The sequence below is a fragment of the Cuculus canorus genome, chromosome 13 (assembly GCF_017976375.1).
Source record: "Cuculus canorus isolate bCucCan1 chromosome 13, bCucCan1.pri, whole genome shotgun sequence".
Lineage (NCBI taxonomy): Eukaryota > Metazoa > Chordata > Aves > Cuculiformes > Cuculidae > Cuculus > Cuculus canorus.
In genome coordinates this window covers 5,211,773-6,345,524 of record NC_071413.1, presented here as the reverse complement: position 1 = coordinate 6,345,524, position 1,133,752 = coordinate 5,211,773, and the positions used below count along the sequence as shown (strand labels likewise).

Here is a 1,133,752-nt window from a genome sequence, read left to right as displayed (position 1 = left end):
TCCCTTTGGACACAGGACATAGACATCACGCCTGAGGAGACTGAAGCCAAGGGGCTAGTCTGCTGGAATGTGAGCCCAGACCTCCCAAAGTCCGATAACCATCAGCTCATCCATTCCCTGTACCGAGCCCTTCTGCTCCCATGCCTGTCAAGAGGCATCACCAGCCTCCAGAGCTTCCCCACCTCCAGCTTGGCAAGTAACTCCGCAGCCACGAAGCTCTTCATCTTCCCACAGTTTCTGCGTGGGCTAGGCAACACCTCCTTTATCAGCTCCAGGTTGGTCTAGCCAGTTAAAGTGTGTCCCAGTATCCTTCTAATTGCTTTCCCAACCAAATGTGGATTTCCAGCAGGGATCTGCTTCCTGCAGCCACGCGGATGCTCTCAGCACCCAGTAGTGTCTGCCCTAGGGACCGTCCCATGCCTCCAGCCAGGGGGCAGCACAGTCAGACTCAGTACCACCACTTGTGATGGGGACATTGACCCTCCTGACCTGTGCCCAGGTTGTCTCCTGGGAAACCACCATCCTCTTCCCAGGAGGAATTGTGCCTGCGTGCCTCCTTGTGACTTGTGCTAAATGCATCCATCCCGAGGGATGTGCTTGCCTTGCCCACAGAGATGAAGCCTGAGCCCACCAGGCAAATGCACCATCATCCATGGGGACTCCACGCCCACTCAGCTCCAAATCAGGGTGCATCAGCCATGGGGTCCCCATCCTGACTTCTCCTCATTTCTCCCCGCTCCCAACTCCACAGTACATCAACATCAGCAGCACAAACTAAAACCAAGTTTATCTTAAAGGCTTTTTAAAATGCATATATAAAAAATACAGTTTCATCGGAAAGGCTTTTTTTTTTTTTTTTCCCTTTTTTTTGGGGAAAGGTTTATGCTCCCCTGGAGACCTCTTCAATAAAACGCACTCTGGCTCTCCGAGCGTCTGACTGCAAATCAGGTTCCAGCCATTCCCTTCCTGTGCCGACCTGCTGGAGTCGGCTGTTATTCTTGGCAGGGAGCCCCGAAGGAAGAAAAAATCCCCCCCCCCTCAGCTCCCAGCGGCTGGGAAATGCTGATGACATGACACCTTCCAGCATTCTTCAAGGTCAAGAGGGGAGGGAGGGAAATGAAAGGGGAGATGGGTTTTTTTTTTTCTGTTGTTAGCGTGGGTTATTGCTTCGCTCAGGCATTTCCCTTTGATGCTCGCTCCTTGTTACACAAGATGTTGCAGGCTGGCCTCGCCGCTCAGTGAAGCACTGGGGGTACGAGCTCACCCCTTTCCTCGCTCTCTGCCAGCGAGGGACTGCACTCCCGAAGGTGTTTTAGCACCAGCACCATGTGGGCTTGGCTCAAACCCAAGCTGGATTTAACCTCTTGCACATCCCAAGGAGCATCACGTTCACTCCATCTCCCACTGCCCTGCAGAGTTCAATCCTCCGGGAACTGTGGGAACATGGACACCTCAACAGCCCTGGCCATGTCAGTGGGGAGCCTGCAGTACCTATTCCAAACCAGGCAAGCCAAAAGCTGCCTCTTTGGCATCTCTCCGCGGCACTGGCACACAGGGTTCCCCATGGAGAAAGTGCTGGTCCCCATCAGGAGGCCCCGAGGGCTGCAGTGAGCTGATAGGGACACGCAGCATCCTTCGGGGTCTCCTGCTGCAGGACCTCAGCAAAGAAAACTTGGCACCTCTCTCCTCGAGATCCAAAAAATCTCTGCTAATCCTGCTACTCCCGGCTGCCAAATCCTTCTCCTCCTCTCCCCAGCCAAGGTTCCGAGTGCTTCAAGGCAAGTTGAACCTAAACATTAATCCTCACAACAAGGAGTTGCCCTTCTCGGTGCAGCCAGTACGGAGGGAGAGGGTGCAGAGGACAAGCAGCAGCATCAATGTCATGCACTGCCAGAGGCAGGGGAGGATGCTGCACCCCTTAGGCTTTGGGTGATGATCTGGAACAGCTGGCTCCAGCCACTGTATTCCTTGTCTCTTGCTTTCCCAGGCAGCACTGGAAGGAAGATCAGAAATGATCCAAGTGCAGCAGTGAGGGGAAGCAAAGCAGATGCTGGCAGTGGTGACAAGCAAGAAGGAAGCGAGCCAGGGGTGGTGATAGGGTGCTACCCATGTTTGCACACAGGCTTGGGATGGGATGGTGTCCCTGGAAGCCCCAGTGCATTGTTCACGTCCTCATAATCTGCATTCCAGTGCCTGTGGTTCAGGATCACTCCAGAGGGACTGTGCTCCTCCTGCTGTGTCCAGCCAAGCTCTTGCTGGCACACTGGTGCACGAGACTGCCAATGATGCTCAAGGATCATCTTTAGGAGCAGGCATGGGCTGAATTGCCTGCACTAGGGACCTCACTTGCCTCTTGCACAGCAGTTTTGGGTCAGGATGCTAAATGAGCCTGTTGGTTGTGCTGGTTCAGGCCAGGACTCTGACCTCTTTGCCCACTCTCGGCCTTCCCTCATGCCATGGGAACTGGCCCATGGGATCAGGGACTTTGCAGAGTCCCCTTGGGATTGCCAGTACCACAAGCACCTGGGCTTGCCCTGGGGCTGACTCTAAAAGGAGATGTGGAGCATCCCCAGGCCATACCAGCATCCATGCAGGCTGCAGGTTCCCCTGGAAGCTGGTGCGCAGCCGCATCCTGCTCTGAGGGCTGCCGGAGGAAATCCTGGAAGACCGTCTTACAATGCAGCCCTTCCTGTCCCTGAAGGGCCACTGAGCGCGGAAAAGACACGGCAGGCTGACGGCACCGGCTGGCCCCAGGGGATGCTGCCCTACCCCAGGGCACCTCAGTGTCCAGCCCACCTGGGGCCGTTTCCCCTTGGGCTCCCGGCCAGAAGCACCGCTTTGCATCAAAAATACAGAAATACAATAGGAGCAGTGGGTTGATTGCCCAGGACCACACCAGAAGCATAGACACAGGCACAGCCGGCGCAAGACAGGAAGAGATGGGCAAGACAGGAAGAGATGCTGCTGGGGTGGATGCTCCTTGGTATGCCCGAACCCCCTATACTGGTGCCTCTGCTGCCCCTCCCAGTGACATCCCACCTGCGCAGCAAGTGGAAATGTCTCAGTAACACCTACCAAGCTGACCTCCCTGCCACAAGCAGCCCTTCTGCTTCTGCCAACGCTGCATTTGGGCCGGAGGCCATCCAGGGAGGCAAGCTGGCAGCGGGTCACGTCCCAGCACTGCCTGTGCCGTGGTGACAGCCTCGACGCGGGGCTCCCATGTTATTGTTCCCGGTTGTTTTCCAGCAGGGAGGCCGCAGGGCCAGCTGGCTGCCGCCGGCCTGGAACAGCGTGGCCTATTTTAAACCGCTTGCACAAGGAGTCAGCAGCTCCAGCTCGGATTTTTTCCGAACTTTATTTGTCCAAACGCTCCGCAGGGAGAGTGAGAAGGAGGGAGGGAGAGCAGGAGGAGGGAGCAGCTCCCGGCTTGCTCTGCTGCCAGCAGCTCACCTGCACCGACGGTGGTCCAGGTTTCCCCCAGCAGCAGTGAGGATGCTGTAAGTAACACCCACCAGCCAGAGGGGTCCCCGCACCCCCCAGCATCAGTGCGCACAGAGAAGCTGCGGGCAAGGGGAACAGCATCAAAGCCAGCATGCTGCCTTTAAAAGGCAGCAAATACCTGTCTAGGGGCCAAGTTATGGCTCTTGTAAGCATCCTGACAGCGGGCAGCTCCGCTACGCACAGGGGCTTATGCCAGGCAGCCACACGTATGGAAAGACCCACTGCAGAGCCAGGATAAAATCCCAGCCAGACTCTGCTGAAAGCATCAGCAGATCTCAGGGGCACCCAGAAAAGGAGGCTAGAAAACCCTCCTGCACCCATGGTGGTCCTGGTTCAATCGTGTCCCCTGTGCCCTCAGCCATCCTGCTAAGGCTACTGCAACCTGTAGCTGAAAACACGTTTAAACATGGATGAGTTTAAACTGAATTCCCAACTTGATACTTCCCACATCAGGCTACATCTGCAGCAAACTTTTTGGTAGTTGACCCAAAAGACTCCGAAACACAGAGCAACAACATTCACAGGGAAGCACCTTCTCCCCAGTAGAAGACTTCATCTTCAACACCACCACCAGGGCATCCATCGCCCAAGGATTTTTGACATGCCATTTTCTTTAGGCCAAGCTGCTTGCTAAAACTATTTATGAAACAACTTCTCCTGCCCTAGGCTGAAATGAGCTCAGAAGACCCCTTCCAGCTCTTTTGTCTGAAATCCAATCTCCCTCACCAGGGTCAGCAGCCAAACAGCCAAAGTGATGTAAAACGTGATTTCCTAACCCTGCTGGTGGGAAAACACTGGGAAGAACAGAGGGGGATGACGACATTAAAAAAAATTAATAGCACTCAAAGATCTTTTTATTGTTAAAACCTTTTTCCCCAAAGAAGTGGAAGTTGTTGTGGTCAGTAGAAATAAATTGACTTTTCCAGAAGCGCTGGACCCTTTGTTTGCTGGGGGATATTGCTCTTCTGGTCCGTGCTCCTGCTCAGGGGGGGAACCTCATCTGTGAGCAACCTGAACACTAATGTGTGTGTTTTGTAATTGCTAAACCACCCAGTTCACAAAACCTACGTGTTGGGGTTTAAGCTGTTGGCTGGAGGCCCTTTCAAGCTTTTTAGTTCGAAGAACAGCTCAGCTCTTGGAAGAAAAGGGAGAGGGAAATAGTTATCAGCTGTTGAGTGCTAGCTGGATGAGAAGGAACCGTTGAGCTGCACGCCAGCCGGGTGGACGGCTGGGGAGCTCCATGGATGTCATATTGGCCGAAGGCAATATGTTTATGGCCCTGCTGGAAGCCCTTCTGAGAAACCCATCGCAGTGATTTACGGCGTTTCCGATGTATACGAAGCCATTCCTCTTGCAGTGACCAGCCCCAAAAGAAAACATCTGCAATACGTCAAAGTCAGCAAGAGGGACAAAGGCGTAAATAGGCATGTGTGCCGGAGGGCAGGGTGACACGAGTCCCAGCCTGTCCCTGCGCCTGTGCTGGCTGAAATGGGACTGGGGCTGTGCTGGCAGTGGAGTCATTATTCTCATTGCGATGCTGCCTGTCCCAGGACTTACCCTCTGGTAGTGGAGCCAAGGGGTGCTAAAACATGCTTTAAATAAACAGGCTGCCTTTCCTACTGGAACTAGGGGGAGGATGGCTCCCAGCTCAGCTTAACGCTGGATTTATCCTGGCAAGCATGCAGCACAGGTGAGGCCATACCTGGCAACCCCCTGCTTGCAACCCCAGCTCCAGCAAGCCCCTATCGCAGCCAAATTCAATACACACAGCAGCATCCCAAATGTTAACAGTGGGTCAGAAACATCTCAGCTGCACCTGTGCCCTCTCAGGGCCAGCTGTGAGCAGGTGCCGCCAACAGAGGGGTCTGACCCATGTCCAGCTCCCCAGAGCCAGCTGGGGTCCCCAGCCTTGTTGCACAACTTTGCCACACATCAGTGTCCTGGGATGCGGGAAGTGAGCGAGGTTGTTTTGCATCAGCAACGGAGCTCAGGCTGGCCAGGTCCCCAGCTCTAGGGCATCCACCACCCTGGGACGCAAACAGCAAATCCCACCACAGAAATGGGATTTTTCTGTGCAAGCACATCCCAGCTATTGCTAGAAGCCATGCTCAAAGACAAAGGTGCCAGTGTCCCAGCCGGGCACAGCATTTCAGATGTGACTGCCAGCTTTGCAAATGCACCAGCATCTCCATTGCTAATGGTGCACGTAAGCACCTTGTACAAGGTATGGCTATAACCAGAGTGTGCACTCAGTGGGGCTCCATCACATCCAGGGCAGAGCTAAGGACATACGTGGCCCCAGGAGGACTGGGAATGCTCCTGAAAAGACCCTGGGGTCAGCTCTTACTGCAGCCATTCCATCTTAGGAGATCTGCAAACTTCATCCGTTCTGCACATCCTCAAAAAAGCATCTCCTACCTCACAGCCCAGCAGGCTGATGCTTATCTCTCTGCTGCATTGCTGCAGCCTTGGCCAGGACTCATCTCAGTCCATGAGAAGACATCTTCATCTTTTACAATGGCATTAACACATTATCCTATTCAGGGGCTCCTTGGCAGAGCCAGCGTTTCTCCTCTTGGCACCCAGAGGGAGAAAGGACCCTGCAGTGTCCTACACAAGGCCCAGAGCTCCTTCGGTGCATGCGAGCATGAGGCTGTTCAGGCTCCAAAAGTCAAGGGACTCCAGAGAGGGCAATCTGCTCCCACTCAGAGCTGCGTGAGCAGGCAGGTCCTTCACCTTGGGATGAAGGAGGAAGAGGCAGCAAGGCCTGTCTGTGCACTAACATAAAAAGATGCTGAAAACTGGGTCTGCATCCAGAGCAAAATCCCCATGGGTTTTTTTTGGAGCGTATTACTCTGCTCTAGCATCCCTCTCTGCATCCCCATTGCTTGCCCCACACCAAAAGGGCAGCTGTGATGGAGTTGGTTCAGGGCACAGAGGGTCTTGGCAGCAGTTCTCAGTGCTGGGCCACAATAGCCAATTTCCTCTGGATTTTGCTTCAGACCTTTAAGGGGCAGCAGGGATAAGGATTTAAGTCCATTTCTAAGCACCAGAAGTTAAACAGTAGCATAAAACAGGGACCACAATCCCTGCCACGTGCTACACGCTCACCAAGTCAGTCTCTCAGCCTTGAAAGGAGAAGCGGGGATGATGATGCAGCCCACAGGACCCCCCCCCCAAAAACCACACTCGCCTCCACCTCAGTTCAACAGAGCAGACAGGCAGCATCACACCAAAGCCATATCCCAAGGCTGCGGACCCTCGTTGTTGGTAAGGGGGATGTGGCAGCCACCAGGTGCGACTGCAGCAGAGCACGACTGCCCTGGCTGCTGCCAAGCTGAGGTGTGTTTTTGCTTTTATGAGTCTAATTTCCTAGGAAGGAAAGGGCCTTTCATGTAAGTGGGTGTTTGGCAGCAGTTCCTGGGAACCCTCCTCGGCAGCCCCCAGCCCCTTTCTCTGCTTCAGCCTCCCATCCAGCCTCTGCCGGCTCAGGCAGATTGCAAATCCTGCACAGCAGAGGCTGAGAAATACAAACCGGGAGACTGCCCAGCCAGACAGTTCCTCCTCCAAGCCCACTGGGGAAATAAAACCCACACATGGGAAAATCTGTATCCCACAGGAACTGCAGACAAATCACAACCCTGTGCCTTCCCAGATGCAGAGGAGGACTAGGCAGTTGATGTCTGCTTGAGCTGATGCCGGGACCTGCCCAGTTGGCTTGGTTTGCTGCTTGGGAGCCTGGAGACACTGCGGGATGCTTGGCAGGGGACAGCAGCAACGCCCTCTGCTCTGCCATTGCTGGTGAGCCCAGCACTTTCTCATGCAGCATCAACCACGGCTGGGTGGTGCTCTGCAAGGCAAACACCCATGCACAGCCATGACCCGACTTTCCCAGCCCCTACATGGGTGCCAGTGACCTGGATGGCTTCACCTTTGCACCAGGGCACAGGGATTTGGACACAGGGAGGACACAGGCGCTCCCAGCTCTGTGACCCACTGCTATGTGCAGCCACCAACCTCTGACTCCTGGCACAGGATGCTTTAAGCCCCAACTGTAAACACAAAGAGCCCTGGGAGATGCAAACGCAGCTCATGGACTGCTCCCAAGGACTGACCTGCAGCAATCCCAGCCCGCAGCCCTTGGGTTGGGTGCAGGCAAGCCGGTCTGCTTCCCAACAAAGACCATATGGTTACAGTCGTACAACCAGCTCGTACACCATCAAATGACTAACTGTGAGAAGGCAGGAAGACTCCCAGGGGCCGTACAGCAGCCCCCGGTGCGGCCTTTGAGCAGTAAATGGCTATATTCTCTTCCCAGCACTCACACCATTAAACTTGCATGCGTTTCCGCCACCGCTTTAGGAAAGTGATAAGTCAGATTTGGGGGAGAGAGAGAGAGAGGTGGGAGGGAATAAAAAGCACCCCCAGGCAAGTAACACCAGCGAGACCCTGCTCCCTGGCCCCCGCCCCAACACCCCCTCCCCCTGAGATTTATGAATGAAAACACACTTCGCCTTGGCACTGCAAATTTCCTCGATGCATGTGGGCAAGGAGGGGGGGAAATCCTGGAATTATGAGGCTCCAGCACCAATTAGGGCTGTTTACACTGACGTAAAGTCTGGGTGAAGTCCCCACCCCTGCTCCCAGCATATTTATGAAATTACTCCTGCTGACACTGACAAATGCAGGAGGGAAAGTCCCAGAGAACATGGATCCAGCCCAGCGCTTTGTGGGGTTTTTCAATCCAGAGCCAAGACAACCAGGTCCTATAAATATCAGCCCCCACCCCCTAGTCAACCTCACCCCAACGAGGGCAGAGGGGACCCCCAGACCTCAAGCCAGCCCTTCCCACTGGGAATCGCCATCATTCCACCAAGACCAGGATTTCTGGAGAGGGAGAAGGCAGGAGCACGCATGGGGAGAGATGCTGGCATGCATAAGCAAATTTTCCACATTTCTGTAACGCCTGGATAAAAGTGTTCCAAGCTCCCACTTCCCAATTTAGGGACCTCAGGCTGAGCAGGAGAGGGTGCTTCGGTGGCTACAGAAAAGAGGATGCTCTGGATGCCCTCCTCTCCCCCCTCACTCACTGGTGCTGTACTGAAGCAGCACGTTTCAGGCTCCATCAGTGCTGGAGAGTCCATGGAAAAGACATAGCCGCTTTATGGCTGAAAAATCCCCAGGAAAGCCTTTTTTTCCGCCCCCATAAAGGGAAACTATCTGAACCTGCTCCCCACCACCCACGTGGCAGCCCAGACGCAGGACTGGGCGCCAACACGGGCGTGTTGGATGTGAACCTTCGAATTAGGGAGGTTGGCCAAACCAAGATATTCCCACTAACAGCTCCTGGCACAGGAGCTCGCCAGGCGCTGAGCGGGATACATGCATTGAGGGAGACGCTGCAGGCGGTGCGTGGCGGGGGGCACAAGGGGTGGGAGGCTGCAAGGCGGGTGGGGGAAAGGATGCAGAGTGCTGCCAGATACTGCCGCAGTCTCTGCAGAGGTCAGCGATGTCAAGGGGGGCTGCAAATAGCTCCGAAGGGAAGGAATTGAGTTCTGATCCTGCCAAGCACGCAGGAGCATGCTGGAGGGGGCCATGGGGCCAGTGCTGAGCACGTTCGGGGGTTTGGGGGAAGGGCCTTGGGCAAGCCAAGAGCAGATGAGTTTCAGCCCTGAGGAAGGCACATGAAAGGCTGCGCGAGAGATTCCTGCATGCTGCCAGGCTCAAAACGAGCTGAAATCTCTTGGGAAGGAGATCTGTGTGGCGACAGACGGATCAATGCAAACCGCTCCACTCGCTGCACGCCAGCGGGGAGAGGCGCAACCAGAAAGGAAGCGAAGGCGATAGAGAAGGAGGAGCTGGAGCAGGCAAAGGAGAGTGGGCAGAGCAGACAGAATAGGCAGCCCAGCACTGTCAGCTTCTTCCCACAGTGAAGCCGAGAGCAGAAATGGAAGAGCAGGAAGGGAAAAGAGAGATGCTTGGGCAATGGGGTTCAGAGGGACCAGAAGAGCTGCAGAGGCAATAAGAAGAAGGGGGAGCACCCACACATAAAGTGACTTATCTCCCTTTTGTCCCTCAAAGAGACCTCATCGCTAACCCAGGGAACTCCTCGCTGGTGTACAGCAGCAAAGCTAGAAGCTTGATAGGATTAAAACCATGGGATAGATCCTTTTTCAGCAAATAAATAGCTATTAGGCAGTTATATGGGTAGCAAGAACAACTGTGGGTACATATACTGTGATAAAAACTATGGAACTAAGAGGAAATCTCAGGCTGTAGAACCATAATCCAGTCAGATCTGAAGATAAACTTTTCCTGCTGAGAGCCAGCCACTGGAAAAGGAGCAGTTTTGCTCAATTTGATAAGAAGAGAGGAGCCTCAGAGCAGGTTTTTGCAGCCTGTGGGCACACTGCAACATACAAGCAATGCTCAGCAGAGCAGCGCCCGGCTGATTCCTGATGCAACACCTGGAGCATCGCCTTATCCTATACCACAGAGCTCTTACGTGTTAACAGATTACAGGTTAGGAATTATTTATCATAGGCTACAAAACAGCACATTTCCCACCTGGCAAAAACATTCCCTTTTGCTAAGGCAACTCCACACACAATACCCACACCAAAATCAACAGCCCACACCAGGGGGAATAACAACAACAACTACCCCTCACCTTGCAACGCCCTGACAACAAGGGAAAAAGCAGAACTTCCAGCAGTTAAACTAAAAATGGCAAATCCCCTTTCATCTCCACAGCATTATTTTTACCCGGTGTCCCAGTGCAGGGACAGCGCTGCCATTTCAAAGCTTAGACTTGAGCTTAAAAAGCTGAGAAAAGCTCAGCAGCGCCTGTGAGCCATCTCGAGGTGAAAACAGAGCAGACATGAGTTGCTTTAATTTTATCATGAAATAACTGCCTGTGACAGGCCACAGGCACCCTCACGGGAGCTGGACCTGCTGGGTTTGGTGCAGCCGAGTTTCAGCTGCAGGAAAGCTCTCAGGTGTTGTTCACTCTGGGTAAAATAACGCAGCTTTTTCAGCAGAAAAACAAGCCTCTAGCAGGGAAAGCAGCCCTCCCCATCACCACTTTCCCAGCTTATCCATGGAGGTTTCCTCCTGTGTCTGCTCCAACTCAGGCTATCTAGGACCAGCAACCACTGGGGATGGGTGCAGGGGGAAGGAGCTGCATCCTCATCCTGCCATTCGAGGGCAAACCTCCATCACAGGGAAAGAAAAGGAAGACCAGGGAAGCCTGGGAGCAAGGGGGACAGGATTCTGGGAGCCGGGAACTAGGCAGGCAGAGGACATCTGCCTGACAGGGCTTTGAGCCGGAGCACTGAGTATTCCCACAACAATAAAGCCATGGGGGTGGGAGGGGGGTGGTGGTGGAAAAATCCCTTTTGTTTCCCAGGCCAGCAGCTGGAGGAGTTCCTGTTCCAGAGAAGATATTAGTGGTTTTGCTGTAGTGCTAATTACATGGCAGTGGTGATGGGGGAGATCCCAGCCCTTGTTTCACTTCTTTTTGTCCCTAAATAACTTGAAGAAAGAAGGTGAGCGAGGGAGCAGGGAAGTCATAGCACACATGCTCCATTAGATCCTGGTAATGATCTTATCTGTATTAAAGCCCCAACAGACTCCAGCTTTGATCTGGAGGGGAGGCAGTGGAAGAGGCTCCTCACCAGCCAGGAAAATGCTGAAGATGCAACTGTGACAGGGAGGGGGAGAAATACATACCCCCCTCTTTCACATTCCCTTGTAGACACTGAAAAAAGGGAATTTCTCTCCATAGAGATGACAATCTCACTCTCTCCCCCTCCGGAATGTAATAGCAGGGCATCCTTCACCCAGGGTGCTCCATCATGCTGTGCAGGGCTGTGCTCAGACCAAATGCCAAACACCTACTGTGGTCTCTCTCTGAGCCATCAGAGAAGCTAAGAGAGAGAAATGCCTTTTGGAGGCTGCCATCAGGGCCCAAAACCTCTGAGCAGCACCTCTGCTCCCTAATCACCCAGAGGAGCAAGGGGGCTGTATTATTTCACCAGTGCTGCTCCTCATATCCAGGCTGGGAGCAAAACGCTGGCAATTGAGCAGAAAATACTTGCAATTTTCTTCTGCAAAACCCACATCATGAAGGGAGGTGTCCTGGGCTTCTCTGCCCTGACAGCAAGGTTGTGCCATCCCAGGGCACGCTGCTCATCCTCACGCTAAAAGAAAAAAAGTATGGTTGATTTCACTCCTGACTCCAGATTCTGCCCCCAGGCCCGTTGGGGAGGTAGGCTGGAGGTACAAAAACAAACCAACCCCATTGCTTTAACAGCATTCCCATTAAGGAGCCACAGGTGCAAGATTCACTGTTACAAACACTTTGGAAAAAAAAAAAAATAAATCGAGGAAGCTTCTTGTCCTGTTTCGCAGATGAAGGGAAATGAACTGTGAAAAGGAGAAATGAGGGAGCTGAAATAGTGGCAGCAACCCAGACTGGCTCTGGGCAGGTCGGCACCACCTGGGATGCCCTCGGTGATTTTGTACTGTACCAGGAGGGGAACAGGCTGGGGAGCACTGGCTCTGCCTCCAGCTACAGCCTTGACCTCGCTCCAGCCCTGTATGGAAAACAAAACCCAAAAGCTCCCGTTTCTCTGTCAAGGCAGCCCAGCTCTGGTTTTCATGCCTGGCTGGAGTCTGCAGCAGCAAAGAGCCAATAACTGGGTCAGAGCATCCGTCCGTGCAGGCAGAGCCGGTGAGGCCGGGGCAGGAGGCTCTGCCTGCCCAAGCCCCAGTCCACCAGCCCAGGCATGGATGTCCTCCCAGCTCACACCCTGGAGAAGAGATCAGAGCCGCCTACAGAAAAACAAACGGCGTCTCCAGCTGGGCTGCCCACCCCGGCTCCACGCTGCCAGCGGCAGACAGGGACTCCTTGTTCTGCTTGGGGCCGGGAGATAAATCCCCACCCAGGCCCTGGACTTCGCACAGCTCCAATAGTCTCCTTCTCCCCAACCCACATACGGTGACACCACCAGGTCCAGGGAGCCCCACCGATACCCCAGCATGGAGCCAGGACACAAACAACTGCCACCAAGCATCCCCGAGGCAGCGCTGCCAGGGGCATCCTACTGTACTGGTGCAAAGAGTGTGCTGGGGGCATCTGTCCTCCTTTGGTCCCCAAACCCCTGCAAAGACTCCAGCTGGCTTTCCTAGCACAGTGTGGGGAGGAAGCACCAGCTCCATCTTAAGCCACTCTGTAAGAGGTGTTTCATCCCCCGAGCAGAGGGATGCATTTTACCCCATCATTGCAAGCATCGCAGCAAGGGGACAGAATGCTGCCATCCCTTTTTGTGGGCATCTTCCGCATCTGTAGGGATTTGAGGACTCTTTTCTTCTTCCTCTATTCCATGACCTGGGATGGTTTTGTGAATGGACTACTGTAACCGGATAGGGGAGAGGGAAGGGAGCAGATGGGGAGCAGGCTCGTCCCCAGCTCAGGCCGGTGGCCCAAGCCCTGAGCGATGCAGCCAGGTGCTGAAGGCCAGCCTTGCTTGAAGGTTACCCAGATCAGAGAAACACGAGATGCAAAAGACCTTGCAAAAGGGCAGACCCATCCTTACAGCCCCTTATCCCTGCTAAAGGGCCAAACCTCCCCTCTGGCTTGTACCCATTTCTTGGCACCCCCTTTTGCCAGTGCAGAAAAGCCCAGCAGGGTGCAGGCTGGGCAGCAGCCCCCATGCTCTCTGCTTTCCAGGGAGGAGCAGCCTGGATCATCCTCCTTGGGCAGTCGTTCAATTTTACTTGTGCTTCGCAGAAACCCTGGGCCAAGCTCCGAGCCCAAATACGGAAGCACTTTGGCACCCATCCCTCCCCTGCAAGCGCCTCCGAGCCTGCCTTTGCCCAGGCAGCGCGGTGACGGGTCCCAGTCCAGCGTCAAAAGTGGGAGCCAGGGGGTGGCGAGGGCAGGAGCAGGCATGAACTCCAGTGGTCCCATCCCTGATAAAGCTGTGGGGTGCATACACACCCTCGCCTCTGTCTCTCCCCCCAGCAGCCCTCTGCTCTTGCAGAGGGGATGTGGGGGAAAACTCTGGGGAGACAAAGCAGAAACACCACACACACGCACATTCCAGCAGCTTTACCCTTCGGAGTCGCGGCGGCTGGAGAATTCCAGCTATTCCAGCATCTTTATCTTTTTTTGGCTACAATTTCTCTTTTGGCCACGTTATAAATTAAAAGCTGCTTTGCTTTTAACCTCCTCCAAGCTGCACCTTTTAACCTCCCTCCCCAGGCCGCTGGCAGGAGGGAGGCTGCTCCTTGCCGGGGCCGATGCTCTCGCCTTGGAGGTCTGCCGCAAGCCATTTTTTTCCCCCCCTCCTTTCCCTGTCTCGGCACAGGGTGCCAACAAAGGCTTCTTGCAAAAGGAGCTTGTCATCGCTGATGGATGACGTGGCCGCACAGCGGCTGGAGCCAGGGAGCCGGGATGTGTCTGCGCGGGGGCTCAGCCAACCACCTGGATGGCACTAACGGGCTCCCCGCCAGCGACGCGGTGGCTGCTGGGGCTCTGCGGTGCTTCCCAGGCAGGGGGACAACCCAGGGCCCCTCGGGGGTTCACACTGGGAAGGGAAGGACCACCCTCATTGGGAGCAGAGAGCTCGGTCGGGTCCCATGGGGACACATCACTTGGGATGGGGGCATGGCACAGAGCCAAGCCAGTTCCCATCCCGGCTGCATTGGTGGAGCAGAGACCTTGATCGGGTCCCATGGGGACACATCACCTGCAATGGTGCAACAGCACCTCTGCACCAGGTGCACTGGAGTAGAGAGCTTGGTCAGGTCCCATGGGGACACATCATTCCGGGCGGGGGATTAACAGAGCCATCCCAAGCCCCATCGCGCTGCACTGGCGGAGCAGAGAGCTTAATTGGGGTCCCATGGGGACACATGGCCTGGGATAGAGGGTAGCATGCAGCCATCCCAAGCCTTCTCCCAGCTGCACCAGTGACCACCAGGTTCGGAGGGGCCAGCCGGCAGCTGGGGATGGCAGACAGGCAGCTCTGCCTGCTGAGCTCCACAAAATAATTCTCTCCATCCTATGTGGCTTCCTACATAAGGTATCAGCGCTGCTCTTGATTAGAGAAAAGCTTCCCATATTACAGGCTTTTGGCTCCGGGGAGGAACTAGTTGGCCAATTGCAATTATTAAGACATTTAAAGTGCATTTAACCCAGGAGCCCTTATTTTCCCCTTTCAATGTAACCACTAATTCCTCCTAAATGGTCTGCTCCTCGCTCCCAACCAGACAAAGGCTTTAATGTTTGCCTGAAAAGGCTTATGGCACAGGCACCTCGCAAGGAGAGAGAAATGAAAGGCTGGTGCAGCCTCCAAGGGGAAATCAAAGGCAGTGACTGGAGCTGAGCAGGACTGGGAGCTCACGCAGAGGTGCAGGGTCTGGGTGGAACCAGCCTGAAGCCGACTGGGCTGGAGATGCAGGGGGAAACTCAGCAGGACAAGGAGAGTTACGGAGAAAGGTTTGTGTTGCTTGAAGCATCACAGTCACGGAAGAGCCCAGCCTAAGCCACTCATGGCTTAACGCAGTAGCAAACCATCACCCCAGCAAGCCAAGGCAGCCAGAGATAACATCACCCACTGTCCCCAATGGCTGGTGGCCCCTTGAGCCCTTCCACCTTGACCACATCTCATTAGGGTGAGGAGCTAGCTGCTGGAGCAGAGGGAGCTCATCTCGCTGCCCTCAGGATGATGGTCCACAGCCAGCAATCTCCCAGGACAACAACCACTGCCACCACAGCTTGGGGACAGCCTCCAGCCACCCCACCAGTGATGGAAACCCAGGACCTGCCTGGGAGCTTTGTGCTTTAATCCAGGGCCAGGGATTTATTTGCCTTTTTACTAACTACTATTGGATCCCCCTCAGGCAAAAGGCAGAGCACAGGCCTGGAAGCAATGGATTTGTACCAGGGATGAACCTGGGGCTACAGTCTGCAACAACATCACCGTCTCATCACAAGCCAAGCATCCCAGCAACCTCACCAAATGCTTTCCAACCAAAAAAATTTGATGCTCTGGAAGAAGCCTGGCTCAGTGCAATCAGCATCCCCATCCCTTCCTCAATGCCTAAATCCCAGGCTGGATTTATCACCCCAGAAGTGATCCAAGTCCCCAGTGCGATGTCCAGCTGTTCACATACGCCCATATTTCTTTGCATTTAATTCCTCCTGGAGCCAAGGACTCTAAGGAAGTTGCCCCCCCCCCCCAAGCCCTGGCTTGCCTGCAGCCCCCCATTCCTAGCTGAAGCTATCGCCATGCTTGGACCCAATGGGTAAAACAGATGTGGCAGCAGATGCAAAAGTCATCGGCTCCTCCAGGGCGGCGGAAAGACAGGCCAAAAAAAAGCAGATCAGGATGGGCAAAAGGAAAACAGATCTTTTTTTTGGCACTAGGGTAACCAAGAGGCGGCACGGCAGAGCCAGTGCAAGCCCGGCTGTGCCGGATCCAGACCTTTTCCCTGGGGTTTATTTCCCAAACAACAACAACAAATTGGTTGCAGATTCCAAGCTGGGTGGGGAAATAAAAGGAAATCAAACCAAAATCCTTTGACTGCAGAGATTAAAGGGGATCAGAGGCCAAACACACAGTCAGCACCCAGCTCCTACCACTCACATGATGGAGGCTGCTTTGCATTCAGACTGTAATTAAACAGCTGTGTTTTCTTTAAAGTACAATTTAGAGTTTGTTCAAACACCATTTTTGCAGGGTATCATGGGATTTCCAATGAATAGACTTTTAAAAACATATTTCGTGGGGTGGCCTTGAATTTCTGACCGAGGAAAGAGGCGGGAGAATATCTGGAGGAGGAAAACCAAAAAAATAAAAAACCCCAAACCCAAAACAAAAAAAAAAAAAGGGATGTAAATTGTCTGCAGAGCATCCTCAGCCGCAAGGACGTGCTAACTGGGGCCAGAACTACCAACCCCATGAGAGGAGAGGCAGACAATCAGCAACTGCTGGCAAGCGCAGGGTTAAGGCTCCAACCAGCTCCTCTATTAAGAGCTGAGCACATTTAATGGTTTAATATTAACTGAAGCATGACGGCAGGATTTCAGCCCAACTGTCTGGTGTGGAGCAAGCAGCGTCGGCAAGGACTCCAGCTCCCCAGCGAGCAGGTCCAGTAGGCAGAAGAAAATCTGATACCAAGCCCAGGCAGCTCCAGCATCCCTTTGAGATGAGATGTCATGGGCCCCTTGGCACGGCCAGGGGTTTGTCCAGGCTCCCCGTGCACGCACACACACACACATGCACGCACACGTGCATGGCAATGGGAAGCATAACGGTTTGCAGCAGGTAGCGCTGCCCAGCTCGGCAGATAGTCAATACTTAATTTGAGGTTTAGCCTTTCAACCATTTCCCATTCATTTCAGCAAATGGATTGGACTCCCACGTCTGCGGGAAGATCGAAGGAGCCCCCCCCTTGCCCACCTCTCTGGCTGGTCAGGGTGGTACGACAGCGGCTGCCAGACTCTCCCTCCCAGCAGCTCAAGGGCGTTAATGGAAAGTCGATGCGACGGCTAACGACCACTCTGGGTCTGACCTCTGTGCAGGCCAAGGTACTGAGCTATTTCCTTAGAAAAATTGCGACTTCAGCCTGCTGGCTGGTTCAGGAGGCTAATTGCAGAGGAGCTGGCAACTGTGAATTAAGGTTGCTGGTTCATATCCACTCTGGGTTTCAGGCTCCTCAGTGCTCATCCTGCTCCAGCCTCCAAAATACAGGAGACCTGGGTCCACACCCCACATTCCGACCCTCCTCCAGCATTTCTGCAATGGCTGCTCCACCACCTCCACATCCCGCTGCCCATCTCTGCACGTGTGGGCACCCACAAACCTTCCAAAGTAGCACAGCTGCAACTCAGGCTTCAAGGCAACATCAGACCTTTTTTTAAGAACTATTATAGCGATGCTTACCTGAAATCATGTCCATACGCAGGAAGCACAGCAGCTCTGCTAATAGTAACATCATCACCCTCCAGTGCCAGGAACAGAACCAGCCCTGCTCAAACCCAGAGTTTAGGTACAGGGCAGGTCTCCCTCCTATATAGCCCACCTGGGAGCCTGATGGTTGAGTAACAATCCCCACCTCGGATCCAATCACTGTGGTGATGATCCACACCTTGGAGCTCACCAATAGAGTGATTGATGATCCTCACCTTAGATCTCATCGGTAGAGTGATGATCCTCACCTTGGAGCCCATCAACAGGGGAATGATCCCTACCTTGAATCTCATCAGCAGATTGATGATCTTTACCTTGGATCTCGTCAGTAGAGTGATGATCCTCACCTTGGATCTCATCAGTGGAGCGATGATGCTCACCTCAGAGCCCATCAGTGGGGTAACAGTCCCACCTTGGAGCCCATCGATGGGGTTACCACACCCGGTCAAGGCATGAACCCCACCACTTCACACAGCAGACAATGAGGAAAGCTAAGGTTTTGCAGGAAAGGACGGGTGCTGCCACCCTCTGCCATGGTCCCCCAGGGACCACCCAGCCCCCTGTAGCACCGGGCAAGTTACCCCAGTGCAGGGAGGGTGATTTTTTTGGGGCCAGACGGTTGCAAAGGTCACTATTGCCCTCTGCTGGTCCAGGGAGAGCTGGGAGAGCCCGGCTCCCACCCCGGGGCTTGGCACCCTGCCTGGCAGGGCCACTGCTCTCCTTTGCTGTCACATGTGTGCTGAATGCGCCCGTGCTCAGCCACCGCCTCGGCCAGCTCGTGTGCACACTGTTCAGTCCCCTCTGCCAGCAAAGAGCCTCTCTGGTCCCAGGTCCATGTTGTCTCTTATGTGAGACCTTTTCTTATCACAGGCTGACCCTGCAGAGCCATTCAACCCCCCCGGGGGACAGGTCGCGTATGGGAAATAAATCAAATCTCCACACCCAGGGGATTGCAACTTACCTCCTCTGCTGCAGACCCCCTGGGACCACCCTGCCTTCCACCCTCATCCCCACCCAACCCCCTGACAATAGCTCTCCATCCCAACAGCTAATTCTCTCTTCCTTTTCTTGCTCCAAGCTCAGTATTTTTCCTTCTCACAAACAAATCGATAGGAGCACTCCGAGGCTGGCGACCAGAAGGCAAAGTCCACAGCTTGCTAAATTAACAGCTGTCATTGCAGTCACAGATGCTGGTGGACAGCCCGGCCAAACGTGCCCTGCTTGCAGGTTCCCCAGGCTCAGCACCAGGGATGCTGAGCAATTCCTGGCTTCTGGCCATGCAACCACATCAAAACCTCCAAAGCACATGGGAAGGAGGGATGCTTTGGGAGCAATAGGGATAGAAGATGCCTCAGGACCCCCAGGAAGCAGAATCACTTGGGACCCCAGTTGTGTGGCAGCAACACCGGCAGCTGCTTCGGCTGTAGGGGTTAGGGATGGGCACACCCATGGGTCTTAGTCAGGCTAGCCAAGGCTTTTGTTTGTGCATGATACCTCCCACCAGTCCCCTGAGTGAGGTCTGTGCTGAGCCCTGAGAACCCACCAGGGCCAACCCTGGGAGGTGCCCCAAATAGCTTTCCCTGAGCTGAGAGCAAGGACCACCACCTGGTTTCCTGCATGTCCTACACACAAGTCCTATATCATGCTTGCAAAGCCCTGTCAATAAGCATTAAGAAAGCATCCAGCTCACTAGGGAAGGGAAAAAAATCTGTAGGTTTAAGATAAAGACATGATGACAGAGCAAGACGGGGTGTTATCTCGGGCACGGTGGAAGGAAACAAGAGCTTGGAGGGAGGGAGGGAGGTTGAAAGCAGGGCTGTTTTCGCCTGCAAAACAGCAGTGTGCCAGTCTGAAGGTCAGGAGAGGTCTGAGCAAATCATCTTTTAATTGGAAACAAGCACAGCAACCATGCCCATCCACGGCGACGTGCATGATGCTGCTGCAAGCTGGCTGCCACACAGCTGTCCTACAGCTTTGCTTCCCAAATATACAAGGGGTTTTTTACCACCAGTATAAGTGCCAGCCCACCCTCCAGAGTAAAGCCATGTGTTTGGAAATGCAGCCCTTTCTGCATCCCTTTCAAGAGAGGAAAGCAGGGAGAGAAGTAGCCTGCTGTCCTGATACCTCCCAGCAAGAGCAAGAGTTGGAGGAGAAAGACTCTGTTTGGATTTGGTGTTTAAAGACACATGCAAAAACCACAATTTCCTAGAAACTTTGCATCTGCCGGAGTTCAGAGGCTGCTCTGACAAAGATGACTTGCGCCATATTGGATCCATACGTTACGCTGTGCAACTCAAGCCAAGATCTCGCTGCGGGATTTGCAGGGCCTCATCAAGGAAAAAGCACCAGAGCCCAAGAGGTTCCCAGGCAGCTACAACCAGGCTGCAGGCTCCTTCCTCCCCAAAGTCTTCCTCCCAGCAGAGAGATCCTTCCCATCCACACCACCCTGCTACCTCGCAGGAGCCTGTGGTGGGGAGAGCTGCTAAGTCTGGCTGTGCTGGTGCTCCCGAGAGACCACAGCTTCCAGCAGTGCCTCCCACCAGCGCACGACTGCTCAGCATCTTCGTGCTAAAGCAAGAACATCCCTCGTCTCTGGAGACAACAGCATATCCCAGACCCACCCTCAGCGCTCCCTAGCTTTCCCTCACCCTGCCCTTGCATTTCAGCTCTTCCCATGTCTCCCTTATTGGTCCCAGTTCCCTTCTCTCACTGGTTCCCAGCTCATGTAGATGAACGGGCATGAACCCTCTTTTATTAAGGTACTACAACCCACTGGAGTACCAGCACAGCTTACAAATGCTTTGGTTTTGGCAGAGGGTTCGTGAAAGCAGGGATGATGGAGTAGCACTTCCTTGGAGCTCCAGAATTGAAGAAATTTAAGTTTCTGCTAGTCATCAATCTGTAACCTGCCAGCATCACCAGCACCGTGCACTGGGGAAGGGCAGGAGGAATGGGAAGCCTGAAGGAGCAAGCACGGCTTCTGCCAGCCTCACCCAGGCATAGGTCTACTGGACTGGTGGTTCTACAGCTTCAGCAGTTCTTCTCACGGGTGGATGTTGCTGCTTGGAAGGTGAATGGTCAAGAAGAATGGCAGCCCAGCCATTGAGGATGTGCAAAAGAGGGTTCCTTGACCGCATTGAGGAACATCGTGATTCAAATTCCCAGCTCAGCCCAGCCCAGACAGCTGGGCGAGGACGGTGGCCAGCACAGAGAGGTCCTTGGCTAGTTCTGCACCCTGACGTCTTCCTACACACAGAAGGTGGCCAGCCTCTGCGATGAGGTGATCCTATTAGTGAAGCAGCTTGCAGACTACGCCGGCACTGAGAGCCTCGTGCCACAAAGGGCTTTGCCGAGGAGTGAGCCAAAGTGCAGGATTACAGGCAGGCTGAGGTAAAGAGCGGTTGAGACCACAACCCCCCTAACAAGGTCCTGAGCAAATAGGTCCCAGATGTGGGCTTTCCCATCAGGAAGCAATAAACACACACCGGCAATAAAGTGAGCTGCAAGTACTCTGCAGCGCGGTAGCAACTGCCTTTACTGGGGAGGGATGTGCTGCCTCCCGTCCACCCCATCTGTAGACAGAAATGCCCCTTCCGTGTGATGCCCATCTGGGTCCTTCAACCCACTGGGAAGAAATCAAGCCAAGGGTAGGACCTTCCTGAATGATGACTTATCTCTGCTTCTCAGAGCATTTTGGTGTGGAGAAGGGGGGAAATCTCACCACCTCCCCTATATCGCCTGTTCATGGTACCTGAAGATAAGCAGGTCTTTTAGATGCTCTGGTTGGCACCACCAGCTGGGAGACCTCCAGATCTGGATCTGGTCCAATCACGCTGGCTGCTGGCCTACTCTTGTTCACATTTGCTCTGCCTTTCTACCTGGCAGGCAAACATCCCCTTTCTTGTAGATGGAGAGGGTGGATGTGAAGGTCATCGAGCCTCTGAAGCTCTACAGCACCCATCTGAAGCAGACCTGAGTGAACCTTGGAGAGGCTGCTCTGCCCAGACCCAACCAAGACGCAGATCTGTGCAGTGGAAAGCTGGGCTGGGAAGGGCGTGAATGAGACCAGGACAGAGGGGACAGATCCGAAATGAGCTTTGCCCATCAGCAACTTCATAGCCCAGGATGCAGTCAGAAGGAAAATTGCCACTCACACTGTGAGCTGAGTGACTCCTCTACTTTGGTGGTGGTTGCAGAGATGAGTCCCTTCCTGAAAATGCTTCTCCTTAATTAATATGCATTTTTTTTTCCATTAGCTCTTATGGTGAGACAGATCTGCTGCCCACAAGCATTTCAGAAACCGAAGCAAAGACCAAAAGCCAGGAACAGGAGCATTGCCCCTCTCCCTAAAGTTCGGTATGGCTAAATAAAAACTGGTAATTCCTATCAGCCCTTCTTCCCTGCATGGTCCAACACGGAGCATTCATGTGACTCACAGCCACTGCCTCTAAGGGGGTTTCTCCTGATTTACACCAGGGCCAAGGATCTGCTCTGAGCATCCCTAGCAAGTAGCAGGATGCTCAGGGATTAAGACTGACATGCATCACCCTTAAGGGACAAGGAGAAGCTGTCCCTGCAGTTTCCCATGGGGAGGAGGAGGAGAGTCATTAAGCAGCTCCTTACCCTGAGAATAATTAATCTGCAAAGCCCTCAAGGAAGGAATGGCTGCGTTGCCCTTTCCGCACTCCCATTTTCAAGGCAGACCCTTGAAAGCAAGCCCCTGTCTCGTGGCAGGGAGCTCCCCACTTGCCACATACCGGGTCTTCAAGAGTGTGGGGAGAACCACCTTGGCTCCCTAGAAGCAACACTTGGAGGCAAGCTGAGCCCTGTGCTGGCCGTCTCGGCGGACAGCCGGAGCGTGCTATGCCTCAGGAAGGCTGAGCTCCCCCCAGCCTTTGCAAGCTGGTGCGTTTTTAATCTGGCGCTGTAGAAATTTGGGCAGCTCTCCAGCCCTCTGAGCTGTTTTGCATTTAGGCTCCGTTGGCTTTTAGCTACTGCATCCAGGGCAGAGGCAGGAGCAAGGCTGCCTATCCCCACTGGCTCTGCCCCGTGCACGGGGGCTCTATGCCAGCACATCTAATCTTTCTGCTTTTCTTGGAGCTTTTGAGCAAAGATTGGTGCAGCATCAGGAGACCGAACGGCTGTGCTTCACCAGCCCGTCCTGCCACATCCCCTTTGCCATAGTCGATGGACAGCCCTTCATTGCACAGCATCCCTAGGGATGTATTTTGGTCTTGGAAGAAACCCCACTCTCATCCTTATTACTCCGGAAAAGTCTAGGAGGCTGTTTCCCGGGCAGCTCAGTGAAGTGCTGGGCAATGGATGGAAGGGAACCTGCATCCTCTGAAAAACCCTCCTGCAGACGAAGCACCAGTCCAGAAAGTCATAGAATCGTAGAAGTCGCTATGTGAGTGCAACAGCTTTGCAAGACACTGGCCCGGAGCTCTGTGAAAACAGGAGGGTTTGGCGTAGATGTGCTCGGGGATGCTTTTGAGAGGTGCTCGCCTCGCCGACTCCTGCCACCTGCGGCAGCCCCTTCCCCAGCCCCAGTCTTTGATCCGCCTCCAGCTCCCGGCTCTCCTCAGCATTTGCTGCCTGGGTTTCTCTCTGTAGGGATTTTCCAGACCACCTGGGTAGAAACATTTCTGCATTCCCCCGTGCGGCCCAGTGCTGGCGTGGGAACACGCGGCACCTCCTGAAGTCAGCCTTGCCTCTGCCTCCATCACTCACTTCTTCTTCCATGCCAAACCAGGCCCCTAAAATAAGCCGAATTTCCAGAGCAATCGCTTTTCCCCGGCTCTTCCAAGCTGCCTGCTTCAGCAGGGCCCACAGTGAGGTTTTGCAAAAGCCTTTTATTCACATGTTGAAACACCAGCAGGTCTAAAGCCACTCTTTAGCTGGGATTGGCAGGGCTTAATCAACCCAGGGGCTCAGAAAGGTTCACCAGCTTGACCTGCCTTGTTTACCAGGCATACATTTCTCTCCCGTGTGTGCACCAAGCTGAGCTGTACGACAGCATCTCCAGCCCCCACAACCCCCCCCTAGCCGGTCACTCCAAAGCTGAGCAGTTTTGCAGCTCTCCAGTTGGAATGGAGAGTGGCTCCACTGATTGCAGGCTCTCCCTGGTCAGATGGGACCGCTGGGTCTTTGCTGGCACTGCTCTCTGTGGTCCCCAAGTCCCCGTTACAGCATCTCTGATAGCGTGAAACCCACTGCTCCAGCATCAAAGCCAACTGCTGGGGTGTCCCTGGTCCCTGGCAGGTGCTGAGCCCTGCCACTCCATCACCTGTTGGTGACAGACAGCTGAGCAGGGACAACCGAGCCTGCAGGATATGGCCCCTGCTCCTCCCGTGTCCAAGGAGAAACAGCCCCTGGTGGATTCACCCCCCTCCTTCCTTCCCTTGCAGGCTGTTTTTCTCTCCCTCTCCTCCTTCCATCAAGCAGCAAATATGCTTTCAGAGCAATAAGACGGCTGTTCAGCCTTTGGAACAAATGTTCTCTGCCAGGCTTCAAGCACAGGGGCGGAGGGGGGACTCACACTGATTTAATGACAGTGATTTAAGCAATTTGATCCATTTTTATGGAGCATTTACAGTTAGGGGAAAGGGAAAAAAAAAAAAGATGAGAGAGAGAGAAACGCAGGAGTGGAACGGAGGCAGGAAAGGTTAGGGAACACACCCCAGCAGGCACTCAGAGGGGGAGAGAGGCTGCTGCAAGCTGTTCCCCTCGCCTCTCTGCCAAGGCAAGCCCTTGCCAGCCTCCCGCGCCATGCTCCGAAATCTGGCTCGTGTCAGCACCGGCTCCCCCAGGGCTGCAGATCTCCGGAGAGGTGCTGCAAAGCCTGCAGGGCTGTGCACGGCTCCGGGGCCAGGAACACTTGAGGAAGAGCCTCCAGTCCCTCTTTGGTAGCTTGTGTTGGAGTGATTCGGGAGCTGCAGGTTCAGGACAAGACTGCATCCCCTTTTCATGGAGGAAAGGCAGAGAGGGCTCATTTGAGCCCCAGCTCTCATCCTTCTGCCTTCATGGTTTGCCATCCCTCCAAGATCCTGTCCGCTTCCCAATACCAGCAGCTATAGGGGCTGCAGATTCACCTTAGGGGTGTCGAGGGATGGCCTGCCCATATAAATGAACCATATCCACTTGCAAAAACAGAGCTCTGAGTGCAGCCAGCTCAGCAAAACACCAGCCTGGACAAGCCTTTCCCATCACTGCGCTGAGACCTGGCCTTCTCGTTGCACGTGCTTTGCTGGCTTTCAGCACTTGCTTTCAGCCGGCCAGATGAGGGTTGTGCCGATGCATCCCAGCACAGACAGCACCTCATGCCCCGTGGGGCTCTCCACAGGGAAGTGCTACACCTGTGGAAACCCTGCCAGAACTCGTTGCCCCATCCTTCAAATCCAAAGGGGACTGAGCCCTGCTAAATCGAGGATGCACCAGCCCAGACACCCCTGTCTTTCAGTGCAGCCCTGGAGCTGGGGAATCATTGGACTCCTCCACTGAAGCTGCCCGCACTTGGTGTGACAACAGCCAACCAGAGCTTGGCTTCTGCGAGGAAAGAAAGAATCCCGTACAAAATTCTAAGGGATCCCTCCTGAGGATCCCCTCTGCCACAGACAGTGGCTTTGTGGGACACAGGCTGGCTGCAGCATCACACCCTCTAACGTTGCACCTAGCCCGCCACCTCATGGCCCCACATTCCAGCCGCCCACAAACAACATCTGTGCTGCTTCTGATCATGCAAAGGTGGGTTTAAAACCTTGCAGGGATATAAGGTTTCCCAAGGGCCCAGCTGGTGGAGCAGCCCAGCGTGAAATGCTTTTGTGACGCAATGCTAATATTCAGGTGTAAATCTGTAGGCTGCAATTAAAATTGGCCATTCATTTCACAGGATTTGCCCAGAGCTTTTGGCCCATCCCTGCCCAGTTGTGGTCACCTCCATACCTGCCCAGTGAGAATCTGTCCTTGCGAGTGGCTTGAGGACTTAATATAAGGGAAAACACAGCTGGACCTAATCCTGCTCCCTGGGCTGGAGAGCAAACCAGTAGTGCTGCAGGAAAACTGATGGGAACTATTAGCTAGAGGGGGGAAAAGTCATTCCAAGAGAGTAAGCCTAGCTTTTATATCAATAAACAGAGAGGAGCAGCCTCTGCCAAATCCCTTCCATGACAAGCTGCGAACTGCATCCTCCCACTCCGGCTGCAAGAGGAGCCCCACACCAGGAGCTGCCCCTGTCCTGCCGGGTTTGGGTGCCAGTGGCCCCTCCCTGGAGCTGCTGCATTGCATGCACGGGGTGAGGGCTGCTGGAAACATGGATCTCGACCCCTAATAACTCACTCTTGCTGCTCCAGCCTGCTGTAAGCGTGGGGATTGGGATGCTGGAGCCATCACCTCCCTGAGGCGCTGTGCACGCACCCATCATTTCTGCCTGATTTCTCCTGCTTAATGCCCTTTTCCAACCAAGGGAATGAGACGCAGAAGCTGGGGGGTGGGAGGTCTGCAGGATGGGAAAAGGGAATACTCAGGGACAGCGTAGCAACGTGGGGGCTCCCAAACCAGGTTCCAGCAGCCCATGCCTCTCTGGGGCAAATGGGGAAGGAAAGGGCTGCATGGACAATCCACCGCCCCCTTGGTCAGCCACAGCCAGGAAAACTCTTCCTAGAGACATGTGAGGTTTTTCTTCTGCTTGTTTTGGGGGGGGTTATTTACTTTTTAAAAAATATCAAGGCTCATCTGGAGGGTACAAATGCCCTGCAGGTCTGTGAGGAGTGGGCTTTGAATTTGTCCCAAAAGACTCTACTTCGGGTGTCATAGGTGGCAGTGACACCTCCATGGACCCAGAGACACCCAGAGACCCCAGCCTGAGCTCGGGGAGCTTCAGTATCTTTAAATGCCCCCAAGGAAGACGAAAAAAAAAGAAAGGGGAAAAAAATTCCAACCGGCAAACAAAAGAAATCTTCGTCTCCAAGCCAAAACAGAGAAAAAATAGCCAGGGACCTTGGCCGGGAAGCTGTTTATTATAGTCATGGGATTCACTGCCAATTTCGGCAGTTGGACAATTCTCCTTTTTCAGCCCACAAATAGCCACCCCTTTGCTGGGCGGCCCCAGGCTCTGTGGGGTGGGTTGCTTTCCTCAGCTTGGCCACTGTTCCAAAAACCACTCCTGCTCTGGCAAATGCCCCGACCCACCTGCAAAGTCCCCAGCCAGCGAGAGGGTTTGCTTTGTCACAGCGATGGGGCAGGAATCACTTGTAAAGCCAAGAAAAGGCACATGAGCACAGCCTTAGCCGTGCTGCTGTGGGATGCTGTGGGATGCTCTGCCGGGTGCAGCTGCCCTTTTGCCTTTGTTATGAGGGCATTAAAAAAAAAGAAAAAAAAAGAAAAGAAAAGAGAGAAATAAAGCTCAGGAGAGCACAAGTGATAGGCACACCTGCCTGCGGCGTAACCCTGCACCCAGCAGCTGCTCCCTCTTCACCCCCGTCTCAAGCTGGTTTCCCCGGAGAGGGACAGCTGGTGCTCGGTGAGGTCTGGGATCAGGGGACACACCGGCCCCAGGGATGGGTATCCCGTGGATTGCTTTGCTCCCTTCACATCTTTCTCCTCTTTCCATGAAGACGTAAGACAAAGCCGCCTCTGGGAAAGGCAGGCTTCCCTCCAGCACGTGGCCTTTTGTCTTGCAATTAAAAACCAAAAATAACATACGAGAGGAACCCGCCTGCTGCGGCTGTGCTGCTCCTTCACGCAGAAGGCTCCGTGAGTTTTCCTCAGCGGAAAAGAATCCACGGGCTGTGAAATCAAATCCACGTGGGGTGGAAGAAAATACTCCCGCAAGGCCATCTGCTCCCTGAAAGCCCCAACCCCTCCAGGAGGAACACATCTTTGCACAGCCAGCAGCAGCGCAGCTCTAGCTCAGATAGCATCTCTCCACCACTGGTTTCACAGCCAGGTTTCTTCTCCTTGCTTCCCCCCAAAGCCATTGCCAGCAGCTGGAAGCCAATTGGCACTTGCTGCCTGCTCTGTCCTGCTAAGGGGTCTCTGAGTGAGGGCAGGGGGACAGCAAGGTCCTGTCCTCCACCCTCAGCAGTGACACCAGCCCTCTGCAGCCCCTGAGAGCCCGTGGGTGCCTGAAAGCCCCAAGACCAGAAGCAGAATCTCATGGCAATGTTTCAACTTCTGCAAAATACCAATGTCATCATTATCTTCTGCAAGTGAGAGCGGCAGCCAGCATGAAATCCTGGGCCACTGTGTCAATGGTGGTGAAAAGCAGCAGGTCAAAGATGTTCAAGGACAGCTCAATGCCGCAGAAAAGCACCTGGCTGATGTATGCTTGGACATCTGGAAGAACCAATAAAGCACTGTGCTTGCTGAGCGTGGAGCACCACTCAACACCGTCAACAGGCTCATGCCTTGCTTTGAGTCTGCTGAGCCTCCTTGCAGGAACGGACCAAAGCTCAGTGCCGATGCTCAAAGCCCAGGCAATGTTCAATCCCTTCTCCCCAACCCAGAAACCAGCAAGGAAATTGCACTGCCATAATATTGCACCTGAAACTCAATGCCCAAGACATTCTCCAGAAAGACCTTCTTCACCACATCACCCCTATCTCTACATACCTCGGGCAGAGCCAGGGCTGCCTCCCACGGCCTCGCAGCACCTGCAAGGCAAGGTCACTGCAGGCTTTTGGCTGGGGCCCCGGGAACCCGGTTCCCTGCTTTGTGGAGAAAAAATTAAATTTTCATTCAAATTTTCACTTTGGCAGCAGAGATATCGGCTCAATTTCCACCTGCTGCTTTGAAGCCTTTGCTTTGCATGGGAGAAGTGCACAACTGAGAGTTTTCAATTATAAAGCACATACATATAAAGGCGGTAACAGCCGGGCATATGGATTTTAAGTGTAAAAAAAAAAATAAAAGAACAGAACAAAAACAAAGTAAGGGAGAGTTGGAAGCACACGCTGCCCCAGAAAAGACTGCTTGCTGCTTGGCTGGGTGGAGCGGGGCCAGCTACATCCCTGCTGAACCATGGAGGACCACGAGAACTGTTTGCATGCTTGGTCTGACTTCAGTGCTAACAGCTTGCAACGTGGAGCTGAGCCTTTGTCTCCCTAAATTCAGCCCCGCAGGTCTGGCTGAAGAGATGCCAAGGCTTAACTCAAGGCCAGGCTTTAAGCTGGAACGCAGCGCAGGTTTGGACCCTTCCCTCAAAGGATTGCCAGGTTGCATGGAACAGGGCTGTGGTCCCCAGGCTATTGCTGTGCTCTTTTCCAGATGGATAAAAAAGGAATTATCCTCCTTGCAGGGCTGGGGATTCCCACTCTGGGGCTGCAATTGGACTGGGTTGTGCTCCAAGTTTCATCAGTGGACTTGCAAATGCAACTGGGAGAAGAGGGCAGCTCAGCAGCGCTGGGCTTGGATGCAGTGCCCAGCAAGCACGCTGGGAGGGATGGTTGTTCACTCCAGAGCCCCAGGATCAGCTCATCCCCATGCTGTTTAAGAGTAATTCCAACCTGCACCTATCAGGGTTGCGATTGAACCAGGTCACTGAGTTGAAACCTCAAGGAGCAGAGGTCCATGAACGGCTGAATCCTGTCTCCCACCAGGCTCTTGCAGATGACAACATAACACACCACCCGCAGGAAGAGCAGCATTAGCTCCCAAAATGTCTCCGAGGAGCATGAAAATACAGCCTGGCCTTCCTCCCTTTGGCATCTCACCACTCAGCATCCTTACCGAGCCCATTCTCCCCACCAGACTGGCACCATGGTGGGATTATTCCCAGTTTCTCTCTCTGATCCTCTCCGTTGTGTATCTCCAAGCCCTGAGCCAGGGCTCACCTGCACCAAAATTTCACCAGTGGCTCAGCACCACGTGGTAAGCACAACGTGGGAGCATGATGCTTTGGAGGAGGCTCTTGCAAGTGCAAAGAGAAACCTTCCAGCTGGCTGCAGGAGATACTTATTGAATAACTGTGAGAGCCACAGCTCCCCATCACCCCTGGGAGCGGAGCAGCAGGACCGCGAGCCACTCTGGCAGCAGGTCAAAGTCTCCGAAGAGAGACTGGCAGTCAGGACAGTTCACCCAACACTGCCAGAGGAAGAGTCTCCTGAGGGGGAAACATCACGCTGGGTTCAATTTGCTCCATCCTGGAACACCTCACCAGCCGTCAGCAGAGCGCAAAGCTGAAGTTAATCTCTCTGTCTCAGGATGAAGCACCAAACCAGTGCTGATTTCCCAGAACCACCTCAAGGCTGAGACTCGTCTCCTAGCAGTAATTAGCTCTGCCAGCCGTGACATGACCTCAAGCAGAGTGTGCAATCCTGTCCTCCACAGAGAAATGGCTCCTGCGCCTTTTTCCAAGTGTGTGTCTTTATAGAAGAATGACATTAGTGTGCTGGGAGGTCTCCCAAAGCACTCAGGAGCTGATGGGGTCACCCACCTGCATCATTCAGGAACATTTGGCACCCATGGTCCCAAAACCAAGGTCACGGTGTGGTGCCTGATGTGTTTTCCCCATCCTCTCCTGCTCTCAGGGAAGAGCCAAGGAGGTTCAGGAGCCAACGGCTTGGAGACAGCTCACCTCAGGACTGCAGCACAAAGACCTTGGGCTCCTCTCCAACTGCTCCAGAGGTAGAAAACTACCTCCTCCACTAGCTCCCAAGGGGCCCGATCCTCCCAGATGCTCAGCCCCAGCCCTGCCGGCAATGAGGCATTCCAGGATGGCGCCTAACGCTGCCTTGCTGGCGACAGGGAGGAAGCACACATCCTTACCAAATTGGATCTCACCCTGTAGTTAGGGACGGACCTCCCAGCACTCCATCAGAGATCAGGACACAGCACCATGCCATCCCCTGGGATTTCGCACATGAAACAACCACAAACATTCCCCTGGCAGCCCAGGTTGTTCCTGGGGGAACAGGGAGAGAGTTTGCAGCCTAGAGCTGCACAAAGCCTGATGAAACACACCCGGAGTCCAGACCTGCGCCTTGAAATCAATGAGCCAGTAAATCCCAGTTCATGGGATCATCACGAAGACAACATTTGCCAGAGCCCCTACAGGGGAAAGCCAAGAACTTGAGCAGAATCTGCAAAAGGCGAGAGGGGAAAAGCTGCTTGAGGAGGAGCAGAGGAGCCTTTGGCGATGCGCTAGCAAGACCTTGCAGGAGGAGATGATGCGAGCTTGGTGTCTTCCAACGCACTCAGACACGGCGTGGGTCCTGCTCTCCAAATCAGACCCATCTGGAAAGGGGGAACCATATGGCTGTGCCTCTCTCCCAAAGCCTGGCTCCTTGGTGGGGATCCACCCTGCTTCCCAAGGGACCTGTGCAAGAGCAGACACCTGCCCGTTCTCCAGTTATTGCATTTTAGGGATGACCATCAGCATCTCTCAAAGCCACTCCACAGCCGATGCTCGCCCCCCATCTCTGGCCTTTCTCCAGCCCTTGCTGGCACGGAGGTGCCACCAGCGGGTGCCCCCCTCCCGGCAGGGCCAGCTGCGCGGCACACCGAGGGGCCGCCGGCGGCTCGGCAGCAGCTGCCTTGGCCTGGGTTCAAGCACAGCGCTGGTCGAGAACAGCTTGTTATTTCAGTCCCGCAACGGGGCTATTTTTAGAAAGTGCTGAACACCCCATCTCCGAAATCGCTCCTCAAGGTGTGACCTTGTGGTGCTGCAGCCGCTTGGCTCCTGGTCCCACCGCCCTTCTCCTTGGGGATCACAGCTGAGCATCACCTACCCCTCTCTCTTGGGGTCCCAAACCCTATACAAAGCCCTGGTGACAGCAGCTTCGTTTCACCACAGTGATGGGGAGGGGCGAAGGGGGAATGAAGCCTGAACTACATCTCAACCCCTGACGCCATCCAGGTTTGCTCCTGGTTTCAATTATCACCTGCTGGAGCAGCAGCTGCCGAGTGCTCGGGAACTCAAAGGCAAGTCAACAAGGTCTTGTTGTTTCAGCTGCTCAGGGGCATGGAGCTCCATGCGCCTTCCACCCCCCGAACACGGTGGGGATGCTGCAGCCCCCTGCTCGCCGTGCCGCATACGGCCCCCCATCCCACCCTCCCGGGCAGGTAAATGCTACAGGAGCTGCCAAGGGGGGAGCAGAGAGAAACCTCAATAACAAGGAGCAAAAAAAAAGAAAAAGGAGATAAAAAAAAAAAAAAAAAAGCAGCAACAACCCAGCCGCTGCACAGAGGTTATCCGGGGGACAGAGCAAATAATTGGCGAGGCGAACAATGCATTTTAATTAAACCTCTGCAGGAAACGAGGGGAGGGAATCAAGTTAATTGCACGGAGCAGGAGCAGGAGATTAAAAATGCTCTTCACTCAGAAGATGGTGGCTCCCATCCGCCTTTGCCTAGCAAAACAAGGCCACCTGGGGTGGCGATGCTGGCAGGGCGTTCCTCCGGGGCTGCTCCTGGGCCCTGCATGGGGACACACAGCGCACTGCCAGGGCTCAGAGGGGCATCGTGCCGCTCCTCTGTGTCAAGGGGCTTTGGGGTCCCTATGGATGGGTGTTGCCATGGAGGGTGCAGGATGAGCCTGGCTATGGGTGCAGCTCCTGCAAAGTCCCTCAGGCATGGGGGACATTGCCTGTGGCTGTGGGAGCGGGATCAGGGTCTCTTCCCCACATCTGCAGTGCTTTGTGCCTTCTGCTCTCAGCTCAGGGCTCAGCCCATCACTCTCCCTGTGCCCTGGGCAAAACTATCAGCCTTTACATTTTCCTGCCTTGGATACTTCAGATTTCAGGCTCTGCCAAGCAGAGAGAGATATTTTCTTCGACTACTCCCTCTTCTGATCTTGTACCTTTTGCTCAAGCCCTTGTCTTCGCAGCAGCCTTACCCCCTGCCTCCATCCCAGACACGGAGCAAGCAGATCAGCCCCAGCTCAGCTGCAGGCAGCACTGCCAACCTCCTCTTCCTACCCAGGAGAGGAAAAACCATCTCAGGCTCCAGGATGCTGGAAGTCTGGGGCAGGAGTGGAGCATGAGCCCCAACTGAACACCCTATTCCCGGCACAGGGAAGCACTGCTAGCCCAGCACCAGCCCCACTGGTCTTCCAGCACTCTGGCATCCAGGGCAGGAGGCATCAACCTCTGCTCCCAGGCAATTTGTGAGCTATCGCACTCTGCCCTCCATCCAGCCGCCTGCTAATTATCCCCAGCCCTCCGCCTGCAATGAGAACAGCAATCAGCCCCGCTGTTCGCCTGCTAGGAACAATCTCCCCTCCTTCCCTCCTCTGCATAAATTTCCCAGGCTGTGGTTTTTCAACTCTGATCCCACATAGCTTTATTCACAAGAAAAGTCCCACTGGGGCCAAGGAAATTACTCCAGCGAACAAAATCATCCGTGCACGGGATGCACATACAGGGCACAACATAAGAGTGAGTTTCTTTTGCACAGCATCAAAACCAAAATAAATCCACCAAAGGAGCTCAAAGCCAAGCCATGCTCCTGACCACGGGTAAGAGTTGGACAAATTATAGCAATTAAACAGAAGAAAGAGACATGTGGACTTTCATATCCACAAACCTCAGGATGTAGTCGGTGGGGGAGAACAATTCGCAGTCGCACGCTGCAAAACCAAAGCACATCGCAAAATACTTTCTGTTCTCAGAGGCACAAGCTGTCCCTCCAGGCAGGCAGTGCCACCAGCGTGAGCACGAGGCTGGGACAGCCTGTCCCTGCCACAGCCACCCGGGATGGCTCGTCCGCAGCAGGAGGACACAGGCAGTATTGTACCCAGTGGAGGGGTTTGTGCTGGAGACTGAATTGCAGGTCGTCGTCCCCTGCCACTCACAAATGCTGCCCTGATGGAAAACGAGAGCTCGGCTGAGATCTTCTGGTTTTCCCCTGCAGCTGCAGTTGGATGGGCAGAAAAAAAATCACAGCGCTCCGCTTAAATGCTTGCTTTTGCTGCACAAATGAGCTTTCTACCCAAGCGACTGCAAGTAACCAGCCAGAAAAACGCTGCTGTTCTAGCAACAAGCTTAAAATGTGTATTAAGAGGGAAGGCATTGTCCAATATTTTCACCTGAAACCCGAGTCTGAGCCAGGAGGTGAAGCCCGCCACACAGACAGTGAGGTTATTTGCTCAGTACGAGCATCCCGAGTGTCACTACGACTGGGACACAACAGGATCAGAGCTCAACATCTGTAAGAGACAGAAGTGGGGCTCAAAACAGTGAGTGCAACTCAGGAACATCCTCCCAAGACATCCCTCTTGCTGCTGCCCCTTCATCACCCACGGTGCTGCCCCAGCACTCCCAGGCTATTAATTACACCCCCGGATGCCAAGACTGTGCAAGGATCCCCGGCTGTGAGTAGAGGTGTGGGCAGGCTCGCTTCTGCACGCACCACTCCAGGGACGGGGACATTTGGCAGCTGCCTGCAGGGAAGGTGTCTGAAGCGCTGCTTGCTGCGGGAACATGAGTCAGAGCTCCCCGGTGCAAGAGCCTGACATCTCCCTCCTGCTCATTTATTCAGCACATCAAATATTTGCCCTGCGCAGTTGCACCAGACGCATGTTATTCAGGAGCTTTTATTTTTTTTCCCCCCTCTTCCTGCTGGCAGTGACAGCTTATAAAAAAAAAACCACAGTGCCATCTTGGGAAACTTGGCCTCCCAGCTAAGCGTGTTCGAGCATTCTTTTCCTTGCTTGCTTCAGGGACCAGCTCCTCTCCAAGCATCCCCTCTGCAGGGACCCAGGAGCCCCTGCAGGGACCAGGAGGGGCTGGATGCTAAACCCTCCCCGGCAAAAGCAACCACTCCAAGGGGCTGCAGGGGGAAAGGTTATTTCAGACTGTTTTCTGGCTCTGTCTGAGTAACAGCAAAGCCAGGAGCCTGCAGGCAATGAGCAGTGGCCCTGCCTGTCCCTTGCCCTGTCAAAACACCCAGCCTGGAAGCAGGAAAGGCCAGTAAAGGAAAACTGCTCCGTTTTGCCTCCCTTTGGTGACGAAGTGGGTTTGCTGTCTGCCGGACCCACAGTAATCCCATGGGGACATCAATTTTTAATTTTTGCTCTACGCCTCTGGTTTTCTTATTTGCAGGGCTTATCACACCCTGAATTCCTGCTCCCCAGGGAGGAGGAGTTTGTCTCTGATTAATTGCTAAAGGCTGGAGAAGGTGCCCTTGTGCAGAGGTGACACAAGAAGCCCCACATCCCACCTGGTCCCGCAGGGTTTCTGTCCTGTAGCTGCAGCCAGAAATGTCCCATTCCATCAGGGAAATGCAGAAATGGCTCATAAAACACAAGCTTGGGGATGTAGTGGAGCAGATTGGCCGGCCGCACCATGTGCTGCTAGATAAACACAGTGTGCTGCAGGGAAAAACCACATGCCTGCACCCTATTCATAAGAGGAAAATCACCCTTCAGTCTCCACTTCCATTCCACTTTAAAACACATGCAGGTGATTTCTTGCTTGATGGGGACTCTGGACCTCACTCCCCACCAAGCCAGCCTGCTCAGCCAGGCTCGGCGTGCATCCTCCTCCCCTGGGCTGGCAGGAAGCCACAGCGCATAGAAAAGCCCCAAGGCTGGAATAAACCCCCCAGCTTTCGCAGTGCTGTCAGTAATAGCAGCAGGAGCAGTGGTGCCAAAGCTGACGCTCTGCTTTGCCCAAGAAGATGTGCATCACTGATGCTCGGCAGCCATCCAGTGCCAACCCTGTGCTTAGTGGTTCCTGTGGACCCCCAAACAAGCCCCAGCAGGACCTACGTGCACTGTGCTGATGCTTGGCACAGCCAATCCCTGTGGATCGGTGCATGGGACAGAGATTTGTTGCACCAGCCACGCTGCTGGGGGGGGGAAGAGAGTCGAACTGCCTTGTGGGCTCAGCCCCTGTTAGCACCTGCGTTGTCTCCGCTTAGAAAGCATCCTCAAGCATCATGCTTAACCAGCTCTAGTAGGATCTACTGGCAGAGGAAACATGCTGAAAGGAAAGGACTGGGATTTTCCAGCTTATCCAGCATGTCTTGCTCTGCTTGTAGAGGGGCGAGCTAGGCTGAGCCCATGGCAAAGGCCACTCACAGCTGAGCTCAATATCCTTTGGGGAACCAGCAGTGGTAAATCAGTGTTGGAGTGAAAGCCTGGTGAAAATAATTTGTCTGAGGCACCAGCACACACTGCCCTGACCAGCCGAGGAGATGCAGTGACCTTGTCCTAAAACCGCGTCTTGGGTTGAAAGTGCAGAGTGAAAGGATGTGAGTCACATTTGGGATATGGCCACAAAGGACAGATGTGTTTCGTTACTGTCCGGAGCCCTGTCTGAAGCTCTGTTTGTGCACACAGTGACTCAGACTTGCCTTCAAGCCCTTCTGAAAGAGGAGCCGCGGCACAGCTGGGCTCCCCGGGCATCTTTAAAACAGACTCAGGGAGTTCAGGGTCTTGAAAGGGAAAAACAACATAAAATAAACCTAAGTCGTGTTTCTCCATAGGAATCTTTCAATTTCAATTGTAAATTATTCAGAGAAGGATAAAATCAAATGTTTTAGTGATTGTCAACTGTAAGTTGACAGTCCTAAGAGCTAAATATCCCCCACTCCAATAGAGCGAGACTGGGAATATAGTTTAATGATGGACTTGGCAGAGTTAGGTCTATGGTTAGACTCAATGTGCTTAAAGTTCTTTTCCAACTGAAATGATTCTATGACACCAATGTTTCTGATGGATTTTCTTAGACAATTACCACAGGACAAGAGGAAACTTCTCCTAGAGATACCCCATGACTAGAGGGAGGAATAAAAGGGTTTCAACTGGTCTCTTTCCTACAATCCCAAGGAAATTCAGCAGCATTTAGTGAGGAGAGCCCCAAACCACTGAGGTAAGGCTGAGCAACTCCATATTAGACATCAGCGAATCTATAGGGGGGAGCACTGCAGCCAGCTGAGCGCAGCATGTTTGCATCTTTGAGTCTCCTGCAAAACCTGGAACCAGCCCCCAGCCCCTGCACCTTGGGCAGCATCCTCTCTCCCTATCACCCCTGCAAGCAGCCTTTTTCACACTCATCTTCACTATTTACCCACTACTGCCTGCACACCCTGTGGTGACACATCCAGACACCAAGGGACACTGCGGGGCGATGTCTGGGATCCCTGGGCAGCAAATCAACTCCTGCTCAGTGCTGCACAGAACCTCCCCTTCACACCGGTGGTTTTTCCAATGCAAGAGCAGATTGGGCTGCATGTGCTGGGAGTTTTCTCCGCGCACATCCTGGCTTTGAAGGCACCAAGAGGCACACACTGTGCTCAAACGTGTGACATTGGGCCAAGCGCTGCCTGACTCAGGGGCCAGAAAGCTGGGAGCCAGCCATGCAGTTCACTTGGCAGACACTTGATGGGGCTATGAAACCGATTACCGGCACACCTGGCATGAAAGAGGGGTAAAAAGGTCTCTGCCAGGAGTTTTTGGGGTGCCGCTTTATGGTTGGCGTTGCAATAGCTGCCAGATCTCGGACGGGATGCTGGTCCTGGTGCAGCTGCACTCAGTGCCTGGCAGCTTTGCTTTGGCTTTCGGTTGCATCCTGGATGCACTGTGACCTGGCGAGGATTGCCAGCACCTGGACAAAGCTGGAGGCTTTACCCCTAGAAGATTTTCAGTGATCTGTTTTGAGAAGCAATGGGAAGGGAGAGTGGGCGGCTCTGGCGGTGAAGCAGCTGGCATCTCCGCCTTTGCGAAACACCAATTAAGTTTGATGCTGCTGTTGCAAGACCTTCCTACTTCTGCACACACCACTGCCTAAATCCAGGCCCTTAGCAAGCTGCTGAGGTGGGCATTGGTGTGATTTTCCCATGTTTTACACCAAAGCATGGGGAGCATAGGGAGATGCAGTCCCAAAGCAGAGCCTGAGCATGGCAAAAGGTGCAGCCCCGCGTTGCGGAGCTCGCTGCGGGCAAAGGCCAGCCCCAAATGCCCCAAACACTGCTGTCAAACTTTCCGTCACGGCTCTAAACCCACCAGCCCTTGCCTGGCTCCAGCTGGCCGAGCAAACTGGCAGCGACACATGGATGAGAGCAGCTAGCGAGAGTCCCTCCTGCTTGAGCAAAAAAAAAAAGTCTAAGAGATGGTCCCCATAAATCACGAGCTGGTTACTGATGGAGAGGACTCCCCTCCCTCTTGCTCTGCACACTGCGGCACGAATTATGGCCCCAACTTCACTTGTTCAGTGATGAACATCTGAAAGGGCTGTGACGGATGAGAAAAGAGATGATTTAATAGCCATAAATCCAGCCAGCTTAGAGGTGTTTTTACAACCAAGCCCATCTTGAATCCCCTCTGTTATGAATACTTATCACTCCCAGACACTACTACAATGGAAAGATTTTTAACAGCTTTAATAGAGGCGCAATAAAACCCCCAGAGCCCAGCAAGCAAACGTCCTTTTTATCTCTTTAGGGAGGGAGAGGGTGCTGAGAGCTCCTTGCCGCACTCAGGCTTGAAGGATCAGAGCTGGAGCAGCCACCAGACCACAGCTAACCCCTGGGTGTAACGGATGGGTGTCACCGTCCGAGGGCTTTATCAGCTTTCATAAAGCTGTTGCACAGAGGGTGTAATTAATACCGTGCAGGGAAGGGATGGGGAGACAGGCTGTGGCCATGATGCAGCACCTTCCTCCTCCAATGCTGCTCTTACCTTTGCCAGGATCTCCTCCTGCAGGTACCCAAATCACAGCTGGCCCAACCCACCTTCGGGGATTTATAATAACTGGTGAACTCGGCTCAGCTGAAGACCCTCCTGGGCAGGGTGCCATCCCTCAGCTGCTCCTCATCTCCTTTAACGCACCTCGTTTCTCATACATTAAAGGTTAAAAGAGCTCAATGACAAAGGAATGGGATAGGGAATGGGTTAGGTGGCTCTCACTCCCTCTTGTTGTGCCTACAGCCTCTCTCTACCCCTCCGCAAGGGCAGGCTGCACCCAGCAGCGAGATCGGCAGCCGGGAGGTGCTGGGGGTGCACCCACTACAAAGGGCACCCAGCGCTGAGCAAATACCTAAGGAACGGGCACCTCCTTTCTTACACACACAAGTTTATCAGACGCAGCAAGGTGATAAGTCCTTCATTGAATGGAAGGAACAAAAGCACTCCCAGGGCAGGTGGCTTCTAGTTTTCCATAGCTGGTCAGCCTGCACCCATGTAAAACCCCAAGATGTCCAAGCATGGGCAGCAGGGCTGGTGGGTTTCCTTCTTCTGATGGTCATGCTGTGGAGTGCTCCAAGGAGAGAGGTCCTCCCCTTCCTAAGATATATTTGGCCATAAAACCTCGCTGCTGGGCTATCAAGAGAGAAACCAGCACTGCAGGGCAGGGAACAGGCTTAGCTTGGCCACGTGGAGACCTGAAGGGACGTGGTCTCTGAAGCCTTGGGTGGAGGATGACACTTACGGCCCATTAATCTAAAGGAACATCTTTTTAATAAGATAATACTGAGTAATTGATTTTTAAATACACTGAAATCAAATGTCCCGAGGCCAGAGCAGGATCCCAGCTCCGCTGTCAGATCAGAGGTGACTGGCAGAGATTGAGCGCGCGGGGGAAAAGAAAATAAAAATTAAATCTCCTTCATGCTCCAGGGCAAATGCTAACATTTCTTTAAAAGGTGCATCAATTTTTTCTATTAAAAAAGTAGGTCATCAAAAGGGAGAAGCCAGTGGGAGCTGAGCTGGGGAAGGCACCAGGGACAATCGAGGCCAAGCAGGCAGCATGGAGAAGATCCATGTGAATAAACTATACAACAACAGCGAGGCAGGAAAGTAATTTTTAAGACAATTTATTCCAATATATCTCTCTCTCACCCCACCCTTCACGCAATCCCAGTCGAGAAGGGTTTAAGGGCATTTTTTGGTTTATTTTAATATTCTTTTTTTTAGAAAAATACACATGCAAATAATATATAGTTCACCACTGAACTTTTTTTTCATGTTGGGGGAAAAAAAAATAACAAAGAATTGAAGCAGGACTCAGGAATGACCTGAGTGGAGATTGACACAGGGATGCCACAGGAATAGGAGGCTCCAGGATGTGGGTCTCGGCGCTGAGCTGGCTGGTATCTGTGGTCCAGCACATCCTCCCCATCAGAAAGGTATTCATCAGGGTGAAGGGGTGCCGGATGGGACTAACATACACTTTGTGCACTGCAGCAGTCCCCCACCCCAACAAAAAGCTTGCTCCGATAACTCTGTCTAGGTTTGGGAATGGCCACTGGCAAGCCAGTGCTGGATTTAGTCCTTCCTACAACACCCAGAGCCAAGCGGAGTCCCGGACCCAGCAACAGGGGAAGCCCAGCTAAGGTAAAAGTATCCTTTTGATGCTAGGAACGACAGCAGAAACTGAGCGCTACATGGGAAAATCCCGTTATGCTATTTATCTTGTGGGATTCAGCTGCCAGCATAAGGGAAAGAGGACTAACAGTCTTTTGAAACCTGGGCTTATGTTTCAGGACAATGGTTTTGGGGAGAGGCTCGGTGGTGCATCCTTGGCTGTGGAGGCTGGGGGCTTCTGTGCCCATGGGCAGAGCTGGCTGGGTCCCACCAGAGCAGGGATGCACGCTGTGGAGGGGAGCAGCAATGTCCCCACTTCCCCAGTCTCTCTGCAAACTCAGTGCCCAGGTCCACAGGGGGAAAAAACATACCGGCTGCATTTTGGGTAGTGCCATCACTTGAGCAGAGTAGGGGATGTACTTCAGACAGGGCTATTTCAGGCTCAATTGGTTGATCAACTGGAGCGAAGGGGCTGGGGAAGGAGAGGGTTTGATCTGATACCACGGCTGCTGTGGGAAGCCAGGAGGCTTCAGGAAATGCCACGAGAGATAATGCAGCAGGGAGTGGGCACAGGGGAATCTGCCTCCTTGCTTCCTTGCTATCTCTTCCCAAGGTGCTTTCAAGCAGTGCTCCTCTGCCTCTTCTCCTGGCAATCCCACCCAAGGCCATGGCTTTTCTTCCTGCTGACGCAGGCTAATGATATGGAGCAAACTGTGTTTTATCTCTGCCTGGAGATAGAAAACCACACAGGCAGTGCAGGGAAGTATTCCCAAGGGAAGGTTTTCCCTCCACCTCCCAAGTATCTTTCTACCGTGGAAGGCAGCATCACTTTGCCAGCCCCATCTCCGCTCCCAGCAATCCCCAACACTGCCCATGTCTCCTGCTGGCAATGACATCCCCCCGATACACAACATAATCTGCTGCCAGACTGACCCGGAGCTGCCCACTGCCGCTGCATCCCAACCGTTGGCATCCTCAACAGCCGGCTCCCACATTGCCAGGACAAACCTACACACTCCAAACACCCAGTGCCTCACTACAGAGCGAGATGGGTCAAACTGAAGGCAGAGTTGACTGCTGTCCCCGCAGTGGCTTCTCTTGGTGAGTGGATATGGCCCCAGCAGCTGGATGAGGTCCCTGCCATCCCCTCCTGCACATCTGGTCCAGCTCCATCCTCCCTGTGCTCACCCAGCAGATGCCAACCGGGAAAGACAGCAGGAAGCTTGCTGCCTCGGATTCCTCCAAATTTCCCACTGTCCACAGCAGCCTTGGAAAGCCACCAGGGAGCAAAGAAATTTGGCAGCTCTGCACCTGCTGCCATCGTGCTCTGAAAAATTGAAGACCATAGGCAGCATTTCGCAGGAGGCTGGAGACTCAGCCATCCACCTCCCATGAACACCCTGTGGGGCTGCAGCGGTCACTCTCTTTTTGCTTTTATCTTGTTTCTTGGTTTGTTTTTCTTTTTAGCTGATAAAATACACTTTTGGGACTGTCTACTCTGAAAATAGATGCGAGAGGGTCTGGCGAGGGAGGGGGAGCTGATTGGCTCCTATCTCTACAGGCTGCCCTGGCGCAGCCCTAAAGTTTGGTAGATGATCATGCAGGTTTTATTGCAGCTTGTATGTGTGGTTTGTTTGTTGGTTTTTTTTTTAAGTAGCCCAGCTTCAGTTTCAGGTAGCCCTGGAGGTGAGTTTCTCTCCCCTCCCCACCTGCTCCAGCTGCTGTCTCTCCATTGCAGCACGCCAGCCAGGCGGCTATTCAGTGGCCATCTGCTCGATGTGGTTGCTGAGAAGCTTGTATTGCTCTGCAGAGGAGAGAGAAAAAGGTGCTGAAGCATCTCAGCCAGGCAGGTGGGCTCCATCCCTCTGGGACCCTGCAAAGAGGATGCACAAGCCCAGGGCTCACCCCTACCTTCATCCAAATTTCCGATGGTCGCCTGCTTCTTCAGGAAGTCGCTGCAGAGCTTCTTGTTCAGGCCGAAAGCCAACATGTTGTGAATGAAAGTGCTGAGGAAGGACAGAAATGCTCTTAATGAGGGGCGAGCCAGGCTGCCCTTTCTTCCCCCCACCCTTTTCTTCCTCTCCGCAGCCCCTTGTACCAGGCGCTGGGATGATGCTTGGCTGTGGGAGAGGGTGCTAAGTCCCTGCAGTGCCTGAATTTGCTACATAAGGGGAAAGGACTAGGTTCTAGGAAGAAGTATCCAACATCCTCTACACCATAAGTGAGGATGTCCCACCCACAGCTGGCAAGAACACACCACAGAGCCCAGCTCACCCACACCCTGCTCACCCCAGCTGCCCGAAGGTGATGTTCTCGTTGAAGCGGAGACTGTCATCACGTTCCTCCTGTGTCATGTGGCACCACTTCTCCCTGTAAAGCACGAGCCTGTCTGGTACCACCGTCCCCTTGAGGCCCCCTGCCTGCATCCCCACTCTCCCCAGGCCACGCTGCTTGAGGACAGGAGGGCACCAAGAGCTCCTCTGGCTGCCAGCGGTGTGGGAGGAACTCACACACTTGCATCCATCCACAGATCTTTCACCCTGGGGCAAAGCAAAAGACACCCCAGGAGAAAGTCTTCTCCAACAGTGGCTTTCTTCTGACAGCCTTGATTAAGGGTAGGGAATAGCACCAGCCCCTCCAGCGCAGAGCTCACATCTCTCACCTTCAGTGTCATCACTTCAGCAAGGGTGGCAAGCAAGGAAGCAGCGCAGCTGCATCTCTTGGGCACGGCAGTCCTGGTGGGGCCCTGCTGAAGCCCTTCCACCTGGCGGGGTTACCAGGAGGCTACCAGGCACCTCTACCCCACCTGCAGCAGAGCTCCAAATCCCTGAGCATCAAGCAATCTGCTCCCCAAACATATCCCCCCGACTCCGACAGCGTGAGGGGCTCCTGTACCCCTCCGACAGCCCCGCTGGGGGGCTGAAGCCCTGTATTACAGCACTGCCTTGAGGATGCTCCAACTCCCTCGTAAATGCAACTGCAGCATTGCCTTAAAGGAAGGGGGGACGTGAGGGTCAAGCTCTAGATGTTCACAACTAAGTCGAGGTGGAGGCAGGAGAGCTCATCCAGGTGTCCCACTTGGGAATAAAGCCCGTGACACAGGAATGTCACCATGATGGTGGTGGCAAAGGGAGCTCAGTGCATGCACGCCGGGCAAACTACAGCTCCAAGGCGAAGCCAGCCCCTCCCGAGAACTCAGGTGAGGTTACAGCCAAGGATAAGAGGAGGAAAAGCAAGGAAAATCAGGGATAGGTAGAAGAAAAATAGCTCTGTGGAGGAGAAGGAAGAGGAAGGAACTGCGCGCTTGCAGCGTGTGTAATCTCGCCGGCAGGCCAAGCGGGATGGGAGAGCTGCGTCAGGTGGAAAAGGCAGCTAGGAAGAAGAGTGTCTCACAGCAAATTTAGCGAGGTTAACTCAGCCCCAGTGCAGGTTTGTGTTGCTGAAACTGGGAAAGGATAAGTGCTCTGTCAGGCTGACCACACGAAGGGGAGCCTGTCCTCCTTCAAGTCAGCCAAGTCCGAGCACGCGAAGGCTGCTGAGCTGCCTTCGGTCTCTGGGGGTGAGCTGCTTATATTTATAGGGCTCTAGGAACTTATACATATGTTTAAAGGGATTATAAAAAACCAAACAGTGTAATTTCTCCCAGATAAAGCTTATAATAGCAAATAAAAACCACATCCAAATCTGGAGAATAAAAAGAAAGGAGAAGAATCAAATTAGGAGCTTTGAAATCTGGAAGCAAAACTTCACAGATCTCACTGGCCCACTTACAGAAGAAGCATGTTTGTAACTATTTTTTTTTTCCTGCCTTTTCATGTTTTTGAGGGAGGAAAGGGAGAAAAAAAAATTATCAAAGTGCCCAAGAAAATTTTGCAGTGCTTCTGGCTTGCTGTTCAGATGTAACACGCCTGGGAAGGGGGAAAGCCCACATGTGGCTCTACTCAAACTCTTTGATCTTTATACTGGAAGGCGGGGAAGAACCCCACAGGCTGTACTAACACCTTGACTATATTTCAACCTACCCAGAAAAGCTTTGCCGCAGCTGGGCACTAGCAAGAACCATGCTGATGAGACTGGTTTGGATCACTCAGCAGCACTCTTCTCTCAGCAGCAGCGTTTCACCCCACAGCTAACCTGAGCAATTGTCTATCTGAGCAAAATTTAAGTTATCCATTTGCCAATGCATGCCTTAGCCCCACGGAAGATTTACTGTCTAGCTTCAAAGAACCCTCATCCTCTTGCTAATGCCATCTTCAAGTTATTTGCTCCAAGATTGAAAAGCCCATGCTCCAGCAACAGAGCAATGACTGTCCTCACTCCCTGATGCCAACTCGGAGCACAGATGGATGAGGCTGCTTTTGAGCTTTGCAGCCTGGAGGAAACACTCACAATCGCAACATGCAATCCTGTTTGCGTTTTTCTTACTATCTAGGAACAGCAACAAAAGAGTGCATTAAAACAAATAGAAGGACCAGGTTTTCCAGCTGGCAAAGGATCCTCAGCACATCTACGTGGCAGCAGAAGCCAGGAGCAAGCAGGAAGGACAGGAGAGGGGGAGACTTCCTACATAAAGAGACTCAATTCATGTCCAAAACCTGCCCAGGGAACCATTCCCGGCACAAGCCCTTGGCTTCCCCAGCAGATGGGCACCTGATTCCCACCGTGAAATATCACAGCTTGAAACCGGTCAGGTTTCTTTTTAAAAAGCCACATTAAAGTGTGACCTATCTAAACCTTTCTGGCCCTTTTGAGAGGCTAAAATACATGAAGTCAAGCCTCCAGCAGCCATTCCTCCGTGGTGGAGGAAGGTCTTTCAGAGTTCCCCTGAAACCTGTTACCCCCAACCTTGGGCAGGTTTTGGACCTGAAGTGAGCGTCGGCCTCTGGACACTAATGCACCGAAGCACGGGGACAGACACACCTCTTCTCCTCTTCCTCCCCAGCGTTCCCTCTGGAGTGGCAGCAGAAACAGGGCCGACAAAAGTGGTGTGGGAAAGATCATGCAAAATAGAGGGATGGAGAGAAAGAAGAGAAGAAGAGACAGAAGAAGGTTGTTAGAGGTAGACAGAGGAAAGAGAGAGAAAAAGCGGAGTTTAGTTCTGGATCCTTCCCCCCATCCTCTCCCTCCCCACCGAAAAGGAGATAAAACCTCAGCTCTCACTGCAGCCCAGCCACCCCAGCAATGCCCCGGCTGCTCCACAGAGATGGGTACCATCACACACCAGTCACCACGGACCCTGCAGATGCCTCTCACGGTAAAGCACCATCCCTGACATTTCAAGACACCAGCCCTCTTGCCAGGGATTTTAATCCTCAATCCAGTAAGCAGCATCCAGTTCACCCAGTGGTTTGCATTATCCTCTCCAGGGATAAGGGGGGTGGTCACCACCACCTTTCAATGCTCTGAGATGCTCATCCTCCAGACTGCAGCTCCCACGGCTCATCCGTTAGTCAGGCTTGTATCTGCAGCAGACGCAGACCCAGCCATCAGATTAATTGAGAAAGGCACTCGGAGCAGAGAGCAGCTGCCAGTGGCGTATGTCCTTGTGAGACATTTGCTGCTGCTAATTTGGGGCTTAATCAAAGCAAATGCAGTTATGGTTACATTACTGTTCAATAGGTTCTTTCAGTGGCTCGCTTGGAAAGAAAAAAAGAAAAGCAATAAAAGAGAAAGCAGAGATTGATTGTGAGCTGAGGCTGGCAGAGCGTCCCACGGTGTGAGCCAGGGCTGCGGTGGCTCAGCTCAGGCTTTGGGGAGGACGCGGAAGGGTTGGCTGCTTCAAGAAAGGTCACTGCTCAGAAAAGGGGCTCTTCAAATGCTCTGAGCTCAACGACTCCCGCCTTGAGAGCTCAAAGCACTGCACAGACACACAGCGGAATGGTTTGGTTTTGGAGGAGTGAAACTGAGCCCAGCGAGCATCTTGCTCACCCTTGCACCCCAATGCTCTCTGCACACAGCTACCTTCTGAAACAAGCAGTCCCTACCCTTCGCAGGGTTTGTCCGGATCATTCCAGCCTTCGGGGCCAACCACGCTGCCGTCTCCAGCTCTCATCTTTGCTGGCTGCCCTTGCTGGTCATTCCTCACGCTGTGCTGACAGAACTCCCAAGCCCTGCCAGGGACAGCCAGAACCCAAAGTATCCCCTCCCCATCCGCTGCACCTGCCTGAAGGGCTGCACAAAGCATCTTTTCCCAGATCGTCTTGCAAACGAAGCACCAACAGCCTGAATCCTGGCTGGGTTTTCTGTGCTTACCGCTAGGGCTTTGTTCTTGAAAAAAAAAAAAGATGCGAAACGAGCAGGAAAATCTTCATGCTCCCAAATTCCTAAGAGGATGGAGCTCTTACCTTCCCACCCCAGAGAGCAGTGGCCCCAGTAGATTTGCTATAGAGGTGGAAAGCAAAGTGTCTCCCTGTGGTGGGTAATTCTTAGGGCCACCAGGAGGAGGGGGATACGCCGGAGGGTTGGAGGAGAGACAGCATCTCCTTTTCTCATGGGGTCACGTCCTACCTGGTGGTGGGGGACCGCTTCCTGCGCTCACAGTGCACAGCATCGAAGAAGGCGGCGTTCCAAAACCGTAGGTTGTGCCTGCAGGGAGGTAGGAGATATTGGGGACACTCCTCATCTACCCCAGCCTGTTCCTGAGTCCTCCCAGGGCCAAGCTCTCCCACTTCCCAGGGGCCAGGAGATGATTTAAGTCAAGGGGGGAGTGATTAGAGACTCTGGTAGACTTGGTGCATTTTTCACCACCTCCTTGTGTGGCTGCAAACACACTCTCGTTAGCACAAGGGGATTGCAAAAGCCACAGCCACCTCTTTTAGGGGCAGTAGAAGCTTAAAAGCACTCATGGAAGTCTGGGGAATGTGTGGCCAAGGAGGACAAGCACCCTCCCCAGGGCAGGAGCCAGCTTGCTCCAGGAAGGCTTTACCAGATCGGCTGCTGCTTGAGGTGCATGTAAAGGTAGATTTTCTCTCCTTTCTTCTCCTCCTCTGGGCTCTGCACAGAAACTGTGGGGATACACAGTTACATGCTAAGGTCTGGATGACTCCCGCCTTCACATCCATGCACAGACTTTGTTCCTCCCTGCCAGCTTGGCATCCAAGCAGCCCTGGTGGCAACATCTGCAAACCAAATACTCATGCCCAACACCTCCCTAACAATGTGAAGAGGAGCTTTGCCTGTTCTTTGCAGGCAGATACTAGCTCTGATCAAGGCATGGATGTCCCAGGAGGATGCCCAAGGGGCTACCTCTGGTTCAGCAGTGCATGTGGCTACCAGGGTGGTGACTAGAGCAGCATGAAATCTCGGAGGTGATGGACACCTAAAGATCTGCAACCTGGTGCCACCAAGGACAAGATGCCACAAACTGTCCTTGGGGGACAAGAGCTGTGATTGCTCCAAAGCAAGGAGCTGAGAAGGCTACTTTGGAGCACTTCTCCAGGAGCTCAGAGGAGCAGCGTCAGTTCCTCTTGCTCTGCTTCCCACTCCATCTCTCTCATACCAACTCCATCCCTCTCATACCAACTCCATCCCTCACTCCTTCCCCAGAGATGCCTTGACCATGGCTAATTCAGCAATGCTGGCTCCACTCACCCGTCTTCTTCAGCTTCTCCTTCGGTTTGTCCTCATCTTCACTGTGGCATAGAAATCAGCATCAGCTCTCGAAAACCTTGTGCCCCTGACAGCCACACGACAAAGCCCTGATCCCCTTGGTGAGGGGAGCACCTTCATTCAAAAGGACCCCCACTCCAGTACAAATGTCATTAGGGCCAGAAAGTTGACCAAGTGTCCCTGATGTCCATCCCAGTCCAATCCAGTACAGTGGTGATGCAGAAGACTGCAAGACAACAACACTGTCTCTTGGAACCCCATATCTCCTTGCCCAAGGGACATAGGACTGCCAGATTATGAGATGCCCAATGACCAAAATATGAAGCATGGGACCAGGCTCTAGAACATCTTCTAATGGCCAAGATAACCCCTGGCTCATCGTGGCCCTACACCCAGGAGTATTGTTTGGTCACATTAGAGGTTCCTGCCTCAGCCCAGCCTCCCCGCCCAACAGAGTGGTACCCACTTGCTCTTTTTGGTGGTAGGACCCTTCAGTTTAGTCTCCAGGCCCCCGAAGAAGCCCTTGACGTTCTCCGTCTTGGCTGAGGTGTTTTTCAGCAGTCGCTCTGCAATGTCCTTCTTCTCTGCCAGCCAGCTGTTGGCTGATTTCAGGTACGAGTCAATACTGCCCATCGGCTTCTCTTTGGCCTCCAAGGGTAGCGCGTGCGTCTTGCCTGTGGGCAACATGGCAGAAACTCAGCTGGCCCCATGGTCCTGGGTGCTGGCAGCCCCTGTAGGACCTGCTCCCCGCTACAAGATGCACAGTGGAGACCAGGAGCCAGAAAGAAACAGCCCAAACCCAATTCCTGTAGATCTTTATCCTCCTTTCCATTTTGGATAGCAAATCCAGCCCCCCCATGAAGGAGCGGCTACCCTGCACCAAGCAATGAGCCAAGGAACTTCTGAGCTGGAGATTTCACATCACATCCCTCAGATGGGGAACATCTGAGGATAACTACATACAAATACCTTGCATACAAAAGCTACAGCAAACCAGCATCAGCATGAACTACCTCCCCAGTGAGGGTCTGCTGCAGGTTTGCACAGCTTCTGCACCATGCAAGCTCTTTTCTGCTTCATATCTGAGTCAGTCAGAGCAAGCCAAGCTTGGGTACCCATCCATCACCCTTCCCATGCACAGGGCACACTTCACCGCTGGGTTCTCCAGCACAAGGAAAGCTGAAGGCTGCAGGCAGCTCTCACCAATGTAATAGTAGGTGAAACACATGGTCATGAGGTTCTTGGCAGGGCTGAAGTCATCCATCTGGTGACACCTGACACGGAGAGAGAATTTAGTGAAGACGCTCAGCGGCGGCAACACAAGAAGCCTCACGGTTGCTGCCCCTCCTGGAGCCGTGGCTCTGATCTCAGGGGCTTCTGGTGATTGCAGTGAGGTCCTCCCCCCTGCCCTGACTTACTCAAATAGCACGAGGGCGAACGACTGCATCAGGCGGTAGAAGGTCTGTTCCGAGACGCACTTGGAGTTGCAGCGCTGCAGGCACAAAGCCCAGGGTTTAGCAGAGCCCTGAAGCAGCTGCCTGTCACAAGCAGCAGGGGTGACCTGAGCCCCCTCCCCAGGACCCTCCACCACAGGGAGGTGGGCAGAGAGTGCAGGCGGTTCAGCCTCCCTCTCGGAGACAGCGGTTTGCCTCTCTAAATTGTTTTTCCAGGGAAGAGGACATTTCTCAATGCTGATGGGATTTCATTTTAAATAAAACAGATCGCTTCTCTCCTACATTGTAACAAGCACATATTTAACTGCCTTGAGATGCATTTATTCACTTCTGAATCTCCCTGGGCTGAAGTTCCTCCCTTTCCATGAGTTCCTGCCTTCCAAAAATATTGCTTTGGGCCACTGCTAAATTCCCCTGGCCTGAGCCTCCTGCCCAGGCTGCTCCAAAGCCTCAGCACAGGACTGCCGCTCCTCCGCCCATCTCTCCCCTTACCTGGGCGCTCACGTATCTCGCAAACCACTCCCTGCCCTTCCCATTCTCGCCACTGCAGAGCTCACCAAACCTGGCCTTTTCTTCTTGGTCCAAATCCTCTCTGAAATGGTGAAAAAGAAATACAAAAAAACCCACCATTAAAGATGAGGATGTGGCCAGCATCCCCTATCCCGCCAACACGGCTCAGTTCCCCAGCGTTATCCCATCCCGGTGTTGCAACGTGAGGAGGAAGGCAGAGCAAGACGGGAAGGAGAGCATCCATTTTGTCATCCTCCAGTTCACACTGCTCTTTTATTCCTCCCTGACAAGGGGGAAGCCAAAGGCAGAAGGAGAAGGGAAGAGCCAAGGACAGTGAGAGCAGAAACTGAGCTCCAGAGACAGGCACTCTGCCCCAGAGCAAAAATAACCCTTGTTGCTGCTCATCACGCTTGGTTTGCTCAATCCCGCTTGACACACCAAGCTGCAGTGCTAAGGAGAGCACGGTGAGGGGAGCTGAGGGGCTGCAGGGTTGGGAGGGCAGAGGCAGGGGCTGTGGCAGAGCCCCGGGGCACGTGAAAGCCGCTGGCATTTGTACAAGCAGCAGCAGAAACCCAACGCGGGAGAAGAGATGGAGACTCCCAGAAGAGCTACACCCCCAGCATGGGGAGATCCTGAGAGGGGAGAGGGGAGAAAGAAGAGAGGCCGGAAGCTGGGAGTGAAAGATGAGAGTGGACATACTCAAGACAGAGGTGCAAGTCAGAGCCCATATTCTCCTCTTAGCTCCGATGCCGCGTTACGGCCAGGAGCAGCAATCTGCCTTAGCCAAGATGAGGGAAAGACACAAACTGATGCTCCCCGAGTGGGAAAGCAGCCAGAACCCATCCTGTGGGATGTCCTCTGGCAGCAGGCTCAGCAGCACCCGACAGCCCCACCCACTCACTCACTCACCCCCCAGTGAAGATCTTCTCCACGTAGTGCCGTATGAACTCCCTGCGCTCGGCCATCTCCTTGTCCCCGGATGACTCAGTGCTCTGGCTGGAGGAGAAGGACTCATTGGATGAGGAGCGGTGATAGCCACCCCAGTGCCTGGGAGAGTCGCCCATGTCATTCTCGCTGTCTGCTGACTCAGTGGCGTCGCTCTCCTCCTCAGCCACATCCTCTGTGTCCCCCAGGTGCCCATTGCCACTCGGGGCAGGGGGAGGAGAGGGCTCTGAGGGGATGCAGGTGGGTGTTTCAGCATCAAAGTCAATGAGGTTCCCTACGGGCACATCCAGAGGCTCTTCCATGACTCTCCCAGGGAGGATGTGGCAGTGTCAGGGGGCCTTGGTCCTCGTTCTTTCACCCCTCACTGGGACGTCAAGGCCATCACCGTCGGGGCGCCAGGGAGATGGGCTGGCTAAGCCAGGCAGGTCCTTCTGCGGGCGGCCGGTTTACGGCAGGGCATCTGAAAGATAGGGGGAAGACAAGAGTGAGGAGAGGACCCCAGGGAACAGCCACCGTGGATCTTGGGAGAGGAGACCACAGACCACCACCACCTACGATGTCCTCAGGACACCTATCAGCGGCAAGGAGGGACAGGAGATGGGAGCACGGGGCAGGCAGAGCTGGCTGCTCCCCATGAGCCACGTGAATAAGCAAACCCATGCAGTGCTTGTGTGCTTTCCACATCGTTCAAGTGGGTTTTTCATCCTTTAGGCCAGAAAAAGAGACAATTTAAGCCCAAGCTCCTTATGCCACTTTTTGGGATATGACAACTCACAGTCTGACAGGCAAAACTGGGCCAGTGCGAGCCAGCAGCTGGCAAACACACTGGTTATTTTCCAAGGCAGCCCCAGAAAAGCATCCTCCTCTCCCCTTCCCTCTTCTCTGCTCACGGGTCTGCCTGACCCAGTTTGGAAATGGAACCATCTCCAGGGTGGAGCACCCCAGTATTAAACATGCACCGGCTTAAACTGGGAATCCAAAGGGAATGCTGAGCACAACAGAAACTGTAATGGGATGTGGACATTGGATTTGGGACTGCAGTTAGATTCATTAGTTTTGGCATCCAACCTAAACTGCAAAGGTCCTGCAAGGCAAGTACAGTGGCCACAGGCATCTCCTCTCCGGAAAGTGTGGGGACCACTGCCCAGTGATGGACCACCGTGCTCCGGTGCACGCACACACCAGGCAGCACCACAGCAGCTGCCGTGCAGCAAAAGGGGCAAAGAAGGGGTTGCCTGGGAGCTGCCTCTCCATCACTCATACCCTCAGTGAGTGTTTCTGCCCTGGGAGGTGACAAGTGAGATGCAAGACCGGTCCAAGGAGCCACGTTGCAGCAGCAGGGCATGGGGCCAGCGCAGGGCAAGGCAGCGCAGGACAGGGGGAGGGAGAGCAGCACAGGTAAAGCAGTGGCAACCCCTGGGCAGCGAGATGGCAGCACTGCCACAGTCCCGCTGCCTTCAAGGGAACTGATCCCTGGACACAGGCACCACTCCCGGAGCGAAAAACACCACAAATTTATTTCCATTTGCAGACTAGCATAACTCAAAGGACCAACGTCCAGTTCATCAGGCTAAAAAGAGTTCAAAATGAAAGCAAATCCAAAGTGACACCAAGCAGAGCACACTGTCCCAGCACAGGAGCTGGGAAAAGTACCCGCTGCAGGAGGAGCAGAAATTCCAGCAGAGCCCTCCTCCTCCTGACAGCCTTCTGGGTCCATGGGGGGTTGGAAGTGCTGGGACCCACAGGATAGAGAGGATAGAGAGGCACAACAGTGCACCCTCCTTGAGCATCAGGCAGCTCAACACCCCGTCTGGAAAAAGCCGTTGTCACTCAGGTCCCCAGGGCTGAGACACGGCAGGGACCAAAAGGAAAGTTGCCTAGAAACTCATGCATCTGCATGCACCCACCGACGAGCAGTCACCTCCCCGCTTCACCGGCATCCCCCTTTCCCACCCTCCCTCGCCCCAAACCCCACTCTCCTCAGACACACACACATAAACCTGGATCCTGGGAGAGCTGCAAGGACACTGCTGCAGTCACTGAGCCGCTGAGAGCATAGGAGAGTGAGCGGAGCGGGCGAGAGGCTGCGGCACAGGAGGGACTGGCAGGGTGCCCGTAGGGAACCAGCCAGCTGCAGCCTGGCTCACTCCCCCGGGCAGCCTGATCCCCTCCAGCCAGACCCTCCAGCTGCAGGGACCACGCTGCACTTCATCCATCCGCTCACCCTTTCTGCTCCCAAGGCTGCTGCAAAGTCCCTTTTTGCACTGATGAAGCAGGGACCTCTTCTGCCAGTCCCTCCAGCACCTGCAGGTCTGGGTTCAGAGCTGCCTCCTCCCAACACTGACAGCGCAAGCTTGTTTGCAGCCATCCCAGGCGGCGTTTTAACAGCAGGCAGGTCAGGATACGTGCGATGGACCTTCTCGCAGCAGTGTTTTGCAGCCTGTGCTTCCCTCTCTAAGTTGCAACTTGCTTTTCCCCTCTGCACCACAATCAGGAGTGTGCCCAGAAGCAGAAGGTGGTAGATCTGCAAACCGAGCTGCCAAAGCTTTTTGAGAATATTTTCCCCACTTCTACACTTAATGGCAAAAAACCGATTGGAACAACAAATCCACCTGCCCAGATAATAGTCACTGCATGGATGTGACACCAAACAAAGTGCTGTGCAAAAAAACACCTGTGAACTGGGCACTCCTTGGCACGTGAGAGTCTCAGATGTCCCTTTTTACGTACAGCCTGTAAAGAAACTGCAGGAAATCCTCTACCAGATTGTTATCCTTATAAGTATCCATCCAAAGCAGAATTACTCCCACTACGCACAGTGGTGTTTCTGCACCGATACTTTGCAAATGGGGCACAGCCCATCCCACCGCCACTGGTCAGCCCCGTCTTGTGCTCAGCTTCTCTTGGGCTGCCACCAACCCTATACACGTCCAAGAGGAGAGCTTGGCAGAAGATGAGCCAAGCAACATACTGCTTAGGAGCAAGACATAGCAGAGATTAGCGAGTTCCAGCTCTAAAAAACAAATATAAATGAATTTGCATCACTCAGACAAGCTCTGGCTCTGGGCAGATCTGTCCTGCCCCAGAAACCCAGCAACACAAGGGAGAGATAGCCACGTCCAGGAGAACATATTTATCTAGACATCACCAGAAAGAAAATAGGAGTGTGCTGTGGCAGCAATGGCCCCTGGCTGTGCTCCAGGCCATGTCTGTGCCCAGGAGAAACAAAGCGGCATCCCTGAGCTCCCTGCCAGATGTACACAGCAGCAGATGGCATCGCTGCCTGACCAGGCTCTGCCCGTGCCCTCAAGGCAGCAGGGCACCCTGCATCCCTCGCATCCTTCTCCATGCACACACATATCGTGACTCCCCGGGAGAGAGGAGTTGGGGCGCAGGCTGAGCAAGACCCCAGGACTCGCCGTGGGTATAAGCAGCATTGCAAGATCAGCAGAAACCTGGCCAGGCTGCAGGGAGCATCAGTAAGTGCATTCTGCCTGCAGCCGGCCAGAAACGGTTTAACCACTTGCTGACCAGCTCATGGACCAAAGGCCACAAAAGGTATTTTGAGGTGCTGGCAGCTGCTGCTTCCTAAGAGTCTCCACAGCTTCCAAGCTTGCTTTTTTCAAGCCTTCCAGCACAGAGCCCAGAAGAGCTTCAAAACCAAAACAAGCCTCAAATTCAGCCCTGTACCCACTCCACAACCCAGTCATTGCTCCAGTGGAACAAACCCAGGAAAGCAACAGCCAAAATACAAACCGAGAGCCCCAAATCCCGCAGCCTGGGCACTCAGCTCCAGGCACATGTGGATATCAGCCTGGCTGCACATCCCACCACCACTCAGCACAGCCCGGGCGATCCTGCTCCTGGCTTGCCACTGCGGGGTTGAGTTTGAGAGCTGACAAGGGCTTTGGAATACAAAGAACTTTAGGGCTGCTCAGGAGCCTTACTACCTCATCACGAGCTTCTGTATCATCCCGAGCTTCAGCATCTCTCAGCTCCTGCAGTTCCTGGGCTAACTTTAACCATGAAGCTCACACAAACAGATAACGTAACGTGCAGCTGACTATGGGCCTTCTTGCAAAGACTCCATCGTCCCACTCAAACTGAGTGGCAGCCGGACACGCACAGCAGCTCTGTCACTGTCCTGGTAGCATGTGTTCCCATGCCATGGGCTGTCCTGGTACACCCTGCCAGGCAAGCCTGCATTTTCCAGGGATTTCGGGATGAGGTGCTTTCTCCCCAGCCTCTGTAAAACCTGCACAGAGTTTCTCCTTGAGTTTTTTACAGGTGTGCTGGGTGCTGAGGTTGGGTGTGCTGCAGGACCTCAATAATGCTCTCCTGGAAGTGGGACATGATCCCAGTTTGCTGTGATGGATATCCCAGTGGGAAGTGGGAGTCTGTCAGTCTGTGGGCCACAGCCAGCCCCTGCCAGCCCCAGCCCCAGAGTCTGATGACAGTTTCTAATCCCTGTTATCAGCTCAGGCCGGGGGTGGAATCCTGCATAATGACAGCGCTTGAACCCATACTCGCATCTGCATGCTACATGGAGACAGCACTCGAGCCTGGAGCCATCAGGGGTCATTAAATACTGTAATTAAAATTAAGAAACCTCTGGCTGTCTTCTCGTAGCTATGAGAATACATCCCTGCAGTCCCTCTGCTCCCTGGATGCTGGGATGGCACCCAGACACATAGCGCAGGGGCTCTGAAAGCCCCTGGGGGCGTTCAGCCCATTTGCATCCCGCTCTAGAGATGCTGCTCCAGGGAAGGGGGAATGACACTGTTAGAAATTCTTGCAGGACTCGGCTTGGGTAGCCCAGAGGGGGACAGATCTGCTCCTTCAGCTGCTCCACACCGACACAGCTGTGAGCTCTGCCAAGATCTCCAGCAGTGCGTTCACGTCATGCCAAGGGCTACGTTTGTCCCCGCTGCTGCTCAGAGCCAGAAAAGCTGTGCCAGGGCAGGAGAGATGCTGCCACAGTGCGTAAGCAGCATCGTGCCCAGTGGCAGTGGCAGGGCTTGGTCACACTCGGCAGCAGAAGTGTTTTAAACATGTACCGTGTCTCTGTTCCCAACCACGTCAGGGGACGTGTACTCCCTAACCTGCAAGAAGCGGAGGATGCCGCCTCCCACCGAATGCCCTGCTGCCCTGCAGAGGACACAGTCCTGATGCCAGAGGGGGATACAGGGAGTCTTTGCTGCCAGAGGGCCAGGGCAAAGAGCCATTTCTCAGTGCTGGCACTTTTCCATGCCGAAGCCAGCCACAGAGAACCACTCTGCAATTATTCACCCTGCGCACAACACAACTGTGAGCAAGTCCAGGTCCTCACAGACCTGGGCTTGCATTGCCCACTGTGCAGCCGGATCACAGGGTCCAACATAGGCACAATGCTTGCACTGCAGCCACCGGAGCAGCTCCAGGTACCGTCACACCCTAAGGACACCGTGCAGCCACCCGCCTCCTTTGCACCTGTGGGACTGTCCTGGCAAAGCACCTCTGCACCGCTGAGAAGTTCCCCGGCAGGCGCTGAGCCAACCTGGCAGGGCTCTGCAAAGACACCGTGGGCAAAGCTTTGTTTCTGCCAAGGAAAACTCCTTGTGCCTTAAGGGAACAGCCTGTTTCCTCCAAGGGAACTGGTCAGTCTTGTTCCCTCTTGTCACTCCTACAGTGTGAACACTCTGGCAGCCGGGTCATCGTTGGGCAACACGGACTCTTTCAGCACTGGAGCCCTCAAACCACCCTAAACCCAGAGGTACTGCACCAATACCTCCTCCCAAAGTGCCACATGAACATTTAAACGCACAAACCTCCTTGCTTAAACAAGCCCTGGGACTTAAAGAAGCTGAAACTCCCCCACACCGAGTTTGCTTGTCCTACCGCAGATCTGCTCCACTCCCTGTGCTGACAGCAAGAACTCACTCCTCATTTTATCAGGGTTTAAGCTGCGTCCTTGCCAAGGCGCAGTTGTGCTACCCCGATCACAGATGCTGCTCAGCAACTTTGCAGGCTGAGAAGTTACAGCCTCTTGATAAAAATAATTCCCTGAATAGCAGGGAGGCTGTGAGCCGAGACCTGCGCTGTGCTTGTGCAGGCAGAGCAGAGACCGCACGCACTCAGTGCATGCCAGAATCAGCACCCAGCACTGCACCAAGGCAGAGAGAGACAGAGAGCAGGATGAGAGCCCACAGCGGGGGACCCCCGATACAGGGTTTTTTTGGCAGGTGGTGTGAGAACCTCTGGTCCCCTGGGTCTTGTCCCCAGCTGCAGCTCTTCTCCCGGCCTCAGCATCGCTCCACAGGGCAGCTGCGGGCAGGACCCTTCCCCTTCTCAAAGCCACAATTAAGCCATATGGGTCGCTGTACAAAGCCAGCTTGCTCAGCCTTAAAAATGGAGCGGTTTCAAGACAATCGGAAGCCCAGCAAGCTCCCAACTCACCCTTGCTTTGCGAAGAGCTCTTTCTTCCTGCTGCCATCAGACACCAGATGGCAGCTCCCTGTTTGCCTGGACTTTAGAAGAGAATTAAATGTCTCTTGAATAGACCTGCGCTGCAGAAACCAGCTTTTGTGCCGAGCAGCAGCTTCTCCTTTAACACTCGCCAGCAGCACAGCTTCCACCTCCCCCCGCTACGCACAAACATCCCCAGGAAGCCCCAAAATGGAGTTATTTATTCTGAAATCCCCATTTTCTTCCTGCAAAATTTCACCAGGGATCCCAAGGGGTGGCTGTATTTTGGAAATGAGCTCCCCAAAAGGCACAGGAGGGTTTCCCTTGCCCCAAACACCCTCAGACCTGACTCCTAAGGGAGATGTTGCCTCCAGCCTCTGCTGTTGTGTTTACGGTTAAAGATGCAGCCAACACAGACGCACGGCTGAAGCCTTTTGCTGATGGAGCCTCGGGACGCGTATGGGGCATCTGGGGACCCTCTGTCCTACCTGGAGAAGGTGAACATATCTGACCGATGGGCTGAGTTAAAAGGGAGAACAGCCGTGCCTCGGTGGCCGGGCCATGGGAAAGCAGGTTATCACCTCCCGGTGTGAGATGGGGAAGAAAATGAGATTAAAGCCCAGCAGGGGGGTCTGCGCTGCTGTGCCGAGGCCTGTCCTTGCATGGGGTCACAGTGGAGATGGTGGCCCGCGGTCGGTCCCTCCCTCCCCTCGTTTTACCTGCACCCAGGAGCCTCGGCGCACCTTCGGATCAGAAGCATCCGTCAAGGCTGCGTCCAGCGTGGCCGACACACCAGGGAACAGCCAAGACAGGCAATGTGAGGACGATGCAATCCCTCCCTCCGGAGCTCAGGCGCATCGCGTCCCCCCCGAGTGCCCACGCAGGCACGCACGGCTGCGCGCAGAACCCAGCTGGCTGCAGCATCGGCTCGGAGGAAGGGGAAGGAAAAAGCTCATTGTGTAATTTCACCACTGTTTTCACAGCTGGCTGAGTGTGAATGTCTCCTGAGAGCCGTTCCAGCCCCTTTCCCGTGGCACAGGGTGAGAATGCAGCCCCTGCGAGAGCTCTTGCCTTGCTATAGGATTCCCATGTCGAGCTCATCACCCTCCCCAAAACAGCCTGCCCAAGCCGCTGTGCATGGAGTCATCAGAATACTAAATAAAATTAAGTGAGGTCCCCATCAAAGGGAAGTTTTCCAGCCCTTTCCATCCCCTTTAGCTGGTTTTAAAGCCTCCCCATCACTCAGACACCTGAGGACTGGAAGTTACCTGCTCTGTTCCTCTCCACATGAGCCGCTCCAGGGGAAAAAAATTACCAAATGAGATCAGAGGGAGAAAAATCCCAGTGGGGAGGAGAAACTTGGTGAGAGCAGACAGTGCAGCATGCAGTGGGATGAGGGCAGTGCTCAGGGGAATTATTGCTCGTCCAGAGGGCAGCACCACTAGAGTTTGGCTTTTCCCCTGGCACTGTTGGAGGAAAAGCTCCAGAGGTCTTATGGCAGGAGATGAGAGAGAGGGAAAAGGTGAGACCTCTAGGAAGGGTGTCTAATAGGGGATGAAAATTGCCTGTGGGGCAATTTTTGGGGTGCTCACAGTAGTGAGTCTCTGATATAAAGAGAGTGACCACATAGAAGAGACCACTATCCCCTCCACCTCTGCCCTTGCAGCCTCTGCTAGGGCATCTCAGCCTTCCCCAGAGGACCTTGTCACTTGGCCAGGCACTGCCCATATTAACCCAATGGTCTCTCTCTGAAGGGGGATGCTCAGGGCGAGTGACAGCCCCCCCCCAGCTCTGCAGCACTGCCCAGGCTGTGGCACACACCCCGTGACAGTGAGGAGAGGCTGGAAACCCCCAGTGTCAGCGTGGCATCCCTAGTTCTGCTGATCCTCCTTGCTCCAGCATCACGTCCACCCAGAGCACAGACCCTTTTTGTACCCCAGTATCAGAGCATTCCCCACCAGCAAGGAGACAGCAGTCACTGACCCAGCACACCCCAGAGGACCAGAAGCCACAGCCAGTCCTATTCTGCCGCCCAAGGAAAGCAAACAGGCTTGTCTGTAACAGCAGCATCTTCTCCCTTAGGAGATGCTTTGGTGGGACGGTCCGTGAGCAGTGAATTGTATAAAACCAGGGAAATATTGGTGGGACCAGTGCAGCATCCCCAGCAGAGCCCGGCCAGACACCAACACTGCTGCACCAGAGCACTCTTGGAAGAGAGTCAAAAGCCTCCACATGGCTTTTCAGTCATTTCAAGCCATGCAGGGGTGAGAGAGATGGGCGAGTCACTCCTGCCACCGAGCATCTTCATCGGGAGAGCTCAGATGGTGCCAATTAGCACAGAACTGCTCAACGCCCCGTCCGTCCCCGTGCAGAGGGGATGCTGCACACATCAGCAGCAGCCCACGGAGGAAACAACGCCTTTGTGACACGAAGTTTGAGCTCAGCAGAAATCCAAGAGCATTACTAATTGACTGTCTGCTGAGGGTGATTATTATAATTAAGTCAGGTTTCAGAAATTGCAAGTAACGTAAAAACACATCTAGATCTCCAATTTCTGTATAACAAAATGGTGAGGATTTTCCCGTCTTCCCCTTGCCAGCTCTTGCTGATTGGGCTCTCACGTGGATGCCCAATCTTTAAAGCACTCTTTGCAGGTTGTGGGTTTTATCTGTCACTTCCACTGTTGACCTTGGGTTTGCACTGGAGCATGAGAGAAGGAAACCCCAGCAGCATGCACATTCCTGGCACCAAACCAAACCTGCAGTCTGGCAGCAGGATGGGAGAAAGGCATTTCTGTGCCTGCTCCACTCGCTTCGGTAACTCACAGCCCTCCATCCTAAAGAATGATTCACCTTAACAAGGAAAGGAGAGGACCTGGAATGCTTGTTGGGGCACCAAGAGAGTATCCACCCCATAACTCTGCCACAGCACAGGACCTTGTCTGGAAGAACCAAGGACCAGGGCAGCCCACCTCCAGTGGAGTTCAGGTTGGGTTCTTAACCCTCCTGTGCCCATACGAGATGCTCAAGACTTTCCAAGCATCTCGTGGGAACCCCTCCATGACAATGTCCCCAAAGACACCCTCCCAGGAGAACCACTTTCTCCCCAGCTCCAAGCCCAGCTGAGAATCATCTCCACCGCCTTCCATGCTTGCAGCTGCACCCATCCTCCAGCACCCACCTCCCTCCTCAGTGTTTTTGCAGGGAGAACCGACAGACCCACCAGCGCCAGGGCCCCAGCTGCTGCTCTGACCCCACATTGACGTGGATATTCATCATTCCGTTCCCCTTTTTGCAGACAAAGGCTCCGGGGGGTGGCTGTGTCTGTCGCACACGATAAGTGGCCTATTTTCTTTCCCTGATCACAACACGGCACAACTCCAGCAGTAGGCGGGTGCCACAAGACAGCCAAGCTCACATCTGCTGGGGCTGTTTCTCCAGCCTCAGGTGGGAGGCAGAAAGGAGGAATCAGAGCTGAGCAGAGGGTGATGTCCCCACCTACTCAGCAGCTACGAGGGGAAGCACCTCTTGTGTGGAAGTTACTAAATTATTGGGCAATGTTTTGCTTCACACCCTTTGAGCAAAAATCAGCCCAGGAGAACAGAGCTGGGCACAAGGCACAGGGGAAGGCACTGAGCTCCGGAAAGGAGCCAGGGTTTCAAAGACAGAAGGATGTGATGCAAAATCTCGCTATAAGGAATGGGAGCTGAGCAAGAGCAGGGAGAAATGAGAAAAAAAAAAGCTCTGATAAAAGCCCCAAAACCCAGGTCCTGCATGCAAACAACACAGGCTTAGGCTGACCCCATGGTGTGGGGTGAGCTTCTTAGAAGAGGGGCAGCTCCTCCGTTGCGGCTGAATGTGTCTGTGGCTGCAGCCTGGGCAGAGCCGTGCCCACAGCACACCCAGAGCACAGCAAAAGCACGTGGAGCAGGCCAGGGCCAACAAGACACTTCAACACCACTGAATCACTTGCATAATGATAAGTTAATTTGCATTAAAAAGATCCTCAACTGTACACAATCATCCAAGCCCCAAAGGATACTCATCCTCCATGGTCTCATGGGCTAAGGGATTTGGTTCAGACGCAAAAGATAAGGAAGACGTCAGGTTTCTGCTGGTTATCTAGCCATGCACCCCTCTTGCCCTCTCACAACCCAGACCACCCTCCCAAGTCCACCCCTGACTGTGGTCACCCCACACTGTCTCCTTTGTTCCCAGCCCAGGAGCTCCCACAGCTGCTCCCTGAGCCCTTCAAACCCAACACCCCAGTGTGAACATACGACACAATGGTGTGTTGCAACAACACATATGGTTGTGACATGGCTGCTAAAAACCTAAATAAGCTGCTCAACCAGACCAGCCCTCTGCAAATCCTTCCTAATCCAATCTGGTTTATGGCATTAAGTTGGACCCTCCCATACTGAACACCCCTATTGGTACAACAGTTGGGAAAATCCCCTCATTTCCTTGTTCTTTGTTGAATCTCTGATGCAGAGACCATCAGAACTTCCTTCTCCTCACCTGTGGGAATATCTAAGAATGAGGATCTGTCTGCACCGCCGGCTTCATACCCTGATGGCACATCCCATGTATGGCCCACCACAGGTCCAGACATAGGAAACCTCCCTCTGCACCGACTGTAACCCAGGCAAACACAGCTGAATGCAGCCAGGTACTGCAGAGCAGCTTCTATTTGTCAAGTATTTATGTGGATTTTCTCTGTCTTAGCCAGACACAGTGGAAGATCTTGGGATAGGGGCAGCAAGGGGGAGGGGGCGAGCCCTGTGTTGACCTCCAGCCTGCCCCAGTAAATCACAGCTGCCATCCAGGCTACAAAACAAGCCCAAAACCACAGCAATTTAGTGCATTATTCATGCAGAGCAGAAGATGCCAGAGCACACGTTCCCCACTCTGGCTTCGTTCAAGTGATGCTCTGCTCTACCCAGGGCCTCCCTCTGGCTGGATCCCACGTCAAGGGGACACAACTGCACTGCCAGCTGACACTTACCTCTCCGCTGAGCAAAGCAGAGCTTGCCACGAGCTGTCAAAGACACAGTCCTCCTTGATGCTAACTTCTTTAAGGAGGAAAAATCTGTCCTGTGTCTCCCTGGGGTCCTCTTGGTTAGCAAACATCTGCCACAGCACGTGTGATAGGAGACCTCAGAGAGGAAGGCAGGCATCAGCAAGTTGGGATGAAGGTGTTGTAATTACCCTCAGCCTCTCTGTAATCTGCAGAGAGCTGAAAAGTTATGCTGTGGAAAAGGAAAGTAGACGAACCTATTTATAATGACTTCCCGGGAAGACACAGATGGTCAGGCTGACACGAGCTCGAGCAACAGAAGCGGGGCTCCTTTCCTTGTGTTTTCAGTGCAAATATGCCTGTATTGTGTTTGACTCCATCAAACGCTTAATACAGAAATATCTGGGGCCTACGGGGGTGTTGCATACACCACCGTCACTGGCTGCGTGGCAACACAGCCCCGGGGAGGAGCTCCTACTGCACCTGCAGATGAAATGATTCCCCCAAGCGCTGCTCTTCGCCCTCTCCCTTCCAGGTAAACCAGCCGGCAGCAGCACGGCAAACAGTCCAGGGAGTGCCAGCGGCAGCAGAGCTGGCAGAGGTGAAGGTGGGTTTGATCCCTCCTGCCGCTGCGTGCGAGGCAGCCGGGATAGGTGAGGAGCGAATACAAAGCTGCCAGGAGTGCAAAGGTTGCATCAGTGAGCGAAGCGACAGCTCATCTTTCTGCTCTGGAGGCGGCACGAGGCCAAAGTGGCAGCGAGGACATTGCCAGCATCATACGGCAGATCTCAAAGCAGCAGAAAGGACCTTGGCACAGCAGGATAAGCTCCAGCCTGTGCAGATCCTGGGTTTCCCAGGGAAAAGGGGTGCAGGCAGCCTGGCACTGCAACCTGACTCTTAGTAAAAATGTGCCATAACTTCACCAGCCTCCCCAAAACATGCCGCCTGCTGATATCTGCACCGCTTGTGCAGCACAGCTCCCGTATTTTCTGTCCATTCTTCCTTTTCTGTCTAAATTGCTAGAAAGGGTGACAAGCCACGGCTAAGTATGACCTCCAGCCACGCTGTCTTGCCCAGGCAGAGTGTGGTCCTCCACTGCCACCCCACAGGTGGAAGACAGGAGCCGATGCAGCCCCATGGACGCCGGGGCGTTTGGGCGTGAGTGGCTCAGGATGAGTGCAGTGGATTCCCTGGAGATGCTGAAGGCCACAGCACCAAAGGGAAGGTCACTGGCAAGGCGGTGCAGATGACTCAAGCCCAGCAATGCAGATGCTAAGGGCAAAACATGCTGGCAAAGGACCAAATTCTAGGTTTTTGTTTTGATTTCCGCATCCTGACAAAAGCGTGGATCCTCACGGCCACCTCACTCTTCCGCTTCTGAGCACCCCACTTGCTTATAACGTTCCCATAGACATCCCTGCTCTCCCAGCCATCCTTTCCAAGGATTGGCTGATTTAACATCACCAGCATCCTCTATAAACTTTGAAGTGCAAGCTGGCACATCAGGCATCACCATCAACCCTCTCCATCAGCAGCTCATGGTGCCCAGCAGAGACTGGGCACGGACAGGGAGGATGAAAGGCTCTTGCATTTCCAGACAGGAAATTACTCCATCCCTAGGGATCCGTGTCCCTAATTGTTTTGCGTTAAGAGCTTCCAAATTCGTAAGCACAGTAACCAGGAAGAGGAGAAAAGCAATTAAATTAACACCAGGAACTTTGCCACACAGTCCTGCAGCCCTCCGCAACACGGTGTGCTCCTTCCGATGGGATAGGATGCCAGCCAGCCGGTGCCAGTCACCCCTAGATGACTATTTCTTAACATGTACCAAATCTACACAATCCAAACTCATTTTGCACTTACCCACCAAGGCCACTTCCCCAGCAAAACCTGTCACGCTCTCCTGAAGTGCTTTGTGCAATATAATTTCCTTTCCAGTTACAACAGCCAGCAGTGACTCTCGGCTCTCTGTTTGTGTAAAGCTCTATCACATGCCAGATAACAGCCCAACAAGGAATTTATAAATATAGTCTTTTGGGGCAGTAATTGTCACTCCAGCCATCTGTTAAAATGGAGAGCTAAGCAGCGGCAAGGCAGAGGTAAAAATACAGCAGAAAGCGTTGCAGAGGTTCCGTGGATGAGCCTCCAAGGGGAAACAGGGGAGGCACCATGATTTAGGATCTCACGGGAGCTGCATTTTGGTCATTGGACATTGATCCTAGGGCTCATCCTGCTCAGAGTCTGAAAAAAATGCCCTGTTTCCAAACTATACCAAATTTACCAACTTTTGCCATTCCATACATTCTTCTCGCCATGTGAGGTGCAGGCCAGCACCCAATAATTTCTCCTGGCAGATTCCAGCAGGATCAACCATGCCCACCCTCTGGGAGCCCCAAGGGGCTGCTCCAGCCCCAGTATACTCCATGGGGAGCCCAAAAGTTCTAATTTGCTTTTTACCTTCAACCTGTGGGCTCTGGCTTCCCAGGGCTGCTCCTTCCAGCGGGCGAGAAGTGTCTGGCAGAAAGTGATGCCCTGTATGCCCCACAAGCTCAGTCCTGGGGCAGACACAGCCTGGCATTACAGGGACAGTTTTGCAAGCATTTACCCGTGCATGATGATTAATTAAAGCTACGGCTGTCAAAAAGAAAGATAAATAAGCCGAGCTGGCGACGCACCCACTGCTCTTCCCTCTCCTTGGGTGCCGCCCTGCTGTCAAGGTGCCCCGAGAGCCCCAGGAGATCCTGAGGGGCCGTGTGCCGAAACACAGCCCTGAGCGGTGCTGGGGCAGGACTGGAAAGACCTGTTGCTGCTCACACTGCTGGAGCCACGAGGGCACAGGGCTGGGAGGAAAGGTGTGGCGGAGGCCAGCGAAGTCAGCGTCACCACCTCCTGCACCATCACTGACAACACTGTGCTTGGCAAAGGGTCAGAGCAGCATTAGCAGCAGGTGATGGAGGTGGCTGGATGCAGCACGGAGCACGAGCCCAAACCCATGCAACCCCCTGCGAGGCTGCACCTGTGAAGGGAATGCACCCATTTCATTCTGCCCTTGCATAATCCTGGGTCTGCAGGTCCCTGAGCCATGGCCAGGGCTCCAAAGCACTTGAGGAGTAACTCCCCATCCCAAACCCAGAGTCAATGGGATGCCCCAAAGCTGCTCACTCTCATCTCACACTGCTCCAACTGCAGCACAAAGTGCTTGCAAACCAGTGCAGCCAGGAGAAAAAAAAAAAAAAAAAAAACTGGAAAAAAAAGAGAAAAAAGGCAGCTTTATTTCTCGCTGACATTTAATAACCTTTATTGTCCTCTGAGCAGCAGTTTCCCATCCCAAGAGCCAGCAGCATGGCTGATCTTCCTCCAGGCTGGAAACGCTTTAAAGCCCAGCAGCTGCCCTGTCTCCCCACCCTCCACCAACAGCAAGAAACCTCGGAAGGTTCAAAAGGCACAAAACAGAAGGAAACACTGTGGGAAGCACCAACCCCGGATGCCCGAGCTGAACTGGCTCCTCTGAGCTCTCTGCAAACCCCGTGTCCCTGCTGCCTCCCGTGATTCCTGGCTTCACCCCACGGCATTTCCAGGGCTGCTCCTGTTCTTTTTCAGCCCTGAGCTCATAGAAAAGGTTCTGGGGCCACAGCAGAGAATCCGACCCACTGGATGTGGTAGCTGTTAGGCGAGGGGGAGAGCTGCTGGCAACTCGCAGGAGGCAAAAGGAGAAATTAATGATGCTGCAATTCCCACTGCCTCTGTCATTAGGAAAAGAAAACGCATTCGAGCATTCTCACTCGAATGCACAATGTAATTTGTTTCAAGTTTAATATCATCCTCCTTCCTGGAGATGGGCTGAAGCTGAGAAAAGTCTCTGGTTTTATCAGTTGCGCTTCAGGGCAGATACAAGGCAAAGGAGGGGATTTGCAGAGTTTGATAAAAGGAAAAAAGTCATCTAAACCTACACAGTGTTGGTGCTGCAAGAGGCAAGCAGCCACTAAACTGTTACAGACATTATCACCTGGAGCTGCTTGCTAATAAAATAGCTAAAATTAACTCAATATTTAATGTAAGTCTTTTATGGAGAGTATCAATTTTCTCCTACCTACAAAACTCCGCACCACTAAAACTGCCCCAGCACCACTGCGTTCCTGCAAGAGCCAGCAGCGTCACCTGCCCTGAAAGCACAAATTTGGGGGCAGGGGAGCGATGGGAGAATCCCAGTTTTATCTGGGATTTAATCCCCCCCTCAAGCCCCAGGCTTTGCACAAGGAGGCTGGGATTTTCCCCAGCCTGGCTGGTGGTGTTTCCTCCTTGAGGCCTCACGTTTGCACAGGCGGCTGCAAACATTTCCTACTCTCAGTGCCACAAAAGAGCTGCGCTCACCCTTTGACACAGCGCCCAGCCAGGCACCAGCCCCCAGGACTCCCCAAACCCACAAAACACCGCTCATTAAGGCGTCAGATCTGTTCAGCTCATCCCCCCAAAAGCTGCGGAGCTCGCCTGCACCTTGTGCTTCTGGCTTTCAATCCAAGAGCCTGGCTGGGCCGTCAGCCGTGTCACGCTACGTAATTCAAGTCAGGTCTCCAGGTGCTGTTGAAATGGAGAAATAATAAGATACAGACCTGAAGGTCCCACGGCAGCAAAATCGCTGGGCTTTTTCACCAGGACTGGAACAAGGAAGAGATAAAACACGCTTGCTCTGGAGCACAAGCAAACAACAGCTTATCACCACGTTAGCTGCCTCAAGGCTATTGCACGGCTTCAGGAAAAGCATAATTCCTCTCCGCTCGCAGTGAAGTTCCTATATTTGGCCCCTCCGTCACATGGAGCCACTGCCTTTACCCACACTGGGCTGGGAAAGCAGCCAGCCCTGCAGCCCCAAGGGATCCCTGCAAAGCCCGTTTCTTCCACAGCTGCCAAACTCACCAGCAAAAGGCTAAACTTTCAGTAAAACTGAGATAGAGTTTGCTAAATCTGCAGATTTCTTGCAATTCATATTGGTTTGATCTTTTTTGTTTGTTTGTTTTCCTTTGAATCTGAGAAGTCTCCCCAGGGGAGACCCTGAGTTTCAGCCCACAGGAGGCTCTGGGTGGCATTGCCGCTGAATTAGCAGAGGGAGTGAAAGCAGCGTGGCTGAAATTATCTGATAGCAGATTCCGAAGGGCGTGCTGCGAGCTGGGAGATGCTGCGAGTCTGGGCTGGCTGGAGCAGGGAGGATGCTGTGCCCTCGGTGTGGGGCTGGGGAGCCAATCCCAGGAGGGCAGGCACCAGTCTGGGGATGTTTTGATGCCAGGGAGCATCCAGCCAGGGCTCCCAGAGGATTTGGGGCTGCCTTTGGCATCTCAGAGGATGCTCACCTGGCTCAGGGGTGGGAGATACCTGAAGAGCAGCTGCAAAAGGGCAAAGCCAGACTTTGTGCTAGACATCCCAGTGACACTTCAGGGGATTCAGGGTGTAAAACAGTGAATCCTTTGTCCTTGGGGGGACAGGAAAAAACATAGCTCATCTGACCCGGTGGTGGTAACAGCCCTGCTTGGTGGGCGAGAGACTGCCAGATCCTCCTGCCAACACATCTGTGATGCTCTCCTTCATGCAACACATTTTCCTTGGCCGGAGAGAACAGATACATTAATTTCTTCTCTCCGCTGATTCTGCTTTCCAGATCCCATCAGCTACCCTCGGTTGCAGAGCTGCCACCGCGCTGCTGCAATGACCAAATCCAAACCCTAAGTACATTGAATAAGAACATTTTTGACAATCACATTCTGTAGAATGTGGGATCTGTAATTGAGGGTGAAATTATGTCCAGGGTGAATTTCGGTACTGAAAATAGCATGATAAATTAGCTCAGCTTTTTCCTGGTTGACTCAGCTAATCCTTCAGAGGCCGACAGACAGATTTGATTGTATTGTCTCTCCTTGGGCTCAGTAAATACCAAGGCCAAGCCATGGCAGCTGCAGAAGATATATCCAGAGCTGCTGCCTGCAATATATAATCTGCCCTTATTCCTGAATGCACTACAGCTCAGCAGCAGAGCTGAACAGAGGTCGCTCACGCTCCCGTTTTGATTTATGAATATGGATTTTGTTGGTTAAGCCATTAGGAGCGGTGATGAAGCAATTCAGCGTACATCCTGAACTGCAGCTCGCCTCATTTGAAGCCAGCTCCGCAGAACATTCTCCGTGTCTTCCCCCTGCAACGCCGTTCATGCAGGGAAGATTATATTAAGGCTTTGTCTGTAATGCAGTAATTCTACCTTGCCTCCCTGAGCTGGAGCACCTCCCATCCGAGGACAGGCTGAGAGAGATGGGGTTGTTCAGCCTGGAGAAGAGAAGGCTCCAAGGAGACCCTACAGCGACCTTCCAGTACCTGAAGGGGCTACAGGAAAGCTGGGGAGGGGCTGTTTACAAAGATGTGTGATGACAGGACTATGGGAAGATGGATTTTAATTGGAGAAGAGCGGATTTAGATTAGACATTGGGAGGAAATTCTTCACAATGAGGGGGGTGAGGCACTGGGAGAGGTTGCCCAGGGAAATTGTGGCTGCCCCATCCCTGGAGGTGTCCAAGTCCAGGCTGGATGGGGCTTTGAGCAGTCTGATCCAGAGGGAGGTATCCCTGCCCATGGCAGGGATGTTGGAACTGGATAATCTTTAAGGTCTCTTCCAACTCAAACCATTCTATGATCTCATGTGTGAGACAACTCAGCTGCCAGCAAAGGAACACTGCAGAAAGAGCTTGCAGAGGACTTGCACTCATGCCCAGCAGGAGAAGACCATATCCCACCCAAGAGGCTTAAAGAAAAGCTTTCAACCTGCTGAGACCCCACTCTGGTTGTTTGTGGTGCTGCCCCAACAACTGCATCCACTCCAGGCAACTCGGGGATGCCTCCAGCTGGGACAGCTGGGGTGGGGGTGACCCATCCTGCTCTTCTCCTTGGGCAGTGCCCCCCTGGGAGCAGCACTTACATACCCACCCCAGGGCAAAGCACTCAAGAGGAGAGCTACCATCACGCCACAGCTCACTGAGTGGCCAAGCATCGCTCCCAGGAAGGCCCAAACCGGTTAGATTCCTCTTCCAAGGTCATATTCCCAGTTCCCAGGTCAGCACGTCCCAGCCCCATTCCACAGAGCTTTGTATCGGCACGGGGTAAGAAACAGGCTGTGCCCGGGAGGCCTCACTGTGCAATTAGAGAAAACAAAGAGGGAGATGGGAATTGTACGTACAGTGTGGAAGGGCTGGGGTACAGCCTCTGCCGCCTGGCTCCCAGCTGGCTGCCGGCTCTAGGCTGTATTTTTCCCCGTTGCTGCTGTATTTGCTTGTTTTGGAGAGGAGAAGGCTCCCCCCTGGCTGGTGATTGCCTCCAGCTGCCCTCGTGTCAGGCTAACGGGCCAATTTGGCACCTTCTCCCTAATGAACCAGCATGAGCCAAGATGTGATCGTGGATGAAACAAATGCGTTATCCGAGCAGGAGCCTTTGGGAAGGGTCCCAGCGAGGGCAGGTTTTCCCCTTTACAGCAAGCAAGATGCTCAGAAAGGAGCACAAATAATATCTGAGGTCTCTCCCTTCCAGAGTGGCAGAAAATTAACTTTCCGTGTTATTTTTTTAAGCCACTTACAGAACTCCTAAATGCAGCAGATCAGCTGCAGCCACTCAGTGCATCACTTGCCAGCCCTCCCCTCCTCATTTGCTTTTAATTAGCAACAACATGCAGGGGGCTGAGCCAGGCAGTTCTAGCACTGCTGATACAGTGACAGATAGCAGAGCTTGCCTCCTCCAGACAGGATTGTAGGACATCAGACAGTTCACTGCAAATCACCCCCTAATACGCTGTGAGCAAGGGTGGGATGAAGGCACTGGAGCAGGTAATAAGGTCACTGCCAAAAGGACACTTGCACTGTGTCTCAGGTATTACGGTAACAAGGTAGGATTGAGGGACACGGGGTCAAACGAGGCTCCGTGGGAAGAGTGGTGACTGCATTAGGGTGAGCTGCGAGACCTGTGGCTAATTTGGGTTCCTCAAGGTGAAGTAAGGGATGAGAAGGTGAGAAAAAGCCCCAGGGGGAAGCCAGGCACCGTGAAAAACACTGCAAAGAGAGATGAGACACAAGGCTGAGAGAAGGGAGAGAATTTACACGTAAATTTAAAGCCATTTCAACCTCCCCGGCTCAGGAGTAGCACAAAATGTTCACAGTTCCAAGAGTGGGCTGGGGATGTCCCCTGGGCACTGGAGCGACAAGTGGAGAGCGCTGATGGGAACTGGTTCACTTGGGACCAGGTGGAGAAGGGTGGATGGTGCCACAGCACATCAGTGGGTGAGCAGGAAAGATGCTCCAGCTTCCACTTCTCCCAGCTTGACCCCCCGAGCAACCTGCAAGCCCTGGTGGGAGACCCAGAAAGAATTTTATCCCTCTAGCCTGGACCCTGCCTGCGCCAGGGGCAAAGCCGAGGCCACCGAGAGCCTGGACTGAGGACAGAGAGACAGAGCACACGGTGACGGAACAGGAAGCGCGTCAGCTCAGCTAATGAGCTGCTTATTGAATAATTCAGAGGCAGCTGATGGCTGGTGGCTGCAGACTCCCATTGCCTTCCGTGCCCTTCACATCAGTGTTCTGTTTCACCTTCTGCTGTGTTCCTGGAGAGGTCAGCACTTCGGTACCCCGCTCAGCCCTTTCCACTTGCATTCAGTGGGAATGTGTCCCACATGCATCTGTGGGGATGGGGACATGTGGCTCCACGTGTGTCCATGTCCACAGTACCAGTCTCACGTGTGTCCGTTGGTGTGGGGATGCCTGGTCACATATGTGCCTGTGCCCACAGGGATGGGTGTATATGGCCCCATTGAGTGTCTGTGTCCACAGAGTTGTTGGTTCCACAAGTGTCCATGTCCATGAGAACATGTGGCCCCACGTGTGTCTGTGCCCATGAGAATGACAATGTGTATGTGTGGCCCCACGCATGCCCGCAGAGATGGGGATGCTTGGTCCCACGCGTGTCTGTGCCAGCAGGAATGGAGATGCTTGGTCCCATGTGTGCTCACAGAGATGGGGATGCTCAGTCCCACAGGGATGGAGATGCTTGGTCCCACACATGCACATGCCCGCAGGGATGGGGATGCTCGGTCCCAGGCGTGTCTGTGCCCATAGGGATGGAGATGCTTGATTCCACACATGCCAACAGCGACGGGGATGCTCTGTCCCCCAGGGATGAGGATGCTCCATCCCACAGAGGTGGGGGATGCTCAGTCCCACTGGGACAGGGATGATCAGTCCCCCAGGGGTGGGGATGCTCAATCCCACTGGGACGGGGATACTCGTTCCCCAGTGGTGGGGATGCTCCATCCCACAGCGATGAGGATGATTGGTCCCTCAGGGATGAGGATGCTCCGTCCCCCAGGGGTGAGAATTCTCGGTCCCCAGGGATGCGGATGCTCCGTCCCCAGGGATGAGAATGCTCGCTCCCCCAGGGATGAAGATGCTCGGTCCCCAAGGAATGGGGATGCTCGGTCCCCCAGGGATGAGAATGCTCGCTCCCCCAGGGATGAGGATGCTCGGTCCCCAAGGAATGGGGATGCTCGGTCCCCCAGGGATGAGGATGCTCGGTCCCCCAGGGATGAGGATGCTCGCTCCCCCAGGGATGAGGATGCTCGGTCCCCCCCGTGCCCGGTCTCCGTGCGCCCCCTGGCGGCCGCCGCACCCCCAGCCGAGCCGGCAGCGGCGGGTGGCGCGGGGCCGGGGGTGACTGCCGAGAGGAGGCTGAAAGGGACGCTGTGACATTAAATCCCGGGTCCCCAGGGCTCAGCCCCCCGAGCCGGGCAGAGACCACCCCGCAGGGCTGGAACACACGTTCATTAGTGCAAGAACGCGTCAGCGGGGAGGGCGGCGTGCGGGCGAGTGGCTGTCAACTCCAAGGAAATGAAGAAAGACTGTCCCGCGTCTTTAATTAGCCATACAGAGCTTGCCATTAATTAACCTTTTGCATTGGGAAGAGGAGGAAAAAAAATCAAAGCTTCTATGGGAAGCAACACACACACATCAAATCCCTCATCCTCCTCCCAGCCCACGCACTGGGGAGAGATGCAAAGAGGAAAGGACAGACCAAATTTGGACAGTGAAACGTTTCCCCATTTAGGTGACCCCAAAGGTGTGGAAACTGGGAAACACCAGCCCCTGGATCAAGATGGAAAGTGGGTAAAGTCCCTCCCTCTTCCACTGGTTCTCAGCCCCAACACATGGACTCGCAGCCTCCACTGCAGCCCCAGGAGTGATTGCGCAGGGCTGTCCCCCTCCACCCTCTGCTGCACCTGCAGGGAAGGCAGAGGATGCTCTCGCTCCCCTCTCACAGGAGCAAAAGAGCTCATGGTAAAATAGACTGCTGATAAGCAGAGAACGGTGAAAAATTCCAACTCTCCCAAGCAGCACTGAATAAAACCTCCTACTCCAGCCCATTCCCAAAGAGGCAGGGAGGTCAAGACCGAGACAGTGCTTCACAGCTCAAGGGTGGTGATGCTCCAGGTAAGTTTGCACAATGCCTGGACCAATTTGGCATCTGCTGCCAGAGAGAGCCGAGGCACCACCGTCACCCCAGGGCAGGAGCTGCAGGTGGCAGATACAGGGAGAGAAAACAGGGACTAAGAGAGTTAGGATTTTGCAGCATGAGGTGTGGAGGCATGTGCCTTGCTTCTTCAGGAAATCGGTTTAACTGCTCACCAAGCACCCAAACAAGGGAATATTCTTTATCAGGCAGCAAAAGACAGGCTGCTGCACATCAGAAGGGTGGAATTTACCCACTGCGCTCCTTTGGAACAGAAAAAAAAAAATAAAAAAGGGGGAAACAGAAGTAAGTTCACAAAACTTTCCTTTTTATTATTTGAAACTGGAAAAGGCTCCTTGGGTAACAATGATGAGGTGTAAAAGTAACACACGCATCTTGCTCAGCATTCTGATACCTGGGATGAAGTAGGCCAAGCGTTGCAAAGTCACATCTGGCTATTATACAGCCTGCTCCTCTCAAACCCACACACAAAAGGGCAGGCAAAAGCCCATCTGTCAGAAAGGGGAGCAGATCCAGCAGGTGAGGTGTTCAACCTACATTTATCACGTTTCCCATGGATGTTTGTGGCATGAAACCAAGGTGTTTGATGTCAAATGGCATTTTAGAAAGAGAAGTGCACCTTTTCCCTCTGCTCCACCCTCTGTGAGAAGCAGGAGATCTGGTGTTCACCTTCATTTTTGTTAAGTACCTTTTACAGACTTTTACAGACTTACACTCAAAGCCTACAGGAGATGCCCAGATTGATCCATCGGTGTCATGTTAAAGTGGTGAGTGCAAAACACACACAGAAACAGAGTACACCTGCTTAGGGGAAACAGGAGTATTAATTAATGAAAAAAAGGGAAGATTACTTTAATTAAGCTAATGAACACACTCAATCTGAGTGCTGTTTTCCTCAAAAATTAAAAAGACCGCAATCCAAAGAAAACCCAGAATGGTACATTTTAATTTAGCACACAAAAGAAGTCAGTGGCACTCACAGTTTGGTAACTTATCTTCCACTCCACCACATGATCACACATCTCAAATATTTCACTGTCCAACTGGTAAGTTACGTTGTCCGTCTGGCCCGCAGCGCGAAGGCCAGCACGCAATCCTTTGGCAGCTGAATGCAACAGAAGATTATCGGCCACGTGAGCAACCAGCTACAAGACAGAGTTAATATATTATCGTTTCCTAAACTACCAAGTTGAGATTATACAAACCCATTTCCACACAACACCCAACACTCCCATTAAGTTCCACTACTTTTAAATTATTAAAAAGCAATAAAAAGTCATCCTTGTTTAAAAGTAAACATTGAGCCAGCTGCGCTTTTTTTCCCTCGTAGCTTACACCTCCAAGCAAGCTTGCACATGATTTTGCTTTCTCCCCAGTACAAGTTCCCGAACTGCCATCTGACCATTGCTGTCCCATTCCATTCCCAAGTAGCTGTGGCAGTACCACACGGTTCGCTCCAGAAGGAAGCTGACAGCCAAAGTTCAAGTAATTCCACCCCTTTTCCTCCTCTTCAATAAAATAAAAAGCCTGACAAGTCCATGTGGACTGCAGCGAGTCTCCTACAACTACAACGCCTGATCACAGAGCATTTATAGCTACGAAATCAGGCCCAACACAAACAAACAGGCTGGATGAGGATCTTTGGTGCTTCTGTTTTCCAGCTGGCCAAACCCATGTGTTTTGACAACACAGAAAGCGTGATCTAGGAGCACAACGCAGCCTGCGCACATAAGCCAGTCACTTGCTCACTGCTTCTGAGCTAGAATTAAGCCCTAGGTCTTGCTGTTGCTACCGGGGCAAGGATGATGTGCAACCTAATTGCAATTGCTTTGTTCATTCCAAAAGGCTTCTGCCAAGAGAGTATTCCTACCCCTGACAAATTGTTTTCCATCTTTCCCAGCACTTTCTACCCCATCTGGGATCAAGAAATAAAGCCAATTGTCCCCAAGATTTTCTACAGAGCCAACAGGACACCAGAACCAGAAATTTATCACCATCTGCAAGGCACTGCCACACATTATCCCTGCCAAAAGCTCACAGAAATATCCCAATGAAATGGCCAAGCAGGGTTCAGGAAAGAAGCGGGGTATGCACTGAGACTGAGGGGGTGGTACAGCAAAAATGCTGCGCTGTTAGCACTGCTCCCCACGAGGGAAGGTAGGACTAAGGCTGTGGTCGCATCCCCCTCAGCCACGGGCAATGCAGATCCAAACCGCCTGCTGCTAAATCTGGCTGCACTCCTCTTGTTCATTCCCCTCTCCCAAAGCTTTCAGAACTGCAAGTTGTAACTCCTCATCGTGCCATGCTACTTTTCTGCGAGAACACTGATGTAGCTGTGCACAAAGCACTCGACAAAGCACCCAGAGCATTTACACCAGTGTCTCCAAATTCACCACCTTAACAGCTTTCTTCTCCCTAAGTCAAATCGGAGGGAATTTCCTCCTGAAACGCCAACAAAAGCCTGCCAGGCTTTAAGGATCAAAAGGTGAGGAGGAGCATTAATATAAAATTTGCTATTTTCATTGCTTTGCTCTAGATAGAATTAAGCCATGGTGTAGCAGCAGTTTTGCCTTTAATCGGGACTAACGCTTTCTGATATTTTGAAGCCAAGCAGGTAAACTATAAATAAAAAGATGCTTCTACAGAGGCAAAGATGAGCCGTGACAAGTTCCTGCTTGGCACCCAGCCTCTGCAAAGCCCTTCTCTCCAAGCACGCGTTGCCTTTGAAAGGGAGACCCTTAACACTGCCACTGAAAAGGCTCAGAAGGGACAAGCTATGAGCAGAGGAACAATCCCAGACAGGAGAACAGCAGATGCACAACCTGTGTCAACGGCCGACCAACAGGTCCTTGTCCAAGTGACAAAGTAGACCTGCATTCAGCACTGAGCAGAACACTGCTGCCTTCTGCTCCCCAGCAGACTCCTGATACCCAGGGCAGCTTAAGCTGCAGGTAACAACTACCACAAACATTTTCTCACACAGCAGAACACACCTACACCACCTTTACACACTCAGCCAACCCACCACAGCAGGTTACAGGGAGGCAACTGGCTACAGAGTCAGTATTTGTACTCGCGAGACTGACTGAGGTCTCGGGCCAAGTGCTTGTAGTGCATTCAGTACAGACTGGATTTTCAATCTTTATAAAGACAAAAAGCAAAAACCATTAAGTCAGTTATGTAAAACTTCAGGATTTTTATGTTTTAAAGTGAGTGGGGATATTGAACAAAGAGGAATCACAAGCAGAACTAGTGATCGATTTGCAGGTGAAGCAGAGCTGGTTTTGAGAACAAGCAACTGAAAGAGCTGCCCAAGGGGACCACTCTCATCTCTTTAGGCTGTCAGGAAGAATACAAAGCAGCTAACATACTGGCTGCACCAGCCCAACAGCAAGCTCCAAGATAACCCATCCACTCAGATGCCAAACAGACTCCTCGTAACGTTTTCAGGTATCTCAGAAATCCGCATTGTCAAGTTGGAAACCTGTCTGCAAAATGAAACACACGCTCTTCCTCTGCACGCAGCTCAGCAGCTGCAGCAAAGGTCAAGGTACCCAATTTTAGCTTCAGCTCACCTCTGTGCCCACACCAAGTCTAGGAGAACTGCCACGGTTCCTCTCTCCCAGCCCTGCATAATGGGGTGAGATCCAAGTCAACCCTCTCTCTGCTGATGCTGACAGGAATACCCCAACAGGATGCTCAGAACTGACTTACTTTTTATAGCTGATTCGCTATAGCTATAAAAGCACTTCAGATCCTCATCTCTAACACTGAAGCAGGTTTTCCACTACTGACAAAGCAGTAAGAAACTAAGAAAAAAATGCCACAAATCAGTTTCAAATTCCCAGAGGTTTTTAAATCTTCATCCTAAGAGACAGGAATTAATCCTGCGAGTGACGTGACCTTCTGCTCAAAGTCTCTGCTGGAGACTCAGTTCTCACACAGCTTGAGGGAATGCTCAAGAGCCAGAAATGGCAAAAAGCCCTTGTGAGAGTGAGAATAAAAGCTGCTCACAGCCAGAGCAACTCAGCAGTGAATAAAACTTCGCCATAGAAGGGGCCTGAATTCTTCCACAACCCATGTACAAACACATCTACAACCCAAAACCTGCAGATGTAAAGGCAGAGTTTTGTTAGATGCTAAGCCAGCTGGTACTGGGAAGAGAAGAAACATGGAGTTTATCATCACAGCCACAGGGCAGCTGCGACAGAGCATTGCCTGTAACCCAGAGCTTCCTTACAAATAGCTCTTCTATCCACACAAGGAGTCTTACAACCTCTTCCTATGCAGGATTAACAACACACGCTGATGCAAATGCTCAGTCTCTACATTAGCACGAGCTAGGATTTTCCTGTGCAGGACAGTCTACGTGAAATCTGCTTCCTCTCCTGTGGCCTACGCTTCCCAGCAGAGCTCAGATCTGCCACACAGAATGCAGGTATCACGGAAAGAAATTAAAGCCCAGATTTCTGTGCAAGCAGCAATCATCTGGGACAAAACAACTGCGAGTCGCAAGGGAACAAAAGGGTCCTGTGAATGGAGCAGGAGCACCCACCTGTCAGCACCAACCACAAAAGGGGCCAGAAAATACACAGCAACGCTAGGAGAACCTCTCACTGCTCCTTCAGAATGCGTAGAGCAACGTGACACAGGAATGACACGTAACTGGGGTTGCATCAATACCAGCAACACACGGCACCTTCTGCTACCCATCATCGACAGGAGTCAGCGGGCTTATTTCAGTCTTTTTTCCCCTTCCTTTGTATTTTCAGGCTGTTTAAAAGAACTGAGGTGAACCTTTCATGTACAAAACGGGTTCTGAACACACCAGGTTCTGTGGTTTACACTCATTTCCAGTTCTGTATCCAGCTCCTATAAGAATCATCTTCCCTACGTTCATGGAAACACCCAGACCTAGAGCCCCAGGGGCAGCACATCCACCAAGCTGCAGAAGCCAGGGCAACGCTACACACGTTGTCATTTGCAGTGGGGAGTCCTCCCCTTGCTGCCAAGCTGAGGGAATTTCTCAAAAGGAAACCACCCACTCCAATTACAAAGCCAAGGGTGCAGGTATTACACCAGCCTCTCTTGATGCTGCTGCACCCAGAGAAAGGTTTCTGGAGAGGAGGACGTGCTTTGTCACTGCTGCCATAATTTATCATTAAGCAGCCAACCAGTCTGCAGCGGGGACTGGACAGGTTTTCAGGAGGGTAAAGCAAGTCTCCCAGATCAGCCTCAAACACAGCAAAGGCGTCCCTTCCATGAAGAAGAGCTCCACCTCGCACTGGATCAGGGTGCTCAAAGCCTCATCCAAGCTGGTCTTGAAGATCCCCAAGGATGGTCAGAGCAGAGGCCTTGTGTGCATCCAGTAAAATAGACGTTCTTCTGATTCAGCTCTGACTTTGGGTCATTTTTGTTCCAATACATTCCCCTTGCAATAAGAAAGGTCTATTTCCTCCTCTGCAGGATCCCTTCAGCTATACAAAGCTATGTTACAGACTGGGTAACAAGGACTGCTAGGGAGCAGTGTGGGGTAGCAGGAGGAAAAGGCTGTCATGGATATTTTAACCAGGATGTGTACATTTGGGGTAAAAAGGCTTTATTAAAAGTGCATGCTTTTATTCAGAGGTACCAAGAGCAAGGAATGCTCATCCCAGCCCTGGCTGGGGAGTGCAGCAGCCTTTGCAACCCCTAGCCCTGTCCATCACAAATCACCCGTCAAGTAGCCAGCGACTGAATGTTCTTCAGCATTTCATCAAAAGCCTCACGGGAAGGCGCTTCGGCGTTCTGGAAGGAGACCTTGATCCGGCAGTAGAGACTGAAGGACTTCAGCTCCAGCCAGATGAATCCAAAGCGATCATCATCGAAGAGAACAAAAACACCTGGTGTTCGCTCAGGGCTGGTGAAGCCGTGGCCAGCAATAAGCCCCGTCCCATAAAAACTGCAGGGAGAGAAGAAGAGCAAAAAAGATGTGAGCTATGATTAAACAACATTGAATTAAAAAAGTAAACCCAAACACAAAACTACAATCAAACCATTGTCAAACACACTGCCAGGTGCTACAGAACAGGGAATTTCACATTCAGTCGGTTATCACACAGCACAAAACACTGTTGATACCATTTTAAGAAGAGAAACTACCCAGCGCTATTTGGAGGTTGCTGCTTTTAGCTATTCTAATCAGCACTTGCACCCAAAGGCTGAATTTTTCTGTAGTTCAGCCCAGTAATACAGCCGAGATTTACTCTTACAACTTACAGACCAACCCGGGTCCAGACAATACTCACAGAAAAGGGAAGGCACATTGAGATGGTGACCAGAGTGGCAAACCTTGCAACAAAACCCAGGGGAAGGGAGAGAAAGGAAAATCTAAAAAAGGAAAAATCTAACTGGAGCTGGGGAGGAGTAAAGGTCAGCCTAACCTCCAAGCAAGCAGCAGGTGGAGCAGGGTTTTATTCAAACGCAACTCAGTTGTGACAGCAGGGGCCTTCTGGGATTAAACCAGCTATTGGTAGGTTTTTCCATGAGCACAGATGTTTGGCTGAAGGTCACCTGCCTAAGCCTCAGCTTTTGGGCTCTTTTGCCATACTTCATTAAGCGTGCTGCATCACTGATTCCAGGTCCTATTCAACAAGGCTCTCTGCAAACTTGCACCTACTGCTTTAGGGTGCTCAGCACCTTCCAGAATTGGCCCCAAGCTACCAGAGGCCAGGGAAGGAGCAACTGTGTTTCCAGGAGCCAAGGAACACAAATGACACACAGAAATAGGAAGCAACCTGAACAGATATCCAAACACACCAGCTGAGCAGCTCTGGGATACAAAATGCACACAAAAAAAGGGTGGGGTAGAATATGGGAGCAGTGCTTTAGCATTAACAGGCTAAAATCTAGCAAGGAAGCGGGATGGCATATTGACAGAGTGGTAAGAAAGAGAAGGAGCAAACAAGAGAATAGAAGGTAGGGCAGCAGAAAATCTGAGCACAAGGGGCAGGGAGATCTGCATGCAGGTAAAGGGCAAGCAAATGGCAGAAGACGCCTTAAAGACCCTCTCTTCTGTTTCAAAAAGTGACTGGCACAACTAGGCTATAGAACCACTGGTCCCCGTTACCAAATTCGGCAGGTCCGGGGATAGTCTTCATTCCTCGATATGACTCCCATGGGCAGCACGAAGGGATGGGAAGCTGGTGCCTTGTCCTGGGTTGTCCCCTCTGCCCCAGCTGCAGTCTCTTCCCCTTCGGCACCTTCTCCTCCCCCTGGATTTGCAGCTGGCTGAGAGGCAGCCTGCTGGGAGCGGTTGTCTTCCTCCTCCTGGAGTTCCTTCTCCTGCTCCTCCCGATGTATCTGTTCCTGGACCTCCAGGACAACGCGAGAGAGCTCACTGAAATCGTGAAGGTTCTCAATGTCGGGTAGCTGCAGCGGATGCGCCAGGTCAATCTCCACAGTCTGCTGCCCAGCTGGGATGTTGGGATCTCCCTAGAGACAGGAAGCAAGAGCATGGCTGCAGAGGCAGGCTGCAACAGACCTCAGACTCATCCTCCCCACAACCAGCATGTGTCTTCTGCATAGTTCACCCTATTCCACTATTACCAAGTCAGCAACAAACCACCCCCTCCAGATCTTGTTCATTGTTCTCTGAGTTGTCTACGTCCCTTCTGCTTTCCCCTTCCCAGAAACAGAATTTTAAATGAAAAGCCATGAGCCAGGCTGTACTCGCAAGGGTGAAAGAAAGTTGAAGCTGAAACTGCATTTTGTCAGAATCCCTGCCTGCAGAGGGGAAGGAGCTCACTAGCCTGGATTCAGTGAGGAGCTGCCAACATTTGGTACCTGCTCCTCAGACACATCTGAGTGATTCCCAGTGAACTCCTACAAGCTGCTCAAAAAGCAGCTGGAAGGAAGAGGAAAGGAAGAGCGTGTCAGGTAGATTTATGAGAAACTTTGCAGAGCAAATTCTAGCTACTCTGCATGTGTTAAGATCCATCTGATGCCACAAGTCCCCATGAGGAACAGGGCCTGAAATAGCACAACTGACGACCCCCCAGACAGAGATCTCTTCTATGGATCCATGGCATCAAGAAAAGAATGCTTTAATAAACATCTGAGAGAAAGGAAAGAGGACTCACAGTGATTTTAGTCCCCTTCGCTTTCTTTCCATGAAAGCTCAACATGACTATCTCCAGCCCGTGACTCCCATACGTTCCCTTGAAGAGTCCTGGCTTTATAAGGTCATCAGGGCTGCTAGGAGGGAGGTAGATGCGTCGGTACGTCAAGCAGTTGCTGTGTAAGAAAAAAAAAAAGGTTAGAGAGGTTAAGAGAGAATCCTTGATATGAGGAACATGTTTGCAGTCTGCTCCTCTGGGCAGCTTTGTGCTGTAATCAACAGCTCGGAGGGATCTGCGTTTTCGGCAATACCAACAAGCATAACAGATTTCGCTTTAGACCTGTGCGAGCACTCCTTCCCTTCACTCCTCTCTACCAGCCCTTGCTAGCACAGCAGGAGTCACAGCAAACCTCCTCACTCCTTGGGATTTCTGGAGAACCTAAGAGAAAAGCACATCTAAACACGTGCTACAGCGAGGTAGATGATATTAGAAGTTTGGAGTGATGGCTGAAAAAAAAACAAGTTCTCAGGGACTGTGTGATTTCTGCCTAGCACACTACAAAGAGTAGTGCTTACTGATATGGAGAACGAGCAAATAGCTCCTGGGGCTCCCAGATATTTGTCCTGTCTTCAAATTAAACACAGGTAAATGACTCAAAACCAGCTTACTGTGCATAATTAGTGTAAAGAACTTAGGAGCTTATTTTCACTGCTGTCATTACATCACATTGCTGTACAACCAGAAAGCACTGTGCTTCACCATATCTTTCATAGATCCTGCCGAGAAAGAACATTCCTCTGGCTGTTAAAGCCCCTTGAAGGACCCCATCTTCAGAACAAATGATTCCATGTGCTCTTGAAGCTGCAGGAGCCTCAACACCTTTCTCTGATCTGGTGCCCTTACTCGTATTGGCTGGTGTAGATGAACTTCATCAAGATGAGTTCTTGCATGTGTTCATGGAAGATGTCTTCCAGAGTCCGACCCCACTCTTCCCTTAGCCATGTCCGGAATTCCTGCAGCCAAAGGAGAAGAGAAAAGGAGGAAGGTAAAGGCATTTCATTTGTGACAGTGACATACCCATGACTTCATCTCGTCAGCACAATCCACTGGCAGAGCCACAGAGAGGGCGTATGCTCTGCCAAAGAGAGGATCACGGCTGGATTTGAGAACAAGCACATTTTGCTACAGAGCTGGCTTGGAAAAATGCTTAATAAGTAGTGATAACGGTAACTGCCCAATACCTGCCAGATGCCACACAACAAGCACGGCTCCTCTTCAAAGAAATTGCAGGCAGAACCAATATGCCTCCTCAGAACAGAAGTGTAAGCATCACCCATTCCTGCAAAGCAGCTGATCTACTACTTCTTTACATCCTGACTTACCCTGTAGTAACTCATTTGCTTGCCCATAAACTGACTTCTGTGCCCTATCCTGGCATCTTAAACATAAAAGGGGAAGCTTTTGAAAGGCACTGAAGATTTAGAAGGTTAAATCCTGCTGATTTAATACTGACGCACCTAAATCCAAAGGGTGCTTTGAAAACATCTCTTCTACACCAGCTCTGACAAGTTAATACCCTACCAGGAGTTAGCCTGATAACAGCTTACACTGAGATTGCAGCCTACCAAGTGATATTCCAAACCTGCTTTCTTTATCTTCTAAGCCAGATCCTCCAATTACCATAATGCCACGCACACTTAACGTAGCGCTTTGAAAGTATTAAGGCATTTCTCATCTGCTACAGAACTAGAAAATACTTAACTAAACCTTTCACCCAGCTGTTCCCCATTAGCAGACAGACATTTTGAAGCATTTGTTGGAAGCAACTGAAGTATCAGCTACATCACGTTTAACTAGCTAGCAGCAACCATCACTACCTGGAACAGGTATTAACTCAAGGTTTTCATCCTGACATTTATACTTGCACCTTAAAACATGTAGTTTGAGTCAGGAATCTGCCTTGCTGGGTATAGCTGACACAGACCAGGGATAACCCCCAAATGAAGCTTTTAATCCCCTGACCAAGATGACAAGCAGTAGAAAGGCGTCCCACTGACAAGAAGGAACTCAAACGCAGCTGGTACTCCACATTAGGCCTGTGTCTGAAAGACCTTAATTCTACAGACAGCAATACCAGAGAGATCAGCGTCTGGCAGTAGCTGCATGGCGTTCAGTGCAAGTTGCTGTCTTTCTCTAGACAGGCCTGCTATCCTACGGGAATAATAAATAATAATAAAAATCATAGCACAGGAAGAAAAGGGGTGCAGGGGCTCAAACAGCACCTTGCCAAAGAGAACTGCCTAAAGCAGCTTTTTGCTCATCAGGATTAATGTCAAAAGCCTTTTCTAGCACCCTGCTACACACAGAGGTCTCCACACAGACCATTTACAGGTGTAACACTGAATTGATCTCATATCCCTAAACCACGCCTTGGCAAGGACAGAAGAGGTTCCCCAAGATCCTGCAGTTCCTCAAACACAGCCACTTTAAGTTTTGATTCAAGTCACAGATCAATTCTACTCACTTAAAGATCACAGTAAATCAGCCAGAAGCTACCAGCCTGCGCTTTCATGTATGTTCAGATATACAGAAATTAGAAGGCAGAAGACCACCTCCCAGACTAAGCGCTCAGGTAGAGCAGCAATGCTTTATCTTCAGAAAGAGGACAACAGCCTTAACACATGCTCTTGGCAAAGCAGTCTTACCTCTTGCCTTCCCCCTGACATCCGATGGTGATCTGTTTGGTTGCATTTCGTGGAGAACTCATCCTTCTTTACAATCTGTGGTTACCATGGAGGAGAATTTAACAGGTTACACACCTGTTTAGAGATGCTTAGGATGACATAACTAAGACTGCGTAGAGTAAATGCTTTACTCAACTAGCATCACTGAATTTACTACAAAAGAGAAATCATTGATAGTGAGTGCATCAGCTACAGAATAGAGGAGTAAAAGCAATAAACCACCAACGCATTCTAATGAAATATACTAGTTTTAAGTTGCTCCTCTCTTTGAGCTTCCTTCTTCAAAGAAAAGGAAACAATCTCCCAAGAAGCTTTTCAAAGCATCTAATGTACTGAATGGATCTTACATCACTTCCTCAAAGTCTCATCTTAGATATGTAAAACTGACCAGGTCTGTGTGCCTGCTCAGACACATCCACCAGCTGCACAAGGCCATCTTACGTACCCTTTCCCTCAGCCTGTAGACATACTGGTGTTCCCACTCTCCCACCCTGTTCCAGCCCGACAGAAGGCAGTGTAACAGCCTCGCTGTACTATTGCCAGTGAACAAATTCAGAGCAGGGAACAGCCCACACAACTTGTCAGACGCATACGGAGTGTAAAGCTGGCATCCACACATACAACAAGGTGCTGAAAGCCACATCCCTTAAATAAAATTCTCACGCAGTTTTTTGATGAATCCGTTTCCAGAACCAATGTGCATGCACACATTGCACCTAGGACAGATATAGTTGAAAAAGCCAGAGGAGCTCACCTGGATGTGGCCGTTATGAGGTCCCTTATGACCATACATACACTCCACTGTTGCACATTTCCTCTCCATGAGATGAATCCTGAAAAGAGGTTTGAATCTCATCGGATCATCAACATGAGGGTCATGAGGTGGCAAGTACATCCAGCCGATAATGAACAAACCGTCTACCTGCAGAGGAATGGGAGACAAGGCACACAAGATCACCCTTGAATGCCTTCTATCGAGTCTGCAGCGAACTCCAGGGCCTGTTTTGCAACAGAGCAGGAGCTGCAGAGCAGCTTGCTGCACTTCCAAACTGCTTTAAGTCAGACCATATGCACTCACAGCACACCCTTGGTGAAGAGGGAGAGGGTTTCTTTATGAGGCTTTCTGCACCACCACTGGAAAATGATCAGGCCTTTATTACTGTAAACGACTTTGTGACGGATGCTTGGTGCACAGGACCCAGAGGGAGAGCCTGCACTGAGGAGACCACACAGCTAGTCAAACTCTAATTGGTTTGAGAGCTCATGCTGGCAGATACTCAAATAGAGGAACTGTGCTTCTTATGATTCTCTGTGCCTTTTGGACAAGAAATTATTTGGCTCTATTACTCACAGACAGTACAGGAAGCAACAACCTCCTCTGCTGAGAGGCACAAGTGCCAGCTCTCTTCCTCTACGTCTAACAGAATCCTTCCCCTCAAGCCCTGCAATTCCAGAGAAGGGGTATTTTCTAAACAAAGAGATCTGAGACAAAAGCAGAGCAGCACCGAAGAGGCACACTCATTCTTAGAGGGTCACAATATCATAAAAGTATTGGTGCACTTGGATACACATTAAACCAGTTAATGGAAAAGAATCTTGCAAAACCCAAAGGCACCGTGATTTCTTATGCTTATGCTTCAGCCGGTCAGCTATTGAACTTTGCTGGAAACAGTAAGGGCTTCAGGCACTGCTCTCACCAATACAGAGTCAAACGTTGTTCATTAACTGCTCTCCCAAGCAGCACAAGGGCTGCCAGACTCTACAGGTCTTGCACCAGTCATGCACCCGTCTGACTACATCTGATAATGCATTAGCCTTAGATATGGCTGACAAAACGTACAGCAAACCACAGGAAGGGCGGGTACAGGAATACAAGTGCAAAACATTCAGCTGCAGGCAAAGGTAATGCAGTAAGCAATGGGCCAGTGCTGAAACCTCTGCTGTACTCAGTGCACAGGGAATGGAATCCTGTGCCAGCCACTGGAATATCAGCGCTAAACTCTAAACCAAGCTTTTCCCTGCAGCATCACTCGTGTTTTCTGGGTGCTCCTACAGCTGTTTGAAATACAGCTGGAAAACAAAAGGACTGCCTGGAGAAAGGCGGTGATGATGAAAAGGTCCAAGAAGCAATCTCCGGGTCCCAATAATTTGCTTGAGGGTTGAATGTTCAGACTTCTCAACAGCAGAGAGATGGCAACCATGTCTAGGAAGTGGTAAACAAAACTCATCAGTCCTCGATACCACAGCCCCCAGACGACAAACTCACCACGACGTTCAGCAGTCCCCCATAGGGCCCGATGTCTGGCTGCCATAATCCCAGGATGTGTCGGTATCGGTGCAGCACTAGGGAACAGTGAGAGATGGAAGTGAGCACATCAAGCTAAGGAACTGGGAATTTGGGAAAAGAAAGAAAAAGGAAGACTGCTACCAGACTGCACCCAACACTGACCCATACCACCCACAGCTGCCTTTACTAAGGGAAAGAAAACTGCTTACACCCAAACACAGCCAAGCAGTTGTGAACCGAGGCCTGCCACAAGCTCGCACAGATTCACGTTGCGCTCTGCAGCCCTGCCCCCGGCTTGGTGCGGTTTCCAGGACTTTACAGAACCAGGTACCTTATCAGGAATTTTCAGAAAATGTTTGCAACATGGTCCCATTAATGCAAATCATTTGATATACCCAGAGCAAAAACCAAATAAAAGTATCTGCCATCTCCCGTTACCTAAAATGTACTTGATGCCTCAGACTGCAAAGCAACAGAAAATAAGGAAGGGTACAAAAGCAGTAAGGAACAGACAAATTTGAATATTTTGAAAGAACTTCCCCATCCTATATAGATAGGGAACTTCACTTGTCTCCAGAGTTAAGCGTCCGTAGAAACAGCCACTGAGCAAGCGTGGGCAAAGCGCACAGACCATGCCAGCTCAGGGGATCTGATGATGTTACCAAGTCAGGAACAGACTTAAAAATTATAATTGGCTACATTTCAGCAGTGCCCAAAAAGCTGCTTCCAAGTCCCTCTCACAGCCTACTGCGGCAGGTGAGGTTTCCCCACTTTTCATCTCAAATCCAGGTGCACTTTAAATCCCACCAAAACCGAAGGATAAGTAGGAACATTTTCAGCAAGCAGGAGAAATGCCTATCACAGAAGGACCTTAACAAACCTTCTCTCTTGAGGAAAATGCTACTTGCCTCCAGCCCTTACAAACTCAGCCATTAATTCTGTCTGTAAAAATTCCCGACATGACCAGTTACCCTCACGTGAAGGCATCACACACAATCTGGCATCTTGGGTGGGAAGGAAAGGATGCATATTATTTCTAAGATGGCAAGAAGGCACTACAGGCTGCAGAACTGGCCTGAATAATGTTTTTTGTTCTACATCCACTTATAAGACGAGTTGTGTTTCAGTGCAGCTGTTACAACAGCTTTGTTTCATTGACTACTTAAGACAGCAAGAACTATAGCAGTGATATTATTACACCAAAGCAGAGAACTTCCACAGAGGTTTAGGTCAACAGGGAGGGTTGTCCAGAGCTGCTGCCAACTGGCCTGGAGAAGCCTTTTGCCTGCGCAGTAAACAATCCAAGATTGATGGCCTGGTTTCACCCAGTGAACAAAGTGCAGCACAAACAGTATTAAGGAAAGCAAGCAAACCCCATTCCCAGTCTCCTTGTCTGAGTGCAGTAATTACATATTAATAAATCACATGTAAATAAGCCGTTCCACCCATCACAATCTTATTTCTAAACTGTCTGGCATGGGGCTGATAAAACCCAGTTGGTTTTTTGTTCCATTTTTAGGGCAGAAAATGCGATGCTAAGCTCTCCAGAGTGATGAGGGTGTTCCCCCTTCTCCCCATCTCCTGTCTCAAGCACTCTGAGAGCCGTAGCTTCAATAGATGGACATTTCAACAGCAGGGAAAGTATCTGCTTGATAAGGCAAGTCTTTCCACTCCAAGACACACACACATTGAGGGCAGCTCGTGTGCTCACTTTGAGCAAACAGGCAGCTCCAGCTGCAGGTTGGTTGGTTCACCAGGAGCCATGGCAGTTCAGGAAGCGTGGCTGAGTGACGGGAACAGCCTGCTTCACCATGCCCTGACCACCCCAAAACCTGGGGCTGCAAAGCATGGAAGAGTTCAAAAAAACCCCATTCACCTCCAGAAGAATCCTGCCCACTGGAGTGCACCTTCTATGATTAATTTGCACCTCTACCGTGGGCAGTAATTTTTAAAACCCCAGCTGTTTGGCACCACAGAAATCTCCAGAGAGCTCGATGGGAAACAGGCTGCAATGAGAGCAGTGCTTCCCCCATCCTCACCCTCCCTGCACACCAACGCCCACAGCGGGGCCACCCAAACAGACACCTCGTCTCCCTCACTTGCTCAGGGTGCTGTGGATTCTTTCTTCTCCTGTTCTTTCAGGAAAGGAAGTTCTCAGGGAAAATGCTGGCACTTGGCCAAGGGCCGAATGAGTCTCAAAGCAAAAGCACAGCTCCCTTTTCAGGCCTCGGGTGTCTCTGGGCTCCAGCAAGCCAGCAGCTACATTCATTGCAGACAGAACGTGATCAAATCCAGCTCTGGCTCTCCCTGGTGGGAGACGGAACAGATCTGACAGTGATTTCCCTCCCTGCTCCTCAAAAGAAAACAGCACTTGGGTCTTTCTCCAAGGTTTTCCTTTGTTATACACACTGCCTATTTTTCCCGATCCTGAAGAAGCCTCTTTCCTGTACAGATTTCTGAGCCCACATCCCATCAAATGGAGCCAAAATACATCCACTGGATACTTTAGTATCCGCCTGGGATCATGACACTGAGCAAACGCACAGCGATTCAAGCACCACAGCACTGGCACACCACAGACATCATAGGTATGAACAGAAAACTTACAACCTCAGAACGGGATATTAAAACAGGAAGGAAACAGATGCTTTCAGACGTTACTGTTTTAACTAAATCTGACTTTACCTGTGTCCAGCTTGGGCAGCATAGGCAGAGCAATGTAAACCGCTATCACAGGAGTTTTCAGTGAAATCTACACTCTTCAAAGCAGAGGGAGTTCACTTTGAGTGAAAAAGACCTGAACCACTGCAACTCCCAGACTCTCAGGATGCAGCAATCAAAATGAGTCGGGACAATGTAAGCAGTTACTGCCCTGCAGCTGGTGATAACTGACCTGCTAGTGGAATGAGCTAAGTGTCAGCCAGGCTACCGTAAAGCCCTGGAGACAGTGATCTAGGCTGACCTGGCTAACGCGGCATGAATATGAATTAGGGAGCGCTCACATGGTAAATCCTGGAAGCACAGTCTTAATACACAGGAGGGGCAAAAGGGGGAAATGGGCAATCACATCTCAAACCACACTGGCTGCTCCTCAAGTAATACAACACCCCCTAGAGAAAATGGGCATGAGACATCCAAAGTTTGGGGCTGCAGCTACAGAATTAACAACTGAGGGAACAGCACAACAGGCCACTTCAGAGTCATTACAAATGGCACATTTGGACAGGTAGCAGTCTACAAAGGAATCCATTGTCCTGCAGGGCAGGATGTGCCTCTCCTTCCCATCCAGCTCCAGAACAAGGCTGGTGTTGACAGGCAGGACTGCCAAAGCTAAAACTCTCTACCGATTCCTGCTGTAGCACTGCTGCTTGTCTGTCACGACTCACATTAAAGACAACGCTTTTCCCACACGGCCCGTGCTCGACTGCTTTCAACAGCAAAGGTACATCTGCAGCATCCACTCCACTCATTAGCATGTGCAAAAAACTACATTCCCAAGCACCAGTGAGTTAGTAACCTGGGTCTGCAAAACTCTGCAGACTCAAAGGAGCATCAGAGGCAGGTCAACAGCCCCTCCCAACACCGAGCAGCACTGGCTTCCTTAACTGACAAACTAATCAGCGTTTCCCACAACTCCTGTGGAGCAGTGAGCTTTAAATTCCAGTGTTTTAGTATTCTTCCCTCAACACACCACCGGGAGGGAAAAAGCAGTTTACCTAAAACAGCTTCTTGACTTGCACCATCTTTGAAGCACCAGCAGAATGATTCCTAAAGAGGAAGGTAGTGCTTAAAAGGATTCACAGTGCAGGGAGGGAATTAGTAGGGGAAGCCGCAGCATCTTTCATTGGCAAGGGCTGTGGATCTGAATGCAGCACATCTGGATCAAGACAAAGCTTTTTGCCAGTCCAGAGCTAATTAAAACTTGCTTTTGGGAGCATTGACCAGCACATCTGAGTACTTCTTTCTAAGACAGGAGTAATCCATGAAGAGTAGAGTGAGTGCTCCCCTACTGTGGCCAGATTCTCTTTTTGCACCCAGTCAGGACAATTTTCTAACTCAAAGCACTTCAAAAGGAGACACCACCTCACTGCCTGCCCTACTCATACTGTCACTTTAAAGGGTCAAAATACTCCACTAAAGTGCAACAGAAAGAACTGACTAAATGGCACCCTCCACTCTGTCCCAAGGTCCATCCCAAAATAATTTGCTTAAAAGCAACGTCACACTCCATGCAGCATCTTGTGTGTGCTTAGTGCAGGAAGCATCAACCAGCAGGAGGTACGTACGGCAGGTGTAAACATCTCTGTACTCCATGTGCTCGTAGTCGGGAAGGATTTTCATAAAACGCCCCGACTTCACTCGTGGGTTTATACCTGAACAGACACAGCAGGGTAAGTACCAGCAAACTCTGCTCCACTGCAACCACACGTAACAGTACGATGAAGCTGGACCCATCACATAGGAAAGTCAAGCTCTCAAGGTTTACAGGACAGTAAACTGACATGCCACCAGTTCCATTAAGTGTCTGCAACAGGGTAAACTGTTGAATCCAAGGAGGACAGCAAAGATGCATCCCTAAAAGTCAGAAACAGCTGCCAAGCATTTCAACTTGAGAGCAGTAGCCACTGCTAATTAGGACTGCTAAATGAATACGGATACAGTCCTTATTCAGAAGTGCAATAAAGTCTATTGTAAAGATGGTTCTCGCACATCAAGTGCAACTCTTTGCCAATGGATGCCATGGATGCAGAAGCTACTTTGGTGCAAAGGAAGACCGGAAACCATGTGTAAGACTGATCTATTGAGGGTTATTAAATCAACAAACCGCATTACAGTCTGCAAATCCCCCAATCTGAAAACAGTCAGAAGCTGGAAGAGTACTTAGGTTTGTCCTCTTCTCAGTCTTTCCTGGGTGGCTGCTCTTAGCCACGGCTGGGAGATACAATACTGAGAAAGACAGACCATTGTTCAAAGACAGTGAGGCCATTTTTACATATAACTTGTGTATAAAAAGCACTAAATATAAATCTGAACTGTGGAACTATCGTAGCTGAAAAAGTCTGCAACTCATGAAGTGATGTTCTGCTGTTTACAGCTGGCAATGCAGAATTCAGATCCAACACGGTAGGTACAGTAAGGCTGTTAACACACCAGCATCACACAGAGATACTGGATTAAATGGCACATAAGGGAGGCCTCAAGTGATGATGAGACCTCTACAAACATCCAGGGACTGGCTCAGCATCACTAAGCCCTCCCACACAGGAAAGTTAGGCAGTTCCAGTCCTCACACACAAATTGTTAAAGAGGGACACAAGGTAATGAAGTAATTTGCCAGTGAATGCTCAGCAAGTCTGTTAAAGACGGGATTAAAACCCTTCTACCTGGTTTTCTTTCCAGCATTAAGATCAATGCTTGAGGCCATCACTGCTTCAAGGTTCAGCAAATAAAGTACACGTAGAAGCTGTGCCAGAGTTTGGGTCTGCAAGGCCTACAGAGACCTTTTGTGACTTTAACTTGGGACAATCACAGCTTTTGCTTCATAAAGCAAGGCCTTTGAACAGCAAGAAACCATAATTTAGCACTGCGGGCTAAACCTTAGTTTTTCATCCTAAGGACCCCAGGTAACTGCCTTACAAAATTTGTGGTGGGGGACTGAGACAACTTGGCCTGGCAGAGCTGGTACAGGAGCTCCTGGGGGCTTTGCAAGGTGCTCTGAGCAATCAGTTCAACTTCTGACTGCAAAGCACAAGATTTGGTGACAAGAGGAGACTGCCTCACCATGGATCCAGGCCTCCATTCAGTCCTTAGCCTACCTTCGTTTCTCTCCTCTGGCGATGCTCCTTGCCCTTTCCCCAACTCTAAGACAGAAGATGTGCACATTGGGTCTAAAGAGTCAGCGTCCCATTCCCATGGACGTTCCTAAAACACACCAACACCTCGGTAGAGGCCCAGCCCTGCCACGGTCTCCTTCAGGAGTGGCCCAAAGGAGCATTCATCCCTTTAACTACAGCACTCTTCCCTCTGTCAGCATTTAACGGCTCCCCTTCACCAGGATCAAGACTTAGCTCCTTAAGGGCTATGAAAAATATCAGTTAATTCCTCAGCAAGATTTGAAAATGGCAGAACAGGAAAGGATGAAAAGCCCTCCACATACTTTATTATAAAATTAAATTACATACTCGTTTCCCACCAAAGGAGCACAGACATCCCAAATCTTGGCATCTGCTTAGTAGTAAATAAAGCTCCAGACACATTAACTTCACAAACGAAAACTCTGCCATTAGCAAGTTAGTCTGAATACCTTACACCATCAAAGTTTAATAACTATTTAACAGGTATATGCTTTCAAAATTGGTACTAAGCAAGGACATACAACTCTATATCAACTTTACCACTTACGTTTGGCATAAACATCTCGACAGGACACTCCCGTGATCTCCAATTTCCGCAAGTTTTCACAGACACCGTATTCTGCAACAACAGAGATAATAACGTCAACTCTGGCACAAAGGTGTTTGCTACCCATAATCTTGATATCTACTGTTTAAGCAAAAATGAGACCTTATTCGGTGCACTTTTGCAAGCTGCCATGTGGTTCTGAGAATCTCATTGCTGCTTTGAAGAGAAAACTAGATGTGATTTCACTGCAGTTTGGGAATCTAACACATTTTACAAGCAATGCCAGGAACAAACACACTGTAAGGGACTCACAGCGAAGTTACAGATGCTTACATCTAGACCAGAAAGTGTGTGAAATGTGGAAGACGTACTCATTCCAGCTGGGACTGTATGCCCGTTTAGATCAAATCATGATTGTGTGTAGTAATTATCTACTCCCACTGAGACAACCAACAGGGAAAACTGCTTATTAGGATCCTAAAGAAAAGGTCACAGACTTTAAAAAGAATGAAATGGAGACATAAAACAGGCATCAGCATGTACAAATATGGTTACACTTGAAAGCAGATCAGATTGAGATGGTCTGTTGCACACTCAAACGCCTTTGATTGCTTACAGAACATCCTGAAAACAAAGCAATCCAGAGATCTTGAAGGCAGCTTTGAAGCAGAAAATGAGATTCTCTCATTCCATTTTCAGGAAGTCAATGCCGAACTTCTAAGAAGCTTTAAAAAAATAAAAGCAAGTGCTAACATCTCAGTGCAAGAAATCTTTAGAAGACCAGAGGGAGGAAATGAGAGGAGAGAGATCCCAAAAAATCATCAGCGACAAAAAACACCCTGCTGCAGTGACCCCGATAGATCTCATTACAGAAAACTATTCTCCTTGACATCAAAGCCATCTATTCCCCAGATCAGACATCAGCTTTCCTTAGCAATACCAAACACCTGCCAGATATTTGACACAAAAGTGTGGCTGTGAAGACCCTCACTGAATCACTAAATATGAAACCTACCCTCAGCCAAGCTTCCTTGAATTCACAATCTACCGTGGCTGCCAAGTAACACCACCTAATGCTGGTATCCTGCTGCAAATCAAGAATTAATTTTTTCATGTACGAGAAATGCAGAAGTGTCCCTGAATGAATTCAGCCTCCTCTTGTCTATAAATACACTTGTGGTACACATACACGATGATAAAGCACATGCAGAGCTTCCTGTCAACTCACCTACGGGGAATACACGTTTTGCATAACATCGATTCTGGTAAGCAGCGAGTTCAATAAAGGTAAGAGCGGGCCAAAGGTACAACAAACACATTGCCCTGCATTAAAAGATGCAGAGGTCAGCGGCAAAGTTCCTGCTGACTTCCATAGCAGAAGCCAGAGGAAGCTCTAAGCAGTATCAAACAGAAGGTAGGATGAGGAAGCACAATTAGGCAGAGAGCAGACACACGAGCCTGCCGGAAAGTATATCCAGCCCAGCACAAACAAGCTATTTAGTGCTGGGCTACAGCCAGCTGACCCAACACAGCCGTGCTGCAGATCCATGAAACCAGAGCTCTGCTGGAGGCTGGAAATCCAGACCCACTCTGCAAGTCACCCCACGTCCATCCCTCCTGCCAGAGTGATGAATCCTTCCAAGCGCTGACCTGCGCCTGTACACAAGCGTGTATGTGTCTGGGAATCACATCAAAAGGATGGAGGGAACAGTTTGTTTCCTCAGCTGATGAGAAAGTTAAGAGATCTTGCTAAGATGACAGAAACAGTGTGGTCACAGCTTGCTGTTTGGAAACAGCCAACTCTTTCCATGTAAACAAATACTCAGCCCCAGGATCGGTAAGATGCACACTTTGCGCAGCAAGCATTGCAGCTAGATTAAATTCAGTGTCATTGAAGATATTTATACTGCATCAGAAAGGGAGGAGACATGCGGAGAATCCTGCCCAAATGGCATTCCTCCGTGTTGCTCTCTAACAGCAGTACAAGAACAGTGACGTTCTCCTTTCCTCCAGAAGGTGCTGATTTTTCGCAACGCGTTTTTCTCTAGTAGATCTGTAAACCACTTTGAGTGCAGTCTTGGTGCAGTGCCACAACAGAGCCACTACCAGCAGGTATCTTGAAATCAAAGGGTGGGGTGGGAAGTGATTTGAAGTTAAAGCTTCATGCAAGTGCCCTTGATAACCTGTAATGAAACATTACAAAAGCCAAACAACTACTAAAGGTGCGTTTCCTAAGTTTTGTAGTTCAAATCTTTCCTGGAAAGATTCAGTTCTCCCAAATAATAGCAAATTCCTTAAAAAAAAAGAACAAAAAAAAAGTAAAAATTTACTTTATTTTTACAATTTTGATATTGCTGCAAACTATTAGGCATCATATATCCAAGGCTTATAAGAAAGTATTATCAAGAAACACAATAATCTCATTTTAGTGTGCTTTAACACTAATCTCTTTTTACGATAATCTCTTTTTACTCTTTTTATGGTTTTGTTCAGCAAACAACTACAAAGACTCAAAATCACAGGGCAATGGCCAGGTGAATGCATCACTTAAGCTCTTCTGATCCATGAGCTGTTAACACCATGACAGCAACTTGACGGGAAAAATCAGTCTCTTGTCTCATAGTGCCTACAAAAACTCCAAATATCATAAGCAAGAAAGCTGGTCATCTCTTTCTGACCCATAAGACAAGAGGCATATAAAATCAACAGTAAGTAGAGCTTCAAGATAGTGACAGAAAAATAAAACTGATAAGGTTTTCTTTAGATAGAACAGAAAGCCTTTTCCAAGAAAGCTTTAGAAGGCTCAGGCTTCCTGGGAAATTCCACTCCAGTGCAATTAAGTCTATTTTAAGGAAACCTATCTCTGTGCGACAGTTCACCGAGTAAGGTATTTCGAGGAGTTAATAGCCACCAAAATTCACACACAAAATTTATACCGATAGAAAATGGCTCCTTAATCCCGCTTCAAAAGCAAGGATGGAAATGGGTTTTAAAGTTTTTACTTGACTGGCTGGAAAGCCTGTGTTATGAGGTTTATACGGAGCGCCTGAAAAACCTCCCAAACACAGTGCTGTTTCCATGGTCACACGCAAGGGAATTTAAAGGACTTGGAAAGGCAGTCTCCATTTATCACTGACTGCACTAATACTTTTGCAAGTGTGATTTACCCCCTGGCCTGCTCTTACCACGAGCCCTTCTAACCCTCACGTTCCTTCTCCTCTGTTCCAGACACCATGACACACACAACCCCCTCCCTGAAGCCCATTCAGTTTGAAAGCCAAAACAAGTAAGCAAGCAAGACTTTAAACTCAGGTAGAAAAGAGTGCTTGTACTCGTATCATAGAGCAAGTTATTGCTTCTTCCTTCTCCACATGGTTGGACTCGATGATCCAGTGGGTCCTTTCCAACCTGGTGATTCTATGATGCTGTGATTCACAGTATATGGGCATCTGCAGCTCAGGGGACATTGGGATGTCTGGTGGCGCCTGACCCTCTTGCCACGGCTAAGTTTCCACTGTGCCCTGACTAATCAAGTCCTCCAGTTATTCCTGGATAAATCCACGTTTACCAGGCTGTGCACAGAGCAGAAAGAACAAAAAACTTCCTGGTTTATTTCAGAAAAATGGGAGATTCTCAGACTAGCATCTCCAAAATACCCAATGGACACGTTTGGCACCAGCTGCTTGTTTCCAAAGGCTGAACTATCAGATTAAAATGCACCGAATACTTTCCCAAACATTTCTCCCAGAGGAAAGCTTGTAGTTACCACCAAGGTATTTTGCAGCCACAAACAAGAAACTGAGCAAAATATATGATCCTCAGCAAATAAGGGCGTTCATGGAAGCCCTAAAGCAAGATTGAGTGGTCACTGCAGATCTACAGTTTAGAAACAGATCTAAGACCCTCTGAAGGAACGCTACGGGTAGCGAGCACCTGCCATTAGCTGCAAAAAACACAGACCACTGCCAAGTTGTAATCTAAAAGCCAAAAAACAGCCAGAGATGGAGAAAAGCCCATGGTGGTTCACCAAGAAAACACGCTATACAATTCTTTAACATCACATAAAAGGAGATGAGAGCCTTGTGACTTATTAAAACAACTTTCCCATTTACTGAGATGCAGCACTACAAGAAATCGTTCCTGTTGTGGGAGCAGCCGTACGCCAAACTCCTGCATGGATTCTCTGGAGTCTTGTAAGAGCCAAACTCCATGCAACAGTCCCCTCACTGAGCATACAAACCAATTTTTGCACTCGCCTCCACAGGTACCTCCTTCTGTAAAACCTGCTGAAGGCTAGCATTTCAACACCTTGGATAACATTTTTCAGCAGGTCTGAAAGCTGCTGGAGTTTGTCTTTACAACCAAAAGCCTTTTCATCCAAGTTGTAGATCTGGTTATTCTCAACTACTGGTCTGCTTCCAGGTGTTCTGCCGCACTTGTTGTTTTATTTTACAAGGTAAGAGGTTAACATTTAAAATGGGCTACCAGGTGTTAATCAACGTAGGTCAGGGCACCAGCCAGGGTGAAACATGCTTTAATTCTGCTCCCACTGCAGAGAGCAGCAATCTCCTATTTATAGAAAACATGAAAGTGACTGCAAGCCTCTTCTTGCCAAAGAAGCCATTCAGAGACAGTGTTTACCCCAAACAGTTGCAATGATACAAGGACAACAGCCCTAACAAACACACAGTGTTACACAATTATTTCTGGTTAATCCCAGCGCTCTCATGGTTCACAACCACTAGCAAAGCAGCTCCGCTTTCAGGATATGCCTCTTATGCCCACACTAATCACAATGAGTTCTCAAAACTATTCTAAAATGGAATTGGCCCAGAGCAGTGCAAGATACCAAAGCTCAATGGACCGAGTGCCCCATCTACCCTGGGCAATGGCTGGGCTTTTGCTTACATTCAGCTCTGCTTCTGTCCAAGACGAAGGTAGAAAATGGCTAAAACAATGCACTGCAACAATCTCTTTCAGAGAAGAACCGTTCTCTTTAATTTTAGGATTTGCTCTTTATTCAGCTCTCTACTGTTGTGCATGACTGAAAACACAAAGATTTTTGCCCATGCAGCTGACACAACGTTGAAGTCCACTGGTTACTTCCTCAAAGAGCACAGCTATGGAACATCATCAGTAGGCTTCAGAGTGAATAAGATATCAACACAAGGAGTACGCTAAGAGAGGCACCCTCGCTCTTGCTCTGTTTCTAGGACATGCAGTTTATAAGACACGCTACTACGCCACAACTAAACTCGGGCGGATACAAGCACACACTTTAGAATCATCCTGAGTTGGAAATGGCTTGTTTTTGAAAAAAATTACAAAAAGCAATTACGTTTTATGCTTGACCATTGTACAGTCACCAGTGTACAGCTAGGGAAACACAGTACAGGATAGTTTAAATTTTATATGTTTCTATACACAAATACCTGATGTCTGTGTATGTGCTTGAGTACTTACACACATCATGCAGTCACACGCTCACATTTGAGCACTCTCAGTAGCCAGGCAAGTGCAACACCACTGAAATATATGCAGAGAAATTACTGCAACGTAGCTCCATACACAGTGGCGACTGATTTTATGCTCATGTGTACAAAAGCTCGAGGTTACAGTACTACGAACAGTGCAAGAGTCCAGAGGAGGAACCACGTGGAGAATCACGACTGCTTAAAAGACTGCAGTAATGGTTTCTCATGTTTTTCAGCCAGGACCCTGACTGTTATCTGTTCAGCACAGACTGCACGCCATGGCTTCGCTACAAGATCTACCTCAGTCACACCGGCACTTCACCAGAACAAGCTCTGACAATGGTTGGAGCGGATACACTGGGGAAACGTAAGAAACAGTGTGTAAAAAGCAAATTAAAATTTGGTGTTAGGCACATCTGACCTTGTAGCTAGCTAAGGGCCTTGGGACAGGACTCTGGTCTTAATACTTTCCTTCCTCTCTGGTTTAGTTTTAGCCATACAGAGCCCACTGTTCCTCTACGTTTCAGCTAAGCTTCTGAACACTGGCAAGAAAATCCAAGGAGCAGTCAAGAATTGAATAAACATACTCACTTCACCATCAGGCCTAAATTAGTGGTTCCTTTACAAGAATTATTCTTTAAATCATGTATTTAAACCATCCACAAAGATTCTATGCCAGCAGAGGAGAATAAGGAAAGAATGAATTCCATTTTATCAGCTGGTCTCCAGAAAACAATGCTAAGTTATTGGGACGATGGGATCACCCCATGCTGAACTAAGAAATAAAAATGCTTTGGTATACATTTTCTAGGTACAGCCTTTGCACTGTCCAAGGGTTCTTGGATAGTGCTGATAAGGCGTGAATTCACTGCTGCAAGGTTTAATGCTTCTGAACAGATCCCACTGCCTGTGGCAGGCAGCCACTCTGATATGCCCAAAATCTTCATCCTGATGCCTTCACTGGTATTAAGACAGAAAGCAAACAACAACAACAACAACAACAAAATATACATGACTTCATGTGTTGGCAGGAGATGCACCTGGCAGGATCACACTATGAAGTCAGATGATGAACGCAGCAAGACAGCTCTTGGAGGGCGGAACGGCCACTGGATTAACAAACGGGACAGAGAGCCACACTGATATGAGGAAAAGGACAAGCAGTAAAGAGTAAGAACCACATCTTAACAGAACATGGCCACAGCAACACAGAACTGAGGCGTTATTGAAAAAAATGCCCCCAAGCCTTCGTATTAATAATGCAGCACAGCATCCTGGCAACAGACAATCCTCAGGAAATGGATGTGTACACCAAGAACCCCTCCAAACCTGGTCCCATGTGTGTGTATTCCCCAAAGAGGGGCAGGATGGGATGACCTTACCCAGGCCTGCCCTCCTCCCCCCATGCACTAAATTCCAGCGGGCTCCCTGCTTTACCTGCTGTGCTCCCAGGGCTCCCAGCCCCTCAGCTGCACACCCAAGGACTCCTTTTTTCCCCAGTGCAGCCCCATTCTGCAGGGACTCATCATTCCCTGTCCTTGTTGCCTGAAACGCTCCATCCTCAGAATTCACCCAAGGACACCCTACACGGAGGCATCATCTGCCAGGGCCTGGCCCCATCCCCTTTCCTCCTCTCCAGGTGCCACAATGGGGAACAACCCCGACCTGACACCCTCGCTAGAGCTGCTCACACGTCACCCTTTCCGCAGCCAGCGCCACCAAGCAGGGACCGTGACCCAGACGACCCGGGCTGTGCAGGGAGCGCTGCCGGCATCCCCCAGGGCCCCACACCCCACAGGCCCAGCTCCTTCCTGCACCCCCAGACCCCACACATCACCTCCTTTCTGCTCTCCGTAAGAGTCCCCATCCTCACTTCATCACCTCCCCACGCCCTCCAGCTCCTCCTGCATCCCACGGGATCCCCCTCCCTTCTCTTGCACCCCCCGGGATCTCCCTCCCCTCTCTGCATCCCCGAGATCCCCCTCTCCTCTCCGCATCCCCGGGATGCCCGTCCCCTCTCCGCATCCCCCGGGATCCTCGTCCCTTCTCTTGCACCCCCAGGGATCCCTCTCCCCTCCCCGCATCCCCGGGGATCCCCCTCCCCTCTCCGCACCCCCTGGAACCCCATCCCCTCTCCGCATGCCCGGAATCCCCGGCACCTCCCTGCGTCCCCGGGATCCCCCCTGTCCCCTCCCTTCTCCTCTCCGCATCTCCCGGGATCCCCGGCCCCTCTCTTGAATCCCCCGGGATCCCCGTTCCCTCCCCACCGCGGCCCCCACCTCGGGGCGGGCGGTACCTTCGCGGCAGCGCCGCCGCCAGATGGTGTCGGTGCGGAGGATGCGGCGGAAGGTGGTGCAGACGCGGGCCAGGCTGGGCAGGTCGGTGCCGGGTAGGGACCCGAAGATCTGCACCAGTAGCTCGGGCGGCAGCTCCAGCAGAGACAGCGGCGCTCGCCCGGCCTCGCAGGGGTGCGGCGCGGGCCTCCCGCCCTCGATGCGCTCCGCCACCTCCTCGTCCTCCTCCGTGGCGGCGCCGCCGCCGCCGCCGCCCGCCTCCTCCGGGTCGGTGTCGGTGTCGGGTTCGCTGTCGCCCGCGCCCCCGCGCCGCTGCTCCCGCGCCGCCCCCCGCCGGCGGCACCCGCGGGCCGGGCCCACGCCGCACAGCCGCGCGCACACCGCCATGGCCGCTACCGCTCTGACCGGCGCGCCGGGGCGCGGCAAGAGGGGCACGCCCACCGCGCTGCGCGGCCAATCAGCTCCAACCTCAGGCGTGGTCACGCCCACCGCGGAAACGAGAACCCTGCGGCCACGCCCACCGCGCGGCGCAGCCAGTCAGAGCCACTCTCTCTGCATCGCCACGCCCCCGAGAAAGCACCGCAGCCAATCAGCGTCTCCCGAAGGCGTAGCCACGCCCACCGCACTAGAGGGGAGCTCCGTGGGCACGCCCACCGCACAGCTCGGCCAATCAGAGCCGCCTTCTCAGCAGCGCCGCGCCACCGCCAATCAGCGCCGCCCTCAGGCATAGCCATGCCCGTAGCGCACAACGGGAGCCCATCGGGAACACCCACCGCGGCCAATCAGCGACTCGCCCTGCGGGTGGAAGTGGAGCCGGTGTCCGGTAAGGGCCTGCGCTGCAGCCCGCGGATTCCCCGGTTTCTTCGCTCCCACCGACCCGGGCTGCAATTCTATTGAAAAAAAATAGGATAGTCTTTTTTCTTGGGAAGCCCTTGAGGTGCCCGCGAGAGGAAGAAAAGGAGGAAACCACTTTTGCCCCGTGTGAGGCTCGAACTCACGACCTTCAGATTATGAGACTGACGCGCTACCTACTGCGCTAACGAGGCTCCTCGAGATTTGATGCTCCGAGCAGCTCTCTTCTGCCTACAAGCCCTCCAGCGCCCTGCCTGGGAAAGGGTCTTTTCATTGTGTCATTGCTATTTCTCGCGGTACTTTTCCTTCAAATTCCATCTTTTCCCTTCAAATTCCTTCTTTTCCTTCAAATTCCTTCTTTTTCCCTTCCCTGAATTTTCCCTTCAAATTCCTTCTGTTTCCCATGCTTTTCTACAGGACAGACCTGACATTTTCTGCAAATGGCTCCTCATTTTCGTGCTGTTCTGCAGGAGATATCTTGGGGGTTTGTTGAGTTTTCTTTTTCTTTTTTTTTTTTTTTTGCAAATGGGTCGATTTTTCCCATGTTGTTCTGTAAAACAGCTGCATTCCTGAAAAAGTCCTTTGAGGTTCCTGAACCTCCTCATCCAGCTCCACCGGCCAGGAAAGGACTGTAAGGGCCCCATGGAGAACACGCTTGCAAGGAAATCATCTCCACATAATAACAAAATTAAAGCAAACCTCCTTTGCCTCTCTGCTCTGAACAGTCGCTGTTCGACTGGGACTCCTGCAGGGAAATGAGCTCCGTGCATTCGCTGAAGAGCTCTGCAGAAGAGGGTCCCCTGCGATGCTGGCAGAAGCGCTGCCCTTAATCCTAATTGGCAGGACTCACCCCCAGTGAGGGACTTGAGGGAGCAGTCACCATGACAATCAAGTGACAAACAACTAAATTGGAAGAAGACAAGAAAAAAAAAAAAGGCATTTAATTGGTGCAGAAAGCCTCCAAACCTTGCCTGCAGGAATGACTGTTTGCCTGCAGAGCAAGTGACTGGCAGATGGAGGAGGAGCAGACCTTTGGGTATCAGTCACACCAGAGAAGAGATGTTTGGATTGCATTGGACAGCACAAGGATTTTGCCAAGGGTCTAGTGGGCAGCACTAGACAGAGGGATAATACCCTGATTTCCAAGGATCTGGCTGGTCATGCATGCGGAACAATCCTTTGATGAGTGCAGGCTGCAAAGCTGGTGGTATGAACAGCATTGCTACAACCCCAGGATGAGTAAACGCCTGGCTTCTTACAGCCTGAACCACTGCATTCCTCCTTCCAACACTGCCCACCTGCAGAATGAGGATGTCATTTTTAATAGTGTGTGCTAATCCTTTGGGGTTTCAGTGACGGACAAGTTTAGTGCCCACAATTCTGATTAAATTAAGAAAAGCTGCTCCAAGCATCTAAACCAAGGAACATGGACCGTGAGTCACCTAAACCAAACATCAAATGTTTGGAAATACATCTGCAGCTGTTTTCCACCTGTATCGAACTGCATGATTTTTCCCAAGTTACGTTGCACTCAGCTGGTGCTCAAAGTTTCTGACACAGCTCCAGAAAGCCTTGTCATGTCTGTTTGTTTAGGAACTGATAGATTCATGGGGAGGACAGGAAAAGTACTGATGACAAGGATTTTCATGTGAACGAAACAAAAGATGTCCGTGGTGACATTGCCTCGAGCGGAAACTCAACAGTCTACAGCACACACATGCTTTTCCCTCTTTTACATTTTCTATTTTTGTCTGGACTTTCTTCTTTCTCCTTTTCCTCTTAGTGCTCCTGCTGTGCCTAATCACCCTACAGCATTCTCTCCCTTACCTTCACCTACCCAACCCCTATAACTTTATCCCAGAGCCTTGGCTCCAAGGATTCTGGGCCACTGCATCCTGCTCCATCCCTCAGCAATCAGACTTTCCCCTGGCCCACTGACCCCCTTTCCAGTCCAACCCAGCAGAAGGCAGGACAGCCCATCATAAATCCATGCCAATTCCCACAGAGCTCCATCACACTATGCCCATTCCCTCCAGATGAACAGGAAGAAGGGGAAAAGCCTGTCCGGCTGAAAGGCAGTGCTCGCCTTCATGATGCACTGATGTCACCTGGCAGAGAGTGATGCAACAAGCCCTGTGGGCTCTCAGTGCTCAGAGTGACCACATTTCCCCTTCCCATGGAGCAGAGTGGGAAAATTCCAGCCTTTCATCACATTAAAGAGGAGAAACAATCCTTGTCACCCCTCCAACTTTCAGGACTCGGACAGAAAATGTTTCCGATGCTGTTTTGGTGGAGAACCACACAAGAGTTAGAAGCAGAGAGTTTGGAGGCTGGGCACAGCAAAGGTCCTTGGCGCCCAGAGGGCGGAGAGCTGATGCAGAATGGAGTGCTTATAACTGAATATAACCTACAACTTCAATGATTACCACCCTGTCATCAGACTACAAAATTGGCACTTTCTCCTCTATGTTACTGTATCCATTATCTGAATCTATCGGCTTTACTTGCGATGATAGGGAAAACAGTAGAAGTGCATTATCATTATCTCCCATCCTCTGTGGCGCTACCAAGTGTCTGAGCACCTTTCTGTGTAAGCAACACCAGAATAATAGCCCAGAGCTTTCCAGTCCTGCTGTTTCAGGCAGGGAGCCTACAGCCATTACCACAGGGCTCTTGAAAAAGGATGCACAGAAAGGGGAGATTTTATTGTTTTATTTCCCTTCAGCAATTAAAGAGCTGATGTGGCTCTCACTATAGTCAATTAGTTTTCACGTTCGCTCTAAAGGGCTTTGGACTGGTCCCAAAGTTAGTGTCCTCATTTTCTGTAATCCTGGAAGTGTTTACGCTTTCCCAGCCTCTGAGCAGGGATGAGCCAGCTGATGGCATATCCAGCCAATTATACCCTGAACAGCTAGGAGAGAATTATTTATTTTCCATTTGGCAAGAAGGACCGAAAAGTATGGCAAGGCAGGCCGAGACAGATGAACAAACCTTCTTTGCAAGCCCTGTTTGCCACACAAAGTATTTGCAGCATGTTTTTTTGGCATAAGCCTGCAGTGCGATTTCTGCTTTGTAATAAGCATTGTTGAAGGCAGGACTCTTTGAAGAGTGAATATTTCAATAGAAACACCAAAGGATTTTGCTTTCGTCCTCTCATCCTGATTTTAGTATTTCCCACCTTCTTCCTTTCTGTCTGGACATTGATCTCACAGATTTTGTAGGATAAACTGATCAGTGGACAGACTGGGCTTTTTAGGGAAAATCCAGAGCACTGCAGAAAATGCTGCGGATGACTCAAGAAAGGGGTTGCATCCTTATGCTTCAGAGCTGAGCTTTGTTTTGCAGAATCAAACCCTATAACCCAAAATGAGTTATCCTTCATTATCCTCCTTCATTATCAGCTTCCAAGGTCTTCAAGGCGAACAACGCCAAGCTCTAACAAATGTTTCCAGCCCCCCTTGTCTGCTTTCGCACATCAGCTTGGTGTCCACTCTTTATGAAAGAGGGTGATCTTTCTTCCACATACTGTCTTGCAATGAGATAGTAGTCAATCTAATGATCAGCTATGGTCATGAGTGCTTGGGGTCACTGAAGACATCATAGCACTTCTACAGGAAGCAGTTATTCTCTCAGCTTTGGCCATGGTCCAGCCCAAAGAATTTAATTGTGCCCAACACCTCTGGCAGCTCAGTTTGCGGAAGCATTATCCTGTCCAGGACAGATCATGGGACAGGCAGTCAGGTGTTTGAGATGCTGTTACTGGGTCAGCTGCTGAGCAATGGTTGTGCAATCACAGGGAACTCACTGAACCTCTATGTGCCTCAGTTTCTCCCCCTGTAAATGAGGAAGGTGTTTACTGCAGCCACAGGTTACGTAGTACTTGGTTACTATTTGAGTATGTGTGGAATTGCTTAAATCCTAGGAGTATTAAAAATCAGTGGCAGACTTTGTTGCATACTGTATTATTCCACTATTTCCCTGCTATGCCTGCCACACTCACACTGTCATTACTGCTCGCCAAGAGATTATGGATCTTTTTGAGTAATACATAAACATCAGTTATTGCTGTTTACACCAACTGATCTACTGTGTTTCCTTGTGGAACCAGTGGCTCCCATTTAAAACTTGATCCTGAAGCCAATAAGTGCTTACTGGAACAGCAGGAGCAGCAGTAACTGATGTCAGGGTAACGGTACACGGCAATGATGTCTTAGGCAATACTTCTTGCAGAGGGAGTGCAGTGAGTTTTTAGCCAAACATTCTGAGAAAATTATGGTTTTGTGATGATTTTGCATTTGTCTGCATGGTAGCTTGGATTTATCATCCGCAAAAGCATCTGTCTAATAATCATGAAATTGTTCTGTTCTGAAAGTCTTGTGAAATAGGTGGCCAGATAAAGGAGACTGCATTAGCGTTCCCACTAAGAGACAGGCTTATCTGGTTTTAGACCTCAGAGAAAACCCACACAGAGGAAATGTTCTGCGAGTGGTTTCTTTAGTTTCACTTTTCTCAATTAACACTTCTATATTCCCACAAAAGATAGGTATTTTCTCATTCTCATCGCTTCTTGCTAGAGTTCTGCTAACTCAGAAGGTGACTTCCACAGAGAAAAATGAAGTTTGGAAATTTGTTTGCTGGGTAGTCAACATCTTAAGACAAATTTAAGATTAAAACTTATTGGAAGAGTTATTTTAAGTCATTGCCAACGATTCACTACAATCCGATTCTGTCTGAAAATCTCCAATAGTAGCCAGGTAATGGTTGTACCCTGCATTAAAACAATCAAGGCCCATATTGACCTTTAGCTGAGCTAGATCAATAAGAACAATTCATGAGAAAATAACTGAGGGAAGGTATTTTAATTCAGGTTTAAATTCCAGTTACTCTCATCACAATGTCCTTCATTTTGTTTTATGGGGGCTTTCGCTCCATGTTTCTCGTGAATTTAATACTGCTGACAGCTGCTGAGCTAATAGCCCTAGACACGAAAGTGATGTCTTCCAGCAAGGGAGTAGCACTGCAGAGGAACAGCTTTGTCTATTCACCGTAAAAGGCCTTTTCAGTACTGTTTTACCAGAGAAATGAGAGGATGGTTTATACACTCGTTTTGTTGTGAAGCAGCTAATATGGACACTTGATTCTCTCTGGGGCTAGGGGTAAATGGGAGTTTTTTTCCCCATGGAAATGCTGTAAATATCAGCTGAGGTTCAGAATCACTGCTCATAGTGGCTTTTTAACAAAAAACTCGCCAATCTTCTGGAAGATGTAACAGTTGGGAAAGCCTGGCTTGCCTTTTTTTATTCCCCCATACTTCAGACTTAAGATTTAGTATATCTTGCTTTATTGTGTGCAGACATGAGGATCCGAGCTGGGATCCAAACCCAGCTTGTGCTTTAACCTGCTTTGTAAGTCTGGGCAAATCACATCTCTTTTGCTCCGCGAAAAACTAGGGCTGACAGTTTCTTGTTAAATAAATATATCCAACGGTGACTATTCTACTGCTTTCCTAGGCAATTTGTTCTGGTGCTCGACTATTCTTACCCTTAACCCAACATCTAATTTCTGTCACCTTTTCCAAGATGTAAGCTCATTATTTCTTGTCCTAGACTCACTGCATGCAAAGAAGAGCTAATTCCCTTCTGCTCTGCAGCAACCTTCTGCATATTTGAAGACAATTTAATGTTTCCTTTCAGTTAACTCTTCTCTTCTTTAGGCTAAATACTTTGTAAAGTGTTGTAAAACTAGAATAAAAATGCTATGCAGGCTAGATTTTTAAAGGGCTCTGTTCCAGTGTAATCACCAAGTCTGAAGCAAAAGCATTTTCAAACACAGCATTTTCTCACTAGGGATGGAGAATCGCGCCTAGGCAGGGCTGGTTCCAAAGGCTATGTCCATGCTGTCATTCCAACTGTGCCTAACACCTTTCTCAAATCCAGACTCTCCAACTGTCTGTGCTGTCGACATGCAGATATAGGCGAAGGCTGAGATGAGGAGGGAAAGGTCAAGCGACTCTCAGTGTGGATCTAAGTTTTCCTTCTCACAGTCTCTGCAGATTATTCATGAGCGGAACATGTGATAGCCCAGCCTGTCAGCGGATACTCTGATTGTGGCTCTTCCTAAGCACCATATGGATGCTTTCAGCCTGAGCTGCAGCCCTGCTAACAGTTGGAAGTGTGGATGCAAACCACACGACACACAGTGCTTGCTGTTGTCAGCCCTGCCATGGGGACTGACCTGTACACCTCAAAAACAACGCTACATGGGCTTGGGGCTTGTCCTCTTGCCCGCAGCCACACAGCCTGTGGCAATCCCTGAGATACAACAATTCTGGCAGTGTGGCAGGATTTCCTCAGCCCAGAAAATGTTTTTTTTTAAAAGGCAGTCATTTAAATAAGAGAGAATTCTGTTGAAACAGAAATACGGGATTGGTAATTTAAGTTTCAGATGTATCAGTCTTCTGATGTTCACGCACTGTGTTTCACCTGCTATCCCTGGACGGTGATGTGATGGACAGAGCACTCACAGAGCTTAGGGCTGTTTTTCTTTCTTTGGTTAGTCACACCTTTAATCGTCTCATCTTATAATTACACAGCCACCGGAACTGTATGACCCTGAATCACAAAATTAGGTAACAACCCTCGTTCCAGCACGCGAGCGCAGCATCACTCGAACTTCAATGCTTCATCTCACCTCAAAAAATGCAAAACCCCCCCAATAATTTCTAAATTGGTTAGAAACTACTCCTCCTCCCTCTGTTTTCCTTCTGATAAGTGTTCTTATCGGATGTCCCTTCAGCTGCAGAAGCTGGATTGTGTAGCCCTATTACTGTATTATCATTCCTATATTTCAAAACATGGTGCCTGGAACATATGTGAGAGGAGGAGAAAGAAAGGCAGCTGAAAGTCTACAGCCAACAGCTTGTGTCAAAAAGCTGCTGAAGAAGGAAACAGTTGGGCATTTTTAATCGTGACGTGGTATCCACAGGATGAACAAGAGCAAACTTGGCTTGTAACTGAAATTGCTGGCGACCAAATCGATTCCTGACAAGCCGCTTGCGGAGTGGTGATCTTCAAAGTGAATTGAAGCTCTTGCCTCTAAAATGTTGATCCCCAAATGTAAACTTTGCCACAGTCTCCTCGTACACTCGGCTGAGTGTTGGAGGGAAACTTGAGGGCAAATCACTAAACTTACACCGTCGCATGGAGGCAAAGTTGCTTAAGAGCATGCGTTGTTGAGGGGGGACATGGCAGGTCCCTCTGAGGTGGCCATGGCTGTGTCGCTGAGGGGGACACTGGCAGAGGATTGAGGTGGCCATGGCTGTAGATGGGCACTGAGGGGGACACTGGCTGGGCACTGGGGGGCATGGCTGTGTCCAAGCACTGCGGCCATGTCTGTGTCTGGGCAGAGGGGGAGACTATCGAGGCACTGGGGGTATGGCTGTGTCCAAGCACCAGGGCCATAGCTGCGGATGGCTGCTGGGTCCATGGGTGTGGACAGGCAGAGGGGGACACTGTGAGGGCACCGGGGGCCATGGCTGTGTCCAAGGACCGTGTCTGTGGCTGTGTCTGGGCACTGGGGCTATGGCTGTGGGTGGGTAGTGGGGCTATGGCTGTATCTGGACAGAGGGGGACACTGATCGGGACACTAGCGGCCATGTCTGTGTCCAAGCACTGGGGCCATGGCTGTGTCTGGACAGAGGAGACACTATCGGGGCACCAGGGCCATGGCTGAGGGCACACTGTCCGAGCACTGGGTCGGTGTCCAGGCACTGAGGGGATGCTGTCCAGGCACTGGGGGCCATGGCTGTATCTGGGCACAGGGAGATACTGTCAGGACACTGGGGGCCATGGCTGTTGTCTGGGCACTGGGGCCATACTGGTGTACAAGGACTAGGGCCATGTCTGTGTCCAAGCACTGGGGCCCTGGCTGTGTCTGGGCAGAGGGGGACACTGGTCAGGACACTGGGTGCCATGTCTGTGTCTGGGCACTGGGGACCATGTCTGTGTCTGGGCAGAGGAGGACACTGGTTAGGACACTGGGTGCCATGTCTGTGCCTGGGCAGAGGGGGACACTTTCAAGGCACTGGGGCCCTGGCTGTGTCTGGGCAGCGGGGCCATGGCTGCGGGGCCACGGCCCGAGCCCTGGTTCCGTGCCCGGGCACTGACGGGCCGCTCCCCGTGCGCAGGTCCCTCCCGTGCCCGGTGCCCCCGCGCAGGCGCCGCCCCGCGGTGACGCGCTCGGTGACGGGGCGGCGCTCGCAGTTGTGCCGCTGCCGCCGCGCAGAGCAGCCGCCGGGCCCGAGGCCGAGCCGCCGCCATGCCCTCGGAGAAGAGCTTCAAGCAGCGCCGCACCTTCGGTGAGCTGTGGGGCAGCGGCACCGCCGGGCCTCGGGGCTGAGGGGGGGTACGGGGGAGGCCGGGGGGGGAGCGGAGGAGGGGATGGCAGAGCTCGCTGGGAGCCGCGGGGGTCTCGGGCAGCTGCCGCTGCTCCCCGCTCCTGAGACCCTGCCTGCAGCCCATCGCCTCCCGCACTCCGTCCTGGGGCCGGGTCTGGAATCCGCACCGTAAGATATGGAGCTGTTGGAACGGGCCCAGAGGAGGCCACGAAGATGATTCGGGGGCTGGAGCACCTCTGCTGTGAGGACAGGCTGAGAGGGATGGGGTTGTTCAGCCTGGAGAAGAGAAGGCTCCAGGGAGACCTTAGAGCGACTTTCCAGTACCTGAAGGGGCTACAGGAAAGCTGGGGAGGGGCTGTTTACAAAGGCTTGTGGGGATAGGACGAGGGGCAGATTTAAACTGGACATAAGGAGGAATTTCTTCACTTTGAGGGTGGTGAGGCCCTGGCACAGGTTGCCCAGGGAAGTTGTGGCTGCCCCATCCCTGGAGGGGTTCAAGGCCAGGTTGGATGGGCCTTGGGCAGCCTGATCCAGTGGGACAGTCCTTGCCTATCACAGGGGAGTTGGAACTAGGTGATCTTTCAGGTCCCTTCCATCCCAAACCATTCTATGATTCTGTTCTATGATTGGTGTGGTTGGTGGGTGGCAACGTTGCGCCAGGGGTGAGCTCTGTGGTGCCTTTGGAGAGGGACTGGGGGTGGGGAGATTGCCTTTCCACATCATCCATTATCGACTGCAAGATTCCCAGGAGCCTGGAAACATCACTTTGCGTTGTGTGCCAGGAGCTGGGCCCGCCTTTCCCACCGTGTCTGCTCAGTGTCCGGCTTCATCTATGCTATTGACAGAATTAACTCCACTTGCAGTTTGGTACTTGGCACAGTGTGAGGAATTCTCTACCCGGAGAAATGTATGCCTGCTGTCTCTGCTCAGTTATTGAAGACTATCAAGGCATTGAAAAAAGCTGTGTAATGATGGCTAGGGAAACGAGATTGGTCTCTTTCTAGAAGGAACAGCCTCAACAGAGCGATGCCAACACTTCTTTCCATGCTTAGGATAGGACCAAAGCAATCAAAGAGCTCAGTATGTGTTCAAGTGTGTCAGTGAGGCAGGCTGAAATGCTCCGAGGATAATAAGAACTGGCAGCGTAACCTATTTCTGCATAAACTATGAAATCCCATATGTAAAATGGAATTGAGGGAAATAATCAATCCAGATTTTCTTTCTCGTCTCCCTTTGGGTTAAAGTCAAGCTGCTTAAGAGAGCTTTCTGTTGTGCCCACCCTTGCTATAGCTGTTCTGTTAAATGTAAGCTGTTTTCCACGTTGAGTTGGAGAGAATTTTGGTCTAACAAAGTCTGTATTTAAGCTGCTCCTTTCCTTGGAGTCTTCCAAAACTGTTGTTGACCCCATTGCCTGTCAGCAGCCTCTGTTGCAGGTATTAAGTTCAGCTAGGATGGCAGCCAAGCAGTTGCCACTGCAACTAATGTCGTCAGAGCACGGTGTTTATCTGTGTCTGACTGAAGCCTGATTTTGAACACGCTGTAGACAATAATCTCAACGATTTGTTTGGTTTATGTTCCTTTGCTGGACAACATTGCTGTGAACAAACTTGTTTCAGATGGAAAGTTAGTTAAACCTCTCTGTGCTTGCTGGGTTGACAGTTGGTCTCATTCACTCCCGGTATCTCTTTGTGTTTCTGTTTAATCTTAAAAAGCATTTTAATGAGCTGGTATCTCTGCCCTTGAAGTGTTAATGCTGGTCTGTAAGAGCATGGCTTGGGCTGTGAGATGTGAAGCAGGATGGCTTTCAGGTTCTCAGTCTTGCAGTCAGGTGAAGGCTTTGCATACTCGTTGCCTTAGTTCTGCTTGATTCACCTCCAGCTTAAAACCATGATTCACATGAGTTGCATTTCCTGACTGGGCTCTTAAAAAGGCTCGTGGATGTATTTGATGCACACAAATTTAATATGGGCTAATGGTAAGGTGAGTGACAGGACAGGTAGTGAGTCCTGTGCATTAGCATACCAGCAGTGAGCTGGACTGATGGGAGCTGGGCTGAGCTCTTCTTCTTCTTCCGCGAGTAGCACTTCTCCCTATATAGGTGTCTGTTAAAGCTGTGATGCAACACTAAATCTCTCTGAGAGGTGTTTATAAGATGGCCTGGAAAGCTTCGGCCCACTGAAAAGAACTGGAGAGGTTAAAATTGAGTTCACTGAATCTGAAAGTAGGCAGGGTGTAAGCAGATGCAACTGCCTCTAAAAGCAACTGTGTCTGTTTACTTTGGCTTGGGCATGTTCTTTAGCCTGGTTTATAATATCTGTGCTATTAATATTTATGTCTGAGGAGAGGTGAACTTTATCCTGAAAACTGGCACAGAGAGCAGTGAAATGTCTAGGTATGCGAGAACCTACCAACAGCTTCTGCAACAATGGGTGCGGCATAATCAAAACAGAAAACTGTAATTTGGTAATGCTAGAACGCGTGGCGTAAGCTGATGCTGCCAGGCTTCGTCTCGTCTTAGGTCTCACATAATTGTTGACAATTTCCTTTTCTGGGATCTCGTAGAAATAACACAGGATATTTTGCCATTAACATGGGTGGTGTAATTCAGTGGCATAAATTTATGAGATTAAATGTCTGCTTAGTGGGCAGAAAATGAGGTGTGTGGGGAGAAAGCTGTTTCCTTTAACACTTTCTAGGAGTCCCAGGCAGCATGCATGCCATACTCGTCACCTTGGGTTAAAGAGCAAAGTGTCATCTGTCAAAGGAGAGGTTTTACTTGTGACAGTTCTGTCCTATTTGAAAACTGCTTCGCTTGAATTTGCTTTTGTGTCTTTTACTAACATGCAGTCTTCAGTGGTGGTATAATACAGTGATAACAGCATTCAGTGTTGATGTTTGAACAGTATTTTTTTTTTAATTTCTTGCAGAGCAAAGAGTGGAAGATGTACGACTGATTCGAGATCAGCATCCAACTAAAATACCAGTAAGTCTGATTCTTTTCACTTCAGTTTGCACTCTCATTTTCCTTTTAGTAGATAGAAACCTCTGCAAGAGCTGTTCTGCTGAGACCAATTTAAACTTTGGCTGCTCAGGGTTGTTAAGCCTGGATTTCAGAAGGATTCTCAAACTAGTAACTGGCAGCCTGTGGCAGAGTGAGGTGCTAGCTGGGCACTGAAGGAAATGGGGCTTCCTGTGTATTGAAGTTTCATGTTGTGACTTCAAAGAAAACCACACCCTGGCTGAGCTCCAAAGTTCTCCTGAGTGTTCACCTCCTCTCATCTCGGTGTTTTTCTTTCCAAAAAAAGAATCCACAGAGGCTAACAAAGAAGAATACACACTAATGTAGGGACAGATGTGACTTTCATCAGCAATCTATGCCAAGAAAAGACAGAAATGCTTGTCTTCTGGGAAACAGAAAGTTTCCAGAGATGCTGCTTGGCTGTCAGACCCCTCCACCTCACCTCAAAGAGGGGCTCAGCACTTACCTTATATCTTTTTTTTTTGCTGGTCGGTTCCAAATGCTGCTTGAATTTTTAATTTCTTTTATTTATGGCATCCTCAAGGTTATAAATGCAAAGCAAAGCATCCTATGAAGCAAAAGGCAGGGATCATGATATATTGTGATCGTTTCTTCCCAACTGATGGGCTTTTTGTGTGAGGACTGTCAACACAGCAAGCAATAAATGCAACTGTCTTTATGGCTATTTGCTGGAACAGGGAAAGTCTCAGGAGATTTGGGGAGCCAAAAGAGGGAACTTAATCGAATACCTTTGGTTCTCAGTGGTGAGAGCTGATGATCCACTTGAGTGAAAATTATTCTATGAACAAACTGCTTGCAAACTGTCTGCAGTTCAAGTTCATGAACAGACATAGTTGCCTCTGTGTAAATTAGAAACCGAAAGTTTTTAAGCTTTCCTTCAACTTTAAACTACTTCATCTCCAAGCTGCTGCTTCTGTTTTACTGTGCTGTTGACCGTGGGAGCAAGTAATATTTTATAGCAGAGATTTTCTGACTTTTCTGGAATGTGCAGTTTTCCCAAAAGGCCCTTTCCTAGCAAATCTGTTACCTGACAGAAGATTGCTTTTTCACTTACCTTTTACAGATCACTTAGCAGTAGTGCCCAAGCTCTGTGCTCATAGATTGAAAGCCATCAACTTATAGCAAAAATGTCCATTTCATGTCACTCATGGACATATTACTAGCAAAAATTCAGATATACCGAAGCAACTTGCTGAAAGTGCAATGGTGTGAACTCCCAGCTGTGGCAGAGGCCTGCTGGGATCCCTGGGAGTTTGCTGTGCTTGTCTCTCCTTGTCCTAGCCTGAGTCACTGCTTCATTATTATCATTAACAGCTCTGAATGAGATAAGATGGCAATGTCACGCTAGATGGTAAATCCCTCCCATGCTGTCAACATCTTTAATTCTGCTGTTGGAAATATTATCTATTGCTTGTGGTCTGCATCTTTAAAAACAGTGTGTTCTTTTCCAGAATGAGCCAGCATTTATTTAAACTGGTGTAAGGAAGTCTTCCTCTGATACCATTAAATTGGCTCAATATCTCTTCACCTGTGCAACTTTTGAATATCAACACAGCCAGACCCCGTGAGCATGGAAGTGATCCAAGTGAATGGTGTTGCGTAGCTACCGTTGATTTAAAAACAACAAAACCCACGTGGCTGTGGAAACGGGAGCACACGAATTCTGAGATCATTTCTTAAAAGCAGGAACTAAATACAGTTGCTGGGCAGGGTGCTACTTAAATTGGCAAATCTGCCATTTCCTTGTGAATTAAGCAGTTAATACATAACAATCTTTCAGAATTACTGGTTCCTAAGCATGCTGTCTTGAGATTAAAGATGAGGAAAATCTCTCCTTTGAGGCTTTATAGCCTTCAAAAGTAGCTTTCTCTCATGCGTTAGAGTAACCATGGAAGGTGAACGGAATAGCATGGTAATCTGGAGGTGTAGCTCGTGGAAGGAGATGGCCTGAAACTGGAGAAATTCCCACGAAAACTGCTCAAGTTTGCAGACTTGTGTAGCATCCAAAGTCCCAGGTCAGCCACTGTAATGTGTTAGAGAGAAGCGTGCTTTGTCTTTTCTTGGGTTTCCTTGTTGCTGGGTACTTCAGTGCTAGATGAAGTGATTCCAGTAAAGGAACTGTTCTACCACTGTCCTGGAGCTGTGGATGTGTGCTATTAAATCCCTGTTTGTTGCTCCTTTGTGGAGTGACTCTTGCAAATAGAACAAAAGGGACATGTGAAGACAATTATAATTATTCCTTTTCAGATTCAAGATACAAATGAAGAGAAATGGAGTTTAGCATAAAAGCTTGTACTTTGCTGTGTGTAAAATGGAGGGGGAAGATGTGGGCACCAGACGCCCTTTCTGCATTTTACATCTGTTCCTTTCTTTTTGTTTCTAGGTGATCATTGAAAGGTACAAGGGGGAGAAGCAGCTTCCAGTTTTGGATAAGACCAAGTTTCTGGTGCCAGATCATGTCAACATGAGTGAGCTGATCAAAATTATCAGGTAGTATGCCATGAATTCAGTGTAAGCTCCATCAGCCTAAGGCTATGATTCTTAGTTAATTCCTTACCTAGAATATGCTTTTGGGCACTCCTGAAGTGGAAAATTCCTCTACTGAGCGCTTGGTGTCATTGCTAGGACAAATTCATGAAAAGGTGCTCTTCCTTTGGCTTTGCTGGAAAAAAAAAAACCTCTGGAAAGGGCTGAGCTGTTAGTCTGGTTTCAAGAGAAACAACTGGTTCCCAGAGATAGGGGAGGGAGCCTGGGGCTGTGAATCCCTGTCTAATATGGGTGCTTCTGGCCCAGGGCTCCAACACTTCCTGTTTGGCTATTTTAGGATGCCTTCTTGGTGTTCTGCCTGGGAGTCCCTCTCTGGAGTGCCTGCCTCTTCCCACCCACTGGAGGGGGAGTTTGGGCTCACAGCTGAGAGCTCTGAGCTGTTGGTTAGGGTTGATGTTGGCATCCTTTGATGGGGAAGTGAGGTTTCCCTCAATGACAGTGCTGAGGCCTGAAAAACACATGCTCAGACCAGTGTCTTTTTGTCCCAGCTGTTTGCTCAGACTGTGGCTTGAGTGCTGAGCTTTGCTTATGAGAAAAGCCAAAGAGGAAACAGCCAGGGAGTGGAAGTCGTGTGGTCTAAGACTGTGGTCAGAAATTCTGCTAGAAGTGCATTTCTCCTGGCTTAGAGGGGATATTTGATTAGGAAGAGTCCTTGGATGGTAAACTTGGAAGTTAGCAGCAAACAAGAGTTTGTTTTATGTTGTTCACGGTGTAGCAGGGACCTGGTTCTTGGAGGCCACAAGTTGTAAAAACCGGGAGTTGTCACACGTGTCCAAACAATTCCCTGCCTTGGATGCTTCTACAAAAGTTGTCTGTCGCAAGCAAACCCCAGGTCCTACACAAGTATGAAAGTGAGATAGGGTTTTGGAAGCAGGAACCAGATTGCTCAAGTCTTTTAGAGTTTCTCATAAACTTTAAAGGCCCTGGGCAAAAAAGTTAACAGTAAGCTGAAGGATTTTCCCCACCTTTTTTCTTTGGCTTCATTGTTAATAGGTGACTTGGTACCAGCTGGACTTGGTCCTCCGCCAGCTCCTCTGTGCGTAGCAAAGCCTGTCCTTCCCAGCCCTTGGAGAGCTGCTGCCTTCTCCCATCCAGCTGTCTGGAGGGATTAGAGCTTGGTTGTGGAAGGGTCCCTTTCCAGGGCTGTAGCTGGGAGCTGAATAAATTCTCATTTCCAGCTGCTACTGCTGCCCTTCAGCAGCCAGTGGAAGTGGTGGGAAGTGCTTCTGATGTGTTGTTCTTTCTTTGGTTACACCTCCACACATCCGAGCTCCTCTTGCTTGCTTGGTTTATGAAGTAGTAAGAGAGCTCCTCTCTGCAAACCTGCTTTCCAGCAGGCCATTTAGCAGCAATACCTGTCTCCTCCCAACCAGAATGAATGATTCAAGGGAAGCCCCTAAGTTAGGTATTTCCTGTGCTGTGAAGTCTTTTGCTCTCTGCCCTTCCCATGGTGCTTCTCCTGGGAGGAAGGAGAAGAGGGGGAATGGTGCTCCAAAGGTTAAATGCAGGCTATTACAGAGCTGGTGACAAAGTGAATTTAAAAGGTCCAGGGCCTTCTTGTGGAAGCTCTGCCCATCCTCCCTCCACGTCTCCACACGTGCCTCCCAAGGTCATTTCCAGTGAGTTGCCTTTGAGTCAGAGGTCCCACAGGCCTCGCATGTTTGCAGGTTGTACAGGGATCATCCTGGCAAGGGTTACCTTTTCCCTTTAGTTTAAAGGCCTTCGGGAGCGTAGCTTTTGCAGTGAGGTAAGGGCTTCTGTCAGTGGAGACATCTGATTGGACTTAATAGGTGAATTTGGTACAGCTTTGGGTTGGGAAGCAAATGCCTTCTCCAGTGGCGGGGCTGCTTTGGGTGGGGATGTCTCACTACTGTCAGTGGTGCAGGACTTCGTTCCATCTATCCTAAAGCCTTTGTTAACGTGTGTGGACACGCAGAGTCGTCACTGTCAAACTCCTTCCTCCCTCTGCTCCCCCAACTTCCCCCCAATAGGCGACGTCTGCAGCTGAACTCCAACCAGGCCTTCTTCCTCCTGGTGAACGGACACAGCATGGTGAGCGTTTCCACGCCCATATCCGAGGTGTACGAGAGCGAGAAGGATGAGGATGGGTTCCTGTACATGGTGTACGCCTCTCAGGAGACTTTTGGAGTGCAATCTTCTGTCTAAGACGCAAGCGGCTGCTAGCCTAGGATTTTGGTTTACCCTTGGCCATCACCCCCACTCTTCCCCACACACCCCAGGGAAAGAAACGGATGTCACCTGTGCTCTCGGTCCCTTAGCATAGTCTTGCTTTAGCAGGTGTCTCATCTTACCTTGCCTTGTTTGTGACTATTAACAGTACAGACGAGCACCTCCAGCTTTGAAACCTGCTGTAATATCCCACACAGGCACATTTTCATTTCTGAACTTTATGAATGGAACCCAATTGTGCATGTGATGATTGCAAATAAAGGGACACTCGATTGACTTTTAACAAGCGAACAGGCACCCAGGAGGAGCTAATGTGTTTCGTGTGACAGTTTTCTGGAAAATCTCCCTAGGATTCCTTAAAGCCTCTTTTTTTCTTTTTTTTTTTTTGTAATGGGAAGGCTTCTTGTGAGAGCAAATACGTTTTCATGTTCCAAAGCAGAGCTTTGTCTTCTGCAGCTCGACGAGACTCGTGTCAGCACTGCAGTGAGTTAAGGCGAGTGCTTGGGGTGAGCTGGGGGAATACAACTCTTTTTGTCTCTGGTTTTTGTGGCACTGCAAACTTAGGAATAGTGCCAGTTTCTGAAATACTCGTACCAAACACCACAGCTTTATTGTAGTTTTAGGAAGTGTTTAACTGTAAAATAAACACCTGGACAGGTACCATCGAAATAAACTCCCATCTGTTATGAATTTCCAGTGCGTGCGTGATCAGTGAAACACTGCTGTTCATATGAGCTCCCTTCCAAAAGATCATTCCCCCCTTGCCGTTCTCTTGCCTGGCAGGGCCTGCTGGGAGCAGGGAGTGGAGGGACCCGCTGGGGACACGCAGGGCTGTTGGGATGCAGCCGGCTGCGGAGCGGGCCGGTGCCGTCTGACACGAGCAGTGCCCGTAGCACTGGCGCGCTTGGGAGCACCAGTGTCCTCACTGTCTCCGGCCGCTCAGCAGGGCGGGTGCCTTCAAAGTCCTCCAATATGAGCAGGCGAACGGCTTTGTTTTCCAAACATTGTGCTTGGACACGCCACTGGAATTACTGACCCATACTGCCCAACCAGTCTGTCGCTTGTGCACGTTATCAGCGAGGGGGTCAGGGAGAATGGCTTTTAGAAGCAGCTCACGTCCAGGAGCTGCTGCCAAGAGTTGACGAACAAATGATTATTTTTTTTTTCCATCACTGAAGTCTTCTGCCACTTGCGTGGGGTTTGGAAGCAGGGAGGCAGCCTGTGCAGAGGAAGGGTATCTCGTAGGACCTGTTTTTCTCCTCTAGAGTTGTTGTCAAGTGAAGTGTAGCAGGATGAGATTACTCTTGTATAGTACGTGTCTGTGAACTAACGGCATCTGTTACTGGAAGCTAACTTACTGCAGCGGGGAAAAGAAGCAATACCACTGCGTCGTGGCACTCTAGCTCAATAAGGTGTACAGTTTGTACCTACCGACACCTCTTTGCATGCATCTCCTTCACAATGCTTACTTCAGACTTTTTTATCGTTCTTTGTGTTTTTACTCCAAGGTAAACTTTTACATGCGGCTTGTTCTGTGTTTAGTTTTGTTCGTGTAAGAAATTGTTTAACTCTAACTGACCACCATACTTGTAATTACGACGTGATTGACTGATATTCCTGTACAAATGTTGCTTTTTTAAAATTAATACAGTGCTGATATGGATGGATTACATCCCAACTTAATTACGGCTCGTGTGGTTATTTGTTGACTTTCTTAAGCTTTCTTAAATGAAATCTCTGTTGGGAAGGGCATGGAGGGGCCTCTTCCACCCACCTCAGGACACATAAGGGTGTGAACTGGATCCTGCTGAAAATGGGCACCTGCACTGCCTTCTCTGATACTCATCACCAGTAACTCAGAGCAGGAACTACCACCCTCTGGAAGGAGGAATTTCAGGTGCCGTTGCCCTCTTTAACAGTTCTGCTCTGTCGGTGGGTATGGACTGAAGTGCCCTGTACACACAGGTTTCCATATCCCTGTTTTGTTTCTGCTCCTGCTCCACCAACCTCTCCCTCAAGGCTTCAAAATCCTGATGCTCTCCTGAGCAGGAACTCAGCTCAGGAACAACTCAAAGCACCAGCCACAAAAGGTTAAAGGACACAGCAAGCTGGCGATGCCTTTTGCTTACCCTGATCTGTGGTTTCCTCCGCAGACAGCGCAGGCCCTGGGGGGAGGTGGCAGAGCAGAGCCCAGAGACTCAGCTGCTGCTTTCCTGTGGAACAGGGTGCAAAATTTCCCTTTACCTGTGAGATCAGGCGTGGGCTTGGGTGGGCAGCTGGAGTCAGGCCCTGGCTGCTCCCAGTAACCAACACAAGCACAAAGCCTTTTGGAGCAGTGAGAGGAGAGCAGTGCAAGCACTGCAATCGATCTGTGATTCAGGAGCAGATGTGAGTGGAGAGACAGCAAAAGTAATAACAGGAATTTAAACAAAGCCCCTGGTAGCTGCCAGGCAGGAGAAGCCTCCACACAGATAAAACCCCCTTTCAATTAAAAGAACACAAAGGTATTCTGTTTAACTCTTTATTTTCCATACATTAAATTTACTCAGATAAAAACATTCTAAAAATGTACAATTTTACTTTTAACAAAGTATAATAAAACATAAAAATCCCAATACCAGAATACTTGACATTTACAATTCAAAATCAAATTAGCTGAATATTAAATATTTACAAAACTATTTAAAATATTTATAAAGTTACATGCACAATTTGTAATACTAGAATTGACCGAAGTAAAAGAAATGGCTCAAACGGGAGCAGGAGTTTCCTTCATTCCTAGTGGAAAGTTATGTCCAAGAGAAGCTGTTAATCTGCACTTGAAAACACACAGGATTTGCTTTCTGCTTCAGTACCGACGTGTTTCTCGCTTCCGTAAGGGAAACTGAAGAGAGCAAACAGGTAGTTCCAAGGGTTTATGAGAAGAGACAGCGACGGGCAGGGTTACCGGGGCCTCGACCAGCGCAAGGGTTTTCCAGACTCTTGCAAATGCTCAGTTACATGGATTTCTGTCCAGATTTGCCCCCATCTGCCTCATTTAACAGGCGTTTTGGCCTCCCCTGAATCCACAGCCCCGAGTGTCCGTGCCCTTCCCTACCCAGCCAGCTGCCCCGTGGGCAGGGGGGGTCAGATGATGCCATTTGTGTTTCAAGGAGGAGCGTTGTGCTGCCAAATACCACAGGGCTGCGTTTAGGTTTGGAGTACCTGCACCCTGAAGCTTGAAAGAGCATGGAACAGAACTTTGGGCAATGAAAGTCTGTGTCAGACTGTTACTTTTGGGAGTCTGGCACTTAATTTGCCAGGATTTAATGACTGTGGTATAAAAAGCTTCACAAAAAGTGGAGCACGACACGTTATTTTAAGGGGAAGCATCACGGAACTGTGATCAATACCTCACTGCTAAAACGAGGCTTCCCTCCTCGCTCTCCTGCTGTTTAGCATCCAGCCTGGCGTATTCATTAGTGCTTAATTTGCAGACTGCCAGGGTGAGGAGGAGTTGCTGGAAATTCCATCCTATTTCGAGGATTTCCATCACCAACACTCCCAAATGGAAAACACTTCTGAAACTGCATGGCATGTCGCTCAGTCCCCCGAGGAAAGGCTGACTTCTCCGTGCCCCTGTAGGGAGATGACTTGGGATTCCCTTCTGTCTTACACTTAAAAGTCCTTCCCATTCCACAGTGAAATCCATTTTGAGAACTAATTCTCCTTTAGGACAAAGACAGGAATAATCTCCATCCTTCAATATATATAAAAATAGGTTTTAAGAACTGGTTCTTTCAGCCAGTGAAGCTGGAACTACTACGTTAAAACAAGCTGCCTTACTTTTCCAGGGAAAAGATGGGATTTGTGCCTTTTAAAAACCGATGAAGGATTATTTTACGGAACTCAAGTGCTCTGTTTGGACTTAGCAACCTCAGTTGTTCTTGGTACAAAGTGGACAGCAGACCTGAAGCCACAGCTCCCTGATTTCGGGAAGGCTCGGCAGTCGCTGCTGGCTCATCAAACATTTCCCTGTGACACTTGTGTTGCTTTAAGGTTCAAGACTTCTGAATTTAAATTACTCTAAAACCGGACTTCACCATTTAAAAACGTTACCGAAAAGTACACATAAGCCACTTTAAGAAACATCAGCCTTAACTTCACACAAAGGAAACGATCCCAAAGAAAGCTCTGAAGAAAGGAATGGAACGGTTTGCTGGACAGAAGTTCAGTTTTACAGTCCTTTTGTTATGGTTTCGACTCTGTGATGAGCATTAGACGAGACTGTGCCTGGCCTTGGGCATTAAAACAAAAAGGTACAGAAATTGCCTTTTTTTTTTTTGCTGTTGATTTTTGCTATTTTGAGAGGGTTTCTAACACCTGCACGTGTGTTGAAGTACAGTTTGTTTCAATACAATTCAGTTTTAAAATACTGTTTAAAAAAAGTGGAAAAAACCCCACGTTAAGGTTTGGCTTTCAGCACATGTTCCAGGCCACGGGAGAGACCCTCGAAGCTGTAAAGAGTAAACATCGTCACTGAAAACTACACGTTTCCTTAGCGCCGGACAGAGCGACCGATTGCGTTCCTACCATTGTCTCAAGCTCATTAAGGCAAAGTAAATTGCATTGTCAGTTTTCCTTACTGTAGTGTTGTAGGCCTGAAGGTTGTTCGTTAGGGACAGGAGACCGCCTCGCACGCAGGCAGAGCCACAGGAGCGGTTTGGAGCGTGAGCGATGCTGTGGGCACTGAGCTGGGCTGGGAACACACAGAGCTGAGTTTTGTTTTTTCTTTTTCATTGCATAGGATTAAAAAAAATACCTTTTCTTAAACTGAAATGTTACAGAAATTTAGATTTTGGTTTCCACAAAGCCAAATCCGCTATGAGCTGCAGCTCACTACCCAGACTGAGTCTGGTTTCTTGCCAACCCACGTCACCGTGCCTCTCCGGTGATGCTCATTTATCCTATTGGCCTTCCCAGCGAGGCTGACTACCGCCACTGAGAAAGTGGGACTCAAGGATGGCCCAAAAACATTTCTTTCCTATGAACAATGTCCAGGAAGGTCTCGACTGTTGTGCTACCGCATTACCCCTCATACTGACGTTTCACTGCTAAGGCCCGATCTCCTCGGGGCAGCTCTGCACCACTTCCAAACCTTCTCCAAGATGACTTCCCTCACTTCCAAGTGAAAGTCAGCCGCACCACTACAAATACATCCTGGTGTGGTTTAAATTGGTGGAAGAAATACCTCCAAGTGTAAACAAGGCTTCAGAATTTAAAGGTGTCTTCCAAATTACAGTATGCAAATATCTTTCTGTCAGACATCTTAAACAGAAAGCCTCACCCCTTTAATGCTGTCAGATTCCTCGGGTGAGCCATGAGGATTAGTATCTTCTTTTAACCAGACAGGACCAAACTGTTTCAAATTAGCAGTTCAAGATTTGTTTGGCTTCCTCTCAAGTCCTAATTTAGATTTGTCACCCACAAATTATGTACGCTAAGTAGTTAACACCAAAGCTAATCATCTACAATCTATTGCAATGAAGGAGGCTGACAAGAAATCCTTCAAAGTCTTGATAATAATGAAGTTTACTACCTTTTACATGTTTGACTTCTACCACTTCTGAATCCCGTAGCAAAAGCCTTGGGGTAGGAATCAAAGGGGTTTTTTTATATAAAGCAAAAGCTTACAAACTCTGCTGCCAGAGTTCTTGGGTTTTGTTTTTTTTTTTTTTGTTTTTTTTTTTTTTTTAGGATGGTTTAAAATTCATTTACAAAAGCAGAATAATAAGGTTTCTGTGAAAGAGACCTATATACAGTAACAGGACTTAAAGGTTGTTTTGTGTATTACAGGAAAATATCCTTGAAGCTTTTATGACTCTGGAGTCTCTGGGACTTGGACCCTTGGAAACTAAGTTTATTCCACTGCTGGGAATCCAGCACTATCTACTAACAAGTGAGACAACGAAGCACAAGTTGTTTCCAGAAGGAACCGAAACTGCCATGTGTTCTTTAGGAAGGGAAAGGAGAGACTTACTTAAGATTTTGTTGTGTAGATAAATCACGTAGCCTGCTGGTGCCAATTTTTAAAAGTTGGAACTTCTTTGCCTCTTGCACTGGTCTGAGTGACACTGTCTGCTAAAAGTGCAGAAAGCTTGAAGAGTTTTACATTCTTCTGTAGTGCAATCCTTAAAAATCCCAGAGATTAGTGCCTGATCACTTTTGAAAAAAAAGTAGACGTTTTACCTAGCCCAGGGGTGCCAAAGTCCTTCTGGCGAACAGCCACTCCTACCTTCAGCCTCCAGCTTCCTCCCCCGAATGTAGCTGCCCTGGAGTCACACGTTTCATCTTAGAAAGTCCACATATGGCAACATTCTCCAGCCAAAAAGTACATTGGATGTTGTACTTGCAACAGAAAACGCAGCTGGCCAGCTCCACCATCCACCGGGTACGCATCGGTCCTATGACACGTGGTCAGAAGTTCCAACAAGAAGATCCACGCTTGAATTTGGCAATCAAAAATGGGTTTGACACACCCCTAAGCTAGATTTTCTACCTAGTCTAATAAAGTAAAGCACCTTTGGATTAAAAAATACATTAAGCTTAACAGCAACTGGACGTCTCAGTTTTGAATGTCAATCTCCTTATATCTCCATGGCTTACAGTATTTTCTTGCCAGATGATAAAATATCAGTCTGTGGAGTCAAGACTTTCAGAGGGAGGAGCGTATTTCAGCCTAAACGTACCTAGGGAAGAGGAAACAGAAGAATTAAATATCATCAACCTTCTCATATCAGTTACATCTCAGAACTTCCTAAACCAACCTGCTTCTTATTATACATGTAAGGCAATATTATAGTGCAAGACCAACTTGGAGCACCATGGTGAAGCTGCAGAAGAAGCTGACGAGCACGTGCCTGCAGCTGGTGGAAATAAAAATTGAGGTGTAGTTTTACACAGTAAAAGTCACCAGCTTGGATGTAGTTTTAGGGCTGGCAAAAATTCTTTTGGGATGGTTTAAATGGAAATTCAATAACCAACTGAAATTCAGCTTAAAAAGACAGTCAATAATGTTTTTGAAGTTCTCCAAATGAGGAATGACCACGCAGCGTCAGGTCTTCCTCACTATCAGAATACTCGCCACAAAAACTGCACTGATGAGTTACATTTTAGCATTGCTGTAAATTGTTGCCTCAAAAACAGTCATTTGGTAATTTATAGTGTCCAAATACTTAAGATCTTGTCTACCCTGTACAGACACAGGCTACAGGCAAGACACAATGTAAAATATAAAACCTTAGTGATGTCTGCTTGAATCAAAAGTTCGTATTTCATTATTTCATTTTACAACACAAGCAAGTTACCTCAACACAACAGGTCAATCAAAATAAAAAAGAGAAATGGGACTAGAAAATGCTCTTGGTAAAGCAATATTTCTCTCTTAGCTGTTTCTCTCCCTTAGTTGTTCAGGATTCCAGCTCTCTCCTGGAGAAGCCTGTGCTGTAACTGCGTAAGCAACACAGCCTAGAAAACAGTTATAGCAGAAAACATGGACCTTCACAAGCATTTTAACGGTGATTCTTCATTTGTGTTACAATTTGGGGGAGGAAGGGAAAGGTGAACAGAGATGTTTGGTTTGTAAACTTCCAGGGGGACTGACTTGTATCCACACCCAAAGATGACCTGGATGAAGGTATAAGCAACTGCAACAATTCCTCTGCAATCTGCTCACAGAGGCTCCCTCCCTCCTTCCTTCCCACAACACGTGCTTCTCTCCCTCGCAGAAACCAGCACAAGCCCCACACAGCGCCCAGATCTGGCCCAGGGCCTTACTTGGGCCCTGTCCTCAAGGTCTGCACAAAAGTCAGTTTCAGCTTTTCCCAACATAGCTCAGACCATCAGCTTTTAAGAACAACATTTTTTAAATGCAAGTCAGAAACAAAAAGATTCAGCCCTGCCATCACAATTCCTCTTGCCCGTGGGGTACGCAGCCATTCCCCCTGGCTGAGGGCAACGCTCTGCACGTGAGTCACGTCCCGCACCGGTCCCTCCACCAGCTTTTACCTTGTCGATTGAAATCCATCGGAGGCTGTTTGCAGTCCTGAGCTCTGTGACCACTGGCCCCACAGTTGTAACAGGAGAGATTCCCATTTTTTTTGTGATTTGAACCATTGCTGTTTCCCATCATTCCCTGTGCCTGATACACCCCTGCTGTCCCTGCCATAAAGTTCTGCATTGGCGGTACCGCGAACGTTGACTGCCCGGTCATTACAGAGTCCGGTGCTATTCCGCTGTTGTAAGCAGTGTGGACCACAGGGAAAGTCGTGCTGCTGTTGTACTGCTGTGTGTTGATGTAGCCGTTACTACACAAAGGGTTGAAGGGCAGAAATGGGAAAGTAAACATTGAAGGTCCTGAAAACGGGTGCTGAAAATAGTTAGCGTAGCTGACGGTCATCCCGCTTGAACCACAGTTCCCACTACACCCACAGGAGCTGCACACCATGCACCCGGGCGGCTGCGGCTGCTGCTGGTGGTGATGGTGATGATGGTTCTGGTTTGGTACCGGGATGCTCCCTGCGGAACCGCTGCTGCTGCTGCTGCTGCTGCTACTGCTGCTGCTGCTGCTGCTGTAGAAGTTGTTCTCGGCGACAGATGAGAGCGTGGGGCTGGAGCTGGGTGCGGGGCAGCTGGGCAAATTCGCCATGGTTGCAAATGATGTGGCGGGGTGGCTGCCGGAGGAGGCGGCGTTACTGTTGGCACAGAAGCTGCCTTGCATTGGCGCCACTGGCACGCTGCTCATAGCAGAAAAGGCAACTTTGGTGTTGGCTGTGTACAGAGCAGTCCGGGGATTTATTATTGCAGGGGACACTGTTATTTGCATATTACTGGAGCAAGAAGTCTGTCCGGCAATGGCAGAATCGGTAGGAAGAGATGAAGACACCAGGAGTTTGATGGGTGGACGAGCCACGTGGAAGACTGTGCTGGATGTTACAGTGGCAGCAGTACTCGTTTCTACCGTTAATCCTGGCTGTTGAGCTGTTTTGATCACTCTGTCCAGAGTCGAAGCGTGTACGACTTTGGTTCGAGGACCAAAGTTCATACTAGATGTGGGTGAGCTGTTCTCAGCAGCCCTGGACAGCACTTGCAAGGGCTGGTGGGGAGAAGACGCAGACATCACATCCACCACTGCATTTCCAAAGCTCTTTTCCATTTTTATGCTGCCCCTAGGTCCAGGAGAAACTTTATTTCTTTCTTCTAAAGATAAAAGTGAATGCATAGACGATGAAAGTAGCTTCATGTCTGCATTGCCACGCTCTGATTTATGTACTGAATTTAGCATCCGGATGGGAGTGATATGAGTAGAGGCCGCTGACATAATTTGCATTGGCAGAGTGTGGTGGCCGGATGGATTGGAACCTGCATCGTTCTGCACTGGTAGGACCTGAGCCGTGGGTCTGGCAGAGCCTGAAGTGAAATGATTCAGTAACATCACTGGCTTCTCCTTTTCTGAACCATCCAAGTGAATCTCTAAAGGCAGGGAAGAAACATCCATAAATACAACCACTTCACCAGAAAAACCTGGCCTAGACAGGCACATTCTTTGCTCATTTCTACTCACGTCTCTCATTCTCCTCGGCGCTATCTGAGCTCTCTTCCCTTGTCTGGATCCCCATGGGGCTGGAAGAAGAGCTGGAGTACTCAGAAGAGCTGCCCTCCCTGGGCAGCGGGTGGGTGGGCTGATCCACATCCACTCGCAGCTCTGCGGATAAAGGGTGTGTGAGCAACCGGGGAATGCGAACAACAGGGGTAACTTGACAGGACCTAATTACAACTGTTTCACAACACCATCTAACACACAGCAATGCTCAAGATTTACAGAGACATACACTGGCTAAGAAGCAGGACCCTGGAAGCATAACGGTCACTGACCAGTGCAGTTACCCATTCACACAGAAACCATGAAGAGGCAACCACTTTTTATTGCACTCCATATACACAGGAATCGGACTTTTTGATTGCTCCCTATTAAGCCGATGGCATTTTGGAAGATAAAGCTTATGACAGGTTGGTGCAAAAGCAGTATAAGAATGACCTTGCTCTTGTCCAAGGACATATTCAGTCCCGAGAGCACAGCAGTGTCCTCTGCTCGTCCTTCTTACCTGCCGCATGGTTGCCACGAATACTCTGGATAGGCCCTACGTGCGTAGTGGGGGGAACCCTGGCCACACCGCTGCTGGTAACCGAAGAAGGTGTTGTGGGGTTTAGGCACCGTTTCTCTGACTTCTCTCTATAGGGTGATGGAGAAACATACAAAGAAACAAAAATTGGCTAAAATACAAGATAAATCAGTTTCTGAATGGAACTGAAGCAGACAAAGTCCCTAAATAATCCACTGAAATGTTACACTAATTTCAAATGGAAACACTTGGAAATTACATCAATCTTGACCACAGCTTCTTGCCAGCAGTTACATTTGGACCGTTTGCCATCTGATTACAATACTAATGCTCTTAAAAGTACAAGGCAAAGCATCACCAAATGGTGACTAACTCTATCACGCATAGAGTGATAAGCTTACTTATAAGCGCGTCTCAAACCTGGCCATGCATACCAAACCCAAAGTGAAGCCAAACACAGTCCAAAGTATTCATTCTGCAAACACTCTGGAAAACCTAAGACTGATGAAAAATGCTGTCCAGGAGCCTAGAGAAATGGGCATGGATTTGGATTTTTTAATTGTTTTTTAAGTAAATGCACTGGCTTCAGAACAAACACTTCCCTCTAAGCAGAGATAATAAAAATAGGATAAGCTGTTGCATTGGTTTCCAAAAAGGGCTGCACAGAGCGCCTGTGAACTCTCTATCACCTCCACCACATAAAGCCATGATTTTCCTGAGACCAGAGTTATCTGCAACAGCCCTGACTTTCAGTGGTTTGTCCCCATACAAAGGCAGAAGTCCAGATCCTGTACAGGTATCACCTGGCAACCCACACCCTAGTGCTGGCAGCTGCCACAGCTGGCTTGGGTCACTGCAGGATGCCAAGGAGCCTCTCAAAGCAAGTCGTGCTCTGTCTGCACAGACAGGAAGCCAAAAAATTGTCAAGTCTTATGAAGACAGTCTTCCTGGTCTTCCTGACCTTCTGTGTGCATCACCTGACCTTGCAAACCCTAGAGCCCAGTGGCTTGCTTGCCTGATTCTCTCCTACCCCATGAACCTCAGGCCATTTGTTGGCTCACAATCTGGGCTTTGCACACCTGCCTTACAATACCTCTTTTAAACTTACAGAAGTTTAAAAATACCCTAAGCAACAATTTGTGTCTTTTGTAAAGTATTTAAAAAACGTCTCCCTCCTCAGAAAGCTGTCAAGGTGACAGGTGAAGACAGGCATTTATATGAAAAGTGAGTTGCCATATCCTTTTTAAAATGGAATTCACAAACTCTTTACGTTTGGTTATCCCTATCACAACCCTAACAGGCAACAGGAAACCAGCAAGTACTCAATGTTATCTACTACGTCCCAGTTTCAAAGGCTTTTCAAAGTAACCAACACAACTGCACAGGAAGGGAGATAAACATTATCCATGTCTACAGGTGGGAATCCTGGTACATTTATAGTCTGAAAAGCAAAGATCATTGTAAAACTTACTTTAAATATCTTATGACCTTAAAAAGACAGCCTTTCCCCACCACTTACTTCTCCAACTCCAGCTGGGTCTTGAGCTTCTTCTTTGCTCCCATGGTGAGGGATTCAAACTTGTTCAGATCTTCCTCCGTAAGACTCAGAAACTTGTAAAGAAAAAAAAGCATGCTGAGTTTTACAGCCTAAAATACTTACATTTTCAGCAAAGAAAATCTGAAAGGGGACTGAAAGCCATTTTTTAACATATGTTAATTCAGAGAAACACTCCATTTTTAAACTATAAAATCAGCATCAAGTAGAAGCGTGGGGGACTGGAATGAAAGAAAACACCTGTAGATTAAAATTAATTAGGTGTCTCCTTATGTTGACTCTTCACAATAAAGATGAAGTAATCCATGTACATATTAAAATAGAACTGTGTGCTATAAATTAATTTAAGGATCTCATCCTCTTCAAAAAAAAAATAACTCTTGGGTTCCTAGTTGTGTTATTTAACACAGAAACCAATGCGCAGTCACCTCATCATTTTAACTGGAAAATATACTCCAGAATTAAATTTTATAATAAAATGCAGACATAGAATATCCAATATGAAAATTAAAGCCAGCAAAGCATGCATAATAATACAGGCTTTTTAAAAACACACTAGAATACACAGTTTTACTACTTCTTTAAAGGAAAAAACGACTGTATGTCTCCTTTCACATAAAAAAGAAAATAAAATCAGAAGACTCTGGTAACAGATCATAATTAAATACATGCAACATACTATAACCAACACAAAGCCACCCCAATTTAGATCTGGCTGAACCTAAGCACTGAGTCCACTGGAGGGCGTTCAAGGCTAAAAGACAGCAACAGGACAAGAATTTTACAGACTGAGCTGGGTAAGTGCAGGAGAAGTATTTATTTAGATAAGACCCAGCACACACTGGTTACCACTTGTGACTCTCACTACGCAGTACAGAAATGACTCTTTTGCCACAAGAATTTCTGCAGAGAACAAAAGCCTCACGTTCACTTGCAGGTGTGTGCACTCTAATGCTTGTGCCTCAGTTCTCTGTGCATCTACTTGTTAAAATAACCAAATATTTTAGAAAGAAAAATCAATCAAGAAGCAGAAATGAATAAAATAAACAAATTGTAGTTATCTACTGCACACCAAAGCGGTGAACAGGGAGTAAAGTAGAGCTCCTAAGAGAGCACAGAAACTGGATCTTCAATTTTGGAACAGGCAGCAGCTGCTCAACAGCCAAGGCCCCAGCCACAAAATGAACCAAAAATAGGAAGGTTTTTATCAAAATCTTATTGCTTCAAGAAAGCACAAACCTTCACAGCATTTACCAGTAACTTTTGTAGTTCTCAATGCAGGTGTTTGCAGCCTCTCTCTGCACTAGAGAATGTAAGGATAACTTAAAAGCCTCCTCCCTTTCCATAATCTACTGCCCTACCTTCTCCATTGTGAGCTGTTTGAAGACAGGGTAGTATTTGTGCAACCGCAGTTTCCTGAGCCAGTCTAAGATCCCATTTTGCTCCTGTGTCTGAGGGGTCTGTGGACTGGAAGACATTAACATGGGTGAAGAAGAAGTGTCCATCTGGGTGCGATAGGCCAGCGAGGAGCCGGTGCCTCCGGCGTGGGAACAGTGGGATAGTGCAACGGGAGCAGCAGCTGAGTGCTGAACATGGTTCTGAGAAGACTGAACGCCAGCCACTCCACATATAGGTCTGCAAAATAGTAACATGATTTGATTTAGCACATTGAATATGTGTCACCCCCAGTTCAGCTACTATAGGCATCAAATCTACCACTTCCAGGATTTCTGGTAAACCCTGTGCTGTCTGATCCAAGTTACAGATTGGTACCTGTGCTGTTCAACAGCACAATGAAACAGTGCCATTTATGGCAAATAGTATCCTTATCTACAGCTTAGGTAGAGGTTTTCTTCTATAATCACAAGTAACATATATTCTACTACCTCTCCGTGATTTAAAAAAGGTCTAGAAAGAATGGCCATGGTTTGGATTTGCATTATTAAAAAGAAGTCCAAATATAATCCTGTGGAATTCTTTTTTACGTGCGGAAGAGGCAAAATAACCCACAACACTGGCTCCTTTGAGGATTCTGGTTTTTGTTGGAAAAAATAAAAATTGCCTCTTAAGGAAATGAGTTCTGAGTCTGTTAAATCCTAACAAAAGCAAGATAATTTCTTTTCTTCTTTTCCCAAGGCTGACTTCTGCCTCCCTTGGAAGAGGTCTCCTTCCTCTCTTTGAAAGGAAAACCCCTGCTGTACAAGGAAACATTCAAATATGCTGTAGAGAGAAAAAAACATTTCAGAGATATTCCAGTCTCCTTTGCCCACAAAGACCTATATTAGATCCATGCCTATGATATGGATGCTCGTTATTCCTTTTAAGTATGTAATTGAGGCCATATGACTTACGCAGTAAGCAGCAGATCCCAAAGAAATCATCCATCACCACTCATGCATTGAAGTACTGATGCTGATTAGTATTTACAGCTTTAAACACTTTGAGAAACATTGCTTAGAAAGTGTGTTCATAGGTTTTACTGCCAGCAAGAACCCTGCAGTGATCTGATCTCATCTCCATGTCACACTGGTCAAAAGGTTTCCCTAAGTTCTTCCCTAAACATACACAATTCTTAGGTCACGAGAGCCACTGCTGATCTCCTAACCACTGTCACAATGCTAGAAAGTTTGGCCCAATGGTAATTACATTTTATATGCTTTATTTTAGGCTGAACTTGAATTCTATCTTCCATTTCCAGTAATTATATCATGTTATATTTTGACTTGCAATTTATGTGGTACCTGTTGACTTGCGATTTATCTGGTATCTGTTTTGTTGTATTTATGACCAACTCACTGAGAACACTAAGAACGCTGGTACTGCACAACAGTATTTTCATCATTGCCTTTGCTGGGCAGACCACACACTAACACTAGAATTCCTTAAAATCTTCTGCTGATGAATAGGAAAGTGAAGACTCAAATAAATCCCCAAGGAGAGGCAGTTAATAGCCTAGGTAACTGGGTTTTAGAACTAACCAGAACAAATGTAAACAAAATAAATATTTCACCTTCCAGATGTTCCCAGCGTATTTCCTACTTTATAAAGGGAGGGGTTGCCAGGATCTAAAAACAGGGAAAAGAAGACAGAAAAATAGCATCAATTTACAAAATGTATATCAGCACAAAAAAATAATTTTTAAAGTTCATTTAAACTTACTTGAACTCTGAAGTTGCTGTGAAGGAGATGAAGTACTGAAGAACTTTCTAACGTGGTCATTTTTCACCACATGGGAAGGTAATGGTGCCAAATACCTGCACGTTCACCAAAAGCAAACAACAACCCCCCACTCTGTTAGATGGGATTTGCAGTGCCCACGGATTCATAGTCACAGACTGTGCATGAGATTTTGAAACTGAATTTGATATTTTGAAACTAAAAGACCTTTCCAATTAACAACATCACGTAAATCTCATTCAATGTAGACTTGAAAGTTACAGGTGTTCTGATCCTTAATATTACCTAAATACATGTTACTGCTGTGCTGCTTTCACTCTGTTTTGTCTTTCAGTATAGATGCCTAATTTAGGAACACTGAACACTTGTAACGCAGAAAATGTTAAATATAAACTTGAAAAATTCCCTTCAAATTAATGAACCTGAAAACAATAAAAATTAGATATAGCTGTTTTTTAACTTCCCCCTCTTTGACAGAAATGGTGGATACAGAGTCTGGCAGTGTAGGCAACAAGGCTGTAAAACTTACATCACATTTTACCTGGGACTACTGTGCCTTTTCTTGGGAAAAAATGGAAATCTCCTAAAACTTTGCGATGTATAAAGTGTGTTATACCAACATTGCTAAACTCCTTGTTATTATGCTAACTTGACTGCCTTTTGCCAAATCTTCTATAACGGATATAAAATGGTATAAAAAGTTGGTAAAACAAGAGAGCATTTGGACCATATCTTCGTTATTTGTCATTTTTTAAAAAACTTTGTGTAAAACAACTCAACTATACACACAAAAATATGCTTCCCACCTTGAAAAATCCCAGTTCACTTCTGAATGTTTCAAATATGTAGCGCACTTAACAAATCAGCTTCTTTCTCTGCTCCTAAGACACCACCATTGCTGTGTAAACACAGATTGCTGCTCTATTAACCTAGATTTGTAGGCACTGTTGCTAGCTGAACAGCAGCAGCAGCAACATGCATTCTCTCTTACCCTCCCCTAATTCTTGTCAAGAGGCTGTGATCCTCAAAGCATAGAAGGAATTGTTTGAAATGTTAGCGTTGTTTGCCATGAAAAATAATCTAGGCATGCACCTGCTGGCTCCGACTATGGAAAAACAACATTCCCTGTGGCCCTGGCAATAGTGGACAGAAATCTGTTTTGACTTAGGGAAAATAGGTGTTCGGCACAAGCTCTAACAAAAGTTAACGAGTATTTTCAAATGCCAGTTAATACTTGGCTGAAAATCCTTTTAGTCCCTCAAATTCTTCTAGCAAAACTATTCCAGTATTTAGAAAGAGCCAAGTGATGTGTCCTGCCATCATCTTTAAAATAGTGATTTAGATTAGACAATGGCCAGGTGAGCTGTGATAATGTGAGAAGGCACGATCAAAGGCTTCAAATATTTCTCAGCTGTGAACAGCTTCCAAAAATGTAATGGCTATGATCTATACATGCATACATAGCTATTTAAAATTAAAGTAAAATAAACATCACAGCAACCTAAAACAACTGAGACAATCAAAAGTTCTGTGGGTGAAATCCCCACAACCTATCTCTCAGTACAGAAGATTGACTATTTGGGCAACTATTCTATTTTTTCCTGAGTTTCATTTTTTAAGCAGTTTTGGCCATTTTTTTGAGCTCAAACCAAGCTTCTGCAAAGCCAATGATCTTCTATTTGTTTTTAACAAGGAATGAGGAAATGTCAGTTCTCCAGGAAACTTAATACAGAACATTATTACCATGTGTATTTCTGAAGAAAGAATCCCTGAAAAATTCTTATGCACTAGAGTTAGTAGGACACCAAGAAATAATGCTTAGGATGGGGCTCTCATTGCTTGAAAGTAATTTAGAATATGAACATAACATTTTTATTTCCTGTTTCTTTCTTCCACTTGGTGAAAAAAGATGAGTGTCAAGATAAAAAATACAACACCACCAAAAACCCCAGCATACCTAAGGTCTGATTCCAGGTCTATGTGATTCCGTTCTAGGTAAAATGAATCTGGACCAGCTAGGCAGGGAATGAATTTCTCCAAGTTTTCTTCTGGATACAGCTGTGATAGCTAAAAGCAGAGGATGTTACAAGTAGTAAGTGAAAAGAAAACTTGTTACTCATACAAGATTCAAGGCACAGCAATTTATAAGCCAAATATTTTACAAAATTCAATCTATCTGTATTATCTCAGTCCACTTTGAAAAACATCACTGAAGAAGATTACGTATAGGGATAAAATACATCTAAGTATTTTTCATACTGTCCTTACCTTTGAAATAAATTCAGTCACTTCAGCGGAAGATTTGGTTACCAACGTCACTGAAGAATCAGACCACAGGACCTTAGGAGGCAAAAGGTATTCAGTTTAGTAACTAATAGTCAGGGATTTAAGTTTGGTTCCAAAAGATCAATAATAGGCATGGAATGTCCCTCACAGACTGCAAGAAAGTTTCTAACGCGTGCAATCAATAAGGAAAAACTATTTTTGTGCACAAGTAACCACAACTGAGTCTTCCCTTGCTGCCCGATTCTTACTGTTATTAAACTTAACACCCATTCTGAGGGCTTAAAAATCCACTTCATCATTTACACAGGCACTGCACGCTGCAGACACCCAATATTAAGAAACAGGCAAGTAAGTAATGGAATTCTTTTTTATTATTATTGTTAGTGAAAACAGCTGGTTTGTAGCATCTGATGTACAAGAGGAACAACTCCCCAAAGCACAACAGTGCCTATTTATAATTAATCAACTCCATATGGCATGAAAAGTTGAAAATGGCAGCAAAACACCCCCCTGCAAAAGAAGGCAGAACCTTAGAAAGGAAACCTGCGGTTACTGCCCCAGCTACGGTCCTCACACCCCATCTTGTATACAGCCAAGAAAAAGGACAGAGTTTTGTATCTCTTTCCATATGCTTTCTGCATTAAATCATTACATTCTCAGCTACAAGAGGCATTTATTGGTGGGTAAGTGATTAGTTTAACTGAGCCAAAAGTCAGGATTTCTTGGCACAAATGATATCAGCGTGAGCCTGGCCAATGATCAAGTCCTTTCAGACTTAAGATACTCATTCAAAGTGTTTGGAAGGCATACGGATCTCCAGCAGTTCTACAGGGGAAGGAGCCGAGTTCGTGCGTTTAAGAACCAGGAGGCCATTCTCACATGACACCAGTCTCAATGACAACTGAAAACATACACACAATTTTTCCAGCCATCAGAACACTGCCAAAAAGACTGGTGAGAGGAGAGTGTTTCAAAATATATTACATAATGGAGGAATTTCCTCTCGGCAGAACTGTTACACAAAAAGTAAGAGGGGAAAAAAAGAAAAGAAAGAAAAATGAAGCAGTTTCTAGTTTCACAAAGCCTATGGGGGTTTTTCTGTGTTTTTTTTTTCCAAGTTCACATTAAATTGTTTTTTTAGATTAATGGGAAATTTCAGAAAATCTAAGAGAAATTTAGCCTTCTTTCTAGTTTTGTTACAACTCGACATTTGTTATGACTTACGTTTTCCGAACTTGTCATATTTTTCAATACTTATAAAACAATAACGTGACCCGTAAATGCAAGGAACAATAGCATTGCCAAGCGATGCTGTAAACACTGAACTGCTCCATCTATTGACCTTCTATTCCCAAGCTACTAAACAAAACATTTAATAGTTGGGTTTCTAACCCAGCAAACAGCAGTTTATTAGCTCGACTAAACTATGCACTGTTCTTTCAGTTAAAAGCTGTCAAGTGAAGTACTGGTAAAAGTAATTTTTGGTATTTATAGAAAAATTTGTAATAGGAAAAGATGATTCACAAGATACTAAATGTAGAGTCCAGAGAACTGCATGCTTCATAAAGACTTCCAAAAGCCCTTGAAGAAATCCTTTTTAATATCGATGACATTTGGAACAATCATGGGATTCAGAAAATTCAGAACATGATCCATGAATCAAATCATCCAGAGGTTAATGCTGTCAACATCACAAGAACAAGCAAAAATGACACCCTATATTGGGTGTTGCTTCTAAAGAAAACTTTTTTTTTTTTTCCGACAAAAGTCATAGATAATTGAAATTCTACTGCCCGTTTTCTTCTGGGTTCTCATTTTCTCACCAACTGTTTGGTTCTATTGCCTCATTAAGCAAACCAAAGACGTTTTCTGGGCTTTGCATTCTGAATTTTGGAATACATCGTTCCAACTAGACAAGAGAAAAGCCGTTTGTTGTTCTTTCTCCCCAGGACCCAGAATCCAATCTCTGCTATTAACACAAGGTTTCACGGAGTGAAGTCATCCCTTCACAGAAATTGTGAGCAATGACCAAACCTCCAAAAGCTGTGTAAAAACAGGGGGAAGCCACTTCTCCTAGCAGCCTGCGGCTAACCACTCTCATTCCAAAGAAGCTATTCTCACTTCCAGTCTGAATTAGTCCGCCTTCAGTTCTCAGACAAAGCTTCCTGTTATGCCTTTTTCTGCTAGATTAATGTCCCTTTTGCCATAGGATATTTTCTTCCCTTTGAAAACACTTTATATGATGCTGAAGTCATCTTTCAGTCAAGTTCTCTAAGTTTCTCACTACATGGCATTTTCCTTAAGCCTTGAATAATTTCCATAGCTATTTTCTGTTTTTAACATCCCTTTTAAAACCAACAGCGCCTGAACCATATGCCACCGTCTCACACTCCCCTCAATGCTGAATGCAAAGATAAATGACCATCCTACCTCTTTTCTTTAGGAGTCTAAATTCTCGTTTGTCAAGATGAAGTCTTAAATTCTTTCTAGTTTCTGCACTCCAGCACTGCATTCTGCAAGCGTGGTGTGATATTTTCTCCTAAATATGTACTTTGTCACAACCTGCTGCATTAGAGTGAATAGTTTTATTTTGCCTGTGTCACACTCAGCATCATAGACACGTGTTCATCAGGGGAAATTAATGACTACTTCCAAAGCTGTAATTATGACTAGCATCTACCTCTAAGGAGCTCCACTAGACCAGTTTCTAGGACCTAACAATAAAGTCTAAGAATTTTTTAAACTCCTCCTTAAGTGTTATCCTCCTCTCTTTCATAGTGAAAATCCCCAGTCACCAAAACTTACCTCAAAGGAATATTCAACACTTCTTTCATTCTTCTTGTGTGACAGTCCCTTTAATTCCACTTTTTCAACACTCACTATAAAAAAAAGAAAGAGAGATAAGAAGAATGAGTAAGACATTTTAAATGCATGCAGAAGTGATTGCTTTGGTTGGTGCCAGGACTTGCTTTGAGAGCAGCCGTCTTGTGGCAGCACTACAGGTGCACTGCTCAGGCTGGCCGTGCTCAGCAGATGGGAAGGTTGATACCACTGCTCCGTGAGGTTTTCAATCCAACTTCAGCGAGGCTTCCTTTCAATACGTACACAAACAATACACTAAATGCAAAGTTCTTTATTGCCTTATCATACCGCTCATCAGCATAATAAGAAAATGCTACCCAAACATGCACGGATTTATCTTAATAACATCAGGGAGTGAATAGCATCCCTCTGAGGGAAAACTGGTGAACGCAAAGAAACAAAGACAGGCAAAAGTCTCTGTGTTTTCAGGGCTGATGTTGCAAGGAGTTTCGTGTGCTTTTATTGTTGTGTTGACTTCATGACTCCTCCTTGACTGCAGTTTCATGGAAAACTTCAGCCTCAATCACTGCAATTTGAGTAAGTTGTAGGCAAAACCAGGATATTGCCGTGGAAATGGTTAAGCAACAGTACGGGTCACCGCTTCCATCTCTACATATGATATGCAGCCTTTAACGACTCAACCTTACACACTAGATATTTGATACACTAAATTCTTGGAGACTCTAATTTCCCAATACAGGCAGATCAGAAATTCCATTAGGCTAAACTTTATGAAGATTATTTTACTGACTTTCTATTTCTCTTGCAAATTTCTTCTGCCTTTTGACTGCACACAAGGGGATACACACAGAATTTTTCTTATAAAAACCAATTCACATTGGGTTACAAACTCAATTATACCAGCACAAAGTCACTAGAATTTTACCTCCAAGCGACAAGTGCTTGAAGTGCTGTATGCTGTGTATATTGTGTTTTCAATTAGCTGTTCTAACAAGCAAAACAGAGCTGCATCATTCTATTTCTGGGGAATCACTGTTTACAAGACTTTTACCTGTTTTCAGGACTGTTTACGCACTGTATTACCTGTAAGACTCAAACCTATGCTTATCACGTATAACTTCCTCATAACATAATTGCATGACAAAACAACTGCAGTGCAAAAGTTACAGCGATGACATTACAACAGGTAAACTGTTCCATCACATCTCCCTGTTGCCCACAGTGGGGCTTCAGCCAAAGCCAACCAGTTGCCAGTCTGGAGCTTGAGTTTCCTTCACCTGAAAGCAGTCACGACCTGAAGTCTTCACTGTGGCCATTTCAACATTTTTGTTGTGTTCTCTTCATTTAGAACTGTTACAACCTTGGCTTTGGCTGTTTTAAAGACTTCCTCTTTGAGTCTCACCCATTTGCAGTTGAAATTTTTAGAACTACCCAGTTTTAAATAGATCTGCAGATGTTCATGCCCATCTTTACAATACAGAATTAGCGTTGCCTTAAGGATCATCTCAGCTGCTCCTTCTCCAAGTAATTCCCAATTACAATAACAAATCCCTCAGCTTTTGAAAAGTGTCAATTCATTACTTTCTACTTTATTATGCATATTATGCTTTTTGTAGGGACTTGCTTCTCTTAAAATTTTCAGTGGAAATGATTTTACAGTACTACCATACTGTTACACTGCCTGCTAGGCACCACAGGAGTAAATCTTTTGCATGCCAGATATTGATGTGCTACCTAGAAAGTATGGAGCAGCACAAAGATTTAAACTTGCACATGGTTCAGAGGTTTTCTTGCCATTTTAAGAAAAATTATTGCAGTACTCTTATTTAAGAAAATTCAAGGCACCCTTAATTGTGATCACAGTGAAAATGTACAGAATATTGATTGGAATTACATGTAATTTGGAATTAGAATTAGAAAGAACTTGTAAAGTAGATATTGAGAGGGACTATCATCCTACTGTTGGTGAAACAGCTGAAGGATGAGGAAATAACTTGTCGAAAGCTCAGTGTCAACTACCACAACATCTGGTTTTGCAGTAGGACAAAGAAAGCCAGAAAGACATAGCAAGTGTTGCTCAGCATTTGTTGTTTATAGCAAATCCAGTCTCACTTTACTGAAACCGTTCTTATCACTGGCATTTCTACAGCATCCAAATACCACCTCCTCTATCTACTCATCATTCCTTTACAGCAATTCAGGCAAAACAGGATTACGTATGAATGTAAAAGGAAACTATTTCTGTTTTACTAAGTGGGTTAATAACAAACTTTAAATCACTTTATGGAGTTTGTTGTGCTGACAGTTACATGACCTTTTCATGCTAAAGTTCTGCTCTCCACTTCTTCAGTTAATATATCTGATGCAGTCGATTTATCCTCTGGAAAATGATTGCAACTATCAAAGTAAACCACTACGTAGGTATTTCTGCACTGATTGCAGTGATCCTAAACTGAATCTTGTAACATTAGATCTTTTCTAGAGCATGAAATATAGTTCATTGTGCAGCAGCAATATGCTTCTAGGGACAAATGACTGGATCACTTCTGATGTTATACAAAACACTCCAATAATTTTCTTCCAATAACATGGAAAACACCATCTGTCTAAAAATTTCTTGTTCTGGTATAATGGGTCAAGTTGTACGCTTTTGCTATGTGGCCTCTCACATACTCTTCCAAGTATTAAACTTGTGGTTGATTTGATTAAAATAACCTTCCTAAATCTACATGAAACTCAACTTTATTCAAGGGAATCAATCATACAAAACTCAAGAAGAAAAAGGTGCCACCTACCAAGCCGGAGTGACATTACATTTCTTGTCTAACAAAAGTTAAAAAAATAAGAGCTTGTTGTTTTTTTTCTGTATTTACTCTCAAAAGTCTAGGAAATTCCTTAAAGAGCTGACTCTACTAAATATCACGATAAATGATTCCATGAACAGAAAAACCTTTGTACAGAATTAAGGACGCACGATACTGTTTGTCTTCTCAGGACGCTGAATTCAGCAAAACTCAAGCTTTCCAACCACAAGATGAAAAAAAAAACAGTTAATGTTCCCAATTCATGAGATAGCCAGAGCAAGTTTATTTGCACTACCTTAAATCTGAGCTTTAGGCCTGGAAATAATCAATGGGAAGTCCTCCACAAGCAGTCCAGATATGCCCTCCACGTTAGGCTTTGTTGTTGTGCATGGGACATGGAACCCATGGGAGCAGCTTGGCAGAGCATCAGCCACGATAAAAGATCTCTGAGACATACCTTTCTGTCTGCTCCTCTCTACTAGCACTTCCCTGTAAAACAATCCAAGAACAATGCTTGTTTGCACACACACATGTGCCTCCCTCACTACTAGGCTTCCTAAGCTGCATTTGCAGAAGGGCACAGAAGACTTTGCATCACAGATCTATCCGTAATTAAGGCAAGTAAGTGAAACAGTCAGATGAAATAATAAATTATATATAAAAGGGGTAGAGAAATACAAAGGAGGTTCATAGAACTGCAGTGCTGTAGGAGGGGCTCCCATCAAGCCCATGGCACCCTGTGTTACAAGTGTTACGAGCACTCAGCAAAGGGACATCTCCACACAACGAAGTGTGTATTTGTAACTACTAGGAATTGTATTTTTAAATCGTTGAACCTCTGTCTTTTGCCAAGCTCTATTTGAAACAGCAGCAGGCAGTACAAAAATATCTTCATTCACTCGCAGACATTTTCTGTAATCAAATTTCCTAAGGTGGTTTTTTTTTAATTACTTCATTTCCTGCTTTCCTTTAATACAAGAGGGAAGCACCCTTCATGTAAGTTTTCAGTTGTACATATAATTGTATCAAGTATTGAAGCTGGCATTTGAAATACAGCACAGTCAGCTCCTCTAATGGGTGCAATTTCCAAGTTATCTTTTCTCCTATCCAAGTAATGCTTTTTTATTTTCCCTGCTGTTCCAAGATGTCCAGGTAAAATGGATCCAGTGAGTCTGAAGACATTTTATTCAGCTCCTTTTTCCTATTCTGGCCTGGGATTCTTACTCATCTGGCTGATACTGGTGTATTTGTCGCCTGAGCAGTTAAGTGTTTCTGTGAAGGACAGACGACAACTCCACTCTCCTCAAAACCAGGTAAAAAACCCTCTGGCTTTCTTGATGCCAGCCACTGATCAGCTTCTCTCTCTCCAAAAGAACAGAATCCTGAACCTTCTTCCAGATTGTCAGCAGCTACGTAAAGTGAAAGGCCAAGTAAAAGGCTTTAAGATTAGCCACTCCTTGCAGGCCAAAGTCAGGGTAAAACATGCAGTGGATGTGGGCAAAAGCAGAAGAGACATTTTTGGAAACCAAATTAATATCTTATTGTAGGTTGTGTTTTCATAACTCCCTTTTTTCAACTTATGGATCAACCCACTGTTAACCAGTAAAGGACTAGACAGATCAATGTCTCCATGCCTGTGTTCCTTCTGAAAAAGTAAAAAACCCCAAGACAGCAAATGTTGATTCAAGAATAGCCCCTTTCAATGATATCCAATATTTCAGCACTAACACCAGCACTCCAGCATTGAAGCAAACACCTATTCTACCAGCTCTACTGTGCAAATCAAGATAATTTCTACAATTATAATTTCCCTTTGATTTCATTAACAGCTTTGTAGAGCACCTTTTCCCCCCCAGCAATTTTCTCTACCAAAAGAAATCATTCATGAGCATCCAGAGCTTACTGGTTTTTTTTTGCACAACACTAGATAAAAAGCACAGGTAAGAGGAGCACAGCACAGCAGCTGAGCAACTGGATTAAAGCAAATGACACTGAAACTACCATGAAGAATTTCCCACACAGTCTGAAAGAGTAATTTCTACTCCATCCCTAGCTAGTCATTTTCCTTTTCATTAAATCACTGCATGTAGGTTCAGCTTGTGTGGCACGTGGCACAAAGATTGTTCTCCAGCATTCAGGTGGTAAAACTTGAGTGTCATGAGACTGGGCTGAACTCCTGCAGCTCTTGAGACCTGGTACTTGACAAAATAACAGAAATGCAATGATTTATTTTCAAGCAGAAAAAAAATGTAAGTAAAATTCTTTAGTTTGTGTTATGCAGGAGACCAAGTACATAATGATAATTGATGCTTCTGGATTTAAAGATCTATTATTTTCATTCATGTAAGTTGTGCTTTCATGGAAACAAGCACTCAAACACAAATACAGCAATTGAATTTTTGCTGAAGAAGTCTACCTAACAAAAGAGAACTAAGGGAACTAATAAAATACTTTCCACATCCTTGTTTACACAGAAATGGTAACCAAAAATGCAACACCAAGACTTTCACATGCCACCTCCTCTTGTTTTTCCTATAAGAAATACTTCAAATCCAGCATTACACTGTTGTCCATTAGGCATCAGAAGGTCCCAAGTGACTGAACAAAAACTGGAAACAAAACTCCACAAATCTCTCCACTCAGTCCTCAAACTCACCAGTATTTACATTCCCATACATACAAGCAAGTTAGAAAAAACAGGAACACGTTTACTTTCTAGTTTCAAAGCATAATTATGGCAACAAAGCATGTGAAATTAAAGTTTGGTGGTGTTTTTTGTTAAACAGAATGATCAACTGAATTGAAGGTGAGAAACTGCCGGTAAGTATCAGCTTAAGCATTTTTGCCCATTTTTTCAGAAAGCTTCCTGCTTTCACAGTTCTGATATTTTTAAAGCTTTTTATTTGGGCTATGATAGAGGAGAAAATACCCTAAGATACACTCTTCTTACCAGCAACTACATTGATCCTCTTCTACCACAAACACACATGACTAACTTCTCTGATCCACTAAATTTATTATATTTCCCTAGCCTCTCACTTCTTAAAACTTAAATTATTCATTAACTGGAACTCTGGAGGCCTGAAGAAAAATTGCAGAATCAAATATTAGGTTTTCAAAGCACATACAGAAATGGTTGGCCAGAGCCTATAAAATAAGCAGATTAGTGAGAATTGAGATCTAAATAACCTGGGTATTGATCAGCATCTTTCAGGCTGCCGAGAGCAGTTAATGATATGTCCCAGGACCTCAAATCATGCCAATCTTACTTACTACAATTCCTTTCAACACACCAGATGACTACAATATTAGCTTGTAATAGTTTTGTTGTTAAAGTAAAAAAAGCTGGCACTGTTGATCCACCCCCAGCTTTCTTCAGAGGAGGATTCCACTGGAAGTGTCCCCAAGGCTGCACTCTCATCAAAAGCTTAGATGAACTTTCAAACTTGGACCTAATGAGCTCTGAATCGCTAAATACAAAGAGGATGACACAGAAACCATTCAACTTGAACTTTGCTCTATTCAGCAACCAGCAAAAGCACACCTTGGATTTTTTCATGACACATTAACTCACAAACAAACTATTCCTTTTAAGAGAGACACAATCTGCATCAAAATATCGATGGTTAGAGTCTAAACCATATAATAACAAGAGATGCTTGCTGGTATGTAACCCTTGTACTTACAGAAACTGCTCCTGGTGGGGAAGAACATGAAAGGTCAGGACATAATTTAGTCTTAAAATTCCGTAGTTACAGATTGAGAAAATGTTGTGAAAAAGCATAACTGGGACACTGAAGTGATCCCCAAACTTTATGTAAAACTGCTGCTTGCTAAGAAATATTTAAATTGAACCATAAGTTATACAGCATTTACCTCCCCTTTCCAAAAGGGGGCAGAACAGTTGTGGTTGATAGGAAACCACAGCAAGATCCTTGCTTATTGGTCCCACATCAGGTATCTTCAAAACAGTACATGAAGCCTGACCCATCCAGGAATAAAGTCTATATTCCGGGGAGAAGACTATGACATTGACGGTATCGTTGAAACCTCTCAAGGACCATAGAAATACAAAAATCACTGAAACACTCTTGAACTCACACATTCTCTTGAGACTTCAAATGGAGCTGTCATTTTCGGATTATCAAATTCTCGAAACCAAGTATCCTGCAGGAACAAATTCTGCCTGGCCAACACAAATTCAGGAGACAGGACTAATTATCATCACAGCTTTCATTCAAAAAAAACAAAGGAGGGAAAAATTAGCAGATACAAAAAAGGGGCCTCTGCTTCTCCGCCCTTCCTGTGATTGAAGCTGATGAAGCAGGGTCTGTCACAGTACACGGCCCAAGAACTAATCACTAGCAGTTACTGAGCACAGTGCGCTTGCTGCTCCCTGCATTTCCACTTTCCAGGCTTTACTTCTCTTAATCTTAACAGTTCGTGGTTCCTTAGGAAAAAAATTAAAATAAAACGAAAGCTAAGCTTATCTTTTTCTCTTCGTGAGACGGAAAGTTTTGTGGAAAAAAACCAGAGAAAACAGAACTCAAGATTAAGGAACATTTGACTTGTTAGGACCTAGTTCAGCCTCGTAACTGGGTCCACAATCCAGTTTTCTGCTGGTATCTCTAAAGATTAGAAGCAGAAGAGCAGACAGCAGCTTTTCCATGGTGTCTGCCTGAAGAGGAAGCTACAGCTAGGAAAAAAACCGTAACCAAACCAAACAGTTTTACTAATTCGCAAGAAAGTCTTCTGGCTGGCTGCTGCCTCTACAAAAACACACAGGAAGACACTGGACAGTCATGGTCATAATGAAAAATGTCTGTTAGCAACATCAGCAGAAGAAATGCTCTCAGAACTGTCATTTTTCTTTACAAGAAATACGTATTCTCTAAATTGGAAGAACGGTTACGATCAAGACCAACACATACCCATAACATGAGTTGAAGTTAATCATCCTTTGCATTAAAAGCCAGACTGAAGACTATGAACTGCAGTATTCCACAGGAAATAATAACCCAGCTTTTTTAAAAATCAAGGACATCAGCTTTTACTTGGCAGCCTACAGGAAGCAATAATATGCTGGGATTCTATCGCTCACCCCCAAACTAGTAGTTTTCATATTCCTGCTATTTCCTCAGTTGGGTTTATTTAACTTGCCAACAAAGTGACCTTCTTTCGTTCCTCTGAAAACGACATATATTAAAAGAAGTCTGTATATCTTAGCTTTTAAGATTTTAATGGAATTCATACATTGTTTTGAGTAATACTGAATGATATTGTCAGCACTCTAGCCAACCACAAAAGCCAATCAACCCAAAGAATGGTTTCGCAACTTCATTGGATTCAAAAGCTTCGATAAAACAAAAAAGCTGGCTGCACTCAGGGCTGGAGAAAATTCCCATCTGGACAGGAAGATGCAAACTCCAGAAGAATCAGCCAGCTGCTTTCAAAATCAAGACACAGTTTCAAGCATTAATTTGAAGGTTTTTCTTACCAAATGCTTCAGGCCAAGAGCACTAACGTCTGCGTTACTGCTGCCGAACTGCCTGCCATCACCACTGAATAGACAACTGCCTTACAAGTTGCCTTCTTTCTTTTCTAATGCCAGAAAAAGCTTTTACAGAAAAAAATTATCCAGAAAGGACTACTGTATTGGACACATTTGTGTAACAGCTCCACTGCTGTACTAAATCTGAGCACCCACATGGGTCACTAAACTGGGGCTGTGCCCTGAAATGTAAACCCACCAAAGAGATGCTACTGAAATACATGTAATAATGCTCTGGGCAGAGAGAGCTATGACATAGGGCCAAGAAAGGCTGCAAGAGTTTGACACTAGTTAGGGACAATTGAGCAACAGGTAAAACACATTCCGTAGTTCAAGCAGCTCTAACCAAGCAAAGGTGTATCTCTTTATAAGGTCAGGCAGAATATATCCAAACAGGAATTCTTAACTACTTTTTTAAATATCATGGAAACACTGGCATTTTCAGGCACAATTTTAGCTAAACACAAAGTATCCTACAACAACTGGTCACAATGTTTGAGACTAAACACGTGCTCAGATTTTGTTGCTTGGGGCTGAGGACTTCAGAATTTAATTTGTAAAATATATTTACTGCCCAATTCCCCAAGCTGGCTAATTCTAAATGTAAGAGCAGCTATTTTAATTAACTATTTTCATACAACTCAGAAAAGCATGTGTAAGTTATGAATGCAGCTGTGTACTTAATTTGCTCAGAAATCTGGCCCAATGACTCATCTCATCTCCCTTCTCCGATTTAACCAGAGCAGACTTCTTGGAGGAGTGCACAGCCCATTTTGAAAAGTACTCCTGCAAAAGTGACCATAAGCCCAAACACTTAACTTAAGGCAGCTTCAGTAACCACTAACATATATTCTTGTACAGGCAATTAAAATAAGCAGGCTCCCTATATCTAATTACACAGCCCATGCTAGTAAAAATATCTCTGCAATCAAGACAGATGTTCAACTTTGTATATAAATACTTTAAGTAACATGCAGTTGTATATTTAATCTAGTTTTATCTGATCAAGTAATTTATTTTATTTACTGCTAGATCACTTCCAAAATATTTGCTTTGATTCTTATTTTTAAGAGAAAGCTAGCTCATCTGAGACGTCTTACACTTCCCTAGAAAGGATTTTTCTCTGGCATAGAATTCACTGAACCCTTGCAAACCCGAGACCAGCCAGATGACTAGTTCTAATACGAACGCTATATTCCCCCACAAAACTAAATGTAAACCCAGTTTTCCATGGAAAACACTCCTGGTAGTGAAGTTCCTTCCCTAATCAAAGGTTTTGTGCTGAAGTGTACCAAACACCAGAAACACAGGCTTCACTAAATCCCAAATAGAGGAAACAAACCCAGGGCAGCTGAAGCCTTTGAAGTCCATGTGTCTGCACGGAACAGACATACACCCTGAGCTCAGAAAGAGAACACAAGGCTTGCCCATCACCCTGAAAGGAAACCAGATGGGGAAAGCATGACACATTCAGGTAGTCACCAGAGCTGGGAATCTGAGCTGGCATTTGCTTTGAAGCTCTGAGCAATGTCCTAAATAGTCTCACACCAACACACCAGACCCACCAGTGAAATAATGCAAGATGCCACCCTATAAACGCAGTGTGAGCAAACAACAAATCACGTTTTGGAGGGATGAGGAAAATTGGAAGTGAGTTAAGGTTGCCTACTACCCATTAGTTTTGCATCATCACACAACATTTTATTCAAATCTTCTGGGTCCCACTTCGATAATCATGAACTCACTGTTACTCTTTATGGAAAAGACACAGTTCCCGCTGCATAAAAATAATTACAGTTGTAAACAATCACTACTGCATACAATGATGATCTGCCCAGCAATACTAAGCTTAAAAGTCACCAAGTCAGGACTTGAACAACATGTCGAGCTACATATTAATTATACATACAATATAAACATGTTTATATGCAATTCTTTCTACAGCAAATAGAGACTGTGGGCTGCAGCGTGTAACCATATATCGGCATAGCTGGGTCCCTGTCAGTGCGATTATAGCGCAGCAGCTGCTCAGCCAGCATGCCCTGGCGTGAAGGGCAATCTGGCGATAAAACACCAGAGCGCTGAGATCAGATGGCCGGCTGCTCCAATCTTGGCTGAAGGATTTCTTCAGCTACCTAAAGGAGTTAAGAGTTTCCAACCCTGAAGCAAAAATAAAGCAGAAATGTGCATTTCAAATTCAAAGCCAGATGAATACAGGCAGCTAGCCTGACTGAGAAGACAGTTACTCCAGTCCAGCATAGTTTAAAGCTCATGTAAATAAGCACGTGCTGTTTTCTCCGTTTTTGAGAGCAGTATCAGCAGCTTGAAACTCATGACTGAAGCTGCAATAACAAGCAAGCATGAGCAGCAAGGACAAAGTAATTATATACCAGCTTCAATTTTTTTTCTTGAAGAATTATAGCATGAAAATCTTGTTAACAATGAAAAACTATTCTGTTAGCATACCGTGAAAAAACACCAGACTAAGGGACTAAGCCAGAATAGGCAAAACCTTGCGTACATACAGTCTTGCCAAGAGCCACAAATGCATTCAAGTGCTTAGTTCAGTGAGAAACAAATATCCCTCTGCACAACCACTTCCGTGAGGTTCTCTTTTTGTTGGCAATTATGTCCTTGTGTGTTTTCAGGTCTCTGGGCTCAGGCTTTAATATTCCTGTTCTCTTTTATACTCTCATATAAATCATTGTTCTTTCATTCTGGACCCCAGACAAGATCCGATCGTTAATTCAAAGAGACAGAAAAAAACCCTTCTAATTCAGCCTTTGTGCTTATTTTGAGACAACGCACAACTATTAGACAACTGTTTCTCTAACACATCTACGAAGCAAACACAAAAGCAAAGAGAAGGCCAGAGTAGATTTTTATTAGTGTTTGCCAAGGCAGTGAGAATGGCCAGGAACTGAAGTAAAAGAACAGAAACAAAATAAAACTCCATCCACAAAACCCCAATGGCTTGAAGCTGTGACTCACCGCTAGGTTCTTCAGTATGCAGTACAGACAAAGCAAAACACTTTCACAGTAGTAGGATACTGAGCAAAACCTTGAACCATTTAATAACAGGGACAGGAAGGAACACAAACTTTGAGCTCACTAATACCTATTCCACACCTACTGTTTTTGCAGAAAAAATTCATTTCTTATACTCTTCCACAGGACTCTTAGCAAGAAAACAAAGTCTGAATACTCTGCAAGCACTGTGGACCTGTATCTCTGCTTGAATGATACATACTGAATAATTCACCCGCAGAAGTTGAACACACAATACAGATAATCTTCTAAAGCACTGTTGCGTTTCATGCCATTTCCTTTCAGCTGTGTATAATAGTGATGTAATTTTAGCAGGGCTACCCCTTTGAGTTACTGTTAAAAATAGCAACTGCACCCTACTCTGATGAAATGCATCCACTCCAAGCAGTGGAGTAATGCAGCAAGTCCACCGCTTTTTTTTCCCCAGGGAAACAAAAGGACAAAGTCAGAAAAAGCAAATGAAACATTAACCTTTTAGCTTAGCACCTCAGAAATAAAATTTACTTTAATCAAAAACATTGTTTTGCATAATCACAGCTATGACTTTACAGCCTAAAAGAGCAAAAGAAAATGAAATTAGAAATGAAATCTGACAAAACACCTCAACAATTCCAAAGCTGATGATTTGTCTCCTCCTCTGCTTGTGTGGCACACAGTAACAGCTATACCACGTGGATCAAAGCCACAAATCCTCTACTGCAGGAACGCGTATGACAGCACGAGCATCAAATCCGTAAGGAAAGTACAAAATACTCTACCATACACAGGTCTGGGACACTACGACCCCTTAAAGTTCTCCTAATGTCCACCATCTGCAATCCCCAAATAAGATTTTATTCTCAAATTACTTCTTAGCAACAACCCATGAACAACTTCAGATGCGTTCATTCTCCATACAGCTGTCAAATCTCTTAATCTAGGTCTTAATATCTGGCTCTGTTCTGGCATTTTTCAACAGATGCAGTTTATGAAAGCTACATTAAGCCTACATTAAACAGAAGAATTCAACTTTCCTCAAAAAAATTCAATAAAACAGAATTGCACTGCTTTGATTGTTCTCAGCTTCATTCTTTCTTCATTTTGATTCTATTGATGATGAACTCAATGTTAATATCACCATTTTCTTGTTTGGTTATTGGGAAAAGCAGATATAAGCCAGTGAAAACACATTTAATCTAGGAAAGAAATATTTCACTGTTTAAGCAAAACAAAGGGCTTATGCCTTCAAAGAACCTCCAAAGAGCCTCTCTGACCACCAATTAGAAAAATCCCAAACATTTTGATGTAAAGCTGAGCTGTTCTCAGAGAGCTATAAAAACATTAATTCAATCCTCATCTCAAATGCCCAACTTTACGGATAGATAAACAAGACTCGACAATAAATCACTGGCAAAGTCTTATCTAGAACACAAGAGTTGGTTGCAGAATAATCCTCTAAATACTGGAGGCACTAACTCCTTCCGTGTTTGAATCTGCTGCCTTCTGACCTATGAATCAAGGCCGACATCATATCGTAGTCAAAGTGCAGGAGAACACTGCTTAAATCCACAACCAATTTCCTCCCCTCTAACTGCACACGTCCTGCAGTTGGACTTGCGAGTTATCATTTGCAAAAGGTCTCTCACTAGAGTAAGTTTATTCCATTTGTCGTTTCTTCTCTGCAGTCCATCTGTTCCCCTGTGCCAGATCCTGAATGTGAGAAATCATGATCACTTCAATGGAAATAAAGTGTTGTCATTTCTTAAATAAGGTCACTTCCAGACTAGAAAGAAGCGAAGCAGAGTAAAATATTTGCTGTAGTAGTAGGGGAAGCAAAGAAAATCGCTGGCAAAGTAAACAATTTTTCTTGTGAAATGTTCTCATCCTTCCTCTACACCCACCTCCTCATTTCCCAATCAGACCAATGTGTCAGTGCTTAGTACCAAGGATAATGCATCTCCTCCTGTGATTCACTGCCCTACTTGAAAGCGGAATTTATTGTTCCTAATTCCCAATATCACCAAGTTGTCTAACGTTACCTCAAGTCCTACAGTGTCTGGTATCTTTTCCCAACCGTAGTCTGATTCTTTCGAAAACTGCCAACCTCCCATGTCTGCAGAGAAAAGCCCCCATGTGAAGATCCTAATGCTGACATCGAAAGTCAAGCAAGACACCTCTTAAGACTTAAGGTTCTCAGGAATCGTTAGATATGGACTCAAGAATCTGTGAGGGATGACATTTCTAACTTGTTTATGCAACTACCTGTAAAAACTCCAGCTCCCTATTGACAAAATTATTCTACTTCAAGCCTATTGCCCTCAGGGAGCCACCTTTTGGAGAAAAAGATTAATCAAAATGTAAACGCATGTGAAAACACAACATGTGTTTTGGAAAACCGTGAGATAAATCAGGAGATTTAACAAGGAACTGATGAGGGAAGGGAAAGAACATCTACCAGCTAACAACTAACCAGCTATGAAAGATTTTAAGCACACAATACACAATAAATTGTTATTTAGTCATCAGTACACTTGTGATAGCATATAAAAAATGGGCAAGGACATGATGGTTTTCTAGGAATAAATATGAATCATTCCTATTTTCTTCTATAAAATGGGGTGTTTTTTGTCCAATTTAATTTAGGGGAAATGCAAGCCTCGATAGGATAAGGAAGCCATTTATTTTAAGTTCTTGTATCCCTCTATTTAACATGGCAGCAAAATGGGTGAGTCCAAAACAGACATTTCCAGATGTTAAAGGTATTAACTTCTAAAGAGATGCAATGAACATTTCTGAACATTTCACACATCCCTTAACCTTCAAGCAGCACACACAGAAATGTCCAGTCCTGGTGAACTGTTTGCCATCAGGTTGCAGCGGGAATTGCCAGGAGACAAGAATCAGCAGTTAATGTTTACCTCCACTTTTTCTTGAAGTCCTGTGTGACGTTTTCTACCATTCAGTAGGTTTTTTAATTTCAAATTTCTTTTCTCCCCCACTCGTTACCTCTACTACAGAGCATTTGCATTATAAATGCAGGTTTAAGCATTAGTTCCACCAAGATGTATACGAGGTGAAGTTTTCACAACTCATTCTCTTCCGACACTGCTACATTTTTTTCAGGAGATGCTCTGCATTAAGCCATTACATTAATCTAATGATTTGAGAAAACCCAGATTTGCTCATTTAATGCAATTTTAATTAAAAGCTTGAATTGCTTATGTTGTTTCCATTACTGGCAGAAGGTCATGCTATTGCTTCCATAGCTGTTGAGGTAATGGCTATTAACTGCATCTGCATTAACAACTGATGTGCCACAGCAGGCACTTCCAGGATTTCATGTGCATGAACTGGCAATACAAGAGACTCTTCTAGGAACGTACATGCCCAAGTGTTGCCTCCTGTGCTTCTGAAGTCATGGAAAAAGGCAAATAGTATTAACTATGAGTTTATTGTCTCACATTGGATATTGACAAGTACATTGTCATTATCTAAGACCAGGAATCTAGCCAAGGAATGCTTTACAGTCAGGTAAACTCCTTGGCACAGCTGAATTTAACAGCATACTATTCTTAGAATTTTTATTTTTCAGACTAGCTTGATTCTAAGTCATGGCAATATAAACTAAAGTATCTTCCAGCTCCCACTAAAATCAAATCGAACAGGCTTCAGACTACTCAAAACAAAGTGCTTCATTATCAAACCTTACTTTAGCCAAAAGCTGGTAATTTTCTGACATTTAATACAAAAACTATACTGGCCAATACACAAATTCAGAGCTAGTCTTTATATAACATAAGAATAAATATAAATAAGATCAGTTAGTAAGGAGCAAAACAAAGCCTTATGTTCCATGGACTGATGCCAAATGTCTCTCTTCTGTGGAGACTTCAGTCTAATATCCCCCAGGACAGAGCTACAACAATCCTACTTTCCATACCTATCTAGGTTTTCTAAACATACGTACACAATCAGCACACTTACCATTGAAAGACACCTGCCTCCCTTGCACACCCATCTACTTCTGCAGGATGCCAGTTCAGTCTTGCATCCATACAGTGATGTATATAAGACTCCTGGACTGCCAACTGGGGCAACAATCAGCCCAATTGCCTCTAGTCCAGAAAAAACAAACACTACGAGTGGCTGGGCAGACAAAACAGGGCAAGGGCTGAACTGTTCTTACCTCTCCTCTTGATGGAAGCATGAGCAAGTCTCTTCTATCCAAAGACTACTGTAAATAGCAACTCCAAATACTCCTGCCAAATTTGAATTAATTTAATCAACAGGCTCAACCATTAATAAGGCAGGGGCAGAGCTGCCCAAGCAGAATGATTCCATCACCTTTACTGAGGGAAGACAAGCAAGAAGCATAAACAAGACTAAGTAAAAAGAACCATTCAGCAGGCTGAAGATAATGCCCTTATGCATATGCCTGATATAAGCATTGTTTGATGTAAATGTGCAAACAAGGCATATGATAGATACACAACAAAAATTGCTCAAAGGAAATATGCGTTAGAGACTCTTCTGCCATATGAATACACTAAGAGACCCTTGTAAATATACACAGTATGACTTTATATTGAAGCCAACTCACTGCAGCTTTTGGCCAAGGCTTTTCAGGCTTCACGTACAGTCCCTGTGAACCACAAAAGGCTGTCCTTGTGAAGGAATCCAAGCCATGAATTACAACCTTCAGTAAGAAGCACCTTTAAGTATTTGCATAAAAAGGTTATGACAAGTTTAGCATGAGTAGGCAGCTTAGAAGCCTGTTCTTCATTCAGTTAGAAGAGTCCTTGTGCCGCTCTCCACTCCTCTCCCTTTGTATCACGTCATAGCAATCCCAGATCTCTGCTGACAAGTCTTGTAAGGTGGAAAGTGAGGTAACAAAGATGACAAAGAAAGACTGACTCCAACCCCTAGAAAGTATAAACTTATTAACTGTTAACAACAAATTTGCAGTCCAAATGCAGCCCTGGGAGCACGGAACTCTACTCCCAGCTCTGACATAGCCCCAGGGAGAGTTACTTAACCTGGCCTCTGCCTTTAGAGACATCAAATGAGCTTCTATGTCTGCCTACACAAACCCAGAGTACAACTGCACAATCAGTGAGAAACTTGAGACGAAATGCAATGGTTTTCATTTTTTTTTAAAACCCAAATTAAAAAAAAAACCACAGGAGTGTTGCCTTTATTGCAAAATTAAACCTCCAACCTTAACTGAACTCCAACTGCAGACCAAGCTGCACAATTTATACAACATGCAGGCTTCAAAAAATTTCTTAATACACAATAATCTTCCAGCACAGGGGAAAACATGCAACATCAAAACATTTTTCTGAAGTACACTAATCCTTGAATTTGATTGCTCGAATTAACTCTAGATACTTGGTACTCCTAAAACAACTTGAATATTAGAGATAGTAAGTTGGGAACGCAATGCCTTGTGTGTGACCTAACAACCTACATTGCTGAAGTTTAGAAGCAGAGCTCTTCAGAGAGAAAATTAACTAAGACATATACAAACAGCTGAAAATTTATATACAGTTGGTAGGGGTAGATTTTTCCTGAAGGATTATCATAGCCTAAATATTTCTTTAAGCCCTACCCTAATAGGACTTGACCCAATATTGTTTGGGATGATGTATTTACTTAAAAATAGAATAATCCAGCTACACAACTGATGCAGAACAAGGCACTATAAAGTTTGGACTCTGAATCAAAAGGATTTCAGAGATTTTTTTTCTCCTGCTGTATTTCCTCCCTACCTTCAATGGGCTGAACAACTGGTGTCAAACATTTCAGGGGGAAAAAGACTGTTAACTGCCATTAACCGACAGAGCTCCTGCAGTCTTGTTTCTTGTGGAAAAAGCATGAGTCAAGGAAGCAGGAGACAAAAAAGTACAAGATCATACAAATACATTCTACAATGAAAATAAACTGAGTAGCAAAAATAGCGCTTAAAAATTCAGGATAGCCTACATCACACCTTTCAGCTGGCTATTGTAATGAAAGAATTTAGATACCAAAGCTTGCTGCACAGAACAATCAGCTTAACCTACCAGCAGCTCATTTCCTACCTGAGGTCAACAGGATTACTGCAAACAAGGATATATTTTACATTCTAATATTAATCCAAACTTAAATCAATACATTACTGAGATGCATTTTCTCTGAAGCTCATTTTTATCATGTCTACAGACCGCAGTAACTTTTGTCCACTAAGTCATGCGCTATTCTATGTATTTATTCAAGCCTGGGACTCTGTGGAGGCTCTGCAGAACCCTGTACATGGACTGACAGCATACCTTCAATTAAGCAAGAAGTTTTACTGTGCTCAGCAGGAGTACTAAATGGAGTACAGACTGCAGAATAAAACCCACTGTGCCCACTTGACGCCTAAAAGCTTTACTCCTCTCTGTCCACAGAAAGCAGCATCTGCCCATCACTAGACGCATGTGTTGCAAGAACTGTGATTCAGCTTCACTATATAAGGATCATATTTCAACAGTTGCTTCATTTGAGATCAGACTGGCTTGGAGACAATTTTGAGGGTTTGTGTGGCAACAGCAGAAAGGAAAGATAAATATACAGGAAACAAGAATAGGGGAATTTTTATCACTTTACAGAAAACGAGGCTTGTTCAGTCGAGGAAAACATCTTCCAGACTGCTTTGTGGAGAAAACAGTGGTAAGGGCCACTTGCAAAGCCCCACAGCAGTAATGAATATCTTATAAATGCCAATACAGAACTTCTACTGCAGAAAACTTAAAACAGAGGATGTGACAAATCAAAATTTTACTCAGTATTATGAGAAATTACAGTGTGAGACTGCACAGTCTTCATACTGTAATGTTTTACAACTTACATTGCCTTCATTATAAATATTCTTTTGTTCTGCACTTCGACATCTGGTCTAACGTACCTTATTCCACTGTGCTTTTGGAAAATATGCTGTGGTCGCTGATGATGTTTAATGCATTGCTAAGCTATGTCACATGCACAGCACAGGACTTGCCTACAATGTTATCCACCTAATGGCCAAATCATTCTGCTCAGAACTTTGCCGTAAGAGTAATTAATAACATCTCTGGTGTATGAGAAATTCCTATATTTAAAAAAAAAATACAAAATAAGCTGAATTTTTCATCCAGCTTTGATAACCACAACTCTTCTCTTTTGCAAAATGCCACACAAGGTCAGAACAACCCTACATCCATAGGCTTGTTACGAATTAGCTCTGTGAATGGAACTTCCTGTAGGTCCTCCTGGACTTTGAATTGAATTTCCTCTAGCTACCAGCCCAAGACTGCCTGCAGGACAAAAGTTGCTAGTGAATATACTACTTTTAACCAGAGATGTTCTTTAAGCACCTGGACCACTTGCTCTGGGAAAAGGCTTTGAGGTAGCTCCCCAGAAAACACAGGGTAAAATCCTAAATTTAAAACAACCAGCCCTCGTGCCTTTATCAGAACCTCCTAGGAAGGGGGTTGACTTTGTTGGCATTGCGCTAGGAAACACAAATGTGTCTACAGAAAGGATTTTCAGTACACTGCTCCACTGTTGCTAAAGTATCTGCCTATCACGCAATCCTGAAATCTCATCTTTGAGACTGGAATCAACATTTCTGACTCTGACACCTTCTGCAACTGTATTTCCACTGGCTCAATTCTCATCGTATTGCAGAAAGCAGCCCAGGCAACACAAGGAAGACAGTGTGGCACTCAGCTCAGGCAGTATGCATAAAATGTCCAACTTTTATTTGAATTTTATTGTTTTGTTCAGATCAGTGTTAAAATCAGAGTTAAAACCTGACTAGTTTCTAGAAACAGTGGGGTAAAAAAGAGAAAAATATGTAGCAAGATATCCCTCTTGGTACTTCAGTTACACGTAACACAGGAATCTATCCCTATTTGCCTCTGTTCTGCTTGACCACTGAGATGTGTTAGTATCTTGAAATCTGTAAATAAGCCTCTCTGCAGCTTACAGTCAGCCCCTAACAACAGGGAGTCTACAGTTCCCAAAGTTACTTCCAGTTACTTCCACATCTCCGAAAAAAGGTTTGGACAAGCAAATTACCAAACAAAAATTGCAAGTAAAGAGCACAATTCATACTGCACATTACAGCTATCACACTTTTCAGAAGAGGTCCTCATCCTGGTGTGTCACAAATGGGTTGGGTTTTTTTTCTAAACTAGCATAGGCCAAATCTTTGAACTTCTATTCCACAAAAAAGAAGTCTATATAAAGCACAGATACCTGACACCCTTATGTCAACAGGAACTGTATCTTCCTAGTTTCACAACTCTTTACATTGCAGAAATGACCATCCGGTTCACCCTGCCTTACCACTGATACATGCAGAAGGGAGAAGGGGCTTTAGCTAAGACCGAAGGACCAGCACAGAAAATATTGGTGATTTTTCTTACATAACCATAAGATTGGCCCCAGCTGATCTCCAGTCCCAACAAGTTGGGCATTACAGCATGGATCCAGCACTCCAAGGCCTGACATTGTTCCACGGGTAGCTACACCTCTGAAATAGAAGGAAAGGTTTACGGAGTCCTCAGACTGACATTTATTTCATAAATTTGTTTCCCAAGGCAGCAATATTCTGTGCAGATAGGATGGTGAAGTTAGTCAGAAGTTATGTATTTGGCAAGTCTCTACATGAAGCAGGGATGAATGCTTCCAGTTAACCGTGTAATGCATACACAGGTGTGTACAGACTTTCACCAGTTCATTAAAGAGCATTCAGCAACACACTCCACCCTTCTCATCCCTCTCCCATGTAGAAAGTTCAAGTACTGCATGCTAAAAGATAGTTTTCAAGTGTGGACTAGGGAAAATACAGCCACTGACAGCTTTCGGGCCCAAGCCTACACCAAACCTGCTCACTGTTCAGCTATATACAGTGTTCCATTACTGACATTTCTACAAAACAGGATTAAACCCATTCTGATTTTATTCTGGATTAATACAAACTGTCTCTAGTCCAAAAAGGCACAATGGACACCACACTTTTCGTGAGCTTTCTCACTTTTCTGTTCCAGTTCCAGTACTTTGCCAAGAGAAGAATGACAAACTTGGGCAGCTCACGGTTTCTGACCGCACATGAGAAGAAATCCTGCCCTCTCCAGCGGTCTGAAACAAGGCTCACTAGAAAATATCAACACAAGAATTACACAACTAGTCAAGCAACCTGTCCATCCCATACTCTCATGGCTGAATTTCACTTTTCTAGCTCAAAAAGTCACCAAGCCCTGCTAAACCGAGATGCGTGTTTGCTATGAGAATCAGAAATCTGCAAGAGAGCAATGGTGGCTCCAGGCTGGCAAATGCTCTGCAGCTGTACTGCAGCCTTAAGCAGCAAAACTCCCTACCAGACAGGTCATCATATGTCACAGAGAATTCAACACAATCTTTGCTGCTGGTGAACCAGAAAGCAGAATATCAGTAAGAAAACTGTATTTGTTCCACAGCTCCTTTTACCAATTATCACCAAGGCAATCTATAAATCATAGAAACTACATTCTGTGAAAACTAAGCAGGTATTCCATAAGAGAAAAACAGATCAGAGGAAAACCTAATTAATTTTCACAGTGTACCATGACTAATCTTGGCATATATGGTAGTGGAATAGCAATCACTGAGTACAAATGAAAACAGTGTTGAACCCTGTCCCATTTTTAATCAGATGAAAGCCACAACCCTAGCCATGCTTCTGCTTAGTGCTGCATTTTCTTCTACCCTGATAGCTTTTACAGCTGGAGAAATAGCTACTTACAGCACTATTCTGCTGTAAAAAATTATTGCTACTTACAGCTACTGGGATTATACTTGGGTATGTCACAGTAAAGGAGGTCCAGTGAAGGTAGCTAAGATCATTTCCATGGGACATTTAATTCTTTCCAATCTGTATCAGTTCCTCTGAGGGAAGATGTGCTTTGAAATTACTGATCAAAATTTAGGTGGTGTTAAACTGTATTTGCAAGGTTACACGGCAAGCCAGTGGCAGAGAAGGAAACAGAATTCTTAACATTTATTCCAAATTTAAAAAAATAATAATTTATGCGGTCCATGATGATATTTTTAAAGACATTTGAAAGTAATACACTACTGGTGTATTTCCCCTGCATTAGTTCTCTTATAAAAAATCGTTTTTATTAATACCACAAAGAGTTCCCAGAAGCTGTTCTACACAAATAGCAGCTCACAGTTCAAATACTCTCTTCACTTAACAGTGCTTCTTGTACGCATTAAACAGAAATATTGTTAGTCACACTTTAACATTTGTAATCATAGCCTGGAGAGCAGAAATGGAATGCATATTTATTAACTCAAATTTGCTAAGTGTTTAGCCAGGTCAGCATGCAATGTAACATTACAAAAATACTTATTTTGTAACAACATTCAGTATGCACAGGTGTGCTGAGAAAGGTACATGCTCTCTCCTAGAAAGGTGGAAATAGAAGCCTGGCTGCTGTTTTAAATGCCTTCTCCCCAGTAACACAACACTCATCACCATATGCTTCATCCAAGAAATAACCTGCTACTATAAGGATGAAAGGTGGAGTGCCAGAGATATTCACTCTTTGATAATACAATATTTAATGAGAGATAAGCTAGTATTTCAACTCCTAAGGAATTTTATTGCTTATTTCCCAACAGAATAATAAGCATGCTTGTCTCTCACTGACCATTTTTCACTGATACACTAACATGTCCTATAAAAACCACTTCTACTATGACTTCCTTTGCTCAACACAACCCAGAAGTAAAGAACCAAAACTCCAGTCTCCAATCGCAATTAAAATAACGCTAAATGCCATCAAGCAATACTAGTTCATTCCCCCACTGGAAGTATGCATGCAGCAAAGGCCACACCTTTGGAGTGTTTCCCCGAAGGCCTCTTGGGTAATGACTCCTCAATGGAATGTGTTGATGTATGTAGTACATTTTCCAAACTGTTACTGACGCTGTTGATGGGGGTCTCGGACCTTGGAGTGACCTGGAAAGAAAAAACACAAAAATCCCATAAAATAAACTGAGGGAATGTGCAAACATCACACCTTCCTCGGGAGCTCACACAACCACTGTGAAGGCAGTTAGGAGGCATTTGCTTTTCTTCAAACCAAGGGGTATTACTATTGATATTCCACAAGTAACTGTTCAGGGAAGTTGTTTTAGTCAGCAGCTATTCACAAATCTAGATTATCTTGGCTAATCTATAAAGCTACTTACAGTATAACTCTTTTCTAAACAATTGTCACACAGCAGTCAACTGTAGAGATACTGCAAGACCCTTAGCCTCTCCATGCTGCAGTTCTTAACTTTTTATAAAGAAATACAGAGGTAAAGGGTTCTTGGAAAATATCATTTTTGTCACCTATCTACACAGATGCAGACTCAAGGCATTTCAAAGTATTTCCACACAGACTACACTGAATGCATTCCAATTTAGCAAAAAAATAATTTTCTTCTCTTTTCCATTTCAAAGCCTTCTATCGTGATCATATTTCAATGAGAAATCGCACACTAAAAATGCCCAAGCTGAAGGCTGCATTATCAAAACAGACTTCATGGTCTAATACGTAGCTTGTGAACTACCTTTAGCATAAAAAAACCCCATATTTTCACCATTACTTAAAACTAAAGAAGCAACTACAAGTCATTAGAAAAAGGAGAACGGAACAGCATCCACTTCAGCCGCTGTTCACTAGAGCATTCACAATTATGTAGCAACACATAAAACCATCTATTGCTTGTAGCATAACACTCAACGTCCACCTCTTAAGGCAATTACTCTCCAGTTTTCAAGGTAATGAGAAGCAGAAGTGGATGCAGAGTTACATTAGCAGTACCCAACAGAACGGTTTAAGCATCTTAAAGAGGAAAGCGTGCTTTTAAAAGTAGTTAAGACTAACAAAAGCACTCATACTAACTAAAGCATTACTTTTATTTCAATTTTGAATCAATGTGAAATCCTGGTATGGAGAGGTGTAATTAGAATTTAACATAGATTTTAGCCTTTCACAAATCACTGGTGAAAACATGCATGTGGACATAACAATAGAAGTCATCCTTTATTCATGGTAACTGATACCAGCTACTACAGGTCCCTGTAAGGAAAAAGGCCCACTCAGATCCTCAATACTTGAGACAGCGCAATCGGTTAGAACAATTTACGCTTAAAACAATACTTTGCTCACCCAACCATTGGCCATACATCAATTAGAATACACGCCCAAGTCAAAAACAGCACATCCCTGCTTCTATACACTTACCTATTGTATGTTCAAGTTTGAAACCTAATGTTTACAGGTTTATGTGCAGTTCAAGGCAGTAGCACAAGTGAAAGACTTTGTATACTTGACATCCATAAAAAATGCGTATGTGCAAAGAAATCAATCCAGAAAGACAGATGAATGTCAGAATAAAGCAGGACTACAAGTACCTGCCGACCTTTTCAGCACTGTTAATCTACTATTTGATCAAAAAGTTTACTCATATGCTTCTCCAGCACAGATTTCCACCAAAACCAAAAACTTACTACTAAGCTTTCACATAAGACAGACTCGCTGTTCAATTTTAACCTTGGGAGGAGGGTGAAGAATAGTTCAAATCTCCTTGCCAAAGTCAGTCTTTACCAAAGCTTCTCTCACACCATCTCTTTCCTGGAGCTCATTAAACTCTCGCTCCAGTGGACTGCTGCTGAAGGGAAGTTCTAGTGTACTGAGCACTGACACCACCATTCTCCTGGCAATGGGAGATTTCAAAAGAGCAACCAAGTAACGGATCAAGCTAGAAAATTAGATTCAGGCAAGACTATGTTATCCTAACACAACCAGGTTCCAAATATTCAGAACAATCAGCAAATATAAATGCTTACAGGACTTTATACTGAGTGAGAACAGAGCCACATGGTTTCAGAAAGATCTCTGAGCAGTTTATTACAGTATGTTGCCTCCTACCTCATATTCCGTCCTCTCCACTATCCTTACAATAAGCATTTCGTGCACTTTAAAATTTGCATTTTGTTTATACATAACCTCCAATTCTTTCCATAAAGATTTAATTTTTATATACTCAGTAAAGACTAATTTAGCCCATATGCCTTGACTGACTGAGCTCCTATACTATCTGATTCAGTCACACATCAAAGCAAAGCAGTTTCAAATTGGCCTAGAAAAATCACAAAGCTCTGATTAGTTCCAAATGGAGCGCTTTGTTAGCGAGCTGAATTGTGTTATAACCAGTGAAAATCTGACTGCTTAAAGCTTTCAGTCCAAATTTTTAATAATTTTTTCCACTGACTTAAACATACCAATACTGCAAAACTTTGGATTTGCTTAGGAAAAGTAAAATAATGAAAAATGGTTTGCAAATCAAAGGTTTTTTTCCAAAACAGTAACAGACTTTTTCTTTTTTTTTAATTTGAGGCCAAGCAAAACACAGAGGAACAATAACCCATCAGCTATGAACTGCAGAAGATACTGTCCTGGGAAGTCTGGGAGAAACACTGGCAAAAGCTTAACAGTAGATGCTCACAAAGGACTGTCCAAATTCAACTGCAGAAACTCAGCATCAGGTAAACTCTGGAAGAAATGTTCACTACATCTGAACACTACTGCAGTCTCAGTAGTCAGCACAAAAAAATGTTAGTAAGTATTCCCTAGATTCTGAATAAAGAACAAGGCATTCCAGTGAGATGAAGATTTAGACATTGTAAGCAAATTGCTTTGGACCTACCTTTCGTGGTCTAAAACATCTCTCAAGAAACTCAAGATGCCATTAAAGAATAAGCATCTGCTGTTCAAGAACTGTTAAAAGCTTGTTTTCTAAAGCAGTAGCAGGCGGACAGCATCACAGAAACCATAAATGTTCAGGCTAGGTATCATAACAAACCACAGAAGTAACATTTTATACATACAGAATAATTCAGGAATTGTTCAAGGTGCAAGAGGGCACAGCACCAGACATGTCAACAGAAGACACTGGATTTTTCAACTGAAATTATTTGAGAAATCAGCAGAAACTGATGTTCTGAAGACTAATTAAATACAACAGCAATCCCAGAGAGTTAAAGCAATAGAAATATTCTTCACCATGTCTAATCTTAGCTGAAGATGTCTCTGCTCGCTGCAGGAGGGTGGGACTGGACGACCTTTAAAGGTCACTTCCAACGCAAGCCATTCAATGATTCGATGATTTTGTAGAGGGCTAGGGAGAAGGAAAGCCCTCTGCTGCACCTATACAGGGTTTCATCAGATTATTTATAAATTATTTCAATATCAGAGTGGCCCGCAGGCTTATTCAATGTCTCCAGAAGATGCATCACTCAAATGGGTGCAGAAGAGATTCTTAAACTATTTTTATTCAACTCTAATGTTGTGTCTACTCCCTCCATAGCAAAGCATGTGGCTCACAGATGAACTTCTGATTTTTTGGATTAAAACAGAGCTTGTCTCTTGAATTTTGAGTTAAAGTTGTAGCCATAATCGAAAATAAAGAAGATTCATCAGTACCTGATGACTAACTGAGGCTCAGCCTGAATTCTCCTGTGCCTCATTCACCATAATAAGACAGTACCAAAACTGACGTTAGCTACTGAAAACCACATCCTTCCCAAAAAGCGCTAGACAGAAGGATCACAGAATGACACCCTGAAGCCCTTCACCCCCAGAAGTTAACCAAGCAGAGAAATAATTGCTTTGACTCTGGGGTCAAGGACAAATACGTCAATGTATCTCTCTAGAACCTCAGCCATGATCCCACTTTTCCTCTTTTCACCTGCTGACAAACCATAACATTTTTTCAGCAGAGTACAGCGATTTTCTTCTCAGCATGAGATGTACTACTAGGTGAAGCTCTTCTTGGAATTGTGAAAGAAGTTTTAGAAGGTTCTCCAAACCCCTTCATCCATCAAAAAACACGCACAGGAAAAAAAAAAAAAAGCAGTCACAAAAAAATCACGAGGAGCAGTTACTTCAACAGGTGATGTTTCCCTTTCAGCCTCCGCTACCTGTTGTGGTTCTGCCACTATTCAAGACAGTGGAAGACAATAAGGAAAATGGTCAATCAGTGAAGCCAGATTCAGTACGTTAGCCTTGCCCCCCAGGGACAATGCCTAACAATTAACATAGCAAAGTCTTTCATAAAAATAACAGGACTGACAGAAGTTAAACTTAATGTGGTTAAGAATTTTACCAGAACAGCAATTATATGTTCCTTTTAAAAATAACTAAATAGAACACAGAAAATACATGGTTCAATAGCGAAGTATTTGCTGACTTGAAGTGGAGCCAATATTAACAAATAAATGTAACTTGCTATCAACAGTGTAACACAATTTATAATTTAAGGAGACAATGATATAGGATCTGAGGGAATAAAATACGATTTCTATACCTAGTTAGATATGAAATCGAGGTCACGTGTTACACAGGAAAAGTGGGCTTTTACACAGGAAAAGAGATAGCAGGGATGCAGCTAAAAGCCATACAAAACCCATCTCCCATTGATCATGCAGGAAAGCTTCACAGCATGTTCAGTTTTCAAAAGCACCCAATAATATACTGGGAAAAGCCCCACAGAGAAATGCTTATGCCTATAGCTGCTTTGAAACTCTCCATTAAAAAAGGTTTTTCATAACCATAAACTGACCTCCACGCTTAGGCTCATGCAGTTGATACATAAGACTTCACTTGGGAACTGGAGTAGTGAAGTCTCGGGGGAAAACACTGGTCATCTCCATTTGCCCCTGCCAGTTTCATATTAGTGAGTATTAACAGCAGCTTATTTTGAGGTTAACACCAAGGTCTTTAATACAGTGCAATCCTGTTTGCAAAAATGCTCCAGCAGAAGCTTGATGGCAAGGATACAGCCCCTACATGCTTAGGCAGGGGCTGTATTTCCCAACACAGGTAAGTAACTCAGGTGCCCAAATAACTCGGGGGGGAAGCATCGCAAACACTCAGGTGTTAGTCTACAGACACATGAGATTGTACAGTAGGATAGGCATGAGCCAGAAACAAGAGCAACCAGTGCAAATACCTGAAATTCTAAATCTACTGAGACTACAAAACCAGGAAGAGCAAGACTGAGCAAACATCTTCCTCTAAGGAGCAACAAGCCACTAGTCTGCCCCACTGCTTGTGAAACTATAGCCTCAGGCACGAGTTCTGCATTTAATTATACATGCAAATACCTGACTGTGCTCCCACTAGAAGAACAAAATTAAAGCTATTCCCTTGAAAGATTCAGGCTCTTCTACAAGGATGTTTAAGGAATACTTAAAACACAACCAAATCTTCACATACCTTGTAAATTCCTCAACACTGCCTAACACTTAAATCTACATGCGTTTAATTGCTCTGCTGGACTGGGACATGAATGCAACTGGAAGTGTCTGGTTTATCCTAAAAATCCATGCAGACAGGGTCTATCAAGAAAAGCTGAAGACGCCAGGTGCAAGTCAGGTGTGTCCACGTTTCAACAGCTACAAAAGGTCCAACACCTACTTTGATAGGAAGTTGGTTAAAAGGTATCCATCCTTAAACTCAAAGGGTGAGAGGCAATTCACAGTGAAATGGGATAATAGATCAGATGCTTTGGTCCTCTGAGACTATTACTGGAATGAAATGAGCCGTGCAGCACTTCAGTGCTACGGGACAATCACACCAGCTACAGAGCTCCATTATAAATTCAGTAGAGCAGACGGACCAAAAAAGTCTGGGTTGTATTTTACAGACTAAGTCATTTCCACTAAAAATCCTTTGCTTAAAGAATTGTGACTACTTTGTTAACAGTAGAAACATAAATCTACCAGAGTAACTGGACTTACACTGTGCTGCACTTTTGCCATTCAAGACTGAGTTAAAAGCAGCATTTGAAAACACTCAGCAGCTGTGAGTTGTGCAAAGATGTGTGCTCACTCTGTAAGGCAAACACATGAAGCTATGCTCTTCAAAGAAGCTTCAAAATTCTTTCAGATTAGCTAATGCAATGTTTTCTGCCACCACTACACAGTCTCCAATAATCAAATATACAAGCTGGCCAAACAGGCAGCATACGTGGGATTTCCAGCTGAAGAGATATGCTGCGTTGAAGTCTGAACTCTAAAGAGAAAATCTCTATAAAAGGCAACAGAAAAAAACCCCCAGGTATTAACACAATAAGCTACAAAACAACAGCTTGTTTCATCTACCTGATCTTCCACAGCCACTATAGCTTACTGGACAGGCTGCAAGTGCCATCACTGTGCTAATTCAAGGCACTTTCATTCTAGACTTAGGGCACATCAGGCATATTTCAAGAGACAGATGACAGGAAAGATTTTATTTTTTAAATTTTTTTATTTTTCAAAAAAAGAAACAAAATCCAAATTATAGATATCAGTCATTAATAATACCTCAAAAATCAAACCAGGTAACTGCTTATAACCAGACCTTGAATGAGATACGACTGTTCTATATCAGGTCCCCGTTTCTTCACCTGAACACTACCAACAGCTAAAAGCCTGGCCACCAGAAGGCAAGACTGAATTCTCTCCAGAAGTGTAAGGTACAGTGTAGCATGGTCCTATCTGCTACACAAGCCTTTAGCCCTTAATGACATCTGCCTTTAAAACCTTAATATTACAATGATTTTAGAGCTACCATACATATGTTGCCACCACACAGGTGGGAAATTGCCCCCAGGGGGTCAGTACACATATTTAGGAGGTAAAGGACAGGCAAAGAGGCAATTCTAAAACCTGCTGCGATATAATCCAAGCAATGATACCATAAGCCTTTTTCTGGTGGGATACTTCATTGCCACTCCAGTCCCTTCTGCAACAATTCACAAACTAACAAGGCTGGCAGCACTAATCTGACAAGTCACAAATTCATTGAATTTAATTTCCTCCTCCTTCCCCTCCTCAACTGCCACACTCAAGTAAAAGCTTGACTGTAATAGAACTACTTATGGCAGAAAAAGTAAGACACTGGAAAAGAGTTCATAATAAGCAGAAAAAGTGTTCACTTTCAGTATTTATCATCATGACTTGGCAGGTCTTTAATTAAAATTAAGATCTTACTTTTAAGTAATTGATCTTATCATTTCTGGATTACTTCAGCTATTTAGAAGAGGCCTGAAACCCTATGTTGGCCAGGACACCCACCTGTTAAAAGGTTTATTCCTTCCAACACTTATTACTGGATAATCCTAACAATGGCACCAAAGGAAAAATTCAATTTTAGCATGAGGCACAAGCAAGGAATTTAGATGTTTGCTCATTTGAAAAGCAAAGCAAAGCAATACAGACCTAGACCATATCAACATCTCTTTGCGAGATTTAATACCCATTTCAAATCTAAATAGGGAACAACTTCAATTCAACTTGCTCTAATTCTTTTGCCAAAGAGTAAAGTCAAATTCTAGTTTAAACGTGACAATGGTTCTCATTTCAACAGACTAATTTAATCACACATTTAAGTAATAAGATTCTGTGGATTCACAGAAACTCTTATCTATATTCTCAGGAATAAGATATCCGTATTTGGTTTTTTTGTTGTTCTTTTTAGAAGTGCTCAAGAGCAAGCAGTAAAATAGACACTGTGGTATATGAATACAGAAATGACTATACATGTCCCTTTACCAGTGCACATCTAAGAGAAAAGTATCACAAGTACTGCAGCACTAAGTCTACAGAGAATCAGAGCTCTATCCTGCTAGGAAGAGGCAGAGCTGTATCAAATATCCAGCTAGAAGATGACAAGACCTCAGTTTCAGCAATTCAAGCATTTTAACCCCCCTGCTAAATCAAATGGTTAAATCCTTCCAAACAAGGATGCTGTTCAGTACCTTTGAAGTCAGACACTGGAATGCTTGTTAGGTGTGGTTAACTACTGCTGGCTCTGCTTCTCCAAGCAGGATCTACATACAGCTTGTATGCTGATTCAGTTACAATGGTTTGAAGTCTGGTACAGTTCAAGATGTCCAACACCTTAAAACAGGCATTTTTAGCCCAGAAGAGATGAAGCCTACTTCAGTGTTGGTTAACTTACAACTACAAGTTTTAAGGTAATCAATAGGGGGGGAAAAAAAAAAAAGGTACGATAAAAAAAGTGAAGTAGATCGGACTCTTAAAACAAAAACTTAATTCAGCCTGCACGGGAAAACGGTTCACGGAAAAAACATCAGTATTAGCTCAACGCAATTTTTTTGGCAGCTGTGTCCCTGATGTTTAGATATACAGTCCATCTCCCAAACAAACTAATTTACGTTCTTGAATTCAAGTTAATCACGTAACATATGATTAGGCAAAGTAAAATTGGTGGCAATTAACACTGTAACTACATGAGATTGTTGCCTTCCAAGGATCCCGTTATGTGTTAAACTCATTGCTGAAAAAATTGCAGGTTTGAGACCAAACCATTCTAGCAGATTCACAAAAACTTTCAAACAAGAGTATCAGTAAGAAATGAACCAGAATGGGAAGCCTTGCATTTCCTAACTGTTTAATCCGTGTGGCCTCAGGTACCCAGGATACTAAAAGAAAGTGCAAAGACTGGCACATGTCACCAACTGGAAGCTACCAGACTTGCCCTTACAGCTCCAGGGGATCGTTTCATCTGGTTTTGAAAATGAGGTCGTTCCCAATACAGCAAGTACTGATATCAGTGAGTAAACACCCCTAATCATAGCTAGCAACTGCTATTAACACAGTACTATGCTAAAGCTACAAAATATCTTCAGTGGGTTAGGAAGCTAAAAAAATTTTTTTTTTCATTATTCTGTCAATCCCTACAAAGCCAGCAAAAAAGCCATAAAAGCAGTTGACACAGATCACTTAACAGCTAGATTGCTAACTCTGTGAGGATTTAAGGACTGTTTCAAACCAGCAAGTAATAGTTTTTTCCAACTCATCATTCCACAGATGAAATAATCTGAGTATCTCTCAAGATGGCATCTGTAATTTCAATCACCTGTAGCAAACAGTGCAGAAAGGTGAAGGCATTTGAAATTAACCCCTGGGAACACCAGCTCTAGAGAGCTCCCAATACATAGTCTTTAGTTATTTCTAAGTTTTAGATAAGCCTATGGAATTAGCATGGGTGAAAAATAGCATCTTATGCTATAAACTTGAAATAGCCATTGATGCAGTATTTGGAAGCTGACTAGGCCAGAGCCCTTTTCCATTCACAAGACATCAACCTGAAACAGCCACAAAACTACAGTGGCACTGACTCTGATTTCCTTTCAGCTGCAAACCAACTGCAGTCAGACCGACTATTTATGACCCTGGTTCTGCAGCTGAAGCCACAACCAGATCTTGGCACTAACTGCACTGACAAGCTCGTCGGGCAGCTAGCAGAGCAGGCACTGAGCAGCCCTAGCATTATCTTATTCTCCTGCTTTTACAGAATGATCTCAATGAGTAGGTGAAACAATTCCACGAAACAAAAGTTGGCAGAGATTCACAAATACCTTCTCTAGTTCTGGAAGTTATTTCCCCAGTGTTATTACTAACACATAGACTCCTTAAATTAAAAAGTTAGCCCACACAGAGATTCATATTAGATGAGTGGCAGTATACAAGTCAGTCTTGGCATGTCATTGTCTACAAGACAAAAACCTATGGAGTTCTGTAAAGACAGTATCACTACAGCCTCAAAGCAACCAAGAAGGAATTAACACAAAGTTTTCAGCTATAGCTAAAACCAGATGTTTGTTGTCACAAGCTGCACATAATAAGTCCAAACGGGTGGTTCAAGGTATTGGGAGACGGTTTTGAGACATTTCTCCCTTTTCCATAGGTCACAAATTCAGCAGTGGCAATTTGCCTATCCGAGCACCTAGATTGATACAGGCACAGCAGGAAACATTTGGCTACTGGTTTTCATGTGCCCTGATGCTTCCAGCTCCATCTCCTCTACAAAGACAGCAGCAGTTTGCAGCTCTAAGCACTGTACATCAGCACAGAAATAAGCCTTCAGATGCCAGGCTCTAAGTGGTGGCCAGAAAACCATTCTACCTCCTTCGTGGCAAAGGGTCAAAAGACAACTGAATAGGCATCTTAAGGTGCAAAACCAGCCTGAAAACTCACTTGCATCATTTCCAGTTAAAAATAAGCCCATAGTGGTCAATCCCAGCAACAGAAGTTTTTAAAGACTTGATTCTTTAGATATACGCCCGAGGTTCATATGAAGACAATTTGCACTCTTCCAACTTTTGAAAGCCGCGCAACCACCTCAGATTTTGTCTACAAGCAAGAAGTTTTGAAGAATACAGGACTCAAGTCCTGCAAATGTTGGCACCATTCAAAACCAGAAGAAAATACAACTCAAGAAGGGTTCATCTTTATAGAGGCTGAAGCAACAGCCTGCTGTAGAGAGGGCAGTGCTATCCCTGCTTAGGGCAAAGGAACTTAACATTCATTTAGTACTATCAAGTAGAAGCCATGAATCTAATAATCACTGACCTACTTAAAGTCAGACACGGCCACCTTTTCCTGTTAAGATTCATATAATCCAAGAACAATCTCAAGAAGTACAAATTAAAAAAATATATCAGCAGCTGTTTGAGCCTCTTGTAGTCAGCAATTGCAGCAGAGTAAGAGACAACAGCAAAAAGCAGTTGTTTGCACCATTAACCAACTTCAAATGTGTTCACTTACCCAAACCTGCTTCAAGAGTAGGAAACATTTACAAGTGATTTTGCATTAATTGTTCAGTCTTTTCACCTTTATACACAATGCATCTTTGAGATATCTCTCTTTCACAGATGTGAAAATGCAGTCAAGAGGACAGTTTGACTCCCTAATTTGTAGCAGGCTAAGATGTGAAAGAGAGAGGAGATGAAAAGAGGACTGCCAGCACCAATTCCCTGGAAAAAGTTGTAGCTAATATCATGTTGGATCATATGTTAATAGGACTGAATAAGCAGAAGCAACACATTTTTATTTATTTTTGCAAAGAGAACAATGAGCACTGTTCGATTTTTTGTTGCATTTCCCTGAACAAACAAGATTTAGATAATCAGAAGTTGTATCAGACCTCTAGTTACACAGAAAAACAGGTAGTCACAAAAGTGTTAGTCCCTATTCCCACACTTGGCACAAGGGAAAGGCTGAAGGATAACTAACATCACAAAGAGCTCCCTATTTGCATGCCATTACACATCCACTCTATTCCAGCTTCCAAAAGTTTCTCAGGACCTCAAATGTTGACCACTTCTCCAACTCATTTTCTTAGGATGAGCTCAAAGATGTTTGTGTTTGAGAACTCAGGAGCAGCATTCATACAATTCAGTGCTGACTTCAAGTACCAACTTAGCACAGCTCAAGCTGTAGTAAAGCAACACAAGCCATGAGAAAGTGCTGGCTCTGGGCAAGAAATTCTCCTCCAATTCTGAAGAGGATGAAGAGCACAGAGCTCTTGGCAGGCAGCAGCCCAGTGCAGCTCACTTTCTCTGTCAAGAGAAATGTCAATCTGCATTGTTTTTTTCTAGGTGATGTTACAACACAAGTATTGTCACAACATAATTTGGTAACATCACAAGATCTAAGTCCACAGTGTTGGAATTTATTTCTGCATATTCAAACAGGGCTGAATGGAGAAAGAATTGTTTTTTCCACTTGCTTCATCCAACTCCTGTTTCAAGCCAACTGCTTACTCTAAAAGTAGCGAAACTATCCAGCTATCAACATTGCAAAAAAGCAACAATCTTAAAAAAGGAAATCTGTTCAAACAATACCCACATTCAAGTGACTGTGAAAGCAGTCACCTTTTTTGTTCCCTCTCAACTATTCTGTACTCAGCAGCCAGTATTCTTCAACACAAATTTCTTTAAAAAGATGTATTTTTAAAGAGACAGCCTTTCAATGAATTCAGAAGATAAAAACAAATCAAATGACTGTCCTGTATACCCTACTGCTGGCACAAATAAATGGTAGGATGGATTCTCCATCCATCTTAGATTGACATAAATAGTGCCAGAGTTTTTCAGCTACATAAATTGTGCGCTAGCTGTGAAGCTCTGAAAGCACTCTTAAAAATGTTCCTGCCTGCATCATATTTTTTTTTTTTTTTGCTCATCTTGTTTTGGGAAAACTTGTATATGGTGCACAGCCTTTCCTTTGAAACCTAGGGTGTGCGCATCATTTGAGTGAGGGAAGCTGCAAGTAGGCGAGCATCTGAAAGAAAGCTTTTTCTGGTTTTAATTATACCCTTCTATATTCTGTGATAACTATTCTCTCCATCTGTGTTTTACTCATATAAAGGTTTGAACTGAATAAAAAGGTATTCCCGTACCTTCTTTTTCCCCCTTAAAACAAAATGTCAGGGACAAGCACTTTTTAAAGACATAAGAAGGAAAGACTGAGAGAAATGTAAAGGTCAATGATATTCATCTAAATCGTACAATTAAAGCAGTGGTATTCAAAGGAAACACAAAATAGGAAGGAAATTTGTCTTTGTGGGAAGACAGACCACAGATTTCTGTCTCTGTTTTGAAATTCAATGCTTCATGGAATCTGTACTGAGCCCTCAGGAACAACTTTATTTAGGATACTACTCCAACACAGGGATTTTTGTAGCTTTTAGGTATACACCGTCTTTCCCAGTGGAAGGGTAAGAACTTATTTACTGACCGAGTCCTTACATCCTCAAAAGCTACAGCCTGTTAACTCATGCACCTGCTTAGCTGTTACTTAGCTTAAACTTCCAAGCAGGTTAAATGCAGTCAAGAGGACAGTTTGACTCCCTAATTTGTAGCAGGCTAAGAGCCCTTAAGCCGTCAGTAACAGACCTAATTACTAACAGCACCTCTTAAAATGTTACTACCTAGCTTAATTGCTGGCAATTGAATAAATGAACATCAAGTTAATGACGGTGAACCACTGACACCAGAATCAATACCCAAGAGATTCAGGGTGACGGGCAACCACAACATTTTTTTAAGTTTAGCATCACAAACTGAAAATGTTTGCCCTCACATTCATCTAAACAAAACCCAGACTCACTAAGGTACCTTTGCCACTGGATAGCTACTCCCAAAGCTGATCCTCCCTTCCAGCTTCTTCCAAGGAAACTTTTAAACAGATGCTTGCTCCTTAATCTAGAGCTATTACATGTTTCCCCTGGTTTTCCACGCAACTGGCAGGATTGTTCTTTCAGTAGATGCGCTGCCAGAAGCCATCAGTTAAGGTTCATATTGCTGCCTGTTGATCAGCTTGTGAACCCCTTCTTATTTAAAGGTCACGAATGCATAAAAACTCCACGCATCCCTTCTTTTCAATCTCAGATGGCCATCCCCAACATCAACCAAGCAAGTGATCTCTCCCAGTCTCTTAGGCTGCCATTTATCACTAGGAAGCCCATACTAAAAGGAAGGCTTAAAATCATTGTCGAAGATGCAACCCAGCACCCCGAAGACGCAACCCAGCGCCCAGCTTCAGTGCCACTGCGTTGTGCAAAAGCAGGATACCCACCTTATGGCAGCCAGGATAGGTTGCCATGGTGTTGAGGGTAGAGGTGCTGGGATTCTTGCTGGTGCTGGCCATGATGTTCTGGATCTGAGTGAGCTCTTGCCTCAGTACCTGTTTCTGGTGGAAGCTGAAAGCAGGGTGGTTGGATGCCATGGTGAAGAGCAACAGGAACTCATCCCCCGTGCGGCCCTCATTGAGTTGCAGCCCGTAGTTATTGATGACGGAATCGATGTGGGTGAGGGTACGGAACAGGACCCCGGCCGCCTCTCGGTGCGCAGAGCCGAGGAGGGCGAGCGAGACCAAAAGTTTGCTGCGCACCACCTCGTCGGTCAGGTTGGTGAGGCTGCCCAGGTCGGCGGGGTTGTTGGCCTTGATCTCGGAGTCGCGCAGGGAGTGGTAATCCTTGCGGGCCAGGTCCTCCAGGCAGGCTCCGAGGAAGCGCAGCTCCAGCGGGATGCACAGGTCCAGCAGCCCGCACAGGAACTCCACTCGCTGTGGGGAAGGCAGCTCCGAGAACCACCGGTACACGCCGTCCCGCTGCAGCCGCGGGCACCGCTTCTCCACCATGGCGGCCCCGCGGCGGGCGGCCAGGCCCCCGCCGGCCCCGAGCGCTGAGGCGCGGCCTGGACGCGGGGTCCCCGCCCGGCACGGCCCGCGCACAGGCCTCCGCGCTCCCTTCGCTCCCACCTCACGGGGCGGCTCCTTCTCTCATGCTGCCGCCATGCTCCGCGCAAAGCCCGTCCCGCTGCCGCCGCCGCCGCCACAACCGCGGGAAATAATCCCTCAGCGAGTAGGCGGAGGAGGACGGTGGCGCGCGCACCCAACGGTCCGCGGCGGATGGATCCCGCGGTGAGAAGTCGCGGAGACTGAGCGAGAAATGGAGGGGGGAGGGGGAGCCGGAGAGGAAGGAGAGACCTAGCGCCTTCGCTCCCGGCCTGACCCCGCGCCTGGCCACGCCCCCCGCGCTGATGATTGGCCCGCCCGGCCGCTCGCGGCTGGCGATTGGCTGTCGGTGAGCTCCGCCCCGCCCCTTGCCTCGCGCGCAGGGGGCGGGGTCTCGGAGACCTGTCAATCACGGCGCCCCTTAGTCCCGCCCCCGGCGCTGATTGGTCGGAAAGCGCTTAAATAGGGCAGGGGCGGGACGTGCTGCCTTTTGTGTGCGGGCGCTTCAGGGGCGGCGGGAGGGACTGGGCTGAGCCTGACCGAGGGGCTGTGTCTGCCTCCTGGCCTGCAGAGGCACCTTCGGGCGCTGTCCTGGCTGGCTTTAAATTGCGTTTGACCAATTCATTGGACTAGTTCCTTCCCTCCTTCCTGCTCAGCACATTCGCGCTCTCCCCTGATTGTCTTTGCTGCCTCTAGTGTGGCACACGCCTTCTTCCTGTCTTCTGTCAAAACCATCCTCACTGTAGCCAAGAGGGTCCTTGTGGAGCAGGTGGGGGATTGGCTATGGTGATCTCTGTCCTTAACCTGAGGACTGGAGCTGGGGGGGTGGGAAGAGCTGCTGCTGTGTGCGTGATGCCAGGCAGAGGCACCTCTAGGCGCTATCCTGGCTGGCCTTAAGTCACGTTTGACCACATTGGCACATTAGCAGTGTGTCCACTGACTCACTTTGCTGCCTCCAGTGTGGCAGATGCCTTCTGCCCAGCTTTTCTGTCAAAAGCACCCTCACTGCAGCCACGAGGATCCTCACGGAGTAGCAGAGGGACTGGCTGTGGTGACCTCTGTCCTTAGCCGAGGTGTTAGCATGGCAAAGAGCCTGAGCGGGGGAGCAGAGGGGTGCGATGTGACATGAGCCGCAGCTGGGTGCGGGATGCCAGAACCCTGATAAAGCTTTCGGCACCAGATTTTGCTTGAGCAGCCACACCAAACCACACCATGCTCTGCAGTCAAAGCCAATTTGGCAGTTGGCTTTGAATTGTCTTTAAGTACAGCGTGGAAACAAAAGAGACGCTAAAGGCCTCTTACAATGGTATTTCCACTACCACCACCACATTCCCACTCTCCGTTCTAAACTGGGATTTTGGCTGACAGCAATGCACAGTTTGAGGCAGTTTTATTGTCTTCGGATTTGCCTACAGATTGCACAGACAGCATTCAGCGACCAAGAGGCAGACACATAATTTCTTTTCCTCATAATGTTTTTTATGGGGCTTGGGTGTACGTCTGATGTAGCCCAGTAGCTAGACCACATCAGCTAGATAAATGATATGGGTGGAGATCTTTTAAGTGTAGCGGGCCAGGAATAACATCTTTAAATGCAGCCCCAGGCAGGCAAAGGATGATTCCAGACTTGATTTTTATGTGATTGTAATCTTCTTGGAAGATAGACCATGTCTTTTATTTTAGCAAGTACAATATTGCTGCAACGCAGATAAACAAAAGAGTGAACACTGATGTTTTTATAATCACAATTGCATTTTGTCTTGAGTTGATCTTTACGGGATGTGCACGATGCCCAAATGAGGGCTACTTTCTGCCATATGAGTTGTGTGAACACTTATGTTGGTATCGTAGAAGAGAATAAGGCTTATTCCTTTGGGTGACAGCTTATTGGAAATCTCATTATACACCTTACTAAGACGAACTGCTGCACCACAAAAATTCAAAATGCTGGTAGTTTATCCTTTTTTATTTCCCTGTGGAATATCATGGACTATCAGCTGCATTTATTGAAGTCCTACTGAAACGCAAGAGTAAGCAGTCAAACGATGCTTACTGAGCTTGCATAATGTCATATATTGTAAAGCTACACAACTCTCCTTCTGTGTTGCAGGCTCCCGCTCTGAGAGGGTCCTTGAGAACCCCACAGCTTCCCTGTGTTCTTTCCTTGTAGTGACCCGTCATTGAGTGCAAACCGTATGGGCTTCCTTTTCCTGCCATGCCCAGTATTGTCCATTGGAGGAAGGGATGTGCAGAAAACAGAGGAAGTGCTCTCAGTCCCTTAGGAAAGGTATGCATTGAATTACAGCACAGGCCAGGCAACATGCATAAGGATGCAGAGTTCTTTGGTGGCCTTTCTGCTTACATTGGTGTACTTAGCCCAGCATTAATCCTCCCTGAAAGCACCATGCTGTGCTCAGTCAGGTATCTGATGATTGCTTGGTCTGTAGCAACCGAAATATTTAAACTTTTCTGCTTGGGAAGAAGGTCTAAGCTTGAGCCCAAATGAAAGTCTGAATGAGAATTTTGCTGCTAAAGAGTGAGTCTGTGGTTTACAGCCAGAGCAGAAATTGTTTGTCTTCGATGCCAGACAGTACAACAAACTCTAATCTGAAGTGTAGTATATGAACTGGGAGCCTTTTCTCTGATTAGAAGTGGCTTTGGTTGAAGCCCAAGAAAACCAAAAGGAGCATGACATATAATTCTGTCACAAACCACCAAGAATTCCTGGGTAGCCAGCAGGCAAAGCAAGGAACCACTCCTCAGCAAGATAAGTCAACTTTGTGAGAGCTTGTGTTACCACTTGCTGAAGACCCCGGGTTGTGAGTGGGGGTTGCCTGTTCAGCTTGTTCCCTGTAAGAGCACAGCCCTCGGGACACGAAAACCACCACCTTGTTTCACCCCCAGATGATCATTTTTACTGTATCTTCTCTCTTTCCATAAAGTCTCCTTCTGCATGTTTGAGACAAACAGCTGGGGAAGATTTCTTGTTGGAGTAATCAGTAAACAATAACTGAGTGCAGTTATTTTCCTCTTTTTGTATTTTCAGAACATGCGTAGGTTGTTACTGAATGTCTCAGTCAGGGGAGGGGAGAGGGTCTATTTCTTTAATGCCTGAATGCATCTACTTCAGTTATCACCTGCTGTTTTAAGGCTCTGAATTCTGTACTCCGATATCCTCAGTCCCGTTTAACCAAGGAGCCTGCCTGAAGTGTTTCTTTTCCTTTAAACAGCACGTCAGAGCAAACAGAGCCAAATCCACCAAGATAATTTCTCCTTCACGTTGAATTTGACTCAATGCAATGTGGAAAGTGCAAAAACTTATAAAAATTAACCAAAAAAAATCAGCATGAGGTGGGTAACGGAGTCTAGTGTGAAAGGAGTGATTTCATTTCTTTAGCCATCCACAGTCAACAGGAGATGAGAATCTCTATCTTTTGAAATGAGAGGGGGAGCTGTTTTTAGGAGGCTGCTGGTTAAAAAGTTAGTTGAGTTACCCAACTCAACAATATTGTGTCCAGTGCTCCCAGCCCACAGTACTCCTCCAGAGGGAACATTTCAGAGCTTATGTCTATCACACTTTCAAAGTTTTCCAGTTCCTTTAGGAAACTGTTCAATGCTCGTCATTAAGTGGGTAGAAGTTTTTGCATGTTTGTTATTTTAAACCTCCTAATTGTGGCTTTAATCTTAGCACTTCTGCCATAAATTCAGTCTGGAAATTGTAAATCTTTTCCCAAAATTACTTGCAAAGCCCTAGACAAACCTGCTGCTGACTTGCTCTCACTGGCTGTGAGTTAGCTTTGATGGGCATCCTTCTCTCATGTGGGTTGCACCCCAAACTCTCCTACCTTTCTGAAACTGAATGCTGTCCCAGGACCATATGCTGAGAGAAAGCATACTTTTCTGTACATCGAGGTACATAAAACCTGACAGACCAGCTCTGTCTTGTTTTGAGTGGGATCTCTGTGGACTTCCACCTTGGAGCTGCTGGCCCCTTTTGTGGTGCTCAGTGCTACCTCCTTGTGTTTCCTCCACTCCACCTCTTGCAAAACTACTGCTTCTGATCATCCCCTGCCTTTCCCTACATGTCCTTCCTGGCTGCCCTCTTCCAAAACCTTCCTCCCTTGCCAAATAAAACTGCTCATTCTGGCCTGCCCAACATCCACCTCTCCAATTCCTCTTCTCTACTAAGCCTCAGCGAAGTCTTTTGATCCTGCAGCTCCACCCTAAACTCCCCTTTTCTGCTGGGATGCAGTGAGTGACAGGAGAAATAGCATTGCGTGTCGTCTGCGCTGCTGTACAGAAGGGAAAGACAAATATTGCTATTGCATGTTCACTCAACTACTTCTGTGCACATGAGTTATTTCCTGTAAGGTTTCTCGCAGATGCTGGAATCGGAGCTCTCGGTTTTGAAAAAACAAACAAAAGCCCAGCTTTGAAGCGCATAAGAAAATATCACGTGGGCTTTGGGAAAAGGGGAAAAAAAAACCCAACCAACCCAAAGAGGCCAGATGTCGAGCCTGCAGCATCTCTTACAGCATGCCTTTCAAAGAATAAACCGGATGCGTTTGGTTCAGAGAGGGGTGGTGGAAGGTGTCCTTGCTGGGACAGCAGCAATGCAGGGGGATGAAAGGGGGGCAGCGATGTGTCGGGCTGTTTGTGCCCGGTGTGTGCGGGTGTCGCTGCCCTCTGCCGATAGACTCTGGCAGGCACACGCGGGTTTTTAAATAGAGATTTTTTTGCAGGCATTTTTTCCAGCTGAAGGCATAAGGGATTGACTGGCCTCTCCCTCGGTAAAGGTCTCTTTTCATTGTCACATCTGTCGCAAAATTCAAAGTGTGTGTCAGCCCTGATCTTCACTCACCCTGTGTCCCCTGTGTCCCTTCCCTGTGGGGTAACCCTGGCACATCCTTTCTTGGCCCCAGAAGCCAGGCAGACCTTCTGGCTTTGCACGGTCCCCCCTGGGGCTTGTCTCCGCGTGAAAACCCACAGTCCCTGGCTGCAAAGATGCCTCCCCAGCTCCCTGCCCTTACGCCTTGCATCCATCACGGAAACTGCTGCCAAAGAAACATCCTTGGTTTTCCCTGGCTTTGGCCTGTCCTTCCCTCTCCTGCTCTGCATGACTAGAAGGAGGGGGATGTCTCAGCCTTGCTGAAGCCACTGCTGCCTGGGACAACCTCCTTGTCCCCACTGTCACAGGAGAGCTATTTCCTTTTGATTCCTCCTCTGAATTCTTACATTAATCTCACCCCAGGAAGGTCACATTTTGGGTGACTCTTTACAAGTGGTGTGTTGCAATCATTTCCAGTGTCTGCTTGCCACGCTGGGGCCCAGGTTGCCAGAGCCAATGTTTACCCCATGCACTGGGTGCTGCTCCAGGAGGGGTGTGCAGCAACCCAGGATAAAGTCATCCTCTCCCATCCACAGGCTGGTTCCAACTCTCATCCATTACACGATGTTAATTTACCCCAGGCTACAGCCAAAACACTGTACAGCTGGAAAGGAAAGTCTGGAAGTACTTACTTGACTATTCCAGCGACATTCCTTGGGCTGTTTTTACATCCTATCCCTCTTTTCTATGCCTTTGGTCAATATCCCCCTAACCAGCTAGATCCGTTTAAAATGCTCAAGGAGAAAGCACGAGGAAGAAAAGAACATGCACAACTATTTACTGAATGGGAATGTAAAGTTCAGTGTTTCTTTGAAATTCAGGCTGTACTTGTTGGTTACAGAAATATCAGCTCAGGCGCGCAAGAGAAAAGCATCTGCCCTACCTGCTAGCCCCACACTTCAAATGCTTCTATGCGAACACCAAATATTTACATGTTGCATTGTGCACTGGAATTGCACGCTGGGGATGGTTTCCTGAAGAAACCCACAAATAACTTCTGAATGGCGACCAAAATGAGAAAATTGGGATTGGTTCACGGGCAATTCATGAATAGAAAAAGAGATGAAATTAGCTGAATGAACTGTTCATTATGCATTATTCAGCCAGCTGTACTAATTAGTGCCTTAAGGACTGTTCCTGTTCCCACTGCAGCCAGCTCCAGAACTCCTTTTGATTTCAGTGGGAGCAGGACAGAGCCCTCTGAGAATGGGCCTGGTGCCTGCTATCTCTGCAATGCCTTTTTTTTTCCTTTTACTATTTCTTATTGATTCCAACTTTTTGTGTCTTCTGTTAAAGGGCTACTTCTAAAATGTCCCATGTGATGATCAATTAATTGTAGGAAAAGAAACATACCATCAGTCCCTGACTGTGTGTCTTGTGCCCGATGTATTCTCTGAAGGGGAAAGTTTTTCACAGGTCTTCTTTTGCTTTGCTTTTATCCAGACTAGGTGGTACTGAGGAGCACAGAAACTTGAAAGCCCTTTGGAAAATATGATTCAATCCAGAAATGTCACTATTGCAGAAGGTGCAGGAATTATGTGTTTGCACTATGAGCCCAGAAATTGCAGCTGGGCATTCAGTTTTTTAATATAGAAGGATAAGTTTAGGTGGTTTCTTTCCCACCAGAAAGTTCCTCCAACACAGTTTTTCTCTGAATGTAGCAATGTTAGAAAAATATATCAGTTCAGACTGGTGCCATGTGCCTCTGTCAGAGCTGCTTCATGTGAGACTTGCCTCAATAGCAGGCTGCTTTGTCCTGGTTTCAGATTCTAACACACGATACTGTCCTCATCGATCTCTCCATCAGAGCACTTGTGTTAGTGATGAGAATAACGTTTAATGTCCTGGTTTGCTTACCATGGGCAAGGCAACACCTTCAGGAGAAGGAAGACCTGATTCTGGTGTTGCCTGTGGGAGACTGCGATGTCCTTCTGCTTCCTATTTAGTTCTGGGTTGCAAAGCCAATTAATTTTGAGAGGTACAACTGGAGACCATCATCCACAGTCTTTCCTGTTGGTGATGAGGCCAGGGAGAACCTAGACTGATGTTCAGATCCCAGGTTGAACTTGAAGGGTTCACCATTAATTGAATCATTCCAGTCTTGCTGCAGAGCCCCAAAGCCCAAGGCAGAGAAGTCTTCCCTGAGGACTTCATAGACATTGCTGGCCAGACAGCAGCTTCCTGTTTACATGCAGACACATGCAAATTTTGCCTGGATTTTGCCCAAATCTATCCATGTCGTAACAGACATATTTTTTTTCCCGGTTGTTTTGATCCCTCGGTGAGCAGCAGCAATACAGCTCCATGGCGCTGCTGGTGGGTTTTGTGCCCCAACCTGACCCAACCAAGGCAGAGCTGCTGGTGGGTTTCCTTCCCAGTAACTCAGTAAAATTGCCTGCTGTGGAGAAAGCAGAGGATATCCCACCAGCTCAGCCTGGAGGAATCTCCACAGCCCCGCTCCTTGGGCTTCTCTCCACAGACTGCCTAAAATGGTTATAAACGAGCCTCAGAGTGGAATTTATTTTCTTCCTAAGACTGTCCTTAAAATAACAAACACCAGAAAACTGGTGACATGTGGTACATCTGTTTGAATAACATGGACCTTCTGTCTGTAATAGAGGAAACTCCAAATAAGTCTTTGATTTGTGTTTCCTTTCTTCTCCTTCCTCATCTCCTCCTCCTCACTACTGTATACAAATCTGTTCTGCAAGCTCAAAACCACCAGTTCTTTCTCCCCTGACAAGCTTGTTTTTATGCCATGTGATAGTTATTTAATTTCCTCTTTGCTTCTAACACAGCTAATATTTATCTTTCCTTATGGGATTGCGTCTTTGTTTATACGCTGATGTCAAGGGGTAAGGACAGCACTTTCTTAGATCCAGCAGACCAAATTCCTGCCCTCTGACTGCATCTCACGGAATAGCATCTTCCCCTACAGGCAGTCCCGCAGCAGTCAATGCTCCCAGTTCAGAAAAGCAATTAGGATTAAAATATGTGTTTAAAGTTAGCACACGTAGAAGTCCCTTTCTAAATAGGGGCACTTCTAAAGAAGAGTCAGTGGAGTCACTGCTATGGCAGGCAAGGCTCAATATGCATAAGGCTGTTAAAATCTGGCCCAGAGTTAGCTGCTTAATTGCTTCCCCAGAAACAGCAAGGCTGGGAAAACAATGGCTAATGGCCATTTCTCCTTCTTTTTTAAGATGACCATTGAAGCACAGAGTTTAAATGTAGCTAAAACGAAGAATGCAAAGCACCATTTCCAACAATTCAATTGAAATCAGTACAACCCTTACAAAAGGCAGGATCTTACGAGGTGGCATGTTTTGTTGGGTTTCCTTTGTTCAAAGCTACGCTCTAAACCAAGTTAGGAACCATCTTTTCCTCATTAAATTTGTTTCCTTTCAGCACTGATCTTTTCACTTCATTACCACATGCAATTTTTTTAAAGCCCTCATAGCTAATATCACAACTTTAGATCTAGGGTTTATTTATAGCCCTCAACTCCGCAGAGAGCTGTGTGTCTTGTTGCTGTGGAAACTGGGATTCTAAAAGTAAAACGATTTAAAAGGGATTGTAGAAGAGAGCTGCTGAATTTGAGTACTAGCTTTCACTTCCACAGGTCTGTGTTCAACTGTGCCTTAAACCTACCAGTAAAATACATCCGACGGTCTCAGCTAGTCCACAGGGGATACTGGTCCTCTATGCTTTTTTGTGATCTGGCACCTTGCAGGCTGGTTTTTGCTTGCTGTTGTGAGAGAAAAGAAGCACAGGTAGCTATGGGGACGTTAAACTCTTGGTGTCAGCAATGGCAGTTTGGTTTTTTCTTTCATTTTCTTTGTCTCTGAGAAGCCTCTTTCCAAGGGAAGTGCTTCCTTACACACTGCTAAATTTGCAAACCTCCTGCACGCAGAGTTTGGAGACTGGCATGGATCGGTGTTTGATTTTACTGTATTAAGCAGTTATTAAAATGATTTTATTTATTTCTGGGTATAGCATGTAAAGGACGAGAGCATGACTGATGGGGTGGGTCCTATTTATACTTCACATCCTCAGCTGGCAGGTCGGTGGGCAGACTTGCAGTTGGCAGAAATGTGTTTTCTTACCTGGGGCAGGGATCTCACTGAGCCACCCTAAGAAAAGCCTGTCCTTTCCCATGGTCCATCTAGGGATCCTCAGAATTAAGCCAAGCTCCTGCAAGAGGTGTCCAAAGCCAGCAGTGTGATGCCCCCTCTGCCTGGCCGTGGGCTGTGTGAGGCTGCTGGATCATGGCAGGAACGCTGTGCTTGCCACCACCCAGGCTTTTTCTGTGCCTCTAAATGTCAGGTGTTCCCCACTACCCAGGGACAATCTGTCAAGGGCTTTGCCAAAGGGTTACGTGCAGGACTTCTCTGACTATGGGTAATGACTTTTGAGAAAGAGTTAAGCTTTTAAAAGCAATTATAATTCAAGCAACAATTCTGTTTACTAATCTGGAGCAGAGCCCAGTGTAACCTGGTCAGAGATTTGAGATGCTTTCAGACTGCTAGGCTTTGAAAAGTATCCAGGCAAATGCCACCTTATTGATGTGGCCAAGGGAGAGGAGGGAGAAAGGAAAGGACAGGCAGTGTAACATGACGAGCCCACTAGCATGTGTCTTACATTCACAAACAAGGCACAAATGTCAGAGCTGATTAGATATTGCCTTGCATTTCCATAAGTAAAGCAGCAATCCCTGTGCACGCTGGCTTCCAGGGCTTGGGGGCGATCACCAGGCAGCCTCTCCTTCCCCAGAGCAGCCCTGACATTTGTTCAGCACATTCTCCAGGTCCGTGCTGGTATGGGGTGTATCATGCCTGGCTAGCAGTTATTACCATGATATTAGATTAAAAATAGAAATGTAGGAGCCTAGACTCATAGACCGAGGGAATGGTAATTCAGTGACTTATCTTTTCCATTAGAGGGTGCCAGGAACCTACTGTTGCTGCAGACCCCAGAAATCATGGAAAACATGACTTTGTCCTGTACATTTTGAGACCAGGCAAATCCATGCCCATTTTGGACACCCAATCCTTGTACTGGCCAGCCAGGCCAACTAAAGTAACTTTGACTGCCAAGCTGAAATGTGTATGAGGAGGAGATGATGTGGCAGCTGTAAACTGGAAGCACATTAGCAGGTGACAGCCTGCAGCAAACTCAATGAGACCAAGCCCTCCTTGCACTGCTGCATGTGATGGAAGAAGTCTATCAGGCTTCATGTGATGCTGATGAGAGGTGGGCGAAGTCCAGCATTCCCCACTTTAGGTTGTCCTTATATAGGAGGTACTGACAACAGAATGAACATGGAATGAGCTGGCTTTGCTCAGCCTGGAAATGAGAGTCGTCCAAAACACAGACCTGGAAGGTTGTGGCATCCTTTTGGATGCTTATAAGAAAAATGGGTGACTGACACTTGTCAGGGATTTCTCTGGTGTCATCAGTCCTTTCTCAGAAAAGGGAAACCTTCCTGCAGTGCTCACCAGCTCTTCAACTGTGAGTGTCAGGGCTCTCTCCTGGATCTCATCTGCATCTGGTGGGTGGTTTACGGGGCAGAGATATGTTTTGAAGAAACGGACATGGAGAGCATGGAACCTCAACCCTGCCGAGAGATTCCATGCACTATTTAAATGTGAATGAAAAATCCTTATTAAAAACCGAAGTATTAAGCACAAAAAAGTGAAAGAACAGGTCACAGCTCTAGTGGGGAGAAGGAGTTTGTCTGGCTATCACTTGTGCTCTAGGTCTAGTGGTGAGGATGGACAGTAAAGGACAGGGCCCACATCTTCTAGTCTGAGTCTGCCAAAGTCACCCAACCATAGGTGCCACACAAACTGCCCAGTTATCAAAGGGATCCACTTCTCCAACCCAGAGATGCCAGTTCAGATGGGCAGAATAGCATCGGGTCTATGCTGTAAAGAAGAGACACCTAGCAGAATTTTAGCCCTTCCATAGTTGGTGAATGCAGCTCTCCAGCTCTCAAAATGTGTTTGACCGTGGAAAAAAATGATGGGACATTGTCTCCAGTTCTCAACAAAGGTATTACTAAATTATTAGCAACCTCCACCTACAGGTTAAATGGGTGACAATCCAAAGAAATTTGAAGATCAGTCTTAAAAGCATGAGATTAAAAAAAATAAGATGAATTTTTAAAAAGGGAAAGCAATGCAGTTCTCCCAATTTAGGCTTTTGAAAGGAAATGCAGACTTTGGGAGAGAGCGTGACAGAGTCTTTAAGGTTCCTTTTTAGTTTTGAACTTTGGAAAAGCACTTCCAAGATCATTTTGTGGAAAAAAAGTATTAGTGAAGCTATTCAGATCAGTCAGTCACTCCCAGCAGCATGAAGACCCTGGTTCTTCTTCCTGCCCCCAAGGTCACAGACAGAAAGAGCTGAGATGGCCACACATGGGATACTGGTTCCTGCCTTTATGCCTGGAGCAGCTGCAGGGGGCACACTGCTGCTAACACATGGAAAAAGGAAAATGAATCCTTGGGCTAGGAGATGTCTTTGTCCTTGACCTGCCTCTGCAGTGATGCATGGTGCAATGCTGGGCAGATCTGTCCCCGTGCCTTGCTTTCCCCATCTGCCTGTCCAGCGCAGTTCTCTTCTGGAGCATGTGGCTTTCTGGTGGACAAGTTACCAACGGGACATGAAGCTTTTTGGGGTCAGTGGCTGGAAAGCGATAAGTAATAGCAGTGACGGGAGGGGAAGGCTAATGTCTCTAGATCCCAAAGCCCAGTGCTGCTTGGCTCTGCGTCATACACTGACAGCTTTTCCTGTGGACTTCAGCCAGCGTGGCTCAGGCTCTGGAGCCGTCTGCTCCTGTCCCAGCCACAGTGGGTGATTCAGAGCAGATGGGATGAAGGGCTGACCCTGAGCCCCACCAGCAAGGCTGACCTGTGCTCTTCTGCCCAGGATTTCATTGTAAAGCGGGAGCAGCAGTGTCTTGACCAGGTGGGTGAGGGCAGTGTCAGCAGCCAGCACACAGCCTGTTTTTTTTTCCCAGCTCTGGGAGGAAGCTGGTCCTTCTGGAGCTGAAAGTTAGTGTCATATGCTGGCAATTATTTCTAGCTAACAGATGAAAAACAGGGGTGGTAAAGAAGCAAGTGACCTGTCTGAGACACAGTTTTGCAATCAAATGCTTGGCCAAGTGCTGGTGTTTGCTGAGGCCATCCTTTTGGTCATGGTGGTTTTCCTGGTGTTGCAAGGATGGAAACTGATTTTCATACAGTTTGTGTGGAGCTTGGGCAAACCTCCATGGGCAGCCCATCTCTAGCTGCTCCCTTGCTGCCATGGCTAAAGACGAAACCACACACCCAAGTCTTCAGTTCCTCTCATACCTCTGAAGCACTCTCATTTCATGGGACGGGAATAGCAAATTGCTGGACTGTAGTCACATCCTCACGGAAAGAGCCTCTGAAAGATGGTGTCATCTTACATTGCTTCTTTCTTCCCAAAATGATCCCGAAGCATGTTGTGGAGTAAATATAAACCAGAGTTATTTGGGGAGGAGCATAGGGTGGGACTCAGAGCAGCATAGCTCAGCAGTTTAGGATAGGAGGAGAAAATACAACATCTGACTACGTCAGGGGGAGCGCCGGCCAGCAGAGTGTACAGTACAGCAATTGGTAAATCTGGGACTCGGCCGAGAAAATAAACATAGGAAATACTCGAGACTGATGAAAACCATGGGCAGCCTGCTCTTGTTTAAAGAGGTCTTTTTGGGATACCGGAACAGACGCTCATTGCAGATGGAGTGAGATCCCAACCCTCATGGCAAAACCTTCATTGACTTCAGCTGGGCCAGGATTTCATTTCAGATGGTTCTGTTTTTCCCCAGGATGTGAATTCCCCTTTTTAGGACGTGCACCTCTGCCACCCTCTGCCCAGCAGGGAAAGCAGGCTGTTGTAATTTTGGAGGTTTGTACACAGGTTTAGGAACAGATCCTCTATGGGGCTGCGTGCTGCCAGCACGTCAGCAGGAGCAAAGGATGCTCTGCAGCACCCCAGAGCTACGTGTGAGCACATCAGATCAATATATTCAGAGCTGAAGTCCAAAATGGAACGGTCAGCGGTTCTGGGAATCAGTTGGGTGACTGCGTGTGACTTGAAAGCCAGTTTATTCCAAATTTTTACTTCCAACAAATAACTTGGAGGCTTTCCACTCCAGAGTTTGACTTGGGCCCCTTACTTTAAATACCCCAGCATGTTCTTCAGTTTCCTAGTGAAGATGGCAGGCCCTGGGGCGCTCAAGATAAGTGCAGAATTGATGCAGGTATTCATCTGGCACTGACTTTCAGTCTGAGACCGGTCTCCAGAATTAACTGTCTAAAATTCACAGGCTATGGAAAATCCCGGTGACTTTAATCACAAGTGAAGTCTGGAGGCAAGGGTGAAGTAGTACTGGTAAATACTTGCAGGACTGGTGCTGTCACGCAGAGAGAAATAATCACCTTTCTAGTCTGCCCCTTTGGAAAAGGTGCTGCTACTCAACCCCAGGATCAGAATTTGCATTTAATGGAAGACACAAGGCTCCTTCCATGTTTTCAAGAGAACAGAAGGTTATGGGTGCTCTGCAGCGCATCGTGCATCGTTGCAGCCGCTCCTGTTGCTAGCTCAGACCATAAGATTTTTAGGCAGGGCTGTCCTCTCCGTGGGATCGCCTGCTGCTTGCCAGCCTCAGCAAAGCCAAACACAAAGCTTAAAACTGTGGACACTCAGGAATCAACCAACTAATGAAGTCATTTGGCACCTGATTAGAAGGAAGGGCTTATGTTTTCAGTTTAATGGAGATGCTGATGTACGAATTTCTATGTGAACAATAAATGTTTGGATATTATTTGAGCATTGCCAATGGTAGGGACAGTTTATTTTCCTGTGTTCAGAAAGCCAGTGGCAGTAGTTCCCAGAACTGTTTGGGCTGTAGCAATGGAGATTTATGATTCATAACAAAGAAGAAATGTCTTTCATTGAAGCAAAAATACACAACAGTGTTAAAGAGTTGACATTGCTTATATTCTTTTCTTATGAAATACTGTCATGCAAAGGTGTTCAAGGATCTTTTCCTCTGAGAAGATAAACAGCTATGGAAGGATTTATTCCGTATTTGATGTAGTTTTTCAAATGAGGTTTCTTTCTTAGGCCTGTGTTGTAGCGGATTTAAGCAGATGCACTCTGCAGGCTGGAATAGCATGTCTAGACTGTCTAAACACATGAAACTTCTTTGCTTCTCAAAAGCCAGAGCAGAAAGCTATCCTAGACTTTTCATGCATTGTGATAAAAAAGAAAAAAATAAAAGCAAAGCACAAAACAAACCTCCATGAAACTCAAAGCCAGATTCACTGAATTTCAAGATCTGCTTAAGGAATCAACGAGCAGGATTCAGGAGTAGTTAACAACAGACTGTATTACATGGTACCTATTAACATGGGATAATCCAGGAGGAAAAGAAAGGGTGAGGGATAAAGGAACATCGCCCTCGAACAGCGAGACATTTAGAAATCAAGTCATGAGAAGCCTAAACCACCAGATTAACTCAGCTGTCACCGTCAAGAGACAACCCAGGCACAAAGCATAGGCGGCAGCAGGGATGAAGAGGAAAAGGGTATTTTAATTTTTGCTGTGATGAAACGCACACCTTGGTCCTGCCTGAGCAGAGGATCCCAGGAGCACACGGTGCTGATAAATCCCAGCTGGGAACTCTTCTGAAGTGGGGAAAAATTTGGATTTAGACTGAAACTTCATTCTCATCCCAGACACAACAGGATTAATGGAGATAATGTCTGTGTGACAGCAGTGGTGCTGCCTGTCTGCGTCACCTTTGGCAAAATGTGTCATTGGTCTCAGCCTCAGTTTCCCATTGGCAAAATCAGATATAGTTATTCAGTCTATTGTGAGGTTGAAGAAAAAAGAGAAAGCCATTTTTGACCAATATGTGCAATGCTCAGCTCCAGAAGTCCTGGAATTCTTATGACAGCTTTCTGAATTAAAAAGAAAGGTGACTTTCTGTGGCTGTTAGGAAAAGGTGAAAAAAACCCAAGCTTTTTCCAGAAAACACCCTGAATTTCCCCAAAACAAAACAAAACAAAAAAAACCTCAGCAAGTTTCTTTATTTTTTTAACTCTCATGCAGACTGAAGCCTGCCTGAAGACCGAGGTGGGATTGTTACTGGAACTGGCAAAGCTTTGGGACGTAACCCATCCCAAGTGGGCAGACTGCTGAGCCCCGTGTCAGCTCTCCTGGCCCTTTCCCCCATCATTGGGGAGGAGCAGTCTTTGCACATGGCACTGATGAAGATGGAAACCAACATGCCAAGTCGCTTTCCAAAGCAGGTTTCTTCTCTTCACATTATGTCAGCCGCATTTCCTGACAAAAGCAGCAGGAACACGCGGGTGACAGATGTCCCTTAATTATCGGCAGCATTACTGCTCCTTGGTCTCAGACATAAAATTCAGAGGCTTGAAATGAAGGCTGTGATTTGTTTCGTTATGACTGGCTACCTTGCTTTTATTTACAAGCATCTTTCAGCTATGGAAAATCAGTCACCTTAGGTTTTCTGCCGTGCCAAGGGATATGCCAGACATCCATGACAGCAGTGGGCAGGCTAGCAGGGTGGAAAATAGGGGGAGATGGGAGAAACAGGGGAAGCAGAGTCCCTTTGAATACATTATGTTATCATATGGCCAACTGCAGAGGTTTGCCACCTGGGATGAGAAGGGCAAAGCTCTGCACAGGAGGCTCTGTCTTGCAATGCAGTGATCATGAGAAGGATCTGGGGTTTATTGTGAACAAACAGCTCGATGCACATTCATTGTAGCATGATCCAGTAAAATAAAAGGGCAAATGAGACATCCTGGGGGAGAAATCATATTGGTGTCTATTGGCTTTATTTTTCAGCTTCCAAGATCACAATGGGCAAAAGCTACCTCTGTCCTTCAGCAAACATCACAGAGGGGTGGAGGGAAGGAAGGAGGATGAGATGCCCCCAGCAGCAGAGCCAGGTACTGCTCCTTTTCTCCCTCTGATGTTTGCTTCGCAGGCCTTTACACAGGATAGCAGGTTGATTTTACTGAAAACACTTGCTGGGTGTGTTCCACAGCACACAGAAACTCAAATCTGGTTCTCATCCATCTACCAGTTTACCTAAGCCTGCAGCAACATGTTTTTTTTATCCCAGCCTAAATGTCAAATGTCCTGTATTACCTGCTCATCTGTCTTTACCCTTACTACGCACACCTCTGCATCACTCTTGACTCGTTTGTCCCTTCCAGCTGATTACAGCCAAATTCCTTCATTTCTGAAAGCACATGAAACATCACTGCTTGGAGGAGGTCTCTGCCTGCCTGCGGTTCCCACACTCCCCAGCTCCTTCCTTCAGGCTGCCTGATGGGTTCTGGGGAGAATATAAGCCTCGGGGAAAGGATCCATCTGGCCACAAGGAAGAACGCATCCTAACATATTTCATGCTCCCAGCGTTGTGAATCTTCCCTCCCATGTGCTCAGTTGATCAGGATCAGCTTCTTTGCTGCTGTTTTTGTGCCTCTTGATTTCCACACGGAAACTGGCTCTATTTTTACCCAGCTAAAGCTGATTAGATTTGCAGTAATTGGCAGGATAAACAGACACATACTGTGTGCAGCAGGTTAATGCGATACATTCAGTGACCAGTAAATGCACTTAGCCCATGCCCAGCACAAAGGAGACAATCAAGGTAATTTATTGCACACATGCCTGTAACATGCCCATTAGCCAGCTCTGTCCTTCCTCCCTCTGCAAACCCATTTCCTCTCTGATACAGTAAGGGTTATTGCAGAATGCAAAACATTTCATCGTTTGAGCCTAAGCTCTTCTCAAACCGGTATTAAACCCAAGGACACACAGGAGTTTCTCTTTCTGGTTAACCCAGGTCTTGACTTTTGTTGACCCAGGAGAGATTATTAGCATTGAAGCAGCCCCACATTAAAAAAGAAAAATGCTACTTACAACTTGAAGGCTGACCTCCTTCAAGTAATGTAATTTCTAACCATTTCAATCACTTGCATAAGCTACGATCTACCGGAAGATTAGCAGTAGTCCTGCTTGCTGCAATATTATTCTCTTCTTTAATTGGTTTCTCGGGTAATTTAGCTAGAGATCAAGTAGATAAGAGAAAACTTGGGGACAGCATCAGGTAATTGCATACTCCTGGTATTCAATTAATGGGGGGAGGAAATGAGCGGGAAGCAAAAATGAAAATCATTCCAGTTTCCAAAGCTGCCTATTTCAATTTAATGTCCTTAGACCTCAGGAATACTTGGGCAGTAGTGCTTGGTCTTTGCAAGGTTGTGGCCGTACCACCCATTCCAGCCCAGGAGAGACACACAAGGCAAGCAGTCCTCATAAAAGTTATAAGCCAGGATGAGCAGTGCCCTGTTTATTTAAAAATACCCATACTGAGTCTGATCCCACCCCAGAGGGCTTCCCCATCCCTCCAGCTGCTGCAGGATCCCACAGCATCCTGGGGATTTTAAGCCGGTGACTCCTGCCCCTGCTGCTGGAGATGTTTTCTGGAGAGTCCTGTTGTTCAGGGCTCTGAGCTGGATATGGAAAATAAAACCCTCCTCTTTCTTCCTGCCAGATTGCTCTGATGCCCATCACCTAGCTCTTCGGTGTATGCTGGTGCCACAGGCAGGATGTTCAGACCACCTCAGTCCTTACCTTATCCGGGCACGCTGCAGCCCAAAGCTGTTCCCCTTGCAATGCAGCTGGATGCGTGCTGGCTCGGCACTCACTCGCTGTTTACAACCGTACTTCGAGCCCTCACAGTTATGCAGTTTTAATCTGTTTAATGCAAGCCCTGTTGATTTTGTATTGTTTCCCGATCACTCTGTCGCACGGGACCAAGCCAAGGGCTGTGCGGAAAGCTAAGGATATTGCATTGGTATGATTATCTCTGCCTAACATCCCTGTCACCCCACCAGTGAAAGATGGTGATCTCACTGCAGCCCATTTTCCTCAAATTCCTGTTTGCCGTTCATTACACCGCCCTCTTAATTCTCTATCAAGTTCAGTGTTAGTGGTTCCATTAATTCTCCAAGATCTCTCCCAGGTTTAATGGTGTAAAATCATCGGCATCCTGTTCACCCCTCCAAGCGTGGGCACGATGCTGGCTTTTTCCCAGTCCTCTAGTACTTTCACTGGCTGTTCCAAGACCTATTGAAAATCACCATTAACTATTCAGACAGCTCTTTGGCCACTGCCTTTACAACTCTTGCAAGTCATTCAGATTTAAAAATACCAAGCTCCATAGGCTCGCTGTTCACCTTGCCTCCTATGTACTCTTGGAAAGTATTTCATTAGCACGTTGTCTATTTTCCACTTGATAGCAGGAAGAAACCTGCATGGAGCATTTCTGCCTATTCTGTGTTACTGATGGATCTCCCAGTCCTGCGTTGTATCAGCCCCACTGCTAATGCAAGGCTCCTTTTCTTTAAAATCTTGGAAAACATCCTTCTGTCTTTAATTTTCCCAGCTTCTGAGGCCTATTAATTACTACAGTTATCCCTTTTTTCCCTTTCTGTGTGTTTATATTTTATGTGTTAGTCTTGGCAGCTCTTTCACTTCCTTTCCAAGCCACGTTGGCTTTTTTAACAAAGATTTCTATCTGCGTTGCTGATTTTTGGGTAAAAAAATCTTAAAGACTTTTTTTTTTCCCCCCTTTTTCAACACATTTTTTTGTTTAAATTCTTTCTCCAAATTGATCCAACTTGTAATTATTTTCTGTTTTGTGAACCAGGACCTTTTAAAGTGCCAAGTATATGTGTATGTATCCCTGCTTTGAGCTTTACTTTGTTTGCACATAACAAATGTAATCAAGCCATGATCGCTTGTGCCTAGTAGAAGGAGAAATTCATCTTCACTTGCCAGTGTGAGGTTGAAAGTGGAATTCCCTCATGTTGGAGGCAATATTTTTTTGCATTAGAAAATTTTCTTTCTTTCTTTTCCCTCAGAAATTATAAGGATATTTCAATACTGGCAGCTTGAGACCTCCAGCATCCGTTGCTAAGTCTTCAGTCCCCAGCGATCACAAGATTTTTATTAGATATTATGGATGTGGCTGCTTAAAGAAGCAGATTGTGTTGAGACCCTGCTGCAGCATGGTGGTCTGCTGCACACCCTTCTTGCTTCATGCTTTATTTCCTAGGATATTGATCCAGAAACACTCTGGATCATTTATTTCCATGTTGCTAATGACTTGGATAATAATAACCAGTCTGGGACTGCTGATACTCAGGAAAAGGAGATAAATGCTCCCAAACCAGTCCCAGTGGGATGCAGATCAGGAATGGTAGATCAAGACCTCCAAGCATGAGTGGAAATTGGAGAAGGTGGTTATAACACAGGGCTGCAATACTCCAGCCAGAGGAATCTCCCTGCCACCCTGCACTGTTACGAGTGATGCTGTGGTGTGTATTCAGCAACTGCACCTTGTGCTGATGGGTTTTGCCGCTGCAGTTACTTTTCTTTTCATCCTGTGATTGCCTTTTGAGGCAAGCACGGACCGATGCCCTCATTCCTCCTCCAGTACATTACCAGGCTAACATGCCCTGGCCTGACTGGCCAGAGTGCCCCCCAGGAGCTTTTCCCTTTGAGAAGGAGGTCAGCTGAGCTCTACAGCTCCACCAGAGATAGACTCGCCCTGGGAACACAACCTTCCTACACCACTTAAACAACTCGGTATTTAATTCCACGTCTATCTGCCTTTTCTTTTCTTTTCCCTGTGAAACAAGGGCAATGTTTAAGATGACTTTGATGTGCTTCCCCTTCAGTCTCACTCGGGCATCCCCAGGAGCTCCCTGCAATTTGTGAGGTCCTATGAAGCCCTGCTGCTGGTGCCGAAAAACATCCTCCCCCGTAGATGGTGGCCCACTGAGCTGAGAAGCCTTCACATCACACCTCATGCCTGGGCTTGGGGAGGCCAGCACGGCACCCCTCCTTCCTTCTCTCCCCACCCTCTGTTGTGCTTCACAGGCTCAAATTCCCAGGAAAAGCTGCCTGCTTTCCTGGGGAGCTGGAGATGTTTTTCTGGGCAGCTGGACTCATAGAGATACATCCTGCCATCCTCACACTGAGGGTGCGGTAGCAGCATGGATTCATCCAGCTAATCCTCTTCCTTTACTCTGTGGCAGGTTTTGTTTTCTTTCTTAAGCACAGCCAAACTTCCCAGCAGGTTTTCTGCAAAGGCTGGGCCTTCCCAATACACCTGCCTTTCTGAACCACATTGTACACTAAAACCCATTGCCTGCCTGCATCCCCATCTCCCCCTGAGCTGCTCTCTTGGCTCTCTGCAGGGCCAGGATAGTTTCTGCACACAAGGGCAGGACAGGATCCACCATAGATCTGCACCTTTCCACCAGTGTTTTTTTCTGCAAGGCACCCCAGGAATAGGCAGGTGTTAATATTATTCTTTATATTTTGCATCACTCCTGCTTTCCAATGCTGTTTTGCCTTCCCCCGTGCATGCTAAGTTACTTATCATAAACCGATTTTATTTTATTTTATTTTTCAATGTTTTTCTTTATCCCAAACATCATCTCACTCCCCTCATTCCCACCTGCACCAGGTTACTAAAAGAAAAGCTCGACAGCTCCATGTACTCGCTGTCTGTACCCCGTGGAGAAGTGTCTCCAGAGTTATTGGAGTTACATATTGGAGAAATCCCACCGTAGTTTAAAGGCAGCCTGGCTCCAACCCCAGCATGGCAGCATCCGCAAAGGTCACAACTGGCACACAACGGGCAGCAAGAGCATCTTCCAGAGGGAAATTCCCACTGGTATTTGAGTGTGAAATCTAATCTGGAATTTCCTCTCCCTCAGCTTCCTGCACATCAGCAGCACTAAAGAAATATGAACTAGTCTTGAAAGGATTCCCCAAGGCAGTAAGGACTGCAGGTGATTAGGGCACGAGTTTTTGCTTTAAACTAGACCCTGACCTTTGCATGAAGTTTGGGAAAATCAGTTTTATTTGGAGATAGGCTCAGGGAAAGCAGCGTGGCTGTGTCATGGTTGGTCACCATGCCATGGTCACCCTGGCATCTGTAATCGTCCATCCAGCCCCTTCATCTGGTATTCCCACGGTCATCTTTATTAGGCTGCCAGTGTGGGATTGGGCAATTTTTGGAGCCTCCTAAAGCCCACCTTAAACCCTTTAATAACCAAGATGCCTCTTTCTGACTCAACCATCTACTCCAGCCACAGGACAGCGAGGCAGGCTACAGGCACACCACAAAACCTAAAGCAGGTTGTGAACAGAAGATATAACACATGGCTGCACTTTTAATGCAGAAGCCACCCAGATGCTGTTCCCCAAACAATACTCGCTTTAACCCCCCGCACCATCCTCATAGCCTTGCTCTAGTGCTTGTCACTCATAAATCTCATTCTTCTTGCTGCTTCCTCAGCAGATTGCTCTTAGTGACTTCTTTTTCACCAGGTACTGTTAAACATGCTGTTATTTTAAACGCCTGTTTTATTAGGAGCAGCATCCCACGTCGGTCAGGGGCAAATCACACCTTAGTGCTGCACAGGCATTACCCTCTGGTCTCTATACCCCATTGAACTCCACAGAAAGAAACACTGGCCATTAATTAACATGCCAATTAACACATAACTCTACTATAAACATGTAAAACTACTGAGAAAAAAAATTGAAGGGGGCTGGAATTTCTCTGCCAAATTTTTTCTGTGCATTTAAACAACTTCAGTTGTAGTGTTTTTCTTGGAAAGTTTGAGGGTTTCCACCCAAAGTCTCTCTCCATGAAAAAAAAAAGGGAGTTTGCAGTTACCAAAAAATGCAGTACCTGAAGCGTGGGCTCTTAGGAGAAAAAACAACACCCCACAATGTATAATGAGTATGGCTCTTGCATTCACAAAGGACTCGGTGTAGTCTGAAAAGACATTTTCTGCCAAAAAAAATGCTTCAGTGGGAAAATTTCCACCCACTCTGGTTGCATCTCTTCCCTCCAGCTTTAAGAGAGGGGAAGGTCTTCTTCCAGACAAGGGGGGGGTTCTGTGTTTCCAAGGATGGACAAGAAAATGCATCTGAGTGGGAAGATGCAGCCTGAACCTTCCTGCTGGGTGGGCAGCCAAGGCAGGTACTGAGCATTAACCATCCCTTCTAGTAGGAATGTGTGTGCCTAAATCCCACGGGTTTCCATCACCAAGTTTCTACAGCTCATTTTTTTTCCTTAGATTCCTGGCCCGGCCGGTCTTGAATCGAAGTTGATAATCTTGGCTCAAAAGTAGCACTCCAGTAATGCCAGTGGCAATGGCGAGATGCAAATCCGAGCCGGTGCACCTGGCAGTCTTACTGGAGGTTTTCCAGAGGAACCGTGTGTTCATCCATTGCCCAGATTTTGCTTTACAGGTACTCGTGAGCATCCTTTTAATTTTTCTTAACCAGAACTCCCCCTTTAATACCTGTGTATTAATACAAACAGACAGATGCATGCACACGGACACTGAGATGCCGCAGATATTTGGCATGCTTAGAAACAAGGGGATGCTTTGCAGGACCAAGAACCTGCGTGCTCCAGAGGCACGAAGCGAGCTGTTGCCACTGCCTGGGGAGGATTTCACATCTTGGGCAACCCCAGGGAATAAAAAAATATCTGCGGACAGGACCAGCGAGGGCCTCCTGCTGGTCTGCGCCTTCCAGATGGATAGGAAGGATCCTGAGGAGATGCTCTGTGCTGAAAGGAGGAGACTGAGGTGCGCAGCAGCCCATCCGGGAGGGGATACAGCCCAAACTGCTGCCATAAACCCCGAGTGGCAGCGCGGCCTTTTCATGAATAAATAATTTGTGTTGCAGTTGCAGTGTGCTGGACCTGGCACGGAGCAAAGTCTGCCTGGAGACTTGACGTTGGCAGCGCTGAGCGAGGCGTTTGGCCCTTTCCTATCATGTGTCCCCCACCCACCCACCTGCAAACGGGGACCCCTGGGTTTCGCCGGGGATGTCCAACCCCTCATCTCATTGAAGAAGCGGTGGAAGAGCAATGGGAGCCGGAGGGATGAGGGGATAAATAAATATCTGGGAGCATCCCGGAGCGGGGGCGAGGCAGCGGGGGATTGCAGGGGGCCGCAGCCCGGCTCGGGGGGGAGGCGAAGGCGACGCAGTTGCTGTCGCTTTAAATCCACCCCGAGCCAGGAGCCGGGAGACGAGGCAGAGCAGAAAGCTCAGGATCCCCGCTCATTAATAAGCAGGATTTATCTCCGTAGGGAGCCGGGAAGGAAAGGGGAGAAGCCGTGGGGAGAGAGGGGGCCGTGGGGCGAGCGGAGGCCCCTCTGCGTGTCCTCCCCGAGCTCCGGCCCCTCACCCCGGCATCCCACCTCCGAGCATCCTCCGGCCGAGGATGCGGGACCCGCCGGGCGAGGCGAGCGGGGCCGGCGGGCAGTGAGGTTTGCGGGGGCGGCGTGGGACGAGCCCAGGAGAAGGGGTTGAGGCGAGGGGTTGCTCTCGGAGGCGCCGCATTGCTGCTGCCCGCCCCGCCATGCCGCCGCGCCCGCCGCTCCCCCCGGCCCTGCGCCGCGGCCCCGGCGCGCGGGGGGGGCGGCAGCGGCGCCTCTGAGCGCCCCTCCGAGCGCAGCCACCGCTCCGCAGCCCGCAGCCAGCGCCCCAGCCCGCAGCCCGGCTCCGCAGACCGCTCCTGCGTCCCCCAGCCCTCTCCCGCATCGCTCTCCTGCAGCCCGCATCCCTCTCCTGCATTCTGCATCCTGCATCCTTCATCCCGCATCCTGCATCCCGCATCCCAGCTCCTGGCATTTGGCCTCTTTCTGCTATTTTTTTTTCCCCCTTCTTTTCCCCCACCCCCCGTTCCCTGCCTTGGATGGTTTTTAGGTGGAGTCGTTTGCACCAAAACCCAATAGCTGCTGCTGTTCTTGCTGCTATTTTTTTTTTTTTTTTTTTTTTAATGATCCTGTTTCCACAGCAGGGGAAGAGAGAACTGATCCCGAACATACTCCCAGAGAATGAATAATCACAAGGAACTGGCTTAAGCAGCTCCCTGGATCTGGTGCATGATTTTGATTGAGTTTGATTTATTTTTTTTTAAATTATTATAATTTTTTTTTTCCCCAAGTCATCGTTCACATTTTATTTTCTGCATATATTTTTTTTTTTTTTCACCTTTTGAGGGATTTGCAAACCGAATTACATGCATGTCCAGTGGGGGAAGGTTTAATTTTGACGATGGAGGGTCGTACTGTGGAGGCTGGGAGGACGGAAAGGCTCATGGCCACGGAATCTGTACTGGCCCGAAGGGTCAAGGTGAATATTCGGGCTCCTGGAGTCACGGCTTTGAGGTGCTGGGGGTCTACACTTGGCCCAGCGGCAACACTTACCAGGGCACCTGGGCGCAGGGCAAGCGCCATGGCATTGGCATGGAGAGCAAGGGGAAGTGGGTGTACAAAGGAGAGTGGACCCATGGATTTAAGGGACGGTACGGGGTCCGAGAATGCACTGGAAATGGGGCCAAGTACGAAGGCACCTGGAGCAATGGATTACAGGATGGCTACGGGACAGAGACCTACTCGGATGGAGGTAGGTGCTGCGTCGATACCTTCCTGGCTGGGGTGGGCAGGGGTATGGGGGTATAATCCTCTGAACGGGGACGTTGGTTTTGGGCTGGAGCCTGTGGATTTGCAACCTGCTAGCTTGGAGCAGGGAATGCTCATACCCTGCAGGAGATAAGGAACCAGCCCAGCATGGCATCAGCCCACCTCTTTGCCACAGGTGTTCGGTGGGTCTGTGGATGCGGGGTCCTCCCCATTCCTTCTCAGCCAGGTGTTTTGGGGAGGTGAGCTGGCTGCGCTGGTGGGGGGACACCCAGCTCTCACAATGGGTGGGTGGGAGGATGGAGCGGGCCAGGCCATCGAAAGGCAACCCAAGTTGCACATGGGATTTGCAGTTCTGACTGCACCACTGGAACCTGTAGGATTTGCGTGGCAGCGACTCGGGGCAGAGGGAAGGCAAGGGGGGGGGGTGGGGCTGGGGCAGATGGGTGCAGCTCTGCAGCTCTGGTGCTGCAAATGCTTTCAGCAAGAGGCTGGGGGCTTTGCACATCCTGCAGCCCCTCCAAAGGCGGCTCCACACTTAATAATACCAAGGCAAAAGACTTTTAATTCAGACAAGAGTCTTACATTCCTCGTTTACGGCTTAATGCTTAGCGTAGGGGCTCAGAGGGATCACCAAAGCTATTCTCTGCCGTCAGCATGGCTTAACGAGATGTGGAGGGGAAACCAGGATTAAATAAAAAACAAGAAAACCCAATTGGAGTGATCAAAAAAAATTGCTGGACTAACAAGCTTTAAGGCCGAACTAGGAGAAACAGCTGGTGCTCTGCTGTAAGTGGCTGTATCATCCTCTCTCATGTTTTGTGGCTACTTCCATCTCAGTTGCCACCATAATACGAGGCAGGCCTACCTGCCGGCAGCCGGGGGCATTCGGCAGTGCTGCCCCGTTGTTTTGCTGGTGAATGTGTCCATCTAAAACAGGGTATTTATTGTTTTTTTAAGACATTCTCATTTTCCAGGACTGCTGTTTTAAGGGAATTGCAGCATTAATGAGCTCCATCGCAGCCTTCCTGAAAGGTGCTGCAAGACCTTTCTCTAGAAAACCCAGTTTGCTGCTTTGTGATTTTACAGGGAGGCAAGATTAAACATTACCTGCAGCTGCTCTTTTATGCTCTCAAAGGGAGAAGTGGAACAATCTCTTGATCTTTAATGTGCCGGTGGCTTTCTCCTCATGGAAAATATAGCTGCAGCCTTTTGTTTCAGCTGCCTGGAATAATGCTGGGGTCTGAGCTGGAATCTGCCGGGTGTGTGTTTGCAAGCCATCGATAAATCCCAGCAGTCCTTCAGTTCAGAATAAACCTTGGTCAGAGAATAATCGTGGTTTCCCTCGTTCGAAGTGGTCGGGAGGTGATGTGGAGGGGCTTCTGCGTGCTCCCCATGTGAGTGCCATCTCCCTGGTTCCCTCTTGGCCTCCAGCCCCCGCCAGGGCTGTTTGCAGCAGGCGGGCAGAAGTCTCAACAAACTACAGGTCTCTGAGGACTGGGTGTTGCAGGGCTGGCCCAGTCCCCGGGCACGCATGTGCCCCCACCCCAGCAGCTTCCCATCAACTGCAGCGCAGTGGCTCTTTGGGAAACCTGGGGAGCCTCTCCAAACTGGGGTGGCTTCCCAGCAGCTTCGCAGCTTCTGAGAACCTACCAGAAGCAAAGAGCTTTTTCTTCCATCTTGTCAGGCCAACCTGGTTTCTTGGTGTTTGGGGACCGAAAGGCTGCGTTGCGTGTGTTTGTCATTTGAGGAGGAGGTAAGAGACAAGGGCAGGGTCAGTAGCACAGTGCTCCCTCCAGGGACTCTGCAAACCATCCCAGGAGGAGGGGGCAGTCGTGCTGGGAAAATGCGGAGCTATGATCCCTATGGCCAACCCCATCCTGCTGCTGGGAGCAGAGATGGGCCACACACGCCCCAGCTGAGCTCCTCCACACCAGCTTTGCCCCCATTTCGGCTGGGCAGTCACCACAAAGTGGCTGAACCCATCTGAAAGTGCACTTTGATCAACTTGGTTGCAAGTACCCACAGGCCATGGCCCTTTCTCAGTTGCCCATCTCCATTCTGTGTGGAAAACACCAAAGCTGGGCTTCTCCAGCCTTTTGGACGGTGAACCTTAATGAACTTTGTGTGTTTGGAGACAAGAAGCTGACGTGTGGAGGAGCTCTGCTGGAAGGGTAGCTGCATAGCTATGGCACAGGGGAGGCAACTGTTGGGAAGGATGTTTCTCATTAATCTATTCAAGTTATTACCTTCATCAACTCAAGTATCCTAGAATCCTCGCCCCAGCATCTGTCACTTGCCACCCACAGATAAATATTCATCCCTTGCACATTTTTTTTTAGCACATCAACCAAGGCTAGGGGACGGGTCCCTAAATGCGCAGCGAGGCACAGGAAGCGAGGTGCCCCAGAATTCATGAGTTTCACTCCAATTTTACCATTTCCTTGCACAGTAGTGGGTTAAGGGCAGATCTTGACACTCCACCAGCCATTGCCAGCTCTATCTTGGGGGAGCGATATTTTGCATGACTGATGCACACGTGTTGATGCATTGGATTTGGACGTAGGGTATAGCATGCAGTGACCCAAGCCGGGTGGCCATCCCTCTGCCATCCTGACTCTGTTTGCCACCCAGGGTACCTTTCCCCCCACGCCGGGTGCTCACGCCTGCCACACGCGCACACACGCACGCTTCCCCCACATGCAGCTTGCAGATCTCACACCTCCCACGCAGACACACTCATCGCCATGCACACACGCCTCTCCTCCCCACGCCAAGACGCCGCTTCGCCCCTCTGTTCGCATTCCCACACGCACGTGGTCTGCCCCTAGCCCGGCGCCAGCGCTCTCTGACCCATGCACACACCGGATGAAGGCCAACTGTGTTCTCCAAACTGTGTGGTTGTATGTCCATCAGTGCAAACCTATCACATGGGGGCCAAATAACCAAATACAGCCTCACTGTTCTCCTAGGCCACACTTTACCAAATCTCCCGGCACCGCCGCGTGCCTGACCCAGGTTCCTGCACCTGCAGCACACGCGTGCACGATCCTGTCTTTCCCCTCCACGTATACCCTCACTCAGACACCCCCTAAAAGCACGATACTGCTGATATGTTCTTATCTTTCTACCAACGATCCTGGGCACCTCCTGCCCCAATCCAGAAGCACCCTGATATTACATAAACCAGGCTTCTGAGAGGATTGTTTCAGTCAGATGCTGGAGTTGCACCACTCGTTTGCTGGGCCTGATTCAGCCTGGCTCCAGAACAGGAGCAGGATTGCTCCCTTGCTTCAGGTGGAAAGGGCTGCATCCACCTGGATCAGCACCAATGTGAGCTGAAGCTGCCACGATTGCCCTTGCTGGAGCTGGTGGAACCTCTCTGGAGCAGAAGGTTGGAGACCTCCTCCTATTGGAGACCTTCTTCTGACCAAGTCGAGTTCAGGCAACATCTCAGGTGGTTTCTGCCTTTCTGTAACTCCACAGATGCTTTGGAAATAGTGGTTTTACCCTGTGGACAGTTTGAGATGTAACTGCAGGCCAAGGAAACCCCCGGGCTGTGCGTTGGGTTTGGGTTTTGCAGCTGAAAGTGTAGTTGTAGAAGGGGTGAATGAAGGCAGCCCCAAGTCTGGTTTTGCCCTTTCCATCCCTGCCAAAGCTGGTTTTCTCCTCCCTCCACCTCTCACCAGCTGAGCATTTGGGATCTGAGACCAGATAGGAGCGCAGGGAGGGGACCAGCACCTCTCTCAGGTCCCCACTGCTCATCCATCCCTTGCGGAATGGCTTGCAGTGGTTTCCCGGACTGGAGGTGTCCACGATGGTGTCTCCCTCCTGCGGCAACCCACTTACCCCATCCCGGGTGCCCACGTGCACCACGCTGCCTTGTTCCTTGGGAGGGCTACCCCGAAATGGGCAGGCGGTCGCATCACTGTGTTCATCTTGTGTAATCCTTCGTGCCCACTCACCTAGATGAATCATCCCCTTGATAGGTGAGTGAAATATAATTAGTGTTTTCATTGTTAGCACCGTGTGAGTAGGCAAGTGAGTTTTCTTGGCCTGGGCTGGGAAAATTTTGTGCTTTGCAAGCAATGGGGAGAGTGAAGCGGTGCGGTGGGAGCTGTCAGTGTGGGCTCTCTCACAGCCTGTCCTGCCCGGATAGGCTCTGAGCAGGATCCGCGGCAGCTCCTTGCCCCATTTTCCCCACCTCTGCAGTGGCACTGGTGACACCTCCAGCCACTCTCTTGGCAGGTGCACCAGGACCTACCAACCACATGGCTTTGAAATGGTTGAGGAGGTGAAAATCATGAAATATTTTGCAAAAGCAGGTCCCTAACCAGCGTGAAGAGTCACTCTGGGGGGGGATTTGGAGTGGGCATGCCTTAGGGGACCTGCCTGCCTGGGAAGGGGATGCAGCCCCCTTGCCTGAGCCGAGAAATGGTTCGGATGAACCCGCGCTGGCCGGTGCCGCTAAGGGCAGTGGCATCGCTTAGGGCTGCCCTGTGCCTCATTCCGTACCATTTGTTTTTTTATGGATTCCTCTCCAGCTGCAGGGAACCAACTAGCGAGGGCGAATTGCCATGTGATCTGTTCATACATTGCACGGATGTCAGCATTACCTTAAAAGTATCAGCTCCCGTCTTATTTTGCTGCCAGGAATGAATTGTTGATGCGTTTTAAATAGTGGGTGGAAACAAGTGAATATGAATGCGCCCTGATCCCTGATCGTCCCAGTTCCTGTGGAATTCAGGCACAGTCCTAGCTGGTCCTAATAACCCCCCTAAGAGCCTGCTAATTAAAAAAAATAAGAGCTATGAACTTTGTCGATAGCATCTCGCTGTCTGGATTTGGTACAGAAGGTGCTTGCAGTGCAGCAGTGGTTATAGGAGAGCAAGAACTGAAACATCAGGACCCGCCAAACGGAGAAAAATGAATCAAAATACTAAATGAAGATTCTGACCGGTATCATTAAAAATAAATGATATGAACTCATGGTAATTACTTATCTCTTTGGAACATGCTGCTTCGTTTCAGGTACAGCTCTGGACAGAGGGAGAAGGATTTTGACCCCAGGGAAAAGAACATGAGATATAAATTGCCAGACAGGCTTAGATCCTAGCTCCAGCTTCTCAAGTAGTTGATCCAGTGTATGATGGTCCAGGGGATGGCGTAGGACCCCAACCTTGGGGCTATCTGACCCCCTCACGTGCTTGTCCCTCACCTGTAACAGAGGGTCCCAAAGCACAATTTTGATACCTTTTCACTGGAGATGCTGTGGTGGGTTTCTTTTAATGCAAATCTCTGGATATTTGCATGTGATCTGACATCCCATGGGGGTCCTTGTGGTTGGGTGACATCTGTTCCTGTAGCTAAATATTTTTTTTTTCCTTGAAGCTCCAGCTTGTGGAATCATGTGATTTTGCAAGATTTTCAGCTTCATTTTTGAAGCAAGGTTTCCACCCAGACTATTGCAGAAAAGTCGTTCTTCTAGGCTTGGAAACCAGCAGACAAGAGCTAAAAATGCCTTCTATTTAAAAGTGCCTTGATTTTAAAATGGACCTGATTAATTTTGAATGCTTTGAGCCAGGTAACGGTGATGTGGATGAACAATCTGTATTAATGTAGGAATGATTTGAAGATGCAGAAACTGGGCAGGGGGGGGTTGGTGGTGGTCTTCTGTGGGGAAATACTGCAGTTTAGCATCTGCCTTGTGTGATTTTGCAGTTTTTGTCTGTTTGGGGTCTGGCTTTGCCATTGACTGAGATCTGACCAAGAAAGCATTTTTTTGGCAGGAGTTTGCTATAGTTACATGGGAGTCTTGATGCTAGTTTGCCCCTGCAATAAGCTGTTTAACCTACAATGAAAGTATTTATTTGTTACAAAAAGGAGGAGCTTTGGAAAAAGATCCACTTGGATGAAAAGCATTTATATCTTGGGGTTTGATATTGGCTTTTCAAAGACAGATTCTGGCTTTTGAATCAAAAGTCCTTAAAAACTGCAATTGATTCATGAGCATTCCCTTAGATCAGCCACTCCACTCCGAAAATTATTCCCTGAAGAGGTTCCGCTTACTCTTAACATACAGCAGAGCATCATGAATTTCCATGAATGAGTGAACAGCCAGAGCAAGGTCCCTAAGTTTGCAGATATTTGCACCAAGATGATCACTATTAAGACATGATTTTCTGCTCAAGGCGTCACTTCAGGTCTTCAAGGTTTTTCCCTGAACTGAATAAGGGTTTGATCATTTATTTCACAGGAAATAAATAGACCTTGCTCTCTCCTCATCCCGTTCTGTGCTGTCCCCACTCTTGGTGCAGCCTCGTGGTCCCCATCCCTGGGGAGCTCAACCTCATTCCATGCAGCTGAGCATCATCTCCCACACCTCACGAGGGATGCAGCCCCCCAAATCCCAGCACCGGAACACAGTGCCATTTGTGAGCGTTGGAGAATTAGCTCTTACTCCCATGAGCTCTGCTGAGAAATGGGGTGAGATCACAGAGTTTGCGATGAGGATTAGAGCGCTGGAGGATTAACAGACTAAGCATTAGCCTGATTTCACTCTGCTTTGTGAGAGGAGCACATTAGCCGTAATAAAGGTGCTGAGTGATACGTTAATGTGTTTCACATCCCTCATGCTAAAGCCTGATCCTTGTTTTGGACCCAGGCAGTGGCTGGATCCTCAGGGAGTCAGCTGCTTTGGACAAAACTATGGGCCCCATTTCACCACAGGATGATGCTCCCTTGACTTTCCCAGGCTAAAACACGCTCGGCACTTCCCATTCCAAGGAAGACTAGAAATTTCTTTCTTTGGTACTTTCCTTTTGAAAAGCTATATTTCCCCTTACTCCAGGACCCGGCACTTTAAGAAAAACCATGACCGGCCTGAGACGCATTATGAGTCCCATCAGAATTAGCGATGCCGAGATTTGATTGTCATTATAATAGTTTGAAACATTTCTCCAAATGCTGGCTGGAAATGGCAATTACTGATGAATGCAAACAGGCACGAGGAAGCAGGAGATACAGAAAAAAAATGAGAGGGAAGAGGGAGGGGGATGCTCAGGACAGATTTGTGTTTTCCTGCACATGGTGGAGAGCAAATTGAGTTTCCTCCCCTCAAAGCAAAGAGCTGAAATGCCTCAGAAGCCATTGTTGGGTGAACTCAAACAAGTGTTGGTTTCGGGGGAGATGCTCCTCTCACAGGTTTTTTCCTGAGCTGAATTTCCATATGTGATTTTTCTGGAGCTGCTTCTCCTTAACAGTATAAGGGCATGTATTCTTCAGTGGCCACTCCCTGTGGAAAATGGCTTAATAACTGCAGCTGTGGTTATGTTCAGAGGCAGGACGTCAGTTTTGGGGCTTTGCCCCGGTCCCAGCCCTGCCATTGTTTTGCTATAGGCTGTGCAAAGCCACTTTGTGCCCACAGCAGAGGGAGGCACATCCCTTGTTTTGTCGGAGGAGTTCTTCCTCCACCTCACTCTGTGCCTCAGTTTCCCATCTGTAAGTGCAAATATGAGCAGTCTTTGCAATACCGTGATGCACATTAATGTTTGCCAGTGAGGGAAGTAGTTTCGTTCCGCTGATCTCCTGATTGCAGAGTATCTTTGGGGCATCATTGTTATAAGAATACAAAGGACTCCCCATGTTGTGGGTAGGGCTCATATCCCCCAGATAATGCATCCTCACTACCCGTGAGCCTTCCTTTCAGATGATTCTGCTGATGTAGGATCTCTGAAAAATCCTCATTTTGTGGTATTTCAGCCAGAGTTACTTTACAGTGTTATTTGCCTCTACAGAGGAGGAGGCAGATTCCCTGGCTGTGGCATGAGGCTGTATAAACCTGTCTCCTCTCTGCAGCCCCTGGCTCTTGCTGCTGCAGAGGTGCCCAGCGAGGTGCTGGCTCTGCCAGATCCAGCCCTGCCACCCATCTCCACCTGGTTGCAAAGTGATCTCCTACGTTACACCATCCAAACCCAACAACCCCACTGGTTTGTTTCCTTAGGTGGAGGGTCGCTGCCATTTAGCTTTTAAAAGTGCAAGCTAACCATGCTGATGTGAGCTGCAGGCTTGTAATGATTTATTATTTGTTGAGCCCCAGCAACAGACTCAACGCTACCCAGCATCCAGGCAGTAGCAAAGCAACCCGTGACAGCTCTGCTCTTGTCTTCCTCTTCTCCTCTCTGCTCTACTCTTCCTCTTCTCCTCTCTGCTCTACTCTTCTCCTCTTCCCCTTCTCTCCTCCATGGATGCCTAGACCGCGCTGTGTCCATCGTGTACGTTTGTATCCAGCCTTGCATTAAGCGATATGACTAACATCCATCACGTGTTCTTGCCTGCGGATCATATTTGCATACTCAAAAATCCATACTTTATTCCTTCCCCTGTGTAAGCAGTTACCAGATCATATTTTTGGCAAATTAGCAGCCACAGCAGAAGCATCTGACTGTGTTTTTAGCATGGCTTAGTGATGGTCGGAGCCATGGAGAGCCTTGGCAGGACTGAGGGAGAGATAATTTGCCACTGATGCTGTGCCTGTGCGGCATTTCACACAGGGGCTATCACTCATTCCTACCTTTCCTGTTGGGCAATGCAGGTGGCCAGTCCTAGCTGTCCATGTCATGGCAGTGTGGGGTTTAGGATGACAATTGCTGCTTTCCGACTGGCCGCTGGGGTCAGGGCAGGGAATGCACGTCCCTCAGCGCAACGCCTTGTCCTGCTGCCAGGAGCGATAGTGCAGAAAGGATGGCTCTTGGGATGGCAGCAAGCACACACCCATGTGCATGCTTGGGAGGACCCATACGTGCAGGTAGCACGTTTGAGGGCACGTTTTACCAACAAGGTCCCCTGACTGCTGGACATCAGCCAGGACGGCCAACTAGGATATCCCTATCGTTGCACCATCGAGACTGAGGCTCAACTAGCATTCTGCAGTCCTCTCTTTTCTCTCATACATCTTCTCTTTGGGATAGATGTTTCTGCGGTACTAAACATGATTTTTGCATGAATTCTCCTTGGGCCATTCTGATATTGAAGAGCTGGAAAGTGAGATCTGTAAAACTTGCTCCTTGTGTCATAATTCAAGACATCAGCCTAATTATTGCCATCAGACGTCTCTAATTAATATGCTACAGAGTTCAGTGATAAGAGAGGGGGATGAGCATTCCAGGAAGGATCCTTCACAAGATAAACTAGCAATTTGAGAGGCCTAATTTACTTCAGCTTGGTTTGGAAAAGTGGACGGGCCCTTCGGACAACTCAGACCTTTTTCCCAAATTTCACTGAGTGGCAAAAGCAAGCTGGGAGGTTTGGATCATTGCCGTTGCTGAACACAATCAGCATAACAGGCAGATCTGGCTCTGCTTCAGAACAGAGCAGAGCTACATGGAACAGGGAGGAACAGAGGCTACAGAGAAACCAACCCTCTGAACCTGCTGCTTCCATGTTCTGTGTAAGCCTGGGGAGGTGCGCCCGTGTCGCTGATTATTTTAGCTAACCTGGAAATACTTTGCATTGACCCACGACAGTATGTTACTTATGAGTTTTTTAGCTCAGTGTTAGTGATAGGTAAGGAGTATTTTTCTAAGCATTTGACTTTTTCTAAGGTCATGTTGTGATAATAATATGTATGTGTCCACGGGCCTCAAAATGCTTTACAACATCCTAAGTAACTGCTTGAATTTCTCCATATGAGAAACTAAAGTGGAGCAAGGCAGGGCAGGTCTGTGCAAACCTCCTTCCATGGTTTATTCCATGTGCTTGCCAAGGGCTTCATCCTGCAGGACAAGGAACCAGCCGTCTCTGTTTGGGAAAAGCCTGTGTGCCGCCTTCATTGTAAAGCTTGTACTTAATGGTGTTCCTGGATTGGAGCCAGAGGGCTCAGCAGCCTGAAAAATGTCAGATCCTTGGGTACGGGGAGAAGGGGGAAAGAAAATGCAGCCATTCCAATCCAAAAAATCCTGACTTCTATCTCCTTCCAACACCATGGAGAAGATGACCAGGTTTATATTCAAGTTCATGATCCCACGTTGGGCCAAGGGAAACCCCAGCTCATCATCCTCCCTTAGAGCTTCCCCTTGTATCGTTGAAAATCCGCCTGCTGCTCCGATGTGCCCTGAGGGAGCCTCTGGCTGAAAGCTGGACTCCCCCAGACATCGTTGTTTGCCTTCACCATCTCTCTGTAAGCAGGAGAGAACTGTTGATGCCAGGCAGACCCTTAGCTTGGGGCAACAAGCGGCAAAGCCAGGTGCTTTCCACTCCACGACATATCTCACCTTCACATTCTGAGTGCGGTGCTGTAGGCCACCTCCGTCTGGGCTAGAATGGCTATTTTATAGATGTTTCAGGTCTCCTTTCCCACTCCATCACTCACTTATGGGCAAAAGCCACCTGCTATGAAGTCAAATGGCATCAGTGAAGTAACTCTCCTTCTTGCCCAAAGCTTCAGTCCGATGCGCTGCATGGGGGAAGAGCAAGCCAGGAGCTGGTTGCCTCTTCCTAGTTGTGGTGAAGAGGTCATTTGCAAGAGCAAGCTGCTCCCTCTGTGGTCCTGGGCCCGTGAACAACCGTGTGAGCCCCACCGCAGTGCTTATACCTCAGGGAAATGAAGGGAAACAGAGGTTGGTCTCCTCATTCCCCAGGAAAATCCCTAAAACCTCTTTGGCAAATCCAAGCAAATGAATGGAAACCCATTGTTCTTCCCGGTGTCTACCTCAGATCCTTCCAGAGTGCTTTGCAAAAAGGAGCTAATTAGTCCTCCCAATACCCATCTGAATCACTGGAGTGCTGCTGCATTATCCCTTTTCCCAGTAGGGAGCACAGAGGTGCAGAGGTTGGCTCCAGCCATATCGCTGCCGATTTTGCGTGGGGTCCCACTCACCTCTCTGTTTCTGCAAGGTGCGAACCGGAGCTAACCCTGATTTCAGGGATTTTAGCATTACAGAGGACACCAGGAGCAGCCCTGCAGAATCTCTGCTCTCTTCCCAGGATGAATTTTAGCTTCCTGAGCCAAATGCTGAGAAAGCACTGAATAACTGCAACAAATTAGATTACTTTTTGGTACTTGTCATTTCTCAAAACATACGATCTTCTGCTGGAGCATCAGGAATGATGCTTTGGAGGCCAGTGGCTGCCTGCTTGCTGCTTTCAGCCCGGCTGGCTCCAGCCAAGGATGGGGTTCTGCACAGTCCTCAAGGCAATAGAAACTCCTGCAGGAATTTTAAAGGCCATTCCCTTTCTCACACTCCATCTGCTGTTTCCAGAAGAGGAATATTCTCGCTGATCCATCTTTCAGGATGACTTCAGTTATTTTTTCCTAACCTCAGGTTGTGCCCTCTCCTTATCCTTACCTCCTCTGCATGCCTGCAAGTGTGTGGCCACATCCCTACCTTTCTTGGCAGCACCTTTATCTTGGCCAAATCCTGCTGAGGCAGGAGTCAAGAAATCTTCCCCAGGCTAAAACCATGGCAAGCAAGAGCACAATATGCTTATTCCCTCAGGCTCTGCTTTTGCTGCAAAATTCCCATTCTTAGGGCAGGGTCATGTCCTCTTTTCAGGAGGACAGTGGTGGCAGCTGAGGCTTCTTGGTCTGGCTCTTCAGTGCTCTCCTATCATGCATCTACTCTTGTTCACAACTTGTACCAGCTGCCTGCACGATGCTGCACTGACCATGTAATGGATGCTGCATTTTCCTTGATGCAATCACTCCATTAATCTCATGCAATTAATGCTTCGGGAAGCATTTTGCAAATATTGATAGTAAGGAAAGAGCTCCAGTGCAGAAATGGCTGCTGCTTTGGTTGTATTACCTTAGTAAGTCACGAGTTACCTAACTCAGGAGAATTTTCTTTCTTTGTTCATTCTTTCTTGACTGCTCTTTGTCCTCTTTGCCCAGTGCAAAAGGGCCACATAGAAAGGGGGTTGGTATTGGTGGCGTCTTGGAAGCATCCTTGAGTGACCTGCATGGCTGGAGTAAGCTGTTGGCACATTTTCTCCCCCCAGCAATTCTCCTCCGTCACGGTGGCTTTACTGGTTTTCCATGGTGCCCTGACTTGGGCAGTACAACCAGGTTGTGGCCAGGATTGCAGCAGTGTTGGCTTGTTCCCTGCCTCCCATCCCAATGGAGACGTTTCCCTCTTGTGGATAGTTAAGGATGGCATCTATTCTTCTGCCCTGATCCTGAGGGGTGCTCAGTCCTCTACATTTGCACTGCAGTCTGTGAGGACCTCTGTTTAACACCTCAGCAGCTCAATCTGGGGACCTTTTGCATCCAACATGCTCATCCTGTTACACGCAGCCTCATCCTGTGGTCCCCACTGCACGCGCTTCCCATTGCGTGCTCCCTTTTCAGCTCCCAAGCTCTGAACCAACTACAGCCAGTCCATCCTGGCACATAAAGTGGAAAATCACAAAATCCTGTTTCCTCTGCGGGGAGAAAGAGTCTCCTGGCTCCTTGTGAGATTAAGCTTTGTGCATATATCTGCAAATGTTAGGGGGCAGAGGTTAAGCTGAGCAGTGCAAAGGGAGGAGGTGACAGTGCTTAGCGATGCAGATCAGATGGCTCCGAGACCTTCCAGTACTCTTGGCCAAATCCTGGGATATTTAGGGGTTTAAATGATAGTGAAGTCAGATGAAGGAAGGAGTGCCGTTTGAGTGAGGGAAGGCAGATGAAATCAGTTCCTTGGAAGGAAGCGCTTTGATCTACTGGTGGCCATGAAGGTGGCCAGATGCCTTGATGGCTATCAGGGAGCTGACTGTGCCCTCCTAGGTGACCCCAAGAAGCAATCATGCTGCTGCCTCCAGGAGGGAAGCAATCAGGAGAGCAATGATGACCATGAAAGCAGACTTGGGGATTGAGTTTTGCTTTCCACTGGGAGTTGCATTCTGATGCTGAGAGAGGAGAAGCAGCACGGGCCAGCCAGTTGGGATGGCTCCTCAAGCCCTTGCATGCTCTGCTTAGAAAAATCAGCCTAGCCAAGGAAATGAAGCGATTGCTCCTGGCAGCCATGCAATTCTAGGAGTAGGTTTTAAGGCCATGCAAAGATGACAGCTTCCCGGGCACCTCTGGCTTGCTGGAGATACACACAGGCACTCACTGCAGCTGCAACCTGCTGTGACCAATTTGCCGCCTCTGCTCCAGCTGAGACGTGCTGTCACGCCTGCTCCGAGAGTGCTTTGTTCTGCTCTTTGTCGCTGCCTCTGGTTTTCAGCAAAGGGCTGTGCTTACTTTATGGTGCTTCGATTTAATCTGTTTTCTTTTTTTCAGCTACAGATCTGTTAGGAGATGAGGAGGTCAAGGGACCTGCCTGGAGTCAGAGACTGTGTTGAGGGATTCAGCCAAGGGAAAGGGAGTCCAGGACCTGGGCAGGGCAGGCTCTGATGGATCTCATGCAGGGCTTTTTCTCCCTGTCCCCTTGCCCACCCTGGCATCTTTCCCTGAAACACGTTGAATCTGTCTCTAGGGAAAAAGGGAGGCTGAGCACGGTGCAAGGAGATCCCAAGCCATGGCAGGGGGGCTGCTTTTGCAGGGGTGCTCAGGGCGCTGGGGGAGACCTCTCTCACCCAGCTGCTGCCATCACCCCCAATAGATTGCCCTGCCGAGATGCTCTGGGGAGGAGCCAGGAAGGGAAGTGAGATGGTCTGCAGGGGATGGACAACTGTTTTGGGAACATCTCCCCTGCCACAGGCGTTGTTCCAAGGTGCCACTGGACATTGGCAGAACCATGGGTGCTCGGCATTGGTTGTTGCCTGTTCTTGGGGACACAGAAGTGGGCTGCAGACTGCTCACACCTAACCATGGGACATGTCTGATGTTTCCTCCAAGCTGTTTGCTGGTCATCTTGCCGGTTATCCCCCACCCTTCTCTCCATTGGCACTGGCACCACCTCCTCGCTCTGCCCTGATGGTGCCTGCTGTAATCCCAGTGCCTTACCTCCCTCCCCAGTGCTAATCCTGTAAACCCACAGTAAATCCTACCCACCTGGCCCTGCCTCTCCATGTCCCTTCTCTGAGGCAATCTTTTGGGGGTCTTCCAGCTTGGGGCTGGCATTTTTTTTTGCAGTGCACAAAGTTGTCACCCAGATAGTGTAGCGCCTTGGGGCGTTGCTTGCATTGAAGGACCGGGAAGGATGTCTGAGCCACAGGGAATTTGTGCAAAGTGCTGTCAGCTATTAGATAAGTCAGGCAACGCACCCCAAAATGTGCCCAGGTTCTGGTTTCACAACTCTTAGGAAGCAGTTCCTGTGCTCAGCTTGAGGTGCTCCAGCATGTACCCATCTCCAGAACTACCACTGAGCCCTAGGGACTGGGCGGTGAAAACCCCTAAGGGTGTCCCAGGTGTAGGATCAGGATGAGGAATGACATGGAGCAAAAGGATGCGTAGCTGTAAGGTTGGGATCACTCCTTGCAGTGAGGGCAGAGTTTATCTGGGGTGGGGATGGGCATGGCCAGCACAGCCCATTTTAAGAATCTTTTCCACTGGGCTGTTGGAAAACGTTGAGAGAGAGAACACTGCAGCAGGTTGGATAGGTCTCAGAGAACAGTTATTTGCAGCTAGAAAAGCCAGCTCAGGTGGACCAAACAGGTTGCTCACGTCTGTGAATCACGGCCTGATTGCTAAGGGCAAAGAGCATCTTGTGCAGAGAGGGGATGGAAAGCCGCTCTCAGACTGAGCTGGCTGTAATCGTCTGGGCTGTTCCATTAGGGCTGTTTTGGCTCGAGTCTCACAGGGTTCACTGTTTCAGCAAGTCTATTGTAAGGCTCCCTTGGAGTGGGGCTGGCACAAAGGGACGCCCCGATGCTGCAAGGTGCTGCCTGCGCCTGTCCCGGCTTGAGGTCCTGCTCTTTGCATCTCTGGCTGGGGATGGGGAGCAGGAGGGCAGCCCTGGGCTGAGATCGGCTACAGTCTCCCAGTATCACCAGTGCCAGGTGAGGAGCCGTCCTCAGGCTCATCGAGCCGCCCCGTGAGGGCTTAGGCGGGCAGTGCATCACTGCATCTCGAGCTAGTCCTGAAAAGATTAAACCGACCTAAGAATAAAAACAAGCTCTGCGGTTCAACCGGCTGGGATAAAATAAGAAAGCATGCCAGTCGCCGAGCTCCAGGAGAGGAAGGGATTATAAACCCGGGGCAGATTACCATCACGCATTTCGGTGCACAGGGCAAGCGTTATGCTCTGCTTGCACTTCCGGGGCTGGATGGGCTTCTTGTGGCTCTATTCCCAAAGCTGTGGTGAGGTCCTGTGTGCATTTCATCCTTCGAACAGCCCGTTCAGCAACTCCAGTAAATGCCCACGCAAATACAGGAGTTCAAAGAGGGGCACATTTCCGAGGAGAATAGCCAAATGGATCTCTCCCCATGAGGCCTTTATTTCTATAGAGCCGCTCCCTTCTGCTATGTACTGGATGAAAGGCGCTACGTAAATAAATAAATGCATTGTAATATGCCACCTGCATTGATCACTGCCAGCAGCATGGATGGGATCAGAGTCTGCTCCTGGATAATGATTCCCCTACCCCGTCCCCCTGTTCTCCTCCCTTTCATATTAAGGGTTTCTCTAAGGGGCAGTTCCTTGAAGCATCGCTCCCTGCGTGCTGATGCCTTGGCCGGTTTCTAATACTTCTGTGCTGCAGCTGGAGCGCATGCCTGCAGTCCAACCAAGATGTTGGTTTTTTTCCTCCTGCAACGTGACATTACAATCCTTGTCACGGAGATGGGACTGGGATCCAGAGCTGCGCTTTGCTGCTCCCACTAACAAAAGGCTTGCAGAGGAGTTGGATGCCGTTAGTGGTCTACAGGATGCCATGCCATGAACCCCTGCTTTTCTTTTGTCTCCTTTTCCCAGGGACTTACCAGGGCCAGTGGGTCGGAGGGATGCGCCAGGGTTACGGCGTCCGGCAGAGCGTTCCCTACGGCATGGCTGCGGTTATCAGGTCACCCCTGAGGACGTCCATCAACTCCCTGCGCAGCGAGCACACCAATGGCACGGCGCTGCACCCCGACTCCTCTCCGGCGGTGGCTGGCAGCCCCGCTGTCTCCCGGGGCGGCTTCGTCCTCATGGCCCACAGCGATGCTGAGATCCTCAAAAGCAAGAAGAAGGGCATCTTCCGGCGGTCGCTGCTGAGCGGGCTCAAGCTCCGTAAGTCCGAGTCCAAGAGTTCCTTGGCCAGCCAGCGGAGCAAGCAGAGCTCTTTCCGGAGTGAAGCTGGGATGAGCACGGTCAGCTCCACCGCCAGCGACATCAACTCCACCATCAGCCTGGGTGAAGGCGAAGCTGAGCTCTCGGTCATCGAAGACGACATCGATGCCACCACTACCGAGATCTACGTCGGCGAGTGGAAGAATGACAAGCGGTCAGGCTTCGGGGTGAGCCAACGCTCGGACGGGCTGAAGTATGAGGGAGAATGGGCCAGCAACAAGCGTCATGGCTATGGTTGCATGACCTTCCCCGATGGCACCAAGGAGGAGGGCAAGTACAAGCAGAACGTCCTGGTCAGTGGCAAGAGGAAGAACCTCATCCCGCTGCGGGCCAGCAAGATCCGTGAGAAGGTGGATCGGGCCATCGAGGCTGCTGAACGGGCAGCCACCATAGCCAAGCAGAAAGCGGAGATCGCTGCATCCAGGTAAGGTGGTCCCTGTCCCTACATGGCATCTTGTTAGGGGTCCTGTTCCAATGGTTGCAGTTCAATAGAAGAAGGGAAGGATGAGGCTTTTTGAAGTAGTAGGTGCTTGGGGAGCGATATTTTGGTATTTCAGGGGAGGTGCTGGAAGTAGGCAGGCATTGTGGTGAACGTCTGCCGGCACAGACAGCAGTTGGTGAAATGGGCAGCATCTTGCAAAGTCGAGGTGCTGTGTTTGCTCAAGCTTCATGGATGGTGTTCAAAAAGTCAAATTTTCCCCCTGCTAACTCCAAGTGAGCTGTGGTCACACAACCTTCCCAAACCAGCCACTAAGGATATACAGGGTCACCCAGAGGAGTGTGTTCTTTGCAGCCTGTGGAGGGGGTGGTTGCACTGTGGTGGGATTACACTTGCAGGTCACCGTGTGGGGCTCGTGGTCTAATAGCTGTCACTTAGGAAGTTGTGAGTTATTTCCCCAGTTTCTCCCTAGCCTCTTTAATAAGCGCAATGATGCCCTTAGCAGAAGAGCTCCTGAGGTGCTGTTTGCCCGTGTCCTCTGTCTGACTTATAGCCAAGAGGAACTATCCCAGAGCTGGCCTGTGCTGGGAGGATTCCCAGCTACTTCTGTTCCCAAAAGAGGTTTTGAGTGGAAATGCATTCAAATTGCTGGCTGCAGCTGATGCTTGGGGAGGATTTGCCCTGCCCGAGGCTCTGCTAGAAAGCAGTAGATCTGGGTACCCAAATAATCCCTATAAGCCTTAAGACGCCCCAACTCCTTAGGCTGGCTGTAGCCATCATGGAACTGCTCAGTGATTCAAAACAGGGCCCTCATCTGCCTGAAAACCAACATAAGCGTGTGGGAGAATGGTTTACATCTAGTTTAGATTGAAATAGGATCTGACTCCCAGCTCAAAACAGGGCAAACTCAGATGCCTTGGAGCCTTGAGTGGACACCCAGACAAAAGTTCAGTTGAGGAGGAAAGGCTCCTCTGCCGAATTCAGGGTCCATTGCATCACTTTTTGGGGGTAGTGTATTATGGTATGGTCATTCCTTTCTGGTTACTGAGTGAGCCCTATACATAGCAGTCAGACTAAGGAAAAAGGGCTGGGGATAGGGGGGAAAACCCAGGTACCTCCTCAGCCACCTGTTCTGGATTAGAGTTGGGTCTGGATCATTTGTATGCAGAGTCCCACTTGAAAGGTTTATCAGCATGTCTGCTGGTGACTTATCTGCAATGTGAATGAGGCTTCCAGGCCTGCTTTGGGAGCATATTTAGGCTTGATGATGTTTTCGAGCTGATGTTGTACCAAATTGTTGTCAAAGCTTTGAAAAAAACAAAAAATCCCACTAGATTGCCAGGTAGGAAACAGGCTGCAGAGCAGCGGAAAGATCAGATCTTTCCCTGTGATCTGGAGATGTGAATGCCTCGATACAAAGGCCTGAAGCCTGGAAATGTGGAGCTCTAGTCTGCCATGGGATGCCGAGTCTGAGAACCTGAGTATCCTCCATCCCCAAGCAGTAAGGGTCCTGAAAAGCCATGAAAGTGGGAGCTGGAAGAGAATCGACCCACTGGTTGGAAATGCTTAATGAACCGTTGGTATATAATGTTCCCACCTCTGAGAGAGGAGAAGGAAAAAAATCAAATCACATAGCAATGCCAGGGCATGAATACCTTTCTCCCCTATAGTGGCCCTGGTAATGTGGTCCTCAGCTCTGCTGGAGAACAGCAGCAGTGCTGGGCGGGAGGATGCAACCCATGACCACATGTATGCATGGAGGAGGAGAAAAGCTGAGGGATTTGGAGACCACCCAGAGGATCCTTTTAATCATCAGTGAGGATGCAAATAAATAAATAAATGAATGGGAGTGCATGGCTTAGAGTATACTCCCATCAGAGACTGAACCTGGTCCCACCAGAAAGTGCTTCGTGAGCAACCTGACATCTCCATCCTGCAGCCCGGCTCCCTCCACCGTTTGCACTCCACCTTAACTAGTCTGTTCTTAAGCAGACGCACGTGGGAGAAAGTAATGACCAGGAATCTAAGGCTTTGCTCTTTTTATGGCGCAACCATTGCCTCCGGTGCATGAGAGCTGCTGGTGTGTTGAAAAGCCCTTTATCGATCTCTGCACAGCCCATCTCTCGCTGCGCGAGCTGGGGACAAAAAGACTCCAACGTGGCATACACTGGGCATTAACACAGGGTTAACAACCATGAATGACATCCACCCCGGGACTTTTTGCTGCCTGTGTTAATGGCTTATGCTGAGGCTCCAAAACCTATCGATGAAGGTCCAAAGCATTTGGTTCCAGCCAGGCAGGATTGCAGGGTTTACACTTTGCTGGAGACTCGGGGCCGGTGGGATTAGGTGGGCGTGCAGGCACAGCCCAAAGCTGTCTTGGGTTTGCAGTTTCACTGCACACAGGAGAGGCCCAAGGACCTCAAAATGCAAACAAGTAGGGCTCCTTTGTCTAAAACCTGCGATCCTTCAGCTCGAGATCTTCCCCTTTGCGAGGGTTTTTGCGTGGACAGTCTCTCTGTAGCTGCATCCCAGCATGGAGAATCAGAAAAGAACAAGATTTTGCAAGCCTAGAACTAGCTAGAAAGGCTTTCTTATAATTAGTCTGATTAATTTTAAAACTTCTAAATGAATAAACACTCTCCTACAGTGCCCACACCAAATTACATTCTTGAAATGGAAAGAAATGAACAAAATAGGCAATGGGTGCATTGGTGAAGGGATCCCGATGCTCGTTTTGGTGGCTTTGGGGCTCAGGGATGCAATAGCCCCATCTCCTACTGACGTGAGCTCTGGTTTACCAGTACCTGGGGATTTTATTACAGCACTGCTATATGTCTGGGTATGCGTGTGTATTCTCTTCTGTCTAATAATATGGCTGAGTTCACTTTGCAGCCTTTCCCTTGGTGGGGAAAAATATGTGCCCACCCACGTATTTCATTGAATTTGTAAGAATTCAGTATTTTTGAAAACTCTGCCGCTCTGTCAGATTTGGTTGGAATTGGCCAACACGTTCAAAAGTTATTAGTGTGGGAGTGATGGCATATAGATATATAAACAGCACAATCGCATAAGTAAGCCCCATTTCCTGAGAAAAGTAGGCTAAAAACAGTGTACTGGAGACAAGTAAATTGGATTCTTAAAGTTGTTTTAGTCTGAACAAAGTGCAATGTTATCTGTGATGCAGAAAAGTAAGCTCATTTAAGGAATAGTTTTCAGGTTCAGTAGATGATGCTCCTAAATTTTCTTTGATGCAATTAAATCTTTCCTCTCGCGTCTCCCGCTCATTGAAACAGTTTGTGTACAGTCAGTGGGCGAGAAGGGCTCTGAATCAGGCCTGAAAAATTACTGTTGGTATCAACTATCGGTTTTCAGAGGTAGGCAGGAAGGGAGACCTTTTTCAGCCTGTTTAAAACGAAGGTGCAGGGTGTCCTCTCTGTGCTCTGGGGCACTTCATTCCCCTCTCATATCAGCCAAAAGCTGTCACTCCTGCTGCTGCTGCCCTGGGGGGATGAAGGATGCACTGGAGACACCGGATCCCGTGTTATTAGTGCTAATGTTGATACCTAAGGTAAATTGTCCATAAACGCTGGTGCCTCATGGTCAACTAAAATATAATATCCAGGCAAAAGAGGTGGGCCAAAAGGCTCATCCTCACCCCTTGGCTTTAGGCACAGCTGCTGGACCTGGGGGACATATGCATGTGGAGTGTTAGGAGAAGCTCAGGACAACCTCCAGGTCTCTGTGACTGATGATAGTAGTTTTAATGTAAGGCAGACAGACCCTAATTCTCTCCAGGATTTCCTTCTGCTACCACAGTTCAAGGTTTTGTAATTAGTGGTGCGACTATTTATGAGAGGAAGGGCCATCGTTGGTGCCAGGGATGTGAGCTCCGGAGATGGGTGGCGTTGGCCAACACTCAGCTCCTCTCCAGCACAAGGTTCATGGGGCCTCATTGCACAGCACCTTAAAGAACAGATCCTCAGAGCCGCCAATGCCCTGGCACTCTGGAGGGGATGCTGCTCTCAGGTTAGTCCTAAGTAATGCACTTCCAGGCGTAATTATAGCTGAGCCATTCACCAACGATGAGAAATATATAATTAAGCTCAATAGTCTCAGGAGGAGTCAGGCTTCAAATTAGGACGGTGTCATTCAACTTCAGAAAGGGGAACGGAATAAAAAAAAATAGAAAAAGGAAGTGAATAAAGACAACCTGGCAGCGAGGACGGGTAAAGGCAAATGTTTGGACTCAGCATGGATGCTCCTTCAGGATGCTGCAGTGAAAGCAAAGCATCCGTTTGTATTTTACGTACAATGGGGAGCAGGAAGGCAAGAAAAGACCCGGAGAGCTGAACAGCAAAGTGCAGAGGGTTGTTTGAGCCAAACAGGTATTTTCTTCAGAAAAATGGAAATGCAGACCAGGCAAAACTCATAGAAAAGAATAGATTCTGCAGTTCTGATCCCAAACATTTCAAGTTGCGGTAATGTCACTGCCGGCAGTACACTGAGCCATAATAATGCTGCTTAATGCTCTCTCAGGCTTGTGCCTGCAGCTTTGCAATTGTACTTGGCTGCATTTGATTTAACGTTTCTGCTGGCTTTTCTGATGCCTGGGGGAGGTGGCTGCGGGGCTCCCACATTAGTCTCACCCTAATCCCCACCCCGTGCTGCCAGAGGGGCTTTTGCTGCTGATGGAGAAGTGGGAGGAGGAGGGATGTGGGCTTAAGGGAAACACTGGCTCCAAAAAGCGTTGTGTGTCCTCATCCGCTTGTCGGGATGGTGGGGACAAGCCGGCAGTGGACTTGAAACTGAAATGGGTCACAGCTGAATCAGCTGCAGGGATGGGGCTGCGGGAATGCTTAAGGGATGAGACCAAGCATGTGGGGTCCTCCCACCTTGTCCAGCCCCTCTTTAGGCGCCACTGAGCCCAGGAAGGGTTCCTCTACTTATGGCCCTGTGGAGGAGGGCTGCCCTTTTCCCTGCAGATGCCATGCAAAGTGTTCGGCATCTGCAGCTCCCTGTGGTGTGGTGTTTGCCAGCTGGAGTTTGGAGTCACCTTTACCCATTAGCTGAGGATCAATGGGGTCACTGACAGCATCACCTGGTACCCACTGGGTCTCGTGCAGGGAAAGCACTCAATCCCTTCCCAGTCTCTCCTTCCTTTCCTTGAGGGAAGCAGAGGACACAGAGTCAGGGAGAAAAGCACAGAGGGGATAGATAGAAGCGACTCAAAGGCTAAAATCAGCAGGGGCAGGAGGTAATTCTCTTTGCAGCAGCATTTTCTTTTTCTTTCCATCCCAAATTGCCCCTATGCAACGCAGAGAGGAGCAAAGCCCAGGGATGGCAGCCTCCAGTGGGCTTTGCCATTGACAGAGAGCTGAGCAGGGCTGCAGCGGAGCACGCTGACTTTTCCCCCTGCCACTTTCCTCTCCTCCTCCTGCCCGTGCACAAACTCCCGCGTGTTGACAGGGGTCAGGCGATGCCGCAGCAGCAGAGATTAGGATCAGCTGTTATTCCTCCCATTTCTGTGTCTCTGTCAGCTGGGAGGATGCGGGTACCTCTGACTCACAGCAAACAATATTTCCACCTCTAGTCCTGGGCAGTCGAGGAACAGCGGATCCCCAGACGGCATCCCAGAGCATCGCATCCTTACCCATTGCCAGCTCTCGTAGGACCTGCTGTCTGCACCACGACTGTTTAAGTCCTCCTGCGATGCCAGTTTAATAACTTCCTGCTCAGACAGGACTTAGAGCATTAAGCCCTTTTGTGGCTGTGTCAAAAGTCAGGACTAGCTGGCACGCTTGCACAGGACCAGCTCCGCCTGTCCCCAACTGCCACCCCGCTGCCCGTGATGTGGTGCAGAGATGGAGGGGAGCATCCATGCACAGGCATGAACAGGCTTGGAAATTCAGTGTCTTTCATAGGAATGGTGCTTTACAAAGTAATCAAACTGGAAAAGCCTCAGCAGGGTCTTTTTTAGCTTATCGGAGAGCAGCTTGACATGGGTTTCAGTAGTCTTTCTCTTTTTGTTGCTGTCCCATCCTTCATGACCGCTGCTCCCAACTCTGCCACTCCCACCACCTTCCCTGTCCGCTGAATATGAGCTAAAACACCCCAGCTCTCTGGCCCAGGTGTGCGACATGCTTTTGTTTAATCATTTCCAACATTGCTAGGTCATGATGAAATAACAAAAGGCAGAGCAGAGATTCTCAGCCCTCTGGATTTGCCATGAGCCCAGCCAGCTCTGCTCTTTCCCTGTGCTCATTGGGGAAGATCTCCAAAATCCATGCAGTCCCGGTGGACACAGCAAAGTGCAGCTCGAGGGGCTGGTTCTGCTCTAGAGTGAAGCAAGAAAAGGGAATGCAGGAGGACAAAAGTGTCCCGTGGCAGAGCTGGGTTGGGAGAGCAATGCCAGGCAGGAGCGCAGTGTGCTGGAGTGTGATGTGTGCTCACTTTTACAGCAGGACCAGATGGAAATGGGCAGGGATGGCACCGGCCAGCAGTGAGGCAGGAAGGATGGGAGGATGCTTCGCTCGTGGCAGTGACTGCTTCCACACAAAGGAGCTGCCCCAGAGAGCTGGGTGGGTGACGGGCAGCAGTGTGGGAGGCTGAAGGGGAAGCTGCCTCCTCTTCCTCCTCTCCAGCATCACACAGAAGCCCGTTGCAGCCCGGATCATCTGCCTGGTCTCCGATCCAAGCCTTTTACAGGTTTAGTGCATAGGCTGAGCAGCCGGTGCTGCTGTTCTCCTGGGCTGCTCCTGCTGTAGAATCGGCCCCTCTTGAGAGATGGTGCAGGATGATTTTTCAGCCCCTTGAGTCGTGTTAGATCCCCCCACTAACACAATAACCTTCTGCCTGCCCTGCCTGCCTCCACGGCACAGGGAAGAGGGCATGAGGTGAAGAAGAGGACGCTGATGCCAGCGGGAGGGCAGTGGGGTGCTGCTGCCCGATAGCTTTCGGGTGGAGGGAGCCCTTCATCAGAGAGGAAAAGAAAAAAACAAACAACAACAAAAAAGCCCTTCTGATTTTCCTTTCTGCTGCTTTTCCTATTCAACGAGCAGAAACTGCAGCGTTGCTTTTCTCAGCAATCTTCGGGAGGGAAGGGAGAGATCCTCCCCCAGCCTGCGCAGCTGCCTGGCGGGCGGGCTGGCTCGCAGCCCCATCGCCTCCTCCATCCTCATCCTCACCCTCCACGGCGTGCTGGGCGACTAGTGGGCACGCACAAACCCACAGCCAGGCCCGAGAGCTAGGTGTGGGGGATGCTAACTGTAGCATCCCAGCCTTCTGCCACCATGTCCCACCACCCTAAACTCCCCGGCTGTATCCGAGGGAGCTGCTGTGCCGTGTCTCTGCCTGGTCCCGTGCTGCACCCTGGTGATGCGGCACACTGGAGCTTCAGTGGCAGAGGAGAGCCAAGGAAAAGGTTTGAGGTCCCTACACTACAGCTATGCTGCCTTCTCATCTCGTGAAGGAGGCCTGCGCACTTTTTTCCTCTCCCAGCTCCCATTTTGGGTTTCCTGGCATGCGTTCCTCTGGCTGAGCTGTTCCCTCCCCAGATGCCCACCCACCCGCTTCCCTGCAGCAACAGCCTCGACACCCCCATGCTCCTGTCCCCCTCTCAGAGCCCCTTCCTCCCGGAGAGAGGTGAAAACAATATCAGGAGCACAACTGAGGTGAAAACGCAGACCTGAGCAAAAGTATTGAGTATTTTCCTTGCTGATACTCGGGAGCTTCTCTTCCCTGCACATTGGGATGCTGGGAGGACTAGCACCACCGTGGGGGGAGTACAGCGGCCAGGCTGGGGGCTCACAGCCCCTCGGTGCTCTTGCAGTCAGTTTGAAAAGCGTCAAGCAATGAGGTTTCTGTCGCCTCCTTCATGCAGGACAAATGACAAGCTGTCCTGGCTTCCTAATCCAGGAAATTAAAGGATTTGACCATAGACCCTGCTAAGCGAATTTCCCCCCTGAAAATCCCAGGAGGATTTAACCCATGGATCTGACCGATTATCCCTTTAAAGTTGTGACTAAGAAAGGTCCCAATTCTTTAGTGTGCTGAGCACCCTAAAAGCCTGTCACAGTGGCAATGTGACCATGCCCAGTGCTCAGCCTGCTCTCCAGCAAGATCTTCTTTTCCATGTTATTCCACCTCCGCCACCCCTTTTGGTTTTCCCAGTTGAGCATCAGGAGCAGCCCACAGGACACAGGCTGGGTGCATCCTAACGGGAGCCGTGTGGGCTCTGCACTGTCTCCCGTTCATGGACCTTGATGGCAGAAGGGAGCATGGGCCCAGGCTGGATCACTCTGCTGAATTCGTTCTGCTCAGTTAAAGGAAGTTTGGTATCCACAAAGCAAAATCTGCTGGAGATGGTGAACCTGAGCAAGGTCGGGTCGGTACACACAGCATCCTTGTGAGCCCCGATGATGCCACCCTGAACCCTGAGCAGCAGTTTTTCAGAGTCAGACTCTCTTATGGAAAGAAATAGGCTTGTGTACTCAAAGCTGACCGTGGTGGCTGTCTGACAGCCACGTGCTGTCTGATGACCATGACCAGTCCCCATTCAACATGACAAGATCCCTGGGAAGCTTTGAACAGCCATTGCAAGTGGCAGCTCTTCCCCAATCCTTCGGTCCTGTGGATCTGCATGAGAAAGACCCTCCAAGAAAGTGTTTGCAGAGCCAGGGATGCTGGAAAGAAGGTGCTTTCCCAATGGGAGAGTTGTGGGACAATATTCAGGCAGGAGTTGGTAGCCCTCGGCTCACCTGCATCGTATAAATGGCCTCTCTGGGGAAAGAGCCTGCAGCCTTCTCTCCGTTATCTGGCTGGGCCTCTCTGTCTGATCTGTCTCTCATCACCATAGCACGGAGGTGAAGCATAAATAATTAAAAGCCCAGATTCTCTCCTGGCAGGGCCAGGCTCTGAGTCCCTTCCCCTGTTGTGCTGCTGGCTGCTTAAGTGGAAATTTTCACAGGCTTTGCCTTGAAGGCAGTGTGGACCTGCAAACCCACGGCCGTCTGCCGGCCTCCGGGCACGTCGGTGTTTGCAGATCAGAGATGGCATCTGCTGCTCAAGTGGGTCCTCAAAGGCAGCATCCCATCTGGGGGATCCCGTGGGATGCTCAGGGTCAAGCAGCACCCACCAGCTGAGGATCAAAGGAGGCGCAGGCAGGCAGCGGCGCTGAGCAGGCAAACCTCGCTGCAGACCCAGCAGCTCATCTTGACGTGTCTCGTGAGAAGTGGGATGTTTGGGGGTGCAGGCTGTTTTGGGGGCTCCTAGTCTCTCGAAACACCTGAGACAACAGGGAGGAGGAACCCAGGCAGGCAGCACGGATGAGGGAAGCAGCTCCTTCTTGGTGGGCTCTGAAGTTTGAGGTAGGCAGGAGCTGCTTGTTGCTGTGGCAACCGGGATGATATATTTCCCTACACACACAGTTGGAAGGGCTGTAGCTGGGCATTGTGCTGCAGAGGGGTCTGCCCACCCCTGCCTGGCTGCCCAGGGCTGAGCACAGCCCTGGAGGCACCCTCAGACCCTCTCCCTCCTGCCTGCACCCAGTGGGGCTGAGGAGGATGCAGAGGACCAGGTGATGAACCCCAGAGTGCTCAAAACAATGAGAAATTTCACCAAACGCTCCTGTCCCCTCCATCCCTCCCCATGGGGACTGGAGCTGCGGAGACTGGTGACAGCAGCCTGGCACTGAGCATATTTCTGCAGCATTTTAGCATCTGATGTTGCTTTTAGTGGGGCTGATTTGGTGAGTTTCCAGCTAAGATTTCTGTGCAAGTTGATGTCTGACAAAACTCTACACAGGGCTTGGCCGCACCGGGGGGTGGTGGTACCCTGGGTTTGGGGCACGGCCAAGCAAAGTCCTCATCCTTACTCACCACCTTGGGCACCTTCCAGAACGATGTTAAGCCGTGGGGTTAAGGGGGTGCTGTCTGTGGAATGCTTTCCCTGGGCAGTGGTTTTGCTGTCAGTTTGCATTTTCTCATCATTCCTGGGGGCCGCTGGTGTGCAGACATGGGAGATACATTTGGTACTGGGGGGGTGGAGATGATGCTGTTGTGCCTTGCATGTAGCTGTCTCCAATTGGCTGCTTTGGGGCCAGCTGTCCCTTTCAGCAGAGAGAAGCTTCCCCATTATCACCAGGTCTATCCCAGTGAGGCTGGATGTGGCAAGAGATGCATGGAGCTGTGCCCGTCACTAGTGTCTCGCTCCAAGCAGGGAATCAGTCTCCTCCCAGCTGTGTGGAGCGAGACACGGATGTTTTTGCATTCCCAATATCCCTTAGGGCCTCGGTGGTAGAAATGCATTTTTCCATCACTTGGAGGACCAGACCTTCTTAACCCATCTCTTAGATCCCTGTCTAAGAAAAGAGTCCTGTCTCCTGCCCTGCAGGGCTGGAGGTGGCAGAGGAGTCCTGGCGGGCAAGGCTGGATATCAACTACCTCTCCTCCAACAGCTGGAGAGCATCTGTCAGTGCTCCTGAGGCCATTTCAACTCCGTGTCTTGGCCTGAGTCCAGACTGTGCAGGAACTAAAATATGAAGTTCAGTTAAATGAGTTCATCGTTGATGCTGGATGAGGAGGGGTTTTTTTTTGCAGTGCACTTTGAACCAGGATGGGTTTTGCTGTTGGGCATTGGCTGGGTAGGATGGTGCATGGCCAGAGGTACGTCATGGACCGTCCCTGTCCATCAGCCCATCACTAAGGGAAAGGAAGACCATGAGCTCAGCGTTGTGCCGCCTCTTTCAGGCTTTTGTGGCTCCAACAGCAGAAAAAAAAATCGACTGGAAAGTTTGCTTGCCAAATGTCTGTTTTGCTTGAGGTGACCAAAATTTGTGAAACTGCCACTGTTTCAGCCAAAATCTTGAATGGGGTGAAGGGTCAGGAAAGGAAAAAAAAGACTTTGCTTTGTAGTTCTGTTGTGCTTTGCTTCAGAATTTGGGTTAACTCCTTCATTTTTAGGCATCAAAATGAAACTGAAAATAAATAGGTAGATCTGCTTTGTTTGCTTGTCATTCCCTCCTTCGCCTGGAGTTTTTTTGCTTGAGCTTCCCAAATTCCCATATTCTGAACACTTTTCCCTTGGCTCTAGGGAAAAGACCCTAAAGACTCCCAAAGGGTCAGGCTGTGCCGGTTGTGTCTTGGTGTTTGAAGGCTTTTCTGGAGACAGACCAGAGGCTCTCTCGGCTCTCTTTGCTCACAGCCTGATTGAGTTTCTCTCTCTGTGCTGCCTTTTGCACCTTTGGCGCTGAGGTTTCCACTCCACTCTTCATTTCATGTATGGCATCAGCCAACCAAGGAGATGAATGTGAAAAATGGGGAGGAATGTGCTGTTTTGGGGAGCCTTCTGGTAATGGAGGCCAAGGTGAGATGCTGATGGTCCACCAGATCCTCCACCTTTTGATCTGCAGCCTGGGACAGGTCATGGCAGAAGGATACACCAGATATCCTCCAGGTCACACCAAGCCAGGCTTTTTCTAACAGCCTTCATCCATCCCACAAAGGTTGCTCCTAATTTGTGGCTGGACTGGAGGTGATCATGTCCTGACTGCATCTCTATGCTCCTCTCCTCCATGAATCCAGGAGGATGGGTAATGTTACACCAAGCCACCAATCCAGACCCACGATGGTCAAGCCTCTCATCAAAACCCCGGCATTTCCCCGGCATAACAAGCAGAGACGGGCTTGCAAGGGTTTTGGCAGTGCTGCCTTTGGAGCCAGCCTTGCCTGGAGACAGGGCGATGCAACCGGAATGCAGGATCCTGCCTGAAGTCATTACAGTCAGCAGCATGTACAGCCAAACTCAACGCTACACATGTCCAAGCAGGCTGAGTTATGGCTGCTCAGGGAGCTATAACTTGGCCTGTCATGCGTTTAAAAATCTCCACCCGAATGCGGCATTGATGTAGGGCTTTTCTGCTGTTGTGTTTTTGCATTTAATACAGACAGTATAGATCTGCAGTGTGCAGATGATCCAGCGCTGCCCAGGTTCCTTGGAGATTTTATGCCTTCGCTTACTTTTTCTTGGTTTGTTTTTTTTTTCTTCTTTTATTTTTTTTCTTTTCGGAGGGTTGTTAGTGATTTCTTCCAACCTGTTCTGCCTCCTGCCTGGAAGTGGCAGGCTCATTTGTAATGCGCTATTTTTGCACAGGGTTAAGAGAAGCATTTGTGGTGTGGTTGTGCCTTTGGGATGTGTGTGTGGAGAGCTGTCTGCTGGCACTCTGCAAGGACAGGAGATGAAGAGAGGGACAACAGTGTTTCCCATTTCCCTTATGTACATGACAATTATCCAGTAAAATCACGGAAACCTGCCCCATCCAAACCACAAGAGCAGGAAAGCATCCCCCCTACTCGCTCCTTTCCCTCCCTTGAAGCCAGCTCTTTTCAAACCCTGCTCCAAGCAGGTTCCTGCAGGTTTTACATCAGCAGCCATCGTTTTCTGGTAGCTAATGATGCTTCCAGCATCACTGAAATTATCCCATGCATTGCCCAATTTCTAAGAAAAAGGAGAAACTTTGTCCTTGGAGCTGGAATTTGCTCTTGCTGCCTCTATGTCTGATTTGGGAGAGGGAACTGACACAGCTCAGCTGTGCCCTGGGGGCAGCTCCCGCTGCTGCCCATCGCTGCTGTGCTGGAGCCAGCCAAGTGCCACGTCTGGAGTGAGGCCAAACCTGTCTCCTTTGGTCGGTCAGGCTGAGACAGGGGTGGGACAGTGGAATCAAAGCTGTCCTTTTTCCAAGTCAAAGCCTGCATGTGGGTCTGGGCTGGCAGGCACCAAAGCACTGGGACAGGCAGATACTGCCTGGCCACATCGCTCACCTGCATCCTCTGTAGTTTCATTACAAGTGACAGATGGCAGGAGATGAGACTCCCTTTCCAGATGTTAATTATCTTGCGAGCTGTAAATAACGTTTCAGGGCAGTTTGCGCATTGTCTCCGGTGCAAAAGACCCATCAGCTTTGCCCTTGCTGAGGGAGGGGGCAAAAACTTAAAAGGAAGGAAACCCATTAAGAGGGAAATGCACGGGTCTGCCTGACTCTGCTTATTCTGTGTTTCTCTTGGCCAGAGAGATGCTGGCAGCATCCTGGCTAACGGTGGCAGATGTGCCTTTGGGTACCAGCTCCGCTTGGCCCAGCTCTTTGAAGTCAATGGAGTTTAATTTTCTTTTGCCAGGGCTGGCATTTTTTGCTTAGCAACAGCAGGGATAAAATAAACAAATCTGAGCAGCCCCATGACCGATTTGGGATGATGGCAATAAGGCGAGCTGGCGAGGATTGTAGCATTGCAGCCCTTCAGCCGCTCTCATTCTTCTCTGCCGGGAAGGACTCAGCTCAGGGTCTCGGGTAATGCGTAAGGATGGGAGCAGCCGAGACAGTCATGGTGCAACTTACTGCCTGCTGTGGGCTGTGTTTTGCACCATGTTACTCCTAAAAATCCAGGGACATGACATTTGATTGTGGCCCATCCGTGTCCCCCGAGTCACCACGACTTTGCATCATTACATGTGGTGAATTCAGTTCACCAATAAAACTCATTTTGTCCACTTAAATGCAAGGCACGGGGCCGAAGGACACAGCTCGGGATATTTTCTTCCCTTACTCAAATTAAAAACACCGTATTTCAGTGCAAAATGGCAAATGGCAGCTTGGTGAATTCACTCTCCATTTGTAAGCTTAAAAAGTAAGGTCAGGAAGAATCTGGCCTGGAAAAACAAGCTCCATGGGAACTGGCTCCAGCCTGTTTTTATGAATGTTAGAGACATTGCACGTGCCGAGCCCCAGCCAGGACATGGGCGCCTGCTCTCCAAGAGGTCTCCCAGCTGGCTTGGGAACAGTATCCGCTATAAGGTTACATTCCCAAGTATAAAACCACAGGGAAACTCAGATTTGGGCTTTTGACCAAACATTTTCCATGCTTCTCTGTATTTTGCTTTCTTGGGCAATAACAAACACGCACATCAAGGTATTTTTTTTTTTCAAGATTAAAGGGTTTGAATTTTTTTTTTGGTTTAATTCAGAACTTTTCTATTGAAATGTGGCTTTCAGAGCAATTGTTTCAGAGCCTGCGATAGGCATCCCATCTGTCCCATGCCATTCCAGTCATCCCTAACCCTGCTTCTTGCTGTCTCACTGATGGGAGGTTTCCTGCCCCTCTGCTGCGCACTCATTGCTCCCTCCTGGAGCTCAGGCAGGGGTGGCCCATCCTCTTATACCCAAATCACCACCCAGAGCCAGAAAGTCTGGCAGCAGGCACAGAGAAACCAGGCTTTCTCTTTGCTATGCACAGCACCTGCTTTCTGTCTGGCTGCAAAGAGCCAGAGCAGACGTTTTTGGCTGCATTACGTCATGTCAGAGGTCACATTAGTGGGTTTTTTTTCTCTTAATTAAGAATTCCAATGATGGGGGGTGGAGGAAAAAGCAGACAGAGGAAGCAGGCAGGGCAAATATGCTTGCAATAAGCAGGTAAATGGGAATTTATGCACGGATAGCTAATTGGTGTGTCTAATATTCCACCCCCTGAGTACCGGCACTGTATTACTGCCTTCACAAATCACTCAAGGCAAGCCTAGTGTGATAACAACCAAGGCAGGAGAGCAGTGAAAAGAGTCAAGCTGGAATTAAGAGTGGGTTTTATCAGGGCAATAAATGCCAGATAGGGAAAATAACAAACAGGTTGTTAATTGCTGCCATCTCCCCACTCCCTGAGGAAATGTCTAGACAGAGCCTGGCCCCGGGTCGTGCCTACCCCAGCCCTAGCCATCAGGTTATTCTGCCACTCTTTTGGTGCTAGAAGGGTGCTGGGCACAGGATGCTGTGTCTGGTGAAGGCTGCTGAGCCAAAGCCTACGTTAGGGGCAAAGGGAGGCAAGACAGGGGCTGCAGCTCTCCCCAGCTCCATCAGAGATGCTCCTGCAGAGGTAGAAGCCAGACAGTCTGCAGTGGCTATTAATAATTCAGTCCCAATTTGTCCCATCTAAGAGAGCACGAAGACCAGCCAAGGCTCCCCTCCTTGCAGGCAGGGTTTGAGAAATTGCCCCAAGTAGCGTCTTTCCACCTCCCCATCCTTCCCCGATGCTGGTTACAGCACTGGCAGTGCTGGGATCTGGCAACGCCTCTCCTTTGCTGTGGGGTACGGATGGGATAGCCTTGGGAGAGGATTGCATCAGCTCTCACCCTCTCCCTTCAGCTCTGGGGTTCAGTTACCAGCATCGATCACCTGGAGACTTCTGCTTTGTGTTTCTTGGTGTGTCTCAGCTTGATGCAATTAGGGCTGGATCCTGCTCTCCGCTGTGCCGATGGGAGTGTAAAATAACCCCTGCAAGTCAACATCCTTGAGGGACTCACACTCATGTACGCTTGGTTTTTGCATGTGGAGTGGTTGGACTGAAAACCCCTTTTTCCTCGCCTGTCTGGCCAGCCCTTCCCAGGACGAAGTGGATCTCAACCAAGTTGCATCTCAACAAAGTTCGTGTCCCAGCGCTTCCCTGTGCAAGCCTGAGCCAGCCCCGCTGCAGCCACTGCTGCTTTTCAAGTGCAAAACCACCCAAAATGGGGTTGGAGGGAAGAGCAAAGCACTGAGTCTAAAATGCCCTGCAAATGCTCTCTCTGAATTTTTCCTGAAGTATTCTCTTGTAGCTTGCGTATGTTTTAGTTGAATTTTGCCATTTGAAAAATACATGAATCTCTGTAATGAAGGAAAAAAACCATTCCTCCTATGAGAAGATAAAGATGCATTTAGAAAGAAAACCAAAAATCTGCCTGACTACGTATTGACCTGAGAGACAAAGTGAATCTGATGGAGCCAGCCTGGCCCCTAAGGAAAACGTGAGGCTGTTCATTATGTCCCAGGATGAGCTCACTGCCTGGTTAACTCCATCCTTGCCTCCTGTGAGTGCCTGAGAGCCAGCAGTGCTCATCTGCTGAGGTGAAGCCTTCAGGGAAGACCTCATACAACAGTTTGCATGTTTTCCATGACGATATGGACCACAAGGTTTTCTTCTTTTATATGGTAGGAGTAGGTTTAAAAGCTGCATGGAAGAAGGCTTTAATAATATTTTTAATAATTTTCTTCTGCTCTCAGCTTTCCTACTTCATTTCTAAGCTCTGGATGGTTACACCAGTCTGTCGGGCACTCCAGCCCCTCCATCTGAGCTAAGCTAATGCAAAACAAAGGGGAGAACACAGCAAACCCCTTGGGTGTTACCAGGAACTTGGTTCTTTGAGTTCCTTTGGAACAGGGGTGATTTTTAGGTATACAAACAAGGTAAAAAAAGTTAAACCCTAATAGTCCTGTTGAAATCTGAGCAGAGTAGGGCTTGTGGCAATCTCGTGTGTGCTCCTTTTGAGGAGGTAGACTCTTTGAAGAGCTCAGGAGAAGTTTCCATCAGCTCTGGGCATGAGATTGGAGGAGGGCTGGAGACCTCCATCCAAGCAGCAGGAACCTGACAAACACGAGCAATAGAGAGGCACTTTCATACTTCCCTGCCCAGTCTAAGTCTCACTGAGGAAGAGATGCCTTGGCCAAGCATCGAGTTCATGGGGATGTCAGAAAAGAAAGGAGTTTGCTTGAAAAAGAATGAAACCCCTCAGCAAAAGCTGCCGGGTGGATTTTGGAAAACAGACCTTCTTTTGCAGAAATCTCGCCCCTATGATGCTTTTACACATTTAAACTGTGAATAATGCAGATTTCCCCCTGCATCCAGCTTCCTTGGGCCCCAGACATACTTTTGCTCGAAGAATCTGTTACTATTTTTATCAAAGAAGGGCCTGTTTCTCATACAGGAATGCAAGGAAAAAAGGTAGCAAGGACTGTGAGTCCCTCATCTGATTCCGTCTCACCGTTTGCACTACCACTGCCCTCAGAGAAAGTTGGATGAAGGATTCAGAAGTGAAACAGGTTTCTTGTGCCACCGGGTACCGGCCCTGCAATCACAGGCATCATCCTTATGAGTCCCAAACAAACCCATCGCCATTCAGAAATGTTTCGGGAGGTCTGTGAACTTGCTCTGATTTCCAGACTCAGTTTTAAGCAGTTTGTCCCACTTGTTCTCCTGCCAAAGTAGTCCATTAACCTAAACATCACTCAAATCTTGCCTGGATTTAATTTTCCTTTGTTGCTCCCTGAGACCATCAGGTGCCACAAATTTTGCTGAATGTTCACCCCTTTTTGGCTAAACTGGCCCCGAGCATTGGATTTGCAGGAGAAGTTCTTCACGAATGCAAAGCCAGGCCAGAGTCACTGTTGGCATTCCTAAAAAGCCAAGTTCTTCCTTTCAAATCAGTTTATTCCAGCTTCTTATGGATTAGCTGGAGCTGATAAACTTGGCATTACGAGTCACTCGTGGGCATTACCCCTTCTCCTGTCAGTCCTGGCCAAATCACAAGAGATCTGCAAAGATTTGAGGAGATCTGGTTGCAATTTTTGCCTGTCTCCTGCCAGCTCTTCTTGCCAGTTTGACCACTTGCCTGGTCATTCTCTGAGATGAGCGAGTCAACTGGGCAGAAAAATAATGAATATAATATCCCAAGCCAGTCCCAGTGTGGACTCCCTGCCCTGATCCAAACCAGACCCTTGGATCTCAAGAGTTTGGATCATGAAGTGCACTAAAATGCGATATAGAGGTTGTAACCGTCCTCAAAAGTCCCTCTGTGCTTGCGTGTCCTGATGTTCAGAGAACTCTGGATGTTTCCATCACCCCAGTGTGCGACACTCCTTCCACCCTGCTTGTCCATCGGTGGCAGAAGAAACCCAGATGAACACCTTCCAGCAGAGGCGCAACTTTTAATCAGCTCAGAGAAGACCAGAGGGGAACTGTGCTCTTGCAAACAATGGCTTTTGTCCAGTGGGATCATTATGGGATGGAGGACACCACGGGAGGTGTTGAAGAAGTGATGCAAGAGGATCTCTTTAATTCTTCCCATCTCTGAGTATCCTCAGCCTCCGGCCGTGATGAATCCATAGGGACGGTCCAGCCTTATTTTGACCACGGTTTCCAGGATGATGTCTCTGTCCAGGAATGATTTACGGTGGTGCTTGCAGCAGAAGAGTGATTAGATCAGCCCTTGTCTATTTGTTGTGGAGAAAGGCTTGCTTTACAAGAAAGTAAACTCAAGCAATTAACTGAGGAATTAAGATTTAGCGCACGCTACGAGCAGCAGGCATGTATAACGGAGACAGCTGTTAAATTTAGTATGTGACAAAGTCATGCGAAGACTAACTGGATTACTTGCATTTATTTGGGAATACTTATGTATTTTATTATGCAACGTATAGATCATCATAATTCTGCTTTTCACTCCGACGGCGCCTCTCCTCCAAGCATCTTAGAGAGCATTACAAACAATTAAGCCTGCCTGCGCCTCTACGCTGCGCTCAACATTATATCCGCTTTGTGGGTATTGAGTATATTTCATATTGGAGATGGCTTAATTAATGTGATTGATTTTTAACTCTTTCTGGGCCAAAGGCCCCGATTGCTGAATTTTCCTCAGCTGATCCCAGAGTCCACAGGGGTGGACTAGTTCAGAAATTGCTGGAGTGAGTTTTCCAGGGAGGAAATCCATCCCCTAAGGATGGTAATTTTGACCCATTTTGGTGGAGGTGATGGATGTTGGCGAGGGGAGCGTGGCTTGGGTGGTGGCTTCACATATTCCTTTCGAGTGTAGCCTTCTGCTCTGCAGATGCTTTCATGTGTCCCCCAGGACCCTTGGAAGTAGCACAAGCTGCTTTTCAGCCCTTCCAGCCTCCTTCCTTGGCAGGAAGTTACAGATAACTGCCTCCAGTTGCATCTCCAGGGAGGAGTTTAGGGAGGCAGAGTGTAATCCTTCCTGCTGAGTTTGGTCCAGACGCTATCAGACGTTATTAATCCTTTGTATCAGGCCAGTGGGGACTGGCAGACGGCTCTATAAATGTGCTGCGGTATGGGAGGGACAGTCCCTTCCCCGAATAGTTTTCAGTCCAAGGACGTGGTAGAGGGACAGATGGATGGAGGATCTTTGGGAGCTGATGTCCAGGCCACTGAGAAGCTCTTATGGAAGATGCCAACCATTTAAACAACCTCAGAGAGTCAGAATCTTAATTTTAAGCCTTAAGTGGCTCTGCCCTTGGCACTGGGGTCATTGTGCTGCCCCAGCCTCTTGCACCGACCATGACAGAGTAGTTTTCACTTCCTCTCCCAGCAGTTTGTGAGAGCTCCTGCTTGAAGTATCCCTGCTCCTCCTAAAAGAGCTGAACTGGGATATCTGCCAGATGATGGGGCTTTAATATGCTTGCCTACCCCTCCAACCCTGCATGAGTGCTGAGCAGAGTGAGCACTGGACACAGGGCAGGTAAAAACCAATTTAAAACCAATGTCTGGTGTCACCACTCAAGGAGGACCTGTGGAACCTACAACAGCATCACCACATCGCCTTCAATAGCTCCAGGAGGGCAGGTTGTATCCACTCCCTTGGCTACTCCAAAGCAGCCGATTTATGTAATTAAAGCACTTATTAGAGCAAAGACAACTTGTCATCACTTAAAAACAAGTGACAGGTTGGCTCTGGGAGCAGGGACAAGGCGTCTCGCCTGGGCTCAGAGAGGTGATGGCACACAGATGCACGCACACGCAGTTTTGTATTCCTGGTTTGTGCCGCACAATGCAATGCCAGGCACATTACTAGCCCTATTTTCCATTTATAGGAGCCTGTCAGAAATGGCACTCCTCTCCAAGCAGATGTCGAAAAATTAGAGGGAATTCAGAGAGTGGCAGAAAAAAAAATGATTAAAGGAGATGGAGGGACTGATTTTGGAGGGAAAAGAAATCAGCTGAGCTATTTATAATGCTGCTTGCACCAGGATGGGCAGGAACAGGCTTTTCTTCTAAAGTGCCTCCGTAGCTGAAGGGAAGGGGCAAACCAACCTCCAAAGGCTGAGTTGATGCTCTCAGGAGCACCGCAGAGCGGCTCGATAAGAGAGTATAAATCCTGAATGATGGGATGAAACACCATCAAACACAAGTGTCCGAGGAATCACCAGTAATGAGTGAGCACAGGGGACAGTCGCAGTGAATAAAAATTCCCCAATGAAAGCGCGTTAAGGAGTGTTAGAGGCAGCACCGATGGCAACCCCCTGCTCCTATGCTGGAGACAAACCACGCTTGCATTTACATCCAGAGTTTTGTGCAAAATGTGTGCTGGCAGGGGTGGAAATCTTCACTTTTTCATCCAAAAGCAAATGGGTTTGGTTAACCCCCCCACCCCCCCAACTTTAGGTTCAGACCCTCAGCACCAGACGCTTGCAGGAGACGCACACAGAGGTTGCTGCGGCCGCCTGGGGTGCACCACAGGGGGATTCACAACTGGGGGGTTAACCTGCTCCACGGTGATGCATCCTGGGGGAACAAAGCATCCTGTCCTTCTTTCCAAGTTGCCTGGGTGATTTGCAGGCTGAGCAGCAGTTCATGAACATGTTATCAATGTATCATCACCTGTTCCCCAACAAGTCCCAGCTCCCAGTGGCAGCCTCTCCATCACAGCCAAAGTGGGTCAGGGCAAAGGGTTTTCATGGGGACAATTTGTGTTTCTCTGTGCCTTGGTCTGCACGCAGAAGATGCCTAACACGGTCCTTGTCTCTCTGGTTGCCTTGCAGGACCTCGCACTCCAGGGCCAAGGCGGAGGCAGCTGTGACGGCGGCACAGAAAGCTCAGGAGGAAGCGCGGATCGCCAGGATCACTGCCAAAGAGTTTTCGCCTTCCTTCCAGCACAGGGAAAATGGTCAGTGCGTGCCACCGTACCAGGCAGATGTGGCTTTCACTCCGTGCCACTCTCTGCCCTGCTGAGACCCAAAATGAGCCCTGCGCAGAGGCTCGGTCTGTGCCCACAGTTCCCAGTCCTCACCAGGACCCTTGGGGTGAGAAACCACCCCATAACAGCAGCTGTCAGAGGATTTAGCACAAGGCTTTCAACATTCAACGCTTCCACCCCGTGCAGTCTTGTTATTACAGAGATCTCCTCTTTTCACAGCAAAACAACCCCAACTATGAATTTTTTAATTCGTAGTCCTCGCTGGTCGCACAGAAAAAGCCCAACAAAAGCTCCAAAAGCAAAATGCAAATACAAATGATCCCAGAGGTGGTCACTGATTTACCACCATGCCTTAAAAGGTTCATGATTCCTTTTGGGTGCTTGGGCTTGCAGCACACTGATCCTTCACTGGGGTGTGCAAATCAGCCGCATGTGCGTGCAAAGGTGTCGAGGAAATGGACATTGGAAATTTGCCCAGTGGCTTCTCCTTTCTTCATTGTCTTCAGCATTTCTTCTCAATTTGTCCAAGTTTGTGCTTGTTGACAAGAGGCTGAGGCTCAGCAAAGGCTCAGGGAGGAAAAAGCCACAGTGGAGCTGCTGTCAGGCAGAGGTCTGCAATGGGCCAGCACACGGGGAGGATTTGCTCCGTGAAGGCTGCACCTATCCAGGAGTGAAAGGGGCTGCTATGAGTGGGAGTGGAAAGCTCCAAGTCCCCACAGCAATAATTAACATAGTAATTAATATATGTGAATGGCTTTATTCAAAAGTTTTCCTGCACTGAACCCTCATTAGGAGGCGTCTATCATTATTTTCTCCCCCTTGCAGCTCTCTAACTGAAGATTACTCATTCGGCTTAATTGCTCCAGGGGTTGGTGCTGGTGACTCATGGAGCGGTGCTGTTCCCGGAGGCCAAGGGATAAGGATCCTTGGATCTTTTGGACCAGCCAGCCTATGCACAAGTCCTCATTTAACCGTGGCACAGAGGCTGTGGAGGCGGCTGGGGGCATCCCTTGGCTCAGCAGCGATGAGCCAGACAGGGTTTGAGGTCTGGCTCAAGCCATGAACCTACCTAAGCCGGGGTGGTGTGTGTAGCAAACCTCCATCCGAGACACGGCCAGGTGTGGATGGGCATTTCGAGGGGCAGAGCACACAAAGCCCCTCACAGCCAAGCTCTGTGCAGCTCTCTGCTCGCTGGAAGAAGGCGCAGCCATATTCAAACACCCCTCACCATTTCTCCTCCTGGAGAGTTATGATTTTTATATTGGAGATCTGAGCTTTTCGCAGGGCTGCATGGTCCCAGGGGCTTCTTCAACCCTGAGATATTCCTCATCTCCATTTCCTCTCGCCAAGAGACTTTGCTGTTTCAAATCACCTCTTGGAAAGCTATTTTTAGGCAATACATATTTTACTAGCTTCTAGATGGGGATGTAGTGCTTGGGTTGTGTTGGGGCTTATCTAGTGCTCACGTCTGGGTGGGTTGTGTGTGAGTGAAGGGAGGGGAAGGAGTTTCCACTTAGAGCACATTAAAAAACAAACACGGTCCAAGATGTGTTGGGAAACCTGGCAGCAGCCGCAGACCAAGTCAGGCAGATAATAGCTGTGAGAGGCCACACCGCCCCACAGACCCCGTAACCCCATGCTGCGAACAGCTCAGGGGAGCGACAGTAGGGACGAGGGGGAGCTGTTGCCACACTGCACAGCATCGCAGGGGTCATACATGTACCTCTTGCACAGTGCTGCAGGCACTGCGTGCCACCCCTCTTGCACAGCATCCTGTGTGCTGGATGTGCTCACCTTGTACAGCATTGTAGGTGCTGGGTGTGCTCTCCTTGCACAGCACTGTAGGTGCTGGGTGTGCTCTCCTTGCACAGCATTGTAGGTGCAGGATGTGCTCTCCTTGCACAGCATCCTGAGTACTGGATGTGCTCTCCTTGCACAGCATTGTAGGTGCTGGATGTGCCCACTTTGCATGGTGTTGAGGGTGCTGTGTGCCACCCACCTTCACAGTATCACAGGAGGTTCCCTAACCCACCTCACTGTCCCCCCCCAGGCACCCTAGCCCAGAGCATCCCCGCCGTGCAGCTGGTATTTGAACACACACAGACTTCAGGCCGACAGGAAAAAATGAAAAATACTGCTGCTCAGTATACTCTGCATCATCCTCTCCCCTGTGGTTTCCCATCTCTGTCTGCTGGGAGGATCTTCCACATTCCCATCGTACTCACTACAGTTGTGCCTCCCCTCTTCCCGGCTCTGCCAGACACCCCTGACCTTGCCTGCCAGCGGGGTCAGCCTACGGGCTGGGTGGTGCCGGTGAAGTGACACCCTCAAGGTGATGGCAGCACGTTGGTGTCACAGGCAGGACCTTGGCACCGCTTCCAAATGCCGTACAGGGGTCCTCAGGGGCACCACAGCACCCGGGGGCACACGCTTAGCTTTGAAGACGCTGCGGCCAGGCACAGCTGCCTAAATCCTGCTGGAAAACCAAATTTGGTGCTCTGCATCCTCCTTCTCACAACCGTTCTTCCAGGAACATCACGTGCTCCACAACTAATTTTATCTCAGAATAATTGTTGCTCATCCTCGGGTGTTGAAAGCCAGCAAGACGGCACCGTGCACCTGTCGAGTTCCTCCGCAAGGAAACACCTGCATCATCCGGGGCTGGATGATCCGGGGCATTGTCCCATGCTCATCCACAAGTCCTAGTCAGGGGCTGAAAAACTCAGGGAATTAACCCATGGAGAGGCAGAATTACCACTGCTCATTGCGGGTCTGAGTAGGAAAGATTTAGGTGAGACGGTGCTTAATAATGTTGTTGCTGGTGTGGGTGTCTGGCGTGAGGATGCTGGAGCATCGTTGGGCTTTGTAGCCTCCATCGTTGGTGTTGGGGGTCTAGGGAAGACTCGGGTTGGAGCTAAGGCGCAGGAGCAGTGGGTGTAGCAAGACTGAAGCTGGCTTTGCCGTTGAAGATAGGGGATGTGGAGCTGGTGGGAAGCTTTCAAGTCCCTGCACCTCCAGCCTGAGACAAACAGGGTCTTAGATGAGCCCGTTTTAATAGATGCCTTTACAGCTTTCTCATACAAAGCCGTTTATTCCCTCGCTGCCTCTGTTTCCCACCTGTGACACGGGAAGGTGGCTGAAATGGAAACATCTCAACAGATACAAAATTAGTCTGTATTTTTCCCTGGTTATTCTGCTTGTAAACAGAGGGGGTGAACTCTACCTCCCTTCTTCACCACAATTTCCCACCGGTATGAGGATGGCTTGAGGGTCCCAGATAAATCCCAGGAGACTGAGTCTGTTGTAGACAAACAGGGATGCAGGGAAAGCACTAAAACTTAACTATTTCGGTATTGTCCCAAAACACAGACAGAATTTTCTGTGGCAGATAATACCAAAAAAAATTGACAGTTATTAGCAGACTGATTTCCCATTGAGAAACTGCTTCTGTAGGAAATTTCCAAGCAGCCTTGTTACTCTTTAGCTCCCCTGCAAATGCTTCAATGGGAACATCCATCCCCATACTCCTCACATCCCCTGCATATATCCAGTCCACACCATAGTGGGATGTGGGGATGGTTGCGGGTAAAGGCACGTCCCAGTGGCAGCGGCTTCCCAAGAAGATGCGATAGAGAAAATTACTTAGCAGAAGTGAAGAGATTACAGCAGGCGCTTCAGAGCATTTATTTTTAAACCATGGTAAGAAATTGAGTTCTTCCTTTTAGAGACTCATTTCTTGTCTAGCCATAGCAATTGCAATTAGATGCATTTCAGGGGCATTAGGCAGTTAATATATTTATCAAATTATTCACGTAATTTAGCATGCCTTTAGCTGGGAACAACTATGCCTTGGGAGGGTAAAATGAGAATTAACCACTATTAGCTTGTACCCCCCCGCTTGAAATAATTTGGTGGTTCGTCAATGATTAATAAGTTGCAGTTCTTTCTAATTGTCTGGAGAAGCAACATGTTTCCTGCCTGCTGGTCACTGCCAGCAGAAGATGCTCAGCTGCTCCTGAAGCCCCTGTCCCCAGGGAGATGCTGTCTGGGGTGTGCTCTGGGCTCAAAGGGAATGAAGTGCCCTCAGCACGATGGAATAAGGATGATGGTTTACATTGTACTCGTGTAGCCCTGAACGTGCTTACCTTGCTCCTGCCGAAGCATGAGGCACAACCGCTCCTGTGCTCTCCATCACGTCCAGCATGGGGATGGGCTGAGAGGGGAAATGCCTGTTCTTTCCTTGTCTGTATGGCGCAGGAAAGCTGTTCAATATATGGATTGAGGAGATTTTTTTTCTTAATGAGAGGTTTGACCATCTTCCCGGATGGGACCATCTCCCTGTGACAGCTTTGAGGTGAGATTCTCGTTCCAAAACAACGCAGCTGCCCATGTGTTTCCTGCCCAGGGAGCGGCGTGAAGGCTGCCAGTAATGAGCTGGGCATGGGGTGATGCCAGCGGTGCCCGGCACACATGAGCACAGAGCACGGGGTGAGCCATGGGCTGTCACTCGCTGCCTCTCAGATTTCCCTTCTCATCCCCCTCTGGGCATGAACCTAGATTTGGAGCTGATGGAAAAAGGTTGTTAGCTGAATTCCCCCTAAAAACATCACTGGGCAGGGACATAACCCTGTTAGCAGGGTTAGAGTGCGCAGCACAGGGATGGTGCTGTGGAGCAACGCAGGCTGCTTGTGAGCAGAGCTGCAGGTCACTGCAACCCAGCGGAGAAAGTGGGGCTGTCGGCCAAGCACCCGCTCTTCTGCCTGTGCAGCGCTCCGGCAGCTCTGCATCATAAGCAGCTTCCCTACTTCATGGGGCTGCAAAACTATTGCAAATCCTTTTACTTGGGATACATCCACAGGGTCCTCCGTACACGTCCCCAAGCGAGCAGGGTGCCTGCTGGCAAGCAGGGGAGGTGAGAACTGCGGGTGCTAAAGGAGCATCCGCTGTGGAGTGTGCTTGAATCTGCTGGAAATGAGAGTCACAGCGGTGCCAGGTGTTTCCTAAAAGGGTTGGTAGCCCTTGGGTTTACAGCAGTGAAGAAACACAACCTTAGTGCAGAATGCCGCTGTCTTGACAACGCTGGCAGCTGATGCCAAACCATCTCCCGTGCTGGGCTGCAGCCGCTCACACTACTCTGCTCCGCGAATGATGGGGCTGGTGGCAGGGCTGGTGTAAAACCAACCCTGCCTTTTCTCTTGGTCTAGCAGTAGAAGCTGTTTATTGTGCTACGCTGCTGCTGTCCTGATCTTGCCCCGTGGTTCCCCTGCCGTGCAGTGCTTGGCTCTGTTCTTTGACATGAAAAACCTGGTGGGTGCCCACAGAATAGAAATAATCCTGATGCATTTCTCTCTCCCTCTCTTCTCTTTTAACGACTACACAAAAAGGGCTTGAATGCCAGAGACCGAAGCACCAGAACTCGAGTGATGACATTGAGGTCCTCTCCACTGGGACACCTCTCCAACAAGAGAGCCCCGAGCTGTACCGCAAAGGGACCACCCCATCCGACCTGACTCCCGATGACAGCCCGCTGCAGAGCTTCCCTGCCAGTCCCTCCTCCACACCGCCCCTGGGTCCTTCCTGCAGGAACAAGAGCGCTCACTTCTCCAGGCAGGTCTCGGTGGATGAAGAGAGGGGTGGGGAGATCCAGATGTTGCTGGAGGGACGTGGCGGGGATTACTTGCGACCCAACAGCTGGAGCGAAGAGAAGGTCGGTGGGACTCGCGGCGTGAGAAGCGGGACACTGCGCAGCGGTCAGCTGGGGTCAGCGTCTGTCCCTGAAGACTACAGAGGTCGGAGTGGAGGACACAAACACTCGGCCTCCAACCACAAGCAAAGAGAGAGGTGGACAGATTCCCCAGCCACGGTTTCATGGACTTCCCACCACAGGTCCCACAACCACAGCTCAGGGAGCTCCAAACTGCTTGAGCTAGATGAGGAGAAGATGAGCAATTATGAGATGGAGATGAAGCCCCTCATGAGGATGGATTCTTATATGCAAGAGATTCACACCCAAAAAAGACACTATAGCAAAGGAGGACCCTGCAGGAGCATGGCTGACGACCACCGTGGGGAAGACCGGGGCTTCGGGGTTCAGAGACTGAGGTCTAAGTCCCAGAACAAAGAGAATTTCAGGCCAGCTTCCTCTGCCGAGCCTACGGTGCAGAAACTGGAAAACCTGAGATTCGGGGACAAAGCTGAACCTCGGCTACTAAGGTGGGACTTAACCTTCTCCCCGCCACAGAAATCCTTACCTGTTGCACTAGAATCTGAAGAAGACAATGGGGATGCGCTGAAATCCAGTACGGTAAGTAGGCAAAATTGTGTGTTGAAATCTGGCTGAAAAACCTGGCGCAGAGCTGTTGTGGTACTGCAGCAGAGCGGAAAGGGAGGTTGCTCTGCTGGCAAAGCTGACCTCCAAATTACTGTGGGTTTATGCCTTGAATACCCCCTCCTTCCTTCTCCCATCTTGCATGATAGTGTCTGCTGGAAGTTGGTGGGGAGGTTTCTCCACAGATTGTCTTGGTGGGAACAGCAGGTCTTTCACTGGAGGATGTGAGCAGCAAGTTTCAGTTTGTTTTGCAACCCAGCCCCAGGGCCAGCAATAAAACCACATTTTTGCTCGGATTTTGAGCATTCACCTGTTGGAAAATCTATAGAGTAGGAAAGGTATTGGTGATGTTTGTTTGTGGTTGGGTTATGGCAAAGGAACTTCATGCTGGTCCAAGAGCATGGCGTGACTCTGTTGCCACATCAGTGCTTAAATCCTCGTATCTGAGCATTGTGTCACCCTGCGGTGGCTCTGTCACTCTTCTGCTCTGTGATGGCACTGCCTGTTGAAGCAGTGGACTTAGCTCCACATTATGCCGGAGGTCTAACCCAGGTGGGAAGAGATGGATGGTCGTGGAGCAGGTGACATTGCAAGGGGGACACATTCCTGAGCTGGATGCCGCTCAGGTTTTCCCCGACTGGTCTGCACGATGTGATACAGCTCAGGGTTGAGTTTTTTGCTGTGTGGCTGCGTTTGAGTGAGGAGGTGGTAGAAGCACCCTCCGGGGAATGTAATGCAAAAGGGTCTCGGCAAACCGAGGGTGAGAGGATGCCATCCAGGAAGGATACCCAAGCAGGGAAAGCAGTGGGCAAGTACAGCAAGCGTGGTGGGCTAGCCAGGAGCTTAGCAGGTCAGAGTGATCTAGCAGACAACAGCCAAACATTGGTCAGTACTGCTGCGAAGAGCATAGCTTGTGGGACTGGGAGGATAACACCTTGTGAGCCATCCAGGCCTGGGCTCCTCATTTTGGGAGAGACAAGGACACTCGGGCATGAACAGCCAGCTGCTGGGAAGAGCTGGAAGTATTCAGGCTAGAGAAGACAGAGTGATCTTCAAACGCATAAAACTGTTGCTGCAAAGTGGAAGGGAATAATCTGTTCTCAATGAGCAGAATTAATGGGATTAAATTCAAGCACTGGAGGCAGTGGTTAGCCATTAGTCATCACCAGTGAGTTGAGGGCTGGAATAAATCGCCTGGAGAGGCCATGGTGGCTGGGAGGGAAGAAGTGGTCTAAGACCTGCTTGGACACCTGAGCTCACATATAGCTTGGATAGAGCTGAACCTGCCTTGGGAGAAGGCTGAGCTATTGGCTTTTCAAGTTCTTTTCTGCCCTGGTTTTTGATCATTCCTTCACTTACCATTGAGAGCAGCTTCCTCACTTACTCTCCCCATTGGTTTGCCGTTGCTAGGAGAGGTGATGGAGAGGTCTGATGGGAGCAGTGGGGAAACAGTGCTGCTCCGGATTCTCCCTTGTTGAGTCAGCACCAAACACAGGGCAGGGCTGGAGGGGTTCCCACGCTGCTGGATGTCCCACAGCCCAGGGCAGACCTGTACAGGAGAAACAGAAAATCTGTAACTCTCAGGTCATGACATTTCAGGCTCTGGCAGAAGAAAGGAGTTAAATCACCCTGTCAGGGTAGCAGAAGGTGATGCTAAGTTGTTGGGAAGGCAGGGATCATGAAGCTGAAATGGCATTTGTCAATCATGCCAAAGGTTTGGGCTCGAGGCATCATGGTCTGTAATGTATGATCACTGTTGCCATACCTACAGCATCCCCGCTCCTCCAGCCGCCTGCCGACAGCTCTGCCAGCAGAGCAAAGGTATCGGCACCTGGAGCCAAAGGATGAGCCTGGATGGGTGCGAGAGAGGAGGGAGCAGTGAGATCTGCAGCCTGAGATGCGGGCAGGGCAAAACTACAGATCTGCCACAGTTTTCCTGCTGTGGCTGTGGATAAATCACCCACACACACAGCCGCGTAGCTTTCTGCCTTTCTATTCATCTTGCAAGCTTCAGCGCAGGCTCAAAAGCACCCACATGGCACTTAAGAAGAGCTGAAGACAGTGTGTTTGCTGGTGGACTGCACCATAGGACACATCTTGCCAGTCCAGAAAACAAAAGAGAGCTCCAAGTGAAGCCAGCCCTGAGGACACAGCACTGAGCAAAGGAGTGGGTGCCGAGTCCAGGCCAGGCTGTCTCTCCCTGCTGGTGTAGATGCCTGTGAAGCACTGGAGACATGACAGGCAGCATTAGGAGCCTGACAGGCTTTCTAAGGGGAAAAGCAGCAGCAGTAATTGCACAGACATCAACCCTGTTGAAGTCTGTGGGACTTGCAGATGGTCCAGCACCTTTGATAACGTTACCTCACGTTGTGGCAGGGAGCTGGGAGAGAGAGAGAGGTTCAGAGGAGGAATGAAACCATCATTTCTCCTTGCTGAGAGCCAGGTGTTCGTTGAGGAGATTGCTGGTCCCAGTGCCTCTCCTCATCCAGCCCAAGTTAGACACGCTGCTGAGGCTCCCACCTCGCAGGCAGACCCCAGTCTGCACCCTGGAGCCGTCATACACAAACCTCCTGCCTGGAGAGGAGGCTTTGAGCTGCAGCGCTGGAGGTAAATAACCACTAATGCACCATAACATTAATAGCTATTTCAAATGAATCCCGGGCACAAATGAAGGGACACAGCCTGCATGGAAAGGCACACACACAAAAAAAAGCCATTAGGATGCACATCATACTTAAAGTGCTGTAGCTGTGAAGCAGCATGTTCAGTTTTCTCACATTCATAACCGAGGGTGGAACAGATGGCGAAGGTTTGGGAGGAAGCTAATGTAATACAGAGGAAGAGATAATATGTGGATTTAAATAACCTACAATGCCAGCAACAATTTGTTCTAGCAAGAACTGCACCATGCTAGCAGGGTTTTGTTCCTTGAGGCCTGGCAGAGAGGGGGATCTTCGGACAGGAGCAGAGGAGGGAGAGGAATGGGAGGTGCAGTGATTTGTCTTCCAACCTCCTGCCTAATGTTGTGACCTTGCCTGCACCTGCCATCAAGGGGCTCAAAGCATTTCAAACTCCAGTGAGTGTAGTAAGTCCCTGAGGAAGAGGAGGGGAAGGCTAAGGGGGAAGGATTTATCCCACCGTCCCCACATCCACCTCCCTCTGTGTCCATTCAGTGACGCGGGGCACACACATGCTTAGTCCTGAAAAAAACCCCTCTGCATCCTGCTCACGCTCCAGATCTTTTAATGCAAAATTAAGGCTCCCCAACTTCCCCAAAGCCCCATTCTCCTGAGAGCCTGAAATACCCCTCCTCTTCTGACTCCCAGCAGCTCGCCTCCAGCGTGCAAGCAAACCGCAGCTCCAGGGAAGGGCTGGCTGTGTGCACGCGTGTGCGTGCGTGCGTGCGTGCCCACGCCGCTTCAGCTTGCATGACAGCCTGCTTCCCTGTGATCCACAGCGCTGCCATCTGTGAAGCTGCTCACTGAAAAGGGCATTTCTCATCTCCCAGACAGCTGGGCTGTTTCAGGAAGGTGCCTGCCAATGAACGGGAAGGATGCTCTTAGCTGAGGAGGGCTATTTTTGCCCTACCTGGAGTATCCCTGAATAGAACTGAGGTCACAGTCACAGGTTAGCTTGTTTTAAAAATAATCTGCCATAAACCAGCTCTACACACGCCATCAATGAGCCTGGGGGCTGGCTCTGCATTGGAGTGCCACCTCCAGCTTCCAGAGCAAGCACACCTCTGGCAGTGCGTGTGGGAACAGGATAGGGATGCGGGTCTTGCAAAAATAGTGTGAAAATTATCACTTCTCTCCCCGTGCCTCTTGATGTCTGTCTAAGAAATGAGGCTGGAATGGCCGGGAGGGCGTCCCTTGGTGTCCAGCGTCTTGCAACACGTGCTCAAGTCAGGGTGCAGACCTCTATAGAGGAGTCAGATGTATAGGTTGCTACATGAGCTGTAGGATCTTTCTTCTTGGTGGTTTTTCACCAGGCCCTTAAAAAGAGGCTCCCAGAACCCTCCTTCGTTGGGGCTGCACATTAGTAACTGAAAATTGTTCTGACAAAGGTCATTTCCTGAGGCCACTCCTCAATAACACTGATGATATACAGCGCTGCTTGGTGTTTACTATCAGGGGACTTCGGGGTTTCCGGGTCATCTATGGTGCTATGGTCATACAAATGCTTTCGAATTACATTTAAAGGCACCTGATCTTTCTGTGTCTTTGTGTGCACTGACCCCTGCGCACACAGAACAAATTCACATCCATTGTCATCATTCAGGTGGATGAAAACAGAAACCAACACACCGGCACCGGTGTCAGTGTTGTCTGACTAAGGGACTTATATGAACACCACCATCCTTTCTGGCCTTAAAGGCCCGCGAGTCACAAAGCTCAAACCCGTGCCTGAGTGCTTCACAGGTTTCTAGAGCCTTTGAGAAGATCTAAAATGGGAAAGGAAAAAAAGGAATTGTTGAGACACTGGAAAAGGAAAGAGGTTTTCTAAAATGCCAGCAACCCTTTCATCTACCAACACAAAACACATCACATTTTTAGGGCTAGGGAAAAAAAAAAAGAATATATCTCCTTTTCTGCAGGTGCTGAACATCTGCAGCTTCTAAAAGGGAAAAGAAGTGTTTCAGGCACAGAGGTCCTCAGCATGCCTGCGAGAAGGGCCAGTGTTCAGGCACGAACAGAGCCTGATTCATCTGCCTGTCCTCATTTAGCAGGAGCAATCACGGGTATTTAGATGAAGACTTCTAGGGACACGCTGTGGTCTTACTAAAGGCCCCCTGGACATGTGAGTAGGCTTGAGACTTGGCCCTTTAAAATCCTCCTGCCTCATCTCACCGAGAAAGCCCGATGGTAGAGCAGAAGCCAAAAAAAACCCCACCCCAGCCACCCCTGACATTTTCTTCTGTTGTCACATGCTGTCAGATAGAGTCTCAGTGGTCTCAGCTGTTTGCTAACGGTTCTGCTGCTTATTGCAAACAAACCAGGGGAAACAGTTGAAGCAAATGGAGTTTTCAAGGCATCTGCTGGGTTAGGAATCTCCGAGAGACCCCTTTGTCGCCTCCAGGTACCTACCGGGATTCCAGCAGCTGCAGCATCTTCCTCACTCGCTTTCTGCGCGAGGAGTGTACTTTCCATCAAGATATTCTGAGCAGGTTTTGCTGTCGCTGGGGAAAGTGAGGAGGAGGCAGCCAATCTGCAACCAGCACAGGGCTCTGCCGGAGCGCACGGTGCAGCCGAAGCTGGGGCTGAGGGAGGGGGCTCAGGAAGGGGGCTCAGCCCAGACTTTGATGAAGCAAGGTTGGGGGCACAAAGCCTAGCAACTTGCCCCAGAAATCTCAGCTGATGCGGGCAGTGGATGCTCCTTTTTCCAACAGCTGTGGGGTTATTCTTGAAGGGATTGACCTTGGGGTGGAGCGTTTTCTTCAAAACAATTGGGCACCTTGATCCCTAAAGGGTGGTAAAATGAGATCAAAATAACAGCCGGCTGCTGCCTCTGTCCTGAGTGAGCACCCACTGTTTGAATTGTGAAGCTTCAGCTGCATCTCAGACCAGGCTCGAGGCTGTGCCCAATGGTGCTCCCATCTCTCTGCCTTTGGACCGGTTCACTGGGAAACCGACCTGGGGAATTTTTGTGCTTAGCCTCCTTGGGACTAAACCCTGTGGCTTACCCCTGTGTTCTTCTCACTTTTCCTGCTTCAGGTTTTTCCATTTCATTTTTTCCCCCCATCGGGAGCCTTCTCCGGGTCTCCTCACACAGGCATGGCTGGTGAGGGGCTGGAGAACAAGTCTTATGAGGAGCGGCTGAGAGAGCTGCGGTTGTTTAGCCTGGAGAAGAGGAGGATGAGGGGAGACCTTATTGCTCTCTACAACTGCCTGAAAGGAGGTTGTGGAGAGGAGGGAGCTGAGCTCTTCTCCCAAGTGACAGGGGACAGGACAAGAGGGAATGGCTGAAGCTCCGCCAGGGAAGGTTCAGGTTGGATATCAGAAAAAAATTCTTCACAGAAAGAGTCATTGGGCACTGGAACAGCTGCCCAGGGAGGTGATCGAGTCGCCTTCCCTGGAGGTGTTTAAGGAACGGGTGGATGAAATGCTTAGGGACATGGTTTAGGGAGCGTTAGGAATGGTTGGACTCAATGATCCAGTGGGTCCTTTCCAACCTGGTGATTCTATGATTCTGTGATTCTGTTTCCCTTATATCCCTCATCCCAAATAAACAGGTTCAAACACCAGTCCCGAGTGGCCGTGGAAGGGACACACGTCCGTACAAGTATAAGCTATAATTACATAGGGATAAGGAGGAAGATCAATCGTGCAGACACCCGCTTGCCGCCAGGTGCGCCAGGTCTGAGCCGGCACGTGCAGAAAGCAAACAAACGGCTTGGGCGTTGTTTCATTTTAGAACAAGTAATAATCCCAAACTGTTTTTCTCTAATCTTTTTCATGTATAGACGTTGCAGGCATTACTTGTAACAACATGAGGTAAATAATGTTCAGAGAGAAACGTGATGTTTAACTTGATAGGGTCCTTTTAAAACCCGTTTAATCTCAGGGGCCCTTTGATGTGCCTGAAGAGCTCACCTTGCTGACTTTGCTCCTGTCATCCTGGGTTCATTTTAAGGTTCGGAGCCCAACCCCACTCCTTCTTCTTCTAGCTTTGAAAAAGTTGGGGTCAAATGCCAGCTTTTGACTGCACGAGAACCACAAATCTTTAAAACATACATACAGCTCCAAGCATAGAGCTCCCCCATAACGGGAGGACTGAACCAGATGTGACAAAACAGTTCATTACAAGACACCATCTTGGGATAAATCCCTGTGTTCACTTCAGCCCCTTTTCCTGCAGAAGCAGGTTTTTCCATACCGCCCCAACTCAGCTGCGCGTTGTTGTCAAGTGCCCGTTCCTCTTCCAGAGGCACATTCAGCATCTCCTGGGCTCCCTTCCTCGAGTCACGGGAGATACTGCAATACGCTGGAGAAGGCAAAGTAAATCCCTTATGTTTCTTTTGCTAAATGCTCCATAACTGTTTCACAGCAGCCTGTTCCTCGCAATTATGTGACAATTCAGCACAAATGTCACAGAGCTGCTAAGTTTTCAGCACTTTCTGCATTGCTGAGGCTGGAAAACAATGCATATATATTTTTTGCTGATCCAGGTCCTTAGTAATTACACTTAATAGATCCCAGAAGGATTCCTAGGTAACCTGCACTATGGTTTCCATGGCAGAGAGACAGAGCTTATACCCTGCAATAACTGATAATAATGGATCGTTAATGCTTAAATTCATTATCCTACAATTCTATTTGTAAACCAGCTGTCCCTTGTATTCCCAGTAAGACTGTTGAGTTGCTACACAATAGTTAAAGGATGAATACAAACAAGACGGAGGGGCAGAAGTGGTGATGCTCGGCTGCAGCCACCAGCAGAGGTGCCGTGTGTCAAAAGAAACCTTCACTCCTTACTTCTACAGCTGCAATTACTGATATTACCCCTGTGCCATAACAAGGGTTTATTTACATTTTAGTGTTTCCAGGGTCTTGGCTGTATGTTGCAGCTCTCTGAAACTTGGATGATATCTTGCAAATCCTTGAAGGTTCTCCCTGCTTATACAGCAGGACCCTTCAGCCCAGCTCCTACTGGTGGGGGTTGCCCATCCTTGGCAGGTGTTTTCCTCCTACTACAAAGTAGCCCAGGGATCTTATTATAAAAAATAAAATAGCCCACACCCACAGCTGCCTCATTTTGCTGATGAAATTTACCATCACCCGGTGCTGGATGATGCTTTGGCGCACCAGAGCTTGATTTAATTTTTCCTTTCCTGGAGCCTGGCTGGTAACCGTTCTGGGTGGAATTCATCTCACATCACTTGGTCTACAGACAGCCTAGATGGTTAGCGCAGACTAGATGTCTAACATTTAGACAGCTAAAATTGGGTGAGAGGACGCTGCCAACTGGCGTCTGCTTCCCAGTAAAGCAGGTTCTGGACTTGCAGGCACTGTGCTGGGAGGCAGCGCGGCGGTTTGCAGCAGAGCCCCGACTCATGAATGACAGGCAGGGTAGTTTAAACAAATCTCTGCAGTTCCTGACGGCCTGCTTTAGCACTACTATTTCAGGGCTAAAGAGAGTGTTGTAGCTTTAAAAAAAAAAAAGGAAAAAAGATAAAAAAGAAAAAAAAAGATAAAAAAGAAAGGCTTTGCATGCTGCTTGCTGTCTGTGACACACAAACTTGGAAAAGCAGATGAACCTCAGGCTTTCTAGCACCCCAGAGCCTGCAATACTGCTGGCCTCAGGGTTTTCTATGGGCTTTTCGACATCTCAAGAAGGCCAAAGATGAGATAAATAACCACTGAGCTACTAAATTAACGTGCAAAGTTGCAAATCAAGGGCTATTGTTCTCCCTAAATATGAGTGGCATAAAGAGTTGTAAAAGCTGCTAGTTCTGAAACGTTGGCTGCAGCTGCAGTAAAAGGGAGTTTGCTGACCTATTGCCAGGCTGGGCTCAACAAAACATCTCTTCTAAAGCACAAACCCAGACGTGATTCATATTCTACCCGGGCACTGAACAGGAGTCACTTCTCAGACAGAGATGACACAGGTCCCAGGACATCCTTGCCGTCAAAGGGGAGAAGGGCAAGCATTTCCTCTGAGCAGAGGTTAAGACACAAAGACCTTACAAGTTAGAAATAAGCCAGACATAAGCATTTAGAAGTGCAGCAGGATTCGTAATTGGAGCTAAAACAGAAGCTTCAGAGACGCAAAGCTTCTTATCCACCAGCTGCCACAGGCAGGACTCCAGTCCCTGCCAAGCTTTGCTGGCGTCTCACCAGGGGGGAGCATCCATACCTGCGATTGCTGTGTGGAGAGCCCCTGTCGGAGTTAGCACAGGGAAGAAGGTGTTCAAAAGAGCTGTAAAAAAAAAAAGCCGAATTTATAGGTTGTTAGACAGGGGAATTTGAGCCACTCAGAGTGCTGAGACCCCTCCCCTCTCAGGTCATCCTTATTTCTGGAATGCTTTCGCCGGCAAATGTGGTAAATGACCCCCACATACGCAATGGCAAAGCAAATATTTTCTCCCGCCTCTGCACTGAACATGATGCAAATAGGTGCAAACTGACCCCTGGAGCTGAGCAAAATGTTCGTGCACGGGAATCCATGCTGCTGGTACAAGCGGGTACGCACAGTTGTTTAGTTCATTGGCTCCCCCCATTTTTCTTGATAAAGGCATAACTTTGATGTACTGGTGTATAAATGAAGAGCACGCTCCCTCCCTGGACACCATCCCATCAGCATCCTCTGAACACAAGTACCAAAGGGTTGTCCCCTCGGTCAGTCCAGCAGGTCCATCCCAAGGTGTTTGTGAAGGTAAAGCCCAAACACCAGGCGACTCGGAGGCAGCCAGTCCTGCTCTTTGCTTTCGATCAGGGAGGAGAAAGCAGCCTCCAGGTTATCCCAGGCTCATGTCAGCTGATACAGAACTTTACCTCCTTCACTGTATTGAAACGACCTGGAAATCTGAGCAGAGCAGGGGCAGAAGTGGTCACTTTGGCAGAGGAAATCAAACAGCGAATGGACCAAGGCTGATGCAAGCGTGAGAGAGAGCAGTTAAGTCCTCCCCTGGCTGCGAGGTGGAGAGAACCAAATGCATTTTGTGTCTCTGTGCTGCCCTGCCAACAGAAACAATGACAGTCATAATCACTCGCAATCTGTTATTATATTAACACGAGCTCAAAAATCGTAAAACCCAATAATCTTTTGAAATTAAGCTAAACCCCCCAAATGTAAATAACACACCGCATCGCAGTGCTTGGCAGCTGCCAGGCTGGGGCGGGGGAAGGAGTGGCAACAGGGGGATGGTTTCTGCCTTTGAAAGGCTTTGCGTGGTGCAGGGGGAGAGATTTGCTGGAAGCAGTCAGGCATGGATACCTGGCTGCCAGGAGAGGCTCTCTGCAATCCCTCCATTTGGTTGGCTTCCTTTGACCCTGTTGCTAAGCTACAAATATGCCTTTCCAGCAAGCTCCAGCATCCTCGCTCCCACCCACTCCCAAATGCGAACTGAATCAGCCTGCTCAGAAGAGAAACCATCTCTGGCCAGCAAGGAGCTTTTTTTTTCCCCCTTTTTTTTTCCCAGCAGCTCTGCATAGTGATACAAGGACTTGCTTGGAAAGGGCGCCCGCCCCTGCCCCATGCCAATCCAAGACCCACAAGAGCTTTGTTACAAGGACAGGAGCATAAAGAAAAGCATTTATACCATTCCAGGCGATTAAAGCTGGCACAGCTCTGGTGCAGCAAGAATAGATGAGGATACCAGCTACTCCAAGAAATAGCTACCACCTACCTGCACACACGCTTGCTCACCCTGATGCCAGCCACGTTAACACTTTAGGACAGCGAATGTTTCGTGGCAGGGACGAGGTGGCAGGGTGGATGTTTTTCTGACCGGTGTTCTGCAGAAATGTGCGTTGGAGGGTTGTCTGCGGTCCTGACGCTGAGTGGTCTCTTCCCATCATTCCTGGGATGCAAACAGGATCCAGCAGCCACATCCTGACGGGGTCCAACACAAGTTATCTGTCTGCCTTTATACTCAGGGAAGGCGTTGGATGCTTCTGGGTTGCACTTCAGCCCAGCCCGCGGTGGGTGGCTGACACGGACCAGCTGCGATGTGGGTTGCTGTGATGGTTTCCACGCAGTCCCCAAGGGCTTAATTTGATCCACATCATAATTTGAACCTCAAGAAAGGTTATCAGTGCTTTCTGAAAATGTTGCCTTAACACAGACCGCTCAATGCTGGCCTAACTATTGCCATCAGCAGCGAACCTGTACAAGCAATCATATTTATCAGGAAATGTCCTTTGAAGACTCCTCCAAACCATCCCCAAACAACTCTAAGATCCAATAGAATATTTTTCCTTTTTTTTTTTTCCTTTTCATTGACCACTCTGGGTATGCAACTGATGTTAATTATTCATTTAAGGGCAGATTTCCTATGTGCAGAACATGGGGGAGTCCATAAGCAACTGCTGCCTTAATCAGTGGGTCTGATGGATGCGCATCCAGGTTTTTGCTCGGCAGACGCTGGAGCTCACACTGGGACAGATGCCGTTGGTGCTAATGCACAAGAGTAACCAGAGGCCACCCGAAGACTTGCAGGTGCACCTGTCTGTTGAGGCAAATGGATGGGAAGGAAATGTTGAAGGGGCTCAGAAAAGCAGGAGTCCAGCAGCTTTGCTGGTGCTCAGGCACGAGAGGGACAGTTTCTCCTTGGTAAAATTGTGCACCCAGATTCCCTCGAAAAATCTGCAGACACATTCAGCAACTCGAAATGAGAAGCTGTTGGTCATCATGTCGTGCTCGTTAACGTGCGAGGAGCAGCCTTACCTGAGCATCCCATCCCAAACACGTACGTGTGCAGAGATGCCGGGGAGCAGACTGGTGGGGAGAGACTGGGGAGAGAGGGCTCAATCCTGATCCACTTAGGAGACAATAAAACAAAAAAAAAAAGCAAATTAAGAACTGTTTTTCAAAGGCATCTGAGGAGGAGCACTGGAGCATGTGCTAGCAGGGATGCTGCGGACCCCAAGGACAAAGGGTCAGCGTGAGCAGGGAGCACTGGGGCTCCTGGCAGAGCCCACTTCGTTTCTGTTGGTGGAATAGGAGAGGCATTTTGCCTGTCTTTGCAGAACCAGGGCGCTGCTTTAGGAGGATGTTGTGCTTAGGATGAAAGAGCCAGAGGTGACCTGTTTGTCATCACAGGGAGAGGGGCAATAGGTCTGGGTTTAGTCTCTGCTTCTGCCGTTTGCTCACCTCATCCCCTTCGGGAGATCTCTATTCACACCTTCTGCACTAAGCCAGCAGCCGGCAAAAATTCACTGAGGGTTGTCAGGTGCTTTGGGATCATTTGCTGGAGGGTGTAAATCTGCTCTCTGGGGTCTGTTCGCCTCCCAACCCCTGCCGCCAGGCAACCTTAGACAGACTGCCAACGCGCCTTCTAACTCCTCTCCTTCTCTTTCTCTTCCAGGGCTCAGCTCCCATCCTGGTAGTCATGGTGATCTTACTAAATATTGGAGTCGCCATTTTGTTTATTAACTTTTTCATCTAATTCAAGACTGTCTTGTTTGCAAAAATAACAGTTACATGTATGAATGGGGGAAAAAAACCAAACCCAAACAACAACAAAAAGGGAAAAATCATAACTCGAACTGTCCTACGACAATTTCCAAGTCTTTTCACAGAAGAACAACAAACGATCGAGTCTCACTCACAGTTTGCCTTTTTTCCTGGGTAATGTTTTTTGGATTTTAGCCAAAATTCTTTGCTTGTATAACACTATGCTGTGTGGCATGGCAAAATGCTATCAACACTCTGCCCCCCCAACACTGGAGAGGACGAGAAGGAATCCCAACAAAATAAAACCTCATTTCCCATCCCCTCACCCCAAAAAACATATTGGTGACAACAGTAACGAACCCCAAAATGGAGAGTAGCTGAGGGGACCAGGGGGAGATTTTGTTCGAAGTACGTATTGCCCCTGGGATGCTCCGGGCTGAGTTTCCCAGGGAAATCCACAACAGCTTCAGTGATAAAGTAAATGGGAGGGAAAAGCAAAACCAGGTTTTTCTTCCTTCTCCCTTTGCAAATGAAGAAACGCTGCTGTAAGAAGGAGAGAAGGAGCAGGGGGAAGGCATGAACCCTGTCTAAACGGGAATAGACGGGAGAAGGGCAATGCATCCCGTTTTGTTATTTGGCTTCCAAACAAAGCAGCAATTGGTGTTTTGCTAAATTTCTTGGGGCGGGGGGGACCAGGGAACACAAGGTGTGAGCAGTAGTCCCACCACCCTCCTGCCTTCACTCCTCCTCCCCAGGCTGCTCCCCTTTGGCGAGCCGGGAAAACCATCCAGTGCTGCTTTTAATTCACAGTCAGTTTCTCCTGGGTAAAATTGTGCACCCAGATTCCCTCGAAAAATCTGCAGACGCATTCAGCAACTCGAAATGAGAAGCTGTTGGTCATCACGTCGTGCTCGTTAACGTGCGAGGAGCAGCCTTACCTGAGCATCCCATCCCAAACACGTACGTGTGCAGAGATGCCGGGGAGCAGACTGGTGGGGAGAGACTGGGGAGAGAGGGCTCAATCCTGATCCACTTAGGGGACAATAAAACAAAAAAAAAAAAAGCAAATTAAGAACTGTTTTTCAAAGGCATCTGAGGAGGAGCACTGGAGCATGTCCCAGAGAGGAGGGAGAGGGTGGTGGGTTTGTCTCTTACATCTTGCTGTGGACTGTTTCAGACATCATGCTTGGGCTCTGAGCATGTAGTATTTTGCACTTTGTAATGCAGGATGTATATTCCAGCTTCCAACATGTCCCTGTAAAAAAAAAAAAAAAAAAAAGAAAAAAAAAAGAAAAAAAAAAGAAAACAAAAACCCAACCATCATTGGCAATGGCAGCCTCTAAGGATGTATTCTTTTCTTTTTTTTTTTTTTTTCTATGTCACTTAATTTGTTCGTTTATACCATCTTTGTAATATGCCTGCCTTGATTTTCTCCCCTCCCCTGTCCCCACTGATAATATGCATACTCATTAAAGATGCCGTATCCCTGTTCTGAGCTGTTATGGTCCCAATCACAAGAGTCTGGTCTCAGCTCAATTGCTTGGAAATGGCTGATGTCCCCTCGCTTCTCGAAACCGACTGTACCGTTTCCTCCCCTTCCCCGTATCATCCTTCCTCCCTCAGAGATCGGCTTTGCCGGTGATCCACCATCACCACCAGGTAGGGTTCAAATGGCTCGTTTGGGATTTGGTACACCCAGGCACCAAGTTCCACCCTCAGTTCTACCCACCGCAGCTCTGTTCTACAGGAGAAGGGGTGTGAGTGTGGCAGCGACCCGAGGGGGGGGGTGAAACCCATACACAGATCTTATCTGGGGGGGAGGGGACGGAGGTAAAAAAATCCTCCTCGACATTTCACATACAGAGTTGTTTGGTACAGCCCTGACTTGTGGACTCAGCTTTGCTTTGCTTCTGTTTTAGCTGTTTCTCTGCTACCTTTTCAGCAGATTTCTTATTACACTGCACTGGATTGCTATATTTTTAACCAGAAATAAACTAAGGATTAGAGCATGTGCCAGTAAAATTCAGTTCTTTTCCTTACATGGTCTTATTCCCTCCTGACGCAGTTTTCCTTCCTTTCCCTTTTCAGGCAGAAGGCTATGGGTGGACAGGGTAAACGCTAACGGAAGGCAGAGAGATCCCAATAACTTCTCAGCTTTGTTTTCCATAGTAACTGTCTGTTGTCTCTCTATCTCTTCCTCATTTTTTCCTTTTGGGTCCTTAGTCATTTTTTTTTTACTCTTGAAGGGTTGCTGCATACTTGAAATGAACCAAATAATGGCATATTGTGATTGCAGCCCTAGGAACTCATTCCTGTGTTTTATAATTCTGGTTGCAACTCTTTGTAAAGACTCTCGAGGACTTTTATCGTACGTTCAAGTGCATGACACGAGGGTCCCACCAGGAGTAGGTTAAACAGTTACATGCAAACACAGTACAACACTTATAAAGCAGCACAAAAAGCCTCTCGTCATCAGCCAACTAAAGGTACTAGTGATTTCAGGACTAGCTTTTTCACACCGGTGACAGACCAGTTATTCCTGCTCTTGCCCACCTACCTGCCGTTATCGTACAAATACAAACGCAACTCGGATTTTTCATCTTTTTGTTCCGTGGGATAAAACCTCCGCCGAGCTGAGGTTTGTTCAGCATGAAAGATAGCCGAAGACTAATATTAATTGGCTCCCAAACCACGTGTTTAAAAATAATGATTCCTTTATTAATCATGGCGAGCTGGGTAATTTATCTAGTTCTGCGCTTTTCACATTTGCCCAAGGCCAGAAGTATTCTTAGAAGTAGTCCAGAGAGAGAGGTAATTCAGTATATTTCCCCGTCTTATGAGCTCTGGATTTACGTATATCTACCTAAGGCACATTAAAATGTCTCTCACTGTGGCATATAAATCCACGTAAATTGTCCATACCTGCTGGATTATGTCCACACTGACAGATGCATATGAACCGCTGAAGGTTTATATAGGGTTTTTTTGGCTGTGATGGTATTTTTATGTTCCTACCATGGAACATGCAGCACCTGAAACACGAAGAGGGGCAGGAACCAGCCCACCTCCTGCCATCACAGTAAAGCCATCGGGAAAAAGCCATGTGCCCCATCCCTGGGAACACCCAGGTCCTCTGGCCAGACCCCACCTGTGTGAGCGACAGGCTGGCTCCACACCACGTATTTGGGGAAGGCAAGAAGGGAGAAACATAAAAGTCCTCCTCCTTCTCATGCCATGTCAGCTTCTCACCAGCCCATCTGGCGTCTGGTTTGCTTGTACCTGAGACCTAAATTCTCCGAGCGCATTGGGACTCGCCAGGGCTTGATCTTTCAGAGATGCTGAGCTGTTGCAGCATCGATTTACCTTGTGCAGAGCTACGAAGCCTCAGTACTGCTGGGGAAAAAAAAAAAAAGAAATCCAGACTGCAACAGAAGGGGAGGGGCAAGAGGAGAAATAAAGTCATTTCGATGATGAAGGGCTTAATTGAAACCCAAGGACTAATTAGATGTCCTGACAGGCGTTGGCAAGTTAAGGGAGGATGGAAAAGTAGGAATTTTTTAAAACTGTCATCGGGTGAGGTTGGCTGCAGAGATTTGTGTTAAAGCAGAACAGAGCAGAGGCTGGACTGGATCTCCTGCCCCTGCTGCACGTGGCTCAATTGTTCACACAGAAGATGGGCTTTGTAGACTCTGGACACGGTGGCAAGTTTTCCTGGTGTAGAGAAACAGGTCAACTCCTCGCACAGCCCCTAGATGGATTGCATCAGTCGTGTTGTTGCCTATCACTGTCCTTCACGGTAAGGCTCCTCGACCAACTCTGTGCTGAGCCCAAGGCTTGAACCACTGCTGAAGACAACCCCGAGTACAGCAAGCACCAGCTACACGCCTTTGAATAACACATCCCCTGGGACTATGCTTCCTCCAGAGGCATTTCAAACTTGTGAATTCCTTTTATTGGTCTGTTTTGATTAATATTAACCCACAAGCATTTAGTTTCAGCACTACCACCAACCTGTTTTTCCCGGGTATGCGTAATCACCTAATTACCATGCCAAGCCAGGGAATTTCAACAGGCAATGAGCCCCCATCGCTACTAATCAGTGCCCAAAGGTCCGAATACATAACTCAAATACATCATGAGCTGTGTTGTCTCACCTGAGGCATCCCAGAGGTCAAGCTCCATAACGTTAAACGAAATCTCACTCTCTCGATGTTGAGGGTTGCCCAAAAGTTCATTGGATGGATGGCTTAGAAATGCTGTGGTGAGTTGCACAAACCCCATCTGGAGGTGTCGATGGAAGATAAACTTCAGATACACTCACATTCATGCACGGGTGCTACTTGCTTCACTACACTGCTGTCTAGCACTCACAATCCTCATCATCTGCCTGTTCCCTCTTCCCCCCTATCTGGGTACGCTATTACCAGCATTGATAGCCTAGCAAGGCTCTGGCTTTTACAGACTCACTTGTTTCATCATGCTAAGAACACCAACATCCAGCCCCTTACCTCCTCCCTAAGAGCAGCTGTCTCAGCAGCAGCCACAGTTTAGTATCAAGCATTCAGTCTCATTGGAAGAGAGAGCTGTGAGAATTACTCCTCCAAGCAGCAGAGCAATGCAAGGGAATCACTGAATACATTTTCCTCAAGCGGGAAGCAAACAAAAAAAAAGTTACTTTCAGCCTCCTCTTTTAGCTGAAAAAACACCCAACAGCTTGATTGTTTCCAGATATAATAATAAACTGAGATATCTTTTGCCTATGTAAATGTTTATACATTCATCCACTTATAATGAGATGAGAAAAAGCCATGGTCTGATGGATGGCAAAGCTGAATTTTATCTGGGTATTCATACATTAAAAAAAGCACAAGCTGTCCTTGGTACATGTCAAACGAACTACTCCTCTACAGGCACTATTGGAGTTTCTCAGCTCCTAGTTTTCCACCAAGTTCCTGCCCTGGCTTTTCTCACAAGTACCATTTTAGGCAAGCCACTTCACCGGTGTTTGTCTACCCGCAAAACACTTACCTGCCTCTTTAAGGTACTTTTGGAGCCAATACAAGAAAACCAACCAGACCTCTGATCCAGCAACCCTGAAGAGGCTTCAGTGGACTTGCAGCCAGTGCTCCAAGGCACCATTACAGTTTGGTATCGAAGTATCACAGCAGAGCCCACCATCACATTCAGATCTCCTTTGTAGGCACTTACTGCAGCTGTAATTACCAGTCATCCCTGCTTGTGTTTCCACCACAGAGAACTTTTACCTTTCCTTACAGGTTTCTGGGAAGCCAAGAAATCCCCTGCATCTCACCCTCAGAGCCTTCTCTCCCTCAGCCCTGTGAGGCAGGCGGTGTGCTCCCTGTGGGAGGCCACGTGAACACACTGCTGTGCCGCTCGCAGGACAGTTGGCCCAACCCGATTCGCAGGTTGGAAGGTTCGCACTTGCAAGTGTGTCTCTTCCAGTCTATGCCTTCTCCAGTCATACTTAGCTTGGCACAGAGCACAGCTAGGACTATGTTCCAGAGCCCCTGAGGAAAAGATGAAAGGAAAAACCTCAGATTTTTGTTGCACACACTCTAGCTCATCTGATGAATCCAGTTCCCTGATCCAACAGTCTCTCTACCAGAGAAGGGGGAGGGATAATCTTTTCCTGCGGCTGCAGCAGCACTGTACAAAACCATCCTTCACCCTTGGCACTGCTGCAACCTGGCTCCAGCTCAGGGAAAAAAATTCTTTCAGGTTGTATATCCGTATTTGAAACGGTCAAAAGACAAGAAATTATGAAGTACATCTGGCAAAAATGTGTGCGTCCCCTCTCTGATTGGGCCTCTGGAATGGAGCCCTGTGCACAGACATTGGGATTTTAAATCCACTATTTTTAATAAATAAATAAGTAAAACAAATAATTTTTTTATTTTTTAAATATTTTTAAAGTTATTTAAAAATTTAAAAATAATTTTTAAAACAAATTAAAAAATCTTAGCAAATGCAACAGAGTGGCAGATTCCCCACAACTTTGCACAGAAAGCCATGGATGTCACGCACACACAAAGGATCAAATGTCAAAGAGATCAAAGCACTGCAAACTAACCCAAGTGACAGGACAACACAACAACTGATGCTGTCAGCCATACCACCACTATGGATTTTCCTACATTATCCATAAATGGGTTTTTTTCACCTCTCTCCCATTATTTGGCATGGCAGGTACCTTCCTATCAGACATGGTTTTACCTTGACAATTAAATCACACTGGCAGCCTGCTCCGTTTAATCTTTACTACATTCTAATTAGCCTTGCAGAACCTCACACTGCTCTCCTGAGAACTCATTTCCTGGTGATGCTCCTGCCAAAACAATACCCACAGCACCCTGGACCTCTCTGCACCAGGATAGCCAGCGCCTTCTGGTGTCAACACGAGCCATCGTTTGTTGGCTGTGACAGACATACTTGTATCCATCTCTTGTCCCTACAGACCACAGTGACTGCTTTGCTGGAAAGAGGCAATGCCTTGAGGAGAGGGGCTGAGTCAGGAAGCAGGTCTACAAAAAAATCATTTCAGAGTGCCAGCTCAGTCCCTCCTGTCCTCAGTACGCCATGAGGTCTCAGGGTAGGACATTTCACTGGTCATAAAGAGTAAAGAGTTCACTTGCTGGCTAAGAAAGCAGTTGTCGTAGATGTAAGAAACCAAAGTGAGAGATTCCACAAGCAAAGGCAAAACCTGCTACAGCTAACATTAAAAAGGAAGAGACTTATACTGTTGTATACATCAGGAGTTACAGTGGCTCTCGTACAGGTAAGGTGTGAAAGGATTCCCAGGTTTCTCAAGGCAGTGCAGCCACATCTCAGGGCTGCTGGTGCATCTTATGACCACAACCTCCATATTTCACAGCGAGAACCGCAATCCCTCTTCTACAGCAGCAGGGAAAGAAGTAGAAAGGCTAGGATGGGATTAATTGAGAGAACCAAGACGATGGAACCAAAGAAGTTTATTATAGAAACCCTTTAAGACACGTTCTAGCCCCAGTCAGGCAGGGAATTCGGGAACACCAAACCACCGTGGTGTGCAGTTTATCTTGACAGACTTAAAATGACTTTTGAACAAAAATATGACAGTATCGTATACACCAGCCTCAGCAAAACAAATGCTTGAGCAGCAACCCTGTTGCTCAAGACCCCCTCAGAACCTCCAAGGGAACAGCAGCACATCCAGAACATTAATCAAGCAGGCACATTGAGACTGGTCAGCCCAGAGGCACCCACAGACTAGGCAAAGCTGATGTGCCAGGATGCCTTCTGGACATGCTGACTGCCTGGCACTTCAGGCTGAGTTCAGCGGAGCTAACCACTGCTCCTGGCATGCTTTTTCATCCATGGAACAGCCTCAACAACATCTAGACTGAACCTTCATAGAAGGTCTTTGCCATGGCATGTGCCACTTTCACCACCTTCTTCTCCTTGGCATCGGGGCCCATGTTGCTGCGGGCCAGCTTAATCCAATACTGCTCAGTCCTGGACAGATAATCTGCAGGCTTCTCATCAGGCTGAACAGATGGGTGCTGCTCCTCTCCTAGAAGACAATGAGGAAGACAGAAAGAGAGGTCACAAACAGCTCATGAAGGGAATCTGCTCTTCCACGTGCCAACCCAGCCAAGACTATTCTTCAGCTGATGAGTTTAAATGCAATAACCTAATATCCTACCAGTAGCCAATGAAATTCCTCCTCTGCCCTGAGAGCAGTGTACTAGGAAAACTTTGCTTTTCCTGGAAAACTCACCTGGATGCCTCTGAGGCCATTCCAGGCTGGCAGCAGAACCAGCAGGTATTATACTAAAATCCACTTTCTATTAGTATACAGACATTCATCTTAATCATTACCTTCCTCATCTTCACTCCCCTCTTCAGAGCTCTCCTCTTCTTCTTCCCCTCCCTCTGCACCTTCCATATCATCATCATCATCATCCTCTTCATCCGACTCAGACTCCTCCAGCCATTCTTGTGCTTCTTTGATGAGAAAAAAAAAAACAAAACAAAACAGAGGAAATAAATAAATAAGCTGTGTCCCAGTCCTACATCCAGACTGTCACAGAGTACACCAGGGCAAGGCGAGACAGATGTGCTCCTTAAGAGCCCTCTGTACTCATTGCCCTTGCAGATCCACCCACTGTACAGAGCCTGGCTCTGAAGGGGAACATTGGGAGGAGATGAAAGAGTTAGGAAGAAGCAAACCGTATCCCAGGGGTTGCTGCGGTAAAGGCAGAGAGAGAGAGATCCCACCATCACAGCTTACTTGGATCCATCTCCGCTAGCACTTTCCATTCTTCCATCTTGTGTAGGTCGATGCTGTAGAGATCACTGAGGGTGAACTGGCGATCGCCCACCTCGAACATTCCCCCATACACATAGAGAATCCCATGCTTCACCGCCAACATGGCATTCGAACGTGGGCATGGCTCAACTTGCTGGTCCAAGGCTCCATCTTCCTCCTCCTCCTCTGATTCAGACTTCTCCTTCTCTTCTGCAGGTGCAGAGATCACCTGCTTGATTGTCATGACAGTTCCATCTTCTGCAACCACCTCTTTGACTATCTCCATCGGGCCTTGTGGATGTTGCTTTTCCATTTCCTCTCTAGCATCCTCTGCCTCGGCTTGTCTGCCACGTCTTCGCTTCCTCTTCTCCAATTTTGGTCCCTGTTAACAGGAACAAAGAACAGAAGGAGACTGAGTGTTAACTGCGCGCACTTAATAGCAAGTACAGCAGTTAATACAAATACTATGGATGCTGCTGTGAGGGAGGGGGGAAGAATTCAATTATTTGTCACTAGAATTGTAATTCTCAAGCGATAGGTGCAACCTCCCATTCAGCATGAACTTCTACCAGCCATAAAACAAGGAGCAATGAAACTCCTGGAGAACTCATGGCATGGAGTTGCTTCCTGTCTCAAGAGACAGAAAACAGCTCTTTTGCTCTCTATCTTGCAGGTGCACACAAACACACACAGAGTCCACGAGCCTGTGACAGGAGCAAGAGAAAATAACTTGTGATTTTGTCAAATCAAAAACAACTCATGGGTGCTAAATTACAGTGCATTACCAGGAAGCACTCCAAGTCTTCGAAGTACTGCACAAAAAGGCTGGAAGATCATCAGCTAGGAAGGCAGAAGCAAACATCTGAGTGCATGTTTGCCTGTTATTATGTGACTGACTCCTTTTTGAGAGCAAAGCCAGAAACAGGGGGGATGGAAAGAAGAAAGTTCAACCAGGGCACTTGCACCTCACTTTCCCCTTGAAAGTAGTTCAAACAAAATCAAAGATCTGAGCTGAGGGCCACATTTCTGAAGTTCTTATAAGCCAAGGTTAATATTTCATCTCTTCTAGGAGCTCATCAACTCCAGGGAAAGAGGGAAGTTTTTTGATCCCAATGTAACACAAGATCTTTTCACAGTAGCTCTTACTGAACTATCTCATGATAAAATTACACACCCGAACTGGAGCCAGCCTCTGGTAAAACATCGTAACTATGTTTTCAAGCTGCTTTGTTTCATTTTGCATTACACAACAACAGGCCACATGCGGCCTGACTCCTGGAGGAGATGAACTGCTTCTGAACCACTCACACTCTATGCCCAACCATCAGGGCTCATAGGCTTTGTCTCTCACCAGAAGGGTGACAGTCTGCATCACCCTGTGGAAGCAGGACATGAAGAGCACAAGGAGCTACGTGGCAGGAAAACAGAGGGGGTAGCATAAAGTTAGTGAATTCAGCTGGTCTGGCAGCAAACACCTGCTAGATTTAGGCATCGCCAGCTTCATTTCTACAGCTTCTCCCTCTCTGCACAATTAACGGGTCACATAGCAAAGCAGCAGCCACACCTGGTGGCTCAGCTTCTGGAGCACACATAGCTATTAGAAACAGAGGCTTGCTCAACACTGCGAGAAAGCTGTATGAGGACAATAAAGCCCCAAAGGACACGTGTCAGATGATCAAGGAGAATGAACTGAATATACCTGTCCTATTTTCAAAACAATACCTTTAGCCGTCCAGGAAACCAGCGGTTTTTCCCCATATCATAGAAATAAATATCATTGAAGAAGTCCCCTTCAATGCTCTCTTCTTCTTCTTCATCATGCACGCCTCCAAACAGAAGGGAACGGTTATTGGGACCAATTGCCACAGAGAAACCAGACCTGGGAGTGGGCTTCACTCCAGATGGGTTGAGCCGACTCCATATCCACTTGTCTGCTAACAGATAAAAGCAAATATGAGCATCAGCAAAGGAGAATCTTGATCATTTTCCTATCTTCCAAGGCCCTTCAGTTCTCTAGCAAGTAACTCAGTGACCTATTTTGGACACTCTCAGAATTGCACAGTGCACATTCGACAAATTAATCAAAACTACTTGCATTTTCACTTCAATCACACAACTAATCTGCACATCCCTTCTACTCTTTGAAAGCTGTTGTGCCTTCAATAAAGAGAACAAGAATTTCAAAATGTTGTTTTAATACCCTCCCACACACAAACCAAAAAATCCCCACCACATCTTTTCCTGTAGTTTTTCCTGAAGCTGCCTGTGCAGGCCAGAGCTTCTCACAGTTATGCAAGGACCTTGGAGACCTTGCCCTCCATCTCAGGCTACTCCAGCACCAGCTGGGAAGTGTCAGCAGAGATGAAGCCATAAGGTAGCTGTGTTCAGTTTTGGGCCCCCCACTACAAAAAAAAGACATTGAGGGGCTGGAGCACATCCAGAGGAGGTCATCGAAGCTGGTGAAGGGTCTGGAGCACAGGGGTTATGGGGAGTGGCTGAGGGAACTGGGATTGTTTAGTCTGAAGGAGGCTCAGTGGAGACCTTATCACTGTCTACAACTATCCGAAAGGAGGTTGTAGCAAGGTGGGTGCTGGTCTCTTCTCCCGAGTATCAAGTGATAGGACAAGAGGAAATGGCCTCAGGTTGTGCCAGGGGAGGTTTAGATTGGATTTTAAGAAAAAAAATCTTTACTGAAAGAGTGGTGAAGCACTGGAAGAGGCTGCTCAGGGCAGTCGGGGAGTCATCATCTCTGGAAGTGTTCAAAAAACATATAGACATGGTACTTCGGGACATAGTTTAGTAGGCACAGTGGTGTCGGGCTGATGGTTGGACTTGATGATCTCAGAGGTTGTTTCCAACATTAATGATTCTATGACACATTAGCTCTGAGATCAAGTCACTTGGAGCTGAGAACGACAACTCCTTACAGCCTTCAGCTAACCAGCAAGCCTTGCTCAACAAAGCAGACAGCCTCATCTTTCCAGTCTGTAAAACAGAGAGTGAGAAAGGAACGGAGCTGCTGTGCAGCACACCATCTGCTGCAGCAACAAGCACCTACTTCCCATTTCCCTTTCCAGAGCACAGCAGTGAGGAATTCTGCATGTATGCGTGATGGCCCATTTTCCTTCTCCAGCACATGTAAACAAAAAAGAAAAACACAATCCCTCCAATATCACCCTGCAACTGCTGTTTCCTTCACCCTAGCCCCTTTCCTTTTAGGCTCAAGTACTACACAAATGCACTCAGCTACTCCTGCGATGCAGTACTTAAATCAACTGAAAGCAAACAGTGGGGTCTAGTGCTTTTCATCAAAAGGGAAATTTTGTTCTGCAATTGGGGTTTTTTGGTCTGTTACTCAAAGGAAGAGGGAGGATTTATATTCACAGTCCTGCAGCATCCCTTCCAGCACAGCCCTCCTGGCTGCAGCAGTAGCTTACCTTCCTCCTTGCCTGCACCTTCAGCCTTCAGCAGGAACATATCTGTATGCAGGGTGCCTTTGTCAACATCTTTCTTAATTCTCTGCGGAGACAAGACAGATAGGGATGCTCAGGGAAATAGTTTCAGTAGCCCCAAACATACGAGGTTCAACTCTCCAAGGCCTAGAAAGTAACCCATGACAGAATGGCAGCATGTTCAGCATGTGCCATTCTGAACTCAACACGACACGGATAAGCCCAGCCACAGCCTGAAACTGTACATTCCTGTGCTGAAAATACAAACACTGTGACTAGGACAAGGGGAAGCCACACAGATAGTCACGCTGTGCCTTGGAGCATCAGACAGCTTCACAACTGTAGTGTTCAAACCAGAACTACTTCCTGTGATGAACCAGCTTCTGCCTGTGACAACCAGGCTGCAACACACATTCTGGGACTTGTGGCAGTGTGAAGACTACAGGATACAGCTTAAGGGCAGGAATTTTGGAACCCAGAAAAGGAAAATAAATTGTCACAAGGGATTAAAACCAATTGTTTAGCAGAAAGATGGTAGGATGGGCAGCACCAAGGAAAGTGAAGACGCAAGGTCCTGCCGTTTACTCTGCCACAGAGAGTATCAGGTGCTCTAAAAGGACTAATTTAACATCTGTGCCTCTGCTCCTCAAGCTGTAAAAAGAGAGCAGACACTTACTCCAACAAAGTGACATACAACAACTTTCCACAGGGCTTGCAAGGCCTCCCAGGGTTCTGCCCTTGAGTGCTGAGCAGAAGCTCAGCATGTCTGTGCTGTATCACTTGCAAGAGCCAAGTTTAAGTACAGACCTGAGATTAGCAGGCAGTTTCAGTCCTGCCATCCCCCTACAAGAGAAGCAGAGGTGACAGCTCTCTCCCTGCACCACAGCCTGACGGCAGCTGTCATTTATAACATCCGGGGTCCCACAGAACATTCAGCAATAGTTATTTCTCCTAAATAGAAAAAGAAAAGAAACCTCACTTCCACATTTACTAAAGGCAACAGCAAGACATCAGCAAGAGCAGGATCAAGCCTCAGTTAAGGCAATTAAATGCATCATATTAAATGTGATTTTCCCTTGCTCCTTTGACTGTAAGCCCCTGTGCTCCAGCACTCATAGCAACATGCAACATCTGAAGGCAGCACTATGCAACGCCACTGCAGGAAGTCTTTTAATAATGTCATTATCCACCCATCCCCTTCATGCAGAGCTCTACTTCTCATAATTCCTTTCCTCCTGGGGGCGATGGCATTCCTATGCTGCGTAACTGCTGCCAGGATGGAGACAGTGGATCCCAGCAGAAGCTGGGAGGGTTGGATACAGTCCTCAGGAAGATGAGGAGGGCTTGGGTACACTGCAGAGCACAGCAACACGGGGCTGTCCTGTTCTTGCTGCACGTTGTTTCCCAATCCTGTGCCTCACACTTGATGAGTTTTGTTATTTCAGGGTATGCCATGTTGTTATTATGTAGACCAATATCCAATTCATAGGAACAGTAATCAATTCTTAGAAAGACAGAAAGAGGAAAGGGAAACAAAATGTGTTTGAGGCATTGTACAACTTTGCTGCAACTCGGATGATGCCGAAAAGCCCCAGAGAAGGCCGATAATGAAGTGCCAGAAAAAACAGAACTCTGCTCACAGTACAGCAAGCAAAAGAGCAGCTTCAGTTAAGGACCAGGGTCTGCCTGACAGGCTGTCTTAGGAAACTTGTTAGTTTGGGGTTGTGGTTCACATGTCTTCTTGCTCTGCACATGCACCTAAACATGCCCAAAAGACACCCTTCAAGACAGTATGTCTACGCTGGAAAGATCCAATTCTCTGCAACCAATTCAATTACGTCAACAACTGCACTATTCCACCTACTGCCCTCGAGCAAGAGCACACCAAGTGCACAGGGACAGGAAGCCTATGGGAACAAGCACCACTGACAGCCCTATTTTCTTCTGAAGCAGAGGTTATACCGTGATGACTCCTTCGGTCACTGCCAGTTCACCAGCACATGAAAAACAAGCAAGAGGAATACGTGCATTGGTGAGTGGTTCTGAGGCATAATTAGAGGAACTCTGATGCTGGAGACATGGTTGGAGGGGCTGGGAGCTGCCAGGGCAGGAAGGGAAAGAAATGCCTTCTAGGAAAGGTGCTGTAAGCATCGAGCACACCAATTCAGAGCCTGGCACTGCGTGCATCGTGGCTACAGCAGTAGCTCTCAAGTTCAAAGGGCTGTGAGTCACCATGCTGAGCAAGTGCCATCCTCTGGCAATGTCACACTTTGCTGCCTCTGTCACACAGGTCTAGAGCAGCAGAAGTCACCAATGAGCTGCAGGCTGTGGACAGCTGAGATACAGCAGCCTTTTTAGTCTGCCCCTCACCTTAAACAAATTCCCTTCTAAGCCTCACCTGAACAAACAGCTGTCAGGGATGATGGGCAGAAGGAGGGCGGGAGTGCGAGAGACAGGCAGAAGGTGGCACACCTCACAGCACTGGAGTGCATCCCAGTGACACAAAGTGCCTGTTTGCTGACAGTAACAGTAATGGTGGCTATTTCCTCCCCTGTCCCAGTGCCACTAGGCTGCAGTTTGTCCTTAAATACTGACACATTCATACGTGCAGTGGACACATGGGCTGAAGGGTGCAGAGGCACACTAAGATGTGTACTGTCTGCATGGAAGGAGGGGAAATAGCAAATACCAAGAGAGCAGCTGGCTTCACTATCATACAAGCTGCATAGAATAACTGCATTAATTTTCTCCTGAAAATCACACTGTTTTGTGTAGTAAACACGCTGCGTATGCAACATGACAAAGCTTCTTGGGCTGAGAAAACCCCAATGAGGTGGAGTGGGAGTTAGTTATTTGTTGTCAAAGAGATTCCTGTTTTCCCTAACTCACACTGGGTCAAAAGCAGACACTTCACCACAAAGCAGTACACCGCTACTGGAAAGATCAATCCCCTCACACCCAGGACACTCACCCGCCCTGAGCAAATCGCTGTTAGTCACAAGAGGCTCCTGTTCCCCCTATACAGTCCTTTTTACCTTGAAGTTCCAGCTGTTTGATTTCAAGCACAAAACTGGCTTGGATATCGGATATCCACAGCCTATTGTTTGCACATTAGCAAATTACAAAAGGTTTACAGGTGTCACCTACAAACCCCAGCTCCACTGACAGACAGCAAGGCATCTGTTTATCTCCCTTCAAAGAGCAAGGAAACTGAGGAATGGAGAGCTGTTCTTGAAAAGGGGAATCAGGATTCCCAGTGCATAACATGTTAAACATGTCTGATAAAACAGTGGCAAAATACATGCAATTAGCAGAAACCCTTAGAAGGCAGAACTACAGAGGGAACCAGCCCCACCAGACCTTGCAGTTCAGTCAAGCACTTCAGCCCTTCCACAAGCAATCTCCCAGGAGAATCCAATTCAGCTTTGCAAAGCTTGCTACTAAAAAAAAAACACCCCAAAAACCTCCAAAAATCCCACACGCTAGTCATCTTTGGCATCCAAAAGCCTCACACACATGTAATGCCAGCTCTCCCATGGCTTGCAGGCTGCTTGCACCTGCAAGGTAGAGCAGCGTCAGCCTCCGACACCTCCCGGCTGTATTCGCTGTGCCAGCCAGGCACAGTGCGCTCACGTTGCCTAGCAATAGAGAGGTCTCATTGCTTTCGATAGCCAAAAATGCAGCTTGCTGCAGCAAGCCCCATCCCCAGCATGAGAAATGGGTGAGGACGTCTTTAAGATGAGCAGGAGAGCAAGCCTGAGCTCCTTGCAAGATTTTGAGGTACATGTTAGGCAAAGCTGGCAATGTCCATATCACTCCCTTCTGCAAGTGATTGTAGTATTTCTTTATAATTTCTAGGCCGAAGATGAAACAGATGAACACACAGACATCATCATGCTAAGAACACTGCATTTTAAAGTATTAGGCATGCTCTTGTCAATTTGTGCAACAACATCTCATGTTCAGTCGCACTCAGGGTTGTAAAACTCCCTTTCCACCATCTGCGTCCTGGTTCTTCACCACCAAAACAGCAAAATCCAGTGGCTGGCACAGGCAAAGGCTGTCTGGTACCAAGGCTCTTGTCCTGCCTCTGCCTACAACTACTAGAATAACTTCTCTAAGACTAGAGAAGTTACTTATCTTTTCTGCCTCTGTTTCTCCGGACATGAAAGGGATTTTCTTATTCAGGTCACATCAAAGGAATTCAACAACACGGCCTGGACTGCAGACATCACTGAATACTGACCCTCCACATTTTGTTCTGTGTGCAAGTCTAGTAAATGAAAGCAGGGACCAAAACTCTGCTTCTGCCTTCCCAGCTCACAACACCTGCTGACCAGACTGAGGACAAGCAGATTGGTCAGTCAGAGAGGCATCCCTGGCTGCAAGCTGATAGTGTTGCTCAGTCTTTGTAGAGCCTCAACAGCCAGCTGGGTACAAAGCCACCTACAATTCCACCCAACCCCCTGAATCTCCTGGTCTGACCTCTCTTTTTGCCCTAGGCAAGGTGCATTACACCACAGGCACAGCTATTTTGGAACAGTACTTCAAAGCAGATTTACAGGAGCCAAGGGGACCACAGGATGTGGTGCATCAGTACTGCCCAGTGCAGAAAAGAAGCCTTGCCACATCACAACTCTCCTCTAGCGATGTGACAACTAAATCATGCCTACAACAAAATGGAGGAGCTATTATGATTTCCACTCCTCTTCCCTCCAAACCAATTCATACCATGTACACGCTTGGCTCTGGCCTCAGGAGGCATCCATGTACCTTTTTTACAGCACATGTGCAACTTCATCCTGCCTATTATTAGAAGTCTCTACATGACTTGGTGAATGGCACATTGCTTGGAAACATGCCTGATCTCATACACAGAGATGTCTTCATGTGCCCAAAAATGTCTTGATAGCACTCCTGAACACAGCACCTGCCTCTCTAAAGGGAAACAAGGAATACGTCTTCTGCACCTGCGCAACTCCAATTACTTTTCCCTTCACCTTCTACCTCTTATTTCTCCCAAGAGTACGGCAGCCAATAACTCTGGAAAGATTACACAAGCGAAAAACACTTTCTTCCTGTCAAAGTAAACCCAGAGAGTCTCAGCTCCACAATCAGCTATAAGCAAAGTTATAATGAGAATTAAATAGCCACGCAATGAGGTGCCTGTGTTTCTCCTAGCAGGGCTCAATCTTGATGAATTAAACTTTCAGGAACATTCTAAAGGTTTGTTGCCTTTGCATCTCAAGAAAGCTGCAAAGAAAATTCTGGGCAGTGCTTTGGTCAGTTTGTAGCTTGATGGCACCGCTCCTGCCTGAAAGTTCACCTGTGCAGCAGAAGACACAAGCAAAGTCTGTTTAGAATGGCACATCAGAGAGCAGCAGACTCAGCGGTCTGGAAGTAGATTCGTAACAGCAGTAACTGTTTTAATTTTAAAGCTGTTCTTCAAGCTGGAGCGGAACTGCACCCAGCTCTTACCCTTGTTCAGTGCCCTGCATAAAGGCTGAGGGCAGCTTTGCATTCCTTCAGCCCTCCTACTTCATTTTTATTAGCACAAAACAAGCCAGAGCAGTGCAACAGGGCCCATCTTCATAAAGTGGAATAGAATCACCTGCAAACACACGTCAACTTTTATATTTTCATGGTGTCCAGTGTGCACTTGAAATCCAGCTGCTTTCAGTAGCCATGAGAGATCCACATCAGGCATAACATACAGGCTCATGCTTCCTTCCCACTCTCCAGAGTGAGGAAACAGGACAGAGAAAGGAAGAGGACAAAGTCCTTTTGGGTAGAAAATGCCTCTGAGTTGTTACTGCTATTTAATCAAATGCACATCTGATGAGATAGAGCCCTAAGTGCAGGCCGCGAGGAGGCACAAATGCTTCTAAATATATAGACAAACTATCTTCTCTCTCCTTTCCCTGCTTTTCTGCTTTGTTCATTTATTCACATCAGAAGAACAACGAGTCCTCCTCCCCCAGCGACACACTGCTGGAAGCGATGCCTTTCCACTGAGACAGTAGCAGCAGGATCCGGGTTTTCAGACTGCATTCGCAACATTAAAAGCTTTTGTAGGAGCCTTTTGCTCAATGAAATATTTACTTCCTCCCATCCAGCACGGAGACAGAGATACTTGGTCAATGAGGACATATGGTCTAAAGGGCCATCCAGTATAAATTACCATGATGGCTGCAAGAAGCAAAGCAGAGGAAGCCTGGTGCTCATCAAAAGTCTTCTTTGGCTCATTGAGTTTGATAACTAGCGCTACTCCCTTAACCCTTTCATTGATGCAAGAAAACATGAGTCTTGTGGCAGCTGCTTCTTTTATCCTGCAAGACCGAAACATGGACGAGCACTGCCTGAGAATGCTTTAAGCTGGCAGCAACCACCAGTGTGGCCAAAAAATGTCACTTGTCCGAGTTGCTTATTCCTACCTCTGTGGTATCACCTCCCCGTATTGGCTTATATTAGCAGAGAAAATACAAAATTCATTTTAAGCAAGAAAAGCTCCTCAATCTCAGCCCGCAACTGCATGAAGAAAGGCACCAGTAGAAAATGCCTCTTTTAGTAGCAGTACTGGTTCAGAGTAGCCTGAACCATCCTGTGTACAAACAATCCAAGGGCACAACTGCACATCTACTCCAAGCTGGCTAACATGCACCCTCATTACCAGTAGTTTTTTTGACATCTCGCAGCTGCCCGACATGCGGAAACATTGTCAGCCAGAACAGCAGGCAGTTATGTGATGAGATCACCAAATCTCGCACTAGAGACAAGGCTCGCGAAACTGAGCAGAGGGAAATAGCAGAACAGAGATCTCAATTTTGCTCTCTCAAGCTCTAAGCCCATTGCCTTCTCCCAGCAGCCATAATACAGGACTCCACAGCCTAAAAGGGCAAAGACCATCGCAACGGTCCCATTTAGGCAACTTCAGTTCGTCGTATTTTAGTTTTCACTTTAGCCCCTTAGTTTTTCCATCAACTATTCTGTTTAGCATCCAGGAGATACTGCACTGGCTTACCGCAAAGGTCTCTCCTACCTGTTTGGAGTAGCCTCCATAGATGATTATGCTGCCCTCAGGACTGACAGCCATCTGACACCCAGATCTTGGAGCTGGCCCAATCCCCGAAGGAGCCAGCTTGCTCCAGGTGAAGGAGTCCAGGCTGAAGGCATACACATCATTGTAATAGATGTAGTCTCTAAGGAGAACAAATTGGCACATCACAGGTTTTGGTAATGGTAACCATTAGAACAGGACAAAATATCACCTCAGGAACAGCACTGGGAACTCTGAAGAGGTGCAACACCTTATTTGGCTTCTTGCATTTATGGTTTTCCCTCCTCTGTAGCCATGGCAATGTACAGAAGACTTGTTTTGTGAAAGTTGCCATTTCAGAGCAACAACCTTTATTTGACAAAGCTTCAAGCAAGACCTCTCTGGGTTCTTTTTTACCTATGCGATTCCTTACTATAATAGAGGTTTCATCAACTCTATCCAGTTAACACAATCCAAGGTAACTTGAATCAGAACACTGAAGATTTAAACAGTTAAGTCTGTCTAGAGGGGCTGGAAAAGATATACATACATATCTGTGTTCTTTGTTTACTAGCCAATTCACATAAAGCTAGTGGAAAACGTTCTGCACAGGTTAAACTCCCAAAGACACAGCCAAATCTAGAGTGGGCTTCACAACCTGCACTGTGCTCCCAGGGCTTGCCATTATGCTGCTCACTGTCTCTGAGGCAATATGAAGCTCAGCTCTCTTCACAGTCCTCATGAGCTGTGACCTCAGACAGTATGTGAGAGGCTACTGAAGAAGATGCTTCTAGGAAAACAAGGCTCTTTGACAAGACTCAGGGATCAAAAGTGATGTACTGAGCTTTAGCTAAAAGGATGAGTAGCTAAATCAGTGATTAGCTAAGTGGTAAAATGGTTTCTCAAACACTTGAAGACTTTAAATCAAGATCACTTGGCCTTCTAGCATAAAAGTCTAGTTCAGCAGCAGTACTGCTGAGGACAGCCCTCTCACTAAAGCCCAGCTTTCTGTTACCGGTGAAATTCCATTACCTTTTTTTTACAGAGGATTCAATACCGCCAGCCATGCTGCAGTAACTCACCTTGCGCTCTCATGAAAACCTCCAAAGATGATCAGCTGTCTTTTGCAAGCAACCATTCGATGTCCGCTTCGGCCAGAGGGACCTCCTGATGCCCTGAAACATGAAGAAATTTCACTTATGAGCAGAATTCCCCTTCCTGTTAGTGAGACAGTCCTTTTTTATCAAGGTCATTGGCAGATGGGCTGGTTGAGTTCAGCCTCTGTTCTCTTGGAATGGGAAACCACGAGGAACTTTGTTGCCTTAATACACATGTACGCTTCTCTCCAGAACAGTATGTGTGCTGTTTCCATAACTCCGGGTATTTGCAACACAGGCATTTTGCAGTACCAATTTTATTCCTAGTGATAAGCCCTCTGGCCTCTAAAAGCACCCAAAGCCTTGAGGTCTTTTTCTGCTATGACTCAGGAGAGCTTAATGAATAGCAGTTGAGTCCCCCAGTTGCAAGAAAGGTGCTCCAGACAGAGATGCTTTCTCCAAGTACCAAGTAAGAACCAGACTCCGGCTCTGACATCCACCCTCCTTCAATGCCTTAGGAAATCATCTACCCATACTGACTTCACTCATTTACCTGCGGTTCAGATGTAACATCAGACTAGCGAGAAGAACTTTGTAAATTACTTAATTTCCTCCTGAACAAAGGCATTGCAGCAAAATAAGTCATCACCATTATCTTACACATTAAAAAGCAGCTGGGCATCATTGTTCTGCTCTTTCAAGCCTTTCTGACCTTTCAGTTAAATGTGCTAATTCCATTTCCAGGAACAAGCAACAGCACCCCATCTGTCACATCCAAAAGCTTCACATGAAGCCAGGCAGCTGGTAACAACATTCCTGAGAGGCAATGAAGATGCACATTCCTTCATGTTCACCCACAGACTGAGCATCATATGAGAGAACAAAAGCAAATTCAAGAACTCTCAAAACAAAGGCAACTTCAGACCAACCAAATCGCAGAGAAAAAAGGCGTTTTGTGTATTCCCTGCCCCATGGATTAATCTATCACAGTTTCTCTCTCGCTGAGGACTCTTCCAAAGTGCACACAGTTAGTACCACTGAACTCAGCACGACTTCTCAAATAAGTAAGGTTAACTTGTGTTAAGTGGTTGCAGAATCAGGGCCTAAATAAGTAAGAAACCTGCTCACCACTGAAAGCAACAGCAAAACTTAAACCCACAACCTTACTGCTACACTTTAACCAGCAGCAGGTAGCTGTAAAGTGCAGTGATAGATTTCTGTGGAGAGAAAAAATGAGAGCCCTTATTCACCATCAAAAATTACAATCTCACACCAGTCATAATGAAAAAAATCCAAGTGAAACAGCAGCATTTGCATTAAGACTGAATTAATATTGACCACTTGGACTTTTACTCTAACAGAAAGTATGATTTTCTAGGCATTTACTGGATTTTTAAGCATCACCCTGCAGAACAGCATCTCTAGTATTAATTTCATCAAGATCTAAAATCATTATTTTCTCTTCTGCAACAAAGCTCCCATACTATTATTCCAACGGATGGCACCTTTTAAAGTCCTTTTTTTTTTTTTAAGAGGAAAGAAGGAATTAAAAATCCATATTAACAATAAAATATTGTTTCAGAGGACATCTTCCGCCTTGCTTCTCAAACAGGTTTACTCCAAGCCAAAAATCAATTATGAACAATAGAAATTTTATTCATTGACGCGTGTGTTTTAATAAACAAGCTCCCACAAGTGTACCTTAACTCAAAGTCACAAACAAAAACATCCAGTCTGGGGCATGATCCAAATTCAGTGAAGTCTCACGGCACCAACACCACTTGCTCTCAACCACAAGGCTGTTCTCTCCTTCCTTTAGACCAGCAATACAATCTACAGGAACAGATGCTGAACCACGGTTCCAGGAGGCTTCACCCCTCCACGTTGTTGTATCATCTCAGCTTCCTTGGCCTTAGATTACACACCGCAGGAATCACCTCTAAAGGAAAGTTTACAGCCTTTGAAGTAAGGTCACGTCCTCCTAGCCTTACAATAACTGCTCTTAAAAAGTGTTTTTACAGAGCTATCCATACAGCCAAGGTCATTTGCGCCGGGTCTCCAAACACAACACTGGAAAAAACAAGTAGGACCAGCAGTAACACATAACCACACTGCCACTCCAGAAGGCACTGCTGCAAGCTCAAAGGCTTGCTTTCCAAACACAAACTGTCTCCTTTTACCTGCATCATTGCCCATGGTCCAAACCAAGCATTTTGGAACTGGTTTCACAGACTTTATGATTAATAGTCTACTGCATGGGGCTGACACCAGAAAGCAGACATGTGGGAGGGAGCCGTAAATTCTCCAGATTTTTTTTTTTTTAGATTAAAAAATACGTCTGGATAAGGACTGGCTTTACACATGTGCAGTATGAGTCTCATCAGAACTGCTCTAACTTGCAGAGTAATTTGCAGAGTTACTCTGGGACGTAATAGTAACATAACAGACCTGAATTCAGCCCCCAGATTCAAGAATTCAAGACTTACATATCACAGTGGCTACAGGCTGCATAAGCAAGTTACCTTTTCATTCATTCCTTCATCCAGAGCACGTGTAGATGAATCTCGGAACCTTTCCATAACTATAAAAGCCATGATGCAAAGAACATCCCATCAAAGGGGCATTTCAGGACAAAGCAATTTTATCCTCTAGTACTTGAGGCAGACGAATCCCAGGACTTCAGTGTTCAGTTTTACATCCTACCTGTGAACCCAACAAGCATTCTGTTCAATGGTGCACACAGAGAGCACACCTATGCGTTTGCATACTCAGGAAGTACACAAGTGAATACGCAATTGCCACAGCTCACAAAATCCAACACCACTGGCCCCCAAGCTGACCCTCGCTGTCATCAGTCACCCAGGCTGGTTAATGCCAATCCAAAATAAGCAATTGCTTGACTTCAGACAGACATGAGAAACTTATGTGGAAAAATGACAGCAGCAATGGGGTTCCCTGGCAAGAAAAGCAAAATGCAGCACATGTTATGATCATAGCTTTAAAAAAAGTAGGAAAAAAAAAATCCCTCATACAACTCAATCATCTCTGCCCTTTCCTCTTCCCCTTTCCATGCAGACTGTAATCAAGATGCCATATGGAAAAGCAAAGAGGCAGCAGAAACTTGATTTTCACACTCAGTCAGGTTAGCATTAAAACAAAGACATCCCCTCCCAGCCTCCTCCGCCAGAAGCCTCATTAATGCAGCTCTTGGAGCTCTGCCGAAGGATGGGGAGGAGATGAACTTTGTTTTATTTGAACACAGACACCAGGGCACAGGCATTTTCAAAATTCCATCAAAGCTGAAAGACAGATGTCCACCAAAACACATCAGGAAGCTCAAATGGAACAGATCCTGCATGGGACAGGAAGAGAGAAAAGATTATCTCTCCGTGGCATTTTCATCCATATTATAATTTATAATGCTTCCTTGGAAAATGCCTGTCCTTTTATTTACTAAGAAACAACGAAGTGTCAGTGTCTCCAAATGGATCTTTCCACTGTGGCACGGCAGACAAGGTGATAAGTGACAACCTGCCCCTAGGAATGGAGGAGCTCTGGAAGGCCTGAGGACAGTGGTACCTAGAACTTCTTCCCTGGGTGGGGCAAGGAATGCGCCATCCTAATCCGGCTCCCTCCTCACTAACTGTAACAACAAAAGCCCTTGCTATGGTTTTAGCCCACTTGGGCCTTGGGACCGCAGGGCGCATCCTGCAACTCGCAGCACTGCAAACTTCATGCTCAGCTCCAAGGAGGAAATGAGTGCTTTTGCTGTACAAGTTACACTCAGCATCCCTGAGGCTGCTCTCCCACACAGGAAAAGATGCAGGGCAAGTAGAGTCTCATAACCACCTCATTTCCTCTTCCCAGGCAGGTCAGGTACTGCAGCATTTGTTTTGGGAGTGGAAAACCCTCAGCAGCTCTACAGCAACATATCTGCAATGAAAGAACTTGTGCCATCAGTGGTGCAGCTAAAGAAGCCTCATCTGGATTTTCTGATGGCTCACAAAAAAAACGACCTCCCGCCCTCGCTCTCTCTGCAGCCAGGCATTAACACTGCTCCTCACTAAGGATTTTTTCAACCAAGAATTTGGCTGAAATACCAATCCTTTCTTTCAGCTAGGACTCTGTGGCAAGCATCGCTTCCCTCTCCCTACCTGCTTACATTAAACTATTAGGGACATAACGCACTTTAGTTCATCCCCCTTATTCAGCTGAGATTGAGCAGGGGATTCAGAAGTTATTTTAGGGGAGCTGGTTGGGGTACAGTCACAGTCATTAGGGGTACAGTCACAGTCATTACGTCAGCTCCTGCCTAACAACAATAGGCAGATCAGTCTGCACAATGACAGGTCTTTCGAATACTTGCACCTCTTAAAGAGCCCTCCATCATTTTGGAGGATTTCTCTCACCTTTGCTTCTCAAAGACATGCGGGCCTTTGAGTGTAAACCTGGCTTTGATTGACACTGCCAGGTCTGGAGCAAGAACCACACTGACAGACAGGAAAGAGTCGCTTACAAATCAAAGCTTTCTCTCAGCTTCCCAGAGCAACTCAAAAAGATGGTCTCTAGATTCTCAGCTACCGGGATCCTGTGCTGTGAAGCATCCTTTTAACCCCGACTGTTTTGGACTCCTTGGGATTTTTGCCTTTTGGCTCTATATGTCCCTCTGCACCTTCCTCACCTAAGTCCCTTCAGTAAAATTAAACTTCCACATTTCCCCCCTCTCAGGCAGTATCAATGCTCCCATTTTGCAGGGAGGGGGAAAAAGCCAGACAGGCACGATGACTCACTGCATGGCCTCAGGCGTGTGCCAAGGCAGAGACAGGGTATCTGTCTCTGCACAGCTCAGTCCTAAAACACCCTCTCAATTACCATGCAAGAAAGGACAGAGACAGACAACAGGCACCCGCACTCTGTAAGAGGGGCACAAAGTGATCAGCCTAGGCAGATTTAGAGCTTCTCACCTGAAGGAAAGACATGGTGTTCATAACCAGGAGCTCAACAAGTCAAAGAGCAGGTGTGCATGTATTCAAAATCTGCTGCTTTCCCTAGTGCCACCTCAAGGGTCAGCTGCACAGGAGTTCAAGCCCACCCAAGCCTGTGCTCTGCCTAGTTCCACAGCCAACACAATCCCAAAGTCCAAGAGAAAGTCCACGTCAAAGTCAGAACCAAAGCTACCTCTCCTGTCTCTCACTCCACTGGATGAGCCACCAAACCTCTTCCCTCGTGCACATACAGACATGGGCAGCAAAACCAGGAAGCCAAAGGTTAAGGAAACATCAGCAGAAGTCTATAGGTCAGATCCACAGAAGGTATTTAGGCACCTCAATTCCTGCCAAAAATTACCAGGTCTTTTGGCACCTTTTCACTTTGACAGGTCTGAATTATTGGGTTGCTCATCCCAAGGAATCCTGAGGCAGCAAACACAATTTATCAGGCATGAAGTTGGCTCTGTGGATAGATACAAGCTGTCTTGCGGATGACACTAAGCTGGGTGGAAGCATGGGTCTGATGGAGGGTAGGGAGGCTCTGCAAAGGGATCTGAACAGCCTGGACCACTGGGCTGAGACCAATGGCATGAGGTTTAACAAGGCCAAATGCCAGGTCCTGCACTTGGGGCACAACAACTCTATGCACTGCTACAGACTAGGAGAAGTCTGGCTAGAAAGCTGCCTGGAGGAGAAGGACCTGGGGGTGTAGGTTGACAGCCGACTGAACATGAGCCAGCATGTGCCCAGGTGGCCAAGAAGGCCAATGGTATCTTGGCTTCTGTCAGAAACGGCGTGACCAGCAGGTCCAGGGAGGTTATTCTCCCAGGCAAATTGAGCAACAAGCACCATTTTGAGTTGGACATCTATACCATCATGCTCGGGTGGACAGGGTGCTGTTCACAATACTCTCTTCTTCAGTTGAGTAACACTCAAAGACACCCATGCTCCAAAACTCACATATTAAATAAAACAGCTTTGGTATCAATAGACCTGGAACATATCTCTCATTTCCACAACCTTCTGGAAGCTGTCCTCTTTATGGTTTCTTGGATGGGCACTTCTGTGCTCAAGGGAGAGATGAGTAGACAGCTGGGAAATTGCAGCACTATACCGGGAATCAAGATCATGCTGGCACGGTTCCTCATGAGGTCAACATCACTGACATCAGACTATATTACTTACTTGATCTGCTCCCAGGTCTTGGTAGCCAAATGCAGGACCCAGAGATCCTTGTAATGATAGAACTGTTCCCCATTGGGAGATGCAAACTCTCCACCAAATACCCACAGCTGCCCGCCAGCTGTGGGCACCACCACCGCCTGCCAGGAGAGGAAGAAAGAGCTGGATCAGACAAGGGTTCAGAGATAGGAGAAGTCTACCAGTTTAATGAGCAGCTGCCTCCAAACACCAGAGAGCAGATAAGCGTCAGCGGCTGCTACTAACTTGCTTGGCAACAGCAGTATTCTGGGGCTGAAGGAAGGGGAATTGTAAATGCAAGTTACTCATTGTTTAGCATGCCTTTCCTACAGCAAAGGCAAGTTACCCAAGGAATTGGGGTCTTCCCAACTCCTAGCATCTTGAGTTCCAGTTCCTCAGTTTCAAAGTTCCCTCGGAAGCACCTTGGGATTTAGCTTAACAACAGTTGTTCAAATCTCTCTGTTCCCCGTTCTTCAGAATGGCTTCAGTACCTGCCTATCTTTTCCAGCAAACGGCAAAGATTTTTAGCATTAGACACGTGACCAAGCCCTGACACAAACCAGCCTATACATGCAATGATTAAACACATGAGAAGATATGGGGTGTGTTTGCTAGCAGGATTTGTGGGAACGTTAAGTTACCTAAACAATGGGAATGACTGATATTCATGGGTATCTAGTGCTTAAAAGCTTAAGGGGAAGGTTATGAGCAACAGCCTGCTCATATTTGTGTGTGACATTGTAAAGAGGTGGCTCAAAATCCATTAAACAGCTGAGCTTTTTCCTTAAACAACCAACAACACCCATCCACAGCTAATCCCACCTCAGCTCTGTTGAAATGATGTCAAGAAGCCAGTGTAACTCTGAGGAGAGATCACGTGTCAAGAGACCAAAAATGACAAATAAGACTGAAAACATGCACAAGCAAACCCAGAGACACACTTCTGTTTACCTTTGAGCTAACACAGAACATACGTTAAAGTCACAAGGAAGACAACAAATCAGTCGCCTAAGAAGGCTGAACTGTCTCCTGTGTGACTAAAATTTATTATCAGATAGAAAATGTACTCTTGAAGCAGGGCTCCTCAGACAGGTTTCTCATTATATTTCTGTTACAATCCAGTTGCCCTGATGCACAGCCTGGCTGCTAGGTTCAGATTCAGCTGCTAGACAGCCACCTGCTGGCTACCAGCACCCAAACAGCCACCTCCTAATCCAGACCCACAAAGCAGCCTCCTTTTCACCTACAGAAACCAACGTTTGAATTTATGGTCTCTTTGCCGAATGCAGCTTCTGAAATCAAGTTCTATTTAAGCACTGCAAGAGCGCCCAAAAAACAAGTCAGAATCTTTCAATTCAAGAAATGACACAGAGCTCAGAGCAAGACCGGCATTCAGGCGTACAGTAACAAGGGTATACAAACCTAACCAGGAAACTGGATCTCGAAAGAGCTTTGGCAACAGGTAGCAAAATAACATTCACATCCTGAGGCAGCTTTTGAGATGGACCAGTCACCCAGTCACTTGCTGCGACAGGTGCCATGATCTATCAGACAGCTGGCAAGAGCCAAAGACCTGCAAAAACCACAAGTCTTTGGTCCAGTTTCTAATGTGCAGGTGTTCACATAATGTAAACAAACCCAAATCCTTCATCATCACAGTTAGCCAATGATCTTAATGACACAGGCACCAGAGGCGAATTCTAGGAGAATGTCATGATATCCCAGAGAAAATTTAGACAACTTTGTCTACTGCCTTTGCAGCCCAAAACCACCCAGCCCATCGGCCAGGGAAGGAAAACTCACACCCTGAAGAAGGGAGAGACAGTCAGTGCAAGCAGTCCATCATGTTGTACAGCTGGGTCACTTGGCAAAGCCCAACTCTTATATGCTAACAGGGATACTCTACAGTAATTGATCTTTCACAGTGCTGGAGTGGCAGTATCTGTCATGCCCATAAATATAGCCCAGTGGGCATTAAAGAAACAATCAAGTGCAGCAACTCTGCCATTTATAGGACTTTGGTCATATTCAAAGTTATACAGTGACCAGCATTTTGAAAATTCCGAGTCATCCTGGGATTATGGATGGTTGAGCAGGTCCCTATATAATGCAGCAGAGAGTTAATCTTCAAAAGCAGATTCTCCCCCATGAGTCCTGCCAATCCAGGAGATATAACCTCAGATCTTCATTCCACATTTAGTATTTCCAAAAGTCATGCATAGTGATTACAAACACCTTGGACAGGCTTGGACAGTCCCCCCTCAGCAGAAAAGATGAAGTGACACCATTGGGAGCCCATCATGAGAATGAAGAGAAGCCAGAAACTCTCTGGGGAAAAAAAACATTATCCCCCATCCATCTTTAGCGCAGTGCTAGAACAATCCCACCTGCTGCTCCGGCACCCAGTGCTTTACCTGGTGAGCACATCGCCTTGGTGGTGGGTTGGGGATCTCTAGTTTAGACCAGCTGTTCTTCCGGATGTTGTAAACATACAGCTCATTATACAGGTATGTCTGTTAGAGGAAGAGAAAACACACATCACCACAGTTCTCCATGGAACAGGGTCAGTCTGTCCAAGGACAGGCACCCCTAAGGGTTATCTGAAGACTGGGGGAAAAGGAGCACAGCACCAGCTGTGCAAACCAACAGCTCACCTGCCTCATTAGGCAGGGAGGAGGACAACAACCTCCTTCACAAGACAGGGAGTCAGCAACTTTTCCAGTGATCCACCAGATTGGACTGTTCCTTCCCAGACCCTTGGTTAAGTTTGTGATGACTCGAGATATGAAGACTTAAGAAGCTGGATCTTAACACAGCTGTGCAGATTAAGGTTGCCCAAACTGCTGCTCAACCCCAGAGACAGGAACAGCTTACAGCAGTGAAGCAAGCAGAATTAGGGTAGTACATCACATTGGGTGATCCTAAGGCGGCCAAATACCATTGGCAGGCTTGAGCTTTCAAGCTATGGTATGTACAACTTCTCAGGGTCATAAACATCATTTTGTCTCCAGGAATACAACAAACACTTGCAGCTTGCAGAAATTCAGTAACAAGAGCACCCACTTGCAAATATTTGCTAGTTCACATCTCCAATGCAGGTGATGCCTTGCCAGCAACAATAGTGCAGAAGTATCTTGCTTTGAAAAGCAGAAGATAGAGATTCTTCAATAGTTATAAAAATGAGGGGCAGATATGGCTACAATTAAGTCTGGAAAAATTATGAAGCCCTGAAATATTGATGCTGAGACAATCACTCTGACTCCTTAATGGGTTCTAGCATGTCTCCTTCCTGCCAACTGCTCAGGCATGAGACAGTATCACGGCAGAATTAAAAGGCTATTTTGCTCTCATTCAGGGACAAATACATATTTTATGACTGCTGCCTTGAACTTCACTTCAAATGAGACTCATGCAAATTACAGTAAAAAGCAGGGAAATGGTAGGATTAAGAAGAAAAAATGGAAATATACATTACTTTTTGGCCATTGAAATATTCACCTCCAAAAAGGATCAATTCGTCTTTCTCAGGGTGAGCGGAGAGAGAGCTGTTCAGCCTGCAAAACAAAGAGGGATGGTCAAAACAGTAGATGTGCAAGAGCCTTGGAAAACTCAGAAGCTTGCAGCCTTTAACTCAGCTAGCAATAGCACCTCTGCCCTCCAGACACAAAGGTCTCTCCATCATCTGCCCAATTATCAGCCTGCGATATTCACCCCAGGGCTAAAAACTTCTCAAAGAAATTAACTTCTTGAAAACTCCCAGCAAGATTAATTTGAGAATGTCTGAAACCTCCTCCTATTTTAGGAGCACACGTTACACTGTCATTCAACATGCCTTTTGACGTGAGCTCTTGAATTTTAATGCTGGTGTGTCAAGAACAAAAATTAGTTTTATGAGGGCACATAATGATGAGTAGAACTGGGCTGTCTCGTATAGACTTATCTGCGTCATTATTCTGCAGTCACCACTGGCCACTGCTCATCTACAAACCACCAAGTGTTTTTGCACCAAGCAGAGACAGATCCCTACCACTCCAAAGGAGGAACTGACTGACCACTGTAACAACCCTGTGAGATTAACAGCCGTGTACTGACCTGTCCTGCTACACAGAGAAAGGTGTTTATTTAACAAGCCACGGGAAACAGAAATACAGAACCTAGAAGGATGCAGACCCCAAGCTACACATGATAAAGTGTCTTGTATCTCACAACACATACTTTTGCCTCTTGGGTCCTTTCAGCTTTTTTGTCCAAATCCCAAACTTCCTCTTATTTTTCCTCAAAGCCCTGTAATCTAACCCTGCTTTGCCTCCTGTGTGCTGATGGGATGATTGAAAAGCAGATTATATGGCCAAAAGAAAGTTTTTAGTCCCTTTTTTAACCAGGGATTGAACATAACAGATACTTTATAACTCTGGATATCAGCTATGGGAGATATTATGCTCTCCACTCTTCAGAAATAACTTTACAAAAGTATATTTCATTAAAACACCACCAACCACTGTGTAAGTGGAAGCCAAAGCCTCATACAATCTCCTACCTGGGTGACGGGGGTGGGCAGGATGTCTCAATCACTTGGGTCTTTTTAGCATCTAAACTCTGGAATTCTGCTATCAGGGCTTCAAGATCCTCCTGAAAATAAAATGCCAGGCATGAGTTCCTTGATCTGCACACCACATGGAGCCAGCACCCACCCTCAGGATTTCCCTTTCAGAAAAAAAAAGTTGTCTGCTTAGGTTCCTGTCATTCAAGAAATAGATGCAGAGCGTTTCCACATATGCCTTAGAAACTGGTCTCCCCTAAAACACAAGTTGCTCAGAAGAGTCCTAAAAGGATGGTACAACAAAGCACATTTAATGCACGCCTGCTTCCTACAGCAGAAACACTGCACGAATCAGCAAGTAAATGTAAATCATTTGAACCCTGACAAAATTATGACCAACTACATACAACAGTACAGCTACTCCTCCTCTTTGCAGCGAAATGATGTCTAAATGGAACTGGAAACTCTCTTCTATTCCTATACTTTAGATGGAGAAAAACTTGCACATATTTTTAATCCCCTTTCAACTTCTGTCAATTAAAAATAAAATCTGCCTCCAAAATGCAGATACACCAAGTTGCAAAGGCAGAAGCAGGACTGCAGCAAAGGGGAGTTTCTGATCCATGGTCTCTCCTACAGTCCCCCATTGCTCACCACCTCGCTTCAGTTAACCTTTCTGAAGGTGTGGTCTAAGCAAAGGTTTTAAAAATCTGGGGATTTTGTCTCTGCAGCACAGCATCAGCTCTCTCTGCAGACAGCATACATACTTCGTGTATTAAGTCTTGCATTATGCCGAAAATGGTGTCACGAAAGTTTGGTTCTTCACCTGGTGTGCATAAATGCAACTGAGTTGAGATTTCTGTATTTATTCAGCTCTGACCAGAAAAGGATGAGGATTCAAAAACAGCCCTACTCTGTGTGTTTACTGGATTTATGCACACTAGGTGAAGAATCCTATTCTGAAAGAACACTAACACCAAGTTTTGACCAGGGAAAGGCAGGTTGAAGTACAAGCACCCCAATCTAGGAGCGAGAGAAACAAACATTTTCATTTGCTTTTAAAACCAGAAGAAAAGGAGGAGGGGAGATGGAAGGCAAGAAGGAGCCTTTGGGATGTATTTTCTTGTCCTCCTCCTAAAATCATAGAATGATCTGGGATGGAAAGGACTTGAAAGCCCATCCAGTTTCACCCCCTGCCACAGCCAGAGACACCTCCTACTGGGTCAGGTTGCTCAAAGCCCCATCCAACCTGGCTTTGAACACCTCCAAGGATGGGGCTGCCGCGACTTAAAATCATAGAACAGTTTGGGTTGGAAGGGACCTTAAAGATCTAGTTCCAACTCCGCTGTGATAGGCAGGGGCACATCCCACTGGATCAGGCTGCCCAAGGCCCCATCCAACCTGGCCCTGAACACCTCCAGGGATGGGGCAGCCACAACTTCTCTGGGCAACCTGGGCCAGGGCCTCACCATTCTCATAATAAAGAAATTCCTCTTTATGTCCGGTCTAAATCTGCCTCTCTCCAGTTTATACCCATTGCCCCTCGTCCTACCACCACAAGCCTTTATAAAGCCTTTCGCCCTCCTCAGCTCTCCTGGAACCCTTCAGGTACCGGAAGGTCGCTTTAAGGTCTCCTCGGAGCCTTCTCTTCTCAGGTTGAACAACCCCAACTCTCTCAGCCTGATTTCCTTGACTCCAACTCCTCACCGCCCTCACAAGAAAGAATTTCCTTCTAACACATCTGCCACCCACGCCGTGGGCACCATTTCAGCTCTCGCTCTCGCTGCCCCGACACGAACCAACCCCAGCGCTTCACCCCGTCCCCCCCGTTCCTTTCCCCTCACAGAACGCCCCAGGCCCACACGGGCCCCAGGCGAGACGGGGCCACCGGAGCCCCCGCCGCTCACCTCCTCCTTCTTGGCCCTGCGGGACACCTTCCTCTCCATCTTCGCCGCCGTCTTCTCGGCCCCCTTCCCCTTCTTCTCCCGCTTTCCTTTCTTCCCCATGGCCGCGGCAGCCCCGGCCTCGCCTCCCCCCGGCTCCTGGGGGCGGGCAGCGCCGCACGATCGGCCCCGCGTCGGCAGGCCGCGAGCCCCACAGCGCCCCCTGCGGCCCGGAGGGATCAGATAGCGCCCACAGCGCCCCCTATGGGCCAGGAGGGATCAACGAGCGGCCACAGCGCCCCCTGTGGCGCGGAGGGATCAGCGAGCGGCCACAGCGCCCCCTGCGGCGCGGAGGGATCAGCGAGCGGCCACAGCGCCCCCTGCGGCGCGGAGGGATCAGCGAGCGGTCACAGCGCCCCCTGCGGGCCAGGAGGGATCGGCGCGGCCGCTACAGCCCCTCTGCCCTCCATCCCCGCCTCCCCCCATCCCTGTTTGCCTCCCTCCATGCCCGCCTCTCAGCATCCCCAGCTGCCCTCATCCCTGCCTCCCTCCATCCCCTTCTGCCTCCCTTCATCCCTGCCTCCCTCCATGCCCATCTCCCTCTCTCCATCCCTGTTTGCCCCTCTCCATCCCTCCCTCCATCCCTGCCTGCCTCCCTCCATCACAGCATCACACACTACCTCAGAGTCCATGTGCTCTCTTGACTCACGTTCCCATTTATTCCTAGCCCAGGAAACCACTGAACTCACAAAATGGTCCCTTCCAGGGCAGTGCAGCTGCCTGAAGGCAATCCTGCGCAGAAATAAAGATGAACTGCGGGTTGAAAACCTTGGGGATCTGCACAAGTGTTCTCATTGTCAGATGCAGAGTTTTGGGAAGGGGGTTTGTCCAGGTTGGCCTCAGAAGGCTCTTTTCCCAAGTAACAGGTGATAGGATGAGAGGAGATGGCCTCAGGTCCCACCAGGAGAGGTTCACGTTAGATATCAGGAAAAAATTTCTTCACCAAAATGGTTCTCGGGCATTGGCAGAGGCTGCCCAGGGAGGTGGTTGAGACATCATCCCTGGAATTCTTTAAAAGACAGGCAGATATGGTGCTCAGGGATCTGGCTTAGTAGTGGACAGGTACGGGTGGACCCAATGATCTCAAAGGTCTTCTATCATTCTATGAAACAGCAGGAACTGTGAGGCAATGCCAGACAGCTGCTTTTCCCCCTCAGTGGTGGGGAAGAAATAATGACAGCTCGGCTTTTTACCTGGTATTTCATGCAGATGCTGAGCCCAGGTAGAATTTCTAGGAAAACACCAACTTTGAACACATAAGCAGCACATACGCTGTAAAAATGAGTTGAAAAACATCTTTGAGCTGTGAGTGTCCTTAATTATTCAAACATCCCCCTGTGCTTCAAAATGGCCTTCATGATTGTTTCTCACTCACAGGGAAGGAGTAAAATCGTTACATTTTTCAGTGAATTCCCACAAAATCCTGCCTTGCCGGGGAGCAAGGTGGGTGTTATCACTGTCCTACACACTGCCCAGCCCCACAAAAGTGAGGATATCCACTGAAGACACAGCTCAGTGCCCGCCACGTTAACCCAAACATCCAGTACGTGCCGTGAAAATGGCAGGATGGATCCTATTCTTTGAACATCCGCCTACGCTTGGCCCTCAGATCTTGGAAACGCAGCCCCAAAGCACAAAGGGAAGAGCTGGGAAAATATTTTGAGGTTGCAGGCAAGGTACATCCCCACCAGTGTTTTGTTTGTCTGCGTTCTGAAAACATTGTGGTTACAACTAAAGCTGCAGCGGGTCAATGTTTATGTGAAGGGAGGAAACAGAAAGTTACGGAGAGATGAGGTCAAGTGAATGGGGCGATTTCTCAGCTGACATAAGATGTAGGAGCTCTGCTGAGTTCCTTGGCAGGACACACAGGCCAGGAAGCCTCCCTGCTGCTTGAGAGGGTGGAGGGAGTCCAGCAGAGGGCCACGAAGATGATGAGGGGACTGGAGCATCTCTCTTGTGAAGAAAGACCTGGGTTTGTTCCGCCTGCAGAAGAGAAGACTGAGGGGATCTTCTCAGTGCTTATAAATAGCTACAGGGCAAGTGGCAGGAGGATGAGGCCAGATTCTTCTCAGTGGTGCCCAATGACAGGACAAGGGGCAATAGGCACTAACCGGATTACAGGAAATTCCAGCTTAATATGAGGAAAAACTTCTTTATTGTGAGGGTGACAGAGCACTGGGGCAGGCTGCCCAGGGAGAGCGTGGAAACTCCTTGTCGGGAGATATTCAAAACCCACCTGGACACATTCCTGCGCAGCTGCTTTAGGTGAATCTGCTTTAGCAGAGCGGCCAGACTGGATGATCTCCAGAGGGCTCTTCAACCTCCAGCATTCTGCAATTCTGCTTCCTGGTCTTTAATCTCAAAAAGACACCAGTGTGTGGAAACACCTTCCTGATGTCTACAGGAGTTTGGTCACTGATTCCTCTGAGGCCAGATCTTCTTCTAACTCATTTGGGTGACTTTGAAATTAAAAAGGCTGCATCTTTGTGAAACCCTCTCTTGAAGGCTTCACTACGCATCGGTTTGCTGAAAGAGCGATGAGTCTTTCGCCTCCTGCACACCCTGCTCTACCTGTCTCCATTTGCATCGGCCTGTGTGGTGCTGCATTGTTCATGGTTATTTCCATAACTGAGTGTGCAGCGATCCTCAGCTCTGTGAGCTCAAACTGTATCCTCAAAACTTTATTTTCCATATTTCTGAGTGTAGTTTCAGATGTTCAGGTTCATTTGGAGCTAGCCACCATGTGGAGAACTGTGTGCAGTAGAACATTCTTGGTCTGAGTTCTCTGATCTCTTGAACTCTGTAGTCTAGTTTCTCATGGTTTATATGGAAAAAAAAAGAGGATGAAAGGACAAAGAAAACTTTGCACTGCACTCTGAAAATACAAAGCACAATATAAGCATGAAACAGGGCATGAACTTCTCAGGGATAAATATTCCTTTGCTCCACCATGGTTAAAAGTCCTGCTGTAGCAGTGATGGTAACTCTTAAGGGATGCATCTTCCATGCAGACACCTTGGCTGTATAGATAAGACTAAAGATTGTGACATGTGGGCAGCAGTGCCCTAAAACATGAATTTAAGACTCCAAAACATGAATTTAAGGCTCCAAAACAGACTTAGGTGAGCCCTTTTCCCAGGTTTCCCATAAGCCTGAATGGGAAAGGCCACTCCACATTCCCACACGGCATGCACGGATGTACTCCTACATGTTCACACAAACATCTTTCACTCAGCTGGCAGACAGATGTGTGCTCCCAAACATGGCCAAGTTCAGATGTGCCTACACATGCTCCCACGCACAGATGTCCTCACGCTCTCATTTCTGTTATGTCTCAGGTTTGGTTTCCGCTTTGTTTTGCAGAACGTAGCATAAGCTCGACTTTGCCTGTGTTTGCACATTTCATTTTACTGGTATGAAGTTGTTCTGTCCTGTTATATCTGGCAGCCTGTCTCCAGTTCTGACCTATACAAAGAGCACGTGGTTGTACTTTGTTATTTTTTTATAGTCTGGAATATGCTCATTCAACACGGTGGTAAATCCAGCTGTATCAGCAAAGTAAAGAATAACAGGCATGAAAGCTTCAGAAAAGACTCAAAAGCTTTTTCCCACAAGTCTTCTTTGTGCTCTAACACTTGATTTATTTTTCCCTTGTTAATGCTTTCTGAAGCCAGTAGCAAGGAAGGAATTAATGACACAGATTAATGGAGAGGACATGCTGACAGCACAGTAACTAAGTCAACTAAATATGCCTTGCAATTGTACGAAGAGCTGGTGTGTTAGAATATACCAACACTGTCTTTATAGAAAGATGAGAATGCAGATAAGCCCTATAAACAGAGAGAACCATGGGGCTGCTGAGTTGGGACTGCTTCAGCCACTCTGAGATCCACCACCGTGGGAGTTTGATGTAGGCTCTGCAGAGCAGGAGAAGAGCACTGCAGAGGAACACAAAACCATGCCTGCCCAACACCTGGGAACACCAGTATTTTGGAGAAGATTAGCAGACTCAGGGCTCCGAGAGCAGTGCTGCACATGCTCTGGGACACATCAGGATGCCCAGGAAAAATTATTTTCTTTAACTGCTCCGTGGTGTAGAACTCACCCAGGAAAGGTTCAAGTAAAAATTAAAAACCCAGGTTCCTCGGTCTCCTCCAGGCTCAGGCTGTGATTTTCCTCCATCGTGCATGTAAAATAGGGAGGAGGAAATCATTAAAAAACTACCCTCAGGCTCTAGTGACAGCATTTCAAAGTTATTAATCTCCAAATGCAAATACATCTTAGAGCCAAGTCCATAACCAAGGCTCACTTTGAAAAAGTCCCTCATGTTGAAAAGTCTGAGGCTCATCCTGGCTGTGCCTACAGTCCAGCAGAGGCCCCTCGGCCCCTGCCGATGTGTGTAGCACCTGAAACTGGGATTCGGACCAAGCAGGCAGCAGAGACACTACTTTGCAGAGAAAAAAAAATGCAGAGATAGGACTACTTTGCAGAGAAAAAAAAATGCAGAGATAGGATTAAAAAGCAAGACAGAGAAGAGTGATTTAGAAATTCACATTTCAGTAATACTGATGGATCAATCTGACATGTTCTAGATGAGGATCTTCTAGCACGCTGGTGTTTCAGCACTAATTATCAGCATCTATACCAGTAATAAGGAAGATTGTGGCTTAAAATATAGAAAACACTATGAATGTAAGATAAATTCTCACCCAAATCCACCATTGATCGACAGCAATTAAGTAAGATTGTCTCCACCACAGATTCAGAGCAAATGAGCATGCCTCTCGCCTCTCTGAGCTCTGCTTTTAAATGCAGATGCTTCTATTTCAGCACCAAAATGAACAGCTAATGCCTGAAATAGTAACTTTGGTATTATCATCAAAGTGAGCCCTTCCATGCTGTATTTTTGCACATGTGAAGCTTGCCCAGGCAGACTGCGCGTGCTTAGTTTTTAATGAGTTTACTCACAGTCAAAGCTCCAGGACGAGAAGCATGGCAGATAGAGAGCAGGAAGCATTAATATGTATTTCCTGCCGTGTTTCATTCTTCAGTGTTACGCCAGGTCCATTTGTGGGAGATGGCTCTGGGTCGGAAAACAAGGTCATTTTGCCCAAGTAGCAGCTCTAGCCTTGAAGATGGAATAGAGGAGCCTTCTCAGGATGGTAAAATATGCAGCTCAGTGAGAAAGCTGACCAGCATTTTAAGGGTGCCTGTGTGCTGGAAGAATTGCATACTTTCTGATTTGTGTAAAACAGTTGAAACTGCCTAGGAGGGTGAGGAGTGAATGCTGATTGCCTTGTTCTGCCAAGGGATCCTGTTCACAGGGCACACAGCTTCTCTTCCAGCGAGCAGCACCACAAGACTGCTAAATTATTTCAGCTGTTCCCCATGAACAGCTGCCACGTGAGAATGGTTTGCTCCTACTGTCTTTCCGATTTACCACCACACTGATAAACACAAAAAAGCAGAAATTCTTTTCAAAGAAAGGGTTTGCCAACTTAATACAATGACATGTATGCGCACACTTATAGGAGTAAGCACAGGAGGACAGGACTCTTGGAGGAGCTAATGTTTTCATGCTATTCAAGTCATCCTCTGCAAACTTCCTTGTAGAGCAGCTAAATTCTTCTGCATGTGTCACTGCCTCCTTTTGCTTGTCCTTTTCCAGACATCAAGGATCGCTGCAAGGACTGGTCTTTGCCCCCACTATTTCATCAGATCAGCTTTGATGATGATATTTCAAGTGTGTAGGGTGTCCGCACTGTCACTGAGCCATGGCAGTATTTACCAGCCCAGCCTTGAAGCTGCTCCTGATTAAAATGCTCCAGCAGCTGCAGAGAAAAGCTCTGCCCAGCTATCATCACATCTTTCTGTGACATTGGCCTCCGTCAATCTGCTCGAATCAGCGTGCCAGTTCCCAGGATGAGGATGAGAAAGCAGAAATCTTAGACTGCCTTATGTCTGCCCTGGATCTTCATTAATTAGGATAGTGAACCATTAATTAGGCTATGTGAGCTTCTTTAGAGATGCTTAATCTTCTCTGTGTAAGGCGGTAGGGTTCACAGTATTGGGAGTGGAGGCAGGCTGATATTAGCTGAAAACTTTTTCTTACTGATCACCAGCCTTATATCTCTCCATTCCCATTTTATTTTTGAGTGTGTTTAGATAATTTTTGACTCATTTATGTCCCAAGGTGATGGCAGAGGTGTTCCTCTGAAATGCCAATGGCATTACACAGGTCCCTGGCTCACCTTACCCTAGGGCCAGGTGTAAGGTTCGGGGCTCAGCCTCATTTGCAGCACCCCAGGTATCTTTTAATCCCCTTTGTCATTTCTAAAGAGAAGTATAAATAATTGGATGAACTGGGTAGAAAAGAAGTCAGAAAAAGGAAACCTCAGAAAGCCCGGTGTGAGAAATGAGTTCTAGACAGGAAAGGTCATATTGCTCATTGCAATGCAGCCAAAACTACCTTAAAATCCCCTGTCCTTACGTACATAACCCTTTTTTCCCCCCATTATTCAAATTCTAAGTCTGATGCAACCCAGGCTGGAATGTAGTAAGACTTGTAATGTCTTCCCTGTCCCACCAGATGTCAGCTCCTCTGCAGAGAAGGGCTCTGGGCCGGCTCCTGCTGCACCATGGTGCAAGAACTGCTGAGACGTTGCATCATCTGGGGAGGTGCAGAGCTCTTGCTAGTGAGAAACGGCTAACCAAGCCCAGGGCCAGGCTCTGGGATTGAGGAGAAAAGCAGTGTAATGCATGTAAGTGGACGGAGGTTGTTTAGGTGAAGAAATCCTATTTAAGTTTTTCCAGTGCCTCCTTCTCGTAAAACCCTCAGCAATCAGGTGAAAGAGAAAGTGGTTCCAGCAGGGACTCACTATTAATCTGATGGGTTTACTTGCCTGAGAACAAGTCCAAGCACATTCATTTCACCCAGGGAGACTTATTCCGCCGTGAGGTGCATGGACAGCCTTGCTTGGCTATGAAGGTACACCACCAGCGGGTTTGCAGGTGCCGCTTTCTCTTGGACACAAAGGATTGGCCACTGTATACAGTTATCAGTCCTGTTTTCCCTCAGATACAAGTTCAATTCAAAACAATCAGTGCTCTATTAACACCAAGTCAACACCCAGTTCCCATTAGAAAGCCCTTCATCACCGGATCTCAGAATATTTTAGAGGAAAGGAGTGTTTCGCTTTCACAGAGAAGGAAACGCTGGGGACAAATGATATCCCCAGTAATAGGAAAGCAGGCTGTGGCACAGTAGGATTGAGTATCTCACCCAGCTTTTGTTGCGGTCACCAGGCTAGATATAATACTCTGATTTAAGTGCTCTCAAGCACCAATTTTCCTCTTTCAGTTTGTAAGTGAGCACATCAACCTGATCCTGGTGGCTCACCCAGCTTGCTCTCAAGGGAGAGAGAACTTGTAGTAATCTCAGAGCAGGGAGGGTGAGGAGACTGCCTCATATATTAGCAGAGAAAGGTTTAATTTAGACATCAGAGAAAACTTACTGATTGCCAGGCTAGTGAGGCTTGAGAAGTGACTGTCTGGGGTGGCTGTGAAGTCTCCAAGGATACGTCCAACACCCTGTGAGGCCAACGTTGGCCAAAGAGTGTTGACGTGCCTTTTGGCAAGAGTGGACATGGATATTTAATTTCTCACTGTTCTCACATGCCCAACTTTTACAATTTTTTACAGCTGAGGAGGTAAATGACAGGGACTGACCCTTAGCATTTGATTTTTACCTCCTGCAGCCCTGATAACAGTCACATCGATGAAAGTAATTCTGCTTTATATTCATTAAGCCACTGGCACTGAGCCTCACAGGTGTGTGGGTTTTTCCACAACTGATTGGCATTTGCTTTTCCTTGTAGTGCTGTGACAGCTATTGGGATCAGATTATCTACTTACTGCTGTTGTCATCTTGATTTGACAAGACTTTACCAGTCTGAGCAATGCACGGTGGAGGGATTTGGTATGTTCTGCTCCAGTTCAGTCTGGTTTTGTTAGCTCCAAGGTAAAGATAGCTCCATACATCCATTATCATGCTAAACATTTACCCTCAGGAAATGATGACCTCGGCGAGATTCCTTGTGATTTTGCAAAAGAAAAGAAAATAATTGTTCATTCTTAATGGTTTAAAAAGGTACACAGAAGTATATTATTGGATGTATTATTCCCATGAGTGGAAATGTTCTCCTAAAGGCTAATGCTTTAGGAGAAGGAGCTGCTGTGGTGGCATCCGTGCTTTGGTGTGGTCACGTTGGTTGTGGTGGGTACGAGAAAGTGAGCATGTAGCAGGAGACATGATGCAATTATATTGAGTTGCCTCTTTCTCATTCTTCCCTGTGAACCCACAAGAATTTAGCAGAACCCCTGGGGATGGTTAGCAAGTTAGAGACCATGAAATGTTGATAAAACTTTCTTTTTTCCTTCCAGCAGAACACGGTGTGTCATCCGCAAAGCCCGCCACCTTATCACAATCCTGTTCTCCTGCATTGACTGTTTGGATAGATTCGTACTCCAGCAATTAGTTTGATTTAGTATTTAAAAGATGACATCACAGCCACTTCTGAACATGTTTAAGGGTGTTTATACAGACACAGTGTAATAGCTGATTGTCCCATATCTATCAGTCACTGACTTGTTTTGTAAAGAATCGACTTAATCGTAAACTCAAGCTGCCATCCCAGTGAAAATAATATCTGTTAACAGTTTTTCTATCTCTGAATGTGTACTGTTTTCTCTCGAAAATAATCATTTTGGTTTCCTGACTCATGATGTCATTTCTCTGGGTAGAAAAGAGTCACACAGGAAGGCAAAGAACAGATCTTGGTGATATGTCATGGAGGGCTTTTTTCCTGTGCTGTTTGAATGCAAAGCAAATCTTTATTATAAAGGTAACCACGTGAAAAACTATCTGATACACCACAAATGATCCTTGCTGCTGCTGAAGCAGATGGGAATTAGGTCCTGTTTGAAAATCAATATTTACTGTGCTATCTGCTGCTTGCTCTGCAGCACTGCCTGGCAAGGCTCAGGAGTGGAAACTCAGTTTCTATGGTGGCTGTTGACATGCAGGCCAGCTTCATGCTTTCCCACAAGATAAACTGTCACATTATGGGACTGAGGTGAGAAGGAACCCAGACGCACAGGGCGGGAGCGGGGTTGTGGTCCAATGGGCTGCAGGATGCCCATGCTGGTGCTGTGCCTCTCACCCAGGCTGGCTGCACCCCAGCCAGTGGCAGTGGTGGGTTATAGTCCCATACAAATGGCCAGCTCTGATTTAATGCAATCGCTCTTCCCTGCTCTCCAGGTACAAAGTGAGAGATCAGGACAGGCACCAGAAACAGGAACACACGGGGGATGTATTTGTGCAATGCCAGCTGCAGAAGCTGCCCATTCCCCTCTGCTGCCTTCGTGGACAGGCTCCTCCTGCTTGCTTGTGTCACTGGGGGATGCTGGTCCGTGAAAAGGAGTATGGATATTTCAAGACACCATGAAATAAAGATGCTGTGCAGCCCACAGAGGACATTGAGTCCTTCTGTACAATGCTGCTGTCATGGGACATCCAGCAGAGAGGTCTGCCAGGAAGGTCATTTCTTCTCAAAGAGCTGTTAGCTCATGTGAGCTGTATTACAACTTTTTATCAGTGGGAATTGGTACATGTCAGAGAAATACATAGCAAACCAATCTGGCGATGCTCTGAACTGCAGAACAGCTACTAGGAGAGGCTGGCAGCTCTCCCCAGGCACCAACTTGCCTGTTGAAGGGCTCACTTGGAGGCAGGCATGGGCTGGTACTGGGATTTCTCATTCCTACCGAATCCTTCACCTTTATCCATTGCACCTGGAGGCATTGAGCTGCAGTATCCAGAACCTTTCTCTTTTCCAAGCTGTGAGGTTGTGGCCCAGTTCCTCCTGCCACTCCTTTGGGGTTATTTGTACATGGAAGGATTACTAGCTCCTCTGCCTGCCCCACCACCAAACCATATACCCGGCAGGGAAGCTCTTCCTGACATGCCTTTTGGTCTTTGATCTAATGCAGGATCAAGATCTCTTTTTCATTCCAGGTCAATTTTCCTCTTCGACTCCAATTTCCCATCTCTTCCCAAGCCCTGTTTCAGTCACACCCAGCTAGTGTTAACCAGCCTTTAGATTAATTTTGTCCTTTCATCTCCATGCTGTTTTCTCAGAGATGGGTGGGAGAGGAGTTTCCCCCATGCCTGTGGTTTCTTTGCAACACAGAGCCCCCAGGAGGGTTTGAACACGCAGCTGCTGCGGGTTGCCAGTTGCAGCTCCCCATCCCAATGAGGTTTCAGGGGTGAGGATGCAGCAGGTCATGATGATGCTTAGAGCAAACCACCTCAAAACACCAACACAGCACTCTCCCCATCATGCTCTGCACCAGGATTGGCACCTGGGAGATCATGGCACACAAAGCAGGGTGTGCAACTCCAGGGAAAGGCTGGAATTCGTTTAATAAAGGCAAGGAAAATCAAATGAAAGCATCCTTCCCTGCCTAATCCCCTGCATGAATCAACAGAGCTGGCTTCAGCATCCAAAAGCTCTCAGGCTGAAGCCTCTTTCCCAGCACACCGGTGGAAAACAGGCCACAACAAGCAGGTGGTTAAATCACGGATAGCTGCAGTAAGTTGTGTTTCTGTCAGGGATCCTTTTCTGTAGGAAAACAGCCCATTTTTGAGACTCTGGGACAGCTCTGCACTGAGCAGCCTCGTGGCTGCTGGGTTGAGTATAAAGCTCTTTTCCTGCAAAGGGAAAGAGGAAGGAAGCAGAGCTCTCAGTTTTGGGGGAAGAGAGGGCAGAGCTGTGCCTCTCTGTGTGCTTTCCCACCCTGTGGGTTGTGAAACGGCTCCTACTTTTTTCTTTTGGTACAGCAGTCCGTGGTATGGTCTTTGTGTCAGACACTGAAGAAGCTGCAAGCCCATGGCCAGAATTAGGTGGATGGAAAGGTGGTTTTGCAAGCTTATTATTCTGTCCTGAGGGCAGGGAAGAAATCTAGGTAGGATCTGGCCCACATACAGAGAAGAAAATTCCATAGAGAATATTTTGCAAGATTTTGGGGTTTGTCTCATTTAAGTCGGGTGCCGGAGTTTCTGTCAAATTTGGTTTAATGAATAAGACAAAAGCTTCTTAACCTTTGCTCAGTAGTAATAGCACCTGCTTGGAAGCTCCACTGGGTACTAGAAAATAATAGACAAACTGGTTTTGCTTATTTTCTATGTTTTAATTTCAAATATTAATTTTAATTAAACATGGAAAGTAAAGAAAAGCTATAGGGGTGTGAGGCTTGCAGGCTTTCTAACTAGGTAATGCCAAGCTTCTGTATTTTTCTAGAAAATATTGGAGGTATACAAACACCAACAAGTGACGAAAGGATTTTTCCATCCCCAAATGTTCCTTCTTAAGAAAAAACATGACCAGCAGTAGTTAATTTTTGATTATCAAGGGAGTCTGATCTACACTGGGATTATTGTGGCTTTAAATGGCTTTCTTCTAGGAACTGGCATTTTTATTTTGAAGCAATTATTTTCTTTACCGGAAGGACTGTCCAATTAGCACCTCATCAGCACAGACCTTTCTGTTCAGCTGCTTTCTTGGGTTCCTGCTCTCCCCCTGTAACTGGGCTGTCTGGAGCCAATGCTGATTTCTCCAGTAATTGCACAACCCAGCGTGTCATGCGAATTTAAACTCTTTAGATTGTGTAAAGCCAGCGTCTCTTTGAAAAGGCTGTTTCGAGCAACTTTGTCAGTCTGGGTTATTTATTTTTTTTTTCCCAATGCAAACACAGTGTTGGCATGTGGCAAAATACCATTTAGAGGGACCAACGCTGTGGACAGATGGGCAGGCAGCAAGAGCAACGTTAGGAGCTGCAGTTAACAGCAGCGAGCTCAGCCCCGTATGAGTGTTCCCAGCCCTGCAATTCCTGCATCAGGACACCTGGAAAATCCTCTAACAATCCAAACAAGCACTTGACTTCAAACATGAAATAAATAGCGAAACAGTGACAAGGCGGTAATGCCCAGCTTGTCCGGCAGCATAGGGTCACCAAAGTGTGTTGCCTTTGAGTCTCTGTGGCATAGGGAGGCTTTTTCCGTGGTCCAGCCAGCTCTCCCCCAGCAGCGGCCGCATCCCAGTGATTTGCAGGCAGGTTTCCCGGCTGCTGGTGCCTGGCAGAGGGGCACGATGGGGTGCGCTGCTGAGTCTGGGCATCCTTTTCAGTCCTTGCAGTTATGTGTGCAAACCGAGCTCCCCGTCTGACTGGCCAAACCTCCCAGCAGCCACACAACCGCTTCCCCAACTGCCGTTGATACAAACCCAAACTGCTCAGCTTGATTTTCTCAAGACTTGATGTAGAAAGATTACATCTACTGTTGGGTTTTTTTATTATCTACGTGCAATTGGTCTGCTGACTTTTGCTTAATGAAAGCCAGGGCCAGCAGCAATCTCTTTTCAAGTCCTTGCAGGCCCAACTATGCTTTGGATGTTCTCTGTCACATGGAAACTTGTAGGGCTTCAGTCCCTATTGACTGAGCGGGAGCTTCACCACCCGCCCTTCTGCTCGTAGAGGGAACTTTTCCCCTCCAGACACTGGGGTTTTTTTTCACATATTACTGAGCCGGTGTCTTTGCAGCAATGCTCCTCTCAGGTGTAACGTGCTCCGGCTCCTCCGTGCTGCTCGTTACACTACAAAACCTCCTGAATACCTGAGATGCCCAGACCTGATTTATGAGCTCTGCAAAGCCAAAGGCTAAGAGGAACGAGCTCCTGGCACGCAGTGGTTACACAAGGCCAGGAGCTGCATGGGGAGAGGGGGGAGCCCGTGATTTTCTTGGGCAAGTTAGAGCAGAAATGACCTCACCGAAATCTGGAGCCAGGCTCTTGGAGACATTGACTAAACCAGCAAGAAAACTGGTCCAAAGTGGAGAACACACTCATGTTCCCACCGTGTAGTTATGCTTTTAGGGTTTGTACAGGCATATTGCCACATCCTTAGAATTTGCTTATGGCACTTAGCGTGCACAAAGTTCTGCATTTTATTTTTATTACTCATTTTTGTGATAATACTCTTTTATGGCTCTGAAGGCTACAAGTTTCATAACTTGATGCCATTACAGACAGTACCTAATTTTCAGTCTGGAGAGGTCTTTGGTGACACCCTGCTCAAAGCTTGCTTCAAATTATACAAAAACAACGTGTATGAGGAAAATGTGGTGGCAGAACATATATGAAAAAGAACTTTCTGCTGGTTTGCTTGGACACAACCATGGACAAAAGAATCCCTACCCACTGAGGCTGCTTTGCAACCTGTGCATGTTCCTGCTGCTGCTGGCAATGTGGTCTAGCTCTTGGCAAGTTGGCTCTTGGCACATTGGCAAGCGATGACAATCCATGCGGAGAAGCTGGGAGAGTGGGATAGGGTACTCAAGCAGGGCCATTTCAGTGCTTATTGCCCTGCCTGCAAAGAGGAGGCAGGGAATCAGTTCCAAAGGAGTTATAAAGAGCTCTTAATAAAAAATAAAAGAATTCTTTTTCTTACATAATCTGTCATCCTGCCCGTTTCCGATGTCTCAGGTACTGTCCCTCATCCTGGCATCCTTCCCCTGCTCAGCATCTTTCCAGCTCCATCCAAACTGGGCTGCTGCTTGGTTCTTTGCTGGCCAACACTGCTGCCACAGCTCCCGCGGTGGGTAATTCGATTGTGTTGAAAGGGCTTTCAGCTAACCAAATCAGGACAAGAACCCCATTTACCAGGACTAAGGCAACAGGTACCTTTTCTGCCCCAGCAAACCTTGACTGCAAGCTGAATTTTGGAGAGAAGGTGCTGGCAGAGCTCTTCACGTGAACATGAGGTGTTTTGCACAGTAGCCCCATAGAACAGTGTCTGTTTAAGTTAGTTAAATTAGAGAGGCTCAGCCAAGAGGAATTGACATTTCTTATTTCCCTGGTCTCTAATTCAATATAGGGATTCAAATGTAGATTTATATTCTGCTGGATGAAGACCAGGGGAATTTCCAGCACTCATTGCCCCACTCAGACAGAGGTTTTTGTCTGTTCTTGGCAGATGAGCAAGAACGTTCCCAGCTGGGGAAACAGAAGCATGGCCAGGTGTGATGGTGGGTGGCTGGAGGAGAGCCCAGATTTCCAAGTACCCCCCTGACCACACCATCATCTCCTGTGCTGTCCGTCCCCACTGTGGAGGTGAGAAAGTTAAAGGTATCTGTAAAAAAACCCTCTGTGACATTTGTCTGGTAATCAGGGGGTTGGAGGAGCGCTTTTGTTAAAGATCTCCAACACCCACTCTTCTATAAATCCAGTGTTGTGTGCTCTGACACCTTCAATAGGCCTCCAGAACACTGGTATGCTCTGAAGAGACACCTTTATTTCATGGCTTTTGTTCAACCGGTGAAATACTAGCAACTCCTGTTTTAAAACTCAAAAAGACTTCCAAGCAGAACTTCCATGGCTTCAATATTAAGGGGACAGTTTTGTTGTTGGGTGTATTTTGCTGTGAGGAAGTTTGTGCACATCAATTCTCCTTTTATTGAATTTTCTCATACCTGTATCTTGGTTTTGGTGTTTTAATTTGTCTGCCTCAGAGGATCCTTTTATTAGCTCTATCCACAATTCCCCATCAGCTCATTTCTCTCATTTAGGTTTGCACCCTCAGAGCAGTTCCCAGCTCCTGTCACACCCCACCCTCAGTGGCTTTTTCCCAACTCAAACATATTTAGTGCCTTTTATCTTTTGCACAAATCTACAAATATACAACAGTTTTATTGCTTTTTGCTGGGCTTGCCTCCAGCTTGCAGAGGCATTTCTACCTGCTGCTTCACGGGCTCACCCGCCTTTGGTGGCAGACCCCCCTGTGCCGCTCAAACACACGTGTGCTCCTGGGGCTGGAGAGAAAAATGTCATGGTTTTGGTTCAAGGGTGGAAAAACACCAGTCTTCCTGCCCGTGTGTCCTCCAGAAGGGCTGCTTTCCCATGCCTGCCCCCTCCCATCACCACTGCAACCTCCAGCTGTCAGGACAAAGGACCGAAGCTGGGGAGATGCTTCTAGACACCTCAGTGCTGCCCGAGGACCAGGCTGGGTCCACACGTGGCTCCCACACAGTGAGTCCTTCCAGGTAAAGCCCAGCACTGGGCTTCTTCGGCCACTGTGGGGCTTCCCCTGCCACCACTGACCCATCAGTGTCCATCCTCCGGAGTTGAAGGCACGGCTGCCACAGCAGCCCCAAAGCAAAGGACAACTCGGTGTGAACAAAGAACCAACACGTGGCCAAAGGACCATCTCTCCAGCACCCCATCAACAGTGACCTTTCAGAGAAAACTCATATGAAACATGAGGTCTGATCCCTGCCCAGGGTTGTCCTTCCAGCCTTGGACTCACACAGATAGTGCTCCTTGAGGCAGAGACTGCAGTTAATAACAAATCCTTTTATCTGAGCTCTTTTTTGAACTTTAACGCAGACATAAAAGTTGTCTCAACAACATCCCCTGACACTGAGCACATTACTAATGCTGCCGTGTGCGAAAACACTTCCTGCCTTTGTTTCGAGCCGTCTGCCCGAGTGTTTGCCCAGTGCTGGTGCGACAGCGAGCCAGAGTCCTCTCCCGCTCACGCAGCCCCAGGTCCTGGTGGGGTGGCCAAACCAGCCCAGCGCTCAGGACAGGCACATGGAGCAACAGTACAGAGTCACTGGAATTGGTTTTATTCATTCTCGCTTCCTTACGCTCTTCTCATCTGCTGTTTTATTGCCTTGCCAGGAGATCTCTCATTACAATCACCTTTATATTTGATGAGCCTGAATACTGCTCGTTCTCCAGGAGACTTTGCCACCTCTGTCCATCTCTTTTTCCTGATCATGCGTGCTGAACTGGCCTGAACCACAAAAAGACCCCCACACAAGCTCTGCAGACCACCTCCCCCAACTCTTAACTACTTATGCCAATGCTTTCAGTCTCCCAAACAATTATCAGTGAAATTAATTCCTTCTTTCAAACATGTGGGAAGCTCAGTGAGACCCGGGCCTGCTGAAACCCCAAGGATAAAAGGCATTAGAAGCTTGGTGGTCTGCTGAGGACTGACTGCTCTGTAAGAAAGCCACTTCTTTCTCCCCAGGCTGCTCTTCTCCATCTCTCTGCTCACTGTATCCTCTACAACAGCTTCCTGCACCGAGTCTGGGCTACTCCCGGTTTTACTTGTACCGGCACCCCATTTGCCACCTCCTGTATCACAGACATCATTGCTGTGTTGTGCAGTGGGTTGCAGACGCCTGCTGGTAGCACTTAGTCTGATCTGGGACCCTTTGTGGCTCTTGAAGGCCTCTGAACCCCACAGCTGGAGCTTTGCTCCAAAACACGACACTATCTGGCAGTGATTCCTTTGGCTTGCTCCATGTGAAGAAAGGCTCCAGCAAGGGAACATCTCCAAGCAAGCCTGTAGCAAACACGACGCAAATAACTCATTTAATTTCTGTGCTACTGTCTTATCTGTCTGCTAAAGCGCTTTGCAGCACAGCACGGGAACCACCGTGTCTCTGGCAGGCTTCCTGTGGGAATCACAGCCCTTCTCCGTGTGCCATCACCGTCCCACTTGTGAACGTGCCATTGACTTGCCTTATTGAGGTTTTATATGTAATTTGCTCTTCTGTTTTCTTTCTTTCTTTCAAATCACTAATGGCTCAGGCTATTCTGCTCTTTAGCTGTGCTGGCTTTTAGAGATATTACTATTAGATTACTCTAATTCCGTCACTAAGAGTCTCCAACGCCATAGAGAAGAGCTTCTGTGCCCGTTGTCACACACATTATCCTTGCAGCTGTGTTCTCATTTCTGCACCTCTATCTTCTTCCTTTATAGAAGTTAAATGTTACTTTGGTTTTAGGAGGATGTTGGGTTTGAGCATTTAACACTGTATTGTCTCTTCCAGCGTTACTTTTTGAAACAGCCGCAATGCTCGAGAGTAAATCAAGAATTGCCTTTCTTTTGTGAATTCTCTCATTGTTCGAGACATCGCTTGACTGTAGCACCTAAAACTCAGTATGAACTTTGTGTGCAACATCTATTCACCCTACGTGGGCACCACTGAGGTCTCTCTTTACTACTCTGCAACCTTCCTAAGCTCCTTTAGCATTTCATGCCTATTTTTCCTCTTTGGAGTGTGTAAGTGCACGTGCGTCAATAGAACAGCCTTGAACACCATCCTCTCCTTTACGAAGAAGAACTTCTGAGCTCTGCCATCGGCACACCCAAAAGCACAAACATTCAAGCCACCCTCACACCTCCCATCTGTACCCCGACATCCCCTCCCTCTGGCCAAGGCCCTCTCCAGCGTGGGAGGACACGGGGAAGAGGGACTGCAGCAGAGGATCACTTTGCCCATACAGAGTTTGATAACCTTCCTGCTGTTAAGTCCCTTTTCTTTGGCTGCAAGCTTCTACCAGCAGCAAGAGCAGCATCTGTGTTGTATAACTGTGCAGATATATTCTGGGAATTGGGGCATCTTCTGCTCCCACCTCTTGCACAAATCTCACCCACTTTCACATGCCTTAAGTTTTAACACATGCAAAACCAGAAACGCTAACTAGAACTTAAAAAAAAACAGAACGGAGACAGAGGAATGGATGCTGCCATTGCTAGGCTGTGCTCCTAGACCCGTCTGCAAGAGGAACGCTTGGAAACCCAGCGCTCAGGTGCTGGGGGATGTAGGATAAGCAAGTCAACCTTTTGCATCATAAAGAGCTTAGAGACAAAGAGTTGTAATTCAGCTTTCTTTGTTAAAAAACCAAAACGACTCAAAACATAGAACAACCCAAACATTTAACAGATTTGTTAACCACAGACATAAAAGAATCAAGAGATACTAGAAAAAATACATTGCAGGAGACATCTTGTTTTACAAGGCAATTTGATTCAGGCTGACCAGCACTAGGCCAGTTGTGGAATAGCTGTGTCGACAGGAACACAAACATTGTAAATAGACGGCGCTTACTGTAGAAGTATTAAGACTAGAAGATATTTACCCCTTAAAATAAATAGAATGTCATCTACAGCAACATTTAAATTAGTAAAATACTTTCAAAGCAACCAAATATAACAAAATTGTAAAATCAGATCTAGATTTTCTTCTATATTTTCAGATCCTTTATTTTCTGTGTTTTTTTTTAAAAAAAAACCAACAAAAATACAAACGTTAGAAGAAAAGTATCTCTGAAAAGTCAGATTATTCACCAGAAGGGAATTTCACCCTCCTTTTGTTCTGCGGCCCAGCGCAAGGTCTGGGTACCACTTAAAATGCTTCCTTTGCAAGGATTTAGGTGGGACACGGACCTCACGCTCTCCTCTGAACAACTAAGGTTTTTTCCCTATGTGTGAAATTCATTCCCGCGCAGGAGACACAGCCAGACCCCACAATGCCACATCCCACTGGCCGGGATGCAGGAGAGCATCTCAGTGCTTGCAGAGCTCCTGTGCTGAGATGAATGTCACCCAGTGGGAATAATTTAGGTGTAGATATAAAGTCTCTTTTAGGCCATTTAAAAATTAATTCAATATTTAAAAAAATAATTTTTTTTTTTTATGATTAACACTTCAACAACTGGAGGAAGCAACACCCTTTCTCACGCAAGGAACAAGGGAGCTAAAAGCAAAGAAATAATCCTCCGGACATTGATTCCTAAGGGGCAACCTAACCCAAGTCACGTTTCCTACCTCTACATCTCACAGGAGAGAGCACCTGCACCAAAGTGGGCACTGTTGGTTCCACCAAGCCCAGCAGCACTGCCCGCATCTCCCACCCCAGCTGCTAGTTCCAGTTCAGACTGTGTAAACTGGGTGGAAACTTCTCAAGTGCAGGTAAAACTAGCGTTAAGGCTCGCCGGCTGCAACTCCTCAAGAAGCCCCTCGAGCATCGCTCAATGCCAAGGTCTCATGGGCTGCCCTGGTACAGGCAGGTTTCCCGGTGGAGGTGCAGGAGCAGATTCCCATCGCTGCAGGGAGCCGGCTGCGTTCCCTGGTTGGCAGCCAAGTGCCGCCGGCTCGAGCCACACCGGCCCTTCCCGCAGCCAGAGATGCTCCTGGGGTTCGCAGCGCCGGCACAAGGCTCTGATTCAGTTCATGGGGCTCTGCTGAGGTTATGGCGCCAACTCGGCAGACCTCAGCATGAGCCCTGGGGGAACTGGAGCTGTCTCGCCCCTGCGTTGCCCTTTCTCAGGCTCCAGTAGGAAGCTTTGTTCCAGCCCTTTCTCAATGGCCAACAGCACCATCCCCTTTAGTGTCATTAGAAATGGAATTGCGCAACCGGTTGATAGAAAAGCCCCAGAAGAACAGCCCCAAACAGCCAGAGTGCTGTGTAACGACAACATTGGGCTGCTTCCTTCTTCTTTTTTTTAATGGTTTTTTTTCATTTTTTATTAAAGCTCGAGAACACTATAGCCTCAGCTGAAGGCACGGGTACCTTCCCAGACTAAGTAGAAGCTTTCCCTGTGATTCCCCAAGCCAGATTGGGACTCTGCCACTGCAAACATCTCTCCGTGGTTGGGAAGTCGCAGTCACGGGGAAGAGCTCTGCTGCAACACCACTGTCCCTCGAGGGCTCTGCACTCAAGGCAGACCCACAGCGGAGCAGCCCACGGAGGAGGCCAGTTTATTGCCCTGCCTGAGCTGCCCACAAGGAGAACACTCGGAGAACAACAAAGCCGCTTCACAGGAGTTTCAATCCAGTTGAAGGGTCTTTAAAGTTTGTTCAGCAGTGACAGAGTCCCTTTGAAGTTAGTAGCCACAGAGGGTGCCCTTAAAAACAAAAGCGTGTTTACCAGAACAAGGTATTTGAGATAGAAACCCTGCAAACGCTCCAGGAAGTTTAAAAAAAAAAAACAAATCAAAACCAACAAAAAATCCACCTAGCATGACTTAAATCCCCCCCATTTTTGGCCAGGACATTTCAGGAGCATTTTGCGGGGCTCAGCAAGGCTGGTTCCCCTTGTAGTTGGGAAAAAGGTTTCTCATTTAGAAAGAGGAACCCAATGGGCAAGGAAGAGCCTGGCTGCCAGTCCCCTACTGTTTAGCAATCCCTGCAGGATGCCATTCCACGAACACCCAAACCAACCAGCTGCCTGGGACTCTAAATACTTAAAAACAAGCTAAGAAGAGCAATAATTGAAAGGGGATTTAGTACAAGGACCAATGGACTACTGTGGCACAGCCATCACTTGTAGAAATATGCAGCCACAGCTCCATGCTTGGACTCAATGACCTTAAAGCTATTCTGCAACCCAAATGATTTAGTGATTCTGTAACTCCACTGACAAAACTGCTCTGCTGTGTTTGCACAATACTGTCATATGAAATAGATTCACATGGTACCTCGTTTAACTGTAGCTACTGTTTAGGAAAGCAAACTCATGGTCACCGCGACTATGCGTCCTTCGCAGGAAGGGTTTGTCTGCCTCGGAGGGCTGTAACAGGCATGACTGGTCATGGGCTCCGAAGAGCATAAATGAATAGAGAAACAACAGAAAAATCCCACATCCAGTGCTGAGAATGATAAGTAATTTTCTGTCAAGTCTTTGTTGCTCCCCTAGCCCTCTATGACCCATCGCATCCCACATTCGAGGAAAAGAAGTAGCAAGGAGGGCTTTCATGGGGATGTAGTCTCTCTTTTTCCATACCAAAATCCAGCTGAACATGGCCAGTTGGAGTAAAAATTACTTTAGCTGCGTTTCCTTTGTAAAATGAAATTCAGTTCTACGCTCAGTTCTACTAACTGCCTCCCTGACCTTCTGGAAAAAATAACCCAGCCTCTTACGGCCACATCAACAAGTGCTGGTGGAGGGGAACTATCAGAGTCAATGACTCAGGGATAAAAGAAATCAGGTTTTCAAAAGGCAAACTATGAGATGTGAGCTGTGGCTGACCAAATTCAACATTTTCACCATTCTGCGCCGCTACCTGGTTCAGTTTCTCCCTACACCTCTATTGCCATGGAGATGCTGGCGAGATCACCATGAAACATATGGCATCGATGCCAGAGCCAACAGGTTAGTGTGAGAGATGTTCAGCAGCAAGTGAAGAACCATGAAAATTCATCAGGAGTGAGCAAGCAAGTTAAGGATTTAATTAAGATAAGTTCATTAATAAAATGACACTTCTCAGTGTGACATCTATTCTTAAACCAGTGTGAAAGGTTCACCAAGAGGGGATGTTGTAGTGATGGTCTTCATCACACTCATTTAAAGATGTGTCAAAACCAAGCAACCCCCACACCTTTGGGAGATTTGGACCTATTTCTGAGCTCTCAGTGGCTTGGACTTGAGTGCTAATTTATACTGGATTGAGGTGGCTGAGAGTTCAAATCCCTTTCCTTTGCATGACAAGTAATTCTGCTGGTAAGTAGTAGCACCGAGAGCCCCCACACTGAGCCCAGGCTCTGCAGGAAACCAGCCATGGAACCGTTACAGCCAAAAACCTGCAGACCAAGTGGAAGGTGACAGACTGAGGTTCTCTCTCAATGAAACAGGTCCAGCATAAGCAGTGATTTCACAGCACTACGCTGCCAAAACATCTCAGCCTTCAGCAGGAAGAAGATTCCAAAAACCAAGTTCAGGTTTTATGGTTCACAACCTTATTTATGCAAATGTCTCTCCACAGGCACTGGATATGAGATGCTCCAATTCATTGCACATAGCTCCCTGAACAGCCAGGCACTGGCCACAACTTTGGGTTCTTCTGCACTGTAGATGTACCCAAATCAGCTGCAGCTCTCCACAGGTTAGGTCTCTCTCCGGGAGAGCTCAACTTTAACACGTGTAAAGTGGTATCCGAGCTGGCTCGGGTATCTCTATGCTGTGCTGCCAGGGAATAAGCAACCTGACAGCAAAGGTTTTTCAGTGTGATGATTGTCTCCCCTATTCCTCCTGCACTGCCTCAAAGCAAAGACAGATGGTTGGTGAAACAATAGCAAAGAGCTGCACATAGACACTCACTGACATAACCACGGTCATTGTCACACACACTTGAACAGAAGCTGCCACCTGCTATAATAAACACACGGTTTTGCTAAAGAATTTCTTAAAAGGACAAAGCACGAGCTAGTACCGTTGGCGTCCTTAATGCCTCTTCATCCAAAGTAACTCTCTGCTACGAGGAGAATCCGCTCTTGGAGGATCCTGGCTTCCACACAGCTTAGTTTACAAAAATATTGCAGAGAAAAAGAATTTCAACAACCCATTTGCACAAAGCACAAGCACAAAGATCTGTAACAGAGATCGAAGCAGCTCATTTGTGGGAAAAAAAGATGCTTTTGATTTCCAGCTGTCAACTTGAGCGCAGAGGCATTATGAGCAAATTGTTCGAGAACTGCAGCTATGCTGAAAAAGTGATGCTTTTGACCAAATGAACCAATGCTTCCTTAAGAGGCCACTTTACACAGGAACTAGAGGAGCTCCGGTTAGGCTCAGGGGATGGGAGTGCACCACCCACAACAACAAAACAAGTTTTCACATGTGGATCGTGATATGTGCCCAAAGACCATTCCTTGAACGGGAAGGATATCGGTGGGGGCGTATCACCGAGCCAAACCTGATGCTGCAGTTTTGCATGAAGGAGGAACAGGGCCCCAGTCCCTGCTTCTTAGAGCAAAACAGACCATCTACAGCAGACCAAGATTAAAGCCAAGCTACAGCTATCCAGGGACATCTGCCCCTTTCTACACCCCAGACCAATTGGTCCCATCTCCACTGTATGTTCTAGAAGAGACACAGCATAACAAAGGACACCGTGACAGGCATTCCCCAGGGAATGAGCCAAGGGAATCCCACCCTTATCTTCTCTTTGCAAATGGTTTAGGGGCAAACATGAATCACACTGAGGGGCAACAAACAGGGCCATTTGGAGACTGTGATGTTGCTCATCCCATGCTGGATGACAGCCTGTCTACAGAAAAACATGGAGTGAGCAAGCCAAGGACTTGGCCTTCTGCTACTTACAATTCCCTGGGATTATCAGGAGGAACTCCACCCTCAGGCCTGCATCTGCCCCAGTGCTAATGCACAGGGCCATGGGATGGGCATTCTGGTGAAGAGCATCCCAAAGGACTGGCTCAATAGCAGGGAGATGGCTTGGATCTGAGAGTTAAAAGCTAAGCAGGAGACCCCGAATGCTCGTCAGGAACGCAAAGAAAGTCAGAAGAGGCTTCCCCACATCATTTCTCTGACACTAATTCTGCTCTGGCTTGGCTTGCCTACGTCATCGCCAGTGGACAGAGCCCAAAGCATCCAGCAGCATGTATTTTGGTATGCGTTTCTGTGTGTGTGAGCATGTGAGCCAACATCAGCCAACCTTTGCTACCCAACCACCCCGCCTTGACCAGGTAAGCTGGTGGGCCAGGCTCAGGACCACCCTACAGCTTCTGCAACAGTCCCAGCCCAGGCACATTCATACAGCTGGCAACGTTCAGACCAGGCTTATAAGCAGAACCACCGTTGTCTGGGGGATCTCAGACCCAAACCAAGTAACCCAGCCAAGTAAGCTGGAGTCCAGCCCTCAGTATCTCACTCACACACACACACACACACAGAGGCTGATTGGACTCGCTGCCGCCAGATGGGCAGGACCGCTTTGAAGCTGCTGGCACAAATTGCTCCTCCTGGCCCACGTTCGTACCAAGAACTTATCATTGCAAGGTTGCTCATCTGCCAGGCTGATGGGTGACAATGAAGGGGCTGGAGGAGGCAAGGCAGAGCCGGGGGCATGGTGCTGGACATGAAGCAGCTCTGATGGGGTGCTCCAGTGCCTAGGTTTCATTTACGAGGGATCAGAAGCGTTTTCTCCTTGTGTCGTCTTAAAATAATATTGTGCGTTTCCTCAAGCTGAACGTCTCTGCTTTTCCTGCTTATGATTCTTGTGGAACCACCACCATCAGTTTCTGGCACAGGACTGTTGTGGAAACTACAGGGAAGAAAGTAAAGTACAGGTCAGAGATCACATGCAGAGATCCAACGTGTACCTTGGCTTCAGTTTGTGACACTTTGCCTCTACAGGGCTGACTCACCTGTCTGCCCATGCTGGTGCTGAGCAAGGTTAGTCCAAATACAATTTAAGATTTGAAAGCAAATGAGCCACAAGCTGCTCTCTACTTATGCACAGAAAGTAAACATGCAACACTGGGAGCTTTGCACCTGCAGCAAGGATGCTGTACTGCCCCCACAGTGGCTCCAGCACTTCTTGACACTAATTTCTAATTGCACGGTGATACAGGAACTAAGTTTGGATGCCAGAACTGCAAGCAGCCAAAACTGAGTCAGGCACAATAGCAGGAATGGGCACAGGAAAGATGAGCCAATGCGTTTACTTCCAACCTGAAAATATGTGCACACAGCTTCTTTAAGGGCTCGAGTACCCAGGAAAAAACCAACACAGCATACTGAACACAAGGCAGAGTCCACTGCCTTGTACAGAGCAGGTAAAGAGAAAAGGAAGCCTTTCAGATGCAAGATGGCATGGGAAAGGTCCTAAATTTAAATAACTTCAGTTTTCCACCCATTAGTTTTGGTGGTTGGTATCCAAACACATCCGTGATCTCTGTGTGGTTGGAGATCATAAGGTAGTCTTGTCAGGTAAAGCTAACACCAACTCTAACCACACACAAAATCCAACTCAGTTGGAGGTGATCAAATTACCTGCAGTATATGAATATACACGTGTTTAAAGTTCATATGTTTGTAACTAGACATTTGCAGGATTATCATTCTATGTTCCCAGAATATTTTCTATATTCTTCTTTAGTGGTGGAAAACAATTAATATGGTAATTTGCAACCCAAGCACTGCAAAACAGCTTTTCCAGGAACTGAGATTAATACTCAGAATACAAAAGTGACTGTGAGAAAGAGAGATGGGAGTGGGGAAAAAAAAAACCCAAACTATCACAGCTGAGCACTATTAAAAGCCTTTTTCTTCTTCATAAAAAGCATCCAGCTAAGGCTGGGCATTTCTACTTGTCTGCTTTTCTAGGCCAGCCTGTTGTACGAGAGCTGGGAGGCAGATGGTAGAGTTCAGTTACTTAGACACCATGGATTGACTTTCTTGATTCAGTTGGTCACAAAGAGGTTACATGTGCCAAGCACAGCCTCACCATCCCTCCAAAACACACCACAGTGTAGCATCAGCTGTTGGAAAACCTTCTACAAAGATACCTTAAAAATAAACCCCCTAAGAGAAAACATCCATGGATTTTCCCCTCCCTCTGCTCTGCTGCCACGTTTTGATGCCAAGGAGAGCTTTGACTGGATCAGAAATGTTAGCACTGGTTAAGCGATGGATTGGGACTAATTCCAAAATTTCTGCAGTCACACTGAAGCCAACTGTGCTCAGACTGTTGTGCTGTTACTTCATTTTCCTTCCTACACCACCAGAAAGGGATTCTTTACTGACTAAAGGCTCGACCTCGTGCTTTTACAGGAGGCAGAAGAAAGGCAGCAATGTGCTCAGTGCGTTATGCTCCTCAGTGTAACAACAATCTGTTTATCAAGTTTGAAAAAAAAAAGAACAAAAAAGGTATTTGGCCCAAACTTTGCAATTACTGCAAGTCCGGGTGCATTTCAGGTGCTTGGTAGATAAGGTAATTATCAGGTTAAAGCTTGTTACCATTGAAGCAGAATTGATCACAGCCAAGACATGGGAAGCCTCCACTCCATGAGGAGAGCCAGAGCTACCAGCTACAGCATGCACAGGAGGAAGCTGCTATTTTAGGAGCAAAAGCCAAAACTGTGTCCTCTCTTTTCCCTGGTAATACTTACAGATGCCTTCGAGAACCCATTTGGGCTTATTTTGCCACCAGACCCCAAAGAAGTAAACAGGGATCCCGCTGAAGATGATTGCAAAGCCAATCGCACATTCCTTTGGTGTCATCCAGAAGGAAACAGCAATGAGGAACAAGCAGGCCAGGATGAAGAAAACGGGCAGGCAGATGTTCACCTAAATAAGGACCCAAAAAACAGATTAGAAGTTGTATCAGGAAACGTGGAACACTTTTCAGTGGACTTTATCTAGCCACACAGCCCAGGGAGGGAATTCCACTGTGGAATGTGGACAGTGCTCCTGCCTGTCCCAATGCTCTGAACAAGGAAAGCTGCGGAGGGGCCCTTTATCAAGGAGAGTAGGGATAGGATGGGAGGTAATGGTTTTAATCTGAAAGAGGGGAGATTTAGATTAGATCTTAGGAAGAAATGTTTTCCTGTAAGGGTGGTGAGGCACTGGCACAGGTTGCCCAGAGAAGTGGTGGCTGCCCCACTCCTGAATGTGTTCAAGGCCAGGTTGGACGACGCTTGGAGCCCCTCGATCCAGTGGAAGGTGTCCCTGCCCACGGCAGGAAGGTTGGAACTGGATGGGCTTTAAGGTCTCTTCCAACCCAAACGATTCGATGATTCTACGACCTTGAACTGCCGCGGGGAAGGGGTCAATTTAGGCAGTGCACATAAGCGGTACTGGAGAAATAGGTAACACCTAACACACACATTTAATACCAGCAAAACAAAGCACAGAGACCCTGCTTGCCAAGAGCCTTACTCAGCACCCTTTTTTCGACCCCAAGTCTGTACTTGACTGATTCCTTATATAAAGCACCTGTACCAACAGATCAAATTCAGCAGCAAACACAGCACCAGCCAAAGCATCTTCACTGCATTTTCTCAGGGCACTCAGCCACGCTCCGAGCCTGAGAGCAGCCCAGTTTTTAGAAGAAAGCCCCCTAAAATAGGAAACGCTCTGCAAAGAGTTACTTCGGGAAGGCACTGGTACAGTCAGTCTATGAGTTTGTTTCTCTCTGGCTGCTTGTTGCCTGGCAGAGACCTGACCGTGCAGGGGAGAAGAGTGAGAAACATGCCTTTAAGGAAGGCAAACATGCTTGTGGCTGACATGATCTTGGCCTCCTCCCAGACGGGACACGGTACTGCCAAGCTGGCCAAGGACAAAGAGAACAAAGTTCTCATCTCTGCAGGCATGGGTTTGTCTGCTTTATTAAAAAACTATTTTAAGTGAATTCCATGACGGTACAGAGCGTTTCACTGAGAGCTGCAGCCTATGATTTTTCCTGGGGAATGTGTTAATCACCAAGAGCTCCCCACTGGGAACGCTCCGCATCTCTGACATCCAGAGCCTCCTTCTCTGTGATGTCCTCACGGCCATGGCAGCTCTTCACCTTCCTGCACCAATTCTCATTCAGTGGATCTCCACGCACCAGGGACCCCTGTGTTAGCTACACGACACTTCCCCTGCGTTAGCTACATGACACGCTTGTACGGCCAGTCCCTCTTCTGGATAGGACAAGCAACCGTACTTGCTGAAACTCCCCTGGTGCTGAGAAGAGACTCAGGGAGGACCCACCACACAATTACCACCCTGCTCTCACCTTAATGGGCCTTTCCAGCTCTGGCTTCTTGTAACGCAGCCACATCATGCCAATGATGGCCAGAGCCACACACAGCCAGTTGAAGAAGCTGAAGAAGTTGATGACTGAGAAAATGTTGTTGGAGAAGGCATAGAGCAGGGTCATGACACACTGCATCCAGGAATAAAAAAAAGCCATTAGCAAAGGCAGAAGTAGGGAAAAATCACGTTTCAACACTAAAAACAGGTATTTTACAATAAGAGCAAAACAATCAAGTTGATTATTTTTAACTCATTTGAGCCATTTTCTATTGGTACATGGAGTGATTTCAAAACAGAAACAGAATATGAGGGGAAGAGTCTACCCTCTCCAGTAGGTGTATATGGGAATTGCTGTGTCTGGAGATGGTGCCCAAGTAGCCCTTCTCCAATCACTTTGATGGGATCTTACCCCCAAGTAGGTGGATGCTCATCACCACAGATCCCATTGCTTACCGTAAAGATGAGGGAGGGCAGGGGTGTGAGCAGCCTGGGGTGAATCATAGACAAGATTGAAGGCAAGTGTCCTTCTCGGGATCCCACGAAGAACAGCCTGAGGTGGGAAAGCAGGGCAGTTATCACCTCTACAAGCTTCAGCCCTGTGCTGGGGTTTGTCTTCAATATAAAATAAGTGGGGACAGCCCAGGCTCAGCCTAGAGAGAGCTGAGGACTGAAACACCCAGGCTTCATGCAGGTTTTCCACCTTAGTGGTGCCTTGCACTACACCAGCTGGGTCAGTCACTGGTTCAGGAATGGGGCCCTCCAGGATCAGCCCCCAGCATGGGTTGTTCTACATGTATGCAGTGGTAAGTCCCTGTCCTAGCATGAACGCTGGAGATGGACAAAGAATGCAAGAACAGATGTATTTATATCCTCCTTTCCGGAGAAAGCAATTCAGTGACTTTCATAAGACAACCTAAGAGATGTGTGTCAGAGCTGGAACCTTCTCAGTCTTCGTGCTGCCCCACCCTTTCTCCTTTTTCTGGAGGGATTCTCAGCCCTAAAGTTTCATAAGTTTCTGCTTTTCATTACAGCCACTTTCTCAGACAACGCCACTGAGTCTCAAGCCTGGGTTTGTTTATGTTCTAATAACTTCAGCAGGACTTTGCCTGAGGTACAGAAGACCACTGAAAGGCTTTCCTTTAAACTGGATATGGTTTTGAAGCCTTACAAATTCTCTTTTTTGCATTCCCCACATGGCCTCCAGACCACTTAGATTTTGTGTTTAGCCACAGCCACTCTTTGAAGGACAACTCCAAATGAAGAGACATTAAGACAACTTGTAAACAAAAAGCACAAAACTGAGCAAGAAACCTACCGGGAAGAAGTGAAGAGAGATCCGTTAACAGATCCAAAGCATGATAATCCAACAAAGACGGGTATGATCCAGGACATGACGCCAAGGTGATAGTTCCCAAAATCCTAAATAGGAGGCAACAAGACAGACATTTCACACCCAGAACGTCCAGAAGAACTCACAGCTGCCTACAAAGACTTAGTATTTGTAGGAATCTGATCAAATGACATGGCTTATTGCTGAAGTTGCTATGGAGTTTTCCATATTGCCATTTGCTGCTCTTCCTTCCTGAAAAAGCATATAGTGGAATTGCAAAGAAACAGTAGAAAGCCCTTCCTTCAAAGTTAGGACACAACATTTATCAGAACAGCTATACAAAAGTTCAAGACCAAAGGGAAACTATGAGGAGATTCAGACATGCAGATATCGCCAATGACTGAGCAAGGACCTGAGACACAGCCCTGGTGGAACACAGCGACCTGGAGTTGTAGTTTTATGTCACCAACTGACCTGGCACTGCTTCACTGCATTATGCCAACACTACTATGTTGATTTCAAGACTTTCAAAGGCACATGGCTACAGTAACGCAACCCAGGCTGGCATCGCCAAGGACTTAGCACTGCGTGTGCACAGGCTGAGGCAGCAGATTGGTACTAACCCGAAGGATGGAGCGCTGTCACCTGAATGCCCCAGACCAGCTTATCCTGGACCGGGAGATTCCTTGGAGCACTGAACAGTCCTGGTCACACTCAATTTGCAAGGTCATACCACGCTGCTCAATTTTGAAGCAATGAGGATTTCTGACCACAATGGCATTTTATTTAATAGCAGTATTATTTTTCTTTCTTAATTAAAACAAGGGAGATACAGATAGAGAACAACCTAGTTCAGTATTGACTGAACGACCTTTTCCCAGAAATACCATCAGTTACCAGAGCATGATAAGTCATGAGGCCAGCAGCAACCTTGCATATTTACAAATTAAGAGCACCATTAACTGTCTGCCCACCCTCACTATTGTCTGTGACTACTCCAGCTTGGTATCACAATGTTCATCCCTGCTCTCGTCACAGTTGCTCTTTATCTCCTGCTAAACAACAGCTTTTTTGTAAGCAGCCATGATCAGCATAGAACAAACTAGCGGAGGTGTACGCAGAGATTTTAAGTCTGATTTAATCAGCCCTGGAAAACAGATGAGTCACATCAGAAATGCACCTATCTTACCACAGCCACGGCTTCAGATGTCAGCATCTGCTCCGTCGACAGGGTCGTGAAGTAAGCCAAGTTTGTCAGCACATAAACCAAAGTGACTACAGGTAGTGAGATGATGATAGCCAGAGGCAGGTTTCTAGAAAGGAAATATAAATCACTAACGGAGCGCTGCAAGTCAGAGAAGAGAGCTGTTGATGCCAGGGATCGGTGCCTCATGCTGCAGCCCTCCTGCACTCACTTAAAGTTGGCTTGAGCCATTCTGCTCTTCTTTGTCTCTACAGCACATCCAGTTTCCCAGTCACACACTGCTCCCCGAGGAGAGGAGAAGATGCCCACATGGGAAGCTGGGAGGCTGACAGATGTAGAGTAAAGAATTATAGCAGAAGGGGTGTTTTGCATGGAGAGACTCTGGCTGTCTGGGCAAACAGTAATCCAAGATCACTACAAAGGCAATTAATTAAAACTAACCCCCCCACCCCCTGTCTCCTTCTAGCCAGTCGCATTAGCACATGTATTCTCTTCTGGGCAAAGGAAAAGCATTTGCGCTGGTGGATTTCTCGTGGGAGACAGAAAGATCAGGGATTTAATGGGCGGTTTTTAGGCTCTAATTCTGTGCAGCTGGCTAGACTGATGAAACTCAAAGAAAATGAGTTCAGACACAGTCTGAGTTGGTCTGTAAAGACGAGGCTATGTTGGTACAAATTTGCCTTTCCAAATAGTCTAACTTCATTTGCGAATGGGAACTGAAAAAGGAAACCCTGCTTGATGCCACGTATAATTGGTCTAGTAGAGCTCAAAGCCACAGGAAGAGAGAGTCAAATACCATGACTGCATTCAGAAGACAAGGAAATAATTGCAAACTGCAAAAACTTTCACAACTGTGTTTGTTAAGGAAAGACCGTATCCAATCTTATGCTTCCCAGCAGGCACTAATCACTGCCAGGGTCAGCCAGGAATGGGTTCTTGCACAAGTGACCCTGAAACTCATATCGATAGTGCCTTACAGGCACTTTCCCTATGAGAAAAACTGATTTATCAGCAATTATCTGCTTTGGTGTGGCCTGCCCTCATCTCATCAGGTCCCCTGCATAACCCCGAAAGGCACAAGTAGTGCAGAAAGCAGCTATTGCTCAACAGAAAGGAAGAGCACGTGACAAACATATGTACACACAAATACCCTTGTTGGAGTTTATACAAGAGAGTAATAAAGCCATGAGCGCTTCTTCCTCGCCTATAATTCAGAGAGGTGCCATGCCAAGGAAGCAGGACTTTCCAACAACACTGATAATAGTAGCAGTACAGGAAACCAGCATAAACAACAACTCTTCTCATATAGAGATTATTCTTCCCCTTCCCCTGTCCCAGGGAGGAAAAATGCCATTAATCTACCCCATTATCTCTTTCCCTAGGAAAAGACCTTGGCTTCTGGGCTGATTAGCAACCCCTGTCACAAGGAAGGGGCTTCCTAAGAATGATGAGTTTTCTCCCCAAGGAAGTCATCCCAGAGCACGTGCCTACCTGTAGGGATTTATCATCTCTTCTGTAACAAAATTCAAGTAATTCCTGTAATTTGAAAAGAACAGTGGTTAATTTTGGTTAGTCCATAGCATAAATGAAGCCCTTTCTCTTATCTGCAAGGGGATTTTAGGAGGCGTAGAGATATCAAAACCTGTGGTAAAACTAGTGATGGCTGATGCTTAGTCCAAGACCTACAGCACAAAACCACAAAGTGGATGGTTGGATGGTGCTGGTGGATCAAGCACACCATGCTGTCAGCTTCTTTGCAACCAGAGGGGTGATTACAGGTGAAGGGCTGAACCCACAAGCGACAGGGCAATAAGGATGGCTGCAACTGGCCTGTTAACAGCTCCTTGTGCTTGCAAGTGCTCAAAGGGACCAATAGAGGAGTTCTCCAGGAGCTTCAGTTTGGCATGTAAAACACCTGTTCTCTGCCAGCTAAACCCACCCTTGCTGCTTTCTCCAAACACCACCTAGGAGCAGCGTCAAGCAACCCATCATCTCCTACCTCTTCTAAGTCCCACTTCTTTGTGTTTCTGTGTCCTGGCTGCAAACATAGTGTGAAATATGACTATTGACATTACTGGGCAAACCCAAAGCATCTGCTCCACTGCCCTGGTTACAAGAAAGTTCTGAAGTCCTGGACCACATTCTGGAGACAAAAGAATGAACTACAGTATTTAGCATTGAAAAAAGATTCAAGGCTGCATCTTACCATCCTCCATAGGCAAAAAGACCACTGTACAAAGCTAACACAATGTTCCCCACATCTGTTTTTGTGCCTTTGAAGGAGTTCTCAGGAGTCAGGTTTGTCACATCACCTGCAGAAAACAAAAACAAGAACAGATTGACACAGGTGGACCATGAACCCCATGGGCCTTTGTGGGGGCTGAAACAGAGAAACTGATGCTTTTAGGATAATTATGCTGATACATTATGCATTACACTAGAGAGCATGTGCACATATTTCTGCTGGGGTCCTTCTTCATGTTTTACAGCACGTAATTCATCCAGTGTAATGCACCAAATACACTCGTCTCAAGTAACTGGCCATTACCAAGTCCTCAAAACTTTCTCACATTGCAACGTGCTATCACCGAGGAAATCTCCCACGTACCTTTTCCCTGCAAAGAAAACATTCTGGGGACCTTCCTGCTGGAAGATGCTATGCAAACAGGTATTGTCACATCGTCCTCTCAACTGAAAGCTGCTTTCATTCGATAAAAAGCCCAGGATTTCCTCCACTTCACAAGCCTCTCCATAAAGCAGAAACCCAGGATTTCCTCCAGTCCCACCAGCCACCTGATAAAGCAGAGGGTTATGGCAATCCCTTTGATTGTGGGAAGTCAGGTTCTTTGGGGCTTGAATATCAGAAGTTAGCTTCTTTAGGGCTTGAATATCAAAAGTTCCTGTTATGTATCTGCTTTGGAAACAAAAAGCCATAAATAAATGACTCGATTGTACCTTTGGTAAGAACTCTCCCAAAGAAGCCAAGGGTTTATTTATTTTTCTTTAAAATATTCTGCAGTTGTTTTGTTCCCCGCCTTTTGATGTGGAGCTTGGATGCAGGACTGGGACAGGGAAGCCACACTCCCCTCCCTGGACCCAGGGCTCCCCTTGGTGAGGACGGAAGCCGAGGGCGAGGCAGGATTCGGCAGAGCACATTTGCATCCAGGGAGCCCTGTGGAAACCCATGTGATTCCTCTTAGGGCACAGATCTTTACTAATCACCTAAGGAACTGCATCACATGGCAGTCAGCAGAGCCTGGAGCTTAACCCTTCATCTCACAGCACCCGGTACCCAGGACGCGCAGAGGGAAAGGGGAAGGATGCTAGTGAACGAGGCATTTTCCCCTGGATGGCCTCTCTTCTGCCTCACGCTGGAAACTTTCACCACCCTATACCACCAAAAGCCATTTTTGCAGAGGATGGGTAACAAATACGGATGCACAGACCTTTTAACACCTCACACTCATCTTTCTAGCAACAGGAAAGGGGGACTTTTCCTGACAGCGCTATCGGTCTGCTGGTGCATCTTTCATGCGTGGGGCTACCCCCATCCATTCCATCACGGGCACAGATTCCCTTCACCTCCTTTCTCCTTCCTGCTGAGTCCTATCTAGGGCAAAAAGATACTCCCTGACATGGTGCGTAAAACGCTCTCTTGCTCATAAAACTACCCAGGAAATCAGCATCTCTCTGCCTTTTTCCCTGGCTGGTTGCTACTCCATTTGCAAGGGAATGCAATTGGTGTGAGCTGTAAAAGAGCCACGACCACAGCTGCAGCTCATGCACTTGAGCAACCGGGTCCTGGAAACCCAGTGCAGTTATTTCCAGCAGGTTTGTTCAGATCCCACTGCAGATTGCACTTCTCCACTGGTGTTGCCTTGTCCCTCTCAGCACCTCCTTTCGCTAGGAGGTCTCTTCTGAATCTACCTTGGGATATCTGGTTGTATTTAATGTCTCTTCAGCCAGTGAATGTCCTCAGCAAAATGCATCGATTGTTTTTTTAAAGAGTGAGGTTAGAAGACATATATCAGAATGTAACAGAAAGGTAGGAAATGAGACACTGATACACTGCTGCAGGTTTAACCTTAATTCCTGGCTTAAAAGTTCAGTCATATAATCTTAATTCAATGTTAATACCCCGACCTGGCTGTGAACAATAAGGCTGAGCAGGAGGTGGGTATGCACACAATCACATTCTGGTCGATCCCTCGGGCTCAGCCTTCCTGAATAATTACCAGTCTAGTTGTTTCCAGGTCTTTTGCTATGGGAATAAGGCACACATTCTGTTAACAGTGGTTGTAATTAGCTACTGGATTGGCACATGGATGGATTGGAAAGCAGAAGAACTCTCTGGGCATTTCAGGTCTGCTTGTGCTCTGCCAGTAGCCCAGCTCCCACTTGGACCAAAGTATTGTCAGGAGGATGTTCTGCCCTGTGAGCAGGCAGGGCACAAGCAGCATCATGCCATGAGTTCACACCTCCATTCCCAGTCCACAACTGGGAAATTTCTTTCTGTCTGGCACAGGCAAAAAGCTCTCGGGCCAAATGTTCCCTTCTCTGACACATCTGCTAGTTTCGCTCTGTGCCTTCCCAAACCTCACACTTAAACCGTATGCTGGTGCTGCTCAGGAAGGGCTGAGCTGCTGTCCTAGCCCAGAGGGTCAGGAGAGGAGATGAGCATCGGTGGTCCCCAGAGTGCAACCACACATCTGGATGCAGAATGAGACACCCACCTGGAAGCCATGGGCATCTTCACCCTCTGGGCAAGGAAGTGTCCAAGCACAATCTGGTGGCCTGCTGGGATGTACAGACTCTTTGTCTGTGTGTCAGGAGGGCTGCCTGCCCTTCGGGGCACGGGAGCAAAGAGGAGGGAAAGGGAGGGCAGGACCTCTACAGAGCAACACTGAAGCAAAGAAATTAAAATAAAGCCTGGCATTTCATCACACTGTGGGTGGGCAGGGATGAAGGACAGAGGGATGGATGGGTGGGACATAATTAATCACTGACACACCTCTTTTTTGCACGGCCTGCGGCACGCACTACACCCATCTCTTTGAAACACCAAAATGCAGCTGCTGGCAAGGGAGGGGCAAGTCAGTGTGGAGGCAGCCAGGAGAGACCAGGTAGGAAAGAAGGGGCTTTTTGTTCCTCCTCAACGCTTGAGGAGCCGTCAGCTCGCTGCCCTCTCCCTGCCTCACCTGGCAAAAGTTGCAGCTCTCAAAAAACTTGCAGCGAGTTGTTGGACTTCACGTCTCCGTCCCATGGTAAAATGGATTTAGCAACATCAGAAGATGACTAAATAACCAGAGGGGCTGAGACTTCTCTCTTCCCTCTACATGGGAACAAGCTCATATTCTCAGGTGTCTACACGATGCCCCTTTGCCATGATGGTTGCTTCTTTTGTGCTTTATCACTTCCCAGTTGCATGAGAAGAGCCTGGGCTCCTTCACAAGCATGCCCCAAAGATCACATCCCTGTAGAGCAGCTGTCCTCTCCCACCATCACCACAAAGCTCTGCCCCACCCTGCTGGCTAGTGGATCACCAGGAAGAGAATAATTTGTGCCCGCCAATGATGCCTCTACAAAAATAACTGCCACCACATTATATGTCTTGGGGCAAAAAAAGCTAAGCTCCAGCAGCGAAGCTGGAAAGGTATCCCAGACATCTTCCCACATGGGTCAAGTTCTCCAATACAGTAGGTGAGCTCTGATTGCAGCAAATCCTTGGAGAAGAAATCCATCACTTGAAGATAGCTCCTCTGGAACACAGGACCCAGAGGTGCACTGGAGGCTGAGAAGCACCACATGCTCCCCTTGTTCTTACACTCACTCTCTGGTGCTTGCTACTGGTCTCAGCTGGAGATCAGGGGTAGCAGGTAGATGGTCCGGTACAGTCATTCTTACCTCCTCCCTCTAATACAAATGCTAATTAGAACCTGCTGTTCAAAATGGAGGTATGAGCCTCTATTCCAGATGCTCTCCATCTTTCCAGCCTGAACGTGCAGTTCAAGCCTCTACACCCTGGAGTCTTGAACTGCAGACTTTGGATCAATTCAAGGGTTACAAATCTGCAGGTGACGTGCCAAGCATGGCCTCGACTGCTCCTACTGAGCAAGAAGCCCACGAGCAAGAGCATCCCGGGCAGAGGCGTGCTCTGCCCACCCTGCAGGCTGCCCCATCCTCTCCAGCCCATGCAGCCGCGGCTGCTCTCTAGGCAATGCCCTGCCCGTGCCCGGCACCCCAGCAATCTGAAACCTGGTTTGAACTGGCTCTTCAACTGCACTCTGCTCTACAATTAACCAAATTAAGGTAACAAGCTTTGACATAAACCCCATTTGCTGATCTTACCAGCTGCCAAGACTCTGGTAATTGCGCCGGCAAGCGATGGGTCACCTGGGGCCTTTCTGCGGGAAGGACCTATTTCAGGTCCACGCGCTGCATGTTCAGACCCTTTCTTTGAAAATGCTCATTTGCTCCCCAGTCATGTCCATTCTGGTTTTAATAGCACAGCAATCTTCTCTTGCAGAAAGCGTTTAATGATAATTAAATATTTTTAACTTGCCTAAACAGCGAGGAGAGGGAACACAGCCATCTAGAGAACTCAGCAAGAGAAGGGGAGGCCCTCAGCGTGTCTCGCTCGAGAAGGAAACCAAAGTCAGGGAGGAATGTGTTGCCCATATGAAAAACCCCAAAGGAGAAGACCCACTCAGTTGTTGAGCCAATTCCTGAGAAAAGCAGCAGAGTTCAATCCACTGAGGCAGAAAAACAAGACAGCAAGAAAGGCACAGGGGCCAGGGTTAGGAAAGCACCTCTTCAGCAGCTCCTGGCTCCCAGAAACACATGCTCGGTAGCCGCATAAACTCTTTGCTCCTTTCTGATCACTGGCACTCTGCAGACAGCCTTGCGCTAAGCAACTTGGGTCCCATAGCAGATGAGTTTGTGCGACTGAAAGACACCACTGAAAATCTTGGACCAGCTGAGAGGGCATCCAAGGAGGAGCCGGAGCTCCTGGGTTATGTCCCAATTCTCACGACAGCCTGTGGACAGACTATGGCACCTCCTCTCACTTCAACTACTTCCTTATGGTTTAGAGAGAAGTTCCTCTCTCCTCCTAGCGCTGGCAGGCTCTGCCAACACCATGCATGAAGAGAGATCATTTCTGCTCCAAGGTGAAGCCAAGGGTCTGGGCTCCTGGATTCTCTCCACTCCACACACTACTCACACTTAATGACTCCACCTTTTGCAGTGGTTCACCAGGACACTACTTGAGCCAGGGAGTGTTTTGTTACCTTTCCCACCCCTTCTGCATCCTACTGATATCACCAAAAACCATTTTACCCTCCTCCACCTAAGCAAACACCTCCCAGTTTTCACAACTTTCACGTCTGCTGGCCTAACGTTTGCTGATGAGAGACAAAGAAGCAGACCCAGAAGCAGCATGACGAGCCCTGGCGTGATGGACAGCACACAAAACGCCGTATCTCCTCCGGGAGCCAGAGAGCACAGAGGCAATGCAGAGACCCTGGATGAACAGGATCCTTGTGATTCTTAGCACAGCACGGAAAGGTGTGTCCTAAATGCTCCCACGTGTGTCCCTATGAGGGCAGATTAACAGCAATGTGCAAACCCTAAACAACCCCCCAGCGGGTTTCCAAGCCCTTTCTATAAGCGTGTTTTCTATGTTCATATCCACAGGGCCAGTTCAGTCCACATCCATAGAGACTTGTGTGTAAGAATGACAACAAGAACGAGCCACCCAACCAGGCTTTGGAGGGGCTACCCAGAGCCAACCAGCTTGACATGTAAGGCAGCCAAAAAGATGTGAGGAGGGCAAATCCTCCTGCCTCTCACCCACACCCCCAGCATCCCAGGCAAGGGCATTAATTCCAGCCTAGCAGCTGAAGGCTATGGGAAAGGATCAATACAAAACGCAAGCAAAAGCACACGCATACACACACGCAGAGCTATTGACTGCACTGACAGGCCTTAGGCATGAAAAACTGCTTCTGCTGCAATCAAAGACTTTAGAGAGACAGAGACAGGAGATCCAGACTGAGATGCAAAGAAACAAATACCAAAGTATTAGCTGCTCTCTAGTTAAGTAAGTCTGCATTACTGGGATAGCTGCACTTGGAAAAATGAGAAGCCAGCAGAGCCTCTCATGTCAGCTGCCTCGAAACCCACTCAGCCCATACCTGTGGCGAGCAGAGTGCCCTGGGACGAGGCTGAGATGCGCTCCTCGGCTTCTAAAGCCAGGCACCTACCTTGATCCAGCTGCACGCTTGGCAGTTCATTCAGGATACCAAAAATAAGCAACATGCTACAATCCACAACTCTTTGGATAAAGCAGCTTTTCAGATGTCAAGGGACACTCCCAGCTCTAAGAGTTAATGCAGCTATGAGCCTCCAAGCGCAATGTTAAACAAACAACAGTTCCCATCATTAAAGGCTAAGCTTCCAGCGGGTGCATACAGAGCCACTCAAACTCAGAGTGATCACCACAAGAAGCACAGGTCACTGACTGACTGCTTCTGTATTCTGGGTTTTGTTGTTATTATTAAATGTATTTTATTTATTTTTGGACAGGCAACTTCGCACTTGTAAAATGAAAAATCCCAGCACGCTGAACTTTATCCTTAAATCTATAGCTACCAATCTTTGGGCAGAAAGGGCAAGAAAAAGATTGTCTGAGCAGAAAAGAACCACAGCTCGCTCACTCCAAACCAGAGCAGGCAGGCTGCATAGCACATTACCCTGCCATGCCCACCTGGCCTCAGCATTTGCATTTACCTTTGGCAGAAGAAGAAATCAAAGATTAGAGAGCAAGAGGCCCATAAAACATAATTGTGTTGTATCAACCCTCCAGCGTTAAGACGCCTGATTAATCTCCAACATGTGGTTGATGTGATTTAGAGGTGCAGGATGCTGGCAGCTTTCCCAGCTTCCTTGTTCATGCTCTCCTTCAGTACAGTCTTCCACTCTCCATGTGTTCCGTGAACGAGAAGGTGAGTAAGAGAAGCAATGTAGCTTTATTTTCAAAGCTTATGGAGGGAAAATCATGTTATATTGGCATTCCTGAATGCCAGCGTAACAGCAAGGGCAGCCGCAGGGCAGACTTTTCTTACAATCTTTTGTGCACGAGCCTCAGCCCCAACTTGCAGGGACACATTGAAAAGCTTGAAGAACTTTTATTATCCACAGGCTTTGCCTCCTGTCTGCCAAAGAGGACCTACAGTGCAAGTTAGGCATAGGCTGGGTGAGTGAACACCCATCTGGTTTGGCTTTGGGATCCAAACTTATCTCGGACACCTACGCCTCACTCAGCAGATTCCCATGTCTCAGGTTGTGTCACAGACCAGTCTCTGGGGTGAGCTGGTCCCTCAGCACAGACACCAGTGCAACGCTACCCTCCTGCATACAATGACCAACAGTGTCCACAAAGACATCGCTGCAGCTACCCTCCAGCTACGCTCCAGCAAAAAAAAGCAGGTCACAACTGACGTGGCAGGAAATGGGAAAAAAAGCCAAACAATGGAAAACAAACTCCTGAACATCAATCTGCTAATCAAGTTCACTCCCTGGTTTACCCCATGCACATGAAAGGTTATGAGACCAGGTCAAAGGAAAACTTATGGCAGATTCCTTTAGCTTATTCCAAGTGCTTATTCATCTCTGGACAGCCAAGCGTGATTAAGTGTAGGCACAAAGACGATTCAGACAATAACCACTCTTGTTTTCTCTTAGTATCTGTGTGCCATTGTGCTTTGAGACCTGAGAGAACCTGAGATTTTAATTACCAGACACAAAATCAAGTATTCCTGCCATGCTAGCAGGACGTCCCCAGAGCAGCCGTGCCCTCCCCACACTTACAGCTGTATTCTCGCCTTTGTTGCTTGCCAAGCTCATCAGCTCAGCCCCTGTGTCTTGGTCCAGATCTGGCTCAAGGGGCTTTTTTGGGACATTCAATTTATGTTGCCATCGGCAACAGAAGAAAATCTTAGAGAAAAAGAACAGTGAGAATCGGGTCTTCCTAATAACAGGATTTTTCAGAAGAAAAGGCAAAGGAAAAAGTTTGGGCAGGGAACCAGCAAAATAACCCTCACAGAGAAAGGGAGAGATGAAATGCGTATTTTCTAGCAAAAGGCAAAGGGATTCAATAACCGAAAGCAGCCCCTAGATGTGCGCACACACCCAGAACACCACGATGTTGCCTTGCACCTGGAGTACTTGGGCAATACGTTTAAGAGGCTTCACAGACATGCTAAAGCACACATTAAAACTGAAGGTTTGAATCATTGTGGTACTTTCAGCAAGGTGAAGCATTCTATGTAGAGTTCAGAATTTGCCAGCCACAACCACACCTCTAAATACCTTTTTACAAAGAGCAAATGCTCTTGGGCTGCAGGGTGCCAGTGCTGGCTGATATAGTACACATCTATGCGAAGAAAAATCAAGGCTAAAGTGAAAACTCTCTGCCCAGTCAACGTTCTCCATGACAAATGTCTGGAGGTAACCTGCCTACTTTGTCCTTAACTCACCCTGTGCTTGTTCAGCAGATGCGACTCTGCCGGTCTTGATAAGCCCCATGAAGGGTGTTAGAATAATGCTGCTGCCACCAAACAAGGGCTTGAGGCACCACAGATGAGAAATTTAAGATCAGAAATCAGGCGTTAAGAAGGAAAAGGGATAATAAGTTCAATAAAAATAATCCAATAAACGGAGTGGTAAATTCTATTTCCCTAAGTCTCAAATGCCCAATTTTTTTCTTTTTTGTTTAAGCAGAACTGCTGGTGAGGAATCGCAGCGAGGGCTGGAGCCCAGCAGCAGCACTCCCCAACAGCTCCTCGCTGCTCGAGCTGCCCCAGGGCAGGTAAACATTTAGGGAACCCTTGGACATCAACAACAGAAAAGAATATATTTGAAACACATCTGGTTTTTTTTAATTTTTTTTTTTAACATCAAAATCTTTCCTGACTTTTCTCGCACGTACAAAACATGAGTGTGCCCTTACAGATAAGCACATTTTCTGACCGTTTCATGCCTAGGCTAGTTTTTAAGGCACTGTGTGCTGCAGGGTGCCTGGGTACGAAGAGCACAGCTGCAGACCTAACCACAGAACCCTGTGAAACACCTGGTGCCACTGTTCAAAACGGCTGCACCATCAGGCATCCCGCTCACCAGCTCAAGAACACGGCCAAAAAATACCCAGAGGCGGCTGGACAGAAGGCAGTCTGTGAGAGCCGGTAAAACAGCAAAACCAAAAATAAGCCTAATTTTACTAACAGTGAAGTGAAAAAATCCCGATCCTGTCTATGTTATAAGTTACTTATACTACTTAAGGACCACAGACCAGAGGGTTATATGGTTGGGTCTATGCATAAGGTTTTACACACTATTAAGTTGAGGACACTGAACTTTTAGAGCAACACAATTGTAGCTGCACAAAATCTTTCAGAAGTGTAACTTTTGTATTAGTGAAAGAATTGCATCCCAAGCGGATCAACTACACCGAGTCAACTTGCAAGCAGCTGAAAGGCTAAGTAGGAAACCAACTTCCACGCTCCTTTTGAAACTGCATGAAAGAAGTGATGCAAAACAGCTGTCCACAGAAAGATCACAAGGAAATGTTATTTGCTGTGTGGTACTATTGCCACATATTTCTTTGTTCTTGAGATGTTACTGGTTTTCTGAAAGTGAGGAAAACATCCCATGGAAGGATAAAAAGAAAAAAAGCCAAAAGCTGAAAGTGGGAGGTCAGTACAGAGAAAGACTTCCATGAAGTCTCAGAATTTTCCACATCTGAGCAAGAAACTGTGGTACGGCTCCTCTCTGTTTATGGATACTGTAAACACAAAGCAGCAAAGCAAAAGGAACCATTAAAGCCAGTTAATCAGCTCTTCTCAGGCACTACAGAGCATCATGGGGACACACAACACATCAACTTGCATTTTTCACCTCAATAACAGCTGCTGACTTGGGACTGAATTTACCAGCCTGGTAGTGGAAAGAGTTCTCTTTGTCCAAAGAGTTGGAACAGGTATAAAAGAGGCACGCAGAGGAGCAGTAAAGGCATGGCACTGTGCTTATGTAGAGGACCCAGCATCATCCCAACGAAGATTAACAACAGTGCAGCACTTTCCCATCTTCAGTATACTTTAAGTTATGCTAGCGTGCTTTCCTTGAAGAAAAAAAGAAAGAAAAAACAAGACGGTCCTTGATGTATCCATAAAAGCACCAAGTTGCCTGGCACAACTGACAGAAAAGCTGAGAAACGTGCAAAAAATGTATGTGGAAGCTAAGGAAGGGCATATGAAAGGAGCTTGCACATTCTTAAGGACTTACCAGAGAGCTTGCAACTTCCATAAGGAGATTAAATAAAATCCATGTTAGACCACGAGCTGGATCCCAGGCAGCATGTTGTAAAGTAGGAACTCAGACAAGCAGTAGCTTGCCACTTAGGACAAGTTGCTAACACGGGCTTTGTGAGAAGCATCCTCTGTATATCCCAAGGTTCCCACTCTGAACCAGCTTGCTTTATGTCGAGCGTTGCGTGCACAGATGGAAAGAAAAGGTCTTTGCCTTCAGATGCTATCACAGAACTATTGCTTTTGCTCTTTCACTCTGTCTGAAGTGGCCAGGGGGCTTAGCTGGAAACTAAATGTCACATGAAATGATCTGCACTGCAAGATGCACACAAGTCATAGCTGTCCCCCTCCAGACCTACCAAAATAGGATGGGGTTTTGTACACAAGATTGAAAATCTCTTGTTGGTTACAGATACAAGTTAATGGAATTAGCATGCATTTATACCTGAAGAAACAGGACAGAAAGTGATTCATCCTCAACAAGAAGTCTAAAGAACAGTATACAGGGAGGGAAGGTGAATCATAAGAAGCATATTAAGACTATTACCTGCAAGCAGACCTTTTACTGGTAAAATGTTAAAGAACTGAGAAGGATTTATATTTATCCTTCTCCTTCTAAGAGAGAAAAAACATTCAGCAAAGCAGCCTGGGGAGACATGAAGAGGAAGGAGGTATATTTTATGATAAGCCTCAAACAATGTTCCTGTTGAGTACAGGCATTGAGCTGGAAGAAAATAAAACCTCTGATAAAGCAAGAATTTCTGCAAAGACAGCACTGGTTCCCATAGCTGAGATGGGAATTAAAAAGACCCACGTGCACATACAAACATACACAAACGCTTGTCAGTACAGAGACCAGAGGAGCTATCTATGGACTTTAATCCACCTTTAACAAATAGAGCTTGTACTGTTCCCTAAGACAAGTTTATTTTCACAAAACTCGCACAAAAAAAGCACACATTAAAGCTTATTTGTGTGGGTGAGTCAGTCAGATGAGTTTGGGAAAAAACACCTCCCTAAACTTGAGAGGATTTTAAGTGTGCCTGAAGATAACAAGCAAAAACATCAGAAAATTTGCTTTATCTTCCCATTTTTATCTCCTTCTATTGGATGTTAGTCGACAGACACGTGTGCTACTGTCAGCTGAGAGCCCTAATATCGCTGTTCATCATGTGGTTTCTGAAGCCTCGCCTGACCCAGGCGTCCCTATGTGACTCCTTGGACTCGATCAAGCTATTCCGTACCTGTAGCAGAAAGAAGGGAACTGTACAGGGGCAGTCTGTGAAAGAGTGAAAACTACTGGAGGTTGGCTTCCATGGGCAGATATTTCTCTGGTAGCAAATGGCCATGACCAGCCACCAGCTTGAGAGCTACTGCACCAAAATTTTCATTCCCTGTAGACTTGGCAGTTCTGCAGTCTCCAAAGGGGCCTTAAAGTGACTGAACGAAGTGGAAAAGACCTTGGGTGGTAACTGCTGGGTTTCAGTCATATGAAATCCAGTGTAACTTGAGCAAGATAAATACAAAATCTCACAAATAAAATGCACAACAGCACTCAGCCCTTTGCAAAGCACGAGCTAGAAGTATCACCCAAGCATGCAAGAGAGCCAACGACGCTAGTAAAGCACTTCTGATAGATCTGAAATGCTTATGTTAGGGCTCTTGGGCTTTGCCCATAATTACCAGGTTCTGCTTTAACTGTAAACCATCTTCATGAGAAAAAGGAAACATACTCACCCTTTCCAAGCTGCACGAAGCCAAGGATGATGATCAGAGCCAACGCCAGCAGTTTTGCCGCAGCAAAAGCATCTTGAACACGAGTAGCAGCTTTCACGCTGTAACAATTCACTGCTGTGAGGAGCACTAAGGGAAACGAACAAGAGAAGAAACATCAGTTTTCAGTGAAACACTTAATTGTAGAAGCATAGAATGGTTTGGGTTGAAAGAGACCTTACAGATCATCCAGCTCTGAGCCCCGTGCCATGGGCAGGGACACCTCCCACTGGATCAGGGTGATCAAAGCCCCATCCAGCCTGGCTGAGAACAACTCCAGGGATGGAGCAGCCACGACTTCTCTGGGCAACTTGTACCGGTGCCTCATCACCCTTACGGTAAAACATTTCTTCCCAAGATTTAATCTAAATCTCTTCTCTTTCAGTTTAAAACTGTTATCCCTCATCCTATCAGAGCATTTGCCGATAAAGAGGCACAAACACAAAACGAAACAAAAACCCAATTATGGCAAATTAGCATTTGATTTTTTTGCTGAAACTTAAGCAAACACAGAGTCTCTTCCTGAAATAGAAACTTTTCAAACGCAAGGCTCTGCAGCCATGCACTTCTCTGTTTTGTCTTTCGTTTTGGCAACAGGTGGTTTGATTAGTGCATACGAAGGCTGGGCTGCACCGGCAAGTACACTTCTGAGGGCATACAAATAAAAGTGGTTACTGCAACCACTAACATCAAAGTACTCGGCTGCAATCCCTATGAAGTCAATCCAGTTTAAAGCTGCTCTTGTGTGAAAACACTGCAGAAATGTCAGGACAAACTTCCAAAGCTGATATATAGTTATTTGTATAACAACAGCACCTAAAAGGTCATCGAAGCCACGTTGTGCTGCTCACTGCTTAAACATAAAGGGAGAGCCAACCCTGTCCTGGCCCATGCGGCAAGTGATGAGGAAAACAATGCCTACAGGTCAGCGGTGCAGATGGGAAGAGAAGCCGAACCAAAGGACACTCATCCTCTGCTTCGACCCACAAATGGTCACACAGCAATGGAAAAGAAGGCTGCGCAGAGCCAGGCCAGCACAACAGCCCAGGTTTGCTGTGCCTGTTTTCCTGTACTGGATTACACTGCCTCCTCGTGCAGCACTGTGCTTTACCACAGGCTCCTGCCACCTACCAGCTGCTCTGTGCTTAATGCAACTAATGAAGCCTAATTTCCTACCATTTTCCGCCCTGTTCCCCCATCGCCCCCCTCTGTATCGCCTGCTCCTGCCACCACTCGGTGCGGCACTCCTACCAGGCAAGGGACAGCATGAACTAGGGCTCGTCTAAAGCCACAAAGTGCTGACTGGCCGAGGCTCACCTGCTTCAGAGAAGAAAAAAGGCTAAAACTTTTACTGCTTTTCCAAATCACTTACCATTTTTGTGCCCTGCTCACACAGCTCCCCAGAGCCTGTTGCTTGTTATAGAGACAGACAAATGTCACGCAGGGAATGACAGTGCCTCACATGCTGGATGTCCTCACCTCCTCATCTTCCTTGCACACAGCCATCCCTCACCGCCTCCATTCCAGCTTGTCACCAACCCCTGGAGCCGACCGGTCACCGAGTAGCTCAAGAAGGAGCAGACCTCAACATACCTTTGTGAGCTGGAGGCTTTTCCCTGCAGGGTCCCTTCCCACTCAGGTTGCAGCTTGTATTTTCACTCTGCCGGAGCCAGACAAGTTTTTCTAAAGCTGGTGCAGGGCAGAGTTAGGCAACTACAGCTGCTCTGTTATGGGACACACTAGAAAAAAATGAGGCTACTGCATTCATCCATCTGTCTATCACCCATTTCATTCCCAGGCTGGCCTCTGCACTCCTGTAAAACTCTTCCCCCCAACCTTTTCATTTTCACAGGAACCCACTGCCTCACCCAGAGCCAAACAGCTGCTCCCCAAAATATTCAGCTTGGATGCAGAACATCCTCTCTTGGATACAGGCTATATCTACACTCACAGTTTAAAGCCCGGAGCATTTGATGTAGATGTTTGAGCCATAAACCGCAGAGATACGACAGGGATCAGCAGCACATTCATCAGGTCAGCAGTGTCTCCAGGAGACAGCCAGCAGAGACTCTGGCCACAAGCCGGTCCCCGAGGGACCGCGTCACACAGGTTGCTTCAGAATAAGGGGGAAAGGCAAGGAATAAAGGTGGGGGGCAGAAATAACAAGTTGGATGGCTTAATTACTGCCCAGCAAGAACACGCAGTGTCTTAAAACCTTCAAAACACGCTGAGCATCACAGGAAAAACCACAAGACACCCCTAGTCTGAAGCAAGGTTACCTCTCAATCACAAACCGGCATCCAGCCAAGTGCAGCCTCAGCGCACACATAGGACAGAGGCACCAGCACACCATCTATTCGCATCTCACTTCCAACACGAGATGGTTACACAGGATCAGCAGTGCCTGCCTTTGCTCTCTGGCTTGCAGCCGGACCATGCAACACAGCCGCTCACATCTCATCAGCTTGGAGCAAAGCACATTCCCACAGCATCACACCCCACCTCCCAGCAAGGGCATAATAAACTGCCAACTGAGAAACAAAATCGTGGGAGGAGGAAGGAGTATTTGGGAATTTGAAAGGGCCTTATTGGCTCGCTGCCACCCTGCATCCTGCCCTGCCTGTGAGAAAGCAACTACACTGGTAAGAGTTCAGGGAATCACACATGGAGCCCACGCCAGAGCTGGGAATAGCCTTCCTGGAACATAGGGGCACAAGCAGGGCCAGATGTACCCACAGGCTGGCTTTAGAGAGCTCAGCCTTCAGGGATTGCAGTATCTGGGTCCGACAGCAATGCTGAAACTTCACGTTCCCACTGTCGCGAGACTGACAGGACTTCCTGGTGACTCAGAGCACAAGCAAGCCAGAAGGGATTCGAGTTGCATCATTCAGTCACAGGGGTCTCGGAGCCTGCTACAGCCACATCCAATAGCAGGCTGAGAGGATTTAAGTGTCCGTACACTGCTGAGCTAAAGGCTGCTTGTAGGGGATCTTTAGGCAGAGAAGGAAAGCCAGTCCCAGTGCAGCAGTCTGCACATCCCAGGATAGGATGCCTGGTTTCAGGATCCCCACCCCATCAAGCTCCTACGACCTGGTCTCATCTCAATACAAGAGCATTTAAAGTTTGGAGAAATGAATTGGACGTTTTCACAAAGAAAAGGACGTGATCCATACCCTACAAAGCTAGAAGTAAATAAGCAACTTCAGATTCACTACTTTTGTATCATGCCTTTCAAACCCCTTCAGCACTTTGGGAGTGTCTGGGCATACAGAACGGGCAAGACTGGAATGAACCAGAGCTGCTTTCATTGGGAAGGAATCCCATATGCCTACAGGCTCCTGCACAGGTCACAGGACACCACGAGCCGAGCTTTGGCTGACCTGCTCCAGCACACAGTGGAGAGCAAGCAGTGAGGAACCGTGCCGACAAACCTGCCACATCACCTCCCCGAAATGTAACCCCCTGTCCCACGGTCTCTCCATCCCCTGCTCTTCAGGGAAGAGATGGTGCATCTATTCAGGACACCTCATGCCTGGTCTGGGAGGCTTTTCAGCATCAAGCAGCAGGCCAGCGCTATTGTCAGTTTGCAGAGTCACAGCTCTGTCACCTCACAGCAAGATTCTGATAGATAAGCTCCAACAAGTATGTCGAAAGGAGGATTGTCTAGATATCTAAGGCAGGAGAAAAAAAAGGTTAGCAAGGTCAACTTACAGTATGTCTGTGCTACAGGAGGGAGCCGAGGGGGAGAAAACAGTGAAATATCACGAAGTACAGCACCTCTAGTGAATCCTAATGGGGAGGACGGGGAGAGAACAGAGGATTCAAGACTCCCTTTGACCAGCGATTATGCTAAAAATAAAACTCTCCTTGTTTACAGAGGGATATTTAAAGGATGAGCTAATGCATCTAAAAGCACAGTTTTCCTGTTAGTGAAGACAGCTCTTAGAGGTGTGATAGCGATACTCCCTTCCCCATTTAGGCATTCTGCTTCTTGGACAATAGCTGCCTCACCCTCCACATTAAATACTGAGTTTCTCAAGGCTGTTTTTCATGTTCTGGTTCTGCACGGAGTCTGCTGGACAGGCTGTGGGATGGTGGTGGTGTACATAAAAGGCAAAAGCTTTCTCCACATTCCTCAAAGTGAAAAGCAGTAGAAGCGTCTGTGTTCAGCCCTCAAAAACATATCAGTGCCACACAAACAGGCTCTGTAAAAATAAGAAAACACTTAGGGCCAGAGACTCTAAAGAGTGCCGAGAGCTTCTTCCAGGCCAGTGGAGAGTCAGAGCCCTTCGAGTCACAATCCCTCTAGTTCGCCTTTCCCACTGTGTAACAATATTTGTCTTTCCTAAAGGAGTGTGGTGGAGTTACTACACTTAAATGCTTTCAATATAACAAGGGCTAAAAAACTCCAGTCTTACCCAGCCGAAAGACTCCTACAGACGCTGAGATGAAAACAGACTGAGTACTTTTTCAGTAAAACTCCAAGACAAATTCCAGTGGCTGCTCAACTTCCCAGGAGACCAGAGGGTTAGGGTTTCTTAAAGCAGAAAGTTTGATTGCTTTGATCCAAGATGCTGCCCTGCGAGGCGGGGGCTGAGGGACTCCTCCTGGCACTGCTCTGTTCACCTTGGATGAACTCCACAGGAGCAACAGGAGAAAGCTGCAGAGCCACAGCTTTACTATAAATGAGGGCAATGATACAATGCAGGGAAAGATCAGACTGCGCCGCCCTAATTCCTGCAGCGCCTTTCCTAAGGCTACAGCCACTGGCTGTTGTTAGAAGCCAGCTATGCGGCGAGGCAGCCCTTTAGCGTGAACAATCAGGGCTGTTCTTGGGAATCATTCTAGGAATATGGATTTCAGCATGACCTGACGTGACACAGACTGTTTGATCCAGCAGCCCCTCTCCAAAGGCTTTACGTAATTGGGATAATAGGAGCTAGAAAGCTGCAGTGATTGCAGATGTGAGAGAAGGTACTTCTATTTATTCACTTATTATTTCTGGCAGAAGTAGGAAAGATACTCGGCTTTGACAGCTGTGGAAAGAACATGCTTACAAGGTGCTGTTCACCCCTTCATCTCTTCTGGTGAAGTGAGCTGTCTTTCCAGACACTGCAACCCCAGGGGAAGCCAGAGGCTTTTGAAGAGAAGATTGGCTTTGTAAAGACAACAGTGGGTTGGCTTCACTTATTTACTCTGTCCTAGTAGTCCCAGCTGGCTTCAGGCACCTCACTGAACCTGCTCCGCTGGCACTCACCTGTGGAATCAGACAATTTCCCCATTACCGATAGGAACCAAGGATAAACTGACTAATACGATGCAGGACACAGAACCTTTCACCCTAGTTCACGTTTCTGGGCGTATTCCTCTGATTTCCCAGTCCCAAGTTCAAAGATCCCTCCCCAACATGATTTTTAGATGACAACAAGAATAAATCCTTACAAAGCAGACACAGAAAGGGATCATGCGAATCCCCACATGGAACAAGACCATGATAAACACACTGTAACTAACAACAGCTCCTGTGTCTACAAAGAAAAGGCGGGATGAGTAAAGCTGCCCTGCAGGGATGTGGTTCTGCCCAAAGCAAACAGCTTGTGAATGGAGCCCTAATACAGGTAAACTAGGGCTCGGCATTTATGATGCAATGCTCTTGGCAACTATCCTACAGAAAAGGCAGGGCTGCAGCTTTCCTGGGTAACTGAAACGTGACCGTGGATCAGAGAAGAAGAAAATAGCGCGTGGGGAGGCTCTGTTTGAAAAAAAAACCAAACAAGCAGTCAATCCACAGCTCTGCGCACTCGTCCTCACTCATGGTGGGGGGAAGAAAGGATCCAATTCCATCAGCACATGTAACTTGGTGATGGGATTTTGCTCAACTCAAGATCTTTAGCAGCTTTTCAGGTGAAACATTTCTGAAATGGGGGTAGGAATTCTTGAGGTACTCGCACAGCTGCATTCATGCTGTGTGTGAGGTTACATACCTTACAAGACTTGCACAATGTCACTTTTGTCCTTTATTTCATCTTCTATAGGTCTCCCTGCTCTCAACCTGTGGTGCTTCCTATATAATTCAGTACACATCTCTACAACAAGGATAAATGTGTGTGAGTAGCTTGCTTCAAAGAAGCAGACTTAATTAACTTGCTGCAAGCTACCCATGGATTCCTATTTGTGGTATTACAGAACCAGAATGAAAACGCATAGCAGGGTAGGGGGGAAAAGAATGGGAAAGAATGAAAGGAAATTCTCCACCTCAGCTTCCCCACCACAAAAACAGAGACTGTAATACTGTCTGCACAGAGAGGACAAATTGTGCGATGATTAATGTTTGTAACTCACACATTTCCAAAGCACTTAGCCCTTCCAGTTGTAAGACGATGCTTCCATTTGCCATCTGCTACAGGATGATACCGAGATTCTGTCTCACAATTACTTGCAGAACAGTTCTCAGCTCCTTTCCATTTCACCATCCTACAGCAAAGGCTGCTCCTTTCGCTCCTTATAAAGTGCAGAAAATGGATAAGCAGTTTCCTCTTCCACCAAAGACAGTGCGACCAGGTTTCACACAGAGAGAAAAGCTAAGTCCACAGCCACCAAGAAAGAAACCACAGGGAGGACAGCAGCACATGGCACAGACACAAAATGGTCCACATGCTTTTAAGCAAACTGCTGCCTACGCTTGCAAGAGCTTAGACAGATTGACATAGTTACTCCACACAGTACAAACAAGGACTCACACTACAGTGACTACAGTGGTCTAAACCATGGGGACATCAATGCTTTAACTATTCACTAAGGTCGCATACCTCCCACCTTTATATTCTGGTGGCTGTGAAGCCACAGTGTCTTCCAGCAGTCTGAGGTGTTTATATCTAACAGCACAATCTAATGTGAGACATTCATACGACGACATACACAAGAAATGGTTAAGGAAACGTGATAGATACCGAGTGAAGACTTGTGCCCTGCATGGCAGAAAAGAGGAAAAGCAGAAAGAAAATATTTGCAGGTATTTCCTCAAGGTCAAGTCCCTGGAGAAACTTAACAGCCAGAGCAATGGGTCTGTAGAAAGGAAACGCTTAGTGGCATGAGGCTGTTGCAAAGGAGCACTCGGCCCCAAAGCAAACATGTCTATACTAAAACAATAATAGGCATATCTGGCAACCGTTTACAGTTTTTATTTTTTTTTTCTTCCCAAAACAGCACTGCTGAGGAATCAAGAGGATGGGCACATCCACAAACAACAGGAGAAAGCTAAGGCCACCCTACCACTGGAGTTTAAGGAGAGGGATTGCCTCCACACCCAGCCCTAACTGAGACCATGAGCTTTGGATGTCTCCAACCAATGGCCGCAGACACTCCGAATGTGTCACAGCTTCATCCCTGCTGGCTTTCAACTCCAAGAAGCCCCTGGTGCTGAAACAGCCTCAGAGCTGGGAGCCAGAGAAGTTAGTGCCAAGCGGGATGATGCCAGCACTTCATCATGCAGCACAGCTCCTAGAAGCATCCACACCCTCAAATTTACAGAATTCTGCAAGAATAAATGAACAAGCACTTACTTGTCACCGCTCTCTCAAGAGCTGCGCCAAGCAGCACAGCATAGTCGGGGCCAAGAGGCAGCACCAGGACTGCCCGGAGGGAGAGCTCAGGGAAGAATTTTCTGGATTGCAGCTACTGCAGAGGCTGCCCCTCAAGCCTCTATAAATGCACCCATTGCTCTGGTACCAAGGTACCGCAATAACCGCAATGCAGTTTATGCAGGCTGGGTGGTGCATGAAAAGCTACGATGAATTTAGTAATGCTAGGGGAGCCAAATCCTAGCTAGCGGTAGGAGTTACTATCTTGACTCCTTAGAAAGAAGTTTGTCAGGCTCAACAGTGCTCTGAGCAACCAGATCAAGTTAAAGATGTCCCTGCTCCTGCAGGGCAGCCGGGCCAGATGACCTGTAAAGCTCCCTTCCAACCCAAAACATTTTATGCTTCTACGAAATTTGTGTTCTTACTATCAAAGTTTCCAGAGTGATGCAGCAGTTCCACGAAACAGGTAATTTTACTATGGGAAGACAAACAAAATATAGACTCGGTAATAGGAACAAAAAGGTATATTTTAATCTTTGATTTCCAGCAAATCACAAGGACTGTGAAACTATCATCCTCACCTCTTATGAAATATCTTTCTAACAGCAAACAACATCTAGTAATAGTTTATGTGCACATCAAGTTTCACAGACACAATCATCCTTGCCAGAAAGTCAGCTACTGGACCCGCAAAACGTGGCACCTTACCTGGTCCACAATGATGTTGCACTGATACAGAAGTCACAGAATCACAAGGTTGGAAAGGACCCATTGGATCATCGAGTCCAACCATTCCTAGCACTCCTTCCCATAGTGGCACTGACTTAGGCTCCACAAATCCACAGGAAGGTGGCTGAACTTCAGCATCGAGCACTAAATCTCAGCTTAATGAACTTAATAAAAAATTCCAAGCAGGTTTTAGTCCGAATCACAGCACCTATGCCGTGCAGAGGCTCAGAATGCAGCTCTGCGTGAGCTGGCAAGAAACTGCATTTGACCTACTGGCCACAGCTGACACTGGGACTGAGAGACTACTGGAATCCTTTAAATACCTACTGATGTTGCTTTGAATTAGATTGACTATCGCGAGTTTCTCTGAAAAAGCCTCACCAATTTGTTCATGTCATAAGAGACAGACCCTGAAGGATCTCAGTGGTAGCATAAATCATTCAAATAAAATAAAATTTAGTAGGACATTTGTTGTGAAAGCCAAGAGAGGAGCACCAAGAAATGCTGTAGCTGCTTGCTGTGGTTTCAAGAGTCCTTCAAACTTTCATCCATTTCAGGAGAATCCTGCTAGTGTCAGAGGCTATTTTCATTAATGCTACTCTCTCTAATTAAATGCAGATTTCAAAAAGGCAACCTCAGTCTTTCAACATTAGCCATACGGCAGGGATTCTACAAAGACCCCTTCCTTCCACTCTGATCAAAAAAGTGCCTATTTACTGATACGGTTTAGTCATTTAATCCACCTTTCTGGAAGGGGGAAAAAAAAAAGATAATTCTTCAAAGCTTCACACTCTTCTTGTCCTGGAAGATTAATTCCAAGTCGCACTGCTGCAGAATAAACCCATCTTAAAGAGACAAGCGTAAGATGTATTAAAACCTTAATACTAGATAAAGGTGTCCCTGCTTTCAACATACACGATTTCCAGTTGAAATGGTGACGATGAATACTCTCTTATGGACTACAGCTATAATTTGGCAAGCATTCAAGGCATGTGTTTATACACTTTGCACCAAACCCTGGATTTGATATCATTCTTCTCCTCTAACTCACAAGTTACTCAGGGGGGCACCGGGCACTTATGCTTCCACAGGACATGTGCTATTAGACACGACTCAACTCTGCACTGACTGCTACTAATTCTTCCACCGTTAGGCTGTTCATAACAGAAGAGACAAATCAGAAAGACGTGATCATTGTATTGGAATTCCACGCTTGCAGGAGAAGCGCCCAAAATAGTATATCAGAAGCAGCAAAGGAAGTCTAAAGAAATGTTAAAGAAGATTAAAATACTGTAGCTTTGGAAGCAGCAGACATTGCTGGAGCAATATTGGGGTTATTAGTGCCAGATTAGCATATATAATTAACAGGTGACAAAACGCCTCAGAAGCTAACAATCAAATAACTAATTGACATTGAAAAGCAAAAGTAAAATAATATCCAACTGGCAGAGGTTCTCAAGCTTCTGTAGGACAGATTATATCGTCAAGAAATCAGGAGATTATAGAATAAACTCTTCTGTAGCACACAGGGGGGCTGTGGCAGCCTGCATGTAAGAATATGTGTAGGAAGAACGGTTCAGGCACTTGGGAAATGCCAAGCAAGAACCAGCTCAGGTCTGGAAGCAGTATTATCTCTTGTCTCCCTTATCTACCAGAATTTACTGTACTGCCATTCAAAGACCTCTCACATGTAAGAAATCTGCAAATTAACAGCTGGAAATAAGAGATTTGCATGTTACCTTTAACTGGGCAATTTGAAACTTTTTATCCTTGAGCCATCTCTAGAACACACATTGTATATTAGGTTGTTCTCCACGATTTTTAAATGATTTTTAAATGATTTATCAGTTCCAAACGAAGAAACGTTTAAACAATTGTCAGCCAGCTGTAAAGGCGAATCTGACCCACTTGGACCGTAAGACATCAGAGATGCGTTTTCAGCTGGATGCTGCTCCAGGTTCACCATTCAGGCCACTACCTGGACACCACCTTTTCAATGGGAAAAAAAGACAAGATTGAACAGTTTGACACGAACCTGATTCTGCTACACGAAAATGGTTCTGCAACATATATAGACAAGTTCGTTCAAAACTACACTTGCCACCTAAATATTCTGTTTAAAAGTGTGTATTATTTTAATTCAAAGTCAAAATAAATTGTAGAAGATAGCAGAAAAAGACACAAGTATGTTGGAAGTGTAGTGTGAATGTACATTCCACTGTGATGCTTTCTCAAGAGAAAAAAAAGAGGAGCTGACAAAAATATCATGGATTCTCTCATTTACATACATGGCTTCAAATGTGCACATGAGACACAGAGTATGGCATACTTAGTAGCTTAATTTTTTGTCATGTACAACACTGATACTGTAACGGAGGATGTCATCAAATAGGCAAAGTCAGGACCTAGCAACTGTCCCTCCATCTTCTACAGAAGCGGTAAAATTGGTTTAGATGAGAATACAGTGGAGAATTCAACTTATTGTTGGATTTTCATGCAGATCCATCAATTCTCAGTTTCACGAACTTTAACTTTCTGTGTTCAAAAATGCTTGGATACCAGGTGGACTTTGTGCCTGTCATCCCTTAGCATTTGCTTTTATGATTTATCAGCTCTAATCGGCCATCCAACCTCACAGCATGCAGTTTAAGAGTTACTCAAGTAACCCACAGCCTGCAAAGCATTAAGCCAAACTACCTGAAATTCTTACAACTAGGGAGCAATGGCTGTTTGGTGGTGAACATAAAACAAGCCACGCTAATGATGAAGAGCTTGACCCATTTTGCTACAGGAAGACCTCCCTGTAGTGAATTCCCACACTTTTATTTGGCAACTATAATAAACATTCATGTTGTCTTAGGGAAAAAGTAGCCCTGCATACCAACTGCCTGTAGATTACCATCTTGACAGCAGAAAATACCTATCTGTAGTTAAATTCTACTTACCACCCACTTTATTTTCTTCAGCACCTTAAGGCAACAAAATTCCCCATTACAATGATTTTTTTCTTTAAGACTGCTTTTTATTTAGATTATCTTAATGCCCAGGAATTCAAATTCTGTACTTTACGGTGGCAAATACCGAACAACACGTTATTTATTCAACTGTTCAAACCCAGTTACAGTCAAAGTGGAAACAACTAACTTTTGTTATTTCTCCTCTTACTAGAAACCAAGCAGCCAATCGCATTTTATCTTGAGATACAAACTTTGCAAAGAATACAGCCGGTACTGTTCTAGACCACTGAGTTTTGGCTACATAATAAGTCAACTGTATTCCAGCCCAGGGCCTCACATTCCCCTTTTGCTTCCTAAATCATTCTTCCTCTCTTTGAGATAATTCATTAATGTATGCTCTAGAGCGCATGCACAAATAGGCCATTCTCCCTGCCCTAGGGCTCTCGGAAAAAAATAATATCTCACCGGGCAGGAGTATGTTTGGAACAACCATGTAACAAAAGTCGTTTGTTAGTCCACAGAAGTTTTGCGTGATTCACTAAGTCCTTCAGCCAGATTTACTTCATTTATTGTTCCTAGTTCATGATGTGGTTTTGGCACCAGACAGTAGAAAAGCTAATTCCAAAATTCAAAGTCACAGAAAACTAACTTGCTGAAGACAATGCAGGATGAACTAACCTTCTGCAGCAAAGGAGACAAACAAACATTTAAGCCAAAGCGTAAACAAAATAGTAGCCAGCGAGTAGTGTAAAGGTGAGCAAAGTTTAAAGAAGAAACACATGGGAATGACACAGATTTGTAGAAATAGTAAGTCTTTTCTCAGCACTTCAAGATAAGCATTCAAGAACAATTTCTGCTTCAGAAGAACGACGACGAAAGAAGAACAAAGAAGAAAGCTGGAGACACATTACTTACTGGAGAAGCATAAGTGGGAATGAGATCTGGCATCGAGGAATTTCATGCTGCGATCCACCCTGTCCCTGAACAGATCTCACCGTGGGCAAGTCTACTTTACCCCCTATTTGTTTTCTAAGAAGTAAAATGGGAACAGAGAAACCTTATCTCACCTATTTTGGGAAAAGCTCCTGCAGATGAAAAGTTACTTATTATTAGAAACATGTTCTCAATGGCTTCGTCAACTACAATATGTTCTCACATTGGAAAACTTGGGATATAAAACAGTAAGAAAGTCCATCTAATCGATGCTCTGTTAGCTGCTCTGCAAAAAATGTGAGCACCACATGCACGCACGCCTCTCTCACCAGTGCTGCTGAACAAACCACATTGCAGACTGGCAGAAAAGCTCTAAAACCAGATTTTTCACAAGGCCTGACTTGAGGCAAGAAGCCCATCAGCAGAACTGTTCTCTAAATCTGCTAAAGCTTTCTTTGTTGGGTTATTATTTCCTTAATAAATCCACTACACTTGTTAAAAACTCGGATGGTAAGTCCGTGTGTGTGTCTACTTGTGATTATGCTCCTAAAAATTTATCTGACAAATAAATAAGTTTGAAACTTGCCCAAAGAAAGTACAATTTGCTGTCCTGCCTGTTACTTATCTTTTTATACCACCCAGCCATAGAATGTACTTATCAAAGCCTCGGTCAGTTTGTGTATGAAGACATTTACAGGCAATTTATCTTCCATAATAATGGAATAACCACGTGCTGCAACATTTGAATGCCTGCGATTGATCCTGAGAGGGTGAAGGAATCTAACACAATCTCCCTTTGGGCAGCACAAGCAAGCAGACTTCACAACCTCAAAATGAAAAGTAAAAAAAGCCATCTGACTGTAATTTTGTACAGCAAATAAATGCTTTATAAAGCCCTCACAAAAAAATTACACATCATCTGCAATACACGATCACAATGGCACAAGAACTTACCAGGAGAGTGGAACACTGACTGAATACAGAAAGGGAAGAAAAAGGCAGAAAATGGTCCTGTATTTGAGGAGTTTGGATGGGGTGACTTTGCAGTCACTGAAGGAATGAAAAAATTAGGCTTCACCACCAAAAAAGCAGACCTGAAGATACGAGAGATGACAAAAACTACAGCAGGAGAGACACGTGTGCCATGGCAGACCTCATTTGCCCTAAATTCATTACAGCATCACTGAACATCTCTGCAAAGCAACACCCCGTGAGACAAAACGCTAGCTACCATGAAAACCCAAACTGGTTTTGAGCACGGTATCGGGGCATATAGAGCTGAAACACGTCTCATCTCAACGTGCGTGCTGAAAACAGCCCAACACTGCAGCACAGGCCGCGTTCAGCACCAGCTGCTCATTACAGATATTTCCCAGCTACACATTATCCTGCCCTACGCTTCCCATAAACGCCCATCTGAGCACTGCAGGGCTGCGAGGGGATGCTGCCCAAACACCCTCCTGCGGGAGGGCATGAGAATCCCATTCCAGCACACAGGCAAAGCACATGCTGCTCTCCCGGGAATCGGAGAGCCTCGCCAGCCCATAAGTGGCAGTCTGGGAATTTTTTGTTCCATTTATTTCAGATGGCACGGCATTTCCCCCTAAACCAGTACGCAGTCAATGTAGCAGAGGAGAGCTGGTGCATCTCCTACAAAGTGATGGGCACAGACTTCTTGGGGAAGGGGATGGTGGGCAGGGCAGCAGGTACCTGGAATGGGGCAGCAGTGCAGGAGGTACCTGGGGCAGGACAGCAGTGCAGCAGGTACCTGGAGCTGGACAAGCAGGTACCTGGAGCAGGTATGTGGAGTGTGGCAGCAGTGCAGCAGGTACCTGGAGGTACCTGGAGCGGGGCAGTGGGTACTCAGAGGTACCTAGAGGTACCTGGAGCAGGGCAGCAGGCACTTTGAAGTACCTGGAGGTACCTGGAGTGGAGCAGTGGGTACTTGAGGGTACCTGGGGGTACCTGGAGCAGGGCAGCAGGCACCTTGAGGTACCTGGGGGTACCTGGAGCAGGGCAGCAGGTACCTGGCGGGGAGATGGAGGTACCTGGAACAGGGCAGCAGGTACCCAGAGAGGGTCTACAGATACTTACAGACACAGAGACAGGCCACCAGCTTGGCTGCCTCATCAGGGACCGGACAGGTAGGGAAGATGGGCTTGAGCAGGTAGGTGGCAAAGACCAGAGCTACGATGTACTGCGAGGAGGGCCGGATGATGAGCAGCTCTATCCAGAGCTTGAGGAAGGCGGGCAGAGAGCCGTACACCTCCAGCATGTAGGCGTAGTCTCCGCCGGATTTGGTGATGGTGGTGCCCAGCTCGGCGTAGCAGAGGGCGCCCACGATAGAGAAGGCGCCGCACACAGCCCAGACCACCAGCGACAGCCCCGGCGAGCCGGCCTCCCGCAGCACGCCCGTGGGGGTGACGAAGATGCCGGAGCCGATGATAGTGCCCACGATGATGGCCACGCCGTTGAGCAGCGTGATGGAGCGCTGCAGGGTCACCCCCTCGGCGGAGCCGCAGGCGGAGGGCGAGCGGGCGCAGCCGTTCTCCTGCGCCGCCTCCAGCATCTTCTCCATCGCCTGCTTCTCCTCCTCCCGCGGCAGCGACGAGGCCGAGCCCGCCGGGCTCCTCTTCTTCACCATGCCGCTGCCGTTGGCGCTGCTGCTGCTGCCGCCCGACATGGTGCGGCGGGGCTGGGCGGAGCGGCGAACGGCGCGGCGAGCGGCGGAGCGCCCGGCGCAGCGCCCACCATGCGGCCGCCCCTTTTGTCCCCGCGGGGCGGGAGCGCGGCCCCTCCCCCGGGCGGGGAGCGGGAGGAGGAGGAGGAGGAGAGGGGGGGAGGAAGGGGCCACCGGGCTGCCACCCCGCCCCGTGCCGGGGGAGCCTTGCAGCGGCGGCAGCTCCGTCCCTGCGCCCCAGAGAGACCGACGAGGGGGAACGGAGGGAGCGGAGCAGCCCCAGTGTCTGCCCTGGGGTGCAGGAGTGTGTGTGTGTAAACCCAACATCTTACCTGCACCCCAAAGAGAGGGAATGGAGGGACCAGAGCAGCCCCCAGTGTCTGCCCCAGGGTGCAGGGGTCTGTGTGTTTTAACCCAACATCTTTCCTGCACCCCAAAGAGAGGGAATGGAGGAATCAGAGCACCCCCAGTGTCTGCCCCGGGGTGCAGGAGTCTGTGTGTGCAAACGTAACATCTTTCCTGCACCCTGAAGAGACCACGAAGTAGGAACGTAGGGACCAAAGCAGCATCCAAAGCCGGCCTTGAGTGTGTGTGTGTGTCTAAACCTACCCAAAGAGACCAAAGAGGGGCAACGGAGCGATGAAAGCAGCCCCCAACCCCAGCCCTGGGTTCAGGAGTGTGTGCGTGTGTATGTGTAAAGTTACCATCTTTCCTGCACCCCAAAGAGACCAAGAAGGGGGAACAGAGGGACCAAAGCAGCCCCAAATGTCTGCCCAAGAGTGTGTGTGTGCACAGGAGAACAGAAAGACCAAAGCAGGGTAACGAGAGGGACCAAGGTAGCCCCCAGTGCCGGCCCTGGGGCGCAGGGGGGCTCCTTGCTATCAGCTGCCACAAAGAGAGTTTGTCACCATTCATTCTCCTGCCCAGACTGGAGGAGAACAAGTCTCTATGTGCGTGTTTCCTGCACCCCAAAGAGACCAACAAGGGGGAACAGAGGAACCAAAGCAGCCCCTAACCCTAGACCTGGAGTACAGGGGGGGTCCGCACTGCCAGCTGCCATGAGGGGAGTTTGTCACCATTCATTCTCCTGCCCAAACTGGAGGAACAAACCCATGGGTGTAAACCTACGTTCTGCAAAACCTGCCACTCCCAGTTCCCCCAGCTTCATCCGATTTAAATGCACTTACCATACTCTTCTGTTTGACACATTCATAGAATTGTTTGGTTGGAAAAGACCTTTGAGATTGAGTCCAACCATACCTGTGCACTACTAAACCACTCACACCAGCACAGGCCAAGGCCCCGTTGCTGCATCGCCTGCGCTTCTGCAGAGGCATTGCAGATATCTGCCTGTCATTTTGGACACCAGGATCACCAAAAATACACGTTTGCAAAAACCAAAATAATAACAAATCACCAACCTGGCAAGCCTACAGGCAAAACAAGCAAATTCTATTGCACTGCCTCGATGCCGGTTTTGCATCCAAAGAGACTTACTCAGATACTTCACAACAGTGCTTAAGAAAACAATTCTTTAGGAAATTCAGATTCTCTCATCCTGGTAGGATGAGCTCAGAGACAAAAGCCTGGAAGCCCTGATTCTCACCAACAACCGTTCCCATTGAGAGGTGGAAGTGGTACCTTCGAGGAGCTGTTTCTCAGCAAGCAGCTAGCTGGTATCGCACAAGAAGTCTTGCCCAAGCTCCGAGACCCAAGGTCAGCGTCCATCCTTCTGGGACCATCCTCCTCCTTGCAAGGTTCAAACACGCTTCAGTACCGGCAGGAGAACAAGTCTGTAAGGTATCTCAGAGAAACGCGAGATCTGCATTCTGGGGAAAGGAATAACATTTTAGAACATTTTCAGGGCCCTCACACTGGTAACTGGCATCATGAGCACTTCCAGCCATTACAGGAATCCTGAGCAGCCCCTGATTCAGAAGTGCTGATCAGAACCTGACACCCAGTGGCCGTCAGACACCACAGCCCAGAGGCTGAAAAAGCTGTTCATGGTTTCTTGATTTATATAAGCATCCAAATTTGGGAAGAAAGATTAAACAAAAATTACTTTTGCACGTTTTTCTGGTTTCCAGAGAGAAATGAGGTCCTGAAATGACTGCAAAGACTACGAATATTAATTAAAAATAAACAGCAAAACATATTTATCACACAGTTTTCCTGAAGCTCCAAAGCCTTCCTTTAGCTTTCTAAGTTAACATCAGCCCCATCACAGAGGTTATATAGCTGTAATCCAAACCAATTATTTCTCAGAGAGATTTACCAACGTTTACTTGTTTCTCTATTTCATACTCTGCGCTAGGCAAAATGATCACAGGACCATAAAATCAGAAAAACACAGGTACCTACAACATAGGGGATTGTCTCTTCGCTGGCCTCGTTACATTGGGATCCGGCAGACAGGACTAGAAATGAAATACGATGTATGCTTCATATATTTTTAGATGAATGCTCAGACTCAGTTGTACAATTGCATGATCAATATAATTCATCAATGAATTTCCTTCAGCAGTACTCCAGACTAAGTTCTTACCTTAAGGCAAATAAACTACCAGCTCAATGACTAGCATTTTACACCCAATATCAACCTAATTCACAGAAAATTCCATTAACTTTCAAAAAAAATGGGACCAAGCTATCTTTTTCTCTCTGCACCCAATTCTTCCAAACAGGAATTTTTTAATGGACTAACAGCTAAGAATTTGCTGACTCCAGTTTCAGTTTTGACACCATTTCCATTCAGAAACCCTGGGATCAAGAAGCAGTGGAATAGCAGTCATTGAACTGCCTATTTAAAGTCAACCACATATTTGACTTATTCGCATATTAATCAGTCTGAGTTAATTCTGCATCTGTTTGTCCATTTGTATTGCTGAGAAAATACCTGCTTTGCAGTCGTGGTGTTAGGGTGTGTTCATATAATGCTGTGTATCTTCAAAGCACTTCACAAATGCTAAGTATTATTATCAGTTCTGACCATGAACATTAACTCTCTTCAGGCCCCCAAGTTATTCCGCAAGAATCTTTGAAGACTATTTGATTATACAATCAGTTCTCCATATGCTAATACTCAGGCACTTCGCGTTTGTCACATCAAAAAGACAGATAGAAAGAATTATTTGTCAGAAAGACAAATAATTACCAATATCAGAAGTAAATTGGCCATTTGTTAGAAGTAATGTGTATGTTCTTAACCATTTATCAGGAAAGCCGCCTTGATCAAAATAAGACAGCCTGTTGGAACCAAATAATCTATTTCTTTAGCGAATATCTCACCTATACTAATACAAGAGCTTATAAGCTTTTTTTTTTGTTGGGTAAATGGACGTGGTAGTGGCTTCTAGAACCCTTGAATAGTAATAATAGTGGAGCTGGCCCCACTCTTAACCCATGCCGTTCTTTCCTCATGCTGAAATGTCTTGCCTACCACAAAGTGCACCAAATAGCACGGTTTGGGAAGCTTTTATATATAAAAGAATTGCCTACGGTCATTTTTGGGGCAAATTCCTTAACCAGGAACATAATGTCCTACTTTTCCCATCAAAAGAAATGGAAACTTGTTTGAATGAAATCAGCTAAGCATAACGTAGCTATCTGATTCGTAGACTGTAAGCATGGCTAAGCAACGAGACTGAGAAAGTAATGCTTCTTTCACCTGATTAGCAAATTTTTATTGATAAAAGTAATTTATTTTACTCAAAGTTTTTTTTTGGGGGGGTTATTTGAAAAGATTCGTGGAGCCATAACCACTAAAATGTGAAACGCCTGAGAGTTACCCCACATTCAGATCAATGCAGATCAATGCTCAGTTTTATGAAGACCAGTTCCACAATGGAAAACGGAGCTCAGGAGACAGATTGAGCTGCATGATCAGTGCCAAATGAAGTAGTTTAGCAACAATCCTCAAAATTTGGAATCTTACTTTATACCGCCTGTTGCATCTAGCTGAGGATAACAAATCATTAGATGTCCTTCCATCAGTACAGAGGCAACAGAGAGGTCATTGTTCTTTCATTCCAATTATAATACAGTTCAGCAGAGTCTTTCATAGTTTTTCAGTATCACAGAATGTCTCACATCTAATTAGACTCCACTCGATGAACTCGTTCATTCTCAAGGAGGAACTGTATTATTTTCTAGATAGAAAAATCTATGTTTCAACTTGGAGAGTTTAGTTACACCATGAGATACAGACACAGGTTTCTCTGTGTTTCTTTATTGCATAGTTGCACACTAATTTAACAGTTTAAAAATACAGCAGCTAGAAGTTTCTCTACATCAGGTTAAAAAAATGAGGGAAAAGGCCTATATCCTACAAGAACAAAAGGCATTCCCTGTTACATGTGTTGTGCGCAAAGGCGATTATTTCAGTAAATTATGATTAGGCAGATAACATACATTAAAATACACAGTATAATTGCCACATAAACAAAGTGCACAAAGAAAAGAGCAAAAGTGTGTCGAGAAATACAGAATCAAGACATTCAAATTTTAAAACAAATACTATTAACTGTAAGCTGAGCAGGAAAAGGGACCCTTCCTCATAAGTAAGCAGTGTAGAATTCCAGTGCTCTAAAACCTAGGTTATCACGAGATCAAAGCAGTCTCCATTTCTATAGATTTCAAAGCCAAAAGATGCACTCCTGTCAGACTTGGAGTAAAAATACCAATGCAAGCCATTCACGACCACGCAGGACAACCGACCGGTCAGCTCTACGTGGTGGTGTACACCTGAACTGCACTGGTGTGAAAATTCTGGAATGTAGGAACATGGATCAAACATTCAATTACCAAATGAAGTCGTTCCAACCAAGAAGTCACCAAGAACGAGACCTCTGATAAAAGCAATATCTAACCAAAATACTAAAAAGCACTTGGAAGTCAGACCAACACGATGCAGATCTATGGTCAAAAACCCTTCTACTCCCTTTAAAATAATCCGTCCTCAAAATTATTTCTATGACAGTCTAATTCCTGGTACTCATTGCCACAGGAACACCTTTCAGTACAGTATCAAGTAACGGAAGTGTCTACTACACAGGGACAAATGTGTGCTTTGACCTTTTGTATTGTACCATCCAGAAGAGCCTAAAGATTCCTACACAGACACCTTTCAAACAGCATTTAACTTAGTTGTGCAAAATCATTACAAATATTAGCTTGAGTCCAACAAACTGCTTTTCTACCCACACAACTGAGAGAATAAGGCCACAGAATTATCCTGATTTACATACACGTGCAGGTAGACAGAATTATTTTTCTTGATTGTAGTTTTTGCAAGGCAAAGACAGTCACTGTAATGTCAAAGTTAAAAAAAAACCAAAAACAAACCCACACAATTCCAACCCCCAAAGCCTTCCTGTTCATTTCTAGCCTCCTCATTTCAACAATCCACCCTGCAACTGAGATACTGTCTACCTTAACCAGATAAAAGACCAATATGTAAATGCAAGACTCAAAAAACAGCAAAAGAACTGTAACAGAAAATCCCTGTAAAGCTTATTTTTGTAGCACAGCAACGTTAACTTTTTCTGTCAACCCTGTTTCCACATACTTGAAAGTATCAATGCTGAAACTGAATTTAATTCATTTTATGTCAATATAGTTAGATGCGATTTTATCTAAATATGTACAGAGTATAGCTTACTAACGCCAGGACTGAATAATACATTTATTCTCTTGCAAAACTTCCATCACAATACTTCTAACAAGTAAACCTCTATGAGAATTTTAAATAGACTACTGAAAACAGAACATGTAACATCATCTCTGATAGATGCACGGTGGTGAGAGGGTTAAAATTTGAGATTCACACAAACATGAAGAAAATTGGTTCAGTGGACCAAACCTAACACATGAGAACTTAATTGGGCATAAGCATGCTATGGCATTATGAAACATCCAAAGATTAAACACATACACCACAGCAGTTCCCTAAGAAGAAGAAAATGCGTGTTCTCTATTTGCATATGCTAGGACAGCTCTATTATCCAGCGAAAAAAGCCTCAGTGGATGACAGGTACACAAAAGCTTGGTGATCATTATCCAGGCAACTAAAAGAAACTTTAACAGCAATTGCATGAAGCTTTTTAAAAGACCCATTCATATATGATGGGACAGATGGTTTGCTTGGTTTTAAGAACTTAAGCTGATAGCCCAAAGAAAACACTGCCTTTTACATAAGAGATTATATACTAATTCAGAGATGCTGTCCTAACTTGCAACTTTAAGCACAGTAAATTTTCATGTACGTTTTTAGCTGGCAATTCCAACTAATCCAAATTAAACAGGCGGTTCCCTTTATGCTCCCAACAGTTTTTCTCCATCAATAAAGCAAATGGGTGTCTTTTCACTGATCTGACAGAGCCTGTTTCAGTTTTCTGTACAGTACCCTACTCAGTATTAATAAGGCAGTAGTAATTTTAAATATGTTTATTATGCAGGGAGGCTACCTATAGCTAACTCCGTCACCTGTACTTTGAAACGTAAAGGCAACATTGAGATGACTATATTACAGTTTTTCCTAACTGCTAATAATGAGTAGCAAAAATCTGAAAGATCAGTAAGATATGTGCCAGTTCGGAATCACTGCCATCTTTTTGCAGGATCCTCCGCAGAAAAGTGGTTGCAAGAACACCACTGAACGAAACTCTCAAGCTTAACAATTACTAGATCAACTGAAAACATAAAATTAAATTATTAGATAAAAGTACGCACAGGTAGAAAGTAAAAGAATTCTTTTCCTATGGCCAGAACTGTAGATGTCCCTACCAAAATTATTTTGGATCTCTTCATTCTCTGGCAAAATTATCACTGATGTGATTCTGCAGATAAGGAATGCAGTAAAAAGTCTGTCTGATGATGCCAAACACAGTTCAATTTGATTGAGATGGTATAGTTTAATTAAGCTGGTATAGTTCTACAGAGTTCAGCCAAGATGGTAGGGTTCAACCAAGCAGGAAGGGCTTAAGAGAGGTAAGGAAACTGAATATACTGCCATGTTGAACATACCACACAGTACAAATCATTGTACTACACTGGGACAGAGGAGAGATTTTCTTACATTTACCATGTAGAGTCACTCGAAGGTTAAGTGGCCACACTTCAAATTGCCATGGGAGAAAGGCACAACTGTTGCAACAGAATAGCCTGAGGTAGAGCTACAAAGGAAGCAAAGGCAAGACCGAGGCACTTAAGTGGTTACAGAAGAATATTCAAAAGCCTTAAAATCATCAGGGTTCACTAAAGAGTGGTAAAGTGCTTTTAAACTGAAAATTTGGACTGTAAAAGAAAGTATTAATCCCAAAGTTCTGAATTTAGCATTAACAAGCTACCGTTCTGGCATCACTTGGGCCGAACCACACCAGCAACCAGTGACTTTGCTTACTGGCTGAAGCAGACCAAAACATCTTTCCTCCAAGACTCCTCAAATACAGTCAATCAAGATCACATAATGAGTTTACAGACCTGCTCCTCATCAAAAAATCTGACCATACATTCGGCACATTAACTTCATGCATAGGCACACTTAAAGTACAGTGATGTATAAAAAGACAGTGAGAAAGGTGCATGAGAGAAAATTATGGCTAGCAGTAGCATGCTTCAGAGGTAGATAATACTTGTGGGAATTGGACCGTAACTCTAGGATAAGGCTCCGCAGCTGGCAGCTTACACAACAATTTTGTCTGGTCCACACAAATAAATTGCAACCACCGCCAAACTTTGTTACTGTAAGGTGCTATAAATACAATCTGGTCCCCAGCTGACCCAAAGCTAGAGAAGTCTTCTTGTAAGAAAGTACATCTTAAGACAAAACTTTGAAGAGAGTGCACTGGTGCTCTGTGAGTTACAGAAAAAAAGTCTTTCACATATCTGAATGCCGCATTTGGTCCATACTCTTCTAGCACTGGATCAGATTTCAGAATTTTTTCCCCGAAAATCTCATTGGGAGGGTCAGCTACAGCTTATCTAGTTTTGCTTTCCTTTGACGTGACCAACAACTGGACATTTTTGCCTGATTTGCTGTTCCTGACAGTCTTGAGATACTGGTGCATTCTCTTCTGCTGTCCTCTCCTTACACATTATTAATACAGAAAAGTAAGAACTGCCAAAGCCAAAAGCTTCTATGTTTGTAGAAAAAGCCTTCTGGCTTGTGGCGCAGACAGAGTGGACATTCTGTGGCATCCATATCACACACAGATCATGCAGTTAGTGGAATGTAAACAGGTTAGATTCTATAAATCATTTTTTCCCATCTCCTCTTGTCATCCTAAGCACCAAGGAAAAAAAGGAAGAAGATAAAATGTCTCTGTATATGTGAGCAAGAGAAGCCAGTTCTCTTCCCAAACCTCTGAAACACATCCACAAAAAAGACCTGACCGATTTTAATACTTTTCACTTTTTCAGACTTCCTGCTTGCTCACATGTTTTCAGTTGGGATTATTAATTCATGCAAGACACCGAAAGAGCATTTGAAAAGACACAGAAAGATTCAGAAGAGAGTCAGAAAAAAATATCTCCTGCTGTTATTTTTCCTTTCACTGTCGTGTTAAGGGTTAATATTATTTACTTCTTTGTAAAAGCAACACTAAAAAAATCCGCAGCTTCTCTACTGAAGGTTAAATGGGACTTAAAACTGAAATGGTGAAACTGGCTGGCTGTGAAACTGTACAGCAAACACACACTGCAGGAAAAGGAAAAATAATTCAAAATTAACGCCAGATATGCGCAGTCTGGACTGACGTTTCATTGGCCATCTACGGCCTGATCTGCTCAGCATGGTCCTTGGGTTGTACTTCAGTATTCAAGAGATGCCTGCTTTGGAAGGATGAACGGACGGTTCGATTCATTAACGGCTGAAGAGGGCGAAAGTTGTCTACCATTCTCTTTTCTTCTTCGCCATCTGAAGTAAAGAGCAGCATCCGAAATGCCTCCAGCTGAGAATGAGAAATGTCCAATTTTGTGACTTTACTAACTGAAGAACTGTGAGTTCAAGACAAAACACAATCATTTGTGCTTGAAAAAAAAACCAAAAAACACCAAAGGTACTATGCATCCTGAGAAATTTTAGCACAAACTTCTGGCACTTCTTTGTCACTCTCTGGTAAAGATTATGCCATTATCCATATAAATGCAGATGATTAACTGTCACTCATCTGCAGTCTTTAGTCAAGCTAAAACTCAAATGTGGCGTGTCCAAGATGCAATCGATTTCCATTCAAATACTAGAACATGTGCCATCTTTAAATAAACCTCAGTTTTCAGTGAAACACTTAATTGTAGAATCATAGAATGGTTTGGGTTGGAAGTGACCTTACAGATCATCCAGCTCCGAGCCCTGTGCCATGGGCAGGGACACCTCCCACTGGATCACGTTGCTCAAAGCTTTGTCCAGCCTGACCTTGAACACCTCCAGGGATGGAGCATCCATGACTTCTCTGGACAACCTGTGCCAGTGTCTCACCACCCTCACAGGAAAGCTTTTCTTCCTAATATCTAATCTAAATCTCCCCTCTTTCAGCTTAAAATCGTTACCCCTCATCCTATATCCCTGCTCTCCCTGATATAAAGTGCCTTCCCCAGCTTTCCTGTGGGCCTCCTTTCAGTACTGGAAGGTCGCTGTAAGGTCTCCCTGGTGCCTTCTCTTCTCCAAGCTGAACAATCCCAACTCTTGCAGCCTGTCCTTCCATGGACAGGGCTCCAGGCCTCTAATCATCTTCATGGCCTCCTCTGGACTCGCTCTAACAGATCCATATCCTTCTGGTGCCAAGGACTCCAGAACTGAATGGTTATCTTATACTGTCATGCATTTGCTGGCACCCAGAAAGGGAGGAACCTCAACAACCAACCATCTACGAAGTTGTTGCTCTCAGAGGTTTATAGCTGGGGATTAAGTATGCAGCAGATCAGCTTTCAATGCTCATAAGGCCATGACAACGTTAAGTAAACTATGAACCTTTCTATGCCATAAAAGAATGAGAGTGAAGAAGAGCCAAAGGGGAATGGGGAAAAAAAGGTTTCAACTGAAAAGCAGAACGATACACTAAGCATTCAGTTCTCTCTACTCTCCCAACAAAACATACAGTCGCAGTACAATTCCTAAAAATCCTCCTTCTGGCCGTTTGCTACTTGTCCCTAAGTCCACCAAGGAATAATATCACATTGAAACACGAAGAACTAAAATTAAAAGCAGCAGAGGGCATATGGTGACAAGTTAGGACAGGCATCAGAACAGGCTATTGACCACAAACTCCTCCACTTGAAATAACTTCTGTGATACAAACATTTGCTAAAACAGTTTTTTGTTTGTTCTTTTTAAAGAGAATAAAAAAAGGAATTCAAGGACAGTACAGTCGGATACAGAGTAAATACGCCTACAGTGGCAAAGGAGAAGACCCAGCGAGAACTCACTGTCTCTCATCATCAGAATGGCATGTGAAGGACTCGAAGCCACTCACCACCCCTTCTGTACCTTCAGAGTCCTCTCAAGGGAAAAACAGAGGCTGAGCCATTGCAGCCTCTGCAAGGTCTGCGTGCAAATGCACGTGGCTATCAAAACTATGCACAAAAGGTCAGAGTTTGGAATTTCACTAAACCTGCCCCTTCCCCTCCCTCCCCACCTCAAAACAGGGCTGCAGCAAAATTATGTAGTGTTGCAATAAATAACCTGAGTAGTTTTCAAGGGGCAGCTTCCAGCAGAAGGCATTGTTTACTACAGATCAAGATAAAACTCTATCACAGAGCTGGAGAAGCATCTTTAACTGTTTCCTGAAGAGGTCTCGGTTCTTTCAGTATTAGCTGTTGTTAATGTCAAGATACCTCCCCAAATACTGATGCAGCCAATGTTCTCTGTGAATACTGGTACCAGTAAGCAATTACTTCTGTGCATCTTTCCCTTCACGGCAGCAGGCAAAGAGGCATCATACTATTTGAAATGCATGCATAAGATTTACCTGATTCTCATCAACCTCTATTGGCTGCTTCTTAATAATCCATGTGACTGATTCGGTAAGCGGAGGAGTAGTCAAAGAGCCCGCGTAAGTCCAATAATCAGGGCATGAAGGTAGCAAACAGGAGGGATCAAAGACATCAAACTCGATAACAGTGTCCTAAATATCAGAAAGAATTTATTTTTAAAAACTGTATTTGGAAAAAAAACCCAAAATGATAGCTTTAAAACAATTTTAACAATGTGATTAGATACTATATGTATTCCATATGCCTATGCAAAATTAGGTATTTCGAATATCAATAATGATCTACAGAAAATGATAATTAAAAAAACCCCCAAACTTGTAGAAAATTGGTAAGCTGGGTTAAACACAGGAGAGGCAGCCAGTGAGCAGACAAAACTGAAATATTTCTCTTGTCCCCACAAGCATTAGGAATTCAGTGCAGAACAAACAAGGGGTGCTAGGGAACAACTGGCTATGTCTTTGCAGAAGCTAGAAGCAAACAGGAAAAAAAAAGAATAAGTGGTAGAGTAAGTTCGAGGAATTCTGACAGATAGACTGCAAACAATAGTGATTTTAGGCAGTGGGGAGAGGGAAGATGACTAAAATTTTACTTAAATCACATCAAGTATTTGTGCTTCCAGAATGTGCACTCCCACAAGCGAGATACCAGACAGCACGTAGGAGCTTCAGAGCCCGTTCCTACACAAATGTTTTACTGCTGGGGGTACTTCCAGGAGATACTGGCAATGCAGATAAAGAACATCCTGTTTTCCCTCAGACAGGCTTTATCGGTTCCCCACCGAGAATGACAGATGTTACATTTTTTTCAAAACCAGGGAGCTGGACAAGAGATCCTAGATGGGATCATGTGAGAGAAGAAGGTGAAAGGACATCAGAATGGGTATTCTTTGTCCTTCCTCCTCCTCACCAGGGCGATCTTTCTCTTGGTTTGGTGTTTAAGTCAGTGATAATGCTGGCAAGGCAACAAAAGTTTTCAAACATTTTAAATGGAGTGCTGATGGGATGCTGGGTGACTGACACCCTTTGGAAATGAGATCTCTTTCAGAGCAGCCCACATGCAGCTTGATAAGCCTAATGTTTTATATGACTTTTTAAACATCTTGACTTTAGTTTCTTCAAAATTCATGAGCTGTAAAACATTACGTTCTCATAATAATTGTATATTTACAGATTTCTGTAGGTCTAATTTTTCACTGATCTGAATTGTTTGGCATTTATCTGGCAGAGTTTTCACTGCTCTGCCATAAACACTTTTTATTTGGATTTAAAAATCCTTACTGCGATAAATAACAGCACAGGGACTTCAACTGGATGTGCTTACAAGCTAGCAAAATTCTTGGTAAGTATTTTTTATTTGTACTTTTAAAAAGGAACGGACACTTGGAATATCATGAGCTGCTTCTGAGCACTATCAGAGAGGCAGCACTCCCTCCAGTGGCAGAAGTGTCAGAAATCAGCTCGGATTTCCCCAGTAGAAAATTTACAATGTTGAAAAAAGGCACAGAATAGCCTCCTCCTCAAAGATCTCACAAACATCAGGAATCCTTAATGCCACAAGAAATAAACTACCACTTTACACAGAACAGAAAACTCCTTCCAGTAAATAATATCAGAAAATAATCCAGTGGCAATTGTTTTCATAGAAGAAGGGCAAGTGAGGGCAAGCATTAAACACTTTCATAACTTTCTAAACAAGAGCATAATTTCTTAAATCACAAGCTTTGGAAAGCTTGAAGTATAGAATTATTCCTTAATTCTTAGCTCCCCTCAAGTGTAACCAACAATTTATCCAAGGTGTCAATCAGGCCCCTGACATTTAAGGAAGAAAGCTTTTATCAGTGTTCTGGTATTCTCAAAGTATTCTTTATGTCGAACGACTGCATTAGCTACACTGAGTCATAACTTGCAAAACACTTAAAAATACTTACCTTGTGTTTAACTGCTGGCAAGGCATCAACCACTGCCTGCAGCCCTTCATGATGTGCTCCCAGCTGCAGAAGACAGGTAGGAGTTAAGAGAACCATTAAGCTGACATTCTACAGATCTACCTTAATCAGTATTTCTGGAAAACAACAATCTAGAGGTATTTTGTCCTAAATCAGTTTTAACAAAATGAAAATACAAAGGCATCATCACAGCTTATAACACAAAGAGAAATTACCTTTAAAAACACTCCAATGACAGCCAAGCCGTCACCTTCCATTACAGCCTCTTCAAAAGTTGGGTACACAACAGCATTCCAGTGCACTAAATGCAACTGAAATATAAATGAATGAGAAATCAACACGTGCACAGAGCACAGCAATGTTATCAAAAAAACTGACTTTTGAACTTTGCAACACTTGGTCATTGTAAATTTGAGACACTGAAGTGACCCATCTCAAATCACACACTACAAAAATGAGGACCAAAATGTTACTGGAAATTAAGGGTACTTCCTTTTTTCCTTCCCCCCTTTTTTTAAACAATAGCAAAAGAACCATAAACTGCATTTTATATATATGAAAGAGATTGATAACAGGAATGCTAGTTAAAGGCACAAAAAAAGCTTAGTGTACCTGGAACTGAAGGATTCTTCCACCTTTTAACAGGAGGAATTGAGGATGCTATTCCACTAAGGAACATTCTCCTGCACATAACATAAGCTTCCTCTACATTGCTTACAGTTCAATACAAACACTCCATAGAGAGGTTTTGTGTATTAAATAGACAGCCAACACCAGTCCCAAAACTTAGTCATACAGTCTTGCTGTTAATAAATATCTTGCCGAGCTGACAGGCATCATTATGAACACATTAACAGGACAAACATTTTCTCAAAAATAAGCAATAATATTTTTTCAAAATCTCCATCTTTGGCATATAACTATGTTTATACCTGTCATACTTTCCTTTCTGAGCAACCCAATCTGTATTTTTCCCCCTTGGCTATATCCTTTTTATTGTATCTTTCTGCCTCAGTGCTTAATCACAAAAGTTTTGCTACTCTAATAATTGCTTAAGAGTTGAAAACAGAAAATAAAGTGATCACAATAACCACTACATTACCATAGGGCTCTGCTGTACATTATTCTAATGACTTTAAGAAATAAAAAAATGCTTATACCCGGAATTAATTTTCTAATCTTAGCCAAGGTTCTGGCATCACATACACAAGACAGTTATTGCATACAGGGGAAGCAGGACAATGCTTCTGGAGTTAAAGATATGGGTGTGAGAATTAAATAATCTTCCATTTCCTCTTTAAAAGCTTGTCCTTTGTTTCTCTGCAAGTGTTTAGTAATAATGAACAAAGCAACGTTAAAGCAGTAATGACTGGGAGATTTGGAGGTCCGCTAGAGACAGCAGCTGAGATGCAGTGCATTCACCATACTCCCAAGAAAAGAGATTGTACATCTCATGTGAGCCTTTAAATTACTGCAGCTCAGAGATAAAGCACTTAGATTTTAATTGAGATCTGAGCTTGCACATTTACCTCAATATTTGTTGTCCACCTGATCTGCACCACTTTAGCTGGGACCTGAGAGTACACAAAGACCTGACTGTGTGCCCTCACTCTGCTTTGTCCACTCATTTTCCCCTTTAAAAGGAAGAAAGACAAGCAGAGTTGTGCCACTTCAGCTGGACAGAGCTGGAATAGCAATGATACTTCATTGTCTGCCATTGGCTTGTAAGCTGCAGTACAGCCACACGCAGCCCGAGACCCAGCTGCTAGTCCCAAAAGTACCTGCATTGTTCAGCATTTTATCCCATACCTCTGCTGGGTAAAATTTACTGTCAACCGTGTGCTCTGAACCCCACTCGTTTATAGCTCCCCAGTGGAAGTGGAACTGCTTTAGCCTGTATTGGTTTTCCAAAGGACCTCCAACGATTACTAGAAAAGAAAACAAGATGCACACATTAATAAATATGATTTAGAATTATCCAGACAAATAACACAGTGAGATCCTCCTTCAAATAAATTTGGCCAGGAAAAAAAAAATCAGGTGGAGCAACCACCTTAACTGGAACAATTTCGGATTGCTTGGCCACTTTTGCAATTTAGTTTGCGGTCACCAAATTGTACAAGCAAACACATTGCCATTTTCCCCTGCAGTCTGAATCAACTATATCAAATCGAAGATAAGTTAAAGAGTGTCCTCATCCATCTCCCCTCTAGGGAATTTGTTTTCCAATTCACATCAAGTTTGGCAGAGTCATGGTGATTACATGTTATGTTCTATACTCTCCTCTTTGAGTAGGTATATGAGAACTGCCTTACCAGAAGAAACACGGATGATGACAAAGTGACGAATACATCTATTAAATGACATCCCCATGAAGCCTCAATATCTGAGAAAAATACTGAAATTCCCCATGGCAATACAAGACTTCAAAAATCCAGTTTCACCAGAAAAATCAGTATATTGTGTCAAATGTTCAGATCTGCTTGTTTCAAGTTACAGGCACACTATTCTGCTTCCACGCAGCTTTGAGACTGCCTAAGCAATGTTGAAACACTTCCTGCACAAACAGAAATACGCTAATATTGTGCCCTGTTCAAGCTACGCTTCACAAGCATCTAAAACTACAGTCTGCCTATGGACAAGACTCTGAGTTTTTAGGATCTCTAATGCACTTTTTAGCCATGAATAAAGATAAACCATAAGTCTGCTCTCTCGATTTCAGGCCTCTCATCATTGTACAAATGTATGAATGAAAAAGCCTATGCCTAGTTCTCTACCTACTGTTAGGTTTTACTCATTTCCTCCTAACTGAACCAGGAACATCCTGCCAAGTCTTCTTGCTAGTTATTACACCACAGCACCCAGTAAACGAGAGACCATAATTACTTCCAAAGGGTCTACAACAAATATGTAGCTGTAGAGACTCCTTTTCTCATTTTTATTTAACTGTTCATCATGGTTAAATTTTAGAGCAAACCACTGCCTAAAGTACATAATCCCAACATTACTTCTGAAAAAAAGTTAATCGCTTTAAAGCTAAGGAGAAAACAATGAGAGGCACTAAGAGCTTTTCTTGCATTTTCTTTTTTCCCTGAAAGCCAGCCAGCAGTTTTGAAATTCTAACTAGACAGACCTGCTTGTGATAAAGTAAACTAAAACAAGCTAGGTAAATTGACATGCAATTGTTTTCATCCACGGCTGCTGAGTTCTTAGCATAAATGCAATACTGACCATCAATAAAAAAATCATGATGGAGAAAAGATAACTTTCAGGGACGGGATGAAGATGTAGCCCACACTGCCAAGCCTTTCAAAATCAAAGTTTCTGCACTCTAACACTATCCATTCCTGATTATGTGATAATGCAAACCCACAAGCGACTACATTCATGTTAAAAATCACATTCACTTGAACATTTACATCACGAGTAAAGTTAGGCATAGGTACATATACACAGCAAATCAGGTTCCTATAGTGGACACTAGAAAGTGACAGAAAACAAACAGGAACACACAGTCCCTTTACAAGCATTCTGCCACTTCATTTCCTCTCAATTCAACAGCGTTGATAATTTTGAAAGATGTCAGAAGGTTAAAGGATCTCTAACAACCAGACGAAAGATCCGCATCAGCTTTTTCTAGTAGCCCTAGTCCTTTTTCAGTCTCATTTCCTTGCAGCAGAGGGCATTCATGCACACAGACAGGACCACGTTCTGTACATACCTTCCCCACACCCTTTTTCTTCTTCATCCTCCTGCTCTGCTCATAAGCAAACACCCCATGGCAGCACTACCTTCATCTTTGGCCCATGTCTTGTTTTGCCTCATCTCAGGAGTTGGGGATTTTTGTCTATCCTGGACGCTGTTTCATTTTGTCTTTTTCATCTTCTGTTTCAATTTTGTTGCTTTTTTTTTTGGTTTATTCATAAGCTTCCTTCTCTGGATTTCTATTATTGTTAGATAGAAGCTGGCAGAAAGAAAAACCAGAAATAGCAATAGTAAAGGGAGAAAGGTGGAAGAGAGAAGTAGTTGAAAACCTGGCCATTTATACAGTCACATCCCACAATCTGTTGTTTCTCTGTCATTTTAGAGTCCTGTCACTGATCATTTAATTCCATCCTCCACTAGCTATCGTCATCCTCCACTGACTTCAAATCATTTGAGGAAGACAATGATGATGATAAGGCAGCCATCTAGAAAGAGGCAGAAAGAAGGCTCACGCTTCGAGATTTAGCCCAAATGGTCAGTCTTGAAGATGAAGCAGATAAGATCTTCCAGAGCTGTGATGCTCTGAAGAGCCAACCTCTGAAAGGCCAGCACCCTTCTGACAGTCCTGATGGTTCCATGTGTGCCTCTATGTCATGAAAACTGTCCCTGTGTTTTTAAATGTTGCGTATTGCTTAACCTCCTGCAGGCAATTCCCCTCCGGTACATCAATTCTTCCAGAAAAAAAATGACTTTGCTATCCATGGAACTGCAAATCTTTACAGGAATGCATCCTCAACAGAGAGCGGAGTATGGCTGTATAAAGTAAGAGACTGTTATACTAGAAGCAAAACCAATCTAAAGGCAGTAAGTTGAAATCACCGATGAGCTAACAAATGATGTGTCCGTCTTAGTCCCTCCCCCAGCCCCACCTCACTAACGCAATAGCAGTTTGTACAGTAAAAATAAAGGCGCAGGACATCTCGGTTTCTTCATGACAATAACAAAGTTCTGAAACAAGCAAGGACAAGAATGTTTCCTGGTTGGAAACTTAACATTCTGGGTGAACGGCTATGATAAAATCAAAACAAAAATAAACCCCAAACATCACACTTGTCCCTGAAAGCCCCACACGTTCCACCACTACCATTTTTGCCGCATAGCTTTATCAGCCTCTTTCCAAGCACTAACCAAAAATACAGGTATCAGAGACAAAGCATTTATTAACAGCTGAAAAGTTCCTTCCCAACAGCATTACTAAATCTCCTGTGAGGGTCTAGTAACTCTCAGGGTAAGCAGGTATCTTAAACACATATTACTCTAACCAAACAGGTTCAAACTTGCCAAGGGTCCCTCAGTTTCTCCCTCCAGGACAAGCTGAGTCATTGATGTGAATCATGTGCTTCACAATATTCCTGACCAACTGCTACCAGTTCACCTACCTTTACAAGATATCCTGTTTATACATACCATCAATAACCTTTCGTAAACTCAACTTTTAAAAGGAACAAAGCATAGGAAATCAGGAATATGGTAGCAATATCTTGCTTTTAAATCACTTAATCTGTAGAGCATTGAAAAAATTTAGCTACTCTGGTCAGTGTGCTTATTCACAACAAACTTCTAGAACGCATAATTGATTTTTGTGTGCAAGGGCTCCTGCTTATACTAAAACAACAGGACCGCATGCATTTGCTCCCTATGGCAACAGCTCAGTATTGTTTAATACTTCAAAAGCTTATGGAGATAAGTATGTATGCTTTTCAGTGGAAAGTAATTTTGCCGCTGATAATTTCAAATGCATTAAATATATCTGTTAATACCACAAAAGAGGTAAGTGGCAGATTACTTTAATAAAGTGTAATAATGGAGTCTCATTTAAAAGTAACTAGATACATATACGTATGATTGAAGACTGATTAATGTAAACAAAGCTGTGGTATTACGTGACCTAATGAAAAGGCAGGGCATTAAGGCTTGTGCAATAAGAACAAGTTTCAACCTACAACAAAGCATTTGTGCATAATGTCCATGGTAATAAATACATAGCAAATGTGAAGCCTATATAGAATTTCTGTATTACAATTCCCACCATTGTAAATCTGTGTTTAGCTAAAATATTCTGTTACTGTACATTCATTTTCAACACTTGTCCTGAGGTTTTACAGCATGCAAATATTTCTCCTCTCTAAGCATTAATAAGACATTAAATAGATTTTTCCGTGTTTGCTTACTTGATTTATCAGTAGAATCATCAAACTCAACCAGGAATGAATATCCATTGTTCCAGATGTGAAGACACGTTGTTGGGTCGTAGTTGATTTTCAGAGGCTTCAGAAAGGGATCATAAACACTGTCCCTCCACTGGATATTGATAGGAGACTGTCGGGTGCCCCCAGGAACTGTAAGCGGACTCTGCCAAAGCGGATGCACTGAAAGATAATGAAGAGAGTCAGGCTCTAATACACAATACAAAACTTCAAATTAAATACTTCAGAACTTTTTGGCATGAGAAGGTGCTTTGGGATATTGGCTCCAAAGGCTAATTCAAGTCAGCTGATGTGAAAAAAAAGCAAATAAAAGAAATAATACATTCCAGTTGTGTGACTCAAAGCCACACAGGGAAGTGCAGCAATTTGACACACAATTGTGTTGATACCTTTTTGCGTTTGCAAAACACTCTTCAAATAAGCCTGTTGCCCTATTTGCCCAAAAACTCTTTTTTTTTCTTTTATTGCCAACTGATTTTAAGGTGGCTTCTTTTCTACAGCTTTGCCAGAGTCTCAGCACACCACTTCAGCTTTCCTCATATCCCAGCATCATCAACTGATGTGGGATTGCATGTTTAACTCCCACTAGAAAGCAAAAATATTTTCTTGAAGGTGCCGGTCTTTCTCCTGTGTGAGCTCAGGGGTTACACCACCATCAAGGGTATAGTGCTCCTGCAGCACCTGCACCAACACTAACCAAGAGTAGAAGATCAGCAGACATGGCAGGCGGAGGGGATTTAGATGATCTTTAAGGTCCCTTCTAACTCAAAGCTTTCTATGATTCTACGATCCTCGCGCCTGTAAAATCCTATTTTGGGGACACTCTGTGCATCTCAAAGAGGTACGAGCAGCGCAGATGCACCAATAGTTTCCAGGTGACTTTATTCTGCTCCAAGGCAGAGCTGAGATCCGTATGGACTTGGGGAGCCCTGGTTCACCTGCTGTCCCTGACACCCACAGCCCACAGTCAAGGTTTGTGCACTGAACCCCGAGGCTCCGCCGTGCTGCGTCACTGGCTGCTTCGCTGGATGCCACTGCCTGTGGGCTTCCACAAGAAGGAAAAACACACATAAATTAAGACTTTTAACAACGAGGGACGGCTAAACAACCACCCTCGCCGTTTCCTCAACAAGGGGCAAACTTTATCGACCAGCGCAGGGTCACCCCACCGAGGTAACACAGAGGAGAATATTGTGTCCCAGTGCCACAGCTCCACTGCCATTTCCTGATGGCAACAGGGCTGAACCTGGCATCTCCACCTCGTCCACACGAACACCCGAGGCACCGGCTGCCCCCTCTGCTCAGGGGGGCTGGAAGGGACAGAGGGACAAGGGGGGGCTCACCCCAAGGGAAGGATGGGGCTCCCCCGTCCAAGGGAGGGAAAGGAAGGGGCTCCCCCCATGACAAGGAAGGGAAGGGCATCCCTACCCCTCCGTATGGAAGAGAAGGGGCTCCTCCTCCCTCCATAGGGAAGTGAAGGGGCTCCCCCCCTCCATAGGAAGGAAGGGGCTTCTCCCCCTCCACAGGGAAGGGAAAGGGCTCTCCCCCCCCCCAGCAGGGAAGGGAAAGGGCTCCTCCATAGGGAAGAGAAAGGGTTCCCCCCTCCTCCATAGGGAAGGGACTCCCCCCCCCCCCAATAGGGAAGGGAGAGGGCTCCCCCTCCTCCATAGGGAAGGGAAAGGGCTTCTCTCCCCCCCCCGTCCCCCAAGGAAAGGGAAGGGGCTCCCCCCGCCCCTCCATAGGGAAGGGAAGGGGCTTCCCCTCCCCCCCCCCATAGGGAAGGGAAGGGGCTTTCCCCCCCCCCCCCCCATAGGGAAGGGAAGGGGCTCCCCCCCAAACAAAGGGAAGGGGATTCGCCCCCCACCAAAGGACAGGGATGCCCACCAAGGGAGAGAAGGAAGGGGCTCCCCCCTAAAGGGAAGGGCTCGGCACTCACGGGCATCCCGCAGGCGGTAGGAGCAGCAGGCGCCCAGGCTGCAGCGCCGCGCCCCCCGCCCCGGGGCAGCCGCCCCCCACGCCCGGCGCAGCAGCAGCGGCACCAGCATCGCTCGGGAGACGCGGAGCCACGGCCCGGCCCAGCCCGGTACGGCCCCTTCCGGCACGGCCCCCGGGTCGGGGCTCTGCCCGGGCGAGGCGGGGGCGGCGGGGCTTCCCTTCAAGGGCTGCCTCGCAGCAGCACTTCAGCCCCTGCCCCATCCCTGGAGGTGCTGAGGGCGGGTGGGATGGGGCTGGATGAGCTTTGAGGTCCCTTCCAACGCAAACCTATTGCTATTGATACAAGGACTACTTATTATTACAAAAAGTGGAGTATATTGATTGAAGCTAAAGTTTTATCTAGATAATTCTATTTTTTTTTTCCTGTAAGTTAGACAGAGTGCCCCTCTGACAGCATGTTTTCTTTCAAACTGTTTTTCCAGACACTGTTCGTTCTTTCAAGACGGTGACGTGATCTGTGCTGTGAACAGATGTGTCCCCTTCTGTAATCACCTTTGTTTGGGGTCTTTCCCTGTCTCAGCTGCAAGGTGAGGCAGAGCTGGCTAAACCTTCCTTAAACCACAGTCCTTTTTTTGTGTAGCAGGATTCAACTGCAAACATAATTCATTCTTGTTTTGACTCCAAATGTTTTCCGGGATGGCTAACCTTACTGTCCTCAACATATACTCTCCTGTAACTTAAAAAGAAGAGGTAAGTACTCAGTGAAATTCAGAGCAATTGCTGCTTGTAAACATAATTATTTATTGAAGCTTAATCCCGGTTTAATAGCCTACTGATCGTGGTCAGGCAACCGTTTGTAGCACAGGTCAGACGGGTCTGTTGCTGAAGTAACAGGTAGCTCTTGGCCATGAGGATGGCCCGTATGAGGTTCCTGCTTAGTTGCAGCAGAGAGCTGAGTTGTAGCTTCAGATATTTTAATATGGAGCATAAACAAGAGATATTGGAGGTTAATCTCATTTACTAACAAACCAAGGTTGTCATTCCTTCACATTCCATTCTTCTGTGACATGTCCTCTAAATGAAATTAAGATTAAAAGTCACATCTACCAAATTAACTCATATATATATATGCCCTGTATCATAGTATAGATGCTTACTGTTGCAGAGCATAACCTGGTTTCTGTACAACTATCACTTTTCTCTATGTTAAAAAAAGCTGGGGAAAAAAAAAAAAAGCCTCAAACTAAGCTGCTTAACACCGTGGCATTAAGATGACCAAACTTTGTGAAGCTTTTTGGGGTTTTAATCCTGCAAGGTTTTGAAAATGTAAAGATTATAGAGCTACTAAGCTGAATGGAATGAGTCATTTATTGTGGGCTGAACCAAAGAAAAGTTCTTATGGCATACACTTTTGGAAATGATGGCTGTTTATGTGCAAAACTGAAGAGGAATAACTTTGACCTACAACACTTTTGTTTCCCTTCTGAATCATTCACAGAATCTGCATGCAGTTTTACATGCACATGCTATTTGTTACTAAGCACAAATTTCACTAAAACTTTCGTATTTCATTAAAATTTTTTTTGTCTTCTCTGAGGGCTTGAAAAGAGCCCTTCAAAATACAAGCTCAGTGGCAGTGAGATGCTTTGTTTTGGAAACTGCAGGCAGAAAAGCAAAAACTATCTGTGCAAAAGGAAACACCAACCCTAAACCTTGTTCCTAGCACTTAGTGTGGCCAAAATCTTCTTTTCTGGACCAATGCAGAAACAGTTTCTTGGCCGTGTCCCAGCTAGAGATGGTGGTATGTGCAAGACAGACACGGCTCTTACACAGTGAGATGGTGAGAACAGCAGCCAGAAACAGTGTCTCTGTTGTTCTCATGTTATTCCTAAATTGCTCCGTTTCTGGGACATCTGGGAGGTTTTAGCTATGCTCTCTCTTGTTCCTGAACTGAGAGTGGTTTCTCCGTATAGGGAACACTGGCAATTGGCCTGCTGAACAAGTTAGTGATACAGAATCTGTGTGGAAGAGGAAACCTCATCTGCTAGATCTGTTTTCAAATGTGAAAAGTGAGAATAAAAGTGAGAATTAAGGTAAAAATGCAGTTTGCACACTTTGCTTTCTGCACCCCTCATTTACAATCAGATCACTAAGGAAGAGCCTAGTCTATTATTTACCTTTGTTAAGTGTGTATCTATGGTATTGTCAGAATGGTTATAGTAAATATTGTAATGAAACAAGCATGACTAAGTGTGAGTCATCTGTGAAGGGAAGTGTGCCACAAACAGACCTAATCTGTACTTGATTTATTTGATTTTTTTAAAACCTTCCAGACAGACACAGTGATGCTCCATTTAATTTTATAGTATTTGGAGGCTTCTTACTCTTGCACTGTGGTGTTTTCCTACCTTTCCCAGCTGAAGCAGATGTATAGAGACATCCAAGTAGTCCCTATCTTTTGAATTTCTATAATTAATTGCAGCTATGGATGCTTTAACAGGTCTGTCTGGAGAAATTGTTAAAAAGTTCATTTAGCATTGATAAAAACATCCAAAGCTTTGGGGTGGGAGTCAAGATCCAGAAGAGAATATGGCTCTGTATATTACTGGATTATCATAATTTATAACACAATTTCCAAGAAAATATTTTGAAGGCCACAGTTCTATGGTACAAATCCAACATAAATTCAGTTAAATGAAAGGATTTACTGCCAATTTACACGGTTAAGAAGGAGTATGAAAATTAATTCATGATGTTGTCAAGTAAGAGTGAAGGATAAAATGACTCAGCGTCAGTGGATTTCAGTCTTGATGATTTTAGTCTCTTCAAAAAAAACCCCTGTTGAATAAAGCACTTGGATTTGTTTACACAGGGACTTTCAAACAAGCTTCACCCAGTTCTGAAATGAAGCAGGGAGGAGGGCATGGTGGGAACAGCTGAGAAACCCCACCCACTTGAAGGAAATCTGTTTTTATCCTAAATTGAGCAGGGGTGCTTCCCATAGCAACACATTCTGGATTGGAAAAATAAGAACAAACATATTACTGAAACACAATTTAAACTATAACCGTTTAAACTTTAATGGACCACAGCTCTGCTTCAGCCACTTGGATTTAATATTAGGAAGTCCAAGATAGGTTGATTTCTTTGAAGCTTTTTGGTAGGAATCAAGATATTGGAGGATAACAGTGATGGTTGGCTGAGCTCCATTGTGACAAGGTGTTGAAAGTTCCGCTGAGTTGATGTCAGATTTGGACTGTGATGTAGGACGGTTTATTGATAAACAGCCCAGTGCTTTTTTATCAAACGAATGCAACTGACAGGGCACTCTAAGCTCAACAGGAAAGCGGCAGCAGATTGTGAAATGCTGAGCATTTCTCTGCTTCCAGAATGTTTGGCTGAGATAGGAGCCAGGATGAGAAGGCAGTGGCTGAGGCTAAGTCCAGATAAGGAGGAGGTAATTCCAGTTGGCAAAGTAAAGCAAACAGAGGTTTTATCTTTTCTGTATAAAAACATTTGCTACAATTATGCATTCAGGCTTTGTAACGCACTGTGGCAAGGGCTGAGAAGATATCTCACAAACCATTTGTGTAGTTACTGCAATTGTGTGTGCAGTCCTGGAGGTGGCACACCTGGATTGTGTGTCACTGCTGGACCTGTACCATTCTGAATAAAAACCTTGAAGGATTCTTGTTTTCTTGTAATTTCTAAAAGGGTAAGAAAGAGAAAAGGCATTCAGGTCTGCTCTGCCAGTAATTACTGGGGTGAGGGCATACTCCATAAACTTAAAATCCCTATGAAGAGCATTTCTAGCAACATCTTCTCTATTGTATTAAAAGGTATTTGAAACTATGGCCTCCGTGTATTGTTACAAGAGAGCACAGAGCTTAGAACAAACACCACTGCGTTAGTCCATATCACTAGAAATTTCTACATCTCTCCATGAATCTCAGCAATGTTTCTACAGTTCTTTCCCAGTGAAGTGCAGTGAAATACTTTCATCTTTGTAGGGACACAAGGGGAACCCAGAAAAGGCACTGGAAAGTACCAGCCTTTGAATTGTTTAATCTATGTCCTCACAGCAAGTATCCAAGTTAAGTCCTAAGTGAAAGCATCACCACCCAGCTTGGTCGGAGACTTCTGTGAGTGGCAAGGGTGCAGAAAGATAAGAGGTAAAGTTCAGTAAAAAGATGAACTTTACATTGAAAACATTACTCAAGAGCTCAACAGTCCCATTTTACCATTTCTTTGATCAAGTTTTTGTCACTAAAGGCACAGTTTGTACCATCAGCTGTGAATAAGGGGATTTGATTGAATGTGCTCTTTGCTTGGAATGCCTGTTGTGTGCAGTCCAGCCACCAGCTGGAGGAACCCACAGGCTGCCTTAGTCAGAGCTTGTCTCTATTCACTGGCAGCTGAAACCACCCATTCCAACGATAGTGTTTTCCTGAATCAGTTTGTTTTGGCATTTCCTGCGTGAATGTCATGGAGTAGAGAAAAATTTAAGTAATAAATAGCATCTGTCTTAAACAGAAAAGAGGAATGATAGTAAAAAAAAGAGATAGCAATTGTAGTTCATGTAATCAGCAACAGTCTTATGATGGAACTGCCTTGTGTGACCTCTTCCTGGAATGTTTGTGACCATGAAGTGAGTTTTGGTTTCTCAGTAAGTTCCCCGTGGACAAGTATCCACAGCAAAGGAAAAAAAAAAGGCATCATTTAGCCCCTTACTGGGAACTGAGGACCATGAGTAACCATGAAATAATTAGTTTCTCCATCACATGTGGAGATGCAGAGATCTCGGCTTTTCTCCAGTTTACCTTCCTACTCTGTTGAAAAATTTCCAGTTGTTTTCCTAGAGTCAAACCTTCCCTGATGAAACAGAAATGTAACACTTAATAGTAATATGTTCCATCCCTGAAGTTTTAAATTCTATAGGCCATAAAATTTTGTGGTATATTAATACTGAATGAGCAGAAGGATTAGGAATTGTGTAGAGGGATTCTGTGCTGCTGATTCATGGGTTTCATTACTTTTTTAATGAAGGATGTTGATTTATATTGTCTCTATGGCTTCTGAAATTGGAAGTCATTGGACTGGCAATGAATATTCACATGCAATCCTAGTTATTGTCTTCAAATATAAAAATAACAAATAAATAATAAAAAATAATTACAGAATTTTAAACAGCAATTACAGTGGATTCTCTGGATTTCCCCTCTGCAGCCGTAGTTCATGTCACTGCACATGATGACAAGGATCGTATGAGCCCAAGCATTACTCTTACTGGCACAGGTTTTGGTTTTAGCTGTTGGATCTCAGCACAAGAAGCTTGCTGATAAATTGCAGATAAAGAAGTGATATAGAGATTGCTCGTAACTGTTAGAATATGTTCTCTTTTATGCACACATCTTTGTATGGAGTGTACACACAGTTGTACAGACTAATTAGAATTAATTAGAAAAGCTGCTATTGCTCACACCTAATTAGTACACCTAATTAATATGAAATTGTTTTAAGAGCTACTATTTTATAAAGCCGAATCGTTTTTATAAACATTACTGTAGTACTTTTCTTTGAATAGATAATGTCTTTTTTTCCTTATTTTAATGGTAAAAATGAAATTTCTGAACATGCTTGTAAAGAAAAAAAGTGCTAGGGAAGGGAGGAAAAGTTTAAGAGACTTTTGAGCTATGCTAAGAAAGCTCTATGCAGGTGAGAAAAGAGAAAAATACTGTCATGGATGCAGATGTCGCTTATTTAAATGTTGCATTAGGAATTAATCCTCGTTGTTTCACAAGTAAAATGGTTCACAAGAATTAGGTATCTTCTATAGATTTAAAGGGCACCTTTTTAAAATGAAGGTGAAGTGCTGTATTAACAAGTTATGCTACAGGATTGAAGTACCCATTCTGCTTTAAGCTTTGAGAACACAATTCACATCTTCTATTCTGCGTAGCAAAACAAAAGAGGAGAAAATTTAGACAGAGAACTCTAAAAAACATTGCAAATGCTGTATCTTTCTCTGAATTATTTCTGATGGACTGAGTAACAGGGAAGGTCAAGCGCTGTACGTAAAGCTTCCACGTCTAGGAATACATACAATACAACGCCCATTGCACTTGGCAGCTGATCTGCCAGGGTCTTTGAAAAGCTCATCACTCCGTGGCAGAGAGTATTTTGGTGTCATCTTCCAAAATGCGTTTCAAACACTGAAAGTTACTGACTATTTCTTCTATCTTTCAATATAAACAAAGATTTGTCCTTGTCTCCATTCTGCTTTGGATTATGTCTGTCACAAAATCGGCTGTTTTCTCATCAGTTAAGTAAATACAAAAGTTGTTGTTTGATAATTTAAATAGAAGGGAATCACATCTCGGTATTCAAGACGGGATCTGGCTGTTTATTGGGAAAAGTTAGAAAGCTAAATACATTTATAGAGGAAAAAAAAAGGGAAGTATAAAAATGACTCTTTTGCTCCAGCTGACATGATCGGCACACAAGCGGTTTTAGCTGTTGGCAGTCTCTGGCTGGCTTCATCTTATTTGTAGATAAGCTAATCAGTATTTTAAATAACTAGATTTTTGACATCTCCCAGTAGTGTCCTGCACCTCAGGAAGTGATTCATTGTGGTTCTCCCGTACACCACATTTGTAGGGTTTTGTGGTTTGTGCTTCTATTAGGCCTCATTTTCAAAATTAAACACTGTAGTGTCTGTTGAATTCAAAGTCACTCAATCAATTTGCACTAAATGTTCTTTGAATTATATTTATAGTTTTCGTTGAAATTTTGCAGGACAAATTACGAAAGTAATTGTTGTATTTTCTGTTTCTTCACTGTAGTTACAAGTGAAAATCACAAACAACCCAGTAACACTGACACAGCAGAAATAACAATGTTCTAATCCTGCATACAGAGATAAATTCTGCAATTCAATAAGACATTTTTATCTCTAGCTTCTCCCATCCTAGTCACTCTTTTTTCTTTAATCTTTCAGTTTTGGTTCACTGAGAAATAAGAATGAAGAGCAACACTTAACTACATTTGTTGTCTCTGTACCTCTGCATCTCTCTCATGCAGGTACCTAGGGCTGTTTTGATAAAATGAAATACACTTACATGCATCATTCCTGTTTTTACGCGTGCAGGTGGCCAGACTGCAGGGTCTTGCTGGCGCTGCTGGTGGACTCCAGACAGTTTTCAGCTGCTTGCATAAATGCACCAGGGTATTTGCCTTCACGCTATTCATTGCTATCACCTTGGCACTTGAAATCTTCAGTTTGTCAAACAGCTGGAGGAGCTTTCTAAAGCCTAGCAGCCTGTCAACATGAAGTAGAGGGGAAAAAAATCCTGTAGATATACAGATTGAAGATAACTGAGGGGTCTCCAGACCTATTTATAACAGATTTTGAGAGCACCCTTTCTTGGTTGGAGAGGTGGAGCTAACCAAGTGGTTAATTTTCAACTTGTCCCTGGACTAGCTTCTTCATTGGCTCTACATTTTGTTGGAAGGCTGGTTAGTTGATGATTATTCCACATGTGCTTTCCAGGTTGTTTCTGATCTGACTCTGAGAACACCAAGGGGTTATAGAAACCACTCTTTTGTATGCAAGGAGAGGTTTCTTATCATTGCTTCTTGCATACGTTTCTTGAATTTGAATAGTTGTGTATTTGAATACTGATAGCTAAGACTTGCCGTCATTAACAGCTCCAGTTCTGAGGACTGGTGACTGCTCAAACCAAGGCACTCACAGAAATCTAGTAGATAACAGAGCTTGCCCAGAAAAACAGGCAAGGGAACCGCCTCCTGCGGAAGAGTATTTCAGCTTAAGCACATAATAAAGCAGCATTGCAGCCTTGAGGTGAGGAATTTGTTCTTCGGATCTATCAGACAACCAATAAGAGGAATAATTTTATATAGACTAGAAATAGAGACAGACATAAGGAACAATCATTGCCACTCCCACTCACTTCAGTTCACACACCACTTTGACACACCCAAAGCTTTTTTCCTACAGTGGCGTGAACAGATTGAGATGTCTTACTATTTCCATATGCAATTCCAATGACTTTGTCGTCCTATGTGAAAAAGCTGTATAGAGCGCCCATCCTTTACCCTGGGATGTTTGCGCTTTTCCCCCATAGCTGCAATCCATGCCAATGGCACAGACACCAGTAGCTTCTGAGGTAGAGCTGTAGTTTCTCAGGCCAAGCACAAGGACATAGGCAAGCAATTCATTCTCTATAGACTTCTCATAATGTTATGGATTGTAATAGGCTAAATGGGAATGAATCACAGAATGCCAGATTGGAAGGGACCTCAAGAATCACCCAGTCCAACCTTTGAGGTAATACATAGTTTAATTGAGATGGTCCAGAAGGTGGAGAGCCATTTCAGAAGGGGACCTGGCTATGTCAGGAGGTCAGCTACTCTCCAAGGACAGGGAAGTGGGGAGCCAAGGATGACCCCAGCACAGGCAGTGCCTCCCCCAGCAGGATGCCACCCCATGGAGGCACAGCAGGTACAGGAGTCCATAGGCAGTTCCAAACACTGCAAGTGTCAAACCAGGTCCAAGGTCCAACCAGAGAGCTCAGACCATCAAAAGAAGACAGAGCCAACAACAAGGGTTCAAAGTCCCTCCTAGAGACAGGGCCAAAGACAAGCCTGAAGACAAGTAACAACAGAGCTCAGAGACCCAACACGTTCCTGGCCCATGGCTGGGGCTGTGGGCTATAGGTGAGGCTTTTCAAGGCCATTAAGACTTGTTAGTACCCTCAGCATCATGACAGCACAAAAGCATGGAGGGCCTTTAGTAGCTCTCAAAATTTGTGTGATTTTCCTCCTTTAGGTACCTAGGAGGGCATATTTTGAAAGCTACAGAATCTACTAATGACAGAGCAAGCAGAAATGATGACTGTTAACATTCTGCCATTAAAAATCTCTCCTTTCTTAATCCATAAAATTAGCCATGAAATATTTTTCAGTATTTGTTTGTTTTTACTTAACAAGTGTTGGTGTTTTGAATTAGAAACACATTTGCTTGATGATATTTTCATTAAACACATGCATGTCTGTCATCTCTTACCACACAAGGTATCAGTGCAAGGCTCAGGCTCAGGGAATCCTCTTTAGTATCCTAAAGTGGCAGGCTTATCTGTGCTACTTACTATTCCAAAACCTACTATTTAGGAGAGTCTTTTGTAATGCTTGTCATTTATTACCACAGCTGCCTGCTCCAGAGTATCTAAAAACAGCCATTGTCAGCTAGGAGTTCTGCCCAAAGAGTTTTTGATAATCCTAGTGGTACCTGACCAAGTAAACGTGGTCTGCGGCAGACCTGAACAAAGCCGGGCAAACTAGCAAACACTGGGCAGAGATATCAACTAGGTAACAGGGCAGCAGAAACAGCTGTGAGCGTGATCCTGGGAAGATCGCGGTTGAGCAAAGTGCAAATACAGAGCTTGTTAGAATGGCAGATTTCTGAGAAGGGGAATAGTCTCCTATCATTTTTTTCCATGATGTATAGGAGCAGATGGAACAGTATGTAAATAAACAAGAGAACATCGAAATCATGCCTGACCCTTCTCACCTTATTTCTCAGACTGGTAAAAATGACCTTACAAGACCATGAACTGTGGTTATCAGCTAGATGACCAAACATGTAATGATGTTTTTCTCTCTGCTGTGGGAATTCAAAGCTTTTTATTCCATGCTTGTTCATGAAAATTAGGAGTATCTTCATTGTATGAAATAGAGTTTACTCGGCATAAGCCAGAAGTGAGATCAGAGTTGGAATAGAAAATGTCTGTATCTTGCCCTAAGTCACAGATCTAGTTGAAGCAGGGACAGGAGCAAAACCCACTTGATTCTGACCTGTTTTCTGTAATAAAATCAAAGAACTATTCTGAGACAACTGCAAATGTACATGGTGACTGAAAAATAAGGGATGAGGAAGTATGTATTTGGAGGAGCAAAAACTCACAACAGATTTCAAAGGCAGAGAAGTTTTCTATTGATAGAAGGAAAAACCCTACAGAAATTTTACAAATAGCATTAATATTATTATTGTTAAAAAGATATTTTATATAACCTCTGATTAAGCATCACTGTATCACAAGACAGTGCATGCTGTGTTCACAAGGATGTGTTTAGTCCCTCTGCAGGTATGAGAGTTGGTGTGTAGAAAATGAATAAAATAGCTCAAACAGAAATTGAATAAACAGAGGAACTTCAAGTAACAGAGGAACTTCAAGTAGTCTTTTTGTTTTTAATAGAGGATGTGATCAAGGATTTATTCATGGGAAAGAAAAATATTCCTACAGTTCTTACGGCAAATACTCTGGAGTTACTTCTGTGCCCTAATCACATCTTCTGTGTTCTTCATGCCTTTGTTTCTATATTCTCATGCTCAGCAGTGAGTATAATTATGAATGCCCGTCACTTGTTTAAACAAATGCTTTGTTTGGCAACCTTTGTCTTCCTGCTGCTGATGCAGCTGCAAAATTGTGTGCACAGTGTGTTAATTTTTTACCTTTGATGCTATGCTAAGTTTTTTTTCCTAACAAAAAAGGGAAACCAGTGAATGAGATACCAATCTCTCTTGATCCACACAAAACATGTGAAAGCAGCAACTTCCTTATGAAACAATAGTAAATGAATGCTGATACAACGGTAAAATAAGCTGGATATTTCCTGGAACCAAATGATTCTTCATAATATGGCAGAGAAACGTTAGCATGTACATAAAATGCAAGAGGGAAAGAGACTAGATAAAGAGGATTAAAAAGGTGAAGAAATAAACCAACAAAGAAATATCGTGTTATTTTATTTGGGACAACAAACTAACAGGGAAACAGGATGCATTTTCTTCTATAAAATTAAAAAATGAAACTGATCTATTAGCACCATGAAGTTCTTACTCATTTTTATAAGGGGGAAGGAAAATAAGAATAGATTTGATGTAGGCATTTGAGCAAGTTACCACCATTTATATTGGAATATAACTTAACAGTGTGTCAGCTTCTTCCTGGTGCTCACTCATGGACAGTCTCTTATCTCACAGTAAAGCGAAGCCTTCATTTACTAAAGGAACACTGAATTTCATTACATTATTGCAGAATATTCAGGTGAGCACATTTTTGGAAGCCTATAAAGCTCAGGAGATTGTGAAATACATGACACAATTATCTTTTGGCAAGTGTGTTGGGGCTGTAAATTAAAGACTAAAAGCCAAATTGGGGTCTTCTGATTTAAGTGTGAGGGAGGTCTCCACTGTTAGGTTGTGAACCTCTTTATTCTGCTGCTTACTCACATTTTCTGTCATACTTTATGCTGTGTGAAGAGTATGTCAGATGTGGCTGTGTCGGTCTCAAGGGGAACAGAGGATAGGCTGTGATAGCAAAGTCTCTTCATGATTTTTGGTGTTATTCAACATGTTAAAATGATGCCTGCTTTGGAAGAAATGATAAGGAAAAAATCTAAAATCATATATCTGGTAAAGAGAGAAAAAAACCCTTACAAGAGGTAAGTTAATTATATATTCCAGATTGCTGTAATGATCAGAGCAGACTGACTCGCTTAGCAGAAGGGAGCGCTCCATCCTTTCTGAGTGATCGATTTGTATGTTTTCTTTATTATGTTGCTATCTCTGATCAAAGATGCAGACATCATTTGGATCCTGCCAGTATTTCCTGCAGTGAATTTGACAACTGCAGGTAGATAGTATAATTGGTTTAGGACAATTAAAGTTTTTCCGGTTTGGGTTGTTTTAGCTGAGAAATGATTTACTGGCTATACAGAGAGGAGCGGGATCTCATATCTTCAGTAGAATCTGAGTTAATAATCTCTGGGAGGGAATATCCTAGCAGGGAAACAGGACAGCTTTTGCATCGGATTTTGGGTTAAGATGGAGAAGGCTTTTACCAGTAACTTTTCACAGCAGGTATTACTGTGATATTTCTATCACTTGTTTTCTAGCTAGGACCTGGCAATTGTTTGAGTGCAGCAGAAACTGGCAAATCTGTTACAGGGCAAATCTGTGCAGCAAAGCATGAAATAATCCTGTGTGAAAAGTCAGTTTATAAGTAGTTTAACCTTTGAACTCCCTAATCGGCTTGTGAAGGAAGAGAACACAATAAATAAACCAACAGACTCAGCTGAACGGTTACAAATCTGGAAGCAGAAGCAAGGTTTTCCTAACACACCAGTTGTTAATTCCCAGGCTCATGGCAACTCTTCATTACTGAATACACCAACTTGAGAAGACACTATGAACACTTCTGAAGAAAAGCAAGGTGCCTGTACCTCTGTCAGAGTAAATTTCCCTGCCTGAAACATAAAAATCCCTAAAGTCCTGTTCTCCAATACCATAACTTCCAGATAGATGAGCAGGAGGAATTGCTAGTCCCCTGGGATCTGAAACACTGTAGAAACTGGAGCTTTTGTGACATGCACCGTTTAATTTCATACAGGTACAAAAGTCCTGCGGTGGTTACCTTTAGTTCAAACCTGACAAAGCCACAGAACCTGAGAACAGCATTTCAAACACTAGCCCAACAGCCTCAGGCAAGCCTGCATTCAGCCATCAGTATGTAGATGTCAGGGTTGCCAATTACAGCTGAACCAGAGTGGATTGAATTGCGTGTCATGACACTGCAGAACTGACTTAAGCATTTCATTCAAGGAATATATTTGAGGCAGAAGTCTGAAAGTCACTACTGCCTATGCTGAAGCTGGAAAATCAAATATGATGATGGTCTTGTTCAGGCAATGCTGTGATACATAAGAATGTAGTAAAAATAACCTAATATTTGTCTTCTTTCAGAGCTCCTTGCATACTTTCTCCACACTTCCTTTTTGTGCTTTTGCTTCATGTGGTAGCTCATATTCAGAACATCCCATTTTAGTGACACAAGTGCACAGGAGCCATTTGTGCAGGGAGAAATTTAATGGAAGGATCAGAGGAAGGAATGGGAGAAGGGAATGCATCAGTGTGTGAAGGGCTCAGCACAGGCAGCTCTCAAGGTGCAGATATGTGTTTAATCTGTTTGTTGACAGCTCTGCTGGCCAAAACCTGTTACAATGTCACCTGGCAAGTCTGGAAATGGTTAATTAAAAAAAAGAATGTGACACTGGAGTTTGCAGTAGCCCCAAGATGCTGTGGGAGAAGGGATTGCAGGCTGAGGGACATCACTGCACAAACCATGTGAATGCATTGCCCAAAATGCAGACACCGTGCAGACACTGTGGCAAAATCATAGAATCATATAATAGTTTAGGTTGGAAGTCCACCCAGTTCCAACCCCCCTGTGATGGTCAGGGACACCTCCCACTAGACCAGGTTGCTCAAAGCCCCATCCAACCTGGCCTGGAACACCTCCAGGGATGGGGCAGCCACTGCTTCCCTGGGCAACCTGGGCCAGGGCCTCACCACTTTCATAATGAAGAAATTCTTCCTGATGTCCAGTCTAAATCTGCCCCTCTCCAGTTTGTACCCTTTCCCCCTCATCCTATCCCCACAAGCCTTTACGAATAGCCCCTCTCCAGCTTTCCTATAGCCCCTTCAGGCACTGGAATGTCGCTATAAGATCTCCTCGGAGCCTTCTCTTCTCCAGGCTGAACAGGCCCAACTCTCTCAGCCTGTCCTCATAGGGAAGGTGCTCCAGCTCTCGGATCATCTTTGTAGCCTCCTCTGGACCTGTTCCAACAGCTCCATGTCCTTTTTATGTTGAGGATTCCAGAACTGGACACAGTATTCCAGATGAGGTGTCACAGGAGAGGAATAGAGGGGCAGGATCCCCTCCCTCGCCCTGCTGGCCACGCTGCTTTGGATGCAGCCCAGGACAGGGTTGGCCTTCTGGGCTGCGAGCGCACACTGCCGGCTCATATCAAGCTCTCATCAAACAGCACCCCGAGTCCTTCTCCACAGGGCTGCTCTCAATCACATCATCCCCCAGCCTGGACTGAAAATGGAGATTGCCCTGACGCAGGTGGAGGACCTTGCCCTTGTGGAACCTGGGCTGGATGACCTTCATCGTCCCTTCCAACTCAGGCCATTCTAAGGTTCTACAACATCGTGTGCACGTGGAGCGCTCGGCGCGGGAGTGTCCCTCGGCGCGGACTACAATTCCCAACATGCAAAGTGCCGGGCGCGCGTACTACAGGTCCCGTCCTGCTCGGCAGGGGCGGTGCTTCGGGGCCGCCGCGTTGACCTCTGGGAATTGTAGTCCCCGCTGGCCACACGCCTCTGAAGGGCGGCCGTGGGGGCTGCGCGTGCGCGGGCGCTCGGGGCGGGCGGGCGCGGCGCGGCGGCGCGTGCGTGCTGCGGGCGGGGAGCTCTCTCGCGAGGAAGGACGCCATTATCGCAGCCGCTCCACAAACACCACGAGAATTCGGCACCGCACACGGTAACCACGGCGCCCCGCGGCCGGACGGCTCGGGATGAGCTCCCGGGGGGCCCCGGCTCCGGGCGGAGACACTCGGCCCTCGCAGCCTTCCCGCTCCTCACAAGCACCGCGGGACGCGGCGCGGCGGCTCCGGGGCGGGGCCGGGTCGGGGGGGGGGCGCGCGCCCGCCCTCAGCCGTGGGGGGCGAGCGGGGCCGCGCCTCCCCCTGCCCCCGCGGGGCTGCGCGCGCCCGGACCCCCGGGACGGCTCCGAGAGCCCCGGGCCGGTACCGGGGGTGCTGAGAGGCCCTGCTGGATCGGGGAGGGGGAATGAGACCCCCGTGCTGGATCGGGGAGGGGGAAGTGAGACCCCCGTGCCGGCCCCGGGGGGCGCTGAGAGACCCTACTGGATTGGGGCGGGGAGGGCGGGAAATAATACCGCCACGGTGGCCCCAGCGGGGGCTGAGGGACATTACTGGATCGGGGAAGGGGAGTGAGACCCTCGTGGTGGCTCGGGGAGTCTGAGAGACCGTGCTGGATCGGGGGTGGGAAGTGAGACCCCCTTGCTGGCTCGGGATGGGCGCTGAGACCCCTGGGGGGAGGAGGGAATGACCCCCCCGTGCTGGATCTTGGGGTCTTTGAAACTCTGGTAATGGTTCTGGGGGAGTGGGCGCAGAGATCCCCGTGCTGGATCTTGGGGGGGGCTCTGACACCCCCGTAATGGTCCCGGGAGGGTGGGCGCTGACACCCCCGTGGTGGCTCCCCCCGGCTCCCGAGGCCGGCGTTTTCGCCCGGGGAAGGACGGGGCCGCTCGAGGTCGCGCACCCCGCGCTGAGCGCGCTGCCCCCTCCCCCCGGTAAAAGGGGTGAGTTAAGCTGGGGACACCGGTTCTGCTGCTTCCTTCCGCTGCTCGCAGGTAGCGGAGATGGAGAGGGACTGCTGCTTTTCGCGTGCCTACTGGCAGGGAAAAATACTCTTGAGGTCCTGTTTTGCCTGTGTGGTCATACAGTCATAGCATGGGTTTTCCACATCCCTATCGGGGTTGGTGTTTCCTAGGCTCTTCATGTTGGTGACCAGCTTCACATCAACACTCGCTCCTCCCTTTTTCCTTGTTTGCAATTCCAAGTGTTGCTTTTTTTAAGTTTTATGTAAAAAAAAAAAAAAAATCCCTGTAGTGTGAGAGTTGTGTGCTTAACCAAATATAGTGATTTTATCCTGCTATGGGCATACAGTTTAGGTATCAGATTATTTTTAGAGTTCTCAAGGGAAGATTTTTTTTCTTGAAGTAAATAAACAAGCTTGGAGGGGTATTAGTGATGGAGTGATTGCTTCGGTGGAAGCAGCTTTCATATTGTTGTAAAACGATAGTTTGAAACATTTTTTTGCAATTCTTTTTGCCTTCTGCGTGAGGTTACCTTAGGTATAGTATCGTGTTGATACAAATCTTGCAAGCAGCAAATACAACATTTCTTCAATTTGGAGTACTCAAGCAAGATCTTAAAACAGGCAGAAAACCCAGACAAAAACCTGCCTTTTTGCTGATAATTTTGGAGCAGTGCCTCTTGAAACAATGGGTTTTCTCTGTTAGAAAGTATTAATATATGCCTGAAATGGATGCCCATAGAAATCAACCAGAATAACAAGAATTTGATTCTGGAACTGCCTGAGTTTATTCGGTACATTAAATGACATCTTGACAGTAGTTTCATTTTCAGTAACACATGACAAGTTGTTACAAAGAAAGACAATTTATTGAAGAGAGTGAAAAGATTGAGTTTGGATTTTGGAAGCGTTCTGTCTCCTTCAGAGGATGCGAACATTTTGTAACTTTCGTCTTAATTATCCAGCCATGCTTAACTTGTTGTGTGGTTACAGGACAGGTTTTAAATTTTAGTTATTTTAAACTATTTAAAGGAGTAATTGAATAATATCAATGGGATTATGGCAGCAAACTGAAAACTAATTATCAGTGTTCACAGCTGAAAGATTCCAGCAGCACATGTTCTGCTAAACATGTCTGAAAAAGTTTTGTTTCCTGCCTGTGCCATTTTTAACACAGTACAATGTACATGTTAACACTGTTTTGTACGTGTAAGGTGGACTTATGGTCGTAGCTCCGTGTGACTAGAAGTGCTACTTGCAGGTTCACCTTGATTTTGCAAGGAGTTGTGCTGTGGGATTCAGACCCACTTTAATCACAGGCAATATCCTCACATTTGCAAGGACCTGAGGTTGTCTTGGGTCTTTTTTTTGAGCTTTTCTGTAAACTTGTAAAACAGTTGTGCAGGAAGAACACATGTCTTTATTGTGTCAGAACTTGAATGTCTTCATGTCTTCCCTTGAAGAATGCCTTGAGGTGGAATTGCTGTGATGCTCCTTAGAAAGTAAAGACTCTCTCTCGTTACGTTCATTTTGAAAGGAAGAGATGGGCATTTCTCTTTGTGCACAGAAGCTTTTGTCCCAGAGATCTACAGAAACTGTTCATGTGAATTGAGCAGAACTGCACGAGCTACTTGTAGATGGAGACAAAGCGAAGCTCATGGTTAGAATTAGAACAAAATGTCTGTATTCTGAACTTTGCCAATAAAATTTTTTTGCACGGATTTGGTTTCCTTTAGTTTGAAACTTGATATTTAGTTGTTTACTATTGAAGTAGTTCTGTTTTCTGTTTCTTTTCGTATTAATTAAAAGTGAAATTAAGTATTAATTTCCAAGTGAAAATAAAATGAAATGTCTTTAATGTCATATCAAACACTTGTTTACTTTCAGTTTTAGGTTTTTAAAGCTACTGTTAAATGCCTAGTTTTGCTTACCACTTGTTAGAGTGCATGTTATGGTGTTAAGCAAAAGCAAACAAAAGATGAACTTCTTAAAATCCTCTGCATTTGGGACTTTAAATAAAAAAAAATTATGTTGTCTGTTGAACAGGTTTATTTTTATCTTGCTTCTTCTTTGTAAAACCTGACTTAGACCACTTAAGGGAAAAAAACATGATTTAGATTGTGCTCTGAAAATTGGAGCCACCTGTATTTTATGATGAAAAAAGAATGCATTTATCCTACCCATAGAGTGAATTAATAGAAACTGAAGTTAAACACCCCTGCCTTCCCTGCTGCTTGGGCATGAATGTGTCAGTTGATATACCAACTTATTTCTCTTTAACATCCTATGAATTATATAGTCTTGCAAGTTTAAAACTGGAGTTACTTTATTTTTTTTTTCTGGAGGAGGGGTGGGGAATGGTGAAACAGTGCTAATGAAAGTATTTCAGAATGGAAAGAACTACTTGCTCTATGTTTTTCTACTGAAATTATGCTCTTAATTTTATTTTCATAAGCATTTCTGGTACGAATTTAAAAATGGTGTTTTCCCTGTGTTTTAAAACAGGGCTAAGGTCTGTTTCAGCAGCTTTAAGGTAGCTACAGGAGGTAAATCTTGGATTTCGTGTACATTTCATGTACATTTCATTTACATTTCATGTACATTTCATATACATGGTGCTTTTTTACAGTATAAGTCTTTGCTGGCATGGGGGTCTGTCCTTGTTCCCCCTAAAATTGTTAGATCAGAAGGTTTTTCCAGTGTATAGAGGATTAGCAGTGCACGTACTAGGAAAATATAAAAGGATAAAAATTTATGCATCCTATTATTCCCTTTTGTTGTAAAAAAATCTGCTGTAGGTAAGTCAAACAGATAAGAAGAAAGCATTTTGCACAAATTTCCCTTAAACTCAAGCAAAGTGCTTGTCACAGTGCATACTGGTCGTGGGGCGTCTGCTGTCTTTAGACTGAACAGCTTCCCAAGGCAAAGCCTCAAAGTGATGTAGCAAAGCCTCTTTCCTGCAAAGAGGCACTGGAAGGCTACAGTATTAGAAAGTCTTAATTCCTTCTGCCAATGAAAGACGTGTGCTAAGCAAGGGTGTCTTACCAAGCGCACTGAAGGAGATCATATTGAGGTGTATGTCTTATTCCCACACTCTGTCTCTGCTTTCGTTTTTGTTCCTGTCAAGAAGTTAATTTTAACATAGTGAGTGATGGTCAGAGGAAAACAGATTCTGGCCTAGTGTCTGTGCCTCACTGCGTAGACTTTACCAATGATGTGTCATGGGAGAGTGCCCTGTGACACTTGCGCAGCTACTTGGAGCTGAGAAGAGCAGCAGCCTTGGGTGCAGAACAGTTCAGCTGAATGGAACTGGTGTCTCAGCAATGCTGTTTTGTTGCAGACCAGCATGGGGCAAGATGTTTTCCTCCGCAATCTCTTCTGGTGGGAATTATACTGCTGGGATTTTCATCATGCAGTTGTAGTCGCAGTGTAGTGTGGTGTTGGCAATGCGGTAGTCATGGTGTGGGAGCTGTGTTTGTATTTCTCAGGGTGCACATAGCTAAAGAGTATAGCTCCAAGGTGCAGGGCTTTAGTTACTGTTGCTTTTGTTTTATCTAGGCAGCAAAAGGTCATTTCTGTAGTGTGTCTGCTTCCAGAAATGCATGGTCTGAATTTAGGGACATTTTTAACTCTTTAGAACAAATAATAGTCTCCAACCTAAGTCTGATGTTTATGAATGTGAATAATTAGAATTTTTTAAATGAATTTAAAAGTCTAGCTTTGTCTACCATGATGTAAAGAATTTTTTTTTTCACTTTCAATGCTCTTTCCTCACAAAACATGATTGTGGGTGTCTAGCTCCCCCTCCTCCTCCCCCCCCTTTGGATAATGTCTAATAAAGAAGAAACTCATTTAACCCGCCCCCCCCCAAAATCACAGAGCAACATAAAAGTATAATTTTCTGTTAGCACTAAATTGCAGTGTTTGGTCAGTGAAGTGTGGTAATATTTGCTTTGGCAGAGTTAGTAATATGAGATGTGTTCTAGGAATTCAGTAGGTTAATCCATCAGAGAAGTCTTGGGTTAGTTTTTTTTCTATGCAATATGGTTTCTTGCTTATTCTTCATTCGGCCATTCCTCTAGGACTCTTTATAAACCTGGAAGAAATGCTGTTGGAAGGTTTGAAGAATCACAGGCTCTTCTGGTAATGTAACTGTTGTCACGTGGTCATTGATGCCAGAATTGGTGATGAGCCATTCTGTGGAGTCAGCAAGTCTCCTGGAATACTGGTGCACCTTTTCCCACTGAGGCAGAACCCAGCCCCACAGAAGTTTTGTGTTTTTTTTTTTTTTAATTTTAATCTCTGCTAGTGAGATTTCAAAACGTTGTAATATTGGTGTGCTTTTTTCCCTCCCCCTAAAAATGAGGAAACTCAAGTTTGATAGAAAAAGTATTCTCCACATCACTCATGCAAGTCTGGGGTCAAAGGGCTGGTGATAAAGCTTGTCCTGGTCTACACATCCTTGCTGGAGGAAAATGTGCTCCCTTGATCCATTATGAAGTAACTTAACTTTTGTGAGCGTAATGCAGATCCTGCTGCTGCAAAAGAGACTTGTCTGAAAAGGCCTATGTTCTCATGTCTGTAGAAGATACTTGTACTGCTTGTACCCTTCCTCCAAGTGTTTTGATTCCTGGTATGGGGAGAAGACTTCACAGCTTCTCTCAGTCAGCTTCTCTGCTACTTCCGAGTTCTTTTGAATAGCAGCTCATTTGCCATCTTGCTTGTGAAAATCAGAGTGGTGCAAGAATTTTGGGGGATACTTGCCCTGAGTTGGTTGATTTCATAGCTGGTGATACTTCATTTGCCAGTGTTTTCTGGAATATTTGCTTTCCAAAGAAAGTTCCTTTCTTTCTCCCCTCCCCTTAAATCACTTCACAGTAAGGGCCCTACGAGATGTCTAAAAATCACTGTTGTTTCCTCTCTGCTTCCCATGCAGGAGAAGTAATACCACCTGTTTCAAAGTAACACTTTTTAGTCAGGCAAGTACCGCACCTTTTTAATGGGGAGAAGAAGGGTTTGGTTTTTTTTCCATTTTTTTTTTTTCTTTCCCAGATGTGAAAAATGAATCCTGAGTAGTGTGTGTGTTGATTCCTTAGTGGACTAGTGGCACACATCGTACTGGACCTGTTGTTGCGGAAGTCTCTAGACTGTTGTGGTTTCTTTCACATGAGAAGCAGCAAAACATTTTAATGTCCTTTGAGTTTTGTGATAGAGAATAGGAAATGAAGCACTCCAAACTCAAATATTGAAATACAATGTTTTGACTGCTGTATAATCCACTACTCTTGAAGCAAAGTTTTGCTCTTTCCAATATACTTGATGTTCTGGTAAGCCTTTTCTGCTTATGGACATTATGGCAATGAATTGGGGCGCAGTTGTATTTTTCTTCCATTCATTTTTCTTGTTTGCTCATGTCTAATTAGCGGAATTTTTGGGTTTGATTTTACTTGCTAAACACAAATGTAATTTTGCTAGGGACATGTGACAGTACTTCTGGATAGGAAAGCTCCAGGAGCAAGCTTACTCCTTTTTTGGAATGCCCAAAAGTACAAGCATCTCTATGTAAAAACACAGGCACAGTGGGTCAGGTGTGACGTTTTCGAATATGTTTTGAATCTCACATTAACTGGAGTACACTGCAAGCATTCAAGTCTTGCTGATAATCTCACTAAAAATACATCCGTTCCCCATGTCTGCAAGAATTTTGGGAGTTAATTAAGGCACAAAAGAAAAATGTTCTTATTAGTGTTACAGTTTTTGTAAAAATCTAAGATGTGCCCGAAATAATACTGATTGTGTTAGGCAGTGGTTTAAATTCCCGAAGTCAATACGAGTTATCACAGAAAAATAGATTAAAATGTTATTTAAAAAAAAAAAAAGTAATAATTTCTAACTTCAAATGGGGCACAATTACTGGAAGTTCGAAGGACCACCAGGACTATCTCAAAAACCCTCCAGTCATGGGTAGAAGTTCTTTAAAGCTGGGAGATGCTTTTATATAGAGAATATGAAACTAATTCTGTAAGTTTGTCCTTTGAATTGAGGTACTTGCAGGGTTGTTTTTGGAGTTATCAATAGAGATTCTCCATCTAGTGGATGAAGGCTATAAAGCAACGTGACTACATCTGGTTCTGCGTACTGTCTTTGCTGTCTGGGCAGTTCCTGTTTTGTATCTGATGGCTTTCAACCATAGAAATTGTGCCTGGCTTACTGACCTACGTCCTGAACAATTATATCACGATGCAGAAAACTGACCTCTGCCCTCAGGCACTGAATCTGCAAACACTTCTGTATATCCAGTCCGTATGGGCAGTCTCAGCGAGTTCAATGGGATTACGTATTTGTAAAATTACATTCAGATGTTTTTGCATGTTTGAATGCCTGAAAGTGTGGTTTTAATAGGTGTTAACATATCCTTCCTAGTTCACTTGGGAATAATTACATCAAAGATGTGGCAGTGCAGGTGTTAGCCATGACAGCAACAAGAGTGTTTATACAAGGTCTGCAGTGAATTTGTGCTTGAGTTTCTGGTGTCCGTGACCACACACTCGGCACTGTCATTCCTTGTGCCAGAGAGTGTTAAGCTGGTGTGAGTACACTGGAAAGCAGGACAGTGGTATTTCTGTTTGGTTTGTGTACATTGTGTTAGGATTATGGCCAATGCCAGCATATTAAAAGAGTTAAAAAAAGACATCCAAGCAAAACAGTGGCTTGAACCAGGTGGAATGAAAAAAAAGAGGGAGGAATGGCTCTAGAAGGAAAACGATGAAACAATAATAATAATTTGAGCTTTCATAATATTTGAGAATTTCTGCCTCCCTGCAAGATTTTGTACTCCAAAGAAATTTCAAGATCCTTTATTCTTGGAGCAGCTGTTTCCTTTTTTTCTGTTGCTGTCTGTATTTTAAGAACATATACTGGAGCCCATCAGCGTAGCATCTCTGTGAGTGATATTTATTTTATACATCTATCTCCAGAATGTTATTGCTGATGTCCATGCTTTCACAGATAAGGAATGTTTCTGTCGTGTTTTGGGAGGATAGACTTTTTTTCCCCCTGATTTTTGGCTGAACCAAAGACGCCTGTATATAGTTACACTATTTTTTTTAAATTGTTAGGCTGAAGTGGTTGTGTACTTGCCTTTCAAGGTGGATTAAGAATAGTGATGGAAACTAAACAGATGCTGATAAAGATAAGTCATCTTTATAGTTTTTAGTAGTAATAAAAAAGTGTAAATTCTGCACTTCCCCCCCCCCCCCCCCAGTCCTCTCCCTGAAAATAATTTCCAACTTCATGTTCTGACAGACTGCAGGTTCAGAGAGTTGAGGCATAAGAGAGGCTGGTAGCTTTTGTATTTACAGTAAATTTAACCCTGCATGCTATTAAATTCTTGCTTTTTATTACATTATCCCACATCTGTTACAATGCATGAACATTTACATTGATGTGGCTTGCTGAGGAGTTATTAATTAGTATAGAAAGATTCTGTTCCAGCTGCCAACTAAAGTGAAAAAGCCAGGCTTGGGGATTATAAAAATGTTGCAAGTCACAGAGCAAGACTAGAAGAACATTGTTGGGTTCTGAACCTTACAATAGCTGTGAATAACTTAATGTATCAAATTGCATGAACCTGTCCTGGTTCTTTCTGTGGGACTCGAGATTTTCTGTGGAGGCATGACAGACTTCTCAGTGCAGGAGATCTGTTGCCAGCTCAGCCCAGGTTATAACCTGAACATACTGGTTGTTATTCATGAAGTCTATCATTTGCATAATTTTTTGTACATGGAGTGCCTTCTTGCTGGTTTTGCTTAATTTGCTTCCATAGTGAATTAAACTGAATGGCACAAAGGCATTCTTGGTGTGGCTTATTCTTTGCACAGAGGCTTAATACTCAGTGGTCCTTCTAAATGGTTTTCTCGAAGGAAAAAGAGCTTGGGGAAGTTGAACTGACTTCACTAAAGCAGTAGAGTTAATGAGCATTATGCCCCCTCTGGATCTTCACTGTCTGAGGGAAGATGATCTTTATGCTATAATCCCTTTACAATGTAAGGTGATTTTACTTCTGCACAATGTTGTCCTCACAGAGGATTAATACGCTTGTGTGGATGTGTAAAATATATTCTTATCATTAGATTTGCCTTTGTATTCTAGGGGGTTTGCTGTTTTGGAAAACTTATGTGTCAGCAAATTGGAGCTCTTTTCAAGATAAAGACCTTTGTTTGTGCCATTCCTGGTAAATGTTAGGCTCAGAGAAATGGGCTGATTGGCTAACAGTGCTTGTGTAATGAAGAGTATATATTTGTAACTGAAATGATGTAATTGAATATTGTCCTTAACTGATTTAAAGGGAAAGTGAATAAAATAAAAAACATTTGGGGCTTTTGGCTTGGGCAAAGTAAAATGGCATCCTGCAGCTTTTTTTCATACAGTTGGAAGTAAAGTTTTGTCATAGTGCAAATTGAAATATGAGAGAAGTTTTGCCATTTATCAATAGTGCTGAAAAATGGTAGCCAGGGTAGTGGTTAGTTGTTTAAAATCAGATGTTCAATTAAATGTTCTAAGTAGACTAAAGCTTTGGAAAATGTATTTTTTTTTTGTTAATATTAGTGTTTACCCTCACTAATTAGTATGAGAGAATATTTGTGTTTTGTGCTTGTTTTTGTATGTTAACAAGGCATTGGATGTTTCTGATTATACACCTTGGAATGATGCCCTGTGACTTTGTAAAGCCATCAAATATTTCAGTAAATAGGTTTGTTTACAAGGGATTGCTCAGAAGAATTATTCTGAATTAATATTTTAAAATAGATTAATTAAATTGCATTAAACTTGTGTGTGGAAAAACTAATCGGAATTCAGGTTAATTTAATTTAGTTGTTTACAAATATGAATTTATTTAATTAAACAAAGGCTACTTTAATTCTGTGTTAAGTATATAAATTCTAAGTAAGAGTATTGGCAGAGATATTTAGTGCACTTTATCTAATCTGCTTTAAATCTATACCTTTAGTTGTCCCTGGTTAGTTTTTCTGAGTGTTTCAGTACCTTAGCCGCCTCCTAGCAAGTGGTCATAGGAACATGGCAGGCTTTTTGCTCCCCTTTTTGGGTTTGTTTCTGAATATGAAAAGCCAAGAACAGGGAGGAGTGTTTGTCTTCACTTTCAACTCATCCTACATAAATCAATAGTTTTAAGTTTTGATGGGTGATGAAATAGACTTTATTTATTACTAGAAGATTTAGTTCTGTTGCTCCATATTGATGCTTGTTCTGTCTTGGAATGTTAGGACTGTTTTCTCAAAGTTTAAGAAAATATTTCTCCTTTGGGAGGCAAGAAGGAACTAATGCCACATGTTTGCTGTGTGATTACTTTCATTATTCACTATGGTTAAGATGTGAGACAATTTTCAGTTTGTACTGCTTTGTAGAACAGGAATAGGTTTCTGGTGGGTTTGTTGGACAAGGATTATTGAAGTAGTGTCTGGTCTGGGGTGGCGAAAGAGTGGTCACTAAAAGCTGGTCAGTGAACTGGCTCTGTGATGCAAGAGGTCTAAAGACCCAGGCCTGAAGTGGGAATGCAGGTGGGAGAAGTCCCTCTGATATGCCCTGTGACCTGTTTTTCAGTTTCTGCACTGAAACTATCTCTTCCAACCCCAAAAAAGCTATCCGGGAGAAGTGATGAGTGCGATGTAGATCCCCCTAAATAGCTCAGCTGGAGTCAGTTTGAGTTTGGCTGGCCTAGACCTCCTGTAGTCTGTGTGTTAATGAGATGTTTTCCATTGTCTGGAATGAGCTGCCTTCCCATACTCCTTCTCCAGATAATGGCAAATTGACTATGAAATACTGCTCTGTTGATCCAACTTCCACATGCTGGTTGGGAGACAAAAAGTGGGCACATTTCATGTTTGTTGTAGACACAGGCTCTGCTTCCTGGCTTTCTGTTAATATTTCTTTATTATAGCTTAATATTTGTTCCAGGTAATATTTCAGCATTAGCTTCTTAATGCCAATGCACACATACTTAATTTAGAATTAATGAGGGCTAGGATATCAGCCAGCAGAAAGAAAGGAGAAAAAAGAAGGCTGGAAACACAGCAAATTTCAAGCGAAGAAGTGTCTCTTATGTGAGGAAATGCTAGTAAATACTTCACTGAGTGAAATACATGGAAACTGTATTGGCAAAGTTGCTCTGAATTTGTTGACTGAGTCTTTTTAAAGCTGATAAACTAATCTAACTCTAACCCTGTTAAATTTTATCGGGCTTTTACCCTTGGTTCTGTGAGCAAGGTTAGATCACTGCTAAAATTTCCTATTATAAATTGAAATTCTGAATTTGGGAGATGGGCATTTTATCAAGTTGTGATACCTGCTGTGTAGGTTACTTGGGCACTACTTTCTGAGTATACACCTCGAGTGTTAATAAATTTATTTGTTTTCCCACTATATTTTGATACCGGAGGTCACTGCGACTGGTGACAGGAGAAGCACACTTTGCCTGTTGAGAAGGCAAAAGTGTGTTCCATCAGGATGTTGGCTAATTCCCTGTGAGCTGTGTATAAGTTACTGAAATTGTAATAAAGTGTGTTTAAATGGAAATAAATATTAATGTTAGGAAGCCCCATTGCTGTGTATGTGTGGTAGCTGTTCTGCCAGTCAGAGCTGGGTTGTTACGCCCTTGTTTTGAGGCTCTGTGACAGAATATTATGGTACTGCTTTTCTGATGTGAGGTTGAATTCTTTCAGACTGTGACCCACAAGAGGTGGAGTACAGATGTCAGAACTGTGAAATTTTTTGTTTGTGTTAAAGGTTTAATTAGTTTCTGTGATTTTTTAATCATGAATTTTAGAATGCTAGATATGTGTATCACATGAACTATTAAAGTGGATTTAAACAAAATTCTTTGGAATGTTTTATAAAATATTGATGTGTCTGTAGCTACAACTGGTTTAAATGCAACACATGAAGTATCGGCAGAACCTTGTATTTTGTGAATAGATGAAGATTTAAATATTGGGGTTTGTTCTAGTTTGTCCTTTTTCTGTGTTTCGAGTTGGCGGATGCGTTCCTTTGAGTTGAGAGCAGGGTTCTTAATGTTACTAGCAGTATTCGACATTATGAAACCGTACAGCACAGCTGTTTTATTATGCTGAGCCTGGCTGGTTAGCAGGATTTCTCAGAAATGGCAAATCTGATTTGCCAAAATGGCATCCATATGCACTAATGTATTGCCAGGTTTTGCGGGCGTACTGCCACAGTCTGTGCTGTCCCAACAGTCTTTCACCATCATCAGAATTTCAACTGACTCAGTATTGGCAGTGCTGCTTTTTTGAGTAAACAGTTCTGAGATGTGGGGAGTCCTTTTGAGATGGGCTTTCACAGCGAACAGCAGTTGCTCAGGCTGGTCTCAAAATTCTCTGTAGGTCTTGTCACTCTCTTAAAAAATTTCTATTCCACCTGCCTGGTTTAATGGCTTTCCTGTGCTCAAGAGGAAGAGGGAAGGCAGAAAATCTTTATGCACAGTTGGATTTGATTCAGTGTCAGTTTTAAGGGATGAGTTATCATTTCTATTGATAAACGTCAAATCATTTCTAGTATTTTTTGCTTGGGGTTAAAAAGGGAAAAATGATGTGGTCTCTTGATGTTCTTTGTCCGTCCTTTTGTAAACTGTGAGAAAGCACAGACATGAATGGTTCCAGTGGTTTTAATTCAATTTTAGGGGCTGAAGGTTTCTCTTAAAACTCAAAGAAGTAAACTTGATAGAAAATTCCAAGGGGGCAGGGCTGAGAAATATTTTGGCTTTAAAATCAAGACCATATTCTGAAAATAGTTTTGTAAGAATTGGTGGAGAAAAAACAGGCAAGTTGAATAGCCAAGAACAAAAGTCAGGTTTTGCTTCAAGTCTCGCTGTAGCTGCGAGAGTCCGTGTTCTCACAGAATGTTTATGGACATTTTAGAGGCCTGTTGAATTCATACATATAAGAATCTTATGTGCATATAATTCTGTACAGGATGCAGTAATTGCTGATTTAATATGGCTTGGGAGCTTTATGTGCATTTGTGACATTAAGACTAAGTACTAAAATATGCTCACTTCCAAGAGATAAGTAATAATTTGTAAATTAAGACTGCAATTCAGTAATGGTCTTGTATGCTCTTAAAACTTTTAAAAGAAAAACAATCAATTTCAAAGAAAACATTTTATTTTATACTGGTGAGCTGCCAAATCTCTGAAGCTAAATGTTCTCTTTATCCACTGGAAAAATGCAGAAAGATGGATCAGCAAGGAAAGTGTGCGCTCTTGTCTCAGTCCTAGTATAGAAAGATCACTCATAGGGTGGTGCAGGTAGTTCAGTCCTTGGCTCTTTGAAGATGCTACCAGATAGAGTACATATCTAGATAGATAGCACTGAATAGTCACTTTGTAGGTTGGTCATTTCTGTTAGGAATTGCATCTCCTTTTATAGAGGAAGAATGAACAAATAATTGCAGTACTGGTATCATGTATATATGTATTAACACTCTTCTTGCTGCTGTTTTTCAGGATTGCATGACTTGTAAAATTACTTATTTGCGGGCCTGCAGTGGTGTTTGACTGGATATTGCTGCTTGGTTCTGAATGATGTCAGAACAGGATCTGGCAGATGTTGTTCAGATTGCTGTTGAAGACTTGACTTCAGATAACCCAGGTACAGTGGAGATGGTAGGGATAGCATGGTAAAGGTCATTTATAGTCTTGCCCATTAACAAGCTGGAAATCGCTCCTGAGCTTTTCTTAAAAATAAAAAGCGATGCTGCAGGTTTTTTTATTCTGAGAGGCACTTGTTAAGACTACATACCAAATTTTCAATAACTCAACTTGTATTCAATACCTTTTAGGTCAGTTTTTTTTTTTTATTTTATTTTTTCTTTTAAAGCCTTTATTACCTGGGGCTTTTTTTTTGCGCAGAGGTTGACTAGTGCCAAAAACTTGGAATGAAATATGGCCTCCTGCGATTTTTTGTTTTTCTCCAGACAAAGTATATATTTTAGGCTTTCCTTCAAATGAGAACAGTCACCCATCTATTATGGATTGTTGTCTAAATTGTAAAATAGTTTATTTCATACATTATTAAAATTGTTTGTGTGTATAACCAAATGACAGTAAAATTGAAAACCACTTATGAAAGCAAGTATTGCTATATCCCTTGCTTAGAATTTGGCCTACTAAGTGAAAATGTGTTGTTCTACTATAGACATTGATCCTACCCTGATGCTACATGTCAGAACAGTAACTACAGTTATGGAAAATAGAAACATGTATCAAAAAAATTCTTTTTTGATGCAGAGCAAAAAAGTTACTTCAGAAATGTTCCCGAAGAGTTGGAGGAAAAGCTGGGATCTGCTTGTCCCAGCTTAGCTGGTAACTTGGTGTTTAGGATTATTACCTATGGTATGGCCAACCTCAAACAAGTTTTCCATTGCCCAGTTTGGTAAAGAAACTCGAGCCTGGTCCCACCTCAGGTGATGCTCAGACCACCAGGCTGCTGAGGACTCTTCCTCTTGATTTTACCAGCCAGGCCTTCCTGTTCTAAATTCAGTTCTTTTTTTGTTACTGTTTTCTTCAAAACGTTTACCTTTAGATGGAAGGTTGTTAGAACATACTGGTTTGCAGATGTAAGTATTTATTTTGGAAAGCTTGCAGGATTTTTGTTCATCTGTAACAGGGAAAAATAACCCACTACTAGACTGAGTATTGGATTTAATCCTGTCTTTGTACGGTACTTCATTAGTGCTTCTTTTGGTTTTGTATAAACGTGAGGGCTCAAAAGCTTATAGAATCTGTCAAAGCAGAACAGCTCATGCAGCAACACTGCTACCTCGCGCTAAGTTCCTAAAGAAAAAAATCCAAAGGAATGCTTGAGTGTTGCATCCTCACTGCATTTGAAATGAAGTCTTAGATTTGGTTTCTTATGTTTTGAGAAACAGTAAACCATTGTCATATATTCAAGAGAAAACCCAACTAAGTGTGAAAGAATAAGTAAAATGTTAATTAAATGCCTTTGGTATTTTTTTTCTTTATCCATTTAATATATTTTTAATTTGAGCCTTGTCCTCTTGTATTATAAACTATGGCCATGCTTATTTTTCTTAACAGTTGTGTTGGAGAACCATGAAGTGACAGATGATGATGTAGAGCCTACTCTGAAACGTCAGCGCATAGAAATTAACTGCCAGGATCCCTCTATTAAGGTTACGATAAAGACTTTTTCTGTTTTTATTCATAATACCAATTAAGTTCGCTTTCTTGGGGAAATATATTAAAATAAAAGGATGTAAAATAAACTGTTTATACATGATACTGGAATTACTTACAGCCTTCTTGTAAATATTAGTTCATTTTTGTGCATTAATTTTAAAGTCTACATGATTCTGTAATCTTCCAGTGCAAAATCAGTAGAATGTAAAATGCCATCAGAATTAATTCCAGTAACTCATACATCACTATCAGTGCATTTTTTGATAAAGTGAATAAAGTTGACCTAAAAGATAAACTTGATCATATATTTGTATTCAAATTTGTAGATAATTCCAGCATATTTAAAATTACTATTTTAAGTTAACACATTCTACTACTAGTTGAGCAGTGTTTGTTCAGTCTCAGGTTTCTATACTTGCAGAACTTCCCCTGCTGTTCTCAGTAATGTGCTTCAGATAATGATTTTGTCTTGGAGCATAACTTTGAGTAGTATTTTACTGGCACATCCGTTAAATAGGTCGTATTTTTGAAATAGTCATAGAAACTGAAGATCTCTATTGAAAGTACCGAGGGGGCAGCACTGTAAACCAGCTTGAATCTGGTGTGTTAGTTGTAATAGAGAGCCACAAGATGGCATCGTTGCTGTTTGCAAAGGAGAATGTGTGTAACATTACCCTTTAGTGGCCTGTTATCCCCAAGAGAAAGCAAGTTGACTATGCTTTCTTTTGAATAAAATTGCTTAGGAAAACAGATTTTATTTATTTGCTTTTCTTGGTTTGCTGTTCAGGAGAAAACTGAAGTGAGCAGCATTAATTGTCTCTGAGGTTATTTTGTGTTGATGTAATTTCCACTGTAATCACCCAAATTTATCTGCTGGGGCAGGAAAAATTCTTATTTAACTTCATCCAGGACAATGCGTTCATAGATTTATAATCCTTTTGTTTTTACATGTATTGAATGAAAGGCTTTGGCATGTTGTTTTAAATGACTTTGTGGTGTATGAAATCATACTAACAAAGTGCTTAGGTGAAAATGTGTTTGGCTTGGATGCTTTTGGCCTCTAAATAAAGATCTGGAAGAACTTGAGAATGCTAAAATGCTCCTGAATGTCATCAGTTTTGTACGTGGCTGAATTTTGTCACTAGGCACATTGCTAATTCCTTTAGAATTGTTTTCCAGTCACGTTTATCTGGAGCTTCCTTATGCATGTGCTGCTGAAGATAAATGTGTAAGTCTTTAAAATTAGTTTCTTTTTCGTTCTTCCCTTTCTAGTCATTCCTGTATTCCATTAATCAGACAATATGCCTGCGGTTGGATAGCATTGAGGCAAAATTGCTGGCTCTAGAGGCTACCTGTAAATCATTGGAAGAGAAGTTGGATCTTGTCATGAACAAACAGCATAGCCCCATCCAAGTCCCTATGGTGGCAGGTTCTCCTCTTGGCGCTACACAGACATGCAATAAAGTGCGATGGTAAGAAAAGAACAGATTTTTCATCGGTGTGCTTTCTAAAATAACGTAAATCCATTTATTTGGCATCAAGCTTTGCAGCTTTCTGTAGAGCTGTCAGAAGCTTGGTATGCCGTTTATGAATGTAGAATTAATTTATCTTGAAGGTAATTTTTGTACCAATTTCATGATGTTACTTAAAGTTAGAATGAGACACTGGTCCGTGGACGGCTTGCAACTATTTCCACATTTCATTTTGAGTTAAACCAGACCAAATCATCCGTCCTCTGGAAAAGTCACGTCAGCTATTTTAGACAGTTCTTTAGACTTCCTTTACCTTTATTTATGTGGCTGTTTTGAATTAATGAGTTGGTCATCATTCTAATTACTTCTGATTTTGCTTTTATTCATCAGAAATACAATGGAGTTTGCTTTATGTACTTGTTTTCTGAACGTTCTTGCTAGAATAATATCTGTGCTTATTTGAGGGTTAGAATTTGGAGATGGAAAATCTGTTAAGTAATTTAGACCACTTTGATGAAAGAGCAGGTTTTACTTGCAGTACCTTCGTGTATGAGTTGCCTAATATGGTTTTAAATTTATCTAAGTCTTGATGTGCCTGTCATTTTAGCATGGAGATGATTCCAGCCAGAGAAATATGTTTATTAAAAGACTTATTTGTCTAACAACTTTTCCCTCGTAATTCATATTTTTATAGCTAGAAAAAACTTCTCTAAATAAATTTCTTTTCTCCACTACAGAAATGTATAGGCAACTTTCACATCATACCATTCTAGCCAAGCTATGCTACTTAATTCATCTTTTATCACCTTTTTTTCCCCCATCTTCTCAGTTTTTCATCATTCTCTTTGAGGTTTGTCAATATCTGACATCTCTTTTGAATATATGTTTGGTATGCTGTTCTCAGTGCAGTGTTTCAGGTGTGCTACTTGAGAAAAAAACAGTCCTTTGCTTTATGTTGTGGTACTCATCCATGTGAGGTAAGGAAAAAAACCCAAACCCACCACAAACATTACCCTTTTCCCGCTAGGGCACTACTTGGTCCCTGTATTTTTTTTCTTTTACTTTGAATATTGTTGTTTTTATAATAGGTATTTTCAGTTAAAAAAAAAAAAAAAGTATCTCAAGGTCATAATCACATTTTATTATGATATCTTTCAGTTCATGCATTTATGAAAGAGGAGATGGAGTATAGCCTTTCTACCCTAAATGTTTGGAATAGAAGATTTTGTGTAAGAGGGATGCACTCTGCTCACTCTTAACTGTGCCTGTTGCAGACTGTTACCTCAGAAATGTTCACTGAGCCTGGTTACTTCTGATGAGCGTAGTCTAATCTTTTTAAAAGTTATCTTATCTGTAAATAAAAATTATACAGAATTTAATATGTTTCTTGATCTCTGTTTGTAAAGCCTCGAATTTCCTTTTTATTTTCAGCATAGATTTGAGTACTCTGCTCCTTGTCCTGTAACGGTCACCTCTCCAGTTGGGAGCAGGTGATGTCCTCAAAAGAGCTTTCCTTTTTAGATGTCCAAATACCATGTTTGCGCCCCAGTTCAGAATTCTTTTATTGATCTTTGTTCCTCTGCTGTTGATGAACATCCTAACCATTGGACGTCCTCCTTTTCCCTTTTACCTTTTAATTTTACTTTAACATAGGTGCTGTGTCTACATTTATCTCTGTTTTTGAAGGCTTCCCAGTTGTACACTGAAGAGGTCAATTATGGCTAAGTTCTATGTCAAAAGAAATACAAGTAGATGAAATAACTATCTGGATCATAGAGCAAGTTACTAGAACACTACATGAACATTTTCACTAAATACTCTTTTAACAATAATTGTTTCCCAAAGAACATTTTTTTAATCTGTTAATAACTTTTTAGTCATTATATTAAAGGTCTTCAGGGTCTTGTGCATAACCTGAGCTTCTCACTGTGGTTTGTGCGCAAAAAACATCAAAAACATTTTCAGAAGCACATGGCTCCTTTGGGAATCTATTAATTTATGTTCCCTGAATGCTTTCCTCTGTAAATTGTGCTATTTTGATTTTCTTATGGCATTTGTCAGACCCGAGGTGTTTTTTTTTTTTAATCTCTGTAACTATTGGAAGTCCGTCGTGTGGGTTAATGGTGAGCTTGGTGTTTAATCTTTTGTTTTAGGTGTACATAGTCATGATGACATCTTCTCATTTAGTCTGCATATAATTTAGATAGTAGTCTTGAAGACTGTAAGATTTTCTGCCCCAAATAATTGTTAGTGTTGGTATGAAGTTGCACATTATCAAATGCATCTTGCCAATAAGCACTGAGAGTTTTTTTGTTCTGTTAGCAGTCTGTGGCCTGTAGAACTCAAAAGAAAACAGTTCAGGGTGTATGTGTTTAACTTGGCATTAGTTAACACTTCAATTTCACAGCGACAGAATTATTTCACTGAATTCCCAGTCTCTCATTCATTAAAAGCTTTATCGCTTGTTGATTATTTCCAGTTAAAACCTGCATGGACCCTTCTGTTGTATTAACTCTCTGCATTGTTCCCTGTTCCCCTTACATTGCAGATGGCAGTGGAGAGCTGCCAAGAGTTGGCATTTTGGACAGTGATTTTTCAGATTCTGCATCTGAAAGAGATTCCGCGGTCTTCTCTTTCTGCCACTGCAATAATACCAGGTTTGCCACTCAAACAAAACATAGTTGGCAAAAGCACATCAACCAGGTGGTGCTATGTTGCCGGGGGAGCAGACTCTCATTCTTTTTCTGATAAATGCCATAGAGTTTGTGATCCTTACTCTTCCACTCTAGAATGAATTCTGTTTGCAGTTTTTCTGCTGATTTAGTTCCCTGGGCAAGTTTGGTGCAGATTTAATATGAACAAAATTTGTTTTACAGCAGTGCACACAGTAAAGGATATATACTATGCATGATAAATCCACACAGTTTGCTTTGTGCTATTTGTGCTTCTAACGTTAATTTCTGAAGACCTGTCAGTTTGAAATATGCTTAGGTCATCATGTGAGGAAAGCAAGGGCGTCTTGGACAGAGGAGCTTTCTTCTGTGCCATCTTGTCGTGGAATTTTGTAGTTGCAGTGCACCAGGTGACTTCACAGCTATGCACCGTGGTCAGCCTTGACTATGAACTGGAATTTTATGCTGTGTGCAGCACTCTACGCTATAAGATAGAGCAATAAAGTATAAGTAATGTGTCCATAGAGCTGCATTGGGGAGGCAGGAGTCTCGCTTTGCAACAGTTGTCAGATTTACATTCAGTGACAAGTTGTCTTTCTAGTAAACTTATCACATTGATTTATTGGGATAACTTGTGCCTTTTTTAAGCCAAACTGTTGTTTCCAAGTTTAAAAAATTCTTATTGTGGAAATGAAGCAGAAGTTTTCAAGGAGACTTGCAATAAATCAGGAATCACTCCATGTTATTAGCTTGAGGACAGAAATGCACAGGATTTCAGAGTATACTTCTGCTTTCTGTGTCTGTATGAAACACACGAGGAATAATGTGTGGAAATCTTCCAACATCCTTTTCTGACTATGTGATTTTTGAAGGTTTGCTGATGTTTTTTGGAAGACTACAAAATGTTGAATTCAGAAATTACAGCACTGTCTACCACTCTTGATATTTTGTGTAAGTACGACTTCATGAAAGCTGGATTGTGTTCTCAGTTCTTCTGTTCTTATTGTTTACTCTTATGCACTGTTGTAGTAGTTCATTATATACTAGCTAACTGCAGCACAGATAAGGGAGAAAATAAAGGGTACGTAGTGATGTGCGGTGTGTAACTTGTATGAACAGTTGAGATACAGAGGAACAATAGATTAACTTCTACATCTCCAAGTAAGAAGTGTAAGCTAAAGCAAAAGGTCACAGGAGAAAACTTCTTTTGAAAGGAAGGAATTCTGAGTTTGTAAGATGTAAACTGTTTTGCAGGAACAGCAATAGGCCTTAAACAAATTGAAAGACTCCTAGCTGTTTTATTTCAATAAATCATCACATGAAAAGCAGAACCAAACAAGCAGTTTCCTGTAGGTTTTTGTCCTGTTCTCTACCTTTTCGTTGAACAAGCCTTGTGTTTCCTCTGTGGTCCATGATGCTCCCTGCTTTGGGATTTTGAAATATTCCAAGGTTTTCTTCTGACAGTAGCCAATGTGACTGTCAGACATAGTCGCTGTGGGGTGTAGCCTTTGGGCTTGTCTTTACCCCAGCCACAGTTTTTAACAGGTTTTTTAAATCTCTCAGACCTCTTTTTTTTTTTTTGCCAGATTTATTCATAGACTGGAAAGTATTTAACAATGAGCTGTTTGTTAAATTGTTAACAAACTCATTAACATTGTTAAACCTCATTTTCTCTTAGGGGCAAAAGACCCCTCAGTGTTAAAACGTACTTTCTCAATGTTTAGTGGCTGCTGCTTAAAAATACGTAGTCATCAGATTTACCTTTGAAGTGTTAGTTGTTTTTTTTTGTTTTCCTTGAAGAAAGTCTGTCAGAAGGTTTCAGAACTAGTGGAACAGAGGGCAAAAATCCTTAGATGGCACAGAGTTATGTAGAACTATATGGAACTTGAAAAGAGCCAAGAATAGTAGCAAAATAATGTAATAATTTAGTAATGGGAGTATGTATATTGTCTTGGTGTTCTGAGCTTTGTCCGGCTTTGTGTAGCAGTAGTACAGCCCTGCTTTTCCATCCAGGAATTGATTGTCTCTTTTCTGCTGTCTGCAACATTTCCTGGCAGTATGGCTATTAAAAACCTCTAATTTCTTTTCTTTATGAGGTACCATGCTGGTAAAAAATTCCAGTAGCTGTTGAAAGCTTCTTGGACAGGAGAATTGGTACAATGCCTGATGGCCTGTCAGTGTGGCAGACTCGAATGATAAGTTTGAAATTTAGCTTGTGCCCAGGTCTTGAGATTCATAAAATGATGAACACATAGTGTGACAGTGCGACTAAAATATTTTATCTTTGTCTTAAAAAATATATTTCTTCTGAAAGATTTTAGTTCAGAAACAGTGTTATTTTTGTAAATGTCTTTCCATTAATCATTTTTCTGAGTGGGTAAATCCAAGTATAAATGGTTAAGGTTGATTGCTTCAGATAACATAGGAATTTGTTTTGGTTTCACAGAACACTCAGTCATGTGTTTTTTATGGGTGTTTTCTGCAAACGCTACTTTGAACAATTCTGTTATTTTGGAAATTTTTGTTGGGAAAACAGATGTAATTGAGAGCAGTTTTAAATATGAATTAATTTGGGAGAGGATTTAAATTTAAAATAGATTATTTTTTTCATATGTAGTAAGAAAAGTGCTTGTGGTGGAATATGGAAATTAGTAGGTAAATGGAGTTTTTCTTTTATTCAGATATTTTACTTGAGCCTTCATCACAGAAAAGTTGAAATAGACCACAGTTTCTTCACTATAAACATTTATGGCTTATTGACTAAAGGTACTGATTGTTAAGTGTAGAGATAGAATTTCATTTTTTGTCTTTAGTGGAGGCTGCAGAGTTAATGAAATCGTAGAGTTTAATGCCCTTCGTTATTGTGCGAAGACCTGTTATGGTGTTCTTGAACAAGATTTGTTAGAGGGTTAGACATCAGCTTGTTAAAGTGGAGCTGGTTCAGAAAGTCTCGTCTGGAGTTACTTGCAGTGTGGGTAAGTTCATTCAGCTGGTTTTAGAAAACAGCATTTGTCTTGTTTTGTCTTGAGATACAAACCAAGTGGGTTTATGTGCAGAAGAGAAGGCTTCATGCAGTTGTGTACCAGATGGGATGTATGAACTTGCTTTACTTTTGTAGGTGTAGATCATTAATATGTTTGTTTTACCATTAAGTTTATTCAACAGGATTTAATAGGCTTTGACAAACAGGATTTGTTCATCTACTCTGTGCTGTGCCAGTTGGCAACACTTTAGGCTCCAGATTTCCCAAGTTCCAGATCTTTTTTTCTGGTGTGTGATTGTTTCTGTGTTTACAAGTGGTTTTGTAGGCAAATAATGCAAAATTGAAAACTGAGGTGATGTTAAATGAAGTTGTAAAGTAAGGCAAAGGAGGTGAAAAGAACTGTAAGATGACAGATCTTCTCAAGCTAGGAAAACTATTGTTGCTCATGCAAAAACCCAAACAAACTAAAGGAATATAATCAAGGTATTGGTATAAAAAACAAAATAGCTAGAATCAATTTTTTTATTACATTTTTTCTAAGAGTTACAAAACCCTTGGCCAACCTAATTAAATGTTATCAGGTGTGGAGCATATTTTTGTTGCATTGTTATCTTAACAATTTTTATAGATTATAATAAACCATTCTACTATTCTAATCTAGGCTTTTAAAAAGAATAGTAGTTCTTCAGTAAATAGTGGCAGTTGTTAATGCTTTTAATTGAAGTTAAGAACTAATTGTCCCTTCCTGGACACCCACCATCGTCAGGTCTGAAGACCCTGATTTTTTTTTCCCCCCAGTGGCCAGTTTGAGACAAAGCACGTATTGAGAAACATAGTGTCCTGGAAGATGTATGGTACATAGTTTATTTTCAGGTTGCAGGTACGTTACTCTGCCTGCTGTGAGCACTGAACTCTAGGCCTGAAAAAATATTTCTCTGGAAGCAAAATCAATCCTCTAGGCAGCTCCTTGAAAGATGTAAAATTAAGCCATGTTTTAGGAGGTAAGAGGGAGTGGAGTGTTACAGATGATGTCTTGAAAATACTGTCAGTGATTTGGAGTGTTAATTGGAAGGTATTAGAAAGATTTTATTTGGAGAAGCTTTGGAGTTCATCAGGTTTTCAGAAATTCTGGTCACTTTCTATAAGCAAGCCAGGTTTATTTATCTTACAGTAGTTAGAGCCTCATTCAGCAGAGCCTTCAGTGCAAACCTTTAAGGCTGGGAGTGGCTGACAAAAACACAGATGAACTTTTGTCATTGTTTTGGACTGGACCCTGTGGTATCAATAAATTACCAGCCTTTCCCTGACACTTTCTGTCATCAGTCAATGGTGCTGTGTGCAAACATTTATTTTAAATTACCAGCTCAAGTGTCATGTCTGTTGCTTCAGCCAATAAGAATTCTGTTTAAAACTAATGAGTTTGTTTTGTGAAGAATTGAGGGTGATTGTGCTGCCCTGTGTGAATAGCTCTTTCATGCAAGTCCAGTCTGTTTATGTCTGGGCATGGAAGGCACTGAAAGAAAATGGCACAATTATCTGTGATCTGTTTTCGCCATGTTCATTTCAGGTACACTTACAGTTAGGGAACAAAGTCAAAATTAACAAAATGTAAAAATCATTATTAAAAATTCAGGACTTTGGAGGATTTTACCCCTTTTTATGAATTTTAAAAATTTATTTAGAATCTGAAGTTTTTTATGCACATAAGTAGAAGCAAAATATTGATGTTTTGATTAAAAAAATTCTGATAAAATGGAGGTTTGACTCACTTAGTTGGAATTTGAAATGCCATGCATAATTGCATTGATTGGTCCCACAGTGCTGTTACTTTTCCTGTCTTTTGGGGCCTTCTTTCAATTCTTCTATCTCCCATTGTTATTTTAAAAAGCCTACTGCAAAGCAGGTGATAAAGGATGTCTACATATGCATTCGTGTATAAACACGCACACACACTCGCTCTGGTTTTCAAGTTGAGTGTCTGAAGTAAGTTTTGTATGGTTTTTTTAAGTGAAGGAAATGAGCTGCTGTCACCTTGTAACCTCAGCAGCTCATCAGCAGGATTTTAGTCTGGAAGAATTGTTGTGGCTTGAACTAAACAAGTGACTGGATGAAAAACCCAGATATGTTTATCTGAAAATTATGGTTCTGTCTTGCATTCAAAAATTCAGTTTATGAAACTGAACTAATTAAATAAAGGAATTATTTGATTAGATGTCAGCCCCTTTTTCATTATCCAGAGCTGTACAGCGTTAGTTTCTTTGGCTGCAGCATGAAAAAAGAAACCAACTTGATTTTTGATTCCCTGAAAAACTTGACAGTGCTTTCCAAAGTCTCCTAATTTGTCACAAGAACCTGTCAACCTCAACATCTTGAAATTTATTCTGGTCCTATATAGCAGTAAGAATAACAATTTATATATTTTTATTTTACTTGCATTGAAACATGCATTTGTTGTAGAAGCACCTGCTACAAATGAAGTGGGCTTCTGCGATTCCTTATACTCATATTTAGGATCAATACAACTTTATATTGAAAATAGTTTAAGAACTCTCTTGACTGATTTTTATCATTATTTGCTGTATCGTTTAATATCTACTGCAGCAGTGCAACAAACAGTGGTAATTCATCCTTTGGACATTTATGCTGGAGACTTAAATATTTTGAAATTAGGCTTGCTGTGTTGGTTGTCTCTCTGGAGGTTTTGTTACAGACCTTCAGGAAGTGAACATTTTTTGTTACAAACCATCAGTTTGTGAAGATGTAACATTTACTCGTTTCACTATTGTGAGTTAAAATTCACAAAGGACTAAGGAGAAATGGCATGTTGGATTTAAGAAGCTTGTACTGCAGTGTTCTCATTGGAATTTTGCATTCCATTATTGTTGCACTAAGATATTGAGGAGCCAAGCATTTAGTAATTTGTTTTTGGGATTTGATAAATTCAGAAACAATGTATAGCTTCCAGATTGCATTTAGGTTGAGAGTGCAAGGTCAGTTATGGAATTAAAATAACAATTCAATACCAACATTTCATCTGTGTTTTAGACGGTTCAATAAATCATGCATGGATAGGATGGAGCTATAATCTATAAATCTTTTCAAAATGACCAAGGTTTGAACTGTGTTGATTAATTCTCCCAAGTCCAATTTTTCTTAAGTTAATGGTTTCTGATGAAATATTGTTTATAATAGTCCAATAATTCAAATGAGAGCCTAGGAAGTAGCAGTTGATAATTTATGCTTGAGAAACAGATACAAAATATGAGGCTTGGATCTTTTTGATTGTAGTGGTGTCTAAAATGTGCTTGTGACACTTAGAACACTAGAAATGATCTTTCAGAAAGATAAGATTTTGAATTCTTAAATATAATGCTGGCTAAGATTTTCAGCAATATATGCTGAAAAGAAAGTCTTAGGTAGTAAACTTCAGGATTTAGACAAGCGTTTCAGTCTTGTAGATGTGTGACAAGGCTTATATTTTGCTATTTGTCGGGTAATTATGCAGTAAGTTTTCTTGGTTGGTACTCTTAGCCCATGACAAATGTGGAAGCCTTTAAATTAGGAGGTTTAGAGTATCGGAAGTTATTTGTGCTTGCTCTGAACCACATGTGGATAAACAGTTTGTTTATTCCTGCTTAGATAATACACAGGAACTTTGTTCTGTGTTTGAGACGTTAGTGAATCTTTTTATTTTCACTTTGTAAAGAAAAATGTTTTGTGAAAGTTGTGGCAACGAAAACAGAAACGCAATTGTGTGAAGTCCCTTGTGGTATGATAGATTGCCATTCTTAATAATAACAAAAGAAACAAGAGAACTGAATGTGCACAGAACTTGCCTCTTGTGCAAGACATCTTAGAAATCAACCTCCTTGAATTGTAAGGGTCGCTGAGAATGAAAGAGAAAGCCACACATGGGGATCAAAAAAGCTTTGAGTTATATACACAGATTACGCGGACGTTTACCAGTATAGTTAGTGTCTAAGAATTTTTAAAACCAATTATAGTAGTATTAAAATGCACGTTAACTTACCCCCTTGCCAAATCCCATAAGGTTGTATTAGATGAATTGTGGGGAGAGCAGAACATTTACTTTAATTCCATGGTTCCGTGAGCACAGCCAGCTATTGTGTTCAAGAGATAAATGTAAAAGGAGCATGACTTGAAATTTGGTTCGGGACAAATGCCTTAATGTGGCTCATGCTCTTCTTTTTTCCTACAGCAACAATTGCAGAAAATTGCTGTTATTTAATGGAAGTGGACAGTTTTTACCTCTTGAATGTTGTAATAAGGATGATAATGATTATTAGGATTATACTTTGATGGAACTCTAAAAATCTCAATATATTTGAAGCAGTACACCAGATTGTGGAAGCACATGTTTGTACTATGTATTTTAAGAAGCGATTTATTGAGCATATAATAAACAGAAGGGGGCAGAAAAGCCTTGTATATTCTTTTGGATTCCAGTTTGTACAATTTAAGTATTTTTAAAGGTTACAGTCTCTGGAAATCCAGCAGTAAGAGCACTCCCTGAAAACTTTTCCTATAAGATGCAGTATTTAATTCTGTGACAAAATGATTGACTGAAGAGGAGAGGAGCTAATCAATTTGTGATTAAAGGGAGCAAGTTTTCATCTTCCTTTGGAAATTACAGAAATTTAAGTTTGTGTTTCAAAACAATTTGCATACCAGTTTACACCAGAGTAAAGCACCAGTAACAGTATTTTTAAAAGTTGCAAAACCAAATGGTCTCAGTCCTTATGGGAAACAACACATTGTAGTATAGTTCTAAAAGAAAGAAACTGTGGTGTTTTTGCCCTCATTTTACTTTTCAGCAAGGTGGAAAAGAGCTATGGATGGATTCAGAGCTTCAAAAGGATAAAGCAGCCTAACATCTAGCAAGGTCTCAGCGAGGTTGGTGAGACGGCAAAGAGCCAGTCTTCCATCTGCTTTATTTGGCAGCAGATGCTATTTAACTGATACATTTCCAAACGTAAAACACACAGTTTGGAATCTGAATGTCTTTCCAAACAGAATTTTCCCTTTTTGTGGAACTGTACATTTTTGCATATCTTTAGTTCAATCTCTTTGTTCCATATTGAAGGGTGGAGTATGAGACAGGAAATCTGCTCCTAATCACTTATAAAATTGTGTTCTTTGTAAAAAGTGAAGAGTGGTGTTTCTTTAACATCCCTTTGGAGTCTATGGAAATTAAACATTCAGCACCAGCTCCGAGTAGCACCACCCTTGGACTTTCTATAAAAATGTGTGTGTGGTGGCAAGTGTCTGGTTGGGTAGTTATGAAAAGCAAGAAAAAACAGAAATACAGGGTGGCAATCACTTACAAACCAGCTCTGTGAGAGCTGTGTGTTTGAATTCTGTTTGCAGAAACCCAATGTTGTATTTGTTTGCAGTTTGTTATCTGGTGACAATCAAGACTTCAGTTGCTGTGACCAGTGTGTCTTGAAAGCCAGTTTAAATTCCTCTTTCCTTTACCCCTAAACTCCTAATGCCAGATAAGTCAGACTTAGGCTGATAGGAAATAGTAGAATTTGTAAGAAAATTTGGAAAATAAATCTGGAAGTAGCTAACAGTAATAAAGGATTCAAAGCCTTCACTTTTGTACAGTGTCTTTTAAACATAGCAATTAGCCATTTCTATTTTAGTATTAAGGCTGCAGGAGATAATTTCATTCATAGTATCTGTGTTCAAGATCAGTCAAGCCCACGTATTTTGCTATGGAAAACAACTGTCCTTACAGATCAGGCTTTCTCAGTCCATGGTTAATAAAGCCTCCAGAAGGCTGCAGTCGTACTGCTTCTCTAGTAGTTCAGGAAGTTAGGGCTCAAAGAAGGGTAACAACTGTAAATTTCTTTCTCTGCTGTATGAAAAGGAAGTTGTCTATGCAGATGTGTTTTTACAAGTGCACTTATCTTTAAAGAGGCTTGGATTGACCTGTTAATTATAAGTCGTGACCTGTCCTCCTCTTGTCATAATCCAGAGTAGAAGACTAGTAACTAATGCCATTTCTGTTACAGTATTTTTCAGTCCTAGTTTTATCTCTTGCACATGGCCAGGGTATACTGGGTTTTGCTGGTTTTGTTTATCTGCTTAAGTGGAAAGGTTCTTTGGAGACTCTGTTTCACTGTGTGTGCAGTTTCAGTTGTGTTTGAAATAAGAGAAATTGTTTGGGTTTTCTTTTTCTAAAAAACAAACAAAACCCTGAACAAACACTGGGGTATGAAGTTGCTCGTGTACACATACAGGTCTTTTAAAACCCTCGAAGTAACAAGCTTCACTTTTTAAGAGTCACTTGTAGCATTATCCGACTGTTGGTTAGTTGGTGAACTAGTTGGGACGTGGGATGTTTTTGCATGGAGAAGATGAGGCTGAGGGGGGACTCTCTACAACTGCCCATTGTAGTGAGATGGGTGCTGGTCACTTCTCCCAGGTAACCAGTGTTAGGACAAGAGCAAATGGCCTCAAGTTGTGCCAGGGGAGCTTTAGACTGGATAGGAGAAAAAATTTCTTTACTTGAAAGAGTGGTGAAGCACTGTAAGAGGCTGCCCAGGGCAGTGCTGGAGTCATTATCTCTGGAGGTGTTCAAAAACTGTGTAGATGTGGCACTTGGGAACATAGTTTAGTAGGCATGGTGGTTTTGGGCTGATGGTTGGACTTAATGATCTTGGAGATCTTTTTCAACTTCACTGATTCTATGAAGTATGTTTCATAGGTCTCTTTTTTAAAAAAAAGTAGTTGGAAACAACTGTTGTCATTTATGAATGATTACCCTGGGTTGTACAGGTGTTCAGCTTTTCTCAGAGCAGAATAATCCACAACACATTTTAACAGCCTTTAGAACTGATTGATAAAATTAGTCTTAAAGCCAGTAATTCATGTCTTTCTGATTGTCAGCCAATTCAGAGGCTCGCTCTGTAGGTAAGGCTGAGTACAATAAACTCTACATAAATGTATTTTGTAACTTGGAATGTGTCTGGCTCTTGAGCTGAAAACTTGATGTTAAATATTCCTAAACTGTTAAATGCACCATTTATTAAAAGATACTGCTGCTTTATCTTTAGTATAAATTCATTACAGCTTTCTCAGTTCTCAGATCCATGAATCTCACTACAGTGATGGCTGGTGTACTTTAGCTTGTTTTTTTACAGGACCTAATCATTAGTGCTATCTTTATAATGTCTGCTCTTGTGTGATGTTCCAGATGCAAAGAATCCAAAGATAATTTTTGATGACTGAACTCTTACTGAAAATGATGGATAAACTGCTGCTTTTCTGGCGATTGGCTGTGACTTGGCAAGTGCAGAGTTTAAAGATGTTAAAACTTTAACTGTTCAAGTGCCCATCCAGTGCTCTGCCCTAAAGTAGGTGTCCTGCAGGTCTTTATCCTGGTGGCTGGTTTGGTTGTTGGCAAGTTTGTTCTCTCCTGGGAGAAGGAGCTGCATTAATTTATTTATTTTTTTGTCATAAATCTAATGTAATTTCATGTATGCCTTGCCAGCTTGTGGGTTTGTTCATGTATACCCTAATGGAAATGCATAAGTCAATTTTTTTATTCCTGTTTGGATAGGGAATCTTAACTGCATGTGCAGAAGGCAAAGGAAGCAGGTGGTCTTCGACAGGAAGGAGCATTTTAATGTTGGCTTCCTAAATAGCGATGAAAAGATCCAAAGCGTGTCTGCTCTTACAGATGAAAACAAGTGTTTGTGAAAGATAAAGAAAAAAAGAAGTGAGGAAAATACCATACTTTTTCTGTATAATTTGAAAAACACTCTGATTTTCTTCATGGCAAGACTAATTGTAATAATGTTCCAGAGCCCCCACACATACATGAGTTATACATTCAAGCCTTCAGGTTAGTCCCCAGCAGTAAACTGGAAAATACTAGAGTTCAAGGCCTCTTTCCCAGACTTGCTTTCCTTAAGGCTATGTTTGGCGCAAGATGGTTAGTACAAGCAGTCTGCCAGCTGTAACTCCCATCTCCTGCCTTCCTGATCTCTCTTTCTGCATCTCCTTCTAATATGTAAACTGGAGGAAGATGAGAACGGTATCCTCAGGAGCCCTGCCTCACAGATAAGCATCACACCCTATGTGGGTGTTGTAATGACCACACAGTATTATATTCTGTAGACAGGAAGCAGCAGTGCGTGTGGATGTGGCTGGCTGGCTGTCTCGAAGCCAAGTTCTGTCTCCCAGCTCTTATTTACCTATTTGCAGATGTTCACATGTGCGAAGGATGCTCAGAAATGGTCTAAACAGAGGACTCTCTTCTTTCTCATCTTTACCTGTTTGAGCACTGCTATAAATATTCCATTAACTTGTCTATATTAGTGTGTCTAGGAAAACAAGAAGAAGAATAACTTCTTGTCTGAAAATTTCAGTATCAGTTTTTCCACAAGTAATTTTTATTCATTTGGAGAAATGCTTTTGATCTGTACCTTGCACAAAATAGAAATGTCAGTTAGTTCCTTTTGCTTTATTTTTCTCTCTTTCTAAATGAAAACCTCATCTGGGAAGGGAAAGAGATGGTGTCCTGGTATTGCCAAGTTCTTTTATGTCATTGGCTGCATTCTGAGTGATTGACAGGTTACTGGCAATGAAAAACCAGCAGTTAAGACTAATGATCATATGTGACTCACACGTTTTCCATACTGAAAACTGCCTTTGGCAGCAATTTTCTTATGCAAAATATTAAACAGTCTTTTATATTAAAAAAAAAAAAAGGCAGAAGCTTGAAGATCTTTATCTGGTATGTTTATTCTGCTACTAATATTTTCACACGTCATTTAACAGATTCTTTGGTAAGCTGCATCTAAAAAAAAGTCCCCAAATATAATATCTTTAGGTTCCCTGCATTTTAAATTTCTTACTAAGTTGAGTCCAAGAATAGGCAAATGGCAGAACCAGTCTCTGCAAGTTCTAGTGCTTATGAGGGAAGGAGCACATGAATCCAAATGGAAAGTACTGCAGCCTGCACAATAACACTGGGTTTCTGAAGCACTCCCCCTGACCCCTCTTAGTATTTTCTTTCCATCTTCTTCATCTGCGTAGCACTGGCAGTGCTTACAGAAAGAGCTGATTTATTTGGGATCTGAGTCAATACCGGAAGCTTTCCTCCTTATTTGTGATTTTTGTTTTCTGTGTTTTAGTGCATAAATAATGATTAAACTTGATTCATCTTCTGTATGAGATGTACAGATTGAAAAACATAAATTAGAATAATCCAATATAAGGAAACACTAGGCTGTAAGAAGTTTCAATGATTTCCTCTGATGGAATTTGTTGAGTTGGCCCAATATTTTGACTTTGCATAGGTTTCCTTGTTTAATTTCACATATATTCAGCAATTTCTTACTGTTCTGTCTTCCTCCCGATCAATTCCTACTCAGGCAGGTTAATCACTAAGAAAGGTTAACTGGGGGTTGTAGGTTTTGTTGTGCTATGTTGAACACTTCCAAATGCTTATTTTGGCTGTTCTCTACTGCTGTGCTTTCTACGTGACTCTGTTTTCTCTCCAAACTGCTTTATAGATTGAGTCTTTACAACTTGATAACAGTTCATATCAAAATGGAAAACAATTGATGGACAATTTGACAGGTTTTGTGTTTTGTTACAGAAGTTTTCCTGTGGCGTCTGGGTTTGCCTTCACACTATATCGTCTGGAAAATAAAATACGTGTCAGTAAAATGGTAGTTTAGCCAGTGTTTAGTCAGTGGCTTCCCCCAGAACAACTGTGCAGGGAGATTTTTTTGCTATTGATAATCTGTTTTGCTAACTGGGAAAACTTAATTCTTAGAGAGGAGCTGGTGTTATTTTCATAGGTGTTTGTTTAGGGGTAAATTTGGAAAAAAAAAACAACCCCAAAACCAGTCTCTTCAAGGGATCTTGAATGTGCATTGAAGAGGGGATAAATCTGTGCAACTCGGTTGTATTAAAGTATTTCCTTGTTCTAAATTTGCTTAAATTAGCTATATGCCATCTGGCTTACTCTCTAGATTGTCTTCCTTAATAATTAATATTCTTAAGAAAAGAGGTGGCAACCCCCCCCAACATATTCCTTATTTTATGTCAATTTTTATTGCTAAGACTTTTTTTCAAATATGAACTTAATAGGAGCAAAATCCTAAGGACTTTATAAATGAAATTTTATGGCATTTATCTCTACAGCTGAAATTAATTATTCAGAGTGTTCATTAAAAATAAGCTTTGGTAAGTGACATTTTAAACAGGCATTGAGAAGCGATTGCAAGAAACATGGTGATAAAGAACAGTGCCTAAAAGGGAGTGTAAAATTCTTGAACATTTTTAACTGGTCTGTAAAAGCCTCAACTGTAGCAATTTGGACAATTTGGTAAATGTAACGTGAACACATTGCCACTAGGCTGGGGGGGGACTGTGAAACTTGGTCGTGGAGTGGTATATGGCAAGTATTTGGTGTGGTTTATTAAAAACTGCAGTGCTGGCATCGAGAGAATAGTGTTTTGCTTAAAAGATAAGAAATGCATGCCTTTTTGTCCTCTTAGTAATGGAGAAAATATTGTAAAGGTGGTTATGAAAACATCATAAACCCTTACAATCTAGATAAAAACTAAAGAAAACCCAACAGCAAACCCCCATTTATTGCTCAATACAATTCATACTTCACAAACACATGCAAAAGCTGTAGTACACTCTGTACTTGTTTGTGATTAGACAGACATCTTCCAGAGCTTCTCCAGGTTTGCAATGCAATAGATCACTGGTGGTCTACGAGGAATCCTAGCAACAAATGCCAGTAACTGTAAGAGCGGGGCCGGGCATTAGGCCTTGGAGGTTTTTATGTCCAAAAACCCTGCGTTCAACAGTTTTATCTGCCAGAATTGAAATCCATTTATTGTTAGCTCTTATGACAGCTTCTTGTCTTTTCTTTAGGTCTTAATGATGGATATTGTGATCCTTAGTCTTATGTAGACACACGAATATTCAAGCAAGCAGGCCCCCTGTTACAGCTGAAATAAACACAGTTGTTGTCATCAGATTTGTTTGTGTTTCAACACTTAGCCAAGGAATACAGTTAAGAAAAATGAGTGACTATGAGTTGTGTGTGAGATGTTGGACCAGTAAAAACAATAGTGGACTATTTGCTGTGGGAAGAAAAGAGAAAGAAGAAAGCCTTCTCTGTCACCAAAACACAAATGTTCTTCTGAGTTGCTTCCTTGAGTTTACCAGGAACACAGCAGCGACAGTGTTAAATAGCAAAACCATGCCTCAGAAGATTGAGTAATGTTGTGAGAATAATGGTAATAAACTGTGAAACCAAATAGGATGATAAGCTGTGTGCTGGAAATGATTATTTACTTCGGATTTACTTTTGTATTATAGTGCAGACTTGGTGTGTTTTTCTCTGTGACACATCTCTGGTTATTTTCTTCTACATTGTCATTATAGGTGACAGACAAGGTTTTCTGGTTTCTCACACACTAAATGCTTTTCTGTTGTTTATTTTAGATTTTTTTTTCATATATGAAATGCGCACAACAAATAATTTACTCCTGTCATTATTTAAATATACAGTTTGTCCCTATTCTGCTCCTATGCCCCTGGCAGCACTCATGCCTGCCTGCCCTCCAAAAGCCCCCAGCCCTGGAAAGCAATACACAGTTTTTAATTAAGCTCATCATCCAATTTTGCAATAAATACGTTTACGTTTTTTTCCTTAGGATTTATCCTACTGAAAATGGTGCAGTACTGTGTAAGCTGGCTGTAGTGTCTCTGGAAATGCTCCCCCTCAGACTTCTCAAAACAAGAATTTGGTGGCTCTTTGGAGCTGTGATTTACAGACTTCCTCCTATGTATCTTGAATAGATGAATTCTTTATTGCTTTGCCAGAGGTCGTGGACTTTTATATAATTCCATTGAAGCCATCCATCCTCTGAAAGTATTTGAGTACTTGAAATGGTACAGATGTCAAATTCGATGGATTACCAGCTTTAGCATTTGATACATAACTATGATGCTGGGAGAAGGAGCAAGGAGAAGGACTTAGAGGCAGTCTCTGGTTTTAAGGAGGCTATTTAAACCGTAGGACTGTGTTAATGTATTATTTATAAGGCTTACTCTTTTACATTCCACTTTCCTCTGATTTTTGTCTTGTAGTGTTGTCCCTCAGACCACAGTAATACTGAACAATGACCGGCAGAATTCAATTGTAGCCAAGATGGTTGGGCAGGAAGAGCCACTGAGCAGAGCAGCGGATTCTCTGGAAAATATCCTTAGCAAGTTAGTAGCAGTTACGGGAATCCTCCCTCTTTGTTCCCTCCTTTGACAGATCAGTATCAGTCTCTACAGCAATTCAAGGTGCAAAATAAAGGATGTTTTAGGTAATACTTGTGAGGAAAACCACCTGACAGTTCTACTTAGGGAAACATATCAATAAAGATACAGACAAATGCTTCACTCCTGATGGGAAGAAAACACCTTGGGCAGTCTGGGATTTGTTCTATGTTAGCTGACATCTGGCAAGAAAGAGTGCCCATAGCTACATACTTTTTACATGGGTGCATGATCACTTGGCACATAGTGAGATCTTCTATTTACCCAACAAAAGAAAGAACATGCAGCAGCCCAGTAAGACTTGTTAAGATTGGTAATATCTAAAGCAAACTTTAAATTGTTTGGAACTGGAAATTCTGAGTTGAAAATGTTCTTAAATAATATATAAATATATTTTATAAGTTATTTAACTTTTTTTGTTTTGCACCTTGGTTCTAGACTTCTCCATTGGTGCAAATATAGAAAGTCAGCTTCTAAAATTTTTTATTTCTTCTGCTGTTTTCCTTCCATTTTATTTTGCTGGATGGCTCTGAGTTATAAAGAGAAGTAGGCTCGTTTAAAGGAGTATATTTTTATAATACATTTAATTTAGTCGATTAGTGTTTTTAATTCCCTTATAATGATTCTGTTTCTGATGAAGACTTGTGTTTTCCTAAAGTCACGTACTTTTCTTTTCCATAGTGCTGTTCCTGGACGCAGGCAGAACACTATAGTGGTAAAAGTTCCAGGGCATGATGACAGTCACAATGAAGATGGAGAGAGTGGCTCCGAGGCCAGTGACTCAGTTTCCAACAGTGGACAAATAGGAAGCCAAAGTATTGGGAACAATGTCACACTTATTACGCTGAACTCTGAAGGTATGGTGAAAATAACATATGATAAATTATGGGTTATCGTTAGTGTGAAAGCATCACAGTGGGTTTTGTTTAGATGCAAATGTAATTTGAATTCTAGACTTTAGTTTAATAATTCTCCTAATTACTTTAAAAATATATTTATTGAACATTTACTTTAGTGCTGTTCTGGTTGTGGTGGTTACATTCATGTACTGGAAAAGAATAGTTGCAGCAGAATGCACTTAGGAGGTGACTTTTGTACTTAAGAGGTATACGCGTTATCTTTTTGATCTCTGACATTGAAACAGAAGAACTGTAATTCAGGAGTGATTCAATGTCTTCTGCGTGATTTCCAGCCATTGGTAAAAGCATGTTGAGTGTGAACAGGTTCAGCTACAGTTAGTGGTAAGGAATAATTCAAGATAGCCCGAAACCAAGCTTTTAAGAGTGCATTCAAAGATCACATTCGAAGAGTGCATTCAGTATCACTAACAATTCAATGAGAGGCTTTAAAACTTTGATACTTAGAAAACTTCAGAAGTCAATCTACTGAAAGTCTCATGCACCAAAGATTGTTTCTAAGGCATGTGAACCGAGGATTCTTTGGCTTTTATGGATACTTATGCAACATATACATGTCAGAAAGAGCTTTTGCGTTCTGTCCTGTATGTGTGTTGTGACACAGAGTTGCTTCCAAAAGTTGCTTCCAAAAGGTATTTCATTTTGTGTCAATGGGGAATTAGAGGAGACAGAGTCTGTCTGGGCAGTTCCTCTCCGAAAATGATCGGATTGCAGAGCGTGCTGATGTTTCCATGAAAAAAATACAAATAAAATGTACTCTTTGTGAAGTCTATAATATTTCATACAGTTCTGTGTCAGCTCTGCCAACAACAAAGTTTCTAACATTAGGAGGGTATTTGTTGTATAATGCCCTTTTTGACTTGGTTGTTTGGCACAGATTTGCACAGACAAATGTGATGTTGGCCTTTTATGCCGTTGTTGTATATGTAAATTTTGAAGAAACAGCTAATCCATTAATGTCTTCAGATCTGATTTTCTTCAGACCTTTAGAGCACTCATCCATTAAAAATCTCTCTGAGATTGATGAACACTCTGAAAATCAGATTAGTAATCCCCCACACCTACCTCTGCCTGCCCTCATGGAGATGAGAAGACGGCTTGCACAGAAGGAATGTTAAGTGTACCAGCCTGCAGCATATCACAGAAATTAAATTATTAATAAAGGAAGCGATGAAGAAGAATAGGTCTGTTGTGCAGGCTCATTTTCTTTAGCAGTAAAAGGCAAAAGTTACAGCACCCATCAGCTTGCTTTCATCGTCTGTGTAAGAATTCTGAGTGACTTTGAGTTGCTTGAAGGAATTTCGATTGATGGTAAAATATGACAGGGTGAGAATAGCATCCTTCAGCCCTTACAGACTCAGACTAAACAAGAGGTTTCCATTATGACCCCATCTGTCCTCTTGTGTCCTGAGAGCAAAACTAAACTGTGTTTATAATTGGGCTTTAGCTGACTTTGGATTTGTCATTGACCTGTGGATATTTTCAGAATTTAGTTAACAGATTTATATAAAGGTACTGTTGGCTCTCTTCTGGCTATTTTCAAAGAGCATTTAATTGCGTATGTTGGTTTCCAAACTACTAGTGTTATTGCCTTTATATTCCTGAAAAGTAATTATACAGAAACATGGAGCCCTGTTCCTGATTCCTGTAATGGCCTAGAATAAGGGTGGGTTTTTACTAGCTGTGACTTTATTCCATCTGCAACTTTATGTTCCTGTTTGTGCCTATGCAGCAAGGCCTCTTCTCTGTTTTCTTTCAGCACCAGTTTGATTATTTCTTTTGCTTTTCAGAAAACTGAAAACACTCATCCGTGTTACAGGTGCCATTAATGATCTGCTTGTTCCTAGTTACTGCACCTTTGCTACGTTCTTTTGGATTTTGCCTTCCACTGCAAAAAAAACCCCACACAAACTGTGAGGAACACTAGATCCACACTAGTTTTGAATTACAGACTTTTAAAACCTGTGACGTTAAGTACCTATATTGTTTTCCGACTTTAATGAATTCTCTACTACTGGTATGTAGCAATAATCCTGTCACGGGTTGGTTTTCAATTGACTAAGCTACAGCCTGGCAGCTGTATGCACTTTAATGCTCCCCACAAATCTGTTAAAAAATAGTCTGACATTCTGAAATATATTCGTCTGAACTTCTTAACAGAAGAGTTTTAGCATTAGTCGAAGAAAAGCAGGTTGCACTAACTGTGAATAAGTAAGTTTGGTAAGAGTAGTGAGTAGGTTTTCAATTGATAACACTTAAAAGTAGCCTTTTATGTTCTTAATAGTTAACATCTGAGTTTAAAATAACACTCTTATTCAGGTTCCAGTTATAGTTACTAATAGTTTTGATAAATAAGTTTTGCTGTTTTGTTTCTTCTGAAGGCATTGGATTCTGTTTTGAAAACCTTTACAAGAACTCACTTTTTCAAAATTTCATATTAGAATATTTGTAGAACAGAATTTACTTTTTTAAGCAGCTCATGTACAGAAAAAAATTAACTTAAACAGCTCCTTCAGTTTAGCTCGACAAAGCTCAAATGTTGAATACTCACTGTTCAACTAAAGAACAAGTTGTCTAGAGGCACTATGATTATTCTATACTTGCACATCTCTCTAGGAAAGGCACTGAGTGCATTATTTTGCTTAATAATAAGTATTGCTTTCAAGATACAAGGCATTTCAAGGTGTAGGGAATAGTATAATAATACTGATCTTAAAAATATTCAGTATATGGTAACATTTAAGATATTTAATCTGTGACTTTCTCTACAAACAAGAGGAGCATCCGTTCCTAAAACATTAATGCACGTGATGTTATCCTTTTAAATCTTTCACAATAGAGTTACTGTCCTATTTTTAATATGAAAGGGAAAAAAAAGCAGGACCTCTCATCTTTGTGGTACAAGAATGTCCCGTTCAGCATTGCCCTGCTGCTTTAAAGGCAGATATTTTTAAAAATGTGTTTTAAAGCCAAGACTTTGAAATTTCTGAGAAAGAAACACACTGTCCTTAATATCGCCCAAGTATGTGAAATGCTCTTGAGCACAGCTCCATGAAAGCTGTTTTTAAGTGATATAAATAAAATGGCAAGATCCATTGTTTTAGAATTTGGTTCAGTGAACTTTGCAGTTGATACACTGACAAACGATGTTTGGCACCATATGTGATAGTTTTGTATCACATCTGTTTTCTCTACATTCCTTTTACTGAATTTTAAGACTATCAGAAATACAGAATTTGAAATGTAAACATGTGTATTCTTTTAGGAGATAAGAGAAGACTGGTCTACATAGTTAATTAAAGGATGAATATTATTTTTCCAAAGAAAATTATGTAGTCACATATTGTCTCTTCAACTTTGCATCTGAAAAGTCATTTTACAATAACAGTGTTAAATAGTGCTCAGACTTGGCTTTCCACATGTGAATCCAAGCAGCTATTTGTACGTGTCCCAGACTTATCTGTCTGTAGGATTTTCCAGCTCACTGTACGATCAAATCTCATGTTATGGGATCATTTGCAGCACTTTGCTGTTCCTGCCAAGCTCCTTATGACCAGATACAGACAGCAAGAATGAACTTCTAAATAGCAAACTTTCTGTACCTTAAAACAATATATGTAGCTGATGTGCAGACACAGATGAGAATGAGAGCTTCAGTGAATTATTAAAGCCAAAGAAAACTATCAAAGTTGAATTGCTTTCATTTTTTTTTCTTTTTTTGATTATTGGGAGCAGAGAAATGAACAATGGTTTCTTCCAGCTATCTGGCACAGCAATGTCTGGAATTAACAATCTGGTCCACTGTGTGAAGTTGAATATAACAAAGAGGCAATAAACAAGAAATTTGGCATAATCTAAATTAGAAATCTGATTTTTTTGACATGAAATACATTTTCTAAGGTCTAAAAAGCCCTGTAAGTCCATGGATTTTCATAGTCTCAATTTTATCTGGATTTTTTTTTAGCTGTTCATTTTAAATTACAGATGATCACATAATTCTCATTTTCTGCTTCTGTTGAATAAATTTCCTGGCCTTCCATAATGCATAATGTAGAGTGGATTTAACAGTGTCCTGAAACTGAGCCCTTATTTTTAACAAGCAAGTAACATCACTGATGCTGTGGTGAGACTTCTGTGCGCACCAGAGCATTTGCTGAGATGAGCGTGCTTTGGTACTGCACAGCAGTGTATGTTCTTCTGTGATGGGTGTTGTCTGTTGGACAAGTGAAGAAACCTTGAGTGCAAGAGAGTGCAGGATGTGTTTTCAGCAGGTTTCGTAGCCTCAGTTCCCTAACCACAGTGGCTGTGGAGCTAACTGGGGTTGTGTTTGTTAGCCACTTCCTTTGTGCCATACAGAAGATTATACTTGGAGCATGAGATTCTTCTGGCTGTCTTTTATATTTATGTGGAAATAAAACCTTTTTTCCCTATGAGAAGAGTTAGGTGAAGAACTCCAGTTCTTTGTCCAGGGTCTCTGGTGTTCTTGGACATGTCTGTAGTATGCTTCCTTTCGCCAGATATCCCCGGGTCTGAACTGCTTTTTGTGGTAGGAGGAGGTTTTGATGAACATAAATTTAAAGCTAGTTCTTTAACATTTTTTTTAGCACAAGATTGAAATCCAATGGCTAGGTTTGTAGGTTAACCTACAGTATGATTGTTGCCATGTTCCTTATATTTAGTGATTGTTAGTACGGGTTACGGCTCTGTAGGCTGTCAGTCACTACCCCTGTGAACTCTTGCAGGAGCAAAGAATTTCAGCTAATTGACAGAAGTTTATTTAAAAAGATGATGCTGAATCTTCTACACATCACCCAAAACATTATTTAATTTCTTTGCAAATGAGGGTTTATTTTTCTAGGTTAGGAATTGGGGTTTCAATTTTCCTTTTGAGGTTATTTCATCTTTTTGCCTTTGTGCTGCAGCTACCAGTCCTTTTCCTCTGCTGCGAATGCCAGATTTATACCCAGCCTTGTTAGTAAAATAAACCCAACTACTCTGAATAATGGAACGTGTTAATTCAAGTGTTTATGTGGGCAGGTGTTTCCTTTTGGTTTTCTTTGCTTTGAAGGAGTGACTGACAGCACCTAGGGAGAGCACAGAGCCCAACTTTGCTTCTAGTCTTACTGCTAATGCTCACGTGTCAAATTAGGGGAGTGCAGCCCGATGGAAAGACGTGAGCAACAGTTAAGTGTCTGTCATCTCCCTGGGCGGGAAAACGCATACCCACACGTCAAGTACGAGTCTGAAAGCCGCAGTGACTCGTCTGTTTTTTGTTCTCTTGACATAGGTTTTCTTGATACTAACCTTAAAGCTTGCTCATTCTGTTTCCATAGAAATGCTTGTTTGCGTAGCAGCCCCAGCTGCCTCTCATCTTCTCACACGTCCCTGCCGGAACAGAGGAGCGGTCAGCTGTGTTGAGAGATAAAAGAAATGGACTTAATACAGTAAAAAAGATTTAAAAACAGCATTGAAAAGACAAACTAGTTCTGGATTCAGTAGAACGGAGATAAAGACAAATTTTCTGATCTCTAAAAAAACATTGAAGAGGAGCTAGAAATTAGTCTGTCATTGAAATGAGCTTCTGAGTGCAGAGAGGAAATCAGATTAAAATGTCAGGACTTTTAACACTGGAAGTAGAAATGATCAAGAGCCACTTCTCTGGTGATAAAATATTTGGTTTAAAGAAACTCAAGGATGTCGTTCCACATAGCACTGAAAATGCATTAAAAATGCAGCAAGGCCATCAGGAAAGTTCAGTAAAGGAAAATACATTAGGGTAAAACAAAAAGAAGTGCCTGATTAACTTAGTTATAGGTGAGTGGGGGCATTTATATTTCATTATTCTTAAGAAAAGTGTATTCTTCCCGTATTATTCTTCCCTAACTCTTCGCATAGTTTGTGTTTTGGTAGTCTTTAAGGACTGGAAGTTGTGTTTAGCTGTACAGTGCCTAGTGGAGTCCTGATCAGTATTAGACTATTGCGGTGTATATACTAAATAACCTGACTCATCTAGATTCTGTCTAGATATTACATACAATACCTGATAACACACGTAAAGAACCATTTCAGTAAGTATTAAAGGATGTTTGAGTGCTAGGAGCTTCAAACAATGCAGCTTTAATCAATACTATTTGTATAATTAATTGTTCAGAGAGAACTTCCATCAAACTCGCAGTCTTTTTTTCCCCTTTTTCCTTATTCAATCTATTTCCTTTACCATACTGCTTGTTCAGAGCAGATCTGCCTCCCTCATGACTGGCACTGTACTTACTTTTTACACCACTTTTTTGGTGCCAATCTCATATTTGCTCTGTGCAAAGTGCCAGATGTGTTGGCAGGCCGGTAGGAATTATTTCTGTGTATGATAAGGAATAGTTTAGCTTTTGTGCCCTCAAGTAGCTGCAGTGAAATAGTAAAGTCATGGTTAACTTTCGTCATGCAAGTTCCACTTAATGCAAAATGATTATAAAGCAAATTCCGTTTCTGTTGATACTTTTAAAGCAGGAGGAAAATGCGAGAGATAATTTAATGTGGCCCTTATGTTCACAGGTCAGAATAACAAGATAGTGTCTTTTTTCCAGGTTGTTAGCAATGAAAGAACAGTTGCATGTCGTAAAAACAGTATGTTCTGGACTCTGTGCCAGTAAAAGAAAAAAAAAGGAGATTACTTTGCAAATTGAAAAAAATCTTTAATCATGTAGGTTGGAAGCATTTGTTAAACAAGTCTGCAGGTGAAAAGTCTTCCATACGTAGCAATAACTAATAATAATTCTGTGAACTGGTAAAGAAGTAAGATTTTGGTAAGATACAGAATCATTTACTCAGGCTTACTAGAATTTTTTTGAATAACTTACACATATTTATTCAGAGACATTTTCGCTTTGCCAGCTCTGCCCAAAATTTTAGAAAACAGTTGATTTATCCTCGGGAACAGACTGTTGTTTTCCCTGATAATGTTAACCAGACTTGTGGTGAGGCCAGACACAGTGGCATTTGAAACCAAGTCATAATTAATCTGAACCACCTTATTTTTCAGATGGCACCTGGTACTGTGAGCAGAAAACAGCTACCATGCCCTATTGCATAGTGCAGGATAAAACGTAAGGTTCAAATAAAATATATATTAAAAACATCGTGAGTGTATAAAAATATTTAGAACAGAACATAACAGTAAATTCTGATTTCAACAGAAAAAAAGCTTGAGAAACTAGCTGCTACGTACATCAGCAATAAACATATTTTCCTTACAAATTATTACAGTTGATAATCTGAGGTTTATAATGATATATTGGTATTGCATAATCTAACATTTGTTTCATACTGTCATTAATCATTGCAGTAAACTCACATCTGATGTGTGGTATGACTCAGCCCAGAGGTCATGCTGGAAAAGTGATTTTTAGTGTTTGAGTTGCTTTTATATTATATTTCATTGCATACTTTTGGCTTGTAGTCTAGTAAAGTGCTGGCTGCTTAATGTGTGCCAGTACTTGGAAACAAAGATGCTGCTTGCTCAGGGGTCCTGTTCAGTGTGAAAGGGACATGCTCATCTGTCTGAACTCTGTCACCCTGCTTTGTGACTGGAAGGTTTACAGTAAATATCAATTTGTGGCTTTGTATGTACCTCAAATCTCTACTTTAAAGGTATTTAATGAAAGATAAATCATGTAATTTAATGACTTGTTCATGTTTTTACCATTCTGAAGGTGTGTGAAAGAAAAGTGAAGTACTGTAACGCTCTAGTATGGAAAGGCTGAGCAACTGTTAAGTCAGGAAGCTTTGTTTTACTCCACAAAGTTGAGCAAGCATAGAAATCGAATCCAAATGGTTTGTGTCGGTGAACACTGAAATAGTATTGGAATGTTATTCCATACAATTCCTATTAGCATTGTCAAGATTTGTACTGGAAACTTTGTTTTTATCTAGAATGAGAGTTTCATTCTAGTGCTGTGTTGCATCTCCTACTTCAGTAGGGATTGGTCATCCTTATGAGCCCTTTTCTACAGTTTTGAATCCACTAAGTTTTGGCATTGTCTGCAAAGAGTAATTTCAAGTGAGGGCTCAGTATTCCTCTTAAAATGAATAGTTTATTTTTTCCTGCTGAACTGAGAGTCTAGGACAAAAAAAAAAGTTCTTTATGTGTAAAGTATGTATGTGTTTACAGAAGAGAACTGAAGTGTAGTTCTTGCAGTGGGTAATATTAAAATATATTCTGCTGCTAATGAGCTTATACTTGAATGGAAGGAAAGATGCATGTGGCCTATGATTAGCGATTGATTCGTTATCTTTGTGCTGAGCCTGTTCCTTGATAAAGTGTGTGTTTAGGAAATAATGTAGACTACTGGTCAGTAAATTTGAAGGAAGACCACAATTTTGATTTGGATCTCTGCCTACATTTTGAACGATTGTCACTGCTTGGAATATTCTTTTTAAGTGATTAAACAAGTTACTGCTTGCTATTGATTAGAATTTCTTAATTTTATGATCTTGCTTAGACTCATTTTAATCTGATGTTTTTGGAGAAAAATGTGGTTCAAAGCTGTTAGTGTCTTGAAATTAGCTATGCTTTAAGAATATTACGGAGTTGTAGTAATCTTCATTTTTAGGGGATGACTAACTTGATGAATGGGAACACTGTGAATAGAGTGTGCTCTTTCAGCTGTTGGCCTCTAGTATGAAAGACTTCAAAAAGTTATTTGAGAGAGAGTTAGACATAGGGACTAATTGTACCAGTTCCTCATGTAGGCCAGAACTTTAATGGCAATGACTTTTGGTCTCCATTAGTGTAGATTTAAGAATAATTTTTTATCTGTAGCAATCTTGCGAACCTATTAGTCATGCCGAGTTTTAAAGAAGTTTATGGGGACTATGAAGAAAACTGGAAGAGCTCGTGATAATTTAAGATATATTGACTGTAACTTGAACCTGACTGTTCCATTCTGTACCACAGTAAGAATTTCCACAATCTCTGTTTTTAGAGGATTACCCCAATGGGACATGGCTTGGAGACGAAAATAATCCTGAGATGCGGGTCCGTTGCCCCATTACCCCAGCTGACATGTTGCACATCAGCACAAACTGCCGCACAGCCGAGAAGATGGCACTGACATTGCTTGATTATCTATTCCACCGGGAAATTCAGGCCATCTCCAATCTTTCGGGTCAGGGGAAGCACGGGAAGAAGCAGCTTGATCCTCTCATGATTTATGGAATTCGCTGTGAGTATAATACTGAAACTTCTGAATTTATACTGTGTAGATAAGGTGAGACAGAACAAACTGTCTGCTACTTGCAGTTAAACTATACCCCATATAAAAATGGGGTATGTGTTGTTGCCAAACAGATGTTTTGTTAGCTTTTGTTTATGGAGGAATGGGCTGGTTGAATTTAGCTTCTTGTGTGTGTTCATCAGAAATTCCTCAATCTTGAAATCTGAATTCAGATTTCTAATAAAACAAATTATACATATTTAAATGTTGTTCAAGTGTTCAAAACAGTATGGTCTTGAATCCTATTTTTATCCTTCCCACTTATGTGTATTATTTGAAAAGATTTGCTGACACTGCGATGGAGGAAATTTGCTGTCTCTACGAAAGGAGAGATTAAGCATCATAAAGCCTGTGGTTTCATAACAAGAATGCATGTGATGCTAATGTACTTCTGTCTGCTCCAGTGTGTACGAGTCCCTTGGTTATTAAAGCTATTATGCAGTAATGATTAGATATTATTTATATTGAAGATACAATTTTTGGCAATTTAAAGGGAATCAAATATGTTTTGCATATAGAATATAGTAGGCATAGCCACTAGTTTTTAAGAATCTGGATGCGTGCATCTTGCTATGATATGGTGCCTTCTAGCAGGGAATTACTCAGTGAATATATTGAAGACAGCCAAGTCTGTTCCATGCTCTATGGTGTAAATATTTTCTAGCAAAGGAGGTAGGTGATGGCCTCTCAGTCAGCCAAGAGTCTGACACAAGTGTACGGCTCTTGTGTGTTACCTTTCCTCTGCATGCAGAAGGAACAAATTTAAATGTGAATGTGGAATTGAGAGAGAGTCTAAAAATTACCAGTTTTACTGATCTAAATAGATTTTACTATACCGGTAGATCTCATTGTTAAAAGATTCTTTATAGTCATATTTTATGTAGGTCACCAGTGGATTAGTAGAATTGGGAATAATTTGTTGTACCAGAGTGTTTTGTATGCAGTTGCTGATTTGAAATGCAATTAAGGCTTAAGAACATAGCCAGAGAGAGCTTATTTGGGGTGGTGTTTGAAGAATTTGATGTTTTGTTTTTATGCTTCTGTTAGGGCAATGTGTTTGATAGTTACATGGAAGAAAACGTGAAGAATATTGATGATGATACTGCTGTGCTTTCTTTACACTGAACCAAGCTGAGGAAATGCAGTTCTATTGACCTGCTTTTGTTCTTAGCAATTTGCTGGCTGTCTTGGGGAAACGGACAGGCACAACGAAACCATTCAGTTTGCTGCATTAGGCCATTTTCTGTTTCATTACATACCTGAAGCTGAACCCTTCAGGCTTCCACTGCAAATATATTAAATATGTGTTTTTAAAAATTATCTTTCAAAGTAACCTTTATCTCCAAAATCTTTTTATCTATTGATCTCATCAGTGTAAATTACCTTGTTCCACAGTGTTTTTAAAACTTTAGATTGTCCTTGACAATAGGTTTTAGTGACATGAAGAAATGAACAGCCTTCTTCTCTTACTCCAATGTTGAAGCAAGTCACTAGCCAACCCTCTTCCCCATTCCTTAAATCTGTGAGCACAGATCAAATGAGTGAATTTGTAATTCTTTTTGTGGGAAGAACTAGTTTTTTGAAATGTGAGCATGGGGAAGGAGTGTTCCTCTGAATTCAGTGACTGAATGCTGAAGCTAAGGATTGTCATTTATATGAGGCATTCTGACTATGAAGAAATTGGATTATAGACACGATGGAAAAGGTCTGCAATGGCAGAAATGTAGCAGCAGTGGATCATAAGCAGCAGTGTTCTGAGCGGTGGGTGCTGAAATCACTGTCTGTCTTTAATGTTGTAAGCACAGTTTGGAAGGTTTGGGATCCAGGTATCTGAAACACATCTTTATTCCTTCACATTGAATAGTGTGTTGCTTTCTTTAGGGAACCAGTCTATAACAAACTAGGGATTGTGTATGCCTTCTGGAAAGAATACACCCCACCTTAATCTGATCAACGTATACTTTGTTGGGTACCTAAATGTTAATGGCTCTTAAGATTTCCTATCAGCAACTGCCAGAGAATCCTGTGGCAAAAAATGATAAAAAATGCATGTAATCTTGATGAAGCAGCAAATTTAATAGTAACAACATTGGTACAGAAACTATCATTTCAAGTAATAACTTAATATGTCATCACTGCGAATAAATAAGTTCAAATGAGATTTGATTTCAGTAGCCTGCTTATGAATTTGCTGTGATGTGAGTGAGCATATGCCTGACTTGTAAGTTGTGAGGATAAGATTCTGGCTGTGTTCAGTGGCAGAACTCCTGTTTAGTTCTGCTGTGCCATGATGTCATCCCTAAGATTTGTTGGAGAGGTTTTGGGAAGAGCCTCTCCATGCCATATCCACTTTGCCTTACCAGTCCACAGACCATCTGTTTTTTATTGGTGAAGTGTTGTTCCATCATCCACCAAAAACTGAGTGCAGCACTAGCGTGGGAACTCAATTAGGTTGTTGTCCTAAGTGTGGTCTGCTTTTACTCTCAGCAGTTATAGTTGGATGCATTATTTTAAACTTAAGGGAAAAACCTAATATCATCAAACTAATATTTGCCAGTCATTGCTGAAAAAGCTCAAGCCAATATAAAGGATTTTATTTTTCCTTTTGTTTCAGGTTTCTTCAAGTTTGTAAGTGGGAAAATGTTCCTTCTTTTTCTTCTAGAAAAAGAAAACACTAACCAAATCTGTATTTAATAGAGAGAATGCTTTGTGTGATATGCAGAAACTACAGAAAATGGAGAGATGTACGTTTATTAAAAATTCTTGATATGCTGCATAAGGTTTACCGCAGCAGAGATGAAAGTTTATCTTTGGAAGAATAAATTTTCAGTTGTGGTATAAATCTGCTTGTGGAGTGGCAGTAGTATTGAAGAGAGTTTTGGGGCAGGAAACCAAAATGACTTAAACACACTGTGTGTCATTAAGTAGCTCATTACTTCAGCCCTACTAAAAATGTAGGTGAAATATGATATAAGAGCATCCACAGTTCTGATTTCTTTGTGTAACAGAAAATACAGGTTTGGGTCTTTTGAGATTTTATAGCAGTTTCCTGAAATGAGTTTGACTAAACAGATTTCCAAATTCAGAGTTTTACATTTATAAGAAACTTTATAACACAAAGGATGGTTTTACATGTTGTTGTGGAAAAAACACAGAGGCGATTTCTGAGGTTCGTAAAAGAAAAGCTATCAGGAATTTTTATTCTTTAAAGTAATCTAAGTAATTAAATGAAAACAAAATAACCTGAGTAATTTCCTGTGTGTGTAACTTCATTACTGTGTCATTTCTGTGAAAGCTTCTTGCATCTCGTGTGTTTTTGCAGACTCTCATCAATCATTTTTTAATACATTTGTCAGTTTTGGTCAGTTTTATGACAAGCAGATAGAAGATTGCTGCCTACAAATTAAATGCAGAAGGAGTAGTTGGGCGAAGGAAGGAGATTCAGATTGACGAATTGCGTTAAACAGAACCTGTACCTGTAGTCTAGTTGTGTTATTGGACATCAGAAATTGTCTTTCAGCTCCATAACGCTTGCCTGTGTCTTGGGGAAACTGTATATTGGAATAACTCTTGTATTAGGGACATGGTTGTTCTTTAAAAACAAATAAAACCACCAAAAAAAGGAGTACTCACAGAGGGGAGGCACTGAGGTGAAAGATGGAGGAGTAGTGTTATAGCCTGTTTAGTGTTGCATTTCCCCATCTAATTCCAAGACTACTTCATAGAGTGAATTTTTGCTGATTTCCATTTGTGAGTTATCATTTATTTCATCCAGAATACATCCCTGTCATTTAAATAATACAGGGAAAACAGTGCTACCTGAAAACAGTTTTTTATAAAGTCTGCTTTTTAACAATATGGTAAATAATTTGTAATTGGCTTCAAATGTCACGTTACTTATACAGATGCAGTTAAAACTGTAGAATAGAAATCAGTGATCTAGGCTTGGTGTTTCTATTATGTCATGATATTGCTCCCAGGAGGGGTGGGACCACCTTTCTACTGTATTACATGAAAGAGATATTAATATGCCTTGATAGAAGAATGAAGCATAGCTACCTTCTCTTCAGAGAGCTGTTCAAATAGAATTAAGCACCACACGGCTTTACAGAATTCATTGATGCAATACTGCTTGAGACACAGGCCACCCACATCTGTTTAATAGGAAACACATTTGACTCCTGTTTGATTTTGTAATGTTTGTCAGTTAGATTAGTGTATGTACGTATACATTCATGCACGTGTCCCAGACAGAATGCAGGTTGGGCCAGTTGAGGCAACTTGCTACTTGTGTCATGTAAAATCTGCAAATTACGGTCAGTCACTACTGTTTCAGTTTCTCATTTGCATTTAGTGAAGATTTGGATCTCAATAGCAATGCAGGATAAACAACAAATATAGAACCATAGAATGGTTTGGGTTGGAAATGACCTTTAACGGCCATAGAGTCCAACCCCCCTGCAGTGAGCAGGGACATCCTCGACTCGATCAGGTTGCTCAGAGCCCCATATAGCCTGACCTTGAGTGTTTCTGGAACAGGGTATCCAACAACTCTCCGGGCAACCTCTATTTCCAACTCTCATTGTGAAAAATGTCTTCCTTATATCTAGTCCTATATACTACTCCCCTCTTTTAGTTTAAAACCATAACCCCTTGTCCTAGCACAACAGGCCCTGCTAAAAAATCCTTTGCCATCGTTCTTATAGGCCCCCTTTAAGGACTGGAAGACTGCAGTAAGTCCTCTCTGGAGCTAAACGACCCCAGGAAGGGTAGTAAGTTGCTTCTCATAGACAAAGTTAGCTCTAATGTTTCTCACCAGTGAATCTGTTTTATGAGATCCTGCAGACTGTTGCTATTTTACAGAATGTTTTTATATAAATAAACATGACAGTTACTGCAAGTGTACGCTATAAATACAGTATGTATTTTGTATTTTCTGTTTTGTTTTCATTCTTCCGCTTTAAAAAAGCCTTTCTTTACTGCTGCATTTTTATAAGCTATACCTATTTTTCTTTTTTTCTCCTTTATTTTTCCTTTCTAACCTTTGTATACTTTTTTGCACCTTCTCTCAGTCTTCCTTTCATTTGCTGTTTGATTCTGGCCTTCTTGTGTCTCATTTCTGAATATTGTGCCAGTCACTGTCAGTGTGCAGTTTGTATATACAGTGGTTTAAAGCGATGTTTTAAGTCTTGGTTATCAGCAATTGTAGACGTACATCTGGACCTTGGATTCCATCAGGTGACTGCTCGAGAACTAAAGGAAGAATTACTAACTTTTTCAAATTGGCATTTTGCCCTCTCTCTTTAATATTTCATCAGCACTAGAAATAGATTAATTTCCATAACTTAGATTGCTGTGACTAATTGTTAATTGTCATTTCAGTCCATCCCCTTGACAGACCAGCTAACTCAGGGATCAGTCATGCTCTGGGTACTTGTGAGGTTTGGGGGGAAGAGGAGTGGGCTAGTGGCAGTGCTCAAGCTAGTAATTTGTTGAGGATCTCTGATGTTTTCTGCTTAACCCGTGCTTCTGTTTCTTCATTATATAGGACATTAACTTCTGAGCTATAGCAGTCTGAAAAGAAGTCATGTGGTTTGTATCCACATGGATGAGCTAATCTTGTGGTCCCTGGAAATAGTTTTAGCCAACATTTTCTTCTCCTAGTAATAAATACTATGAGCTGCAGCTCTTTGGAAATAAAAATATGCTTCAGCCTGTTTCTTTGAGGACTGTGGTGTTATCAGATGCTGTAGCGCATCTCTCCTCAGCTGCCAGATCGTGGCTTAGAGGTAGGACAAACTTCCTATTACAGTTTGAAGGGGTTGAGCATAAACAGACAAGAATTTGTGCAATTCTGTGGCATCGTCCCTGTGGCAGATGGTGGAATTGAAGTGGGTTTGCCTGAGCAGAGTCTAATCAAAGCCACTACTTTGAATCTACCAGGTGGACCCCCTCCATCTGACAATTTCAGCAAAGCTGCGTTGTGGTTTATTCTGAAGTCCTGGAAAGTGGTGACTGTTGTTAGGGACAGAACTTGGGGAGAGAGGAGGGAGAGTTTGCACAGCCGTTAAGCTGTCTTGTACTCAAGAAAAGAGAAGCGAAGTCTGAGACTTCAGTACATCTTTAAATGAAAAGAAATGAAGTAAAGTACTTCTGTTGTGCTTTCCTTGTATCATGAAAGCATTAGGTTTTTTTGGTGCAGCACCCTGGGGAAAGGCCTTGTGATGCAGTGCTGCTATTTTCAAACATGTTGTCTTCCTTAGAGCTGCAAAAGTCTGGCGTCAGTTCCAAATAGCTGCTTCTTTGTGAATCAATTAAATGCTGCCACATGGAGGGAAGTGATAACCTCTTTTGAGGCTAGGCAAGAAGATAATATGAGAACCCATTGAGTTTATCTCATCACTGCAGTTCTCATAAATGGCATCAGCACTGGCACTTGCTTATTGACTTTATGTAAGCACTGTAATTTAATGCTGGCTGTTGTCTTCTTCTTTCCTGGGCACTTACGTTTATTTCAATTACTTTTCTGGCCAGTTACTGTTTAATAAACTGAAATAAAGGCAGCAATTTTGGGAAATAAAATAAATTTTTGGCAGTGTGATTTCTCTGTCCTTCTCACAGTTCTCTTGTTGTTCTTGCATTATAAAAGCGATGAATTTAATTTTCCGTTCTTGAACATAAGCAGCTGCTTAGCCTGTCAGTAGCAACTGTGACTGCATGTAACTTGACTGTGCATGATGTGCTGTCAGGCGTTTGTGTGTTTGTAGGCTCTGCAGAAAGAAGCAAACTAATGCATAGGTCTCTTGGACCATCTCTTTCCAGCCAAGGCACAGTTGTTCCACCCCGTCAATACTTTGCTGCTTTGGCCAGACTTATTTAGATTATGAGCTGAAACGTGCTGGTCCTTGCTTCTTAAGAGCTAGGTTAAAACCATTCAGACAAGTCTGTGAGCATTAAAGCAGTTTTCTTGGTGACTTTAAATGGTGCTTCAGGAGTTTATAATGAAAAAGGGGCAAGTTGTGTTATTTGTAAGAAAGAGGCGGTCATTGGGAAAGTCACTGCTGCAAATATAATAACTTAGGTTGAAAGAGTGCTGTGTTTTTCCAGTGAAAATTGAGGGAGTCTTGCGTGTGTTTCAGAAGCCTTTACATATTCACGTAGTAACAAGCCACAAACACTGATGTCAGCAAGAAGTATCGGACCATTTATAGTCAGTGTGTTGAGTGTGATGTCCAAGGATCATCTTTATCAATACTAGAGGTCCATCCAAGCTACAAACTTACAAGTGAAACAGAGGACTCTCTTTATCACAGTTGAACTAATTGCTGTTTTCTTTGGGCTGATTCCTCCACACATGGAACTTCTCCAGTGTTAGGAGTGTCTGCAGGGGAGTTACGCCAGTCTGCAGTGGTGGTGTCCTTTCAGGGCCTAGTTCAGAAGGATGTGGAGTGTGGTTTACTCTCACTGTCTGAACAGAAGGCTGCTTGTTGCCTGGTAACATTCAGGCACAGCCCCTGCATAAGTATAATATCCTAATGAACTTTCAATGGACTTTACACAATGAATATTTTCTTTACTATCAAAGGCCTATAAATGACAAAACTGAACTGTTAGTGTGGTTTCAGGAGACATGAAGAGTCCAAGAAAGTATTTGATCCTTGGCATTTTGAGAGGAAAAGCAACTCGGCCACCAAACACAGACTGATCAGCACAAAAATAATGTACATTCACCTGGAAAAGTCATTGCTGCATTCAGGGAGAGCTGTGATCTCACAAAATCTCATAAGCGGAATTCCAGAGAGCTACATAGCTTTTCCTTTCCTGGCTTTGAACTTTCTTTCTCCATTTCACAAGGGTTAAAAAGTGAAGTGAGGAGATGCCTCAAACTGACTGCAAGTAAAATGTAAATAAATTCCTGCAGTGTTCAGGTTTCTATCGTGCCAGTCCTTTCCAAACCCACAAGCTCCTTCGGAAGGGGAGACGTTTTCTTTGTTGATTCATAAGTGAGTTTTTCTTGGCGGCACGTGTGGTGCATTTGCCATCCAGATGGGCTCCCCAGGCACTGTGATGAGGGCTTATGTAACGGGATGTCTCGGGAAGGGGGTGGTTAAAGCAACAACCCTCCTTTTCGATCAGTTCTGCTGCCGGTTCTGTCAGATCCCATTGTGCTGCTGTATAAAAGACAAAGAGCTATTTAATCTACTTCTCTCTAAAACTGTGACTATCAAAAAAGACCTGATTTGTGGTTATTGGCAACGGCTCCTTGAAAACAGAAGCATTTGTTTTGATCAAGAGTTATTGCTTCAGTTTAGGTGATGCCATTTGTTTTGAGCATCAGAATTTGATTTCAAACAGTAAGTTGATCCTTTGGCAATAAACACATCATATATTTAGGTATGTTCCATTCCAAAACACAACGACATCTGATAAACCTTGTGGGATTGTTTCTTCCAGTGAGTAAAAGAAATAGCAAGATCTTTGCTTGCTGACTGTGACCATAAATGAACGCTCTGACATTTTGAATGTGTGGAACTAGAAGGTAAATTTAACTGAAGACTTAAAAGCCTGGTTTCCTGTCTTTATGAAAAAGCAGGTCATTGTAATCATGAGCTCATTAGGTATTTTATTTGGAAGGAGATTGTTAGTGGCTCGGCAAGTCAAACAAGCAGAGTCTTTAGGTCCTAATCTTCATGAAAAACTATTTCAAATGAAAATGCATGTGCAGTCTGTATGGAATGCTGCCACTGCAATTTTTAGCTGTACAGCTATAGCTGTATGAAGTATGTGATTTTGCTTTTGTACTGAGACCCAAATGTTGCTTGAATACGTGCATTTTGGGAGGAAATGAAACATAGATTTTTCCAAAGTATCTTGTTTTACTTGCTGTGTCTTTTTGCATTTTTACGGTGTTTTTTTGGAGTAGGCAATGTCTTTTCTTTTAAAAATGGGGAAAAAAATAGAAGCAAATATACGTCATCTGACCGATACCGTAGTGGGGTATCTCTCCTGTAATTTGTGAACTGAGGCAAGTCTGGAATAAATGCCATGAAGACTTTTCTCTTTTCAGATTATAAAACCTCTGATTTGGTCTAAAATCATTTTCTGGTGGGGTTGATTAATTCATTTAATGAGTTAGAGGCTTCATGGTTTTGATCATTACATTTATGCAGCTGTTGATATTCTGTCACCATCAGAGAAATGTGATCAAAAGATCCCTACGGGAGTGCCTTACGGGCACTGCTGTAACACCCGGCATGGAACTTGCTTCAATCAAAGTGTGCAGCCAGGAACATCAAAAATACTCTATTTTTGTAGTGATTGATTTGCTCAGTTCCATTTCACAGCCTATCTCTGGTTCTGCAGTCCTGCTAACCTTTTGTAGCACTTGGCACGTGCTGCAAGGGAGTCGGAGCGAACGTACACATGCATGGAGAAAAATGCTGTTGTTTCTTGCCAGAACGGTAAATTTGGTGCTCCACTAGATGGCATTATTTGCATGCTTATGGCTGTCTCTGGGAGAGTCAAAATGAAACAGGTTCTGCTGTTGGTAAAATAGATAAAAATAGACTGGCTAGTTCTACGGAAAGGTGGCACGGTGTGTCTGAATGTAGGAGCAATTCTGTTTTAGAAGGGGATGCATTGTTGGAATTTGGAGATTCTAGATGCTAACTAATTATATTTGATTTTGAAACTTCTGGTAGGGTCCTGTAGACCCTGCCTGGGTCCTTTAATTTTGTAGAACACTGGCATTTAAAATAATTTTTACTTTCATGTTTCCTCTGGGTCTGTGATTTGGTAAAAATGAAATATCCAGGCAAATATTCTAAGTAAATATTAATGAAATATTCAGGCAAATTAAGTTTTAATAAAATAAAAGCAGATGTTAAATGTTCTCAGAATTGGAAGCTAGTTCCTGTATCTTTTGAGGAACAGTGCATTTGCCAGAATGAAATCTGAGCCAGATTTGTATATAAGCTTCAAGAAGGTGCTTACTTTTCTCATTTAACATTTGATTTCAAAGTGCTTTAAATTTTTTAGTAGATGAGACATTTTATCTGTGTTTTACAGAGAGCAAGAACAGAGAAAGAGAAACCTCATGCCTTTTGGGTTGTATTGCTTTCTCATAACTTAAAAAACCAAAACAAAACCTCAGACAAATGAAAACTATCTGGGTGTTGGGGACCATTTATTTTACCCAAAGCAGAAAGAATTCAGCAGTCCCTTGTAATAGGTGGATGGTCTCTTGCAGTGAGGCTTTGAGCTGCTGGGCTTGAGACAAATACAAAAAATAAATGGAGTAACGGCTGTCTGCCTGCATCCACCAAATCATCAGATCTGCAGCTTCAGATTGACAGGGGAGGTTATACCGATTGAAGCAGTGAATAATTCACTTTCACTTTAATCTGTTACTTGAGACACAAGCTTTTATGCACAAACACTTTTTAAGCTGTTTAGTCAGTATTTTAAAACAAGTTCATTTCTAAAATGTTTTCCTAAAGTGATAATTTGACATTGTTGAGGAAAACTTTCCTGCCTGTTCTTCCAAATAGCTTAGTGATCTATTTGCATACACTTGCAATCAGCAAGTTGTCTAAACAGTGTAATTAGCATTTTATAAATAGTTGCTGATTGTAGTTAAACGCTTCTGGCTTTCTTTGAGCTTGTAAACTTAAAAGGTACCGTTTTTATCCCAGAAAGTATCCCTGCCAGACAGGTACTTAATTTGAACCTGGCTTTGTTTCAGGAGCAGAGATGTGAAAATGTTTTAAATAGTTTATTTTGAAATAACTAAAGCCTGCTGATTCCATGTAAATTAGAAAGGATATTTTAATTCTAAAAGGCAAGCAATGAGTGATAGGATGTTACCTCAACTCATCCTATTCTTGAACTCGGGCACTTTTATAGTGGTACTAGTTTTGGAAAAGTGACTTGGTGATTGTAAGCCCTGTGTTACTGGGGTTTTGAGGAATGGGATACTGATAGGCTGATGTCAGCTCAGTCTGCACAGATGCGTGTCCACAGTCTCACTTCTATTCCAGCTACCCCATAAAAGGTATGGAAGTACAATGGTTACAGTTTGGTTCCTTAATCTGATGTTTGTGTATATATGTAACACATTTTGATGGCATCTGGAAGCCAGGAGAATTATGCAATATGAGCAATACGCTCCTGTAAAAAAAAACGTTTTTTCCTGTCCCTAAAGTTAGTCCTTCTTCCCTAAACTGTCTCATCACATGCTCACATGTAAGACCACTGACTTCATGGATGTTTTTCACATCTGGAGTGTTTCCTTGAACGTGCCTGTTCTTTTAAGTCGTGTTCTCCATGGTATCTATGGATTTCCTTACTCTTTTGTTTTGACAATAATTTTCTAACTGAACATAAACAATTTTTGTGGTTTTTTTTTTTTGTAAAGCAGTTGTTGTAAAATTAGCAGTTATGCATTTTGTCATAAAGTTAACTATGACAAGACTCCTTATGATGTCTAGTGGAGTTCCCATTGTCCAAGTAGAAAGGGATTGGATTAACATGGACTTTTGAGGTTTATATATTAGAATAATTTAATTGAAGAGTGCAATAAAATAATCTGCTTTCTATGAAATCATATTTGCGGAAATCCTCGTTAACCATATTTTCTGTACCTGTGCAAACAGGGCATTTCTTAAAAGCTGACAATTGAAAATTTCCTGAAAAAGCTCGGATTTTGTGAACATTTTACAGTCTTTGATTTTTATATTTCACTGTTTAAAATATCCTGGTTAGTGACAGATGTTTAGTAAATCCTTCTTTAGGTGGGTGTAGTAGTACAGGATTGCAGTTGTATTTGAGGCTGTTCCCAAGTACCCCCACAATACTGTTTGTACCGTAAGGTGTTTGCACTCTGGTCTCTTGTGGTCTATAAATTCATAGCTATTTGAAAGGTGTAAATGTAATAGTTAAACAATGGAATTGCAGGAATAAAATGGAAAGCAGAGTAATTGTTTGATAGCTGGGTTTTCCTTCCCTTCTCTTGCTCTCCAAGCTTTTCACAGCTCCCCCAATCTCTTTTTGGATGTTATGTAGCCCATGTTATGGAAAGTGTTTATCTGGTGACGTGAGTGACATTCAAAAGCGTGTGATGTTGGAGTAGCTGCCATTCCACTGACAGTAACAGGGTGAGCTTTCTTTGAATGAGGACAATGTTACCCTCCTTCCCTGCTTTGCCCAGCTCTGAAGGCTTCTGAGTTTGGGAGGAGGAAGCTGCCTCCCAGCTGTGGAGATCATACCTCCCCCCCTTCCAGCTGTCAAATGAGTAAACAATTACGCTCTTTAAAATTGTTTCAGTATGGTCAATGCAGGACCATAATTACATTTGAAGAATTGAAGCCTGAAGGCACAAGACGTAACTTCAGAGGTGCTTAATTTTTTCCTCTCCTGTTCCAATATTCAGTACAGCAGATTTTGTTGTCATACGCTATTCGTTTAATAAAAAGAACTCCAAATGTATGACCCATATGTGAAAAAATGCATTTTGTTAGCCAACCCCCCAAATAATCGCCCTTCTTTGTGAGTTTGTGCAGGCAGAATCTGAAGCCCTTGCTTTTTATAATATCCATCATATTCTTGACAATTACAAAAGGATTGTGTTCATCAGTTTAATAGTTTGAATTTTGAATATGACTGCCTGTTGCTTGTTCTCTAGACTTTAGAAACTATATTGAATATGAAAATGGCAGAAACAGTTAAGGAAATCTGTTTGGATTACACATTTAATGTAAATACGTCTGTATTTTATACGCGTGACTGTTAGATTCTCTGGGGGTAGCACTTTCCCTAATCTTTCAAAATGCAACAATAACAGAGGGAAAGTCTGTGCCTCTCAGTATAAAGAGAACTTGCCAAGTCCACGGAAATAATGATTTACCTTTTGATTTTTTGAAGAAAACTGGTGTTCATGGAGAGTGGGAAGCAGCACAACCTAGCATTGTCCAAATGCAATCTATTTATGTGAAGTTTGTTTTTGAGAGAGTGATTTTTGTATGCGCTATCAAGATGGAATATTTCATGTCTGGTTTTGATATTGCAGATGTCTTCTCTTCCTCAATTTGTTCTTAATTAAATTTCTTTACAATTTAATATTTTATGTGGATTGTTTCGTCTGCTGACTGACTTCTGACCTTTAAGAAATAGAAGATTGCTCTTTCTTAGGAACATTGTTTTCATGGAGTTTGTTTGTTTGTTTTCTAATTAGCCCTGTTTTTAGAAAAAAAAAAAAAACCCTTCTCGCCCTATTTTGTACATCAGATGCCCCAAAAGTTTGGGAATATATATATTACATACACCACTGATAACGATCTCTGTGTTTGTACCAGATAATATTTACTCATTTTCAGGCTTTTTCCCCCCTCCATTGAGTCACGGAAAGATTTCTTTTGCAGTGCACAAGAAGAATTCTAGGATATATGTCGGTCGTCATTTTAGTTTTATAGGAACTTGGGCAAAAGTGTGCTGTTTCTCCAATCTAGGATCTGGAAAGCTGAACTTGGCGTGGTGCACCTGCTGGCTTTTAAGGCTGACTTCTTAATTTTCCTGGTGCGCACATGCCTTCCTTCTAAACTTTTGCTTGACAAGATTTGAACATCAGTTCTTTGCTTGCAAACCAAAGTGATTTCCTCTGGATGTGTTTCAGAACAGCCCATGTTTCTCTAAATTCTCTGTGCAGACCTTTTTGTCTCTGAGGCTGCTGCTAGTATGTATCTGCTCTATAGAAATTGCTCAAGCCCTTGCAATTTATTTAATAACTGGACTGTTTTAAGTCTCTGATGTGTTTTCATAGAAAGCTTTGTTTAGGAAGTGAGTTTCCCAAAGAAAGCAAACTTTGGACCCTAAGCCTTTAAAAACAAGCACATCCTTTGTTTTGAATGTTACCAGCAACCATCCATTGTCCTAGACAAAAAGTTCACTAAAAGCAGTCAGCCATCCTTAGATCATCTAAATCCTTTACTTCACTCTCCTTGTATCCTGCATCTGCCTTCCAAAATCCTGTTGTCTTTTTGCCAAAGTGCTGAATTCTATTGCTGAATGTATTTTTTATGTCTTTTTAGCAGGGTTATTGCGTCTCATAGATATTGTGCTGCTCACAAATTACATCACTTCATGCTGCTATTGACTAACAAATGTTCTGAAAAAGTCAAATCTCTTCTAGCTGAAGTATTGCTGTCTTTTGTAATATGGACTTCCCCAAGTTAAAAGTCTCATTTGCAGCACCTTGCTTTTATGCTGGTTTTGTAACTTTTTTGGTATTTGACATTGTCTGAATGAGACAGCTGAGAGCTCTCCTGCATGTGATCATTCCTGGATAGAGAACAGAAAGTCAGCACGCTTCACTTTGCTTGTATTGTATGCAGATGTTTATGCCATGTATGTCTCTGCTACAGGTAAATCATATTTCTAATGTTATAGTGAACTTTTTATCTACTTAAAAAATACTCCATTGTCGTTAGCATTAGGTTTTTCTTCAGTCATTGTTGGACTGTTATGAAATGTGGTCGCTAAAGACCTGTTCATAGAATAACATTTTAGATCATAATACCAGCCGGATAGATTTATACATCTGAAATTCATTTGAGCTTTATATCAACTGTCTTTGTACTTAAGGGCAATTTTCATGCCTAATTTGCACATGCAGTTACTATGACGGAGTGTGCAGTTTTGGTACAGATCTGTGCAAACAGTATGCATTTTTTTTTACACGAATTTTATACCTTTGACCACTGTAACCACTAAGTGGGAATTTCGTTAATAAGGGAAAAGAAATAATCACGCCTGACTGAAATTTTGTGCCTGATGTCTTAGGTCTCTCTAGAGTAAAATCTTCTCTGACTCTACCCTGTTTAGCTGGTTATCTGTTTTCTGTGTGTTCCTCTGTAGTCATGTTCTCTGCATGAAGGTAGTGGTGTGTCTATCTAGTATTTCATGAATATTCCTTACCACCTCGATCAAACGATACCTTTTGTGATCAGTATAGAAGAGCCTGTCTTCCCTCCATAGAGCAATTTCTTGGATGTTTTATGTCACAGCTCTGGCATTTATCATCTTTCTCTAGCTGTTGTCCTACACAGCTCGAGTCTTCTCATTTGAACAGCTCACTGCACCTGAGACTCTCCTGTCCCAAATAATTTGTATCGCTTTTGATTTCTCATTGAATTAAGTGACATCCTGGACTAGCCCATGGATTACACTGTGGAATTCCTAGTTAGACAGCTTTTCTATGAGAGTTTTCTCTGGCCTGCAGTTGATTCGGTCGCTTCTCTAAACAGAGCAGCATTCAGCATGAAAGTCATTAAAATGTGTTTATGAATGAAATATGGACATGTTTTCAAAATAACCACAGCTCACATGACTGTGCTTTATGTGGGACTACACAAGCACTTTTGTACGCACTGACAGCTGAAGTTGTGTAAAGAGTTAAAGCACAACTATTTTTATTGGACATTGCTGCAAACGTTTAGAAACCCATTTCTCTATGCAGTGCACATTAGTAATAGATTACAGTGAGAAATGTGGTCTCAATATTTACAATACAGAATGTGCTTTCCTTTTGCTGACACCTATGGAAAGGAAACTGTTGCACAGCAGCAGATGATAATTTCAGTCAATTTTCCTTCTTTCCTACTCCCACTCCATTTTTGGAGACACAATGTAGGGGTTGTAAAGCAGTCTGTAAGTAACGCGTTTGCTGTCACTTGTCAGTGAGGAATCCTAGGGCCTTTAAAGTGCTTTTCCATTAGCTTTTTTGATTCCAGTGTTTTCCTCCTGTATGTTCTCTGTTTCAAAGTGCTTTTTGAACAGATCTAAAGTTTAGACCATCGGAAAATAAATGTTTAAAAAATGATGACAAGAGATACAGTACCCCACTGAACACTGTTAAATCAATAACCTGCAAATTTCAGTTTCTAAGGACTCTTGGGTCATTTATAATACCAAAGAAAATGACACGAAGCTCTTAGTGTGTACGAACCTGGAATTTTGCAGCTGTAGGCTTCAATTCATTTGTCCTGCAGGACCAGACCATATCCTGTCCGTAGGACTATACAGCAGCTTAAGCAAGTACTTCACAAGATCATGATTGTGTTTTGAGAGTAAGATTGGAAACCCAGTAGGCTGAAAAGATAATTTTACTTTGCAAGGTATCAACTGATACCAAAAGGAAAATAAGAATATTAAAGAGATCCTTCAAGCATAGTCATGTTGAGTAAAAGTGTATATTACTGCTTTGTATTGTTTAACTACAGTATTGCACATCTAAATCTAGGAGGTTCAGAAGTACTGAAGTTTTGGAGAACGTTAAATGTTTGGATAGTTCTGTTTCAATTCACCAGTTTTGAACCTTTGGGGTTTACTTTTTCAAGTTTTTTCTGCAGTTATGTGGTTTATAAGTTTTTCTTTACATACAGTCAAATGCCCTCAGCTGTTGGTGCTTTAGGCAAAATATAAATCCCTCTGAAGCTTATAATTAAGTGGTAGAAGCATGTATTAACAGCAATATGAAGAGGACCTTGAAAGAGCTGACAATGCATGATGTTTCCTTCAGAGTTTTAAAGCCATTTGTCCAGACATTGAAACAAATATTTCTTGTCATACCTGAAATGGTCTTTTTGCTCCCTTGGTTTCTTGTCTAATGGGGCTTCCCCTTCAGGTGCATGCAGAGATTGCACCTGATGATGAATTTGTTTTGAGTTGGCAGCAAGACTCAATCTGTATTATCTTTGTTTCAGAATACTCAGTTCAACTCATGAGTCAACATTGTGTTTATAGAACAGTTGGGAAACTTAGCAGCAAATGCTGGAAACTGCCTGATGTGGCTCTTTAACTGACTTAATACAGTTAGTAATGTTTTCCGAAGGTTGATTTTTGTATTGCATTTTTATTGGTTTGTGATAAATTTTGAACTGAGCTTTAAGAAAGGGTTATTATAGGGAGCTTTATATGGCTTCCTACTTATCAGACTTGTATATAACGTGGCACTATCAGTGACAAAGCTTTATTCATCTTTGGCTTAGGAGTGCTGTTGGTCAGTATTGCACAGCTTGAATGTAGTAGCAGTTTGCGTGGATAGAAGTGTAGATTGGAAAATGTCATAGACTGCTGATGCTTTGAAATACATAACTGCATATGTATGATGGCTTAATTCTGTGAATGGTTATTGAAATCGCGTCACTGTCTAGCTTTGGTGGTTTTGTAATGTCACTGAGTTCCTTTCGGCAGCGTCAAGCATGAGGGCAGTTCTAAAATGTTCAGAGTTGCTTTGTTCCCCTTCTGTGTGTGACAGTGTGTGTCATGTATGCATGTTCCTGAAAACACAGATTTATGCTGATTTTCACCCCTTTGTGTGTCTCTGTAATTACAGGTCACCTCTTCTATAAATTTGGAATCACAGAATCTGACTGGTACCGAATCAAGCAGAGCATAGACTCCAAATGCCGAACAGCTTGGAGGCGGAAACAGCGAGGGCAGAGTCTTGCTGTGAAAAGCTTTTCCAGGCGAACACCATCATCGTCTTACAGTGGTTCAGGTGAAAAAAACAAATGCCATAAAACCTAACCAAACCTCGATGGAAATAGAAACTTACAGCAGTAATGCCATTTGTTTTTCAATGTACCTGAAAGTTGTTTTGATCTTAAGATATATTTCCAACAGGTCTGTGTAGTACCCACAGATGTGCGGTTTTTGTGTAGGAAAGATAAAGGGAGAAACATATATTTCTCACAATTGAGTTTTTGGAGTGGATTTTATATTAGTGCATGTTTTATCTGAAGTGCCATTCATCATTTGCAAAGAGGCCTCTCTGTTACAGTGTACGTATGTCTATGGTGCTCCTCAAGGAGTCTATCCATCTATTAAATGAAGCCAACGACTTGTAGTTAAAGCATCATGGACCTTCAGTGCAAGCCAACCACCTCCTGGTACATTTGGGGTCCTTCATAGCCTCATGGGGCTTGTACCAACGTAGATCCCTGGTAGCATGAGCTTCTAATTGTTTCATCTCCAAACTGCGGTCACGTTCCTGATTGCAGTGCATTAATGATCCTAGAAGGAAGAGAGATATATGTGTTTGTTCACAAAGAGAAGAGGGGGGAAAGGAGTCTCTACTAAACAGTAGTAAAATCCCAATTTGCTAGAAATGACAGTGTAATATATTCCAGTGTGTGAGAGAGATTGGCTTTGTTCGTTTGTACGGTCTCTGAATGTCTGGCTTCACTGAGGTGCTTGAGAACATCCATCGACATGTGTTAACTGAAGAAATTCAGCATGTGCAGCTGAATCGTATGGGTTTTCAATTTTTTGAGTAGGAGGTCAAAATGTTTCTGCAACTGATGTTTGTAAGAGGAGTCAAGAGAATAAATCTTTCTCGGTGTGTTCACACCATTTAGTGGGACGTGCTAAATTTTGTTCCCAAAGTATTTTCCTCTGAAGAAATTAAATATGTTGTAGGTGATTCTATATTTCCATATAGGTATGCAGGCATGAATAGTAATAACAAATGAAAAACACTGACCTAAGAAGTGTTCTCATAGGACATTTCTGGCTCAAGGTTTTAATATAAAGCAGTGTTATGGGACATTTGTACATCATATATTAAAAACAGTGTTTTGGAAGTGAGCCCAAAGAGAAGGAAGTAAGTTTATTTGCCTGCATAAAATTTTGGTTGCATGTTAACACTAACCACTGTATCTCATGCAAAGAATGCCAAAATCTGCTTTCAATGGAAAATTTTATGTGCTGGAACTAGGAATCATATCCAAAATTCTCAAATTAGAACAACTAATCAGCGTAATGATAACCATAAGCCAGATATGTTGATGGGATTTTTATTTTTGGTCTCTTAGCAATCAGTATTTTAGACTAAAATTGCAGTATTAAGTGGATATTATGGGCCTATGCTCATTAGACTGTACTCTTTGACTGTTGTTGAGATTTATTCATCATAAATATTAATATTTAATCCTCTGGTTTGGAGATTTGAGGAAACCAGTGTAGAGATGTAAAACTGAGACTTGGACTCCGTGGATTCTTGTCTTCAGAAGGCCATAAGATAGTAAGTTTGGTGAGGGTTTTTTTGTTTTAGTTAAGCTGAAAACTCATTTTTTCCCTCTGGTTCCACTGATTTGGGAGTAAATAGTTCTGCGAGTACTGAGACACCTGAATTAACGCCTGGGATTTCAGCATCGTGCTAGCTGAACGGGTGGGAGTAGCGTGGTATAGATGCTCATGAGCTGGTTCTGCAAGAGTCATCTGGGTGTTCTGGGTTGTGTGCCCAGGGTAGCTCATGTAGCTGTAGTTGAACTAGTGGCCTTTGATACATCGATCTCCAGGCTGTTCTCACGAGTTTTTATGCTACCTGAGTCTCCCACTGTACAGGCCACCTCATCTCCCAGTTCCCCTAGATAGCAAGGAGTTGTCTACATGTCTTTATAAAGATGTCTTTGGTCCCGAAGATGATGAAGGTCAGCTGAGGCACCTTGGCATGTCACTGGCAGGACTGTATAGACTGTGCAGACAGAGTAGAGTACTGACAATAGCTTTAACAGCTGCCTTTGGTAATGGTATGTGAAAATGTTCCCATGAACTCAGTCTTTTGTTAATTTTGTTTAAAATATTGTCGTTGGCATCGTTTTGTGGGAGGCTGTAAAGATTTTAGATGAATTCACCACTACCTTTGCACCATTATGAAAAATCTCTTAGAAATACAGACTCCTTTTCAGAATCAGGCAGTCCTTTGAAAAACTAATTTGCATTCCAAAATCAGGTGGGAGTGGTATTTCACTTGAAGAAAGAAGAGGAGTTATGAGGAAAAACAGGAAAGCGGGTTGAGAGCCTAAACGAGTGTATAGGGAAAAGAAAGAGAAGGAGAGATGCAAGGAAAAAGTGTAGATTCATGCAAATTTGAAAAGGTAAATTTTGCATGACAGGTCTGTAATTCCACCGCTCTGTTCAGGTAACTTCCTGAACCTCTCAAGCTTTGCCTTTGTGGTTTGACATCCCTGGAACTCCTCAATGGAATTACAGCATCATAATTCACAGGCATCTGTTCCTTATTATGCACACTGTATGGTGGATATAGCAGAATTCCTGCTGCCAGCTAGCAGGAAAGAGAAGTAATATTTCACAGCTCTGAAGTAGAGGAGGTCTGTATTTCACAGTTATGACAACATAGCTGTCAAATATGGCTTTTTAAAGTGTTACATATGAACCCAGACAGTTTTTATGGTAGCATTTGTTTCAGAGGGCAACTTAAGGTGAGCCTTGAACAGTCTGGAATTCAGCTACTTGAGAAACTGTCTTTCCCACTATTGTTAGTTACAGCTAATAAGATCAGCTTATAGGTGCTCTATGTCGGGTCTCCACCCAGCTGTGGCTGCTGCTGTCTGCAGAGGAATAGAGTTTGGTTTCACCAAGTAATACCTTGCTCCATGGCAATTCACAGATAACAAGCATTTGAATTGTTTCTGCTGAGCGGAATGTAGTAGCTCCATCTTACAAAAGTTATAATGGGAAAAAAGGCTCTTACAAGATCATTAATGGCTACTGTATCATGTTTACACTGTAAAGGATGTAGGTTTATGCAGTGCGGTTTCTGTGTAATGTTCTTTTGAGCTTTCTGAGAAGTCCTGGCTTTGGCTCCGCTTGCTCAGCATAAAACTGTATGACTTTTATTCAAAAAAGCTATAATTATTTAGTTTGACCAGGAAATTTAGAGCATGGTTCTGTGAGTAGTAAGGTTAGAAGATGCACTATTGCTATCAAGAGATGCCTTCGGAAGATGCAAAATATTGCAGTGTCTGCCATGCAGCTGGGCTATTCTGAAAACATCGTTAAGAGGTTTAAATATAGTTTCAGTGTCCTAAGCGTGAATGAATGAGCACCGCGTTCCCCTTGTGAACTTTTTCCAGAGTTTGGTAAGGTTTTTCCACTTCTGAACTTGTGATTGTAGTGTTTCATATTAAAATTTTGACCAAGAGGTGCAACAAAAAAAAGGCTTAAATCCAAACTTTTGTGTTTGATTGGCTTGATGTAATATTATTTTTCATCAGCGATCTCTAGGGGCTGATAACAGCAAGATAGCTTTGTTATGTCATAGTATAATAACACGTTTCAATCAGCAGAAGTTTATTGGCACTTTCCTCAGTGTTGCAAGGGCGCACTGTTCTCTTTTGTGTTACAGAATATTTTCTTAAATGCTGATATACTAAAAGTCTAGAATAACTCAGTATTTTCTGTTTGGCAGTCAAAATTGTTGAACATCTCTACATATCAGTAAAACCAATATTTTTGTTACTCCTGAAGTAGTCTCAAATCAGCACCGTCACTGCTCTGCTGGCCATCCTCCCCAGTGAATTAGGGGACTTGATTTTTCCAAAGCTGCATTTTAGCAGCAATTAATTTACCTCGTATTTTTTAGCAGAATAAATATAGCAGCCTGAAACTCACTTGCCTGCGATCTGACTTTGGTTTCTCTGTCTCTGAGAAATCTTGAGAGTGGCTGAACACAGTAACTGGCTGTTCAGAGAAACTATGGAGATGTCACCCCTGGGGATAGTCAAAAGCCACTTGGACACAGTCTGAAGGAACCGTTTCTGGTTGCCTGTGCTTTGAGGAAGGGTGCTGGATTAGATCATCTCCAGAGGTCACTTCCAACCTCATCTATTCTGTGGATTTGTGATTTTTGAATTATTTCACACATACTCAATTATTCTGAATATTTACATTTAAAGAACGCTGCTGTTCTTGAGTTTCATTCTTATGGACTTGTTGGACATGTCAAAACATTTAGGCTTTTTCTGCCTGTTGTGCATAAAAGTTTACGGAGCACGTGGCTTTGATTTGAGTCATGTGGTTCAAAACGATAACAGATTTCTTGTCTGCTCTGTTTGTCGTACAGAAAAATTAGCTATGCAAATACCATAGAAAAGCGGGAGGCTGAGCCCATCGTCCTTATGTAGCCTTAGAAGGTTTTGGCATTGTATTTTGGCGATATTGTTCAAGCGTTAAGAGCTCAAAAGGAACTCATCTGCAGACAGGAACATGTCTAAGGAGAAGCTGGTAGGAGATTATGAAAGACTATCTCTGTTCTCCATCGCTGAAGATATTAATTGAGATAGATCTATGTTTAACTGACTGTGGAGCTTTACAGTAGCCACAAGATTTATAGGTTGCATAAAGTTGTCGTAGCAGACTCTTATATTTAGGCGGAAGTTTGTTTTCCCTATTTTATCTGGCTCTTTTGAAGCTGTTGCCTTCTGTTGGAATTGAGGTATTAATTGCAGTGGTTTGCTCTGCTCTTCTTGGAGTCCTTAATGTGCGTCTTCATTTTTTCCTGACAAGAGTTGTACACATGGCTACCATGATAATTTAGATAGATACTCTTTTTGAAAACGTTAGCAGTCTACGGAGGGAAGACAGTAGGAAATGAGGTTTTTGGGAGGAGGATTAATTGAAGAGTGCCTTCTCCCTTTCTTTTAATTTCTCTTAAGATTGTTAAAGCTGTTATCACAGTTTTCCATGGTGGAATTTTTAATTAGTTCTATGACTTTGGGATTTATATGTAGATTTGGGCTGAAGTGCTCAGCCTATGCGGAGATGGCACACATGAAAATGGATGTGCAGCCAAATCTTCAAAGCTGTTCTGCAGAACTGGAGGTATTTAGCACTGGATGAGTCAGGCTGAGATAATGGTTTTCTGTATGCAGTTTTATTTCTATTAATCGTTCAGTAATGGGTTTTTTCCCTGCTCTTTTGTTTTTGAGGACTGCTTTGCTGCATCTGCCCATTAACCTTTCCTTGCTAGGACTGCACAGCAAGGAAGTGACAACATACATCCTTGTTTGGAAGCAGAAGTGAGAGGCTGGGAGGCCTATGCACTAGGAAACCAGCTTCAAATAACAACATATAATGAGACTAAGCTTGAATCGCCTCTGCTACAGCATCTGTGCCCTCCTACGTTTCCTCCCAAAATGAGAAGCCAGATGCTCAACTGATAAACACGAGGTATAATGAGAATAGGAAAGAATTAGAAAATGCCAAAGGTTTTGCCTTTGAAGTGAGGGGGTTTAAAATTGAACTTAGTTGAGAGTTAAACACACGTATTCTTGAAACACTTACAAATTACAATTGTCTGACAAGTCTGAACTTGCTTGGCCATGTCTGAGGAAGATTAGCCTTGAGAGATGTGACAGAAGGAGCTGCTTCACTGGGGGTGATTTTACCAGCTCTTGAACATTGGCACAGGGGACAGACTCACCCAGGCTGAATCGTCTTTAACTCATAAGCACATGCAGTGAATAAACAGAAAACATAAAAGATCCAGTTTCAACCTGAGAGGAGGGAAGATTTCAGCAGTTTTGATACGGAGGGGAAAAAACCCAACTTAATCACGTGTGGAACGGTCCATACAGCATCTTCTATTCTGTAGGGGGCTCCAAAGCTGGTCTGTGTGGTGGAGGGTACTTTGGCAATGGCATGGGTAATGTGCTCAGGCGTAGCGCTACATAATCTATTCGGTTCATGTCAAAGTACCCCTTTGTAAGTAGTGCAATGGAAAATATCAAAGCAGGAGCTCAGCTGCAGAGCTTCTCAATGCCAGGAATTCTCTAATATATCAAAGTTGTAAATGTGAGGCTAGATAGTTTACATGATAGTGATTTATAACTGTTGACATATGCTTTATTCAAGCTGTGTGCTATTCATGTTTGTGTTTGTTTTTAATGGGCAATGTTTAAAAATGGATAAATATTACTTTTGTCTGGTCACAGATTTAGAGGGAAAAAACAATACTTACAAAGGAAGTTTTGTTTTTAGACACTGTTGAAACCTCTCTCTTCTTTCTTCCTAAAAAGAAAAAAACACCTCAAAAATCCAACAGAAAAAGAAAGAGGACCCAACTGTGGTGGTTGCAGTGAAGCCAAACTGAACGTATTTATAAGTGACCATGCGAGATGTACATTGTGTTTGTGTTCAGTCTGTGCCTCCCATTCCCACCTCTGAAAAGTATATACTTTCTAGCATCAGTGAAGCAAAAGGTGGTTTACAAATAAAGCCTTTTTGACTTCACAGTAAAAAATGCATTTCTATATGTGCATATAATATATATGGAAATATGTATTTTTATCAGCTGCAGCTCTTAGTTCTTTTATACTCTTTTATTGCATAACTTTCTTCATCAGTAAATTAATACTCATTATAAAGGCATCTTCATGTTTTGTCAGAAGTACAGCATTGCCGTCTGCGTAATGTTATGTGTAAGCTACAAGAAAAAGACTACTACAAGGTTGTTGAATCTGCAAGTGAAACACATCTTAACCTGGCTTGTGTCCCAAGCCCCGTTTTGCTGCTTGTGTATGTGTATTTCCATTTACACTATATATGTTTGAATATATGAAGTTAGGTATGTGTGCATATGAGTCTATACACACATCTAAGTGAAGGATTATGTGTTTTGACACTGTGGTTTGACCAGAAAATTGAGTTATAACTCAACTCAGCTGTTGAATTACATAGCATACAGGGAACTGGGAAGCATGGTGGAAAGACAAGACCACAGTGGAAGGGAATGGTGGTTGCGTATAAGTAGTGAGATGCATAACAATTGGAATGCTTAGCCATTTGGTATCCTAACAAAATGCTATTTGTAAAACAAAAAATACAGAAAATTAATTGTGTGAAATATTATTAAGACTGAAGCAATGGAAATCAGACGAAAAATTGAAACACAAAGAGGCGCAGGTAAACAAGCTTTCTAGAATATCTGTTATTTTCAGTGACCGGGACCAAGCCACTGGCAATGGAAAGCATGATTTAGTGTCAGAATTCGAATAAATCATGTTTTCATTTGGTTGGTGGTACAGTTTCTCATACTAAATGAGGGACTTTGCCAGTGGTGATTTGTTAATCCCATTCGGAATTCTGTACAGCAAACGTGCGCTGTACAACAGTGTAGAAATACTGGAACTGCCCAGTAAGCGACAGGACTATGTGTAAGAAATTATACAGTTTCTGTAGTTATCTCCCAGTCAAGGGAAGGCATTAACGATGTATGGCCAGGAGACAGCAAAACCTAGAACTTGCTACATTTAAGTGTTCTGGTTGCAGTTAGGTATTTGCAGATTGTTCACATAATTAGAGCTGTGTAGCTACTTTGCTAAGCAGTAAACTTTTCAACAAATTAGTAAATACTAGCTTAGTGTTTTTGAGTTTGTTTCAAGTTCCCATATTTAGACTTAAAACCCAAAATTATCTTCTTCCACAAACATTTGTAGACAGGATTGAAAAGCCAAATGAATGATATTATTAGAGAACGTTTTCATTAAAATATTTGTATAAGTGGATAAAGCTCATTCTCGCAAAATTCTCTTTTCAGTGTAAATCTCAAAGAGTATTAAGTAGAGGTATTAAAATTGTATGAAACATGGCTTCCTGCTGTGTTGGTTGGAAAGAACCAACCATCATTTTAAAAATCAAAATGTATCCACCATTGCTGATCTCTGAGCAGGGTGAGGCCCATCTAGTGCTTATTGAAGCAATACATAAAAACTTGTAAGAAAATGATCTACAATGGAAGCAGAGTGACACTGTTACTTTCATGATAGTTTCCAGTCCGTGGACAGCTTAAAAGCCCAGTAGTATTGAATGTTAATACCTGTTACCTGTTCACGTGTTTTGTGTTACCTTGTACCATAAAAGTCCTTGTCAGAGTAATGAATGATTTAGAAAAATTGGAAAACGGTTGAGGCTTCAGAGGTTTCATTCAATGTATTTTTGTGGCATAGCAAAAGAAAAATGTTCAATGTTTTTATAGGAATACTGTGTGTAAAAAGTATTTCTTCAGATACATGATTCTGAAAGCCCTTTGTGAGAGTCGAGTTCTCCAGGATGTCTCAAATGAAAAGGAAGAAATCTAGGACTGATGCTGGATCTTAGTAGGATACTAGGACATTAGGGTTTTTCCTTGCAGTGCGTACTTGAACTTGCCACTGCAAAAGCGGCGTTGGTCAGTAGCCCTAGGTTTTGGTTCCTGATTCTTAAAAGGACGCGTGGTAGCTACTGATGCATTTACCTGCTAGAGCTGTCTTAATCTGCGGGAAACCCCATATGTACCATTAGTCTCTGGTCCATTGATTCCACTTCACCCTTTCAGTACAGAATCACTGACATTATCAGTCTTTCAGTATCACTGACACCAAAGGCATAAAAAAAGACTTATTTAAAAAAAACCCCAAAAAGTGTTTGAGTGCTTTTATGCTAAAAGAAATTAAAATTTTAGTTCTTTTTACCTGTGTTTTGCCTCTTAGATTTTTAAGAATCCTTTCCCTGCAGCTAGAAAGCTTAGAAGTGAATCTGTGATAGGTCTCCTTCTAACGCAAGTTGCTATCCTCTTGCAGTCATGTGATGGCTTTTCTGGTGGCTGTCACTGTTACCCAAAGATAACACTCAGGTGTCTTTTGTTTTTTAGAGGCATTCTCAGAAGGCCTTACTTTGCAGTGTGAGGTTGTAATTAAATTCCTCAAAGTCAAGAAATTGACCTGCCATTTTGAGGTTAACAAAAAATAATTCCAGGCTCATGTGTGTCAGTAGGAGTTACAGGTAACGGATCTTGAAAAACAGCTGATAGATGTTCTTAATTTATCAGGACAATTTACAGAATGGGTTTTCAAATGCACCTTTGCAGTGGTGGTGACAGTAAGAATTCTCAGCTACAAAGCGTTGAACTGCTTAGGAAATGTACCTGGTTTTACTGTGGTGTGACTTACAGCTGTGGAATCTTTAATCTAGATTCAAAAGGTGCTCTTTAAAAGTGTGATTGTGCAGAGACAGAATGGTGGAACTTGTAGCAAGTACATGTGACACATAAGAATGTTAGTGTGTAATGATCCACATCTACTTACTGATTGCATTTGTTTCCCACAGTTTTTCAGTACACATTGTTGCATGACCACTGGCGTGAGATATGCACGTATAATAAAGGTGGATTTTTGTCTCTTTTTCAGAGGGTTCGCAGAGTTCAGTTTCAGCTTCTAATGAGATCCAGCAGAACCAGCCCCAGGCACTACACTATGCACTAGCCAACGCTCAGCAGGTTCAGATCCACCAAATAGGAGAAGATGGACAAGTCCAAGTAGTATGTACTCAACTTTTTCTAAACTAGTCAATTTAAACAGTTGAGATTATTGCAAACTTTGCTTCAGTTGAAATTATTTTTTTTCTTTATAAAGAATGACCTGTCATCACTTCTTAAGCGTGATTTTCAGGAAATAGACATTGAAGGCTTTTGAGAAAGATTTTAGAGTTATTTGGCAACAATCCGCATGCAGGATTTGCTTACACAATTGTTGCAAATCAGTGCATGTTCATTCCTTTGTATAGAATTCACTAGTATCTACCTGGCTGTTTGTGTGTGCTTGCTGTAATAGTGATATTAGACCTACTAAGCATATGATTTACACTTCAGAAGTAGTTCTAGCTATTGTTTTCAAAACAAGAATACATTTATTTATTTTCATTTGAAGAAACACCATTCTCAGGCATTTTTTAACATCTGTTAGCTGAATCCTTTACATGTGTCTTCATTTAGATACATGTATATAAGTAGAAGTTATAAATATTGACATTTTTTAAGCCTGAGACTCCTACTATAACTCAGGCCATGATTATTTTTATATATGATTTTAGTGTACTCTGACAAAAGCTCACTTTGGCTTTAGTTCCTTTGTGCCACAGATAGACTACAAGGATTGTTTTAAATTCAAATTTAAAGAAACAAAGTAGAAAAAAACCCTGAAATATTGGATTGTGTGGCATTTCTGACATGTGGCATTTCAAAACAGTGAATTATATCTGCATACTTGTTTTGTGGTAGAAACCTGAGAATTTAATGTGTGAAATCTGTCTGTCATTAGTTTTCAAAAACCTCAGGCTTTGCCGTTTACAGTGTTTATGCATGGTTTTATAATAACACAGTGATGGCATTAGTGTTTTGAAGGTGCCCAGAAGTCTGAGTAGGGGCCAGTGCTCAGCTGGGCCAGGCAGTGCTGAAGCACAGAACAGAAATAAATGTGCACGGGCACGTCTGTACCTGTTCTGCATGATAATCACTGTAGCCCACTTTCCTTAGAGAACAGGCTGAAGAAACAGGTGGAAATGGGCAAACCAACAAGAACTCGTGAGCGATATTAGTCAACAATATAAATTATAGTACCTCGTGTCGGGCTGTTGGAAAGGTTTTAGTCAATGCCATTACAAAGAAGAACCTGAGGTAGGGTAATGAGGCATCTCTGGTAGGTCTTTATAGTACCCTCTCCCAAGGTAAGAGAGGTAGTTGTGCCCAATTGAATAATTCACACATAAAGAATGAAAACTTGTTATCAACACAGGGATACTAATGTCTGGCCATTTAGAGCTGCAGATAGCATGAAGTGGTGAAGTTGCTCAGAAACACGATGAGGGGAAAAAAGGGCCATGAAGGACAGATGCTTTTGGGATGTTATCAGAAAAGAAATGTCTGTAAGATGTGCTGAAGTGTGTCATGGAAAACAGGGGAACATTTCAAGGTGTGCGACAGTGTTGGAGGCAATGAACAGAGCTGTAAACATTGCTTAAAAGGAGGACTTAAATATTAGCCAGAATGCTTTTTGAAAGAGTGCATGGAAGTGGAAGGGATTTGAGATGGAAGTGATTAAGAAGAACTCCAGGCAGCAACTGTAAGGGTTGTGGAGAGGAAACTACAGCCGAGAGCAGTTCTTTTCTAAAGTACAGAAGGTTTCTTTTAAAGTAAGAGAAAAGAAAGAGTTGCAATGTGGTGTAAAGGATGCTAGGAACCAGATAGGATGGGAAAGTCCTTTGGTTTTCACAAACTTATCCTACTGTGTACCTGCATACCATAATGACTTCAGTGACTGATTGTTGAGAGTGATTGCTTAAAGGAACTAGATCTGCAATGCTTTGAGTTAGTTGGAAGAGGACTAAAGAGAAGTTCAATAAGTTAACTTGTAAACATTTTTTTACCTCCTCCTACCAATTGAGAGCATCCTCAGTGAAATAATGCTTTTGCTGCAGGAACTGGGTACAAAGGTTCTATTTCCTTTTGCCATAACTGCCCAGTATTATCATGTGAATATCTTTGTCTTTTGGTTTCCCTACGTATTCTAAAGAGTATGTCTTCTTAGCTGCTGTATAGATCTTTTTATGAGATTTAATTGATGACTGAAAATTATCTTTTAAGTCTTGAAATGGAAAGAATGAAAAATTATATGAAATACATCGATACAATAGACAAAACAGTTATGTTTATAGGTGTAAGTGATGAAAGGTTGCCTGATATTTAACCCTGTCAAATATCCTTTAAATTGAATGTGGAACCTGAGAAAAATGCATGATGATCCACACTCTAGGTTGAAACAGACAAAAATGATGTTGCTTTTTCAGTTCTAGAGAGTGATACACAGAGATCAGGCTGAAAGTCATTATTAAGGTAGTAGTTATTTATACTATATATGCTTAAAAAAGATCGGTATTGAGTTGAATTTGTGACCAACCCAGCAATGTATCTGCAAAAGATTAGTAAGCAGTTCTTTTTTGAGATTCTGCATGATACAAAGGTGCATAAAGTCACCTTCCCCCCCCCCCCTTTTGTCAGAAAGGATTGCTTATATTTAAAAATACTATAAATGGATCTTTTAAATTCACCATGCTTTTTCCTGGGAGTCCTGAGAGCCTAATGTTAAGGAGGGAAAGTGATTCTAATCTCAACATGGACTGGGCTGTGCTCTAATTTTATATACAGTCCTTATTGTCAGAGTGATAGTTTCACTATGGTTTTTTTCCCTATAAATAGACAGTTTCCTTCTAAAGGAAATGAAACTGTTTGAAATAGAGGGATCTGTGTTTCTTTGAAAATCACATGCAATTGTTCTTGTGTTATAAAATAAGAAGAGCCTTTGACAGAATTCCAAATGATTATCTTTAATCTCTGTCTCATGCAGGCATATTAAAATGAACACAAAACCTTATAAACCCCCAAGTAGGTTATTTAGAATCCAATCTCCCTTCAGGTAAACCACAGTATGAAGACTTCGCTGGGCTAGTCAGGATGCACAAGGGATTCCGTCCACTCTTATCCATGTTTTGATCAAATGGTAGACTTGGTACCATTCTGAAGTGGTGGGTATGGTCAGTCATACGAAATATTAAGGTTATTAAAATGGTCAGGGAAGATTTTCCACTAACATAAACCAGTGTAAATGCATTAAAGTTAATGACTTCATGCCAATTTATTGCAGCTAGAGAGATAGTCTTTAGCATAGTACTGTACTTCACCATAATGATGTGAATGTACAAAGATGTATGGATACTTACAGATACCTTTTAAAACCTCACTCTTATCGAGTAGTTAGTCATGGCATTTCTGTTCTAAGAACTGAATTTCTAAGGTCTTTACATGGGATTAATATTTCAGGCACAATGCTAATCTAACAAAGCAAGTTAGTTCCCTGCTTTGTGTATCAGTCAAAAATGCAGGTACTTTGTCTGTAGAGAAATGCACTGCATAAACGTTATTTATTACTATGCCTGTTTTATTTCCTTTTATGTGACAATGGGCCATTCTTTCTTCAAAGGCACTCTGCTTATACTTTGCATAAAAAAATGGGGAAATACGGCTGCCCTTTATTTTTTTAAAATATGTCTTTAATGTTTTTCATTGAATAAGCATTTTGCTTTTGTATGTTAAGCTGTATTGAATCCAAGGTAATAGCTTCTTCCTCTAGTTATGATTTCCTTCTGATGCTCCTTGGTGTTTTCTTTTGTTGCGGATCCCACAGGGCCATCTCCACATAGCCCAAGTTCCTCAAGGCGAGCAAGTCCAAATCACGCAGGACAGTGAGGTGAGCCAAAAGTTTGAGTGCTTGTGGAGCAGATGTTGGCCAGAACTTCAGGCCCCGATTCTGAAACTGTACCTCTGAAACCTGCTACAATACACTACAGAGACCAGCACCGATAGAAGTGAGAGCCTGTGGTGGAGCCAGGATGTGCTTTGAGGCAGTAAATGCAATATGCTATTTCTGTCTCTGTGTTCTGTCTTGTTTTCTTTGCCTTGACCAGCCAAGACAGCTCTGTGTGCATATTACACTGATGATTGTTGTATATGGCTAAGGGGCTGCGTTGGAAATTTAGTACTTGGAGTATTATAAGAAACCGGCTTAGGTTCCTGCACTGCCATTGAGAAATTAAATTATTTTAGTTAGAGTTATGAAGTAAATGTCTTCAGAATACTCAGTGTCTTTAATTGTGGGAACTGTTGGACAGGAATTTGAGAAACTTCCAAATGCTGTCTGTTCAAGTTACATTGCAGAATGAAGTGAACTTACCTTCATTACTGATCAAGCAATCTGGCACTGCAGTAGTTGCACTTCGTAAGTTTTTCCATAAAAATAGTACAGTAGAATGGAAATAGATCAATCCAGGACTGAACCCTCTAGTTTTGCCTTCCCTCCCCCCCCTTCCACTCAGGCAAAACAGCTTTTAAAGCCAGCTGAAGTTAGCTGAGTGAGAGTGCTTCAGTTATTTAAGAATGTGTAGAGACTGCTAAGGCTGCTGTCAGATCTCGTGTGTGCTTAGTTTGTTTACAGGAAGAAGCAATAGCAAAATAAGGTTAAATATAAATGCAGACACAATTTTGATCTGTATGATTTCCTTGTAGAGTTTTTTTACTCAATGTTAAACATATCTGCTTGTGGGTTAGTTTAATCCATTTCCAAAGTACCCTAAATCACATCTCACAAAGCCACTTTTGGTGTGGAGCAATACTATTAACACAGGGAGCTATTGTAGAATAAATATTATCATAAATATAATATAAATATTATAGTCAAAGGCAGTGTCCTTTGAAGAGCTTGTTAGACCTAGAGAGAAATAAAAAAAGATCAAAATGTTCTGGGTCTAACGCAATGCATAGCGTGCTGCAATAAAGCTGGAGCAGTTCTTGGGTAAAGAGCCACTGAAAAAAATATGATTCAGCAGATGCTGGGTGTAATTGATCCTGAGGTTCAGGCACAGCCCGGCATCCACTGACTTCATCCGAAGTTCCTGTATGTAAGACTTTTCAGAACTGCATTTGCCCCTGACAGAAGAAAACATCTGGTTTTAAATTTATTACAATGTACACAGCTTCAAATAAGAGGAAGTGCTGCCAGCAAGAGAAAGTGCAGAAAACATACAAATCAAAGAATTGGTATTTTTTTCTCAAAGAAGCGTGCTATTTCACTGCTGGTCTCTGTGATTGGAAAGCTGTTTGTTCTGAATCTAAGTGTACATTTTTGAAAAGACATCTCAGGACATATTCATAAAAGCTTCATTTTGTAAAGATGCTGCTTTCCTTTTAGACTTCAAAGCTACAGTTTCCTTTAAAATACTTTACAGTACTGAGATTTTTTTGTAATAAATGTAATTCCTGCCATAGAACTATGTTGGTCTTGGATATTGAGTTTTGATAAAGTAAAGAATTCTGTTAGCACAGCCTAACAGAAACAACAAACAGTAAATAGAAATCCATACATGTAAAAGTATTTTACTCCTAATTGGAGTTTATTAAAGGTTTGACTTAAAATTTGCAGTTTTATATAAGTAAGGAAAACTAAAAATCTTACCTCAATAACCATGCAAACAAACTTTGCATAAAATTACTGCACACTACATAGTAACTTTCAGAAAGCAAAACAGTGGTGCTGAAAAACCTTCCCTTTCAGTCTGTTTATCCTCTGTGGTTAAAGTTCTGACCATTGAATTGTGGCTGGATTGCCAAAATAACCCTCAGCAGAATTTCCTAAATTAATAGATTTCCTTAATATTGAATTGTTTAATAATGAGATGAGAAACAGGCCTTTTCCAAGACAGAGCAACTTCTTAAACTCCAAAGTTGTATTTATTGTCAATGCTCTTATTTTACAGGGAAACCTTCAGATACATCAAGTTCACGTGGGTCAAGATGGGCAGGTAGGAATGGAACTGAGTTTTAAGCAGCATTGTGCTTTTTTATTTAAAATTAATGTTGCAATTGGAATGCTCTCACATTATTTAGTAGCCGTTTTATAGAGCAAAATCTGTTCTGGTAGTTCTTTTTAAATAAACAACTTGGAAAATGATAAAAGTAAGCTAAGTATTTATCTGTGGACTCAAAGTATTTGACTGAGCTTCTTTCATTACTCCTGCAAGATACTTCATCCTTGTGTTTCAGACCTTCTTGTCTTTGGCCTCTTCACTCTGACATTTACTCACTGGATTGATAATATTGTGTACAGTGTGTTATTTTCTCTGTTATCAACTGTCGCTATGGCCAGATGTGGGCTACAGTCTATGCAAACCTAAGAACATTTATTGCCGAGGTTTAAGCAGCTATTTTTTCATTATATATCTGTCTTGGGAGAAACAGATCTTTCACATCTGCTTTTGTTCTTTTTGATAAGATGGCTTTATTAGGTACTTATGCATACATGAGGTAAGAAAAAGCAGCTTTTACTTTGAGTGATGAGTCAATAAGTGATAAAATTAACAGAATTTCCGTGTCAGGTGTCAACAAAATTGCTAACAGTTGATCTCCAACAAACTTTACTAGATGTTGAGCTATATTAAAATATCCGTAGCACAAAAATATCCCTCAAAGAAGCTTTGCAGCCAGGCCACTTGAATAAGTGGTATGAATATTTTTTGTCTCTGTTGAATGTTAATAAGTTGAGACATATGGCTGGAACGTGAATGCTTCCCTGAATTGAAAAGACTTGGATCATGAAGGGTCTTGAACCCAAAGGCCTTGAGAAGCTACCAGTATTCTGAACTTTTGACCATGTTCAGTATTTGTATTTAGCAAATAAAAATAAGAAAAATGCTTTAAGTGTTCTTTACTGAGACTTTATTCAGAAGTACTTTCACAGAAATGAGGCTAGGAAAGGTGATTTTCTGGAGACTTCTCAAAAAGTTTTTTTTTGCTGTACAAATTACATCTTCACAGACTAAGGTTGGGTAGCGCTACATCTCTCCAAGAGCAGCATATAGATTAAGTTGTATTTTTAATGTTTATAGCCTAGTACCAGTATTTTCCAATACCTATTCATAACAAGTATTCCACAAATTGTATCTCTCTTTCTGAAGCAGAACCAAAGAACATAGTTTAAAATGTTGTGAGTTCATGCTGCTTTTAAGGGAAATGCTTGGATGACTATTTTACTGAAACCTCCTATGTTAGGCAGGGAAAGGTGAGTCCTTTCATCCAACAGTAGCATTCAGCTGTTCTTGTCCTAAAATAGAAGTAGAAAACTGTGAAGTGTAGAGCAGTAAAAACCTTCCAGTCTCTGGATGCCCACAAGTGGAATCCTGCTGATCGTTGCATTAGTGCACGCAGAATAATGCTATGCTGGAGGAAAGATGTTCTCAAAGTATATCTGTATCTGTATACGTCTGTCTGTGCATGTGTATGGATATGGGATAGATGTTTGGTGAAGTGTGTGAGAGCACACACAAGATAGCGGAGAAAAGCAGGATTTAATTGACTTTTTGTTGTTGAAATCAACATCATCTTATCTACGTAAAGGCAGCTGTGCTGTTACATAGCACATCATATTTGGGACAGTCTTCATTCACTTTTAAGCAGCTGCACTTTTTGCATCCAGTTTTTTCTTTTTTAATGAGCTGTACTCTGGGCCCTGCTTTTAAACTTTCCTTGGAAAAAAGTGGTAAAATGCTGGCGTTTTTTAATTTGCTGTTTAACTGTTTTCCAGTGGACCAAAAATTAGGAGCAAGCAAATATTTAGGGGATTTTTATCTCCATTCTGCATTAGATATTAAAACCTTGATCAGCAGTTTAAGCCATGTGGGCTTGTTTTGCACTGGATGAGTAGAGCTCACATGATTCCTTGCAACAGCTCTGTGTGTGTGTGTGTTATGCGAGGGGGTAAAGGGGAGGAGGTCTGTGGCTCTACTGCCTTCTGCTCATCAGCTGATCTGTGTTAAGCAATCATTTTTTGAGCTATTAGCTCCTAAAAAACTGTGAAGGAAAATGAGTTAAACTGCACTGTGTTTGTGGTTTAAGAATGGAAGTTAAAACTAATATATTTTCCTTAGCACTTGTAGTGGGATAAGAGCACAAAAACCTGTCATACGATATGGTTCAGTGGTAACGTAGGTCGTAACAATCCAGTAGCTTGCAATCATCTGTACATGACCTGCGATCAAAGAGACTTCTGTAGTTTTCCCACCTGTCCATTACTTTTCAGGAGAGCAGCTTTTTCTTCCCTATTTTGAACTTTAATGCACTCTGCCAAGGGACACTGAAGAATATCGATAATAAGGAAAGTGAATAATGTGGCACTTTTGAGACTTCAGTTATTGAATCTTTGTAGCTGACTAATATATTCTTAGTAATGGTATTAGGCCTTAGCTTGACTGTTAAATATTCCCTTTGAAAATTCATCTCGTGCTGCTGTTTTCCATATGTTATTGTACGCTTTCCAGATGTTAGGTATTCTCTCTCCTCAGACGAGGTTTAGCGCTGCCACCTGATGCAGGCTTTCCTTCAGAATCACAAGTAAAAGGTTTACAAGAAGCTGGGGCTGCAAAGCATGGAGTTGTTAATTTCATATGAACTATAGCAAAAAATGGTGTGAGTCTTCTGTGAATTTTTGTCAGTAAAATATCCAGGATGATTGATATGGTTTAAGCCATGTAATATTAGTCATAAATAAGAGCTTACCTGCGTAATGCTGCCTGTTGTTGATTTTAACTCCTCTTTCCCCCCCTTCCCTCTTGAATTGCTTGTCCTGGTTGTTGCACCGAACTTAGATCTTGTTTTTCTGGCATCATTGTTCATGGAACGAATGAAATCATGCTAAAAAGAACGCTTTCTACCTACACGTGTGTTCTATTAACTGAAAGTTTCACATTTTGGTGCACGTTTAATAAAAATACCGAACTGCAAAAAATTATTAGACTACATATTAACAAACACTTGAAGTCTTGGGCCAGTGTGAATTTTTTTAGACTTTTAGACATTCTATACTTCTGAATTACCACAAATTTTTTAATTTGTCTCTTTTTTTCCTCTGATTACCTGCCCTCCTTTCTCCCTAACTCCATCCTTTTCTTCCTTTGAATTTCAATGTTCTGCATCCCTGGAGGTGTTCAGCGTGGCCTGCACAGGACATGCTGACACAGTGCCCATTGTTCAGAAATATATATGGGGTGTAAAGAGGTAGAACAGGACAATTCAGTAGTTTGACATTCCTTGATTTTAGACATTCCATTTTATACATCCTCAAGGCCAATGTTTCTCCAATTTAGAAATTAATTAAAATGACACCAGGCAAATGGTCTTCAACTAATAGCCTTAGTTCTTAAATTAAAAAGTTAATGCACTCTAAAATCTAAAATATGATCATATGTGTTCCTGGAGAGCTGACAATTTGTTCTGCTAAATGAACAAAAAATGGATAAAAGTTAGCAGCATTTGGTTTGCTGAGTGTCAGTATCAGTAGGTAAGCTAGAAGAAGCACGAAAATCCAGGATGAAGAGTGTGAATGAGAGATTCAGCAGAAAAAACCTAGCCAGTGTGAATTGCTTTTGTAATATCGGACTTCTTACTGTTTACACGTGAAATGAACACACAAATTTGCTTCTGCTGCATTGCTTTTTTTGAGAAACTTTGCGTCTTATATAGTTGTAGACACTGCGTCTTCCAGATAAGTCTGTAATCAAAGTGGTGCGGTGAGACCCTTACATAACTGTTGAGTTACATAGACAAAGAGAGCAAGGGCATCGCATTAATAACACATTTTTCTGCTGTTCAATGAAGTATTTGTATGGAGAAGTGATTGCATTATCTTTTCCTGAACTTTTACTCCGACCTTGCTGTGGGCTTTATGGCAGCTCTGAGGTCCTGGAGAGTTCAGATACAGGGCTGGGGAGGTAGCTCTCCAAGTAAGCTTTAGAAGAACATCCTCATGTGTGTAATAATCATATGAGAGTATAGGAATCCGTGATCAGAAAAGAGATTCTTGGAAAATTGCCGTAGTGGTGGAGGAAATACAGCAGAGTTCAGTGCTGCAAAGTAGCTGCTTGCTGCTGTTGGACCTGAAAGGTTAGAATATAGACGTGTATGAGAAACGGATCGATGAGAGTTTGTCTTTGATGCCCTCAGGAGGAGTATGAATCTGATGTCTCACTCAGGTCTGTTAAATACAGATGATCCACCCTGTAATACAGGAGGAATGTAGTGAGAAAGTGATGTGACTTCATCACCTGTGTTTGAAACATCTGTACTCCGCTACGGTCTGAAGTGAAGGGCAAGCTGTTCAATCGTAGAGGAATGGAAAAGGACAAGAAACAGTTCCAAATGTTCGGGAGGGGTGAGGGAGGGCTATTCTAATAATTCCACATAATATCCAGCAAATCTTATTTGGGACTGGATCAAACTGAAATGAAAATAGGTTTGTTTGTGAACAAAATTATTTACAAGCCTGTGGGACAGTCTTAAACGAACTCTTTTAACGGTTGGGGTTTGTACCTCTGTTTCCCTCCCTGATCATTACTGCGATACTCATACCTTGCTTTTCAGTGAGGGCACCACATTTTTTTTTAAGGTCCGATTTAATTCATAACTCAAGCGTGATTTTCAGTTATAGAAACAAAAATGTGTTGACAGATTAACTTTGCTTCTGCTCACTTTTATGTATTTTGCAGATGTCATTTTTATTGTGAAAGAGACTGCTTAAAATATTTTTTTAAATATGCATCTTAACTGCCTTTACTAAGCTGTTGGAATAGACACTGCAGTTTCTATCAATATTAGCAACTTTAATAATAATAGCAACAGTAATAGTAATAATAATAGGAGTAGCAGTAGTAATAATAATAATGATAAATCCAAAACAGAGGAAAGAACTATCTTACACGGGCCTTAAATTTCATATACTACATCTAATTAAAAAGTTCCAGATTTTAAAACACTAGAACTCTTTATTCGATTTCCGCAGTCAAGAATGAATACAACGTACGATTTCTTTTGCTGCCCATAACTTCTAAGCAGTAGAGGGCAGTAGTATTAAGATGATTGTCAGTTACTTTCTCGGTGAAAGCTTGGAAGAAGTGAAGAAATTTGAAGTGCAAGAAATGTGTTGCTCCGACATCAACCTTGTAAACTGTCGTACCGTGGGGACAGAGGCACATTCCCAGCGTGAGTCTTTCTGCATGCATTGCTGACATAGGGTCTGTGTGTGCACGCGTGTGTGCTTGTGGGCAGCTGAGAGCAAGGACGAAGACCTTAACTTCTGCGCCAGCTGCTGTAATACATTGAAAAGATTTTTTTTTTCTTGTTTCAGCACATCTGCTTTGAATAATATGCATGGAGAAACAAACAGGATTGTTAGAGGAAAAACAACAAAATTAAAACCCCAATATAGTACAGCTGGAACTTAAAAACTGCTCGCATGGTTTGGAAAAAAAAATAAATGATTATTTTTAGGTCATACTTCTTCAGGACTCGGTTCTACTAGTCTTGCAGGTCTTTATTTGCTCTATTTAGGAGCAAAAATAGAATAGTTTTGAAACAAAGTGTGCTTTATGTACATTTCACATAGAAGCACAATGTATTCATGGATAAAGTAAGATTGGTTAAAATACTGAAATCTGAGCATGTTAGTGATGAGATTTATCTTTTTTTGTTTGTTTTGCCTGACAGTATTCCTTTGTGCATGTGCACTTACTGATGTTGCGTTCCATAGAAGAGGTGTTCTGCACATAGACAGTTCCTCAAAGTATGTCATCAAACCCCTCACTATACTTTTTAGTTCATAAAACTTAGTTTGTTAGAGAAAGGAGTATTTTATCAAATCAAAGTTGAGAAATTTAATTTTAAAGCAGTTAAGTGTATTAGAACTTCCAAATGTGTATGGATTTAAAAAAAAAAAGCCTAGGGTCCCCACCTGCTACTTAGGTGGTCGGGAAGATACAAAATATTGCTAGGAAAATTAATATTATAAGAAAATATAATGATATAAATAACCTTAGTTACTCATACTTAATACCACAAATAAAGTAGCTGTAATAAGCTGGGTTAGGTGTAGTTAAACTGCTGAATTTAAAATGTGCTTGTAGAAAATTTTCACCTTCTTTGTAATTGTAAAGCAGAGTAAGATACTGTCCAGTGGGATTGTGCCTGATTTGCAGAGGTCCTCGCTGTCATCACTCTGTAGAAGATTCCTGAAACAAAGCTGTGCAAATTGTTTACTCCAGGTGATTATATAACAGAATTCTGCCTTAGTGTGGGGAGACCGTATTTGGGGAAAATGCAGTCCTTCACTGAGAGTCAACAATACACAGCCAAAAACCATGGAAGGGGAACTGCTACATAAGAGATGTCGATGGGAAAGCACATTATCTGTAGTTAAAGAATGCAGAACTAATTCTGATATTTAACTGAAAATGCCGTGTTTTTGTACTACATAGCATTTATCCACTTTCAGGGAAAATGATAAGTGATTTAGAAGCTCAGTGACAGTCAGCAGGCCATGCTCTGTAAATGAGTTTATGTTTTTGAGAAACACCTGCATTGCATATCCAGAGATTCTGTATTGTTTCGTTAAGAATTCAATTCTAATGCAGTTACGGTGTCAGGACCAGTTCTTTCCATGTGTGTGCCACTGACTTAGGGGACCCTTCTGCCTTTCAGCTGTTTAGGAGAGCCTGAAAGTGAATGCACTTTTTTATAACAATGAGAGTATGGACTGGCTCTTTGTGTCCAATCGTAGTTCTGTCCCTGTTAACTATGCAGAATTTCAGAGGTTTTGGATGACTGAGGTGACTAATCTGTATAGAAAGCTGTATTGGAAACTGAAAGCCACCAGGAGCAGAGAGTAGCTTCAGTTTTTATTCTTATTGTTTGAAGTTTCAAAATGTGTATAGTATTTTGTTTGTTTTCTTCAAAGAATGAAAAACTTGATTATTTTACTAGCATGTTTTTAATCTTGTGTTGCTTAACAAGTGATTAAGTTTTCATGTAAATGTAGTAGAGGGTGGTAAGAACACTTTATAGTGCTTTTCAGATAAATGTATCCAAATAGATTTTTCCTGTGGGAAAGGAAGGAAACAAGGAAGAAACAAACAAGCTTTACTAAGTTTATCAGGAGTGGAAAAAAGGAATCGCTGCTTTAGGGATAAAGCAAATATTAAGTCATTTTAATGTACTTAAGGTTTGATGTGTAGATATTGATATGTTGTAGTCTATCAAAGGTCATTAATTGTTGTTGTTAATCTTTAGTTCATCACCTGGTTTAAAATATGGACTTAGAAAATCATGGTCACGTGTTCTCTGTCTCCACTGACGTTTGCTGGTGCTCCTTGGGTCCATGGTACTCATTTGAGACTTACAAAGACATTTTTGTTTTGCCATCAGGTAAAGCATCTTTAGTACATAGATGCCATCAGTGCAAGCATCTTCAGTACATAGTGCTTCTTGAAAAATACTTAACAGTCTTTTGAATTCCTCATCAGCCACTTCATCATTGTTATTTGCTGGTGTTTGTTCTGCTTTTTTATGTGAATTCCTTCATCTTGGCTTGTGGGCAACTGTAATTGTGGTTCCTTTAATTCTGTTCTGATAGTGCTTTGTCTCATCCTGGTTCTTAGTATAGCACATTTGAGAGAATGTGAGAAAGCTTGCAGTTACCTTTCAGGTCAACTGTTGGGGTTTTTTTTTTCCCCATCTACTAATTATCGTTAATTACGATGCATGATAGCTACACAATGTCTTGGTTTGATTTGGGACCCAGCCTATCTTTGTCATCTTAAAAAGGAAAAAAAACCTCACAAACAGCTCTGCTGAAGGCAAAGTAAAGTTACCAGCAGCAAAAACTCCTATTAATGGCATTTATTTGTCACTTCAGCTTTTGGCAAAGTGTAAAAATAGAGAAATGGCTTCCTGTTAATTTCAAATTTGACCCTGCTTTCATGCTTCGCTTCAGTAACACAGGTGAAGATTTGTTCAGTAACAAACAGTAAGTTCCAGCAGATACTTGGCTGTAAGCACATAATATAAGATGTCTGTGTTTAAAACACAGCGATTTCCTAGCACTGCTCAAGATTTAGACATTATGTCACACAACTATTTTTGTCTTCTGTTCAGAAGTCCCAGTTCCCAATACTTTGTCTCTCTTTGTGACCTGCAGGGCCTGTTGCCTTTGTCACATCACAAACTGGCTTGTTTTTCTTTGGATTTCTGATCAAAAGTAGTAAAACATACAGAAAAAGTTAAAATCAGACATGAGTTTTTTTCCAGGTTATTTGTTTCCATTTGTAAAAATGTTCCGACTGATGGAAGGAATTAATCAAGATGATTTGTTAATCTCTTGTAGGTACTTTCTTTGATACAGTCTCTGAGCAACAGACTTGAGAGAGTGATCTGTGGTGGTTGTAAAGCAAGACTGTTTAATGAGGGTTTTGGAAAAGGATAATATTTTCTGTCATCTTTTTTATTTTTTCTCCTAAGAGGGTGGGTTGTTCCATTAAAATTCCATTCAAGCAGACTGGAGCATTTATAATGCTCCAAAGAATATGTTCTCTATTTTGGAGTATATTATGTTCTTTATTCACCCAAATCTTGTTTTAATATTGCTGTAAACTTAATAAGAGGAGATGAGATATGAAGTGATAATCTTTTAAATATAAGGAAAAATAATTTTCTCCACCGTCATAGAAGGCATAGGTCTAAGCTGTCTCTTATTAGAGATCTTGGTAATAAAAATCTCTGCTTGTAGAATAGCAGTCTCACAAAGCTATCTTGCTCTGCTAATCTAGAGAAATCATTTCTTTTTTGTTTTGTTTGTTTTTTTTAGTGCTCTTCATTTATGATTTTTCTCATCATGTGATATGAAGCCTCTTTATGCTGCAGATTTGCCGTTATCCCGTCACTGATCCACTTCGTATGCTCTAACAGTTCCACACTCAGTTATTTCAAATATTAGGGATGCCACTAGCATCGTGTGCATGTGTTCAGAAATCACTGTCCCACATTCCAAATCCAGGAAGGATTTTGGGAATGATTGGTACAATTGGCTTGTCAATGCCCATGATGGGTTGATAGTCGATACATTACAATGCTATAACCTTGGCTGGATATCAGCTGCTTGTTGCTGCTAGGAGACCCCGATGCTTGCTGAGCTGTTTGGCGTGGAGAGATCGTGTTTCATCCTTACACCAACACCAACAAAGTGTGTGTGTGCGTGCACATGTTGTCAGGTTACTAAATGGCAAGGATAGTGTTCAGGCCATTAACAGAATTAATCTTTCTGCTTTGTTAAGCGCAACAGTAAATCTTGATGACTTAAATCTGTTTCCAGATGCCCACACTGTCTGCCTAGGTTAAATGAGCAATGGGGTTTTGTGGTATTTCACAGTGGTGGTCATGATTTTGGCAATCTTTGACTAGTTTAAGTATGTGGAGGTGAGGAACGGCTTCCCTCTTTTGTCTCCTCTCGTTAAAACATTTGCTTTTTGCCAACTTTGGTCACAAAACCTATCCTTTTTAAAAATTAAACCACAGTGGCTCAATTGCAAATGAAGAGTGAGCTGATCTTTTTAGAAGAAAACCTCTGTGGTTTTCTTTTACACAGAGGTTTCAGCGTTTTGACAGAATCAGGTTAAACACAGAGAGATTTGACCAGTTGATTGACTTTTTTGTCTGTTGTTCCTGTATTTAATCCTTTCCATAGTTCAAATATATTTTTAGTCCAATTTTCCAGAATCCTTAAAATACTTCAAGCTATCTGAGCAAACATCTAGTAAATCATAGAAAGGTGGTCAAAGAGCGTAATTGTGTGATTTGTATGCTGGCTTGGAAAAACCAGTAGGATGCAATGTAGTTCAGTGTATTTTTTAGTAGTTAAAATGTGTTTCTATTTCAAGCACATACATTAAAAAAACCTACGAGATGACCACTTTGATGCTTATTTTAGGCATTGAAATCCCACATCAACAGCACAGTTTTCTGTTCTCATCTCAGATGCTTTTTTAATTAACTGAGATATAGCCACTTTATTCACAGTACATCTCCGTATTCTGTGAGTAACATTTGGAAAGTATGTTCGGAAAATCATCCGCTTTAGCTTGTCTTAGCCATTCCTTTAATGTTCTGTGAACAAAATTCTTCTTTGTGGAAGTACTTTAAATTATAAACTTGCTTCATTTTATTTGATCCAGTCTGCTGGGATTAATTGTTATATACTGCCTCCATCAATTATTCAGCTAGAGCTATCAGTTCCTGACTGCTCTGGAAGCGAAAAGCAGCACTGCTTTACACGCAGATATTCTTTTTCTTTGATGGAAACTTTGGGCTTCAACCAGGGCTGAGCTATGAATGAATCTGTTTTATAAATTGCTTAATTTTTGTACAACTATTTTTATTCCTGAAGTATGTCATTCCATGCTTCTGGAATGTTGCTAAGTATTTGTGTTAAATAGCAAGAATGTTACAGAGTTCACCAGGAGGAAATGTTGGAATTAGGTTATTTATCATGTTAGTGTGATTTTCCAGTTAACTGTTTTGTCAGAGGTGGCTTATAGCGACACTGAAAACGAGGTGTCTCAGTCCCACAGCGGTGACACACAAGTACCAGTCTTTAAATCCAGCCCATCTTACACGTAGTATGTGTAGGGTTTCCAAGACTCACTCTGTTTTGCTTCTGAGTTGGTGCTACAGTGTTGACCGTAGACCCAAATCTGGTAGAGACGCTGAGGGTCACAGAAGTTGCTGTAATGCATCAACTTCAGCCAGAGGGAAAATGTCAGTGGTGCCAGTCAGTAAGCAGATGTCATAGTTAGCAATGAAAAAATACTGATCAGCACTTCTAAATTACAAAACTGTGATGCGAGATTTTTGGGTTTTGAGGTTTTCTTTTAGCAGATGATGGATATTGCAGCATTTCTCATAAATAACAGTAGGAAGAAAATACCATATAATTGAAGGACAGGGCATGTGCTGTGCTGTAAGAATTGTCAAAAGAGAAGTCCATGTAGAGAGGAGAAAGCTGTCGGAAAGACCAAACCAGAGACCATGCTCTGAGAAATGAATGGGATTTTCAACAGTGGCACGGTGACTTTTGTTGTTGACTTTGGTGGGATTGTGTTTTCTTTCAAGAAAGGTTTGTTTTATAATAGGTCAATATGCAAAAAAAGAGCTTGTCAGATGGTAGAAAATGGTGCTAAGTGTACAGAAAAAAGAATGTGTTGCAGGGTTGCACACAGAGGCATTTCAAAAGTCAGTAGTGAAGGTGTTTTGCCTATGATATTCCCTCTGCATGTGTCTGGCACAGCCACGTGCTACCAGGTTACATTTGGGTGCGAACCCAGGTTGTAAGTCTCCTAGAGGAATGACCTTTATATCTGTGCGCTACTAGGGAACAGGATGCTGATCTTCAAAGGCACATGGTAAAATACCAAGTGGCTTTACTGTTTGGTGTGTATTTTTCCTTGCCGATGGTGGTATGTCAGAGAGTCGCTATCTGAAACCTGAAGTAAAGAGCGATCGGTGAATCATCTGTTCCAAATTAAAATATGACTTAGTCTTGCATAATGGGAATGGAGCTGTCAAAAGCATTTGTCATTGGCCTAATCCTATTCCAAGTGATGCTAACGATTTTTCATTATTTGGAGTTCATTTAGTTCAACACTGAATTCTTAACAACAACAAAATATCACTCATGAGTTTCATGAGCGTATTGCACGAGCGTTTATGTAAGCGTGTACTTAAAAGCACTAAACACAAGGAACAGATGCTTCTTCTGCCATGGAGATTTTCCAAATTAGGATGTTTCTCATTCAAGTCCACGTACGTTATTTGGAGTAGATATGAAGTAGTTGAGGAAATCCAAGATTCTGAATGGTTGACCTAGATGCAGCTGTTCAGGGGGCACTTTATTCGGTTCTTATAAAAAATATCATCATATAGAAACATTTACTAGGTATATCGGTTGCGAATGTCTTCATTAGAAATGCTCCGTTCCTTTGGGAAAATTTAGTTTAGGTCACTTGCTTTGAAGCATCTGAGTCTTGGCTTACCAATATCTGTGACTTTCTGGAGTTACTTTATTGAAGATACCCTGATGCTTTATTTTCCATAGATTTAATAGTGTATTTTTCATTATTATGGGAGGTCAGTGGAATATATTTGGAGACTTCTGTCAAACTGGATTGTTGTAAAAATCTTTCACTGACCTTTAAAAGAGCAGAATCATGTCTCAAAGATGATAGCGTAGATCGAGACTGACTCCATTAATGAAGAAGGAGTGATGCACTTAGAGTCTATGTGGCTGAAGTCTGAATACGGCCCTCTTTTTCTGTGAATATATCTTTTCTTAGTAGCACAACACATTTAGTAGCTTGCGACAGCATTAGAAGCCACAGTTAAATACCACTAAATTTTAAAGGTCTTCCTTTCTGTACAATAATTCCAAATTGCTTGCTTTTCTTGAAAGCTCTGATGAAAACTTGCAGCAAAGCTAACAGAGAAATAAAAGAATTCCTAGAATGTTGCAAAATAGTTGACCAAACGGCCGGTATTGCTGCTCTTGATCTCATTGCCAGCAGCAGCAGCACAATTGCATTAATAGCAGTCTCTTGTTTCCTGCAGCACTTCTCAATGCGCAGTCACGCTATAGCGAACCGTTAGCGAAGTCAGAGCCTCGTTAGCATTGGTCAAGGCTGATGACAGCTGGGCTGTGCTAGAAGCCAGTGCCTTCCAGAGTGAAATACTGATATGCCGTGTGTTTAACACGGTTTTAATATTGTTTCCTGTTCCATTACATCAGACTAAGCCAGATTGTTTCATAAGTATTTATCGTTAGTCTTATAATTTTTCTCCTGCCTGGAATACTAAGCTTTTCCTTTCAGCCTCTATTTAAAATCTATATAAATTGTGAAATTATAACAGTGCAATCCTGCTTCTTAGACTTTGTCAGTACTGACTGAGAGAGATTTTGGCTTTCCTCATTGTTGTTCTCCTTAAGTAACTGATATTTCTGAAGAAAATCTATAGCTGTGTTTCTTCAGGATTTCCTGTAATGAAAAACTCACATCCTTTTTGCTGCAGACTAGTGCTTAATTGTAAGAAAAGGGAATTATATTGCATAAAGACAATCAATTCTACTTAAATTATCCCCTGAAAGTGAATAGTATCTCTTTAAATCTGTTTTGCTCAGACCAGGAAAATACAACTGACAAGTTGATGATTTTCCCCAGCTCCAATTCTGTAATGGCACATGGCATTCAGCAGCTCTTATTCCGAGCACTTGCAAACCCTAATGATCAAGAAAAGAGCTTAACAGTCATAGACTCCAGACGTTGTGGTTAATTGGTTTGTTTTTTATTAGTCAGACCTTGATGTCAGTACCAGAACTGACATTTATTTTGAATATTTTCTAAATTCATACAAATGCCATATTAATTCCAAATGTTGAATTTGTTGAGAATTGCTTTTTCTATTTCAAGTAAAGCATTTTATTAAAATGATAAATTGATTTGTCATCTGCTTGCATTTTTACTCTAAGTATTATTAAAGGAGAAATTGGTGCAAAATGTTTGAATGAAATAAAAATTCTTACTTTTGTTTAACTTTTTTTCAACTGAGTGCAAAAATCAAAAGTTAAAAGATTCCCAGATGACTTCTTCCTGATTTGGCAAGTTCTTGCTGTATTTGCTTCAGTGAGAAAAACTGCAATATAAGAAGCAGTAAAAGTGAGGAAATAAACACACTAGAAAAAGTAGAAATAAAGCCATTTAGTTTTCTGTTGTTCAAACCAAACAATGTTGAAATGAAATGTTCCTGTGAGGGGGGAAAAATAAAAGTAAAATAAAATTTTCAGCGTTAAAAAAAAATCCACTTTGCTTTAGAATCATCTTTTTGAAAACTATAAACTTGCGCAGTAATAATAATGATAGCTGCCTCCTGTGAGGCTATGGTGTACGTAGTTTTATGGCTTATTAAGTTTTACGGTTCACGTGACACTATCTGCTTTGTTGCTGATAGCATCTTACTAGAAGGGATGATTTGTGCTGGGCTGTATAAGCAGCAAGAGCTTGTGTTTAATAGGCATTGTCTGTGTTAAATTTTACTGGCATATGTGGTCCTTATTCCTGTGAAATTAAGACCAGGTACGTCTGCAGGTTGTCTCAGGCGTGTATCCTGTGTAGCTGTTCTGCAGGTGGAATTTGAATTAAAGAAGATTGAAGATCGCAGCAGTTACTTCTTGGTTGTGACCATGCTCAGCGTGATGCTGTGGCATTGAGTTTTTGATCCATTCTGAGAGAAAATGACTTCAAAATCAGACTTTTTAGTTCATATCTGTAATTGTTAGGGACAGTGCAGAGGTTTAAATCTGTAGCGCAGAGGTTTAAATCTGTAGTGCGAAGGTTTAAATCTGTAGCTTAGAGGAGAATTGTTTTGAGAAGAACTACTTGGAAATAGGAATAAATTTGGAGGAACAGTTCCCCCATGCCTCTCGGTGAAGTCTTTCACTGAACTGCTCTTGGGGAGTGATGGTGTCACAGCCAGCGTGGTAGTAACAAAATAAAAACAGACTTAGAATTCTTCTCTCTGAGCAGGAGGTGCTGTGATGAATTGAAAGAACAGTTTAAAGGCATAATTTGGTGTCTGTGGGCTTTCTCAGAAAGACTACGGATTAAGGAAATGTACTGTTGAACAAATGTATTTTGTTTCAGTCCACAAAGTTTTACATTCTTAATAATAAAGAAGAGCTGTAGGGCAAGGATAACAACTGAGTAGTGTTCTGGAGTGTCCTAAGGCAGTTGTGTTCTTCAGCAACATAGATGAATCCACCTGAAGTGTTTTTGAAACACGTAAACTGTGCTTCTTAAGTGTTGTAAGTGAAATTTCCCCTCAAGTGTTAATGCGAGTCATAGTTGAGAACAGTGCTTATTACTGATCAAAGAAAATTGTGTTCCCTCCGTTAGAAAATACATAGTGGATACGTAACACACATATAAGTGAGTATAAGAGAATTTGGTTGTATGAATTGCACCTGTGCCATCTGCGTAGCAAAGCAGTTTGTGGTCATGTAGAAGCCAGTGGCAGTGTTGGTTTTGTTTTGATGCTAACCAGCACTTTGGTTACAGAGGCTTTTCATTGTTTCTTTCCTCGTGGTATTTATTGGTGGACACTAGGTAACATTTCTTCTAAAATTTGTTTCAAATTGTGAAGAGATGTAACATGTCTTAAGGTGTGTGTTCCATCGTAGCCTCAAATATAGAGAAGTTGAACAGAGGCTGGATTAGATGCATCCCCTTAAAAAAGTGTAAGCCTTATTTTTGTATTTTGGAATCAGTGTTGGTAGGGAGCTGGGAACACTTGTTTTTGAAAGTATAGCCTTGACAGAAGCCAGCTCTTTGACTTGCACAGTTTTTACACAGACTTTCCTGGTAGTAGAACTTTGTGTTGTATATGAACTGTAAATTTTAAGTTACTTTAGAATTATTTTGACTCTGGATTTTCTTTTTCCTGTGGGAAAACCGGCATGGATCTTCTGAGGACTGCATAGCACTATCTTAAGAATTTGCTTAAATAAAAAACTTCATTTTTGTGCTGTTCTTTGAAGCCTTTATAGCTGCTCTTTTGAGGTCAAAAAGTAGACTTTCACTACTCCCCTACATTTTATTTACAATAGTCATCCATATGTCTAATCATGGGCTTGTTTCTCCCTCAGGATAGTCTTTGGCATCTTTTTTCTTTAGTTGCTCCAGGAAAACTTTGGGTCCTAAGAATCTTCTTGTTTTGGCTTTGCTTTAGTTTCCCCTGGTCTGTTCTCATAGCCCCATCAAAGGCTGCCTTCCTGGCTCCTGGCTGTCCTGACATTCCTTCTTGGTTGTGCTTTTTTGCTGAAACTTCATGAATATGCTGCACTAGTGCTTTTGAAGTTCCCTCATGCCACTTTTCTGTCACGGGTTTCAAAGACCTAGCAGCAACTTGGTCTCTTGGGTTCCTTAGTGACTGCCAGGTAAAACTTCAGCAGCTTGATCGCTGTCAGGTTTCCAGCTCTTTTATCCCAGTGTGGGCAGGAGCACAAAGCATCTGGCACAACACCATAAACGTGATCTCAAATTATGACTTCATGTAACAATCACAACATTTGAGTGTGAGTGGTGACTGAGATCCAAAACCACAAGGGATTGCCACTTCCCCCTCCTCCTCATTTTCTGCATGGTGGTTTGATATTCCTGTGTTGGTGTCATTTCAGTTGATTTGCTTTGGACTGCTTTCATCATCAATATCATATTTTTCATTAGAGATCGATTTCGTCAATGTTATGTTATGTCATATAGTCAGTCCTTCCTCTACACCCTTTCTTGGTAGCAATGTGAAATACTAAAATACTTATTTCAGGAAAAAACTTACTTGTCCTGGGTCATCCTGCAACGACCAGCGCAGTGTTAGGGGTAGCTCCATGGAAAGCTGAGTTCTTTGAGACAAAATGCAACCAGCAGGTCAAGGGAGGTGATTCTGCCCCTCTGCTCCACTCTTGTGAGACCTCACTTGGATCCCTGCATTTGATTCTGGAGTCTTCAGCATAGGAAGGACATGGATCTGTTGGAGAGGGTCCAGAGTTGCCCACAAAGGTGATCTGAGGGCTGGAACACTTGTCATACAAGGACAGGCTAAGAGAGTTGGGCTTCTTCAACCTGGAGAAGAGAAGGCACCGGGGAGACCTTACAGCACCCTTTTAGTAATGGAAGGGGCTCCAGGAAAGCTGGAGAGAGGCTCTTGATCAGGGAGGGCAATGATAATGCTTTTAAGGGTAATGGTTTTAAGCTGAAAGAGGGTAATGGTTTTAAGCTGAAAGAGGAAATTGAGATTAGATATTAGGAAGAATTGTTTTCCTGTGAGGATGCTGAGGCCCTGGCCCTGGTTGCCCAGAGAAGTTGTCAACCCCATCCCTGGAGGTGTTCAAAGCAAGGTTGGATGGGGCTTTGAGCACCCTGATCCCGTGGGAGGTATCCCTGCTTCTGGCAGTGGGGATTTGGAACTGGATGATCATTTAGGTCCCTTCCAACACAAACCATTCTATGATTCTATGAAAATGGCTGTAGAGGTTTGTGAAGGTTTGTGGTTATTCTGCGTAGCCAACTTGGAACAGGTTATAGAATTTAAAAAACCCCATGCAAATGCGCACATGCAGTCTTTCAGAAATCTCATTTGATCACTCAGCTCCGTGTGGTACAAGGCATAAAAAGAAGATATCCCCTGTGGGAGGACGGAGGATATAAAACACGTGTTGGGAGTGGAAATTTGCTAGGTGTACAGGAAAGTTTAAACAGGAACGGACTGAGTACAGCAAAAAGGTCTGTGGTTGCACGGTAATAGCTGGTTCTGACACACTTGAGACACTTCATTTTCTTTCAACTCTGAAAGAAGAAGGTAACTGCAAAATTGGATCGAAGAAATTGGAACAGTGCTGCATTTCAGTAAGATCTGAAACACAGGGAAGAGATGCATTTTTACCTCCTAAGAGAGAAAGTGCTAGAAGTTGTTGAAATAATAGAAAATCCTGGGAGTAATGAAAGTCTCAAGAACCATTTATTCTGTTTTGAAAGATTTTTACATTTTCTGTGAGATCAGACTGTGATAGCAATCTGAGCTTCACAAGCAAAATGCTTTCTAAAGCAGTTGAATTTGTCCATCAAAGCAAGCCACTTAGTTTGTGTTAAAAACTTCGGATATGGCTCTGCTGCTGTGAGTGTAAGGAAAAATACAAAATACTGCAGAAGAACAGACCTGCACCCACAAATCATGTGGATCACAGATATGAAGTCCAGCAGAAATGTGTGTTAAATGTTTCATTTTGTTTAATCCAGCAGCTCTGCCTCCTCATGAGGACAGTAGGCCATAACAAAAGCCCATAAAAAGCATAATTATATTTGTATTTGCCTTTTAATCTTTTCAAAAGAGACAGTTTTCTCAGATTATCATTTGAGCTCAGCTCAATGCCAGAGGTGCGCTGTTGAAATATACAGTATGGTTTTGATAGCATGGAGCAGTGATGGCCAATGGACAGCCCAGGGGGACAATTTGGCCTGCCAGAAGTATTTATTGACTGGATACACGGTCCTTGCAATAGTCTCGTCTGTATTCATGCACTAGAAAAATCTCTTTTGAGCCTCAACAGCACTGTCACTATATTTGGTTATGTGCACAGCTGGGAGGAAAGGCGATAAATAATGCGCTGGAGTTAGTCTGATTTATGGCCAGAGAGCTTGCGTACTGGAAAGGGCCCCATGGAGAAGGCAGAAGATGGCGTGTGGCTTGAAGCTAAGATGTTCGGTTTGTGAGTCGGTTCGTGCACTGAGAGCAGAAGAGGAGAAGGTAACACCTGGTGGTAGGGTGAGCCTGGGGCAGAAAAGAGCAAGAGTAGGGAGGAGGAATGACGGAGCACTGCTCTTCTGTGGTTTCTCAGCGTGTGGCATGGGTTGGCTTGGATGGATCCAGGACTGGTAACTGTCGGAGGAGAGGAGCTGCATTTGAGTGTCTGCAGTAGTGGGTGTCAGAATAAACAGTATAGCCGAGTTTAAAGTTTAAAAAGAGACAAGAAAGAAATATCAGCATAGAGCGTCAAACCCATGTAATGTCAGTAACTCATTCAGAAAAGCACCAGAGAGTGCAGAAGGGTCACGTTGGAGATGTAGCTATTACTACTGTGCTGTCTAGATGGACTAGGAAGAGATGCAGAGGAGATTCCTATGTGAGACACTGTCTGAATCAGCAGCCAAAGATTACTGATTGGTAAAGATAGCTTATGAACTCGTTTGTAAATCCATAAATCCTCCCCTTTCTCCATCAAAAAAAACCCCAAAACACCAACCAACCTCCGACAAAGGAAGCGCCAGGACTTTGTCAGTACTGAAATGACTTCAGCTTTCTGCCTTTGCACACTTCTTTTACCTCTATGTAGTCAGAACTGAAGCTCAGGAACTGGTGTGTGTAGTTGCTAAAAAAATAATTATGCCTCGATACAGTCAAAAAAAGGAGGCGGTTTTGGCTTTAGTACAGCTGTGTGAAAAGTTTTCATGATTTGTCTCTGGGAGGCCAGCTGACCATCAGCCACGAACTGGTGTTGCCAAATAGAGCAAATGGGTGATATCCCACTAGAATATAAAGATTTCCCTTTTGACTGCAGATATACAATTAGCCAATGAAATACTAAATTATTAGACATTTTCTGTTTGTAGACATTGTTTCTAGAGCTTTTGCTAAATGCACAGTGGAACAAAGACCAGAGTTAAATTTAGTACATGTCAATCTGATCAAAACCAACTATACACAAACAAAGCCTGTCCAGACTCAGACACAATGTGGCCTGTACTTGCCAGAGCTACCACAGAGGTTGGGATCTTGCAGAAAATACTCAGAACTGTTACAGCAGGAGGCTTGAGGCCGCATATCTCCAGTGTCAGAGTGTGAATTCAGGAGGCTTATAATGACTAGAAGAGGTTTTATTTAAGGGAGCAAACCAGGATTTTCATTGTTTTGTTTAAAGCAAGTGCTTACAGAGATACACTCTCACTGTTCAGTCTTGTTTATTTGTTTTAATCCAAAAGTTTTGGGTAGCCTCAGATCCATTAAAACCCTTGCAAGCCAATCCATACTGCATACAGTTAAATTGTGGAAAAGCAGCAATGAAGCACTGAGAATCACCTTTTGACTTTGTATCCAATAGAAGAATGAAAGTGAGGATGCCTCAACTGCATTGAAACTGATGTCTGAAAGACTTGGACAGAAAGATCCGATTGAGGCTACCTTATTAATAATGTTCTTGGGTTTGTCTTCTGAAAATGACACCGTGTGGGTCTGCAGTGGGAAGGAATGGTTACAAGGAGCAGGGATTTCTCATAAGCTTGTCCTGTGGTTCTGTGCGAGAATCAACCCAAACAGGCACAGTATGCAGTGACAGAAGATGGATGCGCAAATTCCAGGAGGAAAGAAGGGGGGTTTGCCCAAAAACATTTCAAACAGGCAGAGGCGATAGGATGAGAACCTGAACGCCAAGCCAGGGGACCAGTGAGCAAGCCCCATTACCTTAGCAGTACCAGGACTTTGAGAGAGCTCAGGAGGTTCAAGCACTGGCACAAAAAGCATTTTCCTAACTGAACAATAAATAAGCACAAAGTTGACTGTAAATATTTCATGTTATGTTAACGTTGGTCTTTAAATCTTTTAATGTGTTCCTAAGATCTAACTTGGAAGGGACATGATGTTAGGGACTTTTAACAGCTGAGCTTCCCTGGCCTGGAGTCTGGGCAAGGTGTTGTGAAACACTTTCTGCCTGTATGCAGCCAGTTGGAAAGAAAGAGTGAAACCATGCTCCAGCAAGTGTTTCAGCACTGAGTGAGCGCAAAACCACCACACGAGGCCAAATTGTTCCAGCTCCTTAAATTTTCCTCTTGAGCTGATCTTTTAATTTAGGAAAAATAAACTCTGCCAGCTCTACAGAACAACTTGTGTTATCTTGTCACCTTTCCCTTTGAGTGCTTCCTGTCTGTATCTCATCAGCAGGGGAAAATGGGGATCACTGAGTTCTTGCAGCTTTCATGTCTTCCTTCTGAAGAGGTAGATGTGTTGATAAACATTTTCACTTGTTTTGTGTCAATTAATACTATGAGATTGGTCTTAGAGTAACTTCAGGCACCTTTATCTTTTACATCTTTGTGGTAGTGTTTGTGTATCAGTGTTTACAGGGAATTGTCTTCACAACAGTCTGTATTATCTCTAAAGCAGATTTTATTCATTAAGCCTCTCTCAGCCGCAGAACTGATCAGAATTTCACAACAGAGTAAACAAAGGCAAGTTTGCGGTCACAAGTATCTGACATGTTCTCCCAGAGAGGCTGGGAAGCATTGGTTTCACGTTCCTGTCATTGCTGTGGCTTTTCATTCCCATTGCTTGCAGGCTCATTGGAGCAGGCAGGGTGAGGATGGAAGATACCATAAATTTCTCGGCATTTAAACTTGGGAAGTGTGAATCATTTCTTTCTTGGAATAACTTCAATAGAAAAGTAGGACCAACCTGATGAGAAAAACGTGCAGAACCTTTTCTTCCTTTTTGGTCCCATTTAAATGTTTTTTATTTTCCAGACTATTTTTATCATGAAAGCATGAGCAGTTTGAGAAACCTAAGAAGCTTTGAGTTGTAGCACTTACAGAATTAGAGCACTTTAAAGTATTTTGTTAGGAGTTTTATTTAAGGAGCGGTAGGGTTCCAGCCAGTTAGGAAAGAAAATTATTTGTGTCAGGGATAGTTTGCATTACATTTTGAACAATTTCTGCAGCCTATGGAAGGTTAGAAATTGGTTGGATTTCCTTCTGAAGAGCTGTAGCATCATTTCTAATATATTTTACAGTAACATCAAATGTCAAAAGCATGAGAGAGCTTGTATCTCAAGGGGGCAATGCCAAAAGTATAGCAATGCATTTAGTAATTCCCTGGTTTTACAAGAAGCAGTGGATTATGTTCTCTTGAACCTTATTCAGTGACTGTGTCATTCTTTGGACGTTTTATCTTGCTGATTTTGAAATACTGAACAAGCGAAAACCATAACCAGCTCAGTGAAGATCAATTTAGTGACTCCCGTTCCTAAAAGAAATATTGACACACTTTGTTGTTTTAGGACTTGAGTTTATGGTTCTTGGGGATGTAGTCCATTCTTTCATGTCATGTAATCTATTGAGTGCTGAACAGAAAGCCAAAACTGCTGCTTCTCAAATCCTGGGCCTGCCGTGGCTAAGTGTAACTTTAGAAAAAGTATCTTCACCGTTGGTATGAAGGAGTACAGCCACTGACAGTGTTTATGAAAGATGCGAGGCTGCTACTGCATTACAAAGCTTCTTAATATGTACCATTTTACTGTCATAAGAACTGAGCCAGTCCAAAAAGTTTACACACAACTTGAAATCATCCAACGTGGGGTCTGTCCCAGCACAAAGCGAGGGTTTGCAGTAACCTGTGGCTCTTTGTGCAGCTGCAGATTCCAAGTCTTCCTTCCTGCTCCCTCTCTGTTGTGTGAAAAGGAGATAACGAAGGGGTACCTTGAATCTGGCTTAACGATTCTGAAGTCTTATAAATGATTACTGTGTAATAAGTTATTAGTGTGTGATTACATGCATTCAGTTTGCCAGGTGGGATTCATTCTGACAAGTTGAATGAATTGAGGGCGAGCTATATTCATTTCTAAAAACTTGAAATGTTACACGACTCTTTGGCTTAGTCCACCCAAAATCTCTGGCTGCCTTTGGCACTTCTGACTTTGGCAAACTGACAGATTGACAGTTAGTAATCAGGAAATCATAAATCATCTTTATGGATTCTTTTTTTATCATCTATCAAAATGTCCAACACCACATTTTAACTCCACAGGATCATCCAGTGATTTTGATGCCCAATACAGAAACTGCTGTTACAACACAGCTTGGCAGAAGCCGATGTGTCAGCCCTGCACCATTCCATTTTTGGGGCACTTTGAGCTGAGCAGAAAAGATTGGAAAATGGTTTATGTAGGAATTAATGAAGACCAAAGAAAATGGAACAAAAATTATGTTTGATTTTCAGATTTACGATGAGTTTCCACATGATATTTTACTCCTCAGTGACAGACACTTGAGACAAAAATCTCATCTTTGCTAATAAGACTTGGATAAATGTCAGTTGGGAAACTTTTGTATTTATCCATTCAGGAAGGAACTTGTAAAAATTTTGTGAAGAAATTTATTTTTAGATAACTATTTTCTTTAAAGTAAATGAATATGTTTACAGAGCCAAGCTCTAGTTGTTATAACATCTTTGACTTCAGCTTCTTATTTAAGCTCCTTTAAGATCTTTAGCAATTAAGCTATACTGATAAAGCTATGTGTTCTTATCTTGTCTCTTCTCTTAGCTTAGAGGAAATAATTTGTGCATTATATCAGGGATAAGAGCTAGAAAGTGTGAAATCTGATCCCAGTTCTGCCACTCGGTGACCCATAGGAAATTAGTTCACCACATCAGTTCAGTTTTCTTGTCTGTATGATAGGTGAATACAAGTCTCATCTGCCTTCCAAGGTATTCTGCAGCTCCTGAAGTATTCAAAACCACTAGCAAACCATTTAATAAGCTCCTCTATGTATCATTTTCATTGAAGTAAAATAAAAATGAGGTTATCTGGAGCTTACAATAACTGAATTTCAGATTAACTGTGAAATCTTTCTTCTTGAAATCAGTGTATCCCACTTGTTTGGAAAGATTTTCTATTCCATTATTCATTACAGGGGCCTTAAAATTATACTCCAGTGACAAAGCCTCTATTTATTTTTAGACAATTGGCATCCACTTCTGGCTGACCTAGAATGTTTCTTTGATGACAATGTCTGTGATCCAGCTGGGTTTGCTGAATGGTTGAATAAACAAAGACAGATAGTAAAATGTGGGAAAGAAAAGGCCGTTTTTATTATATTAGAGAACCTCTCCAGCCAACTCCAGGCCTGATGCTAAATGTCATATCAGTAACAGTACACTTCAGTGAAGTGCCCTTGTGGTCTCCATAATATCTGTGGAATTTTATCATTATTGGATTTCAAGGTTATGAGAAGGCTAAGATCAAGAAGTTCAGAATGAAGGTGATTCACAAAAAAGGCAATCCATTTGTTATCAGCCTCTTCCTTCCTGAAGTATGTAGGTTAAATACATGGAAATGAGAGGATAAGACTAAGCTTGTTGTTTTCTCCCTTTCTATTTTTTCGTTGTTATTTCATTTTCTGGCCATGTATGTTTTATTTCAACAGCGAACTTAATTTTTGGCTGCTAGTGCTGCCTGCAGGCAAAGAACTGCAGGTAGCAGAATAAACAGAAGTCTTTTGTTTTGACTAAAATCAGAAGGGTATTTCACTATACAGCATCGTGATTTGAATGTCTCCCTCGTGTTCAAAAAGAAGAGGCTAAAACAATTATTAACTACCATGCTAGAAGGTGTGAGGAGCAAAATTTGGCTGTGATTCAAATCTCACTGTAAATTTAGGGGAAGTTGATCCCTTATGCGAGGCTTAAAACCGAGTGGCAAATAACTTTCTTTAATATATTTAAATTTAGAGTCTACATTCCATTAGATAATAATGAAAAGACAATCCTGCTATTCTAGTTGTCTATTGTAGCCTTTGCACTAAATGCAGCTCACAGCAACTTAAAATCCTCGCTAGAGCTGCCGGCAGAGGAGGAGACCCAGTGAGCCCTGTAAGCCTGCAGGGTGTAGTAGCAACTTGGGCCAATAAAAACCATTACTGACACTGTAAAAAGCTATGGCACGGCTCAGGAGTTCCAGCATGAATATTGTCAAAATATTTTAACAGGAAAAATAGTTGGTTTGACAATTTTTTTTTAGTGGTCATTGCGCGTCTGAACAAGAAGCCATTTTTAGTACATGTAAAGTAACCAGATGTGCTCTGGCTTCTAACTACGGCTGCTGTCCTATCAGTAGAGTGGTTATTTCTACCACATGAAGCAATTAGAATACTCGACAAACGCTCTGCAGGAGCCTTCTACAATCATAATCATCATGTTTGTCTTGGATTAGGAGCTTTAAAGGATTTATTTAGAAGCCTTTCTGTTTATCTGTTTCCAGAATGTAAAAAATGGTCTTTCACATATAATGCGCTAAGCTTGATGGCTTCCGTGTAATTTTCCATGGTTCATACTTTCTGCGGTAATAAATAAAATGTAATAAGGATAAATTATAAATATTTATAAGACTATTTTTGTATTTTATTAGGTTCTTATGATTTAGAATTTAATATCCCAGCCAAAGCTTCAGTCAGAGCTCTTCTCTCTAACATCAAAATGACTGCTCAGAATTTTACAGTTGAAGACTGATCTAGTTGACTGCAAACCCCTCACCTGTACCAGTGCCAAGGAAAGCATCCGGTGAGATAGACCAAACAAAGTCAGCAAACCTTAGACATCCAGATCGGGGTTAGGAAGTTCATATGACCCAAGCACATTCCAGCTCCCATCCTTGTGCCCTGATTCTTGATTAGTCACTCTTACAGACTTGGTTGCCTGCCAGGTGTGCCAGATAATGATTTTTTTAAAAAAAAAATATATAAAAACAAAAAGAAAAAAGAATGTTTAGGATTCCAGAAGAGTTGCTTTTTATAACTGAGTAACTTTGTATGCTTAAATTTGTATCACAAATAATTCTAGATGTTTTACTTTACCAAATGTTTTCTGAAGGTTTTTTTTGTACAATTTGGACTTAATTTAGATGAAAAAGACTGTGATTGGTGGTGCTAGAAAAGAAACAAACACAGCCTTCTTTAAGTTTCTGAATAATATTTAGTTCCTCTTGTTTTGTGCCCAGACTTGAAACTGAAATATCTCTTTAATTTGGCTTATGCTGTTGTACAACAGTTTTGTTTTTCTTTTCCCTTGTAAAACATGCTGTTCTCAGTGTCACGAAAACCAATCCATATGTACGTTCTCCTATGGTCATTCATATACATCACACTCCCCAAATGGGAGTTGTATTTTGTATCAGTTCTGTTGCTACATTTGCTATGCTGAGGGTTTAAAGGGCAACATCTGCTTCTTTTCACCCCTGGTAGGAAGACAGAGCATACTGAGATTTTCCTGCAGTTTGCACCACTTTTTGTTTTAGGTACTTCTACATATCAGGGCAATGAAATTAGGTTTTTCAGTTGTCATGGACAACCTCTAGGATTCTTTTAAAGCAGGGAAAAAAAATTCTTCTGCCTGGAACAGCTTCCCTGTTGGCTTATGGATTCATATTACTGCTTCAAACATGAAAAAGCCAAGGAATAGCTAAAAGGCTGCGAATATCTTTACTCATCTGGAGAGAGCCTCGTATCTCAGAAGGACCTGTATCTGCAGATAATTCACTTGCCAAACATGCAGCGACAAGATGGTAGACTAGCAAGTCTCTCTTTTGAACTAGTCAATGATCGAAACTTCAAACTAAGAAAGCAGCAAAGCATTGAGTTAGGAAGTCAATGAGTACAAGACTGCAAACTCCATCTGCTTTCTCCCATATTTTTATCCATCCCTTGCTGGTTCAAGAGCAGCAGTGCTATTCCACTCTATTGAGCCATCCTTGACTGCATAATGATGCTGGGGCAGGGTAAAGCAACAAAGAATCTGCAACAGGTTTGGAGGAGCTGCAAGTTTACACTGCACGAACCTGGTTGGCTGTAGTTGCTGAAAACCTCAAAATCTCAACGTCTTTCAAAACATTTCCCAGTCAGTCCTGCTGTCAGGATCATCCGTTACTACCAATGGTTATAACATATTTGTTGTTACCAGCCTCTTCATTGGTGAATGTCTTCTGATAATGTTTAGATTGTTGCATGGGTCCTCAGGTTTCTTCTCAGGTGTTTTTCAAGGTAAAAACAATTTCACGCCAAGGGAGACGCTTGGATAGAGATAAATTTTCAGTGTGTTCTGCCACTTGGGATTGACTTGGCTTGAGGTCTTAGTAACAGTTATAATGATGAAGCTGGATTGTAAAACATGAGAGCAATTCTGTTCCAAGACTGCCAGCAGCCCTCAGCAGGTTGTGCTTGGTGACTGTCCTGCTACAAGCCCAAAATTCAGAATATGCAGCTGGCAGATAAATAAATATTCAGATATTTGTACCTTCTCTCTTTTGCCCCTGCTACGTGTTAGAGGAATCAGGAGTTGCTCTGCACATGCCAGAGCTGTCAGAGTTCCAAGATGTTCTGGAGAACCAAAGTATGGATAGCTCACGTCTATCCTTTTGACTGTAGTTGAAGGACTCAGTCCTTCAGGCTCTTCTCTTGAACAAGTTGATCGCACTAGCTTCAAACCCTGAAGACTGGATCAATTAGGTAATAAGCATATGATTTTCCGCCAGTGGTTTAAGGTCAGTAATGGCCAAGCCTTTTGTTAAGATATGTAGCAAACTTGCAAGCGACTCATTTTCTTTTTAGGCAAATTATTCCCTGGTGTTGGGGAGGAACTGTTTTGTTGCTGTTGTTAGATCAGTTTGCCTGTTGGCCTATGTGTATTCACTGTGGCAATCACATCACGGTCAGTCCTGCTGCTTGCGTCAAGCTTTTCCATCAAAAAATAAGTGCTGTGAGCCTCCTGTTTCTGATGTCCAGCTCTAGAGCTGCCCCACTGTGGTTTGTAACCTAGAAGGCCTTTAGGTGACTCTCGTTGGCAAGGCTGGTTATGGTCTGGTGAAATTGTTTACTCAATTTCTAAAGTAAACTTTTAATTAACAGTGGGCTTTTCTGTCAGCTCAAAGCATCTGCTTTGCTCAAAAACTCATCCAATTCAACACGTGTTGGGCTGTACTCAGTAAATTAGAACTAGAACTGATTTTGGTTTGTTTTCCTTAAATTCCAAGAACTGAAGTACAAATGTCACTGCTGTTGACAGCTCTTGCACCATTATTACAGCAAAAGAACTTACCTTGCAATAATGAGGGGAATTTGGGATATGATGCTGATGTGCACGTTCCATAGCCTGTGCTCTTCTGGCTGACCTGGGGATTTCGGTGATGATGAAACCCTGCAGTGAGCAGTGTTCTCTGCCTCATGTGGAGCAGTAAACTCTGCACGGAGCTCGCAGGGTGTGTGGGCACCGTTAGGTGGGTGTTGGATGAGGCTTTGAGCACCCTGATCCAGAGGAAGGCGTCCCTGCGCATCGCAGGGGAGTTGGAACTGGTGGGCTTTAAAGTCCCTTCCAACCCAAACCTCTGTATGAGTCTGTATGTGTGAAGTTCTATACAATGAAGATGCCCTACTGCAGGGAAGAGTCTTGCGTTTCAGAATATTCTGGCAAAAGGTATATAATTACAAACAAAAGCAAAGAAAATGTTTACTTTTGCATGTTAACTATCCATTATATTGGGAGAAAATATCCTACAGCCTAAGTGGAAAGAATACTTAGTCAAGCTCATTTTTGCTAAGCTTTTACATTCCTGCCAAAGAAAAGAACAGGTTGGATGCTTTTTTTTTGTTAAGAAACGATTGAATAACAAACATTTTTCCTATCCCTTAAGTCATTGATTCCCTGGACAACATTCTTCATTGATAACCTACTTTTTTTATTCTGAAAAATGATCCAAAACCTGTCCAGAAGATAATAGATTAAAGGAAATACCCTACTGCATGTATGCTTTCTGTTAGTATTTTACTATTTATTAATATCCTGTATAAAAATTTTTAAACCCTTATGGGTGGAGGTGGGATTTTTCTGTATTGGTAAAATACATGGGCTTACATAAGCATATTCCCTAATTTACTACCACTATTTTTACTGCTGTGTCTAGGCTGAAGGATTTCAAAAGAGAAATCTTATTTTCTTGATGTCAAACAGATGTGTTAAAAAAACCCAAAGAAACAAAACCCCAAAACCAAACCAATTTTTTTTATTGCTATTATTATTTTCTACAGATTTTACTTTTAGAGAGGGAATTTATTTTTTCAGGGACTGCCCTAGTGATTTTGTCTGGTATTTGATGTTTGTAGAATATGCAGGTTATGGGGTTTTGAAGAAGTACTCTTTGGAGGGTTTGTGTAAAAATTTATAATGCGCATACAGGAAGAATGAAATAAGGGTATTTTTTATTACACTGAAAAGATGAAAGCTTTCTACATTTTTTGTATTTTAGAGTGACTATAAAAGAACGTTTTCTCCTATACCTGTTTGGCAAGGAGAGCGCTATTAATGTAATAAGAACTTTGCATGCTGAAAGTTTGAGTATATAATGTCATTGTTTTGTTTGAGCTACATTTCCAGCTGTTTCTGCTTTATTTCAGTTGACAACATTTAACTCTGTTCAGCAGAGTAGTAAGAAATATGTATTTGGAATGAACATCCTGAAAATTTTAGCTAGCAGATAGTGAATTACCGTAAAGAGAGAGCTCACGTTGCAGGAGGAATGTTAAAGATGAGCCATTTCAGAGGGGAGGAATTCTTCCCGACACTTAGTTTAAATTCTGCATCGCACCCTGAGGTAGTGAAGAGTGTGAAATTGGTAAGAACTTGATTTTCTGCTGACTAACAATTGTCTTTTAGTTTCTTAGTTTTCCCAACTGCGTTTTTTTTAAAGGATGCAGTAAATTCTTCTTTCAGGCTGTGAAATTTGTATCAGCAGTTTTTAATATAGTCTCAGTATTGATAAAAATTAATAAATATTGTTATTAGTCACTCAGCTGTTAACATCCATTTGCTAAAGCGACGCTGTGCTCCGTACTATCAGTTTCACTAGTTTTGTCATGTATAAATATAACATTAGGTTACAGCACTTTCGATGTGGTTTTAAATTCTATCATTAAATCTTTCATTTAAAAAGAAATCTTTCTGCCGCTCAAATTCAGTTTGGGATTTTTCTTAATTTGTGACAGTGATGAAGAAAATAAATTGACTGCTCTGGAAGCCTTTTCTATCCATTTCAAATATGGCTTCATTTAATGAATATTCCACTCTTTTTATACAAATATTTCCCACTCAGCACTCTTGTCCTCTTTATCCTCAGCTCACCCTGCTGTGCTTAGGTGTTTCAGCAGTGGTTTCTGATGCTGTTTGCGTAGGAAGAGGACTTCAGCAGCACGTCAGCGTGGTAGAGTGAGCTGAGGAGCACAAGAGCTTACGTATGGATTGCGCGACTCAGCGTGGTCGAAATTAATCTTTGATAACTGGAACTGGTGTTATTGGATGTATAAAACAGACATGCTACGCAAGCTAAAAGAACTGTCACTTTGCATTTGAAAACTACTTAAAATGCCGTGAAAACACAAAGCTGAAGAGCGTCTTATGATGCTGAACTAAATCATATAGTGTGAGGAGATATTTTTGTTTAGGGCCACAGTGCAGCAAGTACAGCCTTATTGTGCCTATTTGTCTTAGTAATCTTTAAACTTTCCAACCCCTCTTCCGCATGAAAGACCTTTTAGGTCTCCGATATAATTTATTACTTTTCCCTGGGCCACTTTCTATGTTTTCTTTTCGGTTTGTTTCTAAGACTGAGAAGCTAAAATTGAACGCATACTTAAAGACATTGCACTAAGTATTGTTTTACAAAATGACATAACAGTTTTTATTTCCTTGAGTCCCGTGCCTTACACATCTGTTTAACTTGACATTACAACCTCTGTTTAACTTGACATTGCAACCTCTGTTTAACTGCATTTCTGTTTAGTGAATGTACATAGTTAATTTGTTGGTCTGTGGCAGTAACTTGCACGTGTTGGGGTTGAATTTCACCTGCCACTATGCTGCATTTCTGTATCGCTAAGGTGGTTCGAGTTGTCTTGCAGAAGTTTGTGCTCTGTGTTATCTATTGTCCTCAGAATGGTTCATCACTTCCCAAGTTGTGCAAATTGCACTGTCATCCGCTTTTCTGAATGTTGAGACTAAAGAAACATTCCTGACAATTTAAAAATCCCATAGTGTTTCTCCTGTTGACTAAAGATTTGCCTTTTCACTAAGCTGACTAGCTACCATTCTCAACAGAAGTTATAGTTATACTGTTATTAAAGTACATTTAAGAAGAAATTAATTCTGGAAGCAGTATATTTTGAATAAAAATATGTGAAGTACTTTAACATTATTTTTTCACTGGTAGATACGACTACAGCTGAGAGGAGGACTGTTTTCCCCTTTTAAGTTGTTTACAGATACGGTCTGTTACTGCTAAGTTGTGTGTGAGTTCTAGATTTCTGGCATTTCTCTTTTTTTGGGGGGGAAGTCATTCAAAACACTCATGAGGAATTAAATTCATTTGTAAAATCACTTGAGGGGAATTAGATACATCTGCTTAAATAGTTCAGTCTTTCTAAATTGTATTAAAAGCTTTCAAACAAGAAACATTCAACATCCAGCTGCCTCAGGCAGGATATGGAGGGTAAAGCTGTGTGTTTTTAAGCAGACACCCAAAGTCTCTGTTGATTTGGTTAGTAAAGTTTTGCGCAGCAACTTAATTTACTAACAACACATTGCAGCTCTGTGCTCAGATCTTCATTTTTATGGTAAATGTGTTATCGCAGACCTCAGGCAGACAATAATGAGCTTGTGAGCCAGCCTGTGGGTAGCCAAACTTGCTTTTGCAAACTGGGGGTAGATTTTGACTGAAAGAGAGCTCAGACTGTAAACTTCCCTCCTCCTATATTCACATAGAGAAGAAAAGAAAGAGAAGTCATTGTTTTAAATGAGGAGATGCTTGTTCTGTATGGTGGTGTGTGTTTTCATAGCACTAGCTGCTAGGCTTTGGAGGAGAAGAATTGTTTCTGTAAGTGTCATTTATCTCTGCGGATAGAAATAGGGTATCAACACGTTTTCAATTATGTATGGATAGTAATGCGTGCAGTTATGTACAGAATATAAACACGCTAATAAAGAAAGACACAGAATTCAAAGTAAGGAGACTTAAGTTCTGCTTGTGTCTGTAATTATTCCTGTACTCTCACTGAAAGAGGAATAAAAAAGTACAGACACTATTTGCCTAATCCAGTTTATATAAAACATAGAGTTGAGGCAAAATTTAATTTCTTGAGCCACGTATTCCCTGTGAGCCCTTGCTCTGCTCTGTGATGCTGTACAGACTGCAAATGCTAGGAGGGATTTTTGGTTTTTTCTAACTCAGGAATTCAATCAGCAATTACCATGGGCTCTAACTAGACGGCTTTGAGGGAGGGATTCTCGTCTCGAACGCAGGCAGTAGTCCCTGGGCTTTCCCCTAGCAGTCCCGCTTCTAAATCTTGCTGTGGATGCACTTCTGAGCCCCTGTTCCATGTCCGCCGGTGTGTGACTGCGCTGTATGTGCATGGTCTTGGATTTACAGGTGGGAGGAGAGGATATAAGGAAAGTTTGGACCATATCTTTAACCCATCCTTTTTTCCCCAGGAACAACAATTGGGTCATTTCTCTGCTTCGTAAACCCCTCAAGCTGTACTCGATCACTAACAGGAGGGTAGGATTCAGGGAGTTAAAGGTTCCCTTGGGCTGAAGCCCCATCCCGAGAGTCTTTCCCTTTCAAAAATGTGCATTTTCAACACAATACAATTTCTACTCAAATGAAGTTACCAATTAAATCGCTGTTCGCCTGAAACATCACTGCAGAAAAGCAATGAAAACTGATCCAAAAATGTAGTGGTTTCATGTCCAAATTTTAAGGCCTAATTAACTAATGTCTGCAAGGGTTTTAAAATTCTTTGGTTGCAGCTGGATTTAGAAGGGCAAAACCAACAGTAGCAGGGTGCTAAAGAACTGCTAAAGAATATTTTTGGCGTTGTGTCTCTGCTTTTTTTGATTTGACAGTTCACAACTTGGCGTTAAATGAAAAGATAAGCCTTGGGCCATATCCAGAGTCACCAAAGTCACTGGGTTCAGGCTTTGAAGAAGGTGGAATTCAAGTATCTCCTCAGAGGTACTTTTTAAAAAGGGCTACATAGGAGCTACGAGGGCTTACATTTATCTGTGGCAGCAGCTTTGTTTTTTAAAATTTTCTGGTTTTAAAACTGTTAACCATTTTTTTTTGTGTGTATAGACTTGCATACTGTTATCTCTGTTTTCAGTTTGTCTTTTTATGGGAAAAAAATCACATATGTAAAGCTTTTTCCTGTGAAAATACTTGCCAAACAAATCCTTATGACGGTTATCCGAACGAAGGCCATTTTTACAGAGAGACTTCTCCATATATATTATCAGACAACTCACAAAGAGCAGCCAACAATAGCAGGGCATTTTTCAACTTTAACCTTGTGTTCTTTCAAGTTTTTTTAACAAACAAAAAAAGAAATTCTAAGAACTTCCATTTTTTCCGTGAAGTGATTCTTTTGAAAACTCACATAACAAAAGACTTGAGGGAAAAGCAAATGTTCAAGCTTTTATCGTGTATGCATGAGAAAGATCCTAGAGCAAAAACATTGTTTTAACTTCCCGTAGTATTTGACCATCAGTAATATTTTGCCATACAAACTAGAATGATACCAACTCAGTGTACAGGGGAATTTGTTATTTTTCTTGTAATGACAGCATTCCTCTCAGGCAAAAATGTTCTCATTTTGCATGCTGAAACAGAAATCTTGGAGAGCCTAGGTAGCACAGGGAACAAATCCCTTATAGGAAACCCATCCCTACTGGGATTAGTGGAAAATAAAATTTAAGCCATAATGAGTCAAGGTTTGGTGTTTACTCGTTCCAAGAAACACCCTAGTAAAGTCTCAGAAACAACTGTACATCAGTTGTGAGTCTGGCAAGGGTGAAGCGTGGCCAAAAGAGGCCCAGGACAGCACAGCAGGACAAATATCCTCTTTCAGTACAGTCTCAGCAGGCGATTGTTTTTGTCTGTCCTGCCTTTTTCTGAGTACTGGACATGGAATTTTTTTCATCCCTTTTGCACTCATAATCTTTCAATATTTAAAATCCTGTTAATATATCATCCATAAAAACTATTAGCAACTATATATTGAAAATTTTGATTAAAAGGTGAAGGTTAACTCCAAACTTGAGGTTGTGCCTGGAAAGGCAAGTGACCCTGTCACAGCTGCAGTGCAAGTGCTCACCAGAGAGAAAGATAGATGAGAGCACCTCGGTCCAGTGCTTTGAGGGGTTTGCGTTTACCTTTTGTAAATTTAGTGCCAATCCCCAAGACACAGTTAGCAAAGTAAGCATAGGGATATATAACTTGCTCCTGTTTTCATACCGGTGTGACTGTAATTCAGATGTATTTGTGTAGGTTGATGCCTTAAAATTGTAGTAGGTTTTGTTCCAATTTCTGTGTAACAGAGTGTGTGAAATGAAACCATAATGTATTTGAATTAAAGTTTTCCTGGTGTAGATTTTTTTTGGAGTTACTTCTTGCTGCTGTTAGCTACAAGTATTTGAAACTAGAAACAGAACCCGGGAATCTCCTAGAAAATAATTCTTCATCATGGACAGGCATTAACTTCCTCAGAGAAAAGGAAACCTTCAACATTTAATGACTCTATTAATTAAATTTTCCATAATACCTCAAACTGTTGGAAATGTGTAGATGTGCTTGATGGATATGTTAGGATAGTCACTGCAGGAGGCTTCTAGGTAAGTGAGAGGTGGTTTTAATTTTGCTTTGGCAATGTTTCAAAAGGGATTGTAAGGAGATAAATGGAAAACGCGTGTAGCGTTCACAAAATGCACGTGTAGATTACGTTCATACACAAGATCTAAGTGGTTTTGGCTTTCTTTGCTTTTAACACATGGAAAGCCACACTGTGCTTCAGGTTGTAGTAATTAAATAGTGGAATTGTGATCTGTGTGCTAATTTTTTATTCCTGTTTATTGTCGTGTAAGTAAGACTCTGTGCACCCCTGTCATGTGGTGGTTTATAGAGCAGTGGCTCAGCATTTGGCCACATCCTGCATGGTTACTGCAGTAGTTAAAGGATAGCATCAAAATTGTAAGTTATCATTTGAATGTTAACTTTTTACAGTATCCTTGCCTTTCCCTTCTCTCTTTTTACTGAACCTCAGATGTTGGAGGTGTGAAAGATTGAGGAAGAAAGCAGTGTGTCCCCTGTGGGTTCTGGGGATCATACACCTGTGGTATGAGCTCAGGAGCAGTTTCAATCTATTTCTCATAAAGCGGAGGGTGCTGGTTCTCACTCCAGACCTGGACTTAGTTTTGGCATCAGTTTCCACATTCCAGGAACATTTGCCTCCCAGAGCTCAGGGAATACCCAAAGAGATTTGTTTGGATGGAGGTAATACACAGTACTAGCAGAGTTATAGCTTGAACTGGCTGGCCTCCAAAATATCAGAGCATAACATGGTCCAGGCATCATTACGAAAGGCTGGTGATGGGACACAGTCCCTTTAACGGCAGTCTCAGAGAGGGACAGAGTAAAAGAAGATTGTAGTCAATGCACATGGGGTTGCTATATACAGTAAATAAAGCTTTTTAGTAAAAAGGGAAATATTTCATTATAAAAATGTCTGTTGTAGACATTGATTATAATAATCTTTCATATCGTGTTTTAAAAGGTCAGATTTATTACAAAAAAAGTACAGTTACAATGTAGTTTTAACTAAAGTTGGCGCTGGTTTGCTGACACAGAAGACTGAACAGCAGCAAGGCAAGCGTGAGATTCATTGCATGCCTTGAAGATCGCTTGGACAGGTGTTACATCCAGGATGCACGCAACAAATATTTAATAAACAATGGCAACGGTAAGCACAAAGGTATAGCAGGTGACTGTTGTGTTCACCAGTCTGCATGAAAAATGTGAGCAGATAACTTTTTGTATTATGTTTTAAAAGCATAATCCAAAAACTGTCGATTTGTGTACAAGAATACCTTTGATAATTTTACTGAACGCATCCTTTAGAGAGAACCTGTGTTCTTTGGGCTTTTCTGTACAAGAATACTTTCAAAAGCTTATCTAAATTAACCAAAGATATGCATTTAGTGGATTATTTTAAACCATAATAAGCCCCTGTGTAGATACTATTTGACAGAATTCATAGATCTGAATTCACTTTTGAATCTAATTAAATTGAATTTAATGAAAGTAACTTGAATCATGAATGAGAATGCTGAGGGTTTTAATGTAGGTTAGCTTATCCACTATTTTTTCTGTTGTAGACAGGCATTCTTAAATGTTTACTTTTGCCTGTACAATGACAGTCTCCTCTGTGTAGTAAGAATCGGCTTTTTTGAGCCACAAGTGTATAATTCCAACTGATCAGAAGTACCACACAATTTTCTTAGTCTGTTTAGTCAATGCAAGAGCAACAAAATATTCAATATGTACTCACACATTGCAGGATGCCTTACACTGCAGGAAGGTTTTTCAAAGTTTTTTGTCGGTATGTGCACACGCATTTGTACGTATATTTTATCTTGACTCAGCTGTGGCTGTAACTTTCTTAATGTTATCTGGAGATTGGGAATTAGGAGGCAGAGTGGAAGTATTAAAGGGAAAATATACAGTTACACACTTGCAGAAAAAGCTATTCTGGCCTTGGACAGCACAACTCGCTGTATTTACCTTAGTGCTAGAAGTTATATCACGCTACCACAGTTTTTGGGGAGGGCATCTAGGGTTTCCTCAGCTGATCTCAAGTGTCGCAGCTCATGTGTCCGTTACTCATAGTCTCAGCTGATTTGTAATTTCTGAGTGAATACTGATTATTCATGCTTTGGTTTCGTACTATTCCATTTCAAGCTATTGGGAATTTTGCCATTGATTTAACAAGACCTGGGTTAGACGTTTTCAGCTTCAGCTATGAAAAGTCTCATTATTTCAGTTGCTTGCTCTTCTCTGCCTTGATAGGCTCAATAGTCGTTAAAAGTCGAATCCAGCACGTGGTTGCTGTCTGTCGCTGTGTTATGTGTCAGCTTAGGGCTGCATTTTACTAAGATACATATGACAGGGTTTTGTTTCACTGAAATTTCTGTACTGCACTGGAAGCAACACAAATCTTATTTCAGTGAGATTAGACGTGGATTACCTTTTTCTGTTTCCCTCTGCAGTTGACAAAATCCTGCAGTCACGCTCCTGGCTGAGTTCTTTCTGCCTTATCAGTTCAAAGTTTAAGCATTCCCAAATATTCTCTCAAAATCCTTTTACAGTCCCTTGTATTTCCTCTCAGCATCCAGAGTCCAGGAATGAAATATGTGTGAAGTGCCCCCTGGGTTTTGGGAGGAGGTAGAAATTGGTTCAAATTGGCAAAATGTGCACATCTGACAACACAAGGACTTAAATATTTTTTAAATAGAAATTAAGAGCATATTGAACCACTTTCCCTAACTGGCCAAGCTAGAGAAATATTTATGTATGCATGCATATACATATGCTGTATCAAAACCCTGAATACTGGAAATACTTTCACTCTATTACAAATGTAACTATCTGTTAATATTTTTTCATAGGTTGGAGCTATGCTGAACAGTGCTCCAAGCTGGGAGAGTGGAGGGGAAGGGGACAGGAGTGGGGTTTAGGGTCATGGAAAGATTATTTCTGAGTGGATTTTTGCCCCTCTCGTTGCGGTTCTTGCAAATCACCTATGAAAAGGAAAATGATATCCACGAGATAAATCAAACTAGGGATAAAATCCCTTTATTCCTGCAAGGGTTTTGTTTTACACGTAAGGCTATAGAACACTTAAGAATGGGGTGTAGGCTAGAACAAATGCTTTCTAAACCTTGGTGTATTTGCTCTCAGAGAGGTGTTGCCGAAAAAAAATCTGGAGACTTTCTAACAGTGGGAAAATGATACGAAAGGTTAAACAAAATAAAGATGATGAGAAGAATTATTTGTACAGACCAGGTGTTGTGAGAGCAGAGCAGATAAAAAATGTAGACCACAAGACACGCTAAATTAAGCAGATTCCACAAACAAAACGGATTATTTGATTTTAAAAATACAGACTCTTTTCTGTGGACTTAATTACATTAGGGTAAAATTAAGGTGCTTTTTTAGAAACTTTCTAGAGGTCATCTTTAGCAAACACCGCTGCATGCGTACACTGATGTACTGCATAATATTCAGCAAATGCAACAGATTTACGAAAGAACATCTGAAACAGTAGAAAAACTTCTGGTTTGTCTATGTATGCATGTGTGCCAGGTTTTTGTTGTTCCATCTGCACAGATTTTGTATTGGTTTGTTTTTTTCATTATTGTTGTGAATTAAATGCTGTCCAAAAAAACCATAATTAGCATGTTAGAATTTGCCTGCCTTCAGCTGAATAGAGGATTTACTTTCCATCAGAGGACATGCTATTCACAACATTGTCCTCTTTAACGGAGTAACAAATTCTGGTTGAGATAGTGTAAGGAATATCATATTGCCATTTTTAGAGCAGAAGTATTTTTCCTTGATGATGGATGATTTTAAATCCATAAGTTCACAATTAGACAGTAATTGTAGTATATCTCATGAACGACATTTTGTGTTATTCCACCTTTTGCATTTTAACAGACCTCAGGAAGAGTCTCAAGGGACCGATCACAGATATTCTGTGTTATTACAGGGTCCTAATGTTATAATTTCAGAAGTGCATCAGTTAATGAGGATGTTGTCTTTAAATTAAAGTTCCTCCCCTGTGTGGTACCATGACTGTTAGTGCATCTCTTCCACAGCAATCGTAGTTACTGTAGAAAAAGGGAACCAGATTTTTGTGCACCTGCTATGGAGAAGTAACATTTTTACAACTGAAGTGCCAGTTTACTGCGAGGTTAATAGCAAACAGAAATCCCAGACCGTGGCTGTGTATCTCCAGCAATGGAAGAGCACACGGCCACAGACAAATTTCAACTGCAGCTCAGATTCATAGGATCCTGCAGAAACTGAGAGGAACAAAGCACAGAGGTGGAAGCGGTGTCTTACCTTAGATCGCTTAACTTGGTAGGGAGCTAAGATAAGAAATTATGAATTCTGGATTTCTTGTCTACATTTTCGAGTGTTTTGTCTGATTCACAACAGATTTTGTACTACTTTTCCCAAGGAAGAAGCCAAAGCAGCTTTCTTGCTTTTGGAGGAAAATGGCTTGATTCTGTTCTGCTTTGTTCACAATCGAATCTGAGCCCTGGTTCTACACAGAACAGCTTATAACTAACAACAGAAACCTTTCCTGTCTTTTTCCTGTGAGTTAGCAGAATGCACAGAATTACGTAGGACAGCTCACTCAAAGTCCCTAGTCCCCTAGCAATGTCAGATTGGATTCAGTTATCTAGAAACTATTGGATTTTCACATTCACCTGTGTTTCAGAGCTCTCTGATAGGTTTTTCAGGTTGCAGTGCAGTTCTTCTCTAAGTTAAGAGCTGTGTTCAAATACTTTGTGATTCTTTGTGGACAGAGGACCTCGACATATTTGTGATAGGTTTTGCCCCAAAATCTTTGCGATGGATTTGATTTCCTTGTCACATTTCAGATAAACGAATTCTCCTTTGTTATGTTGAAAATGCAGGCATTTCAGGAAACTTTTAATTGAGTTGAAGAAGTAAAGCAACTTGTTTATTCTCAATTATGTGTGTGTGTGTGTGTGTATATACATACACATATATATAAAAGCACACCTAAGAAACAAGGGTTGAAAGGTTAGGAAGTGCTGATTTCATACTTGTGCCTGTTCATACAGAACCGCTCGTGCAGGCTGTGGGCTGTAGAATCAGTGCGGATGAGGAGCAGGATTGCAAACTGTTCATCCCCCCGAGTCCCTGTCTCATTCATTTAATAGAATGAGCATCCACGAGGGCAGGATTTAACGCTGCACTCATGATGGTAAATTTAACGCTCTACAACTTCTACGTGTTTGATTTACAGTTGGAATAATTTGCTGTTTATGTTGTTCTGTACCATTGGTTATACGGGTTTTCAATATTGGTTTTTGATGTGCATATGCCTTAAAAGAAAGATTCTAGCGAAGTACTTAGGTCTGTACAGCGCATCCGTGCCTCCTCGAGAAGAATTTGTTCATAAGCAACCGAAGTCCAAAGTAATTTAGTAATACTTCATAGATTCTTTGCATCCTTTCTGAAGTGTTAAGCAAACCTTAGCAGAAATAGCCTGAGGTCAGCTTTTCATGTCTGTTACTGAGTTTGTTTTTAATATTAGCATCTGTACTAGAAATATTTCCTTCCTCTTAGGTAGCTGCAGAATGTTTCATTCATCTAGCAGTTGCCTACAGCTGCATGTGTAAGAAGTAAAGGAACTTAGAGGCATTTGTTTTCAGCTAAAATAAATACTCGTTTTCAAAATGTTTTTATTAAAAAATATCCACGACAGCTTTGGAATATCTTCATCCTTGCTTTTTATTCACTTATTCACATCATTAATTTACGAGCTAATGAAAAGGTTATGATCACAATAAAACAACACAGAGCAATAAATTACTAAGTCTGTAAACATACTTGGCATTTTTTAGTTAGATATATGTTGAGATGACATTGTATTCTGTTCTGAAAAAAGGGTGTAGAAATAGGATTTCCACCTGGAGTTTAAGTTCCGGGTCCCCAAAGGTCTGTTTTAAATCAGTCTTTGTGTGCCCAGGTTAAGCAAACTCAGATTGCTAGATCGGGGTGAAACAGAGCTTGTTGCTTCATGATAGTAAACTGCATCTTAATGCTTTGCAAGTGGAAGATGCAGCTTAGTCAAGTGTTAGATTTCATGCTAATGCAAGGAATAATATTTTTTCTTCTGTTGTAAAGGTAAATACTGGCAAAACTCATTATTGTAGCTGGGGACTTCGTGTAAACCAGAGGTGTTTAATACATAATGTTAATTTTGAAGATTTTCCTTGCTTATGGAGGCAAAAGTGATTTGTTCTTCCTTCACTTTTGCCTTTAAGCAATACTGGGAATCGGGTTCAGTGGTCTGTGCTTCCTGGTCAAGGAAGGTTTGCTTAGCATTTTGCATTTTGCATTATTGTTGTGACTGCAATGCTTTCCTGGGTTACAACAAAATTCTTTACTTTGATGGGAGTGCTCTATAGAAGAAAAGATGATAACATTATTTAGGCATCTCATTCAATTTAAAACACGATGTGTTTTGCATAGAAAAATTCAGGTGGTTTCATCGTATAACAAATCTTTCGTAACCTTTGAACGTTCCTTCGGTTCAGTCAGTCCCACAGGCGTCCTTCCACAAGTCCTTCCTCTGCATCGTGTTTCCAAAAAAACACAGCTCGTCCTGAGCCAGTTTCCAGAGTCTTGGACACTTTGTTGAGAACATTCTGTATCTGGGCAGTTCCTATTTACCTGGGAATCCAGTGACTTTGGTCATCCAGTTACTTGACAATTATCCATTCGTTAGCCTGATACTTCAAAATCCTTAAGTTTTTTCAAATAAATTTTTGGTCATAGTGCCACCCCATAAATCAAAAAAGAAACGGCATACATGTTAAATAAACCCCCATAAATATTCTTCATTTGAAATTCTTGGCTTTTTATAAAAATAGACGATAATGCTGTTAAAGAAATTTAAAGCAGAACTTTCAAAGTCAGAAAAATGTGTCTAGTTTCCCCAAATTGTTCATCTAATGCTTTTAGCAGTGTTAGTCATAGATGACCAATAAAAACTATAGTCTTTTAAAGAAATTTTGGGTCCATTCACTTTTGGTACTATTGAGTGAGTGAAAACTTGAGGATGTTGAGTTGATCAGCAGCTTATTACTCATTTTCGGTTGTGCATTTGAGGTCTACAATAAATTTTTTATCTAATTAAATTTTGAAGCGAAGTCATCATCCCTTTCATTTTCTTTTCAAATATACTCAGTCGTCATGATATTAAAATTGGTTCAGCTTTCCAAGTTGCCTGGCATGTTTCGTAAATCAGCTTTGTGAAGGTTTTATTGCACTTTTTTTTTTTCAAGACTAGCGCACACTTTTCTTTTTCTCGGTCTTCTCTCTCCCGGTCTGTTTGACAGGTGTGCAGAGTAGTTAAAATCTTCCCAGGGCTGGGGATGGTTTCCAACCTCAGGTGCTTGTCCATGAGTGAGCTGCTGAAGAGAGAGGGGCAAGGGTGTGTCCCAAGCAGAAGGAGGATGACAGAGACCTGGAGCTCTGCATCCACACGGCATTTCTGGGCCTGGCTACACTAGCTCGGTGGCCAAAATCTGCTAGTACTTCAGTGCGAAACAGCTGCACCCAGGGGAGGGTTGAGGCCAGAAACATTCGGAATATTGGATAAGCGTGAGAAATTTTTGGTCTGTAAAGCTCAGAGCTGTCTCTTTATTAGCACGCAATTTAACATGATTTGTATCCTTAGATACACAGACTGAATCCTCTCTCACCCTTTGGTTTGTTAGGTTGGGTTCATTACTTTATTTTCCTTGGATAGAAACTTTCCCCAGTTATCAACCAGTGAACAAACATATTCAGACATAAGACCAAGTATTGTTTGTCCTTTCCTTTCAGTCTGAAATCTAATTTCCAGCCGCAGTAAAAACAATAAAACTGATGTTTGCTTTTCCCCTTTTTTTTCTCCAGTGATAAATATGATGTGTTTTGAATTTTATCTGTATATCTAAAATATTCCATTGGAAGCTTTTGAAAGATAGCATTGCTTTTACTGCACAGCTGGCTCCAGGTCAAGTGGTTTAAGCTCTATTCAGGAATAGAAACTTCTGTTGTTTGTAGCAAGTACATCCCTTGCTGATGTACTTTGTAACTCACTTTTAGATTTAAGAGTAATTTCTCAGTTTTTAACTATTTCAAATTGTTTCTCAGTACAGAACTTCCCCCCTCTATTTTAAGGGTTTTTTTTGTGCATCTAGCACAACAAAACCTAATTGCAATTCTACCTGCTGTTAAATTATCTTAGAATCTAATATTACCTCAACATAACATCTACAGACTTTCTCAGCTATTTATCAAGATATAAATCCTATCCACTGTGCCCTGGGTTTATCTTAGCATATACAGTGATACATTTTTACCCTGTGTTTCGTGTAACTAAAGTCACAGCATGGCTTGGCAGCTTTTTTTTCCATGAGTGCCATTGATGTTCCACCAAAAGTTTTATCCTGGAGGTAGTGTGTTAAGAGCCAAATAGATGAGGGTACTTTGAACTTTCCATTTTCTTTCTTAAACCTTTTGTTGGAATTTCTGTTTCTCCTTGCATACTTACTCTCAGATTCTTCACGCAGATAAAATGTGTAGAAATTCTGAGCTACACTTTTCATGCATGATATACACATACATTTTTAGATTCATTCTTGTGTTGTTACTGAAGTTTTGTCCACATTGAGTATTTTCATGTGCACCTTCATCCCCTTCAGTACAGAGCCATTTTATTGTTTCCAGTGTCCAAATATCTACGATCTTTCCTTGCAATATCATGTTAAGACGTTTCATACTTCTTTTTTGCAATGCAATTGATAATTTTGTAATTTAACCTTTGCCTTTATGAAGCTTAATACCTGTTAATTGTCTGAAGAACTAGTGTTTATCAGTAGTAACATTGATAAGCTCTCTGATATATAGTTTTGCTCATTATGGAAAAATACAAATGGATGCACAAACTCAGGTGTAGATTTGTTCCTTTGGAACACAGCATGGTGTACTGCGCAAGCAAAGTGGCAGTTCTGCTCTGTTTCTGTAGGTGGTTGCTATGTTCTGGTCTCTTGCTTGTTAGAGAACCGAAAAAGCCCAAAGGAAACTGTATAATCTGTTTCCTTTTGCCCTAATCTATTAGAAATTCATTTGTGAATGTCAGCGACTGCAACTGTGTTTTATGTAATGAGATCTGTAATGGTTTAAAGACGTGCATCAATCTATATGAAGCCGGCTCAGACTCTCAATGGAGCTCTTTGTACATAAAGCAGTAATAGGTCTAGGACTGGCCTGTGTGGGCCTCTGAAAAGACCACAGTAAATGTCACCAGTAGTTTGGTTCAAAATGACAATACATTTTTACAGTGGTAGAAATTAGCGCTGTAACAAGTTTTGAACCAAGTGAAGAAATATCAAAGGTTGCCAAAGGTTCAAATTATAGTATTTCAATTGTAAATGTTACTTATGACTAACCTTATCTCACCAAAAAAAAAAAAAAAGTTGAATTTTTCTCCTTGAGCTGCTTCTTGACATTTTGGAACATACAGTATTCAGCAGAAAGTCTGCTGTGAAGCCAGCAATGCAGCAGGTCATTAGCCAGAACAATGCTGGTATTTGCCACTGTTCAGTGGATGCAGAGGATTTCAGAAGGGAAGAACAGCTGAAAAAGCTGCAAATCTAATGCAGCTCAAAGGAGCAAACCAGGAGTGTGTGTGTTTTGAACTGACAAACTGCAGCTGAATTCACCCCTCGGTTCGGGTTTCCTCTCCAGGAGCGCAGAGAAGTAAAGTATCGAATTGCTGAGCCTTAGTAATAAAAATGTTGGAATTGCAGGCAGAGGAGGATCATCCCTGGACAATGCAAAAATTCACTTCCCTAAAGCTACTGGTGCAAAGGACTTGAGCGTGCTCTGCACGCAGCACAAGCACAGCCACAAGCTGCTCCGCGTTTGCTGCGCGTGGCTCATGCACTCAGGGATGGGACAATATTTCCTACTCTTCTTCATCTCATTATTTCCAGCTGTCTGTCTGGACCCTTAGGCAATTAAATTAACCCCCGATCAGTCACAAATAGGATGTTGTCATTATTACAAAAAATTCTAGAAAATTTCATTTCCATGTATTTTGAAATTTAAATTGTACATGCAGCACAGACTCTCGAGCCTATTAGCAAAGTTTACCTGTTCAGTGTTTGCCTACCAGATTCTGTCTATCATTATTTAAACTTTAAAATGTAATTAATGACCACTGATGCTTTTTTATAACACTAGCTAATCATGCTTTGTGATGTACAATGGGTTATTATTTATCTCAAATGCTAGGAAGGATAATTACTGAAGATTTTTTTTATCTGATTGTGGTTGAAAGGGGAAAAAAATAATCTTTTCCAATACCATTTCATTACTTATCTCCTCCATGACATATTTACTATACAGTGACTATCTTCGTGCTTTGTGTGATCTAATATCCTATATATGTGGGGAAAAAGCAGTATGCACATAGGTAAGTAAATAAAAGCAAAGTATCCAAGGGAATACTTGGTAAGCTATAAATCTTCTGCACTCTTTGGAGTCTGTTTTACGTCTTTCTTCTTTCTGTGCTTTTATCTTCTTGCTATGGCAAATAAGCGATGTACCACTTCTTACCCCCTTCTCCTTAAATCCCATTTTCCCTCTTCTCTCCAAAAAGCATCTGAACATGTGAAACTTGGATTTAACGGAGTCTGTGAAATAACTTTTGTGGTGTCCAGTTTGGAGTCCTTGTGCTCTGGCTGTTACGATGACAAGATTTTTCTATAGGGAAATGTTGGCACCAGGAGGAGAATAGATTTCTAGGAACACCTTGGTGTTCAGAAAGAGCTTATCAATGTAAGAGGAAATATTTCCACGATACACTTATTAACTGTGAATGAGTTGACCAGTGTTACTCAGCTGGAGTCATTTGGGGAGTGCAAGTAGTATCGTGGTTGGTAAGTAGTCTCGCTGGTTGGTGCTGCAGCAAGGTCAGACTGGGTGCCTGTCTTAATGATGTTGTTTTGCAGAGTTCTGATGTGTTGAATTTTTAAGGGAGAAAAAAAAAAAGCAGCATGTTCTGTATTAGATATGAAAAAAATGTTTTTTATGAGCACATGCTATATGGAATCTTTATATTAATAGCATCTTGGCATTTTGCACTCCCAAGGCAGTCTCAGAAACCATGTGAGGGCTGCAAATCTGGCTTGGAAGTGCTGTAATTTGTGTCAGGACCAGAACTGATCAAGGCCAAATGTTTGGGTTTTTTTCTAAATGCATTTTAAGCCTTTATTCATTTATATAGGAACAGCCTGCCCTATAGAGTCAGACTCAGACTGTAGGATGTAAAGTTATCATGTGTATAGAACTCTGATAATCTAAGTCAAAATAATTCATGCTTTAATGGGCTGGAAGGAGGAATAATTTTTACTGACAATTCCTTAAACTTTTTTAGTACTGTTTTACAAATCGCTTTCAAGCTGAGCTCACTGTGGTCCTTGCTTCATGCTCACCTCTTAGCAGCCTTCAGAATAGCATTATCAGGTTGTCACTTTTATCGCTGCACTGCTTTTGATTTATGTTTTGACCATCAGAGTTGCCAAAAGATGATGATTTTATATACAAGACTATTCTGTAGATTCAGCTTTCTTTGTTCGGCACTTTCCTCTAGGAGCTGCAATAGCCTCAGTTCCTAAGAATTAAAATTTTCTTACCAGACATTTGTACTTCCCACGGACTATAAAGAAGAATGTTTCGAGTTGGTCAGGGAAAAGATTGTCAGCAGCCCGGGAAACATTCCTGTAACACGCTAGCGTTAGGCGCTTTGATAATTTCTTTCTGATGCTGTGAGAGAAACACATTTTAAATGTCTTTGCTTTAAAAACTTGTGTTTTGATTGTAAAAATAAGTAATTTTAACCTTTTAAAAGGAAGATTTTATGCCGCTCTAGTGAGCTTTAGTTCAAGTTTCCAATTGCATGGCCACACGCACGCACGGTGCCTGGTTTGGGGGGTGATTTTTTTCCCCGCTCCTTTTCCCCTGTCATTGATACAGATTTTTTGGTATGTGGGTAGAACATTAGTTGAGTTGAATTTAATGCGTACAAGTATTACTGCACTAAAATATGTGCTTCTAGCATTTATTTTAGGTTATATACTAGTTTTACATTATCCCAGTTGGGTATTAAAATGAGTTACAGAACTGGCAGCGTGTTGGGGAAAACCAGATGTGTACTCTAAGAAAACAATAGGTTTGGATCTGAGCTTTCATTGAAGTCTGCTTCAAATTGACACTCCATATTCCTCTCACTTTTCTCACAAAAGAAAAAATAAAAAATTGAGAGTTGTTCAAAAATGGATTTTAAAATCTCCAAATGATGATCGGAAAGTTTAACATGTATACAAATGCTATCTGGATATGGCTTCAGAAAGTTAAGACCTTTGGCTGGCCCGAAGGCTCAGCTGGTAGCAAAATATATTGCCGTGCGGGAGAGCCCGATGTCAGTTCAACCACAGGCCACGGGGGTCTGGAAGCTCCACACAGGTGAAAGTTGCGGCAAAGTAGCAGAAGATTCGGAGCTGACGTTACTGATGGATGGTTCCTGTAGTGACATCCCAGAGGAATCGTCTGCCATGGATTGCACTGAAGTGGGAAATGAACACAAATGGTAAACAAATGGGCGGGTAAATGACAGCGCACGCGGATGAGCACACAAAACCTCGGAGAAGCACTGAGACTGGTGCTCTTGAGCGGTAAAATTGCCCTGACAATAGACAGATGGTTGAAGTTTAATTCACAGAGGAGAACAGGCACTCAAGTCCTGTACCAATTGTTTTCCATCCCTAAACCAAAGAGATTTTAATGATTTATAGCGGAACAGGGTGTATGTGTTACTTAATGTGTTTAGAATGGCTTGATACAGTTTTGTAAGCAATGCAGGAAGTGAAGTGGATAAACAATCCCTTCTTAATCTTTTTTTGCTCAGAATTTAAACAGCAGGGTTTAGGTTATCATCTGTAATATTAGTTTCTCTGGAAATGTTTTCCCAGGCAGCCCTGCGTGTCGCAGGCCAATACATGCAAACAGAAAATAAATTTTGAAAATAACTACCAGAAAAATGATTATACTTGTGTTCTCAGATGTGGAATGTAACTGGTAATTCACGTTTTTAAAGAATTAATATAATTCTTAAATGTCAGGTTACTGGCTCCAACTTGAGAAAAATACATAAAGGAGGGAAGTAATTCAGTAACCAAGAATTCATTTGAAAAATTGGGAAAGTATAATTGTGATGTGATGTAGTCGTGCACGACTTAGTCAAACAAATCGACATTCTGTTAGCATTCATTTTCATTTTATATAACTTTCAATTAGAAAAAAAGCACATTTGCAGCATTTCAGAGGCTGGTGCGAAAGCAGCACCCAGTTCCCAAGCTCCTCTCCGGGATATTGAAACCATTTGTCCACTTAGTGCATTGACTGAAGGGAAAGCATTTGAGAAGTTACCTTACCGAGCAGGGTTCTGGTGGAGAAGCTAAACAGAAACGATCTGCCCTCGTGTGAAGAGAAGTGTATGTATGACTGATGTCTTATCTGTGAACTCTGATGGAAATCAGAGGATGGTGATTTGTGTTAGTCTAACGTTATTAAATCTGTCAAAAAGCTGATAGTTTTAAAAATGACAGTGGATACATGTAAGAATACCCACTTTTATGAAAGAAATCAATCATTCTTCCTAATTGCCTGAAAATGGTTTTAACATGAAACACAAGATTTTCTAAGGTGGAACATGATATATAGCCTATAATATACGTTATGTCTGCTTTTACGTTTTGCCCTCATTGGAGCACACTGAGCAGTTTACAGCAACACTAGCTTTTTCAGTGGAAATGAAGTGGATAAAGCTTCTATTATTTTGGATTATTTTTACATGAACTTTACTAGTAGATAAAAACCAAGATTAGAGACATGGTTGGGTATTTTAATTCTCTGCCTACTGATGTGTTTGTAGTCTTCTTTATGGGTATTTTGAGGAGTCTGAGTGCTCGTATTGTATGTTTTTCATCCTAAAACCCAACCATTTCATGTGTTTATTTCTATACTAAATTCTGGAGTACATATTCCCTTTACAGATGCGTCCACTCTAATATGAATGGGTTTTGTGTATCTTACAGCGTTCTATCATTCCTGTCTGTGGATGTGGGTGGAAATGCAAAACCGAAGACAGCAGAAGCAATTTCTAGTTCTGGATTCCTTTGCGAATCACATCTTCCTTCCTTTAGGTCATGGGCTTGTAAAGAGGAAAACCCTGAGTGTTTGAACCTGCTCTTTAACTTGTGTCAAGGTCTCACTTTTTCTTGTCCTCGCTGGGATTTTTTCTTGAATTATGTCTGCAGTGTTATTTTTTGTGCGGGTTTCAGTAAGAAACTTCTTAGTGTAATGCAGGTGACTCAGGAGCACTGCCTGCTCATTGACGGATTCTTTAATTGATGAACACTGGCTTAGAACTTTCTTCAACTCCTGATTTATAGTTTAGGCACAGCTACGCTGAACGCCTCACTGTGGTTGTTCCTACCATTTTTCTTCTGCTTTTCTTTTGAAGCCATTATGCACTTCTGATACTGATTGATATAAATGGAGCTGATTACCTCATTTCATAATTAAAGTGCAGGAGGTAACATATTAATTTTCTTGTCCTTAGAACTTTCCCCGAACACTGCAATACTAGAACTTTTCTGTTCCTCTGTGTATAAGAGGCTCATGCCTTTGTCTCTTGTGCCTTTTTTTCCCATCCATATTTCTCCAACTTAATAGGATCCTGCAGTGTACGGTAGGAACAGTGTTTTGTTACCGTAGCAACAAAAGCCAAACTTTCAGATGTTATTTTGCTAGTATTAAAAAAAAAAAAAAATCACTGCCAGTTATGATGTAAACATTTGCAGTTCCCCCTGAACGTCTTTTCTTTCTGGAATCAAAGTAAAATCAGTGTTCTGAGGGGAAACTGAGAAATTGTTTTAGACGTTTTTCAGCAAAATAACAGATGTGTGTGATTGTGGTAGATCCTCAGTGATCTGGTCTTACTATTTTTAAGTGGCATATTTACTACTGGTGTTATCGGAGGAGATGTACCCTCTCAGCAGCACTCAGAGTCCAAATTCTAGCTTTAAGTTGTTATGAAAGGATTGAGTGCTGTTTCTGCTGAAAGTGGCTGAAGACTTTAGCAGAATTTCATACTAAACGCTGAAAGTACTTCAAGCATTTATCTTGACCTTTTGTTTTAAGCTTAACTAATCCCATCAGGAATTTGAGACTGGAGAATGGGACCAGCACGGTGACATTTAAAGCCGTGTTTACATTTATTGGACTCGCTGGGGCTTGTCACATAAAAATGTAAAGGGAGACAGTCCTTTAGGACTGAGTTATCCTCTCCCTCTTGGCTAGGTTATGTCACAACAAAATATTTCCCACCAGCCAGATGCTGTGTGAGTCACCATTTATTATTCACTTGAATAACCTTTATCAGTGCTGGTCAGTCGGAGGGAGTCTGGGTCACTCGTGTATGACTTGTTTCTTGAGCTTTTGCACTCAGCAGCTACAGTTTACTAAGATTTCTTTGACACTGTAGTATTTTTCTCAGTACTATCCAGCCATTTCTTAATAGCACTCAGTTGTACGTTGAATAAAGCCCAAAAATAACATTCTGCTGGAAAAAGAACATTTAAGCCAAAGGCTTCTCTAGTATTGCTCAAAATAGTGAATTATAGTAGGGAGATTTAATTGTCCACTCTTGAAAAACCTTTCTTTTGGAAGCAGTTCCATCAGTTTTATTGTACTTACTGGGAACAGTAAGTCGTTTCATCACAAAATGTTGCAACTGCATAGATTTGAATAATCTTCACCGTTCATACACTGAATTAGCTCAAAAGATTTTGCAGGCTATAACAGAATTTTGAAGGCTGAGCTGAGCTGAAAAGCTTAGTTATGTATTTCTGGGGTTTTTTCTTTCTTGATAAATGGTTGTTGGAATATATGAAATAACTTTCGATGGATTCATTACCTGGCAGTCACATCTCCATACGCGTGCACATAGTTCATGTGATGTAAAACCATAAAAGAGATACAGAAAAGAGACGGATTAACCCAAGCCTTGCCTTCAGAGGAGAGGCATGAAATACCAAAACTACCTTATTTAGGGAACTCTGGTAGGGGCAGGTACCTCTAACTACCTCTTGTGGAACAGCTGAAATTAAACTGCAGGTTACGGTTTGGGAAGTGCAACATCTGAAAAGGGCTGTCAGTTAACCACAAAGTTGTTTTGAGAAGTTTCCCGTGGTGGGCGATTTACTAAGAGTATCTTTATACAAAAGATGAGTCAGATATACGATACAGATTTCCTTACAAGCCTCATGCTTCCAAATAGCCTCTTTAATTCGATACAGTGACTTTCGATGAGGTAACTCTTCTTTCCATAACCAAGTAATTTTTACTGAAATTACATCTGCAGCTGAACCGCCAATTAATTATAATTAAGTTTTGCACATGTGATAGTTTAAAATGTATTTTCAGTGATAGTCAGTGTTTCCTTTTGGTGTGTTTTACATAATTTTATAGGGCCTGAGCCCATCTCTGCTTTAAAGTCAAAGGAAGGGCACCACCTGGCTTCAATGGGATGTGAACCCCAAAGGATCTTGAGACAATACTTGTACCTCTTTCTGTGCGTTGTTGATGCCGGCAGATACATTGCTGTCCATCTACCTGTGCTACTGACTTAGAAAAAATACCGCTGATGTGAATGCGTGCTACTTATATGTAGTATTTCGTATAATCTCATTGTATTTAGATTACATGATATAAAGCTTGATTTAGGCTCTTTTTTCTTAGTAATTAACTTTGCATCTCTTTCAGCTAGCATAACAGTTCACAGATAAAGTTTTAATTACACTGATTACCCTTTTGTGTTCAATACCAAGCACTTCTCAAAGGAGCTGCTGGTCTCTTGAGGGATCCTCAGCTTGTGCTGTAAGTGCGTGTGTGTTGACCCAGTGAAAGCGTGAGAAACTTCAGTAACTGCAACTTTGTCTTTAGGTGGTCATTTAAATTTAGGCAGGATGCATTCCACTCAGAGAGAAATTGAGAGCCTTATGGGTTTCCCATACGTTACGTGCTTTTAAATACTGAATGCTGAAAAAAATGTGTCAAATTCGTTATTTTACTTGGACTGTGCTTAGTAAAGGCTCAGATGAGAGCAGGTGCTTTATTAAAAAAAGACAGCACGAACTGTACTAATTTGATCTTTTTGTGTGCTTAATATTTTTGCAGTCTATTACTGAACATTTTTCAAAGACTTCAGAATATTTATTTGGACATACATCTCATTGTGTTTTTGGTTTTGGTTTTTTTTTAAGAAAAAAGCTTGTTCAGGGAATGGTAATAAAGATAATAAACCTCTGCCATGTTTTCCCTGCCAAAACTTTACGCGGTTCTGTGTATCTCATTTTGCTTTGCTCAGGGCCTATTACAACATTTCACTGATAGCTGCTGCTTTCCGTAAAACCATAGCGTTGGAAAGTGGTGGTGGCTTTACTGACTAGTTAGTCTTGAGAGGCAGAGGTTTGCTCATGGGCTCGCTGAGCCCTGCTCTCCTTGGGGATCGCTAAACCAAAGATCTTAGGAAGCAAGGTGGCAAGTTGTGAAGGGGCTTGTGGAGATGCAGATGGTTTAAATACACTAAGCCACGCTTTGCCATCACTTATCTAGCTCAGCCCAACCACAGTAGCCAGAAAGATGGACAATTTTGTAAAGTTTGGGTAAGTAACCACGATAGCTGCAGTTTGTGTCCATGCATTCCTCCAGGATTTGTACAGGCACATTAAGGGAATCTCAAGAGGAGACATTACTGCGTAGAGCTGCGCTGTGGTATAGACTCAAAGTGAAAGCAGATGAGATGGTTTATTATTTGTTATGCAAGGAAATAATGCCGCTGATAAAAATGTACTCTGGAATTATTCTTTTCATTTTTCCGCACTCGGTAGAGCTGAAATCAGTTTCACTTTTCATGCCTTTTAGTTTGGGGAATTTAAAGGAGGTGCTCTGAGTTATATGACTCTGTAGGGGTGTTAGTTAATGAAGTTTTGACAGATTTAAGGTCACATTTTGCATGGTTCAATTCAGCACACTTAGAAATACGCAGCAGGGAGAGTTCCTCTCTCTGTGAACTGCTATAGGTTAGACTTTTATATAAGCTGAATTTATTTTTATGTTGGCACATTTTATGTAGGGAATAAATAGCAAATTTAGGTATAGGCGGGCTCTAAGTAAAGCTTTATGAAATAGATCTTTAACTTCAAAATGATAACCTGATCTTTAAGAGCAGGGAATCCTTTTTATATTGTTTCCATTTACCGTAGATCAAACATACTTTAATTTTAAAAGAGACATTAATGGGAATGTATTACCTTACCATTACCAGAGTTTTTGCAATGCAATTTGCTGCAAAACCCTTATCATGCAACACTCTGATATTAGAGGGCAGATGAGTGAAGCAGTTTGATTTTTGGATGAAGGAAGCTGCCAACAGGGGACTCTGTGATTCAGGGACTCTGTCTTTACCACTGGGCCTCTCAGCACCTTTATTTTTTCTCTTCTCTGTGTAGCCCACTCCATACCTGGTATCTTGCTCAAGTGGAAATGGGGCTTAATAGTTGAATCTTTGCTTTGGCATCACTTGCTTTTGTGGTTTGCTGTGGCCCATCTGGGCACAGACATTACGAGGAGTGTGGTTTTAATTCAATAAATGTGTCCAGTTTAGAGGAAGTGTTTAGAAAGTGATTAGTAAAGAATTAAAACATGTTGGCAACTTGTTGTTTTAATTGTGAATCAACATTGTTTTATTAAAAATTAGCTTGGTTTTGTGAGCTTGATTGGCAGTATAGTGATTCACTGTGGAGTTACACCATGCTCTGCTCTCTTGAAAATGCAGCCCTACTGCAAATAATTGAAGCCCATGTTAAATTTATTAAAAGGAATTTAGTTGATACATTGAAAAGAGTAATTTTAAGCCTTCCAATTTGTATTTTATAGTGTTTTCCCACAAATATCTTTGACTATTGCTATTCAGTATTTTAATCAAAGATATGAAAGGAAATGAATAATTAGTGATATGTACATGGCAGTGTAATTAAATGCTAAATAATGAAAGCAACAGGTCATTTTTACACCCTGACCTAGATTATTAGATACGATTGACTCAACCCGCCTTTTAATAAAGCAAGATGCAAAGTAATATATTTTTCTAAGAACAAGTATTCCAGAATTATTTTTTTTATAATGGTGAACGCTTAGTGGCCTGCCTGGTCAGATAAAAGATGGTCTCTCACCTTCCAGACATCCTGCAGGGATTAATGAGAAGGTGATGGTGCAGTATGTTAGAGGCTCCATGCTACTCTCTCAACTGAAGTATTTAGAATAAAGAGGGGCTGATCCTAAAATGATAATCAGAACAAGTTTAGCTTGAAAAATAAGAGATTATGATATAGAACTATTTCGGAAATGTGAGTGGTCTATATCTTGGCCTTTTTCTTTATGTTGTTGTGATCGTCGTAGTTTGAAGTTGGACATACAGCAGCCATAAAAATGCACCTTAAAAAGAACAGAGGCCTCACAGTTTGAAGGCTTCTGCTTAAAAAAGGGTTGCCAATAAATGATCTAAAGGGTGGGTTACATCTTCCATCTGCTTGCTCGCGCCCCTGCGCTTCTCAGCACTCATTACTGCGAGAGAAAAGCTGCAGATACTCTCTACAACTCTGTGAGCCATCTGTCTTCTTTATCTTTTTTTTGGAAAAGGAATTTCCAGTCTTTTATTGCTGTTAATATTTTGAAAAGTTTGGAAGATAAAGCTTAGTCCTTAAAACTGTCTGGTAATTCTATCAAAACACTTATTGTTTAATTTTAAGCACAACATAGAAAGTATGTTGTGATGTGTACTGACCCCTGGTCCATGTTGTCAGCTGCGTGTTTGGTCTGAAGAATGGCATGTTGAATGTGAATTTGTTTCTGTAGAAAGATAGCGCATCATCAGGCCATAAGCATTCTGACTTCACACACAAGTGGGATAGATAAAATAGCGCAAGGGTTACAGTGGTTTTCAGTCAATATTGCCTGATCTTAGCATGAAGAGGACTGCTTCTTCGACAACAGTTATGTCAGTCTGTCATTTGCCGCCTCTCCTTTATGTCATGTTTGTACTTTAGTTTTATTGGAAATGGACTGTAAAATCACCACACTAACTTTGTATCAGCCACTGTCAGATGTGAGCTTGTCAATACACTTGAGCTTGGTTAAATCGAACAGTCGGCTTAAAGAGGAAGGAGTGTAAAGTGAAGCATGTTACTGAATCTCCTTTATATTTTAGTATCCTCCATGCTGGACTCATTTCCTAGTGTTGGAACTTGCTGTGTTGCGTCAAGTGAAATTAAGAACTAGAAAGGACAGTCTTATGGAAGAAAGTCTTAGGATTTTTTTCACACAGCTCCGTTCTTCTGGCATTCTTCGTTGCCTGTTCCGGATTCCTGAGTAAATGCCAAGGTGATGGAGACCTCGATTAGTCTTAACCTCTGATGTTTTCAAGGAACTCTTAAGGAGTTCCTTGACACAAAAGGAACAAGGACACAAAAAAATTTTTGCTGTTTGAAAGTGTTCCTGTAGTTCTGCCATCAATGATGTAGGAGGATGATAGGCAGGAATTGTCCTAGTTTTTGTTTTCTGAGAAGTATCTAAACCCAAACCCATTTTTGGGTCCAACTGCCATTTCATCAATGTTTTAGCTGGAGATCTTTCACTGTCACTGAGATATTTCCTTTATGCTGTGCACAACTCATTTCTTTTGTGCAATGTGCTGAAATGGTTATTTGCTGGCTGTAAGTGTTGCAGGATTTTCCAGTGTGAACCTTCTATAAACAACCACTCTTTCAGTGATTCAAACCCTCATTTTTTAAAGAAACGTCATCTTTTATTGCATTCCTGCTAGAAATGGGAAGAAACGATGGAAAAAAGACACTAAGATCCCAATGTGTCTTGGTTTTGAGCTTTTTATAGGTAGGCAAACATATGTGCTTGCCTAGAGTAATAATAAAATCTCACAACAACAGTAGCAAGAATTGGTTTTAGAAGGCTCAATCTGGCAAGGACCAGACTAAAGAATGGGCTTTTGGTAAACAAACTTCAGCTACCCCAGAAGAGTTACCTATTTTTGAAAGTTGAGGTCTAGAGAAATGTTTTGTATTATGGGCTTCTACAAGAATAATTCTCAGTGATAAGTGAAATCAGCAGAGGACTTGATATGATTTGAACCACGGTTAGTAACTATGCTTGAATAATGTTGGAAGAAATTGAAGGAAAACCTATTACGTTTTAACCTTTTTTAAAAAATTTTATTTCCTGCCCTGGCAGTCGCATGTTAAATGGGAACTATTAGTTATGGGATAAAGTGGTCTTTAAATGGAAAGGAGAGGAGCAGAGAAAGTAGCTGGTTTTCATTATTACAACTAATTTTATTATTACATTTTATATGGCAACCATCTCGCTGAAGAAGGGATGAAAAATAGAAACCGTGACCTTCAGACTGAATAGCTTGCATGTCCCAAATCATCCGGACTGTACAGAGAGAATGATAGAGGAAAAAAGTGGACAGGGGAGGAAAACAAACCAAAGAGAAAGGCAGAGATTCAGGTCACTGGGATACCACTGCGAGGCTCTGTGCTGCTGCTGCAATTCCTTCTGGTCAGGAAGCCTGGGTTTGTTTTAATGTTGCTGCGAGGAGGAACGGGTAACGTACATATGGGCACAATCTGCTTTGAGAGCCGTCTGCCCCTTACCTCATTTTATCAAGTCTGTCAGCTCTTGTGTCTCTCACTGAAAGCTTATAGAGCTTTAAGGAAAAGAAAGGTTTGGTCAAAGAGACTGTGGTTCTGTGATCACTGACAGTGCCAAGAGTTCACACTTCGAACATTCGAACCGAGTAGTGTACCTTCTAGTGTTTCAAGGATCATTTAAAATCAGAACTAATAGAAATGCATTTGTATTTCTGTCTGAAGGTGTTAGGGAATGTTTTCTTATTCCGAGAATAGTGAGAGAAAGGGCTCTTTCATGGTTGCTTTTTAATTTAAGCAAGTTGTCTTCACCAGGCTCACCATGCAACGTCATGACTTTGAGGCAAGAAGGTTTGGTAATGAAGGGTTGCAAAGATTGGGCCAGTTCACAAAATGTGCTTGAGACTATTGGTAGCTTCAAAGCATTGTCAAATACACATATCTCAAAGGATTCTGATTTTTCTGGATATACACTTTTCACTTGGTTTTCTATGGTTGTGTGGCAAGCTGAAAAAACAGAAGAACTTAGTGAGTGGCTCTGTTCCAGCTCTGTGATTGCTTATGCTTACAATGGAAATAATTGTGCAATGTAAAGAGTGCGCTGCGGCTCAGCGGGGGCTGAAGATCTTGTCACTGTCAAGACAACTTTGTACCACTGACAGCAGGCAATAATAGATGAGGAAATGTATATACCTCAGTGAATTATTTCACAAAACCATTTTTTGATCTGCTTCTTCATTTTAAAGGCAGTCATTTATAGGGTTGTTTTCAGCATTCGCTTGAACTCTTACTTGTTTGAGTTAGCTTGAGCAACGTCCCATGTCAGCTATTCCTGTTCATTTGTGCCTAAGTGAGGAGATCAAGCTTGTGTTCTGTATGTGTTTAGAGCATGAATTAATCAAATTTTTAGAGGTGAAGTTTAGTATTTTTTAGATTAACCATCCTCTGTTACCTGATTTGGACCAGTAGGGCAGGATGTTACAGAAGCGCAGCAGAACTGAGAAGTTCATTTTCAGGGTGGATTGTTTAATTTTTTGGTATGATTCCTTTCTTTTAATGTCAAGGGCAGGTAAGAATTATGAAGTTAATGTTTTGGTTTAGAAGTCAAGCGAGCAGCCAAAGAAAATTCGTGTACTTGCACCTTCCCCATTTGTGAAAGGCTCTGCTGCCCAGCTCCTCCACGAACTCCATGTTACATAAAGTTGTTTATCCCTTTATGCCTTTATGTTTGCAGCCTTGCTATAGTTTCATGTCAAACTTATGACATTTATGAACAGAACAAAACTGTTGGATGAGGCTGATTGAATTTAGAGGGCTGAAGTAAAATCCTGTTTTTATCTGGTCACACTGCTTGGTCACACTGGTGAGAGGGTCTGTTCAATGCACTTGAATCCACTCTGTGGACTCTGTTCTTTATTATGTTTGTTTGTTTGTATCTGTCTTTCTATCAACATATATTTTGAGATAATTCGTTCCCCTGTTGAAGGAAATGGAGATATCTGTTTTAATAAGGCACTGTGAATACTGTGGAAGAAAAAGGTTTTGCAAATGCCAGCAGAATCCAAGGACCATAACCAAACTTACTGCTTTATTTACCCAAGCTGAGCTTTTTCTGAACAAAATATTTATCATTACTGCTGTTTGTGAGAAGAGGAAAGGATGACAGCAGTCATAGTTCTTCAGCTTTAAAAATTTCAGCATATTGTTAAGCTAAGACAGAAATATAATAAATTTCTCCTCTCCACTCATGCCTAGAGAAAATGTAATTTATTACTGTTTTAATGTCAATTCAATTGGATTTTCCTATCTGGATATGCCTGAGATTCATGATAAATTGTGTTATCTTATGAATGCAGCGTGATTAGTTAAGTGATATCTTCAGTGAACTGCAGGTTACCATCGTGTCACATTTGACGGAAGTGTTCAGACATACGAAGTAGGATCAAATGTTCCAGGCTGAGCCTGAGACTGAATTGGTCCTCTCTTTGGCTCAGCAGATTAAACTCAAGGTACTATGCCATTGAGACCATAGAAACAGCTTTATTTTCAAATCCCTTCCAAAAAAAACCCCAAAAAGGTAAAGATGGCAACTCTGCCCGGCTGCTCTCACCCATTTGTATCTCGGTCTCGGAAACTGTCCAATGATTCAAACAGAAACTGTGAAATAATAGTTTTGTTCAGAGTGCTGTTCATAAACTCTGCAGAAATTAAGAAGAACTTGTTGCTCATCCCTTCATTTAAACTTAAGTCAGACAGTTTAATTTAAGACTGGGATCTTTTCCCTCTTCTTCCTTTTATTCTCATTTGTTCAGTGACCAATCAGACAGCCAATTATGCCACAACAAGAAGCTAGACAGTATTTAATAACATCTCAGACAGCTATTAATGTTAGCGTGTATTAAGTGGAAAACATTAAGAAGTGTTTTCCAGCATTAGATGGTCTAGATTGAGTTTTCAAAGTCCAGATAGATTTTTTTTTTTTAAAGTGATTTTAAACAAGCATCGAGTTGACTGTGCAAGATGGACAAATGGATAAAAGGAAGCGCAGAGAAGCGAAATAGTTCTTAGTTTTGAAAATTGGCCTTTTCCTGGCTCCTAAGCATCTTAACATGATTTCTAGCAATAGGAAAAATTACAAAGGCAGCAATTGGTAGAGAATAAACAAATTGATGCAATGTTGAATTTAGATCCAGTCACCTGGTTTGCAAAACCCAAATAGTTTGACGTAGCGCTAGTGGAAATTATTCTGCTTTGCATGGCCGCTCACTTTCCATTACTGAATACCGAAGCCTGCAGTCCTTGGGGTCTGCACAAACAGGACTCAATAAAGATGAAAAAACTGTGCTAATTGTGATTGTCATAATGTTTTATGTCATATCTCTCTGGTTTATCAATTGAGGTTTTTCAAACCATACACCTGGAAACCAAGCACAGTGTATGTAGCTGTCACTGCTCTAGTCTGAACTTGGGATTGGACCACATTTGATCTTGACTGAGGTGGCTTTAATCTGGCTACCCTGCGGGACTGGAGCAGCAGCGATCAATCCCTGTCCTCATCAATGGAAATTCATAAATGCCTGGGTTTATCAACCCCTTTTGGCATGTTGTCCATTTTACCTCTGCGATAACTGGTTCAGACTCATCATTACATCCTATAAAAATACTTCCCATTTCTTTGTGAGTGAAAGCTTAATTACAAATAGTTTATCCAGCAGGAAGATGCAGTAGGAAAAGCACATAACCATTTGCCTGAAACCAATAGGGATGTGTAATTTGACAGTAAAAAGCATTTTATGCAAGTATTGCTGTCTTTTTTTTTGTCTGTAGGCAGAATGGTAAAGGTAGGTTATGACTAGGAATCTGTTTGGTTTGGTATAAGATAGCATTTAACAGAGCTTCCTGGTCTTCTTCCGAGTAGGTGCTATAAAAGGGAGTTTTGAAGTGCACTGGAAGGTGTGCGGTTGAGAACATGTAATAAAACTGGGAAGCTGGTACTGTTAAAAAGCTTCAGGCTTCTTTGTTGTAAACCAGTTTGTATGTGAGAATGAGCGCTGGTTCAGTTGCTCACAGTCATTCTGAAGTTTGTAGTTCAGAAATAAATTAGAAAAAACCCACTGAAGACCTGCAGACAGGCTGTGATGTGGTTCAGGCAGTGTGTATCGTATAGTTCCAAAACAAATACTGTAGGACAAGACAACTTTGCTTACTCCTGTAAAAACAAAATGTGGCATCCTTTTGCAGTTTGATGCTGACTGTATCTCAGAACACCCAAGATCCCTATAAAATCCTGACAACACCCCGAAAGGTCATTTATTGAGGTCACCTCTCTGCCTCCCACACTCCCCAGAGAAATTCTGGTCTACCCACTCCTTCATGGCCACCCACCTGCAGATCAGCTGAGAAATCATACTTTGTTAAGAAAATCCTTTGTTAAGAATGTTATTTTTGTTCTTTGTTCTCTTTCCTTTGCTTGAAAGATGTCTTTTGTTCACTGCGGTTCAAATGCCGTACTTTAACAATACATTATTCATGGCATATAGATATTAAAACTGAATATATGTATTTTAGCTGAATTAAAAAAATGAGATTGGGGACTTGTCATTGTTTATGTACATGTATTTTATTCTGATTTGTGTTTCAAGGAGTAAATTGCAGTCAGTCTAATCACAAGAACATTTCAAAGCAAGCACTTCTGAATGGATGAATTGTTCATTGGTTTTGGAAGTCTGTAGGGGACAATCTTCCACCAGTCAAATGCAGATGTGTTTAGAGTAAGCATTAAATAGCAGTAATTCTTAAATCTACACCTTCATATGTGATACTAATATAAACATTACTGTAATAAATTGTCCAAAGTTGAATGCCTTTGGCTGTGAGGAGGAGGATCTTGGATCTATGTCTGTTAATGTCACAGAGAGAGCGTTACTCAGTGATATTGGTTTGTGTTATCGACACTATTCACCTGTGCAGTGTGTTCCACTTAGTCTTTGCAGTAATCATTGATAGAATTATGAATCTCATAAGGCAAAATGTGATGAGCATCTAGTATGGGAATCTTTCCGTATGTGTACCATGACCTCTTGGAAACCCACATGATTTAAAGCAACTGTTACGGATAGACAAGTTTTCTTGTGTTTCTTTTTAATGGTCTTTGGTTTTGCATCTGTTTTAAGTTAGCTGGTTCATAATGCAGTTCTGATTGTGGTTGTTTACAAGGTCCTTTCTCTGCTGCTTTCCCCGCAGGTGTTGCAGGGTGCTCAGCTGATAGCTGTTGCTTCTGCTGAGCCTGCATCAGGGGGTGTTGATGGATCCCCGCTCCAAGGGAGTGATATCCAAGTCCAGTATGTGCAGCTGACACCAGTGACAGACCACTCTGCAACTAATCAAGTATGTATATATATCTTTTTGCCATTTGAATGTGCTTGATTGAAACATCTGTCAGATGAACTCTGTACCTATCTACAAACACTGCAGTCCAAATGAGTTTATGATCCTGTTTCCAAACAGTAAGGAAGAAAAAATACTCTGTAAAAAGAAACATTGTTTTGTTAAAGGTATAAATGGTCTTTGACTGTCCCTGCTTCTCTGTTCTTGCTCAATGCCTCTAGAGAACAGTTATTTTGGTCATCATTGTTTTTCTGCATCCTCGAAGGCTGACAGCCATCTTAAAGGACAGGGCAAAAAACTGCTTGGAATCTACCCAAAAAGTATTTTTCAAGCTGAGGTTTCTTTTAGAAATGTTATTCTCTTTCTGACAGCAGTTTTCCAGTTATTTTGATCAACAGCCTGGATTTCCTGCAGGAGTCTCAATGTTAGTAATTGTAAGTGAACACTTGATCCTCTCAGTTATGGTGGAGGAATTCTTTTTTTTCTTCTTAAATCAGATAGAGCAGTCATGGATCTGAGTCTAGAGTTTCTCATCATCTTGAAGCTGTGACTGATGAGAACACAAGAATGTTGACTTAAAACATTTGTCAGAAGTTTTTCTGAAGGTAGTTCCATGTTTGTCCATGAATCCCACCATCGTTGACTGCTGAGAGTGCCAAGTGGCTGTAAAAGTCAATGTTAGAGTGGAATTTCATCCGATACATACCCAGTTTTTTAATGGTTACAAACATTTGGATATTGAATGTCTTGAAGGGAAAAAAACCACCCATAAGAAATCAAGGGAATCTTGTCCAACCTTTGCATGCACAAAACTCAAGTGCTTCGTGCTTCTTCTGTGGGCAGAACCGATTCTGCAGATCAGTTCGACACATGAAGTTAGAGCACATTAGATATCCCAGTGGCAAGGAGGGCCTTATGCAAAAGACGGAGCGGCTTCACGTAGTGCTCAAATGCCATCTGTGCTGGCTGGTGCTGGTGGGGTTGCCGGAGCTCTGATCTCCCTCAGCTGCTCTGCTCCGCGCTGGCTCCCCACCTGGATGCCACAAGGTGCTTTTCAGAAAAATTTTGCTTCCTACCAAAAAAGGATCAGCCTGTCTAGTGTGTGTGTGTGTGTGCACCATGCTGTAAGGTTACAATTGAGTTTTCTGTACGCTGATCTTCCCGTGTGGATGGACAGTGAGAGTGTTCCAGGGATCATGCCTTATTTCTTATAAATCCTCGGGTACTGCTGGTCCTGTGCCAAGTCATAAAACATATAGATAGTGAGAGATGTTTCTTTTGCTGCTGTCCTCACTCCAGGCCTGGGAAGTTCTCAAATTTACCTCCTACAGATTTTCTCCTGGGTCTGTTCCTCCTTCTTGTCCTCCCTTCTCAGCCACCACCTCTGTAGGGAGTGCAGTTCTAAACATCGGCGTCCGTCTCCCACACGACTGGCAGCCACCAGAGGAGATACTTTTCTCTTCAGGGACACTTTGCACCATGTTAGTTTTTAATATTGTGGTTAACCATAGAGATTTATACAAAGCTGAAGAGAAGCAGAAGAGGAATGTGAAATAAGAAGAGTAGGAAAGGAAAAACAGACAAGACTAAAAATAAGTTTGCCATAAATATTTCCTCAGTTTACTCAAACTAAACACTAAGGATCTGTTAATGAATTGGAGAAGCTGACTTGTTATTTGCATTACTAAGTTACATGGGTAGTCCAACAGCTTTTTTGACTGGGATGGTCACTTGAGAACTTACCTGCTCACAAATTCAGCAATCTGATAGAGCTGTTCACCACTGTGGCACTAATTTATTGAACATTTAAGTAAACACCAAATTACCTATAAAGATGAACAGGAAAAAAATCTTGTTCCTGTGTGCAATTACTGACAACACAGCAGAGAGGTGAAAAGAAATAACTTGACAACAAAACCTTAATTGTGAAGCAGTGCTTTGTATTTATATTTTCATTTCGATAAATTAAGTTACAATTGTGTATGTAAAGGATGGGAAATCCAGTCAAGTTTCCACTCCTGTGTCTTGGTGGATCATCTTGGAGATATTAGGCTGAAAGCACAAAGCAGAGCTTCAAGTAAAACTTTTTCATAACAGAAGTACCGCCGCAGGAATAATTCTGTATCCAGAGCATTACATAAAGCATCTATTAGATGAATTTATAGAGGGAAAATCCATCAAGGGCAGATCTCCGGAATCAGTGGGAGTGTACAGGAAAATATTAAATGCTTGCCCTTTTCTAGTAGTTTATCTGTGTTTGTGATATTGGCTGCTATCAGGGGAAGGCTTATTGGGTGTGATGGACTTTATCCAAGCCAATACAGCTGTTCTTAAATGCTATTCATCTTATAGCTCAAAAGATGGAGTTTGTTTCATAATCCACTTTTTCTTACTGCAGCTAACTTGGCTAAAAAGACAGTTTGCTGTGGGATTATCCTTTCACAGCATTGTCAGACTACTGGTAGGCAGTAATTTGATTTTTAAAGAGACTTCTTTTGAGAGCTGAAGTCAGTTATGTTTGAATTCTTTTGTGGAGGAGTGCTTTTGCTTGGAAAGCGAGTAGAATCAGGCCTGTAGGGAGAATTTTATTTCAGAAAAAAGTTCCCTATAGTAGCACTATTCTCATTTTACACAAAATAAGAGAAAGGCTGCAATGGGTAAAGTCAGCAGTTTTGAACCATACCCTGCACCCGCTGGGGAAATTTCAAGCACAGGGCAACAGGTAATTTTCCTGTCCTTACTTAAAATAGTTCTGTCAGTCCGGGACCTCCTTCTGTCTTTTCTATGGTCACCCTTGGTTGGAATTCCCTTCCATAACCCTGTTCAGCCCTGTACCCCCAAGCCATCGTATGTACATCGTGCTGCAACAAGTCCTTCCACAGTTTCAGCACATGTTGTACCAGACGGGTTTTATTTTGTCTCTTTTTAGAGCTGGTTCTTTTTCGGGAAGAGAGAGGGAATAATTGTTTTCTGTTTGCTTTCTTCGTGCCACCCATGATTTTATAGATCTTTATCATGATTTCATTATTTCAGCCTTCTCTTTGCAGCCTGAAGGGCGTTAGTCTACTCAGCCTTCATGTGGACTCTCTGTGTGATTTTTGGTGCCATTGTAAATGTATTTCCTTTTCAGCTCTGCTGATATCCATGCAGATTTTGCACTGGTTTATACAACAACTTTATATTACTACAGTATGTTCACATTCCTGTGGTTACACCAATGGAAAGCACTTTTGTATTGATTTACTGATTTCATGTCTCCTTTTGCAGGGCACTGATAACCTTCAATCGGCGATCCAGCCAGAAATGCAGATAGAACACGGAGCAATCCAAATTCAATAAGAGCATGGGGAAAAGATGTGTCAACTGAGATGCCAGCGAATCATGGTCAGAAGTTAAGTGCTGTAGTCTTCATGCAACAACAGGAGAGAGAGAAAATGCCTGTTAGACTAATGGTGACACCTCGAACATCTGCAGATAGCAGAGTCCTGATGATCTGATTGTCCTCACCTGGAATAAATCAGACCTATTTGCTTAAATTGGAGCTACATCACTACACCAGTTAAGGATCTGGCCTTCAGAAAAAGTAAATGACTGGCCTGTAGGTACAGTTAAAGAGGAAAAATAATTTTTTTCAGATAGAGGGAAAGAAATCTAATGAATCAAAACTGTGAGACTGAATTAATGTTTCATCCTGTTCATTTCTTCTGTGAAATATGCCATTTGAATGTCTGCAGATATCCTAGGAAATGTATTGCTGCTTTGCAATACTTGCTTTACCACATATAGAAGATCAAGAGCTCAAATATTTTTCACTGTTTAAACAGCTTTTTTTTATTTGCTATGGTGTTTATAACAAAAATGGAAAATATTTAAAAAAAGAAAAATTGCATAACTGCAAGTATTAGCCTTTTGCTGGTGTTTTCTGTTCAGTGTCATGAAAACCTTATTTGCAGAAGACTTAATAATTTTGTTTGTACTGTTGCTTAACTACTTTTCTAGGGGAAAATGCTTTTAAATGCTGTAATTAAGCATTTCTAATGAGAAATAAATGTGTATTTATGAATAGTGCAGCTGTATGTTGCTCTCTGCCTTAGGGTCGAACGCGGTTTGACTGGACTGTGCTGTAACAGTGTAGTTCTGGAGTGTTTGAAGACAGATGCTCCCTGGCAAGCTCTGCTGTCAAATGGAGAAGTAAGATTAAGTCTATAAGGAAGATATGAATCTTAGGTCATGTTATTATCTAAATTTCCAGTGCAAGGAAAATGTGATTGTTAAAGGCACTTTTGAGTCTCCAGATCCTACTTAATGCAATGAATTTTTGAAATGATTTTTTAAAAATGGGAACGATTCTTCTGAGCTCTCTCCTTTTTAGTTCCTCCTGCCTCCCTTGTCTGGCCGTTTGTGACATAACCTCAGTTTGGGATTCATCCACAAAAAGTTGGGTTGCAGAAGTCTGATACCTATCTTGTTATCAAGCGCGGAACAGCACAGTGAAATCCTCTCTCCACTGACACTTGGGAAATTTGATACTGATTTTAGTAAAGCTGCATTTTCCTATTTGCTAAGCTTGAGTGGAAAGGATACGCATTTGCTATAAACCTGATTATCTTAATGATGCACGGTTTAGAAGAATGTAGAATTTCCTGGGGGAGGTGTTGCTTTGTATTTGGTTTTCAGCTGAGTTGCTGTATGTTTGTTGTCAATATATGGCTCATAAAGCATTAATGTAGTAATGAATGGGGGACAGCCACAAATTCTACACGATTGGATTCAGGATCGTATTATTTTTTTTAATGAACGGAAGGGTTAAGCACACCCAGTTTCTGGGAATGTTGTCCCTGGTAAGTATTAAACTTTATGTAAATTCCTACTTCTCTTTAGGATATTTCTTGACGCACAAGTACAATACAAACTGAACCACAGCTTATTGAATACAATGTTTGCAGCAGGCCAAGTATTTGGCATCTCCTCAGTTTCTTTTTTTAATAGTGTTTCTGAGGCTGGGTGATGTTTAAAGAGCTTGGCATCCAAACAGAAGCCTAAAAATAAAGCAGGGCCTGTACATTTTAGCATGGCTGTTGAATAGTAATTTATCCCTTGGAAATGGTGGTGAGAAAGCTGGGATGGCAAAGCTGCTATGTGCTACTGCTTACCACTCTCTTGTTATTATTCATCTTGGCCGTAGCAGATTTCTGGTCTTTCTCAGAAAGCTTTACTCTTACCCAGCTTTCCTTCTGCATCCTGGGTATCTTCTGTCTTTGAGGGTAACACGTGCAGTTAAACTGTAGGGTATTTATCTTGGTTATATGGTGCAATTCAGAATTTTCTTCTCTTTGCTCAGGTACAAGATGAAATTGGGTTCAGGAGAGATTTCCGTTAGCGACTAGAATGCTGCATGCTCAAGTCTCTTCTGCTAAAAGTGATTGTCAAGGTGTACGAAGCAGTGTGATAGCGTTCACTAGATTTCAGGAGAAAGAAATCTACTTCATCAAGGTGAAATGGAGAACGTACAAATTGATTGAAATAAGTAGGTAAGGAGAGCAGCTTATCAAGGCCCTCCTGTGCGTTCAGATGTTAAGACTGCATCTTCCTCTAGATGTGAATTTTTCTCGGTGTTATGTCAATGTTTACATTAGTCTAAGCTGTGTCACACTATGTTTATACTTCAAACAAAAGAAACTTCAACATTGAGCCAGGTATTCTTGTGAGTAATGCCTGGCCCTGTTGCCCTTCTCTACATTTTACGTCCTTTAAGGTTTATGTCCTTTTCCAGGGAAGAAATATCTCCTCGTCAAGAATGTTTTATGTGTTTTCTAGACATCACAGGGTGTGTCATGTACGAATAAGTCATTCCCAAGAAGAGTAATTCAGGAATGAATTCCTTTCTAGGAAATGCTTGTGACAGTGAGGCATCTGTGAGATTCTGTGCAAGTGTTAAGAGTGTGTTCATACAAAGATCATCGTAACAATAACATAACTTAAGAAATCTTGAACATAGTACAAGATAACTGGAAGAATTAAAATCTTGCAGGCACTGAAGATTTTGCCTGGCTCTGTGTTCAAATGCACCGTGAAACACCACCAGCCTGTGTAGCTCTGCCCTTGAAGACTGTTGAACCATTTCAGGAGGTCAGCTAGAAGTGACTTCTCATTATGTCTCCTTTTGTTATTAACAGCTACTGCTTTTTTTAATACTAAGTTTTTTTTCCCCTCAGGAGGCCTTCTGACATCCTCATTTTTAACTATTTTTTTTCTGCTCATGCTACTTTATCCAAGAGGCAGAGATTGAGAACGTATGACCATGTTTTTAACTATTCTTTTTCTGCTCATGCTGCTTTGTCCAAGAGGCAGAGATTGAGAACATATGACCAAGAGTCTTCAGGGCCACATTTCTTGTAAGATTAGACTAGGATCAGCTGCATGTTATTTCCAATTAATCTTATGACCTGCACAACACTGTTTTAATGGGTTTGATTTTGTTTTGTGGAATAATGTTTAGACATGTAGGCTTTGGTGGAGGAAAGCCTCTGGTTACCCTACTTGGCCCCATTGGTTATTTTCAATATTAAGTTCACTATAGGCAGAACCTCACCATTTATCTTGATGTTGTACATGAAGTTATGGCTGCACATACAGTACAGTAGCATTGTAATGACTTTTCAGATCAGTTCATCTTGAATCCTAACTGAAAGAGCATCCATCTCATCAATCCTTAAGAGCTCCCGTGGCCCTTATGTAAAAATTAATCAAAGTGTTACGGTTTGATGGATTGTACAACTAGAAACTGGTCTAAAAAAAAGTGAAAGATGTGGGTTACTTATTTTCCGTTTTTCTTTTTCTTTCTTTCATTCCTTGTTAGTTTTATATATTTTTCCTTGCAAAACAAAACTATAAAAATTAGCTGCCTTCTGTGACTCAGATAAACTGGAATGCCTTCATTAGCTGCATTTTTAAGCATTTCAGTATTGACAGTTTGCCTATAAAGCAAGAAATGCTGGCCAAAATGTTTTTCTAGAGCTTGTCTCTGTCACATAAAATCCTGGTGTGCGTAGGGGTGTGCTCTGGCGACCCTGTACTTCATTATCTGCTTCACAGAGCTGCTATGCAGTTCCATGTTAGAAAATACAGTGAGGAAACTGGTATCTAAGCTGCTCACCCCCAAATCACAGAAGAACTCACTCTGCACAAAATTCTGTTGGCAATCAGTAGTATTACTTCGGAATTCCTAATTATCCAAGTACCCACAATTTAGAGCCATAAGTATAATTCAACAAAAACTGCTTCCCATTATCGGGAATAAGAATGGTCCTTTCATTCACTGTGATCCCAAAGCACTTCTATAAGCTCTGCTGATTTAGGTGAGTGCTCAGCAGTCAAACCTCATTTCCTTGCATGAAGCTGGGAATAAGAAAGTCATTCAGTTAGAGTGGTGGCTGGGGTAAACTGAGATTGCTTTTTTAATGCGCTAGTACAAACTGACATACTTGATTTCTCTGCTAAACAAGGTCTGACATATTTACAGGTTGTTTTATATCCCACAAAAAGAAGAGTAACTAATGGTGCAGCAAGTGGAGGCAAGAGGAGGTCTGAAGTGTGTGGGACACAATGGCTCATGTGCAGTGTGGCCAGCGCAAAGGGTTAACGCTCCTCCTCTTTCAAAAGGTGCCAGGGGATTTTTAATCATATCTTGTGATAAACTGGATGAGTGAAAACCTATTTTCCTCATCTACAAATTCACATGTGAAGTTTAATTCAAGAGCAAATGTCTCCTTTGTTGGACTTTTTTGCCTTTTTTTAAACTTAAGTGAATTCTACTTTTGCAAGCTCTCTCATGTCTCCTATTCAGTTTTTTAAAGCAGACATTTTTGCAAAGGAAGAATGTCTTCTAATGATATTTAATATAATTTTATATTCTGGGCAGGAAATTATATTTTTAGGATTTTGTTCATCAGCGTGGATATATTTAATTGACTGTTAGAGTGGGGAAACTGTTGTTCTTTTGGTCCCTTGGGTTAATCTGTGTATTTAAATGTTTAAGTAAACTGTTTTCATCTCTGTCCATCAGCTTGGGTTGAACGTGAGTTAATATATACTATATACTCTTTCAGTAAATATTTTATCTCAGATGTTTCAAGTTAATCTGGTTGTGAAACAGATCAGCAAAAGCCTGGATGGAAAGCTGAGTTTGGCCTGACAGCTCTCCATGCTTCGCTGTGATGCCAGCTGTAAGGACAGACTATTCATTGTCCCTCCCCATGCCACAATCTGGACATTTATGGTATTTGATTTGAGAATAGTAAATACCCCTGTTTTCCACACGTATTCCCTGCTTTCCTTAAGGAATCTTTGGGATTTCCATTTTCAAGATGCACTGGGGTTTGCTTGTCAAGTGCATCATATCAGGATCTGAATTGAAGCAACTACACTGAAATCAAAGGACTTTACTCTTTTGTTATTACCACAGGGAAAACAAGTCTCATATTTAAAATAATTCCATTTTTAATTGATGAGCTATAGATTAAATTTACCATTGGCTTTCTGGGTAAAGCAGAAAAAAACTCAGGAGCTTGCCAGCACCGTTTGATTCACTGGAAAGGGCACTTCAGCTTGCGCTGCCTGTGTACACAGATATTTATTTATATATGGCTATCTTGTTGCGTGAGTTTGTATGAGGTTGACTCACCTACTACTTTGGTCCTAGAAGTAACCTCTCCCCTCTTCTCCCTTCCTTTTGGTATGTTTTTGAACTCTCCCATTCCCATAGCATTTTAATCTTCGGAAAAAACAACATCCATTTTGCTGCTTTGATGTTACCACCTCTAATTACAAAGAAATAAATCAGCAACTCCCGGTCTGCTGAATTCTGAATTGCATTTAACAGAAAAAAAAAAACAGTTACAGACATGATCTGGTGCGCAGGGCAGTAGCTCTCTTGGCTTATTTAACAGCTGCAAAATTTGCCACAGTTGGAAATTAGATGTTTGCCATTAGTCAGTAACTTTTTCAGTTTAGTAAAGAGATTTCCTCCTGCTGTTTCCATGTGGTAGCGAAATTAAACCTTCTTTGCAAGCAGCCAGGTGAACACACAAGTAGCTGGTCCTGCACATCGCACTGAGAGCTCGGCTAACTTCCAGTCTAACAGCAGCTAAAGTTGTCATTGATGCCTTTCCTCCCCAAAGTGCCTGCCTCCATCTCCCGGGAGTCATTACTCTCTGAGGGCAGTGCTCCTCTAGCAATCACAAATTGCTATGATTTAATCAGACACAAATGATGGGTTCGTTCTGAAGTGGAGCGGGCTCAGTTCTGCTTCCCATCCCAGCGCGTGTGGAGCACTGTCTCTCTCGTTGGGGCCATCTGCCTTGCATAATTGCTGTTATTTAACAGCAAATTTATTACTCAATCCTACTTCAACTCTCTTAATCTCCTGGCTCTCTCCAGCAAAACCAGAGGAGAAACAAAAAAAGCCAAAATGTTCAGAAAACAAAGGCGGGAAGAATAAGGGAAAAGACGAGAAACAGCTTGTTGATTGTTTTGAATCTTTCCCTCTCTTTTCATTCATTCAGGTTCCTTTTCACTCCTCTCTGCAGTTAAACGTGCAGCCCGGGGAGGCGGTTCGTATTGAGAAGTTCTTCATTTTCCAAAACACAATAGTGACAAAAATATCCAACTTCTATTCAAGGAACAGCAGCTTTGGAGGTTGGCAGGGGCAAGGAAGAGGGGAGAGGTTTGGATTTTTCTTATCCTTTGTCTTTTTTTTTTTTGTTTATACCTTACCATGTTTTTACATACTTTGTAAGCATCTGAGGGGGATTACATCTGGTTTAGGTTCTGCCTGAAACTCCTCTGAGTTGTGTTAAATTGACCATTCTAACAGAACTGGGAGCTTCTCTGGCCTGTTCTGTTTCAGAATTTAATAAAAAAAAAACCTTAGCTCATCTCCACACTTTCCACCTCTGACATTTTCCTACCTTTTCGTGGACTTTTTTTTTATGTGACAGAAGTCTGAGTGTGCCTTAGTGTCAGTGAAAACAATTTTTTCATTTTGTTTTACTTATTTTAAAAGGTGGAAAAGTTTAATCTCTTCTGCCAGAAAATCCACTTTTGTAGTAATATTCCCACAGGGAACTTTGACCTCTGTGAATGTCTTTGCATGGATTGACATAGTTTTCCATGTTGGTTCCTTTCTTTGAGTAAATGCAACAAGCCTGGCATTGATAAAGCTTCGTAGCGGCTGAGTATTTTGAGGAAGGTTTTTTTTGTGGGGGTTTTGCTTTTATTTTGATTTTACCTGTGTCATATCACTGATCCGATTCACAGTCTGGAGCTCGGTGTGCTATACAGAAATGAGCCTGGCAGAGAAGCGTCTGCTTGGGTTTTCCCTTGTGGCTGCAGGCTCCAAGTCCCTCTAAATCTTTGAAGCTTTAATCAATGTGCAGATTTGGGCAAAGAGAGGGTAAGATATAAAACCCCTTGGCTGGAGTCTTGCTTTTGGAAATAAGACACTGATTAGTGAAGAGCTCTTCAGTTTGGGCAGGGAGAGAATTGTAAGAACCGTAAGCCAGTCATGTTCAGGTGGGAAAGGAGGCAGTATTTGATAATTTGTGTGAAGGAAGATTAATAACTGAACAAACTGTCGAGAGAGGTGGATTCCTCATCTTCAGGTACCTTCTGCTCTTGATTATCTGCCACTGGCAAGACTGTCACCAAAGGCAGCCCCATGGTTTGATGGTAACAGGAGCAGGTCTTGATCAATGGCAGCCTGGCACTCTGTGATAAGAATACAAGGGAGGCAGGGAGTGCCTCCTGACACTCGAGGTTATTCTTTCACTCTAGGTTTTCAAAATCCTTGTGGTTACTTGAAAGAATACTGAAAACAAATACCTGCATGGAAATACCAAATATCCATAGTGAAGCACGCTAATGACTGACAGCATTGTCTATCATTTGCTTAGATGTTGTGAGGAAGGATGGGAAAGAAAGTTTACGTTGCATAAGTTACTGTTTATTCTGTCTAGAGTAGTCAATCTTCCTTATCTTAATAGCTGCATACCAAAGTGTTCAAAACGTTCATGTGTCTGAGAGACACAAGACAGGTATCTTCACAATTAGTGGTGGTGAAGTTCTGGAGTTGTTCGTAGCCTGGAGATGGCAATAGCTCCCACTGCACCAGTGCAGCCAGAGGTGACCATGTGTGTTGGCCCCCGCAGCCTCTCTGTGGCTGCTGGGTCTAAGTTACCAGCAGCCCCCATTTCATCACAGGCTTTGGAGTTTCCATTCTCACTTTGTATCCTTTGCTTTATCCAGAGAGATACACGATGGCAGGAGAGCCGAGGCATCAGATGCTGACTCTGGGGAGTGAGTGGGAGCTGTTGTGTGGAAGTTTTTACTGTAATAGCAGTGTGCATCTGCGTGTGCCAGGTTCAATCAAAACCTCCTGAGCTATCTGAGCTCTGCCTGTTGGTCTGCACAGATCTGAGCAAGATGACAGAGAAGGCATAGTGGCAGAATGGGCAATGGGAACAGGCTGTCCAGGAAAGTGGTTGAGTCCCCATCCCTGGAGGTATTTAAAAGATGGATAGACGAGGTGCTCAGGGACATGGTTTAGTGGCAGATAGGAACGGTTGGACTCCATGATCCAAGAGGGCTTTTCCAACCTAGGGATTCTATGATTCTAATTGCCTGGCTGAGCAATGAGACTGTCACAGAAGAAGCCTTTGGCTTAGAAATCAGATGGCAGTGGCAGCTGTTTCATCCTGCACAACCTTCCATGGAGGGGGGAGCATGCTCTCTCGTCTGCTTTGCAGCTCTCAATGTACAAGGGATGAGTTGGGCTTGAAGTGCATTGTACTGAGTTGTGACCAGTGAAACAGAGAAGCACCAGGGTCTTGTGCGCAGATGATTGTTTGTAGCCAAAAGCAAAAGTCTTACACGTTAACAATGCTGCTGTCTGTAGGTGGTCTGGGAACCGAGGGAGGAGGGGTGGGTTGATAAAGATCATAAGAAAGAAGAATTCAAGACAGAAATAGTTTGAGGAAAATAAACCACAACAGACTTGAAATCTCTAATTCTTTGGGAATGGTTGGTTTTTAAGGGTCCATAGTTAAAAATATCATAATTAAAAAGAGCTTTCTTGTAGCACAGAGTTAATAAGGAGGGAGCATCTAAAAAACCTCTTTTTTCCCCTCTTAAAATGCTGCCTTCCCACTTCCTGCCTCACTGCAGTCTTTTGTACCTAAGATCTTTTGCGGGTGTTTACTAGGCACTTCCAGCAGAAGGAGGGTTAAGTATATGAGAAGGGGGTGGAGAGGGAATCCCAGCTTGGAACTTGAGACTTTCCAGCTGAGAAAGATTCAGAGATGCAGACGTAATCATACAGCACTGCAATCAACTCCTGTGTCAAAAGAAGTCAGGAAAAGCACATAAATAACTCCACAGCCACATTTAATGTAGTGCAGGACATATTTCAATAATGCCACCACTTCCTCCAGGGTGAGTATAGAAAAGCTTCCTGTCTAAATGCTTGCAAAATGGTTTAAATACTTTGAAATGGCTTAGTCTAAACTTCAGAAATTGAGGTAGCTTTGAATTCAAATTATTTGGTACCAGATCAAATAGATACTCTCTTATCTTGCTGCAAGTTTCAGGTTTCCTTGCAAATGGTCTCAAGAAATAAACTTTGGTTGTCTGAAGCATAATCTATATTGTTTCCTGCTGTAAATTCAAAACTGCAAATGAGCTGCCAAGGACTGAAAAGCACACTCATTTAGCAGGAATGCAAATTTGTCTGTATTCTTTAATACACAGATTTTAACATTTCTATTTTAATGGCTTAACTCCTTCCAGCTAATTGCTTGAGCTGTTGTCTGCCTGCTTTAGTGGAATGAGCTGAACGTTTTCAGGTAATCCATGTCTTTAGGATGGGCTTTCCTGAAGCTGTCACTTGGAAGTGGCTTTGAAATGTCCTCAGTGAATCTGATGTAGCTCTTCATTTTGTTTGCTGCCTGTGTAACGTACAACAGCTTCTGTAAGGACTGGGGGTGTTTGTGGTCAGTCTGCTGGTCTGAAGGATACGAAGTCTTTTTGATTGCTACAGACAGAATGAAGGATGGAAGAGGAAAGAGATGCTACTGCCTTGCTTTTCAGCGGGGTGCTTTCTCCCCTGCCAGGTGGATGTTGATGTGAGGTTACAGATAGTCTGTGATTTATTGCATTATTATGATTATTACCACTCTTTATGGAATGGTTCTTGGTTAATGTGCTCGAGTTCATAAACCGTTTCATGCTGGGCTTTGTGTGTGTTTGTAAAATGCCTGTTTTCCATTACAAAACTGGAGATAAACGAAGATGACAGTCACATTTTCCTAACATAAATTTCTCCCTTTCTCAATCCTCCTTGGAAACCATAAATTTCAGTAGTGTGTCTGTGTGCTCCAGACATCAAAAAGCTGCACTCAGGCAGACAGATTTACAAGCCCTCATGTTTTCCTTGGTCAAGTCCTTTTAGAAGAAAAGGTGGACATCCAAATGATAACAGAAAGCTGGGAAGGGAAGCAGAGTTAAAGGAGGAAGTTGTACAATGTGGCAGGGGAAGGAAATTCTCCTGGGAGGACTTGTCTCAGCTGATACAATTCAGGTGGTGGATATAGATTTTCCTTCTATTTCTGGCCAATAAACATAATCTTGTTTTCCCGTTCCTGCACTAAGTGTTTTCAGCCCTAATTGTTCAACCTTTTCTTCCTCACAGCTTAAACTCTTGTCCAAGTTGTATCTCATCATGTCTCAATTAATGCAACATCCTTTTCTCTTGGCCTTGAACACTGACTTTTGCCCAAATCATTTCCATTCAGAAACTTCCTCTCATTTGGCTTTTTCTTCTCTATAACATCAAGTACTTGTCTGTACTTTTGCAGTCCTTGGCATGTCCTCGTCTTATATCCTGTTTCTCATTTAAGTTCTGTTCCTTCCCCCGTGCTGCCCCTTGCATTTGACAGGAACAAAATTTCACATGCAAACAACTTTTACTTCTTGACCTTTAGTCCCCTCCTGTGGTGCGCTGTTTTCCATTCCTTCCATGAAAATCTCGATTGTTTCAGTTGCTGGCATGCTAAGACTATTTCCTATTAGGCCTAAATATTATGTTAATATTATTCCTAAATATTATGTTATTTGTCTGCCCTGTATTGCCTGTCTTTATGAGCCTTCTGTTTGTTTGTGGCTTGCATCATCCCTTCTTCCTCGTGCAGCACTTAGCACCGGTTTGTAGGTTACCAACAGTAATACAATCACAGGTTTTGCTTGTCACCAGTTCAGTGGTTTTGGTCATTAATGCATAAACAAATATAATTTATCTTTTTTTTAATTACTATTTTGCATGCTATGATTAAGCATAATTAGCTTGGAGTTAGCACACATTAAGAAAACCAAGACTCAAGGTTGCAGATTAGAAACCTTTTTCTGCTTCTTAGTCTGCTTTAAAAACTTTGCCCTGCCTTGCAGAGCAGATAGAACTTGCTGATTTCTTGAAATAAAACCTCTCTTGCAACTTCAGTCTGCCGAGTCCTTATCAACAAACTATTTGGGAGGTGCCACAGATCCATCACTGTAATTGCTCTGCCGGACAGCAGGGTCTCTGCAGATTTGCTGGCATGAGTGTGTGGCCACGCCGCGCCCCACCACCACCCACACATTGGCATTGGGCTCTGTTTACTGGATCTTACAGAACTTCTCTTCCTACCAGATTGTTCCTGGGGATTATCATTTCTAGCCTCTTACTTTAAGAGGCTCCATCAGAATCAGGAGCTGAGCTGTTCATTAATGACTTAGAGCCATGGCTTTTAGCAGAGACCTGTTCCATTCAGGGCTTTGTTCTGCGTTGTTGTAACACGAGCGTCTGGGCAGCACTGCAGCCACATCCAACTGCTTCTTGAAAGTGCCTCTGAAAGGTGTCCCTGCTCACATCCTTCTTCCCTCGCCAAACATAACAATAGTAGTATCAAAATATAAACATTTAAATGAAAGTCTGACTCTACTGTAGCTTTTTTAGTAGGTCCTTCACTGTTTTGGCAATTAACACCAACCCGTTGCACTGGTGATAATCTGAGCGAGTCAGAAAGGAAATTCCAGATTCTGATTTTACTACAGAGGGCCAAAGCCATCAACAGGAACTATTATTTCAGGTGCCATGTTTAGCAAAAATTACCATGATCTTGCCGTATTATCCACCAAGGTGTATCATGGAAAGAGTTTTAATAATTCAGATCACCCACTATTTTATTAATGCAAATATATCTGCATTGTTCTGGTAGGAAGGTCTTTAGACCACTGATTTTTGTTCTTTTTGACTGGTTTTGCCATACATGACAATCCTGAGCTGCAACTTCCATCTGATTGTTTATTTCAGCCAGTGTAAAACATTTCTCTCTCTTATCCCAGTGCTTTTAAACAGAATCCCATTGCCAACCCAAATGATTGTATTGAGGTTACAGATGTGGTAGGAGTACACTAGCTTGGCCCAGTGCCAGTGCCTACCTGTGAGATCTCGTCTTCTGGCTTTTGCAATCTGTGTTTTTTCCAAGAATATATACAGACTGGTTTGTAGTGGTTTGTAAATATTTAGGCTGTGAAGTTCATCCAGTTTATTTTGACAAATTTTCTAGAGCAGGAGATCCCTGAATGTGGTAGGTCTGTTTCTGGTAATGTGGGTGCTGGGTGGGCAGGTTCTTCTGGGGGGCACGGTCTTGTTCCGAGGTCCTTCCTGGGGCCAGAGGAGATAGCAACTCACCTCTTAAGTCAGCAGGTCTCTGAGCCCAGAGTGTGGTGGTGCTGCTGCTAACACAGCGTGTAAAGCTGTCGTCGGCACCACCAGAGCAATAAATGAAGGAGTGGAGAGTATGCATCTGCAACCAAGACATTTTTATCTACTGTGCAAATCGTGTGTTCATAGCTGAAACAGAACCGTGTTCTGAAGTAATGCCTTGTCAGCATCTTTTTAGGACTGGTGGTGGTCACATTCATGGATCCCAGTCGTGTTCATGGTTTGTGGTTGTTTGCAGGTAACACCTCTTTTCTTCAAGGGGAGACTTCTGCTTTGAAACACACAACCACCAACCGTGGCCAAAATCTCCATCCCTTCTTGAGCATACTAGTTCTATGAACACTTAGGCGTGCATAGCACAGGTCTTGATTTTGACAGACTCTGCTCACGTTCTCTGTTAACATCAGCATCCTTCATTCCTGGGACAGCTTTTTGTACAGTAGTGCTCTCAGGTTGCTAATTTGAGCAGCTGACGTAGGGCAGCTTTGTTTGCACATCATCATTCCAGGAAATCCTTGAGTCTCCTTGTCTGTTGTGGCAGCCTGGTACATCTTGCCAAACTCTTCTCTGCCTGATAATCTTTCTTTTATCTCCAGTACATGGAATTCAAGTTAAGCCTAGCAGCTCCAGCTCTTTCCAAAGTCCGTTAGAGCTTTCTGTCATGCCTTTTCTGCAGATTTTCCCCAGATGTAAGCATCAGCTCTGTAGCCTTTGGAACCCTCCTGGATACACCAAGAAAAATATGTTGTGTTTTCCAGTGAAACACCTCTGATGCTGAACCCAACCAAAGCGACAGGCTGAGGAAAGCGTCTCTCAAAGAGAGTGCTGAATGCCTGCAAACATGCACTTTGTTTTTCTAAGGGCACTGGCCAGAACTCTGCTGATGCATCAAGCATGGAAATATATTTAGTATTAGATGTCTCTCCAAAAATGCCTCTGTTTATAGGTAATGGAAAATGTTTCCTCTTAACGTGTTCTTCTAATTATTTTGTCTATATGATTTTTTTCTTGTGAGTATAACAAACTGGTGATTGTTTTCTGTGATTCATGATAATTACATCTTTTCTGTGGGTCCCATTAATAAGACGAAGCTTTCTGCATCAAACCCCAAGTTTTACCTCGTTACTTTATGGTCAGTGCTCCTGTTGCTGGCTCTGTACTGCTTTAAACCTCTGCTTTAAAGTCTACTGTTTCTGTTGAACCTTCCCTGAACTAATGCTATTGTCCTCTATTTTCATCACTTGATTCATGTCTAGTGGATTTTTGACTCTGGTGTGAGGCTCTTCACTACTCAGTTTTCCTCAGGACAGCCTTTTACTCTTGCTGAAGTAGTTTCTCAGAAAACCAAAATCCCAGAACCAAAGATGCATCAAAGCTACCAAGGCCAGGAGGCACTGCCTTGCTTTTGCAGCACTTGTGGATAGTGCTCTTATAAATCCTCTTCCTGGTTTTTGGAGTTGTTTAGCACAAGGCCTCCTTCTGGCACACCAACTTGTTCCAAATAGTCTGTGCATGACCTTCTCAAAGCATGGCTTATGCAGGGAGCAGCTGTAGACATCTGCTGGGCTTTGCTTAGGATCACAGGCACCCCAGGAACTCCATGTATTTTTGTAGGGAAAGCCCAGAGCTCCTTTAGCTGCATTTTATGAAGTTTAGTTTTATGGATAATGAGTCTTTTTGCGAGCAGGCTGTAGCTGAGGGCTTCCTGTGGGTTCAGGAAGTATCTCCATGCTTGGCTCAGTTTTGTTGTGTAATAGCAGCTGTCTTTTCTGTCACTGATGTTTTCTTGGTTTTGAGGAAGAACTAATCCTCTAGGTAAGTCAGCCATGGTCCCACATGGACTAAAGGAACTTGGAAGTAGCAGACTGTTGCTGTATTGATTGTGGAAGGGGCACAGTTCTTGGAATAAAAAGCAAGGATAGATGTCAATGCCCAAGAAAGCTCACCTAAGAGAAGCCTGGACTCAGACTAGTGTGATCACCATCACTGGGCTCTACATCGAGTGGAGGCTGTTCCTGTGGCAGATGAACTCTCAGTTTATACAGCTACATGATTCCTGGCTGGGGGAACAGGCAATCTGCAGTAACCAGCACCCTGTTGCAGTGTGTGGAATAAACCAACCTGCAGTATGTAAACATGCCTAATTTTTCCCTTTCTTCCATTATTGTAGTTCTTAACATTTGCCATAAGTCAGGTCAGTTTCTAAGTAATAATAACATAATAATAAAACCTGATGGTAGTTTTATATAGTGGGGTGTTGTCTGTCCAGTTAGTCTGAGCTCTTGTCCTCATGTGTCTGGAAAATTTCTATTTATATGCAATGTACAGATGCTTTTTCCAGTTTCAAGGTGGGAATTTGCTGAAGGCGTAATCTAGGTCGTAATGAAAACTACTGGGATAGTCTGACTCACTCTTCTGCTATAAACAGCTAATGTACATAAACTTTCTATTTCTTTTGCACTTGTTGCAACCTCTTTTTATCCTGTGTTTTAAATTCGTTTGGTTTTATGGCAGGGACAGGAAGCCAAGACCAGCTATGCTCATTTGCCTCCTCCCACTGTTTCAAGCTTAGTCCGTTGGCTGAGTGAAGCTCTATCTCGCCATTTGCACTCTCCAGCAGGACAAGGGAATAAATGCAGGCCTCCTAATTCACTGCCCAGCAGCTTCATTATATGATTACTGTGTCTCTTCTCATCATTAATAGATCATCTAGGTCTGATCTACTCCATTCTCTTGTTAGTATTGAGTTGCTTTCTGCAATCCACTTTCAATTTCTTTTGTTTTCATTTAGTTTCATGTGTTCCCAGAAATGACTTTCACTTCAAGCTGTGAAGGCTTCCACTCAATTAACAAGCTGGCTGGATTCAGCTGAATTCCCTTTTTATCTTCATTCCATTATCCTGTTTTATTCATTAGTAAAATAGAAAGCATCGCAGATATATATTCTTGTAATTTGCCCACCCCACAGTCTGGATTTCAACTACTGCTGAAGATCCTTTTCCATCAGGAGAGACAAGATGCCTTTGGCAGGACATCACACACACAGAGCAGAGTCCACGGTCATGCTAGTCCATCGCAGTACTTCGCAGTGCAGGGGATTTGAACCAATTTGATTTTTCTCCTAGAAAAGCTGAAATTTGAACAAGTGAAAGGGGACTGTGCCAGAGTTACCTCATTCGCTTATAGGAGCAGTGGGCAGTGTGGGAATTTGGGGATAAGCTGCAGGACACAACAGTGAGGACCTCAGATGTGTGGGCAACTGCCACTTTATCGCAGAGACCTTGGAAGGAGCAGGATCTGCCAGTGACGGCTTTCGCTTTTCCTAGAAGGAACTTAATTGCTGCTGCAGGCTTTATGCCAGACTGAGACCAAAGCAGAAAGCCCGGGGCAAGAGGAGCTGGTTTCTTTTAGTTTTTGGAACTTTGTTTGGGAGCCCTGGAGAGAGGGGAAGTGCTTTTGGGTAAAAGTAACCTTCAGCAGAGAAGTGGGGTAGCCTGGCAGCCTGGTGTGACCATCTGCTTTCATTTTAGGGACCAGGCTGGAACCGTGCTTCACCCACTCCACTGCAGCCGACTGGAAACAAACCTATACTGGTCCAGCAAGTGCGCACTCTGTGCAGCAAGGAAAGGGGCTCAAGCTGTGGGATATGAGTCTGATTGCAAGGCAAATAGTCTGACACGAGGTTTTAACTATTAAGTGACTGTTTGGCACTAGTCAGTTGGTACAGATAAAAACAACTTCTGCCATTAAAAAAAAATCACTTATCCATAGCTGGCTAAGCTGCTTCTCTTCTTCCAAGCCAAAGTCCTCCCCCATGTTGCTTTATGGTATATTTGCCTTTGGAAACTACTAAAACAATTCTTAGCCAGGGGATTTGCCACTGCTGCTGTAGCTGCTCTTTAACTGAACGTTGCCTTTCACCTGTAGCCTAACTTCTCTGAGGTTGTGAAGGTCGCCAGATTTGTCAAAGGGCAACAGATAGAAGCTTTCTGCATTGTCTGCATTACGGTTTCAGATCTGTTGCTTTGTAGATTTGGTTTCTGGACTCACAGTTGCTTGCTCATTTACTAACAGCAGTGCCTTGTCCTGCTGGCCAGTTGATTGCTGTCCTCTGCCACCGTGGTGACTCTATTTCATAGCTTGTGCATTGTATGGAGAATGATTGTGATCCATTTGGGGACAAAAACCACTGGAAACTTAAAAGGACTCCAGCAATGTTGGCACCTCACCTTCTACAGAAAGAGCCAGGAGAGGTTATTCTTTGTTCAGAAACTTTTTTTTCACCCATAAGCTCTTTTATTTGATTTCCTCTCTAAAACTCTGAAAGAGCCAAGTTTCTCCTCACCCTCACAGCACAGATGCTTTGATGACTTGCTTCCGTACAGAAGCCAGATATAAAATCCATTCTTTTTCCCAATTACCTGTTTTTCTATTTATTCATTGATGTGCACCTTCCCTTGTTGCTCTGCATCTGATACCCATATGGGAGAGACGCCTGCTCTGTTGCACTCAGACTATGACTCAGGGTTCCCATGCCTTGTTTACACTGTGGTGCTCAGTGCTGATCTTACCGAGGCTGGATTGCGACCTCGCTTAAGGAACTGTCTGGTTTTTCTGTCTGCCAAGAACTGCAGAGCAACTCTTAACTGCAGAAGGCATATGTATCGTGGTAGCGTCTGACCTTTGCAGTTTGCTGTTGAGAAAAGGGAGACAAAAAGGCAAGAAAGAGAGCAAAGCAAACAAAACAAGGAAGAGTTCTTGAAGTGCCAGAAGCAAAAGTCATTTGAGATAGCAGTTTTTTTCCCTTCTATTTTTAATCCACTTTCATTTTTCTCTGGAACTCATGGAAAGAACAAGCTTCTGGATAAGGAAAAGAGACTGAACTTGTGCTTAGACATAAATAAACTTGTTAATCAGCAATGCAGGGAAAGGAGACAGAACACTATGTGACAATTGAGCTGAAGTTTGGTCAAATCCCTCTTTGTTTGAGACGGTTTGCCTGATTTTGCCAAGAGCTGTCTCCAAACCAGAATCCAATATAAGTTCAGTGTTATTAAAATAATTCATCTTTTAAACCTCAGTAGATTTTGTTTGGATTGTTAATTTCCTCAAGGCCTCAGGCCCCTGTATATGTTGAGGTAGATAAAATTCATGGGTTAGCACACAGGGTATCAAATTGCACAGTCTCTCGAGGGTAGGAAATCACTTTACAAGCGTGCCTAATAGTCCTAGTGTGTAGAAATTGTTATTGGTGATTACACAGTAAAAAAATAAATGATCAAAGCAGATGCCATACAGTGATGTAGGTGCTGAAAGAAAAAGAGAATGAATGGGAGAGTTGGGAGATACAAGGTCCTCGCCAGTTTTGCCATTTTACTCCCCCGCTTTGTCCCTGGATACATCAATGGCTAAAAACTTACTGTCAGCAAAGGTGGTTATGAACAAACGCTTGCAATCACCAGAATGGGGGGAGTTATATGTGCTTTTTATCCAGTTCTTCTCCAGCTTTCTGGAAGCCTTGGTATGATGGAAACCAGTTCGTTTTCAACTCGCACTTGTGTACTTCAGACTGAGCCCTCAGGTCTTAAATTTGACTTCTTGAACAAAAGGGGCTATGGATGTGGCTGCTTCTGTCAATTCTGCTTATACCCTCCAGACACTGGACTTGCTGACACTGCTTCTCCTCCACCCCTGAGGTCATGGCGAGGGGCCTTCTCCAGCCATACTTTGTGCAAAAACGGGGCGGGGTGGGTGTGAAGATACAGCAAGAGCAAGAAGCAACCTGGGCTGACTCTGACTTCTGCAGCGTTCTGCAGAACTCCATTTTTTCATAATCTTCATAAGCATAGAAAAGAAAGGAAAATACTACTTTGGCTACTAAAAAATGCTTATTTTTATCCTCACGGTCTCCTGCAGTTCCAGCCCTGGCTTTTCCTGGCAGCACTCAGTGCCCCCTAGTAGAGGTTTCTGTTTTCCCAAAACGCACCTTGATTGCACTGTATATTTTACCTCATATAGCTGTCATTGTGAAGGCTGCGTTTGGCAGCAGATGCTCCTCCAGCGCCCCGGGGCTGCAGTGTTGTGGCAGCCGAGGGGTTTGCCCTCTGGCTGGGGGGAGCTCTGCTGCTGCCCTGGAGACCCAGCTTCTCTCCAAGATGGGCTGCAGGCTGGGCTTCTTGCCTTTTTCCTCTCTCTTACCTTACCAAAGTCAAAATTGTCCTGGTAAATAAACACCTTACTCCTTTCTAGGTGTTTTGGTGGCCTCAGGCCAGGAAGCAAGGCTGTGAGTCACTCCATTTTAATAGTTTGTGCTGTTGCTGGGGTCTCAGGACCTTGTGAAGTTTGCTCCCCTCTTTGCCTCAAAATGTTTGTAAGTGAAAGAGGTGAGTGGCATGTGAGAGGAGGAGGAGAGTGGGGCAGTGGTCTTGGGGGAATTCATCGTTTCCTCCCTAGGAAATTTTGTTAATCGTTATTTCCAGACAAGACAGGGACCTTACACTTAACTGTTGGCTGGACACAAAGCAAATCCTTCCCTTTATTCCCTACAGAAAAAGAAGAAAGCCACACAGCTTCCTTTTCCAGACAGCAGCAAAGTGCTTGTGGTCATTTTTCCTCAATGAGAGATTGACTAGATTTTATAAATAAAGGAGAAGGTGTGAGACGGGGAATAACCTCAGTGCCAAAGCGTTTATGGAGGAACGTATTTCCTGTTACCACCTGGTGGCTGGGCATGGTTCCAGAGTCTTGGCTCAAGGATGATCACCTCTAAAGCAGAATACTACCCCTGAAGAATTGTTGGGGACTGCTGAGACAGTTCCTGTGTTCTGGTGTGTCCCTGTCACCTTGGAGACATTTTGCCGTAGTCCTAACAACACCCGCGTGCTTCTTCTGACGTGGATGGACAGGTTGAACCTGAGACAGTGAGCAATGAATCCCATCTCTGTTGTTCTCGCTATTGTGCTTCTCACAGCATTAAAATGATCCAATAGTTTAAGTTTCTTTTCATGACAAACTTAGGCACCACGAGAGGCAGCTGACTTTTGCCCCTTTTTAGACAGGCTTCCTTTGCAGGCTTAGCTAGAAACGTCTCTAAAGTGTTAGTACAAACACAGCTGATAAGTGCTGCAATAAATGCCTGTCTGGATGTTTTCCATGGGCTGTCTTTAAAAGATCCCCAAAATTGTTTCAGTTTGAACATACAAGCTGACAGAAGTGACTTAAGCCTGGTTTTATCGGCCACCCTGGCTGTTGTAGGGGGTTCAGCACCTTTTCCTCGTCTGTTAACTGGCTTTTACTAATCTCATCTTTTCCTCACAAGTAAAAGCTATGTTGGAATTGTTTCCTTTCCTTGCCTATCCACTGCCTTTCTCTGACTGCCCAGCTGAATGTGGTGAATTTGTTTTCAAGTGGGGCTGACTGTGGTGCACTGGGCAGAAGGTTTCCTTTTGTTGGGCAGAATCTTTTGCAACTATTTTCCTAACCCAGAGCGCTCCTACATTTATGCCCCCAAAGAAATTTATGCCCCCAAAGAAAGTGGCTTTTCACTCAGGTGAGACATCAGCAGCTGCTTAAAACAAGGACTGTATGGAAAATATTTTTCTTCTTCCCTTTTTTTTTTTTTTACAAATATGGCTTCTGTCTAGATTTATTTACATCAGGTTTTATGGTTTTTCTGTAGGGTTTTTGCATCCTCTCAGGCTCTGTGTCCTGGATAGACCTGTTGCTCACCTAGGTTTTCTATATGTAACTGTAGATCTGTCTGCCAGCAGTGGGCTTTGAAGTGTTCATGGGTTGCTGTCACAGGGTCCGTGAAAGTAACCGAGAAATGGAACCTCTTGTGTGCTCTGCGGCAATCCACAGATGTGACTTTTCTAAAAGGAATGGCATCTTCCCTGGAAAACCTTTTTGTTTTGATAAATGCCAAAAGCTGAAAGACAGTCATGTGTAGATAACGAAGAGTTCACACATGTGATTTATTAAAGGAGGGGCACCTGCTTGTCTGATCTCTGTGTGATGGGACACATCTTGCAAACAGCAGCACAGGAAAAATTCTGTAGAAGTTTGCTAGAAAACAACTGTTTCAAATTGTTTCTTAACCCTCTTTATTTATTTTATTTTCATATCTGAGGTGGAGCTGTGTCCCAGAAAAAGCATGTTACCGTATAAACTGATTCTGATCCTTCTCACCAGGCAAATTTGTTCTTCCACTGGAAAAAAGGGTTTCCTTCATGAATGAGAGATCTGCGAGTGACCTGTGCTCTCAGCCCACAGTAGTTCAAGGTTAGTTGATTTTATGTCACAGCCTTTTAAAAAACATTGGAACTGCAACGGCATATGAAATTGTGTGTTGGAAAAGAAGTATCACCTGCAAGTAAGTGTTAACAGGGATATAAAGAGGTATTTAAAAAACACGAGGTATGCAGGAGAATCTCTTCCTGCCTTGTTTACTGCCTCTCTGCCATTTTAGATAGAAGATAAGTGTGTGCTTATTTGCAGCTTGCAAGGCAAGTAATGGGTGCTCTACACATGGTTGTAATTTGCATGAGTTGGCCATATCATCAAGAAAGGGTGAAAGAGAAACACCAGTGAAAGCGTTGAAGGAGTTGGTGCTAATTATTCTCCTGGTGAGGTTTGGCATTAGGCTTCTTAGATTTAATGATGCTGCATCTAATAATGACAGGTTTGTGCCATAACTGGAATGAGTTAATATGCTGAGTCTCTTCATCATACTCTGTTTTCCTTATGCTCCAGGGCTACATTCAGATAACAAGAACTTGGATTTTCTCTCCTCTTCTCCTCTGTTTGATGGAAACTTTTATCAAATGCAATACAAAAAAAAAAATGTAATTCATGCAAACGCAGATGAGGGAGTAAAAAATTCCAACCCCTTTTGCTGTGGCTCTGGGAACTTCCTCTGTTTCCCTCCCCGGCGTTTGCAGACAAGAAAGTGAGAACAAGCAGAAATGGAAAATGTGAGTTAGTTGTCAGTGGCAGGGAAGCCTTGTGTGGACACCCCTTCCCATCGTATGCCCAGTCCACCCCTTCAGTCTTTCACAACATCTCACACTCCAGGATAGGAAAAACGTAAGAGGTCAAGAAATGGTGAGAACAGAATTAGATTTTAATTTGCTTTCACCATTTTTTAATAATCCCCGATGCTCTTAATAATAGGAGTTATAGTTCTCCAAAGAGTAGAACTAATAAACTTCCTTTCTTTTAAATTAATGCTTGTTCAGGGTGTTAAACCTTCTCCCAGGTGCTATTCCGAAAAAACAGCAGTGGTTTAAACTCCAATAATTTTAGTCTGCAGGACAAAAAAAAAAACTTATTTGAAGCCTGTATAGGTCTGGTTTTACAGTGTGTATAACTTCCCCCCCCCCCAAATTAACATTTTTAGCCATTTTTAAGGAAATCTTGGACCAGGTTTTACAGCAAAGCACATGCAAAAGTCCTTATGAAACTACCATGTTAAAAATGAACTAAAATGTCATGCAAAAGTGACACTTTTGTGACACACGTAACGAGGATGAGGTTATCAGACCGGTTTCATGACGTGGTGGATGCTGGAGCTGGCATGTTTATGGGCTTCACACCTTGATCTCTGTAGCTGGTGATGGTGGCGAGAGGGAGCAGCAGCCCCTGCTGCAGGTGCCTACCCTCCCTTACCAAGTTCTGGAAAGCTCTCCTGTGGTTTTAGCAAAGAAATGTCAAACTGGTGGCAAAATTGATCTGATGCTTTTCACCAGAGGACAGTGACGCGAGTAAGTGCTCACCAGCTGGCTCCTGTGTAATGAATGTCAGAAGAGAAGAGGGGTCTTGGCTTATTATGTCACCCTTTGCGGTTTCCTTATGGAGGTTTTAACTGCTAGGCACATTGTAGCATCCCTGAGTCTGTCATCAGCTGAAAAATTATGGCTTTGGAGAAGCAAATATCTGGTTCCTTTGGTTTGGATTTTTTTTTGTTGTTTTACTTGTAACTGGGATGTAGGCATGAAAATCTGGGATTTAAACCTGATGTCTTTGCAGTACTGTTTTCTCCATCTCTGTGAATATTATTTCAGGTTGGGCAGAAGGAAAGGTAAGGAGATAAGTTGCTCCTCTTGGAATTATTTTGTCCAGGTTAAATCAATGCCGTTAAAAAAAATTAAAGCCTTCTCTTCCAGCTGGTTACACCTATGTTGTCTGCTCTGCTTTGGAAGATTTCCCTGGCTTTCAGAGGGCTGAGAAGGATGTGCTGGAGGGGTTAATCACCAGCTTCTCTCTTCTGGAAACATTTGTTAAAATTCTGTGTCTGAGCCACAGAGATCTGAGTGGCCTCTTGGCTTTTTGATGTGTCTTTGCCCATGTAGCTGGGCAGCCCGGACCCCGCGCCAGGGGGAAGGCTGAGCTGGGCCAGCTCCACAGCGCTTTGCGGGGCCAGATTTGAGCATCAGGACAGGTACATTTGGTGTCTGGTCTGAGCACAGAAGTGGCAGCAGTGGCTGTGTCAGAATGGCAGTGCCACACGGAGCTTCAGCAGAGCCTGTGAATCAAAAGCCACAAAGTATATACAGTTGTATAAGTTTTGGCCATAAAAATCCCTGTTGAGTCTCCTCTGTCCATCTTCTCCTGCATTGTGTGCACGGGAATTGCTGTGCTCTGCTGCAGCAGACACGTCTTCTCATGGGGCAGAGGTCCCCCTAGAGAGGGACCATCACCAACCGTGACATCTTCACCGTGGTGTCACAGCGAGGGAGCCTGTGCTGCAGAGCTGGCTTGTCAGCTGGTGAGGCGCGTTCGGTGCTGCGAGGAGTTACCGTGATCACCCATTTACTGAAAAACAAACAAAGAACCAACACAAAAAGTAAAAGCAGAAGAACTAGAGTTGAAGTTTTGGCTTTGACCCAGTCTAATGGATATTCATCTCTGGCCCAAAGACTCTGAGATTAGCAGATATTTGTTTTCCTCAGGGATTGAGGAAATCTCCAGATTGGCTTTTACAAGGGCTGGTTTTTCCCTTGTCTTGTGACAGGGGTTCATCCTGTGGACACACGTTAGCAAGAAGCAGATGATAAATCAATCACCCCCTGAGATTTTTACTTACACACACACGCACACACACACACTTTTTTTTTCCCTTTCACGCAATGGCACCAAGGCCTTCCAAAGGGAGTTTATAGTCGACTGTGGGCTCCCTAACAAAAATGACTCCATAATGCAGAGTTAATCAGACACAGCTGTTACCCACAGCACTGCCGGCCTCACCTCTTCAGCATCAGATTAAAATCATTAATAACAATCAATGTGAAGTCATGGAGGCCACTGGTGAACTCCAGCCTTGCAGTGACTGTGCTCGCTGATAGCTGTGATAGCCCAGGGTGGGCACGAGCTCTCCCGGGACAGGCGAGTGACAGCCAGCGGTTAGTCAGGATGACTTCGAAGCGTGGGTGTGAGCACACACAGATCTTGCAGCTTTGGGGCACTGTAATGCAAGAGCATGAAGTGAGCAATCATTTGGAAAAATGTAAATGAGGATGTGAGTGTGGAGCTCTGCACAGGGATGGTTTTGGCTTTGGATTTTGTTTTCTTACCAAGAGGGAGCTGGATTTGAACAACACAACTGGCAGCCGAGTGAGCCTCCTCTCTCTGTTTTAGTTTTCTGTGCTTTTTATATCAACCACTTTGGTGCCGTCTGGAAAACCATTTGCTCAGTGTGAGTGGAAGTGTGGGTAAGATTTATTTGATAAAATGGGGTGCACTGGGACACCTGACAGATGGTTTTAGTTTGCGAAGCAGCGTCGTGTTTTGCACATGCTCCTATTCTGTGTCAGGGAGAAGAGTAACCTGGGAAAGGACTGAGGCTCAGAAGACAATGGGTCAAACCTGGGATGTGATGTAAACCTCATTTTGGTGAGTCATTGAGGCCAGTTTCTTAAAAGTATCCATGCGCTGACCTCTAAAGCCGTCTTTCCACTCCCTGCTGCAAGTACTGGGCCATGCCCGTGATCTGCATGGCTCAGCTCCCCCTGGTGCAAGGACTGCACTGCTGGACTCCAGCCCTGCACTGGGAAATGTCTCACTCCCTGCCCTTACTGTGACAGCACAGTGATGCTCGGACCCTGGGCGCAACATCGAGGCACTGCTGGTATGGAAAAACCATTGCATTTCTGCCCTGGACTTCTTGATATCCAGAAACAGATCCTCTGGGGGTGTTGCAGCACTTGGCGTGAGCTGGGAAAAGACTGCTGAGGAGACACCTATGTGATGCTGACATAATCAATAAAGCTCGTCGAGCTTTCTCCAACTGCTGGGCTCAATGCTTGGATTTAATTAGCTCCAGAGATCCAGCAGCACCCTGTTGTATTTCTTGAGCTCCCAGAGGCATGGAGAATGAAGGTTTTCTTTCAACGCCCCAGAAAAAAACATGAAAAACAGTCTCCAAAACATCTAGAGCCCACCCTGGCTTCCACCCACAGTTATTGCCTCTAAGTGTTTGCCGATGGTCTGCCAGGAACCTCCTGGAGGAAAAAAAAAAATCCAGGACTGCTGAGCAGGCTTTGGACAATTTGGGATGGATGAATCACTCATTTCTTTGGCCTTCAGCAGCTGTGGGTTCAGAGATGAGCCTGGTCACAGCGGTGACAGCTGCCAGTCTTATCATACCTTACCATAGCCCGCCCTGCTCTCTGGACAGCACATTAATCATGAATTGCCTTGATGCTGATCAGCCTGCTTGATGTGTGGGCTGTGTCATGGCAGTAGTTTTGAGCATGGGGAGGGCTGGGACAAGGAGGGGCTCAGGCTGCTCTACAGCCCTATGGTTTTTGCCTTGGTCTGCAGGCAGGTGCCTTAGTTTTGTCTCCTTCCCACTTTTACGTCACAGCACCACTTCAGTGCTGTGTTGTTGTGGGTTCTCCTTTTGTCCTGCTAATTCCTGGCATAATAAAACCCAGCCAACTCCAAAAAGAGGTAGATAGCAGGTGACAGAACATGCCAGCATTTCTTCTTCTCTGCTCTTGCCATCTAGAGCAGCATCTGCCTTTATCTCCCTATCTCTTTCCAGATCTTAGCTGAAAACATACCTGTTCTTCTTTGCCGGCACCTCTTAATTTCTTTCTGCGTCTGCTATTCTTTATGACTTAAGTCTGTTCCTCTAATAACTCTAGGATATCCAGATGCTCTGTTTCTCCAGAAGTGGTGGCTAAAATGTAGCCAGGTTAATATTCCCTCATTGAACTGTGCATGGAGAGTTCCTCCAGCTCGGTGGCAGTATTGCTAAGTCTTTTACGTGCTTTTATCATTTTTAGTATGTTATTGTTTGAGATGCAGTGCTTTCACCTGTGTTGCCCAGAACCCATGAACGTGTTGAGGGAGTGAGCTGTGCGAGTGGATTGCTGACTGTACACTAAGGCACAGAGAGCTGGTGTAACCTCTGTCCCCTCTTCCTCTGCCCTTGTGGTGATAGTGGCACTGGAGATGCTAAGGGAGAGTTTCAGATTCGCCAGCATCCTCCCCAGCAGTGAACACTTCCCAGGGATTTGCTTGTAATGCATTATATTCCAACATTTTGCCTGGTTTTAAAACAATAAAATACCCCAAAGTCACTCAATCTCCGACACACCAAATCTAAGGTTATTCAACCCATAGTTCCTTGTATGAGTGCCCTATCTACCATCTCTCCTGAGCAGACAGAAAGTCAAAGTCCTTGCTGTCTTACACAGCTGTAGAGAGCATTGAGGTGACAGCAGAGCATTGCTTGCATTGGTGGGAAGGACAATTTTCAGTGCATAAAGACCTGAACCTTTCCCTCTTGCTTTGTTGGGAACACTTCATTCACAGGGGATGAATGATTTGTTTGTAGTCAAATGAAGGACCAAGCTGGTCCTTTGGCTTTGCTTGTCCATTCAGCAGAGTTTTGCTTGTGTCTGGCCAGAAAGTGACTCAGTCTAGCCATGACCGAGGGGCACGGACATTTATTTCTAAAGCAAGGCAGCGAGAAGAATTAATCCTTCAACAAATAGAAGCTGATATCTTGATTCAGTACCAAGGTTATGCAGTAAAGAAAACCACAAGCAGTGAGATTTGAATCAAGAGGCGATCCACAGGGGCAAGATGGTTAGAAAAGGGCAGGCTGTGCTGATACAACACCCAGGATAAGTACTTGACTAGGGTCCAGTACTCCTTAGAGAGCTCTGTGAGCTACCAGGCAGCTTTTCAGCTGGGTAGGATCCAGATGGAGAAGCCAATGGGAGCCAAACTTGTGCGTGGGTTGCTGAGGATGTCTTTCCATTCCTATGACCCCATCTTCAATCATAGTAATAGTTTTTGTATTGTAGTAAAACAAATGAATTCTTCACTTTCACAATAGAATGGGTCCAGAGTTGAAGCATTTTGGGGCTCTATAACAAACCTGAGGCAGCTGAGGGACTGGTAATAAATGGTGCAAAAGCATCCCCAGCGAGGTGGTGATGGGGTAAATTAAATTGGTTGCTGTGGAAGGGACAGATGCTGCATGTCTGCGAGGGAAAGCAGGCTCCCTGCTGCAAGCCTTGTGAGTAAAAGCAGCAGGAAAATGGGGACAGAATCTGCACTGAGCAGGGACTTCTGCAAGGTCTCCTGAAGGACCCTGGTGGTGTGACTCATAAATTAAAGGGCCTTGTAGGAAATCTTCTTTGCTCAGCTGCCTGTAGCAACAGCTTCCAAGAACCCCCACCCTTTCTCCCACTCACAATAGCTTGGGGTGCATAAAACAATTTCTCATTAACTATAAAACACCCAAACCTCAGCAGAATTACAAACAGATGGGTAAATAACCCAAAATTTCAAACATGAAAAAAGCCCTTAGAAAGAAAAGCGAGACAGAGTCCTGCCCAGCCCCCAGAGAGGCGGTCCCCACTCCTCATCCTGTTGTCAGAGACCAGGTGGTGGAAAGGTTTGTGCACACACCTTGGTTGTCTTTGTATTATATAAGGCCTGACTGTTCCTCTAAGAGGTTGGAATGGTTTGTTGCAGTATTAGGCTTGGTCTAAGCTGATAATTCAAGTGCGGGATGCAGCGGGGTATCAGTGACCACGCTGACCCAAAAAGAAGGCATGGCTTTATTCTTTTTCTCCAGGCATTAGGTTCTTAGGGCAAGGAGGGGGTGAATGTGTCTTCTGGTCGTCCTTGGGGCCTGCCAAGCAGTTGGGAAGTGGCTGCCGGGAGCACCCACAGGAGGGAGGAAGGCTGAGATTTGCTGCAACACAGCCCTAAATGTGGGCACTGCCACCATGTGATGAACCCAGCCCTGAGCACTGGGGAAGCCACAGGTGAGCCCTGGCGAACAGATGCAGCAGGATGGGCAGATACCATGAGTATCATGGAAATGGACTGAAGTTGCTGTTGATGCTGTTGAGGCTGGAGATCGTACTTTGAATAGGGATTATTTTTTTTAAGATAGAGATTTTTTGGCTAATTTTTTACGTAAAGTTACTTGATTTAGTTTGTGTCTTTAGGGCAGACTTGGATTTTGTTTGCTTTGATGATGATACATTTGCAGAAACCTTAGTAAGAAATAGGAGGTCTAAAGTGTCGCTTCACTTTTTTATCTCCAGCACATCTGAAAAAACGCTGGAGAACAGTCAGTGCGAAGTGCTGCGTGTTCCCTACCTGCAGAGGAGCTGTATCTCTCTCAGCTTTGCCATTTCTGAGCAATATCATGGTGCTAACCCACACCCCTACGTCTCTTCTCCACCCCTGTGATGATTGTTCTCCCTATTCTTCTCTGTTCCTTAGAAACGTGCATCGTAATTTCCTGCTGCTCTAATGGATGAAGATTTTACCATGAAAGGATGTGGGTTTTGTTCCCACTGTGAATTTCTGAAAAATAGCATTAGAATTCATGGCAGCTCCACATAAAGCATAGCAGGGCTGCTGTTCCCTGGAGCATTCATGAAATCTATACCCTGCATCTGGCTGGACCAGCGAGTCGTGATCACAGCTTCTTACTCAGAGCCACCGTGCATCCTGGTAAACCTTCTCCTTCAGGTTTCCCCACTAATGCTGGGCAAATGCCTACCAGGGATGTCGCTGGCATCAAGGACTAACTCCAGTATCTCCCCCATTTTCTATCTGATGGGAAATAGCGGTGCCTGCCCACATAACTTCATAATCACCTTGGCTCATTGCAAGATCAGGAGAGGGGACCACCGGTTCTTGGAGGTCTCCCTGTCCCACAGCCAGAAGTCTCATCCTGTGTAATTGCAGTCACCATCAATCATTTTCTGCCTTTTCCTTCTTTTAGTTAGGCTTCTGCAATACTGGATGGCAGCTGCAGCCTTTTGTATGGGGTTGTTTTGTCTTTTTCTTTTTTTATTTCAGGGAAGCAGCTTATTTCTTCCCTCTGAGCAGACGTGCCCACTGAAGCCCCTACAAAAGTCAAAACACTGGCTGGCTTGAAGGAATTTTCATGGTGTTGAAGTCAGGGGCTGGAACATGAGTTGTTGGTGTGAAAGTTGTTTGAGGTTCATAAGCAGGCAGAGTGGGAAGGCAAAGCACTTGAACACAAGCGAGCTGAGCTTGTTGGTGCTGGTGGAGCCTTTGGCTTTTTGCTACAATAGCGCATAAGGGACCAAACATTAGAAAAAGATTGCAGGATCAGGGAGAGGAACCGAAAACGGAAGAGCTGGAATCTGGTCTTGGCTCTGTGACGAACTCTGTGCGTTGCACGGAGCGTGTTGTTTAAGGTCACCTCCTTAGAAGAGACAGCTTCTTATTTGAGGAGTTGGATCAGGCTCTAACTGTGATTTTCAGAGGCAGTGAACTCCCACTGCGTGGAGCTGGCTACTTGGAAGTGTTTTAAAGGGGTAAGCCTTCAAGTTGTGACTTTAATGGCCCCTACACTAGAGGCTGCTCATGGACAATTTTTGTATATCAGCTTCAACAGGTGAAAGATGTGGCTTGTGATGGTTGCCTTCAAAGGATGGTGGTGAATTAACCCATATTCCAGACTGCTTGAAGTTCTCTGTGAGATTTGGACTCTTTGGGTCGTTACTAGATTAAACTTGGTGAGAGGTGCCTGGTAACTCATAATAGTAAGGAACAGCATCTCACAACTGGGAATTTTGAGCTGAGATTTTCTGTGGAGCTTGAGTTGTATGTGTGCTTAACTACCATCACAATTTATGAGCATTTGGTGCCTGCTCCTCTTCAGGCCTTTGGAAAACTGTTGCCAAAATCCACCAACTGAATTTTATGTGAGCAAAATGCATGTGGCACTCTAAATGCAGCCCGTGTACCATGGTGATGAGCACATTAAGAAAAACCCCACGGAGTGAACTGATCTCTTGGATCAATTCTGCACATGTTCGTTTAATTGCAGAGAAAATTAAGAAGTTTCTCTGTTAAGCATGGAGCAGCTCTCTCACTGGAAGGCCCCATGGATGACTGGATTTGGAGGCTGAACTTAGCCAAAGGCAACAACACATTGGTGCTGCTGAGCTACACGTCCTAAATCTCCAGATGCCTCTCCACGCTCAATGCAGGCAGATCTGGCTGGTGGGGTGTGCGGTCCACGTCACTGCACCTGCCGCTGGGATAATCCCAGCCCCAGGCTCCTCCACTGCTCAGCTGTCTCTGTTCAGTGTGAAATAATGTGCTTGGAAACTTCTCCTGAATGTCTTTTTACAACCAGACTGGCCCCCTCAATTGATTCCTTGTGAATTGGTTTCACCACCACGTAGGACCTGTTTCGCACAGTGCTGGCAGGACTGCTCTGTGTCTTGGCCTCTGCAGAATCCGTCTGGCCGTTTGATCTCGGTCTGATGGGTTCGGAGCATAGTCTGTGGTGAGCATATCAACTCAAGGGAACCATAAAGAAGGAGCTAAGAGTTCAAGCAAACAAAACCTGGAAGCTGTGATAGAGTAAGGTCAGTGGAGACACCCTCTCCATGGCAGGACACTGTGTTTTTTTGAGACTGGGCTGCTTTGCCTGGCTGGAAATCTTTGGCACATCACAGAGTTTGCAGTGGACTCCTTTGTTGAGCTGGGTGTTGAGTCTGTTCGTGCTTTGGGAAGCAGCTTAGATTCTGGGTAAACCAAAAAGAGGTATTTGATGCAAATACATTTGTTAACCAATGCACAATGCATGGGGAGCACATCATATGTCTCTTTATGGACCAATGCTTCCTCCCTCTTTGCTCAGAATCCAGCCTGTGCAGGGCATGGGAGGATGGAAGGTTCCCTAGTGAAATTGTGAACAGACTACAAAACCAGGATCACCGTCTTGGGCACGGAGTTTTCTTTGATTCACTTGCTGTTCCTGGAGCAGCTGCTGCACTCATTCCAGAAATGGAGACCTTACAGCTCTGTCTGAATCCTGACTTGTGTTGTGTTGTCCCAGCCGATAGATGTATCTAGATCTCACAATGCCCACCGCAGCATTTTTTTTGGTCCCCTTATTGCTCAGTTTGGGACTGATTCTGGCAGCTCAAGGTTACCAGAAACACGATGGAAGAGTGGTTTCTAAACCCCCCCTTGCCCTTCAGCGCACAAGCAGGCCTGAGGCTTTAGATACTTCCTCCACCACTGCGGTGGCATTTCTTCATCTTGAGCCGGGCACTGTATGGCAGAGGAGCCTATGCAGAAGAGCCTGGTTTACCAGGTCAAATACTGGACTGTGAACAATTCCTTCACCTGTGAAGTGGGGCAAATAGCCTTTCATCTCCTTCCTAAAACCCTGCGAGACCCGTCGGCACGCAATGCTACTGCGAGCAAACCCTTGCTGTTAACGTTTAGCAGGTCCAAATATTTCATCCCTGTACCGCAGCCCAGCCGGCACGGAAGCCAACAGAAACGTGGCTACAGGACAGCCACCACGGCACGGGGAGGGCGGGGGGCTGCTGGGATGGAGCAGGCCTGCAGCCCCCATCTTGCAAACATCACGATTGCAGCTCTCAAGGTCTGCACTCGGGGTGTATGACTTGGCCCTGCTTAGTCTCCCGCAAGCCCCCCCGGTGTGCGGAATGGTCTTGGTGCACCACGTGCGAAGGGACAAACTGAAAACAAATGCTAACCTCTAAGGCTTCACCCCCTGAATGCGCCAGCTCAAATAATCCAGGCCCTCCTGGGTCTCTTGGCTTTTTAATTTGTCTTCTTGCTCGCAAACTAAGTTGATTTCTGTCACAGAAGATAAATGTTGTCTACAAAGTTCAGATAAGAATGATGAAATCCGTCCTTTTCTGAGGGTTTTGCAGTGGTTTTGGGGGACGCAGATGGAAAGTTGGAACTAGACTTGCCAAGAACACGGAGGCTGAAGTGATCAAGTACACGTTAAAGGGGGTTGCATTGGTTGGGGAAAATGCATGTGAAACCCTTTATTTCTAGGTCATTTGCTCATTTCCATCCCAGTTTGATTGTGGTTGAGCAGTGTTTCTGTGTGATCAGTTAAATACAGGCTGTGCTGATATACTGTGGCGATACAAGTGTTTGAAACACAAGGACAGATCTACAAAGGTCTTTTCCAGGCTAATGGGAAGCTGTGTGTGTGCAGGCCTCCAGCCAGTTCAGGCGGAGCTAGCATCCATCGCACAAAACCCCACCAAAGCCATCAGCACTCACTTAGACCTCACGAAATCCTCAGCAAAGGTATATCCGATGATGAAGTGACCCAAAGACTTACCAAGAGTGGAGTTTGCCCCAGAAACAGGATTTAGGATAGGGATGGACAGATGCAGAGTCAACACTGGGATATTGTTGCAAGTAGGGGAAAGTCTTGCTTTTGCCTGTGCTATATCTTGTCTGAAGACATGGACCTTTGATCTCCTGAGCTGTTAGGATGCAGGAAGAGAAGTACCATGCTGCCCTATGGGGCTGTTGCTCTCCTCTTAGCTGTACTGTGTTAGGAACATGCTCAGTGTCAAGTGGGTTGGAGGCTGTAGCAGCTCTGCATCTCACTTGTTGCTGCGTATAGCCTGGATGCACCCTATTTGCCAGCAATAAATTTGCTTAAAACTCTTAGGGAGCTCTGCTTGGTTAGTGTAGATGGCACACAAGATGAAATTTCCCCCCAAAAGCTGCAAAATGCTGTATGGCAGCTGCAGTTCCCCAGGTTTCCTTAGAAGCGCAGCTCTTTATTTATCTGCCGGAAAGTTTCTCAAAGATACTGTTTGAAGTCTCTGCCTTTTTATGTATTATGCAGGAATTTGGCTACAGGAAGCCTTAGTTCTTTCACATATTTTGTATCAAAATCCCTTTATACACCAAATAATTACTTTTCTGTGATAGAGAGACTATGACCCATACACAGCGAGACAGATTGCTCCAAACTGTTGATGCTGCTGAAAGGAACTGAAAAGTCTGTAGCTTTTCTATTAAATCCCCAGGCTTTTACTATTTTTCAGGGACATTTTTCAGAGGAGAGGGGTCAGATCTTAGCAAAACTTTCTGCTTGCTGTCTGGCATGCTGCTTCCTCTATCCCAAAGCATCACCAAGATGTTCAGCAGTCAGAGCGTTGAGTCTCTGGCCCTGTAGTCACCTTCACTGGCACTTAAGGAAAAGACTTGCATAAATTCCTGTGGGTTCTGAACTCAGCCTCTCAGGGAGTTTTCCACCTGCAACAAGTGTGTTTGCTCCATGCTTAAAAGCAGACCTCACATCCGCAGTGGGTAAATCCACCCTTCAGAGCCAGCAGCTGCTGATGTTCCTATCCCGCCCAAGACAGGCTGATAACCAGCTTGGTGAGTGTGTTATCATCACATCCATTGACATCAGAGTGATGGCAATGAATGCTCAGGCTGCGGGAGAGACCGAGTGAAAGGGAGCCTCTCATCCTCTGCGTGGTACACATGGGCTTGATTAGGCGTGTGCTTGCTGGGGTGCTGCAGCTTGGGGAATGGGGCATCCCACATGCCGGCAACCGCAAGCTGCAGACGCTGCTCTCCCTGCAGCAGCCAAGGTGCCAAAAGGAGTGAGGGCAAAGGTTGCAGGGAGCCAGGATGACAAGGGGGTGGAAGATAACAACACGTTTTTAATTTCAACATCACATTAAACGGAAGGGGAAATGTTCCTGTCCCGGCAGCTTGTTCACAGTTCTCCGTTGTGCTATTGCTGTCAAGTTCTGCAGAGGCCAGCAGGGCCCCAGATGTCTCAAGGAGTAAAATCCCAGAGCAGCTCTGCCTCTTTGAGGCATTGCAAATCCCAGCTGCCTTCATCTTCTGGGCCTGTATGGTCATTTACGATGAGTGGAAAAGATGGCAAGTCACAATGTGTCTTTGCAAGGCTGGAAAATCAGGAGAAGGCAAGTTCCTGACTGCCTGTTAATAGAGACAGCTTGGCTCTTTCGACGTTGGGCTTTGGGATGCTGTGAGTTTGCTGGCCCACGGGCTCTGGTATGAGGGTGAGAAGTTGCTGTTGCAAAGGGAATAGACAGAAATAAAACACACTGTGATGACATTTAGTTAAGTGGCAAGAAATGCACCACAGACATCTCTCTGCATCAGCGTTGCTCTGGGTTTCCCATGGAGATGGCTGTATTGAAAGTCCTCTTGCCTGAGTCCCTCAGGAGACACGTAGCTCGTGAAGTGGAGGAACCATATTTCCAGGTTGCCAGGCTGGAGCGAGCTGCTCACCCCTGGATCCAGCAGCCTCTGCCCAGCCACAGTCACTGCAAGGCTTTGCAAGTGAAAGCGTTACATCCATTTTATCCTTTGCCCATTTCCACAGGGGCACCTGACCAATCGTGTGGTTAAGCACATAACCCTAGCTGCTGAAAAGGAAAATCCCTCTAAGGGCAGCCTTTGGTGTGCCAGGTCTGGTTTGCAGAACTAAGCATCTGTCTTTTCTGCTGCAGACAGCTTGCAGCTTTTCAAGTCAGAGCCCTGGCTACGAGGATTTTGAACGTGCACTTGGAAAAACTGCAGAAGCATTGTCCCATACAAAAAGAAGACATTGTGTCTCTCTGAATCCAGCAATTACTTTTTCCACCCTTCAAATCTATCACGCTTGATAGCTGATTGTGAGCCGTCAAAGCAGTACAGGCGAGTTGCTGCCTGTCAGCTGGGCTGTAGACCGCTTGCGTGCTGCTGCATGGTGCTTCTTTCCACTTACAGTGGCTCAGGAGGATGTGTCCAGCCCGTTACCACAGCTCAGCTGATGGATGAGAACTGATGAAATCATAGTCCCAGGACTCTGGTAATTCGTGTGTCTCCAGAGACAGATTTCAGAAACTGCTGGACACTTGCCACCCTGTTTCCATTAGAGACAAAAGGCTTTCGACTCCATACGGATTCAATTTTATATTTTGCAAACAGTACAACATTTACCCCCTTGACCAATATGTGTCACTACCGAGACCTGATGCAGGGAGCCAGGTTCAGTTTCTCTTGTACTGTCAGAGCTCTTGGAAAGGCAGGACTTTCAGTGTGCGCCTCTATCTGCTGACCTTCATCATGCGCTAACATGTGCTGAGCAGATCTGCAGCCTCACCCGCACAAAGTGCATCGTGACCTCAGTTAAGAAAACACTTGCTGTAATCGCCTCCAGATCTGCCGCTGTCTTTGATCAGTTTAAATATCGGTTTATCTTATGATATAAATATGTAAAACATCCATTTGTTTTCGTGCAGGATGCAAATAAATCATTGTGTAAGTTTATACATGAGCTAGGAAGTGAGGGGGGGTGTGCAGTGATGGGTTCATAATTCACAAGTCTCCACCTCTTTGAAGGTCATTACTTCATGAACATGCCGTTTCTCTTTTCAGCAAGCCCCCTATTTTGCATTATTCAAATGGTCTGTGTCACCCATGGACAGCTCTGCTGTGCTGTGCCAGAGGAGCGCGTTTCCAGGAGAGCAGTGATGCCTGTGTGTGTGATGGTGCCTCTGCCCTCTCCTGGGTGCAGCGCTCAGCCACCTGCCCTGCTCCCACCCGGCTCTCCCCACCAATTAAAAAAATCACTTTGAACTCCTCCTGAGACCTCATGTAGAGACTCAGCAGGTCTGGTGGTCATCTCCCAGCTCTGCCACAGCCCCACTGGTTCAGCCTTGGCCATATTCAGCTCATTTCCTCCCCTTTGCTTGTGTCCAAATGTGTGCACCAGGAATAATTAATTAGATTGCAGCCTCTGGACTGCAGAGGACTTCTCTTATTCCCTTAATCCTATGGGTGTTTTCCAGTGATTTGCTGCAGAATATGCCCATCCTGGACCCTAATCTTCTCCTGTGTGCCGTGGTCCTGGCAGGGTGTAGCCTTCTAACCCACAGCTGCTGCTCACAGGCTTCGCACAGAGGTGACCCTGCAGTGTGGACTCGCTTTCCCAGGGACGGCCACATGTGATGGTACTCTTCAGCTGGAGGATACACTTAAGCTCCTCTGACAATAATTCCCACATGTTGTAAGATCAGCTTTCCAGCGGGGAAGCTGTTTAAAGTGTTGTTAGTGGGATGGTGTTACAGAGATTAAGCTGAGTCCAGAGCTCTCCTCCTTCATTTCAGGCTTTGTGTAACACTAAGTTGGTGTCGGCTGGGCTTCTGCTGCTGGATCAAGCCCAGCTGCTGATGGTCTTTTGATGGGAAATAGGAACTTGGGCTTTCTTCTTCTGAGACTCCTAAAAATCAGCTTTATCTTCTTGTTCCCAATCCAAGGCATAAACACACCCTATATCTGACACGTCAGAGAACAGACTCGCTTGCCAAGACATTCAGTGAAAATGATAAAAGCACATAATGATGATTGGGGAACCTTGTCCACTGAGCCATAAAATATGCAAATGAAAGTTCACGTTTCTTCCATATCTAATGAAGGCTCAGGGTCACACCAGTCATGTTCTCCAAAGTTCTGTTAGCGCTTCCCCAAGACAGAAGGGATTTTGTGTCATTCTTCTGTCCCAATTGCTACTTGTGCCCTTACATTCCATCTTTCTTAAGGCCTTACATTTTTTCTCATTGTTAGAGGATTTTCCAATTTTTATCCTAAATGCTCTGCTGGTGAGCAGATCCCACCCAGGAGGTGGCTGCATTTTAGGACAAAGTAATGCCTGTGTTCACATCTTCCTAAGTAATAAAGCAATTTCAGTGAAGAACATCGATATATAATAATATTAATCAATATTTTACTGCTGTCACTTCTGCTCACAGATGTCCTGTAAAAGAGAGTATAGGGAGCAATCAAAAGATAAGATATGGTGCATAAAACAGTGCAACATGATTAATGAACCTTTTGTCCCGGTGGGTGAGATAAAATATCTAGTGCTACTGCCCCATGCTTGCAGCATTTATATCACATTTTACATATTTTTCTTATTTCAGAGGTATTTCACTATCTGTCTTTGTTCAAGGGCAGATGAGAACGGGGTGATGCAAACACTGAAATTTGAAATCTTCCCCAGCTTAATTTTATTCTTAGATCACAGAGATCCTTTCTTTGCTGCTTGTTTGTTTGTTCCGTTTTCTCACCTTTGCAGACTCCAGAGTTGGAAAAAATCCACATCAATTACTGACCCCCCCCTTCTCCACCTCGCCAAACCTCCTGCATCTCAAGCAATGCGCCTTATCTCCTGGCTGCCACGGCTGACAGGTCTGGAGGCTGTCCACAGGCAGCACCGCTCTGCCAGGCGACCGGGAGGGAGGGAGAGGTGGACCTCTGCTAGAGTTTTGTAGCACCACAGAACGAATTTCAGCTGGAAAGCAGAGGGGAATGAGGCAGAGCACCCAGAGCATCTCGCAGGTCATTGAATCTGGTGATGGAGTAGGAGAGTGAGAGAAGATGCTGGGCTGTAGATGGTCAGAACTTCGGTGCAGGCACAAAGACGAGCTTGTGCAACTGGGCTGGTGACTGAAAAAGCCTTTTCTCTTCCTGCTGCAGCTCAACTTTGTCTTTTCGTTCTTTCCTTTCAGTTTTACTGCAGCTCATCCAAGGGAAATCCTAGCAAGCATGTGAGACACATCAGGCCAGTGCTGGGATTGCTGCTTCTGGGGCAAGAAATCCCCAGGGGAGACGCTGCTTAAAAGGTACAAGAGCCCCAACTGAACTGGGCTTTGGCGGGGTGGGGGTGTCCCTGCAGCTGTGGATCCCCTGAAGTGAGCACGGTGATGGGGACAGATAGGAGAGAGGCACAAAATAGAGGGCAGCATCACCTCTTGCAAGTAGCATCCCTGCTTCCAGTTGGCCGTATGACAGATGAAGCTTTCTGGGAGACAATTTTCTCAACTTTTAATGTACAGAGGCTTGCATTTATGTAGAAATTTACACACTGATGCTGTCTGGAAAGCCTGCCTGTGCTCTGTGAGCAATGCTGAGTAGCTTCACCACGGAGCAGTTGCTTGGGCAGGAGCTCGAACCGACCTGATTTCCACGGCCAGTTGCAAAACTGTGGTGTAAGAAAAATCTGATGACACCAGCATTATGTTCCTCCTGTAAAGACTGGTTTGCACAATGTCCAAAATTAAATGAAATACAGCGCTGCAGTGGTAGTGTGTGACCTTTCCCATTTTCTGGGTATTGAGTTTTATTTGAATTTCAACCTTTCCCCTACCATTTCTTGGCTCTCTTTTCGGCAAGCCGACAGATATTTGTTCTGTGCAGAAATCCACCCCACCTCAGGTGCTCCCTGCTGCCGTTGAACTGAGCAGGAGTTGCTGCCTTTGCTTCACATCTGTTCGTCAGTTTTAAGCTGAAAAAGGGGAGATTTAAATGAGATCTTAGGAAGAAGAGGGTGCCAAGGCCCTGGCACAGGCTGCCCAGAGAAGTGGTGGCTGCCCCATCCCTGGAGGTGTCCAAGGCCAGGTTGGATGGGGCTTTGAGCAACCTCATCCACTGGGAGGTGTGCCTGCCTGTGGGCTTTAAGATCCCTTCCAACCCAAACCATTCTATGATTCCTGATACTATTGCAGATGCGATCCTTGCAGAGGGCAGCATCCTGCCCCTTCAGAGGAGTTTTGGATGCTGCAAACCTCCCTGATATTGGCTTTTTCACATGGAATTCACTGAATCCTTGTCAGGCAATTATCATAAAACTGTGGCGGTCTCCCTGCAAGATGAAACTGTTCACCTATCAGAGCCAAAAATGTTGCATTTCCTGTGTCTGAAGCACTTTCTCCAAACTGTACTGTTGTAGAGCAAGATGTATTTTTAAACTATGCCCACAGATTTTTCTAATAGACCGTCAGACCTGGCTGGTTGACTGCAAATGCCATTTCCTTCAGTTCTGGCAGATTTTACGAAGTCAAATCAGCCTCTAAGCACATAAGGGATGAGTTTAGCTTCTTCTCTGTAAGGTTAAGACTGAAACTGTGACAATTTATTGCAACATTTCATGATGGGGAGAGTGACGTTCCTTTTACACCCATTCAATACTTCTTGGACTTCAGGGAGTTTACTCCCAAAGTCTTCAGTGCTGTGCGAGGTCAGAGTCAGGCCACAAAGGAAGATAAATATCTTTTAAAATGTCTGCTGCCTGCTTTGATGAAAGGAATGTGATGGCTAAAAATGAATCTGAAGTTGAAAAAATAAGACTATTTTCGGAGAGGTGGAAAGGACACAGCAAAGCCAAGGACAAAGTCATTGTCTGCCAGCATTGGAAAGCAAGGTGACAGTGATGTCTGTGATGAAAAAAAATGGTGATTTGACAGATGAAGAGCAGGAATTTGTGGTAGCCCATGGTTTGTGGAGTAGGTGCATTAGCAGAGTGCCAGGGGTTTTGGCTGAAAGTTGCCCGTTGCTGATCTTTGCCAGGGACTGGCTTCTAATAATCTCCGCTGTACTGTGCCTGGGGATTTGCCTGGCATGTGTGTAGCTGATTTTGGAACCAGCCATCCCTCCGTCATCTTACTTTAGAGTAACTACGATCAGCACCCTGCAGCCTTATGGCCCAAGCCACTCTTCTATTATTGCTTTCCATACAGTGGATGGCAAAACCTTATTTTAGGTGGCTAATTAAAATGCACTGATTTATACGTGCTGCTCTCATGTGCAAAGTGAGACAGGGAAAATATTCTTAGCCAGTGCTTGCCAGGCTGGCCAGGGTCTGTCTTGTGGTTGAACTGACACGTTGGAAACACACAGCAACCCCACATTTCTGCCTTCCTGCTCTCTGTCCTCCCCAACCCCCCCTTTTTTTCATTATGTGGCATTTCGCACACTTTGTGCAAGAGTTCTGCTTTATTTTAGGTGTATGATCATATAACGTATCAGCAAACTCAACAAGATTCCTGCAATCACAGCCGAGCTGCGTTGCTGCCATACTACTCTGGGACACTACAGCTGTCCCGATCAGTGTCCACTCTCCCATACAATATATATTTGTATTTAGTGATGGTTTTAGCATGCACCATGTGATTGTCTGCTTCTTCTGAGTCAAGAGTGGTTTGGGATAGCTGGGATCATCTTGCCAGTGCTGCTTTTATCACCTGTAGCCTGTCTCTGCCTCCCTATGCCCAACGGTGGCCATTAACAGTGCAAAAATACCACCTGCATGGACAAAAGTAGAATGGAGGAGGAAAGCCTCTCCAATAGTTAAAATATTAGCACTGAAGTTTACCCTCATAAAAGGCACAGTCCTTAAAATCATCTGGAAAAAAGGAGCGGCACAAAAGATCCCCTCTGCATGGGAGAGGCATAATGGACTTCATAGGCTGGGATGGCATTAAGCGTAACCTAGTAATTGATATTGCAGCAAGTAGAAAAGATCACTGTATTACAAATCTTCCTGTAAGAATGCAAACCCAGCATCTTTTTCATGAGAAAAATGGATGAGAACCCTGTTTGCTACCTCAGAGAGGAGAAAAGGTAGGCAAAATGCCATGCTGATTCCCAAACCTGCCATTTGAAAATGTCTAAAGGGTGAGGAACGTGGCTTCTAGCAGCCTGCAGGAATTTGTGCTCCCAGAATCCCTGAGCGAGTTTGAAAATCTTCTCTCCACAACAACTGAGCCTGAAATGGTTGGGAAATTCAATTAATAGTTATGCAGATAGCTGTTCCTAAGTATTTACACAGTACACCTATCTCAGTGGTATGTAAACACTCCGCGGGGTTTAGCAGCATGATTGCGGCTGACCTGCCAAGGGCAATCATTCCCTTTACTATTTTCCTGTAGGCTGAGCCCAGGCTATTGAATCTGAGCCCATTTTCTGCGAGGTTTCATTCGAAATTCAGAGTTCAGTCCTGCTCTGTCTGACCAGATAGGTGTGGGACAAAATTTCAGGGTATAACCTGTCAAGAAGACTTTTGGGCAGTGTTTTGTGCTGAGAATTAATTTTTAGTATAGCTGATTTATAACTTCATGAAAATGGGCTTCGGTCTTGGAAAAAAATGCATACTCTGCAAATACCAGAGCTGTGCTATCCAGTTTCCATACAGCCCTCCAGCATTCATATACGGCATGTTTTTAGGGGTGTCACAGCTGGCTTTCTCTTGGCCATATATTGCTGGGGAATCTTGGCAATTCTGAATTTTGTTGCTCTTCCAAAAGCAGAGTCAACACCGTTACTGTGTGGTGAAAGGTTTCTCCATAGGAACTGCGTCCCATAAGTCAGTCTGCAAATGCAAGGCTGGGGACAAGTGGTCGCTCTCTGCCTTCCAGAAATAGCATTTCCCTGTGTGGTTGCTTAGGGTCCTGCTTCTGCACTTCCCGCACGTCCACTGAATTGTTGAGGACAGCACTTCGTATGAGGTTTGGGAAGAGAACGGTGTGATGGAGGCAGGCGGCAGAGCAGGCTGGTCGTCTGGTTGCATTAAAGTTTTGCAAGGGAACTTCTTGTATTAAGTTTTAAAGCCAAACTGAGCCAACTCTCAGAGTCCTGTGGATGTATAAATACCTCCTCAAAGATACACACAGGGACTGGCTCACCTCTGGGACACAGGAAAGTTCATTTCAAAAGTCATAGAGCCAGCTATAGTGGCTGGCTCGTTTCTTCAAAGCAAGACTGCAATTCCCGTAAGGCATCCTCGTACTGATGTGATTCAGGGACTTGATGAATTGTAGGGACTTGGGAGCAGCACGAGCAGGTCCTTGGTCCAGCAAGGCAGTAGTCAGGGGAAACCCAAACTCTGTAGCTGCTTCCATTACTTGGCTTTCAGTTAGCTTAGGAGTAAAGAGAGGCTTTGAGAAGCAACCCAGGCTGAAAGGCTGTGTTTGATAACTTCCATCCTCTGCTGTTAGGACCAAAGCTCAATGTGCTCAGTTAGCAACGCTCACCTCGCCGTGACACAGAATACAGGCAGCTGTTTTAACACTTATCCTGAGAGAAGGTGAAGAAACATAGGTGAAAGGAAGGTAGAGGAGAAATGTGCCTATTTCCCATGCAGTAGTTTGGCAGAGAAAGGACATGCTTTGGCTGCAGCAGCCCTACAATCACAGCTGCTGATAATAAAGGATTTTACAACTGATAAGTAGTGAAATTGCTTGTTGCCCATAGAGCGGAGCATGTTTGCACCAAGGCACGGGGTAGATATACATGGTTACAGCTCCGGAAGGAGCTTTATAAGGTGCCTTTATAGTGTGAGGCTGTGCTCCATCTGTGGGATAAATCCCAGCAATTTCACGAGTTACCAGTTCAGGGGGGTAACGGTGCTTGTCCTTTCTCTGCAGGAAAGCAGTGTCTGAGCTCCTCCAGCACCAACCGATTGCTGCTAGGAAATGCTTCAGATACAACTCTCTTGTCACTCACAAATGATCAGCCCTCCTTTCTCCTGCTTTTCAGAGGAAAAAGAAAATAAAACAAAACCAGAGAACTGGAAAATGTTGGTTTGCAGAGGCCACAGCCTGGCTCTGTGGGAGGTGATGTTTGCAAGCCTGATCTCTTGTGTAGGCTCAGCTCAGCCCTGAGGCGAGAGCAACACATCCCTTGAGCAAGACTTTAACCAGCACTCTTGTTTGGTCTAAAGAGTAAAAGTGGCTTTTTCAGGCTGCAAGCAGACGGAAGTTTTGATCATTGGTATTTAGACTCACCTCCACGGCCTGGGCATGCAGATGGGGCCATGCGTCTGGCCTCACTTTTAGCATAAAAACTAAATAAATAATAAAGTGAAGGATTTAACACAACCACGTCCAGTAGTTTGCTACAATTTACTTTCTATATCGCATGTTGTTTGCTCACACTCACAGTAATGCTGGCCCTTGCTTTTAATAAGTTGTGACTTGGCTTTCGTCCTTACAAGGCTGGTTTCAAAATTATGAGGTCTCATATGTCTCATAAATTTGAGGTTCTTTTCCTCTACCTAGTCCTGCAGTCCTGTTTTTTTTTTTTAATTTATTTTATTTTAAGAAGCACTTTGCTGTCATTTTTAAGTGCTCTCTGCAACCCTATACATTAAAATCCTGGATTTTAAGCAGTAATTGCTAGAAGTTAATGGTGTATCCCTGTGATTCAAAGCACTTGGACTTAGGGAGAAGCACTGATAGCACGGGATATGCAGTAACGCAGCAAGAGCTGCCAGCCCTGCCTTTCTATACATTCCGATGCTTGAGCTTTCCTCTCCCTTTTCCAGTGGAAACTTAACCTTCAGCTTCTCAACTATGCATACTTTTTTGTTGCTGAGACACTGTCACATTCTTGGAAGTCCATGCTCTCCTCCCTCCCCCCGTCTCCCAGATCAGCCTCTGCTTTGATGGCAGATTAACACAGGTGGAGGTGAGGGTGGGATTAGCATCAGATTTTTCTTTCTCTGTTGGACGACTACTTGCACCATCCTAACACACTGATGCTTGCTGTAAATCTGGCTGTGGAGTCAAAACTGGTGCCTCTATCCTGCTTTCCTTTAGCCCGTGACTGAAAAGCCAAGCATAGCTCTGTACTTCTTGCATCCTGGTCTGTGGTTGGGGTCGGCATGTGAACGCACGCGCTCCCACCGCAAACTCTGGAAGGACTGTCTTAGCTTTCAGCAGCATGTGCGATGGAGATACCCTCCCCTCAGAGTTTGTAGAAGTGTTTGTTAGACCCCTTGCACCTTGCTCGTGTGGCACGCAAGGAGCTTCGGGAGGATGATGAGGAAGGAAATGATCATACAAAGAATAGAGAGTGAGCTCTGCTGGAAAACAAAGTCCTGAAATGACTCTTCGGAGTAGGTGCCTGGAGGCAGGCGAGCAGCCGGGCTCGGCAGTGCCCTGCAGAAGGCACCAGCCCTTGCTTTCCTCCCCACCGAGAGCTCTGCTGCTCCCCTCGCTGCAGGTGGGACAATCAGTGGCTGTGGGCAGCTGAAAGAGATTATCAGGGTAGGAGAGCTCAGCCCACCTTCCCCACCTGGCAGCAGGTTTGAAATTACCCATAAGCGCTGCCTCAGTTCTCTGGGGCAAGAGTGGGTTTCTGAGAAGGGAGAATCTCTGGAGCTGGGGTTTTATTTCTCATTTAACAGCTTGGTAGGGATTGTAAGAGAGTTCAGGGAACAAGTAGTGAACTTCCCATTCCTGGGAGGCTGCATGGGTCTTCCTGACCTCTTGGATTTTGGGGTGCAAGGTGGTATGCTTGGCCTGATGTTGACCTCGGAAATTTTACCATCTCTTCTGGAACCTGAGCAGAGCCCTGGGCATCTTCCCATGTTCTTCTTTCCTTCCTGAGCAGCAGCCTCTGAGCTCAGCAGGTTAGTGAGGTGTCTCTCTTCTCCGTGACCCTGAATTGCCTTTGATTTTAATGGTTTGTGATTTACTGGTGTGTGTGTTTGTGGGTGGGAGGCTGAGCTGTGGTTTGGTTTAGCTTTCTCTTGGTTTAGTTATGCTACTGTGCTGCCTGCTCTGAGTTAGGAGAGATTATAGCTGTCTTGGATGCAAAGCTCATCTTGTTCCTTCCCCCTCTTGTTTTGAGAATATTTGGTACCAGTCTTTCAGCCCTGGGGCTGTGAAGTCTCAGAATATAGAAACTGTTCCATTTTCAGAGAGTTGTTTCCTAGTTGTAAAATAGCTCCCAGGATTCCTTTCTGTTTCACCCAAAGCCTCATCCCACTTGGTCCTGTCCTCTTCAATGCTATCAAAAGGTATGTTTGCATGTTATTTCTTACTAGCACCTTTTTATAGCTTTCAAGCATTGGCTGCAGGTGGATGTACCCAGTGTCTTGCTCTTATTGTGCTAGATGCTGTTATCCTCTTCTGTTCCTTTCTTTGTGAACCCTTAGGCTTGACTGAGGGCAACGCCACCCCGCTGCAATTTTAATTAATGGCGTGATAATTGTGATGTGCACTGTTACCTTCTGCTTCTCTGCTCTCGCTTGGAGAGTGCCAGCTTTGTCGCACTGATAGCTGTCTTTTGTGCATTGCAATAAGAAAACAAGTAGAAAGCCTTTTACTGCCCTCTGTGAGAAGGATCTGTTTGGTTTGATGTCTTCCCTCCGTGCTGCTGTAACTTTTGTGGGGAGCTGGAATGACCCCATTCCAGGCTCTGTCACCGCGACCTGCTCTGCCTCAGCTTTTTCTGTTCCTTGGTCTCCACATCTGGAAAATGGGAACAAAAAGGCTTTTTGTTCCGTCTCTAGTAAAGTCATTGTGAACTGTGGATGAAAAGCAGCTTCTGGGTCTGATCCAAAATCTTTGGAAGCTGTCTGAACTACTTCCATGGATTTAATGGTCTTTGGAGTAGATATGGCTGTGATATTTGCCTCACTTTTATGTAAAAGTCTCTTCTGCCTTCCCTGCCCAGCCGAGTGTCTTCTCCTTGCAGCTGCAATCACTTGAGAGCATCACCATCAAACAGCTCATAGGCAATTGAGTAATAATCTGCCTTGGGCTATGTGCTAAGCAGATGCCTTCACCTTTTTGTTCTAATTAGAAAAAAACTTGCCACATGCCTTTTCAAATGGGATTGTTATCGGAATGTCCTGAATCTTGACTTTCTTTTCCAAAGTGAATCTTTCCAGCACTTCATGAAAAGAAGAGAAAAAGGAATCCAGGCAGGGGAAGGGGACATGGACATGACCAAAGCTCAAACCTGTACTTGTCTCTGAGTTCATACGTGTTTAATCCTTGGCAAGAGGGCATGGTGCTCTGCAGCCATGTGAAACCCAGGTCCTGATCCACTGAGTATCTCCTATAAAGTATCATTATATCATTATGACTTGATCATATCACTATGACTTGATTAAGCCTGCAAATAAATACCGAGTTGCAGAGTTCTCCCAAGTAAAATTCATCCTGCCTGACTGGAAGCAGAATGTTGGGTGCTTGGAAATCTTTAAAGTTGCTTGAAGTGTTCATAGAGCCTAAATGTTTCTGTGTTGGAAACTGATAGCAGCTGAGCTGTGATTTTTTTACTCTGGGTAGTTAGTGTAGGGCTTGCCTTCACCTGTTAGGTGTTTGAAGAGCTTTGAACACATGCTTTGGGATTCCTGCCATTTCTGATTGCATTCTTAAATACCTGCAGCAAACACTTGTATCTGTGCTTGGGTATATTTTTCTAGGAAAAAAAGCTGTTTCCTCAGGAGTCATTAATCACCAAGCACCAGCAGAAGTTGTTCCCTGTCCCTTTAGGGATTGCCTCAGCGAGTAGGAGGTAGATGGGCACTGACTGTGGGAGTTGGACAGCACTGAAACTGCGGGAAGTGGTAATAGGGAGCTGCTGGTTTTCATGGGATCTGTGGGAAGGGGAGGCGTGAACTGTGCTGCAACCCATGTTTGCATTTAAGCTCTGTGGCACAGTTGTCCTCTGAAAGTCCTTTTTGAAGACAGGAATGACTGGTTTGTCTTTTTATTTTTGTTTTGAGTGTTTTTAGCTGGAAAGAAATGCGAAACCTGGCCAACTTTATCTGCTGGGCACACGTTTCCTTCACAGCAGCTCTGGCTAAACATGAAACAGTCTTCAAGGAGAAAAACTCAACTATCTTTGATCAAGGGCTTTGCTGCTGGCACTGGAGAGTTGATAGGCTTGACTAGTGAGTGTGTCTATGTGCTGAAACTTCTTGGTACCAGTCCTGTCTCTGAGGCAATGGTAGTGCTCTTTGTAATGTCTGTAGGGCCAATTTCATTGCTTGATTCAGCATTAAGGAGCAAAACATTACTGTAGTGGAGGCTTTTTAATATTATCCTTGTCTGAAGTGTGTGTGATGGTGCATACATCATGCATCGGCACCCAAGAACTTCATTTATTGATGTTTCAAGATCTTTAAGTGAAAAATAGAAGTGCAGGGTGACAGCTGGGAAAGAAAATAGGATGGATCAGTGGACCAGGCTGTGGCGATGCCTCTGATCCTGTGTGGTGTAAAATCCTGGCAGCCTCTAAAAATGGATGTCGAGATCTGTTTCTCTGTGCTGAGATCCAGTTGCCCAAAGGATGTGCAGGAGCATTCACCAAGAAGCCCAGGATGTCCCTCTGAGGCAGACGGGAGAGTGTGGGCACTTGCCAGGTTTCCCACCAAAGGGATGAGGAGCAGTGTGCATCTGCAGCACTTCTGCCCTCTCAGCATCTTGCACTCGTGGGGAGACCTGATTCAAGCTGTTGGGGTGGAGAAAATGTGCAATCTACTTCTAAATTGGGCAGCAGCACAGTCCTAGTAAATTAGCATCACATTTTATATAGAGGAACGTAATCTCGATGGGAGATGGAAATATCAGTGTATCTCTTTAATGGACTTGTACTGAGAAATACTATGATCTTGTTGAAATGCGATTTTAATAGTTTCTCCTTTTTTGCTGATTCTCCCTGAAAAGCCTTTTCAGCTGCAATGGATGCAGTGGATAGCTTGAATACTGATTCTTTGTGGGCAGCCTAGTTAAAATATAATTATACTGTTTATCATTCGGTAAAAGCCTGTCTGCGAGAGGAGTCGTTTCAGGAAAGGAGAGGATTTTTTTTCCCTTCTGTTTGTTACAGCAGAATTGAAATGGAACACTTGATACTGTAAGCAGCTCTCTATTCACCCCTCTTCTGCCATGCTAGTAAAAGAAAAAAAGAAAATAAGAGAACAGTTGATGCTTCCTCTAATGCCAAGAACTACAAAGAAGGTCATTTTAAGTTTTACTGGCTTGTTAATTCAAGCTGTTAACTTAAGTGCATCTTTCCCATGCAATGGCACAGCCTAAAAATGTTGGGTTTTTTTATTTGGGTTTTGAGATAAATAGCTCATACAGTGAGATTGCGGACTCTGAGGAAGGCGGTGGGCCAGAAGGATGAAGGAGATATGTGTAATAAAAGCAGCAACATGGACATAAAACTGATGCAAATGGAAAAAACAAACCCTTTGCTAAACACAGGATGGGAAATTGATGCAACCACTTTTGGTGGGCAGAGAGTGGTTGGCTGTGGGATGGTACCACTTCAGGACTTTACTTCTTTATCTGTAAGGTAGCAGATCACAGGATCACTAAGGTTGGTAAAGACCTCCAAGATCATCATGTCCAACTGTCAGCCCGACACCGCCAGTGCTGTAAGTGGTTGTGACTTTCCATCTCCCGTGTCTCCTGATGCTGACGATGTGGCTGTGTGGAGTAGCGCCTGTATCCTTCAGTAGGGACCTGAGCGATGTTGGGCATCTGTGGAGACAGCACAGCCAATTTTATTATAAAATATTGTTATTTTCTTAAATGGCTGTGATAAGAAATGCAGAACGGAGCTGGTGCTGTTTGCGGTTCTTCCGTTGTTTCTCTGGTGAGCACTCCCGTCTCGTTGCTGTGCTCAGCAATGTGCTGAGAGGATTTCTTTCTGAAACAGGAGTTGGGATTTAACAGAGCTCCAGTGGCTCCCATCTCTGGTTTGGGCATTGGTGTGCACTGAAGAAAACTTCTTTTAGCTGCTCCTTGGCACTTGAAAAGCAAGTGCTGGGCAAGGAAACCTTTGGAAGGTGTTGGCACTGCTTAAAGCAGAACCCAATTGTGAACATAAAGGATACGTGCAACTGGACAGTGTGGCAGCAGAGTACAGTTCAGGCCTGGGAAGGCAAAACTCATCACCCAAATGTGCACACCCAGCTGCTGTTGAGATTCCTCAAACTGGATGGTAGTGTCATCCTTTCCCCTGATGCCCAATTTCTTCACTTCTTCTGACCTAAGTCTTCCAGCTGCTGTGCTGGAGTCAGTCAGAGTCAAAACCTGCATTTCAAAGGGCCAAAATGTTTTGGGGCTGGATTTGAGGGGGAGAGAAGAGAGTGAAAAAACTTGGGTGTGATGGGACTGAATCCTGGTTTGCAAGGTGGAGCCATGAGGAGAGAGGAGAGGTTCACCTTCAGGTTTTTTCTTTTTTTTCCTTTCTGTAGGGGCAAAAAAAAAAAATACAGAATTGTTCGTTATAGTAAGAGCTGTTCGCATCCTTGCGGAAACCCCGTTGGCTGGTGGCTAGGGGAGAAATAGCGGTCCCAGCGCTGGGCTCCCTTGCAGTGGTTTCCAGCACGCTTAGGGATCCCCTCAGTGTCCCGTCCTGCGGTGTCACTTGTGCTTCAGCAGTGGGAGCTGATGATGGAGTGAAAGTTATAAATGACCAGAAAACAAAGTTCTGCTTTGTACAAACATAGAGGTTTAAAATGCGGTTTATTTTAGCAAAGGAATGAAAACAAGGCATTTTAGATTGAGGTTTTCTGATTTTTTTTTTCTTCTGTATGGAACAGAGACAAGACATTTGGTTTTGGACAGAAAAGGCTCCCCCTCCCACCAGTTTGCCTGCCTCCGTCTCCCTGGAGGCAGCAAATGGCTCACACTGGACTTCGGATTCTTTTCCACCAAATATTGTCATAACTAATACATGTCTCTGGACTACTTGGGCAGAAAATATTAAGTTCCCTCAACGTAGCCAAGAGGAACCGTGTCCCGAGTCCTAGTCTGAAAGAACTGGGATGAGAAACTTCATTTGCAGCCAGCAAAGATGATCCCTCTTAAATCGAGTGCCACAGAAAACTTCCTGTGACTTGTTCCCGGTTTAAATAGTTGTGGTGCAAACTGGGGTTCCCTGCACCTTAGGGCAGAGGTGGGAGTCCTGGTCCAGGGGCTGCTCTCTTGGATCTGCAACCACTTACTGCAGGAGCTTGAGCAAATGGATTGTCCTCACCTTCCAGGAGAGGACACCTCTCTCCTGGGAAGTGCTGGGTACGAAGTGCTGCGTCGGTGCCACTGTTACCAAAGCGTAGCGCGATCTCTTTTATTTTGTATTAGGGCAAAACAAACCTTGTTTTTCCAGCCGGCTTAACAGCACTTTTCGAGTGTAACTTTTGGCTCTTTGAGCCTTTGAGAGAGTATTGAGTTGCAAAAGGTGGTGGCTGCCAGTTCCTATATAAAAACACTGCATTAGTCAAAAACCCCTTTGGAAGCGTCACTGATTTATGTATCAGTTCCTATGAGAGCAGGCTGACCTAGATTTTGCTTTAGCTGTTTAGGTGGAGACTCAACTACAGTGTGGTTTTTATCTGTTCGCAAAATGGATTTGGAGGACGTGGAGTCTACAGAAAGCTTTTATTTCCTTTTAAAACCCTTGTGTTCAAATGTGCTACCATATGTTGGGGTTTTATTTTTAAATCTCGCTTGCTGATCATTTTGGGGGTTTGGAAGGTCAGTGGTGCTGAGAAGCTTATCAGCCACCTAAGAATGGTTGGGGAATCCATTAATTTGCACGTTTCACGGCATAAGTTGATTATCAGACACCCGAAAGACAGTGGAGGGTAGGGGCTGTAGCAAATATTTGCTGGGATGAGCAGTTTTTCTCTTTGAAGTTCGGATGTGTCAGAAGTATGATCGTAATGCTCGTAGGCAGGCATTTCTTGTTTGGTTTATTTTTGCTGAGGGAGTATAATACAATGCAAAAGGTGTTTATATGGAATTTCTGGAACAGTGTTTTACAGGGTGGGAAAAGCAGGATGTCTGCGCGAGAGCTCAGCCTGTGAATTTGCGGCAAGGGCTGACTGGAAAGGAGCTGAGACTTGGTGCTGCTTTGCAGTTGTAACTCTTGACCTGCGGAATCTTAAGGTGCTTTCAGAGCTTTGGAGGAACTGGTGTCCTAATGATGCTGACCTCTCCATCCTTAAACTGAGATTAAAAATAAAGCATGGAAGCTATTGTGATCTCGTGGATTGGAAGAGAGGGGATCCCCGATTGCTGTGTGCAGGAGGATTTCCTCAGCTTGACTGCTGTAATCTCTGTGGTTGTGATCTCGCATTCCCGAAAGGGCTCTCCTCCACATCTGCAGCTTGGGCAGCATCCAAGCCAGGGGAATGGAGTGGAAATGAATGCTCTATGCGTTGGGATTGGCCACAGTTCAGGTGTTCGTCTGTGCCGATAACAGCACACCTTGTCACTGTGACCAAGTGATCTTGAGGAGGAGGGAATGGTTAGCATGGTTGGTTTACTATTTCTTGATTAAAAGATTCCACTATCTGCCTTTGATTTACCACATGTCCTCTCTGCCATTGAGGCCGTGTATAAACCATTTATTTGAATAGCAGTATTTACACTGAAGTCTTACTCATTTTGGGTACAGGACAGTGCAAGCCCATTTCTGAAGTCTTGATTTCATTAGCGCAGTGCTGCAGTTCATCAAACCCCATAAATATTTATCTCTTCAGCATTTTTTTTTTAAGATTTCAAAACATTGGCTGTACTTTAATGGGACATTTCATGTTGTTTGTTGTGCAACAGCTTTGCCATAGATACGCTGACAAAGAGATCTCTGATGGCCATAATGAATGGGGAGGCACTTTCTCTTCCAGACACATTTATGAACCTGGTAAAAGCCACCTTCGCATCAGTGCTCCCCGAGTGGGTGGGGAACGAAGGCCGGTTGGGGATTCCCCCACGAATGCTATGAGTCAAAAGGATTTGCATCTCTGCCAACGCTGCACACTTATAAATCATGAGCCGGTTGCTAAAAATTATGAGATTTATGATACGTAAATGAATGTAGGGGTGTTTCAGCTTGCTTTTGAACAGCTGTGGTTCTGGGTAAAACCAATACTTGTGTTCTGGATTTCTCTGCAACCCCAGTGGCTTTGGGATTTATTGTTTAAATTTAATGGCAGAGTTAAAATATTCGCTGACACAGAAGAGTTTGGATGTCAAGACTTCTAAAAGATGCATCAAGCATTTGGATCAAGTATGGGCTTCAGGGAGCTGTGATGGGGTAAATGCACCTTTTCCCAGTGATGACTGGAGGCTGTCGCTTGTCTCTGCTCACTTTAGAGGCAAGAAAACACAGTGTTGTCTCAAATTGATAAGGACCTTACTTGGCTTTTCAGTGGCATTTGGATTTTGAACATTGTTCTTGCTGCTGCAATGAAACTGTCAGTTGTTAAGCCACTTAATGCTTACGGAGGACACTGTTAATGGCAATCAAAACCATGGCCCTAAAGTTTTAAGTGTTTGTTTAAATGTATAATTTTTTTTTAAATGCTGAGATAATTAAAATTTAAAAAGTGGCCTTTCATGAAGGTTTCTGCAAAGTTCTGTGGAGGGAACGGGCTGTGTGGTCATTGCTAACATTTATACTACCAAGAAGTTCCCCAATAGACTTCACACTGATGTGAAGGAACCAGTTGCTCCAGAAGCCTGTGCGTGAAACTTTTGCATTATAGGATTTTTTAAAGACAATTTCAGATTTTTCTTCCAAGTATTTTATTTGTTAGAACAAAATATTTTTGGTTAATAAAAGAAAGCTGAGTAATAATAATAAACCTTAGTAACTGTTCCATTATAGGACAGAAAAAGTTCACCGTTTAAGGAGAAAACAATCTTGATGCCTTTACTTCTTAAATGCGCTTAATGAGTATTGGAAGTTTTATTGAGTTAGATGGTTTTTATTTTGTTCAATTATGGAAGATCTTTATTTTAAATTCTGAAGTATGTATTAATTTTTCCTCTTTCTTTCCAGGCAGGATTATTGATTCAACATGCCGATTCTGTCCTTTGTGAACTCACGTCCTGAACATCTGCACCAGGTACTACTTTTCTTTCATTGTGCATTTGTGCTGTCTCTGCTGTCTTTCCGTTCAAGGCCACTTCAGGAAGGTCTTTATGCTCTCATAGATACTGTGTTTGGATTCTAATCATGCTTTTAGGAGACTCGGCTCCATATTTTGCCTTCCTCCCACTGGTGTCTCAAAGTCTTTTTTAATTGCAAGAAGATGCTTCAGCTCGTGGAAGCTGAGGGGTGATGGGGCCATTTGAAACAGGGCCTGGATATTGATGTTCAGAGTGAATTGAATGATTGTAGAGGCTTTACAAAAGAAAAAGAGTCTTTATTTTCCATTGCTTGAGGAGCATGTGATGAGGTCTGGATAAAGCACCTCGGTGTCCCTGCTGATTTCAGTTGTGATCTCGCAACCCGCAAGTGCGGTGCCTGTGAAAAGCAATTGACTTCCCAGCTGTTTCTTATCGCAGATGTAGCACATCAGGAGGAAAAGCCCCATGTGTGCCCTGAGACATCCTGCATTTCTGAAGTATCTGAAATACTTTAATACTTTTGTCAAACTGATTCCCAGTCTCTTTTCATCACATTGAAGTTATGGCATGCTCTGATGACCACAGAGCCCAAGGCAATGCTGAGTTCTGGCTTCACGATTAAACTGCGTGAAGTACTTCACCCATTTGTATGATAGTTTTCATATGTTTTCTGATTGTTATTCACTACCATATGTTACCTCTACTTCCGCTCATAACTGAGCGTGCGGCTGCAAAAGTAGGGGAGAAGAAAATGAGTCAAGTTTGCCCTCTTGCCCTACACAGGGAAAATGATGTAGTACATAGGCACCAAGCCATTCCTCGTCACACAGTTGGGATCATCCTCCATGAATATTTTTCCATCTAGAATTCGCTGATCTGCTTTGCTGGTATTTTTTGACCCCACTTCTTTGTTTATTCCCCAACCGCTTCAGATGAGCAAAAATTGCGCTGGCAAGAACATTTGTGGGAAAGCAACATCACATTGCGTACTTGTGCGAATAAATATTCACAAGAGAATCCACGTTGAGAGCGCTTGCGTGGCTGCTTGTGAATTCTCTTCTGATTACTCACCAAAAAGACTTGTTGAATGTTTACAGCTATTTGGTGGGCAACTGGTAAACGAGTTGGGAAGACTTATAATTTGGCTAAGCCTTTGATCGTCAAGTTTGGGATAGAAATTAAACCACCTGGTACGGGTTGACTGAGTGGCACTGTTAGCCCAGACTCGTAGCAACTAATTTCTCTCTGTAGCAGCTTCAGTTTGTCTGTTCAGGCTGTTCATCAGAGCTAAAGGCTTGAGAAGTTTGTGGAAGAATTGCAGTCTTGTTTATAGATTATTCTTACTTAAACTAAGAGCTGGTTTTGCTGGATAAATGAACAGAGCATTATTTGACCAAGATTAGGGAAATGTGAAGGCTCTATTTACCTTTCAGTTTTGAGTGTTCTTGAAGCAATTATACCGGTTAATGCCTGTGCTTCTAGAGAGCTCGTACTGAATGACGATCTCTTGGGAGCCCCATATTCTCTGCTTTGAGTGCCCTGCGCTGATAGATGCTTTTATTTGGTTTTCTGCTTCTCTTCTTGCAAAGTACTGGAAAAAAGCAGCTGTTGCCTTTGATAATTGGATAAATTGGGCTTCGCAACTGAGTAAACTATCAGTACTTGATTGTTTGCTCCGTTTCCCTGTCAGTTTTCCTGTAGTGGAGAAGGCGGCATTAATAAACTGTTCCAGTTGTGGTTCCGTAGACATATGTGGGTTTTAGTGGACACTTTAAATGGAGGTCAACTGTCAAACAAAAGTTGCCTCATCTTTAAGGATCTGGTTGACAGGGGTAGCTGAAATAAAGTTGGATCTTCTTCTGAAGTGCTGGACGTGTATCTGAAGAAAGCAATTAGCGTTTTACAGCATAAAGAGCACACACCGAATGGATTAAGAATTGGCTGACACATCTGAAAAAAAAAGTCATCATCAGGGAGCACTAGTGGAACGAGAGGTTGCTTGTTGGGCTTCGTAGAGCTTGGAGCGGTGTTATTCCATCATCTCATCGGTAACCTAAAGTCATGATAAAATTACTGCTGATGAAGCTTTTGTACAGCTCATGCTTTGGCTGGGAAGTACATAGCGGTGACTAAAGAAGCAATGCCGTGTGGTCTGGAAGGCTTGGTAAGTTCAGCCCACGGAAATAAAACATGCTTTGATGCAGATGTAGCTCTACATCTGGGAACAAAGCAGGCAAGTAATACCAATGGTGCTGCCGGCTGTGCCGCAGTAATAAATGCCTTCGTGAAGGGCAGAACGATCTCCCAGCGCACCAGGGTGATGCTGGTGTGTGTTTGCAGGAGAACTGCGTGTTCCCACACCAAACTGAGTGGGTTTGGGTTTGGTTTTTCCCTTTCAAAAGGACATCAGTAGAAGTCAGCGTGGAAAAGGACTAGAAAAATTATCTGAATGGGGCAAGAAGGTTATTTCAAAGCCCTTTATTGAATTTATAGAAATAAGAGTAGTAACTTGACATTTATGCACTGGGATCATTTTGAGACACACAAATTAGAAAACAAAAGGAACATATATAGCGAGAGTTCCACGTGGAAGCTAAAACCCAACACATTCAAATTTGGATGCAAAGCATGTGTTTGAGTATGAATGCCACAGAGGATTTACTGTCTCTTGGTGCTTGTCCAATCCAGCCTGCGTGCACGGGAAGGCAGCTTTAACCAGCACCCAAATGAAACTTTAATTGCAGGGCTTTAGTTCTTGGGCTCTTATACAAGCCAGGTGAAATGTAATGGTCAGGGTGATGCAGGAGGTCAGAACAGACGATATCGTGGTCCCTTCAGGACTCAAAGCTTTATGAATTTGAAAATCCTGTTATATTCTAGTGAAAAGGACTAGTGTTCTTTGAGATTAAAAGGAGCCATGATGATGTCCTTGTCAGCTGGAGTGTTGCAACAAGCAGGCCTGGCTCAACCCACCTTGTCTCCTATCTCCTTAGTATGTTCATCAAAGTAGCTGAAGTACTTGAGGTGAAAATAGAGCTTTGGAGTTTTCTCCCATTAGAAATGACAGAAGATAATATTTAGATGAAAGATTGGTCAAGCAGAACAGCTGCTTATTAGGTATCTTTAGGTGCCTTTACAGAATGAGTTTTCTAAATCCAGGGCCGCTTTGTAGCTTGCTCCTGGAGCACCGAAACACAGGCAAACTGGTTTTATTAAGGCATGCGGAACTCCAGGTATATTTTTCTTTCTTTTCATAATGGTCTGATTGATAGGATGTCTTTGTAGGTACCATTCTTTTTGTCACCTTTCTCAGTGTTCCATCAGAAGAGAGAGTTCTGATGAGGTAGGGAGCAGTACTAAAACCCCCACCCGCCAAACCTATTTATTAACATACCACAAGAAAGACTTTATTTTTGGAAAGCAAATATTTTGGGCTTCATGCAGCAAAAACGGAAAAATATTTTCAGGTCAGATATGTGACTTTTGATGACTTCTTCTTCTAACCCAGTGATGCCTTATATTGTGGTGAAGCCAGGGGATTGATCCCAGCGATGCTCCGCTCCCTAGAGTCACTGAATATAGGGCAATTTTTATTTATTTATTTTCCAGCCTGCAAGGCACCCATCTTGTCTCTCCATCGAAATCAACCTTGCTTCTATTAGCATACATTTGAGTAAGCAAGCTTAATTAGCTCGGTTGTGTCCAATGGTTTCCAGATTGAAGGTAGGTGCCTCTAAGCAATAGGTAAAATTGTTATCCCATTGGCATCCCTCTGGAATATGGATGAAGTATGCTGTGTATTTGTTGCTGCGATGTATTTACCTCTGTAACTTATGCGGCCGGGAGACAGTGGGCTCAGAGTTTGTGACTCGTGACTAGTGGGTTTGGTGGTGTTCTCTCTTTTTTGTTGTTTGGCTGCAGCTGGAGAGGAAATACCTTAGCGTTGTCAGCTGAAATGTAAACAGAATGTCCATCATCAATCAGGAGTCATTGAGGTTGATCTGCTCTTGGGTTCTCGAAGCCACGGGAGAAGCGGATTAATGTGAAAAATAGTGATGCGTGCATGTGGTTTTGTGCATTTAAAGCTAACCAGATGTTTGAAACATCTTTCTGAAATACAGATGATGATATAATGACTCCATAGTAATACAGAGCATTGGCAAGGGAGGGATGAATGTCCCTCAGTGTGGCACGTAGAGATGAACTCCCAATCCGTAGGCTTGGATGAGTTCAGGAAGTTCACAGGGTACCTGAGGACAAAAGATTTTTTGTTCCAAGTGTGTACTCTGTCCCTGATAATCCACATCACTGCTGGGCTAAGAACATCTTCAGGTTATTTAATTTAAGAAAACCATCCACTTAATGATCAACTTGGCGCTCCTGGGGTGCCTCTAATCCAGAGGCTTTATACAACGTTTATACTGCTATGAAGTCCCTTTGGTGGTAAGTGGGTCAGAGGATGTGCTGAGCTGCCTGTGGTCACCAGGATGGCAGAGAGCAGCACTTGCCAGGGCAGTGATGGTAGGCTGTGTCCCTGCCACCATGGGCAGTGCTGAGGTTGACTCCAAATGCGTTGTTGTTTGTATGACACGGTGCTTGCTTGATCTACTGTAGAAAGAGGAAGAAGCCCACAAAGCCCAGACACGATGACTAGACTGATATGGGGTTTGGCCACTTACCTATAGGATTTTGAAAGCTAAAATGTGAATGATAGGGGAAATAAAATGCTTTGGGGTGCGGGTAAACTGATATGGAGGCATTGGTTCCAGTTCCTCAGTAGGAGCATTATTGTCTTCAGTAGAGCTGTGCATACGTTTCTTTTTATACCAAACGAACAGATAGCAATTTCCTGCTGTGCTTATGTTTCAAGGCCATAGTCTGCCTCTGTCTTTCTCCCGTTACAGAAATTCACGGCAGCATGAGGAATGCAGTGTCTGTCAACACGTGCTGCAAGAGAAATACAGAAGTCTAAAATGGGGACTTGAGAGGAGGTGGGTGCTTGTGTTTTAAATAATAAAATACCCTTTCCTGTTAATTTAATTTGGGTGGGTTTCAGGAGAAGGAGGAGGGGAAGAGGGCAATAATGAATGCCATGCTGTTGTGCTGGGATGGTAGAGAACCTGTAACAAATGCAGCAGGTAATGAAAGGGTGTCAGCCTGGGGACAAAAGCAAGACATAGCTCATGTGCAAGGTAAATCTGGAATGATTTTGCTGAAATGAATGAACTTAACCAGCATTTAGTTTTGAGCTACTATAGCTCTGTGTGCTTCCTAACCTTCCTTTCACCTGTCTGCTAGTTTGCTTTTTTAGCTAGAACACTGCTTCTGTCTCTTCTGTTTCCTCTGCATCCACTTTGTAGTAGATCAAATGCCTGAAATGCTGGCAGCTATTTGCTCCCTCGTGTGTGAGTTTGAGGCACCTTAGTGTCCCTCTGCTTTCTAACCTCTCACTTTACCACTAGATTTCGTCAGAGAGATTTTGGACCTATTTGCTTAAACCTCTGCTAGATTTAAATGATTTAAATCATCCTGCCTGGGGTGGACCTGTAAGTCTTCTGAAGGTCTTTACACCAGGTGTAGTCTCTGTCATCTTTGACTTCTGCAGTAAAGATACAGCAGCAAAAAAGCTGTTGTCCTGTGTTGGGTCAGCTCCGGTCCTGTAGTGTCTGAAATATGATAATGTTGACAGTTCTGGTGAGATAAATGGCTTGATTTTTCTGGGTACTGCTGGTCACTGAAGTAAAAGATCACTTAAGGTGTTTGAAGATGTGGATTTAATTGGCAGGTTTGCTTCCAGCTACACAGTTAATTCTCCAGAGAAGCTCTAATTGCTTGGCGCTAGCACAACAATTTTCATCTGCAGCACATGATTAATTTGTGCTGCTTTATCCCCTGAGCCTAAAGAACAGTGCCCTCTCGTGTGCAGCACAGAGATGAGCTGGAAATGATAAATCCTTTTGCAAACTAGAAATCATTTTTGGAATGTCAGTAAGAAATTAAGAATGACCTGTCACCACATGTTGCTTTGCTCTTTTTTTCCTCCTTGTGCTCTGTGACATGAGGGCTGAAAAGGGTTTTGTGCACTAATATTTCAAAATATGTGAGTGAACGAGCAGGTTTTTGTACTTCGTGCTGCATTACGCTGAATTTCTTTATTATAGTAGAGGGAGAAAACCTAAAGGTTTTTGCTGTTTTCCCAACTCTCGTGCTGTAGCAAGCGTAGATCCTAGTGATATACATGTCGGAAGCCACTGGGCTCGTGTGCCAGAAAATGGAGCTACACTGTAGAACACAATTTCAGAGTAGTTCCAAAAGAAAAGATTCAGTGCTAATTTGTGTATTACACATTGCCGGTGGGTTTTGATGTGTTTTTAATCATTGCATGTCCCTGTAGTGGGGCTGTTCCAAATGCAAAGAGAAGTTGAAGTCCTTGGTTTGCCACAGACTCTACAAGTGAGAGAAACCTTTGTGTTCTCTCCTGTGCCGCACTACGAGCGAGATGTTTCTTCCAGTCCTGGCCTGTTGGTATGCAAAACCCTGAGCATTTTGCTGATTGGGCTGTGTATAATAAACTGCAGCTTCTGTATGGTAGTGGTGGCCCTCGTGTCCTTCTGTCTCCACCTATAGCTGTGGAGACAGAAGCTGTGGAGACCTTTTGCTCCTAGCTATTCATTTCATTAGCTAAGGGTTTGTCCTCTCTCTCTCAAGAGGTACTATTGGAGTAGAGTTATCTGGCCTAAAGCGCTTGAGCGCTTTATAGAGAGAAGGGTTTTTTTGAGTACTAAGAAATAATTAACCTAGAGGTAAGACTTAAATAATTTGTAAGGCTTATAACCTTGCTTCTCTGGTGCCTCCAAACTTTTTTGCTGTAGAAGGAGGGAGTAGAGTCTGTCAATTATTTTTTCCACTGTGTTGTGGGAGTGCTTGTCTAGCTTGATGTATTTAATCTCTTATGAGGTGGAGCAATGAACGTTAAATAAACATTAAGTTTGGGCATTCTCTAGAACTGGGTGTGTTTGCCTGATTTTCAGTAAGGACGTTGTGTTTGGATGAAGGATTTATATTTTGCAGTTGGGTTCCTTTTGAGCTTACTCCAGTGGCTGAGATTTGATGTTCAGATCCAGGATGCTGTGTTCAGCCAAGGGAAGTCATAAGGGGAGTGGAATTGCATAAGCCAGAGACGTTGTCCATGTGGGTGAGCCTCTGGAGTGCAGGGTTCCCTTCAGCACGGCTGTGTGAGGTGCGGTGCCTGCTGTTTAAGATCTCGCTGTTGAGCTGTAAGTTGCAGTTGATGGTGTTGCCCTCTGCTTGGTCCCATTTGGCTTCCAGTAGATTTCTTGCATCCGTCACTGCTTCTGAGCACGGAGCTTCCAGAGTAAGCCTTGATCAGTGGTTGGTAGCTCCTCACTCACAGCGTCAGCTTGGTGGGAGGAACAATCAAACTTCTTTTTGGCCAAGATAACTGGAACAATAGAAAGCACCGTTTAAAGCACTGATCTTGCAGAAGACCTGAGTCTAAACTCATTTGAAGTAATTCAAAGGGTTTTCCCAGGGAGTGGCTGCAAGTACAGGGCTGGAACCCCTGACCAGCTTGTGGCTGCGTGCATGTGTCAGAAGTGGCAAATGGGCCAGGAAAAATCCACAGAAGCGATTGTGCTGTGCCCCAAGAAGATGCCAAGAGAATGAGAGGTTTCTCAGGCAGCATTTTGGCTATGAAGGTAGGCTTGGAAATGTCCGTGAGGAAATTCTCCTTCTGTTCTTACTTCGAGTCTGGGCAAAAATGATTTTGTGTGCACATTCTTCCGTTGAACAGGAAGCTACTTGACGCTTGCTCTTGGATACCAGTCAAGATGATCTGTGGGCTGTTAGGTAGCTGTGCAGGTTGAAAGGGCCAGTACTGCACCTCCAATTCTTCTGCCTCTTACTTGACTAGCGGAGCCTTTGCTCTGAGCCTGTCATTGAATCCAAAGCAGAAAAGCAGCATTAATCCCACTGTGCCCGCCGAGGGTCTGTGTACACTAGAAGTGGAGTAGAGATATTCAGATGGAAGCAGTGAAGTTCAGTGATGCCCCACTGTCCTTGCTGGGAGACCAGGCTCATGCCACAGTGGGCTGGGCTGGTCCAACAGCGTGCAGGTGGCTGCTGAGGGCTCAGAGCTCTGTATTTCCTGCCTGTTATGGATGGAACACCAAAATTATCTCCTCTAACATTACATTTGAGCTCAGAGGCTATGACAACGTTTCTGTTTTTTATAATCCTTCTACTCTGATAAAAATCATATCTTAACAAATGTGAGCACATGAGGACTAAGGACTTTTATATGATATCTTTTTAATTATCAAGGTGGGGAATCACATTTTACAAACTACAATAAATTGAATTTTATTATGGCTTGTGTGAGGACTTAGTAGATTACACTAGACACTAACAAAATTCTTTTTCTAAGGTTTATTTGTCGCTTGTTGAACTCTAGAAAAATGAGCTGTGGATTGAACAGAGTGTTACAGATATAACCCAAATGATGGTTTATATTTATGGTTTAGATTGGCCTAGTTTAAGCCCAGATTGTGAACACTTTTACCATCTGTGAAATCCAAACCAGGCAGTTATGCTTTATTAAGATCTTGCTTCTACTGTTTTCAATAGGTAATTTGTGAAGTCTCAAATACTGAGTAATGGCTGTTTGTTTTGGAAGGAGACTCACTTATTTTTCTCTTGTCTGTACTCATTGGTAATCCTGGTGTTATGATAACTCGGGGCTTCCGTGGGCCTGCTGCCATTGGCAGATGTGGAGAGAGGACAGGTTTGGTAATGAGGAACATCCACCCCGTACCAGCAACCACTGGGATACCGCACCTCCTGTTCAGGGCTTGTCTTATTGCTGGTCCTTGTTACGCTCTCCTGATGAGCAGCAACTCTGTTCTCTTCTCTTAAGCTTTCTCCTTTGTCATGGAGACAATGAGTCCATTGGGTGACCCATGAAAATCCATTTTCAAGTTCATAGCTTTTTCTGTCCTAAAGAAAAGACCTGTCTAAAGGAGCGGAGACTACCTGATGCTTAACAGATGACAATTTCTTGTGTAGACCTTTCATGGAACTTTGGTGTGGCCTCCAAGAAAAGGCTATGCCTTAAAAGAAAATGGGGATAGGACCAAATGACAGTTTGCAATGTAGGTAAAAGGAGATCCTCGGAGATCAAAGCCATCTCGAGACTAAGGGAGAAAAGTGTGAAATTCATCTTCATAGCAGTAGTACAATAGTCGTTAGAACTCCATTCTGCAAAGCTGCAGAGAAGTTGAACCTTGACTTGCTACTGATGAATGGTAGATTTGGGCTGAACCAGAGCAGACCCTTCATGTGAAGCAGCTGCCAGACTTCATTCTTTTTGAAAAACAGATGTTTGTAAAAACTTTTAACAGTTTATTCAGCTCTTGGTTATGAGGAGTTCCCCTCTAAGACTTAGATGTGGTGGTGTCTTGCAAATAACTGGTTCATTCCCTGATCCTTAACAGCTTACAGTCAGTGTGGTGGTCTGCTCATACGGAGAAGATGCTTGCAATTCCAGCTGGTGCAGACAAAACTTACAACCAAGTGTATACTGGACATGGATTTTTGTCTGTTGAGAAGATGCTGGTTTTGGGAAAGAGGTCAACATGAAATTCTCCCGCATTGCTCTGCTTGTTTTGAAAAACAGCAGACAACAAAACTGAGCCCCGTGCCAAATAAATGGGAAGACATAGGTTAAACAACCTTGAAGATACAGTAGAGTGCCAATATGATCAGGTCTATACTTCCATTTTAATTCAATTCCCCAGGAAATCTTTGGAAAAGAAAAGAAATCCAATAAAACTATAAAGAAGGACAAATATCTTCTGGCCCAACGGCTACAGCAAGCGTACATGTTTAAGAGATTATTTTCATATGCATGCAGTCATCTTAGAATTCTGGAAAGGAACAGTTTGTGATTTATAATAAATTATTCATCCTTTTTTATTACCATAATAATCGCTTTTTATGGTTACCCAAGTGAATGCTATTATGAAAGCACAGAAAAATCTATCAATTATTTTCCAGGCTTTTTGCAGTATTTAGTTTTTTTCCTAGAGTTTTCCCATTCTGTAGATTTTTTGATGTTATCAGAAAGCAAAGTATTTATTCTTTTCAGAGATAAAAGTCTCTAAGCACGCTTATTTTGCCGACTGTGCAACAGCATTGCCTTTTGCAGAGCTAGAAGAACATGAGAACAACTTAGGGAAAGTGCCGGTCCCTGCAAGGATCGCTGAATGCCTCTTCCTGACCTTTTGGTCCCAGAAGCAGTATGGATTCTGGGTGTGTTTCCGTTAGCATCATGGAGGTACATAATGGATTTGGATAAATGTCTCAAACGAGGGTTGGGTACTTAAAAACACTGACTTGTGCCAGGAACAAGTGGAAGTAAATTGGAATGGTGGATTTTTTTGCCTTTGATAGTGGGAGGTTCTAGTGGTGTTTGACAGGAGCCCCCAGAACCCAAACTCATGATAATTTTAAGGTGGAGGCTGCACTTAAAAAGCCGTTTACAACCTGGTGAAGTTATATCTGGGATACTGAAAGACTGGGTCCATTGTTGGACCTGTGTTATGTATGTTTGTTTATTTTCAAAATAAGTAATTCTTTAGTACATCAGCACCTCCCAGTGCCGTTTAATCTCTTATGTTTAGGGAGTCACTCTGCCTTCACAGTGTGGAGAGTGTGGTCTGAGTTATTGCATTGGGGTGCAACTGGGATATGTAGTAGCTTTGGATATGGAGTTAAAAGCCTTATGAAATATCATTGGATTGGTATATCGCTGCTGGTATTAGAGACTAAGTGAATAAGAGGATGATACACAGATCTTTCTTCTTGACTCTATTTTTGATGGGCTGCATCTTATTTAAGGCAATCCTCGCTGTACCACGTAGTACTAAATTGGTCTATATCTAGTTGGTAATTAAGCTAGTAATAACACCCTTGGACCTCTTTAATGCTTACAGGTTGGGCTGAATAAAGCTTCTGGAACTGACTGCTTCTATTCTATGCAAAAGCAGTGCTTAAGGTAATTGGTTACTTATTTTGCACATTTGAGTCTCCTTAAAGTGACCATGCTGGATGTGTGCGCATGGTTCTCATATGTCACCATACAGTGATGAGATGTTAGAGTGTAAAATGATAATAAACACCCAGCACAGCAGGGAGTTTGGATCTTGGTTCATCCAGTACCTCTGACTCACTGGTCTCCCCTGCTGCAAGCACGGGTTTTGACCCAACGTTAATCCAAGAGATCACAGTTCGGCAGTGTAGCTAAGAACATTCCTAGGTTAAGGCATGGGACTAACCTTGTGCTGTCCAGTGAGACTACTCTCATGCTGAAATAAAATGCTGAACTGCAGCCTAAATACCTAACAAGAAATATATTCTGAGAAAACTTTCCTTCAGAGCTTGTTTTCTACTGTACATCTATTTGGTCTCCAAGTGCTCTAAGGGTTGGGAACATGTCATCTTCTGGGGGTTGTGCAGAGCCAGATCACTGCTTAGCACAGCCATAATCCTGTCATCTCTAGTTTAGATCATGAGCATTTCAGAGAGGGAGCTCCTCTTTTTTTTTCAGTACTAGCAAAACATCAAGCATCCTGTCAATGCTCAGTAAATCCAAGAGCTTCTTGGGAGTTGGCCTTTCTATTAAAGTGATGGAAGAATGGCAATTTACAGCAAAAAGGGAAAGTGTACAAGAACAACAAGGTATCTTTTTGTTATGTAGCATGTGGTGCAAAGAAATAGCACAGAAGATCAATTTAAAAGGCTTTGCTTGAATGAGGTTTGAAAGAGACTTTCTGGCAAGCTTTGAAGGCATGGGACTAACCAGTCAGGTGAAGAAACCTAAAATTCCTTTTGATTTGGAGGTGATGTAAAGGAGGAAGCTCTTTTGCCTGCAAGGAGGATTGCGGGAGTGGGGAGGGGGAAGAACAACTGTAGGCTGAATATAGTGCAAAAAGAGGGAAGGGTGGCCAAAACAGTAATGATGGAATATGTCCAAAGATACTTGAAAAGGAGTAATCCAAGAATGAGGTAGGAAACATGACCCTTCTACCCATGTTTCTCAGCTGCAAGATGCAATATTTCCACTTGGAATTGGCACACGGTGGGGCAGAAAATCGCATCTTGGCATGAAGGGGACTCATCTTTCAGTAGAAGCTCTGGGAGCTTTGCAGACTGCCAGCAAGCAACATGTTGAAATCTTGACATAGAGAGTGCTTATGGTCTAGGCTAATTATTGACTTTATGCCAGTCTATCTGTGTGTCCTTCCAAGAAACGGTGTCATTCACGTTGGCACTGAAATGACAGCTGCAGCTTTTAACAGGTTTTACACAAGTATGATATTAATCTATCTGAGAATAGTCTAGCCAAGCAGCTTAGTTTGGGTGTGGCAGTCTGGGTAATTGCATTTACCTATAGAGATTATTCTACTATTTTCAGGCATAGGTAAACGTGAATTGAGACCATTTCCTTTCTCCAACACCAACAGACGATAGAGCCGTATGTGGTACGTCCCAAGTCAAATATCAAATAGCTTGGGTTTTTTTGCCTAAACCAGTCCACAGAGGACATAGCTTCAAAATGCTAATTCTAAATAGTAATCAACATTTGTTAAAAATCAGTGAGCTGCTGGCTAGAATTGAAAGAAACCTTTCAGTAATGTAGCTCATAGTTTGGAAGATGCGAATTCGCTAAGGCCAAACCTGTCTGTGCTTGTAGAAATCTACTTGTGTTGCACAACATGCATGCACACACATCTGCCTTTCTCGATGCTCCTCTTTGTCTGAATGATTAAGCATTGCGTTTTCCTCCTGGTATGCTCTGCCTTTCTAAAGGCTGATTCTTGTGTGTGTGTGATTTGAACCTGGATTTCCATCAGCCAATCGAATGGCCGTCTCATGAGCTGGTCCAGAGTGGTCAGGCTTTTTGATTTCATGGAAAGATCTTGAATTCCTCCTTATGAAGAGGGGACAATTTCAGAACAGTTCTAGTAGCTCTGTATTCACAACGTTGCTGGGGAATGTGCTTGTAGTCCAACGCTTCACTTCTAAAAAAGACTAATAATGTGAAATACTGAGTGCATCCAGTCTCCTTCCCATGGTGTTCACTCCCTCTCTCACCCCCAGCAAATCCTGGATAAGTGCACTACATGCTATTCCGTGATGCTTCTAACTGGGCCGTTCACTTCCTTCTCGGTCCTGCCTCCATCAGAAGACCGGCAGGACTGGAAGCTGCAGTAGTCTTTTGGCCATCTGATTCCAATGTTGGCTTATTTTCAACTTCAACGTGGCACTGGAAGTGAGCACTGCTTGGGTTCTAGGAGGAAGCTGAAAGAAGCTACGAAGAGATGAATTCTTTACTGACAAATGCCAAGTAAGCCACAGCAGAATAAATAATTGGAGCTGCTCCTACAATTTTTCTGGTCTAAGTTTATTGTATTAATCGGGAAGAAGTACTTAAACTTCTTTGTGGTTGCTCAATGTAGCCTTTGGCACCATGCACAACAGTGGTCAAAAAAAGCAAACAGAAGTGTTAAGAGGCATACAAAACACATGGAAAATTATCTTGCCATTATACGAACCTGCTGTGTGCCTTTGCCTGAAAATGTTGTCTTCCATTCTAGTAAATTTATCTCATAAAGGAAGCAGCAAATAAAGAGGAATTCAGAGGCAGGAGAAGTGAAAATGGTTAGGACTTCAATATTTTGGAGCTGTTTCACCATACTGAGTTTTTTAAAATCACTGGAAGGAGTCTAAAGCAAGGAGATGAGTAGATGTTCTGAGAATGTGCAACAAAAGAGGTGCTTGTTTAAACTGAAAAAAATCAGCAAACTGGATTGTTGTATTCCACAGAATTACATTGTGACTATGATTGCCACAATTTGATACTGAGTTTAACAAGACTCAAAACTCCATAAAACACAAAAACCCACAACCAAAAAAATACCCAAATATATAGGACTAAAAGTACTAAGGCAATGGGGATCCAACAAATCAAGAAGAACAAAGGGATGTATAAACGAGCAGATGAGGGTTGGGGGAGGTGGCTGCTTGCTGTCACAATCTGGAGGTAATTCTTTCTCTTGACATTGTGAATGGAGGTAGAGAGACAATGGTGTGCGTAGGCGAAACCATACGAAAAAGATGGTGTTAATTCTGGCACACTCTAGCAGTTCCAGCAAAAAAAAAAAATTTAACTTTACAGTCTCTTCTGTGAACCAATTTTGAGCACAGGGCAGACTTGAGGTTTTTGGGCTGAAGAATCCCATAAGCTGTGGGCACTCAATGCAACCTTCTGTCTCTATCCTTCAAGGCACATGCTGCCTCTTATCTGTCAGCTCTTATCCATTCTTCTACTTCCATCATCTTCCATCTGCCCTTAATTAACTTTTCCCATTCTGCTCAATGTATGTACTCCCAAGATTAACGTAAGAGGGAGTACAAAGTTCTAAGAGAATTGAAAATCAATTTTTCTGTCTTCGTGTACCTCTCAAGGATTGAGTGCCAAGGGTGGAATTTGTCCTCCGATAGCTGATGGTATCGCTTCCACCTAAATCACCTTTCTAGCACTGCTTAAGATATATTAGCCACAGCCCCCTGGCAGCAATCCAGTTCATGTACAAAGCATTTGGTGAAATAGGAAATCTCCTGTGTCTGTCTGTGAGAGCAGAAGAGCTGAAGTCAATGCTGAGTCTTCCATATCTGGCAAAAAATGGTCATGGAGCGAGAGGAAACAATGAATGGTCAAAAATCCTGTGTCTTCATCTCTGACAAAAACTAAATGCTGGTATTTGTAAAGAGGGTTGAGTGTCAGGGCCCTTGAGTGAGACTTATTCTGCTGCTGATCTGTGGGAATGAGGAGGGGGGTGTCTGTTTCCCCATCTAATCACTTGCAGGCATGTGATTACAACATTTAATGATCATGGACTAGGTCAGTTCTTAATTAGTTGAGCCACATGATAGGCTTTTGCAGTGCCAGCAAACTCTTTCCTTGTTGATGTCTAGTCTGATGTTACAAAATAGCAGCTGTGCCAGTGAAAGCATAGATTTATGGGTTAAGTCACGTTGTGTAGCAGATTGTATTTCTTAATCCCAAGCTATTTTGCTCTGATCTGGATGGGACACGGTAGGTCTAAAATTCAGTGTGCAGCAAGTCTCTCTTTTCATTCAATGTGTTGTGTAGCATGCAATAAATAAAAAAAATTATTTTCTTATTTAAGTAGGGGGGTTGGAACTGGATGATCTTTAAGGTCCCTTCCAACCTAAACCATTCTATGATTCTATGAAAATGATTCAAAATGCTTGGGAAGTTAGAAACTGGGAACCGTGGCCGTTACAAGAACTCACATGATGCTGTGGTCCTGTGGAATCAAATACTAAGGCTGATCGAATCACATGTTTTGTACTAGTAACAACAAATAACACCCCTTTCCTCCCCAAAAGGACTAAATATAGTCCTGAGAAACTCCAACCAGTGAGAACTGGCACCAGATTGTGACTTTTCCACAATCCCTGTGTGATGGCCGGTATACAATCGTGCTGTTCCAGGAGCAGATGGTAGAGCAGGCTGCGTCTTTCTGAGTCAGCTTCCCCTTTTACCCTTCCCTGCAAGGAGGGATATATCCTGTGCTGGCTTTATGCATCGTTTTGCATCCATCATCTTGAATTGGAAAAGGGAAATGTTTGACTCTGGTTTTCCTGGCCCACACGTGGAAGATAAGTCCCCTGATTTCCCTTCCTGCTGTGTGATGGGGGTGGAGGAGATGGTCCCCCGGTGATCAGATGAGCCACGACCCTTCCAACTTAAATGCACAAATCTGTTTTCCTAAATGTACATCTTGACACTCATGCACTGTGCACGCGCTCTGCCCTTGACCCCTGTTGTATGCTAACTATAAAAGCTTTCCATTTACTTCCTGGAGGTCTGGAGATTTCAAGCAATGTTGTCCCTTTGAGCCATCCAGGTCTGGAGTGTATTTAAGTGCCGAAGTATAGCCAAGTTTGAATAGACTGAGATCTCTGAAAAACATGCACGTGAGCAAATCTTTCCTTATCGTACTTCTCTGTCGAGCCAAGGAACAAGTCCTGGGTGATGCTCATCTCTAAGCCGGGGCACGTTCTGGGGAGGGTTTAACTTCCCCTGAAAGTCTGGTGCTGATCACTTGAAAAGTCAGGGCTTCTAACCTGTTGTGCTTTTGATGGTTCCTAAATTCATCAAATTTTGGACTCGGAGACACTAAGAATTTTTTAATGTTCTCCCTATAATATAGGCTGTTAAATTATGGTTCTTCAGCTGTTGCAGTTCATATATGATTTTTCCTTACTTCTGTAATGAGATATACCATAGTACATTTGTGCCTTACTTTCTGCCAGCCTGGAAGCTCATTTGATTAAAACTGCCTTGGAGCCAGGGCCACGTTGTCTGACTGTGAACTTGGAAACTTTCCTGCCCTAATGAGGAAGGGAAGAATCTAGGACGGAGCATTTACCTGCCGTTATTGTCAGTTATTGACATCCAGTTACCTTTTCAAAGATGCTAATCAAGGAAGCTCTGCATTGCTCTCTTGAGATCATTAGCCCACCTGCAATTACAATTTGAGCTTCCCAAAATCCACCATTCACAGTGAGAAAAACCACTTGTATGTGGAGATTTGTCCCCTATCTCTGTTAATTTAATGCTTGGGGTTTTTTTTCTCCACGGAAGCTTTGTTTCGTACAAAATTGAGTTACGCTGCCTACGACTCAGTAGCTGACTTTCATCCTTAAGTTGAGTTTTATGATCCTGAGGTTGAGCAAGGTTTTGTCCTCTGAGCCTGCTCTGGAATTGAAAATCTTGCTGGAAGGAAGAAAGAGACGGGAGCTATTGGTCTATCTCACAATTTTCCTTTATTATCCTCTATTTGTTGTCACCCAGGAGGTGCCTGTGGTGCTACATAAGGATAAAAGGTAGGCCGGTGATCTAGCTGGGTACCAGAAGCAGTTTGGCTGTGTCAGCTATACTAATTAGCAGAGGTAATTAGCTGATATGGAGTTCTGTGCTAATACAACCTGCTGCATTTGGTCTGCTCCTATCTAGTCCAAGTGTGTGCACCTTGTGTTTAGGTGCCTTCACCACCTTGGTGGCAATGAAGGAGAGCTGAGGAAGTGTTGCTTGGCTGTAAGGTACTTTGTTCTCACTGTTTGCTTTCCGAAGATGTGAAGTTCTAACTGTTGCCTTTGTCCTTTCAGTTATGCCCCTGGATAAAGGGAACCTGCTTGTCAGCTCGCTCTGAAGATATATTTTTGCAGAAAACCTGTATGTGGCTCTGTGCAGAGTGGAGTTTAGTGTGTGCAAACTCTGTAGATGGGTGTTTTCTGTCCAGGATAACAAACCCTCACTTCCGCCCCATTTAGCTCTAGACTCTCTGTAGGCAAAGAGGGAGAGGCTCATCTTCAGATCTTGATTTCAGCCCAAGTAAGGTCTGAATTTATTTTTTTTAGATAACTAAAGAAAGAGAGAGTGGATTGCTAAGAGCAGTTGGACATCCAATTTAGATACTGCTTTGGGTTAGGTATGGAGATCTCTTTACTTTTCTAGAGGTCCATTCATCTGTCTTACTGAAGTGTGGAGCACTTCAGTAGGAGTCTTACCCTTACTGGAGCGTGGAGCATAGTGGATTATGGAGTCTACAGTTGCAGATGTTTTCCCAAAGGCGGCTTTTCAGCAGTTATTTATTGAAAAGCACAGTGTGTGTGGATGTACATTGGTATGTCACTGGGGATTATACAGACTGTGCAGCAGTTGGGGGATAAACAACAAAAGATGTGTGGTCAAAATAGCTGTTTGTGTGCCCATGCAGCTTAGTTTTTAGAAAGCCATCTATTCTGGGCTTACCTCCCAGCGACACTGGCGCTGTCACTTGCAGAAATCAGCTTATTATTTAAGCTTGTCTGGGCTGGGGCCAACAGGGTGGTCTGATACTTGCTGCAGCTTTCCTAGGTTGTAGGAACCTTGTTATAGCAGGTTATGGAATTCTGTAGGAAGGTAGATACTCCTACTGGATTGCCTGTAGGTCTGGTGGAGGAGGCTCCATTATAGAAGGACCTGAGCTGAAGTCAGTTCGTGGTGCTTCCCAGAGAGAGTTGGCTTGTTGTTTTGGAAAGTGGAGTTTGAGATACGTGGATTCTGAACACCCGAGAGTTATCTGGTACCTCATTATCTGTTTGAATTACAGGAGCAACAGCAAGCTAAGGCAAGGGTTCCATTCTAGGTGCTCGGCATACTTGGGGTAGGAGATGTTCTTGCTTTCCTCTTAGCAGAGAGGGAAACTGGAACAGCAAGAAAATCTGCTGCAAAGCTATGAGGTGGACCTAGATTTTCAAAGTTCTGTTCTGTTGCTTTGGCGTTTTCTGTTTAATTGTCTTAATGACTCTTAAAATTACTCTGTATTCCCATAAAGATCGGGAGTTTGAGATTATCAGAGCGGACATCAGAGTGATTTCTTAGCACGTGTAGTGTAAGCTCTTTTATCAAACCAGCAGCAGCCATACTTATGAGACGGGTAACTCTGAGGTACTGCCACGACTAGTCGACTTCCCTCATCTTTGCTTGCAACGCAGTTGACTGGTAGGTGGCCGACTACCTCTGTGCCTCTCCTACTCGGCAGTTCTGGACACCGTTGCCTTTATTTCTGAGATAGGAGGATGCTGTAAGTATTGCTAACAGCTTTGATAGCACAACTGCTTGTTGAGCTGAGTGTAAAAATAACAGACAGTTTCATACTGGTAAGTTGACGTGGGAGATTCTTGGCTGATAAGGAGTAAACGCAAGAATGGTCCTACAGAGGAAATACTATAAAACCAATTGTAGAACTATGTTGATGAAATGAAGACACCAATGTTCTCCTCCCCGTGTTTTTGTTGGTGAAGGTGCTGGTGTGATCAGAGTGTATTTGGTTTTCCCTGTGAGGGTGAATGGAGAGCAGAATTTGGGAGAAATTTGGGTGATTTTAGTTTTCCTGATAGACTTGGGATTAGCCTTTGGTGTTAATGGTTGTTTGCTGTAGAGCTTCTGCGAAGAGATTTCAGTGATGTGTTGAATTCAGATATATGTATGAAGTAGGATATGGTCCCCCCAGGGAGTTTTTTTTGTTTCTGGATAATGCCAGTGCCTTTCATGAGAATATCATCTTTTCACCATCCTGCCTTCTGTTTTTTATCACTACTGGCATTGTATGTGAATTCCCAACAACAGGAGAGGGCTTGGAAGCTCTGATCCTGGTCATAGCTATTCCAAGCGTTTTTGAACATGCCAGTCAAGAAGGCACTGTAGCATAGCACAATATGAAATATTTTGAGTGTCCTGCTGTAGGTCTTGCCTTTATAAACAAAAGTTATTCCAGAAGTTTTGCAAGGATTGATAGGATCAGGATGTGTTTGTTAGCAGGGAGGGCTGTCTGATGTAACAGTTGTTAGCTCATCCTCTATGTGAAGCGGGCAGTTGAATCTGCTAGCTTCTGTGTGTGGCTGTGAGGGAAGAAGGGCCTAAAAATGAGGAGAAACTTCTCAATTTGAGGTCTATTTTCAGAATAAAATGTTGTCACCAAATTGATTTGGGACCTTCTATTCGTATGCTGTCTGGATTTTAGTGTTAATTGAAAGAATGTACCCAACTCTTACACGTGCAAGTACATCAACGGGGTGTAAAGTGAAACGGAACATTTCAGTTGACCTGCAATGAAGATTATTTTTTAAATTACTTTTTTTTTTTTCCTGCTAGACTTTGCTTCTTTTTCAGAAAGGTTGAGATTTTCAGTTTGTTTTTTCTCTTATCTGGAATAAAACCATGGTTCTAAATGTGAACGTCTTCTGAGATGGACCTTACCTTCTCTGCAGTGCTGGACCTCTGCTTGGATCCAGCTTCAGCAGAGCAGCCCACAGCTGGCTGTCATCGATGCCAATGGGAAGTTTACAAGGGTTTGCAGCTGCACCCGTTCAGACGGCTGCACTGAGTCTGTTCCAAAAGCCTCTGGTTTTAGCTCCAGGGGTGGACACTACAAATTATGAGTAGCTTTTATGTTATGGTTACACCAAGGAATGCTGATCATGAACTCAACTCCCTCAATGGTGGGTATGGCATACGGCTGTCAGCATCCAGGGCCTTAGAGTCCTAACGCTGTAGGACCTCGTTGGGTGCCTGGCCTTGTTGAAGGAAAGCAAGGACATAAGCATGATATACTATGATGTGAGTGGACATACCTGGACAGGCTTGCTTGAAATGGTGTTGCGCTGTGAGTAATGGAGGAGGTCCATCTCAGGGCATCTTTTCATTGCCCTCATTGGGATCAGACCACGAGCCCTTTCAAGGATGAGAACAGCTCACCCGCTTTATGCAACAGGAATCCCGCTCTGGTTACTTGGTGTAATGTCGACACGCCCTTTTTTTTATTAACGCAAGACCCTTGGGGAAAGGAGAAGTTGATGGGGTGGGGACCCCTTGGTTTAGCTCTGCCAGTTCCACACCCACTCTTCAGCTGGTCTGCTTGCGATCATCGTTCTAGGGAGCTGCGGACCAGGTCATTTAGTCCATAACAGCTCCATCTATGACTCTTCAGTCATGCAGCTGTATCAGAATTACAACAAAAACAACCTCAGTTATCCTAGTTGGATGTGAAAGCAGACGTGTGTTCCATGAGAAGCGGTGATGCCAGAACGTGGAGGTCAATGTTGTTCAGTGTTTTTTGGCAAAAGAAAAACCTATCATATGGAAGCCGGTGCCTGGGGAATCTACATGGAGCGGTGAGATGAGCTCTCTGCATGACTGGAGATAATGGTGCTTGGGAGGTGATCGAGCCAGGGAATATTGGAGAGCGGTTCTCTGCGGCTGCCAGCAATCCCCCCAAGCCCAGTGACCACCCTTTTGTGATTAAGTTATTGGAAGCAACAAAGCCACTTATCCAGGAAGCCAACCTGCCTCCAGAAGGCCTGAAGGCAGTAGTGAGTTTCTGGTACCTCTCAGGCCATGTTATAAGTAGGTGTTTTTATTCTCGACCATGTGTAAATACGGTTGCTGGTGATACTGCCTCATTCCCCCTCTGATCAACTCAAAGTTGCCAAGTTTCTTTTCTCTTTTTTTCCAGCAAAAAGCTTTTAGCTCTACTTTCCTGGAGAATGAGGTGCTTAGTCGTGTCAGCAACACAAGCAATCCCTACAGTAACAGACCCGCATCCAAGTGGATGTAGGCAATGTGTCAGTACATGTGGAAAAATCCCCCAGAGCTTCCAATTTACACCTCAATTTTTGAAAAGAAAAAGTAGAGAAAGTTTTGTTCATGAAAATATGGAAACCACCACTGATAATATCTTCTCAGGGCTATTTCCAACCTCCCACATTAAAAGATGATCTCAAAGTACCAAGTTTTGCATCCTAGTTTTCAGTTTTCCAGACTTTTAGGACTTCCAGCAGCAAAGGGATTTGGGCTTGAAATAATCTATTGGCTTCTGTTACACAGAGACTAACATGGTAAGAGTGACCAAACCTTCAGCAGCAGGAGGGACCCGGGAACTGATGGAGATGAAACACCAGCACAGCAAGTCTGAGCCGGTCCTCTTCTCCAGGCGAGTCAGAACCCCCATCGTAATGATCTGTAATATGGTTTTGATGAGGTTTTCCTTTTTCTCTGAAGAAATCTGCAGCTTTTCATCCTCACTCCCAAGAACTGGATCCCTTCTGAAGAGCAACAATACATGGAAAATGGAATATTTTCTTATTAAAGTAAGTTGGAGTTCCAGCCCTGAGGTTGGCAACTAAACCTCGGAGAGGCTAAGAAGCTGGAGAGCATGCTGCTCCCCCCTTCCAAAAGAAACCTCAGTGTGTGCCAGCACTTTTATTTATAATGTTAAAATAAGTTGAGTACATTAAAAGGTATTATTGAGGGAGCAGGGCTTAAAATATATCATTTTTATGTTATTAGGCTCCTCTAAGTGAGGTGTCTTACTGCAAGCAGATAATCTGTCCCTCTGCCTAGATTCCATGCTGGAACTTACTGGAAGCTTTTCGTCACAAGAATCTGAGCAAACTGGTTATTTTCAAGAAGAGAAAAGGGAGATGGAAGAAAATAATATTGAAAGACCTAACCTCAAACCACGGTGGAGAAATTTCCTGACAGCATTTCGAAGTCTCATGACCACCTGATCGCTCCTGCTTATATTAGGGGTTTTAGCAGATGCCCATAGGGAAGCTCAGCTGGCTGGGAAGGGTTTGGCGTGGGCTACACCTGGAGCTGGGGCTGGCTTGCCCCCCTTTCTTCATTCCACTCTTTCTTTTTCAGTAGTGAGAGAGAAAGTGAGGGAATTCCTGAAGGAATCCAGATGTTTTGAGAGCATCAAATAATCTCCTTGACCTTTGCGAGTCATTCCATCACGTTAACGTCCTGTGTTCTGAGCTGCGACACGAGGAAACGCTGCTGAAAGGACGTTTGGGGTAATAAAGGTGTTGCAACGACAGCCAGAATAGGCAGCCAGATACTCGGAGGAGGAGAGAGGGAAGATATACCACATCCTGTCCACGGGAGCGCTGAGCATCGGGCTCACAGAGTATTTCATGACAGAGAAAGGTCTGTGTCCAGCTGAATTCCTCACAGTAAGGAATTTCCAAGGGTGAATTTTTCACTATGAAGCACATGTGCTTATTCAGTAAGCTCCAGGGTTGCGTGCGTGCATGTGCCCGGTTTGACAGCTCTGCTCTCGTGCGTGCTAGATGCACGTACATGAGATGTTGGTGCAACGCAGGTACCCGCGTGTGGATGTGAATGTGTGTGCGCATGCTGTTAACCTGCAGAAACACCAAGGGACTGAGCTTGTCTGACAGCTCGTGTTAGAAAAATGACCCAAGGTTGTGACACATAAGCAGGTGTAGCATGGAAAACGTTCCCCTCGGGAATGGCAGATAGGACCACAGCCCATGCAATGAATTAATCCTTGTGTATTTGTCCACGTCCACACTTGTTTCTGCAGATGGATGCAGAAGCCTAACTACAGCCACTGTCAGAGCTACCGTAATAGTTGACTGAGTCTGGCAGGAATAGCTTAAAGCGTGACGAGAGAACTTCTGTTGTACCTAATTTGACCAGAAAGGAGTTAAGCTATAGCCAGATAGAGGCCACGCAATTAGATGAGCAGAACAATTTGCACTTTTGTCTAGTCCAGGGTTGATTAAAAATCAGTTTTATTTTCTCGAGTGTTTGGGCAGAGCGAGAAGTGCTGGAGGTAGTGAGCAGGGGGCTTGGGGAGATGGCTCTGGTTTCAATCTTTTAGTAAAGGCTTGTCCAACTTTCTCCAGAATTTCCACGTATCTGAATCCTTTATGAGCTAAGAATAAGCTTGAAGGACTTTATCCAAAAATGGCTTTCTGTGTGAACTTCAGAAGATTATAGAGAAAACTGTCTTTCATCTTTAACTCTGCATCTTGGTAAGACACTTTCAGGGAACAAGTTAGAAGTTGGAGGGCAAAACTGCTTTTGAGGTGAAGCACTAGAACTTCCTACGAAGGCTCTTTGGATGATCTCTATGTTATTAAAAGCTTTATTTAGTGCTATCACGGAAGTGCCTGGAGGCCACGGCTGGGATCTGTCATGCTGAGCGGGGTGCCTAAGCAGAACAAGAAACAGTGTCGGCAGAGGAAAGTGCAAATGAGGTGAAGGAGAGCTACAGTGCAAGGAGGGAGGCAAAGGCAGAGGAGGAATAGGCAAAATCACACAAGAAAGCACTGCATGGGTCAGGGATCCAACAGCCTGTTTCTCCAGTCTCCAGGACTTTTCTTGTGTCTCTGATGTCCCACAACTGCTGCAGCTGTAGAAAGGACACATCCTTAGAGCTGGTCTCTAGGTCCCATTTGGTGCCTGTAGTTTCCAGTTACAAATATTCCTGACACCCAGCAAGTGTTTCAGTCTTGGGGAACAGCAGAAAAAAACCCTGGCTGTCAATGCTAGTGAAGTTTTAAGTGAGATAAGAAGGTGTTTTGCAGCTGCAAATAAATGGCTTGATGAAATTTTCAGACCACTTATGTACATGAGGGTCAGGAAAGCAACGAACATAAACTAAGAAGCAAAGGGGAATCTAACCGTTAAAATATGTTTGTCTCCAAGGGGCCTGTGTTCTTGCAGAAAGGACCCTTTGAGCTTTTTGCTCCTCTCAAACCACATCACACCTCCCTTTGATGCTTTCAGCCACTGCAGTTTGCCCTCAGCAGCGAACAGCTATGAAAAGGATGCTGCAGGCAGGCAAAACCACCAAGTGCAAACAGGCTGGGTGCCCTGCCAAAGGCTGAGCAGACCCCAGAAAATGGATTTAGCTCCTTGGTGGAGGAGCTGTGTCCACGGCTGGGTTTTCCAGGCGTGCATGTGGCTGCTGCCAGCTCAGACAGGGGGAAATGCTGTGCGAGTACACTGGGAGGACGTGGCCACTTGGCTTGTGCCCTCTCCCCTTGGCAGCGTTGGAGGGGGCTGCGGTGGCTCTCTGGCAGAGCTGCTTGTGTAGTCCTGCAACTCGAGACAGCCAAGCAAACAGGGAAAGCAGCCAGATTTGGGGCTCCTTTGGGAGCCAGGGAGTTGGAGCAGGCATTGCTGGGGAAGCGGCTGAATTGGGATGGGTGACTTCTGAAAACGATGGCTACCAGAGGTGCTAGAAATGAGACAGTGGCCTTTATATAAGGGCTGGGCTGACATCTAATGCTTTATCCATCCAGCAGAATTAGATTGCCACAGCTGCTAGTGATACTCCTTTGCAGAGCTGGCCTAGTACAGTTACAAAAGGTTTGTGCAGACTCCACTGCATTTGATGAAGCTGCTGCTTCTGTTGATGGAGCCCGTGTGGGATCATTTCAGCCTCTTGCAGCAGGGGTATGGCATGCTGGGGAGCCTTGAGGTCTCCCAGATCAGGAGTCCCTGGTGGGGTGGATGTCCCCCAGCACTCACCGGCACGCGGTACAACTACTCGAGCTGTGACTTGAGCTATTTCCCATACAGTGGAGCTGAGAAAACATTTTTTCCTGACTGTGAAGACCAAAACCTCCCCTTGGGATGTGACAAACCTATGCCTGCAGCCCCTTACAGCAGCCGTGACAGTCCCCGCAGTGAGATGCGCCATAAGAACTGGAGCTGAGGCACCTGCCAGCTTGGGTCCTGGCTCCATGTAGGGATAAGTGCACGCAAAAGGTGATAGGAATAAGGGCTATGTTTCAGGAAAGCAGAACAGCACATGTTTGTCTTTGTTACTCTGCAGCATTTTTCTATACAAACTAGTGGGTTTTTGCTTTCCTTCTCCCCTCCAGCCTCTCAAATCGGTTCTGGTAGCACCACAACAAGCAAGCTGTGCTGGGACTGCCTCTGACAGCAGTGGGGCTCGGTGCACAGACTGCAAGTCACAGGGTTTTTTGCAGTATAAGTACCTCATAATTAGCTGGCAGTCTGGATATTTTTTAAATAATTTAACTAATTTTTTGGCAGGAAAAAAATACGCAAGGAATTCAGGAGGAGAAATTGCTTTTGGTACCAAGGCAAGTGTTTAAACAGGGCACAGATGGATGCTGGCTGTAGGAGCAGCAGTGGGTGTATACGATGCCAGTGCCCGGGCTGGTTTGGTGACAGGTGAGCTGAGCTGGGGGTGCAAAGCACTAAGCACCTCTGATAAGGATTAAGCCACTCTAGCTGAGCCAGCGCTGCAGCTGGTGGTGATTGTGGATCTGGTGATGGGACTCAGCTGGGGAGATGGTAACACGCAGCTGGAGGTGAAACCACCATCTACCGTGGCAGCTGCCTCAGCAAAAGCTTGGCCCCGTGTGCAAGGCTCTGTTGCCTGAGGTGAGGACCAGGCCCCCTTGAGAAAGCCATTGGAGCTCTTCTTGTTTTAGTGAAACTATTTTGCCTGGACCTGAGGCTGTTCTGCAGCTGCTTCTCAGAGCAGGCAGCATGGACCAGCTGCTGCCCCACTGTAAGTTGTTTGGGGTTGCTTAGCTACGCAGTGGGTTTTCAGCAACATCCATTCGTCAGAGGGGTTTTGTAGCAGTCATTCGCTGGATCGAGCTCTCCGTAGCACCCTGTGGGGAAGGCTGTTGCTTTCCAGTAGGTCTCTGACCTCCACCAGTGCCACCTTGCCTTGTCCAGCACTGAATGCCGTCACAAGCTTGTGCTGCCCTTCCGATAGGTCATAGGGAATGCTGACAAAAACACCAAGTCTTGCAGCTGTTTGTGATCCAAACCAGCCTTTTGGTTGCTGAAGGGGCAGCCTTGTTTTTTTGGCTTTAGCTGTCTCCACCTATTATGCCCAGGGAGGCTGTCCCTAAGAACTATTGTTTTGCTAGTTTGCTGGAGTAGCCGATTCCTGGAGATTTTGGAAGAAATCTGCCTGTCCCTTCTCTCTAGCGACACAATACCTTGTTGTGTCCTCCAGGTGAGTCCTCTCAAAGATTTCAGCTGAAGGTGTGGCACTCCTTCCCTTCTCTGGGAGACTCTGATCTGTACTGGGAGTTTATTTCTTATCTCTACTACTGCAGCTCCAGCTAATTCCTCCTCAGTCATGCCTCTCCCCTTTGCAAACAATGGCTGGATAAATGTTTTTCCACTCAATCCTGCAAAGGCAGAAGCCTTGCTGAGGACAGGAGGCTCAGCTGCTGGCCAGCCTGGGCTTTGTCCCTACCAGGTCCATGACTTACTTTAAACCATCACGGGGCTCAGGACAGCCCTCCGTGGGGCTGCCTTTTGGACAGCATTACACATGCTTTTTGTTTCTGTGGAGGACAATATAGCTGGTTTTCCTTAAGCTTTATAGGCTCCTGGTATACCTTAGTGACTGCTAATGAGCCCTACACCACCCTATTGCATTTTTCTGTTCTCCTCAAGGCTTTTCGTAAAAGGTGAGGTTACATTGCAGCCTGGCTGTCCTCACCATACCTGCACGTCTCATCCTCTCTTGCTTGGTTTTGGCCTCAGCAGCTGTGCGGTCCCCAAACCACCTGAGAAAGCCTTATGTGAGCTGACTTGGAGCGTACGCAGAGGACCGCAGCCCTTATGGATGGGCCGTGGGCAGAAAACTGATATAAGCTTCGAATTTGGTACATCTTGTATGGTTAGTCCTGAATAAATAGTTAAATAAGGAAAGAGTAAGGGAAAATAAGCTCACTTTCTCTGTTACTATTTTTATTTCTCTTTTACTGTGTGGTCTGCTCATTTTGAAATTACAGTGTTTTCTTTCCCTCTTACCCTGATTTAGGGGAAAGGTTTGAGCTCCCCCCTCCTCTTTGCTCCTTTGGATTGGCTCAGATCATCAATGGGAAAAATGAGGAGGTTTCTTAGGAATACTGTGTTCCCTCCTCATTTCCTGCCAGTTGGCATCTTTGCAACGTCTCTGCTGCCGCATACTTTGGGGATGCAGTGAGATTTCTCCTGTTCTTTGAGGTTTGCTGCTATTTGCTTAAATTTCAGTGAGCTCCTCTGTGCAAACACACACGTGGATTTAATTGTGAAAAGCTGATACTGAGATGAACTGTCTCTGGTTCTGTTTTCTCGGTCTACTCTGTGTTTGCTTGGGAAGGCACGGCCTCTGCTTTGGGTTTGTCACAATCCTTTCAGATAACGTTAGACGTGTTTTGTCTCTGAATTGTAGCAAACAAAATTAGTTTGATTTTTATTTGCATTCTACAGGCTTCCTGAGCCTGATGGAGTGTTCCAGTGTGGCATTTTTATCCCTGTCCTCCCCCTTCATTTCCTGATCCGGCTGGTTTTAGTTGGTTTTAGTTGTTTTGTTCCTGGTAGCCGGGCTTCTAGACGTGTCTGTGTGCGAGCAGCTGGGTCCAGGACCACTTCTTGCTATGTGGTGCTTGTCTGAAGCACCGCAAGGAGAGGTGCCTGGTGGCAAATATTTGAGTGGCCTCTTCCTTCTGAGCACAAGCGTCCCCAAAACGGGCCATGGTGCAAATGGCATGTTTGCTGAAATACCTCCCGTTCTCTCGGGTGGTCTTGCAGCTAGTGAGATTCCTCATCATGGCAGCCAAAAATGGCTGAGGAGGAGAGATGCCAGTGTTGGTGGCCTTTCCTGGGATGGGAACGTGCCAAACATGTTCCCTGAAGGCTCTCCAGCTCATTTCTCGTAACCCCTGAAAACATACCTCTTTGGGCTGGATTGATGTGGGTTGGGTTTGACCAGGCTATTAGCTCCCTATACCATTTCTAGTTCCCAGAGCCTGGAAAAACACCAGATTTTCTATAGTGAGTCACCTCGCAAAGAGGAGCTACCTCACATCCAGGGCCTGCCTTGGGGCAAGGGATTTTAATACTCCTGTACTTGTTTCCTCAAATGAATTTGAGGATGCTTCTGACAGAGGCACAGCACGGGCTCCGGGCAATTAAACACCAGCAACGATTGCTGCACAGTAAATGTCTTCAAAGACATCACCATCCTATTCCAGCCTCTCAAACCACCCAGAGCAGCTGTAATCAGGAAAAGATGGAGGGAAGGAAGGAACACATTTCCTTCTGTCAGATCCAGAGCTTATTGGAGCGTGAATCCAGCTCCAGAAATATATTCTGTGGGATGAGCTGTCAGGAAGCCTTGAGGATTGATTTAGATTTTGACTTTGAATTTGGGCACTTTTTTGCTTTGGGTTCCTTGCCTGGAAAATATTGATTTGATGATTCATCACCACTTTGTGAGGGTTGTAAGGACTGGCAAGATGGTACCCAAATGCAAGGAGATCATCATAGTGCTTTGCGTTTGAATAGGAAATTAGCTTATTTCCTTTTTTAACTTATCTGTGATACATGGCTAGTCTGGGCTTTCCCCTGTAAGGAGTGATACGCATTCAATGTGTCTAATTGATGCAAAGCAGGAGGTGGAATGACATCATCCTGCCCTGCCTTCCCACTGCGGAAATTTAATCTGACTTTACAGAAGTAAACCTTTCTTTGTTTCTTTTATTTTTCCTTTTTCTGTTTGCCCAGAATCCTCGTCCTCTTTCAGAATGGGCAAAGTGTGAAAACAGATTGGAAAGTGATAAAAGAGGTGGCTCACTCTCACTAACTCTTCTTCAGCTTTTTTCCCCTCTCACTTCAGCTGCATCCTTTCCAAATTGCATTTTTTTTTCCTCTCTATCTTTGATTAGAAACAGGACCTTTACCAAATCGTATTTATCATTTCTAATAAAGCTGAATGCATCCTCTGAGTGGGGGGAAAAGTCCTCATAAAGAAGATCCTAGCTGACTCCTTGGTTCTTGTGAGGCAAAGATTCTGTGATGCTGGCTCATAATTGGATGATGACTGCAAGTAGCTGAAAAACAAAGTTGTCCTTGGAAAGTTTCTATATCTTACAGAAAAAAAGTCCTATCTCGGGTGAATAACAGTGAACTTGAGGAAACTGATGTGGAGTGGTGCCTCAATATTACTGAAAAAGGGGCAATTTTTAATTTTGATAATGTTAGAAATCTAAATCACAAATTTTGTCTATATAGGTGGTAAGTTAATAATTTTGCAAAGGAGAAGGGTGCAACAAAACACTCCAATGAGCTTTTTATTAGTATTGAGATGTTTCCACAGGGGAAAACAATCCATAGCTTTTCAGTGGAAATCTCTGTTTAAAAGCTTTCAGTTTGCTTGTCCTAAGAGTGTCCATAAAACCTTCTGGTAAAAGCTATCAAGTCCGATACGCATTCTAGGAAAACTTTTCTGTTTTCGGTCCTTCATTTCTTCAGTCTTTACTTCATCTGGTCTATGACCTGGATGCTGTTATCCATGTGGGGTTTTTCTTTTTCAATACTTTATCCTTCCCATCACCAATGAGCTAATAATTCAAGTTTTAGGTTGAACTGAGTAAATTTGGAAGCAGGCTCATATTTTGTCTTATTTAGCCAGTTCCCCACCAAGAGTGGATTCAATCACGGATAGAGGGATCTGGTTTCTTTACATAGTGTCTTGAAAATTTGCCAGCATAAGCACCTCACAGTTTGGGTCAATGGTATTTATATGCTATGTTAAGAATATCTTTTTCTTGCTGGCTTTCCTGAAATCTCTTTTCTGCTCTGAAGTCAACTGCCTCAACAACAGCGAGGCTATAAAATGTCTGCTGCTGTAACCCCATGATAGACCTCCATGGCTTGTAACAGGACCTTTTCATACAATAATTCAAATTTAGAAGACTTGTGGTCACAGTGGTTTTTGCCCTGAGGACACATGAACTGTTATTTGAAGGTAAAAAGGGTACTCATGGCAACTCGTGCTATACTTTCCTCTGCCTCCGCTTAATCCTTTACACAGGCAGGGCTCTGTCTTTTCTCATGATTTCTTGTAAAGCTTTATGCCATTGAACCTTCTGTGGTTGCAACCATGTGTGTAAGTACTAATGGCTCGAAGGCGCATTCAAAGGGAGTGCTGGGCCAGTCCTCCAGGAAACACAAAGCTATTGAGCAGATCCACGAAACCTCCCAGACATCCACCGGGTAAGAGTTAGCATTCTCAATGCAGACCTCCAGCGCTTTGCTGATGTTTACTTCCACGTCCTTGTAAAGCTTAAATCTCAAAGTTTACTTGTGTGCTGCTTTATATTGACATTTATACTGCGCACACGTGGACATCCCATCTCTGAAGTGCTTTCAGATGGTGGCTCTTGCTTTTTTGCAACCCTATAGGTTTTGTGTGCACGTGGATGTGGGTGTGCGTGTAGAAACAGACCTGGAACAGAGTCCTACGAGGCTGGAGATTTTCAAACCCAGCAGCCTGTCAGGGAGAAAGAGGCTGAGGATGGCTTAGGCTGGAGTTGACGTTGAAGTTATGAGTGTACTGAGCCCAAGGAACGTCTGTGTCCCGAATCCGTGCAGTGCGGGGAGCCTCTTCGTATTTCCAGACTGGAAAATGCTCCCCAGAAAACCTCTTTCTTAGTATTTTCTAATTTCCTGGATTCCCAGAGAGGGGTAGAAGTTTACAAGCTCAAAAGTAAAATGGGTTTTCTAACCTCAAAAAAATGTCTGTCTTCAGTTGAAATGTTGGCGATAAAAGATTTTCAGGGCGTGGGCCATTTCTTATTTTTCTGAACTGTCTGCTCATCTTAATAAGCTGTGTCCAAATAAAAATGTGTAGTTTTGAGCAATAAAAAAAAAAAAAGAATATCTTGAAGAACCAAGCAGGGAGGTGCATTGCTGCTCTCTCCTTGTAGCTAATATATTTGTACTGAGTTCCCAACTATTTCCAAAGAATAGTGCCCCAGCAGACATTGTGACTAGTTCAGCATTTGAACAAATAGATCTTTGATCTATGATTAACAAAACTGCTCCTGGTTCAGTGGCGTCTCAGAAACCTCTTCGTGGGCACAGAAATGCGATTTTCCAAGTCATTCAAAATCACAAACATAAACGTCGCTGAGAAAAGCTGCAGTGGTGCTCAGCTCAATGTTTCAGCTGCAGGACTGAGTGTGGTGGACTGTGTGGCCCTGTGCCTAAATACAGCCTGAAAATCTCTTTGCTTCCTCCTGTTGTGGACAGATGCTCCCTACAAATAGATTTTGAGGATATGTTGTCCAGTGTAGAACAGGAAGAATTAGGAAGAAAAAACTAATCTGTTCTTTGTGCTCAAGTTTGGATTAATAATATGGTAAAAGAAACCTTCTCCACAAACAATTTCCCTTTATATCTGTAGTGAACCACTGCAAGCAAAATATGAACTTCTGAACTCAACTGTGTGAGCATTATTAGAAATCTTGCATAACAAAAATATACCAGGTACCAAATAATACAGCATGAGGTTATCAATCAATGTGTAAAGTAAATTATTCTCATGTGTCACTTTTGGGGATGCTTTCAGATTTGCTTTGGATGAGGTTTTTTTCCACTGGAATTAGTTGGAAAATGTTTTCACAGGTGCCAGTCATCTCCTTTGTGCATGAGTGTCTTATTTTAAGGATAATTCGGTAGTTTTTGAAAACGTTGTAGTACTTTGAGTGGAGAATGAATGGTATGTAGGTGGGAGAATAAAGAAGTGCCTGGGCTTTCATCTCTCTTTATGTTTGTCTTTGCTTGGAAGTTAAAATAAAGTGTGGGTTTATAACTCGTCCTCAGCTGTTGGTGCAAAGGCTGGTAATAGTATTGGGAGAGCAGGAAAAGATGAACCGGCCAGGACTGGGCTCTCACTCACACATTGAATTTTGCAGCAAAGGATCTTATGGTCAGAGTTGCTTCTCGGAGGCAGGGGTTGTATCTGTCCATCGGGCAAGTCAGTCCTGTGCCACCGTGCCTGAAAACTTACTGTCTTAATCTGAATTTCGAGCCACTATCTGAAAGGGGAGTGCTCCTCTGCACCAAATCTCTTTTTAGCACATCTTATGGTTCTCTGTGAGACTCAGATGTTCCCGTTCTATTCTGCCAAGTTTCCAGCTGGTGTAAATGAGCGTGGAAGTTCCTCAGTGTTAGAGCAAACATCTGGCCCTGTTATGATATAGATTTGAATTACATTCATTGTAATGTTAATGTCTTTAATGCATTTATGCTGTGGTAGGCGTGTTAAATTAAACTACCTTTCTACTGAATGCCTTATGGGGTTTGAGCTATCTCTGTTAAAGTGAAAAAGAACAATCCTTGTAGTCAAGCTTTCAAACTTGCACAAGGAACAACTAAGTTTTAGACCTGGGGATTCAGTGTCTGAGAGTTGTACTGAAACTTGCAATTCCCTACTCTTTATTTTTCAGAGAACATTAAGCCTAATTTGATAATCGGTAGGGGAAAAGGCATAGTTACGCTGATAATGATGAAGCTAAGATTACGGGGTTTTCTGTGAACAGATGAGTCTTCTGCACGCTTGTGAAAACGAGGTATTTCCTGGTGTCTTCTGGGCTGTCATCAAACTATAATAGCTGAGTAATGCAGAATGGTCCGCATAGTATTGAGTTGGGTTAAAACACGAGACTTCTCTTTGCCGTACAGGCTTTCTTTACTTCTATGCATATGTAGGGAGAGGTGTGGAAGGGGAAATTGCATCAGGAGGGAAAATACTCTTCTGATTACAGCCAGAAGGTGGAAACTGGACCTATGGACTCTGTTTTCAGTCCTGCTGTGTGGCCCTGGGCACATTGTTCACCTTTCCCATGCTGCTTTCCCTCCCACAAAATGCATGTGATAACTCTTGGCTTCTTTGCTTTGGGGCACAGAGTGCATCCCTCTTGTTACCTCAGAGCAGAGGGAAAAGTCGGAGGTGGGGGCTTCTTGTTGGGCAGAATGTGGTGTGGGACCTGTAGGCAAGCAGGGATTGACCCTAGAGACAAATACTGGGGAAGGGAGGGGGAGAAAAGAGAGAGGAAAAAACACCTGCCTTCTCTTAACCAGCTCTAATTTAATTGTCTTTCATCAGAGTGTCTTCCTCAGCAGCTGAGCCCTCTCCTGAGAGCGCTTTCCACACCCCCTCTCCTTCCTGCAAGGAGAAAACTGTCTCTGCAGATGGCGATTGTTTGCTTTGTGGTTACTGATCAATGGAGCAATTTAGAAAGAGGGGAAAAAAAATTCCCCGACTTTTCCTTTTTAAGGTTTAGTGGGAATAGTCACTGTGTCCGTTCATCTTGTGTGTTCATCAAAGGCGCAGCAACCTGTGCAGGGCTACAATGAGATGTGACCTCCCATCCAACAGGAGCAGATGTTTGGGTGGAGCATGGAGGTGAGCACAGGCTCTCATTGCTTTCACCAGGAGGTGGTTTGCAAGGTGCGAACTGTTGAGCCAGGGCAGGAAAGCTCCAGTGGATCCCTGTGTACTCTAGGAGCCCCACACAGGACAGGCAGATGGCTGGAGCTTGTGGAGAGGGTAGGATACACCTCTGAGCATCCAGGTATGGGGAAGGGATCTAGGCATGCAATGAGGAATTTGGAGATACTGCCAAGTTATCGAGATGAGGCTGGGGCTTGCCTGCTCATCATCATCCTCAGCAGGGAGGAATTGCTGTCCATGACCCTCCATATGCAGCTTCCCAAAGCTGGCAATGTCTCCTCTTGGAGTGGTACTGGGGCCGCTGCCTTCAAAGATAATAATGCTTTATAGGATGGCAGACTGCAGGATAACTCAGGTGTGGTGTGTAGGCTTCCAAGCTCAAACCAGATTATCTATTTCATGACAAATAACCAGTATAAAGCATTGTCCCAAACCTCCTATTTGTGTCTATTTATAGACCCATCTTTTGATTTGGTGCTAAGGTAATGCAGCCAAATGCCCGGCCTGGAGCTGCTGTCAGAGCAGCATTGAGCATCCCACGGGGCCAGGGCTAGAGGAGCTCAGAAGAGGACCAATGAGCTATGATAGCCTGGGTTGCCTTTCCTTCTTTCTTATCTCTCCTAGGCACAACCTTCCAGCAGTGGAAGGGAACATGGACTGCATCTCTCCATACTGTGATCTTCCTTTGCAGACTTTGGGAGTGTAATTAACAGGAAAACACTTCACTGTCAAGAAGTGTTTGTATGATGACACAGTTAATGACTGCACTACAAATTTTATAGATGCTGAAGTTCAGGATGGTCTGCGCTGTGCATTGGAACAAGTTTGCTTGGGGTGAAAAGTTGGGGAGTGGAGGTGCTGTCAGCAATGTTGGACTCCCCCTGAGGACCACACAGAAATGGTAGATCTTCCGGCAGATGTAGCTGGAGGTCCCCACTCTTGCCAGGGGCTGTGGCCACTTCTCTGAAGCAGCAAGGATGAGTAGGCAGGATAGAGCAATCCCAGGGGCTGGAGCTGGCTTCCGGCTCACTCACTACTTGCGTCAACTGACTGCATAGACATTGTTTGGTGAATGAGCGAGCAAGTAAGAACAGGGTTGTCGTAATAAATAGTGAATGTAGCCTAGATACTGCCTTGGGATCTACTGTTGAAAGCAAAGGTGCGTCACTACCGAGTTCCTGAAGAGGAGTCTGGGAAAGATAACCAGGAGAATCCCATGGGATCCCATTGCCTGGAGGCAAATGCAAGGAAACATGAAGGCAGTGACCTTCAAGGTGAGGGTCTTCCACAGCTTTGCTGCAGACCACTAAGCCCTGCCACCCACGTGGCAGCTGGAAGCCCCTGCAGTTGGAACCACAGCCTGCGGAGGAAGGTGGGAGCGAGCTCAGTGCCCTCAGGGTTGCGCATCATGGGGTTTGCCCTGGGGCTGCATCTCTACCCTGTCCTGTGCTCTCCTCATCCTACGTATTCCTTCCAAATGGATAGAAGGAGTGCTCACTGGGGCTTGGCACTCTTCCTATCAGCCAGCAGGATCTGTGAGCTTGTCTCTGAAGGGAACAGGCAGTTGGGGGGGAGTTGATGTTTTTGGCAGTTTTCTGGCTGAGTTTTTTTTGTTTGTTTTGGGGTTTTGTTTGTTTGCTCTTAATGGTTTTTCTGTTTCCATCTGGACCTGTGCCTGGAGGTCCGGTGTGTGTGTTTGCGTTTTGGGGAAGTTGTGGAATCAAAGGACCTTTGTGCTCCATCAACCTCGCTGTGAAGTGCAAATGTGTGCATGCTTTGTAAGTCTAGCTTGTCCTCGAATTTGCTGTTTTATTTCTTTAGAAATCTGTATCTATTTTCTGCTGCAACAAAGTGTACTCTAATTAGATATGTAGTTATTGTTCAATCCGAAAAAAAAGGCAGACTTCTGGAAGTGCTTTAAAACACATCAAGACACTGCATTATGTGTGTCTCTTCCTCTCCAAATTTGTTGCAGCATCTTCCTTCTCAGTTTCTTCCTGTGTCTCACCCTGAATTGCGTGTCACAAACTCCAAGGTAATCTCCGAGTCTTTGAAGATGAAATCTGTGGGATTCTGCATATGTTTACTGCAAAATGCCCACCTTGTTGATAAGGTTTTCTGCACTGAATGAGTCCCCTCAAAATCTTTCTTGTCTTTTTTCTTTTTTAATAACTCGTTTTCATGGTTTTCATGCCCCTTACCTCGTCTGATACCGCTAGGCTGTGTGCTTCAAAGACGTCTGTAGCGGAGGTTAACACACATGCAATATTGATATTGCCATAACAAAGTTTAGAGTTCATTATGGCTTTGGGAAAACAAGAGCTGGATTTTGTTCTCCAATACACTGTTGTGCCTATCCTGGCTTTAAAACTTATTAATAGGTCAAACTTAACAAAACCTTTAAATCTAGTGAAATATTTCAGTCTAGTATAGTTTTTGTAGCCCATGGGATCACAGCCCAGCAGGATTATAAGGCAGGGCAGGAACTATAATTCGTCAAGTGATCAGCTTGTAGGAATCTGCCTCAGTGCGAGCCACTTGGCCTCCTTACGTTCTAATGCTGCCTCTAAACTGGAGACATCTGTGACCTTTACTCATAGGTACTGGCTGGAACTGGGAAATGGGGATTTTTGACCAGGGTTAAAAGCTGAAGCAAACTGGTAGGGAATGGATAAACATGGGGTGAGTGACAGAAAGCTGAGCTACAGCTCAAGAAACACCAGCACTTACTGTTGTGAGTGGGACTTGTGGGATGCTGAGAAGCAGATGCAGCAAAGATGCAGTTTTGCTTAATCCCTTAGAGACACACTCACATTTTCCCAATTTCGCAAGCTGTGTTTCCCTGCTATCCCCCACGAGAAGGGCCACTGGAAGTGATAAATGCCATATATCATGCTAGCGGATGTTGTGTCTGAAGACATGACTCTGAATTAAGAGGTTTTTAAACAAGTTGTTGTTTTCCCACGGTGATTTTTTTGTCTCACTGTTGCTAGTAGCTCGGAAGTCTACTAGATTAGCAGTGAGTCAGATAAAATCTGGATGGGTTGGAGTAGGTCTGAGGGATTCTCTCTCTTTGGGAAAAGGTCTGGCTTGGATTAAGTCAGTATTTATATTTCTAGTGCAAAGGTATTTGTGGTCCAGCTAAAACTGTGAAAACTTTTTACATTCTTTACATCCCAGTAAAAGCAATTTGCACAAAATAATGCTGTTTTAATGATGCTTTTCTAAAATGGCAATTATTCTAGTATAAAATACTGCAAAAAGCTGTTGGTGTTTGCATGAAATGTCCTGTCCTGTTTGTAGTCACAAACTCTGCTGGGAAATGGTTAATTGAGAGCTGCTGGCCTTCTGATGGGGAGTGATTTACTGTCCACCTGGATGGAGAAGAAATGGGAAAGGTCATTAGAGAGATGACCGTAGTACATGGGATGAGCAGTTTTGAGGGTGGATCCCTACAAGCACCCATGGCTGGAAGTGGGTTGGAGTTGGATTTATCTGCTAACTTTGCTTATTAATCAAAACACCCCACCCCTCTCCCCTAGGACATGTTGTTCTATGAAAAGATGAGAAAAGCATCTACTTCTTGCTACATCTAGTGCTTAAATGCCTGTTCAGCATGTGGAGGAGCAGAGCGGAGAGATGGGTCTTCTCTGTGTTTGGAAGGAAGCTTGGAGGCCTTTTGCCGAGGGAGGTGCGGTGGTGTACGCTCTCGGAGGAATTAGTTGCTGCACACCACAGAGCATCCCAAGGACTGCACGTGTTTGCTTTGAGATTCGTGTTATATCTGAGTTATAGCTATAAGTTACAGCAGATGGTTTTATCTTTATTGAATCATGGAACACTAATGCAATAAGCACAACAAATAATATGTGCGTGCAGAGTGTCCTAAGGGTCCTACTAAAGCCCTTAATCATTGTTTGGGTCTTGTTCTACCTCTGCTAGTACATCTTGCTGGTTTGGATAGTTTCTGTTTTCCCTGGATGCATCTTCTCCGAAAGGATGGAGACTGCATGCTTTAACTCGAGCATTTCTGACTTAGAATGAAACAGAGTTGGGTTTTGGGGGCTGGAGAGTGAGTGTCTCTTCTGCTCCAAAAAGTTTCTCAGGAATTTGAAAGGGATTTTTCTTAGCAAATGTTTGTTTCTTCAGGGGTGAAATTAGGTGACCTATATTCCATCTAAGGGATGCATGACAGATAGAGCTTCTACAGAGGAGGGAATTTCACTCCTGATGAATAATAATCAAATCAAAAAGAGGGAAACCACATATAACTCTTGATCGCTTTTTGGGCTTTGACTGTTCCCAGAAGCGAGCGTGACTAATAGGTTTGCTCCAGGGCAAGCTGAATATTTTGCTGAAGTAAAAATAAAATCCAGAAGCTCAGACTGATGTGTGTGACGTGAGTCATCTTCAGGCTTCTGTAGCTCTGTCCTGCTCTGTGGAACCAGCCCACAGATCCCTGCTGAGCTTTGCTGCAAGGGGCACGGAAGGGCATGGAAAGTCCTGCGGCAAAATAACTGTGGGGTGACTCAATCTTGCTTGAATGTGTTTTTGACTCACTGGTTGGAGTATCGGGGTCTATTATCAAGATATTGGCACAGAGTACAGAGGACCAATCCCACCTTTTTGTGATCTCAAGTGTTGCTTTTTGTAGCTGAGATTGCTGTATGGCTTAGCCACAGGCAATGTGTGTGGTCTCCTGCCTTTTCAGGAGCTGCTGGTGGTGATGGTGGCCACTGGAATGGTTGAAGTGACCTGGGACAACAAAGGTATGATAGTTTTGCAGGGAATTGTGCAATTGGCCTGTGACGCTTGACTCCTACTGTGCAGTAATAAGAACATTAAGTGATGGGATGGGGGAGAGATGCACGTGCCTAAACGCAATGCTCTTGGTCAGTAGCAGTGGCTTTCAGCGAGACACAAAGAAGCAGCTGTGAGAGCTTTGATCAGTTCTTAGAGGTGCCCGCGCTGTGAGCTGCTTCTAGCTTGAGAAAGGATTTCACCCAAATGGAACAAATACGGGTCTAAATGGAGCATGACCCATCCTGAGTTGGTGCTTTGAAGGAGCTCCGATCATTTCACATTTGCGGGGGGGGGAGCCATGCGAACAGCCAAAGGAGCAAAAATGTCATATGATTTCCACCAAAAACCAGGCAGAAGTTGATGCCTTGGACTGCGTTATGTTTGACTCATTGAGTTTGGTTCCAGGAGAAATTAGTTGGAATTGCAGTTGATATAAACCAAAACTGGACAAAGGCACTAGGCAAATGCCAGAAATCCGAGAACAAGCCAAGCTCTGCCGAGGATGGGCTGCATTTCTTCTGTGAGGTAACTTACCTTTGTAAGGGACTCGGGACAGTGACCTTGAGGGGACTGCTCTGTAGTGACACAATTAAAATGTACTCACTTAAAATGTGATTATCCATTTTATTCTTTTAAACAAAACCAGAATAAAATCTGTCCAATAACTTTGCTTGTGAAATATGTCTCAGGGTAGATAAAAATGAAGTAAAATTCCAGTAGTTTTTGGTTGTATAACACTGAATGTATTACTTCTTGCTTGCCAAAAACCCTGATAAGACCTCTATCTGTTTTTTCTTTTAATTAAAGCGATGATTTTTATGTAAAACCAAAATATTTGTTCCATCTTTTTCTTTTATGGAGTATTATGTCATTTTAAAATTTGTTCCTGGTTCAGACACTGAATTCCCAGTGAGAGGCAACTAAATCTTTTAAAGAGCATTCTCCAGTCATTCCCTCCAATACTCCTTTCCGATATAAAGAGGCACACGATGCCTGATCATAAATATTTCTGGGTTTCTTAAATGCTGTGAGGATCCCGGATGCTCTGCTGGTTTAGTTGCTTGTATTAATAGCTGCAAGAGAAACATAAATTCAATCTCTGCTGTACCTACATAAAGGAAAGAGCTCTGTGTCTTTAAAAATGTTTTTCTTTGCAATAAAAGTAGTGGGATTATTTATAGGCAGTTACTTGAGTTTCTTGTACTTATAGCAGGGCTACATAATTTTTCTATCCTTATTTTTTTTTCTCTTGGTGCCTGTTGGGACATTTCACCCAGGTCCATGAATGAACCTGATCCTGGCTAGGACCGATCGCAGCTTTCTTGGTGGCACCTGCATTTCCTCTCCAGGAAAGGAGAAGAATAGCAAGAAATGTAGGAACATGTAGGACCTTGTGTGGGCAACGCTTGGGCGTGGGCTAGGTCTGGAGCAGAGCCTTCTGCTGGAGTGGCTCTGGGAGTGAGGGAGGACAAATACGGTGCTGAATCATGTGGGAAACCCACTGGCAGCTTCTGTGATGATCTCTGCATGCTTCCCCAGGGGAGGGAAAGGGAGAAAATCAGTGGGCGTTAGTGAGGAATTTGTTTCTTTGGAGATTATAGGGAGGAAAATGAGGGCAAAAGAACAGGGTGTGCTTGGAAGTTGAAAAGATGCTTGCTGATTGTCTCTGCTTCTGGAAAACCTTTGCATAGACTCTTAGATGATCAGAAAGGGCTGTTCTGGACAGTGATCCTTACCTAGCCTGAATGTTGATTCAGTTGGGGATTACTGGAAGCAATGCAGTGAGGAAAGGAGAGGGATGTCCATCTGTCTGCAGCAGCCGCTGACCCTGCCAGCGTACATCTGCTGTTGGGGGGGGAAGAGACCAAAGCAGCTTTACCATTCCCGTTGGATTTTTCACCAAAAGTGGAAATCTGCATTTTCTCCTTTCCTGCTTTGGGATAGATGTCGGGAAATGCCTTTCCAGGGCATGGTAGTCACAAACCGCTGCTGCTTTCTCAATACAGCTGATCCCTGAGTTTAGAGAGAAGCACAATGGCACGCTTTTAATGTATTGAGGCCTCTGGTGACTTTCTTGGCTTTGCCTGTGGTCGAGCCGATCTCAAATTAATTGGAACTTTGTGACTCGGTCTTGGGGACCTTGGGGCACTCATTGTCTGGCTAAAGATCACTTATCCCTTAGGATTAAATCCTCCCCCTCGCCAGGGAGGGAGGGAAATAGCAGAAAGCACTATGAATTGGTGAATGTCTATCTTGCAGATTTATGGAAAAAGCTTAATTTTGAAGAGAGGCTTGTGTGCGAGTTCTCCTGAAGCCTGTGCCTTTGAATCTTGTGGAGGTGCCCCTGAACTGTGGATTTATTGCATTAATAGGATTTATTTTATGAAAAGGTCCTGCTGCAAGCTGCACTGTGTGAGAAGTGGGATGTTGTCTGTTGCTGGAAGCATTGCATACATCTAAACTGGAACACACAGCAAAATGTTATAATAACTAAACTGGGCATTTCTGTGCATTAATTTGAGAAAATATATCATTTGTAGAGCAGGCATGATGAGAAATCTCCTGACTTGCTATCATAAACAACTTTCCACCTGCCTTTCTGTATTGGCTCTATATGGTAGGGAGGAAAATATGTTGTTTAATATCCACCTTGATGCTCACGGACTGGAGCATGAAGGCTCTCTGCTTCCCTCCCAGGAAAGGTGAACTTGGAGGTGAGTGTGTTTCACATATTGTTTGCAAGGTGCTTTTGAGTGCAGCCACCGCGATGCTGCTGGCAGTGGTCTGACATTCCACTGCAGATGAACTACTCTGGCTCCCTGAGTTCTCCTTCTCCAGTCCCTGCTGCCCTTTCTGCACAATGATTTTCCAAGAGAAAACTCATAAAAAGTTCTTTTTTTTCCTGTTACTCTGGTCTTCTCGCTCCTCAAGGCGCTCTCCCCAGAACACACATTATTCTATTTCATTTTAAATGCTCTGTTCATCACCCTATAAGCCCCCTTTGAGTTTCCATGTGGTCTTTCCACCCCTTCTGCACCTCTAAGCTCACTGATGATACCATTCACTGATGCTGTTTGCATTTCCTCTCCACTGATTCCTTTTTCCAGACTCTACCTTGCTCAGCTACTCTCGTGTGGAGTTGTAAACTGTGCTTAGTCAGGGTCCATCCCTGGCCTCCAAGACTCCTTCATCATCCTCTGTGTCACCATCCTCTGTCTCTCGTTACACCTTTCTCATGACTTCTTCCTTCTTTAGAGATTTTCTTTATTGCCTTCTGGCCCCTCCAAGTCCTATGCGGTCTCTTTACTTAGTTACCAAACTTTCCGGGTGAGGGACCATCTTGCTGTGCCTGTAAAGCACTGTGCACCACAACTCCTGCTCCAAGAACAACTTCCCAGTTCCTTCAGTACCGACCCTTGTGTGGAAGGTGTAGCTGCAACTGATGGCAGACGGCACAAGTTCAGTTAAACCTCCCAAAGCATAGTTTGGGAAGTGCTTGGCTTGATCGTCATTCTAATAAAGTTGTGTTAGAAACATGAGACTGCCACTGCAAACGCACTTTGGGTTCCCTTTGTTTGACCTTCTCAGGACTGCTGTGTTGTGAGCAAACCAGGCAAAGCTTTGCTTCTGTGCTTTGCTGTTCCTGGCCCAACCCTTAAAACAAATCCTATAAGGATTAAATCGATGAGTGTCCAGAATGGATGGTGATTGATAAAATGTTGTTAGCGTGATGCCTTCATAGTAATCATCTTGTGTTCATCAGGCAGTTCTGAGGCAGACACGTGAGCGCTGTTGGAAGAGAATTAGAGCTCGCTATTGAGTTACACATTTGCAGGTGTAACCTGACTGCTTCACTTCAACTCCTGCTCTGCAAACTGAAACATTTGGCAGCATTAATGAGATTAAATTCCTTCATTGCATGCCTAATGGCTTCAAAACTACTAACCTTACTTATTATGAAGCATTACCAAGGGTTGTTGGACAAGTCTTCAGAGATTGCTTGCACTGGATATAAGTCTACCACTTTGATTACACAGTTTACACAAATGTCAACCTCTCATGCTTGCAAGTTTTGGGTGTGATTTATGGATCAGCCAAATTTGTTGACTTCAGATCCAAACCTGAATGTTCCCGCATGAAAAAAAGTTGTCGGTTTGCCAAAGCTTAGTTTAGTCTGTGGTTTGTCTCAACTGCGTCTGAAGAATAGATCTCTTTTTACCTACTTACTGGTTTAGGGGTTTGGACTCATTGCTATACGAGAATATCCTTCTTCCAAAATTGGGCTTGATGTGGGCATATACTGTTTGCAAACTGCGAGAGACCCTGGATAGCTGTATGCAATTGACTCCTGGGTCCTAGTCCAGATCCTTAGCAATGTGACTGATTTTCTTCAGATGTTAAATCTCTAAACATATTGGCTTCAATGCCTGCAGCAGACAAACCTGGATGTTAAAGCACTTCCAGTTTCGGAGGTGTTGGAAGGTGGAATTTCTTCTCTTCCTGTAAGAGGAAAGGCAGGCAAGCCTGAAGCTTAAATTGAGTTATTTGGTTTGGATTTCATATCCACTTTAAGGATATTTGTGTCTGATCCTCTGGTTTTGAAGCATCTCCCTTGGAAACATTAATACAGTTTGGTGATAGCCTTGAGGCACACGGTGTTTCAGGGGAACAGCCAGGCAAATCTCTGGAGGACCACTGTGAAATGAGCTTTGGAATCTGTCTCTGCAAGCCTCCTTAGAGAAAGACCTGAGCATCTCTAATTTCAACAGCTCCTGTTGTCAGAATATCAGGGAATGGGTTTCCAATGAGGTTGGTAAATGTTTAACTCGGAGTCAGAAACTGAGACAACTTGGCTGCTGTTTTATATAAAGCAGACCAACACAGGATTCCTTGAAGATGGTCTTTCTCCATCTCTCACTGCCTGGAAAGTCACATTAACACACTCTGAAGAAACAACTTCTGAAAAGCCTGATGTTCTGTGGCTGTATTTACACTGTGGAGAGCTGGGTCTGCGCCAGAAGCTTAGGCAAACAACCAGCATCTCAATCCTATCAGACAGGAAAATGACAGAGCTGTAAAAGTGGTGGGGTTTGGGGTTTTTTTCAATGGCAAAATTCCCAACAACAGCGTTCATTGTGGCGTTTTGTTCTGACAACCAGAGCGTTGTCAAATCAGGTCACACCCACAGGTCTATAAGGCTTTTAAATTGGTTTTGACCAGGGAAGAGTTTGGGGTTTGTTTGGTGTGTTTTGGTTTGGGGGTTTGTTGGGGTTTTTTTGCTGCTTAGCTCAATGGCTTGGGCTCCATTCTCTCTGTTGGATGCACGCTTCTTTCTGGGTAGAATCAGTTCCCAGGAATATTTTTGACATTTATGGAGCTAATTTGCAAAGTTACCTATCTGTTTTGGAGTTGCAGGTTTAGTGGTATTGGGGCATCCAAGTGCTCAAGGCAATGCTTGAAAGGAGAGTCCTGCAACCTTAAAAGCAGGGAAAATTCAGCTGTAGATGGGAGCTAATTTGGCCTGCCACACACACTTGCATGGCAAGTTTCCTTTTCTAACTTTTCGGTTGGGTTTTCTATTGTGTTACCTAACAAAAAAAAAACCTGCATAAGATTAAGAGATATGGGTGGAAGGGGTTATGGACCATGTCTGCCTCGTGTGAACATCAAGCTGAGGTTTCTGGGGCACTTGGAACAGTATTTTATTGCATGGTGGCTGTTGTGTGGTGTGCAGAGATGCTGGACTGGATGTGAAAAGCCCAGTTAATGTTTTATTCTCTGTTCTAGAGGTAGCTTGTCTCTCTCTTCCCATCAGGGCACTGCAGGGTATGAACATACCACCCTTCCCTTTGGAATATACTGGAAGCAAGAGTCATTGACAGGCCTGGAAAGCATCTTGACAGCTTGGGGTGCATAGTAGGGCTTTTCTCTAAGGAAGGAAGACCAGGGCCCTTCTTTCAGAAAGCATCCATTTTCAAGTAAAATTTAGAGGCTCCCTCTTAGCCCTTGTGTTTATCAGAATATAATGTTCTCACCATCAGCTCAACAAACGCGTCAAGGCTCTTGTGATGGCTCGTGGATTTCCAACTTATGAGTCAGTTAATGGCGAGCAAACGGTTTTGCACTGACACAGCAGTGCGGCGAATTGGCCATTTGTGTGCGTGCCTTGGTGAGCCGCCGAGAGGGGAGGGTCTGGGTCAGCTGCAATTTCTGCTTGGTTTCTCATGATTTTTTGACATTGTTTCTCATTTTTTGTGGTGGTTTTGAGGCTTGGGTGGAGAGGTATTAAAGCATGAAGCATTGCAACTGGCTTGGGGAAGTCTCTTTAGCACATGCCGGACCCCCCACGCCAAGACTTTTGAAACTCCAGGGATGGTGCTGTGAGCACTCAGCATTTCCCTGTGGACTGGAAGAATCTCAGATCTGTTCATTGCCGTATCTGCCAAGAATGGATGATGGGACAGGGAGAGACAGGGAGGAGCCTATGTGGAGCTCTCCCACCTATGACCAATAAACCATGAAAATCGAAAACTTAAGTATTAACTGTCTAACCCTGTAGCCTTTCACATAGTGCAGGAATCCTCTGATTTTAAGGGTCGGGTTTAAAAAGGTTTGTAGATACTTCACCACGCCTGAGGAAGGCAGTGCTGTTTCACAGGATGGGTTTCCTAGCCTTAGGAAAAGATTAGAGGAGCGAGTGGTGAATTATTTCTATTTCACTGGAAACAGCCCTGCTGGTTTGGGGATTTATTTACTTATTTATTAGGGCTTTTTTGTGGTTCTGCTGGTAGCTAGGATGGGGAACCTGAAACTCTCTGTATCTTTATCATTTTAATGTGATTTCATTTTGAGGAAGAAGAGAAAAAGGCAAGAACAAACAAACTTTCCTTACAGTAACTTAATCTTCTTGTGGAATTTCATGGTGAAATTTAGCTCAAAATGCTGAAGTGCCAGTATTTGCTGACTGCATGCATCTGTCAACTTGCGAATAAATAAGACTCAGCTGGCTGGAAGGAATCCTCTGCCCTCTGATGTAAACACATCCAAAGGAGAGCTGGAAGGTCTGAGATCTCTCCTTTGTCTAGGCACTTTTTCTCTTGACTCATCCACTTTTCTGTTGAGCATGTGTCGATGTGGTTAGTGGCTGGAGTATTCAGCTAGGAGCTCACGACTCCACCTGTATTTTTCTTCAATCCTCCTGTCTGGTTTGTTTTTTTCAGTAGAGGTGTTTTAATGTGAGGTTGATGCGCTCCACGTCTGTCCGGAGTTGCCTTCAGGATCAAACACAACTGTCCGCTGTAGTTTGCTTCCCGGCTATGCCTTGACTTTAACAGCGGTTAAAGTGCCTCTACTCGGCTCTATCTCGCCCGCAGCTGTACCTTAGCATGTTTTTTTAATATTAAACTCCCTAAGGCAAAGATTTCTGTGGTTCAGGTAGTATGTTTTACATGCTGTAAAACACTGTATGTATTTGTTTTACGATATGGAAATGGCAATGCACAGGTGCTGCTTCACCTGGCTCTGCCGTTGGTGACTGCCCTCGGATGGAGAGTCTGGGTTGGGCAACAACACACACCAACCCTTGCAAATCTGATAAGAAAATCTTGGGGACATTTGCACGCACTTTCTCACCAATATTGAAGCTTGAAAGCATTTGCAGTGCTGCTGTAATAGTGTGTGGATGTATCGTTCAGCTAGCAAATGCCTTTTCTTATGTGGTTATTTCGTAGGATAAATCCCAATATAAATGATAGCATTCAAGTAACTACCATGGGAATCTCACCACTAGGGCATCATTCTTTGTGCTAATAACCTCATGATTAATTTATGAGTTAAGGAGTGATTTCTGAAGTATTACAGCTCAACAAAAAAAACACAGGTAGGCCCCTCATAGGATGCCAAAGAGCATATGGATGTGGAAGAATAGGAATCTTCTAAGTATCTTTCCAGATCCTACACAGTGTCTGGTATAAAGCCCAGTATCATCAGTGGATACATTCCCAGTAACAACTCTGTGCTTTGGACCAAGCCTGCAGCACCAGTGCTGTTCTCACAGAAATTTGATGGGTTTATACCACTTGCAGCGTTGGGTCCAAGTGTCTCATCCCCAAAAGTGCAAGCTGGCTTGGTGGAGCCCACCATAATTCAGTTCTTCTGTCCCACTGAAATATCCTAGACAGCCCTGTGCTTGGAGACTTTTTCTGCTAAGATCTTGTCCATAAATCTCCTTTACACATGGAAGTTGCATTTATTTCTTGGACTTTCTTGGCCTTTCTTGGCCAAGCGCTGGACTCCTAGAGCACTTTTGAAGCGGTGTACGTGATGTAAGGGACAGGCCAATTACCTTTATGAACATTTTACACAGAAGTGACACCATTTTAACAGTCTGTAACTTACTTTATGCGTATTTTATGCTGAAATAGGTTTTTTAGGTATGCACATAAACATTGCCTTAAACTGTACGTATTTCAGGAGTTGTCAGAGAAGACCTGCATTGAGCAGTTTCCTTTTCCAGGTAAAAGAAATTCACATACTTGTCAAGGTACTGGTATTATCCCAAGGCTGGTGAGAAGCTGAGGGGTAGGGGGAAGTCTGCAGGTTTTGGGATTAGCATAAGGCAATTAAAGGAGAAGGGGAAAGAGGAAAAAGAACAACTCCACAGTGAAACATGGTTATTCGTTTGCCTCATTTGCATTGTCAGCCTGGTGATTTACACAGAGAAAATTAATAAATACATTTTTTCTGGACCTGCTTGAAAAGATATTGGTCTCTAATATGTTTCCCTAAGGGAAACATGCCTATATTTCACTGATCAACTGCCTTCCGTGAGTAACACCCACTCAGCCTTAGTGATTTGTGACATCAGCAATACATAACGCAGGTAAACCTTTTTTTTCTTGTTTCATCTTGTTCGATTCAGAGCTGAGCAAAGAATATATGTTATGTTAAAATTGAACATAACATATATATGTTTTTAACATAACATATATTCTTTGCTCAGCCAGGAAGGCCAAACAACTTTTCTTTCTATAATCCTCTATTTGCCAAAGGTATAAAACTCTGTGTGTGTGTGAGTGTGTATATATATTCCTACGAGAAAGCCGCCAAATAAAACTGCCGTTACTGTGTGTCTGCTCCTGGATAGCTCTGCCAAAGAGAGGTTCTGGAAGCACCCCTATTATCTAGATTTCCTCCTAACTTTAGCCTCAATTGGCGACAGAAGCATGGGAATAGGAGCAAAAGCAAAGTCTTAAATTGCTGTGAAGACATATCTCATATCTTCATGTCTGGAGTCGCAGTGGCAGAGAGCAGCAAGTGTGGAGATCGATGTTCACCTATGTGTGCACTCAAGGTAATGTGCAGCACATTCGTGGACTTAAAACATTGCTTAACTCTCCAGCGTTCCCGATGCATCTGTGTGAAGCTCTCTGCAAAACATTTTAGTAGCCAATGTCTTAAAACAGCCCTCTGGACTGGCTCGGTCCAGGAGTGAGCGTATGGAGATCTGCGAGTTTGTCTCGGGCGGGTGAGTCACTGCCCCTCTGAGTCAGTTCCCCCGACAGCTCTGCGAGCATGACTTCATTGCTGTAGGTTTAGACTAACTGATGGCTGAAACATTCCCAAGAAGAAAGATTAATGACAGTGGAAGTCAAAAGAGTGGGAGTTGTATGTTTATGGTGAGTCAAGTGAAACGAAGAGCTGGACAAGAGGTGCACGTATTGGGACGTATGCTCTAGCTTATGTCATTGTGTTGATAATGTGTATTGGAAAGAAAAGCACCAGTGTGCAGTCGAGATGCATTGGGTTCCTGGAAACTCCAACAAGGATTTATTAGCCCACATTCAGTGATGCTGAATGGGACTTTGCATCTGCCTTTCTATCCCTTATCCTGAGTTTTAGATCTATGGTTTAGATGCTGGCTAGTCTGAAGAGCGCGTGGCTTTTGCGTGCAGGCTTCAATATATGTAAGTGTCCCTATGGAAGGAAGTCGAAGAACTAACAGTAACATAATCCGCTCAGCAGCAGCCTGCTGAACTCCCTGAGCTTTTCACTGATCCTTCCAACTTCCTTTGCCGGACAGTGCTTCCCTTTGCCTGCAGACAATTAACAATGCCTTTGGAAGGTCAGCTGTTTAATTGACTTGCAGGGCTGGCTTCCGCTGCTCAGCTGCTGTAAGGAGGCTGCGGTGCCTCCTTACCTTTTGCTTGGCTGTTTCTTCTGGAAACATCTAGCGGCAAGCAAAGCAGTAAGCTCCAGTCTGATGCATTTTGCAGCTAGGATTTCCAAGCCTCCAGACTTGAAAATCCCCTAACTGCACCTGCTATCCATCCTGGAAACATTCTGTGTCAGCTTGAATATTCAAGGGGAGGTGGTAACCTAGCAGTAAAGAAATAAGCGATGGAAGAAAGAACAGAGGGTTTTCTGTGCAGCTAATGCACAGCATCTAAGCACTTCTCCACATTGCAAAAGAGTCTGAGCAGCCCTGATTATGACCCTAGCTGGGGAGCCAGGGGCTGAACTAGATAGGCGATACTAGTGCTTTCTTAACAGCACCTGCTCAAATGTTAGGGCGGGAACCTGGTATTGCGGTTGTCTTCGCGTTGTGGGCAATTTCAAGACTGCAGCTTCAAACTCTCTGTCCCAAGACCCTGTATTGGCCTCTAAAGCAGAAAAGCAATAATATAAAGAAAAGCAATTAATGTTCGGTAAACTGTTCTATGGAGAGCTTTCTGTTTTGTGTCAGAAATGTAGGTCTGGACTCGGGGATCTGGTTTAAACATGATACAATCAGAAACATACCCAGAAAGACGACTGTTTAATTAAAGAACACTTTTTAATGCAAACCAAATAAAATGCAACAGCTGAAAATAAGGGGCTGCAGTGAGGATCCTGAGGGGAGATTAATGCAGAGATGTGGGTGCTCCATATCCTCATTTATAGCATCAACAGAAAGTAAAGCCAGATGCTGGCGGGGCTGGACTGGCTTGGCTCCAGGGGTGTGCTCTTAACTCTCTGCCTACCTGGGACTGTGCTGGGGCAGCTGCTGCGTTGGAGCTGGTTTGGTTTGTTGCTCCAATTCTTAAAGCTGGCATTGTACCCCCATAATGACATTTAAGATTTACAGCCACAGAAGGAGGTTGCCTGGGCCTTTAGGTTAAAGCGGGCACTTTCAGCCAGCTGCTGCTCCTTAAAGATGAGTGGGAGGAAGAAAATCCTGCCTAGTTTCCTTCTGCTCTTTCCACCTTTTCTCTTTTTCTTTCTGTCATTTATTTCCCCTTCAGAACCCTTGGGCTGTACAGACCTGCAGCTGCTTGCGGAGCCAACGCTTCCTACCTGGTGCCTCTACTAGAGCCCTAATGCTGCTCTATCCGTCAGCCCACCCACCCCATGCTGGGGCCACTTATCCAAGGGAAGCCGTGGCGTGTCACCTGCTGAAGGAGGGATCTGTGTTTGACTCCTAATAGTTACGTTTTTCCAAAAGCTCTGGAGCAAGAGGGGCTGTCCTGCTCTTTCAGACTCCAGGGTTTTTCTCAATATTCTCTATTAGAACTCCCAATGTTCTTGGTTTACATATAAATGCATAATCATTTTAAATCCCACTACCTCCCGGCCTCTCTGAGATCCTGTGGCAGGTCTGTGGGTTATTGTTTGCTTATTTTTTTTTCCTATACTTTGAATTCTCCTATTCTTGGGCTCTGTGGAGCTTTCTTTGAAGCGTCCCCTTGCTAGCAAGCGTCATCTAAAACAAATCTGATTTTAATGGCAATGTCATAGTAATGTAATCTATTTGGTGAATGTAATTTTCTTTTCTTTTACATTGTTAGGGTAATTGATTAACAAAAACTTTCTGTAAATCACTGTCAATTATACAGTTCCCAAGTAATTTGGTTAGAAACCACAGGGGCATTTTGTGGCGTAGACAAGGTGTATAATCTCATCTGGCCTATTTTCATATTTTTTCTCATACCTGGTTAAGCAATGGGAATCAGGCAGCAGGAAAAATCGCTTTTAGCAACTGGGGTGCCTTGACCTCAGCAGTGTGCCGAGGGGGAGAAGAGCCTGTCCCAGTTGCTGATGCTGGTTGTGCTCGAGAGGAGTCGAAGGTGAGGGCAGGGCTTTGCTGGCGCAGTGGGTGGGGGCAGCAATGCGGCTGCTTCCTCAACTCCTGAACCTGTATCTGACAGTGAAAAAAAGAATAATAAAAGAAGAAATAAATCACTGTTTTCCCTGCAGTAAGGAGGGGATGGACTGGCTTTCTGTAGGAATTTTTATGTGTATCAATTCCCACCAGCATCAGTTTTATGCAGCTGTAGAAGGCCCTGTTTGTGATTGGGATGGACTAAGTAGGAGCAAGTCTTTCTTCGCTCTTGGCCAAAGGTGAAGACACTGGAGACTGCGAGACTTTCCAAGAATCTCTTACTAAGATGTATTTTAGCCATGCTTAATGGCTGCACTTGCCTTCTCTTTCCAGACATAAAGAGCGTGCGAGCAGTTCTCAACCTGACCTTTTAAACTGAATGTACTTAAAAATACTGAGCCAAATTCCCCTCGCAGGCACAGTGCTGGAGCTCCCTGCCAGCACCTGGGGGTGTCACCGAGCCTTCCTAAGCCAGAGAGCACTGCTGGGGTGCAGCGGGGGCTGACACGTGCTGAGAGGTGGTCATTAAGTGTTGCTAATCCCACCGTGTAAGAAAGATAACAGTTAATGTCAGCAATCATCCTGTGCTTCTGCTGGGAGGTTTCTTTCCAAGGTATCAGATGCTTCAACGCTAAATGTGAAATTAATGGCTTTGCACAAGTAGTTGTTCATTTTCAATGTGTTTCTTAAGCTCCACCTTGCTGCTGCTTGGAGATGCTGGTGGCTCTGATGCTTCTTGGTCCTTCATCCTTAGGATAAGATGCAAACTGCCTGCACAGCTTGGAAATGTTAGCCTGCTTCTGACTATCCGTTATATGAAGTTTTCAGGTCAGGCTGTCCATGGGGAGGTGTGTTGGAGCTCCCTTTTCTCCTGTATGGGAGGGGTGCACTTGTAGCATCTATCAGCCTCTACTGAGGTCTGGAAAAGCCAGGCAGGCTGAAACCCCCTGTGGTAAACCCTCCTCCCAAAATCTCATCATTTTGCTTATGAGAGGAGCTTGTGTTTTTTCTAGATACTCACTAGTATGTCTTGAAGTAAAAATCCTAGTCTAATCATATTCAGACAAAATTTTTCTTTCGAAATTACTGAATCCATCTACTCTGTTGCTAAATGAGAATCTGTACTTTAAAGCTGGTACGCTTACAGGAAAATAAGCTTTTGTTTTGCTTGTAGTATCTTGAGAGAGAACCATTTTTACTTAGCTTAGTGGAGATTTTCCAGCTGCTTTTCATAGCTCTGTCTCAAATATTGACTAACTGGCAGGTTTCTGATCTGATATTTTTCTCTTAACTTTTGACTTTTTGGGAAATAAAACCTGAATGCTTTTGGTTATCAGGGTTTCACCTTCTCATAGAGTCTCAATATGAAGCAAACAATTTTTTTTTATATTGTAATAAGAGGAGTAAGTGGCAGTTTTTAGTTTAAAAATAAATTTTCTAGTTTGAAAACACAAAAGTTGTCCTAAAGGGCACAGCTCTGTGACCTGTGGAGTCCTTTCCCAAAAGAGCTGATGGTCTCACTGGTGATTCTTGGCTCCACTGGGGAGCCACAGCAGCTGGGAAGGCAGTAGTGAAGCCCGTGCCTCAGGCGTGCAAAAGCTTTGAATTGATAAAATCACTATTGTCTGATATTCTTCTCTGATGGAAGTAAATCAGAGCTTTAATTATCATATTGTTGATTTTTTGAAACGTATTCTTGATGTTTGAAGATGCCAGTGTGCACCTACCATGATTTTTAAGGAGTAGTTGTTGGGGTAGACATCTGAGACACGGAAAAATCCACTGGGATTGCTGCTAGGAGCTGCCCTGTGTCTGAGCACACTGAGAGCCTCTGAAAGTCTGGTTTGGCAAGGTGGCCAGCTACTGTCCACCACCTGCTTGTTGGTCATTGTCCAGCTTGGCAAATACAAGAGGTCTGAGGCTGCTTAAACCTCTTCTAATGCTCATTTCCTTCCCTTTTGCAAAAGGCTGATATTGTGGGCATGGGCAGTTGTTGCAGGGCAGCCTTGGGCTGGTTTCTGCAGTAACTCGCTCTCCTTTGAATGCAAAGACTGATGGCACTGTGAATCTCGATCACTTTGGAAGTTGGATTGAAGCTCATATGGTCCTTACAGGCTTCGTTTATTCCTTGTGGCCTCACCGTGGGGTGTTGCTGGAAAGCTGTCCCCAGCTCGTACACTCTTTGGTTTGGCCAAGATATGCTTAAATGCTAAGTTATACCTAAGATGCTTAAATGCTAAATTGTACCTAAGATGCTTAAATGCTAAGTTGTAAGCTGGAGGTTTCATTTCCTTCCTTCCTTATTTTCAATTCCTGATTACGAAGCTTTTGTAACACCCTCCCTGAAAAACACGAACCTCCCTGGAGTGTGAAATGATTGGAAGTCCTGAGAGGCTTTGGTTAAACCCGCACAGAGCTGGAGCGAACCAGCAGCCAGAGCACAGCAGGTACCAGGACACCGACTGCCAGTTCCCAGCTATAAAAACACGCCGCTCACATGGTTCACACAACCGGCACAGATGCAGCACAAGCAGCTGCCAGGGAGAGGGAGAAGGAAGGGGGAGGAGGATGAAAAAGACCATTTGGATGTGAAAGCAGAGGAGTTGTGCATATCTTCCCAAAACAAAAATAGTAGCTCAAAATGCACTTAAGAGTTCTTCTGGCAATAATAACCAATGGATGGGAAGCACATTAGAATATTTTCCTGGTTTGGAGCAAGCAGATGTTATTGTGTCCACTGGAATCATGGCAAGGAACATAAAGCACAACTTCCCTGCTGCCCTGGCATGAATTTTGATCCCCCTCTAGTGTAAATCAGCACAGACTCCATGGAGGGCAATGCTGTTACGCCGTTGTACGCCAGAACTGGCCTTGCTTCTGCAGGTCCCAGGGGTGGTGTTTTGATATCTAGAAAATTAATGCTTGAGATGGATCTGACTCAAAACCCTGGATTTGAACTCTTTGCAAGTTCAGATCCGGATGCAAACTTCACAGCTGCACCCTATTGTCTCTGAGCCCAATAAAACCCTCTCTCTAAACCACCCACAAGCTTAATGAAAATGTAGATTGAGATCAGATCATTATGGCCTCCAGCCAGAGCTGCAAAGCACGCACAGTGAGTGGCCCAACTCTTCTCGTGCTCATGGTGATGTAAACTGTGAGCTGCTCCAAGGAAATCAGCTGGATTTCCTCACTGTGCAGCCAGTTGTAAATGGGAACAGAGCAAGGGCCTAGGTATTTTTTCACTCTTTTACGTTGCTGTTTTCAGGAGCAAGTGAACTTGCCTTGCCTAGTGAAGTAGCCTGGAGTGGGACTCGACTGTGACTCTCATCTCATGCTGACCTAGTCTGACAGGTCACCTTCTTCCAGGAGAAGCTTTGTCAGCAGCTGAGGCTGGATTTGTCCTGATTACTAAGACACATTTCTGGGGAATGTGGTGTCAAATAATGGCTATTTGTGTTCCACCCTCAGCCCTCTTAGTTTGTTGAGAAAGCTGATACTGGTGATGAGGAATAGGAAAGTCTTGGGGGAGCGAAAAGTGGGGAGAAAAAAGGATAGCGAAGAGGTTTAAACAGCTTGGGCAGTGGAGTGTCAGAGTTCCTCCTTAGGGACAAAGTATTTTTTTGAAGCAAAGAGCAGCATTAGGGTCTTGAGAAAACTCTTCACGGAAAGGCTGGGGCACTGGCAAAAGAGAAGTCTTGTCTTCTGCTCTCTCTTAGTCCTCTCTTTACAGAGATGTGCTCAAGTGATTAACTCAGATGACTAAACTAGGTTAAATGAAAGATTTGTGTGGTTACTCAAATAGAGAGTGCTTCTCACTGCCTCAGTCCTGAGTTGGCTGTACACGTGATTTAAATTTCACTGTGCAGATTTTCCTATCTGAAGCAGTAATACTTAGTCAAGTATCCGTAATAGACAGAAGAGTTAAGCCTCAGTTTTTTCAGCTCCTGTTTAATTATTAATTTGTCCAACCTTAATTTTTTTTGGCAAGTATTTTGTTCCTTGTGTTTCTTTTGGACAGTACGTTCATAAAAAACTTTCTGGATCTGTGCAGGCCCATAAGAATGATAGGGACCGACTTCTTAGTAAGGCTTGTGATAAGATGGGTAATGGTTTTAAACTAAAAGAGGATAGATTTATACTGGTTACAAGGAAGAATTTGTTTATGCTGAGGATGGTGAAACACTGGAGCAGGTTGTCCAGGGAGGTGGTAGAAGCCCTATCTCTGGAAACATTCGAGGTCAGGTTGGACAGGGCTCTGAGTTGAAGATTATGGATTATGTGGGCTTTGAAGGTCCCTTCCAACCTAACGTATTCTATGATTCAATGATCTTTGTGTGGTGTGAACTTTCAGTTGTGCTGCTTCTGCACGTGAATGATCAAGATTAGCTCCTGTTATTGTTGGTGTCCGCATGTGTCATTTCTCAAGAGCTGCCTTCAGGTGGAAGCAGGTCTTTGCCAGGTATGGATGCGTGTGTTTATTTTGCTACGTACTACGTGAAGTTCGGGTGCTGGTTCCTTTCTTGGACTCTGCTGGAGCAGAAACAGTGCTGGGAACAGAAGAAAATCCTCGACTAGCAAGCAGCTGAGACGCCTGGTTCGGAGAACTTTAATTATCGGGGTCATGGGTTTGCTTTTTTATTAGAGGCTATTTTCTGTTTTCCCAGAAGATAAAAGGATTTTGCTGTCAACGCTTAAAAAAACCCCCATAACAAACCAAGCCCAAGGGGGACTATGGTTCTGACATTAGCATCTTCTGGGGCTCGTTTCTGTGTAGCTAATGCTGTAAAATCCCTCAATTTTTTCCACTACAAAAGCCAAAAAAGTGGACTGGTAAAGCAGAGGACAATATAGAAGTATTAACAGCCAGGTAATGAGGTCATGCATTTTCAGAATCAGTATCTCTGCTTACATGGATCATTTAACCTATTTAAGTGCCTTTTATTAGTCTCCCATACCACTTTTTTTCTTGAATAAGAGAGCAAAATACCATTACTTCTCTTGTTTTCCTCCTAAGAACAAAACTTAGCACCAACAAATCAGTTTTATCAAATCGTTCTTAAAAATATGCTTCCACGTAATGGCTTGGGAACATTCAGAAGAGATCCAAGTCATGAGCGCAGTTGCGGTGATGGAGTTTTGCTCTAAGCTCAAATAGTAGAGCACTTTGGTTTTGGAATCTACATAGATCTGGGCAACCTTTTTCAGGATGAATAGTTTATTTGCCGAGAAATGCAATTTTGGGGTTGACTGAAAGTATTTACTGGATTGGCACTAGTAGCTAATCTTTTTGTAAAGGGCAACTATTTTTTGTTTGAATGTTTTCAGAAGTAAATATTCAGGTTCCTCCATTCTGAATCAACATTTTGTTTCATAACTTGCCTAAACCGTAATCCTTTTTGCGAAAGGGAAGAATTATCCAGACTACTAAACCAAAACGAAGGGATTGGTCATGCATTTTGGTTGACTTGAACTTGAAGGATTATTTTTGCTTTTCCTTTGTTGGGGAGAGGAAACAAATTAAAAGTTTTTCAGTCCTCTCGAAAGTATAAATTTGTTTCAGCCCTTGAATAAGCCAGTGAATCTCATTTATTCTTTGCCTGACTGTAAGCCGCAAGTGCCAGTCCCTACATCATGGGTGTTTTCTCAGCCATAGTTTCTCATCATGAGGATGAATTAGAATTTAATTAATGCTTTGATCTTGGGAAGTGACATTTCCCGGATGCTTGTTCCCTTGTGCCTGTTCCCAAGAGCAGTCCCCTCCAGACAAGACCCCATCCTTTGCTAACTGAGGTCTGTGGTCACTTTGCTCTTGACTTGGGTGCACACAGGTTAAATGCTTTTAAAACACAAGGCAGATTCAGATATTTCAGATCTCAATAAACTGTGGTGCAAGTCAGCACTGAGCATATTAAGATCAGGATGTGCTTTTGTGAACCGTGCAACTTATTGCACTTTAGGACAACAGTTTAAGCTGTTTGAATGCATCCACAAGATCTCCTTGTTTTCCAAGATAAAGTATTTCTCGTGGCTTTAGAGGATCCCTGCTGTGGTTTGGGCAGCGTGGTTAGGATGCGAGGGCTCTCGCTCCATGACACTGATCCTGACAGGCTGGAATTGAAAGCACAAAGCTCAACTGTGGTCTCACCAGTGCCGGGGAAAACCATTAACTGAAGGTTTCACGATTTTGGTGGGTTGCTGCATTGTTGGTTAATGTTACTGTCCAATGCTTGAGGAAATCTGTGGAAAATGAGTACAGCCAAGTAAACAGCCCTGTAGCAAACTAGTGTCCAAGTTGCACTGCAGTTCACAGCATCCATCGTGAAGGTCTGCCTCTGCGCATCCAGCGTGTGTGCTGTCCCACAGCCTGGGCAGCTCCAGGCGCCGTGTGTTATTCCATCTGCCGATGGTAAACAGAATGGCACGTTGGGTTTGGCTTTTAAATATAGCTTCTCTTGAAATGAAGCAAATACTGATGATACCGCTCTGTGTGATACCATTCTTGTTTGTCCATGTCTTGAGTAGCGGGGCAGAAAAATCCAAGCCAAGCACTAGTGTGTCTAAGGAGTGATGTTAAAGTGTAGAACTGAGCGTAAAAAAAGGTTAAATATGAATCTTGGTTGTGCTGTCTGCTTTATTAAGTAAAAAGAGAATGATGTTACAGCTAGCATTCAGCCCTGTGCAGAGTACCCTGTTATTTACTCCGGGAATGTGCCTATCCCTTGCAATATCATCACCAGGACCCCAGAGCTTAAGCAGGACTATTCTTGTAACCCGAAGTCTAGTCTTGCAACTCCCACACCGTACCAGTGTAGGGGGTACTGTGGGACAGGAAAGGAAGGGTTTAGCCCCTTGTGTTGATGGATCAGCAGCTCTGGAAAAACAGCAAAGCTACACAGTTGGCTTTGTGTCTTGGTTTTGTCTATTTGCTCCTGTTGCTTCAAGAAGTTCCTGCAGGGAGGAGGGATGTAGCCTAAGCGGGTGCCAGTAACGGACTGGACTGCCATACTGACTTTACCCCTGTGCAGGGAGGGCACGGACAACCCCATTCTCCCTGGAACGTGCAGATGCAAGGGGCAGTGGGACATAAAGCTCTGTTGTTTCTGCTTATTTGCTAGCACTTGCACAGCTGATGTCACTTGAGAAGCTAGTAAAGGTCCTTCCAGTGCCTGTTGCCCAAGGACTTGGTGTTCTTGGGTGGAACAGTGCTCTGACTGTAAAGAAAAATGAGTGGTTGCTTAATTTCTGTCAGCGCCTCCCAACCCAGCCAGTGCGCTGCCTTCTGGCATGCTGGAGCGTACATCCTTGGCCACGGTTGGGGATGAGCTGGGATCTGAACTGCAGAGCTGTGTTGTTTGTGATACAGCTTGGGAGTTGCATCAGGGCTGTGCTGTGAAGTGATGACTGGCTTGAAGGTGATGACAGATTCCAGGGGAGCTCCTGGTGCTGGGTTCTGTCCCTGGATGTATAGAAAGCCAGAACAGTCATATCTCCTTCATCTTCCTGCTCTTTCCCTGACACCATTCATTTTATTACCTATTCCTCTTTGTTCAGAAACTCCCTTTGGGTGCTGTATCTGCCTGTGCTTCCTTCCACTCATCCTCATACTGTTGGCTCCTCCTTGCTTTTCCAGCCTTCGTTATCTGGAGCAGTTGGTCCATGACTTTCCATCTTTATTATTGGTGCATCTGTTGTCCTGTTCTTGCCACGCATCTCTAGTATTTCTGCTGCAGTTGTATTTCCTATCTTCACATATTCTTTTATGCCGATTGGGAGCAGAGGCAAGCTGGGATGTTGTCTCTCAGCAATGCTTCTGCACAGGAGTAATGACACCAGCCTGTGTGGCAAACTTGGGGCCACACGGTGTTCTGCCTCTTGCAAAGTCCATACAAAGAGAGATCAGTGCACCCTGTCCTGCTGTAAATGTGAAGACCGGATATGCGCAAACCTCACTTAAAATGAAAGGACCTTTCCTGTGTGTGCATGTGCTGACTCAAGTCTCACCCGCGTGTAGAAACCAAATGCTAAATATTTGCCTAAATGCAGCTTCCTCATACGATGCCACCAAAGACTCTGAGGCGACAAATTGCTTTCTTTTTTTTTTATTACTTATTACAGTATTTTTCCAAAAATAGTCATAAAATCGCCTTCAGGTAATCTACTCGCTCCTAGCGATTGCAGAGATTCGTAGCTGTGTCTGAACCACGGGCACATGCGCCGTAGGTTTGTGGTCATGAATCTGCTTTTGTGGATGCACTTTTTTACTCGAAGGCCCCAACATCCGGATGTGTCTGTGGAAGGAAGACTGTGCAAACATTAAATGCACTTTCTTATTCCCCTTTCAGGCCAGCTTTGACTTTCCTTGAGTGTAGTGAAAACAAACAGATGTTCTCAGAAAGCCAAGGTGACCTGGAAACTATTAATTAGGCAGTGAGTGAGAGAGGAGATTGAAGTGTTTGGATTTCCTTTAAGGATAATTATTTTTAGTCTCTGCTGACATAGCCCAGGACAACTAACAGCAACCTGCTGCTGGGCCAGTGCAGGAAATAAAGAACAAAAATCACTGCGTTCTGAGAGAAGAGGGTAGCTGAAATACTGCAGTTTGCTGGGATTAGTGTAATCGAAGTTGAGATATATTAATTTGGAAAAAAAATACGTTCGTAATTCTCTAGTCTTTTTCCTGGATAAGAACCCAGAAAAATTTATTGTGTTTGGGGAAGCTTCATCTCTAAGTACCACCTAGCTGCGAAGGGCAGTAAGGGTCTTGGAGGAGCCAAGCAAAAAACAACTCCAAATGTCCCCATGATGGAACTTGCTGGGGATGTCCTGCAGCAGGGGCTGTTCATGGGGTTTTTTTAGGAGCTGTTAAAGTTCCAGAAGTATTTTGCCCTTTTCTACTCAGATGTTTGTATTGCAATGGATTTATTCATGTAGGCAAAGAAACTGTTGATGAATGTGGGGGTTTTCTGTGTTTATGAGAGAGTTCTGTACTCAGAACTGGTGAAATGTGTTGCCTTGTTCAGAGGCAGGAGCAATGGCACGCCCCACGTTTGGTCAGTCATAGTTCAGGGAAAACAAAAAGCTCCCGAAATAGCCAACTCCAATAGTGCCAACTGCGCTTTCTGTTTGAGACCTGATGCTTAAAACTGATGTAAAGGCACATCGTAAGTGCGTGGTTTGTACATCACCCCCAACTGACTGTGGTGTGATGTGCTCTTGCTTGACTCCATACCCCTACCCCATCCTTTCTCCTTTATTTTGCAAACATCTCTCCAGAAGCCTTTCGAGCAGCCTTCAGTTAGTGTCCCAACAACCAAAACTGCAAACATGACTAAGTTTTCAGCTTGCAATTTAATACCAGATGCATCTCTTTCCCTAGAGAATAACATGCTGCCGGGACAGGCAACGCTTCAGGAACAGCAGGGAAAGCCTCGTGTACGCAACAAGGAGGCTGTGGCTGGGCTCCAAACATCAGGAAAGCCTCAGATTGGTTGTACAGTATTAATGACAGCAGAGTATGATTACAGACCAAAGAAGATACACAGAGCAGGCTTTGCTCACCTGCCTTCTACCCAGGGTAGGACCTGGGTTTCTTCCTGCCAACTTGTGAGCCAAGCTAACAATAAGTTCTTTGATCCATTCAAGCAGTATCTTTAATCTCCGTTATCTCTGTTCCTCAGATGAGACAGAGCACTTTGTTGGCCAAGGATGCACGGCAGATCCTTGGCCAAGTAGAAAACAGGACCTTAGTTAGTAACTTTGTCCCTGGCTCTAACCTCCGGCTGCAGGACTTCTCGTTCAAAGCTCACACCACCAGACTTTCCACATTGTACCTCCTTTCCCAGAGCTGCACTGCAGAGCAGAGAAGGGGCGTTAACCCCTGTGTTCTTCCCTGCAGCTGCATTCCCTAAGCTTGGCTGAGGTTGGAGTCTTTGGGCTTGATGTTAAATGACCCCAGCTTTGTTTCTCCTGTCCTTCACAACCCTTTCAGGCTAAAGGCCACATGAGCTGTTTTAGCTGCATCTGGGGCTGGTTCATAGAAACCTTAGACTCGTGGAAGCAGCACATGGAAGTGACCACGCTGGAAGGGCTGGGCTCAACTTGCCTCCAAGGAGCGTGTGGGAGTCCTGGTGTCATATTCATTTATGGAACTTCACCAGATTTGTCCTTGGGGGGGAATTTTGTGTTTTCGGCACTGCTGTCAGGGAGAACCAGCCAAGAAGGAACAAGATAAGAACAACACGTAGCAGAGGATGCAGAACAAACCATGCGCCACGGCACTGGGAACAGCAGGGATCGCAACCCCCCACACCCTTTTCTTGGGCATAACTTGGCTCTCTAATCTTGATGTTGACATGGAGCATTTCCAGCAATCTCTGCCTGAAGATCCAGCCAATGCTGTGAAAGCACTTAAAGATATCCGGGCAGGTATTAAAACCTGCCTTTGTGCGAGCATATGCAGGTGTTTTTCAACAGTCAGACATAGGAGTGACACAAAGAAAGGTCCTTTGGCACGTTAGCGTCATTACACATGGTGTATTTTTGTGTGCATTTTTTTTTCTTCTCTGCTTTTTGGAGATGCACCGTTGCCAGGGCTCATCTGTCACGTTGCAGCGATGAGTACAAAGCTGTAAATGGTGCAGGTCAGGATCTATTTATTACTTTACAGCTGAGGAGCCCTTGATCCTTAGCTGCTCATCTCCATGGTTATCACACCAAGACAGAGCCGTATGTGTTGTAGTTTCCTGGTGAGGAGGAAGACTTAGGTGTATTTTACTTCTATTAAGTAAGCGTCACATTCCTAAATCTACTGGAAATCAATCATCCCTGCGTGAGAAATCACCTCCTTCTCCAGACAAGGCTTTCAAGGTTGTACTGTCTAATGGAATTTAATAGTATTTATTCTGTTTCCAGCTCATTTATAGGGAGCAAGACTTGACTTGTTGCTTTGGGCTTTCTCTGGAAGGAAATGATGGACAAGGCTTGCTTTTATGCTGTCGTAGAACCACTGTAGGTTTGCGCAGATTTAAACCTTGCACAGACAAAAAATTTCCTTTTGTAGTTTAATCCATGATTAGGCTTAAATTACAGCCTTGGCGGGAGGAGAGGGACTCTCCCCTCTGTCATAGGTAAGAAGTTGGAAGAAATGCTTCCCCTTGGAAAGGCTCCTGCTTGTATGTGTGTGTTGCACTTAAGAGGTGTTTAATCTATAAACTTCTACTGCCCTCTCCGTGTAATGCTGCCAATAACCCTCAGACCATCAATGCTAACGTGTTGGTTGTTTCAGAACAGAGAAGCAGCTGAGTCCAAATTTTACAGGTGAGTGCCTGTGGTGGAGTGGGAAGGTGCTGTCACGTGACTGTTCTTCTTAACAACCTCATGTAGCCAACAAAAACATCAGGGGATGGTCGGTTTGCATAGCTGAAAGGAAGAGGTGAACTGTATCGTAGCACATCCTTCCCCTGCTTCAGACCTTGATCCAGTTTGTAGGATTGATTTGTAGGGTTGTATCTTCTGACCACCTAGGACAAACTTAGATTTGGGCTCTGAGTTGCTTATATTTCTTGGCAACAAACTGGCAGATATCCAGAACCAAGACCCCCTTCTCCAGGCGAAAGACCCGCTGCAGCAGGATAGGTGTTGTGTCCAAGCTGCTTAAAATTCTGTGGCATGGATTTGTCAGGATAACCATGCAATTTTCTGTTGTCCATTGCGAATGAGGACAGCTCCTGGCCCAGTCCAGATCCTGAGCATGAATTGTATTATTTTGTTGTAGATTCTTTTTTTTTTTTTTGTAATAACCCAATGGATTGGCTGAATAAAGGAAAAATTTTGAGCATTTGCTATAGGACTAATGGCAAATTGAAGTGATGTTTACTTAACCTACAGTTTCAGATCCAGACTCCGTGGGTTTTAATTTTAATACATATTTTACATAGGTGAGATGACAGTGTTTTTGAAAATAAAGAGATTTGTTGATGTAAAGTATAAATAGACGTCAGCAGTAAAGCCTCTAAAGTGGCTTTTTCTTACCTTAGTCTGCTGCTCCCAGTGGGTGAGCCTAAGCAGAACCCAACACTCCTGCTCTGGGCTCAGGAGCCAGAAGCCATTGTGGGAAATCACCCTTAGGAAATAAAAAATAATGACTGAGAGTATTGGTTACTGTTTTCCTTGATGTTTGTAATTGCTGTGGCAGATGAGTCAGACTGTTTCATACATAGCATTGTGTGAACATGGGGTTGTGCAAGTGCTGCTGCCCACCGGCACATGGGAATGGATGGTTGGGGCTGAGCCCCAGCAGCAGCTCAGGGCCAGATCTGTTTGCAAAGTGGGACAAACACAGCTCTTGATGAATTTGGGCCAAATAAGAAGGTAGCAGGTGGAGGTGGCGTGCAGCAAGAGCTCACGTGGATCTTGTATTTTCTGCCGTGAGTTTTGATTTATGTTTGCCTTTAAACAGACTGCAGAACTCTGGGTTCGATGCCATATTTTTGAATTGAGTACATCATCCAATAAATAAATCAAGTCCCCATCAACTTTGCCTCTGAGCAACATCCAGCTGCAGTCGAGCAGAAACACAAACAAGCTGTTGCTGCATTCTTCAGATCTCCTTCCTTCTCATGCACACTCTGTTTGCTGGCAAAGAGCACGAGGAGTCACTTAGCAAAGGGACATGGGAAGGTAATTCCTGGGTCTGGTAGAGGCTCTGCAGTGTGACTCTATTCACTGCCAGTCGTGTTGTTTTTTGTTTGTGCCCTGTTTTTCTCAACACTTCTCAGACCTATTGATTCGGTCTGAGGATAATCCACGCTCATGCTGGAGGAATGCTTTAGAAGCAATCTGGTTTGTGTTTTTAGGTATGACCCTTTTGTGGTTCTTCCTGACTTGGTGGTGATGGAGATTCCCAGCATCTCAGAAAACTGGCTCGGTAGTCAAGACCTTTAAAGGAATGTGAAATACGTGGGGTGAGGCAGTAAGGCCTGGGAGAGGGAGATGCTGGCTAGACAGCCGCAGCCAGCAGCAGCCAGGATGTACTCGTTCTCCCGGCAAAGTCATCACCTCTTCCACAGTTTCTTGCAACATTTTAGACTGCTTACGCCAAACTTTTACTGAGTCCCCATGGGATGGATCTGGCGCAGGTTGCAAAGTGCAAATCCTGGCGTTCCTACTTTTGTGGGTTTTCTGTGATGGCCAGAAGCAGCTAAATTTTGGGATCTGATGAGGTGATTTGCATCTGAATGTATTCCTAGTGCAGTCTGGTGTATCTGCTTTCCCAATGTTCCTCCAGTATGAGCTGACCCAGGTGCAAGGTGGCAGGATGTGACAGAGCACACAGCCCTTTAAACACCTTAAAAAGCAACTGGCCCCATCATAAAGAGAATCATCTCACAGGTTCTAGCTGGCGGATTCACATTTGGGAGGAGGAGGAGTGTCTGGTGAGGATGCTTTGAAAGCAATGGGCTTATGGGGCAGGTCCCCGAGCAGCGGCACTGCCAGAGCTTGTCAAGAAGGACTGGAGGGGTTTTGTGCTGCTGATAATTGTGTCGGGTTGTAAATAACAGATTAAGAAACGAGTCTCTCAAAATCACTGTCCTGGCTGCTAGGAGGCTCGGCTGTCCTGCACAGCACGCTGGCTGCTCATCTTTAGCGCAGCTCCACGTGAGCCCTCTGTCAACTCTGCTGAGCATCTGTTGCACAGAGTAGAGATGCAATGATGCTGTTGGCTTTGGAAGAACAACCTGGAGTAGGGATGAGAGTACAAGTGCTCATTGTGGGGCTGAATTTATCCTTGCCCTGCAGTAGGCTCAGTTAGGATGGCAACCCTGGGCAGGGACCGGGGGCTGTTTGCAGGCAGCAGAGCACTGGCAGGAGGCACTCTCATGTCCCAGGGGTGCACGCTCAGCTCTGCATTGCTCTGTGTTCCCTTTAGATGGAGAGATTTTCTCTCTCCTGGTAGCTTGCATGAGATGTTCCTCTGAATTTATGCCTCACTCGGGGTCCTATGCTCAGAGCAGGCAAAGTGAGGTTTTACCAGCTGGTGGTGCTAACACAGGGTACCAGGGCAGACCTGACTGAAGAGTCTTTCCTGGCCTTGAGCTTTGGGAGTGTTCAGAGGCCACAGTTCATGTCCAGCCAAACTATGAGTTATTTGAGCTTGCAAAGAATAAAGGAAAAATACAGTAAATTAATTGTCTAGATTTCACTTTTACTGGAATAAAAGCAGAACGTAGCCTCTTCCTGTGATTAATATTCTGTCTTCTACCTTCTTTGGATAATCACACAAAGACTGTTTTTGCTTTAAGCATCTCAGTTGCATTGCGTGCATGCAATAAATCTCAGAAGCCCTATGAGTGTTCTTGAAAATCTCTATAGGATTCCTGATTGCCTCCCATCCAAACAGCAGAACCACTTGGAAAAACACCTCGTGGACCTCTGCCCTGCCCTTGATAGAAATCAGGATGATTACACAGTTATGAGTATCTGTAGGGCATATGATAAATGTGTGGCTGAATGCCAGAGGTCCTCCTGTATTGCAAACGCTCTGATACCTGATGCTATTGCAGTCCTGGCTCATAATTCGGTTGTTTCTGGGTTCACACCACAGGATCACTTTTGTCCACTTTTTACATGTTGATGTCCTCTCTGCGTGAAGGAAGAGAGTGATTCTGGCAGAGGCTGTGGAGGGAAGCAGTTTGTCTCAGATAGGAGCAGAGCCAGGGCGAGGTAACAGTTTACCTGGCTCTTGCCAGCTGGGAGTAATGGAAGTGTCTTCATGTTGGCAGTATCTGAGCATTATAAGAGGTGTTTAGAGCAGTTTCCAGTGCCTTGTCCTTCCTTCACCAGTCATTTCCCCTCTTTCTGGGGGATGAAGCAGAGACGAGCTAGTGCACCAGTTCCAAAAGACACTTGGAAGCGCAGCCAGACACTAAGGGATTTTCTCAAACACCTCACTGCATCGAAATGCTTTAATCATCTTTTTCTGTCTTGTAGAAAGCATGAGATAAAGCTGAGACCCCAAGCTGAGTTTCTGAGGTGCTCCCTCAGGTCTGTTCCCACTGGTGTTGGGCACACGTGGAGCTGGTGTATCTTCACCCAGTGACGCTTTGGTGGTCACAACTGATTGTCCGGGTTTCTCAGAAGAAAGGCATGAGTAATTTGAATGTTACAGGAGGGTCTTACACATGCTGGTCCATCTAGAGGTGCTGCCTTTGAGATCAATCCCATATTAAATATTTGACAGCTCCCTTGATCTTTTTAGTAGAGAAATGTTTCCAGGATGTAACGGCGCTGGCAAAAATGCTATAAAACTGCAGTATTTCTTCTATATGCCGGCAGTTAAGTATTGTTATCTGTTTTCCAGTATTCTAAATAATAATAAAGTAAAGGGAAGGAAAAATATCTTTCTGTAGGTTCCTTTAATTCTGCTTTAGACAAGTCCCTGACTATAAAAATATGGTGACGGCGAGTGCATTCCTCCGCTATCAGCAAGGCATAGGTTTATCCTATAAACACTCTTGGTTGCTGGGCCTTCTAGATTAATTTTTCCAGCCTTACCTTCTTTTCTGCTGTCAGGATGTACAATGCTGCCTACACAGGCTGGTAGCTGATCAGAAGATGTTTGGGAGTTTTTGTCTTTTAAGTTGAATAAACTGTTTCCATCACCTGGCCTGGTGAAACTTAGCTGAGTTTCTAAATTTTTTGTATTGAGCATTGAGTCATTAGGATGTCAGTAGTGACCAGACTTGCATGTCTCAGCTGTTTCTGGATTGCAGTAATAACTGATTTAAGGGGGGAACTGCCCAGCTTTCCTAAAGACTTAATTGCTATGGTGTTCACAAAAAAGCAACTCTGGCCAAATCCTGAAGTCCTTATTTGGGCAAAAAGTTGTATCTTCTTACAAGCATCCAGATTTGTTCAATGCTAAAAAAAGTATATTTGGAATATAGACCTGTCTTGCTCTTCTGGTTTTCACTGCTGCCCCTCTGGCTCTGAAGCCCACGTGAGATGGATCTGTAGAGGGTGTGAACCTTGGTAGAAGGGGAAATTGCTATTTGTGTTGGTATTTCGGAAGTCCCGCTGCTTTTTAGATTCAAGTTCTTTACCATCCAGTCTCCCCTTGATGGTTCCAAGGAAAGCAAAAAGATGAATTGATGTCTAAAATGTTGGGCATCTTGCTGCTTGATTGATCAGATGATGCAAACCCACCAATTTAACAGAATAGTTTTTTAGTTATTTTTTTAGTTCACTTATTTCTTTAGGTGAAGAAAAGAAAATATCTTGGGTGGAACAGCTATTCATTTGGATTATGGGGTAGAAGATACAGCCCTACCGTTTTACACACATGCAATCTAAAAGCTATGTGTTGAAGGATATTCCAAGTATTTTGAAGTTCTAAAGGGGTTTCTGTAGCCTGGAGATGAAGGCCATCAAACTGTGAGATCCAGGAGGCATTTTTCAAGCTTGTTGGTTTTGCCACAAGGCAGTGATTGCGTGGCACAGATTCAAACACAGTCCTCCTGGAGTACTGACAAAATGTGTGGCCAGAATTGTCACTGAACTTGTGAGTTTGCACCTCTGACCCAGGACTGCATCAGTGGTGATGAACTGTAGCTGATAGTGACAGCTACAAACAAGGATTTCTGCCCGAGGGCTCTTCAGCTGCCTTGACAGGTTTGCAGCCTACTTGGCGCTTACTTTAAAGCATCCCTTCTTGGAGCAGGACAAAAAGGACCCTCCTTCCAGGCACAATATCTGGCTCCTGTTTCACACTGCTGATGGCCTCAGGAGAAGGGACCCAGGAGATGGGGAACCACAGGACCAGCAGGAGTTCACCCCCCGCTCTCAGACTTTCTGGTTGTCAGTTTTGGGGGTTTTTGTCCACGTTTTAAGAACTAGTTTGTAATTCCTGAATATGTGCGTGCTTGCAGAGCCCCCACGTACCTGGGTGTTAACAAGTTGGCCAGTTGTTAGAGAGTTATGATGGGATTTTTGCTGTAGGAAGGCAGGCTGTAGCCTCCCTAAGCACCCGCCTGCCTTAAATTACAGGGAGGGAAATCCTGCTGACAAACGCCCTCGGTTGTCCCAGCAGCTTTGCGTGCGGAGAAGCTTGTCCGAAGGACTTGGCTGCTGTTAGGGAATTCAAAGGCTCCCCTGGGGCTGCAGGCTTTACACAACACCCTCCTCCCCCGCCACAGAAAACTGCACTTGGCTGAGTTGTAAGGAGGAGAAAATAGTAAAGTCAGTGAGGAGAAGGGTTTTTCACACATGCTGTGGCGTGTCCCTAATCCTGGGTGTTGTTGAGGGGCAGGACATTACAGAGCACCAAGTCGCATCCAGTCCCTGTAGATGGATAACAGTGTGCCACATGGCACCTCCAAACATCCACACCTCATGTACTGTACCTGATATTTAGGCTGGAAAAGAGGCTGAGAGAAGACCTTATTCCTGTCTACAACTACCTGAAAGGAGGTCATAGCAAGGTGGGTGTTGGTCTCTTCTTGCAAGTAACAAGAGGTAGGACAAGAGGAAATGACCTCAAGTTGTGCCAGGGGAGGTTTAGGCTGGAGATTAGGAAAAAAATTCTTCACCGGAAGTATTATGGAGCATTGGAAGAGGCTGTCCAGGGAAGTGGTTGAGTCCCCATCCCTGGAGGTATTTAAAAGATGTGTAGATGTGGCGCTTAGGGACATGGCTTAGTGGCTGAGTTGTCAGTGCTTGGACTCAATGATCTTAAAGGTCTTTTCCCACCTGAATGTTTCTATGACTCTACTCTTGATCCTATAGTTTGTACCAGAGGTGCTGCTAGGACTGAAACTTTGAGCTTGAGGGCATGAGCACAGACTCAGTGATGCTGCCCTTTGCCAGCTCAGGGAGCGAAGGCAGCAGAGCAACAGGGGGAGCTCCAGGCGGCTGATTTTGGCTGCTCAACAGTAAATCAGCCCATACTGGTGTGGCTGCCATGGCCAACAGTCAGGACAAGCACCCAGGCAGCTGGTCTAGAACTGTCCTTACCCCATCCATCAGGCTATGGCCAGGTTTTACCACGCAAGGGAAGGCAGAAAGTTCTCACTGGGTACCTGGTGGTCACTGGAAAGATGTTTCATATAGCACAGAAGCGTTGCATTTAAGGTGAATATATTGTCATGAGATTATTGAAAACACTTGTGGGAGGGCTCAGGGAAAAGAGATGGTAGCAAAAAAGAATCAGCTTTATGCTGCTGCTTCTGTTAGGTTTGTTATGAACCCTCTAACTTCATAGAGCACAGTTTAGTGATGGCATATGCAGATGATGGAGCTGGAGCTAAAAGGAAAAAGGGTTTTGCCGAAGGGAAAGCTTTGAATTTTCTTCTGGAGAAAACAAAATGTGGCAGAGTAAAGCCTTGACAAAATTATTCCCAAATTTTTGATGAATGATTGATATCTTCTAAGGAAATTGATCACTTAAAGGAATTAATCAAAACTTAATTTGTCATTATGTTTGTCATTATCATATGCAGTCCTGATATTTGTTAGGAGGCTTTTGATCGGCTTTCACACCTGACTTGCGTGCTTGAGTTAGATTTGCAAATGTACACATCTGTTTGCTTTAACTCGCAGACTAGTGCCAAGAGATTAGACAGTACTGCCAGGAAAAACTCAAACAGACGAATGGGAATTACCCTTCCTAGGATGGCTGTGAATGTTTTCAGGAAATAAGCTTTTGCTGGTCTCTAGCAAGTCATTTATATTATAGGCAGGATCAGTTACTCGTCTACCTTCTGATTTCGTTTTATTAGAGCAGCCTCAGACCTGTGTTCTCCTTGAACGGGCGAGTGGGAAGAGTGTCCTGTGCTCAGGAGTGGGACCCAGTGCTGATGCTGAGAGATGGTGGGCAAGGAGGAAATTGTGGCTCAGACAATTCATGCTGTGCGTGGCAACTCTTAATTACTCTTTTTAATTCATTCTGCCCTCCCAACCTGTAAATCTTCCCTTTACATCTCCAAGGAAGCATGGAAGGTCCCTGGAAGTTCTCTCTGGTTTTATTTGGAACGCTGCCTTCCAGTGTCATCTTCATGTGACTAAATTTGACAAAACAGCCATGGCTTATCGTGTCCATCCTCTGGAAAGGCAGTAGGGGCAAAGGTGCCAAGGGTGGTGTCTTCACAGAGAGCTACATGGAAAGGGAAAGCAAAGACCCTCAGGGTCTGCGGTAAACTTGTGCAGGGCTGTGCTTGACCTGGGGATTCTGGCAAAGGTGAGGATATACGATTCCCACCCACCCCCGTCTTCAAATAACTCGCTGATGCTGTTGACATTCAAAGGTGTGCTTCTCCCTTCTTTTACCTTGCTCCCTATCCTTTTCACAGAGGATGAGTTGCCAGTCTGCTCATCAGAGGCAGGTGCTGGTTTTCCACATCTGCTGCTCGAGAGGAAGTAATGAAAGCTTTTTCCTTTAAAGATATTCTAAGAACTGACCAGAATAGGATTAAAGCATTCATAAATTGTACTTTTCCCCTTTCTTTCTCTGTTGACATCATGCGGTATCCCTGTGTGTGTTCACGGGTGCAAATTTGCTCGAGAAGCTTTCACAAGTGGTCCATGTTGGACGCCCTGCAAAGCAGCAATGTTTTCAGTTGTGTTGCAATACTTGTGGAGAAGAAACCCAGAACTGCCGAGAGCAGCCAAAGATGAAGTTGGGTTTGGGAGGAATGATTGACAGGGTCAAGGCAGTGGTGACCACTGGTGCGTGTGGTGGAGATCCATACCCCAGCTTTTACATACCATGGGCTACAGAGGTACCACCACTACTGTGCAACATTTGCCATGGCTTCCAAACTTGACATGTTTAATTGGTGGTAACAGTTAGCTGGCCTTCACGAGGGAGATTATTCTGAGTCTCAGGAGAGTGGCTTTTCAGATTCAGGGAGATCCCAGTCCATTTTCTGTTTTGGCCTGTATTGCCCCAGGGAATTTCTTCCTTTTCCAGTGCCCGTGCTGTGCAATGGGGATGCCAGCTCTGCCCTTCCTCCCACAGCTGAATACAATCAGGGTTGTGAAGCTGTCAAATGCTTTGGCAGAGATGCTATAAAAAACATATGAGGAGGAGGGAAATAAAATGACCTGTAGTTGCAGGTCTAACTCCATAGAGGCAGGCAGCGTCCTACCAAATCCTGCTGAATGATTAAGGATGTGTAAGCCCTTTGCAAGAGGTAATGCCCCATGTACCACCTTTGAGTCCAGCCCCCAACTCATCATTCTTCACCCCAAACTGACTCTCGAGAGAGACCAAAAGGTGCCGAGTGCTGCTATCAGGATGGTCTGGTTATGCCCATTGCTGAAAAGAATGTGGTGAGACTTGGCAGGGGTGGCAGGAAGGATGGAAGAGGTTGTCTGCAAAGCTCAGCCTCGGGCTGGTGGTTAGCAAAGAGCAGGAAAAATTGGACATTACTCAAAGGGAATGAGTGGCCATGGTGGTCCCTTATGTCCTTGCAGAAATACAGAATTGCTAGAAATTCTTCTACCTAGTAGTTTACTTAAATGAATTATTAATAAAAGAAAGTAGGTCTGATTCACTTGTCTCCTCCCTCACTCTGCTCCCCTTCTTCTCCTGAGATTGTGGTGGGGGCTTGTTTTGTAAAACATTAAATATCACTAATCCCTCATTTATACTGCCAGTGGGTGAAGCACAGCTTCCTTAGCAATACCTGAAATGTGGTGTTTCTTGGATGCTTGCCACCCTCTAAGAGCAGATGCACGAAGTATGGTGGCATACGCCACAATGATGATAATCAGCTCATGGAGGTGCTACAGCTCCTCCGTGGTGAGTATGTGCTCACTGGCTCTCCTGGATGGCAATTCCTGTGCCTTGGAGTGGCTGCAGGCTATGGGACAGGGCAGGTCACTGGAGACACAAGGCTAGAGTCTGCCTTTAAAAACGCTTAATATTTCCTACTCTTCTGTTCCGAGCGATTGATCCAACTGCATGCATTTTTGTGTGTGTTTGTGTGGGCCAGCGAGGGAGCTTCCTCTCCATATCCCCAACTGAAGACCTCCAGTGTGTTCCCAGTAGTGGCATGTTTGTTTTCTCTTCTCAAGTTTGAAATGGAGCATGTGCTTGCCAGTGTCCAAATAGCATTTGGAAGCTACAGTCTTCAAAGCTCAGTTCCACTGAGTTTTTTTCTTCTTTTCTTTGGACTTGTAATGAGCCTCTGAGCCCAATAGCAATAAGGCATGTTTTGGATGGAAGCTCACCATGGCCAAGTTCTCAATATAGCTTCTCCAGAAACGTATTTGTCCTACCACCTACATTTTGGAGGACTCTATTCCCAAAGGAAACTGTTACCTGGATGCTTTTCTCTTTTTCTCTTTTTTAACTTCTTTCCTTCTTCTTTTTTTTTTTTTGAAAGAGGAAAAGAAGCCTCTTTCATCCTTCAGAGGCGACTGAATTACAGGCACCCTCTAAACACCCATCGTCCCACAGAAGGTGCCAGAGGCAATTACATCTTGGAAACAGCTTTTCACTCAAAGGCTTGCAGCCGGCACCCTCCTCACGGCCAGAAAGATGCGTTGCACACAGCTTTGACACCATCTCCTGCTGTGGGCTTTTGTTGCTTCACCCAACATGCACCTCCAGGCACGAGGCACTGAGTGCAGCCACCACATTTCCACCAGCACAGCTGTTTCTCTCTTCTCCTTCCTTCTTTTCTTATTTTCATTTGTTTTTGCCAGACCTATAAGCCAGTCCTTTTCACTGGTAGGATAAAGGCACGTTGTTGATTTAGGTTTCACCCCAAGGGTACCTTTACAGTCCTTGCCCTGAGATGACAGTGTGCTTCTGTAGCTGCTCTTCCACGGGAAGAACTGGGCCAGAAGAGGAACTGAGTATTCCTCTAATCCTATACATCTGTTTCTGGCAATGTGGCAAACCTCCGTAGGTAGTAAAAGATCTTTCCAAAAGCCTTCATTCTGAAGAGCCTCGGGAAGGTAATGCATAAAGTCTGCAGAGGGCTGCGCAAAGGGGGGCTGATTTCCTCTTCCTCGTTTTGCCTTTTTTGTGTTTATCTTTCTAGCGCTCATGATGAAGGCTGAGATTTTCTGTTTGCTCAGATGATACCTGTCGGTTTGGATTTTCAAGGGGCTGGGAATCTTTTGGTTTTGAGCCCTTTTTCCTGTGAGCTAATTCTGGGATGCTGGGATCTTAACTGACTCAGGGTCCCATGAAATATCATTGCAGAGCACCAATGTGTTCCTGGTTGGATGCAAATCAGATCCATGCTGCTGGATCCTGCTGGCTGCAAGGTGGCATTTGAGGACATGGCAAACTAGTGCACTAAAAAGCAATTGCATCTTCATATAAATCTTTTCTTTCAATGCACCCACATAAAACCATCCATCTTGGGCATCCACCTAAGTGGGCTCTTGCTGTGCCGTTTGTCAAATATGTGATTAAACAGGAAATGTCTCTATTATCACTCTTTGCTGCAGGCCATGCTTCTGTGAGCTTGTGTGCTCTGATGAAGTTGAATTTGAGAGGCTTGTCACAGGCATCGAGTGAAAAAGGTGGAACAACATCTTACTTATTTTCTGCCAGGCTAAAGGAGTTTATGGTTTGAAAGACTCCTCTCAAGACCTGTATCTCTGTGGGAGAGATGAAATGAAACTGTGTGTAAGGAGGAAGGTGGGAAGGAAAGGCAGAAATAGTCTGCCATCCCTGGCTTGGGAGCAGGCAGGGAGAACTGGAGTCCCACAGGCAGTGCAGGATTTGCAAAGGCAGCAGCTTGCTCGGTGGGGAGTGTGCCAGGGTGGAGGGCTGGGAAGGGAGGTGTCCTCTCCAGCTGCTCTTCTGGAAGTGTCACTGTGTTTACAAAGCTTTTGAAAAAATGCATGTGCCCGTGGCTTTGTAAAAAGCTGGATTTGAGTGCATCATTGAAAGATAAATGACACAGGACATGCAGTGTCAATATGGTAATTCAGTGTTTTGCAATGTTTAGGAAATGTATCAGGATTTCTCTTTCCTTGGGCCAGTAATCTGAAATGTCCACAGAGCTGGTCCTGCTCCTCTGGGCTGTCTGCCTGCTTCCATGAAAAGAAATAAGTCCTGGCGTTTGTAAGCAGCTGCACTCTTCCTTGTTATTTTTACTTTGGATTAGGATTGTTTGCATCAGAGGGGAGAGGTTTTGCATGAGAAGCTTGGGATATTCCCAATCATTATCTTGCTTTGGAGCTCTTCTCTTACTCCATAGCCACGAGGAGAGCTATTCCATGAGGACAAGACAGAAAAAGACTAAGGTGTCTCCCTGATTTACAGTGTAGTTGAGCAATGGAGTTGTATTGGGTACCTCAGCATTTAAAACATCTGCTCAGACGTTCGATATTATACGACTAAAAGATTTTTCTTAATGTCTAACATATCCTTCCCAACAGACCAGCAAGAAAACTTCTGTTCCAGCTATTGAAAAGTGAATTAGGCACTTCATTGTGAACCTATCTGCACTTGCGGCAATTAAAAATAAGGCAATCACTTCCATCCCTAAGCCCTTTGCCTTTATCCTCCTCTCTAATGTCATTTAATCCAGTTATAGGAGACTGCAGAAAGCTGAAGGTAGGTGTGTATTGCACCTAAGCCTGTCCCCGTGTTCCTGCTCCAAAACCTGTTGTGTGGACAGGCAGCTGAAGGCAACAGCCTATTTCAGCTGTAAGTTCATCTCTATATCCTGTATTTCTCGCTGAATAAGGAGGAAAAAGAGCATTTGACTCTAGCCCAGGCTTTTGGTGTGGTCCTCTTTCTAGAGGGAAAATGCTGCAGAAAATATGCACAGCATCTCACTCTATCGATACCAGGAAGGACCTCTCCAGCACACATGACCAGCGGGGTCTGGAATGTTGACACACTCCTCTCGCTAATGTAAGACCCTGCTTTTGCCTATATATGAAATGCGTAAATAAAAGCGTCTGTCTCTTTTCACTACGTTTAACACAACAGCCAAAGAAAGGAAAACTGCAAAGAAAACAGCACTCAGCAGCATGGGCTGGAGCCCAGTCGATTGTCAGACATTCTCCTTGCCAGAAAGCTTTGGAGATCTCTGTACAAGAAAATAGTCTTTTAATTTTACACCAGTATCTGCAGAGTACAGGATATGGAATTACTATTTCTGTTTCGCATGGTGTTACTAAAATAACAGTAGTGTGGAAAGTGGACTAATAAATTTCAAAAAGAACATGAATGAATGCTGGTATTTGCATATCAGCAGAGGAGCAGTAGCCATAAGGATGGATGAAATTTGTCTCTGTGGCATACTTTGCTCCTAGAGCCGGGACATAAATAGGCACGGATAGCCAAAGAAATGTGTGCTTTTCTCTCATGTGATCTTTAAAGCATATGCTACTGGAAGATGTGTAAAAAGGCTTACTCTAGCTGGAACTTCTCACGTGGCTGTTCAGGGCTCTAAAATATTCTCATTTGGAAATGGAAAAGTGTGGGGTTTTTCTTTTCCCATTTTGCTGAAGATTTAATTAAAAAGTTGAAGGTTTTTCTCCTCCCTCCTTCTCAAGCAGCTCAGTCTTATTGCAGCTGGCTTCTCTGATGCTTTGCCTTGTGATATCCCCTCTCTGACTTATTCCTGGTACTCTGGGTCTCTGACTGCCTATGCTCTCTGTGTGTTGATTGATCACTTTTTTTAGTAAGCTGTTGAATTATTTATGGATCTGCTGGGATGCTTGAACTGCCAGCTACAGGCACGCAGCCAGCAGGGAAAGGGGCCAAATTGTGAAAGGGAAAGCCTTCGCGCACACTGAAATGAACTCTCAGGACACAGGATGCGTGGTACTTGGGTTAACATCTTCTGGAAGGCCTTGAGCATCCCTCCAGAACAGTGTCCTGCTCAGAAGAATTCCCGTAATGTTATGGAAATGCCAGTGGTGAAAGGATCTGGCCTTGCCTTGTGGCAAAACGCCGCATGCCATGCAATAAAGATGGATTTAGTTCCTGACCTTTTAAATTCTAGAAAATGGTTTGTTGTCTGGGCTGAAGTGTTTTACAGCTGTTCTTTGTCCAGTGGGTGCCATAGGCCAAGGCTGAGATGTCTGCTTAGGAGCCGGAACTTCAAAGGTCAGGGTGACATGCAGAGGAGCACGCCTTGAGCTGGAGGACAGCTGGGTCAGAGCTTATGTGTATGGGGAAATGTGGAGCTGGAAGGGGAGAGCACAGGGTGGGTGAGGTTGGAGGAAACCACACATGTCTGGGTGGCTGGATGTGGGAGGTCTAAGATTTGCTGAGAATCGGGCAGTGTGGACAGGAGCCTCTGGGCCGGAGGAGCACGAGGATGATGATGGAGCTGGACCACGTTGCTCTGGCTGGGTGTTGTGAGACACCTGGCAGAGCAGCTGGTCCTCCTCAGCCCGCCTCTCCCTTGCACAGTCAGCTCTTTGCTCCGAGTACACCAGCTTCACGTGCAGCGAAATGGAAGTAGAAGAATAGTAAGGAAAGCTGTTAGCGATTAGCATAGTCGGTGGCCTGGCTTTCCGGAACTGTTCAAAAGCCTTTAATTGTCCCTTTTCTACTTCTGTTCTTCTTAGAACTCTCTGGCCTGGGGAGAAATTGCATTAAAAATGAAAGCCATTCATAAAAGGAGAGGGAAAAGGCTGTATAATCTCAGCCTTGTGAGGAGGATGATGGGGAAGGGGAAATGTCAGTGTGCTGTAGGAGGAGCGGAGTGTTTGATTGCTGGTGAGGCTTTTTGCCTGGATTCCCTCATTGCCTCCTTCTGAATAAAAGATGCTTGAGTGGGTTTGAGGCTTCTGGATCTCCTGTCCTAATTAAGATTTTTTAAGAGCAATCAAATAGGACATTAGGGCTGTCACTGGACAGGATGCTTGAATAAAACAACAAAATGTTTGTTTCTCTTAAATTGTTTCTGCCTTTCAAAAGACATTTTTGAAGCATGTAAAAAACTGCTTGTTGCTCCAGCTGAGCGTGTTCTGTTCCTTCTTCCCCCTCTGCACTGAAGCCCTGTCCCCAGGGCAGGGACTGCAACAAAAAGGGATGAAGTTCCCAGTGGTGATCTCTGCCTCCATGGGAGCGAGCCAGAGGTAATTCCTGTTGCTTACTTGATTTTGCATCATTTCCATAATAGACCCTGAATCAAGGCATAGTGTCTATATTCTCCTTTAATTTCACCTGCTCTCTTAGATTTCCCAGACTTAACCTTCCAGCTAAGACCGTATGTGTCTATAGTTTATGGGGAGAGTTATTAGGAATATGTGTCAATGTTTTCATCATGATCGTGTGACAAATTTGTTGGTTTGAATCAACCACGGCCCTCTGCTGCCCTCAACCAGCTTTGCTCCCATCAGCTACAGAGGCTCAGGGCTGCAGCACCCTCAAAAGGCTTCTGGAGCAGAAGAGCGTTGCCTCCGAATTTAATAGTGCAGCACATCTGAAGTGCCCTTTGCATGCAGCAAAATGACAGCAGGGAGAGGTGAGGTGTACACAAATTAGCGTGGCTCTTGCCCGTGTCTTCTGAATATGTGATGCATCTAATAAATGGTAGTAGACATTATGTTTGACCAAGTACGGACAGAATCCCACTGTGGTGGAGTTCGAAAATGTGTGGCGTTACTGTCAGGTTGTTAACATGGTGAATGCTGCTTTTATTGCAACAGAGTCCTCTGTAATATCACATCTGATGGAGAGTGGGTACATAAAGTTCTGACAAGCTTAACCACATAGACTGCAACAGGAGCTGGGTTGCTCTGTTATGATTAAACTTAGGATGGAGGTGTTACTGGAATTATTCCATTCTTCCCCATGTAGATGTACCTTTAGTCATTCTGATGCCATTATCCTCTTTGGAGTAGCTGCATATCTGTTAACACTTGATTTTATGGCAGATATACCCAAGAGTTCTGTTTGAGCATCAGTGTTTTAGGTATTGGACCAGATAAAAGGGGGAGGAAGGATGATGGGGCTCCAAGAATGGAACGTATTCAGGTGCACTTTGACCATTTGTGAGTAAGTGTTGTGCTGTAATAGCTGCAGCTTTTCCTGCTGTGGTTTGGATGCTGCCTCTGCCTCCTTGGAGCTATGTCCTACACACGGGCTCTTGCTCCCTTTTCTAAAGCCATCCATTTATGCTCGTAGTACTTCTGCTCTTGCTACATAGTGTGGAGAGAGCCCACTATCTCCCTACAGTGGAGAGCACAAAGTAGGGGTGAGTGGTCATCTGATGAGGTCCTTTCTCAGATGAAATTATGTCTCTTTTTAGGCTGTGGCCCTTTGGAGAGGCAATAATTCCAGACTCTTTGCAATGCCTTTCTCCATTTTCACTGTAGTAGTTACTTTACTTTCAAAAGTGAGCTGAGCCCTCTCTGCCGTGGATCTTACCTGTGAAGGTGGGAGTTTGCACCAGGGTTCTCAGGCTGCAGTGGGTGGGTGGATGGAGAACTGTGGAAATTGGCTGTCAATGAGGGACCTTCCTTTCATGGGGTTTCAGTAAAATAGGTGCAAATACTGGAAAAAAAAGAGAAAGGCTTATGGTACTTGAACAAATGTCACAGTGTGACAAGTTCAGGAATATGATGCAGTCGGTTCCTCAAGTCAAACAAAGCTGGAAGACTTCATAAGATGAAAAGCACAGGTACTTATTTGGCTCATTTACATTGTGTGACTTCCACGCACCTGATAAATGGAGGCCAGTTTTTCAAAAGCCTTGCTCAGGTGTGTTTTCTAATCCTGAATCCTAGGACTTGTCTGTTCTGCTTATAGGTGTGTAAGTTGGTATTATAAGACTGATTAAAATATTGTGCACATTTCTGAAAGAGTTTCTGCAGCAGGTTTGCGTTTTGAGAGCTTTGCCTACGGTTAGAATGATGTATTGTGCTGTCGCTAGGAATCTGACAGAAAAGGGATCATTATCTTTGGGAAAAAATAACACTAAGCATTGAGGCATGGTCTTACAAATGCTAAGCAGATGTTTAATGAGGCCTAACCTGACTAATACTAAATTCATCGGTCCATTTCTGCAAGCACAGTTGCGCTGTGCCTCAAAGCTACGTGCAGTTATGGGATTTGGAAGCCCAGCAGAGAATTTGCCCCATATAGACCTTGGCAGAAGCTCGAACCAAAGGGTAATAACTACAAAGACAGAGTACCTGGCATGATACATCTCGATGATGAAAAAAAGCTGGATGCTGATAGAGTATAACAAGGGAGTATCACTTCTATGCTTCTGTTTTTTATACTCTTCCCATGGCTCTTAGCCACTGTTGGAAGAAAATTCTGTGTTGAAAGGCTCATGGGTCCTGGTATGGCCACTCTGGTGCTCAGTCAATAGAGCTTGCATCACCTTTCTGCTTGACTGTGGTGCTGCAGGACATCATTTCAGTGTCCCCAGCATCTGTCTTAGAAGGGAGAACAAGCTTTAGATGCTAAAAAATAGATTTTTTTTTTCCATTCTCCTCTCATGTTTAAGGCAGAACGACTGTCTTTAAGGAGGCTGAGATTCCAGTTCTCTGTATGTCCCTGCCTAGTGGAGCCCTGCCTTGGGAAGGACTGGATGAAGTGGTTTAAGGCTTGGCCCACTGTTTGCCCTGGGAATTCTGCCTGAGCAGTTTATGAGTAAGGATGTAGGCATTTGTCTACAGGATGGCTGTAACCAAGCAAGCAAACATCTTTTAAAAGTTAAAGGAAAATTCATAGGTGACGTGCAAGGAGAAAATAGTCTTTCTTTTTTTCCCCCCTTCATTTTATGATGTAGGAAGGGTGGAAGTAGTTATTTTAGCTCATTTTTTTCTTCATAGCAGAAATACCACTATTGGTAGTTGTTTTTGTTGGAAACTGTCTTGAAAAACTAGTAAACTTTAGGGAGAGCAACTTTTTTCAGCTCTCAGGTGGAGGTCGGTAGACGTTATGGAGCAAACTCTCAGATATGCTCTAAGGGATGGTGTAGAATGGGTGCTGAGAGAGCCATAAAATTCCTGCCTGCGCTGAACTCTTGCAGTGAGCTGACCGAGTTCGTAGTCATCCGCAGAGTTTTGGGATAGACCAAACCTGGGTAAAATGAGAACACACAGAGGTGTGACCGGGCTCCAATATACTGCAAAGACACAACGGGTGGGCACAAGTGGGGTTTGCAAAGGTAATTTTCAAGCAAAGCTCAGAGCCAGAAGCAAATGGACTCCGAGAATGGCCTTAAAGAATGAGTCTGAGAATTAAATCTTTAGGTACAGCTGCATTCCGGATATATTACGGCGATAAAAGTGCATTTTTTTAGCTAAGCTCAGAAGCTGCCAACTGACACAATGCCAGTTTTAGATGCCTGCCATTAACCTTAAAACAGTCTCACATTGTTGGATTAATGAGTCACCCTTGTATCAACAGAGAGACAAGCCAAGCATATTATTTCTTCTAAGGGAATTACTGGAAAAGACAATTCCTTCTTTTTTAAATTCCCACTTTACCTCCAGGTTTGGCATCCAGTAGCCAGCTTTGACTTTCGTCTGCAACGAGCTGTGGGGTTGGGCTGGGGTTGTGTGAGGGAAAGGGAACGAGACCAAACCTGGGTTGGGGACAAATTTGCCTTCCTAAAATATCCTCTGATGTCACGGCTCCTGGGTGTGGAGCGCAATCGGGTTTTTGGAAGAGGACAGACTGGGACTTCTGCTGGGAGGAAAATAAACAGAGAGCAGAACTCTGCCATTGATCGGGTCTCCCGAGGAATTAGACAGGAATTTGCTTCATGTCCCTGCATATTTTTCTCCTTACCTCTAATAAGGTTGAGTTAGGAATTTTAAGCCTCTGGTTGCTTACCAAAAATCGGCCCTTTTTTTGAGAAGCACAAGGACTAACCAGACTGAGGGCGGGAGTGCTAACGGGCGGTTGCCTTTTGGAAATTCTGGGCAGCTTTATAGTCTGAGGACAGGTTTGGAAAAAACCAAAAACCAGTGCTAGTTGGGGGCTGGCGGTGGTGACAGAGTAGGAAAACATTGCACATGGCCTGATTCACCTCTACAACAGGACCAGCTGCTGGCCCCAAGATCAATAATGCCTTCCCCTTGCCCAGGGAAGCATCTATAGGATGTCTTCTTGCTGGGAGAAGAATAAGAGCTCTGTAGGAAGGATGAACTTTGCTCACTGTGAGTGTGGTTCAAAGGGGGAGGTTGCAGGATATTCGAACAAATCTCCTCTTTCTTCTTTCTTCCCACTCTGTTAAGTTTGTGTTCAACTTAGTCCTTGCAGCTCCCAGCATCTCATTCCTAGAGGGTGCAATTGCCTCCGCGTAATTCCAGGCACCCCTTGTGTGGTCCCACCAGCGCCTCTGGGTCTGCCTGCTCCCGGGTGCTTTAGGGGAACGTTGAAACCCTCCACAACACACCTACTTGTACAGCTGTATCCTATGGGATGCATTTCTTCCTGCCCACAGCTGGTGCATCTGTACGCTGCACACAAACGACATCTTGATCTAGTATTTGTTTGGAAGAAGTGTGCTTCTCTGTACTTCCAATAATGAACTCAGAGTGACTTCTCCCATGCATTCACCTTCGAAATATGCTCTCCTCTTGAGCACACACTTCCCGCCCATGGCTTTGCTGCAAGCAAACACAGTGCTCTGCCCATGAAACAAATGCAAATGGAAACCGATTCCCACGTGCGTGGAGCTCCCTGTGAAGACTCTAGCATTAAGGCATGTGTTGTGTGCTGTGAGGATTGCGGTTTCCTTCCTCCCAGTCTGGAAGCAAAGACCATGGTGTATTCAAAGGAGGGCTGCAGAGGTTTTTCTGATGAGATATGCACAGAGTTATGCTCTGCTGCAACTGGGGAGCAGATTTAGGGACTATTGGTGCTAGGTGACACCTTCACTATTAAAGACCACATGGAGCACATCACTCTTCCATGTCAAGAAACACCGTGGCCAAACACAGCTTCCCTGTGGGTCTGTCCTGGGTCTTCAATGTGTTCTGGAGCACACAGCCATCTCGGATGTGACTGTGCATGGGGGCATCCACGTAGCAAAAACCACCAGTCCTGTTGGGAAGCACCATCAGATGGTGCCAAAAGGGCTGACAATTCATTTCTCAGCCAAGAGTGGCCCCGCAAAACCAAGTGAGGATGTACTGGCAGAGTGCTGTCTGCTTTGGCAGCATCTGCCCTGCTCAAGGAGCATCTGTCTTGTAGGAGGATGTCCTCGTCAGAGATGTGAGCTGAGTGCTCGAATACATGCCTTCTGTAAGGGAAAGAAAACAGAGGAGGACATTTCAGGGCAGCTGCCTCCTTGCTGGAACCGAGCTGGCTTGCTTGGTGTTCAGGCTGGAGCTAGGAGGGAAGTTGGGCTCAGCTGCTGATCCGTGTGCCAGGGGAGGGCGGGGAGCTGTACTGTATGTTAAAGCTATGTTAGTATTAGGAAGTTCCATAACAAATCATATTTTCTCTTGACCTTTCAGTTTCTGGAAATGTAGACACAATAAACAAATGTAGGAGGGATGAGCTTATGCTGAAATATGAGGGTATAGCAGAGTGGAAAGTATAAAGCAAACAAGGAAGCAATTAAATGCACAATGAAGGGAATTGACTAATATGCAATCCATTACGTATTTATTTATACCGAGAGGCATAACTAATAATAAACATAGGATTTCCACAAAGAAAACAATCTCTGTTCCTTATTTTAAACAGCCTTACGGTGTTGTGATGGCTGTAGATGGAGAAATTCTTTCTATCGCATTCTCAATTTCCAGGATCTTCCCTGCTGCATGGTTTTTATAGCTTTTGTCTGGGTTTGCAGAGCGCCTGGGAAGCCGCTGGTGCAGCTTCCGTAGCATTTCAGAGGCAGTTATTGCCTTCAAAGAGTTCTGTTTGCACAGAGTGTGATGGGATGAAGGCCTGCTCCGCACTGAAGCTTCTGGGTACTTCCATACTAAAAATATCTAATACTCATCCTTGCGATCGTTGGCTTCGAGACAGGCAGAGAGGAGGATTGACCTGACTTTTGCCAAACCTCTTGGACCAGGTTTCGGGTTAGCTAAGAGTAGTTCATGGCGTGTTTTGGATCCCACGGGCCTGACTTGGTGGACGGAGTCTGGGCAAGAGAGAGTTTTTCTCTGATCTATCTGCTTCTATCTTTGTTATGATGGTGACCATCACATCAAAGCGAGATGCTCCCTGGCAGAGCAGTGCCGCGTGGCCTGACCGCGGGCAGCAGGCTGGTATTTCTGCAAGGAGCACAGCATGTGCGCATCCGAGTGCTGCAGCCGGAGCCGAGCACTGCCAGCCCCGCACTGGATGCTGATGCGGTGCAGAATTTCCCTCTTACAGTTGGGCCTGGGTATTATTACACAAAACAAAAGAAATTACGATCCCTAATCTTGGTTTATTTATGGATCCGGCTTTAGCTGTTAAAACCCCCATTTCAGGTGCAATTAGAGTTCCCTTTTGTCATGAAGGGATGTTGGCACCAGTCTGTCTCTTTAGATGATTCTTTTGGGGTCGTGGTGCTCCTGGCTGCTTTGAAATCCATGGGTGAACAGAGCTTTGAGTCTCCTCCCTGATGGGCTGCCGTCTTCTCCAGGAGAAGGTGGACAGGGTGGGCTGGGGTGACAAAGAGTTTGCAAAGTTATTCCTTAAGCTTCAAGACTGCCCGCGATCCTTTTGGAGCAGTACATCATGTGGTAGTTATATTGCTTATGGGAATAATTGATTTGCATAAAACTCGGAAGATATAAAATATTACGGTAGTGCTAACTAGTGCTAAACACTGTTAATAATTCTTTATTATTTAAATATTCATTATTTTGCTGTCTTTTTCCATGCGAGGACGGGATCATGATTTCCAGCTCCACACAGCAATCTTATGGGGAGCACAGCTAATGCTGCGTTGTGGTTGATATCATAAACAGTCCATGTACTCATGAACATATGGGCAAAGTATGGTGGAGGGGTTTTTGCCTCGTTTGCCAATTAGTAAAGTGGCTCAATAGATGTTGCTTGAATGTTTATCATTTTTCTTCTGTGTGTTTAGACAAAGAATCGGAATCGTCATAGTCCAGTTGCTTTTGAGCCGTTATAAGGAAAAGGAAATGAAGGGGGGATAAAAAGATCAAGTACGTGGAGTGCTACTTGCTCTAGTATCTTCAGCTCTTCATGTGATGAGCTGCGGCTGCTGCAGTGCACAAGTATCGAAGTGCTTCAGTCTTTTTTATTTATTTACCTTCATGGCACTTTCGGGCTGGGAGCTGCTGCTGTTTTACAGACAGAATGCAGACGTGGCAAAGAGAAAGAATAATTGTTGCTAAGCAAGTTGGTAATGGAGGAGGAACTCCAAATCCCAGGTCAACTTCTTATCTTTCTGGACCTCAGCACCTGATAAACTGTTCTGGGGTTCCTCCTTGACTCTAGGGGTCCCAGCATATGTCTCGTATCTCTCTTCTTCATGAAGGTGTTGGTACATTGGTGAGATTCCCTGCTTGCTCCAGGATACTTTATGGAGATGGACCAGAGACTGTACTTTCATCCACACATCCCGGCACTCAAGAGAAATTGAAGGCCAGGCTTTGCTGCTGAACCGAAGCCTTGGATCCTCATACCCCTGAAATTTTGAAAAGTTCAGATTTGGAATTGAATGTTGTGGTTGAATACTTACCTGCTGAACCCTGAAAACTAAACCAGAATTTGACTTTCAAAGCCGTGGAGAACTTGTGTTAATTTTCTGGTTCTCTTTCCTCTGTCGATAACACACAGTTTTCCGTGTGGTCAGTGGAATTTATGTCTGTAGAGAAGAGCAGAGACTCCTGCCTCTAAATTATGCATTGCCAGCAGAAAGTTAGGATGCTTTGATTGCAATTTTTTAATTGATAATGATAATACATAGCCAAGGTTCTGGTCCATAAAGGAACGTGACTTACTCTGTGTGCACTTTGTCCCTCGATGTAGAGCACCAGAGAGCGTTAATGAAGATCCTTGTGACTGGACACACACTGTTTTCTGCACCTAGATCATCTCCCTTCTTAATAAATTTAATATTTTTTAATATTAAATTATTTTAATAATTTATAATTTATAATTAATAATAATAATTAAATTATTTTAATAATTTATAATTTATAATTAATAATAATAATTATTTTAATATATTTTTATTTATTAACTTTAAAATGGTGGTGTATAACTTAGGCCACTGTGCTCATGCTCAGGTGCAGCAGAAATAATCATATCTCAGGAAGTCTCCACCAAGAAGGGACTGTATGGTTACAAAGAGGCAGTGCGGACGGGGGATCAGGGGGAGGTGCTGTTCCCTCGGTCCATCTGTGCTCTCTGGAGCTGCCTCTAAAAAGTCATAGTTTTATCTGCTCCTTCCTTGTTTGATTACACACAGGACTCTTACAGCTCAGCAGGGTTCCTCTGAGAACACCACAGACCACAAAATGATGGAGAGGAGAGCAGTTAATACCCAGGTTTGGAGAACATGGAGCAGCTCAGGAGGTTGGTAATGTGCTGTGTGGAGGCTTTCATGGTTAGCATCCAGCTCATGACCAAAGAACCCTAACGGTCGATGAGGGTTTGGTAACTTACGGAAACCAAGGTGGTGGATTTCAGTCGCCGACATGGCAGAAAAGATGCTCATGCAGCAAAAACTGCTATCACGAGTGGTGTAACTGGCAAAGGTGCTGGTAACCTCAACAGAAAGGCTGAAATCCGACCCACATTTCTGAGGGAGTTTCTCAAGGAAAAAGAGTTGGAGAGGAAGCATGCAATGCCAGTGTGAATCTGGAACTTAGTTCAGATTTGCTGCAGTTATTAAATGACTTCACTGCTGGATGTTTAATGTGCTTTATTTTGAAACTTTAAAAAGAAAGCTATCATCTCCAGCCAACCTCATTCAACCAGACAAGTATGCTTCAACAAGAGGTCATGGCTTGCATTCTTCGATGCATTGGCATTGAGTATTTTCCTTGGGAAGATGCAGCAAGCTCTTACCTGGCAAGAGAAAATTCAGAGAAGGTGTGATATAAACATAACAGAAGTTTGAGCAGTTATTTAGCAGCCAGAAAAGGAGCCAGTAGCAGGTGTTTTGTGCAGACAGCTCCAGACTTTTGGGGGAAAGAGCTCCTCTGTGTGCCGGCGCAGCATGCTTGAGATGTTTCCCCTTGGTGGTTAAACAGGGGATGGGTCTCATTGGGAGATTTTGTGGACTCCCAGTGGAAACTGCTGGGATGTCATAACAGTGAAGCGTTGTCACCACAGGGTGAGTGACAGCACTGCAAAGATGCACTGGTTTTAAATACAAAGGGCTGCCAGAGTGCCTGTTGCAATGGTCTCCTTTCAGTGGCGGAGGCAAAGCACACATTGAATTTACACCTTCGGGCCTCGCCTGTCAGCAGCTGCTTCGTGTTGCTTTCTCTCACGATTGACTATTATCTTCCTGATTTAAAGCAGACCACATTAAACATCCAACTTGTCCTCTGTGGGCATATGAGGTAAAGGTATCACCCATTTGGTTTTGTGGCAATTATACTTTTTCTTTTTTTTTTTGTATGTAATTATTTTTGATTGTCATTTTTTGACAGTTTCTTGGCTGGGCTGAGCTGCAGCTGCCCTCATTAGGGGCTGTGCCAAACACAATCTTTTTGATATTGAATATTACTCAGCGGCTGCGGCCCCAGATGGCATGTGCAGTAGCAATTGAATCCAATTACTTCTGTCTAATGCTTTTTAAATTGAAAGCCGGGTAGGAAAGGGATGCTGAGCTCCTCACCATTTAAGCAACTTGTCTAGGCTTTCTCCTAGGACTTGACATATCAGGAATCGGAAAGAAGGGGCTGTCCACGTGGATTAAACTGAAAAGAGAGTAACACCGCATGAGTTTTATGTCTGATTTCACTATGCATAACGCCCATGTCCCTGGCATTGCGCCCATTTGGCAGATGAGAGGAGGTGAGGCAGAGAGCAGTGAACAAGCTGGACCAGGATTGCCACCTAACAGGACAGCAGCAGGGCTGGCAGCTGAATGTCCCTGTCAAGTGGTGGCTTACTGGTACCAGGATGACTCCAACATGTACCCCTAGTTGGACAAGTTCTCCCAGCCCCCCACTAATTTTTCAGGCCAAAAGGATATTTCGTTTTCTTTTTCTCCGCTACGCTCTTGTATAATCTGACTTAGGCTGTTATTAAACAACAAAATGATCTCCAGCTAATGAATAAAAGGAATATAGCTCAAAAGATCCTGAGGGTACTGATAAGCTTTGGGGAGATGTGTTGGCCCTGGGTGATGCAGAAACTTTATTCTTGGCCAAAATGTGCATTTATTGAGACTTCAGGAATGTGACGTTGTCTGTAAGGCATGATTCATGCTTTAGGCTGCGGTGGTGAATATAATATCTTCAAGCATGTCTTGTCTTATGCACAGTGGATGTGGAGCATATTTTATTCCTTTCCTGTTTGCCATGTATCTGAAGACTGCTATTGCATCTTTCTTCAGCTGTCATCTTTTCCTTCTGGCAAAAGTAACAGTCCTTTCAATCTTCTTTCATCAGCCACATCCTTGTTTTCTGCTCTACGTATTTTAAGGCAAGAAAAGTCCAAAAGGTGATATATTGTCCTGTACAAACAGAATTGCATCTTGTTATCTCCTGCTTGAAAGTGTGATTGTTCTACTTGTTGTGCTGGAGTTATTGAACACCCACTGTAAGTTGACGCTGCTGACAAACCCATGGCTGTGGGTCAGGAGCAGGGTGCACCAAGGCAGGAATGGGGAATGCCCTGGGAACCGCTGCTGTGAGCAACCTTTGAACAAACCCACATGCGCTCGCACCAAGGACTAGCAAATGGATATTGGGGAAAAACAGGAAAATGGGATGAGAAGATTAACATTGATTATTTGTGTAGCGTGAGGGGTTTGGAGAGGTTCCAGGGTTTTGCTGAAACCCTGTGCCCCTGTAATGGCAAGTGTCACTTGGGAGCAAAATAGCAGGAAACCAGGAGAAAGGAGGCACCAGGCTATTTGGTGGGGCCCAGTGCTACCCCAGTCAAGCTAAGACTTATCCTAGCAGCAGTGATGCCAGTTTCTGCAGTCCTCTGCATGGGCTGGCATCACAGCTACCAACTGGAACTGGCAGAAGTGATTTGTGAACTCAGCCCAAACACTCACGGGAACAAAAAAATGCAAAGAGAAACGGTAGAGCTGCAGGCAAAAGGCAGGAAAGATGCTCTGTGTCTGGCAAGCCCCGCTGCTCCTTTGCTCCTGCTTTGCATTAAGTTATTTGCTGTGACTTAAAAGCCAAACAAACAGTGTTTCCTGCTGAGGCAAAGAGACAAAAAAAAAGAGGTTGTTGGAAGTGGGGTTGTGCCTCAAAGGCAGTGCTTGCCTTCAGGGAGCTGAGCATCTTGGGGTCCACAGCGCCAGGCATGGGGGCATCCCATGGGCGCAGTCCCGGGGTCGCCGGCTCAGCTGTGGCGAAGCTGAGCTGCTGCAACATGTTTTGTGTTAAGTGTTCTTTTCATGTCACGTAGAAGACGTGGATGTGTGTGAAGCTGATTGGGTGTACATGCTGGGTTTGTTTCTTTTTCTTTTCATTTATATCACATTTTTTAAGGTTAAGGCTTTGAGATTTTGTAAGGGAGGCATTCTTATGGTGGTTGAAACCAATTCTTCATTGGAAATTCTTCTAAATCTTACTGAAAAATGTATATGAAAGAATCTAACAGTTGGAAGCAAAGCAAACTGTTTTTAGCATCCAAGATGCACTTAGAACATTTTTTTAATTAGCTGAAAATTTTGAGGGGAAATTATTTCCAGTCACTGGCCATTTTTGAGTTGTACGATTTCAAGAGGTTGTCAACAAATAGTAGCTCTTGGTACTGCAGTTGCATCGGGGATTTCCGGTCCCAAAGGTTTCAGAAGCAATTCAGTCAAAGCTCTGAATTTCTGATCCTTTTTCTGAAGTGTTTAGTGCGAAGAGTTTCTGAAGCTCTGCCGCAGTTGTTCACCCATTAACAATGAAATCCAATGCGCTCTCTGGAACAACTGGCACTGAGGATGCAGAATCGTCCTTGCTGTGTGGTGATGCTGATTGTCAGTGGTAAGAAAGACTGTGAGCCCAAGTCAAATCGAGTTTGTTCCTGTATCGGCTGAAACCCTCCTGGTATTGCCAGGGACATCAGGCAGAGTTGTGATGCAGAACTGAAGTAAAACCAGTTTGTAGATCATCCAAATGTGGCTTTGGGGAGGAGAATGAAAACCTGAGGGCATTGTCTCCATCTGCAGTGGCACAACTCGTGGTGTCAGCACCCCAACACTCTAGGACCAAACACATGCTCCTCCAAACACAGGAGCAGGATTTCATCCTTGCCTGCTGCTCAATGCCAGTATCGGGTGTCCAGTGATAGCCAGAAATTCCTGCTCATGGAGCAGCTATTTGGAAGGGTGGATCATGGCTATCAAGGAGTCTGCAAGCCAGGGACCAAGTCTCAAGTGTCACAGGGAAGTGTACATCCTTCAAGGGTCTTTGGAATGGCTGAACTCTGGTGCTTGCAAGGTAGACCTTGATTCCTGCTGTTGTTCCCAGAGATACGTGGGGTGAAGACCCCCACCTGTGAGTCACAGGGGCAGCAAACTGTGCCCTCTGGGGTAGTGCTGCTCCCCACAAGATCCCCAACTGATTTTTTGATGTCTCACCAGTGGCTTGGTGGAAGTTGTGCTTGGAGAAACCAGGAGTGTTTGCAGCCATCAGCTCCCTTCCCAGTATTGCTCTCTGGGACAAATTCAGGCTCATAAATCTCCTAACTCAGCAGGCAGCATTTGTGCTATAAACTAATTAGGCAAGTGGTCAAATACCACAAACACCTTTGCCCTCATTAGAGACAAATAAGGGTCCTGAGTAGGTGCTGAAATGCCTCATTAACAATGAGCAAGGGCTCCTCTCTGGAATGTGGGCTACAAAAACAAGCCCCAGCCCAAGGATGCAGGAGGCACAAACACTAATTTGGTGCACTGCTAATGATTTCAATGTCATTTAGCTAGTCTGATATGGAAGTCCTGGGCTTGCAGGCCACAAAGCCAAGCTATGGAGATGGCAGGATGTATTTGTATTTGCCATGGAAATGAGGAATTTGGCAGTTTGTGTGACAAAGAGCTTCTTTCCTTCTTCTTTTTGTCTGCCCTGTCCCTGTGTTGACTCGATGCCGTTCTCCTCCTTATTCCAAAGTCCTCTTCCCATCACTCTCTTTGGTTATGTGCTCGTCCACATACGCTACATTGCCCTCGAAGGCCTTGGTGTTGGGTTTTAAAGGATTTGGATGGAAACAAGACTTGGAGCGGACACTCTCCTCCAGTCGCTTCTCTTCTCACTTTTTTTCCAGGAAAAAAAAAATGTTTTTCTCTTCTCCACGCTTTTTTACATTATGATGTAAAAAGATGTTTTTCATGGTGGTCTCATTGCAGTGTCTGGAGGTGCCTCATGAATGTGGGTCTGCATAGGAATAAACTGGGAAACCTGTCCCAGACAAATTGCCCTTTTCCATATCACTAAAGCCAAGCTGAAAGTAGTCACTTTTTCTGCCATCGCAGTGTTACAGGTGAATTCAGGCTTGCTCAGGTAATTCTGGCTGGGAGAACAGAAACACCGGTTCTGGACCAAATTGCACCTTCTGATTTCCTGGCTTCAGGAATAATTCAGAAATACATTCCTTGGAACTGGGAGATGAAGTCGCTAAGCCACTATCCATCATATTTGAGAAGTCACGGCAGTCTGGTGAAGTTCCCACTGACTGGAAAAGGGGAAACATAACCCTCATTTTTGAAAAAAGGAAGACCTGGGGAGCCACAGGCGAGTTAGTCTCTCACCTTTGTGCCCAGCAAGATCGTAGAGCAGACCCTTCTGGAAGCTCTGCTGAGGCACAAGGAAAATAAGGAGGTGACTGGTGGCAATCAGCATGGCTTCACTGAGAGTAAATCATGCCTGACAGATTCGGTGACCTTCTATGGTGGGGCCACAGCCCAGGAGGGTAAGGGAAGAATAACCGACATCATTTACCTGGACTTGTGCAAAGCATTCAACGCTGACAAACTGCTCTCTAAATTGGAGAGACACAGGTTGGCATGGTGGATAAGGAATTGTCCTTGCAAGTGATTGCTTTTTAGAACTAGATTTTTAATGTCTATTTGGTATTTACTTTTTTCTTATGCTATATTTGCTCTTTTTGCAGGAGCACCACTGCCTCTGTATGTGTATTTTTCTTGCAGTTCTTTTGCACGATACTGGTCATACAAGGACCGCCAGCCAGAACCTGCTAGGCTGTATAATCTTTTTCTCTTTCCTTTAATGCCCAATTTTGATATGATCTCCAAAAAAATCAATGATACTGAAGTAAGCTGGAGGTGCAGCCCATGATGGTGTCCCTCTTCCACCACAGATAAGAGTCTTGTATTTATGATATGCAGTGAAGATGTTGCAACTGGTCTGGAGTTTAGGTTTCCAGTCTGTTCGTGTGTGCCTGAGGAGTGCAAGGAAGATAACGCAAAGTAGTGTCAAGCCAGTGAAAGGGGGACAGAGTAAGAAAACAAATCTTGGCGTGATGAATTTTCCATAATGATTACCAAGAGTGGCAAAGAAAATTAATTTTGCTTAAGCCAGGCAGAAATTCCTTATTCAGATAGCCTTATATTAGGCTAAGGCAGGTCCTCTAGGCCAAGTCTTCTGCCCAGACACGTCCTGCTGAATACACTCACCAATTTCTCCAGTGGAGCAGAAAGCTCTAGCAGCATTCTTTGGATGCCATCCAGGGAGGGATGTGCGAAAGGGTCATTACTTTGTGCGTGAGATTCTGTGTTTGCCCAGGTTGCGTGTCACTGGGAACGGCGCAGAGCAAATGGCAAATTCCTTACAAAAGTGGTTTTGTGGTAAAACGTACAGCTGCAGCCGCTTCCAGATGTGCGATGAGAAAGGACTTATATCCCCCACCATCTTTCCTAGTCAGATGCCTCTCAGGTTCACCCCAAAAGGCCTATTAACACTTCCACACAGATGTGTTTGGGTGCTGATGGGTCGCTGATTCATTTGCTTTAAAAGCAAAAAGTCTCTTGCAGCTGCTTGAAAAATCAAGGGAGACGTTTTGTAGCAGTAATAGTAATGTTCAATGAAGAAATCCCTTGGGGATTTTCTCCAACTTTGCTGCTTAATGAACCAACTGATTCAGCCCGTAGTGTTGAAATAATCCTTCCAAGGATGTTAGAGCACAGGCTCGTTAAGTCAAGGGAAAGATTTCATTGCAGAACTTTTGTTAATGAATCAAGATGTTGTTGTCAAGGGAAGGAACAGGGCTTTCTCTGAACTGGCTTTTAGGTGCAGGTGAATTCATTTAGATTTCTTTCCCTATGTTTTAGGCTGACACCTAATCATCAATGTAATTTGCAACATTCATTTCTCTTCTTTTTTTTTTTTTTTATTAACTGAGGGACAATGCAGAGGTCTGTAGAAGGGAAATCCCCTGAGTCCTGTTTAATACAAAGACAACACCTCCTTCAGCTCAGGAAATCCCTGAGCTGCATTTTTTTGAGGCTGGGAGACTGTTCTGGTGGGGGGGGAAATCACAGCATGTTTACTGCATTCTTAAACCCTTTCTTAGACATCTGCTTTTGGCTACTTTTAGTGACAAAAGTACTGAGCTAGATGGACTGTGGAAAGCTATTATTACAGATGGTGTCATTGGGTTGTTCCTATGCCTTCTAATTAGTGTTATTGAAGTGCTGAGGGACAATTGGATAGGGGGGATTTTCATCATTATTATCCTGCTTTTCCACTCACCCTTCTTCTGGCAATCTCTTTGCTTTTAACCAGCGTTTCCTCTGACTGTGATACCACTAACATTTCTGAAGAGGTCAATCTCAAATGGGCTAAAGCTCTGCATATCTGGTTTTGTGAGCTTTTATCTCCCTCTCTCCAGAGCATCCCAAGGGTGCTCAAGCCTCCAGAGGAGGCTTCCTTAGTGCCTTCCTCTTGGATACCACGGTTAGGAGAGCAGTGTCAGCTCTATCGTGGAGCATTGTAAATCTTCTCCAGATTTCCAGATGAAGGGCTTCCTATCTACATGCCCTTTAATGTTGATGGTCCTCTCCCAAATCCAAGAAAGGGGTCTTCAGTGAAGAATAATTATGCGTGGAAGGAACTGAATCGTATCAGGAACACCATTGATTTGAACAGCAAAACTGAGATCTGCTGGGGGCAAAGCACTAATGATACACATGTTCAGGACCTTCACCGCAAATTCAAAAGCTCTGGGACTACTTAGAACTCTCAGAATGCATACAGATTTAGATTGCTGTTTGCTAGGGATTTCCTCTCAAGATACAAATAGGGATCTTAGTTGAAAATCCTTCCCTTGTTGAAGCCAAAGACAAAATATCCTTTCCCTTAGGTAGGACCAGGATTTCCATCTCTGCAAAAGCCTGTGTTTGACCTCTGCCTACCTTAGAGCAGCCAGGGGGTGAAGAAAGCTGATCCATAGTGTACCAGACAAGCTGTAGGTGAAGGCTGTTAACAGAGAGGCACTTAAAAGCAGACAGTTATCCTCTTTCCCATCAAAGCCATCTGGCTCCTAGTTGCCAAGCCAGTGCCAAGCCCCAGTGACCTTTCAGACTCATCACTGTGCTTAGAAGATTTACAGTGGAAAAAAAGCTACTTCTTGCGAGGAAACTCTTGCTCCTTCCTCCCAAGAGAGCATCTAGCCACAATGACTCATATGTTCATCATCCTGGCTTCCCGTAACTGTCTGACAGTGGCTACAAAGCACAGGCTTGGGGAGAATCCGTGCTTGCTTGCCTCTGAGATAGTGTGATGTAAGCTCCTGCTCTGGCTTCTCCCGGCTTTCCAGACTGTTCAAAGTTCAAAGCTTTAGTCTCATCACTCCATCACCCAGCAGGCAAGCCCTGGCTCCAGCACTGAGTTGCCTCTCTTGAAGTGATGACATTTTAAAAGAGCTTTGGAATGATGAAGGTCCAGGAGTCCTGGAGGAAACGGAGGTGAAGCTCACTGATAGACAGGACCTGAGTTTCCAGTAGATCTGCCCAAGTCACTGTCTGCCTGTTTTCAGACAGAGCTGCAAACTACGTTTAGCATTTGCAGTGGAGCTGCTGCGAAGATTTTCATTTTAAGATGCAAGATGTTCTCTACAAGTTACTAGTACCCTGTAGAGTAACCCTTGGAGAAGAGATTCTGTGTCTCTGGAAAAATAAGTACACTGAAGTCAGGAGGGAGAAAACTGCTTCTCAAGTGAAAGACAGGCTGAAAAATGAACTGGAGAGATGGATATAAGCCCTGAAGTTGCAATCCTCTGAGATTTCAAACTCCTGAAAAATCCATAAGTGGGTTTGTACTTGAACGCCATTAAAAAGTACAAGGTCTCTCAGAAAACTGGAGGTTGGGTTTGGATTTTGAAGTTTCCTGCCTCCACCAGATTTAGACATTCTCTGCTCTGGGGCTTTGTTCAGGCCTGTCTCCGATTATGAAGCTGTGAACAAATAGGTCTGAGGGAGCTGCTGTGTTGGCTGGTCTGCATGAGCCACTGCCTGCCTTCAAATACATCAAGGGACGCGACAAGAGTGCTGGGGAACATGAGAGCAGCACCAAGGCATTTGACATGAGGTTGTTTGAATGTCAGTGGTTTTTTGTCTGGGACTTGTGTCCTCGTCTTTCAAAATTCTCAACTGTTCCTCTGAATCCAAACCACACAGATTTTTTTGTAATGTCAGGTAGATGCAGTTAAATTCTTCCAGCTACCAAGTGCAAGGTGAGATCCCAACAAGTATGTGGCAGGCTTTTTTGGAAAAAAAAAAATCATCTCCAGAGCTCCCAAGGAAAAATTAGTTACTCATAAATTTCCACAGCAGGCTGGACAGACTCAAACCAAAAGCCTTGATGTAAATCTGAATCATGATGTTCACTGGGTTAAACACTGTCCTATTATGCGAGGCAGCCTGGATCTGAGAGGTGCACGAATGCCGAATCTGAAGTCAGTGTTAATGAAAACTTGCTGTGCTGTTGGATTGTTTCTTGGCCTTTCCCTCCATCCTACTCTCTTGAATTTCTCTACTGTGCAACATCTGCTGGGACACTTGCAAGCTATAATCTTTCCTGTGATATTTCCAAGAGACCTGGGTCTACAAGGAGAAGACAATTCTCTGCTGTAGGTTGGTTCTTCATCTGTTAGCCCTCAGTGAATGCCAGCGGCATCAGGGGGGCTCCAGGCATTTGTGGGATGAGGAAAGTTGTCCGTAATGTTCCGGGATGCATCTTCTTGCTCCTTCACAAGGCGAGCACACAGCACAGGCTACCTAGAAAGGATGAATGGAAAATAAACAGACGTTGTGGAATATTTTTTTTTTCCCTGTGGGATGGGTGGCTGCCAGGCAAACCTTCATTCTGCAGGACCGAAGACCAATCTATGCCTTTTTTGTTCCCACTGGTTTCAAAGGGTTTCCATTTAGGCTTTCAAGTGAATGAATGTGCTCCCTGGAACTTGGCTCACACGCCGAGCTGGCTTCACAAGGAGCTCTTCTCTGGGGCAAGGACACTGTGGTTGCAAGTGGTACAGCCCTGTTTATTTGTCTGCCTCCTGCCAGGCAGGAGCTCAGATTACCCTCACAGGCAGGCAGAAAGAGACCCAAGAAGGAGGGAGAAAAAAAAGCCAAAATCTCCCTTGCCCCGAGATCAGGTTTGAGGCTCCGAGCAATGGAAAGGAAAAGCCGAGCACAGCTTTCTAGAGCGGCTGACTGATGCTGAGGAGATTCCAAGGGCTGATTTTACTCAAAGACAATTGATTGTAGCAGCTCTACTGATGGCTACCACAGATTTCCAGCTGTAGGTTCATTCTTCTGCCTTTGCCATCGGTGGGAGCCCAGCTGGGGACCAGTCAGGGAGGAGATTGCAGGAGGTTCTTGATTAGCTCCAGTTACTCCATTCCAGTAGAAGCTTTGAAGCAGAAAGCAGTGCCCACCAGAGCACATGGGAACAGAGCAGGGCTTTTCTTTCCCACCACATCTCTTGATTTATTATGCGCCTGGTCAGCAAGGAGGAATGCCAGTGCTGCAAGGATTGCTTTATCTGGGTTGTGCTGTTAATGAGGCCATCATGTTGGTTAAGCATCAGCCTGGAACATAATCTCGCGTAGGTCCCTTTCTCCCTCTGCAGTGACTGACACTTCTTCCTGAACAGACAGACCAGAGAAAGTTCTCAAGACTTATTGTTTGGGATTAAAATAAACAGCAGTTGAGGTGGAGCAGGGCTGGTGGCAGATGTGTGCAGAAGATTGCACAATTTCTCGCCGCAGAGGACAGAGCTGCCCGATTAAAACCAGATACAGATGAGGACAGGGGTGGGTGGGTGCATGAGAACGTTCATTGGGGATAATAAATAATTAGGCATGAAATGCCTAGGAATGGCTCAAGTCTAGGGATGCAGAGGGAGTGAGTGGGAGAATGAGTGGAGAAGGGATCCTGTTTAGCACAAATTAGATCCCCAGGCTTTACTTTTCGGTATGAAGCTGGCAGTGCTGGCATAAAGAAAACAGGTGACCTGGGAAATTGTTTTATTTCCTTTCCTTCCCATCCAGCTTTTTCCCCAGTTGCAACCACCTGCCAACTTTGAGTAAAAGCGATACATCTGGCAGTTTTACCCAGGGAACTCCAGCCCAAATCTTTTTGCTTTGCTAACAACATTTAGTCAATATTTAGTCATGTTCTGGGCCACCCGTGAACCTCAGAAGTTAGAAATGCCAGCAAATCTGCCTATCTAGCTGGGCTGGCACGGTCTGGTAGCAATGAAGCTGGTCATGAGCTGCAGCTTGTGATGGTCCCCACTTCCAGCTGATGGGCATGGGCTAAGTGGAATTGTTGCTGGCAGTCAGAACCTCCATGATGCATAAGGTCACGATGTCGAAGGTGACTTCTGGGAAAGACAGAGGCAGGTTTGTCAGGGATCAGGTTTGCATGGATTTTAGCTGTTTGTGGGAGTCGGTGGAGGGGCAGAGGAAGGGTGTGATCTGCGTTAGCATCTCTGCGGATGCCCATCACAACTGCTTGGGAATTGTCCCTTCAATTCCCTCTATCCCAACTGTGAGAAGAGAAGCTAAGCTTTCCTGGTGGGCCCTGCTACCCGTGCATCCTGACAGTGTGCTTCTCCCTGCAGGAAGCAACAGCATGTTTTCTTCTCTAAAGGGGACAGAGTAGGACAAAATAGACTCTTTTCTAACAAGGAGTTTTAGACCTGGCGTGCCAACCTCTGAATCCCAGCTGTGACAGTCTTTGGCTGCCCTGGAGAAGAATTTGATCTATCTTACTAGTTTTGGTGATAATTGTGGTGCATGAACTGTCCAGAAATGTATCTCTTTCACATGGGTGAGCAGAGACAGGTGTCTAGAGGTGACATCAGCATATTGGTCACATAACGTACTTTGCAGAAATAAGTCTCCTAAGCTGTCCATACTGCATTCGAAGGATTTCCACTTGGTTGGTTGATGGTAGGGTGGGCTACTCTGTGGGACCAGTTTCAGGGAGTGGTGAAGTTGGGAAGGCAACAAGTTTGCCACCCAGGTTTTGTGCTGGACAGGCATTAGTGCAGGGAAGCCAAGCTGAGGACGTCTGCTCGGGGCTGAGGATTGGTCATCAATGTGTGCTGAAGTCATTAGGGAGTCACTTGCTCTGCTTGAACCCAACAGCTCGGGAACCCTTCCCAAACTCAATTTCCTTGAAAGTACCAGATGTTGAACCGAGGTTGAGATTTCCAGGGCAAAAGAAACATGTTGTAAGCAAAGATTTGCTAAACACCAATATTGTGAAAAGTAGGAATGCCAGCAGGGAAGGCAAACCTGCACCTCGTGCAGTGGTAATACTCATGAGACACAGGAGAGGAAGATGTGAACACCACTCTGTTTTCAAACTCCTGATTCTTAAATCAGCTGGATCAGATGCCTTCAGTATCCAGGAAGGGATGCTGCTGATTCATGCGGCTTCTTCCATCTGAGCCTCTGTCAGCTGCAGTTAAAGGGGAAAATGGAATGGAAGATGTTCAGGTGCTGGCAGCGTGTCCTCTGCTTGCAGACATACGGCTGACATCTGCAGCTAACCCTCCATTCCTCCTAAAAATCAACAGCATCACCTCCTCCAAACAGAAAAACCTGAAATACCTCCCTATTTGATCTGTTCAGACTATTTTCCCTGCCTGCACTCACCAGTGGCCAACTCCAGGAATCAGAGAGGTTTTACATTTTGTTGTTGTTTTTCGGTTTTGAGGTTTCAATTTTTCTTTTCTAAAGCCTATGAAGTCCCAAAGCACCTTATGCATTAGGAGTTGCTTAGTGCAGATCCTTGGAGGGTCTCTTTTCTAAATGGAGAGTAGTGTGTTAACTTGGTCACGTACCGACCAGGAAATACCAAAAAGCTGAAGATGGACCCTTTACAAACAGGCTAACCAACTTCAGATGTCCCCTCAATATTGGTATATGAAAGGTAATAGAGAGCACATGGCCCCTGTAAATAATGAGATTATTTACAAATACACAGAAATAAAGCAGTTTGTCTGCCTTGGTGAAACACTGAGGCCACTGGTTTCAGCTAAAATCTCTTAATTGCCCTGTAACAGGTGGGTTTCCTGCAGCCTGTCAAGATCTGAGGTTCTGCACTGGGTTTTGCATCTCATGTACACCACACTTTAATCCTATACTTTCCTTCAGCAGAATGGCCAGAAAAAAGGCTGGAGCAGAACAGAGATGTTGATGCTCTTGGGCATGAGATGTTAGTAGGAGAAAGAGCGCTGGACAAAGGACAAAGTGGGAGAGACAAGTGCACTTCCAAAGAAAGCAGGACAGAGACATGAGCTGCATTTACCTCCTTTTGCCTGCTTGACTCCTGTCCTGCTGCTGCCATTCCATTGCTTGAGCCAAAAACCCTGGGGAGAGAGAAAATAAGTTAGAGTAGGAAGGACCCTCGGGAAAACACTTAGCCCTCAAAGCAGGGAGCGCGGAGCTGGGTTTTCAATCCCTCCTTTGGCGTCCCTGCCAGCACTGGTTGTCTTTAAAGAGAAGGCTGCTGGGAACTGCAGGTGCTCATGTGGGTTGTAAAGCAACCAGGTCATTCATCTCCACGATGAAAGGTGGATCAAGGAGCCCAGCTCCGGTTATCCAGCCTTGAAAATACTGGCCCAGTTTTTAATCCTTGTGTCTGTGCTTCCTTTCCTGGGCTCAGGGAAAGGATGTAGGCAGGTATTTTCCCTTTAGGGGAAGGAGAAAGGAGAACCGTGACCAAAGCAAGGTGCCCTTCCAGCCACAAGGACAGGGTAAGGTGACTTATCACATCGCACAGGATAGAGGTAACGCGTACAGCAGGCTCAGTGGCAGGGTGGGAAGAATGGTTCTGGCATGGTGTTTTGGGGATCCTTGGGATGTGGGAGGCCAGGCTTACCCCATGGTATGGTGCTGAGAGCATGGGGCGTCATTGACTGAGGGTTAGAGGAGAGTCCTACAGCCTCACACTTTGGGTAGGTCCAGCCTCAAGCTAGAGTTGCAGACAGGGTTCCTGGGCTTCAAGAATGGAGCAGAAGAACCGCATGCCTTGATTCTGAAAGAGAGCAATGGGCTGTGCAGTAGATGGTCTTCAGACCTTTCATTGTGATGCTTCAGCATCACTGTTTGACCTCAAGCATTTGAGCTGGGAAGTTTTAAGTCATTTTTAGCTGCCTGGCTGCAAAGAGGAAGGGCAGGAGGAGAGAGACAGAAATACCATGCGGTTAGTATTATATCTCCGACACAATAGGAACTTTTATTAGCAATTTTCCATTGTGTTGCAAATGGCAAAGATCATGGTTATATTTGCATGTTTGAGACTGGCCTGGAGAATTAGCTTTCCCCCTGCGATTGGGTAATAGTTTTCACATTGCATTAGCTTCAGCCTTTGGAGCGAGATACAAAAGCTCCTGCTGAAGAGTGCCGATTCTCCTGCCCTTGGAGATCTTCATTCTTACCTAGCGGTTCAACCCAGGAAGAAACAGGTCATATGAAGCTTGATCTCTTTGTGTGCTGGAGAAAGAGGAGGTGGCAGGTGGACAGTACCTTTGCTCCAAAAGCACTGATTGCACTTCTCAGGCCAATAAAAATGCGAGCGTTCCTGGCTAGAATAACAATAAGGATGTTTCTTTGCTTTAGGGTAAGTCAGGATTTGACTAGATTTATGCTTGGCTCTGCAGAGGACATGCAGCTATTGACAGCCTGAAAGAAATTAGGCCAAGAAAACAAAACAGAAACAACTGGGAATCGTTGCAGCTTTCAATTTGCAGTGTTGGACCAGGCGCTTTGACTCTGGGCTGTGGTTCTGTTGGTTTTTTTTCCTCTCTTTGAGATTTCGCACAGTCCTTTCTGTGAGAGAGTTCTACTCTGTGGTCTGGATGAAGCTTTGGTGTGCGTCTTCCCTGTTGTGGGAATAGTCACCAAACCACTGGCTGATGACAGGAGGGAGGCTTAAAGAGCTCTGCCTCTCCTTTTCTTCCCCTACGTGGCCAAGTATGGCTTAGGTATGACTGTGGTGCCAATAGTAAGGGTAAAAGTCACTGCAGCATTGTTTCCTACATCCCTGATCCTTCTCTTCCAGCTCTTCACAAGCTCTCTCTGCACCACCACTGTAACAGAAATCCCCAATTAAAGCATGGGAAGCTGTTTCTGCTGAAGGCAACCTGCTCCACTGAGCCTTGGTGCCTCTTCCCAAGAGAGACAAATGGAGGAGAATATTTTTATTGTGTGCTTTCTAGAAACCAAAAAGTTAACTCAGTTGCTTTGAGAAATGTTGTTAAACTGATGCTGATCCCAGACATGGGTCTGTTTTCTCTTCTTCCCCTAGAAGATCTTCTCCTGTTTTTAGAGACTGATCTTGTGTAATTTTAGGGTTGTACCAAATATTGGAAATGAACCCCCATACGCTGCGATCAGGGGTTTCATTGCAAGGCTGAACTTTGCGCCAGGGCTCTGTGAAGGCTCTTGAGCTGCAGGATAAGTTTCATTTGGTTTGGTGCAATACAAGACCAGGCACTGTATGAATAAGGTACCCTCCCTACCCTCTGCTTTGCTAGTCCCAAACACTCTCTGAGGCATAAGCCCAAGGGGAAAAACATATGTGTACTGTACAGCGTGAAGGTCAGAATGACGTTAGGGCTGTAAAGCATCTATTTGTCCATTCTGCTCACAGAAAAGGCCTTCATATTTCGTTACCATCTGGACAGCAAATGTGTCCTCCTCTGGGAACTTAGTTTTGACCTTTGCTCACTTTGTTTAAGAACAAATATAAAGCAAACGTGTAACATTTGCACTAGGGATCTCCTGTCAGCACTGCAGATAGGTCAGGAGAGCTGGCTTGACTGTCCTACTTGTGTCATATATTTATAGTACATGGATATAAGTGCCATATATTTGAGTTTATTCTTTGTAATTAGCTAAAACTTGGGAAGACAGAACCTCTCTTTGAAGTAAGGGTGTTCCTAACGTTATCATTATAGATCTGTGATTATTAGTTCTAATGTGAACTACAAGTCCCACCATATGTCGAGAGCTCCACACAATGTCCTCCTTCATGGCTGTAGCACGATCATCATCAGGAGACGAGTGGGGTTGCTGTGGGTCTTTTGATGCATGGCATCTATTGCATGGATCACAACCGCTAATCTGATTTTCTGCAGACCATGAACGTGTTGTTGCTTGTTTCATCAGTCATTAACACAGATGGGTTGTGTTGTTTGGTGATCTCTGATATATGGGCTGTTCAGCCAGCGGGTTGGTGACTGCCAGTCAGCTCAAGCATGATGGAATAAACTAGGATGAGTCCCTCTTTATAGAAATCGGCTGGATTTAGCTAACCAGACCTGGAACACAGCCAAGACCCCTGCCTGCAGGCCTTTCTTTCCTTTTAGAAAGTCTTAACATCCAGCAGAAACCCAGCATAAACTGTAAGCAAAGACTTGGATCTTCTTTGTTTTGGAGAGGGAAGAAAGGTCAGCTTTCCATTTATCAAGTGATCTGGTAGCTTGTCACCAAAAAGACTGAGGAAGCAGAGATGAGTGCCCTAACTTAAAATAAAGAGGTTTAGTTGGTCGAATATGCATTGAAGACTGAAGCTGTTGCTATTAGGGCCAGGGTACCCCACCCTGTGTTCACCCAGCTTTGTACAAGCTCACAGCAGCCCTGACTGACTCCATCCAGTGCCCTTTAGCTCCCTGCAGCACCCCCACAAGACACTGCTGCTCGCTTCATTATGTATCAATGGGTCTTGTCAAGATTAAATTGGAAAATAAACCCCCACAGCTCAGGCTTGAGTTGTTGAGATCATGAAGATTGATCAAATAGCACAATTAAATGCATTTATTAAATAAATAGGTGGTTTATCTTTCTTTTTCCTTGCACCCACAGGGTTGATGCTCAGCCGCCTGTTGCTGGCTTTAAGAAGGTCTCGCTGCACAAATGCTAGCACAGGTGAGGGCTGAACCAAGCCTTTGCTTTGGACTATTGAACTAGACCAGCTGGTTTCACTTTTTTGGGTTGGTACATGGCTTCACTTGCCCATTTTCTCCAGCTGAAAAGCTTCCCAGCACGGGTTCTTCCAGACAAGCCTGGGGGTGTTTCCATTTGTGCCAATAAAATTGGGCTTTGACAGTCAAAACAAAACAAAGTCATCCCTCCATCCTATGACACCATGCCACCCCACCCCCCAAATAAATTAAAAGGCATTTGTCTCTTTTTTTGAGTTTTTTTTTTGTTTGGTTTTATTTGTTTGTTTTTTATTTGTAACATGACTTTGGCTTAAAATGCAAAGTCTGTCCCGCATCCCACCCGCTCTCACACTGTCCCTTTAAAATCTGATTTTGGCAGCAGGTTCAGTGGCTGCGGTTCCTGTCCTAAGCAGATGGCTTTAGTTAGGTCGGATTCAGTGGCAGGTCTCCGGGATGCCGAATCTCTCGTTTGCTCCTTTCTTCTGTCATCAATAAAGCCATTGAGAGAATCTTTAATAAATAAACAAAAAAACATTTTTCAACAGACAGTGGGATGGAAAATGACTCATAGGAAAACAGGGTACAAATATTAGGTATTACATGTGTCGAGTTTCTGTTTGGGGTCCAAGAATGTTGTGGTTTTTCTCTAAAGATTATGCCATTGTGGAATAATGTCATTGTGGAGTATTTGGTCAAGATGAGCTGATTGAGTCTGGTGGTTACATACAAATATATATCTTGGTGTTTTTCAAGCGTTTGGAAAATCTCTGACAAGCATTTTTCAGGAGGCTATGGGCAATTATTGCCATCACTGTTTCCAGCCTTGTTGAATACCATGAAAACTACTGGAGTCATGCTTTCTCTCCTCCTTTCTTTTTCTTCATTCATGTAGGACCTACTTTTTTTCTTGGGATTGGGTGCAAACAAACTGGGAGGGATTCTTTGTGCTGGCTTAGAGCTACCAAGCGGTTGATCCAGTCCTAGAGAGAGGCTGGGTGGAGCACTCGTGATATCAGTGTGAATGAAGCAAAGTCTTTAAGGCATAGAGGAAAAACAATGAGAAATATTCTGCACAATAAACCACCGTGTTGAAGTTGAGGACCCCCAGCAGTGCCAGTGACTTGGGTGGTGGTCATCAAAAAGGCTTTTGGGGGAGAAACCTTAATCCGCTAACCCTTGCTCATCCTCCGTGAACGTTAATGGGAAAAGAAATATTTCAGGTGACACTTGCGCTTGTTCCAGAAAGTTATCTGTGGAGTTAAGGAGGTGCCTGAGGAGGGCTGATGCCCAGTTTCTCTTTCCTTGTATTCTGTAACCCTTGTTTTCTACATAGTAGACCCTAGAAATGCTGCCGTATCTGCTTTGGGTAGGAGATAGTAGGATATCATTCTTTCTTCGAGTTAGTGAAGCAAGCTGATGACTGGAAACAATGAGGAAAAAAACCTTCTGTAGTTTTTCAGTCTCTCCGCAGAAAAAAATGTGTGTTACAACAATTTTAACTCTAGGAATTGTAACTACGTGATCTCGTTAGCTGTTATCATTACTTCTACCTCCCTGATCCACACTGCATGGAGTTTTGTTAGCTCAGGGTCAGCGCCAGGCAGCTCCTAGTTGAGCATCGTTAAGGAACAAAAAGGAAGCATCGAAGGATGAACTCAAAGGAAAGTGCCCGCAGTGCAGGCTCAATGAAATATTTATAGTCCACTGTATACACAACCGCAGACAGGCTTTAAAAATGGGAAACACTTGAAGCAAAATGAGACCATTTAGATACAGAAGGCCTCATTTTCTAGTGTTTCCTAGGGAAAAAAAAGCAGCACAAATACAAAGAGCTGTTTCTAGTTTTACCCATCTGTCACAGTCCCTCTGGTTCACGTGCGCTGCCTTCTTTTTGGTTTGTTTTCGGCAGTTTTTGTGACTAAAGGGTGGAGGGTATTGTGGGAGGGTGTATCTGCACATGGACCTCAGTGGAGAATACTGCCCAGTGGTCAAGGTGAAAGTGGAGTTGGCCTCACGGGAGGTGGCTTTGTTGGGTACCTCATTTTTGGGAAGGGCTGGTGAATGTTTGTGTTGTAAATTGTCCCTGAAGCTTGTACCTGGAGCAGATATGTGTGGATGCTGAAAGAGTGGGCCATTATCAGTTTTATTTTTCTTATCATTCCAATCTCTATTTACCTACTAAATAGTAAAGACACCTGTATTAATATTAGCTTAATGCAATAAATAAACACATAGAGTGTGTTGTGATGCTATTATGTTATGTTAATATATAAATATAAGTGCATATTGATGGAAAAAGGGAGTAAGGGTCACTACTTGAACACATCTCTAGTGGCTTCCAGTGCCCAGACAAGGTCTCGGTATTTCCAGGATGGGGCTGCACCCAGGCAGTTTGGGAATAATGTGGCCCAGGCACCAGCATCAGCTGGGGAAAGCCCTTCTAGCCACATCACATCATGACGATGGCATGTGCCATTCCTGTGATGCAATTATTTTTCATAGGCTTGTTGACCTGAAACTAAACTCTTGGGAAAGCAGAGATTCAAGGCATCCTTTGTCCAACTGCGAACAGGGAGAGATGGGGCTCCAGGGGAAGGGGCAGATGTGGGGGAAGCAGGTTTGCCATTCCTGTGGATGTTTTTAGAGGATTAAGAGGGGAACAGTCACTCTCCAAGGCTGTCTCAAGGTTTAAGAATTACCTGGAGGGCCTGCCTGGAATCCATTTTTGGATGACTGGAGATTTTTTCCGATCTGCAGTGACAGAAAGCGAGTCCAGCAGTCTGGAAACAGCCCTCGAGCTGTCAAAAGAATGATAGTTTCTTTCTGCAACTCGGTGGAAAGCTGACCCATGGTAGGCTGCAGCAGGAGCCGGGGGGCAGCTTGGCCGCTCTCCCCATCATCATGGGCAGGTCCACCATGGAGGTGGCTGGGGACAGGGGACACCCTGCCATGGAAGGTGCATCAAGCTGATCTCTGGTTGCTCCACTACTTGGGTTTGCAGAGGAATGAAGGAAGACGAGGAAAGTCCTGCTTTCCCTGAGGGTTATTATTGTTTCCTCTGGTCTCCTGGAAATGCCCAAATTTAGCATGGAGGAGATGGTGTTGGAGAGGAGCAGTTTGGGTCCTCACCACTTCATCTTCCCAGGCCTGTAGGAACACCTTTTCCCAACGGGCTGACTGATAACTAGAAAGACTGGAAGGTGTTTGGGGAAAGAGCCAAAGTCTGGGGGACTACAAACTAAGTCCTAACTCCTGACCTAACCCCTTCCACAGCATCACCCCAGCTGGAGGAAGAAGTGTAGCTTGACAGAAAGTCCTTCCCAGCCCCGTACCCAGAGAGGGCAGACATTGGCATCGCTAACGCAAGTGATGTTTGCTCTGCCTTCAGCTTTCTCTTCTAAGATTTCTTAGGTTCTTTTCCCTAGTTGTTTTTATTGCTTATATCCCTTGGTAAAGTGATTAGTGAGACAACAGAGGAGCAGTAATACAGACCTTTCTGCTTGCTAACACGATCTCCTGATGTTTTTTTTCCTTCCTGAAGGTGCCTCGCAGGAGGTGAGGAGCTGGGACTGAAGAGGGAGCACAGCCTAATGCCAAGGCCTTCCTAGACAATGCTGCTGCCTGCTGGAGTGTGAATTTGGTCAAGTAACGGTAAGAAAGTGATGTCTTCTTTCTCCTGAATTGGTAGATCAGTGAATACAGTACAGAATGTTTTGTCTGCTGTGCTCTTGTGCAGAGGGACTAGGAGCAAGACATTGCTTGTGAGGTTTTGTTTGCTTGAAGGCATCTCAGACGCATCTGGCTACTCCCTGCTTCCCGCAGCCATAAAGGTTGCAACACCCCTTCCCTATTGACACACATATATGACATGGTGCTGCTTACGGAGTGAGCCACAATTAAACTGCAGCTTCTGAAACAATTCTTCTGTAGAAACCAGATGTTCGGGCTGTGAACAGCACTCAAATCCTGCATTTGGGAAGCAGGGTAGACTTTGGGAAGCATGGAGATCTTGGCCATCGAGGTTGTGTGTGTGACACTGTGCTTTGTTTCTGTGGTTCCTGGATGGTCTGGGAGAGTGCAGATCTCAGGTTCCCAGGTACATGGGAAACGGTCTCTGCCCTCCCGTTGTATTTGTCTTAGGATGATGTTGCAGCCGAAAATCTGACTCAATTTTTTCTTGCGCAGTATCTTTGCAAAACCAGCATCGCGGGCTTTGATGGCCTGGTTTCCAAATTCAGGACTTTGTGGTAGTTCTATCCTGCAGGAAAAAAGAGCTAGAGGGAAAAAAATCTAGAAGGTCAACAATAATGAGCAGCCTTGCTCTAAAGGGTGCCCTGAAGCAACCCTACAATAACAAATGCAAGAGAGATGCCCGCAGAGCATTAACAGAGGACCAGCACTTGCTGTGCAGAGGTTTTCACTGAGCTTTTTGTATTTGAGCAGGTCTTGTGGGGAACTCTAAAGAAAAACACAAAACCAGTATGCAGATGGGAATGGGCTAAAAAGAATGTCATAAAAAAAGAAACTTATTTTATTTTCCAGCTGATAGGAAGCTGGAATTAATGTGGAAAAACATGTTGTTAGTTAATACGGATGAATGATACTCTGGCAGCACTGTTAATCAAAGCTAGTGATACGAATGGGTTTGGAGGAGAAAATTTGTATGCACTGGTTTTGATTCCTGTATAGAATAAATGGTTTTATCAGTTTCTTCTATAAAGCTTGACAAGCACCCAGTAGCCTGCTGTTTTCTTTACTTCTAATGACTCAGGAAAATCTAGAGAGCTCAGCAGAGGTTTTGCTGGCATTAAGAACTGGAGTTAATACTTCTAAAAGCAGCTACAGGAGCCAGATGTGTATCCCTGCTGACTCTTGACGTGATTTTTACCTGTGGCTTTTAGCTCTGATTTTTTTTATTTACTTTTGCTGAGCATGTGAATTTTCAGTCCAGGTATTTCTTTGGCATAGACTTGCGATTCAGGGAGGACGATTTATTCCTTTTCATTTCCAAGCGATCGCTCCATGACCGATCCTTCCTACGGGGGCTCTGCAGCAATCATGCGTCATTTCCCATCTCCTAAATGCTGTGTTTGGATGTGTAAAGGGCCTTTGCTTATTCATATCAGGAAAACTACTCTTCTGCTTTCCTACTTTGCAAAGATGTTTCTGTAGTGCAGGTGTGATGGAAAAGATTGGCTCAAGTGCTTTATTCAGCACGTGTCCTATTAAAACCAGTGAAACTCCCCGTCCAGGAGATTGAAGAGTGATTCGTGGTCACAAGCTCCAGGTGACTAACTGGTCAAGTCTGATTTTATGAGTACTGTGAGTTTCATAGACATCTTTGTAGGCAGAGGTGAGCGCTGTAAATAAACACCAAAACTCGGCAGGAGGATCACTCTGTGCAAATGCTTGCAACTGCTTTCCAGGACACTGGATTTATGCAAAGGTCGAACAGTTGTGTGCACTTTTTGTATGGATTTTCTTGTAGGGGCATAATGAACATGAACTTCATTAGCAAGAACTGAACCCTGGATCATCTGTTTAAAAAAATGTGGACTCTTGCCAAGCTGATAGAAAGGAAAACCAGAGGAATGTACAAATTTATACCCCATTCTATACTGCAGAGTTGCAAATGGTTGACAAAGACACACATGTGCCCAAGCCACTTTGCTTTGCAATTAGGGAAAACAGTTGCAATAATGGGAGATGAAACGCAAGGGTCGGCCAGCAGCTGAGGACCAGCCCGTGGCTGTCAATAGTTACACCAACCACAGTCAACATTAACATTTTTTATGTGGTATTGGGACTATGATGCAGAAAAATAAGAAATCAGAGAATGCAAATGCAATTCCAGGGCTTTGGGAATCCCCCCGCCGTTGCAGCATTACCTCTAACTGCCTCCTAACCCATGCCCACATCCTTCTGAAAGAGCCATTATGTACGTTATGTGTCAGCAAAGTCTCCTGTTTGGTTTTTTTCTCTTTGTCTCAGTGCTTCAGATAACTTTTTGCAGTGCAATTCCCGATGTTTATTTTCTCTCCCTAAGAGCTGATAGCTAAATATATTCCCAATCTCAACACTTTGACTTTTGCTGTTTATTTAATGACCTTCATTCACCTCAGTATGATTAAGTTCGTCTGTGTCTGGGTAGTTTGGTTAGCATTAAATTCCCTTTATTTTGGGAAGTTCATTTCCACACTGTGCTTTCTCCCAGCTGCCTTCCTGTAAGTAAAGAGGGTGGGTTCTGATCCAGGTCTCCCCTCCTCCTCAGTCCTGTTTTGCAATTTTTCCTTCCTGGCTTGCGACTGGCTTTCTTCTTGGAGTGTGAAAATCCACCCTGGAATAAGATGCTTTCCCCAGCAAAACCAAAATTTTCTCCTGCCAGGGGAGCCGACACTGCCAGGAGGAAAGGTGCTCAAGACTTGCATCCCTTCATCACATCACCTGCTTAGGACATCTCTACAATCCAATCCTTGGCAGAACATCCTTTCTGCCACCGTCAAGGGACGATGGTGGTGGGTCTCCTTGTGTGCGCATCAAGGCAAGGGACCCCTTGGCTGCTGTTTGCCTGTCTTAGCGAGCAGTGACTCAGAGCACAAGATGACATTTAGGATTTGTGCATAGATGGGGCTTTTTTCTCTCCTTTGAGGTGTGGTGTCCAGTTTGAGGTCCTGTGGCCACAGCTGCACAGCTGGCAGAGCGGGGCTCAGTCCTGCAACAGCAACCGAAACGCTCCACCTGGAGGTGAAAGCAAATTATAACTGGGCTCAGTGGCCAGCTGGGATTTGTAGATCAGCAGCTGAACCAAAAAAAGCAAAGGCTAGGTACGAACACTGTGTCGGTATGAACTGAGGAAAATAATTCATGGCTTAAAAGGAAAGTGATCTGGAAGTGCGTAAAGCCATTCTGTGTGAGGGAGAGGCAGGGCATGGGAGGAGGTGCTCCTACTCTGGGCTGTATCTCTCCCAGCATCTGCCTCCAGCCCTGCTGCCTCTGTCATGGGGAGGCCACTGAGCTTTTGGGGGCCAGAAGCAAGGATTTGAATGAAGGGATCTCCCCTCCCAGGGCACAGGTTTCTTTCGAGTTTGGCAGCTGAGGCGTTTTTGCTCCTGCCTCTGCACCCAGCCAAGCCTCTTCTTTCCTGGCACTGAGCATCCGCATCCTCATCAAATCTTACTCATTTTAAACATACGTTTTAAATATCCCACTGAACTCTTAATATTCACCACTTAACCTGCTCACCAATAGCTTGTGGTTTACAGAAACAGCATTTTTCAGTTATGAGCCATTTACTGAAATGAAGTCACCCAGACTAATTAGAACTACAATTCCAAGAGCTCAGGACCTTGGGGATAGCTGGGGCAGTGTTTGAGACAGGATCTATGTATTTTGGAATAACAGCTCCCTGCTAGCTCAGATGAACACAGAATTAAACGAGACGGTGATTTGATCCACCGGGCATTTCCACTGTTCCTGCAAATGAAAAGAAACCCTCTATCGTCTCTGAGGATATTTTGCACATAAATATTGCTCCAAGGGAAATTAGTGCTGAATATATGTGGAAAATCACCAAAAAATATAGTCATATATCTTGCAAGACTTACAGGAAATTAGCGCAAGTGAATTACCCTAAACAAAATTACTCTGCCACAGAGCACGTGTGTTCCAAGGAAGAATTTGAAAATCATTTGAGAAGGCTTTTTTTTTCCTTTGCAAAGCTAATGGATCTCATAATTTTGCACAGCCCTATTGGAAATAGGAAAGAACCTGCCTTGTCCAATTAAGAATTAGAAGTAGAGCAGCAACAGGGAGAAAGATTTCTATTAAAAAAAAAAAAAAAAGTGAATTTGTCCTCAAGCTCCATGAAATCCAACACAGCAATATTTCACTTAAAAATGCACCGTGCGATGGTGAGAACCGAGGGGGGACGGAAGAAGTGCTATGGGCAACGGCCAGAGAGGTGCAGCTCTTACAGAAACCAAGGACCCCTTCTCTAACATATGAATAAAAGCACAGCGGCTCCTTTAGCATATTTAAGTATTTACTGCTGTCTCATGAAGGAGGAAATTCCTACCACTACGGGGGAAAAGTTCAGGTTGGACAAATGGGGGGGATAAAAGGTGCTTGGAAAACTCTCTTGATCGTGATGGGATCCAGTAGCCTCTAGTTAAATGATTATTTTTCATCGTAAGGGCATGGCATAGAGATATCTGATGGCTCAAGGCAAACTTGTCCAGCTGGTGGGTTTGGAGGTGCAAATGGCACTTTGTGCCCAGTGCTGTTGGAGGAAGGTTCTTCTGCCCCGAGCTGCAGCCCTGGCTGCGCTTTTCTCAAACAATGCTTTGCATTATTGTAAAAATTGAGAAACTGGCCTCAGATAGGCTCAGGCCTTCAAGTTTATTAGCTGTGTTTTCAAGCTGGGCTCCAATTCCTTCTGCTGGAGTGCATACCGCTGTATTCTCCTCGCCATCTCCCGCCGACTGTAACGAGCTGTCAGAGGGGAGGAAAGGTCAAACTCCTTCGGCATCAGGTGCGAATGGGAACGCATGGAAAACAGATTCCTGTTATCATAGCAACCAAAGCGCTGCCCTTGGCGGGCTGGAGAACGGCCCCAACGTAGCAGCACAGGTGGTGCAAACAGGGAGGATTGCTGTGGCAGGGGTGTGTTGGAGCTGCCTTGCCCCTGTGCATGGGCTGAAGCTCTTCCAGCAGCTCATATTGTGTTCTCTGGTGCAGGGAATCCTTTTGATGTGGAAATCATTTGGTTTGCGCTTTTCACCATAAAAATTGTGATAGAGCTGCCTTTTTTTCTTTTTGTGAGCACTCGGAGATGTGCAGGCTGGTGCTGCTTTGGGATGGATGAGTTACAGTGAGCGAGGAACAGATACCGGGAGGTTGAATGCATTTATGTTTGTTGAGATCCAGGTGCCTCTATCTAGGGAGCACAGCAGGGCAGCTCTGCCCATGTTATTTGAGTCGTTTTAGAGCTTGTCCTAGCAAGAGAAAATGTCAAGGTAAGAGCAGTTCTGTAGGGAATACTGGATAATAATGACAGCAGGTTTTATGGTCTGGAAGGGAAAAGATGTGCTCTCTTTTAAAGAGAGCTCAGAGGGGTAATGGACCTGCACGTCTCCTTTTGTGGCACTGACTTCCTCAAGGCGAGGGCAGCGCAGTGTCTTGCAAAACCCCTTTGCATCCAATGGTTACAAAACACACCCTGTTGATGTCCCAAAGTGTTTCTGCTGGTGTTTCGTTTCTCTCCCTGACATTTCTGAGCAAGGCTTGCCATGGGTATCTTGGGACTTAGCCGAGGGTCCTTGAGTCAGCAGAGAAAGGTGTTTCAGAAAAGGCTTTTGCAGAAGCTGAAGGTACGGTTCACGTGTTGTCAGTAAGTTCAAGCTCTCTGCTTCCCCGCTATAGCGCAGCATTTTCTCTCCTAGAAACAGTGATAGACAATAAGAGCGAGCTGGGAAATGTTCTCGGGCTTTGACAGAATCTGGACACCAAACTGCTGATAAGGGAGGGAGACTTTAAAAATTCTAATAACCATTAAGTGAGAGCCACCTCTGCTCCGCATGGGCCTCTTCCCATCCCTGGGCCCAGTTCCCAGCACACTCTGTGTTGTTCTCTGTTCCTGGATGGGAAACAGCATAAAAAATGTTGATGTTTGTAATTTTCTGCCTGGGATTTGCCATATGCTGCTGGACTTTTGTTTTCCAGACTGGCTGCTGCAAAGCCTAACGCCAGAATGATGGGGTGAGCATCGGCGGTCTCTGAGCTCCCCGCCCAAGCAGGGAGGAGATGCAGGTCCTCGCTGCAAGGCTGGGCTGTCAGCTGCAGCTGAGACCTCTGGTAACGTACGTTACCAAAGTGGCTGATAGTAATCAAAAGTCCATCTAAATTAAGAGCTTTTTAAGCCTACAGGGAGCCTTATCTGCGAATTTTCTGAGTCACTACAATGGCAGCAGTGGCCTTGGTGTTAAATAGTGTCATGTTGGAAACTGTCTTGGCTGTTGGCAAATTCTGGCTGGAAAAAATGAACTGCTGTTAAAACCAGAATACCAGAATTTGTAGTTGTTGCCTAGCAGAATCCTCATTCCTTTTTAGTGTCCCCAGCATAGCTCTCCTTTAGCTGGGAGTCACCCATCCTGTCATGGCAGCGTCCTGGTGCTGGTGACAGATGATGAGGAAGGCAGGTGCTTCCTCCAAACCCAGCCGGGCCGGGGAGAGGAAAGCGCTTTTGTCCCTGTGACAGCGCTGTGCCTGCCGTCAGGTGAGATCTGTCAGCTCCAGTGTTACAGGTAACGGTGATGATGGGTGAGATAACAGCTACTCCTAACTGATGGGTTATTTTTCTTCCCGTGCAGTTCACTGGCAGGTCAATGCACTCGAGGGGCTTTCTTTTTTTGCTGTCACAGTGGGGAGTTTTCTGGTTCAGCCTGTCTTTGCTCCTGAGTGATAACTCCTTAGCAGATGAAGTGTGGATTCACCTGCCTTACCTTAGGCATCTAAAGCTCAGACACCTAATTCTGTGCTAATCACCCCCTTAACAGCCATAGAAAGGCACCTGGCATATCCTAAAACAGGTGTCTATGGCAGGTTGCATTAGCACCCTGCTCAGGTTGAAGTTTTATGACTGCAAGTCTTCCTCCTCTGCCTCAAATTACCCTGGAGCACATCTTGAGTTTTGCTCTGCTGTGGCGACCAAGATGATGCTGAACCCCACATCCTGAACCCCACTCCAAGGGGCTGCAGGTGCTCACCTGGGTGCCCCTGTGGTCACTTTCTCTCCTCTCTGGCCAAGACGAAGGCATTGCAGCTCCACAGGGCTGAAGGGGGAGGTCGGAGCTTGCTGCAGACAGTCACGCTGTGCTGTCAGGCTGAGCCCAGGCAAGCCTTGTGCCTTGAGATCCCAGGATGGGAGATCTGAAAGGTCACCACGGGGAAAGCTGTGTACTCTGGTTTTCACGTGTTTGCCTTTATAAGTGTATCAACTCCTTTGGAAGCACAGGCCAAAGGTTTGCATACACTCTGGCACCTTTTAAAAAGAGACCTTTGCATAACCTGAATCCTCTAAGCAGTAACGAGTGTTTTCTTGACATGCAACAGCCGTCCAGAAAGCACACAGACCTGCTTTAAAACAGCCAGATGCCTGCACTGGTTTATGGACGCCCTGCCGCAACACTGTCAGGCTCCCACTTAAGCTCCCCGTCACTCCAAATCAGCTGCTGAAAACTAGCAGAGGTTTTCATATTGCTGTCGGTTGGTATCTCCAAGCACGTGGGGGATGAGTGACGGCGCTGATGTCCCTGCAGTGACACCCACATGCAACAGCTGCATGGTTCAGCTCTAATTTCTTCAATATTAGGTGAGATGACATCTCATTTCACTTTTCTGCTCGTCCTCAGGATGCATTGCCTTTTCCTTACAGCCAGTTCTCTCTTGCAATGCTCAGCCTTCTGCTGATCCTCTGCACCCATCCCAGTCCCCCATTGAACCCAAACAAAGTTGTTACACTTGTGAGCTGCAAGTGCACAATGAACCCGGCATATCCCTGCTGCCCACTCTGCTATACATCTGCTGAACAAAGCGAGGGGGGCAAGGGGAGGCATATAAATTAAGGAAAGCTGGCTAGACCAACCCAGGACCTGTCCCTTCTCAGGGAAGTTATCTATTTGGGGAGTTCTCTGGCACCAAAATGTGATGGTTGGAGACGAAAAATTTTGTCTTCAATAGCACTATTTGACTGCTGAGTCGGGTGTGGGGTGGACTATTATTCCACCCACTCTCTCCCTAGTCTTCTTCCCCCAAAGAAAACCTTCCCCCAAACAATGAGTTTATGTCTTATTGTCTTCTCTGGCACTTGAAAATGTGAGTTTTTCCCATCTATCTTTTTGGCATCTGTTCACGGTCTCCAGGACTTTGTTGGTTTTGCACTGATTCTTGCTCTGAGACTTGACTTCAGGACCATGGGAAAGACTTTATGGCTGCGGTGGGGCAGCGTTATGTCTGAGTAGAGACATCGCTCACCCTGCAGACCTTGGGCTGCGTGAGGACCACATAGGCGGTGGGCTGCATCACACAAGGGTCTGATCCAGGCTGCTGGGAGCCTGGGGAGGAGCAGGGAGGGAAGCCAAAGGATTTTATTTCTTTCTTTATTCTTCAGACACCCCAAACCATACTTTGGCATAGTATATTGTCATGATTCATACATGTACTTCTCCTGAGAGAAGTAGCGGCAAAATCCTGGCTGTTTCTGGGCTGGAGCTTTGTTGTATCTGTGAAGAGAACTATCTGACATGGTTTTCAGCATTAGCAGGTGATGCAGGAAGCCCCTGTCAATCATTCATCTCCTGTCTAGGAGATGGAGTGGGTAAAAAAACATCCCAAAGCAGAGCCCCGGTCATGAGGCAGGAGTAGCACAGGTGGTGTTTTACATGTCTGCAAGGAGATAATACGATATCTCCTTCAAGAGAGGAGAACTGGGCAAAATAGCCCACTCCCTACAGCCTTTCTTTCCAACCCGAAGTCCTTTCCTGAAGCTAAAGAGTAGGGAAGAGTTCCCGAGAGGAGAGCAATATCTGTGCACAAAGCTCAGAGCAATGCGTGACGCTCATCCTGCCGAGCGCTGCTCTTGGCCCGGGTGGCAGCTTTCGCCCCCATGCAAACCTTGACAATACGTGTGTTTCTACTTGACTCTGTTAGTTTGCTATTGAGATTATTACCAATCCGGTACATTTTTTAAAGCAAATGAGGTTTCAAAACGCCTATTGATAAGATCTTTCTTGCCCTCAGTGGAGTCATTAATTCAATATGCTGAAATACCATTTTAATTAGTTTGCACGATGGTCCCAAGAGCAATGAAATAATGCTCTTTATTATGTGAGTATGTAGTGTGCTGTGCATAATCCTGTTCTTTATCTCTTGTCTTCTGTTCTGTCTCACTGGCAAATATTAGTGCATCCTGTCTCCCAGTTATACCCTTGTGCGAGCATGCCAGCAATCTCATGTTAAATACTCGATGTTACACTAAAACAACATTGTAGTTATTACTTGACTGGCAGAAAAATCAGAATTAAAGGCTTCCTTCAATTGCTTATGTTGTAGCCAGGTATTACGATGACGCCCACGTTGTGCGTGGTATCACTTATCCTTAACCCCTGTCTTCCTCCTCTCAGCTCTGCTGGTTGTTGCTAAGCTCTAGTAGGGCCAAGAGTAGGACCAATCATAGAATCATTTAGGTTGGAAAAGACCTTTAAGATCATTGAGTCCAATCCTCAACCTGGCACTGCCAACTCCACCACAAAACCATGTCCCTAAGCACCATATCTACATGACTTCCAAATACCTCCAGGGATGGGCACTCAACCACTTCCCTGGGCAGCCTCTGCCAATGCTTCATAACCCTTTTGGTGAAGAAATTCTTCCTAGTATCCAATCTAAACCTTCCCTGGCACAACTTGAGGCCTTTTCTTCTCATCCTATCACTTGTTACTTTGGATAAGAGTCCAACATCCACTTCACTACAGCCTCCTTTCACATAGTTGTAGAGAGCATAGAAAGTCTCTGCTCCATATAGTGCGATCGGAGCACGTACCGCCCTAGTGCTACCTTTGCCTTGGAGGAGACAAGCGACTGAGGGTGTGACGCAGGAGATGTCTCTGGTCACTGTGAGGACCTCCTGCTGCATTGCTGGAGCTTCTCCTGGGGACAGCTCTCATTTTGCATGCCCAGGTGGACGTGGCATATTTCATGGGTGACACCTTGTTGCCTTTTCTTCTCCTGATCTGATCCATGCTGATGAATGTGATCTAGACTCACTGGAATTAGAGCAGCACATTGTCCCACACTGATGTTACTGGAGGAATGCACTAAGCTGTAAGGGTAATGGCAGATGGACATAAATCAACTTTGCTGCTCATTTGCTGTTCTGCTCAAGCAGAGGGATTTTTGCTGGTAATGTCCTTGGTATGCATTTCGTTAAAGGTTATGTCATTTAATGGATATCATAAGGCTATGGTGAAACCCATTCATCAGACTGAGTCCTGCTACACTGAGTTTTGCATTTAAAGCTGCTTTCATTCTGATTTAGTTATAGCACCATTCTTTTACCTCTTGGGCACAAACCACAGGTCCTGTCACCATCACACAGCCCAGCTTCTGCAGACCTGTGTCATCCAGGGCTAACCCTCTCAGCATCCTCAGCAGCTGAAGCTCATTTATTGTGAATGGTGAAAAATGTGGTGAACTTACAATTCGCCTCTTAAGAAGACATGAAAAAAAAAAAAACAGAGATCCAGATTTAGCCCAAGAAACACATAGATTTGGATAAAATAATAAATGCTCAAGTATGTTTTCCTGCCTCGTTTGCTTTAATGCCTCTTGAAAGGTCTTTGAACACAAGTCCAAGCTCTCTAAAGAAACCCAGATCCTCCCTCTTCCTGCTTTGATGCACCTGAGCATTCATCCAGTACAGCGTCCTCGCTCTTGCGGCTGGTTTCCAAAAATGACTGCTGAGAGATCTTCTCTTTCATAACCTTCCCCTCCTTTTCCAGATGATTCTTGTTCAGCCCCACCATATGATCCAGACATCTCAACAGGTCTGTCGCTTTGTTATTTCAGCGCTGGAATTCAGATTTAAAAAACGTTTTGCCTAAATGGTACCTGTGTTTCTGTCTGCTGAGCTTCCAGAGGCTCCTCAGTGAAAAAAGGCAATGAGAAAAACAGATAGGCTTCACATTCAAGATGTTTTCAATAATAAAACATAGACATAAAATGTCCTCAGTGACCAAACAGAATTCATGGTCATTATGTAGGCTCCAAAAACCATCACAAGGTCGTCATGTTGCTTGTAAGCTAATCACATTTTTCACGGAGTACTGTAATAAGCTTGAAAATTTGTTGTACGAAAGTAAAGGCAGAAGAAAATCTTTAGTCTTAAAAATCAGTTGAGGGTTGAAAATCAATCTCGTGTCTGTTCCACTTGTGGTTGTCTTCTCTTTGTAGCCCAGAGACTTTTCTTAGAAACGTAGAATGGTTTGTATTGGAAGGGACCTTAAAGCCCATCCAGTTCCACGTCCCACTTGATCAGATTGCTCGTCCAACCTGGTCTTGAATACCTCCGGAGATGGGGCTTCCACAGCTTCTCTGGGCGACCTGTGCCAGTGTCTCACCACTCTCAGAGAAAAGAATTTCTTCCTAGTATCTAATCTAAATCACTTTCCTTTCAGCTTAAAACCATCACCTCTCATCCTATCACTGCACTCCCTGATAAAGACCCCTCCCCAAATTTTCTATAGACCCCCTTTAAGTACTGGAAGACTGCTGCAAGTACTGTCCCATTTCTTGTGTGTGATGAATTCCCATTGCAGATGAAAAGACCTCAAGATCCTGGCAGAGGTGGGAGACTCCCCTTCAAATTCTGTAGGTGTGCGCACTCTCCTCATAGACTGTAGAAAAGCCTTGAAGTTGATACTGTTCCTGAAATACCACCAAATCAGGGAGGAGCTACTAAAGCTGGAACAGTTTTCTGTCTGTTGAAACAAATAATTTCGGAAAAGAACAAACCCTTAATGGCTGGTTGGATGTGCCAGCTTCTTTCGCGTAGAGTGTAATTTGCAAACCACGAGGAGGTTGGTTGTGACTAAAGAAATATGGTCCATCAGATAATGTTAAAAAAAATAGAAACCTCTGAGTTACTTCCAGGTTATTGCAGGGAAGAGGAAAGACCAGAGCGCGGTGATGCAAAGGATGCCTTCTGTAGGTTGTGAGAAGGTCCCTGTGGGGACACAGCTCGCAAGGAGCAGGGTATATCAGCTGTTGAAGTAGCAAGCCCTGGGGTTTGTCTGGAGAGATCCTGTTGATCCAGTGACTCCCTGTGTGATCTTGCCCCAGTGAGCGAGCTTTGCTGCTTTTGTGCATGACGTGGTGCAGGCTTGTCCCAGTCAGATGATTTCTCTGCACACAAGCCCTCACCCCAATACCAGCAACGTGCCTTACATTAAGACTGAAATGTATATTAGTTGTTTTCATCCTCCCTCAAACCAATACAGATGGTTTTGCTTTCTGTTTCAGTCATCTGGAAAGGGTGTGTGTGCCCGTCACCAGAGAACGTAGGGAATACAAATGCTGTTCATCCAGGCTCTGTGGGGCAGGGTGGGAAGAAAAATGCACCCTAGCATTTGATCTATTCAATCTGGAGCCACCTCAAGGAAGGTTCTTCTCCTGACTGCCACCTCTGCCCCAGGAGGATTTATCAGGACAGGTTTTGTCTCAGCATCCCTCGCTCACCTCTTTGCAGGATGCCCTGAGTTATTTTCCCTGTTTTCTCCCTCCTGCACAGAGGATGTTCACGGCTTTAATTTGTGAATGGTGTAGGAAGCACCACAGACTCAGGACATCTTTTTTTAATAATACCCAATATCTTCTAAGGCATTACCTGTGAGCTTGGAAAGACAGGCATTTTATTACCTACTTGCAAAATGATTATGGTTATTAGCTTTACCATATATTGTAAAAATGAATAGCGGAATTTAACCCAATTGTGATAACATAGAGCAGCAAAGAAATCCAGTTATGTAACATAGCCTGTTCCTAACCAGGGAAAGGGAACCCTCTGAACTGTTATTCTTCCAGTAGGATGGCTGCTTTCTAATTAAGTTTATTAAGTAATATCAAAAGCATATGGAAGTGGAAATGCCATCGGTCCATCATGAAGTGATTAAGTTTGTTAGAAAGGGAAGAGCCCAGACAGACATTTCTCATAGCTGGTGCTGAAAAGATGATATCTACCCCAGCTTATCTGCACATCTATCTAGTGCCTGGCTTCAGCCAGCCCGTTTGCTTGGCTTATACCTTCAAAGCTGTTCTGCCATTATGCTGGGGATTATTTTTCTGCCAAAATGAGAAGTAATCCAAATATTCCCTTGGCTGAATCTGGGAAGTTATTAGGAATTTGCCTGCGCATGTTACATTTTTACACTTTATTATCCTATGCAGATCTTTCCTTTAAGGATTTTGTTGCTAAACCGTTCTGTTCATCATGAACCTAATCCAGCTCTGGTACCTGCTCTAATCTAAATAATGCTTCTTATTTTAAACCTCTTCCTCCTTTACACTTAATCAGTCTTTGGTACTGCTTATCCTCACGAGCTTTAACTCTGGTTTGCTGTACTGCACCTGAAACTGTGCTTATCTTCAAGCCAGTGTCTGGTTCCAGCAGCATCAGCTGCGGTTGGAGCCAGAAACTCCTGGACATGGTAATTCCTCATGCAGAGCCACTTCCTGGGGACTGATGCAGCCAAGGGCTTCCTCTAAGCCCCCCCAAGGACCTGCCAAGGGTCACATTGACTTTTTGGCTTCTTAGCAGGCCGGTGCGTGATGCGAGCTCTCGGCGAAGCATCTCACCTTTCTGTCAGACTGCAGCCTCCTGCTCGCCTAAAATATACACTTTTCCCCAAAAAATTTCTCAGATCAAGAGCAAATTCCTGAGCACACTCAAAGGGTTCCTGCATGTGTGGTGGTTGCGGAAGATGTCCATAGTCCAAGGAGATCTTTTGAGGCTCGGGTCTGTCTTTGAGATAGGCAACATAGGCAAAGCAGATAGCACTCAGTTATTTCTGGCCTAAGCAAGTTTGTTTATGTGTGCTGTTTCCATGCAGCTAATTTAAGGAGGACAAAGTGTGTGCCAGAAGGGAAAAATGTAGGGAATTGCCTGCTGTATTGTGATTAAGGGTGTTTTACGATTAAACCAGAGCAGTTCCTAATTGCCGCTGCACTAACAAGATAGTCATACGCGCACCACAGCCTGGGCTGTTTGTGGCTTTTTGCTCTTTCCACACCATCAGGTTATTTGCTTTCATCATTGTTGTGGCTTTATTTATTTGTTGTCTATCTGATGACAACCTTTGAATTAAAGGACCGTATCCTGAGGCTGCACCGCATCTCTCGGCGGTGGCTGCCGTGCTCAGCAGGGGAAGATTTGCAGAAGGGGTCACTGGGCACAGAGCGATCGCTGGCTGCAGAAAGGCTTCAGGTCTCGCTGCAGAAAGCAGCTCCTGTGAATATCTGTCTTTGCAATCAGATTCTGGGTTTATTTATTTGTTATGAGCAATGTGTCAGTCCAGAAGATTCCCGTTTCACAGTTGCCATTTGTCTTAATTGCTTCATATTTCCACACCTCTGCCTTGCTGGCAACAAGCGTGTTTCCTCCAGAGCTTCTCTGCCTCTCAACATCTTTTGAGGGAAGCTTCTGCCTTTTCTCTCGTGCAGCTCCTGCTGCCCCTGTGCAGGCTTTCACAGGGATGGATTCAAGCCTGTGAATTCTTCATCTTGTGCACAAACACTTATTCCTGCCCCCCTGTTTTGCAACCCCAGCTCCAGGGAGGAACGTGGGTGGGGAAGGAAGATGCACATCTAATTGTGGTTATCTTAAGTGATAAGAATGTGCAAACCTACTAAATGCATTTATTTCTGGACAAGTTTTGCTTAAGTATCATTTGCACTTAGTTTGTGGCTGCTATCAAAGGATAGGCTATGGATTCAAGGTGCTGTGCTTTGGACTTGGGCCATGTATGCCATGCCCAAAAGCTGCTCATGGCCACTGCTTGCATGAACTGCCTGGCCAAGGAAGCCTCTGTCCCCTCCAGGAACTGCCTGCACCTTCCTCAACCATGAGCCCCCGAACTCCCCCATGTCCGTGAAGTCAGTGCAATGACTCATGTGATGAGTTTACATATTTAAAGAGAGGAGTGAACTTAAGCATCTGCTTAACTTCAGCTAAGCACTTAAGTATTCTCCTGGGTGAGGGTTTAGGTTATGAATCCGGAGCCTGCTGAAGCTAAAAGTCTATTTTCTAACCTCTATCTGGTATGCCTGCCTTTCTTTCCCATTTCTGGGTTGCTTTTGTTCCAGGAAAACTTTCTAACTGAAGTCTCAGCTGGTGCCGCAGAGCAGTATGCGGGGTCCTTGCCATAGGGATTTTTGTGCTTGTCTCTACTTAAAAGAAGAGGCAGCAGGGAGGGAGAAATGGGAATAAGATGCAGATCAGATGATGCAAGTCTATAACCTGACCTGAGACGTCACCGCACAGACTATTTATTTCAAAGATTCACCCTTTGCCATGGCAACTCGGGGCCAAAGGCACATGCTGTACAAAGGAAAGTGCCCTGCTAAAGCCATTCACGTTGCTGGTGAGGTCTGGTTACAGCCCCTCGTTGGGCTGCTGCATGCGCCCAGGCAGCAGGAGCCTTTCCAGCCCCTCGGCACTATACATCTTTCCATAGGAAACTTTCCTCCAGGGCCCAGCGCTCACTCTGAGTTTTATGCAATTGCACAATCCAAGAGCTGCTCCTCCAATTATGAGAAGGGAGGGGTTTTTATTTTATTTTATTTTATTTTTTCCTCTCCTTTTAAACAAACTGGTCTAGGTCAATGTTGCAGTGGTGGCCAATGGTGCTCCAAGCTAGCTGTGGTATGGGGCTGCCTCTCCATCCACAGCCCACCACGATGGCTGTGCTCTGCAGTGGAGATGCTGCTGGAAGCCAGAGCAAGCATCTTTTTGGGGAGGAGGTGATGGAGAGGGGGTACATCGCTTTTGGAGGAGGGTGGCTAGTGTACCACACCGCCACCAAGGCCAAAGTGCTGAGTAGCACTGTGCTGCAGAGAGGGAGCACTCAGGAAAGGGGAAAAGGCAGATGTGAACGTGGATGAGGAGAGATGAAGGGTAAAATAGGGAGGACATGGGCAGTGCCCTCATCTACCCATTCTGTCAGACTCACCCCTTGACAGGGGGAATCCCCCCAGGGAGCGTGTGCGATGCAGCCACTGCCCTTTTCCTGCAAGGTCTCAAGCTGATGTTTACAAAGGGTTAGTCTTGTCCTGGGAGAAGCAGGCAATATTATTGCTATATTATATCTATTAAGGTCCAGTCCCATAGAATCATAGAATGGTTTGAGTTGGAAGGGATCTTAAAGATATTCTAATTCCACCCCCCCTGCGATGGGCAGGGACATCCCACTGGATCAGGCTGCCCAAGGCGCATCCAACCTGGCCTTGAATGCCTCCAGGGATGGGGCAGCCACAGCCTCCCTAGGCCAGGGCCTCACCATGTTCATTGTGAAAAATGAGCAAATTTTGCACCGTTCTCTTACTCCTGCGGCTGAGCCAAGCACGGTGCCTCACCAACTCATCAGCTGATGGTGGAGATGCATGCGATGTGCAAGATGCTGTTTTTTCAGTGCTGCCCGTGGTTCAAGAAGCAGGTGGCACATTTCCCCATGCTGGTGCTCATCCAGCAGGATCACACTGATGATTAATGGGCACGTAAGAAGGAGCTTCCCCTTCCCTCCACACTCTCCTTCCAGAAGTGAGCTTTGGACCACATCTCTTAGCATCCCATCCTAAACTAGTGCTTTGTCTGGCACGCGGCCGAGGGCAGAGTGGGCAGCTGCCTGCTTCCAGGCATGGGAGGGCACTTAGCACCGAGCTTGTCCACACTTAGGAGCACAGATCCCGAGCCAAGTGTATCCCCATAAAGGCAAAACTTCTCAAGATCAGGCCCATTGGGTACAGCTTTTGCTTCTGACAGTACATTTTGTATAAAAGAAAAACCTTTCTCCAATCTCTTTTTTTTTTTAAGTTAAAAAAAAACCACTTGGCAGTGGCCGAGATGCTGTTACTCATTTAGCTAAACAAAGCATGTGGCTGTTTGTATAGATATTATTCCTCTGGAAACACTGGTTTTAGTTAATCACCCTGTGACTTCTATTGGATTCTGTGTTTATATATTCACCAAAGCCTCTTTCTAGGCCTTTATGACATAATTTTGAAGTGTTGAAAAATCAAGTTATTCTCTGCCTGCATGGGCTGATAGTTTGGAGCAGGGATTTTTTTCCCCTTGCGAAGAAAATCCTCATAAACTACCTCATTCTTCAAGCGAAAGAACAGCTGAAAAAAAAAAAGGGGGGAAAGAAAAGGAGCTTTTTTTTGGCTGGGAAATGGAGTGGCAGATCCATCTCATTTGATAAGCCAGAGGGAGAAGTGAATAAACCAGTGTCTGGTTCCCATTAGAGTTGTTTAGGAATGATGTGCCCAAAAACTCTGGTGCAGGTTGCTTGGTGATTTGAGTTCCTCGTGATGGGCAGGGTCGATACTTTGGCTTCTTGCTGGCATTATTTTATTCTGCATTAATAAAATATTCCTTGAAATGCTGTTTTCTGTATCCAAACTGAATGCCTGCCCACTAAGGCTTGTGGGACCCCATGGTGGTGTGTAAGTGTATATTTTCTGTCAGCCCAAAGCACCGCGCTCAGGGCTCGGGTCAGGCCAGCCCTGCAAGCTAACAGCAAATGGAATTGGAGAGCTGCATCTGTCAGCAAGGCTTAAGCCCAAAGTTTAGGTTTTTTTGTAGTAAAAGGGCTTTAGGAAAGCTAACAGGAAATCAAAATGTTTCCATTACTGCTTCATTTCCATTAAAATAGGTTCTGAAAGTCCATAGGCAGCTTTAGGGACATGCACACAGTGGCTTTGGGCTGGCGTGCCAGAAAAAAGAGAGCGAAAATGATGATTAGGATAGGTCAGCTATGGGAAAAACATTGACAAAAAGCTTTTTACCATTTTGGAGCATTTTCTGCTTTGCAGGATTTAAAATGCTTTTCCTTCTGTTTGGTGAAATTTGCTTTCAGGGGGGATTTTTGACATTCCCCCCCCCTCCTTTTGCCCTTTTCTGCAGTAGCAAGGGGGCTGGCAAGAGCATTCGAGGAACCTCCTTCCTTCCACAAGGTTTTCATATTTTGTTTTTCCACTATGTAACCTTTTAAAAATTCTTCTCCCATTAGAAATATTACGATGTTTCATATTTCCTTGGCCAAACTGGATCCTTTCTGGAGTTCAAGCTGTTTCTTTGAAGCCACAAAAGGCTAAAATGAAACAAAGAATTTGCTACCAGAAAGGATGGAAATCTCCCCCTTGTCTGGGATGTTCGCTGTCAGATTCAGTGGGAAAAAAAACGAGAGGAAAGGAAAAGGGAAAATAACTCTACATTCAAGTCCCAACAAAAACAAAGAATGTTAAGGTAAAAGGGAAAATTAGAAAAGGTTTACGAGTGTTTTGAGAAAGGTCAGTTTTACAGGGTTTCCTCCCAAGAAGGTCTGAATTTTATTATAAGAAAGATGCAAAAAACTTCTTAGCAGGGCCTGAGGTGGTGGCAGCCCCGTCCCTGGAGGCATTCAGGGTCAGGTTGGGGCTCTGAGCACCTGATGGAACTGAAGATGTCCCTGCTCACTGCAGGGGGGTTGGACTGGATGACTTTCATGGTCCCTTCCAACCCAGGTCATTCTATGATTCTAGGAATTTCAAAGGGTTGACCAAGAATAAGCGGGCAGAAAACAAGGTTTCTGCCTGGTTTTGCTGAGCTAAAAGCAAAAGGTGGAAGCTGTAGTTTCCACAAGTGGTGGCAGATACTATGTATTTTTAATTTCCTGCAGTTTCATTGGTTTTATCTGTTGTTGTTTGGAGATACAAGCTGATGAGACCACTTGTTCAGTTACGTGGTGGAGATGTTAGGATGTGGCTATGGCTGAGCCTCTTTACACCACAACTGGGGCCCATCCCAAGACATCAGTAAATAATTTGAATTAGTGTAATAAAATCCACAGCCAGGCAAAGTTCAGCCCATTTAGAGTTTAATTTATTTATTGGAGAGAAAGAGCAGGGTAATTCTGTTTCCTACCACCCTACCGTGTAGTTCGCTTCTATTTTTGCATCAAAGCTACATATTGGTAGAAACTTTGATAGTGGAAAAAGAGTATAAGCAGCTCCAACTCCAAGAAACACTTTTTATACCAGCCTGGGGCAGTTTTGGGCTATCAGACCTCCTCAGAAATCTGTGATGCCATCATCTTAGAGGATGAATAAGGGGGCAATTTGGAAATACCATCTTTGCATAGCTTCATTTTCCCTGGGAGAGGGGTGCGCTGCTCCTCTGGGAATTAGCATCCACATCCATTATTATTTATATGCGCGTCAATAATTATCTCTGTACGTGGTTCTGCTCTTTCTGCCACTTTTTCTGCCTTTTCTGTTTCTCCTGTTTACACATCCTGGCCAAGGTAACACATTGGTGCAGGCTGCTTGGAAAGATATAGACCACATGAGGGTGGTTGCTGGAGGCTTCTCCTCCTTTCTAGAGGTGTTGTACTAGCACATAGGTGAGATGTTTTCCATACATTTGACACACAACATGGCGTAAAAATACGTTGTATTCCATCCAGATGTCTTGATTTTCGCAAAGCCCCACACAGGGAGCCCTTACAAAGCATGAAGATGGGGCTGCACCTGCTCCCCATACTGCTGGGTCAGCAGCTCCTCATTTTCTGCCCCTCAAAGGTGCTTTCCTTGACTCCCTTTCTGCAGCTTCAGTTTTTGCTGCCTCCCATTTGAGGGCAGCTTTGCTAGGTTTTTCAGGAAAGGAACATTTTTCTGTTTATATTGCCTGAATAAAAACATGGGCAAACATGACACTCACCAAAAAGCCAATAATGCCCCAGAGCAGTCCCAACGTTGTTCTGCCTCACAGCCTTCTTCTGCTGATCTCTCTTCTAATATATCTGAATATTTTGTAGTTTGAGAAGCTCTGGCATCTGCAATAGGTGTAAAACTATGGTCTGGCAGCTGTGCCCCAGAGCCTCGCCACAACATTGCTTTCTCCCCAGTAGCAGTGTGCTGGTGGGACTTGTTCCTCGCAGCCCAGCCCAGCTCCCCGACAGCGGAAAGCCAGATTTCCCTTCAGCTTGAACTCAGTTAAAAACACATAGCGTGGTTCTTGGAGGGGAAGCAGCTTATCGTTTGTGAGTGACATCCCCTCCTCTCTCTGACACCTCATAAATTGAGTGTCTGCTCTGAAGACAGGTTGTGAGACAGTGGGGATGGCAGATGTGGCAGCTCCATCACACCTGCTTTGGGGTTATTGATGCTTTCCCTGTTCTCAGGCAGAGATGCTCACCAGTACATTCGTGGCATTCTGGATGTGAAACGGCATTGCCTTGGATGGTGGTTTAATTAGTTTCCAAAACATTTTGTATACAAAAAGTGCTAAGGGCCAAATCTGCTCTTAATTACCTTGTTTTGATTTTCCTGGAGCTCGCCTAGGCTGTGACTTGTGGAGCTGAAGGAAGCTGGCGCTCTGCGTTGCTGAGTTTATTGCGCATATCTAAGGGCACATGGAGGTTTTGACATGCACACAAATACAAACAACCTTCCTGAGGATATCAGGACCCAGAGCTGTTGTGCCCTGGCCACATCACGGTGGTTACAGCCCAAGCTTTGCTTTTTATTCTTCTCTAGTAACCTGAGGTGCATCCTGAAAACAATTTCTTTGCTTTTCCCTTTGGCTTCCCAATTTTTTTCCAACACCAGCTCCTTAGGTTTGATGGTGATGTGATGGTTGGTAAAAAATGCAGGGAGAGGAGCTGCAACACTACTTTGCCCAAAACAGTCCCAGTTGGATTTTTTGTTCCTGCTTTTATCTGAATTCTCAGACAGTCTCGTCCGTGCCGTTCCTCCCTAGCCTGTGCTGACACCATGCAAATGCTTTCAGGAGATAAACTGGCATTTTTGGGTGAGCTGCGGGGGGAGGGGGATATTTGTGGAAAGCCTTTGCATTTCAGGGTGGAACTGATACTAGTTGAAAATAGCTCTGGAAAATAGCTGCAATCTCAGCTTGAGACCCAATTTCAGTTCCACTGCTCCTCCAAACCACAGAAATCCACCCGGCATCTTCATTTTACATCAGCAGGGACTCCGTTGCTGCAGAGCGTGCATGCCTCTGCTCCTTAGTGGCTATCGGCACGCCAAGGGATGGCAAGGCTGGGAGGCAGCCACCACGCTCCTGCGATCCCCACCATCCTTCCGCAGGGATCTGGCATCCCTAGTGTTCTCTATGCCAAAAAAACCTTCTATCTAGGGTACCAGCTGCCTCCTGAACTGAACCGGGAGTGCTGGGCACGGGGGAAGCTCAGAGAGCCGGCAGCCCCTGAGCGGGCATGGGAAGAGGGAGTTTGCTGCAGGGGAGAGGAGTGGCAGAAAAAGCAGATATTAAAACGCGAACACACAAAGGGGCTTTTTCAGGTTGCCCAGGAAACAGCAATTGTGGAATTCCCTAATTTTGCTTTTACTTCTTTAAGGTTCCCTTAATAGTACTGGTGATGTGTTCTCGCAGGTCTGTGCAGTTGACAGTTCATAAAGCAGCAGCAATCACTCACGCTTTGGGATTGTCGGAGGATGGGAAGCCTTGTGTAAATGCAAGTGATGATGTAGCATTTGCTGCTTTCATACTTTTTCATGTAGAAACCTAGAAGTCAGAGGGTAGAACCTGTAAGCACTTTAAATGAACAGTTTATGGGTGGAAATCCTGCCTCCTGAGGCGACTGTTGCTTTTTGAAAGGGGATCAGTTTGGAGATTACTGTGTCTTCAAAAGGAAAAAAAATAAGAATCTGATTCGACTTGTTCTTGATCCCCTCAAATCACATAAACCCGTCTCGCATCTCCCTTCTGGCTTGTGTCGCTGGAGCACAACCCTGATGACCCCAATGTGCAGATGCCTGACACAATGCGTCCCATATGGAGCTGGAGGAGCCTCTTTGAGCAAAACACAGCACGAGGCAATGGGAGAGAGAGGTCTCTCAGCTGCTAAAATGTTTTCCAAAGGGCAAATCCTACGCAGTGCTGAGCCAGACTCTTTCAGTGACACCGTTGCAGTTCATCTATGTGTTGCCATTGCATTTGGTCTGGCCAAAGGCTGAGCTGGAGCTCGTGCACCTTCTGCTTTCCTCCTCCCTGGTGCGCGTGTTCTGTTCTTTTTATGGTTTTTATTGTAAGCAATCATGATTTGCACGTTAATATAATATCATTATGATAATCTGGCAGTGGGCAAAGCTGGATGCAGCATAGGAAAGTTCCTTCATCTCCTGTTTCCATTTTTCTTGGAAGGGAGGGAAGCGCAAGAGGCGGCGTCCGAGGCACAATGGGCTCGAACCCGACGGCCAGATTTCTGGCCGAAGCCCTCGATCCAGCAGCCGAAAGCATGGAAAGGGATTTATTCCCAATTGTAGGCTTTGGCATGGAGGCCATGGTTGTGATAGGTGCTGGCTGGACCTCTCTGGAGTAGGATTCCCCTCCAGCCGCAGGTAGAGCACCAGAGCAGCAGTGCTGGGTGCTGCAGCTCAGCCACATCCAGACCAGGTGGGGAGAGGGACAGAGCAGAGGAATGAGCACAGAAAGCAGCCCCTGTAGCAGAAATGCAGCTCCCTCAGCTGTGGTAGTGGGACCCTCAAGCCTGCAACACCCTCTGAGTCCCTTGAAGCCCCAACAGCCGGAGGCAGGGGATTCACAGAGGTTCGTTTAGAGTAAAAATAATGTAACTGGAAACCCACAAAAAAATGCTATAAGAGAGAAGACAGCCACTGGAATAGAAAATCAAGTCATTTTTTTCAATCTAGTTGTTTTTAAGTCAGTATCACTTTGCCTTTCGAAATCTGACTCAGGACTTTTGCATACTTGAGACTGGCAAGGTTGGCTGTGGTACAAAAATGTTTGCCTCCAAGAAAGCCTGGCAAAACATGCGACTTCCAAAAAAAAAAAAAAAATTAAAAAACCAAACAAAAACTCAAACTGATCCCTTTATATTTTCTGTAGCTTTTACTGATCTGCTCCAGCATGGTCTGTCTCACTTGTTTTTATTGCCTGTCTAGGTACATTACGGATCTGAATTGCCTCCTAGCATTTAAGCTGAGTTAAAATTCCTTCCTAACCTTAGGTTTATCAAGCTCCTTTCTCAGCTTTGGCATGTGTCAGGCTGCTAAAAAAAATTCCACGTGCCACGACTTGTTGCCGAAGCCTTCAGGGCAGATGAGGGAAGCTGGAGCAGGTGGGATTGGAAACAATGATTACGGCAGAAGCTGCTCACGTGAAACCACAGAGCCGTGGGCTGTTAGAAAATTCAGCGGTAGCAGACTGAAAAGGAGGGATTTGGCAGCCAGCCACCACCAACAGACACTCATGAGTTCTGTGGAGGTACCTGCCCTTTCCACTCAGCCTTTGCAGTTTTTCACCTATGTGCCAGTGAAAAGCCGACGTTGGCATTCCAGGCTGAGCACCCGGAGCACGTTCTGCCTCTCTGCTCCTCCCTAGGAAGCGCAGAAGCCCTTGCCTGGTCCACAGATGGGACAGGCATGTGTCCTAGCAGACAAATATTTTCTTCCAAATATTTCCCAGGTGGTATTTCTGGTGGTGACTGGGACTGTTTTGCCCCTGGGGAAGGGGGAGTAGGATTTTCCAGCTGCCTGTGGTCGATGCCCATGCGGAGATGCAGCTGACAGCAGCAGCGCCCCAAACAAGATGACAATCCAGCGGCGGTTGGATGCTGGGGTGGGATGAATGTCTCGTCTTTGCATGGTTCAAATCATATTTATATCTGGAAAAAATAAAGCAAATTGGGGCAATGCCCTGGGATTCGGCTGCTGCCTTGGAAGGCTGAGGAGTCACTTTAGATCTGTGGGTTCCTGAGCCCAACCTGGTCCATACTGCATGTGGCTTCTAGCAAGAGAGGAGGGCTTGGAAGGGGTGTAATATTTATTAGCAATAAAATAACTAGGTAGTAGAGGATGCAAAATTGGCCCCAGATTCCAACGGGACCCAGAGACTATCTAAACCTGGCATTTTTATAGGGACACTGCCCTGTGTGGTGGGAGATGTCCTCTTTTCACACAAAGGAACAGAGCTCCAACTCCCACCCCAAAAATCTCACCAGGGCTTTCCCTTGAGATTAGGTTAGGTGGGGTTTGTAAGTGAAAACATCTCATCTGACCAAGCTTTAAGTTTGCATTTCCTTTGTGAAATATGAAAATAACTTCGTTTTCATTAGAAATCAAATGTTCTGACCTAGCACTGTTCTCAAACACCGAGTCTTCCCTCAGCGGTGTTGCTGTTGTATGTGTCAAAAAGGAGCAAAAATTCCAAACCAAACTTTAAAAAAATATCCCAGAAATGGCTTTTTTTTGGCTGGATTTCTCCCATGAGCTCCATCCAAGCTGGCAGGAAGGCAGGGAGGATCTGCTTGAGAAGTATGGATGTGGACAAACGCCGGAGCAAGGAGGAGACCTGGAAAGTTTGGGTACACTTGGAGGAAAGCAGCTCTTTGGGGTCATGTATGGAGGGAAAAGCGACTTCTGCATGGGGTCCAAATGAATCTGAAAGCTCTTAAACTCATTGGGCCAAACTGCCACTAAAGAAATCATCAGGTTCCTCTGGCCTTAGTAGTTAATAAGCCATAAATAAACCCCTCTCCCTGCTATGGTTGGCGAGCGAAGACTAATGTCTTTGAAAGACGCATTTTCTCCACTTTGTGCTGGAAGATTTTGATTTTGCAGCTCGGGCCAGCCGCAACAAATGCTTTTTCCCCCTCCTTCCCGCTCCCTAGTTTCTATTGCTTTAGAGGGCTACAATAGTCAAAGTGTTTTAAATGAAATTATACCACTAGTGGGAGAAGATCCAAGTGTATTGTGCCAAGCTCTGTACAAACAGCCCAGCAGACTTGAACTACTCCAGGCTGCATAATGGAAATCACCCATCTTGGCTGATAATCTGCACATGATTCACACTCTGGCAAAACGTGTTGTAACTGTAGGTGTCGGTTAAAGTCAGGCCCTTAAAGCTATTTTAACACGCTCCTTTTTAATGTAATTTCCTTTGTTTTTAACAGGAGTATTCATTAGAAAGCTGCCAGAAAAAGAGGAAGGGGAGGGCTACCGCAGCTCTTGGGTTTGAAAATGCTGGGAGGTGGCTTTTCTCCAAGGCCTGAGCCCATGCAGGGTCTATCCTACAGCCATGCAAGGTGCTGAGATGAGGGAAAAATGCCTTGGCCAGAGCTGACTCCACAGCACCTGCTTGGATGGTGGCATTTTCCACCCAGGAAAGACAGCTTATTTCCCAGGGCACCATAGTTATGAAGAGTTGCATTGATGGTTAATGTTATATAGATCTTCGCTGGGATGTAGGAGCCACAAGAGGTGGCTTTTCCCGAAGTATTGATGCTCCGGTACCCACAGTGCTCTAAGCTCCTCTCTGGCTCTGGTGACTCCACGAGGCAGTTTGCACCCATTTTTGGTCTAAGTGCTCTGCAAAGCTGGGTCTGTGTGGCCACGGGGTTCCTTTCACTATGAAGAAAATGGAATTTAGAAGCCAGCAATGAAACTAGAGGTGCTCTATGTGTTGTTTTTCTAAGACTGTGTCTCTCTGGCTGCCTTGAGGATATTATTGTGCCTGAACACCAGGAGCTAAGACAGGGCTGATGAAGAAATCCCTGGGAAACAAAGGGAAAGATGAGAGTCCTGAGGAATTCAGCCTGTCCTTTCATAGAGCAGTGCAAATAGATGGGAAAGTTGGGCCAAAACAGGTTTTGTAAAAGGGAAAAAGGAAGATGCATAAGCAGGCTACTACATGAATCCTACCCCCCTTCCCTGAGCTGCTTACCTTGGGGATTAAAGGGAAACACATCCTAAAATATCTGAAACATTTCAAATCATTTTACATTCGGGAATGGGAACACCCTCACTTTCCTTTGAAAAGGCCAAACCAGCACAATAATTGACATGGATTTGGTCTGGATGATGTACCATGCTCACCCTGAAAGAGATTTCTCCTACAGCTTTTCAGCTCATCAAGCCTCCAATTCTTGCTCTGAGCTAACCTCAGAGTGCTTCCCCCCTCCAGGTTCACTGGAATTTGCAAAAATGAACCAAAAAAATCAGTTCTTCCAGCCCCTATCTGAGATTGGGATGATTTACCGGGTGTTGGGGTTAGCAAAATGCCGAGTAGTGGTCCTTGTGCTGGAAGTCACCTTTCTCAATGGGAATGGGGCTTCTCAGCAGATATTGGTATGAGCAGCAAATGTCCATTGGTTTATTAGTCTGTGCTGGTTTTACCCAAGGATCAGCATCTCCCTGGCTGCTCCCAGGGCTTGCGCCATGTCCTAGAGCTTCTTTTGCCATGTCGGGCTCCTGCATCACCCCTCAGAGATAGGGTTCTTTTTGATAACGCCATAAGCATGATACGGGTTTGAGTAAGCAGGACAGAAGAGGGGATTGTGCCCACTTTGCTGGGTAGGAAATAATCTGGCTGCAGGTGTTTACTCCCTTCACTCCTGTCTGAGACTGCAAAAAAATTAGTTGCTGTATTGCTGCAAAGCAGCACTGCAAATCATCAAAAATGTCACTGTAGCAAAACAAAAAAATACAAAAAATCACCCAAAATCAAACTTATAACTATATTTTGCTAAGAAATATAGAATTTTTCCATGCCTTTTGCCATCACCTTCCAGACAGTCTTCAGCAACAAGCTGCTGTCTTAGATGCAGGAAAACAAAACCTGGCATGGGACAGGGGAAAAGGGTTTTCCAGCTTCCAAAGGGTGATGAATATCTGAAGAAAAGTGTTCTGTGACTACTGAAATATGTGTACTTCACCGGGACTGGGAGAGGTGACTCGATCTGGCTGGTTTTCAATTAAATGGCTTTCCTTTCTTGGCCTCTCGTGAGGCATTTGGAGATGCCCGGGGCAGCGGTAGCGTTATGAGAAGGGGCTGGATCCAACCCTTCATGGGATTTGTTTACTTTTGTCTGGAGCAAAGCACTGCCTCCACTTCTGAAGCAGTTTGGAAGCGTTTCCCATCATGTCCTTTGCTGCTGTTTATGGCATCTGCATTTTTCCTGGTGACCCTCTGCACTGTCTCGGTGGCCTCGGCTCATTCAGTCATCCCTTTCCCCTTGGCAGAAATGGTGTCAACAAAACTCTGCTCTCAAGAATGCGGCTTGACAGTTTTCTGCCCCATTTTGGGGGCTGTTTTTCCTCCCTGCTGTCCCAGGTTACTGGATGTATGCATCTTGTCTTTGATGTTGAGGGTTTTTCTGGCTCGTGCTTACATTATAGCTGAAGACACATGCTGGCTATCGAGCGTTCCACAGGAAGGCTTGTTTTGGAAGCACAGTGGGGCTGCCTGGGAGACCTGCTGCTCAGTGGATCGTGCTGATGTGAAGCTGGGGTCAGCAAATGGGGCTGCACCCCCTTATCAGGGCTCTGTCACACATGGTGAGAAGGGAGTTACTGCCAGAAATATTCCCCAATAAGGTCTCTGTAGAGACAGGGAGGAGAAGGCTGGATGGGATGATTGTGCATCTGGGGTCAGATCTGGTCAATGGAGCTGCTGTCTTTGGGACAGAAGCCCTGGGGTATGTTGGAGCGTGTGGTGTGACACTCCAACCCACTCTTCGCCCACTGCACCACATTGCTGGAGGAGGACATTTCTGCTCAGATGCATGTTTGGACTCTTTGTGCACTTCAGCAGGGCTTTTCTTGCCAAAGCAAAACTCAATACCTTGGTGATGGGCTTCCCATCTGTGTTCAGGGCTCTAACTTCACCTGCACAAATCACCGCGACTATTGTAGCCATGCTCTTGAAGGCTCACCATGGCATTCTGTAGGAGAATCTTGCCCTCACTTAAAACATGGAAAGAACAGATGAGGGGTGGAGGCAGCACAGCCAGACTCTCTGTTCTGGAATGACAGCATCAGTTGGTGGGGTTGAGAGAGTGAGAACTGGGATGAACTTTCTACAAGAGGGTGGAGAAAAAGCTCTGAGGAAGGTGGAAAGGCCCCAAAGCCTTCAACTTCCCCTCTGTGGTTTGCAAGAACAACCAGGAGATTGTAGATGTACAAAATTAGAGGCCAATATCAAACATCTGGGTCTCATATCTCTGTTTACCGTAAATGCATTTAGAGCGACGCTCGTGGCATGTTAAGTCATTTGGCATCCTCCATTAGCACAGAAGATGCTTTCCTGCAGAAGAAAGTGGCTCTCTTTGATCTGCAGTGCTTGCATAGGACACGCCTCACATCTGCCTTGGTCTTTGTACACTTCGGCTGCAAGGAGAGATTAAAAAAACTGAGCTGTGTTGATTTCAGCATTGTATGAAAGTATTTTCCCATCATTTTCTGTTGAAAAGATTGATTTAATTAACATTCTTATATGTTTATTATTTAAGAAAGCATGTGCTGATGTGCTGCCACTGCTTTTTTTTTTTTGGTTTCACCAAATTTGTGTGTTTTATGAATTAGTTGAGTCGTATTCCATGGTATTCCCATAATGGGAAAGGAGGGATGGATGGAGAGCACCCACCCATCCTAGCCTGCATGATTTGGTGGACTCGGCGGGCATCAGCTTTATGTGATTGGTGCCCACACATAGAACAAATAAGGAATCGCTGCTGGGCTTTAAATTCACTCTCTCTGCTAATCTACATTAGCTCTCGAACACCAGACCTGCGACGTTTGTTGTGGTGACACTGCAGGTGAGGGCTGGATGTGTGCAAGGGCTTTCTCCCCTGGTTATGATCCAACACTGCTGGTTTAGGCAGCATTGCTTTGGGTCTATGGTTTTTAATTCACTGCTTCTTGACTTTAGCAAAGGAATTGTTGGGAGCTACATGCTTTCAACGAGAGGCCAAAACCATGAGAGAAAGCGAAGTGATGGTGAAGATATATCTGTCATGGTGGTCTCAGCAGAGCCTTCAGTGCTGTGTGAGGGGGATATTTATGGGCTTGCAAGCTGAAAGGGAGACTGCCAACATGGTCCCTGCTGGGATGTTCCCACCTGCAGCAAAAGCTGGTGAACAAATGCCCTCCCATCTGCCCCAGTAGCATGAAATAAGGTGTCGACAGTGGCTACTTGCTGCTTGTCAGTAGGAGAGGGTCTCAGGGCTCCTTAATCTCTTCTGAGAACAGCCTGACATGATTTTGAGGGTCCAGCAAGCCCTGTTGAGGTTCCTGACTTAGCTCTCCTTAAGATGATTTGGTCCATGAGAAGGTCAGTGTATTTAGACAGAATTTGTGCCAATGACTGGCCAAAAAGGTACAAAGCTGTGTACAAATCTGGATACTGAATGATGTCTTCAGATGACAAATCAGAATTGGGGCTAGTCAAGGCCAGCTTTAAAGTCCACTTCTCTCTGCAAGCTTCTGCTCAAGGCTCTGCCCAAAGAAGATGGTGGTGGCTGCAGGGAGCACTGAGCGTAGCAGTCCCAGGAGTCGGGGCTTGCTGTGTTGTGGCCTTGTTAAAATAAAAAAAGAAAGGGGGAGAAAAGAAAAGCCATTTTTAATCCAAGCCCTTTAAGCACATGCTTAACCTCACGCCAGCGCTGGAGACTTTACTCATTGCAAAAGTAAACATGTGCTTTAGGGCTCTGAAAACAGATACAAAAAAAATCCCACCCTGAAGGAGCAGGATAAACATTGCTAAAATGTTATCGTTTGTGCGATTGCACTCTGGGTCCTGGATATGGCCACGACTGCAAGAGTTTCTTCCACGGCATGGGAGAGCTCCTGGGAGTTTCCCGGGGACCAGCTGGAGCAGGGAACAGATTCATTTAGCATCCTCTGCCCTTATCAGCATAAACAGAGCCCACAACTTCTACGGGGCACAACAACCAGACAAAGACTGGCCTCCAGCTCAGGGGTGGTTGTAAGATGGGTGCTGGTGTCTCCTTGGTCCCACCAACCCATCTATCACCATCAGTGGAATGGTTTTGAAATGCCTCCTCTCCTGATGTCCTGACCAGCTGCAGTTAGTGCCATTCCCGTTGGGTCCCTACATGGGTTCCAATGGGCTCCAGCTGGGTGGGCACCCAATGGGTGCATCCCAGGGAGATCTCCATCCTCCTGGAGCCTGTGCAGGAATTCTTCTTCTGGTTAGTGCATCAAACGTGTGCTTGGAGCTTGTCCCACACTCCTCTGAGAGAAGCCCCGGGAAGCAGGGGAAGGTATACATATAATCATAAAATCATAGGCCTCTGAAGCCTAGACCTTACGGCTTTTGCCAAGGGGCCCTCGGCCTCTCTGCGTCTCTCTCTGGGGCTAAAGATAGTCGTGTCTGCAGCTGAGCTGTGAATCAGGAGTAAAAAATGTGGGTCACCTCCTGTGCGAAGAAATGAACGTTCAGAGACTCATCTGCTCCTGACCTCATTTTGTTGGGTATGAATCAGGCCTCCAGCCCGACGGACCCCACAGCTGCTTCTGCTACAGCAGCTTCAGATGCGGTTCCCAAACCTCACAGAAGGCCTTTATTAAAAGCATTTTGGGGCCAGTTTTCTCAGTTATAACGAAAGGGTGTTAATTGGGGAAGAGTGCAGGCATGGCTTTTTTCCTGGGGATGGTGCTGATGCACCAAGCAGTGACCCAAAGACTTAAACCCAGTGTTCCCACCCCATGCGTGTGTGCCCACGTGTGTGCATAACTGCACACCAGCACGGCTGGGTGTGCTTTGCCGTGGCATCTGGGTGTGCTGGGACACAGCACGGCGTGGGGGGGACACAGGCACGTGTCTGCGTGCAGACGTTGATGGGTACGGGTGCGTGTGCACCAAAATGCAATTGCCCACAATGATGGGTACAATGATGGGTACACGCAACCAGGTGTACGCAGCCAGGGAAAAATGCACATGCACTTAATGCAGGCTCTCTTAAATTCTTTATTTCTATCCAGCTGTTGCAAAATCCACTCCTGTTTTTATTTTGTTAAAGTAAAACCTGACATGGACTCCAAACCAGCTAGAAACCCGAAGGAGAAAGCATAAGGCTGGCACCTGGGAGCCCTGAGCAGAGTCCTCATCCCTGCCACACGCTCCAGGTGTGCTCTTGGAGGAGTTGCTTTATTTTTCGGTGCCTTGCTTTCCCCTCTCCTAAGCCAGGTGTTATGCAGCTCCCCCTTCGAAAATAGCTCTGCTCCCAAAGCACATGGGGCAGCGGTGGCACTTCTGGAGGGTGGCACCCCTGGGACCCAGCTTGGACACACCACTCCAACTTGAAGAGACATTTGGTGTAGTGTCACAGATTAATAAGTACATGAAGTGCTCTGCCTGAGTTGTCTTTAAATAACACAATTACAGCGGGGGGGGGAATCTCATCCCTGAAGGTGGAAGGGAGCTTTCCTTTTTGCATCCACCTACGCTGAAAGGTCGGACACAGCAGAGGAGCGTTTCGCCCTCGTTAGGCAGATAAAACTGGAACACATTCAGAGTCGTACGTCGCAGGCGTGACCTGCAAAGCCTAACAGCACAAATTGCTCTTGGATAGAGGCTGGGGCTGCTGCATGCCGTGGCTCGCGTTTCTGCTCCCATTCAGGTTTTGTCGCCCCGCAGATTTTTGTCTTTCAAAACTGTGGAGTCAGGAAATAGTTAAATGCTACAGTATTTTGATTAGCAGAGCCTTAAAGTCAGTAAAAAAGACAGTCAGAGAGAACTATCAGGAGCATGCTAATGAAGTGAAGTCATCACCAGACACTAGAGAAGTATTCATGCCTGCTCCACACCGGACGGGTATCGTCGGATCCCAGCAAGGCGCGCGCAGGTGGAGCGGAGCTCACAGGGACCTGGGGCTCAGTAATCCTGCTGGATTCACTCTCTTCCCTTTGGATATTGTAACGCTTTCCCTGGGATTTTTTTTTTTTTTTCCTCTTCACTGGAGCTTAATGATATTTCCAGCTCTGCGGGAGCTGCAGGAAGACTGGAGATAGTGCAGTGAGAGCCTAGAAAGACAGCAGCTCCCGGCTCTGCGGGAAAGGTGAGGGCATTCTCTTGGAAAATCCCTTGGGTTTCTCTGTATCGCCGGCAGCTGGGTTGTGCAAATGCCAGGGGTGGGGAAAAGGGAGATGTTTCTGGAAACACGGTGATGATCGGTGCTCGCTCTGCAGTTGGAAAGTTCCCTGAGTGGTGTCAGGGGACGGTGATGCCCCAGCAAGCACTGCCTGGCCCCTGCGCCCAGGTATGGACCTCCCAGGAGAGCAGGGCAGGAAAGCTGCTGCTGGGAATGGCAAGTAAAGCAGAACCCAGCTGCCTTTGGTCCTTCCCCTCGCGTCTCCCTTTGAAGAATATGTGGGCAGTTTTAATAGCATTAGAAATTCTATTCTTCTGGGGTGTTGCAAAGAAACTGTGTCAAGGTTTTAACATCCTTTCTCTTGGAGGCTGTGCATGTTAGCGTCACCAGCTCATAGGCTCAGGTCCTACCTTTTCTGTAAAAAATTGCGCTTTTTTGGAATAATTTAGAAACTTAGGACAGAGCAAAGTTTTAGTTAAGCAGTGGCCGTAAGGCTAGACCCGGTAACTTATGCAGATGAATCCACGCTGGAGCTGATGACTCGACAGTGCTGTTTAATTTATAAAATGTCACACCACGAAAACATGCACTTCTGTTTATTGTAAATGAAAGAAAAATATGCAAAGAGGTTTTGCTCCTAACCAGATGCAATTAACCCATTCAAGATGATGAGTTCCTGGGACTGTTCCTGGGATAAGATGAGTGTATATCGTTTTACAGCGGTTAGAAATGAGCTGACAACTCAACTACTGCATTGAGCTCAGCACTCATAAAAACCCTCTGCCTGTCTTCAGGTCTATTCCCAAATTTGCATTTTCTTCCTTAGTTTTCCTATTGCAGAAGCATCCAAGCTTGTGATGCTCATACTGTATTTTGAGGAAGACAGACACCCAGTTTCTGGGTTTAGGTGAACTCCCGTAATACCTTGTTCCTCATTGCAGATAATATGTCCTTAAGAAAAAGAATCCCTTGGTTTTATCCATATGGAGATTAAAATTATATCAACGTTATCAGAATTTCGGGGGCCTAGGGACTCCCAGCAAGACTGGCATCATGATTGCTTTTCTAATCCTATATCAGAGGCGTCTTATTTCCTTGTATCCCACTATAGCTGGAAAACCTTAATGAGAGTTACCCTAAAGGCAACATCTCACTATTCAGCTACACTCTAGCCCAAAGCAGACTCCTGCAAACCCCTGTCACTGGGCAATGGAGGGGCACAGATAGGTGTCTTCCTGCCATGACCATGGGAACAGCTTCCTAGGAGGCTTTTCCCTTTGCAGGAGGTCTCTTAACGCACCTTCATCCACGTGCGTTGCATGTCAGGATGGTACCTCAGCGAACTCCTTGTGATGAACCTAGCTCTGCATCCCTGCTGCACACAAGGATATCACACCAGCTTCTTCTTTTCTGTAGCAAGCATGCTTTAATTAAGTAAGAGGAAATTCAAAGAGGATTGCCTCCTTGCACAACTCCATCCCCAACACCTTGTGTGCTGTCTGTGGTGGGTGCAAGCACCCACTGAAGGACCTTGAGCGCAGGCAGAGGTGACCCTGGGCAAGGTCTTCTAGGTGCTGCAACCTGCTTCTGCACAGCCTTACAGCCCAACATGCCGCTCCAAGCTTTCATGGTGACCTTTCCTTAATATGCCCCGAATCATTTAAAACGTTGAGATAGAGATTCACCTCACATGCCCTCCCAGCAAGCTGCCAGCAGGGCTCGTGGCTGAATTGAGCCGCCCAAGAAAAGAAGCTAAGCTTGCCAGTTGCTCTTTTTTGCATGGATTTGTGCTCCACACTCAGCAGCAGGTCCAGACACAGCTGTGCCGGGTACAGGTGGCAAAGCCTGGCTGTCAGGCTGGTTCTGGCTGCCTTCAAAGGGAGATGGGATCGTGTTTTCCGAACATGTACCACACTTTATCCCACCAAGGATGTGGATTTTGTCACTTTCTCGAGCCCTGTCTCAGCTCGAGTTGCTCCGTTGCCAGCTAGTTGTGCATCCAGTGCAAATGAGCTAGTAGCTCATTGTGTTGTTATGACTTTTGCTGCAGATTTTGGGGGATCGTAGCAGCCAGGGACTTGAAAGTCAGCTAGCAGGAGCTGGCTGCAGGTCCCATGGGCGTTAAACACCCTTGGCTCCTCTGCCGCCCGCTTTGGCTGGCTGTCCTTGGAGGAGAAAGGTGTGAAAGGGCCCATGGCCCACTACTAAGCAACAGTTACCAACAACCTTAGGCAAATAAAATATGTGAGATTATGAAAACAGGGGAACTGCAGCTGACTCCCAGCATCTCTGCGGTGTGAGTCAGTAGTGCATGTTTGATGCTCCCCACTCGTTCCTAGATGACAGCATCCACACATCGAGTCTGTCGGTCCTTGGAGATTAGACATCTCCGAATATTTATGATGGTTTTGAATAGTGTGTACTTCACTGGCTGCTAGATAGGCTGAGCAAGAAGCAGGGATTTACAGGTTTCTGTTCTTAAGGCTTATTTTTTTTTTATGCTTAGTTACAGGACATTTCAGATGTTATGTGCTATTTCTCCGTGCATTTGGGGCCGCGGCTTTCACCCCAGTGCAGCTCGTTGTAGATCAGGTCATCAAGCCTTGACCATGCACAAGCTAAAAGAGAGGGAAATTCAGCTGGCGAAGAGAAGATGTTATCCTAGTGGTGTTCATTGCGAGGTTTTTATGCAGATCCTCAAGATCTGAATTGCTCAGGGAGTATTTCAGCGAAGTCTCCCTCCAGGGGACTGTCCAAGTGGTCTAGGGGGGATGCCCAAGTTCCATCCAGAGGTGGGAGACCAGGAATCATTTTCAGAGGTGCCCATCCCACCACTGAGGTTCAAGGGAATACCAAGTGATCACAAAGCTAGCATTTACTCTGCAAACCTCTTTACAAAAGTGGTTGTATCCAGTACACTGTTTCCAAGACAGCTTTCCCAGGGTGGTCATGCTGCTGGCAGAAGGACTGGAAGTATTTGCACAAGCAAAGGCACTTTGCACATGCTGGTAGATTTATATTGGTGTTGAACTGCTGCTCTATGGCATTATATAAATAACTGTATAGGCAGCCTGTCTCCATGGGCAGGCAACAGTCTGTCCATGCTCATCTGCAGAGGTGTTCCCCAGCTCTTCTGGCAAGCTGTGCTCCCAAAATCTATCAGGATTTGGGGATGGTAAGGCTTGCTGCAAGAAAAAATCCACGTGTTTGGGCCAGGCAGCCATTGCTAGGGCAGGTTTGCCATCCCATGGGCTGTGCTGCAGACTCTGACTTTTCAGTGATGCTGGTCGTGAAAAGTTGAGGGTGGGATTTGGGGTTAGTAGAGGGGACCTGTCTCCTGAGCCTGCAGCGATTTGATTGTGACCTCAGATCACTCCTGTCCCCCCTGCAAGATGGATCTTCTGGGATGTGTGTTGTGATTTAGCCTGCAAAATACAAATCCTTGCAAGAGAGGCACTGAAGACAGTCAGAAAGTTAGGGAAATCCCTCTAAGAGGAGAAATGCAACTGCTTTCCCCATCCTGCTTTTAAACACATCCTACAGCACAGAGCCCATCTCACCTCACCCTGGGAAATGCTTTCTTTGCCTGAAAACTACCCTCATTTTTCATCTTGCTGCTCTCTGCCATGCCTGCAGACACTCCCTTGTGTTTACAGCTTCCCCTGTCCCAAGACTTGCTGAGGATCCCTTTGAATTGGTGGCTGTCACCTCCATAGAGCATGCACCTTTCTCTGAACAGAAGACTCTTGTTAGAAGGATGGAGCCTATCATCCCAGTACCATCTAGAACCCTTGTCCCCTTCCTCACCATCATCTGGCATCGAAATGGCATCTGTCTGTGGGAATATTGCACTGCTCTGCAAAGTGCTCAACGTCCTCCGCTGTGGACATCTCCTACCCAGTGGCACACTGAGGGCAAAGCTTGAAGGATCTTCTCCCTGAGCTTTTGAGGAATAGGGAGTATGAGAGACAGGCTTCAGTGCAGGGACAGAGTCTTGGTTCAGAGAAGGGCTCCAGTGACTTCTGATTTGCTTCTCTGGAAAAGCAGGATGCAGCAATGCAAAGCCCTTGGTAGCTTCTGTTTTCATGGAGGTGTTGCGTGGCATCGCTCCATGTGCTCTGTCGGGCTTACAGCCAGGGGCATGGGGTGAACAGTGGCCACGGGCTACTGTACCAGCATCTGCCCTGGCACTGCCACCTCCACTCTTGTGGCTGTGATCCCCTCTGTACCCCTCGTCCATGTGCTGCATCCCTTGGGGACACACAGAGCAATCCCTGTGTGCAACAGGATCCAGCAGCAGGTGCTCCGTTCCCTCCAGGATGAGCACTCCCTCCGAGATGAGGAATTGCTCTGGAGAGGTGTCTCCTGCTAGATCCCAGGGGGCTGCGAGCAGCAAGTTCAAGCAAGATAACTCTACAGCCTGGTTATCTTCTCTGCTCCAGTGTGTTGGGTGCACACAGGTCCCTGCAGACCTCGCACTCCAGCCTGGGCAGTGCAGGTATCTGCTGTAGATGGAGATCATTTTACAGGGCAAGACCCTGCTGTGCTGCTGGAATTCTTCCCGTTGCTTGAGCTATACCACTGTGATGCCTCAGGTCTGTGCTTCCTAACTGCACATCCTGGTTCCACAACCACAGGATAACGCACCTTCCCCAAAGCATCCTCTCTGCTCCTCTTGCAAATCACGCTTTCTTCTTCGCTTCAAAGCTTAAGGGGAAAATACCCTTGCGGAGGACCAACTTTTTATCCCTTGCGTTGGTTAAAAGAAATGGAAAGAGAGGCTTTGTCTTGGGTTTATTTCAATTAAAGTGAAGGAGGGAGCTGGGTTCGTCACGGCATCTCTTTCGTTGGTTCTCAAAGGCTTCCTCGGGGGATACACGAGGCAGGGAGACTCCGAGAGAGCATTTCTGACAGCAGCCAGTTTTTGGGGGCTGGAATATGTGGTCCTGGAGTACAACATCGCCACCTGTTTGCCACAGGCGAATATACAGTAGGATAAATCCCGACAAGAGAAATCCCACCAGGATGAACCCCAGCAGGATGTGCACCGCAGCAGAACACATCGCATTGGGATGTAACCCATCAGGATGCAGCCCATGGGGCAGCCCTGCAGCACGGCTCCCGGCTGCAGCACGCACTGACTGCATGCCTGAAGGCAGGACGAGGAGAGGATGGAGAAATAGGAGTAAGTGCTGTTTTTCTGTCCGAGCAGAGGAGCTCCCCAGCCTGTGGGGAAGTGCAGAGTGTGCTGCTTTGCTGGTACCACCTTTGCTGCTCCACACTGTTGGACCTCCTGCTTCCACAGGCACCTGTGCCTGCTTCCCTGGAGCCCTTCTCTGCCAGCCTCTTAATGTTCTTTTTTTCCCCATCCTCATCAAAAGTTTTAAATATGTCTCTGGAGCCTGATACAGGCAAGACTAAGTCAGTGAGACCAGAGCATCACAGAGCTGTGTGTGATTGGGATGGCCTGTGAGCCATCAGGAGCTTAGTTGGGTACCTGTGCACTAACTGACAGACAATGGAGCTGCTACACCCCCTTCGGAGCTTGTTGGAAGATTTGACCTGTGATGGCAGCTAGAAAACACAGCGAGCTGGAGCGAGTGAGGCTAAACTGCTGTTGAGGGATTCCCTTTGCTCCTCACTCTCCCTTGAGCAAAATTGCTATGAGGGCTGTGTCTTTCCAAAATCCCCCCGAGGGGCTGGCTTGGCAGGCAGCTGAACTGAGCCACGGTGAGTGCTGCATCACACTGGAGTCGGTCTGCTGGGAAATGCAGGGTCTGTTCCCCAAAACCAGTTGCTTCTGCTGGAAAAGTCTCTAATAGGGAAGATGCCTTGAAGAAGAGCAGGCTGAGAGTTTGGGCTGGCTGGAGCAAGAGCTAGGGCTGAGCATCAGGGCACTGGATTCATACACCTCCCTGCTTTGATTTTGGTGGATTTCATTGGTTTTCAGCAGATATTGAGGATAATTGGCAATAGGCTAAGGATTCATCACGTGTTGGGTTTATTCTCCTTCACCTCCATGCTAAAAGCTATTCGTGCCTATAAAGTGCATAGGGGACGTTTATTTACTTTGGACAAATGCTCCCGTGCTCCCCATTCCCATGAATAGCATGTGAATGGATTAAGTGTCAGGCTTTTGTTTGAAAGAAGCCTTCTAGGAAATGACTCAACAAGACATTTGTGTGTTTAAATTTGTCAGGATTTGAAATATTTAGATTCTGCTTATGAATATTGAGTTGGAAGCCCTGGCTGCTGTTTGCAGAAAGGAAATGTGTTCGCGCGCACACACACACATTTGCACACACACTGATCTCTTCTCCTTTGGAAAGCGGTAATGAGAACAAGCCAACATAGATAGTTCTGTTAATGGGAGCTTATAGCACGAATCTGCTAAACAGGAATAAGTGGGCTTTTAGTGCTGGAAACACTGGCCACGGGGCTGTGGGCTGTTTACTAGCAAAGAGCAGCTGCTCAGAATGGGCTGCAGGGTAGCAGAGGGAATAAATGGCAAAAGATGGAGACAAGAAGAATCAGGATTTGATGAAGGAAGAAGTGAAATCAGGCACATAGACTCCAGTCCCTTACCTACACTCCGCTGAGCACATTTAATCCCTGAAAGGTTAAGTAGGTGAACTCACTGCTCATTTCTCCCTTTGCTGTGTATTTCAAAAGCTGCCTTCTACTCCAAAAGATGTGTCAGTGTTTATCAAAATGTAAATAACTCTCTGTGCCTTGGCTGCCCTCAGTGGAGAACTAACATCACCATGGGTCCAGCTGCTGAATGATGGAGATCCTTCTCCTCCAGGAGGTGGGGAGGTGGTGGACTATCCTGCTCCTCTTCAGAAATGTGTAAAAAAGGTCTCAGCCTCTGGGGCTGCTCCAGGATAAGCCAGGCTGGGTGCCATGATGGGGAAGGTTGTGAGCAGGTTGGTCATGAGGGGTCATGGACACAGTAAGACACATTTGGGGAGAGATGTCCCAAAAGTGGGATCTGGTGCAATATGGGGCTGCAAGGCTCCAGTCTCCTTCAGCTCCACAAGTCATTTTTGTGTGGCTGGAACAACCTTGTCTTCATTTGTTTGATGTGACTTAGATTTGTTCGCTAGGGTTTTGAAACCTCTCAGGAGCATTGGCCAAAGTCATACTCAAAATGACTCTCCAATGACTCTGTGCCAGCAGAAACAGCATTTCTGGGCAAAGCTGCCGTACTCCCGCCATGACCCTTCTTCTTCCCACTTGGAAAGTGAGAGACCTTTCTCTTCTTCCCATATAATATCTTCTTTCTTTTCCCAAATTCTGTGCTACATTTATGGATATATATTCCTGCATCCTGCATCTCCCAGCCTTGTGAAGCATCTTGAGCAGTGTCTGCACCTGTACTCTACCCTCCATAGGAGATAGGTGGCCTCAGAAGCTTGTGCTGGTACCACAGGTGATGGTTTGGGATGGGCTGGTGCATGATCCATGGCTGGGTTGGAGTCAGAGGTGTGAGGTTATTGGAAGGTGCTGATTTGTGTTGAGCATGAATACCAAATTGTTCTCCCTGTGTCAGTCGTTATTAAGCAAAGCCAAGTCCTAAAAAAAATATTGAGTTTCCTCTCCCATAATTTAGAAGAAAAACACTTATCCAGCATTAAACAGCACTCATGAGGTGTCCTTTCATATCTCCGCACAGGGGAGCTGCCGAAGCACCTCAGGGTGAGACTGGAGCCCTCTGTGTCAAGCAGAGAGAGGATCCAGCCCTGGGAGTAGTGGATGTGGACGAGGGCAGCAACTTTGTCCTCCTCCTAGTTTTTTTTTTTTTGCTTTATTTTTTAATGCACTTGCAGCTTGAAACTCTGTGAATTCTTTTTATTCACACACTCAAATAAAGTTCAGACTCAACTGCTACATCTAGAGTAGGACTTTAAATAGTCTGTGCCACTTGGTGTGAAAAGGAGCTGGGACAGAACAGAGTGTAGGGGGAAAGCCCAAATGGCATTAAGAGAAATCTGGTAAAGCTTATGACTACAGTGACATTGGAGGATGCAGAAGGATGAGATGTGGTGTCCTGACTCCACGACCAGTCCCATGACCTCAAGTCCCCAGTGCATCACCACTGGCAGCTCTGCACTGGCCATAGCAGAGCTCAAGCAGAGCTCTGTCCATCCAGATGCACCACAGTTAACTCTGGGATGATGCCTGAAGGCCTGGGAGATGTCTGGGTCAAAGTTAGGTAGAAAAGGATGGTTTTCCCTGCTTCAATGTTTTTGTTCAATTCACAATGCAAAACAAAAGAAAAGCGAAGGATTAAAGTCCAGCTAGGTTTTTGGCCAGCTGGGAGGCAGGAACAAGCTCAGCAGTTCTCCTGCCTTTGCAGGTAACGCCCGAAAGTTTCATTTTAAAATTATGAAAATGGAAAATCCAAGCCTTACTTAGTTGACTGCAAATGGAAAATCAAAGTTACTCAGTCCTGTTGCAGTATTCAGGACAGTCTGTGAAAGAGCAAGAAGAAGAAGCAGGAGAAGCAGATGTGGTGACACCCTCTGGGCAAGTGACTGCCCGTGGTGCCAGGAGCTGGGTGCCAGGCTCCAGAACAGGCTGTGGCTGTGCCCTGCATTCCTGAATCATTCCCAGCTCTTCTTTTAAGCAGATGCCCTGAAACGGAAGTCCACATCAGGAATTCCGTTGCACAGATGGAAATGCCATCACAGGGACACTGTGGCCACCAGGCAATGCTAAACCTGCAGGAAACATGGATCCTCCTCCTGCCAATGCCAGCAGCCACCCCTGCAGCCTTCCAGACTCTCAAACCCCTTCAACCCAAGGCCACGGCTTATAGCTCTGCTTTCTGCACCACTCACCTTGCCGGGGGCCACATCCTTCTGCCTCCCTGCTCTTTGGCAGGGTCGTGCCTGCAGTAGTGGTACTCTTGCCATGGCTCTGGAGGCAGATGGATACATCCAACCTCTAATACAGGGTGCTGCAACTCAGCAGCCTCTCATGATGTGCATGAGGACTGGTGCTGGTGGCACGGAGAGGGGAGCAGGGAGCTTGGGTCTGGCTGAACTCCATCTCTGCAGCATCTGTTCAACCCAAAAAGTATAGGAAAGGTTTTAGCAGCACGCAGCTGCCTCTAAGATGCCTATTTGGGCATAATCACAATCTTTCTACATCTAAATAGCCAGAAAATTGAGCCTTTGAGTTTCACGTGTGCAAGGTCAAAACAGTGCTGGAGACCTGGATAAATGAGATATTTATGCGGGGAAGGGGGCAGCAGCCCAGGAGCTGGGAATGGGCGAATGCACCAGCCACTTCAGCTGCTCCCCCCCCCCATGCTGGCACTTGCCTCCTGGATTGCATCAAAGAGAGAACATCGTTCTTCTAGCAGGCATCGCACGTCTTTCCAAATCAAATACAAGCCTGCCTGTGGCTTGGTGCTGGGAGGAGTGGGGGACAGTCCTGGGACAGAGCAGCAACGCTGGCAGAGGGCAAGACAGGGCTTCGAGACCCGTGCCAGCCTGGTGTCACCCCACAGCAGTCCCCTTCAGCTCAGCCAGTGCCACCAGTTCCTCAGCGTGACATTTCACTCCCGTTCATTGCCAGCTCTTGCTTGGCTTCTTGCCCCTGGGCACAAGGTTGCAGGTTTTTTGCCTCAGCAGAAGAGGCAAGGCAAGCTTTGGTTCTTTTATTAGAGTTGAAAAAGAAGCTTTAAAGCAGGCGTACCTTTGCGTCCTGAACCAAGTCTGCACGTCAGTGCTGTGCCAGCACAGCCAAACAGCAAAATCCTCACGTCTCACCCCAGCTGCAGAGAGCCAGTGTTGCCCGGCAGCAGAATCGCAGCTCCACACCAAAGCCTGTGCTGCTCTAAGGGCATCCCCCACCAACCCAGCCCAAGGCACCAGGGCAGCTCTGGGTGCAAATATATTTTTGTAGAAGAAATATAAAAAATTAAGGTTTGACCTCGTGATGTTCTGGTAGGGTAAAGAGCAGTGTGTCCTTGGAGCCAAGACCCCATGTAATGTTTCTCAGTTGAGCCTGTGACAATTCAAGCTGATCTAAAGGGCTTTCCCGTTTGCTGTCACCAGCTCTTGGGGGGACATCACCTGTCTGGGCTACAAAACTGTTATTCTGGTCCTGTGATTGTCCTGGGTTGGTGCCTTCAGTCACCATAAGCTGTTCCAAACGTCTGGTGACTCAGAAGGAGCGTCAGGAGTACAGTCCTATTTAATCTGGCTTTTGCTTTTGGAAAAGACACCGCCATTTAGCTTCCTCTTTGTGCACTTTTGTGCACTGGGCTGGGCTTACGCTCGCAGCTGCCAGAAACAGAGATGGGCGGTGTACCCCAATGCTGCACCCGGGCAGGGTGATATCAACCCTGTCCCAGGTGTAAGGGAGATTTTGACAGCTGATGGTGGGTCAACAGAGGTATTCTGGATCTAGGTTTTGGCAGTCCAGTACTTTTTCACTGTGCAAACGTGCCTGTTTGCAAGGGAAGAAGAGGATACAAAGTCCCAGTGGGAGACGGCGCGTGTCTCCTGTCCACATCTGGCCCCTTGGAAGCAATAACACTGCTGAGACCAGCATCTTGTACGCGGGAGCTGCAGATGCTTAGCGAGGAGAAATGTCTGAGATGCTTTGAGATAAGGAGCCAGATGGGATGAGGAGGGTGCTCAGTGAGGCTGAGAGAGCCAGCTAAAGGGTCCAGGACATCAGCCCCGGGCTAGGTACCGGCACAGCGTTCTTTCTCCCACCTGCAACCAAACACACATAGTTCCTGGGAGACTCCAGTTTCCCCATGTGTAAAGCAGGAGTGGGAGTGCTGGGGTGCATGCCCACTGTGGCAGCACAGCTCAACCCAGGGCTGACAGTGACCTATTTACCTACGGCAGAACTTTCTGCTCTACTTATTTGACCCGGCACCTTTCTATTTGCTTAAAGCCAGGAATGTTTCCTCTCGGCCAAGCTGGGCACGCACGCAGGTATGTTTGCTCGAGAGACAGACCGCTGCTCTGTGCATCCCCAGCTCTCAACCTCGGAGGAATTCAAACCCTTGTGCTGTGATACTGTTGCAAAATCCCCCCCAAAAAGCTTCCAAGTTTTTCTTTCTCCTCTTCTCCCCATCCCTCTCAAGCTGCACGGTCATCATCTCAGGGACAGGCAGTGCTGAGGAGTAGAAAGGTGACATTGTTCTGCCCTGGAAGGCCGTCAGCATCCCAACTCCCCGTCTCTGTAGCTGCCTCAGTCATGCGTGTTTGCATATGTTAAAAATATTTAGTCCACTGCTAAAAAAAATATTATGCCCGAGATCTGGGGCCAGCTAAATATAATGCCATCTATGTGTCCGTGGCGCTGCGTGCCGGAGGCACAGAAGGGTACTATTTGCCTTCGGAGCAGTCCTCGGCTCTGAGCAGGGATGCCAGGAGCGGTCCTGATAGTGATGTCTGCCAGAAATGCTTTTCTCCCTCTTGGAAAGGGATTTGGGGCAAAGAAAGCTCTTTGCTGGGGTATGTGTTGTGGTGGTGCAGCATGCTGCCCGTGCCAGGGTGCTTCCCTGCACCCATGCAAACTCCATGGCTGCAGGCAAGATGCACGGGACAGGAGGGGAAAAATCGTCAAAAAAAAAGATGTTGCCTCTAAGAAAAAGTCGTAAAAATGAAAGAGTGGACTGGGCTAATTCCTGGATTCACAGCTAGTGGGACAAGTGCAGCGCAAGGGTGAGCCAGGGATGGCTTTGCTCCCCAGACCCTCCAGTGCACGGAGCGGTTTCACTGCGTGGACACAAGCCATGCTGGAAAGGGCTGAGACCTCCCCAACCCATTTCGTGCATGAGAGCAGATTATGGCCCTTTCCAGCCTTGCCCAGCCTTTAGTCCATGGCCTGGAGGTACTCAGAAATGCTCGAGCTGGGGGGAAGCTTCCAAATAAGCTTCATACAAATAATTTCAAGGCAGCTGAAAGTTGAATATTTCCCCGTAATAATCTGCCTGTGTGAGAGACAGGAGAAAAGAGTTTGTGCTGACCACAGGAGGAGGACAACAGGGAGTGAGGCCACAGGATTTTTGTGCAGAAGCATTGAGGAATCATTTCCTCTGCTTTTTTCCTTATATATTTTTTTTTGGAGTGGGAAAGGGGACTGCAGGAGGGGTGGAGAGGTGAAATAATCCCAGGCAGAGAGTGTGAAGGAATCTTTATCCCCCTTGCTTTTTCTTTTTTTCCTTTTATTTTTGCTTTTTGCCCCTCTCTGCAAGTGTTTTGAGAGGCAGGGGAGCGAGCGGCTCTGTACACTGCGGCCATTCATGGCTCAGCTGGGGGCGTGCGGGGCGCGTGGCTGGGTGGGAGCACACCACGCCGGAGAGGAGAATAATTTGTTCACAATATAGAGCAGGGTAAAATAGGCTGGTTGTCTGAGCGTGGATGTAGCATAATGTATAGAAGTGCAGGCATCAATAAGCCTATTTATTAGCAGAGCCTTTTGCTGAGCAGGGCTGTGAATAAACTATACAGCTCATACAAAAATGTAAATGTTAGTGATCCCTTAGAGACATAATTACAGGAAAAAATAAGGACAGCTTTTCAGCATTTGGGAAGCCAGCCTCCTTCATCCCCTTTCTAACTGCCGATACGCATATTATTTTCCCCCTGTGGGGTGTCTGCATCCAGCATGGCGCGTCCCCCCTCTTGCAGCTCCTCCGTCGTCCTCCCTGCCCACTAATTAAAGGAAAGTTGTGTCTCCACGTCCCACGAAACGTGTTCGCCGCCTGCTTTGGTGTACAGAGCTCTTGAATTCCTCAAGCCTGTGTGCCACTGGCTCCCCTGGACCACAGTGAAAGGTTTCATTCATCCCTCTTCTGCTGCCTTCTAGAGTTACCACACCCTGGGCCTCTGCTCCGCAGCTCCTCTCTGTTTTCCTTTCATTAGCAGGATTCCCAGATTGAATGGCTGCGAAGAGCTGGGAAGAGATGCTACTACCCTGTTAGCATAAGAGCTCTGCAAATACTTGCCCCACATGCGCTCCTGCCATTTGCCGTGAGATCTGCAGAGCAAGAAAGCCACAATCTTTGGGGTTTGGGTTGCGGTTTTTTTTCTAAAATTCTACTATAAAAGCAACAATAAGTGCTGCCCTGACTGCTCTGTGCCTCAGTTTCCCTAAGCACACTCTGTTCCCACCCACCACAGCAATGAGTTTGCAACGCTTTCTACAAGCTGACAGGAGAGCTGTTGGCAGGACAGGCACTGCCCAACCTTAAAAGATGCTTTGGGATCTTCTGGTGCTTCTTTGGCTGCATCCAAGCCATAGCAGAGCTCCAAGGCTGCACATCAGGACTGCAGCATAGCATACACATGTGTCTTAAGTACCATAAGCTTTATGGGCTTGGCTCTCCTTGCCTTACCCTCCGTGCCCCTGCCAGTGTGCGATGAGGAATGAATGTTGACCTCAAACTTAGCAGCCAGTTCGAATCTCTGATAAAAGGGAGATGGACGGAAGAAACCCATCACAGGCATGAGTGGACTGCAGTGGGTCTCCCTAGGCAGAAAGTGGTTTCGGTTGATGTCAGCATTTCTTTTGGAAGTCAAGCTATCGAGCAAGTCTTTCCCAAAGCAAGATTAGAGGAAAGTAAGAAAATTAGTTCCTAGGAAATCCGTGCTGGGGCGTGGAGGTTTGCAGAAGGGTTATAATGAGGGAATATGCTTTGCAATGGAAGAGCAAGGCGCTTTGGAGCAGCTGTGGCTTTTGCTGTCCCCTCTGCCACCCTCCAGATGAGATCAGCCCACAGCCCTGGCCTGGCTCTCTTACTGAGCTGCCACTTTTATGGATGAGCTGGTGAGGCAGATTAACTTTTGATGAGTTTTGCAATGGAAAAGGGACAGGCTTTTCGACAGAAATTGATAACAAAATGTTAGCTTTGCCTTGACCATCTATCGTCCGCAGCGATGTTGAATCTTATTTGGGTTTTTTGGCCCTTTGCAATTATTCTCGTAGTAGTGGGGACCCATCTGGGGTCAATTTAAGTTTTCTGATTACTGATTTGTATCTTTAGTTGCTATTCTAGGAGTACCGGTAGCTCAGAGTCCTGGGTGGTTCATTGTGTTTTATGGAAGGCCTTTGAGGCCAGACAGGCTCTTTTGGGGTGCCATCCCCCATCTTCCTGTTGTCTAATGCTGGTAGTTTTCCTTTCTCCATGGATGGGTGCAAATATGAAGGCTTGTGGTGGGGATGACAGGTAACGAGCACCCAGGTTGGAAGGGGGTTGGAGAGGTGCTGTATCTTCACCAGCAGCGGTAACTTTTTCTGGTGCCCACGACCCTGTAGATGCTTCCCATGGCTTCACTTGTCCCCTGGAAACCCCAATGCGGTGGGAATGGTGTTGGCTCCTTCTGTCCCATAGGCAATGTGTCCTCACAAATATGCTTTTAGCAGCAACACTAACTGCTGCGTGCTGGGGGTTTGAAATCTGCCTTGCAAACCCTGTTGAACTCTAAATTAAAAGTATTCTTGGCCACTCGACCTCCTCTTCCCATCAAGCAGACAGTGCTACTGCTGGGTTGTCCAGTCAGAGGCCACCATCCGAAATAAATGTCCCGAGAGTCTTCCCAGCCAGGTCTGCAGTGTGGTTTTGCACCAGCACTCCCGATGATGTTGGCATAGGGACAACCTCCCTTACCTTGTTCTTTGATTTCTAGCCTGTAGTTGGTTGGGTTGTGGTTTTGAGTAGCAGAACACGCAGATGGCAAAGATGAGTGATGCTGCCTGCAAAGTTCAAGGCCATAAATCAGTTTCTGGCTTGTCTCTGAGGTTGGGTCCTCAGGACCTTCCTTGGGACCATCTCATGCAAGTGCTTGGCCAGCTTGCGTGCTCCAAAGCTGTGGAGATCTGAGATGCGAATTCAGATCAGGATCTAACATCCTTGATGTGTTCTATAGTCAGACCAAAGTCTGTTTTCACCTCATTGCTCACGCAAACATGGGGTTCGTGTTTGCAAGGAGGCTGGTGTGGTGAGGAACACCCCAATGGAGCAGAGGATCTGTGAAGATGGATCTTGACCCAGCTCATTGCAGCAGGTCATGCCAGTGGTCCTGCAAGTTGCCTGGCCTGCAACAGAAAGATACTGGAAGCCTTTGGCTAAAAGGGAGCGATGCAGGGCAAAAATCTTCTACATCATCTAACATTGCAGTGTATTAATAGTATCTAATTAATACTTACTTACAATTTCAAGCCATTAAAAATAAGCATGCAGCCAGACGTATTTAATTGAAAACATCATTTCCTTGCACTTAAGATGAGAATGGTTTCAAGCCCATCAGATTTCCAGGAAATTTGGATGTGAGTTAGATATCATGGAAGAAATTCAGTGTGAGGAAGAACAGGGCACTTCAGTCCTGGTATCTAATGCATCAAATGTTGATGGGGTCATCTCCACCTGGGGGAAAAAACAGTATTCCTGGGTCTGAAAAGGGAATTCTGAGGCCTCCAAATGATGGGCTGGGTTTTGTTTTAATGCAGTCATATATGTATTTCAAGCAACATTTATTAGTGACGTGCCTCATGCAGAAAGATGCACCTGGCTTTGATTTATGTTACATGAGAAACGTCTTGGCCAAGGCAAAAAGCACAGAGCTGGGGAGGGGGGGAACACAAAATGAAATTTTTCTTTTATTATGCATAATGAGAGGTTTGCTCCGTGACAATTATATAAGTGGTTTCATGTTAGTGGGTTCAAAATAAATCTATGAATACAGCATGTATTTTAAAATTCATTGTTTTGCCCTGTGAATGAGTCTTCTAAAAACGTCGCTGCCTGGGAGCCAGAGCCAGCTCACTGTTAGACTGGGTTCAATCCATAGTAGCTCCTTTGGCTTTCAAGAAGTCCCTCTGGACTTACCTCATTAGCTAAAATGAGCCTTTGTCCTCCTTCATCCCTCCTGCTGGATGTGTGTGCTCTGTTGGAGATTGTGTGGTGTTTCACAGTGGTATTTGCCAAACAGATGCTTAAGGTCGGCACGCTGGTACCCTTCTTACTGGAACACAGCATGCTTTGGATGCATGGAAGTGACTTGCTATTCAGAGGATGGTTTAAGGTGTTCTCCCCAAGGAAAGAGCTGCCAAAAGCCACCCATATGCTCACCTTCAAAAAGCAAAAGTCGAGGCTATGCCAAAGCCTTGACAGCTCTGGGAGAGTGATGGGAGAGCCGGGATACCAGATGCGAGCAGGCAATATGGGCAACACCATCAGCCTGGACTGGTTCACCCATGCAGAGCTGGGTTCGGGTTTGGTGGGACAGGCTGGAGGCAGGTAACATTTTTCAGCCCTTTAGTTCTGGTTTTCATCAAAATAGGCCTTTGCTGAAATTACACAGGCTGTCGGAGAGCTTTTGGTCCAAACTGGTGTGTGTTGTTACACACCGTGTTTCTGTAGGGTATTGGACGTCAGGAGAGCAAAACTGTGGATGAGAGGTTGTCTGTGGTACAGGGCACAGCCCAGTGATGCCAAGAAATGTTTATTCACTTCTGGGGCTGAACAAAAAAGAAAGAAAAAGATGTTAAATATGAGTAATTCAAAACTGCATGAGCTTTCTCGAAAACAAAAAAATAATGTCAAGAGCTGGTGTAGCCCCGTTATTTGCAGCCTGCAAGAGCCAGATTGACTTTTCAAAGGCAGTTTGAAGTCGTTGTTGTAAATAAGCATGCGCTCTTCCAGGGGCTGCTCCATTCAGAGCTGCTTGGATGGCATCCAGTCCAGGGGTTTTATTGCTATTCCACTTGATTGCCGAGATTAGATGACAACTCATTCTCTACACTTAACGGAGCTTCAGACATAATCGTCGCAAGATGAAAAACGTCAAACAGTCTCGTGCTATGGAAAGTCATATTGACCTCAGAGCAGGGTTTCAAATGTTATACCTGCTGCTGTCAGAGGAGAGCAAAGCAGATAATCCCTCTGCCTTTTATCCTTACAAGCTGGGAGAATAATGCCATTTTTTACCTTGAGGTGTGAGCAGACCTGAGCAAAGACTCGGGGGAAAAGGCCAAAAACTCCTTCCACGAGTAGTGCTGCAGGCAGGAGCATCCCAGCACTTTGCCAGGACAGGGCCTGATCCTGCTTTGCCACAAATCAGCCCCAGCTGCCTTGAAGGCAGCGAGGTGGCTCTGCATTCACTCCGGTGTAACTGGGAGCGGGCTGCTGGTGTGGAGGATGTGTGCCTTTGATATTGTAACCTAAAACTGGCAGCTTTCCCTGCTCTGGCAAGAGTTTAGAAACATTGCCATGCGAGCTGGTTTTCCAGAGAGGCCTGAAAATGCAATCCATTATCTGATATTTTTTAGCAGCTTTTTTAATTAAGGCTTTGGCTAAAGGGCTGATTAGAGAGGTGTGTGGGGGGTTTTTTTGTCCTTAGGGACTTGGCACATCCTTACAGCTGTCACCCTTCTGCAACTACAAGACTCACTTTTCCTCCTGTGTCATATTCAGAGTATAGCGTGGGTTTGGGTTTTTTTTTTCCTCCTTTTCTATCCTTTCCCCCCCTCCTACCAGAGGTGCAGATAAATCATTAGAGTCTCTGCTCAGCTTGTCTCCTTCTCCTGTAGCCCAACTTCTGTGTGCTACTGGCTGGTGCGGCGCAGAGGGGGCGTGAGCAGCGCAGCTCCGTGCCTGTGGTCAGTAATGAAGACTTCTCTTTTTATACACAGATTACGGAGGAACTGCACAGGGCCAGACGGCAGCTCTTAATTTCCCGACTTTTTAATTTTTCAGCCCTCGCGAAGGAGAATGCAGCCTTCCCCTCCGGCCAACGTATAATGAGGTGAGTAAACACCCTTTTGTCATTTAAGACTTGCTGCCTGATGTCATGTAAATATTATTTTTGTTTGGTTGAAGGACGGGGTGGGGGGGAAAGGAGAATGTGCTGTTTGCCACATGTCAGTGTTGGGGGTTTAATACCTCCGCTCCAGTGATTTCCTAAGGTTTGTTTGCCTTGCTGAAGGCTCCTGCATTTTTGCTCTGCAAAGTCCCTTTAACAGAACTTTTCTCCCTCCTTCTTCTTTCTTGCTCATTCAATGACACAATGAGGTTTGTCAGAGTTAAAAAATGATGCTTCTTTGCTGCAAAATATTTAAGCTATTTGTGTCATCTCAGAACTTTAAAAGAAAAAAATTATTGCCATTCTCTTCCCCCTCCCCAAAAAGCTGTCCCTGGTTTGCAGCTGGCAATGCCAGGACTCCCCTGCCCTGCTCCGGGCTGAGGTCTGCTCCCCGTAACCCCTCCGGAGAACCGGGTTCTGCTTTCCTGCTGTCATCAGCTGTGACGATCCCACCCCTCCTAAGAAAGTGTCCCATCCTACCTCTCCTGAGGAAGTGTCGCCTCTGCCCCAGCGGGTTGACCCCCTGGGAGATAAAGAGTTAATCTCCCCCCCCCCCTTCCCCTCTGACTTCAGCTGCAAAAAATATGAAGTGAAGATAGATCTGCTCATCTGCTGAGCAGAGAAGATGCCTTTGATGTCAGTCCTTCCTTTCCTCCTTCTCCTTCTTCCCCCCCCTTAACCCTTCTGCCGGTGCTTGCTGCCTCTTGGCTGGATTTAGGGAGCCCCCCTACTCGGAAGCATCATCTGTGTGGTGGAAGGTCATCGACATGCAAGGATGTTGTGGGGTGCTGGCTTCTCCCCACCCATTTGGTCCCATCCACCCCACGATTGGGATGTGCATCTTCCTGGGAGAGGTCCCGGGATGGGGTAGGGGGACATCGGTGGGAAGTGCGGACCATCAGAGCAAGGTCGCGAATGAAGGATCTGTCACCTGTGGTGACCCTGACCCTGTCCCTACATGCAGGGCTTAGCCTGAACGTGTTGCTTATTTTGGGGGTGTGGGATGTTAACCCCTTTTCTTCACCATCAAAGAAAAGCGTTGCTACCACTTTAAGGCAGAAGTCCCTTTAAGTGACTTTCCATTTGCTGCTTCGGAGAGCTGAGAATTCGGTTTCCCAGATTTCCTTTGAATTGTGTGCAATAGTCAGAGGGAGGTTAAAGAAAAAAAACAACAAACGACAAAACTACTGTACGGTCGGGAAGCCTTCAGCAGCAGCGAGACCCGGGGAGAGAGGGAAAAAACTGAGATTTAGGGGAAAAAATGAGATTTAGGGGAGAAACTGAGATTTAGGGGAGAAACTGAGATTTAGGGAGGAAAAGTCATCTGCTACCATTTCCCTTTGCATTCCAATGCCAACCCCTTCTCCCTGTGTGGGGAACGGAGGAACGGGGCAGTGGCAGATGGGGAAGGGTCCCCACAGGACATGCGGGAGGATGCTGTGCCTGTGAGGATGCTGCACCCCGGGGACAGCGGCGCGTCTGCACCCACCCGTGCTGGGTACCGATGGGGTTAACAGCCCTCGCCGGCTAGGGAGCATCCTACATCGCTGTTGTGCCCCACCAAATTAATTTGCACTTTCTTTTCCTCATATTTGCTCTGGGAAGAATGGAAAAGTGGGGGGGGGGGGGAAGGAAAAACAGAGAGGGGGTAAAAAGGCCCTAAATAAATAAGCAGCCTGGAAGGGGGCTGGGGAAAGGCTCTGTTTCCTCAATTAGCTGGGACTTGCCTTCTCTTGACGAACGGAAGGCAGTGCGTTTTAGCCTCTGGATTTGTGGAGCTTTCTCAAAGTGCCAAGTCTGGTTATACGGGGACTTGGGAGGTTTAGGTGGAGGAATCTGAGTGGTGTTAGGCTCTGTTAACTCCTTCAGGGCTGAGCAACTTGGGGAATGTGGGCCTGGCAGCGCCATGCGAACCTGCAGCCCCATAGGAAGGAGGTTTGGGGCACCTGAGTGCCTGGGAGAGGTGATTCCTCCAGCTGGGACCTTGCCAGGCTGGGGGTTCACCTGCACAAGGTACGCTGATGGAGTGATGCCGTGGGGACAGGCAGACTTCGGGATGAGTTGAGTCTATTTGTCATAGTTGTTAGTGGGTGACTCTCGGGACCACGGTTAAAGAGCAGCTTTTGGGGTTCTGCAGAAGGTCAGGATGTATCAGCCATCCTCATGCCTGGGAGGAGAGGCTGAGGATGTGGTTAGCTTGCAGCGAGGTGCCAGCATCGCAGCACATCACACCTGTGCTGCACCGTCCCATACCCTGTGGCATCGCTCTTGCGGTCAGCAGACGTTGTACATGCGGTAATGGCAGGAATTGCTTTTGGCACCATAAAAATACGGTCATATTTTGGGATAAAGAAGACAGACATCCTGACCAAGCTGGTGCAAGGAAAGTGCTCTCCAGCAGAATAGTTACCTGTGCTGTCAGTCGGACAGGGGACGTGGGGAAATGCCTTCACCTGTATGGAGAAAAAAACTCCTGGGAATTTAAAATTTACATCCCAGTCTGTTCTGTCCTCGGAAAAGAGGCCTTGGCTATGCATAGATGTGGGATGTGTTGATGTAGTTCCTACTGACCTGCCATGCCTTTGCCCCGAGAACCACCGTCCCCAGGACATCAGCCCTCGACACACCTCACGCCAGCACGGCTGGAGCCGGCACCCGGTAACGCCGCTGAGCCACTTCATGGGCGAGTGCAGGCAGCACAGGAGGGGCTCCTGCCCGCCTGCGCCTGGCAGGGAAACCTGTCTGCCTCACAGTCACACTAAGGCTCCTTTACCCCTCACTGGAAGCATAAAGGGGCCTTAAAAAGGAAGCAAAAGTGACTTAAATTTAATTTACACTCACTTAGAGACCTCTTTACATGCTGTAGGAGCATAAAGGGGCCTTAATGTAGCTGGGAATCAACCCCTGAAGGTATCTGTGCCTGACTGCTGGGCATTCATTTTGTAGAAAGTCACCTCAGGCTGCAATCCAGCTTTTAATTCCTCAATCCAGACCTGCCAATGTACAGGGAGCAACAGCATCAGCCCTGATGGGGTTAGGTCTCATTTACACATGAGTAAGCAAAACCAGAGTTGAGCTTCCAAGGAATAAATCGCGGGATGCATGGTCTTGGCTTGCCAACACATTTGTGCCACCCTCAATTCCTCCATCATCTGCTTGGGATCAAGTGAAAGGATTTCTCAGTTTAAATTCCTTTCCAGCATGGGAAGGGACTCTCCTCTCCACGCTGCCGAAGAGCAGAGGGCCAGGGAAGGGGAGCAGGATGACTCACAGAGGGGACAGCCAACGGTGTTCCTTGTTGCTTAACACCCTCTCGTGTAGATGTGGCTTCCCGGGAAGTCTGAGCCTGCCCTTGCCTTTCTGTTATCGTAAACAAAGCAAAGATTGATGTACTGTGCACTGCATGGAGGAAACCGCATCGTGGCTGTGCGCCCCAGGAGACACCACGGAGTTGTTCAGGGTTTTCCTGGTCCCCTACGAATCCCAGCTGCTGGCTGGCTGGAGCTCCTACAGCAACCATTGATGAAGTGCTGCTCGTTTTAAAGCCTTAACACCCTCTCCACAGCCCAGTGAAGGGCAATGGTCCGTAAGCCATTTAGGAGCATCCTCCGCAACATCAGGAATCCCTTTGCTGCCACTGTCATGGACTCTGCATCCCAGAGGAGCTGGCAGAAGTGATGTCCAATCTCAGGTCTGGTGAACCAGAGCCAGGATTCAGGGAAACCTGGCCCGTGTGGGGTGACACGACTGCTGGGAGGGAAGGTTTGCGTGTCTTGCAGACTGCTGCTGTGCCCCCTGGACAGCTGGGACACTCCTACCTGCCTGCACGTGTGGGGTGAGTTTTTCAGAGTAACACCCATCAGGTGTCTGAAAGCCAGAGTCTCTGTTTAGAGCATTGTCTGAGGGTACTGAGATCCAGCACCTCTGCTTATTTATAGTCCCAAAGGCATCGAAGCAAAGAGCCTGTGGATGAGGCCACTGGTGGAAGAGGCTGAAACCAAGAACTTGGCCTGTCTTGGAAAAGGACAGGACACTGATATCTAAGACAATCATCCAGATTTAGCACGACTCCAGTTCAGGAGGGAATATTTAACCTGGAGCTGTAGGGTTGTTGTTAATGATGATCTAAGCTAGCATTCCCACGGATAGGGTCCCTCTTGGGGCCTGTCCCCTCATCCTTCACCACGGAATATTCTCAGAGGCATGGGAACAGACAAAACGACCTGAGCTTTGACCCTTTCTCCCTGCTCCTGCGCTCACGAGGCTGCTGGCACATCAGCCCCCTGCACCGTGCATGGGGGATATAGGGGTGAACATTTTGCTCTGCGAGGACGCACATCCCCTCCTTCTCCAGGGTCTTGCAAACACTGAAACAAAACCCAGCGGGGAAGGACCAGTGCTTATGCTGTCTCTTGTGCTTTAATTGGCTTTTTTAGTCTTTGTTTTTAAACATAATTAATGGTCACCTATTCGTGACCTGGCGGGGCTGGGAGGAAGGGAGCGGGACCAGGAGCGGAGCTCTGGAGTGCCAGGCGCTGGCAGGGTGGCAAGCAGGTATTTATATTGCGTTTTGGCCTCCTTGCAAGCCCGGCTTCCCCTGTGCCAACCCTTGCTGCCTGCCCACCTGCCTTCAAGGCAACACTTTGAAATCCACCTGGCATCATCTCCCTCCCCTCTTGCAGCCTTGCCTGCTGGCAAAGTGTTTTCTACCAGTGCATTACCCAGCAGCTCTGCCCCAGTGCCCTCTGCATGGGATGGGCTGGAGCCACTGGGAAGGAGCTGGGCATGATTGTGTTTCCAGATGCAATGCACAGTGAACTGCAGGACTCAAACCAGCGCATCCTCCTCATGTGTCCATAGAGATCTTCAGAAGGCATGTGAAAAATGCAGCCACGGGCAACCATCAGTGTCCCCTTTAAAAAAAAGAGCCTGATCTATTTTATGTTTGGATCTGCTGCTTTTTAATTAAGGGGAACAGCCTGTCCCCTCCCCATGGCCACAAGAAGCTGCCCAGACAAATGTGGTGGCAGAAATTATTTAACACCTCTTCCTGTCAAGCTGTCGTGTTTAATTAGCACCCTCCCAGCTCAGCCCAGGTGAAAACCAGGCTGCAATAACACCGGAGTCCTGGCTCAGGGCTTCCCACTCAGCAACACCTCCAAAATACCTCCCTGGGAGGGAAGTGTAAGGAGAGCCCCACATTTCTCCCAGCATTTCATGGTGCATTTATGTTTCTTCTTAGTTGGAAGTCGCAGTCAGGACTTCCCAGACTGGCTGCAGATCGAGAGCCGGAGACGCTCCCCAGCCCTGCAAGGGGGAAAGGCTGCTCTCCAGTCCCGTACAGCCGCAGGGGTACGATAAGCTAAAGCAGCTTCATGGCTCTGCCTGCCACATCTGAAACCACACAGCCAAAGATGTAAACTGCTCCGCTAGACACCTCCTGCCAGCCCAGAGGTGTTTGCACAATGCTGCTGGGCTGACTTGGCACCAGCTGGCTGGTATTGACTCTTTGAGCAGTTTTAGTGTCTCCCTGGATTGGGTCTCACCTGCCCCTGAAAGCATGGACACCAAAACTCCTGGGCTTTTTGGAGGAAGAAGAGGAGGAGGCAAGCAGGGAGCAATGATGCACATGGGAGGTTCAGAGCAACCTTCCCTGCCATCCAGAGTCCATGGAGGCCACTGCTGGGGTATCACCTTTGCCTTCAACTGAGTCCCCTGCCCACCCCATCCAGCCTGGGGGAATAATCTTCATATGCCAGCGCTGGGCTGCAGAGGATGGGAAGGAACCCCGTGCTCTCCTTGTACTTATCAGTGGCCAGAAAACAAATTCTTCTAACTGACAGCAAACCACAGCATTTTACAGAGCGGAGAGAAGGCTGGTGGTGTATCAGGCATGCTGTGAAACCGGAGCAGGACAACATCCAGACCCGATGGATGGAGCAGAGCTGACCTGCCTTGGCTGGCTTCAGTCTAATAACTCAATCGTGTTTGCATTTAATTACAAATGCAAAAAAAAAAAAAAAAAAAAAAAACGGCTTTCTTTTCACAACAACAAAGCCTTGAACCACACTTCAAAGTTGGGTTTCTGGGACAGTTGCATACCTTTTAAAAATAGCCCTCTGAGCAGTGCCAAGTGCTAAATGGATTGCAGAGGGCAGGTCCCCCACGTGGGGCTTCAAACAGCCCAGCCAGTGCCGCTGCCTGCTCAGCTGCTTGCCTGCCACTGCTGCCGCTCCCCCGAGACCCTCCCAAAGAGGAGCAAAAATGAAAATGAAAAGCTGCAGGTCTGATTTCCTTCTCTTGGGCTTTTCTTTATCAGCATAGCAAACTGGGAGATGGCAAGGCTGAAACTACAAGGCAAAGCCCGTAGACGGTGTTTGGGAACGGTGTGGAAATGCCTACCTGACACTCTTGTGGCCAGCGGTTTATCATCTGGGAAGTTCTAACTGGAATATCCATGGCAAGGAAAAGACTGGAGGGGAAACTGAGGCAGCACTGGTTTGGGTCTGGGTGGCCTCCTGCCCTGTCCTGGTCTCCACTGGTGTCCTTCTATCTTCCCAGAAGTCTCCTGACCTTCAGCCCACCCCTAGTCGTCTTCATGGTCAAATGTCCTCAAATCTGATGGCCAGGCCAGCTGTGCTTTAGGGTCTTTTTACTTTAAAAGAAGGAATTCTGCTCCCCTGAACATTCTTCTAAGACTGAGTTTACTTTCTCCCTTGCTCATTGGCAATGCAGAAATTGTAGCACACCAAGTGGGAAAGAGGAGGTCTGTAGCAGAGAGCCCAGTTCTCACGGTGATTAACCGAGATAAACACAAATCCACCCAGCAGCACTGACGTGCCCTGGCTCAGAGCATCCTCGTCCCTGCCCTGACCTCTCTCAGCAGCGGCGTGGGCAGGGCCCTTCCCGTGGGACCGCTGCTGCCAGGGATTTAGGCAAAGGCTGCCTCCTCGGGGCCTGGAGCCAGCCCAGAGAGGGCAGGTTGTCCAATGTCAAGGTGAAAGTTTTAAAGAGGGGGTTTCTTACTGTGGGGAAGCAGAAACTGAATCTCTGAGGAGCTGGGATGCAGGGTCAGGAGCTGAGGATTTGCTTCAAACAAATTTGTTGCATTTTCCTGGGGTAGCATTTCTTTGTCTGTAATGCCTGACGGGTGTGTGGGAACCTAGCAATTGTTGATGAAGACGAGGGATTTTGACCTGTGCCATGAGTCAAGGCTTCAGTTTTCTTCCTCATTTGGCTTTCCCAGAAGCAAAGTTAAGGAGTATGAAACCTGATGAGATGTCAGCATCTCATAGCATCCTCTGGAGCTTTGGGATTGATGTGGCTGATGTCCCTAGGTCCCCCAGGGCCACACCAGCACCATTCAGACGCTCCCATGCTCAGTTGTGTCCCGCAGCATCACCGTTCCCATCACCGCAGACGGTGCTGCACTTTTCCTCTGCGGAGAAATGCCACCTGGGCTTGGGCTCCTCCATAAAGCCCTGCAAACCCAGCAGAAGCAAATTGCTACCTACTGGAGTTGAAACCTGGCTCCCAGGGCAAAGGAGACTGCCTTTAACTCCAGGAAAAGCTCTTTGTGTCGGAAGTGTGCTTTTCTTGGACCGTTCCGCTGTATTTATGCAGGCTGGTATGTGGGGAGTAATTAGAACCTCATCCCAAGTACTGGATGAGCATGTTTTCCATTCTAGATGTTGACGGGTCAGGTTATCCGGCTGCCTCTCTGTGCCTAAAAATGTGGACATTTTATCTTTGCTAAAACCTAAACAAGAACCTGGGAAGTTCTTGGGCTGGAGAGAGCGATGTGGGTTATTGACAGCCTGCCTGTGGTACGTGTGGTGCTTCACACACGTATGAAACCCCCAGATTCCCTGTGCCCACACCTAACGCTGCTGCAGTGATGGGAATGGGGGGAATAGGAGAAGCTGGCGCAAGTGTCCGTGCCAAGGGGCTGAGGCTGTTGCCAGGGAGCATGGGAAAAGGATGCTCAACCGAGCAGAGTGAGCCCAGCCAAGGCTGGTCAGGCGTGAGGATAAGCTGCTCCTGGCCGGAGCAGGGATGCGAGCACCTCACAGCAGCCACCAGAGAGTCCACACTGCTCTGAGAGGGGAAGCAGGGAGAAGTGGGTGCTTCGAACCTCCAAAGTGGAGGTTTCAAAATAATACAGTGTCTAACCTGAGAGGACAAAGATTTGAGGATGCCAGGGATACGCTCGCTCTTATCTCTCTAAGAGACATTTTAAAATCTATGGGGAATACCCAGGGACAGCTTGGGTTGGGAAAGCTGGCAGAGCTGTTGGAGGCTTCGGGGAGTTCACACAGCCCCAAGAGGCTGAACTAAAATGACCTTATTTGAGGTGATTTGTGAGATGAAGATGAGGAAGCATCCCCTCTGCCCTTGCCCACTACAGTTCTAGTGTCCTAGCCCATGCCTCGGGTGTCCCTTTCCATCCCTCCAATGAAAAAGCCCCCAGAGGACATACAAGAAGGGCTGGGTTAGTTTCCCAGTGTGGGATGTCTGTTCTTCAACAAATGGATTCATAAAGAAGAGGGGAAGGAGCACACTGAGGTGGGAGCACCTCCAAACCCTGCCTATGCATCCCAGTGACCTGAGGACAGGATGCTGGATGGAGATGGGATGGAAGGAGTGGAACTGGCTGCAGGCGAGAGCAGCAGCAGTGGCTTCGCTCCTATCCTGCTGATCCCCATGTTTCACAGCAGCCCTGCTCCCGTTTTGGGCCATCACTCACTGCCAAAGCATCGCATCGAGGAAGGAGGATTATTTTCCTTCTCCACGTTTGCCTTCCATGCAAACCAGCCCTACCGTGTAATGTTTCTCATTTCCTCTATACATTAATGAAGGCTCGAAGTGAAAAGCTGCACACTTAGGCTGACCTAACCCTGAGCTAAGCCGGCAGCCGGAGGGACACAATGAGCCGGCTGTTCAGTCCTTGCTGGCACTGGCTCCTTGTCTGCTCCCAACACAATGGTGTTTTCCTTGGCCAGCGTTCAGAGGCGCGGGAGGGAGATGGTGACAGGGAGGATTCCCACATTTCCGTGCCGAAATTTCCCAACACCATGGTGTTGTGTCGCCCAGACATGCCACGGAACCCGTCCTTGGTGGTGCGACCCTGCGGTGCTGACCCTCACCCAAGAGTGCAGGGAGGGGGGTGAGAGGGGCAGCACAGCTGAGTATGGCACAGGATGCTACCGACGGCGGAACCAGTGCTGCACAAGTGGTGTCTGCGTGTGCAGGGTCTCTGTTCCATCCATCCCATTGGCATCCTCTTTGAAATTTAAGAAAAGCTAAACTTAGTGGTGGAGCGTTGCTCTTGAAATGGAAAATCTGGGCTTTTTTTGTCCATCTTCTCAGCTGACACTAATCACCAAATAGTTCTGTTGGCTCACACCTGCATTTTGCAGTAATAAAATCTTTCTCCACGGTATTCCCCCCAGCTCTAGCAGTGCAGCCAGTTATGTGCTCCCCAACAGCATTTCCACTAAGGCCAGTGCTTTATTTCGTATAAAGTCCTTGTGAACGTGTTTCGGTAGCTTCTTCTCCCTTCAGACCAGAGAAGCATTTCATTGCAATTCACTGTGACACAGTGGAGGGGATCAGCTGTCCAGGCCAGCAGCAGGGCAGCACAGTGGCTGCGCGTACAGCACCTGGCTGATCTCAGACATGTTGCTTTTCCATCAGTTCAGCATATGATGGGGACACCAGCATAACAAGAGGCAGCAATCCATCATGGCTTTGCCGAGCTCATCACCGTGTTGGGCATCTACCACTTTATATTCACCTGCACACCTATTTCACCGTGTTGTACATCCACCACCTATTTCACCTGCACATGTCGCAGCTGAAGAATCTCCTCCAGAGGAGATAAATGTTTTAATGAAAACCTGCACAACCTGTCACTGTGATTGCTGAGGTCAAGCACTGGCTTTTCATTGCCTTGAAGTACTCTCAGGGTGAGAGGAGGTGAGCTGCGATCCCAAACCTGCATTTCTCAGCTGCTCTGGCCATGATGCGTAACACCAGGCAGTGGTGTCAGGTCTTTGCCAACCACTGCACAAGGGGCTCTGCCTCTCATCCCAGTGCTTCATCACCCTCTGGCTGGAAGTCCGAAGCCCTTTTCCTGCCTGCCTTCACCTCAATTGCAAACAAGGAATTGCAAAAAAGGCAGTTGAAAGCAAGGCAATTGGAAACAAGGAATTGCAAGCACGGTGGATGTTTCCTGGAGCATCCTGGAGGGAACTCTTTCTTCATATCACAGCATTTTGCTCTTCAGGATTATTTTATTTAATTTGGAAGTAGCATAAAGCGGTGCTGTGGATGCTATGCAGGTTGGTGCAGCCGCACCCGACAGCAAATCTTCAACAGCAAAGCACTCGGCTCATGTGGAAGCCAGAGCAATGAGCCCTGGGCTTTGTCACGGTGCTCCCATGGAAGCAGGGTGCAGTGGTGCCAATAGATTAAGGCTGAGATTTAAGTCCAGTTTTAGTGCAAAAAATATGAGAATCCAGTTCAATTTATTCAACTTGTTGAAGAGCAGGCTAAAAGGGGATTGATTACAGCCTGAAATGCCACCCAGAGGGAAGGTACCTGGTGGCAGAAGCTCTCCCATCACACATGCTGCAGCATCACTGGCTCTGCTGCTGAAGCTGCAGGCTGAGCCATTGGAGCAGGAGGTGTTTTAGGAGCAGGGATAATTAATTTTGGAAGAGATTACGAAAGCTGTGGTGAATTCTCTGTCACTTCAAGAGCCCAAAGCAGACTCTGGACGCTGGTGTAAAATATCTGCTTTCATTCAACCGCAAGCTCTCGGGGCGAGGCCAGAATCCCTCGGTGAGACTTTTTTGGCCAACGATGTGCTGGAAACCAGTAACTGGCTGATCAGAGGGAAGAGTAGTAATCTTAATTTATCACGTACTTTTCATCCCAAAGCACTTCCACAGTCCGAGTGATCTTTGCTGCCAACTGGTTGTAGCAATCCTTTAGACTACCCGAGCTGAAATGTTTCCTGGGCTATGACGGCAGCAAGGGCTGTCAGGAGGCAGACACAGGTTGTTCTGAAAAATCTCCTTTTCCAGGAGAGAGAAATCCTTCCTGGGAGATGCACAAGCTGGACAGATGGAGCTCCCCGGACAGGAATGTCAGCCAGGGAGAGTTTCACAACCCTGAGTTCATGGCGAGGTCCTTGGGACAGTTACAGGGCTTGCATGGTGCGGATATGGTTTGCATCCCAATGGATTTTTCAATGTAACATCCCTCCCACGGCTGTCAGGGTGTCAGTGCCAGCAGCCCTGGCTCACAGGGGGAGCAAGCTGGGAAATTTTGTGGCATCAAAAGCCACCACACTTGGCCCGAGCAACCCTGAGATGACAGCACCAGTGATGGGAGGGCTCAGCTTGTGAAGAACATTTCAATGCAGGGCTGCATCCTGGCCGAGATGGCTCCCCGGTGGCACTGGATAAACCCTCAAGGCGAGGAAAGGCATATCTGAGTATTACACAGCTTCAGAAATCGAGGTCTTAGCCTTCTTCGCCTGTGACAGGTCTAAGCTGGGATTTTCCCTTTGCAGCTCTGAGGTTAAACAGGAGCCTCACACCCCAATGTGTGCATCCAATGTGGGATGTGCACACCCAATGGTGTGGTCTTCTGGTGATCATCTCCCTGCCGGTCTTCCCAGTCCCAACCTCCCCATGCCATGGCCTTAGATGCATCGAGCACCAACCTCTTGACTTTGCAGCTTTCAAAGCGATTCCCTGGGCAGCTGCTCCCGACTTCCTCCCCAGCCTTGCTGGGGACTTACATGAAAAGGTCATTCATAAAACCTGACGTTTTGTTTCATTGTGAATGCCCTGGTGAGGGCCTGGCTTGAACTCTGCTTTTATTCCATGCGGCTTCTATTTATTTCTCAGATGGATTAGTAAATCGACGCTGTCGCTAAACATTAGCCCAGCTGTTTCATCACTTTCCCTCTGCGAGATGACAGTTCGTTAGTGCATGGTACCCGTCAGGATGCTGCCGCCGCCTCGCTCTCTAAGCAGGGCTTTGCCTCCAGACTTGGCGGTGCCCCGCACCATCCCTACCAGCTGAATAAATGCAAGCAGCAATGAGTTAAAACTAACACAAATAAAAGGCTCCCCAGGTAACAAGTCCTTATCCAGTTATCATTTTTAGAAAAGCTAGGGGAACACATGAATAACATGAAAGGGCATCATTACCGGCACTGTTCAGGCTCTGTGACATGAGACAGAGGGAGAGTTGGTACAGTTTGGGGTTTGTGCATCCGGGAGCTGCACGTTAGCCCCCTTTGAAAGGTTTTGTGCCCTCTCTCAGCTCCTAAGTAAACCTCTCGTCCCCCTGTCAGCATTGATTTGTAACCGTACTCGTGGCATCTGGTTTTCATATGAAGGGTGGAATACAGGGGATGCTGTCTGCTCGCTTCTGCCCAGAGCGATTCATCTGGGGCTGGCTAGCCAGAAAAAAAAATGTTCCTGAAAGGCACTAATCATTGCGGAGGCGGAGGGCAGAGAAAGGATCCGCTGTGCCTGCGTGCAGCAGGATGCGAAATGAGGGGCAAGAGGGTGAGGAGGAGCTGTAGCCCACCTGGGTCCAGGCTTTGCTGCAGCCTCTGCCTCTACACAGGACAGGGATCTGGCAAATGCATCCCAGAACGTTAGGGCAGAGGAAAGGATGGGTTCACAGGAGGGATTTCAGTGGTGATTGATGGTATGTGTGCGTGGCACTTGCTCTTGTGGTCTATCTGCCCCCCTGTTTGTCCTCAGTACCCTTTCTCCACGTTGTTGGCAGCATTGGGTAGCACAGGGTGGGTCTGAGCATCCCAAACACCTCCAGAGCAGTGCCATGGGGTCTGCTCCAGCCAGCCAGTGCAAAGCCCACCCACACGGCACAAGGCTGGGGGCATTCAGGCTTTTGCAGGGTCTTTGAGGTTTTGCTAGTGGGTGAAACGGGATTGTTTCAATGTGGTGTGGTCAGAGCCTGCTTTATGAAACGGGCAGTCTGCTCTTACCCTCTCAGCGATGGCATTTGGAAAGCCAAGAGGAAAGCCTCTGCCTAGAGTCAGCTCAGGGCACCAGCACTGCCCATGGCTTCTTCTTGTGTTGGTTGGCTTTGACTCTTTTATTGCACACAGCCATTTTGCTGCCATTTCTTGGAACTTTTGAGATTCCCAGCAGGCCAAGACAGTCCCTATCCTGCAAAATGCATTAGGAAATGCCAGGCTGGCCATCTGAGAGCCACAGAGGAAGCAGCACCTTGCCCCTTTCCCTCAGTAGCCATGCAGGACCAAGGGCGCTGGGAGAAGCTGTGGGCAGAGTTCCCCACGTGTGCTGCAGGGCTCACGCTGGGTGAGCAGGGATGGGGACGTCCCAGGTGACAGTTAGTTCTTCATCCATACATAGTGGTGGCTTTGAGGAGTCCCCAAGCCCAGAGAGCCCAGCCAGGCATGGTGCCCTGGGCAAGGAACTCCCAGCCAGGTGAGGTTCACTCATTCTCGCCTTATTATTGGATCTGGAGGATGAGATGAGGCTGTTCTGCAGGGTGGCTTCTATCAAAGTCCAAATCCCAGCGCCAGCATACCAGAGCGCTGATATCAACCCCAGCAGGGACTGGCCAACTGGGAACACTTAAAACAGGGAGGATTGCAAAGCCTGCAGCCGTGTCTGTAGCTGGCACAGAAGCAGCCTTAAAAAGAAGAATATCTGCCTCTAGCTGCTGAGGCACCAGGGGCAGAGGATGCTCTCAAACTCAAGATCTGCCAGGGGGGCATCTTGCACTGGGTCATTAGTCCCCATGCTTGATTGAGTGCCCTTCTGTCCCCAGCTGCCTGCTCCATCCCAGGCTGTGCTTGCTGCCTTCCTCTTTGCTTTTGTCCTCCCTAGGAGAGGAGAAGCCAGGTACCACAGCCCCTTGGAGTTGTGCCTTGGGGCAGAGCTGGATGTACCCTGATGTGCAGGACCAGGTTCAAAGAGTGCTGGAGACTTGTGCGCTCCCTTCCCTTTGCTAGCAAACCACTTTCAGATCCCATAAATCCATTAGGGAAGCAGGTTTCAGAATAATCTATAATTTTAACACAATAGTCTTCTTTTCTTAAACCAGTAGCTGATGATCCACAGTAAGGAATGCTCCAGAGGAAGCTATTTTATTCTCCCTTCCCTCACTGGACTTGATGCAGCCTTTGATCCAGACTCCTGATGTTATCAAGTAGGAAGCTGCAGCTCTTTGAAGTGGGCTTCATGTAGTGATTTAAACTTCTGGACATTTTAAATCTTCAGCATTGGGTGCAGCTTTGGTACAGATCACACTGACTTCAGATTTGAGGACAGTAGCCACCGCGAGATGTCCAAGGGCTCAATTGGGACCATTTGCACCCCAGCTTGGGAGATTGCAGACAAAATAATAGCTTGCAGGCTGCTCGAGGAGATAAATCTTAAGGGAGAGAAATGCTTCAGGGAGCCCAGGACTGTGGCCTGGGTAACATTTGAGTGCTTCACTGTCGATTTGAACATCTGGCCCTGCCTCTGTGACCTGGGGCTATGGAAACAGGTCACATCCTGATTCCAGAGAAGCTGCACGACGTGGATGTTGCATTGATGTTTTCAGGGTTGCACTTGTCTGGGTCATCGTAAAACTCCTTCTGCATTGCTCCCATGGCTGCTTTCCCAAAATTTCACCCCCAAAATGTCTTGATTTGGAAATGCCATGGATCTGGCTGGAAGCAACAGCACAAAGCTTTCCCAAAGCAGCAGGAAATAACTCCAGGATGGGACCTGCCTCCAGCAGCCGGTGCTGGGAGCTTTACTCACCTGTACCAGATTAACAGGGACATGGACAGGCTTGGTTCAGTTTGCAAATGAATCCCACAGTGCTAACAAGGAGCACCCATGAGCCATGGGTCGTGCAGCCACCTCCTAGGACATGGGGATGAAGCAAGGTTGATTCATGCAATGCTTTAAACTGGGCTTAAATTGTAACTGTTATTGCTTGTTTATACACCTATTTTTTGGCATCCAGGGCAAGTTGTGCTGGGGTGCTGCACAGGCACAGAGCAGGAGGGGAGTTTCTGTCCCTCAAGACATCCTGAGTACTAGCTGAAATGATGCAGGTTCAGAGAGTAGGGCTGAGGGATTTCGAGGTGTTTGCAAGTGTTTGCAAGCAGTTCTTCCCCCAGCATGGGCTGAGGAGGACACAGGAATTTGGGCTATGGGCAGGTACCCTGAAGCACGGCCAGAGAACCTGTGCCAGCCTGGTGAGCCTCCCCTGGCGGAGGCAATGGGCTGGAGAGGAAGTCTTGGACATCAAGTCTGGTACAAGCAGGGGCAGAGACACTGAGAGCCCCAGTGGATCTGGCTTGAGCCTTTTTGTTCTCATTCCTCATCACTCAATTAAAAAAGCAGGATGAAAATAGAGCTCAGAGATCAACAGGCTGTAAGGCCGGGAGAATGTGGCCAGTGTCCCTTGGCATACAGCACCTCTCGGATTTTGGCAGCCAGAGCACACAGCCCTCCCGAGCCTGGCAGCACCGTCAGCGAGGGGGGCTGACTGCAGGCAGGAGCGACAGCAGCACATGCAGGTGCTCGCCTTCCCCTTGCTGTGCCCTCAGTGGTCCTGGCTTTGGCAGGGACAGCACCACGGAGCTTGGATGGGAGCCCCCTGTGAATCCTGACGCAACATTCCTCTCCCAGCCAGGCTGGGAGGCTCTTCCAAAATCCGTGCAGTGGCTTTTCTGAACAGCTTCTCCATCAGAGCTTCTCCCACATAGCTCCTGTACTTTGGACTCAATATCCTAGGGTGACAGGACAATATCCCTGCAGCGACGGCTTGGAGTCCATCTCCAGCATCCCCCATGCAGTTGTTCCCCAGTGAACCACGTTCCTTTCTTTTTCCACAGATCCAGTGCCCAGTAAGCAGTTTCGAGTGGCACAGGACCAGCACAAGTGCAGGAGAATCTGCCCAGGACAATTGGGAATGGCCTCTCCAGCCTTTGGGATTTGCCACACCAGGGAGATCCCTATGTCCAGAGCTCGTGAGGAGCCCAAATAGGACAGAGGAGTCCTCAGGTGCCAGGTAGGTGATGGGGACACAGCCACCCTCTTTGGGCAGGAGACACAGAATGGGTGCCCAGAGCATGCTCACGGCTTAGCACTAGCTCCAGGCAGTGGTAAAGGATGCACGCAGCCTTGGAGTGAAGTGCATGGGTCAAGCACCGTTGTACAGCACCAAGCACCATCTGTTCGTCCTACTCCTTCCTGAGACAGCAGCAGAACTGCAACTGCCTCCTGTGGAAAGGCTGGAGAGGGGTTGGAGGAGAGAAATGGTCTAGATACAGGTCTCTGACATGATAGACCCAGAACCAAATGAGTGACTGGTGCCCCAGAATCCCAATGCCACTGCATATCCCTTGAGAGGGCCATCATGCCGTAGCAGCTGTTTATTTGTTTCCCATCAGCCCAATCAAGGGATGCTAATGAATTGCTGCCAGGAGGGGCAGGCAAAACAGCAGGCTCTGCCCTGATCAATGTCCTGCTGGAGGAAGGGTTCTCTCTGAAGGACTAATCTCAATACCCACTGCTTGCCACTTCGTGCTGAGGTTGATTTCCCATGTCAAGGGTGGGTGATCCCAGCACCACTGCCTTGCTCCCCAGAGAAAATTCCTCAGGTTTCCTGATAGTGTAAAGATGCTGGACATTGCATGAGCCCATACTGCGTCTTCTTCATTCTTAGCACCAAATCTAAAGCCTCATGTGGTTTTTCAGGACAGAAAATCATTATTTTTCTCCCCCTCACAAGCAGCATCTCCAGCTTCACAGCAAAGTCAGGGATTGAACTTTTGTCCTGCAAACAGAAATGGCTTTAATTGTGCCCCCATAAAGCAGCTCAAGCTCTTTCCTTCAGGAAGCTTCATGAGGAAGATGGAAAATAGGCCCTTAATGCCTTAAGAATTTTCCCCTCTTCCCCAGCCCATCTTCCTTTCCATCAACTTTTAAGCTCATCCAAAAACTGCAGCCCTCTGTTTCTATACATTGATGGCAGCACAGGGAGGCTGCAGCTTTGCCAGCAGCACAGGATTTCCATTGAGTTCTAAGTGGAAGCAAATGGTTTAAAAGGAAATTAAATTTACAGCTCTATAAAAAATGCATTTTATTGCTTTGCCTGTCGTTTGGTAGGGGCAGGGAGATAAAGGAATGCTTTGCATTTGTCTCTTGCCTTGGAGGCAGAAGGCAAAGAGAAGGAAACCCACTGATCATGCAATGGCCGGGTGGCCAGATTTGGTCCCGGCTCCTTACAAGTCCATGGCAAAAACCCAGCAGGGGGATGCTTGGAGGTGGTGCTCGCAGGTGAAGCAGGTTTCTTCATGCTCTTAAATGTTGGCTGGATGCAGCCTGAGTTTGGCTTGGAGGGCACATTCTGCCCTAAGAGACTGAACCGGGTCCCACTCCAAATCCCAGCTAAGCACTGCACTTTCTGCTTGCAGCTGCCAACGTGCACGCAGCAACACATAAGGGCTTATTTACAGGGAAACATAGCTCATCTCTAGAATTTATTGATTAGTCTCTTCCTCATGGTGTTACAGCATTGATGGGGTGCTTAAATGGCAATAAAATAGCTGTACTGGACATCTATGAAAGCCAACACTAGATTCTTCGACAGAAATAGAAGAAGAGGAGGGGTTGGTGCCTTCCTGTTAAAAGCAGAGTGGCAAAGGACTGGCCAAGGAGACGGGCTCACCTGCTGGATCCATCTGAGCCGGCATTGTGCCGTGTCCAACCGAGCCAGGAAGATACCGCAGAACAGGGGAAAGCAAATGCCAGAGGCTCACGCAGGCAGGAAGCTTGGCACAGGATGGCCGCTGGTGCAAATCCCCCAGGATTATAGGTGCCTCCCTGGCTTGCACGCAGATGGGTGCAGGAGAAGCGATCAATGGCTCAGCTGGGCTTGGTTTGAACAGCACAGCACCTGCAGCCACAGCTTTGGGGTTGCACATCACCACCATCCTAGGAATGATCCTTCCTGGGGCTGCCAGCTCTGAGGAGAGCCAGTGGGAGAAGGTGGGGTGATGTCTTTCCCTATTGCCACCTCGCTCAAAGCCCAAGCACAAGCCAAGGGCCAAGGAGTAATATGCCAGCAGGTCTGTGTGAGGTGGGCAAAGGCGCTTTGCCTCTTCCAGCACTGCCTGAGCTACAAAGTAAGCGTGCAGAGGCTCTTGGCCCTCCAGAGGAGGAACCTCCCCCAGCTCCAGCCCTCCCAGCTGTGTCAATAGAGGAGGAAGAAACAAAAGTGCTCTTTCTTCGCCTGTTGTTTATGCAGAGGGGGACAAGCCGATGGCAGTTGCACTGTGACACTGGCTGCTGGGGACAGGCGTGTGTTGGGCTCAGCTGAGCTTTCTGCAGCCTTCTGGGAAGCATTCAACAGCAGGGTGCGATGAAGGGAAATCCAGAGGCTCTGCTTTTGTATATATATGTTCTTTTGCTCGGGACTTTATTGAGAGCAGATCATTAAAGAAAGGAAGGGAATGGGCTCTCTGGCCTTTCTCTGGGCTATGACTTATACAGGTTTTATTCCCAAGCAGCATCTTTGCTGTCACCAGGGCTAGGGTGGTGGCAGATCCCTGGACTTTGCTGGGACACCTCTCCCTTCAAGGCTGTTCATGCAGGTCTCACTGTCTCCATGCCGCCGGCTGCACGCAGGCTCCCCGCTGCATGCCCTCCATTCCCACCTCCAAGTAACCTCCATCACAGGCTGTGCATGCACCACAGCCCAGAGGAAGGAGGACCAAGGACATTATGGGGACAAGACCATGATGTCCTCTCCGTTCCTTCAGCACCTTCCAAAGTGTGATCCTGCAGGCAGATCCTGGAGTGCTTTGCAAGATACGGGTAGCTCTCCATGTTGATATCTTACTAGAGAATCACCTAGCGATGCTGCCATTCCTCTCACGCTCACAAATGCACAGAGCTTGGTAGGGTTTCAGAGCAGCAGCTCATCCCTGGAAAGCCTCCTCTGCACACCCCTGGGCTGCAGACACAGGAGCTCTCCCATCGGCCTGAGTCCGAGACGAGCCCAGGTGCAGGCAGTGGCAGCCACAGCTGCCGGCCGACCCTCTGCTGCATTTCCTCTCCGGCACAGCTCCACAGCAGCCTCTCCAGACCTGACATCAGCTGTGAAAACAAGAGAAGCCGCCTTCCTGCATGGTGCAGGAGATGTGTCCGACTCCTCCGATAAAGCCCCTGCCACCGCTGCGGTGTGGAAAGCAGAGGACTCACAGTATTGGGCACACTGGGCATCTCAGACTTTGCAACAGGAGGATGCCCAGACCCGTTTGCCAACTGCTAAATATTACATATGTTTCTAGGACTGGAATTGAGATGTGAGCATTAAGCCACCGTAACTGTTCATTTTAAAGGCCCTTGCCTGAGATCAGCTGGGAGAGACTTGGAGGAAACCCCAGCCCTGGTGGGAACACAGAGCTCCCCTCATCTTTCTCCCTAGATTTGCTCCCACTTTCAGAACACTTTAAAGCTGGTATTTAAGTATTATCGTCCCTCCTTTCGGCAGCGCCATCAACCTAGAACTGTCCTGCAGAAGATTACAGACTCTGCTCCTGTTTTCTGCCTCTGTCAGAGTTGCATAGCCCTGACCAGGCTGCTGACACTGGGCGTGGGCTCCAAGTCTCCGTGAGCTTTCCTCCTCCTTGTGCTGCAGCTGGATCAATCCATGGAAGCTTCTTGCAGCCTCAGAGCTGGTGAGCATCTCTGGGAGCTTTGCTCCAGCTTAGACCCTACGGATGTGACAACATCTGCAGGCAAGAGCAGGAGACCTGAGGTGACTCTGCCCAAACTGGTGTCAGATTGGGAATACCTGAGGGGTTTTTCTCTTGGATCCTCATTTTCTTCATATACAATGATGGAGTTGACAGAGTCACCATTCCCACTAGACGCTGTGAAATCCCCAATGCAAAGCCAGTCCAGTGGCCATGTACGTCTGTCACTGTTCTGTAGGAAGCCCAACTCAACACTCTGAGGATGAGTCACACAGTAAGGAGATAAAGCAAAGTTGAGCAGAGCTATTCTGATTCACACTTTCCCTTGAAAAGCGGCAGATTTATGCTCAGCGTTTGTAGGGGCAACGCGATATAAATCAGCTGCTCTCCCATGTCAACTCCATTGCTGCTGCTGGTTCCCACGCCTATATCCATTGTAATCTTCGGGCTGACAGGGAGAAATCATTCCTGGCTGTTCCTGAGGCAATCCAGTGTGCCTTGGGCAGGAGAAAAGGAGTCCCAGAGGGAGGAGAACAATGTTTCAAAAAAAAAAAAAAAGCCTGTTGCATCATGCAGATATACATTTTGGTGGTCCCTTCTCCAGCTGGCTGCTCTGGCCAGGTCTACCTGCTGCTCTGGACCCAACGGGGCCATACATCTGTGATGGGTCAGCTTTGGGGTGCCAAGCCCGTTGTCCTCAGAGCTGTCTGTGTACATGCATCACTGAGGCAGTGATGCTCAGTGGATGCACGAGCGGGGAGTGCCAGTGAGCCAGCGTGCCTGGGTTTGCATTGCAGCTTCTGATGCTCAGCCGGTTGTTGGCAACTGGAGCCGGGGAGAGGAAAAACAATACGCAATTGCACTGCAATTAAACAGCCTCTTAATTGTAGTGCTACATATGGCTCTTCTGCTGCTTTCTAAGTTTGGTGGCATAATTACAGCAGCAGACTAAAGGCAGCATCTGTGTTCCCACTGCGCCAAGCCCTGCCTTCCAGGGATTTTGGATTTGACCATATAAATCCTGGGCTGAAAACTGGCATCTGATGAAAGGGAAAAGTAACCCCCAAACTCTGCCTGGGCTTGGTTCTGGTGAGGTATGACGGGCAAAGTCCTTGCATCTCCTGCAGCCCCTGCCATGCTTGCTGGCCCTGTCCTGGGGCAGAGGGAGGCAGCGCATTTTCCTCTTTGTAACGTGTTTTTGCAAACCAGCTTTAAAAAGAAAAAAACCAAAGTCTTGCTCTGGTCGATCATTGTAACTCTCAGTTTAGAAACAGGCGGTGAGGAAGATTAAAGGGTGGCTTGGGGGAAGGCAGGCTGGGTGTCAGGATGCTGGGGCGAACTGGAAGCAGACGCGGGTACGAGGGAGCTGTCCTCTTGCCGTGCCTCCATCTCCGTATCTCCATTCTTTCTTGAGACGACTCAGGACAGTAAAACCATTTCCCCCTGGCTGATCCAAATGCCAGTTTGTTGCTGTAGGGCTGCTTGTGCGCAGAGGTCTGGTTTAGGAGCACCCCTGCAGCATCCCTGTACCCATGAGAGGCACCAACCACCCTGGAGGGCAAGGGCACGGCAGGCAGCGGTGCCTGCCCCGCGGCGACGGGCAGCACGGGCACGGCGAGGCCAGCAGGGTGCAGGCAGACTCCCTGGCCTGTATTTCATTATTTTTATAATTTTTTTTATCCTGTGGGTTTGAGGAATCCCGAGATAAATGCCACTTTCTGTGTTAAAAGGAGGACGTCTTGGAAGGCAGGGGAGGGAAGCTGAATCGCAGCCTGTGTTTTCGGTTGGAAACGTGTCTCGGGTCCCGAATGTTTTCCGTCACACAAGCGGGTTTGTGTGGGTTCACCTGGGCAGGAAGCGGTGGGGTAAAGCGATACCCCACGGGGTGCAGGCGGCCCTTCTCCAACACCCCCTTTCCCTAAACCCGATAGCAGCCGGCGGCTGTTAATGAAATAAGCAGTCACTTTACAGCAGCTCTTGCACCATGTGCGAAAATTATTAGTTGCAATCTTTAGTTGAAAAAACCAAGGAAAAGGAGCGTGGCAGATGGGAGATGCATGAAGTTATTTGCTCAGCAGCCCCATCCCCATGCCAGCACGAATATTCCACCCGGCTTCCCCCTGCAAATATCTCCTGCCTGCTTCCAGCAGCCTTAAATCTCCAGGTGAAGGAAAAAAAGACCTCTTGGTCTGTGAATTCACTGTAAAAGTATGCAGGATTTAGTAATACTGCATTACCACTCGTTCGGTCATTGTTAAATAGCTGAAGGAAATAAATTGTTTCCGGTGTCCTTCGTATTAGGTATTGTCTGGGATGGTTTTTGCGGGGAGGAAAAATAATCCCAGGATAAGCATGGCCTGTCAGACAGGGAGTGATGTCCTGAACCCCTGCCCTCTCCTACCAGCATCTGCCCGCCACTGGGGTCTGAGAGAAACCACTAAGAATGGGTTTCACCTACTTCTCAGAAGCAAGATTTAAAAAAAACTTTTGTCACTGTTTGGAAGAATTCAGTTTTCCAGCCAAAATATAAAAATACAGGTTTTTTTTCTAGACTCCTGGAGGGTCGGTGTGGTGCTAGGAGGTTGTGTTCTTTTTCATTTCTGCTTCAGTGGCTGAGGATGAGGGAAGGGATGGAGGACACAGGAAAGCGTGGAGCCCGGTTCCTGGATGCTGCCTGCCCCAGGCTGCGGGCCATGGTCAGATCCCCACCCACTTTGTGCTTGTAGCATCACTTCATCACTGGGATTCAGCCCCGAGAGCGGCTGCATCTGCATTTTCCCTGTGGGAAGGGCAGCAGCATCCTTTCCTCTGACCTGGTCTTCCTGAGACAACCCTGCTGTGCCTGAAAATGACACCCCAAAAGAGAAGGGAAATTCCCAATCCTTGTTTTGTGTTTTGCAAGCACACATGAAGAAGGGATCTTGTCCCAGACCTGTACCTGGAGTGATGCAACAGGGAGGGACTTGGGCTTCGAGCTCTTTTCCGCTCTGTGCAGCACCAGCAAAAGGAAGATCTTTGCAGGATGCCATTTTTCAGCCCTCTGGAACATCCTCTGCTAATTTTTTTTGACTAATGAAAGAAAAATACAGTGGTATGAGGAAGGGGATTTTGTCACTTGTTGTGTCCCTGGAGAAAAAGCGCCTCCTGAGCAAACAGAGCCTGAGCTTGTCCCGGCAATGAATATCGGCATTATTCAACTACTCTCATTCACGGATAGTGCCTGGTGTAAAAGAAAAAGAAGAAAATAAAAGCAGAAGAAATAGCGCAGAGCCTCTCTGTGGGTTTTTACCACCTTGGTATCGCCTGGCTTGTGTCCTCTCCTGCCACAGGTGGGACATCTGCCATGGGTCCCTACATCTGCCACCCAACAGCTGGACCAGCAGGAAGGGCTGCGTGTGCCTGGAAACCCATCGGCAAAATGCTTTTCATTACTCACTCTTTGAAGTTTCAGGCATGTGCCAGACTTGTGTTCGGCACCTGCAGACGAACCTGACCCAAGCAGCTGCCCAGCTCTGATGTTTTGTGGCGCAGGAGGATCTCTGCTGCCCCAGGATGCCATTACCCTCCTGGAGAGGGGCTGGAAGGGACCAGACTCATGGGAGGGACAACAGAAAGCATGGCTGGATTTTGGTCCAGCTTCTCCTCTCCCCACAAACCAGCGATGCACCAGCAGGACGTGCAAACCCATCCCGCTTTTATATTACTGATGCTTTGACATGTCCACACATCACGCTGGCAGGATGAGGATAACCGAGCTGCTGCCACCCTGGGTGCTGCCCACCAGGGGCAACCATTCTTTGCTCTCCAGGTGGTGCTGCCGGGGCAGTGCAACCCATCTGACTGCACCAGCATCTTTACGAAGCAGCCGATTGAAGCTCGCCATGAATGTCCCTCTGTTCACCAGCCTTTTCAAAGCTCTGGACGTTTTTCTTGCCCCCAAGCATTCCTGTTCCCATTGAGAACAGACAGCAGCTCTCAGCACCAACACGCACAGCCAGGTGCGGTGGGAAGGGCTGCACCAGAAGCTCTTTTTTAGGGGTCCCACTGCCAAAAATGCAACATTCCCAGTGTACCTACGCCCCGGCATGGGCTAAAAGATCACACTGGAGTGTCCAGTGCATTTTAGCAGCTCAGACACAATAGAGCTGTAGGACCTGCCGAGGAGCTTCAGTGATGCTGGAGACTGACATTGAGCCCTTTCATAAACCTCTGACCCCTGTGGTTTCCTGCGTGGCACATCCCTTCTGGTTTCAAAGGGCCATGAATCCCAGGCAAGAAGGTGGTGGCAAGCTCAGCTTCAGGCAGCAGCCCCAGCCAGGAAAAAAGGTTGTTTTCAAGCAAACTGGATTGTTCTCCATCAGAATCATAACACTCAACTCCCACCTCCCATGGGCACAGCTCCAGTCATGAAGCAGCACCTACGTGTGCATCCCAACCCCACGGGTGAGAAAGGGAGCCTGAAGAGGAGGACACCCCAAAATTCCCAAGCTGCCTTCTTGCTTTCTGGGATGCAACTCCCTCCCCACAAGCACTCCCCTTCCTTCCAGTCCATGAGGCCTCTACTTACCCATCAGCATGAGGAGGATGGCAAGCTGACACTTCCCTGCCAGAAGTCTGTGCGCCAGAGTACACAGACAGGATAGCACACACCGGTCACTCCAGCCACAAGTCCACCAGGGATCAGCCAAATCTGCCTGTCCCAGTGAGAGACATCTCTGTACAGGGCATCTTCCAATCAGCCTTTGCATTTAGTTCAATATCTTGTTTGCTTTCTACTCCCTGAGCTAAGCATCAGGGCTTTTGCAGGGACAGTCTGGGGTTAAAGCAAACCTTGCAGTGATCGTGGTCTCGGGTTCTTATGCAGTCTACAGAGTGATTTCAAGCAAAGCCATGCATGGGGCTGCTCCCCTCTGTGCCCTGGCTGTAATCAGATCTATCCCACAGCAAGCAAGCATTTGTATTTGCAGCATTTTCTGAATGTTTTGCATTTGGGAGACACACGAGGAATGTCTGCTGGGGAGGACAAACAGCCTGCAAAAGAGTGAGGCACTGGTGTCTGCCTGGGCTGCGTGCTGGGGACTTGACCCCTTTCCCCAGGACTGTCCCTGCTTTGGTCCCACTTCAAATCCCACAGCGTTCCTGGCGCAAAAAATTCATTTTTAACAGTGAAAGAGAAACTACTGTTTCTACCAACACTTTCCCACTGCACACTCCCCCGGGATCAGTCTCCCACAGAGCATCTCCTGGTCTCCACCTTGAGCCCTGAAATAGCAGCCGAACATTATTTGGGAGAAGGTGGCTGCTGGAGCATCGCTCGGTCTCACCATCCCCAGCCTTCTCCTCCCTGAACGCCCCCATCCAAAGTTGGCACCGTGCCGGACGGCTGCTTGCAGACACCTTTGCTTCCCTCTGCAGGAAATCTCCATAAATTGCAAGTCGGCCTCTTTGCATCCCATTATCCCAAGAGCTGGACCCCATCAGAGATGGAGCTGCTGCCGGGGGGACACCAAGTTCATGTCTGCATGGCGTGGCCTGCTAGAGCCACTGGCTACTTTTATCTCCATCGCTTGACTATTATACTTAATCAGGAAGGGGGGATATAATGATTTTTTTAAATCCACTTTTCTTTTATACAGAGCAAATTATAATCACTTTTAATTGAAAAAAAAAGCTGATAATATTCTGAACCGAATTTCTGGAAGAGAATAATTAACAGTGCAATAAATCCCCAAAGGAAATGCTCATTAATCTTGTCTTTCAGAAGCAAATTTCAGAAGAGAGCTTATTTAAAACATTGCTAATAATTATAGGAAAGTTGACAGCTTAAAAGCTTCCAAATCGAGCAGAGGTCTCCTCCTATCAGATCCTGCAGTAACTGGTTCAGGCTGGACAGGAGCTCTCTGGGCTGGGGTGGCTGCTGTGGCTTTTGGGTACCACCAGTGATGGGTGGGACTCCTCTGGATGGTGCCAAGTGGGTAACGGGGGTTGAGGAGTCTGTGTCACCAGGGCTGAGCTCCCACTGAGGGTCATCCCTCCTGCCTGAGCTCAGGGAGAAGCACGGGGGGTGACAAGATCACCTAAACCAGCTTGGTGGGTGCTCTCAGAGCATCCGTGGTGGGGCTGCTGGTCGGTGCCGTGATGATCTCATGCTGCCCATGGTTCTTGTGCTGCCCATGGGCTGTCTAAGCCTCGGTGTGAAATACCGCTCTTTTTGTCTGCCAAAACCAGGTCTCTGTGGCCATTGCACCCTTTAAGCAAGAGCAGCATGGGAAGGAATAATAGGATTTCACTGCTCTTGCAGGGAAGGTGGCAGTTGCTCAGTACGTTTGCTGTGGCTCAGCAAGACCGGTGTCACCAGGACTCACTGTCATCAACAGGATAAGACCTGCAGGGAAGTGTCCTTCCCCGGTTGCTCACATGTGAGACCCTGTTGGGTGAGGGCAGGATTTGTGCCGTTGCTGACATACATCCAGCCAACCCCAACTGAAGTCTGTGAGTGCGTTAATTGCAATGAGCCAATTAATTTCACTCGCAAATACGTGTGTGTGTGCGTGTCTGCCCAAAGGCAGAACTGGCCAAATGAACGTGGGGCTGATTCTGATCTGTTGTACCCCCCTGTCCCCATCTCTGAGCAGCCGCTCTGGCAGCCGTGCTGCTGAGTGAAGAGGAGGAAAAGGATGCCAAAAGGACAACGAGCTAAATGAGGCTTGGGTGAAAATACTGGCAATGTGCTCATTGCTCTCAAGTTTCCTGTCCCCATTTGACCAGGACTGGGAGTGGGAGCAGAGGAGAAGGCAGCTTGGAGCAGACCCAGGCTCCACCAGAAGGAAGGAAACATGATATTGGCCTGGGAATGGTGTCATTGCCTGTGCTCTTTTATTCTGTTTGGGGGGGGTCAAGAAGGCTATGAGGGAAATGCAGAGCAGGGCCGTATCCCAGGAAAGTGGGGCAAGGGGGGTATGGTGATGTGGAGCACTGACATGCCGTGCTGTGGTGATACCCAAAGAGGTCAGGTGGGGCTGGAGGCATCCAAGGTGATGCCGTTGGGCTCCCTTTCCCCCAGATCCATCCTTTATCTTCGTCTCTGGCGGCACACATAATCATTTCTCCCCGTCTTCCACCAGCTCCCCTTCAGCATCCTGTGCACAGGGCTGTCAGTGGACAAATTTTTGTTACGTTTAGAACAAGAGGTAACTTCTCCCTTTTGGCTTATGCAAATCCACTCTGCTTTGATAACGGATCTGCCCAGGTCACACGGACCTGGGGAGATGGTGAGATTTCATCGCAGCAATATTTAATACCTCTTCAAGGCCCCAGTGAAAGAGAGCACTTAATCCCATGCTTAATTTCATTTCTGTGCCTTAAAATACTGAGCGATGTGCTCATCTCAAAGCGATGGCCTGGGCCCACTCAGGCACGCTGTGGTTCTCCAAATAAACAGGACAGCAGCAAGATTTTGGCAGAAAGTTGAATACGGGCTGCAGTCCATCCTGCTCTGTCCATTTGTGCCCTGGCAGGATGCGACCTGGTTGTCGGGGCGCCTGCAGGGTGATTCAGGCTGTGCTGGTACGCAGAGCCCTTCACCTCCCCCAGCGGGACACCAACTTGCTTTTATCCTTCCGATCTTCTACTTTAATCACTCCAAGGGATGTCTAGAGGAGTTAATTTGGGAATGGGGGGGGAGTTGTTATTTTTTTTTGCTGTGCTCTTCTGCCCGTGTTTCACCCTGCCCCAGGCAGGTCCTGCTGCATCAGGGACCCCTAAGGGTTCCTGCGGTCCCCTCCCGCCTGCTCTTTGTCATCCAAAGCCATCATTTTCATTAGGCAGCTGCTTGGTACCTCGCTGCCCCACGCGCCTTTTATCTGCATTCTGTTAAATGATCTCAAATATGTGATATGATAAAGACAAACAAACACCCGTTCAATTTAGTTCACCCTAATGCCAGACTCTACTTTTACCAAAGTAATTAAGATTAATGCAGTTGATAATTTAGGAAGCATTCTTAAATGTACCCTTCTGGCAGCATCTAACATGTAATTTTACCTTAGAAGATTTATCGGAGCACTTAGGTAACAGATAGTTCCTTAGCAAACAGGAGCATTTAGAAGGAAAATGAAAGATTAATATTTCTTAAATAAATGTCAAAATAAGTCATTCTTTATTACAGTCCTACAAAGATGTTGTTGGCAGGCCCAGCCCCTCTGCTGATTCCCGGGGGAGATTAAACCCGCCGCAGTCTCGGAGGCGCAGTGAGCAGGAAGGGAGGAGGTCTCAGATGTCCGATGCCGCTGTTTTTTCAGGGAAGCAGATGCTTTGAAGGGCTTTGCTCACCCATGCCAAAGAACACCAGAACCAGGCCAGCCCCTTGCTTTGGGGGGCAGTTTGGGAGGTGACCCTGACCTTACTCCAACCCATCCCCATTCATCCCGGCGGCTCCCAGCCCCAGTCAGCACACCCCAGCTGCCTTTCGACCCTGCAACGGTGGAGAAGCTGAGCTAAACCTCCAGAGAGCCTCGTCGCTCTCTATCACCAGCCATCTTATTTCCTTTGGAAAAGACTCAGAGACCATTGTCCATAGCTTGGGATGGCACCGGAGCAAGTGGCTGATTGACACCCAGCTCCTGTGACCGCCCAGCCAGGGCATTATGGGATTTTCTTTGCCAGGCCACTGTGATCCATCCATCCCTTTTGGTGCAGACATCAGGTTGGGATGACCTTCAGCTGCGGCTGAGCCATATCCTGTGTCTTCTCCTTTCCTCCCACCCCAGCCACCTCGTCTGTGCAGTCTCCCATGGGGCATCCTATCTGCCAGACGTGCAACCTCCTCTCGCAGCACCTCAGGGTCAGCTGGTGTGAAGATCCAGGAGGGAACCCAGGCACTGCACCAAGACACTGGCTCGCAACACCCTCCTATTTCACAGGGTGCCCAGGGAGCTGCCAAGATCAGCCGTGACCACCCAGGGACCTGTCCTCCTCCACTATTTTTCATTATAAATTGAGGAAGGATTAAGACTGTTTGCAAAATCTGGATCCTGAGCAAAAGTTGGATTCTTACCAGCTAGGAAATTCAAACCTATTCAGATCCAGAAAATCAATTTTGGATCATTCTGAGCAAGAAACAAACTCACTGAATAACCTTCCAACTTCTCCTTGGGCCAGAAAAATCTGCTGGAAACAACTTCTCATGGTGCTTCTTGCCCCGATGCAGCCAGACCAGACTATCCAGGAGTGTGTGTGTGTGTGTGTGTGTGTACACACCCCCAGCGTCTTCCCCAGTCACTCTTTCAAAGTCCTTTTCAAGCTGTTGGCACCAGGGCTCAGCTCCTTCCTGCTGTGGTTTCTGCCCAAGGGATGCTCCTGCCTCCCTCCAGCCTTTCTCAGAAAGAGCCTCTGTCCATCCCCAAATGTGTCCCTTTGCTCCTGGGCAGTCCCTATGCCAGCCTCCCTCCTCAGGGACAAGCAGGGACCAGGGCTGGCAAGGGAAGTGTCACATCTGCCCTGGTGAGATGCTCCCACCCGCTGCATCGTGCCTGGGCAGGAACCAGACCTCTCACCCTACTTTTGTCTTTGCTTGATTGGGAAATGTGTCAATATCAGGACAAGTTTTGATGTGTCTGGATACGACCCACGCACTCTGGAGGAGCAGCGAGAGTGGGCTAACTCCAGGCTGGACCTGGGGCTGGAAGGGATCCCTTAAAATCCCTCCTTTTTCCCATCTCTCTTCCAAGGTGCAATGTAGGCAAGTACCATTTAAGGAGCGTGGCCTGAAAGAAGTGATATGGGATGGAGATGGAGCAGGAGGTGGGTTGCTCTTCCACCACTTGCCTGCCTGCCTGGGACTGGACATTATGGGGACCAGCACATCACCACCCGGCCAGGGGTCACTGAGGGTTGGAGACGGCAGGGGGGACCTGAGCTCATCGCTGGGTGCAGGAGCAGGCCTGGCTGGCAGCAGGCTGGCAGCAGCCCCACAGCTGCTCTTGGCACCTGCAGGAGGACCTGAGCGCACCTAGGGCTGTGGTTTGGGGTTTGGCTGTCCGCAATCTTCCCTTCCTCCTCCTCACACCAGAAAGGCCGTTTCCTGCCTTTTGGAGCCATATCCTGACCACGGTTACGATGAACCCCTGCAAGGTGGGATGCAGGAGACAGGGTGCAGAAGAGAGGGAGGCGGGACCCCATCTCCATCCATGCCTCAGTTTCCTCACTCCTACAGCACCCGACAACCACGTGCCTGGCCAAAGCCACCAGTCTGTGGGGGACTCAGCTGGGGGCAGCTGTGAAGGGGCATTTGGGGGTGGATACCCCTCCTTTTGGCAGCTGAGCTTTCCGTACTCGTCGTGGTGCTGGCAGCCAAGCCAAACACAGATTCCTGACGTGTTTTTTTCTTTCCTTTGCAGCCAAGAAATTCATATTTCATGGGAGGTGAAAGTGAGTCCCAGCAGTAGCTGAGCAGCAGAGGGTGCCAAGGTACGGCCAGCTGACAGCACAGGGTCGGATGCTATTTTTGGGAGCTGATACTTTTCTCCTCATCCCCAACATGCTCAGGGAATGCCCCCAGCCCTCCCAAGCCCCAGCTGCAGGGATGCTCAGGGACCTCCCTGGCTGCTCTTCTGGCCCTGCAGCAATCCGGCTGCAAGGCACAGAAAGTTTAAAGAGGCACCAGGCTTGGAGAAGGGGCCAGTTCACAAGGGAGAGGGATTTTTCACATTCCCGGCCAAAGTTGTGGCTAGATAGGATTGACCCACCTCGCTAGGATTTAAATCCTTTAGGCAGTGGTTATATGCTCCTTTTTGGGACCAAAAACCCTAAGCATGTTCAAAGTCACCCCCATATCTCCTGGAGCCTGTGAAAGCCTGCAGAGCTGGAGGGGTTCGTTTTGAGACCCCCTCAAACCTATCTCCTGCCCATCTCCTTCCCGCCAGCCACACTGAAGGGGTTTTGTCTGGTTGATGCCACCCAACCCACACCTCAATTTTTCTTCCACCCACTCCCATGCCTGTCCCTGAGCCACCGTTGCCGAAACCGCAGTGTCATGCCATGATACCCACCCAGATAACAGCAGCCCCAGCCCAGGATGGTTATTTATTCATCTTGCAGGAGCAGCCTGTGAGCTTGTGCGTGCCAAACCTCAACTGGAGCTGCGGTCCCAGGATCCCCACCCCAACCAGTGCCCCTTACAGCCAGCCCTGCACGTCTTCCAGCTCCATCAGGGCTTCGCTGGACCAGGCACCGAACATACAAATAGCAAGAACAGTCCCTGCCTTGCTAATCTCAACAGACGATACAGGGAGCAGATAGGCGAGGGGAAGCATTATCGGGCCTGATTTACAGATGGAGGGCTGAGTCACCGTGATTAACTGACTTACCCAAGGTCATGCAAGGGAGAGGCCAAGCCGAGTGCTGAACCCGGCTCTCCCGAGTCCCCCAGCAAGGCCAGCCCTCTGCTCCCCACCATGGGGAAGGAGTTTTGCCTTGCATCCGGAGTGATGCTTGGTTGAGCCCGGGCAGAGGCTGGGCAGCAGGGCTGAATCTGCCTCTGCAGGCAGCACCACCGTTTCAGCCCTCTCTTCCTCCTTTCCTTCATCAGCTCGTGGGGTTTTCTAGTTGGTTGTTGGTTTTTGGTTTTTTTTCCTGTTCACACAACGATTTTGTTCCTTTGCCACTGTTTCCACTGCAGCGGGGTTTTGCCCTGGGGAGATGCTTCACCTGCTGCTGCCCTGCCTGTGGTGGGGATGGCATTGTCCCCTCCGTCTTCACGGTGTGGTTCCCACAGAGCGCTCACTATGTTTGGGCTGGATCTGTAAAGCCTCAGATGATGGATGTAGGCAGCTGCCTGGGGAATATCACTTTAACTTACCACACCCAGCCCTCCTTATCAAACACCCCATCGGGAGCAGCACCTGCTGAGCTTCACCAAGAGGCCCCAGATTTCTGTGCCGCACTGCTCCCAGGGCTGCCGTGCCATTGCCCCCTGCCACTGGGATTGCAGAGCGATGCCCTGTGGCCACAGCCAGCAGGAGGGACCCCCACGCAGCGACAGGGACCTCCAAGCCCTTGCGTGGAGACCAGCATCGGGGTTTTTGGAGAATGAAGCCCTAATTTACACCTTGCCCTTATCCCTATGCACCACCTATAGTTTGCATGGGATAAATTCATGCCTATCTCCTGCCTGGGCTCTGCCACCCGGCATCCTGGCACGGCACGTGCCTCTTGATCAACAGGACAATCTCGCATGCTTTCCTCATCTCCATCACTCTGCCAGAGCAGGCAGCACGGTGTCTGTTTCTCCTGGCACTCAGCACTAATGCACCAGTAAACCCCGTCCCTCACCATGCAAATCCTACAGCTTTACGGATACACAAACAAGCCTTTCCTTCCAAAAAAAAAAAAAAAAAAGGGCTCCTTTATGTGGCTGAAAGAGCACGACTGTGATAATGTAGCAAGTGCTGGCCTTGGGTATTTTATCTTGGCAAGGGGCCTTTGCAAATTTAAACAGCAGCAAACAGGCTTCGCAGTTGTGGCTGGGAGCAGCATAAGTGGCGCATTGTTTTGCAAGCAAACCCCTTGTGTGCCAAAGGGCCGCGTGTGAGCTTTGGCCAGGGTGCAGGGAGCAAGCATGATAGGGCCGGGCTATATCAGCCCGGAATTCATTTCACTTAACGGGATGTGAAATTCTGGAGGAATTTGATCCCAGCATCTCGAATCAGAGAGGAGACCTTGGGGAGTCCCCTCTCCGGCTCTCCCCATTGCGTTGCCTTCCCTCCCTGCAAGGGCTCACAGCATCTTTGCGGAAGGAGCAGGGGGATGCAGCCAAACCTCTGCTGTCTCTCTATATACACAATAATATGCATATTATGTGCTCATATGTGTCATAGCAGCATCACAGAGCACCTGGGTGCTCACCCTAGCTGTTGTGTGCATGCAAAGCATCAAACGTGAACTGAGAGACAACCCGTGCATGTGGTAGAGACCCCAGATAGATGCAGGTCACTCCCCTTTCCATGCAGAAATTCTCATTTTGTGCTCAGGGACAGCGAGGCTGTGCAGCACAGGGTGGACTCTGAATGAGGCTGGGGAGCTGTAAGAATTACACTCAGGAGAAGACTAATAAGCTGAACTTCACACTTCTTTGCAGCCAGATCGCTCCCTCCCCGGCTCCCAGCAGTATCCTGCCTTTGCCCCCTGTGGCAGACAGTAAAGAGGCATTTCTAGTGAGCAAGGAGAAAGAAACCCTTTCTGTTTCCAATAAGACTTTTTCAAAGGGACTCTTTAAAACAGAAGTTTACTCTTCTTTTTAATATTACCTGTGTCTGCGGCTAAAATCCCAGTGGTACCTTTTAAAAGGCTGGGCTTGACTCGCGCTTCACGTCTAATGCCCTGAGGTCCCGTATCATAAAAATCAGCTGGTAAATTCAGGACTTACTTTTTATTCTTTCACCTACTTAACAGCGTCTAAAATTGCAAGGGCAATTTGCAGGTGATGTTAAAGTTAAGACAGAGGCAGCAGAAGCACAAGTCCTTTTCTCCAGGGGTTTCTGAGCAATGGTTTGGTGGAGGGGCAGTTAGGTCAAAAGGAGGCACTGGGAGGGAACTGAGGTGGGGAAAAAAAGCCTTTTGCTGCACAGTCCAATCTCATGGTCCCTCCAGCTGCAGGAGCTGGGACACGGAAACATGGGAGTTCGTCCCAGGATGCCTCTCCCAGCCCAGCCCGACAGCCCTCCCCACTAATCCGTAGGTGGAGCTCTTCTGTCATCTTTTTCTGCTTATGTTGCTAAGTAGTAAGCCAGAAATAGCTTCCCCGGGAGGAAAAAAGCGCTTCCCTCAGCAGTTTTTGCCGAAGGTGAAATGCTCCAAGCATCCTTTGAAGAGCCAAAAGCTGGAGGACCACCCCGAGGTTTCTCAGGGGGGGTTGCACTGTCTCTTCCTCCACCCCCTTCCCCAAGACAGTGCCAAAAAAAGGGGCCAAAGTATCTCCCCTCCTTCAGCTGGCCCTCTCCTCAGCTGACAGCTGCCCTTTCTCTCTTTTCTCCATCCCAGGTGTGAAACGATGCAGCAGAGCCCTACCAGCACTTGGGACCGCACGCCATGGGGAGCCGTTGCGCCTCTCACCGCCCCGCTGCCCACCAGAGGAGAACCATGCCCATGACGGAGGGACAGCAGCTCACAGCGGGACAGGAAAACGGGGCTTTCTAGCCTTTCCCCCCACCTCGGTATCATGACTGGAGAGACCCAGCATGTTTACACCATCAGCGATACTGAGGCCGGCCCCAAAGACCCCGACAAGGACTTTGGCTTTGAAGGCTGCAGGGGGAAGGATGGGAAGGTGCTTGGTGGGGAGAGCACGTCCTCCTTCCCCAGCCCCAAGGACAAGGAGCCCCACAGCCAACGGGAAGCCGTGATCCGGCCGCAGCAAGCGGGAAAGATCGACTTCAAATCCCTTCACTGCAAACCCAAGTTTGGCAACAATGATACCTGGGGAGAAGTCAAGGGCGGCCCTCAGTCCCCACCAGGGAAGGGTCGAGCCCGTGAGCGCACCCGGCGCTCGGGGAAGGGCGAACGGGGCCACCATCAGCTTTACCGGCTCAGCATTGCCGGCACCCGGCCAAACCCCACCATTGGCATTGCCTACCCCCAGCAGAAGGTGATCCCCCCAAAGAAGCCAGAGGCAAATCATGGCGCCGTGCCTGGCAGCTATCACTTCCATGTGCCCAGCATCCCCCAGCATGAAACCGAGCTCCGGCAAGAAGACCTCAGCTTTGGCCACTGCTTCCCTGATGCTGCTGCCGGCCGAACATCCGCCAACTATACCTCACAGCCCGCTCCACGCCACAGCCCCAAGGGGCAGCCTCCTGCCGCCGGCATCCCCCTCAAGAGCCCCGGCACCAATGGGCAGCTACATTACTTAGAGTTTCAGGCAAACGGAGCCAACTCCTGGCCTTCCCCAGAGAAGAGTTTTGCCAGCGCTGGCTACGGGATCTCAGTGCAGAAGCCCAACACCTTCCCCGAGGGTGGCAAAGCCAGCGCCCATGGTCTGGGGACTTTGCCATGCCAATACTCCTTCCAGCTGCTGCACGACTCGGGGAAGGAGCCGTACCGCAGCGATGTGGGGAGCCAGGAGTACCTGGACACGGGGCTTGCCACTGGCCAGCTGGCTCATGGCGCCTTCGCCTTCCACTCGTCCTCCAGCGAGTGGCAAGAGGAGGCACTGAGCGGCAACTCCTATGACAGCGTGTCCCCCGAGGGCAGGCTCTACAGCTTGCCTCCACCACCGTCGCCGTTCCTGCATCCGCCACTGGCCCCACACCACAGCCCACTGCAGTGCTGCAAGGGCAGGAGCGAGCATCCCACCGACCCCAATGGTGCTCTCTTGTCATCTGGTGCTATCGACCAAAACGCAAGCACTTTCCAAGAAAACCAAACTGTTTTTCCGTCTAGTTTACACTCACCTAGTATGCCAAAGCCAGTCGGTAAGAGGCAAGCCTCAGCGAAAGACAGTGTCCCTAGCCCGCGGCTGCTGGTCCAGAGCAGCCCTCTGAGAAGGAGCATGCCACCAAACCCTCTCTCCCAAGTGCACTTTCAGAGCAAAGCCTATTGCAATTCCCCCACGGGCAGTGCCAGCGCAGGATCTGTGCCTTTTGAGACAAGCATTCCCACTACAGCACCCACCCACCCCAGGCTTGTGCAAGCTTGGGAAGGTGCCACTAAGGCGTTTTCTCCCATGGACCAGAATTCAGCACCTTATTCAAACCTTGTTGGAAACCAGTTCTCATTCGAGTGCCAGTCTGGCCCCGAGCAGAGGCAGCACAGGCAGAAAAATGCCAGGATGCCTTGGCAGCAAATACACCTCACTTCTGCAATGCCCGGTCAAAACAGGCTGGAGTTGTCGAGACAGATCACCAGCCAGAAGCTCCCCTTTCCCCTGGGCACATCGGAGTGGGAGGGGAGTGGGAAAGCCCAGAAAGGCCCCACTGCAGGTAACCCTCCAGGGTATCACAGCAAAAAGCTCCTGTCAGGAGAGAGTCTTGGGGTCCAGAGGGGGGACCTCAACTCGACAGGCGCTTTCTCTTTCGAAAATGGGAAGGAGCCAGGGTCTCCCGCCTGTGAAACGAGGAGCAAAGCCCTCTTCTACAGCACGGGTCAAGCAGGTCCTCCTCCTCCCTCCAGGAGCTCATCAGGCTCAGCACTGGTCCTGCAGCCATCAGCCTTGGTAGCTGCCTCTCCTTGCGAGTCCCCACTGCCGTCCCCTGTCCCCAACCCCACCTGCAGCAGCACCTGCTCGTCGCTCTCCCCCATGTCCAGCAGCCCACTCAACCCCAGTTTCGAAGACAGCCAAATGTCTGGAGCACTGACACCCTCCCCCTTCTTCCAGCACCACTGCCGTCCCAAGGACGGCAACAAAACCTTCCACCTCTCCGATGTCCTGAGCTCCAACTCACTTCATTACCATCCTCCAGACTCCATCAAGTCCTTTCACGTCCCTTCTGATGCCCTGAAAGATGACAATCTTCTGAAATGCACCCCCGTGAGCCCCTTCCACAAACCCCGCATGGGAGTGGCCAAAGGATGCTCAGATGGGCTGGATGGGGAGCAGCCCCCACCACCGTACTCCTCCCATCACTTGCTGGCCAGTTCACTCAGCAGCGCCAGCCTGGACCAGCTGGATGTGCTCCTGACCTGCAAGCAGTGCGACCAGAACTACAGCAACCTCTCCTCCTTCCTGCAGCACCGCCAGTTCTGCACCTCCCATCCCGCTCCCCAGGGAGAGGGCAAGGATGCTCCTCGGGCAGCCGAGGGGCGGAAAGCACTCCCCTTGGAGGCCCCCAAGCCCCCCAGCCTGGGGCTCTCTCTGGACACCCAAGCACATCTGTTGGCATTAAACAAGAGTGATGACTTCTTGCTGGATGGTGAAAGCAAAAGTGAGGGCAAGGAAGATGCTCTGAAGGGTGGCCTATTCAACGGCCTCGCCGCTAGCTCCCTGCCACTCACTGCCTCGGACCTGGACATCGATGACGCCAAGCTGGACAGCCTGATCACCGAAGCCCTCAATGGCCTGGGGTACCAGTCAGACAACCCAGAGATCGACAGCAGCTTCATAGATGTGTTTGCCGACGAGGAGCTGACGGGCATGAAGGTGGCTGGCAGTGGGATGTCCCACAAGGCAAAGGAAGCCCTGGCCTCAGAAAGCAAATCAAAGCAGGCAGCGGTGGAGGAGAAGGCAGTGGGCCAGCCCAAAGCCAGCTGTTTTTACAAGGACAGCCACGCAGATGGGGAGCAGGTGAAGACAGGGGAAGAGAAGCAGCACCTTCACAAAGGGAGGGCGGCACGGAGGCTGGCAGCCCAGGAGCCAGATCCTGCGGTCGTGGGAGCAGAGAGTACAGCCAGGCTGCAGGTGGGCAGGAAGAACAACATCCCACCAGGCACCACCTCCTCCAAGACCACCTCCAGCCAAAAGCATCCCAGGAAGCTCAGCCAGGAGTCTTTGAAGAAGAGCGAGGTGGGGCCGGCCATTGCCACCAAGAGCTCCAAACCACCTCGGCTGTCCATGAAGGAGATGAAGAAGCGGAAGCCCCGCAGTGGGACGTGGAGCAAGGAGCTCATTCACAAGATTGTGCAGCAGAAGAACAAGCTGCACAAACTGCAGGTGAAAAGCAGCAAGCAGGCAGAGTTCCCCCAGGCCACTGAGAGGCTGATGCCAGCTACCAAGGAGGGCAGGTTTCGGGAGTACGACTACATCTCCGACTCAGATGATGATGGGGCAGAGTGTAGCAAGCTCCGGGGACGGAAGAAGCGAGGCACGGGATTCGTTGGGAGGACCAAGTACAGCTTTAGCAAGAGACGCCCTGGAAGAAGTGGGAGACCCAAAGAGAAAGATCCAGCCTGGAGCTACAGCCAGAGAAAGGACAGTCAGAAAAAGGAGACACAGGAGCACAGGGGTGTCCTGAGCCAGGAGGATGGCAAGAAACTGGATTGTGCCACCAGAGTCCGAAGGCGGAGCAGGCAGTCATCTACTGGCAGCAACCACAGCGATAGTGTGCCCAATGAAGCGGGCACCAGCCCACCCCGCGCTGATGGTGCTGGCTCGGGCAGCGAGAAAGGTGGCACGCAGAGGAGGAGGCGTGCAGGCAGCCCAGCATGTGTGCAAAGGACTCCACTCAGACTTCTGGAGGACAGGAGCCCAAAGAGCCAGAAGAGCAAAGAGGACCTTCCCAGGGGGAGCAGGCGGTTTGGCTCAGCTCAGCCTTTGGCGGCAGACTCCAGGACCAATCCGAGTATGGAATTAGGTGTTGCTGTGATGGACTGTGCAAATGAGGAGCCGTTACCGCAGCCCCAGGAAAGTCAGCTGCCCAGCACGGCCACATCGGGCAGGAGCCCTGTCGGGCACTCCTGTAAGAAGGAAGCAGAGGAGCCCAAAGGACTAGCAAAGCACACAAGTGAAGCAGGAGAACCTACCGTGGAGGCTCAGGACTCACCCAAATCGTCCATGGTCCACCAGAAACAACACTTTGTCTCTTTCACAAGTGATGGGCCTAAGTACCATGTAGAAGAGCTAATTACTCCATCCCACGGCAGTAACGAAGCTAGTCCTGCCTACTCAGAAGCAGGCGTCAAATACTTGAAGGCACATGGGCTCTGTGATGGTCAAAAGGACTACCCTGCTCCAGTTGCCCCCTACGGAGGGGGTGCAGTGGCTATGATGCTCACTGCCAAGGCACCCAATCCATATGTCAGCAACGACAATGAGTTCTTTGATCCCAAAGGCCTTCCCAGTCAATACAATGACACCATCTTCTCAAAGCCCCCAGCTTTGGGCTCTTCACACATGGATGACATGTACTTATGCCAGGATAATATCAACACCAGTTCCTTTGAGCAGAAGCACGCCAGCATCTCCCCCTATGTCATAGAAACCCCACAAGGCAAGGTCTCTTCCCCTCTCAGCTTTGATTCCTCTTCGATATTTGGAGAGCTTCCTGTCACCGAGTTTGATTCACCACTATATGAGAGTGTTTCTGTGAGCAAGGATGGTTATGTGACAACGTTTGCCTGCCCCAGCAATGCCCCCAGCAAGTCATTGCCATTTGAGCAACCGTATCCGTCATTTATGCCGGAGAAAGACTGGTCCCTCATGGAGGACGTGGCTCCAATGATGCCAGATGACATGACTCAGTTCCACAGCCTTGCGGTGGAGAAGCCACTAACCAAGAAATTCCCCAAAGAAGGACCTGTCCCCACCAGCCAACTTTCCCTGCCACTACCAGACAGGATAACGGATTACAATGTGACTTTTATGAACAACATATCTGATGATGAGCTGGAGATCAAGCAACTAGTCACAGAGCTGGAAAGCCAACTGCAAACCAGCAAGATGGATAGTGGTGCATCCATTACCCTTCAGAAACCCGAGGAGCACGTTGCTGCCCATCTGCAAGGAGAGGTGGCTGAGCAGTTCCCACCACTGCCTGCCGAGCAAGAGACACGTCAGGAGAAAGGACTGTTTTTGGTAGAAGAGCTGAGCAGTTCAAGCCTCTGTGTTGGAGAAAGGCAGGGGGGCGAGAAGCCAGCTGTTGTGAGCGCCCATGGGGACTATGAGACACCCAAGGAGCCCTGGTCTTGCCCGGTGGAGTTGGGCTCAATGGAGGCAGGGATGTGCACACCAGCCCCACTTGCCACAGAACATTTCTGCTCCAAAGACAGTAGCGAGCAGCACCAGGGAGCCGTGACTGCTGAGAAAAGTGACTCTGGAAAGGTGGAAAATAGGTCTTCCTCCAAAAGTCTAGCTGGCTCACACACACCAGATCAAATTGAGGCTCCCATCTACACAGACCCTGTGACTAAAAGCCCCCCTGTTGTCACCGTATTTCCAGAGACCCTGGAGGCAGCAGAACCATCTAAAGATCCCCTGCCATGCCAGCATCATGCCGAGAGCTTCCCTGTGCCAGGGAAAGCAGATGAAAGCTTTGCTGATGCTGCAGAGCTGGAGAAGGTTGATGCTCATCTTCCAAACCATAAATCTGAGCTTGACTTTCAGCAGGGTCCTAACCCAGCCTCAAATCTTCCCTTTTCACCTCACCTCAAAGAGGTCCCAGATACAAAAGAAAGGCCCTTAACCAAGCCCACGTCACCCAAAACGGCAAAAAGCACCATGGACTTCAAAGGGGATGGTGGTGGGTCTGTGCCAGTGGAAGAAACTGAGGAGAAGAAAAGCCCCACCACCTGTCCAGCCCCTGGACCCAGTGACAAAACCAGAAAGCAAAAAGTGCTGCTATTCGATATGCTGAGTGTGCCCAAGGAGAGTGATTGCACCTCCCAACAGACGCTGGCATCGCAGGAGGTGGCTGCCAACCCTCTGCAGCAGCTCCAGCTCTTTGTTGCCCGAACAGTGAAGAGCAATGAAGAGGAGTTGCTGATGCCGTGTTTCCCCATGCTTCTTGCTCCCAACCATCTCTCTGCCACCACCCGTGTGCAGATGGAGCAGAAAGAGGAGAGCGGCACTGCCTTGGAAGGAGAAAATTTGCCATACTGCCCTGCCCAAGGGGAAGAGAACACTGCTGTTGGAGGCAACGTGGAGAACATTACTGCCCCCGCAAAAGAAGCTGTGGTTTTCTCCAGTGGATGCAAGCAGCTGGAGTCATTCAGTGCAATGAGCGCTTATGGTGCAAACCAACCCACGTACGCAAAGCCAGAGCTGCAAAATAATGCAATGGAGCTGCAGCACTTAGCAAATGAACACGCGGAGCCGAATGACATTAATATCCGTGCAGATGGTGTTTCCCAAGAGCACAATGACCTCTTACCACTCAAAAACACAGCTGTGACCCCACTGCCAGGGCAAAGAAAGAAAGCTGATCAGCTTGTGGAAGATCAGGAGCAAGATAAAAACATATTGACCTTGGCATTTAAAAAACATGAGCAATCCCATTTAAGCTGTAGTTTGCTTGAGAAAGAAACTCTGGGCAGTGCAGCAGCAGAGAGGCTGGAAAAGAATCAGGTGGAGCAGGGGACACAACCCCTGCACAGTGCTCCCGCAAGTCCCACCAATCCACCCGTTCCCTCTGAGGAGCTCCACCAGGATCATCACTTGGTGCCAGAGATGCAAGCTGGCAGAGTCGATGCAAAGGTTCCCAGGGAAGGAAATGGCAAGAAGTCCCTCAATGGCTGTCACTACACGGGGGAATCTCCAGCCAGCATGACCTCAACAACCAATTTTTCTCACCCCAAATGGTTGCAAGGCAGTGGGGTTGAGGGAGCAGAGGTCCCCGGCTTCAGCACTCAGCTCTTGGATGAGAAGAGAAACAGCACATCCCTGCTTAACTCATCAAGTTCATTTGTCATAAAGAGGTGCCCTCCTGAGGCCAACAACTATCACATCCATCACCGCACGATGGGCCCAGTAGAGCAAGGGACATGGAACAGGGCACCCACCTTTCCTCCCTCACTGCATCACGGTGGGCCTCCACAAACGGAGGTAGTTGAAGACAGTCACTGTCACCTCCCCGATGGTGTTTTGGGTAACTATGGACCAATTGAAAGAGAAGGAGTGGCAAAACCCTGCACTCTGCTGTGTGCTGGTGCTATGGTGGGCTCTGCACTGGAGATGGATGGTCCTCAGAAGCCACACCGGAAGGACTGCTCTCTTCCCTGCTCACCAACTTTCAAACAAAAGGGTATGGGGGAAGAGGTACCTGAAAGCACTAGTGCTGAGCTGTCAACCTCTTCTTTTAAAGAAAACCAAGCGTGCACCATCACAGATATGGTCATTCAGTCCATTCCTCCAGAAACCCAAGATTACCCAAACCAGTCCACAATGGATCTTCTGCCAGTTAGAGAAAGAGAGGTAATCCTGAATGAAGAGAACAAGCTTGAAAGCATCTCTGATGATGGCAATAAGATTCAGAGTGAAACAGAGGCTTTGTCCAATGGTTTTATCATTCAACAGGTGCCAGCTGCTGTCAGTAGAGGTCTTGCAATAATTGGAGATCTTGGTCCCACTGAATTAAATGGCCATGAGTTTTCAGAGGCAGCAGAGGTGAACCTTGGTCTTTCCAAAACCACAGAGAGTTTAAAAGGGGAGAAACCCAAAAGCCGTGGCACTGGAGAAGATAGGAGTTGTGTGTTAAGCAGTATGGGACAAGGAGAGGGCAACACATGTAACAGTACTCCAAACCCTTCCCAAAATGAACTTCACAAAGAAAAGGGGCTGAATGGGCTCCCAGCGACCTGTGACATCTGTTCAGCTTCTTTCCGATCCAAGCCTGGCCTGACCAGGCACAAAGCTGTCAAACACCAGGTGAAGAATGGTGGCATACATCAGCCTGGTAAGACTCCGAGGTCCACTTCAGTTCCTGCAGACAAGACATCGAAAGCAGCCCAAAAGGTGCCCAGAAGGAGTCCGAAGACTTCAGTCAAAGAGAAAACCTGCAGCTCGCAGATGCCAACCACCAACGTTGACCATGTCTCCAGCAAAATATGCCCAGACCTGGAGAAAGAGCCCAGCACTCAGATGCAAGACGTGGTCAGCCGAGTGCTCAGTGACCTCAGCGTTATCTCCTTCAAGATGTCCCAGGAGCTGCACCACACATGTATTCTTCAGAGGGAGATGAAGACACAGGGGCTGCACTCAGAGACAAACGGAGCAGGTGAGGCAGCAGCTGGGAAACTGGACCTGGGACAGGAAGCCAAGAAGGGACAAAAGGGCAGAAGGAGACAAACCAAAGACGCTGGAGAGGTGAACAGTAATTCTGAAAACAAGCTAAACAGGAAGGTGAGACGAAGGAAAGCAAAGGTATTTCCCAGCAGAAATGAACTCAGTGGTCCACGTGAACTGGAGAATAACACAGGTCCTTCTCCTGCTGTCCTCAGCTCCAGTCTGCCTGGGATCATGGAGAGCTTGCACGAGCCAGGTGATTGCATCTCCACAGAGGAACAAAACAGGCCCAACTCAACCCAGCACTCTCAAAAAGCTAAACTGTCCCCTTGTGCCGCCAAGCTCACAGAGGACCTAGGTGACAGAATGTTGTCTTCACAGGAGATGGTCAGCAATGTGTCAGTAACGGGTACAGTTGCCTGTCCCAGGGAGATGGAAGATCCAAATGGAGTGGAAGACACACAGGCTTGTAAAAAATGGGTTAACAGGTTCGTGAAGCAAGTAGAGAAAGAATTGGGCAATGTAAGCAAAGAGCAGCATCATGGTGACAGTGTCACCGAGGAGGCAGACGCTGAGACAGAAGACAGTCCTGCAGCAGGCAGTGGCACTGCGAACCAGGGTGGTGCCCTGCAGTGTTCCAGAGCTCCTGCTGAAGAGGGTCTGCTGCTGGAGACTCATGATTCAGAAAGCATCCGAAAGGCTCCTGGGCAAGGTGCTCTGCAGATTGTGCCAGGAATCAGCCCTCCTCCTGTTGAGCCAAAACTCTGGGCAAAGGCAGGTCTGCCACCAGACAAAGAGCACTGTATGGAGGGCACGTCCGTCTCAGACCTCCAGAGCTTGTTTGACGATGACTCCACATTCTCTCAGCTGTTCCCCCGGGATGACCAGTTTGTCCGGAGAAAGTGCAAACGGGTGTATGGGAAGCGAAGCAAGAAACCCAAGCCTGTCAGTGAGGTAAACCTCCAGCCAACAGATGCCATCGACCTCTTCACAATCCAATTAGCTTCTGGCCTCAACGAAAACACTTCTCTCGATGTCACCAGAGAAGACCCTTGTGAATATGAAACCATCTCTGCTGACGATGCCTTAATGCTAAATATGAGTCACGGCAGCAAAGCAAAGAGCGGAGATGCTGCTCTCAGTGGATCTAAAGGCATTGGGCCAAGGTTGGACTGTGAGAAGACTGACCAAGGAAAGGAGGACATTGACCTGGAAGACAACATGCTAACCTTCTTGTGCCAAAATAGCCAAATAGACAACATCCCCAGCTTGAATATCTGGGGAAGTCTGGAGAAGGAGGGAGAAAGCCTCTCTGCCGAGGACATGCTTGAGCCTCTGGTGGACCTTGAGGATGAGCACTTGCTCAGAGAAGCAAGCTCCGGGCCTCCTGACCTGGCGGAGGACCCCTACAATGGCAAAGCTGATGAAGATTCAGACTCTCCTGAATTTCACACCATAGACATTGAAATGCTGAATGCAAAGCTAAAAATGAGAGACATGTGCTTCTTCAGCCCTTGCGAAGATCTTCCTGGCCATGGGGAGGACAACACTGTGAGTTTCAAGCCAAAGCCGGGCCAGCACAGCAAGCATAGAAATAAGCTAGACGATGGGAAGCTGGGGAGAAACCGCAGTGAGATAACCATCAAAGCCAAAGACAAGCAGTACAAATGCAAAGTCTGTTTCCAGTGGTTCCTGACATTAGGGGAGCTGGACTTCCACAAGCTCTCCCATAACCCTTCCCCTCCACCTACCTGTTACATGTGTGTCCAGCGTAAATTCAGCTCCCGGGAACAGCTGAGGGACCATCTGAAGGAGAAGCATGCCAAAAACAAAGCCGGTCTGTGGGCATGTGGGATGTGCCTGAAGGAGATCTCTGATGTCTGGATGTACAACGAGCATCTCCGGGAGCACGCCACTCAGTTCGCTCGCAAGGGGCAAGCACAGAAGTCTGTGATGGGCCTACCAGCCTGCTTTGGTGAGGACAACGCTGCTGTCACCCACTTCCTCAACACCATCATGTATCAAAAGCCCAGCAAGTCCTCCTCCCGGCATGCCAACCCCAGCAGCAAGCATGCGGTTAGCCGACGGAGCAAGAGCCCCAAAGAGCTGCCCATTGAGCAGGAGGCCAAGGAGATGAAAGATCCCATGGAAAGCAACATCAAAGTGAAGCCACCTGCACCCAGCTCCTCTAAAGCATCCAGCAGTCCATCTCCAGAGCATACAGCAAAAAGCGAAGGCACCTCAAAATCTGTCCCCATGCACCCGGACTGCAAAGATCCTTCCAGGGACTGTCATCACTGTGGCAAACAGTTTCCCAAGCCCTTCAAGCTCCAGCGGCACTTAGTTGTGCACAGTTTACAGAAGATTTACTTGTGTCACAAGTGTCCCATGTTCTACCAGGAAACTAAAGAGCTTCGAAATCACCTCAGCCAGGAGCATGGGATAGTGGAGGAGCAGGAGATCAAGCACACCACGCTTTATGCCTGCGAGCTCTGCGCAGACGTCATGCATGTTATCAAGAAGTCCTTCATCTGTAGCATGTGCAACTACACCTTCTCCAAGAAAGAGCAGTATGACCGACACATGGAGAAGCACCTAGCGGGAAGCAACAAAACTTTCAAATTCAGAGGGGTCATGAGGCCTGGAGTTGCCTCCAGAGAGGGCAGGGAGAAGGTGAAAGAGGACAACTCTCTCCGGGAGGGCATGCCGCCAAGTAAGAAGAGGAAGGTTGCTCACCACAGCAGTTCACTCCCACGCAGCTTGCCCGTCCACCTGGACCACACTAGTGACCTTCACCTGGCAGAGGCTACAAGCTCCAGCCTGCAGGCTCCTACTGACTCCTTCCCTACAGCACCTGGTGACTCAGGAGCACCCCAACCTTCCGTGAAAACAGAAGACCTGGTGGGTGACTTCTCTGACCTCCTGGCAGAGATGGAGAAATCCCAGTTTGGCACCCTGCCTCCACCCCCCTGCCTCTCCCCATCTTTGCCACAGGCTGCAGCAACCAGTCCAGAGCTTGGCCATATCACTGCCCTGTCTATCGAAGAGTTGGAGAAAGGAGCATTTGATGGGAAACCACTTCCTTTCTTGGACTCACCTGAGTTTACCATTGACCTTGCCGGCTTGGCTTGTAACCAGGCCACAGACCAAAAACTCTCCCCTCCACTCCTGACTGAGAAACGTGGCTACGCCGATGCCCATAAAAGAACAAGTGTAGGCAACAAAGACGAATATACAGCAAGTGTCCTGGAAAATTCCAGTGCAGCCTCTGACACCGTGGATGAGATCCCATTTCTCCAGCTTGCCAAGAAGGTCTCAGAGCTTTCTTCCCCTCAAGCAGAGCTTCCACCAGCCAAGGAGACCCATAAGTGGGGCAACCCAAGTGCCAGCAATGTCTCTTCTTGGGAAGATGCATCTAAGGCCACGTCTCCAGAAGCTGCACACCACCCCCTGCCCCTGAAGGACAGGACAGCATCGCCCACTCTGAACAGGGCTGCAAAAGATTCAGTCCCTCAGAAGAAAACCACCGGTAGCGGTAGCCAGCCTGGCGGTGAGGCTGCTCCCAGCACAGGCAGCCCCGGCAGCAGCACCAAGGAGGGTCAGGAACATGTGGGGCGGGAGAAAGCCATGCCTGAGGCTAAGGACAGTAGAGCTAACACCAAGGACCAAGGCGGCAACCCAAGCAAATCCCCCGGCCACCAGCCCAGAGGTGAGGTGGCCAGCAATGCCATGAGACACAGCCACGTGGAACCAAGCAAAGCCACTGGCAAGCTTCACCCCAAAAGGAGGAAAGAGCACAAGTCCTTGAGCCATCGAAGCAGCTCCGGCTCCCGGGAGAACATGGAGGGAGATGGGAAAAAGAAGAAAGCACGGAATCCATGCCCAGGGAGAAGCGAGAGTGCCGGCAACCTCAAACGCACTGGCTGGAGCAACGCCGAAGCTTCTGCCCTCTCCCCCAGGAGAAGGGAGACACACTGCAACAAACTGGTACCCAAGCCCAAAACAGGCACCCAACTGAAGAAGATGGTCCTGGACACTTACGATCAGAAGAAGGGAGAGCTCCATCATTCCAATGGGGACGTGAAACGCAGGAAGGCCATTCTGGGAAAGAGCCTCCACCAAGTGTTGGCCAAGGGGCCAGCGACATCCCCACGCGGCTCCTTGCACAGCCCGCGTGCCGTCCGGGGTGCCAAGCCGGCCAGCTCGGCCAGCTACCGCACCGCCGAGTCCCAGAACAACCTGCTAAGCCAACTCTTTGGGCAAAAATTAACTAGCTTTAAAATTCCTTTAAGAAGAGATACTTCAGAGTAATTTATGAAAGTGACTTATAGTGATCCTCAGCTGCTTTCATGGGGTTTGCAAGGGAAAAATTATCAAAGCATTAAATTCGTTTGTGTAGCATGATTTCTCTGTCTAGCTTAAATGAACTTGCACTGCAGCCTCTGTGAAATAGTTTGCTTTGTGTCTACTAATCTACTTTAATTCACCTGATTTATCATGCAAATGCTAGAACTTTGATGTTGCTGATGATTTTCATGAACTGAAATTGTAATCGCTTTGGGCAGACTGAGTCGTCGAGAGCAATTGCTTTATTGCAGAAGTGCTGAGGTTATAAGGATACTTGCAAATCTCAGACCCTTTTGAGACTGTGTCTGTGTTATCTTTGTACAAAGTACTTGAAGAGATGAACTTCATTCCATAGACGTCTTATTCATAAGGTGCAGTACACTGTAGAAAGCAAATTTTTTTTGAAGATTTTGCACAAATAATCCCGTACGATTCATTTAATTGGGAGCTGGCCTAAGAGATGATACAATTCAAAAAAATATATTAAATTAAGAATCGAGTGTCCTATATTTTGACAGCCATCCGCTATGAATTTGTTTCTACATCGTCAAGAGAATAACGAACCGACTCTAAGGCTGTCGGAACCCTTCAGAGGATGCTGCCACTCTTTGACCACTGTAGACGATGGAACCGGAGGAGAGCGGCCACCGCGAGCAAACTGCACCTTGACACTTGTGACAAACTCTGATTTTTTTTAGTGGGGTTTTTGTGTGTATGTGTGTGTGTTTTCTTTATGTGGGGTTTTATTTTTTGCGCAACAACAAAACTGTGCCAATTTACCACACCGAACCGGTACTGTCCGAGTGCCCTCAATGGTATCACTTCTAAACTATCTTACTGTATTGAGTTAGTGGCTATATAGGTATCCGCTTTTTACTATGCAGTTACTGGTGCTATTCTTGTTTTGTAATGTGAATACAGACTTCCTTGATTGAAAAATAAAAGGGAACCATTAGGAAGTAGCCATTACCTGTAAAAGAAAAAGAAGCAGGAAAAAAAAAATCTTATAAAAACCCAACTTTAGAGGGGGAAAAAATCCTGTATGCTGGTACTCCATAGTGTCAAAAGGTTACGTCACATTAAACGAGCACGTCTTACAACTGAACTTTTGAATCTAGAAAGAAATCTCAGGTGCAAATGAGGACATGGAAGATAATTAAAAATACTATTGAAATACTCCCAAGTCAAGGAGGTGAAGTAATGCACTGATGTGATATGAACAGTCAGAGTACTTTGCGTCTGTCCTGCAATTATTTTTTGTTTTGTTTTAGATTTAAAAGGAAAAAAAAAAAAGAGGCTTTATTCTGTTAATATGTATCTTTACAATCCTTTGTATTGTATAAAAATATTGTAGGTAATTTACCTTGGGTGCAATGTGTTCTGTCAAAAGTTTTTATTTTGATATTTTGTCAGAGAAACAGAGAGAGAGCAGGAAACGCCATTTTATGATGTTGTATGTGTGCTTTTAAAGTGCCTCTTTAATATTGTTAAATAAAGTATGAGATGAAAATATGGAGTGGTACTGTAAAATCATACGTGATTAATCTTTTCAAATATATTCCAATATTTTCACAGAAATTTCCTGTCTGTGTGATGTTTGTGGGATGTTCCTCCCTTGCTGTGTCACATACCCTCCTCCCGCACACCTCTAACCAATAATATATCTAATTGATGGTTGGATGTACGTCTTTGTGGTGTCCTCTGCAAAGTGGCCACAGGAGCACGTTGGCGACGCTGCCATCACCTTGCAATCATTTGCAAAGCGGTGAAGCTTCTCAAGGGTGAAAATGCTTGTGCATCTCCTCTTCCCCACCGCATCTCGCCTGAGTCCTACTCATGACACAGGTCTCAGAGTGGGGGGAAAAAAAAGCCCAACATGATGGTAATGACCCAGGTTGGTCACCATCAATTGGTGATGGTGTTGGCGCAGTTTGGTCACCATCAATTGGTGATGGTGTTGGCGCAATTTCATCATCATCAACTGATGATGGTGATGACCCAATCTGGTCATCACCCATCAGTGATGGTCATGGTGTTTGTCCGGTTTGGTCATCCCCAATTTGTCCTCAGGCTGACCTCTACCAGCACAGCGCTGAGGTCTGAAGGTAGGAGGTTGACACAAAGCCAGGCATATTATATTCTTTAATTACTGTTGCAATCATAACATTTAAACGCTGTCAATGAGAGATAGCTCCTAACCGCGGGCTAGAATCCTTGCCACTTGGGGCTTGTAACTAAAACTGCAGGATTAATTTGATTAATTGATAGAATTATTTTCCAAACTACTCTTTTGTTTATGAAGGCTTAAAATGCTTGCCGCCTGCACCCTCCTGGTGTGTTGCAGAGTGGAGATAAAGTGGCTGAAAATAATTAGCATGGCTTAATTTAGGGAAAAAAATAACCTCAAAAGAATTTTGCAGAAAATTTAAGGCAGCACATTTTACTTTGTTTTGGCAGGAAATATTATGGAGCTGGAAATGAGACTTTTATGTTTTTCCTCTACTATATTTCACCGGGGCTGCAAACCTGTGGGGCAGAGGAGTATTTCACGCCTGGTTGTTGCTGTGGCTCTCCTGCAGCTCCAGGATCAGAGACTGGGCACCTGGAAATGAAGTCCCCTGGGAGCCTGAGGTTTGCTGCAGGAGATGGGACCCCTCCCCGGGCTGGGTCCCAACGCAGCACCCACCTTATCGCAGCCCGGGCCACGAGCGACGCTCGCCTCGGGTACCACTCCCTCCCAAACGCTGCTCCCCAGGGGGATGCTGGTATCATCCCTGCAGCTCTCAAGATTGAAATACTTAATCCATCCTTTTCCTCTCTACATGAGAGTGTTGGGAGGGGTTGTTCCCCCATTCTCTCCTGCTTGCTGTCACCTGCATCCCCCTCCCACAGTCTCAGTGCCTGCCAAGCACACCCCTACCCCCACTCCCTGTCCATCAGCTCCCCTGAAGCCCCAGCTTTGCTGAGTCCCGCGTTATCCCGCAGCGCTTGTCACTTGGAAGACTGCAGGCCCCCATAAACGTAATTCCAGCAGGGAAGGCAAAGCCAGGCGACTTCTCTCAGCTGCAGATTGACTCACTGCTCAGCGGGTGTCTGGAGCACAGGGGGTTACCCACAGGACCTGGCACATCCAGGGGTCCCAGGGCTGCACCCTGCCGGGATGCACTGCTGCTTTGCACCATCCTCATCCCCAATCCACACGCTCTCTGGATGGGGATGGCTCCGCAGCAGGGTGGCTGGGTCTGAGCAGAGGGTGCCTGGTATTGCCTGGAGTCCCATAGGGGATTTTTTTTTTGGTTTCTTGCCTCCACTCTAAATTTTCCTCAAGCTTCTCTTTGCTCTTCAAGCCCCCCCCCCCGCCCCCCCCAATCCAGCCAGCCTTTCTTCTCAGTCACATACCCAAGTTTCTGAGCTGGATGTGTTTTTGAGCCGGACATATTTTAAGCCTTTCCATAAAGCCCAGAGGATAACGGGATCCACTATGGTTGTCATGCTGCTAGAAGGGCTAAAGATTTATAGGTTTTTTTTCTTGCACTTGAGTCAAATCTGGCCATTCCTTGCACAACAGGGATTTAAACCCTGGCTCCCACATCCCCGTGGTCGTATGTGTGTGATGGGGACCACATGTGCCCAGAGGATCCTGCATCCCTGATGCTGAATCGCTGTCAGGTGAGGAAACCCTGAGCCTGGGCAGGCATGGGAGTAGGAGCACTGGAGTAGCCGAGGAGGAATAATGCAGGAGCGAAGCACACACCCAGGAGCTGCCATCCTGCCAGCAGCAAAGCCCCTCGAGCTGCAGCCCGGCTTCACCGCCCGACTCCCAGGGATGACAGCATCAGTCCTTTCGTGAGTTAGAGCATCGTCCTTATAGCGGGAGAGCAATAGTGGGGGGAAAAATAAGAATATGGGGCACGGGGACCGCTCGTCTGCACATTCCCACCAGGCTTCAGCAGCACCCAGCATCATTGGTTTTAACCCAAAAACAATGGTGCCACCACGGTTTCCGGGTGCCCCAAATCCTGCTCTGCACAGGACATGCCCAAGCCATGCCCAGGCACCAGAGGGACATGCCTGAGCCGTGCCCAAGCCGTGCCCAAGTTGCACAGGGCCTCGGGGTGCTGGCAGCTGCCACAGACAGGTGACAAGTGACACCCAGGCCAGGTTCTCCTGCCAGTAGGTGGCAGGTCCCCTCCGCAGCACACCCAGCTCTGCAGGCTCTATCCTGCCTGCTGGCAAGGACAACAAAATGCCATTCCTCTTGGGGCAAAAGTGCAGTGCTACACTCTGCAGTGCTACAGACTGAGGGAAGAGTGGCTGGAGAGCTGCACGGAGGAGAAGAACCTGGGGGTGTTGGTTGACAGCGACTGAACATGAGCCAGCAGTGTGCCCAGGGGGCCAAGAAGGCCAATGGCATCTTGGCTTGTATCAGAAATGGGGTCACCAGCAGGTCCAGGGAGGTTATTCTCCCTCTGGACTCGGCACTGGTGAGACCGCACCTTGAGTACTGTGTTCAGTTCTGGACCCCTCACCATGAGAAGGATGTTGAGGCTCTGGAGTGTGTCCAGAGAAGAGCAACGAAGCTGGTGAGGGGCTGGAGAACGTCTTACGAGGAGCAGCTGAGAGAGCTGGGGTTGTTTAGCCTGGAGGAGGCTGAGAGAAGACCTCATTGCTCTCTACAACTGCCTGAAAGGAGGTTGTGGAGAGGAGGGAGCTGAGCTCTTCTCCCAAGTGACAGGGAACAGGACAAGAGGGAATGGCCTGAAGCTCCGCCAGGGGAGGGTCAGGCTGGATATCAGAAAAAAACTCTTCACAGAAAGAGTCATTGGGCACTGGAACAGCTGCCCAGGGAGGGGGTCGAGTCGCCTTCCCTGGAGGTGTTCAAGGAATGGGTTGATGAAGTGCTTAGGGACATGGCTTAAGGGAGTGATAGGAACGCTAGGACTCAATGATCCAGTGGGTCCTTTCCAACCTGGTGATTCTATGATTCTATGAAAAGAAAAAAAAACCCACACACCATGATTTTTGCAGCTAGAAAGAACCATTTCTGCAGCTCCAGTGGAGCCACGTCAGCCCTCGGTGATCCCACGGGCACCCAGAGCCCTCAAGGTGCTCAGCGCAGCGCCCAGCATCGCTGCCACCCACTCCTCACCCATGAAATATTGCCGAGGCAGCGCCTTTGCTTTTCCCATTTACATTCCTCCACCGACACCTCCTCTCCCTGTGTCTCTAATAATATCACCCCAGATTAATTGGCACTAATACAAATGTACACAGCTCCATAAAAAGATGTCACCTCGCTCACAATGGGGGAAACGGCTGCTCGCGCATTATCTCTGCTCTGCAGGCGTGTAATTCACTCCTCGGGAAAACACGCTATTTATTCTGTTACCCTATAACAATCTCTCTGCAAACACAACGGGATGGGGAGTGGGGAAGGTGGGGGGGGGGGTGAAGAAAGACCCAGCCATGCCGCTGTCACCGGCACCGTGCCAGCTGTCCCCACGCAGGGGCACCCATGGGTTCCCTGTATGATGGGGTGGGATGCTCAGGGTGATGAGACAAGGAGGTGCAGGGCTCGGGGATGTCCCCACGCTGGGGATCCAGCCCTTGACCCAACGCTGTTTGATGCAGCTGCAAATTCTCAGGCCTGGGGGGGTGGAATCTAAATGGCTTTGGGATAGTGCCAAAATGCTAATTAAAAGGACATTGGCAAGGAATGTGCAAGGGGAAGGCCTGCAACCTGTTTCCCCCCCTGGAAGCTGGGCTCCCCTCCCTGGGGCAGGGCTGCATGCTGGTATTTGGCTCCTGACAAGGCTCAGTCGAGGCTTTTTTGGCTTCTTACAGTAGAGGTGAGATGCAGCCCCCGCTAAGGGTGTGACAGCAACCGGAGTCTGTGCCCTCAGCCCCCCATGTCCTTGCAATCATTGGTGCTGCATTTAATTAAATGGCTTGTCTAATTGTCTCAGTGTAAGCAAACGTGCTGGGTAAACAACACGGTGTCTGCGGGTGATGCCGTGGATGTGCTGGAGGAGCTGGCTGGGTCTGCACCAGCCCCCAACCCCAAAACACCCAGGGGTGTGCTGGGTCAGGGTGCAGAACCCCCTCCAGTGCAGAGTCTCGGCTCCCCATCACTGAGCTCCTAATGGAGTCAGCGCCCATCGTGGCTGACGCAAAGCAGAGGCCACTCAAGCCTCGTTGGGTTGGACTCTGGAAAGCCATCGCGGGCAAGCGCTTGATTTCATTATGCACGTGAGTCGCAATGAAGAAGGGAAAAGCTCTGGAAGCAGAGCTGCCTGCCCTGGGGTGTGACGGTCTCCAGGAAGGCTGGGATTTGAGGCCAACCAAGGTGACAAACACCATCAGGACCATTTTGGGGGGCAGTCAGCCAAGCAGGAAGAGAGCAAAGCTTTGTCCTCTGCAACATCTCCTCCCTCTATGGGTTAGTTTTATTTTCTCCCCTGGAACTCTTCTTAATTTCTAACTTAATTTCTTTTGACATCCTCATTGCCGGCTTGACCTCTTTACTGGAATCATGTGCTGCTTAAAACTCATTATCCCACCATTGGAACAGGAAGTTAATTAAAAACCCTTTGAAAAGAGAAAAAGGGGGGGGGGGGGAAATACAAAACCCACACCCCACGTCCAGGGAGAGATGGAGAAGGAACATGGCCAAGCCACCAGGCTAGGCTGTGCCATGCCATGCTGTGCCACCTCCTTGGATCCCACCAGCTCCCTGCTCCCCCACTGATGCAAAAATCACATCACTAATTTGGGAGCCCCATTCATTACTGCTGGCGAACCCCACCCCAAGCTGAGATCAGCTACGGTCGAGAGTCGGCTTAGGCAGAAATGGTTATTTTTGAAAGCAGGAGTATCCCCATCATGGACCCGAGATGTAAGTGGCTCCTGTTAACCCCACAGCCCCAAAATTGCCACCTGGCTGCATGCTTGTAGTGGGGAGCGGCTCCCATGGCTGGGGTGATGCTGAGGGAGACCCCAGGACCCCTACACCATCCCCAGTGCGCGCTGCGGTGCTCCCCCTCCCCGAGACAGGGTGGCAGTGACCCTGGAAGTTGCAAACAGGACTTTCTGGACTGTCTACAAATGAGTGGGATTTTAAGAGACTCCAAAGAAGGGCCTGGGAGCCCCATGGAAAGGTTTGAGGTTCCCAGAGGAGGCTTTGGGCACCTCCAAAGGGTGGGCTGGCACACCAGTGGGGGAGGCTGAGGTCTCAGACGTGGACGATTGGTGGCCCTGCAGGAGTTTGGGACCTTCCAGAAGAGGGGTGAGGGAGCAAAGCCTGATAGGGCACCCAATGAGGGGACACCGAAGGGGACTTGGGGAACCCAAAGGGGGACTTGGATCTCAAACGAGGGGCTTCAGGACCCAAGAGGAGTCTGAGATCCCAAAGGAGGGGCTTGGGGAGACCAAGAAGGGGTTGGGGACACCAGAGAGGGGGTAAGACCCCAAGGGGGTGAAGGTCAGAGTCATAAGGTGGGGGGGTGGGGTCATCACAGGGGAGCGTGGGGACCCTAAAGCGAGGTACGACCCCCAAGAGTGGGGTCTGGGTCCCACGACAGCGGGCTGGGGGTGTCATGGGGGGATCGTGGGGATCCCCCAGGGGTGGGGTCTGGGTCCCACGGCAGGAGCGTCACGGGGGGTGTCGTGAGGACCCCGAGGCGGAGCTGGGGACACACGGGAGCCCTCGGCCATGCGGAGCTGGGCGACCATCAACCTCCACTCAGCGGGCCACAATCCCCCCGCCCCTCTTTCCCGCTCCGGCTCCGCCATCCGTCGGGCGGGGCGCTACGAGGGGCAGTCTATGGGCGGACACAGGGGGGCGTGGCCTCGGGTGGGGCAGCCTATGGGCATGCGCGGGGGGCGTGGCCTTACGAGAAACAGTCTATGGATGGGCAGAGGGGGCGTGGCCTCAGGAGGAGTAGCCTATCGGCGGAGGGCGTGGCCTTGAGGGACAACCTATGGGAGCGCACGAAGGCGTGGCCTCAGAAGGGGCAGCCTATGATGCATAGGGGGCGTGGCCTAGAGAGGGACGGCCTATGGGCGTCCAGGGGCGTGGCCAGCGGAAGGGGCGGTCTATGGGCGTGCGGAGGGGGCGCGGCCTGGCGAGGGGCGGCCTATGGGCGGTGGCGGCGCGCGCCGGCCCCGCCCCCCGGGAGCGCTCGGCGGGTTCGCTCGGCCGCGGCGCCCCATTGAGAAAACCCCGCGGCGGCGGCGGCGGCGGCTCCGCAGCGCCGTGCACGGCCCCGGCCCCGGCCCGGCAGCGCGGGCGGGCGGGCGGGCATGCGAGCAGCCGGGGGCCCGCCCGCCGCCAGCCACCTGCCGCCCGCCCAGCCGCCAGCCGGGGCGCCGGGCTCGCCCCCATCCGAGCGATGTCCAGGAGGAAACAGAGCAACCCCCGGCAGATCAAACGTGAGTCACCGGCACCCTGCGCCGCCGCCAGCGCCTCTCTTCCCTAATGACCCCTTCCCTGGCGGTTTGCACCACCTCCCCGGTGTCCTCTTACCCCCTCTCCCCGCCCCGGTACCCCCCTGTCTCACCCTCCCGGGAGCCCCCTTTTTCTCATTCGGTAACCCCACCATCCCTCCGGTATCCCCTCGTTCACCCCCCACGTAACTCCTTCTCCCCTCCTTCGTTATCCCTCTCATCTCGCCCCCTCCAGTATTCCCTCTCTCCCGCTCCGGTACCCCCCTATCTCAACCCCCTGGTATCTCCCCATCTCTTCTCCTCCCGTATTCTCCCCTCTCACCCCCTCTATTTCTCCGGTACCCCACTATCTCGTCCCCCACTCCTTTATTCTCCCCTCTAATTCCCTCAGTGACCCCCCCCATATCTCCGGTACCCTCCTATCCCATTCTCCCCATCTCTCCGCTCCTGTATTGCCCCCTTTCACCGTCACGGTGACCCCCGCATCCCTCCGGTACTCCCCTATCTCAACCCTCCGTTATTCCCCCATCTTTTCTCCTCTTGTATTCTTCCCTCTCACCCCTACTCTGACCACTCCATCCCTCCGGTCCCCCCTCTCGCACCCCAGTTAACCCTCTCTGATCCCCTCCGGGTACCCCGGGTCGGTGCCTGCCCACCCGCTTTGGGCTCCGTCCTCTCTGCCTCCGCCAATGCCGGTGGCTCCGGTACCGGCTCCCCATGGGAGCCCCGATAAGGCTTTAAAATATTCCGTTCTGCAAGTCCCATCCTGATAACATCGCTCTGTCGGGACGGCCTGAAATTGTGATCTTATCTCTCCCCGCCTGCCTCCCATCCAGAGCCGGGCGAGGGGCTCCTCAGCTCCCCAACACCCCCCCGGGGCTGCCCAAACCCCTCCCTCCGGAGCTCCCCAGCCCCGACAGCACCTCCTCGCCCTGCCAGGGGCTCCCCTTTCCGCACGGGGATCCCCCACTCGCCATGGGTGCTGTTGGTCACGATGCGTCATCATCCATTCCAGCCGGTTGCCCCCGTTGCCCCACTGGTTGCCCCCATCCCCACTGACCATGCTGGCCACAACCTTTCACCCTGCCAAGTCGCCCCCCAGCTCCAACTTCGCCCCCAAGCAGGGATGGGATGTTGGTTTGACAGCGAGAGGGACCACCACGGGGTCCCATGGGACTTTGGCCACCATCCACCATTTCCGGAGGGTCGTGCTCCCTGTTTTCTGATCCGTTGGCTGCGATCTGGTTTGGATTCATCAGGGATGTGCCAACCGCACTGAGAAATTCTGCAAAGTGTTGGAAGTTTTTTTTAGTGACGGGCTTAGCTCGGGTTTTTTCCCTTCCTCTCTGATGTGTGTGTGTGTTTTTTTCCTTTCCCCCTCACGTCGATGGAAGCTGGCGATAAGAGGGAGATGGGAGGATAGGGAAGGCTGGCCACCATGTGATAATCTAGCTTTATCTTTCTCCTGAAATAATTGCAAGGCTGAGTTGCACCTACCTGTTTCCCTGCCTGGGGTGATTGCTCTGGTGATAAAGCTCAGCTAGACTTTTACCTGGGTAGAGTTAAAAATAGTTCCAGCTGCCTCCTATTTTTTTTATTATTTTTTTTTTTGTGATAGTTTTCTCCTCTAGCTTTATCCAACTTCTGTGGCTTTATTCCGGCAAAAAGCCCAGCTGCCGGGCAGTCCCTCCCTGGGTAACAACAGCTCATTCAACCAGGAGCGTTTAAACTGAAGCGAGCGGTAGCGTCGCAGCCGCTGAAATAACAGCGCTGATGTGGGCGATAGCTGCGCGCGTGGGGGACAAGCTGACGGCAGGACTCTCGCCTGGTCCCGGTGCCCACTGGTATGGACCTTGGTGGGGGGAAAGATGGGGCTGGATGAGGCCGTGACAGCTTGGCAAGGCGAAGGCTGCTCGTATCTCCTTCCTCTGCTGCTTCTCTGCAGAGATGTGAAGAAATGATAAAGTGGGAGGCTGATCTCAGGCCGCTGGCGATGGCCAAAACTGATTAAAAGCTGAAAGCTTGGAACCCTTCCTGTATGTGTCAACATGAAAACAGTCATTAGAGGCAGCGAGCGTGGTGAGAGCGCCTTTGCCGTTGCCTCCGACGGTTCTCCCCGCCGAGGGAAGGTATGCATGAATCAGGGCTCCGGTAACCAGACTCCTCTCATGTACAGACCGGACCTGTTTCCACAAAGTCTATCCTTTTTATCATCTCGGCTGGAGCATTAAAAACCACCTCCAGATTGGTATCTGCTGATTTTATTTTCCTGGGTGACGCTATGTTCTTGCTTTGGCTTCAGCTCTTCTGGGGTTGGGGTTGGTGTTGTTTTTTTTAAGCTCAATGCGATGCGCAGATAGGCTCGCAGGGGAGATGGCCGGGAGAGCAGGCGATCGCCAAGAGCGATAAGACAAAGATCAGACACCGGACTATATTTAACCAACTGCTTTAACCACCACCACCTTCTTCTTCTTTGCTTTTCGGGCTGGAGCGATGCAGTGATGGAGAGGGATGGGGGTACCAGCAGTTCGGGGTCCCTCCGAGCGCCCCGGGTGCACCCGCTCTGGCATGCCATGGCGAGGCTTGGAAAGCCGATTGCATCCGGACGGTGGCTTCCGATAGCGAGGAAAACACGCGGAGCATTTGCTTATTAAACCTCGCGGGGTACCTGCCTAGAGGGGCACAGTTGCCTTTTGCCCCCCGTTCCATCCGTGGCTGTGAAACCATCCTCCCTGCAGCTGTGGCTGCTTTGTTGGGTGGGGTTTCTTATTATTTTTTTTTTCCCCTCTGTGTTTTTTTTTGTTTTTGTCTGTCTTTTGTTCTGCTGGTAGATAGATGTGAGTGGCTGATAGAGAGCAGGAGCTGATCTCCAACCCAGATAGCCTGTTATATTTATTAACTTCAAACATGGGAGTGCGGGCACACGGCTGATGAGCGAGGCTGCTGGCAGCTGCCTCTGCGTGCACTCGCAGCGCCGGGTCTTCCGATGGGGGAAGATGATAAGCAGGAGATTGATCTCGTCTTGCTGATCTGCCTTTCCCTCTGTTGTTGTTGTAATATATACATATTATTTTTTTTTTTTCCTGCTGAAATTAACTGAAAGGGAGCATTTTTATAGTAGTTACAGGGGCCTGCTTGTGGGTTTGTTTTCTTTTCTTTTTTTTTTTCTTTTTTCCTTTTCCCTTTATATTCTGCTTTCAGCTAGAGCAGATCTGAGCCCCTGATCAGCACTGGCCTGATCTCCATCCTGATAGAGATTGCCAGAGCAGATAAGGGCCACTTATCTCTCCCACCAGACCGGAGCAGGATTCACTATAACAACAAACACAGCAAAGAGGGGCAAAAGGGCTCCAACAATTTGTTCCATTGCAAATGTGATTAACGCAGGCGCTTTAATTATCTGATGGGGGGCAGCTGCATATGTGTTTTTTATTTCTCAAGGTGTTTTTTTTTTTTCCTCACCCTCCCGTCTACTCTGTGAAACAAGCCGGGCTGAGAAGCTGAGCGCTCCCCAGTGCCTGTTATCAGCTGCAGATGTTGCATTAGTTTGATGAGAGCTTTGGCTTTCTTTTTCGATCTTTATCTGCTCCACATAACAAACGCATGGGCTGGGGTGGGGGGGGAAGGCAAAAGCACCGTCATATTTTTGTGTGTAGATTTTCTTTAATCGCTATTAGATGGTGTTAGATAGCGAGTGTGATCTGCACTGGTAAACCCTGCCATCTCTTGATGGGGTGGTATGTGTTGGTTGGGTTTTTTTCCCTTTCCTCTTTTCCAAGCTCTGTCGCTCCCACGTGGGCTCCGCAGCGATCAGGCAGGGGGTCGTGGTGCCAGATGGGGGTTGTGGTGCCAGCTGGACCGTGGGAGCCATTCTTCCCGGGAGCTCGGAAAATTGCATTTCTTGTAAAGATGACAGTGGCCAACCCGGTGTCTATTTTTAGCGGCAGCGTGGTAAGCCAGTGGCGTGGGATGCTCCAGGCACGCCTCCTGCCTGCTCCTCTCCTGCTCCCTTTGCTTGCTGAGTCGCTCCTTTCCTTTCAGTCCATGCAGGTGACTAACTACCTCCACTTGCTTTTTTTTTTCCCTACCTCCTGCCACTCTGATGCTGCTGCGCTTTTCCATCACTGCCAGCCTTTGTGCCTCAGTTTCCCCACCCACAGCTGCCGGGGAAGGGATGCTCTGGTGTGGGCAGTGGGGTGTCTGGGGAGGCATGTTACCCTGGGCTGCTCTGCTGGGTGGGGAGGACCCCTGGGATGAGCTGGGCACAGGCAGGGCCTCCCGGCTCTGCTCCCAAAACCGGAATTTTCTGTGCCTCCCCAGGGGCTGCCTTGACGTTGCAGCACCCTTGTGCCTAGACCCGCTCCTGGCATCCCGGGGGTGGCATCCCCGTGTTCCACGTGTCTGCTACTCCCAGGGGCGCTGCCTGCTTGTCTGCCTGCTTGCCTTGCCTGCCAACCCCTCCCCTCTTGTGCAAACGCCCCTGAGGCATTTGCCAGCCCTGACTCAGTGGCATATCGAAGTGGCACCTCCTTGGTGCTGACAGGGGTGCAGGCAGGAAAGCTCTGTAGCACATCTGCCTCCGTGGCGGCTCTGCCTATCGCAGAAGCTCTCAGCATCTTCAGATGCATCGTGAGTGGCATCAGGGGATCCCAGAAGCAAGGACCCACTGTGGACCCCACATGGTGGGAAAGGTCAGGGCGGGTGGTCCAGCTTGGGCTGGGCTGGCCGTGGTGTTTGGTGGATGCATCCAGCAGAGCCTGCGATCCCCTACGGTGAGCTCTTCTGGCCATTGCTGGCCATTTTCTACCAGTAACTCAGCAGTGCTGCACTCCTGCTCAGTGTGGGATTTGGACCTGGAAGAAGTTTCTCTACCTTTTCCATGGCTGGTGGGCCTGATGTGAGCATCCCTGCAGGCTCCGCATCTGGGAGAGGGGTCAGCACTGTGCTGGGCAGTTGGTAGCCAAGGGGACAGGTTGCCACAGCCTCTCTCCAGAGCAATATCTCCATTTATGGGGTTCCAGGGTGCCAACTCTGTGCTCTGCCAAGTGTGGGACATGTGGCTGTCCCCATGTGAGTGCTCCCCTCAGTGCCAGGGTGTATCCCCAGGATAGCCCTTCCCAACCATCCCCATCTCCTTATCAGGCAGAGAGGATGCATGTGGGATGCTCGGAGGGCAAGTGCTAGCCAGGCTGGCCGTGGCCATGCATGGGGCACCCGGCAGCACAGCAGAACCTGTTCTGCCAAGAGCTGTGGTACATGTGGCTGCCGACAGCCGCAGGGTGGGAAGGCGGTGCTGGCAGCCACGCGGGCGAGGGAGGCTGCGGCGGCTCTGGCAGGCAACCACTGCCAGGGCCCGTGGGCGCTGGGGATGGGTTGGTTTGTGTCTGTTGCTGCTTTTCCACCTCTTGTGCCCCCTGGGACACCCCTGCTCTGTCAACCTCCCCAGGCACCCTGAGCGATTATGGAGCTATGGCGATGCCCACACTGTGGGGACTATCCCTGGCATCCCATGCTGGAGCCGGAGTTCAGCTCCGGATCTGAACTCGAGTGGTTGGGCAAGGTCTTATTTTCCATCGTGAATCATGAGGCCACCTAGCAAGCTGTAGGTTCCCCTTTTGCCAAGTTTCAAGCCAGCCAGCTAAGCAATCGGGGCTTGGGAAGAAAGCAATCCTTTCCCCACGGTGTTGCAGTAGATTGTGCAAGGAGATAGTGCCACCGTGCAAGTGATCTGTGGTTCCTGGAGAAGGGGCAGCCCCATCCCTCACGGTGACCCGGCAGAGCCATCCGGCGATGGCAGCATCCCAAAAACAACATGGTGTGAAGTCACTGGGGAGTCAAGTCCTCTGGCATCACCGTGTCCACACGCACTGTCCGCGGCATCCCTGGGGCACCCTGTGCCGTGCGACACTCCCAGCCCTGTGCCAGCCATGGGGTCGATGCCACCCACATCCCTGGGAAAGGAAAGGATGATGCTGCCCAAACCGGGAGCAGCAGGGCTGGCACAGCCTGAGGACAGAGCCATTGTGCCTTGCTTGGTGTTAGTGGATTTGGGGTCAAATCCACCCATTCTGGGCAAAGGAAGAGGGTGTTTTCCATGTGTGCTGTAGTTCTACTGAAAAAAAACACCCAACATGATCTGCTTTGGAAAACGCTGTTTGGGATTGATGCTGCGGAGAGAAAACCAGCCCAGACCTTCCACAGCAGTGCAGCGCGGTTCCGGGCCCCGAGGCTGCTCCACGAGAGGGATGAACAGCCTTGCGCACCAGTCGGAGTAGCTGGGGAGGACAGCAGGAGTGTGGAAACCTTGTGTTTTTAAGATTTCTTTATGAAGAAAAAATGGAAAAGGCCTCTCTGGCAGCCCTGCATCGCGCTCCAGCTCTGCGAATCTTGCGGCTGCACCAAGGACATGGATTTTTCTTCCTAGGGGGAGAAGGAATCAACTTCCCTCCCACTGGAGAAGAGCAGGAATGGGAGCAGGAGGCCAGAGTCTTTTTTTTTTCTTTTTTTTTTTTCTGTGACACATCCCATGACTGTTTTTGTTGCCTGACTCAGGAGTTTTGGATGCTTTGGCTTGGCTAGGCTGCTGTCCCACTGCTTATTTTATCAGGAAAGTTCAAGTGTTTCGGGGGTAATACAGTTCCCTCTTCCGATGGCTGCCCGGCAAAGACTCCACATTGTTCCTGCAGCAACATGTTTTTTCGGAAGGGATGAAATGCCGAAAGGAATGTAACTGCTGACCTTGGGCTGCAGTGGGGTTAAGGAGTGTGTGCCTATGAGTCACTCCAGATAAGAGCCTTCCACGTTTTTTTTTCCTCCAAAATAATTCTTTATCTCCTCTTTCTCACATCAACATATTTGCTTGACATCTCCCATTCGATAGCGCACGGAGGAAATGCGCTCCTCTAATTTGTTCATCTGATGAAATATAGATGCATTGTTTTCTCTTGTCCTTGGTGAGCCGGGGGTCATGGCCTCGTGCTTTGGGGATGCTCGGCAGGCTTGGTGCCAGGGGCTTTGGGGATGCTCAGCAAGATCAGCGTCTGAGGCTTTAGGGATGTGCCTCTGGGTCGGTTCCAGGGCTTTGGGGATGCTCCGGTTGGTAGCCAGGGCACACGGGGCTTTAGGGATGTGCCTCGGGGTCAGTACCCAGAGCTTTGGGGTGCTCCGGTTGGTACCCAGGGCACACGGGGCTTTAGGGATGTGCCTCGGGGTCAGTACCCACGGCTTTGGGGATGCTCCAGTTGGTACCCAGGGCACACGGGGCTTTAGGGATGTGACTCAGGGTCAGAACTTGGAATGCACAGGAGGATGCCCAAGCAGGATGAGCATCGCCTCGCTTATCACCAGCTCAGGAGGCTGCGGGGAGGAAAGACTGCTTTTTCTAGGAAGTTCGGCCGCTCGCTCGCTTCTCCATCTCCCAGCCGAGGCCTCTCATGCTACTTCCAGCTCCTATGATAATGCGGAAAGTTGAACTGGCCCCATTACTGCGCTGCGATGGTTGCCTCGATAACGCCTCGATAATGGCAGCGATAGCGGCAGCTCGGTAGCCAATGGCTCTGCCGCTCCTCCCATTAACATTCCCCACCACGGACCAGCTCGGAGCTGCCTATCTGCTCTCCATTTCCACTCCTCCGCTAGATAAGAATGGAAATACTGACTTCATAGCTCACTGATTAAAGTGTCTGGATTTCTTGATAATACACAGATAAATTATGTTTTTCAAAAAGAAGGTAGGGAAGGGAGTGTGAGGGGAGGGAAAAACCTACAGTCCTTTTTTTTTTTTTTCCCTTTCCTCTTTCTGACCATGCCCTGTAGATTGGGTTTTTTCTACTCCAAAATGTTCTCTCCGGTCTGTGCCCAGGGTTGGCAGTGGAAGGGCAGAGCCCTGCGTAGTGCCCTCAGGAATAGGGCGTTATGGTGGGCAAGGAATTTTTGGGAGCCTTGTGGATGGGATGTATTGCACGTGCAGTCATGTCCGAGCTCTGGGATGGAAGTGCTGCCCTTCGATGCCAGGGACCTACTCGCATTGCAGGGATGCTTGGCTTTGCCAGCTGCCGCAATGCCGCACGGCTGCGGCATGTGGCTGGGATCCCAGTGCCGGCTGTGGCATCTCGGGTGGGCTCTGGCTGTTCCCAGGAACCAGCAGCCAGTTGGCAGGGCCTAGGGATACTCGGGAAGCGTCTGCCTTTCTATACCCATCTCCAGCCTGAACCTCACTAGTTCTGCTCTGGGATGCTGCCCGGTCTGGTGGGATGCTTTGGGATCAGACGCATCCAGGCTTAAAGATGCACAAACCGTTGTGCCCGGTGGCCCCAAACAAGGCTGGGTGATAGGAGCAGGCACAGCCCCGTTAGCATTCGCCTTTCTAAATTACACTTGAGTTTCCTCACTTGTCCCCGCCAGAGCAAATGGGGCTTCCACACTTTGTGGTTCCTTGCGCTGGAAAAGGTATCACCCACAAGAATCTCAGTTTGTTTCATCTAAATATAAAACTAAAGAGCAAATGGTATAAAGTTCATTTTTTAATGTCCTGCCCCATTCCAGTTGGGCTGCTCTCTTTATTTTTTTTAGAGGAACTGTGATAAAAAGCAGTGATAAAGCCAGGACTGTTTTGTGTAGGAGTCGGTATCTGCGTTATCTATCTCCCTTTTTCACTCTCCGAGCAGCTCTGTTGTTTTTTACTCTTATCTTGCTCCACCAAAATGCCAAGAACAGGAAAAAAAAAAAAAAATAATAAAAAAAAAGGCAGCCCAAGCACGCGTGTTTGCACAGAGGGAAACTCAGGGTGTGCAGAGCCGGGCATGAATGGCCACGATGCTTGGAGTTGGAGGAGGAGGAGGGTTGGAGGTGCCAGGTGAAGGTGCTGGCAATGAAGGGGCTGCAAGGAGTGATGGAAGGGCTGCGTCGTGGCTGGTGCGTGTGCTGGTCCAGCAATGGCTGCAAAGAAGGGCTATATCAGTGGGGTTTTGGGGGGAACAGCATTGTCCTAGCAGCCCCTGGAGACCTTCATCTGCTGGGCTCAGTGCTAGCAGCCCACCCCGCTTCTTATAGATGCGCCACCCAACAGAGTCGTACTTTCTTAGGGTTCTTTTCTGCTCTTGTAGCCTATCCAGCCCCAGCTCATTGCTGGAGACCCTGAAGTGGTCCAGGATGGCATGGGGACTTGTAACCAGTCAAGACACCCCAGCCAGAGCATCTTAGGTGATGGGTCTGGTGGCCTTCTGGGCCACATCCACCATTGTGTCGTCCCCACCCCTCCATCATTCTCTTCACCTGGTACCATCATGGACTGAAAGTCTCAGGGTTGAGGCTGAAAACTGTCTAAGTTCCCTTCCTGGCAGCTTTTAGCAGTGGGATGGACCTGGTAGGACCTGAAATCGCCTCCCACAGGGAGGGCAATGGCTCTGGCACAGCATCTCTGGGGTAATTTGTTGCTAGATTAAGAAAGAGCTTGACCTCTGGCCTCGCCATCACCTGGTATTGATGGGCTCTGCATGTTGTGCTTCTGAGTGAGCATCCCCACCCCCAGCTATTCCCAACTGGAATGACTTTATTCCAGGTGGGAGAGAAAGTACCAGAATTGAGGGATTTTTCATCCAGAGAACTCCTTTTGGCCAGCAGCGATGAGGCACCTGGTGCAGGAGCAGTGGTGGTAATGAGCCTTGCACACCCATGCCACGTGCACGCCCATGCACATTTGGAGCCTGATCTTCATGGATGGAGTTTCCTTCTGTCTTATTGGGGTACTCAGCTGCTCCCCAGCCCTGGACTTGCACCAGGCTGCTCAAATCCTACCCGGATTGGCATAGAGTTAAACATCTCAAACTGCCCTTGGATGGGGATTGGGAGAGAGGACACCCTGGGGTGCCCCCAGTAAGGACCTGACCCTCTCTTCTGGCTGTAAGAGGGGCCCCACCAGCTGCCTCAGTTTCCCCTCTGTGCATTGAACATCTCCTCGCTCCAGCTCCCTCACTAGCCTGGAAGGCAGGACCGAGTTAAGTATCGCATCCCCTTCTCACAGAGCAATCTGCTGCCATCCATCTGATGTGCCGGGGCTGGGGACGGCTCTATTAGACTCTCTCCTCTCTTAAAATCTATCAGGGTGTTATCGACCCCATCTGAAACGTAAAGTCACTTCATTGTCATTGTCCCTGTATTTTCTTTCTCATTATTTTTTCCCGTGCCCCCCGCGGCCCGTTTTCCCCCCCATCCCCAGCTGCTGTTTGATATGATGCGGGCTCTCTCGCTATTAGTATTAGTAATCGCGGCCCCTGAAGTGAAACAATCTCCTGTAATCTATCAGTGGTTTATCGGCCCTATCTGAGCGCCGGGAATGGCTGGGCTCGGCGATGGCGCCATGCTCGGCCGCTGATAAAGTTACAGAGTTCAGGCGGTGATGAATGTTAAGTAACTGCACCCCGCACAGATAGGATATGGACTTGGCAGGGGGAGCAGCTCCGGCTGAAACCAATCTCTCCCGTATCAGCAGGGCTACTTTTTCTCAGGCTCTGCTTCTCCCTGGCTCTTTTCTTCCCCAACACTTGCAAGCGGGGGCTCCGCTGGGGTTGTGGTGCCCCGGATCAGGGAAAGTACTCAGGGTGCTGCATCCCATGGGTGGATGCTGGGGAATTCGGCTTCACTGGGATGGGGATGCCAGTCTGAGTGCTTTTTTTTTGCTGTGATCGGGACGCTGCGGGGTGTGGACATGAGCATCCTCGCACCAGTAGTTGCTGCATCTCTGTGAGCATTCTCAGCATCTTCCCATGCCAGGAGAAATCACAGCAGCCCCCACCATCCTCCTTTTCGTCCCTGCCACCCTTCTTTTCACCCCCGCCTCTTCTCTTCCTAGATAAGCTAGGGCTTAATACATTATAAATTTAATCATAAATTATTATAAATACCCACCCTGAGCATTTGCAGCACCCACGTGCCCCCATCAGCATCCACCTCTATTCTCCCACTATCCTTTATTCCCATCCTGGACAAATTAAGCCTAAATACTTTATAAATTTAATAATAACTTACTATGAATAACCCCCATAAGCAATCGCAGCATCCTCCTCTATCTTTCCTTCCCCTCCTGGATAAATTAGGCCTAAATACTTTATAAATTACTATGAATCGGCCAATGAGTGATCGCAGCATCTCTTCCCACAAACAATTGCAGCATCCCAGTAGCAATTTTAATATGCACCACCACCTTTATTCCCCTCCTGGATAAATTAGGCATAATTTAATAGTAAATTATAATAAATACCCCCTCCATCTACCCAAAATTCCATCCTGTTTTGGTTTTTTTCTTGCCCTTTTAACACAAGGCTCCGCGGGAAGGGTCGGGGTGAGTTTTATCTGGGGGCAATGGAGAAAGGCCCCGAATTAGAGATAGGTACCACTGGGGCTGGCCCCAACCGTTATCGGCTCCGTGCATGGGGCTGATATTTAATGTGGTGATATCCAAGGGGGAGCCTGCTGCCGGGATGCTGCAGCCCGTCTGATAGGGGCAAAAAAAAGTTCATTTGTGCTCAAAAAGGTCTGTTTCCCTCTAAAACCGGACTCCCAAGAGGAGAGTCTTGCCCTTGGACCCCAGTTTTTGGAAAGCATTGCTATTTGATGCTGGATCCCAGCAGCATCAGCCAAGGGAAGGGAAAAATAACCTGCTGGATGATGTGACCTTTGAGGACCAGCGTCATTTCCGTGCTGCTAAAACCTCATTTGCCCTCGGTCACAGCACTTGGCATCCCCAGTCCTCAGGGAACGGGCTCAGGGGCACCTGAGGTCATTGGTAAAAGCAAACATTAATACATGCTGGGGAAAGAATTGGGTGAGAAGAGGCAGGCTGTTGTCCCATCAGATACTGGTGGTTTTTGGATTTGTAGCCTAGGTTGCTCCCTGGGCATTGCTCGCTGCAGAGTGGACGCGGTACAACCTTGCTACGAGACCTTGGGGAATCCCTGGGCTGTGCTGAACCTCACTGAATCACCGGAGATGTTTTCGCAGCTGGTGCAAGGAAGCATCAGGTGTGGCTGTGACAGCGTCTTTCCCTGGGGAATACCAGCCCCCGTGGCTGCAAAATTTGGAGGAGAACAGGGAGGTTTAGGGGCAGCGGCACTGCCCTGAGGAGGTGATGTCTGGACTGGATTCCCCACGGTTTGATCATGGCGTGATGGATGGGCATCGTGGCAATGCTGGTGGGAAGCCTCACCTGACTGCTTTGGATTTATGAAGTGGTTTGTTGGGGGGTTTGCTTTATTTTTAATCAGAAGATGGATTCAGGGTCAGCGCAGGGATAAGGATGAACTGGAAGGATGAGAACCTCCATCACGCTGCCCATACTGTCCTGCCAAGCCCAGTGGAGCTGGGGACATCCCCTGGGTCCCACCAGTGCTGAGTGGTGACACACCAGAGCTGAGCACCCTGAGGACTCACTGTGCCACCTCACCACCTGCCCAGCCTTTGTATTTTTGAAAATAATAGGTTTTTGGAGTTGGGTGCATGCTGATTAATGCCAGACGGCAAAGGCAGGTTGCCCCCAGCCTGCACGTGTTTTCGGTCTACGTCCTGCTTTCCTCCATGGAGACTTCTCTCCTCCTCCTCTTTTTACTCCTCCTCCTCCTCACTCCGGAGCCGGTGGGAAAGTCTGGGGCTGTTGCTATTTTCTGTCTGTTATCAAGGCCTCTTATCGCTTTGCTCTTGTCTGCGTGCCGGCTTTCGGAGCGTCCAGGGTCTCACTCTTGGCAGAATGGAGAATTGCCCCCCCCCTCCTTTTTAATTTTATACTATTTTTCCTTTTATTTCATTTACTGGTTAAGTGCAAAGAATCAAGAAAAGGTTTATTATTCCTGCACCAGGAGAACTTGAATTTGAGTGAAATGCTTAAAGAATTACCTGAGTAACGATGGGTTTTCCTACTGCTGGAAAAGCCCCAGGGATAATTACCCTTGTGCCTGCCCAGGACCCGCATCCCCAGGCTGTGCATGGGTGACATGGGCGCATCGCCTCCCCTTCCTGCAAGTTTCTACAATTGCTGTAATTTTTTTTTAAAAAAAAAGAACAGAAAAAAAAAATAAATCCTTCCCTGTTATCAAAAAAAAAAAAAGGAGGAGAAGGAGGGAGGGAGAAGAGTTAATCGTTGAAGCGGAGTATCTTGGAAGGGAGCATTTTTTGGCTCTTCCCCTCTCTGTAAAGCCAGCCTCAGTAATTCAGTTTTAAAGCATGAAAAAAGGGAGTTGATGAAATTCCACTATCAGCACTGAACCAATATGCAAAATATCTCGCCGAAAATCAAATAGCTATTATGTTTTCATTTCCATTTCAGCGTATTTGCTTAATGAAGAATAGACAGATCAGGCAAGCCGAGGGAGGCTGTGTGCGGTGATAACTGTGCAGGGCTTCCAGCAATCCCGGAGAAGTGACGCTCCGCTCCCTGCTCCTCACTCCCTCTCCCTCTCCTGCTTTTTTTTATTTTTTCCCTCTTTTTTTTTTTTTTTTAATTTTTTTTTTAAACTATCCAGTAGTTCTTTTAACACACACAACCAACAGCACTGGAAGCACTGGTGGCAGAGAATCCCTGCCCCCAGGGATGGGCAGGCGTGCTGGGAGTTGGATGCTGCAGTGGGGCAGCCTGGACGTGGGGATGCAGCCAGGGACTGGGGTGATGTAGGGCAGGGATATTGCTCACCACTTATCATCCCTGTGGGCACTCAGCGATGCTGTGATACCCAAACCCCAGGTTTTATACCATTGCATTTATACAAGCCATTCCCAGCCAGGACTCTGTGTTTGGGATGGGATGTGGGAAGCCTGAGCACCCCTGGGTGGGTGTCATCCATCCCTCCCTGGCTCCGTCCATCCTTCCATGGCCAGGCTGGAGATACCAAGCCATGGAGCAGCCAAGAGTTGGGTTAACTTTATCAGAAGCCCAAGAGCCGTGAAGGCGTGAAAGAAGAAATTAGCCTAACAATGTTTCATTTACAGCGAGAGAAACGATTTGTTAGCTGGCGATTGTTTCTGAATATTATCAGAGCCTTTTTAATTGTGCTGGAACTGAAATTAGCAGAATTAGAATAAATTGCCTTCCCTTCTCCGGCAGCCTCTTTATTCACGCTCATTGTTGTCTGCTTTGTATAGATTATGGGCTCTTTGTTCTCCTGCTGTAAATATACATGCCTGGAGTCACAGAGAGCAGCTGAGGTCTGCAGACGGTTTGTCACCGTGCCGTTCCCCTTGCCCGTATGCTGGGCTTGGCGGGGCGGTACTGGATAGGGCACCGGGCATCCCCCAGCACGGCTTCGTGCGGCACAAGCCACATGCACCGCTCTTTCTTTCATGATTTCAGTGCAGATGGGGGATGCTGTGTTGCCGTGGAAACAACACCATGGGCTGGCAGGGCTGTTGGGAGGTGGGGCTGCTGGGGTGTCCCCCGTGTGCGCCTCATTTGCACCCTTAGAATCATAGAATCATTAGGTTGGAAAAGACCTCTTGGATCATTGAGTCCAACCATTCCTATCAGCCACTAATCCTGCATCCTTCTTGCACCCCGTGTCCCACTGCAGCATCCCCCTCTGTCTGGGGCTGTGGGCATGGCCGGGGGATGCATTGCGTGTCCCCTGTTTGCTAAGGGGTGCTGGGCACCATGGGGGATGGTCTCTGGAGCCTTTCGACCCCTCTGGGGCAGGTGCCGGGTGGGGTTTGGTTGGGAAGCGTGGGTGGGTGGTGCAGCGGGCTGTGAACCTTGCCAGGTCACCACCGCGTGCTTGTGGTTTGTAGGGACACCACTCACACTTCCCAGGAGAGTGTGGGGGTCATTCCCAGTGATGTCTGTAAGGGAGCTGGGCATCCCTCGGAGGACACCCCAGAGCAGGGCAGTGGGTCTATAAACTCCTCTCTGCAAGGGTATAAGGAACCCCAGGGTGATGCTGAACCCCAGGGCTGGCTGGGGACAGGGTTCTCCCTTCCTGCGGCGTGCTGCAGGACATCTCCTCTGGGCCCCGTCCCAACGATGGGTCAGGGAAAGACCTTTAGCCATCAGTGTGCTTTGTTTCCCAACTGGAAAAATCCACCATTTTTTCTCCCTTTGGTTCATTTCCCTCTAACGACCCCTCTGTGTGCCGGCAGGTTCCCTGGCAGCGATGGAGGAAGGTGAGGACACCCCAGCAAGTGAGAAGAGCCCCTCAGAGAGGGAGGGGGCCACCTCAGACCGCGAGGGCTCTGCCGAATGTGACACCTCCAGCTCCCCTGGCAGCGAAGGTGAGCCATGCCGCATCGGTGGGGACTGCTCGTGGTGTCCCCCTATTGTGGGGATGAGCTCTGTCACCAGAGCAACTGCCTTGGCACGCGGGCATCCTGGGCATCATCTCTGCTGTCTGTACGTGGTGTTATTTAGGAAATGAAGCATCCCATCTGCCTATCGAAGGGTTGATTGTTGGTTAAACAAGGCCCCCTGCTCTCCCTGGGGTGCTTCATTCCTCCAGGAACCTTCTGGCCAGCAGCTGGTGATGGCAATGGATGATGGCGAGCAACTGGCCAGGAGCAAGGATGCTCCGCAGCACAGAGGGGCTCCCCGTGTCTGGTGCAGGGAGGAGCAATCTCAGCCCAGCTATGGGCAGCGGCATTCCGGGGGATCGCAAGCTGGGGAGCTGGAAACCGGAGGGGCATTGCTTGCCACCATGGCTTGCCACCATGGCTGCTAATGAACACCACCACCCTGTATCTGCTTCAGCGCCTTTCACTTGCCTCAGTGCTAAGCCGGCGGCAGCAGTGGAGGGATGTTGGGGTGCAAAGTGACCCCTTGGGGTGCAAAGTGACCACCCCAGGGTGCAAAGCCACAATTGAGGCCGCAGGTGCTGGCACCGGGAGCTCTACGGATGGGGCTGGGGGGACAGTTGCTGCCTGCTTCCTGCCCGCGCCACCGCCTGCCTGCCGCCACACTGTGCCGTGCTGTGCCCCACCCCAGAGGTGGCTGCATTTCAGGGCAGGGCCGAAACAGTCCCCAGATATCCTTTAAGTTCCTTCCTGTGGAGGTGGGGGCAAATCCTAATCAGTTAATATTTGCAGTGCCCTTCAAGATAACCACAGCAGGGCAAGGCTGCGCCGGCTAATGGAGCCGGCCAGTCCCCACTGCCTTCATTCACCAGCAACCAGGGAGCAAAGCATCCCCCAAAACCACAGGAGCCACCCCATGATGCACCGGGAAAGGGGGTGATCCATGCTGGCACCTGATGGCTGTGGCAGGGTGGGCTTGGCAGCAGGGAGAAGCGAGCGGCTCTTATCTGATGGGGGAGCCGGGCTGGGGGCGAGGGAGCCGGGAGCCTGGGCGCGGAGCTGCACCTGGCACTAGTCTGCCTCGATAAAAAGGTGATAGCAGAGATAACGCTGAGCAGCAATAACGGCCACTAAAGCTTTCAGCGCGATGGATAAAAATCGATATGCCAGGCACTTTGATTTATAGCCAAAAATAATAGGACTTTTATACCCGGTGATTGATTTATTTGATGTTAATCATTCCGCTTATCACCTGTATTAATAATCTCCAATGCCGGTGACGTCACCCCTGGGTGTTCGCTCTGGCGCCGATCGATTGGGCTCCGTGCTGGTTATCCGCCCGGGACGCCAAGGCAAACATGTACTTTGGGCGCTAATCTTCCACACTGTCATATGCAGATAGGCCTTATCAGCTGCATCTCCAGCAGCAGTTAATGGAGAAAATAATTGTTATCAAGTTGCTATGAATACACCACAAATAGAGCCGTGACGGGAGCAGGGCTAAACCGAGTGACATGGGGCCCACAGTGGGATGGGAGAGATGCGGGGGGTTTTGGAGCTGGGAAGTGGATGCCCACTCAGGGGTGGCTCAGGAAATCCATGGGAAGGATGTGTAGGTGGGCTGGGCTCTCTTTATGCATCTTCCCACGGGACAAAGGGACCACAGGGCTGGGCAATGAAGGGGTTTGGACACATGGATTTTGAGGGGGAACTCCCTCCACGCACAGGAACATGCTTGAGGGTGAACCCACACACATCCTGGCCCCGGGGTGTCACCGGTCTGGTGGTCCTGACCCCATGGGACGCTGCCTCTGAAATTCCTTGTGCATGAGCGTCTGCCTTCCCTCTCCTGCTGCAGAGTCCAGAGATGCGCCAGAGAGTCCGAAGGAGCTGGAGAAGCCAGATCCTGGAGAAAACCCACGGGAGCCGGACAGTTGGAATGGACCAGGTGAGTCCCTAGTGTGCGACTGATCATCCTGTTGCGTCTCAGCTTCCTGGCTGGACCACGGGTGGGAACAACCGGAGCAGCCCTCAGGCATTTACCACCTCTTGCAAAAAACAGTATGAGGAGGACTGGGAGCATCAGATGCTGAACTGTTTGCAAACACCAGCACTTCTGCTGGGAAAGGCAGTGGTCCCCCACGTCCCCTGAGCCACAACTGAGAACATAAAAAGTGATCTTGGAGTGGTAGGGATGCTGGCACCATGGCTGGCATCACTCCTCCCAGCGCCGGGAAGGTGTGGACCCCATCCTGCATCACCCCATGTTTGTGAGGGCACTTTGCAAGCATCCTGGCAACCACAAGAACGATGCTTGAGCGGTTTTGCGATGGTTATCAAAACCCCAAGGAGTGAATACAGCCGTCTATCTCCCTCTAGGCATCTCTGCGCCGGGGCCGCCAGCGCCTTGGCAGCCTGGCGAGGCTGGGCACGCCATGTGGGTACCCCACACCCTATCGCCCCGCTATCTCCAAACCGACCCGCCGATGGGGTTTGCAGTCAGGGCTTCTCTGCGCCGATTGGGTTTGCGGGCACGTGTCCACTGGGGATGGCACTGGGCAAGAGGATGGGGATGGGACCAGAGGGAACCGAGACCTACGAGAGTGGGTATGCCAAATTTCAGGCCCTGTTAGTGCTACCAGCCCCTACCCACGCCTTCCTTCTCCCGGGGGACCTCCCGGATCTAATTTTGGAGCAGCCGTGTGGAGCAGCTCATGATGAGAAGGGGTGACCGTGGTGCAGGACAGTGATCACCCTTCAGCGATGGGTGCAACAGGGTGTCCCTGGTGTGTCCCCAGGGCCATGAGCCTTCTGTGTGGGCTGGGTGATGGAGAAGCCCTGGGAAACGCCGGCTGCCAGCGCACGTGCTCCTGCAGCTGCCCAACTCCCCATGGCCCTGCAGGGAGCCATGGCCCCGCTCCCCTTTCCTGCCCCATCCAAGGGGAAGCGCTCATCGGCCCCGCTGATATCCCAGCCCTTCCTGCGTGCCGGGCAGGAAGGAGCTGCGAGGCTGCCCCCAGCTCTTCCTTATCTCCTCCCTGGCCCTTTGCCCCCGGCAGTGCCGGGCTCCCCGGTCCTGCACTGGCATCCTGGTGCAGGGCAGGAGGGGGCTGCGGGGCCAAACCCATGGGTGTCCCTATACCCTGGGGGTCACAGCACTGTGCAACCCCATATTTAAGCAGGACCAGTGGCTATGGACCACGAAGCATTGGCTCTGGCCATGCTTTCCCTTCCCCCTCTTCCCTCGCTGGAGCGGGTTATTTGCATTCTTTATGTAAAAGAGATTTTATTATCGCCTTCTCCCAGCCCATCTCTATTCTGGTAATTGGAGTGGTATTAATTTCTGTGTGGCTGGGAGTTGATGGCGGTCCGGCGATGCTGCAGCGATAGGGTGTTCCTTTCGCACCAACCGCCGCGATAGCCCGTCTATCAGGCGCTCTGCAGGCTCTGCACTTATCAGGGATGGAGCTGGCGAAAAGGGAAACTCTGAGCAGCCTGAATTTTCTTTTTTATCTGGCAGGATCCGCCGTATGTCAGCAATGGCAGCCGCGAAGATGCGGCATGGCGGGGGGGGCAAGCGGGCTGCTCCGGGTGTCTTTGTTCATACATGTGGGGTCTCGCCTTCCCTTGGCACTTTTTGGGGGCCTGTTGGGTCACCCCCACTGTGGCTGTGCCCTCTGGGTCTGCGAAGCTGCTGCCCGCTGGGTACACCGCTGTGGCAGAGGCTTGGCAGCTCAGGAACGCGGTGTGCCAGGACCTTGCCGTGGTGCTTCTTGGCCCCGTGTGCTGGCAAGGGAGAAAGACTATTTTGTTTTATCTTTGAAATGACCTTGCTCGCCGGAGGGGGCTGCTCGCCTGGCTGATATGCAAATCCCTGGGAGCTGGAGGCTGTAATCCTCAACTTGGGAGCCTTTACAGATGTGCCACCCTTCGGTCACCCCTACTCAGTTCTGCTTTCCGGAGGGATCCTAGGGTGGAGCATGGCCATGCTTCACACCTGCATGTGCCGGGTGCTTCATTCTGTGGCCAGAGAGGGCATGTGCATCCTCCCCAAACTCTCCAAGCTATTCCCCACAGCACCGCCTGCAGCTCTTGGCCATACCCCAGGTTTCCATCTTTTCCATCCATTTTTGTTTGCTCTGGAGTGGGATAAGTGGCAGAGATTTTTGGGAGCACCTGCAGCCTCCAAACTCTCCTCACACCCTATTGCTGCCCAGAGAATCTCACCATGTCGGGCCAATTTTCTCAGAGGAATAAAGTACAAAACTCAAACAAATTTCATGATCGTGGTGTTAGGATGGGAGAATGAAGAGAGCTGAGCCCCGCTGAGGGACAGGCTGCTCAGCCACAGTATGAGACACTGGAGAATCCCCACTGGATAGGCTGCAGCCCCTGGGAAGCCTGGCTGGCACTTGCGTCTCTGCAAGGTGGGATGAAGCACTTTGGTTTTGTCTATGGTAAGACCGATGGGCCACCGACAGGGAAGGGATGGATCAGACTGCGCCAAATCTGGGGTAGTTTTGCTCTGTCCCCCCTCGGCTGAGTCCCACCACCCTCCCCAAAATAGCAGCAGTCGCTCCTGGAGGGTTCCTCACCCCCTTTCCTACGCTGGCTTCACTGTTTGGGTCCTCACCAAGACTTCCACCTCACTAAGCCCCCAACCCTCTGCTGTTGGCTTGACCAGAGTTTATTTAATTGCTCCTGGGTTGTAATGATGACTCTGTATCAATTATGGAGTATGGTTCAGGTCATCCTCTCCCAGAACCAGGAATCCATCCTCACCACCGTGCATGCAGGGTATCAGGACGGGACAGAGCAATTTATATTTTTGGTGCATCTAATTAAAACTGCAAACTTTTATTTTTTCCTTTCCCCCTCTTTCCCTGTCGCCTCCCCCCTTCCCCTTTGCCTCCTGCTCGCCTTCGGTTGTGTTTATCTGCGCCGCAACTCCTGCCTGAATAATCTCCGGCTGCCTGGAGTTTGTCTGCAAACCTCAAGGTTTATTATCGGGGCAAGCAGGGCACGGCGAGGAGGGACGCCTTGTCCGGATGGCCGGCACCGCACCACATCTGCCCCATCGCTCCCCCTTCCCCTCCGCCCTGGTATGTGTGGGTGGGAAAAATTATTCCAGCTATTTCTTTTTATCGCTGGGAGCCGGGCTGAGCAGCAGATAGTTGTGTTTGTGTTAGATTGCTGGGGGATGGGGAGAAATTGGGGGTCAGGGCAGTAGCCCCCTAAGTTGGGGGGGTTCCCTGGGGTGCTGACACCCCCCCCCCACGGCCTGGCTTCTGTCCAGCAAAGCCGTGTGCCAGCACCAAAGGAGCAGAATGTTTGGTATCAGACTGAGGATGGGACCCAGCAGGGGCAGTGGCACCTGTCCTGGGTTGGGGACATTGAAGGGGACATTGTCCCTGCTAGAGTCTGGACCTGAAAGTCCCTGCCCTTAGCTCAGCCTCTGCCTGAGGACACTGCAGGATGGAGAGATGCTCAGGGCAATGTGGGGACACTGATGGAATAGAGGGATGCACAGACTGATTTGGGGGTATTGCTGAGGAGTGGAAGGATGCTCAGACCCATTTGCAGACACTGCTGATGTGAAGGGATAGTCAGGCCAGTTTGAGGACACTGCTGGGGTGGAGGGATGCTCAGGCTGGTTTGGGGACACTACTGGGGTGAGGGGACACCTGGACTAGATTTTTCCACAGCCTGGCAGGGACACCTCTGTGTTGGACAGTGCCACGGGCTGGTGAGACACGCAGGCAGCGTCCCCGACTCTGTCTCCATCCTCCCCTCCTGTTTTCCTTGAGAATGAGAAAAATGTCTTGCACATTTCAAGCGAGAGCCCTGAGGGTGATGCTGCCGGGCTGACAGTGATTGACAGCTGTCAGTTGCTGCTGCTTTGCCACTCTGCCCTGGGCTGGATATGAGGACCAGTGGGTTTTAGGAGTTGGTACAAAGCTGAGGTCCCATCCTGCTCCTCCATCTGAGTGCTCCCCCCTGGGGGTCCTCCCTTTCCCCTACAGGAAGGCCCTGCCTGGTGCTGCAGCAGCGACCCCCCATGCGGTCCCCTTCCTTTTCCGGAGGGGATATCTGCCCTCTGCATCAGCTCCGGGGGCCCCTTTGCTCCCCCCTTGGCTTCCTGCCCCCCCCATGCACCCCTTCCCGCTGCCTGGCACCAGCGCTGGGCAGAGCTCAGGGGTCCCTGCAGGGACAGAGCAGTGACAGTGTGTCCCTGGGACGGGGGTCTGGCAGTCCCGGGGGAACTGCAAAAGTCTTCCTCTTTCCCGTCCTCCCTGACCTCTTTCTGATATTATTCTCGTGTTTATTCCTGTCTGCCTCCCACTGGGCACAGCTCCCATGTATTTCCCAGGACAGGGACTCTCTGGGGATGGGGACCCCATTGGGGCCACGTCCCAGCAGGATACAGCAACACCCCGAATGCAAACATGCCAGGGAGGCTTATCGGGACAGATCCTGCTAGGGCAGGGCACCCCAGCTTACGTGGGGTGTAAGGAAAGAGCAATATCTGGGTGACGCGTGGCACAGCTGGTGCTCGCCCCACTGCTGCCACCACAGCTGGCGGACAGGGTGCTCGGCCCTTTTGGGGTGCAGCACCTCCTGGGTGCCATCACCCCCTCCCTGGCCTACGGGAGGTGCCCGCTTTGCTCTCCAGGGTAGGTCAGAGCTCCTCTATTAACTGGGGGCAGGGTTCAGCCCGATAAAGATTTGCTTTTGTACTCTGTCAAAAAAATCAATACATCGTGAGCGATGGGTGGAAGCGATAAAGACAGAGCTCTCCCCTTGGCTCCCACCTCCCTGGGGCAGCAGGGTGTTTCCCTGCACCCCAAAACCATGGGCAGAGAAAGTAGCAGCCCAGCTCTCCCACAACCGACCCCCCTTGGTCCACGGCAACTCAGCTAGAGCAACCCCAGGTTGAGCCCAAGCAGGCGCAGCCCAGCAAGGCTTGAATTTAAACCCTTCTCGTTCCTTTGTCGTCCCCAAGGCTGCCCTGATTACTCGAGCACCCGGGACGGCAAAGCTGGGATAATCTCCTTAGCCCCTTTGGAGAGATTTCCCTTTGTGAGCGTAGGTGAAGAGTGGAGATGCTGCGTGTTCACAGCTTAAGACTCTTCCCAATCGGCTCCCTCCATCTTATCGGAGCGGTGCCATCACATCATTTCGCTAGTTGAGTTGTCAGGATTTATTCCTTCCGCCGCACGCTCGCCGCTTCTAAAAACAGCAGCTGGGGCGTGTGGAGGGGCTGGGCTGGGGCTGCCAGGGGAGTCGGGGCTTCTCCAGCTCCGCTTTCCTGAGGCGGGAGCAGGAGAGCCATAGGAGCTTGGGTACCAATGGATGGATCCATCCATCCATCCATCCATCCATCCATCCATCCATCCATCCATCCTCCCTCCCCCCCCGTTGGGGATTCCTATGTCATGGGGACATCTTGCCCATGCAGGGCTGGGAGCATGGACCACCGGTCCATCCCATTCTCCCCGGCTCTGCATCGCCAAGGCTCGTGCTGGGGCAGTACCTGGTGGTGTGCCCCGCCAGGGCTGGAAGCCCCTGGAACCCAGCGCCAAGCGCTGTATTAACAGGAGCAGCACACGGCGCGGCTGATGCTGGGACACCGTCCCATGACACCCTGATAGCAGTATTTATCCAGATAGTATCCAGGCAGCTGCAAACACTCCAGGACCTCCAAGCCCAGATCCCAGCTGAGAGGCAGAGCTGGATCATTCAGATATGATTAAAGTCGCGTGGGTGCGGTTGGGGCAAGGGGATATGGCCGATAGTTTGCCCCCTCTGCCCTTCTCTCCTGCTCACTCTTGCAGGAGAAGTGAACACAAGTACATGGATGCGGTTGCACTTCCAGAGCGTCCAGGAGCAAGCTCAGGTGGCTGTAGGAGCTGGTGCAGCTCCCAGCGGTGCATCCTTGCCCACTACTTTAGTTATTTCTCTGGCCATAAGAATGATGTGGGTCGCCTTGCGGGTGGACTCTTCCAGAAGTTCATCTTTATCACACCCCAGGCCTGCGTTCACCTCATGTCATGGATGGTGATGCCTCACTGGTGTGGTGGAACCCCAGAAGCTTCCTCGCTCTGCGCATGCCCACTTGGGACCCTTAGGTCCCCGGGCACTCCGGTGCCAGCTGTGCCTTCTCAGCCATTGATCACCCGATGTGCGGCCGCGGTGTGATGACAGGATTAATCTTTGCTCTCCGGCACAGCTCAGCCTATTTCTTTGAAATCTCTCAATGGGGAGATAAGGCGAGGTGCAGCGCAGGGCGAGCAGGCGCTATCGGTCCCGGGGGGCAGGGAGCAGCCTCAGCACCCTGGGTTTTGGCAGTGGCAGAGCACTGGGGTCCGTGCTGTGCCAAGCAGGTGCACCCAGCTCACCGGGGGCTTTCACCCCCCCGCCTCCTTCCTTCCCTTCTGCCCCTTTTCTTTGCGACCCAGAGCAAACAGCCAGGTCCCTGCCCAATTTGGTTAATGATCAGGGAGATAAACCGTCCTGCGATAAGGATGGGGCTGGCGGGGCCTGGCTGAGGACCGATGGCCAGATGAGATAGCCGGGGTGGTGTTCACCTGCCGAGGGGGATCCCGCAGGGAGGGAGCCCATGCTTTCAGACTTTGCTCCTTGCCACTCACCAGGGAGGCTACTGGGTTGTCACCCAGGGCGCTCCACAGGTTGGCACTCAGGGCACCCAGTGGGCTGGCACCAGCTCTTCCCAACCTTCCCCCGGTTGTAGGCAAGGTGATGTGGCCAAATCCATCACCATCAGAGCATGGGGATGGAATTGCTCCCTGCTGTGTGGTTGTCCCCATGTGGGGCCATGGCTTGCTTGCTCGCTTTGGGCTTTGTTCCCAAAGTGCAGACGGCTTGAATACACAGTATCTCCCAGTTTGCCCCATTTGGGCTCAGCATCTTTTGCCCTATGCCAGGGAAGAAGTAGAGCAATGCATTGTGTGCAATTTGTAATCACCTTTTCCCTCCTCATTTTTCTGGCTGTATCAATGTGGGTGCAGCCAGGTATCGCAAGAGCTCTGGCAGCATCGCCAGGGGGGCGCAGCAATGCCCATCCCGATGGAGAACCACTTGGCACCGCTGGCCAGGGCTCACCACAACCCTATTTTTGGGGTGATGCTGGCAGATCAGGCCACTGGCCTGTGCCGTGGCCATCGGATGCTGGCGGGGAGTGGTGCTGGCTCTGGCAACACTATTTTTGTCCCCCTGTCTGGAACGGTTTTCTCTTTATCAGCGCCTGCGTGTTTTCTCTGCTGGGGATTGATACACAGAAGATGAAGTGCTCTGACATGGGAAGTGTCAGGCGAACGTTCTTATCTTGGAGACATGGTCTCCTGACCCAAACGCTGCTGATTACCAGTGAGACGGGGGGATGGGGGGGAAAAAGGAGGGCACAGCACTGGGAGGTGGCAGTTGGTCTCTATTCCCAAAAAGCAGCCAGGTTATATGGAGTGGCAAAGCCAGAGAGGAGCCACCACCATTGGGGCTCTCCTGGGAATCTGAGGGTTTGCTGTTCCCTCCCTAGAGCTTTGTGAAAACCAGTGGCCTGAGGATGCTTGGGCCTCAGTGAAGGGGTTAAAGGGAGCCCAGCACTCCTGCAGCACATCAGGAGTCCGCCAGGAACTGGGTCTTGGAAATTGGGAGCAGCACTGAGGTGCTGCGAGCAGGAGGTGCCACAGGAAGGGGAAGGCAAGCAGCCCTGCCTGGACCCTTGGAGGCAAAGCAGCTGCAGACAGAGCACATCTCTCCATCTGCTGGCCCATGTTGGGAGGCTGTGGAACAGAGAGTTGCATGTTCCTGAGCTCTGGGTGACACCAAAGGCCTTGGGGACCTTTGATGCCTTCACAGACCTTGTCTCCAGCCCATCTCCTGGCTGGCTGCAGGTTTTGCCAAGGGGCCCTGGCTGCACCCCTGGGTCAGTCTTTGAACCACATCTCCTGTGACACACGGCTTCCTCAGTGGCTGGAGGGGACCTGTGGGTCACAGTGGGACCTGGGCGATCGTGGGCACCACCAACCTCTGCTCACCACCCAGTGCTTCCAGTCACTCACCTTAACTCACCCCAGCACCGAGAGGATCCAGATGTCAGCCCAGCGAGTAAACACATCAGATTTCAATCTCGACAACCATGGGATCACTTTATCCTCGCTGTGTTCCCAGCTCTGAAAGCAATTTTGCCTTCAGATGAACAAAGCTTCCTCCCCACCCAGGGAACCTGGGCACCAGCTGTGTCTGCTGTGGTGCCCTCAAAGGACAGGGCTCCAGGCACATGGCTTTAGGAAGGTTGTTTTCCATGGCATGGTTTTGGGGTCACTCTACTTCTGCTCCAGAACACCCTAGGATGCCAGCAGCCTTCCCAGCCACATACGGGTATCCTGGGTGCCCTGCCTTGCTGGTGGCCAGGTGTTTGGCTCACTGTCTTCATGGAGCATCTTGCTTTTCAGGGTGCAGCATCCGGCCGCTTCTACTGCCTGGCAAGGGATAGCCACTGTACATCCATCTGCATATTGGTTACCTGCCATCTTATCTGCACTCCGAAAGACAAAGGCACAGTTAAAACATTTTAGAGCAGCCTTCATAGCGTATTAACATGTTATCTAACCCATTAAACCAGAGGCTTATCAGATAATCAAAGCCATTAAGCCCTGAAGCTGCTGCGACTTTGGGTTCAGGGATGGGAAATGCTCCTTCCACTGCGCCGCCGTGCCTTGCCCGGACCCCCGTGCCGTGCTCAGACTCCCCACCCCAGTGAGCAGCCGGATCCCACTGACCCACCACAGACATGCAGCTGCAGGGCACCCACCAGCAGCTCTCGGCTTCCAGTGGGTGCCCACATCCCTGGGGAGCTGGGGCTGTCAGAGGTCCAGCTGGAGAGCATTGCGCTGATGCCGTGCCTGTCTCTCTGCAGATGAGCTGGATCTGGCTGTGCAGGAGGGCGAGAGGCAGGTGCGAACCCGCAAGAGCCTCCCGAAGGGTTTCTCCTGGGGACCTTTCCAGGGCAGCATCCACAGTGAGCCGACATCGCCGGGACACAGTGAAACGGTAAGGAGCACCGCTGCGGGCTGCCAGGGATGGTGGCAGGGAAAGTCCTGAGGAAACGAGTTGTTTGGGAAGAGGAATTGGTTCAGAAGGGATTTTTGCCAACCTGAGCTCCTGGGAATCTCCTGATTTGAGTGCCCAGAAGGTTTCCCTGCAACGTGCTGCCCACTACCCTGAGATCAGAGCATCCACACAGGCAGGAGGGTGGGATGCTGGCTGTCCCCACATGTTTCCTCCTGCACATGGCTGCAAGCTGCTTGGTGGCACATCTGTCCTTGCAGAGGAGATAGGATCTGGGTTTCCCACCCCAAGTTTACTCCCAGGAGGTTCTAGTTGTGCCTGAAAAGTGCCAGGGCTCTGCAGCCCATGGTGAGGGGGCAGGAGAGGAGGCACTGCAGGCCCGTGGCTGCCAGTGGCAAGAGGATGCCATTGGCCACACACTGCACCAGGGGGTGTGTGTGCATGGGTGTGCACATAGGGGGCAAGTGGGAGGTGTGTGCACACATGAGGGTGTTGTAGGTGCTGGATCCTCGAATCCAAGCCACATCCTTCTCTGCATCCGCCCCCAGAGCTGCAAGTGGGCAGCTCCAGCCCAGGGTCTTTGAGGCCGGAGAATCTCGCCTGTGCTCCATCCCCACCTCCTCCTCCTCTCTCCCTTGCTCTTTTTCTCTTTTTTTTTTTTTTTTTTTTTTAGCTCAAGCTCGTTTATCTTTACCGAATTAAATCCTTGATTAACCCTTATCTGCCCAGTTTGGCTCCCTATCTCCTGGTTGGCGCCGTGTGTCCAGACACCCAGTACAGGATGATTGATTTCTTAAAGATATGCGCAGCTTTTTTCTGATACTTCATTTATTGTCTAAATATTTTTGCTCCCATTTCAGCAGCTCCCTTATCGAGCCCGGCTGATGATTCCCAGCCCTGCTCTCCTCCACCACTCGCCTCCCTCCCTATCTCTGCTCGGGGAAGTGAGGAAGGAATCGCAGCCCCATCCCTGATATGGGCTGTCGCCCTTGGGTCGCTTCATCTTTGTTGCTGGTGGAAGGGGGGGATACAGGGGATCTCCCCCAAATCCTGCCCAGTTCTGGTTTTTGTCTCCGTGTGGGAGATGATCCCATCCTGAGGTTTTAGTGCAAACTGGGTACACTGGATGGCTTTGAGTGGCATGGAGCATCCTGAGTGCCCATCGCTGTGCTGATGAAAGAAAAGGAGAAGGAGGAAGAGGAGACCAGAAGGAGGGGAAAGAGGAGGATGCTACTTGCCCCCTCAGCTGGTTCCCATGGGGTTCCCCTAAACCAGCTTTGCTCAGGAGGGTGTGCAAACCCACTGGCAGCACCAGCCCAGGGGTGCCAAGTAGAAACCTGTGTGCCAGCTTGCCCTGTGAATGTCCCCCTTTGCTCCATCCCTGCCCCACGTCCCCCTCCACTGCCCAGCCCCAGGGTGATGCCCATAGCAAGGGTGAAGGGCCGCCCCTCAATAACGCCACCCGGGCGGATGTGGAGCAGATAGGGTTTCTGATGGTTATCAGGCTGGTGCAGAGCAGAGACACTGACCTCTTTGTTCCAGAGAGAACAAGGAAAGGCTCGACGCAGGGGCTGGGGCCACCGACAGGAGACGAGGCGGGTGTCCTGGGCTGCTGGGAGCGCCCTTGAGGTGCTGGGAACACCCTGGGGTGCTGCAGGTTGCCTAGATACCATAGAGGCCTCAGTCAGGGGCTTTCCACAGGTCCTCCCGTGCACAATCTTCAAAAGCTCCACAGAGACCCGCCTCTCCCTGCTTTCTGCGACATGGGACATGGAGGAGCCACCATGGTCCTCAAGGGAGCTCAGCCAGCACCCATCCCATGCAGGGAGGTCCCTAAGCCCCCAGCCCCATTTCCTGCTCGCTCTTTGCAGGGGCAGGTGGGTTCTCGCAGCAGCAGGCGCTGCATGTGCACCCACAGGGCATGCACACGCTTGTGTGAGTGCCTGCACGCGCGTGCGCATGGGGTTTATCACGCTGCTGGCACTTGGCTCCTGGCAGTGATAAGGCCTCAACTGGCTGCGACTGTCAGACTGAGTTGGAGGGTTTAGAAATATTGGGACGAATAATTAGATTTCATATCGTTACCGCAGCAGCCATTGGAGGATCAGGCAGATTAATTCCCCCCCCCCACTACTTTCTGCTCATTAATATTTATTAGAGATGCAGGAAGGCAGAGCCAGGCACCGGCTGAGCAGGGAGCACCATGACCCCTCACTGCTAGCCCCCCGCGCTGACCCCAGCCCCTTGTGGGGAGCAGTGCTCACGCTGCTCTCCCTGCCCTCAGCAGAGCCCACCCGTGACGCTGGTGCTGGAGGATGAGAGCTGCTGGCTGTCCCAGCTGCCCCTCGTGCCTGGAGAGCCCGACGCCAACGCTGTGATCTACAGGAAGGGTTGGTACCGGTGCCACGCGTCCCTATGCCCACGGAGGGGTCCAGAGGGGGACCAGTTGTGGCCACCTTGGCGCTGGGGTGAGGGAAGGGGTGCTGCCACACAAGGGTGGGTCCCTGTCCCCATCCATCCCAGCACCAGCCGTGTCCCCAGCCCACTGGCAGTGCCTGCCCACCCCATCTAGTGCCCGTGGTCCCCCACAAATCTTCTGTGACCACCACTGGCCCTCTCTGGGGCTGGTCCCAGCCTTCCCTGGATAGTGGGATGTGTGAGGAGGGTAGCAGCGTTCAGGGGCTGGTGCAAATATTGCTGCAAGCGTTGGTTCAAGCATTACGGCATGCAGGTGGGGCAAGACCAGTGCAAACATTGGTGTAAGACCCAGTGTAAGCATTGGTGTAAGACTCAGTGCAAGCATTACTGCAAGCATCTGTGCAGTGTTAGTGTAAGATTCAGCAGAAACACCAGTGCGAGCATTACCGCACACAATGGTGTAAAACAGTGCAAGCATTGCTGCATGCATGGGTGCGGGTGTTGGTGCAAGCACTGGGGCATGGCTCAGCACAAGCATTGGTGCAAGCATTACTGCATGCATGAGTGTAAGACTCGGTGCAAAGCCTCAATGCAAGCATTACTGCAAGCATGGGGGGAAGCACTGGGGCAAGCCCGAGGCTACGGGTAGACAGGGCTGTGCCAGGCAGTGCTCAGGCGTGGGCAGACATCGCCATCTCCAGGCAGGCTGGAGCTCAGCCAAGGCTGGGAAGAAGCATGGGACTAGGGCAAGGGGGTGGGCAGAGCCATGCAGGCAGCAGCACAGCAGCAGGACAGGGGTCTGGGGGACTCTGTGCTGACCTCTGTCCCCATGTCCCTCCAGATGACAACCTGTGGTGCCGGACGACACGTGCCCTGCGGGAGGACGAGGCCGTGTGCGCCTTTGTGGTGGCAGAGCCACCAGCCATCCCCAACCACCAAGTGGTGAAAGCGGAGCCCGGCGACTCGCCGTACCCTGCTGCGCTGCATTCAGACATCCAGCTGCTGCCGCAGCAAGCGGGCATGGCTGCCATCCTGGCCACCGCCGTGGTTAACAGTGAGTCCCCAGAGATGGAGAGCGTAGTGGGTGGGATACAGTGCAGGCCGTGGGTCTGAGACCGTGCCAGCGGTCCCCAGCCCATCACGCAACTGATGTATGTCCCTCTTACTTCACAGAGGATGTCTTCCCATGCAAGGACTGTGGGATCTGGTACCGGAGTGAGCGCAACCTGCAAGCCCATCTGATGTACTACTGCGCCAGCCGGCAGAGCGCTGGCTCGCCTGCCCTGGAGGAGAAGCCCAAGGAGACCTACCCCAACGAGCGCGTCTGCCCCTTCCCTCAGTGCAAGAAGAGCTGCCCCAGTGCCAGCTCCCTGGAGATCCACATGCGGAGCCACAGCGGTACGGCACGGCATGCTGCTGCAGCCTGGGGACACCAAGGCGCATGAAAGGACCTGGGTGGAGGGGCAGAGAGGCTGCAGGGCTGCACAATGGTGACCAGTTAGATGAGGTTCTCCCCGAGTTTGGTTACTGGTTTGGGGCCACTTGCTTGTAGGTCTTCCCACCCCAGTCCTGTAAAGACAAAGTGAGCATCCTGCTTCCTGCAGCTGGTGCCCTCCTGGCCAGCATGGCTCCATGGGGTGTCCCTGTGGTCCCTGTCCCCACTTCCCTTGGCACTGAGTCATCCACGTATCCGTCCATCCTGCAGGAGAGCGGCCGTTCGTCTGTCTGATCTGCCTGTCTGCCTTCACCACAAAAGCCAACTGTGAGCGTCACCTGAAGGTGCACACAGACACTCTGAATGGTGAGTGAGCACTGCTCAGCATCTCTGTGAGGACAGTCCTGTCCCTTCCAGAACAGCCTGGGGATGGAGACCCACTCCCCACAGGTCTCCCCCTGCCCCTCTGGGCATTGTCCTGCCCACTCAGCCCTGTCTTGTGTTCCCCACAGGCATCTGCCACAGCTGTGGCTTCATCTCCACCACGAGGGACATCCTCTACAGCCACCTGGTCACCAACCACATGATCTGCCAGCCAGGCTCCAAGGGAGAAGTGTACTCGCCAGGGCCAACCCTGCCTACTGCCAAACCCCTCACTCCTGGTGGGTACAGGGAAACACATGCTAGCACCCCACGCAGAGTCTAGTGTTGCCACCAAGGGCTGCATCCCCAGACAGCTCTGGCCACCAGGAGGGAGGCAGGGGATGGGGTTGAGCGTCCGTGTTTCAGGGATGTCAGGTAACACCAGTGCCTCTCTCGACAGGGTTGAGCCAGACGAACAACGCACCCCTGCGGAAGTGCAGCCTGCCCACGTTCCTGCCCGAAGGACTGCCGGCACTGCCGCAGCACATGGTGCTGCACGGCCCCCTGCCCGCCCCACTGCCCAGCCCTGACACTGCAGCCCCCCCAGCACCACCTGCCTCTCCCTCCAATGCCAGGGCCGGCAAGCTCTCACCACCCACCCAGCCACAGAACGGGGAAGGTCCATCATCGTCATCATCATCCTCCTCCTCATCCTCCTCCTCCAGCGAGGCCATCCGCATCAAGGAGGAGCCTGCTGGCAGCCCAGCAAGTGAGGCAGAGGTGCTTAAAAGCAGTGGCCCTGCAGAAGGGGGTGGCAGCCCCGATGCCTCCTCCCGAACCTCATCCCCCCGCAGCCTGCCCTCAGCAAAGGTCAAGTCGGAGCTCGCCAGCCCCACGCCGGGCTCCAGCCCCGTGCCCAGCGAGCCGGGGATGGGCACAGCTGGTGGCACTGTCTTCCTACCCCAGTATGTGTTTGGCCACGAAGCTGCAGTGGTGCCACAGGCATCGGAGATCCTGGCGAAGATGTCAGAGCTGGTGCACAGCCGGCTGAAGCAGGGCCACGGCAGCACAGTGCCGCCCGCCATCTATGCTGGTGCACCGGTGCCCAAGGGTGCCACCTGCTTCGAGTGCGAGATCACCTTCAACAACATCAACAACTACTACGTGCACAAGCGCCTTTACTGCTCCAGCCGGCACCTCGTCGAGGATAGTCCTCCTGGGGCACGCAAGCTCAAAGCTCCCCCTGGGGCACCCAAGGGTCCCCAGGCCCCAGGGACACTGCTGTCCCCCTCAGCGGGTGATGGGCAGGGGACGCTGGTGGGGGACGGGGATGCCAGCCGGGATGCCACACCGCCAGCCGCCCCACCAGAGGTGAAAACAGAGGAGGTGGGTGGCAAAGCGGGGTCCCCCGAGGCAGAGGGGCGGTCGGGGCGGTGCAGCGAGGACAGCCAGAGCCCCAGCAGCTCAGTGGGGGACGAGGGGGATGAGGACCCCAGCAGGACGCTGTGTGAGGCGTGCAACATCCGCTTCAGCCGCCACGAGACCTACGTGGTGCACAAGCGTTTCTACTGTGCCTCGCGCCATGACCCTCCCCTCCGCCGCCCAAATGCCCCCAAAGTCCCCTACGTGCCGCAACCTCTCCGCACCCGCAAACGCCGCAAGCTCTATGAGATCCACGGGGCTGCTCATCGCCCCACCGAACCGCCGCCAGCCCCCGAGCCTCCACCAGCCCCCGATCCCCCAGGAGCTGCTCCCTCGCCCCGTTCCAGCCCAGATGCCGACGGTCCCATCGACCTGAGCAAGAAGCCGCGGCGGCAGGGCGATGCGACACCGGCACCACTGCTGCAGTTGGCTGACTACCATGAATGCACCGCCTGCCGCATCAGCTTCAACAGCCTCGACAGCTACCTGGCCCACAAGAAGTACCAGTGCCCAGCCACCCCGCTGCAGCCCCGCACCCTCGAGCAGCTCCAGAAGATGAAGGGGGCCATGCCCACTCCCCTCAAGGGCCGGCGCAGCCCCAGCAGCCCCGGTGAGGGGGACCCCGAAGGTGTGCGGGTGAGGGCGGCTCCTGCAGCAAGCCCCAGCATCCCCTACCCTGGTGTGTCTGGGGCGGACTCGCTGCAGCGTCACCCCAAGGGTCCTCTGCCACCCCTGGGGATGAAGGGACCTCTCTCTGCCTGTCCCTACTGTCCCCTGAACGGGGCTGTCAAGGGCGACCTCCTTGAGCACTTCCGTAACGCCCACGGGCTCTTCGTGGCTAAGCCAGCGGCAGCTGGGCAGGGACTCCCTGATGCCAGTGCCGGCAGGACACCCGAGCCCCCACTGCCCGCGGCGTCACCCCCTCGCCCACCTGCCCCCCACCTCCGCCAGGACAGCTTTAACAGCAAGGAGGGTCGGGATGGCAGCGGCAGCCCCCGGCCCCCCGCCTCACCCCAGCCTCCTGCTTCACCCAGAGCCCCTGAGGGACTGCGAGAAGCTGCCCGCAAGCCCCCCACGCCCCCCACCTACACAGACAGGGGAGTGCAGACACCTCCGGCAAAGGCTGTGCCCGGCCCTGTGCCAAACGGCAACCACAGGTACTGTCGCCTCTGCAACATCAAGTTCAGCAGCCTCTCCACCTTCATCGCCCACAAGAAGTATTACTGCTCCTCTCACGCTGCCGAACATGTCAAGTAAAGCCCCACCGCTGCCTCACCACCATTGCTGGGGGCAGCTGCAGGGGCTGGGAGACCGGGAACCCATGGCCAGCACCCCCCTTGCAGGGGTCAGGGTGATGAAGGACCCGCAGGAGGCTCTGCCAGGGCGACATCAGCATCCCCTCAGTGTCCCCAAGCTTCACCCGAGGTTGGGGGTCCCGTGCATCCCAGGCTGAGGACCCCGTGCGAGAAAGCACAAGTGTGATGGGGGGGACACCTGCCCTTGCCCCTGGTGTGTGTGGAGCCCCTGCTGTATCCACGGCCAATGCTGCAGGGAAACTGAGACAGAGGGCGGGTGCACGGCTCTGCCCAAGCCAGGGGGCTGCGTGGGGGTCTCTTCCCCAAGGCAGACACTACAGGGACAGGGAGGGGGCTCAGCACAGCTGGGCTTGGCCCTAGGCACCCTAGGAAGAGTGTGGGTGCCCCCTGCTGCGGAGCGGACTCTGCAGAGAGACAGCACTGAAGGTGAGGATGAAGCTACCCTGGGAACCGTGTGTATAAGTGTGTACAGAAATAAATATGTCTAATAAAGCTGGGCTGCCACCTGCATGCGGGTGGGAGACACTGCAGGGCTGGTATGGCCACCATCGCCCGGTGGAGTTGGGGGCGTTGGGATGGGGAATCATAGAATCCCTAGGTTGGAAAAGACCTTTGAGATCATCGAGTCCATGGGGACATGGGGTCTGTATAGCCATGGTGTGGCAGGAACAGCCTGCAGCAACAGGGCAGAGCTCGCTGTCCCCGCGCTGTCCCTGGCACCTTTTGCTGACACCCACGTAACCCTGGGTGTCTCATCTGTGCTATGAGGTGATGTAGCCACCAGGCCCTGGGCGGGCCTACAGGCTTGTTAATTATCAGCTAATTAATTATCAGGCTAATTAAGCCCCCACAGCCACAGGTGGGCTGTGCTGCCAGGAGCTCAGCTCCAACCTCTGCCGTTTTGGCTGCTCCCACACTGGAGTCCCAGAGAACTGTGGTGGGGTCCCAGGTGAGTGTGGCTCAGGTCCCTTGTCCTCTGCAATGCAGAGAGGACCTCTTAAATACCCCCAAAGCCTGTCTCCCCGTCCCCAGCTCTCCCCAGCACAGTGCAGGTGAGCAGGGTGGTCATTCTCTCCCTCCCAGCTTGCCCACCCTGGCAGGGCTTTTGCTTCAGGGACTTGGTCTGCGTTCCCTCAAGCTACCAGCAACCAGTTTCACCCCAGGCTCTGTTTTGTTTCCCAGTCTGGTATCCCTGGAGCTGTGGGGCGGTTGCAGCCCCCCTGGGGCAGGGCTGGGGCAGCAGCAGCCTGCAGGGTTGTGCAAGATGGGGCTACCAAGGGGGGGGTGCCCATCCTGTTGTGGGTGCCAATAGCAGAGTCAGCAGCATGAGCAGCAGGACCACCAGCAGCACCGGACATTTTATCCCTTTAAATGGAACAAGGACAGGTTTGGGGCCAGCTGCCACAGGGTTTGAGGTGAAGGGGCCCCTCTGCACCATCCCCTCCTTGGGCATTGCATGCACTGTCATGAGGAGGACTTGTCTCTGTGCCAGGGACTGGGGACCAAGCCCTGTGCACCAGACAGGTTGCTGGGGTGACAGGGAGGAGGATGAAGGCAGCAGCTCCCTCGGGGAGCGGTTGCAATAGGTCCTGTCCTTGCACAGTCTTGCACCACCACTCAGCACAGCCCCAGCGTGCCAAGCAGGGCAAGCAGCTGAACCCCTCCAACCCCCTTCACCCAGCAGAAAGGAGATGAGACAGCTGGAATCACAGCTTTACTTAAATAAATATATTTACAGAGCAATAGAGAAGAGTTGGCTGCATGCAGCCAGGGGAGTGCAAGGAGAGGCTGTGCCACACACCATGGCAGCCCCCCAGGCATTGACCTAGCAGCGCGCTGGGACCCCCAGGGATGGGGGGTGGCAGAGAAGTGGACAGGGCATTCAGCCCTCAAAGCAGCATCTTCCTGCAGGGTAGGGGTGGGAGGCTGCGGGGCAGGAGGTTCTGCACCACAGGGCTGCCCTCTGCCTCCTTCGGCTCCTCCGTAGCATCCAGAAGCTGTTGCATGTAGCAGGAGGTGCCAAGCAGGACGTGGCCAGTGGCCTGCATGGTGAAGAGTGTCCAACGCAGGGCTTCCCTGGGCAGGGAGAAAGGTGGTGAGTATCCCTTCTTGCACCCCACAGAGGGTTTGGGCAGTGGGGCCACTTCCCCACTGAAGCATCCCCACTCCTGGGGCCATCTCCAGCGCTCCCCCAGGACTCACTTCATCAGCCGCTTGGCGCCGTAGCAGCGCAGGTCATAGGACATGCTGTAAGTGCCATAGAGGGTGGCTTTGATATTGAGGCAGCCCAGGTCCCGTGGGTTGGTCTTGTAAAGGTCGAAGGTGACACAGGCGACGTCGATCCTCCGAGGGGGCTTGTGTGACAGGCTCAGCTGGTAGCCAGATGTCTAGGGGTAAGTGGGACTGGGGTTACCCACCCTTCTAGTCCCAGCATCCCTGGTACCTTTCAGCCCAGCATCATCTCATCGCTGATCCCCGGGTGGGATGCAAATGGGACAAAACAAACTCCTTCCCCAGGGGTCCACTCACCTTGGAGGCAGACCAGGTCTGCCCCTTGCTCAGGGCCATCAGCACCGTGCCCTCTTCCAGCGTCCGGAAGAAAGCCTCCGTCTCCACCGCGGTGCCATCTTCATCCAGCACCAGTGAGACAGGACCCAAGGCAAGCAGGGCACTCTCAGCCTGCAATGATGCTGGGGGTGAGCGGGGCTGGGGGGTGGCCAGCCCATCACCCACCCGGGTGGGCAGACAGTCCCCCCACAGGCAGCCCTCCACTCACCTGGTGGAGCAGCTCCGTGAGGTTCTGGGCCATGACACCTTTGCGCAGGCTGCGGTCCCAGTTGCACACACGGTAGGGTCGTGGCCGTGGGGCTGGGCTTGACAGCAGCTGCTGGGTCATGGAGGCACTTGCAGAAACACATCTGAGGAGAGATGGAGGGATCGGGATGTCCTGACACCCATCACCATCCCTGGGCAGTACCAGCCCTCTAAGTCTCAGTGGGGAGCCGCATGTCTACTGAGGGGACTGAGAGGTGCCAAAGCAAGGAGAGCTCCGATGTTCCCCACCCCAGGGACACCTCAGCACTTACTTGGAGACGGGAGCAGCCAGGCGGAGGCTCAGGGACTTGGCATAATCCATCTTTGCAAGGAGCTCAGTCCAGCCTGCTGAGGAGGAAGGATTCAGCCCTGGGCAGAGTGTTGTCTCCAGCTCCTCTCCACTCTGGGAGACCCTTTCCCACATCACCTCCTGTGCTCGGCTCAAGTACAGTGGTGAGCCAGCATCCCGGCACGGCTGCCTTTACACAGGGGCTGTGGCTGCCCTTTGGCCGGGGCCAGGCTGGTGGCAGCCGCCTGGGCAGAGTCTGTCTGCCAGCAGGGCTCTTGCGCAAAGCAGCACGTGGGGCACTGAGTCAGTGCTGGAGCAAAGGTGAGACACAGGCACAGGGCTGCACCCTCGCTCCAGCCCCTCAGGGGAGCAATGAGGGCTTTGGGGAGTTACGGGCACCCATCTTGGTTCCCCCGACCCTGTTGCTGCAGGAACACCTCCAGCCAGGAACATACTGGGGAGTAGAGCCATCGCCATCCTCATTGCCATCCCCTCATCTCCAGCAGACACCAACACCTTTGCACCCACTGCCATCCTCATTGCTGTCCCCTCACCTCCAGCAGACATCAGTACCTTTGCACCCATACCCATACCTCCAGCAGATATCAACGCCTCTGCACCCATCCCCATCATCCCCTCACCTCCAGCAGACACCAGCGCCTCTACTACCATCCCCATCACCCCCTTGCTTCCAGCAGACACCAGCGCCTCTGCGCCCATCCCCATCATCCCATTGCCTCCAGCAGACACCAGCGCCTCTGCGCCCATCCCCATCATCCCATTGCCTCCAGCAGACACCAGTGCCTCTGCACCCATCCCCATCACCCCCTCACCTCCAGCAGACACCCACAGCTCTGCAATAACTCACTCCCATCCACCCCATTTCACCTTATATACCTGTCACAGCCTCTGCCCACCCAGCCCCGCCCCTCCTGCCTAAGCCAATCCCCTCCTGGGGATGGTGGCACAGGGGGGGTGGCCAGTGCAGAGGGCAATGCCTGGACTGATGTCGTGGGAGGATGAAGGAGCATCCCCAGGGATGGCTCGAGGGAGCATCCTCCAGCCCAGACCCCCCAGCATCCCACAGGCTGTCCAAACGCTTCTCCTCAGTCCCCCCTCCCAGTGCCCCCAATAAGCAGCCTCTGTGTGTCCCCAGTAAGCCCTTTCCCAATGCCCCCTACAAGCAGCCTCCCAGTACCCCCAGTGAGTCCCCTGCCAGTGCTCCCACTAAGCCCCCTTGCAGCGTCCTCAGTGAACCCACTCCCAGTGGCCCCAGTAAGCAGCTTCACAACGCCCCATTAAGCCCTCTCCCAGCGCCCCCAGTAGGCAGCCTCCAGGGAATTTTGCACCTCTGGGAAATCGCCCCTGTACCTCCCGGTGCCGATTTTGGCCCCAGGTTGGGAAGCTGGGAAGGACGAGGGTCCCGTGGGGCTGTTGCAGCAGTCGAGGCAAGGGGCACGGCATTTGGTGCCCCGGGGTTGCCAAAGCGCAGCCGGAGCCCAGTTGACCAGAGGGGAAAGACCAGACAGGGCTCCCGGCTGAGCTGTCATGGGAGGACTTGGGGTGCTGCTGGCCTGGGACCCCGAGGCTCGGGACTGCTGTGAGCTACACTGAGCCAGGGCCCAGGTCAGCTGGGCCATAGAGGTGCTGAGCACCCCCAGGGAGTGGGGCCGCATCCTGAGCTGGGCAAGGAGCCGCAGGCATCCGCATCCTGCGGGAACTACTGGAGGAAGAGCTGCTAGAAAGCTGCCTGGAGGAGAAGGACCTGGGGGTGTTGGTTGACAGCGACTGACCAGGAGCCAGCGTGTGCCCAGGTGGCCAAGAAGGCCAATGGCGTCCTGGCTGGTATCAGAAACGGTGTGACCAGCAGGGCCAGGGAGGTGATTCTCCCTCTGTACTCGGCACTGGTGGGGCCGCACCTCGAATCCCGCGTTCAGTTCTGGCCCCTCACTATAAGAAGGATGTTGAGGCTCTGGAGCGGGTCCAGAGAAGAGCAACGAAGCCGGGGAAGGGGCTGGAGAACAAGAGGAGCAGCTGAGGGACCTGGGGCTGCTTAGCCTGGAGAAGAGGAAGGTGAGGGGAGACCTTATTGCTCTCTACAACTGCCTGAAAGGAGAATGTAGAGCTGAGCTCTTCTCCCAAGTGACAGGGACAGGACAAGAGGGAATGGCCTCGAGCGGCGCCAGGGGAGGGTCAGGCTGGACATCAGGAAAAAATTTTTCACAGAAAGGGTCGTCGGGCTCTGGCAGAGGCTGCACAGGGAGGGGGTGGAGTCCCCATCCCTGGAGGGATTTAAAACACAGTAGATGAGGTGCTCAGGGACATGGGTTAGTGGCAGACAGGAATGGTTGGACTCCAATAGGGCTTTTCCAACCTGGTGATTCTATGAGTCTATGAAAACCAGCAGCCTTGGGGCTGGTTGGGTGGAGGATCAGGAGAGCACGGCTACAGCCCCGCAGGCACGCATCCAGCACAGGCACCAGCCTCTGGGTGGGAGCACTAACGAGGGGAGTTCATTAATGCTGTGATTAATGGGGAGGGACAGGGTGCTGAGCAGCCTGGCAGGGACCCACAGCCTCGCTCCGGTCGCTGGCATTTGGTCCTGCTGGCATCAGGGAGAGCACATGTTCACTCACGTGCACCCCTCCTCGTGTATGTGTGTGTACGCGTGCCCATCTCCGCATACACATGTGCACCACTGCGTGTGTGTATTTCTGCGCCCCTCCTCATATGTACATGTGTGCACCCCTTGTGTGTTCACTCACACGTGCACTCCTCTATGTGCGTGCACGCATGTGTGAACCTGTGCCCATCTGTGCACACACATGTGCACCCTCTTCACATGCCCACGTGTGCACTTCTCCATGTGCGTGCTTGTACGTGAACCCATGGCCATCTGTGCACTCATGTGCACTCGTGTTGCGTGTGCACCCTCCTCCCATCCACATGTGCGCACTTCTCCACACATGTAAACCCATGCCCATCTGTGCACACGCGTGTGCACTGATCTGTGTGCATCTCTGCACTCCCCTCACATGTACCTGTGTGCACCCGTGCTCACCTGTACACACGTGTGTGCAAACCCATGCCCATCTGTGCACACACTTGTGCACCCTCCTCGCATGTACATGCATGCACCTTCCACGTGTGTGCATGTGCGTGTTCCCACCCATATCTGCGCACACACGTGTGCACCCATGTTGCGTGTGCATGCATGCACCCCTCCTCGTGTAAGAACCCATGCGTGCGTGTGTGTGTGTACAACCCCCAACCGGTTGCGCACGTCGCTCTCCCCCCTCCCAAACCGGGTCGCGGTCCCTTTAAGGCGCGGCCGGGGCGGCAGCGCATGCGCGCGGGATAAGGGGAAAGCCGAGCGGGGGAGCGCGCGCGCGCCCTCGCGCCCCGCCCCTCCCCTCCCCCAGGGCCGTCGCGCCCGGATTACGTCACGCCATGGCCGCCCTGCGCCGCCGCGAGTAGAGGTCCCGTCCCGTCCCGCCACTGCCGCCGCCGCTGCTTCGCCGTTTCCGTCCCCTCCCCTTCCCCCTCGCCTGGTACCGCCCACACGGTCCGGCCCGTCGCCACCGCCCAGGTGAGCTGCTGCGCGTACCCTTGCGCTCGGCCGGCGCCGGCTGGGGCCTAGCGGGGACGGGGGGCGGGACCGGGCGCCCGCGGAACCGGAGGGAGCGGCCGGGAGGGGGCGGCTGTAGCGGGGGGGTTGGGGAGCAGGGGCATCCCTGGAGGGGCGGGGGATGGGGGGAGCAGGGGCATCTCTTGAGGTGGGAGTGGAGCGATGGGGGGCGCAGGGGCACCCCTTGAGGAGGGGAGAGGGCAGAGGGGTGGGGAGAAGGGGCCCCTCTTGGGAGGGGGGGGAGCAGGGGCAGCCCCTGAGGAGGGTGGGGCGGGGAGTGGGAGGAAGAAGGAGCACCCCTAAAGCAGGAGGGGTGGGGATAGTAGGGAGCAAAGGTATCTCCTGAGGAGGGATGGTGTGGAGCAGGGGCACCCTCTGGGGATGGGGAGGTTGTAGCTCATTCTGATTCTATGGTCTGGGAAGGGTCACCTCATTTGGAGCGGGTGCATGGCAGTGCAGCTGTACTTTGGGGGTGATGTTGAGGTTGGGGGGAGCCCCAGCTTATATAGGGACACGCTGGGAAAGGGAGGCAACAGGCCCAGTAGGGGGTGGGTTTAAGAAAGGGAATATGGGGAGGGAAGCGCTGGTAGGAGGCAGCCCTGGACAGGACAGGGGGTACTTGGAGTGGGGAGCCCTTATTCTGGGGGGTGATTGGATCCAGTGGGAGGTGTTCCTGCCCCTAGTAATGGAGTGGAACTCAATGAGCTTTAAGGTCCCTTCCATCCCAAATCATTCTGATTCTATGATCTGGGGTGGGCCACCCCATCTGGAGGAGAGTTTTGGGGGTACAGCCCTACTTTGAGTGGGGGATGTTAAGGTAGGGGAGCCCCAGCTTATATGGGGGCATGCTGGGGAAGGGAGCAGGACCACCTCAGGGGGGAGCTTTAATTTGAGGTGGGTGTTACAGAAGGGGGTTGTTTCAGGTGGGGGTGCTGGTGGGGGAGCTTGCCCCGTGGAGGTCAGCACAGGGGTGGTTGGACCCCAGGGGTGCAGGCAGCTCTGACTGTGCTCCCTCCCCAAGCAGGTGGGAGCAGGGAGAGCTCCAGCAGCCTTGGCCCCGGGGGGCACAGCAGAAGGACCTCAGCCTGGCAGGAGGCCCTGTGAGGTAAGGGAGGCATGGGTGCAACTGGGGCCAAGGCAGGGAAAGGGGCTGGGAACCCACAGTAGCGCCAGGTCCTGGGATTCTGTCCTGCAATGGGCGGGTGGCTATCTCATCCATGGAGGTCCATCCTGCGATGCATGGTTACATCACCCACGTAATAATACTGGTTTGTGTTGTTTGCCCAGCACAGCAGAAGCTGTGAGGATGCTCAGTGCTTGGAGTTGCCATTGTCTTTGCAAATGCTTTAGCATGTACTTGCTGCAGGTGGCTTAGATTCCCTCCATGAACTGCTTTAACAAGGTTGTTTCTTCTCAGAGTTGTCCTTTCGACATCTACACTGTTTTCTTTTACTGCCATGGTAGTTCAGCTCTTCTGAAACAACTGTGAACTGTTGCTATGTTTGTAGCAAGAACAGCACCTCCAAGGTGTGAATTCTTTCTCCTGACCTTCCAAAGTTTTGCGTAGAAAAAGGTTGTGGTCTAATCAAGACAACTCTTCTGTTCCAGTGTTCTGAGCGAAGTTAGACTCTTGAGTGTGACTGTCCACGAATCCTACAGAATACAGGAACAAGTACACTTGTTTTCTGTCATGGGAGCAAGGCACCGAGAGTTGCAGGAAGAGTTCTGTGTGTTCCAGCAATAGGGAAATTAGTTACACTATGAAAACAAAGTCCAGCTGCTCACAGCACCATCTCTCTTAAAGTTTCCATCCTAAAGTCATCCTGACAGAACACAGCAGTTAACATTGTGGATCAGAGCTGTCTGAGCTCTCCTTTAAAAATCAGCTGGCTAAAAGTGGCTGTCACCAAGTAGTTCTTTTAAGTTAAGGCTGAAAGGTGGCTTTCTGCACTGAAATCTTCCTGACAGCTGCTAGGTAATTGCAGTTTGCTATGCATCTTCAAAGTCACCGCTTCTTTAAGGATGGCAGATAAGTATGTATTTAGTTAATTAACTCTGTTAATGACTGTAGTTTCATTCAAAGTAAAGCACTGAGGCTTTGCTTTGTTCTACACCTGTTTTCACTTGATGCTCTTTTCCTGGATCACAAGACATTTTATTTCCTTATCTTGTTATTCCTACTTTTCGATATTTTTTCCATTGTGGTTCCTGCCCGTTGCTTCTCTTTTGTTTCTGTTTTGCAGTTCTTTGTTCCAAAAATCTTTTTGTAGTTTCTTTCTCTTCTCACCTGTCCTGTCAGCACTATTTCCCTTTCATTTTCCTGAACTCACTCATCATTCTTCACCCGTTCCCGTGTCTTGACTTAGACCATGTTCCAGAACTTTTTTTTGTCCTGCATTAACCTCTGGTTTTCATGTATCTGCTTAATGGAAGTGCTTTGAATTTGCAAAAAGCTGTTTGGCTGTTAAAGAAAAAACGCTTTCTGCTCTCACAGAGATTTCTTCTCTGACACAAAAAGGTTCCCTACTTCCTTCCTTGGCCTCTGCCCTGCAGTATATGTCCCGTGAACATCTCAGAAGCTGTCAGGTCTCTGCTGGGAGGGTATGGAAATTGTGTGTCAGCTCTTGATTCCTGCCATCTGACTGACAATTTGTAAGATTTCAAGATAGAATCTCCTTTTTCCTATGGGGTACTCGGTGTTTTCCTGCTACTGAAGGTGCTGGAACTGTCAGCTGTTGGTTTCCATACTGTATCCGAAGTGTTTTTCTTGTTCACTTGGAAAAAGCTTTTTGTGGCACCTTATAAACACTCATCCTTGGAGAGAGGAATTTAATGAATGGGAGTAATGCTTGCCAGGAGTATTTTTGACTTGGTGGCTGTTTCAGATTGTATCTTAACCCACAGAGTTATCCTATAGGTGCTGCAGTGGGTTAGAGTAAGCTACTACCCTGAGGTAGTCCTTTCCGTACTAGTTCCAGTTCACCTGCTGCCAAGACACTACCTGCAGCGGCAAGTCGGTCGCACACAGAGCTTGACTTTTTTGGCTTAATTGAAGATGCTGCTCAAACTTTCCACGAGTTCCGATTGAAAACAGCACAGCATAGAACAATAAGGAGCAGAACTTGAGCCTCCTGGCAGCATTAGGCACTGTTGAGAGCCCGGATCCAGAATGTGTATCAGTGAAACGCTGCACTGCCTTAGAGCAGTGTCCAAGGTACACATGTGACCACAGACTAAAACCCGGTTGGCGTTTCTTCCTTCTAGTTCTGTACTTTTTGATACTGCTCATTTAACAGAGAGTAGAGGTTAGGCTTGATCTTGAAAACAGACCTGCTGCTAAGAATTCCAGGGCTCTAACTTGTCTACCTCTTGCCTTGGGCAAATCGCTTAACAACAGTGTAAGGATAAAGATATTATTTAAAGCATTTCCTAAGCTTACCTGGCAATATTGAAGTTGTTTTAAAAAGCAATTTGCATAGCAAAGGGATTTTTTCTTATTGCCCTTAGTACTGTGTCAAGGCTTCTTAAGCTCAATGCTGTATTTTAAGTTTAAAAAAAGTCTTGGATATGGTTAAGCTTTGCAAAAAAATATATTATAATGTGGCTGTAGCAAATGGATTTAAGTTTCCCCGCCACCTCCTCAATGTACACTACCTTTTTATCTGTGTGAGGGGGGAGGCGGTCTGTGTAATTTGGGGTGTTTGCAAGACTATGAGACTTAAATAGGAACAGAGAACAAGATGACTCCCCTCATTACTGCATCCAAGGGCTTGCAGGTGATGATAGCCATGTGAAGGGCTTGCTTAGAAGGAGCATCTCTGTTTCACTGTATGCAAGCCACAAAGCACTGACAAAGTTAAAGATTCGTTAATTCCTCATTCCCTAACTTGAAAAATTCCAGAGCTCAGTTTGTGAGACTTCAGTACTGCCCCTTGTTGCGTAGGTACTGGGTACTAAAAGCTTCTCTTTTCCACTAGACATGAGTCTGCGTGCGAACCAGCCGCCTTTGAGGCCTGTCAAGGCTGTGTGCTGAACAAGAATGTGTTCTGTGCCTCCTCCAGCAGCCTGTGAGCATACAGGGAGTGAGACGAGGCGTGGCAGGGAGTGAAGGCAGGTTTGTGCCAAAGAAAGCTGCAGATGGTTGCAGCCAAGTGTCTCCTAGGACACCAGGATGTTCTAGCCTTTCTCATCTTGCTCCTAGATGATGCTAGACATCTCTTCAGGGTGCTTCCTGTCATCAGAGTGCTTTCTGTCAGCGTTAGATACTCGGTGACTGAAGGGCCAAACCTAGGTTTGCAAAAACTGCTGAGTATTCTCAGTTGTAGCTGGGTGCAGTTGGGTTCTGTTTGGGCTGCTGAGGGTGATGCAGAGGCACTACTACTGAAAACAAGATGGTGAAGCCCCAGGCCTCTTATTTAAAGGATTTCTTCACTTTGTATTTTTGGTTCAGTGTCTCTAATACTGCTGGCTCGCAGTACTGGCAGGGACGCTGCAGCCAGCAGGGACTGGCTGGGGACACAAGGACCCAAAAGGAGTAGCTGGAGGGAAAGGCTTGCTCAACCCAGCTGATATCTGTGGGGACAGCAAGTGCCATCTGGCTTACACCTGGGAGGATGGCAAGTGCTTACTGCAGGTGCGATAGCTGGAAGATTTAGCTGCTGAATGCTCAGTTTCTTTAGTAAGACCACATGAGCTGCTTCTAAGGGGCTTTCAGCTTGGTGAGGCATACTCAAGTGGTTCTAGAGACAGTAAAAGACACACTTTTGGCTAAAGGTGCGCACCACTATTGCATTTGCTCTAAAGCCGTACGATAGAAAGGCTGTAACAAGTTGTTTTGCCTAGCAAAGGAGGGGTTTAGTAAACCTCATCTGAAAGGCTTAGTGACCTCTTCTGAACTAGTCTGTATCACGCATGCAGAAAATGAAAATTTGACACCCTTTGAGCAAATGACGTCAGTTCTGTAACGGAAGGGGTTGTGCAGCTTTGCCTGAGCTGTCTGTAATTTTAAAGATACCTCTGAAGATAAAACAGTGCTAAATGCGAAGTATTATTATATACCTGGTTCTTGCCCCAACACCCTAAGCAACAAGTCAAACAATCTTATCTGTAGGTTTAAAGTTAAATTTTTGCTTTTATAACTGGCCTTGAAGACAGTAAGAAGCTGGCTTGGTTTTTAGGCACAAAAATGCTGAGCCTATGATGAGGGATGAAAGCTGTGGATTCCTGCTCTGCCATTTATGTCAGTATCGCTCAATTTGAAATAATTCCACGTAGTCATTGTTCTTAGATTTTTCTCGTGTTTGTATGTATGTGTAACTAAACGAGCGGAAAGAAAAAATACCCAAATAAACCAAACCAAAACAACCACCTGCAAAAATACTTTAAAAAAACCTCTTGTGGTATTCCAGAGATTTGGGATCAGCTGTGATTCACAGATTATTCTGAGGCAGTGCTTGGGACATGCACTTTAAACTGGAGCTAAACTTGCTACTGTGCAAAGAATAAATCCTTTGTAGTTTGAAAGGAAGCTTGAGTGCCTAGACCAAGCACTCTAGCACTTCGTAAAATTCTTACTGTGGTACTTTTGCCTTTCATAGCATTCCATTATGTCTTTTTTCTACAAATGAGTGACTACAAGTAATCCCAACTAGTGATAAGATGTTCTCCCATCTCAGACCGTGCTTCTGCAATTTTACCACTTTCCAAAAGCTGGTTATTGGGGTGCTACACCTTCTTCCCCTCGCTCTCCTGTGCTCAGAGCCGTGGGGCTCACATAGCTAATGCACGGCTGAAGGACGTGTTATTGTCTTAATCTCCCCCGTGGATGGAGGAGTTGCTGTGGCAGAGACTAGCCTAACTTTTGGACAGGTGTTAGAGCGGTACTTGCCATCATGCAGCAGAAATGCTATCTAGCCCTGTTCCACTGTTAGTCTGACAGTTTTCTTTAAGTTCCATCTCAATTTTTCCCAATTCTGATTTTACCTTTGCATTTCATGGGTTTCCTTTGGGACGTTTCCATACTCTTGTACATAAGATTGAAGAAAAAGTCTGGTTCATTGGTTTTGGGGTATCTTTTCTTGCATACTGGTGAACTCAGAGCAACAGCCCTTGGAGACTGGCTGAACTGTGGCTCTCACTGAAATTATTCAGCGTAAGAGGCAGCGTAGGGACTGTAAGTGCCTCTGCGTGGCTTCACTGCCTGCGCAGAGAGAAGCGCCAGGGAGAACGTAAGGCCCATTGCTGAAGGAAAACTTGTAGGGAAATACGCACCAAAAATGTGCATATTGTGAACCCTTTTCAATTGGGCTGTCAGTTATTGCGTTTCTTATCATTTCTGCCGGTGGAAATTAATAGGAAATTATTGTAACTGACGAATGCACTGGATATTTTATAATAGCTTTAATAGCTGTCGGTGGAGGTGAATGTTTTATACTTATCACCTTAGCTGGTGGTGTGATTGCGTTCGTACTTGGTTTTTCCCCCATCCCTCTAAGGGTCTCGATGCTGAATGCAGAAAGGCATCTATTTCACTTAAACGCCTTTGCTTTGATGCTGCTTATTTGCAAGAAATCAGAAAACAAATTTCCTGAATACATCTGCACTTGACAGCTTTTATGTTCCTCCTGGCCTCTTAAGGCTGACCTTTCATTTGTAATATGCTAAGTTGTTCTGTGCGCATGCAAAGTATAACTTCTTAGGCACTTAGGCAATTAAAACTGCTGCCATAAAATTGCTCTTAAAGCCAGTAACAATTTGCGCAAGCATTTATGGACTGAGCATCAACCTTTATATACACGCTAAGAATATAATTTGTTTCAGATTGCATCCTGGAGCCACTGTCACCGGGAGGCAATCACCATCTTTAATTTGGCTTTTAAGTTTTCAGTAAAATCATGACTTTGGATGTGAGCATGAGCCGACTTCTTCAAATGTGTGGAGAAACAAGAGTGGTTGGTTGGAAGCTCTAAATGGGACCTTTTTGCTGTTTGGGGCCGCATTGAATATTTAGATCCTCACATTTATCAATTAGCTAGTATTTGTGCAGGACTTTGAAGACATGAAGTAGAGCAAAGTTGTTGGGTACTAGCAGTTAGACTTGCACAGCTTCTGGGAATGCTTTTTTTTGAGAATCATTGTTAGCCCCTCTGCAGACCTCCTATAGCACAACAGGCAGCGTTTTCTCGACTGTGACTTTCATCTTCAGAGTTTGCTGCAAATACCAGTTAATAATGTCTTCACAACAGTGAATACGAGAGATGTTATCTTAGCGATGACACTCCATCTGGCAGTGTACAAGACATACATACAACAGTCCTGGTTCTGGAAAGTTTATGAAGAAGCAGGCAAGTACCACAGATAACGAAGTTGTCTGCCTTCCTGGTTTCCAGCCGTGCGTACAGAAGAGATGCCCAGCGTTCCCTGTGCTTACCCTCCTGACGTATTTCAGCACTGAGATCCCCAGGTCTGTTGTTGCCAGAATGTTTAGGGTTTCAGATGTTGTGAAGGCTTGGATTTGCTTTGGTCATTTTCAGTGTGCAGTGATCTGTTTGGATGCTGTGGCTCGTGTGCCTTCTGCCCGTTCTTGCTCTTGGATGGTAAATGCCAACCTTTACTATCTCAAACCAGTTGTAGATGAAATTCCAACCTCAAGCTCTGTCATTGTATATGAAGGGTAGCACACTTATCTAGTCTAGGACAATATTGGAATCAGTTCTTTATGCAGCTGAAACTCCTATTTCCTTCTTAAAGGTACTATAATAAACCATGTTTGTGAATTCAAGTAACTTCTTCTTTAGGAGGCAAAATACAACAGTACAAATTCTGCAAGGTGAGCCTTTCTTGTTTTCCCAGCTTTTTCCCCATAACAAGTGTTGTTTTCTACCCTCTGCAGACTATTGGGTACTGATGGATGTTTCCGACAGCCCTGAGCGAAACCCCTGCTCTCCTGATAAAGAGGACCAGCAGCTTTCCGATGACGAAGTCCTGAAAGAGAGTGGTTCAGACCGGGAACTTGATGGAGAGGGTGGACAAGGCAGTGTCGTGGGAGAGGAGGAAGAGGATGCTGCCAGGGCACTGAGTCATGGTGAAGAGGAGAACCGCTCAGATGAAGAGGACCGCTTAAGTGAAACCAAGTCTCATGAGTCTGACAACAACGAGCAGAGTGGGGAGCTGAAGAGCCCTCTGCCTCGCAAAGGAGAGGAGGAAGACCGGACAAATGACCTTGGTGATGAAGCATCCTCTGTCACTCGTGAACTAGATGAGCACGAGTTGGACTATGATGAGGAGGTTCCTGAGGAACCAACTGCTGCTACTGCAGAGGAGGATGGCGAGAAAGCTGCTGGAGAGGATGATGAGGAAGAGGAGAAAGGAGATGATGCCCATGAAGATGAGAAAAAGTCCAGCAGTAAAAGTGACGATGAAAAGGATGGCCAGGATTCCCTCAAGGAGAAGAAGAAAGAAGAAGATGATGGAGAAATTGATGATGGAGAAATAGATGTAAGTAGGAGCTGGTCCAAGGTGGGCAGAGTCCTGCAGGGAGAGGCCTGTCCTTGTGTTTCAGAACCATTTGGCTCTTAGACTGCCACCCCTTCTTTCTTCTTTGACAATAATATCTCTGTTATCTGTGTCCCCAGTGTGCAAGTAAAACACTTTTTCTTTGGAGGTAAGACCATACTATGTACCAAGTCCTAAACTCAATGGCTGGGATGTCTAGTGCCATGTACTATAGCAAAAAATTGTGCTGGATATTGTCAGAGCTATCATAAGCTTCGTTCCTGTTGAATATGGAAGGGCTCCAGTGCTTCAAGAAGCTATTCTGCCTTAGCTCTCAGAGGACTTTTGAACATTGCTGATGGCAAATTTCTTAGCCACCGATGAGACATTCATAAGCTGTCTCATCAGTTAAGATTGAGAGGCTGATGCTGTAGAGTGGCTGCCGTGTGCCTGAGGCATCAAGCATGTGTGGGAAGCCCATGGCCCTGAGCTGTTTGTTGGGCTTTAGCAACATCTGGGGGCCTGGAAAAGGATGGGAGGGTGCTGAGTTTTGTGAGAATTGTCTTACTAGGCAGCCCTTACGTGTGGTTTGGGTGATGTGTTCAGGGATGTGTGGTCACAGGAGCTACTGTTTCACAGAACAAACACACCTATTTTGGAAAAATAAAAAACTGGTTTTAAGTGTGTTAGTGATTCAGCCAAATAGCACTTTGAATCGATGTTTCTTTTGGTAGGAGGCACTGCAGTACAGCGGTTCTATTTAATACAGCTTAATACCAGTTCCCGTCTTGCAGACAGGAAACAGGACAAAGTGCTTCTAGCAGTAGAATAGAAACCTTCCTGTGGGTTCCTGGTCTGGTGGACACCTTACTTGAGTCCAAATAGTAGGAGAGCAAAGCCCTGTGAAGTGCAGTTGCCAGTCCAGAGCACCAGGCTTTCTCTGCTCCTCGCTATCTGTGCCAAAAGTGCTCCTGTACAGGTAGACGAGGTTGAGGCAGCGTTGTGAGAATATCCTGGTGACCAGGCAAAGAAGCAGTGAACTGTGGAAGCACTGGTGGGGCTTCTCATTCAGGGAGGTGAGGGTTCAGATGTGGGAGGTGGTGTTGCCTTCCAGTCCTCATTACTGCGTAGTTGACCTCACCACGTGCTCAGAAAGCTCACGGGACCTCGTTGGAGAGACCTTCTTCCCTTTTTTTTGAAGAGTGGTATATTGTGTATGTTTTACTGTGATGGTGCTTTGCCAAGTTCTGTTGCTTAGAAAAGGTAATTTTAGAAAAGTGATTTATCTTCATTGTACCCGTTCTGCAGGTGGTTTTGTTAAACACATTTTCCAAAAGTTTTGCATATTTGATTAATTTAAAGGAATTTCAGTGTGTTGCAGGATAGTCCAGGCTGGGCTGAGGGGGTGGGGCGGCATTCCTGGAGTCCTGAATCCATGCCTGCTTCTTGATTAAAATATGAATGCTTTCCTTTAGAGGCTAAGGCATTCTCAGGAGCACTCTCCTTACAAAGCACAAGATGAATCTGTAGTCTGGTTTTCATACATTAACTCATAACAGGGTTCCCAGCTGCCTGATTCCAAGGAGACCTCACAGAAATAAATACTTTCCCTTTTGTTCAAGTACAGCATTTGCAAAGACTTCACACAGCTCTTTTGAAAGGAGCAGAGTTGAGCTGGTTATGCCATTCACGCGTCATTGAATGCCATCCCCAGCTTTGGGAGAAAACTGTTAAATCTCTCCATTTTATTCTGCTTTCAGACTTCTCTCTTGGAGGGAGGGGAATATTAGTGCAAACTTTAATTTGAATATTTGTGTAGTCTTTTAAATTCGTTCTTGTTCAGGAGAGCTCTCCTTGTGCCCTCAGAGGAATGCAGCAGAAGAGGCTGTTAACCCAGCTCTCTGTAGATCCTTTGTTTATCTACAGCCAAATGATAGGTTTTTTCCTCCTTTCCAGCTGCTAAATTGATCAAAGTACATAACTTTCCTAATCATTTCCATGTAGACAACTGCTGTCGCTGCCACAAGGCTGCTGCGATTGCCGCACAAGGGGAAGGCCTCCACCAGATGCTCCTTCAGATGTTTCATATGCTGAAAACTTCTGTGGCGATGGAATGGAGGCAGACCGAGGGACGGCCAGCATGCCTTCTAGGATAAATAACCAATTTCCTTGCCAGATACTTCTGACAGCTCTCTGATCGTGTATGCCTTTGCCTTCTGCATCACCACCTCCTTTAAGCTCATTTTGACTTTTCAGATGCAGCCTAATGAAGCCAGGGAATGTTTTTTTCCCCTGGAGAACAAAGGCAAAGGCTGATAGTTGAAAGTTTCAACAATTTTCTTTTGGAGGTGTTTCATGACTGTTATTTCACACTCATCCCCTGTGATTCTTAATCTTTGAAGCAACTTCCGTCTCCCAGAATTTCTTCCTGGGGCTGCAGTGCCTGGGGATGATGTAGAGTTTTCTTGGAGCTGATTCACGACTCCTGTGTGGAGCTGAGGAATGGAAGGGAAGATGTCAAGTTGTTGCCTGAGATGCCTGGAAGAAATACGTATGACTTTTTTTTCCCCGAAAAACTTGTTTGTCAGATTGTCACTCAGCATTGCAGGAAAGCATTTTATAATTAGTTGTTGTAAGAGTAGTCATCCTTCAGAAGTTGATGTATAGATAGATGTGTGATGTCTGTAGTGGTTTATTGTGTTAACGCAGGAGTAATGCTATGTATTTTAAATCAATGAACAGAAGGAATTGGCTTGAGCTGAATAGGATGACATTGAGTGCTAAGCAGGAGATGGTAGAGTTTGAAGGCTCTGAAGGGCAGTGGCATTACTCGCACCAGCAGAGCTGTGGTAGCTGATGGTGTGTGTGCTGTTAGCCTGCAGGAAGGAAAGGTAACACGATTTAGGTCGTTTGCCTCGGAAAAGCCTAAAGCCACCTTTAATTGCCTTGCACTTGCTGTCAGCTAAAAGTGCACAGCCAACCTCTTTCATCTGACATACAAGAGATAAATGCACTGGACTGTTGAGTTTGAACCTTTAAGTATATATCAGGTAAAAGGATACCTTGAAACTTTGGTCTGTGGTGCCTGAAGGATTTTACATTCACCTTTGAAACACAGAAGTTGATGGTCTTACTGTGTGTAGCAACACGTTGCAAAGATGCTACGGAGTATTTATTGTAATTTATATTGTTTTTCTCTTGTGTTTTGCTCCAGGGTGTGTTTTCAGTGACTGATATTTGACCATATTGTGAAATGTCAAGTCGCTGCAGAAAATGCACCACGTGAAATGTCAGCTTGTCTGTCTGTTCCAGGATGATGACTTAGAAGAAGGAGAAGTTAAAGACCCCAATGACAGAAAAGTGAGGCCGCGTCCCACCTGCCGATTCTTCATGAAAGGTAATGACAGACTGTAATGGCGGAAGAAAACCAAAGATGCTGGAATTTTTCTTGTTTGATTTTGTACCCGTTAAGCTGAAATCTACATGATAAACTGTGCCTCAGGCATCCTCTAGTATCACCTTTCTGTTCCTTGGTGGGCAGATGCTGAATTTATCTAGAGCCAATATGCAAAAATTGCTTTGCCCTGAGTGTGGTGAGCCCGGTAGAAGCAAATTAAAGAAAACTTGCCTAGTCTTTTTAAAACAGCATGGTGTAAAACTGGTCAGGCTGATTTAATGATCGATTATTGCTTAGAGGTTATTCTGTGGAAAACAAAAATGGTAAATACTTATTATTTCTTATCAAGCTCATGCCTTGCCAAAACATAGCTGTTTCTTGCAATCCCATACCCAACTTACTTCCCCAGTTTTTCAAAAGTTGTTTTTAAATTGAAGATAGGGCTACATGGACTGTTTCTCTGTAAGAACTATTGATGTGACATTGTGTTGACATCTGCCAAGCTGCTGCAGCCTCTGAAGGTGCATCTGTTGACCAGGTTCCTGCAATACCTGCGTCGTGGTGTCAGGTGTTGGCAACTCAAGTACAGCTATTTTCACAGCAACCTAGAACCTCTCGCAGGACAAGGTGCCTGAGGGGTGACATGGGACCTGACAGGGTGAGATGTGCTGTAGCCAGTACTTCCTCCAGGCTGAGGAAACGGTCAGCTGGAAAAAGAATAATCCTCATGTAATTAGAAGCTTTTTCCTCAGGCTGAAAGATTGCTCCAAGCTTTTTCAGATACCACATGGCTGAAATGCAATTAGGATTGTCAGCCTCAGTTGGAAGGAATGGGGGCAGGAAATGGTAAAATGTATTTCTTCCTGTGAATGAGACCCAAGACTTGAAACTTTTAAATCTGCCCAATTGGGCTTTCTTTAATTCTTCTTAATCGGACAATCACCAAAGTTTGTACAACTGCACAAGAGTTATCTCAGACTGTCTTGCAATTTTTTTAGTGTAGAGAGTAAGTTTTGTAAAGGTTTTCTTGTTTACAGTGATTATAGCTCTTTTCTACTTCCTTCAGCTTCATCTCACTTAATATTTGCTCATTTATTGGTTTTTGTTTACAATCACCCTTGAAACAATTTATGAGAATCTGAAAGTAAAAGAAGGGTGGAGAACAGGGTGGAGTCTCTTATTCCTTATGTCAGTGGCATATGCAACGTAGGGAAAATGCTTAGGGGCTTTCCAGAGATGTGACCATCAGATATCACAGACTTGGTTTCCTCAATGTCTTCCGGAATCAAATTTTCTGCCTGTGCTGAGACAGGGACGTGTTGGTGATGATGATAGAACAAGGAAGTCCCTCAATGAGGAGAGCTGTTTGTTCCTGAATCCTCAGCATGACGTACGCCTCCATGCAGCATGGAAATATTTGCCTAAGTTCGGACTGCAGGATCTCCTGCCACAGTTGTTTTGTTTTGATTTGGCCTGGGTTTCAGATAACGTTGACATCCAATCTTGCTCGCAGAATTAATGAGGATTTTGTGATGTGTGTGTCTACTGGGAAATGTGCAAAATGTTGTTTGCCTCATGTTGAGTGTATTGTCAGATGGAAAAAGAAAAAGGATTTTGTTTCTAAGGCAAACTAAATTAAAGTTGGGAATTGGCTTTATATCCTGTTATAGACACCTGCAAGTGCTCCCATCTCTTTGATGGCACCTGAAGCTAATGGGCAGCTTCACATTTGTCTGCTGCTCTCCATAGTGATGTTTCTTTTCCTGCTTTGTGCTTGCAAGCCTGTGGAGTTGTTTGGAGGAAAAAAGCTTTGATGTACTTCGTGCCTCACCAGAGAGCTGTTTGTTTTGAATGCGCTGTGATCTCTTCTTTGGTGTCAGTTTATATCATTGTTTTCTATAAAAGGTAAAGCTCCTGACTTGAGGTGTTTGTCATTAATAAGACTTGAAGAGCTCACAAGCTTAATACTGCATTTACTAAAAGGTGTGTTTGTGTCCATCCTTTCCTTTTCCCACTGTAATGAGGTTCTTGTATGTTCATTTATCTGTGACTGGGTTTATTTGTCCTTCCTGGGGAGGTGGAGGGGGTGGCAAGTGTCTTTCCGTGTGAATGAAAACAGATAAATATCAACAGAGTTGGAGAGAAGAAAAGTCATATGTCTCATGTTCTTTGATAGGTTTTCAGTGGTTGTGGAGCTGAACAAATACTTGCTGCAGGCATACAGGAGTCTAATAGAACTGTGTTTCCACAGGTCACTGTACTTGGGGCATGAACTGTCGATTTATTCACCCTGGCGTGAATGACAAAGGAAACTACTCCCTGATCTCCAAGCCTGAGCCCTTCTCCCCAAATGGTGCTCCTCCTATCGGCCCTCACCCACTGATGCCAGCCAACCCTTGGGTATGTGAATGTATGGCTTCTGCGCGTAGCTTGTGTCTCTGGCTCTAGGAGAAGTGAGGATTCTATTTGAACTGTTACTTTTGCAAAATTCAATGCATTTATTGGATATGTAATTTTTAAAATGTGATCTTGAAGCTGCTAGGAGTTTGTCCCAGTTCATGTCCTGGTGATACACCTCCAGAGTATCTGGATGTACTCTGAGATTACTGTTTACAAAGCATGAGTTTGCTACTTAAAACTAATGTCCAGTGTCTGTCTCCTTCCCCTTCTCACCTTCAAAACAGGGAGGGCCAGTCGTTGATGAAATCTTACCTCCACCCCCTCCAGATCCTCCAACAGAAAGTGCCTGGGAGAGAGGACTCCGCCATGCTAAAGAGGTAAATGGCATCATCAGCAAGTAGGCTGACAGTCATCACAATGCGCTGGCCTGTTTCAGCAGGAGCAGGGTGCTAGAAGAGCTCTTTTTGGAGCATGTCTTGTCCTTTTCAAGGAGCATTCTTTTAGCCTTTTAACCTATTAACTGTGTCTTGTTGTATATACATGTCACATATACAGTCAAGAGAAGCTAGCATCCAGGTTTGGTTTTTATGTTAACATGAGCTATGGAGAATCTGTGGCCTTGACCAGTTCAGGGATGTTGAACTCGAGCCCTCCACAAAGCAAAAGTATTTAAGCTGATCCAGTTTCCTTTAATTCAGTACCTTTTCCTGTAGCACCTATAGGATCCATGGCTCTCATCGTTTCAGAAAATAAGGTGAGCATGTGTGAAACATTGCCTTTCTGCTGCTGTTCTGAGCGGATAGAATAGTGAATTACACTTTCTACATGAATAGAAGTCCAGTGTCCTGCACTTTCATGAGACTTGGGCAGAAGAAGAATGTCTTAGTTGAAAGAGCAGGTTTCTTCCAAGTGAAGAATTGTTAACACTGCACTTGCCTGTACCTCAGAATTCTCTTCATAATGCTTTTATGTTTGTGTTATGGCAGGTGTTAAAAAAAGCAACTATGAGAAAAGAACAGGAGCCTGACTTTGAGGAGAAAAGGTTCACTGTGACTATTGGAGAAGACGAGCGTGAATTTGACAAAGAAAACGAGTTTTTCCGTGACTGGAATTACCGCATCACCAGAGACGTCAGAGATCCAGCGTAAGATGCAGTCTTGGTTTTGCTACGTGTAATAGATGGGTGGGAAATGTAGTGCAGTGTGGCAGTCTTCAGTTAACTTGTTGCTCCAAATTGGAGGAAGTCTTACCTCAGAAAGCAGAAACAACTTCCATTAAGCAGTGTGTACCAGTTAAAAACTTGAGCGGCTTCCACTCACTCCAGTTCAATCCTACCTTCCTTTACAGTTATCTTTAAACCTTTCTACCTTCAATGTCATTGGCACACTGGTCCCTTGAGGACACTGTCTAGTTGCGCATTGCCTGCCCCACACCAGTGCATTCTTCTGACTTTTATTCCTCTTGTTTGTCTTATTCCAACCCATAATAGTTTTAAAATGCTAAAGCTCAGGCTGCAAAGTGAGAGAGTGCTCAGTGTCCGAGAGCTTCAGGGTAGCAGTTGTACCATCTCAACCAGCTGGGTGTTTATTTGCAGGGGCATTGGTCCAGCAGCTGATCTGAACTGACCGGTCCCAGATAAATGATTCAGTAAGGTACCCAGTAAGCAAACCTGTTAGCTGCCAAAGCATGGTCTGAGCCAAACCAGACACCCTAAACCTAAGCGTTTAGATCATTGGGGGTTTTAGGGAGGTAAAACATAGAATGTTAGAGACTTCACACATTCCTATTGTGACTGAGAGCAGGTGAAGGTGCAAGGATGGATAAGTAGCTCTGAGAGACTTGTTTAATAGTTCTTGAGCCAAGAAATCGAATGGAGAAACAGTTTTTGAGAAGGTAGGCTTGTATTCTGCTGGAATACAGGTGAATCTGTTCCTCTCCTGCTTTATACATCGACTCTTCTTCCTACAAATACAGATTATTTCTACTCACAGAGAAACTGTTTGCAAGGCTCGGCTCTGTCTATTTTAGAGTGCATGAACTGCAAAAAAAAAAAAGTCTGAAAAGGAGCAGGTTAAGCTTTTGTTCAGTAGTCTTTGCTCTGGAGTGCCATTCCTTTCCCCATCTTACAAAGAACTGATCATCTTCTCAGTGCTGCAGGCTGTAACAGAGCAGTTGCATCATATGAATATTTTCCTGTGTATAAATCGGTCTTGGTGGTTTCTTCCTCTGAGAAGGCTTTCAGTTGCGCCTGGGGCATATTATCACTGGTGCTCTGTGGTCTGACCATGTAGTATCTCTCTGTTATGATTGTGTATGAAGACTAGCATCAGCATTCTAGTTGTTTTATTCCACTGCCTCACTGATGTAAGAATTGTGTTAGGAACAGGACTTCCTGTTTTTTCTGTATGGTCAAGGAAAAAAATGTTCTGCATGTCACCAGCGTTAAATAGCAGTAATTGAACAAACGGAATTGCTGAAAATTCAAGCACCTTTGTGTATAACGAGGTTGTGGGTTTAAAGTATCTTCATTATGTGTAAAGGCAAAAGTTATGATGTTGCTGCTGTCAACTCTAAAAAAAGGTGATTTTTCTCACACGCACACACGCTTACTGCACAGATTGACACCTTGCAGCAACCTAACCACTGGTGGTGCAGCTGAGATGTTAATAAATGCTTTCAGGACTGTCTTGTTGACATATGAAGATGTCTAAATAGTTCATGAATCCCTTTTTCTTTTTTGAAAAACTATAGGGAGGTGGACATCAAAGAAAACATTAACTATGGGTAAGCAGGTCTTTGATTCCAGTACTGTTGCAACTGTAAGAAAATATTCCCTTTCCTTTCTCCGTTGCACTTCTAAAACTTCCTAGGCCACAGACTGCTGTCCCATCAGGTGTGGTGGGACAGTTCATTAACTGAATGGATGTATTTGATTTTTTGGGTGATACCAATTATTTGCTTAAGGATTTAAGCACTAAATTCTCTAAATGCACAGCAGTAATGCTTGTTTAAATAAAAGGTCTACAAATGTTATAGGAAGGGAGTGGGGAGATTTGGACTTGAGACTGTGTTAAAAATGGAAGTGTTTCCTTTTATAGTGTGGCTAGAGATTTTTATGCCTCTTTGAACACCTGATGTTGCTGAATCCACATTGTTGTCTGGTTGACATCAGGAGTTTGTCGAATTAAGTATCACTATTCAAGATTCTCTGGTAATCTTTCCCTTGACTTATTTCAGACAAAAATGGAAATGCTAAACCATTTAAAAGCCCTGAAAGAAATACAGCTGCTTAATGTTCGGGGCAGCACTTATGTCTTAGCCTGTTTTAGATTATTTGGCACTTTTTAAAATGCAAAAGCAGGCCCTTTCTTCCTTTTATTACAAGTCAGAGTTGCATTATGGATGATCTGGAATTTGAGGGCATTTGCTTTATATTATAATCTTAGTTCTGCCACTGAATCCTCTGTGGCCCTGGAAGTTTCTTGTTTCCTGTACCCACCTCCCCATCTTTACAGTGAATCCCATGTTTTCACTCCAGCTGGCTGGCAGGGATTGAATATTGTTTAGTATGTAAATTAAAAACATCAACTAACATTAGTAGAACTCATCAAACTGAGGAAACATTGCAGATTGAAGGAGGGTGGGTTTTAGATCCTTTCACTGCAGTTGAGCAGGGTGTGCCGTGTGCTTGCCAGTTCACTTGGGTGCTGGAGGGCCAGCACCTGTTTTCTGCTGGAGAATATCAATTGTGGGTACGGTTACCTTCATTGCATGGTGGAATTCCAGGAGTAGGGGCAGAGCATTGCTGGCCTGTCCCCGAAGCTTAGCTTCTCTCAGTGGAAAGCTCGGCAACAGCTCATGTCCTGTGCTGTTGGCACTGGGATACACCCATCACCTCCGGTGGCAGAGGGGTAGGAGATCATGATCCATTCCACTTCTGATGTGAGGATGTGTGAGATTAGCTCTGTGTGCATGGACAGAAAACACAGCTCTAAATCAATGAGGCAAAACATGTTCTGTTACATTTGCATACATTTGAAGTGGCTGTAAAAAGCAATTGGTGTTTCTCCATTTTTTACCACATTGATTTGAAGGCTGAACTTGGTTCGTAGCGTTTCTCTTTGTGTTTATCAGGAAAGGTTTGTGCTTTTCTCTGATAAGCATTGTTTAAAGACCGTTTCTGTCTGTTTGGGATATGTAGAAAATAAACCACTTTGTACGGTTGTACTGTGTTGAATGTGTTTTTTCCTGTCAGTGCACAGTGACTGAGACCTGACCTAGAATACGTAGTGTTTCTGTGTGGCGACAAGGTGATATTTCCCTTTCTAACCTTCCCTGTTTTTCGTTGTAGGCTTGATCCCTATACAGATCCTTATTATGACTATGAAATAGAACGGTTCTGGCGTGGTGGGCAGTATGAGAATTTCAGGGTTCAGTATACAGACCCAGATCCATACCGTAACTACAGAGTAAGTAAGGTAATACCCCTTTCCGCGCTCTTCCTTTCTACTTTCTTCTGGTTACTTCTGGTGCCTGTCATGTTTCCAGTGCAATGGTCAAAACATGACTTTTCATGTATGTTCAAGATGCTTAACCTTACAGGTAGTTAAATCTTGACTTAATTACTGCACAGAACACACTCTGGGTACAGGAATGGGAGGATGTTCTGTTTCAATGTGATGAAGGCAAAAGCATGTCTGAGATAGGAAGGTGATTCCTCTTTGTTTCCACTGGCTGCTCCTCTGCATAAATGGCAGCTGTGCAGCGCTTACCGTTCTTGGGAACATTAGAGAGAGAGGGAGTTTCCAGGAAATAATATGACTGAGGAATGGTTTGCTTGTTAGTTATTGAGAGAGAAAGGATTAGATTTGGACAGGTGTGCTTTGTGTACAGGTGGAGGACCCAGTGTGAGCGTCCACCACTGGTGAAGTTGCACATTAGTTACTTTGAGTCAGACAAGGAAAGCACCCAGCCAGTTGCTGAAATCCCAGATGTAGCCAGTTGGTGTTGCACTGCTGTAAGATGTAGGAGCTCCATAAGACTATGACCCTTTCCATCCTCTTCCTTTTGTCCTCATGCAAGCTGCTGTGCCTCAAGACTGGTGCTGAAAATAATAAACCCTGCTCAATGGGGAGCTTTCTGTGCTATTTGTCCCATCCTCTACAAGGTGGCTTTGCTTTTGCTGTAAGCCCCTGCTGTTCCTCAGAAGCAGTGCATGAACAGGGGCCTGTCCTCGCTATTGTTGCACATAATGCGCCGCCAGTTATTTTCATGGTGCTTGTTTGTAAAGTTAATTAGCTTGTTACAAACTTGATTAGCAATAACAGTATTGTAAACATGAATACACTTATTTAATAAGTATAATAACCCAAATGAATCTTTGACTGCTGCCTTTGAAAATGACAACTGTGATGAATATGATGTGGTGTTTTGCTCCTCTCCACTTTCTAACTGCTCAGCAAACAGTGATGGCCAGCAAGCTCCAAATTATTTATCTCAATACTGTGCTCTAACATGGGAGCGCATATGTGATTGCTCAAGGTTCAAGGCTTTGAAACCTTGCTGCCCACTTTGTTACAAGATGTTACCACAGTGTCATGATGATTTCTCTCCTTTTTAAAGGAAAGAGAGCGAGAACGAGAAAGGGAAAGAGAGAACAGACAACGAGAAAGGGAACGCGAGAGGGAGCGAGAACGGGAGCGAGAGCGGCGCCAGCGGGAACGAGAACGAGAAAGGGAACGCGAGCGTGACAAGGAGCGCCAGCGGAGGAAAGAAGAGTGGGAACGTGAGAGAGAACGAGTCAAGAGAGATGAAAAAGACAGGCAGCACAGGGACCGGGACAGGGACCGAGACCGGGACAGGGACAGGGACCGTGAAAAGGAGAAAGAAAAACCAAAGCCCCGGTCCCCACTGCTACCAAGGTAAGTGTTTGCTGGAATTCAGACTTGACATTTTAGCTGATGTTTGTTTAGCTCATCCTGATCGGAGTGAAGATCCCTACCATCTGCAGCTCTTGATTAAAGCGGTAGTTTCAAGAGGAAGGCAACGCTTTAAATGAGCCTTGCTGGCCACTAAGTGGAGCTAAAACATCAGTGACACCCGAGTGTGCGTAACCAGACTGTGAAAGGAGGAGAGCGTCTGTCCTGTAGGTATGGAGATATTCAGCTTATCACTGTTCCTTTGAGGCTAGAGTACACCTTGGGAGGCTGGCTGGGTCCCTAGGGCTGAGAGCCCTGCAGCCAGTGGCGACTCACTCTGGGGCCTTGACAATTATCCTTTGACAAGAGTCAGGGCTGTTTTGGGAGTTTGTGGATAGCAAGTGTCTGGAGACTTATTAAATAAAATTCCCAAAAGAGGCTAGAAAAGTAAAGGCATTATGTGCCTTGAAACGAGTCTCTGCTAGGTGTTACAGTGGAATTGCAATGTGGAGGCAGGTTTTTTTGCCTCTCCCATTTTTTCTGTAAAGAGTTCTGCCTTGTGTGAAAGAAATTGAACCAGACAGACTAAAAGTCTAGGAACTTCACAAGTTAATCCTATTTTGTTCATCTGTCAATTATTTAAAAAATTGTATAAATATCACAGCTGAATATAGAACTTGGCTTATGGGAAGTTCTTTTCGTTCAGAATCAGAGCAAAGTATCACATTTCCTCTTGAAGGACATCTCCAGGAAAACTGATTAGCAATGTCAGTGTCTCAGAAGACAGGGGCAAGTGGAGTCTTCTGATCGTGTGTTAAAAACATGTGGCGGCACAGGTGTGTGTATGCGTGTTTTGGGGCAAAGAGACATGCAGGGAGGCGGTTTCCCAAGGCATATTGGAGCTTCTCCTTCTGCCTGATGTCTGTGTTGTTTCTTAAAAACTAGAGGAAGGTGTGAAACATCTTGGGTTTGAGGAAGTGTGAAGAACAGGGCTAAGAGGGCCTGGAATGAGGTACCACATGCAATTGTGTAGTTTCAGGTAGTAGCAGGGTTTAGTCATGAATCTGACCCAGAGGTTTTATTTGCATTACTAGCTGGTTTTTGATGGTGACCCTTTTTTCCAAGAAGCAGTCACTGTTTCAGAACAGTTTGAAGATGTCTTGTGGGTGTCTTGATGCCGTAGCAGCGTAAGAGTGGTTATAGGAGTATTTCTAATGATATGCTACATTTAATTACAATCTTCACTTACAACCATAATTTTGCACTTTAATTACCACATTTGCTGTCGGTTTGTGCTCCTGTTGAGTTAGTGATGGAAGAGATCATGCTCACCAGAACCATGTGATGATGATGATGAAAGTGACATCAGCTGATTGGCTGTTAGTCATTAACAGTCACTATGATTGCGATCACTACGCTCAGGGCTGAGCCTGCTGCTTGCTCCTTCCCTTGACACTCTTGCTGGGTCACAGGGCAGGGCTTTGTGGGAGAGCTTTCGCTATTAGTGCTGCCCAGGGTTTTCTGGGTAGAAGCAGAAGCTGTGTTTGCAAGTCTTAGATCCATCTCTTTCTGTGTAACCATCTGTGTGAGCCTAGAGATGGGATTTACAGTATTTGTGACGTAAGCTTTGTGGATACAGGTTTCCCTGCTTCTCTCTTGTGCCACACTCTGCCATAAACACTACTTAAGGGAGCTGTGGTTGCTTCTTGAATGTCCAAACCAGGCTTATTAAGATGAATCTTTGTAAATGAAAAATAGTCCTTGATACACCTCTCTGCTTTTTCGGTTTCAGTCTGCTATTCTTTCTAGAAGTGGATCGTAGAGAATCTACTGTTGAAAGTGTCCTCAGTCTTGTCCTGTAACGCAAGCACTGATGACTGCAGGGCCAGGCAGAGAGCTGGAGGGAGAGACAGCAAGCGGGGCTTGCTTTGCCTTCATTGTGCAGGTCTTTAAAAACTGGTGGCAAGAAGTGTTTATGGTATTTGTGCTGAATAGGGAGCTAGTACTGAGCAGGAAGCTTTAATACCTCAAAAAAACCAATCTTGGATCAGCACCTATGCACTGAATCTCAGAGGAGAGTGGAATTAATGGGAGCACTTGCCAGTAAACCTGAAAGCCCTACGTTGTTGAAGGCAGTTCTCCAAGTACTCTTAATAGGACTTCAGTCCCTGCTGTTGAGACCCATGTCAACATGAACACTCTTCAACAGATGTAGGGATGTTTGCAGAGAAAACAAAGCTCTAGGAAAAGCTTTTTTAAAAAGTAAAAGTGTACTTCAACTTCTTTTCCCTTGGAGAAGATGTTCCTCATCCATCAGTTTGTGTTTCCATACACTGCATTCCACAGAAAGCTCCTTCATAGTTATAGTGTGACTTGGCTTTGAACTGTGCCGGTTTGTCCCACATAACCTCTTTGATGGGCTCCAAACTTCCTTGTGGCAGTGCAGCTGTTTGAGCTGTCTCACCTTTTCTCCAAATATCTTTGGCATCTTGGGATTAAACAGCTCCGGAGGTTGTTTAATGTGTAAAATGCTTATGATTGCTTCGTGCTTCCTGGGCAGCAGGATGCATGGTAGTGGCGTAGCACTCACCTGCAGGTCTATTTATAGGCTCTGGGCTTTCCCTAATTGCTAGATCCCAGCTTTTGGCAAGTCTGGCCTTTCCAGGTGTCATGTGGCAACGGGGGCTGGCTTGCACCAGGCTGCAGGCAGCTGCCCGTTAACATTCCTGCACCAAAGGCAGAGCCGCTTCCAGCTGGAGCCCACGTGGCCCTGCTCTTCCCTTACTAATGAGCTGAGGAGACTGGAAAACTGTTCCGCAGAGGTTATGCAACTGGCAATGAGCTTTGCTAAAGGTAGAGCTGAGGATGTCTGTAATTACAGCTAGGGAGCCAGTCTGTCATCGGCATATGACCTCCTTCCAGTAGAGGCTGGAGGAAGGAACAAAGTGACATACAGAATGCAGAGTTGAAAGGAATGAAAGAGGTGAAAGAAAACTCAAAAAGCAAATAGCCAGCAACATGAAAACAAATTCCCTTTCCATTATATTGAAAGCAGGAAGGCTTAATCTGATCTCTGAACAGCAACAAGGTAGTTAAGGCTAATAACACAGAGAAGCCAGAGCACTTCCTGGTATAACTGCTTGCTGATGATGAGGAGGATTACAATTTAACAACAAACAAAGACTGTAAACTCTAACGGACTCAGCAGCAAATGTTTCTCCTCGAACCTTGTAGAAGAAGAGACTGCATTGTTTGCACTTTGAGTAGAAGAGTCACGTGTGGACTGGACGTTTTGGAAGGAGCATGCAGTTGCTTCTTTATGCTTTGGGTTTCTTTCCCAGGCTTATGATGAGCACTCCAAGAAATTTCTAATCTGAGATTGCAGTGCTAGTAAAACTGTTCCTCCTCCCTCCTCAGGCATTGAACATTTAAACAAGCCAGGACACTTTATGATCAATTAGAGGGATAACTTGGCTGTCTGTCCTTATGCTCCCCATCTCTAGAACGAGTTCTAATGCCCCAGGCTGTGACTGATTTTGCTGAGTACAAGATTTGTGCTTTATATCTCTTAACTTGCCAGTCTAGCATGCTGTTGTGCAAAGCATTTTAGGGATAAAGTGGCGTGAAATATTTTATTTGAAGAGACTTGGAGCAGTGCAAGATATTCTTACCCAGGCTGCTGGCCTTTAGCTCTGAGCTGAGGTCCTGCACATAGAAATAGTAATTTGCTTTAATCCTCCTATTGTTGCACAGGTCTATCCCACCATTATCCAAGCAAATCTGATTGTTTCAGGAGTGCAGTAAGTAATGCAGTTAGTGTCATGGGACCTGTTAGTGGCTGTATTTCCAAAGCACTCGGGGATGTTTAGGAATTGGACCCTCAGTAATCTCTGCCACATTGGCTAGGGTAGCACTAAGTGGTTGTCAGCCAAGCGAGAAGCAAGAAGTAGTGATCCCATGCTGTGGGTCAGTTAGATGGGTATTGGTTCCTTTCCCACCTGGATTTCCTTTGTGGTGAATGCTGCGGGCTCTGGTGAAATGAACCTTCAGATGAGGAACTTGTCATCTCCACTTCTTGAGGAAGTCTGTCCTGCAGTCTGACCTAAAAGCTATTTCCATGCAGACGAGTTTGGTCATGGCCCATGATACGGACCCCAGAATCTGTGTGGCGATGGTGCCAAGTGTGGTGGGGAGGAGAAGGCTGTTGTTGTCCTGAGATGTCCCAGAGTCCGAACAGGAGGTGACAGCAGCTCTGAAGCTGCCAGGAAGGAGCAGTGTACCAGTGAATTGTCCTGTGATTATCGCACACACAACAGTTTTTGGGAAGGAAGTTTTCTTCAGCTGGGCTAATGACTGTCAATGGAGTGCACTTACGCAGCCATTAAGAAATAAAAATAACACCTGCAAGTAGGGACGCTGCAAAATTTAAAGCAATGTCAGAAAGGGCAGCTATTCCACAGCACATCATAAATCCTTTGTAAAACCTTTCCAGCTTCTGTTGAGGTGACAGTAGCCCTCAGCTGTGAGATGCTATATAATGCTGCAGACCCTGGGACAAAAGGTTACCTGGTCCCTTGGCAGAGCTCACCCTTGCATTATTTTTTTCCAGCTAGTTCAAGTTGACTTTGTAATAAGTCATTGTTACCTCTAGAGCGAGCATGTTAATGAAGAGGATAACCTGGAGTCTAAAATCAATGAATGCAGGTTATACAGGGCTGGCAAGTTAGAAAGTGTTGGAATGAGGTTGATTAGATAAAGGAGTGGCAAATGGAAGGGAATGCAAATGGAGTGATTCATGATTGTGTGTGTGATCACAAACCAACTGAACTTGTTTTTCGGAAGAATCTGTAATTCCAAGTGTTCCTGGGTCATCATCATCTTTCCAGACAGCCTCTGGTGGTCTCCCCATGCCATCTGCTGGATCTGCTCTCTATTTTTTGCGTATAGGGGCTCTGTATGAAAGCGGCTGTTGCTCAAATGGAGCTGGGTGTTTTGGTAGACTTAGTAATAGCATCTCATTTGGTTGTGTAAAGATGGTGTGGCAGACTGGTGAATTTTATCTTCTCTTTGTTTTCCCTGTGGAAATGTCAGCTGTTACTTAAAAAACATCCTTCATTTGCCCTGCCACAGGAGGAAGAGCAGGCAGAGTAGACAACTGTGCTCTTCCTGCTTTCGAGTGAGGCATTGGTGTAAGACCGCGGAGTGCTCTAAATTAGTCTTACATCCATGAGAAGTTACTAAGGGGGGAAAAGCAGCCTCTGTCAGGTTTGTTGTCCAGGTGTCTGCACCTTCTCTAGGTGGCTTCTTGGAGGGCAGTGAGTTGAGAAGCAGATGGTTCCACGTTGTTGGGTTTCCTGGGCTGAAACAAGGTTTATCATCTCAAGCTGGACCTCTGTTCCTCGTGCACACACCAGGTCTGCTGTTTTGCCTTTAGTACTACACCGTGCAGCACTGATCAGAAGAGGATTTTTCTTTGCCCTGCGTACAGAGCATGCCCTGTGCTGCTCTGTGGTTCTTTAGACTCATAGTCAAATGCCCTGTAGGGGGTAACAGTGTGGTGATAAACACATTAACTTGTTTACATCCCCATTTTTTGTGGTGCACCTTCCAGTCAGAGCAAGGGAACCTGGTTAGACGGCTTTGCTTTCATTGATGCTCCCGGTTCATTTGGGAAGTTAGCAATAATAGAATCTCTCCTCAAACCAAATGAGCCAAAGTTTTCAAAGTTCTCCACAAAGCATTTATCTTGCCTGAAGTTTTCATTGGTCTCCCTGGTTGTTGAGGTTCTGTCTGTGCTTCCTCAGTAAAAGGAAAAGGGTTTCGTAACTGTAAATCAAGATGAAGGGCATCGAGTGACTCAGATGTGGATCTCAAGGAATGTGTTTTCCTTTGGCGTTTCAGAGATGGAATTACTGGAGAGATCTCCCACACTGGATTTTATTAAAACATTGCGAAGTCTGGGGCAGAATCCCTGCACACAGGTACCTCTCACTTAGAGGAGGCTCCCAAGGCGTCAAATGCTCAGCCCTTAGGGTAGATCACATCTCAGGTATGTTTATCTACCTGCTGTGATGATTTCATACTGTAGGTTCAGATTGTATCGCCACTATTTAATTTCAAAGCCTTTCCCCATCGGGCTTTGAAGAAATCTTTTCTGGGTTTTTTTTTTTTTTTTAAGCAACTGATAACTCTTCTTTAGATCAAAATGTCTTGAGAAAAACATATCCTTTGCTAATATTTCACCAAGATCAAGTAGCACCAACTCCAAGGTTCAGCGTTTCCCATCATAGCTGCATGTAGGTAGCTTTTGGGAGCTGTTGTGCCTCTCTGGCCACACAAGCGACTTTGTACAGAGACTTTGTACAGAGACAGATAAATCTTCCAGTGTGCAGCACACTGGTGGAGTTTATTTTGCAGCAATTGCAGGTCCCTTCACAACTGCCTTAGCACACGTGGCTCCCGTTGTTCCTCGAGTCTGCTTCCTCTGGAAAATTCCACTGACACCGAAGGAAAAATTGCTCTGGCACCGCTGACGCAACACTTGCTTTCCTGCAAGAAACGAGAAAGCTTTTAAATCATCAGTGGACTTTCCTCTTTCAGAAAAATGAGCTGTAACTGCTGCCTAAAACAGTAGCCCTGGAGCCAGACTGACGTCACTGGTGACTGTGGGTGATAAGGTTTGCGTTACCTGTGGGAGTCGTGTCCCATGAGGAGAGGGAAGGAAGGAAACACTTTCCCCAGGAAGCTTATTTTCCCTTCCAAGATTAGAAATGCTGCAGTGTCATTTACATAATACGTGAGGAGGAAAACTTGAGCTGTGTGGCTCTGCTTTTCCCCTTCCAAATTCTTGTCAAATTCAGTGACGTGCTTCAAACTGGGTTTATTTGGGAGCCAGAGCATGTGTGGTTGGGAGCTGGCTGACCTATGCTGTGGTTTGTGTTGCCAGCTGGAGCAGCCTTTGTTCCTCCTCTCACTGCCAAAGCCACGTTCAGCTTCACTTCTCCACTTGATTGCTGTAATTAAATTCCAGCCAAATATGCATTAACGTGTTCGTTCTGGAAAATAAAGCATTTTGTTATTTTAAGGTTAAGATGGGCTTCGGAAATAGCTAAGCTCTGCAGACCTTGCTTGTGCCCTGGTGACGCAGGATGCTGCTCCTTGGGGCTCTGGAAGGAAATTAAGCTGCTTTTGATCAGTCCATCTTGTCAGTCTCTCTTACTCCTTTTATTTTTTTAAACCTCATGGCATAGGCTTACTTAATTAGGGAGTTAATTTGAAATGTTACCTAAAAGCTGGAATTTGGTGAACAAGGGGACTGGGACTTACACATGTGCTTTGCTACCATATGACTTTTTTTTGCCAGCCACTCTCTGTGCTAAAATACATTACGTTTGCCTGCCACATGGACTGCACCAGCCTGAATAACTGGGCTGAGCTGAGGGTAAGCTCTTATAAAGTGCTGTGAGCTGATCTCAAGGCTCAATGACCCCAAAGCAGCCAGGATTCTTCTCTCCTTTCCTCCTCTGTTCACTATGTCCCACAGTTGTTCAGACGCTGCCATAGGCTGGTTGGACTCGCTGCCCCAACAAGCTGCTTCTATTTTTTTTTTCTTCCTCTCTCTGTTGAATGAATGAGTTACTTTGGCACATAAAGAGCTCCAACAAGCTCCAGACCCAGCACAAGATGGGAAGTGAAAATTACCAAGTTGTCTCCCTCTCCTCAGGGTCAAATACATCACCTGATCCACCCAGCGGTGCGGCCCCAGGACCCCAGCTATTGTGTTTGGGGTAGCTCTGGGCAGTCTTCTTGCCTGATCTGGGCCAGGAGCCACAGGCTGGTTGCATGCTGCCTCTTCTCAACAGGCTTTCCTCTGTGTGCCTTACGGCTTCCTCAGGTTTCATCCCAGCAACTGCACGGTATCTGTATGCGGGAGTAAATTTGATTAAAACACCGACTGTTTTGTGGGCTCCCGGTCTCTAGTAGTCTCTTCAGTGAAACTTGTGCAGGCTGTAATTGAGATGTTAGTCTAAGGCGGGCGGTGAGGATCTTGGCAGTTGCTCTGGCTTGCTTTCAGTTCTGACTTCTCAATTCCACTGGAGGAGATGAGCCAAGCAGTATCAGATACCAGTCCCTCATATTAAGTTGAACAAGTTTATTTGGTGATGCCACATGTTGGGCGTGCAGGTAGCTCTTGAGGAAAGACTTTGAAAATGTCCTGACACGAGCATCTTTCTTGGCTGTAGTATGGTAACATACTTATTGCTGAGTCAAAAAGCCAAAGCATATCTAGAAATGAGGCTTTCTTTTGTGGTTTTCCTGGGGAAAAAAAACCTTTCCTCCAGAAAATGACTTCATTGAGAGAATGGCATCAAACCAGGTAATAGGTACAAGTAATGAGATTTGCTTTCATAGTCATCTTTGCTCCAAGCTTGCACACAAGTTACGGAGTTCAGCATAACTTATTCGCATGTGGGGTCTGAGCTGAGGTCCTGATCCCAGGATGTGCTGCTCTTGGACGTGCACATGGGCAAGTGGAGGATTTTTTTGAGGGACAGAGAATGAATTCTGTAGGAGACTTGTCTTTCTGAAAACTGTTGCAGGAGGGAGTTGAGCTTAGAGCAAGCAAGGTTGTTCATTAGCGTCTTTCATATTAATCTCACCTTGGACGCTGCAGTGAAAAGCTTCTCAGCAGGTTTTATACAGGTCTTGAGGTGGAACACCCCCTCTGCCCACCTGTGCCAGCAGAATATTCCCCCTGCATCTCCCAAAGCATGCAGAGTGTGACATAGTCTAGCATTATCCATGAGCATCTTCGTATGGTGTCTTCCTCCTTTCTGATGCCATTTAGCCTGCTGCTTGATGCAAGGTGTGTAGACTGTTCCTGACATGCTTTGCACTTAATTCTTTTGAAGATACTCTAGAGGCCAAGATGGCTTCGAAATGGGTTTGTACTACATCTGCTGGAATGAGAGCTTGATCCTGGCTATGGCTATTTAGCGCTACCAGAATGTAAGTAATGGGTCCAGTCTATCTCAACCCCGTATTCAGTCATGATCTTTCTTCATGATTCGGTACTCAGATGTAGTTGTGGCTCTAATATGGAAAACTAGACCAACTCACTGCAAATAACATATGCTATGTTAAATAGCGTGTTTTAGAGCAGGGCTGGAAAGGGTGGTGATGCTAAATGAAGATGCTGGTGAATAATGCTGAGCCATAACCCCACTTGGGATTCCCTTATGAGGCAGTCAGCAATTTTGTGTGCTAATACATAAGCATATTCTTTTGAGGCTGGAATGAGATTTGTGGGAGAGGTGAATGTGAAAGAAGAATTTCTCCTCCCGTAAAATTCTGTATATAGTGAGATAAATGTGGGACACGTTGTAAAATTGCTGCAGTACATCAGCGAAGATAAGGAAACAGTAGGATGCTGCACTGGATTTTAAAGTGAGGATGTACAGGTTCTGGAGTTGTGGAAGAGGTGAGAGGCTGTGTGGGAGTTTTAACTGCACTGAGACTGTGTTTTAATACTACCAAGCAAGGAGGGGATGAGACTTCTTAGTGACTAGTGAAGCCTTCAAAGGGCAAAACAGGCTGCTAACAAAGTGCTTTAATTATCCTGTTGTGGGTTGAAAAAGTGTTGTGGCAAGAAATACAGTCCATAGAATCATTAGAAAAGTTGGAGGTTGCTTTTTTATCTCAAAAGGTAGAGGAAGTTTTGTGGGGAGTGGTTGCTTCAGTTGAGTGACTAACGGGGTGGTACTGGCTGAACACAGAGATGGAAGGTGCCTTTCCTCCCCCACATTCTTAGAGCGAGAGGGCTCATTATTTTGAGAAAAGGATTAAGTGCATCATTGTACCGGTAATTTGATGAATGCAAGAGACTTCATAAACCTTTAAGTAAGCTAGACTTGGCCTAAAACTCAAGGGAGAAGGTTGTGAGCGGGTAATTGGAAGAGTCACGTGCAGGTTAGAGTAAGGGTGAGGAAAAATCCCAAGTTAAATCACCCATAGATAAGATGTAATAAAGTCTAGGCCTGAAGAAACTCAGCCAAGAGTACTTGAGGAACTATGAGGTGCAGGTGCTGAGAAGCTAGCCCTGAATTATTTTCACATGGTTATAGAGGAGAAGAGAAGCCTGGAGAATAAAAGAATAAGTGGAAACACAACTAGAACCCTTAAAAGGGAAGGGGGGACATGGAGGGTATCTAGCCTGATTTCTTCATGGTTGTCAACAACAGAAGAGCACGTTTGACCGTGTTTATAAGCACCTAGAGAATAATAAGGTAATAAAACAACCTTTATGAACTGCTTTATGCTCAGTTGGTGAGGTGACTGTCCCCTTTGTAAAGGTAAAAACAGATCAATGCGTCTTGGCTGTGGTAAGGTTTGTGACGCAGTCCCACATGATATTCTGATAAGGGAACTGTTAGGAGAGTAATTCAGGCTGAATCTCTTCTCTTGGTACTTGCTGGTTGTTTCCAGAGCTAATGTCAAGAAGGTGTTTCAGATGCATGCTCAAAGTCTGTCCTTAGTCTGGGTCAGCTTAGTATTTTCATTCCACTGAGGTCTCTGCCTGCCAGGTTTGGGATACTCCAGCTCTAGCTGCTTGGCATAGGTGTAGGAAGAAGCAGGATTCCCCTTCCCTTCCATCTTGCATGTGCTTGTTTCCGCTTGTTTTGTGCTTGCATGAAGGCCAAAAGCTGAAGCTGAAATCTGCTAGCAGGTTACTGCTCGGTCAGTGCGACAAAGTAGTTCTCAAAACGTGCAGGAACTGCTGCTTCAAGGTGTTTGCAGTCGCTGATTTACAAAATGATAGCTGTTCTAACCCTTTGTCACCCCAAAATGTTGCTGAATATCTTTTAAGAGCTAGTACTGGTATGAATTCCTCAGTTCTTTTCCTGCTCCTGTGTTTCCATTAGCCTTACTATATAAAAAAAGTCCCAGCTAATTAACTCCTGTCTTACAGCCGTCAACCTGAGCCACCAAAGAAGGAGAAGGATGCAACCACAATTACCACCACTCAGTCGAAGAGAGCAGATGAATGGAAGGACCCCTGGCGCCGATCCAAATCCCCCAAAAAGAAACTTGGTGTCTCTGTCTCTCCTAGCCGTGCGCGTAGGCGCCGAAAAACCTCTGCTTCTTCGGCATCTGCTTCTGGGTCTTCGAGGTAAGTGAAGGTGGAGAGCAAGGTGCATCCAAGCCTTGTTAAGTGTGTCAGGGTATTGTGACATGACTCTTTCTGGTCAGTAGATGATGTAGAGAAGTTTGGGAAAGCAGTTCAAGGCTTGCTGCTCAGTGAACATCAGCATATAGGCACTGAGATGGAAGCTAAAAGGGGCACGTAACTGTGAATGCTGTGCTGTGATCTGTTGAAGATAAAGAAATCCCTGAATCTAGGAGAGTTGAAGCATAAGCTGTATCCATTTTCTTTAAATGCTTGAACTTGAAGCTCCTGAAAAGAGGGGGGGAAAGTATCAGAGAGGAATGAGGAACACGCTGAATTGAAGATATGAATCTAAAACCCAAAGTCCTCCTGAAGCAGATAGCTGTTCTTGCTGGGATCACTGCACCTGATATTTTTCTGTTTTCTCATACCTCTGTGACCCAAGGTATCAGGGAACTGTCTGGTGAAAAGGCAGAAGAATGTGTGGAAGGAGTTCCTAAAAAGGGACAGAAAGTCAGTAGCTAAAGGAGACCTATTAAAGGGCACAAAGGGATTAGCAACAACAGAATCCTCTCAAAGAAACGGGGGGTCTGAGGAGAGTCTGTAGTCCTGACAGGTCACTGAGAAGAAGGCAGGTAGTTTTTGGAGCAGGGTTTGAGAACTTGGGAAGAGTGCGTTGGAAACAAGACCTTGGTTTCTTGAGAGGTGCTAAATTTTCATCTTTTTCTTTCAGGTCCTCTTCTCGTTCGTCCAGCTATTCTGGTTCAGGTTCCTCGCGATCTCGTTCCAGATCATCTTCTTACAGCTCTTACTCTAGTCGTTCTTCAAGACACAGCTCTTTCTCAGGCAGCAGGTCCAGGTAATGGCTCCTTGGATTTGAAAGTAATGGCATACTGTTTTCCAAACACTTGCTAACAGCTATTTTTGCTGTTACTTAAAAGCAAATAGCCAACTCTTGAAAGAAAATATTCAAACCAGTTTCCTGAGTGAGGGAAATACAGTAGACTGCAAGTCAGCCTGTTGTTTTGCTTGTTAAATGAAGCAGATAAGTCAGCCACCCCCTTCTCTCTCCAGTACCCCCACCTACAAGTACTGTGTTGTTGTGGCTGGGCTGTTTCCCATGCTTGTGGTAGCTGAGCACTGTAGGAGCCTGGCTGAGATTAACATTTCCATCATTTGCATTTTATGATTGGAAGAAGTTACTGGCATCTCTTCTCTGTTGTATTGGAACCTCTATTTAAAGAGGCAAATCACCTTTCTTTATTAAAACAGTTGTGCAGTTGTGTCCTGTGATAGTCACAACACTTCAAAATAGCAATTCAGTGTCCCATGCTGATTAAACAGAGGCGTGCTTATTACTGTGCCACTTCCTTGCCACTTCCTTGCCCCTGCAGATAGTTTCCCAAGTCTGGAATATGCGTAGTAGGAGAATTGGCTCCCTAGATAGGCACCAGGTACCCAGAGCAGATCATACAGGTGATGGGAGCATGCAGTGTCACTTTCAGAGAGGTGGTTTCTCTGAGGAAAGGCTCCGGTAGGAGTTGATCCTGACGCAAGCACATACGTGTTTCTGGGGCAGCAGGATGACCTTTCCCCATCCGCCCCCTTTCAGACTGTCTTCCTTGCAGGACAGTGCCAAGTGTAGGCGACACACTTTGATTAACATGCCTCTCTCTGAAGGTAGGAGGGTGAGGAACACCCAAGTGCCTAACTGTTCTTCAGAAAGCCAGTCACCGAAGTGTCCAGCTTTCTGAAATGCTAGGCTGCAACAAAGGTACTTCCAGTCTTGGCAGTGGGGTGAATCACTTGAATGCCAGCATCTGGTGTGCTGTGTAAATGGCTTGAGTCTTTGGTCAGTCCTCATCTTGGGAAACAGCTCTCACCCTTTGATCTGTTGACTTTGATATACTCTGCTTTATATTTCTCCTTGTGTTTCAGAAATTAGAGATATCCAGTTAGATGTATTTTTTTGTCTTTCTTCCAAGATTTGCTGCTGTTTAAAGGGTTATGGACTGCACTAGCAGTTATATAAAGCAGGTTGAAAAAAAAATCATGCTGAACTTGCAACTCAAAATCCTTCCTAATTTCCTGTAGATAAAATTTCCCTAGGGAGAGAATACAGGGAGTGCAGAGGAGGCCTTGGGTGTTGGTGTGGAATACCTGAAAAAGTGCCTCTCTTGTAGCCGACCCTATATTTTCCTTTTGTTTTTCTATGGTGGCCACTGGTCTGGTCATGGAAGTTGGTTTTGTTGAGCAGAGTTCAAATATAAAAGTAGGATAAGCGCAGATCAGGACTAGTTTCTGGGATGCAGTCAGTAGCCAGAGAAGGAAGTAGTGGCTGAATGCATTGAAAGCCAGGAGAGCCTTCTGCAGTCCTACAAACTGAGCTAAGTGGTGTGTCCTCCCTTTCTAGATCACGGTCCTTCTCATCTTCACCCTCTGCTTCTCCAACACCGTCTCCACACAAGCCGCTTGTGAAGGCTAAAGGGGAGTTATTACCACCTGCTGGTAAAGGGTAAGGCAGCTTTTCTGTTTTGGTAACACGGTGCAGAAGAGGCTCCAAAGAGTAGCCTAGTATCCAAGTCAAACCCTTCTGACCTGGTCAACAGTTTAAGGAAGAAACAGAAAATGCAAAATATGACATGTATAGAAGAGTGCTTAGCTTTGCATAATTACTTAAATTATGACCATTTCACCTAATAAATCCAAGTTAAACTTTACAGGTATCCTTAAGAATGATACAGAATCGAAGAATCATTTAGGTTAACCTAACGCTACCAAGTCCACCACTAAACAATGTCCCTAAGTGCCACGTCAAGGCCCCCATCATGTATACCTGAGTGTTTTAAACATAAGCATGATGTCTTGTTTAAACATTCAGTGTTTGCAGATATGTTTATGCAGGAGCTATAAGAAGATTTAATTCATTCTTCTGCTGTAGCTTTTGTTAATGTACAGTCTTAGAGTAGAGAAATTGTTCAGCCTCATCTACTTTTCAGATTGGAGACAAATGAAAGCAGTGCTATAGCTATGAAACTCTTGGTTTGGCAGATTATGTTAGTGCTCCTGCGCTTTTGAATGCTTGAAGTTGCTATTTCACAAACTTCTGTAATGCATAGTAAATTATGGATACGTTGGAGGTGACACAACACTGTAGTGATGTCACCTCTTAAGGTGACCTGCAAATAAATTACACTATGGGAATCCCCCTGAATTCTCCATAATACAGGACAATCCCCTTTGCCACACTTCTTGTACCTTATTGACCTGTTTTTTTTGTTTTCCTCTCAACTCAGAGGGTTGAGCCCTTTAAGGACACACTCTCCACCTGCAGTGATGTCTTTACACCCTTCTAATGCACATTGCAGTGCTGGCTTGGTAACACTACACCAGCCTGCACAAGCACGAGGCTTGTTTTTGCTGCATAACATTGCATGCACTTAATCCTGTGTTGTGCAGGGGTTAAATACAGATATTCTTAAGCACAAGAGGAGGAATTAACAGTCTCTATTTTCTTATGCAGACCGCCACCTCCTCCGCAGTTAATAGTAGGCATGACATCAGTGCTGGGGATGTTGAGCAGTAACCAGCTATGAGAGCAGAGGTTGAAGGGCTTTGAGCTCTGAATCAAGCAGTGCTGAAGAGCCAAAGCAATTCCCATCTTGCATAGTAGCTGCTAGATAATGTCGTGAAGACATTGCGTAGTGGTCCTCTGTAATGATGTTACGTGTCAGGTGTCATACAGGGCAGCACAAGCCACAGGAAATGTGCACACCTGGGCTCTTTTGCACCCTGCTAATGTGTGTGAGAGAGAAGAGCATTTTTACATAAACTGTGTGCATTTGACTCTGAAGCCTGACTGGCAGATTTTAAGTAGTATTTTGGATAAAAATGCATAGAATCAAATTAATAAGAAACAGTGATTTCACGCAGTCCACTTCGTTAGTTAATCTACAAGTCGAATGTCTCCAAAATTGGCTGTTGTACATAACTTGTCTCTGCAAAGGTGACCTGACTTAGAACATTGGGAAACGGATCCCTTTAGGGGAACCCATGTGGTTTGGTGAAATGGCTGTCTGTAGCTACAGTAATCGTGTCTATATAATATTTAGTCAACAACCAACATGAATGAGTTTCATTGCCTTTGAGAATGTCTGTGTTCTGTATCTACCGAGTGTGATCAAGCACGTGAAAATTTTAATTTTTGTAGTGAAAAATCTGTGAAGAAACTAGCTGCCCTTCCAGTCCCTCAGCCGCTCACTAAAATTACAACAGCTGCACCAGAGCCCGCCAAACCAGGGGATAATCGAGAGGCAAGAAGGAAGGAACGTCAGACAAGGACTCCACCCAGGAGGTAAGAAAGCTGTGGCATGGAGTGAGGCTTGATCTCCAGGAAGACAGAGCAAATTTTGGATTCGTCTCAGGAGTACCAGCTACAAGGGCTCTTCAGTATTCAAAGAGGAATCTGTTTCCTGGGGCAGGAAAGAATTGGGAAGGGAGGGAAGGAGTTGGGGGTGAATGCTAGTGACTTGTCACTGCAAGTGGCTCCTGCCTCCGAAGACTGATTGGGGATAAAGCAGGTGGAATACGTGACATGCATCAAAAGGTGGAGTCTACAGTGCGGGGTGAAAAAGGCATCTTTGAGAGCTGGTTGTGAAGGCCACACAGCAAGGAAGCAAAGGTGTTTGGTCCAGAGAGCAGATCTGGCCTGTTGGAGGGTCAAGGGCTTTGTGGTGGTGGATTTGGGCCCTGTTTGCTCTCAACATGCGCCAGTATGTAGGGAGTATTTCTGTGTGGTTACAGGAGATGGTTCATCAGCCTCCAGCAGTAGTGCTTGAGGAGAGGAGGAAGAGCTCCACAGTACACAGCTTGCTGGCTGCCGTGATCTGCTTTTTCTTCCTGGCTTCGTCCTGTGTGACTAGTGTGGCTGTTTCAAGTGTTTTCTGTCTGTCCTCTAGGTTTTTTTGGTGGTCTTTTTCTCCTCCTTTTGCAATTGAATTGAGAGAGGCTTCTGATAGCTCTCAAACAAGGAGCACTTGCCTGTATTTAAATATTTCTCAGGCTTAATCCACTGCATTTTAAAATGTTACAGGATAAATGCAGGTCGCGTTGCCTGTCCTTAGAGGCACACAGAGTCAGCTAAGGACAGCTGAAATGCATCATACATTCTTCTCGTGTTAGAAGTTTTGAAATAGCAGTACGGTTGCTGTTGCCTAGTCTATGGAAGCAGTAGTTTGGTGCATAAGAAATCTATTTACTAGAAAAATATTTTTTATGAGCACACAAGGAGACCTGAGAATCTTTTATGCCTGCGGTAAGGCATTTATAGTTTTCTTGGATTACTAGATGATGCTTTTTGCCAGTGTGTTTTGAAGATGGCTGTGAGTCTGATTTCCATTCGGGTTTTCAGAAATATCCTGAGTCAGTTCTTAGTTTTGCATGGGATTGCATCTCCTGTTTCTTCTGAGTAGCTAAAGAAAAGGCCTGGGCTGAGCAGGTATGTCTCCGCAGGTGAAAACTGATCATGACAATTTCTTTTCCATAGAAACTCTGTCAGCTCTTGTTTCCATTTCACTTAACTTTCACTCTTAATCTTGGGTATCTTTAGTCACCTTCCCTTATTCTGTATTCCAGTCTAGATTTTTTTTCATGCTTAACCCCCCACACACCCCACTACCCTACACTGTCCCTGCGGTGCAAATGACAAACAGCTCTATTTAGGTTATTACTGGTGTGTTAGTCCCAAAAAGACATGTATGATTATTTGTATAGCCTGAAATATAAGGTAGTCCCACTGCATTATGTAATTAGCAATGTTTCTTTGTAGGAAGCATTTGCTTCTATCATCAGGACAATATTAAAATGCTTTAGCTCATTTTTTTTTCAGCCCTGGGAACACAATGTTGAGAAGAACATCTGCAACAATTATGTTTACAAAGTACCGGTCTTGTATATAATACAGGACAAACATCATGCTCGAACTGCCCCTGAACAGTTTCTTCTCGGCCCGTTTCACAGCAGAGTGCAGTGAGGTGAGGATGTCATTTGCTGTCTTGCAGGCGAACTATCAGTGGCAGCATCAGTGGCAGTGCCAGCAGCTACAGCGGTTCCAGTTCCCGATCTAGGTCCTTGTCTCGATCTCTCTCCAGATCTCATTCCAGATCGTCGTCTGCCTCAGTCTCCCACTCCCCGTCTGGGTCCAGGAAATCCAGGTACAGCCTTGACCCTTCATAACCTTTGTTGAAGTAGGAGGAGGTTGTAACTATTCTTAACTGTTATGGTTTATTGCAGTTAAAGCTCTCACTAGCTTCAAGTTTCAGAAGGTAACCAGGTAATAGGTAACCAGGACGTCTAACAAGATTGTTTTTGTGTGATGTTATGAATCCTGAGTCCTGAATCATGACAGCAGTACAACATGGGTCATGTCCTTGTGGCTTATTCAAGGAGATAATCTGTCATGTGTGCTGAGCTGCCCTTTTTTACTTAAATTATGACCAAAACATCTTCTTATGGCCAGGGCAATCCCACACCCTAATTTATTTACAAGGTAACAGTTTCAGGCTACAGAGCTTTGTTCTTGTAAACCTCTCCTACCTCTGGTTACTGTATGTCCTTAGGGAAGATGCCTGACCTGTGAGGAGAGGTAGGTCAGCAAATGCCTAAAAGGCCCATCTAATGGTAGTTTCACTTCAGCAAAGTTGCATGGTTAATTCCCTTTGTGTTTAGCCCCAAGTGAATAGTTAGTCTGTGGGATTTGTAAACAGGCAGCTAACTCCCTTCAGTAAAGAGTCGTGAAATAAACCTCTTCCAAGTCCTTCATTCTGCTTTGGTTTTTTTTGCATCAGTTTGCACACAGGAATCCCTGAAACCTCACAAGCAGCCTTGAAATGCAACACTTCCCTGTGATACAGATTTCAAAGTAGACCAGTAGTGTAAAACCTAGTGGATTCAGTAGGACTTGGCTCTGACCAGCAGTAATTCACATATCTGAACTCTGTGAAACATGCCAAGGTTCAACATCCGCATTATTTTACTGAAATACAAACTTGTTTACTACGTGCTTGTCACATTCATCAGATCAGGCAGTGGTGATGCAAGACGTTCAGAGAGCGCTTGGGCATGCTGGCTGTGTGCTACCCTGTCATAAGGGGCTTGAGAGGAGAAGATGGGGAAAACTTAATGAACGTGTTGCTTGTGTAGCACCAGGGCCATGCTTGCTGCTCTTACAGACGTGTGGAAAAGGGTGAAACATAAGAAATGCAGTCTGTGCCTAAACCAGATTTGCTGTCACAACCTTGTGGCCCGGAGCTTTCCTGGAGAAGCTGTTTCTGGCTCGTCTAGTTGCTGTTGCAGCAGTCAATGCGACCTCTCAAAACTTGTCTCTGTCAGTATGCCAGTGGGTAGAGACTTTGCAGCTCATTCCAGGGCTTATCTGTGCTGAAGCTGCCACAGCCTGTTCAGTTTTATGCGATCCAGCTTCCAGTGACAGAGCTGGGATGTTGCTGGCAGGGCAGTCGCTGGAGCGCAGAAGTCAATGTGGAATGCAGAACCGGCTGAAGAGGCTGCCTGAATATTCATGTAGCTAGCGTACACCTGGGCCCCTGTGGCAGTGACTGCGATACCAGCCGGCTCCCACCTAGCTGGGATTTTTGGAGCCGCTTCAGTATAGTGGAGCTGCGGTGGTGGTGTGGCCCTGGAGGGAAGTCTGATGCATAGCCCTGTATTTTTGTCTGATACACTTCTAAGTAGAAAGTCTTCCTTTATATGATGATTGTCTAGCATTTTAATGTTGTGAATCCATTAGAAGATAGCCATCTTGAAGACACTATTTGAAGATAGTCATCTGATAGCAGAATTTCTTGTCATTATCAGTCATGACAATATGCACATTCTCAAAGCAGGCGACTGGGCTCTCCTGTACCCTGGGGAGGAGCTGGGCAGAGCCTGTGGGCTGTAGGACTCCAGGGCTTTTAAAGCCTTCATGAATAAAAGCGTCGGACAAAAACACTGCCAGAAACCCTTGACTTGAGCCATAACACTGACCTGTATATGACAGCGCACACCCTGTGTTCAGTTTTTGTTTAACTGGGGAAACAGTGATCTGCTTACATGTTGCCTTAATGCTGTTTATAAATAAACAGAACTTTCTAGACTTACATGTTTGGGATTTTTCTTATCTTCCATACCCCAGGAGACACAGCTTTAATCTCTTCCTGGTTGTTGCCTGCCTTAGCAGCTTTCTGACATCTCAGCCACTCAGGAGAGTTAAAACAAAGCTGTCTGTCTCGTCACTGCCTGGCTCTTGTTGCATTCATGACTGTAATGGACTATTGGCTCTTTTCAGGTCCCTGAGTGTGAGCAGCGTTTCTTCTGTCTCTAGTGCCTCCTCTAGCAGCAGCTCTGTACGCAGTGCCGACTCTGAAGACATGTACGCAGACTTGGCCAGTCCTGTTTCCTCAGCCAGCTCCCGATCCCCAACCCCAGCGCAGCAGAAGAAAGGTAGAGGTACCTGGTTTGGTATTTCCTTCTCCGAGGGGTCCTGGGAAAAGCAGGGAGCAGAGATCTGTATAGAGCTTGCTTGGTGATGCTATGGGCTCTGGGAAAACTGTTGAGCAGAGGCAGACACTTGTGGCTAGTGTAAGTTAGAAGGAGCCCAGAGGCTTCACCGGAAGAGGGTGAGACCATGGAGAAGGGAGACTGTGATGCAAATCTGCATTCCCATCCATCCATATGTCTCTGTCTGTAAAGATGCCTTTTCCTGCCTGGTTGAGTTCTGCCCGATAGCCTTACCTTGTTCTCCTTCACCCTTGTGAGGTGATGCTGGACAATTCCAGTATCATGTTGCTCTATGTCTGGTCTATTGTAGCAGAGTTGACAGCAAGAGCCTTTTGTTCTTTATCTTTTATGTTAAATGTCCTCTTTGCAGAAATTCTGATTTCCTGAATCTTTTAACCTTGAGGCCACGTGCTAAGTACTATGGACTTTTCAGTCCCTAGAGGACCATCCTCTTGCCCTGTCCTCCTTTTGGAGGGTGGGTAAAACAAGTTGATTGCAAGTCACTACATCTGCTTTCTGGTTTCAACAGGAAAGTCAAAAAAAGAAGATAGTGCTAAAGAGGAGAAGCGGAAACGGGATGTGCCTGCTCAGGTCCCGAAATCAGCTAAGGCCGCTCAGGGGAGCAAATCACAGCAACCCCTCCAGGCCCAGCAGCCCTCAGCCCCCCAGTCTCAGCAAGGGGGCTTCAGTGCTCACAAAGAGATCAAACTGACGCTCTTGAATAAGGTGAGAGGTGGGATGGGTACAATTCCCTCCATAAGAGGGGTCTGAGGAGCGGATGGGATGGATACTGGGGCTTGAAGCTGGTGGAAGGGCAGCTTCAGGCTCTGTGCTGTCAGGATGAACTCAGCGGGGTAGGTCTGTAGCTGGAATTGAAGGGCGGTAGACAGAACCAGTCTGGCAGCACACGCCCTGTGGTGGCTTGAGTTTGGGACTGTGTTGGCGGCTCCCTTGGGGCACATTCCTGCTGCAGCTTCAAGGGTTCTTCCATGCTTTCTCGAAGGCTACAGCTGGTGCACCAAGGTGAAGGTGTGTGCAGTGCAGTCCCACATGTGCTGGGGCCTTGCCCGCTGAAGGCATGCTCCACACACTTCCGAGCAAGTTCTCCTCCCACTGCCTGCTCTGGAGTGAACTGCTGACAAGTCATTACCTGAGTCAGGAGGTAAAAGTGGCGATTGCCTCACTTCTCAGGTGCCCGCCACCAGCCACGCTTTCTGCAGGGAACCTGGCTCTTTCCCCTTTACGGCTGAGCCCGATGTCCCAGTTTGGTGCCTTTGGCTGAGATTGCAATCCAGATCACGTGGGAGAATTTGGCCTCGTGGTTTTTGTGCCAGAGCAGGGTGTTGGCCCCCATCACGTGGGTGGGTTCCTGGTTTGAAATTCTAATTTTTTTTTCCTGACAGTCCAAATTCCTCATTGCAGTCTAAGGCTGCAGTTTTCTCTTACTTCCCTGTGCTATGACGTGAGGTGCCTTTATCGAGTCTGTGAAGCATGCTCCGTGGGGAGGAGTGTGCAATTACACATAACTACCGGCTGGCACGGTCAGGTCCTGGAAGAAGGCACGCCAGACGCCTCTTTAACATTTGCTCTCCTTGGTGCTGCTGAAAAAAACTCTACAAAATGCTGCTGTTTTTCTGTTTCTGGCACTTAGGAAAATAGCCTGTGAAACACAGTGCAACGAGGAGCCCCAGTGCCAGAGGATTTTGCTGTTTGCTTACGGTGGTAGGGGAATTACACGATAGCAGTGATGGTTGGGACTGGTATGCACAAAGTTTAATAGGAGATGTGTTTGCATGACCCAGCCAGCATATTACAGGCACCTGTCACAGGAATTATCTCTGCCTGCTTCCCGCCCCAGGCGGAAGTGGCTGCTCAGCTCCGTTGTCTGTTTTAATTCCATTTTAGGCAGCTGACAAAGGAAGCAGGAAGAGATATGAGCCAGCAGACAAAGACAGGCCGACCTCTCCTCCAGCCAAACGGACGAACTTGTCACCTGACAGAGGTGAGACAGCAGCTGTTCCAGGGACTCCTGGCCTGGCTGGGTTCCTGCTCTGCCACTCGAGGCAGAGCTCTAGCAACAAATGTCTCATGAAAGTGTCTGCTGCAAAAGTCCACATGCTGGAGAGGTTAATTGTAGGCATGTGTCCTTTGAAAACCTCAGAGTGTGCGGTTGCCACCAGATAACATGGGTGTATTAGCCATTCTGCTGAAAAAATACGGTAGAAGTGAGACACTCTGGTTTGTGAAGTAAGTGAGGTGAGGTCAGCTCTGGGCAGGACAAACCTGGCCTTGCCTAGCTGTCTTGTGGTGCGTGTTGCGAATGCCTCGGCTCCACTGTGTCTGTGTAACTTCACTGCAGGCAAAAAAAAAAAGCCCTTGCTTTGAAGATGCAGCGTGCTTGTCCCTGCTATAGGTACGCATCCATCCCATAGCGGCCTCCTGTTCTCTAGTGATGTCATTGGACGTGGTTGTGGAAGTCATAGGGGTTTCCCTTGTTGTATCCTGGAGTCTCCTTTGCCTTGCATTTCAGTGCATCACAATGGATCTTGGTTATCCTGATCAAAAATCTTGTGGCAGTGCTTAGAAAGGGAGCGCACGCTGCCAAGGCTCTGGGATGGGTGCAGCTATTGGCTAAATCAGTTGTCATGCAAAATGAGATGATATCCCCACTTGTGTGTGGCACAATCTGATCTGCCCTGTATATATAGAAAGACACAGACTTTCCAAGTTCTCCTGTGGCTGAATCCTCAGCAGCAGTATGAGCACCTCAGAAAACCGAGCTAGCAGTGTATGTCGGCAGGGACCTAAATGCCGTGCTCCAGCCTGTGCTGTCATTACTGAAAAACGAAGCAGAGGGGGAAGTCATCAGCCAGAGGTGCCCGATTTTGATGTACAACGCCGTGTTGACACGTGATGTTGTTTTCCCTGTTGTCTGGGCTGTAGGTGTATCTTGTTGACACTGGGTACCAGCCAGAAAAAATTTCTGTGCTAATAGCCTGGTTGCATTCAACCCCTGCAAAGGCAGCGTGGAAGGGACTGGGTGAGGTTGAAGTTCACTACTATCTAGTTCACAACTACTGCTGAGCTGCAGACATGAATGGGCCGACCTAGCAAACTGTGCTGATTTTACAGATGTAATTATATGCTTTATTTGTTGTCTGTCTAAAGCATTTTTAAGCCGTGGCAAATGGGACAAACTCTGAAAGCAATTCAGCCTCGCCTCCCAGTGGCAACTGTACCTTTGACTGAATCGAGACTGCGCAAGAGGCACCCGCTGGCATGCAGCTTGCACTCCAAAGTCGCAGCACAAAGCTGTTCGACGTTTGTGCTTGAATCTTGCTTCCCTGTTCTGCAACCTTGCTGCAATCAGCTCTGAAGTGTCTGCAGCCTTGCCTTTCTCACAGTGTCGGTCCTCAAGAGCAGAGACTGCCCTGATACACACACAGGTGTCTTGCGCTCTAAGGAACTGAGTGCCTTTGATCTCCTGAGCACCACTAGAAGTGAAATCAGCAGCCATCAGCCTCACTGTCTTGGTGCAGTACAGCAGAGTGTGCTGCTTGGCTCGTCCTTGGGGCTCAGGGACAGCCCTGCTGGGACACAGGCTGCCTGCCAGCTATAGCTGCTCTCTGTGTGCTGGGATAGCAGTGGATGGGAAACAAACTGCAGCAAAGCCATAAAATGCTGTTGCAGGACCCTGGGGGGGCTTCCCATCACCAGCGAGTGCCCACGGCAGCTCTGTTCAGGCAGGGCACGATGGCTCAGTCTGTGCTGAACAAACACAGGAGTGATGCTGCCATGGATTGACCCCAGCTGGCTCTGAACGCAGCAGAGCTGTGCTCACCCAGCACTCTTAAAGTCAGTACACTCTGTTATCTGGCCCGTGTGGAGCCAGCTCACATGCTGCTGTGTCTGTTGTGCACAGGGCTGTCCGTCTTCTGCAGGTTTGCAAGCAAAGCACAGCCCAAAAGCGTAGTGGAGGAGCCTTGTTCCAGTAGCCAGAGGGTGAGGAGAGAGGGCTCATGCAGTATCCTGCAGGTGGTGTTTTGTACAGCTGACTGGAGGGTCAAAGCCTTGACTAGTTTTTCTGCTCTCCCTGAAGATGGAAGTGTACAACAGTAGGTTCCTTTTCTGGCTGCTGCTGGTCTTGTCTTTTTGTTCACAAGATCTGGTTGATCTGAAGAGAGCATCCTCACACTGCTGAGATGGTACAGCAGGCAGGGGAGCAGGGGAGCGACCTGTACCTTGGCAATGAATGAGAGTGTCTCACCTTTCCATCTCCCAATAGGCTCTCGTGACAGGAAGACAACTGGGAGAGTCTCTTCACCCAAGCAAGAGCGACAGAGGGGCCAGAACCCAAAGCCTTCTCCTGCACAGACAGACAGGTCAGTGCCCACTTGTTCTTATGGTCTCTCTTTTAGGCGGGCTGGGGTTCACACTTCTCTAGTGGTTCAGTCCCTCCTCCCAGGGCAACTCTGAGCTGCTCTGACTGTAATTTCCCATTGCTATGGAGGCATAGCAAGAGGAAGGATGCAGAGCTCCCTGAGCAGGAGCCAGATGTACTTGGGGGTTCAGGCGGAAGCCACTGGCTGAGTGTTCCAGCTCAAAAATGAGCAGGAGCCTGAGGGGTTTCTTGAGGTCAGTCCCAGGAGGAGGAGCCAACCAGATTAGGTGCAAGCTCAGTCGAGCCAATGCCCCTGCCTCTCGCTGATGAGAAAGTATAGCCCCATCCCCTTCACTTTGCTGCCACACTGCTTATGACACCTGGCTTGGGTGCCCGATTCCCTTTCTTTCTTTGCTTGGCATACCCTCAGCTGCTCAGTTTGCTGCTGCAAGATGTTAAAATGTGGCCTGTGCATGAGACTGGTGACCGTCCCTGGCTTGGTGCTTTTCCGTACCCTCTGGTGACAGGTGACCAGCTCATGTGTGATTTCTTGGCAGCCTGCACCCACTGCTGTGCTGGGAATATCCTGCTGCAGAACTGGTGTGTGGCTCCAGGGGCCTTGGCCTGTGCTCTGCTTGGAGCCCTTTGGCTGAAGGGTTGTGCAGCACCTTCTGTGGCACACCTAAGCCTTTCTCAGTCCTCACTGCCCGTAGCCAGCTGGCGCTGCTTTGCATTTCTCTAATGTCATCTCTCAAAGGATCTCTGAGCAGACACAGCCCTGTCCCGCTCCCTTGGTCAGCAGGACTCGTGTCATCCCCCCTTCCCAGCCTGGGGCACAAGCAAGCCTCAATTTCCATGTATCAGAGCCTTCCTGAACCCAAACCTGACCCTGGCTGCCACAGCCATGTCCGTTTTAGGCCCTGAGGCCCTGTTTTCTAGTAGTGAAGAGGAACCTCAGCCTTTCCAGACCGATGATGTTTGACACCCCCCCGCCTACTGCTGTTTGGGTTGGCCATGTGGCATGGTGGGTTCCACACGGCCTGTGTTCAGGCCCGAGGTGGTTGCGGACACACGGGGTTCTCTAGGGCAGCCAAATGATAGGTCTGTGTCCTGTTTTGGACTGCTTGAGGCTGTTTGGGTCATGCTTGCACAGCCTGGCTTCTCTTAAGTGTACTTAAATTTAGGGATCCCCCTAGAGCCGCTGATCATTTACCTGTTTCAGGCAGTTTTTCAACCCCAAGCCTTGCCTCCCAACTGTTTTCTTCCACCGGTGCTCAGAATGATACTTTCCACAGGAGCAGATGCAGGTGGGGTTTGTTTCCAGCACAGCATGCTGCCGGCAAGCGCCCTCTCACCACCCTCTCCTCTCTTTCCTTGCCAGGAAACGCCAGCTGTCACCTCAATCCAAGAGCTCCAGCAAAGTCACGAGCGTACCGGGCAAAGCATCCGAGCCAGGCCCCACGGGTGCCAAGGCGGGCAAGTCCAGCACCCTGTCGCGACGGGAGGAGCTCCTGAAGCAGCTCAAGGCGGTGGAAGATGCCATCGCTCGCAAGCGGGCCAAAATCCCGGGGAAAGTATAGTGGGCTGTGCGCGGAGCATGGCTCTGCCCTTAGTGACTCTTCATGTTTTTATAAATAGTATAAAAGCGGCCACTTTGGGATTTTGCAGTTCTGTCTTATTTTGACTGCGATTCTTTTTCAAAAAAAAAAAACCCACACAAAAACAAAAAAAGATTGAAGTTTTGTCAGCTGAGACACCCGCGACGACTTGCTCCGGCTCCTGAAAGGCGAGCGGGCCCAGCCCCTGGCTCTGCCGCCGCCGGTTCCATGTAAATTCTGCACAGAGGACTCCAACCCGTCGGATGCTCTCACTATTCCTCTCTTTCTCTCTGCCCTCTCCTCTTTGCTAGCCTTGAGTTGTATTCTAGTTAGCCCTGCTGTGTGTTGAGTGTCTTCAGCAATGCAGTTCTATATACTGTGTAACGAGAGAGCCGAAAACTGCTGTGAACTACTGGCAACATCACCTTCTCCCCCTGCCCTCCCGCCCCAGGAACAAAAATATATATATATTCTTGACTAAAGTCTGATTGGGAAAATGACCTGTCTTTTATTTTAAGCATCAGATTGTTTTAGTTGATTTAAAAGGAGCCCTGAAGGTGTTGTGGGAATGTCTGTCTAACAAGGAGGGTCCTTTTTGCGTTTCCCCCCCCCCTTTTTTTTTTTTTTTCTTTTGAGGGATCTCCCTGAAATAAAGTATTTTGATAACCAGTTCTTCCTTTCTCTGCTGTTCTCTGCTTGCCCCTCTCCTCCCTCTCCCTTGCCTTGGGTAGCCTGTCCCCTCTGCTCTTTGGGTGTGTAGTTTTTTTCTCCTGCTCTCCTCATGCCCCGTGGTCCCACTGATGCTGCAGCCGGCGCGAGCAGCCCTGTGGAGCTGGAAGAGCTGCTGCGTCTCTTGGAGGAGCCCTGGATGGCCGTGTGCTCACCCCATGCTGTGGAACCTGCAGGCCTGGAGGCTCTATCTTGCTCCTTGCACCCAGTATTGACTGGGATCCCACCACTACTAAATGTCAGCGGGGCAGAGTCCCTGCTGCGAGGGGAGCGGAGGGTTCTGCACCTTGCGGTGTTGCTGACCTCACCCAGCGCAATCTGCGGTGCCTCTGGGCTCATCCAGACCTTCAGAGGGTGATCTAAGGGGTCCCCGCTCCCCTCTTCCGTGCTGCTGAGACAGGCTGCATGCCTTGTTTCTGCCACCTCTGTTTGGGTGGCATTCTGGGAATTCACCATCAAAATGGGTGCGAATCCTGTCTTTCTGGTAAAAGACCAAAGCCTAGTCAGGCCTGGTCCTACAGTCTTCCTTGCAACCATCCCATGTGCTTCCATCCAGTGCTGTGTTTTGCACTGTTCTGGGACCGCTGGGCTGCTGTGGGGAAAGAAGCTGAAACGCTGAATCCTTTCCCTGCGCGCAGAAGTAGCTGAGCCTGCGGTGCAGGGTGGAAGGTGGTGCCCACAGGCTGCGGTGGTCCAGGTGAGTCCTTCAGCAGGGAGCAAGAGTGAGCCCAGGCCTGGCTCTGCAGCGGGATGGGGTGCAAGGGGAGGTTGTTGAAGGATGCAGTGCTTCATATCTGCATGTGAGATATGAAGCAGAGGAGGGAAAAACCGCCTCTGCTCATCCTCAAACCAGCTCCTCTGGTCCCACCACATCCTCCTCTTTCTGCTCAGCGCCGTCATCCTGGCTTGGAGCCTCCACACCGCCAGGACATCCCTCGGTGCTGGACTGGGAGGCAGCAGAGAGGGTCAGATGGAGCCTTTCAGCCCTTTCCAGGGTTGCCCAATTCGGGATTTCTGCTGCTGCAGCCCCAGGAACGTGATGGTGATATCACCGTCAGGCTTTACGCAATGGGGTCAGGGCTGGGGCCATGGCCTGGGGCAAAGGGATCCCATCCCCATGGGCTGCAGGAAGGCTGGGGAGCTGGTGGATTGATATCCAGGGCATCCCATGCCTTCCGGTGGTGGGATACCTGTCCTGGATACCTGTCCGCCAGCACCTCAGCGCTCCTGCAACGTGGATGGCACAGATCCACGATGCTCTATACCCATCCCTGGGGCAGCCAAACCAGTGAACAGCCCCTTCCTTACGAGTCTGTGCACGTCCATCCCATCAAATTCTCCCTCCCAAAAATTTTAGGGATGTCTGGAGCCGATTTCCGGGCTGGAACACGCTGGGTTGAGAAGGAAGTATGACGGCCCGCAGGGAGGAGGAAGGCAGCCGGAGCTGGAGTTTCCAGGTGTGTGTACATCACCTGCCCAAGCCCTATATAAAGGCGGTGGCGGCTGCGGTGCTGCCACTCAGCCGCCCGCATCCCCAGGGCAGCAGTTCATAAAGGGGCCCCCCTCGCCGCGTTCCCGCACCAGCAACATTCACCTGATGGTAATACCTGGCCTGGGGGGGGGCTGCAAGCGGTGGAGGAGTCGGGTGGGAGCAGGGATGGCGTGAGCTGTACGTGCACGAGGGGCTGAGTGCCATGTGCATGGCTGGGGGGGGCGCACACGTGTGTGCCTGCATAGATGCACACGTGCTGGTGATGCAGGTGCGTGTAGCAGGGAGGCAGCGCGTGAGGAGGTGTGCATGCTGCTGGGCGGTTAGTTTTGCACGTGTGTGTGTGTGATGGTGCGCGGGGGAGTGTAGCGCTCTGTATGTGTAAGGGCTGGCCAACCACTCTGCGTGCACACGTGTTCCTGGGTCTATGCACATATACTGCTAACGTGTGTCTCTGGCTGGTGTGTGTGTGTGTGTCAGTGCCCGTGCACACATGGAAGGTTAGTTTGAGTGTGTTTGTGTGTGTGCACATCTGCATGTCCGTGTACATGCATGCATACGTGCTGTTATCTCTAGGAGGGGGGTAGATGCATGTGCTGATACCCCTGTGTATGTGTGTATACACACATCCGTGTAGAGACAGCACGTGGGGCTTATATATGTGCTTGTAGAAATATACCTCTGTGTGTGTGTGTGTGCGCACACGTGCAGTCTGGCACTAATATGTGTTACACATGTGCTGGTATTCTTTATCTCTGCATGCACATGTGATGGTGCCTATGCTGATGTTTTGTGTGTGTGTGTGTGCATGTGTAGGTATTCCCTGTGCATATAGACTTTCTATGTGTGTACACACACACGTATTCCCTGCATGCATAGATGCTCTGTGTGTGTATATACAGGTATTCCCTGTGCATATAGACTTTCTATGTGCGAGAGTAGGCACAAGTTCTCTATGCACGTATAGCTGTGGATGTGTGTGATGTCAGTGTATGTGTACATATGCACACTGCAGCTTGGGGAAGTGTAGGTATATGTGTGCCGGTAGTATGTATATGTATATGTATATGTATATGTATATGTATATGTATATGTATATGACACACATGTATAGACACACACATATATAGACACACACATATACATATATATATGTGCGTCTTCACCACTCTCGTGCTCTGGTTGCCGTGCATGCGTGTGCATTCACACTTTCGGGGCCAGGCTGCTGGCACACACGCTGGTGCTCCGCGTGCCCAAGCACCCCAGCACCCCAAAGGCTGCAAGCTCACCCCGATGGGACCCTGGGGTGACTGCGGGTCCCTCCTCCAGTTGGGCAGGGGCTGGGTGCCAGGGCAGGGTGCTGGTGTCCCTCTCTGACCCCGTCTCTCGCGCAGGGCTGGCTCGGTGCCCTGGCACTGCTGGGTGCCCTGGCGCTGTGCCGCAGCCTGCGCCGCCCCGGCAGCCTCTCGCACCACTCGCACGTCCACTGCTACAGCACGGGTGAGCTGCGGGACGGCGAGACCCCCGCGCACTTTCTTGGCCGTAGCCTGCGCTGGGACCACTATGTGCCGGTGCAACTGGTGCCACAGCTGGAGCGCTTGCAGGAAGCCACCGCCAGCCATCGCCGACACCGCCGACACCGCGAGCGCACCTGTCCTGCGCTGCAGCTCCGCACCGGCCTCCACAGCGAGGCCAACGAGCGCTCCATCTCCCCGTGGCGCTACCGGTGAGTGCCCCTGCCCCGCACCAGCTGCTGTGCCGTGCCTCAGTTTCCCCAAGTATCCCTCACCTACTCTTTCCCAAGGGCATCGCTGTCGCCTGCCCAGAGGGGACGATTTAGGTTAGGCATTGAGAAGAAATTCTTCACAGTGAGGTTGGAGACGCCCTGTCCCAGGTTGTCCAGAGAAGTTGTGGCTGCCTCCTTGATGGAGGTGTTCAGGGCCAGGTTGGATGAGGTTTACGAGCAACTTGATCCAGTGGGAGGTGTCCCTGCCCATGGCAGGGGGGTGGAATTGGATGGGCTTTGAGGTCCCTGCCAACCCAAACCATTCCTTGATTCTATGATCCCGGTGTGAGGTGGTTTGGGGGAGGCAGGGGAAGGGGCTCACTGACCATGCCCTCCATCCTCCCCCAGCATCGATGAAGATGAGAACCGCTACCCACGCAAGCTGGCCTTCGCCGAGTGCCTCTGCAGCGGCTGCGTGGACGTCAAGACAGGCCGGGAGACGACGTCACTCAACTCGGTGGCCATCCACCAGACCATGATGGTCCTGCGGCGCAAGCCCTGCCCGCGCCCCGCCAGCCCTGGTCTCGTCACCTTCGAGGTGGACTACATCAGGGTGCCGGTGGGCTGCACCTGCGTCCTGCCCCGCGTCAGCCGCTGAGCCCTCCCTGCTCCCATGGAGCGCCGTAGCGTGACTGTGTCACCGCATCCACCCCCTGACCCGTGCTTGTTTTAGAGCACTCACCCAGCACCGGGTGTCCCCCCCCTAAACCCTCACCTTCTTATTTATGAGTTATTTATGAGCCTTGTTGCTGGGGGACTTTTTTTAACCCCTATTTATTGCTGACTCCACCCCGCCAAGGCTGTGACTCCGGGTCCAGCATCACCTCACGGTGCCTGAGGCCCCATGGATGGACCTTGCGAGCGCTGCGCAGGGGCTCGCTGATTATTTATTCCCCCCCAGAGCTATTTATTGTCTCTTCTATATGCGCTATTTAATGCTGGCAGCGTGCAGCTTGCAAATAAAAGCTGACCCCACCGGCATGGTCCTTGCTTTGTTCCCTGCCAGCGTGGTGAGGATACGGGCGCAGCGGGCAAAGGAGTGGGGAGGGATGCACATCCATGGATGTCCAGTGGGGCAATGCTCGACTGAGGGGGTATCTCTCCATCCCCGTGCAGTGGGCAAAGCACCAGTACACACCCAGTGTGGCAGGGCAGGACAAACTGGGAAGCGATGGAGAAGTTATCAGGGCAGGGGGATGCTCCACACCTCCAGCCCCAGGGGCACCAGCCCCAAACACTCGCAGCACCCACCACCCACACTTTTCCCATGGCTCTGTCCCCCCCGGGCACCCACGTCCCATGGGCTCAGCGCCACCTGCTGGGGTCACCCCACCTGCCCTGCCAGCACCCAGGGGTGCCCCGGGGTGGCTGCACCCCTCACCAAACCAGGGTTCACATGGGAAGCAAATGCTGATGCCTCAGTGGGGTCGAGGATTTGTCACCACCACACAGCACATGGATGTGGCTGTCCCCTGTCCTCCCTGTGTCACACCCAGGGACCGTGGAGCCCCCCTTCCCAGGGGAATCATAGAATCACCAGGTTGGAAAAGCTCTCTTGGATCATCGAGTCCAACCATTCTTATCTGCCACTAAACCATCTCCCTGAGCACCTCGTCTACTCGTCTTTTAAATCCCTCCAGGGATGGCTTTGGGGGCTCCTCTGGGGCACGTTGTGCAAGGTGGGTGCAGGTCCAGCCCTGGGGACCACATGCCACGGTGTACATCCCCCCCATCTTCACCACACCCTTGGATCCATGGAAGATTTGAAGGGAGCACAACTGCATGGATCCCCCCCTGCCACGTGACCCCCTCCCTGCACGCTCCCAGCCCAACTTCAGCTGCACCCCAGGGTTTGCCCATAACTGAGCTGTTTGTCCTTAAACCACCCCAAACTTCGCAGCCGCAGCCGCAGCCCCCACCCAGGGGAGGGAGAGGGAAGGGGAGCCGGAGCCTTTCCCACCTTTTATTGCAACAGCAACCACAGAAGTGACAATAAACAGCGAGAGCCGGTGCAGGGAGCAGAGCTGATCCCACCCCAATCCCTGTGAGGCTGTGGGGCCTGAGAATCCCCTGGAGAACTGGGGTTCCCCAGGAATTTGGAATCCCGAAGGCTGCTTGGAGAGCTGGAGAGCCCCTGACACCTGGGGATCCCCCGGGAGCTGTGCATCCTTGGGGATTTGGAGATCCCAGCGGAGCTGGGGAGCCCCACATGGAGCTGGGGATCCCCTGGGAAGCTGGGCACTCCCAGAAGCTGGGGCTGTCTCAGGGAGCTGAGCATCCTTGGGGATTTGGAGACCCCTGAGGAGCTGGGGATCCCGCAGAGAGCTGAGCATCCCTGTGGATTTGGGGATCACTTAGGGAGCTGCGGAGCCCAGAAGAAAATAGTGATCCCCAGCGATGCAGGAATTCCCAGGAGCTGAGACCTCCCCCCGAAGAGCTGAGCATCTCTGGAGATTTGGGGATCCCCAGGAGCTGGGCACCCCGTTTTCACCCCCGAGGGGCCAGGATGCAGCTGGGAAGCGGGAGCACGAGCAGCATGGCAGCAGCAGGAGGAGCTTCCCCCGTTACTCAGCCTCGATGGGGATGGGGTTCACCTGCCCCCCGACCTCCGCTGGCTGCTTCTTGCGGGCGTCAGCCGGGGGCCGGGGTGGGGGGTTGCTGGGTGGCTGTTTGATGGTGTCCCCCATGTGTGGCCGCTCCCGAGGCTTCTGCTCAATGGGCCTCCACTCTTCCCCACGCACCGCTGCCTGCAAAACCACGGGGGCCATCAGGGGGAGGGTCCCCTCCTCCCAGTACCCCCAGAATCCCTTAAAACCGCTCTACACTCACCAGCAGGTAGATGCCACTCGCGATGCCCAGGCAGACCGTGCCCAGAATGGTGGAGAGGAGAAAACCAGCAGGGACAGCCAGGCTGTGTGAGAAACAGGGGGTTCAAGGAGGGCTGGGGTGGGGGGCTGCACCCCAGCCCCAACTCCGCACCCCACTTACGCAGCGTGCAGGATGGCTCGAACATAATAATTCCTTGTGAGGGGCCCAAACACCTTCACCACGGCTGTCAGGTACTTCTGGCCACTGCAGAGCAACACTGGAGGGGTCAGAGGGCTGTCCCCATTCCGAGGGGGCACTCCAGCAAGGGACCCCCATCCCCACACTGTCCCTGCATGGGACACCCCAGGGAATCCCCCCACAGGATCCAGCCCTGCTCCCACGCCACTGCTGCCAAACCCAGCGCCATGTCCGTGTGGTTGGGGGGGGACCAGGACCCCCAGGGGCGAGGCAGGGGGATATCACTTACCATCTCTCCATGGTGGAGCCCTTTTTCCGCTTGCTCCTGGGGTACTCGAGCAGGCAGACCAAGACGCCTGCCGCGCTGCACGGGGGTCAAGGAAAGGGGGGCTCGGGGCCAGAATTAGTCCCTAGCACAACCCTCAGCTTAAAACAAAGGGCTGATTGAGGCAGGGAGAGTCATTTGGGCTGAGACAGGGTATGATGATGGTGTCTCAGTCCCTGTCTATTCCTCCTACCCAAATCGGAGCAGGATTTTCCCCACAGCCCAGCCCTGGGCATCCTCTCCACAAGGATACATAGCGTATGCCGCGAAGTACCAGCCCTTGAACTGCCCCGCCACGGCCACGATCCCACCTGTCAGCATGACTGCGGAGACACAGATTGGTGGGGGTCTCTGCCCGGGGATACATCCCCCCCGAACCCGGGATACAAACCCCCCCAACCCAGGATACAGCCCCCAAACCCAGGATTATGGCCCCACGTGTAAGGGAGATGCTGTGTGCGGGACCCACTTCATCCAGGGAAGGCAACTGGGGGGCTCCAGGCTGGGGGTGCTTTTTGGCCCCATGGCCACCTCCACCCATGAGCTCTGCTCCCCTCAGCTTCCCTGCATGGGCAGGAAACCTGGGAGAGGGAGAAAAGGAGTGGGGGAAGAGAGGGAAAAGGGGGCGGGAAGAGGGAGAAAAAGAGGGAAAAGGGGAAGAGGGAAAAGGGAAGAGGGGAGTGGGAAAAAGGGAAGAGGGGAGGGGAAAAAGGGAAAAGGGGAGGGGGAAAAGGGGAGGGAGGGAAGAGGGAAAAGGGGAGGGAGGGAAGAGGGAAAAGGGGAGTGAGGGAGGGAAGAGGGAAAAGGGGAGTGAGGGAGGGAAGAGGGAAAAGGGGAGTGAGGGAGGGAAGAGGGAAAAGGGGAGTGAGGGAGGGAAGAGGGAAAAGGGGAGGGGGGAAGAGAGGGAAAAGGGGAGGGAGAAAGAGTGAGAAAAGGGGAGAGGGGATACAAGGAGAAAGGAGGAGGGGGAGAAGGGAAGAAGGGGCGGAGGGGGAGAGGGAATGGGGGGAAAGAAAGAAAGAAAGGGAATGGGGGGGAAGAAAGAAAGAAAGACGAGGGGGAAAGAGGAAGAGGAGGCTCTAGCCCTTCTCTTCTCCAGCGGGGCCGGGACTTCCCGGTCGTGCCCGGCGCCTCCCGCTTGCGCCATCCCGGAAGGCCCCGGTGCCCCCGGCCGGCGGGGTCGGTTCCCCGGGGTTACCCCCCCCCACCCCCCGGGCTCATCACCCCCCGAGCCGGGCCAGCGGCCGCCGCCGGGCGACACGGGCTGCACCGGGGCGGGGCGGGGCCACCCAGCACCGGGGGGTCGGGAGCCATCACCCCCCAGCCCCGCACTCACTCAGCCCGGCCGCCAGCGCCTGCTCGTTAGCCCACATGGCCCACTCGATCTGCCCCATCGCTCGCCTCGCCTCGGACCGGCTCGCTTCGGCTCAGCCCGACCCGGAAAGCGGATGCTACAATGTAATCAACCGCAAGCCACGCCCCTTCACCAGAGGCCACGCCCATCCTATAGACTTCGTTCAACCGACCACGCCCCCTTTCACCAGAGGCCACGCCCCTCCCAATATACCGCCGTTGCTTCAGACCACGCCCACACGCTGTCTGTGTCTTAGGCCACGCCCCCTCTCATTCACAGCCTCTATCCGAGGCCACGCCCCCGCGGCCACATCGGGACACAAGGGCCGTGCGGGGACATCGGGGGGACAGGGGATATGTGGGGTGATTAGGATGGTGCGGGAGGACAGGATCACCTCCAGGGAATGTGGTGGGGGACAGGGACCATATGAGGGGAGAAGGATCTTGCTAAGGGGACAGGATCAGTCCCAGCAGACACAACTAGGGGATGAGGGACAGGACCAGTCCTGCAAGGGACGAAGGGGGACAGGGGCCCTGTGAGAGGACAGGATCAGACCCACAAGGGATGGAATGGGACAGGATCAGTCCCAGCAGAGAAAACTTGGAACGATAGGAACAGGATCAGCTCCACAAGGGACATGGGTTGACAGGGGCCATATAAGGGGCAATATAAGGGGCATATAACTATCAGTTCCAGTAGGGACAATTGGGGGAACAGGGGCAGACCCACAAAGGACATACAGGGGACAGGTGGAGTGACAGGGACTGTGCAAGACAGGATCAGTCCCAGCAGGACCAGGTACAGCTGTTGGGAAGAACTGTCCCTGTCTCTAGCCCCCACCTTTTTGATCAGCAATGTCCCCCGCAGCACCACCCACACAACCCATGCACCCCAAAACAGCGCTGCAGCAAGAAAAAGACTCTATTTCCTTACAAAAGAGTAAAAACCAGCCCCAGACTCGGGGCTGGGGACGGCTTTGCACTGGGCTGGACTCAGCATCCCACGCTCCTTCCATGGCACGGACAGAGCCCCCCCAGCCATGTCACAGCCATCCCTGGCGGTGTCACCGGGGCTCAGGAACGGCAGCGGGGCAGCCCATCCGCTCCCAGGAGGTGTTGGCTGGCGTCATCCACCGGCTGGGGGCCAGGGCCAGGCTGTGGGGCAGGAGATGGGTTAGGGACAGCAAGGGACAAATCCCGGCAGCAGTGAACCCCACTGCCTGCAGGAACACCCCGCCTCGGGGCTGTGGGGAAGCTCTGGGCCCCACAGACCCTAAAATGCCACCCCGTAGGTCACATCAGCAGGAACATGTCTAGGGACACTGTCCTGCACAGCCCTCAGCGACAGGGACAGAAATGGGGATTCACACACATCCATCGGGATGGAGACAGGTCCCACATAGACCCGTGGTGACAGAGGTGGGGTCCTGTGTAACCCTGGGGACAGGGATGGGGTCTCACACAAGCTCCTGGGGATGGGGACTGGGATGAGGAGCTGTGCATCCCTGGGGGCAGGGATGAGGTCCCACACATGCCTCTGGAGATGGGGATGGAGTCCCTCACAGGCCCCTGGGGATAGGGACAGGGACAGAGTCCCACACCTGCCCCTAGGGATGGGGATGGGTGTCGATGCTCCCCCACTGCCCCCAGAGCCCTGTACCTTGGTGTGCAGGATGTACTGGATGGCCCCTGGCACCGGCTCCATGACCACGGCCGTGAGCAGCTCCTCTGGCAGCGAGGCTGAGCCGACAGGCAGCCCCCGCACAAACCTGTAGCATGGCCAAGCACTCAGTCCCGAGCACCTCGCCATCCCACTCCCCCCAGTAAGACATGGGATTGCCCTTACTGGTCCCCGTTGGTGGCAGGGGGGAAGCTGCGCCTCACCACCTCCACAAACTCAGCCACGGTGTCAGCCAACGTGAAGATAACAGCATTGGGGCCGGCGTCGAAGGTGTAGGCTACCTGCAAGGGGATAGGGGAGGGCGAGGATGGGAACCTGGTGAGGGACCACAGCAAACAAGGAGCCCCATGGGGCCAGCATGGCCACCTGGTACCTTGGTGCGTCCATGGTGGGCATTGAAGCGGTGAGCCAGGGAGATGATGTGCCGCGAGATGTCATTGAGGTAGAAGATGGGAGGGAAGGTGTCGAGGCAGGTGGCATGGAACTGGTTGCTGTCCTTCATGGTGAGCTGCCCAAAGCCCTCAAAGTCCCGCTCACGGATGTGCTGCATCATCAGGGCCAGACGCTCCGGAACCACCACCTCTGCTCGATGCTGCCGTAGCAGGTGGGTCATGGTCACCCCAGTTCGGGGACAGACACAGCACAACACGTTGGGCTTCACTAGGGTGGCATCCTGAGTGCCACTCTCCATGCCTCCCAGCAGGGAGAAATGCCCCCCTAGGGGAAACAGGACCCCAAACCCTGGGGCAGCAGCCCGGGGCAGGATCAGGCCCGTTGCTCCATACCTTCAGCAAGGGGCTGGTGTCCACGCTGGTCTGCATCCCTGCCGTGCTGGCCACCTGCTTCTTCTCACCACTGACCTGGGGGGCACACAGACGGCGGACGTGAAGCCCCCTGGGCCCTCAGCCCCAGCAAGGAGCACCCCTAAGCCTCAGGGTCTGCACCCACATGGGGTTTGGATGCTCCCAGCACTGTCCCTCCAAATCCCATCCAGCAGGGGGGCTAAAGCCCTGCCCCTTTCCATGCTCCTCACCACTAGGATGAGGACCCTCAGCTCCGGCCAGTGCGTCTCGGGGGCCACTTGGTGGGCAAGGCTGTCCCTGCCGTCCGGCCGCTCACCCCGCTGCCACTGCACAAAGCCCCCCAACATGCTGCGGCAGGCGCTGCCCGAGCCGCGCCGTGCCACCTCCGACAGTTCGCCCTCCACGCCGTACAGCCGCGCCAGCGCTGACACTGCGGGGACAGGATGGGGTCAGGAGGTAACACCCTACTACCACCACCCCCTGCCACCCCCCGTGTCCCTGCTCACCCACCCAGGCAGGCGTAGCCAGCAGCGGAGGATGCCAAGCCAGCAGCGGTGGGGAAGTTGTTCTCAGTGGCGATGTGGATTTTGTAGGAGAGGTTGAGCGGGGCTGCATCCTCAGCACTGCCACCCCGGCGCTTACGGGCCAGGCGCCGCACTGTGAGGGGACAGGAGCCAGGTGGGGGGTCAATATAGTAGACATCCCACCTGGTCACGTCGGAGTGCCCAGGATGGGGAACACTCACCCTCCCGCAGGCAGGCTTGCAGCCGGGGGTGCCCCACATCGGCCTCCTTCCCATTCAGCCACAGTCGGTCCTCCACGAAGTCCCGACTGGCGGCGGCCGTGGTGGTGGTCTTCAACTGCCAGGGAGATGGGGGTGAATATGAGGACTGAGGAGCTCACCACAGGCTGGGGGGCAGAGGGGCCTGACCGTAACCCTGACCTCACACCCACCTGGTCCTGGTGCAGCGTCACGCTCAGGGAGGAGTTGATGGGCAGGATCAGATCATCGTCCCGCTTGCCCCCTGCAAGAGATGGCATGTCAAGGCTTGGACTAGCATGGCATGGCACGGCTTGGCACAGCATGGTACTGCTGGGCACAACACTGCACAGCGAGGCATAGCTTGGCATGGCACAAATTGGCATGGCACAGTATCACTTGGCATGGCACAGCACAGCTGGGCACGGCATGGCACGGCACAGCTCGGCACAGCTCAGCGTGTCACAGCATGTCACCGCCTGTCACCCCACAGCCCGGCCCCCTGCTCCCCCGCCAGCCCCACGCTGCCTCCGGGGTGGCGTCCCGGTCTGTCCCCGCGCTGCCGGGGGCTCTCCCGGTGCCGGCACTCACAGTATTTGATGACGGCGATGTTGACGGGAGCCGTGCAGGTCACTACGGCGAACGCGCGCTCCTCCGCCATCGCGGCTGGGCACGCACAAGCCCCGCCCCCGCACCACCCACGTGATCGTGGCCCGTGCCGGCTCCCGCCCTGCCATTGGCCGAGGCCTCTGCGCCCGGCGCTCCGCGACCAATGGGAGCGATCGCACCACAACGCGGCCCCGCCCCCTGCTGGCGCGGGGCGGGAGGAGCTACGCATGCGCCGCGGCGGGCTCGGGGTCCTAGTGCCCGCCTCTAGTGCCCCCAGTGCCTCTACAGTGCCTCTCCAGTGCTCTCAGTGCCCCTCCAGTGCTTCTCCAGAGCTCTCAGTGCCCCTACAGTGCTCGCAGTGACCCTGCAGTCCTTCCATTGCCCCTCCAGTGATCCCAGAGCCGCTCCACAGCCCCCAGTACCCATGCAGCTTTCCCAGTGCCTCTCCAATACTCACAGTTCTCCCTGCAGTGCTCTCAGTGCACCCAGTGCACCCAGTGCCCCTCCAGTACTCCCACCCCCCCTCCAGTACTCCCAGTGACACTGCCTTGATCCCAATAACCTTCCAGTGCTCCCAGCGGTCCTCAACATCCCTCTACTCCCAGCACCTCAGCGCTCTCTGTGCCCTCCGTGTCTCCAGTACCCACAGCTACTGGTCCTCCCAGTACCCTTCCAGTGCTCCCAGTGACCCTGCAGTCCTCCCAGTGCCCTTGCTGCTCCCAGTGGTCTTCTACACCCCTCAACTCCCAACACCTCAGTGCTTCCAGTGCCTTCGATATCCCCAGTGAACCAGTGCTCCCAGTGGGCACCAACACCCCTCTAAAGCCAGTGCTCACCATACGCTCAATACCCCCAGTACCCTTATGCACCAGTGCTCCCAGTTACACCAGCAATGACCCAGTGTACCTAGTACCCATCCAGTGCTTCCAGCGCCCCCAAACCACCATACCCCTCAAACTCCAGTGCTTCCAGTATCCTCCTAGTGCTCCCAGAGCCTTCAGGGCCACCAGTGCTCCCAGAATCCCATCATGCCCAGTACCCCAACATTCCAGTAGCCCTCCAGTGCTCCCAGTTTGCCCAGTATCCCAGTGCCCCTCTACTGCTCCCAGTGCCCCCCCCCAGCCGGGCCCTTTTGAGTATGTTCCCCCTCCCTGGGGTATTTTTATCCTCGGTTTCTCTCTCACAGTGGAAAAAATCCCACCAATCCTGGTGCCCGGGGGTGGCGGGGGGCACATGCGGAGCACGTGGATGGCACAGTGGGGTCAGCGGGCAAAGCCCCGCTCCCACGGTGTGTACCGTGCCAGTCCCATCCCCACCCTGAACGCACACGCCGAGAGGTGAGTGGAGCAGCATCCCCCCCAGTCACACCACTTGCCATAGCGGGGAGCTTTGGGGACCCCTTTGGTGGGGGGACGGGGGCTCCCCAGCTGAACCCCCCCTGGGTATTTATATGGATTTTCCATGGGTGACAGGGGAGAGGCTGGCATGCAGCTATTTTGGGGTGTGGGATTCTTTCCCCCCACAGGTGTGGAGCCCGATTTAGCCGGGCAGAGCTGCAAATAGCACAGGGTGCACGTGGTGGCTTCCTCTGGCACCCACTCAAACTGTGCCCCCCCCCAATATCCCACTGCCTAGGGTGACACCACAGGGACGGGGCTGCTCCCACCTCCACGGGACCGTGGCGAGGGCACCGGGACCCCCGCAGAAGGATGGTCCCACCGTCATCACCCCGAGTCTCCCCACTCCGTTGGGATGTGCAGGGACACTTGTGTCATGTCCTGATCCCTGTGGTCTTTGCCAACCCAGCCCTACTCAGCCAGGTCAGACCCCGGCACAGCACCAGAGTCACGCAGTCCTGAGCCCAAAAGGCCACTGGGTTTCTTTTTCTGGGGCATGAGGCCAGCCAGGGACGCTGCTTCATCCCCAAGCAGTGCTGTCCCTGCTCTCTGGGCAGGGAGCTGCAGGGATGCAGGAGAGGGAGGAGGATGCTCCACACACACACAGAGAGGCCAGACTCAGGCCAAATCCTGCCCCAAAGCTGGTGGCACGATACTAGCCAAGCAGGGACAGCCCCGGCAACAATAAGTGACAATTTTTCCACTCACATTTGCAGTGCTTAGCTCCACTTTTAATAGCTCCTGTGGTGTAAGGAGTAAGAAACTCCTTGATGCCCGAGAGTGGTGGAGGAATATTGCCCAGCCCCAGAGCCAGCGGGGAGCAGCTTTGGAGACCCACTGCGAAAGTCCAACGCTCTCGTGTGCCTCCTCGGAGTGTTGCACTGGCATGGCACAGCGTTGTATGGCACGGCACGGTATTGTATGGCAGGGCGCAGTGCAGCTCGGCGTGGCACGATACGGCATGGCACAGCGTGGCATGGTGCAGCACGGTAGGATGCAGCACAGCACGGTGCAGCATGGCACAGCGTGGCACGGCACAGCATCACATGTGTGGGGTGCACCGCCCTCCTGGGGTGCACTGCGCGTGATGGGGTGCTCAGGATGCCCCGCAGCATCCCCCCTCCTTGTGCCGAGCCAGCAGGGATACGCGGGAGAAGGTCTTGGCACAGGCATAGCACTGGTACTTCTTGACATCGGAGTGGGTCTGGAGGTGGGCGCGGAGGTTGGAGCGGTCGGCAAAGGCCCGGCTGCAGTGGGGGCAGGTGTAGGGCTTCTCCCCTGCGGGACACACAGTCAGAACATCCCTGGACTCTGGCTTCCCCCCAACACCCTCTGCCTTGTTCCCTCCCCTCTCATCACCTTTCTCTGTGCCTCCCACAGACCCCTAGTGCTTCCCAGGAGTTCCCAAAACCCATGGGTGCCTTCCCAGTGGGCAATATTGCAGTGGGATCTGCCATGGGATCTCCCACAGGACTTACGGCGTCTGCCCGTGCCCCGACCAGCCCCGGCTGTGCCCACCTCCAGCGGGCAACGACAAGTCTGTGTGGATGACAATTTTGCACCTATCATTCCCAATCAGTGGAGATGCCAGCGAGGCCGGGAGCAGCTGGAGGTCCCATTCCTACCTGTGTGGGTGCGGATGTGGCCCTGGAGCAGCCAGGGTCGGGAGAAGGCTTTGCCACAGAGGCGGCAGAGGTAGGGTAGGGTGTGGGTGCGGATGTGCAGCTTCAGGGCGCTCAGGTTGGTGTACACACGGGCACAGTGCCGGCATTGGAAGCTCCGCCGCCGTCGGGGCAGGTTGAGGGACGGAGTGTCCTTCAGGAGGATGTCTGGGTTGTGGGTGCGCATCTGGATGGTGGGAGCCTTGGCATCAGGGGGCACTGGGAGGGAGAAGAGGGAGAGCAGGCAGCCGTAGTCCTGTAGACAAGGGGGAGCAGGGGGTACAGGGGGCTGGTGGCAGCTGTCGGGGAGCAGCCCCCCACAGTCACACAAGCTGTTGAGCTCTGCAGGAACAGGGAAGGGGGTAATTGATGAAGGAGGGCGGCTGGGCTGGTCACAGTGTCCCCAAAGCCTTCCCTGGGGTCATGCACTTGGTCTCATTTGTGTCAGGTCCCCCCCAGCTCCCACCCCTGTGCATGGCAGAACCAACACACCCACTGCAAAACAGTGCAAAACCAGTCCTTCCCCCCAAAACAGAAGCCCCAGACACCCGCAGCACCCCAACAGAGCCCAGCTTGAACTTGGGTGCTAGCTCACCTGTGGCTGGGCACACCCCAAAATCTGGGCACCCTCTGGGGCAGCACAGCCGAGGGACAGGCACCACGCTGGCAAACACCCTCTAACCTACTCCTGCCGCCTCCGGGCCCCCAGCAGCACAGGGAACCCCACAGGGGTGGGTTGGATGCAATTATGTTGGAAGGGACCACCCTGCTCTGGGAAGCTCCCTGGTCACCCCAATTCATCCCCAGCTCTGGTACTATCACCAGTACCTCTGCCTGGCTGGCCAAGCCACCTGGGAGGGAGCCCCCCATTACCCTGGCACAGAGCATCACCCCAAACCTGCTTGGGGAGCCCCCTCCCCACCTCTGGGCATGGGGCAGGAGCAGGAGCCAGGGGTCCTGGGGTGCCCCGTGTGGGCGCAGCTCCTTACCTGGAGCGCAGGCTTCGAGCTGGCCGTAGTTGGGGATGCGGGTGCTGGAGGGCTTCTTCACCAGGAAGGAGCGAGGCATGGCTGGCTGGACAGGGTGACAGGCAGGACTGTGTCCCTGTGCAGTGTCCCCGCGGGTGCCAGCAGGTGCCATAAGGGGCTCATTAGCATGGGCAGCCCTTGGGGAGCCCTGGGGCCAACCGCTGCCCGAGGGCTGGCCTTGGCTGCCAGCACACCCCGCTGCAGGTGCAAGGGACAGTGCAGGAACAGCCGTGTCCCCCCCGCGCTGCCACCCTGCACGCCCCGCAGATGGACTCCCACTGCCCAGATCCCAACACCTGGCTCCGTGGCAGCCTCCAACACCCACCCGAGGTAGGACAGAGTGGGCACCTCGGCTGATGGGGACCCACGATGCACCTTCTCCCCGAAGCAACAGGCAGGCACCAGCGCAGCTGCATGGCCACATGCCCATCCTCCCTGCTGTGGTGCCCTCTCAGCCCCAAAAAGTCTCGTGAAGGCTGTTCGGGGAGGGCTGGGGAGCGGATACTTAATGCGATCAGCTCTTAATGTGATCAGCCCTGGCCATCGTGTCCCCAAGATTTTACTGCCACCAGGACAGGAGCTACACTCTAGCCAGCATGGGGACAAGGATTAACCCTCACATCCCTCTGAAGGACACCAGTGGCTGCTCCCAGGATCAGTCCCCCAGGGACAGAGACATAGGTCCAGTATGTGCCCAGCCTGGAGGGATCGGCTGCGCAGAGCCAGCCTATGTCCCTGGGGAACCCCGACAGCCCCACAGAGGCTTGAAGCCAGGACACCTCCCAGGAACACCCGGAGAAGAAACACCCATCGCATTCTTTTGGCCAGTACCCAGTGGGGTCTGAGGACAGCACATGGTGCCAAGTGTCCTCCCTGTGTCCTCCAAGTGCCAGGATCCAGCTGACAGGGAGGGGGGATCCCCTCCAACCGGAGTGTTTGGCAACACCCAGCAGTGCGACAGGAGTCCCTTATCGGGGGGAAATAAGGGCTGGGGAACATGGTGAGGGAAGCCCAGGGCAGAGAGAAGGGCCAGTGTGAAGAAATAGCATTGCCAAAGCCTGTAGCAGCACTGCTGCCGTTAACAGAAGTTGACAAGTCAGGGATGAAGCTGTAAAGACAAGCCCTGAGTCTGGGGAAGAATCAACCCAAATAAATGAGGGTGGGGGGCATCCAGCCATACCCCGTATCCTAGAGCCTTGGCAGAGACTGCACAGCAAGGCCACCCATGGATGAAACTGCCTTTATTGAGAAAAAATGGTTTGCTACAAATATGTCATTGATATTATTTTTCTTCAAAAAACAGTACGTCTCATTAAAAGTTCTAGTTATGCAAAAAGTCGCAGGTAACACACAGAAAAGCACGGCCGGCTGCATGGTGGGATCCCCAGCACAGCCTGGCTGGCAGCGGGCAAAGCCGGACCTCACCCTGTGCAAAGTGGGAAGAGGGAGAGGCTGCCTGTGCAGCACAGCGCCTGCCTGCGCCCTCACAACCAGGGCCGTAAAGTGCTTTACAAAAGCAGCTGTTTCTGCCCCTGCTCTGGCATTGTGGGGCAAAAAGGAGGAGGAAAGAGAAAGAAGTTAATAGCGCTGTCCCAGAGGCGAGGAGCTTCCTGCAAGTGAGAGCTCTGACGGAGGCTGCTCTGTGAACCCAGGTACTGGCTGAAGGCCGGATAGGGAAACCCTCTGGGGTCCCTTCTGCGAGATGCCAGTGCTCTCCATCCTGACAGGGAAATTCCTGGTCTTGGCAGGTGCCAGCAATGCTGTGCACCTCCCTAGCCTGGCTCTAGGGAGGTGAGCAGAGCAGCTCCAGCCCTTTCCCTTCCCTCTGCCAGTGGAGCAGATGGTCTGCACGCTCCTTGTAGGGCTGGCGGCACAACAGGCTCACAGCCTCCAAAGCACCTCATACTATTTAAACCAAAAGTAAAAAACAAGACAGTATTGCTAGAGCAGAGCTGGAGCTGGAGCCATGTCTCAGATAAACCACACAAGGGCACTTCTCCGAGCAGGGACATGCAGAGAGGAAGGGGACCAGGGGAACAGGTCACCAGGATGCTACAGAGCATCAACATCTGCCCAGGTGTGCCCTATTCCCAGACAGAGACCTGGGAAGGGGAGATGCAATCCCCTGTTTCAGAGGATGAGATGCTCAGCACTGAGATGGGATCTTGCATCGGCAGATGTCCTGCCCACACACCCATCACCAGCTTGCCACAATTAACCTGCCTGCTCCTTTGCTGCACAAACACAGACGGAAAACCACCACTCCAGATTACATCCTGCCTGCAGCCACGTCCAGCACTGTTGCAGAGCTCTGCCTGCAAAACTAAACCATCCCAAGACTGACCACACATTGCGGAAAGGATTAGCAGCTCAGAGAGCACCGTCAGCTCAGTGACCCTCGGAGAACACAAGCAAGACTGCTCCTCCTAAAAAAGGCAGCCTGGCAAGCGACTCCTCACCTGCTCCTCCAGCCAACAAGTTGCTGCTCTGACCCATCCTCTCCTGCATCACCACCTGCCTGCGGAGAAACACACTGACAGGGGAGGGGAATGGCCCAGAAATATCCAAAGAGGACACCCCAAACGCATGGGGTCCAGCTCCTGCCTCCCACCCGATTTCAAATCCACAGCACGTTCATCTGTTTGGGTTTTTTTTTTTAAAAATATACTTTCTTAATAATGTTCCATAAAAATACCCTTGTCCCCAGTGATGGATATTGCAGTGTGAAGAGTAACAGCTTCTGTTCCCGCTCTATAAAACGTGGAAAAGGCATCACGCCGATTAATGTAGAAAAATGCAAGAACTCAGTATCACAAGAGCCGGTACAAAACGAGGAAGGTGAGAGTTTCACCGGATGCCAGATGCCATTGCCACAGAATCCTCCAAACCCGTTGTTGTCACGGGACACACGAGGACAACTGTCTCGCCCTGGAATTCAACCTGGCCTGCGCAGCAGCAGGCGGCAAAGGAGGCAGCTCCAGCCTGCAGCACGGGGACGGGACAGACTGACATCTCTGGAAATAGCCTTGTAGAGTTTAAAAAAAGATGCTCCGTGCCGTTGTCTTCCTTTTCAAAAAGGACATGGATGACTGCAGTTTCAAACTAGGGCATTTCTGCATAAAATGCATCATAGTTTTACGTACCTATTCAATTGCAACAAGAGAGCATGAAGACAAATGGTGCCAAAAAGCATCTAATAATAAATATATCTGGATACAGGTATATACTCCGTATACGGATATGAAATGCCTAACTGAGGAACGATCCCAGCCCTTCGGCACCAACTCCTCTCTCCTCCTAGCAGCGGATGTCTCTGCTCACTCACCAGTTCACTATGATGCTAAAGAGACTCCACCTTCCTAAACAAGGTGGGGTTTGCCCAGAGAGGAGAGAGAAGAGAGGTGGCGGTGGGTCTCCGGGGGGCTGACGAGCTCCGTGCCTCCCCAGCAGGAAGGCTGAGTGTGCAAAAGAAGACAGGGTGTGAGGGAGGTCCAAACCGATGCTCTACAGTCACCCTCAGTTCTCAGAGAGTGACAGTGCCAGGGCAGCCTGCAACGCTGCCTCCTCGTCAATGTTATAGTCCTAAAAAAAGAAAGAGGTGGTTAGCAGAGTTGGCACAGCCATGCCACACAACCTTCCTCACGCAAGGGGGGCAGCCACGGCCAGGAGCCCTTCCTGATCCTTATTGTCCGCCCCCTGTGGCTGCAAGCCTCCATCTCCTCTGGCAAACAGGTCCCAGGAACATCATGTTCTTTGGGATGTCCTTTCTGCTCGCAGTCCCTCTCCTGCCTGGAATCTGCCAGTGTCAGCCCCTTTCAGACCTGGCAGCAGGCAGGGATGAAACATTCCCATGAAAGAAGCTATGGCCAAAGGGCAAAGCTTTCTAGGAAGGCCATGGGCTTCTCCAGCACTTTGGTTTAGGTTTCTGCAACATACCAATCATTCCCTAAGCGGGGATATTTCTCTGTAAATAGCTGAAGGTTCCATTCCCTGAAATAAAGCATCCCTGCAATAAAAGCAGGATGCTAACACCACCTCCCCTCGGTCCCTGCAGCGAAAGCTGGGCGATCACACCCTTGTCCCCCTCCCCAGGACGGGTCAGCAACCCCTCCATCAGGGTGGCCATGGATGCTCCCCCCACGCAGCAGCCAGACCCCCAGAAGCATGGAGGCTGCACTGCTCCACTCCCACTACTTGTGAAGCCTTAAAGAAAAGGGCTTTTGTGTTCCAGTTCCTCAGGGGAAGAGTTTATGGACCACACGGAGGAAACAACCCATCTTCACACAGAGCAGTAACATTTCCCTCTCCTGCTCCAGAGAATGGCATGGGAAGGGCCAGGACCAGCTGCTCGGTGCGGAACATGGGGAAGATGACTCAGTTTCGACTCTGGGCTGTACTCACCACAAAGGTGTCATAGGAAAACTTGTGCCTGTGGAGGAGATGCTGGAGGAAGTTGGCGCTTTTGTAGCTGGGGTCCCCCCAGGGCATGGCTGAGCAGACTGGGCACACCTGCAGTGGACACAGGGGAATCGTGACTCCTCCGCTTTTATCTGCCCTGGGATTCTGGGGCAGCCACAACAAGAAAAAGAAGGGAGTAGCGGTGTCCCTCCTCTCACAGAAGGTGTCCTGCAGAGGATGTGCTAAATGGGGGCGTCGTCCTGCCCCCTCCAAGCAAATCCCTCGGTGCACAGAGTCTCTGGCACGTGGCCCAGGCTGCTTTGAGCCTGATGACAAATTACGTGCACACATGGGCACATCTGGGATGATGCCAGAGCTGTAAGTTCCCCACACTGGTCAACCAGCAGGGATGGGGAGAGGAAATCCAGCACCAACCATGTTGCAGGCACAGGGGGACAGAGGCAGCTCATTCCAGAGAGCCTCTAGAAAAGCAAATAGAGACAGGTCCCCACCTTCCACCCCAGGGATTTGAAACAAACTAAATCAGTTGGAAACACAGCTGTACTTTACGTACAGCGGCAGCTCTGCATGCTGGTGGCCTTGGATGCAGCATCAGCTACGGTTTATTTGGATTTCCAGGAGTTACTCTGCACCGAACCAGCCCACCCCAGTGTTGCTCACCACTTTGTTGGGGTCGTTGCGGTGGTTCTCCATGCAGTGCTTCACCAGCTCCTGCTGGTCCAGGTTCCGGGCCCCGCAGTATGGGCACACAAATGTTGAGCGATTGGGAATATTGCTGAAGAGCAAGGACAACTTCAGATCCCCCAGGAAAGGACTGGATTTACTCCTTACAAACTAACCCAGCCACCCCTTCTTGGTTTTGTGCCGTCCACCCACAGTGGAAACCATATCAGCCTGTTCCCATTCTGGACTGAACCACTCTGGTTTGGTCAGTCCTCCTTCCCACACCACGCTTTGAAACACAGGGAAGCATAAGGGCTGCAGATGCCAGAACGCAAAAGGTGCTGATGTTTCTCACTGTGATTGCCCAGGGGAAAGTAAAACACATGCTTGGACGTTAGGGTTTGTAATGAAGACAGAGGGGAGCGTGGGTGCAGTCTGCAAGGAGGGACACATTTCCCCACTCAACGTGCGGCAGTACCTGGGGATAGGCTGGGAAGTGGGGACAACTGGAACGAATCTGGGGCAGTTGGCCATCTGCTCCTGTACCTTCGCACAGGACGAGATGTGAGAGCGCATCTTCGCAAGTGTCACCTGGAGAACAAGGAGAGAAGAAACATTCCCAGAGGCTGCAAGAATGCACTGGAGCCTGAAGAGCAGTTTTGGCCAGTCAACATCAAGGCCAACGCTGGTCTGTGCAGGATGACCCACACCAGCACGGAAACACTGCACCAGCCTGTCTTTCCTTGCAGGACAGAGATTTAGGGCTGCACGTGTCGCACACCAGAGGTCACACACAAGCCACCCAGGCTGCATTACTGCATCACTAGCTCCATTTTCCTTTGTAAAAGAGGAACTGCTGATAAGCGGAAGCCCCAAACTGTTCTGACACCACACAGAATCGCTACCGGGCCACAGCCAGGGAGTCACAAGAAGATCCACAAAGTTAACAGAAGATAGAAAATGCATGAGCAGAGATGCATCATGAATCAGAGCTTTACACACAGTCCCTGAAGCTTCCCAGATCAGACTGCCCTGGTCTGGGCCAGGCCACACTGCCAGTTCAGCTCCCCCGCAGCTATTGGGATTATGGCACCTTAAGCAGGACCTAAATCCTTCCCCTCGCTCAGGAGCAGCAGCAGAGCTGGTTTGTCTCGGCCTCTCTTGTGTTGCAGCCTACTTTTGAAGGTCCCCACTGTCTAATAATAGCTCCAGCCTGCTGACAAAGGCAGCTAGGAGAAAGCTCCTTCATCTTCACATAGCCCCGCTCGCCTGGCTTGCAGCCACAGCCGTGACACACAGGGCACATCGCACCTCGCAGGTGCTTTTTGGGGACCCACCAAACAGAGCACTCTACAAATCCAACCTTGGACAGCAAGCAACCTCGCTCCCCTGGAGCTGTGGCTGCAGGATTGGCAACCAAACAAAGTTGTGCCCACACGGGACAGGGATAGGCAGCCTTCCCCCACAAGCTTTACCTTCTTGTTGCAGCCTCTGCAGGGAGCTTTGTAGGATGAAAGCTGTTTCTCCACACTGGAAGCCTTCTCCACCTTCTTGGGGTCGAAGGGCATGCGGCAGAGTGGGCAGAGAGGAGATGGCACTTGCAGGCAGGGCTGCAGGCATTCCCCACAAAACCTGGAGACACAAGAAGCAGCACTGAGTGGTCCAGTAGTGACGCAGCCCAGGAAGGGGATGAGGAGCAGGACCCCGGCCCCAGGTCTCCACTCCCAGGGACTCCTGCACACCCCAGGCAGCTCTGAAACCCAGGGATCAGCATCCCCAGTGGGAGGAACTGGACAGAACTAGGAGCTTGAGAGAGGGTGTGAGGTGGTGCTTCTCCCAAGTAACAAGGCATAGGATGAGAGGCAATGGCCTCAAGTTGCACTGGGAGAGGTTTACATTGGATATCAGAAAAAATTCCTTTACTGAAAGTGTGGTGAAGCACTGGAAGAGGCTGCTCAGGGAAGTGGTAGAGTCACCATCCACGGAGGCGTTCAAAAAAGTGGCACTTCAGGACCTGGTTTAGTAGTCGCAGTGGTGTTCGGCTGACAGTTAGACTTGATGATCTTAGAGGTCTTTTCCAACCTTAATGATTCTATAATCCTACGGTTCTCTGAGGTCAGGCACAGCCCAAGCCCTGCAGTCGCTGCCTGGATGTGCAGTCAGGGCACAGACAATGCTGTTGCTCCGAGATCTGTAGCCAGGAGCGGATTTGAATGAAGCCAAACAAAAACCAGTGCTGAACATTCCGGCCACACAGGAATAAAGTGAGCGAGCACATTAGAGCTCGGCTCACCTCTTTTCAAGGTCCTTATGCCTGCAGCAGCACAGATGAGAAATCAAAGCAGCAGCGAGGAAGGCAACCCTGGGCAGGAGGCACAGCGTCTCCATCCCCACAAAGTCGATTGTCACAGCATCCCTGTCCCCTTTGCGTGCCTACCCACCTCAAGTCATGCAGAACAGGGGAATGAGATGCTGCCAAGCCTCTGCAGCTGCATGGGGAGCGGGCATGGGGGGCACAGGCATGGTGCCCCATGCTCCCAGCATCATCTCTTCCCCTGGGAAGCGTCCCCCACCCCAAATGAGCTGGAGTCAGGGGAAGAGTGAGACTATGCTGGGGCACCAAGAAAATCACAGCCTCAATGGGAGACCCAGGTGCCCCAAAAGCAGGCTGTGGGCAGGAGGACAAGGAGATTTCACCATAGCGCTGGGTGACGTGTAGGCTGGAATACAGCACCATGGGTGCCCAGGACAGGATTCCCAGTCAGGGTGCTGGGAGCAGAGCCTGAGGATCCGCTGGGTGGGAACCAGGTCTGGGCGCAGAGTGGGAAATGGGGTCTGGGTGGCCAGCACCGGAAAGACACCGGGTAGGGGACATGGGGCATCACCCCGCTCCTCAGGATGGGGTCTCAGTGCCTGGGGGTCGGAGAGGTCCCGGTGTCCGGTGGTGCTAGGTAGGGGTGGGAGGGGATCCTAGTGTCAGGGGTCCCAGTGCTGAGGGTCCTGGGGCCACGGCACCCAGTGGTCCCCGGTGGGTTGAAGGGTCCTGATGCCCAGGGGTGCCAGTACTGGGGGTCCCGGTGCCCGGTGGGTGGAAGAGGTCCCAGCCATGGGGTCCCAGGGCCTGGTGGGTCAGAGGGGTCCCGGTGTCCGGTGGTAGTACGTAGGAGTGGGAGGGGATCCTGGTGTCAGAGGTCGGAGGGGTCCCAGGGCTCAGGGTGCTGAGGGCTGTGAGTTGAAGGGTCCCGACGCCCAGGGGTCCCGGTGCCCGGTGGGTTGGAGGGGTCCCGGTCTCGGGGTCCCGGTGGGTCGGAGGGGTCCTGGTCTCAGGGTCCCAGTGGGTCGGAGAGGGCCCGGTGCTGGGGGGCCCGGTGCCCGGTGGGTCGGAGGGGTCCTGGTCTCAGGGTCCCAGTGGGTCGGAGAGGGCCCGGTGCGGGGGGGCCCGGTGCCCAGTGGGTCGGAGGGGGACCAGGGCTGAAGGTGCTGAGGATCCCGGGGCCGCGGTGCCCGGGAGTCCCGGTGGCTCGAAGGGCCCCGATGCCCAGGGGTCCCTGTGCTGGGGACCCCGGTGCCCGGTGGGTCGGAGGGGTCCCGGTCTCGGGGTCCCGGTGGGTCGGAGGGGTCCCGGTCTCGGGGTCCCGGTGCCCGGGGGTCGCGGTGCCGCCGCGCTCACGTGTGGCCGCATCCCGCGATGCCCACGGCGCGGTGGAACACCTCCAGGCAGATGGGGCAGCTGAACTGCGCCTCCAGCGCCTCGGCGGGGCGGGGGGCGCGGGGGGCCGCGGCCCGGCTGCGGAACATGGCGGCGGCGGCGCCGGGCGCGTCATCGCGGCGCGACGGGGCCGCCATGGGCGGGGGGGAGCGGGGAGGCCGCGGCGGGGGAAAGGGGAGAGACCGCCACGCGGCCGCCATGGGCGGGGAGGAAAGGGGACACCGGGGAGACCGCGACAAGGGACACAGGTGCGACCGGGACAGGGGACACGGGGGGGACCGGGGCTGCCGCGGGATGGCTCGGGGCCCCCGGGATCGCCTCGGTGCTGGAGCCGGTACCCGCCGGGATCTCCTCGGTGCCACCCTTGTACCCCCAAGGATCCCCTCGGTGCCACTCCAGTACCCCCCAAATCCCCTTGGTGCCACCTCATGACCCCCCAGAATCCCCTCGTTGCCACCCCAGTACCCTCCAAATCCCCTCGGTGCCACTCCAGTACCCCCCGGGATCGCCTCGGTGCCACCCCAGTACCTCCTGGAATCCCCTTGGTGCCACCGCATTATCTCCTGGGTTCCCCTCGGTGCCACCCCAGTACCCCCCAAATCCCCTTGGTGCCACTCCAGTACCCCCCGGGATCCCCTCGGTGCCACCCCCGATACCACCCATATCCCTTTGGTGCTACCCCCGGCACCCACGGGATCCCCTTAGTGCCACCAGCATTACCCCCTGGTATCCCCTCAGTGCCACCCCCTCTGATACTACTCCCAGTATGCCTCCCAGTACTCCTCTGGTACCTCCCTGGTGCCCCCAGTGCTGCCCCATGACCAGCTGTGCCCCCACAGCCACCCGCGGGCCTGTGTGAAGTGCGGGCAGAGCTCCGCTGCCCTCGTCATCCGCGTCGGGGATGCCTTCTGTCGGTGAGGGACCACGGATGGGATGGGGACCGGGATGGGGTCTGCAATGTGTGGGGAGTGGGAACATTGGTTACATTAGGTCTCTGGGCTGTTAGGGCTTGGGGACATCAGGTCTCGAGGACACCAGGGCTTGGAGGCATTTGGTCTAGGGGATGCCTGGTCTTGGGGACTTTGGGTGTCTGGAACATTGGAACTCGGGAATATTGGGTCTCAGAGACATCAAGGCTTGGTGAGAGCAGGGCTTGAGGACATTGGGTCTTGATGATATGAGGGCTTGGGGACACAGGGTCTTGGGGATATCTAGGCTTGTGGATAGCAGGGCTTGGAGACAGGGGCTTGAGGACTTTGGGACTCGAGGACGTCGGGTCTCAAGGACATCAGGGCTTGGAGACAAGGCTCAGAGGCATTGGAGTTCAGGGACATGGGGGCTGTGGGACACACCATGGCTCAGTGCTGTGCCCCTGTGTCCCCGCAGTGGTTGCTTCCATGAGTACTTCGTGCACAAGTTCCGCGCCATGCTGGGCAAGAACCGTGTCATCTTCCCAGGAGAGAAGGTATTGGGGAAACATGGATGTGGAGGGGACCCGAGTGGCACCACCAGGGCGAGTGACAGTCTCTCCTGTCCCAACAGGTGCTGCTGGCACTGTCAGGAGGGCCAGCATCCAGCGCCATGCTCCGACAGGTCCAGGAGGTGAGGGCAGGGGTGGTGGGAGGGCCTGGGCGGGGGCATAGCTCCTCCACTCTCCTCACCCTTCATCTCTGCTAGGGGCTTAGCCGGGAGACAGCCAAAAGGCTCCGCTTTGTCCCCGGACTCATTTACGTTGACGGTAAGGATTAACCCCGTTGCCCGCTTGCTGCCCATTCCCTGTCCAGAGTCCCATTCCCAGCCCAGCTTCCCACTCCCCGTTCCGCTGCCCATTTCCAGCCCCACTGCAAGCTCCCAACTCCACTGCCCATTCCCATCCCTGTCCCACTGCCCCCTCCCAGGGCTGGGGGCTGCCCCCAAACCCAGAGAGGCTGTGGCACAGGTGCCCCCTCCTGACCGTGGCGGTGGCCCCGGCGCTGCCTGCCTGCCTTGCAGAGGGAGCGGTGCGTGGGCAGAGCTTGGCCCAGCGGGAGCAGAGCCTGGCCCACATGGAGACCCTGCTGCAGGCAACAGGCTTCCCCTACTACCTAGCGCACCTGGAGGAGGTATGAGAGTGACGGGGGGACACACTTGAGTAGGGGACACACTGGGGTGGGGGAACATGCCTGTCTGCCCCCCAGCCTCCCCCTAGCACCAATCTCTGCTCTGCAGGCACTGGAGCTGCCCGCATCCATCCTGCGGCCAGGGCCAGAGGGGTCCAGCAAGCCCGGGCCGTCCTACAAGGAGGCTGTGGAGGGCTTCATCCAGCAGCAGCGGCAGGAGGGGGACGGGGATGGTGGCACTTCCATGCCCAACCTCAGCACCCAGGACACACCAGCAGGGCCCCCCGCCACCCCCTGCCTGCCCACCACTGCCCAAACCCAGAAGCTGCAACTGCTTTTTGAGGCCGTGGAGACGCCAACAGCGAGAGAGGAGCTGCTGCAGATGCTGCGGTGAGAAGCCAGTCCTGCTCAGTGCTGGCACCAGGCAGGTGCGGTGGCTCTGAGCTGGTGTCACCCTGTCTCCCAGGATTCATCTTATCCTGCAAACAGCCCGGACCAAGGGTTATGCCAAGGTGATGACAGGCGAGAGCTGCACCCGTGTGGCCATCAAGCTCCTCACCAACCTGGCGCTGGGGCGTGGTGCCTTCCTCGCCGTTGACACGGTGAGCAGCCCGCCAACACCCTGTCCCCAAAACTGAGGGTGTCTGTCCTTGCCCGGAGGAGTGACATGATGCCATGGTGGGGGGTCTGTGGCTTGGAGCAGTCCCTCAGCAGCTATGTACCTGCAGGGCTTCATGGACAACCGCCATGGTGACGTGATGGTGGTGCGTCCCATGCGGGAGTACATGGCCAAGGAGATCGCCTTCTACAACCACTTCTTCAGCGTCCCTACTGTCATCGCGCCGCCCCTCCCCACCAAGGTAGGGACATCTGTCCCCCGTGGAGGGGATCCCAAGCTCCACATATACGTGGCAGAGACAGAACCTTCTTATCCCATCCCTGCTCTCTTATTCATTCCTCTAGCGCCGGGAGAAGCCCAGCATCCACCGCCTGATGGAGCGCTTCCTCCTGGGGTTGCAGGAGGATTTCCCCTCTACCATCAGCACCGTCTACCGGTACAGTGTCCCCTGCACAGGGGAACCCCAGGATGAGGGGGCAGTTGGGGGCAAGTAGGGTGCACCCGTTCACCCCTCTGTTTTGGCTGCAGGACAGGCGAGAAGCTGAGCCCGGATCCAGCCAAGGCAAGCAGCGAGTCCGAGCGCTGCCTGCTCTGCCTGTGCGCCCTGGACATTGCCGGGGGTGAGTGACGGGGTGGGGCATGTGGGGCTGGGGAGGCAGCTGTGCACCCCTTAATTGCACCCCTGCCCTCTGGCTTTTGCAGAGGAGGAGTTGGCCCTGGAGCCCACGCTGATCATGGATGAGCCGGAGCCGGTGGGAGACAGGTGCTGCCAGGATGCCCAGGCAGTGGGGTGAGCATGTGGGGCAGGGGGAATGCTGTGCCAGCACCGCTGAGGGTCCTTGTCCCCACAGGGCTGAAAGCAGAGCTGCCTTCATCCCGTTGCTGTGCTATGGCTGCCGCCTCACCTTCAAGGAGCTGGTAAGGCTTTCGGGGCGCGGCAGGGCAGCTCTCCTTAGGGATGGGGGTGGTCTCCATCTACAGCCCCTCTCTTGCAGGGGCCCCTCGCCACGCTGCCGCCCTATGTGCGCACCGAGGGTCAGCGCAGGATCCGCAGGTAAGGGGGTTGGGGGTCTCCTTCCTGCCAGCTCAGCCTCCAATTTCATGTCCATCCATCCACACTGTGTCTGTCCTTTGCAGAGCAGAGATGGAGCAGCAGAACCAGGAGGTCCTGCACGAGGATAAGGAGCCCAGCAAGAGCTGAGGAAGCTGGGGAGAGCAGGGGATGCAAACGCCTGTTCCTCTGGGGCAGCAGTGGGGCTGCGTGCCACACCCTCAGGATGGTGGGGGACCAGAGCCCCTGGGTCCCCCAGGCAGCTGCCGTTACACCCCTTTTTTGTTACAGCCAGTAACTGGCCAGTGCTGGCATCCCCAGGGCAGCAGGTCCCCAGTCCCACCCCACAGCTGCCCCCACCCTGCCCCAGCTGCACATCAGCCAGGGAGGCCTCAGCTGTTTTATTAGATAATTGTATAAATAAACCATTTGAATTAATAAAAAAAACCAAAACAAACAAAACCAAAACTTCACAAGAAGTGTCTAGAGTCCGGCTGGGGCTGCCAGCCCCCCTCCCCAGGTGGAGGGTGGGTAGCAGACCAGGGCCCCCCATCCTGGGGCTGGGGGGCTATTGCTTTTTGAGTTCAACCTGGATCAGGAGCAGGGCTGGGGAGAGTGGGGATAGGGCCGGCTCCTGACACCCCACCCACCCAGCAGCAAGGGGTGCCCAGCAGGTGAGGAGGGGCAGCTCCTGCTCTCTTCCTGCCCCAGGAAGGCACAATGTGGTCTCTGCAGGTCGGACGGCTTCAAAGCAACATAAGAAAAACATCCTCCCTAAAAGTGAGCGCCGAGCACCCTGTGTCCCACTGCCTCCCCCAGCAGGATACAGCCCCAGCTTTCAGGGGGGAGCTGGTTAAGGCATTGGCGGTGATGTCCCCAGGAGCAGGGGGTCTGGAGCCCCTTCCCCTTACTCCTTCTCCCGTGTCCATTTGATCATGGTCTCCGGGGAGCGGTAGAGGAAGATGAGCTTGGCGTAGAGCTCCTCCTCCAGCTCCAGTTCGCCTGTCTCCCGCACCAGGAAGATGTCCTGGCACAGTTTCAGGATGCGGTCCACGCAGGGCAGCTCCTCAAACATGATGGAGTGTGAGATCTCACTGAAGAAACCTCGCACAAACTTCCCAATCACCAGCACGATGGAGACGTACAGCCCCATGATCCTGCAAAGGACGGGGAGAGGGGGCAGATCTTGTATCTCACCTACCCCTGGCTCCGCACCTCTTTTGGGGTGCAGCCAGTTGGTTGGTGCTCCCCACAACCCCCTCCACATACCCGTAGCCAGCCAAGAAGCCCAGGCTGGGGGGGCTGACTTTATCATTGAAGATGATCATGGGGAGGATGTTGCCGTCACCAGGGTCAGGGTCTTTCAGCCGCACCACCCACCACTCCAAGAAGTTGTCAGCCCCTCGGCCAGCGCGCTCCCGTTTCAGCTGCACCTCCACATCCAGGTAGCTGTCCTCCCCGTCTGCCGGGAGAGTGGCACTGTCAGGGCACAGCACAGCCACCGCTGTGTCCCCAACACCGATAATTTTTGGGGGAGGGACATGGTAGGACTTACCTGGCAGCAGCTGCTTGACAGGGTTGGCTTCGGGGCCATTGGGCGCTCGGATATATTTGGGGAAGAGTTTGGGCACTTGCCTGCAAGAGAGTGGGGTCAGCGGGGAAGGGGCACCGTCCCGCTGAGCACGGGGCACGAGCCTGCCCTCAGGGCACTCACACAGGGGCGTCACGGGTGCCCTGCAGCAGCTGGGCCAGCTCCATGCGCTGGGGCGTGCCGGGCTGCAGGTCGGTGGTGTGCTTGTCGAAGGTGTTCTCCACTGTCCCCCCTTTGCCCAAGTCCCTGTGGGCAGAGCGGACAGCAGAGGCTGAGTGTGCGTGGGTGCAGGCAGGGCTGTCCCCACCCCACCGCACACCAGCAGTACCTCTGGAAGGTCCAGGTGAGGCGGAGGGTGATGTCGGAGGAGCCGTTCTGCAGCTCCCGCCGCATCTGCTCCCGGCTGGGGGGACTGATGCTCCAGAGTGAGCCCGAGCTGCCCTCGATGCGAGCCCTCACGATGTCCTCGTAGCCGTACAGGGTGATGAACTGCATGGCCACCTGGTGCCAGGAGAGCACAGCTCAGCCCCTACCCAAGGACACCCTCACCCTGGGACACCTCAGGCTCTGCCAGCTCCTCCCTGGACACCTGGTGGGATGGAGCAGAGGAGCGTTGGGGCACAGACTTACCGGCTGCCTCTCAAACTCTTTGGTGAGGGCTTCATAGTCATGGGGGGTGAAGGGCTGGATGGACTGCTGCTGGACACTCATGGTGAACAGCGGCTGCAGGAGAATGGGGCGCCGTCAGCCAGGCAGGGACATCACTGTCCTGGCTGGGCAGCCCTGCATCCCCCTGTATCCTCACCTCATACCCCCCCAGCTTGAGGGTGACAGTGACGTCGATGGGGTGGTTCACAACACCCACCACAGAGCGCACCAGTGACATGAAGAGCAGCGGGAACCAGATGATGGCCACGAGGAAGAGGATGATGAGGCCCCCCATGCCATACTTCACAATCTTCTTCTTCTTCTGCCCCTTGGGCTGAGGGTATTTCTAGGAAGGGGGAGAGAGTGCACAGTGCCAGGTGGGCGTGGGGGGACCCCAAGTAACAAGTGGCTTATTCAGGGGCTCTTCCTAGTATGGTGGGGCTGTACCTTCTCTGTCTCACGGCTGCACTTGATGATGAAGATGTTGGCGTAGATGTCCTCCACACACATCCAGTTGGAGAGGGACAACGTGGTGTCCGTCCAGACCCAGTCCATAACAGCCCGCAGCTCCACCAGGAAGGGCACAAGGCGAAACCTAGGGGATACGCGAGGGGAAGGGACTGGTACAGCATTCTCTGGGTGCCCAGGGGTCCATGCAGACCCATACCATACCCCTGGAAGAGGAAGAGGTTGAGGTGGTTGTATTTCTTGGTGAGGAAGTTGCCCAGGATGCGAGTAGGGTAGCCACAGCGGATCTGGTAGGCTGATAGCGAGAAGTAGATGCACTTCACGAAGTACCACAGCTGGGCCACTGTGTTGAGGCTGAACAACCTGTGGGAAAGAGATGTCACCCTTCTGGCCACCTCCCTGGCCAGGCTGGGCCACTATGTGGGCTTGAGGACACAAAAGTGCCACCTTAGGACTATATGCCATGCCCTTGGGGGATGCTCGGTACCTTTCAGTGACAGCTGGCAGGATGAAGAACATCCAGAGGTGGATGCCGAAGACCAGGATGACCTGGAAGATGAGCTTGCCCAGCACAGTCTTGCGGAGGTAGAGTGCACGGTCGATGACCATGGTGGTGAACTGGATGAGCAGCATGACCAGGAAGGCCTCGGGCACTTGGTCATCCGACAGCGAGGAGGTGATATCAGCAGCTGCCGAGTGTTTCTGCAGATGCAGGAGGAGTCAGGATACAGCCCCACAGTGGGAGCTGGCCAGTTGATGCCTTGTGGGAAAGCCCTGCTCACCCCAAAAGCCCAGAAGCCAAAGATGATGATTATGAAGTCAACCACGTCAGCCAGGAACATGAAGGCATAGACATCAGTGGCTGCACGGTGTTGGGTGTGTAGGATGTCCTGGAAGAACTTGCGCACTGGCTGGTACATGTTCTGTGTCCTGGAGAGGACAGAGGGGACAGGTGACCAGGGAATTGCACTCTGCACCCCCACCCCTACCAGTGCTCCGGGCACTCACATGGTGAGGAAGAAGAGCTTAATCCGCAGCCCAAACGCCTTCAGCTTCTTCTGAGCGTGGCTCTGTTTTGCCTCCTCTTCTTCCTCCTCCTCTTCTTCCTCCTCCTCCACATCCCCTGCAAGTGAGGCACAGTGTGGGTGACAGCCTGGGGTCCTGTAGGGCTGCATCCTGCCTGGCCCCAGCACCCCCTCTGTCCCGGGGGAAGCCAACCTTACCCCTTGCTGGGGCATGAGGGCCAGGAACCAGCACTCACCTTCCTCCGGAGCCACCTCCGGCTGCTTCTTCCCCAGCTGCTTCTTCCTCCTGAAGCGAAGCTGCATGGCCCTGGGTCCCTCTTCCTGCTCCACAACATCACCCTCCAGCTCCGGCCCTGTGGCTGCACTCAGTGCTCCTGGATCTGCTGGCACCTCCATCCCTTCTTCACGTTCTGCCAGTGGCTGGGATGATGCTTCCTCCCACTTCTCCTCCTCTTCCTCGTCATCCACCCGCCCTGCCTCTGCTGTCTTCTTGGCGAAAGGGTCCTCCTCGTGGTCCCACAGCCCGTACGACTGTGGAAGGCCAAAGTCAAGGGGATAGAGCTCCTGATGCCACTCAGCCCCACATGCCTCACCCCCACCCCATAGCATCAGCTCCCAATGCACCCCAGGACCCAACCAGCAATGGGTGCCTCGGGTGGAAACCAAGGCAGAGCCACCAAGTACCCACTGGGTGCTCTCCAGAGCTCCCATCATTCCCCAGAAGCACCTCCAGCTCCTGAAGACGCCCACCCAGGTACTGCTTGCAGTGGTGCCCATGCCCCGGGGCTCACCAGCAGCAGGGAGCGGTGGAAGAAGAGTGCCAGGAGCTGGACAAGGTCATACTTGATGTAGCGGTCAGTCTTCTCCAAGCCCAGGATGCGGGGTGGGAAGAAGGGCTTGCCCTCATTGCGCACCAGCATGGCATAGCCATTCCATGGGAAGAACCCAAACTGGAAGAGGTATTTCACCACCACCATCACCTGTGGGGATGCTGGGGTCAGCAGGCGGCAGCTAGGGGCCAGGTGCCATCGTCCCCTCCCTGGCCACCCTCTGCCCACCTCGGTGAAGATGATGGCAGTCATCCAGAAGCGCTTGCTGGGCCGGGGGATGGAGAGCATGGCCCAGAGGAAGACAAGGATGGGCAGGAAGAGAGAGATGACGGAGGCAGTCACCATGTTGTTGAGGATAATGATGAAGTAGCAGAGGAGTTCGGAGTGCGCAGTCACGCAGCGGTACCCAGCCAGCAGCAGCTTCAGGAACCGGTTGTGGGACTGATAAAACTGCTCCGACTCTTCCAGCTCGGGGAAGTACAGCCGTCTGCCGGGTGCAGAGAGAGATGAACCGGACACACTAGCCCCAGCACCAGCCCCACCACTCCCACCACATCCCCATACCTGCTCAGGAGGAGCTCGCCAGCCGTCCGGCTCTGATTCTCAGGCAGGGCCAGGAGCTCTCGAGACCCAGCCACATCCTTCCGTGGTGCACAAGTTGTCACCTGCTCCTGGCTGATGGTAGGCAACGAGCACGCTGATGGGATGGGGGTGGCTTCTAGGTGGCTGCTGTGGATGGCACCAGGGGTGAGCCCCTGCCCACCAGGTCCTGCCCGCGGCGCTGCCGGCTGCCCCTTCGGGGGGTATCTATGCACCTGCCTGGAAGCAACGCCTTTTGGGGGGTCCACACCCCCAGCCCCCTGCAGGCTCAGCTCCTCGGGGGGCTCCTCTGATGGCAGCAAATAGAGCTCATCCAGGACCCCACGATGAATGTCCTCTCCCTGCAGAGGGCAGGCAGTCAGTGCCATCGCGGGGCTGCCAACCCCCCATGCCACGGTGTCCCCCCCAGGCTCACCGCAGCCAGTCGGCGCGTGAGGACATATCTCTCGAGGTGCAGGACGGTGGACATCTCAGCGTGCTCCTGGGTGCAAGCGTCCAGCCACTGGGTCAGCCCATCCACCAGGGCCCGGCACAGCACCCACAGGAATCGGAGGGTGTTCAGCACCCGCTGTACCACGTTGCTCCGCTCTGCCAGGGTGAGATAAGGGGGTCACTTTGCACTCACTTAGACCCCTCCCAACACCTCCTTACCCTGTGGTTCTGCTGCCCACCTACCAGAGCCTTCTTCCTCCTCTTCCTCCTGGCCTTCAGCCTCTTCAGGTGCCTCTATGTCCTCCTCTCTCCTTGCACTGTCCCCTACAAGGGTCAGACACCCCCCCAGGAGGGGTAACACTGGCTCAGCAGGCGACAGACATCGCTTCTGGCCCCTGGTGGTTCTCTCCCACTCATCACCCCATCCCCTGCGTCCCCCCAAGAGTCTGTTTAAAAACCAGCAGAGGCACCAAAGAAGAGCACATGCCCAACCTCATCATCGCCATCAGAGAGTCCACACCTCCCTCCACCCCAAGAATCCCACTGAGACAATGTCCCATCATGGAACCCCAACAGCAGCCAGAGGAAACGATGGGCGCAGGGCAGGGCAGCCCCCTCCCACCTCCCCCAGCCCCTTTTTGGGGTGAGCCAGACCCACCTGCAGGGACCTCAGCACCAGGCGTCTCCGGCTGCTCCTGCTGCCGCAGCGCCGTCCTGGTGTTGGTCACCCAGGCTTGGTAGGCGAGCTGGGGTGGGACAAGAACTGTCAGCGCCTCGCGGGCACCACGAGACCCCCTCACTCCCCACCCAGCCAGGCTCACCTGGAAGGCACTCTGCCTGCTTGGCCGTGGCTCCTCCGGCACTGCCGCTGCTGCCTCCTCCTCCTCCTCGCTATCCGACTCGAAGAGGAAATATTCCCCCGAATGCAGCACTGCCAGGGCGGCACGGGGGTCACGGCACAGCCGGTGCCTCCCCAGGGCTCTCTGCCTGACACGGCAATGCCAGCACAGTGCCAAGGACACCGCGGCGATCTCCACTGGGGACAACGACTCAACTCCCACATCCTCAAAGTGGGGTCCCTCCAGTGCCAGTATTCAGAGGTGACCGATGCCGGTAACCCCAAATCCAGCCCGGCACCCCCAGTCCAACACCCCGTTAGTGCTGGGAAGTGCAGAAGCCTGGATTAGTGCCTGGAACAGGGATGGGGGGCATGCAGGGGGTCACCTCGCCGAAAGCGCCATCACCGCCACTCTGCGTGGGTGTTAGTAGTCCCTGGCGGAGGGACCTTGCCGAGGGGCTGCGCCCCGTTATGGACCCCATGCCAGGGCAGTACCTGCGGCGTGGTCTAACCATGGCCGCCACCACCGCTCCCTCTGCCGGGAAGGGTCCGCCGGGCTGCTGGGGGCTGTGGAACGGCAGATGGGGACCTGAGCACGGCCACACTCGGTGCACCCACCCCCAGCACCAGAGTGAGCCGGGGGGGGCGAGGAGGGGGGTTCACCACGATGCTCTGTGCAGCTCCACCAGGACAGGCATCGGCAATAGATCGCGGTCACCCTGCTGTGTCCAGAGAGTGGTTGGGGAGGTGGGGGGACCTCCTGGCTCTCACCTCGCCTGGTCTCATCCTGCCCCTCACTGGTGCTGCCGAGCAGCCGCTCCTGGTGGTACTTCTCCTGCTTGGCTCGGATCCGCTCCATCCTGCCAGGCACAAGCTGCTGCGGAGCCCGCTCCCCCAGAGTCCCAGGGGCAAAACCCAACCACCCTCCCCACAGGGAAGCCCCAAGGTGCTGGCAGCTGCAAGAGGGGGGGTCCCAGGTGCCCCCCAAAACCCACTCACTGCCGCTTCAGCTGGGCCAGCGACTTCTTTTCAGCTTGCTGGTGGGAACGTATGCTCTTGAGGATGCTGGCCTTGAACAGCGCGACGCCCCTGTGGAGACGAGGATGTCAGGAGGGTGAGGGGTCACCAGCAACCTGGCACCCACACAAGGACCCTCCGGGACCCCAGCCCCACCTGGAGGCCTGCAGAGCAGAGGCCTGGAGGTCCAGCATGACGTGTAAGTAGTAATAGCTGAGGAAGATGCGGCGCTGGAGGAGGAGGAAGAAGAAGCAGATGCTGTCCCAGATGATGCCTGCCTCCTCCACAGGCAGCAAGCAGTCCTGGTCCTTGCTCATCTCCTTGGCTGGCAGGCAGAGATGCAAGCAGGTCAGACAACAGCCCAAACCCGCACCTCCAAGTCCACCAGCTCAGGCAGGGTGGTCCTCAAGCCCCCAAGCCAGCAACTCACGGTTGTAGTAGCCCTTGACGGTGCAGACCAGGCTGAAGAGTTGGATCACCCAGCAGAAGTTGTTCTGCATCTGCTGCACGAAGACGCAGGAGAGAAGCTGCAGGCAGAGAGGACAGAGTGTGGGGTTTGCGAGAGGGGAACAGCGCTACCACCTGTCCCATCCCTAGGGGAAGCCCAGGGAGCGTTGTGTGGCTGGGGACCAGCGGGCCTCACCGACAGCATGTTTTTGGAGATGATGACAGTGATGTTGTAGAGGATGAGGCAGTCCCAGAGCACAAGACGAGCCCGCACTGGTTTGCGCAGCATGGTGGTACCGAAAAGGAGGAGGTAGAAGCAGGCCAGCAGGTAGCCGAGGCCGAAGAGGCTGATGCGGGTGGCCCCAGTGATGAAGACCACCACCAGTACGAACCAGAAGAGGTAGCGGAAGACCACCACCTTTGCCATGTCCAGGTACGAGCTGTGGGATGGGACACTCAGAGCAGGGTACATGGCCCCTCCCAGCACCCACGCTTGGCACTGCCTGGTTTTGCTGTGCAGCAAGGTGGCATCTCCTCAGGGGTGCCACCACAGTCTCAGGGTGCTCCCCTCCCAGACCTGGGGTACCATCCTAGTGGTAGAGGGTCCTGTTCCAGCCACAGGGGGTTCCTGTTCTAGCCCGATGTCAAGGAGAGGGCTTCCTTGGCCCAAAGGTGTCCCAGAGGTGGTGGCCTCCCAAGCCCATCCTAGGGGATCCCAGCCAAGCATGTCCCGCTGTCCGGAGGTCCCATCTTGTCCATACCCCAAAGGGTCCCATCCTGGGCAGGGGTGCTCCATCCCCATGGCCCCAGCCCACCGCAGCCGCAGGCACCCACCGGCAGTGGATGAAGTTGGGTGTAGGGTTGTGAGGGTCCTGTTCCAGGTCGAACCGATCAGTGTTGTCCCCAGCTGCCTGCAGCCACTCCTCAGTGTGCTCGGCCTCAAACACTCGCCACTGCTGGGCCACACACAGCAGCAGCACGAAGTCATCTGTGGGCACAGGAGCCCTTCAATGTCCCAAAAAAGGGCTGAGACTTCAACCAAGCTCCAGACTCCAAAGTGGGGAGGACTCTTGCCCAGCTCTTCCTCCCAAAATAGGGTGGGCACCTACTGAACTCCACACACACACACGCACACAATGGTGCAGCTCTTTTAGCTTCTCCCACCCTTCCTGGCTGCCCTTCCACCCCCCCTCTGCTCACCCTCCTGGGGGGGCAGGATGGGATCCCCATGGTTGGGTCTGGCATGTGCCCATGGATGGGAGAAGATCCCAAGGACTGGAGTTGGAGGACAGGGCACCCTGTGGGCAAGGAGGGGTGACAGGGGCTGGAGTTTGGTACTCACTGATGAGGTTGGTGGATTTGGGGGCCACAAAGAAATCCGGCAGGTACAGCCACTTGATGAGCGCCGAGTTGATGGGGAGGGCCCGGCTCCAGCGCCACGGATAGTCTGGGGGGTGGTGGGCACACTCAGTGCTGGTCCCCCAGCCCCTTACCCACAGTGGGCAGTGTGGCCACGCAAGGACCTCCTCCTCCCTGACCCACGCGAAGGATGGGTGTCCCCTTACCCACGCAGAGGGCAGGTGGCATGCCCACGCACAGCAGGTACTGGTAGAGGAGGAAGACAACAAGGAAGAAGCAGTACTTGGGCCAGAGGCGGGCGATGGCTGCCCGCCGGCGCCGTGTCAAGATGACAACGAGCCAGCAGCCATGCAGGATCACCATGAAGTTCATCCGTTGCCCGATCACGTTCACCGTCATCAGGAAGCAGATCTGGGGGGAAGGCAGAGGCTCAGCCCCGAGCTGCTGCGAGTGGTGGGAACCCCCCTGCACTGCCTGCTCCCCACCTCCAAGCCAAACTTGTAGTAGAAGTAGTTGATGAAGTATTTGGCACAGCTGCCGAGGCCGCCGTCGAGGTGCTCACAGGAAATGTCCTCAAAGATGGTCTCAGTGACAGGGGCCACCAGCTGGTGCTGCTTGCGGTAGTACTGCTGGCGCCGGTACACCACCGCCTCGAACACCAGCAGCAGCAGCACCAGAAGGTGGTTCTGTGGGGGGATGAGGGGATGCTCAGGACCACAGCTTGTTACTGAGCACCCACCCATGTGGTCCCCACAAACGGGGTGTCCCCATGCCCACCTGGATGTAGCCCAGGTTGGGGTAGCCCTTGCGGATGCCGAACCAGTTGGCAGGGTCCACGGCGCCGCGGTACAGCGTGGAGTTGCTCAGCTCCTCTGGGCTCAGGTTGGTGCCATTGAAATGGGGCTAGAAAAGAGAACACCATTAGATGTCAGCACCCTTTCTCCCGCCACCGGACTCCTCCCTCCACCCAGGGAGCCCTCCCCCGTGCACCACAAGCACCTCAAAAACTGGGCATCCCCCTAGCGTGACTGTCTGGGTACCTGGGTGCAGTTGCTGGAGTATTCGCTGGGGTCAACGATCTTGAGCTGGTAAAGCATCTTGCAGACAATGATGATGCAGGTCCAGACAGTGGAGAGGCAGGAGGCCATGTGGCGGAATCGGCAGTAGGGCATGGCAAAGGCCCACAGCAGGACCAGCAAGAAGTTCATCACCGATACCTAGGCCAGCAAGACACGTCAGCACCCCAGGGTGCCTGGCTGAGCCCCCCTACCCTGGAGTCCTGGGGCCGGTACCTCCTGCAGGGCCACCCAGACGATGTAGAGAGCCACCAGCTTGAGGATGTGGAGCTCCAGCAGGCGCCTCACGAAGACCTGCCCGCGGGTCAGCATGTCCGAGAAGGTCCAGCCCAGCACGATCAGGCGCTCCAGCACCAGCCCCCACTTGGTGGGCACTGCGGGGACATGGACTATCATGGACACCCCTGCAGTCACCCTGGCTTGGAGGACAACCCAACTCTTCTCTGTACCCTCCCCATGCTTGCAGGATGCTCCCATCCAGCCTCATACCCTCCCACACTTGGAGGTCAACCCAAATCCATCTCCCTACACTCCCTGTGCCATCTTGGCTTGAAGGACACCCCAATTCATCCTATACCCACCCAGACTTGCAGGACACCCCAATCCGTCCCTGCAACCCCCAGTTCATTCCTGGCTTGGAGGATGCCCCAACCCATCACCGCAACCTCTCACACTTACAGGACACCCCAATCCATTTGTACACGCCTCCCACTTGGAGGACACCCCAAATCCATCTCCCTGCTCTCCTAGCTCCTTCCTGGCTTGGAGGACACCCTTTCTCACCCTGTCCTCCCACCCCTGCCCAGTACCCTGTGACGCGGTGTCGGAGTCGCCTGTCTCGGCGCTGTCAGCAGCGGCTGCATCCTGCAGCAGCCGGCTCCCGTGCAGCTCCTCAGGCCTGTGGGAAGGAGAGTTCAGCGCAGGCATGGGGTGCTCGGGGTGCAGGGGGGTCAACCTTGGCATGGGGCCCTACCTGGGGATGCGGCAGGGTGGTGGGGTGGCAGCAGGGATGTGCTCCAGGTCGGTGATGTGCATGAATGGCTGATGGAAGTAATGGAGCTGGAGGATGCAGGCCAGGAGGAAGAAGCCCGGAATGAGGGTGCTGGAGAAGAGCTCGGAGACGCTGAACTGCTCCAGACCCAGGTCCCACAGCCTGTGCAGGGAAGGGAGGGTCAGTGGGGGTCCACATCCATCCTGCCCCCTGCATGGGCACCAAGCTGGCATACTGGGATTCAACCCTAACTCCCTGTTTCCTCAGGGAAACAGTTGCCTCCGCCTCCCCCTGTGCAACACATCCTTTGCCCGCATCCTGGTGCCACCACAGGGCTGGCAGCAGAAGACACCCTGCAGGAGGCTGGGAACACTCACTGCTCATCGGTGAGTCCCGTCAGGTTCTTCCAGTACATGGGGAAGTCCTCAAACTGGTAGGTGTAGACGGCGATGAGCACCAGCATGGTGTACGCCACCACCAGCCACCAGAAGCCCTTCAGAACCTTGCGCCACAGGCTGTAGTACACCTGAGGGGACAGGGACGTCAGTGGGGCCACAGCGGGCATGGACATGGGGTAGGGAAGGGTTCCCAGCTCCCCTACCTGGAACAGGGTGAGGCAGAGAAGGAAAAGGAGCATGTAGACGATCTTGTAGACAACGAGGCGCCCAGCAAAGCTCACCATGATGAACATGCCGGCGCAGACGCAGATCCAGTATTTGGCATAGAAATCCCGCACCAGGACCCCCAGCGCTTTCAGCATGTCCCGCTGCCGGCTGGGCTCTGCAGGGCACGCAGGGAGCTGCAGGCAGCCAGGCGGGGGGCAAAAGTGTTGTCCCCACCCCCGGTAGCTGCCCACCCCCAGGGATGCTCAGCCCAGCACATGGTCTTCTTGGGTGGGTGACACCAGGAGTCCTTACCTGAGTCTGAGACAGTAACCTCCAGGAGTGGGGTGGTCGGGCACCTCCTTGTTAGCAGCTTCTCCTTAACGAACTGCCGCAGCAGCAGCCAGAAGGTGAGGGTGAGCAGGAGCTGCGGGGACAAGGCGGTGAGTGGGAACACCTGCGTGTCGGTAGGGACGGGGATGGGAATGCCAGACTTACCTTAGCCCCCAGGTCCAGGCAGGGATATTTGGGGTGCACCAATCCCAGCTGCTCCAGGCTCATGAAGCCAATACGGGTGGGCAGCTCAGGGACCAGGTCCATACCCCAGACGTATTGCAGGCTGCAGAGAGCGATGCCGTAGAGGACGAGGAAAGGTGAGCAGAGCATGGCGAAGTGATGCCGGCTCCGCACCGTCCAGATAAGGCATGCCCAGAGCAGCAGCACGAAGGTCAGCCAGCTGTGGTAGGTGATGCTCCACACCTGCAGGCAGGCAGGATGCAGTGGCTCACGCGGGCTCAGCCCAGGAGGTGCCCCCGTGTCTGCCCGTTCCTCCCCCAGCCCCTTACCATCATGGCGATGAGTGCGCAGACATAGCTCTGTTTCATGATAACATGGCTCAGGGTGTGCAGGAGCAGCCGCACCGCGGGACTCCTCTTGGCTGGCCATGGGGAGGGGAGACTGTGAGCTGTCTCCAAGGCCACAGGCAAGGCTTGGGGTGGGGAGGGTAGTGGGGACAGGCTTACCTGGCTGTGGCGAGTTGGGCATGACGTGGACAGTGCAGTTCTCAGCGCCACTACCTGGCTTCCCAGTGCTGGGGGACAGCATGGGCTGGGGGACAGAGAGGGCTCAGAGCCCACCCTGGCACTCCCAGAACACCCTGCACCCATTCTCCCACCAGTCTGGGCATCGCTCAGAGGGCACAGCCACCCCAAACCCACCTTGGTGTCCTCAGCTATGCCATCAGTGTCCTTGGGCCAGCTCTCCAGCTCCACCAGCTCCCTCCCTAGGCACCTCGGTGGTGGCCGTGCCGGCACCGTGGTTCTCTGCGAGGGGCAGGAGCCAACTCAGGGCACCCTGCGGCAGCCGCCGGGGGAGCAGGATCATGCCCCATCCCCCAGCCAAGGCACTTCCTGCCACAGGCAGCCCACTGCTCCCCACCTCCCCTCCACCTGGCACCCCTGGTGCCAGGGCTGGGGCAGTCAGAGCAGTGGGACACACTGGGCACTGGCACGGGGTCCGGCACAGCCCTGCAGACCCTCACCTTGGTGTCCAGCCAGCGCAGCTTCACCAGGGTGGTCACAGTGTAGTAGAGCAGGAGCAGGATGCCAGGGTTGGCATAGACGGGCCAGGGGTGGTCAGTGTTGAGCACCAGAGCGTTGGGCTGGGAGCAGTTGTGGTACAGGATGATGTCCTTGAAACCGAACAACCTGCAGGAACAGAGCAGGTGGCATTATTGCCCCAACCAGGGCCCCCATCATAAGCCAGGGTCCTATCCTGGCACTAGCATGGCACGCGGCTTCACTGAGCAGCCTCCTGCCACGCTCCCCAGAGACTTGCCAGGGCTGGCAGCAGGATGGGGGCTGAGCAGGGTGCTGGGCTGGCTGCTCCAATGGGGCAGCACAGGGCCCCGTGGCACAGCTCCCTCCCCGGGGACTCACCGTGCCCAGATGGTGGAGGGTGGGAAGACCCCCTGGATGAAGGGTGTTTGGTAGGCATAGAGGCAGAGGATGTGGGCGGCTGCGTAGACGCCAACAAGGATGCAGAGGGTATCGAAGGCCAAGCGGCTGGTGGGGAGGTGGCAGGCCCACCACGTGCACAGCCCCACGAAGAGCAGGTAGTAGATGCTGGAGGAGGCGGAGGGCAGGGTGATCCCTGGGGAGCAGCGCCCCGCAGGCGGTCAGTGTGCAGCTGAGCATCCTCCGGCCAAGCACCCCCTTGGACCAAGCATCCCCTCCGGCAGCATGACCACCAAGGCCCCCCTCCCCAGCTCACCGCACACCCCCAGCTCACCGCAGACACCCCACATCCCATACCCACCAGCCAAGGCCAGCAGCAGGATGGCCAGGCCCTTCCCAGCCGCCCACAGCAGCCAGTGAGCTGTCACCCGCAGCCTGACACTGAGTGGCGCGTCCCCATCGCCCGTGCTGCTGTGCCGCTCCACATCCTCCTCTTCCCCCTGCCAGGTGAGGAGAGCACGGCGTGAACCTGGTGGCCAGCCCCAGGCTGCTGCTGGCCGTGCCTCAGTTTCCCCGCTTGAGGGGGAGCGCGGGTGGACGGCCAGGGCACCCTGCCCTGTGCTGTGCAGGCATGCAGCCCAGCACCTGGCCGTGTTTATCTCATTAGCCGCTTGGAAAGCGCCTCCAAAAAGCGGCTGTTTTTCTTGGCGCCAGCATCAGGGTTCCCAGCACTGAGCTTTTTTCCAGGCTGCCTCCCGCGCTGGCCCTGTGCTCACAGCAAAGGCATTCGCATCGGCCGGCGCTCCAGTTACAGCCTGGCCGTGGCCGGAGCCGGGCAGCAGAGCACCCACCACGACAGCCCAGACGAGTGGGGAGCACCCCAAATAGGGACCAAGCCCTGAGGGGTGTTCGCTGGGCTGGGGAGTGTCATGGGTTTGGCATTGTGTCCGACTGGGTGACCCTGACACAAACACAGCATCCCTGTGCCCCGCTGGCACTGCCAGGCAGGGCTGGCATCTCATGGCACAGCATCCAGCCCTGCATCCTGCCAGCAAGCTCTAGATGGGTACCAGCATCCCATGATCACCCGCTCTGCTGGCCTTCCCGAGCCCAGGGGTTCTGGAGCAGCCATGCCATCCAGAGCCCGGGGATGCAGGCACCACGCTCCCCCTGCCAGCAGGCAGCCCCACATCAAGCAGTGGGGCTGGAATGTTTGCCGGGATCCCTATGGCAACACAGGAGCAAACACAGGCACTCCTCCGAGGCTGAGTCACCCTGGCCTATACGAGGTGCTGCGATGATCACAGAATCATCGAATGGTTTGGGTTGGAAAGGACCTTAAAGATCATCCAGTTCCAACCCCCTTCCATGGGCAGGGACACCTCCCACTGGATTAGGTTGCTCAAAACCCCATCCAACCTGGCCTGGAACACTTCCAGGGATGGGACAGCCACAACTTCTCTGGGCAACCTGTGCCAGGGCCTCCCCACCCTCACTGTGAAGAATTTCTTCCTTAATGTCTAGTCTAAATCTTCCCCTCTACAATTTAAAGCCATCCCCCCTCATCCTGTCACTCCATGCCCTTATAAACAGTCCCTTCCCAGCCTTCCTGTAGCCCCTTCAGGTACTGGAAGCTGCTTTAATGTCTCCTCGGAGCCTTTTCTTCTCCACGCTGAACAACCCCAACTCTCTCAGCCTGCCTCATAGCAGAAGTGCTCAGCTCAAGCCCTTGGATCATCTTTGTAGCCCTCCTCTGGATCTATTCCAACAGTTCCATATCCTTCTTAGGTTGGGAATTCCAGAACTGGACATAGGACTCCAGGAGGGGTCTCACAAGAGCGAAGGAGGGGCAGAATGCCCCCCCTCGCCCCGCTGGCCACGCTGCTTTGGATGCAGCCCAGGACACAGTTGGCTTTCTGGGCCGCATGCAAGCATTGCCGGCTCACGTTGACCTTTTCACCAACCACCCAGCCCTCCACCGCCACTGCACAGCCAAAGCTGCCCCCACCTGGGTGCCCAGCCACCGGGGACATCCCCATGCCAAGCCCTCCGCGCTCCAGGCTGCCCTTCCCGGGAAGGGGATGGGGAGCGGTCGCTGTGCGCCAGGGAGGCTGGCAGGGGCTTGGCAGGATGTGGCAGGTCGGATGCTGCCACCGGAGCCGGGGTTGGCTCTCACCCGCTCAGGGGGCTCCAGGGACTCTGGCCTCCGGCCATGGGCGACAGCGCTGGCCTTGGGGACGAGGCGGCGGCACAGGCACAGGCACAGGGATGAGACCAGCAGGATACCAACATCGGGTGCCACGAGACGCACCGAGTTGGGGATGTCGCTCAAGTCCAGCCTGGAGAGGAGAGAAGGGCAGGGGAGGGCTTAGGGGTGCATTTCTCCCCCTTGCTGCCCGCCCCCAGCCCCACACCACCAGCATACCCTTACCTGGTGACCCCGATGTGCCGAGCGAGGACCTCCCAGGTGCTGCCTGCAGGGAAGCAGGGAGGCGCTGAGTTTGGCAGACCCCGCACGGACCGCTTCATGCCCACCCAGAGCAGCTTCCCCATGGGGAGAAAGCCTCACATCCATGGGGAACCAGGATGCCCAGTGCGGCAGCCACAGAGTGGGCACCCTGGCACGGCACAGCATGCGGCACGGCACGTGGCTGTGACCCTGCAGAGCCTCAGCAGCCCCCAAGCACCCAACAGGATGGGATTCCCACATCTCCATGTCACCAGCTTGGGGGTCCAGCCCCACACTGCAGGGAGGGGGTGAAGCCAGGGGAAACACAGGTGTGGGAGGGCAGGGGCAGGCGTGGGCACCCCCAGCAGCCTGACCCAGCGCCCCGTACTCACAGCTGGGCCCCAGCAGCTGGTCCAGGACAGGCAGCGTATACAGGCATATCTGGAAAACTAAGTGGCCTAGGAGGAAAAGGATGCTGGTCCCCAGGAGAGCTTTGAGGAGGCGGACAGTGTGACCTGCAAGACATGGGCAACCTGTTACCCACAGCCCAAAGTGAACCCGGGGAGCACCAGCGTTACCAGCAGGGACTCAGCACCCTCAGGAAGAGCTGGGAAGGGGTGCACTGCAGTTGTGCCCAGAGGTGCCAGGGGTCTGCTGAAGGGACAGGGTCCCACCAGGACCTTTCATATCTTGCCATGCACCCAGCACAGCCCAACAGCACCATTTTGACTGCATTACTAGGGAAACAGAGGCAAAAGACAACGCAGGGAGCCAGGGCCCCAGGACCCCACTCCCTCCCTTGCTCCAGCTCCCAACCCAGCTGGCACTGAGCGCTTCCCTGGCCCTACTGTAAGGGACCAGCATCAAGATGCATCCCCCCATCCCCATCTCAATCCCTGGTGGAACATCCGGGGGGGGGTGTGGGTGGCCCCCAGAGGATCCCTCACATCATGAGCCCCATCAGACCTTCCACCAGCTGCAGCCGTGCCCCTATCCCACCCATCCCTGGGCCGCACGCCCATTTTCCCGGCCACAGGACAGGCAGCGAGCCCACCACAGCTGCACGGCGGCTGAGGGGCAGCCCTAGGCCAAAACCTTTCCCTCTGCTTGTTTCTTTCTCCTGTAAAACCTCAGGAAAGCTATCAGCAGCGCCCGGGCTCCGGGGCCATGTGAGCCCATCAAATATTCAGAGCTTTTAGCTGCGGCCGTGCCAGGCGCTGCCGGCTTGTGTTACAGCGTGGCTGAGCCTGGCACAGGGAGACAGCAGCGCTACGGGCACCCAGTGCCCACCCTGCAGGGATGTACCCCACGCACCCCACATGGGGGATGCACCCCTTGGGACCCCCCGCGCATGCCCGAGCTGGGGGACAAGCGCGGGCAGGGCGCAAGGGCTGCTTGTGGTACATCCCTGCCCACCTGGTGGTCACAGCCTCGCCCTGAGGTTTCTGGTTAATAAGACTGGGGCTCAAAACTGACCATTTTGTAGCTGGAGATCTATTAATAGCCGCACCGGGCTATAATTAACAGAGCGAGGCTGCCACGCGGAGCCACACTGCCCAGCTCGGGGGAAACCGCAGGGAGAAGGCAGGCAGGTACCTGCAGCCCCTGCGCTGCCCAGTTCTCCCAGGGCAGAGCTGCCCACCCCACCCTGCCCCGTCCCTGCACGCCAGGGCTGAGCCCCTTACCTCCAGCGGAGCGCTGGGTGGGTCCCGGGAAGCAGGGCAGGAGCAGCAGGAAGAGCAGGTACACCAAGGAGAGGACGTTGAAGCGGAAGATGCAGGCTGTGGGCAGAGGTACAGGCAGGGTTAGTGGCAAGGATGTGGCACTGGGAGGGTGCCACAGCCCACCCAGCTCCCAGCTGCGTCCCCCCCATCCCAGGGACCCCAGAAGGATGCCTGAGCAGGAGGCGAGGGAAACCCCCAAAACAAGAGGCACCCCAAAACAGGGGCAGTCTCAGACAGCGACTCAAGCACCCAGAAACACTGGTGGGAAGAAAGGGACCTGGGCAGGAGACCAGGCTGTATCAGTCCCGGTGACTCCCATGGAGAGGGTAGGGGGGACACCAGAGGTCCGAGACGTGTGGGGTGACAGACGGACAAGACTGATGAGCAAAATCTGCCATATTTCCACATCATTCCTGCATGACTATGGTGAGGTTTGAGGACCCCATGGCTGGCTGGGGACCCCCACTCGCCACTGCCCCAGGACCGGCACAGCCCCCAACCTGCGCCCTGCCCTGCTCCGGGCACGCCACCAGCTCGCCACCTTCCTCCTTGCTTATTTTTAGACCTAAATTACAGCTTGTTTGCAGGCGTGAAACCATCGGCGGGGCTGAGCAGGGAGCAGGGCTGAACCAGCACCCTGCAGAGCTGCTGCCGGCAGGGACGGGGACCGTACGGCAGGGACATCCCAGGATAGCTGCAACTCCGGTTGGGGACACAGCGTTCCCAGGGGCTGCGAGCACACGCCAGGCGAGCAGTGACAGACACCGGCACATGCACCGACGTGAAACAGCACCAGCCAGGGACAGCCTTGCAGCCACCCAGCCACGAGGCCCCGATGATGGGCACGAAGAGCATCACGGGGGTCTGCACAGGAGAGCGGCTTTGCTTTTCAATCATGCCCCAACTCCAGGTGGTCCCAACGCAATTCTCCATCTCCAAATCAGAGCGACCTGTTCCTGATTCCCCCCTGCAAGCTGCTCTGGGTAGAGGAGACCTTCTGGGACAGCCCAGGGAGGGGACAGCCACAGGGAACTGGTGCCAGGGTCCCGGGGTCCGCATGGCCAGGTCAGGGACCTGCTCTGCTTGGGAAAGGGACAAGGCAGAGGGGGCCAAGTGGGCAGCCGCTGGCCCCACGAGGCTGAGGGACAAGGAGAGGGGCAGGCCAGATGTCGAGGGACGTGCTCAGCACCACCAGCTCGGCACAGCCCTTCCTGTGTTTATGTGGTTTCAATGGGACAGCACATCCTGGGGTGAGGGACAGCCCAGGGGGGACACGATGCAGCCCCAACACCCCAAGGATGGCAGGGGATCCCCAAGGGGTGCGGGGGTGGTGGGAGGGGAGGCACCCAGGAACACGCCCAGCAGCCCAGGGCGCATCCCACGCAGCACCCGTCAGGGCTAAAGCGAGTCCCCAAGCCCACAGCAGGGTCCCCATCTGCCTCCCACACCCAGCGAGCGCAGGCAGCCCCCCAGCACGGGTGGGGACACAGAGAGCCCAGCGTGGGGGTACTGGGACCACTGTCCCCGTGGTCATCCCTCCGTGGTGACCCCAGGCCGCGTCACCTCCCCACACGCTGCCGTGGGTTGTTGGCTACGTTTCGGCAAACCATGATCTAATGGAGCAAATATTCCCCTTCCCGCGCCAGCGGTGACGGGGCCGAGAGGAGCCTTCCCGGTGCGGGGGCGAGCTGCCGCTCTGGCTTATGTGGGAGCCAGTCACCACCTCCCCGACAGCCACCGGCACCCCCTGTCCCGGTACCGACCCCGCAGCCCACTCCTGCGCCAGGGCAGAGTCCTTTGAGTGCCTGGGGTCAAACCAGCCCCAGGGTGAGTCCTGGTCACAGCCACAGCCACCCTGTGTGTGCTGGTGGCACCGAGGGGACCAGTGGTGCAGGAGCACCGCTGGCATCACCTGGGCTGGGGTCTGCCCGAGAGCTGCAGGGAGGACAGGGATTGTGGGCACCGTGGGGTGCACGCATGCTGCAGGGAACACCCATGCTGGAGAGCCAGCACGACCCACATATTTTATGCTACCAGCCCCCTGGCACTGGGAACATCACCCCCAGAAAGGGGCCAGAACAGAGCAGGCATCATTGCAGCAGTAGCTCAGGGTCACCTGTGGCACCAGGAAGGGCTTGGAGCAACCACCTGCAAATGCAGAGCACTCTGCTGCACCCCAGGGCTGAGCCAGCACCCATGGGACCCTCTGGCCGAAGGCTCCCCCTCTTCCTCAGCTCAAGGCACCACCGGCAAAGCTCCCGGCACTTGGTCAGCACTTGCTGCAGCCCTGGCTTCAACCAGCTTTTAAGTGCTCAAGGATGAAAAAGGGGGGAAGAAGAAAAGATGCTGACGGTGTGCCGGGCAGGGAGCAGCCCCCTGGCACGGTGCAGCCTGGTTTAGGAGCGCTCGCAGTGCCCAGCTTTGCACCCATGCCTGCTCAGCGGGGCCAGCTGCACCAAGGCATGCGGTGCCAGCGCTGCGTGGGTGCCCTGTCCTGCACAGTTGGAGGAAACCGGTTCCCTGCTGTGCTGACAGCAAGGAAATCGTGGAGTGGGGAGAAAAACCAGTTTGGCCCGTGAGGAGAGCGGCAGTGGGGAGAGCAACCCAGCGGCAAAACCCGCCCTCCCGCACCCATCGTCCCCGCGAGAAGCCAGGCAGGTGGGTGGGCGCAGCTCCGTAGCACCCGCTGTCCCCTGCTCCCCATGCAAGCAGCACCCATCACCCATGATGACCCGCAGTGCCACCTCTACTGCACACACGCAGCAGAATCTGGCCCATGCCGAGCACCCCCTTTTACCTCCAGCAAGGTTATCCCAGATGCGCACCCCAAATCCCCTCTTCCCCAGCCCCAGGGAGTCAGAGCAGCCAGCCCAGCTCCTGTGCTGCCGGAGAGTTCACGGCCACTGCGGCCAGCGCTGGCAGCCAGCGGCACTTGAAATATTAACGACGTTAATGTGCCGAGAGGAGGATAAATCGCAGCTCCGGGGAGCTGGGCGAGATGTGCCAGGTTTCCTTTAATCTCCCCTTGAGATCTTCCCGTGGGAGGCAAAGGGGGTCATCGGGGACTCCGAGGGACCTGGCAGCAAGGATGGGGGCAGCCAGGGTCTCTCCCATTGCAACCAGGCTGGGGAAGCATGGGAAGGGCAGCCAGGAGAGGGTCTACAGCCCACTCCCAGCAAACCAGGCACCATCCCACGCCCAGCCAGCTCCTGGAGATGGATCTGTACCCCCCTGCACAGGAAAGGGGGGGTCGCCTGGGCCATCCGCCCCGTGCCCGCACACAGCCCAAACACCAATTGGCACCAGTGTAGCCGCCGGCTCTGTGGGGACCTGCGGCCGCTCAGGATTAATTAACAGAGTTCTTTAATTCCCTGCCTGCTCTGCTATTTTTACCCAGCCCCGTTACCTGCTGCCGGAGCCAGGCAGCTCTGCTGAGCTGCTTCCCCACAGCCAGGTCCTGCCTCCTGGCTGACAGCCCCCAGCTGGGGTCCTGAGGACTGGGGGACATAGAGTGTCCCCAAGATGTCACTTTGCACCCAGGACCCTGCGCTCTGCACTCGCTGGCTGCAAACCAGAGACAGGCTAACGAGCTCCAGCCACAGACACTCTCCTCTTGGGATTTCCCCCTCCCCATCCCAAAATCTAGGCAGCCTCAAAGCACACCCCAGGGCCATCTATGCATGGAGCGCCAGCCACCAGCACATTCCCAGCCCCAGCTCCTCTTTCCGGGAAGAGGGAGCAGCCCCACCAGTTCACCCGCCGTATCCTGTTTTTGTGGAAAGTTAATCCCACTCCTGCCAGGATGGAGGCAGCGGCCAGCCCTGCTCTGCTGGGATGCCCGGAGAGCTGCTCCAAGAGGGCACCGGGCTTGATGCCACATCTGTTAACCTGGGGAACCCCAGCAGCCGGCCAGCGGCTCCCGCAACGGGACACGGAACGATGTCTTTGGGGACAAGTGCTGGCTGCCACCAGCATGCCTGGGGACACCCCAGCTCCAGGGCTGCAATCCCTGCACCGGGTCCACACTAGGATGGGGACAGCCCACTACTCAAGGACATGGTTTAGTGGCAGATAGGAATGGTTGGACTCAATGATTTAAGATGTCTTTTCCAACCTGGTGATTCTACGATTCTATGTCAAGGGGCCACAGCAGCTCTTGGGGCTCAGCACCAGGATGCTCACACACACACCTCCTGCTTGCACACCCACCTGCATAAAAGGACCCACGTTCACATCAAACAGAGAATGATGGATCTGGGAATGTCCATTTCCCCTGAGTAGCTTGGAGCCAGGACAGTGTCTGCCAGATGGCAGCGTCAAGCAGCCTCTAAACACCCCCAATTCCTCTCCCAATCGCAACGGGCACCCCAGGATTCTGCTGTGACGGGGTGAGGACGATGCAAAGGGTTTAACTCGGCCATACTGGAGGGATAAAGCCCCTGCAAGCCCAGCCTGCAGCAACCCCTCCAGGACAGGGGAGCCCCAGGGGCAGCACTGGGACCTGCTGCACCCCTGGGAGCCCCCACAGCATCACCCACTGCAATGGGGCTGCAAGAGGCTCAATCCCAGGGAGACGGGCACCCCAGCACGGGCAGAGCGCTGCAGACAGCCAGCCCTGCACCTCCCATCCCCTGTGTGCCCGGGGAGGAAACAGAGTTATTGCTCTTGGAGACAGCAGTGGCTATTTTTTTTTTTTTAAATTCTTTTTTTTTTTTTTTCCCCTCCTCTTTTTTTATTTCCCTTCATTTTATAAAAAGCACCTGACCGCAGGAGGCAGCTGGCTGCAGCCCACGCTCCCGCCAGAGCCCAGCCGGGCACCAGCCCCCTGCGGCACCCAGGGCTGGCTGGGACCCCCTCGGGGACCCCCGGCACCCCATTGCCTCCTGGGTGGGCAGGGGGCTCAGCCAGGAGGGGCTGTGTCCTCACCTCACCCCCAGTCAGACCCCCCCATTTTGGGGGGCACTGCATCCAGAGGGAGGGGAGGCTGCTGCCCTCACCCATGGTTCTGCCCAAGCTACGCTGGAGTTGGGGTCCCCATGCGGAGCTGCCTGGTCCCCACTATGGTCACCCCATGGGTGGGATGTGCCCCCCCCCATCACCTCCGCTAGGCAGGATGGAGCTGAGGGACCTCCCAGTGCCAGGTGGGGATCTGGCCCATGGCATGGCTGGGAGCACAGAGTGGGGGTCCCCGCCTGTGCCAGCCAGGGGGAAACAGGACCACCTTGAGCTGTGCCGCTGCGCTCCTGCACTTCCACCCGCCTAGAGCTGGACGGGAGCCGCAAGCAAACATCCTCCGGACGTTTGGGAAGAGCCTAATTGCTGGGGAAGGAAAGGATGCAGGCAGGTCATGCTCCATGGCTCTTCCTCCCCTCTAGGTGCAACGGGACAAGCTATGTCACCTCCCTATGCCTCAGTTTCCCCTCAGAGCAGGTGCCAGGCCCCAGCCCCCTGGATCCCACCGAGTCAACCCCACGGCTGTTTGGAGCAGTAGCTGAGCAGGAGGGAGCTGTTCTCCCAGGACAGCCCCAAAACCCAAGCAGGACCCCCAGATTTAAACAAGCCACCTATAGGATCACCATGCGCGGGTGGGGAACACCAACACCACCGGCACCACCAGCCATAGGCGATAGCAGCTCCTGGACACAACACCCCATGCCGGAGTGGGGGGAGTAGGCAAGCAAGCTTGGCACAATTTGGGGCCAAATTGGCGTAACTGGGGCACGAGAGCCACCACAGAGAGGACCACCAACAGCACCAACAGCACCAGCAGCACCACCAGCCATGGGAGACAGCTGGTCCCCGGCACAACACCCCGTGTCGAAGCCAGGTGAGCAAGTTTGGGACGATTTGGGGCCAAATCAGCAGAAGCGGGGCACAAGAGCCACCTATGGGATGACCACAGGGGAGGACACCAGTCCCACCAGCACCACCAGCCATGGGAGACAGCGGCTCCCCAGCACAACGCCCGTGCTGGAGTGGGGCGAGCAAGCTCGGCACAATTTGGGGCCAAATCGGCATAACTGGGGCACGAGGGCCCCATGCGCGAGGCCGCGCCCAGAGGCCACGTGTCACCCCGTGCACCCATGGGACGGGGCTGGCGGCTCCCGCGCCCCAAAGCGGCGGTTGCCACCCCACCGTCCAGGAGGTCTTGTGCAAGGACGACCGAGCCACCTTCCCTTCCCAGCCCAGTTCGTAGGCAGGGTTATAATTAACCTCCTCACATCCTGCGCGATGCACTGAGTCACTCTTCGGATGAAGCAGAACAAATAAAGAGAAGCTTTTTCAACAGTCACCAACTTCCCCTGCCGGGGAGGCTCACCCCGCGCCAGTGGCACGGGCAGCACCACGTACCCCAGCGCAGCACCCCCAAAAACACAGCCGGGACAGGGGCTGCCCAGCTGGATGCAGCTCCCGTTGGGCACACATCCCTCTTTCTGGGTGACACCACCCCAAAAGTAACGCCATAGCTCCCCTGGGCTGCGGATCCCCCGGCATGGGCGGCACGAGCCCGGCAGCGGCCGCCAAACCCTCCCCGTGCCCGGGCACAAGGAGCCCGTTGAACAATCCTGTTTACGGAGAGGTTTTTCCTTTAGGTAAACGGAGAATGCCCAAATGGGGTCCCCCAAGCAGCCGGGGTTCAAAGAGCCAATTCTTGTTCTGCGCGTCCCAGGACACGGGTATTTTCCAGGCCGGTAGCCAGACGGTTGCCGCGGTGGGTGGCGCATCTGCCTTCAAAGCCAACGTTGCTCCAAATGGGTTGGGAGCAGCTCGCCAGCCACGAACCCACAGCGGCTGCTGCAGCTCATGGGGGTGCCCAGCACCCCATCCCAGCGCCGGGGCAGGACACAGAGCCAGGATGGGTGCCGGGTACCCTCCAAACATCACCACATCACCCATCGCAGCTGCGCTGGGGAGCTGGGCTGTTCCAGCACCTTCTTTGCCCTCCACCTTACAAGAGGAGTGAGCGAGGTGACAGGACCGTGTCCTCATCGGGACAGTTTTAGACCCAAAAAGCCTCCGGGTGCCCAGTGCCGGTGTCCGCTGGCTGTTCCCGGAGGGATAACGACACGCACCCCTCTACACACACCCATCCCGGAGAAGTGCCAGCATCGCCCAAGAGCAGGATCGGACCCGCCTGAGCAGGGGGGAGGGGGGACAGGGTGGTCCACCGTGAGGGCGAGGACAGGGGGGTGTGCAGGATGGGGTGCCCGGAGGGGCAGGGGGGGTCTGCCGGGCAGTGGCATCAAGGACGGGGGGGGGGAGGGCTGTGCAGGATAAGGTCCCCCGTGGGGCTGGAGGGGGGACACAGCACGGTCCCCCGTGGGGCTGGGGTTGGAACTCGGGCAGGATAGTTCCCGCGGGGGGCCAGGGGGTGACAAACTGGATAGATCCCGCATGGAGGGGTGGTGTGAAGGACGGTTCTCCGTGGGGCGGGGGGGGGGGGGTACAGCCGGGCAGGATAAATCCTGCGTGGAGCTGGGAGTCCCCCGCGGGGCTGGATGGAAGCTGTGCAGAATAAGACCCTCGTGGGGCTGGACGGGGTTGTCCGGGCAGGATAAGACCCCCGTGGGACGGGGGGGGGATGCAGAGCGGTCCCCCGTGGGGGGACACAACCGTGCAGGACGGGACACACACCCCCGTCCGACTCCCACGGTTCCCCCGGGATGGGGAGGTCGCCCCGCGGCTCGGGGGGGAACACAGGACCCCCTGCCCTCCTTTCCCCCCCCCACTCACCGGCAAGCAGGGCGAGCGGGAGCAGCAGCCAGAAGAGCCCCGCGCACAGCGCCCGCCGCTCCATCCCTTCAGGGCCGGCCCATGCCCCGCGAGCCGAGCCGAGCCGAGCCGTTCCGCCCCGCCGGGGCTGGGCAGGCCCCGCTGGCCGGTCCCGCAGCGCCGAGAAGGGACGCACTTTCCCCCGCCCCGCTCCCGCCGCCCTCTTTATAAGCGGCGCCGCCCGCCCCCCTCGGCGGGGTTGGCCCGGCTCGGCTCGGCTCGGCACGGCCCGCCCAGCGCCCGCCGCAGCCCCGGCACTGCTGCCGCGAGCCGGCCGGGCTCAGCACCCAACTGCGCACCCGCTCGCACCCCGGAACTCGGCTGGGACCGGGGTGTTTGGGGAGGCAACGGGTTAACCCCAGCCGTGACCGGGATGTTGGGGAGGTAAAGGGTTAACCCCAACCGTGACCGGGGTGTGGAGGATTGCAAAGGGTTAACCTCAGTCCTGCCCTGCACTCCCGCGCACACCCCCTGCTCGCACATCCCCCTGCTTGCACAACTCCTGCTTGCACACCCCGTCCTTGCACACCTGCTTGCACACCCCCCTGCTTGCACACCTCCTGCTTGCACAACTCCTCCTCGCACACCTTCTGCTTGCACACCCCCCTGCTTGCACACCCCCCTGCTTGCACACCCCCCTGCTTGCACAACTCCTCCTTGCACACCTTCTGCTTGCACACCCCCTGCTTGCACACCAGGACCCAGGTTCCCATCGAACAGGGACGGTCTCAGCTCATCATTCCATGCCCCACGCGGCCAGGACAGCGCCTGCCCGAGGGCAGCGCCGAGCGGCCTCCAAACACCCCCAATTTAACCCTATCTCGAGGAGCAGCGCCCCAGGACTCACCTGGGACCGCGGCGGGGGGGGCTGCAAAGGGTCAACCCCGGCCGTGCCCACGCTTGGCAAACCCGAGGGATAAAGCCCCCGACAGCCTGCAGCAACGCCTCCACGCCGCCCGCCGGCGCTGCAGTCCCGACACTGCTGTCACGACTTGTCCGGGCTCAGCCCCGCCATTGCTGTCACGAGTTGTCCGGGCTCAGCCCCATCACTGCTGTCATGAGTTGTCCGGGCTCAGCCTCATCACTGCTGTCATGAGTTGTCCGGGCTCAGCCTCACCATTGCTGCCATGAGTTGGCCGGGCTCAGCCCCGACGGGGCAGACCCAGTGCCCCTCCGGTTCCCGCTGCCGGCAGCACGGGCATTGGCAGCAGGGAAAAGAGAATATAAATAACAATAAATTAAAAAATAGCTGATGTGTTTCCTGTTTGCTTCGTGGAAAAAAAAAAACAAAACAGAAACCGGAGATAATTGAGGCTGAGTGCTGCGCTCGTCCCCGGGCACGGCAGTGCCTGCACGGAGCCCTGCAGCCGTGCCAGCAGCGCAGCACCGGGCGGAGAGCTGCTGCCGACAGCCTGCGCTGCACAGGAGGGGGGTTTGGGCATTACCCCTCAGGGGCAGCCGTGCACCCCTGGGAGCTGCATCTGGTGTTCCCAGAGCTGGGTGCACGCTGCACACTTTGGGGAGCCACTTTGGAGCTGGGTGCTCAGCTGAGGGGAGCTGGATATGCAATCATGCACCCCAAGAGCTGGGTCCTGCGTCCCCAGAGCTGGGGACACACTGCACACCCCGGGGAGCCAAATGCACGGCCACGCACCCGCGGAGCTGAGTGCCCAGGTGAGGGGGGGGCTGGATATGCAATTGTGCACCCCAGGAGCTGGGTCACACGTCCCAGGAACTGGGGACATGGTCAACTGCGTCAGGAGCAGGGTACATGATCACATATCCTGGGAGCTGGGTACACAGTCAGACACTCCAGAGCTGGGAACACGGTCACATATCCAAGAGATGGGCACAGTCACACACCCAGAGATGGGTACAGTCGCATATCCCAGAGATGGGCACAGTCATGCACCCAGAGATGGGTACAGTCGCATATCCCAGAGATGGGCACAGTCACACACCCCACAGACGGGCACAGTCACATATCCCAGAGATGGGCACAGTCACACACCCCACAGATGGGCACAGTCACATATCCCAGAGATGGGCACAGTCACACACCCCACAGATGGGTACAGTCGCATATCCCAGAGATGGGCACAGTCACACACCCCAGAGATGGGCACACGGTCACACACCCCAGAGATGGGCACAGTCACACATCCCAGAGATGGGCACAGTCACACACCCCCGAGCCGGGTGCCACACTCACTGCCAGAGCCGGAGCTGGGAAGGCGCTGGGCACAGGTGGCAGCAAGGACAGCATCCATCACCGTCGGCCGTGGGGCAGCGGGCAGCACCCCAGCAGTGCCGGTAACCGCCAGCCCCTAACAGGAACCATCGGCCCATGAAATTCTCCACATTCCATGGCTTCCCAGCATTTGTTTTCTGAACACACATAATAAAGTGGCATCCAGCTGGCACGCTGCCCGCCTGCTCCCCACCTCAGCAGGCTCTGCTCTCTTCCCTGGGCTCCCTTCAGTGCTCTCGGGGCTCTTTCCCCCATCCCAGATGTGCCACAGAAACCAGAGCCACCCAGACCCCACTGCCCATGGCACAGTCCGTGAAATGTGGGCAGGACGGCCCCGAGGGCCCCAAACCTGTGTGTCCAGATGAGTTTTGTTGGACACAGCGCCTCGTGGGAGCTGGGGTGGGCTTCGAACACCCAAACTGTCCCAGAGCGCCCTCGGAGTAAGGACTTAGCCCTTCTGTGTCTGTTGCATTGATCCACATTGCTGGGAGCCAGAGGGAATTGCTCATGGAAGTCACTTATCAGTGTCGCAAAGGCTTGTAGTGATAGGACAAGGGGCAACGGGTATGAACTGGAGAGGGGCAGATTTAATCTAGACATAGGGAAGAATTTCTTCACCATGAGAGTGGTGAGACACTGGCACAGGCTGCCCAGAGAAGTCGTGGCTGCCCCATCCCTGGAGGTGTTCAAGGCCAGGTTGGATGGGCAGCCTGATCCAGTGGGATGTCCCTGCCCATGGCAAGGGGGTTGGAACTGGATGATCTTTAATGTTCCTTCCGACCCAAACTATTCTACTATTCTGTGAACATTGAAACCAGGAGCGTCTGAACTAACGCTACATCTGTGAGACCCAGGAATGGAAATTATCACTGCAAAAACCACAGGCTGCATCCCCCCCATCCGGAACGGATCCAGGAAAGGGTGGTGCATGGCATCCACGCTGGCATCTCACTCCCAGCCCAGCTCCGAGCACCCGCTGCACCGCAGCCGGCAACCGAGCTGAGGATGGAGGCTGTGGGAGTAAATGGGCACAGAGAACGGCACCCCAGAGCCCTGCCTTGCGCGGCCGAATCCGGCCCTGAGTGGCCCTGCTCCACTTTGCCAGCCTCACTCAGGCTTTAAGAGAGATGCTGGAGAACAGCATGGCCCCGTAATGTGCTGCAGGCACGGCCTGAGTGCCTGGAGAGGTGTTTTATGGGCGAGCAAGCTTCTCCCGCATCCGGGCAGTGCCATTAGCACGCTGCACACTGCGGGGCACGGGGATGCCGTAGGGGTCCTTGGAGCCCCACAGCTGTCCCTAACCAGGGATGCCGTAGGGGTCCCTGGAGCCCCACAGCTGTCCCTAACCAGGGATGCCGTAGGGGTCCCTGGAGCCCCACAGCTGTCCCTAACCAGGGATGCCATGAGGGTCCCTGGAGCTCCACAGCTGTCCCTAACCAGGGATGCCATAGGGGTCCCTGGAGCCCCACAGCTGTCCCTAACCAGGGATGCCATAGGGGTCCCTGGAGCCCCACAGCTGTCCCTAACCAGGGATGCCATGAGGGTCCCTGGAGCTCCACAGCTCTCCCTAACCAGAGCGATGGCCACTGCTTGGAAGCCCAGAAGAGGGGGGAAGGCAGCAGTGACAGAGCTCTTGCTGGGACTGTTGTCCTTAAGCTGTGCCGGAGCTGGTTCAGATTGGACATTAGAAAAAGCTTCTTCACCAAAAGGGTTCTCAGGCACCGGCAGATACTGCCCAGGGAGGTGGTGGAGTCCCCATCCCCGGAGGGGTTTAAAAGATGGGTAGACGAGGTGCTTAGGGACAGGATATTCCACTTCTCCTGATTTTTACTGTTTGCTGGCATATTCGAAAGCATTTACCGACCTTTATTTACACAGAAAATTCTCTTACATGGTATGCAAAGGGAAAAAGCTGTCACCAGGATGCCTTTTGTAGTGCTGCATAGCGCAAGTTAAGCTTATACCGTTCTTTAAGAAGGCTTATTATGTAAAGGATGCCTTGGCCTTGCTCTTCCCACAGCCGTGGTGGCTTTTGCCCTCTGCGTGTTCTACAAATCTGTCTTCCATGTCTTTTCCTTGAGGAAATATCTTGAATTGCCCTTAGTCCTTGTAGTGATCAAAGTGGAGGCGTTCCAGGCCAGGTTGGATGGGGCTTGGAGCCCCTGATGCAGTGGGAGGTGTCCCCGCCCATGGCAGCGGGGTTGGAACTGGATGATCTTTAAGGTCCCTTCCAACCCAAACCATTCTATGATTCTATGGTTTGACAGTGGACAGCACAGCTGGGCTTGATCTCAAACGTCTTTTCCAACCTAGTGATCTACGATCCTATGACCGGGCAGGGCTCAGCCCCACAGGAGCTGGAAACAAGCAGCTTCGTGTCCCCAAACGCACTGGGGAGAGGAGATAAGAGGGGTGCCCGCTAGCCAGGGGCCGGCCAGGGCGAGCCCCATCCCCGGCGCTGTTTGCCCGGCTCTGGGTGCTCAGCTTGCAAGCGCCAGCCGAGGGCCGAGAATCCTCCATCCCTGCAGCCGGCGGGGACACCCGCGGGTCCCTGACCCGAGCAGAGAGACCCCCTCCTGCGCAGCTCTGCCCCCCCATAGTCCCTCTCGGCCCCCACGTGCTGCTCCGCTCGGGGGAGGTGCGGCGCCTTTAAGCGCTCGTGGCGCCAATTCCGCCCCACGTGACCCGGCTCGGCGCGCGGTGGGCGGGGCTTCGGGCGCGCGGGTTCCCGCCAAGACCGCTGCCTTTGGCGCGCTGCGCGGGGGTTGCACGTGTCGGTGTGCCGGGACCACCGGGGCCACCGCCGGCTGCAGGGACAACCGGAACCACCGGGACCGCTACTGGGGCCACCATCGGCTGCTGGGACAAGCGAGACCACCGGGACCCGTACCGGGACCCGTACCGGGACCACCAGGACCGCCACGACCGCCACCGGTTCCGTCCCCGCCATGTCCCAGCTCCGCGTCACCGACTATTTTGGCCGCACGAAAGCGGCACCCGGAGCGCCGGCCAAGCGCGGTGCCCGCCGGCTGAAGGCCGCCCCCGCCAGTCCCCCGGTGCCCCGGGAGGAGGAGGAGGAGGGGGGCCCCGCTGTGCCCCCGCTGCCCGCCTCGCCGCGCACCCCGTCCCACGGGGGCTGCCCGGGGCCGCGGGGCCGCGCGGGCAAGAAGCGGGGCCGCGCCGAGATGGAAGCGGAGCTGCCGCCGGGGAACCGGCCCGGGAAGGCGGCGCGGAGGAGGCTGGAGATGGACCGGGGCGAAGAGCCGGGGCCGCCGGCGGCGGTAGGGCAGCTACCGAGGGGGGGAGGTGTAAAACCGGGGGATTAGGCTCCGGAGCAGCCCCTTGGGGGCTTGACCCCCATCCCCAATGCGGATACCCCTAGGGCTCATCCTGATGCAGACCCTCCCCCATTTTTCTGATGCAGCCCTCCCCTAAGGGTTCAACCCCTTTCCCCGGTACAGCTCCCCCCAGATTTGTCCCCCATCTGATGCTGGCTTCCCCTCTCCTCCCCCCCAATCAGGGCTTGCTCCTTGCCCCTCGTGCCCTAGTGCCGCCTCCCTGTGGCTCCCCAAAGCACAAAGCTATGGTTGGACTCCATGATCCAGTGTGTCCTTTCCAGCCTGGTGATTCTATGATTCTATGGGGAGAGGACGGGGTGGGGGGCCCGGTGGGTGGGTTCCCCTGTCCCTGGGCAGCCTCTAATGCTCCTCTGCTCTCTTGCAGACCACCAGCCTGTCGCCTCCAGCCCCAGCTCGGCCGCCAACACCGCCCACGCTGAACCTGGCAGTGCCCCCTCCGTCCAGTGCCACCCGCTCCCCCAGCCAGGGGCAGGAGCAGGGGGCACAGCCTGGCACAGCGTCCCCCGGAACACCCAGGCGCCTGCAGCGGGTAAGGGATGAGCCTGGCTTTCTGCTCTCATGTTTTGTGTTTCCGGTTGTTGCGTTAGCCCTGCTCTGAGCGTGTGCCCCTTCCCCACCCAGGAGGACATGGCTGCGCTGCAGTGCCGCCTGCAGAAGGTGAAGGCGCTGGCCCAGCTGCCACCTGTCCCTGCCGCGGCCAGCACCCAACTGCGGAGCCACCTGGAGAAAGTGCGACAACTGGAGCTGCGGATCCGCAAGAAGAAAGAGGAAAGAAGAGCCACGCTGGCAGCACAGCCATCCGGGGACACCGGGCTGGCAGCTCCTGCGGCAGAAGCCGGGTGAGGAGCAGCTTTGATGGGAAAGCTGGGTGTCCCAGTGACTGCTGTCCCTGTTCTGCTGCTCTGTTCTGCAAGGGTCTTCCCTCCTCCGTGAGAGGGCGTGAGGACCCTCTGGGAGCAAAGTAAAACTCAAATGTGGTCCGAGCCGCTCTGCCTCTGCCATTGGGGCTGTGGCATCCATGTCCCCAGAACATGGAAGGTGGATGATGTGACCCAGGTCCTAGCACAGCTTGCTTAGAGAAGGTCTTCCCTAAACAGGGTGGGCATGTAGCTTCTGGGCTCTGAGGTGAGCCCTGTGGGCAGTGGGGCTCTTCCAGCGTGGTGTTCACCATGCTTGGTGGCTGTTGTGTGCAGGAGACCCTGACCCCTCTTCTTCCCCAGCAGTGAGAAGTCCCCTGCGTACCAGCGGTTCCACACCCTCGCACAGGACCTTCCCCCGGGGCTTACGCTGCCCTACAAGTTCAGGGTGCTGGCAGAAATATTCCGCAGCGTGGACACCATCGCTGGGATGCTCTTCAACCGTTCTGAGACCATCACCTTTGCAAAGGTCAAGCAGGGCGTGCAGGACATGATGCGCAGGTAAGTTGGCAGTGGCTATTTTGGGGTCCCAGCTGAAGCTATTGGGGCCGATGCCCTGGTATCAGCCCTTGGTTTTCCCAACCTCTTGGGTGCTGTTGCAGGCAGTTTGAGGAGCACCACATGGGGCAGATCAAGGCCGTGTACCCCACCTCGTACAGGCTGCGCCAAGAAAAGAACATCCCCACCTTTGGCAACGGCATGAAGAAGACTGACTACCAACTCACGCTAGAGCCGGTGCTGGGGGAAGGTATGTGTGGCTTGGAGGGGCCCCCAGGAGTTGGGGTGTGTTTGGTCCTGGCTGGGATCACCAAATCCCCAGGGATGTTCTCTGCTTGGTCCATTAAGTAATCATCTGATGCGTGAGGGCCTGAGTGTGTTGTGGAAAACACTTGGGGCGAGTGAGGGGACGATAGGGCAGCAATTCTGGCAGCAACTCGGCCCCACAGTGGGGCTCTGATCCTGTCCCTCCTGATGCTTTTGAGGTTTGATCCCTGTTGCGGCGTTGCAGTGATGTTGTAGGTGATGCTCATGTCTCTCCTTGCAGAGGAGAAAGTGGATGGCCGCCCGCACTTGTCAGCGTCGCGCTTGCTGCAGCGCAGGAAGGAGTTCAACCGCAACCTGGTGAACATCGTCAAGCAGCACCACAAGGTGAGGCACCTTGGCACCCTCTGCTTTTGGGGTCTGGGTTCGCGATCCAGAGAAGCGGGTGAAAGGAGCGGGCTGGCATCCAGGCTGAAAGACGTTGCTGGTTGCTGTGGGATGCTTTTGGCGGGCAGGCATGGCGGGAGGGTGGCAGCTGGAATCTCTCCTGGCTCAGAATTTTCCCCCAGGGCAGCTGCCATGTGTTGCCAAGCTGTGCTGGGAGTGCAGGGCAACGGATGGTTCCTCCATACGTGGCCTGCAGGTACCATGATACAGCTTTTACCCCTCTCCAGGCATTCCTGGCTGCCCTCAACCCTCCTATGGTGGTGCCAGAGGAGAAGCTGACCCGTTGGCATCCCCGCTTCAATGTGGATGAGGTGCCAGACGTCAGCCCGGCAGAGCTGCCGCAGCCACCCCAGGAAGACAGGCCCAGCACGGCTCAGGAGGTGCTGAGCAGCGCTCGGGGGATGCTCACCCCCAAGGTGAGTCAGGACTGGAGTCTGGCTCCATCTGTGGCTTGCAGACCTAAAAACTTGCAGTCTCTGTGGAAAGGTGTTTCAGATGGGGGTCGGGAAGAGGATCATTTTGGTGCCACAGGACTCTGAGCACTGTAAGACGTAGGCAGGTGGGGACACAAGCCTGGCTGTGATGCTGCAGGTTGTAGTGTAGCACTGGTTTCAGGCTAGAGGAGCCATCAGTAGTGACTTTAGGGCTGGGAGGGGAGACGAAGCACCCCAAGCTGTCCTTGTACAGGCAGGGATGGGTCAGACACTGGGGTGGGAGTGCTGGGCTGCAGGGTTGGGGCGGGGGCGGTGGAGGGGAAACTTTTCCTTCCTCCAGGATGAGTTGCTCCCAGCTGTAACCCAACTCCTCCTCCTTCTTCCATATGAGTAGATGGAAAAAGCTCTCGCCAACCTGGCCTTAAGAAGCGCTGAAGCCGGTGCGGGGGAACCAGTGGTTTCCAAAGCACCGTCTCCTGCCAGCACCTCCAGTGCTTTGAAGGGGGTGTCCCAGGCTCTGCTCGACAGGGTGAGTAATTCAATCCTGGCTGTGATGCTGGTGCTGGGAGAAACTTGCCTGTGTCTCACCCATCTTCTCTGCTCCCCAAGATCCGGGCGAAGGAGGCTCAGAAGCTGCAGGCGCTGATGACGCGAGATCCACGGCAGGAGGAGCGGCTCACCATGCTGGGACGGCTGCCGGCCATGGCCCGCATCCTGCGCAATGTCTTCGTGGCCGAGAAGAAGCAGGCACTGACTATGGAGGTGGCTTGTGCACGCATGTCTGATAGCTACGATGTACAGATGCCTCCTGGTAGGAAAGCAGGGATGGTCTCACCGGTGCGGGAGGGTTCTTGGCAGGAGGAAGGAGCTGAGCTCTGACCCAACAGCTGCCTTTCTTTGCAGGTGAGATGGAGAAACACTTGCGCCTCTTTGCAGAGCTGCTGCCTGACTGGGTAGGAATCCACACCATCAGGACAGATATCTACATCAAACTGGATAAGGGGAAGGACCTCACCCTCATCACAGAGAGACTCAACAAGGCAGTGAAGGAGGCAGAAGCCCTCTGAGCCCTCTAAGGCTCAAGATTCTCCTTGTGCAATCTCTTCTAAACGTAGCAAATCCTGACTGCTCCAGGGATTGGTGTGGGCTGACAGGAGGATCATCCTCGGGGATGTCTGAGGAAGAGCAAAATCCCTTAACTTAATCCCTTTTTCAAGGTCCATGAGGACCATGGCTCCCCTAACCTTGAAGTTGAAGGCAGGCAGTCCTGGGTCCTAGGATGACGATGCAAGCGGTGAAGAGGAGCCCATAACCTCTTCTTGGCTTTGCTGTGCTCTCCTCAAGGTTTGATGCAGAAGGTTTCTTCCATGAACTGGGTCTTGGTGGGGTGGAGGCAGAACTGAGCAGAATGAGAGGGTTGACAGGCAGAAAGGAGTGAGAAAAAGTCGCAAATTGATGGAGTTTTAGGCCCTGTTCCGTTTTTAAGGGAGGGAAAATGCATCTCCAGCACTCGCTGGAAACAACTACAGAACTTGTCAAAACATATTTGTATTAAATGTTTTAAATATAGCTGACTTGTGTTAACCCAGCGTTCTTCCTCCGAGAGCTGCCTGTCTGTGCTGTGTTAGCACCGTGGTTCTCCATGGCAATTGGCACCGGCCGGCACACGCAGGGAAGGGCTGGGTCATCATCCAGCTCCTGGAGAAAGACTTACTGGAAAAAGTGAGCGTGAATTTGCAGGGAACTGAATGCAGCTTTTGTAACTAGGGCCTGTGGAGCAGCTCCCATAGGGAGAGGAGCAGGCAGGGCCGGGGAGGCTGCAGGTGGGCTTTTTCCCAGGGGAAAACGTGGGTCACTGGGCTGAAGTGGCTTGGGAAGAGGGACAAAGAGAGTGCTGATTGCTGCAGAGGTGCCAGCCTGGCCCAGTGCCTGCTGCAGGGGAGGAGGCACTGCGTGGGCACACCTTGCACCGCTTTCTGAGCCAAACTCGGCTGATTTTAGCTTGGGACATCAGGGACTCACACAGAAAGGTCCTTCATCTGTCTGCACAGGGGACCACGCTGGCCAGGGAAGCCTCCCTATGGGATGCAGCAGCCTCGGTGGTCCCCACAGCCCTGCCTGAAGGAGCTGGCATACCCTCCTCCTCTTCTTCCTCCTCCTCCAGGACTTTCTTGCTGCTGTACAGGCCAGTTGGCTGGCAGTGCTGGAAGGAGGTGAACTGCTTTCCAGGCAGGAGGGTTTAAACCCAGGCTGGAGGCTGGAAGGAGGCACAAGGCTGGGCTCTGGGTGCAGCCTGGGCTCTGGGCCACGCTGAATGGCCTCAGCACGGCCGAGAGGAGCTGCTTTCAGCAGCTTGGCAGGCACACGCACGTCCCAGGAGAGCTCCCAGCGAGCTCCTGTTCAGCTGCTTGGGACAAAAATCTTCCTCCTGCCTGGAAGCCACCCCTCACAGCCTTGTCTCTGTGAGTAATTACATCAACGGTTGCTCGCAGCCTGGCCCACTCGAAGGCACCGTCCCTGGGTTCCCTGATGTCACCCCTTGGCCCTGCACACAGCCAGCTCTGGCACTGGCAGGGTTTACACTCGCTTCCATGCAGCTGCTTTCCACGGCTCTTTGGGGTGGAACTAATTTTTCCCTTCTCTAGCTCACAGCAGGGACCCTCTCCTTGTGCCAAGTATGCGTGTGAGGCGCTGCCTCCCTTGGCTCAGGGGCTGGCTGTGAAAACAAGTGCCCTGGGGTAGGTTTCTCCCAGGGGAATGGTGTTTCTCAGTGCACGCTGAGCAGCACTGAAGTGGCTTTTCAGGAAATGGTGATAAAAATAGCTGTAATAGTTCTTTCAAATTTAAGGGCAGGGTGTGTGGCATCCCTACACCCTGGATGGGGAGGGTGAGCTGAGCTGTGGGGGCTTGGTCTGCACTCCCACCAGCACCAGCCACTACCACAGCAACCCAGCACCAGCCTGGGTGCCCCCCTCCCGCTACAGGTTGGTGCCAAGCATGGAGAAAAGATACCTGAACTGCTCGGTCCTGGCTAGGCGATTCCTTCCAAGCATTTAGGGTGGCAAAGGGGAACTCGCACCACAGCCCTCAGCTCTCCACTGACAGCCTGGGTTTGGAGGAAGACACTCGCAAAGGTAATTGATGGCTTCAGATACTGCAAGAACAGCTCTGAGAGAGTTTAGAAAAAGTAAAAATAAGTCAACATTTTATTTCATCAATGAGTTGAGGCCCTGCTCAGCCAGGGACCCAGCCCCTATGTTTTCAGGCATGTCAAAGTTTTGGCACAGTGAGTTTTAGCTACTTTTGTGACCAAACTGAGCTGTGCTATAGGGAACATCTCCAACCTCTACTTCACCCATGACACAACCTGAGTGAGACACTGCAGCTCAGCTGCAAGCATAACACCTTTTCTTTCTTTCCTGTGGCCTTATCTGATACCAAATACACAAAGAAGAATGGGGATTCAAACTGGTGGTGTCCTTTCAGCATCCTGATGCTCCAAGGGGAACACAGCAGAGGGAAGTCAGCAGCAGAGGGAGTCAGAAGTGTTGCAGCAGGTGGGGAACTTGTGCTAAACAAAAGCTGCTGGAGCTGCAGTCTTTGGTAGGTGCCCATGCTGCTGCCCAGCTGTCTGCTACTTCTCATGACGTAGACTGCTCCGTTTTGCAGACTCCACTGCTAAGAACTACTCTGGACTAAAGGAAGGCAGGTGGCTTACTACAACAGAGACCTTCAGCATCCTGCGGTCTCAAGGGAAGGAGACCGGAAACCAAGCTGCAAGCTGACATTGTGTTTGAGCTCCTCTAAACCAGCGACCTCTGTTGTATTGTCAGTGGCTGTCTCCTGACTTCAGCACGCAGGGCTGGGCAGGCACTTAATTCTCCTTAACAAGCGCGACCTTAATGTAAAAGTAACCTATTAGGGTGTGAAAAACAGCAGAGAGCAACCAGACAATCCTCTGAGATCAAGTACAGAGGAATTTATCCCTTAGAAAAATCTTGTGCCCATCTTCTGTGTTTCTTTGTCAAACTTTTAATGGGTTCCTAGGAGGCTGAGAAGGCGCAGCTCAACCGAAGGAAAATGCTGGGCCCCCAAAACTCTCAGATCTCTCCTCCCTCAGCTGCACTGTTTTTTCACTTTGGTCTCCTAAAAAATACAATACTTAGTGAAGCTGCATCTTGGTCTCCATCCCTCAAAACAATCAAGCTGTTCCTTCTTCCCAAAAGGATGAACTGCAAAAAGAATCCTTACACTCATCACACCTTAATCTGTGGCTTGGAAAATAAATGGGACGTGATTGTATAGCATCTGGCCAGGATCAAAACTGTAGGTTCCCCCCATTCCCACCCCCTCATGACAGCAAGAATCACTGAATAAAGCCCTAACTCATACACAGCTCACGGCGTGCATTCTCTTCTCCCAGCTCCTTCTCAGTCGAACTGCAGCAGAGAGTAGAAAGGGATGCAGTTGAGTTTTTCCGACCCTTTCAGGAGTTTTAACTCTATGACCACCAGGCACTCCAGGACTTCAGCCTTCAGCCTCTTCATCAGCTCGCTGGCCGCACACATGGTACCTGCGCAATACAGAGGTTAAGCAAAACCACTGTTACTTAAGGAGCAGTGCTGAGGTTAGCTTCAAACCCCACGGCTGCTCCTGCTGCCACCAGCGCACGTGCACGTGGGTTACACGTGCTCTAATGCTTTCTGCTTCCCTCACCTCCAGTTGCAAGCAAGTCATCTACAATAACTACTTTTTGTCCCGGTTCCACGGCATCACTCTGGATTTCAAGTTCAGCCTGCAGGGTGGAAAGAGTAACTTCATTTTAGTTTTACCTTGCAGAGAAACAAAACCCTTCACAAACTGCTAACACAGGGTGGAACACAGACAAGTCTTCAGCGAGATCAACCTTAACACTCAGCACCTAAAACCCCAAACCACATGTACTCCAGCTACAGGGGAGTGCCACGGAAATACACAGCGTGTCAGGCGATTGCTGGGCCAACCCTCTGGAACGTCGAGATCCTGAACATTCATCAAGTGAGTTATAGTCCCATTGTGAAACATTATCCCGCAGCAGTTCTCCAGTGGGGAAAATCTCCTGTAATGCATTGGGCTGGAGCGCTCTGCCTTGACGACACCATCAAACCAGATCCAAACCGTCACAGGCACATCCTGTGTCAGATGAACTTGTCCTGTGCAGGGGTTGGCCCAAACAATCCTCATAAATCATACCTAGATTTGCTGTTTCTGGCTGCCATTAGTCACCAGCGGTAGCGTGTTACTAAGCTCACACCTCTGCTCTTTAATCAGAGAGGCTGTGGTGTTAGGAGGCAAGCGCTCTGTTTTGAAGCCATGCAAGAAAGGCATTTACTTATAGCACTTACTGGAAGAGTGGGAAACACACTCCGTGTTCATGCTCCTGAATTCAAGCCAAAGAAAGCAATTTAGCACCAAGTCTTATCACCGCCCACAAACATCAGAGTGCGGCTCACCGACACCAGCCACGTGTCCGTGGCTCAGTGAGGGAGCTGCTGTACCACGGCACAGCGCAACTCAGAGCTGCTCCTGAAGCTTGCGCCAAGCCAGGCTGCCCGTGGCATCAGCACTGGCTGCAAAACCCTGCTTGGGGACCACCCCGCTGCTTTTATCATCCCATCCCCTCGCTGCATCCCCCCCTGCCCTCCAGCAGCCAGCATGAAAAGTCTCTTCTCCTCCCCAGGCGTTACCTTGCCATACTCAAGGGTGTAGGAGACTGACTCCGTTGGACCTGGAAGCTTCCCCTTCTTCCGTATCAGGATGAAGCCGATTCCCAGTCTCTGAGCCAGAGGGGGGCCTATGAGGAAGCCGCGGGAGTCCAGGCCTGGAGGGAGCAGAGCAGCACCCATACTCAGATCAGAGCGATTCCACTGGTGGTGTCTTTGCACAATACCCCACGTTTCCCCTCCCGTGTTCAGAGGTGGGGTCTTGAGAAGCAATTTGCTCTTACAGTCATTTCTATGGGCTGAAAACACACACCACCCTCCTGCACTGCCTGTGCTCACCAAGATGTGCTGCTGATGGCAGAGGCACCACAGACATCCCTCAATCAGCCCATTTCAGCTCCTCTCTAGCTTTCCCTCTTAGAGATAAGCTCAGCTAAACCCCAGTATCAGTTTGGCCACACAGCCAGGGACTTTGCACCTCCGGGGAACCAACTTCAATTATCATGAAGCACTTGGACCAGGTCTGGTCTAGGCTCCTTGAACTTTGGACTATCGTCCAGCCCAAGCAGTGCCTTCCTAAGCACTTTCTCAGCCTCCTTAATATGCGTGTTGCAACATGTTATCACCACAAAGGCTTTTTCTGAGAAGGAAAACACGCTGGAACAGGGTCTGCCTGCAAACGGACCGTGTGAGACCTTACAGGCATGGCTGTAAGACTTTATGTCAAGACTTTCAGTACTCCCTGACTCTTTTATTAATGACAAAAGCAATGAACCAAGAAATTGGCACTGAATTATCATCAGATGGCATCTGCAATATCGCAAACTGGTATTTCAGGAAACTACAAAAGGAAGTTAAGGGTATAACCTGTCCCGATGGTAACGTCCGATAGAGGCCAGCATCCGGGTGATTATAATGTCCAAGGGCTACAGTATTTCCTGCCCCATTAGCAGAAGTCTCTCCACGCCTCCTGCCCGGGCAGCCTGTGCACACGGTGCTCTGCACTGGCCTTAGCAATGTTTCAACCAACACTCACCTGCAATATAGTCGATTTTGGGGAAAGATGCCCTCAAATGATCTTCCAGAAGATCAATCAAAGTCCTGAAAGCTACAGGATCCTTCAGCAAGGGGCTGATATCACTGCAAAGAGAGGGAGAGCAGTTAGTGGGTTGTCTGGCTCCCACGAGTGCACCCGTGCAAGCTCCTAAACCCAGGGGAAGTGGGTCCTGCCTTGTGCAGACAGGAGCGGCCAAAGTGAAGGATGGGAGCAGAGTGGATGGAGAGGTGCTGGCAGCAAGCCCCTGCCCTTTCCCCATCTCCATCCCTGTTTCCATTCACATCCTTGTCTCCAACTCCACCTCATCCCCACCCCATTCTGCAGCCCCATCCCATTCCCCATTGCTACCCTTGCCCCATCTCCGTGCCCCGCCCCATCCCATCTCATTCCCCGGCCCTATCTCCATCCAATTCCCCATCCCATGCCCCAACCCCATCCTCATTCCATTCTCCATCCCCATCCCATTCCCCATCCCGTGCCCCATCCCATCCATCCCGCCCGCACCGGAACACCACTCCGGGCACCGGGAAGTCCGGGAAGGACCGCACACGGTCCCGCACCCTCCGCAGCCGCTCCTCGCCCATGTCCGCCCCGCTCTGCGCAGCCGCCGCGCACCCACACTGCGCATCCCCCGCCGGGCGGGGCTCCCGCCTGCACCGCCCCGAGCGGGGAATGCTACCGGGGGAAGGGAGCTCCTGCAGCCCCGCGCGCGGAGAACCGGCACGTCGGGGGCGTGGAGCGCCAGTCCCCTTGGTGCATGGAACTCTGGTACCCTCCAGGCATGGAGCACCAGTCCCCCCGATGCATGGAGCTCGGATCCCCGTAATGAGTGGAGCTCTGGTACCCCCAGGCATGGAGCACGGATCCCCGCAATGCATGGAGCTCTGGTACCCCCAGGCATGGAGCTCTGATCCCTGCAATGCATGGAGCTCTGGTACCCCCAGGCATGGAGCTCTGATCCCTGCAATGCATGGAGCTCTGGTACCCCCAGGCATGGAGCACGGATCCCCACAATACATGGAGCTCTGATACCCCCAGGCAAGGAGCCCCAAAGCCCTGGTGCATGGAGCTCTGGCACTTTGGGGCTCGAAGCCCTGACCCCCTCAGTGCATGGAGCTCCAGTGCCCCATGCATGGAACTCTGGCACTTTGGGGCACAGAGTCTGACCTCCCCTGATGCATGGAGCTCTGGCACCCCAGAGCCTCCTGTGCATGGAGGTCTGGTAACCTCCTTTGTGGAGCACTGATGCCTCAGTGTGTGGGACCCCAGTCCCCTCGATGCATGGAGCCCTGATTCTCAGGGCATGGAGCTCTGGTACCCCAATGCTCAGTGCCGATCTCCTCAGTGCACAGTGCCCTGCTACTCTGGAGCATGGAGCTCTGGCACACGGAACACAGGTACCCCAACTCCACAGCACCCCAGAACCTCAAGGCAGGGAGCCCCAGTACCTCGATGCACGCTGCCCCACCATGCAGAGTGCTCTGTACCATGCTGCACAGAGCCTGGGTACCCCCACAGCGCGGAGCCCTGGTACCCCAGTGCACAGAGCCCCAGTCTTCATCCTGAAGAATGCTCTTGTACCTGCAGCATGTGGACCTGTATTTCCCCAGTGCACAGAGCCCTGGGACCTGCCTTACCCCAGCCATCTTCAGAAAAAGGGGTCCCACGCCCACAAGTTACACTTCTACCCTTGTCCACCACTGCCCAGCACCTTGCATAGGTAGCAAGCTTGTTAGGACTAAATTATTTCCCACTTTTCTGTTCCTCATCACCTCTTGTGAACCCCTGCAATCGCATTTCATGTTTGTTAAAACCGTTGGCTTGGATTACCCTCCTGGGGGATGATAACACAGCCAGTCGGAGTGCCCTCATCCTGGGCTAACAGCTCAGCAGCTCCTGGTGTCGCTCATTCATGCAGCAGGTCAGGGAGCTCTCAGACAGCTCCTATCTCCCATCGCCTGACGGGCACATAGCCATTTGCCCACGGAAAATTCATTGTGCTCTGGGGATGAACTGCTGAATGAGTACAGATCTCCTCTTCTGCTAGCAAATACGGCTTGGACCTGGTTCAAATGCATCTGGGTACAACCTCCTGCAGAAACCAAAGGCAGTTCCAGCAAGCAACACCCCTGGCCGAGCTCAGTGCCTGCTGGTGACAGCTGGGATAGGAACAGCTTCAGCTCCACACCCTCCAGAGAGCCATTAGGGCTCATCTTTGAGGCTTCTGACACTTTGCCAGCAGCTCTCCAGGTATTTTGCAGTGATTTGATGAGCACCCTGTGCACTGGGTGCTCGGGGCTGCAGCAGCCTGGTAACTAATGAAGAGCTGCTTTCTCCTACTCTTGCTTGATCCATCGCTCCCAACAGCCCTATGGGTCCTTCCTGCTACGAGAAGTGGCTCTCACACCGGAGGAGCAGCCAACGGGAAGGGAAGCTGGTCTCCTCTCCAGCTTAGCCGTGATGGGCTCATATGCACAGCATGGCTTGAGAGACACCCGATTCTGCCTGCACCACAGCATCCAACACAACCTGTGTCGTTGTGTAGTTCCCTGTGCTTGGCGAAAACCCTCGGGAATCATTTGCTCTGAATTCTGAATCCTCCACTGCTTTATTTTATTCCTGCTTTATCTATAGACAGCAAAAGACATCTGTTTAATGGGTGTCTGCCTGAGGTGCAAAGGGAGACAAGCTGAAGGCCAGTGTAAAGGTTGCTCCCCTTCTTGTTAAGCTCTCTATTGCCAGAGACAGCCTGCACAGGAGGTCAACGTGTCTCCTTTCACAACCATTCCCTTACAGACTAAGATTTTCCCTGAAGTCAGTTTATCTTTTTGGCACCAGAAAAATCCTCTCTAGCAGTTGTTCCAGTGAAGTAAACATGGACAAAAAAACATAGTCTTCCACTGAAACAGGCGCTTCACAGCACCCTCACTCCCTCAGATGAGCTGGAAGAGTTTCTTTTGTGACCTTACCAACCAAGACAGCAGACAATGAGCTATTCCAGCAACTCCTTCCTGGTGGAGGAAGCAATGGAATTTATCTGCCTACCCATGGAAATCCGCAGGAGGTGGGAGAGAGCTCCTTTGCAGTTTGCCTGTGGTGCAAACACCCAGCACCCCTGTCTGCTGCCTCTCACTAATGGAGGAGCTGTAACTTGGGGTCTTCAGAACACTTTTCTGGTTTGTGACCCTCCTACACAATTACCACTGTTCAAAGCAGAAGACACCACACATTTTTCTTGAGGCTAAGCGAGGTTCCCAGTCCCCTCACGCCAACTGAGCCCAGGCAAACCAGCAACTCTCACCAGAACAAGCTGCCAAGCGCTCCCACCAGTCCCTTCGCGTGCAGCAGTCTGGTGAAGAAGCAGCTGGAGGGATCACTCCTCCTCTGATGCAGGATCAGGCCTCTTAGACACCACCAGTTCTGCCAGGAAGAGCATAAATGTTACACCAAAATGGACTACCACTGATACAGCTGCCAGAAACTATGCCACACGCCAGCTTGGGTTTGAAAAACAACATTTCTCACTGTTCTGTCAGAACTTCACCTCATTAATTCTCCTTTTCAAAGGATATGGATTGCACCTACCAGTACAGACTGGTTTTTAGTGTCCAAAGTAAATTAGTTTTCCCTGTTATTGTTCAACCTTTCAAACAACAGTGCTGACTCCTACTGCAATTTCCATCCGAAAAGAACTTTCCTAGGATCACTTTCCAAATGTGATGTCAAAGGACTTAGCCTCTGGAATATCAGCGAGGAGGTTTCTCAACATCCGCTTGCAGCTCAGAGAAGTTTAGGGCTGTTCTGTGCCTGGCGGAGGAACCACGCCTCAGATCTGGACCCCGCAGCGGCTGTTGTAGCAGGGGGACACTGGCTTTGCCTCTCTTTTGGACACAGAAGTAACCAGTGATTTAAAAGTGCTTTGAAAGCTTGGTAAGAGAGATGTTATTAGCTGGTGAACATAGAAATGGGGGAGTATAAGAGCTTGAGAGCTCGCTCTAATCAGCTTAACCAGGCAATTAGAAGAGCTGTGCTGAGCATGGAAGTTTCTGTTCCGTTAAGGATTTTAAAACTTCAGTGTGAAGTGGAACAAAATGCCCAAAATTTCAACATACCCACAAGGGGAAATGAGACCTAAAATTTCCTTTCAAATCCACTGGAACGTTTCATTTCAATTTCAGCTTTAGAAACACATGCACTTTAAACCCATTTTTTTAAAAATAGATTTGAAATATCTTATTTCAACAGCAGAAGAATGCAGTTCCCCAGCCAGCTCCCTGGGCTCAGGACCGAAGCATCCATACTGAAAAACGAGCTAGTTTTGTCCCCCCCGAAAGAGGCAAAAGCGTTGCGAACCAGCTCTGCCCTTCCACAGCATCCTTGTTCGCACAGAGCTAAGCCCAGCATCTCCTGCTCACTGCAGCAGGATAGATCAGGCTCTTGGAGAGGACAGAAACCCCTTCTCTTTTGGGCCAGCCTGGTGAGCCGGGAGGGGATTTTGAGTTCAATCCAGAGCGAATGGATTCGGCATACATTCCTCACTGCTTGCAAGCAGGCCAATGGGCTTTTCAAGCCTGATCCCTCTCAGATGGGAATCGTGCTACCAACCTACATATCGCCCAGAAGGGTATTAAGTGACTCCAGGAGGGACAAAGGCATAGAGGGCTGCCAGACTGCCTCTCTTGAGAAGCTGGATGGAAGAGGTTTTTTTCACTCCTGAGAGACCACAGGCTTTTGGCTAGGGATCCACTTTTATCTAGGATGTATATAATCCAAACTCGACTTCGAGCAACAAAAACATTATAAATGGTGGAAGGAGAAATAAAGAAAACGGGCAAATGGAGTCTTTTCCTGGTGTTTAAAATAGCCAATTTCCAAAGCAAAAAAAGTTCTTCCCTTACAACTGTTCTCAAAAACTAACAGCTTAACTCAAGAGGTACCGCTGTGTCGCCTTCTGATAACACACGAAAACCTCACATCGAGTACTATCAGAAAACAAAAGCAAAAGTCTATTTCCAAGTATTGTAACTGTTAAGAGAAATGAAAAACAAGCCACTCTAACTGCAAAGCAGTTACTTGGATACTGAACAAGTGCTCAAGAGCAGCTCTTGGAGAGTACAGGTGCACATACTTTGTAGTTTCCCAGTGCTGAGTACAACAGCAAGATGCCCAGGGAGAGATTTCTCCCCTAGCTGTGCTGAAGAGGCTGCAGGTAATTCCGCAGACAATAAACTGTCTCCCAGCACTGCCTTCCCCTCCAAAGCCCCAATTCAAACCATTCTCACCTTCAAAAGGTCCTTCTTCAGCTGCTGAAATTATTTTGCATGACTGCAATGATGTCCTTACTGCAAAAACCAACATTCTCCAACATTCAGGAGATCCTCATTTCATCCACTTCACTTTATGTGAAACCAGGAAGCTTTTGGAAGCTGTTCACCATGTTTGGATAAGGCTTGACATGGCAGGTATTGAGAACTGCCAGCTTCCACATGCCAGCGAGTGTCCCAAGTTCAACAGCCTCCTTCTCAGCGATATTAGTTCCAGTTTCTTTAGTAAAAGCCCACTATCATCCTCAGCACTTGCCCAAAAACTCGGTCCCCAGACACAGTGTGATGTTATATTAGCAAATACGTGGGTATCACTTGCTCTCGTCCCGAACTTGCCCATTTTCACTTTTAATGCTGTGTTCCTTGGCTTCCCATTTGAAATGCAGAGGCATGTTATCTTTCATCACTGCACTCAATACAGTTTGCAGGGCATTAACCTTGACTCTAAGTGTTTGGAATTGATCTTCTGGTTTCCAATTCCAGTGTGCAGATCCCCAAATTGTTGGTCCACAGAGACTAATTTGCCACCGAAATAATCCATTTGTCGCCGCAGGATTTTAAATCAAGGCTCCATTTTTGCAGCCATAGACTGTAAATGCAGTAGGACTTTTTTTCCACGATTATTAGTTACATCAATTTCAGAAGCTTCTCTGCATGGAAGGTCGGATGATAACACAGCCTCAGGGGCAGAGCAGGGAGACTTGAGAGGGTAGGCTAATTGGAAATTAAAGGCAAGAAAGAAATTCCTTGGACTCTTAGCCCAAGCAGATATTAAGCTTTCAGCACTTAGCAGGCATATTTAAATATAAAGAAACATTACATAGCAGCAGTCTTTAAGACATCATCTTTCCTTTAGCTCTTAGTCTTGCAGCTCGAGAAAGGAAGCCACCAACAAACCAGCTCCGCTGCTGCAGGTCCCTGACCGGCCAGTAAACCCCACCAAACCCACCTCTCTGTCAACTGCCACTGCACACACAACCCCAGGCAGGTCCCAAAGGCAGCCTTGGCAAAACCATCCCCTGCCCCAGTATGGGCAGTTTGCAAAACCAGGCTGCTGTCACATAGACCGACTTTAGATCAGCGAGCCAGGATAATTAGGGCAGATGTGGTAATACACGCCGGCTGCTTTGTGATCCAAGGCATGTATCGGTGTTTTTGAGCTGCCCCACACTATTGCTGCAGGCTGGCAGCGCTCATCCCTGTGGCCACGCTGATGGATGCAGCCTCACCCGCTCTCCACATCGGCCTCTGAATTGCACTCGGGCAGTTGTGTGGGCTGGGAAATTGATCCACGTTAAAAATAATACAGGGAAAACAAAACAAGCTATTTTTAACCCAAGTCAGTCCCATGATCTGGAATGCGTATCTGTGAGACTGTCCCAAAGCAAGGTGTTATTCAGTTGTCTTACAGGTGCGCACAGACAAATCGTATAATGCATTTCTGATAAATTAGTTTATTTTTCTTCATTAATTCTTCATCTCACGACTTTAAAATCTGTACATCTTTGGGAAATATATTGATCTAAAATTCTTCCTGGCTATCCAGCTGTAAAACTACTACTCTTATTTAAAGTGTTAGAGTCTTCACATTAAGCTTTGTTCTTTTCTAATAAATGGACACAAAGTAGACAATAAACAGACATCAAGTCAACTCACTTATAGCAGCCAGCTTTCCAGTGCAAAGTTTCCTTCCAGTATCTATGCTCTGAGAGATTACTCCGATGAGGAATGAGGATTTTGTATGCTGGGTAACCTGACAAACACCATGTGCGCTAAGAACAGGATGGCTTGTCCAAGCAAGTTACACAGCTCGGGGAAAAGCAGTATCATCAAAATCGCAAGCTTTGGAAGAGTAAAGAACAAAGTGGCAGCCAGGCAGGTAGGTGACACGGGGTAGCAGGCATCCAGTAAGCTCACGATGCACATACTGCAAGTGCTTTGAACTGAACATGTCCAGGCTAGCGCTCAGACGATGAGCAGTGATCCTGTGATGTGACCTTTCAAAAGCAGCATGTAGAAAGAAAAAGCACTGTTTCAGTTCGCAGCAGACATGTTCACTATTTGAGGGCTGACAAAGACTTTCAGGGAGTTGCAGTGAGAGACTCCCTCCTCTGGTGGTATCTTGATCTGCTGATAATCACAGAATCATAGAATGGTTTAAGTTGTAAGAGACCTTAAAGATCATCTAATCTCAACCCACTTCCAAGGACAGGAACACATCCACCAGACCAGGATGTTCAAGGCCCCATCCAGCCTGGGTGTGAACACCTCCAGGGATGGGGCATCCACAACTTCCCTGGGCAACCTGGGCCAGTGCCTCACCACCCTCATCATGGACTTGCAGGGCTCTGAACAATTCTAGGGGACAGAAGCACTAAAGCAGAGGTGGACCAGACCCAGAAAATGGAAAGTTACGGGTTTTGTCCAGCCTCCTGTGCTGACAGATGCACACAACTGCTGCAGAGCCTCCTGCCAGTCCTTCTCACATGACATCACTGAAGAACAGGCTGATTAGGTTTTTTTAAGACTTGAGCTATCCACACTATGTCAAAACAAGGAGAATTGTTATGGATGAACTGAAAATGCTTTGATATCCTGGAAGGACAATTAGGACCATCATAAGGCAGCAAAGACATTTGGACTGTAAACAGATGCCATTTGCAGATGTGCAAACAGAGAGATTCAGAGGCTCTGCCAGCCGATGAAATGCTGGCTGTGATTTCTGGTAGGTGGAAGAGTAAGAGCTGACTCAAGCGCTGTTCTTATTGCAATCTTATAGGATTATCCAGCTTCATGAGATATACAGTAGGAATTACTGTGGAGGGGATTACAGGTAGCATAAACCGTGGGAACGGAGAGAAGGAGAGCATTTGGGATTACAGTGAGGGTAAGAACAAGCAGCTGAGGAGCCTGTAACAGGCAGCAGCACAGCAGTTACCACAGAAGCAGAGCTCTCAACTCATCTCAAGCCAGCCCCAAGCTTTACTTGGGAAGGAAGTAGGGCTATTTACAGGTATAAAGTAGTTTGACTTCCCCAAGGTAGCACAATGCCATGCCAAGAGCGCACAGGTAGTGTATGAAACACTGGAGGGGTAGAAGTGGAGCTGTTGGTTGTGCAAACAGCATTTCGGGGATGCTTCTAACTACCCCCCTGAAGCCCCATGGTAACCTTCCTCAGCTCTGTTCTAGACACATTTGTTAGCAATCGTGAAGGGCGTGAAATAGGCTCAAAAGCAGATGGGAAATTCGCAATGTGAAATTGTGCAAAGGATAGGCATTTACCATGAACTCTTTTTAAAGAAGTGCTACACCCAGGCTGTGGAAAGTTTGCACAAGGAGAATTCCTCAGAGAGCACACACTGGAAACGGGGTCAAGAGTTAACATCTGATGTAAACGGGCATTTATGAGCCTGCAGTTGGCTGGGCCCAGATCATGAGACCAGAAGCGTAACTTAAACCATATTTGGACCCAGATTTTTGGAAATGAAGAAAACCCCATAAATGAACAACTGATGCCCAGTGTCCTAAGAATATCCTGCACACCATCAATGAGGCAATACTTACATGAGCACTGTTTTCAAATTTCTTTATACTACTACCTAAGGAATGTTTGCAGCTACAGATGGAAGGCAAAGCTGTTCTCCTCCGTGGAGCCAGCCCCTCTGTTGAGAACAGGAGGGAGCGCTTGTTTGCACCCAGCGATGCACAGCAGCAGTCTGGGCTGTACAGCTGCACCCAGTACTCACAAGCTTAGGAAGAAAGGGAAAACAAGTTGGTGCCCGAAGAGTTCACAATGGAAACCAAATGTTAAAACAACAAGTTACAGGCAAACAAAACAAAGGCAGTTTGGGCAGGGCTTTCTGGCTGCTGCAAGTTTCCTGAACTTTCCCCATGGCTGCTGTTGGGGCATCCTAACGAGCAATGATTTGAGAGTAGGTTGGGTGGAAGAAGCAAGAGGAAAGGTGCATCCATGACATTTCTGAGGTGACAGCAGAGTTCTGGTTGTCCAGAGAGCTTTTACAGTTGAAACAGTCTGCACTGAAAAGTTACCATTTACGGAAACAACTGAAACAGCACAAGTGTATAGGCTAAACCCTGAGCACCAGCAATATAAACACTGGCCCTTTTGGAAGAGCAAATGATGATATCATACATACATCACACCCTTCCTGTGTAAACAGGAGTGCCAACATGAGAAGACATGCACTGTAAACTGTATGTCCGGCTGGTTATAGCTTTTCTGTGTAGCTCTTGAGGACTGCAGGGAAGATCAATGAGGCCAAAAGCACTTCTTAGGATCAGACTTAGGCGGTGTCAGGCACCTCCCTAGCTTCTCACAGCCTGGGGGAGACCAATTCTGTTAAAAACAAAGAAAAAACATACAGAAAAACGATTCACGCCAAGTATTTGCTAAGCCCTGTACCCTAACCCACATCTTTTCATTTTCACAAAGACGGTCTTACGTCCTGCTTGAAAAATGAAACCCCTCTTGCAGCTGATGCTCCTGGACTCATCAACTTTCCAACTCCAAATACTATTCAAAAAAAGCTTCAGGAAAGATAACAAATTCTTCTGCAGTAGATGATTCCCTCTTCTGGGATGGGATACAGTGCTCTCTCCTGTACAAATACAGTCTGATGGGACTCTGGTGACCTTCCTCTCTTTCTTGGAGCAACCAGGCCATGAGGTTTTGGGGAAAACTCCCACTTTCCTGGGATCCAGAAAAGAGTTCTTATTCTTAGTACTAAGATATCCATGCACTTTCTTGAGGAAAGAAGAAAAAAGCAACAGAAGGCCAAGGGTGTGAGAGAGATAAGAATGCCTGTATTTTAATGAGCATTTTGATGGATGAATTCATGAACAGATGGAGTAGGAGGCATTTATGAGACAACTACTTCAGTGCATGCAGACCAAAACCATTTGGCTCTCTTGTTTCCATGTTTCTTGAACTCCCTTTCTCCAGCATGCATGCAACAGAGAAACGATGTCAGCAAGGAAAACCACTGCAAACCTCAGCTTCCAAAGGGATTAATGAAGGAAGGAGTTTGGATAAAAACTTTTTCAATCTCATAGGGTTATTGTCACCTAAAATTTGGGAGTGCAGTAACATGAGGTTACAATTCCTATTCTGCTTTCAGAAATCTTTGTGTTCATTCTCTGTCTCTTCTTCTCAAAGTCTGTCCATCCATGGGAGATTCCTGCTATAGCCCATTGAAAGTCAGTGCAGCTCTGACCAATTGCCTTTGATTACTACCCTTGAAATCATTCATGTTTTCTTGGAATTAAATTCCTACAGAGTAAAAGAAAAGCTTAACCCCAGAAAAAATGCCAGAGCAGGTTTCTATTCCATACAGCCGACAACAGATGGCAGTGAGACACCAGCTATGACTGTAGAAAGAGCAGACCACAGAGGGGAGCTTTGGCGGAAGGCACCTCACTCCACTATAAGCTCCAGATGGTTTCAGAACAATGAATGCTGCTTCCTAAATCTGTTTCTCAATTTTAAAATGCGCAAGCACTGCTGGAAATTTCAGATGCTTGACCACTCTGTAGAGGTAACAAGAGATCCAAAGAAACAAACAAAATGTTTGTTCTTCTGAAAAAAACCCAAACAAATTGTATCTGCAAGTCAGCTTTCCTGGATCTGTGCTTGAAACGCTGAGAGCCCTGAGGACACCATGTGTGCTGCAAGTCAAACACGCAGTCAAGCCAGCACAGCTCCACTGCACGGAGTAATTTCTCCTACACTTCCATAGGAGGGAAACACAGCAGAACCTGCTCTACAAGCAGCTTCATCTGCACTGCTGGTGGGATACACCACAGATGGGCCAACAAACACTTCCCCTACTCAGGAGGGCTGACGCTGCTGCGCTTACATCAATCCCAAGACTGCAGTAGCTACAAAACCATCCATCTGCTTTGTTCATGGATAAGTAAAGACAATCCTTCTCCTCTGTCACAGAAAGGATATTAAATACTGATATCAAATAAATAAGTGACAGAATTTAGAAGGTAGTGTTGGGCATAGTAGTAGTAGATGATATCTATCTCCTCGCATCCTCTGAAGACAGATTTAGGGCCCAGTCAGTCCCAGCAATACTATCACTCGAAAAAGAATTGTTAAGCTTCATTTCTCATCTCAAAAGGCAATAATACAGTAACTGTTTATTTAGCTTTGTGACTGTGTAACTAGCCTGCTAGGAGTTTACACAGAATAGAAAAAAGTGTAAAAAAGCTTCCAGCTGGGATTTGAACATTTCTCCTGGGACCAGAATACCCCCTAGTTCACCAGAGAAGGTTTTTTTTGCCTCAGACAGCCTGAATGATCTGGTTTGAGCCTGGCCAAGCATTGAGGCATCCGTTAGCTGCCTCCGCTCATAGACTATGCGGCCATAACTGGGTTTGGCCAAGCCCCGGACACTGCCGTGGCCAAAGCAGAAATGGCAGCCCATGGTCTACAGAACTTCTACCCAGCTGAGATAGAACAAGGCACGTTTGGGGAAAAGACTGACTCCCAATAGTCCCAAGGAGAGGGCTATGTTATGGGACGAAGTACAGGACCTCTAGTCCAGCACTGTTTCCATTAAACAACACAAGGACACTGTTGACAATCAGATGTTTTCAGCGCACCTAAACACACTGCCCCGGGGTAGCCACAGAACAGCACAGTGTACCTACAATTTATGAACCACTGCTGGAGCTGCAGTTAGCACAGAAGAAATGCCTTTCCAGTGAAGGTCTCTGGCAGCAGCCAGGCACTGGGGAGACTGCCTGATCCCAAAAGGTCCCAGAGGAGCAAAGAACAGTGTTTAATAAAGGAAAAGTTGAATAATAAAATAAAATAACACAGAAAGAAACAATAGCCCTTCAAATATTTTCCCTACTTAACATCCAAAATAAAAAGATGTTACAAAGCTAAAAAAGATCTTTGCTTTCTTATTAAGGAGACATAGCTCCACATTTTGTACTTATCTCTCTGTCTGGAGACAGACTCTAAGCAGCAGGTACTGACTGTTTGTTTCAGAAGATTATTTCAGCATCAGATCTTGCCTGTTACTATTTTGTGTCAGTCTACAGGCACATTCCCTTAGTGTAACACACTCTTGTCATCTGACAACTTAACCTCCTACAAACTATCCAGTTTCTTTGCTGGGTTCTCAACAAACCAAGCAGCATTTGACAGGAAAACCAAACTGTAACTTTTCAACAGGCAACTTGAAACAGAAAACAGAATTGAAAATTTTTGTCATGTGTCAAGCCATAAAGACTTGGGAAAAGTCAGGAGTGGGTGGAATTGGAGGAGAGTGAGCAACACCCAAGATATGCCCCCCAACACTATAAAAATAGCCACTGTCCCAGTCCCACCACTCAAAACACAAAAGACTTTTGAGATTAGCAGAAGAGGATCAGAAAGGAGAAGGATCTAAAGGTGTAGATACTGTGGTATCTCTAAGAAAGGAAGCCACAGAGTTTATCATAGCATGCTCGTATTTTCCAGAATTAACTCCACTCACTCTGTCTAAGCACCCCTGTACCACCATGTTCTACAGGTAACAAACAGCTCTTTCTTTCATGGGATGGCCAGACAGTCCTTCAAATGGAGAAGCATGCATCTCTTTTCCATCCCTTCCCAGCATTAACTGACGTTTTTAAAGGCTTTACAATATATACTTTAAGCTAAGAATTCTCGGATGTATTTATATGTTAACCACTCACCATGACGGCCTTGTCACACACATTAAGCTGTGGCTCCCCTGGCACCAGGGTGGTTTTGTGCTGCTGGACAACAAAATATATTTGCTGCATAACCCTTTGGTATTCATCGCTGGCAAAACTAGAACGTGAAAAAAATACAGAAGTTATTAGTGGGGCACAGTATCGTTACAGTGTCTGCATCACTAAGCTAGGTTAGAAGACTTTTTCTGGGCTACAGTGAAGCACAAGAGCACATAAACATGCAGTTGACACTAATTGCCCACAGGTCTGTAGAGGGATGAAACATCTGGCCTGATAGAGTCCAACCTGGCTGGGCCTGGAGGCTGAGACGCTCTGCTTAGGGCAGCAAGGATGGCAGACAGCCTGCCCTGCCCAGTGAAGGAGCACATGGCTCCTGGCAGATCACCTCTCAGCATGGGGCTTCGGCTTTGAAAAAAGCTAGTGTCAGTGGGCCAAAATTCATCATTTCAAGCACATGTTGATTCCCAAGGTGGATCTCACCGGCAAAGGTTGCGCGTACACAGAAGGGCACTTCTGGGGTTGTCCTCAACCTGTGCCCTAAACGATTATCAAGGGACACTTCCTAGACACAGGACAAACACCTTGCCAGACACGTTAGTCCATAAACAAGTCTGCTGTGACGATCCTTCCAGTGTGTCACACAAGAGGTCACCCAGCTCTCTGCTCGTTCATCCTCTACTCTTTCAAGTGTTTTTCTGAAACACGTGCAGCACACAGAGGCATTTATTGTAGGGAAATGAAGGCAATGCCAATGCTTTGTTTTTCAAGAGTGTTCTCAAATGAAGAATTTCAAACACTACTGTGGGCTAGTAAAATCTCACAATCACCAAGTAAGTTGAACTAATATTATGCAAACAGGAAGATGGAGAAGAAGAATAGAAGCAACTTGTCCAAGACAAGAATACCTCCTTCATTTCGCAACATCCACCCCAGGGTTCTGCCCCATCTACATTCTTCCATTACAGCTTTATTATTCCAAGCTGGGACCCATCTGTTATGCTCCAAGCCCTCATACAGGGTTATAAATTACTAGATTTTTATCCACTCGATTACTCCAGTAGGTACTTGTTTAAGTGGTTCAGGGTGCACTTCACTAATACTTCAAGTATTTCTAAAATGGAGAATTACTACCCAATGATCTCATTTTGTCCACAGCATTAAGAGTCACTTAAAAAAAGGAGAGCGGCCAAGTTGCTTCTGAAGATAAAAGAAACAATGCAGCTCGGTTCTGACCTCAGGCTCCCTTTGCTTACCGTCCAAGCTGGCCACCAGCCCCACACTCCAGCTAATTTCCTTCTTTGAAAAACAATCACATTTTGAAGCCCAGTAATGTGCCAACAGTTTCCAGTAAACCCTATAAATATCACAACTCGGCAACCATCCAAGAGAGAAGCTGATTGTGGGAATGGGCCTGAGCTTTGCTGATAGAGAACCGGAAGGGAATTTGAAATGACAAACTCGAGCAAACTAATCTGTTGCTCTCACACCCAGCTAGCTGTATCCTGGTGGAGAGGCTATCACCAGGACCACCCTGATACTCAGACTCTTCTTGCAGAGTTCTCGAATTTGCCTGCTCCTCTCCTCACGCATCCCCTTTCGGCTCTCACAGCAGTCACTCCTGTGCTGCCCCAAAGACTGCTGAAAACAGGGTGCAGGCAGAAGCTTGGGAGTTGCCAAAGACACCTCTGACTCACCCCCGGTGAGGACACTCAAGGCAGCAATCACTTGGCTCAATAAGTGTTGCATCCTGGTGGCACAATGGCTTTTCAGTTTGGCGAGATTTTATCTGGAAGCCCTCTGGTCGCATTTCAAGTGCATAGGATTGCCAGCCCAGGCAGCATGCTTGAAAAAAATCAAAGCAGTTTTTTTTTTTAAGAGGTGGAGAGGGTTTAAAGCTAACCTGTGCTGACACACAGACGACAAGAGAACCTGCGCACAGAGAGAAAACGCTTCAAAGACAAACACACCAAGGGAATCTGCCTAAAAGGCAAGAGCCAGGCATGCACACAACATGCTGGACATCTGAGCCGAGACTGGACGAAACAGGGGAGCCAAAAACATTTTAAAGCCTATGCACTCCAGTGCTGAAAATTGAGATGAAATGCAGTTTAGGGAGATGCATGTATTTCAGTGTTTTAGATTTCTAATGCACCTATTGTGCCAGGATCTGAAAGCTCTTCCAAACCCGAGCTAATCACACTTTATTAAGATCCTCATATTAAGGATTAGTATGAATTAATACATATTTTAATCAATTGTTAGAGTCTAACAGATACTCTAGATATCAAATCATTTAATGCCTCCTCCTGCTGCTCTTGTAACTATCAAATGTGTTTATTTCTGCCACATACTTATGTCATCTCTCCAGCATTTAAGATCTTTTGCAAGTGGACCTGTAAGATAAAATGTTGCTGCTAACTAATTAAACTCCACAGCATCTTTGCAAATATTTAAGTGCTAAAGAGATAACCTAATTTCATCCATCGAATCAGCTTTTCATACATGGGATTCCAAATTAGCAATAATCTGGACAGACCAGTAGAAAACACAGCTGTGCTCTGGCTGAAAGATAAACAATATGTTGTCAGGACTGCTGCTTTTTGCTCCAAATATGCCAGTCCTGTTGCAATAAAAAAAAAAAAAAAAAATCTTTTTGCTATAATCTTAACCACTGCGTTTATCCGCAGCATTGTTGCTCATTAGCAACCTAAGACATGTGAATGCCGCAGCCTAAGAAAGTAGGCTCGAGTCATTTAAATCATCTTCTTGCTTTAATTCCCATGTTCAGGACACTCCAGGCTTTTTCAGCTAGCTCAGCAGTGACAGGAAATCTTGGCCTAACCTCAGCTCCTGGTGGTTTTGAACTGCTCTCCCCTGCAGCTTCTATACTTTTAGATTATTTCAGCATTTAGCATAGGCCAAATGACTTCCCCAAAAGCCTCGCATGCATAAAAGACTCACACTTCTCACATAAGCACAAAGCTGGCTAACGCTAAAGAATGTGTATAGATTATGCTCCAAGTTGTACCACTAACCTATAAACCTTGTCTCAGTAGGGCTTAACACGCTCTTAAGCTGGCTAAACCTGTTGACACTAGCTTAAAACATATCCGATTGCAGCTGTCTTCTTCGTGTTGAAGTACATGACAGTGATGGGCCCCGTGCTGTAAGGTGACATTCAATACTGGAAGATCGTCACAGATCATCTTCAGATGCCACAGTTGAACACACAAACTATCTTCCTCATCCAGACGTGTATCAAGTCTCCATGCGTAGCAGGGGACCACAAGGCTTGCAGGATGGCATCAGCGCTGCGGCTGGCATTCACGTGAAACTGGAGTCACCCACGGAGACAAAGCAGCGGTGCTGGCAGTGGGGGTTGGTTTTCCATGGAGATCCCCATGCCTCACTCTGATGAGCTCGTTTGCTCAGACCTGTTTAGCTCCACAATGTGCACCACAATCCAATACCATGCAAAGATTTCTTCAGTATTAATATCTACTTAATGCACACAGTGAGGTGTCTCCAGCCCTAAGCGAGAAATGAATTTTGAGACAAAATCTACAAGAGAAGATTGCCTTTAATCTGTGTGTAAGATGGAGATAATTACTTCACGGTAATCAGTTTGAGTTGTTACCAGAGCTGGGAACCTCTCTTACTTTTACATGGAGTCCCATCATTTCCCTGAATGCGTGTGCAGGACTGGGCTGCAAGGACAGGGTTTTCTACACCCTCCGTTCAAAAAAAATTGTATTATCTATACAGGTGTTTGGGAATTATTGTCTGCATGAAGATCCAGAGCTCGCTGCCTCCGGGGCACGCTGCATTTTGTATTCTAGTTCAACAATCCTGCAGAAGGAGAGCTGGGAATAACACTGGAAGAATGAGAGGGTGAGCAGGTGGTGTTGTGAGGAGTTTGCTAAAAGAGATCCCCCAGTGTACATGAAATTATTCCACACTCAGAATGAGCGAACGGAGTGGACAAAGTCCAGGGTCATTACACTAATTGACACTTTACCTCCGGGAAGTCTCTGGAGATCCAATCAGGGCTGGATTGAGAGCGCTGGGTCCCAGGCACAGGTGTGGCCTGTGCTTCCTTCATTTAGTGTAATTGTGCCCTTGCAATCTGTTCCCACCTCCTCCCTCACCAAACAGCTCCAGTGTAACCTGCTCTGCTATTAACCCCACCATGCCCTACACTAAAATTCAGGTCTGGAAGAAGGAAGGTTTGTCTCACATCCTGCTTTCAGTGTTAGAGCTCTGGTTTAATCCTGCAGTTGTCAGTCTTTCACCTTCAGCACCCTGAGCTGTACAGAGGAGGAGAGGACGATTCTCTACCATCATAAATGCACCCTCAAATAGATTGGAAACGGAGCTAATTAAGGAGCATTTTCAGCATTTAAAAAAATCTAGATCTTGATATTTTATGCTTCTTCCTGATGATTCATATACGGGGACAGCACAGAATGTCTGTCCTGGGAGCAACAGGACTATGTTATTATTGAGAGTAATGTAAGAAAATGGGTATTATATAGTGTGCTTCATAGAAGCCTGACAGTGGGCTCTTAATAGCAGCTTTCAGATTTATAGCCTGTTTTACCATGAAGTTATAGGAAGAGCATAAAACTTGGCTAATGAAGGAAGTATATTTTGCTTCCTTCTCCACTGGAATTATTTTAATTAAAACCATTATTTTTAATTGTGAAATACACCCAGATTCAGGTAATTTGATTTTATCCCTTATCACTGCTGTGAGGATGCTCAGCGCAGTAGTATCCAAGTCTTGATCTTGTCCTATTATTCAGTCTTCCTCAGTTCCTCCCTTCTATCATCAAGTTTATTTGTAATTTAAAGTCTGCACAATACATGAAACAGACAACAGGTTTGGGGTTCTGCTGATGAAACATGGTAACTTGCAATTACTGGAAAGATCCATAGGGCCAAAGGAAAACAAAAAAAAGGAATCAAACAGAAGAACACCGGGCTGCTCGCACCCTAATTCACCTCTCTGGTCCAGCAGCACCTGGAGGGCTCCACATGCAAACCCCTCATGTGGGCAAATGGAATACTGGGGATGCCTCTCACATGTGAAGAATCTTTAAGGGTGCCCACAGTTTTCCTTGCAGCAAGAAGTGATCCTGCAGATCCTCTACCTGGTCACTCGTTTTCACGGAAGTTGCGACTCCCTGGTTTCAAGAATCCTGCCTTTCTGCTGGATTTCACTGTGAGTGACCACACCATTCAAATGGCAGAGGGAATAAAGGCAGAGCAGCTATGTAAAGCCTTAGTATCTGCATGAACAGGCAACAGCAAATAATGACTATCCAGCTGGTCCTCCTGCTAGTTGCTTCACTAGTATTTCTGAATCATAACTTAAGCAATGTGTTCTTCAGGCTACTCTCTGAGGCTGTAGCACTGCCTGGACCTGTCTCTGAAGAAAACGTCTATTTCAATCTGCATTTTGCATTTTTGACACTGGTTCATGTAGCTTTTTACTTCAATATTCCTTTTCATACAGCATCATTCTAGTCTAGACAGTTACTCATCAAAATACCTGCAGGCCGCTGGTCTGCCACGATTAAGCACAAGTTACAGGTGGATGGGATGGCATGCCGCAACACAGAGCACTGATCCTGGACTGGGCAAAAAGCAGCTACTGAAGTTTGCCTGCATTCTTATTTGCCAGGCTAGCGTTGTCCTCTGCAGACATATTTGCCTTCAGCCCTCTTCCCTCCAGAATTGGCTGCGTACCAGCTGTCATGCCTGCCTTGCATCCTTCTGACAACATTTCTGCATCCAGCACCGTATGGTTGATGCTGGATGTTTTTCACTGGCATCGCTAAGGCTCTTTATCCACAGCTCTCCACAGTTTCCACAGTTTTAGTTTTCCTCAATGCCACCTCTCCTGTGGCAGCAGCTAATTTGCCCCTGCAATGCAGCTGGTGCCATTTCCTTCTTTTTCAAGATGAGGAGTCAGCCTCTCCCCTGGGCAAGATTCTGGCTCTGTTATACACTTCCCCCCCTGTTTTGCACCTTCTCTCTTTTCTCCATGGAGAGGCTTCTGCCCTGATCAGTAAGGTGAGACTGGCAACTTTTCTATCAGATCCTTTTCCCTTTAGCTTCCCTTCAGGAGCTTCTTCTCTTCTTTTCTGGCTCCATAACTAGTGCAATTACCTCTCTGATGATTTCCTGGATTTTCCATCTGCTCGAAATAGGCACTTGTGAGCTCTCTTGTTAATTAATGTGTTCTAAAATCATTATGTTCATCAACCAAGCCTTATCACTTCCATTTTTTCCATAACAGTCAAATCTATTGCCCTAAGTAAAGCGCAGGTATTTTGACATTCAAAATTTAGTACATTCAGTTTGAGCAGAGGCCAAATGCTCAAAGCAGAAGTCACCACTAACCCAGAGCATCAACAACACATGAGCACACTGCACTTTCTTGTTATTAAGCATTTGCACCTCTGGCTCAAATGGACAGAATTTCAGAGATTTCTGTCATAAATTATTTTTGCAGCTTTGGCATCTGACTCAGAACACTCTCTCTACTTCACTCTGCATTGGGTATTTTGTTAAATGTCTTTTAAACTGTGCCAGCTTTTGCCATATATTATTATTTGTGTTCTTCCTGACTGGCAACAAAGTAATTTAGTAAAGCCATATATAAACAGCAGTCTGCAACTTGGACAATACAACTGACAACTGGTTGTTGAAGAAGTTACCAACAGATAATTTCACCACATTTGTCACATATGGGCTGAATGCAGAAACAAGTTCCCCATGTGGTACTCAGCGGACACACAATACCCCAAACATAAGAGAATTTAGCAAACAAAAAGGCCTATCACATCTTGTAGTTCTGCATTCTGATAAATTTGGTGACAAAGGCACCCCACTGTTTGAGTGGTTTTATGCGATGCAAAACCCCTCTAGTAATTGCATCTAGGGAGGAAACAAACTACTGCTTAGACTCAGAGAAATGCTTCTGCTTTGTGTGGTGCATAACACACAATGTTATTTATATTTTTAAGTGGAGAGCTATAAAAAAAGAGATATCTTCTATCCTACAGCCTACACAGATCTAGTCAATCTCTTGGATGACAAAAGACACAAACAGTTCACTTCTCACTACACAAGGACTAGAAAACAAGGTAACACTTATATAAGTGCAGTTACATTACCATTTTTGGCAACCGAAAGAAAGATTATTTACCAGCAACAACACTTCTTTGAAATATATTGCCAATGCGTGCCCTGCTATCGCAGGTGTTCTTATTACAAGCACCTCTCCAGATGCCAGCTTTGCCTGGTCAGTCCCTGCAGGCGTGTTCATGTTCTACCCCATCCTGCCACCATATAAATGTTGAGCTTGCCCTGTGGTGACAAGCTTTACTCAACACTAGGATCCCAGAGTCCTCCTCTTTCTAGGAGAGAGTTATTGAACGTATCTGATGCTAGTGCTGAGCGTGTCGGTCCTGAGCGTTACCTAAAGAACCAGGATCTTGCTCCATCCAGCCCACTGATGGCGATGATGTAAATATGCCAGCACTTGAGCAAGCTCAGGCAGTGTGAGAACTCAGAATATGCATTTGGCTCTGCTACGAATCGCACCAAACAAAATGCATCAAAATCTGTGAGGCTCTTGGATTGCCGGGGTGAAGTACCAGACTAAGAAACATCAGTAATCATCTTTCAAGGCAAAAGGGGCAAACACAACTGCCTCCTTAGAGAAGCTGCAGTGCTGGAAGCGGTTCAGTCAAAAACAGAGGGGCAACAGCTGGAAGAAACAGTCACAACCCTGTTGGGAGGGTCTGTACCTAGAGTCAGACATGCAGAGGGATGCACACACAGCCTTACATGAACGGGAACATAAGTGCAGGGTACCATATGGCTGAGAACTGCCAGACGTGTCCTCAACATGATGACAGGACCTGCCTGTAATTGCCTGACCAGCTTCTCCACCGCATCAAAAGCACTCCTGCGGGAGATCAGCTTTTGCTCATATTGTTTCCAGGCAGGCTCCAGGAAATCCACTGAACTGTGTCAGGAAGAGGAAGGACTCGTCATGCTTCACCACAAAACTCAGGCAACTGAAAGCTTTACACGCTGTCTCTGGATCTTGAAGGACTTGAACCTTCAATCATCTCTTTAACAGCCAGTTCTCCAACAAAGACTGAAAAGGTTAAAAAAGCTAATTGCCGTGTTCTGAGATGAACTGAAATCGTAGCCTTGAAAAAGTCTTAGTGTTATGCAGCACTTTGTATGCACTATATGACGACCCAACAACACTTCAGATGAACACACCTGAACATAAGGACCCTGCAAGTCAAGAATGTTGCTGCAGTTGGCTGAGTTGATTGATTTCCAGGGTGCCCTGGCTCTGAGATACCCTAAGATCATAGAGGGAGCCCAAACATATAAGCAGTAAATATCTCTGGGGATGCGCGTGATGCCTGGCCTTCGTGCACAGCAATGAAACCTCTTACTGGTTTTTTGGCATGTGACTCCACTCCAAAGTAACGCAGATCGAGAGCTACCACAGATCATTAAAGTCATTTTAGGGAGAAGAAAAGGCTGCACTAAAATATGGAACGAATGAAAAAATGAGGAAGAGGAGGCAGAGAGAACAGGCCATTGGTGTGCCACGCTGCTCTTTCACAGCAGCAGAAAAACAAATCCAGTAAAGATTTAACAAAGCAAAGCGGTGAAAGTAAATTAAATAAAAGAGGGAAAGGTACCAATAAATCGGGGGTGCAACACAAATTTTTCTAAATGCTTTGGCAACGTAATGACATGTTAGAAGAGTCAAGCTGGTAAGAGAGCTCTATGATACACCCTGTTCCTGCAGGGCTGCTGCTTTGTGAACAGAGGAGCCTGGCCAAGACGGAGAGCAGTGAGCGAACACACACAAACCTTGTGCTGCAGCACAAGCAATACAAGCACACGCAGCATGTACGGACAGACAGATGCACGCTTAGAGGAGAATGCTGGATTCCCTTCTGAGAAACATTAGTGTCGGGACTCCCAACAGGCTGTCTGCCAAGGGGGATAATTAAGCTAAATAAAAATACACAACAGTAACAGCTCCACAAATGAGGATAATTTAATTACCACATTCGATATAGGAGACCCACTTCCCATGAGTTTTCTATTGTGACCAGAAAGGAGACAATAGCAACAGAAGAGGAATAGCAATGTACTGCAGAAAGGAAGATTCATTTACTAAAAAGAGGTTTTCCATTAGGGTCTGCATATTAAACAACATCATAGCTTTCCATAATCATGTCATAATCTTGTCATAAAATTCAGGCAAAGCAACAGCTTGTGAGTGTCCAAAAAAATCAATGGAACCGTATGAAAAATGATTGCAGATGTAGCACTAGAATTAATTTCAATGCTTAACCCACAGTGGTGGTAGCAAATATCTAAATAACAGGGAAGCAGGTGTCCTGCAAACACCTCTTAGGGAAGCGCTCCTCTCCCTCAAATTCAGAGGAAATGCAAACATTAGGCACATGACAGTTCACCGAATACTACCCATTTCTTTGATTTTTGGAAAAACAGGTCATTTCTATCCACTCATCTTCCTAAAATAAAACAGTTGTTAAGCCTAACAGGGCATAGTCTTATCTAGAATCTCAACTCAGTAGTGCGGTTTCAACGAGCTGAATTTAAAATACAAGAGCTGCAGATTTGCTTTATTCATTATTGCTGAAATGCAATAGAAAGCGAGAGCTAACATGCTGGGCTTCTGAAGAGCTTTATACACTGCGTAATGCACCTCTAGGGTGCTTGTCTGTTAAGTGAGAGAGAAGTGAAAATATTTTTCCTCCCCTTCTCTCTCTAGTGAAAACACTTAGTGGACAGCACAGGCTCAGTTCTTTTGAAAGTAAGGGAGCGAGTGTATCCACTCAATTATTTAAAACAGTTGAGTAATTGCAGTCCTGTCAGCTCAGAAAACATCTCTCTGTTAAAGCTGCTGCACAAAACCATTTCTGTGCAAGTGGTCACATAGCACTAGTTTTCTCTTTATTTATTTCCACACTCTCCGAGTTGGAGCCACTGGTGAGGGATGAGGCCGCACGCCCTGGTTTGCAGCTAGTTTTGCCGCAGGGTAAAACTCAGTCAGTAGAAGGAAGGAGAGATATGGGGACACCTTGGGAGCTTTTTTTGGACGTGGCATATTTATATGTGGACTGCGCTGGCTGATGACTACATAAATCCTTACAGAAATCTCTCAGGGCATAGTGTGTGCTGGAGATAAATATTACAATAGTAGGCTTAGAGGAAAATGGATTCAGACAGCTGGGAGAATCCAAGGAGGCAACAGGACTGAGTAGAAAGTCCTCTTGCTAAAGGCCCTCTGGAGAAGCTCCTTTAACAGCGACTAGGAGACTGGAGGGTTACCACGTTTGCCTTCCACAGATTCCAATGCACAGAGGAAAACCACCACAGAATATGCAAAGATCAGTAGACATTTCTTCCCTATCTCCAAAACCACACAGGGAATCAGAGAACCACAGCTCCAACGCACGCACTCACCAGCACCATTGCTTTACTGCATAGCTGCCCTGCACTTAGTCCCATCCTGTCCAAAAAGCGTGTATTTTACCTCCTCTGCCAGGGGTTGCAGGACACAGAACAAGAACAACTGGACTGACGAGTCAAGCCATGGACACGTGCACACCCATTCACCATTTGAAAATGAAGATTTGTTCCTTTCGGTTTACTACTCTCACCAGCAATGGCTTTCTGGGACAATTTTCAAGCAGATTGCAAAAAAAAAAAAAAAACAAAACAACTACCAAGGCAAATATAAAGCATAAGTGACAACGCTGAGAGTTTTCACATCTTCATTAACTGGCTCACCTTAATGGGTACTTCTCTCCAGGGTCCCTCCCCAGGTGGAAAAGCAGTGGCAGAGTAGTGTGCTCCTCCTGTGTATGTGTTGTCACTCCAGAGACATTCTGTCCAGGACAGAAATCAATACCCTGCAGTAAAAAAGAGAGAGGTCTTCAAAGGTGAAGCAAAGGAGGGGGGAAATTTTAGCTGATGCTGATTTTTCTATAGCACCTTTTTCCAATATACCCACAAACCCCAGAATTATTTTAAACTGAGAGCCCACTTCAATGGATTCTCATCTGATGGGGTAAAATAAGGTGACAATGTTGGCATTGCACTGACATAAAAGCTGGAGCAGGTCTTATATTTTTGCCTTATGAAAAAATAATCTCTATAAAATATTCATAAAAATGAAATGGCAAAACAAAAGAGAGAGGTGAAATCATTTAATCGTAAGGATTTTGCGCATGGAAAGTATCTTCTCTCTTTGATTTTTATGGCTTCGAAATACACAGGAAAAGATGCGATCACTTGGCACGTCTAATCAAAAAGCAACAGTGCCAGGGGAGACATCCAGCCAAATCCAGGGGCATCACACATAGATAAAGGGGATCTGCAAGTCTTCCTGAAATCTCAGCTTTCCAGAACCTGACAGAAGATTTGAAGGATCTGTTTCACTGAAGAATGAAGAAAACCTGGTTAATCTTAAAGAAATCAGTGCATTTGTTGACCTGATTCATAGCAAGCTGTTATTGAGGCACTCACCTGGGAATGACAGTGGGGCTGAAGAAACTGTATTAAGTCTGGGGACATTCTTGTCACTAACATTCCAGCCTATGGGGTCAGAAGTTGGGATTTTCCCAGTAGAGGCAGTGGATGTGAAAGACAGATGTACTGGCACTCTCCCTTTGCTAGCATCAATGGGTTAAAGAGCTCTCTGGCCACCGAGGGACAGAGCAAGTTGCCTGAGCAAGTCCAGAGTGAGCTCTCCACATCTGCCCCTGCGTGTCTTGTCGGGCAGTGTGTCCCGAAGCCCAGTCAGTTATTAGCCAGGTGCGGAGCTCCCTGATCGCCTAGAGCCTGTTCTGCCATCTCAAGGGCTAACAGAACCCGCTTAGCCCTGGGAACAGCAAAAAATGCAAAGTGCTGATTTCACTGAACAGCAAATAAAGCAAGCGGCCGCACAGACCAGCAAGGACTAGGACCAAATGGACTTGTTAAAGCTCAGTTTTACAATTCCAGCTGACGTGCTGCAGTCCCTACAATACCTCAAAATGCCCTGAGACATGGACAGAGACGTGGAGAGAAGGTAAATGGGAATATTTCAAAGGAGGTGGGAAAGCAGCTGTAGCATTTGCTTATAAAACAAACAAACTGAAAAGGCTCTCTACAGATGTTGGTAGGATTTGATTGGCAAACAATTTTCTAAAAATATCCTGTGTTTTTAACGGACAGCTGGTCAGTGGAGCAGTTAATATTCTGCTTTTCAATAAAGCAAGAAGTTTAGAAGCCCATGAAATTCCATTTATCTGCACAGAGCTATAGATTCCTGAATCACTGACTGGAAAAATAAGAGAGTTGCCTGATAGGTTGTAGTGGCCTTCCAATAATGGGCTTTAAATGGATAGAAAAATGATTGACCTTTCCACCTTGTGACGCCACAGGCCTCTTGAAACACACAGTGAAAAATAGTTGGGTGGGGCTTTTTTTTCCTCAAAAGGAGCAGTTAATGAAAAGGTATCAAAGCCTATATAACATCCAAATTATAATTTGGATGCAAATCAAACAAGTAATTTAATTAAGAGCCTGCTAATTGGTACAATGCTCTTCGGCTGCAAATACTTTAGTTTGAAAAAAGATTTTAGTCTCTTGGGTATTTGTTTGTACACTGCTCTGTTTACATTTTATCTTTTGTTTCTTATAAAATCCTTGTAGCTGAGGCTCCAGAACACAGCCCAGGCTACGTCTCAAAGACTCCTAGGGAAGTGCGTGCTGTGACAACTTGCCTGATGCTACTAGCCAAAAGCTATCTGTCTTTCTAATCGAAGCAATCAATGCCCCCTTCAAAAGTAGTCTATTGGGGGACAAATAAAATACATTAAAAGAATAAAGTCAAGCATACCATTTTACGACACTGATAAATAACCCTCTTGAAATATGGCTCAAACCACCCTTTACTTTTCAAAGGCACTTCAACTTTATCTCCACAAATAAAATTGACTATTATCATTTTTATGTACTGTGTGGCTGCCAATATTCAACTCACAGAGAGAACCTAAAATATTTTCTACCTACTCATCAACAAATGAGCAAGAAATAAGAGGTAAAATTACATCCTCACACCCTCGGATCAAGGCGTTATCCTGCACCAGAGTTAGTAATAACTACAGATACAGATAGAGGAGCCTAGTCATCTGTTTCTTTGACAGAAGAGACTATTTAACTTATCATCCACAAACCTATCTCATTCTGCTTTGTAAGTCAAAGCACTTCCAGTTCTCAGGATGGAAAGAGAAAAATCATCTATGTCAGTGAACTGAAAGTGTGGGATCCCCAAGTCTGGATTGTTTTTCTTTTCTGGAGCAAATCCAGTATAAATTAAATCTGTTTGTGATCTGAGCAGTATGAGACAATCCACACTCTGGACAATGCCTCAGGCTGCTTGGAAAGCATGCAAATTTAGTCATGTGTGGTCGTGGGAGCTGGGACAGAGTGATATGCCAAAAGTCCTTGTGTGTGCCTTGGATGAAGAGAAGGAGCTGCCCTCCAGCTCTGCTACCTGAAGCATGATGCACAACAGAGCTGGTGAGGAAGGGGACTCTCTTCTACACGATAATTTTAAATCATGCTACCATTTTGGATCACTTCTTGCTCTTCATTAAATAAAAACCTCTGTCCCTTTGTAAAAGCCAGAGCTGACAACATGCCCCATGGACCCCAAGAGCTCTGCAAGCTTGAGCAATAAATGCAAGTGTGCCAAACTCCCAGCTGCAGCAAAAGCCACATCATTTCAGGGCTGCATGGGAGCTCTCCCCATTTACAGTGATGGGGGACTGGCTTCAGCTCTCTGGCACTGCCAACAGGATGGCTGTGCCACATGAGATAAGAGCGAAGAGCTAGCGATGCCTGCCTTATCCACCAGGACAACAAACTCCAAACCAACTACCCCTTCATCTGCTCTTTAAGCTATTTTTTTGGTAGACTATGCAAGGGATCCAAAGTCTGTTAAAGCACATGTCTAATATTTTACTGCATGCTGCCCAAGGTAATTTGCATGTTTACAGGTAACACCAATCAAACAAAGCAGAAAGGTCACTCCCTGTGTTCAAGCAAATTCTTGAATCTTTTCTCAATCGTAAAAGCATGAAAGCCAAACCAGCAGATCTGCTCTAGAGCACCTAGGCTCTGTGCCTTCTAAGGGAGCCCACAAAAAAAGCATCAGATGGCAACCAGAAATAGCTCAGCTCCTGCACCCGGTCTCTCACACAGGCGCATGGTTTTGCAACACTGCAGACCTGTTTGCTGTAAGAGAAATTCCAGCAATAATACCTTTTATTTAAAAAAAAAAAAAAAAAAAAGCCAAACCAAATATTTCCGGCACATCAGATAGACCTTTCAGTGAACACGTCTTTATGCCCTTCTCCCCAGCAATTGTGTAACCTGGATTGTTTTTCCATTCCCAAGATCTAGCGGCTATTGGTTGCACAGCTTATGCTTTAATTTCCAGAGCAAATGGACCACAGATGCTATGTCAATATAGACATGAGACAAATACAGCCGGTTGCCAGTTTGGGCTCTCCGCCAAGTGATGGAATCACCACTTGTGTTAACGTAAGCCCTCTGGCAATTCATCATGCTGGCGCTACCCCAGATCCCTGCGACTTGACAAGCGGCTGCAGATTTTGATAGTGGCACAGCAAATCTGGGGTCTGTCTCCTGGTCATGTCTCCTCATTCCACAACACAAAAAAACAGAGCAGCAAAATTGTATTAATATTGGAAGGAGAAAAGAACAGCAGTTAATTAGAGCCAGGAACGTTGTTTCTTGCTGTTTGCCACAGCACGGGTAAGCGGCCGTTCTTACTCTCCTGGCAATTCCCAGCAAAAGCCTCCCAAAGTGGAGCTCCGAATGACAAGACACCTGAAAGTGTGACTGCCAAGCTTCAACCCTGTTGAACAAAAATTGCTTCTAATGTGTTAACTGTCTGGAAGAGACCCCAGAAGATGGGCAGATCTGCAAGCCTCCAGCGGCTCTCAAGCAGAAGCGATCAATGGCTAGCTCATATGCTCAGAGGACCACAATCAAATGTCATTATTTGTGAGGTTCTACTTGACTTCACATCCCCCTCGCAGAAAAGGCTTTATCGATCCCTTCAAGTTGAGGAGAGGGCAATCAGACAGACTGCGGCAGGAATAACCCCTTTGGCATTTTACATTAAAACAATAGGGTCTTCTGACAGGCACCTACACCAATCACTTAAAGACACAGGAGCCCTCATGAAAAGCCACTGAAGACTACTAACAAGATACTAAGCTGACAGCAGAAAGGTTGATGTTATCAGCCACTCTCCAATGAAGCAAAGGCAGTTTTCCACATTTCTTCTTAATTATTTTCTCCCCTTCTTGCATCACTGCTCTTGGGAGGGCACAGTGACTATTCTCTGCTGGACAGTCTCTGTGGCAGCCAGAGAGAAGGAAATTTCCTTTCTCCTGCTACCTCATACTCCTGCCTCCTCTACATAGCACTAAGTTAAGCAATTCTGTAAGTTAAAAGAGCAAAAAAGGGTTGCACCTGCGGGAAGGAGTGGACAGAACCGGTGACCCAGAACAGAGCATTCCATCCCACAGACATCATACTTGGTATGAAAGTTAAGGATCATGAGGGACAAGCCCTCTTCTTTGACAGCCGGTGTCCAGTGAGAACCTACTCCATCCTTCTGCTGGCTTAACTGATTACTTGCATAACTTGCATTCTTGAATAGTTAGTGTCACAGTTAGTGTGACGGATCCTGATCCATCTGTTCCTGAATCCAGTACCCAAGTCCAGCTCCCATCTGCCACTGTGTCCAGCCTTGGACTTTATCCCCATGCCTGCCCTGTAGCATCAGTGGAGAAGTAAAGCCATCGGAGTGGGTGGGTGTCAGTTTTATATATTTGTGAAAGTTTTATTGTATTCTTATTAATATTATTTCCCTTATTATTACTATTTCATTAAAGCTGTTTTAGTTTCCAGCCCATAAGCCTCTCTGCCTTGTTTTCCCTTTCCCCTTTCTCTGTGTGTGTGTGGAATTGGGATACAATTGCCTAGATCCAGCTGCTGACCCAGCCAGAACCAGGGCTAAACCATGACACTAACCATTGAAGTTATACAAGTAATAACGTTAAGCCAGCAGAAAAGACAGCATCAAGGTATCCTCCAGCACTGAAAAAGACTACAAGAGTTTATGAGAAGAGTCATAGTAGGAAAAAAAAATGCTCGGAGGTTAAAAAACAAATAAACAAACAAAAAAACAGGAAGAAGAGAACAGCACACTTCATCTTTGTGAAAGATGACAAATTTTAATCCCAAGTTATAAGGCAGAGGATGCAGACCAGTAAGGGCATGCTAATGTCATGGGAGTCTGAGACAACTATAAACCTGTGTACTGCATGTGCAGGATCTTTCCAGTGTAAACATTCCGAGTGCCGTATGGAGAGAGGCATTCATATCTCTGTTATGCTTTCCTAGGCTGCGCCTTCCTGAAGCTGCTTCTCTCTGGTACATTTTTATTTGTATATACATGCTTTATAACTTAACTAACTTATACTGCATTTAAATGCATAGCTCTCTAGGTTAGAGGCCAAAATTGCACACATTCTTTCTAAATAATCCTGAAAGACATGGTAGTCCTAACAGGACATGCATCAACTTCTCATTTTCCAACATCAACACAAAAATGTGGTTCTGGCTGCTTTATGGTATAATCTCACCTACAAGTCCAAAAAAAGTCAACAAAGTGTGGTTTAAAAACAATGCAAGTTTCTGTATCAATGATTTCCCACAGTTGATTAACAAGGGAATTTTGAGAGTGAAAGGAGGTCTGGCTAAAACATGCCGTATATCTGTCAAAATAATGAGATACTCAACTACCCATAAAACAAACCTCTTCAGAAATTGCAGGCAGCTGTTCTGACACACCTGGCCAACTTCAGATCTCTTTCAAATGGATGACATGCCAACCAGGTACATTTGTTTATGCCAGGACTGAGTTTGGACCTTCAGACATAGAAATTTTCATATTTGCAAGTTTAATAAATCATCACATTGGATTCACAATAAGGCAAGGACCTACGTCAAGGATCATATAATTAACAAGGCCTCATTAGCTGAAGTTCTACTGGGATGGCAAATCAAACTTATTGAACAGCAAACCTGCTGACAGTCAGAATTCCTAACGCCACAGGCGTGCATGTATTTAAATACATTTTTTCAAATGAAATTAGCAAACAAATTTGCCTTTTTAATTCTAGCAGTACAGCTTTAGTCCAATATCAATACAGCTGAGAACACCAGTCACTGAAAGAGGCAACTGTGTTGTAAAGTGAGATTACAAAACTCCTAAAACAGGACTCAGAACTGGGGAACTGTTCTGCATTCTGATTTATTTCTATTTTTAAACTCGCAAGGCTCATAATTAATGGTTTGAGGACATGAGGAGAACTGGAACAAATTTCAGCCTCAGCTTCCTCTGCATGTTGTTAATGGCTAGTCTGTCCACTAATGTGCTCCAATTTTACCCACATCAACCACATGTGATACAAGCTGCAGGAAAGCAAGTGAATTTTTAATCATCTCTCTGATGTACAGTATAATTGCTGACTTTTATCAGACAGTAGTTAAACAAAGACTTAGAAACAAATAAATATTCCTTAATTGCACGACTGCCATTGCTCACAGTAGGAGAGCCTTTGAAATGAGTAACCGGTCCCCATTATCAAGGCTACGCACATTCTTAGACATGTACAAATAAGTTCAGATCAATGTAGGTGTTTATTTGCTTCCCAACTAGGCATGTAAGTGCGTGTATGCGCTAACATTACAACAGAGAGCAATTATTCATGTGTGACTTTATCTTCCATGCACATGGGAAAAGCATGCCTTCAAGTCCATTCATATTCTCATACACATGTACATACAAGCTCCCGGTGTCTCTCACACAGGGAAAATTCTCCACGCTGTGCCACATGTGATGTATGGGTTTTACTCGCATACTAACCTAGACAAATACATTATCTCATTTTAGTTGTGTAGAATTAGCATTGAGACAGAGCGTGCAATGCATTTCTGGAGCCAACTTTCCTTTCCTTCTTACTCCATGTAAAATAGAAACTTTGACTCCTGGAGCATTACAGTCTTAAAAAGACAAACGTAGATATTTACAGCCCTGAATGTAAATGACTCCCTTGGAGCTGACTTTCTTTCTACCCCCAGGACATCCCAACAAAAGAAACTATGCACTTTTATATCCACAAATGTCATCAGCACTTATTTCTGCACCTGTGATGCCTTAAGGACCCACTCGAAGTTTATAAAAAAAAAAGAAAGACATTAAAAAAAAAATCATACAAGCAATCCCTCCCCAATACCAGCCTGCTGTCAGAATTGCTGAGAGCTGTGCCATAATGCATTTAGTTCATGTCTAAAGGTATAATCAGTGAGGCACATGTGTGAACCTGCCATTCAAGAAATGCCCCAGAGTTTAGTACCCAAGTCTGAGGCAAGCTAGATACAAAAGAAGAAAAATAACAGTGCTTAACATCCAATTGTGAGAAGATCAGCCAGGAAATTACAAAAGCTGTGCCTATTTGGCAAATAAAATGTAAAACACTTTATAGTGTGATACGGGCTTGTGAAAGTGCTGAGATAATAGATTAAACACATGTACTCTACTGTTTTCAACAACTACTGTTCTTTCCACTGTACGGTACCTACGGCTTTCCTTTTCCCTTTCAAGAAAAAAAAGCACCACAGCACAACAAACACATCCCTGTTCCATTTAAACAGTTCAGGGCAATAGGTCTTTTGTACTCTACATTGGAAGATACACAATTCATCATTGGACTCCAAACTTTGTAAGGGTACACACGAAAGCTCAGAGTTCAGCAGAGAAAGAAGCTTAAGGGGCATTAAGTGCTGATGAAAGGGAGGGCATCTCAGAACAACCCAGACTTTGCTCATTTTCCTCTGCTGGTCTCTGATTTCAGTAGAGGAGGGCTGTGACACCGGTCCCCTTAGATTTTGCAGCAGATCTGGTAGCTTTTAAGAGGCTGTGAATAAAAGTCTGGCTTGCAAATGGATGGTGATACTCCCCCATGTAAAACTCTGCTTTAAATGATTATTTTTCCCCAGGAGAACAAGTGAGATCAGGGTGCAGGTCGGTGTCCCTTTACCTTGCTGTATTCCTCCCAGGAGTTGCTCCAGGTCCAGTAGTGAGCCTTGTAAAGCCCGACTCTCACCGCCATCATCTCGTTGCCACGATAATAGAATATGGGCCTGAGAAAGAGAGCAAAGCTGCATGAGAAATGCCAATGCAACAGGCCCAGGCAGCCACTGCTGCAGCAGCTTCGCTGATAAGGGAGACAAACACTTTAATGGCGTCTGACTTCCGATTCAGCTATCAGCGAGAAACAGGCTGCCTCCTAATAGTCTCCACTGCAAGGTTTTCAATTAACATTTTTTAAAGTGTTCATCAAGTTGAGAGCTCACATGGCACAAGAATGAAACATTATACAGCTTGGCTGCCAGTGATTGTTAATCCTTGAACTATCAGACCCTGTTATTCCCTATAGAGCGTGCCGATTTAAACACCAAATGTCTCAGAAGTGGCGTGTGTGCGCGAGAGAGACGGGGATTCACAGACTCTGTGCTGCTTAGTCGCCTCTTTATGGCAGCACCAAGCTATGGGCCATTAGTGTCACACAGACAGGGTAGCCAGCGAGGACACCAGAGGCTGGCCTGTTCTGGATGCCATCACAGAAGAGCTCCATATGGAAAAACCTGGCAGCCAGACATGCTTTATTTTTAACTCCATTTCAACCTCTCTTTGCATCATCTTAAATGTAACACTGAAAACAGCAATTTTTTCCCCAAGGTTTTTCTAATTAACAATATATTTGAGAAACACAGCTCGCTCAGAGCACTTGGTCCGCAGCCCTGTACATGCATCACACTTTCCCTGGGCATCCCAGCAATGTTCCCATCAATTTTCCTAAAAACATGCTCTTGTTTTTTGAGGGAACAGTACAAAATTTTACTAAATGGACTGTCTGCAGGAGAGAGGTCTGATTTGTTGGTGCAGCTCATCACACAAGGGCATCAGACTTAGTCTTCTCTCCAGTTGCTTCAGGCTGCTGACAGGAGGAGATCCTGAAGCCGTTTATCACGAGCTGTAGGGTACATACATCTTTGTCTTTCATTCTGAGATGCCACTTGGCAAAGACTGCCACTCTGGTGATGCCACCTTGAAAAAAAAAAGTGTCCCTAAATGCAAGATAAGATTAAAATCTCCACATCTGAATGTCAGGAGTGGCCTTAGATCTCTTCTGTTTTAAAACCGTAGCCTCCCCTGAGGGTTCCTTGTGCAAACAATGAGCCTTTCTCCTTTGTCACCAGGAACAAAGGGGAAACGCTGCTGGCAGCAGTGCCCGCTCCGGCATCCTTAACGAATCTGAAACACGGTAAAATACAGCTTGAGAGATCTGCCGAAGTGCAGAACCTGATCTACACCAGTCTTACTGACAAAACAAAAAGCCCAAAGAAATGTGCCACAAAATACACCACGCGCCTTTTCCCTTGCTCGAACACTCACTATTGACAAGGTATTATGTGCCCCTTTGATTGAAGGTGTGGAGGGTCAGGTTTTACCTTTTTTTTAAAAAAAAAAATATTTTCCATCTTTGAAAGAGCATTACAGCTTGCACTCAAAACTCTGCTATTACTGATTTCTTTTTTTCCCATTCTCATTTTCATTTTTAAGATTAAAACAACACAATAACTGCTGAATGTCCTGGAAAGTTTTTTTTGAGGGGGGAGGAAAATAAAAAAGGAAAAAATAAACAAAAAAAAAAAGGAAAAAACGAAGGGAAAATAAAGGTATTAAAAAAAAAAGAAAAAAAGAGCCACGGTACACCTTGAGTGACTGCTATTGTAAGACAAACAGAACCAGTTCTAAGGGGCTGGTGACTGTGATGAAATTCTCTTTTCAAACCACAAAGGAGCTTTACAAACTTCAGAAGTAAAGATGGGATAGGCTATGTTTGAGGAATACGCAATGCCTCAAGTCAGCCACTGGCTGAGCTCTCAGGTAATACTGTATGCGGTTTTGAGGAACAAAGCCTTATGCCCAACACAGGAAAGAAGTCCAATGTTTTCCATGCATGTGTTTCCTCGCTGTCTCACAGAGAGAGAATGTTTGTATTCAGATTTCCTGGGCTGCCAAATTCCTCAGAAAAATTCACAACTACAGGACTTCTCCTGATCTCTAGTCCTTCCACGAGAGCGCTAAGTGTATCTGCTGTTAGATCTTAGTGCCTGTAACCAACAGCCGACAGCACTTCTCCACGCCCATAAAGATTCAGAGTCTATTCTTGCAAAAGCACCCATAGAAAAAGGACCTCGGGAGGTGATGGGCTTCCAGTTCATCTGCAAAAGCCCAGTTTTTACCTCCAACCTCTCTCAAGCTGAGGCTATAAAGACCCAGCATACTCTTGGATGTTTTTCCAGTAATAAATAATGTATTTTCCCCTAGCCAGGCTACAGTTCTCAGGCTTTTATCTCCCCTATTGCCATATGTTGTTCCAGGGATCCCTGCTAACCCCCTGACATTTTCATCTGTCCCCAGACTCCACTGTATGGCAACATGCCACATGTCAGGAAATCCCACCTCTGCTTGCACCACCAGAGAATGAGCGCATAGAGAAAAGCTCCAGTGCTACCTCCCCTCACTGAGCAGGAGCAAACATGCATCAATTCCTTTTATAAAATATTTCTGTAAACCTGACTTAATAACCACAGATCTGGCATCATTTCAGTCTGGAGGCAAGGGTGGGAGCTCTGGGCTCATAACTAACCTGTCAATTAGCTTGCCCTGCAAGATGGCAGGTAAAAGGTCGATGCCGTCAATCTGTCTGTCACTGGGAGGCTGCAGTCCCGCCAGGGAGAGGCTAGTGGTGAAGAGATCCATCACACTGCCCAGCTGACGACTGACCTGAAAAATCAACAGCAATGCATTCACAAAAAGACCTTCAGCGAAAGCCAAAACGAAACAGGCTGGTTTCCACTAAAGCAGAAATACTGCTTCCCAAACCTCCTTCTCTGTTAAGCACCTTTTGAGAATCTCTCCCTTTACAGTGCCGAAGGCACCAGCAAACCTCCTATTAAAATAATAAAGGAGATGATCCAGAATTCCACACTTCCAGGAAGCATTTTAGTTCATTTTCCTCTTTCTTCTCACTTCTCTCTATGCATCTGCCTTACAGGAGCATGTTTTCACAGAGTTCAGCTTCAGTTACCAAATTTCAAGTCATTTGTGGATGGAAACATCAGCACTTAAAACAAGAAAAAAAAAAAAGTGCTCAATTTGTTCCCTCACCAGGTCATCTCTGGAGTCCAGAATACCCTGACAGAGTTCCCAGAAAGCACAAGGATAGATGGATAATAACAAAAAGAGCCCAATGACTTCATCTGCAAACCATTTCCAACAATTCAAGAACTGTAAAGTCGTGGTATTTTTAGTATATATTTTAATAAGGGAGAAAAACATCTGGTTTTGGCTCCAATGGAGATGTGCAAGCTTCCTCCCCCCTTGGTTTTTTTTCCTTCCTTCCTTAATTGGATTCCATACTCATCTCTCTGGTCTTAATTATTCATATTTTAAAACCCTAAAAAGTCTGTTCTGACTAATTCTTTACGAAACTTTGCTCCCGCCCTGCATTTGGTATGCTACAGTTATCTCCAGTAGGATGTTTAATTAGCCAGCAACACACTAAATCGAAGCAGACACATTCAAATCAATTCAAGACTGTTTGGCACCAGGATGCACCAGCACACGATGAGACGTGAAAAGAGCCTTTTCAGCCGTACCACTTGTTTGGAGATAAGAACCCATCTGATACAAGCCCACATCTGTAAGTACAGAAGCACTTTCTGACTGAATTCCAAGTCCTAGCAGCAGCCTTGAGAATGTCAGTGTGAACATTATGATGCTGGGACTATCAAAGACTTTTTATCTCTGAATCCTCTTTCTCACACAAACAGATTCCCAGTCTGTAACCCAGTACTAATTATATAAATGCAACAACAAATGATAACACGATAAATGAATTTTTGCAAGATGCTGGCTCTAGAAAAAAAACTAAAGGGAAAATGTTATTTTTGCTGGAACACTAAGCCTTTTATTAAGGGGCTGGCCTGAAAAAAGTGAACACAAAGGAAGAATTAACAAATTGCAAAAAAAAAAAAAAAAAAAAGAAATTGGAGAAAGCAACATGCAGGGGACTGATTACAAGTTTAACATTACAATATCACATTACTTGATTACAGTAATTTCAAGTTTTAATGGCTTTCATTCATCAAAAGGTGTTGGCAGGAACACATAATATTAAAGCTGCACACAAGAATACTTCCACAACCGTTAAGAAGAAATCAAAGTGCAAAGCTCTAGGCACAAGAGGAAGCCTGACCATGGAAATGCCTCTCCAGGAAAGCAGCTGGATGAGTTGACCAAGAACAAGAGTGGTTGCAGAAGGTCTCAGGCATTTGAGGTTAAGCTGTACTCGTGGACAATGCTGCTGCAGCAGGCAGCCTGAAAGAGGTCATGCTTAGCCTGTCCTTGTAGGCAGTGACAAACAGAGATGAGCCCATAAATCCCTCACAAAAAGCAGATGTAGGCATGACGTTCCCTCTCTGCAGGGAGGAAAAGATGGAGACCTTCTGATGCTGTGGAGAAGGAAACAGAACTGAGCTCTCTGACGGGGTAACCCTGCTTCTGGGGCTGCTGGCAAGTGTGGACCACTGGGGAGAACCAAAGCTGGCTGTGCTGTCCATGACATTAACTGTGGGACAGTGCTGCGTGCTCCCTGGAATGTCTCCTTGCACAGGTTCTTCTCTGGTCTCTATGTGAACCCAAAGAGGACTGACATTAAAATAACAGTACACACGCATTCAAAAAACAACTCCCAAATCATCAGCTCACACTTTACGGAGCTGGACAGCCCCATGAGCCATTGGTGCTGGGAATGTTGCACTCTGTTTTAAGTGAAAGGGGATTACAAGTGCTCAGCATCTCAGCAAAGATGCTCCGTTCCTCGTAAACTCATCTGCTGGCTAATTTACCCTGAGCGTGCCTTCGGAGAGCTGCGGGGTCAGCAGAACACCATATGCAGAGCCTGGAGTCTAATAAAGAGCAGATCTAGCACATGCCCACTCCCTGACAACTGCTACATTAGGAGCAGATGGGCAAACTGGTGTCTGAGACTTTCTGTAATTAGACCTCTCACAATTTATAAGGCAAATCCAAAAGTCACTTTTCTTGTTGTTGCTCCATTCCCTCGCTTCAACATTTTGATAACAGGCAGCAAGAGGCAATCGCTGACCCGAGACTCGTGTCTCTAATATCACCTAATTTACACATCGCATTGTGACAATCCTGCAGGGCCACCATGGTCTTCTTGTACCGGCCCTTATTAACCATAACCAGATGTAGATGACTCTCTTTAATCATCCAATTACATTTCTGGTCTCAGACAACATTTTTCCATGAAGCAGAGAAAACTTCTTAAGGAAATTAAATGCCCATGCTACAGCCACTTGGACTTATCTGTGCTCTGCAGCACCGCATTGAAGAAGGGAGAGGGAAAAAAAGGTTAATATTTATATAAAACTTTGAAGTATTTTCAGAGAAAAATAAAAAAATTACCATTTTCTTCTGTCAACAGTGCTCTTTCATTCTGGTTGCCATTCCCTTCTTATTTTTTTTTTTTTTAAAGGAAAGAAAAAGAAAATCCAGAGGGCAACAGCCCAGAGAAAATAAATAATATATAAAAAAGAGTGAGATCAGATATTGCTCGTATCAGTGAGAAACAGCCGGTATTACGCACGTAAGAACGGATTTTTCCCCCTCCTTCCCCCCCTTCTTTTTAATAAACTCTCAGTATACACATAACGTCTTTAAGAAAATGAAATCCTTTTGCTGTGGGCCACGTTGCTAGAAGAAATAGTCACCACTACTGTTATCAGTGCTTTCAAGCTTTAACTCTGAATCAAAGGCGACAATTAATAAAGTCGCCCCCGCCAGGAATGGAAAGGAGGAAAGCTAAATATTTGAAACTGGGTGAACAAATGTCAGGGTGTTTTTAAATAAAATCCTTTTACAGTTATCACAGCGAGCAGACCTGATATCCCTGTCTAATTCAATTTCAATTTGCGCCCCATGGGAGATAGTGAAGAAAAGGTTGCAATGCTGTCTTTGGGTTGATATGTTCTTTTCTCCTTCAGGAAGCAGGCACGAGAGAGGAAGGGGAGGAGGGTGAGGGAAGAGAGGAGGAGGATTCAAATACCAGCAGAATATGATTCTTTTTTTTTCCCCAGCTGGATCCTTCCAGAAGGCAGATGTGATGAGGGGAATGCTGAAATGCTGATTTGTTGTGAATTCACCTGAAAAACGTAGCTGAGGAGGAAACTGCAAAAAGGCTGTTTGTGTATGAATAAATATTCCTGATGGGGGATTAGAATTAACTCAATGTTGATGCCAAGAGCAACACATGCTCCTGAGGCACACCTCTCCCCAAAAAACCTGCAAATCAGCCAACTGCACCAATTATCCTAAGCTCTATCAATGTCCTGTCAAGTGTTCACAATCTGTCACCTAACTCCTTTTGTTTAAATAAAAGAGTGCTCCTTTATTTAAACAAAAAAATGTCCCCTTTAATACAAACAACCCCCCCCCCCAAACCTATATATGCTATAAATAAATTGCTAGGTCCCATCAACAGGATGAGCCTTCCACCCAAGAACTGGATTTCACCGGCCAGAAACACAAGTCCTCTTTTTCTGGCTGAAGTTGTGCCAGCTGAAGCGGTCACTGGGCCTCCATCTGCTCCTCAAAACCTTCACAGCTGGAAGGAAGAACCACTGCACTGGGAGCAGCCCCAGCACAGGAAGAAGGAGTTGACCCTTCAGCTTTGCGCTTGGCACTCTTGAGAAGCTTTTTGCTTCCACCCTGGTTCAGAGCTCCCAAGCCTTTGTTTCCTTCAACTCTTTGGAAAAAAGAAAGAGCAATGAGAAACTCTGAAGCAGTTTTCCCACATTTTACAGCTACTTGGCCTACACAGGACTTTGGCTGACTAGCTTAAACTTGCAGTCAAGAAGATGTTCAAGCTACAGACTCTCTAAGATACAGAAAAGAAGCCAAAAATATACTAGCAAATACATGTCTTTTCACTTAGTATGTCAGTGCAATTATGAAGCAGTAACTACAGGTGCCTTACGCAGCATGAGCTATATTACACAGAAGCAATGCCAAACCTCTCACCTGCGGTCAGTGCTGCTGTGGATACCAACGCTGGAGCCTCGAAGGCAAGAATACAAGCAGAAAAGACACATAAGTAGCTATCACATATTTACTTATCAGGTCCAACTCAGCAAAGCAGCGTATCCTGGGGACGGAGTTCAGAGCAGGCTTCTCAAGGTACCAGAGCGGAGTCCAAGGGGACATTTGGGAGTGTAACACCTGCATGTGCAGGTATTTGGCAGGCAACACCATGAACTGGAGCCCAGGATAAGAAGGATTTAAAGTTAGGAACGTGCTTAAGTGCTAAGGATGATATCAGCAGTGGTGGAGGAAGGGATTTTTGGGCACGTACCTGCCCCAAGAAGCCTTAAGCACACTCTCCAGCTCATTGAGCATGCATGGGCTGATGACAGTAGAGCGTTGGTCAGTCCACCCTCCTATGAAAACTCTGCACAGAAATGACTGTTCACAGGAATTCAAACAGCAGCTTCAGCTGTGGCCTCAAGCAGGAAGCCATGCATCGCACCGGGCTACTGAGAACGTTTTGCACCACATAAAGCTTCACTGCCGCACTACATGTGAAAGTCTACCTGTGAGAGGGGTACCAGCCAGCTACAGTTAGAAAATAAATAGGCACACTGATTCCTCTACTCGTGTTCCTAATTATCCTCAGAGTTACTACAATGGAAGGAATTTTTAAATTTGGTATTTACTCATCCCCATTTAGAATGCATGTTTACTTTTAGCACATTATTCAGTTTGGACACGGAAAACAAAACAATCAGCTTCAGTTTCATGTTCTCGTATGCTTGCCCAAGGCTGTTGTACTTGGCTTGTAAAGGCTTTATGGAAATGTTTAAATTAAAACAAAAAGACTGTTTTCATTTCAAATTAAAAAAATAATAAAACATCCCTAGTAGGTTGTGTGAACTCTTTAAAAATGATGAAACCAAACTACCCTCCTGCCCTCAGTTGCAGATCTAAGCTATCCAATAGCTTCCTCCTAAACGTAAACAATAAATTATCGTTATCCTGACTCAATTAAATCACCAAAAAGGAATTCAACTTAGCAAAATGTTTTATTTATGAATAGTTTGCAGTCCTAAGCACAGTGCCCAGTTAATGAAGTATCACTTTCTTCAGGGATGACAGATGCTCACAAAGGGGAGGAAATCTGTATTATTTACTGTGAACCCTGCCTGCAGAAGAATTGATTGCATCTTTCTTTAATGAGAACTGGGACAACAGAGGCTGGTAGTGCCACTGGAGGATTATTTTGAAGTGATCATATCTGAATTTGCGCACAGGCAGGGAAGAGAAATAGTCTAGTATCTAGACCTCCCTGACTGGAACTTTTATCTAATACCAAAGAAAGAGCCAGGAGGGTCAAATCACTCGATACTTCAGGGCACAGAGTGTGAGGGGGCAACACACGCCTGCTCTAGACTAGGACACACATTAGCAATGTGTCTTTTTGTTCAAACATGTAACCCTCTGAAAATATTGTGGTCCAAAAGAGTAAAGGGTTTAAATAAAGTAGGAAAACAAAAAGACCAGAGTGTTTGGTGCTCACAGAAGTGTTGATCATAGACACTCTAGATGCAAATTTGGAATAATGAACAGGAACGGCATCCTTCTCTAGGGGCACCATTCAGCTCCTTATTTAGACAAGCTTCAGGACTGACACATTGTGCACGTTAAAAGTCTAATCCAGAGCCCACTGAATCCAGCAAGAACCACTCCACTCACCTCAGTAAATCCATTTAAGACCGGTCAGAATTGTTCCAAGCAGACTCACCTTTCCTGCAGGTATACGTCCAGGCCACCAAGCAATAGCTGGCGCTCTCATGCCACCTTCAAAGGTAGTTTGTTTGCCACACAGAAAAGGACCATTGCTTCCTCCTAGAGAGAGAGAAAAGGAGCCATAAAACCCACAAAATGCTAATACCGTGTTTCAAAGGGACAGTGTCAACTAGGAAATCTTTAGGTTAGTTTTAAATGAATTTTCATTTCTACCTTCTTCAAATAAGATGTCCACAGCTGTTTTGGTTTTGTTGTTGTTTTTTTTAAGTAACCCTTTACAATTTGCACTTTTTAGGAGTGCCTTTTCAGATCAGGGAGAAAGTGACAGTTATACACTATTTGCTATCAACCAAACAAATAAAAAAGCCAAAAAGAGAAAACAGAATAATTAAATCATAGAACGGTTTGGGCTGAAAGGGACCTTAAATCTAATTTCAACATCTCCCACTGGACCAGGCTGCTCCAAGCCCCATCCAACCTGGCCTTAAACACCTCCAGAGAGGGGGCAGCCACAAATTCCCTTGGCAACCTGGGCCAGGGCCTCACCACTCTCATTGTAAAGAATTTCTTCCTAATGTCTAATCCAAATCTTCTCCCCTCCAATTTAAAACCATTTCCCTCGTCCTATCACTCTATGCCCTTGCAAACAGTCCCTCCCCCAGCAGGCCCCCCTTCAGGTACTGGAAGGCTGCTACAAGGTCTCCCAAGAGCCTTACTTTGCTGGTACCTTCCTTCACTTTAAGGATGTTATCTGCTGTTTGTAATGAAAGGAAATCTGACACTTTTAGGCAGAAAGAGTATTTTTTTTTCATAATCCTTTTAAAGTAGCAGAGCAATATGAGATGCAGATATGAGAATGAGAAAATCATGTATTCCCTGAATGTTCACTCTCAGAGATAGCAAGTGCTTTGCAGTAATGTCTGAATTTTTAACCCAGCCTCGTAGCTAAGCTTGCTGAGAAAAAAACAGAGATTCTGCGACTGATTCCAGGTCAAATAAAGTCAAACGCAGCAGCTCAGCTGTAATCAGAACTCAGGATACTCCCTGCTCTGTGGTGAAACAACCACGAGACAGCCTGCCTCCAAACAGAAGAGAGTGGGTTATAAAATCAATTTGCAATGACTCTGAGAGAAACAATCATTTAAACAAAAGAAAACCTGTGAAGTAACAAAAATGTTTTTTCCTCTTGCTGTTTTTCATGAGAACAAAAGGAGGGACTCTTGATTTCTCTGCAATCACTCAGAAAGCGTAAATATGCATTTGGCAGATGGAAAGAGAACACCCTGTGAAGTTATTGGGCCTGGTCCTAAAGAAATTAAAAGAATATTCATTCCCTGACAGTGGAGCACAAAGTGGAAATGCACATGGGTGAACCAACACACTGGGTTAGGCCAAAAGTCCATTTAACCAAGGATACCTCCTCCAAATGTGACCAGAAGTAATGAACATCAGCTAACTCTAAATGTAAATGCTCTGCCCTTTGAGGCTTCTCCTAACTTCACAAAGGAAAACCTCAGGTACAGGTCTCTTTCCTGCTCAGATATGGGGATGTAAGCCTTGAGTTTTACAACTCCAGCCGCGGTTTGTTCGTCTGAGACTCACCTTGTTTAGGAGCTGAAATGAGAGCAGCCCCGTTATCAGAGGTGAAAAACACAAAAGTGTTCTCACTGATACCCAGCTTCTGAAGATGTGCTAGGATTTTTCCAATGCTATCATCAATTTCTCGTACAGCATCCCCGTATCTGAGGCAAAAGTACATGCAAGACATTAAAGGCAGCAAAGAGGAAAAGCATCACAGAGCAATACACGCTGCAATCAGCCACAATGCTTTTAGTGGACGTAATTTATACCTGTGCTGTAGAAATACTTCTCTTGTGGTATAATAAAGTTTTCCACTGTCATTGCAAAACCTGTGTCTCCTACCTGCAGAGAGCAATCTCTTTTGGGTATTAAGAGCCAGAATTTGTCCAGATGTGAGCCACTCTTGGACAGAGACCAGCAACCGATATAAACTTCGCTAATAACGGTCTCAAATATAGGCAAAGCCAGGTTGCCATAGACTTGAAGCTAATAACATAGTTTTACTAATGGATGCTGGTTTGAAACCACTCTCTTACTAGCAAGGCTCACAATATCTACAGAGCTCTTTGCACTCTGTAAATTGTGTTTTTCATGAATGCTTTTCTACTTGCTGATCTGATTTATAGGCTTTTAAAACAGGCAGTAATCATATAAAAGCCTTCCAAAAAATCATCTGTGTTACACAGAACACTATTACTCACACAACTGGCAAAGGAGCTTAGGCTCCCTCTTCTCCCTCATTTTAGTCACATTATCATCATTTCAGATTACAGTGAAATTATTAAAGAAAAATCCAAGTCCTCACTAACTAACGTATTTCATCACACACATACACTTTTGAGAAATTTTCTATATATTTGAATCTAATAAACACCGCTTAGGTTTTCTGTTTCTGTAGTATGAGGTATTGACTAAAAAAAAAACCCAACAAAACCAATACCCACAAAACCAAGACTTACAGTCCTCTCTGACTAGTGCCCAGGAAATTTTTGGAGGCATAAACAGGAGCGTGGGTAGCATCAATTGCCCAGTATAAAAAGAATGGCTGCTGGCTGGCCTGCTGCTTGCTAATAAAATCCAGAGCTTCCTGTAAACAACAATAGAAATGAGTTTAACGGAATCATCCTCTGCCATCTAAGTCTCTCCAAAAGAAGAAGCATAAAGTCACTGTGGCTTAGAAGCCAGTATTAAAATAGACAGTACCTGCAGATAGATTTGAGTCAAGTTGGCTTCACCCGTCTTCAGTTCAATTTTGAAATCTTCATAGTATCTTAAGATAAAATTAATCAGAGAGAAAAAAAATCAATCCAAAGGAGTAGACAACATAAAAAGTGGTTTTCCCCCTCCTTTTCCTTACTGTGCAAGTACTTGACAAACAAGCCACAGTTCCTACTCAGCAAAGTCTCTTCACATACTAATAAGAATGTCATCGTATTTTTTCTTGCGGGAGAAAGCAGTGAAACTGCTACATTCAAATTAATGACTGTTAAGCTATTAGAATAGGGCAGTATGCTTAGAGATCTCTTGCCACTGCTCCTTCAAGAGAGAGCTGTTTGATATGTGAGTAAAATTTTCAGGAGTACACAACAACTTCTGCTGAGAAAGAGCAATCCTGGAATCAGAACTTGGGCTGCTTTGAAAATGTTATGCTTGAAGTACCCTTATACACCAATTAAGCAAAGAAGGGTGAAGGGCAGTCCTCAGGAGAATAAGCAAGTGAAATAAGATGATACCAAACTCAAAAGTGAATGGACATGAATGGCACAGACTGCAGACCTGGAGCATAGAATGGTGTTACACAAACAGACAAAAGGTTATTACCAACAGGAAGAGAAGGAATAAAGAGGTCTTTCAGTAAAGAACTGAACCTGCTTCCAAGAGAAGTAGTGGAGTGAAATCATCACAGAAAGCCTTTAGGGCAAAAGAGGATAAGCAAACATCTCTGGGGGGGAATGAAGTACCTGTAGATCACTTTTCAAGCAGCTGAGTTTGTAACTCCAGTTCTGAAGTAGATGCTGCTTTTGCTAACCCCTTTTAATGGAAATGGGTTTGCTATGCTAGCACTCATCCTCCAGCACTGTATCATCAGTAGGGAAAAGCAAAAAAAAATAACATTACCAGGCAAGTAGCTGAATTACCTGCCAATCATTTCCCAGTCCCTGTATACAGGGATATTGGGGAGTGCTCTGTTATCAAAAGGTCCAAAATGGCAGTTTGGGGATCCAAACCATTCGTCAAACCCATGCTTCAGGGGGTGGAACTGAGGCCGGTGACCCAGATGCCTAGGAACAAAAGAAACAGATGAGCCAAAATTCTACTGCAAAGAAATAAATCATAATCTCATCAGAAGGCATGCAAGAAAACAATCTTTGCCTAAGAAGAAAAACTTCAAGCATTTTAATCAAATAAATGACTGCAGAGCATTGTCTTGATCTTTCTCATACTTGTTGCAAACGCATCCAAGCAGGCTCACTCTGGTTTTCACATATATCCCATTTCAGTCTACTGTCCAATCTTTGTTTTCCGTTATTTCCTTCTATTGGTGTCTTCTCTCATGCTGCCTTGATGATCTGTACTCATGGACTACTCTGCCCAAAGCCATTGCAAAGACATATAACGCTTTACTTAAGGATTCTGATCTACAGCAAGTCACTTACTAAGCTCTAAAAACACAAGGCAAAGCACATGAAATGTACCAGAAGAAATGTACCAATCCTCATTCCAGCTATGACTGATTGTATCTTGGTGATGTAACTAAAACGGCAAGTCTGACCTGCAGGATTCTACCCCTTCCTCATTTACATACACGACAATACAAAACTATTCCTGTCTGTTTCTATCACAGGGGATACGGAAAAATATTTTATTCTAAGAAAGCCCTAAGAGAATTTACAGCGGAGGACACTTGAAAAAGGTGTCAAGTAATTACTGAGATGCTAATTATTCTCTCTCTCTCTCACAAACAGAAAAATAGAGAGATATTTAATGAAATGTAACAAATTCTCTATCAGTCATGGAAAATACTTGACTTGGAAACACGTAATTAAACTCTGGAACACTCTGAGAAGTTTTTAACAGTGATGCTGAAAGGATATAAAAATCTTCTTCTGGAAAACTTTAAAAATCTTTAAAAGCCCTAAAATTCTATGCATGGCTCAGATAAGACTCCAATTTAACTAATATACTTCGCATTTCTTTATACCTTTCTAGGAAGCAGGTGTTGCGCACAACTGATAAGAGATGGTGCTCTACACTATCACGCCCCAGCCTATCCAGGATAACAGTTCTTAGGTGCACAATGATAGTGCATCGCACATTCAGATTTAGGCTGCTTTTTGCTAACAGCTGCAGGTCCTTCCAGATTTGCTGTTTTCCAAATAACTGCCTGGAACCAATCTGTATTTGTGTTGTTTATTTCTTTTCCCTGGGTGTATGAATTTACATTTATTAGCACTGAACTGCATCTTATTGCATTCAGTTCACTGATCCGATTCTTAATGGCTACTCTGCTGTTTGGATTTGTGGTAATAAATAATTCACTGTCTTAGGTTAGTTTGCTTTCTTTCCAGTTTCAGCAGCACCAGTAAATCAAACCACAATTCAAACTCACTCTTTCCTAACTTGTTAACAAAGCTGTTACATAAATTGTACCCCACTACTTTCATTAACAGTGTCTCCCCCGATACTAGTCCTGTCCAAAGTCTCTTTATTAACAATTACTCTATTAATCAAGCAGTACTCTTCTGGTGTCTTATGCCATTTTTAAGTTCCTATTTGGGCATTTATTTATTACTGCACTGTTCCAAACCGTGAATCAACCGTTTAGAGATCCCCGGGTCCCATAGGATTCCATTACAGCCCACAAGTGCATTTGAAATTTGAATGTTAAAAATGCACAAGTTTTAACTATTACACTGGTAATTCCATTGTGCTTGCTTGAAAACCTTTCAAGTTTTTCCTTTCCGATCCTTCACAGACATGAAGAAACATTGGGGTTTAGAAGTTCTGTATCCTCTACAGAGATTATACTGTACTTCCAAAAGTTAGTAAACTCAAAGGACAATATTCACAGAGTATTGGATCAGCCCTCTAGGCCTTTTAAAACACCTGGTATCGGCTATACTGATCAAGCCTATTCCTATCCACCCTGATCTTTTACACTTGATGAACAATCTACAATGCAGTCCTGGAGATGCCTGTGCCTCTATTTCTATATCACACTCTTCTACTCCTAAAAAAAATAAAGAAGCTTTTGCAATTTAGTCTACTCTACTAACAAAAAACCCAAACAAAGCATACAGCAGGGGCCAAAGATAAAAAGCATGTAGGTGCTCAAAGCAAGTTCCAACAGAACATCTTAGTGATTTTTGATTAAGTAGTGTGATACATGGATGAAAGTGGAGAGGCGAAGGATTTATTAATATATATACACACACATAAAACACCCTTCAACTCTTTGTATGAAGATAGATGTATGCACTTGTAATGGTAGCACTCAATTCAGAAATTGATCACAGCAGGTGGGAAGATCCATGACAGATTTCAAAAGCTGGACATCTGAGCTTCAAAATGGTTATTTTCCTGCAGTTCTTGTTGTTCTGCTGCTTCTTCGCAATACACACACATGCAGACTGAAATCTCAAAGCAAGAGATCTTAAAATAAGTTTACCATTTGCCAATGATCTTATTGATGTAGCCAGCTTTCTTCAGCAGCTCTGGAAGCAGTAATTCAGAATCTGGGATTCCTCCTACAATGTCCTGTGGCGTGTATGCTGTGTGACACAAACAAAAATTCATTCCAACTCTTACAAATATTAGAGCAAACAGCTTCTGGCTACGCATCACTAGAAGCACTGTTACTGGATCAGAAATTGCAATTAGTTTGAAGTCCCAGCAATATCACTCCTTGGAAGTTCTCCCAGGCCACAAGATGAAGAGAACAAATTGATTCAGAGAGATCAAAGGGAGATCCCCACCCACTCACACACTACAGCCAATAATAAATGCAGCTGCCATTATAGAACGAAGGCGATACCCTTGAAAGGGGGATCATAAAGAAAGCAAGTGCTTTAGGTATGCACTGGAGCTGCCTTTACTCTTACAAATTTGCTTTATGTTTTTTAAAACAAAAGCATTTTTTCCTAAATCAAATGTTTAATAAACTCGCTCAGACTGCAAGAGTTAAGAGACATGATAAGCCTCTCTAAGCCCACAGTTCTCTAGCCCTTGAGAATCAAGGTGTGACTTAGGGTAGGATGGAGATTGCAAGAATGCTGGCTGATACACAGTGTGAATCAGTCCATAGCTGCTGATTCTTGCCCAGGCATGTATAGTTTCACGTGACGTCTGTCAGGCTGGAAGCAAAATCAACCCAGAATCATTACGAATTGGTAATCTTCCCTGGAAGCACCATGGGCACAACAGTGCTATAAAACTGCCAGGGCTGAAATGGTTAGAAAACTGGCTGCTGAATAAAACGGTAAGCAGCTGGGTCTTTACTCCGAGTGTTAACATGTACCCCACGTGATTTTCTTTCACCAGACACCAATTAGACTGCCCAGAGGAAACACTTCTCAGCCAGCAGAAAAAAAATGGATCAACCAGCCTTGTTTATGTCTCTTAATTCGAGGAGGTTTTCTGCTTGATGAAGAGGAAGCAATAAATTTCACGCTTATTAGCAGCGGTTAACATGGTAATCTCTTTGTGCCACTCTGGAAGATCCATAAGGGAAGATTACCCAGCCAAGCTTTTGTCCAAAGCAAAACTTCCTACAAAGCACAGAGCAAAATCAAGAGAGGAAGGCAAATCAGGAATGAAACCCATACCATTTCGGGCATGCGCATTCGTGGTGTAAAAACCATTCCTCACTGGGAGACGGCCCGTCAACAGTGCTGCCCTTGCTGTAAATAACGACAAAAACTGTTTTATTTGTCATGTATTCTCTGCTTACTAGTAAGGCCAAGGATAATGCACTGACTGTAGCACTGACTTCTTTTGCCACAGCCAGGTACTAAGATCACTTGCATCAGAGCAGGGAACAACTCTCCTCTCCCCTTCTGGAGACAGAAAGGTTCTGATACGACACCATTTGAGCTATTCCAGGGCAAACCTAACTGAAATTTGCCCTCTTTATTAAAATATCCACTACTGAAGAGTAATTACTTGCAATGGTCAATGTAGCTGTCCTTCTATCGCAGTAATTATAAAAGAAGTACCTGACATATATATGTGAGAGGAAATCGTAACACAAACTGATTACACGCTTAAGGCTATGTTTTCAAGCTTGCCTGAACAACAGTCATGCAATAGTGAAGAAAGAGCTGTTCAGATTTGACAATAAAAAACAAGTCCTGACGGCAGGAAACATTTAAACAGATGTTTAAGCACATGCAGTACCACCATTGGACCTAGCAGGACTTCAGCATGTTTTAAATGCCTTTTCTGAGCAAGGGCGTCATCAGCACATCAGTGACAAATTATATCTGAAATAAAAGCCCAAATAAAAAGCCTCTATTGCTCATTTTCTCCAAATAGGTTTGAGGGGAAAAAAAGAAAGATAAAACCTCCACCTCACAGAAAAACCAATACAGATAAAAATATCTGCATCTCCCAGACGCAAACGTTTCTTTTATCTCTTGTTCCTTCCCCAGGAATCTTGCAAGCCACCAGGGTCAAAACCAAGACACAACCTGCTGCCATTCCTTGTACAAAAGTCTCAACAAAGCCAATGGAATCAGGCAAATATGAACAAACTATGTTCAACAGCAACATAGACATTGCTTTGTCTGTTTATCCCAAAATAAGAAAGATGAAAAAATTGCAATGACCGAGGCTAGAATACTAAACCAAAATGTTTTAAAACATGCTTTAGCTGGACTGGTTTGATCACTAAAACACTGCTTTGTATGAACTGAAGATTGTAGGCTTTTCAATCCAAACATAAATAAAAAGGGAGCAAAAAGCAAGATCAAAGCACTAAATCCAAACTCTGCCCTGAGGGTAATCACTGGGTTGGTTGCTAGTTCATGTCAGATGCTGGCAAACGTCCCAATCTTCTCAGAAGGTGGCATGCTTATATGCTAGTTTAAAATCAAGTTTACTTACATGGAGAACAGAGAGGGTTGGCTGTATAAAAATCCAGGAAAAGCATCCCTTCTGCAGCCATCTGGTCTAAGTTAGGAGTTTCCTTAGAAGGCTCTCCGAAAGCTCCCAAATCACCCCAACCCATCTGTAAAAAAAAACACACCAAAAGATGTAAAAGTACTTTTACTCTTCTACGACAATGCTTCTGGGCCCACATAACACTTTTATTGTATCCCTTCATTTCTAAATCTTTATAGTGCTCATCTCCTTATTTAGGGAGTACTTCACAAACGTGATAAAAATTATCTTCCCCAACCCTGCGATGCATGGAACTATTACAGTTTTCATTGGCAAATGGGAAACTGAGGTACATCTGGGATTAAATGAATTACCAACGGGCATTAAAACATTTGTAGCAGAATTGGGTAAGAACCCTAACGTCTTCCCTCTTGCGCAAGTGTCTGAAGACTGGCAAGGGCACAGACACCGGGGAGAAAAAGGAAGTTACACATGATATGCTCACTGTTGTACAGCTGCAAAGTCTGACTCTTCAGTCCTTGGCTACGTGTCTTTCTGTCGAACCACTGACCTCAGGACTCCATCTCAGCCTGCTGAGTCTGTCTACCCATATGTGTATACATAACTCGAAATGCAAGGGAAGGTCTAAACTCAACAGCAGTGCTGCAGGAAGAGAGAGAAAGCATTTATTTCAAAAGCAAGCTTTGGAGAGAAACCTGCCAGAGGCATCATATGTCACTGTGCTTATTTGCAAGACAGTGGCTTCACCCTGCATCTTCCTCCTAATTTGAAGGGGTCACACAGCCAGGAGAACAGTAAAATTACCATCACGTTGTCTACGTTCATTGCTGAAACCATTACTGGTAATAACACAAATAAAAGTAAGTGACTTCAGCCAGAAGGTTCTAGAAGGGAACAACTTAATGAGCAATTAGGCACCATGGTTTCTAGAGATTATATTATGCTTTAAAAAAGGCAATAGCTTTCTTTAATACAGATGCGTATCAGGTGAGTAACCGATGGAGGGCATAATGTATCAAGATCTTTAGAAAACCATCTGTCTGGTCCCATTTGAGAGTCTAACATTTACACTGCAGCAGAGCAGTTTAGAAAAGAAAATTGTTGGAGAGCTGCAAAGCAGGCTGTTGAGGTTTGAGCGAGGAGGAATTAAATGGTATCAGCTAATACTAGGATGTGGAATTAAAATGAATTCAACAGGACCACCCTTGAGTTCTTGAATCTTCGGTATCTCTTATCATCAAGAAAGAAAGGAAAAAAGAATATCACATTGCTCTAATTCAGACACGGTGACAGGGTCACTGAAGGATCAAAGGAAAAAAGACCACAGACGTATTTTTAATGGATAGCATATTAAATAAATAAATAGCTCAGAGAAGCTCCAGTCAGGATCTGTGCCTCATCATGTCTCATACTGTACCAACACTTCAAGAGCAGGACAACCACTACTGTCCTAAGGAGCTTTCATCTTGAAAATTACAAATGCCAGCTTAAGGGGAAATATTCCTGAATGGAAAATTGAGATGGGCTGCCGCGGGCTCAACCGGACAGAAAAAAAAGGCTTACAAAGTAATTATCTTGTAGAACACTATGAAAAGAACACTAAGACAGTCATTTTGAATTGGCAGAACCAAAACAAACAGGCAGTAAGAGCTTGCCTACCCTACGAGCCACATACCCATCCTCATTAACTTTTTTAGTAGCTTAAAATGGCACACAAAGCATTTCTCCTGCAAAAACACCTAAAAGATGACATGAAAACAGCAGAAGAGAAGCAAAACAGGAAGACGACAGCAACTTGAACGTGTTGCAAATAAATACATTTCTTTACTCACATGGCTAAGACCACTACAGGGTGCAAAAGTGAAAAGACTTTCAGTTGGAAACAGATCTGTGACTACTCCTACTCCACAGTGATTTACCGCCTCCCCATCCTCCAGTTCAGAGAGCAAAAATTAGTGCTATTAGTTTTCTCCTTGTACAGTCTTTCAATAGGCATGTTTGGGTTTCTAAAATATTTCCTGAAACGCATTGGAGTTTCTTTTCCTGCGCTGTAGCTGCATCTTATTCAGTGCTACTGCAGCTACATCCATCGCCGGTACTACAAAATACTGCCACAATTATTTTTGTAGGCTACAAAACCAAGCCTTGACTCCAGAACGATTCTATCAAGGTTTGAAAATGACTGAGACATCCTGTTTTTCAGCTTCTACCAGCCAGTGGAATCCTTTGCCAAGGATTGTGGAGTTAATTGCTCAGTCATTATGAATAGACTGGCAGATAAGACTATTAGACTTGTAGATATGTAGCACCAGTTCTAAAAGGCTTGTATACAGCCTTGACTTTATAGACCTGAGAAGACTTGATTGTTTTCAGGAGGACACCCACACACAAGGAACACAGCGATGTCTGCATTAATAGCGCGATATTTCATGCAGGTCACACAGGGTGGCTCTGCCCTGAAGGAGAGGAGGAGCAGAGCAGGGCAAGGATACAGCCGCACAGGCCTTCATTTCAATTCTTTATCACTTTTTACACAAAATCTGAAAAGGACTCGAGATGGAAAGCAACTGAGCATGATGACTTCAGAGTAAGTACTTACAAAATTATTCAATCACTCTTGCTTATTTAGAGCTTTTCCAGATCATCACATCAACCCATGAGCTGCACCTGAATCATTGTGCTGAGGACCTCTGGCCATGAATCACAGTACAGACCCTGGTCCTGTGCTGCTCACAAAGGGAACAGATGCAGCAAACGGCTGAATGTGGAAGCTACACCAGCTGGAAGAGATGATGTGTGAACCTGGAAACTGTGACCTACACAGGATCGTGAACATCAGGGACAGCGCTGCAGGCATCAGGGAGACAAAGATCTATGAAGCACAAATAAGCAAATGCTCAAGACATGCTCTCAAAAAACAAGTCTCGACAGGCCCCAAAACGGCCCTTGATATGAACTTAGGAGGACATCCAGAAAGAGTAGTTTGCAGGGTAAAGCTCACAGGAAGCTTGATGAAACCTCTGTATCTAGGCCTTTGCCCAAGCACCAGCACAGCTTTGGATCCATCCCATGTGCCACAATGCTCCCGCAAGCTCAGGGACCACCACTACCACACCATCCCTGACATGCTGTGCATGCACCACCAAAAATTTTCCCAGCAGAACATTTCTAACAGTTCTTTAATCTTATTATTTATTTATAATTATTTCTTGCCTGCTCGCAAGGCATTGGCGCCAAAACCATGTCCTGCTGAGCACCCATTGCCAGGGCCTGGGTGAGGATAGGCCACCTCGGGAACCCTTCCACCAGCCCGAGGACCCTGTCTTGATACCCAAAATGCCAGCGTATAAGCTCTCTAAGACTCATTTCAGAGTTTTAGAAAGTAAGCATCCTTTATCAGGCCTGGGCAACACGTGAGAGTGATCTCCATCAATCCTGTGCAATGAAACAAGAGCTGCGGACAGAATATATTTCCCAGTCACAAGTGTATGTATAAATTCCCTCAGAAATCTTAGAATATGCTTAAGCATATTCTATTACTCTCCAAGAACTAGTTTTAAAGTTATTATGAACTTTACAACAGTCAAATCTCTTGCCGATTTGGAGCTTTGGAGCCAGCTCTGCCTGACCTTGCACTTGAGACAGCGAAAGACTGCACACAGAGGTGATTACAGAAGCAGACATGCCTGTTCAGCCCATATCGCACTGAACACAAGCCATTATCATCTTGAAAGAATGAAGAGTGTCTGGAAAGAACACTGTATGAAAGAAAACATGCTAAAAACCCATTTGATCAGAGATGTTCTGTCTACCTTTCAAAAAATACAGTTGCTTGGATAAAAATTTAACTCTACTTTAGCTTAAATCAAAACATTCCACGTTTTCTATTAACGTCTTGTATCAGCCTCACTCTGAGGGCCCCACTCTCACCCTGACAGGAGTGCCACCAGCGCACACCCCATAACACACGCGCTCAATGGAGCAGAGGCCCCCATCTCCCTCGGCCACACTAAGGACCCCAGGTCAGCTTTGAGGGCAGGTGCTGAGCGCCCTCCTCACTCTGAGGGTGCCCTGAAGAGCCTCCCTTGCTCTGAGGGCTTGCCCTGAGCCCCCTCCCTCGCTGTGAAGGTGGGTGCTGAGCCCCCTCCTTGCTCTGAGGACACCCTAAAGACCCTTCTCGCTCTGAAGGCGGGTCCTGAGCCCCCTCCTCGCTCTGAGGGCGCCCTGAGGACCCTCCTTGCCCTGCTCGAAGGGCAGGCCCCGAGCCCCCTCCTCGCCCTCGAACAGCCCCGTCCCCAGTGACCAAGGTCTCCACCCTGACGCCCCACGAAATGACTTCCTCGCACTGACACGGCCTCCCCCGTCCCCACTCACGTCGTCCATGAGGAGCAGGAGGACGTTGGGCGGCGCGGGGGCCGCGGCGGGGCCCAGGGCCCAGCACAAGCAGAGCGGCAGCAGCAGCGCCCTCGCCATGGCAACCGGCGCGCGCTTCACGTGACCGCCGCGAGCCTCACGTGATCCGCCGCGGCGAATAGGCGTCATGTGATCCTCTGGCGCGGATCGCTGTCACGTGGTCGGCTGGCTCTTTCTGCTGTCACGTGAGCCGCCCGCGGGGCGGGGCCAAGATGGCGGTGTGTATCGCCGTGATCGCCAAGGAGGTGGGGCGGGGCCGGAGGGGAGCGGGATGGGCTTCGGGTCGCGGGTCAGAGTGGGGTCATGTGGCCTCAGGAGGAGTGAGGGGAGTGGGGCTGGGCCTTAGATTGGGCTCAGACTGGGTCAGTGGGGCCTGAGGAGGGCTGAAGGGAACTGGGCTGGACCTTAGACTGGAGTTCAGAGTGGGGCAGTGGGGCCTGAGGAGGGCAGGGGTGGGTGTTATGTTGGGGTTTGGAGTGATGCGCTGAGGTCATGGGGCCTGAGGAGGGGTGAGGGGAGTAGGGCTGGATTTCAGTTTGTAGGGCCTGTGGTGGACAGGAAGGTCAAGTGCAGCTGTGGGGCCTGAGCAGGGTTGAGAGGAGAATGTCTGGGTGTCAGATTGTGGGCCCTGAGCGGGAATGAGAGGAGCAGGACTGGGGCTAAGGGGCAGTGTGAGGTTATAGGAGAGGCACTGTCGTGGTGTCAGTTGTCACACAGTGAAGTGGCTGGTCCTAGTTAGTGTAATTTGTTCTCAGAACTACCCTCTCTACATCCGGAGCGTTCCAACGGAAAATGAGCTTAAGTTTCATTACACGGTGCACACTTCCCTCGATGTTGTGGATGAAAAGATCTCTGCGATGGGCAAGGCTCTAGTAGATCAGAGGGAACTGTACCTAGGGCTCCTCTACCCCACTGAAGACTACAAGGTGTATCTTTCTAATGCCTTTCGTCATGCCAGCGTAAGATCTTTCTTGGGAGGGGCTCTGTGTATGGAAACCTCACATACTACTTGATGCTGTTTAGACATCAGCAGAAAATACACAGACTCGCTCACTGACCAGTTGGCCCACAGAAGTTCAGGTTTGGTGGTTTGTTCAGTTCAGCAGCTGCTTTTTTGCCCAACTAGGTGGTGGAATAAATTTGTCTGTACCCTGTATATTCTTTTGACCTATACAAGGGAGCACAACATGTGAAAAGAGCCTGGTGCAGCCAAATTTCACGGTTCATAGATTGGATACTTTATTCCCTGCTTAGTTAAGACAGTTGGCTATGACTAGAACAAAGCTTAGACTGTGTAATTCAAACACCAGTGAAAGCAGCAGGAGTATAAAGGTGTCTTAATCAGCTCTGTAAGTACCTACATCCCAGGTGTAAGGTCTGATTTCTCTAAAACCTGTATTCCACAGCTGGTTTTAAGTCACAGAGCTGATCTTTTGAACTTGGTCTTTTTCCTCTGAATCCCACACACAGAAGTTGCTGATGCTGCTACAACAGACCCGACTGCTGGGATTTCAAATTGGCAAGTTTTAAGTCCCCAGTCACATTGGCTGACATTAGATGGTCTCCAGGTCTCTCTGGTCTCCCAAATAAGAATAAATAAGGTAGCTGGGTCACTGAAACAATTCTTAAGAGAGAAACAGTCAACAAAATAGCAGGAGACTGCTTCTGAAGTTGCATACCTTATGGGCCAATGTAGCAGCAAGTTTGACCTGAAGTTAAGGTGGCAGACATCAGGTAGAAAGGCGATACAGTTCCTGCAATCTAGTATCTTGCTTACCTCATCCTCTCAACTTGTTTCTTTGAGTGTATTGCAGCCTTGGTTTAGTTCTTTGCCAGGCCCTGGTGTGTCAGAATCATGTGCCTTAACAGCTGTACAGATATGGCTATGTGACTAATTCAAAGGTGAAGTTTGTTATGGTGGTGGATTCTTCGAACACAGCACTTCGAGACAATGAGATCCGCAGTGTAAGTGCAGGAAACCAGAGCACAACTTGCCACCTCAGTGGTTTTGCTACTTCCACTTATTCATAAAGTGCTGAGAAGCGAAAAAATATTAATTAAACTACAATCCCTTTTCAGATGTTCCGAAAGCTGCATAATTCATATACGGACATAATGTGTAATCCTTTTTATAACCCTGGGGACCGTATCCATTCCAGGTAAGTCAGCTGATCTTTGTCATCTTTCTGGAACTTGCAGTGTGCCTATGATGTAATAGAGCTGACCATTTCAGATGTACATGCTCCAATTGCCTGAATGGAGAACAGCTGTGTTATCTTTGGGCCATTTCTGCACAACAGAAAACTCTGATAGTCTCATGAGAAGTTACATTAAACCCTCACTCCCACCTCAGAACCAAGATTAGAAACATTGACTCAAGGAAAATTAATTTCTTAGGGTGAAAAAATTGCCTGTTTCATAGGTGAATATGAGAATAAACAGGTTAAAGAGTGAACAACTGTACTTGGGTAAGGAAGGACAGATAGGCCTTCCCCATGTCTAATTCCTCCTGTGTGTGTGCCCCCATTTCTCATCTGTAGTCTCACAGGGAATTCTAATAAAGTTAGACTGGACATTAGGAAGAATTTCTTCACTATGAGTGGTGAGGCACTAGAACAGGTTGCCCAGGGAGGTTGTGGCTGCCCCATCCCTGGAGATATTCAAGGCCAGCTTGGATGGGGCCTTGGGTAGCCTGATCCTGTGGGATTGTCCCTGCCCATGGCAGGGGAGTTGGAACAAGATGATCTTTAAGGTCCCTTCCAACCCTAACTATTCAACAATTCTATGAAAGTTGGGAGTTTCTATTGCCTTGGCAAGAACAACTTCTTTTATACTATGAGGCAGGTCTAAAGTCAGGATAAGACTTGTCCTTACTTCAGCTTAATTAAAAGTTATTTACTCAATGGAGCATGTTATTGTTAAAGAGTAAACCCATGTATTCAGCTTAGGGAAAGCCAGCTTGTTAACCAATAAGAGGCATTGTTAGTAATTGGTTTTGTTACAAGAGATCTGCTGTGCAGAACTAGCCGCTTCCTTTAATATTCTCTGTTCATTTCCCTCTCTAGGGCTTTTGATAATATGGTGAACTCCATGATGATGCAGGTGTGTTGAAGCACTGCCCTTCACAGTCAAGTGTTGAGAACATTCCCTGTGTACAGCAATTTGCCTACAAAGTTGTGTATATATTGTCTTCATTCTGTGTAATGTTTTAAATGTATTCTGTGTAAAATAAACTTGACATCTGCAAGGTTTGCATGGATTTCTACTCTAGAAAACCCGCGTATAGCATGGAAGTTGCTGTTCAGTTTTCTGTCTTCAGGTAACACATGAAAGCCAACTGTTCCCTGAGGAAGGTCAGCTGTGTCAGATAGGAGGTCTGTTCCCTACAGAAATATGTGCAGCTGTGCTCCTCTGCAACTCGGATGTTTCTGTAGAAATTGGGCTTTGTGTGAAAACAGCAATTCCTGCTGGGCTTGTGATCAGAGCAAGCCCAGCTGTGTAAGAAACAGCTAAGAGATTATTATTGGGGTCAACCTACTAGATTTCAGTCAGCTGATGCACAGAGTGTCACTGTTCCTCAGAAATACTGGTGCTCCAGAGAAGTTCCTCTGAAGCAGGAGAAGCAGATCACCAACAGCCATCAGTTTGCTCTTTGCCAGCCCCTTTAAAGTCTGCTCAGGACTCTTAATTCTGACAGGAACATCATGCATGAGCAATGCATGGGCTCCTTGTCCTGGTTTTCTTTAGCTGGAAGCACTCTGGTCTGTGTGTGCTTACTCCTTAGTTCTTGGAAAGAGAAAACTCAAAGTCAAAAGGCTCCAGGTTTCTCTACAACCACAACCACTGTTCATGCACCCTGAGAAAGCTCTGGCAGACAGCAAACCACTGGTCTCAAAAGCACCACCTTGAACCTGAGCAAGCCTTGCAATGATCTTATCTTCCTGAGGAAGATCTTTGGGTGACCCGCAGTTGCAGCATTTCCTGCTATCACTTTGTACCTCATTCAGGCAGGCCAGGCACACTTAACAGTTATTTCTAGCCCAGGTCAGGGAGCACAGGTAGCACAGTCAGGATAAATCCACACAAACAGATTAAGACATCAGGATTGCACAGCTGCCCGGTTCATCCCAAACTAATCTCTCAGCATCTCCTCCACTGCAGCTCCCTGCTGTTCTAATTAAAGACTAGCAAATCAATAACAGGTATTTAGATAAAAAAAAAAAAGACAAACTAGACTAGAAAAGCATCCCAGCTTCTTAATCACTCATGGAATACGCTTGCACTATGTGAGGCTGTGCAGCTACAGCAAGTTCAGCAGAGGCAATGCAGGCAGGCATAGGCCCTGGGTAGCTACTCAGTGCTTTTCAGACAGCTCTACTCTGAGTGTTTTCTGCCCCACAGGCAGCAGCTTGTGCTTCAAGCACTTAATCGGTTGAAAATAGGTAAAACAGCTAAAAATAATTAAAAAAAAAATTTGCACAGCTCCAAGTACAAGAAGCCTGGAGAAAGCCAGGTCTGTGCAGCGTATCAGCTCACAGCCAGCAGTCTCACTGCAGATGAAGTTCACACAGTAGGATCATTTATTTTAAAAATAAGTGACATTTACAATACCTTCTCAAACAACTTAAATACATTTAATCAACAACAATTTGTCAAATAATGGAACAAGAAAGCATTCAAGCATCTCCCACCATCTAAACAAGGCACAGCTGTACACTGATACATCAAAAGGTTTTCACATAAAAGTCTGTCTTTACACTCACAGAGAAAGGAGCTCAGTATTTTCTCTTCCACAAGAAAGTCCAACCATCCCAAAGTAGTTTTTGTTAAAAATTAAGTCTCAGGAATTTACAAAGCTACTAAATGGAAAGTTTAAAGCCCTAGAAAAAGCCTGACGTGGCTGTGTTACCAGTAATCCTCACGGCCAGGCAGATGGCTGTTTAAAATTAATCTTTATTGGCTTGGGTGGGTGTATTTTTAAATCTCTCCAATCCCATCTCCTCATTTCAGTTCCGTCAGCATCACCAGGGCGGTCCAGTCCTTTCTAGTATGGGAAATACCAAGGCAGCAGCCTTTGCCGACCTCTAAACAAGAACAAAACCAGCATCTTAGAGCACAGAGGTATTGCTCAGGCGAGATGTTGGCTGTACCAAAAAGCACAGCTACCTGCTCCTCTACATCTCCAAGAGCAGGGATTCACACTTCTGCCCCAGCTAACCCAAACTGAACCCCACAAAGGTCAGGCAAGCCCCAAAGCCAAGCATGGCTCTGGGACCGGTTAGACTGGGAGTGCGATGCCCACTCCCCAAATTCCCACAGGGACAAGGGGACGGCAGCAACTTTTCAGGTGTTTCTTCCACTCCCAAGCTCCTGTCTGCTTCCTTCCACAGTGCTGAAGGGGCCAGAGCATCATTGAAGCTAATCTGCAGCGAGTTTGCAGATGCGCAAGCAGCACGAGGTGTGCCAGAAAATAGCTCTAGGCCTGTGCTGGGGATATGAGAGATGCTGGGACAGCAGTGTGGATGGATCTGCCATGCCAATGCTGGCTGCTCACTTCAGTTCTTCCCCATCTCGGTGGCCCACAGGCCCCTCAAGGTGCCTGTGTCCCAGCCGGACCAGCTGCCAGGCTCCTGCCGACCCCACAGACTCTGGGGTGATGCTAACAGCCCATGACAGGAAGAAGATATTTTTAGCACAGGTTTCCAGGAAGATAGTCCTGCCAGAGTCCTTCTCCATCCTCCTCTCCATGCCAGGGTGGGAGGTGCAAACCCAAGAAGCTGAGCGCAGCTGGAGCAAGGAGCAGCTATCCATCCCCATCCTGAAGACCTCTGCTCCACAGGGATCTTGACCCCAATAGACAAGGAAATACACCCGCCCAGCTGCTCACCTGTACATCCTCCCTCGCATCCTTGCCTGCTGCCCTCTGTAGTAGCTTCCCCACTGGGCCAGCCCTCCTCGGGATTGGAAGTGGCCCCGGTAGCCCCCACGGTCAGTGGTGCTTAATCCCGGCATATTGGTCCTCTTGGGCAGCACCTAGAAGGCAGGAGGTGGCTCAGCCAGTGCTGCCGGCATCAGGGTTCAGCACAGCCCCATTCACACGGGGCTGGATATACCCCCGAGTCTTCATACAGCTCTTACCTTAATGACACGGCCTCTGAACACACTGCCATCCAGCTCCACCGCAGCCTTAACAGAGCTCTTCTCTTCAAACTCAATGTAGGCATACCTGCAACGGGACAGGGGAGCCCACAGCTCCTAAAAGCTGGGGAGAACAAGGGCAGCACCCTCAGCACCCCAACCTCAGCCCCTGTGCACAGCACTGACCCTTTGGGGTGTCCTGAGAACTTGTCACAGAGGATGGTTACTCGCTTGATCTCCCCACAGCTGTTGAAGTGAAACTCCAGCTCTTCTGCTGTGCTCCCATAGTCCACCTGCAACGACAGTCCCAGCTCGTCCAAGAACACCAGCCAGCCCCTTCAACATCTGCACCCCCTCATAGGAGGCAAAAGGCCTGGCTGACCCCAGTCACATCTTGCCACCACAGCCTCACCATCCCCCGAGGTTCAGGAGACCCTTCTAATTGAATATTCCAGCCTGGAAACCCAAATCCAAGAGACAGTTTCCCCACTTTGAGGAAACAAGCAGCACTGCACAGCCTGCATCTTCCAGTGGGGTATTTTGGGGAGCTGACACTTGCAACAGATTATCTGAAAGTGGCTGAGGATTGTGGGCAGATGCTGAGCCACATTCCCAGCCTGGGCCGGGCAGAGGAGAAGCATTTGGGATGGGACAAGCCAGCATTTGGAGGAGGGCAGATGGTCCCCCATAACAGGAATCTCGGACATACGTCCAGCTGGGCAAGGAGCAGCAAGGTGGGCTCTGCTCCAGGGTCTTCACTTACATTGCCCACGTAGATGGATCGCTGGTCAGCCTCCATCTTCAGGAAGAAATCTGCAGAGATAAAGAGTTGTGCTGAACAGTTGCAAGAGCCCTTTACCAGAGGGATGTCTGTCCATGCCGGTCTATCTCCTCCTCCTTCTCCATCTCCTTGTCCCCTGCTCCCTCTCTTCACAAAGAACCTCACGCAGAGCAACTGCTCTACTGGGGCTGTTGGTACTAAACTCAATTACTTAACTAAATTTAATTAAATTAACTAAATTTAATTAAATTAATTTACTGTATCTGGGCCTGCAAAGGTAGGCAGTAAGAGTAACCTGCATTAGCATCATGCCATGCCTGGGACCCCAACCCTCAGCCACTTCATGTGTCCAGTCCCAGGCAGAGCCACGTGCTTTGGCTCCGACTGCCACCCTGTGCCCCAGATGTGTCCCTGGGGAGACAGCAGCACCCAGGGACAGCCTGTACCTGTCTCCGAGCTCTCCATGAGGCAGTTCTCAGCACCCAGCTCCAACTCCATCGGCCTCTCATTCTCTTCCTCCATTTCCTGCACTCTGGCTTTGATGGCCTCCAGCTCCTGAAACCCAAAGCAAGGTTTGCAGGAGCAGCACACGGAGCAGGGACATCCCAACCCTGCTCCCCACCCTAGGCTGGAACACTGCAGCGACGCACAGCAGTCACCTTCAGCAAAGCCCTCTCGGGCTGGGACAAGGGTGAGTTGAGTGCTGGGGACAACAGTTTGTCCCACAAAAGGAGAGTTCAGCTCCAAGCTTCACTGGTAAGATAGAGGAAAAGACAAATTGGGCACCTCTATCTTTCACTCACACCCCAACTGGTGCTCAGTCTTCCTTGATTCTGACTAGTTCCCAGCTTGCAGTGTTGTTTGTGCCCATGTGGAAGGTAACAGGGGATGGTAATCTGTGCTCTTCACAACTTGTGGCACCCTCTCAGCAATGTCTCGTATCTTGGCTCCTGGAAGGCAGCGTACCTGTTGTGATTCCTTTTAGGCCAACAGACAGGTGCCTCAGTGCCCTTTAACAGGGAGTCACCCACTACGAGCACTCATTGTTTCTTTTTGGTGAGTCCACTGTGTGCTGCTGGTACAGTTCCCCTTGTGGACCTTCCTGGTGCATGTCGATGGCTGTTAAAGCGCCATATCTGGGCTTTGGTCGTGACGTTGGAAGATGGAGACTGAAGTGGAGCCCTGCTTTTGTGGGATACTAGGGTACAAGGTGCCTCACTCTCAGTGGTGTCCGCTGCAGGAACGTGGTTCTGAAACCACTCATCCATCTCTATTTCAGCTCCCCTAACACTGTGCAGCCTTTTAACGGTTTCCTGCAGTGCAGCTATACCCGACCTAACAGATCACCGACCTGAGCACACCTTTAGAAAGTACTTACCTTTTCTTCAAGAGAATAGTATGGGTATATGTTACACCCTGCCACCTTCATCAAAGCCTGCTTCATTACTAGTTCCGCTTGAGTGGGTGCATCCGACATCTCGGAGGGTTGTTCTGAGGCAAATGCCCACTACTTTGACAGAGACCTAGAGCGCTGTTGCGAGCTTTGGGCCTACAAGCCAGCACAGAACTACCCCACCACAAAGGGCTGTGCCACGCTCTGGTTGCCAGTGGTACCAAGGGCTGTTTAAGTCACCTGTGGTTGCTCCTGGCAACGCCCAAACCACAGCAGCCTCTCTTGTGAGTCCTGGGGGGGGGTTTCCATCTGCTCAGTCCCAGCACCTACCGTTGCCATGAGCCTCACAGACTGAGCCGGCACCAGAAGGAACTGGAGATTTGAGCTGGTGACAAAGAGGAACCGTTCAGTCTAGCTCAGCCAGGCACACAAGCTAAGCAGCAGCAGGGTGACAATTCAATTTCCAAGTGCTCAGCTCAGGGATTTTAACACCGGGGATTTAAGATTATTCTTATTCCTAATCTTTGGAAGTGCTTGAAGAGAAGTGTAGAAAGTTCCCCCGTTTCCTTACAGAACGAGGGAAAACTGGTTCCACTCCCAGCTAGGCACTCACTGGGTCCTGCACAGCCAGCTGCTCCACACTATCCTCCTCCTCCAGGTGGCTCAGGTCCAAGTCATCATCTGCAGCTTTCCACAGAGCTGCCATCTCTGCAACATCCCAGGATGCTTCCACCGCTGCCAGGGATGGTGGGTCCTGCCAGCAGTTCTCTGCTGTGTCCAGGAAGAGAAGACTGGGCAGAAACAGAGGCAAAAAGCCATTTGACAAACAAACAGCCATTTAACACAAAACCCAAAGCAAAACACCAGCCAGGCAAAGCACCTGGGGGCTTCCAGCAAAAGCAGGAACAGGTGCCACCAACGCAGTTTGCTCTCAATGCTGCAGGCAGGCTGGCAGCAAGACTCTAGAACTGCTGGAGTGAGGGCTACTGAAAGCTTTCTGCCATTTCCCAACTCAGGGGGCTGCACAGGAAACCTGGAAGCACCTTCTCTTAGGTGAATAAAAAAAACAGGCACAAGCATCAAAGCCTGCTGGCCAGGAAGGGGAAGAGGAAGCAATACCTGCCCCACCGGCAGAGCTCCAAGGCTGCACAGAAGGAGCAGCCCAGAGTCCTACCTCTCCCAGACAAAGGCAAATCCACCCCCTTTCTAGCTCTGGGCTCTTGGCTAAAGCCCACAGAGGGACAGACTCCCCCACCCCCACCAATCATAGAATAGAATTCTAGGTTGGAAAAGACCTTTCTTTTCCTCAGTGCCTGCAACCGAGCTGGGCTCCAACCCAGAGAGCCTCAGTGCCTACAACCGAGCTGAGCTCCACCCCGGGGAGCCTCAGTGCCTACAACCAAGCTGAGCTCCAGCCCAGAGAGCCTCAGTGCCCGCAACCGAGCTGGGCTCCAGCCCGGGGAGCCTCAGTGCCCGCAACCGAGCTGGGCTCCAGCCCGGGGAGCCTCAGTGCCCGCAACCGAGCTGGGCTACAGCCCAGAGAGCCTCAGTGCCCGCAACCGAGCTGGGCTACAGCCCAGAGAGCCTCAGTGCCCGCAACCGAGCTGGGCTCCAGCCCGGGGAGCCTCAGTGCCCGCAACCGAGCTGGGCTCCAGCCCGGGGAGCCTCAGTGCCCGCAACCGAGCTGGGCTCCAGCCCGGGGAGCCTCAGTGCCCGCAACCGAGCTGGGCTCCAGCCCGGGGAGCCTCAGTGCCCGCAACCGAGCTGGGCTCCAGCCCGGGGAGCCTCAGTGCCCGCAACCGAGCTGGGCTCCAGCCCGGGGAGCCTCAGTGCCCGCAACCGAGCTGGGCTCCAGCCCGGGGAGCCTCAGTGCCCGCAACCGAGCTGGGCTCCAGCCCGGGGAGCCTCAGTGCCCGCAACCGAGCTGGGCTCCAGCCCGGGGAGCCTCAGTGCCCGCAACCGAGCTGGGCTCCAGCCCGGGGAGCCTCAGTGCCCGCAACCGAGCTGGGCTCCAGCCCGGGGAGCCTCAGTGCCCGCAACCGAGCTGGGCTCCAGCCCGGGGAGCCTCAGTGCCCGCAACCGAGCTGGGCTCCAGCCCGGGGAGCCTCAGTGCCCGCAACCGAGCTGGGCTCCAGCCCAGAGAGCCTCAGTGCCCGCAACCGAGCTGGGCTCCAGCCCAGAGAGCCTCAGTGCCCGCAACCGAGCTGGGCTCCAGCCCAGAGAGCCTCAGTGCCCGCAACCGAGGTGGGCTCCAGCCCATGGAGCCTCAGTGCCCGCAACCGAGCCGGGCTCCAGCCCGGGGAGCCTCAGTGCCCGCAACCGAGCTGGGCTCCAGCCCGGGGAGCCTCAGTGCTTGCAGCTGACCTGCATTTCAACCCAGGGAGCCTCAGTGCCCACGACCGAGCTGGACTGCAGCCCGGGGAGCCTCAGTGACCGCAGCCAGACAGGCTCCAGCCCGGTCCCGCGGGTCCCACCTGCTCCGGCTACCGAACATGCTGCTGCGCCCTCGCTGCTCCGAGACTCACGCAGACACGTGCGGCCCTCTCGGCGCGCGCCGCTCTCAAACTTCAGCGGCCAATGAGCGCCGGGCCCGCGCCGGGCCCCGCCCCCTGCCGGCCGCTGGGGGGACGCGGCCCCGCCCCTCCGCCATCCCAGGACCGCGGGTTCGAGCCCCGGCCCCGCCAGCGTTGGTGGTGAGGGGTGACAGGCGTGGCCAGGCACAGCCCCAAAAACTTAGACAGACGGTCGCTCTCACAGCCTGTTTTTTTATAGCATGTTTTCTTTCAAACAGTGTTTTTTCCAGACACTGTTGATTCTTCAGAGACGATAACATCTTGTGTGGAGTATGATCTGTGCTGAGCAGATGTGTTTTCTTCTGTAACCATGTCTGTTTGCAGTCTCTCCCCATCTCCAATGCAAGGTCAGGCAGAGCTGGAGCCAGCTCCAAATTACCAAGAGTTTTGACTGTTGTGAATTTTCATAATAATATTAATATTAGACCTTGGAAAGTAATAGAATATGCATAAGAGTTCTGGGAAAATTTAGACACATGCACGTAAGCAGGAAACATATTCTGTCCCCAGCTCTTATGTCATTGCACACGATTGATGGACATCATTCCCACATGTTACCCAGGCCTGATAAAGGATGCTTGCTTTCTAAAACTCCAAAATCAGTCTTAGAGAGTTTTATTGGCTGGCATTTTCAGTATCAGGACAATCATGAACGCTTTCTGTCAGGGATATCCCTCCTCAGAGCGAGACACGGGGCAACGACCAACCCCGGGGCTCTACCGAACTCTACCAATGGTGGGGGAACGGCGTGCAAGACGCTGCCAGGAGAGGGGAACAAGGGCACCCAGCACAAGCCCAGGCTATGGAGCCTCTGGATGATATTAAATTGTCTTTATTACACAGATACAGAGTTAAGAACAGACATAACCTGAATCATAAAGTTTACATCTTTCACAGGTCAAACATACAGTACACTTAGAGAAAGCGGGAAACAGCAAGGGGGGGGGGGGGGGGGACAGCATGCCGAAGGAAAGTCCTACCACGTCATCTCTCTGGGCTGGGCACCAAAACCCACACGGCGGCGCAGGGCAGGCTGACGCTGTACCCACCCGACCCTGGCAGGATGCTCTGGTTTCCATCCCCCCAAGGACCCCCATGTCCCAGCGTCCCCATCCCCAGGGCTAGCAGGGTGCCTTGGGCAGGGCTCAGCCCCGCACAGGACCAGGGAACCGCCACGAGCGACGGGGGATGGCGGCACGACGCCTCCCTCCTGGGGCCGTGGCTTTCGGTGGCTTCAGAGGAGCCCCTGGGCTGCCACTGCGGTGGGAACAGTCCAGCACAGTGTCTGGGACATCGGAACAAGGTGGCATCTTGTCCCTGACCTCAAACCCACCCAGATCCACCTCCTCTCCTTAGGAGGCACACTAAGGAGAAGGGAGGACCCCAGCACTCCTGGAGGAGGAGGGCAAGGAGGGAGGTTGGAGGGGCTCCAGCAGTTGGGACCCCCACTCTGGAACACTCAGCCTCGCTGGGTCACAGCACTTTGGTTTCAGCTGGGATTTCAGGTTGGGAGCATGAGAAAGCTGGAGTGACCCTTGCCCGCTGGGGATGGGGCCCCAGTGCCGTGCTCAGGGCCATGGAAGAGCCATGTCCTCCTGCCACCACCTCCAGACTTGTGCTGCAACCAGCACCCGGCACTCTGGGCTCTGTCTCCACGCAGGCACCAGGACCTCAAGCAGGCTGTCCCCACGTCACCAACACCATCTCCCAGCCACATTGTGGGGGAGGAAACCCAAGAAGGGGAGCTGTGGGCAGCCACGGGGACTCGATCTGGCAGAGGACTGTGTCAGTCCACCCGTGTTCCCACGCTCCCCGACAGTCACCAGGGCGTCCCTATCCCTACCCCATGCGGTTCACTCATCTGTCATCTCCCAGATGCCACAAAGCCACCAAAGAACATGGTTCAAGCACAGCATGGGGGACACATCCCCTGTTCCCCTGCATGCTCCAACACCATCTTCGAGCAAAACACCACGCAAGTTCCCGCTGCTGCAGCCAGTGCCTCCCCAGCCGCCACAGCCCCGTCTATGCCTGCATCGCTCCAGCCCCGCAGACGCATCACTGCCACCGTCCTCCCCGCATCAGTCCTTTTTTTTGGGAAATATTACACTTTAAAGCTGTCTGGTTCTGGTTTGGACGTCTGCTAGCGCCACGCCGCCTGTCCTGACCCTCCCTTGGCTTTTGGTTTCAATGCAAGGTTCTGTAGGGTATTTTTATTATTATTATTATCATTATCTAAAAAAAGAAAATAATAATAATTAAAAGGAAAAAAAAAAGAAAAGCAAACCAGAAGGGAGTGGAAACGAGAGCAGACACTGTGGAAACGCTCTCGTCCGCAGTTTCCTGGTGAGGTGGAGGTAGAGAGGCAGAGCCCCGGTGCGGAGCGGGGCTGGGGGCACGTGGGGACACACACAGCGAGAAGGGCAGGAATGGGACGGACACCAGGGAGAGCAGGCAACCCCGCAGCAGGTGCTTCTGCAATACTCTTATATATTACCTCTTCTCAGGAAACGTAAGAAAAATAGACAATATTACATATGTCACACCATAAATAAAGTGAACAATCACTCGGGGGGCACCCATAAACACTCAGAGCCTCGGGGTGCTCCAAACCCCTCAGGGGAGATACACTGAGGTGCACAGAATCCGCCCAGGGGGGAGCACGGAAGCCTTGGGGTGCTCCAAACCCCTTCGGGAGGGGGATGCACTGAGGTGTCAGGGTGCACAGAATCCCCCCCAGGGGGGAGCACGGAAGCCTTGGGTGCTGGTGCCATGGGGCTGGTGACATCGCCTCGGGGTGCTCTGCGCACCAAGCTCTGCTGCGGCGCAGCGCGGCACCGCCGTCGCAGGAGGCAGCGCCAGCAGCCAAGCCCCTGGATGATGGGCAACACAACCAACCTGAGCCCAAGCCTTTCCCTCCCTTTCTTCCCCTACAGAAAACACAAAGGATGAAAAACTACAGCTCCTATCGAGCACACGACTTCTGTTTGCCTCCGGCCAGCCTCGCTCCCCTACGCCACAGCCTCCAGCGGGTTCGCATCATCTTTTATTTGGCAAATGTCTCTTATTATTATCACTATCATTATCATTATTATTATTAATTACTTTTTGGACCTCTGCAAAACACTATTTACATTCACATTAGCGTACAGCACTCCTGCCCCACGCGGGGCTTCCCTCCTCGGGGCCGGGGGACTTTCCGTATTGCACTCCCGTCCTCTGCGCTTTGTACAATGATGCGAGAAATACAAAATAATCAACATCGTCCTTGGCTGCCTCTTCGGCCAGGAAGGAGGTGGCGCTCGCTTTCCTTTCCTTTTTCCTCTCAAAAATCCTTGCAACATAAATCCGACACAGGGTGTGGGAGCAGCCCAACAGCAAGGGGCTGGGGGGGGTCCAGCTGCAGGTGGCCCCTGACTCTTTCGGGAAGGGAGAAAACCAAAACGTGTCCTTTAATCTCTTTTTTTTTATTCTCTTTTTCCAGGGTGGCGGTGGGCAGAGGTAGAGATGCGCCAGCTCTGGTTGCGCCCACCTAGGCGGTTCTCAGCCCCATCTCCCCCTCCCACGCCTTGGGGGCTTGCTTATTACTTTTAAAAAAACACCTTTTTTTTTCTTTTGCTTTATTTTAATAGAAACTCTTTAAAGCCCCGAGGGTGCGTCCGTCCATCCTTGCAGGGAGGGGAAGGAAGCGACAACAGAACGAAACGAACTTTGGCAGTGGAGAGACGTTTGGATCTTCCTTGGTTTTGGATTTCCTTTGGAGCAGAGGTGAGTCTGGTCTGTTCTTGGCTAGCTAGCAAGGTAGTTACAGGTGAGCGTCCATCACGCGGCTTGACTTGGTGTCGTCTGGTTTTTGGATTTTTCTTTTTTTTTTTCTTTTTTTTTTCTTTTTTTTTTACAATTTCTTACTTAAAGCCAAAGAGTCCGACGTTTTCTTTTTTATTGTCTTTATTTTTTTTTTTTTACAAAAAAAAAAAAAGGAAAAAAGAAAAAAAAAAAGGAAGAGAGAGATGAATAAAAGAAGTTTCTTTCCTCCTGCAGGTGAGCCCCCTCAGCAGTGCCGATGTGGGCCAGGCCAGCCTCTTCCCATGTCACCGCATGGCGAGGCTGCAGTGAAATCCCTCATCCAGAAAGTAAAAAAAAAAAAAAAAGAGAAAAACCTCAAAAAAACCAACAAAAAACCAAACAACAATCCCCCAACCGATAGAAAACCAACCAAAAAAAGCCAAAACAAAGACCGAAGAAAGAACAGAGAAGACCGGTATTTGCCTTAACTCCACTTAAAGCCCAGTTTGAGGATCCGTGAGGATTATTTGTGAGAGCTAGAGAGGTCGTTTCGGAGGTCATACGAGTCAGGTAGCTGAGGAAATTGCATCGAGTGCAGTCTGTGTCTTTTGGAGAGCGGTGGTAGCAGCAGCAGCGGTGGCGGCGGCGGCGGCAGCAGTCCGAGGGCGGCTCAGCGGGATGCGCTCTCCAGCGGAGCTGGGGTGGCCGGTGTGCCGGCACGGGAAGCGGCCGCCGAGCCTGTCTCGCTGGGGCTGCTGGCGATGGTGGCCACCCCATCGGGCTGGCACGGACCCGGTGGCAGGCCCACGCCAGCAGTGGGGGTGGCAGGGGCTGGCAGCCCTTGCAGAGTCTGCCCGCAGACGTGGTGGTGCTTCTCCCAATCCTTGTGCTGGCAGAAGGAGCCGCAGTAGCGGGCAGTGTTGCAGCCGCTGCAGGTCTCGCTCGCTTTGCGCCCGCAGTTCCAACAGCTCTGCGGAGATGCAAAGCCAAACCTCAGCACCAGACTGTGCATTCCCATCCTGGGCTGTGCACCCCATCCCAGACCATGGACTCTGTCCCAGAGTGTGCACATCACACCAGACCATGCACCTGCATCCCAGACTGTGCTCCTCAATCCTGGACCACGCACCCTTGTCGTGGACTATGCGCATCATCCTGAATGGTGCACCCCATCCTGAACCGTAGGTCCTCATCCTGGACCTTACACCCCATTCCCAGACTGAGTGCAAGAAAACTCCTCTTTTTCACACCCCATGGCATTGCTGCAGCCCCCCAGTACCCAAACTTGCACACACACATGCTGCAAACTTGGTTGTGAAAGGAGCAGGTCCCAAATGCCTGTGCTGCCGCAACCCCTATCCACCCACAGCTCACCCCTGTCGGTCCTCACCTCGCTGGAGTCCTCCTGCTGATTGATGACTGTCAGGGCATCCTCTGAAGCCTGGCGCTTGGCCTCGGCCAAGGCTCGTTCCATCTTGGCTCGCTCTGTTGTGATCAGCTCGTGGGCTTTCCGCTCAGCATCCGACACGGCCTTCTGCAGCTCAGACATGGCCTGACGCTTCACCTCGTTCACAGCTTCTTCTGGAAGGAAAGCGGTTGAGCACGGCATGTGTGGTCACCCCAGCCCCGGCTCTGCGCATCCCCCTCTTGCAGCACGATGGGAGAGCTGCAAGCATCCACCCCACACCGCAAACCCACTCTGACCCCCACCAGCACCCTGACGCCGCACGGGGAGGTGATGGGGCAGAGACCTTGCCAGCTTGGCACACCAGTGGGCACCAGTGCCCACCTCACACTCACCAGCCTTCCTCCAGATCTCCTCCGGCATGTACCCGGAGAGCGGCCGCGGTGTGAACTCCCGGTGAGCATCTGTGAAGGAGTGGGGACAACACCATTAGGAGATGCTGTCCCCTTCAAACTCACCAGCTGGCAGCTCCAGACCCCCAAGGGAACGGCACGGGCACCCCGGAGAGGGGCGCAGCCTCCCCGAACGCACCCCACGGCCGTCAATACCTAACTGGGGTGCCTCAGAGGCAGAGGAGCTGTTGTGAGGGCGGGCGGAAGGGGGGCTGCCTTTCTTCATGTCCTCGACATCGCTGTAGCGCCGGATCCAGTGGTTGAGCTCCTCGCGGTCGGCCTCCTGGCACCGCCGCAGCACCGTCAGCGACCGGCGCGTCTTCTCCACCATATCCATGATGCAGTTCAGCAGCTGGAGGGGCAAGATCAGGGTTTGAGGGGGAACTCTGCTGCAAGCAGCTGGGGGGCTGCGGTGCTTGGGGGTGGGTTTGGGCTATGCTGGGGCTGCTGAGCCTCTTCGGCTCTGGGGAGCAGAGGATGGGGATGGAGAGCAAAGCTGGGAGGACACAAAGCATGCACATCAGCCCTGCAGGACTGCTGTGGGAGGCACAACGTACATTGTTGAGGTGTTTCCACTCCTCTGCCCATTCCCGGTCGGTGAGACGGTGGTCGATCACCTCCTCCTGCCGTGTCCCATGCACCGCTGCAAGGCAAACCCAGGTCAGCCCCATGCAGCACCTCTCTCCCTGGGGAGGTGCTCCCCAAGCCATCACCCATCATCTCCATCACCCCCCAGCCATAGTGTGTGGGGATGCCACCACTCACCGGCGGGCCGCTGGCGCTCCCGGAGCTCCCGGGGGTCGGGGTGACGGTAGGCATCACGGTAGTGGTGTGCCATGGCCATGTCCTCCAGGCGGTAGTGCTGGGGCAGGGGGGGAGCGGCAGGGGGGTGCCCCAGCCCGTTGGGCGGGTGGCTCAGCCCGTTGCTGGGGCTGTAGCGCTGCGCCGGGCTCATGGTGCACGGCCGCTTGCTGAGGTGCTCAGGGTGCAGAGGGTCTCGGTCCAAACCGTTCTCTTTGGTCCTGGGTGGAGAAGAGGAGGTCAGTCCCTGCCAGGCACCAGCGTCTGCCACCCTGAGGGTGTGTGGCAGAGATGTGTCCCCCAAAAACACCCCTCACACCTGTCTGGCGTCCTCCTCTTGCCGCTCTCGCCCACCTCCAGGAGCAGCTCGGAGGAGTCGATGGGAGAAGAGGCATTGGCATCCAGCAGCAGCTGCTCGTGCTGGGCCAGGTACTGGGCCGGGGTCTGCTTGGCCATGCGGGCGCAGTGCAGCAGCTCCCGCTGCAGCAGCGGCAGATTGGCCTGTGAGGGGAGCGAGAATCCAGTCCACAGCCCCCCAGATGCCCCCCAGCCCAGCTCTTAGCTGCTTAGAGCCCACCCAGAGCCTGCCTGTCCGAGCACAGCCCCCTCATCACAGCACAGCTTTGCCCCAGCCTACGAGGCAGGCATCAGCCTTCTCTTTGGGGTCCCACCACCTTCCCTAAGGAGACATCCCTGGATTCCACTCACTGCAGAGTGCCCAGGCCAGCTAGGCTGCCAGGGGGGACACATGTGGCACCTCAGAGGATCTGGCCATGTGCCAGCACATGGCTTCAACCAAACCCTCCTGCATCCTGGCAAAGTTTGCAGAACATCATCCCCCGGCCAGGTTGACCTCCTCTTTTATCCTGTCCCTGTTGTGTTTGTTCTGGGGAGGGACCCCTAGCCCAGGGGAGTCCCCATCCCATGGAGCAAGAGGGCCAGTTGTGAACCCCCCACCCACCATGTCCTCCCCTGCCACCGCAGCCCCTACGAGCATGGAAAACAGCAAGAATAAAACAGCAGAACCGCCTTTCTGCCCTGTCTCTCTGGCTGCCAGCTCTGGTTTTCTCTTTAGGCAGCTGATCCACAGCCAAACTCCCATCTGTCAGACACGTTAGCGCCCGAACCGATGCACGCTGCAGCGAACGGGGCCAGATCCTCCCCTTTCCCAGCCGGAGGGGAACAGCCCCGCAAAAACAAGCAAGCCCCTGAGTCTGGGAAGCACGCCGAGCCCGGCTGGTTGCAGTTAGGATAATGAGAAACATCTGGAGCCTGCGGTGGGAACAGCTGGGAGCAGGGTGCCAGGGAGGCCGGCACGGCCACCGCGCGCTTGGCAGTGGGACAGCAGGGCTGGCTCCCAGCCCACCCTGAGCTACAGGGCCACCAGCACCCAGCAAGACCCCGCGAGCCGGGGATGCATCGACCCCCTGGTACAGCGGAGCCCACACTCCCCTGGATGTTGCGGTTTGAGCCACGGGCTCCCTCCAGGCGGGAGGACGAGGGGGCTCAGCCCCATGCTGCCTGCTCTGTGTCTCAACCCTTCCCATTCCGTCTCTGCCTTTCCCTGCCAGGAGCAAACTGCTCCAGCAGCCTTGCAGGCAGATTCCTGTGGTGAGGATGGACCTCTGCTCCTGGGGGCCGGGGAGGCAGAGGTGAAAAAGGGGCTTTTTTTGCACTTTTTTGTTATTCCTCTGTTAATGAGGGACAGGCTACGCTGGGCTTGAACATCTGCCAGCAGCCTGAGCGCTGCCAGGCGTGCCAGCGGACGGCGAATCCCTTCGAAGCTGGGTGACAGTGCAGAGTCAGCACAAAATTAAAAGGCAAATAAAGAAAGGGGATTTTTAATGAATTGCAAATGGTTACCAGCTGGGCTGAACCCTTGCTTTATTGCAAACAGCCCCAGCCTCATGTGACTCCACACGTGCAAGGAGGTGGGCACGCGGGGGTGGGGGGAAAAAACACGTGCCCAGGGGAGTTGTGGGCAGCCCCGCAGGCGGTTGTCAGCCTTGAGCCCAAAGCCACTCTCGGATCCCCCTGTGCTGGTAATGTCGATGCAAACCCCAACGACCCAGCAGCGCACGGGTTGGGGCACCCACCTTGAGGAAGGGGATGACGAAGGGTCGCAGCGGGAAGTTGGTGGCCTCCTGGAGCTTGGCGTGAAACTCCTCGATGGTGAGTGTGGAATTCTGTGGGGACAGCCCAAGCTCAGTGCCACCAGCTACAGCCCCCTGCATCCCCCCAGGGGATGTTTTGCAGCTTCTTTCCCATTTCTGCTCCTCTGCCAGCTCTGCCATGCTCAAGTGAAAACCATGCTCGAGGCTTTGCTGGCGATGCCAGCAGTGGGGACCCAACCATGCACCATGCCCACCCAGGGTGCTGACCACAGGAGATGCCAGAAAAACAGCACCCATTTCTTCGGGATTTAGGTCAGTCCAGCACCAACAGGACCCCCCACCCCCACATTTAGCAGCATCTCCATCCCAAATGGAAACTGCAGGATCTCTGGATGGGGCATCACCCCAACAGGCCCAGGGCTGACCCCATGTCCGGCAGACGTACCACAAGTCCCAGGACGAGCGTGCGCACCCGCTCCCCGATCTCGGGGGAGATGTCATTGCCGAACTGCTGCAGCGTGGTGAGGAAGCGCTTGAGCTTGGAGAGCTGACGGGCACCGCAGGCTGGCGGGAGCTGATGGGTGGAGAGGGAGGCAGTGGAGGAGGTGGCTGGCCCATTGCTGAATCCATTGGGGGTGGACGGTGCCCCATTGATAGCAGTTGGTGAGTGGCTGCTCCCGTTCATCACTGCGAGGAGAGAGCAGTTGAGAAGTCAGAGCGGGTGGCTGTACCCTGGCACCACAGGGACAAGGCTGGGATGGGGGTACCGGAGCATCCTGCCAGGTACCGGGGGGACTGCACCCCCCAGGAGGTCTCGGGATGCTGCTGCATCCCTGGGGCCACATCCTGGACTGGTACCTGGTGCTGTGGAGGACTGGAGGGAGGGATGGGATGCAGTGTGTGTCCCAGTGCAGGGTGGGCCTGCTCCTGCTCCTCAATATTCAAGACAGCCAAGAGAAGAGGCTCCATCCTGCTCCTCTGGGAGCTGCTCAGCACCGCCCAGGGAAAAGCCAGGAGCTGCTATCCACAGAGCCCACCCTGACTTACAGCACACTGGTGTCTCTGGCCCCGTTGCCCGGGTTGGGAGGATGGGAGCTGCCTGGAACACCCCATGCCAGAGGACCTGGAGGGGGACATCTGGGGATCCCAGCCCACGATGTGGTGGGATCCTCGCTCCTGCACCAGCCCTCTGCGCGGGGACTTTTCTGAATCCGGCACAGGCAACAGCACACATCACCCCTACTCCCAACCGTGCGCTGCTCCGCGGCACCCGGGCATGCACCGCGCCTCTCCCTGCGGTGCACCGAGCAGCCGGCTCCTGGGATCGCACTAACCTTGCGGTGCCTGCGCCGCCCTGCCTGCCATGCCTGCTTTGGCGGGCTCCCGCTCGCTCTACAGCCGGGCAGCATCAGCCGTGCACTAAAGAGGTGCCGAAAATAACCCGGTGGCCACAACTGCTTTTATTCCCGCGACAGGTGTGTTACTAAGTTAGACGCCGCACATGTTCCTCAGCTGGGATGGGGACTGGATTCCCATCCCCGTGACCCGCCAGGGCAAGGAGAGGGGCTGGCGCCGGGGAGCACACTGTGCCTCTCGTGAGACCCTACGCCCCCCGGGGGGCTGTGGCTGCAGCTCGGGTCTCTCATGAGAGCGGATGTTTCATTTTACTTACAAAGACAGACCATCGACCATTTCAAGCAACCATGAAAACGGCCGCGAGGCAGAAACGTCGGAGGGCCAGCGTCTCGATCTGCAAGCAAAATAAAACACGCTATGATGAGAGAGCAGAGAGGGCAGCTCTCGGACAGGAGGCCCTGCAGGCAACGTTCCTCGACAGCGGGCACGGTGCGGCACGCGTGTCGTGGGCAAAGCCACCTGGACCCAAGGATGCCAGGGACGGAGCCAGGTCCCTGCATCCCGCCGCAGCCGAGGATGGAGGGCTTGGGGGAAGCTCAGCTGCCTAACACGGTCCCTGCATTTCTAGACCACCCCTGAACAGCCCCAGCGAAGGGGCTGGTTTGCAACATTACTCTGAGACCAAGAACAACCGAAACACCATCGTGCTGCGGGCCAAGCCACAGCAGGAAGGCCACCTGCACTCCTGGCCCCGTGTCCTGCACCGAACCAAACCCAGAATGCCTCTTCTGCCACCAGGTTCAAATTATAAAGCAAACGCCCTCAGAGTGCAGCCGAGCACACGCCGATATCTAATCAGAGAGCATCTGTCAGGGCGGGCAGCGGTGCCGTGGCGGGGAGCGCTGCCCGGGTGCAGGGGTGATGGGGAGCTACGGCTCAGGGGGTTGTTTTAGAAGTGTTTTCTTCCCTTCTGGGGTTTCTAAGCAAGAAGCAGCTACAAGCAAAGCCCTTGCACACATGAATATGTCACAGCAGAGCTGGAACAACCACTTGGGATGACCACCACCGCTCCTGTCAGAGGAGCAGCCTCAGCGCCTGCCCGCCCAGATCCTGGCCAGTGTGTGCCTTGTCCAGCCATGTGGCAGGACGGTGGCACCAGCACAGGGACCGATCCCTGGTGCAAGCCCTGCAGGTGTGCAACGAGCCCATGTGCCTCTGGTGCAGCCAGCGCACTGGAGCTCCCCGAGTTCAACGATGCTACAGAGACTGAAGACTTGGACCTTGAGCCCCCACCAAGTCCCATGATGCCACCACACTGTGGCCTGGGCAGGTCCCTGCCACCTTGGCTGACCATGACACCTCCCTGCCACCGCTGGGTGCCACACGCAGAGGGGCTGCCAAGTCCCCACATGCCTCACCCCCTCAATGGGCCAGCTCTGACCCACAGGAACATCCTCAACCTGCAGTATCCTCCAGCCAGCTCCCTGCAGGCGAGAGCACCCCGGGCCACACGCTGCTCTGTGCCACCGTTCGGTGACCACGCAGCAGCAGACCCGGTCATCTCTGTCCCCGTGCACTTTGCAGGACACTGCTGGTGATGAGCAGTGCCACAGCGCTCGCCACGGGCACACGCACGAACCAGAGCCCGAGGTGTGCAGCCTAAAGCCCTTCTCCAGTAGAAGGATGGGTAATTCCATGGCGTGGCCGGCACCCCACAGGGGTCTGAGGACGCAACTAGTGCTGAGCACAGTGTGTGACCTGGAGGCGAAGGGAGCCAAGCAGCCTCCCTGCCTGGCATCGCATCCCTGTCCTTGTACTCACTGGTGTTTGGCATGAAGGAGGGGTGGCGCGTGGCTCCCTGCGTGACGGCTGGCGGCGGCGGAGGCATGCTGGGCGGCGTGGACCTGGACTGCGTCTTCACGTCAGCTGGCGAGTCAGGCATGGTGGCAGCCCGTGTCTCCGCGTTATCTGCAGGGAGAGGGCACAGGGTGGTGAGCGGCATGTGCCAGGCAGCACCGTGCTCCCCCTCTGAACGGGGGCCGCGTTGGGGGCAGAGGGGACCCTCGAGGACCACGGGCTGGCCTGGGTATCTCTGCTCCCTCGTGCAGGATGGCAGCAACCTTCATTCCGGGCAGAGCCTGGGCAGCAGGGACAGTGTCTAGTGTCCTGTGTGCCTACAGGATGGTGCCCGACCTCCTGTACATCTGCACAACAGTGGAGATGGTGCCCTGCGCTCGGCATGGAAGCAGGGTGGTGGGGACAGGGCAGGGCACAGCTCTGTGCCTGCAGCGCCAGCTCTGCCCCACACACGGCACAGCCCAGCCCATGAACAGCACATGTGTCCTTGCAAAGCCATTGTTGTCACGTCCCAGCACCCTCCTGCCAGTGGCTACCTGCCCACGTCTTGGGAATCCCCAGCTGCCCACTAACCTTTCGCCATCCCTGGCAGCTCTGCACAGCTGCCGTAATCCCAGGCAAAGATTACACACAAGCAGTAGATCATGGGATCATAATGGCCAGTTCTCAGTGGCAGCAGCCATGCAGGACCAGCACACCTATCGGTGGCCATCCTCTCACGGCCCCAGGGAGCCCCAGGAGGCACCCGATCCTGCAAAGTGGGGAGCGCAGGGCTCTGTGCCATCACCACGCTGGACTCAGCCAGACATTGCTGCCTCCCTCCCACCGCTCAGCGCTTACAACCCCAAGTAACACCCGGCAGTGTCACCTCCGGGTGAAGCGTGCCAGCGCAGACCCTCCAGACGGCAGTGGTGGCGGCACAGCCCCGCGCAGGGTTTTGGCCCCACGGCTGCCACGCTGGGCAGCGATGGGTGGCCCCAAGCGTGGGCAGCTGCCTCGGTCTGTCAGTGCGCCTGAGCCCGCGCGGCTCCGGCCAAAGAAGGAAGCGGCCACCACGGCCACCCCCCAGCCCCAGGTCCCTGCTGCGCCCCAGCACGCTCCCCACCCGGCACGGCTGATAAACACTAATCTAATATGCATGCTTAATCCGTTGCAACTGTTGTGAGATTAATTGAACCCTGCAAGAGCACATTGTCCAGGCTAAATAAAACTGGGCATCCCGAGCAAGATGCTATTGAGGCTTGTGATGCAGCCAATGTCGTGTGCAGAGGACTGGGAGATGAGAGAGGCAGTTGCAAGGGCCGAAATCTTGGGCAGTCACCATCGTGGTCCCACAGCATCCCCCTGGATAGCTCCAGCACCATGGGAACAACCCCACACCGTGGGTTTGAGCCTCACAGGGTGCACCATAATCCTGCAGACATCTGCTCCCGTGTTCCTTTCCTTGCTCCCTTCTCTCACACAGCTTTGGGAAAAACCCAATGACCAAGCAGCGTCCCTCCCTGTAAAACACGTTTCTTTACAGGGCCTGCCAACATAAATGGTATGTTTTGAAAAACTGTTTATTTTCTTTCTCATGGACATGCCCATCTCTGGGCAAGGCTTCTCCTGCCTTCCAGGCTTCTCCCAGCAGTCAGCAGAGCAGGATCCAGTCCCGAGAGCAGAAGACAAGCTGAATGTGCACAGAGGATGACCTGGACTGGCTGGCTGCATCTGTGCAGCTGCAGAGCCTTGCTCTGCCAGGTGCCCACACGATCTCTCCTGGACTCAGCATCCTCCAGCACATTGCCTGCCGCCCATCTCAGCGAAGCACAACTCGCATTGTCCCTGCCAGCTGGCTCCTGCCCACAGCAGGCAGGGCCATCACCCCTCCATCATGCAGGGCACCACTGCCATCCCCGCGTCCTTCTTGCCCGGGGTTTGCACCGTGGGACACTGGCTGGCATTGCACACCAAGCGCAGCGCAGAGAGGCATTGCAACATGTTCTTCATGTGCCGGAGGCCCTGGCTCTCCATGCAACAGCCACCAGGCGCAGGGACAAGCTGGAGCAGCTTGGGGACAGCATGGCAGGTAAGTGCACCTGGACCAGCTGCCTGCGTGGCTCCGACCGCAGAGGAGCTGTGCTGGCAGGTTTGGCTTTGCTACTGCTTGCGAGGAGGGAGGAGGCAGAAGGCTGAAAGGTGTTCACTCCTGCTTGCATCCCTGTCCCTGCCAGCATCCCTGTTCCCATCTGCACACATACCCAGGACCATCCCCTCCCATCTGCATCCCTGGCAGCCTCCCTGTCTGCGTTCCCAGCACAATCCCTGCCTGTATTCCCATTCCCGCTTGCATCCCCAGCACCGTCCCCACCTGCATCCCTGGCACCATCTCTTCCCACATTCCCCTCCCCGCCTACATCCCTCTCCCCCTTTCTGACCCGACTCTGTACACACATCCATGCTGAACAGAAAACATGGATACACTTGTTCTGGCACTGACACAGCTTTTCCACTGCTTCCCATCAGGAGGAAAGTTTCCACAATGCTGAGCAATCACCCAGGGAAATGGGGCCTGGCTGTGTTTTTTCTTGCCTTTTCTTTTTTTCGCTGTCATAAACGTTCTCTGAGGTGTTTGCAACCCAAGCACGGCCGTGCAGGCATAGGGATGGCCCCAAACACGATAAGATTTCTCAATGCTCAAGCCCAGAAATGCCCCAAACAGAGGCTGGGATGCAGGATCCGGCCACAGCTATGGCACCAACCCAGACCCTTTGGAGGATGGGACAAGCTCTGTGGCAAGAAAAGGGATGTTCAGGGGGCACAGTGCAGCCTCCCAGCAGCACCTCCAAAAAATAACTCCCCAGCACGACTCGAACTCTGCTGGAATTTTTTTTTTCTTTCTTTTTTTTTTCCCCTTTCTTTGGGGTAATTTGTCCCAGCCGCTCGGGGCTGTGTCTGTTTTCCTCCATCTGGTTTCCATTAGGCCTGTGCAGCCCAGATGAATAAGTAATAATATAAAAATAAAAGGATTAGTATTTTCTCCTTGGCTGGCGGGAGCAGGCGTCCCCCACCCTGCCTCCCGGGGCCAGCGGATGCCGGACCCTGCACACCCAGAGCCCGTGCAACTCTGAGCCCCCCAGTTGTCACACCGGAAGGTTTAATCCTGCACGATGCCCGATGGGGTGATGCGCTATGGTCCGACAAAGCCTGGCTTGGCCTCAGCTTGCTGGTGGCATCTGGCCCTGTGCCACCCAGGCAGCACCCCAGGGGTTGGGGGTTGTGACCCCACTGGGCACCAGCAATCCCCGAGTCACTTGTCCTTTCTCGTGCATCACTCTTGCCAGGTGGAAGCTGAGGGACAGCCTTGAGGTGCCTGTCAGCCCGTCCCAGAGCTGCACGGCCGTGTGCTCCCCGGCAGGCAGTGCTGGATGCTGGAAAGCACCAATGCATGGCTCCGTGCAGCTGTGCACACCAGTGGTCACTAAAATAGGGGATTGTGCAACTGCGCATCCCAGTGGGCACCAATGCTGAGCACCATGCAGCCATGCATGCCGGTAGGCACCGACACACAGCACCGTGCAGCTGTGCATGCCAGCAAGCACCAAAACACAGCACCACGCAGCCGTGCACGCTGGCAGGTATCGACACACAGCATTGTGCAGCCACGCACAGCAGCAGGGATGGACGCGCAGCACTGTGCAGCCGTGCACGCTGGTGGGCACCAGCACATGGCACCGTGCAGCAATGCATGCCAGCGTGCACCACACGTGGCACTGTGCAGCTGCACATGCTGGCAAGCACGAATGCACAGCACCGCGCAGCCGTGCACACCCATGAGCACCCAAATACCCAGCACCCAGCAGCTGGGTGCCGAAGGCTGGGGCTTGGCGGCTGGCCCAGCCCAGCGGCTGGTGATTCCCACAGCCCCAAGGAGCCCATCCTGCCTGGGCAGCCAGCAGCCCCTGCTCTCTGCAGCCCTGGGCAGGGTCAGGTTGTGGCTGGGGACAGGATAGAGATGTGCCAGTCCTGACGTTAGCCCGATGACTGTGGAGAACCCAGACTAGCTGCTCCCTTCTCCTCTCCACCTCCTTGGGGACGGGGATGGAGAGGGCAGGGTGCTGCCATGGCTGCAGCCATCAGAAAGCTCCAGCCTTCTGCAGCCCTCCCCTTCCAGGCCAGGCGAAGCTTCTCGGGCGAGGAAGGAGTTAAAAGAGAATGAAAAGACCAGCATCCTTCATGGTCTCCAAATGGACACAAATGAAATCCAGATGCTGGAGGCGACGTCTCCCAAAGCCAGGCTGCCTCTGAAACAAAGGCAAGCATTCCTGCTCCTCAGCTGCTGCTGCCACAGGGGCCAAGAACAACTCTGGGCTAAGATGGTGAGGGACAGAGCTGTCCCAGCTGGAGCGCATTAGGGAAGCACACAGCGCCTGCGGCCAGACAGCAGCGCCGGCCACGTGTGCGAGCCTGGCAAAGGTGGTGGAAGCTGCAGGGCACCGTCATCTCCTTCCTCTCCTGCACTCATCCTGACCCTTTCCCTGGGGACGTGGTGATGATGCAGGTAGGTGACAGCAGACAGCTCAGAGGTCGCTCATCCCCATTGCACATGGAGCGGGAGAGAGCAGGACAGCGGCTGCGGGATGCTGGAGGGATGCTGTCTACCTCCAGCACCTTCTGGGGACCGAGCATCGGCAGGACCGTATGACATTTTGGAGAGCCAGGCTCGAGGGAGTGATCCAAACGCCAGCTCTCATCAGCACAAATAAAGCCTTTTAAAAGGAAATCCAATTAATTAAATCCTCTGCACAAGGTGTAAACGAACCCAGCTTCGGCCAGCTCTAGGCAGGCACGCTGGAAGCAGGGAGCTCTCACTGCAGGTAATGGCTGCTGTGAGGCTGAAAGGATGCAGATGTGCCCAGAGGTGCGAAGATGAAGGGACGCAGACGTGCCCAGAGGTTCCACGGGAGCAGTGGCAGCATGGCCCAGCCCTGCCAAGAACCTGGCTGCTGCCTGCAGACAGCGATGCTCGCAAGGCTGGTCCTGTCCCAGTGGTGCAAGCCTTGCTCAGCCCCGTTTCTCCAGCTGGGGTGGATGGTGGCTGTCTGGCCCAGCGCGGGTGGCCGTGCCATGCCAACCAGCCGATGAATTTGAGCATTGCCCCTGTGGGTCAGTTCAGCTGCTCAGCTGAGCGGAACCTGCTGTTCTTGCACTGCTGTATCAGTTCCTTGCACCGGTCAGCGAGCCAGCCTTTATCCCTGCCATCCTTGCCTTGCCCACGGGTGTCCTGGGATGGGTCCCACGCCACTGGCCTGGGCTGGGCCCCTCCTCACCTACCTGATTCAGGGACCAAAGTGGGTTTCTCCATGCTCAGATACATCCCCATCTGCCTTGCATTCCCCACAGCCTGCACCAGTGGCTCCAGCATCCCAGGAATGTCCAGTGCTGCTGGGGGAGATGCGCCATGGGCAGCGTTCCTTACTCAGCTCCAGCGCAGTGGCTTCTAGTGGAGACCCCGATGCCTGGTCTCCTTCCACCCTCCCTATGTGCTGTCCCGGCTCCGTGTTGGACACCAGCACCCAGGGCTGTGCTCACCCACGTGCCCCAAACCCAACAAATCCCATTTCTCAAGCCACCCAGGGACCCAACCCTGCTGCCTCAGCTCTGCGCAAGCAGTGACAGCCGGCTCCCACTCCCCCCTGAGCCGTGTGGCCCAGGAGGAGGGAGATGGGTTTGATTTTCCTCAAAACAACAACAACAAAAAGCCAAAAAAAGGCGCCCTCTCTGTTTTACAAGCCTTCATTTGCTATTGTTTATGTAAACAGGTAAATTGTTTCGTATCTCAATTAAAAACATCTGCCACATAAATGAATACCAATTAACTCATCCTGGTTTTAATTACTCTGTTAATTACACACAGGCAGCAAAAAGGATGGCAGGGGAATAGGGAAAGCATGCTTACAACCCCCCTTTCCCACCTTGCTCTTGGCAAGGATTCGAAATGTGCCCAGATAATGATGGATTAAGGTGGCTGGTGAAAACCATGGCTCGTGGCCAGCTCCGGCGTGGCAGCTCCCTCCCAGCCCGGCTGGGTGCTGTTGGGGTGCCTCGAGGGGGTATTTCCCAGCACCCTCCCGAGAGGCACTGCACCGCCCTGTTTCGGAAACTCTGGGCCCCGTGGGATGCGCCAACGCTGCCTGCGTCATCCCCCGTGCCGGCGGCGGCCACAGCACAGCGCGGCTGGCTTTCCTGGCACTCGCCCCACGATTGCTCTCAAAACGTGTCCCAGGGGAGAAAAGCATCGGGATGCCGAAACACGCGGGAAGGGCGGGAGGATGGAGGAGGCTTCGCATGGGCAGCATCCTCATGGACCAAGAGCGTCCTTGAGGTGCCCATGCTGCCCCCGGGAGCTTTTCTGCCACCAAGGGGCAACACCTTCGCATGAGCACAGCAGCGTGGGGCGAATGCCTTTCTCCAGCTGGGCCGGCAGCAATTGCAGAGGGACCCCAGGCGCCATCAGCCCCTCGCGCCCCCCCCGGCTACGGGAAGCTTTCCAAGCGAGCAGATGGGGCAGGGGAGCGGCGGCAGCGAGGAGGAGAGCAGAAAAGGCTATTTTCTCACGCTACATATTTTACAAGTCGAACATTTTGTGCATTTCAGCCTTGCCTGTAAAAGCATCTCAGCCCTGGGACTCAGCATCGGCTCCTGTGAGTCAACAGCGGCTGGCGGCGACGTGGCTGGCTGGCGTGGAGGGGGACCGAGCAGCGGAAACCCTCCGTGCGGAGGGTCTGGCTGGGGGAGTCCCCCTATCCAACTGGCACTGGAAGAGCCGCAGGATGGCCAACGACCCCACCAAGCCTCCCAGCCTGGGCACAACATCTGCAGCAGATGCTGCCCGTAGCGTTGCACCCTGATGCTGATATCTGATGCGTCCCACTAGCAGCTCCTAGGCGGCAGGGAGAGGTGGGAACACAAACACCCTTGCTGCTCCCCAGCTGTCTTACACTCCTGGAAATTAAATATACTGGCTAAACACTGGAAGTAAACAGTGCTGTGGCCAACCAGGCACACCTGGAGGCATGCGAGCAGCGCAGGGCTGGGGATAGATCTTGCCAGCAGCACCGGAGCTGCCTCCCACCCGGGGAACGTCCATATCTGGGCTGCACAGCACCCACCCGCTGCAAGGGCTGCGGGTGCATCACTGTGCATCCATGCCTGAAGGGCAACTGATCCACCAATGCATTGCCGAAGGGGCTCCCCCAAACCAGCTCGGACCCCCGAATGCCTGTCCCAGCCGCAGAGCTTTGAGAGCAGGGAGAGATTCAGGCTAAACGACCCCGATGTGCAATTTTTACAGCCACCCAGCCGTGCGCACAGGGATGCTCGTGCCCAAAGGTGGGCTTGACAGCTGGAATGAGGACAAGTAGTACAAGCAGTCAGGGAATCCAGGGAATTTTGGAGGAAAAGAGCAGCTGGGGAAGGGAAAACATCCACCTCCACACGCCAACACTGGCGGGGAGCTCCCTGCGAGGTCCCTGCACCGTGGGAACGCTGAGGAGCTGCCGGCTCCCCAGGGACTGTTGGCCGGATCCTGCCCTGCAGACACCAGGAAGGTACCGGCTCCGAGGGGGTGCAGAATCCAGCCATGCATCCCTGCTGCCACTGCATTACTGACTCTTTGTCTATTTTTTAAATGCAGGCTCCATTTCAAGGCAATTTTGCTCGTGTGAGATAGAATCAAACAACACAGGAAAAAATATTAATGAGAATTTTGCAAAATAAACAGGAAATCCCTTGGATGTTTTCTGGAAGCATTGGTCAGCATCTTCCAAAGGAAAGCTGTGGGCTTGCAAAGGTGGGGTTGCCCCTGGGGAGCCTGAGCGTGCTGGGAGGGATGGCAGAAAACAAGCTTCAGGAAATCTAAAAATAAACCCCGAACTGGGCAACGGCACTAACGCCAGTGGCTCCCGGGTAGAGAGGGTTCTCCTCTGTGCCACCGGCTTGGTCTCACCCCACCCCAGCCATCATGAAGCACGCAAGGACTGGTCTCAACTTGGGGATCCCCCTTGTCCCCATCCTGGTCCATCACCTCAATCCGGCTCCTGTCCAAGGTCCAAAGCACAAGCCAGGGCTGCAGCATCCAACCCACATCCCCTCAATCCCAGCAGCAGCATTTTCACTCCGAGCTCCACAAAGCAACCCACCGGCTGCCCCTGCTCCCTTCCAGGGCCCACGCAACCCCGTTTGCAGGACCAAGCTCTGACCTCCCCAAAACCTCGTGCACACTGTGCTGATCTGGGCAGGAGCAAAAGCAGCATTGGTGCTGGTGGGGGGGGCTGGTGTGTGTCCCCCCCGGCAGGGCTCAGCTCCCTGCCCCGCTGCCAGCGCTCACGCACGCCTCGCCAGCAGCCCTGTGCTCCCTGACCAGCTCACCAGCCATCAACTGACCCCCAATTAAAGGTGTAATAACAGACGTTTACAGAGTGCCTCTCCTCCACAGAGGTCCCGTGGCATCCCACGGCTTCCCTGGGTGGCCGCGGGGCAAGGGACGCTGCATGGCCACAGGCAGGGAGACACTTCTCCTCTAGACCACACTGGGGATTTAAACCAGCTGCCAGCAGTGAACAGAGCCGAGACTCAATTCCCACAGTAAAGCCGGACGCCGCACAGCCATGCCAGCCGCATCCTGCCCAGGGTTTTCCACGCCTGCAAACAGTCATAGCTTAGAAACAGAAACATGGGGAAGAGACGGGGTGGATGTCAGCAGAGACCAGTCAGCCCCGGGACCTGCCTAAGCCCCCTCCCCGGCACTCGGGCTGCGGGCAGCCCACCTCAGCTGTGCCCACAGCACTGCCAAGCGTGCCGCAGCGATGGGCAGAGGCTCACGGGCTGCTCGACCCTCCTGGCCTGAAGCGGGGCAGAGCACTGAGGTATTTTTGCATCCTGCACTCTGAAGTTCCCAATAGAAGAGGCAAATCCTGCACCCGCACGAGGCCTCCTCACTGCTACCCTGCCCATCCCTGGCATCCACTCCATGCCAGCACCCAGCGGCACAGAACAGCCTCCTTTCCCCCCAACACCTTGGCTTTTCCTCCCTACAAGCCAACATCTGCAGTCATGTATTTTTCAAACAAAACACACCCGACGTCTATCCATCCCCAGGTAAAACCTTACCTGCCAGCGCAGACACCGGCCGGGCCTGCCGGGAGACAGCAGGCAGGGAAAAACCCGTTTACACAGCCAAGTTCATCTCTGCTTTCATCCACAACCACAGCAAAAGCAATGCTCAAAACTTCTCCTTGCATGGAAATGTGCCGCTCGGGGACCTGCCTTATCCGCCTTTGGGAATGTGAGCGCCCACCCTGGGCGGCAGCTCAGCCTCACAGGGCTCCTCACCCGAGGACCACAGGCATGAGAGCTGTCAGCATCCTCCCTGGCTGCTGCTCCGCATTTGCCATGGGATTTTGGGATGGTTCTCCCACATCTCCGTCCCCCTTACCATAGCAGAGCTCGCCCCGCTGCGGTGCTGAGCAGACGGATGTTTGCAGAGTGTCTTCAAGTCACTCGACAAAGGAGCGGTGAATTAATATTCCTTTTAATTAAAGGCAGAAAAATCTCTTTGTTCCTGAACAGAGAGAAAACAACAGAGGGAAGAGCTCCAAAGCTCTCTCTAAGCTAGAGACGAGACCATCGCTTCGATTCAAAGACACTGTCAATGCGCACGTGACCTCAAATTAAAAATACAAAATGAAAGCCAGCAGCGGCTCCTCTCCGAAAAACGAAGGAAAGTTGCAAAGTTTTTCTCGGTTAATGAAGAGGGAAAAAAAAATCCAATAAAAAGGGGCGTTTAACCAGAGAAACCAATGCTCTGCAGTATCCAAAGGCACCATCCAGGAGAGTGACAGGGAGCCCCAGCTCTGCCCCGACCCAGCGTCATGGAGGAGGCTCGGAGTGGTGTGGTGGAAGCTCCACTCCATCACTACGCCGACAGCATCGCCTTGGCAAAGCCAGGCCGGAGCGGGCAGCCGGGTGTGCCAGCAAACGCCGCTTAATGTAATTCTGAAGGGAAAGCAGGAGCCAGACACTGATTAACGGCTGCGAGGATCAGAAGCAGGGCAGCGCGGAAGCAGGGAGCTGGATGCTCTCCGAGCCAGCCTTCCTTCCAAAATCTGCACCCAATTCATCCGTCCCCCAGTACGTGTGAGGATACGGCGCGAGTCACCAGTGTCCGCCGTGTAAACACAGAATTATGCTGCTGGAGCAGGAACTTCCCAAACCAGCCCTGGGTTTGCTGGAACTTCCCAAACCAGCCCTGGGTTTGCTGGAACTTCCCAAACCAGCCCTGGCTTTCCTCCCACAAACTCTCCCGAATAGATCCTCGCCACAAAACGCGGCTCCATCTCTAAATCGGAGCAGGATGCGGAGCCGGCGGGTTGGCGCACCGAATAAGAGGGATGCGGGGATGGAAACGACTTCTCCCGCCGGGCAGAAGCCGGGAGCCGCGATAGGGCAGCATTTGCTGCGGGAGGGGGGCACAAACTCGCGTGGGTTCCCGGGGATGCCGGTCTGCCCCACGCCGCCCCGGCTCCTGGGAAGCAGCTGCCGGGAACGGGGAGGGGAGCGCTGGCGAAGCCCCGACCCCGGGAGATGGGTGCGCATCCCGCTCCTGCCCTGCCTCTGCCGCACCAACCGCTGCACGGGCGGCGGCTCCGGTGGCCCCGGCTGTGCCCCGCTCCGCTAGTCCCGAGGCGACCGGGAGAGTCGGTCAGGGGGCTCGGGCAACGGGGAGCATCCTCGTCCCCCGCCCACCGGCAGCTTCCCCGACACCGGGAGCATCCCCAAGGCACCGGGAGCATTCCCAGGACACCGCGAGCATCGCCGGTTTCTGCGCACCGGGCGCACCCCCCGGGCACAGGTAGCCCCCACGACTCCTGCGCACCGGGAGCATCCCCGACTCCTACACAGCGGGCTCGTCTCCCGGGCACCGGGAACCTCCACAACTCCTGCTCACCGAGAGCAACCCCCGGGCACAGGGAGGCTCCCCAGCCCATCTTCCCCGGGAGCCTCCCTGCGTACCGGGAGCCTCTCCGATTCCCGAGCACCGTGAGTATACCCTGGGCACCATGATCTTCCCCGATTCCCGAGCACCGGGAGCCTCCCAGACTCTTGGAAACCGAGCGCATCCCCCGGCCACCGAGCGCATCCCATCTTCCCCGGGAGCCTCGAGCCTGCCCGATTCCTGAGCACCGTGAGCCTTCCCGACTCTTGGGAACCGCGCGCATCCCTCGAGCGCCGGGAGCACCCCCAGCCCACCTTCCCCGGTATCCCCGCGAGCTTCCCGCTCCCCACGCCGAGGCTCAGACGGCACTTACCGTCCTGAGGAGTGGCGGAGGAGTGAGGTAAGTCCCAAGGCAGGGGCCGGCAGGAGCGGGCAGAGCCGGGAGCGGCCCCCGGCGGCGGCCCCGGCCCCGTTACGGCCGGCGCGGGCGGAGCGCGGCCCCGCGGCGGCGGCTGCTGCCCCGAGCCCCTGCCCGCCGCCGCTCGCCGCGCCCGGGGCCGCCGGGGGCCGCCAGCCCGGGGGTCGAGGCGCTTCCCCCCCCCACCCCGGCGAGGGGGGGGGCACCGGGAGAAGCCGGCGGGGGGTGTGCGGTGGTGGTGGGAAAGCGCGAGAGCAGCCGGTAAATCCGCGGGGGGGGGGTGGTGGGGCGGTTCACCGGCGGCGCATCCTCCGGCGCCCCGTCGCGGCCATGGGGCGCCCGCGGCAGCGCTCCGTGCCGGGCCGCCCGCTGCCGCCGCGCCGCCCGCCCGCCCCGGAGTGAGCGCCGCCCGCCCGCGCCGCTGCCTTAGAGCCAGCCCGCCGCCGGCAGGGGGCGCCCCCGCCGCACCGCGCCGGGCAGCGGGAGGGGAGCGGGGGGGACCTGGGGGGGCGCTGGGCGGAGTGCGGGGACGCAGGGGGCGCGGGGAGGGCAGCGGGGTGCGGGGGCACGGGGGGCTGCACGGGGGGGGGTGCGCCGAGACGGGGGGTGGGCAGGGAGGGGGCACGGAGAGGGGGGTGTGCGCGGACACTGGGGGTGCGGGACACGCGGGGCGCAGGGAGGGGAATGCGGGGACACGGAGCGCATGGGGGGACAGGGTGCGCGGAGCAGGGTGTGGGGACACTGGGGGTGCGGGGCATAGGGGGCACTGGGAGGGGAGGGAATGCAGGGACACGGGGGGCGTGGGGAGGGGAGCGGGGTGTGGGGACACTGGGGGCGAGGGACACAGAGTGCGAGGCATGGGGGGGCTGCATGGGGTCACAGGGATGAACGACACCACGGGACTGAACAGAGACACAGGGCTGCATGGGGACACAGGGCTGCATGGGGACACAGGGCTGGAGGGCACTGGGGGGGCTGCATGGGGACACAGGGCTGCACGGCACTGGGGGGCTGCATGGGGACACAGGGCTGGAGGGCACTGGGGGGGCTGCATGGGGACACAGGGCTGCACGGCACTGGGGGGCTGCATGGGGACAGAGGGCTGCACGGCACTGGGGGGCTACATGGCACTGGGGGCTGTAGAGGGACGCGGGACTGCACAGCACCGGGGGGCTGCATGGGGTCATGGGGCTGCATGGTACTGGGGGGCTGGAGAGGGACACGCGGCTGGAGGGCACTGAGGAGGGGCTACATGACATGGAGTTTCATGTGAACATAGGGCTGCATGGCATTGGGGGGGCTGCATGGGAGCGTGGGGCTACACAGCACTCAGGGGCTGCACAGGGCGTTGGAGCTGGGGTCTGTGCTGGGACTGGGGGTGGTGCAGGGAGTCTGGAGACTGAAGGGGCGAATGGGACTGCACAGCAGAGAGAGGTGGCACGGGGTGCAGGGACCAGCAGGCCATGCACAGGGCTTGAGGGCTGCAGGGGGGCTGGGGTTTGCAAGTGATTCAGGGTTCACAAGGGACTGGGGGTGATGGAGACTGGTGGCTGCAAAGCTAGAGGTGCGCTGCGAGGGTCAGGGGCTGCATAGATTTTGAAGGGCTGCAAAGGACCAGCAGCTTGCCTGGGATTAGGGGACAGCAAGAGGCTGAGGCCAGGGCTTGTCTGGAGCCATGGGAACAACCAAGGGGCCGGGGCTGGAAATTGTGAGGACTGGAGCTGGGTGGGGTGTTTGCAGGGGACTCGGGGGCTGCGAGGGGCTGGAGTTGTGTTTGTTCAGCTTCCCTCTCCAGAGGCCCAAGGACTAGGGTTGCAATAAGAGCAGGCACACGTGCAGCCACAAGCCCCACAGGCACAGCACCCATCAGCACCCTACAATCCACACACTCATCCCAGCCTGGTCTCGGCGTGCTCCTCACCCCGCTTCACCTCAGCAGGGCTTCCTGGGGCAGCCAGACAGCGCTGGCACTGCAGGAATGCCAGCAGGGCACTCCTGCAGGGGTTTATGGCAGTGGTGCGTGCATTTGTGGCGGTGCCTGGCCATGCTGGGTTCCCAGTGTGCCCCTCCTGGAAGCCTCGTGCCTCTTGTAGGGGAGTATTAAAAATTACCTTCCCCCTCAAGTTCTACTATGGTGTTGTTGCTTGCTTGTGCGCAAGCCCTGCTAATTTTCCTGCCAGCCGAAGCCCTGCCTCTTTGCATAATTACTCTGTTTGGCAGCTGCCTTCCCTCTGCGAGTTGTTGCATGGAGCCTTTGCCACACGTACGGTTGTTGTGTTACTCATCCTTTCCTGCTTCCCAGGGCTTGGGCACTGGGGACCATCGCCACTCTGCCAGGTCACTGCTGCACAACTCTTGTACAGCCACTGCCGGGCTGTTGGGTGGCACTGCCACTGCAGGGACACTGCACAGCCAGGACATGTCCCTGGCATGACTGACGCACCACAACGGCATGGTCACTGCATTGGCATTGCACGAACATCAAACTGCTCTACACAGCTGCTTCATGGCCACTGCATGACCACTTTGGTCACTGCATGGCCAAGCTCCCCTCAACATCACCCCACTCAGGGCATCGCAGTGGGATGGTGCTGCAGCAATCCAACATAGCCCCCTCCACCCTGTTCTTGGCCATCGTGATCTCCAGCTCTAGTTTTGCATCCTTCCTTCCCAGAGGGGACCCATAGTGTTATTCTTGCTCCTCTGTTGCACTGCTTGGACTGGAGGAGCATGAAGGTCCTGACAACTTTTGCATCTACCCCAGTCAGCATGGTGTGTGCACGCTGTGCGACACCTGGGCGGCATCACACCCCCTGCTGCTGTGTGCCTTGCCTGCGCTTCCCAGCCCAACGCACTTGGGTTATCCCCATTTCTGCCCCTCCCCTCACTGTCCTCATTCCCCACAGGGCAGGAGGAGCCTCTCGCGGGTCAGCGTCATGACCCCACCAGCGCAGCCCCATCGGTGCGGAAGCACGAGCAGCAGAGGAAAATCCACCCCCGCACCCAGCTGCGTGCCTGCCCCGCGGCTCCCCCAGCTTTGCATAGGCAGCACCGACTGGCGCATGCAAATGCAGGCGGTGCATGTGCATTTGGACATGCGGTGCCCGCACAGTCGTCGAGGCATTGCAGAGCACGAGGCATCACTAAGGAAGTCCAACAGTGCTCCCAAAGCAGAGCCCTGGGTTTCTAGGGTGCCGGCACAGGGCTCCTTTGGGCTCTGCTGCTGCATCTGCCCACTCACCAGGAGAGCAGGGACTTGACCACGGGAGCGACCACGCTCTTGGCCAGATGGGCTGTCCCACACATCCACCCAGATGCAGTGCAAGCCCTTAAACACATTGCAAACCCATCCCCATGGACCTGCCCACACCCTGCCCACAGGCACCTTGCGAGGACCTGCCGGGAAAAGCCACAACCTCTCCCACTCCTGGTTAATTTGGAGTGTAGCCATTAAATACCTGGCAGCAGCCACGGGGTTGGACTGAGGCTGAGCCAGGCAGCCGTGAGCCCACGGGGTCTTTGCAGCGAAGGCAGAAGGAGCCAAGCACAGCCACCCTGCCAGGGCCACCGCGCAGGCAAGAGCCGCCTGTCCTCCAGATGGAGAGATGGTCGGGCAGTGGCACTCCAGCATGAACGGGACAGCGTGGGCAGGAGGGAGCCACACCGTGTTCCCCCCAGCAGCGTCTGGGTGGCGGGGTCTGCTTCGTTTCTATTCCGCACACGCAGCCTGTAATTTTGGTCTATTGAAGTCATAATTCACTACTGTGAAAATAAACATTTGTGTTAGCTCACTTTATTTGGCGGGCCTCGTCTGAATGTTAATAATTCCCTGCTGGTGTGCTTGCACATGGTCTTGGTGCCCGGAACAAAACCTGGGCACCCGTGGCCGTGGCTGTGCCCGTGGCTATGCCCGTGCCCACAGCTGCCTCCTTGCATGCTTGGGGTAGGATCTCGCCATTCTTCCCATGCTGACCCCAGGGATCCCGGGATCACAACGGAGAAGAGATGGGACAGTAGTGCCACTTCGAGCTAAGACAGGGGGAGGGGGGAATAACAAGGGAGCTGCCTCCCACAAGATAAAGGTAATATAGAAGTGATAATTTGAGTAGAGCAGATTGAGTCCAGCTCTGGACCCTTCCTTGCCCACACCTGTCCCTGGTTATGATTGCTTGCGCTGTTTTGTGGGTGCTCCCACCTGCAGCGGGGATGCCCCAACACCCGCCCTGTGCAATGGAGCTGGAGCAGGCAGGAGGACCCTGGGCCACCCCCAGGCTGTCCCCATGGCTGTTCCCCATCCCTGCCCCTATCCCTGTCCCCACTCAGCCCTAGCTGGGCAGGGCTGGCCCCTGGGCTCCCCTGTTTCTCCCAGCTGGGTGCAGAGGGACTGGTGCTTCCCCTTCACATTTGCATCTTCCCAGCCTTTATCTTTCTTCTAGTCTCTGTATTGCTGCAATTACAGACACTTTAAAATACAATGATCTGGCTGTTAGCGTGATGGATGACAGAACCTTTCTGTCTGGTTTAAATCACTGCAGAGAGTGAGCAAACTTCTCTGGGTTAACCCCTTTGTGCCCCCCATCCCAATCCCTGTGGCTGCCATGTGCCCCATGGCCAGCATGTGTGGGTGACATCCGCAGCATGTGTGGGTTGCACGGATTGGGATGAAGGGGGGTTTGGCATCCCTCAGTGTTGATGGAGAAATATCCCCCATCCCTCAGATCCCTGGGTGCACTGCGTGGATGTGGTGCAGTGGGGCAGGTGATGGGATCGGCCCCATTCTGCAGAGGTGGGAAAGCATCAGTGGGGTTGGGAGATAAGAGGCTGCCAGGGCCTGAAAGCCGTCTGGATCTGTCCCAGTCCAGGACCAGGCAATCCTTCCCCCAGCAAATCTGGAGCTGGGGCAGGATGGGGCCCCGCCGAATTCCCACCGGCAGAGAGGATGGAAACTCCTATAATGACTGGATGTCGGTCACGCCGCCACATGATTGATGGCGCAGTGTGCAGCAGCGAGGATTAACTGCACTTGTTATGGCAATTCGTGCTCCCTTTGTTTTGAGGAGCCGGCATTTCCCACCACTGTACATCCTGCCCTGTGCCTACTGCTGCTTGGTTCTCCCTGCTCCCACCACTGCCACTCCCATGGATGTTTTGGTCCCATGGGATAGTGTTGGTACTGTCACACATCATTCCTGCTTGAGAGACTGGTGGGGAGGAGGGATGTCCTCCATCTCTGTTCTCCTACACCTCTTCTGGGTGTACAAAGAGAGAGGCTGCAGGAGGGTGGCTCATAGAGCTGTGCGGGACCTGCCCCAGGCAAACGGGGTCCCCAAGGCATGGCCTGGGGGTGACGGGGGCCACCGGGGCCTGGCATGGTGTGTGCCAACTGATATGGTGCTTGCTGAGTGTGGATGAGGGCAACTGGCAATAACCCTCGCAGGAAATGGTCACCGCCGTGTGCCATCTGGGCCCCATATCTGCCGCACACACGACCCCGTGCCTGCTATCAGGGCCACGCACGTGGGCTGGGGGCAAATGCAGTGGGTGCTGCAGGCTCATGCTGCGACCACGGCAGCCCCAGACCCGTGCCCCCCTCATGCTTCTGCAGCCACCATGGTATTGGGGTCCCTTTTCACCTCACGAGTGCCCAAATATCAGCCCTGACCCACTGCCTCTGTCCCTGTAGCTCTTGCTCAGCCCCTCACCCTGTGTCCCACCAGCACCGCCTTGTCCTCCTTCTTCCCAGCTCTCCACGAGCTCCCTCTTGCTCAGTCCCATCACTTCCCAGCGTGCTTCTACGAGCTGATTGCTATTCAGGCTGCGTCCCTTCTTCGCGAGCCTCAGGCTTTTTAAAAAAGCCCACGGTGTTGGTTTCTCGCACCTTCCCCCTCGCTGCGCCGGTGAGTCATCTCCTCGCAGGCACAGCGACACGACCTGCCCTGCCACGGGCAGCACCCGTGGGTGCCCGCAGCCCCTCCGCTGCGCCACGCCGGGCACCACGGCACGGCTCTTGCAGGAGGCTCGTCTGGAGGTGAAGGAGCTGAGCCGTGATGGTGCTCAGCCCCTGATGTACCACAGGTTTCCTGTGTCACCTCCAGTGAGTCTGTCTGTCCGTCTGGGTTTCTCGGTCTCTATGTTATCCCTCCTGAGTGCCTCCCTCTATCTGCTCCATCCCTGGGTGTCTCTCTGCGGTCTTTGGTTGATGTGGCGGTGCCAGCGGTGCCTGCCCGGCACAGCACCGAGCAGAGCCGGGGGGACAGCGTGCGACTGGGCTCTTACAAGCAGGCACAGCCACGCAAAGCCTTACACCACTGGCAGAGCCCCTATTTTGCACAGGCACCTCTTTGCTCAGAGCATCCCTATGGGAACACCGTGGTTGGAGCAGGGAGCTGCTGGGCTGGGAAGGGTCGGTGTGACTGCAGACGGTTGTGTGCACGGTCGTGGTGGCCTGAATCACAGTGTCTAAATCCAGCCCAAAGTGAGATCCAGGAGCCGGACTGCAGCCCCCAGTGCTCTTCCCTTGGCACTATTCTTGTAGCAGGAGCCGTGGCTGGCGCTGCATTTCCTTGCACGTTATTTCATAGGGGAATGCACGGGGGAGATAAGGGGCTGGTGGCGAGCCAGCGGCTGGGGAACACAGCTCTCCTGCCCACCAGCTATCGCCCACCACAGTTGCATCCGCTGTGGTGACATCTGCTCGGCAGGAAGTGCCTCTCGCCAGCCTTTCGGAAGAAAGGGGGTTCACTTGCACCTGGCTTCCCTTTTCGCCCACTCATGGGGGTCCCCAGCCTTGGGGTCACTCACCCTGCAGCCGCCTCAGCCCCTCGCTTCCTTGGTTGAGGGCTGGAAGGAGAAGCTTCCCTGACTGTCACTGCCAAGGAAGTGGACCCAGGGGCTTTGCGGCTTTTACACAACTTCCATGACATTAAAAGAAAAAAAAAATCCCATTTTCCTGGCTGACAGATTCATTCCTGCTTCGCGGCATTTGAAGGGAAACCAGCTCCTACTGCTTATCATCCCTGCCCACCCTGGGCTGCAGGCTCCAAAAAATCACTGGCTTGGCTTAAACACCAAGAGACTTTGGGATACAACACTGTTCTTCTGGGTGTCTTAAAGTTTCTGGGCTGCTAGGGCCAAGTTTCCAGCTTTTCTTTGCCACCAGGAGTGTAGAAAGTACTTTAATTTCGAAGCAGAGACTGCCATGTGCTGTCCCGCTGTGGAAGACGGTGCTTTGGGCTGCATGGAGACACCACTGACCCACCCGTGGGAGCAGCACCCGGCAGCAGTGCTTTTGACAAGTCCTGCCAGCCTCATCCTTGGCCAGCAGGAATTTGCTGGGAGATGCTGAGCAAAATCCCCTGAGCTGCTCCAGCGAGCATAGCACATTGGGAGGACGACACACACCACACTGCAATGGGGAGGATCCCTCTGGCTCCTCTGGTCCCTCACCCAGAGAGCTCCCCTCTCCATGGCACTGCTCTGCTTTGCAAGAGCTCAGCAAAGGGAATGGTGGTGCTGAGCCTCCACTGACAGCCATGTCCTCAGGACCTGGCCACTAATGCTGCTTTGAGAGGAGAAGACTTAGGGTAGACCTTATTACCACATACCAGTACATAAAGGGTGTCTACCACGAGGATGGAGACTCCCTTTTTTACAAGGAATCACATGGAAAACACAAGGGGTAATGGATCCAAGTTCCTTCTGGGGATATTCCAGTTGGATTCCAGAAGAAAATTTTTCACGATGAGAACAGTTAAACAGCAGAATAATCTCCCTAGCAAAGTGGTGGACACTTTTAAGGCTCAGCTTGACAGGGATCTCATTTAAAATATAGATCACCTAAAAAAGGTTGGACCAGATGATCCCAGATGAACCTTTTCAACCTGGCATTCTATGATTCCATGGTTCCACTGGAGACTTCCATACAACACCAAGGTCTGGGGAGGCGAGACCATCTCTCAGCCCCATCATGGCACTATGGCTGTATTCCCTGCCCCTCGCTTGCTAAGCAGCCCCGGTGGGATCAACAATGGGTTCACACTTGCCCTCTTGCTCCCAAACCATCAGATACTCGGCTGCTCGCCTACCCTCCCATTGCACAGGCTGCAGCTACCTGCACAGGGCTCTTTAACGATGGGAATTTAATCAGCTTACATTGCAATTCCAACACCTCGAGTCCCTGTAAAAATCAATCAGAGCTAGCGGGAGGCATTGCGGCGCAGACTGTCTTCAAGCTGGCACACGGCTTGGCCCAAGAGCAATGGCCTAGAGATGCTTTCAAACCTCTCCCTGGGGCCAAAATGCCCTGGCACTGGGCTCCAAGCCACATGGAGGTCAGCGCCGATCCATGCCATGCCTCACAGCAGGGGGGTCTGGGATTCATTACGAGGTCCAGATGCAGTGGGGGATGTTATGGCTGTCTCTGGCCACCTGCATCGTTTCCACGTTCCCAGGCTATAAGCAGGGCTTGTTATCAAGAGCAAAAAATGTGCCACCCCTTTTGTATTTCATTTCCTTTTCTCCACCTCTTCCCTGCCCGCTGCGCATCGGAGATAACAGCTCTCTGCACCGAAGCCAGAGCGCGGGGCAGGCAACGGCCTCACCAGCCCTATCGCTGCCTCGCCGGCCGCAAGGAAATCAGGAAGCTTGCAGAGATATTTGGCCAACAAAATAAACATTTTTCCTGCCAAGCTTCTAACCGGCAGCTCAGTGAGCCCACAGCAATCTGCACGGCTCCCATCGCTTCAGCCGTCCTGCCAACAGTGCCTGCCAAGCCACCGCGACAACGCTGCACCCACCCAGCCCCTGGCACCTTATCACTGGGTGTCCGTGGCCTGGGATGCGCTGAATGCTGCTACAGGCGGCAGCTCTGGGGGCAGGGAACCCAGCGCGGCTCCCACTGGCATGGGGAGATGGTGCAACACAAACCCATCCTTGCTGTGTCGCCAGCCCATGAGGAGGGTGCCAGGACTGGGCAGCAGGGCAGGGGGCTGTGGATGGAACGCGGTGCTGGTGGCGAGAGGGGCGTATGAGGGGAAGTGAGGCAGAGGGCCAGTATTGTTCCCTCAGGCCAAACACCAGGGACTCAGCCAGCAGCCACTTTCCTGCCCCCCTCCCCGAGCTGCTGCAGCCCCTCAGCCAAGACTGGGTTATGGGGTGCCCCTTGCCATGTGCATGGCAGTGCTGGTGCCAGGAGGATGCACATACAGGCATTGGCCAGGTGCCACCCTCGGGAGCACCTACCCATTCAAAAGCCCGTTTGACTTTGGATAAGTCACCTGTGCGGTACATGATACGGTCACAGCCACCCACCGCCTTCCTCGCGCTGCTGCCCAGCCTTACCTTGGACAGTCCTGCCTGCCATTCCTGGGCATCCCAGGGGATGGGTGTCAGCACCCTGGTGCGTGCGGCGCAGCCAGCTTAGTCCCACGTGTCAGTACAGGAGCTGCGCCAGGGAGGGAGATGCCGAGCAGCGGTGGGGCACAGGGTGTTGTGCCCATTCAGTGCCTGCCCTGCTGGGAGGGCCGTTCGTGTGATGGCCGGAGTCAGGGTGGCAGCAGAGCTGTGTCTTAGGGCGAGGGGGAAGGTGAACAGCTGCTGGGCAGTGATAATGCAGCGGTGGGGGGAGGCTGGGCAGCTGCGCCCGTGTCCTTCCCCAACAGGAACCATCTGTGACCAAGCCCAGCTCTGCCTTCCCTATCAGCCATTCCGGTCTGACTTTCCAACAACTTCCCCTTCACGCCGGCTTCACTTCCTCACTGCAAGGGGCTGGCGTGGTACAGCTCGACATGGGCAGCACCGTGCGGCACGGCATGGCACAACCAGCACGGTGCAGCATGACACGGCACGGCTGTCATGGTGTGCCTTGGCACGGGCAGCATGGTGCAGCGTGGCATGGTCAAGGGTACAGCTCAGCACCGGCAGCACCACGCTGCATGGCACGGCACAGAGAACACAATGTGGCACAGCATAGCATGGCACAGCATAGCACGGCATGGCACGGTTATCAAGGTAGAGCACAGTGCTGCTAAACCAGCATGGCACAGAGAGCACGATGCAGCCCAGCATGGCACGGCTGGCATGATGCAACGCAGCTCAGTACAGGACAGCGTGGAAAGCGCAGTGCAGTATGGTGCAAGCGGCACAACATCACTGGACCAACATGAGGATAGCTGCCACACAGCGTGGTGCAGCCCCTCGCAGCGTGGCATAACCTGGCACAGCGTGGTGCAATGCCACGCAGTGTGGTGCCGTCTGGCACAGCGTGGTGCAGCCACTGCTGGGTAGCACTCCACAGCCAGCACAGTGCAGCCCTTTACAACCAGCACGCTGCAACGCTGCAGGCTCCCCTGCTTGCTGCAGCCCTTGCAACTCGCTGGTGTCTTTGCTTGGGGACAGCTACGGGGATGAGAATGTCCCCTTGGCCGCCGCTGCCCTCCTGAACTGCAGCTGCACCACGGGCACCATGCATGAGCCAGGCAGGGTCCCTGTGCCAGCCTGGGTCCAGGCATCGTCCTGGCCTGCTGGGTTCTTGCGATAACCCCCTAGGCAGGTACGGAGCCCTCTTTGCCGTCCATCCTTGCAGCCAGCTCTCCCTGCACCATGGCCTGGGCTCCCTGACAGCCACTAGCGAGAGAAACAACTTGTTAGAAAACCGAGAGGCAGCTCCAGGCTGCAGGTGGGAGGGAGGAAATGTGTCCTAAAAATACAACAGCGCCTGCACGGTCCCTGAAGGTGGCTGAGCAGATGGTGTGTCTCGGCGGCCACCTGGGCTCCCGCAGATGGTACCCGGGGCTCCCTGCTTCGTGCCCCTCAGCCTGGGGCTCGTGGTGTGTGGGGGTGACGCGGAGAAGGGACGATGGTCTGCAAGTGGGGAGCAGGCTCCCACCAGGAGGGTTTCCATGCGTGTTTCACGCTGTTGCCTCTTCCGCTTTTATTTCTGGCGAGATGGGCAGCCACAGGCCCAGGTGGGCTCAGCGCTGTTGGCTCAGGGTTTTGCCAAGCTGCGATGCGCGGAAGGTCGGGCTTGCCTGCAAGGAGAGACAGAAAGCGCACAGGGGCTTAAATGGCAGTGCCTGCTCCTGGGGAGGGTCCCGGGGCAGTGAGTCAAAACCAGAGGGTTTCAGGGCTGGCCAGGAAAATCCCACCACTCCGTGTCCCCCATATCACCTGCAGCACGATGGTTTTCTCTGCAGTCAAACAGGCGAGCAGCTGCCCGGACAGCTGCAGACACCACGCACCAGCGGCACTGGACTACCAGGGAATGGGAAATACCCCAGCACAGGGGGAACCTCTGGGGTTCTGGGGTCTGCCTTGGCATGGGGGAAGCCCTGGGGTCCCAGGGTTTGCCCTGGTGTGGGTGGAACACCTGGAGTCCCTAAGTCTGCCTCAGCATAGGGGAAGCCTGGGGCTCTGGGGTGTGCTCGGGCGTGGGGGGAAGCTTTGAGGATGCAGGGTCTGCGCTGGCAACGGGAAACCTGGAGTCCCATGGTCTGCCTCAGTAGGGGGTGAACCACTGGAGTCCAGTCTCAAGGTCTGCCCTGGCACGTGGAGAAACCCTGGGGCTCTGGAGTCTGCCCTGGTGGAGGAGAACCTCCTGGAGTCCCAGAGTTTGCCTCAGTGTGTGGGGAACCCCTAGGTTCTGTCCCAGCATGGGGAGAACCCCTGGAGTCCCAGGGTCTCCCATGGCACAAGGGGGAACCGCTGGCATCCCGGGGTCTGTCCTCACATGAAGGAACCCCTGATGTCTTTGCTGGCTTGGGGGGGATCCTCTGGAGTCCTGGAGTCTGCCTCAGCATAGGGGGAACCCCTGTGAGTGCAGGGTCTGCCCTGGTGTGGAGGGAACCCCTGAGGTCCCTGGTCTGCCTCAGCGTGGAGGATCCCCTGAGGGCACGGGGTCTGCCCCGGCACAGGTGACCCCCACTCCCTGGGGAGCCTGCTGGCGCTCCCAGAGAGTTTCTCTCTGAGTCAGAGCCGCACGCAGAAACTTCCCTCTCGGTAAAGAAGAAGCAGGCTCCCAGTGCCCCCATACTCAGAGCAAGAGGGCAGGAGGAAGGCAGAACCCCCTGGGGGGCAGTCGGAGCCCCACCGCAGCACCCACCACCTGCCTTTGCGCTTGGTGAAGCTGCACCATCTCTGAGCTCAGCACGGCACGGCACACTTTCCCGGTGCTTGGGAATGCCCCGACAGGCGCTTGCTCGGTCCCATGTGCTGCCCATGCCCTCACACTCCACTGCCTTCCTCTTTCCAACGAGAGCGATGCGGCCACCCTGGCGGGGTGGAACCCAAGGTGAAAGGAAGCCACAGCAACAACCCGTGAGCAAAACACCACCAGCAGCTGCTGGAACCGAAAAGAGACCATCGCCTCCCAAAGCAGGGGCTGCCTTTTGGGCTGGGGCATCACACGGCCTGCAAGCGCATGGCCGGGTTGGGGCTAAAAGCTCAAATTTGGTGTTCAAATCTGTTTCTTCCACCTCAAGGAGATGTGGATGCGGGAGAAAAGGCAAGGAACTGTGATGGGAAGGAGAGCGGCGGCTGAACCAGGGAGATGGGAACCGCTGAGAGTTCACATGAAACACAAAGACGAATTCTTTAAGGAAAAAAAAAAAAGAAATCAAAGGGATGTGGAGAGGGAGATAAGAGGGAAGACGGAGCAGGAGACTGAAGGAGCGGGGAGGACGCGGGCAGAGGGAGGCAGGAGGCGCGGGCGGAGGCGAAGCTGGGGAGCTGGGGGAGCTGTCTGGCACGGTCTCTATCATCTCTCTCCATCACGGTAGCCTAACCTCGAGTAGTTTTTCACTGAGATTGGAGTGATCAGGTAGGGCTGCCCTCGCAGGCAGCTGCAGGGCTGTGAATAAGCACCTGCTTATCTCTGCCCAACGGCTGTGCGCGGCTGCAGATTGCGGGGAGGACGGGGAGCTGCCTGCCGGCTGCGATTTCCATATCAGCGCCCTGCAGCCGCCTGCACCAAATAAACACAACAGCCCCATGGACAAAAGGTTAATTATCAATTTTCAGAAAGGGAGAGAGAGGGGAGGGGGAGAGAGGAGCAGAACGGCTGCCGCCAGGCGCGGGGATGCGCAGCCGTCCCCAGCTGGGGTGCTGGGCTCTGCGCCCTGGGCACAGCCATCCCTCAGCATCCCTACGGCTGCGCCAGCACCGCTGGGGTTTCAGGGAAGGAAATGGGGACAGGGATGGGGATGGGTCTGTGCGTGCACAGGGATGGGAGAACTGGTGAGAGATGTAGGGGGAAAGGGCCTTTTGCAGCCCCTCGGTTCAGCCCCGGCTGGGCAGGAGCAGGGCTGGAGGAAGGCACATCCTCCTCCTCATGGGCATGCAAGTTCCTGCAGGCGCCTATCCCCGGAGCCACGTTTCTGCGTTCGACGCTTTCCTCCTCTTATTGGAGTGGCTGTGAGCTCACAGCTCGGCTGGGCCAGAGAGCTCGGGGGGAGATGGGGATAAAGAGATGCCCTGTTCACCCCAGCCCTGAGGGAAGGGAAAAGCGAGCAGTGGTGTCTCCCTGCTCGTAGGTTAGACCAAGCGAGGCCATCGGGGATCCTCATGGGCTCTTAATCCCTGTGCATAGGTTCGAAGCTCCTGCCACTCAGGACCAAGCTATGAAATGGGGCTCAGGGTGCCGGTGTTGCCCTGCTGTTGCGCCACTATGCCCCACACCCATTTAGGCAGCTTTTGGTGCAATGGGACCGTGAAACTTCTCTTGCACCACTGCCACTCCTACACCCGGATGGTTTTCCCATCCCGTGGTGCGGTCCTGAGCACACCCCATCTGGGGAGCACAGCCTCACGTGTGGCCACGATGCTCCCAGCTCACACGGGGGACACGGCTCCTGAGAACGCAGCACAGGGCAGCAGCCGCCTCTCTGCCAGGAAGCCTTGAGCCCACACGGCGCCAGATTTAGCCACCAACACGCTCCTAAAAATAGCCGGGAGCTGGGAGGCTGGTGAGAAACATCTGCTGTGACAGAGAGCAGGCAGGGAGCCCGGGCTTTCATCCCATGAGGCTGGGGTGCACGGGGTTGGGACTGTCCTAATCCACTGGAGAATTAGATGTGCGGCCACAGCTAAGAATATTAGGGGTTAATAATATTTAGCACTTACGCAGGGCTTTTGTGAGCACAAGGCTTTGTAATTCTCGCCTGATGGATGCTTGCAGGACCCTGGAGGGGTGAGGAGCTGGGTTTTGCCTGGGAATTTAGAGTCAGAAGTTGGGGGCAGAACTGGGACTCAGGGAACCGCAGTGTCTGGCAGGGACTGCTGAGGTCTCTGGTGTAGCCCTGAGCTGCCCCACACGCTGAGAGGGGTCGAGCCTCAGCTGGCAAAATGCGCTAAAAATACTGGGCTAAGTATACAGGGGAATGCAGGTGGCGTGTGAGCATCCCGGACTGGGGCAGCCAGTCCCCCGCCTGCTTTGCTCCAGCCCCTCCCAGCTAACTCCAGCCCAAAATACTAACCCAGGGCCCATCTGGTGTCCAACTGATGAGCACAGATGTGTTTGGGATTTCCGAGCCGGCTGGCAGCCATTCAGACCTGTCGCAAGCTGCACCTGCTGCAGGATATTTTCCCTTCTGGATTTAATCGCCACCCACCCCCAGTAGCCCCAGGCACCCCCGGGGTTGGTCAGGCAGTGGGAGAACCCCCTCCATGTGATGATCTTCCTGCCGTGTGCCCACTCCTACCATAAATATGGAATATGTGGAAGCAGGAGAAGGCTGAATTAAATGCTCAGATCTCATCTCCCCTCAAAGAAATGCATGTGTGCTCACGTGTGTGTGTATGTGTGACAGCTGCCCTGTCCCAGGATGGATTTCAGCACCTCTGAGGTCTTTTGGAAGGGTGAAAGGGGACATCTCAGTGAGCAGTCCCGGGTGGCCACCGCTGCAGAGACCACAGACCTTTGTTGGAGGCAACAGGACCAAGTGATGCTCTCAGGCTTGGAAACTTGCCAGTGCGTTACCCAGCCCTCCCCCCAATCCTCTCCACCCCCCAAATTAACGTGCTGTTATTATTTTTTAACAAGTCTCTCCCAGATCAGATGTTGACCCCTGTAATGATCGCGCAGCCTGCGGAGGGAATAAACAGCAAATCCCCTTTTAAATGAAGGCCTCGCAGAGGGATTAGGAGCAAAGGGGTGGCCTCTCCCCCCCCAGCCAGGGGCTGCCTGTGCAGATATGCGGGGCAGGAGGAGGCCTCGTCTGTCCGTCTGGCCCGTCTGAAGTGGTCCTGTGCGATAGGGAGTGATTAGGATTAGACACATCCAGGATGAGAGTTTTTTCACCAGATAGAGATGATAATGGGACCCATGGGGAGGATTATGGTCCCCGTCTCTCCAAGAGAGCTGCCATCTGCGTATCTGTCTCCTGACACGTCTGCCCCCCTAATGCATCCAGCCGGACACTCCCTTGCACTCACCAGGCCCCAGGACGGCAGCACCGACCTGCTGCACCCGGCAGAGCTGGACCTCATCCATACAAGGCTCATGTGGAAGCAAGGGCTTGTGGCTGTCCAGGGTGGGACACATGTTGTTCTGCACTTGACCACAGCACCCAGCATCCCTGCATGTCCCTGGGGTGCTCAGACATCCTCCTGCATCTCTAGGGCATCCAGGATCCCTGCACGTCCCTGGGGTGCTCAGGCATCCTTCTGCGTCTCTAGGGCATCCAGGATCCCTGCACGTCCCTGGGGTCCTCAGCATCCTCCAGCATCCCTGGGGCATCCAGGATCCCTGCAAGTCCCTGGGATGCTCAGGCATCCTCCTGCATCTCTAGGGCATTCAGCATCCCTGCACGTCCCTGGGGTGCTCAGGCACCCTCCTGCATCCCTGGGATGCTCAAGCATCCCCACACATCTTCACTGCATTCAGCATCCTCCTTCATCCCCAGGGCCCCCAGCATTCCTGCATGTCCCGGCAGCAATCAACATTCCCCTGCATCCCCAGGCCATCTCTGGAGCTGTGTTGTGGCCATTGCCTCCCCATGGAGGTAGCATTTAGTAGGCGCTCACTATTTTCCCTTCTAAAATGTACCTGGTTCTCATTTCTGCTCAGAGGCATAAAGATGGACTGTGCTGTGCAGGCGTGGATGGAGGTGTCCTGCCTGCTGAGCAGTTCCCGGCTGTGGCTGAGCTCGCGGACGCTGTCCCCATGACCGTGCCAGCACCAGTGGCATGGTGCCCGGCAGGGTGGCAGGGGTTTGCTGCCTTCAGCCTCCTCCTGCGGGCACTGAGACAGGTTCAGGGTGCTCAGAATGCTGCCACCCTCCCTCCATGTGGCATTGGGGCCATCTCCTGGTTTGGGGCCATCTCCTGGTTGAATCTCCTGGTTGGGGCCACCTCCATGCATCTGGGATGCCGGCCAGGCGACGTGGTGACATATTCCCCAACTGCACAGCACAAACCTCACCAACTCCTGGCCTTTCTCATCCCCAGGGTGAGACAAGCTCTTGTCTCCGCTGCTGTAGGGGAGAGAGTGGTGAGAACTGGCCCATTCCCATTGCTCGGCACCGCTGTTCCCCGCCACCAGAATATTTCCCTGCTGAAGTCAGAGCCACCCGGCAAAACACCCGGCTCCTGCCAAGCAGCAATTGCACAAACATTTCCTATTTGGGATGTAGGCCCCCCTCCCCGCACCGTGCGCTGCAGCCCCAGCTGCGATGCTGTCCCTGGGGCAGGATGGGCCGAGTGCACACGCGTGTGCAGAGCCGGCGGCGGGGCCGAGCGCCCATGCACGAGCGCGGCTGCAGGAGCCTCGCTGAAGGTTGGAGCTGCTGCGCCTGCTGTAATTACAGAGAGAGAGAGAGTGGCATTTTGAAGTTTGGATAAAACCTTAATTGAAGTCTTGGCTGCTGTTAATTATATTAAAGGCAGAGTGAGCGATGGGCTTTTTATTAGTTAATGAGGATTTTCATTTTCCAGCAGAGGGACCCTTTGATGTTTCCAGGACTAATGGCTGTTAAATTCAACTTGTTTGCTCTGCCGATGGCAGAGGGTGATGGGGAGCAGGAGCTGCTCCAGCCACAGGACACCACGGAGGGAAAGTGAGGATGCTTGTCCTGCTCCTGACATGAATTTCTATAGACTATCTTTTAAAACCTGTGGCAGGTTGCAACCCTCCTCCTGCAATTAGCATTTATTGTGATTATTTTGCATTCATTCCCAGCGGAGCTGAGAGCCAGTGTTCTACGACATCTGAAATAATTTGCAAATGTCTTTGCATCGTTTTTTCCCTCTCTTGGAGGAGAAAGGCTGTACAAACAGTTTGCTGTGAATATTCAGAGCCTGGAACTGGGGAGGCAACACCATCCATGCCGGTCGCGCACCCCAGCCACGTGGCTGCACGGCTGCTCCCCAGCTGGATGATTTGTAGCACTAATCAAAGCAGAGCGTACTTTGAATTTCAAATGCTGGTAGGGAAGAGCCAGGCAGGAATCTGGGCTTTGGGGAATATTCAAGAAGGAAATGGGCTTGTCCTCAGCCTCTGCCACAGCTCGAGCCATCCCTTGTGGGGTGCCAGCCTGGGAGCCCTCTGTCCTGTGGCACTCAAGAGGATTCTCCCCCTTGGTGATTGCAGCCCCAGGAAACCCAGCACATATTTAAGCATATTTTGGGGTGCCAGCATGCCCTGTGCTGCCCTGCGGCGTGGCTGGGGCTGCACCAAGGAGACGTGATGGGGTAGGATGGTGAGGTTGGTCCTGGATGCTCTGGGAGTGGCAGTGGGAACAGCACCTTCTGCAGTACACTACGCCAGCAGTAAGGAATATTTGTGGGTGCTGACCCACCCCCCAGGTCAGCCAGCAGTAAGGAATATTTGTGCCAAATGGCAGCTCATCCCCTCCTGGGGGTCACACTGCATGCAGCCTCTGCGGGGCAGGAGGGGTGGGCAGGGGGGGCACATTTGCAGTAATTACCCCTCATCCTTCCCCCTCACACTACGTGGGGGAGCCAAGGGGGGGGGACAGCTTAAGCTATCAATGGTTCTGCCTTGATGGGAATAAAATATGCACTGAAAGACATGAAAATGGAGTAAATAAAAGAGATAAAAATGGAACGATCAAGCTAGCAACTTCTCCTCCTCTGATTAAAAAGAGGGAGTGGGGGAGGGGGAAGAGGGGATGCGCTGAGCCCTTGAAGAGGCAGCTGCTGCTGCAGCCGCAGCCCTGATAAAGGGGCTGAGGCAGCCTGTTTTGGAGAGATAAAGTGAAGTCCCGGCGTTTACTGTCCTCAATCCAAGCCTTACCATCAATATTAATACAGCCTGACAAACTGGTGTTTAAGATAGAATAAATATAGACTGGTTCTGCTATTACCTAGACCTTATTAATCTGCTTGGAGGCATTTAAATGCCATTAAAAATATGGAGTTTACTTGCCGGCACTTCAATAGCTTCACAATCCATCAGCGTTTTGTTTCTGTCTTCCTCCTTCCCTTCCCAAGGTGTTTGTGTCCACTAATCTGCACTGCTCTGGGCAGGGACCAGGACTGCGGTGGGCAACCAAGGGGAGCCCCAAAGTTGGAGCTTTGCTGCAGGATGAGGCCGATGGCCAGGAGATCGTTTGAGGGCATCAGGGCATGGAGGTACCAACCCCTCAGAGCATCTGAACAGCGCATCTGGAGAGCAAGGACCCACGTGCCCAGTTGATGAATAATTTTCCAGTGTGCTCCTCACCAAAAGAAACTCAGGGCTCACACACTCCAAGTGATGCTGGTTTCCCAGATGCTGCAGGCAAAACCCCAAAGTAGAGGAGCAGCCCACCCCCCTGAGTCCTAATTAGCCAGGGATTCATTAGCGAGATGGAGAGGGAACCCCTCTTTTCCAGCCCACTGCCGGTGGTTGCACTGCATCGCCCTCCTTGGCTGTGCACCGGCTGCGGCTCCTCCAGCAGCACCGTGGGATTGGGCAGACCATCCCTGTCCTACCTGTTCTGTGCCTGCCCTGGCTCCTGGGTCCACGGCATGGGAGCGCCCGTGTGCTCCTGCCCTGCCAGCCCCGAGCTGGAGCTGCTGCTTGGTGGTGGCATTTTCAGGCAAGGAATCCAAAGTGCTCAGCAGGTGTCGAGCATCCTTCTCTTGGCCACCCTGCTGCAGCAGAAGCCCAGCACCCACAGGGACAGCCCAGCCCACGCACATAGCTGGTGAATCTCCCTGTGTGGTGGAATCCATGGGTGTTCTGAGTGTGGTGGAATCCATCGTGCTCTGAGTGTGGTGGAGGCGACCCAGTACAGGGCAGGACCACGGGTTGCCAGGCACGTGGCAGGTTGCGTGCTAGTATGGGCAGGACCCATGGGTGCCAGGTGCACAGCAAAGGGTATCCCAGTATTGCAGCAGGACCTGTGGGTGCCAGGTACGTGGCAGAGGGACCCCGGTAATGGGCAGGACCCATAGGTGCCAGCCACATGGCAGGGGGACCCCAGTGTGGGGCAAGACTCATGGGTGCCAAACACATGGCAGGGGGACCCCAGTTTGTGTTAGGAGACATGGGTGCCAGGCATAGGGCAGGGTGCACAATGGTATGGGATGGGACCCACAGGTGCCGGACACATGGCAGGGGGACCCCAATAACGGGCAGAACCCATGGGTGCCAGACACATGGCAGGGGCACCTTGGTATGGGGCAAGACCCATGGGTGCCAGACACATGGCCGGGGGCACCTTGGTATGGGGCAAGACCCATGGGCATCAGACTCATGGCAGGGGCAACTTGGTGTGGGGCAAGACCCATGGGTGCCAGGCACATGGCAGGGGACCCCAGTGTGCGTCAGGACCCATGGGTGCCAGGCGTATGACAAGGGTGCCCTGGCACTGGGCCCTGTGCAAGGCAGTGGACACAGATGGAGCGAGCGGGCACGCGTGCGGGGCAGTACAGGGAGCGGGTGGGTGGCTGGGAGCGGTGCTCATTAGTTGTGTATTATTCATCGGCAGCTTCTGTCGCCTGCCATCTGTTCCCGGCTGTGAGTCGGGCGGGAGGCAGCAGCCTAACGGGGTTGACGCGGCCCCGCTCCTGCTGTCACACCTGGGCTGCCACGAGAGCCAACACCACGCTGGGCTGGCACCCATGCAGCGGCTGGGTGGCTGTGGGGTGTCCCTGCTGCCTCCCAGGATGATGCTCCGTGGGCTCCTCATGCCGTGCCATGGGGCATCCCAAGGGAACTGGTTGCACGAAGGTGTCCAGCCCCCCATTTCTGCCCACTCCACTCCTCCACAGTGTCCCTCATGGGAGGCTGGTTCCCTTCCTGTTCCTGGAGCAGAATTAGGCCCCTGCTACATCCCGGAGCTCATTCCTGACCCCAAAAGGCAATCCGTCCCAGCCCCAGCGTCTGATCCTGGTTCCTGGCTTGCTGCAGGCTGACTCAGAGTAGAGCCCCGGCACTGCCATCCACCTCGATTTTTATAGCTGTAATTAATAGCAGGAGTGCGGGATTGGGGAGGGGTTCAGCTCCGACCCCTCTGGGATGAGGAATGAGCTTCCCACCCATGCTGTGCCTCTGGCAATGGCAGAACCCATAGGAGTGGGAAGTTGGAAATAAGGGAGAGGGTTTTCATCCCCTCAGTTGCTCCACAAGCTTGGCCCTCAGTCCTCAGCAGGATAGGGCCCCTTCCCATCATAGAGGCAGCTCTGAACTGCCTCCTGAGCTCAGGGTTTGGCTGTGCATCTGTGCCCAGAGCAGGAGGGATGCTTTTCCTCCTCGGAGAGCAGCAAACTCACCCTGCCTCCTGAGCAGCACCTTCATCCACCCACCGTTTAATTAAAACACTCGATGAACTATGTAATGAGAGTATGGCATCCCTGCAGGCTCTCCAGCAAGCTGCTGGGGCTGAAGGTGAGGTCCCAGCATGGGGGACACGCATCATCCTCTGTCCCCTCCCTGGCACCTGCCTCGTTTCTGCATCCTGCAGCTCATGAGGGAGGACCAGAGCACTCACCAGGCCAGGAGCTTACTGCTCTAAATTGATAATTGCCAGGTTTTAATTACTCGGCAGCCAAATGACCTTTTGCATCTGCCAGTGAGGCTGTGAAACATCTCCCTGAGCGAGAGCAGACATGCAGTGGGGGACAGGAGGCGGCTGCCATGCCATCGGCTTCTCTGGACCCACGAGTGATGGGGACAAGGCCAGAGGATGGCACGCTGGAGGCTGAGCAAGGGGACTCTGGACCTCAAATGTCCCCAGTGATCCCCTCTGTTGCAGTCAGGACATGGAGGAGCAAAGGGCTCGACTCAGAGGCTGCTGTGCAGGTGGGGAATTGTGGCTGGAGGTGCCAGGATAAAAATAGAACCAAAGTGTCAATGGTCAGGGACCCTTCCCCAGCCCAAATGCAAGCCAGATACCTCCAGCCATGGTCCACCTTGCCCCGGTGATCATGCCTGGGGCAGAGCTGGTACCCTGTGACCCCAAGACAGTGCAGCATCCCCTGGGCAGAGCCTGTCCCTGCGTCTCCGATGTGATGCAACTTCCCAAGGACAGAGCCAGCGCCCCGGGCTCCAGCCCGGCTCAGAGAGCAATGGGCTGCCTTGCACATGTAGGGTCTCTGTTGCCTCTTCGCTCTCCAAAGCTGCATTTAGAGCAGCCACATCCATCCTCTTTCCCTTTTCTCCAAGAAATAAAACTAGGCTTTGATAAGGCAAATCATCTGCTGCTGCCTGCAGGTCCCCGTGCAACGGCTCGGCAGAGGTTGGGGACAGCCAGAGCCCCAAGAGTGACCCCCAAACCAGGCAGTGCCTGCCCTGCGCTGCTGCCCCTCGCTCTGCGTTCTCCTGCCTCGCTGCCAGCCTTCGCTTCTCCCTCCTGCTGAAAGGAGCCCTTCTCCTGGTGATAATTACTGAAAAGTTCAGTGCTGAGAGAGACGGGGGGTTGGGGAGGGATGTATTAAAATGCATGTGCACAGCTTGGGCCTTGCAGCAGATGTTGGCATAATTAGAGAGGAAAAAATTATGAAATTAATTTGTGGTTCAATGTAAATTTTGGCGTTGGGGGGAAAGCACGGCCCCGCTCGCCTCCCGCGTGCTGCCGCTGGCACATGCGCCCTCGCTTGCGCACCAACGCGCACCGGCTGCTGCTGGGACCGTGCAGGGGGAGTGTGTGCTTGTGAGCACCAAGACTGGTGAGGGGGACAAGGTGATGGGTGATACCTGCTCTTAGAGGTGCAGGCGTTTGGCAGTGCTGGCTCTTGGCTCCATCGCATCGGGGGCTTGGAGAGCTGGGCCACCATCCCGGGGTGATGGGCCACCAGCCCAGAGAGGTGAGCTACCGGTCCCTATAAATGAGGATGCAGAAAGAGGAGATTTGGGGAGAAAAAGTAAAAAGCAGAGTCCAGCAATTAGTTGGTGTTTCTGTTGGCTCTGACAAACACACGATTGCCAATACACTCACTGTCACAATTGGTTTGGGGAGCCCTTCCCCTTAGTGGGGACAGGGCTGAGCTGTGCAAGGACTGTCCTCGTACATGCGCTGGTGGCATTCCCAGAGCCCTGCCAGCGTAGGGCATCAGGAGCAGCCAGACAAAGCTTCACTTTTTTTCCCTTGTTTTTTCCCATCTCTTCTTCCTTTGGAAGTCAGAGAGGAATTAATATCCACTGCCTCCTGCTCTCCAACCCTGGCCCCCGGGGGAGAGGCGCAGGCTTAGGTTAATGCGCCCATTGATTGGCAGCATCCTCCGGTTATGGTTGCTCTGCACAGCGCCGCACCATTGCCTGTTTTGCTGCTCCTGACATGTGATGGATGGCCCGTCTCAGGGCAGGCGTGACCCTGCCACCACCGCCCGGGAAATCAGGGTCAGACCCATGGGCCGTGGCTGCACTTGGCTGGGCGGCGTGGGGAGATGGAGGGCTCCGTGCTGGACTTTGCATTCTCACTGCTTGCAGTCTGAATTTATTTGCAGAAGCTGCGGGTTCTCTGAATTTTTACTTCTGAAGGAGAGAGGGAGCTTCAAGAAGCTGCTCCTGAAGGTGGGGACAAGCCACCCCTGTAGCCTGGGGAAGCTGCAGCCCAACTAAGAACCCCCAAAAGCTCAGGATGCCCCCAAAGCATGGTCCCAAGCTGGAGTGGAGAGAAAAGAGCAAGCTGCAGCCCCCAGCATGGCCCTGAGCACCACTGGATCTCCCCCCATCGCCCTCCTAAAGCACCAGGACGCCAGGAAGGGGCGCGGGCAGCCCCCATGGGTACCAGATCCTGGCTGTGGGCACTCCATTGCCTCCCTTCTCTTCCTCAGAACCAGGCTGGCCCCACTGGCTGGGACTTGATCCCACGTCCCAATTAATCAGTGCAATGAGTGCCGATGCATCGCTACAACTTAACTGATGAAGGATGTTGGTGTTGACAGCCTGGGCATGGTGGGTGTGAGTGAAGAAAGGCTCTCCATGGCCCCCACCAGGCAGTATGGGGATGCTCTGGCCTTCCTTGATGGGAGAACTGGCTTGGGGAGAGCCCAACACCAATTCCCTGCATCCTCTTGGCCTCCTCCTGCAGTGCTGAGCCGAGTGGGCACAAGAGCTGAGCACGGGCGCCGCGGGCATAGGCTCGTCCTGGTGCCCGTGTGCGCCTGGTGTGACTCCATCTGTCTCCATCTGCTCCCACCCGGGCTTGGCGGGACCAAATGTGGGTCGCGGCGAGCACGGGTGACACACCGCGGTGCGACCGGGGAGCAGCTGATCCCCCCGGGCTGCGCGGGGCTGTGTTGGGATTACCCAGCTGCTGCCGAGCTGGCACAGGGACCGTCTCCTCCAAAAGGTTCTCTTCCAGGGGATTATGGATAATGCATCTGGAGCAGCACTCGCTCATCCAGGTTTGTGATTTATCTGAAAATCAAATTCCAGTAATCTCGCCTGCCATCTGGCCCCTGCGGACACGCGGCCGGCCCTGGCCCCGGGCAGGAGGCAGCCGGGAGGGTCAGGGTGTGGGGTTCCATGTTCGTCCCCGAGCATCATCCTCGAGCTGCCTTTGGGAGGGCACAGCAACGTACGGGGTCCCTTGGAGGAGCTCTGGGTGCACCTGGGTGCCCCAAGGAGACTTTTTGGGATAGCGAGAGGTGCACATGGGTCAGGATGCAGGCAGGACATGGAGAGCTCAGCCCTTTGCAGGGATGCTCTGATGCCCCTGTATCTTCACACATCCACGGATGCAGGAGCCAGTGAGCACAGCCCCTTGCAGGACCATGGGCAGGAGGAGGTGATGGGGAGGAGGTGAGGACCTCTGCCCCGGGGTGCCTGGGGATGTGCTGGCAGCAGGGATGTCCCAGGCCCCAGCAGGGAAGGCAGAAGAAGGCAGGATCCATCCTTTCCCTTGGCAAGGAGGCTGCAGAGCAGCCCGGGGGGCCAGGCCCCGGTGCTCCCCTTCCCAACCCTCGTTCCCAGCTCATTAAGGCTCTCCCATTATTCTGACATTTGTGCGTGTCACGTACCGGGAAGAAGTAATTTACTTAGAAGAAATTAAAAGTTCATTTTAATTGAGCGCACACTGCAGTATGCAAATGCGGGGCGCATTATGTACACTGATGCAGAGACAAAGGCTGTAATCAGCTGTTAACCCTCTGCGAGCCGGCCCCACGTGCCGTGGCAGTGCCAGCGTCGCTCCGGCCACACCAGAGATCCCATTGCCACAAGTGCAGTGTCCTCTGGCCACACGGCTCTGTGACCCGGCAGCAGACACAGGTGCAGGATAAACCCCTTGTGCAGCTCTCTGCATCGCGCCAGCTTGGATGAAGGAACCAGACTGGGATGCAGGAACCAGACTGAGATGGAATTTGCCTCCAAAATCACTGTGACGTGCTGGGATGGCTCTGAGCCAGCAAGATGGGATGCACAGTCGGGGCAGGGGGTCTCCAGGGGTGATTCAACTCTTCTGGGCATCCCAGCTGGGATGAGGATGGAGGTGCAAAGCCCAGGTGAGATCGAGATGCAGGTCCAAAAGCCAAAATATCCACAATCCGTAATATTTGCAGCATCCTGTAGTTGGGGAGTTCCTCAGCTGTTCTTTTTATTTTTTTTTTCAGGCGTTTCTCCTTTTTTTTTTCTAAAAAAAATTTTACTACCTGTCAGACCCGAGATTTTTAAATGGCACTGCAAATGGAACTGGTTCGCAGATGCGAGATGACAGCCCGCTCCAGGAGACAGACAAATTACCTCCAACCTCAGCTCAAGACGCCCACAGACTCCCAAACAAAGGGAGATGGGGGGTGGGGGGGTGTTGTAGCGAGTTGTCAGCGCTCAGCGAGGCTGCCCACACGGGTCTGTGGGTGCTCTGCGGTTGCATCGCGTCTGCCGTGCACACCAATGCCACGAGTCACCCTGTTGCAAAGGGCTTTTGGGGACGGCATCCGACATCATGTTATGGATGGGTGATGATAAAAAGCAAGGGGGATGTGGGGGCAGAGCTGTCCCCTTGGAGGAGACACACCAAGAGCGACAGAGTGGATTTTACATGGATCCAGGAGGGGTGATACAGTTGGGCATCCCTGTGTCTCCCTGGGCTTTGCTTGGCACTGCACCAGCTTTGTAAAGGGTGGCAGAGGCAGACCCAGGATGGGACCCTGAGACACTGAGGGGGGTAACGATGACACTTTTCACCCCAAAGACACACTGGGAGGCAGGATAGGGTGCAGCTTGGAGCCTGCAGCTCTGCCCCAGCTACACTTCACCTATCCCGTGCTCACCTGCAGCCCCAGTACCCCCAGTTGGCTCCCAGTAGCGCAGGCAGATGGGGTGGTCTGGGCAGCCCCAGCGCTGCAGGGAGGATTTAATTGCTGCCATGTAACCTTTGCATCCTATCCCATGTGCCGGCCAGGAGCCTGGCTCTGCAGCTCCAGATGGCACCAGGGAAAGAGTTAAGTCCGCTGTGATCAACAGCAAGAAGCAAGTGGTAAACAATTTTTCTCTCCCTCTGCTAAATTAATATGCAAATTCCCCCCCCCCCCCGCCCCCTGCTCTTGCTTCGAAATTAGTGAGGTAGAATGCTTGGGCTAATTATGCATTCAAACGAGCAGGCTTCGTTAATGTGGCACTAAGAGGAGCCTGAAAATGATTGTGAGACGATGAAATTGAAATTGGAGCACGGCACTTCTAATGCATCTGGAGTCACTCTTGCGTGCCCCGGCAGATGTAACCTGGCAGTGACCGGCAGCCCCTGCCACTCTGCCCACACCCAGGCACCCGTGCCCGCGGCACCCGCAGCACCCGCAGCACCTTCCTCCCACTCCTCCCTTCCTGGCCCAAAACTGACCGGGTTACAAGATTTCCTGGCTAAATTCCCAGCCCAGGGGTGGAGGGGTGGGACGGCCCCATGCTGTGGAGCTGAGATCTATGCACCCAGAGCACAGATCTGGGGAAAGAACAGCTGCTCCAGAGCATCTCCAGGGCATGTGGTCAGGACTGAAGGTGCTCCAGGTGAGCAGAGTAGTTCCTTGCATAGCCCATGCGTGTTCTTCTGGGTGATGATGCCATCAGCCTCCCATGGGTTGGAGCATGGCTATGAGCACGTTTCTCCTCCGCAGGCTGAAGCTTGACACCGAGGCAGCCAAGAGGACTTGGGCTTGTTTAGTAAAGCCTCCATGTCTACTGGTGTTTGGATGGATAAACCTCCGGATGGATAAACCTCCACCTTCGCCTGGACATGCTCCTGGGGATGCTGAAAATTGACAGCTGCAAGGAGGTCACAGGGGGTGTCCCCTCCTCATCACCACATCCCAGTGGGCTTGGTGCGTGGAAGTGGTTGATGCACCCCAGCAAGCACCACACTGGCAGCACATCCACATCCATCACACTGCGCTGCGCACGGCACAGCCATCCCACGAAAGGGCTGAGTGACATCGGTGACATCCAGGGCCAGGCTGAGGGTTCCTCCATCCAATGTGGCTTCATCCCTTGAGCAAGGCGGCACCCGCAGGGCTGGGGATCTGCAGAGGCAAAAGTGGGAGAAAAGGTTGAGGGTGACAACACAAACAGGGAGATGTTTTACACTGGGAATGAATTGCTGGGCGTGAGTGGTGGCGGGCTGTGATGGATACACGGGATGATGACAGATTCATGAGGGAACTTGCTTGGGATGTCACCAGACCCAACCTCCACTGTGAGAACTACTCATCAATGCCTGCATGGGCTTGAGTTCAGCCACGCAAGGGCTAAGCCCACTTTCTCATGGGAACCGGCAGCACTGTGGCTGCAGCCATCTCTACAGCCCTGACCCAGCTGCCGCAGTGGGACCAGCCAAACCGACACCCCCTTGTTGGGCAGCAGAGACAGATATTGGTGTTAAATATTCATCAGAGGTATGGGTTTTACTGGAACTATCCATTAAGGCACAACGTGCAGCGTGTTTCTGGTAGCCGGGGCACACCGTGGTGGGCGGCTGGGCACAAGGTGACAGGGAAGGAAGACGGATGCTCTGGATGAGGCTGCAGAGCCATAAACCAGCTGCCCTGTTAGTAATTGATGAGGATTTGCAGACTTTAGGTGCTCAACCATCAGGAATTATTGGAAGAAATAACTAGACGAGGAGAATAGCCCCCTCCAGAAAGGAGAGGAAAGAATGGGGAGCAGCAGCGATGCTGACACTGCAGAGTGGGTCCCTTGGAGCAGAGTGGGATGCAATGGTACAGTTTGGTCCAGAAGGATGCTTAGCACCCAGGAGAGATATCAAGCATCCCAGAGGGATGCTGAGCACTCTGGAAGGATGTCAAGCATCCCAGAGGGATGTCCACTCCCGAGGACATACCTTTGCAGAGGAGGTGGTTGGGCTCAGAGCAAGCAGCCTTCCTCGTCACATCTGCGGGTAAGGCCGGGGCAAGGGCAGCCCACGGGCGCTGGGACCCGCTGGGACCGGCTCCGTTCTGCAAGGCGCCCCAGGGTCAGGGCTGGCGTGCGGAGGGAGTTGTTTTCCCCCTCTCTCCAGTAATTTTTCCCTCTGACTATGATGCATAGCGGTGCTAATTCGGCACGTTGCCATTAATTCCAGCACAGCTGCCGCTCTCTCCCTCAAGGCATTTCGCTAATACTCAGCTTCAGAGCCTCTCAGCAAATTAACATCATTTGTTCTGCAGAACATGTTTTATTTCTACACTACATGCATAGCTTATTACTTCGCCAGAAACTTGGGGTGTGCAGGAAGGCAACATCGGTGGGAATGGCCCTCCAGAGCAAGCCCTGCTGCCCGTCTCGCCTTGCCCGTCCTTGGGCAGGCACAGGGACAGCATGGCACCGTCCCCTGTGCCACCTTGTGCTGCCATGCCTGACCAGAGCTGGAGCTGCAGGTATTTTCTCCCAGCACCAGCGTGCTCCGGTGGTGTTTGTGCAGCCCACACTGGTGAGGATTGTGACAATATGCTGGGTCAGTGCATCTCCTGCATCCTCCTGTCCTGACACCGCACCTTGGTGCAGGGGGATGCTCCATGTCTATGGACACATATGGGACAATGGCTCCAAGACATCCCAGGAGGTCAGAAGTGGAGGTCAGGCACTCAGCGCCCAGAGCAGGGAGACCCAGAAGCGGCTGTGGCAGAAACGTGTTCCCCTGTCCCCGGCCAGCAGAGCAAACCTGTGCCCCTGCATCCTCCCGCTGCCCCACATAGACACCTCGTGCCTGCCTTTCCCTCCCTGGGTTATGACGCTGGCTGATTAATGCCTCTGGGGTTTCAGTTAATGATTTTTGGTTGAGAGGGAGGGATGTACTGGGCCCCCCCCTGGGCTTGCTGAGCAAGTGGCTGTGGGCAAAGTGATTCCAACTTCAAGTCCTCCTGGCTGCAAGGCATGCAGGAGTCTTCCAGGCTTGCAGGACATCATGCTGAAGGGCACCAGGACCAGTGATGCCAGCAGGATGGCTCAAACCCTCTGGCAGCAATGCTGGGCTGGGGCACACCGTCTCCCACACGGTCCTTGATGAGGAGATCCCTGAGCCCTGAGGAGATCCCACTGCTGCTGCTGGCAGGCGAGAACTGGACAGGGTGTCATGAGCAGGGAGTGGGTGTTGCCCGTCACCCAACAAACCACAGCCCTCGCCAGCTATAATTCCAGGTCTTTTGCTTTGATTAAGGTTATTTAAGCTTTTTACGGAAACATAAAACCTGATTGTTTGCATAAACAGCCTAATTGGATTATAGTGCACAGCATCGCTAATGCTGCGGGCTGGCTGGGAGCCGGCGGCAGTACCAGGGCTGTGCCGGCACACAGGGCTCTGGCTCTGCAATCCCTGCGGCTGTTTTGGCAGCAGATGGGGGACACATCCCCATGACCCACGCTGGGGTGTGCACCCACCTTCCTCCTCACCCAGCCATGGATGGATCCGGCCTCCGAGCGGGTGACAACCAAGCAGCGACACTGGTGTCCCCAGCACATGGCCATGGCTGTGCCCTTGGTGATGCTTCACCAGTAAGGTGAGAGAGGATGAAGCCCCTACACCGGCACTGCCTGCGGGAGGTGGAAGAGGAAGGAGGAGCAGCATGAAGGTGCTGAGCAGGAAACGGGGAGCCAGGAGCCCCGGGCGAGTGGCTTTGCAGGAATGCTGCCTGCACAGCGTTTCCATGGCTGGGAGCTGCAGAAGGCTTTCATGGCAAAAGACGGAGAGGCTCCATGAATATTTCATTAGGAAAGCAATGTGGTGTGCTGCAGAGAACATCTGGCTGGAGTCCCCGGAGACCCCTGCCTTGTGCAGGAAGCAGGAACTGTGAAATATGGAGGAAAACGAGGGAGAGGGAGAGATAGGGGGAGCATCCCACCGTACGGGGAGCGTTCCTACCCACCCCAGCCCAGCGATGGGCACCGTGAGGCAGGTGTGCGGCTTTGTCTTCCCATCCGTGGTGGCCCCAGGAGGTTTGCATGAGGTGGAGGGTCTGTGGTAGTGGTGTCCAGCTGCTGGAGGGACCTCTTCTCATTCTTCTCCGTGGGACATCTCAGGGTTCTGGCTGCGGCATGGTCTGTCCCTCACAAACAGGGTGCTGTGCTGAATCCCAGTATCTGATGCAGAAATGGACAGAGCTGCTCCTCCAGCTTGGAGTCGCGATGCACAGGCTGGCCAGCCATGCTCAAACACAAGGTAGAACGGAATGGGATGGATCTTCTTGCTTCACTCCACACCCCTCCCAGGGAGATGCCAGTGTCCTCAAAGCTGAATGCTGGGGTGTCCCTGGGATAGATTCCCTGTCCCGTCTCCTGCCAGTGAGGTGAGACTCTGAGGACTCTGAGGAAGGTTTGTGCTGGTGATGTTGGGACAGAGAAGACATCCCTGGGCACAGGGGTGCTGCTGGGCACAGTCTGGGTGCTTCAGGAGTGCAGAGCAGCAGTCAGCAGACAGAGTGATGAGGGGGCTCAGCGTTGCCAACATCTCTGTTTCCTCTCAGCGCTGGCTGCTTCCCCCGGTGCCAGCCAGGTCTGGCGCCTGGGGGCCCAGCTGGAGCGCTTTGCCTTCACATGGAGGCTGGTGGAGCTGCAAAGCCGTGGTGCTCCTGACACACTTGCATCTGCTGCTGCCTCCGACGTCCCTCCTGCACCACAGGGCAGGCAGCACACTCACTAACCCAGCATCGGTGCTGCCAGACAGAGGCTTTGTCCTGCACCCTCAGCCCTCTCCCCAGTGCTCCCAACACACCCATCTGCACCCCTAACTCCACGTGACACCCACCTGCACCCCAGTCCCTGCAGCCAGCACCCTGCCAGTGAACTCTGCATCGTGTGGCTCGTGGCTGCGGGACCACGAACTTCGTAGCCCTTCTCCCCTGTACTCTTCAAACCTCCCCCTCTCTCCTCCTCCTCCAGAGCACAGCAGTGGGTGCAGAGGTCTCTCTGCCCACCCTCCCCTTCTCCTTCTCACCCAGTCCTGCGGCTCCCTCGTCCCCAGGCTCAGCTCTCCCCACCTTGGGAGCAGAGGATGGTTCCCACGTGCCAGCCCCGCCGGCGGCAGGACTTCGGCTCACACTCTTCCCGCTCTGCAGCGACCGCCCCGCACGGCTCCAGCAGACAAAGCCCAACCAGACAAAGCTACAACGTCCCTCGCCGGCCCCTTCGTGTGTGGCCAGCAAATCCCCCTTTGCAGCCACTAGTGAAGCCCAGCTGGCACCCGGAGCTCTCACCTGCCCGTACCAGTCGGCAGCTGCAGGCAGCGAAGAACTGGCAGTGCCGTGGGGCAGGCCATGGGCGAGAGAGCGGCAGGACGGCCGCGAGGCCGCGGGCAGCCTGCACAGAGCTGAGCCGTCTCAGCAGACACATGCACACACGAAGGCAAATACCTCTGTCCTCTCCGGCTCCGCAGTCTGCTATCTGTCCTGCCTTGGCCATGCAGTGCCTCTGCCGTGTTGCCCATCTTCCACGCATCCCACCCTGGGATGGGCTGCCAGACCCTCCTCTCCGCTGCCAGTGGGTTTTGGCCCCGCGCTGCCTGCTGGTGTTTTGGCAGCAGCAGCCTCGCCGCTCCAGCCATGGCATGTGTCCATTATTTTTTTTTCCCTTTCACAATCCGTCCTCCCCAGCCTTCTCCGCCGGTGCCTCCAGAGCCGCCTGTGGTGCCAGCTCGCAGGGAAATTGGCAGCGAGCACGGCACAGGGATCCTCCCGCAGCTGACGGAGCCCCGCCAGGCGCAGGCAGCCCTTCTGCCAGCCACCAGCCTTGGCACAGGGGGCCGGGGGGCCGCAGGGGGCTCCCGATGCTTGGCAGCCCTTCCCCGGCACCGCGCGCCCCAGCCGCCGTGGCGGCTCCGCTGCCAAAAGTCAAACAGGGGGGAGGAAAAGGGAAAAATAGCAAAGAGAGGAGCTGGCTTCGCCGTGCCTGGTGGTGGGGGACCCACCAGGGGATCCTTCCCTTCGTTGCGGATGGCTGGGCGATGTCCTCGTTCCTCTACGGAAGGCACAGGAGCCCGGCTGCAGTGCTGGCGTTGCGTGGGGAGGCTCAGTCCTCTCTGTTGCCACTCATGCCCCCAGCCTGGCCGAAAAAAAACCCATCCCAAGGACCATAAGTGCCGACGCAGCCTGGCTCAGCGATACTGCATGGCGAGCATGGCTCCCGCAGACACACCTCTTACCCAGCATCCATCTCCTGCATAGGGGGGTCTTGGAAATTGGGAAGGGAAGAGCGGAGGAGGGACTTCTGGCAATGGGTGGGTGGTTTTGGGGTGCTCTCCAGACATATGCTACTCTACACGGCCACCTTGGCCTCAGGCAATGTGGCATCCCCGCCCCATGCCGAAATACTGGCCACAGTGGTGCAGTTGTGCCACGGCTCCATCATTGCCACCCATCAGCATTGCAGCCATCCTGCCTCTGTGGCTTTTCTTCCCTAAATTCCTGATCTCAGTATGTTTTTGAAGGGAGAAAGGGGATTGTGGATTGAGCATCCACTGTAACCCAAGTGCTCCCGTTGCCGATGTCGCAGTGGGGATGGTCAGGCAGGGGACAGGCTGCCAGCCCAGAGCCAGCCCAGCTCCCTGCTCGGCCTCACCCAAAGAAAGTCATTTACTAAGAGTCACATTTATTGGGAGCTGCAGGGGCTGCCCTGGTGCCCTTTCCTCAGCCCTATGGACAGCGTGGAACAGAGCAGTGGGAGCACTGGCCAAGGCGCCAGCACGCTCCTGCCATCACCATTTAACAGGTTTACTCTTTAATCAGGGATGCATTTAATGAGGTTGGCAGGAGACACCAGGAGCCTTCCATGGTGCAGGATGGGACTTGAATCACCCCGACCCCATCCCAGACTCCTGCCATGCAGCACCCACTGTCCCCAAGTGGTGGCACATCTCAGACTGAGAGCCAGCAGCCGGGGATGCTCCTGGGATGATGGTGATGGTCCACGTGATAAGAAGAGCCCTGGGAACCATCCTGGCATGACCCTCTGCCCACACCTCGTCCCCTGGCAACCATCCCCTGGCCTGCCCGAGTCACACATGCGCCTGCCATTTCCTCAAATAAGCAGCTAATCTCCATCAATCATAATTTCACACAATTATCATAATAGGGCCATTTTGCACTTATCCTCGCCACGTGACACAGGAGGCACTTACGGCTCCACTTCACTCCAAGCATCTCCGAGCTGCTCCCATCCCCAGGGAGTCCCGATGGCAATTGCATGCCCTGGAAGCCCCCAGGAACCAACCTGTCCCCTGTCACCCCAGCGCGGGCAGCGGCTCGGACAGCAACCCACATGTTGGGTGGGACGCAGGTGCAGAAGGACAGCAGCAGGACCCTGCTCCCCGGCTCATGTCCTCCCACTGCAGCAGCAGCACATGGGTTAAACCCTGAAACTGGGGCAGTCAAGCTGGCTTCTCCCACCATCTGTCCGTGGTGGCCTGGCTCCGCACACCGGGACAGCCCTCCGGTTGCACCGATGCCGTGGCGGGGAGCATGGCCAGCAGCCCTGGCTCTGACCCTCTGCCGGCTGGCGGGGAACAGATTAGGGGGGCGAGCAGGAGGCGATGAGGCATGAGGGTTGCGGATGGGAGATTAGGCACCTGCAAATGGGTGAGGAGCAAAAGTTTTGCTTCACCTTGTTTACTGCTCCCTCCTCAGCAATGGCTGGGGACCCTGGCACAGGCGCTGGCTCTGTCCCTCCTTGGGCTGGGACAGGCTGGGGACACAGTGCCCATGGCCTCAAGGTGTCCCAGCGAGGATGGATGGGGTCCCCCTTGTCGTGTTCCATCCTCACCTTTGCAGCTTCACAGCGGCAACCCTCAGAGTCCCTGTCCCATTCCACCACGGAGCACTTGACTGGAGCTGCTGGCAGCTGTGGTGCTCACCCCGAACATCAAGCTCCCCATGACCCAGCACCATTTGCGGTGTTTACACCACCACAGTAATTACTTTCTTTCTTTTTTTTTTTTTTTAATAAATACGGATGTTGCCACAAGTAAACTCTAATGTAATAAAAGCTTTCTGCTACTTCCATAATTAATCAGCAAGCTCTATAAGGCAGAGGGGAGCAAGTGGAAAACCCTCCTGATGGTGTGGGCTCACACCTGGTTGGGAAGGAGACAAGGAGTCCTGGTGGCAGCCTGGGAACATCCCACTCCCCTGGGCACCATCGCAGCAGCCTCTCAAGTCCTGGGTTAGAGGGTCCCTGGGCGAGCAGGGCTGCGGTACACCCATATCTCAGCTTTTGCACTGCCTGCCTGGCTGTTTTGTGACAGCCGCAGGTGATGGCTGTTTTGCTCCGAGCTGTGTGGCACATCTGGAATGACCACCCCGATGTGGCACCTTTGCCACCCTGACACGGAAAACAGGGCTGGGCATGGCACATCCCTCCCCATGCAGCCAAACGCTGGCACAGGGCGCGCTGGCACTGCCACTGCTGAATAAACAGTACCCTGCTCACCCAGCACGAGCAATGGCGTGGGCTGGTGCAGCACCATGGGGGAGCAGCCTCCTTCCTCCTGACCCCAGGGAGCAGCGTGCGGCCCCAGCAGCCCATAAGATGGATGGTGGTGGTTGGATGTTGCTCTTGTCCAGAGCTGAGCATCGTCTGCGGGGACATCTCTGACTCCAGATGGCCGGTGGGCACCAGGTGCTGGGGGATGGAGCGGCAGAGGGTGGCTTGGGGTGGACATCTGCTGAGCACACGGCCAGCTGGCCCGGCAGCTCGCATGGTCGGGGGGGATCATGGCCTCGTCGCCCCCCCCTCAAAGGCAGAGGTCCCTGCACAACCCAGAGGAGGCACAGAGTTGCAGAGGAGCACCGCGCCTGGTGCATGCATCTGCAGCTGTCACAGCCCTGTCCCCAAAAGCACACCCTGTCCCCACCCTCCCCTGGAGCTTTGCAGGGATGATAGCATCCCACCGTCATCAGAGCGTGTGCCCCTTCTCTGCCCTTGGTGAGGGGGGTAATCCCTGCGGTCTGAAGGGACCAGGGAAGGCCAGTGGCAGATGGTGAGTGTGAAAAGGAGAATGAAAGCAGCAGTGGCAGGGCTGGGGAGGCTGGTGGCAGGAGCTGGGCACATCTGCAGGGCAGCGCGGGGGCACGGGGCACGCCAAACCCTCTGGCAGGGAGATGGGTGCTTGCTGGAGCTGGCTCACCGCTGCTGGGTGCGAGACACCCCTCCTGCAGCACCTCTGAAAGTGCCGTGCATGCAATGGGGAGGCGTGCAAGAGCCGTGCAATGGGGAGGGAGCTGTGCAACAGCCGTGCACGGGGGAGAAGTGCCATGGAGAGGAAGAGGAAGGCATGCAATGGGGAGCCATGCACTGGGGAGCCGTGTACTGGGGGGCTGTGCAATGGGGAGCCGTGCAATGGGGAGCAGTATACTGGGGGGCTGTGCAATGGGGAGCCGTGCAATGGGGAGCAGTGTTCTGGGGGGCTGTGCAATGGGGAGCCGTGCAATGGGGAGTTGTGTACTGGGAAGCCGTGCAATGGGGAGCCGTGCACTGGGGAGCAGTGTACTGGGGGGCTGTGCAATGGGGAGCCGTGCAATGGAGAGTTGTGTACTGGGAGGCCGTGCAATGGGGAGCCGTGCACTGGGGAGCAGTGTACTGGGGGGCTGTGCAATGGGGAGCCGTGCAATGGAGAGTTGTGTACTGGGAAGCCGTGCAATGGGGAGCCGTGCACTGGGGAGCAGTGTACTGGGGGGCTGTGCAATGGGAAGCCGTGCAATGGGGAGCCATGCACGAGGGAGCCGTGCAATGAGGAAGGAACCATGAAACAGGGATCTGTGCATCATGGGAGTCGTCCAACAGGGAGGGAGCCATGCAACAGGGAGCTGTGCCATGAGGAGGCGTGCAATGGGGAGGCATGCGATGGGGTGCCATGCAGCATAGCATTGAAAGGGCTGGCGGGTGCAAGCGTTGCCATCACTGGGCTCTGCCCAAGGCTGGGCTCCCATCCCCGTTTCCGCTCCCAGCCCCGCTGCGCCTCGCTGGGCTGCCGGCCGCCAGCCCTGGGTGGAAACACACCTGAGAGAGGTGGGTGGGGGTCACCCCGGCCGCCCCGCTTCACGCACCACTGCGCACAGCCAGAAAAACAAGGCTCCAGCGGAGGAGCAGGCTGCAGCGCCCGAGAGGGGACAACACCGGGACATGCGCCACGGGAGAAGGGCCAGCAAGTGGCACCTTGCACCTCACAAGGGCCATGCGCCTCTGTGCAAGACACTGCCCCGCTGCCTGCACTGCCACCGCACCAGCGGCACCTCAGCGCCGAGGTGGGCAGCGCCGTGAAGGAGTCCTGCCCCATCCCACCGCAGCTGCACCCCTGCACCCATCACCCATGGGTGGCCCCGGCCGTGGGCAAGGTCTTGCCGATGAGCTGCTGGGAGTGGGTCTGGATGCCCTCACATCCTTGGGTGCATCCCACGCACCCCGCGTTGCCGCAGCAGCGAATGCAAATCTGCAGTGGGACCGGATGAAAATATTATATCGGGCTGGGTTTCCGCTTGGCACCGTGCGGCTGCGGTGGTTGATGGTGCTGCCCAGCTGTCCTGTGCCATGGACCCTTCCTGACTCCCACCAAGCCCCTGTCTGAGCCCCACACAGGGTTTTGCCCCAGCCTGGACGCCTGTGCTGGGTACAGCCACAGGGCCAGGGCAGGAGGGGGACACGGTGCTGCCATGGCCGACGAGCTCAGCACAGCCGCCGTGTGCCACCACGGCATTGCCTGTGGATGCCCTGGATGTCTGTGTGCCTTGAGTGTCCCCCAGATGTCTTTTTATCCCTGGGATGTCTGCACAGCCCTGGGATGTCTGTGTCCATGAGGGCTCTGTGTCATCCCAGGATGTCTGTGCATCCCTGGGATGTCTGTGTTCCTGGGATGCCTTTGTGTTCCCAGCATGTCCGTGTGTCTCTGGGATGTCTGTTTGTCCATGGGATGTCTGTTTGTACCTGGGATGTCTGTCCTCACCCCAGGAGGTGCTGCAGGTACAGGGCTTGGAGCAACCCGATCCAGTGGGGAAGGTGATACCAAAAATGCTGGAAAATAAACTTCCTAAGGCTTGTTTTGGAGTTTTAGAAAGCAAGGATCCTTAATTAGCCCAGGGCAACACAAGGGAGTGATCTCTGTCAATCCTGTGCCATGAGACAAGAGCTGGTTACGGAATATATTTCTCACTTATATGCATGTGTATATATTTTTCTAGAAATCTTAAGCATATTCTATTACTTTCTGAGGTCTAATTTGAATGTTATTATGAACTTCACAACAGACAGAACTCTTGCTGATTTGGAGCTTTGGAGCCAGCTCTGCCTGACCTTGGGTTTGAGAAGGGGAAACACTGCAAACAGAGGTGGTTACAGAAGAGAATCATAGAATCATAGTCATAGAGTTGTAGAATCATAGGATCATAGGATCACAGAATAGTTTGGGTTGGAAGGGACCTTAAAGATCATTTAGTTCCAACCCCCCTGCTGTGGGCAGCGACATCCCACTAGCTCAGGCTGTTCAGCACAGATCACAGTGAACACAAGACATTATCATCTTCAAAGAATGATCAATGTCTGTAAAAACACTGTTTGAAAGAAAACATGCTATAAAAAAATGTGATCAGGGGGACATTCTGTCTAACTTTCAATAAAACACAAATTCTTAGATGAAACTTCAGTTTAAATGAAAAATACCGCGCTTTTTGTAATATCAACTACTTGTATCAAAGGTGTCCCTGCCTGTGTGGGGGGTTGAACTGGATGGGCTTTAAGATCCCTTCCACCCCAACCCAGCCCGTGATTCCCTGGGGGGCGGGGCCGGAACGTTCGTGGCCGGAACTCGGGGCCGCGTTTCCGCTTTTCCGCCCGGTCGCGATCGCGGCCGGACCGGTCCAGGTGAGGGCGTCCGGTCAGCCGGGAGGGCTCCCGGGGCGGCCTTTGGGCCCCGGTTCTCCTTCCTCGCCGGCCTGGAGGGGCCGGGGAGGGAACGTGTCGCCCGGCGCCGCGATCCGCAGCGGCTTTAACTGAAATATAATCATCGTCCCCTCCGTCAGGGCGCGCAGGAGCCGCGCGGGGGTCGAGCCCCGCGTCCCCGTTCGCCCCAGCCCCGCGTTGCGCCTCGGGGAGCCGGGTTAGTAGTGGGCAGGGACGGTTGGGCTTCATGATCTCAAAAGTCTTTTCCAGCCTAGCGATTCTATGAGTCTGTTCAGTCCTGCACTCCATCACCCGGGAATCACGGGGTGAGGGGTTGTCCTGCTGCTCCGAAGTCTCCTGTGAGGGGGGTGAGGGGCAGGGAGCTGGCCGGTGGGAAGCTTGTTGGGGGTGAATGAAGAGGAATTTGTTACGCTGAGGGTGATGAAACACTGACCCAGGTTGCCCGGAGAGATTGTGGACGCCCCATCCCTGGAAACATCTAAGGTCAGGTTGGATGGGGCTCTGAGCAATCAGATCAAGTTGAAGATGTCCTACTCACTGCAGGAGCGTTGGATTTGGATGACCTAAATGGTCCCTTCCAACCCAAACTGTTCTATGTTTGAGCCTGCTCTAATGGGAGGTGTCCCTGCCTGTGGCAGGGGATTAGACTGGATGACCTTCATGGTCCCTTCCAACCCAAACCATTCTATGACTCTGTGAAAGTCCACCCTTCTTGGGAGAGATGTGGAGTTGGGGCTTTGCTTCTGGCTCTGCCCGCTGCGTCCCTCTGCTTGCTGAGCATGGGGTCAGCAGCAGTTCAGCTTCACAGGTTCCTGCTCCGCTGTGCTTTGGAGTGGCGTTGTCGTGCTGCGAGCTGGTGTGAGCTCCCCAGCCACTTTCACTTCTTACTTCAGCCGTAGGAAGGGGGATGTCGAGGTTTCTCTTTCAAGGCAGCAAAGCCTCATCTGCTGCACTGTCGTGATCTTCCACCCAAGGACACTGGTGATGAACTTCTAATGCTCTGCCAAGGCGAGTTTGTGTTATCAGTTATCCTTGAGCTACAAGCAGGGTGAAGAAACAGCCCCCGGTGTTGGTTTGCACACTCCCAGGTGTCTGTAAATCTACACACGCCCAGTCAACACTCATTCTCTGAACTCCATAAATGCGCAGGCCTGGCTAAAGGTGCTGCTGTTTATTGCTCCATTAAATCTGGACTGGCGCTGTGGTGAAAAGAGGATAATGTAATTTTTTGAAGCGGCTATTCTGAAGCAGCAGCTAACACCTGCTCCGGAGCTGTACGAAGAACAGCGAGTATGCCAAGTGCACTTAGCTGCACTGGCCTGGAGCACTGCATGATCCTGGCAAACAGTTGCTTCCAATTAGTGCCCCTCTTAATGTCTGGGGCATTAACATCTCGCCAGTGAGCTGGCCTTGGACAGAGGTTAGGAGGAGGTAGTTTGGTTTAGGTTATGAATGGTGTTGGCTCTTTATATTTTAGTCTCTACAGAGAAATGGAAAGATGTCACACGAGCTTTGTTATGACGCATTTTGCGTTTTTTCCATCCTGATGGTATATGTCACGAGTGCACATGGTTCCCACACTCTGGGTTTAAAGACTCTCTGCCCCCCCAGATGTTTCCGTGCTAAATCACAAGGTTGGGTTGGTTTTTTTTTTTTCAGAAGCAGAAAGTGAGATCAATATGCAAAAGAAAATACTAACAAAGCCAATGTCTGGCTGGAGAAATGCTGTAAAGGTGGATGGGAGAGACTACGGGGCTTGCAGCTACGTCTATGCAAAAAGAAACACTTGTGTCTGCACAGCCTGAGCTGGGTTAAGCTCTTCCCTGAGTAGATGCAAGTTCTCCGGATTGTTTTTGTTTCAGCTCCTCCCACCGGTGGGAAATTGAGCTGGGAGGCTGTTTGAGTTGAGTTGTTCCTCTAATAGGTGTTTAAGAAACTTTTGTTAAGAAATCAAGTCCTACCGCCAGTATCAAGGAAGCGTCAGGTACACTCTTACAGAGTGAGAAGTTGTCATCCTTTCGCTATCTCCTCTTGTGATAGCCTCTCTCTGAGGCTTCAGTGGTGGTGTTTAATAGCAGCCATTAGATAGGCTGTGCAGTAAAGCCCTGTTTTTTTCTGCTGCTGCAGCTCTGTCCTTTCCTCTGCTCCCCTGCTGTCGGTGGTGACGATCTCTGTATGGAGAGGGGGTGCTTGTTCTTGCTGAGCTTCCAGCCAGAGCTCCAGGCTCTGTGCAGAGCAGCGTTAGGATTCTTCTGAGGCGTTTTCTCAGTCCTCTCAGTTTATCACTGCTTCCTCTCATCTCTGTACCAGCAGTTTCCTCTGCAAAGTGTTCCTTTAATCCCATCTACCCATTGTTTTCTTACAGGATTTTGCACTGTGCTTAACTTTTTCCTTGATGCTTCAGTGAGATGCTCCCAGCAGTGTCCAATACTATTACATTTTATTTGAATAAAATATAAAAAAATATATATATACATTATATTTGAAAGAGGGAGGATGATGAAAAGAGCAAACTTCAGGGACTTCTTACCAGTTACCACAAAGGCTTTTTTGCTAGCATCTCCCATGAGCGCATAGGTTGATGTCATTGTACTGTCTAAGCACAAAGGCAGAACACAAATCGTTTGTGCCAGCCTGTAATCTTTCTGTAAAGCTTTTAATGGTGCTGGTACTCCTCCCCATTCCCTTTTGGAGATTTTGTCTGTTGGAATGCCTTTGTGCCTCATGTCATTGCTGGGGTGGAACGGCTGGGCCAGGGTGATAGTTGGACTGCATTCAGATCAAGCTCTGGCTACCCAGTTGGAGCCCTGGTGTCACCCATGGCTGAGTTTGTCCCGATGTTCTTCCTGGCTCCGGGTGCTGCTAAGTTGGTAGTTTGCAAAGTGCTGTACATAGTGGTCGCACTTTCCCTGCTGCTGTTTGCTGGTAAACCGAGGGCTCTGCTGCCTGTGGCTGTTCAGGAGCTGTTAACCACTTGGTCTGTCGTGTAGGAAATCTTCTGAGCTGAAGCGGTGTTTGTGGTGGTTGTCTCGTCGGGTGGGAGGGTTTGGGCACTTTCCTGTTCTTAGATGTGCTGTTGCTCAAAGGAAAGCTCACGTAGGAAACAGTCCTCCACTGGGCGAAACCTTAAGAGGCTTGGATTTCGTGTGTAGCTCCGTCCTGCCTAACTCGACCTATGGAGCAAGGCAGTGGTTTACCAAGGAGGTGGAAACTGCAAATTGAGAGCCGGGCACTGTTGTAATTATTTAATTTCTTTAAATGCTGGTCCCACTGGGTTAGAATGGCACCTCAAGTAGCCTCTGCTTAGTGTCCTAAAATCAGTGATTGATGAAAACTATTTCATAATTTAAGTTAGACTGTTTTTTAGGGACACAGAAGCTGTGTAAGGAAGGGTCTCTGTCTCCTGTTCCATCCGGGGAGGGCTGAGCGCACTGAGGATGCAGCAGTCTGAAGCATAAACATTAATAATACAGTGGGTATTATTCAAATGAAGGCTGCCACTTTTCCTTTGTGGGAATAACCCCCTGGGTAATCACTGCACATACTTATCTGTTCCTATAATTGCTTTCAGCAGAATCACTTCAAAACAAGCAGTGCTGGCAGGATGCTGGTCTCCCTGCTCTTTCCCCAAGTAAGCCGACCCCTTCGTTGCCTCGTCCGGGACTTGCACCATTGCATATGGAGGTTGGGTGGGCAGAAGAGGTCTGGCTGTTCCTGCAGGGGTCTGCAGACCACAGGGGCAGCCTACAGCAGTGACGTTGCTCCTGTCTTCACTAAGGCTTTGGCTTTCGGTGATAAAATTGCCATCATTGACCAAAATGGTGAGCACACTTACAGGGACCTTCTCAGCCAGAGTCTGCGCTTGTCCCAGGAGATCTGTAGAGCTCTGGACTGCTCTAGCAGGGACTTGAAAGAAGAGAGGATCTCATTTTTGTGTCCCAATGATGCCTCATATGTGGTGGCCCAGTGGGCTTCCTGGATGAGCGGCGGCATAGCGGTGCCCCTTTACAAGAAACACCCTGTGACGGAACTGGAGTACGTGATTCAGGATTCACAGAGCGCTCTGGTGATTGCAGCAGAGGAGTATGTGGGGAAAATAACGCCAAGCGCTGAGAAGCTGGGAGTCCCGGTTCTGCCACTTCTTAGGTCTTGTAGTGATGGATCTGCAAGTCACCCAGCAGTGGAAGAGGGTCCCTTGACAACCTGCTCCTCATGGAAAAACAGAGGAGCCATGATAATCTACACTAGTGGGACCACTGGAAGACCGAAAGGTGTCCTCAGTACCCATGAGAACGTGCAAGCTGTGGTGAGTGTCACTTTCCTCCTGCAAAGCTCACGCCAAGTTACAGAGGTCTTGGCTTTCCAAGGTGATTTGGAGTTCCATACCCCAAAGCACAACACAACCTTACCACAACCAAATTCCTGCACAGAGCAGTGGAGCTGTATCTCCAAAGTCCTCAACACTTATAGAGCCTCAAGTACCATGTGTTCACCTTAAGCCTTGTCCTTTTGGTGCTGCTGTACTGCAACTGCAGCCAGGAACAGATGGACTCTTCTCCCTGCTTTCCTGGAAAGCAGAAGGGGTGGAACCTGTTGTAAAAAGACTGCTTTCTTTGCAGTTTGCATTTATTCACTGTGACTAGGAAAGAATCTTTGCCCCTAATTGGAATATAACTTAGCCCTGTACAGTACTGTGTGAAGTCTGTGCATTATTCAGCTATATATCCCCAAGGCAAAAAAATCCATTAGCTCTCTGAGCCAAAAGGAATTAGAAGTTTGAATGAGCCTGCTGACTACCTCACCAGTTGGTTATCACTGCCTGCAACTGATAGACTCAGGCCATTAGGGAAAAAGGGCAGGGAATACATTGTGCTTTACGGATGCCTCCAAAAGCTTAGGTTGTTCTGGGTGCTCAGATACTGCAGTGTCAGGAGTGGTGAAAGCCTTGATGGATAGTACCAGGGCTTGGCTATATTGGGAAAAGAATCTGTTCCTTTACAATTATGCCGATCATTTGGGAGGTGTCACCGTCTTTTGCACTGTCTTGCAGAAAGCCTAAAACCTACTCCCTGCCTTGTGGGAGGGGGTTGTGAATGACGTGACTAAATTCCAGTGTTCAAATGTTTTTTTATTTTTAGATAGCTGGAAATAACCTTTCCAGTTGCTAACACTGGCTGCTGAAGGGCATTGTTCACCCAGAAGCCTGAGGTCTTTAGATAATTATCCCTTTCTAACAGTGCTTTAGAAGCTTGATGTACTAATATATTTTACTAACATGAAACCTGTTTTCTGTTTATCAGACAGGGATTTTCTGTTCCTACTGACTGTCTCTTAGAGACGCTAAAAGTCCAATGTAATTGATGTCTAAACTATGTCAACAGAGTTCTGGGAAAATTAGTTTTTTGATTACTATTTCTGTCAACTCTGCCTGTGCAGCACCAGGCTAGTGATTTTGTAAGTCCTACTGAAAATCATTGTTGCCTATTTATTTCTCAGTAATGAGGAAGGACTTTGCTGATGTATATGAAGATACATGCTGACGAGGTGCAGGAGGTGTTCCTCTTGTATTCTACTGTTGTGGTGGGAATTTGGCTCATGGTGACCCTAAAGGAAAGATTTTTGTACCCAGGCATCATTCTAGGAGGTCTGGGATTCATACCACCAGTTGTACCCAGGGGATTTGGGGCCTAGATACCTTTCCAAGCTGTGAGAGTCTTTTCTTCTACCCTGATGCTGGATTGTATGTTTTCTTCTGCAGACCACAGGGCTGGTTGAAAAATGGGAGTGGAAGAAGGAGGATGTTATTCTGCACGTGCTGCCTTTACACCATGTCCATGGAGTGATCAATAAGCTCCTCTGTCCTCTCTGGGTGGGAGCGACCTGCGTCATGTTACCCGAATTCAATGCGCAGATGGTAAGCCTGAAGGGATCGCATGTTGCCTTTGAAATTCAGCAGCAAGACCCCAAGCATTGTAATTAGAGTAACTTTGGGAATAAGTTCTTAAAAAAATTCCAGCCTCTTTAAACATTGGCTGCATGCAGTTCACAAACTGCGTTAAAAATGCTTTTAGTTGGACTCTCGGTGTGAGGTAAACATGCTCTTCTGGAGGCTACAACTTGTTTAAGCGTGACATATGTAATTGTAATGCTGTACTACCTCTCCTCCTGATGCTGAGGGTCTGTGACTGAAGGTAGGCCCTTCTATGTACAGACTTCAGAATATTTGCAGCCAGAATAAGGGTTCATTAACTTTGTAGTACCAGAAAAGGTGGAAATACTGGCTTTTTCTCTTGCATGTTAGTGATATGCTGCCTAAAGCGATGATGCCCATCAGGTATTTCTTTTTTTAGAAGGTTCATTTTCCCTTCCATTTGCATTACATGACAGAACACAGGCTTTAGAGTTTCTTGCAGCCCAGGTAAGAGAAATACTGATGTTCTTTACATCACTTGAATGGAAACTATGCTCTTCCTCTGCAGAGAAACAAGTGTTAGGAGATCTGTCAATTTAGACTCAGTGATATGAGAGTGAATTTGCAAATCAAGACCTTCTTACAGCCTTGCAGGAAAGGGTGGCAAGAGGGAAACCTTGCTTGAATGCAATAGTAACATGTTTATAATGTTGTTTTCTAGCTGAGACAGGAAACGCCAGTCCCAGTGCTCTGCTTCTCTTTTGTGCCTTGCTGCAGTGGCAGGCAGCCAACCTAAAGAGAGGAAGAAAAGGAACTAAGAAACAGGGCAACCAGCAGTAAGATGGAACAGTTTCTACAGTTACTGACCCCTGGGATCCAGCACTGTTCATCTGCATCTCCCAGTTTTGTGGGTGGTGAGAGACAGTGGAGTCTGCAGTGTCACTGTTAGGGGAGCGGTTGGGTTTGCAGGTGCTGGTGCCACCTCGTTGCAGAAAGGAAATGTGCATTGTTGGTACAGAACACCCTAGGAAGGTGCAAAGAGCCCATCAAGCCTGTGCTTTGTAAATAAGCTGGCTTCTTTACCTTTTTATATTTATTCATATGCTGGGTGGCCTTGTCATGCCAAAAGGACAAAGTCCAAAAGTGTGAGGTACACCCAGAAGCATTTAACTGTGCTGCTGTCAGGCAAGAGTGAGCCTGGGCTCTGATCCAAGCGGCTGCAGGACAGCATGATTCTTCGTTACTTGTTTCTGCTTCTTGGAGAAGCAACCACAGAAAATGCACGCTTCTGTTCTTGTTTCAAGATGGCCCTGACACCTGAACACCCTGTTGCTGCCCAAGCACTGATCTTTCAGGGGGAAAAAGATCCCAGAATCCTGGAGGGACAGCTCTGTATCTGCATTTCCAGAGTGAATGGGTAGGGTGCTGTGGTAGAAGGCAGCAGGAAGGTCCCCTGGCAGCTTTCTCCAGTGCTTTCTCCTCGATGGTCACTCCTGAATTGTCTTCCTTCATCTTTACGGTGTCACTCTAAAAGCTCAGGTTGCAGCCGGCATATGTGCCATGCCAAAGCCGAGATTTGAGGTATGCCCTGCCCTGGTGATGCTGGTGAGGTGGCAGAAGAGCATGCTGTCAGCCTGGAAGCAAAACCGAGCCCTCTGGAGGGCGCGTTTCTCCACATCCTGCGCTACTGGTGATTGATTGTCCCTCATACCCTTGTGTTTTTCTCTGTTCTCTCTCAACATCTGCAAATCAATGAGGTGACGTTGAAGGATGGGTTCAGCTGCAGGGGGAGCAGGACACCCTGCCTGCCTTCTCTGATCAAACCTCTCCCCCAGACTTGACAACCAAGGGCAAGCGAGGACAGCACTGAAGGGTGTCCGCTTGACCCTGGAGGTTGAACTCGGGCAGGGAGGTCTGCGTGGCAAGTGTGTCTGCTGCAGGAAGCGCTGTTCTGAGGGCTCTCAGGTGTGTTTGGGCTCTGAAGGACGTCATTTGCCTTTCTATTTTTTTATTCCCTTTATTTTTCCGAGGGCCTCCCCTGGGAGCTGAAAGTGGTTTGATCGACACTACAAAGAAAGCACATGAGGGTAAATAAGGCTTTCTTGTGGAGTTTAATGCAAGCTGCCTTTCAGTTCCAGTCTATTTTCACCAGCTGTTTACAGAATGCCCTTTGCTACTGAAATCAGCCTTCAGGAAGACAGTGGAGTTTCAGTGGAGGATTTTGCAAAAGGAGCCTGAGTTTTGCTGTGTGCTTTTTTTCCTTCACTGCACCTTGAGAAAGCAGCCAATTATAGTGTGATATAAAGAAACTCGAATGGCAGCTAAAACACTTGACAGGCTGATCAAAACAAGGCTAGGAACTTACTCTCAACCTGCTGCAGACATATTTAGCCTTGAGTGATACTGGCAAGGGTTCAAGGGAAACCGCAGCAGCATGCCCAATGTGTGTTTGGTTTCTAATCACTAACACTTCATTATACAAAATAAATACTTTATTATTACAGTGTTTATTAAATTACATAATTTGTGGCATGCCTTATAGTTGTGGATACAGATGCCAGTCTGGTTTCGGTGGTGGTAATAATGCTTTTTTTTTCTTAGTTAGAAGACATTTTAAGCCCGGGACCAAGGCTTGCTTGTCGTTCCCTGCAGTGCAGTGTTGGGAGGTGGTGTCTTTGAGACCCTTCCTTCTGCTTTTGGTAGCTGTCCAAGGCAAGGTTAAAAATCAAGACTGTGGAGTAACCCCAGTGTCCTGACCAACATCCACTCTCTTACTAAAACAGCATCTGATGTCTGTGGCTGCATGCAAGCTATTGCTGAGGCCACAAGGGCTCATTAAAGTGTATTGAGATGCCTCAAGCGTGAAAGTTGCTGCATAAAATCAGATTCTTTTTATTAAATGAGGACATCCATTACTTTGCACTAGCTACTGTACATGTTATAATTCACTTTATAGCACCATCTGTTAAGACTGTCTTGCTTAAGCTTTTCACAGCATCTTTTTATTGTAAGTTATTAAAAAATATGGCTGCATCTATTAATCATTTATTAATAAAGGGTTTATAAATGGACCCTTAATTTCCAGCAGTGCAATCCACTCATACGTGACATGCTAAGTCCTCTGGTGCGTGTGTTCCTTGGGGTGCAGTGTGTCTTAGCGGGAGCCCCTCTTGGGCCTGGGGACCATGAGAGTGGCACGTGCCGGTCCCGGGAGTGCTGCTGGTGCTCGGGAATGGCAGTGCTGGCTGCGAGGGCAAAGGGTTCAGTGCTGCTCTGGGCATGTGGACTGGGAGTGGGCAGGAGAACAGCAGTGAGCCTAGCAGTACATTCCTCCCAGCAGCTGTGTGGGGCAAGGGTGGCTCTGATGTTCGTTGTTTGCGTTTTTTTTTTTCAAGTAAGGGTGAGAACTGGAAGGGCAGAAACCTTTGGAGCCAGAGCAAGCTGCAGCCTAAGCTTCCGTGTATGGTCCTCTCATCAGGACTTGCTTCCAAGCAGACTTCTCCAGCTGCACCGTTCCTGTGTGCAGGCAGCCAGCTTTTCTCAGCTGTTCCTGAACCTGTTTGAAATGCCTGCCTCTTTTCTTATGCAGGAGTAGAAATTTTAAAGATGCTGGACTTGTACAGTTTTTGTGCACGTTGGTGGCCAGAGCAGGAGAGATAAATGCCTCTGCTTAAGGAAAGAGTGCAAGGTGAGCCTTCTACTTACTGGGCACCAGAGAAAGCCTGTGCAGAAGTGTTTGTTGAGTATTGGGGTTTGAACCAAGCAGACAGTAGAGCTTCCATTCCCCAGCGCCTCCCTCTCTCCATCTTCCCCACCCAGTGACAGCTGCTCAGGCTGAGCACACCCTGTGATGTGAGTGTTACTCCATGGAAAAGTCAGCAAGTCTGGAAAGGCAGACCTAGATGTCCTCTGTACCAGCGCTCTTGCCATGACAATTGCACATTGATGGCCCTGTTCTGGACTAGGAGCCAGCTGTGCTGGCTAGTGAGTCATGAGGTCAGTGTCTGCTTTGCAGGATCCTCAGCTGAAGCTTTTGGCCAAACTGGATCCACTTTGAGCTTGAACAACGTGAACATCTTGTCTTTGCCTTGAACCACTTCTAATCTTGCCTTAAGGGAGAGATAATAGCAAAAGGCTCCCTGTCAGCTCTTTGCACTGATAAACATGAGATCAGATCCCAGGAGGTCTTTCAGTCTTAAAGTGCAGAGTGGGAAATAAAAGTATTCAAAACCATGAAGGGCAAAACTCGCTCTGATGAGCGATGGGGGAAGCTTACAGAAGTCTCAACTCCATGTGACCTAGATATGGTGTACACTGCCCGCTTGGCTCTGCTGGGCAGGTTTCGAGCTGTAGTGCACTGCCTACAGAATGACAATGCTGCCTGTGCCCTGCAACCACTTCCATGATAAATATGCTGAGATGCAGATTTATTGCCCTAAAGTTCCAAAAGGAGCTGTTGTTTTGGTGCAGGCGTTACTGCATGTCTGACTTGAGGGCTCAGTCCTTGGAGGCACCTTAAAAAAAATCACATGCAGTTTTACAGTGTCACAGGCAAAGCTATCAAATTAGTTAATTTTATTTGGACCATTCTTTCTACATGTTTGCCCTGGTGCAAATGATGAGTGCTCACAGCTAATCTGTGATTTGGGACTGATTCCTCCGTGAGGTGGTGTCACCCGTGGCAGCTTTTTCCCACGGTGGGAGGGTGTCACAGAGCTGATGCTCACTGAGGTTGCTGCTGCACTGTACAGTAACACCCCTGTATTGAGTTCACCCTGTCTTCCTCCTGAAGACCAGCAGTTTGATTTGTGAGCAAACTGTTTGTCCTTGCTGCCACTGTTATCTGTGCGAGCCAGGCGAGGCTGGGGCTTTATACCTTTGCTGGGCTGCGCAGAGAGATCTGGGGCTCAGCAATCACAGTTGCCTCCGGGAAGGAAAAGTGTACACCACGGTGAGCCTCTCCCCTGGATCTGTCGCTTCTGCGAGCATCACTCTGGGTAGCTCTTTTAGTTTCTCTTTAAAAGTAAAGCAAATCCAAGCAGACAATTCAGATCTCAAATAACCAAATACTGCTAAGATGCTGCTTGTAGCATGCTGGGGATTGCATCTCCCATCCAGTCTCAGTTGGAGAAAGGCAATTGTCCTCCTTAATGGGAGGCTTCAGAGGAGTTATTTTGTTTCAGACTCAAAGAGGAGTCGGTGGAGGGAGGAGCAGGTCACTAGTGAATGGCTTATGTTTGATCACTTCTTGCAGACCTGGCTTTAAAAAGTTAGAGTTTTTCTTCCCATCTCCCCAGATCTGCCGTCTGTCCTCAGCATCTGTTACGGAGTAATGTCTTTTGATGTGTGTGTGGAAATATAAAAAATGGAACCAGAGCCTGTCATATCTACTTATATTACCAGGTCCCAGGGAAAGCACTTGTTCCTTTCAGTATGCCTACAGCATCGGAAGGGTTTAAAAGCTTCAGCCTGGAATGCAGAGGGGCCATCAAACTGCACTGATGAATAAATGATTAAAACCAGAGTCATGCCGAGCGCTAACAGTTTGGGGTTATAACAAACATGAGATGAAGCCACCGAGGGTCTGGTTTCCCTTTGAAGAAAAGAATGTTTCTTTCTTTGCGTATTGCTCATGAACCCTCCGCAGCTCGGTTAGCAGAGAGCAGAGCTCCCTTTGGTGCTCTCTCATCTCATGTCATGCCCGTCTGCCTTTGTCAGGGATAAACCGATGGCGGACATGGCTGTGTGGTCCTGTCATCCTTTTTGTGCTACTGTAGAGTTATGGAACCATTCTGTCCTCAGTGTTAGGTACAGGGTCTTGCCAAAGGAGGTTCAGGCTTGGCTGCATGCAAGTTGCTGCCTGTTGCTCTTGCAGATGCTCCGAGAATTGCACGCAGCCCTTTTCCTTGCCAGCAGTCCTACCCGCACGGCAGCGATCGATGCAAAACACAAGCCCATCTCTCCTATCAAAAGGGAAGTAAAGGGATGATTTAACCTTGCATTAGGGGCGTTGTTACTTTTGAAAAGGCTTAAAAAAAATTCAATAACAACTGAAAATGATACAATAATTTTATAGAAGCGAGAAACTGTTGTGTCTGTCAATAGAGGCAGCAGCACGGGCTGTCTATTTTCTGTTTGCGGGCTGGTGGGAAAATCCATGCTGATGTTTGCTTCCTGAAAAGCTTTTAGGCATTTTTGCCTATACATCTCTTCTGGCTGGTTTTGGGAGCCCCGTGTCAGGCAGTCTTGCAAGATTTAGTGTACAAATGGTTGTTGCCACCTGCTCTTGTTTGTTTTTTTTTTTGCGTTAGAAGATGCCCCGATGTTGGTGGATTTGGTGTTTTCTGTCTAGTTTATAGCATTGTGCATCTCCCACGGAAGGTGAGGCCTCTGTAAAGGAAAAGAAATGTTTTTTCTCCTCTGTGTTTGCATTTCTTGCTTCAGGTGATCTTAACAGATCTGCAGGCTGTCTGGGAAGGTTGCTGTATGGAAGGACCACCTCTTGGAGCAGCTTGCATGTCCTCATTCACCATCGTGCCATCTGTGTGCCGGAAGAAATATGTGGGAAAAATCTTACAGCGATGTCTGTTGTTTTGTACCCACTGATATAATTCTCTCCTTTTTTTTTTTTTTTTTCATTTACTGATGGCAAAATCCCACTGGCCAGTCCATGGAATTGCTCAGATATGCTTTTGTGGAGTGGGAGGGGAAGAAAATCAGGAATGTCAGACTGATGGGAAGGCTCTTGGGAACAGAAGGTCTTCCATTTGTTTGCTGGCTCAGGCAGCCCCGTCCTGTAAGCCTGCCCTGGGCTTTCACTGCCGTTACTCCTGACAGGAAGCTGTTCTCACTCTTGCTTTCTTGCAATTAGGAACTTTTTTGCTTTAGCCCTTACTTTTCTTAAAAAGAATCTTGGTCCATCTCCTGAACATATTCCTTTGGAAGACTGCTGATTCACTTGTGTGCAGTAAGCACTTGGTGCAAACTCCAGCAGCCCCAGCACACAGTGCTGTGTTTGCCTCCAGAATCCATGGCTTTCTAAAAGCACTTGGAGTGCTGAGGTGTCAGGTGAGCAAAATGAAATGAAATGATGGGTTGCCGATACCGTGTCCACAGGTAATTGATGTGGTGACGGTGACACATGGGATAACAGAGAGGGGGAGATTGATTGTGCTGCTCTAAGCCTGACAGCGTTGGAGAATGCCGTGCACCGAGGAGGGCAAAGTTGGCCTCTTGCTACGAGCCTGTCCAAGCTCTGGGATTGATTGATTAGTTGGAGGTAACGAGACTTTCCCAGATCCTTCTCTCAAACCGTGAAGTTATAGTTATAAAACAGAAATAGTGGTTACAGCTGGCTGGGCAGTGACAAGCCCTCCGGACAGCTCAGGGTCTGGGGAAGGCTTGGGGCTGCCAGCTTTGTACCACGGCCCGGCGCTTAGTGCCGTTAAAATGCATGGGTAGGATCCAGATTTGGCTGAGCAGGAGCAGAGCAGGTGGAGATCTTTGGCTGTCAGCAGATCACTCCAGCAGCTGGTGGCACAAATCCAAAAGCAGCTGCTTATCTTCAGGAAAGGGACTGTTGCTGGGGTGAGTTGGACTGACATAGAAAAACGCTGCTCCCTTGGCTGGAGTGGCAGTAGGGAGGATTTTATCTAGGGCAGGAGTTTAGCAGGTATGCGAGGACAGGTGACTGAGGTGCAAGAGAGATCTGCTGGGTTTTGGAGTAATGGTTTGGGGTTTTTTTGCAAATCTAAGTCCATGTGAAAATAACTGTGCTGCGTGGCCAGACTGGAAGTCTGGCTGCACTCCCTACAGCTGCTTTGGACTTGGGAAGGCTAAAGAAAAAATCATACAGCAAGGACTGAGCAGCCTGAGCATCTGTCTCCTTTTAGTTCTTTCTGAACAGGCCTTATCCCTGCTTACCATCACATATCTCTCCCTGTCCAAGGCAACAGCTCTCAGGAGCACCAGGCTGAGGAGAAGAGGTCCATGCATTCAGCCCCTAACCTTGGAGAGATCCTTCTCCATCCTGCTACCTCCAGTGGGAAAGATATTGAGGGCTAAAAAGATCTTTGGAGAAAGAGGCTGGGGGGAGTATTGTAGGGGTTAGATCCTTCTAAATGCAATTTTGCCTATTCTGGCTTGGTTTAGGGGATCACCTGGTAGGTAGGGTTTCTGCAAGCCCACTGCCACCTCCAGCAGGTCCCAGCCATTCCTCCATGTCGCATTGGTAGCTGCTTGCAGCGAGAGCCCCGCTGTCTGCTCCTGCTCTGCTGCCAGCACCGAGCGCTGCTCCCCAGCTCTGAGCCGCACTGCGTTGGTGAGGCACAGCTGAGGCCATGTTTCTCCAACACAGAGTGCTATATTCTCTCTCCAGGCATGTCACCCCCAGGTCTGGGCAAGACATGTTCCTCCTCTGCTTTCCCTGATGCCAAGGGGATCTCGCAGCGCTCATGTTCCAGCTCCTGAGGGATCCAGGGGTTTTTCCACCTTGTCCATTTGACTCACCCCATAGAGGACCATCTCTGGGCTGGGAGGCAGTGTGAATTCCCTTCTGTTTGGTAGGATGGTGCCTTTGTTGGGTGTGTCCTGCTCTATTAAGAATAACAACATGGTGGCGGCGGGTTTTTTTTTAGGAGCTGATTGTTCTGAAGCAGTGGAGTGAGAGACACAGGGGAAGGCGGCACCAGCGCAGCGAAGTAGAAAGTAATGAAATGGAACCCGAGCAAGCAGGATGGAGGGGAAGGGGGCAGAGTGACAGCATGAAGGAGAATCACTTGTTCACCTTCAATCAATTCCTGCTTTTTCTCGCCATCACACGCGCCTGTGTGCAGCTGAGTGTGCACATGCAGGGAGGGGAGAGGCAGCATGCATTGTCAGGAGCTGTTAGGAAATACATTTGTCAACAACGGGGCAAGGACTGGAGCGAAAAGAAAGAGGTGGCCGTGGTCTTTTATTTATTGATAGCTTTGGATCATTCATGTCTTGGGAAGAGCTTACTTTGGGAGAAGAGTGGCAAGGTGTGGGAGGAATGGGCCCGGTTGCTGTATTTATGGCTCCTACCCATTGCTAACTGCTCGCATGTGGAGCTGCTCAGCCAAGGCAGTAACTGGTCTTGATCCTCCCCAGCAGAGCTGGCTCCTGGGATTTCCCCTGCTTTGTAGTTCCCACAGGTTAGCGGGTGTTGCAGCAGAAGAACATTGGCTCTGCAGGGACCATTCCTCTTGGGAAGAGATCGGTTGATGAAGCTGCCCTCCTGACTGCAGCTGTTTTACCTGCGGTTTCTGATGGCTAATCTGAGCTCACTGGAGCATGTGTCTCTGCCAGCTCAACAGAAGACCACCATTCCCAATGCAGTGGAGTCTCACTTGCGGTTCAAGTGCTTGATATCTCTCTTCCCAGCCCTGCCATCCATCTTAAAAGCATTTCTCCCTCAAAGGTTCAAGTCTGTGGGCTCCTACCTGTGTATTGTGTTCTTTGGATGTGACTTGGTGTCTTTCCAAAGGAGAGCTCCCGTACTTTGAAAAGCTGGTGGCTTTGTGTAGCCTCTGAAGAGCTGTATGTAAAAAGGGAATTTACTGATTCTGCTGCAAGCTTATGTCTTCAGGAGCAATTTCTTGGCTGTAGCATGGTGGTACTAAAAAATGCCATTTCATTCATGTTGTGCTGATAGAGAGTGAAAGCAACATGGTGATCCACTGGGGGGATGAGAGTTTAATATTGTGCTTTGGGCAGTAAAGGGCCATGATGAAGGCTGAGAGCTGTTGTTCTGGATGTGGATGAGGAGCATGCAACAGATTTCCTGTTGTTTGTACTTTCCAGAAGCCTTAGATAGCAGAGGTTTGACTGTTTATGGCCAGCCCAGGTGGCTTTACTTTGGACAAGCCTGTTGCACTCCTGCACCTCAGTTTCCCTTTGCGTCATACAGAGGAGCCAGTGGTGGGGCCCACTGCCCTGTGAAGTGTTTGCAGAGCCCTCACTTGTCAATTCCTTCAAAGGTGCTGAGGAATTAGCTTAACAGCACGGGTGATCGCTTGCCTCTGCACTTTATATTGAGGTGTATTTTTATATGTGTGTATTCCCTTCCTTTCTAGGTTTGGAAGAAGCTCCTAAGCTCTCAAGCTCCCCGTATCAGTGTCTTTATGGCAGTGCCCACTATTTATGCCAAGCTGGTAGAGTATTATGACAAGCATTTTTTTCAGCCTCAAGTCCAGGATTTCGTGCGTGCCTTTTGCCAAGAGAACATCAGGTAGGTGAGTGGTCTCCCTCTGGGCAGAGGCTTCTGGTGGCTGTCTGTCTCCATGGTGGGTCTGCCAAATTATCCTTTTTAGCATCACCTCTTTGCAGTGCTGATCGTTGTGCTTTAGTGAATCTTTGTCAAGAACCAGGGTGATTTTATTTAATTATGAGCCACTCTTGCAGGGTAGAGCCAGAAGGGGTCTGCATGCTTGTTACGTGTGTTACCCTACATATAAAAAACTCAGGACTTTGTCCTGCAACCCAAGATTGTACTGCAGTATCTCTTTTAGAAGGCCATCCCACCTTCACTTAAAACCCATATCAGACAGAGAATCTTCTATCTGTGAGAAAGATCCTTGGTCACAGTTAAAAGGCTTTTGGGGCTTCTGTCTTAAAGTTTTATGTAGGAGCAGGCTTTATGCAACCACATGTTAGACTGCAGATTCCCTGGAGCAAAGGTGATCTGGGATGTTTTCTTATATGACGTTTCCTTGTGCAGGTTAATGGTTTCAGGCTCAGCAGCCCTGCCTGTGCCTGTCCTGGAGAAGTGGAAGAGCATCACTGGGCACACGTTGCTGGAGAGGTATGGGATGACTGAGATTGGGATGGCGCTTTCTAACCCTTTGCATGGAGTCCGTATCCCAGGTAGGAGTCTCTAGAGGGTGCACACTGTTTGGAGGCATTTGGCTGTGAAGCGCTCTTGGGTTTTCTCATCACAGAGAGTATGCATCTAATCGCTATTTGTCGTGATTGAGGAGCAGGCTGTGGTAGGAAGAAAGAAGCTGGGAGGAGAAATGGCATTGGGAAGCCAGGAGGGGGCATGGCTGTGTGGGAAGTGGCTGTGGGTTTCTCTGGGATCTTGAGCCATAGTGGACTGGCAGAGCTGTGTGTGCAGAGCTCGCAGTAGTGTACATTGACCTGACCAGTCAGGCTGGTTCTGTCCAGAAGGCAGAGTCCATATCAATGCTTTATTATGTCCAAGTTCAAGGATGGTAATGGGACTGCATCTTCAGCTCCTGCTCTGTGAAGTTGTATTCATGTGTGGCATTGACACAGGATTCTCCTCCGCACAGCAGTTCATGTCCAACTGATGGGTACTGAACATTTAAAATAGGATGTCTGCTCACTCTTATTTTAGTGCAAGTTTCTTGACTTCTCAGGAATTAGAAATTGTCACACCTCATCGTACACTCTGGTTCTGTTCTCTCCTTGTCTTCCCTCACTTCTCTTAGCTACACTTTGTGACTCCTCTCAATATCTGTAGTTTATGTAACCTAGAAATAAATTGATCTGAAACATTAAAAATATAAAATGCCCCCATCCTCCCTTTGGTTAAAAACGTGGCCATCTGTCTGCCGAGCAACCCAGCCCACCACTATGCCACCTTCTCCTCCCCACATGCTGTCTGTGCATGCATGGCACCATATGCATCATCTTGGTCTCCAGTGTCTTTGGGGACTGGAGTCTGGGTGTCGTGGCATCCCACAGCATCCCAGTCCCAACTCAGCGCCCCTGCAGGGATCGCACAGGGAGAGGAGAAGCCACCACTCCCTGATACTGGTTCCTCAGCATGAGAACAGCTCAGGGGCAGCGCAAAATACAAGGTCTGGTTTACTTTTGCAGAGTAGCTATCATTCCCGCACCTCAGCCAGTCTTCCCTTCCTCTGGAGCCTCTGTCCCTGCAGGCAGGAGAGGGAAGCAGGCAGGGAAACAAGATTCCCACGCACACAAGATCTGGCTGTGTGTGAGCCCCATGCTGCAGGGTTATGGTGCAGTTTGAATGCCCCTGTGGCCTGGTTATATTTGCTTTTCATTTGTCTTTAGGAAGGGGAAATGAGTGGAGGCACTAGAATTTTCCCAGGAGACAAAAGGAGAAAGGAAGTAAGACTGCAAATAACGTGGGCAAGACAGATATTGGCACCTGGAAGGACAGCTCACACTCTAGAGCTGGGTGGCTGTGCTCCTGAACAGAGCCAGGGCAGGGTCCCAGTGGTCTGCAGGGGCGCTGGGGACAAATCCTCCCTTACAGCTACAAGCAGAGGGATTGGCGATCAAGGCTGGCTGGCTGTCACTCCAGCCACTGTCCAGGGGCTCGCGGCAGCCCCAGGAGGGGAGAGAAGCATCTCACAAAGGCATGGATGAGCCAGAGATCTTACAGAAAGAAGGCTATAATTGAATAGGCTTGATTAATTTATTTCAGTAAGTGTCATTTGAGAAGCAGATGAGTGAAACTGAGGCATAATTTACTGGAGCTGTGAAAAAGCTTTTGATATAGCACCCCACTAGAGGCTGAGATGTAAGGTCACCAGGTACCAGAGAGCATCCATTGTGAGAGAGTCAACTGGGACATGTGGTGATGGGCTGGGAATGGAGGCTGCGCGGGAGGAGCAGTGAAGTGTCCAGAGAAAAGACCTCAGATGACACTGGTGTTTCAGGAACAGATGCTAGGCAGTGGTGACCCCAGACCTGGGTGCTAGCCAAAGGAATAATTAACTGTATTTTGAAAAAGGAGTGCTGCAAGCGTGTCATTTCACCTTGTGGATGAGTCTGGGGAACCTCATACTTGCCAGGGGATTTCTCTTGGAGCAGGAGCAGCATATGTCTTTCACTGTTGCTTCATGAGCTTCTGTCTTTGAGGAGAGGTTCTGGGGCTTCCTTCACCTGCTTCCACCTGCTTGGTGTAGCTGGGGAAGAACTGAGTCTGTTTCACCACCGGTGTCTCTGGCAGTGTGGCACCACTCTCCACCCTCCAGCACAGGTCTGAAGGGGCAGAGATGAAGGGGGGTCTAATTTTCCAAAGAAGAAAAGATGAAAGATTTGAAAGATAAATGTTTGCTTGTATATGGTTAAAACCCTGCTTAAAATGCCTCTGTTTTCACCAGCTCTCATTCTAATCCCCCTGGTGCTGTTACTGTGAAGGGAGATGAATAATTCATGGACAGAGAATGCCTCACTGGGCCTAATCACCACTTTAATTGGAGGTTTAGATCAGAGGCGGCTAATAGCTCCTACAGCGGGGACTCCATGTATTGTTGACAGTGAGATCGTTGAGTGCCTTATCGTTGGCCTGTTTCAATTCTCCCAGGACACCACCGCGCATAACAGCATCGAGGTCCCCAGATACCGAAGGACACAGACCGCAGGGCCAATTAAATTTATCTGGGAAGAGCTGACAACTTTTTTAAACAGAGGAGAACCGGTGGAAGAATAATAGTGTCACTCTTTCCTGATTGCAGCCTGGCTGATGCCGGCTGAGCTGACACCACGGGCATGTTGCCAGCATTTCTTAACATTCAAGAACCTGCAAATTGGAGAGAACAGGGAGGGAGCAAGAGAGGAAGGAGCAGGGATTTCTCCCTATTTTCCACTTGGGATTGTGTCTGGGGACAAAAGAAAGTCGGGGCTGAGTGTCGACCCCCTTCTGACCAACCCCGATCGTGGTCTCGGGAGTGATCAGGACCTCCAGTGCTGTGCCTTTGGGAACAGGCTCAACCTTTTGCTTGGAGCCTGCATGGTGTGCATCTTGATGCGGCAGGTGGGCCTAAGAAACCCTACTCATTGTTTTGCACAAATGTTATTAATACTGTCAGATTCTTATAGCTCTAATCAATGTTATGAGCATTTTCAGCTTTTATTGATTTCCAAGTTTGTCATTTTTCCCAAGTATCAGAAAGCCTTTTCCAAACTGAATATAAGGAAACAGCTCCCCACAGGGGACTCGTTTTATATGTTGATTTTACTTTAGCCACATAGGAAATCTTTTGTGATGGTGATCTGAAACACTGTGTGGAAACACGTTGCCTTCTCTATGTCTTCAGATTTGTTTGACAGCAGTGAGCTGATCTTTGGTGTTTCGTTCTCAAAGACTGAGACTAGAAGTGGGTGCTAACCATGTAGTTCTCCTGCCCATGAATCAGTCGCTTGTATTTCTGCATGGAGGCCAGTAGCTTATGTACAGGGAAGAAACATCTTCTAGGAAGGCATCCATCTGACCTTGATTTGAAAGCTTCCAGAGATGGCAAATCTGTGAGAGCCTGTAGCAGTTCATTGCAATGGTTACGGCTCCCTGTCTGAGCTTTGCAAGACTGACTTTGCAGTGCCTGCCTGTCATCCCTTGCCACATCTCTCAGGAAGGATGGAGTCTGTTAGCACAAGGCATTTTTCGTACTGGAGAAAATGTTCCCATGTAAGTCTAGAAGGTGGCTTCAGCAAGCTCAGCCTGCAAACATTTGGTGTGTTTTCTGTGACTTATAACTTGCTTTCTGAATCCTCCTGGAATCTGCCTTGGCAGGTACCAGACTGTTTAAAGTACATAAATGCCTCTATGTGGTACCTCAGGGCACTTCTCCTGGTAACTTGTCCTGGCTTCTCTGTCCTTACACTGCTGCTGTCCTCTGTCTCTGACTTCTGGCAATGTCTCTCTGTGAGATGAGAGCAGCCCAAGCAATGCTCGTGGCAAGAGAAGAACCTTGCTGCATGTGTTGGCTGACCTGAATGCCGAAAGCAATTTCAAGCTGAACAGACACACATCCCGGAACTGCCACGTCGCTTTCTGTTTATTTCTTGCCAGATTTGCTAATTGTTCGGGTAGTTTCGCTGCAATAAAATCTCACTCCCTCATAGCCCATCTGCTCTTAGCTGATCCTGCAGGGATGCCATAAATCTGGGCTACGACGACATATCAATTTCCATGGCAACTGACCAATGTAGCGACCAAAAGCATGATGTCATAGGTATTGGTTCTCCAGGGCTTGAACAGGAGAATGAGAGTAGGATAAGGAAAATGCCACTTGAACCCGGACAACAAGGAGAAGACTGCACTGGGCTCCAGGTCCTGTGCACCCTGCTCTAAGGACTTTCCAGTGTCAGGCTGATCCTGCTGCCTGACCAGCAGAGCTGGAAAGCCTCACCAACTGGAGATGCTCCAGGGGAATAGAAATAAAATCACATCTTAAAATAAAGAATAGACTTACCAGTTTAAGCCTTGACCTGTCCCGTCTTCCTGAGCCGAAGGTTGCTCTGTGCTGACATCCCTCTCTACCCTGTGCAGGTTTACGTGCTCACTGTTGCTCACTCGCAGGGAATGAAAGTCACGGGCATCATCTTGCAATGAGAGCTGTCTCGTGCTGTTGAGATGCAGAGCAAAACCTGCTGAGCCAGCAGATGCCCACGATTCCTGGTTGCTGCTAAGCCTGGGGCCCCCCATCAGACAGAGGTCGCAGGAACAAAGCTGCCCTTTCTTCTGTGTTTCCAGATGCTCATCAAGAACGTGCGCTAAACCAAGGGGTGGGAATGCTACAGGCTGCAGGTTGGGAAGCTCTGGGTCACAGGACCAACTTGGAGCTTAATAGCAGTTGTTTGTGACACAGTGTCAGATTCCCTGGCTTTGAAAATTGAAACCTGTGGAAGAACGGTGTGGTTTTGATCTCTGCTTTTCCCCTATGATGTTTTATATACAATGTATTGATGTCTCCTAAACTGAGATAATCCCTTGCAATTCTTACACTGTTAAGCCTTTGCTTTCTCTGTCGGGTCCAGGCTATAGAGAAACAGTGAGCCCCTCTAGTAATCATTATGCTCTTTCTTTTCACAGCTTTGTGTAGGTTTCGTGGTGCTTTTTTTTTTCCTAAAGACAGCTTCAGTACTGAACTATGAAGCTGTGCTGGTGTCTTCAAAGACTGGCCAAGAAAGACTGTTCAGGGCTGGAGACACATTTATTTTCATAGGCATTTCCAACACTGCCTGCTCAGCAAACAATAATTGCACTGCAGTGACATTTGCATGCAGACATACAATGTGATCGAAGCCTTTCTGAAGGGTAATCCCCTGCTAGGAAGTTCTTTAGCGCCAGCACAGTTGCAGATGCCATTGATAGATGAGCAGCTGCTCTTTCACATCCTTGATTTTGTTATTTCCCCTTGATTTTGTTATTGTCCACTGTTTCAGTCTTGTTTTCCTTCACAGGTTCTGTGGGAACTCCGCTTCCAGGGGTGGAAGTGTGCATTGCCACCGAGACCTTGAAAGACGGTGCTCGTTCCTACACCATCCATGCTCAGGGAGATGAAAGCAACACACAGGTAGTGCTCAGCCACGTTCTCTGCTGCTTCACTTTGTCTTATGGAAAGTTCTGTCCTTCTCAGCCTTTTGAAACCTCGAAGATGTATCTGCTTTTACTCCTAGGAACTCAGTGATGCTATTTAGAGTTTTTTCTGTCTTGTATTCATTTATGGCTTTTAATATAGTCATAACACCTTATGGAAAATAGAAGTGTTATCATTGCTGCAAAGAAGAGCAACATCTAAGAAAGAACACTCCATTGCATGAGGGTGGGAGGTGAAAGCTGTGGTGTAAGGACTATGGTATAAGAAGGTGATGTTGTATCTGCTGAGGCTTTGATGCCCCAGGTGGGATGATGGGTTAAACAGTGCCTGGCCTTTGAAAGCCAGGATAAAAAGTTAAGGTCTACTTCAGAAGGGAAGAACAAGGCATAGAAGGGAATTCAAATGGACCCTACTCTGGTGTAATGAGTCACTGAATAGTGTGGAGGAGCGGATGAGTGCTGGAAAATCTAGAAATGGTGTCTTTATTTCTAGTGAAATAAACCCAGTGTTTATTTCACTGGGTTTGATCAGGGTTTTAGCAGTGACAAGTGGAAGGGCCTGACTTGGTGGCCTAGGGGGGATTGCATTCATTTGGAACAGCACAGAGAAAAACCTGTCAGGTTTCCATGACTATCCAGCTCCATGACGAGCTCCCATTGCCAAGTGATAGCTGCACCAGCAGTTCTGGTGGCTCAGAAGTTGGATACGCTTGACCGTAAAGCAGTTCATAGAATCATAGGTTGTTTGGGTTGGAAGGGACCTCAAAGCCCATCCAGTTCCAGCCCCCTGCTGTGGGCAGGGACACCTCCCACTGGACCAAATTGCTCAAAGCCCCATCCAACCTGGCTTTGAGCACCTCCAGGAAAGGGGCATCCACAGCTTCAGTTGGGCTCCTTTCCCTGTGAGCTGGCCCCTGTTGGGGTGCTCTGCGTGCCCCACTGCAGAAGTAGGCGCCAGCCCGAGTCCAGGGTGTCCTGCTGCCTCAGCCCCTTTCTCTCCCTATAGAAACAGCCAAACAGGCTCTGCATTGCTGCCACATCTCCTTTGCACCCTCATTGTGGGTGCAGGTCACGTCACCCCCGTCAGATCAGTAGCCAGGTGATGTGCGGGCTTAGCTGAGTAGATGAATGCTGTATGTGCGAGAGAAATTACGCCAGCTGTCATGTGCTGTGTGGGTGGGAGATAGGCAGGCATGAGATCCAACCTGAAATACATGGCTTCACTCGTCCCTCTGGGGAAATATCTTCTCATCTAGCCATGTACCTGCCAAGAGTTTGAAAGGAGCCTCCAGTCAGTGGCAGGGTATGCTCAGAGACGCTGCTGGTGTAGGTATAGGTGAAAAACTCGAGAAAACCTCTTTTTTATCTCCACGTTATCTGGGCTGGCAGCTAGAGGAGCAGTGGGATCACGGGCAACCTTGCTTGTGGGTTGTGGTCAGGCTGCAGCACTTTGTTCTACATTCTGGTGCTATAACAAGGTTCTGGATCCCACCTTGGATGCATGAAATGAACCTGGAGAGAGCTGAGAGGGACCACTCTGGCCATGGTTTGTGGCTTTTATTAAAGCAAAAAGGTTTGCTGCTCTTTGCTTAGTGTCACTGCTGTGGGCAAAAGGAGAAGACCTGGAACAGCTGTCTCTCTCTCTGGGACTGTCAGAAGGGCCATGGCAAGGTGGGAAAAACACTCACTGCTCTCAGCGCGTCTTGGCACAGATGGACACATGGAGATGTCAGGAGTTTGGGTTTTTTTTTGGTGGTCTGGGTATGGAGTGTGCCTTTCCATCGCGTGGCTCTGCTGGTGGGCAGGTGGCAGCCGTGGTGGCACACCTCTTCTGCTACTGATGCTGTAGTTTAACTGCTTCACACCTGTGGTAGCAGGCAGAAAGCCTCACCTGCTGCCGGTTCCTACCCTGAGATGCTGCTGCTGGCGCGCTGTGTGCATCATGCTTGGTTAATAATATATGTCAGAAGGGAGTACATCAGTGGAATTTACTTAAAACAAGGATCTGACAGTTCGAGTGCTCATCACACTCCACCAGTTAAAGGAAAGGCCTGGCTTTGTTTAAAATGATCTTCTCCATGGTGGAGGGGCTGTCCCTGGGATGAAAAGACCTGGTTGGTGTCACCCTCTCTGCCTGTACTACCAGACAACCCTGACGTGGCCTTTTCCTTGCCTCTTATGTGGAGGGATAAACAAATACTTCCTCACCTTCGTCACAGGAGGGCTCTGAGGCTTACAGCGTGTTGGTTGAGGGCTGGAAGATCTGAGGCTTGGACCTGGCAAAGGCAGAGAGGTCGCAGTGGAGGGAGGACAGTGGTGGTGGGGGCAGTGGCAGGAGGCATGCAGCCTTGCCTGGGTTTGATACAAACACCCGCAGCCCCATCCCTGCTCTGGGCATTTCTCCCTGGTTTGTCATTGACACTATGAAAAATTACCCCATGTCCTGTAAAGGATTGCTGGAAATAAACACCTCCCGGCAGCCGGGCCTGCACAGGGAGTGCCTGCCGTCTGCTTCAGTTCTACGACTTTCCAGGCAGGGACCTCTTGCCGTACACGGAAATTGCGGTGCACATCTGTGCCGCTGCACAGATAATAATGAAACTGCCAAGCTGGAGCTGGTTCTGGCTGCGACAGGGGCACGGGGCCGTGCTGGGGGGTGGCTGTGCTGGGCGGGCAGCCGTGCCCAGCAGCACAGAGGGCTAAGGATGAGGATGGAGTAGCAGATCTGGTGGGACGCTGAGCACCCCAGTAGGATTTGGGCTCCAAGCTGTCTCTTCTCACCAGCCTCTCAGCTCCTGCGAGCAGGTGATCTTTGTGGCGGGGGTTAGGCGCATTGTCAGGGCAATCTGTGAGGCGTTCACACCTTGGCTCTGCTGTGCAGAAACCCTCCTGACTGCAAGCGGAAAGAGCACCTGCCTTTGCCAAGGAAATTATTTGCTTAACTGTACGGAGCCTCACAAGGTCACCGCCTTCCCCACTAGTGTTGGGCTGAGGTTTCTGCCTTCTGCTCCCTCTCGACAACAGAAGACAACAGACTTACCCTCAGCTGTCTGGTCCCTGCTAACACTGTCTCTCCCATCTAACACTGTCTCTCCCCTAAGATGCTGGGGGATCATGCCATTTGCTTTCATGTTGTCACCCTTTGGACATGTTTGTGCATCCCGCTGCAGTGAGATGCAAACAGGAGCTCAGTGGCATCATGGCGATGATGAGGCATGTGGATGGAGCACGGAGGTGGGAAATGTTTCTGCTTTGCCATCCGGTAACTGTCTGAGCTTGTGGCAGGGGACTGCTGTAATTTGCAAAGCTGGTTTCTGGCACACCCTGAAGATCAATAATCTACTTAGCTGAAAGTTTGCTGTATCTCTGTTCTTCCCTTCATTTTCTCCCGTCCCTTGATTAGAGTGCTGGATTCCTTTCATGCACATGCTTCAGTCCTCCGATCTCCTTGCAGCTCTCATGAGCCTTGTTTTCCATTGCATCCTGTTTGCTCAGGTTTTCGAGCTGGCTCTTGTGCTGCTTCCTTTCTCATTGTTGCTGCACTGGGCTGTGAGCTGGTTTCCTGAGCTGACGTGGAGCCATGTGCAGTAGAGCTGTTGGCCGTGCCCTGTCTCAAGCTGCACCATCACTGCCAACACCACAACAAGGTGCTCCAGGCTGAAGACATCCCTGGACTGCATGTTCCATTCCCAGATGAGGATGCTGTGCAGCCTGGTGTGGAACAGGGCCACCTGGGGTGGGACTGCGTGGGCAGGAGGTGGCACTCCCATCTGTCACAGCGTCCCCACCTCCTCCCTGCACAGGAGCGCGGTGGTGCAGAGCGTGGTCCCCTAGAGAGACGCCCTCCTTTGAGTGCTCCATGAAGTGCTCCTTCTCCAATACATCCCTGGGGAGCAAAGGTGTGGAAGTGGACGTTAGGGGACAGCAGCAGCTTTCCCTGCTGTGAACCATCCGAGCTATTGCTCCTACAGCTGCTCACATCCAAAGCAGTTCCTAAATGTTTAACCTGCATTAAGCAGCTGCCTGTTGAGCTCATCTGATCCTGTAGGATCAGGCTCTTTACCCAAAGAGCCTGGCTGTTGGTGGCGGGGAAGCTGTCCGCACTCTTCCTTACTCACGGCCCCAGATGCTTTCTCTCCTGGTCCTTTTTCCCCTTAATTTTTTGGCAGCCCAAGGATCTTATTCTCCCCATGGCTGGCTCCCACGCACAGGAAAGGGTTACAGCTCTCCAGCGCTGAAGATTTCAGTTTGCTTTGTTCAGTGCGATGCATATTTCATATGCTTAGCTTCCCAGCTGGCAGAGGCCTGGAAACCCTGCGAGCTGTCGCGTATTGTCTCTCTCCTCCTTTATTTGTTTGTTTGTTGGTTGTTAGGTTTTTTGGGTTGTCATTTTTGTTGGATTCTTTTTTTCCCTTTTCCAAATTGCTCACTCACACGAAAGCCAAACCCCAGTCCCTGACAATAGGGGTCTATCAATAGATAAATGGTTTCACAGCTGTATCTAATGCAGTGCTCTAGCCAGGGCTTTTATGGCGAGTAATTTTCTCGTGATGAGGCTGCAAAGGGAGCCGTGCGGGACGTATGGGTTGCAGGAGCTGGCAGCAGGAGGACGCTGCAGCCATGGGCTTTTCTCCCCCCGCGAAGGTTGTAATTATCTCATTGTTTATCCATATGCAAGCTGTCGTCCTGGATGGGAACCGGCTCGGCTGTGGCCATCCCTCCCAAAAGCCACCAGCATCTCCTGGCCCCTCCTCCCCGTGCCCCCTGTGTCTCTGCCATCTGCTAGCAGCTTGCTGCTGGTTGCCAGCACCTCCACAGAGCTGCGGGCGCTGGGGGCAGCTGGCACCATCACCCTTTGTTAAGGCCAGAGATCTTGGCCATTGGTGCCCCTGTGGAGGGGATGAAGAATGGCTCCACCTCACTCATGTTCATCCCAGATCTGCTGAGAACCAGTGGCAAGGTGCTCAGTCACCACTGAGCTGCCAGAAGGCTGTCTTGGAGGCTTCCTCCAAGGTCTGGGCACCCCCATGGCTGCTGCCCACGGGTGGGCATGGGTACCGTGGATTTAGATGCTTGGCATCTCTCTGGGCCAGGTTGCTCTTGGAGATGCTGTTGCACAGGTACTTCTTGTGTGGTTGTCACCTCTGTCTCATCCATCCAGGCATTTGGAAATAGCTGATGTGAATGTACCTGGCTCTCCTCCTGTGTCTAGCGCCCAAGGCTAAAGATAGACGTGTGCCTGCCATGACTGGCATTCCTGAAAATGGACAGGTATGGACATGCTGGTGGGGATGTGACCACCTGTCCCAAGGAGCTCGTTCTCTCACTGTCCCAGGCAGCCACCCTGGTTTGTTCCTTTCCTGTCTTGGTCAAACGTCAGCCTAAACCAGGTTGTTGCCTGTGCCAGGAGAGCCTGGAAACTGAGGTGTTCATGTTTGGTGTTGTGAGGCATGGGATGAACGCAGATCTCTTGTCCACGCAGTCCCTGGTGCTGGTTTGTACTCAATTTTTGCAACCTGACGCCCGATTCCTTCTGATATGCGCCCACATACTTACAACCTGCTTCCTCATGTCTTAGGCTTGTTGGACCTCTATCAGGTCATGGAGGCTGTCACTGCTCTAGCACATATTGGAGATGTCTGCTGAAGAGCCCTGGACACGGTGGTAGAAATGCAAAAGCAGAGACTAGAAGAAAAAGGGACAGTTTCTGCCCCAGAACGCTTCCAGCTAGAGGGAGGAGGCAGAGGTCACTATCACATGGTTTAGCACGAGGAAGCAATTAGAGGTTCTTGAGCAGCACAATTGTCTGTAGTCAAAGCACATCACAGCCTCCCTGACCTTGACTTTTAAGTGAGGCTTGTGAAAAACAAACAGAAGGTGGGCCATTAATTGGACTCTTGTCTGGTCCTCTGCCTGCCCCACGAGCACCAAATCGGAGAGGGCGTTGTGAGGGCACGTCAGGAGCCTTTCTGTAATGAAGAGAGCTGAGGGAGTGAGAAGATGTGCTGACATCTCACCTCGTTTATTATCTTCTGAAGCCTTCAAGAAAGAGGGATGAGAACAGCAGCGTGGAGAGTTGTTGACGTTTCTGGAATAGTGTTGCATGTCTAATTTATAGTGTTAATATAGATCAAGAAGTTTTAGGTCCACGGAACCACTACAAGGAGGACTGACCTTACCCAAACTTGGGCTGTTTTCTGTGGTTCTTTTGGGATCATCTGGAGTTAATCAGTCTGGTAACTTTTGAAAAGCAGTATTGCCTAAAAATATATACAGGCACTTTTGTTTCCAGTGAAGCAATGTTTGCTGTAAGTAGAGGGTTGGGTTTTCTGGAAATAAGTTTCAGTGTTCAGCTCCACTATGCACCAGCCTTGCTTTTAAATTTATAACCCTCCAAAATGAAAAGTAAATTGATTATGTTATTCCCAGCCCTTTTATAAAAGTTAACATTGCAAAACCAGATGTGAAATGTGGCCTCATAGATTACAGTCTAGGCTTGGGGTTTTTTGGTTGTTTTGATTTTTTTTTCCCCTTTCTCTGCACTGTGTCCCCGAGGAGCAGAAATCTGCCTTTTTCCAGCAGGAGGAAAATTGTTCTGTGTCTAAATTGCCTCCTGCTTGCCTTCTGCAGGATGCTGCAGGACACGGAGCTCAGAGGAACGATAATGCTTTTACAAAACCATGCAACTTAGCAGGGAATTTTTAATTATGAATGTGCATAAGAGTTCAGGTTGCCTGGGAATTTGGTAATGCTCTAGCAAGCCTCACACCTCTAGGACATCCATTCAAATATGGCCCAGGGAGACAGTGATTAAAAGGCACTGTCAAGTGGATTATTGGTCGCCAGCTTCCTTTTAGGAGGCAGGTGAGCATGTCCTCATCTCCCTTGTCACCCACCACACCAGTCCTGGACATTGCATGATCGTCAGGTCTGGAAAACCAGATTCTGGACAAAGCCTGGAGCTCCTTTGCTCTCTCCAGGTCAGTCGGGGCTGAGCTGTTGGATGCCGTATTGTGGCGAGAATTTGCTGTGTCACAGCACTCTCCTGGCCACCAGAGTCTTGAAGGGATGAGAGTGGTGTCGTGAAGAACAGGGAGCGTGTTTGGAAGTGCTGGTGGCAGGTAAGCCTCTGCAGCAGTGTGGTGTTGAGCGTGGCAGGGCATCCATGCTCCATAGGGTGCGGGGTGGGAGGTGGGACCGTTCTTCAGGCTTCGTTATATTATTTTCTGTGCTTTTGTAAGAAACAAAAACTGGAAAAAGTTACTACTCTGTGAGAACTGCTAAAAGGGTTCCATCACTTCCATAAACCTCACATATAAATTATTGTCTTCTATTAGTCACTTAGAAGCCTACATTGCTTAATTATTTTGATGACAGTAATCACTTATTTACAAGGTGGGGAAAAGCGCCAAGCACTTCCAAGCTGAGCAGCGCAGTAGGACTGTGGAAGAGGAGGCAGGGCTGCAGAAACATCTCCTTTCTCCCTATGAATGTAAATGCTTTTGCTTTTCTTGGTTTCATCAGTGATGGTGTCCAGCCCACGTGAGCCCAGGGCGGTTCTCTCCTTCTCTGGTTGCAGTGGTGGTGAAAGACTCTGGTTCCAGTGTGTTGGAAGCTGCAGGACTGGGGTTGGCTGTGGAGAACTGGTTCTTTATGGAGCAAGGACTGCAGAGGAGTTGGAAAGTGGACTGTGGCTGGGTAGGGTGGTGGAACAGGGATCGGGGACATAAAGTTATAAGCATAAGTAGGGAAGAGTTATAGGAAAATGATACGAAATCTGCAGGCCCAGAAGACCCTCCCTTGCACTGCCCCCTCCTTGCTCCACTTCACCTCACCCAGGCAAACTGGTCTTCTGCAAACGCTTTGTGCTTCTGTGGTGCAAGAGTTGTGAGGCCCCTTTAAGGTCCCACCTGAGAGAAGATGCTCTGATCTGCTGCCTTTGGTATTCACCCAGGAAAGAGGTTCAGATTGTTATTTTTGCGGGGGCAGCGGGGAGGAGAGGTCTGGTAGAAATGAAGCGTGCCCCACCAAAACATACTCTCAGCGTTCTGTTTGCAGCCTGAAGAAGGTTTTTGTTGGTCTTTTTTTTTCCCCTAAAAGCTTGTCTGCCATCCTCTCAGTTCTGTCAACCCAATAACAAGTTATTACCTCGCCGTACAAGCCTCGCCTTCCAGCTTTCCCTCTGTCTCTTCCACATGTTTCTGCTTAGGAATCCGCAGTGCTTCCTCCACTTCCCAGCGAAAGACACGCCGCTCTGAGCCTGCCTCCATAAAAGCCCCTAATTCCATTAAAGTCCATTACAATCTCCTCTCCCGCAGTTCCCGGAGGAGCGCGGGGCAGCGTATATCAGAGACCGCAAGAAAACAAATGGCCACTTTGAACAAATCCCAGGGCCGCTTGCCAAGCGGGGATTCCCAGCTATTTACAAACCGCCCTCGCTTCCTCCTAATAAAGAGGTAAAATGGAAGCAGGGAAAATATACATTTTATAATCACCCCGATTTAGTCCTTCAAAGGATTTATTACAACCTTTTATTTTCATGCGTGGAAAATGTAATCTTATCTAGGATGCCGGCTGGCCCAGCTCAACTCACCAAATCAGTTTTACAGCAGAAAGCTATCAAGCAGCAACCTTCAGGGCCACGCTGTGCCTGGGTGTTAAAGTTGCTCAAATGCATTAAAGCAGTTGAAACGTGCGTTAAAATATGGCACTGGGAGAGGAGGGTATCTGTGCAATTAGCAATCTGATGCTTTCAGCAGCCGCTTGCAATGTTGATCCAGTGTATCAACAACGGGTACCACTGAGATTTGATGGGGAAAGGAAACAAACACACCAGCCATGCTGCTGCCACAAAAAACTCGCTTTCAAAGTGAGTTAGCAGCCAGCTAGCTTTGGGTACGTGGGATTTTAGCAGGGATCAGATGCAAGGGGTTGTAGGAGATAAATGCCTTGAACCTTGAATTTTAATTTATGCTGTTTGCAAGCAGCAGAAGCTGCTCGCACTCGGGTGGTTTGTGTCCCCTCTGCTACACTGGGGAGCAGTGCCAGTGACATTCAGAGTTCAGCAAGCAAAATCCTATTAAGATAACGTCACGGCCTTTCTGTTTTACTGTTTGCAAGCCAGCCATAACATCATTAAATTACACAACAGGGAGGTGCCTGCTGCCAAGGAGCCCTGCTCGAGATAAGATGTGGGTTGAGCCGCTGCCAAAATTTGAGTTGATATGACAAGAAATTTGGAGCTGGTTCAAGGCTTGATTCACACAAGACATTGCAGCACACAGGTAAACACGGTGTAGGATTGGTCCCTGGGGCAGCCCTGCTGCCCTGATCTGGGACACAGAGGGGGTTGTGCAGGTGGGGCAGTACCTGGCACTGCTGGCTGGCACCTGTGCAGGGCAGAGCTCAGCAGGGTGGGATGGGAATGAAGGCATTTGTAGTAGCCAAATTTACACCTGTTCTTGCATTCAGCGTCGACATGAAGAAAACAAAATCTGGCGGGATCTTTAGATGAAGCTCAGGCAGCTGTTCACGGGTCTTGGCCACCCTTACCTCTGCCGGTCCCTCCCCAGCCCTTAAGGGAGAGTTAGAGGCAGCCTGATAGCTAAAGGCTTACGCTGGTAATTAAAATGTCTGTAGTCTGAGGGCAATTTCAACAGTCCATTGTCTCTAGCTGAGATGGGGCGGATGGGGTCCAGAGGGGCTTGCCAGGAGCTGAGCGGGATGGAGTTGCCTCTGGGAAGGAGAGATGTCACTGGCAGGCTTGTAAGGGCTGAGTTACTCAATGGGCAAAAATGGAACTGGAAGCATTGGAGGCACTAAGATGCTCAGGGAAGTTGCTTGTTTCACGGTGCCATGGCTGGACCAGCAGGAAAGGGAGTAAGGCATAGCTACAGGGTAAAACTAAACACAGCCTCTCTGTGACAGCACTGAAACCCTGCCTAGCTCATCACCCTGCATCCCCACTGCCTCCCTGCCGTGCTCACCGCAAAGTCTGTGCCTCTTGCCCTTTTGGTGCTGCAGTTGCTGAGGTTTGATCCTGTGCTCCCCTGGACCCCAGGTTTCTCTGTGCTGTCTTGCTTGTGGATAGTTTGCTCCTCAGGGTCCCTCTGTCACATCCCATGGGCAGGACTCATCCAGCACCATCCTCACCTTGCCAGCATTTAGCTAAATTCCTGTCATCAGCCTGAAGGGTCTTTTTTCCTGCAACATCTTCCAGGCAGTGGAGGAGCCCGGGCTTTGGAACACACAGAGGCATTTAGGTGATCATGACATCAGGAAGAAATGTCTTAAACCAAAAATTGTGCATTAAAAAACAACTTTAAGCATTTTTTATCAGAGAAGCTTTGTTTCCATCAAAGGCTGCACGGAGACACGAAGCCTACCCTGCGCTGGGATTCTGCCTGGTGCTTCAGTTCTGCTACTACTGCTTTCCCTCATGGCTGTGTTTCTGGCATTTCTGACTTTTGGGGTCCCAGATGTATTCACATCCGTTTTGCAGCAGCCCAAGTACACAGTGACTCGGAGTTCCCATTACTGGGATGTTCTCTGCACAGGGACAGAGTGGTGTGTACAAGCACATCTCACAGTGACCTTCTATCACATTGGCTTTGCCCCTGCAAAGGACTTTAGGTTCACACAGTCCCAAGCGGTGCGACATTCATGCTTCTCTAGTGCCTCATCTCTTAGCCTGCCCGCATCCTTGTAATTACAGAGCCATGTATATGCAGGGGGGATGAGATACCGTGCCATGTCAGTCAAGTCTGTGACCTTCCTGTGATTCCCCAGTTTCCATAACAGCAGGATATTTGTTTTGTTGCCATAGTTTGCAGGTTTGCAGGGTACCGAGTTGTCACTACAACCGTTGCCTTCCAGTGAGTCTGAAAGGGGCCACGTGTCCCAGAGAACAAATCAGATGGTGTTTCCTGCCACCTCCTCAGGAAAAAATAAGTGTTAGATTGACAGTTTTGGAAAGCGAAGTTTTACATCTGTCAACAGAGCAGAGAGCAGCATGGCACAGCCAAGGGGGCGCATCATCCCCCGCCTCCCCTGCCTCGCGGCGTCTGTATCCTCAGGAGGACGGTCCTCACCCTGAGAATACTACAAATCTGGTTCATCTAGGGTGAGCGGTGATGGTGCCTTCAACATCAGACCAAGATTCAGTCTCCCAGCTGCTGTGGGCCAGTGGTCCGTGTTTCTTGTCCCTGGGAAGGACAAGATTTCACTGCTGCCAGCACAGTGACAGGTTGCTGCAAGTGCGGAGCGGTGCAGCTGGTGGCCAGTGTCCTCTAAAGCTGCTGTTTCCACGGCTGAGCCATCCGCTCACCCTTTCAGCTTGCTGCTGCCACTGCGAGATACGCAGACCCGAAGGACAGCAGCACTCGGAACAGGACATGGAGTTGTCAGGGCTGTGTGGGTCTTTCAGGATGCAGCCTCTGTGACCTGTTTTCATCCATCCCTCAAGACCCGCTGCTGTGAGGAAGGGCAGTCTCAACAAAAAGAGATGGGAGATGGTGGGTGAGCAGGTGGGTGTCCTGATTGGGGTGCCTGGAGATTGCAAAGCACGACACACTGTTTGTACTGATACCTCCCCAGCATCCCACTTCCCAGACCATGCTGAGGCTCCAAGGGCAGCAAATGGAAACAGGGAGGGTGTTCCTGGATGGTTTTCTCGGGGAGAACCTGAGCCTGGCAGAGGCTGATAGGTGCTGCAGTGGAATCGGGGTGCAGAGAGCTGTTGTGAAGCCGGTCTGCATCAGATCATCCAGGGGTCAGCAATGACCATCCCTTTCCCAAAAGTATTTCTCAAGCAGCTGTGTGCATGCAAGACTTCTCCTCCCCACTCCTTTCCTTTGTCAGCGGCTGGAAGGTTTCTGGACTGGACTGTTCCAGGATGGCAGTTCTTGGTTTAAATAACACAAATGTATATTTTCAGTGCTTTTGAATATTGAAGGCACTTACTTAGGCAAGCGCTTCAACTCAAGGAAGGAGGTCCTGCGGGTGGGCAGGCTGTGGTGGAGGTTGGTAGAAGCTGGGAGGGCACATGCTGTGGGTCCTGCTTGTCCCCCACCACCCTGCTGAGCCAGCTGTGGTGCTGGGGGACAGGTGACAGAGGGACGACTGCTCACTGCTGGTCCCCAGGATGCACTCACTCTGTGCTTGTCCTAGGTGACGCCGGGTCTGGAGGGGCAAGAAGGGGAGCTGCTCGTGAGGGGACCCTCTGTCTTCCGCGAGTACTGGAACAGACCCAGAGAAACAGAAGATGCCTTCACACCTGATGGCTGGTTCAAAACAGGTACCGTGGTGGCTTCCGGTGGCCTCTGGCAGGGGGTAGCGAGGGGGAGAAGGAGCTCTAGTTCAGCTCCCGGGGTTCCCTGGCTTCTGGGAAGGGAAGTTAGAGATTGGAGGTGACAGCTTGGCTGGGGATGCAGGCTGGACCGCTGCTCAGGGAAGTGGTTGAAGTCACCATCCCTGGAGGTGTTTAAAAGACGTGTAGATGTGGTGCTTAGGGACATGCTTTAGTGGTGAAGTTGGCAGTGCTGGCTTAATGGTTGGACTCAGTGATATTAAAGGTATTTTCCTACCTAAATGGTTCTGTAATGTGCTTCCAAATGCCGAGCTCAGGGAGGGGTTTCACGTGCCTTGGCCAAAATTCATCAGCCAAGTAATGGGGTGTGTTTGGGAGTGTGTTTGCTTGTAAGCATAATACGCTGGTAGTTACCATTTTCTGGGGACTGAAACTTTGCAACCTCAGCACCTGAATGCCAGGTGGGATTTAGCTTAACTTACACAGGGACTACGTCAGTGGAAAACCTCCTGTAATCTCCGAGGCGCCGGATCCGTCTTGGCGCCAGTGTGCTTTCTGCGGGGGAGTTTGCTCTCCCGGTTGTGGCTGAGTATTTAAAGACAAGGTGCATAGGGTTGAAACCATGTGCATGGACAGCACAGCCGTACAGGGTGTCCGTGGGATCGTGAGCTTGGCTGCTAGGGTGACATGGGAGCATTTCAAAGAACAGTCATTTGTCAATCAGAAAATAGTAATTGATGGAAAGCTAAACTTTCTGGGAAAAAAATCACCGTGGGTGCATTGTGAGAGCAGTTCGGGAAGAGGTTTTGAAATTGCCAAAATATTTTTTTTTAAGTGAAAAGTCTGAGTCTTCCAAATAAAGAGACCTTTTCATGTGAAACCAAGGCTCATTTTATTTTTATATGATACAATATGGAAATGGCAAAGGAAATGCTTCTTTTTCTGGGTTTCTTAGGATTTACCTTTCCCTTTCAACTAAAAGAAATGTTTCCGAAATATATATTGTTTCCAGGGATGGGAACACCTCTGGTATTTGCTTTTCAAATCAAATTTTGCCCGAAGATAATACCCTAATAGTAACAATACCTATTGCAGGTGGGCACCCTATGCACCTTGGTAGGTTTAATTAAATATTTGCAAGCAGAAAAAAGATCCCTTTATCCCATGTTAGCAGCGGATGCTGTTGGGATTGCCCCTACCTGAAGCTGCTGTGGCTTGGACGGCAGGTTCTCAGAGGAGGACTCTTGCAGCTAATGCTGCCCATCATGTGGGATAACAAATTCAGGAGAATACCAGGCTGAAGACCTTTCCCAAATGAAATAGATGTGACAGGCCATGAATAAGTGATGTGCTTTGAATTACGCCTTCTGCTCTGCGTGTGGCACAGCGAGCAGTCAGAGACCTCCTCGGCCAGAGGTTCCTGTCCCCTGGCACCGTTCTGCAATTTAGATTAAATAATAAAGCAGCCGCGGGCCAGAGCGGTGGTGCCGCGAATGGGTTGGCAGGTCTGGTATCTCAGCTGCCCCCACTGCCATCCAGGAGCTGACTGGGCTGCGGGGTGGATACAGGCAGTTTGTTTGCCTGCCTGCACTGAGCCCACCACCAATTCATCTATTGAATGCAAAAGGGCAGAATAGCTCATTTCTGCCAAATAACACACACACAGCTCTGGCTTTCCTGTCCCCCTCTTTTACTCTGTGTTAGCAGTGGCATCGAGTCAAGAATCAGGCTGGATTTCTGATGCCTCCTGTGTAATCTTATTTATTTACGGTTCTCAAAGAAGCTGTGATTTATTATTATTGTTATTCTGAAGCAGACGTGGAGCTGCCCTGCCAACAGTGTCACCACGGGTCCCCATCCCGGGTGGGTACCGCAGGCTGGGACTGGAGCATCATCAGGCGATGTGCAGGGTGCAGGGCAATCAGCTTTAAAAATTTTTTTGAGTCAACACTCCTGATGAATATTTCAGATGCAAAGCAATAGCATGCATTAATTATTGCAAAGAGATGTCTTTAGGAGAAAATGATTTTGAAATTCAGTTTAATTTCATTGTAATGCGCTGCAAACAGGAAGGGAGTATGTGTGTTTAATTGGCTCTCGGGGGTAAGGCCGGGAAGATGGCATGCCTTTGTCACAGGCCATTAGTGATACAGACTGCATAATGAGAGAGTACAATCAGCTCACAGCTGCCGGCTCCTACGGGGAGAGAATGATATTAAATAGAAATCAGTATAAATTAAACTTAACCCTTTCACTTGCTGAACAAAGCTCAGAGCTGGAAATGAGGGGAGGAAGCGAAGACAGGCATGGGGGGGAATCTGGCTGGGTCAGGGGGTGCCTAGCTGACCCCCTTGAAGTGGCCAACCCCCAGCCAGGCTGCCTCCTGGATGTCCCCACAGCTGCCTGGGGAGGACAGCAGGCTTTTAGCTCTCCTCTCAGTCCCCCACTCTCGGCCTTTCTTTCCTTTCATTCCTCTCCTGACCGCTTGCTCCGTCTCTTACGGGTGTCAGGTCAATGGGGCTTTTTATCTCCCAAGACTCATTCATCCGGCACTGCCACGAGCAAGTCTTGTCATTCCTTGCTCACCCTGCGTGTCCCCACCACGGTGACAGCCGTTGGAGATCACTAGGAGGTGGCAAATGTCCCTGTGGTGGTAAAAAAACACATTGAGGAACTGAGGAGGCTGTGTCCCATCATAGCAACTGGGATCTGAAGGGTGAATTACCACCATTAAGCAGCAGTGGGTAACGTTGAAGTGAAGACCATAGTTGCAGAATCCAAACGAGACAAAGCCTGCCCACTGCCAGGCTACCGTCTGCACTATCTGCTGTTTGCAGGTCATATCAGTCAGTGTTCTAAAGCTGAGGCTGGATGTGTGCGCATGGTGCTCCCAAACCCCAGGCAATGGTATTTCCAACTTTGTGCTAATTTTCCTCCCAACCAAATGACCTACGGGTCATCTGAAGTGGATGGTAGTGTGGTTGCAGGTAGTGTCCCCACCGTCTCCCAAGGACACGGGGAATGAGCACTCAGGTGAGGAAGGGGCGAGGTTCGGAAAGGGTAGGCTTGGAGATGATGTGGGTAACTCAGCTGTCATTGTTAATAGCAATCCAAAAAAACAACATCGAGTCAGCAAATGAAGAATAATTACTGCAAGGGGAACCCGGCATATTGCTCGTACTGCACCTCATGAGGAGTCTGTCCCTGGAAGGGCACTGCTCTGCGGTGGCACTGCATGGAGATGGGGTGCGTGGAAGGGGTGTCCTGCAGCTGACACTCGCTCTACTGTTAAACAGAAGGTGGTGTGATGTCTCCACACGCCGAGCAGTGAACATGGGTTGTGTGCATACCGTTCCCATGCATTGGTGCCCTCTCACGAGGTGGAATATCCTACTGGCTTTGCCAAGTATCATCACTTTGGGGCTCTCACTGGGTGTCCAACTTCAGAGTTTACACACACAAAGCCAAGAGTCACTAGAATTCATTCCTTCCTTTGGTTTTATGATTGGAGTTAACTTGAATCTGCTGCATGGGGTTTGCCTGCTCTGAGCACCAGTGCCCTGCCCCCAGGGTGGGGGCTGATGCTCACACCTTGTAAGACGCCTGCTGAAGTGGTCCATCGTGTGCTTTTCTTGCCTGCTTCCCACAACGCAAGGCTGACAAAGGAATCTTGAATTTTTAAGTCTTTTCTGGCTGTGGGTCATTTATGTCCCCAGTACTTTCCTCAGGCCGGTTCTCCGATTGTGGTTGCTCTTGCTGTTAATTGAGTTACTGAGGAGGAGGGTTCAGAAAGTATAGGAACCAAAAAAAGAGTCAGTGCTTAATGGCAGCAATCATTTTCCTTTCTGATTGACAGCTCCTCTATTAAAATCCCCTTTTCTCCTATGAAATTGTCTTCCCCAAGAAAACAGTCTTATATTGAGCATAGGGGATTGCCATTCCCTCCATGTCAGGAGACAAAAAGTAGCGACGTGGCCTGCGGTCCCCAGCACTCTCTCCACAGTGTGCTCCCCGCTCGGTTTCTAGGGAAATCTTTGGGCAGACCAGGCATTTAGTGCAACAACTGCAAATTTGTGTTTCCTTCCCCAGAACGAGCAGCAAACACTGTGTGCGCTACGCAGGAAGCCTCTGCAAGTGTGTCTGTTTTGTGCCTCCACTTAAGAAGGAATGAGTATGTTTGTGTGTTATGGGGGAAAAAAAGCAGACAAAAAGGCATGATGCTGCGGTGACTTTTTGATGAATTCAAGATCGTGGCTCTTTTGAGAATCATCTGAACTTGTGGTGTTGCGTAGGTGATTTACTGTTGCTCCCATCCTCTTTTTTTCCTTCCGATATGCACCGTTGTCTGCCTATCTCTCTGTCTCTCTCATTTCCATCCGAGTGAATTGGATTATTTTTATTGTATTAAGGCTGTTGACAGAGCTGCTTAGATCAAAGTGCCCTCCAGCCATTTCCAGGGAAACTACTGGATATCCACCTGCTGTTATACAGCCAAGCAGCACCGAGCCCTCGGAGACCGAGGCAAACCCAAAGGAAAAAATGCCTGCGGCCGTCTGTCTCGTGTCGCTGCGATACCTTCCCAGCTGTCCTGTGCCCTGCGAGGTGAGGGGCAATCTCCAAGCACACTCACACGCTGCTGAGCAGGAAAGATGGAAGCAAAAAAATAAGGAAGGAAGACATTTTTTATGATGAAGGTGGGAGACAGATTGCTTAGAGTGGCTGTGGATGCCCCATCCCTGGGAACATTCAAGATCAGGGTGGATGGTGCTCTGAGCAGCCTCATCGAGTTGAAGATGTCCCTGCTGATTGCAGGGCATTACACAGGATGACCTTAAAGGTCATTTCCAGCCCAAACCATTCTATGATTCTAAGAGCAATCACCAAGCAAAGCCTGGGAGCTGCAGGAAAGCAGCAAACACCAGCTTCTCTGGTCATCCCGCTCCCTGATTTTTATTCATCTGTCCCAGCCTTGTGATGCTTGTGTCGTCAGGCTCTGGCACTGTCAAATTATGTTATCTCTGCCCAGGAGGCAGCAGTCACCAGGCAGCGAGCAGCTTTGGAGGTGTGAGGAAGGGGACAGAGAGTTCGGGAATGTGATGGAGTTACCCAGCGCAGTGCCTGGGTGCTCCCCACTTGCCCTGTGTTATTCTGCCCACACTGGACTGGGCAGGGTGCTTTCTCCGAAGGAATCTGGCAATACAGTGGTGTGCACAGGGGGAGTGAGACAATCAGAAAGCAGCCTTCTCCCTGAGGGAAGGCCAGCTTCCATTCACATTTGCCCATACATCCAGAAAATTAGAATCTGGTGTATTCAGGGAGATTTATTTTCAATTACAGGTTAAGGCTGAGACATGAAATAGCACCGGGTTTGAAAGTAGTGCATAAATCCTGCAACAAATCCATGTATCTCAGCTCCATATAATAAGATTTTATTGATTGCTATATTGTGTCTGTCAGAATAAAACTCTCTTAATGCATGCAGCAGGATGGAGAAGATAGAAAGCTTGTTGGTAGTAGAATCTGATTCAAGAATCAATGCACTTTGATTAATATGTCGTTAAGAAAGTAAGAGTTATTTAACTTGTTTGATGCACGTTTCAAAATGATGACTCGTATCTTTTTAAGTTTCTTTCCTTAAGCTCCATTTAAAAAACAACCTTGTAGGTGTTTTTCACGTTGCTAAGTCCTGGTTTATCACTGAGTGTTTGCCGGATCCTTTTATGCAAGTCACAACCCCCCAGGCTCCCATTAATAATAATGCCAATGGCCCAAAAGACTTCCCATTCGCCATCGTTGAAAGCTTTAGAAGGGAAATGAGGTGGACCTGCTATCTCTATTTCTTCTGGATATTCTGCAGTCAAAGAGGGAGCTCCAGGGGGGAAAAATGAAAAAGTTGTTAATCTGGAATAAGACATCATCAGGAAAATGAGACGCACCCATCAGTTCTGGCAGGCTTTCGGATGCTGCCAAGCTTGGGCAGTCAGCAGCACGCTGTGCGTCTGTGCTTGCTGAACATGCCATTCTCTCAGCTCAGGCTTTTCCACTGTCATGTAGAAACTCGGGCACCAAGGACGAGTCTTGGCTTAGCTGGAAGCATCCTATTCAGCCCCGCAGTTCCCAGGCTGCTCCAGAAATAGGACTCGCTCTTGCTGCAGCCGTGAATCCCCAGTCAAGGGAAGAAACCCAGTGACTCTTTCAGATTGTTTTCAGGGACCTCCTGTTGTCCATCTGTCCTCTTCACACCGAGCTCTCCAGTGCATAGCTGGGTAGCTCTGCTGGCACCAGCTGCAGATCCTTGCCATTCCCAGCCTTGGCTCTTTGGAGATTTCCACACCACCACTTCTTATTGGGAAGGTAGAGCTGCCTGCAATTTTCCAGCTCAGAGAAATCTGGTGTTGGTAGGAAATGCCCTGAGCAGGTCATCCTTGGCCAGACACAACCCATTGCTCCTCTCAGGCTGGTCTCCAAGGAGAAGGGGCAGGAGAAGCAGCGAATGGTGCACACCCCATCCCTCCAGCATAGGTTTTTTCCCTGTCACTTGCCTGTCCACAGAGACAAGCAGGTGTTTCCCTGCCGAGGGAATTGCTTACATTCATGGGTGTAGCACTGACACCTGAAACAGAAGATACTTTAGCCTGATCAAGGCAGATTATAAATAGAAATGCATGTAATTAGCATCCTAATCTGCAGGTTTTCTGTTTGTTTGCAGTGCCTTTCCCAGTGATAAATCCAGTTAATGCAAATTCTATTTTTAAAGAAACAATTCCTTAATTATAATGCGTTGCAGGTGATGTGACTTACTGGTTCAGTAAGCCCACCGGAGGAAGCCTTGGCTCCCTCCAAGGAGCTTCTTTTTAGAGTCTGTCGTGGCTTAAACTCATGAGTCGGGCAGGATGGCAGCGAGTATTTCCCAAGGCTCTGTCTCTGCTTGCCGGGTCTGTGATTGAGTGTTAGTGCTGAAAAGCAGTGGGGGTGAGAGGCAGGGAGGAGGTAAGCTCACCCGCTTCATTGGTGGCTGATAACTTGGACCCACATTCCCACAAATATCGTGAAAGGACACCCAAAAAATGCTGAGTGTACCCCAAACACAGCTCCACGGGCTGCTTTAGGAAGGAGATCCCACTGGATCTTCATGGGACAGGAACAGAGGCTGCAGGCACTGACCTGGCAGGTTCTCTGATGAAGCCAGACCAGGCGTCTGCTGGACTCACATTTCTCTCCAACCCTTATTTAAAATGTCTTTGTAGAAGTAAAAACATAAAGATGGCATGGTGTCTGTATCAGCCATGTGTAAAGATTTCTTTACAATCTCAAAATATTCCTCTCTCTCTCACACGCACACACACGGTTCTGACTCTACAGAAGGAGAATTCACTTTTTCTGCTTCCTGCCTCAGTGTTTATTCTTCCTCCTTGGGGAGACAACATTGCCAGGTTTGCCTGATGGCTGGAAGTCTTAGGGTCATCAGGACACAGTGAAATGAAACCCTTGTGTTTCCTTGACTGCTTGTGAGACTGATGTTTTCAGCAATTCAGAGAGTGACTTGGGATTTTTGTAGCTGTAAATGAGAGCAGCTTTTGGCACAGAATGTGTTTACTCTCCACAAAGCTCTGCTCTAGTTGTATCAAACATCTTGGATGCCAACCCTTTCCTTGTCTGAGAACCTCTGCTACACGGAGTCCAATTTTCAGAGGCATGGAGCAATTGCACCCCAGCTGAGAGTCAGTGGGAACAGCAGGCAGCGGCGTCTCCAAAAGCCAGGCTCTTCCCTCTCAGTCTCTATTTGCTTTTACCTTTCAAGCTGTGCTACAGCAGCGCCGCTCTTGCATCCTAAACAGAGAGGGGCTTGTTCAGGCTCTGACGGCCAGCAGTGACTCTTCCCTTCTCATCCCAGGGATTGATGTAAGGAGTCCCACCCGCAGCTCCAGCTGGGTTATGTTGTAGAGATGTGAAGCTGAGTTCTGCAAGCCTGTCAGAAGGTCTAGCAGGAGAATTGCAAGCTGGCAAGTGGGTTAAGAGGGGAAGAGCAGGACCGAGCGCAGGATGTGGTAAAGAAATGGGCTGAACAGTCATCTTTCTCATGGTACTTGGAAGAGGGTGTCAGGTCATTGGCAAGGTTTTCTTTCAAGTGGCTACTTACTGCTATATAAATAGTCTCCTCCAGTGCAAAATTAAAAACCCCATAGGGAAAGGTCAGTATCAAATCAGCTGAGCGAGATCCCTGAGCAGTTGTGCAGAGGATGGGACCATGGCCCCATTGCAGGCACGGCCAAAGCTTGTGTTGTTTTGAGTACGGCTGGAATGGGGCCCCAGGGATTTTCGTTGATCCATGCTTATGGTTCAGTCACTACAAAGACTAATGTTTGTTGTGTCTTTACTGTCACCGATTACCCCGTGACCATGGGGCTTTGGAAAGCCTCTTCAGCATGAAGGATAAACGCTGCAGAGAGTTGTCTACAGCATTGACTGAAGGGGTGGGTTTATTGTACTATGGCAGCATCAGGGTAGGGAAAAGTAATGATGAAGACTGAATGTTGAAGTCATCACCCTGAATCCAAACAGCATTCAGCTTTGCAGATGCCGGACTGGCAGCTTGCTGCTCCAAACTAGAGTTGTGATCTTGGTACAGACTTGTTTGTGCTTTGCTCTTCAGTCCCTTGCCAAGCCAAGCCTGCTGCTGCCTGGCCTCCTATTCAAACTACTGTGCTCAGCTATTGGGATGCAGATTTCACTCTGGCAATGATCTGGCAGGAGTTTAATCTGCTTGTTCGCTCACTCAGAGCTTTTGTAGGAGCTTCACCTTGTAGAGGCTGGGGGAAGACGAGGCAGAGAGCTGGAGCTGCCCAGCAGGGGTGCTTGAGCAGTTGCGCTGCAGGTTTTGCCGTTGATGGTCCTGTGAGTCCATTTCCCGGCTGCTGCACACACTCATTGTGTCCTGGTGGGCTTCTTTGTCTGGCATCTCACACCAGGAGATTCCCCTAAAGCAGCACATGGCTAGGAAAGGCTGCTTCCCGTGGCCGTGGGTATGCTTTTTGGTGGTGATGGGCTTTATCTTCAGTCCTGACATCTGTGTGAGATGCGAGCATCCTGCGTCGTGCCTGCCCCTGGCAGAGGGGCTGGACCTCATTCTCCAGAGCTGGGGAGTTGCACAAATTGATAACAGTTTGTAGGACAAGCCAAGGATCTGGTGGACCTGATTTCCTTCCTTCCCCAGCACAAGAAAGTGAGGCATGAGATTTAACAACCGTGGTCCAAGAGCCGTTAAGTGGTGAGGTTTGTAGGTTGGGCTGCTTAAGGTGCTTGAAGAAGAACTGTACGGCTCTGGCTTTGACAGCCAGCAGCCAAGGACGCGATCGCTCCAGGCTCTTTACTTTCAACAAGAGTCATCCCTCTGGGTTTCGCTCAAGACAATTGAGAACATATTTACTTACAACTAATGGTATTGTGCTCTAAGCAAAAGCGTAGGCTTCTCTATATTTAAGCAAACAATTTAAAGCAGATATCTTTCCTCATATCCACCACTGTCTGTCTTAGTCAACAGCCTCCTATCATTATCTCTGCTTTATTTAATAAATGGTCTCACCAGAGATGGGGACAGGTCACTGTGTGGAAGAGAAGAGGTAATGCTGTCCTTAGTTAAGGTGTCATTGATTCCTTAGCTGTTCTGCAGAGGGCAGGAGCCAAAGCACAGGGGTTTAGTCTCATGATTTTATTATTATAATTATTATTTTTAGCCATGCACGCGTGGTTACCGTGCTCTTAAGAGTTTCACCAGCTGAGTGCAGCTGCGTTCAGCTGAGCTGCCACACTTTGGAGCATTTACTTATTTATCACTCTTTGAGTTTTCTTTTTTATCTTGTTATCTGCAGGGATTTCTGTAAATATTCAAATGCTAATGTGGAAAAAAAAAAGTTTTTCATTTTTACTTACCCTTTTTCTTTTCTGGCTTGTCCTCTGGGCAAACCCATCTGTGGTAATTCTGGCTATAAGCAATGGGGGGGCTCCCTCCGCTCAGCCTACTTGTGTCATATCAGACCCCCATGAGTTCCCGCTAATGATGAGTGAACCTGCAAAGTCTTGGCTGCAGAAACATTTAAAGGCTTGGCTGGTTTGTCTGCCATTTTCCATTAGAGGAGTATGATGGCCTTGGAGCAGAGTGTGCAGCATCCCGGGGTGAGGGAGGCGTCATCTGCTTCTTGTCCTGCAGCCCTGTGATGTGCTGAAGGGTTGGAGAGGCTCCTGGTCATGCTGAGCTACATGTGCAGAGCATACCCAGAAATGAGGTGCAGCACCTCTGCCAGGACAGGCAGGACCCAGGATGCTGCCAGACTCTGCCGAGATCTGAGTTTTCTGTTAATCCATTTGGTTCTGTTCTCTGCTGGCTGAAAGCTGGTGCCCAGGACTCTGTCTGCTGGCATATGTCATGGAAGGGGATCTGATGCCAACCCGAGCCAGGGCTGGAGCAGGGACCATATGCAGCAAACTCTGAGGCCCTGGAACAATGAGATGGAGATGAGCCTTTTATTTGCCAGCCAAAACCTGCTGGTCGTTTGGGCATGCTGGGAAGCCCATCTTGCAGGAAAGCATTTGGAGTTTGGAGGGGATCTAGTAGATGATGCTTTCCAAGCTCCCCTAACGTGTCTGCAGATGAAGCTGAAGCTTCCAGCTCTATTCATCTGTAGGGTTTAGAGAGCTGCCAACACCAGTGCCTTTAACCAACCCTTTGCATTCACCTAGCGTCCCCGGTGTCCGTGAAGGAACGTGAAACGGTGACAAGGATGGGGTGAGCTTCGCAGTTCACAAAGAAGGAAGCCACCAGATGCATGTATGTTCTACACCCGTCTCCTGCCCATCCCAGTCAGCATGGGCATGAGGACCAGGCATCAGAAATGCTCCTGCTGGGGATCCCTCAGCCTTGACTTTGTTTGCAGAACCCAAGACTCCAGACTTTGGTCTATGACCAAGAGCCTGCCTTGTAAGTGCAGCACAGCTTCACTGGTGCCGTCCCATGGCTGGAGTTACAGCTTATTTTCATGCAAAATGTACCAAAACTAACCTACATCTTTCCTCTCCTGTGTTTTCCTGTACTTTGTTCTCTTTGGAACATCAGTTCTTTAAAACAAAGGTGACCAGAAAATGCACCCTTGGGGTGAATCCTGCATGAAGGCGAGGGGCAGCAGGACAAAGTGATGTAACAGGTTAATCTGCCCCTGCCTAAATACTGCCTTGCCATCTCTCCTGTGCTAGGCAGAGCACTCAAGGTCCCCTAGGAGAAATGTCCTCTTGGGAGCAGAGGCGGGTGTGCGTGGTGGCCTGAGCCCGCTCAAAGTGGTGGGGTTGTAGAGCAAAGCATGGATGGCGAATTTGCACCGAACGGATGTCAGGATAGTGAAGGAAATCCAATGTGCAAGCAAGCCATGAGGGTAGACCTGGGTAGAGCATGGGGGGCAGCAAGCATCATCCTGGCTTCTTGGCCTGTGGCCTGAGAGCCTTTAAGAAATACAGCTGTGAGGGGAAGGTATCGCTGATTTATCAGCCAAGATGAGGTGGCTGCACTCCTTGTGTATCCAGCAGCAAGTTTCAAACTCCTCCTGTCCCCAGCTGGATGCAGAGGTGGGGGAAAGCATGGCTCAGGATTACTGGGTTGAAATCAGACTTGTCTTATCTGTAGCTTTTCCCTCCCAGATACCTGGAGATGCTTCCAGCATTCCCTGCATCACTTCATCTCCCGCTCCACCGGCGCAGCCACACAGCATGGGGAGGAGCGCCTTATTAGCACAGCTCTTTGTGAGATGCCCTTCAGTGATTTTTTTTTTCCAGGTGTAAATGCCAGGGGAGGTTGTACCAGTGCTTCACATTCTTTCATCTCGGCAGGGTTTTGCCCTTTCTCCCAGCATGGCTCTGACAGCAGGCTCAGCGCTGCTGCCTGCGGAATACAAACAAACTTCCCCGTGCAGAGCATGACAGGAATTCATTCCAGGCTGGGGCTGGTTTTACTGCTTTTCTTTTTAGCTTGTGCTGGATGCTCCAGGGGTCTCTGGTGAAGTTTTGAGAATGGGGAATGTGTTGCTTGACCCGCTCTCTCCTGGCGACAGGCAGCTCCGCAGCAGACCCGACAGCTCTCACAGATGGGGAGGGCTGCAAAGCAGCTTGATGCTGTGATGCCATTCCCATCCCCTGACTGAGTCGAGGGAGAGGAACCGACACGTTGGGATGTCTGCATCCCTGCATCTCTTAGTACCAGCCATTAGGGCAGTTGGGGGGTCTGTTCCCTGCTTGCTGAGCACACAGCGCCTGCCATTAGTGCTAATGGGAGTTAGGCACGCGCACGGAGAGGCAAGGATGCCCCTGAGCTACAAATCTACTTGGCAATTTTATTATGTAAATAAATGGTGCTTGCACATACACCTGCTGCTGCTGCTGCTCGTGGTGATGTTCATGGCAAGATAAGTAAACAAACAGCGATTCCGTTCTAATAGATTTATTTCCTTTCTCGTGAGCCATTAAATTACCTCCAGATTTCACGCAGGTAAAAATCTGTAACGGCGTCGAAATCTCGCTCTGCCTCAGTGGATGGTGGCCTGCAAAGCGTGACAGCCACCTATTACTCTCTGATATTGTTTTAAGGGGAGGCATGGGAACAACCGGTATCATCTTTGTTAAATCAGTGTCTCTGGATGCCTGCACCTCCCTCCAGCACTCCCACCACCTCCAGGCAGTTTACATTGAAGGCAACAGCAAACCTCCCCATGCTTGGCTGAGCCTGGTGGCTGCACAGCCTGTGTCTGGAGAGTAAATCCTCATCCAGACCTCTCGGGGCGGCTTCTCAGTCTGACTGGAGGGTGAAGGGCTTTTCCCTTCCAGGGGACTGAAGCAGAGCTTTCTCTGGACCTTGAGGAGGCTGTAAGCTGGGATTTGCTAGGAAACCCATCACCTCCCTGCAGAGCATCAGCACCAGGGCTCGCCGGGCTCTCTGACACCAGGCACTGGTTGTCGGGATCTGCAAGGAGAGCAGCCGGCTCCTCTCCAAGCTGGTCTGCCTGTTTGCAACCACAGGACATATCTCTGAGCTACAGCTGCTGAGCTCTTCTCCTCTCTTCCGCTCCCTGCCTCCGCTGGAGGTTTTGGCAGGGAGACAGGTATACGCGGGGCTGTGCCGGGGGTTGCTGGTGCCAGGCTAGCTGCCGGCTCGAGAAGCGTGGTGCCAGCACTTCTCCCAGTGAAGAGCTGGTGCCAGTGGCTCTGCTGGGCCAGGCTGGGTCGCTAGGAAGGGCTTTCACGCTTGCACCCAGGCAGCACCTGAGCAAACAGGAGCCCTGGAAATTGCTGGGGAAGGAAAGATGGTTTCCTCATGAATAATTTGTGCATTATTAGTATGTGTATGTTCTTTAAAGGAAGCGTCAGACTCTCCTTCTCCCCCTGAGGAGCCTTTGATGCTTTATTAATGCTACACCAAACCCTTGGTACACCACAGTGGGAGCAGTGCCTTGGAGCAGCCCCGTGCCTGTGCAGAAACAGCCCATTTCGTTTTGGTTGTTGTGTTTGGGGAGCCCAGGGGAGGTATTGTGCTGGTCCTGGTGATCAGGTGAGGAGGATGGACTTGAGTAACCCTGAAGAGCCGCTCCACTGCCATGACGAGCTCTGGAGGCAGCAGCACACCAGTCTTTGGGAGCTCAGCGGGGCTCACCATTGCGGTCTGCACAGGGTGAAAAAGGTGTGCAAAACCCAGAAATTTGAGATTTCAACCTTACACCCTGGATCAGGAACTTTTTCAGGTCCCTTTGTAACTCAAAAGAGGATCCAAGAACCTGCAGAAAGTATGAGATCAGGGGTTGGTTCTGATTAACTTTGATGCCAGGAGCCCAGGGTTTTCCGGCTGTGTTTCCCTGCTGAAGCGGTCGGGGGCACGAGGCAGCAGTGGGCGAGCAGAGGAGGAGTGGAGTGAGCCTGAGAAAGCAGTCTGTTTTCAGAGTAAGTGTGTGCTGAAGCACTGGGGTGGATGGTGGGTGAGTGGGGACAGGCGACTCGCCCTCGGCAGCTCCGGCAGGTGACCTGTGTGAGCTGGGACGCAACCAACCTCTGCAAAGGAGCCAAAATCCAGAATATCAGAAGTGCTAATTACTGTTAATTAGGTACAATTTGTGCTTGTAACCTCTGTTCTTAGCCAAGATGGCTGACTGCAGCGACAAACATTATTCATTTCCATGCAATAAATCAAGCTAAAGTTGCTTCTGTTATTTAGCCTATCATTTAGCATTTCATTAAATAGATATGTACACATACATCATCATTGCCGAGGCTGTGTCAATCCCGTTCAGGAGCAAGGCTGCCTCTAATCAATCCCAGCAGCGCAGCACACGGCGCAGAGGCTCCAGATTCACCGTGTACCAGGTTAGCATCTCGCTGAGCATCCATCGGGCGTTGGTAACTCATCAGCCGGTTGCACGGCCAATTTTCAACTAGAGGTTTACTAGCAGCAGTGGTGCTGTTGCTCCTCAAGGGAGATGTGGCTTGCAGAGACAAGGTGTCCGTCAGGTAGATAAGGTTGGATTCCTGAGCTGGGAGCTGATCTGCAACCATCTGCAAGGTCCCTGATGGAGGAAACATGGTTTTGCTGGGCTGATGCTTGGCTTTCCGTCAGCTCCAGCATGGAAAGAGCAGCAGCTGAGGGGCTGAGAGTACCAGGCTTGGCTCAGAGCTGCTCTGCATCATCCTTGCTTCATCTTTGCACCTCTGATGGAGGGAAGATAACAACAGCTCGTGGGAGCATTGCTGGCAAGTGCCATTGCAATAAGGTTGCAAGGGTGAAGCAGAGATAGCAGTGCCCAACATGACAGGACACGGTGGCGGTTGAAGAGTGGTGTTGTGTTTGTTCTGTACACTGGGAAGGTCTCTTTTGTTTGCTGATGGCCTCTACTGAGCTGGAGAACGTGTTTGCTTTCACAGTAGGCAGAAGTAAAGGAGAAGGTGTGACATTAAAATGAGCCTGCAGCTACAAAAAGTAGCAAAATCATGGCACTACACTGAGTATTTTTGGGCACACGTAGCTCTCATGGTATGGAGGAACCTGTGCACTAGCACAGAAGAGCAGGTACTGGGCTCTCCTGGCTGTGATGATGAGCGTAGCGTGCTGAACAGGGCAGAGGTGGGAGCTTTCTGCCAGAGTGCTCCTGATCCATCCGTGCGTTCCAGCCTGGAGAGGAGGCTCCCCTTCCTTGCAAAAAGAATCCTGGTGTCCCGCACCCAGACCTGAACACCTTGGGGTTCAGCCTGGGCTCTGCTTTTCCACAGCATCTTCTTCCCTCACACAATGCTCAGGGGAGGGCTCTGCCTCTTTCTGCTCTGGGGCTTTCCGGTTGGGCTGCACAATCCAAGGGGTTAAGGGGGGTGGCTCTGATTTGCCCGTGTGGCACCATGCGTTCAGTGCCCTCCCTCTCTCGGTGCTCCATAAATAAATTCCCCTAGTCCATCCTAGCACACTGTATCAATCTTGTTTAATAGACTGGAAAGCTTATTGCATGGCGGCAGGTCGCAAGGAGTGTCGAGGTGATGGATTGCGCCTTCCCAGAGTCGAGCGTCGTTGATGTATAATGAAATATTTATGATTTATTCCAGCTAATAAACTGGAGTGAAGTGTGTGATGTATGTGAGCAGATGGGGCATCTATTGATGCAGTTTTCATTGCGTGGGGGAAGGGAAAGGTTTATGTCCGTAACGGAGACCTATCACAGAGTCTCCCATCCCTCTGCCTATCAAGGTGGGCACTTGGCCGCAGAGAGAACAGATTATCTAATTCCTCTAGATGGCCTTTAGCACTTGCCTTCTAATCGTTTGTCCACTCCACGTCTCCTCCCGTGGCTTTTCTTAAATACAAGAACCTCTGGCACTGGAAAGGAACCATTTCTTTGAGCATTGGGCTTGGGGCTGGGAGCTGCACCGGGAGCGCAGATGGATGGGGAGACAGGCAGGAGCTGCTGCAGGAGCGTCACTGCCATGCAAGTCACTCTGCAGCTCCCCAGTCCTCTGCCTTACCTACAAAAAAATAATGTCTGTATATTCAGGAGACCAGTGAGACACTGAACTGCCCTGGAAAGAGCACGGAGACCTGAAACCCATGAAAAGAGGCGCTCATCCATGTGAGGTGATGGGCATCGTTGCTGCACGAAGCTCCTGAAGCCAAAAGCTTGGCGCTCGGACTGGGAAGGAGCGTTTCTGTGGTCCGCGTGTAACAGCTCAGATGGACCCAGTCTGCAGGCAGGAACCTGATCCTGCTCAACCTCTCCAGAAGAGCTGTACCCGAAGGCAGGAGGACCTGTGGTCCCACAGCTGCCTTTGAGTGGGCAGGGTGGCCATCACAAGCCTCAGCTGAGCCCTGGGTGGGTGGAACCCAGCCTGGCAACTGAGAGGAGCTCCTGTAAAGCCCTCTTTAGGCAAAGCAGTTTTCAGCCTCCAGAGTTCTGAGGCTCTGCTCAGTTCTGCTCTCCAAACTGGTGTGAGTATCAGAATCAGGACTCAGGCTCTTCACTGCCTGCCCAGACTGTTGGACAATGCTGTCTGGAAGATAAATCTTCATCTTTATCACCAATGTGTCTCTGCCAGAGAGTGAGCTCTGCCTCAGCCTGGGACGGACCAGAAGCATCAACAGCTATTGCAGGGAAGTGGGAGACAGGTAAGAGTTAATCCCAGGGTAGAGCAGAGACGGATGAACAACCTCCTGCCCACTGCTCTGCAGTGTGAGCAGCGAGGCCGCTTCGCATCCTGCTGCTGTCCTGCCAGCTGTTCCCATTTCTGCCTAATTAGTCTCCGGATCAGTGTGCTTTGAGATCCTCAGCTGAAAGGCACCGGAGAAGGGCAAAGACTGATTATTCCAACTGCCTCCCTGCAAGCTTCCCCGGGCTCTGCCAGCTGGGAGCCTGTCGCTCTCTCTGACACGCTCACTGCTTGTTCAGCAAGAGCGGTGGTTCTCCAGGTACAGGCAGTGTGGAGGAATGCAGGAGGACTTGCTCCTTCTCCTGTCTCTGGAAATGAGGGATCATGGTTCCAGGACAGCAGCTGACAGCAGGGCATTCCTCCTGGCATTTGGGAAGAAGAAGGCTCAGAGGGTCCCAAAAGAGCCGGTGGCAAGCCTGGCAGCAGCGGAGCATCAGCAGGATGGCAGCAGGGCCAGGAGCTCGGGGCAGCTGTGCTGGCAGGGCACCAGGAGCCTGGGATCTGGGTTGGGTGGGGAGCAGCATCCCGCTCCTCTCTCCCCCTGAGAGCCCATCAGCAGTTGCCTGTCGTTGGGAACAGGTCTGGTTTGGGGCTGGTTTTCTGCTCAGTGCAGCTGGAGCAGCCAATGCTGATTCTTACGGTGGTGGTGGCGTTGATCCGGCCCCTACAACAGCAGCGCTGGTCCTGAGCCGGGCTGCAGGCACAGCCGTGGGCCACCATCTGTGCTGTGGGCAAGGGTGTGTGACCAGTCAGAACGCTTTCTCAGGGACTGTCCAGGGGCTCTGGGGCACACAGAGTCTGGGGGAGGTCTGCTGGCTGTCCCCTGTCATCCTGCCCCTCCCACGGGCAGCACTGGGGGACCATCCCCGGCTGAGCAGCCACCTGAGTCCCTGAAGGTCAACATCTCTTGAAAAAGCAGGCTTGAGAAGTTCCTGCTCTGGAGCCCAGTTCTCTGATGAGCACTAGGCTGAAGGCTCTGTACGAAACATTTGAAAGCCAAGAATTAATTTGCAAAATCTGGAATGATTCCTTAACAGCAAAAGATCTAATTAATATTAGTGTTCAAACCCCTTTCTGCTGCTGACAGGGAAGACCCCACCAGTCACCCCTGCACTGCTCCAGCCCGGAGACCCTCACCACCACGTGTTTCTGCAGGCACTTTGGAAACCTGGAAAAGCCACTCCAGCAGCCAGGAAACTGTTAAACGTGCAGCTCCAGCCTGCTGGGTCAGCAAGCACTTCCCACCAGGAGTAAATCACTTAGCTGGTACCGTGGGGTGGGTGAAGGCAGCATGCGAAGCCCATCCTTGCCTGAGAGCACCATTTACCCGAGCGAGGGCTGTGCCCCATGCAGGGGGATGGTTCACAGCATCTGATCAAGACTTTGGAGCTCCCCATGAGACCATTAGCTGCCACCATGGCAGGAGGGGGTAAAAATAATCCACTTTTTTTCTTCTTAACAAAATAGATTATCTTTCAAAGGGATGTTTTGCTATTTCCTGGCATTTTCTGCTGTGTGGCACTTGCACTGCAGAAGCACCATGTGATTGTGGACAGGAACGGCAGGGGCATTCGCAGACCCTGCTGCTGTGGGGTGTCCTGCAGAGACAGTCGTGGGTGTCCCGGCTCTCCTGTACTTCAGGGCTCAAGTCCTCAAGCTGGGGTAGATTTGAGAATACAGAAAGCAGGGCTGATGGTTTCTTCTCTGAAACTACAGCGGTGCGTGATGCTTCTCATGCCTCCTGTGTGCTTCCAGCAAAGTGTTCATACGCTGTCTGCTTCTGTCTTCCTTTGGAAGTGGCCCCGGGAAGGCTGGACCTGGCCTGAGCGTAGGCTGTCCTCTCCACGCTGCCGGTGCCTGAGCAGGATGCAGGGAATGGCTGTGCTTGAGTCTGGACTCAAGTCCAAGGCATTGGCATCCGTTCCCTGCTGCTTTTCCCTGCTGATGATGTGCACAAATGCTGCCTTGCCAAGCATTACCCGTTGGGAATCTGCCCAGATTCAGTCCTGCCCAGCAATGCAGCCGGGGAGGTCCTGTGTGAGTCTTTCATATTGCAGCTGCAAACAGCAAAATCCTCTCAGTTTAATACTTCCACGCCGCGCTTTATTCACGGCATTGGTAAACTCCATGGCTTTGGATTGCAATCCTTGTGGCATGTGTCCTTGGGTGTGCGTGTGCTGTCCTGCCTCCCATCTGCTGGGGGGGGAACACGGCGAGCCTCTTGGGGAGCGCCTGCCACATCTCTTCTGGGATGTTTGAAACACCCAGGGATAGGGGAGGATGGTGAAACGGACCCCCCCAGAAGGCAGGAAAGGCCATGTAACGATATGCAAGCCAGTGTGGTGCCGCGTTGCTCTCAGAGTGCCAGCTTTCGGCTCCGCGGAGCGGCAGCTGAAGCTGACGTGTGGCAGCACAAGGCGACACAGTCATCGCCACAAAGCTGGTGACACTTGTTACCAAACAATCTCTTGTCTTGCCATCCTTCCAGGCATCCCAGTGACATCTGTCCTCGGTGAGCAGGGATGGTATGTTGGCAGTGGCTGTGTCTGGGGGCGCTCCTCTGAGGGTGGAGCTCCCGGGTGCCTCTCCTCAGCACCCATTTGCAGGGCTGAAGTGTTTGCTTAATGAAGCCAAATAGTCCAGACCCGTTACAAGGGCAATGTTATCCCTGGTCGTTGTGTTTTTCCAGTGGATAGATCCTAAGGCGGTCCCAGCTCTGCATCTAAACTGGTCTGAAGTCACCGTTCCTTATGATTTACCTGAAAAAAACCTCATTTTTCCTGCACACTTCTGCTGTCTCAGAGCTTCTCCAAACTGCTCAGCATTTCGTTTCGGCAGCCAAACACTTCTGTTGGTCAGTAGGTGATTCAAATGTTTGCTCATGACACCTTTGGTGTAGAAACAGTGCTGTGTTTGCCAGGAACAAGCTGACCCGTGGGTGAGGGTGTTGGCACAGGAATTTCAGGGCAGGTTTGCTCCTGTAGCTCTGCTCTTGAGAGCAAAGAGGCTCTTGTTGAGCCCATCCTGGGTAAGCAGCTCGGGCACCCTGTTTGTCACTGGGCGGTCTCTCTGCTCTGTGAAGGAGGTACGCAAACTAAAGACCGCAGTGGTGGAATCACACGGGCCTTTTCATCTTTGCAAGAAGTATTTTGCAACTTGAAGAACCTCATTGCAGAAATCTCTGGGCTTTGAGTTTGGAAATAGGGTCTCAATGCAGCGTGTGTGCTTTTAGAGTTTGTTTGGGCAAGGTGTGCTTCTACAGTCCGGTGGCCATTGGCAAGGGTTGTCCGTAGACCTGTTCCAGTGCCTCATCACCCTCATCATGAAGAAGTTCCTCCTTATGTCTAGTCTAAATATATATATATATATAAGAGGAGGCTGAGGGGAGACCTTATTACTCTCTACAACTACTTGAAAGGAGGTTGTGGAGAGGAGGGAGCTGGGCTCTTCTCCCAAGTGACAGGGGACAGGACTAGAGGGAATGGCCTGAAGCTCCGTCAGGGGAGGTTCAGGTTGGATATCAGAAAAAAATTCTTCACAGAAAGAGTCATTGGGCACTGGAACAGCTGCCCAGGGAGGGGGTTGAGTCGCCTTCCCTGGAGGTGTTTAAGGAACGGGTGGCTGAAGTGCCGAGGGACATGGTTTAGGGAGTGTTAGGAGTGGTTGGACTCGATGATCCAATGGGTCCTTTCCAACCTGGTGATTCTGTGATTCTGTAAATATATATTATAAAAATTATATATATTATATATAATGTATAATTGAGACTATATCATATATGTTGTAGAAAATATATAAAATATATCAATATTATAATATTACAATAATATTCTGTATTATAATATTATAATAATATTCTGTATTAAATATATTTGATAGAGATTTATAACAGGCCAGGTTGAATGAGGATTTAAACAACCTGATCCAGTGGAAGGCGTCCCTGCCCATGGCAAGCGAATTGGAACTGGATGATCTTTAAGTTCCCTTCCAACTCAACCCATTCTATGATTTTATCTATAAATATATATATATATAAAATTGTCTGAAACTCCAGCGAAGTGCAGCCCGCCCTCAGCTCAGCCAGCGCAGGAGCCTGCTCAGTATGCAGCTCAACAGAGCCTTTAACATTTCACAGAACAGATGCCCACTGAGCATCTTGAAACAAATCCAAAGGTAGCGGTGACGGCTGCTGTCAGGGAAACAATAATCCCATGGCCTCGGCAGCATCAGCTGCGCCGCAGCACCGGAGCTGAGCCACGTGTGACAGAGGCTTCTGCCGCTGGCTGCTTTGTCTGATGAAAGGAGCCTGGTTGGAGGTGGCCCGGGCAAGCAGAGGCGGAGATGTAGTGTCAGAGACCGTAATCTTCTCATCAGCCAAAATCCCCTTCCCCACGCAGCTGGCTGCAAGGACAGAAATATTGTTTGTGTCTCTGTGCTGCAGGAAGCATCTGAAAACAGGCACGGCTGTGCTGACCCTACTGCCGAGGCAATTCCTGTGCTGGAGGGAGGAGGAAGGGATAGGCTTTGGGAGCGAGGATGGAGAAGTGGTGGGTGCTATTGGGGTTCACCATTCCCAAGCGGAGATTGTCTCACTGCTTTGAGTTCATGTCAGTCCCCTGAAACCAGAGTAGCACTGGGCAATTCCAGAGGCATGCAAGGCTGGTGTGGCCAGAGGATGAGCCATATCTTCAGGCTCCTCTCCAGCCACAGCAGCGCTGGGACTCCCGGCCAAGCTGGACATGTGTGAGCCCTGTCCTGAGGTGTTTGCAGGCTCGCACGGAGGCGAGACACAGCCAGGAGACAACAAGGGCAGTTGTCTCCATTTCATACAAGATGAGGTGGTGATTCAGGAACAGTCCTGAACCTACTGTCTGGTGAACCACTTCCACAGCATCCCTCTTGTCCTGCGCTGGGTGCTCTCTGGGAGTCACGGGCACAGCTGGTTGGAAAGGAGGGTCAGCAGAAACATGGTTTGGGAAGTGGCATCATCTCATGGGGAGAAAGCGCTGTTCCCAGCTCAGAATTCCACTTTGTTGCTGCTGTTGCCCCTGCCAGCCAGGGAGGAGATGCCCGCGCTGGCAAATAGCTCAGAAGCTACAGGGTGAGGAGCACCGTGGTCTGCACCCTGCTGGAGGTGGCAGCCGGCGTATCGGAGCAGAAAAAGCTGGGGCAACCGGGGTGGGTGACAGAGCCCAATGCCAGCAGCAGGGCTGCCTGCGGGGGCTGGGGGGGATACCTCATACGCCACCGGGCACAGGGGACGGGGACGTTGGGAAGTCTGCGGAGACAGACACAACCCTTGCCACAGGCCCTTGGTGCAGTGCCAGGTTTGGAAATGATGCTCTTAGCACTGTTTAAAGGCAGCATGTGGGGGAGAGTCATTAAGCAAACGGCAGCATCCTTTTAACTAGTCTCACTGGCCCAGGAAATCCCTGCTGGCCTGGGAGGCAGCAAGCGCTTTGCTGCGCTGGATGTGCCGGCACACACGCCGTTTGATGTGCTCGGCTGGTAGCAGATGGCATGGGGCAGAGGGTAATGTGGCTGTCCTCGGTGGACAGCAGTCCCCTGGAGCGTGCTCCATCCTGTCAGCACGGGAAGTGACAGCAAGACCCTGATGCTCGGCTTACGGGAGAGTGGAGACGGGAAGAAAGAGACGGGGGGAAATTACAGAGCTCGTCCCAGCAGGTCACAATAATCACAATAATAATACTACCCACCCGCTGCGCTGCGCTGCTGACGGGGCTGGAGGGATCCACGTGATGAGCATGATGGCATTTGTGGGGAGCACAGGGATGGAAGGTGAGTGGCGAGGAGGGGCTCTCCCCTCCCTCTCTGTGCCCAATCTGAAATGACTTTTCCTGCTGTCCCTGGCTGCGTGGGGAACATCTGGGAGAGTGACAGCTCGGGGACCGTGTCTCCTTCAAAGAGCCAGTTTTGCAGTTGGCAGCGGCACTTCTCTGAGCACAGGGCATGTCCCCATGGGCAGGTGTGAGCAGATCCTACTTGTGCTCCTGCCAGCGTGGGGAAGGCAGGAGATGGCTGCACGGGGATGCGGGTGATGGCCATGCAGAGCTCTTGGTGCAGGCTGCCCATCAGCCAGCCTGACTCCAGCTGCCACCCAGCCTAACAACCCTGCTCCAGCGCTGGGCTCCAGGAGCACCCAGCGCCTCAGCACAGCTTGCAGGGGTGGGTTAAGTACTCACATGGTGCTGGGAGCCCAGGTGTTTCAGTACGGGACAGCCATGCCCTGAAATCCCTCTGCCACAAGCAAAGCACGGAGACTTCCGTCACTGGAAATAGGATCTGAGGCCAGGTAAGGCTGGGGCTTGCGCGTGCGCTCTGCCCGGGCTCCATGCACGGCAGGATGGAAGCAGGACAGAGACAAGCCCCTGCTTTGCAAATGTGCTCCAGGGAAACCAGCCCTGCAACAGAATTGAGGGCACACAGGGATGTGATTTCAGTCCTTGTTCATGGTAAGATAAGCGCTGTGCTTTGGGGTGAGTTGTTTGGGCAGACACAGAGCACTTCAGCTTTCACCTCGGGAGACCTTGGTGCAGAGAAATCACCCGCCACCACCCAGGTCTGCCCCATGGACCCTACTCTCCTTTGGACCTCTCCTTGGGACTGTTATCCTCATTACAGAGCAGGGGAAAATGCAAATGGGGCAGCTTTCGTGTGTTTAAATCCTGAAGAGCAACACGGGAACTGTGTGTCATTGAACCAGGTCTGAATTCCCTCTCCTTTCCTTCTCTTCTCTGTATGAATAAGCAGCTCCTGATCTCCCTGCTGAAAGCTTGTGGCTCTCTGGTCCCCCAGTCCCACATTTTAATTAATGTTCACTCTCCAGCCCTGTGTCAGTCACACATGCCACAGTGATACCAAGCGCAGAAGGTAGTTTATCACAGCAGTCATGAATTCCTTTCAATCCCGAGCAGCCAAGCACCCAGAGAGCCCGAGTTATACACTCTCCCACAACTTTGAAATATTCCAGACAGCCTTCCACATCCAGGAGAGTGCCAACAGGCAGGCAGACAAATACAGGAACAATTAATCATTTCCCGGCTGGACTGAGCAAGATGAGCTGCTCAGAAATTTGAGCGGGGACAGAGCTCTTTCGGGGAGCAGCCTGAATTTCAGAACGGACTCTGGTATTTCATTGCTCTGACACCATAAATCTCTGGGCATTCACTGCCTTTGCACACACCCGTGCAGCCTCCGTGATGAGCTTGAGGTGAGCTGAGAATGGGGTGTTGTAAAGCTGCACAGCTGGTGGACATGTCCTACGGCACCTGGGCGGTGAAGTGTGCCAGGAACACTGCAAAGCAGCACCGGACGGACCAGAAGAAGCACTGGGAAGGAGGCAAGTGAGGCAGAGGTTCAGCGATGTGAACAGTGAGGTGTGCTCGCCTCTGCTGGGTGACACTGAGCCCCCTCAGGAGAGCGGACCTCATCTCTGAAGGAGAGGACTGGGGTGCATGTGGTCCTTGGCAATGGGGATGCGCTTCCCTGGGCCAACATGCACTCGGCATTTTCCTTGCATAGCTCTCTCCCAGAGCAGAGGCTTGGCAGCTCCTCTTGGCTCAGCGATCTCCCAGCCACGGGGCTGCTGGGATCCAGGACCCTGGGCGCTCCTCATTCCTTGTATTTTGGATACGTGCCTGGACGAAGGGTAAGACAAGCAAGTGTGGGAACTCCTGCAGCCCCACAAGTGCCAGTTCACCCTGCTTTGTTGGAAGCTGCTTTTTCCCCGCTGCCAGTCTCCATGTCATCTCCACGTCTGAGTTTTCCATTCAACAGTGAAATGAGGTGTGCGAGTGAAACCGCAGCGGGGAGCGGGCTGGGTGTGTGGACACAATGGCAGCGCGTATCATTAAGGAGAGGATGGAGACTGACATGCAGGGAAGAGCTAAGGGCCCCCCTGGTGCTGCCATCAAGGCTCTGAAATGGAAATGCGAGGTCCCGAGCCCCCCCCTCACCCACTGGTTGGCAAAGGCTCTATTAGCAGGATGTGAGTAATCATCTTAAGTAGCTATCAAAGTGCACCAGCTTGTTAAGCATTTAGCCAGGTTGTGCTGACATGACCTCTCCTCTCAATCTTCCCAGCCTCGGCGCAAGCAGCTAATTACCGGATCACACCTGCCACACTCCTTCCTCCCCTGCAGAAAGGACAGGTTGGCTCCAACACGTTGCTTAGGATGGTCTCATCTTCCCAATGTCACCCTTCGGGTTTTTGTATCAGTAGCAGCCACGCGGGAGTGGGGGAAATGCCCCTGCGCAAGCTGTGCTGTTACCTGCTGGAAGTCCCCGGAGCAAGGGCTGCTCCTGCGGGTGGCAGGGGCTGGTGGCTGTGGTCGGAGCATGTGCCAGAGATGCTTGAAAAGACTCACCGTGGCTCTCGCGGGCTGCTGGAAGTGGGTGTCTCATTGCTGGCATGGGCAAGCAGGCGAGACAAAGAAGAGGCTGGGGAGTATGTGGTGGGGGCTGAGCAGCCCTGGTGATGGCACAGGTCCAGGAGGAGTCGTGTCCTATCAGGGCAGGACAACTGAGGTCTTTGACTGGTGATTGCGAGGAAGAAAATGAAGAAAATGAGCCAGACCTTCCGTAGCATGTGGTCCACGTTGAGGGCGTGCTGGAGAATATCTCCACCTGCAGCAATGGCTCCTATTTTCATTGCTTTCATATTAAAGGGCTTCTGGGTGCATAGCCTTATTCTTTCCTTTCCTTTACAGAAAAAGCAGTATCTATCTCCCCTCTGCATGTCCGTGGGAGCGGGATGTCAGGTGGGGAAGGCTGACACCACATCCCTGAGATCTCTGCAGAGATGCTTGTGTCCGTGGTGCTCCCCGTGTGCCAGTACAGGCAGCCGGACGCAGCGCAAGACTGGGGCATCACCTCAGCATCACGCCTGCACTGCGGGAAAGTCCAAGGAGAAGCAAGGGGATGGCCTCTAATGGAGCCCGCTTTGCTTTTCAGGAGACACGGCAGCGTACAAAGATGGTGTTTACTGGATCAAGGGCCGCACCTCAGTAGACATCATCAAAAATGGGGGGTTCAAAATCAGTGCTCTGGAGGTGGAACGTCATCTGCTCGCGCACCCACACATCACAGGTACGCTGCTCTTCCCTGGTCCCCGTGCCATGCTGTGCCTCAGATGGTGCATGGAAGCCTGACTCTAGCAACAGCCCTGGACACGAGGCTGCCCAAGGGCTCGTGCCTGGAGTCTGTTTCTCAGCCTTCCCTTCAGCAAGGCTGAATCCAAGTGAAGAGCAGGCTGCATTTAAAGCCCGCTGTTATTTGTCTCCCACGGGTGAAGCCTGCAGCCGGGTGCCGAGCCAGCAGCAGCTCTCATCTCATCTGATTTTGGAAATGAAGACTATAATTAAATCTGTCCTGCCCTTGTGCGTGACCCTGTACGAGGGGATGGAAGTGGTGCCCCTGGCTCCACACCACTCTCCATCATATTCCTCCCTGTTGACTCTAAATTGCTCAAACTATGGGTCTTCCTGCCTCTTCCTTAGCGAAAAGCTCTGTTCTTGGAAATTGTGTCAGCACAAAAGTCCCCAGTGTTTTCCTGTACTAACATCCCACAGCATCTTCCTCCACGTGCCGCGCCTCCGTGCACCTGCCAGCAGTGCTGAGCCCGTTTTCTACCCCACCCCTGACTCTAGAAATCACTTGGGTTTCTCAGGCCAAGTCCTTTGCTCTCTCTCTGCAGATGTGGCCGTGATTGGACCTCCAGACATGGTCTGGGGCCAGCGGGTTAGTGCCGTCGTGCAGCTGCGCAAGGGTGAGATGCTGTCTGTGAAGGACCTGAAGGACTGGGCCAGGTAAGAAGCCCCAGAGCGGTGCATGGCGGGTGGCACAGCGTGAGGAAGGCAGGCTCAAAGCCCGCAGCATCCTCATGAGGACACGTCAGAGGAGGGCTGAAGGGGTGGCTGGCAGCAACGTAGTGCCTCAGGCTCTGGGGATGGAGGAAAGACCACAGCTCCAACCAGGAGGTCACCAAGCACTTGAGATAATGGAAATAAATGCGCCTTTCACCCCAAAAGTGCCTTTAACAAACCATATGTGCTGTGTGGCCAAGCAGCTCTTACCCTGCAGCGGCAGGAGCTCCTCGCAGCCAGCAGTGCTGCCAGCAGCCCCGAGCCCCGCAGCTGATGGAGAGCACGGAGCAAGCACCAGCGCAGGGGAAGCTTCATATTTTCTCAGCAGCAAGAACGTTTGCTCAGCTTTTGCCCAGTGCAGTGACTCCTTGCTTGCTTTCTTATCTACTGGAAGCTGGCCCAGCCCAGTCTCCAGTTAATCCCAGAGGGTTCAGAGGTGGGGAGGAACACCAGAGCTCATGGGCCTCACATGGTGTCACTGCAGTACGACTGAGCATGGCACAGAGCACCCACCTGCCGTCCTGCAAGATTTCAGCATGGAAACCTGTGCCTCCTCTTTCAAACCGGTCAGAGAGCGGCCAGTGCTGAGGTTTCGGGCATCAGCCATGGGTGGGTAAGCAGACAGGAGCCAGGAGGCAGAATCACTGGGTTTATAACTAGTATTCCATTAGCAAAATATTTAATAGCAGATTCTTTCTTTCTTTTCCTGGCAACTCCCTCCTTCAGGCTGCAGATATTTTTGGCGAGGCTGGTGCTATTTTGTAAGCGGCAGGAGCACTTGTTTCATCAGGGGCTCCGCAGCAGCCAATTAAAGATTTCCCCTGGATCTGCAAAAATCACAGTTGGGGGACTGCAATTTAGCAAATGCAAGGGAGACGCTAGCTGGCCGGCTGCTGCTCTGATTAAACAGTTACGTAGTGGGGAAGAGAAGCAAACAAAGAAACCAAACCCACAAGGGTGGCTGCTGGGGCAGAGGGGCCAAGACGCTGCCAGGTTATCCCTCCTTCTGCACTGTGCACACGTGTTAACCCTCTGGCTGCTGCTTATCTGGGACTCCCGTTCCTCCTAGGGCAGCCCATGGCCACCAGCCACTTCTGTTTGGTTTTACTGATGCCCTCGTGCAAGCTGAGATGCCCCTTCCTGGCCAAACTCAGCTTGTACTGGTCGGTACTGGGGTTCTCCATCCAGGAGCCTCCTTGGCCTAAGGAGTGATGAAGAATTGGAAAGGGAGATCTCCACCGTGCCGTGGCAGAGACATTGGTGACTCTATCAGATTCCTTCATCCCTGCTCCATTATCTCATGGCCCTCATTACCCCCATGCAGACCTAGAAGGACTACCACAACCCGCAGAGAGATATCCCAGTCCCCAGGGCCAGACCCTGTCGATGCCACCACCGCCCATGGCTGTGCTTTGCAGATCACCTGCAAAGTGTTGCTCTGGGGGTCCCTTGCACGGGGCGAGGGGGCTGCGCTTTGCCCCCTCCCACCAGGTCATTGTCCCTGCACCCCCTCCCCATTGCCATCCGCAGCTCTGTGGGCAGACACGACACTGTCCTCCTGCCTGTGCAGAACAAGGGCAAGAGCCCTCCAAACAAAAGCTCCTGGAAGGTCAGAGGGGCTGGCCACGCATCCATGCTCCTGCTCCCTGCCTTGCAAGCTCCAGGCACCACTCTGGTGTCCCCCCCCACTGCCATTCCCTCTCACCCTGTCTCTCCCCTTTATTTTTCATGTCACTTACATTCGTTTGGCCTTTTTCTCGCACTCCCTGGCAGGAGACACATGTCCCTCTTCAGAGTGATTCATTTTGCGGCTTTCGCCTCCAATCGTGCTTCCCGGCGACAGGCGCCATCCCGAGTTAGAGGCATCCATATGGCAGGGGGTGCTGGTGGGTTGGGCGATGGTTGAAGGGCTCAGCAGACTTGGCATCTCGCATTAGAGTCAGTACCAGGACGCAGCCGGAGCCGGGCATGGCCCCAGGTTGGTGACACACAGGCAGCAGAAGGCAGGAGAGCCCCCGCTTTGTGCTCTGCGAAGGGCACGGGGACAATTCTCGGCGTTCAGACTCCCTCCCGCAGTGGGAAGACCCCTGTGGCCAGAACACGTGGCTGGGCATCACTGGCAAGTCACCGGCACGCGCCAGGGAGGTGGCTCACCTGCGGTCTCGGGGATCAGCACCAGGAACACTTAGGGGGTCAGCACCCATCACGCCGCTGCGCTGTTTTCCCGTGCCGTCTCTTAACAGGGAGAATCGATGAGTCCATACCTCCGAGGTCCTGCCTCCAGCTCACTTGCTGAAGGCTCTCATGCCCCCTCGCAAGGGTGGCAGGGGGTGTTTAGGGGTGCGTTGTGCTCAGTGAGCGCCCCCGGTGCTGCGTGGCAGGGCTGCCAGCAAAGGCAGCTGCTCCCAAAGGGCAGGGTGGCACAGGCAGTGCCCTCAGCGATGGGACCGAATGGGGCGCCCAGAGATGGGTGACAGAGTCCTTTGCCAGCCTGAAACAGAGCAAGTGACAAGTCATGCCCAGGGTGCAACCAGGGATCTCAGGTAGGGAAAAAAAACAGGGCCAAAGATGAGCTGTGGTGTGGGGCCAACGTCCTCCTGGGAGAAAGGGGAAAGGACAGAGCTGAAGGTGAGCTCCAACCTCTGAGGTGTCCCTCCAGGGGTGAGCTGCTGGCAACACAAGGCTGAAGTCCCTGAAGAGACAAGCTGGGAGCGGGCACCCCACAGCATAGCTCAGGAGGTGGCTGGGGCCAGGGCTGAACCTAAATGGGCTCCTGGAACATGGGTGGGAGCCCAAGGTGGGGCTGCTTGGGGCTTCAGGGCTGTGGGAGCCTCCAGGACAACTCATCCCATAGAGGAGCTGCTCTCCAGCCCCTCCCATCTTCTGCAGCACAGAAATACTTGAACAGTGTGACCACTCAGTGTTTGTGAGGTCTCAGGACGGAGTCCGTAGGATGGAGATGCTGGAAGCGCTCATCTGTCACCCATAACGGACTGCACTTCTGCGTTGCAGGGACACCATGGCACCGTACACCATCCCAACCGAGCTGATTGTGGTGGAGGAGATCCCACGCAATCAGATGGGGAAAGTCAACAAGAAGGAGCTTCTGCAGCGCTTTTACCCAACCTAATGCACCCTCTACCACAGTGCTGACAAGGTACCAGCAGTGATTAGCAGCGGCAGCTCTGGGCTTACTGGTCTAATAAAAGTCGGATTCGTCCCACATGGGCTCCTCTTTGGCTGAATGAAGCCCGAGCTGCAGGGCCACTGTCCTTGTCAAGTGCTGCTTGCAGGAGGCTTGGGGCAGCCCTGGGTCTAGAAGCAAAATGTGGGATGAATGCTGGGGGGACCTGGGATCAGGGCTGCCCCCCCTGCCAGTGCTGGCGGCAGGCATGTGCCAGCCAAAGTTGCTCTATTTATCCGGCACGTAAGCGGTGGGAGGCAGGTGAAAAACAGAGCACAAACACCTCTGCATCCACCCTAATTTGGTCCCAGCAGACAAGCCCCGCTGGCCCTCAGTGGGTCTCGGCACATGATGCTGGCCCAGCAGAGCCTCTCTGCCTGGGTGGGGAGGTCTGTCCAGGCACCCTGGCTCTCCTACCTTGCCTTCCTCTGCCTCTCTGGATGCTCATCCTTGTTCCCATTACTGCCTTCCTCTGCCTGTCTGGATGCTCATCCTTGTTCCCATTACTGCCTTCCTCTGCCTCTCTGGATGCTCATCCTTGTTCCCATTACTGCCTTCCTCTGCCTGTCTGGATGCTCATCCTCGTTCCCGTTACTGCCTTCCTCTGCCTCTCTGGATGCTCTTCCTTGTTCCAGCTCTGCCTCAGGCCACGCGCAACTTATCGCCAGATAAAATTGCTCTTCAGATTAAACTCCTGCCTTCAGCCAGCTGCGGTGATGCCAGGCAATTTTGCCACCTCTCTGCCTTTTCCCATGGACTCAGGGATTTCCCCATAGTTTGGTTCATAGAGAGGGAGAGCCCCAGGCAGTGCACGGATCCCATCACTGGTAGGATCCATGGGATGCTGTTGACTGCTGTGACTCGGTACCATCCACCTCCCCGCTCCACCAAGAGCTCCTCCTGTTTCTCTGCAGAAGTGAAGAATAAATACAATATCAGAAATAAATATTGTCTGGACTCACCAACCCAGAGCATCTCCCACCCAGGAGATCCTGAGCAATCCAGGCCCTGGCACAGGGAAAGGGAAGGGGTGCTGGAACCGCTGGGGAAGAGCCCTTCCACCTGCAACACCCAGCCCGTAACAGGGGGGGAAAGGTGGGAGGAGGAAGGGGCAGGGATGACTGCCAGGGGCTCACAGTGACCTCAGCATGATAGGAGAGCCGTGAATCACTGAATAATGTGCAAAAAGCCCAGGGAGATGGGGAGGAACAGCGCAGCCGAGCAGGAGCTGGCGATGGTTTTGGCCAGGGTAAGCGCACAGCATGGCTGCAGCAAGGGCTACAAATCACAGCGGGGACACGGTCCACTGTGGGGTGGAAGGAGAGTGATGCAGGGTGTTGGAGGCCCCAGGGAGCAGATGCAGCATGGATTATACTGCATGTGTGCTCCTGTGCATGTGTGTGTGTGCGCTGACACCGGTGCCCACGCCTGAAGGTCATTGATTTCCTGGAGGACCGGCAGTATCAATAAATCCTACCTACATAAAAGGATTTTTGTCCCTGTTTGACTTCATGCATGAGCTCCCATCCACGCGGGCAATGGGCGATGGGGATCAATAATGCCAGGGAGGGAATGGCAGTCACAATCGGTGAGTCCTTCCCCAGCATGGGAACAGTGCTCTAGGGAGGCAGCACAATGGAAGGATGCTGCTCTGGTCCTGTCCAGTGCCAACAGGGTAACAGGGAACCTCGGATTTCCCTGCCAGCCAGTGGGACCCTAGGGGCATCAGGGAGGGCAAGAGGAGTGAGGAGCACAAGTAATTACATCAAATACCTTTGTTAGGGTCAGTAGAGCCTCAACCGTCTGGGAGGACAATTAGCGAACGTGGAGAGGACAGCTGTAAGACATACACGCTGGGCAGAGGGAGCAGGGGTGGGACAAAGAAGAGAAGGGATGGGGAAGGACATATGGATGGGGGCAAGCTTCCTCCACTGCAACCCCTCCATCCCACCCCACCCTGCCCCTGC

The 1,133,752-nt window shown here is 47.9% G+C and overlaps 28 protein-coding genes and 1 non-coding gene across 88 annotated transcripts; 12 read left to right on the top strand and 17 right to left on the bottom strand.

Moving 5' to 3' along the window:
* Window positions 1-39,217: 39,217 nt before the first annotated feature.
* On the bottom strand, window positions 39,218-66,465 carry KIAA0513 (KIAA0513 ortholog). Of its 9 annotated transcripts, none has more exons than XM_054078869.1 (13): window positions 66,314-66,465; window positions 50,205-50,700; window positions 49,278-49,377; window positions 48,750-48,823; window positions 48,535-48,605; window positions 47,798-48,005; window positions 47,314-47,354; window positions 46,649-46,727; window positions 46,231-46,308; window positions 44,644-44,673; window positions 42,013-42,093; window positions 41,635-41,729; window positions 39,218-41,527 (listed from the first exon to the last, which is right to left on the bottom strand). In XM_054078869.1, exons 2-13 carry the CDS (start codon window positions 50,540-50,542, stop codon window positions 41,478-41,480), a joined length of 1,245 nt encoding a protein of 414 aa, XP_053934844.1. In that variant the 5' UTR covers window positions 50,543-50,700; window positions 66,314-66,465; the 3' UTR covers window positions 39,218-41,477. The 9 variants fall into 9 exon arrangements, with proteins under 9 accessions (XP_053934844.1, XP_053934848.1, XP_053934845.1 ...); XM_054078873.1 differs by lacking the exon at window positions 66,314-66,465 and adding an exon at window positions 64,161-64,323; XM_054078870.1 differs by lacking the exon at window positions 66,314-66,465 and adding an exon at window positions 57,953-58,095.
* A 7,930-nt stretch (window positions 66,466-74,395) lies between these two features.
* On the bottom strand, window positions 74,396-99,955 carry FBXO31 (F-box protein 31). Of its 4 annotated transcripts, none has more exons than XM_054078657.1 (10): window positions 99,548-99,955; window positions 91,778-91,849; window positions 89,662-89,748; window positions 85,355-85,431; window positions 83,843-84,010; window positions 83,050-83,124; window positions 81,248-81,357; window positions 80,366-80,519; window positions 79,354-79,718; window positions 74,396-78,186 (listed from the first exon to the last, which is right to left on the bottom strand). In XM_054078657.1, the coding sequence occupies exons 1-10, from the start codon at window positions 99,930-99,932 to the stop codon at window positions 77,964-77,966; spliced, it is 1,716 nt and encodes a 571-aa protein (XP_053934632.1). In that variant the 5' UTR covers window positions 99,933-99,955; the 3' UTR covers window positions 74,396-77,963. The 4 variants fall into 4 exon arrangements, with proteins under 4 accessions (XP_053934632.1, XP_053934635.1, XP_053934634.1 ...); XM_054078660.1 differs by lacking the exon at window positions 99,548-99,955 and adding an exon at window positions 93,006-93,224; XM_054078659.1 differs by lacking the exon at window positions 89,662-89,748.
* Window positions 99,956-100,518: 563 nt separating this feature from the next.
* On the bottom strand, window positions 100,519-100,591 carry TRNAM-CAU (transfer RNA methionine (anticodon CAU)). The gene has a single exon. It is a non-coding gene; the product is annotated as a tRNA-Met (tRNA).
* An 8,016-nt stretch (window positions 100,592-108,607) lies between these two features.
* On the top strand, window positions 108,608-118,252 carry MAP1LC3B (microtubule associated protein 1 light chain 3 beta). Of its 2 annotated transcripts, none has more exons than XM_054078985.1 (4): window positions 108,608-108,753; window positions 111,720-111,775; window positions 114,216-114,322; window positions 116,371-118,252. In XM_054078985.1, the coding sequence occupies exons 1-4, from the start codon at window positions 108,714-108,716 to the stop codon at window positions 116,543-116,545; spliced, it is 378 nt and encodes a 125-aa protein (XP_053934960.1). In that variant the 5' UTR covers window positions 108,608-108,713; the 3' UTR covers window positions 116,546-118,252. The 2 variants fall into 2 exon arrangements, with proteins under 2 accessions (XP_053934960.1, XP_053934961.1); XM_054078986.1 differs by lacking the exon at window positions 108,608-108,753 and adding an exon at window positions 110,394-110,415.
* Window positions 118,253-119,082: 830 nt separating this feature from the next.
* Window positions 119,083-173,356, bottom strand: ZCCHC14 (zinc finger CCHC-type containing 14). Its single transcript, XM_054078943.1, has 13 exons — window positions 172,434-173,356; window positions 158,843-158,966; window positions 136,553-136,626; window positions 133,730-133,801; window positions 133,419-133,528; window positions 131,444-131,538; window positions 131,295-131,349; window positions 129,646-129,919; window positions 128,249-128,340; window positions 126,712-126,839; window positions 126,171-126,311; window positions 124,616-126,079; window positions 119,083-123,297 (listed from the first exon to the last, which is right to left on the bottom strand). Exons 1-13 carry the CDS (start codon window positions 172,995-172,997, stop codon window positions 123,242-123,244), a joined length of 3,249 nt encoding a protein of 1,082 aa, XP_053934918.1. The 5' UTR covers window positions 172,998-173,356; the 3' UTR covers window positions 119,083-123,241.
* A 23,622-nt stretch (window positions 173,357-196,978) lies between these two features.
* On the top strand, window positions 196,979-254,688 carry JPH3 (junctophilin 3). Its single transcript, XM_009563186.2, has 5 exons — window positions 196,979-197,568; window positions 213,419-214,196; window positions 234,838-234,962; window positions 240,377-241,296; window positions 253,349-254,688. The coding sequence occupies exons 1-5, from the start codon at window positions 197,187-197,189 to the stop codon at window positions 253,427-253,429; spliced, it is 2,286 nt and encodes a 761-aa protein (XP_009561481.1). The 5' UTR covers window positions 196,979-197,186; the 3' UTR covers window positions 253,430-254,688.
* Window positions 254,689-260,408: 5,720 nt separating this feature from the next.
* On the bottom strand, window positions 260,409-286,147 carry KLHDC4 (kelch domain containing 4). 5 transcript variants are annotated; one of them, XM_054078877.1, is made up of 12 exons: window positions 285,966-286,147; window positions 284,056-284,147; window positions 282,994-283,072; window positions 281,933-282,031; window positions 279,504-279,640; window positions 273,316-273,408; window positions 272,237-272,396; window positions 265,183-265,264; window positions 263,468-263,676; window positions 261,728-262,127; window positions 261,316-261,441; window positions 260,409-261,007 (listed from the first exon to the last, which is right to left on the bottom strand). In XM_054078877.1, exons 1-12 carry the CDS (start codon window positions 286,062-286,064, stop codon window positions 260,832-260,834), a joined length of 1,752 nt encoding a protein of 583 aa, XP_053934852.1. In that variant the 5' UTR covers window positions 286,065-286,147; the 3' UTR covers window positions 260,409-260,831. The 5 variants fall into 5 exon arrangements, with proteins under 5 accessions (XP_053934852.1, XP_053934855.1, XP_053934853.1 ...); XM_054078876.1 differs by having other exon boundaries at window positions 260,410-261,007; window positions 263,468-263,679; window positions 285,966-286,146; XM_054078879.1 differs by lacking the exon at window positions 285,966-286,147 and having other exon boundaries at window positions 260,410-261,007; window positions 263,468-263,679; window positions 283,017-283,072; window positions 284,056-284,139.
* Window positions 286,148-300,806: 14,659 nt separating this feature from the next.
* On the bottom strand, window positions 300,807-345,095 carry SLC7A5 (solute carrier family 7 member 5). The gene is made up of 10 exons (XM_009563239.2): window positions 344,418-345,095; window positions 330,089-330,214; window positions 318,193-318,298; window positions 317,478-317,522; window positions 315,972-316,095; window positions 314,768-314,871; window positions 313,906-314,002; window positions 313,433-313,582; window positions 311,823-312,000; window positions 300,807-309,973 (listed from the first exon to the last, which is right to left on the bottom strand). Exons 1-10 carry the CDS (start codon window positions 345,004-345,006, stop codon window positions 309,918-309,920), a joined length of 1,575 nt encoding a protein of 524 aa, XP_009561534.2. The 5' UTR covers window positions 345,007-345,095; the 3' UTR covers window positions 300,807-309,917.
* CA5A (carbonic anhydrase 5A) lies at window positions 330,089-373,266 on the bottom strand. 3 transcript variants are annotated; one of them, XR_008452152.1, is made up of 8 exons: window positions 372,966-373,266; window positions 363,877-364,074; window positions 359,750-359,868; window positions 358,156-358,251; window positions 357,923-357,985; window positions 355,971-356,126; window positions 346,645-346,832; window positions 330,089-330,214 (listed from the first exon to the last, which is right to left on the bottom strand). XR_008452152.1 is itself a non-coding variant. In XM_009563185.2 (7 exons), exons 1-7 carry the CDS (start codon window positions 373,093-373,095, stop codon window positions 353,775-353,777), a joined length of 942 nt encoding a protein of 313 aa, XP_009561480.2. In that variant the 5' UTR covers window positions 373,096-373,262; the 3' UTR covers window positions 353,193-353,774. The 3 variants fall into 3 exon arrangements, 2 of the variants coding, with proteins under 2 accessions (XP_009561480.2, XP_053935173.1); XM_009563185.2 differs by lacking the exons at window positions 330,089-330,214; window positions 346,645-346,832 and adding an exon at window positions 353,193-353,954 and having other exon boundaries at window positions 372,966-373,262; XM_054079198.1 differs by lacking the exons at window positions 330,089-330,214; window positions 346,645-346,832; window positions 372,966-373,266 and adding exons at window positions 353,193-353,954; window positions 365,849-366,003.
* Window positions 373,267-380,135: 6,869 nt separating this feature from the next.
* Window positions 380,136-522,338, top strand: BANP (BTG3 associated nuclear protein). Of its 4 annotated transcripts, none has more exons than XM_054078972.1 (13): window positions 380,136-380,252; window positions 393,651-393,795; window positions 395,244-395,338; window positions 396,618-396,817; window positions 414,626-414,748; window positions 415,484-415,659; window positions 424,698-424,937; window positions 442,378-442,542; window positions 452,012-452,142; window positions 455,840-455,902; window positions 457,965-458,009; window positions 518,716-518,859; window positions 522,127-522,338. In XM_054078972.1, the coding sequence occupies exons 2-13, from the start codon at window positions 393,726-393,728 to the stop codon at window positions 522,196-522,198; spliced, it is 1,524 nt and encodes a 507-aa protein (XP_053934947.1). In that variant the 5' UTR covers window positions 380,136-380,252; window positions 393,651-393,725; the 3' UTR covers window positions 522,199-522,338. The 4 variants fall into 4 exon arrangements, with proteins under 4 accessions (XP_053934947.1, XP_053934946.1, XP_053934949.1 ...); XM_054078971.1 differs by having other exon boundaries at window positions 455,831-455,902; XM_054078974.1 differs by lacking the exons at window positions 393,651-393,795; window positions 395,244-395,338; window positions 396,618-396,817 and having other exon boundaries at window positions 380,183-380,252; window positions 455,831-455,902.
* An 8,584-nt stretch (window positions 522,339-530,922) lies between these two features.
* On the top strand, window positions 530,923-778,464 carry ZNF469 (zinc finger protein 469). Of its 2 annotated transcripts, XM_054079060.1 has the most exons (9): window positions 530,923-531,348; window positions 542,864-542,953; window positions 559,522-559,635; window positions 574,388-574,454; window positions 680,183-680,292; window positions 730,005-730,117; window positions 746,091-746,266; window positions 760,358-760,427; window positions 763,998-778,464. In XM_054079060.1, exon 9 carries the CDS (start codon window positions 764,176-764,178, stop codon window positions 776,914-776,916), a length of 12,741 nt encoding a protein of 4,246 aa, XP_053935035.1. In that variant the 5' UTR covers window positions 530,923-531,348; window positions 542,864-542,953; window positions 559,522-559,635; window positions 574,388-574,454; window positions 680,183-680,292; window positions 730,005-730,117; window positions 746,091-746,266; window positions 760,358-760,427; window positions 763,998-764,175; the 3' UTR covers window positions 776,917-778,464. The 2 variants fall into 2 exon arrangements, with proteins under 2 accessions (XP_053935035.1, XP_053935036.1); XM_054079061.1 differs by lacking the exon at window positions 542,864-542,953 and having other exon boundaries at window positions 730,069-730,117.
* A 6,731-nt stretch (window positions 778,465-785,195) lies between these two features.
* Window positions 785,196-819,227, top strand: ZFPM1 (zinc finger protein, FOG family member 1). Of its 6 annotated transcripts, XM_054079052.1 has the most exons (11): window positions 785,252-785,382; window positions 787,016-787,526; window positions 800,512-800,643; window positions 802,517-802,606; window positions 811,595-811,728; window positions 814,004-814,136; window positions 815,006-815,218; window positions 815,338-815,562; window positions 815,870-815,965; window positions 816,112-816,261; window positions 816,423-819,224. In XM_054079052.1, exons 3-11 carry the CDS (start codon window positions 800,526-800,528, stop codon window positions 818,639-818,641), a joined length of 3,378 nt encoding a protein of 1,125 aa, XP_053935027.1. In that variant the 5' UTR covers window positions 785,252-785,382; window positions 787,016-787,526; window positions 800,512-800,525; the 3' UTR covers window positions 818,642-819,224. The 6 variants fall into 6 exon arrangements, with proteins under 6 accessions (XP_053935025.1, XP_053935026.1, XP_053935027.1 ...); XM_054079050.1 differs by lacking the exon at window positions 787,016-787,526 and having other exon boundaries at window positions 785,196-785,382; window positions 816,423-819,225; XM_054079051.1 differs by lacking the exon at window positions 787,016-787,526 and having other exon boundaries at window positions 785,196-785,382; window positions 814,034-814,136.
* Window positions 819,228-820,399: 1,172 nt separating this feature from the next.
* On the bottom strand, window positions 820,400-822,663 carry CIDEC (cell death inducing DFFA like effector c). Of its 5 annotated transcripts, none has more exons than XM_054078863.1 (6): window positions 822,445-822,452; window positions 821,787-821,862; window positions 821,477-821,618; window positions 821,230-821,379; window positions 820,903-821,087; window positions 820,400-820,776 (listed from the first exon to the last, which is right to left on the bottom strand). In XM_054078863.1, exons 2-6 carry the CDS (start codon window positions 821,834-821,836, stop codon window positions 820,590-820,592), a joined length of 714 nt encoding a protein of 237 aa, XP_053934838.1. In that variant the 5' UTR covers window positions 821,837-821,862; window positions 822,445-822,452; the 3' UTR covers window positions 820,400-820,589. The 5 variants fall into 5 exon arrangements, with proteins under 5 accessions (XP_053934838.1, XP_053934835.1, XP_053934836.1 ...); XM_054078860.1 differs by lacking the exon at window positions 822,445-822,452 and adding an exon at window positions 822,637-822,663 and having other exon boundaries at window positions 820,401-820,776; window positions 821,787-821,859; XM_054078861.1 differs by lacking the exon at window positions 822,445-822,452 and adding an exon at window positions 822,637-822,650 and having other exon boundaries at window positions 820,401-820,776.
* A 2,558-nt stretch (window positions 822,664-825,221) lies between these two features.
* Window positions 825,222-871,942, top strand: ZC3H18 (zinc finger CCCH-type containing 18). Of its 9 annotated transcripts, XM_054078891.1 has the most exons (21): window positions 825,222-825,392; window positions 826,456-826,536; window positions 832,676-832,893; window positions 833,323-833,927; window positions 837,237-837,321; window positions 839,573-839,721; window positions 840,006-840,098; window positions 840,708-840,865; window positions 842,473-842,505; window positions 844,073-844,199; window positions 845,344-845,642; window positions 856,609-856,809; window positions 857,540-857,665; window positions 859,220-859,321; window positions 861,017-861,160; window positions 862,866-863,018; window positions 865,151-865,311; window positions 865,892-866,088; window positions 867,268-867,364; window positions 869,648-869,744; window positions 871,125-871,942. In XM_054078891.1, the coding sequence occupies exons 4-21, from the start codon at window positions 833,337-833,339 to the stop codon at window positions 871,321-871,323; spliced, it is 3,012 nt and encodes a 1,003-aa protein (XP_053934866.1). In that variant the 5' UTR covers window positions 825,222-825,392; window positions 826,456-826,536; window positions 832,676-832,893; window positions 833,323-833,336; the 3' UTR covers window positions 871,324-871,942. The 9 variants fall into 9 exon arrangements, with proteins under 9 accessions (XP_053934866.1, XP_053934869.1, XP_053934864.1 ...); XM_054078894.1 differs by lacking the exon at window positions 832,676-832,893 and having other exon boundaries at window positions 844,073-844,190; XM_054078889.1 differs by lacking the exon at window positions 832,676-832,893.
* A 763-nt stretch (window positions 871,943-872,705) lies between these two features.
* Window positions 872,706-877,082, top strand: IL17C (interleukin 17C). 3 transcript variants are annotated; one of them, XM_054078915.1, is made up of 4 exons: window positions 872,706-872,767; window positions 873,428-873,527; window positions 874,954-875,285; window positions 875,694-877,082. In XM_054078915.1, exons 2-4 carry the CDS (start codon window positions 873,480-873,482, stop codon window positions 875,941-875,943), a joined length of 630 nt encoding a protein of 209 aa, XP_053934890.1. In that variant the 5' UTR covers window positions 872,706-872,767; window positions 873,428-873,479; the 3' UTR covers window positions 875,944-877,082. The 3 variants fall into 3 exon arrangements, with proteins under 3 accessions (XP_053934890.1, XP_009561529.2, XP_053934891.1); XM_009563234.2 differs by lacking the exon at window positions 872,706-872,767 and having other exon boundaries at window positions 872,966-873,527; XM_054078916.1 differs by lacking the exons at window positions 872,706-872,767; window positions 873,428-873,527 and adding an exon at window positions 873,605-873,670 and having other exon boundaries at window positions 875,694-877,076.
* Window positions 877,083-877,281: 199 nt separating this feature from the next.
* Window positions 877,282-880,178, bottom strand: LOC104061258 (cytochrome b-245 light chain). Its single transcript, XM_054079178.1, has 6 exons — window positions 880,013-880,178; window positions 878,930-878,999; window positions 878,641-878,715; window positions 878,334-878,417; window positions 878,175-878,256; window positions 877,282-878,092 (listed from the first exon to the last, which is right to left on the bottom strand). The coding sequence occupies exons 1-6, from the start codon at window positions 880,068-880,070 to the stop codon at window positions 877,910-877,912; spliced, it is 552 nt and encodes a 183-aa protein (XP_053935153.1). The 5' UTR covers window positions 880,071-880,178; the 3' UTR covers window positions 877,282-877,909.
* A 115-nt stretch (window positions 880,179-880,293) lies between these two features.
* On the bottom strand, window positions 880,294-883,961 carry MVD (mevalonate diphosphate decarboxylase). The gene is made up of 10 exons (XM_054079177.1): window positions 883,865-883,961; window positions 883,468-883,538; window positions 883,259-883,373; window positions 883,024-883,170; window positions 882,744-882,943; window positions 882,496-882,570; window positions 882,084-882,302; window positions 881,876-881,991; window positions 881,690-881,798; window positions 880,294-881,184 (listed from the first exon to the last, which is right to left on the bottom strand). Exons 1-10 carry the CDS (start codon window positions 883,932-883,934, stop codon window positions 881,104-881,106), a joined length of 1,203 nt encoding a protein of 400 aa, XP_053935152.1. The 5' UTR covers window positions 883,935-883,961; the 3' UTR covers window positions 880,294-881,103.
* A 2,098-nt stretch (window positions 883,962-886,059) lies between these two features.
* On the bottom strand, window positions 886,060-888,712 carry SNAI3 (snail family transcriptional repressor 3). The gene is made up of 3 exons (XM_009563231.2): window positions 887,930-888,712; window positions 886,905-887,159; window positions 886,060-886,557 (listed from the first exon to the last, which is right to left on the bottom strand). The coding sequence occupies exons 1-3, from the start codon at window positions 888,396-888,398 to the stop codon at window positions 886,376-886,378; spliced, it is 906 nt and encodes a 301-aa protein (XP_009561526.2). The 5' UTR covers window positions 888,399-888,712; the 3' UTR covers window positions 886,060-886,375.
* A 482-nt stretch (window positions 888,713-889,194) lies between these two features.
* RNF166 (ring finger protein 166) lies at window positions 889,195-896,886 on the bottom strand. 2 transcript variants are annotated; one of them, XM_054078666.1, is made up of 6 exons: window positions 896,721-896,886; window positions 894,526-894,682; window positions 893,529-893,641; window positions 893,048-893,162; window positions 892,370-892,477; window positions 889,195-891,550 (listed from the first exon to the last, which is right to left on the bottom strand). In XM_054078666.1, the coding sequence occupies exons 1-6, from the start codon at window positions 896,846-896,848 to the stop codon at window positions 891,485-891,487; spliced, it is 687 nt and encodes a 228-aa protein (XP_053934641.1). In that variant the 5' UTR covers window positions 896,849-896,886; the 3' UTR covers window positions 889,195-891,484. The 2 variants fall into 2 exon arrangements, with proteins under 2 accessions (XP_053934641.1, XP_053934640.1); XM_054078665.1 differs by lacking the exon at window positions 896,721-896,886 and adding an exon at window positions 895,748-896,400.
* Window positions 896,887-896,915: 29 nt separating this feature from the next.
* On the top strand, window positions 896,916-900,892 carry CTU2 (cytosolic thiouridylase subunit 2). Its single transcript, XM_054078664.1, has 15 exons — window positions 896,916-897,007; window positions 897,599-897,673; window positions 898,146-898,224; window positions 898,302-898,361; window positions 898,437-898,497; window positions 898,752-898,861; window positions 898,968-899,248; window positions 899,325-899,460; window positions 899,587-899,718; window positions 899,822-899,913; window positions 900,006-900,097; window positions 900,180-900,240; window positions 900,329-900,395; window positions 900,473-900,531; window positions 900,615-900,892. The coding sequence occupies exons 1-15, from the start codon at window positions 896,958-896,960 to the stop codon at window positions 900,676-900,678; spliced, it is 1,419 nt and encodes a 472-aa protein (XP_053934639.1). The 5' UTR covers window positions 896,916-896,957; the 3' UTR covers window positions 900,679-900,892.
* Window positions 900,893-900,999: 107 nt separating this feature from the next.
* On the bottom strand, window positions 901,000-926,452 carry PIEZO1 (piezo type mechanosensitive ion channel component 1). 2 transcript variants are annotated; one of them, XM_054078662.1, is made up of 50 exons: window positions 926,315-926,452; window positions 918,542-918,637; window positions 917,249-917,371; window positions 916,839-916,881; window positions 916,584-916,746; window positions 914,769-914,907; window positions 914,390-914,603; window positions 913,993-914,158; window positions 913,670-913,774; window positions 913,475-913,559; window positions 913,298-913,389; window positions 912,951-913,211; window positions 912,768-912,879; window positions 912,452-912,630; window positions 912,228-912,376; window positions 911,833-912,012; window positions 911,669-911,757; window positions 911,076-911,233; window positions 910,824-911,000; window positions 910,561-910,686; window positions 910,269-910,469; window positions 909,990-910,194; window positions 909,767-909,871; window positions 909,259-909,412; window positions 908,621-908,864; window positions 908,408-908,504; window positions 908,134-908,302; window positions 907,960-908,049; window positions 907,732-907,820; window positions 907,456-907,527; window positions 906,944-907,053; window positions 906,781-906,868; window positions 906,366-906,446; window positions 906,106-906,278; window positions 905,655-906,031; window positions 905,319-905,577; window positions 905,052-905,240; window positions 904,497-904,791; window positions 904,244-904,358; window positions 904,018-904,165; window positions 903,723-903,937; window positions 903,440-903,598; window positions 903,215-903,362; window positions 902,925-903,113; window positions 902,750-902,842; window positions 902,448-902,620; window positions 902,243-902,365; window positions 902,084-902,163; window positions 901,798-901,990; window positions 901,001-901,685 (listed from the first exon to the last, which is right to left on the bottom strand). In XM_054078662.1, the coding sequence occupies exons 1-50, from the start codon at window positions 926,376-926,378 to the stop codon at window positions 901,436-901,438; spliced, it is 7,605 nt and encodes a 2,534-aa protein (XP_053934637.1). In that variant the 5' UTR covers window positions 926,379-926,452; the 3' UTR covers window positions 901,001-901,435. The 2 variants fall into 2 exon arrangements, with proteins under 2 accessions (XP_053934638.1, XP_053934637.1); XM_054078663.1 differs by lacking the exon at window positions 907,456-907,527 and having other exon boundaries at window positions 901,000-901,685.
* Window positions 926,453-931,431: 4,979 nt separating this feature from the next.
* CDT1 (chromatin licensing and DNA replication factor 1) lies at window positions 931,432-936,611 on the top strand. 2 transcript variants are annotated; one of them, XM_054078547.1, is made up of 10 exons: window positions 931,432-931,885; window positions 932,328-932,492; window positions 932,585-932,802; window positions 933,187-933,381; window positions 933,483-933,628; window positions 933,926-934,029; window positions 934,317-934,505; window positions 934,918-935,052; window positions 935,133-935,334; window positions 935,427-936,611. In XM_054078547.1, exons 1-10 carry the CDS (start codon window positions 931,553-931,555, stop codon window positions 935,588-935,590), a joined length of 1,851 nt encoding a protein of 616 aa, XP_053934522.1. In that variant the 5' UTR covers window positions 931,432-931,552; the 3' UTR covers window positions 935,591-936,611. The 2 variants fall into 2 exon arrangements, with proteins under 2 accessions (XP_053934522.1, XP_053934521.1); XM_054078546.1 differs by having other exon boundaries at window positions 933,184-933,381; window positions 935,427-936,610.
* Window positions 936,612-937,702: 1,091 nt separating this feature from the next.
* Window positions 937,703-941,942, bottom strand: APRT (adenine phosphoribosyltransferase). Its single transcript, XM_054078549.1, has 5 exons — window positions 941,787-941,942; window positions 941,262-941,365; window positions 940,250-940,383; window positions 939,240-939,318; window positions 937,703-939,096 (listed from the first exon to the last, which is right to left on the bottom strand). The coding sequence occupies exons 1-5, from the start codon at window positions 941,864-941,866 to the stop codon at window positions 938,954-938,956; spliced, it is 540 nt and encodes a 179-aa protein (XP_053934524.1). The 5' UTR covers window positions 941,867-941,942; the 3' UTR covers window positions 937,703-938,953.
* On the bottom strand, window positions 941,347-995,764 carry GALNS (galactosamine (N-acetyl)-6-sulfatase). Of its 4 annotated transcripts, none has more exons than XR_008452004.1 (17): window positions 995,616-995,764; window positions 991,224-991,347; window positions 989,945-990,019; window positions 988,789-988,891; window positions 986,258-986,401; window positions 985,323-985,389; window positions 985,079-985,206; window positions 984,141-984,280; window positions 982,534-982,637; window positions 976,297-976,433; window positions 973,618-973,720; window positions 965,216-965,337; window positions 954,323-954,440; window positions 948,263-950,963; window positions 946,565-947,320; window positions 944,584-944,702; window positions 941,347-941,365 (listed from the first exon to the last, which is right to left on the bottom strand). XR_008452004.1 is itself a non-coding variant. In XM_009563174.2 (14 exons), exons 1-14 carry the CDS (start codon window positions 995,712-995,714, stop codon window positions 950,877-950,879), a joined length of 1,551 nt encoding a protein of 516 aa, XP_009561469.2. In that variant the 5' UTR covers window positions 995,715-995,764; the 3' UTR covers window positions 947,331-950,876. The 4 variants fall into 4 exon arrangements, 1 of the variants encoding a protein (XP_009561469.2); XR_008452005.1 differs by having other exon boundaries at window positions 950,764-950,963; XM_009563174.2 differs by lacking the exons at window positions 941,347-941,365; window positions 944,584-944,702; window positions 946,565-947,320 and having other exon boundaries at window positions 947,331-950,963.
* Window positions 995,765-995,791: 27 nt separating this feature from the next.
* TRAPPC2L (trafficking protein particle complex subunit 2L) lies at window positions 995,792-998,919 on the top strand. Of its 2 annotated transcripts, none has more exons than XM_009563175.2 (5): window positions 995,792-995,899; window positions 996,410-996,582; window positions 997,532-997,619; window positions 997,734-997,813; window positions 998,720-998,919. In XM_009563175.2, the coding sequence occupies exons 1-5, from the start codon at window positions 995,867-995,869 to the stop codon at window positions 998,763-998,765; spliced, it is 420 nt and encodes a 139-aa protein (XP_009561470.1). In that variant the 5' UTR covers window positions 995,792-995,866; the 3' UTR covers window positions 998,766-998,919. The 2 variants fall into 2 exon arrangements, with proteins under 2 accessions (XP_009561470.1, XP_053934519.1); XM_054078544.1 differs by having other exon boundaries at window positions 995,798-995,872.
* Window positions 998,920-1,000,192: 1,273 nt separating this feature from the next.
* On the bottom strand, window positions 1,000,193-1,006,505 carry PABPN1L (PABPN1 like, cytoplasmic). Of its 2 annotated transcripts, XM_054078949.1 has the most exons (8): window positions 1,006,441-1,006,505; window positions 1,004,580-1,004,757; window positions 1,003,020-1,003,128; window positions 1,002,556-1,002,605; window positions 1,001,979-1,002,085; window positions 1,001,793-1,001,880; window positions 1,001,542-1,001,687; window positions 1,000,193-1,000,738 (listed from the first exon to the last, which is right to left on the bottom strand). In XM_054078949.1, exons 1-8 carry the CDS (start codon window positions 1,006,458-1,006,460, stop codon window positions 1,000,699-1,000,701), a joined length of 738 nt encoding a protein of 245 aa, XP_053934924.1. In that variant the 5' UTR covers window positions 1,006,461-1,006,505; the 3' UTR covers window positions 1,000,193-1,000,698. The 2 variants fall into 2 exon arrangements, with proteins under 2 accessions (XP_053934924.1, XP_009561520.2); XM_009563225.2 differs by lacking the exon at window positions 1,006,441-1,006,505 and having other exon boundaries at window positions 1,004,580-1,004,817.
* Window positions 1,006,506-1,010,127: 3,622 nt separating this feature from the next.
* CBFA2T3 (CBFA2/RUNX1 partner transcriptional co-repressor 3) lies at window positions 1,010,128-1,039,303 on the bottom strand. Of its 6 annotated transcripts, none has more exons than XM_054078748.1 (12): window positions 1,039,046-1,039,303; window positions 1,018,275-1,018,421; window positions 1,016,770-1,016,847; window positions 1,015,543-1,015,784; window positions 1,015,080-1,015,169; window positions 1,013,303-1,013,484; window positions 1,012,948-1,013,204; window positions 1,012,740-1,012,825; window positions 1,012,339-1,012,534; window positions 1,012,126-1,012,194; window positions 1,011,716-1,011,903; window positions 1,010,128-1,011,295 (listed from the first exon to the last, which is right to left on the bottom strand). In XM_054078748.1, exons 1-12 carry the CDS (start codon window positions 1,039,065-1,039,067, stop codon window positions 1,010,996-1,010,998), a joined length of 1,857 nt encoding a protein of 618 aa, XP_053934723.1. In that variant the 5' UTR covers window positions 1,039,068-1,039,303; the 3' UTR covers window positions 1,010,128-1,010,995. The 6 variants fall into 6 exon arrangements, with proteins under 6 accessions (XP_053934723.1, XP_053934722.1, XP_053934727.1 ...); XM_054078747.1 differs by having other exon boundaries at window positions 1,011,716-1,011,906; window positions 1,039,046-1,039,300; XM_054078752.1 differs by lacking the exon at window positions 1,039,046-1,039,303 and adding an exon at window positions 1,029,662-1,030,062 and having other exon boundaries at window positions 1,011,716-1,011,906.
* LOC128853482 (WAS/WASL-interacting protein family member 1-like) lies at window positions 1,028,115-1,033,928 on the top strand. 2 transcript variants are annotated; one of them, XR_008452026.1, is made up of 2 exons: window positions 1,028,115-1,029,688; window positions 1,032,613-1,033,928. XR_008452026.1 is itself a non-coding variant. In XM_054078753.1 (2 exons), the coding sequence occupies exons 1-2, from the start codon at window positions 1,028,937-1,028,939 to the stop codon at window positions 1,032,964-1,032,966; spliced, it is 810 nt and encodes a 269-aa protein (XP_053934728.1). In that variant the 5' UTR covers window positions 1,028,606-1,028,936; the 3' UTR covers window positions 1,032,967-1,033,778. The 2 variants fall into 2 exon arrangements, 1 of the variants encoding a protein (XP_053934728.1); XM_054078753.1 differs by having other exon boundaries at window positions 1,028,606-1,029,392; window positions 1,032,613-1,033,778.
* A 28,040-nt stretch (window positions 1,039,304-1,067,343) lies between the features above and the next one.
* Window positions 1,067,344-1,132,578, top strand: ACSF3 (acyl-CoA synthetase family member 3). 5 transcript variants are annotated; one of them, XM_054078535.1, is made up of 11 exons: window positions 1,067,418-1,067,646; window positions 1,070,818-1,070,922; window positions 1,071,025-1,071,756; window positions 1,073,209-1,073,364; window positions 1,083,456-1,083,610; window positions 1,084,100-1,084,245; window positions 1,089,565-1,089,677; window positions 1,101,869-1,101,995; window positions 1,127,691-1,127,825; window positions 1,128,433-1,128,544; window positions 1,131,614-1,132,578. In XM_054078535.1, exons 3-11 carry the CDS (start codon window positions 1,071,055-1,071,057, stop codon window positions 1,131,729-1,131,731), a joined length of 1,764 nt encoding a protein of 587 aa, XP_053934510.1. In that variant the 5' UTR covers window positions 1,067,418-1,067,646; window positions 1,070,818-1,070,922; window positions 1,071,025-1,071,054; the 3' UTR covers window positions 1,131,732-1,132,578. The 5 variants fall into 5 exon arrangements, with proteins under 5 accessions (XP_053934511.1, XP_053934512.1, XP_053934510.1 ...); XM_054078536.1 differs by lacking the exons at window positions 1,067,418-1,067,646; window positions 1,070,818-1,070,922 and adding an exon at window positions 1,067,344-1,067,411; XM_054078537.1 differs by lacking the exons at window positions 1,067,418-1,067,646; window positions 1,070,818-1,070,922 and adding an exon at window positions 1,067,394-1,067,411 and having other exon boundaries at window positions 1,071,022-1,071,756.
* Window positions 1,132,579-1,133,752: the final 1,174 nt, after the last annotated feature.

What these genes read in the sequence shown, in the direction of transcription:
- KIAA0513 (XM_054078869.1), bottom strand. Translation starts at nt 50,542, where the DNA reads ATGGAAGAGCCTCTGGATGTGCCCGTAGGGAACCTCATTGACTTTGAT. An exon ending in CCTACCACCAAAAAGAGCAA is followed by an intron (nt 47,355 to 47,797) that starts GTGGGTACCACT and finishes TCTATGCCACAG; the next exon opens with TGAAGATGAGGACAAACCGA. An exon ending in AAGCGGTCCCCCACCACCAG is followed by an intron (nt 44,674 to 46,230) that starts GTAGGACGTGAC and finishes CTGCCACTCCAG; the next exon opens with AGGGAACGCTGGGGAGGAAG.
- FBXO31 (XM_054078657.1), bottom strand. Translation starts at nt 99,932, where the DNA reads ATGGCGGTGTGCGCGCGGCTGTGCGGCGTGGGCCCGGCCCGCGGGTGC. An exon ending in TGTCAGGGGGAAGGCAAGAG is followed by an intron (nt 81,358 to 83,049) that starts GTAAGACTGCTT and finishes CTTTGGCTGCAG; the next exon opens with GAATTCCGGACATGGCTAAG. An exon ending in CCCCGGACCTGCCGAATTTG is followed by an intron (nt 78,187 to 79,353) that starts GTAACGGGGACC and finishes CTCTCCCTGCAG; the next exon opens with TTTTTATGGGACGGGGCTTA.
- MAP1LC3B (XM_054078985.1), top strand. Translation starts at nt 108,714, where the DNA reads ATGCCCTCGGAGAAGAGCTTCAAGCAGCGCCGCACCTTCG. An exon ending in CAAGCAGCGCCGCACCTTCG is followed by an intron (nt 108,754 to 111,719) that starts GTGAGCTGTGGG and finishes AATTTCTTGCAG; the next exon opens with AGCAAAGAGTGGAAGATGTA. An exon ending in GAGCTGATCAAAATTATCAG is followed by an intron (nt 114,323 to 116,370) that starts GTAGTATGCCAT and finishes TCCCCCCAATAG; the next exon opens with GCGACGTCTGCAGCTGAACT.
- ZCCHC14 (XM_054078943.1), bottom strand. Translation starts at nt 172,997, where the DNA reads ATGGTGGAGAAGCGGTGCCCGCGGCTGCAGCGGGACGGCGTGTACCGG. An exon ending in GACCTGGAATCAGACCTTAG is followed by an intron (nt 131,539 to 133,418) that starts GTATGCTGGGGT and finishes GTGAACGTGCAG; the next exon opens with GTATTTGGCACCATTACCTT. An exon ending in ACGCTGGGAACATCTGGAAG is followed by an intron (nt 129,920 to 131,294) that starts GTGAAATATTTA and finishes ACTATTTTGCAG; the next exon opens with ACCTATATGTGGAGTGGCTG.
- JPH3 (XM_009563186.2), top strand. Translation starts at nt 197,187, where the DNA reads ATGTCCAGTGGGGGAAGGTTTAATTTTGACGATGGAGGGTCGTACTGT. An exon ending in AGAGACCTACTCGGATGGAG is followed by an intron (nt 197,569 to 213,418) that starts GTAGGTGCTGCG and finishes TCCTTTTCCCAG; the next exon opens with GGACTTACCAGGGCCAGTGG. An exon ending in ATGCGCTGAAATCCAGTACG is followed by an intron (nt 241,297 to 253,348) that starts GTAAGTAGGCAA and finishes TTTCTCTTCCAG; the next exon opens with GGCTCAGCTCCCATCCTGGT.
- KLHDC4 (XM_054078876.1), bottom strand. Translation starts at nt 286,064, where the DNA reads ATGGGGAAGAAAGGAAAGCGGGAGAAGAAGGGGAAGGGGGCCGAGAAG. An exon ending in GCAGGGCCAAGAAGGAGGAG is followed by an intron (nt 284,148 to 285,965) that starts GTGAGCGGCGGG and finishes TTTTATTTTCAG; the next exon opens with GAGGATCTTGAAGCCCTGAT. An exon ending in AAGACCTGGGAGCAGATCAA is followed by an intron (nt 273,409 to 279,503) that starts GTAAGTAATATA and finishes TTCATGTTTCAG; the next exon opens with GGCATCAGGAGGTCCCTCTG.
- SLC7A5 (XM_009563239.2), bottom strand. Translation starts at nt 345,006, where the DNA reads ATGTCGGGCGGCAGCAGCAGCAGCGCCAACGGCAGCGGCATGGTGAAG. An exon ending in TCTCTCTTCACTTCTTCCCG is followed by an intron (nt 314,003 to 314,767) that starts GTAGGTTTCTTG and finishes TTCCCACCTCAG; the next exon opens with GCTGTTCTTCGTGGGATCCC. An exon ending in ATGGGTTCTCGAAGGCATCT is followed by an intron (nt 309,974 to 311,822) that starts GTAAGTATTACC and finishes TCTTCCCTGTAG; the next exon opens with TTTCCACAACAGTCCTGTGC.
- CA5A (XM_009563185.2), bottom strand. Translation starts at nt 373,095, where the DNA reads ATGAATAGCGTGAAGGCAAATACCCTGGTGCATTTATGCAAGCAGCTG. An exon ending in GTAAATTTTACCCAGCAGAG is followed by an intron (nt 358,252 to 359,749) that starts GTATGGGATAAA and finishes TTTATATTTCAG; the next exon opens with TTGCATTTAGTGCACTGGAA. An exon ending in TAGAGGTTGATGAGAATCAG is followed by an intron (nt 353,955 to 355,970) that starts GTAAATCTTATG and finishes TCTCATTCTCAG; the next exon opens with CTGGAGGCATTTCGGATGCT.
- BANP (XM_054078971.1), top strand. Translation starts at nt 393,726, where the DNA reads ATGATGTCAGAACAGGATCTGGCAGATGTTGTTCAGATTGCTGTTGAA. An exon ending in CTTGACTTCAGATAACCCAG is followed by an intron (nt 393,796 to 395,243) that starts GTACAGTGGAGA and finishes TTTTCTTAACAG; the next exon opens with TTGTGTTGGAGAACCATGAA. An exon ending in TATTACGCTGAACTCTGAAG is followed by an intron (nt 415,660 to 424,697) that starts GTATGGTGAAAA and finishes CTCTGTTTTTAG; the next exon opens with AGGATTACCCCAATGGGACA.
- ZNF469 (XM_054079061.1), top strand. Translation starts at nt 764,176, where the DNA reads ATGACTGGAGAGACCCAGCATGTTTACACCATCAGCGATACTGAGGCC.
- ZFPM1 (XM_054079047.1), top strand. Translation starts at nt 805,397, where the DNA reads ATGGTTCAGGTCATCCTCTCCCAGAACCAGGAATCCATCCTCACCACC. An exon ending in CGCCGGGACACAGTGAAACG is followed by an intron (nt 811,729 to 814,003) that starts GTAAGGAGCACC and finishes TGTGGGGAGCAG; the next exon opens with TGCTCACGCTGCTCTCCCTG. An exon ending in CGCTGTGATCTACAGGAAGG is followed by an intron (nt 814,137 to 815,005) that starts GTTGGTACCGGT and finishes ATGTCCCTCCAG; the next exon opens with ATGACAACCTGTGGTGCCGG.
- CIDEC (XM_009563236.2), bottom strand. Translation starts at nt 821,938, where the DNA reads ATGTGGGAAAGGGTCTCCCAGAGTGGAGAGGAGCTGGAGACAACACTC. An exon ending in AGACCTGGTCTGCCTCCAAG is followed by an intron (nt 821,088 to 821,229) that starts GTGAGTGGACCC and finishes ACTTACCCCTAG; the next exon opens with ACATCTGGCTACCAGCTGAG. An exon ending in GGCGCCAAGCGGCTGATGAA is followed by an intron (nt 820,777 to 820,902) that starts GTGAGTCCTGGG and finishes CTCCCTGCCCAG; the next exon opens with GGAAGCCCTGCGTTGGACAC.
- ZC3H18 (XM_054078892.1), top strand. Translation starts at nt 833,337, where the DNA reads ATGGATGTTTCCGACAGCCCTGAGCGAAACCCCTGCTCTCCTGATAAA. An exon ending in TTGATGATGGAGAAATAGAT is followed by an intron (nt 833,928 to 837,236) that starts GTAAGTAGGAGC and finishes TGTCTGTTCCAG; the next exon opens with GATGATGACTTAGAAGAAGG. An exon ending in TCTCCTGCACAGACAGACAG is followed by an intron (nt 869,745 to 871,124) that starts GTCAGTGCCCAC and finishes TTTCCTTGCCAG; the next exon opens with GAAACGCCAGCTGTCACCTC.
- IL17C (XM_054078915.1), top strand. Translation starts at nt 873,480, where the DNA reads ATGACGGCCCGCAGGGAGGAGGAAGGCAGCCGGAGCTGGAGTTTCCAG. An exon ending in GCCGGAGCTGGAGTTTCCAG is followed by an intron (nt 873,528 to 874,953) that starts GTGTGTGTACAT and finishes TCTCTCGCGCAG; the next exon opens with GGCTGGCTCGGTGCCCTGGC. An exon ending in ATCTCCCCGTGGCGCTACCG is followed by an intron (nt 875,286 to 875,693) that starts GTGAGTGCCCCT and finishes ATCCTCCCCCAG; the next exon opens with CATCGATGAAGATGAGAACC.
- LOC104061258 (XM_054079178.1), bottom strand. Translation starts at nt 880,070, where the DNA reads ATGGGGCAGATCGAGTGGGCCATGTGGGCTAACGAGCAGGCGCTGGCG. An exon ending in GGCGCTGGCGGCCGGGCTGA is followed by an intron (nt 879,000 to 880,012) that starts GTGAGTGCGGGG and finishes GTGTCTCCGCAG; the next exon opens with TCATGCTGACAGGTGGGATC. An exon ending in CGAGTGGCATCTACCTGCTG is followed by an intron (nt 878,093 to 878,174) that starts GTGAGTGTAGAG and finishes GTGGTTTTGCAG; the next exon opens with GCAGCGGTGCGTGGGGAAGA.
- MVD (XM_054079177.1), bottom strand. Translation starts at nt 883,934, where the DNA reads ATGGCGGAGGAGCGCGCGTTCGCCGTAGTGACCTGCACGGCTCCCGTC. An exon ending in CCCACCATGGACGCACCAAG is followed by an intron (nt 881,992 to 882,083) that starts GTACCAGGTGGC and finishes ATCCCCTTGCAG; the next exon opens with GTAGCCTACACCTTCGACGC. An exon ending in AGTACATCCTGCACACCAAG is followed by an intron (nt 881,185 to 881,689) that starts GTACAGGGCTCT and finishes CCTGCCCCACAG; the next exon opens with CCTGGCCCTGGCCCCCAGCC.
- SNAI3 (XM_009563231.2), bottom strand. Translation starts at nt 888,398, where the DNA reads ATGGGCATGTGGCCATGCAGCTGCGCTGGTGCCTGCCTGTTGCTTCGG. An exon ending in GCTCGAAGCCTGCGCTCCAG is followed by an intron (nt 887,160 to 887,929) that starts GTAAGGAGCTGC and finishes TCTCCCTCCCAG; the next exon opens with TGCCCCCTGATGCCAAGGCT. An exon ending in CCACATCCGCACCCACACAG is followed by an intron (nt 886,558 to 886,904) that starts GTAGGAATGGGA and finishes TGTGTCCCGCAG; the next exon opens with GGGAGAAGCCCTACACCTGC.
- RNF166 (XM_054078665.1), bottom strand. Translation starts at nt 895,932, where the DNA reads ATGCCCCATGTCCCCTACCCGGTGTCTTTCCGGTGCTGGCCACCCAGA. An exon ending in ACACGTCACCCAGCGCTATG is followed by an intron (nt 894,683 to 895,747) that starts GTGAAATCTCCT and finishes TTGTGTCTCCAG; the next exon opens with GTTTTGTGGGGAATGCCTGC. An exon ending in TTTCCTATGACACCTTTGTG is followed by an intron (nt 891,551 to 892,369) that starts GTGAGTACAGCC and finishes TTCTTTTTTTAG; the next exon opens with GACTATAACATTGACGAGGA.
- CTU2 (XM_054078664.1), top strand. Translation starts at nt 896,958, where the DNA reads ATGGGCGGGGAGGAAAGGGGACACCGGGGAGACCGCGACAAGGGACAC. An exon ending in CCTTCCTCGCCGTTGACACG is followed by an intron (nt 899,461 to 899,586) that starts GTGAGCAGCCCG and finishes ATGTACCTGCAG; the next exon opens with GGCTTCATGGACAACCGCCA. An exon ending in CGCCCTGGACATTGCCGGGG is followed by an intron (nt 900,098 to 900,179) that starts GTGAGTGACGGG and finishes TGGCTTTTGCAG; the next exon opens with AGGAGGAGTTGGCCCTGGAG.
- PIEZO1 (XM_054078662.1), bottom strand. Translation starts at nt 926,378, where the DNA reads ATGGAGCGGCGGGCGCTGTGCGCGGGGCTCTTCTGGCTGCTGCTCCCG. An exon ending in TCTGCCTCACCCTGTTCCAG is followed by an intron (nt 912,377 to 912,451) that starts GTAGGGGAGCTG and finishes CTGTCCCCTCAG; the next exon opens with GTGTACTACAGCCTGTGGCG. An exon ending in GCCACCTGCCCTCTGCGTGG is followed by an intron (nt 909,872 to 909,989) that starts GTAAGGGGACAC and finishes ACCACCCCCCAG; the next exon opens with ACTATCCGTGGCGCTGGAGC.
- CDT1 (XM_054078546.1), top strand. Translation starts at nt 931,553, where the DNA reads ATGTCCCAGCTCCGCGTCACCGACTATTTTGGCCGCACGAAAGCGGCA. An exon ending in AGAGCCGGTGCTGGGGGAAG is followed by an intron (nt 933,629 to 933,925) that starts GTATGTGTGGCT and finishes CTCTCCTTGCAG; the next exon opens with AGGAGAAAGTGGATGGCCGC. An exon ending in CCCAGGCTCTGCTCGACAGG is followed by an intron (nt 935,053 to 935,132) that starts GTGAGTAATTCA and finishes CTGCTCCCCAAG; the next exon opens with ATCCGGGCGAAGGAGGCTCA.
- APRT (XM_054078549.1), bottom strand. Translation starts at nt 941,866, where the DNA reads ATGGGCGAGGAGCGGCTGCGGAGGGTGCGGGACCGTGTGCGGTCCTTC. An exon ending in ACACCCTTGAGTATGGCAAG is followed by an intron (nt 939,319 to 940,249) that starts GTAACGCCTGGG and finishes TCCACCCTGCAG; the next exon opens with GCTGAACTTGAAATCCAGAG. An exon ending in TGACTTGCTTGCAACTGGAG is followed by an intron (nt 939,097 to 939,239) that starts GTGAGGGAAGCA and finishes TGTATTGCGCAG; the next exon opens with GTACCATGTGTGCGGCCAGC.
- GALNS (XM_009563174.2), bottom strand. Translation starts at nt 995,714, where the DNA reads ATGGCGAGGGCGCTGCTGCTGCCGCTCTGCTTGTGCTGGGCCCTGGGC. An exon ending in GAATGCGCATGCCCGAAATG is followed by an intron (nt 988,892 to 989,944) that starts GTATGGGTTTCA and finishes TGTGTCACACAG; the next exon opens with CATACACGCCACAGGACATT. An exon ending in TGTGTGACAAGGCCGTCATG is followed by an intron (nt 950,964 to 954,322) that starts GTGAGTGGTTAA and finishes TGTTTTTAACAG; the next exon opens with AATTGGTCTCCCCCAGGCTG.
- TRAPPC2L (XM_009563175.2), top strand. Translation starts at nt 995,867, where the DNA reads ATGGCGGTGTGTATCGCCGTGATCGCCAAGGAG. An exon ending in TCGCCGTGATCGCCAAGGAG is followed by an intron (nt 995,900 to 996,409) that starts GTGGGGCGGGGC and finishes ATTTGTTCTCAG; the next exon opens with AACTACCCTCTCTACATCCG. An exon ending in CCCACTGAAGACTACAAGGT is followed by an intron (nt 996,583 to 997,531) that starts GTATCTTTCTAA and finishes ACAGCTGTACAG; the next exon opens with ATATGGCTATGTGACTAATT.
- PABPN1L (XM_009563225.2), bottom strand. Translation starts at nt 1,004,804, where the DNA reads ATGGCTGTTTGTTTGTCAAATGGCTTTTTGCCTCTGTTTCTGCCCAGT. An exon ending in AGCTGGCTGTGCAGGACCCA is followed by an intron (nt 1,003,129 to 1,004,579) that starts GTGAGTGCCTAG and finishes TTTGGGTTTCAG; the next exon opens with GAGCTGGAGGCCATCAAAGC. An exon ending in TCAGAGGCCGTGTCATTAAG is followed by an intron (nt 1,001,688 to 1,001,792) that starts GTAAGAGCTGTA and finishes CCTGCCTTCTAG; the next exon opens with GTGCTGCCCAAGAGGACCAA.
- LOC128853482 (XM_054078753.1), top strand. Translation starts at nt 1,028,937, where the DNA reads ATGGGTGCGCATCCCGCTCCTGCCCTGCCTCTGCCGCACCAACCGCTG. An exon ending in CTCTCCGATTCCCGAGCACC is followed by an intron (nt 1,029,393 to 1,032,612) that starts GTGAGTATACCC and finishes CATTCCCCACAG; the next exon opens with GGCAGGAGGAGCCTCTCGCG.
- CBFA2T3 (XM_054078747.1), bottom strand. Translation starts at nt 1,039,067, where the DNA reads ATGGCAGGCAGGACTGTCCAAG. An exon ending in ATGGTCGATGGTCTGTCTTT is followed by an intron (nt 1,015,785 to 1,016,769) that starts GTAAGTAAAATG and finishes CTCTCCTCGCAG; the next exon opens with TGATGAACGGGAGCAGCCAC. An exon ending in GGAGCGCCAGCGGCCCGCCG is followed by an intron (nt 1,012,826 to 1,012,947) that starts GTGAGTGGTGGC and finishes TTTGCCTTGCAG; the next exon opens with CGGTGCATGGGACACGGCAG.
- ACSF3 (XM_054078536.1), top strand. Translation starts at nt 1,071,055, where the DNA reads ATGCTGGTCTCCCTGCTCTTTCCCCAAGTAAGCCGACCCCTTCGTTGC. An exon ending in GAGATGAAAGCAACACACAG is followed by an intron (nt 1,089,678 to 1,101,868) that starts GTAGTGCTCAGC and finishes TGCTTGTCCTAG; the next exon opens with GTGACGCCGGGTCTGGAGGG. An exon ending in CGCGCACCCACACATCACAG is followed by an intron (nt 1,127,826 to 1,128,432) that starts GTACGCTGCTCT and finishes CTCTCTCTGCAG; the next exon opens with ATGTGGCCGTGATTGGACCT.